Here is a 1051445-nt window from a genome sequence, read left to right as displayed (position 1 = left end):
GCAGATAAGTTTCTGCAGAACTCCACCTGCCTTTTGCCCCATCTTTCTGAGGATTTGACCGGGAGCTGACAATAACGACCCAACTGAGATTAGTCGGCAACACAGGCTATTGTTGAACAGGCCCATAGAAGACTCTTAAATTTCAATTTTTCTTTTTTTCTTTTTTGGTGGTACTGGGGGTGGAACCCAGAGGCTTTCTACCTCTGGGCTATACTCCCAGACCTATTTTCTATTTTATTTGGAAACAGGGTCTCACTAAGTTGCTGAGAGCCTCAATAAGTAGCTGAGGCTGACTTCGAACCCACTCGATCCTCCTATCTCAGCCTCCCAAGCACAGGGATTACAAGCGTGCGCCACCACGCCCGGCTTAAACTTCAATTTTTAAAAAAAACAAAAAGGGGGGAACCCCATGGGATATACTTGCTTTAACCTTATTTATTCTTAGTTTTTAAAATTTGCCTCAAGGAGATATTGTGACGCACACAGAAAAACATTTTTCACCTGACTTGTCATGTCCAAATAAGGACACATACAGAAACTGTTTGGTGTAAGCAATTTGATGAATAGAAGCCAGGTTTTATTACTAAATTGGGAAAAGGATATGCTTCTGTGCTTGCAGATGGATCTCCTGAAACATTATGGATTCCTTTTCAGTTGCTCCAGCCTTGGGTCAATGCAGGGGAATCTGAAAGAAATACAGGAAACAGAGAAAGTCACTTACAAGATGGCCAATTTGCAGATCAAACCTAAACAGAGATTTAGGTCTTATCATCATAAGGCAGACCTGCCAACTTGGGGGTCAAAGTAAGAGCCTGTCAGCACGAGGGGAAGCAGTCCCGTGCAGTGCTAGGAGTCCCTGAACCCCAGAATATTTATTTCTTGCTATGGTGGCCCTTATCCCTTCTTCTTTCGGGTAAGTGCACAGGAGCATGTGTACTGGGCATATGTTCCCCATCGTCCTCTACTGCAGTTCATTGATGGATGGATCCTGCTCCTGTGGTGTATACAAATGATTCCATGTTTATGCCTGGGCCTTGACATTCCCAGAGCTCCACACATCCTAAAGATAAGGAACTCCTTTTCATTTTTCTCTAGGCTATGAGACCTTGCCTATTTGTGTGGGTCATAATCAGAAATGCTTGCAGGAGGATCTCAGATTCAAGGCCAGTCTCAGAAACTTAGTAAGACTCTCAGAAATTTATCAAAACCCATTCAAAACAAGAAACAAAACAGGCTGGGGGTATAGGTTGGAGGTAGAATGCCCCTGGGTTCAATATTCTATACCCCCATCCAAAAAAATATAATGTTTGTCATGAGCTAACCTGAGGATGGTGGCCACAACATAAATAGTATTACCAGGGACTCAGAATCTCAGAAAAAGATGAGGATTGGGATGAGCAATTGAGGTCTACTGCCAGGGCCAGGCCATTCAGGACTCAGGACGTAGAGAGTCAGCCAAGGCTGAGTAGAGTTAAGGATCTGCCTCCTCCCGAGCCACACATGCACTATCTTTAGGAGAGATGCCACTGCAGCTGCACTGGGAGAACTTGGGAACAATGGAGCAAGGTGGCTACAGCGGCTGGACCGGTTCTGGAGGCAAGCTCCTACCAGAGAGCACAGTGAGTAAAATCCCCTTGGCCACCACACACCCAGCCGCAGCAATGTTTATATTCAGCTCTCAATGACAACTGTCATTGTTTCTTCATACACCCGGCTGAGAGCTGCCTGAAAAGATATTGGTCTGATATTGGGGCATTACCCACAACACCCCTAGGCCTACAGTCAGTAGAGGGCAGGCTCGGCCTGATAGGATAGTTAGGGGGAAAGTGGGCCATGTGTAAAGAGAATCACACTGGTTCTGATGGTGAAACATTGACATCAGGAATGAGACATTCATCAGAAGCCCTAAGGACGTATGCAGCTCTGGTATCAATCCTGAGCCCTTCACTATGCCTTCAAGTTTCCTGAGCAGCAACAAGAAGGAGTTGCTATGTGGAAAATAAAAATATTAAAAAATAAAAGATTTGGGCATGTAGTTTTGAGGTAGAATACTCTAGGTTCAATCATGAGTAACACACACACACACACACACACACACACACACACACACACACACACACAAAACAAACCCTCCAACAGAAAAGCCAAACAAAAAACTCTATAAACAAACGAAAAAAAAAAAAAAAAACCACACAAAAAAATCAACCCCCAAACCCCAAAAACCAGTTGAGAAGCCAGGTGTAGTGGTATATGTCTCTAGTATTTTGGAGACTGAGACATGAGCACGGCAGATTTGAGGCAAGCACCCTGGGGCATTTTACTCTGAGCTACACCCCCAGCCCAATTTTTTGTTCTTTATCTTGAAACAGAATCCCACTGAGTTGCAAAGGGCCTCACTAAGTAGCTGAGGCTGTCCACAAACTGCGATCCTCCTGTCTCAGCCTCCCAAATGCTGGGATTACAAACTTGTGCCACCACACCTGGCTAAGCACACAGTTATTAAGACCCTGTGTAAAAACAAAATAAAAAGGGTTGGGGTGTACTGAGTGGATCAACCAATAGTTCAATAAGAATAGCAAAAATCTACAGTTTGTTATATTGTTGTAGGATGACAAAACAGACTAAGATGCAGGAGTACTTATTCCGGCATCCTATTCATGGACTCTAACAATAAATGCTAATTTTTTTTTTTTTTTTTTAGGTACTGGGCATGGAACCCAGGGGCATTCTACCTCTGAGCTATACCCTCAGCCCTATTTTTTATTCTTTTTTTTTTTTTGAAACAGGGTCTCACTGAGTTGCAAAAGGCATCACTAAGTAGAAGTTGAGGCTGGCCTCAAACCGTGATCCTCCTGTCTCAGCCCCCCAAATGCTGGGATTACAAGTGTGAGCCACCACACCTGGCTGAATTTGTTTTGTTGATACTGGGAATAAACTAAGGGGTATTCTACCTCTGAGTAACATCTCTAGCCCTTTAATTTTTGAGAGAGTCTCACTACGTTGCAACTATTATATCAGACAAGTTAGACTTTAAGCCCACTCTTATTATAAGAGACAAAGCAGGTCATTTTTTTATTGGCAAAAGGAACAATCCGCAAAAGGAAATAATGATAGTCAACATTTATCCCCCAAGCATGAGCCACCACATCTGGCTGCAAATATATTTCTTAATATATTTAGATTTATGAGTGTGGTTATTTATACTGTTTTTAAGTTTGTATATAACATATATATCACTATTTTTTTTTTTTTTTGGTACTGGGAATTGAACCCAGGATCATTCTACCTCTGAGTTACACCACACTACTTTTATTCTTTTAGTATTTTACAGGGCTAGGTTGCTGAGAGTTTTGCTACTTGCATTGGCAGTCATTGAAACCTGTGATCCTTCTGTCTCCCAAGAACTAGAATTATAGGCATGTGCTACCATGCCTGGTTTATATAGGACATATTTTTTTGTGTGTGGTACTGGGGATTGAACTCAAAGGCATTCTATATCCGAGGTACATCCTCAGCACTTTTTACTTTTTGTTTTGAAAGAGGGTCTCAGCATTTACAGAAAGGTGATTGGGTTATAGGTTTGTGAACAGAACATCCCTGGTTTATACATGTGTGAACAACACCCTTTATCCTGGCTGAGGCATGTAGCTTAATAGCACAGTGGCTGCCTAGCAAGTGTGTGAGGCCCTGAGAAGAAGCATTGGGAAGATAAATGGAAGGAAAAGAAGTAAATAGTTGGCAACAGGGCCGGGCATGGTGGCACATGCTTGTAATCCCAGCATTTGGGAGACTGAGACAGGAGGATCGCGGCTTGAAGATAGCCTCAGCTACTCGGTGAGGCCCTTTGCAACTCAGTGAAACCCTGTTTTAAAATAAAGACTAGAAAAATAGGTCTGGGGGTTTAGATTAAAGGTAAAATTCTCCTGAGTTCCATTCCCAGTACTGAAAAAAAAAAAGTTGGCAGCAGATTATTTCATGACAGAGTTAAATCACCAATACAATAGCCAGACTAGAGATTTAGACACTAGAAGATAATAAACTAAAATATCTAACAAGACAATTGAAGGTGAAAGCATTTACCTACTGTTCATAAAACATGGGTTCTCTTTTTATTTAAAAAAATAAGAAATATCTTTAAGATCTCATTAGGAATATAATGGATGGCTAAGTTCCTCCATCTCCAGGCAGGGAAGCTTAGGAGATGGGGGCTGGTCATCTGAACCCCACATGAACTGCACAGGGAACACTGCTGTCATCATCTTGGTCCTCTTGCAGGGCCTGTGCCTGATGCTGTTGGTGGAGGACAGCTTGCTGCTGGACTCCAAGCGTGCTCATCTTGCCCCCTCCTCCCAGCTCCTGTGAGGATGGAAAGGTGGGCAGTTCCTCCTTCATCCCTCCCTGGGGCTTTTCCTGGGCCCTCACCTCTTCTTATGTGGGCGAGGCAGAGGGAGGTGACTGGTTGGCAGGCCTGCAGCCTGGTCTACCTCCTGGGGTGATGAAGGCAGGAGATGGCATCTGGGTTGGAGAGGCATCCTGAGAGGTTCAGGGGTCTCAAGGGGCAGGAGTTGCCAGTGGACACCTCCCCCAATGACAGTGGGATCTCCAGACATGTCTCTCTGGTCAGAACCCCAGGGTGGGGTGTGTAGCCTGCAGGAGAGGTTCTCTGCAGAGGCTAGCTCATATAGCCTCAAGGCATGGGAGCCTGAAGGCAGGGTAGATGGCCAGAGGCTGGGGTCAGTGAGGTGCTTCTACTCAGCAGTGAGGTGCTCCTGCTCAGCAGAGGGAACAGGCTGGGAGAGGGACAGGGTGAGCCGTGGGGCCTGGGACCTTGCCCACCAAGAAAGTCGTCCATTTAGAGCTCTGTGGGTCAGATTCAAGGAAAGGAAGTAATGGAGGGCCCCAGAGCTTCTTGACCCAGCTCCTTGGAGACCAAGTGCACCATGTGCAGCTGGCCCTTTGTGACATCACTGGAATGTGTGATGCAGGCAGGGAATTTGGAGTATGAGAGGAAGGGGAGGCTGGCACATGAAGGCTTGGGCAGAGCAGAGGCTGCTGCAGGCCCTATTATGTTGGCTGCTCCCATCAGCTGCTCTGACACATGATGTTGCTCCATGGGAACCTTGGACTCTGTGGACAGGATCCACCTCAGCTCTTGGATTTCACATGCTCATTCCCAAGTCTCCTGGTTGCCTTGCCTGAACTGCTTGTTTGGTGTCTAGAGAGGTTACCAGGTGTGGTTTGGGGGCATATCGTGCCTGAAGCCCACTAGGAAGGCCACCTGGCTTTGCTAGTTCCTCTTGGGACCTCTCTGGTGTTCCCATGCCACTACATTGTCCTGCGCTTTCACCTTGAAGCCTTCCTGCTGCCAGCTATGCTGGGTCTCCATCCAAGGACACGGTGGTGCCCTCCATTGACTGGATCCTCCAGCTCACCCATGGCCTCCATTTGGGGAAGGCACATTTGATGAAAGAGTATTGAAGTTCAACACCCCTCTTGAGGTCACTGTCATGAAGTGCCCCTTAGGATGCAGGCCTCCAGTCCTCCATCTCTTCCAATGGAGCCCCAGCTTTGTTTTGTTCTTTTATTCTTAGGATCACTTTGGGTTATTTGTGATTTAGCACAAATTTTAGGACTTTTTCTGTTGCATTGATGTTCATAATTCACTTTGGGTGACAGAGTCATTTTAACGATACTAAGTCTCTAATCCATGAATATAGAGTTTCTTTTTATATTTCTGTGTTCTTTATAATTTTTTATCACTGTTTTATTTCCATTGTAGAGAGGTTTTACTTCCTTGGTTTGACTTATTCATAAATAGTTTCCGTTTGAGGGACTTCTGGGGAGATGGAGACTGAAAGAAGCAGCACAGATCAGTCCTGCTGACATTTAGTCTCCATTGCCCTAAAAACAGTGTTCTGACAACAATGAAGAAAGATAAAAAAAAAAAGCGCACCATGAATTTAAAAAGGGCACAATAAGTGAAAGGTGGCAGGAAAAAAACTAGAAGGCTGATCAGAGAGCAGAAAAGTACCCCACCTGCTTCCAACAGCTGTGACCACAGGTGCCACAGGCAGCACCATCTTGCTCACCATAAGTGAACCTGCCATTACCATGGGAGAATGCCAAATGCTGCACTCACAGGACTCACGCAGCTGCGATAAACTCTTTGGGTCTGAGACTTTGCGGTTCAACCCAGGGAAGGTGGGGATAGAGTTTGCTGTTGGATATAGTAGAGGCTCAGAGAGACTCAGGCTCTGTATCAGTGGAAAACATGCTTGCTTAACACTATGCCAAAGACCAGCTCTGGCCAATTCAGGTGTTCTCGAAGTGAGTGAGGAGTTGGCACTTTGAGGGAATGAGAGACAGCTGTTTTTGGAGGCATGACTCTGCCATTAAAAGCCAATGCTTTATTTTTATATATTTTTACATAGAATTATTTGGTATTAACTTTTGGCAAAACATTTTGCACAAATTTCTCAGCACACTTGGATACAAACAACTTTTGGCAAAACATATTTTTCAGCACACATCTGCCCTGATGAGCTCATATCTTGATACCATAGTTGGAAAAACACCCAAAATTATCCAAACTAACATTATACAATTTATTTTGGTTGCCTAGCCACAAAAATCAATTCTATTTAATACTAACCTAAATAACAATGTAATTCTGCATAGCTGCAGAGCACACTCATACCCAAGGCTAAACCGAAAGTACAGAAAATACAGGGGGCTTTTCCATTAGAAATGACACAAAAATTATAAAAGATCTTTAAAGGGCAGCAAGCATTATTTTCTTGATTTTTTTGATCTTTGGTCAGAAAACACCAAAAAGGGGGACCTGCCTGTCCAATCTCTCCATCACTCATAATAAACTTTTTTTTGTTAAATAAATTTTTATTGGTGCATTATAGTCATATATCTTAATGGTATAAAAAACTTGTGGAGAAGACTTCCGGGAAGATGGTGACCGAGAAAAGCAGGGCTTAAGAGCCCTGCTAACAACCAGTCTCTATTACCACAAAATCAGCGCCTTTCATAGCCAGAAAACACCATCACCAGAGAAACAAAAAAATCACCAGCCCCAGAGAGGAGGGGGTCTCAGAACGGAGCTCAGAGCCACAGAGGAGATACGCTGGCCTCACGGCCGAGGACGCAGCAGCAGCGCCTTACTGCCAGAGGAAGCGGCAAGCTCACTGGACGGCTATGGCTACAGACCAATGCACTCAACAACCCACCAGGCTCCAGAGAGGAGCGGCGGGCAGCGAGCCGAGGTGAGCCGCTGCGGTTCAGCCCGGCGGGATTCGGCAGATTTTTCGGCACAGGGACCGTCTAAAGCTCCCAGTGGCTGGGCTCAGCACATGCTGCAGGGACTCAGAGCAGAGCTCAAAAGAAGAAATACGCCAGCCAAAAATTTCCTACCCAGCAAAACTATCCATCAAATTAGATGGGGAAATAAGAAGCTTCCACGACAAACAGAAATTGAAGGAATTTATGTCTTCAAAACCAGCGCTAGAGAATATACTCAAAGAGATTAACTGCAAAGAGGAAATAGGTAATACACATCAGAACCAAAGAAACAAGATTTTCCATCCAACAGACAACTAAGATTAGTTATCTGTGGAGATTCATTATTTATGTTAGTCTTATACCTATCTCTATATTGTATTGTTTGCTTTTATTGTTAATATTTAGGATTTCTAGTTGGAATATTAATATACCTTCAAATATAGCATTTGGAAATATTTTATCCCATTCTATCAGTAACTTTTAACTCTGTTTACATTGTCTTTGGGTATACAATATTTTATTTTTTAGGGAGTTTGTATACCCTTCTGTTGCCTGTGACATTGAAATCATATCCAAGAAATCACTGCCAATTTCAATGTTGTGAGGTTTTATGACCCAGATTTTCTTCTAAAAGTTTATAGTTACATATCTGCCTTTAGAACAGTACTACACTCTTTCAATTATTGTAGCTTTATATGGTTTGAAATCAGAAAATATATATCTTCTAGCTTAGTTCTTTTTCGAGATCGTTTTGGGTATCTAGAGTTCATATTCTATATTAGGATAGATTTTTTTCTGAAAAATAAATATATAAATATATGATAGTTTAACCTAAAAAAAGAAAAGAAAAAAATATTCTCTGGTAAGAAAGAAAGCAAAATGAAATATTGAAATGTTATCTTTAAGTTATCTAAAGCTTGGTATCAGACAAATGAAACTGTTATGTGAGATTATCATTTTTAATTTTGGATAAATTGCTATAATATTAGATGTCAACCACTAAGCCAAGCATGGGAAGGAGGGATGGGGAGGGAATGGGGTGGAGATTGGGTGGGGGCTGACTGGGCGATGTGTGCATGTATGTCTACAAAAGTTTTTTTTGTATCCCACTATGATGTATGAATACAGTGCACCAAAAAAAAAAAAAAAACTTGTGGAGATATACACGCACACATTACCCAAGCAGCCCCTACCCAATCCCTAACCCTTCCCTCCTTCCCATGCTTGGTTTCCTGATTAACTTTGATATGTTTGTTTTTTTTTTCTTCCATATATGGTCAAGTTATTTTTGACAAGGTTTCCAAGAACATTTGGTAAAGGAAATAATAATCTTTTCACTAAATATCGTTGAAAAATAATAACTACTTGTAAGCAGCAGATGGATGGATTCTGGTTTTTAATCCATTTTGCCAGTTTATGTCTTTTTATTGGGGAATTGAGGCCATTTACATTTAGTGTGATTATTGAGAGATAATTTAATTCCTAACATGTTAAGATTTTATTTCTGTTTGAAACACTGTTTATTCTTGTTTGCTTAGTTGTCTGCTGGATGGAAAATCTTGTTTCTCTGGTTCTGGTGTCTATTACCTATTTTTTCTTTGTAGTTAATCTCGAGTATTTTCTCAAGCGCTGTTTTTTTTTTAATTTTTTATTGGTGCACTGTATTCATACATCATAGTGGGATACAAACTTTTGTATACATACATGCACAGCATTGCCCAGTCAGCCCCCATCCGATCCCCACCCCATTCTCTCCCCATCCCTCTCTCCCATGCTTGGCTTAGTGGTTGACATCTAGTATTATAGCAATTTATCCAAAATTAAAAATGATAATCTCACATAACAGTTTCATTTGTCTGATACCAAGCTTTAGATAACTTAAAGATAACATTTCAATATTTCGTTTTGCTTTCTTTCTTACCAGAGAATATTTTTTTTTCTTTTCTTTTTTTTAGGTGAAACTATCATATATTTATATATTTATTTTTCAGAAAAAAAATCTATCCTAATATAGAATATGGACTCTAGATACCCAAAATGATCTTGAAAAAGAACAAAGCTAGAAGATATATATTTTCTGATTTCAAACCACATAAAGCTACAATAATTGAAACAGTGTAGTACTGTTATAAAGGCAGATATATAAACCATTGGAGTTAAATAAAAGCCTAGAGATACATTCTTCCATATATTGCCAAGTTATTTTTGACAAGGTTTCCACAAACATTTGGTGGAGGAAATAATAATCTTTTAACTAAATATTGTTGAAAAATAATAATTACATGAAAAAGAATAAAATTGGACCCTTACCTAACACCATATACAAATATTAACTCGAAATAGATAAAAGACCTAAATATAAATCTTAAGACTATAAACTTTTAGAAGAAAATCTGGGTCATAAAACCTCACAACATTGAAATTGGCAGTGATTTCTTGGATATGATTTCAATGGCACAGGCAACAGAAGAGTATACAAACTCCCTAAGAAATAAAAAAAAATATTGTATATCCAAAGACAATGTAAACAGAGTTAAAAGTTACTGATTGAATGGGATAAAATATTTCTAAATGCTATATCTGAAGGTATATTAATATTCCAACTAGAAATCCTAAAAATTAACAACAATAAAGGCAAACAATACCATTTAGAGATAGGTAAAAGACTAACATAAATAATGAATCTCCACAGATAACCAATCTTAGTTGTCTGTTGGATGGAAAGTCTTGTTTCTCTGGTTCTGGTGTGTGTTACCTATTTCTTCTTTGTAGTTAATCTCTTTGAGTATTTTCTCTAGTGCTGGTTTTGAAGACATAAATTCCTTCAGTTTCTGTTTGTCATGGAAGTTTCTTATTTCCCCATCTAATTTGATAGAAAGTTTTGCTGGGTAGGAAATTTTTGGCTGGAAGTTGTTTTCTTTCAGAGTTTGGAATCTGTTACTCCAAGCCCTTCTGGCTCTCATGACTTGGTTTGGGAAGTCTGGAGTGATTCTAATTGGTTTGCCTCTGAATGTCACTTGGCCCTTTGTTTTTGTTGCCTTTAAGATTCTCTGCTTGGCTTCCACATTGGTCATTTTGACAATTATGTTGCGTGGGGATCCTCTTCTCCGGATCCTGTCTAAAGGGAGTTCTATAAGTTTCCTGGACCTGTGTATCGACCTCTTGCTCTGTGTTTGGAAAATTTTCTGCTGTTACTTCCTTGAAGAGATTGTTGATCCCTTTGGTTTCACCTTCTTTTCCCTCCTCTATTCCAATTATTCTTAGGTTAGCTCTCTTAAAATGGGCCCATATTTCTTCATTGTCAGATTCCTGCTGTCGGATATTTTTTTCTAAATTAGAAACTATGCGTTCATTTTTGGATTGCTCATCTTCTAAGAGCGAGATTCTATTCTCCATGTGGTCTAATCGGTTGTTTGTACTTTGAATTGAGGCCTTTACTTCATTAATTGCATCCTTTATCTCTTTTTGGCTCTCTCTGAATTCTTTTCCAAACACCTCTATTATTTCTACAGTTATTTTTCCTGATTTGATCTTCTAGAAATCTCTGAATTTCTGTTTTATCGGGTTCTGATGTTGTGGGGTTGTGGGCATTCATTGCTCCATTGTTATTCCTCTTTCCCATGATTTCGGAAGTTTGTGCCTTCTCTGGGTTCTTCCCTTGGGTCACTATGACTTCACTTAAGGTGCTCTGGATCTCAAGTCTGTGGTATTTCAGACCCCACTACTCCTTTACTGGGTTGTATCACAGAGTTTCTGACCCAGGGAGTCGATAGAGGCTGCTTTAGACTATGGGGGGGTGCCAGGTTGGGTGTTCTCCTATGGTGTGATATCTCTGCCACTGCCACTCCCCCACTGGGTCAAGTCTCTGGGAGTGCAGTACTGGGATTTCTCCTCTGGGGCCCGCAATTTGACTCACTGTTGTTGAGTACACAGATCGAGCTGTAGTGGATTCGGTGAATTTGCTGCTGCTGCCACCGGTGGCAATATAGCGTCGCTGCCACACCCTCGGCCGTGAGGCTGGTGTATTTGTTCTTTGTTTTTGAGCTCTGCTCTGAGTCCCTGCAGCGTGTGCTGAGCTCAGCCACTGGGAGCTTTATATGCTCCCTGCACCAAAAAATCCCGCCCGGCTGTTCCACAGTGGCTCACCTCGGCTCGCTGTAGCCATCCAGTGAATTTGCCGCTGCCGCCAGCAGTAAGGCGCTGCTGCCGCATCCTCAGGCGTGAGGACGGTGTATCTCTGTGGCTCTGAGCTTTGTTTTGAGTCCCCTTCCTCTCTGGAGCCTGGTGATTTTTTTGTTTCTCTGGTGATGGTGTTTTCTGGCTATGAAAGGCGCTGATTTTGTGGTAATGAAGATTAGTTGTTAGCGGGGCTCTTAGGCCCCGCTTTTCTCGGTCGCCATCTGTCTAGCGCTGGTTTTGAAGATATAAATTCCTTTAGTTTCTGTTTGTCATGGAAGCTTCTTATTTCCCCATCTAATTTCATAGTTTTGCTGGGTAGGAAATTTTTGGCTGGAAGTTGTTTTCTTTCAGAGTTTGGAATATGTTACTCCAAGCCCTTCTGGCTCTCATGACTTGGTTTGGGAAGTCTGGAGTGATTCTGATTGGTTTGCCTCTGAATGTCACTTGACCCTTTGTTTTTGTTGCCTTTAAGATTCTCTCCTTGGCTTCCACATTGGTCATTTTGACAATTATGTGGCATGGGGATCCTCTTCTCAGATCCTGTCTAAAGGGAGTTCTATAAGTTTCCTGGACTTGTGTATCAACCTCTTGCTCTATGTTTGGAAAAATTTCAGGTATTATTTCTTTGAAGAGATTATTGATCCCTTTGGTTTCACCTTCTTTTCCCTCCTTTATTCCAATTATTCTTAGGTTATCTCTTTTAAAATGGGCCCATATTTCTTCAATGTCAGATTCCTGCTGTCTAATTTTTTTTCTGTTAAAAATTATGCATTTGTTTTTGGAGTGATCATCTTCTAGGAGTGAGATTCTATTCTCCATGTGGTCTAATTGATTGTTTATAGTTTGAATTGATGCCTTTACTTCAATGGTTGCATCTTTTATTTCTTTTAGACTCTCTCTAAATTCTTTTCGAGCCAATGGCCAGCATTGGATCCTGGCGTGAGGCAAGTTCACTCCTTCGGCCTCCAAGGCCGGGACCAAAGCCAGCTTAGGGGTTAGACCGGTGCAGGGGCCAGCGAGACCAGAACTGGGGCCTCCCATGAGGCAAGGCCACTGCTTGAGCCAGCGAATTCTGGATCAGTCCACTGAGTAGCCAGGCCATTACTGGGACCATCAAGAGTGGGATCGGTACTTGCAACGCAGCATGCACAGAGAAATATCGCAGAAAATATAAATGAGATGCTTCTCTTAATCAGCAATAACTAGGAGGAAAAGGGCAACAGGAAGAGGTTGAGCTATAGAAAGGGGCCTATAGTGAAGCAACTAATGTGACCAATCAGAGGGTATGTAATACTGGAGGACGGAGCCTCTTTAAAACGCAGGAGGTACATAAACAAATGTATCAAAGTAAATCACCAAAGAAGCGTGCGATGGAGGGAGGGGGAGGGAGTGGGATGGGGGCTGGAGGAGGGCTAATTGGATGATGTGTGCTTGTATATCCTCTCAAGTCTTGTACTCCAATGTGATTGATATATGACTACAATGCACCAATTTAAAAAATAAATTAATAAAAAAATACTAATAATAAAAAAAATTCTTTTCGAAAGTCCTGTATTATTTCTACAAATATATTCCTGATTTGATCTTCTGGAAATCTCTGAATTTCTGTGTTATCAGGTTCTGATATGGGGTTGTGGGCATTCATTGTTCTATTGTTGTTCCTCTTTCCCATGATTTCAGAAGTGTGTGCCTTCTCTGGGTTCTTCCCCAGGTCACCATGACTTCACTTAGGGTGCTCTGGATCTCGAGTTTTTTGTAATCTCAGCTGCCACTACTTCTTTACTGGGTTGTATCATAAAGTCTAAGACCCAGGGAGTTAATTCAGGCTGCACAAGACCGTGGGGGTGCTAGGCTGGGAGTTTTCCCATGGGGAGCTGCAACTAGGGTGTGGTATCTTTGCCACCACTACTCCTTCATTGGGTTGGACTGCAAAATCTCAGACCTAGGGAGATTATCAAAGCTGTGCAAGTCCCTGGGGGTGAAGTGCTGGGATTTCTCCTGTAGGGGCCGAAATTTCAGTTACAGTTATTGTGTGCACTGATCTGGAGCTGTTGCAGGCGTGGTGAATTTGCTGCCACTGCTGGCAATATGGTGCTGCTGCTATGCCCTCGGCTGTGAAGCTGGCATATTTCTTTATTGGTTTTGAGCTCCGTTCTTAGTCTCTGGAAGGCATGATGAGCTTGGCCACTGGGAGTTTTAGAAGTTCTTTGCGCTGAAAGAACTGCTGAATTACACCCGAATGATCCACAGCTGCTCACTTTAGCTCCTTGTTTACCTTTCCTCTCTGGAGCCTGGTGCTGTGAGACATGATGGTGCCGGTGTGGCTCTGCAATGCTGGTTTCTTTTCTGGTCTCTGGTTGTTCTTCTAGTCTTCTTTTCTCTGTTCCTTGTGTTTACATTTTTTATTTCTCTGCTGATAGTGTTTTCTGGCTATGAAAAGAGCTGATTTTGTGGCAATAGAGATCGAGTGTTAGCAGGACTCGTAAACGCTGCTTTTCTTGGTCGCCATCTTCCCAGAAGTCACTCATAATAAACTTTAACTAAACTTATCCTTACCTACTAAATGCTATACTTACTGTTTCTTTTTCTTTTCTTTTCTTCTTTTTTCTTTTCTTTTCTTTTCTTTTTTGGATGGTACTGGGGTGGAACCCAGAGGCTTTCTACCTCCGGGTTATACTCCCAGACCTATTTTATATTTTATTTGGAAACAGGGTCTCACTAAGTTGCTGAGGCTGGCTTAGAACCTGTGTGATCTTCCTGTCTCAGTCTCCCAAGCGCTGGGATTACAAGCATGCACCACCACGCCTGGCTATACTTACTGTTTCTACTTCTAAAATTAACTGCTAATTTTATCTGAGATAAGAAGGTATAGGGATTAGGGACAACTGGGTGGATTGGGACCACTGCATCATTAATTAAGTGGAGGTCTTGGACTAAATGATAAGTCCCATTAGGCCTCTTAACTGGAAAACTAGGGGTATTGTAAGGGGAATTGATGGGGATCAATAATCCCTGGACCAGGAGATGAGAAATGATGGGTTTAAGCCTGCATTGGTGATGGTGTAATATGGAAAACTGGGAGCAGGCAGGGAAAACAGTGGGGTCACAGAGGACAATTCGAACTGGGGTGTGGTGGGTTGCCACAACTGGAGTAGTGGTGTCTCATACAATGGGGTCAACCAAATCTATAGAGAGGGAGGTTTGGCCATCTGGTCACTGTCTGTAAAAACAGCCATTAAAAATATATTGGGGGAAACAGAAGCAGTGGGGAAGCAAAATGAAAGTTTGGCACCAATTTTGGTTAAAAATCTCTACCTAAAGTGGGGTAGAACAGGAAGGGATAATCAGGAATGGATGGGCAACCATAAGGTTTTCCAAATGGTAAAGAAAGGGGGCCTGTAGTGTGTGGGCAGGAGGGCTTACTGTCGATCCCCTGTACTGAGATTGGAGACAGAAAACTAGGACCCAAAAAGGATGGAAGAATGGAATCGGTAGCATCTATGTCAATTAAAAAGGAGATTGGCTTACTTGCTACCTTGCGAGTTACTCTGGGTTATACTAGCCAAGCCCAGGTTCAAGTCGGGAACCATCAGTCTTCGGCCAGGCTGAGCAGGACCAGCAGTGGGGCCTGGTCTGGAAGAGTGGTTCTTCTGTGTTGAGGCACCTGGGATTCACCACTTTTCCAAGGGCAATCATTTTTTCAGTGTCCCTCCTGGCCACACGCCAGGCACGATCTGGTTGATGGATGTGGCTGAGGGCAGTGTTTGGCCCAATTACCTTGGTTACTATATTTAAAATAGGCTTCCAGAGGTAGTTGTTGTTGCTGTCCTCCACCCCTAGGTGGTGCTCGTCGTCCAGAGGGCTGAGCCTTCACTGCTGGCCACATGGCAGGGCTCGAACTTGCAAATCTGCCTTTTGGCGAAGTTGAAGTGTATGCTCCATTTCAGCCTGTTCCTCTTGGGAATTAAAGACTTTAAATGCCATGTTCAGCCTTTCTTAATTTTTTTCCAAATATAAGGGGCTGATTGCTCAATAAAATGGATTGGCAACACCACAAGTCCTGCCTAAGTAGATAGATCTAAGTGGGTATAGAGGGTAAAAGCCTCTTGAAGCCAATTAAGAAAAATGGCTGGGTTTTCATCTAGAACTTGGGTGATTGCCTTAAGTTTATTGTAATTAACTGCTTTATGGGAATCAGCCCACATGCCGTTGAGAAGGCATAGTAACTTATGGTCTCATTTTTATTCCCTCACTCCCACCATTTTGGGCTAGCTAATAATCTGAGTGGGGATCCTCTGAAGGTACTGCAGCCATTCCTGTAGGGAGGCCTGGGTTGGCTAAATAAGCCTGGTTGGCCCATTCTCAGGCAGCCTTTACAATATGATCCTGTTCACCCGAAGTTAAGGCAGAGGTTAAAATAACATGAAGATCTCACAAGAGATCATATACTTGCACAATGTATTGGAATTCTTTAATAAACTGGATGGATTGGTGGAAAAATAAGCCTGTTTTCTTTCAATTTGAGCAAGCTCTGGGAGTGAGAAAGGGACACGGACGTGGACTATGCCTTCTGCATCAGGCACCTTGTGGAGCAGGGCCAAGAGAGATGGGGGTGTCTTTGGAGCAGGTATGGTAATTTACAGGGGAAGGCAAGGGAGAGGTAAGGGTTGGTCTCTTAAGGGAGGATGGTGGTGGGGGCAAAGGAGCAGGTCAGAGTGAGAGGCTGTCCAAGGGTAGGTTTGTGGTCGGGGCAGGAGGAGAGATCCTGGGATCAGGGTCCTCAGAAAATAGCGCCTGCTGCCAGGCGTGGTGGGCACACTTGTAATCCCAGTACTTGGGAGGCAGAGACAGGAGGATCGTACAGGTTTGAAGCCAGACTCAGCTACTTAGTGAGGCTCTCAGCAACTTAGTGAGACCCTGTTTCCAAATAAAATAAAAAATAGGGTCTGGGAGTGTAGCCCAGAGGTAGAAAGTTCTTGGGTTCCATATCCAGTATCAAAAAAAAAGAAAAAAAAGAAAGAAAGAAAGAAAGAAAGAAAGAAAGAAAGAAAGAAAAGAAAATGGCACCTGCAACCCGGCAAGGTTATAAGATGGTGACTGTGCACTGCCACAATGAGGCAACTGACAGGTGTGGGGAGGGACCTTAGAAAAGGAGGAGACTCTGCTGGGCAATATCGCGAGACAGGCGATATTGCGAGAGGGGCGGCGTTTCCACATGTAGCCCCACCCACAAGATGTAAACCTTAAAAGGAAGGGCATTTCCTTTCCAGTGACAGAGGAGCTCGGAGGTCTCCAGGAGCAGTCCAGCCCCTATCCCCGAGAGAAGACCACATTAAAATTCTTTTCGGCGCACTTGTCTCCCCCCTTTTTTTTTTTTTGGTGGTACTGGGGATAGAACCCAGGAGCATTCTAACTCTGTCTCAGCCTCCCAAGCACAGGGATTACAAGCGTGCACCACCACACCTGGTGGTCTCTCTCCCTTTTTACTGTGCCAAAACCTAACAGCGACCAAGATGGTGACTGTGTGATGTCACCAAGTTGCGACTGTGTGCCCTCGCAAAATGGTGACTATGCCTGTAATCCAGCAAGGTCACAAAATGGCACCTGAGTGCTGCCACTCAGATGGCAACTGTGACCTAGCAGTTAGAAAATGGAGGCTGCTGGGAAGATGGTGGCTGGCAGGAATCCCTAGCCATTAGGACTTAGGTGGTGGAGCAGGGGGTGGGGAGGGAGGCAGGAATGCATGAAAAAGGAGGCCTGGATATAAAGGACTTCCGACCATTTACTGGACTGCTTACATAAGTTGTTGAGATCGGTCAGGATATTGAAATCCAAAGTACCATTCTTGGGCCACCATGACCCATTATCCAAATCATACTGGGGCTATACCCTATTGCAATAAAACACAGGCACTCAGGGCATAAGTCTTCCGCTAGACTCAGAGTCTGGAAATTAGAGAGGAGAGAACCCAGTGGGGACTGGAAATCTATTTTGGAATTTTGGCTTCCCATAATTGGTCCACAGGTGAGAACGAAGAACAGGAAACAGGTGTTCCTATTTTTTCTCATCAACGTCCGGAAATGAGGCCCCAAGAGTGAGGGGCACAACTCCATACTTCCCTCTCAGGGCTGGAGGAACCAAGAGGATGGGAGGAAATTTTTCTACTCTTTCCTCAAGGCCGGAGGATGACCTGGTCGTCCTTAAGTCAACTCTGACATGGCTGCGCATTTGGATAAACCAAGAAGCCAGAGGCAAAAAAGCCAGAAGGCAAAAAGCCAGGACCTGCTGTAGGGAAGGGAAGGAAAGGGAAGGGAACTTACCCTGTTCGAAAGAAAGCGGTCGGTCCAATTAAGGATTGGGTCAGAGAGTCTGGGGCTCAAGGAGGGGTAAAACAACAACAATAAAAAAGAAAAAAATTAAAAAAAATAAATCCTCCTGCATTCCAGGCACCAGATGTAACATTGAAATTGAGTCGGGGTCCCAAAGGAGATAAATCCAGCGCAGGAGTGTGGGATTAGACCTTCTTTATTAAAAGGAATGGTTGTTTCCGGTTGAGGTCTGGAGACCAATACTGGGATTGGTCTTCAGAGTCACGTGGCAGAGTGGATGTGAGGGTATTTATATTGTGGGGGTCTTGGAGTGGAGCTAGTGGTGTGGGAATGCTGGTTCTCTTGTGACATCTGGAGTCTCGCGACCTCTGGAGTTAGCCCCGTGATGTTGGAGTCTCGTGACATCTCTCTGGTTTTCAGGGTTCTGCCTCCTGTCCCCACTGTGGGGTCCTGTGGGGGAAGGGAGGGACCTGACTTATCAATGGGCCCATCTTAAAAAAGCTAACATAAGAACAGTAAGCATAGAGGAGGGAATAAAAGGTGAAACCAAAGGGATCAATAATCTTTTCAAAGAAGTAATATCAGAAAAGTTTCCAAACAGAACAAGAGGTCAATACACAGGTACAGGAAATTAACAGAAACCCCTTTAGACAAGATCAAAGAAAAGGTTCACTACACCACATAATAGTCAAAGTGACCAAAGTAGAAGCCAAGTAGAGAATTTTAAAGACAATAAAAACAAAAGACCAAGTGACATTCAGAGGCAGATCAGTTAGAATCACTCCCGACTTTCCAAACCAAGTCATGAAAGCCAGAAGGGCCTGGAGTGACATATTTCAAACTCTGAAAGAAAAAAACTTGTAGCCAAAAATTTCCTACCCAGTAAAACTCTCAGATTTAACTAGGAGGCCGGGCGTGGTGGCGCACGCTTGTAATCCCAGCATTTGGGAGGCTGAGACAGAAGGACCGTAGTTTGCAGACAACCTCAGCTATTTAGGCTCTTTGGAACTCAATGAGATCCTGTTTCAAAATAAAGAATAAAAATTAGGGCGGGAGGTATATCTCTGAGGTAGAATGCCCCCAGGTTCCCTCTCCAGTACCGCAAAAAAAAAAAAAAAAAAAAAAAAAATTACTAGGAAATAAAAATCTTCCATAGCAAACAGAAGCAACAAAAACTATGCAGATGGCCAGGCGTGGTGGTGCATGCTTGCAATCCCAGTGCTTGGAAGGCTGAGACAGGAGGATCGCACAGGTTTGAAGCTGGCCTCAGCTACTGAATGAGTCTCCCAGCAACTTAGTGAGACCCTATTTCCAAATAAAAAAGTATAAAATAGGTCTGGCAGTGTAGCCCGGAGGTAGAAAAGCCCCTGGGTTCCACCCCCAGTACCACACACACACACACACACACAAAAAAAAAAAACCCCAAAAACATAAAAAACATGCAGGAGGAACCACAACACCTTACTGTACTATACTACAAAGCTATAGTAATAAAAACAGCATGGTAAGTCAGGCTACTTAGTGAGGCTCTCAGCAACTCAGTGAGACCCTGTTTCCAAATAAAGTATAAAATAGGTCTGGAAGTATAGCCTGGAGGTAGAAAGCCCCTGGGTTCCACCCCTAGTACTACCAAAAAAAAAAAAAAAAAAAAAAGCATGGTACTGGCACAAAAACAGGTACATAAACCAATGGAGAAGAATAGAAGACTCAGAAGCAAATTCCCACATTTACAGCCAATTGATATTAGGCAAAGGGGCCAAAAACATACACTGGAAAAAAGATAGCCTATTCAACAATGCAGAAAAATTGAAATTAAACTCCCTTTCTCACCCTGCACAAAAGTCAATTCAAGATGGATCAAAGATTTGGAAATTAGGCCAGAGACCTTGAAGCTCCTTGAAAAGGGTATAGATCCAACACTGCAACACATAGGTATAGGTAAAAACTTTCTCAACAAGACCCCAAAGGTACAAGAAACTAAAAGGCAGATCAATATGTGGGACTGAGTTAAACTGAAGAGCTTTTGTGTAGCAAAAGAAACTATTAAGAAACTCAACAGAGAGTAAAAAAAAATGGGAGAAAAATTTGTTTATGAGTATAAAATATAAATGTCCTTAAATTATTTTGCCAACTATTTCTCCGATAGAGGATTAATGTCTAGAATATATGGAGAACTCAAGGAACTTGCCACTAAGTAAACAAATAACACAATAAGGTAAGAGAACTAAATGGACACTTTACAAATGAAGAAATTCTTTTTTTTTTTTGTGGTACTGGGGGTGGAATCCTGAGGCTTTCTATCTCCAGGCTATACTCCCAGACCTAGTTTATACTTTATTTGGAAACAGGGTCTCACTAAGTTGCTGAGAGCCTCACTAAGTAGCTGAGGCCGGCTCCGAACCTGTGCAATCCTGTCTCAGCCTCCCAAGCGCAGGGATTACAAGCATGCACCACCACTCCCAGCACAAAAGAAGAAATTCTAATGGCCAATAAATGTATGGAAAAATGCTCAGTATTATTATTAATCAGAGACAAAAATCAAAACTACCCTGAGATTTCACCTAACTCCAACTAGAATGGCAATAATTAAAAATACAAACAACAAATGCTGGTGGGGATGTGAAGAAGTGGGAACTCTAGTACATTGATGGTGGGATTGCAAATTTGTGTAACCATTTGGCAAACAGTATGGAGGATCCTCAGAAGAATGGGAATGAAACTACCATATTATCCAGGAATACCACTACTGAGTAGCTACCCAAAAGAATAAAAAACAAACTACCAAACTAATGCATGTGTATCCAGGTTCATAGCTGCAGAATTCACCATAGCCAAACTATGGAACCAGCCAAGAAGTCCATCAATAGATAAATGGATTACAAAATTATGAGATATGTACAGAATGGAATTTTACTCAGCTATAAAGGAGAACACAAGTATGTCATTTTTAGGGAATGGATGGAACTGGAGAACATTATACTAAGTGAGATTAGTTATTCACAAAAAATAAGAAATTGAATGCTCTTCCTAATATGCAGAAGCTAGGGAGAAAATGGGTCATAGGAGAAACTCTAGACAAAGAGGAAGAAACTATAAATGATCAAATAAGGTGATCCAACTGAAAAGGATGAGATGGAGAAGAGGGAAATTCTCTCATTTATAGGATGTACATTCACAAACATATCAATCACTAATACAAACATTAGAAGGTGGGAGGAGGAGGGAATGAGGTGGGAATTGGGTAAGGGTTAATTGGGTGATATGCGCATGTATGCCTCTACCATCTTGTACTCCATTAAGATGTATGACTACAATGAACCAATAAAAAAAATAGTTTACATTTTAGTTGTGGTAACTAGTTGGCATTTTAGTTGTGGTTTCATTTCTTGCAAGCTGGTGATGATTTTTTTATAACAATGCTTCTTTTTTGTGTATCTATTTTGTATCCTGTAACATTAGTGAATTTCTTCTTCAGTTTGAAGTTTTTTTTATGAAGTATTTGAGTATTTAAAAAAAATTTTTTTATTGGTGCACTGTATTCATACATCATAATGGGATAAAAATAATACTTTTGTAGACATACATGAACACATCGCCCAGTTAGCCCCTACCTGATCCCTACCCCATTCCCTCTCCATCCCTCCTTCCCATGCTTGGCTTAGGGGTTGACATCTAGTATTATAGCAATTTATCCAATATTAACATTGATAATCTCAAATAACAGTTTCATTTGTATGATACCAAGCTTTTGATGACTTAAAGATAACATTTCAATATTTCTTTTTGTTTTCTTTCTTACCAGAGAATATTTCTTTCTTTTTCTTTTTTAAGGTGAAACTATCATATATTTATTTATTTATTTGTCACAAAAAATCTATCCTAATATGGAATATGGACTCTAGATACCCAAAAAGATCTCGAAAAAGAACAAAGCTAGAAGATGTATATTTTCTGATTTCAAACCATATAAAGCTACAATAATTGAAACAGTGTAGTACTGTTATAAAGGCAGATATATAAACCATTGGAGTTAAATAAAAGCCTAGAGATACATTCTTCCATATATTGTCAAGTTATTTTTGACAAGGTTTCCACAAACATTTGGTGGAGGAAATAATTATCTGTTAACTTAATATTGTTGAAAAATAATAATTAGATGAAAAAGAATAAAATTGGACCTAACACCATATACAGATAGTAACTCAAAATATATAAAATACCTAAATATAAATCTTAAGACTATAAACTTTTAGAAGAAAATCTGGGTAATTAAACCTCACAACACTGAAATTGGCAGTGATTTCTTGGATATGATTTCAATGGCACAGGCAACAGAAGGGTAAACAAAGTCCCTAAAAAATAAAAAAAATTGTATATCCAAAGACAATGTAAACAGAGTTAAAAGTTACTGATAGAATGGGATAAAATATTTCCAAATGCTATATCTGAAGGTATATTAATATTCCAACTAGAAATTCTAAAAATTAGCAACAATAAAAGCAAACAATACCATTTAGAGATAGGTAAAAGACTAACATAAATAATGAATCTCCACAGATAACCAATATAGTTGTCTGTTGGATAGAAAATCTTGTTTCTCTGGTTCTGGTGTGTGTTACCTACTTCTTCTTTGTAGTTAATCTCTTTGAGTATTTTCCTTAGCGCTGGTTTTGAAGACATAAATTCCTTCAGTTTCTGTTTGTCATGGAAGCTTCTTATTTCCCCATCTAATTTGATAGAAAGTTTTGCTAGGTAGGAAATTTTTGGCTGGAAGTTGTTTTCTTTCAGAGCTTGGAATATGTTACTCCAAGCCCTTCTGGCTCTCATGACTTGGTTTGGGAAGTCTGGAGTGATTCTAATTGGTTTGCCTCTGAATGTCACTTGGCCCTTTGCTTTTGTTGCCTTTAAGATTCTCTGCTTGGCTTCCACATTGGTCATTTTGACAATTATGTGGCGTGGGGATCCTCTTCTCCGATCCTGTCTAAAGGGAGTTCTATACGTTTCCTGGACCTGCGTATCGACCTCTTGCTCTATGTCTGGAAAATTTTCTGCTATTACTTCCTTGAAGAGATTGTTGATCCCTTTGGTTTCACTTTCTTTTCCCTCCTCTATTCCAATTATTCTTAGGTTAGCTCTCTTAAAATGGACCCATATTTCTTCAATATCAGATTCCTGCTGTCGGATATTTTTTCCTAGATTAGAAACTATGCGTTCATTTTTGGAATGATCATCTTCTAAGAGCGAGATTCTGTTCTCCATGTGGTCTAATCGGTTGTTTGTGCTTTGAATTGAGGCCTTTACTTCATTAATTGCATCCTTTATCTCTTTTTGGCTCTCTCTGAGTTCTTTTCGAAGCACCTCTATTATTTCTACAGTTATTTTCCTGATTTGATCTTCTAGAAATCTCTGATTCTCTGTTTTATCGGGTTCTGATGTTGTGGGGTTGTGAGCATTCATTGCTCCAGTATTATTCCTCTTTCCCATGATTTTGGAAGTTTGTGCCTTCTCTGGGTTCTTCCCTTGGGTCACTATGACTTCACTTAAGGTGCTCTGGATCTCGAGTCATTAGTATCTCAGACCCCACTACTCCTTTACTGGGTTTTATCACAGAGTCTCCGACCCAGAGAGTCGATAAAGGCTGCTTTAGACTGTGGGGGGTGCCAGGCTGCACGTTCTCCTATGGTGTGATATCACTGCCACCGCCCCTCTCCCACTGGGTCAAGTCCCAGTGAGTACAGTACTAGGATTTCTCCGCTGTGGCCCACAATTTGACTCACTGTTCTTGAGTACGCAGATGTAGCTGTACTAAATTCGGTGAATTCGGTGCTGTTGCTGCCGGTGGCAATATGGCGCCGCTGCTACGCCCTCGGCTATGGGGCTGGCATTTTTTTTTTCTTGGTTTTGATTTCCACTCTGAATCCCTGCAGCGTGTGCTGAGCTCAGCCACTGGGAGCTTTAGATGCCCTCTGCGCCAAGAAATCCCGCCTGGCTGTTCCGCAGCGGCTCCCCTCGGCTTGCTGTGGCCATCCCGTGAATTCGCCGGTGCCGCCAGCAGTATGGCGCTGCTGCCGCGTCCTCGGGCGTGAAGCCACGTCCTTGGGCGTGAGGATCTCCTCTGTGGCTTTGTTCTCAGTCTGCTTTCTCTCTGGAGCCTGGTGATTTTTTTTGTTTCTCTGGTGATGTTGTTTTCTGGCTTTGAAAGGCGCTGATTTTGTGGTAATGGAGATTTGTTGTTAGCGGGGCTCTTAAGCCCCGCTTTTCTCGGTCGCCATCTTCCCGGAAGTCCTCTTTTTTTTTTCTAAATTAGAAACTATGCGTTCATTTTTTGAATGAGATTCTATTCTCCATGTGGTCTAATCGGTTGTTTGTACTTTGAATTGAGGCCTTTACTTCATTAATTGCATCCTTTATCTCTCTTTGGCTCTCTCTGAATTCTTTTAGAAAGTCCTCTATTATTTCTACAGTTATTTTCCTGATTTGATCTTCTAGAAATCTCTGAATTTCTGTTTTATCAGGTTCTGATGTTGTGGGGTTGTGGGCATTCATTGTTCCATTGTTATTCCTCTTTCCCATGATTTCGGAAGTTTGTGCCTTCTCTGGGTTCTTCCCTTGAGTCACTACGACTTCACTTAAGGTGCTCTGGATCTCGAGTCTGTGGTATCTCTGTCCCCACTACTCCTTTACTGGGTTGTATCGCAGAGTCTCAGACCCAGGGAGTCAATCAAGGCTGCTTTAGACCATGGGGGTTGCCAGGTTGGGCGTTCTCCTATGGTGTGATATCTCTGCCACTGCCACTCCCCCACTGGGTCAAGTTCCTGGTAGTACAGTACTGGGATTTCTCCTCCAGGGCCCACAATTTGACTCACTGTTGTTGAGTGCGCAGATGGAGCTATAGTGGACTCGGTGAATTCGCTGCTGCTGCCGCCGGTGGCAATATGGCGCCGCTGCCACGCCGTCGGCCATGAGGCTGGCGTATTTCTTCTGTTTTTGAACTCCGCTCTGAGTCCCTGCAAGGTGTTCTGAGCCCAGCCCCTGGGAGCTTTAGATGCTCCCTGTGCCAAGAAATCTGCCGAATTCCTCCCAGCTGATCCGCAGCGGCTCACCTCGGCTTGCTGTCCGCTGCTTCTCTCTGGAGCCTGGTGGGCTGTTGAGTGCGTTGGTCTGGTGCTGTCTGGTGAATTCGCCACTGCCGCCGGCAGTAAGGCGCTGCTGCCGCATCCTTGGGCGTGAGGCCGGCGTATCTCCTCTATGGCTCTGGGATCTGTTCTGAGTTCCCTTCCTCTCTGGGGCTGGTGCTGCAAGAAAAGATGGCGACCATGCCGTTCCGCGCCGTGGCCCCGGCTGCAGCACTGCGGTCTGGTTTCTTTCTGGTGCCTTGTTTTTCCAGTCTTCTTTTTCTCTGTCCCTTGTAATTACATTTTTTGTTTCTCTGATGATGGTGTTTTCTGGCTATGAAAGGCGCTGATTTTGTGGTAATAGAGATTGGTTGTTAGCAGGTCTCGTAAGCCTCGCTTTCCTCCGTCGCCATCTTCCCGGAAGTCCATAATTGGCTATTTTTAATGCATAAAATCCCATCAACTACAATCATGGATAATTGAACTAATTCTTTTCCAGTTTGGATCCCCTTTATTTTTTTCTCTTGCTAAAATTTGTACAACTATATTAAGTAAGAGTGATAAAACTGGACATCCTTAACTTAATCCTGGTACTAGAGAACATATTTTAAGGCTTTTCTTATTTTTTATGATATTGTGTTTTTTCCACATATAGCCTTTGACGGGCTCCTGCCCATCAGTGGTGGGGCTGATCAGGAAGGTTGAGTGCCGACAGCTCGAACACATATACACACACAAGCCGGGAATCAAGTCAAGTAAGATCTCATTTATTCCTCTTCAAGCAACATATATATAGCACAAAACCACGAGGGAAACTTACAATGGAGAAATAGCCTAGCCTATCGGGATAAAGATCACTAGCATGTAGTTCATAGCCAATCCCAGGCTAGTACATGAACCATTCATGTGTACAGAAGCTCCTTTAAAGGTAAAAAGGGAAAAACTGCTCAGTCTCCCCACCCATAATGAATGGGGAAACCATGCCTTCGTAGCTTCCTCCAGGTGCCATCTCAGCTCCTTTTCTGCTGAATCATTTTGCTGAAGAAGTTCTTAAACTTTACCTAAAGCTTTGCCTTAGCCTGCAGGCCTCTCAGGCTGAGGGAGGCTGCATCTCTTTAGGCTCTGTATGCACACACCCCAACATCTCCCTCTTTTTCTTCTTTTTTTTTAATCAGGACTGGGCCTGTCTTAGGTTGTCCCCATCGAGTACCAGGGATTACCCATCATTGGATAGCACAGATCTATGCTGTACCTCCTGTCTTAGGTTTCCCTGGCCCATAGGGATCTTACCCGTCATTGGTCACCAGCCCTTTAACATGTTGCAATTTCCCCCATATGGGGGACTTGTAAGGCGGGAGAGAGGCAGTCATAGTCATAGTCAGAGCTCCAATCATAAGATTCATTTTCTTTGCTGGCAAGCATTTGGTAATGCACTTCTATTTGGTTGATTTTAACAGAAACTGAACTAATCTATTAAAAACACAGGGGTCTATGATGCACAAAACTATGATAAAAAGCAAGGGGCCCAACAAAGGAAGAAAATAGGGCAAAAGACCATGAAAGCCAGTCCAGAAAAGATTCTCCTGAAGATCTCCTTGCCGCCTCTCCAGATCATGTTGGAGCTGTTTAATCTTATCTTGTTCCTACAAAAATAAGCAGATGCCTCCCTTTTTGGCTGTGTGCCAGACATCAGTATACTGAACATACCAGGACTCCTTTTTTGCCACTGTGTGGGAAGTTTCTCCAGGAGGTGATCGACTCAGGGCCATAAATGCTGAGGGTTTAGGCCAGAAATGGAACAGGTCATTATATCCATGCCACATGGACATCTGAAACATAATAAGCAGCCTTGGAACTCGTTTAGGTCTGGTCCCATTACCAGGATAGTGGAAGAAGGAGACTGATCATCTCCTTGCAGGAATTTCTCAAGTAGGGCACACAGTAGAGGACATGAAATCGAAATTCCTATCTGAGGTAATTGTGTGTGTGTGTGCATGCGTGTATGTGTGTGTGTGTGTGTGTGTGTGTGTGTGTGTGTGTGTGTGTGATTAAGCTGCTTGTTTTAGGTGCCTTTGACAGTAGTCAGAACTCTCTAGGCAGGAATGAGGGGGAAAAAACTTGAAGAGAGCCACCAGCATCCTGGGTAGCTTTGCATTCAAATCAAGGTTAGAAATGCCACAAGGGAAAGTAGCAATGCATTTTCTTGGTTGCCCAGTCAGTTCAGAGGATGTGTGAGTGTAAAACATCACCTGGAAGCTGCCTTCTGCATAACAGCCACAGAGTTCAGATAAAGAAAAAATGAAATAAAATGATCAAAGCTGGGTTAAGAAAAAATATGTTGGGAAGCTAAGCTAGCTTGGGTTCGAGTCATACCCTTACTCCTATAAAAGATTGGATGCACTCCTACCAAGAGAACAGGGTATTTTCCCTATAAAATAAGGTATGCTCAGCCCATTCCTGTCCTCCAAGAATTGCCAAGAAGGCTGTGGGAGGCAGGTGAGTTAAAAATGTATAAAACTTATAAGGAAACCAGATAAAGTTATACATGACCTTCATAAATAGGTATTAAATAAAACCCCAGTCAGTTTAACTACTCTCATCTATCCCTATAGATCTGAAAGCTTAGTGTGGGCCACGGATTAAAATCACTCCCCCCCCCCAAGAAAATAATTAATTAAAATACATTTTACAATGGCAGGTGTTAGAAGGGCTGCATTTGGCACAAACTCTCAAAAATATTGCCGAAAATTCTAAGTTAAAAACAACAAGTTTTTTTTTTTTTCAGGCTTTGTACCATTAAATCTTTTCACAATGTTACATAAAATGATTCATGGTCTGTGAGAATGGGTTGGCTACCTGGCCTCCAATTTAACATGCTAATAAATGAATGACATAAGATAAAGGGTTATGGAAAATTTCAGGCAAAATTTCTGGGTTATTGTATGATATACTAATATATCAGTTTTTTGTGTAGACACTTGCTGGACCACCATGAATGACCTTGAGCACATGAACAATTCCTTCTTCCATGATCCTCTAGATCTCTATCCTCTGGGACCCTAAACTGAAATACTCTGACAGCCCCTACCAGCTTGAAGCAGTTAGGGTTGCATCATCAGAGGGGAAACATGGAGGAGGCCAGAGGACCTAGAAACAGAAAAAAAATCAAAGTGGTCATCTACATCCCCTTCTGTGAGGTTGGGGGAAGTAGGTAGAAAGGAGTAAAAGTCCAAAATATTGCAGCTTGGATCCATCACAGCTGCCTTAGGCCAGCTGCCTCTGAGGTGACTTACTGAACTGCTTGCAGAAGGTCTGAAAAGCCAAGCAAACTGATCCTGATCCTGAAAGAAACGACCTGCCCTGCTCTAGCCATGCTCAGAAACTAATGGACTCAGGCACTAAAGAAGGTCAAGGGTGATCACATCACACAGCACCAAATTGGACTCTGGGTTGTATGTCATGAGTGCCTTAAAACTGACTTGATTAGCAAAATTTATGGTGGCCTTTTGTTTTAGATTTTGACACTTGGGTGTCTACCTAGTGTGACTTTACGTTGCTAAGATAAGAAAAAGTGATTGGTAATTCTCTTTCTGTGGGGCAAAGCTCAGCTGAGACAGGTGTCAGAGTTTTGGCTAAGTGAATAGCAAAAACCTCAATGGCTGAGAGGAATCCACCCTCTTATGCTGCTCTGTGGCTCTGACTGAAAGTAGCCTTAGAAGTTAAGAATTTTTTTGGTTAAAGAATATTGAAGCCGGCCGGGCGTGGTGGCGCACGTTTGTAATCCCCGCGCTTGGGAGGCGGAGACAGGAGGATCGCGCAGGTTCGAAGCCAGCCGTGCTGGCGTAAGAGACCCTGTTTTAAAAATATAAAATAGGTCTGGGAGTGTAGCCCGGAGGAAGGAGGGCTTCCAGGAACCCCAGTACCACCAAAAAAAAAAAAAATATTGAAGCCGGGCGTGGTGGCGCAGGCTTGTGATCCCTGCGCTTGGGAGGCAGAGACAGGAGGATCGCGCAGGTTCGAAGCCAGCCGTGCTGGCTTAGGAGACCCTGTTTCCAAAAATAAAAATAGGTCTGGGAGTGTAGTCCGGAGATAGACGGGCTTCCAGGAACCCCAGTACCACAAAAAAAAAAAAAAAAAAAAAAAAAAAATTGAAAATTCGCAAAAGGGGGAATGAGTAGGAAACAGAGCTTTAAAAATATTTTTAGAAATTTAGACTTCAGATAGGAAAAGGTAAGAATTCCCCAACTCCTCTCCTTTGGTGCCTGCAAAAGAGGAGTAGGCAACTTCCAAAGTTAAAGATCTGTTTTCTAGCTGGGTGTGGTGGTGCACGCTTGTGATCCCAGTGCTTGGGAGGCAGAGACAGGAGGGTCACACAGGTTCAAAACCAGCCTCAGCTACTTAATGAAACTCTTAGCAAAGCTCCTATTTCCACCCCCAATACCACACACACACACAAAAGAGCTGTTTTCTTTTTTCTTTTTCTTTTTTTTGTGGTACTGGGGATGGAACCCAGGGCATTCTACCTCTGCGTGACACCCCCCAGCCCTAATTTTTTAATCTTTATATTTATTTATTTATTTAGGTGGCACTGGGGGTGAAACCCAGAGGCTTTCTACCTCCGGGCTATACTCCCAGACTTATTTTATATTTTATTTGGAAACAGGGTCTCACTAAGTTGCTGAGAGCCTCACTAAGTAGCTGAGGCTGGCTTCGAACCTGTGTGATCCTCCTGTCTCAGCCTCCCAAGCGCGGGGATTACAAGCGTGTGCCACCACGCCCGGCTTATTCTTTACTTTTTGAAACAGGGTCTCACTGAGTTGCAAGGAGCCTCACTAAGTAGCTGAGGCTGTCTGTGATCCTCTGACCCCCTCCTCCTGCGTGCTGGGATTACCAGTGTGCACCACCATGCACGGCTAAAGAGCTGTTTTCTAGGCAACCTAGAATTAAGACCCAGGAGCTCTCCCTAAGGTGAACAAGAGAGAATCAGGGCCACTGGAGAGGGCTGGGGATTGTATGTAACTTAAGTGCCTTTCCTGCTTTCTGTATCTCCCTTATGCTAGGGGTAATAAATCTTGTGCTTACCCCTTCTCTCTCTAAAGTGGGAGACACAGGGTATAAGAATCATGTGAACCCTTTTGATGCTCAGTTCCACGATCACTGTCAATTGGGCCATTTACTGGTAAATAAAGAAACCTGACCCCAAATTTTGGCCTCCAGAGATCCTTTCATGGGAATCCGGGGATGGGAGGGATTGAGTAGGGGGAGGGGACTGAGGATTCTGAAACGATTCACTTTCTGTGTTGAGCTGAGACATCAATCTTCTCTCCCCCTAGACATCAATCCTGGTTCTAGAGACTTTGGACGCGTAGGAAATGACAACACTGGCCTTCTTGGTTCTCCAGCTTCCTACCTAGAGCAGATCAGGGGACTTTTCACCTCCATAGTTGCATGAGCACATCCTTCAAGGAAATCTCACATTGGTTCTGCCTCTGAAATAGTAACCAAAGTATGAAATACTAGAATCACTGAAATTGGGATCTTTTTGGAAAATAAAAATCTAACATTCATTCAATAATTTACTATTTATTTTTAACTAGAACCAGGATTTTTTTTTCATTTTTGTCAATAACCTAGTTTGTTATTCAATAATATAAGTATTTAAAAATACTTAATAGTTGGCAGAAAATTATTGCATTGCAGAATTAAAGTACCAATACAACAGACAGACTAGAGATTTAGAAACTAATAATAAACTAAAATATTTAACAAGACAATTGAAGCTGAAAGTACCTTGTGTTCATAAAACGTGGGTTCTCTTTTTATTTAGGGAAAAAATGTCTTTAAGCCTCAGAGGGAATATAATGGATGGGTTGAGTTCTTCAGTCTCCAGGCAGGGAAGTTAGATGGGGGCTGGTCACCTGGACCCTACATGGACTGCACATGGAACACTGCTGCCGTCATCTAGATCCATTTGCAGAGGACAGCTTGCTGCTGGACTAACGCTGCTCAGCTAGCCCCTCCTCCCGACTCCTGTGAGGACGGAGATGAGGACGGAGAGATGGGCTGTTCCTCCTCCCTCCCTCCCTGGGGCTCTTCCTGGGCCCTCACCTCTACTTGATGTGGACGAGGCAGAGGGAGGTGACTGGCTGTCAGTGCCGCAGCCTGGTCTACCTGTTGGGCTGAAGGCAGGAGGTGGCATCTGGGCTGGAGAGGCATCCCGAGGGGCTCGGGGGTCCCCAGGGGCAGGATTTGCCAGTGGACACCTCAGGCCGAAACCGTGGGATCTCCAAACATTTCTCTGGTCAGGACCCCGAGTGGGGTGTGTAGCAGGCAGGAGAGGGTCTCTGCAGAGGCCAGTTCCTACAGTTGCAAGACACGGGAGCCTGCAGGCGGCGCAGACTGCTGGAACTTGAGCGAGGTCAGTGAGATGCTCCCGCTCAGCAGTGGGTGCTCCCGCTCAGCAGAGGGAGCAGGGTGGGGCAGGGGACAGGGCGAGCTTCTGGGCCACCAAGAAAGTCGTCCATTTAGAGAGCTGTGGGTCGGATCCCACGAGGGGAAGAAATGAGAGACCGCGAGAGCTCCCCTTGACCCCTTGGAGACCAAGAGCCGGTGTGCAGCGGGCCCTTTGTGACGTCCCTGAATGCGTGATGCAGGCAGGGCGCGGGGAGCGGGGAGGAGGGGAGGGCGGCAGAGGAGGCTGGGCAGAGCGGAGGCCGCGCAGGCCCCACAGCGCTGGCCGTCCCTGGCCCCACCCGCGGCTCCCACCCGCGCAGCTCCGTGGGGATCTGGGCGCCGGGTAGGATCCACTTCAGCACCGATTCCCAAGCCTCCCGGGTTCCTGGCCTGAGCATTTGTTTGGCGTCTCGAGCTGCGTGCCGCCCTCTCCTCAGGGTCACAGGCGTGGTTTTGGGCACATCGTGCCTAAGCCCACTGGGAGGGCAGCCCGGGGCGCCAGGCCCTCTGGGCACCTCTCCCGTGCGTCCATGCCATCTGCATCGCTCCACGCCTTCGCCCTGAACCCCTGCTGCTGCCAGCTGGGCCTGGGTCTCCACCCGAGGACACGAGGTGCCCTCCATCGACTGGATGCTCCAGCCCCCCCACGACCTCCCTTCGGGGAGGGCCATTTGGTAAATCAGCGTCGAAGCCCAGCCCCTCCCGAGGGCACTGTCTGGAGTGGCCCAGAAGATGCGGGCTCCAGTCCTCGCAGAGCTCATCCTCCATCTCTCCTCCAAAGGGGCCCCAGCTTTGTCTTGGTGTTAAATTTATTATCGTCTTCATTATTATTGCTATTATTATGATTGCTTTGGGTCATTTGTGGGTACAAATTTTAGGACCTTTTCTGTTCCATTGATGTTTCTTTGTGACATTCAAAGTGACATTGATGTCACTTTGGGCAATAGAGTCATTTTAACAATGTTAACTATTCTAATCCATGAACTTGGGATCTCTTTTCATACTTTTGTGTCCTTTATAATATTTTCATCAGTGTTTTATGATTTTCACGGTAGAGTTTTTATTCCTTGGTTGTACCAGAGGCAGCGGAGGACTGTGAGGACAGAGGCTGAGGCTGGAGTAATGCACGGAAGAGCCACAGCTGATGGGTGCAGCCGGCCCATAGAAGCTGGAGCAGGCAAGGTGATGGGTGTCCCTTGAGCCTCCGGAAGGAGCCAGGCCAGCAGTCACCTTGACGTTAGGACTCTGGCTGCTAGAACTGCAAGAGAATAGCTTTGTGCTGTTTTAAGAGACCAGAGAAGCCAGCCCCTGATGCAAACACCCAAGAAGCCAGCCCCTGATGGCACTGTGGCCACAGCCCCAGGATCAGTGGTGACATCCTCAGGATCACCACTGCTCACATTTCTTAGCAAACTCTGCTGTTCCAAGCACTTCTTCTTTTTTCTTTTTTCTTTTTTTTCTTTTTGGTGGTACTGGGGGTGGAACCCAGAGGCTTTCTACCTCCAGGCTATACTTCTAGACCTATTTTTATATTTTTTATTTGGAAACAGGGTCTCACTAAGTTCCTGAGAGCCTCACTAAGTAGCTGAGGCTGGCTTCGAACCTGTGCAATCCTCCTGTCTCAGCCTCCCAAGCGCAGAGATTACTAGTGTGCGCCACCACGCCTGGCCAAGCACTTCTTTTTAATGCCACAACAATTGTGCAGGAGTGTAGACACTCTTAGCACTCCTGTTTCTTGATGGGAAATCCAGTCCTTAGATCAGGTACCTTATCTTGCCTGAATTCACATGGTGGTGAGGGGGAGGCAAAGCTGGAACTCAGGTTCCTGGTTCTAGGACCAGCTTGCTTAACCTCGAGGGTACGACGTGTGACTTCACTTTGGCTCCCATCTAACAATACCACTGCTTCCTCTATATGCCCTGATTCGTTAGGAGAATTTTCTTTTCAATTTCTTTTTTTTTTTTTTTTGCGGGTCTGGGGATGGAACCCAGGGGCATTTGACCTCCGGGCTATACCCCCTGCCCTATTTTTATTCTTTATTTTTGAAACCGGGTCTCACTGAGTTGCAGAGGGCCTCACTAAGTAGCTGAGGCTGTCCACGAACCGCGATCCTCCAGGTCTCAGCCTCCCGAATGCTGGGATTACAAGCGTGCGCCACCACGCCCGGCTCTCTTTTCAATTTCTAAAGCTGCTTATGGGTTTGCATCTTGATAAAATATATTTTTTATTTAAGGGGTAATCATCCAGGACTGCAGACATGGGGTCTGGAATGACGAGAGGCTGTCTGCCTCCTGGTCTCACAGGAGAGGAGCCACAGTGACTACGGCAAAGATGATGGGTTCTTTGGGAGCACGGAGATCTGTGCCAAGGACACCACTGCCCAATCGTTTGAACTGCTTCTGTTAGTTTTATTCCCTCATTTGTAATAAGGATAATGTTAGCAGAGCTCTGTAGGTTTTTTTGAGTATTAAATGATAGAACATTCGTAAAGCATGCAGGTAACTAACATACACTGACTATTTAATAGATGTCAGATAAGCCAGGCGTGATGGCATGCACCTGTAATTGCAGCATTTGGGAAGCTGAGACAGTAGGATTATGGGTTTGGTGCCACCCTCAGCAACATAGTGAGACACTCAGCAACCTATTGAGACCCTGTTTCAAAACAAAAACTTTAAAAAAGGCTGGGGGTTGTAGCTCAGAGGTAGAAGGCCCTGGGTTCCATCCCCAGCACAACAATAATAAGAATCCTAAATGCCAGGTTGTTAGTGGACTCCTTAAAGTTCCCAAGAACACCATAGAAGCTATCCAAGCAAACCAGGGCAATTATATCTGGGGATTATACCTAGGGGTGTTATACCCCAAACCTTTTTTTTATTTTGAAACAGGGTCTTTCTAAGTTGCTGAGGATGTCCTTGAACCCGTGATCCTCCTGCCTCAGTCTCCCAAGTACTGAGATTACAGGCATGGGCCAGCTCACCCAGCGGTCAACATCCTCTTTATCTCTGTGCCCCTGGCTGGACAGCTTGCCTCGTGCGTGGCTGCCCCTGGAGTCCATGGAGTCTATACACTTCCACAAGAGCAGGCAATGAAGACACAACTGCAAGTGTGTAAAGCAGCGTAGAGAGAAGGACGAGGCATAACGGGACGGCAGCGTGAGGTCCTGTTCCTGAAGGGGCAGAAGAGATTCTCCAGAGTTTCTGCCACCTCGACCCCTGGAGCATCCTCGGGTCTTGTTGACCAGTGTTCTTCTACCCAGATGACTGACAATAAAGCCCCTGTTGACATCGATTAGCTGGAGCTCCATTTTCTTCCTTGCTGACCTGTATTGTCCTCAAAGAAAAGGGGGACAGTGAAACACGACATGCCTGAATGAATGCCATCTTTCGGTTCCCCCATGCCGGGACAAGTCAGGGGAGCAGCGAGCACAGCCTGGGCTGGAGAGTCGGTGCCCCTGGCCTGGGACGCTGGTGAGCGCTCTCTGTAGAAGCTGTTTTCTCCCACAGACTCCAGGACAGTGCTCCCTGGCAGAAGCTCCTACAAGTTAACTAAGCCGGCTGGTGCTGAGGATGTCACTGCTTCTGCAGCTCAGCAGGCAAATCCCCGCTCGGAGTGAGGGCAGGTGCAGAGCTAAGCGCACTGTGGAAAGGATGTGCCTCTCGCCAGCCGGCCAGACAAGACGCCGAGGGACAGGCTGCTCTCTGTCAGCCTGTGCTTCTGAACTCTTCTGGAGGGTCACTGGCCTCTGTAAGCTTTGCTCAGTAAGTCATATGTCTCCTGTGCCATCTCTGGATACTTTCTTTGGCCTGTCCACAGCTGACCCACTGTGGCCCTAACAGTTTACTCTGCACCTGGCGCGTTGAGCTGAAGACAGATCCACCGCCACACCCCTGGTCTCTAACACATTTTTTGACAACTCCTGAGGAGACTCTTTTACATACTTTAAGAGTCTCTGGAGGAGAGCTTTCCAAAATCCCTTTCAACAATGAAATTCTACAGTTGTAGCCAGGCATGGGGGGACATTTCTGTAATTCCAGTCCAGGGGAAGCTGAGACAGGAGCATCCCAGATTTGAGGCCAGCCTCAGCAACTTAGTGAAACCCTGTTTAAAAAAAAAAATTTCTGTCGGCGTGGTGGCGCACACTTGTAATCCCCATGCTTGGGAGGCAGAGACAGGAGGATCGCGCAGGTTCGAAGCCAGCTGTGCTGGCTTAAGAGACCCTGTTTCCAAATAAAAATATAAAATAGGTCTGGGAGTGTAGCCCGGAGGTAGAAGGGTTTCCAGGAACCCCAGTACCACCAAAAAAAAAAAAAAAAAAATTTTTTTTCTTTTGAAAAAAGGGTTAGGAGTTGGATCTTGGAAGCAGAATGCTCTTGAGTTCATTCCCCAGGCCAAAACATAACATAACATTCTACAACCATATGGGACAAAGCCTGCAGCTCCTTGCCAAATCCTGTTGCCTTGCTAATTGCTGATTGCTTCTGTTGATTGCTCTTCTTTTGGGCCGCATCTTCCATTGTGCCTCTGCATTATGCACTCCAGTAACGCTGGCAGGCTTGGTCTCCAAACCCAGGACCTGCTGCCTTGGCCTGGAGCTCCCTGCCAGGTCTTTCGTGCCTGGCTTCTTCTTTGGTGCTTTAGTGCAGCTTCAGCACCAGCTCTGCAAAGGGCACAGTTCACATTCTGATTTCACAGGACCACGACGCCCATACTGTCCCTCCCAGCCTCTTAGCAATCATACCACTGAGCTCGCCATCATGCATTGGTTTGTTTTTAACTTTTTTTTTTAAAAATCTCCTTTTAGAATGTAAACTGCAAGACAGCAGGGACTGGCGTTGTCTTCTTACTTCTCTAGCCCCAGCCCCTAAAACTTAGCTCATCATAGCAAATTCTTAGCAAATATTATTGAATGCAGGGAACCCATAAATATTAGATCCTCTGAGTGTGATGCTACATATGTTACGACTCAGAAAACAGTCGGGAATAAATGAAATTCAATACCAAGTAACCTTTAGGAATTTGGCATCTCACAGTCTTTAGTATTTGTGCCCACTATCTCTGTATTCGATCTCTGTTGCCTGAAAGAGTAAGAAGAGCTGCTGTTTCGATTTCAACTGTCACAATCTAAGGAAAGCCTGGCCTAAATTTCCTTAAAGCAACAAAGAATCAAGACGTCTTGCCCCTTGGAAATAGAGGGAAGGAAGTAAAGCCAGCAGAAATGATTTCTCCCTAGGACGCCCTCACGCTTGATTTGAAAAGCACATGCGCCCTCTACTGGAAACACGCAATATTGCGACTTGAACTCAAACTGTCAAAGCCATTAGGTTAATGTCTAGTTACCCCGAAACCAGAAGCAGCAAGCGAATGTAAAGAACGAGTCCCACGACTAACACACGAGCAGAGATTCACTAATTCAGAAAGATTCACTGGGCAGGTCACTAAGAATTCCGGCCCTTGAGAGACTGAGCGCGTGTCTTCGCCCAAGACCAAAAACGATCAAGGATGACTGTTTGCTCTGGGACAGTCAGAGAAACAGCTCGGATTAAGCAGAGGAAAAAATATGCAAAAAAAAAAAAAAAAAAAAAAAAAAAAAGGATAGTGTGTGCTTAGGTGCACACGGGCTAGACAGGACGTGATCTAAGTGGAGAGTGTCTGGGGTGGAATCCTGCACTGCAGGAAGCACTCAGGGGAAGGCGAGTACCGGTCACAAGTCCAGAGTTGTCCGCGATGGGCCCTGCTCCCATCCAGGCTACAGTCGTGGCCAGGCTCACGCACTGCTGTTAAGTGAGCCAGGAGGCAAGGGCGGCCCAGTTAGCCTCAGCTCCTCTGCCTCCGTGCACGCAGACAAACGTGCCTTCTGCGCTCTCCACACCCAGCCTTGGGGTTCCCACGAGCACACAGCTGATTCTCCCGCAGGGGCCTTCACACTCCTGCGGGTACCTCTGAGATGTGTAATGTCATGGTGCGGCCTTTCTCTCCACACACACACACACACACACACACACACACACACACACACACACACAGCTTTAGCAGTGTAGCTTCCCTTTCTCCCTACAGCATGATACAGAGTTTGCCAAACATCTTGAACCATACAGGGCTCCTCTATTCTTTGACTCCAACACATTGCTCAGAATAGGTCCAGAGAGTGCAATGTGCAGGGGGTGGTGCTGCCAGAGTCCCAAGAGTGACCTTGAGGGAGGCTAGCATAAATAGAAGTCATAGGTAGAAAGAGACAAACAGGGAGAAAAGGAAGACTGCAGCTTTATGTCTGAAAACTCCCCAGTCTCCCCCCACCCCCCACTTCCCCTGAAGGTCTTTTTACCTTCAGGTCTAAGTCCTAACAGGTTCAGCAAACACTAAAGCACTATATATCCAGCTGATTGATGCATACATTTTGTTAGCTTACAGAATGTATGTTAGACTGCTAAGAGAAGTCTAGGTCTAAATTCTTAAAAGGTCCAGTAAATCAAGGGAAGCAAGCTCACCTCCTTGTATGCATACCTGCTCATTTGCCCATCCTTACAAAAGTCCCCTACAAAAGAAGAGCCTGAAATCCCCGGTGCGTCTCACTCGCTCCTCGCCCTGGAGGTGGCCCCTGCCCTCCCTTGAGCGTGTGCTTCCTGCTGGCCCAGGACCTCTCTCTATGTCTCTGACCAGTGAGTGCAAAAGTTATCTTCCATCATGTAAGCCAAGGACCCACAGATCCTGAGTTGAGGAATGGACCCTTCGCCCACGACAATCTGTCGCTACACATGCTGCCTATGTAAGGGAAAGTCTCTTCCTTGGAAGTGAATCACCACCTATTGAGAAAAAGCAACGATGCTTAAAACGAGGCAGGAAATCCTCAGTTCTCAAGCTAACAGAAAAGGTCCAGAGCTTGTAACTTCAGCAATGATATATTTACAAAGGGAAAGAGCCGAGGTGGGACTCAGGAGAAGGATAACCAGGCCTTCAGAGACGTCTCTAATGGTCCAGAAGGTGCCTGCCCCCTGCAAAACTCACAAAGCAAATGCCAGGTGTCCTCAGCAAGCAGGTAAGAATGCTTTTCAACTACAATGTACCTCAGGTTTTCCAACCATGAAATAGGGCTAAGCATAGTTATCTCAATGGGTTGTTGCAGTAGTTAAATTATACTCTGGAGGAAGTGACCAGCTTTGTGGGTTATGTGTAATAAATGTCTACTTTTTGGTACTGAGTGATAGGTCAGGTCCCTCCCCCTTGCCTCACGGGACTGGAGGTGGAACCCTGGAAGCCAGAAGTGGAGATGTCACGAGACTCCAGAGGTTGCGAGACTCCAGAGGTTGCAAGAGGACTGGCATCCCCATGCCGCTAGCCCCACCCCAAGACCCTAGCTACAGGGGGACTCTGCTGACCATGACTCTGCTGACCGGTCATTGGTCCCTTCCCCCATGGTTGGCAGACCTTGCCCAAAGTTGGCAATTAAAGAGGCTTGGTCTCACACAAAAATTTGGCTTGTTTTTGGTTTCTTTGTGACCCCCCCCCCAACTCAATTTCTACGTTACACTGAGGGCTGAACCCAGGGCATTCTTCCTCCAAGCTACACCCCCAGGCCTTTTTATTTTTTATTTTGAAACATGGTCTCACTAAATTGCTCAGGCTGGTCTCAAACTTGTGATCCTCCTGTCTCAGTCTCCCAATACTAGGATTGCACATCTGGTATAATAAACTTTTAATTATTACTGTATATTGCTTACTGTAATATGTAAATAACCCTGGATTGTGAAATGAGAGCCCTGGAGTCAGTCTGCTGAGAAGTCAACACCTTTCACTAACTTATTGAAATAGGAAGTGTGTTTTTCTAGGCTCACTGATAATAGATCTTATTTTGCACTAAGAACTTGAGGGCTGCACCTATTTTCAGAACTGGGAGAGATAACCTTCAGGTATATAGATTATATTTAAATCATCCTAATAACTATAGAACAGTTTCTTTGTCCAGTGTTGGAAGTGTGGCAGTAAATTTGAGAAAAATGGGGCCTGCCTCTCAGGGGTATAGTAATAAATAAAAGGTGAGGGGGCTGTAACTACTGCTCAGCCATACAATATTCACGTTTAAACAGAGTGATTAAGAAATGCAGCACCAGCCGGGCGTGGCAGTGCACGCTTGTAATCCCAGCATTCTGGAGGCTGAGACCGGAGGATCGCAGTTCGCGGACAGCCTCAGCTACTTAGTGAGGCCCTCTGCAACTCAGTGAGACCCTGTTTCAAAAATCAAGAATAGCCGGGCGTGGTGGCGCACGCTTGTAATCCCCGTGCTTGGGAGGCGGAGACAGGAGGATCATGCAGGTTGAAGCCAGCCGCGCTGGCTTAAGAGACCCTGTTTCCAAATACAAAATATAAAATATGCCTGGGAGTGTAGCCTGGAGGTAGAAGGGCTTCCAGGAACCCCAGTACCACCAAAAAAAAAAAAAGTCTGGGGGTGTAGCTTGGATATAAAATGCTCCTGTGTTCCATCCCCAGAAATGAAAAAAAAATAGGGCTGGGGGTGTAGCTTGGAGGGAGATAGAATGCCCCTGGGTTAAATCACCAGTACCTAAAAAAAGAAAGAAAGAAAGAAAGAAAGAAAGAAAGGAAGAAAGAAAGAAAGAAAGAAAGAGGTGCAGCACAGTTGCCCAATCGCAGTGGGTTTGGTACTCAGCTCTGGGGCACCCATGGGAGCTCTGCGTTCTTCCCAGGACTGCTGGCTACTATTCTTAGTCACCAGCAATTTTATTTTTATGCTTGATCCCTTGTCCATTAAAAACATATGATTGTGAGACAAAGCCAGAGAGAAGAGGCATGTTTGGGGAGCTGGGTCCTGGAGCACCCAGCACAGTGATTACGCTCTTGGTGCCAGGGTACATCACAAATTCTTCTCTTTAAATGGGGACCAGCTTTATTGGCAATGTAATGGGATGACTCAGATCTGTCATGCTAAACCTGTCACCTAATTGTGGAGAAATATACAGGCTGAATAAAAGGTTCTGGAGAGCCCCAAACAGAGAGGCGAGAAGGAATTCTTACTCAGGGAATATCACCACTTTCCCGAGGGTGCGGTGTGTGTGTGTGTGTGTGTGTGTGTGTGTGTGTGTGTGTGTATGAATGAGTGTTTAATGGCTTAGTATTAAATATCTTGGATGATATAACTTGTGACAGATTTGAAATTTGTACAATTTCTTTAAAGAAACATTAAAATTAGTGATGGGGCTAATAAAATCTATCCAGCATATATGGTATTCTTCATTTGAATACCACTTTCCAGTTTATGCCCAATTAACTTGCTAGCAATAGCTTCTCCTGTTTCTCCCACCTGTGCCTCTCTTGATCCAGTCCACATATTCCCTTCCTCGAGGAATGTCCTGGTTCATTACACATATGCATACAGCACCATGGATTTCCAGAGAGGAAGCATGCTCGTCTACTCAGTTCCGAGGTCAGGAAACAGGACATCACCAGATGCTAGAGGCCTCCTCCACAAAATCTGGCTGCTCCTGACCCTCCTCTAAGACCATGGGTTCTCATTAAAAAGTATATTAGCCGGGCGTGGTGATGCATGCCTATAATCCTAGTACTTAAGAGGTTGAGTCAGAAGGACGGTGAGTGTCAGGCCAACTTCAGCAATGAAGTGAGACCCTATTTCAAAAACCAAAAGTAAAAGGGTTGGGGACGTAGCTTGTAGGTAGAATGCTTTTGAGTTCAATCCCCAGTACCAGACACACAAGAAAAGTATTTACAATAAATTGAATTATATGCTGTATTCTGTTTTGTATGTGGTTTATTTTGCTCAATATTTTTTTGCATGTGGAATTTATCTATTTGTATAAATTTATCTATTTGTATAAAGTTCTGTGACCTAACTTGTTCATTCTTATTGCTGCAAGTAGTCCACTATAGAAATACACCACAATGAGAAGGGCATGGTGGCCCATACCTGTAATCCCAGCTACTTTGGAGGCTGAGACAAGAGGATCACAAATTCAAGGCCAGCCTGGGAAACTTATGAGACCCCCCCCCCCCATCTTGAAAAACAAAGGTCTGGGGATGTAGCTCAATGATAGAGCACCTCTGATTTCAATCCCCAGTACCACATAAAATATATACATATATGCCAATATATTTAATATAGTTAATATAATACACACACACACCACAATGTATTTGTCATTATATTACAGAGGGACATTTGTGGTTTTATAAATGTTCTATTATGAATATACTAAGCTGTATATTTTGGGAAACATAGCTAAGCATGGAATTGCTTGGACATAACATATTTAAGATGATAGATAGATAGATGATAGAAAATGTGAACAAACTTTCTGAAGAAAGTACATTTATATTAAAGACCCTATAGATAGTTGGCTTTGGCTGACAAGTATATCAAGATTGTAGAGAGATAGAATGTTCTAGGTCAAGAACCAAAGTTATCTTGGACCATCTTAGGCCCTATAATAGCTGTTTACCTTAAATTTTCTATACGATCACCCACGCTTGTGATTAATAGGCAATCTTCTCAGAATATCTCACTAAGTTTAGCAGATTTGAAGCTTCCAGGAACTCCAAAGGCAAGGATGCTGTCGATAGTTATAGGAGAGCATCTGAAACCTGCAGAAGAGATTTCCCCCCTTTGCTTTTCCCCCCGGCTTGGTGCTTCTGCCAATATAATTGCTAAATGTATTGATGTATGACTTTCTGTCGTTCTGTGACCATAAATTTCATGTAAACTCTTCTATGGTAAATCATGTCATTGGGGCAACTTGAATCTGTGTTGGGGGCCATAGTTACTCATATCTGGCTCTGAATAAACTTTTTTCCTATTTTCTTTAAAGCAGAGTCATTATTTTACATTTTCAATAGACAGGCATATACATATTATATATATGTAATTATATATTAAATGTATCACATGTATATGACACCTGCAAATGCTGCATACAAACATACATGTATAGCTGTGTTAGTAGGTATTACTAAACACTCCCATAAACAGCACAAGAAAATTATATTTTCTTGTAGGTATTATTGCACTCCCATCAACAGCACAAGAAAATTATAGTTTTTATATATCCTTGACATCACTTGGTATCAGCTTTTCCTTTTTTCCTGTGATGCTGGGGATCAAACCTAGGGTCTTTTACATGCTAGGCAAACACGCTACCACTGAGCTATACACCCAACATCTCTTTTGTCGTTCTTCCTAGTGTTATATTTATCTTCATTGTGCATTTCATGCTCTTCATAGTCAGTGGGCATTTTACCCTTCCAATTTACATTAATGATTGCAACTTTAACATAGCTATTAATTAACATATATTTAGCCACGGAAAATGTTAAATGAAAAAATCTAAAAATAAAAGTATCAGTGATTCAAATTATTTTAATAAGGAATTTAGTCTTTTGTTGGATTGAGAAAATATTACTATTGGTTTTGGTGAAATTCAGAAGCAGAGAAATTAAGCTGATAGCCGCTGAAATGCAAGATTATACCTCCTATAAGTATTCCAATGAAAACTCAATTAGAAAGAGTATAAGTACAACCCTTCAATTACTTCCATGAGTTAGAGAGTTCAGTTTTTATCATAAACTCGACTGCTTTCTGAAGATCGAGGACACTAACAACCTCAAGTCCCTTTCTTGGTGCATTTAACATTGAGAACAACCAGTAGATGATGGGGAGGAAATGATTTCAGGGCATCATTGTGAGAAGGTAGAGGACCAAGGACCAGAAAGATCTAGGCTGCTAGCCTTCCAGACAAGTCTGACTACCCAGCGATCTGGATAGACAAGTTGCAACTCCAACTAGTAGATCTCTGAGCTTCTTCTAACCCACAGGTGATAGTGTCACCCATTGAAATTTCAGCATAATCCACTGCCATGAAGGAGGCCTTTGCAATGAAAGATGCAGACATTGTCATTAACAGCTAGTAACAGAAGAATAAAGCAGAACTGTTGTAAGGTATTTTGATTCATACACTGTCCCATATGCATTCCCTGAGAAGTAGATTTTTTTTGGTGGTACTGGGGTTCCTGGAAACCCCTCTACCTCCGGGCTACACTCCCAGACCTATTTTATATTTTTTATTTGGAAACAGGGTCTCTTAAGCCAGTGCGGCTGGCTTCGAACCTGTACAATCCTCCTGTCTCTGCCTCCCAAGCGCAGGGATTACAAGCGTGCGCCACCACGCGCGGCGTGAGAAGTAGATTTTAAGTGAGGGTCTAGTAACAGCTCTAGTCTCTTGTTGTCTGTGGGGTGAGTCAGAATGCCCCCACCACTCTTGCTTACACTACTGCTGGCTTCAGTGGGCTCTTAGGCCCCTGGAATTTGCTCAGCCTCATTTTTCTCATTGATAGTCATTATTCTTATTAGGAGGTACCGTGAAGGTCAAATGAATGTGTGTGCTCATGCGCGCGCTCAAGTGTGCGTGTAAAATGTGAGTTATGAATCTATTTCTTCCTTTTCCCCATGTCATCCCCATTTGAGATGTATGAAGTCACCATTTTCCCTGGGTCTAGAATTCCTCAGAAATGGATTAAGGGGCTGGGCGTGGTGGCACACACTTGGAATCCCAGCATTTGGGAGGCTGAGACAGAAGGATCACAGTTCAAGGACAGCCTCAGCTACTTAGGCCTTTTGCAACTCAGTAAGACCCTCTTTTAAAATAAAGAATAAAAAATAGGACTGAGGGTATAGCTTGGAGGTAGAATGCCCCAGGGGTTCCATTCCCAGTACCGCAGAATAAAAAAAGAAAAGAAATTGACTGAGGAACAAAAATGATAATTTTTATTTATTTATTTATTTATTTATTTTATTTATTTATTTATTTGTTTTTTTGGGTGGTACTGGGGTTCCTGGAAGCCCTTCTACTTCCGGGCTACACTCCCAGACCTATTTTTATATTTTTATTTGGAAACAGGATCTCCTAAGCCAGCGCGCGCGGCTGGCTTCGAACCTGTGCGATCCTCCTGTCTCTGCCTCCCAAGCGCGGAGATTACAAGCGTGCGCCACCACGCCTGGCCCTAAAATGATAATTTTTAAATTTTTGGTTCTTTCTTGGTCATCTGAGAGAATGGCAACAAAATGAATGTGTCTTTATAGCTCCACGCCCCCAGAACCCTGAAGCATCGTGGGGATGAGACATCGTGGGTCCTGGCAAGAAGTTGACATGGGCTGAGAAGGTAGAAGTGTGGCCTGCTTGGGATCCTGTTGTGGGGACAAAAAGCCCTCTGCCAGATGTCAGCTGCGTGGACAGTTTCCACTAAAGCAGACTTTTCCTTCCTCGGTTACCTGAGCCAGGAACCAAATGGGACAAATCTAACTTGGCAGTTTGTCCAGTTTCCATTTGGAGTGGCTTCAAGTTTTGACTCAAGGATTTACATTGTGTGTAGGAGGCTGGCTGGGGGCCCGCCAGGTTTAGAAGGAGAGGTGGACACCTGCTACCCACTCTCACCAGGCTGGCACTTGAGAAAGACTCCTGGGTTTAGTATCTTCCCTGGTGGAAAGGCGAAACTGGACAGGGTGAATATGATTGCACTCTATACCTGGGGTGATGAGTACATTTCTGCATCTTTCCTAGAATTGTGTAGGTGTTCTGACCACTAGGTAGACCGGGGCTCAAATTATGTTAGTAAAGAAACCAATTAAAATTATATTTCTTTTTCATCCCAAGTGAATGATGCCCAACCCCATAGCTATTACACATGGAAAAATCCCTGGCGTCTGAAAGTGGTCATGACAATCATCTGGAAAACAATATCTGGAACTTACGTAGTTCCCATGTGGGCTACAGGAGCCTGCCTCTTGTCACCTGAGAATTAAATTGTAATGGCAGTATCTGCTCTTCTATCCTATAGTTTCCACTAAGAAAATAATTTCCACTAATAGAGTTTTTTTTTTTAGCTTCTAACCTGAAATTTTTTTGGACATCAGTTTGGACATACAAAAATCTTACCAGATGGTCTCTTCATAATGTTATCTGGTTTTAAAAAGTGTTTTCCACTCATATTAAACTAAGGTAGCACAATAGATAATATAAGAGAAAAATGCCTTGAGAGACTCAGAAACTCAAAGTAAGCTTTCCAATGTGTTCATAGGGAGCCTGGGCGCCTCTCACTTGTAATTTGTTGTGCTTTCTCCTGAGGTCTGTGGAGTATACCCAGTCACCCGCTGCCATCTGGCGAGGCTAATTCTGGGTGGCTGCAGCTGCAGCTCAGTGTCTGGCAATCACCGTTCCAGTTCTCTCCATACTAAACAGCTATCTCAGGTTGTTGCCTGCAGCAGCCTCACTTTCTAGTAAGAGATCCAGGCTTGCAAGCACCAAAGAGCACCCTTGTCATTCATAAGCCCAAGGCCAGATGTTTCCTGTCTCACCTTAGAGTGGTTTAGGAGGAACATTCACCTGGACCACAGATCACACCTGGATGTATCTTCTTACACAGACTGCTGGAGTTGTCTCCAAATTGGCCCTCTGTCCTGATTTTCTATTCCATAATCTACCCAGTGATGCTCCTGGATGAGTCAACCAAAAATCCAGGTCAAGCCAGGCCATCTCCCAGCTCACAAATTTGCCATAGTTCCCTGTGAGATACAGGATAAATGCATGCTTCTGGGGTTGGCACTCAAGGCCCTTTAACTGGTCCTAGTCTTGGGAGGCACAAGCTCAACATCAGGCTGAGATTTTAGACTGAGGTCACTGGCACTGATTTATAGCTCAGGTCTGCTACTTCTCCAGTATCCTTTAATCAAGTTAGTTACTTTCTTAGTTCACTCATCTTAAAATGAGATTAATTGATTTTGTTTTCTGTCTGGCAGCAGCCATCAGGTTTATATCAAGGTAAGCCAAGATGGGCGCTTCTAAGCATATCCAGGTGCAATGGAGGAAGAAACTGTGATGTGCCATGCTTTTCTCGCTACCACTCCTTTCACAGGGCTTCCCGCCCCACCTGGTCAGGTAAAGTGTGTGGACTAGGATACAAGGCCAAGCAAGGTTATGTCATTTCAGGTTATGCATGTGCCGAGGGGGCCTTAAACACTCTGTTCCTAAGGGTGCAAGCCTGTCTAGTATAGTGTTAACCAGTTAAAGTTTGCTTGAAGGCTTCATTCAGTCTATTGCTGAGGAGCGAGCTGGATGCCATTGTGGGGCTCTGAGAGTCCTCAATTCTTTCTGGGTTTGTGAAGATTACACATACAAATTCTTTGAGTTTATTTGGAAAGCTACACTAATTACAGTTAATTTTTCAGTGCTCTTTTACGTGCTGGCCAATATTTCAGATACAGGGATGTATGGAGGCAGTATGGTATATGTAGTTAAACATTAGGGTTTTGCAAAGGGACTATGCTTAAATGCTGACTCTGCTGCTTACTTGGTTTCTCTGCTCATCACGGTTCTCATTAAAACAGAATAAACCCCACATGGTGGCACATGTGTGTAACCCCAGTACTTGGGAGGCTGATATAGGAGGATCCAATTATTCTTAGGTTAGCTCTCTTAAAATGGGCCCATATTTCTTCAATGTCAAATTCCTGCTGTCAGATTTTTTTTTCTAAATTAGGAACTATGTGTTCATTTTTTTAAATTGGTGCACTGTATTCATACATCATAGTGGGATACAAACTTTTGTAGTCATACATGCACACATCGCCCAGTCAGCCCCCACCCAATCCCCACCCCATTCTCTCCCCATCCCTCCCTCCCATGCTTGGCTTAGTGGTTGACATCTAGTATTATAGCAATTTATCCAAACTTAAAAATGATAATCTCACATAACAGTTTCATTTGTCTGATACCAAGCTTTTGATGACTTAAAGATAACATTTCAATATTTCTTTTTACTTTCTTTCTTACCAGAGAATATTTTTTTTCTATTTTTTTGGTGAAACTATCATATATTTATATATTTATTTTTCAGAAAAAAAATCTATCCTAACATGGAATATGGACTCTAGATACCCAAAATGATCTTGAAAAAGAACAAAGCTAGAATATATATTTTCTGATTTCAAACCATATAAAGCTACAATAATTGAAACAGTGTAGTACTGTTCTAAAGGCAGATATATAAACCATTGGAGTTAAATACAAGCCTAGAGCTAAACTCTTACCTATATTGTCAAGTTATTTTTGAAAAGGTTTCCACGAACATTTGGTGGTGGAAATAATAATCTTTTAACTAAATATTGTTGAAAAATAATAATTAGATGAAAAAGAATAAAATTGGACCCTTACCTAACACCATATACAGATAGTAACTCAAAATATATAAAAGACCTAAATATAAATCTTAAGACTATAAACTTTTAGGAGAAAATCTGGGTCATAAAACCTCACAACATTGAAATTGGCAGTGATTTCCTGGATATGATTTCAATGGCACAGGCAACAGAAGAGTATACAAAGTCCCTAAAAAAAAAAAAAAAAAAAAAATATATATATATATATATATATATATATATATATATATATATATATTGTATATCCAAAGACAATGTAAACAGAGTTAAAAGTTACTAATAGAATGGGATAAAATATTTCCAAATGCTATATCTGAAGGTATATTAATATTCCAACTAGAAATCCTAAAAATTAACAACAATAAAGGCAAACAATACCATTTAGAGATAGGTAAAAGACTAACATAAATAATGAATCTCCACAGATAACCAATCTTAGTTGTCTGTTGGATGGAAAATCTTGTTTCTCTGGTTCTGGTGTGTGTTACCTATTTCTTCTTTGTAGTTAATCTCTGAGTATTTTCTCTAGTGCTGGTTTTGAAGACATAAATTCCTTCATTTTCTGTTTGTCATGGAAGCTTCTTATTTCTCCATCTAATTTGATAGAAAGTTTTGCTGGGTAGGAAATTTTTGGCTGGAAGTTGTTTTCTTTCAGAGTTTGGAATCTGTTACTCCAAGCCCTTCTGGCTCTCATGACTTGGTTTGGGAAGTCTGGAGTGATTCTAATTGGTTTGCCTCTGAATGTCACTTGGGCCTTTGTTTTTGTTGCCTTTAAGATTCTCTGCTTGGCTTCCACATTGGTCATTTTGACAATTATGTGGCGTGGGGATCCTCTTCTCCGATCCTGTCTAAAGGGAGTTCTATAAGTTTCCTGGACCTGTGTATCAACCTCTTGCTCTATGTTTGGAAAATTTTCTGCTATTACTTCCTTGAAGAGATTGTTGATCCCTTTGGTTTCACTTTCTTTTCCCTCCTCTATTCCAATTATTCTTAGGTTAGCTCTCTTAAAATGGGCCCATATTTCTTCAATGTCAGATTCCTGCTGTCGGATATTTTTTTCTAGATTAGAAACTATGCATTCATTTTTGGAATGATCATCTTCTAAGAGCGAGATTCTGTTCTCCATGTGGTCTAATCAGTTGTTTGTGCTTTGAATTGAGGCCTTTACTTCATTAATTGCATCCTTTATCTCTTTTTGGCTCTCTCTGAGTTCTTTCCGAAGCACCTTTATTATTTTTACAGTTATTTTCCAGATTTGATCTTCTATAAATCTCTGAATTTCTGTTGTATTGGGTTCTGATGTTGTGGGGTTGTGGGCATTCATTGCTCCATTGTTATTCCTCTTTCCCATGATTTCGGAAGTTTGTGCCTTCTCTGGGTTCTTCCCTTGGGTCACTATGATTTCACTTAAGGTGTTCTGGATCTCGAGTCAGTAGTATCTCAGACCCCACTACTCCTTTACTGGGTTGTATCACAGAGTCTCCGACCCAGAGAGTCAATAGAGGCTGCTTTAGTTTGTGGGGGGTGCCAGGTTGCATGTTCTCCTATGGTGTGATATCTCTGCCACTGCCACTCCCCCACTGGGTGAAGTCCCAGGGAGTACAGTATTGGGATTTCTCCTCTGTGGCCCGCAATTTGACTCACTCTTCTTGAGTATGCAGATGTAGCCGTACTGGACTTGGTGAATTCGCTGCTGCTGCCGCCGGTGGCAATATGGCGCCGCTGCCACTCCCTTGGCTGTGAGGCTGGTGTATTTCTTCTTGGTTTTGATTTTCACTCTGAATCCCTGCGGCGTGTGCTGAGCTCAGCCACTGGGAGCTTTAGATGTTCCTTCGCCGAGAAATCCCGCCTGGCTGTTCCACAGCGGCTCACCTCGGCTTGCTGTAGCTGTCCGGTGAAATCGCCGCTGCCGCCGGCAGCATGGCGCTGCTGCTGCGTCCTCGGGCGTGAGGCCGGTGTATCTCCTCTGTGGCTCTGAGCTCTGTTCTCAGTCCGCTTTCTCTCTAGAGCCTGGTGATTTTTTTGTTTCTCTGGTGATGGTGTTTTCTGGCTATGAAAGGCGCTGATTTTGTGGTAATGGAGATTGGTTGTTAGCGGGGCTCTTAAGCCCCGCTTTTCTCGGTCGCCATCTTCCCCTATGTGTTCATTTTTGGAGTGATCATCTTCTAGGAACAAGATTCTATTCTCCATGTGGTCTAATTGGTTGTTTATAGTTTGAATTGAGGCCTTTACTTTAATGATTTCATCCTTTATCTCTTTTAGACTCTCTAAATTCTTTTTGAAGGTCCTGTATTATTTCTACAGTTATATTCCTGATTTGATCTTCTAGAGATCTCTGGATTTTTGTGTTATCAGTTTCTGATGTTGTGGGGTTGTGGGCATTCATTGCTCCATTGTTATTCCTCTTTCCCATGATTTTGGAAGTTTGTGCCTTCTCTGGGTTCTTCCCTGGGTCACTACGACTTCACTCTGGTGCTCTGGATCTCTAGTCTCTGGTATCTCAGTCACCACTACTCCTTTACTGGGTTGTATCGCAAATTCTCAGACCCAGGGAGTTAATCGAAGCTGCATGAGACCATGGGGGTGCCAGGCTGAGCGTTCTCCCGTGGGGAGCTGCGACTATGGTGTGATATCTCTGCCACCACCACTCCCCCACTGGGTTGGACTGCAAAAATCTCCGACCCAGGGAGACTATCAAAGCTGCGCAAATCACTGGGGGTGCAGTACTGGGATTTCTCCTCTAGGGTCCGCAATTTGACTCACAGTTGTTGAGTGCGCTGATGTGTTGCACTGAGCTGTTGCAGACTCAATGAACTCGCTGCTGCTGGTGCTGGCAATATGGCCCCGCTGCCACGTCCTTGGCCGTGAGGTTGGCGTATTTCTTCTTTGGTTTTGAGCTCTGCTCTGAGTCCCTGCAGGGTGTGCTGAGCCTGGCCCTTTGGAGCTTTAGACGTTCCTTGCGCTAAAAAAAAAACTGCTGAATTACACCCGGCAGTTCCGCAGCTGCTCATCTCAGCTCGCTGTCCACCCCTCCTCTCTGGAGCCTGGTGGGTTGTTGAGTGCACTGATCTGGAGCCATCCGTTGTACTCGTTGCTGCCGTGTCCTCGGCCGTGAGGCCGGTGTATCTCCTCTCTGGTTTTGAGCTCCGTTCTTAGGTATCTTTATTTGGTTTTGGTATTAATGTGCTATTGGACTTATAGAAGGAATTTGGAAGAATTCCATCTCTTTCAATTTCCTGGAGCAAGTTGTGTATTATTGGATTTAGTTCTTTGTTAAAATTTTTTTTTAGAATTCAGCTAAATACCTGTTTGGCCCTGGGATATTGTTTTTGATGTCAGAATTTTCATTGCTGTTTTTATTTCTTTGCTTACTATTGGTTTGTTTAGGCTTCTATGTCCTCTTGGTTCAATTTGGGTAGGTTATATGTGCTTAGAAATCTGTCAATTTTGGATATTATGTTTTTTAATTTACATCACCAGTCTATGTCTTTTAGTTGGTGAGTTAAGTCCTTTGACATTCAGTGTTATTATTAAGATATGTTTTTTTTTTTTGGCAGCACTGTGGATGGAACCCACGGGCATTCTACCTCTGAGCTACACCCCCAATTTTTTATTCTTAATTTTGAAACTGGATCTCAGAGAATTTCAAAAGGCCTCACTAAGTTTCTGAGGCTGTCCTTGAACAGCAATCCTCCAGTCTTAGGCTACCAAATGCTGGGATTATAAGCATGTGCCACTACTCTTGGCTTATTGAGATATCATGTTGTTTCCTGTCATTTTGTGTTCTATATTCTGTTTGAAGTAGTGTTTTCTTTTTCTTTACTTATTTGCCCCACTTATTGAATTAATTTCTTTACTGGTTCCGAAATTTGTTTCTTCTTCTTTATAGTTTATTTCCTTAAGTATTTTCTCTAATGTTGGCTTAGTATTCATGAATTTTTTTAAGATTCTGCTTTTTTTTTTTTGTGGTACTGGGGTTCCTGGAAGCCCCTCTACCTCCAGGCTACACTCCCAGACCTATTTTATTTTTGGAAACAGGGTCTCTTCAGCCAGCACAGCTGGCTTCAAACCTGTGTGATCCTCCTGTCTCTGCTTCCCAAGCGCGGGGATTACAAGCGTGCACCACCACGCCCGGCAGATTCTGCTTATTTTGAAACATGGTTATTTCTCCATTAATTTTAAATAATAACCTTGCTAGATTTACCAGTTTTGGTTGGAAGTTGTTCTCTTTCAGGGTCTCTCTTGGCATTCATGACTTGGGTTGTAAAGTCTGGTGTGATTTTTATTGTTTTGGCCCTGAATGTCACCCATTCTTTTGTTCTCAATGCTTTAAGATTCTTTCCTTATCCTCTCTATTGGCCATTTTTATTATTACACAGCATGCTGAGGTCTGAGGACAGCTCTCCAACTAGCACTATGCTACTTCAAAACAAAAAAATAAAAAATAAAGATAAAAAGGACTGAGGGTGTAGCTGTGAGGTAGAGGGGCTTAATCCCTAATACAAAGGAGAGAGGGACAGGAGGAAGAAAGGGAGTTCATAGATTTCCAAAGTCTTTCTGGTAAGAACTGGCGGTTGCAACTTAGTCACTAGCCCTAAAATCAGAAGGTAAAAAAGATAGAAAATCTTGGAAAGGAGATAGAAAGGAGGAGCCCCCACATCTCTGAATTAGTTCTCCCCAACTCTCTGGCTAAGCTGGGAACAAAGCAGATAAAGAATGCCCTGCTTGCAGCTCTGCTAAGAATGAATGAACTGAGATGGGCAGGCATATGGGGCCGCCAGTAATCCCAGCATGCAGAGGCCAGCCACAGCCAGCAGTGAGACTCATGGATCAGGCTAGACCTGTTTCAAAATAAAAATAAAACAGGGCTGGGGTAGAGGTTGAATGTCCCTGGGTCCAATGTCCAGGAAAATAAATTGAATGAATAAATAAATGAACTGAAATACAATAAAATGAATTAACATTTTTGGTACCACCCAAAAGAAACAAGTTTAACTCTTAAGAGTCCCAGAGCTTAGCTTAGTCATGTGCTAAAGGGAATTAGAACAAGATATAAACAAATGCAGAAAAGAGACCTGGGCACTATAATGAAAAATGACCAAGGTGTCTGTCAACTGTACTGAATTTGATCTAAATAAGTCAATACATAAAGTAGTAGAGGAAGTGAGAGTACAAAACCCTGCTCCATAGAGAACAACAACAACCAATACATACAGAAGCCAGGAAAAAATTGGAAATGGCTGTTTGTCTAACGCCATAATAAAAATTATGGCAAGGTTTCTCCATAGATGCTAAGTCACTGAAACATTTCAACTAATTCTGATTAAGAGGGTATTTTCTGGGTGTGGTGGCACAGGCCTGTAATTACAGGATTTGGGAGACTCAGGAGGATAGCAGATTCAAGAGTAGCCTCAACAACTTAGTGAGAGGCTCTCAGCAACCTAGTGAGACCCTGTTTCAAAATAGGAAAATAGTGCAGGGGGTATAGCTTAGAAGTAAAATGCCCATGGGTTCAATCCCTGGTAACACACACACACACACACACACACACACACACACACACACACACACACAGAACTTTAAAACACTGTGAGCTGACAACTTCGAGAGTTCTGAAGTTGCACCCTGTGCGCATCACGTGTTCCGAGGATGACTTCACAAGGACCAGGTTCACTCTGCTCTCTTGGTCTCCAAGGAGTGAGAAGGAGAGCGCTCTTGGTCTCTTGATCGCCTCTACTCCTGGGATCAGGCAATTCTGAGCAGTAAATGGGCAACTTTCTAGGTGGGTGTCCTAGAGGGCACTGCTGCCACCACAATCCCTGTTCCCTTGCCCGCCATGCTCCTGCTGCTGAATGGGAACACCCAGCTGCCCCTGCCCCTGCTCCAGTCCAAGCCACACATCCTCAGTGCAGGCTCTGCCACCGGGGTCCAGACCATGAGCCTCCATAGCTGGCCTCCACAGAGTCCTGTTCCAGCTCCTTAATACCTTGAAGGACCCCGTGGGGGTCTTGACTCAGTGTCTTGGGTGACTGCACAAAAAGCCTGTGTTGTCCACCAGCCACTCACACATGTTGAGATCATCCACGACTTTCAGGATCCAGCGAGACAAGTTCACACCAATCTTGCCACCATCATCTTCACAGCAGGAGGCTCCACCTCTGCACCCTCTGCTGTCTGGCCACCTCTGTCATCCTTTCCTCAAGGACACAGGGTAGGGCTCAAGAGGGGAGGAAGGACAGGGAAAAGAGTCAACAAGGGGCAGGCAGTTCGACCATGGGCCAAGGGGGCCCCCTGGCAACAGGGCACCAGCAGCATCCAGGCCTTGGGGCTAAGGGAGACTGGAATTCCCTCCATCCTTCAGAAGCTGGGCCTCCAAAGGGCAGTCATCATCCTGATAGCCTAGCAATCCTCCCAAGGGAGATGGGCCTGGTATTATTCATCAGCTACTCCTCACAGGACTGTTCTGTCTTCAGCTTACATAGCCCTGCTGGAGGGGACCTGAAGCTGGGGCAGCCTGAGGGAGGACAGGAACACCAGGAAGGGCTGAAGGAGGATCACCTGTCCAGCTCTCCAGGCTTCTGGGGGTCAGGGAAGGAGGAACAGGGGGAGGAGCCTTCATCCTATCCTGCAGGAAGCTGTCTTCCAGTAACAGCCTCTGGATCCAGGCCCTGCAACAGAAGGGAGCCCATGTTTGTGCTGACCTCTGTGCTGTGGGACAAGGGTACCAGCCGCCACCTCCAAAGCTGTTTTCCCTGAAGATGAAGACAGACATCCATACCTGGGGGTTGAACAGGCTGAGTTGGAAGAGTCCAGCAGGCCTGTGTTTAGGAGGTACAGGAAGGGATAGCCCTACCCTCTGCAAGGCTAACCTTTGCAGGACTGAGTCCCCAGTACACATTAATCCTCCTTCCTCCTCCTTCTCCTCCTTGCTTTCTTCTCCTTCTCCCCCTCCCCTTCCCTCCCTTTCCTCCAACTCCCCCACTTTTTTCTTCTCCCCTTCCCCCTTTTTCCACCATGAACCCTGCTGTGCGCATGACCTGGTGCCCACATTCACGTGATGAGGATGTGGCACTGGACACCACTCCTCAGTGTCCAGCAGTAGTATTTCCATTACCACCAGGGCCCAGGGTCAGCATACAGTTTCCCCATCCAGAAACCTGGCCAAGTCCCTGGAAGCTCACCTGCAGTTGCTCCCCACCCCACCCCGCCTTTCAACCTTCCCCTTGTTTCCCCAACATGGCTCCTGGCTCACTGTCACCCTTAACGGGCTGCAACAGGGAACCTCCCAGCCCCGTGCCCCTCTTTTTCTGGTGTTTCCAGTTATGGACTCCAGTCTTGTCAATACACTCATATCTCATATCCAGTGCCTCCCCCACCCTGTCCTCGGAGGCCTGCACACAGCCTGAACGTATGGACATCACCCTTTAGTCCATGACGGCCACACATCAGTCGCCAGGTATGGGCAGTGACAACCGGAGCTCACACAAGAAGCCACCTGTAAACACAGAGAGCAATAAAAGTTTGAACAAGTGTCGAAAAGCAAAGGTTTAAGATCCAAAGTCTCAGCTCCCAGTGGCTGAGCTCAGCACACTCTGCAGGGATTCAGAGTAGAAATCAAAATCAAGAAGAAAAACGCCAGCCCCACAGCCGAGGGCGTAGCAGCGGAGCCATATTGCTACCGGCGGCAGTAGAACCGAATTCAGCGAGGCCAGTACAGCTACATCTGCGTACTCAAGAACAGTGAGTCAAACTGCGGGCCACAGAGGAGAAATCCCAGTACTGTACTCCCTGGGACTTGACCCAGTGGGGGAGGGGCGGTGGCAGAGATATCACACCATAGGAGAACGTGCAACCTGGCACCCCCCACAAACTAAAGCAGCCTCTATCAACTCTCTGGGTCGGAGACTCTGTGATAAAACCCAGTAAAGGAGTAGTGGGGTCTGAGATACTACTGACTCGAGATCCAGAACACCTTAAGGGAAGTCATAGTGACCCAAGGGAAGAACCCAGAGAAGGCACAAACATCCGAAATCATGGGAAAGAGGAATAATACTGGAGCAATGAATGCCCACAACCCCACAACATCAGAACCCGATAAAACAGAAAATCAGAGATTTCTAGAAGATCAAATCAGGAAAATAACTGTAGAAATAATAGAGGTGCTTCGAAAAGAATTCAGAGAGAGCCAAAAAGAGATAAAGGATGCAATTAATGAAGTAAAGGCCTCAATTCAAAGCACAAACAACCGATTAGACCACATGGAGAACAAAATCTCGCTCTTAGAAGATGAGCAATCCAAAAATGAACTCATAGTTTCTAATCTAGAAAACAATATCCGACAGCAGGAATCTGACATTGAAGAAATATGGGCCCATTTTAAGAGAGCTAACCTAAGAATAATTGGAATAGAGGAGGGAAAAGAAAGTGAAACCAAAGGGATCAACAATCTCTTCAAGGAAGTAATAGCAGAAAATTTTCCAAACATAGAGCAAGAGGTTGATACAAAGGTCCAGGAAACTTATAGAACTCCCTTTAGACAGGATCGGAGAAGAGGATCCCCAAGCCACATAATTGTCAAAATGACCAATGTGGAAGCCAAGCAGAGATTGGTTATCTGTGGAGATAGTCTTAGTCTTTTACCTATCGCTAAAGGGTATTGTTTGCCTTTTTACTTTCTTTCTTTTTACTTTCTTTCTTACCAGAGAATATTTTTTTCTATTTTTTTTAGGTGAAACTATCATATATTTATATATTTATTTTTCAGAAAAAAATCTATCCTAATATGGAATATGGACTCTAGATACCCACAACGATCTTGAAAAAGAACAAAGCTAGAAGATATATATTTTCTGATTTCAAACCATATAAAGCTACAATAATTGAAACAGTGTAATACTGTTCTAAAGGCAGATATAAAAACCATTGGAGTTAAATACAAGCCTAGAGCTAAATTCTTCCCTATATTGTCAAGTTATTTTTGACAAGGTTTCCACGAACATTTGGTGGTGGAAATAATAACCTTTTAACTAAATATTGTTGAAAAATAATAATTACATGGAAAAGAATAAAATTGGACCCTTACCTAATCCCATATACAAATATTAACTCAAAATAGATAAAAGACCTAAATATAAATCTTAAGACTATAAACTTTTAGGAGAAAATCTGGGTCAAAAAACCTCACAACATTGAAATTGGCAGTGATTTCCTGGATATGATTTCAATGGCACAGGCAACAGAAGAGTATACAAAGTCCCTAAAAAATAAAAAAAAATATTGTATATCCAAAGACAATTTAAAGAGAGTTAAATGTTACTAATAGAATGGGATAAAATATTTCCAAATGCTATATCTGAAGGTATATTAATATTCCAACTAGAAATCCTAAAAATTAACAACAATAAAGGCAAACAATACAATTTAGAGAAAGGTAAAAGACTAACATAAATAATGAATCTCCACAGATAACCAATCTTAGTTGTCTGTTGGATAGAAAGTCTTGTTTCTCTGGTTCTGGTGTGTGTTACCTGTTTCTTCTTTGAGTATTTTCTCTAGTGCTGTTTTTTTTTTCTTTTTTTTTTTTCTTTTTTTGGTGGTACTGGAGTTCCTGGATCTAGTGCTGGTTTTGAAGACATAAATTCCTTCAGTTTCTGTTTGTCATGGAAGCTTCTTATTTCTCCATTTAACTTGATAGAAAGTTTTGCTGGGTAGGAAATTTTTGGCTGGAAGTTGTTTTCTTTCAGAGTTTGGAATCTGTTACTCCAAGCCCTTCTGGCTCTCATGCCTTGGTTTGGGAAGTCTGGAGTGATTCTAATTGGTTTGCCTCTGAATGTCACTTGGCCCTTTGTTTTTGTTGCCTTTAAGATTCTCTGCTTGGCTTCCACATTGGTCATTTTGACAATTATGTGGCATGGGGATCCTCTTCTCCGATCCTGTCTAAAGGGAGTTCTATAAGTTTCCTGGATCTGTGTATCAACCTCTTGCTCTATGTTTGGAAAATTTTCTGCTATTACTTCCTTGAAGAGATTGTTGATCCCTTTGGTTTCACTTTCTTTTCCCTCCTCTATTCCAATTATTCTTAGGTTAGCTCTCTTAAAATGGGCCCATATTTCTTCAGTGTCAGATTCCTGCTGTCGGATATTTTTTTCTAGATTAGAAACTATGCGTTCATTTTTGGAATGATCATCTTCTAAGAGCGAGATTCTGTTCTCCATGTGGTCTAATCGGTTGTTTGTGCTTTGAATTGAGGCCTTTACTTCATTAATTGCATCCTTTATCTCTTTTTGGCTCTCTCTGAATTCTTTTCGAAGCACCTTTATTATTTCTACAGTTATTTTCCTGATTTGATCTTCTAGAAATCTCTGAATTTCTGTTTTATCGGGTTCTGATGTTGTGGGGTTGTGGGCATTCATTGCTCCAGTATTATTCCTCTTTCCCATGATTTCGGATGTTTGTGCCTTCTCTGGGTTCTTCCCTTGGGTCACTATGACTTCCCTTAAGGTGTTCTGGATCTCGAGTCAGTAGTATCTCAGACCCCACTACTCCTTTACTGGGTTTTATCACAGAGTCTCCGACCCAGAGAGTTGATAGAGGCTGCTTTAGTTTGTGGGGGGTGCCAGGTTGCACGTTCTCCTATGGTGTGATATGTCTGCCACTGCCACTTCCCCGCTGGGTCAAGTCCCAGGGAGTACAGTACTGGGTTTTCCTCTGTGGCCTGCAATTTGACTCACTGTTCTTGAGTACGCAGATGGAGCTGTACTGGACTCGGTGAATTTGCTGCTGCTGCCGCCGGTGGCAATATGGAGCTGCTGCCATGCCCTCGGCCGTGAGGCTGGCGTATTTCTTCTTTGTTTTGATTTCCACTCTGAATCCCTGCAGCGTGTGCTGAGCTCAGCCACTGGGAGCTTTAGATGCTCCCTGCGCGGAGAAATCCCGCCTGGCTGTTCTGCAGCGGCTCACCTCGGCTTGCTGTAGCCGCCCGGTGAATTCGCCGCTGCCGCCTGCAGTAAAGCGTTGCTGCCATGTCCTCGGGCGTGAGGCCAGTGTATCTCCTCTGTGGCTCTGAGCTCTGTTCTCAGTCCGCTTTCTCTCTGGAGCCTGGTGATTTTTTTGTTTCTCTGGCGATGGTGTTTTCTGGCTATGAAAGGCACTGATTTTGTGGTAATGGAGATTGGTTGTTAGCGGGGCTCTTAAGCCCCACTTTTTTCGGTCGCCATCTTCCCGGAAGTCGGCTTTTTTTTTTTTAAGGCGACTCTCTTAGGATGTTTAGGTGCATTCTCTGCCCAACTTCAAAAGCACAGCAGAGTTTTCCATGCTTTTGAAGTTAGTTTCGTGTTCTGGAACAGTCAGTGTGGCCTATAGCAAAACAGCCACTTTGTTAATGTTTAAAAAGAAAAAAAAAAAAAAGAAGTGCAGGAGTCCATAGAGGTACATGCCATTAAAGGAGATGAAAGCTTTTTATTTTTATTTATTTATTTATTTTGGTGGTACTGGGGTTCCTGGAAGCCCTTCTACCTCCGGGCTACACTCTCAGACCTATTTTTATTTTTTGGAAACAGGGTCTTTTATACCAGCGCTGCAGCTGGCTTCGAACCTGCATGATCCTCCTGTTTCCACCTCCCGAGCGCGGGGATTACAAGCATGCGCCACCACGCCCAGCGCTGAAAGCTTTTTATTCTTTTTTTTTTTTTTTTTAATTTTATTTTATTGGTGCACTGTATTCATACATCATAGTGGGATACAAACTTTTGTAGACATACATGCACACATCGCCCAGTCAGCCCCCACCCGATCCCCACCCCATTCTCTCCCCATCCCTCCCTCCCATGCTTGGCTTAGTGGTTGACATCTAGTATTATAGCAATTTATCCAAAATTAAAAATGATAATCTCACATAACAGTTTCACTTGTCTGATACCAAGCTTTTGATGTCTTAAAGATAACATTTCAATATTTCTTTTTGCTTTCTTTCTTACCAGAGAATATTTTTTTCTTTTTTTTAGGTGAAACTATCATATATTTATTTTTCAGAAAAAAATCTATCCTGATATGGAATATGGACTCTAGATACCCAATACAATCTCGAAGCAAAAACAAAGCTAGAAGATGTATATTTTCTGATTTCAAACCATATAAAGCTACAATAATTGAAACAGTGTAGTACTGTTCTAAAGGCAGATATATAGACCATTGGAGTTAAATACAAGCCTAGAGCTAACTTCTTCCCTATATTGTCAAGTTATTTTTGACAAGGTTTCCACGAAGATTTGGTGGTGGAAATAATAATCTTTTAACTAAATATTGTTGAAAAATAATAATTACATGGAAAAGAATAAAATTGGACCCTTACCTAATCCCACATACAAGTATTAACTCAAACTAGATAAAAGACCTAAATATAAATCTTAAGACTATAAACTTTTAGGAGAAAATCTGGGTCATAAAACCTCACAACATTGAAATTGGCAGTGATTTCTTGGATATGATTTCAATGGCACAGGCAACAGAAGAATATACAAACTCCCTAAAAAATAAAAGAAAATATTGTATATCCAAAGACAATGTAAACAGAGTTAAAAGTTACTAATAGAATTGGATAAAATATTTCCAAATGCTATATCTGAAGGTATATTAATATTCCAACTAGAAATCCTAAAAATTAACAACAATAAAGGCAACATCAGAACCTGATAAAACAGAAAATCAGAGATTTCTAGAAGATCAAATCAGGAAAATAACTGTAGAAATAATAGAGGTGCTTCGAAAAGAACTCAGAGAGAGCCAAAAAGAGATAAAGGATGCAATTAATGAAGTAAAGGCCTCAATTCAAAGCACAAACAACCGATTACAACACATGGAGAACAGAATCTCGCTCTTAGAAGATGAGCAATCCAAAAATGAATGCATAGTTTCTAATCTAGAAAAAGATATCCAACAGCAGGAATCTGACATTGAAGAAAGATGGGCCCATCTTAAGAGAGCTAACCTAAGAATAATTGGAATAGAGGAGGGAAAAGAAAGTGATACCAAAGGGATCAACAATCTCTTCAAGGAAGTAATAGCAGAAAATTTTCCAAATATAGAGCAAGAGGTTGATACACAGATCCAGGAAACTTATAGAACTCCCTTTAGACAGGATCCGAGAAGAGGATCCCCACGCCATATAATTGTCAAAATGACCAATGTGGAAGCCAAGCAGAGAATCTTAAAGGCAACAAAAACAAAGGGCCAAGTGACATTCAGAGGCAAACCAATTAGAATCACTCCAGACTTCCCAAACCAAGTCATGAGAGCCAGAAGGGCTTGGAGTAACATATTCCAAACTCTGAAAGAAAACAACTTCCAGCCAAAAATTTCCTACCCAGCAAAACTTTCTATCAAATTAGATGGAGAAATAAGAAGCTTCCATGACAAACAGAAACTGAAGGAATTTATGTCTTCAAAACCAGCGCTAGAGAAAATACTCAAAGAGATTAACTACAAAGAAGAAATAGGTAACACTCACCAGAACCAGAGAAACAAGAGTTTCCATCCAACAGACAACTAAGATTGGTTATCTGTGGAGATTCATTATTTATGTTAGTCTTTTACCTATCTCTAAATGGTATTGTTTGCCTTTATTGTTGTTAATTTTTTGAAAGCTTTTTATTCTAAATGAAGAATTTTACAGGGTCCTCCAGGCCCCAGTGTACTGAAGCAAAAGCATAAGCAATTAAATATACACCTTGTGCCAGGTGTGGTGGCACACACTTGTGATCCCAGTACTTTAGGACTGGGATCGGAATGATCGCAGGTTCGAGACCAACCTCAGCAACCTCACGAGGCCCTCTACAGCTTAGTAAGACCCTGCTTCAAAATAGAAAATAACCAGGCTAGGGGTGAAGCTCGGAGGTACAGTTCCCATGAGTTTCATCCTCACTACCACTAAAATAACAAAAGGACAAAAAATACACCTTGCATTGTATTTAGAGACACCAAAGATGCCATTTTATTTATATATTTTTGTTCTTATTTTTAAAATTTTTATTATTTTATTATTTATTTATTTATTTATTTATTTATTTATTTATTCATTTTGGTGGTACTGGGAATGGAACCTTTCTACCTCCAGGCTACACACTCAGACTTATTTTATAATTTTATTTGGAAACAGGGTCTCTTAAGCCAGCGATGCTGGTTTTGAACCTACACAATCCTCCCGTCTCTGCCTCCCAAGTGCAGGGATTACAATTGTGCACCACCATACCCGGCATATATTTTATTTTGTTTCATTTTATTTTATTTTAGTACTGGGGATTGAGGCCAGGGGTGTTCTGAGATAAACCCTAGTGTTTTTTAATTTTATTTTTTGAAACAGGGTCTTGTAAATTGCTAAGCTGGGCCTCCAACCTGTAATCCTCCCACCTCAGCCCTCCAAGTACTGGGATTCCAGGCATGCACCACCATGCCTGGATCAAGGATACTATCTTAAATCATGAAACAAACACAGAAGGTCTAGATTAAAATTTCATTTGGCTAGCCATCTTGATGAACCCTCTTCCTATGTCACAAGAATGAACCTTAGAAAAATTCTGAAGATTCTAGAAAGGATGAACACATACAAAATCATGGAAATCTAGGCCTGATGGTCTTTCTGAAATGCATTTTCAGAGAGAACTTAGGATCTATGAAATTGAATTCAAAAGCAAAAGGAGACCACTGGGCTATAATTCCAAAAGCAGAGGAACTGTGACCATCTGAACACTGGAAAGATTTGGGGAATTGACTCATTTGCAAAATGCTTATTAAGAACCTACTATATGCCACACACTGCCATGATCCCTGAAATAAAATGGAGATTCTCTATTCTAATAGCGCTTACCCAGGAAGCAGCTTGGAAGGAAAATAAATCAAGACTCCATGTTCAATGCTTTGAGGAACCAAAGCCTGAGGAGAGATGCAGCAGCCCAGGAAGGGCCACTTGTGAGACCCCATGAGCATCACAGGACTGCGCTGAGCTCCTGCTGATGGGAACATGGAGCCCATGAGCATCACAGGACTGCGCTGAGCTCCTGCTGATGGGAACACAGAGCCCATGAGCATCACAGGACTGCGCTGAGCTCCTGCTAACGGGAACACAGAGCCCATGAGCATCACAGGACTGCGCTGAGCTCCTGCTGATGGGAACACGGAGCCTCCCGCATTTGCACACACAAGAATGTCCTTCCTGCACCTGCTAGGTGGGGACTCTTTCCACCCTCCTGCCTATTACTAGAGGTCTGTTCTCCCCGTTTCCCATGTATCATTAATGAAGACTTCCTGTCCTCCCTATCACCACCTGCAGTCTGTGCCCACACTTTGGGTGAGGGCAGGGCATGGGGGGAGAAGAAAAGAGGGGCAACAAGTATGCTCACCCTGTTACCACTGGTGCAGACAGAGGATGATGTTTTTATTTTCTCTCCTCTAGTTTCCCAATGCAAAGTTTGAAAAAAAAAAAACAACCACATTTGTTATATCAAAGATGTGAATAATTTTATAGAAGACATTTAACTTTTCATGTATATTTTACAGATTGGCTTGTATATCTAAAAGTCAAGTGAAGGAAAAGAAGTGGGTAGTTTCCTTTTCAGTTATCCTAAGAGATGATATCCATAAAATGTTTAAAAGGAAGAAGCCAAGCCAGGCGGGTGTGGTGGCGTACACCTGTAATCACAGTACTTGGGAGGCTGAGACAAGAGGATCTCAGGTTCCAGGTCAGCTTCAACAAAGGAGAGTGACTCTCAGCAACTTAGTTTCTCAAAGTAAAAAACTAAAAAGAGCTGGGTCTAGGGGGTATAGCTTAGAGATAGAATATTCCTGGATTCAATCCCAATACTGCACACACATACACACACACATACACACACACACACTACACACTACACACACTACACACTACACACACATGCACACAAACATATATATATAGTATAAATCAATATATTAACACATACAACTATTGAATGCATAGCATACTACTGAAGTTTATTAATAATAACTACAAAATATAAACTGCCGCAGACTTTGCTCAGTCCAAATAGGGCTCGATTCCACTCGCAATCGAATCAAATCTCAGAAAAGATGGGGGAGGATAGGGTGCCCGTACTGCAGACACTTATCTGCAGCGATTCTTTCCCTTCTAGGAAATAAATTTCTTTAAGTTCCTATTTGTGGCGCTTCTGGAAAGAATCTGACATGGATCAATGCTTCTTGTGCAATTGAACACTTTATTCTAGACACAAGATTTTTTATATTTCCCCATTTCCCCGTGATTCCCTAGAAGAAAAGTGCAAACACCCAAAATACAATAGTGAGACACACATGCAAATCACCAACCCTGAATAAGACAAAAGTGAGGCCTGTGACATCACAGGTCTTTGTGATTGAAATAAGTCCCATGACCCCAGGTGGGTCTTGTGCTCCGAGTCAGCCTCTCTGGCCTTGCAGCTGCAGAGGCTTTTAGTGGGCAAGTTCCAAAAGAACAAAAGTCATACCCAAAATTACTTGAAGAATCCAGTTTTTAAGAGTTTTCTTTAACCCTTTGGAACTTTTATTCCTAGGGCTTAGTCCAATGTCCTTTTCTATCTAGCAACCTCCTTTGAGCTGAATGGGGGACAAAGTCCGAGATTCCAGCTTTCATATATGTAGTTGGTGTAGGGAAATCCATGTACCTTTATGATGATTTAGAGGATTTCGATGAATGTCTGCTGGATTCTGTCTGCAATACCATCTGCTGTCTGAAAGCTTAAGCAAGCTCATAACACAGTTTAGCAGGTAAACACCAAGAAATAACATGAAGTTTTTAGATTTAGTTGTCAGATGTACTTCTCTAGCAGCTGAGCACTTTTCCTCAAACGATAGGCTTATTAGAAGCCTATTCCTCTTTTAATAATCCATTTCCTCACCACACTCCTTCTGTAACCTGCTTTTAATCTTTCTAATTCCTTTCTTTCCCATTTGGGACAATTTTAGGATAAGCTCCTCTTCATACAAAAATGCTTTCTTATTCTCACCATATTTTCTTTCTTTCACATTTACACATCTATTTTATCTGTCCTTTGTTTTGACATAGCTATTTTAACCAGGTGGTGTCGCCCTGTCTCTAGGCAGCGCTATCACTTGGTGCAAAGGCCAAGATTCCTTCTAGCCCTTGGCTCTATTGTAATGGTTAGAATGAAGGTCAAAGATAGGGAGGAGTTCTGCATTTGTAATTACTGACTGGAATGCTGCCACTGCATCTAAATTCTAACTAAATTTTATTACCATTTGAACAAAGCCGAGGACGTTTAGAGGTTTAGACAAATTACCAGAAACTTTATTTTCCATGGACTCAGTTTCTCTCACAGTCCTGATCTTACACCACCGGAGCAATTCGTGTGGAGAGTTAAAAGAATCATTGCCAAAAGAATAATAGTTATGAAAGAATATCTAAAAATGGGAAGTACTTTGGCCAGAGACCACACCTTCTCTCGGGGCTTATTTCTCGCGTTGAGAATCGCCTATTAGCTGCATGGGTGGTTTCCATAGAGATGCCGAGAGGAAGTAGGTCTCGGCAAAGTCTCGGCAATAAACAATTTTTTAATAATTTAAATAATATAAATACATTAGCTACAATTATTTTAAGTAAGATTAGCTAGTCACAGAAAGTAAAGGGTCTTAGGCTTTCTCTCATATGCGGAAGCTAGGGAGAGTCAGGATACAAGAGGTACCTTAGGGAGTGGAGGGAAACCTCAGTGGAGCAATGGAGGGGCCGAGGGATAGCAGAATGACTGAAGGGAACACTTCCAGTGACCTCATGTGACCTTATGTACCTATATGAAGTGATCAGTGATGGAGCCGGGGAAAGCTCGCCAAGCGCTGTGTGCTGTGACCCCCATCACTCTCAACCTCACGGTGCTGTGAGGCTACAGTGCATCAACACAAGTATATATAAAACTGCATCCCCCAATTCTCAACTCAATGATTTCTACTCAAGAAGCGGATAAGACCAAACATTGCCGAAAGGGAGTGAAATTAATGCCATGATAACACCTATGGAAAGTGAACTCTTTCAAAGGCACATCCCTCTGATACCATAATTGCATCTTTCGATTTTTCTTAGATAAATATTTCACAAGGATTATAGCCACATGAACAAATTTTGGTTGTTCTTACCACAAAAACAAATAAACACAAAGACTAATTATGTAAGATCATGAATATGTTAATTTATGTTAAATATATTAATCCACAGGAACCACTTGAGTATGGATGTGGTGATGCACATCTGTATTCTTGTATTTGAGAGGCTGAGGCAGGAGAATCTCAGGTTAGAGGTCAGCCACAACAACTTATAAAGACCTTGTTTCCAAATAGAAATTAAAATAGGTCTGGGTATGTAGCTTAGAGGTTAAATGTCCCTGGGTTCAACTTCAGGCACAAAAATATTAAGTATATGTAGGTATGTGTCTATACTTTCTCCCCTTTTAATATTAAACAAATAAACCTTTTAATTTTTCAATTGTTTTAAAAAATAATTTTATACTTAAGCCAGCCTTTATGATAAGCACAGTTTACAATGTTTTTAAAAACACAATAAGTCAAGCACCCATTCTGTGCACAGCACTATTTCAGGTGCAGTAAAAGGGAATTTTAACCTCAGAAACGGGATTTCACTTTCTGGAATTGCATTTTCCCTTTCCTCAGAGAGTAAAAATAAATAAAATTGCCACTGCTTTCTACTCATCTGCCCAGCTGCACTTCTGGCTCCCAGACAAACTAATTCCTGACAAATTTAAGATGTTATGAACTCAGTTCCTGCCTCCTTTCACGAAAAAAAAAAAAAAAATTAAGCTCGGCAATTTTCCATGCAAGGGAAGTTTTTTCTAGTGTCTTTAAAATTCTCTCTGCTCTAAGTTTTCTTTCCCCAATATTGCCTTTTCTTGAACAAAGCAAGCAGACATCTTGTTACGCCATTTTGCCTTTCGTAAGTATTGTTTCCTAAACAAATCTCTAAAGGTGAGTCACCTACAAAGTAAAAATACCCTAATAAAGTTAAAACAAAACACAAAACACAAAAAGCAGTTGGCACTAAGATAGCTATTCCAAAGATCTGTATCCAGACAATTTATTTTTTTTATTTTTATTTTTTTAATTTTATTTTATTGGTGCACTGTATTCATACATCATAGTGGGATACAAACTTTTGTAGACATACATGCACACATCGCCCAGTCAGCCCCCATCCAATCCCCACCCCATTCTCTCCCCATCCCTCCCTCCCATGCTTGGCTTAGTGGTTGACATCTAGTATTATAGCAATTTATCCAAAATTAAAAATGATAATCTCACATAACAGTTTCATTTGTCTGATACCAAGCTTTTGATGACTTAAAGATAACATTTCAATATTTCTTTTTGCTTTCTTTCTTACCAGAGAATATTTTTTTCTTTTTTTTTTAGGTGAAACTATCATATATTTATTTTTCAGAAAAAAATCTATCCTGATATGGAATATGGACTCTAGATACCCAAAACAATCTCGAAGCAAAAACAAAGCTAGAAGATGTATATTTTTTGATTTCAAACCATATAAAGCTACAATAATTGAAACAGTGTAGTACTGTTCTAAAGGCAGATATATAGACCATTGGAGTTAAATACAAGCCTAGAGCTAACTTCTTCCCTATATTGTCAAGTTATTTTTGACAAGGTTTCCACGAAGATTTGGTGGTGGAAATAATAATCTTTTAACTAAATATTGTTGAAAAATAATAATTACATGGAAAAGAATAAAATTGGACCCTTACCTAATCCCACATACAAGTATTAACTCAAACTAGATAAAAGACCTAAATATAAATCTTAAGACTATAAGCTTTTAGAAGAAAATCTGGGTCATAAAACCTCACAACATTGAAATTGGCAGTGATTTCTTGGTTATGATTTCAATGGCACAGGCAACAGAGGAGTATACAGACTCCCTAAAAAATAAAAAAAAATTGTATATCCAAAGACAATGTAAACAGAGTTAACAGTTACTAATAGAATGGGATAAAATATTTCCAATTGCTATATCTGAAGGTATATTAATATTCCAACTAGAAATCCTAAAAATTAACAACAATAAAGGCAAACAATACCCTTTAGAGATAGGTAAAAGACTAACATAAATAATGAATCTCCACAGATAACCAATCTTAGTTGTCTGTTGGATGGAAAATCTTGTTTCTCTGGTTCTGGTGTGTGTTACCTATTTCTTCTTTGTAGTTAATCTCTTTGAGTATTTTCTCTAGCACTGGTTTTGAAGACATAAATTCCTTCAGTTTCTGTTTGTCGTGGAAGCTTCTTATTTCCCCATCTAATTTGATAGACAGTTTTGCTGGGTAGGAAATTTTTGGCTGGAAGTTGTTTTCTTTCAGAGTTTGGAATCTGTTACTCCAAGCCCTTCTGGCTCTCATGACTTGGTTTGGGAAGTCTGGAGTGATTCTAATTGGTTTGCCTCTGAATGTCACTTGGCCCTTTGTTTTTGTTGCCTTTAGGATTCTCTGCTTGGCTTCCACATTGGTCATTTTGACAATTATATGGCGTGGGGATCCTCTTCTCGGATCCTGTCTAAAGGGAGTTCTATAAGTTTCCTGGATCTGTGTATCAACCTCTTGCTCTATATTTGGAAAATTTTCTGCTATTACTTCCTTGAAGAGATTGTTGATCCCTTTGGTATCACTTTCTTTTCCCTCCTCTATTCCAATTATTCTTAGGTTAGCTCTCTTAAGATGGGCCCATATTTCTTCAATGTCAGATTCCTGCTGTTGGATATTTTTTTCTAGATTAGAAACTATGCATTCATTTCTGGATTGCTCATCTTCTAAGAGCGAGATTCTGTTCTCCATGTGTTGTAATCGGTTGTTTGTGCTTTGAATTGAGGCCTTTACTTCATTAATTGCATCCTTTATCTCTTTTTGGCTCTCTCTGAGTTCTTTTCGAAGCACCTCTATTATTTCTACAGTTATTTTCCTGATTTGATCTTCTAGAAATCTCTGATTTTCTGTTTTATCAGGTTCTGATGTTGTGGGGTTGTGCACATTCATTACTTCAGTGTTATTTCTCTTTCCCATGATTTCGGAGGTTTGTGCCTTCTCTGGGTTCTTCCCTTGGGTCACTATGGCTTCACTTAAGGTGCTCTGGATCTCGAGTCTGTATTATCTCAGACCCTTCTACTCCTTACTGGGTTGTATCACAGAGTCTCCGACCCAGGGAGTCGATAGAGGCTGCTTTAAACTATGGGGGGTGCCAGGTTGCACGCTCTCCTATGGTGTGATATCTCTGCCACCACCACTCCCTCACTGGGTCAAGTCCCAGGAGGCACAATACTGGGATTTCTCCTCTGTGGCCCGCAATTTGACTCACTGTTCTTGAGTACGTAGATGTAGCTGTACTGGACTCGGTGAATTCACTGCTGCTGCCGCCGCCGGTGGCAATATGGCGCCTCTGCCATGCCCTCGGCCATGAGGCTGGCGTATTTTTTCTTCTCTGGTTTTGATTTCCACTCTGAATCCCTGCAGCGTGTGCTGAGCTCAGCCACTGGGAGCTTTAAGTGCTGTCTGCGCCGAAAGATCCCGCCTGGCTGTTCCGCATCGGCTCACCTCGGCTTGCTGTAGCCGTCCGCTGAGTTCGCCGCTGCCGCCGGCAGTATGGCGCTGCTGCCGCGTCCTCGGGCGCGTGTGTCTCCTCTGTGGCCCTGAGCTTTGTTCTCAGTCCGCTTTCTCTCTGGAGCCTGGTGATTTTTTTGTTTTTCTGGTGATGGTGTTTTCTGGCTATGAAAGGCGCTCTTTTTGTGGTAATGGAGATTGGTTGTTAGTGGGACTCTTAAGCCCCGCTTTTCTCGGTCGCCATCTTCTCGGAAGTCCTGTATCCAGACAATTTAAAAAAATATTTATTTTGTAAGAATGTACCCCCTAGTCCAAAGTAAGTATGTTTCAAAAAAAATTTTTGGCCCCCAAAATTTACAAAACCCCTTTCAGTTCAATCTTATAAAAGTGATATCTAGAAAATGCTCCACATTGAGTCCATGTAAGAGTCCTAGTTCTAAAGCATCCCTAAGGCACGGCGTTCTGGAAACCAGTGCTTCTGCTGGCATCTGTCTGTCTGTCTGTCATAGTGGGGCACTGTGACAGCATCCTCCTGGATGCTTGAGCTGGGGAGGGCACTCAGACATAGGTCTCCAGGGCAACATGGAGCTCTGTGAGACACTGCACCAGCTGCTGGCACCTGGGCCTCTCCTCTGAATCCAAGGCCCAGCACAGGCCATCAGAGCAAACAGTTCATCAGCATAGCTGCTTGGCTGGGAAATTTGGTAACCATCTTTCAGGGATGCAGCCATTTCAAAGGGCTTGGTGTCCACATATAGGGCCTGGCCCAGTGTCAGGAGCTCCCACAGTGTCACTCCAAAGGCCCACGCATCACCGGCACTAGAGAACTCATTGTTAGCCAGACTTCAAGAGCCATCCACCAAACAGTACTGTTTTCATTGTCCTCCAAAGTGATAGTCATTGGGGAACAAGTTTCTGGAGAGGGCATTGTCTGATTTTAACTGGTGCATGTCATCAATGACACAGATTCTCGCAGCTGGGTCTTTGTGGATGACCTCCCTTCTAGCCAGGTAGCTCATCCCACAGGCAATCTGAACAGCCATGTGCACCAGGTCCTGTGAGAGACCACCTGGGGCTTATTGGCCTCTACTAATTTTCACTGTCATGAAAAAAGTTTCAGATTTCCCCAGTTCATGTATGGCAATATCACCAGAGGCTTTTCTCCTCCTCCTCGACACACACGAGTGACAGGAAGCTTGCAACTCTCAGTGAGCATCTCATCACCTGGATTTCAGAAGCTTGATCTTTAACTGTCTTTACAAACATCTGTTTTTCTTTATCTGGCTCTTTTTCATCTACTAAAATCCCATGAAAAATACATCTAGAAGTACCTTCCTGGAGTACGCATTTCGGCGCTATCCTCTCCCGAGATACTGTTCCGTCCTTCACCTTGGCTTTGACCTCCAGAAGAGTGGCGCCGCAGAGGTCTTTCTTCTCCATCCACAGGGAGGGGATATGGAGTAGGAGCTGCATTGTTGGGTGTGTCAGCTCTCAGATACCGAGTCATCTGGGTGGATGGCTGCGACAGCCCTTGGAACTACTGCTCGCGCTGATGCTGTCACCCAGTTCAATCCTCTTCATACTTTGAAGGGTGAAAAAAGCTAATATTATTGCTATGAGAAATATCACTGCACAACAAACCCCTGTGCTGATATAAAACACACACAAGAGACCCAGAAATAGTTCTGCTAGTCTGTTTGTCCAACCTTAAATGTTTTACTTCAAGTTTTTTATAGCACATTTTTTTCACTTAAAATTTAAGACTAAAATTTTTTGAAGAACTTACTGTCAAGTTGAGCTGCATTAGTATAACTTCAGAATCTACTTTGCTATAACAGGGAAACTTGACTGGAAACACTGATAAAGTGCATGGAACGCCCCTGTGAATGGACAGGTTGACCTGAGCCATGTCCATAGTCCCAAAATGGTCCACTTGGAATCCCAGCTCATATTCCACCTTAGACTTGGCATGCCAAGTGAAGTGGAGGACATTTGTCTCACTGGGTACGAGCAAGTGGGACAGAGCATAGTGACTAATCAGGTCATTTCTCACATAATAAAGTTCTGCATCAAGACCCATGAGCCAGCTGGGCGTGGTGGTGCACACTTGTCATCCCAGCATTTGGGAAGGTGAGACAGGAGCATTGCGGTTCACAGCCTCAGCTACTTATTGCGGCCCTCTGCAACTCAGTGATATGCTGTTTCAAAATAAAGAATACAAAATAGGGCTGGTGTTTAGCTTGAGGGTAGAATGCCCCTGGGTTCCATCTCCAGTACCACAAAAATAAAATAAAATAAAATAAAATAAAATAAAATAAAATAAAAAGAAAGATTAAGAAATAGGGTTCTATCCCCAATACTGAAAAAACTTTAATGGTGGCACAATTTACAAACTTTAAAAAATGACTATTTTCACAACTGAAAACTTATAAATATGTCCCTTTTATAACTTCCCCTCTAAAGAAAAGAAAGACATCAAAGAATTGGGCTCTGTGGCATTAAATACATTTATGTTACAGAAGAAAGCTCTTTTTATCCTGGAAAATATACTACTAGCATCCTACTCAAAGTTAACTGCTCTGAACCTCCACACAGAAAGATGGTCCTACAGCAGCAGAGAAACAACCACGCAGTAAAGTGAGTGGCACAAGCCTGGAATCCCAGCACTTTGGAGGCTGAAAAAGGGGACTCCCAGGTTTGAGGCCAGCTTCAGCAACTGACTGAGAACCTGTCAGTGAATATAAATAAATAAGAGTTTCAGGTATAGCTCAGAGATTGAATGTCCTTGCGTTCATTTCCCAGTGCCACCTAAAAAGGAATAAACAAACCAAACTTCCCAGATAATTCTCTTTGTTTTTGAGAATTTTACACAGACAAATCACCCTGAGCTTGAAAGACACTAAGAATAGTAATAAGATCATTAGTTGATATAATTGAAGTCAGATTTTTGAAATGTAAATTAACTTATATGCTAATCGACTTAAAACACTTAGGAATTCTAGTTCAAAATTTCTCATTGATGGCAAATATGCGACTCCTGTTTATTGAGCCCATAAATTCTCAATCTCTGGTAAACTCAGCACTATTCAGGTATTAGAAGTCAGTTGGGGAATTCACTTTCTCATCTTTAGCTGACTTTGCATCTGAGACACAAGAAGTGGTTATGAGACCCACAGAGGTTAATTTTAAGCTGTAAAAAACAAAAAGTAGACCCCGATAAAGAAGAAAAATACACCTTTTTCTCATGTGATGAATGTTATTTACATTTTGAATTTGAGTCAAAATTCATACAGTAGTTTATACAATTGATAAAAGAATTTTACTATAACAGGAGATTCATATTGGGCAAAACTGTCATAATGCAACTTATTATTCTGTTAAACACAAGGTCTCACCAAGTTTCCTAGGCTAGCTTCAAACTTGCGATCCTCCTGCCTCAGTTTCCCAAGTAGCTTGGATTACAAAATAAAGAATAAAAAATAGGGCAGGGGGTGTAGTTCGGAGGTCGAATGCCCCTGGGTTCCATCCCAAGACCCACAACAACAACAACAACAACAACAACAACAACAACAACAACACAAAGATAGCTTAAATTGGACAACAAAATAAAATTAAGTGGTTATGTTCCCTTTTGGAAGATTTTAAATGCAATTACTTATCCTAAAAAGACTTATTTCACTGGGCATGGTGGCACACGCTTGTAATCCCAGCATTCGGGAGGTGGAGACCAGAGGATCGTGGTTCACAGACTGCCTCAGCTATTTAAGGCCCTTCCTAAATCAGTGAGACCCTGTTTTAAAAATAAAAAGAATAAAAAAGAAAAATTGGGCTGGGGGTATAGCTCAGAGGTACAATGACTCTGGGTTCCATCCCTGGTACCCCCCCAAAAAATAAAAAGACTTCACCATCCATATATATTTATGCGATTCCATGTCTGTGCTATATAATTACATATAATTCACACAAAATCCTTGTGTGAATTATAATATCACAAGGATATTTTGACAATATCTCCAAGGATATTGTCAAAATATCCTCTCCAAGTTGAAGTAGAAGACATGTGTAAATTGCGGGTTAAAGACTGATTCTTACAAAGTCTGTTTGCATAACTCACTGGATTTGGAATTATTCAAAGAGAGTTTCACTTTCCTCTTGAACTGAGTTCCTGGGACATGTTGCCCTATGATATTTTATTATTTCTCCTATTCATATCTCACATACTAGACACAAAAGAACATCTATTATCTCCTGAACAGTTGTTGAACTTCCTGAATCTGTACTTTTAAAAAATAATTTGATTGGTGCACTGTAGTTTCACATCATAACGTAGTCCCCAGTGATAGGGACACACACACACAGCACCTGGATACCTTCCCCAGCTCCCTCTCTACTCTCCCCCTTCCACACATAGGATTGACACTGGTATTCTCACATATGTCCATTAGTGGAAGTGTTTCCTTTATTAATTCTCCCTCTCATCTATACTCCATAGATCACTCCCCTGGGGTTTCACCTCCACTATCTAAGGTCCCTCTTGTATCCCAATCACTCCCGAGCTTCCACATAGGGAAAAAACCACAACCCTTCACTTCCTGTGACTGGCTAATCTCACTAAACATGATGTTCTCAAAGTCTATTCAATTTCTGGAAAATAGCATGATTTTGTTTTTTATTGCTAAGTAGAATTCCATCGCCTTTCCCATAATGTCATAATCCATTTGTCTATTGATGGATATCTAGGCTGGCTCCATAATTTGGCTAGTGTGAATTGTGCTGCTCTAAGCATGGATATGCATGTGTTACTCTAGTGTTCTGACGTTGGTCCCTTTGGGAACATCCCAGGAGTCCTATAGCTGGATCCTATGGTGAATCCATTCCCAGTTTTCTGAGGAATCTCCACACTAATCTCCATAGCAGCTGCACTAATTTGCAATCCCACCAACAATGTGGAAGAGTTCCGATTTCCCCACAACCTCACCAGCATGTACTGTTTGTGTTCTTGGTGATGCCACTCTCACTGGAGATAGGGGTATCTCGGTGGTATTGTTTTGATTTGCTGACAACATTTTTGCCCATGGTTACTCCCTGAATTCTCCAGGTACCATTGCTTCTACTTGCCCTCACCTGTTTTCCTCATGATCCCCTCAACACATCCCAACAAATCCTACAGGAATTCCAAGAGGCATGGCTCCAGGGCATATTCCAAGCTTATACATTGTCTCAAATTTTCTTCTTTTCCATCTGCCTTGCTTTCCCTGCCCTTTACACTCCACCTCCTGTCATACTTCCCATAACAGATAGAACAGTAGCAGCTCTAACGCCCTTAACCTTGGGATTAATCCTTTTATTTGTTTTTCTGGGTTAAAACTGCCTTCTCACCTCTTCCTGGAACCAAGCATATAATATACAGGCAGACCTATCATCCCTACCAGGTGATTCATTCAATTGATTATTCCTAAGATCAAATTTCCTCTGAGGGAATAAATCTTAAAACTTCAACTCAGAAATACCCCTTCAAGGGCATCAGATAAGTAATGGGCTTGTCCTTATTAATTCTTCCTTCCTCCGTTATGTGCCTGAAGGCTGAGAGCTGTCTCCTAACAATACCTAGATACGGAAGCACCATGGTAAGTGTAGGTGCTCTCTTGATGCTTCCCTGCTGTACTGACTGTAGTTTGCCTAAACGTCTAGTCGTATGGCTCTATGTTAGTTGTCTGTATTAGTTTTCTATTATCACAAGTTTAGTGGCTTAGGATAATACCTGTATATTATCTCTCAGTTTCCAGAGGTCAGAAGTCTGGGCATGGACATTGGTCTATGCACAAGGGTCCCATGAGGCTGAGATCAGAGCGTCAGCTGGGCCTCATTCTCACACAAAGACTCAACTAGGAAGGATGCTGCTTCAACAAGCCCTCAAGAGCTGGCGGACGAAGACCAGTCTCCCGGCCGAAAGTTGTGTGGAGTTGGTAGAGGTGCTGTTCTATATATGGCCTATAGTCATGGCCACAACTCAAGCTGAGCAGCAAAAGCTGATCCATGGCCATTCAAGGGGCTCCTGCAGATGTTTGTCTGGAGCATCATCTGGTGCTTGAAAGCATAAGTCAAGGACACAGGTGGACAGTACATGTCCCAAACTTCAAAGAGGGAATGTACCATGTAACCCCTGACTTTTCCAGACAAGTAACATGTTTTTATCATAAATCCAATACAAGAGGCAAAATAACTGGCAGACCTGTAGCTGCATTTGGAAAAAGAAAAACCTTTTGCCAAGTAGGATGAGAGAAAAGAGATAACCAGCTAAGACCAAGAACCCACGTCATAATCTCAAACTGTATAATTTACAAGGCTTACTTTTATAACTTAAAAAAATTTTATTGGTGCATTATATTCATACATCATATTGGGGTAAAAAAACTTGTGTGTACAGACATGTACACATCACTGAGTTAACCCCTACCCAGTTCCCACCCCATCCCCTCCTCTTCCCTCCCTTGCTCGGCTTAGTGGTTGACTTCGATATGTTTAAGTACATTGTGTGTTTTAGAGATTTTCCTATTCTCCCCTCCTTTCTCCTCCTTTAGGTTGTCTTGTTTGCTCCTCTATAGGATTTCCTTTTTCATCTAGAGTTCCTCCTATGACCCATTCATTTCTCGCTAACTCTCACAAATTAGGGAAAGCCTCTGATTTTTTATTTTTTGTGCCTGACTAATCTCACTTAGCATAATGTCCTCCAGTTCCATCCATTTCCCTGAAAATGATGTAATTGAGTTTTTTTTGATGGCTGAGTAAAATTCCATTGTGTACATATCCCACAGTTTTGTAATCCATTCATCTGTTGATGGACATCTTGGCTGGTTCCATAGTTTGGCTATGGTGAATTGTGCAGCTATGAACATAGATACACATGCATTAGTTTGGTAGTTTGGTTTCTTTTCTTTTGGGTAGATACCCAAACATTTTCCAGCACGCAAATCCCTTTGGAGGTTACCAGACCTTTTGCCAATGATGTTGGATGGGTGAGGGAGGCAGGACACTGAATGCTTTCCTGCTTTGGGGCTGGAAGAAACTACTCAGCCGCCACCCCCGAAGAGGAGTTTGTTGAATTCTCCTTCAAATCATTGTCCAAGGTTTGAGTGGGGTCTGTTTCTGTTGGGCTTTCTGAACAAAGGGAAGACTAAGAGGTTACACAGCTTTAACAGAGACAGAATACAAAACCTGAACAGAATGAGTGGATTTGGGTGGCGTTGTTCTTAAGTGCCCTCCCATACCCAGATGGAAGGAGAAGGGATGGAACAAAGGAAAATTCAGAGAGGAAAGAAGATGAGAGCTCTCACAGATTTGGACCTAGAAAAGAATTATAGGCAAGATATACCCATAAAAAGGAGGCAAATAACAACGTAACAGCATGTGAGTGGCAGCTTTTCACTTGCTTCTGGTTCGATGGGCTAGCCGTGCCCAAGGACAAGTAACAGATAGGCAATGGAGTCCAAAAAAGCACATCAGGCTCACTCCCCCACACACAGTAACACAAATTAATCCTCCTGGTGTCCAGAGGAGATACCCGAAATGAGACGTCAGCCTCTCTCCTTACTGCGGAGTGACCCACTTCATCTCTACCAAACCAAAAGGGACTTTAGCAACAAAAAGGCAGAACAAGACACCAAGACAAACAAGAACCCACAGTCCAGACATTCAAGACTGGCACTAGATGTCGCCTCTCGCAGCCAAAACCAGACACTGCCTCCTGTGGCCAAAACCAGATGCCACCTTTGGTGGCCAAAACCAGGTGCCGCCTCCCGCGGCCAGGTGGGAGCGACCCACACTTTCAGCCTGCTGGAAGGTCGAGACGTCTCTCCTAACCCTCAGCCTGGGTCCAATAGTGCGTCCACCTAGACCACACAGGAACTGTGCAGATCGGGCTTTAACCACAGACTGATTAGTCAAACAGAATTTTGGATCCTCTAACTTACCAATCGGTGTTCAGGCTCCACGGTCGGAGGTCCTGGGGTCTCTGGGGGATCCCAGATATGCCCCCAAATGTTGTGCCAGTCCATTTTCTGCCAAAGACCACCAGGAGTTGAGTCTGATGTAAATTACATGAGGGACTTTATTCAAGCCTGAGCTTGGGCTCCTCCACGTACACCAATACAGTGGTCATGGAGGAAGAGCCCTTTGTCCCCGCTCTCCCCCCAGAACAAAGCTTTTATCCTCTAAGAAGGCCACCCTTCCCACCATTACATTGATTGGTTGTTTTGTAACCAAGCACCTGCTCTCGGCCCCTGATTGGTTTAGCTTTAGTGCCATAGGAAAGGGCTGTCGTCAGGGAAATTTCAGCCATATAAGGTGACCTTTAAGCTGATTGGTCTGGGCTGTGGCACCTATCTCAAGGATGTTCAAGATGGGTAGGGGTCTCTTGCTCAGGGCAGGATGACCTTGGTTATCTGCGAATTCCAGAACCAGATGTACTCAACACTGATTGGTTGTTGCTAGGGGAAGATCAGATTAACACAGTTACAGTTTCTCCAGGAAAAGGGCCAATGGGTTACAGAAACTTAACTTTTTAAAGAAACAGAAATTTAGGCCTACTCTTGCTCAAAGCTTTCACTGGAGCCTGTCATGGAGTCCTTTGGTCCTTCAGTTATAGCATGTATCAGTACTCCATTCCTTTTTTTTTTTGTTTGTTTGTTTGTTTTTGGTGGTGGTACTGAGGATTGAGCCCAGGGGCATTCTGAAACCTCTGGGCTACACTCCTGGCCTTATTTATGATTTTTTATTTATTAATGGTACTCGGGATGGAACCCAGAGGCATTCTACCTCTGAGCTATACCCTCAGCTCTATTTTTATTCTTTATTTTGAAACAGGGTCTCACTGAGTTGCCAAGGGCATCACTAAGTAGCTGAGGCTGTCTGCGATCCTCCTGTCTCAGCCTTCCAAATGCTGGGATTACAATCATGTGTCACCATGTTTGGCTCTTTATTTATTTATTTATTTATTTATTTATTTAATTTATTTTTGTAGTACTGAGGATTGAACCCAGAGGCAGTCTTCCTCCAAGCTACACCACAGCTCTATTTTTTTTTTTTTTTTTTTTTTTGTGATACTGGGGTTGGAACCCAGGGGCCTTCTACCTCCGGGCTACACTCCCAGACCTATTTTATATTTTATTTGGAAACAAGGTCTCTTAAGCCAGCTGAGGCTGGCTTTGAACCTGAACGATCCTCCTGTCTCAGCCTCCCAAGCGCAGGGATTACAAGTGTGCGCCACCATGCCCAACTACAGCAGCTCTATTTTTAATTATTTCAGTACGGGGTCTCACTAAGTTGTGGGGGACCTCACTAAGTAGCCGAGGTTGGCTGCAAACTCTTATGCTTCCTGTCTCAGCCTCCCAAGTTCTGGGATTGCAAGTGTATGCCACTATGCCTGGGCTCCTTTTTTATTTTTATTTTTGAGACAGGTTCTCAATAAGTTGTGGATGGTTTCACTATGTTGCTGAAGCTGGCTGTAAGCCTGGGATTTTTCTGTCTCAAGCCTCCCAAGAACTGGGATTATAGGCATGTGCCACCATGCCCAACTGAATTTTATTGTTTTGAAATTGAAAAATTAATTATATAATTAGGAGTTTCCCAGTTTTTTCTTACTTTATAAGGTAAAATACTGGATTCACTAATTTTATTTACTTATTTAGGTACTGGGGATCAAACCCAGTGGCATTCTACCTTTGAGCTATACCTCCAACCCTATTTTATTTTTTATTTTGAAACAGTGTCTCACCAAATTGCTGAGCACCTTGCTAAATTACTGACGCTGGCCTGGAACTTTTAATCCTCCTGTCTCAGCCTTCCAAGTAGTGGGACTGCAGGCATGCACCACAGTGCCTGGCTCTAAAGTCACTAATTTATTTATTTTTTGTGTTACTGGGGATGGAACCCCGAGGCATTCTACCTCTGAGTGACGCCCCCATCCTACTTTTCTTCTTTTTTATCTTAAAACAGGGTCTCACTGAGTTGCAAAGGGCCTCACTAAGTAGCTGAGGCTGTCTTCGAACTGGGATCCTCCTGTTTTAGCCTCCTAAATGCTGGGATTACAAGCGTGCACCACCATGCCTAGCTTAAATTCACTAATTAAAAAAAAAAAAGGTTGCTTTGGAATGGAAACCATTCTTTTCCTCACAAAGTTTTCCAATCTCTGTGGAGGACTAATGCTTCTCTCTGGCCTTAGTTTTAGGTACTCTTATTTTTTAAAATTATTTAGTGGTACTGAGGATGGAACTCAGGGGCATTCTACCTCTGAGCTATACCCACCAACTCTAATTTTATTTTTTATTTTGAAACAAGGTCTCACTGAGTTGCAAAGGGCCTCACTAAGTAGCTGAGGCTGTCTGCGAACCTTGATCCTCTTGTCTCAGCCTCCCAAATGCTTGGATTACAAGCATGGGACACCATGTCTGGCTTTAGGTACTCTCTACTGCCAATCTGTAGCTTAGGACCTTCGAGGTAAGTTGATTTTCCCGAGCGGACAAGAATACCCTTTGTGCCAGTATTGGGAAATGACTTCAAAATTATTTGAAAATAGCTCTGGTATTAGTAAGTCAGAGCTTGGGTGCAGGCACCTACCTGTAGGCAGAGAAGGAACCCTGCAGAGTTCCTGGCACCTGGTAAGGTTACTTTAGTAATTTTCCTTTCTACCTAGCCCACATTTGTGTGTGTTATGTGTGGGTATGAGTGTGGTGCTGAGGATTGAACCCAGGAGCACTTTACCTCTAAGCCACACCCCCCAGTCCTATTTTCTTTATTTCTTTGGTACTAGGGATTTAACTCAGAGGCATTCTATGTCCAAGCTACACCCTCAGCTCTATTTTATTTTTGTTTATTTTTTAGTATGCTTTTTGGTGTGTTATAACTTCTCATCATAATGTAAATCATGTTAACAGTGATGTCCATGCAAACAGTTTACTTTTATTTTGAAACAGGGTCTCTCTAGGTTGATGAGACTCTTACTACTTGTTGAGGCTGTCCTTGAACCTGCGATACTCCTGTCACAGCCTTTCAGTACTGGAAGCACTGGGATTACAAGTGTGTGCCTACAAGTACTGGTATTACAAGTGTGTGCTGCCCACTCAGTTTTTTTTTCTCATTTTGAAATAGGTTCTCACTAAATTGCAGAAGGCCTTGATAAATTGCTGAGGCTAGTCAAGAACCTAGGCTGCTCCGTCTCAGGCTCCCAAGTACCAGCATTACAAGCATATACCACAATGCGTGGCTTAAAATACTTTTACATAGCTGGATGTGGTGGCGTAAGCCTGTAATTGCCAGCACTTGGGAGGCTGAAACAGGAGGATCATGGTTTGAGGACAGCCTCAGCTACTTAGTGAGGCCCTCTGCAGCTCAGTGAGACCCTGTTTCCAAAAAAAGAATAAAAACTAGGCCTGGGGGTGTAGCTGGAGGTGTAAGGTTAGAGATTGGGTAGGGGTTGATTGGGTGATGTGTGTATGTATAGCTCCACAAGTTTTTTTTTTATCCTATTGAGATGTATGACTACAATGTACCAATAAAAATTTATAAAAAATAAAAAAAGAAAATGGGGAAATAAAAATTTTAAGCACATTGCCACTAAAATCACTGCGAATAAAGTGAAATATTTATCCTTAACAAAATGTGTACAGGACCTATATACTCAATACTAGAAAATATTAATATAGAATATTGATTTAAACTGATACAAAAATATCCCAATTAATTTTTTTTGTGTTACTGGGGGCTTTCTACTTTCAGAGATAGAATGCCTCTGGGTTCCATACCCAGTACCATCAATAATTAAATAAATAAATAAATAAATAAATAAATAAACCTTGAGACAGGAGGATCACAGTTTGCAGCCAGCCTTTGTAACTCAATGAGACTCTGTTTCAAAATAAAGAGTAAGAAATAGGGCTGGGGTATAGCTTGGAAGTAGAATGCCCCTGGGTTCCATCCCCAGTACAAAAAAAAAAAAAATATATATATATATATATATATATATATATATATATTATGTTATATATATAATGTATGTTATATAAATATAAGCCTTCTGCCTACTCTAGATCACAAAGAGAAAGTAGAAAGTATCTACTTTCTACCCAGGGGCTTTCTACTTTCGGGCTATACTCCTAGATCTATTTTATATTTTATTTGGAAACAGGGTATCAAAAGTTGCTGAGAACCTCACTAAGTAGCTGAGGTGGGCTTCGAACCTGTACGATCTCTTGTCTCAGCCTCCCAAGCGCGGGGATTACAGATGTGCGCCACCATGCCTGGCCCCAACTAATTTTTGACAAAATAAAACTCTGACAAAAACCAAACCAAAATAACAACAAAACTCAATTTAATAGATAAAGTATAGCCTTTTAACAAAAGGGAGTCAGAATAATTTGATATTCATAGACAAAAATAAATAAAAAGAATCCTGTTTAATATGTCATATAAAATTAATAAATCATGGACTTAAATCTTTGTGATCTAGAGTAGGCAGAAGGCCTATATTTATATAACATACATTATATATATAACTATATATAATATATATATATATATAACTATATATAATATATATATATAACTATATAACTATAACTATATATATATATATATATATATATTTTTTTTTTTTTTTTTTGTACTGGGGATGGAACCCAGGGGCATTCTACTTCCAAGCTATACCCCAGCCCTATTTCTTACTCTTTATTTTGAAACAGAGTCTCATTGAGTTACAAAGGCTGGCTGCAAACTGTGATCCTCCTGTCTCAAGGTTTATTTATTTATTTATTTATTTATTGATGGTACTGGGTATGGAACCCAGAGGCATTCTATCTCTGAGCTACACCCCCAGCCCTATTTTTTATTCTTTATTTTGAATCAGGGTCTCACTGAGTTGCAAAGGGCCCCACTAAGTAGCTGAGGCTGTCTGTGAACCCAGATCTTCCTGTCTCAGCCTCCCAAATGCTAGGATTAAAAGTGTGTGCCGACCAGATCCCAGGAGTGGTGCAGGTGCCATCTTCCCTTGAAGCACCAGGCCCCAGAGAAGAGGGTAACTCAGAACGGAGTTCAGAGCCAGAGAGGAGATACCCTGGCCTCACGCTCGAGGACGCAGCAGCAGCGCCTTACTGCCAGTGGCAGCGGCGAGTTCACCGGACGGCTCCAGACCAAAGAACTCAACAACCTACCAGGCTCTAGAGAGGAGCAGCGGACTGTGAGCTGAGGTGAGGCGCTGTAGATCAGCTGGGTGGAATTTGGCAGATTTTTCAGCGCAGGGAGCATCTAAAGTTCCCAGTGGCTGGGCTCAGCACATCCTGCAGGGACTCAGAGCGGAGCTCAAAAACAGAAAAGAAATACACCAGCCTCACAGCTGAGGGTGTGGCAGCAGCGCCATATTGCCACTGGCAGCAGCAGCAGTGAATTCACCGAGTCTACTAAAGCTCCATCTGCGTATTCAACAAGAGTGAGTCAAATTGCGGGCCCCAGAGGAGAAATCCCAGTACTGACTCCCAGGGACTTGACCCAGTGGGGGAGTGGCGGTGGCAGAGATATCACACCATAGGAGAACGCCCAACCTTGCACCCCCCATAGTCTAAAGCAGCCTCTATTGACTCCCTGGGTCTGAGACTCTGTTATACAACCCAGTAAAGGAGTAGTGGTGACTGAGATACCACAGACTCGAGATCCAGAGCACCTTAAGTGAAGTCGTAGTGACCCAAGGGAAGAACCCAGAGAAGGCACAAACTCCCGAAATCATGGAAAAGAGGAATAACACTGGAGCAATGAATGCCCACAACCACACAACATCAGAACCCGATAAAACAGAAAATCAGAGATTTCTAGAAGATCAAATCAGGAAAATAACTGTAGAAATAATAGAAGTGTTTCAAAAAGAATTCAGAGAGAACCAAAAAGAGATAACGGATGCAATTAATGAAGTAAAGGCCTCAATTCAAAGCACAAACAACCGATTAGACCACATGGAAATAGAATCTCACTCTTAGAAGATGAGCAATCCAAAAGTGAATGCATAGTTTCTAATCTAGAAAAAAATATCCGACAGCAGGAATCTGACATTGAAGAAATATGGGCCCATTTTAAGAAAGCTAACCTAAGAATAATTGGAATAGAAGAGGGAAAAGAAAGTGAAACCAAAGGGATCAACAATGTCTTCAAGGAAGTAATAGCAGAAAATTTTCCAAACATAGAGCAAGAGGTCGATACACAGGTCCAGGAAACTTATAGAACTCCCGTTAGAGAGGATCAGAGAAGAGGATCCCCACGCCTCATAATTGTCAAAATGACCAATGTGGAAGCCAAGCAGGGAATCTTAAAGGCAACAAAAAAAAAAGGCCCAAGTGACAATCAGAGGCAAACCAATTAGAATCACTCCAGACTTCCCAAACCAAGTCATGAGAGCCAGAAGGGCTTGGAGTAACAGATTCCAAACTCTGAAAGAAAACAACTTCCAGCCAAAAATTTCCTACCCAGCAAAACTTTCTATCAAGTTAGATGGGGAAATAAGAAGCTTCCACGACAAACAGAAACTGAAGGAATTTATGTCTTCAAAACCAGCGCTAGGGAAAATACTCAAAGAGATTAACTACAAAGAAGAAGTAGGTAACACACACCAGAACCAGAGAAACAAGATTTTCCATCCAACAGACAACTAAGATTAGTTATCTGTGGAGATTCATTATTTATGTTAGTCTTTTACATATCTCTAAAGTGTATGGTTTGCTTTTATTGTTGCTACTTTTTAGAATTTCTAGTTGGAATATTAATATACCTTCAGATATAGCATTTGGAAATACTTTATCCAATTCTATTAGTAACTTTTAACTCTGTTTCCATTGTCTTTGGATATACAATATTTTTTATTTTTTATTTTTATTTTATTTATTTATTTATTTATATTCTAATTTTATTTATATTTATTTATTTTAATTTTTTTATTGGTGCACTGTATTCATACATCATAGTGGGATACAAACTTTTGTAGTCATACATGCACACATTGCCCAGTCAGCCCCCACCCGATCCCCACCCCATTGCCTCCCCATCCCTCCTTCCCATGCTTGGCTTAGTGGTTGATATCTAGTATTATAGCAATTTATCCAAAATTAAAAATGATAGTCTCACATAACAGTTTCATTTGTCTGATACCAAGCTTTTGATGACTTAAAGATAACATTTCAATATTTCTTTTTGCTTTCTTTCTTACCAGAGAATATTTTTTTCTATTTTTTTAGGTGAAACTATCATATATTTATTTATATATTTTTCAGAAAAAAATCTATCCTAATATGGAATATGGATTCTAGATACCCAAAACGATCTTGAAAAAGAACAAAGCTAGAAGATATATATTTCTGATTTCAAACTATATAAAGCTATAATAATTGAAACAGTGTAGTACTGTTCTAAAGGCAGATATATAAACCATTGGAGTCAAATACAAGCCTAGAGCTAAATTCTTCCCTATATTGTCAAGTTATTTTTGACAAGGTTTCCACGAACATTTGGTGGTGGAAATAATAACCTTTTAACTAAATATTGTTGAAAAATAATAATTACATGGAAAAGAATAAAATTGGACCCTTACCTAATCCCATATACAAATATTAACTCAAAATAGATAAAAGACCTAAATATAAATCTTAAGACTATAAACTTTTAGGAGAAAATCTGGGTCATAAAACCTCACAACATTGAAATTGACAGTGATTTCTTGGATATGATTTCAATGGCACAGGCAACAGAAGAGTATACAAACTCCCTAAAAAATAAAAACATATTGTATATCCAAAGACAATGTAAAGAGAGTTAAAAGTTACTAATAGAATTGGATAAAGTATTTCCAAATGGTATATCTGAAGGTATATTAATATTCCAACTAGAAATCCTAAAAATTAACAACAATAAAGGCAAACAATACAATTTAGAGATAGGTAAAAGACTAACATAAATAATGAATCTCCACAGATAACTAATCTTAGTTGTCTGTTGGATGGAAAGACTTGTTTCTCTGGTTCTGGTGTGTATTACCTGTTTCTTCTTTGTAGTTAATCTTTTTGAGTATTTTCCCTAGCGCTGGTTTTGAAGACATAAATTCCTTCAGTTTCTGTTTGTCATGGAAGCTTCTTATTTCTCCATCTAACTTGATAGAAAGTTTTGCTGGGTAGGAAATTTTTGGCTGGAAGTTGTTTTCTTTCAGAGTTTGGAATATGTTACTCCAAGCCCTTCTGGCTCTCATGACTTTTGGGAAGTCTGGAGTGATTCTAATTGGTTTGCCTCTGAATGTCACTTGGCCCTTTGTTTTTGTTGCCTTTAAGATTCTCTGCTTGGCTTCCACATTGGTCATTTTGACAATTATGTGGCATGGGGATCCTCTTCTCCGATCCTGTCTAAAGGGAGTTCTATAAGTTTCCTGGATCTGTGTATCAACCTCTTGCTCTATGTTTGGAAAATTTTCTGCTATTACTTCCTTGAAGAGATTGTTGATCCCTTTGGTTTCACTTTCTTTTCCCTCCTCTATTCCAATAATTTTTAGGTTAGCTCTCTTAAAATGGGCCCACATTTCTTCAATATCAGATTCCTGCTGTCGGATATTTTTTTCTAGATTAGAAACTATGCGTTCGTTTTTGGAATGATCATCTTCTAAGAGCGAGATTCTGTTCTTCATGTGGTCTAATCGGTTGTTTGTGCTTTGAATTGAGGCCTTTACTTCATTAATTGCATCCGTTATCTCTTTTTGGCTCTCTCTGAGTTCTTTTCGAAGCACCTCTATTATTTCTACAGTTATTTTCCTGATTTGATCTTCTAGAAATCTCTGATTTTCTGTTTTATCGGGTTCTGATGTTGTGGGGTTGTGGGCATTCATTGCTCCAGTGTTATTCCTCTTTTCCATGATTTCGGAAGTTTGTGCCTTCTCTGGGTTCTTCCGTTGGGTCACTACGACTTCACTTAAGGTGCTCTGGATCTCGAGTCTGTAGTATCTCAGACCCCACTACTCCTTTACTGGGTTGTATCAAAGTCTCCGACCCAGGGAGTTGATAGAGGCTGCTTTAAACTATGGGGGGTGTCAGGTTGCACGTTCTTCTATGGTGTGAGATCTCTGCCACTGCCACTCACCCACTGGGTCAAGTCCCAGGAAGTACAGTACTGGGATTTCTCCTCTGTGGCCCGCAATTTGACTCACTGTTCTTTGATTCGCAGATGTAGCTGTACTGGATTCGGTGAATTCTCTGCTGCTGCTGCTGGTGGCAATATGGCGCTGCTGTCACGCCCTCGGCCGTGAGGCTGGCGTATTTCTTCTTGGTTTTGAATTCCACTCTGAGTCCTTGCAGCGTGTGCTGAGCTCAGCCACTGGGAGCTTTAGATGTTCCCTGCGCTGAAAAATCCCATCTGGCTGTTCTGCAGCGGTTTACCTCTGCTTGCTGTAGCCGTCCGGTGAACTCGCCGCTGCCGCCGTCAGTATGGCACTGCTGCTGCGTCCTCGGGCGGGAGGCCGGTGTATCTCCTTTGTGGCTCTGAGCTCTGTTCTCAGTCCGCTTTCTCTCTGGAGCCTGGTGATTTTTTTGTTTCTCTGGTGATGGTGTTTTCTGGCTATGAAAGGCGCTGATTTTGTGGTAATGGAAATTGGTTGTTAGCGGGGCTCTTAAGCCCCGCTTTTCTCGGTCGCCATTTTCCCGGAAGTCATTTTTTTATTTTTTAGAGAGTTTGTTTGCCCTTCTGTTGCCTGTGCCATTGAAATCATATCCATGAAATCACTGCCAATTTCAATGTTGTGAGGTTTATGATCCAGATTTTCTTTGAAAAGTTTATAGTCTTAAGATATATATTCAGGTCTTTAAACTATTTTTGAGTTAATATTTGTATATGGTGTTGGTAAGGGTCCAATTTTATTCTTTTTCATCTAATTATTATTTTTCAACAATATTTAGTTAAAAGATTAGTATTTCCTCTACCAAATGTTCGTGGAAACCTTGTCAAAAATAACTTGACAATATATGGAAGAATTTATCTCTAGGCTTTTATTTAACTGCAATGGTTTATATATCTGCCTTTATAACAGTACTACACTGTTTCAATTATTATAGCTTTATATGGTTTGAAATCAGAAAATATATATCTTCTAGCTTTGTCTTTTTTGAGATCGTTTTGGGTATCTAGAGTCCATATTCCATATTAGGATAGATTTTTTTCTGAAAAATAAATAAATAAATATATGATAGTTTCACCTAAAAAAAAAGAAAAGAAAAAAATATTCTCTGGTAAGAAAGAAAGCAAAAAGAAATATTGAAATGTTATCTTTAAGTCATCAAAAGTTCGGTATCAGACAAATGAAACTGTTATGTGAGATTATCATTGTTAATTTTGGATAAATTGCTATAATACTAGATGTCAACCACTAAGCCAAGCATGGGAAGGAGGGATGGGGAGGGAACGAGGTGGGGATTGGGTAGGGGCTAACTGGGCGATGTGTGCATGTATGTCTACAAGTTTTTTTTAATTCTATTATGATGTATGAATACAGTGCACCAATAAAAAAATTCTTCACTATAAAAAAATAAAAAATAAAAACCAGAAAAAAAAGCGTGTGCCATCACGCCTGCCTACAAGGTTCTTGTATTTAACATCAAAAGCATGATCAAAAACTGTCATATGAAACATCATCAAATTTAAAACTTTGACCATGTGAAAAAATTTATGTGAACAGGTTGAAATGACAAGTTACAGACTTCAAGAAAATATTCATAAACATCATATACAACAGTGATCTAGTATTTAGAATATAAGGACCTCTCAAAACAAAATTTTAGGAATAAAGAACAAATTAATGGTTGGCAAGAATTAGGGACACATGAAAGATCCTTGCTGTGTTGGGAATGTTCATTGTCTTGACTACGGTGATGCTGAAATTAATTTCACCTTGAGAGAGAGCATTTACAGAGACATTAAATGATAAAACCTCAGGATGCACACACACACACACACATGGAAATGAATGCAGGTAAAATGAGAAGACATGAATAAGAGCAGAAGATTGTATCAACAGCACTGTCCTAGTCATATTGGGGGAGATTGTAGGTAAAGTATACATGAATCTCTATGTACTATTTCTTACTCCTTTTCTTTCTTTTTATTTTGGATGGTGGTGGTACTGGAGATTGAACTTATGGCCTCACACTTGTTAGGCAAGTGTTCTACTACTGACCCCTATTTCCAGCCCTATTTCTTACAATTATATGTGAATTTATAATTATCTCAATAACAATCTCATTAAAGATGAAAAAACCCTTTTACTATTTCAATAGTAATTGAAGATTCAACTAGGGATGGAGTTCAGGGGTAGAATGTTTGCCTAGCATGCATAGGTCCTGAATTCAATCCCCAGCACTGCAAAATAACAACAACAACAACAACAACAACAACAACAACAACAGAATTTTTAACTACATTCAATGATGTCATCTCCTACATATGCACAAAACAGTATCTTTGATGAGAAACAAGCATTAGACACAGGTCAAATGGCGCAGAGTAGAACATACTGTACTCTAGCAAATAAAGAATAAAGTAATGGTTGGCAAAGATTAGGGAAACGTGAAAGATATTTGCTGTGTTGGAAATATTCAGTGTCTTTACTATGGTCAGACACTGACCAAAATGGCTACAGGAAATCCATCATTCAAATAAATATTAACAGATGCACTGTAGAGCTTGCAAAGTCTACTCCCAACTATCTGGTCATTGCTAGAATTTCTACAAAGCTGGGGTTTGTAGCAACGACTTTTGTCCATATTCTAAATTGGGGGTTGCTAATCTTTTGGAAGCCTCCCTTGGACTATGCTCCTTTTACTTCTGTCTTGGCCTGAAAACAATCAAAGCCAGGAGTTCTCAGTGTGCTTGATCTGTAGCTCTACACCTTCATTGAGATCCAAGAGATGGGGAAGGATACAAGAAAATCCTTTTGCTATGCATCTCAGCTACAGTCTCCAGCAAGCTCTCACCAGAAACGAATATAACATTTTGATCTTTATCTTTCCATTGGTCTATTTCTAAAAGAAATGGGCTTTGGGTAAGTCATATGACTGGAAAGGCTACTGGTACATTTCTACAGGTACGTTCTATCTCTACATCACAAACATACTGTTTTTTTATTTAGATTGCCTAGTTATTCAGAATGACTTCAGAAATATGGCTTTTAGAGATAAAATAGGTTAAGAATATTCTGGAAGATAACTCTTTGCCACTTATCTCAAATGTATATGGCATTATTCATTTTTTTTTAGTTTTACTGATAATTACTACAAATAGTAGGGTGTTTCTAATAATATTTTTTTTTTGGTACTGGGGATTGAACTCAGGAACATTCTACCACTAAGCTAGAGCCCCAGCACTATTTTATTTTTATTTTCAAACAGGGTCATCTTTGAACTGACAACCCTCCTGTCTCAGCCTCCCAATACTAGGATTATAGAAATGTGCCACCACATCATACTCTAATCAAATTTAAGTTGGGTACAGTCTTATCTATGCAGAATAAATACCAGGCTCAGAAATGCAGAATCAATTCAGTAAATCCCTTGAGGGACTCAGAATATTCACATGTGGAAGCTTGTGGTGGCAATAAGGCAAGGTGAGGTGGAGGTAGAGAAATATGGGAAAATAGGGACCTGGTGGCTGGAGGTGGAGGGCAAGGACCACAGGAGGCCTGTGTGCTGTGCTTGGGGGCAGGATTCTTATCCTGAAGTTGATGGGAAAAGAATAGGGCATTTACTGGCCACCTGTTTTAATCCTTGGTATGAAGTAAAGATAATTAAAATTTATATCTCTCCACAAGAGTTAGAGCTTTGATACACACTGGATAATTCCCATATTCATAAAACCCTCTGGGAAGCTGGAATAGGGGTTTTCAAATTCTAGTAGACTTAAGAATCTGCTGAATTCTCACTAGACATGTAGGTTTTAGGGTCTCATTCTCAAAGAGTTTGGTTCAGTTGGTCCTGAGTGGGCTCTGGAGTTGCTTCTCCAACCACATATTCCTGAGGCCCCAGTTGTGTGAATTATCTTCGAGATGGGCTCTGAGTGATTTAAGTTTGAAGTGATGCTCCCTTTACCTTTGCCCTAGAAATACAAATTGAACGCACTTTCAGGTGGAGTTAGAATGTAGTTTCTATAATTTTCATTGACGTTCTTATATTTATTCCTTAGTAATTATGAGGCAATTGCGAATGGAGTTGCAGTCTTTGGAATTTTTCTTAAAGAGCTAAAGTCAGAATACTATAGCAACACCTGCATACACATGTTTACATAGCACAATTCATAGTTATCAAATTATGGAGCCACCCTAGGTGTCTATCAACAGATGGGGGATAAAGGAAACATGATATATACATACTATGGAGTATTACTCAGCCAAAATGAAGAAAATTTATTGAATTTGCAGGAAAATGGATGGAACTAGAGAATTTTCTGTTAAATGTGATCAGCCGGTCCCAGAAAGTCAAGGGTCATGTTTTCTCTCATAGGCAGAAACCAGAGAGAAATAAGAAGCAAAGAGGACTTCAGGTAAATGAGGAGAGGGACCAGTAGGCTTTTGAAGGGAATCAGTTGGAGGCGGGAGGTGAAGAGGGAAAAGGAGGATTGAAGAAAGAAACAGTTGAAGTAATGTTATATCTCTATGTAAAGGTATCACTGCCAATCTCACTAACTGTATGGGGAGGGAGAAGTGGGCATGGATGGGATGGAGAGGTGAACTCACCAAGTGCTGTGTGCATATAGAATGTGTCACTTTGAGTATCACAATGATGTATCATCACAATGCAGTAATAAAAGCATGGAATAGGTCTAGTCACCACGAGAGGGTAGCATATAAAAATTTGAGTTTTCCAGCACAATATATTTTAATTGTGTGATTATTTATTTATTTATTTATTTATTTATTTATTTATTTTTGGTGGTACTGGGGTTCCTGGAAGCCCTTCTACCTCTGGACTCCACTCCCAGACCTATTTTATATTTTCGAAACAGGGTCTCTTACACCAGCGCAGCTGGCTTCGAACCTGCGCAATCCTCCTGTCTCTGCCTCCCAAGCACGGGGATTACAAGATTATTTAGTTTTTAAAGAGCAATCTTTATAAAATGACTTGTTTTTCTGTTTAGTTTTTTCCTAGTCTAATAAAAAAAATCAATATAAAATTAAATTATTTCTCCAGTTGCTAACACATTGTTACTCTGGTGACAAGGCAATGATGAGAGGATGGAGATGTCCAAGCCCAAGCTCACCTTCCCCAAGGTTTTTTTTTTTTTTTTGTCACTGGGGATTGAACCCAAAGGCATTACCTATATCCCCAGTCCTTTTTATTTTTTATTTTGAAACAGGATCTCACTAAATTGCTAATAGTCTCTCTAAGTTACTAAGGGTCTTGCCAAGTTGAGAGGGTCTTGAGTTGTTGAGAGTCTTACTGAGTTACCAAGGCTGGCCTCAAATCTGCAATCCTCCTATCTCAGTCTTCCAAGTTCTAGAATTACTGGCATGTGATTCAATGTCTGGCTACCTTCTCCATTTTTAGACAAGAAACATCAGCCCCAGGAAGTTATTAGTTTAAGACTCTTGTACTTGGTAGAATCACTGGGATGAGGACCCAGGAGGTCCAACTATGAATTCAATAAAATTTCCTATTTGCTGTCTTAGAAGGTAGACTTGCCTGGAATGGAGATAAACAACACTGCACAATCACATTTTTTTTTTTTTAAAAAGCTGTAGTTCCAGTGAAAGGTAGAATCTAAGAAATTCATTTGAAGCAGCCCTTGAGAACTATGTGACATGACTATTTAATGACTTAATAAATCTGACATGTCCTTCTGCAGATGAAGCAGAAGGTTCATCCTTTTTCTCTTCTTCATTGTCTTAGAGCAGCTCTGAGTTCTGACTCTTTGGTTTCCATCTTTCCATCTTGTGTGCATGTGTTTGTTTGTTTCAGATAGTGGAAACAGAGGTCTCAGTGCCATAGTCATCTTTCTGTCACTGTGACAGCCTGAGAAAATCATCTTGAAGGAGGGGAAGGTCTGGTGGTTCTGAGGTCTCGAGCCATGGTCGCTTAGCCCTGCTGCATTCAGATCTGTGGGGAGACTGGCCATCAGGGTGGAAAGCAGCTGGTGAGTGAGCAAGCCGCTCACCCCATGACAGCCAGGAAGAAAAAAAAAAAGAAAAAGGAGAAAGAAGGACCAGGGATACCAGCTGCTGCTTAGTCCCAGGAGCTGGGGGTCTCAATGAGAGGGATGAAAGATGCAGCCACAGGTAGAGACTGAGTCCTCTGGAGAGTCCCTGGCACAGACCTGTTTTCAAAGGCTGAGGAATCTAGCCAGCACTTGAGAGGCTGAGACGGCTAGCCTCAGCAACTTAGTGAGGTTCTCAGCAAATTAGTGAAACTCTTTCCATCCAAATAAGAGGTAGAAGAGGGCTGGTACTCAGTAACTACTCTGTAGCTCATAGGTGGATTGGCCCTGTGTTCAGTTTCTAGCAACACACACACACACACACACACACACACACACACACACACACGGAGGAATAGGGATTCTGATATCCTTAGAGATGACAGCAGCAAAACTCCCTTCCACTTAAGAGAGCTGAGTGCACACCCAGTTCTTAGGAGACTGAGACAGGAGGTTCCCAAGTTTCAGGACAGCCCTAGCAACTTAGTGACACCCCGTTTTCAAATAAAAAATAAAGTAGGGCTGGAAGTATACCTCAGAGGTAAAATGCCTGAAACTCCTGCTCAAGGTCAACTATCTCTAGAAACACCCAGAAGTGTGCTTTGACAATCTTTCAGGCATCTCGGCCCCTCAAGTCAAGTCAGTGGACAACCAAGAATAATTATCACATCAAGTGGGGAAAGAGGAACTTTTTTACACTGTTGATGGGAGTGCAAACTAGTTCAGCCACTATGGAGATCAGTGTGGAGATTCCTTAGAAAGCTGGGAATGGATCCACAATATTATCTGGCTGTACCTCTCCTGGTATTTGTCCAAACAGGTTGAAATCAGAGAACTACAGTAACATATGCATATCCACGTTCATAGCAGCACAATTAGTAATAGCCAAAATATGGAACCAACCTAGGTCTCCATCAACAGGTGAATGGATTGCAAAATTGTGGGAAACACACACAATGGAATTCTACTCAGCTATAAAGAAGAACAAAATCACGCCATTTGCAAGAAGATGAAAAGACCTGGAGAACATTATGTTAAGTGAGATCAGCCAAGCACAGAAAGAAAACGGACATATGTTTTCTCTAATATGCCCAAACTAGGGAGTATTAGGGATACCAGAGGGACTCCAGACAATAGAGAAGAAACATCACTAAAACTAGAATTGAAGGATGGGAGAAGAAGCCTGAGGTTGATTAATGAAGGAGCTATATCCAAATTTGTGTAAAAATATAAATATAGCATGATTGACCTGGACACTCATTGTTGGGAGAGAGGAAAAGGGAAGTAGGGGGGGAGAGGGCACAAAGTACAGTCTGAATGTATGCCATTTTCAATATGTTCCACATACAAATAAAAAAAAGAATAATTGTCACATCAATAAGGACCAAACAAATCAGGATTTAAAAGAATAACAGCCATGGCAGAATAGGCCTAATTTGTTCATCTTGCTAAAATAAAATGCAGCAAATCAGACAGCTTATTTTTATATAGTCTTGGCTCTGATAAATAAATTTGTGCATAAGGGCTGAACTTTCTCTTCTTTTTTCCCCGGGACATGTGGCATTTGTTCCACTGAAAGGCTTTGCATCTGGTGAAGCCATGTGCTCTAAGACAGGGTTTTTTCCCCCAAGAGCTGCTAAAAGAAAAATGGCCTTTGCTTGGATAGATGCTGGCCACTTCTGTTATGGATCCAAGAGTTGAGCACGTCCAACAATGGTATTGTCTCTGTGAGTCCTGAGAAGGACAGCTTGAGATACTAATTAGGGTACAAGAGGAAGTCATTAAGCAGTAACCTGACATTTCCTCCTTTTTAATTGAAAACTCTGAGTCATTCCATACCCTTTAAAATGTTATTTCAAACCGGACCTGGTGGCTTCACACGCCTGAGATCCCAGTACTTGGGAGGCTAAGACAGGAGGACAACAGGTTCTAGGACAGCCTCAGCAATTTTGAAAGACCTTGTTTCAAAAAGAAAAAAAATAGGGCTGGGGATGTAGCTCAGAGGTGGAAGTCCCCTGGGTTCAATCTCCAATAATACACACATATAAAAAAAATCTCCCAAGCATGCTACTTATATATAACATGAGTTGTGAAACACCAAGTTTCCAAGGTACAAGCCAGTCTCACTGTTATAATAATTAAATTTGCTAAGCTTCCTAGTAAGTCAGGAACTGGAATAAAAAGTTTATTCATAAAAATATTTTTTGGATATATATATACATATATATATATATACACACACACACATATGTGTGTGTGTGTGTGTGTGTGTGTGTGTGTGTGTGTGTGTAGTGCTGCGGATGGAATCCAGGGGCATTTTACTTCTGAGCTACATTCCCAGCTCTTTTTATTTTTTGGTTTTGAAACAGGGTTTCACGAGGTTACTGAGAGTCTCCCTAATTGCTGAGGCTGTCCTTGAACCTGCAATCCTTCTCTCAGTCTCCCAAGTACTGAGGTTATAGGCAGGCGCCACCACACCTGGCATATTTATTCCTTCTTAGAACCCTATGAAGTAGTTGCTATTATTATCTCTATTTTGTAGGTGATGAAACTGAGGCTTGAATAGATGAGGTGTTAATATAAAAAAACCAGAGGGGTCTTTCTTGAAACTCATCAGTCAAAGTCAAAGCACCTGCCCTTAACCACTCTGCGATACTATCCTAAGTTTGTACACACATGGCTGTGCCCGTGAATGCTTCTGTGGATTTTCCTACCTAGTCTCGAATATTTCTACACCGAGGGCCCGGTTTTTTAAGGTTAGGGCTCTGGGGTAGGTTGGGGAGTCATCAGCCACCCCTCAACTAGTGACACTGAGCCGCAAGGCTGAGGTAGAGTTAATGTCTGGGATAAAATTCAAGCCAGACCTGATTTTCATGCTCTGTTTACTATAGCTCAGAATCCTTCCTTCAGAATCTCTGTAAATAGGAAGAATAAATAGCAAATATATTAAAAGGATCAGAGTCCAGACATGTCATACCTATTTGCATTAAAGACAAGATTGTCATTTCAGATATATATTAAATTGCTTTTCTGGAGCATCAAGACATGACCCTCAGTACACAGTAGTTTAAGCTCTATGTTTATAAGATTATCCTGAGAGCCCACTGAAGCCTTCACTAGGAAAAACAAAAACCAAGGAAAAAGAGAAGAATACTGAAATTCCCAGTCCAGACAGGTGGCACAGCACAGGGCTACGCTCTACGTACTGTGGTCTGGAGGACATCTAAGATGAATCTAGGGGATACGCAAATACATTTGTATAAAAAAAATTTTGGTACTGGGTATTGAATCCAGGGGAATTTTTTAAAATCTCTGAGCTATATTCCCAACCCTATATAAGGATTTATTTATTTACTTATATTTTTGTGATACTTGTGATTGAACCTAGGGGCATTCTGCCTCTGAGCTGAACCCAAAGTCCTAAATTTCATTCTTTATTTTGAAACAGGGTCTTGCTAAGTTGCAGAAGGCCTCATTAAGTAGCAGAGACTGGCTGCAAACCTGTGATTCTCCTGTCTCAGCCTCCCAAGTACTGGCATTACAAACATGTGCCACCATGCCCAGCTAGGAAACTATAATAGTTGTATAATAATCTAATGGGTATTTGGGGAAAAAGCCCAAGCATTTAAAGCCAGTGATTTCATACATATTATTTCTTAAGGACAAGGCTAACATTTAAGAAGTAAATTTTCTTTCTTTTTTTTTTTTTTGGGTGGTACTGGGGTTCCTGGAAACCCTTCTACCTCCGGTATACACTCCCACGGGCTACACTCCCAGACCTATTTTTTAACATTTTTATGTGGAAAAAGAGTCTCTTAAGCCAGCGAGGCTGGCTCCGAACCAGCGCAATCCTCCTGTCTCCGCCTCCCAAGCATGGGGATTACAAGTGTGCGCCACCACGCCCGGCTAAGAAGTAAATTTAAATAGGATTTAAATAAAAGCATCAATCACATTGTATTAATAGTGATGAGAAGATATGGACAGAATTTGAAGATTTCATCTATGAAAGACTAGAGGTTGGGAAACTTTCATTCAAAATAAAAGAACAGGGGACTTCTGGGAAGATGGCGACCGAGATAAGCGGCGTTTACGAGTCCCACTAATAATTGATTTCTATTACCACAAAATCAGCGCTTTTCATAGCCAGAAAACACCATCAGCAGAGAAATAAAAACTGTAAATACAAGGGACAGAGAAAAAGAAGGCTAGAAGAACAACCAGACACCAGAAGAGAAACCAGCCCGCAGTGCCGCTGTTGTGGAGCCGCATTGGTGCCATCTTCCCTCACAGCACCAGGCTCCAGATAGGAGAGGGACTCAGAATGGAGCTCAAAACCAGAGAGGAGATATGATGGCCTCATGGCCAAGGATGCAGCAGCAGTGCTATACTGCCGTTGGCAGTGGAGAGTTCACCAGATGGCTCCAGATCGGCGTATTCAACCACCCACCAGGCTCCAGAGAGGAAGGGCTGAACAGGGAGCTGAGGTGAGCAGCTTTGGACCAACTGGGTGTAATTCAGCAGTTTTTTCAGTGCAAGGAGTGTCTAAAGCTCCCAGGGGCTGGGCTCAGCACACCCTCCAGGGACTCAGAATAGAGCTCAAAAACAGGAAAGAAATACGCCAGATTCATGGCCGAGCGTGTGGCAGCAGCACCATATTGCCAGCGGCAGAGGCAGCAAGTTCACTGAGTCCACGAAAGCTCCAGATCAGCACACTCAACAACCGTGAGTCAAATTGCATCACCTAAAGGAGAAATCCCAGTACTGCACCACTGGATACTAGGGCAGCTTTGATAATCTCCCTGGGTCTGAGATTTTGCAGTCCAAACCAGTGAAGGAGTAGTGGTGGCAGAGATACCACACTCTAGTCGCAGCTCCCTGTGGAAAAACACGCAGACTGGCACCCCCATAGTCTCAGGCAGCCTCGATTAACTCCCTGGGTCTGAGACTTTGCAATACAACCCAGTAAAGAAATAGTGGTGACTCAGATTACCACACCTCGAGATCCAGAGTACCCTAAGTGAAGTCGTAGTGTCCAGGGAAGAAGCCAGAGAAGGCACAAACTTCTGAAATCATGGGAAAGAGGAATAACAATGGGCACAAACTTCTGAAATCATGGGAAAGAGGAATAACAATGGAGCAATGAATGCCCACAACCCCACAACATCAGAAACTGATAACACAGAAATTCAGAGATCTCTAGAAGATCAAATCAGGAAAATCACTGTAGAAATAATACAGACCTTCTAAAAGAATTCAGAGAGAGTCAAAAAGAGATAAAGGATGCTATCATTGAAGTAAAGGCCTCAAAAGCCTCAATTCAAAGTATAAACAATTGATTAGACCACATGGAGAACAGAATCTCGCTCCTAGAAGATGACCGCTCCAAAAATGAATGCATAGTTTATAATTTAGAAAAAAAATATGACAGCAGGAATCTGACATTGAAGAAATATGGGCCCATTTTAAGAGAGAAAACATAAGAATAATTGGAATAGAGGAGGGAAAGAAGGTGAAACCAAAGGGATCAATAATCTCTTCAAGGAAGTAATAGCAGAAAATTTTCCAAACATAGAGCAAGAGGTCAATACACAGTTCTATAAGGAAACTTATAGAACTCCCTTTAGAAAGGATCAGAGAAGAGGATCCCCATGCCACATAATTGTCAAAATGACCAATGTGGAAGCCAAGCAGAGAATCTTAAAGGCAACAAAAAACAAAGGGCCAAGTGACATTCAGAGGCAAACCAATTAGAATCACTCCAGACTTCCCAAACCAAGTCACGAGAGCCAGAAGGGCTTGGAGTAACATATTCCAAACCCTGAAAGAAAACAACTTCCAGCCAAAAATTTTCTACCCAGCAAAACTTTCTATTAAATTAGATGGAAAAATAAGAAGCTTCCATGACAAGTAGAAACTGAAGAAATTATATCTTTAAAACCAGTGCTATAGAAAATACTCAAGGAGATTAACAATAAAGAAGAAATAGGTACTACACGCCAGAACCAAAGAAACAAGTTTTCCCATTCAGCAGACAACTAAACAAAGAAGAATAAACAGTATCTCAAACAGAAATAAAATCTTAACATGTTAGGAATTTAAAATTATCTCTCTATAATCACACTGAATGTAAATGGCCTCAATTCCCTAATAAAAAGACATAAAGTGGCAAAATGGATTAAAACCAGAATCCATCCATCTGCTGCTTACAAGAAACACACCTTACAAGTAAAGATAGGAACAAACTCAAGGTAAAGGGCTGGAGCAAGGTAATCCGTGCTAATGGAACTTGAAGATAAGCATGAGTAGCAACTATGATATCAGACAAGTTAGACTTCAAACCCAAACTTATTAGAAGAGACAAAGAAGGTCATATTTTACTGGTAAAAGGAAAAATACGGCAAGAGGAAATAACAATAATCAATATCTATGCCCAAACACAGTTGCAGCTACTTTCATAAATCAAACTCTTTGCGACATGAAGTCACACATAAATCCCAATACTATAATACTGGGAGACTTCAACACATCTCTCACAACATTAGTTGATCTTCCAGACAAAAGGTCATAAAGATGCCTTAGAACTAAAGAACACCATTAATCAAATGGACATGTTGGACACACATAGAATATTTCACCCAACTACAGCGGAGTTTACATTTTTCTCACCTGCTCACGGAACCTTCTCCAAAATAGATCACATCCTGGGACACAAAATGAGCACTAGCAAATTAAAAAAATGTTACATACTTCCCTGTGTCATCTCAGACCATAATGGAATGAAACTAGAAATCAACTATAAGAAGACCCAGAGAAACAACATAAACATGTGGAGACTGAACACCACACTTCTGAATGAAGAATGGGTCACAGAAGATGTAAGAGGTGAAATAAAAAAATTTCTATAAACAAATGAAAATAAATATACAACATATTAAAACCTCTGGGACACTTTGAAGGCAGTATTAAGAGGAAAATTTATAGCACTGAGTGCTCACATAAGAAAAACAGAAAATCTTCAAATAAATAACCTAATGACACACCTCAAAGACTTTGAAAAGCAGGAAAAATTGAACCCCAAAGCCAGTAGAAGACAGGAAGTTATTAAAATTAGAGCAGAAATTAACGAAATACAATGCAGAAAATCAACAAAACCAAAAGCTGATTACTTTTTTTTCTTTTTTCTTTTTGGTGGTACTGGGGCTCCTGGAAACCCTTCTACCTCCGGGCTACACTCCCAGACCTATTTTTAATATATTTTTATTTGGAAATAGGGTCTCTTAAGCCAGCATGGCTGGCTTCGAACCTGCGCGATCCTCCTGTCTCCGCCTCCCAAGCGCGGGGATTACAAGCCTGTGCCACAACGCCCAGAAAAAGCTGGTTTATTGAGAAAATTAATAAGATAAATAAACAACTAGCCAACCTAACTAAAAAAAAGAGATCAAACCAAATTATGAAGATAAGAGATGAAAAAGGAAACATTGCTACTGATAGTGTAGAAATCCAGAGGATTATCAGAAACTACTTTAAAAAACCATACTCCAACAAAATGGAAAATCTGGAGGAAACTGACAACTTCCTAGATAAATACCACCTTCCTGAACTGAGTCAAGAAGATATGAAACACTTAAACCAACCAATAACAATCAAAGAGATTGAAACAGCAATAAAGAGCTTACCATCAAAGAGATGCCCAGGACCAGATGGTTTCCCAGGTGAATTCTATAAAATCTTTATAGAAGAGCTAACCCCAACACTCCTCAAACTATTTTGAAAAATAGAAAAAACCGGGACTCTCCCAAATACATTCTATGAAGCCAACATCACACTAATACCCAAACCGAATAAAGACAGTTCAAGGAAAGAAAACTACAGGCCTATATCTCTGATGAACTTGGATGCAAAACTATTAAACCAAATACTAGCAAAACGCATTCAAAACCACATCAAGAAAATCATACACCATGACCAGGAAGGGTTCATCCCAGGGTTGCAAGGCTGGTTCAACATATGAAAATCAATCCATGTAATTCATATAAACAGAATCAAAAACAAAAATCACATGATCATTTCAGTAGATATTGAAAAAGCATTTGATACAATCCAACATCCATTTATGATAAAAACACTTCAGAAAATTGGAATAGAAGGAACATATCTCAATATCATTAAGGCAATCTACAATAAGCCCACTGCCAACATCATACTAAATGGGGAAAAACTTCAAGAATTCCCCCTAAAAACAGGAATGAGACAAGGATGTCCACTCTTACCACTTCTTTTCAATATAGTACTAGAGACTCTAGCCAGAGCAATAAGACAAGAAAAGGAAATCAAAGGAGTACAAATAGGTAAAGAAGAACTCAAACCTTCACTATTTGCAGATGACATGATACTATATTTAGAAAACCCAACAAACTCAACCAAAAGGCTTATAGAATTGATCAACAAATTCAGCAAAGTATCTGGATACAAAATCAATGTTAAAAAATGAGAAGCTTTCCTGTACACCAACCATAAATCCACTGAAAAAGAAATTCAGAAAACATTTCCACTCAGAATCTCCCACAAAAAAATAAAAATACCTAGGAATAAACTTAATCAAGGAGGTAAAAGATCTCTACAATCAAAAATTAAAAACATTGAAAAAAGAAATTGAAGAAGATCTTAGAAGATGGAAAGATCTTCCATGTTCATGGATAGGCAGAATAAATATCACTAAAATGGCCATCTTTACAAAAGTGATCTACAGATTTAACGCAATGCACATTAAACTACCAAGATCATTTCTCACCGACATAGAAAAATCAGTCCTTAAATTTATCTGGAACAACAAAAAGCCCAGAATAGCCAAAGCAGTTCTCAGCAACAAAAACCATGCAGGAGGAATCACAATACCTGACTTTACTATACTACAAAGCCATTGTAATAAAAACAGCTTGGTACAGGCAAAAAAACAGATACATAGACCAATGGAGCAGAATAGAAGACCCAGAAACAAGTCCACATACTTTCAGCCAATTAATTTTTACAAAGGGGCCAAAAACATACACTGGAAAAAAGATAGCCTCTTCACCAAATGGTGTTGGCAAAACTGGTTAACCAGATGCAGAAAATTAGAAATTAATCCCACTTTCTCACCCTGCACAAGAGTCAATTCAAGATGGATCAGAAACTTGGAAATCAAGCCAGAGACTTTGAAGCTCCTTGAAGAGGGCATAGGTCCAACACTGCAACACATAGGCACCAATAAACACTTTCTCAACAAGACCCCAAAGGCACAACAAATTAAAAGGAGAATCAACACATGGATTTGCATGAAACTGAAGAGCTTCTGTTCAGCAAAGGAAACTGTCAAGAACCTCAATCGAGAGCCAACAGAATGGGAGAAGATTTTTGCCACCTATACCACCGATAGAGTACTAATATCTAGAATATACAGAGAACTCAAGAAACTCAACACTAAGAAAACAAAGTATCCAATAATAAAATGGGCAAGCGAACTAAATAGACACTTCACAAAAGAAGAAATTCAAATGGCCAATAAATGCATGAAAAAATGCTCAACATCATTGGCAATCAGAGAGATGCAAATCAAAACTACCTGAGATTTCACCTAACTCCAACTAGAATGGCAATCATTCAAAACACAAACAACAACAGATGCTGGCAAGGATGCGGAGAAGTGGAAACTCTAAAACATTGTTGGTGGGATTGCAAATTAGTGCAACCACTTTGCAAAGCAGTATGGAGAATCCTCAGAAGAATGGGAACAAATCTATCATTTAATCCAGCAAACCACTTCTGGGTATCTACCCAAAAGAAAGGAAACCAAACTACCAAAGTAATGCATGTGTATCTATGTTCATAGCTGCAAAAATCACCATAGCCATACTATGGAACCAGCCAAGATGTCCATCAACAGATGAATGGATTACAAAACTGTGGGATATGGACACAATGGAATTTTACACAGCCTTTAAAAAACCTCAATTACATCATTTCCAGGGAAATGGATGGAACTGGAGGACATTATGCTAAGCGAGATTAGTCAGTCACAAAAAATAAGAAATTGGATGCTTTCCCTAATATGTAAAAGCTAAGGAGAAATGGGCTATAGGAGGTACTCTAGATGAAAAAGGAAATCCTATTGAGGGGATGGAAGGGGGAGAAGAAGGAAATTCTCTAAAACACACAATGTACTTAAACATATTGAAGTCAACCACTAAGCCAAGCAAGGGAAGGAGGGAATGGGGTGGGAATTGGGTAGGGGTTAAATAAGTGATGTGTACATGTATGTACACACAAGTTTTTTTTACCCCCATATGATTTATGAATATAATGCACCAATATAAAATTAAAACAAACAAAAACAAAATAAAAGAACCATGTATTATTTATGTCTATTAATCATATACTGATTCTTCCAGATGGTAGAGTTAGTAAATTATAATAGATTTTGACTATTGGGTCTGGTTTCTGCCTCTGAAGTCGAGCCCAGCATGGTGGCACACACCTGCAATCCCAATACTTGGGAGGCTGAGACAGGGGATTACAGGTTTGAGGCCAGTCTCAACAATTTACCAAGGCTCTTAATAACTTAGCAAGACCCTGTTTCAAAATACAACATAAAATAGGGTTGGGGGCGTGGCTTAGAGGTAGAATGCCCCTGGGTTTAATCCCCAGTATCTCCACAGGAGTCCTTTCCAGCCATTTGACCTTGGGCAAGTCATTTCACACCTGTAATCCAAGAAATTTCATTGTAAATTAAAAGGTTTAGACCAAATCAATGGGGCCATTTCATGGACTAAAAAGACCCCTAGAAGGTCTTGGAATTATCACAAAGGATCTAAGAATCCATATAGATGATAAACAGTGATGGAAAACTGAATTAATATGTCCTAGTAGTAAGCATATGATCACAAAACCACAGAGATGTTGTCTTGACTAATTTGGACCTTAACGTGAACTAATTCACGCAAAAGCTGTACTTTATGCAGGAGCACTGTTCTCAATATATGTACCCCCCCAAAAGAAACCTAGATGATAAAAGCACAGTTGCATTTAATATATATACATATACTTAAACACACACACACACACACACACACACATATGTGTGGTACTGGGGTTTCTGGAAACCCTTCTACCTCCGGGCTACACTCCCAGACCCATTTTTTATACTTTTCGATTTGGAAACAGGGTCTCTTAAGCCAGTGCTGCTGGCTACGAACCTGCGCGATCCTCTTGTCTCTGCCTCCCAAGCGTGGGGATTACAAGCGTGCGCCACCACGCCCGGCAGCATTTAATATTTTTGATGTTTGTAGATTTTGCTTTTGATATCCATGCAGATGTTCCCTGTTAACACAGTTTAAACTTCAATCCTGCAGCTGCATATCACAGAAGGTTGTCCTAAGGGGGGATGGGTAGAAGCTAATTAGTTCCCTGCTACAGGAGCATGCTGAGGGGGACAACACCCTCATTTGAACTTCTTCCTGACCAAAAATACCAGCATCCACAAGAGGCTGTCTCACTGCACACCGTGGGTGATGAGACAAAAGTAGCCTTGTAGACAATTGTTTTTTTTGATGGGAATAATACTAACACTAACAATGGTAATAACAGGTGTGAATTGCTACCATTTATTTAACACATATCATGTAAGTCTGTGTATATAAGATGCTCTGTTGGTACTTAATATATATCTTACCTTTCAATGACTCTGAAAATAAACTATGAGTAACTATAACTTGTAGCTTATGAAATTGAAAGGTAAGGAATTTGAATTTTATTCCTCCCAAGGCCAAAACTTCCTAGTGGCAAAATGCCAGTGATTTCTGCTTTTTTTCCCTGTAAACAGAAAATTTAAACAGACATAGGCATAAAAGGAAAAATTGTCTGTAGCAAAGTCTGAGTTTATGTTGGTAATGATAAAGGTTTTGAGTTACAGAACTGGGGATAAATATAAGACCCATGCCGGTCACTGTTTGGATTAGGATGGAGACGGAGTATTAAGTTTCTTCAGCTGAGGTCCTGTCAATGTGTCTTCTAGTTTTCTCAAAGGGTGAGCTTGTAGCCTGAGCTTGTAGCGTTCCAGTGTCCTCATGCTTGTAAAACTGTCCAGACAGTACTTTCTGCAGCAATGGTGAGCTAAGCAGACTCTGGAAACCTATAGATGATAGCTTGAACCAAACATGATTATCAGATTTCCTTGTTATTTACTTATATCAAAGCAATGACTATAAAAAGAAAAGTGGAAATGGAGTCTGGGGGCAGTGACACCATTTACACAGAATGGCCTAGGGCATGATTTGTTTTTGCTTCTGTGCATGGAAAAGAAAGTCATCCATCCGTTCATTCAAAAAACAGTGGAAACGTTCCCATCACGTGGAAGTTACTATTGCTGAGAACATCACCGAGTATAGAGGAATCAGGGCTGGAGAAGCCTCGGGTAATAATCTAGACAGTGTGCATCATTCATCATAGAGACTGATGTTATGGAAGGACATGATCATTTCGGATTTTCCTCCTCATCAGCTGTAGGACTTTGAACAAATGATGGGAACTATAGAAGTCCAAAGCGGTTATCATTTCCCTCTGCGTTCTCGCCCCCTTATCTACCTGAGGGGATCCCAGAGTGTCAAGAAGCTCGTTCACAGCATCACTTCTGGATGGCATAACACTCAAGACAAGGTCTAGTTTTCTGGCAAGGTCTTCCTCACCCCGGTAGCAGAACTAAAAATTTGACACTTTTTCCTGTGTAATTTTGAAGTGGCCACGTGGTGGCGCCAGATGGCTAATTCTAGGTGGTTTACATACAGAGGGGAGGGGGTGGGGGAAATCCAGAAATGAATCTGTATGCTGTACATCAGGCTGCCAGAGAATTCTGTTCTCTTTGTCATTTGTAAATATTTCCTATCTGGGTTTAATTCATAGAAAGTTGTTGGGAGGCTGAGTCTATAAATCTTGAGGGTGTGGCAAATTAAGGGGAAAATGCAGAAGACCTGAAACTGTAGGGACAGCTGGATTGAGGAAGGAACACACGCGGCCAGCGAAGTTTCCCAGATGTGAACCTGTGCTGAGATCAGATTCAGAAATGCATTCAGCCGGGCGTGGTGGTGCACGCTTGTGATCCCAGCACTTGGGAGGCTGAGACAGGAGGATCGCACAGGTTCGAAGCCAGCCGCAGCTACTGAGTGAGATCCTGTTTCCAAATAAAATATAAAATAGGTCTGGGAGTATAGCCCCAGGGGTAGAAAAGCCCCTGGGTTCCACCCCCAGCACCACACACACAAAAGAAATGCATCCAATCATTTTTCTTTAATTATACACTAAAGAGGTGGCCTAGCCAGGTGTGGTAGAGCAGGTATATAATCCTAGCACCTGGGAGACTGAAACAGAAGGGTCGCTATTTCACAGCCAACCTTAGCAACTTAGGGAGACCCCCAGAAACTTAGCCAGATCCTACTTTAAAATAAAAACAAACAAATAAATAAATAAAAAGGGCTGGAGGTGGAATTTGGAGTTATAACGCCCCTGGCTTCAATTTCCAGTACAAAAAAAAAAAAAAAGTATCTTAGTTGCTTGCCTTTGATTGTTTCATGTGTGAAATGAGGATAATTTTTTTCCTACTGAAGATAAGGATGTCAGGATCACTAATGCTGGCTTCCTGCTCCAGGGTCAGAGTTTTTCTCATGGCTGTGAGCAGAATGGAATACCTACCAGGATGGTGGTCCCACGTTAGTGCTCGGGTAGTCTGCGTACACCTCGTGCCCCTGCTAGTCTACTCATGATACAGCTCTTTTCTCCTGACCTACTACAGTGGCCTCCCTCCTTCCTATCTCATTCACTCTGCACGCAGCTGCCTGATTACATTATTTTACTCCCTTCTTTTTATTTATTTATTTTTGTGGTACTGGAGGCATTCTACCTCTGAGTTACATCCCCAGACCTTTTTATTTTATTTTATTTTTATTTTGAAACAGAGTCTTACTCGGGTTCCAAAAGTCTTATCATTACTGAGGTTGGTCTTGAACCTGTGATCCTCCTTTCTCAGCCTCCCAAATACTGGGATTACAGGCATGCACCACCACGCCTGGTCACTCCTCTTTATAACCCTCCAGTGGCCATTCACTGCATTTACAATAAAGCCCAAGCTCCTTCTGTGTTTCACAAGGCCCTACATGATCTGGCCCTGGCCTGCCTGTGGCAGATGTTGCTGGTCAGCTATCTAGTACCATATCAATTTCCCCCTCTTTCTTATGAACAGATCTCCAGTTGTGCCTGTGTCTGCATGAACTCAGTTGCAGAGTCTCAGCTCTCGAGACCCTGCTGGAGTTAAGAGTAGTCATATGACCTATTTCTAGCCAATGAAACCTAAGTGGGAGACTACTGGTGGGGGCCTCCTGGGAAAGCTATTTTTCCCATCGTTTTAGAAAAAGGCAGGCTCAGCTTGCAAGTGCCTTTGCCCTTCACCCTTCTTCCTGCCTTGAATAGGAATGAAATTCCTGCAGGTAGAGCAGTTATTTCATGACAGGACAAAGCCTGCATGCCAAATATAGAGAAGCAGAAAGACGATAGGGTGTGAGAGCCTGATAGAGCCAAATGTGATACCATGTGATAAAAATACATCTCCATTTGTTTAAGTGACTCCAGTCTGGTTTTTGTTTCGTTTCCCAAAGCCAGCTCTTGTCTTATACTCTTTCTCAGATTTTACCTTTTACATTTCCCCGTTATTCATCTCATGTGTTGTTGATGGGCTGTACTTTGTATTCATATCCTCTCTTGAGAACTGATAGATCACCAGGCATGGTAGCACCCTCATGTAATCCCAGTATTTGGGAAGCTGAGACAGGAGGATCACAAATTCAGGGCCAGACTCAACATGTGACAAGACCCTCAGCAAGTTAGTGAGACCCTGTTTCAAAATAAAAATAAAATAAGAGCCAGGCGTGTTGGGGCATGCCTGTAATCTCAGTACTTGGGAGGCTGAGACAGGTAAATCGCAGGTTTGATGACAGGATCAGCAAGTAGTGAGGCTCTCATCAATATAGTTGAGATCCTGTTTCCAAATAAAAATAAAATAGGGCTGAAGGTGTAGCTTGGAGGTAGAATGCCCCTGGGTTCAATCACCAGTACCACAAAAAATTAACATAAAATAAAATAAGCCAAGGATGGTAGTGCACACCTGTAATCCCAGTACTTGGGTGGCTGAGACAGGAGGACTGCAGATTTGTGGCCAGCCTCAGCAACTTAGTAAGATCCTGGTTCAAAATAAAAAATAAAAAATAAAGTAGCTCACTGGTAGAATGCCCCTGGGTTCAATCCCTTGTACTGGAAAATAAAAGCAAAAACAAAATAAAACACTGAAAAATCTATTTTCCTGTTCCTGGAAAAATTGTTAACTGACAGCTCCTAGGTCTCAGACTTCTTGGGGCACTGGTTTATGAGGAGAAAGACACCTTGTTCAAAGCAGCACTTCTTTCTGGGGCATCCCATGTGTAACCACTAGAGATGCTGGGGTCTTCGTGCCCATCACCCCTCTCTGAAGAGTACAAACACAAAGGACTAACTCAGTGTCAAAGTCTCTGAAGGGTTCCATGAGGACATTTAAGACTGTATCTTACCCCAACTACCCTGGGCTCTTCCCAAGCCTGTGTCTTACCCTTCTTGTTACTTCTGTTCTCTTTCATTTTAAGGATATCGATATCAAAAATACTTGCTGACAGCTTCCTGCATGCCAATCTCTATTTCAGAGCTGTCTTCAAGGGAGCCCAGTGTTTAAGAGTTGACGAAATCGATATTAAGAAGGGATTCTGGAGCTGGGTCACCTAGCAGCCACATGGCAGTAAGAATTCCATCACGGATGGCTCTGGAGCACAGAGCACCCACTGGCCATGTCACATGTGGTCCGACATAGACGCTGTTACCTTGATGGAGCAGTGAAGGGTTTGTAAGGTGGCGCAGCAGAGACGGCAGCTCAGAGAACATCCTTACTGATGAGCACCATCCTCCAGGTCTGTGTACACTCTAGATCAACAATACTTATTAATGCTGTCAATGATGCATAGGGAAAAAGGAGGCTTGATGAAGGAAGCAGTTCAAACAGTGCTCTGTCCATATAGGAAGGTCTCACTGCCAATCTGGCTAATGTATGCGGTAGGGGGAGAAGGCGGGATCCTGAGGGAAGCACACCAAGTGCTGGTGCATGTATGTTTCTGTCACGCGGAACCTCATTATGATATATAACCACAATTGCACCAATAAAAGCATATTAAGAGAAATAATTCTAAACTCTTTAAAATATATTTTTATTGGTGCATTGTAGTCAAACATCTCAATGGAATACAAGATCTTTGAGGATATACAGGCCCATATCACCCAATTAGCCTTTATCCAATCCCCATCCCATTCCCTCCTCCTCCCTCAATTCTATGCTTGATTTAGTGATTGACTTTGATATATTTGTTTATGTACATCATGTGCTTTAAAGAGTTTCTTCCCCCCTCCCATCCCCTCAGATAGGTCACCTTAATTGTTCTTCTATAGGGCCCATTCTTCAGTTAGAGTTCCTCCTATTACCCATTTCTTCCTAGTTTTCGCATATTAGGGAAAGCATCTGATTTTTATTTTTTTTGTGTGTGATATTTCCCCGTTGATGCTGCACTGCTGGCTCCAATCCCAGCCTCAAAGGCCCTGGCACCGGCCTTGCCACACAGTAGGCTCCATTCCCGGCCTCGCTGGTCCCAGCACCAGCCTCACTGTACAGCAGGCTCTGATCCCAGCCTTGCAGGCCTCAGCACCCACCTCACCTCACAGCAGGCTCAAATCCCACTGGCCCTGGAACTGGCCTCGCTGCATGGCAGGCTTTGATCCTGGCCTCATAGGCCTTGGCACTGGCTTCGCTGCCCAGCAGTCTCCTATCCTGGCCTCGGAGGCACCGGTACTGGCCTCGCCTCATGGCAGTCTCAGATCCCGGCCTCACAGGCCCTAGCACAGGCCTTGCTGTCCAGCAGGCTCCAATCCCAACCTCACAGGCCCCAACACTGGCCTCACCTCATGGCAGGCTCTGATCCTGGCCTTGGAGGCCTTGGCACCGGCCTTGCCACCCAGCAGGCTCTGATCCCAACCTCGGAGGCCCTGGCACTGGCCTTGCTGCTTGGCAGGCTCCAATCCCAGCCTCAAAGGCCCCGATACAAGCCTCGCTTCACAGCAGGCTCCAATCCCGGCCTTGCTGGTCCCAGCACTGGCCTTGCTTCACGGCAGGCTCTGATCCTGGCCTTGCAGGCCCCGGCACCAGCCTTGCTGCCTGGAAGGCTCCAATCCTAGCCTCAAAGGCCTCAAAGGCCACCAGCCTCGCCTCATGGCAGGCTCCAATCTCAGCCTCTAAGGTCCCAACACTGGCCTTGCCGCATGGCAGGTTCCGATCCCCACCTTGCAGGCCCTGGCACCAGCCTCGGCTCATGGCAGACTCTGATCTTGGCCTTGCAGGCCCCAGCACCAGCCTTGCCTCATGGCAGGCCCCAATCCTGGCCTTGCTGGCCCTGGCACTGGGCAGGTCATCTACAGATGTTCCCTTTTTTCTTCCATTTTTTTTTTAAATAGGAGAAAACAGAACGTGTCTTTTGCAAAAGCTAGGAGCCTGAATACCTAGTGGCAATGAATTTTATCTCCCCTCCAAAGGCAGAGGTCCACAGCTTCACTACGGAGAACAGGCTATGCTGCTCCAAGTGTACCCTGGCCTCCAGCACTGCACAGAGGAGTATGACGGCCATGAGGGCTGATGTCTCCCAGAACACGCAGTGTGGCGGCCTAACCCAGCTATGCGGGGCTCCCTCTGATACGCCTCAAACACTTTTCCTACTTAATATGTTGTCCAGAATTCCAGAGTATGTGGGGCAGGAGCAGTCTACTTTCAGGGAGATTTCCTCAAAAGTTCAAGGTGGATTGGACTGGATCTGTCTGCCCCTCCAAACACTGGTTGCTGCTGCCGCTGCCCCCACCTCCACCATCTTGGTTCTCTTCTGAACACCTTTTCCACACAGCATGTTTTTCAGGATTCCCAAGCATGTGCGGCAGTAGCAGTATACCTTTGGGGAGATTTCTTCAAGAGTTCAAGGTGGATTGGATTGGATCTCTGCCTCTCCCAAATGCTTGCCACCACTGCCACTGCCACGGCCATCTTGGTTCTCTCCCGAACACTTTTTCTACACAGCATGTTGTCCAGAATTCCCCAGCATGTGTGGCAGTAGCAGTCTACCTTTAGGGAGATTTCTTCAAAAGTTCAAGTTGGATTGGATCAGATCTCTGCATTTCCCAAATACTGGCCGCCCCCGCAGCCGCCATCTCGGTTCCCTCCTGAACACCTATCCCATACAGCATGTTGTCCAGAATTTCTGAGCATGCGTGGCTGAGGCAGTCTACCTTTGGGGAGATTTCTTCAAAAGTTCAATGTAGATTGGATCAGATCTCTGCCTCTCCCAAATACTGGCCGCTGCCACCACCGCTGCTGCTGCTGCTGTCCCGGTTCTCCCCTGAGCACCTTCCTTACGTAGCATATTGTCCAGAATTCCTAAGCATATGAGGCAGGAGCAGTCCACATTTGGGGAGATTTCTTCAAAAGTTCAAGGTGGATTGGATAGGATTTGTCTGCATCTCCTGAATATTGGCCGCTGCCACTGCCACCACCATCTTGGCCCCTCTTCTATATATATTTGGTGGTATTGGGGTTCCTAGAAGCCCTTCTACCTTTGGGCTACACTCCCAGACCTATTTTATTTTTGGAAACAGGCTCTCTAAAGTCAGTGTGGCTGGCTTCAAACCTGTGCGATCCTCCTGTCTCCGCCTCCCAAGCGCAGGGATTACAAGCTTGCGCCACCACGCCCGGCTTAATATATTTTTTAATAAAAGAACATGGTACGTGTCTTTTGCAGAGGTTGTGAGCTCAAGCACTCAGCAGCAATGGATTTTATCTCTCCTCCAAGAGTGAAGGCCCAAAGCCTCACCGCGTAGAGCAGGGTCTGCTGTTCGGAGTGCACCATGGCCCCCAGTGTGGTGTAGAAGAGAGTGGTGGCCAGGTGCACTGAGTCCCCTGGGATGTTCGGCTGGGCATCCTGCCCGGCACTGCTGGGCTCTCTCCCACATGCCTGGAACATTTTTCTTACAGAGTATGTTGTTAAGAATTCCCAAAGCCGGGTGTGGTGGTGCACTCTTGTAATCCCAGCATTTGGGAGGCTGAGACTAGAGGATCATGATTTGCAGACAGCCTCAGCTACTTTGTGAGGCCATCTGCAACTTAGTGAGACCCTGTTTCAAAATAAAGAATAAAAAAATAGGGCAGGGAATGTAGCTTGGAGGTCAAATGCCCTGGGTTCCATCCCCAGTCCCACAAAAAGAAAAAAAAAAAAAAATCCCGACTCTTAATGTGCAGCTGAAGCAGTCTTTTCTCTAATCTCTTCTGAGATGTTCTTCTAAAAATCACTTTTCTTGCATGGCGGGCGTCTCGCTGATATCTTGCCTCTAATTTTGCCATTATCCACTTTCTCTCCTATATTCTAGATAGGAAGTCACGACTGGAAACGTCTCCTTAAGTTGTCTCAATCAGATGTTAAACCAAAATCTCTTGTCCAGGGCCTATCAGAGGAATGCGTGTCCTACTCGGCAGCCATCTTGTTTCCTAAACTTTGTTTTTTTCTTTTTGCAGAACTAGGCGTTTACCCAGGGTCATTCTACTTCCAAGCTACACCCTCAGCCCTATTTTTTAATTCTTAATTTTGAAACAGGGCCCCACTAAGTTGTGGAGGGCCTCACTAAGTAGCTGAGGCTGGCCAGGAACTTGTGGTCCTCCTGTCTCAGCTTCCCAAGTACTGGGATTACAAGTGTGTGCCACCACACCGGCTCATTCTAAACTTTTTAAAGGGGATTGTGTTAAGTTGGGTCCTGCACTCATGTGACTTTGTGTCACATGACCTCTGCAGGGCAAGGGAGGGGCTGAAACCCCCGCGAGAATTGGGCATTCCCGCGAGTAAACCCTCATCTCGCGAGATGCATGCCTTTAAAAGGAGAGCCCGCGTCCTCAAGCTTCGGACAGGCGCGCGGGCCCCACGGTGCCTCGCCCTGATCCCCGGGAGAGCCGTGCCATTAAAACTTTACATGCCACGTGTACCGGACCTCTCTCGTGTTTTTCACACTCCGCCGTACTCACTTATTTTTATTTTACTCGCATTTAATTTTTTATTTTACTTATCATTTGGTGCCGAACCGGGAGAACTCTTGGGTCCCTCCCCATTTTTTTCCTTTTTTTTTTCTGTTTTCTCTTTTTATTTTTACTCTCTTTTTGAGCCCTGGACTCTCCGACCCGCCAGCAGCTCGACTGTGAGGTCCCACACCAGTGCTCCGCTTGCAGGCGTTGCTCCCACCACTGCCGCCGCTGCCGCCCCGTGCCTGCCCGGACCGTAAGCCATCTTTCCGGCCCCGCGCTCTCCGGGAGAGCCGGCGGCCTTCTTCCCGCCCCGGGCTCTGCTGAGAGCTCGCGGCCATCTTTCCAGCCACGAGCTCTGCTGAGAGCTCGCGGCCATCTTTCCAGCCACGAGCTCTGCTGAGAGCTCACGGCCATCTTTTCGGCCCCAAGCTCTGCTGAGAGCCGGTGGCCATCTTTCCAGCCCCGAGCTCTGCTGAGAGCTCGCGGCCATCTTTTCAGCCCCGCGCTCTGCTGAGAGCCCGCAGCCATCTTTTCGGCCCCGCGCTCTGCTGAGAGCCGGTGGCCATCTTTTCCCGCCCATGTGCTCTCTTCCGGAGCGCCGGTGGCCATCTTCCGCGGCCACCACCGCCGGGGCGTGCAGGCTCCACCGGCCGCCAGGCTGCTAGTTCCACCCGCCTGGAGCCAGGCTCCTTGGGTGATGCTGGCACCTGTTCTACTTGCTGACCTCCTGCACGGGCCAGGACCTCTGCCTGCTGCTTGGACCTCCTAAAACCGCCGTTCCCGCCTGCCCATGCCGCCCGCCGCTGGAATGGGACCGCGCCGCCCGCGGACTGCGCCACACTGCGCGCCTATGTCTTCTCCGCGCCTGGCGTTGCCTAGACCCGCCTGCCGGGGCCGCCTGCCTCCTCCATCTAGGCGGCCGCCACTCTGCTAAACAGCCCCCAGCCCGCCAAGTCCAGCCCGCGCTCCAGCTGGTTCCTCCACTCAGACTCGCGCCCTGGCGCCCTTCACCCTGTGCCCGCCCACCCCTGCTGCCTGGGCCTGGCCATTCCGGTAAGCAGCCACATGGGATTACTGGGGGGGGGGGGTCGCCAGCTTTGGCCCGCCATCTTGGACACGTGGAATCACTGGGGGGCCGCCATCTTGGCCCCACCATCCTTAACCCCTCCCACCTCATGGCCTCACTGGAGGCCTCGCCATCCTTAACCCCTTCCACCTCATGGCCGCACTGGAGGCCTCTCCATCCTTAACCCCTCCCACCTCATGGCCTCACTGGAGGCCTCGCCATCTTTAACCCCTCCCACCTCATGGCCTCACTGGAGGCCTCGCCATCCTTAACCCCTCCCACCTCATGGCCTCACTGAAGGCCTCGCCATCCTTAACCCCTCCCACCTCATGGCCTCACTGGAGGCCTCGCCATCCTTAACCCCTCCCACCTCATGGCCTCACTGGAGGCCTCGCCATCTTTAACCCCTCCCACCTCATGGCCTCACTGGAGGCCTCGCCATCCTTAACCCCTCCCACCTCATGGCCTCACTGGAGGCCTCGCCATCCTTAACCCCTCCCACCTCATGGCCTCACTGGAGGCCCCCATCCTTAACCCCTCCCACCTCATGGCCTCACTGGAGGCCTCGCCATCCTTAACCCCTCCCACCTCATGGCCTCACTGGAGGTCCCCATCCTTAACCCCTCCCACCTCATGGCCTCACTGGAGGCCTCGCCATCCTTAACCCCTCCCACCTCATGGCCTCACTGGAGGCCTCGCCATCTTTAACCCCTCCCACCTCATGGCCTCACTGGAGGCCTCGCCATCCTTAACCCCTCCCACCTCATGGCCTCACTGGAGGCCTCGCCATCCTTAACCCCTCCCACCTCATGGCCTCACTGGAGGCCTCGCCATCCTTAACCCCTCCCACCTCATGGCCTCACTGGAGGCCTCGCCATCTTTAACCCCTCCCACCTCATGGCCTCACTGGAGGCCTCACAATCTTTAATCCCTCCCACTTTCCACTCCTAACCAATCCTAGGAGTCGGCGGCCATCTTTCCGGCCCGAGCCAGGCAGCTTGGCACTTGCTCTGCCTGCCAACTGCCTGCGCGGGCCAGGACCTCTGCCTGCCGCTTGGACCTCCTAAAGCACCGTTCCAGCTTGGTTCTCCGGTCACCGCCGGGACCTCTGGCCGGTTTGCCCCACCCGCCCCGAGCCAGGCTCACTGGCGGTGCTCCTCGGGGCCCAGCCTCAGCGTCTGGCGCGTGCCTGGAAGCCATTTTGTCTCCACGCCGCGGGCCCGGCAAGCCATGCCGCCTGCGCACCCCCACTGATCCCACCTGCACCAGCCACCAGTGCCGTCCACACCAGCCACCGGCATCCACGCGCCCCAGCTCCACCACGCTCCCAGCAGCTTCTCAGCGCTTCTGTCGCAGCCAGCGCTGGCTGGCAACACTTCACTCCGGTAAACTGCCTCCTTCCCTTGGTTAGCGGGTTCCGGACTTGGGTCTTCCGGTCCACTGGGACCCAAAAATCCAAGCGCTTGGTGACCCATTGTCCCCCGGTCCACTGGGACCACCCTGTGGATGACCAGGTCATCCTCCGGTTTTGAGAAGGAATGAAGACGTTCTTCCCTATCTCTTAACCTCTGTTTCTGAACGATTGAGCAGGGAATTTGGGGACGCCCATTTCCTGTTCTTCGTTTCCGCCCGCGAACCAATTATGGGGAGTCGAACCTTTATACTAGCAGATGCCCTGAGAGCCTGTCTGCCTTGATACGAGTTGGGAAATAGGTTGCGGTGGCCCAGGAATAGTTAGGAACTTTTATAAGCGGTCTGGTATCCCTCCAAATGCTCTCCCCCATCAGCTTCCATTTATTTTCCTGCCAGCTGCCATTTTGTGATGGCGCATAGTCACTGCCTGGTGATGTCACAGTCACCATCTTGGCCTGCGCCAGACTGCAATTTTGCTGGGTGGCCCGCTCAGGCGCGCCCTAGGTGCTGCGGGAAACGACAGGCCGGGGCTGGGGCGACACTCTCTGTCTGCCCGTGCGGAGTCCGCGTTGCCATTCTTGCTAGACACCCATCTTGGGACGTGCTCTTTGTGAGTATAGGTCCGTCGCAGCTGACAGAACCTTAACATGGCATCTAAGTTTTAATTCCAGAGAGAAACAGGTGGAGATGGAGCGTACACTCTTGACTTTGCCAAAAAGCAGATCCCTGGTAGCTGCCCTTTGGCTGGTGGTGGCGGCTCAGCCCTCTGGAGCGCCACCTAGGTGTGGAGGACTGCAACAACAACTACCTCCAGGAGCCTGCCTCAAGTGGGGCAAAGCCACGCCTACCAATCAGACTGCTCCGTGTGTGGCCAGGAGGGCCACTGGAACAGTGCCCTTGGAAAAGGCCCTTGCCTGTTCAAGCCTCCTCAAGCGCACATCACTAAGCTGTCCAGGGTAACCTCCAATTCGCACTGCAGCTATGCACCCACCTGCATCCCCTTCTGGGGGACTGGACTCCCAACTCCTCCCGGCCTGGGGCCCCTGACGACGCCCCTTGACAGCAGGAAGAAGCTAGAGGGTCCAACGTCATCCATTATCCCTACCATCAAAAGGCCGGAATGTTAAGTTGGGTCCTGCACTCATGTGACTTTGTGTCACATGACCTCTGCAGGGCAAGGGAGGGGCTGAAACCCCCGCGAGAATTGGGCATTCCCGCGAGTAAACCCTCATCTCGCGAGATGCATGCCTTTAAAAGGAGAGCCCGCGTCCTCAAGCTTCGGACAGGCGCGCGGGCCCCACGGTGCCTCGCCCTGATCCCCGGGAGAGCCGTGCCATTAAAACTTTACATGCCACGTGTACCGGACCTCTCTCGTGTTTTTCACACTCCGCCGTACTCACTTATTTTTATTTTACTCGCATTTAATTTTTTATTTTACTTATCAGATTGTTTTACCCAAACTCAAGGCGTAGCACCAATTCTTAACTTCCTCTGGATCAGTCTTCCTAAATTCTTGTGATAATGTTCTATTCGCAGGCTCTGTTATGTATCACCTTTCTGCCAGGGCTTCTACCAGGCTGGGCCATTAGTCACTTGGAAGCTCTGAAGCATGCTGCAGCCCAGGTGACCTGTTCACCCAAGGCCACACTCATAACTGCTCATTGCTGTTCTCCATCAGGAAGAATCTATTGCTTTCAGTCCTCCCTGGAATGACAGAGTCCCAACACGGGACCTGCACCCTCTGCTCAGCACTTAGCAGGGAGCGATCCAGCCTGGTCTTTCACAGAAGCCTGTGAGCTCCATGGCTACAATTGCACCATCAGCTACTATCTCCCCATCATCGGCCAAGTGTGGAGCTCTAGGTGGGAGGCATTGAAGATACTTAATTTAGTTATCCCTCTCTCTTCCTAGGATAAATTCCTATAACTATTTTGCAAGTGAGGAAACTAAGGCTTAAAAAAGCTAAACTTTTCCACAAGTGAGCAGTTAGATAGTGTTAATGCCAAGATTCACACCTGGCTTTGCAGATTGAAGAGTCCCTGCTTTTCACACAGAGCAGAACTCTGCTTTCTGTGTGTGTGTGTGTGTGTGCACGCGCGCACGCGCACATGTGTGTGTGCTTTGTGTGATACTGGAGAATGAACTCAGAAGTGTTCAACCTCTGCCTATCCCATTTTATTTTTTATTTTGAAACCGGGGTCCCACTAAGTTGCTGAGGCTGAACTTAAGCCTATGATTCTCCTATCTCAGCCTCCCAACTACTGGGATTACGGGCATATGCCACTGCGCCTGGCCTCTGCTCAATTCTAATTAGGGAACTAGGGCAGTCAGAGACAGTACTGAAATGTCCCTCCTCTCAGCTAGGACTGTGTAGCTCTTCCCTGTTCCAGCTTTGCTTGAAGTCATAAAAGTTAACACTGAGTAGATAAGCCAAGTATTTGCTTCCTACTCTTGTCTGGCGGATAGATCTCAACCCCCTTTCTGTTTCCTATGCTAGTGGGCTGAACTAAGACTATTGGATCTTTGTCCTCAAAGATTAGACCAGTGTTCCCGTAACAATTTTTATTCATAGTGAATATAAGCATGTTAGGTAGCTTCTGGATCCTGAGGCCTCTTTTTTCTTCTCTGTCTAGATAAAATCCCTGTTAATCTCTTTACAGTTCCTCCCTAGAGAAATTCTATGTCTGCTTAAATACTTCAAAGGCTCCTCAGCCTATAGGACAAAAGCCAAATCCTCCTAAGGTGTCAAGGCAGTCGTCGTCGTCGTCGTCGTCGTCGTTGTTGTTGTTGTTTTGTTTTGTTTTTGGTACTGGGATTGAACCTGGGGTATTCTACCTCCAAGCTACAACTTCAGCCCTTTATATTTTTTGTTCAAAGCTGTCATTTTAACCTGGTCTATAACAATATCTGTCTGACTAAACTTCCTCGTTCTACTCTTGCTCTCTTTCAAATTACACATCTGTTAAAAATTACGTATCTGGAGTGTTTACCACACACCTGCTAGGTGCTACGCATTGTCCAGACCCTCCGGTTACAACAGTGCACAAATCAGTGTTATCCCTGCAGAGTCTTCACTTAACCCCTCACGGTTATATGGAGCAGCATGGTGGCTATTTTGAAAAGGCATTTTAAATTGTACTTCTGCTTAAAATATTTCAAAGGCTCCCCAGCCCATAGAACAAAAGCCAAATCCTCCCAAGGTGTCAAGGCAGCCTGGCCTGATGGCCGCTGGCCCCTGCAAACCAGGTGGCGTTCTTCTCCTCTTTGTTGGGTACACGCTGGTCACCTTCCAGTTTCTTGGACATGCAATGATGGTTTTCTGCTCAAAGCCTTTCTACATTCTTTTTTCCTTTGGCAAGAAAGATCTTTGGCTCACACTTGGCTTATGTATGTCCATCGTACTACACAAGTTTCTGCTAAAGTGTCAACTCTTATTTCTGGATTACCCATACATAAGTCCTCCCTTTTCTATAGGGCATACACTCCAAGACTTCAGTGTATACTTGAAACCACTGATAATACTGAATCCTTTCTAAACACCGTGCAGTGTTGCCATTTGGTACCTGAGTTAGTCTATACTCCCATGTCTTATGCCCGGTATCCCCCCTGCATCACTACTCTTATACTTTGGGACCATTATTAAGTAAGGGTTTTTCAAACACAGGAATAGTCCATTTGTGATAGCTAATAACTAACACAAGGGCAGGTAGCATATACTGTGTGAATACGCTGGACAAAGATGACTCCTGTTCCAGACAGGCTGGAGTAGGACAGCGCATAATTTTGCCACACTGCTCAGAATGGCATACAATTTGAAACTTATGAACTGTTTGTTTCTGAAAAATTTTATTTAATATTTACAGACCACAGCTGGTCATGGGTAACAGAAAGGGTGAGAAATAAAACTGGGTGAAGAAGGACTGCCACATGTCTAAAAAGCCCCTCCTGCATTAATCTCTCATTTTGTCCTCAGTTCCTCCAGAGAACTTGGCAAAACATAATTTGGTGAACTGGTTATTTACTTATTAAATAAATGTCTCTTCCATTTTGATGTGAATTCCATATGAGCATAGAATATAGCATAGTACTCAGTGCTTCATAAGTATTTTCAGAATGAATGAATCAGTTAAAAGCCCAAGGAGTCAGCTGAATGTTTAACTCAGCAATACTCAAATTTAGTTGGCTACAGACTCACTTGTAACATAATATGTCTCATTCCTCCAGAATGGCTCGTATCCTGTTAATGTATGTTGGAGAACAGAGATTTTTATTTGAGATGCCCTCTGCCCCTTGTATGGCTCTAGGAAAAACACCTTTCATGCGGAAGGTATATAGGGTCCCATTGTATTTTCTCAAAAGGCAGAGGGAGAGAAATTTGCAGGTAATTCTCATTAGACCCTATAAGGCAATTTAGGATAGAGGCACAGGGAGAATTATAAAGAGATTGGATTTCAGTTTGATCTCTCTTCAGTAAAATGAAGATTAGAATCCTGACATTTCAGAATGGTTGAGAGAATATAAAAATAAAAGGGACAGAAGGCTTGGAGCAATGGGCATAGTAGGCTTTCAGTGAATGTTGATGCTGCATGCCTTCATTTGATTCCCTGGTCCTTGTATTGGAGAAACAGTGACTGATGTCCTTCAGAGAACACAGGAGAATAAGACAGCATTCCCCTGGAATGGAAACATATTAGCCACCAGCGAAGAAGCAATCAGTGGATGCATCATCTGCCATTTTTCATCTCTACAATTTGCTCAGTCCCCTAATAAAGATTAGACATGGTACTGCCCCTGGGAATCTTAAAAGTTAATTGTATAAAAAACTCAAAGGACATAATGAGAGAAAAATAAAGTATTAATAGGCTATAAGAGTTTTAAGAAAGGAGAACAGGGATTGGAGTATCTGAGACTTCTCTTATCAAAGACAGTCTACAGGCCTCAAATACTGAGCGGTTTAACAAGCGTGTTAGGGTGGTGTTTGGGAAACCCACTCCCAATTAAATGAAATTCTGACTTAACAATGTGCCTTTTAGTGCTGCAGCACATTTTAAGGAGTCTGTCCACATAAACCCCCAACTTAAAAAAAAATAAAAGATGCGAGCTACTTTCTAACACCTGACTTCTCAGCAGTGTGCTTCATTATCGACCCTGGGAAGCTGAAATGGCAGGGTAATTTTTCTTCTTCCCCCAAATTGAAAACAGCTTGAGCTCACTCAAATCCTTGTCATCTACCAAGGCAGATGGGAACTAAAGAAGAGAACAACCTTATAACAAAATAACAGCAGGATTAGCCCATGGAGAGGGAGTGAGGGCGGGAAGGAATCCGCAGAATGCTATTTCTGCAAAAGTGTCACCTTGAGTCACCTTGCGCTGTCTACAGCTATGACATCATTTCGAAGGACGGAGAGAGGCTTGAAGTAAGCAAAGGCACTTTGGTACCTCCCCACCGACCCATTTTTCAAAAAACAAAGCTAGGCTGGGCGTGGTGGCACACGCTTGTAATCCCCGCGCTTGGGAGGCTGAGACAGGAGGATCGCACGGGTTCGAAGCCAGCCTCAGCTACTTAGTGAGGCTCTGAGCAACTTAGTGAGACCCTGTTTCCAAATAAAATATAAAATAAGTCTGGGAGTATAGCCCGGAGGTAGAAAGCCTCTGGGCTCCACCCCCAGTACCACCAAAAAAAAAAAAAAAAAAAAAAAGAAAGAAAGAAAACAAAAAACAAATCTAGGTAGATGGATAGTGGCAGCTAGCGTTCACTGACCTCACATTGAGTTGGACGGGCCAGTGAGGCACCTCGAAGGTATCGAGGATGAGGGCAGATTACCAAGAGCAAGGCCACTACGGCTACGGTACTGCTGGCTTTAAACATGGCTTTTACTGATGGCTTTAAACATGGGCTCTGCTGGTGGAGGCAGAGAACTAACAAATCACGCATTCTGCACCCCTCAGGCAGCCCAGACTGCCCGGCCTGTCATTTTAATATTGTTTCTAAAAATTGGGTTTCAATGTTTAAGAAAGACTGAAAGTCAGAGTACTTTGTGATTTATGAAGAGTATTCCAATTTCAAGCAGGAATCTATAAAATTAGGAGATGTTCCAGTGGAAACAAACTAGGCATAATTTCCCTCCGAAGACTGTTAACACCTGGACATTTTCAGTGAGGTGGAATTTTACTTACTGTAGGTCTGTATGTAACTTCTCATTGACATTGGTCTAGATTATCCTTCTTTCTTTCCTTTTTTCTTCTTTTCCACTCTCTTTTAATTTCTTCTTCTTTTTTTTTGGTGGTACTGGGTTCCTGGAAGCCCTTCTACCTCTGGGCTACACTCCCAGACCTATTTTATATTTTTTAATTTTTGGAAACAGGGTCTCTTAAGCCAGCACGGCTAGCTTCAAACCTGTGTGATCCTCCTGTCTCTGCCTCCCAAGCGCGGGGATTACAAGCGTGCGCCACCACGCCCGGCTCTTTTAATTTCTTATTGAATCCAGGGGCATTCTAACTCTGATCTACACCTCCAGCTTGCTCGCCTTCCTTCCTTCCTTCCTTCCTTCCTTCCTTCCTTCCTTCCTTCCTTCCTTCCTTCCTTTCTTCCTTCCATACTGGGGATTGAATCTAGGGGCATTGTATTACTGAGATACACTCCAGCCCTCTTTATTTTCCATTTTGAATTAGGTCTCACTAAGTTGCTGAAGGTGTCACTAAGTTTCTGTGCCTAGCTTCAAGCCTGTAATTCTCTTGCCTTGGTCTCCCAAGTACAAGGATTACAAGAGTGTACCACCATGCCCAGCTTACATTGTAACCTTATAAAGGCAGAGATTTCTATTCTAAAATGGCAGTATTGATGGAGAAAGAAAATTTTACTAGTGGCTTAACAAATAAAATATACATGAAATCACAATTTGTTTGTTGATGGTTCATTTTTTAAAAAACAGTTCCTGGCAGGAATAGATCTTGGGTACACAGACACATGGAAATTCATGAAACTGTATTCATATTGTTGATGAAAGAGGGATTGGCTGCTGGTCATGGTGGCACACGCTTGTAATCCCGGTACTTGGGAGGCTGAGACAGGAGGATCTCAGTTTGCAGCCAGCTTCAGCTACTTATGACATCCACAACTTAGTGAGACCCTGTTTCAAAATAAATAATAAAAAAATGGGGCCGGGAATGTAGCTTGAAGGTGAAAGCTACACCATCCCCAAGTACCACAATAAAAGAGGAATTAGCTAAAATATGCATGGGTATCTATTAAAAAAGTCAGTAGGAAGGATGAATAAGAAGATAAAGAGGAATAGAGAGAAAAAAGAAAAATAAAGGAAGGGAGGAAAGGGAAGTTCCTTTTAGAAAATCGGTGTGGCAGGCACACTTCTGACACCTGTAGGTAGGTGCTTCTACTGTCCCCTAGCCAGCACCCTCCCCGAGCCATCCTCTCATTGCTCGGTTTTGGACTGAGTGGTTGCAAGAATGACTAAAATGGAATGAAAGAGAGTAGAAAGCAAGTAAGCTTGTGGGAAACAACAGCCCCCAGAGCCACCTTGCTCTCAGCAAGCACCGGTGATCCTGACATGAAGAGGGAAAAAAGGGAATCAAAAGGCAAGCCCTGGTATAAACGCACCTCTGCTCACTGTTTATTCCACCTAGACTGAATGACGTTTCTTTTAGGCCTGGGTTCTTCCTAATTCCCATGAGGACTCTGTCAACTTGCCACTAGCTTACCTCCTCCTTGAGGAAAAAATGCCCCTTGATGTCCGCCTTTCCACGGTTCTCACTCAGCACATGGTACGTCCAGCATCTAGTTAAACAAACACAGTTAACCTCGATTACTGGCCAAAATGTAAGAGAAAAGAACCAGGCATGGTGGCACATACCTGTAATCCTGGTACTTGAGAAGCTTAGGCAGGAGGATCCCAGATTTGAGGCCAGCCGCAGGAACTTAGTGAAACTCTATTTCAAAATAAAAAAATAACATAGGGCTGAGTGTAGCTCAGAGGTACAATGCCCCTGAGTACAATCCTCAGTATAAAAAAGACATAAAAAAGAAATTATTTTCATTAATGAGTAAGAGGCACACAGTGGACTAAAATTTTCTATTTTAATTACACAAAACTAGTATTATTTTTTGTTTATTGGTACATTGTAATTATACCTCACAGTGATTCAAGGTGATGCGTTCATATATGAACAGATGACTTAGTGTGTTTCTCTCTGGATCCTACTCTGCTCTTCCTTCCTCCTCCCCAAACATTTTACTGGGATTGGTAGTGACGCCTTCATGGACTGACATAACCTTATTTTAACTCTTCTCATCCTTAAGCACTGCTGTTTCCCTCTCCCTCTCCCTTCCCCCATTTGTTTTCTACTCTTCTACTTGTCTCTCTCGATTAACTATAGTTGCTTTTGTTTCCCATTTTCTATCTCGCTTACACAGGTGAGAGAAAACATATGACCCTTGATTTTCTGAGACTGGGCAGTCTCACTTAGCATAATATCTAGTTCATCCATTTTACTGCAAATGACATGATTTTGTTATTTTTTCTGACTGAAAAAAATCCATTGTATGTGTATATTTATCATACTTTCTCTATCCAGTCATCTGTTGATGGACAGCTAGGTTGGTTCCATAATCTGGCTACTGTAAACTGTGTTGCTATAAACGTGGGCATGCATGTATCACTATAGTATTCTAATTTTAATTATTTTGGGAAGATGGAGGAGGAGTATAGCTAGATCGTATGGTGGTTCCATTCCTAGTCTTTTACGGAATCTCCATACTGATCTCGTTAGTGGTTGTACTAATTTATAAACACACACACAGTATGTCAGTGTTTCTATTTCCCCATATTTTCACCAGCCTTTATTATTATTTGTATCCTTTTTGTGTGGGGGTGGTATTGGGGAATTGAACCCAGCGACATTCTACCTCTGAGTTGAGCCCTCTTTTTATTTTATTTTGAAACAGGATCTTGCTAGGTCGATGAGAGTCTCACTACTTGCTGAGGCTGTGCTCAAACCTGTAATCATCCTGTCTTAGCTTCCTAAGTCCTAGGGTTACAGGCATGTGCCTATAACCATTTTACACCTCGTTTACTCTGTATTCTTGGTGATTGCCATTCTAACTGGAATTAGTAGGAATCTCAGGGTAGTTTTGATTTGAATTTTCATGATTTTTAATGATGTGAAACAGTTTTTCATATATCTTCTTGACATTAGTTTTTCTTCTTTTGAGAAGTGCCTATTTGGTTTAATTAACCATTTTTAAAATTGAGTTATTTTTGTTAAGTTTTCTTGAGTTTTTAAAATATATTCTAGATATTAGTCCTCTATAAAAGTAGTAGCTGGAAAGATTTTCTCCCGTTCTTTAGGCTCTCTCTTCATACTCTTGCTTTATTTTTCTGTGCAGAATCTTTTTAATTTGATGCTATCTCATTTGTTGATTCTCAGTTTTATTTCTTGAGCTTCAGGGGTCTTTTAGGGGAAGTCTCTACCAGTGCTTATATGTTGGAGAGTTGCTCCTGTGTTTTCTTCTAGTAGTTGCAAAGTTTCTGGTTCAGTAGTCATGAATTCTTTTAGTTTCTGCTTGTCACGGAAGATTTTTATTTCTCTGTTGATTTTGAAAAATAGCTTTGCTGCGTATAGTAATCTTGCTTAGAAATTGTTTTCTTTCAGGGCTTAGAATATATCATTCATAGCCATCCTGGATTGTAGAGTTTGGGTTGAGAAATAGAGAGTAATTCTTACTGATTTACTTGAGAGTGTGACCTGGCTTTTTTCTCCTGACACCTTCAAGATTCTGTTCTTGACCTCTATGTTAGTCATTTTGATTATGATGTGGCATGGAGAAGTTTTTTTTTTATCTTGTCTATTTGGGGTTCTGACTGTTTTAATGGATAAATGAATTCCCATCTCATTTTTCAGGTTTGAAGTTCTGGTATCACAGAAAACTCTATGATACTGTTTCCCTGAAGAGTTTTCTATGCCCTTGGTTTGTATCTCCAGACCTTCTTCAAGTGCAGCTAACCTTAAGTTTGGTCTCTTGATGTCTTCTCAGATTTCTTAAATGAGCTGGCCATGGTCTTTTGTCTTGTTTTTATTATTGACTGAGTGTCCAAGTTTAGATATATTGTCTTCTAAGCCTGAGACAATGTGGTCTAGTCTATTATTGATACTGTATTGAATATCTTTCATTCAGTATTTATCCTCATTTTTTTAGTTTCTCTCTCTCTCTCTCTCTCTCTCTCTCTCTCTCTCTCTCTCTCTCTCTCTCTCCTTTTTTTGTGGAACTAGGGATGAAACCCAGGGACATTCTACCTCTGAGCTACACCTCCAGTCCTATTTTTTAGTCTTTTTATTTCTTGAAACAGGGTCTCCCTGAGTTGCAAAGGGCCCTACCAAGTAGCTGAGGCTGTCTGGGAACCGTTATCCTATGGTTTTTGCCTCCAAAATGCTGAGATTACAAGTGTATGCCACCATGCCTGGCTTGTTTCAATTTCTTATTCCCCCCTCATATACTGTCTTTGATTCCATTACTTAAATCTTTGATAATTTTAATGATCAAAACCCTCAATTTACCTTCTGGAATTTCTGTACCTCTACATCAGTAAATTCCATTGTTGTGAATTAGTAAGTATTTATTTTTGTGTTATTGGCCTATTTTCTCATGTTTTCAGGGTTATTTGATTTGCTGTTCTTTTTGGAGTAAAGTTTCCCTGCTAGTTCTTTGGTGATCATTAGTGGACCATAGTTCAATATCTGTTAGCTGGGTTGAGAATATAGTTCAGCAGAAGAACATCTACCCCAGGAACATGTAGTACCCTAGGAATATGAGCATTCAGATAGCTCCTGGGCATCTATTGTGACATTAGCAACACTAAAAACCTCGACAAAAAAATGGTGAGATCAGCAAATAATTGCTGCATATGGTAACCTTGGTTAGAAATTGTTTTCGTTCAGGGCCTAGAATAAAACATTCATAGTCATCCTGGATTTTAGAGTTTGGGTTGAGAAACAGAGAGTAATTCTTACTGATTTACTTGAGAGTGCATCATCACAATAATCAGCCACAAATTAAATAAACACAGGTTTTAACTAGAACATCTGCAGGATTAATAACCACAACACAAATGGTGGGGGCAAAAATGACAAAAACTAAATAGCTTTAAAGAGTGATAACAATATTAAGAAAAAAGTACATTGAGTAGGAAGGCCAAAGAAAATTTAGAATATTCAAAAGGAGAAAAGAAAAAACAAGAGATAGCAAGTCAAGGCTACAAAAACAGAAAGATAAAGAAATAGAATTTGTTTTGTCATCTATATATGTGTGTATATATACATGTATATATATCTCAAAAGATAGACCAAGATAATTTAACTATTAGAGGGAGAAGAAAGAATAGAAAAAATGACAAGGAAAACAAAACAAACTACAAAAACCAAGAAAACTTGCCAACCTTCAAAAATAAAGAAGCAAAATAACAAAATAATAATAAAAAGGAAAAAACCCAAATATGTATATATGTATGCAAATAACCAATCAGTATGTACAAAAACAAGAGAGAGAGAGAGAGAGAGAGAGAGAGAGAGAGAGAGAGAGAGAGAGAGAGAGAGAGGGAGAGAGATTCTTTCTACTTCTGAAACTCCAAGCTACACCCCCGGCGCTTTTAGTTTTTATTTTGAAACAGGGGCTTGCTAAGTTGTTGAGGGTCATGATAAATTGCTGAGGCTGGCCTCAAACCTATAATCCTTCTGTCTCAGCCTCCCTAGTATTGGGATTACAGGCATGTTTGGCTAAAAAAAAATTCTTATTGACAAATGAAATAATTGTCTCCATTGAGGTGGACAAAACTGTGGCTATTAGGTCCCTATTCCAGACTATTCTTTTTGTTTCTCTTTGGGCTATCTCCTTACTCCCTTAAAGAGAGCAAGAGATGAGTTCTTTAAAACCTTCCTCTTTTGTGTTGCTTGCCAAGCAGCCAGCTAGAATGCCCTGGAACTGCGATTGGTGGAAATGGGCCTCTGTTCTCCTCCTCTCCTCCTCACCACCACAAGTAGGGTGGAATGGATAGTACTGTGTATTTAAGTTTTGTCTGGACAGAATCAATTGGTACACCAAGGATGAAGCTGGTGCAGAATTCTAAGTGGGAAGTTCCAGTAGCTGTGGTTCTAGGTTTGATAGGAACTTTGAAACTTGTTGGATGGTATCCACTCTGGAAAGATCACGTGGACACACTCCAAGGGCCAGGCAGGTTCTCATCTCTGCTGAGCTTCGGAATCACAGGTCTTCCTGAGGAGTCCTCTCACAAGGCCAGGCAACCTACTGCCCTGGGTAGAATCTCTGCAGGTCCTAGGAATTCCCCTGCCTTTGAATACTGCCTTGCAAGGCTTAAATACCGAATGCAGACACACCTGCCTGTTTGTCGTCCTGGAACCTCTTTGGCTGTTCACATGAGCCACCAGACTTAAAACAAAGGTATGTCACACTTTGCTCCATATCTCTGACCCCAGCCCCCTCAGTGCATACTCTTTGTGCCTGTTTTAATCACATGTGCCTCTCCACAAGGCTGGTTGCACAGGGTAGCAGTAGTTGCTGGGAGTCCAGGGGTTCCCATAGCAGCAGCTCCAGAGTGGGCTTGCCGTCTCTGCCTCAGCTCTCCCTTCAGCAGTTGAGACACTCTGGGCTCTTCTCTGCTCCTTGTGCAGCTTCTCATTCAGCTACTCTCAGACGGCCTTTCTTCAGTTGAGTTCAGGCTGCTTTTCTTCTCTTGCCCAGAAGCAGTTTTCTCACTGCTTCCATTCCAAGTCTCAGAGGAGCTGGAGAGTGCTGCCTTCCTCCATTCCGCCATGGCTTCAATCTTCAATACCACAAAAAAAAAAAAAAAAAAAAATCTAGCAGTCTTAATTTAAATAGCCAAACAAGGGACTTCCGGGAAGATGGCGACCAAGAAATGCGGGGCTTAAGAGCCCCACTAACAACCAATCTCCATTACCACAAAATCAGTGCCTTTCATAGCCAGAAAACACCATCACCAGAAACAAAAAAAATCACCAGGCTCCAGAGAGAAAGCGGACTGAGAACAGAGCTCAGAGCCACGGAGGAGATAACCGGCCTCACGCCCGAGGACGCGGCAGCAGCGCCATACTGCCGGCGGCAGCGGCAAATTAACCGGACGGCTACAGCAAGCCGAGGTGAGCCACTGCGGAACAGCCAGGCGGGATTTCTCACTGCAGGTAAAATCAAAAGCTCCCAGTGGCTGAGCTCAGCACACGCCGCAGGGATTCAGAGTGGAAATCAAAACCAAGAAGAAATACGCCAGCCTCACAGCCGAGGGCGTGGCAGCAGCGCCATATTGCCTTAAGTGAAGTCATTGTGACCCAAGGGAAGAACCCAGAGAAGGCACAAACTTCTGACAATATAGGGAAGAATTTAGCTCTAGGCTTGTATTTAACTCCAATGGTTTATATATCTGCCTTTAGAATAGTAGTACACTGTTTCAATTATTGTAGCTTTATATGGTTTGAAATCAGAAAATATATATCTTCTAGCTTTGTTCTTTTTCAAGATTGTTTTGGGTATCTAGAGTCCATATTCCATATTAGGATAGAGTTTTTTTCTGAAAAATAAATATATAAATATATGATAGTTTCACCAAAAAATAGAAAAAAAAAATCTCTGGTAAGAAAGAAAGTAAAAAGAAATATTGAAATGTTATCTTTAAGTCATCAAAAGCTTGGTATCAGACAAATGAAACTGTTATGTGAGATTATCATTTTTAATTTTGGATAAATTGCTATAATACTAGATGTCAACCACTAAGCCAAGCATGGGAGGGAGGGATGGGGAGAGAATGGGGTGGGGATCAGGTGGGGGCTGACTGGGCGATGTGTGCATGTATGTCTACAAAAGTTTGTATCCCACTATGATGTATGAATACAGTGAACCAATAAAAAAATATATAAAAAAATTAAATAGCCAAACAATTTTTTTTGGTGGTACTGAGGTTCCTGGAAGCCCTTCTACCTCCAGGCTACACTCCCAGACCTATTTTATTTTTGGAAACAGGGTCTCTTAAGCCAGTGAGGCTGGCTTCGAACCTGTGCGATCCTCCTGTCTCCGCCTCCCAAGCGCGGGGATTATAAGCGTGCACAACCACGCCCAGCCTGTCAAACTAATTTTATATTAATTTATTTTATTGTTTTTGCTTAGTAAGAACAAAGCCCTGCAACAAAAAATTGTTAGCTAATATAAGTTCTATGAGTTTTTTTTAAGCCCTGTTTAATTACTAAGTAAAGTCCAAATTTATCTAACATTTATCAAGCACCCTTCAGCACATTGGACTGCAAGAAGCATGACCAACACCACCCATGTTTCTTTGAGTTTCCAGTCTATGGAGGTGACAGATGTTAAGCAACTAATTACCTAGTCAATCACTGATTAACATTGTGATGAATACCTGCTATGGTGTGTATATGGCGTTAGTGTGCTGCACAAGGGTTCACATGCTGAAGTGTAATCACCATTGTGAGATAAAAGAGTAGAAATTCAGCTCTGATGTTTAGCTGTGGGATCTTTGGGAGGTGACTAGGGCTCGGTAACAGCAGGGTGGAGGCTCCATGCTTGAATACTGTCAGGTTTGTAAGAGGAGGGAGAATCCAGATAAGTGAACACATGTGCACTCCCTGTCTCCTGCTCTGCAGTGCCCTGTGCCACCTTGACACTTTGCCAGCAGGAAGGCCGTGGCTGGACGAAGCTGTGCAACGTTGTACCTCCAGAGCCACAAACCTGAGCAAGCTACCTTTCTTTATACCCAAGCCATGGTACTCAGTTATTATCAATAGAACTCAAACCAAGAAAATGTTACTGTGTTGAAATTTAGGATGCCATGAGAGTGTATTGGTTAGAGACCTGGGGTCTCTTCCCTGAGGAAAAGTGTTGCTTGAGCCCTATATGGAGGTTAAAGAAAAGCACCAGCTAGGCCAACAGGAAAAGGGAGAGTAGTTTCTAACAGCTTATTTAAAAACCCTACATTGGGAAGGAGGAGATATAGCAAGTCTCTCAGAAACTTAGTGAAACCCTGTTTCCAAATAAAGCAATAAAAAATTGGACTGGGGGTATAATTTGGAGGCAGAATTGCTCTAGGTTCAAAGCAAAAAAAAAAAAAAAAAAAAAAAAAAAAGGAGGGCTGCATGTTTGAAGACAGCCTTAGCTATGTAGTAGGACTCTCAGCAACCTAATGAGACCCTGTTTCAAAACAAAATATAAAAAGCAGTGGGGGTGTAGCTCAGAGGTGGAATGCTCTTGGGTTTAGTTCTCAGTAACACACACACACACACACACACACACACACACACACACACCACACACACACACTGCGACTAGAAGTATATTTTTCAAGCATGGCTTTTATTGAAGAAACAAAGTAAGCCTCATAGGATAATAAGCTAGGAATTGTGTCCTATGATTGCAAGTCAGCGTTACCTTAAATATCAGAAGAGTATCGTAGCCAGACCTATGGGAAGAATAGTAACTTCAGAAAGTTTCCTTATTAAGTGATTTCTCAGAAACTTTACTATTCTATCAAGTTGACATTTTCAAAAAAATTTTTGCTAACATACTCTGCTAATTTTATGCTGTGCTCAGGGATATAAAGTATCTATGAAGACTATAGATGTCATGGTCCCTGCCTTCATGAGGCTTAGAGTTTATGAAACATAAATTGTGATCTTTTAGGAGTAAAACAGAATGTGTAGGCCTTCTCCAAACTATTTGAGTACAGAATTTTTTTTTAAGCAGAGCATCTCACAGAACAATATTTGAGAAATATTTGCTAGTCTAATCTAGAAGAACCAATATATTACGCATCCCCCAAATACTGAGAGATTGAGTTATGTGAAAAAGTTCTTTAAGAAATGCCAGACGAGGCCTTGTTTCCTAGAGGATGCACCAGATGGCATATGATGGGGCAGCCTTTTAAAATACATGAAGAAGCGGTGACAGGAGAAGACCATATGCACCCACAGCAAGAAATGCTAACTCATTCTGTGCTGGGTTTAAGGTAGCATCAGCGATAGCTCGTGGTGTTGGGTAGAGATTCACATGTTTCCTTATGCCATCTCTGGAGGCAGTCCAGTTCATCTTCCCTAAGAGCTAGGGTTTGGATATAGATTGTCCCTCAGAGAAGCTCGTATGATGTCCGTGCAGCACCATTCAGAGCTGGAATAATTGAGTCAGGGCTCCGGCCTCACCAGTGGATACATCTGTTGCTGAATTGATAACAGATGAATTTACTGGGTGGAACTGTAGACAGGTAGGGTGTAGCTGGAGGAGCTGAGTCACTGGGGGTGTGGCCTTAGAAAGTCTCTCTGTTTCTGGCTGCCACACTCTGCGGCCATAATGTTTCTGCTTTAGAGCCAGCCCATTAGGAACTGAAGCTCTGGAGCTATGAGCCTAAATAACCTTTTTCTCCTCCAAGCTGTGCTTGTTAGGTATTTTGGTTACAGCAACAAAAAATCTAAGTAATACACTAAGTAATTTAAACCTCATGCCAATAACATAATAAATGAGTCTGATGATCATGCTTATTTTATGCAATTTTAATTCAAAGGAAGGTATCATGCTAGAATTGAGGCTAATTAAGGCAAACATCTCTTCAGTCTGAAAACAAGTGCACACTCTGGAAGTTGTTGATTTTGAGTGTGTGTGTGTGTGTGTGTGTGTGTGTGTGTGTGTGTGCATGTGTGTATAAAACTAATGAAAGCTTTCTTTTGTACTTTGGCCATCTCTAAACCAAAATCACTTCTGAGGTGTTCATCCAGGAAAGCACCTACCAACTCCTTGGCATTGCTAACAGGACAATAGGTACTCACTGGAGCAGAGCAGTGGGAATAATCTCTTGGGTCTGATATTATTTTAGGTTCATTAACATTCATTGTGTTCGATGCTGATATTTGAATAGGAAGTTTTTCTTTCATTTTCTTTTTTTTCTAAAATGCCACAGACAGTAATTAGAAGATTTGCTGTTACTGGGATAAATGGAGACCAGGGTTGGTTTGTCTTCCACTCTAGTTTTGCAGAGATTTCCTTCCCCGTGGATCGCTTCCTTTCAAGAATTCTACTTCTTTTAGTTCCTCCTAATTCATACTATACTGAGTTATGGGTATTGTGCTGTGGTTGTTTTTAGAAGGATACAATACAGGACTTGTTTCAGATAAAGGTACAGAAAGGATCTGTCATAGTACGTAAAAGGTACTGAGCAGTGCTTATTAAAATTGTTTAATCTTGCTAGCGACAAATGTTGTCTTCCTATCTCACAGGAAATGTCTTGACGGCCATGCCTTTGTGAGCGAGTCAAGTCAAAGATTGAGTCTCCCTGCTTTGGCTTCCCATTTCAAACCCATTTTTAAGGGAATTAGCATTATCTGATGGCATAACAGGAGAAATCAGGTTAGAACACATTAAATGTGAAAACTAATACGGAGTCATAACACACACATCAGGTCATGTGCATCCTGGCACATGTCACAGAGGGAAACACTCAGTGAAATCCACTGACCCTCCAACCTTCCAAATTAAGTCTGTACTTTTATTAACAATGACCTTGGATACAAGAATCCAAAAACTAAATGTCATTCCTTTATCAAAACGAACTGTGCCCTGTCTGGAGAGTCAGAGCCAGGCCTTCTCGCTTCTCTCGAGGACCTGGTGCTTCCCTTTGTGCGTGGATATACACTTCACCCTGTTCTCCGCTTCAAAATAGTTCTCTGTACTTCTCCATGCAATTAGACCAAGATGAGAGCCCCAACCCCAATTCCAGGCACTGCTCCAGGTCTGCAGGACTGCTGATGCCTGTTCTCAACCTAATTTGCATTTTCTGCAATAGACTATCTGATTGGCTGAGCTCTAGCATCTCTTGATAGTTCCCTCTGTGATGGCCAGGACCAATGGCTTGTGTGTTCTGTGTTCACACAAGAAGCAAGGTGTACAAAGGTGTACACTGTTTATGCCTTTTCCCATATAAATTTAGACAAATCCTTATATTACATTCAAAAGATTTTATCTTCAATGATGCAAAATTGAAATGAATAAAATAAATGACACAAAGTCTAAACACTGGGTGATTTCTCTATCAGGATGTGCTTATAAATGTTCACAAAAGAAATCTTACTATAGCTATTTTCCTAAACTGGTATTTATAAGCAAGTGGTTCTTGAATTTTAGGCACAAAATAACACCCCATGGATCATTAAAAATAGGAATTTTTTGAAGCCAGGCATGGTGGTGCATGCCTGTAATTACAGTACTTGGGAGGCTGAGATAGGAGGATCACAGGTTCATGGCCAGCCTCAGCAACTTAGTGAGGCCCTGTTTCAAAATAAAAAGGATTGGGATGTAGCTTATGGGTAGACTGTCCCTGAGTTCAACCCCCAGTACCCCAGGAACTTAAAAAAGAAAAATTTTCTCCTCTGTCTCAGAGTCTAAGTAAGTCAGGAATAAGGATTTTTGGCGTGCTTTCCACATGCCTCAATAAGTGGTCCTCAGCTTGAGATACACAAGACCAGATTAAAAAAAGAAGAGAGCAAAGGAAGGGCTGAGAATTTGAGGCAAGGGTCTTCGGCAGAAGGAAAAACAGAAGAAAACAAATCATTCACTGTTTTAGGGAATCCTTTCCTGCTGTCAATGTTCTCAACAGCTGGGACAATCGTTAAAGCCTCATTCATTCCTAAACCAAATGCCCTTGCTGGATCTTCACCATGATATCTGACATGCTGTTAGGATCTGTGGCCGGAAATGTTCGCTTATTCCCATGTGAGGCTGTGCAACCTCTTCTTTCAGATTAGAATGTGTTCAACCCGGGGTGGGTAACACATGGCGTATGCCTGCCAGGCAGATAACAAATAGAGAGAGCGCTTGCTCATCTAGGTTCTGATTATGAGGCCAGCTTCCCAGACAGAATCCTGTTATCCTCAGAGATCAGCTGGATGGTACAGATCTCTCTGCAAGCACTTGTTAAACGGAGAACACAGACATTGCACAAGGGGCTGTAAGGGGCTCATGCTCAGTGGCTCAGCAGTGCAGTGATGATTTCATTCTGCTCCACAAGAGCCAGCTTTAGCAGAGATGGAAGTTAAGGTCACCTCCAAAATTTCAGAGGCACCCCTCCCCACCAGTGAGGAGGCATCACCGACACAGAGGAAATTTTGTTCCTCTTGCTTTAGGCACTAGGACAAGTGGTACACGAAAAGGTAAAACTGTGTTATGTAAAAAGGTGGAAGAAAATAAAAAAAAATTGCCTGTTTGGAAACATTGTAAAATTTACTGATTCATTTGTATATTCAGAAATATCATTGCAAGCTTAGCATGTGGCACATGTTTGCAATCACACTACTTGTGAGACTGAGACAGGAGGATCACAGATTTGAGGCCAGCCTCAGTAGCTTAGTGAAACCCTGTTTCAAAATAAAAAATATAAAGGGCTGGAGGTAACTTAGAGGCCGAATGTCCCTGAGTTCAATCCCCAGTACCAAAACCAATATGTATACATTTCAAATACATATACACATTCACAAATATATTTGCAATATATTTGCATTATATATATTTGAAAAATGTTAAGAAGCTGTTTTCATTAATTTTTCCCAGAAACACTGCTAAATGGTAGGCATGCAATAGAATGCAAAAACTAACACAGCTCCTAGAGGTTAAAAAGGAAAGTGAGAGCCGGGCGTGGTGGCACACGCTTGTAATCCCTGCGCTTGGGAGGCGGAGATAGAAGGATCATGCAGGTTTGAAGCCAGCTTTGCTGGCTTAAGAGACCCTGTTTCCAAAAAAAAAAAAAAAAAAAAAAAAATAGGTCTGGGAGTGTAGCCTGGAGGTAGAAAGGTTTCCAGGAACCCAAGTACCACCAAAAAAAAAAAAAAAAAAAAAAGGTAGTGAGAGATTATTGAGGGAAGATGGCGGCAGCTGCGGTCGTAGTGGTGACCACAGCCGCATCAACAATAACTGGCAGCAGCAAATAGGACAGGTAATCATCTGAGAAACCCTGGACATCAGATTTTGGTTTAATATCTGATCGGGACAATATATAGAGACATTGATAGCCATGACTTCCTAACTAAAATATAAAAAAGAAGAGACGGACCAAGATGGTGGAGATGGTGGCAGCAGCAGCAGCCAATATTCAAGAGAGGTAGATAAAACTAATCCAACCCACATTGAACTGTTGGAGGACCCCCCACTCCCCCCAAAAAAGACTGCTCCTGTCCCACTTGCTCAGGAACTCTGGAAAACATACTATGTAAGAAAAATGCTCGGGAGGAGGGCCAGATGGCGGCAGCAGCAATGGCCAGTATCGGGAAGAGGCAGGTAAATTCATTCTAATCCATCCTGAACTTTTGAGGAAATCTCCCTGAAAGTAGACTGCACCTGCCCCACATGATCAGGAATGCTGGACAACATACTATGTAAGAAAAATGTTTGAGGCGCATCAGATGGAGCCCCACATAGTCAGGTCGGCAGGCGCTGTGCATCATGGGAGCCAAGGGCGCTCCTGGCTGCCATGGTCTTCTGCACAGTGCTGGGGCTGGGTGCGTTCGGAGCAACAGAACCTGCTCTCCATGGTGAAGCTGTGGGCCTCCACTTTTGGAGGGAGATCAAACACATTGCTACTAAGTGTACCAGTATTGGGAATTGTCGGGAATCCTGCCCGACAGCTGACGGGGCTTGGCGAGATGATGAGCACCGACGACTCGAACACAAACCCACGAGCCGGGAGTCAAGTCAAGCGAGATCTCATTTATTTCTCTCCAAGCAGTTCTTTATATAGCACCAAGCCACGAGGGGAATTTAGCCTAGCCTATCCGGGATAAAGATCACTAGCACGTAGTTTACAGCCAATCCCAGGCCAGTACATGAGCCATTCATGTGTGCGGGAAGCTCCTTTAAAGGTAGAAAAGGGAAAAACGGCTCAGTTTCCCCACCCATAGTGAATGGGGAAACCACGCCTTCCTAGCTTCCTCCAGGCGCCATCTTGACCATTTTTTACTGAATCACTTTACTTAAAGTTTTGCCTTAGGCCGTAGGCCGCTCAGGCCGAAGAATCTTCTTAGGCGCTGTATAGACACACCCCATTACTTAAAGTTTTGCCTTAGGCCATAGGCCGCTCAGGCCAAATCTTCTTAGGCGCTGTATAGACACACCCCATTACTTAAAGTTTTGCCTTAGGCCGTAGGCCGCTCAGGCTGAATCTTCTTAGGCGCTGTATAGACACCCCATCAGGGAATGGCCTAGGAAAATTTGAGAAAGCTATGATTATTAATATATTTCAAAAATTGGGTGAAGGGCAAATCTGTGCAAGGGCTTGGTTTCTGCCTAAAAGCAGGCAACTATTCCAATGTAAATTAACCTAGCTAAAAGCAATTAACCAGTCAATAGGAGAGGAGAACTAGGCCTTTATCTAAAGACAGATATACATGATTGGATAAGCTAGCTAAGATGGTAGGAGGGGTCGACCTTCATGAAAGGAAACACCCTGCCACACCTTGTTGGGGGAGGTGCCTTACAGGGTAAGGGGAGGTACCTTACAGGGACGTTCACTACATCAGAATTACGTAAACAAGATGGAGGTCATGGGTATAAAAAGTCCGGTCCACGTGTAATCCCTTTGTTGTATTTATTTCGAGCCACCCCCCTCATGCCATTTTGGCATGGGGCTGTATTTCTATTTTCTGTATTTCTATCTTTCTAACAAACTTCTTTAAATCTTCAGCAACTGTCCAAGCTATGCAAATTTATTCTTAGCTTAGGACAAGAACCCGTGGTAATTTTCTGTTTTTGGTTGTTTTTGGATTTTGTTATGGGTTGGGGGATAGTGTGTCCGAGACCCTAGCAGGGGTTCCCGGAGAACAGTTTCCCCACAACCATACTCTCCCAATCCATAACACTAAGAAATTGGGCCCCCTACTCCTGCAAAAGACACATACTATTTTCTTTTACTAAAAGAGGGAGGAAGATGGTGGCGGCTGCAGTTGCAGCTGCAGCAGCAACAGGGCTGCAGCAGTGATGGTTAGCAGCTGCTGAATAGGATATGCATCCCTCTGAGAAATCCTGGACAACAGATTTTGATTTAATAGTTGATTGGGACAACACACAGAAACATTTCCAGTCATGACTTCCTATCTGAAATATAGGAAAGTGGGAAATGGTAGAATTAGAGGCAAGACTGCAGCGTGGCGCTCACCACTACATGAAAAGTGATTTTTGGAGGGATACCCCAGAAGAGATCAGAAAGCAGACTGCTCCTGCCACATATGCACAGGAATACTTAACAACAATATACCCTAGGAGAGGCCAAGAAGGTGGCGGTGGTAGCCAGTATTCAGGAGAGGCAGACAGATCCAACCAAATCCACCTTGAACTTTTGAAGAAATCTCTCCAAAAGTAGACTGTTTCTGCCTCACTTGTGCAGAAAATCTGAACAACATACTACATAAGAAAACATTTTGCAGAGAAAAACCAAAATGGCAGTAGCAGCAGCAGCCAGTATTCGGGAGAGGCAGACAGATCCAATCCAATCCACCTTGAATTTTTGAAAGTATCTCCCCCAAAGTAGACTGCTCCTGCTGCACATGTGCAGGAATTCTAGGCAACACACTATGTAAGAAAAATGTCCAGGGCAAGTCGGAGGGAGCCCCGCCTATATTGCTGGTCTCCTGAGTGTCCCGGGAGACCTCAGTTCATGTCCACTGTGCTCCTCTGTGCTGTGCTGAGGGATAGGGTGTGCTTGAACAGCAGATTTCACTCTCCATGATGAGGTTGTGAGCCTCCACTTTCAGTGGAGAGATAAAATCCATTGCTGTAGAGAATTGGGCTCTCAGCTTCTGCAAATGACACATGCTATATTCTCCTACTAAAATATATTTGGAGGGAAAAATGGAACCTCTGTAAATGTCATGCCCACAGTGACAGGAACCAGAACCTGCCACGGGGCGAGGCTGGGTCAGGAGCCAGGGGGCCGGGTCTGGAGCCTGTCAAGGGGCGAGGCTGGGTTGGAGCCAGCAGGCTAGGCCCGGAGCCTGCTGCATGGCGAGGCTGGGTCAGGAGCCAGCGGACCGGCCCTGGAGACTGCTGTGCAGTGATGCCAGGTCTGGAGCCAGTGAGGCTGGTCCTGGAGCCAGTTGTGTGGCAGGCCTGGAACTGGGGCCTGCTTCACAATAAAAGGCCAGTGAGTTTCATCAGTTGTGTGGCCAGGAAGCAATAGAAGCTGCTGCTGCCTCACCTAATCTCTTAGCAGATTTCCAGATCCAAGTGACCTCTATTAAAAAAAACAAAAAACAAATGAAACTGCTTGTGAGTGGATCATCCTGTCAAAGTTACTCACCTTCTGGCTTTCAGGTTTTCAGTAAGTGGGAATAAGTGTGGAGAAATAGAAGCTCTAATGCATTGTTGGTGGGATTGCAAGTTGGTGCAACCACTTTGGAGAACAGTATAGAAGATCCTCAGAAAAAGGAAAATGAACTTACCATATGATCCAGTAATACCACCTCTGGGTACCTACCAAAAAGAATTAAAACCCAAATACTAAACTAATGCATGAACAACCGTGTTCATAGATGCACAGTTCACCATTGCCGAACTGTGGAACCAGCCAAGATGTCTTTCAATGGATGAATGAATTTCAAAACTATGGTATATATACACAATGGAATTTTGCCCAGCCATAAGGGAGAACAAAACTATGGCATTTACAGTGAAATGTTACAAAAAATAAGAAATCATATGCTTTTCTTAATGTGCAAAAATTGAGGGAGAAATGGGTAACAGGAAGAACTCCAGATGAAGAAGAGACCCTATAGAGGAACAATGAGGGTAACATATCTGAGGGGATAAGAAGGAGGATAAGGGAAACACTTTAAAGCACATGATGTACTTAAATATATCAAAGTCAATCAGGAAGCCAAGCATGGGTAGGATGGAGGGGGAGGTAAGGGGTTAGAGAGTGGGTAGGGGCTGATTGAGTGATGTGTGCATGTATATTTCCACAAGTTTTGTTTTGTTCTATTGAGATGTATAACTACAATGCACCAATAAAAATTTATTTAAAAAAAAGAAAGTGAGAAAGATATGAAGGCAATAATCATATAAACAATTCTTTTTTAAAAAAATTTTGTTTTGGACTTCCGGGAAGATGGCGACTGAGAAAATCAGCGTTTATGAGTCCCACTAACACTCGATCTCTATTGCCACAAAATCAACTCTTTTCTAGCCAGAAAATACCATCAACAGAGAAATAAAAACTGTAAATACAAGGGACAGAGAAAAAGAAGGCTAGAAAAACAATCAGAGACCAGAAAAGAAACCAGCCCGCATTGCAGCAGTGGAGCCACGCCGGCACCATCTTCCCTCACAGCACTAGGCTCTAAAGAAGAATGGGACTCAGAACAGAGCTCAAAACCAGAAAAGAAATACGCCAGCCTCACGACTGAGGCACGGCAGCAGCACCATATAGCCAGCAGCAGCAGCGAGTTCACCATGCCTGCAAAGCTCCAGATCGGTTCACTCAACAACCCACTAGGCTCCAGAGAGGAAAGGTAATAAGGAGCTGAAGTGAGCAGCTGTGGATGATCTGGGTGTAATTCAGCAATTTTTTCAGCAGATAAACATCTAACATGCCCTCCAGGGACAAAGAATGGCGCTCAAAACCAGAAAAGGTACACACCAGCCTCACAGCTGAGGGCATGGCAGCAGCACCATATTTCCAGAAGTGGCAGTGAGTCCATCCACCGGGTCCACAACAGCTCCAGATCAGTGCACTCAACAACCGTGAGTGAAATTGTGGCCCTTAAGGGAGAAATCCCAGTAGTACACCCCCAGGGACTTGCACAGCTTTGATAATCTCCCTGGGTCTAAGATTTTGTAACCCAACCCAGTGAAGGAGTAGTGGTGGCAGAGATACCACACCCTAGTCACAGCTCCCTGTGGGAAAACACCCAGCCTGGCACCCCCATGGTCTTGCGGAGCATCAATTAACTCCCTGGGTCTGAGACTTTGCAATACAACCCAGTAAAGGAGTAGTGGTGACTGAGATTGCCACAAACTGAGATCCAGAGCACCCTAAGTGAAGTCATGGTGACCTAGGGAAGAACCCAGAGAAGGCACTTCTGAAATCACGGGAAAGAAGAATAACAATGGAGCAATGAATGCCCACAACCCCACAACATCAGAACCTGATAACACAGAAATTCAGAGATCTCCAGAAGATCACATCAGGAATATAACTGTAGAAATAATACAGGACCTTTGATAAGAATTTAGAGAGAGTTTAAAAGAAATAAAGGATGCAATCATTGAAGTAAAGGCATCAATTCAAAGTATAAACAATCAATTAGACCACATGGAGAATAGAACCTCGCTCCTAGAAGATGATCACTCCAAAAACGAACGCATAGTTTATAATTTAGAAAAAAAAATCTGTCAGCAGGAATTTGACATTGAAGAAATATGGGGCCACCTTAAGAGAGCTAACCTAAGAATAATTGGAATAGAGGAGAAAAAAGAAGGTGAAACTAAAGGGATCAATAATCTCTTCAAGGAAGTAATAGCAGAAAATTTTCCAAACATAGAGCAAGAGGTTGATACACAGGTCCAGGAAACCTATAGAACTCCCTTTAGACAGGATCAGAGAAGAGATTCCCCACACCACATAATTGTCAAAATGACCAATGTGGAATTCAAGGAGGGAATCTTAAAGGCAACAAAAATAAAAGGCCAAGTGATATTCAGAGGCAAACCAATTAGAATCACTCCAGACTTCCCAAACCAAGTCATGAAAGCCAAAAGGGCTTGGAGTAACATATTCCAAACTCTGACAGAAAACAATTTCCAGCCAAAATTTTCTACTCCACAAAATTATCTATCAAATTAGATGGGGAAATAAGAAGTTTTCATGACAAACAGAAACTGAAGGAATTATGTCTTCAAAACCAGCACTATAGAAAATACTCAAGGAGATTATTTATAAAGAAGAAATAGGTAATACACACCAGAACCAAGGAAACAAGATTTCCCATCCAGCTGACAACTAAACAAAGAAGAATAAACAGTATTTCAAACAGAAATAAAATCTTAACATGTTAGGAATTTAAAATTATCTCTCAAATAATCACACTGAATGTAAATGGCCTTAACTCCCCAATAAAAAGAAATTAAGTGGCAAAATGGATTAAAAACAAGAATCCATCCATCTGCTGCTTACAAGAAACACACCTTACAAGTAAAGATAGGAACAAACTCAAGGTAAAGGGGTGGAGCAAGGTAATCCATGCTAACATAACGAAGGCAAGCAGGAGTAGCAACTATGATATCAGACAAGTTAGACTTCAAACCCAAACTTATTAGAAGAGACAAAGAAGGTCATATTTTACTGGTAAAATAACAATACTGGTAAAATAACAAGAGGAAATAACAATAATCAACATCTATGCCCCACACATAGGTGCAGCTACTTTCATAAAACAAACTCTTTGTGACATGAAGTCACACATAAATCCCAATACAATAATACTGGGAGACTTCAACACACCTCTCACAACATTAGACCAATCTTGCAGACAAAGGTCAGTAAAGATGTCTCAGACCTAAAGAACACCATTCATCAAATGGACCTGCTGGACACATATAGAATATTTCACCCAACTACAGTGGAGTTTACATTTTTCTCAGCTGCTCATGGAACCTTCTCCAAAATAGATCACATCCTGCAACACAAAATGAGCACTAGCAAATTCAAAAAATGTTACATACTTCCTTGTGTCATCTCAGACCATAATGGAATGAAACTAGAAATCAACTATAAGAAGACCCAGAGAAACAACATAAACATATGGAGACTAAACACCACACTTCTGAAAGAAGAATGGGTCATAGAAGATGTAAGAGGTGAAATAAAAAAGTTTCTAGAAACAAATGAAAATAAAGGTACAACATATCAAAACCTCTGGGACATTTTTTTCTTTTTCTCTTTTTTTTTGGGGGGGGGGTCTGGGGATGGAACCCAGGGGCATTTGACCTCCAGGCTACACCTCCTGCCATATTTTTTGTTCTTTATTTTGAAACCGGGTCTCACTGAGTTGCGGAGGGCCTAACTAAGTAGCTGAGGCTGTCTGCTAACTGCGATTTTCTGGTCTCAGCCTCCTGAATGCTGGGATTACAAGTGTGTGCCACCATGCCTGGCTTCTCTGGGACACTTTGAAGGCAGTATTAAGAGGAAAATTTATAGCACTGAGTGCTCACATAAGAAAAACAGAAAATCTTCAAATAAATAACCTAACGACACACCTCAAAGCCCTTGAAAAGCAGGAAAAATTGAACCCCAAATCCAGTAGAAGACAGGGAATTATTCAAATTAGAGCAAAAATTAATGAAATAGGGAATAAAAAATACAGAAAATCAACAAAACAAAAAGCTGGTTTCTTAAAAAAATTAACAAGATAGATAAAACACTAGCCAACCTAACTAAGAAAAGAGAGAATCAACCCAAATTATGAAGATAAGAGATGAAAAAGGAGACATTACTATTGACAGTGTAGAAATCCAGAGGATTATCAGAAACTACTTTGAAAAACTATACTCCAACAAAATGGAAAATCTGGAGGAAATCGACAACTTCCTAGATAAATACAACCTTCCTAAACGGAGTCACGAAAATATAGAACACTTAAACCAACCAATAACAATCAAAGAGATTGAAACAGCAATAAAGAGCTTACCATCAAAGAAAAGCCCAGGACCAGATGGTTTCCCAAGTGAATTCTATAAAACCTTTATAGAAGAGCTAACCCCAACACTCCTTAAACTATTTAACGAAATAGAAAAAACCAGGATTCTCCCAAATACATTCTATGAAGCCAACATCACACTAATATCCAAACTGAATAAAGACAGTTCAAGGAAGGAAAACTACAGGCCTATATCTCTGATGAACTTGGATGCAAAACTATTAAACAAAATACTAGCAACACGCATTCAAAACCACATCAAGAAAATCATTCACCATGACCAGGTAGGGTTCATCCCAGGGATGCAAGGCTGGTTCAACATATGAAAATCAGTCCATGTAATTCATCATATAAACAGAATCAAAGACAAAAATCACATGATCATTTCAATAGATGCGGGAAATGCACTTGATAAAATCCAACATCCATTTATGATAAAAACACTGCAGAGAATTGGAATAGAAGGAGCATATCTCAACATCATTAAGGCAATCTACAATAAGCCCACCACCAACATCATACTAAATGGGGAAAAACTTCAAAAATTCCCCCTAAAAACAGGAATGAGACAAGGATGTTCATTATCACCACTTCTTTTCAATATAGTACTAGAGACTCTAGCCAGAGCAATAAGGAAAGAAAAGGAAATCAAAGGAGTACAAATAGGAAAAGAAGAATTCAAACTTTCACTATTTACAGATGACATAGTGCTATAGTTAGGAAACCCAACAAACTCAACCAAAAGGCTTATAGAACTGATCAACAAATTCAGCAAAGTATCTGGATACAAAATCAATGTTAAAAAATGAGAAGCTTTCCTGTACACCAATCATAAATCCACTGGAAAAAAAATTCAGAAAACACTTCCAGTGAGAATCTCCCACAAAAAAATAAAATACTTAGGTTATTTATTTGGTGATATTCTGCTTTTCTTAAGTAAGCACTGTTAGCATAAGCAGCCCAGTCATTCCAAAGATGGCACCTCTCCAGCTTCTCTTCCGGATTGTGCTGGTTACCTCATAGCTTGCCAAAGGGGCCACGGAATGCCCAACAACCAGTCCCCTGATAACACACTCACTGGGGTATGAGCCACCCAATCAGTAAATGCCCTGTACTTTGTGCGATCTTCCACTGTGAGCAGAAGTCCCTCCTCCCAGCTGCCTTATATAAAAGGGAGCTGGGCTTTCTTAATAAAGCTTTTGCTTGCTTGCTTATCTCTGATGGCTGGCCTTGGGTCTTTCCTGCGCCAACCCCCCTTCATTAGTCCTGAAGACTCCCGACCCCCTTCAAGCACTCAGTGTTATGAATTTTTCTCTTAATATGGTCTTCAAAGTGTCCCCAAAATTTTGATATGTTGCATCTCTATTTTCATTTGTTTCTAGAAATTTTCATTTTCATCCATACTTCTTCTATGACCCATTCTTCATTTAGAAGTTTGATGTTGCCGGGTGTGGTGGCGCACGCTTGTAATCCCCATGCTTGGGAGGCGGAAACAGGAGGATTGCGCTGGTTCGGAGCCAGCCTCACTGGCTTAAGAGACTCTGTTTCCACATAAAAATGTTAAAAAATAGGTCTGGGAGTGTAGCCCGTGGGAGTGTATACCGGAGGTAGAAGGGCTTCCAGGAACCCCAGTACCACAAAAAACAAAAACAAACAAACAAAAAAAAACAAACAAAAAAAGAAGTTTGATGTTCATTCTCCACATGTTTATGTGGTTTCTCTGGGTCTTCTTATAGTTGGTTTCTAGTTTCATTCCATTATGGTCTGAAAAGACACAGGAAAGTATGTCACATTTTTAAAAAAAAATTTCTAGTGCTCACTTTGTGGCCCAGGACATTTTGGAGAAGGTTCCATGAGTAGCTGAGAAAAATGTGAACTCTGTTGTAGTTGGGTGGAATATTCTATATGTGTCTAATAGGTTCATTTGGTTAATGGTGTTCTTTAGGTCTGAGGCATCTTTACTGACTTTTTGTCTAGAAGATTGGTGTAGTGGTGTGACAGGGGTGTCGAAGTCTCTCAGTATTAGTGTATTGGAATTTATGTGTGACTTCATGTCACAAAGAGTTTGTTTTATGAAAATAGCTGCACCTATGTTTGGGGCATAAATGTTGACTATCATTTCCTCTTGCTGGATTGTTTCTTCTTCTTCTCTTTTTTTGGTGGTATTTCTAGGGCTGGACTGGTCTGACTTCTCCTTCTTCACCATGATTGGGGTGGTCTGTGGTGATTCCAAAGATCCTACTAGTTGGATCTAGTGTTAAGCATAGATCTCCCCTCACACTTTCCACTGGTGCAGAGCCTGAGTCTGTCTGAGCCTCTGCTATATCCAACAGCTGACTCTATCACCACCTTCTCTAGGTTGAACTGCAAAGTCTCAGGCCCATGGAGTTTATCACAGCTGTGTGAGTACCTGGGGGGGGGGATGCCATGGTGGTTGTTCTCCTGCAGGGACCCTCAGCTTTACTTATAGTATTATTGAGTGCCACTCTGGATCTCTGGAGGGGTGGTGAGCTCGGCCGCCACTGTGCAGGAGGAACTGATGACTTACAGTTCCAATGATCTGCTGCTGCTTACTTCAGGTCCTTGGTTTTCCCATTCATCCCTGGAGTTGAGTACAGTGAGGCAAGATGGTGCTGATGTAGTGCCTGTGGCTGCAAGGCAGGCAGGTTTCTTTTCTGGTGTTGTTGAGTGCTATTTTGGATCTCTGGAGGGTGTGGTTAGCTCAGCCGCTACTGCCACCACTGCTGGAAGTTGTATCTGGTGTTTGCACAGAAGGAACTACTTGCTTACAATTTTGATGATGTGTAGCTGCATACTTCAGGTCCTTGGTTGTTTTTCTGTTCGTCTCTGGAGTTGGGTGCAGTGAGGCAAGAGAGCGCCGCTATGATGCCCACAGCTGAAAGGTGGGTGGGTTTCTTTTCTGCTCTCTGATTGCCTTGTACATATCATGTTATCTTTCTAGTTATGGTATTTTTTGGCTTTTGTAGAACACTGTTTTTAAGGCAGTGGAGATCAAGCGTCATCAGGACTGGTATGTACTGCTTCTCTCAGTCTCCATCTTGCTGGTAGTCATCTTAATTTGAAATTATAAATAAAAAGATAATAATAAGGGATGGGGATGTAGGTTAGTGGTAGTGTATCCTTGGGTTCAATCCCTGTACTAAAAAAAAAGACTGATTCTGGGAAATTTACTTAAGAAAACGTTTCATGGCCAAATATCTTTTGCAAGTTCTAAGTTTTTGAGATCTTTCTCCTTACTTGGGAAATCATAACGTGCACTACCATATGGAAAGTCTTTCAGTGAAAGAGTTTAACTCCATTTCTCAAATGTATTTGATTATTAAACCTCTTTGAGCCAAGCCTAAATCAAAAAATGGTGGGAATACCTGTTAACATTCTTTAAGAATTCATTTTCAGAAATGTGGAGCAGAAATAATTTTCAAAAAATAACATTTTCAAACCCTTACCCAACTTTTGGAACCAGGAAATTTGACCCATAGTTATTTTAAATCTTGCTGTACAGTGTTTGTCTTTTTTGCATTCCTGGCCCACGAATGGGGGTGGGGTGGGCGGACAGCTGCTTACAATCTGTGAAGTGATCATTATTTGGAAGCTCAGACCTCCCTTCCCTTTCTCTTCTCCCAAATGATTCTTACTTCAAGATTTGCCTTAAGAAATTCTAAAAACAGTATGCAGAAAATATTTATGAACCTCTTTTATATGCAAAATTTTATTGTTTGTATATAACCAGTTGAGTGTCTTTAATGTCTACATTCTACAATATATTTCTATTGCACATTAAAAAATATAATTTATGTTATTCAAGCCCTCCAGTACTTTTCAGAATTACAATAAATTTTAACTATAATAATTGACATAGAAATACTAAATAATTCCTTCATAGTAAGCTCTTAATCATTTTTTTCCCCAAAAGTGGCTTGGCAAGGTGATTTTTATTTTTGTCTCTGCCACCATTAATGCCAGGGGTGCAAGAACAGAATGGCAGAAACCTGCTGGGTATTTCTTTTCTTATGTGAAGCTTTTGTGTTGTATTTCTATTGGTGGGAGTATAATGTCACAATATTCATGTGATTGGCTAAAAGGGGATGCTAGGGGAGTGTTGACAAACCATGTTTTTTTTCACTTAGTATATATTTTTATTTTTTTATTATTTATTACTATTATTTTTGTAATCATACTTCACTTGAGAGGATATACAAGCACATATCATCCAATAAGCACTCATCCAATCCCCATCCCATTCCCTCCCCCTCCCTCGATCCCATGCTTAATTGGTGATTATCTTTGATATAATTGTTTATGCACCTCATGAGTTTTAAAGAGATTCCATCCTCCCCCATCCCCTCCCCTCTGATTGGTCACCTTAATTGCTTCTCGATAGGACCCTTTCTACTACTCGACTTCCTCCTGTTACCCCTTTCCTCCTAGTTCTTGCTAATTAGGGGAAGCATCTGGATTTTATTTTCTGTGCTATTTCTCTGTGCATGCAACATTGCAAATTTTGATCCCACTCTTGATGGCCCCAGTAGTGGCCTGGTCACCTGGAGGACTCTGATCCCAACCTCGCTGGCCCCAGCACTGGCCTTGCCTCATGGGAGGCCCCGATCCTGGCCTTGCTGGCCCCTGCACCGAACTAACCCCTTGGCTGGCTCCTCTCCCAGCCTCAGAGGCCCCAGCACCGGCCTGGCCTCACGACAGGCTCTGATCCCAGCCTCGCTGACCCTGGCACCAGCCTAATATCTCGGCAGGCTCCTATCCTGGTCTCGCAAGTCCCAGCTCCATCCTTGCCTCACAGCAGTTTCTGATCCCGGCCTCGCTGGCCCCGGCACTGGCCTTAACCCTTGGCAGAGTCCAATCTCAGCCTCATAGGTCCCAGCACCGGTCTTGCCTCATGGCAGTTTCTGATCCCGACCTTGATGGCCCCGGCACCGGCCTAACCCCTCGGCTGGCGCTGATCCCTGCCTTGGAGGTCTCAGTAGCGGCCTTGCCTCATGGCAGGCTCCGGTCCTGGACTCATTGGCAGGCTCCGGTCCCGGCCTCATTGGCCCCGGCACTGACCTCACCCCTCGGTGGGCTTCGATCCAGGCCTTGGAGGCCCCAGCCCTGGCCATACCTTAAGGAAGGCTCTGATCTCATCCTCGCTGACCCGGCACCAGCCTAACCCCTTGGCAGGCTCCTATCCAGGCCTCGGAGGCCCCAGTACTGGCCTTGCCTCACTGCAGGCTCCGATCCCAGCCTCGATGGCCCCAGCACTGGCCTAACACATTGGCAGACTCTGATTCTGGCCTTGGAGGCCTCAGCACCAGCCTTGCCTCATGGCAGGCTCTGATCCTGGCCTCACTGACCCCGGCACCAGCCTAACCCCTCAGCAGGCTCTGATTCCAGCCTCGGAGGCCCCAGCACTGGCCTTGCCTCACAGTAGGCTCCAATCTCAGCCTCGCTGGCTCCGGCCCTGGACTAACCCCTCTGCAGGCTCCAATCCCGGCCTCAGAGGCCCCAGCACCTGCCTTTTCTCACAGCAGGCTCCGATCCCAGCCTCGGTGGCCCCGGCACTGGCCGAAACCCTGGGCAGACTCTGATCCCGGCCTTGGAGGCCCCAGCACCAGCCTTGCCTCACAGCAGGCTCCGATCCCAGCCTTGCTGACCCCGGGACCGGCCTAATCCCTCGGCAGGCTCTGATCCGAGCACCCTCTTCACCCAGCAGGTTGTCCCATGTTCCCAAGGGTGCGCGGTGGTAATATTCTGCCTCTGAGGTAATTTCTTCAAAAGTTCCAGGTGTATTACATCAGATCTCTGCCTCCCCTGAGTACTTGCCGCTGCCAATGTGACTACCTCCACCATTTCAAATCTTTCCCAATCTCTTTTCCCATACTGCATAATGTCCAGTGTTCCTAATAATGCGCGACAGTAGCATTCCACCTTTGGGGTAATTTCTTCAGAGGATCAGGGTGGGTTGGATCAGATGCTGCCTCTCCCAAATTCAAGTCTCCACTGCCATCTCGGCCACTGCTGCCGCCACCGCCTTCCTCCTAGGTCTCTGCTAGACTCTCTCCTTACAGGTGATGTCCTGGATTCTTAACGATGTAGAGAAGCAGCAGTCCTCCTTCCCGGGAAAATTTTCCAGAAGTTCCAGTTCAGATGGATATGTTTTGTCTGCATCTCCAATATTCTAGCTGCCGCCGCGGCAACCTTAACCCCTCTTGAATATTTTTTTTTTCCCTTTTTTTTTTTTTTTTAATAAGAGAAGAGAGTATGTGTGGTTTGGGGAGGATGTGGGATCAGGCACTCGCTGATGTGGGATCAGCAATGAAAAAATTTTTTTCTTTACGGTTGGGAGGGGGGTCTCCTAAGGGTGCCCTGCCCTGCCTGCCCACCCACCTGGAGTTGGGGCCTTGCGGCCTGGACCTCTGGGCCCTTCCGTGTGTGTGGGTCGCCTAAGTGTGCCCCGCCCGCGCCTGCCTACCCAACCGGGGTTGGGCCCTTCCAGGTGGGAGGGGGATCGTCTAAGGGTGCCCTGCCCACGCCCTCCCGCCCACCCTCCCGGGGGGTCGAAGCCATGTGGCCCGGACCTCCGGGGCCTTCTGGGTTGGGGGTGGCCTGGACCTCACTTAATATATAGTAGTTGTTGAGTCCCTTCTGCGTGCCAAGCCTGCTCTCGGCCTCGATAAACCATTTTTAAAAGTGTGGCCTGTTCAAATGTGATTTGAAACAACATGGCCTTTAAAAATGTGGTCATTAGCAGCGCGTGGTGGCGCACACTTGTAATCCCCATGCTTGGGAGGTGGAGACAGGTGGATCACGCAGGTTTGAAGCCAGCCTTGCTGGCTTAGGAGACCCTATTTTTTTTTTTTTTTTTTTGGTGGTACTGGGGTTCCTGGAAGACCTTCTACCTCCAGGCTACACTCCCAAACCTATTTTTACATTTTTATTTGGAAACAGGGTCTCCTAAGCCAGAGCGCAGGCTGGCTTCGAACCTGCACGATCCTCCTCCTGCCTCTGCCTCTCAAGCACGGGGATTACAAGTGTGTACCACCTCGCCCGGCAGGAGACTCTGTTTCTAAATAAAAATATAAAATAGGTCTGGGAGTGTAGCCTGGAAATAGAAGGGTTTCCAGGAATTCCAGTACCACCAAAAAATAAATGTGGTCATTATACCAATACAGACAATGTCATACTAAGGAGCTACATAATCTTATAAAAAGGATCTAGGAGTCATCTTATACAAAATACCCATTTTGAACTTAAATAAACTAAAGCAAGCCCAGGCAACCAAAGAGTGTGAACCGCAGCCACACCACTTTATTTCTAGCCCTGGGAAGCTAGAAAGAAGTCAGATGAGCCCCCTCTCCTGCTTTCTTTTGAAACATATCTTCTGGGGCTTTTAACAGACATATCAGACTTCTGACATCATTCTTTTTTTTTTTTTTGGGTCTGGGGATGGAACCCAGAGGCATTTGACCTCCGAGCTACATCCCCTGCCCTAATTTTTATTTTTTATATTGAAACAGGGTCTCACTAAGTTGCAGAGAGCCTCACTAAGTATCTGAGGCTGGCCAAGAACCGCGATCTTCCAGTCTCAGCCTCCCGAATGCTGGGATTACAAGTGTGCTCCATCATGCCCGGATTCTGACATTATTTAAATCCAGACATTTATAGTCTCTATAAAGATCACTAAGAAGGCATCCTAATGATCCCAGACAGCTCCATAGTAAATATTTTTTGTGAGTAAAACTAACCAATTCAACTTAAAAATGGGGGAGAGGATATTAGTAAATAGTAAAAATAACATCCCATAGTCCCAGATTTTTAATTACAGTTCAGTTATCCATGTACCAGATAAATAATTTCCTTGAAGTTACCAAAAATAATTCCTTTTGACAATTTTATATATTTATTAAGCTCCCCATTCTTGGTGAAAGAATTTTTTTTTGTGTGTGTGGGTCTGCTGATGGAACCCAAGGGCATTTGACCTCCGAGCTACCCCCCCCCCCGCCCTATTTTTTAATCCTTTATTTTGAAACAAGGTCTCACTAAGTTACCAAGTGCCTCACTGAGTAGCTGAGGCTGTCTGTGAATGCAGATCCTCTGGTCTCTACCTCCGAATGCTGGGATTACAAGCGTGCGCTGCCACACCTGGCTGAATGTTTTTCTTTTAAACAAGTAAGAATTAAGCTGGGTGTGGAGGCGCAGACCTTTAATCCCAACACTTGGGAGGCTGAGCCTGGAGGATATTAATTCTAAGCCAGTTTCAGAAACTTAGCAAGATCCTCTGCAGCTTAGTGAGACTCTGTTTCAAAATAAAAATTGAAAAGGGCTAAGGGTGTAGCTTGGAGGTAGACTGCCCCTGGATTCAATCTCCAGTACCAAAAAGTAAAATATAAATAAAAAAGTAAAGGATAAGAAATGATTCCAAAGTGTTTCTCCTCTGGTTATTTTTTTTTCTCTCTTTTCCTTTCTGTCCAGGAGGAATCTCTGGTTGAAGGTAGAAGAAGCTCCTCATCACTGACACCTGTGTGAGACAGGTGAGCCATATTTTGCTATCTCTGCTCTTACTAATGCATTTATGAAGGTAGATTTCTGTGTTTGTTTTTACATTGTGGTATTGAGGATTGAACCTGGGGGCATTCTTCCTTCAAGCTAAATTCCTAGTTCTTTTTTATTTTTTGTTTTGAAACAGGGTCTCACTAAGTTGCTGAAGCTGGCTTCAAACCTGTGATGCTCCTGTTTCAGCCTACCAAGTACTGGGATTATAGGCATGTGCCACCATACCTAGTTTAAAAGTAGATTTAAATTTTTTTTTGCAGCCGGGCGTGGTGGCGCACGCTTGTAATCCCCGCGCTTGGGAGGCAGAGACAGGAGGATTGAGCAGGTTCGAAGCCAGCTGCGTGCGCTGGCTTAGGAGACTCTGTTTCCAAAATAAAAATGTAGAAATAGGTCTGGGAGTGTAGCCCGGAGGTATAAGGGCTTCCAGGGACCCCAGTACTACCCCCCCCCAAAATTTTTTTTTGCAGTACTTGGATTTGAACCCAGGAGTATTTTACCTCTGATCCATACCCCCAGCCCTATTTTATTTTTTATTTTGAAACAGAGTCTCACTAAGTTGTGAAGGGCTCCACTAAATTGCTGGGGCTGGCTGTGAACCTGAGATCCTCCTGTCTCAGCCTCCTAAGTACTGGGATTACAAGTGTGCAGTAACACGCCAGGCTTGGAAGTAGATTTCAGCTTGCTGGGTCTCAGCTGCCCCCCCAGACAGGCACATTTTGCAGACCTAAGCAATACCCTTTCAGACAAGGTGACAGAAAAAAGTGGAAAGGAGTTGGCAATGGTGCAGGTGGTTGCCCGAGCCAGCCTGTGCTGGACAACACAAGTGTGCTGTTTCTTCTTGCCTGCACACCTCACAGACACTGCCAGGAAAGCAGGGTGCACACGGCATGGCCTTTCGCTCTTGCCAGCTTCTTTCCCTTGCTCTCTACTGGAGAAGCAACAATTTATCTTAATACAGGGCCTGAAGAGGCTAAGGTGAAGCTTGAGACACTTACTTGGTCTCCATTTCTTCTTCCTATGTATTGTGAAGAAGAGATTTTTCTCTGTGCAATATTCTCCTTACTGATTTTAGAACTACACATAAAATACTACACAGGAGTGATCCTGCCTGGAGACACCTAGATCTACCTGCCCCCACACAGCTCTCACCAGCCTGACTTGCTTCCTCTGTAGGGTCAGCACACTGATTGCATCCCATCTCAAATAAGAGCACCAGTGTCCCAGTGCTTTCTCGGCTTAGAAGGCAGATAACCCTTTCAGAATGCATAGGGAGCTGGATCACACTACACAGCCATTCCCCTGGTCATTAACATACCACAAAGTTAGAGTCTAGTGCAGAAAATAGCTCAGTGTAGGGAAATACCCTTCCTTCCTTCCTTCCTTCGTTCCTTCGTTCCTTTCTTCCTTTTCTCATGCTAAGGATTGAACTCAGGGGCATCTACCACCAAACTACACCTCCAGCCTTATTTTATTTATTTGGAAATAGGGAGAGTCTTGCTAAGTTGCTGAGGGACCTTGCAGTGTTGCCGAGGCTGGCTTCAAACCTGCAATCTTTCTGTCTCAGTCTCTCAGGTGCTGGGATTACAGGCATTCACCACCACACCTGCTGCCTTTAAAAGAGACCAATGTTTCACAGCAGGATTTCATGACTTTTTGCATGGCGAACTGGGAGGAGTCTCTTCATTTTCTCAAGCTTCAGTTTCCTACTTTGTAAAACAGGAGCAGCAATACGCACTCAAAATGTTGATACTCTACCTGGCCCAGTCAGAAAGGCAATCATCAGGAGGTCAAAGAACAATAAACGCTGGTGAGGACGTGGAGAAAAAGACACTCTCTACGCTGTTGGTGGGGTTGCAAATTAACAGAGCTGCTATGGAGATCAGTATGGAGATTCCCAGAAAACTGGGAATGGCCTCACCATACAATCCAGCTCTACCTCTCCTGGGTGTCTTTCCAAATGGATTGAGATCAGAATATTATAGCAATACATGCATATCCATGTTTATAGCAGCACAGTCCACAATAGCCAAATCATGGAACCAACCTAGATGTCCATCAACAGATGAATGAGTTACAAAATTATGGGATATACACACAACGGAATTCTATTAAGCAATAAAGAAGAACAAAATTAAGTTATTTGCAGGAAAATGAATGGAACTGGAAAATGTTTTATTAAGTGAGATTAGCCAGTCACAAAAATATGTTTTCTCTCCCATGTGGAAGCCAGGGAGTGATTGTATACAAGAGGAACGTTAGATAGTGGAGAAACTCCAGTGGAATGAGGGAGGGGGTGTAGGAGAGGGTGGCGATGAGGGGGAGGGAGACTCAATGAAGGAAGCACTGCCACTGAAGCTTTGTACATGTGTGAAATTACAAGGCCAATTTCAATAGCATGTTAGGGAAGAGGAGTGGGCAGGGGCAGGGGATGCTCACCAAGTACTGTGTGCATGTATGTCCCCCACTTTGAACTACATAGCGATGTGAGGTTACAATGCACTAATAAAAGTCTTTTAAAATATGTTGCTGGGACATGATGGCAGGTTGTACAAGCTATCTTCATCTTTGTTGGCATGGGAGAGCGCTTGCCTGCATGCCCTTCTGAGCCATCTGCCTTTGAACTTGAGCACCGGACCCCTGATAGCTTTAGGATTCAAATGCCAGCGTGTGTCTAAAGCAAAGCTCTTTGTGAAAGTTTAACAAAAACGAATCTGTTGTGCAGAACCTGTCTAACATGAAGGATTGGATAAAACACCACTAAAGGGAAACACTAGGGGAAAAAAACAGGCTATACAATGGATAACTCCATGGGCCACCACAGTGGGGGCGTGTCCTAGAGTAAGAGTGCAAGATAACAGTAAAATGCTCAGTCCAGTGTACAGGCTGTGTCAGTTCCACTATTACCAACAGATACAAGAGTCATGGTCATGATGGACAAACCCGGAAGGCAATTAGATGAGATGGCTCCCGGCGTGGCCTAGGAGTCTTTACAATTGTAGATTGCTGCCAGCTCTGCTATCTGCTCTCTGTGCTTCTTCAGCAAGCTACTTAACCTCGTGTGAGCTTTAATTTTCCCATCTGTAAAAAGGGGTAATACAACAGTATCTGATTTATGGGGTTGCTTTTGCAGGTAATGAATATTGTAATGAACACATAGTGCCTGCCCAAGATCAGCTAGGCAGCAAGTGTTGCACAACTGGTATCAATTATTTTTGCTTTTCTTTTCTTTTTTTTTTTTCCTAAACACTTAAGGTCAAGTCTGATTCACTCCTAATCACAGAGCTCCTGCATTTCAATGCTCCCAAATGCATAATAGGAACCTGATGCTTAGGAGAAACAAACAAAAGAGGAAGAAACGTTCATCTCAGATGAACCCTCCTCCTCCTTCATTACATGGTCAGGAAATAATACGGTGGGTCTTGGTGGGGTGGGACAAATCTCTAAAGCTGCTTCATTGTCAGGAAATCGAGAGTAATTCTCAGTCCACACTCTGTACTCTTCACACGAGCGGTAGGAACTGTGTAAGGCACACTTCCACTCCTTATGGTTTACTCACCAGGGTTTCTTGTAGAAAGACATTAAGCCACATAGCCACAGAACCAGGAAGGCTATGCCTGCCTCTGCACCAGCCAATGGCTGGCCCGACAGTGGAAATAATAGGAGCTTTCAATGTCACTCTTTTTAGATACCTAAAAAAGATAGGAAGCCTGGATTTGTGTTAAAGGGCAAGTATTTAAAGCAGTCTAGTACCAAGTGTTTCCTGAGTAAAAGTTAAGTACTTTTCTTAGAGGATCCCCAGCCTGCCTGCCTTTCCCTGCCCTGCCCTCCCCTCCCCTCCCTTTTCCTCCCCTCCTCTCCCCTCCCTTCCCCTCCCCTCCCCTTCCCTTCTCCTTCCTTCCTTCCTTCCTTCCTTCCTTCCTTCCTTCCTTCCTTCCTTCCTTCCTTCCTTCCTTCTTCTCTCTCTTGCTGCTTGGAATTGAACCCAGGAGCATTCTAACTCTGAGCTGCACTTGCAGTCCTTTTTAAATTTCTTGTCTTGCAACAGGGTTTCACTAAGTTGCTGAGGCTGGCCTGAAACCTATAATTCTCCTGTCTCAGCCTCCCAAGCACTCATTAGCATTTCTTTACTCCATGGGAACACTAACCAGAAGCTACAAGTCATCAGGTTGCCAAAGACTGAACATCTTGGCTGTAGTCTGGAGCAGCACAGGGGCTCAGCAAATGAGACCAGTGTCATGTGAAATGAAACCAAAGGGAAATATTTAATATAGTACTGCTACGTGTGACTACCAGACCAAAAATCAAAATCACATGGTAAGCTATTGCCAGATGTTTCAGTAAGTCAACTGAAAATATTTTAGAAATTTTACATTATTTTTGCAGTCATACGTGGATACACATTACTTCAATATTAAGTCTATACTTATGCATATGTGTATATAATTTGACACATTGGGAATGCGAACCCAACATGTAATGGGAGCATTTAAATTGAGTAATTGATAGAAATGAAATTAGAATGTTTCTGGTTTTTATAATAGTTTTGTTTTCAAACTGAAAACTGTAAGCAACCCAAATACTATTTATAAGCAACCCAGATACCCACTATTACATAAAATGTGACTAATCCATATGGTAGAATATTACACAGCAATTGTTAGGATTTGGGTTTGGAGTGTTAAAAGCATGATCCCCCCAATGCCGGAAGGCTGGGAGGTGTGGCCAGAGGCAGTGGGTCACCGAGGGCGTGGCCTTGTGGACCAAGCAAGTCCCTAGTCTCCTCCTTCGGTTCTCTGGCTTCCCGCACCATGAGTGAGAGCAGCTTTTCTCTGCCTTGGAACTGCCCGAATAAATTCAAAACTGCGAGGACATAGGGGAGGAACAATAAACCTCCCCTCCTCCGTGTTGTGCTTGTCAGGGGTTTTGGTCACAGTGAGGACAAAGTGCACTAAAGCTGCAATGTGAAGGAAACTCAGCAGTACACACAGCCACACTGGTGGGTCTCAAGAGCATCCAGCTGTGGAAAGAGAAAGGGCTGAACACACTAGGAATCCAGTTACAGCACTCTCTGGAGGAGGCAAAACTGAGCAGTGTGCACGGGCTGGGGGAGGAATTGGCCTTGAAGCAGGAGGATTTGGGGAGATGTATGGATCTTGATTGTGATGGCAGTGGCCCAAATTCATGGAACTGTACACTAAAAATGATGAATTTTACTGCGTGCACGTCATATCTCAATGAAAATAAGAGAAAGCCATGTCTCTGGGCTCATCAAAATGCCACAAAGGACTGAAGCTTCTCAGACATATTTATAGACAACAGAGGCTCCTGTCTAGTTGGGTGTGGCCTTGTTGGAAGCACCTACCTGCAGGCTCACCAGGACTCTAGTCTTCCATCTGGACTCAATGTACAAACACCACCAGCAGCGACAGCAACATTCTCCCACCCGACAATGAGTATGGTCTTCAGCCAAGGCTTCTTCCTGCTTCATCAGGTAAATGGTGAAGTCCAGGTGCTGCTCCGATTCCAGGGCAGTCTTTTCCTTGAGATTCTCTCTGTGTCCTTATTTTGGAGTGTGGACAGAAGAAACCAGTGTCCCCTAGCTGCCTCTCTCCTAGGACCACGCCTGGCCTCTGCATCTGCAATGCCCCTTGTGTGGCAAAGAAACTGGGATGGAGCTCTTCCAGGGTAAATCAAAGGAGGATATTGAGACCAGAGCTAGAGATCAGGTGCACAAGAAAGCTGAATCCCTCAGGACTCCCAACTCCATGTATTAATTAGGACTCAGTGCTAAGTAACAGATATTGATCTCCTGAAGGCGGAGCGGTACGGTCATATTTCAGCATGTTTGTTGGTGCTTTCTGTCCATTCCCCTCCCCTTCCACAATGCCAATGCCATAGCCATTTTCTTCTAGACCTAACAGAAGCAAAAAAAGAAAAAAAAAAAATACCACTGGCCAAAGTCTGAGGAAGGACCATTGGAATGCATGCTCTTATTCTCAAGAGTGGCCATTCTAAATTGTGAGGTGCTGCAAATGAAAAACTATACACACTGTGTTTTTTAAAAAATTTTTTTATTGGTGCACTGTATTCATACATCATAGTGGGATACAAAAAATTTTGTAGACATACATGCACACATCGCCCAGTCAGCCCCCACCCGATCCCCACCATATTCCCTCCCCATCCCTCCTTCCCATGCTTGGCTTAGTAGTTGACATCTAGTATTATAGCAATTTATCCAAAATTAAAAATGATAATCTCACATAACAGTTTCATTTGTCTGATACCAAGCTTTTGATAACTTAAAGATAACATTTCAATATTTCTTTTTGCTTTCTTTCTTACCAGAGAATATTTTCTTTTTTTTTTAGGTGAAACTATCATATATTTATATATTTGTTTTTCAGAAAAAATCTATCCTAATATGGAATATGGACTCTAGATACCCAAAACGATCTTGAAAAAGAACAAAGCTAGAAGATATATATTTTCTGATTTCAAACCATATAAAGCTACAATAATTGAAACAGTATAGTACTGTTCTAAAGGCAGATATATAAACCATTGGAGTTAAATAAAAGCCTAGAGATAAATTCTTCCATATATTGTCAAGTTATTTATTTTTATTTTTATTTTTTTTATTTTTTATTTTTTATTTTTTTTAATTTTTTTTTATTGGTGCACTGTATTCATACATCATAGTAGGATACATACTTTTGTAGACATACATGCACACTTTTCCCAGTCAGCCCCCGCCCAATCCCCACCCCATTCTCTCCCTATCCCTCCCTCCCATGCTTGGCTTAGTAGTTGACATCTAGTATTATGGCAATTTATCTAAAATTAAAAATGATAATCTCACATAACAGTTTCATTTGTCTGATACCAAGCTTTTGATGACTTAAAGATAACATTTCAATATTTCTTTTTGCTTTCTTTCTTATCAGAGAATATTTTTTTCTATTTTTTAGTTGAAACTATCATATATTTATATATATATTTTTCAGAAAAAAACTCTATCCTAATATGGAATATGGAGTCTAGGTACCCAAAACGATCTTGAAAAAGAACAAAGCTAGAAGATATATATTTTCTGATTTCAAACCATATAAAGCTACAATAATTGAACAGTGTAGTACTGTTCTAAAGGCAGATATATAAACCATTGGAGTTAAATAAAAGCCTAGAGATAAATTCTTCCATATATTGTCAAGTTATTTTTGACAAGGTTTCCATGAACATTTGGTGGAGGAAATACTAATCTTTTAACTAAATGTTGTTGAAAAATAATAATTACATGAAAAAGAATAAAATTGGACCCTTACCTAATCCCATATACAAATATTAACTCAAAATAGATTAAAGACATAAATATAAATCTTAAGACTATAGACTTTTAGAAGAAAATCTGGGTCATGAAACCTCACAACATTGAAATTGGCAGTGATTTCTTGGATATGATTTCAATGGCACAGGTAACAGAAGAGTATACAAACTCCCTAAAAAATAAAAAAAATATATTGTATATCCAAAGACAATGTAAACAGAGTTAAAAGTTACTAATAGAATGGGATAAAATATTTCCAAATGCTATATCTGAAGGTATATTAATATTCCAATTAGAAATCCTAAAGATTAACAACAATAAAAGCAAAAAATACAATTTAGAGATAGGCATAAGACTAACATAAATACTGAATCTCCACCGATAACTAATCTTAGTTGTCTGTTGGATGGAAAATCTTGTTTCTCTGGTTCTGGTGTGTGTCACCTATTTCTTCTTTGTAGTTAATCTCTTTGAGTATTTTCTCTAGTGCTGATTTTGAAGACATAAATTCCTTCAGTTTCTGTTTGTCATGGAAGCTTCTTATTTCTCCATCTAATTTGATAGAAAGTTTTGCTGAGTAGGAAATTTTTGGCTGGAAGTTGTTTTCTTTCAGAGTTTGGAATATGTTACTCCAAGCCCTTCTGGCTCTCATGACTTGGTTTGGGAAGTCTGGAGTGATTCTAATTGGTTTGCCTCTGAATGTCACTTGGCCCTTTGTTTTTGTTGCCTTTAAGATTCTCTGCTTGGCTTCCACAGTGGTCATTTTGACAATTATGTGGCATGGGGATCCTCTTCTCCGATCCTGTCTAAAGGGAGTTCTATAAGTTTCCTGGATCTGTGTATCAACCTCTTGCTCTATGTTTGGAAAATTTTCTGCTATTACTTCCTTGAAAAGATTGTTGATCCCTTTGGTTTCACCTTCTTTTCCCTCCTCTATTCCAATTATTCTTAGGTTAGCTCTCTTAAAATGGGCCCATATTTCTTCAATGTCAGATTCCTGCTGTCGGATATTTTTTTCTAGATTAGAAACTACATTCATTTTGGATTGCTCATCTTCTAAGAGCGAGATTCTATTCTCCATGTGGTCTAATCGGTTGTTTGTACTTTGAATTGAGGCCTTTACTTCATTAATTGCATCCTTTATCTCTCTTTGGCTCTCTCTGAATTCTTTTCGAAAGTCCTCTATTATTTCTACAGTTATTTTCCTGATTTGATCTTCTAGAAATCTCTGAATTTCTGTTTTATCAGGTTCTGATGTTGTGTGGTTGTGGGCATTCATTGCTTCATTGTTATTCCTCTTTTCCATGATTTCGGAAGTTTGTGCCTTCTCTGGGTTCTTCCCTGGGTCACTACGACTTCACTTAAGGTGCTCTGGATCTCGAATCTGTGGTATCTCAGACCCCACTACTCCTTTACTGGGTTGTATCGCAGAGTCTCAGACCCAGGGAGTCAATCGAGGCTGCTTTAGACCATGGGGGGTTCTAGGTTGCACGTTCTCCTATGGTGTGATATCTCTGCCACTGCCACTCCCCCACAGGGTCAAGTCCCTGGGAGTCAGTACTGGGATTTCTCCTCTGGGGCCCGCAATTTGACTCACTGTTGTTGAGTACGCAGATGGAGCTGTATTGGACTTGGTGGGTTCACTGCTGCTGCCGCCTGTGGCAATATGGCGCCACTGCCATGCCCTCGACCATGAGGCTGGTGTATTTCTTCTCTGGTTTTGAGCTCCGCTCTGAGTCCCTGCAGCATGTGCTGAGCCCAGCCACTGGGAGCTTTAGACACTCCCTGTGCTGAAAAAGCTGCTGAATCTCGCCTGGCTGATCCGCAGAGGCTCACCTCAGCTCGCTTCCCGCCGCTCCTCTCTGGAGCCTGGTGGGCTGTTGAGTGCATTGGTCTGTAGCCGTAGCTATTCGGTGAACTTGCCTCTGCCGCCGGCAGTAAGGCGCTGCTGCCACGTCCTTGGGCGTGAGGCTGGCGTATATCCTCTGTGGCTCTGAGCTCCGTTCTGAGACCCCCTCCTCTCTGGGGCTGGTGATTTATTTGTTTCTCTGGTGATGGTGTTTTCTGGCTATGAAAGGCGCTGATTTTGTAGTAATAGAGATTGGTTGTTAGCGGGGCTCTTAAGCCCCGCTTTTCTCGGTCACCATCTTCCCGGAAGTCAAGACCTTTTTTTTCCACACACTTTGTTTTGAACTTGGTACCAAAAATAGTAAAATACCTCACTACTTTTTACATTGATTTTTTTCATGTTGAAATGGCAATCTTTGGGATATATTGAGTGAAAAGTTATTTTGAAAATTAATTTCACTGGCTTCTCTTGACTTTAATGCGGCTCTGGAAAAATTAAAATAGCCTATGTGACTTGCATTAAATTTCTATTGAACAGTGAAACCATGGTGAGTAACTGAAGCTCAGTTTCTCCTGTAAACAGTTGTTGGGATCAAAGCTAAGGGAGGTTAAGAACTTGGCATGGTGTCTGGATTATAGAGAACTTGCAAAAATGGTTGCTATAATTAACATGAAACTAGAGCAATTATATACTGCATGGACATTCAGAAAATATCCACTTGTTAGATGACTTTGATATTTTGTAGGGTATCCTGCAAAAGAGACCACCAACTCAGAAGATGTAAAGTCACAGATTTTATTCCATGGGGAGGAACTCTGGTGCACCAGGGCTACACTGGGGTCTGAATGCACCAGGGCTACACTCGGGGGTCTGAACCTTTCCAGCACAGCCCCGAGCTACGGGGGAGTAGAGGTTTTATAACCCAAAATGACAGGCCTTCTGGAATGTTTACAAAGGCTTGTTGGCTCCGGTGCGGCTTTGCACAAAACTTACAAAAACCAGTTTGCTTCAGCATGACAGGATATAGACTCAGATAAGGTCATCTCCACCAAAACCATAGAATCATTAACTCATGCCTTGTCTTCCTGGTCCAGGAACCAGATGCAGTTATCTTACGGTTTTAATCTGGGCTGTGGGGGCTGGGGGAGGAAAAAATTGCCAGTATATCTCTTCTTAACATATAGACTTGAGCCATTTCTGTGCCCTATATCAGATATAAAAAAATAAGTCTGGATAGAGTAGAACCAGATTGTTGAGTTCAATTATCAACCTTTGTAATTCATCAAAAAGCATATTACTTCAGGTCCTGTGAATAAATTGGACTTTTACCCCCAAGGGGACTATGGTTGTAGTGGGGTTGCATGGAAATATGGGATGGCTCTAAGAATGTCAGTTCTCTGGAGTTGGGGAGAATTGGGTCCCTATTTCTGGGCTAAAAATTCAACCATGTGTGGTGGTGCATACCTGTAATCCCAGCTATTTGGGAGGCTGAGGCAGAAGGACTGTAAGTTTGAGGCCAGCCTGGGCAACTTAGTGAGACCCTGTCTCAAGAAAAAAAAAAAAAAGGCTAGGCACAGTGGCACATACCTGTAATCCTAGTACTTGGGAGGTTGAGACAGGAGAATCATGGGTTCAAGGTCAGACTCAGCAACTTAGCAAGACACTAGTTCATAAAAAATGAAAGGGCTGGGGATATAGCTTAGGGGTAACATCGCTGGGTTCAATCTCCAGAAACACACACACACACACACACACACACACAAAGATAATTAAGCATTTCTGTATTCTTTCCAGGCAGAGAAGGAAATTCTCTCTTCTCTCCTATGAATTACATAAAAATTTACAAAAATGAATGTGGTAAGTGGCTGAATTGGCTTTGAAAAACAGAGGAATATGATATTCTTGTGCCTCAATTTCTGAACCACACATCTATGGTGGATTCACGTTGATTATTTTGTACACTTATGGAGAAATTGTTGTGTCCACCATTTAGGCCTTGCTGAGCTGCACTATACTAACTGTGGCCTGGGGGGGTATGGGAGAGGGAGCAAATACCTTAAAAGCAAATAAGATACTAAAACTGAGATTCTGCCTGCCATATATCCAGACTCTGCAACCAGCGACCTGGTTATATCAACCAGCAGAAAATTCTGTTCTTTGCCTGGCCCACCTCTGAGGCTATATAAAGTAGCCCCCAAAACCTCCTTAGGCATGCACTCTACTGGCTGGGTTCTGTCGAACTGGTAGACCTCCCCCAGGAACAATAAAATGCCTGGACTGTTTATCGGGTCTCTGGTCTTTTATCATCAAACCTTACAGGAAATGTTTTGGAATCACATCCCTTCAAGTATTACTGGTTTTTGTTTCTTGTGATGGGATAGAAATTAGAAGGATTTCCAATGACTGTTATGTTACATTTCCATAGAATTTGAGGACAGTGAAGAATGTGCATTGCTTTTTTTTTTGGAAGTCTGAGGATGGAACCCAGGGGCATTCAACCTCCAAGCTACACCCCCTGCCCTATTTTATTCTTTAATTTGAAACAGGGTCTCACTAAGTTGCAGAGAGCCTCACTAAGTAGCTGAGGCTGTCCTCGAACTGTGATCCTCTGGTCTCAGCCTCCCGAATGCTGAGATTACAAGCGTGTGCCACCACACCCGGCTCTGCATTGCTTTTATTATAACAATATATTACCATTTGGGAAAAAGCAATAAGCAGAATAAAACAAATTGTCATTCATGCTTTGAGGACTTTCCATGTTATGGTTTGGGGGTGAGGGTTACTGTTTGGGGGTGACTGTCCCCAGGGACCTTTGGTAGACCCCTGGGAATAATTTTCCCCCCAAAAAAAACCCACAAAAAAGAAAAAAGAGGACTTCTGGGAAGATGGCGATGGAGAAAAGCGGGGCTTATGAGCCCCGCTAACAACCAATTTCTATTACCACAAAATCAGCGCCTTTCATAGCCAGAAAACACCATCAGCAGAGAAACAAAAAATGTAATTTCAAGGGACAGAGAAAAAGAGGGCTGGAAATACGAGGCACCAGAAAGAAACCAGACCGCAGTGCTGCAGCCGGAGCCGCGGCACGAAGCGGTGGGCGCCATCTTCCCTTGCAGCACCAGGCTCCAGAGAGGAGGGGAACTCATAATGGAGCTCAGAACCAGAGAGGAGAAAAGCCGGCCTCACACCTGAGGACGCGGCAGCAGTGCCTTACTGCCGGGGGCAGTAGCAAGCTCACTGGACGGCACCAGACCAACGCACTCAGCAGCCCACCAGGCTCCAGAGAGGAGTGGTGGACAGTGAGCTGAGGTGAGCCGCTGCGGATCAGCCGGGAGGAATTCGGCAGATTTCTCGGTGCAGAGAGCATCTAAAGCTCCCAGAGGCTGGGCTCAGCACACCCTGCAGGGACTCAGAGCAGAGCTCAAAAACAGAAAAGAAATACACCAGTCTCACGGCCGAGGGCGTGGCAGCGGCACCATATTGCCACAGGCGGCAGCAGCAGCGAATTCACCGAGTCCACGACAGCTCCATCTGTGCACTCAACAACAGTGAGTCAAATTGTGGCCCCTAGAGGAGAAATCCCAGTACTGTACTCCCAGGGACTTGATCCAGTGGGGGAGTGGCAGTGGCAGAGATATCACACCATAGGAGAACGCCCAATCTGGCACCCCCCCATGGTCTAAAGCAGCCTCGATTGACTCCCTGGGTCTGAGATTCTGCAATACAACCCAGTAAAGGAGTAGTGGGTGTAAAGTGGGGGCAGGGCCGAGAGCTAGGAGGTGGAGCCTGCGATTCCGGGACCAGGCCTCCCGCCCCGGAAGAGAGAGCTCAGAGAGGACTGGGAGAGGGAGGGAGGCACTCTCCCGCCGGCCACCGGCCCCCGCGGCCACGCGGGGCCTGGGGGTTGACCCCCCAGGAATAAAGCCTCTCGTAACTTATTATGGATCTCGGCGTGTCTCTATGCTAATGGGGCACACCCCGCATTTTCTACAATCTTACATTTTGGTGCCGAACTCGTACCGGACTTCTGGGACCTGGCTTGGACCTGCGCTTACTGGACTCTCAGCTTATTTAACTACATGCGCGGCCTCTGCGCGCCCGCCCGCCCGCCCGCCCGGCCCGCGGACTTCTGCAAACTGCTGAAAAAAGGTACCCGGCGCCGCCTCCGCTGGGATGGGCCGGGGCGCCTGCGCCACCCGCCCGCCCCGCGCCTGCGGCCCGAGCCGCGCCCCGGCTGCGCCTGCGGCCCGAGCCGCCAGCCGCCAGCCCGCGCGGCGTCCGCGGACCCCACCGGACTGTGCCACTTGGCGTGCCTTGGCTTTCTCTGCGCCTGGCGCCGCGCCCACGCCACTCTGGGCGCCCGACCACGCCGCCGCGCCCGTGAACCTAGGATGGGCCTGAGCTGCCGGCGCGCCCCGCTCCCATCACCAGGGCAAGCCCCCGGCCCCGCGGACTGCCACGCCAGCACCGCGACCCCACCGCGCCACACTTTGCTGCTTAGCGCCGCCACTCTGCTAAACGGCGCCACTCAGCCTGTGCTGCACATGCCTTCTCTGCGCCTGGCGTGCTTAGACCTGCCCGCCCCTGCCTGCCAGATGGCGCAGGCCCCTGCGCCGGCTCTCTGATGATTGCGCCCTTCACCCTCTGCCCGCCCACCCCTGCTGCCCGGCCCGGCCATTCCGGTAAGCACCCACATGGGATCACTGTGGGGGGGAGGCCGCAAGCTTTGGCCCACCATCTTTGGCCCACGTGTAATCACTGAGGAGCCGCCATGTTTCTTTAACCCCTCCCCCCCTCACGGCCTCGCTGGAGGTTCGCCATGTTTCTTTAACCCCTCCCCCCTCACAGCCTCGCTGGAGGTTCGCCATGTTTCTTTAACCCCTCCCCCCTCATGGCCTCACTGGAGGCCCCGCCATATTTGACCCCTCCCACCTCATGGCCTCGCTGGAGGCCCCGCCATCTTTATTCCCGCCCACTTTCCATTCCTAACCAATCCTAGGAGTCGGTGGCCATTTTTAAAAAAACTTTTCGCAGCCATCTTCAGGCCAGATCTCCACAGCAGCCTCTCTCAGCGGTAAGCTTCCTCTTAAGGGAATAAGTGGGTTCTGCCTAACTCGGAGGGTTCTGACTGACTGACTGCTGTAATATCCGGTATACCGGTATCCTCCAGTTCTCCAATCGTCCAGGACGATTGCGAGGTGTGCAAAAAAGAGAAAAGAGACGTCTTCTCTCTGGCACTCCTACTCTGTACCGAACTAGGCAGGGCCCTGGGATGCTGGAGTTTCCTGCCTTTGTTCTCGCTTGCCCACTTACAACTCATGGGGGGAAGTCAGCCATCTAAGATTGAGATCGATTCTCAATCCCCACTGGGCTGTGCGTTATATAATCTGCAGGCTCTTGGATTCTCAGGGGAACTGTCCCCAGAGAGACTTATTTCTCTTTGTACTAAGATCTGGCCGACATATGAGTTAACCAATAATCTTCGATGGCCTGCGATGGGTACATTAAATCCTAGGATGTTAATGGCTCTCAGTGATTTTTGTACACGCTCAGCAAAATGGTCTGACCTGTTATATTTACAGCCCTTCTGGCGGCTGCATTTCCTGTTTTCTCCCTCTACCGGCTCTACTGCTGCCCAGGGCATGCTGGCTGGAGTATCCCGCCAGCCACAGCCGCCATCTTGGACACCACGTGGCAACTCACAGGCGCCACCTGGTGGCCATTCTGGGTCACAGGCTTACAATTCTGCGGACCCACAGCAGCCATCTTGCAATAAAACATGGGGGCCGGGGTCTGACCCAGCTGGGTTACAAGCCCCATCTTCCTCTCTCCTGGCCCCACTTCGTGAAGTGGCTGGAGCAGAAGGGTGATACGGGTCCATGTTCCTTTTTCCCTTCCTGACCTCACTCAACTGGAAAAGAGACTGGGATCCTTTTCTACCAATCCTTCTGGTTTTATCAAGGAATTCCAGCATATTGTGCAGGCATATGATCTAACGTGGCGGGATTTGCATGTCATTCTAACCTCTTCTCTAACTCCAGACGAACGTGATCGGATCCTGAAGGCAGCCAGAGAGAGGGCTGACCAGAGTCATTTAACAGATCCAGGGCTTCCTATTGGTACGGCTGCAGTTCCATCTGAGGAGCCCCATTGGAATTATAATGTAAAGGAGGGAATAGAAATGAGAAATTATATGATACAATGTCTTCTTGATGGTATGCGAGATGCTTCTCATAAGGCGGTTAATTATGATAAGCTCAGGGAAATCACCTGGGTCCAAATGAAAACCCAGCAGTTTTTCTTAATCGGTTGCAAGAGGCTCTTACACGCTATACCCGTTTAGATCCATCCTCTGAGGCAGGCTCAATCATATTGGCCACCCATTTCATTGGGCAAGCGGCTCCTGATATAAGAAAAAAGCTAAAGAAAGTTGAGGATGGCCCACAGACTCCTATTCGAGACTTGATGAACATGGCATTTAAAGTCTTTAATTCCAGAGAGGAACAGGCCGAAGCAGAGCGTACTCTCCATCTTCGTCAGATGGCGGACTTACAGTCCCAGGCCCTGATTGCAGCCCTGAGGCTGGAGGAGGAAGGTCAGCCCTCCGGGTGGCAAGTGCCACCCAGGAGAGGATGACAGTAAAAACAACCACCTCCAGGAGTCTGTTTCAGGTGTGGAGTATATGGCCATTGGAAGGCGAGTATCCTTTAAAAAGCGGTGGACCTCAGGTACCTCACTACAGGGGATCTACCCTTCTGGACAAGGACCCGCCGCTGGCCCTATTTGGTCTGACCAAGGACTGACAGCTCCTGGAATCCCTCGCCCTCCTTCCTCCATCTTCCTTGCTGGCCCAGGGTAACTGCAGGTACAGGGTAAGCCAGTTTCCTCTTTGGTGGCCTGCTCGATCTTTCAGGCCTTAGTTTCCTTCTCAAGTCTCGGTTCAGGATGATGAGGCAAGCCCTCCAGCCTCTGCCCACAGCTTAGGCCATATCTAAAAGGGCTCTGTTACAACAGCTCCAGGGACAAATTCTCTTACATGGTGTTGGGATCCACTAAACTTTGTTTCTTTCAACATAACTCTCTTTGATGTTTATATTTTAGCAGGTCCACTTGTTTACATACTATGGTGCTCTCCCTCCTCGGATGCCAAATTGCCTAAGTATTAAACTTCTAAAATGGGTAACTGATGCTCCCAAGGCAGTGACAGGTGTTTAACCAGACATATCCATACTCACTCAATGCTAAAAAGAGTGGTGTGGGTCTGCTTCGGGAGTTGCTGCTATTAATAACTCTGATCTAATAAAAAAACTGCTAAAGGGGCGATAGACATTCTCCTCAGGAAAATGTTGCTATTTAAGTTAGTAGATCTAGTGACTGCCTTGTGTCTAAAAGGGCTTCTGCCCAGCCTGGGTTCCGTTCTCACAATTTTCTTTTTCTTTAATAGCACCTTGCCTGTTAGTCTCCTCAAAGCAAACCGGTCACCGAGCTCTCCAGGGTAACCTCCAACTCTCCGACCACAGCCACCTGCTCCCTTCTGGCGGCTCAAATTCCGACTTCTCCCGACCTGGGGCCCTTGATTGACGTCGCCCAGTATCAGCATGAAGCCGCTAGATGAGCAAAAACCACGCCCTTCTGCACCCCTGAGTCAAAGAGGTCGGAATGTAAAGTGGGGGCAGGGCCGAGAGCTAGGAGGTGGAGCCTGCGATTCCAGGACCAGGCCTCCCGCCCCGGAAGAGAGAGCTCAGAGAGGACCGGGAGAGGGAGGGAGGCACTCTCCCGCCGGCCACCGGCCCCTGTGGCCACGCGGGGGCTGGGGGTTGACCCCCCACGAATAAAGCCTCTCGTAACTTATTATGGATCTCGGCGTGTCTCTATGCTACTGGTGGGGCACACCCGCATTTCATTTAACCTTACAGTGGGGTCTGAGAAACCACAGATTCGAGATTCAGAGCACCTTAAGTGAAGTCGTAGTGACCCAGGGAAGAACCCAGAGAAGACACAAACTTCCAAAATCATGGGAAAGAGGAATAACAATGGAGCAATGAATGCCCACAACCACACAACATCAGAACCTGATAAAACAGAAATTCAGAGATTTCTAGAAGATCAAATCAGGAAAATAACTGTAGAAATAATAGAGGACTTTTGAAAAGAATTCAGAGAGAGCCAAAGAGAGATAAAGGATGCAATTAATGAAGTAAAGGCCTCAATTCAAAGTACAAACAACCGATTAGACCACATGGAGAATAGAATCTCGCTCTTAGAAGATGAGCAATCCAAAAATGAATGTAGTTTCTAATCTAGAAAAAAATATCCGACAGCAGGAATCTGATATTGAAGAAATATGGGCCCATTTTAAGAGAGCTAACCTAAGAATAATTGTAATAGAGGAGGGAAAAGAAGGTGAAACCAAAGGGTTCAACAATCTTTTCAAGGAAGTAATAGCAGAAAATTTTCCAAACGTAGAGTAAGAGGTCGATACACAGCTCCAGGAAACTTATAGAATTCTCTTTAGGATTGGAGAAGAGGATCCCCATGCCACATAATTGTCAAAATGACCACTGTGGAAGCCAAGCAGAGAATCTTAAAGGCAACAAAAACAAAGGGCCAAGTGACATGCAGAGGCAAAGCAATTAGAATCACTCCAGACTTCCCAAACCAAGTCATGAGAGCCAGAAGGGCTTGGAGTAACATATTCCAAACTCTGAAAGAAAACAACTTCCAGCCAAAAATTTCCTACCCAGCAAAACTTTCTATCAAATTAGATGGAGAAATAAGAAGCTTCCATGACAAACAGAAACTGAAGGAATTTATGTCTTCAAAATCAGCACTAGAGAAAATACTCAAAGAGATTAACTACAAAGAAGAAATAGGTAACACACACCAGAACCAGAGAAACAAGATTTTCCATCCAACAGACAACTAAGAATGGTTATCTGTGGAGATTCATTATTTATGTTAGTCTTTTACCTATCTCTAAATTGTATTGTTTGCTTTTATTGTTGCTAATTTTTAGGATTTCTAATTGGAATACTAATATACCTTCAGATATAGCATTTGGAAATATTTTATCCCATTCTATCAGTAACTTTTAACTCTGTTTACATTGTCTTGGATATACAATATGTTTTTATTTTTTAGAGAGTTTGTTTACCCTTTTGTTGCCTGTGCCATTGAAATCATATCCAAGAAATCACTGCCAATTTCAATGTTGTGAGGTTTCATGACCCAGACTTTCTTCTAAAAGTTTATAGTCTTAAGATTTATATTTAGGTCTTTTATATATTTTGAGTTAATATTTGTATATGGTGTTAGGTAAGGGTCCAATTTTATTCTTTTTCATGTAATTATTATTTTTCAACAATATTTAGTTAAAAGATTAGTATTTCCTCCACAAAATGTTTTTGGAAACCTTGTCAAAAATAACTTGACAATATATGGAAGAATTTATCTCTAGGCTTTTATTTAACTCCAATGGTTTGTATATCTGCCTTTAGAACAGTACTACACTGTTTCAATTATTATAGCTTTATATGGTTTGAAATCAGAAAATATATATCTTCTAGCTTTGTTCTTCTTCGAGATCATTTTGGGTATCTAGAGTCCATATTCCATATTAGGATAGATTTTTTTCTGAAAAATAAATAAATAAATGTATGATAGTTTCACCTAAAAAAAAAAAAGAAAAAATATTCTCTGGTAAGAAAGCAAAAAGAAATATTGAAATTTTATCTTTAAGTCATCAAAAGCGTGGTATCAGACAAATGAAACTGTTATGTGAGATTATCATCGTTAATATTGGATAAATTGCTGTAAAACTAGATGTCAACCACTAAGCCAAGCATGGGAAGGAGGGATGGGGAGGGAACAGGGTGGGGATTGGGTAGGGGCTAACTGGGTGATGTATGCATGTATGTCTACAAAAGTATTTTCTTTATACCATTATGATGTATGAATACATTGCACCAATAAAAAAAAGAGAAAAAAAACTAGCATGCATGATTGTACATCACACACACACACAAAGAAATAAAAAGGAAACACAAAAAGGTCATGATTAGTACTTGGAGCCTGGCTCTCCTCTGGTTTGTCCGTTCAGGCTATTTGGGTGTCAATTGCTGGGTCGTCTGCCCAGGCACTCTTTCCAGGAACAGTCTGCAGGAGTAAGTTTGTGTTTCTGCTGTATCATCTGACACCTTCCGCCTTATTGGTTTAGGGCCAGAAACCTAACTCAAAGCAGGCAGTCTGATTGTATCTCCCAGGAACTGTAACTGAATCCAATGGACGTCAGTCCCAGAGAGCCAGTAGCCTCAGGCAAGCTGACTCAGAACTTGGAGGCATTAGAGAAAACTTGAAAACAAAGAAAGCAAAGCAGAAGAGGGAAGGTAAGTGGGGATAGAGGAGAAGAGATTGTCAACCCTGAAGCCAGCCATGCAAAGTTCTAGAAATCCTCCACCTCTTTTTGCTCAAGTATCGTTGGTTTCTGTTACTTTTTTTTTTTTTTTTTTTTGGTGGTACTGGGGTTCCTGGAAGCCCTTCTACCTCCGGGCTACACTCCTAGACCTATTTTTTTTAATTTTTGTTTGGAAACAGGGCCTCTTAAGCCAGTGCGGCTGGCTTCGAACCTGTGAGATTCTCCTTTCTCTGCCTCCCAAGCGCGGGGATTACAAGCGTGCACCACCACGCCTGGCTGGTTTCTGCTACTTACAATCAAATGGTCTTAAGGTATGTTCGTAAAATGTCTACCAACACACAGTTTCAGCAAGTAAGGAATTATTCTCACTTGGAAGGGTCCATAAATGATTGACAGAATTAGTTTCAGCTTTCTCACCTGTGAGTAGGGAATCCTGATACTTTCTTCTCTGTCAATGTATGAATTTATAGGCAAGACCAAGGTTAATAAGATATTTTCTCAGGAACTTTGACCAACAGTATGATTGCTACCAAGCTCTGGCAACCCTGGGTAGGCCGTGCAGGCCACTCTGGTCTCCTTGGTCTCCCTGGCCTTTCAGAGTTGACTCTAACAGGACCCCAACTCCAGGAATCTCTTGTTGTTTTCTTTATGGTTTTTGTTGTTTGTATTTTGCTTTGGTAGTGGAGGTTGAGCCCAGAGACATTCTACTACCAAGCTATACCCCTAGCACATTTTATTTTATTTTTTATTTTGAAAGAAGGTCTTGCTAAATTGCTGAGGCTGGATTCGAACCTGAGATCCTCCTGTCCCAGTTTACCAAGTATTGGGGTTACAGGCATGCTCCACTATGCCAGGCTCAGACATCTCTTACAAAGAATAAATCCTTTAGGTTTTTCAGCCTAAGTTAGACACGATCCGCTCTGTTACTCTCAGAAAACAGAAGGGGGCACCCTAAGAACAGATAAATAAAGGCAAATAGCTGCTTTATGTGTGACAGTGAATGCTTTCTCTCAAGCATAGGAAAGAAAACGTAATTTCACAAAGTGAAATGATCCTACAAAGCCACATAACTAGGGAGAAGGATCAGGAGTACACAAGTCAATCTCCAGGAAAAAGGCAAAACTAAAGTAACACTTCGTATATGCTGAATGTTTGATCTCCTCCCCACCCCAATCTAATTGTCATAGTAGTTTTGAAAGAGTGGCTAGCTAGACAAGGTGACTCGGAACTTGGAGGCACTAGGGAAATTATTAGTAATCTGTTACTGATTATGAAAAAAATAGAAGGAAATCATAAAATTAACTTATTTTTGTGCACGCATGTGTGTGTGTGTGGGGGGGGGTATGGGGAGTTAATCTCAAAGGCATTTTACCTCTGAGTTAGACCCCTAGCCCTTTTTATTTTTTGTTTGAAAACAGGGTCTCACCAGGTTGCTGAGTCTTGCTATGTTCATGTCCTTGAACCTATGATTTTCCGTCTCAACCTCCCACGTACTAGGATTACAGGTGTGCTTTCAGGGAGCAATTTCTATATAGCAAATGTGTTTTATGAACATTATTTAAAAATCTACAACAACTGTAAGAAAAAAGTATTCCAAGTTTCCCCCCAAGCCTTTCCCACTTACCCACATCATCTCAGTAATGACAGGTCTAAAATAAACAGGTAGATCATTCAAGAAATCATTATTGAATGAAGCAGATAGAAGGAAGAAAGAGGTAAGAGAAATGAAGGGAAAGAGAAGGTGGTCTGAATGGAGGGAGACAGGGTAGAGAGGAAGGAGAGAGAGAGGACTGGATAGGAAGATGAGGAGGCAGAGCTGAGCAACCAAGGGAGAGAAAGGGGAGTAGGGGAGGAAGAGTGAGGTTTTCCCCAGCCTTCCAGGGACCTTCATGGGTCTTCCTTTATATTTTATTTTATTTTGTTTTGTTCATTAGTACTGAACATTGAACCAGGGGCATTCTACCTCCAAAACAGACTCCTTGCCCTTTATATTTTTTATTTTGAAACAAGGTCTCCCTAAGTTGCTGAGGCTGGCCTTGAAACTGTGATCCTCCTGTCTCAGCCTCTCAAGTACTGAAATCATAGGCCTGTGCCACCATACCAGCTTTCCTTTATTTTCATACACACTCAGAGCTCAAATGCACATATCTCAGGGACCACACAACACCCCCAGACAATGCCCACGTAGGCTACAATGTCCACCTCTAGGAGTGAATATTCACAGGAGGCCAGGCATGGCTCTTTGATGGTGGGAGGATCAAAGGAGGGATATTGATTTAGCAGCTCTGAAGCCAGCTTTCCCAGAAAGGTTCCGCCTCCCCATCTGTTCATTAGTTAATGAATATGAAATATTGACTCAGGGGTATCCTCAAAGGTGGCCAGGAAAACAATCTCATTTCAAACCTGTCAATAGCAAGAGTGTGACAGGTGGTGGGTGGGGAGGAAAAAGAGTCCTTTTTCCCCTTCCCTGGAACCTCTCCCCCAGAGCCTCGGGCTAAAGTGGATCTGTGGATCTAGATTCTGTCTCCGCTTTAGGTGGGGCAGGTCCTGAAATAAAGACAAAGGGGACCCATCTGTCCCTCCTCTCTAAACACATGAGAACAAGGATAAATAGAGTCAAGCTTTGGTAATTGTGGTAAGTAAACCATTTTTAAAATTAACTCCTGTGAATTTATTTTCTAGCATATTTGGAGAAAAATAAATGTGCATCTAAAGCTCTCAATTTCCCAAATATTTGGATAAAGCCACAGAGACATTTCTATTCTTTAAGGTAAGTTAGATATTATTAAAATGATAATAGGACAAGTGATATGCAGGTATGATTATCACTGTGGAGGTAAGAGTAAGAATGGCCAAGGATTAAGAAACACTGAATTAAGGTATAACACAGTTAAGACCAGAAATAGTTCTTTGTGAGATAGGTGAATGGTAATATAAATTGTTGGTTGAGTGGGTGGTGGATAAACCATTGGAAAATGAATGAATGTGTTAGAAGACAAAATTATAACAAATTTTATTTTATAGAACTTAACTGGCTGTGTGATTCCAGAAATCAGGCAGCAATCTAGAACAAAATTATCTGAGAATGCCTCAACCTATCACATGGGCAGGCTATATTTATAATCACAGAAAAACAAGTGACCTACAGGAAACAGAAATGAGGTCTTAAGATGTTCCATTTGGTTTCAGCCCCTGTCTGACTTGAATATGGTTTGAACAGTTGGGAGCCTGTGTTTGGCTGAGACTCAGCTAGTTGTTATGAGAATAGGTTACACTCTGTTTACACATCAAGTTAGATTGCAGTTTACTGTGTACAGGAAAACCTTTAGGCCTAACAGTTCAATTTAACAAATAGATGGAAAAATTTCTAGATAAATGGATGGTTGGACAATTGATTGGTTACTTGTGTGATAAATCAGGAATATGCATGAAAGATAGCCCCCTATTTTTTTTCCAGTACAAAGTGGGTATCATTGGGATGAAGAAAAATGAAAATACAAATGAGTCTGTCTGGTTCTTAACTGTAGACTTCAATTAATAGGTGAAAGGCAGTCCCTTTACAGGTAAAATAGAAACCTCAATTTTATTTTTCTTTAATATTGGAATCTCAGCAAAATTCTTAGGATTCTGTGCTTTGGAGTCATATTTTCCATGTTGACATCCCACTGGGGTTTGCTTGCTCTTAATCTTGGGCAAGTTGCCTTTGTACCCTTAACTTACCCTCAAGGGTTGTTGTGAGGCTTATGAATAAAGGCAACTCAATCAATAATATCCAAATGGGCATTATTGATGGGCAATTTTGTTTTGCTGGAATTAAAATTGATGATGTTGAGAATAAAAAGATGAACAGCTATGTGTATGTTTAGGTTCCACTTGTCAGCTTGAATATTTCAGTTTCATGTTAGCATTATTATCAGTTCTGGTGTGTTTTACATTTTAACAATGAGGTTATTTTTAACTCACACCATACTTTGATGAATCATTCAACTGAATCATTTACCCTAAAATAGAGTTTTTAAGCTTAAATTTATTTATAACTGGTACATAAAAAACATAAAAATGGTGCTTATTAATGAATAACATGTAAGGCTTTGATACATGTGGTATCTGTCATTCTATGTCTAGCTTACTTCATTTAACACAATAATCTCCAGTTTTACTCATGTTGTTGCAAATGATAGAATTTTATTTTTTATGGCTAAATAGCATTCCACAGTATGTATGTATCACAGTTTTTTAAAAAATTTCTTCACCAGTTGGTGGGCCCTTAGGTTGTTTCTATTTCTTGACTTTTGTGAATAGTTCTATAATGAACATGGAAGTGTAGATGTCTCTTTGAAATACTGATTTCAATTCCTTTGGGTGCATATCTGGGGTTGAGATTGTATGTGGTAGTTCTGCTTTTAATTTTTTGATGAAGTGCTATACTGTTTTCCATAATGGCTACACTAATTTGCATTCTTGTCTTTAGTGTGCAAAGCTTCCCTTTTCTTCATACCTGACGGGGGACATGGAAGAAGCCTGAGGAATGAAAGATTCTGAAGGAGTTAAAAGGGGGGCTGGTGAAAGGTCAGACTCCCCCAAGACTCCAGGCAGAACCCCAGTCCTTCGGAACTCACCTCAAGGCCCCCCAGTGATGGAGGGAGCTTATCTTAGCCCTTACTGAGCTGCTCTGGCCTCCCCCCGCCCTGAGCTTGTTGATTTGTTAGTTTCCTTTGATGGTTGTATCTCAGTGACTTTGACATCCTCCCTAATCTCTAGCATTCCTCTTGGCATTGTGATGTTTGTTTTTTCCCATGAAAATGTAATACTTAACTTAGTTGGGAAAAGGGTATAAGAATCCTAGTTTTAGAGAATAAATTTGTCAGTTGCCCATCAGGCATTGTCGGTGCCTTCATTTCAGGGCAGCTGCTCATCAGGCAGCTGTTCCGTGTTTGCCCTTTAAGGTCTCTCTCTCCCAAGTCCCGGAGACAAATCTCCAGAAGACCCTCACCAGCACTTGTTATCTTTAGTCTTTTTGGTAACAGCCATTCTTACTGGAGGAAGGCGATATCTCATTGTGGCGTTGATTTGCATTTCCTGGATAGTTATGTTGAGCATTTTTTCCTAAACCCATTGGCCGTTTGTTTATTTTCTTTTCTTTGAGAGATATCCATGTAGGTCTATTGTTCAGTAGAAATACTGTTTGGAATACAGGTAAATCTGCACTTAAGTCTTGGCTCCACTACCCAGGGTCTTGCTGTCTTTGACCAATCGTAAAAATACTTCCAACTCCTACTTCCTCTGTTGCAAAATGTGGACAATACCTATATTATCAAATAATTAAGATATTAACTAAAATGTGTAAAGAATTTAACACTTAAGATAGGCAAAATAACAATTATTTCTTCCAATTGTGTTATTATTACCTCCCATGTGTTTGTTTGGGTAGACAAGAAAACCATAGTGAACAATACCAATTAAAAGACAAGCTTGAGATGCCTGGCTTTAATATACTAGTGCCCAGGATTGATGTGTGGTCAATCTGTTAAACACCCAATTGTTCATCGTCCATTTGACAGTGTGGTGCTCTGGGGGAGGGGAGATGTTAAGTTATACTGAACCTTATATAGAGGCAGGATAGTTATCTCTCATTTTTCATAATTTTTCAAATCTCATGCCATTTTCTGTCCAGTGAGAGGACAGAACACAAAGGTAAATGTTTATGAAGGTGGACATCTTCCTTTCTCAACCAAGTTAATGATCATATTTTTTTGTGCCTTATTCTGTTAATGTAGTACATCATATTTATTGATTTACATGTGTTGAATCATACTTGTGTCCCTGGGATGAATCCCACTCTTGCTCATGGTGAATGATCTTGTTTTTTTTTTTTTTTTTTTTGCGGGTCTGGGGATGGAACCCAGGGGCATTCGACCTCTGAGCTACACCCCCTGCCCTATTTTTTATTCTTTATTTTGAAACAGGGTCTCACTGAGTTGCAGAGGGCCTCACTAAGTAGCTGAGGCTGGCTGCGAACCGTGATCCTCCAGTCTCAGCCTCCCGAGTGCTGGGATTCCAAGCGTGCCCACCAGGCCCGGCTCAATGAATGATCTTGTTAGTGTTCTGTTGGATCTAGTGTACTCGTATTTTGCTGAGGGCGTTTACATCTTTGTTCCTTACGTGTGTTGGCTTGTGGTTTTCTTTCCATGTCCTTATATGGTTTTGGTATCAGGACCTTACAGAATATATTTTTCTTTTCCTCTAATTTTTGAAGTAACTTAAGGAGAATTGGTATTAGTTCTTCTTTAAATGTTTGGTAGAACTTAGCAGTGAAGCTACCTGGTCCTGGCCATTTTTTGATAGAAGTCTGTCTGTCAGCCGGGCGTGGTGGCGCACGCTTGTAATCCCAGCATTCGGGAGTCTGAGACCTGGAGGATCGTGGTTCGCGGACAGCCTCAGCTACTTAGTGAGGCCCTCTGCAACTCAGTGAGGCCCGGTTTCAAAATAAAGAATAAAAAGTAGGGCAGGGGGTGTAGCTCAGAGGTCGAATGCCCATGGGTCCCATCCCCAAACCCCCCCCCCCCAAAAAAAAAAAAGATGTCTGTATATCATCTATATTTTGTGGTACTGGGGATTAAACCCAGGTAGTTCTACCTCTGAGATATACTCCAGCCCTATTTTATTTTTTATTTTGAAACAGGGTCTCACTAAGTTACAGAGACACTTGCTAAATTGTCAAGGCTGGATATGAACCTGCGATCCTCCTGTCTCAGCCTCCCAAATATTGGGATCACAGGCATGTGCCACTACACCTGGCTTAATAGAAGCCTTTATTTTTTTTTATTATTTATTGGATTTTGTTACTTGTTATTGGTCTGTTCAGGTTTTATATTTCTTCATGTTCAGTCCTAGTAAGGCATATGTTTCTAGGGATTTGTCAATTTCTCTAGGTTATCAAATTTGTTGTATGTAATTGTTTGAATTAAATTCCTTATGCTTCTATGGTATCTGTTGTAATGATTCCCTTTGCACCTACAATTTTATTTACTTGAATCTTTTTTATTTTTTGTAGTGTAGCTAAGGGAGCATTGTTATGGTTTGGGTTGGAATGTCCCCCAAAATATCATGGATTGAAAGCATGTTCCTAATGCAATAATGTTCAGAGGTGAAATAATTCAGTCAGGGCTTTGATCTAATCAGTGGATACACCCACTGAAAGATTAACAGTCTGAATGGACTTACTTAGGCAGGTGGGGCATGGCTGAAGGAAATAGGTCATTGAGGGTGTGGCCTTGGATACAAAATCTGTCCCTGGTCATTTTCTGTGACTCTCTATGCTTTCCAGCTGCCATGAGAAGAGCTGCTGTCTTCTGCAATGAGGTCTGAAACTGTGAGTCCAAATCTTTCTTCCTCTATGTTGTTCATGTGAGGTACTTTGATCATGGTAGCAGAAAGCAAACTAAAGCAGCTTGTTTTGTTTATCTTTTTGAAAAAGCAGATATTTATCACGTGTACTTTTTTAGCCTCTATTTCCCTTATTTTTACTCTGATCTTTTTCCTTCTTATTATAGGTTTTATTTTTTCTTTTTTGTTTAGTTTCTTGAGATGTATCTCTATGGATTGTTTATTTGAGATTTTTTTGATAAATACATATATTTGTTATATACCATATTATGTCTCTATTTTTATTTGTTTCAATAAATTTTAAATTTACTTCTTAATTTCTTTCTTCATTGACCCACTGGTTGTTCAAAAGCAAGTTGTTTGATTTCCATATTTTTCTCCAAACATTTGTTATTGATTTCTAGTTTTAATGCATTGTGGTTGGAAAAGGTACTTGATATGAATTCAGTTTTAAATTTTTTGAGATTTGTTTTGTGGCCTCATATGATGTACTCTGGATGTTCCAGGTGCTGATGAGAAAAATGTGAAGCTGAGCTGAGCTATGAATGGAATATTCTGTAGATTTCTATTAGGCCCATCCAATGCAGGGTACAATTTAACTCTGCTGCTTCTTTGTTGTTGATTTTCTGTCTGACCTATTCATTGCTGAAAGTGAAATGTTACCATTATTATACCAGATTCTGTCTCTCCTTTTAGGTTTATTAATATGATTTATCTATTTGAATGATCCAATACTGTGTGTGTTTAAAAATTATATCCTAGCTGGGAATGGTAGCACATGTTTATAATTCCAGTACTAGGGAGGCTGAGATAGGAGGATGGCAGGTTTAAAGCTGGCCTCAGCAACTTAACAAGGCCCTCTGAAACTTAGTGAGACCTTGTTTCCAAATAAGAAATAAAATTGGGCTGGGAGTATGACTGAAATAGAAGGCCTCTGGGTTTAATCCCCAGTATATTTAACAATTTGTTCTCTTGCTAAATTAACGTCTTTATTCTTATACAATAGTCTTCTTTGTCTCTTTTTAATTAAAGTACATTATATTTAATATAACAGTGGCTGCTATTACTTCCTTTTGGATTCCATTTGTACAAAATATCTTATTCTATCCCTTCACTCAGCCTATGAGTACCCTTAAAGGTATTATAAGTTTCTTGTAAGCAACATATAGTTGGGCCTTACAAATTATCCATTTAACACTCGATGACTTTTAAATGGGTAATTTAATTCATTTAATTGAAGATAATTAATAATAAGTGAAGTCTTCCTATAGTGATTTTGAAATTTATTTTTTAGTTTTATTTTAGTTCCTTTCTCTTTTCTCATTTTTTTACTCCACTATTATAGTTAAATGATTTTCTTTAATAGTGTATTTTGATTCCATGCATGCTATATTTGTTATTATTACTTTTTACTTAAAAATATTTATTTATTTATTTTTTATTGGTGCATTGTCCTCCAGATTTTCCATTTTGTTGGAGTATAGTTTTTCAAAGTAGTTTCTGATAATCCTCTGTATTTCTAGACTGTCAGTAGTGATATCTCATTTTTCATCTCTTATCTTCATAATTTGGGCTGATTCTCTTTTTTTTTTTGGTTAGGTTGGTTAGTTGTTTATCTATCTTGTTAATTTTTTCAAGAAACTAGCTTTTGGTTTTGTTGATTTTTTTGTATTTTTATTCTCTAGTTTGTTGATTTTTGCTCTGATTTTAATAATTTTCTGTCTTCTACTGACTTTGGGGCTATATTGTTCCTGTTTTTCAAGGGCTTTGAGGTGTGTCATTAGGTTATTTATTTGGTGATTTTCTGTTTCTCTTATGTGAGCATTCAGTGCTATGAATTTTCCTCTTAATACTGCCTTCAAAGTGTCCCAGAGGTTTTGATATGCTGTATCTCTATTTTTGCTTGTTTCTAGAAATTTCTTGGTTTCAACCCATATTTCTTCTATGACCATTCTTCATTTAACAGTGTGGTATTCAGTCTCCACATGTTTATGTGGTCTCCCTGGGTCTTCTTATAGCTGATTTCTAGTTTCATTCCATTATGGTCTGAAAAGACACAGGGAAGTATGTCACATTTTAAAAAATTTTCTAGTGCTCACTTTGTGGCCCAGGATGTCATCTGTTTTGGAGAATAGTTCCATGAACATCTGAGAAAAATGTAAACTCTGGTGCACTTTGGTCAAATATTCTATATGTTTTAACAGGTCCATTTGATTAATGGTGTTCTTTAGGTCTGAGGAAGCTTTACTGACCTTTTGTTTAGAAGATTAGTCCAATGGTGTGAGAGGGGTGTTGAAGTATCCCAGTATTATTTATTGGGATTTATGTGTGACTTAATGTCACAAAAAGTGCTTTTTTTTTTTTTTAAATGAAAGTAGCTGCACCTATGTTTGGGGCATAAATGTTGACTATCATTATTTCCTCTTGCTGGATTGTTTCTTTTACCAGTAAAATGACATGCTTTGTCTCTTCTTATAAGCTTAGGCTTGAAATTTAACTTGTCTGATATTATAGTTGCTACTCCTGCTTGTCTTCGAGTTCTGTTGTCATGGATTACCTTGCTCCAGCCCTTTACCTTAAGTTTTTTTTTTTTTAACTATCTTTACTTGTAAGGTGTGTTTATTGCAGGCAGCAGATAGATAGATTCTGTTTTTTAATCCATTTTGCCACTTTGTCTTTTTATTGGGGAGGTGAGGCCATTTGTGTTCAGTGTGATTATTGAGAGATGATGTTTAATTCCTAACATGTTGAGATTTAACTTCTATTTGAATTAGTGTTTGTTCTTCTTTGCTTAGTTGTCTGCTGGATGGAAATTCTTGTTTCTCTGGTTCTGGTGTGTATTACTTATTTCCTCTTTGCAGGTGAATCTCTTTGAGTATTTTCTCTAGTGCTGGTTTTGAAGACATAAATTTCTTCAGTTTCTGTGTGTCATGGAAGATTTTTATTTCCCCATCTAATTTGAGTGATAGTTTTGCTGTGTAGGAAAGTTTTGGCTGGAAGTTGTGTTCTTTCAGAGTTAGGAATATGTTACTCCAAGCCCTTCTGGCTCTCATGACTTGGTTTGGGAAGTCGGGAGTGATTCTAATTGGTTTGCCTCTGATTATCACTTGGTCTTTTGTTTTTGCTGCCTTTTAGATTCTCTCCTTGGCTTCTACATTGGTCATTTTGAATATTATGTGGAATGGGGAACCTCTTCTCTGATATTGTCTGAAGGGGTACATTCTAAAAGTTTCCTATACCTGTGTATTGATATCTTGCTCTAAGTTTGAAAATTTTTCTGGTTTTACTTCTTTGAAAAGATTGTTGATCTCTTTGGTTTTACCTTCTTTTCCCTCCTCTATGCCAATTATGCTTAGGTTAGCTCATTTAATATGGGCCCATATTTTTTCAATGTCCAATTCATGCTGTCTAATTGTTTTTTCTACATTATATACTATGCATTCATTTTTGGAGTGATCAACTTTTTTGTGTGTGGTACTGGGGATGGAACCCAGGGGCTTTTTTGCCTCCAGGCTATATTTCCAGACCTATTTTTATACTTTATTTGGAAACAGGGTCTCACTCAGTTGCGGAGAGCCTCACTAAATAACTGAGGCTGGCTTTGAACCTGTTTGATCCCTGTCTCAGCCTCCCAAGTGCTGGGATTACAAGTGTGCGTCACCGCACCCAGCTTGGAGTGATCATCTGCTAAGTGAGAGTCTTTTCTCCATGTGGTCTATTCGATTATTTATAGTTTGAATTGATGTCTTCAATTCAATGATTGCATCCTTTATTTCTTTCAGATACTCTCTAAATTATTTTCAGAAGTCCTGTATTATTTCTACAGGTACATTCTTGCTGCAATTCTGTATTGTCAGGTTCTGTTATTGTGTTGTGGTAGCTTATTGCTTCCTTGTTATTTTGCCTTCTTATGATTTCAGAAGTTTGTATCTGTTGCTTTTGATAGATTTCTCTCAGCCTCTAGGTGTCAGTTTGTGGATCCAAGGGCAAGTTGTATTGTATTCAACAGTAAAGGTTGAGTGAGGAGGGAAGTGAAGTTGTAAAAGGAAGAATAGGGTAAAGCCTCAGATAGGATCAAATACAATGAGAGTATGAGTTTGGTAAGGTAGTATATACTAGAAATTAGAGATAGTGAAAATTTAGTAGTATTCTAGGAACCAATGTAGAGTTTCTAGTATAGTGATATGAAGTAGATTTAATACAAGACGAGGAAGAGAGAAGAAAAAAGAAGAGATAGAAGAGAGTAAGTATGTATAAGGGAAGAAGCTTGTAAGAGGGTTTGGGAAGATGGTAAAAAAAACCCCAGGCATATACACTCAGACAGGCTCTACAGTCACTCTCTGTGCAGATACCAAGTACCACTGGCACCTTTCCTGCTGTAAGCCTGGTTCTCCGCGTCTTTCTCAGTCTATACAGATGGTTAATATCGATATGGCTGGATCTAGTGTTAAGCGCAGGCCATCTTCACACTTTTCACAGATTTGGAGTCTCTATCTTTCTATGCCTCCATAGGCAGTGTATGCCTGAGACCAAACTCAAAATAAGATTCTCTGCTCTCAACAGTTAGGGCTGGTCTGGTCTGTTCTGACTTCTCTCCATTCACCACGATTGGGTGGTCTGTGATGATCCCAGAGATCCTGCTAGTTGGGTCTAGTGTTAAGAGTAGGTCTCTCCCCTCTCTTTCCACTAATCAGAGCCTGAGTCTGTCAGAGCCTCTGCTGTGTCCAACAGCAGACTCTATCCCAACCTTCTCCAGGTTGAACTGCAAAGTCTCAGATCCAGGGATTTTGTTATGGTTGCATGAGGCCCTGGGGGGGCTGTGCTAAGTGTTCTCCCACGGGAACCACGACTTCACATATGGTGTTATTGAGAGCAGCTCTGGAGCTCTGGAGGGTGTGGTAATCTCAGCCACCACTGCTGCTAGTTGTAGACTCTATCCTATCCTTTGCTGGGTTAAACTGCAAAGTCTCAGACCCAGTGTGTTTATCATGGGTGCGGGTATCCCTGGTGGTGCTTCAATGGGTGTTCTTCTGCGGGGACTGTGGCTTCACTTATGGTTTTGGTGCATGCTGGTCTTGATTTCTGGAGGGTGTGGTGGGCTTTGCTACCACTGCTGCAAGTTGTAGTTGGTGTTTTGCGCAGGAGGAACTGATGACTTACAATTCTGGTGATGTGCAGCTGCTTACTTTGGGGCCTTGGATGTTTTCCTGATTACCCTTGATCTGGGTTCAGTGAGGCAAGATGGCACTGCCACAGAGCCCTTGGCTGTGAAATAGGCATTTTTCTTTTCTGGTGTTGTGCTGTGCTCAGGATCCCTGGAGGGTGTGGTGAGCTAGGCCACCACTGCTGGAAGTTGTAGCCAATGTTTGTGCAGGAAGAACTGATGGCTTACAACCCCAAGTGGCTGTAGTTGCTTACTTCAGGTCCTTGGATATTTTTCTTTTTGTCTCTGGAGTAGGGTCCTGTGAGGCAAGATGGCGTTGCTGTGGTGCCAAGGCAGGTTTTTTTTTTTTTTTTTTCTGCTCTCTGATCAGTCTTCTTCTAAACTTCTTTTAACCTGTCCCTTGTAACTATTGTTTTTATTCCTCTACTGATAGTATTTTCTGGCTTTGTAGAATGCTGTTTTTGAGGCAATGGCAATCAGGTGTCAGCAGGACTGGTATGTGCTGCTTCCTGGCATATTATTATTAAATAACACTAATAATTGTTTTGGTGAACCATTCAATTAATCCATTTACTCCAAAATATGATATAGAATTTTTAAGTAACTGCCTAATAAAAGGATTATTTTTTTTCACAAATAAACCAACTTTAATAGATATTATTTTGTATTTATATAGCGCCTTCTTCGAGAACCTTAGATACTTTACAGACATTTTCTCTAATGAATCCCCACAACAACCCTGTGAGGTAGGTATGACTCCCATTTTACAAGACAGGAGACTGAAGCACAGAGAGGTTAAGTGACTCGCCCAGGGTCACACAGTTAAGTTTACTGAAGAGCCAGGACCCAAGCTCCTAAGCCTCCCAGCTCCCAGCCAAATACCTCAGGAGAGAATCCTTAATGAACAGTATCTTTAAACAAAGTAGCAAGAGTAGTATGTTATGAAAATGAGGTCTTTCTACTGCCATCAAGGAGAGAAAAAACCCTATACTGATGATTAGAGGCCACGAGACTCATATATAGTACATTTCTTTCCCTCCATTTTCCTAAAGCCTCCTGGTTCCTGTCTCAAGTAATCTTCTAAAGGTCACATTTCTAAGACAGAAACCATGTGACTTGGAAATAGGACTTAATTTCAAATATTTACTTTTCGTTATGATAATTTATAGAAACTTTTTATTCCAATATACAAAATATGGGACAGCTATCCCAAAAGCATGTACACAGTTCTATAGCAATCAGCCCATTTACAACTTGAACCTGCCCCTCATTTTAATCACAGCCAACCAACAGACAACCTTACAATGCTCTCTAGATGGGTCACTTGTCTTACTTATTACATCTGTATGTTTTTCTCCCAACCCTAACCCTATATATTTTAAAGTATATCGAGTTTCTGGTAAGGTTCAAAACATTTTACTTAGATCCAGCTGCAGTAAGAGTAAAAAGTGAATTTAGAACCATCACCCATAGTGCCTCCTCTGACAAATCATAATACAAAACACGGTGTCGATGTGAACAAAGCGTGTGACTACCACGGAACCCAACACAAATGCCAGAACTTGCTCTGCTCTGATATTTAACTTACCATTCCTTGTTTTTATTAAATGCAAAGATGTGAGAACGAACACAACAGTTGATCTCAATGCTGTACCTTTATGCAAATGACTTCATCTATCTGTCTTATACGTGCTGTGGCCGAGCTGATGTTGAAACTGACTCTCTTTCATTTCACCCTTGTTCTCTGTATAGAAAGCTGCAAAACTCCAGCTTTAAGTTCTAAGACAATTTGGTTTAAGCCCTCAAACTCCAAGCACCTCCACTTGCTCTGACGGTCCTCACATGCTTGGTTGTGATTCTCTGTGCAATGTCGATAGATCTGGCAGGCTGTACATAATTTGTACAAAACAACTCCAGCCAGGGTAAGGCGTTAAGAAACTGTATCTTAAAAACAAGTTTGTCAAAATACTTTTGATATTTAGTAGAAATACCAAATATCATAATTTTCTCCCAGCACAACTGTCTAAGCAGCCCACTTAGTTAAGTGACCCTGTTAAAGATCTGTTTATGGGATGAATAGGTGAAGTCATTTCCTGAGCTAAAAGATACAGATAATAAATGTTAAAATAGCAGCACAAAAAAATTCTCTTGTGTTTTTTCCATAGTCAACAGTTTTAGTAAAATAACTTTAGAAAATTAGAGAGAAAAATTACCACCTGAAAAGGAGAGTGATTAGGAATATCCAATGCTTGATTGCTATTATTTTAAACATAATTTTCAATTATTTTCTGCAAGTTACATCCGGCCACTATTAACTGACTGGTGCATGGAAAAATGTCAACTTCAATGGTTTACATACATTTACATTACATATATTACTTCTTAAAACCTCCAACAAAATAAAGTCTTAAGCATGAATTTTAAATTCTGAGCAATCTTCCAATCAGAGTTATAAGACTAGAGGAAGAAGAACTTGTGTTTGGATCTCTGGTCTACTTCATCAAAATGTAATCTTCAGAAAGTTTTTAACTACTATCCAGGCTGCTAGGGCTATGGTGAATAGAGTATTTCTTTCCAAGGTAAAAGAAATGACATTAGAAAATAATATATTGTGATGACATAAATTTTTCAAACATGGCTCAACATGAAATATTAGAGTATTTAAGAATTCTAAAGACTGGCATATCACCATTGCACCAAAATTGCTTTTATCATTCCAAGAACTACATGAAATTTGAGTTTTTGTTTTACTGAAATTAAAGCTGAGCAAAATAACTGACTTATAAACTATGACAAAGGAAAACATATTTAGCCAGAGATATCAGTTCCTCCTGAAAAAGAATATTTACCTTCTCTCACTGCAATTTTTCTCAAGGTATCTTAGTGATTTCAGATTGAACTTAAAAGTAACCTTAAAAATAGAAACAAACAAAAGGAATACTTAAAACTGACAAAACTAATAAAAATATGCTAAAACTTACTGACAGGATCATGGGCACTTCATACAATACTTAGACTCTACCAGTTTAAAGTAAAATAAATAAGGAAAAATTATAATTACAAAGCCAGTCTTTCCCCTTGGGGAAACAAAAAGCCACTTTTGACCAATTGTTCCCTACATATACATATACTGTATATTAAAATAAGCTTCTTCAGAGAAGCAAAACATATTTGTCTTCCTGACACTGGGTTCTAATATCTGTTAGTTTTTTTTTTACATCAGGAAGGCAATTGCAAGTGTTGGGCCCAAAAACATTTCTGGTTCGTGCTTGAAAAGACATTCCAAACACAGGCATGTGTGCAGCGTGTTCCGCATCACCTCCTTAAACCATAGTACAACCCAGCACAGAGGCCAATTCTTTCTACTGCACCCTCAAGGAATCCAAATCATTATTGGTGCAATTAATAAAGAGAAAATGCGTGCCAATAACCAGAAGGTTGTTTTACAAGAGGAGCTGGTATCTCTGATTCCATTTCCTTGTTGTATGGAACTGCACAGACCGCATGATACCTGAGCAAATAAATCAACTACCATGATAGGAAGGGCTTGTTCATCCAGAGTCTTTGCTGTATTGTGTGCAAAGTGTGCTACTGCCCCCTGAGCTTCCTGCATTTCTCTTTTCTTGAAAAATCAGTGCTTGATCCTTTCCAAAATAACCAGAGAAGAAATGAGGCAGAAAGTATCTCTTCATCATGGTTCCCCCTCAGTCCCGAGACTGATAAAAAAGGATGTAACCAGACTCAGAGTTCTTCGAAATATCTGATGTCAACCCGTAGAATTCTTCAATAGCTTGTGCGTCTATTTTTTCTACAATGTCATCATCAAACAATAACCAAAAATCATGACTCTTAACTATTGCAATATAATGGCCTCGATTGGGACCACTTCCACAGTGAACCACAACAGCAACAAGGTCGTACATTCTGTCAGGATTGGTTGCTTCACCTGAAGTGTTGAACAGACGGAGTTCTAAAGGAAAAACTACCCGGTAAGAAAGTTTTGTGTATCGATGAAGTTGATCCATATATTTAAATCTTTTCAGGTGTAGAGCTAGAATCATGGGAAGTTTTTTCACTTTCGTCCTTTTGTGTGCTTCCTGTTTGCTGCGACACTCTTCACAGTAATACTTGTATTCACTGCACAGAGTCTCTGTGTTGCTAAAGCCCCTTAAACAGTGAGTAATTGATGTGTTTTGTTCCACGTCAACAGAAAGGTCTAAAAAATCTTCATCTTTGCTGCTTATAGTTTCACAAGTAAGACATCTGGTTTCATTAGTTAATGTTCTCTGAAAAATCTCATGAACCCACGTTGGGTCTGGTGTGCTGTTGTTAATTTCACTGTCAATGTTACCATTAGGTAAGCGACCATTTTGTTTTTCCTGCTTTCTCTCTTCTTGTAAAATATCAGCAATTGTATTTAGTAGGTAATTTAAAAACTCATGAGCATCTTGTTGCATGTAGTTGTCAAAAAGCTCATTTTCTTTCCGTAATCTTGTTATGAACTTCTTAGGAGGTATTACTCCAACCTTTTTCTTCTGAGTGGCTATGCTATGGAAGAGGTCTTCTAAGCACGTAAGAAGGTTCTCCTTCTTCCTAGGCTGACTCTTGTATGCTAGAACTTTTTCCCGAAATGGACGACAAAAATAAAGTGCTTGAAGAACTGAATTGCAGTAGCAGGTATTCCCAAAATTGACTAATCCAAAATAGTGCTCATTGACTGGAAACTGTTCTGGACCAATTTCTTTCTCTAATGCCGAGGCATTGGCGCCCATGGTACAGATGGAGGCGAATTTGGAGACTGTCATTAGGATTTCCATCCGCCCAGCGCCATCTTCCACCCAATCACAGCGGCGGCGGTGGCCGCGGGCGGGGGAGGAGGGCAGCCCGGCCGCCCGCTCTCACCGCAGCCCGCGGGCGGACCCCGAGCCGCCGGACCCACTCACCGAGCCTGCGGGCCGCCGCTGCCGTCGCCACCGCCGCCGGCGCTCAGGCACTCCCGGCCTCGGCCCCAGCCCCCGCTCGCCGGCCGCCCGCCCCCGGCCTAAAAGGATTATTTTGACTTGTATTACTTTTCTTTTCTTTTCTTTCTTTCTTTCTTTCTTTCTTTCTTTCTTTCTTTCTTTCTTTCTTTCTTTCTTTCTTTCTTTCTTTTTTTTTTTTTTGCGGTACTGGGGATGGAACCCAGGGGCATTGTACCTCCCAGCTACACCTCCAGCCCTAGTTTTTAGTCTTTTTAGTTTTGAAACAAGCTCTCACTGAGTTGTGAAGGGCCTCTCTAAGTAGCTGAGGCTGTCTGCAAACTGTGATCCTCTGGTCTCTGCCTCCCAAATGTGGGATTACAAGTGTGTGCCACCACGCTTGGCTTTGACTTGTATTTCTAAGTACACTTCTAAAAATTATTTTTTTGTGGGCACCTTCTAAAATATCACTCCTTATAGCTACCTTTTGTGTAATGAGTATACATAATCCCTTTGGGTGTGAATCAGACATAGTGAATCAGATCTAATGAATAGAATATGGGAAAGGTAATGGTATATTATTTTGTTTTCCTAATGACCTTAGTTTTCACATCTGTCTTCTCTTTCTCCCTCTCTTGACCAGGTTCCTCTACCAATTCCTCCTATAAATGTTGGACATTATCTCACTTAACCTATTCTATTCTATAGATTAACCTTAATCTATTGCCTCTTTCATTATATAAATAATAAACTCCACAGTCCACAACATTGTTCATTTATTTAATCTCTGTTGTAAACCTTGTAAGAGTGCTGTGTACTGTGTGAAGATATTGTTAAGTAAACAAGCCAGAATCTCTTTGCTTTGCTTCATGAAGGCTAGAAGGAAGGACCTTGGTGGGCTCGAAGGACTTGCATACCAGTTTTATAAATAAAAAGTTAGTTTCAGGAAGTCCAAATGTAAACCAACTTCATTGTTGGAACTCATCTCACGTTGCATTCAAGTAAGAATTCAAGTTCAAGTTAAAATGTACATGTTGAAGTCTTATTCAGCTGCCACCTTCACAGAGAGGTCTACCTGGCCTGATGGACCTGGCTGAACAACTCTTCCTACTCTCATCTACATTCCTGCTTTACTTTCTTTGCACTTAGTGGTAATGGAAGTTTTTGCATTTATTTGTTTATTTCCTGCTTCCTCTCTTGAGAAAATTGAATTTCTGAGGACAGGAGCCACTTTGTCTTGTTCATTACTAAAATATCTCCAGCATACAGTAAGAGCTCAATGACTTGTTGCTTACCTAACAAGGTGTGGTGTCTTAGTCTGTTTGGGCTGCCATATCAAAATACTGTACACTGAGTAGCATATGAATAATAGAAGCTTTTAATTTAATTGGTGCATTGCAATTATGCACCATAGTGAGGTACAATGTATTAGGCATATACATGCACACAATTCTTTGCATATTTCCCTACATATCTCACCTCACTTCCCCTTTCCTTCCCACACAATTTAGTAAGATTGTAATGATACCTTTATGTATTGCCCAAGTATTATTTTAGTTGTTTTCTTTAGTAGTCCTCCCTCTTCCCCCTTTCACTCCAACCCTTTTCAACTACTCCATACATATATCTTTGCATTATTTAAAGTCACTTCTATTTTCACTCTAGTTTACACAAATAAGAGAAAACATATCAACCTTGATCTTCCGAGACTGACTAATGTCACTTAGCTTAATATTCTACAGTTTCATCATTTATCTGTGTGTGTCATAATTTTATGGCTGAGTAGAATTCTATTGTGTGTGTATATATATATATATAATATATATACACATAATACATATATATATATATATATATATATATATATATAATTTTCTTTATCTGTTCATTTGTTGATGAATACCTGGGTTGGGTCCATAACTTGGCTACTGAGAATTGTGCTGCTATAAACATGGGCATGCATGTGTTCCTGTAGAATTCTAACTTCAGTTCTTTCAGAAGGATACCAAGGAGTGGTATAGCCAGGTCATATGGTGGTTTCATACCTAGTATTTGTGAACCCTCAAAACTGATCTACATAGTGGTTTTACTAATTACTAATTACATAGTGGTATAATTCTACCAATGGTGTATAAGAGTTCCTTCCCCCCCTATATTTTCACTATATTTATTGTTTGTATATATTTGTTGTTTGTATTCTTGATGATTGCCATTCTAATGAGTTAAATGAAATTTCAATGTAGTTTTGATTTGCATTTCTCTGATTACTTTTTTCACTGTTCTGAAGGCTGAGGCATCCAAGATCAAGGTACTACCAGACTTGAGACTTGGTGAGGTCCTATTTGTTGGTTCATAGATGATGGTGTCTTCTTATGTCCCCACATAGCAAGATGAATGAAGGAACTCTCTGGAGTCTAGTCTAGGTAGGCACCAATCCCAGTTGTAGGAACTCTCCCCTCACTATCTAATCACCTCCCAGAGGCCCCACCTCCTAATCTCATCACTCATGTATTAGGATTTCTGCCTGTGTGTTGGGGGGGCACTAATGTTCAGTTCATAGCATATTGGAAATGTGTTTTCTGCTTTCATTGTCTTGTCCAGGAGAATTCACTGAGCCTTCCAGGTAAAGTAACTAAACAACAAAAAAAAATTTTAACTTTCTATTCAATTGAAGTTTTTCTGGCTTCCATCATATTCAGGATTGATTATGGTAGCAGGGCTCTAAACTGAAGTCAATGTGAGTTATAAAAACTGTAAAGCTCTAGCCTCAGAAGCTCAGAAAATAACAAGTGGACCAAAGGACTCAAAGCCCTTCTGCCTGCTAGCAACACCATTAGAAACATTCTTGTTCCAAGGGTGCAATTACCCCATTTTCTCTGTCATTGTTAGTACTTGTCTAGGAAATGAGAGATCCACTATTGGCTCATTGGTAGCTAAGTACAAAATTTTAAAAACTTCCATTGAGGAAATTTGAGCATAACTTCTGAAATTCATATTTGGATGGCATTCATTTCCTTCTACTAAATCTCCACTTATCCTCATTCTACTAGAATATATCCTCTCTTTTATGTGTGTGTATTTCCGCTCACGCATGTGTGCGTGAGTGGGGAAGGGGCTTGGGGACCTGTGGAAAGAAGAACAAAGGAAAACATGCATGGATGAACACTCTTCAAGAAAGTACTACTCACCACAGCTATAAGAGTACTTTTATGTAACATTTTGGGAAAGTATACCATTTATTCCATTTTGCTTGAGGTTCTGAAAAGATAACATATAGTTGTATTATATAAATTGCTTTAGAAAGGTGGCTTAATAAATAACCTCAGACCTTTTTAATCTCAGGAACTTCACTGAAGCCTCTAGCTTAAAAAAGGTTCTGGGCTTTTAATTTAACTTCTAAAGTAAACATTGCAAGATGAAAAATTAATTTCAAGTTTTCATAGAGGTGGAAAAGGGAGGGAGAAGGCTTCTGTTTTCCTTCTTAGTTAACCCTGCTTTCCTCAGGCATGATGCTGGAACTGAATAAAGACAATATGTTCCAAATGGCCAATTACGTTAGTCTCCATGTGGGCTGCTTAAAACATGCAAATGGCCCTGAGAAATGCCTCTTATCCTACCAAGATAAATGGAGGTGCATGTCATCATCAATTGCAATGGGAGTCGAAGGGAGGACAGAAGGCGGTGATAAATGAGGGAGCTTTGCCTTTCCCCAAAGACAAACATTCTGTCTGGAAATTCAAGTGTTGATGGATTCCTTAGCCTCCTGATGGTTTGCACACTTGTAGCCTCCCCTCTAATCCTCCCCAGGAGCACTGCCAGATAATCCTTGCAAGATCACTTTGAGTCCAAGTTCAATTGCTTCAGTGACTTTCCATTAAGTAATGAAGAAGCTCCATCCTCACATTTTGCAGTTCAAGGCCATAGTCAACCTGGCCAACCTCAGTTGCCACAACTGCTGAATATATGTCTTATATTCCAGCCAAAGCCAACTGGAGGGCCTTCATTACCTATGTAGTAACAGAGTCTTCTCTGATCATTACAGTGCTTCTCCACTCATAACATCAGTGCATGCTGTAAAAGGAAGTCAAAACTACTTCTGTAGGAAAAAGATTGGCCAGTGAAGAAAATAAAGAAAACATTAGGGCTTCTTGTAACATTTCTGTTCTTTGAGTTACTCTCCTGGTTTCCTCCATAATTGTAACATATTTCAACTTTCTTCAACACAAGGTACACACTGATACAGGGTGAACTGATTGCAATGAAATTATCAGTACTTCAATATTTCTGGGGTTGATAAAAATAATACAGAAGAAATGAATGCACTCTCAGTATAATTTTGCAAGTATGATCTCTTCATGGTCAACCAATGGAGGTCAAATATAAAGTGAATGGTCATGTTAGACAAGTATAAGGAAAATTAATTGACTGGTGTGTTGCAAACATGTAACAATGAATCCTTCTATTGTGTATAATTATAATGCACCAATACATTTAGTAGTCTCTCTCTCTCTCTCTCTCTCTCTCTCTCTCTCTCTCTCTCTCTCTCTCTCTCTCTCTCTCTCTCTCTCTCTCTCTCTCCTGGCTCCCTCCCTCTTTCTTTTTTTTTTATTTATTTTTTATTGGTGCAATGTATTTACACATCATAGTGGTATAAAGAAAATACTTTTGTAGACATACATGCACATCTCGCCCAGTTAGCCCCTACCACGATCCCCACCCCATTCCCTCCCCATCCCTCCTTCCCACGCTTGGCTTACTGGTTGACATCTAGTATTATAACAATTTATACAATATTAACATTGATAATCTCACATAACAGTTTCATTTGTCTGGTACCAAACTTTTGATGACTTAAAGATAACATTTCAATATTTCTTTTTGCTTTCTTTCTTACCAGAGAATATTTTTTCTTTTTTTTTTTTTAGGTGAAACTATCATACATTTATTTATTTATTTTTCAGAAAAAATCTATCCTGATATAGAATATGGACTCTAGATACCCAAAACAGTCTCAAAGGAGAACAAAGCTAGAAGATGTATGTTTTCTGATTTCAAACCATATAAAGCTACAATAATTGAAACAGTGTAGTACTGTTCTAAAGGCAGATATATAAACCATTGGAGCTAAATAAAAGCCTAGAGATAAATTCTTCCATACATTGTCAAGTTATTTTTGACAAGTTTTCCATGAACTTTTGGTGGAGGAAATACTAGTCTTTTAACTAAATATTGTTGAAAAATAATAATAAATGAAAAAGAATAAAATTGGACCCTTATCTAACACATATACAAATATTAACTCAAAATAGATAAAAGACCTAAATATAAATCTTAATACTATAAGCTTTTAGAAGAAAATCTGGGTCATAAAACCTCACAACATTGAAATTGGAAGTGATTTCTTGGATATGATTTCAATGGCACAGGCAACAAAAGAGTAAATAAACTCCCTAAAAAATAAAAAAAAAATATTGTATATCCAAAGACAATGTAAACAGAGTTAAAAGTTACTGATCCTCTTCCAAGAGTTCCTCCTATGACCCATTTCTCCCTAACTCTCACATATTAGGGAAAGCATCTGATTTCTTATTTTTTGTGCCTGACTAATCTCACTTAGCATAATGTCCTCCAGTTCCATCCATTTCCCTGAAAATGATGTAATTGAGTTTTTTTTGATGGCTGAGTAAAATTCCATTGTGTACATATCCCACAGTTTTGTAATCCATTCATCTGTTGATGGACATCTTGGCTGGTTCCATAGTTTGGCTATGGTGAATTGTGCAGCTATGAACATAGATACACATGCATTAGTTTGGTAGTTTGGTTTCTTTTCTTTTGGGTAGATACCCAACAGTGGTATTGCTGGATCAAATGGAGATTTGTTCCCATTCTTCTGAGGATTCTCCATACTGTTTTCCAAAGTGGTTGCACTAATTTGCAATCCCACCAACAATGTCTTAGAGTTCCCACTTCTCCACATCCTCGCCAGCATCTGTTGTTGTTTGTGTTTTGAATGATGGCCATTCTAGTTGGAGTTAGGTGATATCTCAGGGTGGTTTTGATTTGCATCTCTCTGATTGACAGTGATGTTGAGCATTTTTTCATGCATTTATTGGCCATTTGAATTTCTTCTTTTGTGAAGTGTCTATTTAGTTCATTTGCCCATTTTGTTATTGGATGCTTTGTTTTCTTAGTGTTGAGTTTCTTGAGTTCTCTGTATATTCTAGATATTAGTCCTCTATCAGTGGTGTAGGTGGCAAAAATCTTCTCCCATTCTGTTGGCTCTCGATTGAGGTTCTTGATAGTTTCCTTTGCTGAACAGAAGCTCTTCAGTTTCATGCAATCCCATGTATTGATTCTCCTTTTAATTTGTTGTGCCTTTGGGGTCTTGTTGAGGAAATGTTTGTCTGTGCCTATGTGTTGTAGTGTTGGACCTATGCCCTCTTCAAGGAGCTTCAAGGTCTCTGGTTTAATTTCCAAGTCTTTGATCCATCGTGAGTTGACTTTTGTACAGGGTGAAAAAGTGGGATTAACATCCAATTTTCTGCATATGGTTAACCAGTTTTGCCAACACCATTTGTTGAAGAGGCTATCTTTTTTCCAGTGTATGTTTTTGGCCCCTTTGTCAAAAATCAATTGGCTGAAAGTGTGTGGACCTGTTTCTGGGTCTTCTATTCTGCTCCATTGGTCTATATATCTGTTCTTTTGCCAGTACCATGCTGTTTTTATTACAATGGCTTTGTAGTATAGTTTAAAGTCAGGTATTGTGATTCCTCCTGCGTGGTTTTTGTTGCTGAGAACTACCTTGGCTATTCTGGGCTTTTTGTTATTCCAGATAAATTTAAGGACTGATTTTTCTATGTCTGTGAGGAATGATCTTGGTAGTTTAATGGGCATTGCATTAAATCTGTAGATCACTTTTGGGAGGATGGCCATTTTAATGATATTAATTCTGCCAATCCATGAACATGGAAGGTCTTTCCATCTTCTAAGATCTTCTTCGATTTCTTTTTTCAGTGTTTTATAATTTTCTTTGTAGAGATCTTTTACTTCCTTGGTCAGGTTTATTCCTAGGTATTTTATTTTTTTGTGGGAGATCCTGAGTGGAAGTGTTTTCTGAATTTCTTTTTCATTGGATTTATGGTTGGTGTACAGGAAAGCTTCTGACTTTTTAAGATTGATTTTGTATCCAGATACCTTGCTGAATTTGTTGATCAGTTCTATAAGCCTTTTGGTTGAGTTTGTTGGGTTTTCTAAATATAGTATCATGTCATCTGCAAATAGTGAAAGCTTAAGTTCTTCTTTTCCTATTTGTACTCCTTTGATTTCCTTTTCTTGCCTTATTGCTCTGGCTAGAGTCTCTAGTACTATATTGAAGAGAAGTGGTGATAGTGGACATCCTTGTCTCGTTCCAGTTTTTAGGGGAAATTCTTGAAGTTTTTCCCCATTTAATATGATGTTGGCAGTGGGCTTATTGTAGATTGCCTTAATAATGTTGAGATATGTTCCTTCTATTCCAATTCTCTGCAGTGTTTTTATCATAAATGGATGTTGAATTTTATCAAATGCTTTTTCAGCATCTATTGAGATGATCATGTGGTTTTTGTCTTTGATTCTGTTTATATGATGAATTACATGGATTGATTTTCGTATATTGAACCAGCCTTGCATCCCTGGGATGAACCCTACCTGGTCATGGTGAATGATTTTCTTGATGTGGTTTTGAATGCGTGTTGCTAGTATTTTGTTTAATAGTTTTGCATCCAAGTTCATCAGAGATATAGGCCTGTAGTTTTCCTTCCTTGAACTGTCTTTATTCGGTTTGGGTATTAGTGTGATGTTGGCTTCATAGAATGTATTTGGGAGAGTCCCGGTTTTTTCTATTTCCCGAAATAGTTTGAGTAGTATTGGGATTAGTTCTCCTATAAAGGTTTTATAGAATTCACTTGGGAAACCATCTGGTCCGGGGCTTTTCTTTGATGGTAAGCTCTTTATTGCTATTTCAATCTCTTTGATTGTTATTGGTTGGTTTAAGTGTTCTATATCTTCTTGACTCAGTTTAGGAAGGTTGTATTTATCTAGGAAGTTGTCGATTTCCTCCAGATTTTCCATTTTGTTGGAGTATAGTTTTTCAAAGTAGTTTCTGATAATCCTCTGGATTTCTACGCTGTCAGTAGTAATGTCTCCTTTTTCATCCCTTATCTTCATAATTTGGGTTGATTCTCTCTTTTTTTTAGTTAGGTTGGCTAGTGGTTTATCAATCTTGTTAATTTTTTCAAGAAACCAGCTTTTGGTTTTGTTGATTTTCTGTATTGTTTTTTTATTCTCTATTTCATTAATTTCTGCTCTAATTTTAATAATTTCCCGTCTTCTGCTGGCTTTGGGGTTCAATTGTTCCTGCTTTTCAAGGGCTTTGAGGTGTGTCATAAGGCTATTTATTTGAAGATTTTCTGTTTTTCTTATGTGAGCACTCAGTGCTATAAATTTTCCTCTTAATACTGCCTTCAAAGTGTCCCAGAGTTTTTGATATGTTGTTTCTTTATTTTCATTTGTTTCTAGAAATTTCTTGATTTCACCTCTTACATCTTCTATGACCCATTCTTCATTCAGAAGTGTGGTGTTCAGTCTCCACATGTTTATGTTGTTTCTCTGGGTCTTCTTATAGTTGATTTCTAGTTTCATTCCATTATGGTCTGAAATGACACAGGGAAGTATGTAACATTTTTTAAATTTGCTAGTGCTCATTTTGTGTCCCAGGATGTGATCTATTTTGGAGAAGGTTCCATGAGCAGCTGAGAAAAATGTAAACTCTGCTGTAGTTGGGTGAAATATTCTATATGTGTCCAAGAGGTCCATTTGGTTAATGGTGTTCTTTAGTTCTGAGACATCTTTACTGACCCTTTGTCTGGAAGATCGGTCTAGTATTGTGAGTGGTGTGTTGAAGTCTCCCAGTATTATTGTGTTGGGATTTATGTGTGGCTTCATGTCACAAAGAGTTTGATTTATGAAAGTAGCTGCCCCTATGTTTGGGGCATAGATGTTGATTATTGTTATTTCCTCTTGCTGGACTATTCCTTTTACCAGTAAAATGTGACCTTCTTTGTCTCTTCTAATAAGTTTGGGTTTGAAGTCTAACTTGTCTGATATCATAGTTGCTACTCCTGCTTGTCTTCGAGTACCATTAGCATGGATTACCTTGCTCCAGCCCTTTACCTTGAGTTTGTTCCTATGTTTACTTGTGAGGTGTGTTTCTTGTAAGCAGCAGATGGATGGATTCTGGCTTTTAATCCATTTTGCCACTTTATGTCTTTTTATTGGGGAGTTGAGGCCGTTTACATTCAGTGTGATTATAGAGAGATAATTTTTAATTCCCAACATGTTAAGATCTTATTTCTGTTTGAGATACTGTTTATTCTTCTTTGCTTAGTTGTCTGCTGGATGGGAATTCTTGTTTCTTTGGTTCTGGCGTGAATTACCCATTTCCTCTTTGCAGTTAATCTCCTTGAGTATTTTCTCTAGCGCTGGTTTTGAAGACATAAATTCCTTCAGTTGCTGTTTGTCATGGAAGCTTCTTATTTCCCCATCTAATTTGATGGATAGTTTTGCTGGGTAGGAAATTTTTGGCTGGAAGTTGTTTTCTTTCAGAGTTTGGAATATGTTACTCCAAGCCCTTCTGGCTTTCATAACTTGGTTTGGGAAGTCTGGAGTGATTCTAATTGGTTTGCCTCTGTATGTCACATGGCCTTTTGTTTTTGTTGCCTTTAAGATTCTCTCCTTGGCTTCCACATTAGTCATTTTGACAATTATGTGGCGTGGGGATCCTCTTCTCTGATCCTGTCTAAAGGGAGTTCTATAAGTTTCCTGGACCTGTGTATCGACCTCTTGCTCTATGTTTGGAAAATTTTCTGCTATTACTTCCCTGAAGAGATTGTTGATCCCTTTGGTTTCACCTTCTTTTCCCTCCTCTATTCCAATTATTCTTAGGTTAGCTCTCTTGAAATGGGCCCATATTTCTTCAATGTCAGATTCCTGCTGTCGGGTTTTTTTTTTTTTTTTTTTTTTTTTCTAAATTAGAAACTATGCGTTCATTTTTAGAATGATCATCTTCAAGAAGCGAGATTCTATTCTCCATGTGGTCTAATCTGTTGTTTATACTTTGAATTGAGGCCTTTACTTCATTAATTGCATCCTTTATCTCTTTTTGACTCTCTCTAAATTCTTTTCGAAAGTCCTCTATTATTTCTAAAGTTATTTTCCTAATTTGATCTTCTAGAGATCTTTGGGTTTCTGTGTTATCAGATTCTGATGTTGTGGTGTTGTTGGCATTCACTGCTCCATTGTTATTTCTCTTTCCCATGATTTTGGAAGTTTGTGCCTTCTCTGGGTTCTTCCCTGAGTCACTACAAGTTCACTTAAGATGCTCTGGATCTCTAGTCTATGGTATCTCAGTCACCACTACTCCTTTACTGTGTTGTATCACAAAGTCTCAGACCCAGGGAGTCAATCAAGGCTGCTTAGACCGTGGGGGGTGCCAAGTTGGGCGTTCTCCAGTGGGGAGTTGTGACTATGGTATGATATCTCTGCCACTGCCACTCCCCCACTGGGCTGCACTGCTAAAATCTCCGACCCAGGGAGACTATCTGCGCAAGTCCCTGGGAGTGCAGTACTGGGATTTCTCCCCTACGGGCCGCAATTTGACTCACGGTTGTTGAGTGCGCTGATGGAGCTGTAGTGAACTCGGTGGATTCGCTGCTGCCGCCACTGGCAATATGGCACCACTGCCACACCCTCGGCCGTGATGCGGCGTATTTCTTCTCTGGTTTTGATCTCTGCTCTGAGTCCTTGCCAGTTGTGCTGCGCCCAGCCCTTGGGAGCTTTAGATGTTCCCCGCACCAACAAAACTGCTGACTGCCGCCCGGCTGTTCAGCACCTGCTCACCTCGGCTCGCTGTCCACCCCTCCTCTCAGGCGACTGGTGGCTGGTTGAGTGGGTTGGTCTAGGGCTGTCCGGTGAACTCGCCGCTGCCGCCAGCAGTAAGACGCTGCTTCTGCATCCTAGGCCACGAGGCCAGAGTACCTCCTCTCTGGATTTGAGCTCTGTTTTGAGTCTCCCTCCTCTCTGGAGCCTGGTGTTGCTAGGGGAGATGTAGGCCGCGCCGCTCCGGCCGCTCTGCGCCGCGGCTCTGGCTGCTCCGCACCACGGTTCTGGCCGCTCCGGCTGCTCCGGCCGCTCTGCACCGCGGCTCTGGCTGCTCTGCACCGTGGGTCTGGCCACTCCGGCCGCTCCGGCCGTTCCGCGACGCGGCTCTGGCTGCTCCGGCTGTTCTGGCCGCTCTGCTCCGGCTGCTCTGGCAGCTCCGCTCAGCTGTTCTGGGCACTCTGCTCCGGCTGCTCCGGCCGCTCCACTCCGCGGCTCCGGCCACTTCGCGCCGCCGCTCCAGCCAATCCGCGCTGCAGCTCTGACTGCTCCGGCTGTTCTGGCCGCTCCGCTCGGCTGCTCTGGCCGCTCTGCTCAGCTGCTCGGAACCGCGACTCCAGCTGCTCTGTACCGCGGGTCTGGCCACTCTGGCCGCTCCGGCCGTTCCGCACCGCGGCTCTGGCTGCTCCGGCTGCTCAGGCCGCTCCGCTCAGCGGCTCCCCCCAATCCGCGCTGCGGCTCTGGCCGCTCCGGCTGCTCCGGCCACTCCGCGCCGCGCGGGCGCGGCACTTCGGGCTGGTTTTTTTCCGGTGACTTGTTTTTCCAGCCCTTTTTCTCTGTCCCTTGTATTTACCGTTTTTATTTCTTTGCTGTGGTGTTTTCTGGCTCTGAAAGGCGCTGGTTTTGAGGTAGTAGAGTTGGATTGTTAGCGGGACTTGTAAGTGCCGCTTTCCTCCGTCGCCATCTTCCCGGAAGTCCCTCCCTCTTTCTTGATCCATTGTTTATTTAAGACAAAGCATGTGGCTGTGATTATAATTGACAGGTTGTAAAGTCTCATTTAAATTTGTAAGTTTTATTTTTGAGATAGATTTCCAATCAAATCTCCCTACATTACTTACCATGAAAGTTTGCTTTTTACTTTGATTGGATTCTCTTTAATGAGATGGCAATTTCCTTTCATCCTTGCCATGTCTCAAAATATTCTGTACTTTTCTATTCCTGCTGATTTGCACTGCTTCCTGGTGTGACCCTCCTTATTCTTCCAGGTGCAGCTTATATTTTTTTTTCTCTAGTAAAAAAAAAAAAAAAGGATTATTTCTCCTCAAAACACCCTGCAGATTTTGTTTATAGCAACTATGGAATATTGAGAGATGTTGCCTTGAAGTATAGACACTTTGAATACATTCATTCATTCATTCAGCTCTTTTAGGGCTGAATCAATGCTCTGGGGCCAGTTGAGGGAAAAAAAAACATTGCAACTGTAAACCATGCCTATGTTGGATTCTGTTGATTTGATAAAGAGCAAGCCAGAAAATGAAGATTTAAATTTTCCTTCGAAGGTCTTTCTAAAAGTGAAAGTAATCATTACAAACATTGATGTTACTTAAATAACAGGAGATGTGTGCACCTCGATTCAGAGGGAGTAGTTCCACATGGGAGACAATTTCCCTTTGTAGAGGACCAGCACCCTGACTGGCTGTCTCTTTCTCTCCTTGCTTTTTTTTTTTGTTTTTTTTTTTGTTTTTTTTTTTTTGTGGTACTGGGGTTCCTGGAAGCCCTTCTACCTCCGGGCTACACTCCCAGACACCTATTTTGTATTTTCATTTGGAAACAGGGTCTCTTAAGCCAGCACATGCGCCTGGCTTTGAACCTGCGAGATCCTCCTGTCTCTGCCTCCCAAGCGTGGGGATTACAAGCGTGCGCCACCACGCCCGGCTCTCCTCGCTTTATTCTTGCTTCATGCTTGTTTATGCTCAGCTGCCCAGCCTTTGTGTGGCCAAAAATGGGACTCCACAGCTGGTGCTCTGATGGGTAGCACCAGTTGGAGCTACAGGTCCTGTCCCTGGTGAATCCCGTAATTTGTTTGGGTTGGTTTCGACAGAATTGGAAAGCTATTTCTCAGCGCAGCACTGGCCAGTAACTCACATGTTGGTCAAAGCTGAGGAGTTGGCTCTTGGCTGAATCTCCACAGCACTGATTTGTGCCATGTGTCACTCTTTGTAGAGTAAGCAAATTAAAAATACCAAGGAACAGAGAGTTTAGTGTTCGTGACTGAAACATTGGATGACTGATGAAGCTGAGTGTGTGGTGCACATGCCTCCAGGGGCCTCTGCAGTCATGAGAACATGATGGATGGATGACTGAGGCTGCACCCCTCCTCTAAAGGGGTCCACACATAGGCTCTCTGCAACTGTATGTGCTTGATATAATACAATTTTGGGCTTGATGGGACCTAGGGATACTATTTTGTAATTTTTCTTTTGTACCGGGGATTGAATCCAGGGGTATTCTGTCACCAAGTTACACCTCCAGACCTGTTTTATTTTAAAATAGGGTCTCACTAAGCTGCTGAGTCTGGCCTTGAACCTGAGGTCCTCCTGTCTCATCCTCCCAAGTACTGGGACTAGAGGTGTGCACCAGCATGTCTGACCAATTTATAAATTATAATTTAGGGAAACAATGAGTCTCTAAAATTATATTTAGCTCAATTCATTCATTAATTCATTTATCTATTTATTCATTCATTTTGCTGCTGAGGCAGCTTTCTGGTATCTCTTTGTATTGATAACAGAGCCACGTTACCTCATAACAAAGATCCAATTTTTCTACTCAGCAAAGAATGAAGCAGATACATTATCCTGCAGTATTTAATGTTGAATCCAGGCTTCTGTGAACACTTGGGACTGGCCTTAGAACTCTGAGCTGATTCTTGTGAATTTAACAGGGAATTTGTAGACAACTGATCAGTGCTACTCTGACCCCACTGTCAGGCTGAGACTTGATCCTGGGCTCACCCCCTTCCTCACCCAGCATGTATCCATTGCTGCCCAGGGGAGGGGACTTTAAAGAGGATAACTTAGGTTCGTATCCAGCTCCCTTGCCCATCATGAGGGGGCTTCTAAAACAGGGCCACAGGAAATCTATACCCTTATCTTCTCTAGAACCAAAGTTTGGTGGAAATCTAAACAGTTCTTTACTGAGGAACTTGAGGTCCTATCTCAGAGCTCTACTTAGAGGACAGGAGGATGTAAGGAGAAAGGAAATACAGGGTTCTGCCACCTAATTACTCTCCTTCCTTGTACTGTGCAAAGGCTGAGCCATTGGTGACAACTGTCCTTGATCAGGCTCTCAAAGTTGGCCACACAATAGTGTCACCTAGAGGGCTTAAAACAGCAACAGTGACAATAACAACGACAAACACCAACTTTAGTGTGTGTGTCCTGACTTGGTGCAGCTATAGTTGAGAACCAGTTGAGACCTTTAGATGTGTCCGTGGTAGGTCGGGGGTGCAGGGTGTTCTCTCTGAATGCTCCAACTCTAACCTAAATCCTTTCTTCCTCATTTTCCACCATGTTTTCTTTAGCCTCTTCACATTCACTCTCTGGTTTATGTACCCCTATCCTATAAAAAGTCAAAATCCAATTTCCTGTTTTGAAATATTTTTTAAGTTTAGCAAATTCAGCAGCCTCAAGCATCACTTGAATATTAAAGCTTTCAACTTATCCTTAGACTGGGCAGCGTTTTCTCCTCGGCCACTAAATATTTGCCATAAATGTGATTGTAATATCTAAACAATATGTTATCATGTGTATGCACTGGTGATTTACTAAAACATTCCCTACAGTTATACATTTTGGTTATTTCACATTTTGTGAAAGGGTTCTATAGAAAATGAAGCCACCCGATTTAAATGTTAATATTTGCTCACATCTTTATTTCCTTAGGAAAGCTTCTTAGCAGTGAAAATTACTGGTGCAGAGATAAACATTTTCAGAGATAAACGTTTTGATATAAATGACCAGACCGCTTCTCAAGGCATGTATACTGAGCTACAAAACTAGCAAGCGTGATATTCTATGTGTAAGTATCTTTTAGTTGCTGAGATGAGTATATCTTAATTGACTGGCATATTTTAAACGGAATTCAACTAAAGCTTATGTTCCAGGTTGTACCTTTCAATAACAAGTATTAAAAATAGTCTAATAACATTTATTGTATATTCCAAAGAAAGCTTCATTTTCTGTACCTTTAAGTCAGTAAAGGCCTTAATTTATTTTCACTTGAGTAATTTTTTTTATAGTAATAATGAGATAGCATGTACCTGTGAGCTATAAAGCAGGTCTGTGGACACACTGACAGCCGGGGGTCATCTGAGCTCTGCAGCTTTTGGGATCACTTCCATGGGGGACTCACAGTGATTAGAATTCATCGAGAGGCTGAGAGTCTGTGCTTTGGCAGAGACTGCCCAGATGAGGCCAGTATGTGTTTAGGCATGGGCGTTATTAGAAGAATGACTTTTTATATACTTTATTGCCATTGTAATTATACATCACAGTGAGATGCGAAATGAAACACAAATACATGCACACATCACTTGATAGAAGAATTTTTTTATTTTGACTAACATGTCACTACGTATCATCATTCTTATTGAACTTTATACCTCTTATCTGCAACCAACAGGTCAAGAATTATTTGACCTTAACTTGGGAGGCTGAAAAAAGAAGACTGCAGGTTTGAGGCCAGGCTTTGAGACTTAGTGAGACATAGCAAGACCCTGTTTCAAAGAGAAAAACAAAATAGGGCTGGGGTATAGCTCAGAGGGAGAATTCCCAGTAACACACACACACACACACACACACACACACACACACACACATATACACGCATGCACGCACACACGCAGGTACTCAAGCACACATGCACACATGCACACATACACACAAACTAAAAAATTATTGACCCTATGAATCCCTCCTAAAACTGGATTGATGTAGCATCAAATGTTGCCATTTAAGATTAAAATAAGATTAAAATATTCTTGCAGATAAAGTAATTATGGTAGATTATTCATATTTTATTATCCTTTTAAATATAAATATTAAATAATATCAAACATATTTTGAAATATAAAGCATGTGATGTCTAATGGAGAATAGAGATAACCCATGGGATGGTATCTGCTCTAGAGGGAGCGGGTAAGTATGTCTTAAGTACCACTGTGTAGATTAATATCATGCCTTGGTGAAGTGGGTGTAGCTGCTCACATTCCTTTTGTTCTTGGGGATACTCCACTATCTCCTGGCTTCTTCTATTTATCATGATAAACATATGCATATACATGTCTACATGCACATATTAGAAAAACTTTGAAGAAAAATATTAGCGCTGACATCTTTATGGAAATCTTTATTTTTAATTGTAAATTAACAAGTGATGGTTGTGTATATTCATGAAGTACAAAGCAATCCTATGATTTATTAATGCAATGTGGAATTTAAATAAAGCTAATTAGCATATCCATCACTTCAAATATTTTTGTTTTTTGTGTATTGAGTGCATTGGAATTTACTCTCCAAACGAGTTGAAATGCACAATACATTATATTTTTACTATATCCATCTTACTGTGAAGTATATATCAAGGAAAGATTAAAAAAACCCATCTTATTCCTTCTAATTTAGGCTTTGTACCCTTTGACTATCCATTCTCATCCTCTTCAGCCTCTGGTAATCACCTGAGTACTGAGTATTATTAAACTGTGGTATAACTTTTATTCATTTTTTATTAATAGCTTACTGGTACATTATAATTGTATATCATGTGATTCATAGTTATACTGAGAATTTATTCAGAATTTAAAAGGAAAAACTTTGGGTAGCACAAATAAAAGACATGGTGGTGAAATGTGGCCAGAAGGCCACCACCTTGAGGCCTATGTTCCAAAAGATGAATTTCTACTCCTGGGAGGCTGGCAGCCACTCCAAGCTGGTCACCTGCTGCTCCTCCCTGGTGTTAAGCTGGGGTCACTTGCAGTTCCCCAGGTGCGCCCTGCACTCTTGGGACTTTATGTCTTTGTTTCTAACAGCCTTGCTGCTTTTCTGAAACCTATGCCCAGTGTGGATCTCAACCCCTTGTTTTCATAGGAATACTGTAATTCTTCTTTAGGGCTCAGCTCAGATGTCCTTTCTTCAATAAATTCTTCTTTGAATCTAACCTAAATCAAAAGACTAATCCAGCTCTTTCTAGAGAGCTACTATTTTGTTTCTCATGCATTATTGAGTAAGTTGCTTATCAACTAGCTTCAGTAATAATCACTACTAGTTTTCATGCACCCTGCTAGGTAATCTGCATAACTAGCAGTGCTAAGGGTTTTATTAAATTTACTGCTATTCTCCCCAGAGTTACATCAATAAGCCCCTATTGCTACTTCTTCTCTGCAAAGGATGAGTAATGAGTAACCACCTCCTGGTGGGGGAAAGTAAAAGAGGCAGTACATGGAGGATGCTTAGTAAAATGTCCAGAACACAGTAAATGCTCAGCGAATACTTGCCCTTGTCGTCACTTCTTACCCATAAACATGCATGTGCCATATACCTTACATTTTATTTATTTTGTCGTCACTTCTTACCCATAAACATGCATGTGCTATATACCTTACATTTTATTTATTTATTTATTTATTTATTTATTTATTTATTTATTGATGGTACTGGGGTTCCTGGAAGCCCTTCTCCCTCCAGGCTACACTCCCAGACCTATTTTATATTTTTATTTGTAGACAGGGTCTCTTAAGCCAGTGAGCGCGGCTGGCTTCGAACCTGCGCGATTCTCCTGTCTCTGCCTCCCAAGCGCGGGGATTACAAGTGTGTGCCACCACGCCCGGCATACCTTACATTTTATATTTATTTACTTACTTATTTTTTGGTGGCGCTGGGGTTGGAACCCAGGGGCATTCTACCTCCAAGATACACCCTCTAGCTCTATATTTTAGTTTTTTTTTATTTCTTGAAAAAGGTCTCACTGAGTTGTGAAGGGCCTCACTAATTAGCTGAGGCTGTTCCAGAACTGTGATCCTCTGGTCTCCACCTCCTGAATGCTGGGATTTCAAGCGTGTGCCACCATGCCCAAGCTTACATTTTAAATCAGATTACCCAGTTAAGCTAAGGAACAGATTTGGTGGAAAATCTGCGCAATGGTTTTACTTGAAATAGTAAATAGACAAAGGATTTTGTTCATACAGAAATTTCCCTTACATTAATGCCATGACTTACCATTAGGAATTTTATCTTACACATGCAAAACACCAAAACTTACACAGATTGGGTAGTCTGCCCAAAGTCATATGGGTGTTGGAGCAGGGATTTAAAATCAGGGCTGTTATATAATCTAAGACCAGTTATGCTAAAGCACAGACTTGGAAGAGGGGCTGACATCCCATTTCCCAGGTGGGGAAGCTGAGGCCAACACTGGCTACATGACTCAGCAGAGGTTATATTGTTAGAGCAGGAGCCCAAGTCCAGGTCTCCTGGCTCCAGAAGCATCTTCCATTCTAGCAGCTCGCTCCTCCTAAGGACAAATGAAGCAAAGCTATGCTGGTAGCTGCCTTGCCAGGGACCTTCGAGGCCTGGGCTTTCCTTAAGGCACAGTCATTTGGGATACTAGCTGGAGCAACTCAAAGAGCATTCTGCAGTTTTCCACCTCTAAAGACACTGCACGTGGTGTGCAAGAGGGTACAGCTGCCCTCCAGGACAACCAGGCCAAAGAGAAAGTGCCACTGGCCTACTTCATAGATGACCTACTGGCTCTTCTCGGTGTACTAAAGAGCCTTCAAAACACTAAGAATATATAGAAATATACCTTGCATTATTTTCACGTCTCAAGGAATACCTGCATTTTTTTTGAAGAATAGTGTTCATGATATTGTGAAGCCTGTGATTTCTGAGATTTCTTTTTCTTTCTTTTTTTTTTTTGGTATATACTGGAGATTGGACCCAGGGTGTACTGACTTACATCCCCAACTCTTGTTATTTTTTGTTTTGAGACAGGGTTTCTGTAAATCACCCAGGATGGTCATGAACTTGCAATCCACCTTCTTCAGCCTTGCAAGTAGCTGGGATTACAGGCATGCACTGCTGTGTTCAGCCAGTTCTGGAGAATTTCTAAAAGTGATATGAATTCACAACAAATCCTTTTTATTTCCTTGGGGGAAAATGGATTTAAATAAACTCATAAAGTAGTAACACAAAACATATATTGATGTGTCTGCTGTGAGATGTAACCTTCCTATAGCAATACGTTAGTCCCCTGCTGTCCTCAGTTCTACTTTACAAAGTTTCCGTTATATTCGATCAACTAAGGTTTGAAAATATTAAATGAAAATTTCCAGAATTAAGCAAGACATAACTTTTAAACTGCGTATCATTTTGAGCAGTGTAATGAAATCTCATACTATCCTACTCCATTTTGCTTGGGGGATGATCATCTTTGTCTAGAATATCCACGGTGTATATGCTTGGGATATGACATCTTTGTCTAGAGTATCCATGGTGTATATGCCACCCACCCAGTAATCACGTATAGCCATTTCAGTTATCAGATGGACTGAGGGTACTGCAGTGCTTTCTTTCTAGCTAGTTGCAAGAGTGTGTTCAAGTAGCACTTATTTTACCTTAATAATGCTCCTAAAATACAAGAGAAGTGATGCCAGCAATTCAAGTCTGCCAAATAGAAGCTTTAAGTTACTCACTTCAAGTAAATAATTTTTGGTACTTACCAAAAGTAAGTAATTACTTTAAGAAGTAATTTAAAGTAAGTAAGGCAAGTAAAGTAATTTAAAAGTAAGAAGGTTTGAAAAGACAGGGTATTTTGAGATTATTATAAAATATTGTAATAATATCATATACAAAATTACTTGGGAGGCTAAGATGGAAAGATTGTAGGTTCAAGGTCAGTTTCAGCAACTTTGCAAAAACCCTTAGCAACGTAGTGAGACCCTGTTTCAAAATAAAAAGGGCTGGGGGTCTAGCTCAGAGGTTGAAAGCCCCTGGGCTTTAATTCCAAGTACTATGTGTGTGTGTGTGTGTGTATATATATGTGTACACACACACACACACAGACACACACACACACATATATATGTGTGTGTGTGTATGTGTTATACTTTATTACTTATTATAATATGTTATAACTTATAATTTTATACTTTACTATACAAAATGTATAAATTATCCTATATCATAGGCATGTCTGTCTAGGAAAATAACATATAGATAGCACGTGACCAGCACCATTTAAGGCCTCAGGCATCCACAGGGATCTTGGAACATAGCTTCCATTGATGAGGTGAGACTATCATGCCTCTGTTTCTCAGAAAAAAATGGTAATGTCATGCATAAATACAGCCAGCAGAGGAAACTGAGGCTGTTGAGACAAACACTAGCAGGAATATGTAAGTCACCTACCATACTATCACTCAGTGTTAACCATGGCTACTTTTTCAGTGTTTTTCTGTTCAGCCTGTTTTTAAAAATACACATTATACCACTTTCTTCTTTGATTGTTTTCACTTAAAATATTGTAGACACCTTTTGATTGAAATATTTTGTGTCCTGACTGGGATGGAGGTTACATACTTTTACACACATGACACAATAGCTGAGAACTTAAAACACACACAAAATGAGTGATGTAAAAATGTTGAATATGTTTGCTGGGTATAGCCAGTGTGCTGGTTTTGAAATTAACTATGGCTGTGCAAGATGTCACCAGTGCATCAAACTGGGAACAGGTTACATTGGACCTCTGAATATTATTTCTTAAAATGACACTAAAGCCAGGCATGGGGGCACATGCCTATAATCCCAGTACTTGGGAGGCTGAGACAGAAGTATCACAGGTTTGGGGCCAACCTTAGAAATTTAACTGAGGCCTTCAGCAACTTAGGGAGAGCAGAATACCCATGGATTCAATTCCAAGTACCAAAAACAAAACTACGCTTAAACCTACAATTATCTCAAAATTAAAAGTTTAAGAGTAAAGCATATTATAAAATTTTCCTCATCAACAAATATTGTTATAAAGTATTATTTTAATAGCTGCCTGATTTTAATTGTATGGAGCAGTTGTCGAGTAAATGCCACTTGAAGATCTCGGAGACTAGAAAACTGCTCATTGCAGATATGAATTTAAGTTATGAGTTGATTGAAGCAGAGAAGATACCACTGACCACCTCATTCTAAGGCAGCATTTTACAAAAAGAGGGAACTGAGGCTCAAAGAGGCAATGTGCTTGGCTCAAGATCAGAAAGGCAGTAGCCTAACCTAGAACCTTCATCTCCAGACGCGGCCTGAGTGCACCAGCCATGGAGAGGCTGAAAGCATAGCTCTGTGACTATTGTAGTTACCTGCAGCCACCACATTAAGTTAGGCAGCCTAACATGTGCTGATGTGGAAAGAGTGAAAACACACACCAAAGTAAAACCTCAGATATCCAAAGGTAAGCCTACCACAGGAGTCACCCAAGGCACTCGTGTGAGTGAACAAGGCACTCTGAATGGGCCACTGCAGAGAGGAAAATTCCCATGGCCACGGTCCTCACTTCCAGTTCAGTGCTGGCATATCAGAACTCAAGGGATGTTGCCACAAGGAAATTTGGTTCTTTTGTAAAAATATTAAATTTAAAAGGTTCATGCTAGCTGGGCATGGTGGCGCATACTTGTAATCCTAGCATTGGGGAGGCTGAGACAAGAGGACTGTGGTTCGCAGCCAGCCTCAGCTATTTAGCGAGGTCCATTGCAACTTAGTGGGACTCTGTTTCAAAATAAAGAATAAGAAAAATAGGGCTGAGAGTGTATCTTGGAAGTAGAATGACCCTGGGTTCACACCACCCACACACACATAAATAAAATAAAATAAATAAAAATAAAAGGTTCATGCCAAATTCTTTAAGACAATCAACAAACAAAAGAAGCCTGTAAGTCACGAAACACCTGTTTTTGTGGGAATGAACCAATTTGCGGGTCATATGTGTGGCCAGTTTGTGAATACCTAGGTGTGTTTCAAGTTGTATTTCCATTCAAGTTACAGACATGTGCATCATCTTAGCGTTTCCATGCTCCTCCATGAGGACAGAACAGCCCTACATGCTAGGCATATTTGAATCACATGACTTTGGTTCTCTGCTCACAGTTCATTGGATTGGGGATGAGGCCTAGTTTAAGCTACACCAATCAGATCCCCCTTCTATAGATTTGGAAATCTGAGCAATTTGGAGAACTAACCAGTTGTCTGAGCTGGCCTCTGAAATGGAGGAAAATAATCCCCAAAGTTGAGGATGGCTCTGTATGAGTATGCAAAAGCAAATAGAACCAGTTGAAAGAATAATAAGAGGTGGAGGATGGGAAGAAATGACTGAGACCAAAAGAGGATGAAACTGTCAAATGGGAGAAAGGGAAGAAACAATAGGGAAAGAAGACAGAGAGAAAAATTCACAGAGGGCTAGAGACAGGAAGGGAGGGAGAGGAGAAAGGAGGGAGGGGACAGAAGGAGGGAAGGAAGAAAGAGACAAACAGACCGACTGCGAGATTGAGATTGAATATTGAAGACTGCCCAAGTTTTCCATTTCTGTTTCAACTCACTTGCAAGGCCCAGCTGCTTTGGGCTTGATGGATACACAGTGTTCTTCCAATACTTCGCCCTCTTATAATTTGAGCTTGTGTTGTTTTATGTTCAATGCAACTAAAAGTTTAAACTATAAACAGCTTGGCATTCAAATAGCAGTGATAGCTCAAAGCAAAAAGAAAAAGAGCGCTAGCCAAAAAGTGTCACTTCACGGATCTGGATACGTTTGGAGACCACTCTGCTTCCCCCTGTCCACTCATCTCCTAGTATTCATTTTAAGTTAATGAAACCTTCACCATCAAAAGAAATTTCATGCAGCTCTGTGATAGGGAAGGTCAACCTCAAATTCTTTTTATAGGACCATATGGTGGATGGAACAAGTTGATGCATCCAAGTTTGAAGGAGATAGAGCAGCAATTGCCAAAGAGACTATGGGCTTAGTTAACATATTAGAACCTAGCAAAAGTGTCAAGGCTGGTATGGGAAAGTGTCTCTGGAAAACAGGATGGGTATGGGGGACACAGTGGGGCCACTATGTGGGAGCAGATGGCTGGGGACTGACCTGTCATATCATAGCTATCTTCCATACCTGGTGTCCCCTTGGGACACAGAGGTTCACAGACCCTCTCTCCCACTGACCCTTCGCTCCATCACTATCTGAACACACCATGCATCCCTCAGATTTTTATACCCTCCCCTTTTGCCTGAAATGCCCTTACTCTACCCCTTGGAGATCTTTTGGGCACTTTCCACATCACTACCAAAACAATGTCCCCTCTGGAACCTCACCCAGTCCAAACGGGCTAATCTGCTAACTTCTTCTCTGTTGTAGCTGAGGCTTTTATCTCTGACACCGATTATGTGCTGGGAATCATTATAGGTATTAGAATCAGCAAGAAAAAAACATCTCTGCTTTATTGGCATATCCATTCTGCTTTGAGAGACAGGCAATAGGCACATAGGGAAATACATACATGATTTTCACTTTCAATGTGAAAAAATATAATGCTGCAGCAGATGGTGATTACTGGGGAAGGAATGGGTCTTATTCTAGTCATTTTACCTGATAGACCCAATTCTCTCCAGGTTTGTTCATCCGACTATGAGATCTTTGCCCGGCCCATGAAAAATGCTCAATAGATTTGTAATAAAAGTGGGGCACAATCAGAAGAGCAAATTTCAGTGTTTCCCAGCCAACAGAATTCTCTTCCTGGTTTTGTAGAAAACATGTGAACTAGAGAGTTAACCTATTTCCCAGAAAATGACTGAAAATTATTGTGTTCTTAAAAAAAAAGTATAAGCATCATATTTTCTCTGACTTCACCCAGGAATATAATTAACCAGCAAGCTCTCAGTCCTGGTCCCAAACATCAATATTCCATTTCTTGGTTTCATAAATAGCTGTGTAGACTCAACCTCCAGCCCCCACCTTGTTTCACAGTCACTGGCTTCAGTTATTTAATGCCATGCTCTCCTGTACACAGTCTTCTGTGAGCCTCGCATTATTTTTCGAGCAACCAATACGGTGAAGTTGTATTTTCAACCCAGAGCAGTGTACTGGGGTTTGTTGTCTGACTTCCATTCCAAATACTGGAAAATTTGGCTATGGGAAGCCTTGAGGGACTGAGATGCTTGGCTGGAGTGGGGTGCATTTTGTTGAGCAAGCATGTTCAACTCATTTCTGATTATAAGCTTGGAGGTGGAGATACCAAACATTCTCAATAAGCTGGAGCATAGCACTGCAAAAATTTGACAGGTAGCAAATGATGTAGGCTTTAGAACCAGCTAGAGATTGTTTTATTTCTGGTCTTCAACTTTATAATAATAATAAATAATAATAATAATTATTATTTGGTACTGGGGATAGAACCCAGAGGCTTTCTACCTCGGAACTACACCCCCAATCTTTTTATTTTATTTTGGAAACAGGATCTGGCCAGGTTGCTGAGAGTCTTGGTACATTGCAGAGGGTGTCCTTGAACCTGCGATACTCCTGCACTATGATTACAGGTGCACCACCATGCCAAACTTCTTCAACTTATTATAAAGAGGCTACTGGATAGAGCCATCTCAGTTTTTTTTTTCCTAAGAAAATGAGAAGAAAACCTACTTTGTAGGGTTGCTGCAGTGGTCAAATATGGTGTTTGCAAAACATCTAGCAGAGTTTCTCACATGTTGCTAGGTCCTCACAACATAAAACCACTAAGTCCTTGATCAAACTAGTCATTGCTATTAGAAGAATACATATGTTCATTCTTCTTTCCCTCTGAATCAATTATTTCAAAACTGGCCGTACCTGGTATCATTCACTTGTTCCCCAGTCCATGCATCAAGTGGAGATTGGTACTCAAGAACACATGGTGGGACCAGAGAACCTGAGATTGAAACTTGTTTTATCTTTTGTAGTCTGTGAGCTTGGCACGTTAAATTTGCAGTTACTGTTTTATCTGTAAAACGAGAAGAGTGTCTACTTCATTGAGTTAATTTTTCACTTAAATTGACCTGATTTTAAATTTAGATGACCTTCCTTCCCTTTCCTTCCTTCCTTCCTTCCTTCTTTCCGGGGATTGAACCCAGGGGCATTCTACCTCTGAACTATACCCCATCTCTTCTTTATTTATTTTTTAAATTTTGAACTAGGGCCTCATTAAGTTGCCCAGGGCCTCGATAAATTGCTGAAGCTGTCTACCAACCTGGGATCTTCCTGTCTCAGCCTTCCAAGTACTAGGATTACAGGTAAGTGTCATCATGTCTGAATAGATACATTCATTTTATGTATGTATGTATGTATGTATGTATGTATGTATGTATGTATGTATTTAGTGGTACTGGGGTTCCTGGAAACCCTTCTACTTCCAGGCTACACTCCCAGACCCATTTTATATGTTTTTTTAAATTTGGAAACAGGGTATCTTAAGCCAGAGAGAAACTGGCTTTGAACTAGCGTGATCCTCCTGTCTCTGCCTCCCAAGTGCGGGGATTACAAGCGTGCGCCACCACGCCCGGCGATACATTCATTTTAAAAGGAGATTTTTATAGGATAGTAAATGAAAAGTCTTAATCATTAAAGAAACACAACAAAATTTAAGCAATGTTTATGAAGGTTCAGCTAACCATTGTTACCTAGAGAAGCACTCAAATCTGACACTTCATTCTCTTTGTTCAAAGAGAATTCTGCAGGGGCTACAGAAAGGTGCAAATCAATCTAGTACCAGACTGAGATGGTCTCTGGTAGAATCAGAACAATGGGTACATGATGTGGTTTAATTTTAGAAGCATGTGCTTCCTGTGAGCAACTCCCCTTCATCTAGATTCAAGCCCTGAGGAAATAGGATCAGGAAGCTCGGTGTGGTGGCACAGACTTGTAATCTCAGTACTTGGGAGGCTGAGAGAGGAGGATAGTGTGTTTGTGGACAGCCTCGGCTACTTTGTGAGGACCTCTTCAACTTAGACCTTGTTTCAAAATAAAGAATAAAAAATAGGGCCGGGGGTGTAGTTTGGAGGTAGAATCCCCCTGGGTTCCATCCTCAGTACTGAAAAAAAGAAAAAGAAAAAACAAACAATGAATCAGGAACCCTAGGTACTGGTCCTAGGGGCATAACTAATTAGAAGGAGGGCCTTAGACAATGCCACATGTCCTCCCTGTACCTCATTCCTGTATGAAATGAAGAAATAGGACTCTCAGGATATTTTTGCCTTTAGAATGCCCAAGACAGGTCTATTTCCCCTGTGTTTAGCACCATCAGAAAAAGTCAAGCATTCAGTCAGTGACTCAAGCATTCTCTACTGAATTGAACATGGGATTATTTTGGTTCTCCTGAGACAAGTCACAAGAAGGTTTGAGTACATCACAAAATGTTTATGGTAGATACAGCTTATAAAAAGAATATTGCATATGTGATAAAATGGTTATATTTGAAAATTAGTTTAAAAGGTTTACAGTGAGATTCTATTCATACTCATATTTGGCCCATGTTTACTAAGTCTTATAGCCAAGTTTGTTTCAACAGGGTTAAAGCCATCAAGTGCAAAAAATCATGAGTGAACATTTTCCAAAGCTCCTTGGACAGCCATGGTGACCCAAGACATCTGCCCAATCTAATTCTTCCAAGACAAGCTGCTTGCATGAACCCCTAAGGCTGAGGCTGGCTGGTGGCCCCACTTTGCCCCTCTTGGGATGGAAGTATCCAGATTGATTTTGATGCCCCATTCTTTTGCCTATGGGTATATGCAAGTTAATAAAAAGGGGGGGATTGATGGGAATCAAGTTGGTATTGATTGCTAATAAGGGTAGTATTAATTGCTAATAACTATACTTAGGCAAAACAATAAACTCCTTTTGCTCTGTCTCTGTAGCCAAAGATATAGCCAAAGCTGACCTTGCCTGCTAGTAGTTGCATGCTAGGTGGTAGGCTGGTTGTCACAGCAACTAAGATAAGATGCAGAACACTGCTAAAATTATAAACTCTTGAACTTAAAAGAATTACAGACTTTCACAAAAGTTTAGACCAAATTAAAAGATGAAGAAGCCAGTTGATTACTAATAATAGTATAAAAGTAGTTAAAGTTTACTTACTTTAGAAAACCACATTCCCAATAACACAATATAACACAAGCTGGCAATTTCCAGGGGCTATTAATCAGACAACTTAAGGGATAAAGATGTTAAAACTTATACAAAAACATAAGGATCAGGACTTTATTTTTGAAGAGTTAGTAAAAATGAACAAAGAATAATGCAGGCCATGCAGCCCTATAACCAGTGATGTCAGATCAGTCTGTCCTTATGAGGACTAACAGAAGGGGCCACCAAAAAAAAAAAAAAAACAAAACACAGCAAAGATAACAGAGTGGGCTAGCCCTGATTTTTGATGGGAAAAAAGACTATTGGCTAGCAGGATGGAAGGAACAAGATGATAAATTCCTATATGAAAACTAAGGTTTCAAGGGCAAATAGGGTCTCACTTCTGAAACACTCTATCACATCTCTCTCTGATGTGGTGCTTCTCCTGCTCTGTCCCACCTTCCTGTATGCAATAATGAAACCTTGCTTAAGCTTGCAGTAGTTTTGGCTTTTATTTTTATACCAGTTAAGAACAAGGACACACCGTGACATCATTCCAAACTGTGATGATCCTGGGTGGGTAATGTGCTCATCTCAGCTGGATAGACAGTTCCTGAAGTACAGGGGGAGTGCTCCTTTGTGTTCAGTCTACTGCCAGGCTGTGTGAAGGTTTTATCTGCTTGATCTAAATAGGATGCTTGACAATATTTACTTTCTGTTAGAATGGCAGTAAACAAAAAAGAGAGGCATCCTCCACAGAATAGTCTCACTTTGGAAGGATAGACTTAAGACTCTTTCAGGATCCCAGGTTGACAACAGTATAAGACTGGTACAGACTTAGAAACTTTAGGGCTTTCAACATGGAAAGCATGGGTTTCCTAGGATTAACATTTATGATGAAGAAGCTTCATTCTCATTCATTCATTCTCATTCATTCTCTCTCTCTCTCTCTCTCTCTCTCTCTCTCTCTCTCTCTCTCTCTCTCTCTCTGTGTGTGAAACTCCATCAAAGCTACACCTCTGGCCATTTTTATTTTGAAACAGGGCCAGGCTATGTTATCTTGTGCCAGCCTCTAACCTGCAATCCTCCTGGCTCAGCCTTCCAAGTGCTTAAATTTAGAGTCATACACCACCACATCTGGCTTCTTCTTAGCATTTTAGAACCCTTTTAAAGAAAAAAATTTTGTATATGTCTTTTAAACATTTTACAAATGTCTTTTGGTCATTTGAATAATCTCTTTGGAACATGTGCTAAAACAATATCATAAGCACCACTTCTTATATAATTATAGAGGCCTAATTTAAATCATAGAATTGGGCCACTGCCAAAGTTAACATTTGGTTTTTTAAATTTATGCTCAACATCTGTCTTAGCACTATCATCTTTTTTGGTTAGACTTTTACTTTGTTTTTGCTTCTATCACTAGGCCAAGCCACTTTTTTCTAAGACACTGTTTTATCAATAGTTTCCCAATTGTTATCCCATATTCTAAGAGGCATCAAGAGAACATTTTTTGATATGTGGATGTGAGGTGCTCAGTTAGATTCATTCAGTATCCAAGAGACCCACTCTCTATCAATTAGAGTTTTTTTTGTAAGCTACAAAATTAAAAGGAGATCTGAAACACTAGGTTTTTTTTTTAAAATTTATAGGTACTGTAGATTAAACTCAGATGCATTCTAACTCTGAGCTATACCCCTAGGTCTTTAAATTTTTTTTTTTGTGTGAAACAGGGTCTCACTAGATTGCTGAGAGTCTCACTAATTTGCTGAGGTTGACCTGTGATACTCCTGTCTCAGCCTCTCAAGTACTGGAATTAAAGGTGTGTGCAGATTTAATGAGGATCAAGAACTAGAGCAGTTGGGTCTCTGGTTTCCAAACTATGGCCCAAGGGTAGATGGAGCCTTCTCCCTGTTGTTATATATAAAAGTTTCTTACAACATAGGCACTTGCCTGTTTATTGCACACGTGAATAAATAGCTATTCTTCTTCACAGTAGCAGAGGGAAATGGTTGTGGCAGAGACATTAAAGCACTCCAAACCTGAACTATTTATGATTTGGCTTCTTACAGAAAAAGTTTAGCAACCCTTGTTGTAAACAGTGGGACTGAATAGCCAGTATGTCCAGGATACCATGGAAGAGCTAGGTGTTCTTTAACCATTTTCAGCCTGTAGTGGATGGCATTGATGTTGACTGATGAGAAGTAGTCTCTCACATGAATGACAACAGAGTCAACATGGCAGCTGGGAAGGCTGGGGAGGAGAGAGATGTCTCTACCACCATTCTTCCACTGGTATCTTGCTTTTATTGAGGGTTATAACCAGAAAATTATTAGAAATTATTAACCATTGGAAATAACAAAGCAACCATAGGGGAGTCAGGGAATAACACCAAGTTAGTCACAGATGAATCAGAGAAGTAAAGCGTAAACAAGAAAATTGTCAGTGTCTTTGGTTATTGGTCAGGGTCCCTGGCTACCGGTTCCATTTGGTCCTTGGAAACAAACAATTCCCACCTAAGTGGACGGTTTGTGCCCCTCCTAAGCCGGACCGAGGTGACCTCAAAGCAGATGAATAACACTGCTCCCAACATCAGCCCATGTATCTCTTTCTTCCATATTAAAATTCCTTTAAGAGAGTCTGACTGAAGTTGGGTCACACACCTAGATGCTTGTCAAGAAGGGCTGGGCTTCTTGCTGACATTCCCACAACTGGGGCAGCAACACTGGCTGCGGCAAGCTGCCACCCCCATGGCAAACCCAAGGATTCTTATTGAAGAATGGAAAATAGGCACCAGGCAGGCAAAATCAACAGATGTGCACACTGTAGCCTTGTAGTGAGTCTTATTTGCGCTTCAGTGAAATTAAAATATACAAGCACTGTCTACACATCATGGAGCTCCACATGACCATGAATAATCAACATCAGAAATGATAAGTTTGATTCCAAGGGGCTCCTGTAGTCCTTTTCCCCTGTAGTGGCACACTTCCGTAATTCCAGTACTTGGTAGGCTGAGACAGGAGGATAGCAGGTTTGAGGACAACTTCAGCAATTTAGTAAGGCCCTCAGCAATTTAGTGAAACTCTGTTTCCAAATAAAAAACCAAAATAGGGTATGGTTCAAAGATAGAATACCCCTGGGTTCAATTTCTAGTACCACAAGAGAAGGAAGGAAGGAAGAGAGGAAGGGAGGAAGGGAGGAAGGAAGGAAGAGAGAGAGGAGGGACAGATGGGGCGAAGGGTGGGTACTGAGTGCAAACACAAAACAACAGGTTTGACACACTGAAAAGTAAATTTTGTCCTTTTCCCAGAACCATTTCCCCAGCCATTCCTGCCTATCTAGCCAACCTGTGGTGAGGGGCGAGCTCAGGGATAAAATAGGTGCTGGCTAAATGTTGGCAAAATGGTTGAGGCTGTCATATGAATAAAAGGGCATTATGAATGGAAAATCCCAAGACATAAGGAAGGCATAAGTAAAAACTCAGATAGTTGGGCTGGAGACATAGCTCAGTGATAGCTGTTTGGTATGTGTGAGGACTTGGGCTCTGATCTCAGCCCCCCTCCCCCCCCACACAGAGGCCACATAGTCTTTTATGGCAGAATTTGTCTAGACATCCCAATGAGTCTCTTGCTTGCTACTTCTTTGTACAGACAGCTAGTCCTTAGACTCTTCTCTGCACCTTTTTCCTCTTTCTATCCTCATCTCTGGGGCATGTGGTCACCTGGATAACATGGTAGACTCAGGTACCCATCTGGGCTGTAAGACCGTAGGAAATAACATCAATACAAATGCTTTCCTGAAATTAGACAGTTTCTCAATCTCGGTTCATTGGAGGAAACTTCCAAAAACTCCAAGCAGACTAAGTTCCTCTGAATATCACCATCCCTTTCTCTATGCCTTCAGAGGTAAGCATTGCTCTCATCACCATAGTAACCCACTTTCACATTATTCAGAAATGCCCTTAACCTGTGGATTCCCTATTCCTCACCACATCTCCCAATACCCTGGGATATGCAGCCCCAACACCGATCAGTGCTTTAGCTTTTATCTAGTGATGATAATAGCCACTGATACCTAACCCTGTGCCAAGCATCATGCTCAGACTTCAGGCATGTCATTTCTTAGTCAAAGGTCTATGGTACCATTTCACAAAAGGGAAAACTAAGGCCAAGAGATGTTAGAGAACAAGCTCAAGGTCAGAGAGTGCATGCACAAGAGCTTAAGTTCAGACTGACTCTGGCTTTGTCATTTAAAATGTCAGCAGTGTCAACTAAGGGAGAATACCAGTGCTATCTGCATCAGAAGGGAAGTAAAATGCAGGGATCTATAAAATGTTGCATATCAAATCAGTTTCCTCTTGCTCAACCATAAAATAAGATTAGAAAGAGGAATGCAGACCATCACCAGGTGGTACCCAGAGATATGCAGGGAGTTATAGTTACTTAACACTCCAGCAGGCAGACTCAACAGTCTATGTGAGTGAGTCAGTTGATACCTGTATCCTGTGCCTCTGCCTTCAAGCCGAGTGTTCAGTGGAGCTGGCCCTAGACATCACCCACTGGCCACCATTGCTGCCACTCTGTAACACAGTGTCTGAAGGAAAAAAGAAAAAAAAGGAAGGAAGGAAGCAAGGAAGAAAGAAAAGAAGGAAGGAAGGAAATCCATTTGCCGTCTGCACAGAGTACAACACAGTGTTTGTCTGAAATATTCCCTACCTCCAGGTCAATAATTAATGGATGAAGCTGGAAACTTGGATAGGAATGTTTGGGAGGAAATGGAAAAGGCTTGATAGCAGCCTAGACAGCAAACTGCTTACTTAGCCAATCAGAAGCTTGACAGCACAGCAACATGGGCTTTTTGCCCAGTCCATGCCAGTGGGCACTCAAGAGCAAGATCTGCACTCTCGTAACTTTGTAATTTCCCTAGCCCATGTCTTCATTCTCTAGCTGTCTGTCTGTCTTTTTTATTCTGGTTTCTGGGATTTAGCCCAGGAACCTGTGAGCTATACCCCCAGTGCTCTTTATTTTTATTTTGAAATAGGGCCTTACTAAATTGATGAGGCTGGCCTTGAACCTGCAATCCTCCTGTCTCAGCCTCTCAAGTACTGTGATCACAGGTGTGTACCACCATGCCTGGCTCCAGCTGACTCCTTGGTAGCTCCCTTTAGAGGTCAGATTCAACAAGCCATCACAGCACATTTTTATTTCTCTTAAAAACTTGTCTTGGCATCCCCATTTCTCTATACAGCAAAATCATTTTCTTAGTTGCCCCAGCCAGAAATTTTTGAGTCACTTTTTTCCTTCCCAGTTATAATTATTCTGCCAGCAGATTCTGTCAGTCCCACCTCTAGAAACACTCTAGTCCCCACGCCTTCTCGTCCTCATCAGTGTGTCTCCGGGTCCCTCTGTGGCAGCGTTGTATTTCCGGTCTTGATTCCCCCCCCCCCCCCCCCCCCCCCCCCCGTGCCAGGAGCAACAGCGACTTAAGGTCTAGCTTCAGACCCACTGCCTGCATGCTTAAAAGCCTCCAGTTGCTTGCTTCCCCAGGCACTGGAACCGAAGCTACCCTCTCTCAAGCATGTTTATTTCTCCCCACATGTCTGCACAGGCCCGAGAGCCCCTCTTTCTCAAGTTGTTCTTTCCACGTGTGTCTTCCTTGAATTTCTTTTTCTTTGACCGTTCCTGCATCCCCCTAAATCTTCTGGTCTGATCCCATCCACCTCATGGGCCTAGTTCCCCATACCAGGAAGGCTTACTGAGTTCCTCTCAAATGTCCAATCTTTTCCTCTATCGCACTCATTCCAGGGATATTGGCTGTTTGCTCACTTGTTTAATGGTTTCTCCCTGCCAGGCTGCAAGGTGGTGTGTGTGTGGGTGTGGGGTGGGTGTGGGTGTGTCTCATCTGTCTTCTTCAGCACTAATCTCCAGCCCTCATCACAGTGCCTAGCACATATAAGACCTTCAGTAAATATTAAACGACTAAATAAACGGCTATCCACAACTTGGGTGTTTTATAGTGTCTACCGTCTCATTTATTGTTCCATCAATTCCTTTCCTCCCATCTGCTTAGGGATCTACAGCCTGCGAAGCCTTTTCACTGCCTCGTTCTTATCTGTAGAGAAAGCAGAGAAGCTCAGCTGGGTCCTTCATGCGACCCAGGAAATGAGGCTTGGGGACTTTAAGTGATCTGCCTAAGGGGCAAGAACAGCTAGAAAATGTCAGAACCAAGACTAGTGTTCAAGATTTCAGTCTCTTTTTTTCTATATATCGTAAGCTTCAATCAGTACCTTCTCTTTTTTGTCCAAGTGGTTCATTCTTAATAGTAAATAACTTAAAATATACTGAAATGTGAGAAAGTGATCGTCAAAGATAGAGAGAGGCACACGTTCTGCTTGGTCTTATTTTATTTCGTTTGCATTGTTTGTCTTATCAGGTAATAAGGCTCATTTATGCATTTCTGCTCCAAGCTAAGCTAGACAGAAAAGCCTGTCGCTAGGATTTCAGAAGTAGACACTCCTTTCAGGCTTTATGAAGATTTATAACAAGCGGGGTATTATAGTGGGTAATAAAGCTGGCTTCATTGACTGCAGCAATGATGGGAAGTAATTAAAAACCCGTGGCCATACTAGATTTTAATTAGTGTAATGGACATGTCTAAAATGCAGGTGTATCTATTCATTATTCAGCTAGGCTTCAGATTTCCTGAAACGTTAGTGCGGAAAACTATGTCCCAAGACAGAATGGCTGCAAATAATGGATTATTTTAAATATGACATTATTTTAAATTTGGGCTGCAGACAGTATTTTCTGAAATTTCTTCTAGGTAATTTTTTTTTTTTTTACAGAATGTTCTGGCTATAAGTGAGCCTTTCTTTCTCCATTAACTTTATACAAAATCAACTTATCTCTTTATAATTTGTGGAGAAGTACATCAGTACCATGTTTAAGCAAGGATACTCAAGTATCCTGACTGACTCACTCACTCATTTAAAAAAAATATTGTATTAGTGCATTATAATTATACACCACAGTGGGTTTCAAGGTTATAAAAACACACATGCTCACAGTTCTTGGGGTATCTCCCTCCACAAGCCACCCTGCTCCCCACCTCCTTCCTTGCACACATTAGTGAAGTTGGTAGTAATACATCATACGTTCACTTTTATCTGAGAAATTAAAATAACTTAGGTAGAATAAGGTCCCTCCTCCCTAGTAACACTCTGTGACTCATCTCACGATAATATAATCAACAGAATAAACGTTTTAGCTTAAAAATGTAAAATGGGTGTAATAATGGGGGGCTGGAAATGTAGCTCACTGGCAGAATGTTTGCTCAGCAGAAATGAGGCCTCGAGTTTGAGCCCCAGCACTACCAAAAAATAACAACAACACAAAAAAAAATAGACAAATGTAAAACAATTTAAAACAAGAAAATGTAATAATGGGGGCTGAGGATGTAGTCCACTGGCAAAGAACTTGTCTAGTTTGTATGACATCCTGACTGAGCCCCAGCAACATTAAAATAGATAAGTTTGAAATATTTTAAGATGTAATAGTGGAATTATCTGGTTTAGGTACACGAAGTGATTGACTGAAACGGATGATCTGTGAAGACTGATATCAACATTTCTTTCACCCTCGAATGCATGCTACCACTCCCACCAGAACGTGAAACTGTTTCTTCCCCCTTGCATCGGGGTGGCCTGATGAGTGGCTTTTGACATCAGAGAAATGACACTATTCTTTTGAAAGGAAGACTTAACAATCTTAGTAGCCTTTGTTTTTTTGTAATCTGGTTCTCACTCTAAGGAACTTAGATGCTGATGCTCCATGGTGAGGGACAGAGAGGGCTGCCACATCTACAGACACCATGGGAAACTCAGATGTTCCAGCTCTAGAAGTCTCCACCCGGTGAAACCATGTGTGATCTCAAGCCAACACCACATAAAGTGGTGATGAGCTGTACTTGTTGCCCTGCCCAAATTTCAGGATTGTAAGAGAATGAATAGTCACTGTTTTCAGCCACTATACTTAGGCATGTGTTTTATGCTGTAAGAGATAACTAGAATGCCAGATGATTACATTTATTGTTGCTGCAAAGCTAAGTTGTTCAGTTCAATACGCATTTGTTGAGCAGCTAATATGAGTGCTAGGGATACAAGGATGCTTGACGTACAGTTCTAGTCTCTAAGGAGCGTCTTGTCTAAGGAAGATAGAATTAAAGAGTTATAATGTAATGTTTTAAGTGCTAAAACTGAGCCATAAAGTTGAATATTTAGACCGATCTATTAAATCAGATAAGGTTGAGAGAGGGGATGACTGAGCTGGATCTTGAAGATTAAGTAAGAAGTAATCATGCATAAAAAAGAACTCTTTATCATCTTTGTGTGGTGGTGCATGCCTGTAATCCAAGTAGTTGGGAGGATCACAGGTTTGAGGTCAGCCTCAGCAAGTTACTGAGACCTTTTCCAAATAAAAATTAAAATAGGGGTAGCTGGGCGTGGGCATGCTTGTAATCCCCGTACTTGGGAGGCGGAGACAGGAGGATCGCACAGGTTTGAAGCCAGCTGCATGCACTGGCTTAGGAGACCCTGTTTCCAAATAAAAAAGCATAAAAAATAGGCCTGGGAGTGTAGCCTGGAGGTAGAAGAGTTTCCAGGAACCCCACTATCACAAAAAAATAAATAAATAAAATAAAATAAAATAGGGGTAGGTATGCAGTTCAGAGGCAGAATGCCTCTGGGTTCAAACCCTAGTCCAAAAAGAGAAAAAGAACAGAGTTTATAAGACAAGAAGGGGGACAGACACTGGAGCATGGGAATAGGCATGAGAGAAGGATGGGGACACTGAGGAAGCCAGGCATCACTATAGTGTTCCCTGAGACTGGGGACGACCAAGGTGACCTGGGGGGAATGCCAGAGTATGACAAGCTGTGTGACATAGGATCTTGGTCCACACAATATAGGCAACAGCTATATTTTGAGCATGGCTGAAGTAATTTTTTAAAAAATGAATTATTAGCCGGGCATGGTGGTGCACCTTTGTAATCCCTGCACTTGAGAGGCTGAGACAGGAGGATCATGCAGTTTCGAAGCCAGCCTCTGCTGGCTTAAGAGACCCTGTTTCCAAATAAAAAAAATATAAAATAGGTCTGGGAGTGTAGCCTGGGGGTAGAAGGCTCCTGGGTTCCATCCCCAGTACCACACACACACAAAAAAAGATTAGAATAAATATACTAATCAAATCCACAACTATTATAATAGTATCCTAGACTTTTTTAGTTTTGACAGAATTTCAATTCACAGTGGTTAAAGGGGTCATGTAACAAAGAAGGATACTGAGTTAGCAAGGACTCAAAGAACAGTCAGCGACCCCAAATAACCAAAACACACTCAGCTGCCCAAAGACACGTTCATTTACTGTGTCTTGACCTCTGCAGGGACAGTGACTTTGAACTCTATCTTTTCTTCCAATTAGTGCTATTTCTGTTTCCCCCTTTTTTATTGGTGCACTGTAGTCGTACATCTCAATGGGGTACAAGATGGTGGAGGCATACATGCACACATCACTCATTTAGCCCTTCCCCAATTCCCTCCCCATTCCTTCCTACTCATGTTTGGCTTAATGCTTGACTTTGATGTGTGTGTGTGTGTGAATATACATTATGGACATTAGGGTATTTCTCTCTCCCCCTTCCAGCCCCCTCATTTAGGTTATCTATGGCTTCTCTTTCTTCATCTAGAGTTTCTCTATGACCCTTTTTCTCCCTGGCTTCACATATTAAGGAGAACATCTGATTTTTTACTTTTTATGACTGACTAATCTCACTTCTTTAAACCCAAATATTTTCCTTGAATTCTCAAAATGTAGACACTGTTCACTGACTTTGTTGGAGAGATGGAGATTTTCATTCCATTTCCTTGGCTTCACTCCTTTCAATATAATTATATTGCCATTATTTTGGTTAGCTCCACATTGATGCTTTTCTTATTATGACTATGTAAGTATTCCTCACTGCTCAAATGGTGCACCATCATTACATTCAACTCTTTTTTTTAAATTTTATTTTATTGGTGCACTGTATTCATACATCATAGTGGGATACAAACTTTTGTAGACATATATGCACACATCGCCCAGTCAGCCCCCACCCGATCCCCCCCCCCCATTCCCTCCCCATCCCTCCTTCCCATGCTTGGCTTAGTGGTTGACATCTAGTATTATAGCAATTTATCCAAAATTAAAAATGTTAATCTCACATAACAGTTTCATTTGTCTGATACCAAGCTTTTGATAACTTAAAGATAACATTTCAATATTTCTTTTTGCTTTCTTTCTTACCAGAGCATATTTTTTTCTGTTTTTTTAGGTGAAACTATCATATTCATATATTTATTTTTCAGAAAAAATCTATTCTAATATGGAATATGAATTCTAGATACCCAAAATGATCTTGAAAAAGAACAAAGCTAGCAGATATATATATTCTGATTTCAAACCATATAAAGCTACAATAATTGAAACAGTGTAATACTGTTCTAAAGGCAGATATATAAACCATTGGAGTTAAATACAAGCCTAGAGCTAAATTCTTCCCTATATTGTCAAGTTATTTTTGACAAGGTTTCCACGAACATTTGGTGGTGGAAATAATAATCTTTTAACTAAATATTGTTGAGAAATAATAATTACATGGAAAAGAATAAAATTGGACCCTTACCTAATCCCACATACAAGTATTAACTCAAAATAGATAAAAGACCTAAATATAAATCTTAAGACTATAAACTTTTAGAAGAAAATCTGGGTCATAAAACATTGAAATTGGCAGTGATTTCTTGGATATGATTTCAATGGCACAGGCAACAGAAGAATATACAAACTCCCTAAAAAAAATTGTATATCCAAAGACAATGTAAACAGAGTTAAAAGTTACTAATAGATTTGGATAAAATATTTCCAAATGCTATATCTGAAGGTATATTAATATTCCAACTAGAAATCCTAAAAATTAACAACAATAAAGGCAAACAATACAATTTAGAGATAGGTAAAGACTAACAAAAATAATGAATCTCCACAGATAACCAATCTTAGTTGTCTGTTGGATGGAAACTCTTGTTTCTCTGGTTCTGGTGAGTGTTACCTATTTCTTCTTTGTAGTTAATCTCTTTGAGTATTTTCTCTAGCGCTGGTTTTGAAGACATAAATTCCTTCAGTTTCTGTTTGTCATGGAAGCTTCTTATTTCTCCATCTAATTTGATAGAAAGTTTTGCTGGATAGGAAATTTTTGGCTGGAAGTTGTTTTCTTTCAGAATTGGGAATATGTTACTCCAAGCCCTTCTGGCTCTCATGACTTGGTTTGGGAAGTCTGGAGTGATTCTAATTGGTTTGCCTCTGAATGTCACTTGGCCCTTTGTTTTTGTTGCCTTTAAGATTCTCTGCTTGGCTTCCACATTGGTCATTTTGACAATTATGTGGCGTGGGGATCCTCTTCTCCGATCCTGTCTAAAGGGAGTTCTATAAGTTTCCTGGATCTGTGTATCAACCTCTTGCTCTATATTTGGAAAATTTTCTGCTATTACTTCCTTGAAGAGATTGTTGATCCCTTTGGTTTCACTTTCTTTTCCCTCCTCTATTCCAATTATTCTTAGGTTAGCTCTCTTAAGATGGGCCCATATTTCTTCAATGTCAGATTCCTGCTGTTGGATATTTTTTTCTAGATTAGAAACTATGCGTTCATTTTTGGATTGCTCATCTTCTAAGAGCGAGATTCTGTTCTCCATGTGTTGTAATCGGTTGTTTGTGCTTTGAATTGAGGCCTTTACTTCATTAATTGCATCCTTTATTTCTTTTTGGCTCTCTCTGAGTTCTTTTCGAAGCACCTCTATTATTTCTACAGTTATTTTCCTGATTTGATCTTCTAGAAATCTCTGATTTTCTGTTTTATCGGGTTCTGATGTTGTGGGGTTGTGCGCATTCATTACTCCAGTGTTATTCCTCTTTCCCATGATTTCGGAGGTTTGTGCCTTCTCTGGGTTCTTCCCTTAGGTCACTATGGCTTCACTTAAGGTGCTCTGGATCTCGAGTCTGTATTATCTCAGACCCCACTACTCCTTTACTGGGTTGTATCACAGAGTCTCCGAACCAGGGAGTCGATAGAGGCTGCTTTAAACTATGGGGGGTGCCAGGTTGCACGTTCTCCTATGGTGCGATATCTCTGCCACCACCACTCCCTCACTGGGTTAAGTCCCAGGAGGTACAGTACTGGGATTTCTCCTCTGTGGCCCGCAATTTGACTCACTGTTCTTGAGTACGCAGATGTAGCTGTACTGGACTGGGTGAATTCACTGCTGCTGCCGCCGCCGGTGGCAATATGGCGCCTCTGCCACGCCCTCGGCCATGAGGCTGGCGTATTTTTTCTTCTCTGGTTTTGATTTCCACTCTGAATCCCTGCAGCGTGTGCTGAGCTCGGCCACTGGGAGCTTTAGACGCTCTCTGCGTGGAGAAATCCCGCTTGGCTCTTCCGCAGTGGCTCACCTCGGCTTGCTGTAGCCGTCCGTTGAGTTCGCCGCTGCCGCCGGCAGTATGGCGCTGCTGCCGGGTCCTCGGGCGCGTGTGTCTCCTCTGTGGCCCTGAGCTCTGTTCTCAGTCCGCTTTCTCTCTGGAGCCTGGTGGTGTTTTTTGTTTTTCTGGTGATGGTGTTTTCTGGCTATGAAAGGCGCTGGTTTTGTGATAATGGAGATTGGTTGTTAGCGGGGCTCTTAAGCCCCGCTTTTCTCGGTCGCCATCTTCCCGGAAGTCTCTACATTCAACTCTTTATAAACTTTTGTTTCATCTGGAGTTTAAACTGATTTATTTTCATTGTTCAGTTTTATGGAAATCCATGAACTCTTTCTATGCCTCCAAATAACTCTTCAAAACATTTTTTTTTTTTTTTTTGCGGTACTGGGGATGGAACCCAGGGGCATTGTACCTCTGAGATACACTCCCAGCCCTATTTTTTAGTCTTTTTATTTTTGAAACAGTGTCCTACTGAGTTGCAAAGGGCCTTGCTAAGTAGCTGAGGCTGTCTGTGAACCGTGATCCTCCTGTCTCAGCCTCCCAAATGCTGGGATTACAAGTGTGTGTCACCATGCCCGGCTTTGAAGTGATTATTTCTTTGTATCTTAAATTTTAATGTCATTGTTGAGAACCCTGACATCATTTGGATATCTGCTATATACATAATACAAGACATATGTATGAGGGCAAATGTGTGTGAAGTGTTCCCTCACTCATTTTGGAGAATGTTATACTCTTTATCCCTGGTCTTTTGAAATTTGATGATGGTTATTTTGTTAGCATTCTCACTACTATAACTCAAGATGCCTGCCAACCACAACCTAGAGGAAGGAAGACTTATTTGCTCACAGTTCTGGAGATTTCAGAGGTTTCAGCCAGTTCCAGGTCATGTCTACATAACTCAGGATATGGTGATGGGAAGTAGAGAGAAGAAGGGGAGGGAATGAGGGACATATATAATTTCCAAAGCCACTTCCCCAGTGACCTACCTTCTATAGCCACACCTTACCTATATACATTATCACCCAATAAATCCACCAATCTATCAATGGATTTATCCATTCATGAGATTAGAACCCTCATGATTCCATTATATCACTTTGTAAACACATGAGAATTTTCAGGGGTAAATTCTGTATCAAAGCCATCACAATTGTATACTTCGGATTTAGTTTCTAAGGGAAGCTAAACCATGTCTCTCTATGATATTCTTAAGACCACCTCAGTGAGTTGAATAGTGTTGCCTCAAAATTTATGTCTAAAGTCATGCGTGGTGGTGCACGCTTGTAAACCCTGCACTTGGGAGGCTGAGGCAGGAGGATTGCACAGGTTCGAAGCCAGCCTCAGCTACTTAGTGAGGCTCTCAGCACTCAGTGAGACCCTGTTTCCAAATAAAATATAAAATATAAAATAGGTCTGGGAGAATAGCCTGGAAGTAGAAAGCCTCTGGGTTCCACCCCCAGTACCACAAAGAGAGAGAGAGAGAGAGAGAGAGAGAGAGAGAGAGAGAGAGAGAGAGGGAGAGAGAGAGAGAAAATTATGTCTATCTGGGACCTCAGAATGAATTTTGTTTGAGAATAGAGTCTTTGATGATATATAGTGAAAAATCAAGATTACCTCATACTGAATTAGGGTAAGCTCTAAAATGAATAATTGCTATTCATATTTAAAAAAATGGCACACAGAGACTGCAGAGAAAGCAACATGACAGTGGAGATGGAGAGAGATGTTCCTATAAAGCTAAAGAATGCTTAGAATTGCCAGAAACTCTCCCTCAGAGCCTTCAGATGGAATCAAGCTTGGTGATGTACTGATTTAGAATTCTGGCCTCCAAGCCGGGCGTGGTGACGCAGGCTTGTAATCCCGGCGCTTGGGAGGCAGAGACAGGAGGATCACGCAAGTTCGAAGCCAGCTGTGCGCACTGGCTTAGGAGACCCTGTTTCCAAATATAAAATGTTAAAATAGGTCTGGGAGTGTAGCCCAGAGGTAGAAGGGCTTCCAGGAACCCCAGTACCACCAAAAAAAAAAAAAAAAATTCTGGCCTCTGGAACTATGACAACATAAGTGTCTTTTTTTTTTTTCTCATACATTTTGTGGCAATTTGTTACAGTTTTTTTTTGGTACCCCCCAGGTACACTCCCAGGCCTATTTTATATTTTATTTGGAAACAGGGTCTCACTAGGTTGCTGAGAGCCTCACTAAATAGATGAGGCTGGCTTCGAACCTGTGCAATCCCGTCTCAGCCTCTCAAGTGCTGGGGTTATAAGCATGCCACTACACTTGGGTAGTTACAGCTTTTTTTTTTTTTTTTTTAAAAGAAAACCACACAGCAACTGATGGTGAACTTCTGCCACTATTTTCATACATGAGTGGTTGCTTTCCCCCTGGATATGGAGAGCATATCTGGCCAGAGTAAGAATTAGATAGAGATTGGCATGGTAGTTTATGCCTGTAATCCCAGTACTTGGTAGGCTGAGACAGGAGGATTGCAGGTTCAAGACCAGCCTCACCAATGTAGTGAGACTCTAAGCAACCTAAAGAGACCCTGTTTCTAACTAACTAACTAACTAACTAGCAACTAACTAACTAACTAACTAACCAGGAATTTGAGTGTATCTTGGAAGTAGAATGCCCCTGGGTTCAATGCCCCACTGGCACCAAAAATAAAAGAATGGGCTAGATATCTCTGGAGGACACCTTTAAAGGGTGATATAAGAAAAGTAATAAATTAATACCACAAGTTCTCTTGCTTTTCTTTGACAAATCTCATAAGTATTCTATACTATCTCCTAGACTCCCCAGACTACATCGAGCAGGTGTCTTATATAATACTTGGCATGATGACACGTATTTTATTATTTTTTTCTTTTCTGTGTTAGCTTTCTATTACTGCAACAAAATTCCTGAGATGATTAACTTAAAAAGACTACTGACCTCATGATGGCTGGAAAGTGCATTCGTTTTTGGAGTGATCATCTTCTAGGAGCAAGATTCTATTCTCCATGTGGTCTTATCTATTGTTTATAGTTTGATTGATGCCTTTACTTCAATGATTGCATCCTTTATTTCTTTCAGACTATCTCTAAATACTTTTCAAAATTCCTGTATTATTTCTATAGTTACATTCCTGATTTGACCTTTTGGAGATCTCTGAAATTCTGTGTTATCAGGTTCTGCTATTGTAGGATTGTGGGAATTCATTGCTCCCTTGTTGTTCTTCCTTCTCATGATTTCATAAGTTTGTATCTGTTGGTTTTGAAAGTTTTCTCTCAGTCTCTACATGTCAGCTGGTATATCCAAGGCAAGTTGTACTGTATTCATCAGTGAAGGTTGAGTAAGGAAGGAAGTGAAGGAGTAAATGGAAGAATAGGGTAAAGTCTCAGGGTTGAATAGAATGAGAGTATGAGTTTGGTTAGGTACTATATACTAGAGATAAACAACCAGGCATAAACACTCACACACACAAAAAGAACAAAAATCCAAAACAACCTCAACAACAAATTAATGCAACTCTACAAATAAATAACTATTCAGCAGATAGGTCCTCTGTAGTCTCTCTCTGTGCAGATACCAAGTGCCGCCTGCACCTTTCCCGCTGTGAGTCTGGTTCTCTGAGTCTTTCTCAGTCTATGCAGATGGCTGTTTTCAATGGGGCTGGATTTAGTATTAAGCACAGGTCATCCTCCATGCTTTCCACAGATTTGGAGTCTTGGTCTCTCCCTGCCTCTCTTGGTGGCTGATGCCTCTGAGACCAAACTCAGTGTAGGAGTCTCTGTTCTCCACAGCTTGGGTTGGGCTGGTCTGAATTCTCCCCATTCACCAAGTTTGGGAGGTCTGTGGTGATTCCAGAGATCCTACAAGTTGGGTCTAGTGTTAAGTGTAGATCTCCTCCAACACTTTCCACTGATCAGAGCTTGAGTCTCTCTGAGCCTCTGCTATGTCCAACGGCAGATCATACTCCCACTTTCTCTGGGTTGTATTGCAAAGTCTCAGACCCAGGGAGTTTATCGGAGCTGCGTGAGTCCCTGGGGGTTCCAGGCTGGGCATTTTCCCACGGGAACCACGACTTCACTTATGGTGTTCCTGAGCATCGCTCTGGTTATCTGGAGGGTGTGGTAATCTCAGCCACCATTACTCCTTTACTGGGTTGAACTGCAAAATCTCAGACCCAGGGAGTTTATCAAGACTGTATGAGTCTCTGGGGACACAGTGCTAGGAGTTCTCCTATGGGGAGTGCAGTTTCACTTACAATTTTGGTGCGCACTGGTCTGGATCTTTGGTGGGTGTGGTGAGCTTGGCTGCTGCTGGCAAGATGGTGCCACCATGGTGCCCTTGGCCATGAGGCTGCTGAGTTTCTTTTCTGGTGTCGAGCTCCGCTCTCAATCCCTGGAGGGCATGGTGAACTTGGCCATTGGAAGTTGTAGCTGGTCTTTGTGTAGGAAGAACTGATGAATTACAACCCGTTTATCTGCAGCTGCTTACATCAGGTCCTTGTTTTCCTTTTTGTCTCTGGAGTCAGGTGCTATGAGGCAAGATGGTGCCAGTTTGGCACCTGCTGCCGCAAGGCAGGGAGGTTTCTTTTCTGCTTTCTGGTTGGTCTTCTAATCTGCTTATTCTCTATCCCTTGTATTTATCATTTTTATTCCTCTACTGATAGTCTTTTCTGGCTTTGTAGAGCACTGTTTTTGAGGCAATGGAGATCGTGTGTCAGCAGAACTCATAAATACTGCTTTTCTTGGTCACCATCTTCCTTGAAGTCCCTATTTTAATTTTATTTTGAGACAAAATCTTTCTAAGTTCCTGATGGTCTCACTATGTTGCTGATGCTGGCCTCAAACCTGTGAGCTTCCTGTCTCAGTCTCTTTCCAAGCACTGGGAGACTGCTTTGGAGCCTGTGGTGAGGCAGCACTCATGGTAGCAGGTTCATAGTGGTGCATCCCTGCTCCCATTACAGGCATGTGCCAGCATGCTGGGATTACTCTTCTAATTTTTATTTTCAAAAAATATATTTTTTTGTTGGTACTGGAGTTCCTGGAAACCCTTCTACCTCCAGGCTATACTCCCAGACCTATTTTATATTTTTATTTGGAAACAGGGTCTCTTAAGCCAGTGAGGCTGGCTTTGAACCTGCGCGATCCTCCTGTCTCCGCCTCCCAAGTGTGGGGATTACAAGTGTGAGCCACCACGCCTGGCTCAAAAATATTTTTAACACTTATCTCTTCCTGTTTGGGGAATATACTATTGTCTCTTACCTATTTAAAGTTTCATTTAAATTTTCTTCCTTTCTTTTTATTGTTTGTTTTATTAATCTCTCTCTCTCTCTCTCTCTCTCTCTCTCTCTCTCTCTCTTTCTCTCTCTCTCTCTCTGGGTAAAGGCTTCTCTAAAATATTTAGTGATCTTTTATTTTCTCCCTTTTTTTGTAGCAGGTACTAAAACATGAATGGAATTGGGACTTGGTCACCTGGTAGTCCTATTTTAGATTTCATAGACAGCTGGATATTTGTGATACCCAAACACATATTTCTGGGGGCATTTCAGTTTTTGTAGCTAAGGGTCCCTCAACCCGCTGCTTAGGGCCAGCGCTGTCATGGGTAGAAGCCTGCTGACAGGAGCTTTGGGTTGTGCAGTGGTCTGGGGCTGTAGCTTGCTAAAGCAGGTGTTCAGTTAGCTCTCTTCCATTCTTGCCTCCACTACCCTCATCTGAAGCCCCCTTGGGTCAGTTTCACTAGGAGCTACTCTCCACTCTGGTGGAAGCAGGGCTCCAGAACCTGCAGGTAAGAGAGCGCTTCACACAACGTTCACAACATCTCCCTGGCTCCAGCCTCCACCTGACGGCTGTGTCTGCAAAGCCAGATGCCTTCAGTTCATAAGCTTTTGTGAAGTTCCTCGGGGACATGGTGCCTGTGCAAATGACTACTCTGCTTAGTCACTCACCATTACTGCAGCTGCCTGCTGCCTTTGGGCTTGACAGTTTGGTTTTCTCTGAGATACAGTTTGCATTTCTGTATTCCTTGATGTTCTCAGAGTGATTGTCAAAAGGAGGAGGTTTGGTATTACATAATGATTTTGAAGATGGAAGCCCAGAAAATAGATATTAGGTGGCAAAGGCAACTGATTTCTGAGCAGATCATTTAAAATTTTTGCATTAATAAGAAATAGAGCCGGGCGTGGTGGCGCACGCTTGTAATCCCAGCGCTTGTGAGGCTGAGACAGGAGGATTGCACAGGTTCATAGCCAGCCTCAACTACTTAGTGAGGTTCTCAGTAATCTAGTGAGACCCTGTTTTCAAATAAAGTATAAAATAGGTCTGGAGGTGTAGGCCGGAGGTTGAAAGCCCCTGGGTTCCATCCCCAGCACCACACACACACACACACAAAAAAAAAAAAAAAAAAAAAGAAGAAGAAAGAAATAGATCTAAACTGAAAATAGGAGTATTTCAATGAAAGCCTTATTTCTGTCATTGTATTTTGCATGTAACCTTAAAATTGCAATCTTTGTTTTTGAAGGCAAGAAGTACACGCTTCTATTATTTCCCATACTACCATGAGCGTAAAGCTGGATACAAGAAATATTTGATAAATATATATAGTCAGCTGAGAATGAATAGGAAAAATCACACATGCCTACAATTTTCCTTCAGGGTTTATATATTCCCAGACCATCATTCATATTTGCAACCTTTGCAAACTCATTTTTTTTTCTGTTTTTTTCTTTGATTTGTGAGGAGAGCATAATTCTCTCTTTGCTCAGAACAAAGCTCTTTATCTCCTAAGAAAACAGACAACCACAGCCTCATATGTTAGGTCCAAACTACCAGTGACTCAACTCTTTATAAAAAGCAATTCACACTTCTTCCTACCCCTCTCAGAGTCCACAAACATGAGGAGCTTCTGGGGAAGAGGAAAAAATTCATGTTTTTAAAAAACAATCGAACAGGAAACATCTGAGTACAGTGCCTGAGCTTGGCTTCTTAAGGGAGAGTGGGCAGCTTAGCAGATAGAGAGGGGCAAGATTGCTCAGAGGTGTCCAGCGGGGACCGCAGCCTGGAGTAAGTGCCCCCTTGCAGATTCACAGAGTCCATAGCACATTAAAGAATTACTTGAGGATGATTTAGAATTATTGCAACCAGCTCAATGTGATTTTTCTCTCTGTTTTATTGAGATATGATGGCCAAATAAAAATGCTATAAATTTAAAGTATGCTAAGTGAAGTGATTACCAAATGAAACCAATCAACTTGCCTATCACCTCACATTCTTTTTTTTTTTTTTTTGGTGGTACTGGGGTTCCTGGAAGCCCTTCTACCTCCGGGCTACACTCCCAGACCTATTTTTACATTTTTATTTGGAAACAGGGTCTCCTAAGCCAGCGCTCATGGCTGGTTTGAACCTGCGTGATCCTCCTGTCTCTGCCTCCCAAGCGCTGGGATTACAAGCGTGCGCCACCACGCCCGGCACACCTCACATTCTTACCACTTGTGTGTGTGCCTGTGTGTGCGTGTCTGTGTGTGGTGATAGCACTTAAGATTTTAAGTGTGCCTTGTGTTAACGCTAGTCTCTATACTGAGCAGTAGGTCTCCAGATTTACCAGTCTTATACCTGCTTGTTCCTTTTGACCAACATTTCCCCATCCCCCTTCCTCCACTCACAGCCTCTGGAAACCAAGCAGCTCTTCTACTCTCTGTCCCTATGAGACTGACATTTTATGTATTAATTTATTTCAGTACTGGGAATTGAACCCAAGGGTATTCTAACTCTGAGCTATACTCCCAGCTCTTTTAAAATTTTTCAGAACAAGACCTTGATAAGTTGCTGGGGTCTCCTTAAGCTGCGGAGGCTAGCTTCAAACCTGTGATCCTCCTGTCTCGGTCTCACTAGGATTACAGGCATGGACCACCACACCCGACTGATACTGACATTTTAGATTCCACATGTGAGATCATGCTCTATTTGTCTTTCTGTGTTTGTCTTATTTCAATAATGTTTTTTAGTTTAATGCATGTTGTTGTAAATTGCAGGGTTTCTTTCTTGTATAAGAACAAATAAAACTGTGTGTGTGTGTGTGTGTGTGTGTGTGTGTGTGTGTGACATTTTCTTTGTCTGTTCATCCATCCAGGGCTGCTAGGTTGTTTCCATTCCATAACTATTATGAATATGTGAAATGAACATAAGAGTGTGGATTTATCTTCCAGGTATAGTTTTATTTCCTTAGGCTCTATACCCAGATGTGAAGCTGCTGGATCGTATGGTAGCTCTACTTTAAATTTTTTGAGAAATCTCCATACTGCTTCCTCAAATGGCTGTACTAATCCACATTCCACCAACAGCGTATAAGGGTTCCTTTTTCTCTCCACCTTTGATAACGCTGTTATTTATCTGAATTTTTAGTAATACCCATTCTAACAGATATGAGATGATATGTGGTTTTGATTTTTCATTTCCTTGATGATGACTGCCTTTCCCCTCTCATGTACTTTTTGTCATTTTTATGTCTTTTTGGAAAAAAAGTCTATCCAACCAGGTGTGGTGGTGCACATCTGTAATCCCAGTACTTGGGAGGGTGAGGCAGGAAGATTGCAGGGATACAAGGTGGATGAGAGAGAAGAGCCTCAAATTTGGGACCAGAATACATCTGGGTCCAGAGTCAAAGTCTACTCTTGATTCTGATCTGGCATAGTTTAATTAACTTTTCTGGGCCCCAGTTTTCTCTATTAGAAAATGAGGGACAGCCGGGCATGGTGCGCACGCTTGTACTCCCCGCGCTTGGGAGGCGGAGACAGAAGGATCGCGCAGGTTTGAAGCCAGCCATGCTGGCTTAAGAGACCCTGTTTCCAAAACAAAAAAAGTATAAAAATAGGTCTGGGAGTGTAGCCTGGAGGTAGAAGGGCTTCCAGGAACCCCAGTACCACAAAAAAAAAAAAAAAAGAAAGAAAAGAAAAGAAACTGAGGGACATAGTTTCCAGTTTATAAGGTGGTTGGGAAGATTTCCAACGGTTATTTGTGAAAGTGAGTGGCTTAGTGCCTGGGAAGTTATTCCTGGTCAGTTCCTTTTACACTATTGCTGGAATCCAGAAAGTAAGTTCTTCCTGCCACATAGAAGGATATTGATTATCAGTTCCCCTCACCCTCTTCCTGCCCTCTCATCACCCTGGCTCTGTTTACTGAGCTTAACCTCATGAGTATTATAGATGAAATTCAAAGTGCTGGAATTCTGCCACCTTCACACAGTTCCCCTGGACGTACCATCTGTGGAGGTGGCCAATGGAGGAGAGATGTGGAGACCTCAAGGCCCTTTTGCACAACCAAGGAAATTCACATTCTAATTGACTCAATGCATAAAACTTTCATATTCAAGCACTGTCTTATTTGACATACACATGGGCTCCATAAGGTATCACTTTTCATTCTCTTCTTCATACAAAAGGAAGAACAACCTTGGAATTGATTTAGTGTATCCCCCATGTCATGTCGTGTCATGTAGCACTAGAATCAAGCCTTGTGAGTTCAAATAATACACAGCAGTAATTCATAACAACTTCTGTGACAAGGACTCCCTGGCATCGTTCAAAATCCTCACTTGTAGATCACAGCGAATCCCAAAATGACCTCTAGGATGTAGTCAACATTACTTTCCTTCCATAGACAAAGAGATAGGGGCAGCTGGGAAGTGGCAAAGCCAGGAATTGAATGGAAGCCCTGCACACTAAATACCCAGCTTCAGGTCCCCTTGGTTCCTCTTACCAACGTGAAGATCATCAGTAAGATGCGTCCTAGTAACCAGCTTTTAGGGCTATAAACAAATTGCATTGATTATTTATGGTATGCCAACATCTTGTTGGCTGTTCTTCAGCTGTCTGGAGGGACTGGCAGAGTGACTGACTCAGCCACAGTGCAAAGATCTGCCTGCAGTGAGAGGGAGGAGGTATCTGCCCACTGGGCTTCACCGCCTCTGATTTTTCTGCTGGTCCACGCTCTCACAGGACATGAGAATGCTGGGTGCTTCAACTCCTTCCTTCTATATTTCTTTTAGATCAGAAATAGCCAGTAGCAAATTAGCTACTATTTCCATAGACTTCAGCACAAGACAGGCACCTTGTAAAAAAGCCCTTTGCCTTCATGATACTGTTTAATTTTCTTATGTTTTCATGGACATATTCTCTCTTTTTTTTGGTGGTATTGGGGTTCCTGGAAACCCTTCTACCTCTGGACTACACTCCCAGACCTTTTTTATACTTTCATTTGGAAACAGGGTCTCTTAAGCCAGGGAGGCTGGCTTCAAAGCTGTGTGATCCTCCTGTCTCCTCCTCCCCAGTGTGGGGATTACAAGTGTGTGCCACCATGCCTCGTGACATAGTCTTTTTTAAAAAGATTTTTTATTGGTAAGATGTAATGTACATGGTAGTGAGATTAAAAGTGATACATGCGTATATGTATACAAAAACTCTTGGCTGGTTTCTCTCCACACCTACCCCATTCTTCCTTCCCCATACATTCTAGTGAGATTGGTAGTGATATCTTCATATATAAACATAGCCTTGTTTTGTCTGCTCTCTTCCTCAACTCTCCTTTTTCCTCTTTCCTGCTCCCTTTCTGACCCTCTTCTACCATTCTCATTCCTCACTTTCATGAAATCTCTTTTCTTTCTTATTTTGTCTCTAACTTCCACATATGAGATAGAAATACAACCCTTGACTTTCTAAAACTGTCTTATCTCAGCATAATATTCTCTAGTTCCAACCATTTCCCTGAAAATGGTATAATTTTGTTCTTCTTCATGGCTGAATAAAACTCCATGTATATATAGACCTTAGTTTTTTAATCCATTACTCTGTTGACAGACACCTGGGTTGATTCCATAATTTGGCTATTGTGAATTGTGCTGCTATAAACATGGATATGAACGAATCACTATAGTATTCTGATACTAATTCTTTTGAAAAAATACCAAGGAGTGGGATAGCTGGGTCATATGGGGACTCCATTCCTAGTGTTTTAAGGTGGCTCTGTACCTCTCTCTGGAGTGGTTGTACTAATTTAAAATTCATCAACAGTGTATAAGTGTTCTGTTTCCCCCACATTCTCACCGGAATTTATTATTGTTTGTATTCTTGATGATTGTTGTTCTAACTGGAGTTACATGGAATTTCAATATAGTTTTGATTTGCATTTCCCTGAATGCAAATGATTTATAAAATTTTTCATGTTTTTGGCCATTCATATTTCTTCTTTTGAGAAGTGTCTATTCAGTTCAATTGTCCATTTTTGTTTGTTTGTTTGTTTGTTTATTTATTTATTGGTGTTGTCTTTTGAATACCTTATATATTCTAAGTAGTAGTCCTCCAGAAGAAGTAGCTGGCAGAGATTTCTCTCCCATTCTGTAGGCTTTCTCTTCATGTACTTGATTGTTTCCTTTGCTGTGCAGAATCTTTTTAATTTGATGCTATCCCATTTATAAATTCTCGGTTTTACTTTATAAATTTAGGAGCCTGATTATGAAAGTCTCTACCAATGCCTATACATTGGAGAGTTGGTCCTGTTTTATTCTAGTGAAAAATTAGAATAGCAAGTTTTTCTGGTCTGATTTCTAGGTCTTTGATTCATTTTTTAGTTTATTGTTTTTGTACAGTGAGAGATAGGGGTCTAGTTTTATTCTTCTACATAAGAATATCCATTTGTTGAAAAGGCTATCTTTTCTTTTAATGGAGGTATACGATTAGCCATGTTTTGCCAGTGCAAAAACATTGTTGGGTACTCCATGTGCTGTGTACAAGCTTGCCACCTTGTGAGTATTGGGGGCTCCATTTAACCCTTATTAGTCTAATTGCAAATTATAGGCCCTTTGCCATTTTGCTAGGCTGCCCCTTCTTTAGACAGAATGGGAAAAATACCATATTGCAAGAAAATTCACAAGAAATACCAGCTGCTGTGTCATTTATCCACAAATACTGATCCCAAAAAACCTTGGGAAGGGGCCAAGAGTCATTAAGATGACTTTGGAAGCCTATACCAGAAGTAACATTGATTATTTATTTTTTACCAACTTTTAACTCTAAAGACTCCACCTTTGTGTCTTCCTGGATCCAAAGCCCAGGCAAGATTCTAGAGATGCATCCATCATATATCACATCTTTGGCTCTTAAACAGCTCGCTCCCAACGTTGCCAAGAGAAACATGAGCAAATGTTCTATCTTCCAAATGATGGCCTCACCTTTCTTTCTTTCTTTCTTTCTTTCTTTCTTTCTTTCTTTCTTTCTTTCTTTCTTTCTTTCTTTCTTTTTTTTTGGTGGTACTGGGGTTCCTGGAAACCCTTCTACCTCTGGGCTACACTCCCAGACCAATTTTTATACTTTTTATTTGGAAACATGGTCTCTTAAGCCAGCACGGCTGGCTTCGAACCTGAGCGATCCTCCTGTCTCCGCTTCCCAAGCATGGGGATTACAAGCGTGCGCCACCAGGCCCGGCAGCCTCACCTTTCTGACAGCCCTAAGTCTACTTCTCATGGATTACTTGGTTACAAAGCATATTGGTTTTCCATTGCTGCTTTAACAAACCACCACAGACTTGATGGCTGGAAAAATTAAGTTTGTTATAGTTCTGGAGCTCAGAAATCTATCATGGGTCTCACTGGGCTAAGATCAAGGTCTTGGCAGGGATGTTTTTCTCTCTGGATGCACCAAGGAGAATCCATTCCCTTGCCTTCTCCACCTCTAGAGGCCACCTGCATTCCTAGTGTGGCCCCTTCCTTCATCATCAGTGGTCATTCGAAGCAATAACTAGTGGCATCTTTTTTCATATTACATCATCCTGACACTGACTCTTTTGGTCCCTCTTCCACACTTAAGGATTCCCATTGCAACATGAGCCTCTTTGAGGGACCATTGTCCTTTTTGCCACATAGTGGTTTTTTAAAAAATAAATTATTGGTCTTTGAATTGTATTCTTCAGAAGTGTGCATAAAAACAGAAATGAGAATCTAAGCCAGAAAAGTATTAATTTCAAGAAGATAGGATAGAAATCCATCACTGCTCTATTCATCATATTCAGGAACATTTCAGCATACAAAGTATTATTGCACACCAACTAATTAATCTACACTGCAAAACCCAAAGGTGCTCACTATCTACTCTACTTTAGGGAGGAGAAAAGCTGAGTCCTAAAGATCACACTAAGGTTAGCAGGAGGGCCGAGTACAAACTCAAGATTTCTTAACTCACAGTCTATACTATGTCTGCCACCCACAGCTACTCCAAAGAAAGGTCCCATTTCCCAAGGTACAGTGATTGACAAAGGCCACCACCTGCTAAAACACTAAGAACTGATTTAAGCTTGTCTTGTAGGCTCAGGGTATTTGGGAACAAATTTTCCGGACATCGTCAACACTGGAGTATCTCCAGATTTGGTGTTCATTTCATACATGAACTCCAAAGGTAGCCAAGTCTCTCCTGGTCTATTAGCTTCTCAAAAAAAAAAAAAAAAAAAAGGTCTATTCTCTCTGTGGAATCTCCAGGTCATAACTCCTTCTTATTATCTACTAGCCAAGATCAGATATCCAAGTCCTCCTGTTTGCCACTACCTGTGTATGAAAGATAGGGTGACCAGCCTATTATTTGTGTGACCCTATTGTAGGCAAACAGTCTAGGTTAAGAGTAGCATCATGGCCCAAGAACACAGTCCAGAACTTGAAAAATAGTTTCAGATATCATCCCAAACACTCTAAAAAAAAAAAAGAGAGAAAGAAGAAAAGGGTAATTGCAAAATGATTAGTCATGTCCTTTTTAAAAAGAATTTTATTTGTGCAATATAATTAGACAGCAAAGTGAAAAGTGATACATTCATATGTTCACGCAACATCTTTTAGTGTGGTTATCTCTTATCCCCATCTCCCTACCCCATCCTTCCTTGTACATGCTACTAAGGTTGTTAGTGATACTACAATAATTACCTAATTTTTAAGTTGCTCTAGCAAATCATGGGAGGAACAGCTCTCCCTTCACACTCCATCTATCCTTCAGTTTGGGGTCTGCTGTACCCCCAAATGTTCTCATCCCTCTTTGAACTGTTTCCTCCTTGTATATGTTCAGGGTAGTGGTCTGACCCTCCTTGGAGAGTGAAGAAAAAGGAGACACTGAGTGGGCCAGTCCAGAATCCTTTTGGCAGGCAGACAGGAGAAAGAAAGGCAAAGAAAAGTCATGTGCCATTTGCTTTTATCCATCATCCCTGGCACATATTGGGTTCTTGTCTTGGTCAACAGTCTCATTGCTATAAACCAAAAGTAACAGAACTTAGAGGAAGGAAGGTTTATTTGCCCGCAGTTTTGTTCAGATTCCATGTTCAGTCCAGGTAAACGCAGTATCTCCAAATTTCAGGGAATGGCAGCGGGAAGGAGAGCAAGGAAGAGAGCAAGGCTCTGCTCTCATATTATGGAGGCTGGAAGCAAGAGCGCTCAAGGCAAGCAACGGAGTCAAAGACATAAGCACAATTCTAAGGCCCCAGGGACCCAGCCTCTCCAGACATACCCGCCTGCCTAGGTTAATACCCAGATAGATCCATCACAGTGGATTTATTTACTGATGAGATTAGATCCCTCATGACTTGACTATATCAACCCTGAATTCTCGGGGCGGGGGGCATTCTATACCTGACCATAACAGTTTTCCTTGAAGCTGAATCTGAGAAAGAATTTAACTCATAGGATGTTGATTAAGAATAGTGCTTAGGACAAACACCTATTGAAGGGAGGGGACAGTGGAGTTGGCAGAGGAAGAAGTCAAGCTTTCTTGTAGGTCTAAGGACTGCTGTTGCTGACCTTTAGAGGGAGGTCTGGAGTCAGATGGCACAATATAGCCATCCTGAATAGGGTTGAAGTGTCTGGCTTCTATAGATTCACCTTGATAATTTCACTGGTGGTAAATCATTGAGGGAAGGGCATGACTTTGGGGCAGACAGCTCTCTCTGCAGCTGGGGCAAGTCTTGAAGTTAGCTGTCTGAAAACAGGACACCTGGCAGCTAGAGCAGCAGCTTGAGTGAGGCTCTGGGTGGCTCATTACTGGGTCCACCCCAGTTATGGTGGAATGTATATGCCTGGTGCCTCAAAGGCAGTTCATGAATAATAGCCCTGAGCTGTCTCTTATTCCAGGCCTCTTTCCATGGCATTCATGTGATCTCTCTTCCTATAACCATCAGAAAGACTCACTGTATGTATTATCCAACTTTAGAGGACCCAGACTAAAACTGGTGGGCATAGACAGAAAATGCAGACAATCAGCAAGACTCTCTTCTTTTCTAATATTCTAATGTTTCCCGAGTGGGAGTTTAATCCTTAATATGCTATTTGTAGGAGTCCTAGATTATGCAGAGATTTTGCAGGAATGCCTGGGATTTGGCCTAGGACAGGAAGCACCAGAGGAAGGGTGTGCTGCCCAGCCATGAACCTGGCACCCGCAGGTAGCACAAAGCCCTTCTACTGGCTGCATTTGACTTTCCCAATGATGGTGCAGCTCTGTACACTCAGGAGCCAGAAGATGGAGTTAGTGTGCATACTAGAGGTGGTTTCTCTATATGGGAAGCCTTGGTACCTCTACAGACACAGCCAAGGACAAGCCTACTAATCATCCATTGTATCACTCTATGGGAAATCAGGTTAAATGACTATCACAGGCAGCCTTGAAGGAAAAGAGAAAATACCAGAGATTAGCCTCAGGGAAACAAGAAGGGGGAAGGGACAGCTTGATATCTTTTCCCTGGAAATGAAGGGCCTGGGGGCTGATGGCACCCAGTACTTCATCATTTCTCCTTTTCCTCTGCCATTCTAGGGCACTGCCAGGAACTTATGGATAAAATCAGAACAATCATTTGACAACAATGGAGGGGTAGCCTTGGGCATACCTCCATAGCCAGAGCATTCATTCATTCAACAGATATATATATATAGAACCATGTAATATTCTGTGCCTGAGGATACAGAGAAGAGCCCTTAGTCTTAGCCACTGGGCAATAATATTATTGGACATATGTCTAGCAATTAGACATTTTTTTCTTTGTGGTGCTGGGGATTGAATCAGGGATTCACACATAAATTAGGCAAGTGCAAAGTAGGGCTATATCCTTGGTTTTATCAATTGGGCTTTGAACCCCAAGTTAAAAACAATGAACCTAAGTCCATGCCCTTCACTCTCATTACACACCATCTCTGTCCCTCTCCTTCCACAGAATACTCCCTTCCTTCTCAGTATTTTATTTATTTTTGTTGTTTACAATATCTAACCCTGCAATATTTATTACATCTAAAATTCAATGTAGGAGTATGGGAAACATAGGGATTTTCAAGGAGTTAAAATAGCTACACTGGGTATTTGTTGAGAGTGGGAATGACAAACTCTCCGTATTGGAAGAAACCCAGCCTAGCATGTGAGCCTGTCCTCACCCCCTCCTTCCCCAACTCTTCTGCTGGATTTCTTTCACTGGTTCTCTCTTCCAGAGTCACCCAGCTTCTATATATACCATAGGATTTTTCTTCTTCTTCTTGGTACTGGGGATTGAGTGCAGGGGCATTCTACCTCTTAGCTCCAACACCAGTACTATTTTATTTTTTATTTCAAAACAAGATCTCACTAAGTTGCTAAGGGCATTGCTAAGTTTCTGAGGCTGGCCTTGAACCTGCAGCTCTCCTGTCTCAGCCTCCCAAGTACTGGACTTACAGGTATGTGTCACCATGTTCTCTCCATTTTTGGTAGATCTGTATAATACAATTCTATTGTTCACAATTCATCTAAAATCAGATTTCCTACCTCCATGGTCTGGCTCTTGCTTCATTCCAATCTCTTCTCTAAACATTCGTCCAGCTCCTTCAGCTACTTGGTTCCCTTCGGGTCTGTGAAAGTGCCAAGTTCTTTCCCACCTGTCTGGTTTTCTCTGCTTGGAGTGCTTGTCCCCTCTGTTCATCTGGCTGTGATGGAGACATCCTTCAGGTCACCTCTATAGGAAAGTCTTTAAAGAGCCTTAAAATAACACTGATTATTCTGACTGCCCACTTTTCTTTTCAGAGTTTGTTGGGTGGGTGGAAGAGGGGTGGTGTGCGGAAAGTGATTTTTGCTCATTGATTGATTTCACCTTTAGGGCTTTAGTATATAGGCTTGGTTCCACCTCTTTCTGAGCTTACCTCCTATCATTTGCAGAACAAGTGTATATCCTGTCTGACTTTTTGTAATCTCTCTCTCTCTCTCTCTCTTTTTTTTTTTTTGGTGGTACTGGGGTTCCTGGAAGCCCTTCTACCTCTGGGCTACACTCCCAGACCTATTTTATATATTTTTTATTTGGAAACAGGGTCTCTTAAGCCAGCGCACGAGGCTGGCTTCGAACCTGTGCGATCCTCTTGTCTCTGCCTCCTAAGCGCGGGGATTACAAGCGTGCGCCACCACGCCTGGCCTGACTTTTTGTAATCTTTTAAAATTTTTTATTGGTGCATTGTAGTCATACATTTTAATGAGATACATGCACACATCACCCAATTAGCCCTTACCCAATTCCTGCCCTATTCCCTTCTCTCCCTCTTTTTCATGCTTGGCTTTGTGATTGACATTGATAAATTTGTTAAAGTACATCATGTGCATTACAGGATTTCCCTCTTCCCCCATCCAATCCCCTCAGGTCACCTTATTTGCTCATCTATAGAATCTCCTTCATCTAGACTTCCTCTTTGACCAATTTCTCCCTAACTTTCACATATTAGGAAGAGCATTGAGATTTCTTATTTTTTTTTTGTGACTGATTAATCTCACTTAGCATAATGTCCTCCAGTTCCATCATTTCCCTGTAAGTGATATAACTGTGTTTTTCTTTATGGCTGAGTAAAATTCCATTGTGTAAAATCCCACAGTTTTGTAATCCATTCTTCTGTTGATGGACATCTTGGCTGGTTCCATAGTTTGGCAACAGTGAATTGTGCAGCTATGAACATAGATGCACATGCATTAGTTTGGTAATTTTTTTTTGGTAGATACCAAGAAGTGGTATTGCTGGATCATATGGTCAGTTCATTCCCATTCTTCTGAGAATCTTCCATACTGTTTCCAAAGTGGTTGCATTAATTTGCAATCCCACCAACAATGTATTAGACTTCCCACTTCTCCACATCCTCGCCAGCATGACTTTTTGTAATCTTAACATCCTCAATCTTTTCTGTGTTCCATTTGCAAACCAAAGCATGGGCACGGCCTTTGGCTTGCTCCACAGGCACCTCTTATAGTCATGTTTGAGTCCATTGATCCTGAACAGAACAGAATTTAATGCATGGAAGAAAAAGAATTCTTGACAGAGGCCAGCTGTGAAGGGAAGGAGCAAGAGCGGAAACAATGACAGGAAATCAATACAGTGATACTGCCAGCAGCAGCAAAATAGAGGAAAGACTCAAAGTTATGTCATTTATGTGATTATTGCAAATACCTATAGACATTTGATCAGCCAGCCCATTCCTCAGGACCAAAGTTCATCCAGAAATGGAGATGAGTCTATACGTAAGGTTAACTTATTCAAAATAATAATGATGGAGAGCTATTTCCATTTTCTTAACTGTTAGTACTTAGTATTTATATAATGTTGAAGTCCTCCTGCCTAGGTCCTTCTTCTAGTCCTATCCTTTTTAGAGCGAGAATCTTGTTCCATGAGAACAGGAACCAGATCTCGTGTCTGGAATACTGAGCATTTCCTAGCACTTGACACACAGAAAAGCCCTTAACTAGAGTTGTATGATTATCACAATAAATAAATCCAAGTTTCACCTGTTTTTCTAAATGGTAGGTCTCTGAAGATAACTGGATGGCAGTGACCACTGTCTCAGTGCTGTTTATTCAGTGTTTATTTACCTGAAAAAAAACAAACACTTGCACATTACAGCCAAACTTTCTCCATAATTGTCTTTTCTTTTCTTTTTGATGAAGCTGTACCTGTGGCCCGTGAATTGTTCCTGGAAATTCTCAAGGTTAACCCTGCTGCTGTTTGGTTAACACCTTCCCTCCCCAACTCAGGCATGATTCCTAACAGAGGGGCAGATCTAGGTTTGCAGTGTGACTTTAGATAGACGGGTGGCCATGGAGGGGTGCTACTCAGATCTTTTCAAGAGAAGCTGCTGTGGGGGTCAGAGAGAGATGGTCGCCTTCAGTTGCAGTTTGTCTGAACTCACAGTGATATCTGCTCCTTGGCTATGTTTCCCCCGTCTGCTTTGACCAATGATTGATGGTAAGAGAGGTTTCAAAGCCCCACCATCTATTACTGATGCAGGGGTCCTGTCACCAGTAACCTTGCTCAAGGGCTCCCTATTGTCATCTCTAAGGCTGTCTTAAAGCTCTCTATGGTCTCATGCTCCCACCACCCAACTACAATTCTCCTTCCTTATTTCTCTCCCTACACAAGTGCCAGACCTGCATCATTATTTAAATGCCCTCTCTATCTCAGAATGTTTTCTTTCTTCTTCATCCTTTCCTCACACAATATGTATTTTTATATTTAAAAATTTTTCTTTCTTGGCAGTATTGTGAATGGAACCCAGGGGCTCACACATGCTAGGCAAATGCTCTACCACTGAGCTACATCCTCAGTCCATCTCTTTTTTTAAAAAAGCCTTTTGTACCTTTTTTTTTGGTGGTATTGGGGGTGGAGCCCAGGGGCTTTCTACCTCTGGTCTATACTCCCAGACCTATCTTATACTTTATTTGGAAACAGGGTCTCACTAAGTTGCCGAGAGCCTCACTAAGCAGCTGAGGCTGGCTTCAAACCTGCGCGATCCTCCTGTCTCAGTCTCCCAAGCGCAGGGAGTACAATTGTGTGCCACCACGCCGGGCCTTTTGCATCTTTAATCTCATCTCAGTGTCTGCTTCTCACAGAACTCAAATAACACAAGGGACCTCCTTTGAGATAAGTAAATCAGAATCACAAAGACAAATTTAAATATTGTTTTGGTTTAAATATGGAATATTCCCCAGAAAATCTCATGTGTTCGTAGGGCCAAATGTCCAGATAATCAAAATAATTAAATCGTGAGGGCTCTTACCTTATCAATGAACCAGTTCATTAATGGATTAATATCTGAATGGACTTACTGGGTGATAACTGTAGACAGATAGGGTGTGGCTAGAGGAGGTAGGTCCCTGGGGCATGGCCTTGGGGACTACGTCTCTCCCTTTCTCTCTCTGCTTTCCAAGTGCCCTTAGTGGACCAGCTCTCTTCTGCCATGATGTTTCTGCCTTGGAGCCAGCCAGTCGATGGACTGAAGCTCTGAAACCATTAGCCCAAATAAGCCCTTCTTCCCCTAAGTTGTTCATGTGACATATTTTGGTCACACAAAAAAAACTAATACGAGTATATATTCTTCTAAGCAACACATGTGGAAATGAAGATCCCTGAGACTGGGCTTCACTACCTTCACAGTAAACCCACCCTAGCAGAAGCTCTCCATCCAGGATTCCCCTTCTTGACTGTACATTGGAACCACTTAAGGGCTTTTAAGAAACTGTTGCCTGTTTCCCAGATGGGTCTGGAGTATGACTTTTCAAAAGCTCTAGGGTGATTCTAATGTTATTTATGGTAGAGCAGCACAGCTCTTCATAGGTGGTTGGAGGAGCAGGTAACCTCCAGAAGAGTTTCTGACTCCTGGCCTTACTTGTTTTGAAGATGTTACATCTCTTTGCCTCAAGTGTTTCTGCCACCGACCAGCTATGTGATGTGTAGCAAAACTCACACACTCTCCAAGGTTTTCTGTCTAGATCTGAAAAATGAGGTTTCATGACCTACCTCACAAAACCTCATGAAACAGTGAATTGTTTGTATGTTATTAATGAGGGTTATATAATATGTACCTTTCTAGATACAGTAGTCGTTACAACCATAGGGTGGGGGTAAGGATCTCGGTAGAGAAACATAAAACTTCCTGATTATTTATTTTATTGAGAATATACATCATTGGGTGGCAGGCACCATACTATTTTGTTTCTGTTTGGTGGTATTAATAATAGGTTATGATGTACATAACTGAAGATTTGCTTCTGCCAGAATCAACTAGACTGGTATTTCTCAATTCTCCTGGACACTTGGCCTGCATCAGAATAACTTGAAGGTGCTAGTTCAAAAACACAGGTGTCTTGGCCTTGAGCAAGGCCCAGGAAGGATGAGAGAAGGGGAGATTCAGATGAGTGTCTGCATTGTTTATAATCATCTCAGGAACTTTTTATGAAAACCAAAGTGCGTCCTTGTTTATAGTGTGCTTGGATCTAGTTTGTCCTCAGTTACTGAAATGCTCTCCATTTATTTCCATGTGAAGATTTCATTTCATCATGTTTATCTTAGCATCAAAGCCGTCCCACTTGAAATAACCAGTTGAATGCTGAATGCGAATTATTGATCAAGAGTAGGTTTTGCAGCTGGGCGTGGTGGCGCATGCTTGTAATCCCCGCACTTGTGAGGCAGGTTCGAAGCCAGCCGCGCTGGCTTAAGAGACCCTGTTTCCAAATAAAAAAGTATAAAAATAGGTCTGGGAGTGTAGCCCACAAGTCGAAGGGTTTCCAGTACCACCCCCCCAAAAAAAGAGTAGATTTTGCATTTACAATGAGAATCATTTAAAAATGAATTTTAAGAATACAGTAGGTACAATGAACATTTGGCAAATATATTATACTACTTAATAACACAGATCTAAGATTCATTATTCTGTAACACAAATTCAGAAACAGCAAAGTAAAGGAATAACTCTTCTTACTGCTTCCTAATATTACATATTCAAGTTGGCATTAAGTCTAACTCCTATCTTTATTATTTCTCACATGGATCTAAAATAGCTTTCTACCTGGTTTCCTGACTTAATTCTTACCCATATCTCATGTCTAATCTGACGATTCTCCTACAGCAAAGTGGCCTTTATGGAACCCCACGTTATTTCCTACCTTTGACGCTTCATTGTTAAAGTCTCCATCTTACCTGAAGTCTGGCGGTCTACAGAGCAGAAGAAGCATTGTCAACACCATGGAGACTGGTAAACATGGAAGGTCCAAGTTTCACCCTGCACCTACTGAATCAACTAGTCTACAGCATAACGTACAAGCCATTTAACCTGGTCTGCAAAGCTCCTGTGATTCCACTCCTGTTCCTCCTACAGCTTTCTACCTTCAGCAACTGCAAACCATCCACAATTATACAAATACACTAGGCTGCTCTACTTATTTTAATTTTGTACATGTTGTTCCTACTGCCTGGAACTTGCATGGACATCCTTTCTCTGTGAAGCCTCCCCTTATCCTCTCTGAGGGAGTCATTTGCTGTCTGCTCTGACATTGTTCTGTATTATCTGTACCACATTATGCTGTGATTATTTTTTATTAATCTCTTGTCTTATATTGTCAGCATGTGGAGTGTAAGGCCTGTTTTTATTTTTTTATTTGTATTTTTTTTGCAAGTACAATCTATGGAATAGGGTTGACTGAGTAGAATGCATACTTAGTATTTCATGAATAGAGTTAGTTGAATACTCAGGAAACATGTTGTTCAAGGACTCGCTGACTGATGTTGCCTGGATCCTGCATGCCTCCCATAGTCTGTGTGTTAAGGCTTAGTTCCCAGGGGGTCACTGTGGGGAGGCAGTAGGAGCTTTAGGATTACACTTGTACTCTGAGTACTTGGAAGGCTGAGACAGGAGGATCTTGGTCTGCGGCCAGCCTCAGCTACTTAGTGAGGCCCTCCACAACTTAGTAAGACTCTTTTTCAAAATAAAAAAGAATAGCCGGGCGTGGTGGTGCACGCTCGTAATCCCCGCGCTTGGGAGGCAGAGACAGGAGGATCACGCAGGTTCGAAGCCAGCTGCGCGCGCTGGCTTAGGAGACCCTGTTTCCAAATAAAAATGTAAAAATAGGTCTGGGAGTATAGTCCAGAGATAGAAGGGCTTCCAGGAACCCCAGTACCACCCAAAAAAAAAAAATAAAAAATAAAAAAGAATAAAAAATAGGGCTGGTGTTGTAGCTCAGAGGTAAATTCTCCTCTGTTCCATCCCCAGTACTGCAATACACTCACAAAAATAATGTATAGATTGGCCTTATCTACTCAGTGCTAATACTAGTGAGACAGAGACCATAGGTTCCAAACTTAAATCAGCCAGAGATATAAGCTTGCCAAGTAGCACCCTGAGTGCTTAATAGTTAGTTGTCTCAATGGTGCTTTGGGAGAGCATTTATTTCCTAGTCTGGCATCCATAAAGAGTCACAGATTTCAAGTAAATAAAGACTAAAATCCTCTGGAAGACTAATTTCGCCAGGGACAGAAACTACAATTTATCATTGTCTTCTTTTTCCTTCCCAGAAACTAAAACACTGCAGAGGCCATGGGAATCTCCTAAGGGATTGAATTAAAATGTACTGGACCAGAATGGTTTTAATCCCAGCTGCAGAGGCTGATGAGGACAGCATTAGGAGTAATGTAAAAACAAGATGTAATAGCTGGGCGTGGTGGCGCACGCTTGTAATCCCCGCGCTTGGGAGGCAGAGACAGGAGGATCGTGCAGGTTCGAAGCCAGCCGCGCGCGCTGGCTTAGGAGACCCTGTTTCCAAATAAAAATGTAAAAATAGGTCTGGGAGTGTAGCCCAGAGGTAGAAGGGCTTCCAGGAACCCCAGTACCACCACCACCAAAAAAAAAAAAAAAAGACGTAATAAACTACTGAATATGGAAGAAATACGTCATAGACTTGGTGGCTTCTAACTGAATGGAATGGTACATTATTATTAATATAACAATGACAAACTGGGGCTTAATATTGATGTTACCATGCCCTGCCTAAGTGTTTCTCAGGCAAAGTATTTGAGTCACTCAAACATTATTTTTTACATCTATAAAATGGAAATGATGAAAATAGCTGTGAGTACTCTGAGGTCTGACTGTGAGGTCTGGCCGGAGGTCAAGAACAAAAGGACTTCAGGAAGGTGGGAAATGCCTCTAACCATCACCCTGCTCCCAGGCCCATAAATTTACCTGTCCTGGCCTGATGATAAACCCACCAGTTCAAGAAATACATGACTGCCTTGCTTTCCCTTCTTCCTAAAACTTCATAAAAAGCTGCTAGTCTGCAAGGAAGAGGCTCCTGATTCTCTTGTGGATTCTCTCATAGTCATCCCCCTCCCGGACTTCCATCTAATTTAAGAGCCTTTTCTGGTCTGTAGAGCTACGTTGCTTTTAACAATATCTATTTTGTAGTAGGATACTTGTGAGAATTAAGTAGAAAATGTATACCAAGCATTTTGGCACAGTGGTTAGCATGTGGTGCATACTCTATAATTGTTAACTATTCTTCCTTCCTTCCTTCCTTCCTTCCTTCCTTCCTTCCTTTCTTTCTTTTTTTGTGTGTGGTACTGGGGTTCCTGGAAGCCCTTCTACCTCTGGGCTACACTCCCAGACCTATTTTTACATTTTTATTTGGAAACAGGGTCTCCTAAGCCAGCACGACTGGCTTCGAACCTGCGCAATCCTCCTGTCTCTGCCTCCCAAGCGCGGGGATTACAAGCGTGCACCACCACGCCCGGCATTATTCTTTATTTTTTATTTCAGACATTGGCTAGCTAAGGGGAGCTTTGCTAAGATTCAAGAAACCCCACAAGAGAGTTAATATGTTTGAGTTACATCATAATTCCAAAACATGCATGATGGTTTGAATGCAATAATAAATCTTTGGACCTCTTAATTTGCCACCAGGGAACATGGAAAGATACCAGTTAATGAGAAAATATTTAACGGATCTGTTTGTGTCCTTGCTCCAGCCTGTCCAGTTCCCAAGGGTCAAATAGCATAGCCCACTCTTAAAGTGCTTTGGAAGCTAAAAACCCTGAAAAAAGAAAGCCAATGACAGAATAGCTAATTCTCTCACTTCCGTATGACCAGAGCATCAAATTCTTTCTCTCTCTTTCTCTTTTTCTCTCTCTCCTTTTCTGCATCACCTGGACTGAACCTGCCACTATTCAAGTCAGTAGGAAATAAATACCATTTTTTATAATTAGGGACTCTGGTATTCCAGAGTTTCTACCTTTTACTGAGGGTCCTGGAGGGTTCATGGTTTGGGCATACCCTCCATATCTGCTGATAGGATTTCATGAAAGTTGGAAAATGGTAATTGAGTTTTAAATGTGGTCACACAAAACAGATAGAAAGATACACATGTGGGATGTTAAAACAACCACTGAAAGTAGAAAATTTGAACATGGGACATAAAAAAAAACCCTGCCCAAAAGTCTGTCAGATGACATGGGATGTGGGTTTTGAGATAATATATTTCACTATTCTCCAAAGCAAGAATCAAGAGTCTGTTCACTCAAGGATAATCTCCTGATTATGGATATTGGTTACTAAGAGAAATCACTTGAATCTAACAGTCTTAGTAATACATGCCAGTACTTAATACTTAACAGGACCCATTAAAATATTTAGGTTGCAAGAATTAAAAAACACAGCTCAAATTCATTGAAACTCTGAGATGGTGGTTCTTAACTACAGGAAATTTTGCCCCCAGGGTTCACATGACAACGTCTTGAGAGACCTTGGGTTATCATTGTCACTGGAGAAGGGTTGATTCCATGAAGGGTCAGAATCAGTTCCTAGTGTGGGAGAGAAGGGAGGACCTGCAGGGTCCTTGGCTGTAGAGATTCCTTTCCGGGACTTGGGAGGGAGAGACCTGAAATGAAGGCACGGACAATTGTCTCTTGGACAACTGACAACTTTATTCTCTAGGACTAAGTTTTTATACCCTTTTCCAGCTATGCTAAAATCATGACTTCATGAGAAAGAAAACATCAAGTACAGTACAGAATGACTGATATAGAACATACATCATGTGCTTACAAAATACAATTATTAAAGGGAAATTATAAAAGCAAGGGGGAACAAAGAGACCTGGTTAAAGATTATTAAAACTGTGATTGTGGCCAGTTCCCGCTCTCACCGGTGGGCTGGGGGCATGAAATTCTGGAAAGACCAGGAGTCACCCAGAGTCTCGGAAAGTTTGGCCTTTCGCCAAACTACCTTAACTCTTTCGGAACCTTTCATTCCTCAGGTTTCGTCCATGTCCTCCATCACTTGGCTTATGTGACAGAAAAGCATTTCAGCATGAGCCAGTCATAAACATAGATGGAGACTTACTTAGGCAAATAACACACACACACACACACACACACACACACACACACGCAAGGGAGAATATGGGCCACCCCTGAAGTAAGAGAGGTGCATTTGGGGATGTGTGGCTCTTCTTTTATAGGGAGCTTTCCTGAGGGGTGGGCAGGAGGAGGTATGTGAGGATGACCTCAGTCAGGTAGCCACAGATGTTTTAGGGTGATCTGATCTTCCAGGTCCTGACCTTCACTGTCTTATCAGACTTTATCCGTTTTGTTTAAACTGTTCAAGGACAGCCCTGTCTGTCTGAGGAGATTGCTCTCTTGAGTAGAGCCCAAGGAGATTTCTTTTTTGTGTGACCTCTACTGTTGGATAAACAGACACCTCTGTGAGTACAGTCAACAGAATCTTTTGAGTGTAACAGGCCTTGTCTCAGGCTTCCATACTAAAGCTATGTTTTCTTTGTTCTTTCTTTATGTCTTCTTTTTACATATTTCTTGTATTTCTTCTATCCTACCTCAGCTTGGTGTTGACTGGTAGCTGGCAGATAGAGGCCAGGAATGGTACTGTCAGCTTGCAAGGCATGAGACAGTCCTCCATAACTAAACAAAACAAAAATTATGGCTAGAAGTGTCAATAGTGCAAGTGAGATTAGTCAATCACACAAAAAAATAAGAAATCAGATGCTTTCCCTAATATGTGAAAGCTAAGGAGAAATGGGTCATAGGAGGAACTCTAGATAAAAAAGGAGATTCTATAGAGGAGCAAATAAGGCAACCTAACTGAGGGGATGGGAGGGGGGAAGAAGGAAACTCTAAAGCACATGATGTACTTAAACATATCAAAGTTAACCACTAAGCCAGGCATGGGAAGGAGGGAAAGGGGTGCAAATTGGGTAGGGGCTAACTGGGCAATGTGTGCATGTATGTCTACAAAAGTTTTTATCTCATTATGATATATGAATACAATGCACCAATAAAAAAATAAAAAATATTAAAAAATAGTGTCAAGGCTGACAAGTGCTGTTCTCGGTTAATTTATTGGGACAAGACTATTTGGTCACTCAGAGACTGACAAGCTTGATCTTGCAGCTTCTAACAATGTCACCAAGGCCCTGGGCCCTCTCTGCCTGCCCTCCTGCTTCCCCTGCTCATAGTTTGTTTCCCACCCACCAGCTCCAGATACTACTCAGCTGCCAGCATGACTGCAGAGCTTCCCTCTGTGCACTGTTACTCAGGCAAAGAGAAGCCTTTTCTGGTAGCTCCCTCATGAACCCCGAGTTACCTTTGGTAATTTTTATAGCAGATTAAGAAATAATCAGTGTCCAGTGAATTGGCTCCTCTCCATCCACGGTTCATTAAATACACATTGCTGCCAGGTGTAGTGGTACAAGCTTGTAATCACACTACTTGGGAGGCTGAGACAAGAAGAGCAGGTTCACAGCCAGCCTCAGCAACAATGAGGCCCTTGGCAACTTAGTGAGACCTGTTTCAAAATAAAAGAATAAAATTGGGTTGGGGGTGTAGTGTGGAAGTAGAACGCCCCTGGATTCCATCTCCAGTACCGCAAAACAAAAACAAAAATAAAAACAAAACAAAAGAAAAACACATTGCTGGATACCCTTTAGTTAAGTTTTATAGACTGCATTTGGTCTGCTCTTCCTTTTTGTCCTTCCTTATTTTATCAGCCCTGCCTCTGCTGAGACCTCCTCCCCCTCCTCCTCTTCCTCTTCTCTTTCCCTCTTCCGCTCCAGTTTACATTTTAGCCAACCCTTTAAAAATGTGTGTGTGTGTGTGTGTGTGTGTGTGTGTGTGTGTGGTGGAGGGGGACAACATTCTTGACCAGCTGCTGCCTGGAGAAAGTACACAAAAAGAACAGACTTGGAATGGGGTCCTTATTCCAAGGCTGGGGCTCAGACCTTGCTGGAGAAGGTATAATTGCAACTCACTGGATGGTGGAGAAATTGCCTCTTAGCTGAGCGTGGGCTGGTCCACAGCTGCTGGGAAGCAGCAAGCAACCTTGGGGCTCACAACTGGCGTAGGGCTGGTAACTAGTCTTGCAGAGTGATGGGAAGTTGAAGAGGTGTGGGCAGAAAGTGAGGAGTGCCCTGTCCTGCTAAGAGAACTATCTAAGGGAAGACTGGGGCTGCAAGACCTTCGAGGGAAACCTATCCCGATGGGGACAGTCTTGTGGATGTCTCCTGCCCATACAAATGACATCAGGGCAGCCTCTGGCACCTGCAGCTCGGCCTCTTTTCTCCATCAGTCTTTCCCCAGGGCCAGCTACTACGGGAGCTCAACACTGCTCATCAGAAAGGAGAAAGGCTTGGGAAGTCTATGTGTTATTGAAGGGCAGGTATTGAAGGGGGGATTTGGAGATGATAGATGATGAATCAATAACTGGTACCTGTGGAATTTGTCATAATTCTCATGATAAGTTTATGAGAAAGGAATAAAAGTCACTCCTACTTTATAACTGAGGAAAAGTTAAATAATTTGCCTAATGTTACACACACAGTGACGGAGGCGGGGGGAGGGGGGGAGCCAGGATTCAAACCCAAGGAGTATGATTCCAGAACCTGCAATCTTTCTAAGCTCTGGTATGGTGGGCTCTCGTGTGTGTGTGTGTGTGTGTGTGTGTGTGTGTGTGTGTGTGTGTGTGTAGTGTATACTTACACTTAACATTGGTTAACCTATAGTCGATGAAAGAATTGCTTCTGTAGGGAGGCTGGAGGAGGTGGTGATTATTTGTTATAACCATAAAGGTCTAAAAACTGTTTCCAAAATGCAACAAGGCCTTGTGTGGCCTTCCAGCTCATGGCTCTCCTTCCTTCTTTGGTTGCTTGATGTTGCTGCCAAGGCAATAAAACTCTGGGCAGTAGTCGGAGACCAGAAGGGAAAACCACATCATTACTCTCTTTCCCTCTTTGGCACTCAAAATACACTCATTGTTCCTTTAGTTGAAAACATTAAGCCAGGCATGGTGGTTCATTACTGTAATCCCAGTACGTGGGAGGCTGAGCCAGGAAGATTACAAATTCAAGGCCAGCCTCAGCAGAGCGAGACCTCATTTCAGAATAAAAAACAAAAAAGGCTGGAGGTGTAGCTTGAAAGTAGGATATCCTTGGACTTAATCCCCAGTAACACACACACACACACACACACACACACACACACACAAAAAAAAAAAAAAACCCAGAAGTGAAATATCATTAAGATGCTTAATGTAAAATGTATAACTTTGTTGAAAATCTTTACCCTCCTTGAGCTTCAGGGGGAAATGACAGTTTAAACATTCGGATCACAGGCGCATGTATATTTTTTTCCAATTTTATCACTGTCATATATATGGAAAGTATTAGAGAACACAAGATGGGTTTCCTGGAGCTTTAAGCATCTCTGAGCTTTGGTTGAAAATCTCATTTATCACTCTGTTTATCACTCCGTCCTTGGACATTTGTGTCCTGTTTTGCAAGCCTCATGAAGCAATCATTTTATCACTTGCTAAGTTCCTTTCCCTCATGAATCTTGCTTTATAAATACCAATAGAATTACAAGTGGTCCTCAAAGAGTATCACTGATGGGATACGGTGAGAGGTCCCTCAGACACTTCTTTGTTTTGACATTTGTATTGTAGATACTTGTGGTCTTTCAGCTTCTGTTTCTAAATTTTCTGTGACTGGATCCTCTTACTTTCACTTTAATAAAATAAATTTGGTTTTAAAAAGAAACTTTTAAATGATACTCAACAGGGTATTTTTATAAATGTACAATTGAAAATGACAAAAAATTAGATAATCCAGGAAAAATATAAAAGTAAACTCAGCCCCATTTCTACCACCCAGAGACAGCCATAATTAACATTTTGGGGGCTTCTTTTCAGGCTTATTCTTTCTAAAGGTCAGAGTTGAGCACATTTGTAAGAAATCTGCAGTAAAATTTAAAGCACTGCTTTTCTACAAATGACTTTCCTTTCTTGCCATTCTGAGTATTTATATTCACTATAGCAGATATATGAAATAATTCTCAGCTTGTAATTATGCAAACGAATGGATCTGAATTAATAATAATAATAATAATAATAATAATTATTATTATTATTATTGCCGTACTGGGGATGGAACCCAGAGGCATTCAACCTCCAAGCTACACTCCCTGCCCTATCTTTTTTTTTTTTTTATTCTTTATTTTGAAACAGGGTCTCAGTAAGTTGCAGAGGGCCTCACTAAGTAGAGGAAGCTGTCCACGAACTGCGATCCTCTGGTCTCAGCCTCCCAAATGCTGGGATTACAGGCATGCGCCACCATGCTTGGCTTGAATTAAATTGAAAGTAAGAAAATTCAGGTTCAAATTCTACTTCTGGCTGGTAGTGGTGGTGCTTGCCTACAACCCCAGTATTTGCGAGGCTGATACAAGAGGATCATAGATTCAAAGTCAGCCTCAGCAACTTTGCAAAACTTTCAGCAACTTAGCAAGACCCTGTTCCCAAGTAAAAAATAAAATAAATACAGTTCGGGGTATAACTCAGATAGAATGATCCTGAGTTCAATCCCCAGACACACACACACACACACACACACACACACACACACACACACACACAGACACAGACACACACACACACACACACACATTCTACTTTTACAATTTACAAATGTGTGATCCTGAGCAAATTACTCAACTCCTTTGAGATTCTGCCTTGTTAAGTATAAAATGGTATTATAATACTAATTTCCTAGGGTTTCAGAAGTCCATGAAGGGCTCACCAACAGTGCTCAGTAAAGAATTCTTGAGGCCTCTATTTGGGCTTTAGTTTTCCACGAAATCCCTGGTTAGACCACAGGAGGATAATGCGGGCCCAGCTGGGTGGATTAGGGACTCCTTTTTGGAAACACAGAGGCAAGTTATGAGTGTCGGTCTTCACCTGAGAAGTGAATATGAAGGGAAGGTGAATGAGAAGGCCTGGCCAGCTGTCTACTGCCATATGTGCAGAGATGGAGATTCAGCAGGAATGTGGAAAAGGGAAGACTAAAACCTAGGTGCAGAAACAGAGAAAGGAAAGACCATATGGCCTCAGAGAGACAGACAGACAGAGACAGACAGACAGACCTACAGCAAGTACATACTCAGTTTTTCAACCCAGTCTCTTCATAAATCAGACTATATTTAACAACCCTGAGTTCCACAAAATGCTCTGTATCCATGTCCTATAGTCCCCTCCGGACTTCAGCTCACGGGGAGAAACATGTTAATTGCTGCAATAAATGAACTTTGACTAAGACAAAGCACAACTTGAGTATTGTTTCAACCAAAGCCCCATTGCTACCACTCTCTGAGTCGGGGTCCAGGAAACTGCACAGCACGCCCAACGTTTTTGTCCCCTTGCATCAGCATCTTTGACATGCAGCACTTCTGGCCAGTGCGCTAATAATCACAGAAAGGGAGTGTTTACATGTTCAGCAGAACCACCTGGAAGAATAGAGCAGAGGTAAGATTGTCTGTGATTCACTGAGGAAGAGTCCACAGCTCACTCCTCATCATAACCAGAGGCATTTGCTCCTCAGAGTGTAAAATACCAAAGTGGAAGGTGAGTCTGATCACTAGGTTGTCTTCCGGTGAATTTATTTTGCTAGTACCTGGGGGCGAGGAGTGCTTAAAACAGCAGATCATTTAGAGAGATAACAAGGACACATCTTGAGTCTCTCTCTCATCTCTCTCCTCCCTACTCTGATTCATATCTGATCAAATGGAATAGTTGGGCTTTGGTCTGGGCTTGCATATGTAAAAATTAGTTCTTAGCTAGTCTTATAGGAAGATAACAATTACACATATGTCTCATGTATTGAACACATAATGGAAAGCACCCCACTTCTGTACCCCAACACCCATGGGCTTCCTGAGAACAGGGACCAAATCTCTGCTCTTATACTTCAGAGGAGTGCCTGGATTATACGTCATAGATCTACTGATCTATGTATCCAATGTAGCAGAGGTGGGAATGAAATATGACTGTTAAATCCTATGGGCTCCACTAGAGAAGTTTAAGTATACATTAAAAAAAAAAAGGATTGAGTATGTGTGTAACACCTGCAAAATCCCTCAGAAAGGGATAATTTTTTGGGGTTTTGTTTGGTACTGGGGATTGAACCCAGAGTGTTCTACCTCTGAGCCAGAACCTCAGTCTTATTTTATTTTTTATTTTGAATCAGAGGTCTCACTAAGTTGTTGAGGCTGGCCTTGAACCTGCGATCTTCCTGTCTCAGCCTCCCTAGTATTGGGATTACAGGTGTGCCCTACCACATCTGGTTCCACAAGACCTCTTTTAGTTCAGAAATTACGCTTCCTTGTTGTTTCATGCTTTTATTTAGATACTCAAACAAGGTCTAAGGAATATTACTAAAATTCCAACATTGCATGGAATTTCTGCTCTTGAGAAAGTAATAAAAATAGGGATCAGAAGTTGGGCAGTGCATTAACCCTCTGTGTCTCTCAGATTGTCCAAGTATGGCAGAGCTTAAGAGGCGATTGTAAAGAAGAGGGAGCATCTGAGGACGCTCAAAGATTCAAAACAATCACGCCTTCAGCAGAGCACACAAGACAGTAGCCACAATATTGCAATGACGATTTGCATTGTTTTGAAGACAGAATTAAATTAACTCAATCAAAACACATTAATGAAATTATATTAATTTAAAATGTTTCATGGTGCGTATCTTATTTATGTATGTCCTGAAACTCCCTTTTTTTAAAGAATCAAATTAAGGCTCATCCATGGAACGGAGTGCAGTTCTATTAATCTTTAAAATATTTGCTTATTTTCACATTTACATGGACTCATTAGATATAGCATCTAGGTCAGCATCCATATTGTATATACTAACAACTGAGGTCAAGGGACCAGGCAGGAAGGGACCCAAACACAACCTTCCTCATCCTTGAGTTACAGGTCATTGTTTTACCTTAGGGAAACCCTGCCTTGTCCAAGATATGATTAGTACCATTTATTATGGTATTGGGGATTGATCCCAGAGGCATTCTGCCTCTGAGCTGCACTTCCAACTCTATTTTATTTTTGGAAACAGGGTCTCATAACTCGCTGAGGACCTATGTTGCTGAGGCTGGCCTTGAACCTGTGATCCTCCTGTCTCAGCCTCCCAAGTACTGGGATTATAGGTGTGCCCCACCATGCCCAGCTTACCATTTTTACAAAATTCTGCAAACAGATTTCCCAAGTGGTTGAAATGTTCAGTGAGGGCTAAGATGTTGTTTAGTGGATAACTCTTCATCATGTTAGTTAGTTAGTTAGTTTGTTTATTTATTGATCGATTGATTTGTGGTACTGGGTGTGGAACCCAGAGGCTTCCTACCTCCGGGCTATACTCCCAGACCTATTTTATATTTTATTTGGAAACAGGGTCTCATTAAGTTGCTGAGAGCCTCACTAAGTAGCTGAGGCTGGCTTCGAACCCATGAGATCCTCCTGTCTCAGCCTCCCAAGTGCGGGGATTACAAGCATGTGCCACCATGCCCGGCTCATCATGTTAGTTTAAATAAAAGTATTTTGGATTAAGAAAGGGCCTGTTATTGAACTTTCTAGAAAGCCAATAATTGTATATTTTAAAGTGTTATATAACTTGCCACCGGAAAAGGATTTGTCTTGTTTTAAACTGTCAGAATAGGCTTGTTTTATACCTAGTTTGTCTTTCTATTTTCTGGACATCCTTTAGGAACTTGGCCCTGACTCTGTCTCCATGTGATTCTAGAGGAATGTCAATCATGGAGTCCAGAGTCCCTGACACAGCATAGGTGGAGGCCCCAAGACCTGATTGAGTACTCTCAGATTCTCCCTCTAAGATCGGAATCGTAAGCAGTCACACTGGAGGTGGCTGGGGCTCATAGGTCTAACTACAGAATCCCAGAGAGACTACTTGTGGGTTCCTACCACCGAGCTCACTGGGGATGCTTCTCTTTGTCTTTCATAACACCTCAGGCTTCGACTCTTCTTTCAGTTCTATCTAGTATCCTTCCTAATTATCTATCTAGATATTGCTTAAGTGCCTACTGTGGATATGGTTATCTGCAATCAAACAACTCTGGTCTTGCTCAACTACTGAGTATCACTGTGATCCTGAGAAATGTGTTTTCCCTCTATGGGCCTAAATATCCATATCCATGTACTGGGCATAATGGATTAGATTAAATAGTCTCTTCACCTGAACAAATAAGGAAAGATTAACGGGATGGTGGATGAATAATAATAATACTACTAATAATTAATACTACTATTACTACTACTACTACTACTAATAATAATGTTATTTTAAACTTTGTGCTAGGCCCAGGGGGCTACATATAAAATAAGGGTATTAAGATTCTACTCCCTTTGTTCTGGTCATCTAACTTTTTATGTAATTAGTATAGTAAAGTCTGTATTTGCAAACATTCCATAAAGAAATAAATAATCTTTGTCTATACTTGTAAAGGAATGGTGGAAAACCACAAAAGGACTCTGGGAGGAGATGCCTTTAGTGTGGGTTGCTGCAGGGTTGCTTGGTCCTACGAGCCCTTAAAATAGAGACTGCATGAGCTTAAGCTTTCTTTTCTGCATTAATAAAAAGAATTAAGATTTATTGAACAACATGTTTTACATACCTTATCTTCTTTTAACTTACAAGAACCTGGGGATGTAAACATTGCTACTCATTTTTCAGTTGAAGAAGCTGAGGCTTAGCCTTTACAAAGAAGCAAATCAAAGATACAAATGCGAAATATTTGTCTCCAGGCTCCTGGCTTATCCTAACCAGGATGTATTATGCCTCTTGTCTTTCTCCTTTAGTAATGAGAAGGGAGGGGTAAGGAAATAAGCAAATAAGCAGAGACAAGAAGAATAACTATACTCCTGTGCTGTTTCATCATTATGTAGGATCCATCACTAACAGTTCCTGGCATCAGTGGTGTGTGTGTGTGTGTGTGTGTGTGTGTGTGTGTGTGTGTGTGTTACTGAATCAAACCCAGGGTTGTTCTGGTGTTCTGCTTCTAAGCTACGCTGATTTAAAAAATTTTTTTTTATTTTAAAACAGAGTCTCAGCCGGGCGTGATGGCGCACGCTTGTAATTCCCGTGCCTGGGAGGCGGAGACAGGAGGATTGCGCAGGGTTGAAGCCAGCCTCAGGTGGCTTAAGAGACCTTGTTTCCAAATAAAAAATATAAAATAGGTCTGGGAGTGTAGCCCAGAGGTAGAAGGCCCCTGGTTTCCAAAACAACAACAACAAACCAACAACAAAAAAAGCAAAACAAAACAAAAAACAGAGTCTCCCTAGGTTGCAGAAGGCCTCAAATCATCAATCCTCCTGTCTCAGCTTCTCAGGTACTGAGTTTACAGATGTGCACCACCATGCCCTGCTCCTGGCAGCATTCTTACCCAAGTATAGACATAACCGTCAGACTTGGTGGCTGAGATCTTGGTGTGTGGATATCCCAAGAAATGACATACATCCACCTCAGTCTTTCAGTTCCTATACTTTAAGACCTTCAGCTCTCAATTATCCACTGGTGGGTTCACCTCAACACCCAGGGAAATCTGAAGCATAATTTATTTCCCTTTCTTTTCTCTTCTTCCTCCAGGCCACACATTATATTTAATATTGAATTTTTTTTTTTGGTAGTACTGGGGTTGGAGCCCAGAGGCATCCCCAACCCTATTTTCTATTATTTATTTTGAAACCGGGTCTCACTGAGTTGCAAAGGGCCTCACTAAGTAGCTGAGACTGTCCACGAACCTGGATCCTCCTGACTCAGCCTTCCAAGTATGGGGATTACAAGTGTGTGCCAACACACCCAGCTTAATATTGAATTTTATAAGCCATAAATTGAATAGCAAACAAGACACGCCTGCTAAATCCTATCATACATTATAGAGTCCAGTAAGCAGATTTTGGGCAACTGGTTCTCTGCTAGTCAGTTGTACCAGCAGAAAGTATTCGATCAGACTTCCCAGCTAGATTAAAATGAGTATACAAGTGCAGTTGAAGACGTTCCTGAGAGTTATTGTTGTACTTGCTTCTGGGTTTTCTTGAAGCCTTCCAATTTCCACACACCATACTTATTACTACTCACTAAGGACCAACTGTGTGCCAGGAACTGTATGAAATTCTATAATATGACATTGTTTTTTTTTTTTTTTTTTAAGAATAACAAGAAGCTGGGTGCAGTGGCGCACAGCTGTAATCCCAGTACTTGTAGGCTGAGACAGGCTTATGGCAGATTCAAGGCCAGTTTCAGTAACTTAGTGAGACTCTTAGCACCTTAGGGAGATCCCGTTTCAAAATAAAACATAGTGCTAGGGGCATAGCTCAGAGGTAGAATTCAGAGGTAGAACCCCTAGTATTATGAAAGGAAGGAAGGAAGGAAGGAAAGAGTAGCGAGAGGTAGGTAAGAGATGCCTCTATTACCCTGGGGCATAGAAAGGAAACTGGGGCATAGAAATTTGTCCAAATAATTGGTGCAATTAGGACTCAATCCTGGTGAATGTCACCCTGAAGTCTGTATTCCTAAGTACTAAACTCAATGGCTTCTACTCTCTCAAGAAGGGAAGAATTGCTTGTTTCATAAATCATCCCACCTTTATGGGTTCAATGTCATATACTTTACAAATATTCAGATCAATTCCACCTCCCTCACTCCTACTTATCAGGCAATAGAGCAAATGTATAAAAATATCCAGCCACATTTGTCAAACATGATCTGTTCTTTAAGAATGCAGTAGAGACTCAGTAGATTTCCACTGATACCAGCGGAGGGAAATAATCAATTCTCCTGCAAACTCACCTTGCACTTAATGTCATTCATTTGATCTTGTGGATGATTTAATAGACTATCTTGGAACTGAAGTGTTCATACTATAAAAGGCCGATATTGAGAGATGGGAGAAAGAGCTAAGAAGGCCAGACATTTTGAAAGTAAATAGAATCTCTTTATGTCTTGGTGATTTAACTAAGAGGCCACAAGTACAAGGGACTGAAATTGGACCCAGGATACTGAGAGGCATGAGCTCTTTGGTAAGCAAGAGGCAGGTAGTTCCTTCCTAAAAGGCTGAGAATTCGTTCAGTGCCTTGTCTCCTACTTCGATGAAATATAAAATACTTTTTATTTTCCTTCCCTGTGCATCAATGCAGTGGCAAATCCAAAATAACTCAACCCATAGTGTAAACTTCAGCAGGGGCACATCTCATTCTAACCTAACTAGATATTTGGTGAAAATTACTTCTTCTCTTTAAAATGTAGTTTAGAGTTCTCTCTTATGAATTTGCTAAAAACAAAAATAACCACCTTAACATCTGTCATACTAGGAAGACAATTTTAAAAACACTTTTATCAGCGCTTATAATTATACATCATAGTGAGGTTCAAAGTGAAACAAACATATGCATATACACACCACTAAATGTGTTTCTCTCCACATCTCACCCTACTCTCCCTTCTCCATACACATTAGTGAGATTGGTGGTGGTACCCTCCTATATGGGCATAGCATTATTTATTTGTTTATTTTTTGTGGTGCTGGGAATGGAATCCAGGGGCATTCTACCTCCGAGCTACACCCCTAGCCCTGTTTTTATTCTTTTATTTTGAAACAGGCTCTCACCAAGTTGCAAAGAGCCTCACTAAGTAGTAGCTGAGGCTGCCCGTGAGCCGTGATCCTCGTGTCTCAGCCTTCTGAATGCTGGATAAGCATGTACCACCACGCCCAGCAACATAGCATTATTTTAACTGTTAATTTCCTCAGTCTTCCTCTTTCCCCTCCTTATCTCCCTACCCGTCTGAAATGTAGGGATGAATGGAAGAATAAAGAAAATTATGATATACTTCATCAGAAGCATTTGCTGTTTTGTTAATTGAGTCTGTTATTCAACTACCAAAAACAGAAACCAACATAAGGAGTCATGAGACTGGCTTTGATTGTATGAATGCATAATGCCCACCTTGTTTCCAACAACTTATTCAGATTTCGAATCTCTTTTTAATTTAAAAGCTATTATTCAAAATCCATAAAAGATTTTCTCTGATTAAGGTCTAGAAAACTATCAATTCCACTCTAAGAACACATTGGTAACTCTACAGATTGCTGAGATGTCAGGAAACTTAAACATGTGTTAGATCTTCTTAAGAGAGAAGGACATACAGTTATTTCAACCCTGCTAGAACTGTGGGAAGGAGAAGAATCACACAGAGGAGGAGGAACTAAATGGTTTTTTGTCGTTGTTACTGAAGATTAAATCTAGGGGCAGTCTACCTCCAAGCTATACCTGCCCCACCCAAGATCTCTTTTTATTTTAAATTTTGAAAGTGTCTCTTTTTATTTTTTATTTTGAAGCAGAGTCTTACTAAGTTTCTGAGAGTCTTACTAAGTTGCTAATTTCAAACCTTTGATCCTCCTGTCTCAGCTTCCCAAGTACTGGCATTATAGGCATGAACCACCACACCTTGCTCCAGCTGAACTTTTTTTTTTTTTTGGGTGCTAGGGATTGAACCCCAGAGGCATTCTACCTTCAAGCTACACCCCAGCCTGATATTATTTCTTATTTGGAAACAGGGTCTCACTAGGTTGCTTAAAGGAGCCTTGCTAGGTTGCCAAGGCCGGCTTTGAACCTGTCATCTTCCTGTCTCAGCCTTCCAAGTACTGGCATTACAAGCATGTGTCACCACCTGGCCAGATGAGCTTTCAACAAGCATTTAATGGCCACCATATATGTGCTCACAAGAGAGATTAGTGTCCTAGAACACCTCAGACACAAAGAAACTTAGTACCATTCACTGACTCTTGCCATGGCCTCTCTGAGAAGTTGCGGGTGTTAGTCTGATGAAAAGGAGCAGTGCAGGGGAACTAGGAGTTCTTCCAAGGGAATACAAGCTTTCAACAAGAAACACTTTGGTGGTATCTTGGTGGTATCTCCAAAGGCCAAGGGTGAATCAGGAGGACTAAGAGAAATACCTAGCCAGGCATGGTGGCACACACCTCTAATCCCAGTACTTGGGAGGCTGAGACAGGAGGATTGCAGGTTTGAAGCCAGTCTCAGAAACTTAGTGAAACCCTATTTCAAAATAAAAATTAAAATAGGACTGGGGATGCAATTCAGAGGTAGAATACACCTGAGTTCAATTCCCAGCACAGAAGGAAGGAAGGAAGGGAGTGAGAAAGGAAGGAAGGAAGGAAGAAAAGGGGAAGAAGAAAGGAGAATGAAATCCCTCAAGGTACACAGTACTGGAGAACAAAGGGAACTCCCTAGAGAGGCTGAAATGCAGAAGTCTAATCAGTACTCAAATCTCATGTTGTTCTGAAGGGAAAAGTCTTCATAAATATATGTTAGACGGACTCAAATTCCTGACACTATTAACCTCAGAACAAGGTGCGTGTTTTCTAGAGTAGATGATGCCATTTCGATCCCTGCTGATCTCTTGCACATGCTGTGTAGGGCACAATGGAAAATTAAGACATCGAAGAAGGAAGACCAGGATCCACACTCAGAATAAGAAATAATAAAAAACAAGAGACTTGAAGGTAAGGCAAAGGTTATAGGTATAAGTGTAAGGAATCTAAATAACAATAGAAGGGAGGTTACAGGTCTGGAAGAGTTGGTGAGCACATAGTATGAACAGATGGGGAATTTCAGCAGAGTAATAGAAACTATAAGAAAGAATCAAATCCAATTCCATCATGTTAAAGGTAAAGAAACTAATGCTCAATTATTAAGTCATTTGCCTGAGGCTGTACATTAAACAGAAATAGAACTTTTAGAAACCCATTTCCTCCAGATGACCTGCCTCCTCCCAATTCTGAGAACACACCAAACAGCCTTCTATTCTGCTCTATTTCCTGTGAAATTTTAGAGTTTGCCTCTAAAGGTCCGTGGTTATTTTTTGCAGAGGGCGGCAGAACCCATTCAAGTGCCTTTGAGAGCCAGGGAAACTGGGCTTTCCTGCAGCTGCCTGTGATTCTGTCTTAGCTCACAGGTTTATTTCAGCTGAGGCTCTGAGTCTTAAAACAGAGTTCGGATAGAAAAAGCTTTATTTTCTTAATTTCTAGTGATTTCATTCATGATAAAGTTCTTGCTGGCCCAGTGAAGAAAGCATGGACTTTTTCTCCTTTTTCAGGCTCAGAACCCAGCACAGCTGCTCCAAGCTGCAGCTAGAAAATCTGTGGTCCTAGCACTCATTCAGTCTTCTTTTGAGGAAGCCCCCTAATTTTTCTCTGAAATTTCTCCTGTACCTCACTTAGAGTCTGCAATATTCATCTGGTCTGTAGCTTCTAGGGAGGGAAACTTCTCCTTCCTGCCTGTGCGTTGACTCATTGACTCATACTGTGGTGGAATCAAAAATGGCTCCATGCACAGTAAGAACCGCAGGAGCCATACAGGCCCAGGCTGGGGTTTGACACCAGGGAGCTTGTATTTAAAGAGGCATAGGTGGCGCATGCCTGTAATCCCAGGACTTGGGAGGTTGATATAGGAGGATCACAGGTTCAATGCCAGCCTCTCAGCAACCTCTCAAGATCCTATTTCAAAAAAAGTAAATAAAATAGGGCTGGGGATGTAGCTCAGAGGTGGAATAGCCCTGGGTTCAATCCCCAGCCTAACAAAAAAGAAAACAAAAAGGCATAGTTCCACTATAAACCTAGAGATTGAGAAACAGAAGCTTGCAGTTTCCACATATAGTGTGAGCTGTATATGGGAGGGCTTTACTTGAGAAGAATACTGGCAGAGGAAGGAGATGAGGCAAGAGATATGAAAAAAAAAAACAAAATAAAACACTGGCACTTGATAATATTGCTGATGTTTTCAATCTCAGTGTCAATGTTTTCTTTTATTTATAAACTGCAAGAGTCACAGCTGATAAAGATGATGTTTTACAGACAGAAACATGAAGGTAAGCTAATGAAAATAATGGAAACAGTACCCAGACTCTAAAGAGGTATTGAATCGGCTTGATTCCAAAAGTAGGGAGTGTCTCACAAAATCCCTGCGAGGTGGACAGACTTGGGCTGGGCAGGGGGCAAGGTGGTGGTTACTGCATGTTCAGGCTGGCCAGCGACATTGACTGGTCTATGAATGGGACTAACTGGACTCTTGCTCTAAAGAATTTGAAGATACCCAAGAGCACTGTCACTGAGTCGTACTGTCGTTCCATTCCCAATCTTCTGAGAAACCTCCACATTGATTCCCAAAGCAGTTGTACTAGTTTGCAGCTCCACCAACAGTGTAATAGGGATCCAGTTTCCACACACCCTCCCAGCATTTATTATTATTTGCGTCTTGATGATGCCATCCTAACTGGAGTGAGATGGAATCTCAGTGTAGTTTTGATTTGTGTTTCTCTGATTGTTAAAGATGATGAGTTTTTTTTTTTTTCATATATTTGTTGGCCGGTCCCTGTGATAGTGCTCTTGGTCATCTTCCCAAAGGAATTGAAATCACAACACTACAATCACACGTGCAATCCATGCTCATAGCAGCACAATTCATAATAGCCAAATTATGGAGCCAGCCTAGATGTCCGTCAATGGATGAATGGATCATAAAACTTTGGTAGATACACACAATGGAATTTTTCTCAGCTATAAAGAACAAAATTAAGCTGGGCATGGTGATGCACATTTGTAATCCCATTATTTGGGAGGCTGAGATAAGAGGATTGCAGGTTTTGTGACAGCCTCAGCAAATAATGAGACTTTCATCAACCTAGCAAGACCCTGTTTCAAAATAAAACTAAAAAATAGGACTAGGGATATAGGTCAGAGGTAGAATGCCCTTGGGTTCAATCCTTAGTGCCACATAGACAAACTTACCAATTCCAATCTCAAAGACTTGTGGAGTGAGGTGGGACCCAGTGGGGAGGGCAACATTTTTTATGAGAGTGTGCATGCATTTTTTTTTAACACTATGTGCCCCTATATGATGCAAAATTACAACTTGAAGTAGAAAAATCAGAAAGAGATGAGATATTTGGAAATGAAAACTGAAGCTTAAAATACTAAGTAGACTTTTTTGAAACAATAATGTAGGTTTAGCTCTCTAAGAAAGATTAAATGTGAAAGGTCATAGTACTTCCAAGTTATGAAGAAGAGAATCCATAGCAAAGCAGAAATCACAGTCTAGATAGAAAATGTGTTAAGAAAAGAGGGAGGAATAGATAGGCCAAGAGGAAGAGAATGAGTATAAAACGATAGAAGGCCATACATGGGGTCCAGGAGAGAGAAAGAAAGATGGAGAAATGAATGCCCTCTGAGATAGCAGTGAGTGTATTTGAAATTTCATTTCTCACCACACCTTGCTTCTCTTCAGCAGTTCTGGATTCTGGCAGTGGCTAGGAACACAGACTTTCCTACTTGTAGTCCTTTTTCCACATCTCAGCTCCTGTACATTTCAGCTTTGACATTTTGAGCTAGTCATTTAGTTCACCAACATGCCATTTTATCATCTGTAGAAAGGGGTGATGAAGGTATTACATTCTCTGGATTATGAGGAAGATACAATAACCCATGTAGGCATCTTAGCATCACATTGATGTGGGATGGACACTCAGTAAATGGTAGCTATTTTCACTCATCCTGTCCTTTGATTTCTTCACTCAAATATTGATTGGCATTCTAATATGGACAGTCAGTCTTCTATACGGTAGGGCTACCATAGTAAATGAAAGCAAACCCTTGTTTCATGGAAAATAAAACAACACAAAGCATCTAACTGATGGAAGTCACGTGTGTTCTTTTCTGTCTTGTTTACCACTCATAAAAACCCTTATGATAGTTTAGAACTCACTTACCTTATCTGAATTGTCTTCATTAAAAATCTATTTCTTGACTTCCGGGAAGATGGCAACCGAGAAAAGCGGGGCTTAAGAGCCCCGCTAACAACAAATCTCCATTACCACAAAATCAGCGCCTTTCATAGCCAGAAAACACCATCACCAGAGAAACAAAAAAATCACCAGGCTCCAGAGAGAAAGCGGACTGAGAACAGAGCTCAGAGCCACAGAGGAGAAACACCGGCCTCACGCCCAAGGACGTGCCAGCAGCACCATTAGACAGCGGCAGCGGCAAGTTCACCGTATGGCTACAGCAAGCCGAGGTGAGCTGCTGTGGGACAGCCAGGCAGTATTTCTCGGCGCAGGGAGAATCTAAGGCTCCCAGTGGCTGAGCTCAGCACATGCTGCAGGGACTCAGAGTGGAACTCAAAACCAGAGAAGAAAAAATACGCCAGTCTCACAGCCGAGGGTGTGGCAGCGGCGCCATATTGCCACTGGTGGCAGTAGCAGTGAATTCACCGAGTCCAGTACAGCTACATCTGTGTACTCAAGAACAGTGAGTCAAATTGCGGGCCACAGAGGAGAAATCCCAGTACTGTACTCCCTGGGACTTGACCCAGTGGGGGAGTGGCAGTGGCAGAGATATCACACCATAGGAGAACGTGCAACCTAGCACCCCCCAAAGTCTAAAGGAGCCTCTATTGACTCCCTGGGTCGGAGACTCTGTGATACAACCCAGTAAAGGAGTAGTGGGGTCAGAGATACTACAGACTCGAGATCCAGAGCACCTTAAGCGAAGTCATAGTGACCCAAGGGAAGAACCCAGAGAAGGCACAAACTCCCGAAATCATGGGAAAGAGGAATAACAATGGAGCAATGAATGCCCACAACCCCACAACATCAGAACCTGGTAAAACAGAAAATCAGAGATTTCTAGAAGATCAAATCAGGAAAATAACTGTAGAAATAATAGAGGTGCTTCGAAAAGAATTCAGAGAGAGCCAAAAAGAGATAAAGGATGCAATTAATGAAGTAAAGGCCTCAATTCAAAGCACGAACAACCGATTAGACCACATGGAGAACAGAATCTCGCTCTTAGAAGATGATCATTCCAAAAATGAACGCATAGTTTCTAATTTAGAAAAAAGAAATCTGACAGCAGGAATCTGACATTGAAGAAATATGGGCCCATTTTAAGAGAGAACCTAAGAATAACTGGAATAGAGGAGGGAAAAGAAAGTGAAACCAAAGGGATCAACAATCTCTTCAAGGAAGTAATAGCAGAAAATTTTCCAAACATAGAGCAAGAGGTCGATACACAGATCCAGGAAACTTATAGAACTCCCTTTAGACAGGATCGGAGAAGAGGATCCCCACGCCACATAATTGTCAAAATGACCAATGTGGAAGCCAAGCAGAGAATCTTAAAGGCAACAAAAACAAAGGTCCAAGTGACATTCAGAGGCAAACCAATTAGAATCACTCCAGACTTCCCAAACCAAGTCATGAGAGCCAGAAGGGCTTGGAGTAACATATTCCAAACTCTGAAAGAAAACAACTTCCAGCCAAAAATTTCCTAACCAGCAAAACTTTCTATCAAATTAGATGGAGAAATAAGAAGCTTCCATGACAAACAGAAACTGAAGGAATTTATGTCTTCAAAACCAGCGCTAGAGAAAATACTCAAAGAGATTAACTACAAAGAAGAAATAGGTAACACACACCAGAACCAGAGAAACAAGATTTTCCATCCAACAGACAACTAAGATTGGTTATCTGTGGAGATTCATTATTGATGTTAGTCTTTTACCTATCTCTAAATGGTATTGTTTGCCTTTATTGTTGTTAATTTTTAGGATGTCTAGTTGGAATATTAATATACCTTCAGATATAGCATTTGGAAATATTTTATCCCATTCTATCAGTAACTTTTAACTCTGTTTACATTGTCTTTGGATATACAATATTTTTTTATTTTTTAGGGAGTTTGTATACTCTTCTGTTGCCTGTGCCATTGAAATCATATCCAAGAAATCACTGCCAATTTCAATGTTGTGAGGTTTTATGACCCAGATTTTCTTCTAAAAGTTTATAGTCTTAAGATTTATATTTAGGTCTATTATCTATTTTGAGTTAATATTTGTATATGGGATTAGGTAAGGGTCCAATTTTATTCTTTTCCATGTAAGTATTATCTTTCAACAATATTTAGTTAAAAGATTATTATTTCCATCACCAAATGTTCGTGGAAACCTTGTCAAAAATAACTTGACAATATAGGGAAGAATTTATCTCTAGGCTTTTATTTAACTCCAATGGTTTATATATCTGCCTTTAGAACAGTACTATACTGTTTCAATTATTGTAGCTTTATATGGTTTGAAATCAGAAAATATACATCTTCTAGCTTTGTTCTTTTTCAAGATCGTTTTGGGTATCTAGAGCCCATATTCCATATTAGGATAGATTTTTTTCTGAAAAATAAATATATAAATATATGATAGTTTCACCTAAAAAAAAAGATAAAAATATTCTCTGGTAAGAAAGAAAGCAAAAAGAAATATTGAAATGTTATCTTTATGTTATCAAAAGCTTGGTATCAGACAAATGAAACTGTTATGTGAGATTATCATTTTTAATTTTGGATAAATTGCTATAATACTAGATGTCAACCACTAAGCCAAGCATGGGAAGGAGGGATGGGGAGGCAATGGGGTGGGGATTGGGTGGGGGTTGACTGGCAATGTGTGCATGTATGTCTACAAAAGTTTTCTTTGTATCCCACTATGATGTATGAATACAGTGCACCTATAAAAAATTAAAAAAATGAAAAAAAAATCTATTGTACCCCCAAACCAAAACCAAAAACCAGCAGGCAGGTAGAGTGGAAAAGATGAAGAATTTAGAGACATGTCTCTGGATCTAAAAATGTCTCCTCTTGAAAAAGTTCTCAAAGTCTCCATATCTCAGTTTTCTCACCTTGCAAATGAATAGAACACATGAAAAATAGCATAGGTCATGGGGGCCTTATTTGATTTCTTTAGAAGGAAAACACCAGCTGGATTAATCAAGTCATTGTAATTATTTTCCCATGGCTCTATGACTGTTGTTTCTATCATCAATTATTAAAACTCCAAAGCACACATATTTAAGAAAATCAGACAGCACACTTAGGCTGTAATTCAAAAGTACTATTTTTCTTAGCAACCTAAATTCAGAAGTCAGATGCTTAGTGGTTGACACACAGATATCCCAAGTTAGGTTTTATAGACAGAAAAATTATATCCTCCATGTCCTCGAAATGAGTTATCCTCCTGTTCTTGTTTTTGATGAGTTGATCAAGATGAAAAGTGGTATCTCTTCTATTTTTCAGCAATTGAAAAGTTGTGACTCTGAGAGGCCAAGATCCAGGGGGAACTGTGTGTATGGTAACCTTTAGCCTCATATTACACTTCATTAACTTATGTCTGGAGAAAATGGATGGGAAATCAACAGCAAAGTCTAGACTGAGTGCCAACATCAGTCATAATCATGGAAAGTAAAGTGCCTGCCTGTTCTGTTTTATAACCAGGCACCAAGAAAGCTCAGTAAGTGGGCGTGTCAGTCACAAAGTTCATTAGACAAAAGGAGATCTGCAGAGGCTCAGCTGGAGTGGAGAACGCCCGTGGAGTGAAGACACCCAGCCACGCTGCTCCAGTTCTCGGTGAAGGCCAGCCTCAGACTGCATCAGAACTCAGTTCGAGTCTTGATATTGCCCTTTCCTCTTCTCAGTTAAGTGTAAGTCATTTCACCTGCTGACCCTCCAGCCCTCCTTCGAAGGTTAGGGGCTAGTGCCTTCCTCCTGTGAGGTTCAAAGCCAGGATGAGAATGTGACTATGTCATGAGTATGTGTTGAATAAACTAAGATAAAAATGAATTGGAAAAATACTGCAAAAATGAAAGCTATTTGGGAGAGCTGAGTCATTTCTGTAAGAGACTTCAAAAATCTCTCATCCACATTTTAATGATGGCATTGCTTTTCTATTGGGACTTACACAGATTCCCTAGCCCTGTGCCTCAACTTCCCATATGAGCAATAAATTAATAATGTCAAATCTCACTTATGATAGACAGACAGTGTGTATAGACAACATAACCATGCAAGTGCTAAACTTCATCGAGGGCACCCATATTCAGTCATTTGCTCAACCATCTGATATATGTTAACTTCAACTACATATCTTATATAATTATTTAATATTTATAAATTATAATTGCAATACTTATTACATATTTAATACTACAGTATGTCTGTGCTATGCTAGTTACAAAAGGCAAAGTGGAAACCATATCCAATGTCTGCCTTTCTTGGAGTTTATGGTGAAATGTACTATAACAAGTAATTTGAAGGTGAGATTCCTGGACAGAGGAAGTGCATGATTTGTGTGCAGTTGCAGAAAGAGCCTGCGTTGGTTTGGATCTTGAATGTCCTCCAAAGGCCCACGTTAAAGGCTTGGTACCCAGCTTGGTGCTATTGGGAGGTGGCAGAACCTTTAAGAGGTGGAGCCTAATAGGAGATCTTTTATAAAACAAAATTATTGGTATATCGTAATCATACACAATAGTGAGATTTCTATTCATACTTTCATGTATGCACATAAAATTATTTGATAAGTTTCGTTCCCATACATCCCCTCTCCCTTTATCCTCCCTCCCTTAATTTCCTTCTATTGGTCATCTCTTAATTTTTTTTCTTTTTTTTTTTGGCGGTACTAGGGATTGAATCCAGGAACATTCTACCTCTGAGCTACACCCCTAGCCCTAACTGGTGCCGGAGCCAGCCAGCAAAAGAATGGGTTCCAAAGAGAGGAGTGAGGATTAAAGAATTCAAGCATGGGAGGGGTGATAGTCACTACTAGCACCACGTTTATTTTCTCCTCACCCTTTTATACAGTTTCTAGCTTTGGGTTGCCCAGGAATGCAAGAAAGACAAGTCCAAAGTACATACATCACAGGCAAGTCAAACAATACCCTGGTACAACACACACCTAATCTTATCTAGCAGACAGAACAATAGCATCAATTGTTCTGAGAGAATCTTAATTACTTTGAAACCTCCATGACTCCAAACCTTGTTGTCTCTGGGCGAAGGGCAGTCAGAAGTACTCTTTTAGTAAAGATAAGGGGAAGACCTTAATGGTTCCCCACAAGGGCCAAGGAAATGGGGAAGTACTTAATGGCTCCCCACAAACTGGATTGGATGGAATCCATGTAGTTTTTATTTAAATCTCTTTGATTTCTAATGGTGTTGAACATTTTTTGTATATTTATTGGTCATTTGTATGCCTCTTTTGTGAGGTGTCTGTGCAATTCCTGTTTTTTTTGTTTCTTGATTATGTTTTTTTTTTTTTTAAACTGGAGATTGAACCCTGGGGCATTCTACCTCTGAGCTACACCCCCAGCCCTATTTTTTATTCTTTATTTTGAAACAGGTTCTCACTAAGTTGCAGAGGGCCTCACTAAGTGGCTGAGGCTGGCAGCAAACTACCTGTCTCAGCCTCCCAAGTACTGGGATTACAAGTGTGTGCCACCATGCCCAACTATTTCCTAATTTTTATAAGGTCCCATTTCTTTCCTCTTTTCTTTCTAGCTTTGGCATATGAGGGCAAAGGGGTAACCTTTGGATTTCTGAGTCTGTCTCATCTCACTTAGCATCCTGTTATCCAGCTCCATCCATTTTTTTGCAAATGACATAATTTTGTTTTTCTTTATAGCTGAGTAAAACTCCATTGTTGTGTATGTTACATTTCCTTTATTCATTTGTAATGGCTTAGATTTAGAATGTTCCCTAGCCTTCCTAGTCTTCAAGGGAACAAGGCAGCAGTGTTGGAAGAGGGGCTTGGTTATGATCTCAGGAGTGGATAAATCCACTCCTGAGTGGTGACCTGGGCTGGTAGGCTGTGGCTAGAGAAGGTGGGAGTGTGGCCTTGGGGATTATATCCGGTTGCTTCCTCCTCCCCCTTGCTGTGCTTCCTCTCTTGGTTTCTGGCCTCCATGATGTGAGGAGCAGAGCCCATGTGTTTTCCCTCTCTCTGCTTCACACTATGCCCTGAGCTCCATGGACTGAACCCTGCTGTCCTCACATGGACTGAACCCTGAGTGGACAAGGAAACTGTGAACAAATAAATCTTTCTTCCTCTAAGTTGTTTGGTGAGTTCTTTAGATTATAACAGTGAGAATTCTGAACAAGACACCATGCATACATTGACAGACCCCCTGGCTTGGTTCCATAACTTGGCTATTACAAATGGACCATTCATACATAAACATGTTTCTGTACGAATGGCCCATTTATGAGTATGCATATATCACTACAGTATTCTGAATTTAATTCTTTTGGGAAGATACCAAGAAGTGATATAGTTGGGTCATATAGTGATTTCATTCCTAGTCTTTTGAGGAAACTTAATAGGAGGTCTTCATGTCAATGGGGGAGTGTTCTTGTAGGGGATAGGGGATCCTGATCTCTTCTTCTTTTTTGCTTCCTGGCCATGAACTGAGCAGTTCCACTCACTACGTTTTCCTACTATGTGGTGCCCCCTCACCACAGGCCCAAAAGCCAGGTGGCCAAACACTCATGGACTAAAACTTCCCAAACTGTGAATCAAAATAAACTTTTTCTCTTTTTCTATTTATCATCCCAGGCATTTGTTAGAGCAATGGAAGACTTACAAGTGCAGAGCCCTCAACTTGCATCTCTATTAACAGAGAAATTCAACAAAGGGAACCATTCCACTGTTGTGGCTCTCCTAGGCAAGAGTTAAGAGCATCCACAGATCCTGGCAGGCTCTTTGGGCTCAGCTGTCTGCCGTGAATGGGAGAAGTGACATCTGTCACCGCAGATGACACCGGCTGTCAAAAACAATTGCACCTTCAAGAAAGAATGAAGAGAATTCTCCTCGACACTCCCAAGTGAGTGTGCCAGTGTGATTGTTATGCAAGGGAGGACTTCTCAAATCAGCAGCTAAAGCAGAGCTCAGAACAGCCTGGAAAGCAGCAGAGCCATTCATCAGGAGCCTGGCAAACCTCTTTCTGAAGCGTGTACATTCTTCCCCAGTGAGGGGACGCACCTTATTTGTATCCCAGAGTGCGTAGTCTTTCTAAAGGAGGTGTGTGCTGTGGCTTTTGCCTGCCTGCAAATCATAACCGGCTTCTTCAGCAAAAGCACCCCATTCTTCTTTAGGGGCCAACTCTCTCCTCTGCTCACATGACAGGGCTTTCAAGGGAGCACCCCACCCTGTCATCCTCACCCCAGTGACTGGCTGAACAATGGAGAGATGTCACAGGCCACGCCAGCATGCTCAGTGAAGGCTAACCCCCAACTTTTTCTCTAAAAGCCATGAAACACAGCACCAACACTAAATATTTATCCTCTTTCTTTTTTTTTTCCTGGCTATAATAATTTTATTTATTTATTTATTTTTTAATTTTTTATTTTTTTATTGGTGCACTGTATTCATACATCATAGTGGGATACAAACTTTTGTAGACATACATGCACACATCGCCCAGTCAGCCCCCACCCAATCCCCACCCCATTCTCTCCCCATCCCTCCCTCCGGTGCTTGGCTTAGTGGTTGACATCTAGTATTATAGCAATTTATCCAAAATTAAAAATGATAATCTCACATAACAGTTTCATTTGTCTAATACCAAGCTTTTGATGACTTAATGATAACATTTCAATATTTCTTTTTACTTTCTTTCTTACCAGAGAGTATTTTTTTTCTATTTTTTTTAGGTGAAACTATCATATATTTATATATTTATTTTTCAGAAAAAAATCTATCCTAATATGGAATATGGACTCTAGATACCCAAAATGATCTTGAAAAAGAACAAAGCTAGAAGATATATATTTTCTGATTTGAAACCATATAAAGCTACAATAATTGAAACAGTGTAGTACTGTTCTAAAGGCAGATATATAAACCATTGGAGTTAAATACAAGCCTAGAGCTAAATTCTTCCCTATATTGTCAAGTTATTTTTGACAAGGTTTCCATGAACATTTGGTGATGGAAATAATAATCTTTTAACTAAATATTGTTGAAAGATAATACTTACATGGAAAAGAATAAAATTGGACCCTTACCTAATCCCATATACAAATATTAACTCAAAATAGATAATAGACCTAAATATAAATCTTAAGACTATAAACTTTTAGGAGAAAATCTGGGTCATAAAACCTCAACATTGAAATTGGCAGTGATTTCTTGGATATGATTTCAGTGGCACAGGCAACAGAAAAGTATACAAACTCCCTAAAAAATAAAAAAAAAATGTATATCCAAAGACAATGTAAACAGAGTTAAAAGTTACTAATAGAATTGGATAAAATATTTCCAAATGCTATATCTGAAGGTATATTAATATTCCAACTAGAAATCCTAAAAATTAACAACAATAAAGGCAAACAATACCATTTAGAGATAGGTAAAAGACTAACATCAATAATGAATCTCCACAGATAACCAATCTTAGTTGTCTGTTGGATGGAAAATCTTGTTTCTCTGGTTCTGGTGTGTGTTACCTATTTCTTCTTTGTAGTTAATCTCTTTGAGTATTTTCTCTAGTGCTGGTTTTGAAGACATAAATTCCTTCAGTTTCTGTTTGTCATGGAAGCTTCTTATTTCTCCATCTAATTTGATAGAAAGTTTTGCTGGGTAGGAAATTTTTGGCTGGAAGTTGTTCTTTCAGAGTTTGGAATATGTTACTCCAAGCCCTTCTGGCTCTCATGACTTGGTTTGGGAAGTCTGGAGTGATTCTAATTGGTTTGCCTCTGGATGTCACTTGGCCCTTTGTTTTTGTTGCCTTTAAGATTCTCTGCTTGGCTTCCACATTGGTCATTTTGACAATTATGTGGCGTGGGGATCCTCTTCTCTGATCCTGTCTAAAGGGAGTTCTATAAGTTTCCTGGACCTGTGTATCAACCTCTTGCTCTATGTTTGGAAAATTTTCTGCTATTACTTCCTTGAAGAGATTGTTGATCCCTTTGGTTTCACTTTCTTTTCCCTCCTCTATTCCAATTATTCTTAGGTTAGCTCTCTTAAAATGGGCCCATATTTCTTCAATATCAGATTCCTGCTGTCGGATATTTTTTTCTGGATTAGAAACTATGCGTTCATTTTTGGAATGATCATCTTCTAAGAGCTAGATTCTGTTCTCCATGTGGTCTAATTGGTTGTTTGTGCTTTGAATTGAGGCCTTTACTTCATTAATTGCATCCTTTATCTCTTTTTGGCTCTCTCTGAGTTCTTTTCGAAGCACCTCTATTATTTCTACAGTTATTTTCCAGATTTGATCTTCTAGAAATCTCTGATTTTCTGTTTTATCAGGTTCTGATGTTGTGGGGTTGTGGGCATTCATTGCTCCAGTATTAATCCTCTTTCCCATGATTTCAGAAGTTTGTGCCTTCTCTGGGTTCTTCCCTTGGGTTACTATGACTTCACTTAAGGTGTTCTGGATCTCGAGTCAGTAGTATCTCAGACCCCACTACTCCTTTACTGGGTTGTATCACAGAGTCTCTGACCCAGAGAGTTGATAGAGGCTGCTTTAGACTGTGGGGGGTGCCACGTTGCACGTTCTCCTATGGTGTGATATCTCTGCCACTGCCACTCCCCCACTGGCTCAAGTCCGAGGGAGTACAGTACTGGGATTTCTCCTTTGTGGCCCGCAATTTGACTCACTGTTCTTGAGTAGGCAGATGTAGCTGTACTGGACTCGGTGAATTCACTGCTGCTGTCGCCTGTGGCAATCCAGCCTCAGTTATTTAGAGAGGCCCTCTGCAACTCAGTGAGACCCAATCCTTTGTCCTCCATTTCAGAAACTCCAGCTGTCATTTCTGGGAGATCCCGAACAAGGGTCTATTTATTTATTTTTAATTGGTGCATTGTAATCATATATCACATTGGAGTACAAGACTTGAGAGGATATACAAGCACACATTATTCAATTAGCCTTCATCCAGCCCCCATCCCATTCCCTCCCCCTCCCTTGATCCCATGCTTGTTTGGTGATTAACTTTGATACATTTGTTTATGTACCTCCTGCGTTTTAAAGAGGCTCCATCCTCCCCTATTCCATACCTCTGATTGGTCACCTTAGTTGCTTCACTATAGGGCCCTTTCTATAGCTCGACCTCTTCCTGTTGCCCCTTTCCTCCTAGTTTTTGCTTATTAGGGGAAGTATCTAATTTTTATTTTCTGCGATATTTCTCTGTGCATGCCGCTTTGCAAGTACTGATCCCACTCTTGACGGCCCCAGTAGTGGCCTGACTACCCAGTGGACTGATCCAGACCTCGCTGGCTCAAGCAGTGGCCTTGCCTCATGGGAGGTCCCGATTCTGGTCTCGCTGGCCCCGACACCAGCCTAACCCCTCAGCTGGTTCCGACTCTATACCAGTCACCGATGGTGAGGTGGCTGCATTCATTCTCAGAGTTGTGTAAGTCCGCAGTTCAGATAGGTGACCATCTATTTTTTAGAGGTGTCTTTCCATCAGTTGAATTGGTGAGTCATTCCACACAAGGATATTTGGTATTTTTTTATGTTTTATTTTATTGTACTAGGGATTGAACTTAGAGGCATTCTACATCTGAGCTATAACTCCAGTCCTATTTTTTTTAAACAGGGTCTCACTAGGTTGATCAGAGTCTCACTATTTGTTAAAGTTGTCCTTAAACCTTACATCCGCCTGCCTCAGACTCCCAAGTACTAAGTTTGCAGGCATGTACCACCATGCCTGATCCCTGTTATTTCTGGCCAAAAATTTACAAAAATTCTGGGTATCTGGTGGACAGTTTAGGAATGTTATTAATCTTATTAGTAAATGACCATTCACATTATTAGTTAAAAGTGGACAAGTTTGTTTTTTTGGAAAACAGCCCCAAAACATTAATTTTTAAGACAATTGAAGTCTCTTTAAACAGTAGATTACTGTTAAAATACTCATTAGCTTTTCACAATGTAGATATTGCGAAAGTATGTAAATAAGTCAAGAAAAAGGAGGCACTTTAATGAATATAAAATTTAAAATTAAAATCATTCAATGCACTGACACCTAAAAGAGGATAAATATACCTAAATACATTAAATTCTAAATTTTACTGTCTTCTTATGGCAGCTTGTGAGTGGGTAAGTGCTTAAGAAAGCAGGTACTGCTGCGACATACAGGGGGCTGTAGAAATTCCTGTCTGCACTTAGGCCTGGCTGGAGCCCTATGTTTCCATGACAGAAGCAAGCAGTCAATACATAAGTGCCTTCTTTTTTCTTTTTTTGACTTTTATTGGTGCATTATAGTCTTACATCATAATGCACTTCATAGTGATGGTGACATGTGTACACCCAGCTGGGCTTTCCCCTGCTCCCTCCCAATCCCCTTTCTCATACATGGCATTGAGATTGGCACTGGTATTCTCATACATGTAGATTAAGACAGTGGAAATGTTTCCTTCATTGATCTTCCCCTCCCTTCCCCCCACCTTCTCTAGACCACCTCCATTGCTCCACTACAGATTTCCCTCCATTATCTAAAAAGCCCCCTTTTATCCTGATTAGTCCCTAGCTTCTTCACTAGAGAGAAAACACATGACCCTTCACTTTCTGTGATTGGCTAATCTCACTTAACATAATGTCCTCCAGGTCTATCCATTTCCCTGCAAATGACATCATTTTGTTCTTTATTGCTGAGTAGAATTCCATTGTGTATATATCCCATAATTTTGTAATGCATTCATCTGTTGATGGACACCTAGGTTGGCTTCATAATTTGGCTATTTTGAATTGTGCTGCTATAAACACGGATATGCATGTATTACTATAATATTCCAATTTTAGTCCCTCTGGAAAGATCCCCAGCAGTAAGTGCCTTCTGATTGTCTGAGGTCAGTATAGCTTGCCACATTTCTGAGCATATGGACTCTGAAGTCAGATAGTTTTTAGCTCAAATACTGGCCCAGAAAAGCAATAATGGAGGAAGTTTGGGTGAGATGCTTAATCCTCCTGCGCCTCAGTGTTGTCACCACTACAATGGTTGAGGCCCAGAGTCCCCATCACAGGGGCCTGTTGAGAAGATTAGATGACATGAAATAGGCAACGACTGGGACAAAGGAAGGGCTCAGTCAGCCCTAATCATCATTAAATATGCAAATTATGCTGAAAATGTCCAAGGAGTTTTGATTCACCACAGCCACATTTCACTGTTTGATTTTTTAGGAGGGAAAGGACAGCCATAGGAAGCAACTCCCACAGCCCATTTGCTGTGAATCTGGGCCTGGAGCCCTCCTCTCTCAGAGTTTTCTCTGCACTGGGTCAGCTCAAAATGAGGGCTGGCATCTTCATTGTCAGGGAAAGCTTGGACTTTTCAGGGTTTATTTTTTATTTTTAAAATTTATTTTATTTTTTGGTGGTACTGGGGATGGAACCCTTCTACCTCCGGACTACACTCCCAGACCTATTTTATATTTTATTTGGAAGCAGGTCTCTTAAGCTAGTGAGGCTGGCTTCGAACCTGGGCAATCCTCCTGTCTCTGCCTCCCAAGCCTGAGGATTACAAGCATGCGCCACCATGCCCGGCGTTCCCAGGGGTTAGAGGTTCTTTATGAAAAACAATACATGACTTTAAATGGCAGTGATATGCATATGAACATGTGTAGAGTGTGTGTGTGTGTGTGTGTGTGTGTGTGTGTGTGTGTGGTACTGGGGATTTAACCCAGGGTCATTCTATCTCTATTTTGAAACAGAGTTGCTGAGGCTTACCTTGAACCTGCTGTCCTTCTGTCTCAGCCTTCCAGGTACTGGGATTACAAGCATGTGCCACCATGCCTGGCTTTATATGTAATTTTTTACATTAATAGTTTCCAATGTACTTTAAGCAGTGGAGTCCAATGAGGGTATATGTACTCAAGACTGACAGATAAGCCTTTCTTGCAATCTTTGTCACTGTTCCTCAATGACTACATGATAACTTCACTTGCACATAGTCTCAAATGACCAAATTTCAGGCCGTTTATGAATATGAAACTGAGATACAATGATTCCTCTCACAATTTTCACATTTTCTCTCATTCCCAATTAGACCCATGTCAGCAGAAATAGTACTTAGGTGTAAAGAAAACAATATCATAGCATCATTCATCATTCATTTATTAGGCACATATATAAAGCCATGCAAACTTCTAAAAAAAATCCGACAGCAGGAGTCTGATATTGAAGAAATATGGGCCCATTTTAAGAGAGCTAACCTAAGAATTATTGGAATAGAGGAGGGAAAAGAAAGTGAAACCAAAGGGATCAACAATCTCTTCAAGGAAGTAATAGCAGAAAATTTTCCAAACATAGAGCAAGAGGTTGATACACAGGTCCAGGAAACTTATAGAACTCCCTTTAGACAGGATCAGAGAAGAGGATCCCCACGCCACATAATTGTCAAAATGACCAATGTGGAAGCCAAGCAGAGAATCTTAAAGGCAACAAAAGCAAAGGGCCAAGTGACATTCAGAGGCAAACCAATTAGAATCACTCCAGACTTCCCAAACCAAGTCATGAGAGCCAGAAGGGCTTGGAGTAACATATTCCCAATTCTGAAAGAAAACAACTTCCAGCCAAAAATTTCCTACCCAGCAAAACTTTCTATCAAATTAGATGGAGAAATAAGAAGCTTCCATGACCAACAGAAACTGAAGGAATTTGTGTCTTCAAAACCAGCGCTAGAGAAAATACTCAAAGAGATTAACTACAAAGAAGAAATAGGTAACACACTCCAGAACTAGAGAAACAAGATTTTCCATCCAACAGACAACTAAGATTGGTTATTTGTGGAGATTCATTATTTATGTTAGTCTTTTACCTATCTCTAAAGGGTATTGTTTGCCTTTATTGTTGTTAATTTTTAAGATTTCTAGTTGGAATACTAATATACCTTCAGATATAGCATTTGGAAATATTTTATCACATTCTATTAGTAACTGTTAACTCTGTTTACATTGTCTTTGGATATACAATTTTTTTTTTTAGGGAGTTTGTATACTCCTCTGTTGCCTGTGCCATTGAAATCATAACCAAGAAATCACTGCCAATTTCAGTGTTGTGAGGTTTTATGACCCAGATTTTCTCCTAAAAGTTTATAGTCTTAAGATTTATATTTAGGTCTATTATCTATTTTGAGTTAATATTTGTATATGGGATTAGGTAAGGGTCCAATTTTATTCTTTTCCATGTAATTATTATTTTTTAACAATATTTAGTTAAAAGATTTTTATTTCCACCACCAAATGTTCGTGGAAACCTTGTCAAAAATAACTTGACAATAAAGGAAAGAATTTAGCTCTAGGCTTTTATTTAACTCCAATGGTTTATATATCTGCCTTTAGAATAGTACTACACTGTTTCAATTATTGTAGCTTTATATGGTTTGAAATCAGAAAATATATATCTTCTAGCTTTGTTCTTTTTCAAGATCGTTTTGGGTACCTAGAGTCCATATTCCATATTAGGATAGATTTTTTTTCTGAAAAATAAATATATAAATATATGATAGTTTCACCTAAAAAATAGAAAAAAATATTCTCTGGTAAGAAAGAAAGCAAAAAGAAATATTGAAATGTTATTTTTAAGTCATCAAAAGCTTGGTATTAGACAAATGAAACTGTTATGTGAGATTATCATTTTTAATTTTAGATAAATTGCCATAATACTAGATGTCAACTACTAAGCCAAGCATGGGATGGAGGGATAGGGAGAGAATGGGGTGGGGATTGGGTGGGGGCTGACTGGGAAAAGTGTGCATGTATGTCTACAAAACTATGTATCCTACTATGATGTATGAATACAGTGCACCAATAAAAAAAAAAAAGGAAAAAAAAATACGTCGCTTGGCCGGGCGTGGTGGTGCATGCTTGTAATCCCCGTACTTGGGAGGCAGAAACAGGAGGATCACATAGTTTCAAAGCCAGCCTTGCTGGCTATAGAGACCCTGTTTCCAAATAAGATAAAAATATAAAAATAGGTCTGGGAGTGTAGCCGGGAGGTTGAAGGGTTTCCAGGAACCCCAGTACCACCAAAAAAAAAAAAAAAAAAACAAAACAACAACAAAAACAAAACAAAACAAAAAAAAAAAACATGTTGCTCAAGCCGGGCATAGTGGTGCACGCTTGTAATCCCAGCATTTGGGAGGCTGAGATCAGAGGATCGTTGTTTGTGGACAGTCTCAGCTACTTAGTGAGGCCCTCCACAAGTTAATGAGACCCTGCTTCAAAATAAAGAATAAAAAATAGGGCTGGGGGTATAGCTCAGAGGCCAAATGCCCCTGGGTTTCATCCCCAAATCTGCAAAATAAATAAATAAATAAATAAATAAATAAATAAATAAATAAATAAATAAAGTTGCTTGGGAGGTTGAGAGAGGAGGATCTCAGGTTTGAGGCCAGATTGAATAATTTCGGAATATCCTCAGCAACTTAGAGAGACCCCATTTCAAAACTGAATAAACAAAAAAGACTGGGGGCATAGCTGGGAGATAGAATGCCCTGGAGTTTAATCCCTAGTATCATAAAATCTTTCTCCATGACCCTTATGTTACAGTGTGAGATGATACGGTTTTGGGGAAACTGTCCCCGAGGACCCCTGTTAGGGTTCCAGATACAATTTCCCTCAAAACACAAAAAAACTTGAAACAGAAAAACTGTGGGTTCATGTCCTGAGCTAAGGGTCAATACACATTAGCCCGGACTCTTGCTGAAAATTGAAAGAAGTTTATTAAAAAGATCGAAATATAGAAGACAGTTAAAGCCCCATGCCATTCAGAAATGGTACCGGGAAGGGGAGGGCGATTCGAGTGAATTCACCGAAGGGACCACACGTGGACCCGGCTTTTTTATACACATGACCTCCATCTTGTTCACGTAATTCTGACCCAGTCCCCTTATTTCCCTGCCAAGGTGGAGCCCAGGTGTCCTTTCCACCTAGGTCTCTTTTCACGAAGGTCATGATCAAAGGTCAGGTTGACCCTCTCTTCCTATCCTAGCTAGATTATCTAATCATGTACATATGTCTTTAGACAGAGAAAGTCCTAGTTCTCCCCTCTATCAACTTGCTAATTACCTTTAGCTAAGTCAATCTAAGTTTCAGTAGCTGTTTGCTTCCTGACCAAAGCCAAGCCTTTCTCTCTCCAGGTCTGCCATTTTGACACAATTATTTCTGAAATATATCTATAAATAATCAGAGCTTTCTCAAATCTTCCTAAGCCATTCCCAATACTGGTACACCTTTGTTCAATCCCAATACCACACACACACACACACACACACACACACACACACACACACACACCATGCTCAGGCATAGAAAGAACCCTGTAGAGTTCCCAGAATAGAGGTAGCCCGGGGCCTTTGCATTTTAAAGACAAGTTTTACATAATAAATAACTTCTAGGACAAGCTAAAATTTCCCAAGGATGTGGGAGGATGCCACAAGCCTTCAAGAGATCCCTGACTTAGATAATTAATTAGCACATTTTGGGGCATAACAAAAGGCTCGGGTACTCAGAGACTGGGCAGGCCTACATGAAGAAATCACCACATCAAAAGACCTGCCTCAATGGATTGACACCTATGTCAGGTCAGAAAGACTATTGGTTAAGCAAAGATGAGAGATAAATGGGAAATAAAGTTTCTTTATAAAAACTGTTCTAGCTGGGCGTGGTGGTGCATGCTTATAATCCCCGCACTTGGGAGGCGGAGACAGGAGGATCCCGCAAGTTCAAAGCCAGCCACACTGGCTTAAGAGACCCTGTTTCCAAATAAAAAATATAAAAATAGGTCTGGGAGTGTAGCCCGGAGGTAGAAGGGCTTCCAGGAACCCCAGTACCACCACCAAAAAAAAAAAAAACCCAAAAAACAAAAAACAAAAAACAAAAAACCACTGTTCTATATCCAAAAACTTCAGTAACTTATTTTCAAGTTACTCCACTACATCATCCCTTTGGTGTGGTGCTTTCTGTCCTAGTTTTCTGCCTTTGTAATAATAAAATGACTTAAGTCTACAGAAGAAGAGTTCGGGCTATTGTTTTTCTAAAATAGCTCAGAACAAGCTACATCTCACACTGGTAGAGTTTTGCCAAACCACCGTAACATATGTCATACAACATATATCATACACAAAGAATGCATCTTAATGTGAAGGTAGATAAAGGGGTTTGGGTTTTGTTTGTTCTTGGCACTGGGGATTAATCCCAGGAGCATTTTACCTCTAGGCTACATCCCCAGCCCACTTTTATTTTGAAACAGGGTCTTACTAAGTTGCTGTGGGGGTCTCACTAAATTGCTGAGGCTAAACTCAAATCTGTGATTCTCCTGTCTTAGCCTACCAAATACTGGGAGCACTGGTGCTTAGAAAAAAAGTTTTGATGAACAAACACTTCAGAGTCCAGAAGTCTTCCTAACTCTGCAAAATGTTACTCTTCTTCACACCTTCCTCCCTTCCTTACTTACACCTTCCCTACTCCTACTTATACTTCCCGGAGCCTAAAGTTGTGCAGTATGAAGTACTGATCCCAGGACCATCTCTCCAGCTGAGGTGGATCCTTGGTGAGACTGGAGGAAGATGTTAAAATCCTCCAATAGGAAGACTGGAGTTTGGATGCCTCTAAAGCTGAGTGAGCTTCTACCCCTAAACCTCTTAAGCCCCCTTTAGACGTTTAATTGAGCAGTGTGTCAGCTATGGCTACAAAAACAACTTTAACCTGGGAGATTAACTTGAAACAGTGCATCAGGGCTAGATAATTCCTGATTCTGATCCCTGCCTCTGGCTTTAAAGAATGACAATAAGTCATTTGACATTGAATCCCTTAGTCATGCTGTTAAGGCTTTGTCTCAGCTGCAGGATGAGAAATTATTATAGATCCAGGTTTTGGTAAATGTTTAAATTAGGGTAAGCAGAATGGGACTGCGTGTGTGTGTGTGTGTGTGTGTGTGTGTGTGTGTGTGTTACTGGGGATTGAGCCCAGGGACATTCTATCTCTGAGCTATACCCCCAGTCTTATTTTATTTTGAGATAGGATCTCACTAAGTTGCTGAGGGTCTCACTAAATTACTAAGGCTGGCCTTTTGTTTGGGACTGTCTTGTCTCAGCCTCCCCAGTACTGGGGTTACAGATGTGTGCTACCACACCCTTCCCAAGCATAGCACATTTGAGATGACACTGAGCTCCTGGTGGGTGGACAGCATATTGATGGAGAACACTTAGTGCTATCTGACATCGAAAGAGATGGAAAGCCTTATTACTGTTTCTCTTTTGAACCACATTTCCAGCCTACACAGTTGGCACTTGAAGTATACAATAACATCTACCAAATCACTTAATAAACTCAATGCTTCTCTGCCAATGCTGGGATTTTCATTGTTATCAGAAGCAGTTTCTGCTGACTTCTTGGTGGCAAAATATCTCTGATCATTCTATGCTGTTTTGTGGCCAAAAATACTTAGGAGGGTGGTCATATTTGTGAGCCTTAGTGAAGCCACAGAAGCATAAATCTGTCTTCTGGGATCTAAATTTCTATAAAGGTCATCTCCAACACATTATTAAATATCTCTTTGCCTTGTTAAAGACCCTAAGGACAACAGTCTGCTGGCAGGGATAGCAAAGTGCTTCTGTGATGATTTGCCTGCTAATTAGCTTCTTTTTTTTTTAGCAAAAAGCAAGTTCTTGGTAAAGATATTTAAGATGATCCACTTTATCAACATCTGTCCCCCTTCAGCTTGACAATTTTTTATTTAACATCCACAAGTCTCCATCCAGAGTGTTAGACACTACAGAGGGATACAGCTATGGAGAAGTTATTCCTTGAGTTCTAATCAGTTTCACTCTTATTAAATACATCCCAAACCAAGAATGCAAACGGCCATAATTAAAAAATATCCATCCTGAATAATATTAGCAATTTGAAGGATGCAGAGATATGTTGTGCAGCTGAGAGCTTCAGAAAACATAGCATTCACCTTGAAGGCTGAATGGAACATTGGCAGGTTAGAAGGATGAAGAAAAGTTCAGTTAAAAAGCTGGGCATAGCCAGGTGTGGAGGATCTTGTAGTTTCGAAGCCAGCCTCAGCTACTTAGTGAGGCTCTCAGCAACTTAGTGAGACCCTATTTCCAAACAAAATATAAAATAGGTCTAGGAGTATAGCCCAGAGGTAGAAGGCTCCTGGGTTCCATCGCCAGCAACACACACACACACACACACACACACACACACACACACACACACAGGACAACACAAGTGAGCGAGACACAGAGGTCTGAGATGTGATGGCTTTTCAGGAAAAAGAAAGTGACCCATTTTAGTGAAATTGCAGGATCTCCACTGGGAAGAAATGGCTATTGATGACTACATGAAAAAACCAGCAATATTAGAACAATAACAGCAGTGACAGCAATCACTAGTATTTACTGAGCTGGGTACAGTTCTGAGGGTCTTTTTTTCTGTTTAATAATATACAATCACAGAATATTTGAGAAAATAAGGATACACACAATGGATGTACACACTGAACTCCGAAGGACTATTGAACTTTGAATGTAGAATATTTTCTACTGGTCTACTAGTCTTTTGCTTAATTTAATCTTAATTTGTGAAAACATCTATTTATATATTAAATATAAAAAATCTGGAAGAATACAAGTGAAATTTCTAAAACAATTATATATGGATTTGTTATAAAAGTAATATTTTCTTTTTTATTGTTTTTTATTTTTTTATTTTTTAAATTTATTTTATTGGTGCACTGTATTTATGCATCATAATGGGATAAAAATAATACTTTTGTATAGACATACATGCACACATCGCCCAGTTAGCCCCTACCCGATCCCCACCCCGTTCCCTCCCCATCCCTCCTTCCCATGCTTGGCTTAGTGGTTGACATCTAGTTTTATAGAAATTTATCCAATATTAATGTTGATAATCTCACATAACAGTTTCATTTGTCTGGTACCAAGCTTTTGATGACTTAAGGATAACATTTCAATATTTCTTTTTGCTTTCTTTCTTACCAGAGAATATTTCTTTCTTTATCTTTTTTAAGGTGAAACTATCATATATTTATTTATTTATTTTTCACAAAAAATCTATCCTAGACTTCCGGGAAGATGGCGACCTAGAAAAGCGGGGCTTAAGAGCCCCGCTAACAACAAATCTCCATTACCACAAAATCAGCGCCTTTCATAGCCAGAAAACACCATCACCAGTGAAACAAAAAATCACCAGGCTCCAGAGAGAAAGCAGACTGAGAACTGAGAACAGAGCCACAGAGGAGATACACCGGCCTCGCGCCCGAGGACGCGGCAGACGCTGCAGCAGTTCCATACTGCCGGCGGCACCGGCGAATTCACGGGACGGCTACAGCAAGCCGAGGTGAGCCACTGCGGAATAGCTAGGCGGGATTTCTCCGCGCAGAGAGCATCTAAAGCTCCCAGTGGCCGAGCTCAGCACACGCTGCAGGGATTCAGAGTAGAAATCAAAATCAAGAAGAAAAACGCCAGCCCCGCAGCCGAGGGCGTAGCAGCGGCGCCATATTGCTACCGGCGGCAGCAGAACCGAATTCAGCGAGGCCAGTACAGCTACATCTGCGTACTCAAGAACAGTGAGTCAAACTGCTGGCCACAAAGGAGAAATCCCAGTACTGTACTCCCTGGGACTTGACCCAGTGGGGGAGGGGCGGTGGCAGAGATATCACACCATAGGAGAACGTGCAACCTGGCACCCCCCACAGTCTAAAGCAGCCTCTATCGACTCTCTGGGTCGGAGACTCTGTGATAAAACCCAGTAAAGGAGTAGTGGGGTCTGAGATACTACTGACTCGAGATCCAGAACACCTTAAGGGAAGTCATAGTGACCCAAGGGAAGAACCCAGAGAAGGCACAAACATCCGAAATCATGGGAAAGAGGAATAATACTGGAGCAATGAATGCCCACAACCCCACAACATCAGAACCCGATAAAACAGAAAATCAGAGATTTCTAGAAGATCAAATCAGGAAAATAACTGTAGAAATAATAGAGGTGCTTCGAAAAGAACTCAGAGAGAGCCAAAAAGAGATAAAGGATGCAATTAATGAAGTAAAGGCCTCAATTCAAAGCACAAACAACCGATTAGAACACATGGAGAACAGACTCTCGCTCTTAGAAGATGAGCAATCCAAAAATGAATGCATAGTTTCTAATCTAGAAAAAAGAAATCTGACAGCAGGAATCTGACATTGAAGAAATATGGGCCCATTTTAAGAGAGCTAACCTAAGAATAATTGGAATAGAGGAGGGAAAAGAAAGTGAAACCAAAGGGATCAACAATCTCTTCAAGGAAGTAATAGCAGAAAATTTTCCAAACATAGAGCAAGAGGTTGATACAAAGGTCCAGGAAACTTATAGAACTCCCTTTAGACAGGATCGGAGAAGAGGATCCCCACGCCACATAATTGTCAAAATGACCAATGTGGAAGCCAAGCAGAGAATCTTAAAGGCAACAAAAGTAAAGGGCCAAGTGACATGCAGAGGCAAACCAATTAGAATCACTCCAGATTTCCCAAACCAAGTCATGAGAGCCAGAAGGGCTTGGAGTAACAGATTCCCAATTCTGAAAGAAAACAACTTCCAGCCAAAAATTTCCTACCCAGCAAAACTTTCTATCAAATTAGATGGAGAAATAAGAAGCTTCCATGACAAACAGAAACTGAAGGAATTTATGTCTTCAAAACCAGCACTAGAGAAAATACTCAGAGATTAACTACAAAGAAGAAATAGGTAACACACTCCAGAACTAGAGAAACAAGATTTTCCATCCAACAGACAACTAAGATTGGTTATCTGTGGAGATTCATTATTTATGTTAGTCTTTTACCTATCTCTAAAGGGTATTGTTTGCCTTTATTGTTGTTAATTTTTAGGATTTCTAGTTGGAATATTAATATACCTTCAGATATAGCATTTGGAAGTATTTTATCCCATTCTATTAGTAACTGTTAACTCTGTTTACATTGTCTTTGGATATACAATATATTTTTTTTATTTTTTAGGGAGTTTGTATACTCCTCTGTTGCCTGTGCCATTGAAATCATATCCAAGAAATCACTGCCAATTTCAATGTTGTGAGGTTTAATGACCCAGATTTTCTCCTAAACGTTTATAGTCTTAAGATTTATATTTAGGTCTATTATCTATTTTGAGTTAATATTTGTATATGGGATTAGGTAAGGGTCCAATTTTATTCTTTTCCATGTAATTATTATTTTTTAACAATATTTAGTTAAAAGATTTTTATTTCTACCACCAAATGTTTGTGGAAACCTTGTCAAAAATAACTTGACAATATAGGGAAGAATTTAGCTCTAGGCTTTTATTTAACTCCAATGGTTTATATATCTGCCTTTAGAATAGTACTACACTGTTTCAATTATTGTAGCTTTATATGTTTTGAAATCAGAAAATATATATCTTCTAGCTTTGTTCTTTTTCAAGATCGTTTTGGGTACCTAGACTCCATATTCCATACTAGGATAGATTTTTTTCTGAAAAATAAATATATAAATATATCATAGTTTCACCTAAAAAATAGAAAAAAAATTCTCTGGTAAGAAAGAAAGCAAAAAGAAATATTGAAATGTTATCTTTAAGTCATCAAAAGCTTGGTATCAGACAAATGAAACTGTTATGTGAGATTATCATTTTTAATTTTAGATAAATTGCCATAATACTAGATGTCAACTACTAAGCCAAGCATGGGAGGGAGGGATAGGGAGAGAATGGGGTGGGGATCGGGTGGGGGCTGACTGGGAAAAGTGTGCATGTATGTCTACAAAAGTATGTATCCTACTATGATGTATGAATACAGTGCACCAATAAAAAAAAAAAGAAAAAAAAAGAGAGATTGGTTGTTAGCAGGTCTCGTAAGCCCCGCTTTCCTCCGTCGCCATCTTCATAAGTAATATTATCTTGTCTTTATTTCCTCCTTTTTCTACCAGAATCATGCATTAATTTTATAAGCATAATGCAAGACAAGGTTTAACACTTATGATAACAGGATAAATGAGCTTATGCTTTTGAGCAGTGGGATCCCACTCCATGTCTTTTTCTGGGATCACTTGGGTAGCTTATCGAAATGCTCTAAGGGCTTTTTGGCTTTCTGATCTCACTCACAGGGGGGAATTCAGATCTTCAGCTTCAGTGACAGCAAGTAGCTCAGGTCACCTGTATCCTTTGCATTCTCTGTGTGTGTATATTTGTGTGATGTACTGGGGTTTGAACCCAAGGAGCCTAGTCTTTTTTTATTTTGTTATTTTTAAAATTTTATTTATTTATTATTTATTTAATTTTTTTATTAGTGCATTTGTAGTCATACATTTTAATGGAGTACAAGATGGTGGAGGCATACATGTACTTATCACCCAACTAGCTCTTACCCAATTTTTTACTTTGAAACAGGTCTCACTAAGTTGCCAAGGGCATTGCTAAGTTGCCTTCAACCTGTGATCCTTCTGTGTCAGCCTCTCAAGTGTTGAGACTACAGGTATGTGCCACCATGTCCTGCTATCCTTTTATTTTTGAAACTGTAAGTTCTGTGTAGAGGATGGGAAGATAAGATGGGTATGGAGGGAGTGACCATCAAATAATTTTGATGGAATCTTGGCATTAGAAAAGATTCTGAAGGAAGACAGATCAACTCAAAGACTTTCAGATTGGAGGGACAATGGTAATCCACACAAGAAACAATGTGGAAGGACTCAAGGATGCTCCTTGCTTCTTACCATGACTATGTGAAATAGATGTGACTTATTCTGGTCTTATAGGTGAGGAAACTGATTTAGGTTATAGAATATCCCCATGGTGGCCCCATAGTAAACCATGGAGCTGAAATACAAGAGTAGCAGGTAGGAACACAGAGACAGATTTCAGTTTGGTGTGGGGAAGAAAAAGCATGAAAAGAGCCTGTGCTGTAGTAGTGAGGTAGTGAGCTTTCACGCCACTGGACACAATCAAGCCAGCTTAGATTCCTATCACACAATGATTCAGTGGAAATTCCGTCACTGCTGGTGGCTGGGTCATTTGAATATACAGTCCCTTTTAATCTTAAGAGTTCTATCCAGCGTTCATGCCAAGAATGAATCTAGGCATAAATTAGGGCTCCTCTTCTTATTATTCAGGCAGAATTCACTGGACTGAGGTTCGAAGAACTGACAGAGGAACATTTTCCACATTTCATCTCTATCTCTGCTACTGCAGTGATCTTTCTTTTTGATTTCCCTCATTCTCCTTTGTCCAAATTGCCATATTCCATGCCTGATTACTCTCCTCCTCTTCCTCAGCTCTGTCTTGTGCTGAGATATGTATTCTAGGATGATTTTATTTATTCTTTTGTTACTACTTTTTTTGGACACTTTAAATCATATGTATTAGCAAGGATACAGAAAAGAGAATGTGATACAAAAAATGGTGTTTTAAAAGACTTAAAACACATTCAGGTTCCCTCTGTTCATGGACTTCAAAACCAAGTTCTGTGATTTTCTCCAAGCCTGTGTCCCAGGGACTTTTCTTACAGTGTAAAAATGGAAATGGTGATCAGGCCCTGCTGCGATCTTACAGTTTTTAAAAAAAGACACAGGTAACTGGAACCAATAAGAACACACAAAGGAGTGCAACTTTTTCTGACTCTTTGCTGTGTAGGCAAGTAGAGAACAGCTTGCTCCATCCACCCATTCATTCATCAGGCATCATGACAGACAGTATGATTCTCCACTAAGGACACAGAGATAAGCCTTGCTAGAACAGAGCTGAACAGAGAGGGCAGGGAAGGAGAATGCCCTCCAACAATCAACTCATTAACAAATAAATCTCACAGGTCAAGCCATGGTAGCAAAGTTGGCATTAGTGACAAGTTTTGAACACTCTCTGATAAATACAGTCATGATGCGAATTCAATGAAGCCAACGTGATAGGGAGAATTTTATAAATCCCCCTTTACAGATAAATTACATGAGATTACCAGGCATGGTAGTGCATGCCTATAATCTCAGTACTGGGGAGGCTGAGACAGGAGGATTTCAGGTTCAAGGACAGCCTCAGCAACTTAGCAAGATCCTCACCAACTTAGTGAAACACTGTTTAAAAAAAAAATAAGCCAGCCATGATGGCGCATGCTTCTAATCCCAGTACTTGAGAAGCCGAGACAGGAAGATCGCAGGTTCTCAGGCACCCTCAGCTACTTAGTGACCCAGTTTCAAAATAAAGAACAAAAATAGGGCTGGGGTGTAGTTCAAAGATAGAATACCCTTGGGTTTGATCCCCAGTACCACAAAAAATGAATGAATGAATGAATGAATGAATAAATAAATAAGGGCTGAGAGTGTAGCTCAGAGGCAGAATGCACCTGTCAATCCCTAGTGTAACACACACACACATACACACACACAAATTACATGAGATTCTAAGAGATTAAAAAACATACACACAAGGTCACACATCCCAGAAGTAGAAGGGTAGAAGGGCATCTATCTCCAATGTATGTATGTAGTTAATCTCTTTGAGTATTTTCTCTTGCACTGGTTTTGAAGACATAAATCCCTTCAGTTTCTGTTTGTCATGGAAGCTTCTTATTTCCCCATCTAATTTGATAGATAGTTTTGTTGGGTAGGAAATTTTGGGCTGGAAGTTGTTTTCTTTCTGAATTTGGAATATGTTACTCCATGCCCTTCTGGCTTTCATGACTTGGTTTGGGAAGTCTGGAGTGATTCTAATTGGTTTGCCTCTGTATGTCACGTGGCCTTTTGTTTTTGTTGCCTTTAAGATTCTCTCCTTGTCGGGCATGGTGGAGCATGCTTGTAATCCCCGTGCTTAGGAGGCAGAGACAGGAGGATTGTGCAGGTTCGAAGCCAGCCGCGCGTGCTGGCTTAGGAGACCCTGTTTCCAAATAAAAAATGTAAAAATAGGTCTGGGAGTATAGCCCCGAGGTACTTCCAGGAACCCCAGTAACACCAAAAAAAAAAAAAAAAAAGATTCTCTCCTTGGCTTCCACATTAGTCATTTTGACAATTATGTGGCATGGGGATCCTCTGCTCTGATCCTGTCTAAAGGGAGTTCTATAAGTTTCTTGGACCTGTGTATCGATCTCTTACTCTATGTTTGGAAAATTTTCTGCTATCATTTCCTTGAAAAGATTATTGATCCCTTTGGTTTCACCTTTTTTCCCCTCCTCTATTCCAATTATTCTTAGGTTAGCTCTCTTAAAATGGGCCCATATTTCTTCAATGTCAAATTCCTGCTGCCAGATTTTTTTTCTAAGTTATAAATTATGTGTTTGTTTTTGTAGTGATCATCTTTTAGGAGCGAGATTCTATTCTCCATGTGGTCTAATCGATTTATACTTTGAATTGAGGATTTTACCTCAATGATTGCATCCTTTTTTTCTTTTAGACTCTCTCTAAATTCTTTTCGAAGGTCCTGTATTATTTCTACAGTTATATTCCTGATTTGATCTTCTGGAGATCTCTGAATTTCTGTGTTATCAGGTTCTGATAATATGGGGTTTTGTGCATGCATTGCTCTATTGTTGTTCCTCTTTCCCATGATTTCAGAAGTTTGTGCCTTCCCTGGATCACTATGACTTCACTTAGGGTGCTCCAGATCTTGAATCTGTGGTAATCTCAGCCGCCATTACTCCTTTACTGGGTTGTATCGCAAAGTGTCAGACTGAGGGAGTTAATTGAGGCTGTGCGAGACTGTGGGGGTGCCGGGCTGTGCGTTTTCCCATGGGGAGCTGCGGCTAAGGTGTGGTATCTCTGCCACCGCTACTCCTTCACTGGGTTGGATTGCAAAATCTCAGACCCAGGGACATTATCAAAATCCCTGGGAGTGCAGTACAGGGATTTCTCCTTTAGGGGCCGCAATTTCACTCATGGTTATTGTGTGTGTTGATCAGGAGCTCTCGAGGGTGTGGTGAACTTGCTGTTGCTGCTGGCACTATGGTGCCGCTGCCACACCCTGGCAATATGGTGCTGCTGCTATGCCCTCGACTGAGGCTGGTGTTTTCCTTTTCTGGTTTTGAGCTCTGTTCTGAGTCCCTGGAAGGCTTGATGAGTTTGACCACTGGGAGTTTTAGATGTTCTTTGCGCTGTAAGAACTGCTGAATTACACCTGAATGATCCGCAGCTGCTCACTTCAGTTCCTTGTTTACCTTTCCTCTCTGGAGCCTGGTGCTGTGAGGGAAGATGGTGCCGGCGCGGCCCCGCTGCTGCATTGCAGGCTTGATTTCTGGTCTCTGGTTGTTCTTCTCATCTTTTTTTTTCTCTGTCCCTTGTGTTTACATTTTTTATTTCTCTGCTGATGGCGTTTTCTGGCTATGAAAAGCTCTGATTTTGTGGCAATAGAGATCAAGTTTTAGCAGGGCTCATAAACACTGCTTTTCTTGATTGCCATCTTCCCAGAAGTCCTGCTTGCATGCTTTTAATGAAGGCAAATTTGAATTGAAATTGCTCTTAGTCAAATCGTTTTTTTGACTACTCTGGATCTAGTTCACAGTGCTAATGTTTTCCAAACCAAAGTTCTCATCAATTCTGTTAAATCCTGCTATTCAAATCACCTTAAACTTACATCAAAACCAACAGGTCTCAACAACTCAATCTGAATAACCCTTAAAGCAGAGAGCTTGGTTTCCACATCTTTATTTTCTGTTTTATTATATAGTCCAGGGCACAGAGTCTTAAAAGACGATGTTCACAGAGAGACATGATTGAGAACAATTGGAAAAAAAATGGATCCTGGGTTGTGAGTAGAAGCCATGTGGCAGCTTAAGATAGTGAGCCAAGACATAACATTTTATGGGATAGTTTCAGGCTTGTTCAATCAAAGCCTGTCTCCAGGAGGTACTTGATATGATTGGTTGTGTGTCTTCAATCTGGAAGAAATTTGACTGACTTAGGAATGGGAAACAAGCCTAGCCACTACCGAGGAAGTCTACATCGAGCTGTGTCAGCCAGCCTGTTGGGTGATAATGGGGACAGAAAACTTGGCCAAGGGCACATCAAGAAGAAGTGCAGAGGAGGACAGTCCTCTGCTGATCAGTATTATCACATTTGTTTTGTTTTTATTTTAAAGTAACCTAGAAGAGTCTGAACCTGGAGGAGTTAATGTCTGGAGGGAAGAAAATGTTGATGGCTTAGTCCATAGAAAATACTTCCTCAGACTATAGTTTTCAAATACGGAGAGGTTTTTCCTCAACTTTTGATGCTAATTACTGTGTTAACAGGTACCAGTATGACACACTTCAAAGATCTGTAGACTTTATTAATATTTTCTTCATAACTCAAGTTCAGACAATCAAAAAACCAGTAACTAAAGCCCTGATATGTAGCATTTGCCAATTTCTGTGGTATAAATACTTCCATGATGACTGCTTCAAGTTACCAAGGGGACATTGCTGAGGGTGAGGTTGGGGGGAGATAAAACATGTCCCTCCACTATGTGGCCATCTATCAAATAGAAACAATAGGTCCATAGACAGATTTAGGAAAGGAATTAGAAAAACACATGTTTTGAACATGATTACCTTTGTTTAAATACAATTTATTTAATTTTAAGTTTATTTAATTAATTTATTAATTTATTATGGCACTGGGCATTGAATTAAACCAAAATACCAGGGGTATTTTAGTCCTGAACTACACTCCCAGCCCTATTTTATTTTTAATTTTGAAACAAGCTCTCACTGAGTTGTGGAGGGTCTCACTATAAATTGCTGAGACTGTCAATGAAACTGTGATCCTCCTGTCTTAGCCTCACTAGTACTGGGCATATAATTTAAAATTTAACAACAACTCACCGGGTGTGGTGGCTCACACTTGTAATCCTCGTGCTTGGGAGGCAGAGACAGTAGGATCGTGAAGGTTTGAAACCAGCCTCGTTGGCTTAAGAGACCCTGCTTCTAAATAAAAAATATAAAAATGGGTCTGGGAGTGTAGCCTGGAGGAAGAAGGGTTTCCAGGAACCCCAGTACCACCACCAGAAAAAAAAATTAACAACTCTTTCTCATACCTACTTTGCAAAATTTCTGAAAACTTAACAATCATGTCTTGTGTGTTAGTACAAGCCCACTTCAGCACACCAGCTCTCCATGTTGCTCTAATTTTTTTCTCTCTTCCTATGTTGAGGTTATTTTCATGTTAGCATTTAAGCACGCTTTTAATCCCAGCATTTGGGAGGCAGAGACCAGAGGATAGAGGTTCATGGACAGACTCAGCTACTTAGTGAGGCCCTCTGCAACTTAGTGAGATCCTATTTCAAAATAAAGAATAAAAAATAGGACAGGGGGTGTAGCTTGGAGGTCAAATGCCCCTGGGTTCCATCCCCAGACCCACACACAAAAATTTTGTATTAGAATCGTTGTTTTGTGCATTAGTGTTTGTTCCCCATATACCAATGGAGCAGGTACTCCTGAGAGCAGCAGCCTGAATGTTTTCTGCCATCAATTCCCAGCACCTGGAAAAGCCTCTGGCACCATGTAACAGGCTGGGTAAATACCTTCCAGATGTTGGAAGTGTGCAGAATGTGTAACATCTGCTGATCAATGTGGAATAAAACAGATGAGCTAATAGGACCTGGTCTAAGGAAAGAGCAGGCATTTCATGAGTGATGAAATTCAGAAGGTCAGTAAGCATATAAGAAGAAAGATTCAGCTAGAATTAAGAAAATGTATTTATTACAAATGCTATGTACTCTACATTTGCCCTCCCCACAGTGGGGACTTTTTCTTACCACATCTCTCCATTTGAAGAAGAAACTTCTAAAACAGTGATCCTCAGATGTTCATAATGCTTTCTTGAGCTGGGAGTCAGTACTGTACTTTTTAAACAAGCAGCTTAGATGTCAGTACTGTACTTTTTAGTTTTTATTTTTATTTTTGGTGGTACTGGGGTTCCTGGAAACACTTCTACCTCCAGGCTACACTCCAAGACCTATTTTATACTTTTTTAAATTTGGAAACAGGGTCTCCTAAGCCAGCACGGCTGGCTTTGAACCTGCGCGATCCTCCAGTCTCTGCCTCCCAAGCATGGGGATTACAAGCATGCGCCACCACGTCTGCTAGTACTGTACGTTTTAAACAAGCATCTGATTCTGTGGACTCAAGATCCTCTCTTGGAGAAGCCCAGTGAACTGGTGCAGAGATCTGGCACTGAATCTTCTTTTTAAAAATCTTTGGTGCATTGTAACCATATATCATGATAAAGTTCAGAGTGATCGGGACATACGTGCACAGTGCACTTGGATAGCCTCTCCCTGGAATAGTGTCAGCTGAAGTGTTTCCTCATTCATACCTCTCTCCCCTCCATCACTGCTTTGGGTTCCTCCTCCTTTGTCTGGAGTTCCTTTTGAATGCCAATTTCTCCCTAGCTCCCACATATGAGGGAATATTATGCTAAGTGAGATCAGCCAATCACAGAAAAGAGGGGGACGCATGTTTTCCCTAAGTGGGGTTGAGTCTTAACTCTGTCCCTTGCCAGCTTTGTGATCTTGATCAGGATCTACAAGTCTCTGTGCCTCAGTTTCCCCACAGGGTTATTGTAAGGATTGAGTCAATACATGATAAGTCCTTAGAATGGTACCTGTCAAATAATCAGTGTTATATCACTGTTGTTATATCCTTAACCATCAGATGAGGTATAGTTCATAAAATGCAGAGCATCAGAGGAGAGGGAAAGGCCAATGCCGAAGAGGAGAGACCAAAGGATGACTTGTAATAATCATAGCAATCCCACGAGTGCCTCTGCCCTTGGTAGTGTGATAATCACTGCAGTTTAGTGTTTGCATAAACATATCACGTATTGCTAAGGGTCTCTGCTCATCTCCAAAAACTAATCTCACTTAACATAATGTCCTCCAGTTCCATCCATTTGTATCTGTTTTTAAATGCCACAAAATTATACTTTTGGAATTCATCCTTGTTGAGTCATACAATTATTGTCTATTTCATTCATGTCTAGTTTTCCTTTGTTCAAACTGGCTACAACTCATTTGTGATTTTCTTTTTGATAAACATTTGGGTTATTTCTAGTTTTTTGTTACTATAATCAATAGTTATAATTTTTCTTATTTATACATGTGTTAAAATTGTAAAGAAAATCAAGAAAATAATGAACTCAAAATTCAGAATCATGTTTCGCCAGGCGTGGTGGCGCATGCTTGTAATCCCCGCTTGGGAGGCGGAGACAGGAGGATTGCACAGGTTCGAAGCCAGACATGCTGGCTTAAGAGACCCTGTTTCCAAAAAAAAAAAAAAAAATAGGTCTGGGAGTGTGGCCCGGAGGTAGAAAGGCTTCCAGGAACCCCAGTACCACCAAAACAAACAAACAAACAAACAAACAAACAAACAACAACAACAACAAAAACAGAATCATGTTTCTTCTTGGATATAATTTCAGTGCTTGGGAGGCTGAGACAGAGGTAGAACTCCCATGGGTTCACTCACCATTAAATAAAAAAAAAGATATCATAATGTCCTATTTTCTTATGCTAAATGTATAAGGACTTAGTATGTGTGTATGGGGGGAGGTGGGTGTATTTGTATGTTCACAGATATACATATATAGGTATGCACTTATGTATTTAATTTTTAAATTTTGGAATAATTTCAAAATAATTCACATGAAGTTGTAAAAAATAATAGATTCCATATATACTTCCCTAAATTTCACCCAAAGTCAGACTCTTAGGTTATTATATAGGATAAAAATCAAGATCAGGAAGTTGAAACTGATATAATGAATAGACTTGATTCAGATTTTACCAGTCTTGTCTATATATGTGCTTTGTGCAATTTGATCACATGTGTAGACTTATATGACTACCACCACAGTCAAGATATTGACTAGAAAGGCCCTTGTGCTACTCTTTCATCTGCACCTCCTTTTTTCTTCTTTTCCTAAGTTCTTGTAGCCACTGTTATGTCTCTATCTTGTCATTTCAAGATATGTATGTATGTATGTATGTATATGTGTGTGTGTGTGTGTGTGTGTGTGTGTGTGTGTTTTATCTGTCACTCCTAGAGACCAATTTTCTTAAACTCAGCACAATTTCCTCCTGATCCACCCAAGCTGTGTGCATCAGTAGTCAATTGCTTTTATTGTTGAGTAATATGTGATATACATACTCTTAAATGTACCATTATAAAAAAGGAAAGGGCAATGGTTACTTTAAATGGTAGAGTTAAAAAGTCAATGTAATACAATAAGGAAGGAGATTCAGAACAATTCTTGCTTTTGAAATCACCCACTTTGAAGAAAAATATGCATTGTTGTTGCTTGGGAATATGTGAACAAAGAACTCCAGGACTTTGAGTTTTGATTTCTAACATGTGATCAGGGCACTATACTAAAAACTCTCCACCATTCTTATCAGAAGGGAAAAAACCACAGATTCTTCAAACAAAGTTAAAGATGGTGTTGATTTGTGTTTACTATCTGGAAAGTTCTTTAGGAGCATGAACTGGTAAAATACTTGGGTAATGCTGGGTGTGGTGGCGCATGCTTGTAATCCCCGCGCTTGGGAGGCGGAGACAGGAGGATCGCGCAGGTTTGAAGCCAGCCTCGCTGGCTTAAGAGACCCTGTTTCCAAATAAAAATATAAAAAAAGGTGTCTGGGAGTGTAGCCCAGAGGTAGAAGGGTTTCCAGGAACCCCAGTATCACACACACACACACACACAAAAAAAAAAAAAAAAAAAAAACCTTGGGTAATAACACTAGTACAATTTGAATATCTCAATATGATACACAAGGAAAGAAAAACATTCTCTGAGGCTTCTGTGATACAATCATTTTATTCATTCGTGTAACAACCCATCCAGGCATACACAAAACATGTCTTAAATACTCACTGTGTGCCTGCACTCACGTTTTGCCCCCAGTAGCTAGGGCACAATACAGGAGGGAGATCAAAATACTTACGGTGCTTGCTCGCACACCAAGTCATTTGCTCCACCTTCACCACATTTTTCTCCAGTTTACAGAAGAGAAAATCAAGGCATAAAGAAGGAAAGTTACTTACCTGGGTCACAGAGATGGAAGTTATGAGTTATTTAAAGTCTTACACAACATATTAAGTGCAATCATAAAAAATGTAGAGAAGTAGTTCTAAAGATGTAACCCCTAAACCCAGGCTTCAGAAACCTCTGGGTGCTTATTAACTTGTAATTATTGGGGCGAGGATTCACTTGTTTGGAGGTTCTCCTGAAGGAGGTTTGGGCACTGCCTCTGGAGAGTGTCTGCTGACTGTTCCATTGTTGGAAGTCAGTCTCCTTTAATGGTAGTGAGAAATTAGCTTGAGTTGTTCTTTTATTTAAAGAAAAAAAAAAGGATAAGCCAATGTGAGCCCTCTTTGGCTTCCCCTTCCTCCATTTTCTCCTTTCATCTCTCTGATCTCTTTCCCAAGAGTTCAATGCAAGCAGCTCCTGTCATTTCTTTACTTGGATATGACATTATGATAGCCTAACTTCCAGTGAGTCCCAAAATGAAAACAGCATCTAAGGCATCACCTCACTTTATAGCTAAGGAAGGTGCAGCCCCAAGAGAGGGAGACTGTTGTCCAAGACCAATAGTGGCTGGAAGCCTTGGTCTCTGAACAACCAACACTTTTCCCACTACCACACTGCCTCCCAACGCTGGCTGCACATTAACACTACCAGGAAAGAGGAGGGAGCTTAAGATCAGAACAAGCAAAGAAAAACAGAGACGTTGATTCTCAGACACAACAGCAGAGATTCCAGGTCAGCTGGTCTGGAATGTGGTCTGGGCTTCAGTGGTTTTTAAAGCTACCCTAGGTGATTCTTTCTTATATGTACTTATGAGTGCATTGCAATTATCATCATAGGAAGGCTCATTGCGATACAAACATACAGGCACACAGCTCTTGGTGAGGTTCCCTCTGCATCCCACCCTACTCCCCACCCCACTCCCCATTCCCCATACATGCTAGAGAAACTGGTAGCAAAACATTTATGTGTTGCTAAAGTGTTATTTGAATTGTTTGCTTCCTCAAGCCTCCTTTTCACACCCACCTTCATCCCCCAAATACCCTTCCACTATTCTACTGCTTTGCTCCACATTTACCCAAAATCTTTCTCTCTAACTTACATATATGATAGAAAACATGTAACTCTTGACTTTCTAAGACTGGCCAATCTCACTTAGCATATTATTCTCTAGTTCTATCCACTTTCCTGCAAATGACACAATTTTGTTCCTCATTATAGCTGAGTAGAATTACACTGTGTGACTCTATCACATTTTTCTTATCCATTCTTCTGTTGATGGACACCTAGGTTGGTCCCATAATTTGGATATTGTGAATTGTCCTGCTACAAACATGGGTATGCATGCATCACTATATAGTATTCTGACTTTAATTCTTTTAGAAAGATACCAAAGAGTTATATAGCTGGGTCACATGGTGGTTCCATTCCTAGTCTTTTATTTATTTATTTTTTTGGTGATACTGGGAATGGAACCCAGGAGCCTTCTACCTCTGGGCTATAATCCCAGACCTATTTTATATTTTATTTGGAGACAGGGTCTCTTAAACCATCTGAGACTGGCTTCGAACCTGCACAATCCTCCTGTCTCAGCCTCCCAAGTGCGGGGATTACAAACGTGTGCCACCATGCCCGGCTGATTTCTAGTCTTTTGAGGAGCCTACCTACTGATCTCCACAGGGGTTACGCTAATTTACAATGCCTCAGGTGACTCTGATATAAAGCCCATGGTTGAAAAACATGGAAGCACACTAGCAATTCTCAAACTCTATCCTGTTTCAGAGTCATTCAGAGTTGGGTCCTACCCTCAGAAATTCTAATTCCGTATGTTTGGGGTAGGGTTCAAAACTTTCCATTTTCAGCAAGGTAACACTTAGGTTACTCGTCTCAGGACCATGCTCTTGGGAGCCTTCTGTGCTGGGTGAGAATGTGATAGTATGTTAACGGCTGAGTCCTGCACTTACATATGGTGTAGGTTCCATAGCCACGATAGCAGTGTAGTTTATCCTACTCTCTCCCTTTTCCCCAGGGACCATTTGGTACTACTGGAGACACCTGGTGTAGCTTTAGTTTTCTTACCTGTAAAATGAAGATTATAAACGATTTGCCTCATAAAATCAGCATAAGGATTAAATAAAATAACGTGTTTAAAGTAATCAGTACTAGGCAGGTGCAGTGGCACACAGCTGTTAATCCCAGTACGTGGGAGGCTGAGACAGGAAGATCGCAGGTTTGAGGTCAGCTTCAGCAACTTAGTGAGACCCTGTTTCAGAATAAAAAATAAAATAAACTAGGGTGGAGGGTGTCACTTGGAGATAGAATGCACTTGGGTTCAATCTCCAGCCAAATGCGCATACACACACACACACACACACACACACACAGACCAGCACTGTGATTGGCACATATAAAGGTTTTTGGCACGTGTTAATTATTGGGGCAAATTCCTGTTATGCATAGTCACCCACATATAATCTAAATATCAAAGATTTTGATAAAAAATATGGAGGAAATAGCTTCTTTAAATATATAAATGGTACTAGGAACCCTAGTGGTAGGGGAGATGGAAGCAGGTTCAGGAAATGAGAAGGTGTATTGCCTGTGGGCAATTTAAAAGCAACAATAAATCAGACTAAAATTGGTTTGTTTTTATTATCACCAAGCATCAGAAATTTCAAGTGTATTATCAATTGATACTTCTCCCACCCCTGGGGCATCTCACTTTCACAGGCTCTCTCACCCCCAGTGCAACTGCATTGGCAGCTTTCTAGGAACCAGGTACTTAGTGGACTGTAGAGGTGCTGCACACCTGTAATCACTCTACTTGGGAGGCTGAGGCAGGAGGATAAACAGGGTTGAGGCTAGCCTCAGCAACTTAGCAAGGTTATCAGCAATTTAGCAAGAGACCCTGTTTCAACATAAAAAACCAAAAAACCTAGAAGTGTAGCTCAGAGGTAGACTGCTCCTGGGTTTGAAAGGAAAAGAAAAGAACTAGACACTTGCCTAAGTCCTTCACACATATTAACTCATTACTACTTTTACTTATAACAAAATACTGTGAGGAAATTATTCATTTTATCCCCATTTTATAGGTGATTTGTTATATAATTATTTGTTATAATTGAGAACAAAAGGTTATTAATGTACCCACAGTACAGAGCTAGCAGGCAGTAGAGCTTAAGCCTTAATTCAAGAGCCAGGCTCTAGAATATACTCATAGCTGAAAAACCAGATGGCCTTTGGTAACATAGCACTGGCTGTCCCAAATTACAGCCAGTAGAAGCTTCTGAGGACCATAACTCAGTTTCCCTAGAATGTTAGCTCTCTATCAGAAAATAGAACAGTTTCAATGTTGCATAAATGCCCCTATTAATATTAACCATGGGAAAATTTTACAACGTAATAGGTTATTGGGACCCCAGTTCACAGGCATGTAAGTCAGAGTCATGATTTGGTTGACCAGATATCCCCAGCAGCAGACACCAGAACAAATGAATGTTTGCTGATTTCAAGCAGAGAAATGCTTGAAGTTCTGGCTCCCACAGATGTTATTGCTCAGTAGGGGGCAGAAAACAACATCTGCCACTCAGATCCTGGGCCTTTTCCAGATGTTTTGGAGGACTCTTACCTGGGGTCCATTTGCCTTAGTGTGAGTAAGTATGTGCTCTGCCTTCTTTTGTGCTGAATAATGGTTTTGTAGAGTCTAATTTTGCAGATAAGAAGCAGTTATCGATCATTCTATTTTAAGATTTGGTACAGAGGTATTGAAGCAGGAATTGGCCAAATGTAGCAGGGGAAAATAATTCAGTTTCCCGTGGAAAAATTCTGCTTCTAAATTTGCTCCTGAAGACAACATAGGGAAATCATATTCATAAGTCAGGCAAGATTTCAACCATTGGCTCTAAACCATCTCAGCGACAAGGTTGCAACAAAAAAGTTTAAATCGGGGGCACTTTCTCTCCAAGGACTGATTTCAGGTGTCCCCTACTACCACTACTAACACACACACACACACACACACACGCACACACACACACACACGCACACACACACACATGCACACACACAGTTGTGCAGGTGGCTTTGTGTGTGTGTGTGTGTGTGTGTGTGTGTGTGTGGTACTGGGGGTGGAACCCAGAGGCTTTCTACCTCCGGGCTATACTCCCAGCCCTATTTTATATTTTATTTGGAAACAGGGTCTCACTAAGTTGCTGAGAGCCTCACTAAGTAGCTGAGGCTGGCTTTGAACCTGTGTGATCCTCCTGTCTCAGCATCCCAAGCACGGGGATTACAAGCGTGTACCACCACGCCTGGCTGTGCAGGTGGCTTTTTAACAGCATTTACCTTACCTCTTCAACCAGGGAGAAGGGGAACATGAACATACCACTTGTCTAATATTTCCAAGAGATGAACAATACCATATAGGTATATTTTCAGAGAGCAAAAAGGCCAGCATTTTTCCCTTAATCATTCCTTTTTCAATTCTTTAAATGATTAATGATTAATCATTCCCTTAATCAATTCTTTAAAATGTGTTGCCCACTTGCCTGCCATCATAAAGAAGTGCAGGGCATGCCTGTGTGCAGCTGGGGCTGAACTGGTGATGTCTCCTTATAGAAGTGCATGACAGCACCCTCCTTCCTCTCCAGTGTTACTCTGCATCATGTTCCATGTACCTGCTGCTCTTTTTTGCTCTTTGCTGTTTCTATCATAGTTACCACTACCTGGTGGTATAGTTCACTGTAATCTTGCCTCTTCCATTTTATCGAAGCCTGGAAGTCCAGATAGCCAAGCTTGATAGAATTATTTTGACCATAAGTGTAAACAAGTTTTAAATGAAACTGTGGGGTGTTCTCCCCAATGAGTAAGGGAAAGAAATACATAGTCTTGGTGACTATTATTTTTACTCTCGAGAGTTCTTAGGCACCAGACTAATGTGACCGACATTGATTTCAGTGTCGGAGTAGGATAGTTTTACTGTATTTTGTAAATAAATTTAACTTTGTGTCATTGTTATGGCTTGCAGCTGTTCTCCAAAGGTCATGTGTTGGGAACTTAATCTCCAAATTCAAACTTTCATGTGTGTGCGGGTGGGGCCTTTGAAAGGTTGTTAGGATTGTAGAGGTCACAAAGGTAGGGCCTTCATGATGGTATCAGTGACTTTGTAAGGAGCCGGAGGCAGACCTGAGCCAGCACACTTGCTCTGTCTCGCTGCGTGATGCCCCCTATTATATCATGACATGCAGGGAGGCCCTCACCAGGTCCCAAGTTGAAGCTAGCACCTTGCGCTTGGACATTCCAGCCTCAATAAGCCTCTATTCTTTGTAAATTAACTAGTCTGTGGTATTTAGCTATAGCAATATAAAATGTACTAAGTAATTTCTCCTTAAAAATAAAACGTCTATGTCAAATTATTATGTTCCTGAATTTTACACAGCATCAAGATTAAAACAAAATATTATTGAGGTAGTGAGGCAGATACTCAGTTATTGCATTTTCAGATAATAAAGTGATAACTCCAGAGATAACCGATTTTCCTAGAGCTGAGAGTTATATAGAGAGCAAAAGTACTCAAAAATTGACCATATTATAATACTGAACTGGGGTCTCATCCTGTACTAATAATATCAGAATATCTATATCATGTGACCTATGTACTGGCATTTAAAAAAGTAGCTAGGTACTATTTTTAGGGCCATGAAAATACCAAAGACTAACTCTTTAAAAAGCTGTGCAAAACTGTTTGCCACTAAAAACTTTAGGATATTATACAAGAAAACCTAAGTAAATAGACCATGTCTGTGAGCATGAAGACTTAATATGCTAACGTCACTTCCTTCAAACTGATCTATATATTCGATGCAATCCACATACAAATCTCAGCATGCTATTTTTAGTATAAATTGACAAGTGGATGCTAAAATTATAATGAAATGCAAACAGCCAAGCATAGCCAAGACTGTCTTGAAGAAGAACAAATCTGTAGGATGTACCTTTACATAACAAAACCTACTATAAGCCTATAATGGTGAAACCAGTGTGCCATTGGTACAAGGATACATGAAGAATAGAATAGGAGCCAGGTGAGGAAATCCAGTACTTGGAAGGCTGAAACAGGAGGATCACAGTTTTGAGGCCAGCAGTGCATGTGGTAACTTAGCAAGACTCTGTTTCAAAATAAAAAATAAAGCCTGGCATGGTGGTGCACGCTTGTAATCCCAGCATTTGGGAAGCTGAGACAGGAGGATTGCACTGCTTACAAAGTTATGGTTAATGACAAGTCATCACTAATTGTAACTGCAAATACCCCCTTGGCTTTCCTGAATAATGTCAGTGCTGGTGTATAGAACATGACCACAGATAGACAAACTCTATTACAACAGGTACTAACTAACTAGAATTGTACTGGGGAGGAGGGTTGGCCCTGGACATATACAATAGTAAATACATGTAATAATGATCCAAGTCACTGGCACCAGGGTTTGGGAACTCACATAATGCCTCAGTTGCATAAGGATAATTCCACTCCCAGTCCTATTCTTCAGGGACACCACATGCTTTCCTGAGCACAAGTTATTAAAATCCTCTTTCACCTAGTCTGTCTTTTGCGAACAACATGTAAAAAGTGAGACTTTCTTCTCTTCCCTTTATTATTTCCTCTCACAGTACTCTCACTTGGAAATAAATAAAGCAGTGTCTCTGCAGCATCTGCACTTTGAGGATTTCTAGAACACGTCTCCATTCTTGTATCTTTGTCCCCAGGCGCTTCCGATAACGAAAGCACCAGCTGACACAGAAAGTCAAAGCACATCATCTTTATCTTGCACAGCACACTCTGTCTCTTAAGAACACAGCCATTGATTATTTGCCATGGCTCTTACGCTAAGGTTTGCCTTCACAAACAAACAAAAGATGCACTAACCTTGGCCTGAATCTTGCTTTTGGGTCACTACTTCTCCTTCCTGTGATCAGAGAATCTAAATGCTGAGGTGGCGAAGGGCATTACAATGGCTTTGGTTGGGGTACAAATTCTCTTTTGCTTATACCTTCCCTCTATCCTAGATAAGCCAGCTTGTTAAAAAGACTCATAAAGTCTTTTTTAAAGTCTGAAAGAAAAGGGCATTGATTAGTTCACTGATTCTAACTCACCCTGCGAATCCCAGACTCAATATTGCTTCTCAGGCATGCTTCCTCCTACCCTTCCAAATAGCTTAGGTTCCATTTTATAAAATTTCACAGAACCATGTAATTTCTTTTTATATTACTAGTTAATTGGCCTGGCACAGAGTAGGTGCTCAGTGAATATTGTCGAATGAGTGAGTGAGTGACTGCATAAAAAACTTGTTTCTTTCATTGTTGAAAGATATACTTTTCTTCTGTAGGATCATTTTCTCCTGCTATATAAATCAAGAACAACACCTCTAACTGTTCTCAGTAGAGATAAATGGCAGATGGTCGGGCAGCAGTTCCCATGTCAGAGCCAATCATAAAGCCATAAATCTCAACAAAAATGCTTATTCCGAGGCTAGGTGTCCTAATTTTCTCTGAAGAAGACCTGGGCCATGATGTCATACTCTAAAAGGAAGAAGATTCAAGGAACAAAGTCATCTGTCCTCTGCTCACTGGTATTAGCCTGGTACTTGGGACCCTAGAGTATCAAAGTCTGGAGATCCTGACCAAGTCCCTCCAACTCTCTGTTCTCAAGTCTCTTATCTACAAATCACAAAACTGGACTGGATCAAACAAGGGTGCTCTACATATCTGTAAGCCCCCTGTCTTTGCTCATTCACACATTCTGCAAATATTGTTAAGCTCCTATGGTGTGCCCATACTTTTACTAAGCAGTAGAGCCTCAACAGTGACCCAGAGAAAGTCTGGCCTACAAGGGATCCAATCAGGACTGGGGAGAAAGGGTGGTTAGGAAAGTCTTTCCCGCATAGGAGTTTCCTAGAGCAACGATTTTGCATCATAAAACACAGATTGCTGAACTCTACTCCCCAGTTTCTGACTCTCTCAGTGCACCTGCATTTCTGCATTTTAACAAGTTCCCAGGTAATGCTGGTGCGACTAGTCTGGGGACCATACTTTGAGGTGGATTTAGTGGAATATTAGTCAAAACACAGTTAATAGAGTTTAATAAATATCTGCTGGTTGGATAAATGAACCCATCAATCAGTTCACCAACCAGTGAAATTCCATTTGAAGCATAAATAACAGCATAAAAACCGTATAAAAGGAGTCCATAGAGATGGATTTTTCAGCGATTTAATGATTGCCAAGCTATGAAAATTTCTGTACCTTTTCTGTGATTCCTAATGCGACTTGTCACTAACAAGACTGGTAGGGCTGGAATTAGTTGAGCTGCTTTTTCCTATTTACATCTTGTTCTGTCTGGGGTTGTAATGGACTTTGCCTCCTCTGAAGTATAATTCAGGCTGACTCATTTCCCTAGCCACTGTCAGAAAGGTCAACAGAGCTTCAGTTCATGTTGAAGACATAGCAGGAGCTGGTAGTCAGGAACTGTACATCATAGAGACTAGCCCTTCTCCTATGGGTCTTCTTGACCTCCTTGTCAAATATCTGGCAGGTCAGTTAAATTAAAGACTAAAAACTTACATTGGGGGTTGGGTGTTGTTCAGTGGTAAGGTGCTTGTCTAGCAGAATGAGGCCCTAGGTTTGATTGCCAGTACTGCAAACAAACCAACAAACCAAGTATGTCGGTGTATGTCATGGAGGGAATGTGCAGTTAGCAGCATAGAAAATTCTAATACTGACTGGTCTAGGAGGAAGTGTTTAAGTGCATAAGCTTTGTTTGCCTTTGTACAGAGATGAGACTAAGTCTTAATTTTGTCACTTGAAGTCACACGAAAAGCTTCCAGTCCTCAGTTCTTTTATCTATAAAGGAGCGCAGTAGTGATGAACAGCTCACAATTTCATTGCACAGAACACACAAAGTGCTTTTAGCACAATGCTGACATTCTGTAAACCACTGGACACATTTTAGCTGAAACTGTTATTCATTAGCTTCTCAAACTTTCTTTATCACACTATCACTTTTTTTTAATCTTTTACAAATAACCTTAGCATGTGTCCTGTAGTGACCTTTAGACTGAATTGGTCTTACTGCTTGGATTTTCAGTACTGGGCCAGAGAACAAGGTAGTTCATATACTCTAAGTTCCCTTTTCCCCACATCATTAGGGTTCCCTCACCGGGACAGGATTCATTTCCTGTTAAAGGTGCAGAAGTGTCATGGGAGAAAAGCTAATTCTGTGAAGGGTCCCAAAGGGGTTCCCAGTAGGGGAGAGAGGGGAATACGACTTAGGATGGATCAGTGGGGTCTTTGACTCATATGATGGAGAAGAATTTTAGCATGAGCCATCCCGAGACATAGAGATTTATTTAGGAAAGCAAGAAATACACATTCAAGGGAATGCAGGCCATCTACTGAATGGGAGAGGGAGAGAGAGAGGGAGAGAGGGAGAGAGTAAGAGAGGGAGAGGGAGAGAGAGGGAGAGAGAGAGAGGGAGAGGGAGAGGGAGAGAGAGAGGGAGAGAGGGAGAGGGAGAGAGGAAGAGAGAGAGAGGAAAAATGGGCATGGGAGAGAGGCACCTTTGGGAAAACTTGGACTTATTATTTTTTTTTAAAGAAAACTTTGTGAACAGAGAACAGAAAGGTGAGTGGTGAAGTCAATCTAAATCTGATTCCCTGGATTGTGGATCACAGAGCAGCGGTCTGGTTCTTCTCAGAACCTTAAGTTGACATCAGTAGTTGATGGCTAACACTTGGACTGTACCTGTATCATTGGGCTTTGAATGATACCTTTATCTAGATTTCTTTTGAGCAGTCTAACAATATATTCTGTAATCTAACAAAGTGTATAGGTACTAATTAACTGGACTTAGAGTACTCTAAAATTTATAGGACCCTTTAAGAGGTCCTAGAGGAACCAGGATGGGAGAAAACAGAGCTGGGGAGTGGAGGTGAGGGTGTTCATGGAGTTTTAAAAGACATAGTCCTGCTTTCCTCAGGTTTGCCTCCTTTCGATCTTTTTTTTTTTTTTTTTTAATTTCTTCTGCCCTATGCCGGAAGGGTAGTTGTCTTCCCTAACATCCGCACGAGAGGTAAGAATGTAGTACTTCCAGTTCCCTTCCTCCCAGCTGCTCAACCTCTTCTTGAATCCACCAGTTTTCCTTGGCATGTGAACAACCAAATGGGGAACGATTCACATCAGCTTGGGGACCAAACCGACCTTGACTCCCAGCCCCACCCGAACCACCAAGCTGTGTGTGTGACCTTGGAAAAGTTATGTAAGTTTTCCATGCCTCTGTTCTTTTGTCTTAGGATAGTGATGTTACTAATGGGATTACAGTGAGTCTTGATTGAATCAGTTCACATTCTAGTACCTGAAAAACACTAAGTGCTGCATGTTAGGCATGTGGCCCTTCAGCACCTGGCTGTCACGTGACTCTCATTCTAATACTCCTGGCTTTGAAGGGAACTGCTCTCTTCAGAACTGGACAGGTTCCAATCATATCACCTTTCAGCCACCTTTTGTAATTTTAATGTAAAGCTTCTAATCCTTTCAGAGAGCCCACACTTCTTTCATCCCTTTGAATATGTTATAGCTGCCCAGCACTTTCTCTCCGACAGTGGCTCCTTCAGTCTTTCTGGCAACACTCACTGCCAAGTACAGGACCTTGTCCCGAAGAAGCACTCAATAAACATTTGCTGAATAGATACACAAATAACTCAGCCATTATATGTCAAAGTAATTGTGGCATGAAGCTAAAAAATAAAGCTTTCTCTGTGGATAGGTATTGGGGCTAAATTACCACATCTCCTTCAAAGAATTGTTCCAGACCAGCCACTGATAAGAAAGAACATAAAGCTCTATTAATCATAATGCCATTACGAAACACAAGGAGGGTGGCTCTGCATTGAAATTCCTCTGCATTAGGCATCTTTCAGTTCTCACTTTAGCCAAAAACCCAGGTTATCTGGATAGAGCCAAAATCACAGTGTCGCTTCAGGACTTGTATTCAGGCTCCTGTGGGGGCTGGAAATCGCCAGAAACTCAACTAGTTCAGAACCCTGCTAAAGGTTCGCTAAGGTTCAGTGAACCTTTAGGAACGTACATTAGATCATTCTAATCCCCTGTTAAATCTATCGAATGGCATCTGTGACCCTTAAAACCCATCTGTAATACTCCTCAGTATCTTCCCCAAAGAATACCATAGTGTTGCATGGATGTCCATATTTATAGCTGCACAATTCACAATAGATGCATTATGGAACTGACCTTGGTGCCTGCAGATGAATGGATAATGGTGATGTGGTATATGTGGAATTTTCCTCAGCCATAAAGAAGAACAAAATTATGTCCTTTGTAGGAAAATGGATGGAACTAGGGAATAAAAGGTCGAAGGTCACATGTTTTCTCTAATATGTTAAAGCTCGAGAGAAAATAGACAACAAAAGGAACTTCAGATAAATGAGGTGAGAGGCCAGTAGGATGGTGGAAGGGGATGGGGGCAGGAGGTGGTGCGGGGGACATGGAGAACTGAAGACGGAAACATTTCAAATGATGTTGTGTCTATATATGAAGGTATCACTACCAATCTCACTATGATGTTTGGGAGGGGGATCTGGAAAAAAACATACCAATTGCTTGTGTGCATGTATGTTTATATGACTTTGGATCTCACTAGGATGTATAATAGTGAGGTTATGCGCACAGTAAAAGTATATTTTTAAAAAGGACAAGGAGGTTGGGCTTAGTGGTACACACTGGTAATTCCTCCGAGCTATAACCCTAGTCCTATTTTTTTTTTAATTCTGTATTTTGAAACAGGGTCTCACTGAGTTGCAAAGGGCCTCACTAAGTAGCTGAGGCTGTCTGTGAACCGCGATCCTCCTGTCTCAGCCTCTCAAATGCTGGGATTACAAGTGTGCACCACTACACCTGGCTTTTTATAGATTTTAAATAAATTTTATTTATTTTAAACAAATATATTAACATAGCTAAAAAGAAAAAGAAACAGCATAGAGTGAAACATTTTTCTTTTATCCCTATCTTTAATCCTCTTAGATCATCATCCCCATAAAACAAACACTTATTTTCTTGTGTTTCCTTATGTATTTATAAGAAGATATAATTATGGAGACTTGTTTTTCCTTTATTTCTATATAAAAGTTGAAATATTTTTCATATTGATCTTTGCCTTTTTTATTAACTTGATCTTAGGTTTTAGAGATCTTTCCATATTAGTAATACATATATGCACTGTTTGTGCTATGCTCTGAGTGTATGTGCCCCCCACTCTTCCAAATTCAGAGGTTGAAATCCACAAGGTTATAATCATCCAAGAAATGAGCCCCCATTTCACTCTCACATCCACAGTGGGCACTCTTCCTTCCGTAAGGCTGAGGTTCAACACTTTTCTGCAAAGATCCAAATAGAAAATATGTGAAGCTTTGGGGACCATGCAGTCTCAGAACACCTCAGCTTTGCTATTTTTGTATACAAGCTGCCATAGAAAAGGCATAAACATGTAGGATTTTCTCTGTTCCCATAGAGGGGAGCTAACCAGGTTTGGTCATGGAGCCATGCTTTAAACTTTCCTAAGACAGAGCCTCTCCGTCATTCTCTACCCCATATCCTGCTTCAGCTACTGGCACATATTTTCACCTTTGTTAGTTATCTGATTTGGAACCTGGAAAATGAGGCTCATGAGGACAAGATGTTTGTTTTGTTGACCAACTGGGTCTCTAGCACCTAGGGTAGTTCCTAGCAGATGCTGTCCATCTGTGGACTGTTGAATGACCTCATTTCCTATCACTCTTGCTGTCATTCACCACTGGACTTTTCTCCAGTCCTCAGGATACCACAGCCTCATTCTTACCTCCTAGGTTTGACACGTGGCTTTGTCTAATTCTTAAAGCATCCTCCTCAGTCCCCCGTCTTTACTTGTCTGCTTCTTCCTTTCATTTAGGTCCCAGATTAAATGATACCCTTTTAAATAAGCATTTCTTGATTTTTTTTTTTTTTTGGTGGTACTGGGGTTCCTGGAAGCCCTTCTACTTCCAGTCTACCCTCCCAGACCTATTTTTATATTTTTATTTGGAAACAGGGTCTCTTAAGCCAGCGTGGCTGGCTCCGAACCAGCGTGATCCTCCTGTCTCCGCCTCCCAAGCGCGGGGATTACAATCGTGTGCCACCACGCCCGGCGTGCATTTCTTGATTTTAATAAACAAAGCTATCCAGGAGACTCAGCCTTTCTTGTCTTATTTTCTCCATAGCATTTATTAAGAACTGAAAGAATTTTTTTTTACTTGATTCTTATATATCCTCCCCCATGACTACAGTGAGATTCTCCACCTCCTTAAAACCTAGAAGGGTGTATGACACATAGGTTTTCAATAAATATTTGTCTAGAACAGTGCTTTTCGAACCTTAATGTGTACGTGAATCACTGAAGGATCTTATTAAAATGTAAATTCTGGATCAGTAGGTTGGTGCAAGAACATGAAATTCTGCAGAAGAAATTCTTCTCAGAAGCTCCAGGAGATGCTGCTTTTGCTAGCCCCTGAACCACACTTTGAGCAGTGAGGGTCTCAAATGTCTCTGGCTGCCCGGCAAAAATACTGAACCTTAGAGCAGGAAATAGAATGTAGGTCAAGGATCCTTCAAAAACCATCTGAGACAGCCTGAGCTAAAGATCAGAGTGAGAGAGCAATCCCATCTTTGAGAGGCACATCTAGTGGAAAAAATGAAAATGATGAGGACAGGTTTTCCTGAGTCACTTAAGTGGTTTTGGCCTCGGGCATCAGGTCTGCAATGGACAGGAATTGGCAACATTTTCCATACTAAATTTACCTTGAAAATGCCGACTCATCCATGAGGCAACAAAATGAATCCACACTTATTCTGTGTTCAGTTTCGTCTGTCTCCCCTCAGTCACTCTATTGAGTATAATGGGGGAGTCACCTGCTCTGCACCCCATGATCCTGAGAGACCTCACGTTTCTGCAGAGCCGTGAACACGCAGCTATTGCAATGCAGAGCTGACTTTGACCTGGAAGAAGGCTCCTGCCTCGCAGCTGGGAGGGAAGGTGTCCAGCGGGACAACAGAAGCTGGCAGAGTGATTAAGAGCCCGGCTTGGGAGTCTGATTACCAGTTATCTCTGTATGACCTTGAGCACAGCACCTATGCTTCTGGCTTCAGGCGTTTCTCTCTTAAGTGAAATAGTAATGGATGTGACTCATAAGGTTGTGATAATTCAGGGAGGTGATTCTTGTAAAGAGCATAGCACAAGGCAGAACACCTGGAAGAACTCAGGAGTACTAGCTGGGGTTCTCATTCTGCTCATCATCTTATTTATTGAAAGTTATCTCACATTCTAGAAATCACAAGGTTGTTTAGAATATAACACTTACTATAATTATTTTAACATAATGTTAAGCATGGAATGTTTACTATGTATTAGGCAATCCATAAGGTACTGCTATGTCTATATTTTAAAAAGTTGTGTTTTGTTTTTATTTTTTCCTGTGGTACTGTGGATTAAACCCAGGGATGTTGTACCTCTGAGCTACTTCCCCAGCCCTATTTATTTTTTTATTTGGAAATGGTCTCACTAAGTTGCAAAGGGTCTCCATAAGTTGCTGAGACTGGCCTTGAACCTGCAGTCCTCCAATCTCAGCCTTAAAAAGGGTTGATTTTTGTTTTTCGTGGGGTTTTTTTGGTGGTACTGGGGTTTCTGGAAGCCCTTCTACCTCTGGGCTACACTCCCAGACCTATTTTTTTTTTTCATTTTTATTTGGAAACAGGGTCTCTTAAGCCAGCGTGGCTGGCTTCGAACCTGCGCGATCCTCCTGTCTCTGCCTCCCAAGGGCGGGGATTACAAGCGTGCGGCACCACGCCCAGCCTTAAAAAGGTTTTCAATGGTGCATTATAATTGTGCAAAAGGGTGAGATTCATAATACATTCACATGTTCATAACGTCTCATTTAATCTTGAATATCAGTCTGTAAAGTAGATCTCAGAGTCTCCATTTTACAGATGGGGAAACTGAGTCTTAGGATGGCAAAGAGGCTTTTCCACAGGTTACTCGGCTAGTAGGGTTGTAGGAAAGATGTCAATGCAGGTCTAGCTGACCTCAGAGCTCCAGCTCTCAGCTACCACTCCTTTCTACCTTGTTGGTATTTGAAGACATCTGAGTGAAACCAAGTTTCAGTACTGACCCCAGTTTCCCAAATCAAATAATTGGGGAAAGCCTCTGGAAAGAAGAAAAAAGAAGTTTTATTGATTTTCTAGCAAAGCAGAGAAACTAGTGAGCTTAAAAGTTCAGGATCAAATCCTGGATCCTCCTCAAAGAAAGGAACTATGTCTCTTTTAAGAGTTAGCTCTTCAGGGTCATGCTTCAGTGCTTGACACAGAAGATACAATTCATAGCTGTGTCCTCCTTGGGTTAGTACTTTTTAGACCCACAGGAGCCAGATGTTCATCCCTTCAGTCAGGAAACTGATAAAAGCATGTTATTCATTAACAGGGAGAAGGAAAGGGGAATGGTAAAAGGAGGAAAGGAAGAAAAAAACGTCAGCTCTGAAACAGGACATCTGTTAGCTTCTAGAGTCAGAAGCTCTGAAGTGGGCCCTTATTACGTAAGTATAGATTTAGAAGTCCTGGCTTTAAAACATGAGATTTTTTTTTTATCACAACAGCAACTATTTGGGTAATTTCCTCTCCTATAAATGAAGAGTCTGGTTGACAGTCATCAAGCATACCTACAAGTCAAGCTGTGGAAGGTTCTGAGTTCTGTTCTGATAGGAGTGAGTTAGTTGCCTTGCTTCTTTGCTTCATTTTTGTCTCTATAGAAATGCCCCATTGTGGCCCAAAGAACATCATGGCTTTAACCAAATATGCTGGTGTAAAACAAGCAGATTCTGTGCATCTGGAATACTAACAGAACAAAGCAGGCATAGTTCACCTCTGCCTACAATATCTGGGACCCCTTTTGGAGTATCTGGGACTGAGGGATGACTCTGGTGCCAAAGGTCTGGAGTCATCCTGCAGGACCTTTGCCCACGTGCAGTCACACACATGGACCCCTTGTGCCTTGGGCTTCTCATAGCCTGGCAGCTAGTTCTGAAAGGGGGTGTCCAATATGGGGTCATCTGGAGAAGAAGCATTCTCAGCCTTGGAAGTCACACCATGCCCCTTCCTTAATGCTCTGTGGTACAAAGGACAACTAAGCAATGCCTAGGTTCAAGGGAAGGAAGTGGAACTGTACTTCTTGATGTAATTAGCAAAGTGGTGCTGAAGAGTATCCGTGATAGGAGAGATTGTTGTGGCCCTCTTTGAAAAGTGCAGTCTACATTTTTCATATCTTATCATACATATTTGACTATATTGGACCAACTGTATCAAGTACCTACCAAGAGACGAACCGCTCCTCTATCAGCCTCAATTGTTCTAGCAATGAGGAGAAAAAGAACTGACTCAATGTCTTAGATACCCTCAGGAAAAAGTCTCCCTTGATATGTAACATGCCTTTAAGCCACAAGTCTTTAATGGAGGCTTTGGGAATTTTCAAGTGGAAATTAAGACCAGTGAAGCACTAAAGTGAGAAAAACTACCCTGAAGGACCCTTACTGAATAGCTCCACCATCATGAGTACCCACGAGGCTACTCTTCACATGAATATAATCTCTACAACCCAATGAGATAAATGGTATTTCAAGTTCGCTCTAGTAAGAAAAAGACTGAGCAATGGAAACCCCAGGTCACAGGCCAAGTTTCGCCCATGTAGGAGCAGAGCAGGGAGTAAAGCAAAGCCCGGTTATTTCAGGGATCATCAGGTACAGGACGTGTTGCCATGGCCGGTTCCAAGGACCTCGATGTCAGTGCAAATCTGTCTTTTTTCCATTCTGTGGGTATTCTTTTTTCTTTTTCCTTTTGGTTTCATTCTCTAATGAGCACGCCCTCTGGTGTGACAGAGATGGCCACCACCAGCTGTAGGCCTATATTCTTCCGCTTGATCAAAGCAACCGATATTTACCTTCCCTTCTTTATAAATCCAAGGGAATCTCTTTTTCATGTGGACTAGATTCTAGTTGTCCTTAGTTGAGTCCTAGCTCGCTCCTTCCCATCCATGGCACGTGAGCAGCTAGGTCACATAGTGGGGGAAGAAATGGTTTCCCAAAGGGATCTCAGGGTAAAGCACACAAGGGCAAAATACTGGACACTTAGGCAGGCAAAAACATCAGGTGCCAACCACATCCTTATCTTGCAGATGGCTAATCTTGTAGCTGGCAAGACTTGTTTCTCATTCCATTTTTATCCGTTCCTTCCCTCTGGCTCCCAGTGTTCTATTATTGCATCTGTTCCTCCTTCCTTAGAGGAAAAGAGTTGACAAATTTATTCACACTAAAGTGTGACTCACTCAATCACCAAGAATCCTTGCATTCTAGTTCTCTAAAGAGTGCTCATTTATTTGACTGATGTCTGTTGAGCTCTCATTATGTGACAGGCTTGTTCTAGGTAAGCACTGCAGATACAGGTGAAATAAGACAGCCAGGTTCTAAGTTAATTTGAGTATTTATTGGTATCCTAGTGGAAAGATAGACTATTTTCACTTAAAAGAAATTTTAAGGTTATTAGAGAAGAATACTCAAGTATTTCCAACTTTGAGGAGCTGATAAAAATTACTTAGAACTCTTTTCTGTCCCCCAGTCTCTCAGTGCCCTGACTCGGCAGGTCTAGAGTAAGACCCAGGGATCTGACTTGATAAAGCTCTCCCATGTTGCTCTGATAACATGGCTTCATGATGTTGCTTTGATTCTCACTGACTTAACCTAAAGGGATTATTCTGTAATGACTACATTTCCAGAATTATCCTGATTACCTCTGGACAAAGGAAAATCTTGAAGTAAAAACCCCTCCCTTCAAAGCATTCCACATAAGCAGCATTTAATCTTCCCTTGTCATAAAGCCCTCCACCCCATTTCATAGGGGTCAGGGTCTGAGAGGTGGATGCCTGAGTCCTTGTGGTCATGTGGCAAACCACAGCAGATGTTGTCAGTGGCCTGCCCATGTCCCCTGAGTATTGGTCTCTCCAGAAAGAAGGCTGTGTTGTGAACATTAGTGTCTGTCAGAGGGTTTTTGTCTGGCCATGGAAGCACACTTGGTCCTTGAAGATCCAGGTAGAAAGTTGGAGAGCCAAAGCCTCAGGGCATCTTTCAACCCATGGCAGATGGTGAGCTGGTAATACAGACCCCAGCTGCCTTCCTCTCTATTAGGATACACGAGTCATGTTGCCTCTTGTCTCTCAGAGCTCCCCAAAGGGTATTAACCCCCAATTGTCCCCATGGTAACTGGCCTGCAAAGGTCACCTTCACTGGCTTTCTGCCGAGCCCTGTTTTTCTGAGATCACTTCCTGTATACATGACCAGCACTTGTTAATCCTTGTCTTGGGGTCTCTTTTTGGGAAGTCAAAAGGAAGCACCCATGTGTGTCTATTGGTAAAAAGTAATGTTGCATCTCAGTATTGTTCTTAGAAACATTACAGGCTGATACTAGCTGTCAGGGTAAATCACCAGGGAGGAAGTTCTGGTCATCAAAGGAGGGGTTTAAGTCAGGGATTAAGTTAGAGTGGATTCTATCAGTGTCTCTGATACACAAACTAGTACACATGCTGCCAGCTATCAAACAGGAGGTAGAGAACGTACTACTACTACTACTACTACTACTACTACTACTATTATTGCTACTGTTATTATTCTTGTAACCATTATCTTTTGTTTTTAAATTAAGATTTTATTTACAAAGTTTGTTGTACAGAAAATAAAAACTTGGTTATAATCTCAGTGTAGCTAGGAGCCATGGATGGTTAACTCACCAATACAGCTATCAATACTATAGCTAAAACTCTAGCTAATAATGCTTGTAATTTTGGTGGGGCAAAGTCCCCAAGTTTGATGGTAGATTACCAAAAGAGACTAAATTCGAGGATGGTGGAATGTCACAGGAACTATTCTTTGGCTCTTTGGGTGGGGGAATATCCTGGGGTTTGTATCACAGCTACCAAATCCATGAACAGCCCGATCCATACTGAGCAGTTTTGTTTTTGCAGTCTCTTGAGGGTCTTAATCGTCTCCTCTCTCATCATCTGTTTTCCTCTTCTTCTTTCCACCTTCTCACTTTATTCCTCTTCTTTATCATCACCCTCTTCATCAACTTCTCTATCATTTACAAATTCTTCCTCTTCCCCAACTTCATCTTCATCTTTCTCTCCTCCATCTCCATGTTCATCATCATCCTTGATGATAAAAAAAAACCCACACAGTCCAAATCATACACAATCATTTTCCCAAAGAAGGATGCAGGAAGGCAGCAGATTAACATTAAAATGTTATTGTATTAAAATAGTCATAGAAAATGTAAAGAGTGTGTTAATTATGCAGAACATGACCAAGCATGATTATATTTTGCACAGAATAGAAGCAAAGAGAGAGTGGAAAAGCCCCACAAAATTCAGCTGACCCAGAAATTCACTCTCCAAAAAGAATGGACAGAAGACTGCTTCTTGGGATTTGAATGTTGATACATAACTTCCCCATTTGTCATCCATTTTAAATAGTAACAAGTCACTTTGATGACAACTGTAAATGTGTCTATTTATGGAAATCTGATGGCTGGGGAGATCATCCCATTTTTGAGTTCTATTGATCACTCTCCAAATTGATTCATGGACTTTCATATGAACCTACAGAATAAATAATAATGGATGTGATTTCTTCACAGACATAAAGAAAAAAGAAAAGAAAAATACTTTTTGAATGAAACCATAAGAAAGGAGACAAATCAGTATTCAGAGCAGGCTGGAGAATAATAAGAAGTGTGTGTGTAACTAGGAAAGCTATCAGACAGATGCTCAACATTTTTCTTTTCTGCTCCTGCTATCACCATCAGGGAAAGATCAGTTTAAAATTTGTTTTCAGCCCTATAATTCAGACCTCCATCATGTTGTAGAAGAAAAACACAGTGGAAAATTTCCTGGAAATAAATTTGCAGTGTATTTTTTATGAGAATTTCAGATGGGTTTCCTCTGAAACCATGCATTAGATATTTTTGGAAGTTATATCATGAAATCCATTCTTCTACACTGAATTGCAACAAAACCAGTTTTGTTACTGGTTGTAACAAATTGTAACAAAACCAGTTTTGTTACTTTCAGTTCAGATTCTAAGTTGGCAAGCAAGAACAATTTTGATTGGGTCTGATTAACTTAAGTATAGAGTAATTCATTGGCAGCCCTGTGGAAAACAAAGAATTAAGGAAAAGACTGAAGAATCAGAAAGGAAAAAGGTTACCGGGAACAAGTGATGTTCTGGTGACCCCGGACGCAGGAGTAAATCGACAAATTCATCAGCTACCACCGCTGGGAGGAGCCAGCCTCCACTGTCACTCCAGGACAGGTCAGGAGTACCTGGGAAGTATAATCTGTCCATCTTGGGCACAGGCTGGCCTCTTAGTGAGGGGGCAGAAAATTGTTTGGAAAGACAGTCCCACCAAGATTTCATGCAACTGGGAGAAATCATTCCCCCAAAGAAAATTAGGTACTGGAACAACAAGAAGAGGCACAGTAAGTCTGAGGACCAGGCTGGGACACTGACAAATCTTGATGATTACTGAGATAGCAAGCTTGTAACCAAGGTACCACCCAGACTACTTTCTTTCACTCTCTTATGATCTTGCTATTTTGCTGACTTGTCTAGACTATTTTATTTATAGCCTTTCTATCCATCACATTAACATGAAAATTTCTGTGGAAAAGCATCACTTTGGGAGAGTGTGATACCTCTTCCCTCTCACCAGGTTGGCTTTCCCCCAAAGCATAGAAAACTCTGCAGGCCTTCCTGTTAACCCCTAACCACAGGGCAGCCCTGCCAGGCCTTATGCAGTGCTATAAGGACTCAAGCTTTAGGATCAAATTGTGACTGTGTGTGTGTGTGTGTGTGTGTGTGTGTGTGTGTGTGTGTGTTACTGGGGATTAAGCACAGGGGCATTCTATCTCTGAGATATACCCACAACCCTGTTTTGAATTTTTTTGTTTAAAAGTGGGTCTCACTTGGTTGTTGAGAGTCTCGTTAATTTTCTGAGGCTGGTTTTGAACCTGTAATCTTCCTGTGTCAGCCTGCCAAGTACTGGGATAACAAGCATGTTCTGCCATGCCTGGTCTTTCCAAATTCTTCAACATGAATAGTGACTGACTATGTGCTGGTAACCTGACATTATGAACCCCAGGACAGGTATTTTATGTCTTTATCTACCTAAGTTCAGGTTAATCCAACAGTAAGAAAAAAAAATTAAAGATAATGCAATAACTCTGAAGAGCCTGGGGATTATATTCCAAAGGGTTAGAAAACTACCAAACACTCAAACATATCTCTTCAAATTATATTCTCCCCCCCGCCCAAATGCATTAAGGCATGATGGAGAAACTATAAATTATCCCCTTCGGTCTTTAATGATTCTATAAATATAAGACTACAGTCATTTGCAAAGAAAGCCATTAGAATAAATATTAGCCAGAGCACACACTGGAACCACTTTATAAATTACCTTTTCTTTTTATGGCAGAGAGTGCAGAGATCTGACTCACTGTGAATACCACATTTCCACCCTGATGTCACCAACACATGGAAAGTCCATATAAGATTTCTGGTTTTGAAAACTCTTTATGTCTACCACCAGGGCTAGGCTGGGCCAGGTCATTAACTAGGCAGTAATGAACTGGGCTCTGGAGTTAAAGTTCCAGGTTCAAATCCTGGGTCCAGTGCTTGGTACTTGATCCAACACTTGGCACACTATGAACTTGACCTCAATAACATGGTATAATAAAACATATACTATGCAGGAGGAATCACAATACCTGACTTTAAACTATCCTACAAAGCCATAGTAATAAACACAGCATGGTACTGGCACAAAGACAGGTACATAGACCAATAGAGCAGACAAATCCATACACTTACAGCCAATTGATTTTTGACAAAGGGGCCAAAAAATACACTGGAAAAAAGATAGCCTGTTCAACAAATGGTGTTGGCAAAACTGGTTAACCATATGCAGAAAAATGGAAATAAATCCCACTTTCTCACCCTGCACAAGAGTTAATTCAAGATGGATGAAAGACTTGGAAATTAGACCAGAGGCCTTGAGGTTCCTTGAAGAGGGCATAGGTCCAACACTGCAACACATAGGCACAGATAAACACTTTCTCAACAAGACCCCAAAGGCACAACAAACTAAACTATAAGTTTCCTGGACCTGTGTATCGACCTCTTGCTCTATGTTTGGAAATTTTTCTTCTATTACTTCCTTGAAGAGATTATTGATCCCTTTACTTTCACCTTCTTTCTCTCCTCTATTCCGATTACTCTTAGGGTAGCTCTCTTAAGATGGTCCCATATTTCTTCAATGTCAAATTCCTGCTGTCGGATTTTTTTTCTAAATTATAAACTATGCATTCGTTTTTGGAGTGATAGTCTTCTAGGAGTGAGATTCTATTCTCCATGTGGTCTAATCGATTGTTTATACTTTAAATTAAGGCATTTACTTCAATGATTGCATCCTTTATTTCTTTTAGACTCTCTCTAAATTCTTTTCAAAAGTCCTATATTATTTCTACAGTTATTTTCCTGATTTGATCTTCTGGAGATGTCTGAATTTTTGTGTTATCAGGTTCAGATGTTGTGGGGTTGTGTGCATTCATTGCTCCATTGTTTTTCCTCTTTCTCATTATTTCAGAAGTTTGTGTCTTCTCTGGGTTTTTCCCTGGGTCAGTACAACTTCACTTAAGGTGCTCTGGATCTCAGTCTGTGGTATCTCAGTCACCACTACTCCTTTACTGGGTTGTATTGCAAAGTCTCAGACCCAGGGAGTTAATCAAGGCTGCTCAAGACCATGAGGGTGCCAGGCTGGGTGTTTTCCCACGGGGAGCTGTGACTAGGGTGTGGTATCTCTGCCACCGCTACTCCTTCACTGGGTTGGATTGCAAAATTTCAGACCTAGGGACATTATCAAAGCTGTGCAAGTCCCTGGGGGTGCAGTACTGGGATTTTTCCTTTAGGGGCTGCAATTTCACTCACGGTTGTTGATTGCGCTGATATGGAGCTGTTGCGGACCTGGTGGACTTGCCGCTACTGCTGGCAATATGGTGCCGCTGTCAAGCCCTCAGCTGTGAGGCTGGCGTATTTCTTTTCTGGTTTTGAGCTCCGTTCTGAGTCCCTGGAGGGTGTGCTGAGCTTTAGACATGGGAGTTTTAGACATTCTTTGTGCTGAAAAAACTGCTGAATTACACCCGGATGATTTGCAGCTGCTCACTTCAGATCCTTGTTTACCTTTCCTCTCTGGAGCTTGGTGGGTTGTTGAGTGAGCCCATCTGGAGTTGTGGTGGGCGTGGTGAACTCGCCACCACTGCTGGCTACATGGCGCTGCTGCTGCACCCTTGACCATAAGGCTGGCATATATCTTTTCTGGTTTTGAGCTCTGTTCTGAGTCCTTTTATTCTCTGGAGCCTGGTGCTTTGAGGCAAGATGGCGCCAGCGTGGCTCCGCTGCCACAGTGTGGACTAGTTTCTTTTCTGGTCTCTGTTTGTTCTTCTAGCCTTCTTTTTCTCTATCCCTTGTATTTACAGTTTTTATTTCTCTGCTGATGGTGTTTTCTGGCTATGAAAAGCACTGATTTTGTGGCAATAGAGATAGATTTTTAGCGGGACTCATAAATGCTGCTCTTCTCAGTCGCCATCTTCCCGGAAGTCTGATGTATCAAATTAAAAAATGCTATAATACTGGTGGCACAGATCACTATGCTGAGATTCCATCTAACCCCAATCAGAGTGACAAGCATAAAGAAATCAAACAACAACAATTGCTGGTGAGGATGTGGGGAAAGAGGAACTCTTTTACACTGTTGGTGAGAGTGCCACTGTGGAGATCAGTATGGAGATTCCTTAGAAAACTAGGAATAGATCCACCATTTGATCCGGCAATACCACTCCTGGGTATCTTTCCATAGGGGTTGAAATCAGCGAACTACACTAACATATGCATACCCATGTTCATAGCAGCACAGTTTGTAATAGCCAAAATATGGAACCAACCTAGATCTCCATCAACAGATGAATGGATTGCAAAATGATGGGAGATACACACAATGGAATTCTATTCCTCTGTAAAGAAGAATAAAATAATAGTATTTGCAAGAAGATGGAAGGAACTGGAGAACATTATGTTAAGTGAGATTAGTCAAGCACAGAAAGAGAAGGGCCATATGTTTTCTCTAATATGCCCAAGCTATGGAGTAGTGGTAATACTAGAGGGACTCCAGATGATGGAGGGGAAATCTCAGGAAAACTTGAATGGAAGGATAGGAGAGGAAGAAAGCTGAGGTTGTTCAATGAAGGAGCTACATACAAATATGTGTAATAGTATAAATATAACATGATTAACCTAGACACTCTTTATTGGGAGGGGGGAAGGAAAATGGCGGGGAAAGGGCATGAAGCACAATCTAAATGTACACCATTTTCAATATGTTCCACTTATAAATAATAAAATAAAATAAAAATAAATATATAAATAAAAATAAAACTTTTTAAAACCTAAAAAAATTTTTAAAAAATGCTAAAATGAAGCTGGGCGTGGTGGTGCATGCTTGTAATCCCCACACTTGGGGGGTGGAGACGAGAGGATCGTGCAGTTTCAAAGCCAGCCTCGCTGGCTTAAGTGACCCTGTTTCCAAATAAAAATATAAAAAATATATATAGGTCTGGGAGTGTAGCCTGGAGGTAGAAAGGTTTCCAGGAACCCCAGTACCACCAAAAAAAAAAAAAAAAAAAAAAAAAAAGCTATAATGACATTATTACCATGTGACAATTCATTTCAGGCACTTGGCAAAGTGCCTGGTACATCACAAAAGCTTAATATGCATTAGAGGTGTGTGTGTGTGTGTGTGTGTGTGTGTGTGTGTGTGTGTCTGTCTGTCTGTCTGGAGATCGAATCCAGGGCTGTGAATATGCTTGGCAAACACTCTGCTACTGAGCTATACCCCAGCTGTACCTGTTGTTTATTTTTTAAAGCCTTTAAAATAATTACAGTGGGAGGCCAATCACTGTGCAAGAATGTGTAGAAAACAGCAAAGCACCTTGAAATACACTTATTGGATACTAGTGAGGCCCAGCCACTAGCTAGGTGACTCATTCCATCCACGGCTCATAAATAAGTCTTTGAAAAATTAAAAATTCCATTATGGCATTAACCTTCAGGGTCATTTACACATAAATAATAAAATCTGAATCTATATGCACAAAAAATCTACTGCAGAATTGCCAAATTATTGGAGAGTAAAATAGTAAGCTTTTAGAAAGAACGTCCCTTGCTTTGTGATAGGGAAAAAATGTGTTAAAGTTTGTTAGTAATTCAAACATAATTGAGCTGTAAAGAGATGAATAGAGAACTACATAATCCTCCAAGAGACTTATTAGAACTTAAGGGTTAAGCCAGGCGTGGTGGCGCACGCTTGTAATCCCCGCACTTGGGAGGTGGAGACAGGAGGATTGTGCAGGTTCGAAGCCAGCCACGCGCACTGGTTTAGGAGACTCTGTTTCCAAATAAAAATGTAAAAATAGGTCTGGGAGTGTAGCCTGGAGGTAGAAGGGCTTCCAGGAACTCCAGGACCACCAAAAAAAAAAAAAGTACTTAAGGGTTAATACTCAGATGCATAAGATATTTGAGATCCCCCAAGCAATCATCCCATAACAATAATGCAGTGTCTCCTCAGAAACACATAGACATTGCTGAGATGGAGAAAGTGAATGAAAAATAAAATGAAAGCCCCACAGTTATCTGCCTGCATTGAGGCGGTGGCTTTAACATACCGCAGAAAACATTTATGGTCAAGTCTAGGTTACTAGTAGTTAATTAATACCACAGTAAAAATGAACTAATGATGGCTATTTGGTATCAGGTATTTCCCATTAATTTTCCTGGAAAATATTCTCCCAAGTTCATAATGTAAAGTTACAAATTCTAACACCAACACCAAGCCGGGCATGGTGGTGCACACTTGTAATCCCAGAATTCGGGAGGCTGAGACAGGAGGATTGCAGTTACTTAGTGAGGCCCTCCGCAACTTAGTGAGACCCTTTTACAAAATAAGGAATAAAAAAACAGGGCAGGGGATGTAGCTTGAAGGTTGAATGCCCCTGGGTTCCATCCTCAGAACTACAAAAAAAAAAAAAAAAAAAAAAAAGAAAAAACACATCTAAAAAAACTCAAATTCAATGGAAATATAGTCCAGTTTGTAAATGGTCTCAGGGAAGAGACCAAATAAAGAACCAAAGGCATCAAAAAACCTTTCCCTCAAGGAATATTTCTTTCTGCCCAAGAGGAGATTTTGCTAGAGGGAAGTTTACTAGTGGGCATGTTACCTCTTCAGCAACACTAGAGAGGAATCTTTCTCACGCTTTGCTTGCTCTGGGTTTTGTCAGTGGAGGTGGTGATCAGCCCTTCTCTCTGCCCCTGTGCTCAGGTGTCAGCACCAGAACACTCAGGCTTGCCTATTCTCTTCACAATAGGTCTTTACTTAAATACTCCCAGGATTAGGCAAAATATCATTGCTATTGCCTTAGTGCAAATTAACTCAAAGTGACTGAAAGCCATTAAAATGTGGGGAAAAGATATAAAGACATGTGTATTTGTGGCTCTGGAGTCATAAAGAGGCATAAAGAAAATATTGTCTTACTTGGATGCAACATTTTCAAATTGTGATAAAGGTGATTACTTTTGCCAAATATTTATTGCCCTCCTCTCACCCCACTTTGAATTCTTTGCCTTGTTTTTGGGGAGAGAGGTTTGGAACTAGGGGTTGAATCTAGGGACATTCTACCTCTGAGCTACACCCCAGATTTATTTATTTATTTATTTATTTATTGATTGATTGATTGATTGCAGTGCTGGGGATTGAACCCAGGGGCATTCATTCTACCTCCAAGGTACATCCCCAGCCCTATTTTTTATTTTGAAACAGGGTCTCACCAAGTTGCAGAGGGCCTCACTAAGTAGCTAAGGTTGGCAGCAAACCTGCAATCCTCCTGTCTCAGCCTCCCAAGTAGAGAGCCACAGTGCCCGGCTCTCACCCCACTCATAATGGAACACTTTCCTGCCCCCACTGACTTTGGGCCTGGACATGTGACTCAGCTCAACAATAAAACACATCTGGGAAGTAAGCAGCTGCCTCTTCTGCATTCACAAGATCGGTCTTGCTCCTTTGGGCTCCTGTGTATAATTTTTTTGTATATATATATATATATATATATATATATATATATATATATATATATTTATATACATATATATATTTTTTTATTGAAAATAAATGGTATACATTTAAACTGTACTTAGTACCCTCTCCCCCTCCATTTTTCCTTCCCCCTCCCAACAATGAATGTCCAGGGTAACCATGCTATATTCATACTTTTCCACATATTCAGATGTAGCCCCTCATTACTCAAGTTCAGCCTTCTTCCTCTCCTATCCTTCCATTCAGACTTTGCTGAGATTTCCCTTGCATTATCTGGAGTCCCTCTGGTATCCCCAGTGCTCCCTAGTTTGGGCATATTAGAGGAAACATATTCCCTTCTCTTTCTGTGTTTGGCTGATCTCACTTAACATAATGCTCTCCAGGACTTTCCATCTTCTTGCGAATGACATGATTTTGTTCTTCTTTATAGCTGCATAGAATTCCATTGTGTGTATTTCCCAAAATTTTGTAATCCATTCATCTGTTGATGGTGACCTGGATTGGTTCCATATTTTGGCTTTTACAGTTGTGCTGCTATGAACACAGGTATGCATATGTTGCTCTAGTTCTCTGGTTTCAACCCCTTTGGAAAAATACCCAGGAGTGGCAGAGCTGGGTTATATGGTGGATCTATTCCCAGTTTTCTAAGGAATCTCCACACAGATCTCCATAGTGGCTGAACTTCTTTGCACTCCCACCAACAGTGTAAAAAGAGTTCCTCTTTCCCCACATCCTCGCCAGCATTTATTCTATATCACTAGCCATCAGGGAGATGCAAATCAAAACTACACTGAGATTCCATCTAACCCCAGTCAGATTGGAAAGCATAAAGAAATCAAATAACAAATCCTGTGTATGATTGTAAAAGGACCATTCCCAGGGAGGCTCTGTTCCAGGGAGAATGAGCAAAACTGAGCCCAACCTTGACATGAGTGACCCAGCGCAGCCAACCTGTACCTCAAAGCTGGCCATTCCAGTTCACTTGCAAATGCCTAGCAGGAAAAGTCAGTGTTACCATTGCTGGCCCCTGGGTCATGGGATAATTTGGTATACAGTATACTGAATAATGTTCTTTTTGGGTACGGGGGATGGAACTCAGGGGTGTTCTACCTCTGAACTACACTCTCAGCCCTATTTTTTTTTTGAAACAAGGTCTCAGTTGCTGGGGGCCCTGCTAAGTTCCCAAAGCTGTCCTTGAAACTGTGATTATCCTGTCTCAGCCTCCCCAATACTAGGATTATAGGTGTGCACCACAACACCCAGCTTGAACAATAATTATTAATAATAGAACAAAAATTGACAGATTAATAAGAATAGCTCAGTTCATTGAACCCTTCACCTGATGTCAGGCCACTAGGACTTCATTGTGGTTTGTTTCATTTCTTAAAAAAGTTGAATGGAGGGGGTCTTATCCTCTAAATATTAAGTGATTGGAGCCAGGCATGGTGGCATACGGTTGTAATCCCAGAATTCGGGAGGCTGAGACAGGAGGATTGCAGTTTTCAGACAGCCTCAGCTACTTAGTGAGGCCCTCTGCAACTCAGTGAGACCCTCTTTCAAAATAAAGAAATAAAATAGGCTGGGGGTATAGCTCGGAGGTAGAATGCCCCTGGGTTCCATCCTCAGTACTGCAAAAAAAAAAAAATTAAGTGATTGGCCTAAAGTCACCAATCAGAACCGAGATTCAAACCCAGGGCAATCTGATTCTCATGCCTAGGTATTTTCCCACTGTGTTGTATTCCTAAGTGCTCATTTAAATCTGTGTGGACAACAGAGTTTTATTTATCTCTGAAGAACAAATTTTGCAGCAAAGTAGATGGAACTAGACAGGATTATGTTAAGTGAAACAAGTCAAATTTAAACAAGAGGGGAATGGGGCAGGAAGATAGAAGTGTGTTCTATGCATGTTTGACTAGGACACAATGATGCCCATCATTCTACAGAATTAATAGGCGCTCACTATAATAGGAAGGAAAGGAAAAAATCAGTGTGGAAAGAGCAGCCCTTATTCTTTTTACCCGTCTTGAGTAATTGGTCTTGCATTAATAGCTATTTAGTGAGAACTTACTACAGACCATCAGTTCAGTCTGGCACATAAGCTCTCACTGCTTGACGAGAGTTTTTTTTTTTTTAACTATTGCTTTGATTTTACCACATGGATATGTTTAAAAAACTCAAACAGAAAATGAGATCTTAAAGTAATAAAAAATAAAATAATATTATGAATGATATATCTGATATAATCAAAGGAGACCCACCTGTAATTGTTTATATTAGTTAATTGCCACCAAATCAAGTTTCATTATCAGAGCAAATAGGTTCATTTGAAACCTAGGGGGAAAATCTCATTTAATTCTATCAACTTTCTCATGGCCAGCTTTTATATTCTAAAGTATTTCTGGTACCCTAAGCTTGTTTTAAAACAAAACCAGAAAGGACCAAGGTGGTGATGATGGAGTGAGGCCTCTCAGGCAAGTTTATCTCTAACTCGTCCTGGGGAGCGCCCGACTGAGTATCATCCCACAACCCACAGCACCTTCGTGGCAGGTGGGAACTGAAGAAGAGAAACTCAGTAATATCCATGAGGCGGCTTTTAAACATCCAGTCTGACAAAGGAAAAAGAAGCAACAAATCCCTAACAAGTGGAAGTGCTGGAACAATAGCGTGCACCGCAGACTGGAGCGAACTTTGGAAATCCAGGAAAATCTTACATCAGCAATCTTATATCAGAAGAGTTATCTTCTGCTATAAGGAGAGATGGTCAAGGAATGCTACCTTGAGGGAACTTTTTCTTCTTACTCATATAATGTGGGAAAAATTTAAGGCCAATACATGTAGGATGGCAGAAAAAAAAATGTACAAGGTACCACCGTGAAGCTCCCGCATGGAGGCTAGACACCCCCCTCCAGTCCTTGCTTAGGAAACCAGCCACATCCCTGTGGAGCCAGGCATGGTGGCACGCACCTGTAATCCCATCAACTTCAAGGCTGAGAAAGGATTGCAGGTTCAAGGCCAGCCTCAGTAGTGTAGTAAGACTCTCACCTAGCGACACCCTTTTTTCAAAACAAAACAAAAATAATAATAATCTGGGAGTATAGTTTGGAGGTAGAATGCCCCTAAGTTCAATCCTCAATACCACAAAATCAATCAATTGATCAATCAATAAACAAACAAATAAAATAAACATCCCTATGGTTTCAGCTCCTACTGTTTATAGCAAAATGCATCCCCAATTGCTCTGTGTCCCAACACAAGAGGCACCTGCCATTCAGCTCCATCGGTATTGAATTTGGGAATGGAGGACCAGCACCACATCTCCCAAGTGAGAAATATAAGTTTTTTTTTTTTGGTGGTACTGGGGTTCCTGGAAGCCCTTCTATCTCCAGGCTACACTCCCAGACCTATTTTTACATTTTTTATTTGGAAACAGGGTCTCCTAAGCCAGCGCGCGCGGCTAGCTTCGAACCTGCGCGATCCTCCTGTCTCTGCCTCCCAAGCGCGGGGATTACAAGCGTGCGTCACCACACCCGGCGAGAAATATAAGTTTTAAAAAAATATGAAATCATCTGTTCATAAATACCGGTAACTAAAATTATTAAAACATGGCCTGTATTCAACAGAGCTCACCTTCAGACCAACCCTGAGAGCTGCAGTGCTGAGAGCCATGTTTGTAAACTCTTACCTAAATTAGCTACCTATTTTGCTCGCTGGTCTTATAGGAATCCCACAAAAGGGCAATCAGAAAGCAATTACTATGTGAGCATTGGATCCTGCAGACATAATAAGCCAGATTTGCCTTCCTGGATTCACAAGGGAAAGGAGAAGCTTCTGCATACAACTGGGCTTAGATTTAAAAAGAAAGCTGAATTACGTGGTCATAGAGAGGATTGAATCTGTGCAGACATTTCAATAGACCTGTTTTCCAAATTGATTTGTCATTCTTTTGATAAGATCTCAGAAGCCCATTTGCAGAGCTGCTCGCAGCTTAGGGTTCACACAACTCGTGTCAAAAAAGAAGAAAAATAGGACCCTCTGTATGTTGACAGTCACATCAGAGACATATTGCTAACCTCAGATTTACTATGTGGCTTCAGTTACCATCCCAGAATGGAACAGAAGTAACAGCAGTGGCCTCCATCCAGTCTAGGCATCGAAATCATCTCTGTTGTTTTTATGTCCTTATTGGGATTCTGCCATGTGGAAACATAATTCCCAGGGGATTGCCTGCCTCATCCAAGCAGAGGACAGCACATGACCAGGCCTGGCCATTTATCTTGCTGTGTGATTGGTGAGCATGTAAGGTGAACAAGGAGAATCAGAATCTTTTTATAGGAGCTGATATGTGAACATAAGAACATAGTCCCCTGCTGACTCCATTATGCTAAACTATAGGGTGCTACGCAATGCTAGACACTTTAACCATCACACGCATGGAACCTATCTGTAAAAGAACCCAGGTGATTTGCATGGAGCTGAGATCTGACCCAACTGTGCCTGAATGAAGACCATGCCTTGGATGTTCAATTAAAGCCAAGAAGCTGGCTGTGGTGGCCCATGTCTGTAATTCCAGCACTTGGGAGGCTGAAACAAGAGGATGACAGGTTCAAGGCGAGTCTCAGCAATTAGCAAGACTGCTTTAAAAACAAAAAACAAAAAACATGCCGGGCGTAGTGGTGCACGCTTGTAATCCCAGCATTCAGGAGGCTGAGAGCGGAGGATCACAGTTCATGGACAGCCTAGGCTACTTAGTGAGGCCCTCCACAACTTAGTGATACCCTGTTTCAAGATAAAGAATAAAAAATAGGGCAGGAGGTGTAGCTCAGAGGTCGAATGCTCCTGGGTTCCATCCCCAGACCCCCAAAATGAAAAAAGGGGTGTGGCTCAGAGATAGACTGCCCTTGGGTTCAATCCCTAGCACAAAATAGGAAGAAAGGAAGGAAGAAAGGAGAGCCAATGAATCCCCAGAGAACTATTGCTAAAAAAGTCCAAACAAAATGTATGAGTGTGCTGAGGATATGAAGCAGCTAAATGTAAATGAGAGTTGACTGCATAGGATTGAAGAAGGAGAGTTATAAACCATATGCCTATTAGAGAATTCCCAAGGGAAGGACAAAGAGTTTTTTCAGGAACAAAAAAAAACAAAAGTAATACAGTACAAAACTGACATACGAAAATGTTTATAAACCCTCATCCTTATTCTTCACAAACAACCCTATCCTGAATGGTCTGTCTTCTTTTTACTCCTTTCTTTTCCCTTCTGCCTTCAGATAAGGTGTGTATCTTGTGCACATGAAGGGTGTGGCCCACAGGGATGATGCTCCTCAGACAGGTGTCTCACAGGCCAGAAAAAAAAAATTCTGCCCTTTCTTAAGCCTTTTTCCTTGTTCCTTGCTAACAAATGATATTATTTCACTAATGAGGAAGAGGAACACACATCCATTTTGTACACAGCCAGTAGCTTCAGGTCAATTTTGTCTGGAACCTCAACTCTGCCCACATCTATCTGTGATAGTTTCTCAATCTTCTGAGCCTCAGTTTTCTTAGTATGTAATGGGAATTTTGCTGAGCACCACATCGCACACTTGAGGAAGCCTGACCAAGAGGTGGTCCACACTCGCTTTTCTTCTCCATCAAAAATAATATATATACCGGGCGTGGTGGTGCACGCTTGTAATCCCAGCATTTGGGAGGCTGAGACTGGAGGATCACTGTTCATGGACAGCCTCAGCTACTTAGTGAGGCCCTCCGCAACTTAGTGAGACCCTATCTCAAAATAAAGAATAAAAAATAGGGCAGAGAGTGTAGATCGGAGGTCGCGTGCCCCTGGGTTCCATCCCCAGACCCGCAATATATATATCTTATTTGTACAGTGTCATGAACATATATATATTTGTACTAAGGATTTAACCCAGGAAATTCTATTTCTGACCTACATCTCCAGCCCTATCTTATTTTTTATTTGAAACAGGGTTTCACCAAGTCACTGAGGCTGACCATGAACTGCCGATCTTCCTGCCTCAACCTTCCAAGTGCTGGAATTACAAGTGTGCACCAACACACCCAGTTTTCACCAATATCTTTCTTCCTCTCAGGTTCTCTCTTAATTTCTTGGTTTTATTTTTCTGAGATTTCTTCATTTATCGAAGCTTTCTCTCACTATACCTTGTTTGCTTTCCTGCCAGAATGTAGCATTATGGTGAGTGGCTCTGCCCACATGTATGCACTGAGCCTCACGTGCCTCCAGGGCTTCCTTGACATTTCCTCTTCAACATCTACTAGTTAGATCAAATTTAACATGGACAAAACAGAGCTCTTGGTTTTCTCCATATTCACAAGCCCATTCTTTCTTCTGTCTTCCCCATCTGTGAAAATGAAACTCCCATATACACCATACCCAAGCTAGTTTGTTGTTTTGGCTGTTTTCCAAATCATGGGCAAGTCCTGCTGTCCCCGACTCCTATTTATCATGTAGCCCTCCTGGGTCCTAACTAGTCTATTGCTGAGTTCAGAATGGGCCTGGACTGTTTACCATGGGATGTTCCTGATAAAGACAGGATCTCCAGTATCATGACTGCTTTTTCCTTGGATGCCTTCAAGAGCATACTCAACTGAGAAGAACTTGCTATAAACTAGAAAAGTCAAAGCACAGTGTCATGAACATTCTCAACAAAGGACAAGTCAAGAATCCTTTAGCATCAGGAATCTGTGCATCATCAGACGGGAGAAATGTGAGCTGACATTACCTGGAAACTGCTGACAAGTTCTTTCAAGCATGGCCAATTTTTCTAGGGTTATTTTCTCACCCCTATGACATGAGGAAGGAAACCAGGCTTCTTAAGCTCATGAATTTAAGGGAAATTGGTGAATTAATTGGAGTCTTGTGAAGTTTAATCAATCACTATCCCATGAGAGAGAAGTTAGCAATTAATTTCATGTTTCTTCTGCTCAAACAAAATAAAAGCATCTAGGCTACTGGGTTACTAGACACAGAATTTTGTTGGAAATTATAGCTACCCTTTCAGAACAATACTGTTTAGTTTTTTGTGTGTGTGGTGCTGGGGATGGAATTTAGAGAATTTTATCTCCAAGCTACACCCCCGGCCCCATTTTTATTATTTATTTTGAAACAAGATCACACTAAGTTGCAGAGGGTCTCACTAAGTAGCTGAGGCAGTCTTCAAACCCAGATCCTCCTGTCTTAGCCTTCCAAATACTGGGGTTACAGGTGTGCACCACCACACTCAGCTAATACTGTTTTCTTTCTTTCTTTCTTTCTTTCTTTCTTTCTTTCTTTCTTTCTTTCTTTCTTTCTTTCTTTCTTTCTTTCTTTTGGTGGTACTGGGGTTCCTGAAAGCCCTTCAACCTCCAGGCTACACTCCCAGACGTATTTTATACTTTTTTTTTTATTTTTGGAAACAGGGTCTCTGAAGCCAGCATGGCTGGCTTCGAGCCTGTGCGATCCTCCTCTCTCCGCCTCTCAAGCGCAGGGATTATAAGCATGCGCCACCATGCCCGGCTACTGTTTAGTTCTTACCACATGAAGTTGTACATTTTTTCTAGGTCAAAAGCAATTTCTATTATTTAAGTTCCTAATAACAAATAATGTCGATTCATTTTATACTATGTGTTGGGAACTATAACAAATGCTTATGTGCATTATAGGAAAGTTAAAAAGATTTTAATTAGCAAAATTAAAAAGACTAACAATCACTGGCAGTAATTATAGTTTAATAATATATCGTTCATTCAATCTCGTAATAATCCTACAGAGTATTATCATCCCATATCATAGACCAGCAAGTTGAGAGTGAAATTGGCTGAATAACTTGCCCAACTCCAATCTAGTAAATGGTGCAGTCAGAAGTAACATTCTTAATGCCACACCTTACTGCTTTATTGAGTGCCTATTATGTAGCAGGCATCGTGAATACATGATTTCCAGATTTCGTCAAAGTGCACGAAAGGTAAGAATCATTTGCATTCTAAAGAAGAGATTTAATCTTCAGAGATGAAGGAACCTAACAAATCCAACACATGACACAATTGTAGTTGAGCCAAGAGCTACCTGTTTCCATGGCACGTGTGCGTGTACACAAATACACTAAAACTATCCAGCTGAGTTTTTAAAAAACAAACCTATTTTCTTCAACTCCCAGAGACCATATGATTTGCATCATTCTCCAAAGAATATCCTGTCCACACGAATCAACACAGTGCTCAGGAATGAGAGCTGGGACCCTGAACCCTAAATTTGTTCTAGACGAGTAAGCTGCTGCTAACCGCTGACCTCCAGTGAATTTCCAAGCCCTTCACTTGCCCTGCGAGTCCTTCTCTTTCTCTCATCTCCCCTCTGGAAGCCAGTGCCAGCAGGGTGTGGAGTGACTCACTGAAACGTTGTAAAAAGGAAAAGATCTTTCCGAGGCTGTCAGCCAACACTGAGAAATTTGGTATAGACCATCAACCAAATGGAACTCAATTCATCTATATTAGGATCACAGGAATGAGTCAACTCTCAGGAGCTCCAAACCTTTCATTTCAATTAGCCCAAATAATGTAAAGCAAATGCTTTCAAACCACTAAAATTCAACACGCTGCCCACATCTTCCCATAAATACTCCGCCTCCACCCTCTGTCTTTTCACAGATAGAAGAAATTGCTGCAGTCCAAGGTTAGCATTGACTGGGATCCTTGTTTCTGCTCCTATGTGGACTGAAGCCTGTGGTTGCCAACCTTCTATTCCTACTGGCTACAGTGTTTTTCATAAGACTACTTTAGGCAAAGAACTCAGAAGATCGGAATTAGAATGACCCCCAGATTAGAAAAGGATGTGGCTTGGAGTAATTCTTTATATACTGGATAAACACCTGGGAGAACTCCAAGTATTTGCTATCTATTGTGTGAAGACAGTTGTTCCTGATTACTAATTCTACTGTGGAGGTAAAAAGCAGGGAGTCTGAAAGCAGACAGATTTAGGTTCCAATTCTGACTATCACTTATTAGCTTACTAGTATAGCACAGATAGTTTTCTTAAAAACAGCTTGCCCCATTTCTTTCACTTATAATGTGGGATTAATATTAGTTTCTAGTTCATAGGCTATTTTTAAAAGATTAAGTGATATTTAAAACTTGTTAAGTGCTTAGAACAATATCTGGTAAATGATAGGCCCTCAACTAATTTAATGTAAGAATCTTTATTATCATCCAGGCATTAGACAATAATCTTTTGGTTATAAACAAATCAAAAAGCCCAACTGAAATTATTTTAAGAAAAAACCCCTAAATAATGCAAAAAAAATAGCAAAATGGAAATGTGGTTTCCTCACATCTTGGCCTTTTGGGTTCAGATGAGGCTGTGCCCACAGGCTCCACCAAGATCATTGAGAATCTGAATGTTCATTAATACTAACTTTTTACCCTTGGAAAGAGAAGTTTCCTTTCCCAATAAGTCAGCAAAATCCATGGTTATATCACCTTCCCACCCTTCTACTAATTCTTGTGGCTCTTACTGCCAGCAGTGAAATGGAGGAAGCCCTACCTGGATCCCATGGTTTGAGAGCAGGGAGAAGAGAGTTCTCGGTATAAATGCGCATTCCCTGCGCCCATCCTTTATGTAGTCCTCAACTCTGAGAACTACAGAGTCCTCATTTTACAGATGAGGAAAACAAGGCTCAGCAAATTCAAGTGAATTACTAAAGCCCTGCAGGTAGTGTGGCCCAGTTGTGTTTCTAATCCAGATTTATTTAACTTCAAAGATTATACTTTTTTCCACAATGGCCGACACTCTTTTCTCAGCATGAGCCATGAATAGCTTCCTCTCGCTCTTTTTTTTTCCCTTGCTCCTTTTCCCCGTATTTGAAATGCTTTGTGAAGGAGAAAGAATGGCCTTGAAAGACTCTGACAGGCTCTTACCACAACACAGACTGCAGGTGAAAGGCAACTTGACGATAGCTAAGACTCTGCCACTTCTAGCTGTCACCCTCTGGAACCCCAGATGTCTCCCTCTCCACCACAACTCAAAAACGGCTGTTTTCAAAACAACCCAGGAAAGCCCATTCAGCCATTGTCAAAGAAGTGTGGACCGCAGACCCCACCCATTCCCGGCTGCTGCTGTTTCTCCAGTTCATGTCAGGGTGAAAACCCCAGCTATCAGTTTGGGTAGAAAGGGCATTTGTCGTACTGCTGGAATTGTCTGGTGGCTTGTTTTGTAGCCGTTGTTTTGCTTATAGTGTGTAAGCATGACGCACATGGGTGCTATTTGAACTGACTGATGGGTATGGGATATTTCTGGGAAACTTATCAGATTAGAGGGATTCCCTATTTTAGAGGTCCTCTGTCAGAAATGAAGCCTTATCTGAAGCAACTATTTTCCCTAAAGTGAGGCTCAAATTGAGCTCTTACTCAAGAGGATTTTCACCATGCCATTGCTCATGAACATCTTCATTTGAGATGTAGAAAATTTTAGTTTTGAGTTTTCCTCCTTTCAGAAGAACTGAGCAGTGTGCCAGGATGGGACACCTGCCCTGATAGGCTAAGGACCATCCAGCTGTTGCTTTCCTCCCCTCCCTCCTAGTGATCTGGGCTCCCAGACTGTTGACCACCAGTGCCAAGCTTGGCAGAAAGGAAGGCTGGGCATGGTGACCAATGGCTGTGCCAACTGCTTCCAGAGGTAGAATGAATTGGATCCTGGAGAGCATAGAAACAGAAGCTGAGATTATCAAATTATTGATAAAAATTACAAATTTCATTTTTACCTGAACTCTATTCTATAGTTAATTTACTTTTTCTGTATCTGCTTTTTTTTTAAAGTATGCTTGACTCTTACAGCACATCATTTCCTTAAAAATATGTGCTACGAGGCACTAGGGTACATACAAACATGGGTATGAGATAGTTAGCTGGTCCACAAAATTAGAGCTAAGAGTAAATACAAAACATTATCAATGTCGGGCGTGGTGGTGCACAACTGTGATTCTAGTACTTGGGAGGTTGAGACAAGTGGATCACAGGTTTGAGGACAGCCTCAACAACTTAGTGAGACCCTCAGCAACTTAGCAAGAACCCATGTCAAAAACACAGATACATAAACAAATAAATACACATATAAATAAAAAGGGCTGGGAGGTGTATCCTGGATGTAGAATGCCCCTGAGTTCAATCCCAGACAAACAAAAAACTATTAGAAGCCTGTAAATTTCCCCCCAAGCCTACAATCAACATGAGAAATAAGAATAAATAAAAATTTCCACTTTTTTCTCATCTTAAAGCAGCCCAAGAGGTATATAAATTGGCGTTTTATAATGTTGGGTAGACAGCACACAGGAGTACGTATGCACATGGTAGCTGACTGAGAACTAATTTTTTTAAATTTTATTTTATTGGTGAACTGTATTCATACATCATAGTGGGATACAAACTTTTGTAGACATACATGCACACATCGCCCAGTCAGCCCCCACCCGATCCCCACCCCATTCTCTCCCCATCCCTCCTTCCCATGCTTGGCTTAGTGGTTGACATCTAGTATTATAGCAATTTATCCAAAATTAAAAATGATAATCTCACATAACAGTTTTATTTGTCTGATACCAAGCTTTTGATGATTTAAAGATAACATTTCAATATTGCTTTTTGCTTTCTTTCTTACCAGAGCATGTTTTTTTCTGTTTTTTTTTTTAGGTGAAACTATCATATATTCATATATTTATTTTTCAGAAAAAAATCTATCCTAAAATGGAATATGAATTCTAGATACCCAAAACGATCTTGAAAAAGAAAAAAGCTAGCAGATATATATTTTCTGATTTCAAACCATATAAAGCTACAATAATTGAAACAGTGTAGTACTGTTCTAAAGGCAGATATATAAACCATTGGAGTTAAATACAAGCCTAGAGCTAAATTCTTCCCTATATTGTCAAGTTATTTTTGACAAGGTTTCCACGAACATTTGGTGGTGGAAATAATAATCTTTTAACTAAATATTGTTGAAAAATAATAATTACATGGAAAAGAATAAAATTGGACCCTTACCTAATCCCACATACAAGTATTAACTCAAAATAGATAAAAGACCTAAATATAAATCTTAAGACTATAAACTTTTAGAAGAAAATCTGGGTCATAAAACCTCACAACATTGAAATTGGCAGTGATTTCTTGGATATGATTTCAATGGCACAGGCAACAAAAGGGTAAATAAACTCCCTAAAAGATAAAAAATAAAAAAAATATTGTATATCCAAAGACAATGTAAAAAAAGTTAAAAGTTACTAATAGAATTGGATAAAATATTTCCAAATGCTATATCTGAAGGTATATTAATATTCCAACTAGAAATCCTAAAAATTAACAACAATAAAGGCAAACAATACAACTTAGAGATAGGTAAAAGACTAACATAAATAATGAATCTCCACAGATAACCAATCTTAGTTGTCTGTTGGATGGAAAATCTTGTTTCTCTGGTTCTGGTGAGTGTTACCTATTTCTTCTTTGTAGTTAATCTCTTTGAGTATTTTCTCTAGCGCTGGTTTTGAAGACATAAATTCCTTCAGTTTCTGTTTGTCATGGAAGCTTCTTATTTCTCCATCTAATTTGATAGAAAGTTTTGCTGGATAGGAAATTTTTGGCTGGAAGTTGTTTTCTTTCAGAGTTTGGAATCTGTTACTCCAAGCCCTTCTGGCTCTCATGACTTGGTTTGGGAAGTCTGGAGTGATTCTAATTGGTTTGCCTCTGCATGTCACTTGGCCCTTTGTTTTTGTTGCCTTTAAGATTCTCTGCTTGGCTTCCACATTGGTCATTTTGACAATTATGTGGCGTGGGGATCCTCTTCTCCGATCCTGTCTAAAGGGAGTTCTATAGGTTTCCTGGATCTGTGTTTCAACCTCTTGCTCTATATTTGGAAAATTTTCTGCTATTACTTCCTTGAAGAGATTGTTGATCCCTTTGGTTTCACTTTCTTTTCCCTCCTCTATTCCAATTATTCTTAGGTTAGCTCTTTTAAGATGGGCCCATATTTCTTCAATGTCAGATTCCTGCTGTTGGATATTTTTTTCTAGATTAGAAACTATGCGTTCATTTTTGGATTGCTCATCTTCTAAGAGCAAGATTCTGTTCTCCATGTGGTCTAATCGGTTGTTTGTGCTTTGAATTGAGGCCTTTACTTCATTAATTGCATCCTTTATCTCTTTTTGGCTCTCTCTGAGTTCTTTTCGAAGCACCTCTATTATTTCTACAGTTATTTTCCTGATTTGATCTTCTAGAAATCTCTGATTTTCTGTTTTATCGGGTTCTGATGTTGTGGGGTTGTGGGCATTCATTGCTCTAGTGTTATTCCTCTTTCCCATGATTTCGGAGGTTTGTGCCTTCTCTGGGTTCTTCCCTTGGGTCACTATGGCTTCACTTAAGGTGCTCTGGATCTCGAGTCTGTAGTATCTCAGACCCCACTACTCCTTTACTGGGTTGTATCACAGAGTCTCCGACCCAGGGAGTCGATAGAGGCTGCTTTAAACTATGGGGGGTGCCAGGTTGCACGTTCTCCTATGGTGTGATATCTCTGCCACCACCACTCCCTCACTGGGTCAAGTCCCAGGAGGTACTGTACTGGGATTCCTCCTCTGTGGCCCGCAATTTGACTCACTGTTCTTGAGTACGCAGATGTAGCTGTACTGGACTCGGTGAATTCACTGCTGCTGCTGCCGCCGGTGGCAATATGGCGCCTCTGCCATGCCCTCGGCCGTGACGCTGGCGTATTTTTTCTTCTCTGGTTTTGATTTCCACTCTGAATCCCTGCAGCCTGTGCTGAGCTCGGCCACTGGGAGCTTTAAATGCTCTCTGCGCCGAAAGATCCCGCCTGGCTGTTCCGCAGCGGCTCACCTCGGCTTGCTGTAGCCGTCCGTTGAGTTCGCCGCTGCTGCCGGCAGTATGGCGCTGCTGCCGCGTCCTCGGGCGCGTGTCTCCTCTGTGGCCCTGAGCTCTGTTCTTAGTCCGCTTTCTCTCTGGAGCCTGGTGGTTTTTTTGTTTTTCTGGTGATGGTGTTTTCTGGTTATGAAAGGCGCTGGTTTTGTGGTAATGGAGAATGGTTGTTAGCGGGGCTCTTAAGCCCCGCTTTTCTCGGTCGCCATCTTCCTGGAAGTCCTCTGAGAACTAATTTTTAAAGAAAACAGAGAACAACTTGCACAACTGTGCCAATCCTTGGGGTCTGGCAACTTCCTCCAGTATTGTTGTAATGTGTAAGGAATGCTTAACACTTACTTTGTTGGTTTCCTCAAAAGCAACTCTGAGACAAGGACTGAGTTAACTAGCTAGTGAGACAATTCCAGGGAGCATCAGTAGAGATGGGAGGAAATGAAATGTGTGTTGGGGTCTGCTCAACCGCCTGACAAAACTTGTGATGAATCAGCTACATGTAGCGTCGGGCACAGGTCTGCACAACCGCCTGAACTTCTGATGAAGGAATCTGCAACATGTAGCACCGAATGGATATGGAGGGCGTAACTACTCCCCTTGCCCCCACTAGCCCAATTTGGTAATGTTGAGCCTTAATGGCTCAAATAATGCTTCCGTGCTCGTGAACCCCTCGTGCATTGGACAATGATTGGCTGCAAGTTATGTGCTTTGCACATGAAAGGGTGACCTTTAGCTTGATAGGTTCGAATAGTTTCCTGTTGGAAATCCCCTTTGCAGTTTTTTGCTTTAAATTGGGTTGCCTGAGAGAAATAAATGAGATCCTGCTTGACTCGACTCCCAGCTCGTGTGTTTCTGTTCGGGCCGTCGGCACTCACTTTCCTTCTCAGCCCCACTGCTGATGGGCTGGACCCGTCAATGTGGACACACAGGCAGCTGAGAAAGGAGGCTTGCCCACAGGCAGGCAGCTGGGGCTCAGTGCCCCCATGACACTGGGTGGCAGTGTAGATCATACTGAAGAACCCTGGGACATTGACTTGCCTTGCCATCTATCTGTTTGTCTGTCTGTCTGTCATCTATCTATCTACATACTTTTATTTGGCACATTGCAATTATGCATCACATTGTGGTATAGAGTGACAGAACATACATGCATACAGCTCTTGGAGTACTGCCTTCCTGGTCCCACCCCTTCCTTCTCCTCCCATGCATATCTTTGAGATTTGAATCCATAATTTTCTATGCATATGTAGCTTAATTCAACTGTTACACTCTTTACATCTTCATCTCCCCTCCTGCTTTCCCTAAACGCCCTCTATCACTCCCTTGGAGTCTCTGCTTCTGATGTCACCCTTATTTTAAAATTTTTATCTGTCCTTTGATAAAAGACTAATATCTAGAATTTACAAAATAACTCAATAAGGATGGGCAACTGAACTGAACAGATACTTCTCAAAAGAATAAATACAAATGGTCAATATGTATATTAAAAAATGTTCAACATCATTAGCAATCAGGGAAATGCAAGTCAAATTCACCTTGCTGTCTTTTACCGATTGTGACCTACTCCTAAATGTATTAGCTCCCCAGCATATCTTTCGTGCCCTAGCTGTGAGCCAACCCTACTTCTGTGACCAGAGAAAGCCCTCAGAGTACTGTAGGTTCTGGACACAGGCTGGCATCACATGTACTAGACTGGTACATACAACATGTACCTACATGTGTGTTGGAGCAGACAGCTTCTCAAATGTCCCTAGGAGTCCCCGTTTCCTCATGTTATCTTCTCCCTCTGAGTGTAGGCTGGACCTCACAACTTGCTTCTAAGGAACAGACTATGGTAGAGTGATGGGAGGTCACCTCTGGGCTTAGGTTGTAAAAAGACTGTCACGCTCACTCCGCCACTCTGGGAAAGCTAGCTGTTCTGTGAGCTGTACTATGGAGAGGAGCTGAGGCCCTCTGATCAACAAAGAACCGATAAGTAGTTTGGGTGTGCATCATCAGCCCCAGTCCAGTCCCGAGATGACGGCCCAGGCAGACAGCAGGATTGCAGCCTCTGAGGGACCCCAAGCCAGAGGCACCAACAAAGCCACACCCTGACTTCTGACCTACAGAATCTAGAGAGAATGAATAGTTTTTGGTTTAAGCTGCAATTTTTGGGGGTAATTTGTTACATAGCAGTATGTTGGTAATAAAGCTGAATTATAAAGACCAAAAATTTCTATTATTTTGTGTCGGACACCCTGTAATGCACGACACTCGAGACGATCTTCTTCAAGCTCTTTATTGCCCCAAGCTGTTACATCTTCTTCCCCCCCAAGCCCTTCGCGCCCCGCTTATAAGCATCCATCAGCCAATCATGACGGCGATCACGCGGACATCGCCTGATTCTCTAACCACCCATTGGCCGGATGCCGATGGCATGACCTGTTCCCGTGCACACCACGCTCTAGTCGTTGGACTGCGCATGACTTGTTTACAACTTTGGTGCCTCTCCGTACTTCCGTTCAGCGCCATCTTAGAAAAGTCCGCCAGCAAACAAGGGTGGGGCTCGCCACAGCTCCCCCTTTTTGTTTTAAAAGCGCAACAGGCAAGAGTAGAGGTCTGATCTCTGATGCTGGAAGCTAGGACATTGTACTGTCTCCCATTCAGGTGTGTTTCCCTTGATGAGAGCCAGACCCGTCCGATACCCTTTTTCTCAGAGGCGGGATTTGGGGTATCTACCCGCGTGCAATCAGACATGCTCTTCTTGAGATCGCTATCTGCAGGCCGCGTATCTCAAGTGCAATGCTTTGCTTGTCACCCTGAGCGCATTATGCCTTTTCCATTACTGCCAGCCAGACGGTGGGCGACTGACCCGCCTCAACGGCCACAAAGGCCTGGGCTAGAAGTATCTGATCTTTGGCTCTTTGTGTAAATAGCCGTCGCAGACAACAGAGACATAGAATGCACAGGAAGACTAAACAAAATCCCAGAGCCCCCAACCCAGTCCATTCCTTAAGATGGAATGCCGTTCTTTGTATCCAGGAGGCCAACGTCTGGGCGACTTCAGGATCGATTCGGGTGGTGTTGACCTTGACGATCTCCGCATGTAGCTGTTCAGTAAGCATATCAAACTCCTTACTCCAATTTCCTGTAAGATGAGAAGACAACTCTCGAGATAGATTAGCAGTAGTAGCATTCCAGCACAAAGAATAAGCGCAAGTAGCATTAGCACACCTAAGTCTACCTTCTTGAATAGAGCCATTGCTATAGTAGCCATATATCAAAGGGATTACTAAAGATAGATTGAGTTGGATTTTGATAAGTGAAATTATAACCTCTAAAGGTGGAATTAACAAAGGTACCAATGCGGGGAAAAAAGGTAAAATGGGGGGAGGCCCATTGCAAAAGGCGGGCCTGGCAGCCTGTCCAAGGGGGCGCTAAAGACTGCCTCGACAACGTGGAGCCCATCGTGGCTGAGCCCTTGGGGTATCAGAAGAATTTAAGAACTGTACAGGCCACAAACCCTGTATCCAATATGCAGAAGCATTAGCAATACCATCGCTAGAAACATTAGGTGTCATAAACCATCCTGCAGCCTGAGGGGACAAAAATATACACGGCCTGGAATCATCAGGGGATTGAAGCGTAAAACATAAAGCTCCAGGAAGCTGTATATTATAAGATTACTCCATGCTGGTTGTAGGCCGATTGTCATAATGAGGAGGTATATCCATGTCCCTGATGCCATCTTGTGGAATCCGACGTGTCAGCCTTTCCGGTACCCAGAGTGGATCTGTTCCGTCCTGTGGAAACACACAGACAGAGCCTCGGGCCCATGTGAGCACTGGATCAGGGCCCTTCCACTGACCTGTGAGTACATCCTTCCATTTTGCCATCTCCTGAGGAATCGCAGTGGATCCAAAGTGCCGGTCTGCAGCCGATTTACCATTGACATCCAGATTTAAAAAATTTAGAGTAAAAAGTGCCAATGATAATCGCTGTTTTGGTTTGAGATCCGCCCCTATTCCCCCTTTTTGTTTTATTAAACATTCTTTCAATGTGCGATGTGCACGTTCAACAACGCCTTGGCCCTGAGGATTATAAGGGAGACCATGTTTAAGCAGTATTCCCATCTGCTTGCAGAAAGATGTAAATTTTTGTGAGGTGTAAGCCGGGCCGTTATCGGTTTTAATCTCTTTAGGCGCATTCCATGCTGCCCAAGCCTCAAGGCAATGTGCAATAACATCATAGGCCCTTTCTCCTGCATGAGCGGAAGCATATATAATCCCAGAGGCCGTATCAATGGACACATGCACATACTTAACAGTGCCAAACTCAGGTATGTGAGTCACATCCATCTGCCATAAATGTAATGGAAGTAGGCCTCGCGGGCAAACACCAACAACCGGGGAAGGTATAAACGGTGCACAAGCACCGCAAGTCTTAACAATTTCACGGGCTTGGCTACGAGGGATAGCAAATTTAAGCTGCAAAGTTTTAGCATTTACATGGAATTGGTGATGAAACTCCTTTGCCCGTTGTAGCGGTGTAAGAAAGAAGATCATAGGCAACTTAGTGAGTTTGTCCACAATATCATTACCATGGGTAACCGGTCCAGGCAGACCCGTATGTGCCCTAACATGTTGTATATAAAAGGGATTATTTCTTTTCCAAATTAAGTGTTGAATGTCCGAGGCCAAACAATGGATTGGGGTCTGCGTAGATATTTGTCCCGCGCATTCCAAACTTTTAACTAATTCTACAGCATACGAGGAATCTGACAGCAAATTAAAAGAAAATGTATATGTTTTAAATACCTCTAAAATAATATGTAATTCAACTAGCTGAGGTGATCTATGCTCATATTGTATGACTATGGGGTCTTGGCCTTCAATTACAAAGGCTCCTAACCCTGTTTTGGATCCGTCTGTAAATATATTAGGAGCATGGGGTATCGGCTTATCTTTGGTTACGATGGGGAAGATTATAGGATGCTTTTCCACAAAATGCAATATAGGGTCTGAAGGCAAATGATTATCTATCTCCCCTACAAATGTGTAGCGTAATATGGCCCACTCATCTATGGTCGTCTGTAATGTTAATATTTGATGTTTACTATAAGGAATGATAAGCTTATCGGGGTTTTGGCCAAAGTGTTGAATGCATTGCTGGATAGCCATAGTAGCAACCTTAGCTACCATAGAGGGGTAATGTTCTATAATCCTTTGAGGGGAAATTTTAGGATGAATCCACAACAGAGGTCCTTGCTGCCACAAAACTCCAGTAGGTTGTAACTTAGTAGCTAATATACATGCCCAAATGGGATCCTCTGGTGATACACGTTTAAGGGAGGCCTTAGTCAAAGCCTGTTCAATTAATGTTAAGGCACTCCGAGCTTCAGGTGTCAGTGTTCGCGGGGAAGTCAATGAAGAATCCCCCATCAGGATCGTGTATAAGGGCTTCAACATATGATTGGGAATTCTTAAAGCAGGTCGAACCCAATTGATATCCCCTAGTAATTTTTGAAAATCATTCAATGTATGCAATTGGTCTGTGCGTATAATAACCTTTTGGGGCCTAATAAAACGGGGATAAAGAACATTTCCTAAAAATTGAATGACAGTGCCCTTTTGTATCTTTTCAGATGCTATTATCAGATTCCTACTCTCTAGAGTCTTGACAAGCATGCAAAATGCCTCTTCTAGTTGTTTTTCCTCTCCACAGGCTATCAAAATATCATCCATATAATGGCAGCACCGTACGCACGGAAATTCCTCTCTAACAGGTTGCAAAGCAACATCCACATACAATTGACATAGAGTAGGGCTGTTGGCCATACCCTGAGGAAGCACCTTCCACTCATATCTCTGATCAATTTGTTCGTGATTCACAGAGGGCACTGTAAAGGCAAAGCGTGGGGTATCCTGAACATGAAGAGGTATAGAGAAGAAGCAATCTTTTATATCTACTACTATAACAGGCCAAAATTGTGGGATAGCCGAAAGAAGAGGAAGACCATGTTGAACAGGTCCCATACTTTGCATTTGATCATTAATAGCTCGAAGATCATGCAATAATCTCCATTTTCCTGATTTCTTTTTTATTACAAATATGGGCGTGTTCCAGGGGGACGTGGAGGGCTGGATATGGCCTAATGCTAACTGTTCTTTGACTAACTCCTGAGCTGCCTCTACCTTTTGCCGGGGGAGGGGCCACTGGGAAACCCATATTGGATCCCCCGTTTTCCAAGTAATGGGAATTGTCTTCCCAGTGGCTACTTCCCAAAACCCAGGCCCCGGGCATCATTTTGTCCTTCATTAGGAACGGGGCTCTTGCGCCCTTGAAGATGTTCGCCCAGCCCGTATGACGGGTGAAAGCCCTGTTTTATAAGCATTTGTTGTGCTTGGGGGGAGTAGTCATTTTGTAAATGAAAACCCATATCCGAAAGTAAATCTCGTCCCCACAAGGAGACCGGAATTTCCAACTTATATGGTGTAAAAGTGCCAGAGTGCCTTTCCTGATCCTCCCAGTGGAGAGGCCTTGCACTGACATCAGGAGTTTGGACGTATCCTAGCCCTCTAAGCTGTGTGTCAGCCCTTTTTATAGGCCAAGCAGGCGGCCAATCTTTGGAAGCTATCACACTTGTATCTGCTCCTGTATCAAGTAACCCTAGAATAGATTTTCCTTCCACTTTTAAGGTAATTAAGGGTCGCTTCCCCATATCAAACGCAAGTGATATAATGTTAGTACCAGAGGAACCAAACCCCTTTTCCCCCCGTTGATTTTGCTTAGAGGGGAACAAAGAATGTAAACTGGGTAACACTAGTAACTGGGCTATTCTATCACCGGGAGAGATGGCCACAATTCCCCGGGGGGCAGAAATCATAACTTTTATAATCCCCTCATAATCTTGATCAATAACCCCGGGATGGGTAACGAGGCCTTTTAAGGTGGATGATGATCGTCCCAAAACCAGGCCCACGGTTTCTGGGGGTAATGGACCAGACATATCGGTTGGCATGACTTGAATTCCCATTCGAGGGGTTAATACCAACCGGGTGGTGGCACAGAGGTCCAATCCCGCTGAACCGGGAGTGGCTCTCCTGATTCCTTGGGTTGGTGCAGATTGGGCCATGGGGGTGTCTGGTCCGTCTCCATAGCACTGTACATTTGTTGGCCCCCATACTTGTAAGGGCCCTGAGGGGAAGGGCCCCGTTTCCCGTTTTTTGGCGGTTGACGGCCCTGTTCTGGCAAAGCATGAGAAGATAAAACATTGCCATCGATATCCTTCACAGATCGACACTCTGCGGTGGGATGCCTGCCTTTCCTGCAGCGTTTACATAAATCTGGCGGAGCTTGCTGTGGCGGGGCAGCACGTTTAGGGCAATCCCTCTTTAGGTGTCCCGCCGCCCCGCAGGAAAAACAATTGCCCAACCGGGTATTATTGTTGTTCTTTTGCCGACCAGAGGCCTGCAAGATCGCAGCGGCTAACCCTGAATTTGATAAAGGCCCACCAAGTTCTCTGCACAGTTTCATCCACACCTCTAAGCCTCTATTTTTATAGGGGTTTATGGCCTGTCTGCATTCTGAATTGCATTGTTCAAAAATAAGTTGTTTAACAAGAGGCATGGCTGCATCGACATCTCCAAATATTCGTCCAGCAGCCTCTATTATTCTGGCCACAAAATCAGCAAAAGGCTCGTTAGGCCCCTGAATTATTTTGGTAAGATTGCCCGATACCTCCCCTTTATTAGGAAGCCCTTTCCAGGCTCTAATGGCTAAATTATTTATTTGTTCGTATATCTGTTGAGGAAAACATGTTTGGTTATTTGCGAACTGTCCCTGCCCCAAGAGCATGTCTACATTCCAGGCAGGCTGCCCAGCGGCTTGATTGGCTGCCGCCTGTTCAGTTGCAAACTCGATCAAGAAAGCCTTCCAATCCAAGTACTGTCCTGGAGTCAGGGCCGCTCGGGCCAAATTTTGCCAATCTCCAGGAGTCATGGCATATCTGTGAATACTTTCCAGGGTAGCCACAGTATACGCAGCATTTGTGCCGTATGTTCGCACTGACTCAGCAATATGTTTTACTAGTTTGTAATCTAAAGGCTCATGGTAACGAGGCCCTCCGCCCTGCGGCTGAAATACGGGAAAAGCTTGTCTAGCCATCAACACCTCCGGCTCCCTCCATACCTTTTCATGAAAGGAACGACCCCCGGTCGGTCTTAAACGCTCGGGGGCCGAAGGATTATAGGGAGGAGGAAGGGACCCCTGGGAGGAATATGTATCCACGGTCATTTTGCTGACTTCCTTTTCTATGGCAACAAGTTCCTCATCCGATTCTCCCTCCCCATCCGAGCCCTGTTCGCTAGTGGGGTGAGAGGAAATAGATCGTTCCTCTTTTAGCTGATCTAGGGCAGCTTGCCCCTCCTGTACTAATGGTTTATAGCATTTTCGTTCTAGGCACGCTCGTATGAGGCGCCACAAAGGGTAGGTTCCTCCTGATACCAGATTGTCCTTCTCTGCCCGTTCTATGTCCTTACCTAGTTTATCCCAGCTCGACAGGGTTAAATTTCCCGAAACCGCAAACCAGGGAGCTGCCTCATCTACTTGGCTTAGAAAGTTTTGAATGGTCTTGTCTCTCAGTTTTAATCCCTTTCCATTTAATAGGGCTTTTAAAGCCTTCTGTATCGGGTGTGAAGGGTTATTCCCCATAGCGACGCTCAGGACCAGCCTGAGAATCTAGTACAACCTCCTTTTGGAGCTCCCCTTTGTCCGTACGGAGTTGGGGAAATAATATTTTTACCTTTATAATCCTCTGTTCTCCAGAGCCTCCCAAATCCCGGGAGTACTTACCAGCCGGCTGCCTTGGGAGAGCGGAAGTTCTGATCGTCTGCAAAACGAAAGCTGCTTCGATTCCCCGTACGGGCCACCAAATGTCGGACACCCTGTAATGCACGACACTCGAGACGATCTTCTTCAAGCTCTTTATTGCCCCAAGCTGTTACATCTTCTTCCCCCCCAAGCCCTTCGCGCCCCGCTTATAAGCATCCATCAGCCAATCATGACGGCGATCACGCGGACATCGCCTGATTCTCTAACCACCCATTGGCCGGATGCCGATGGCATGACCTGTTCCCGTGCACACCACGCTCTAGTCGTTGGACTGCGCATGACTTGTTTACAACTTTGGTGCCTCTCCGTACTTCCGTTCAGCGCCATCTTAGAAAAGTCCGCCAGCAAACAAGGGTGGGGCTCGCCACAATTTTGTCATGACCAAGTGAGGGTTTCAGAAGGGGTATTAACTTGTCAGTACCATCAGCCTATAGTTTCTGAACAACTTGAAGAGAAGGAATTTAGACAGGAAAGTAGAGAGCTTGCCCAGCTTTCAAAATTTTTATTCATTGAATTAATTGGTCCTGATTTATTATCTAGAATAATACTTCACTTATTGGACACAGTAAAAGAAGGTACAATCTGAGCAAATATATTTAGACTAAAATGTGTTACAGCCAAATGAGAATCAATTAGCTTTTTACAATTGATTCCTGCCCTGCTACTTTTATTTCTGAAATTACTAAGCTAGGAAAACAGTCATTAAATGCATGAAGTATAGAGGTGTACTGTATTGAAATATAATTTGAGAGGTCATAAATTTGAAACCATAAGATTTGCTTCTTGATGTGGGAAAGAGCCATCATATAATACTTCACCATTATTTCAAATTTGAACATTCTCTTATCCTAAAAGGATATTGCTATGGTTTGGACTTAGAATGCCTCTTGGAAAAGCTCATGTATAGTAATGCCAAAAATGTTCGGAGGTGAATAACTGAATCAGGGCTCCAATCTCATCGGTGGATAAATTAATTGATGGGTTAATAATTTGAATGGACTTCCTGGGTGTCATGTGTAGGCAGGCAGGGTCACTGGGGACATGGCTTTGAGGACTGTACCTGTCCTTGGCTATGTCCTGTGACTCTCTCTGCTTCGTGGTTGCCATGAGCTGAGCAGCTCTCCTCCATCAAACATCTCCCATGATGTTTCTGCCTTGGAGGCAAGTAACTAAGGACTGAAATCATGAGCTAAATAAACCTTTCCTCTGTTAAGTTGCTCTTGTCAGATATTTTGGTCACAGTAATGAAAAAGGGTAACTAATCCAGGTATATTTGCAAACCACATTATTTTACTCTAGAATGTGCCTGTTTTGATCACCTCCCCTTTATCCTACTTGGTGAAGTCTCATCTTGGAGTTCTAGGATGGCCAAGCTCATACCACTTGATACCTGAGAGATGCCATGGACAGCAGTTTATTAGGCATTTATTATATAGCCCCAGGAGAGGAGGATGCCATATACCAAACAAGGACACGGAGAGAGGTTGCCCTCAGGGCAGAGTGAATAGATAGAGCCCTTGAAGGCAGGCTTCGTGGTTCCAGGAGGACGGCAGGCTCCTGGTTCCTGTGGAAAGCCGAAGTTGGCTTGTGGGTACAATTCCATGACCTGGTAGGGAAGAGAAACCCACTACTCAGGGGAAAGCAGGAATGATATTTGATTAATTAAGAGAGAGATAGAAGGCTTGTTTGGCTAAGGGATGCTCATCTGTAAGAGAATGGGAGGCAACTTGTGCTGAGGCTTTTCTTATTTTACTAGATACTAAGGCAACACATCATGTTAATTTTATGCCTTATATTACCATACTGTGGGAAATTTTCTATACAAGGGGCTCGGGAATGTCTATTTATAGTGCGTCCTAAGATGTTAATGTGATAAATCGGCCACATACACTGTTATATTAAGAAAGACCTATTAAAATGTACAAACCAGCCAGTGTTGTGGCTCAGGCTTGTAATCCCAGCATTAGGGAGGCTGAGACAGAAGGATTGCAAAGGATCGCATGTATTTTGGTCAGTTACTTAGTGAGGTCCTTTGTAACTCAGCGTGACCCTGTGGGTGGGGGCTAACTGGGCGATGTGTGCATGTATGTCTACACAAGTTCTTTATCCCATTATGATGTATGAATACAGTGCACCAATAAATTAAAAAAAATGAATAGAAACAAACAAACAAACAAACAAACAAAAAAAAAACAAAATAAAGAATAAAAGAGTAGGGCTGGGGTGTAGCTCAGAGGTAGAATGCCCCTGGGTTTCATGCCTAGTACCACAAAAAAAAAAATGTACAAACCATTTTCTTTTTTTTTTAAACAAATTTTTATTGAACATAAATGGTATACATTTAAACTATATTTAGTGCCCTCTCCCCCCCGCCCCCATTTTCCCTTCCCCCCTTTCCCCAATGGTTGTCCAGGTTAACCATGTCATATTTATAATTTTACACATATTCAGATGTAGACCCTCATTAATCAAGATCAGCCTTCCTCCTCTCCTATCTTTCCATTCAAACTTTGCTGATATTTCCCCTCCATTATTGAGATCAGCCAAGCACAGAAGGAGAAGGTACATATGTTTCCTCTAATATGCCCAAACTAGGAAACACAAACCATTTTCTTTAAGGTAGGCTTAGTACCTACAGAAGATATTCATGTTGCTTTTGCAAATTCTATGCTGAAAAAGTACTTTTTTGACTTCTGCCTGCTTGACTTTTATGATTTTACAGAAGGAGGTTCATGTGACAAGGTCATCCCTTGAAGTCATCAATGACATTAAAGACTGGTTTGTTGAGCCCAAATCCACAATTTCTGCCCTGAAAGAAGTGGTGCTAGGTTTGAGGAACTGCCCATGCATTTTCTCCTTACTTTTCTCACTGTCCAGGGGAGCCTTATATTATCTGTCCCCAACACTGAGATAGCTCAGCCCATTCTAGTATTAGAGACCAACTAGGAAAATGAAGAATTCAGAAAGAGAAGTTCTGAGCACTGGATTTGATATGGAATAATGATATAATGAATTGCTTTTGGCATCTCTGTCCCTTCTTAGTGCCTTCACTAAGAAAACAAAGATCAGGTATACTACTGTTCCAAGAAAGGACATATCCTCAGGTGGGGTAAAACACACTTGAATCATATAGCCAAGGGAACAGAGATCGGAGAGGTAAAGGTTTGCTGGGAGAACCCCCAGATGACTAGTGGCTTTAAAACTGTCCTGTTCTTCATGAGACATGGCAGCATGCACAGAGAAACATGGTGTCTTTGTTAAGATCAGTCTAATCTGTTTGGATCCCAGTTCTCCTATCCATCAAGACTGTCACAATGAGCAAGGGATTTGAAGTCCCTGAGTCTCAGTTCTCTTCTGTGACAGGTTTGACTAAATGCATTTCATACATTCACATATGCCTATATGTTTCTGTCATTGAGGTAAAGTGAGCAAAAAGTAAAATGTCCACGATTAACATAGTTGAGCCAGAATTCAATGCTTCATGTGTATGACTAAATTCATTTTGCGCATAGTTTTTGATGTAGGAGCATCTGTGCCACAAAAAACACCTTTTAGAATGTTCTAATATCTATAAATTCACAGATAAGCATTGCATCACTAGAAAAACATACTGGAAATTAAGTCTTATTTCACCAATAATACTACCACCCTCTTTCCATGTTTTAAGGAATACATACAAGTTGGTAAAATGAATACTTCACCGATTTGAATTTCCTTATACTTTTATCAGTGCGTTGTAATTGTATATCATAGTGATATTCAAAGTGATAGAGACACACGCACACAGCACTCAGTGCGATTCTTTCCCTATCCCACCCTGTCCCTACTCTCCTGTTTCCCTGAACGTGTTAGATTGGTAGGAAAACTTTCATATAGGGATATAACATTATTTAAACTGTTCTCCCCTTCAGTCATTTTTATTTTCCTCTTTCCCTCCTCCAACCCCCTTCCACTACTCTGCTGGGCTCCCTCCTTATTTATCTGAAGTTCGTTTTGTTTTTTATTTTCTCTCTAGCTTTGACATATGAGAGAAGACATATGACCTCTGATTTTCTAAGACTGGCTGATCTCCTTGCAAATTACATAATTTTGTTCTTCTTTATATCTGGGTAAAACTCCATTGTGTGTATTTTTCACATTTTCTCTATCCATTTTACTGTTGATAGACACCTAAGTTGGTTCCATAAGTTGGCTATTGTGAATTGGGCTATTATAAGTATGGGTATGAATATATTATGATAGTATTCTGACTTTAATTCTTTTTTTTTCCCCTGAGAGGAAGGCATTTTATTTTTTTAATTTTTATTTTTTTTAATTTTTATTTTTTATTGGTGCACTGTATTCATACATCATAGTGGGATACAAACTTTTGTAGACATACATGCACACATCACCCAGTCAGCCCCCACCCGATCCCCACCCCATTCTATCCCCATCCCTCCCTCCCATGCTTGGCTTAGTGGTTGACATCTAGTATTATAGCAATTTATCCAAAATTAAAAATGATAATCTCACATAACAGTTTCATTTGTCTGATACCAAGCTTTTGATGACTTAAAGATAACATTTCAATATTTCTTTTTGCTTTCTTTCTTACCAGAGAATATTTTTTCTATTTTTTTAGGTGAAACTATCATATATTTATATATTTATTTTTCAGAAAAAAATCTATCCTAATATGGAATATGGATTCTAGATACCCAAAATGATCTTGAAAAAGAACAAAGCTAGAAGATAGATATTTTCTGATTTCAAACCATATAAAGCTACAATAATTGAAACAGTGTAGTACTGTTCTAAAGGCAGATATATAAACCATTGGAGTTAAATAAAAGCCTAGAGCTAAATTCTTCCCTATATTGTCAAGTTATTTTTGACAAGGTTTCCATGAACATTTGGTGGTGGAAATAATAATATTTTAACTAAATATTGTTGAAACATAATAATTACATGGAAAAGAATAAAATTGGACCCTTACCTAATCCCATATACAAATATTAACTCAAAATAGATAAAAGACCTAAATATAAATCTTAAGACTATAAACTTTTAGGAGAAAATCTGGGTCATAAAACCTCACAACATTGAAATTGGCAGGGATTTCTTGGATATGATTTCAATGGCACAGGCAACAAAAGGGTAAATAAACTCCCTAAAAGATAAAAAATAAAAAAATATTGTATATCCAAAGACAATGTAAAAAAAGTTAAAAGTTACTAATAGAATTGGATAAAATATTTCCAAATGCTATATCTGAAGGTATATTAATATTCCAACTAGAAATCCTAAAAATTAACAACAATAAAGGCAAACAATACAACTTAGAGATAGGTAAAAGACTAACATAAATAATGAATCTCCACAGATAACCAATCTTAGTTGTCTGTTGGATGGAAAGTCTTGTTTCTCTGGTTCTGGTGTGTATTACCTATTTCTTCTTTGTAGTTAATCTCTTTGAGTATTTTCTCTAGCACTGGTTTTGAAGACATAAATTCCTTCAGTTTCTGTTTGTCATGGAAGCTTCTTATTTTTCCATCTAATTTGATAGAAAGTTTTGCTGGGTAGAAAATTTTTGGCTGGAAGTTGTTTTCTTTCAGAGTCTGGAGTGATTCTAATTGGTTTGCCTCTGCATGTCACTTGGCCCTTTGTTTTTGTTGCCTTTAAGATTCTCTGCTTGGCTTCCACATTGGTCATTTTGACAATTATGTGGTGTGGGGATCCTCTTCTCCGATCCTGTCTAAAGGGAGTTCTATAAGTTTCTTGGATCTGTGTATCAACCTCTTGCTCTATGTTTGGAAAATTTTCTGCTATTACTTCCTTGAAGAGATTGTTGATCCCTTTGGTTTCACTTTCTTTTCCCTCCTCTATTCCAATGATTCTTAGGTTAGCTCTCTTAAAATGGTCCCATATTTCTTCAATATCAGATTCCTGCTGTTGGATATTTTTTTCTAGATTAGAAACTATGCGTTCATTTTTGGAATGATCATCTTCTAAGAGCGAGATTCTGTTCTCCATGTGTTCTAATCGGTTGTTTGTGCTTTGAATTGAGGCCTTTACTTCATTAATTGCATCCTTTATCTCTTTTTGGCTCTCTCTGAGTTCTTTTCAAAGCACCTCTATTATTTCTGCAGTTATTTTCCTGATTTGATCTTCTAGAAATCTCTGATTTTCTGTTTTATCGGGTTCTGATGTTGTGGGGTTGTGGGCATTCATTGCTCCAGTGTTATTCCTCTTTCCCATGATTTCGGGAGTTTGTCCCTTCTCTGGGTTCTTCCCTTGGGTCACTATGACTTCACTTAAGGTTCTCTGGATCTCGAGTCTGTAGTATTTCAGACCCCACTACTCCTTTACTGGATTATATCACAGAGTCTCAGACCCAGGGAGACAATAGAGGCTGCTTTAGACTATGGGTGGTGCCAGGTTTCACGTTCTCCTATGGTGTGATATCTCTGCCACCGCCACTCCCCCACTGGGTCAAGTCCCAGGGAGTACAGTACTGGGATTCCTCCTCTGTGGCCCGCAATTTGACTCACTGTTTTTGAGTTCGCAGATGTAGCTGTACTGGACTTGGTGAATTCGCTGCTGCTGCCGCTGGTGGCAATATCACTTTAATTCTTTTAGTAGAGTCTAAGGAGTGGTGTAGCTGGGTCATATGGTGGCTCCATTCCTACTCTTTTGAGGAACTGCTATGCCTAGAATAGCCAAAGTAATTGTGAGCAATGATTTGAATTTTTTGATTCTAAATGTGTCTAGAGCTAGAAAGCAAAGACAGATGACAGGATGATGAATAGGTGGATGGATTAGAATAGATCTGGACCCATTAGATGTCAGTTATATTTTATACTTGTATAGCACTTTAGAGTTTGCAATGCCTCCTCATATAATTAGAAAACTTCAGTCCATGAATAATTGCTGCATGCCTCCTGTTCTTGCCGTGTACAAAGTGCTGTTCTATGCCGGGGTCCAGCCCTAGCAAGAGTCGAGGTTCGTGTGTTGGTGAGAGAAGAGCTGCCACAAGAGACCAGGTTCAAACTTCTCCGCTTTAATCAGGATTTGTTACAATTCATATATATATATATATGTGTGTGTGTGTGTGTGTGTGTGTGTGTGTGTGTGTGTATAGTCAAAAAGGCAAGGGCATAGCCATGCAAGCAGGAACTCCAAGGACAGGAAAAGTTTTATTTTTTACAGAGTTCAGGGCAAGGGTGCCAGACATTTAAATAATCATAGTATGCTTTGTCTCACTTCACAAGTCTGACTTTAAATCTTATACATTGGCCCAAACTAAGGTCAGTTTGAACTTAATGTTTAGCCCAAAATTTATTCTAGGGAAAAAAATCTTTGCTGCCTGAATCTCTCACAAGCTGCTGCCCATCAGTTTTAGTTATAATGCTTATACATAAAATTCCAATTATACATATTGATCCAAATAATCCTAAAATAATTTTTTGAAGAAAGGAATGAGATGCTGTAGCAGTTCTAGGTGCTTCAAATAATGCTATAACAAACAAAAGAAAGACATCCACACACCCACATTCACCTAAAATCTCAGTTATAGGTGGAGAAGCCTTAAAAAGGGGGAAATAAATACTCTTATAAAGCAGATGGTGAATACATTCTATGAAGCCAACATCACATTAATACCCAAACTGAATAAAGACAGTTCAAGGAAGGAAAACTACAGGCCTATATCTCTGATGAACTTGGATGCAAAACTATTAAACAAAATACTAGCAACATACATTCAAAACCACATAAAGAAAATCATACACCATGACCAGGTAGGGTTCATCCCAGGGATGCAAAGCTGGTTCAACATACAAAAATCAATCCATGTATTTCACCATATAAACAGAACCAAGGACAAAAATCACATGATTATTTCAATAGATGCTGAAAAAGCATTTGATAAAATCCAACATCCATTTATGATAAAAACACTACAGAGAATTGGAATAGAAGGAACATATCTCAACATCATAAAGGCAATCTATAATAAGCCCACTGCCAACATCATATTAAATGGGGAAAAACTTCAAGAATTCCCCCTAAAATCAGGAATGAGATAAGGATGTCCATTATCACGACTTCTCTTCAATATAGTACTAGAGACTCTAGCCAGAACAATAAGGCAAGAAAAGGAAATCGGAGGAGTACAAATAGAAAAAGAAGAACTCAAACTTTCACTATTTGCAGATGACATGATACTATATTTAGAAAACCCAACAAACTCAACTAAAAAGCTTATAGAACTAATCAACAAGTTCAGCAAAGTATCTAGATACAAAATCAATCTTAAAAAATGAGAAGCTTTCCTGTACACCAACCATAAATCCACTGAAAAAGAAATTCAGAAAACACTTCCACTCAGGATCTCCTACAAAAAAATAAAATACTTAGGAATAAACTTGACCAAGGAGGTAAAAGATCTCTACAAAGAAAATTATAAAACATTGAAAAAAGAAATCAAAGAAGATCTTAGAAGATGGAAAGATCTTCCATGTTCATGGATCGGCAGAATAAATATCATTAAAATGGCCATCCTCCCAAAAGTGATCTACAGATTTAATGCAATGCCCATTAAACTACCAAGATCATTCCTCACAGACATAGAAAAATCAGTCCTTAAATTTATCTGGAAAAACAAAAAGCCCAGAATAGCCAAAGTAGTTCTCAGCAACAAAAACCATGCAGAAGGAATCACAATACCTGAATTTAAACTATACTACAAAGCCATTGGAATAAAAACAGCATAGTACTGGCACAAAAACAGATACATAGACCAATTGAGCAGAATAGAAGACCCAGAAACAAGTCCACACACTTTCAGCCAATTGATTTTTGGCAAAGGGGCCAAAAAACACACTGGAGAAAAGATAGCCTGTTCAAAAAATGGTGTTAGCAAAACTGGTTAACCATATGCATAAAATTGGAAATTTTTCCTACTTTCTCACCCTGCACAAGAGTTAATTCAAGATGGATCAAAGACTTGGAAATTAAATCAGAGACCTTGAAGCTCCTTGAAGAGGGCATAGGTCCAACACTGCAACACATAGGCACAGATAAACACTTTCTCAACAAGACCCCAAAGGCACAACATTTTAAAAGGCGAATCAATATGTGGGATTCAATGAAACTGAAGAGCTTCTGTTCAGCAAAGGAAACTGTCAAGAACCTCATTCGAGAGCCAACAGAATGGGAGAAGTTTTTTGCCACCTCCACCTCAGAGGACTAAGATCTAGAATATACAGAGAACTCAAAATACTCAACACTAAGAAAACAAAGCATCCAATAACAAAATGGGCAAACGAACTAAATAGACACTTCATGAAAGAAGAAATCAAATGGCCAATAAATGCATGAAAAAATGCTCAACATCATTGGCAATCAGAGAGATGCAAATCAAAACTACCCTGAGATTTCACCTAACTCCAACTAGCATGGCAATCATTCAAAACACAAGCAACAACAGATGCTGGCGAGGATGTGGAGAAGTGGGAACTCTAAGACATTGTTGGTGGGATTGCAAGTTAGTGCAACCACTTTGGAAAACAGTATGGGGAATCCTCAGAAGAATGGGAACAAATCTACCATTCAATCCAGCAATACCACTTCTGGGTATCTACCCAAAAGACAGGAAGCCAAACTACCAAACTAATGCATGTGTATCTATGTTCATAGCTGCACAATTCACCATAGCCAAACTATGGAACCAGCCAAGATGTCCATCAACAGACGAATGGATTACAAAACTGTGGGATATGTAATGGAATTTTACTCAGCCATTAAAAAACTCAATTACATCGTTTTCAGGGAAATGGATGGAACTGGAGGATATTATGCTAAGTGAGATTAGTCAGTCACAAAAAATAAGAAATCAGATGCTTCCCTAATATGTGAGAGTTAGGGAGAAATGGGTCATAGGAGGAACTCTAGATGGAAAAGGAAATACTATAGAGGAGCAAACAGGACAACCTAAAGGAGGAGAAAGGAGGGGGGAAGAGGAAAATCTCTAAAACACACAATGTTCATAAGCATAGCGAAGTCAACCACTAAGCCAAGCAAGGGAAGGAGGGACGGGGAGGAAATGGGGTGGGAATTGGGTAGGGGTTAAATCAGTGATGTGTGCATGTCTGTACACACAAGTTTTTTACCCCAATATGATGTATGAAAATAATGCACCAAAAAAAAAAAAAAAGCAGATGGTGGATGATATATGCTTCAGTGAAAAAGTAAAGAAAGAGAGCCAGGCTGGTAGCGCAAGCTTGTTATCCCAGTGCTTGGGCGGCTGAGACAGGAGGATTGCACAGGTTCAAAACCAGTCTCAGCTACTTAGTGAGGCTCTCAGCAACTTAGTGACTCTGTTTCCAAGTAAAGTTTAAAATAGGTCTGGGAGTATAGCCCAGAGGTAGAAAAGCTCCTGGGTTCCACCCTCAGTACCACACACACACACAAAAAAAAAAAAAAAAAAAGAAAAGAAAAGAGAGTTAGGATTTCTGGGGAAGGAGTTCTAATTTAAAATGTGTTGCTGGGCGTGGTGGCACATGCTTGTAATCCCTGCACTTGGGAGTGGAGAGACAGGAGGATCTCGCAGGTTCGAAGCCAGTTGTGTGCGCTGGCTTAGGAGACCCTGTTTCCAAATAAAAATGTAAAAATAGGTCTGGGAGTGTAGCCTGGAGGTAGAAGGGCTTCCAGGAACCCCAGTACCACCAAAAAAAAAAAAAAAAAAAAAGTTGTGGCCCTCTATTCACTTGCTAATTACTTTTAGAGAGGGTACTTTGCATTATAACAGCTACTTGAGTGCCTGGCAGTAACCAGGCCCTAACTGCTTTTCTTTTTTACAGATCTGAACTCCACTTTCTATAAACTGATTTTTGAAATATATATTAATATCTAAAACTTCTTTTTTTGAATCTTTTTAGGGCATTTCCTAATAGTGGTACATTTCCCCCTCTTTTTTGTAACTTCCTGACACCTGTCAGGCCAAAGGTAAAAGTAGAAAATACATTTTGATTTTTACAGTCTTATTAAAAATTATCATGAGATCAATCCCCATCAATTTCCCCCCTTATTTTTACTACATGCATGTACCCATAGCAAAGGAATAAGGACGCAGACTCAATCTAACTTCTTTAGGTTGAATAGGAATTACGTGGGGGCCCTGGCTTTAGGATACATGCATGCAGCTTGACTCTGAGGGAGTCAGATGGGTGAGTGTCTTGGGTTTCTATAGCTGTCCAAAGGGCTTCGATAGATGTTCATCTTTGGCTCCGTTTGTAGCATCATCTGAAGATTGAAAGCTTTAAGCCTACAAGAAACAAAACTCACAATACAGTTTAGATTGATAGCTGCCAAAGCTAAGTCTGTGTCATTAATGGTCTCAGTGAATAAACAGGCGAGTTGATTAATTCGCATATAGGCACCTAACATGAATCAAGGGATGGCTACTAAAGTGAGAGATAACCCTGCAACAGACCTGAGGACCAAATATGTAAATTATTATTACAATCAGAAGGTAAAGAAGGAAGGGAACCAGTCTCATAAATGGGGTGGATAATGGTGGAGTAGGTAAAATCATCCTGAGTTTGCCATCATAACAGCAGACTTGGAAGGCTTTAAGGATGATGGAATAAGAAAAATTAAAACAGAAAACTGACCAGCCTAAGGGGAGATGTAAGTCTAATGCTGAGACCAGACTGTCTGTAGTACGATCACATTTGAGATTACACGGCACGGGGCTCACACGCAAACAGTCTCCCAGGACAATTACCGAGGTTGGAATGTGATCTCCCACCATTTGAACTTTTTTATGAGAATTATAACCATAAAAACCTAAAAAGGGCATTAAGTTAAGGGTTGTTTGTCTTTTGATATCCTGTTCTGTTAGGCCTAAACCAATTAAATGAGAAGTTAAAACCTGTTTTGCTGACTTAGGCTTAAACATACAAAAGTAAGATGTATTTAGTATATTTTGCACCATGTGAGTCCAGAAATTAGTACGGTGGAGACCTGAAATAGGCTTTGGGTAATCTGAATAAATATTATAGATGATTTTATTAATACCAGGTCAACTGGACAAAACAAAGTTTCTGCCTTCCCCTTCGGTGGCACTGTTTGGAGTTCACTTAAAAGAAATTAGCAAGTGGATGGAGGAGTTGGTACTTAGGACTTTCACATTCTAAAAACAGGTTTGCATAATAAATGATATCTATCAAGAGGTTAAGAATTCCCCAAGAGTATGGGAAGAGGGCATCGACCTTTGTGAAAGGGAAGCAGATACCACATGGCCCTTGACCTTGCGAATCATTCTGGTCTTAACAAAAGAAACCTAGGCTTATTCCTGCAGTTAGGCAGGAAGAGATTTTGCCAGGCCAGAAATCCCCATAAGTATAACAAAAGAGGTCTGCATGGAGTTACGCCTAGTTCATAGCATGAAGTGGTAGAGCAAAATGGGGGACTTTGTATCTATAAAAAGCTGTTTTATATTTTGAACTCCGGTGACTTTGTTTTGGGTCATCCCACTATGTCACTCTGTGGCATAGTGCTTTACTCTAAGCTCTAGATTTCCCTCTTTCTAATAGTGCCATAACAGTTACAACCTGTATTTCTATCTTTGTAAGAATAAACTCATTTAAGTCTTCAAAATAAAATAAAATAAAATAAAATGTGGTGGTCCGAGAAGGTGACATGCAAGCAAAGACCTGAGGAAGGAAAGAGATCAGAGGCCTTGTAGACACAGGTGACAGTCACTGTCAAGGCACCTGACAGGATCAAGCTGCAGTATATTCCAGAAGGAGGATCAGTGTGAGTGAGGGAAGGGAGAAGAACGGAGTGGTAAAAGATGCCAGAGATGGCCAACGGGGACAGATGGCAAAGGGTTGCCTGCATGGTCCAGACAGTGGCTCCTGCTTCCAGTGAGATGGTACGGTTACGACAGAGAAGCAGTATGGTCTTATGTATGTTGTACAGGAGCTGGTTGCTGGGTTGAGAACAGGAGAGGTGAGGGATAGAAGGAGAGAGAATCAGATAGGGAGGTGCTGCTGAATTCAAGAGAAAGGAAGTATTGGCTTGTCTTACCCTGCTGATGGTGTAGCTCTGGGGAGTTGAGAGACTGTGAAAACATCTTGAAGCAGAACTAACAAGACCTGCTTAGATGGGAGGCATGAGAGAGAGATGTGGCAAGGATGACCCCTAAGTTTTTGGCTGGAAGGGGAAGATTTGCTTGGGGCACAGATGGGGATCAGAAGTTAGTGGGTTCACGAGTTTGACATGCCTATCTGGCACTCAAGTAGAGGTTCCCAAGAAGTGGTTGTCTAGGAGTCTGAATTTCAAGGCAGAGGCTCAGGCAAGAGATTTTTAACCTGAGGACCAGGGCCTGAGCTCTGTGACTTCCAATGATTGTGCAGAAATAGGGAGAAACCAGTATGGACCCTCACCTGCGTCTGCTTCATGATCTATGGAGATCTGAGAGTTTGTATCTCCTTCTCTCAAGTGTTCTCTCTTGAGCTGCTTCTCAGCAGGAACAAGGAAAGCCCCCATGGGAAGCCTGAGCTATTGGAAAAAGGTTCTCGGGTGAGGCAGAGACAAATAAGCAGGCACCTACATTATTTTTTATCAGCCTGCATCCAAGCTTCCACTAACTTGGGACTCCTTACCTTCAGGCATGGCAGAGGGAAGAGCACTTGCTTATTGGGTTTTGGGGACGAGGAGGAAGCATCAGCCGGCACTGCAGCCCCCGTCCTCCCACCCCTGCACTTGGGACTGATGCTCCAGCCCTGGGTACTTTTCCACTAGAGAACTGCTCATAGTAGCTACAGTGATAAAAACTCCTTAAGGATGACTCATCCACTCCGGTCTTCTGCCAAACTCCTGCTCCAGAGGAAGCTGGAGGAGGCTCCAGGCGGGGAACAAAGCACCTGTGCAGGAAGGTCAGGACTCTTGCCTTGGACAGGTCCTTCTCCACTTTCATCTGTGCCCATGCTTCTTCAGCACATGTGGTGTGCCAGAGATGCAGAAAGCCATTTCCTACATGAGAAAAGATGCCAGACACTTGCAGAGTGCAGACGGCTATGCCTTTGGCCTTGCTGAACCGTTCCAGGTTCCTCCTGGTACCCCAGGAGGGAGGGGCTTTACCTCAGAAACTCAGAGCACCCTCTCTTTGCCTTCTTTCCTCTTTATACCTCAACAGAGAGAAAGACTCACGACAGTAGCTCTATATCAGTCTTCTAAAGGATACAAGTTGGGAGAGGGGTTGAAAACATATTTCTGGATAAGTCATTTGCCCTGTACAAAGCCACCTTTTATGTATATTAGAGTTGGAGCCATATTCCAAAACACAGTTAGCAGGATTTTGCTTCTTTTCCTAAGAAAGAAAGACCAGTGTATTAGCTGGATGAGCCAATCCCTGTTTAGCTTGATGCATATTTCACCATTTAATCTCAACTCCTGAAAGTATGTAATCCCTGTTGACAAGTTAGAGGTGCTCCCAGGTAACAGCAGCTGCTGTTGGATGCTGTGGGGCAAGCGGAGGCTCCTGGCTCTCCCATCTCCTCTTGAAGCAGAACTAACAAGACCTGCTTAGATGAGAGGCATGAGAGAGAGATGTGGCAAGGATGACCCCCAAGTTTTTGGCTGGGAGGGGAAGATTTGCTTGGGGCACAGATGGGGATCAGAAGTTAGTGGGTTCATGAGTTTGACATGCCTATCTGGCACTCAAGTAGAGGTTCCCAAGAAGTGGTTGTCTAGGAGTCTGGATTTCAGGGTAGAGGGTCAGGCAAGAGACTAACCTGAGGACCAGGGCCTGAGCTCTGTGACTTCCAATGATTGTGCTGAAACAAGGAGAAACCAGTATGGACCCTCACCTGCGTCTGCTTCATGATCTATGGAGATCTGAGTGTTTTTATCTCCTTCTCTCAAGTGTTCTCAAGAACCATCAGGCCCCGGGCCTTCTAACAGCCAAAGTAGGGAATGATTTTCATCCCAAAGAAGAACAATGTTTCTATATTTATAAATCCAAGAGACTCAGAAACATCTGCTCATATTTATACCGATTCTACTGCGGCTGTAAAATTGCATATGCTATTTTGATGAAACTTTCTCTTAATTTCATTACCAGCCTGAGTAGTCATGTGACAAATGCCTGATTTCCAAGTAACCAGGCAAAAGTGATATTTAGCTTTTTTTTTGGTTTCTTTTTTTAAAACTCACGACTTCAATAAAAAATGCTGTGCTATTTATCTTCCTAGACAGAAGTCAAATATATTTTGAATCAACTCAGTTGTCTGTACTGGAAGGGGAAACTGTTGACTCTACAATAGAGAGGAAGCCATTGAAGGCCAAGGGCTATCGTAGAGTCCAGGCGCAGGACTCTCTGAAGGTGCATTTAAGAGTGAAAACATGCCATAGAAGAAGGAGCTCGAGATCTGACAGCAGACGGACTTGAATTAGCAACCAGATGCCTCCAATAGTCACTTATGTGACTTAGGCAAATAAATCACATAGCTTCAGAGCTCCCCCACTTGCCAGTGTCCAAACCAGTAACTCTCAAGCCTGAGCAGTCTTCACAGTCACCCGGGAGAGGTGTAGAACGTCAAATGCCTGCTGCTATTTGTGGGAAATCGCATTCAAAACATGCATACCCATGTTCATAGCAGCACAATTCACTGTAGCCAAGTCATAGGACCAATCTAGGTGCCCGGCAACGGATGAACGGATAAAGAAAAACAGTGTGTATACACGATGGAGTTTTACTCAGCCAAAAGAACAAAATTATTTCATTTGCAAGAAAATGGATGGAACTGAAGAACATTATTCTGAGTGAGTTAAGCCGGACTCAAGGGCCACATTTTTCTCTCTCATATGTGGAAGATAGAAGAAAAATAGAAAAAAGGGACCTCATGAAAATTAGGAGAAAGACCAATCAAGTAGTAAAAGAGGATAGGGGAAGCAGAGGGGGAGAGAAAGAGGAGGCATGGGGAAGGAGAAAACCAAATAGTATTAGGTGCATATATTAATATATCACTAGGAATCTCACTACTGTGTGCAATTACAATGCACCAATAATTTTTTTTTAAGTTCTGTAGATTTGGATCAACCTGGAAATCTACATTGGATGGAAAGCCTTTCAGGTGACTCTAAAGGTAAGATTGGTTTGGGAACAGTAGAATGAATGACTTTTAAGGTGTTTCCCAACTTTATCCTTTAATTATTTGGGGTGTTTGTCTTTAATATTACATTTGACTAGGTAAGGACAATATCTTCTACCCTTGAGCAATGCCACACATAGGTGCACGTGAATCTTCAGAAGAGTCACCCGTACCACGCTGAGGCATCTGGAGGTCTCTGATATACCTCTTCCAGTATGTAGTAGCCCAGAAAGAGAAGACACTCCCAGGCATTCAGAGAAAGTAAAGGAGAGGGGTGATAGCTCCTTGATTTAGGGAAACACGATTTAACTGGCTAATTTTCTGAAGGCAGAAATCATGGATCCCTCTCTGAAAGACTTCATGCACTCTTAAGACAACATATCCACACATGAGCTACCAGTGACCTAGAATGTGAGATACAGTCATCTGAAAATGAAGGCTTCCATATGAGAACACAGAAAGATAATCATGAGCTACCAATAATGTAATGACAGCTAATAATCATTAAGTGCCTACTGGGTACCAGGCAGTATGCCTACACTGTCCTACATTATCTCACTGGTACTTCACCATAACCCCATGAGGGGGGCACGTTTATTATCCTCAATACTTAATGGACAAATAAATAGGTTCTAGAGGTGTAAGTAACTTGGCTAGGGTCACAAAATTAGCAAGTACCAGAGACAGCAGGGCACATAGGGATCAGATTCCAAATCCCAAACCCCTATTAGTCTACCACATACCCCCTTGATGTTGCTGCCATTGATGGAAAAATAAAACTGTAAACAAGTTTCAGAAAGACATTCTTCTAAAATATAGCAACTAGGATAGAATGTTCAATCAAATCAAAACCTTATGTGTTAGTGAGCTACTTGTCACACACACACACACACACACACACACACACACACACACACACACACACACTAAAATCAACTCACAGAGCCAGGTGTGGTGGTGGTGCATGCTTGTAATCCTAGCATTTGGGATGCTGAGGCAGGAGAATCACAGTTTGCAGACAGCTGCAGCTACTTAGTGAGGCCCTGTTTCAAAAAATAAAAGTGGCTAAACAAAAAATAGGACTGATGGTGGGTGTAGCTCAGAGGTAGAATGCCCCAGTGCCACAAAGAAAAAGAAAGAAAGAAGAAAGGAAGAAAGAAACAAAGAAAGAAAGAAAAGGAGGAAGAAAGAAAGAGTCAACTCACAGGAAGAAAGGTTTATTTTAGCTCATGGTCTCACAGGTTTCCATCTGTGGTCAGATGTCATTATTGTTTGTAGGCATGTGTCAAGGTGAACAGGCATGGCAGAGGAAAGATGCTTACCTTATGCTAGCCAGATAGTAGAGAGAGAGAAGGGGGAAGTGGTCAGGGATAAGATATAGTCCCAAGGACTTACTCCCTTCAACTAGGCCCCACCTCCTACAGTTTCCACCACCATTCGCTAGTCCATTCAAATTGCAAAGCCATTAATGGATCCATGCACTGATGAGGTCAGAGCCCCCATGTTGGGATCATCTCCAAAAAGCCCCTGTGGATATTGCTACCCTGGGGACCAGGCTTTCATCCCATGAGCCTTTGGATCCAGACTGTAACATCATGGAGAGAAAGCAAAACTTCAGCATCTCCCCTTTGCACCTCTCATCAAAACCCACGGGGCTGTTGCCTGTACTGCTCCCTGCTTCCCAGTGCCTTCTGGAAAAGCAGTTTTGATCGACAGATTCTAGGATGCCACCATAACGAAATCCTAATTATCCTTTTCATTCTACTTTGTTTCCTCTCTCAACTGTTTCTCTACGAAGGAAGGGAAATTCACTTTTCTTTTCCTTTTTTGTGTATTTCTGTGTGTGGCTCCTTAGAAAACTTTGCACATTTGTCTTGTCCTTTCCAAATTCTACCATTTCTCACACATTCAAAAGGGAGAAAAGCAGGACTTAGCTTCACTGATTTGCTTTCAAAGTGAGGACGAGCAAGATATCACTGAAGATGGCAGGAAACTCCCACCCAGTCATGCATTTGACAAATACCAATTGAGAAGCCGGCCCCTTGATAGCTTATTAGAACACTCAGATTAGCAGAGAGGAACAGCTCTCAGATAATCACATTGGTGAATGTACATTTGTATTGAGAGCTCTGAGGAGGAGATCTACAGGGTTCAATAAAAAATCATAAACAGGGGAGTTGAACTCATCAGAAAGTGAAAGTTTTGTGGAAGAGAGGTTTTCTGAGGAAAGGACCCTTAGCCTAAGCTAATTAGAGGACGAGAATAAAATAGGGTCAAGAATCTGCAAGGTAGTGAGGTCAGCATTTGCAAGGGTCCTGTGGGGAGAAGATTAAGCAGAAGACCTAGGTATCTGGACAGAGCACGAGGAGGAGTCACTATCCCTAAAGCAGAAAAGATTAGGCTGTATTAAGCCATGCAGATTATGATGTGGTTTCTTCTGTTGTGTCCAAACTAATGAGGGCATTGAAGGATATTAGTCAGAGGGTCATCATGCAGATTAAGATAGTGGAAGGCTCAGTTCAGCTTAGTAATTTATAAAACACTGTTTCACAGAGACACTACGGTCATGGTCTTGATGTTTGGTGATACTAATCAAACCTCAGACAATTCTTTATTAGTAGGCAGCTTAGGCTTGGGTGTAAGTGATCTCAAGATCTCCATTTTTCAGGGTCCTTGCCATTGAGCTAAGCAATAAAGGACTCTTCCTGGACACTACAGCGTTAACAAAGAAGACACAGCAACGTAGGTTATAGGTGTTAAGGACACCTTAGCCTGGAGATGTGACTCGGTTCCCTGCAGTGATCAGGTTCCTTTGGAAGGCAGTATGTGCGATACCAGCATCTCCACCTTCAAATAGCTTTGCCGATCTGTATCAAACACATTTACACAGATAATTCATTTGAAATGAATAGTAATAAATATTCAAATGTGTTTGTATCACTTTTGAGTCATGATGTACAATTACGGTGCATCGATAATACTATTGGAAAAAGACACTCAAAATTATCCTGATTTACTCCTTACCTCAGTCCATAGCTAGGTAGGGAGAACTGTTCTTGTATTAGAGATGAGGAGTCAGAGTGCAGAGAGATGCAGTGGCCTCAGATAACACAGCTTACACAGGATGGCACTGGAGTGGGCACCCAAGCCTGCCCTGTCCTGGTCTGAAATCTCATAACAGATGCTCCTCAGCTCAACTTCATTCTTTTCTTTCCTACTTACTAACCATGTGAACTTGGACAAGCTTTTCACTTTTCTGAGGCTCACTTTCCTGATCTGTAAATGTAACAGAACTACTTTAAAGTGTTGCAAAAATACATTTAATACACTTATAACAGCCCAATATATTCTAAAGATGTGATAAAAGTTAGGTATTTATTGGGTATGATGGTGCACATCTGTAATCCCAATACTCAGGAGGCTGAGTCAGGAGGATCTCAGGTTCAAGGTCAGTCTCAGCAACTTAGTGAGATCTTCAGCAACTTAGCAAGGACCTGTTTAAAAAAATTTTTTTTGGTGGTACTGGGGTTCCTGGACCTCTGGGCTACACTCCCAGACCTATTTTTACATTTTTATTTGGAAACAGGGTCTCCTAAGCCAGCGTGTGCGGCTGGCTTCGAACCTGTGCAATCCTCCTGTCTCTGTCTCCCAAGCGCGGGGATTACAAGCGTGCACCTCCACACCCAGCACCTGTTTCAAAATTTATTAATAAAATTTTAAAAGGGTTGGGGGTGTAGCTCAAATGTAGACCCCCCCCCCGGTTCAATCTGTAGTACAAAAAAGAAATGAAAGGAAAAGAAAAGAAAAGAAAAAAGTTAGGTATTGTTATTACCATTACTACTATAGGTTATGGGTCCCTAATTCAAAATCCTAAATTTGAAATGCTCCAAAATTTTAAATGTCTTAAGTGCCAACCTGACAGCACAAATGAAAAACTTCACACTAAATGTAAGACAACGGGTCACAGTCAAACACGGACACACAGAAAATGTCATGTAAACTTACCTTCAGACTACGTGGAGAACACATATGAGAGGCAGAAATGAATTTCATGTTTAAATGGGAGACCTATCCCAGGATATCTCATTATTTGTATGCAAATATCCTAAAACCCACAAATCTGAAACACTCTGGTCCTAAGCACTTCAGATAAGGAAAATTCAACCTGATTATATGCTCCACTACTGTGAAGTTTTGCTTATTTTCGTCCTGCATTCGTCTGATGCACTAAATTTAGGATTTTTGCCCCATATACGTGAACCTCTCTCTGTGGTGGGAAATAATCACTGTCTATACTGGATAAAATCTTGAGATTAGAATCAAAAGAACAACAACAGGCCTTGTTGCAGAACAAAGTCTATATTAATTTTTAATGTAATGTGCTCATATGGTCAAGATTCATTCATTTTAAAAAATGTGTTGGGATCAGGATGCAAATAAATATTGCATATTGTCCCATTTAGAGCTTTCTTCAAGACTGTATGCAAGGAATATTATCATGACCTGCTCATTTCCTTTACTTGGTTATCATAATTGTATTGTCACTTCTAAATCTTAGCTTACTTTACTGTGAAGTATAAATGGCTAATAAATCAGGCAGCAGTTCATAAAACCCACTAAATGGTTCTAAATTATGCTGTCAACGTAGTAGGGAAAGCTCGGCTCTTTCTAAAAGGTCTTAGCGTGCATGTTCAACCTGAGTTCACCTACCAGCCACTCGATCTGAGCTGTCTCAGTGTCACCTGCACCGAGCGGCCCTTCCTACATACGGACTCATCAGTGTCATCAAGACATGTGCACTGAATTTTCTCCCACTAGACGCTGTAGATCATAAAAATGTTTAAAATTTGTTAGTAAGGTAGTTTAATCCTTTGAAAAGGGTTTGAACTGCCATGACAAAGAGGTAGTTTCCAAGATAACGGATCAACGTCATGGAGGCAGTGAGTGGTTATGCAGGTTTACTTCGTTTTAATACTTTTTGTTTAGTGCATTGTAATTATACATCACAGTGAGATTCAAAGTGTACACTGCACTTGGCGTGCTCCCTCCAGAGCCCACCCTGTTCCCTCTCCTTCCCCATACATGTGAGTGAGATTGGTAGCGATACCTTTATATGTACACATGGTGTTGTTTGAACTGTTTCCTTCCTCAACCCTCCTTTTTCCCCTCCCCATAGTCCTTCCCCACCACTCTTCTACTATTCTTCTTATTATAGAAATAAGCAAAACGTCAGGAATTGAATGGAGGCCCTGCCCAATAAATTATCCAGCCCTGGGTCCCCTTGGTTCCTCTTAATGTGAGGATCATCAGTAAGATGTGCTCCAGTAATCAGCATCCAGGGCTACAAATGAATTGTAATGATTATTTATGGTGCGCCAACATCTTGCTGGCTGTTCTTTAAGCATAGGGTTTCAGCTGTCTGAAAGAACTGGCAGAGAGAACGAGACTTTGCTAAGACTGACTCAGCCACAGTGCAAAGATCTGCCTGCGGTGAGAGGGAGGAGGTATCTGCCCACTGGGCTTCACCGCCTCTGATTTTTCTGCTGGCCCACGCTCTCACAGGACATGAGAATGCTGGGTGCCTCAACTCCTTCCTTCTATTTTTCTTTTAGATCAGAAATAGCCAATAGCAAAACAGCTACTATTTCCAGAGACTTTAGCACAAGACAGGCACCTTGTAAAAAAGCTCTTTGCCTTCATGATACTGTTTAATTTTCTTAAGCTTTCATGGACATATTCTTTTTTAAAAGATTTGTATTGGTAAGATGTAATGCACATGGTAGTGAGATTCCAAGTGATACACTCACTCACACATACAGACTTTGGTGGGTTTCCTTCTGCCATGGCCCCATGACCCGCATTCTCACTCCCCATGCAGGGTAGCAAGGCTGGTAGCGACCCTTCACATACGCTCAGAATATTATCTGAACAACATGTTCCCTTCTTCAGTCCTCCTTTTACCCCTCCCTGACTCCTGCTCCCTGCTGGTCTCTCTCCTCATTTATCTGACGTCCCTTTTGTTTCCTATTTTCTCTCTAGCTTCCACCTATGAAAGAAGACGTAAGATCTTTGTCCTTCCGAGATTGGCAGATCTCGCTTAGCATAATATTCTCTACTTCCGTTCATTTTCCTTCACATGACAGATTTTTTTCTTCTTTATGGCTGAGTAAGATTTCTTACTTTCTTTCCGTGTGGACCTCAACAACAATTCAAGTTTTGAACCATGCTAAAATTCGTTAGCTGACAGCAGGATTCCATAGACAAGGCACTTCTTGCAATCTAGGAAAAACCCTGGATGTCTCTTATTCTACTCCGTAATTACAGTTGCTAAATTGAGGTGTGTGCATGTAGAAATAAAAAAGGATGAGTTTGAGTGGGACTAAATATAGAAGCTGAGATCCAGAGTCTATTGTATCAGAATTCTACATGACTCAACCAATTCCCATAGGGTAATAAGCCATCTAATTTTAAATCTAGAGTCTCTATAGCAATAAAAAGAATTTCCTAATTAGGTAAGGCACTTGTCTGTCATTCTCCACACTAGTGAGTTATCACAAGAAAGTAATTTACATTTTGAACTCAACATTTTTAGAATTGTCAATTTTGTTCCAAGCTTCATTTGACTCCCAAGAAATGGTCTGATTGTCTTAGATATGGTACAATCACTCAGCCATTGTGAGAATGTGGTGGAATTCCAGTACGCACTTGACATGCCCGATTTCATCAAATAGGTACACTTGACATGCCCGATTTCATCAAATAGGTGCACAATAGCCACTCTGCACTGCTCAGTTTTTAGTTGAGAAAACTGAACCACAGAGACAGGGGGAGACTTTCCAAAGGACACTCAAAGCTGAGAAGTGGCAAAGCTAGGAATCATTTCTAGATCTACCTCCGGGGCTCAAGCTCTAAATTATTACACTCTAATAGATTTTCTCAATCCAAAGGATGGCACTCTTTGGATCATGGTGTTACAGGGTGTGGAGTTAGCTCTACTCAACGCAGTGAACGCGGCTTCAATGATTCAAGGCAGAAAACTAGCGGGAAGCCCTACCTTACTGTTTCTGCCATTTACTCTCAACTTCCAATCCACTGTGCCAGTGACACCTTCAAATTGTATCCTGCATCTGGCCACCAGTTTCCAGTTCCTCTGCTTGGTCCTGAATACCAAAGCCATCATCTCTTACCTATGCTACTACACTGGCCTCTCAGTTGTCTCCTTAACCAAAGTGAACATTTAAAAAAAAATAAATAAAAGGTGGGCGTGGTGGTGCATACCTGTAATCCTAGTACTTGGCAGGCTGAGACAGGAGGATTGCAGGTTCAAGAACAGCCTCAGTAACTCACTGAGACTCTCAGCAACCAGCAAGACCCTGTTTCCAAAAGACCTTGGAAGTAGACCTGGGTTCATTCCCCAGTACTCAAATCATATATATGTATATGTATACATATATATAGTTGAATTATAACCCCACCTTATTTAGAATCCCCCCCAGTGGCTTCTGGTCACTTTGGAAACAAAATCTAATATCCTTTGCATAGCTTTCTTGTCCTGCATCTACTTTGTCTACCTCTTCCAATTCTCCAGCAGGATCTCTTGTCTCAGTGATCTGGTTAGCATCATACTGGCCTTTCTGTTCCTCCAATGAGCCAAGACCAGTGCTGTTCTGGGATCAGTGCTCATCTTCTCCTGCACATGCTCTTGCTCCAAGGTTTTACTCAAGTCCAGTTAAAACACCATTTCCTCCCCGATTCTCTCTGAATTCCCAGTCACATCATCACCAGCCCTGTAGACACTATCTTTGTTCTTTATAACCCTTTTTAATATCATATAATATGCCATTCATTACTTATTGTCCATCTTTTCCAAATTTGAATATAATTTCTGAACATAAGACCATATCCTATTTGTTTCCTTCAATTCCCATCCTAAGAATGCCATCTAGAACATATTTAACTGGTCACAAAATATTGAAGAGTACATGACAGAAAAAATAAATGATTGGAGAAAGAAAGGCTCAGAGAAATTAAGTGGGACTTAATCCTTGGTTCTGTGCTAGTGTCAAGAGCAGTGATCAAAGACCCAGGAGGTGCTGAGATTGCTAAGTGCTGGGGAACACAGATTAGCAGAGCTCAGGGAGTCAGAGGATTTGAGCTGTCTTAACAAGAGCAGGATTTTGACATCCAGACACAGAGGCCGGGCAGTTGAAGAGGAGGGTGCCATCCATGTGGGCAGAGGAAGGGTGGGGAGAAGCTCAGGGCAGGCATGTTCCTCTACAAGAACAAAATATCAGAAAGGCAGAGATAAGCAAGGAAGAGAAAAAGGCTAACACACCAGCCTCCTGCTCTGCAGCCTGCACGCCTGTGGAAAGTTTTGCAAGCGACACTGGAGTTAAGAGACCCTCAATTGTACCTTCTTATTATTTCGGCCGAGGCATCGCAATATGTAGCCTACTTCTACTCTACCTCCATTAGGAAGCTCTCGCCCCACTCAAATTTAATTACCATGAAGACACCCAAGACTGACAACACAGTTCCAGCAAATCTCGATGGTAGGCGGGAAGAGCTGGGAGTCTGGGGGCTGGGATCCTAACTCACTTTGGGTCCTTGCAAGGGTGGGCAATTTCGTTCCTCTGCAGCTCAGGATTCTCAGCTGGTAAGATCTAGCTGCAACATGACTTTCTAAAATACTGTGTTTTGGTCTGGGGAATGGTTTTGCCCTTGCTGGGTCCCCAACTTAATTTGCCCAGCTATTCAATTGTGCAGTTTTTATTGGTTATCGGTTTGATGGGGAGTGCATTCAGTTCTCAGACCTGCTATTATTAAGTAACAGACACTGTGGCTTAAAACAAAAGAATTTTCTCATAGTCCTAGAGGGCAGAAGTCCAAAATAAAAGTGCTGACAGGTACCTTCTCCCTTCAAAGACTCTAAGGGAGAAGAGCCTCCTTGCCTCTCCCAGAAAAGATGGCCGTAGCATTCCTTGGCTTGTGTAGTGTAACTGGCCTCTCTGCCTGTCTTCACATGGCCTTCTGCTTTGTGTGTTTTTCTTCATACAAGAACACAGTCACTGGACTTAAGGCCCACCCTAAGTCTAGGACATTTTCCTCTTGATTTCTGTCTTTAATTAACTGCATCTGAGAAGGTCCTGTTGCCAAATAAGGTCACAGTCACAGGTACTAGGGGTTAGGCATTGGGCTTATCTTTTTTTTGTGTGTGTGTAGTACTGGGGATGAAACCCAGGGGCATTCTACCTCTGAGCTACACCCGCAGCCCTATTTTTTTAATCATTTATTTTGAACAAGGGTCTCACTGAGTTTCAAAGGGCCTCACTAAGTAGTAGCTGAGGCTGACTGTGAACCGCAATCCTCTTGTCTTAGCCTCCCAAATGCGGGATTACAAGTGTGCACCACTATGCCCAGATTGGGCTTATCTTTTGAGAGAACGCAGTTTACCCCCTGTAGGGAGCTGTACAGATCAAAGAATTTGACCCTGAGTCATGACCTTGGTTCCAAACTCACCTCTTCTTCCATGCATGGCCTTGAATAATGTGTTAATGTCATCATACAGGATTGTCCAGAGAACTAAATGAGAATATACATCATGTTGGAATATGACTGGCATACAGCCAGTGTCCAATAAATCTTATATCCACCATAATTACTGTTTTCTCTAGCAAAGTATTTTCAGTGAAGGATCTGTCTACCCAGAAAACAAATGTTTACCCATACTAGACTACTGTAAGAGAGTGAAGGTAGTTGACTGGGAAATTAAAACCTAGGAAACTTATATAAAGAACAGGCCTGGAGTAGCCAGGTGGGCTCTTCATTGATTGTACGATCTAGGTCATGATCTAGTTCACTTGACAACTTAGTGACTTCCACAAAGGTTCGATTTAAGATTAATTCAATCCTTTTTTACTTTCTAATGGGCAATTTTAGGTTCACCCAGCACCATGGGAAAGATGGTTTAATACAGTAGATTTCATGGTATAAGAAGCATATTATTTGTAAACCACTTATTTTTACTCCTAAAATCTTGAAAATTGGAATAGGAACATGATTTGTAGAGATTTTTGGCATTAAGTTTCTGTAGCTTCTATGGAATGCTGCACATAAGCCCCAGAGACTGCAGACCCTATTGCCATGGCCTGAGGCTTTCTACTCTCTGCTGAAATGACTTCAGTCCCCAAGATGCACAGCACTGTCTCTGCTTGTCTCTCCTGCTTCATTATCCATACATTAATTCAGAATGTTTTGGAGCTACCAGGATTGCACGCCATGCACCATGCAGCCACAGTCTTTCAGATGCCAAGTGAACTTGCCATAACTCATTAGGTTTACCAATTGAAGGGAGGAGGGTGGGAGCTGGAGGGGGGCTCAACAAATGCCTCTATCATTCTGAACTTTATCATGATGCATGATTACAGTGCACCAACAAAAGAAAAATGAAGACTTTTCTAGGTCATTTGAGTCTGGCATGGGTTACCTAGGACCCTCACCACATCCTCTTTGGTATATTAAAGGACAAGTTATAAGCCATCAGGACGAGACAGCAGTATTCCATCTCTTCTGGAAAGTTGCATTTACAATATCTCATCAGGAGTGGCTGGGACTTCTGAGAGGGAACTGGGAGTAGCTGCTGGCCTGGGCTTCTCCTTCTTGATGCTTCTCAGGTGTCCAAGCTCAGCCTACGTGACTGTCTGTGCTGGGTCCCCTCACACCCTACCATCTGAGCAGATGCCTTCATTTTTTTACCTGTAACTTGGAAATCAAATTTAGATCAAGGCCTGGGTACCAGTTCATCTCCTTCATTTGATACCCACAACTTGTTTATCATTGTATGCCTGACACTTGGGGTATTGTAAATGATCAGTAAGTGTACGAAGAAGAGAGGAAGGAAAGAAGGGAGGGACACTTGGGAGCCATATACTTTTGGCTAAGCAGCCTGCCTTTTTCAGCTGTCTCTTCTGAACTCTTCCCTGTGTGCTATCTTTATCTTATAGCTTGTATTATCCATGGTTTTATTTTGCTGCCTCCCATCTACAGCTTACCTGGGCTAACTCTAATATTGCTTCCCCACAGACCTGTCAGCCAGACTCCTACTAATTTCTCCCTTCTCTATTTCTCAGCCCTAACTCCCAAAGGATAGCCCAATTCTCTCTCCTTTATGTTGTTTTCTAAAATATACAAGTCAATGGCTTTGGTACAAATTATTAAGTTTTTAAGTGGTAGTAAACTATATATGGCATAAAATTGGCCATTTTAATCTTTTCTGTGTTTTAACTCTACCACATCACAGATCATCAATATCTCTAACTTTATGTCAGAGGCTTACCCTTAAATCAGTTATCCTGGCTTAGTTTTAGTAGGGACAGGACATTTACTTTGTAGACCTCTTCTAGGGACAAATGCAGAGCTTCCAAGATGAGCGTATCTAATGCCATACCATTAAAAAAAAATTTTAGCAGAAATATCTCATACCATATTGGCTAATATTTTTTACTCTGTCAACATTCTCACTAACATGATCCAAAAAAACTTACCATACAAGTTAGATGAAGGAAGATTTATTTGCTCACAGCTTTTGGAGATTTAAGGTTTCAGTGGTTGTTAGGCCAGAGTCTGTGGAACTCAAGGCATGGGGGCAGCAGAGAGAGGAAAAGAACAAGGCTCTACTTTCACATCCTGGAGGCCAGAAGTCAGGAGATTCAAAGACAAAAGCACAGTCCCCACAGCCACATCCCCAGCGACACCCCACCTGCCTGGATTACCACCCAGTAAATCCATTACAATAGACTTCTCTGATAAGATTACAACCTCATGTCATAATTGCATCAACTCAGAACATTAATACATCAGCGCTGCAGGGGACATTCTCTCTCTCTCTCTCTCTCTCTCTCTCTCTCTCTCTATATATATATATATATATATATATATATATATATACATACATACATACATACATATAGTTATGGTTAGATATAGGATATCTACTCTCTATATAAAGATAGATACATCTGAGACCAATATCATCTTAGTAGAATGAAGCCAATAAAACATGTCATATGTACCTTAAGAGACCAAGTCTGACACATTGCAAGAAAACTGTTTCATAACTATACAACTACAAAATTCCCCCTGTTCCTCCAGGCCCAGCACTGCATCCAGGTCCATGAATTATGTCCACATATAAATGCATCTGTATAGAAATGTTTCCAGTATAAATGTACTGAATCTCATTGAAAGGGGACCTCACTTGTTTCATTATTTCACAGAATATGATCTATACACTGCCCCCATGGTGCTGGACGCTGGCACCAGTGGAGAAAGGTGAAAAGGGCATAAGTTACCCATATCCAAAGGCATCACTGATTCTATTAGGGTGATGAGAAAGCCTCGTGCATTGGGCCAAAACTGGGAGGAAATCGTGACAAGTCCTTTGTCATCTCTCCATGTTACAATCTGTGTTTTGTGGAGGCTTTGTGAGGAGGGAGTCACAGCGCTGAGATGATGCACTGACCATGCCCCTTTGTGACAAGCCCAGAGTTTGTGCTCAGCAACCCACCACAGCCAGCCCTCAAGTCTCCTTTAAGCTTACAAATATTTCCCATTTATTCTAAACCAATCAAACATCCCTAGAGGATTTCACCAGAAACCCAGCTATAATTACATGAACACAGGAGCTTCCTAACAATGCATGTATTATGCTAACAGAAAAATAGATCTTCAGTGTTGTGCAGAAAGAGAAGGGTTTATAAAATGCATTCAGTGTCTTAAGAAGCACAATATTAGGCTAGATTTGGGTGCCATACACTTTATCAAAAAGAGGGGAAAAGAATTAAGTATAGGCAATATCATTAGACTCTTACTGTGGTTGGAATTACCCAGAAGTGGCTTTTCCTCATTTAAATGAAGTTTCCTCCGCTTGAGTCTTTATTTCGGTCGCATACTTATTCAAATCCTGGAAAATTGCTATCTGCATTAGTGGAAGGCAATGCAAGGGCCCGAGGGCATGAGCTGGTCTTTTATTTATTCATTAGATTTCTATAACATCTCTTTCCTAAGGAGCTCCTAGTACTGCAGAGAGTGTTTAACTGATGTTAGATTAAGGTTTCATGGTAACAAGTAGCAGAACTGTGTCTAAGAAGTGCAGAAGAAGAAAGAATGAGGGGAAATGGAGGAGCTCAGGATGGAGCCATGAGCAGCCTTCACATGCTGGAATCAAGAGTGAAGTCCCAAGCCTCTATCTCATCCTTAGCCCAGACAATGATAGGATGACAGACGGCCTCCTTTTCTGGAGGAGCACAGTCTGAATCTCTTTCCCATAATTATGCATGTCAGACAAATTTCTAGATACCTTGTTTTTAATGAAGATGTTAAATTCACATGCTGTATGCTGATAAAATTTCATGTTCAAATCAAATGATGGTACTTATCACACTTTAATATGTCCTTCTCCTGAAATTGATGTAACTATAGCTTTTGTTCTGTATTGTCCATGTCATTTGGAAAGCACTAGAAGTCACAATGGAGAATGGGTAGAAGGTGGAGGGTTTACACATGTTAGATTGGAATACAGTGTAGGTGGCTGGAGGCTCTTCTGTGGCCTGTTCCCCACTCTTCCCTGGCCAAGGGGCTGGAAGGGAGGTAAGGGGGGCTTTTTAGCTAAAACAACTATTGCTATCTTTACAATAACTTAATCTCTGCAAAAAAAAAAATTCAGTTCTGGATTCAGCTAGGTTCACACCAGTGTCAATACTAACAGTAAAAAGAAAGTAAGGAAGTAGATTATAAGGAGATCGTGGGCAACATGTGGCATATTTGAAAGAAACAGTTCAAATAATGTTATGTCCAAGTGTGAAGGTTTCACCATCAATCTCACTAACATGTTGGGGAGGAAGGAGTGGGGAGGGAGGTAAGATTTGGAGAGAAATTCATCAAGCACTTTCTGCATGGATGTTTATATCACTTTGAACCTTACTGTGATGTATAATTACAATGTACCAGTAAAAGAATAAAAATAAATTTAAAAAATTTAAAAAACTTTATTGGTAAAGAAAATAGGAATTCAAATCGTTTATACATTTGTACCCATGTTGATATTGAACATTATTATTTATTAAAACACTGATAATCACTTGCTTTAAAATTTGAACACTGACATTCCAACCAACCACCCCTAAATGGGTGCGGGTGGAGTGATAGAGAGGATCAGGAGGGGCAGTCTGGAACTTCTACTAAAGCAGTAGAGACTGGCTGAGGGCGGAGTGCAAGCAGGAGGGTTTACTTGACCCCACAATGCTTCTTTCAGGACTGCTTTGGGGGACCACAGAAAGACCATGTTTCTCCTAGTGTGGCATTTCAGATCGATTTAATTTAGCACAGTTCAATATTTGTTGGACAGTTGAAGCCATGTGCTGCCTGGAATCCATGACAATGCTAGAGAGAAGTCAGAAATGCTATATTATAAAAATATGTTTTGGGTTTTTTCTTATTATTTTCCTTTTTAAAAAAATTCAAGCCTGCTTTCTATCAGAAGATTATGAGGAACCACTGAAAAAATAATTTTTCTATCCATGAGTATTTGAAAAAGTGGTTTAAAATTATAAAGGGTGACAAATTTTTATTTTTATTCTTCCAGAAAATAATGTTATCTTTAGTAGCTCTCTGGAGAAAAATTGTGTTTTACTCCAAAGGTCAATAAGTGAATTCTAAATCAGGAGAAGTAATTAGTAATGGTTTATTTATTGCTATTGAACATACAATTCTTTAACTTGGTATCTACAGATGTATTTACTGAACAAAATAAATGTTTAAGAATATTAATGATAGCCGGACGTGGTAGCGCATGCTTGTAATCCTAGCATTTGGGAAGCAGAGACAGGAGGATCATGGTTTGTGGACAGCCTCATCTACTTAGAGAGGCCCTTTGCAACTCAGTGAGACATGTTTCAAAATAAAGAATAAAAAAATGGGGCTGGGGTGTAGCTTGGAGGTAGAATGCCCCTGGGTTTCATCCCTAGCTCTTAAAAAATATCAATGATAAATAGAACACAGAAATGAAAAGTAATTGAAATGAAAATGAAGTTTTAACTCTTGCCTAGTCTTTAAAAAATTAATTTTAAGAAGCCCCATAATCCAGTAACATAACCTAAACTGAGGCGTTCAGACTTTCTGTCCCAGGAATCTGAATCTTGAGTGACAGAAAAGCAGAAGGAGTGGTTTGCAGGACTGTTCCTGCCCTGCCTTAGCAATGATGTGTGTTGAGATGTGGACCCATGAATCAAGGACAAGTTTTTAGAGCCAAGGGAAAGATTTATTTGGTAAGTCAGCAAAGGCAAGACGATGAGGGCTAGCACCTAAGAAGACCATCGTAACTCAGGCAGTGCAGAAGTGCTCAGGGTGAAATAATTGGATCAGGGCTCTAATCTCATCACTGGATAAATCCACTGAAGGTTAATAAATTGGAGGTATTTCCTGGGTGGTAACTTAGGCAGGTGAGGTGTGACTTGAGGAGGTAGGTCGCTAAAGGTGTGGTTTGGGGGTGGCTGCCTGTCTCTCTGCTCTGCTCACCACTGAGTTGAGCTCAGCTTTCCTCCCCACGCTGTGCCCCATGGCGTCTGCCTTGCAGTTGCCCAACTATGAACGTTCCTCTGAAACAAGTGAGCCAGGTAAGATTCTCCTCCTCAATGTCGTTTGTGACTAGCATTTTGGTCACAGGAACAAGACGAGCTGAATAAAACACTTATCATAAGTTTTGTCCTCAGACAAGGGAGGTCATAAAGGGCTGATGGCTGGAGACCCCTGTCCTTCAGTGGTCTAGAAAGGTTACGATGCTCTTGAAAATCTAAAACTATCTCAATTATCCTCACCTTGTGGCCATCAGTCATGTGTCTGTTAGACACCTGTGCAGGCCCAAGTGGACAGCCAGTGGTTTGGACACACGCTGATGTCCAGTTCCTGAAAAATAACCTGGGCAGCCATTATCATCAAGACCCACAAGTCAGAGGTGTCTTCTTCAGCAAAGCCAGTGGGAAGCTCATAATGCATGGAGACCTCCCCAGATGAGTAATCTACCAGCAAGTGAAACCACAGGGTTTGTTTAGATTTTTCCTCAGTGTCAGTCGCCTAAAGTAGAAAAACCTACTTGGACAAAATTCGACAAGTGGTCACCTGACTATTGATTTTAAAATCATAAGGTGTCTAAAGCAGGGGATGGTTTTGCTGGTGAGCTCTCCTAGCATGTGTCTTGGGAGTCAGAAGAACACAGACTTATTTAATTCTGAAAAAATGGTCACTGTAGGAAATAAGGAAACTTCTGGGCATCCCTCACCCATGCAGCCACCCCCCTCTCTGATTGCTGGACAAATGACTTCTCACTCCTGAGAGCATCTCAGGACACTGAAGCAAATGACTTAGCTTACGGGGCTCAGCTCCTACTGCTCAGAGGCGTTTACTCAGCAAAGTCCAGAGCCTCGGTGTAAAGGGTAGGTTGGAAGCAAGGATGAGACTTCCTGATTTTGCCCATCAAATTCTTAAAAAGGAGACAAGTGACAAAATGGCCATAAATAGAAGTGTGATGCTTCCTGACAGTTAAAGTGGTGTCATTTTACACTCCTGTGATGTCTGAAAAAGAGATGTAATGTCAAATTACATAAGAAATATTTAACTCTGGTGAACTGGTCGGTGTGTCCCTGGAGGATTAGTCACATCTTAGACACTTGTTTTAAAAAGCAACCCAGAGAGTATGCTCAGATTGAGCGGGTAGGCAACTCTTTCAACAGGTGATAGATTCTATTTTTAATTTCTATAGCTCTGGTTTCTCCCTATGGTTTCCTTTTTGTTGGTTGGTGGCTACTTTTTTATTCTGATCTAGAGTTCCTCCTTGGTTTTTCCTTCAGTTTGAGCAGAGACCATTGCAAAGGTGAAGGCCATTTTTATATTCCTAAGCTGTTCCCTGTTGCCTCTTACCTGTAATTGATCTCAATAGATGCTTAATTAGCCATTAACAAGCTAACATGCTAAGATTTCTAATTGATGGTGGCTTGCCGATCAAGGTAATGTCCTGGCAAATTACCTCCTGGAGATTACTACAATTTGCAGGTGCAAATCGGTTATGTATTATATAGAGGTCTTTGCAGCCATTGCTTTTAAACATAATGCAGGAGTGTCCCTTACCATGAGAGGCTGTGCTTCTAAAGTCAGTGTGTAAGCTGAGAAATATGCACTGTCAAAATTAGCCCCTCGACAAGCTCTTAAGTGGCACTGTACTAGATCTAGTGTCCCATAGACCTGCCCAGACTCACAGCTGACCCTTTATAGAGTTGGCCACCAGATTCTTAGCAGGTACAGGGCAGGTTGATTATAAATTATGTTTAAACACTAGAATTACCGAGTGCTGACAAGAAGCCCACGGAATGAGACAGGCACAGAACAGTTGCTTCTGGTTACAGCTCCAGCCCACTCCAGGCAGGTATCCGAAGGGACACGACCTGGATTTCCTGTGTTATTTAAATTATCGGCTCCATCAGCTCTTTCTCATCTACATGCTTGTATTTTCTTTTGTTGCTAAAAATATACAGATAGATTTAAATAAGTGAAACAAAAACACAGTATGATACCACAATCCCTTGTGCGTGCGTGTGTGCGTGCGTGTGTGTGTGTGTGTGTGTGTGTGTGCGCGAGACTGGAGATTGAACCCAAAGGCATTCTACCAATAAACTATACCCTCAGTCCTTTTACATTTTTTGTTTTGTTTTGAAACAGGGTCTTGATTGTTTGCTGCGAGTCTTGATAAATTGCTGAGGCTGGCCTCAATCCTGAAATCCCCCTAGCTTAGCCTCCCATGTAATAGGATTGTAGGCATGCACTCCATGCCAAACCACACTACTATATTTTAAAACAAAAATAGTACTGAAAATTTCTTGGCTCAGTTTCAGCTCTCATGTGTCTCATATGGATTATTTCTGAATTAACAATATCTACACTCTAATTTCAATTCCCTGGCAAAAGCCTCTGTGTCAATGTGTCCAAAGAAACTGAAGAACCTTACTTGAAATCAATTGAGATGGACACTCAGCAGGTTTTCCAAAATTCTGAGGTGTGTTGAGTCCTTGCTCACTTCATCAGGGTTAGTATAGAAAATTCTTTTTAAGGTTGATAGGGCATCCGCATCTGGAAATGTTTCCTTTATCTTTTTTCCCCAGAGATGAAGAAGAGAGCAGTGTTTTGAAGGTTCCCCCAAAATGCTTGAGTGAGAAGGAAAGAAAAGGAAAATGGGAGAAAAAGAAGAAAGACTAGGGAGAGGAGAAAGAGAGGAAAGAGGAGAGGAGGGAAGGAAAGAAGACGGAAGGACATGAGGATGAGGGAGAAAGGTAGGATTGGAAGGGAAGGAGCTTATAGGTCACAGGTTGGGAATTCAAGGTCTGGTTCTGGTTCTCCACACAGGGAGCCTGGGCACGCTGTGCTTCCTGTGTGATTCTTGGTCTCCTTAGCTCAGTGAGTCGGCAGTGATGAACTGGGTGGCATGGACTGGCTCAGTAAATGGCACTAAGATCTGTGCTGGCCCAAATGGAGGGTTTGCATTTGTGTTGAATCATCACATGTGTTTCTTTGATTCACACAAAATAAAGAGAAATTGGTAAACAGAAATAAGTATATAAATGTGTATGTTTGGATACTAGAGTTGGCTACTAAGTAGTTATGTTGTTGTGAACCAGCTGCCCACAGAGACCTTCCTGGAGCAGGCCCAATCTTCTGAAAGGCCTTCAAAAGACCCTTCCCTCACGGAACAGAGGTCTGAGGCCTGTGAGGCTGCTGAGAGACGGGATGGCCTCTTCTCCCACGGGCCACACGCTGAGACGGGATGGCCTCTTATCCCACGGGCCACACGCTGAGACAGGATGGCCTCTTCTTCCATGGGCCACACGCTGAGACGGGATGGCCTCTTATCCCACGGGCCACACGCTGAGTCTACATAGCAGTCACACTCATGTCATCTCCAGAGGAAAGTGCTCCTGCCCTCCTTCTTCAGGTATGGAAATGGAGTTCAGAGAGGTTCAGTAACTTGCCCAGAGTCACAAAGGTCATGAGTTCCCTGAACCTGTGTTCCCTGAGTCTCAGCAACACCTCCAGGCTTCTTCTATTAAATCACTCCCATGTTCATAATAATGATACATTCATAATAATGAACAATAGTAAGTTGGCTGATTAGCTCCACAGAAAGTGTCCAAAGTCATCAGAAGCAAAATATTTATTGGGATAGGAACAAACTAGCTAAAAAAGGTTCCCTATAGACAAAGGAACTAAAAGAGAAAGAGATCGATATAATACAAGTGTGTTTACTACCAGGTGTCTTTGGGGAACTTTTTGTTTTATCTGATGCCAAGACCTGACTAGTAATCTAAAGGACCCTATAAAAATGGGATCTCTGAATAGGTATTTTGTGTCACATACTATTGTAAGCATTTTTCCAGATGATAACTCCCTTCATCCTCACAGTAAGTCTTTGGGACAGGAGGTAGATGGAGCTGGGCATAGCGGCACACACCTGTAATCCCACTACTTGGGAGGCTGAAACAGAAGGATCATAGGTTTAAGGCCAGCTTCAGCAACTTGGGGAGACCCTGTTTAAAACGTAGGACTGGTGGTGTAGCTCAAAAGTAGAGTGCCCCTGGGTTCAATCCTCAGTGCAACAAAAACTTAATTAATTAATTAATTAATTAGCAGATGGAGTTGGTGTTAGAACAAAAGGCAGTTGTCCAGTGACTGCGTTAAGAAATGGTGAGGAGATGGAGAGCTATGAGGTTAGGGATGGACCAGGACTTCCCCAGGATGCCAATATTGGAACGAGGAAGCCTGGACCTTCTTTCCGCTCTCTTCAAAGTCTTAATTTTTTCACTGTGATGTACGACTGATGAGCCTCAACTGAACCACTTCAATGCAGATGGTCACATGTATGAATGCTCAGGAAAGAAACTCAAAATTGAATGGTTAAGACGCAGATGCCCAAACCAGACTGCCTGGGTTCAAATCCAGGCAGTGTAGTTCAGTAGCTCTGTGATTCTGTGCAAGTGGCTTAAGCTTTGTGTGCCTCAGTTTCCTTTCCTGCAGCATGGGGGTGATGCCTGCATCTTTATAAGGCTGTTGATGGCTTTACATGCTCAGTGCCTGGGGAATAGGAAGGACCTGGTCCTATGAGCTACCCTTGCCCACTCCAAAGAGCTGTATATTCCAGAATGCAGCACCATCATTACTTCATATATAATCAAAATTTGATCTGTAGTGTAGGTAATCCCTTACTTTTTCCTGATGCTTTACAGCTTTTCCCAAAGAACTTGAACCTGAGAAAACTGAAAGAAATTGCCTGAGGAGGAATATAGTATGTGAGGTTCTGTCTAAGATGAGTCTTTTGCTGCACACCTGCAATCCCAGCCACAGGGGAGGCTGAGGCAGGAGGATCGCAAGTTTGAGGGCAGTCTCAGCAACTTAGCAAAAGCCTATCTCAAAATACAAAAATAAATAAATAAATAAATAAATAAATAAATAAAAATAAAGGGCCAGAGGTTCATCCTAGCATGTGTGAGGCCCCAGGGCCTGCACTTCCAGGCTGCCCTCTCCCATGAGGGACTTCATGCTCCCCTGGTCTCTACATCATTTCTGTAAGATTGGATGCCCTGGACAGCACCATCGGCATGGTCAGCCCCATATCAGGCCTTGCCCTCAGCTGCTAGGGAGCCCGGGTGTGGACTCCTGCCTACCTTCCGCTTGCTTCTGAAGTAGCAGCCGGGCTCTGCTTCCCACTGTGACTCAGACCAAGAAGAGTGCATGGTGGTAATCATGCTCAAATTGGGCAATGTGATCCACGATCAGTATCTGCTCCCTAGATGTTTGTGGCACAGAATCGGGAGCGTGACCTAAATACTGCAACTCTCTGAACTGTCTACAGTGTGTTCAAACACAAAGACCCAGACAGTTCAATGGATATTTTTTTTACCTGCTTTCATTGGTGCACTGTGATTATACATCTTCATGAGGTTCAAAGTGACACAAACTTACACATGTGCAATGCTTGATGTGTTTTCCTCTGGGTCCCACCAGCCACTCACCGCTACCCATACATGTAGGGAGATTGGTAGCGATGTCGTCATACATGGACATAGCATTGTTTGAATTGGAATAAAGAAAAACTTCAGCACTGGTGTCGTCCACAAATTATACCTGTGTGCTTAAAGAAAAAATGAACAGTACTCATCATAGCATGTATAAAAAGGCCCAGGGATTTTAGTGGCCAGTGAACACAATCTGAGTCCACAGTGGGCCATGGCTGAGAAAACAGCGTAAATCTCCATGGGAACAGACAGGAAGAGGATTCAGAGAGAAAACATCCTTGAAGCTGTCTGTCTGATTTGCATTACACCATGAGGACATGAACAATTGTCATGTTCTGACCATCAGCACCACCCTTCTCTGACATTAGGAAGCTATTTGTTTCCAGGAAGCTAAAGAATGAAATCAAAAGCCTGCAGGAGATAGACTCTCAGACCATACAGTCTGACAGACAGGGGTCAAGTGAGGGATTCAAGCTGTCTTAGGTTAAAGGGAGATGCTAAGAGAACCAAATGGATGTGGCCATTGTAGGAATTTGAGGACACATAAAGGATTGCCTAGTGGAACAGTTCAGTAAATATCAGCCATTGCTTTAGCAAGGAGGTTTCACACCTTCTAAGAGTAGCCAGTTGTCTCAGGATTGGACACACACAAGCCCTTCAATAGACTTTCTTTGAGTTGAAGTATCAGCTCAGAATTGCCTGCAGAAAGAAGGCTTGAAAACATAGAAATGAAGGAAAGAAACTGAATGGCCTGATGTAAGCAGCTCTCATCTTGGGAGAAAGGTCTCTTGGCATGGACAGGGAACTACTCAGGGTCTCTGTCTGTGTGACTTTAGAAACTGATTGGTAGAAACTCCACAAACATTCAGGTTGGATGCAGCCACGATCAGCACACATGCTGTACCGGTGCACTGAACATGGCCCTGGTATGCCACCCCGAGACCAGAGACAAATCATCATAAAGAAAATCATAAAGAAATCATCACCCTCATTTTATGGCACCCTCATTTTATGACATTGTAAGATAAAATGGAAAAGTGGTGGTAAAAAATTTATGCAACAAGAAATATTTTATAGACAGAAAAAGCACCCCTGTTACATCAAAACTAGAATATAGATGGCATAATTTATCATATTCACTTACTGTCATGTATACAGTTTATGTAGTCTGTTGATACCTCATAAAATATTTCAAATAAATCCTTAACTTTATAAGGATGGGCAATGCTTGTCTTACTCATCTGACATTTTAATTTTTCATAAAAGAGAAAAATTAATCAGTAGACCAACAGGAAAAATAGGCAGTAGACAAGTTTTTTTTTTTTTTTTTTTTTTTTTTTAGGTTGGGAGCAGCAAGCATTCATCCAGCAGATAAAATCAACTTGCCTTAAATTATAGGCCAGAGCTCCATGAATATATACATTTTCCTGGGAAACACTGGCTTTTAATAAGCCACAAATAGGAAAATACTTGACATGGCAGTATTTCTGGGGACTATCAAATAAACCCTCTTTGATATCAAGCTTTTTTTAAATCTCACATTCAGTTAGGGCTCACAGCCTTCTCTATGGGGCACTCTGATGGCATCTGTACACCGAATTTCTAGCATTTGTAAGGAGTAATCAGAAATCAGATCTAAGAAAGACCATTCTTACTTTCTTCCAAGTCAGAAATCCAATAGAAAGGAAGGAGTTTTGTTTACTTATTTACTGTGATTTCTGATGGACAATAGAGTTTTTCACCCCAAACTACAGCCTTCATCTATATTATTTTGGCCACCATTTTCGTTTTGTTTTTATTGAGACACGGTATTTGAACATCTGTGTATCATAATGTTACAGGGTACATTATGATAATTTGATATATGCATACAATGTGCAATAATCAAATCAGGATAATAAGTGTTTCCGTTAGTCCCACAGTTAATCATTTTTATGTGCTGGAAATTTCATAATCTTCTAGTAATATTGAAATATATCAGATTGTTTAGCCCATAGTTTCCCCACTGTGCAAAGAAAAACAGAACTAATGACTTCCCTCTGTGATTTTAGGGGTCCTTTAACTTCTTTCTGCTCTCCCTCCTTCCCGCCCCTCCCAGCCGCTAGGGACTACTCTTCATTCCATGTTCCACAAGATCGAGGTTTTATTTCCCACAAATGAGTGAGAACATGTGGTATTTGTCATTCAATGCTTGACTTACTTCAAGTAGCATAATAGTCTCTGGTCCCATCCATGTTTCTATGAACGACAAAGTTTTATTTTATAAATAAATATATTCCAAAAATAATATTCCATTGCATATATCCCTCACTTTTTCTTACCCATGCTTCCACTCATGGGCATCTGGGTTGATTTCATGTTTTAGTTACTGTGAATACTGTTGCAGAAAAACGTGCAAGTATACATATGTTTTTGGCATGATTTCTTCTCCTGTGGATAGATAGCCCTTGGTGCAATTTCTGGGCCATATGGTAGTCCTAGGGTGGTTCAAGTTTTACTTTCTGTAAGGAATTATCATACTATTTTCCATAATAAGTGGTTTTACTAATTAACACCCTCACCAACAGTGTATGAGGGTTCTCTTTTCTCTGTATTCTCAACAGAATTTGTTTTTGTTTGTGTCTTTGTGTAGACAGCTGTTCTGTCTTGGGTAGGATGATATAGATGGTGGTTCTGATTTGCATTTCACTCTTGATTAGTGGGATTTCAAATAGCGAGGTTCCTTTTCTTTTACATATTTGGCCATTTGTAGATGTTCTTTGATAATTGTCTATTTAGATTTTTAGCTTATTTTTTAATTGGATCATGTGTTCTTTATATCCTGAATATTAATCCCTTGTCAGATAGCTTGCAAATGTTTTCTCCCATTCTATAGTTTGTCTCCTAATTCTGTTTATTATTTCCTTTGCTGTGCAGATTCTGAGTTTCACTAAAAAAATTCACTTTGTTAGTTGTACTTCTATTGCTAGTGCCTTTTGGCCTATACCAATATCTTGAAGTGTATCTGCATAGTAATTTTGTAGTTTCTCACTTTAAATTCAGCTATCCATTTCAAGCTGATTTTTGTGCACAGTAAGAGAAAAGGATCTAGTTTCATTCTTATACTTTTTTATTGTCAGCATATTTGTATTGCTAGCATATTTATTGAAGACTTCACCCTTCCTCTACTGTATGATAGAGTATGTTTGTCAAAATTCAGGTGTCTGTAGGAATGTGGATTAATTTCTGACTTTTCTATTCTGTCCTTTTGGTCTATGTGTTGTTTGCTATGCCACTATCATGCCATTTTGGTTACTTTTGTGTCATGCTTTGAATTCAGTATCATGATGACTCCAACGATTTTTTAAATACCTTTATTTGGTATTTTTATACATAATGCTGAGATATAGACGGATGGGAACGTGCATGCACTGATTCTTGGTGCACTCCCCCCAGGTCCCCCTTCCCTACCCCTTCACATACATGGCTTTGAGATAGGAATTGATCATTTTACATACATACATAGCATTATTTCAATGCTACATTCTTGACATCTTAATATCACTTTCAGAACAAATCAAAATCAGATTCTTTCCCCGCACTTTTATTCTAGTGGGACTGATGCCTCTGGGTGTGGCCATGTGCTCATGGTGGCTGAGGACATGGCCCCGGTTGTCTCTGTTTTTCCACCATGGAGCACAGTGTCTGGCATCTAAATGTTCAACAGATGATCCATGGGAGAGCATAAGAAGATGCATATTCTAGATGAATAGATTATCAGCTGGGTGGATGAAGTTGAACACCTCACCTACTCAGTGTTACACCCAGTTTTAGTAACTTTACTAAAATTCATTTTCTTCGCATCCAAAATATGGGTCTGACTCCCTTCCTTATAGAATTGTAATGATGGATAAACAAGGAAATGAATGTAAAAACGTCCAGTAGGCCACCAATAAATGCCAGTGAAATCCTGAAGAAGATTTTCTTTAAAAAAGCCCTCTTTGGAGAAATCAGAGCCTATGCAGTAAGAATGGTGGCTTTGACTAAGAAAGCCTCCAAATGCTTCCCAGCCCTTAAGAAACCTCCTTTGAATCACTGGCCTTGAGTAAATCAAGGAACTAAGAGGGAAAGATGCTGTTCTTAGATCCAAATGCAGGTAATGTTAGAGAAGCAGAGCGGCGACAGGTGAGTCTCCAGGGAAGAGGAAGGAAAAACAAGAGCGAGGTGGGATGTTGCATTCCACTTGCCAGGACAACGGGCCCCTTATCTTCTGCTCTAAGCTAATGGTGCTCCCGCCCAGGACAGCAACATCACATCAACCCCGGACCCTGCTCTTCCTTTTCTTCCATCAAATGATGGAAGAGTTGATGAGTCCAAGTGATGAGAGCTAGTGTGAAGTTCCAGGGAATGCTTTATGTGTGGTTTTGTGTTGATCTTTATGAATCTATACAGCATCAGCAAAAGCTGCTTACCTTTGTAAAATGAATCAAATCGTGTCACTGTTCCGTTTATCTATGAAGTAATGACTAAAGAGAATTGGGCATGCACTAAGTAGATACTGTCTACTTATAAGGGTCTCACTTATTCTCACAATGCTTTGAGACAGATTGCCCCAACACCTACTTTACAGGTGGGCGAGTGTGAAGAGTTAGGGACTTATTCCACACTCACCCAGCTCATAAGCAGTGGTGGCTGGAACTTGACCCATGTGTGACTATGGAGCCTCTGGATTGCTACCTTCAGTCCAAATGCAGATAGAGATGCTTTCTGATCAAAACCCACACTATGGGTGGAAGTGAGCAGTCGCTTCTCCGACATCTGCCTGAGTACTCAGGACCCACAGCTCCACTCAGTCATTTCCAAGCTCCTGAAGAACTCTGAACTCAGCTTATCTTGCCACCAGCTCAGGTTGCTTAATTAAAGAAGAAAATTAGAAAAATATTCCTTCCTCCTTTTAATTCTATAATCTGTTTCCTTACTAGCAAACCATGTTCCTTATTTACGGTTTTATTCATACTTCACTCTGAACCATTTCGCCACAGTTTACTATTTATTTTCCCATTTTTCTTTTCTCAGTGGAAGACAGTAGATTAAACATTTGCACCACGAGCTGAGGATTTGTTAAGAGTAGAAGCTACCTTTGTCATGTTTCATTCACTCCCCTTTGTACAATTTTCTTCGTTGTTCAATGAAAAAGTCACCGCCAATTGCACCTTATTCTTCCTCACTTATAATTCGGTTGGCATCTTTCAAGGAGAAATACTTCCACCATGCCACCTTTCTCATGACCTCTACACAGATGTGAGAATTTTCTCAAGTGTTGCGCAAGGTTTTGAAGTGTCCCTGGTCTTCCCTCTGACAGCTCGTCATTCTCGTCATTTACCCCTCTCAAGAGATGTTGTTTAAGAGACTGCAGATTTTCGAAGGAATGTGGGCATCACATATAAGACTTTTTTCTTCATCCATAGATAAGAAAGATATAATTTTGAGATTAAGTTGCTTTCCTCTACTGTCCAAAAGAAGAGTTGCCCACAATATACAATTAAGTGGCTCAAGACAAATAATTTCACAGTACAGCCATGACAGCTGGACAAACGAAAGGGACTCCAGCGTCATTTCATGCAAAGGTGTGCCACAACGCACAACTGAAGACAGAAAAAGACATCAGAAGGAACTTCAGAACTTATGTACCGCGCTTTCTATTCGACTTTATTCAAATGTCCTTTTGATACATGTGTATCAATGTGTTTCTTCTTTCCTTCACTGTCATAAAGAAGAATTTTTGAAGCAGACCAAGATTTGCTGATAATAAAATTAAGAAAAATATTCTCAGGTGTTTTTTTTTTTTCCTGTACTGAGGATTGAACCCAGGGGCATTCTACCTCCGAGCTACACCCCCAGCCTTATTCTTTATTCTTTATTTTGAAATAGGGTCTCACTGACTTGTAAAGGACCTCACTAAGTAGCTGAGGCTGGCCTCAAACTACAGTCCTCCTGTCTCAGCCTCCTGAATGCTGGGATTATAAGTATGTGCCACCATGCCTCCTCAGGTTTTTTTAGTCAGTATCCATTTATGTCTATTGCTGGAATTTTTTTTTTTTTTTTTTTGTGTGTGTGTGTGGTACTGGGAATGGAACCCAGGGGATTCTACTTCAGGGCTACACCCTAGAACTTTTTTTTTTTTTAAATTTGGAAATAGAGTCTCAATTGCTGAGGCTGACTCAGTTTCCCAAGTACTGAGATTGCAAGCATGCGCCACCACGCCCAGCTCATTCTGAAATTTTAATTCAAGGAATATTTCTTTTCAAGGTAGAAATAAAAATAAAAGGCAGTCCACTAAGATGGCCATTGCTTATTTGATTTTATGAAACTTGTTTTTTTTACCTGAAAAAACAAAAGCTTTATTACTTATTTTTAATAAAACTAAGCAAAATAAAAGTTATAGTAATTCTTCTTAAAAAGATAATGATAGTTGAACTTGGCGTGGTGTCGCACGCTCATAATCCCAGGGTTTGGGAGGCTGAGACAGGAGGATCGCACAGGTTCAAAGCCAGCTGCAGCTACTTAGTGAGGCTCTCAGCAACTTAGTAAACCCCTGTTTCCAAATAAAATACAAAATAGGTATGGGACGATAGCCCGGAGGTAGAAAAGCTCCTGAGTTCTATCCCTGGTACCACCAAAAAAAAAAAAAAAAAGATAATGATAGTTAAACAATATAACTACAATGCTTAATAAGAATAAATAAATAATCAAAATCAATGTGATTTCCAGAATACTAAGAATCTACAGCTTTCTTGCTATGAATAACCTACACATAATTCTTTTATAAGTAATTGTTAAAATAATTTCTATATGATGTTGAATCAGTTAATGTTAGTTTTTGCATATTATTCAACAAACCACTATGTAAATATTTATTAAATTATATTTTAATCAAATTCTACTATACCCATTGATTTGATTTTCAAAAGCATCAAATGTTTTATCATTTACTAGGTACATATTTTATTTAGATTTCTGTTGCTCAGCACTGAACATTTAGAAAAAAATCTTTGCTATTTGACTGATAAATACACTGACTCCAACACACTGAATAAGAGACAAGGCTTCAGAGGGCTTAGTTCCAACTTTTCTGATTTTATGGTCTCTAAGTTGTGCTGTATTAGCCAATATTTAACTTCATATTTCCAGGATATGAAAATCAACAATAACAAAACCTCCCTTCTATGGAGTTTATGGTCAAGTAGAGATTCAGAAAATGAATAAATGGTTGTCAAAAGTGTGATTTTTTAAAAAGTGGAGTTTGGTGATAAAAAATGAGGGGCTACTAATTAAAATTGTATGGAAATGTCATGTTGTCCATAAAGACTAGGGCTTGGTATCAGGACATTAAAGAATACAAGAGGAAATAAAAAATTCTCAGCAATATAAAAAGAACAAAATGAATGAGAACATTATATTATAAATACTATTTCTGAAAATACCTAGATCATCTTTTTGTCATTATAGATCGAGGCAAAATTTCAAATGATATAATCTCAACAATTCATCTAACAGACCTTATTGAGAGCCTACTTTGTGTCAGACACAATTCAAGGCCCTTGAAACACAGCAGTAAAAACAAAACAAAACCAAGCCCTTTGCTTGAAAGCAGGCTTACAGCATGTGGCTGCTCAGGCTGTGCACTGCATGATTCTCAGAAGCACACTTGCACAGATAGAATGTGTACTCCTTGAGACTGTGCAGTCTAATAGCTCTGCTACTATAGCATATATTACAGTGTATATTCTGATGCAGAAAGGCAGATCATAAACAAATAAGAATAGCACTTAGAAGTGCTTTGGGAAAACAATAAGAGAAAGAAGTTAAAAAAGCCATTTCGGATGTTGTGGTCAGAGCAAGTGTCCCTGATGGGTAATATTGCATGATTTGATCTGATTTATTCTGTGTAGGAATCATTTTGGCTTCTGCAGGGAGCAAGGGCAGGAACGGAGACAATAACAATAGGAAGCTGCTGCAATAATTCCAGCGAGAGACGATATGTCTGGGACTAGCTGGGAAAGCAAGGGAGATGGGGATGTGTTTGGAGATACAGTCAGATTTGCTAACTGATTGGAGACAGAACATGAGAGGAAGGGAAGAATCATGAATGATTCTGGTTTTTCTTCTGAAATACAGGTTACCAAGACCAGGAGAAGTGTGAGAGAGGTCAGCTCTGACTTGAAATCCCAGTGGAAATGTCACGTAAGCAGTTGGAAATGTGAATAAGGAATTCAAGGGTGATATGGAGATGGCAATATAATTTGACAATTGTTGATATATAGTTAATAAAAACGAGTGGGTAAAATTCACCTGGCATAATAGTTCCTAACCCTGGCTGTACATGGTAACCACCTGGAGAGTTTTCAGAAAGTATAGAAGTCTGAATCCTACACCAGACTCTGTGTGTGTGTGTGTGTGTGTGTGTGTGTGTGTGTGTGTGTGTGTAGTACTGGGGGTTGAACCCAGAGGCATTCTACCTTCAAAGCCACACCCCTGCCATTTTTGTGCTTTGTTTTAAAACAGGGTCTTGATAGGTTGCTGAGAGTCTTACTATGTTTCTGAGGCTGCCCTCGAACCAGAAATCCTTTTTCTCAGCCACCCCAGTACTGGTATCACAGGTATGTGCCACTATGCCTGGCTGTGCTAGACATTTTTAAACCAAAGGTCTGGGGTGACATTAAAATACCTGTACACCACACCTAGCTGCAAAATCCTTTTTCACATAAAATACAACAAAATTAGAGAAATGCCACTCAAAATGAATCCCTGAACAAATCAGTGTTTTCTCTGCAATGTTGAATATACTGTTGCTTGCTTTCAAGTTGAGGTGGCAGGGATACATTACTACCCATTCTCTGGGGACCCAGACTGTTGCTTTCACTTGGTTAGCAGCTAAATCATAAGTATTAGCATGATAATGTACAGTTTCATAGAGCTTCTAACTCAAATAACTCAAAGGGTTTTGGAATCTCAAAAAAAACTGCACCACTCTGATGGCTACGAAGACACTAGGAAGCAGCTAGGTGAAACCAAGTAATGGTTCCATGTGGTCTGAGGGAGAAGAAAATTCTAAAAGCAGAACTTCAGAAACCTGGCTGGCCTAGCCACACTGATGCATCTGCCTGTTTGGGACTAAGATTCAACAGGTGGCCCGGACACTTCTGACGTGGTACATGAGAAGATCTGTCACACAGTAGGACTTACAACAGGAATTGGCAAGTTGGAAGTATGGCAAGCAGATAACCAACTTCCAAATCTTCAATAATGTGTAGGTAGGTTTAATGGAGCAAGAGTTGGACTCCAGATCAGTTATCATTACTTGAACACTGATGAAGCACGAGTTGCCACCTGAGTTTTACTATTATGCTGATATGAACACAGAAGGGAGAAGAAGACTTCTGGTTCTGCAAAAGATGGAGTAGGCCACTCTATCCAGTCCTCCCTCTTGCAGATAAAAATCCCTGGACATAATAGCATAATGAACAGATAGGAAGACTCTGAAAAGTGCAAAGAAGAAGGCAGTCTAGGAAACTGAGGGTTGACGAAGGACACAGAGGCTTTCTGTGCTTCTGTCCTGCCCCCTGCATATCAACAGCAGGGCGCTACTAAGACTGCACCACCAACCAGCACAAACAAGGCAGCTCCAAGAAGAATTCATTCTTCCAACCAAAGGACCAGAAAAAGAGAAGAGTAACAACAGGACAACCTTGCCCTCCACTGGCCAAACATCACAGAATAACACACTTCCCCAAGTACAACCACACCAAGGGCGTAGCAGAGTCAAGCAGGCTGACCATTCACTCCAAGCAATCCAGGCTCTGATCCCCCACCCAGTGGTGACGATGGGCCACGTGGGAAGCATCTTCCATCCCTCAGTCAGTCAGACAGAAGCAAGCAGCGCTCAGATCCCCAGCAGGTGTTGTCTTCAGGCCAAGTGGGCAGCACAGGTATGATTATTGTTACATGGAGTAGTTTTACTTACTCCTATATATCATATCAATGGAAGCCTACATTCCTTTGTACCTGGTTTCTTTTGTGTAACAAAACATTTTGAGATTTACAGAAGCAGTTTTGAGATTTATAGAAGTAGTCGTATATATCAGTAGTTAACTCGTTTTATTAGTGAGTGATATTCTATTTTATTTTATTTATTTTTTCTTTTTTATTGGTGCATTGACTTCATAGATCTTAATGGGATAAAAAGCTTGTGAAAGTATACATGCACACATCACCCCATTAAATCCTACCCCTCACCATCCCATTCCCTTCCTGTCCCTCCCTCCATGCTTGGCTTAGTGATTGACATCCATATATTTTTTTATGTACATCATGTGCTTTAGAGAGTTTCCCTCTTCTCCCCTCCCATCCCCACAGATAGGTTGCCTTGTTGGCTCCTCTATAGGATCTCCTTTTTCACCTTTTTCCATTTCCTCCTATGACCCATTTCACCTTAGCTTTCACATATTAGTGAAAGCATCCGTTTTCTTACTTTTTGTGACTGACTAACCTCACTTAGCATAATGTCCTCCAGTTCCATCCATTTCCCTGAAAATGATATAACTTTGTTTTTTTTTAATGGCCAAGTAAAATTCCATTGTGTACATATCCCACAGTTTTGTAATCCATTCATCTGTTGATGGGCATCTTGGCTGGTCCCATAGTTTGGCAATGGTGAATTGTGCAGCTATGAACATAGATACACATGGATTAGTTTGGTAGTTTGGTTTGCTTTCTTTTGGATAGATACCCAGAATGTTTATATACATTTTGTTTATCCATTCTCCTGTTGATGGATAATTTGCATTCTTTACAGTTTGTAGCCAGTACTAGTGGAACTGTTATGAACATGCATGCACAATATTTGTACAGACATAATTGATTCTGATTTAATCATAAAGAAAACATTTCAGTATTGATCTCTTGGGCATAACCATCTATTTTAGCCATCTATTCTAACTAAATTAACCATATAATTGTTACATTTTATCTTATTTTATGCTATTTAAAAATCAGCCTCCATAACAAAAAAAAAAAGGAGGGGAGAGTTGTGTGGTTTGCATCCAGTGTGGTTAAAAGATGGTATTTCAGTTCAAGCTAATTGTATAAAATCAAGATTTATACTTTACGTGTTCAACCCACTTACTGAGTCTAAGTAGCAATGCTTGAGATGAATGGTGTACCCCTGCAGGTGATGCGCTCACAGCCAAGTTGATAGCATCAAAGTTCAACCATTTAACTTGAAGGAGTTTTGGGACAGAGGGGCATCAGGTTTCAAATACCATTTTTGTACGGCCCATTTCCAAAGTTGGAAGTGATGAAATTTTGTGCTGAGCAAGGCCATTAATAAGCTTTAAAATAGGCAAACTAAAGGAAATCTAAGAATGTTAAGTGGCCTCCATTCCTGAGATGCACAGGCCATGCATGCTATGCGATGGGTAGAGCCAATTCCTCTTCATTTATGTGAGATTCCTAAGGTACTCTGCTTCTCTCCATGAAAGAAAAAGAAAGAGGGCAACAGGGGAGTCACTTTTAAAACAGACCCAATATAGAGATCTATTCTTCCTAAAAATTTAGAATATTACTCTACGTTGCCATATTTTTTTTCCTTTAATGGTGGGAATTGAACCCAGGGGCATTCAACCTCTGAGCTACACTCCCAGCCCTTCTAATTTTTTATTTTGAAGAGGGGTCTTACTAAGTAGATGAGGTTGGCCTGCAAACGGTCGTTCTCTTGTCTCAGTAATTACTGGAATTACATGCATGACATTGCCATGATTTAACCACATACTGTGGTTAGATGTGAAACTGGAAAGCCAAAATATTTCAAGGCAAAAGACTAAGACATTTTAGGGCTGAGAATATAATATTATACTTTCAAGATGTATTTTAAAGTATAAATTAGAATACATGGGACTTGGGATTCTCCTCCCCAAAAGAGGGAACCTGTAGAGTAGAGAAAGACCAGGGGGAGGGAGGATGGAAAAGAAAGGGAAGATACTGGGAAATGAAACTGTCCACATTCTTTTTTTTTTAATAATCTTTTAATTAAATATTGTTGAAAAATAATAATTACATTAAAAATAATAAGATTGAACCCTTACCTAATACCATATACAAATATTAACTCAAATTAGATAAAAGACCTAAATGTCAATCTTAAGACTATAAACTTTTTAAAAAAATTTTTTTTATTGTTGCATTATATTCATACAACTTATTGGGGTAAAAAACTTGTGTGTACAAACATGTACTCATCGCTGATTTAACCCCTACCCAAATCCCACCCCATTCCCTCCCCGTCCCTCCCTCCCTTGCTTGGCTTAGTGATTGACTTCGATATGTTTAAGTACATTGTGAGCTTTAGAGATTTTCCTCTTCCCCCCTCATTTCTCCTCCTTTAGGTTGTCTTGTTTGCTCCTCTATTCTCCCTAACTCTCACATATTAGGGAAAGCATCTGATTTCTTATTTTTTGTGACTGACTAATCTCACTTAGCATAATGTCCTCCAGTTCCATCCATTTCCCTGAAAATGATGTAATTGAGTTTTTTTTTTTGATGGCTGAGTAAAATTCCATTGTGTACATATCCCACAGTTTTGTAATCCATTCATCTGTTGATGGACATCTTGGCTGCTTCCATAGTTTGGCTATGGTGAATTGTGCAGCTATGAACATAGATACACATGCATTAGTTTGGTAGTTTGGTTTCTTTTCTTTTGGGTAGATACCCAAAAGTGGTATTGCTGGATCAAATGGTAGATTTGTTCCCATTCTTCTGAGGATTCTCCATACTGTTTTCCAAATTGGTTGCACTAATTTGCAATCCCACCAACAATGTCTTAGAGTTCCCACTTCTCCACATCCTCGCCAGCATCTGTTGTTGTTTGTGTTTTGAATGATGGCCATTCTAGTTGGAGTTAGGTGAAATCTCAGGGTAGTTTTGATTTGCATCTCTCTGATTGCCAGTGATGTTGAGCATTTTTTCATGCATTTATTGGCCATTTGAATTTCTTCTTTTGTGAAGTGTCTATTTAGTTCATTTGCCCATTTTGTTATTGGATGCTTTGTTTTCTTGGTGTTGAGTTTCTTGAGTTCTCTGTATATTCTAGATATTAGTCCTCTATCAGTGGTGTAGGTGGCAAAAATCTTCTCCCATTCTGTTGGCTCTCGATTGAGATTCTTGATATTTTCCTTTGCTGAACAGAAGCTCTTCAGTTTCATGCAATCCCATGTATTGATTCTCCTTTTAATTTGTTGTGCCTTTGGGGTCTTGTTGAGGAAATGTTTGTCTGTGCCTATGTGTTGTAGTGTTGGACCTATGCCCTCTTCAAGGAGCTTCAAAGTCTCTGGTTTAATTTCCAAGTCTTTGATCCATCGTGAGTTGACTTTTGTACAGGGTGAAAAAGTGGGATTAACATCCAATTTTCTGCATATGGTTAACCAGTTTTGCCAACACCATTTGTTGAAGAGGCTATCTTTTTTCCAGTGTATGTTTTTGGCCCCTTTGTCAAAAATCAGTTGGCTGAAAGTGTGTGGACTTGTTTCTGGGTCTTCTATTCTGCTCCATTAGTCTATATATCTGTTCTTTTGCCAGTACCATGCTGTTTTTATTACAATGGCTTTGTAGTATAGTTTAAAGTCAGGGGTTGTGATTCTTCCTGCGTGGTTTTTGTTGCTGAGAACTACCTTGGCTATTCTGGGCTTTTTGTTATTCCAGATAAATTTAAGGACTGATTTTTCTATGTCTGTGAGGAATGATCTTGGTAGTTTAATGGGCATTGCATTAAATCTGTAGATCACTTTTGGGAGGATGGCAATTTTAATGATATTTATTCTGCCAATCCATGAACATGGAAGATCTTTCCATCTTCTAAGATCTTCTTCGATTTCTTTTTTCAGTGTTTTATAATTTTCTTTGTAGAGATCTTTTACTTCCTTGGTCAAGTTTATTCCTAGGTATTTTATTTTTTTTGTGGGAGATCCTGAGTGGAAGTGTTTTCTGAATTTCTTTTTCAGTGGATTTATGGTTGGTGTACAGGAAAGCTTCTCATTTTTTAACATTGATTTTGTATCCAGATACCTTGCTGAATTTGTTGATCAGTTTTATAAGCCTTTTGGTTGAGTTTGTTGGGTTTTCTAAATATAGTATCATGTCATCTGCAAATAGTGAAAGCTTAAGTTCTTCTTTTCCTATTTGTACTCCTTTGATTTCCCTTTTCTTGCCTTATTGCTCTGGCTAGAGTCTCTAGTACTATATTGAAGAGAAGTGGTGATAGTGGACATCCTTGTCTTGTTCCAGTATTTTAGGGGGAATTCTTGAAGTTTTTCCCCATTTAATATGATGTTGGCAGTGGGCTTATTGTAGACTGCCTTAATAATGTTGAGATATGTTCCTTCTATTCCAATTCTCTGCAGTGTTTTATCATAAATGGATGTTGAATTTTATCAAATGCTTTTTCAGCATCTATTGAGATGATCATGTGGTTTTTGTCTTTGATTCTGTTTATATGATGAATTACATGGATTGATTTTCATATATTGAACCAGCCTTGCATCCCTGGGATGAACCCTACCTGGTCATGGTGAATGATTTTCTTGATGTGGTTTTGAATGTGTGTTGCTAGTATTTTGTTTAATAGTTTTGCATCCAAGTTCATCAGAGATATAGGCCTGTAGTTTTTCTTCCTTGAACTATCTTTATTCAGTTTGGGTATTAGTGTGATGTTGGCTTCATAGAATGTATTTGGGAGAGTCCCGGTTTTTTCTATTTCACAAAATAGTTTGAGTAGTATTGGGATTAGTTCTCCTATAAAGGTTTTATAGAATTCACTTGGGAAACCATCTGGTCCTGGGCTTTTCTTTGATGGTAAGCTCTTTATTGCTATTTCAATCTCTTTGATTGTTATTGGTTGGTTTAAGTGTTCTATATCTTCTTGACTCAGTTTAGGAAGGTTGTATTTATCTAGGAAGTTGTCGATTTCCTTCAGATATTCCATTTTGTTGGAGTATAGTTTTTCAAAGTAGTTTCTGATAATCCTCGGGATTTCTACGCTGTCAGTAGTAATGTCTCCTTTTTCATCCCTTATCTTCATAATTTGGGTTGATTCTTTTTTTTAGTTAGGTTGGCTAGTGGTTTATAAATCTTGTTAATTTTTTCAAGAAACCAGCTTTTGGTTTTGTTGATTTTCTGTATTTTTTTTTATTCTCTATTTCGTTAATTTCTGATCTAATTTTAATAATTTCCTGTCTTCTGCTGGCTTTGGGGTTCAATTGTTCCTGCTTTTCAAGGGCTTTGAGGTGTGTCATAAGGCTATTTATTTGAAGATTTTCTGTTTTTCTTATGTGAGCACTCAGTGCTATAAATTTTCCTCTTAATACTGCCTTCAAAGTGTCCCAGAGGTTTTGATATGTTGTTTCTTTATTTTCATTTGTTTCTAGAAATTTCTTGATTTCACCTCTTACATCTTCTATGACCCATTCTTCATTCAGAAGTGTGGTGTTCAGTCTCCACATGTTTATGTTGTTTCTCTGGGTCTTCTTATAGTTGATTTCTAGTTTCATTCCATTATGGTCTGAAATGACACAGGGAAGTATGTAACATTTTTTAAATTTGCTAGTGCTCATTTTGTGTCCCAGGATGTGATCTATTTTGGAGAAGGTTCCATGAGCAGCTGAGAAAAATGTAAACTCTGCTGTAGTTGGGTGAAATATTCTATATGTGTCCAACAGGTCCATTTGGTTAATGGTGTTCTTTACTTCTGAGACATCTTTACTGACCCTTTGTCTGGAAGATCGGTCTAGTATTGTGAGAGGTGTGTTGAAGTCTCCCAGTATTATTGTGTTGGGATTTATGTGTGACTTCATGTCACAAAGAGTTTGATTTATGCAAGTAGCTGCCCCTATGTTTGGGGCATAGATGTTGATTATTGTTATTTCCTCTTGCTGGACTATTCCTTTTACCAGTAAAATGTGACCTTCTTTGTCTCTTCTAATAAGTTTGGGTTTGAAGTCTAACTTGTCTGCTATCATAGTTGGTACTCCTGCTTGTCTTCAAGTACCATTAGCATGGATTACCTTGCTCCAGCCCTTTAACTTGAGTTTGTTTCTATCTTTACTTGTAAGGTGTGTTTCTTGTAAGCAGCAGATGGATGGATTCTGGCTTTTAATCCATTTTGCCACTTTATGTCTTTTTATTGGGGAGTTGAGGCCGTTTACATTCAGTGTGATTATAGAGAGATAATTTTTAATTCCCAACATGTTAAGATCTTATTTCTGTTTGAGATACTGTTTATTCTTCTTTGCTTAGTTGTCTGCTGGATGGGAATTCTTGTTTCTTTGGTTCTGGCGTGTATTACCCATTTCCTCTTTGCAGTTAATCTCCTTGAGTATTTTCTCTAGTGCTGGTTTTGAAGACATAAATTCCTTCAGTTGCTGTTTGTCATGGAAGCTTCTTATTTCCCCATCTAATTTGATGGATAGTTTTGCTGGGTAGGAAATTTTTGTCTGGAAGTTGTTTTCTTTCAGAGTTTGGAATATGTTACTCCAAGCCCTTCTGGCTTTCATAACTTGGTTTGGGAAGTCTGGAGTGATTCTAATTGGTTTGCCTCTGAATGTCACGTGGCCTTTTGTTTTTGTTGCCTTTAAGATTCTCTCCTTGGCTTCCACATTAGTCATTTTGACAGTTATGTGGCGTGGGGATCCTCTTCTCTGATCCTGTCTAAAGGGAGTTCTATAAGTTTCCTGGACCTGTGTATCGACTTCTTGCTCTATGTTTGGAAAATTTTCTGCTATTACTTCCTTGAAGAGATTGTTGATCCCTTTGGTTTCACCTTCTTTTCCCTCCTCTATTCCAATTATTCTTAGGTTAGCTCTCTTGAAATGGGCCCATATTTCTTCAATGTCAGATTCCTGCTGTCGGGTTTTTTTTTTTTTTTCTAAATTAGAAACTATGCGTTCATTTTTAGAATGATCATCTTCAAGGAGCGAGATTCTATTCTCCATGTGGTCTAATCTGTTGTTTATACTTTGAATTGAAGCCTTTACTTCATTAATTGCATCCTTTATCTCTTTTTGACTCTCTCTAAATTCTTTTCAAAAGTCCTCTATTATTTCTAAAGTTATTTTTCTAATTTGATCTTCTAGAGATCTTTGGATTTCTGTGTTATCAGATTCTGATGTTGTGGGGTTGTTGACATTCACTGCTCCATTGTTATTTCTCTTTCCCATGATTTTGGAAGTTTGTGCCTTCTCTGGGTTCTTCCCTGAGTCACTACGAGTTCACTTAAGATGCTCTGGATCTCGAGTCTGTGGTATCTCTGTCCCCACTACTCTTTTACTGGGTTGTGTCACAAAGTCTCAGACCCAGGGAGTCAATCAAGGCTGCTTAGACCGTGGGGGGTGCCAAGTTGGGTGATCTCCAGCGGGGAGTTGTGACTATGGTATGATATCTCTGCCACTGCCACTCCCCCATTGGGCTGCACTGCTAAAATCTTCAACCCAGGGAGACTATCTGCGCAAGTCCCTGGGAGTGCAGTACTGGGATTTCTCCCCTAGGGGCCGCAATTTGACTCACAGTTGTTGAGTGCGCTGATGGAGCTGTAGTGAACTCGGTGGATTCGCTGCTGCCGCCACTGGCAATATGGCACCACTGCCACACCCTCGGCCGTGATGCGGCATATTTCTTCTCTGGTTTTGAACTCTGCTCTGAGTTCTTGCCAGTTGTGCTGTGCCCGGCCCTTGGGAGCTTTAGATGTTCCCTGCACCAACAAAACTGCTGACTGCCGCCCGGCTGTTCAGCACCTGCTCGCCTCGGCTCGCTGTCCACCCCTCCTCTCAGGCGCCTGGTGGCTGGTTGAGTGGGTTGGTCTAGGGCCGTCCGGTGAACTCGCCGCTGCCGCCAGCAGTAAGACGCTGCTTCTGCATCCTAGGCTGCAAGGCCAGAGTACCTCCTCTCTGGATTTGAGCTCTGTTTTGAGTTTCCCTCCTCTCTGGAGCCTGGTGCTGCTAGGGGAGATGTAGGCTGCGCCACTCCGGCTGCTCTGCGCCGCGGCTCTGGCTGCTCTGCACCGCGGGTCTGGCTACTCCGGCCGCTTCGGCCATTCCGCGACGCGGCTCTGGCTGCTCCGGCTGTTCTGGCCACTCCGCTTGGCTGTTCTGGCTGCTCCACTCCGGCTGCTCCAGCCGCTCCGCTCCGAGGCTCCGGCCACTCCGCACTGCCGCTCCGGCCAATCCGCGCTGCGGCTCTGGCTGCTTCGGCTGTTCTGGCCGCTCTGCTCGGCTGCTCTGAACCGCGGCTCCGGCTGCTCTGCACCGCAGGTCTGGCCACTCCGGCCGCTCCGGCCGTTCCGCAACGCGGCTCTGGCTGCTCCGGCTGTTCTGGTCGCTCTGCTCGGCTGCTCAGGCCGCTCCGCTCCGCGGCTCCCCCCAATCCGTGTTGCGGCTCTGGCCGCTCCGGCTGCTCTGGCTGCTCTGCGCCGCGCGGGCGCGGCACTTCAGGCTGGTTTTTTTCCGGTGTCTTGTTTTTCCAGCCCTTTTTCTCTGTCCCTTGTATTTACCGTTTTTATTTCTTTGCTGGTGGTGTTTTCTGGCTCTGAAAGGCGCTGGTTTTGTGGTAGTAGAGTTGGATTGTTAGCGGGACTTGTAAGTGCCGCTTTCCTCCGTCGCCATCTTCCCCCACATTCTTTATGTACGTGTACAAATATGTAACGATGAGAGCTGGGCATGGTGGCACATCCCTATAATCCTAGTACTTGGTTCACAGGTTCAAGTTCAACCTCAGCAGTGTAGTGAGACTCTCATCAACCAAGAAGGACCCTGTTTCAAAATGAAAATAAAATAAGGCTGAGGGTGTATCTCAGACACACACACACACACACACACACACACACACACACATTAACTATTTTCCCACATTCTCACCAGCATTTATTTATTGTTTGTATTTTTAACAGGTGTTATTCTAAAAGAAGTTAGATGAGCTCTCAATTTAGAAACAGTTCAAATAATGTCTGTTCTATATAAGAAGGTAATACTACCAATCTCACTAAATGTGTGGGGAGTGGAAATATGCAGAAGGAAATATGCCAAGTTACATGTGCATGTGTGCTTGTATTGATGTATGACCACATGCACCAATAAATTAATAGACACTGAGAGACGAGAGAGAGAGAGAGAGAGAGAGAGAGAGAGAGAGAGAGAGAAAGAAAGAAAGAAAGAGAGAGAGAGAGAGGAGAGAGGCCAGCCGTAAGAGTTCTACACAAAGCATTCCAAACACAATGGACAGCTTTCTAAAGCCTTGGAACTGATCAGGTGATTCTCGAGGGAACACTGAAGGAGAAATCTAAATTATCTTGTTTCTGAGAAGCTCTTGGCACTCAAGTCCTCATTTGCTTCATTCCATCCTTCAGAGTATGCTTCTGTATTGTTATTATGAATCTGTGTCATAAGTTCATTTGAACTACAGTAAAGTCTTGACCAACTAAATTAAAAACAGAGGCTGCTTCTTTCTCATGCACTCTGCAATTTGCCTTTAGCCCATTAACTAATGATGGCTTCACTTCCCATTTGTATGACTGCATTTTTTCTCAGGGAGCTCACTAAGCCTTTTCTGCACTCTACTTCTGTGCTTTGCCTTTGGTCTATAACCTCTGGAAAGTTTTTGCTTATTCATTTGGTAGGAAAAATAATGCTGTCATTGTCATGGAAGAAATACTATTCCATGTAAGACAGAAATATAGATGCCATTTAACACTGTAAAAATAAATAAATACCATTCAGCCACACACTTTAGAACCATAGTTATTTTTACTCTAACACCACCATTGAGGAATAACTTAAAAGGGTGTTCCTGGGACTTCTCTATTGATTACAAATGCTATAACTGATTATCTTTTTGAAACTTTATGTACTTATAGTGTTTCCAGTTACTAAGCATAAGACACACCTTAAACCTCTTTTCTAAGACAAATAGAATTTAAATTTTATTGCTTTGATCTTTATCTACAAATGCCAAAGCCAGACATAACCATAACAGCCTGAAAGAATCTCCTACTTACCTTAACAACTCTTTGGTGTGGATGTGGTGTATGCCCAAGGGTTCACACATTAGAAGCTTGGCATCTGATGTGGGTGTAGTAAGAGGTGGTAGAATGTTTAAGAGGTGGAGCCTCATGGCCATTGCCCCCAGAAAAAATTAATGTCGGTCCCTTGGCTCATATGAGTTGCCACAAGAATGGGTTATTATAAAATGGGCATGTTTGCCCCTCTGGCTCCTGGTCTTCCACGTGATCTGTCCCCGTCACATAAACTCCCACCATGATGCCACCTGCCATGTTGAAATGCAATCAAAGGGGCTCCATTAGAGGACAAACAGATAGGGCCCCCCGATCTTCAATTTTCAGCCCCCAAACTATGATCTACATAAATCTATTTTCCGTGTAAAATACTTATACTCAGGTATTTTGGAATAGCAACAGAAGGTGAATAAAGGCAATATCTAATAATAGATAGGCTTGGACAGACTTGAAATGGAATCCAGAATTCAGAGGGTACCATGATATTGCTGTCTTATTCTGCTTCAGGATGAGTCTGCATTGACTCTTGATGCCTCATTCATGAGACTCTATGTGGATCCAAGGCTTTCTGACCAGGCCTGAATTGGTGACTGGTTCTGTTACACCTTCTATTTCCTCAGATAAAAATTTACAAATTTATTCTTTCCTTTTATTTCTAGCAGTTACTATTGATCAATTAACAAAAGAAACAAGATACCTGCCTAAATAGAGCTTATATTCTAGTGGAAGGGAATGACTATAAAGCTGATAAAAAACAAATGGACAGTCTACTTGTATATTATGTTAAGTGCTATGAGGGAAATAAATAGAATGGCATGAGAAAAGATAATGGTGGACCTTACTGTAGGTAGATTATGAGTTATTTTTATTTTTCAATTTTATTTTATTGGTATACTATAGTCTAACATCATAATGTGAATCATGTTGACAATGGCATATATTTATTTATTTTGGTGGTTCTGGGGTTCCTGGAAACCCTTCTACCTCTGGGCTACACTCCCAGACCTATTTTATACTTTTTTAAATTTGGAAACAGGTTCTCCTAAGCCAGCACGGCTGGCTTCGAACCTGAGCGATCCCCCTGTCTCCACCTCCCAAGCGCGGGGATTACAAGCGTGAACCACCATGCCTGGCCAGTCTATGTCTTTTAATTGGTGAGTTAAGTCCTTTGACATTCAGTGTCATTATTGAGATATGATTTTTGCTTTTTGTCATTTTGTGTTCTATGTTCTGTTTGATATAATGTTATTTCTTCTTTGCTTAGTTTCCCACTGAGCGAATTCATCTCTTCTCTGATTTTGAAATTTGCTTCATTTGCTTATTTTTTCTTTTTTATGATTTATTTAAGTATTTTCTCTAGTGCTAGCTTAATATTCATGATTTTTTGAGAGTCTGCTTATCTTGAAACACTTTTGTTTTTCCATCAATTTTGAATAATCACCTTGCTGGGTATAGCAGTTTTGGTTGGAAGTTGTTTTCCTCTAGGGTCTGGATTACACCATATCAGTCTCTCCTGGTGTTCTTGACATGGGCTGTAAAGTCTTAGAGTGATTTTTATTGTTTTGTTCCTGCTCACTCTTCTTTTGATCTCACTGCTTTTAAGATTCTTTCCTTTGCCTCTATGTTGGTCATTTTGATTATTACATATCATGGGGAGGTCCTTCTTTGATCTTATCAACAGTGTTTTTTATGTATCTTGTACATGGACATACAAGTCTCTTTGAATGTTTGGGAAATTCTCTGAAATTATTTCTCAGAAGAGATTACGGATACCCTTTGTCTGTGCCTCTATCTCTTTTATCTGTAAGTTAGGACATTTCATATTGTCCCATAGTTGTTGGATATTTAGTTTCTGTTCTTGTAATGCCTTATGTATACTGTTGACTGTGCTTTTGGTTTTGAATAAACTGTCTTCTAACAGTGATATTCTGTTTTCCATTTCATCTAATATTCCAGAATTTCTTTCTATTGCTATCTTCATTTCATTTTTTGGCTCTTTCATTTCAATCCAGGCCTCTTTCTGATTCTTTCTCAATATCTCAATTTCCTCTTTCACTTCCTGTACATTTACTGTGAGGCATTTCATTGTATTGAAGACCAGGATTCAGAATTCTCCTTCTTGCATTTCTTATAGGTCAGTATTTGTGATTTTCCTTATTTTCTCATTGCCTTATTCTCATATTTTTAGAATTCTCAATTTGTGCTCCTGTTGTTTTGGCATTTTCTTTCTTTTTATGTGTGAATCTGTGGATAACCTGTCTGATCCAATCTTAGCAGTAGGAATTTAGAGGTGTCAGCAGGTTCATGCATGGGTAAGTAGTGTTTTATTTTCAATGGTGAGGGTTAGGTGAGAGGGGAGGAGCTGGGGTGATGGGTACAGGTAGGGTAAAGAAGAGGGTATGATTAAGTTGAGTAAGAGCTTAAGTATAACAAGGAAGTGTCTGGTTGAGAATGAGAAATGGTGGTATAGTAGGATCCTTATATAGAGTATTTAGATATGAGGATATGAGATAGGTTGAGTATAAAACAAGAAGATACAGTAAGAAAAAAATTTTTGAGAGGAGAGTAGTTAGGATAGAGGAAGGAAGCTTGTAAAAGGAATGGGGGAGGGAGCAAACAAACATGCATATAATAATAAAACAAGCAACAAAAAACTTAACGATTGTAAGAATAAATGAAAGACAAAAACCAATAAAAAATTTAAAAAGCAGTACTGCTATTTACATATACAGAGTTGGCAGTCATGGTTTGGGCTGGCAGCCTGAGATGGAGCCAGCAACCACACCAGGTTGGTCTCATGCTCAGGCTCTTTGCTGTGGATCTTGCTGCTGGAGCCTGCCGGCAAAAGTACGGGTTCTGAAGAGAGGGGTGAGGATGAAAAGAATTTTATTCAATGAATTTTATTCATAGAATACTTAATTCTCTCATGGAAGGATCACCAGTACACTCCCGGGTCGATATCTCTACTGACCGATCCTGGTTTTATCACTCTTGTCCTATTTATACCACTCCCGGTCAACCAACCTCATGCCGTCACCACCTGTGCGCTTAACGGTCAAACCAATCAATTCCACCTGAGCTTCTCTCAGATGTTGAACTTTCCATGACCCCAAACCTTATTGGCTCTGGGCAAAGGACAGTCAGAAGTATTCTTAAAGGGGAAAGCCTTAATGGCTCCCCACAGTTCCCCCTTTCTTATTATATTCAAAAGAAGACTGTGCCTGTCTTAGGTTGTTTCCTTCAGGTATCAAGGATTACCCATCTTTGGATAATACAGAGCTAAGCTGTATATCCTGTCTTAGGTTTCCTTGTTCCAAAGAAATCTTACCCATCATTGACTACTGGCTTGTTAAATGGGGGTAATTTTTAGATGTAGATCATGTACTTCTGCTGAATAAAAATGTTCTCACTTTGTTCAAGGTCACACTTTGTCTCAAGCCTCTAATAAACAAGGTATTGGGAATATTATGAAAAGTAGGTATTTCAGTAAGACATTTTTTCCAATTAACACTAGGATTTCCACATGTTAAATCAGTTTAACAGGGTAAACAAGTTATTAGTGGGCTAACATTTTTATCTTCTTTCCCTGTGTAACCAGGGTCCCATAAGACCACACCTTTAATAACACAATTACTCTCAGTCTTTGTACTTGTCTGCAAAACCACGGGCATCATCTGCAGACATCCCATCTTTTTGACATTTTTAGGAAAACATAAGAGTGTACCAGTTCTTTGTCCAAAATAATCAAAAGTACTAATTCTTTGTCCAAAATAATTAAAAGTTTCTGGAATGGGTGTAAAGTTCAAAGCAAGAAGTCCTAGCAATCGTGAGTTGTCACCGAAGACAGTGATCTCCTATTGTTCCCAACAGCTGGATGAAGTATGGGATGATCTGGAATGTAAGCCCATGTTTCATTCATCATTGAAGCTAGGAGCATCATCAGCATTGATCTGAGAATCTTCCATTTTTGTTTGATCCATATGTCACACCAGCCACTCAGGTATCCACCGTGCATTATCTTTATCCTGTGAAAAAACACAAACATGCCCTCTTCCCCATATTAGTACAGGGTCAGGACCTTTCCAAATTCCTGTGCAAGGATCTTTCCATTTCACTAAAGCAAAATTGTTTTTGGAGGATGGATGCCAATATCTATCTGCTGCTGTGTGACCAATTTTGTCAGCATTCAAGAAATTAAGAATAAAAAGAGCATGATTTAAAGAATTCTGTGGTGAATGGGGATATAACTGATATAACTCCCCCTTTTTATTTATTTTCAAAAGTGTTGTTTTTAAAGAATTGTGGGCACGTTCTACAATACCCTGTCCTTGAGGATTATAGGGTATACCTGTAATATGCTGAATATTGTATGTATTGCAAAATCATTTAAAAGCCATACTTGTATATCCTGAACCATTATCAGTTTTAATGTAGGTAGGAAGGCCTGAGAAAGCAAAACATTTCAAACAATGGGAAATCACATGCTTAGCAGCCTCCCCAGTTTGGGCTGTAGCCATAATAAATCCTGAAAAAGTATCAATAGACACATGAACATACTTTTGTTTACCAAAGGCAGAAATGTGCATAACATCCATTTGCCATAAATTATTGGGAACCAATCCCCATGGATTTACACCTAAATGAGGAACAGGTAAATACTCTGGACATATAAGACATTGTTTAACAATTTGTCATGCTGCTTCTTGAGTAATTTGAAACTGTTTACGCAGACCAGCACTATTTTGATGATGTAAAGAATGTGATCATTGAGCTTGTTCCAATTGAGAGGGGCAGACAAATTTTGTAGCATTGTCAGCAATTTGATTACCTTCTGCCAAAGGGCCAGGTAAAGCAGAATGTGCTCTTATGTGCCTAATAAAACAAGGATGTTGGCATGATAAGATCTGAGTTTGAATTTGAAAAATTTATTGTGTGTATCAATATACAGTACAGTTTCTAATGTTTGAAGGGCATTAGCTATATATATAAACTATCAGTATATAAATTAAAAGGCATATTAAATAGATGTTGAAAAACAGCTGCTACTGCATGCAATTCTACAACTTGAGCAGATGTAAAAGATGTTTGAATTATAGTACTATGTTTGTTAATTACATAAGATGCCTTACCATTTGATGAGCCATCAGTAAATACCAAAACCGCTTGAGATATGGGAGTAGCATGAATTATCTTAGGAAATATAAGAGCATGTTTATTAACAAACTGTAATAATTTATCATGAGGTAAATGATTGTCAATTTTTCCAATAAAGGATGCAAAAGCAATAGCCCATGAATCAGCATTTTGAAAAAGCCATTGTACTTGTTGTTTAGTAAAAGGAACACTAATAAGTGAAGGTTCTTTACCGAAATATTTTATAGATTTTTGATCTCACAGAACACACCAAGCAGGCAACTAATTCCCAGTATGGCATTAAAACTCTGCTTGGAGTAGTGGGTAAATGTATCCAAATTAATGGTCCATCCTGCCACAAAACAGCAGTAGGTGTATGTGCCGATGTCAATATATAAGCAGCCCATTCTTTAGCATAGTCAATGTACTGTTTTCTTTGACATTCAATAGCCAGTTCAACTTTTTTTAAGAGCAGCACATCCTTCCTCTGTTAAGATCCGAGAGGAAGTTGGGCCTGAGTCACCTTTTAAAATATCAAATAAAGGTTTTAATTCTCCAGTAGTAATATTTAAAGATGGTCTTAGCCAATTAATATCTCCTAAAAGTTTTTGAAAATCATTTAAGGTTTTTAAATTATCTTTATGTAATTGAATTTTTTGTGGCTTTATAGTCTTGGGATAAAGAATGTTTCCCAAGTAAGTATACAGTGGTTCTCTTTGTACTTTTTCTGGAGCTATAATCAAACCATTATTTTGTAATGCAGTTTGTAAGCTAGCATAAGCTGACAACAAAATTCCTTCTTCTGTATGTGCTAATAAAATATCATCCATATAATGTATCATATATACAGATTTATAGGATCTTCTGACAGTGGCTATAGCCTTTGCAACAAATTTTTGACACAGAGTTGGACTATTAGCCATTCCCTGAGGTAGCACTTTCCACTGATATCTTTGCATAGGAGCTCTATAATTTGTAGATGGAACAGTAAAGCCAAATCTCTTATAATCTTGTCGTGCTAAAGGTATAGTATAAAAGCAGTCTTTGAAATCTAAAGTTATTTTATAAATGTCTTTGGGGATAGCCGATGGATTGGGTAGTCCAGGCTGTAAAGCTCCCATTAATTCCATAGTTTTATTAATTTGTCTTAAATCCTGTAACAGTCTCCACTTACCAGATTTTTTCTTAATGACAAATATAGGTGAATTCCAAGGGGAGTTAGAGCTTTCTATATGGCCACAATCAAGCTGTTCTTGTGCTAACTGCTCTGCGGCTTTTATTTTTTCTAGGGTTAGGGGCCATTGATCAATCCAAACCGGTTCCTCATTTTTCCAAGTAATAGGATCGGCGTGGAGTACAGGCTGATCAACAGCCCCTTCTAAAAATACCCTAGACCTGCTCGAGGGCATTGTAAATGAAGCTATAAGGGTTCTATAATACCCTGATTATTTATCCCTAGACCATTCTCTGGTAAAAGTCCTTGATCAAACATCTGTTGTGTCACTGTAGGGCTGGGGCTATAAAGATATACACTCATGTTCTGCATAACTTCTCATCCCCATAAGTTAACAGGAAGTCCTGGAACAATATAGGGTTGAAAAACTCCAGTATGTCCTTCCTCATCTCTTCAAGTAAGCCAATCACTGCTTTGTTAGGGGTTTCGCGTCTGTCCTATGCCTTTAAGGTGAGTGAGGGAGGAATGCTTAGGCCATTTGTTAGGCCATAAATCAGCTGTTATGACAGAAACATCTGCTCCCGTGTCTAATAATCCTGAAAATTCTTTCCCATTAATAAACAATTTTAATTTTGGTCTTTGAGTTCTAATCGCTTGGACCCAAAAAGCATCTGATGAACCAAATCCCCTTTGACCTCGTTTAGGTCTCTGAGCACAATTATTAGTTTGCACCTGAGGTAGCAATACTAATTGTGCCAGTCGTTGACCTGCATTAATAACAGCTATTCCTTGAGGAGAATGTGTCATAATTTTTATTTCTCCTTCATAGTCAGAATCAACTACTCCAGGGGCTACTATAATTCCATTCATGGTGACACTACTTCATCCTAACAACAACCCACTGTCCCTTTAGGTAACAGACCATAAACACCAGTAGGAAGGGCTTGCATTCCCATTTCAGGAGTTAATACTGTATAGTGGAGGCACAGAGGTCCAATCCTGTGCTGCCTGGGGTTGCTCTGAATAAGTCCTGAATGGATTGTTTTGTTGAGGGTAGCTCTGCTGCGGTACAGATGTCTGGAGTGCCCCATAACACTGTTGTTGCGGGGCCTGAGGTGGCCCCTTCCTCCCATTTCCCGACAGGAGCTGATTCTCTCACACATCAGTCCTTGATTTACATTCCTTAGCCCAATGCTTCCCTCTTTTACATCGAGGGCATAAGCCTGGCTCTTGTTTATTACTAGCACTTTGCCTCTGTGGACAGTTCTTAACTAAATGACCATTTTGTTCACACCCATAGCATTTAACTATATTATTCTTAGGTCCAGATTTTTCATGTTGTCTGAAAAGAATTTCTTGTACAGTTTTTCCTTGTAATGCTGCAGCCATAGCTAATCCCTGTGTGTATATGCTGGTCCTATATCAGAACATAACCGAATATAATCAGACAGATTTCCTTTCTTTCTAAAAGAGCATAAGGCTGCTTGACAAACAGTATTAGCATTCTCAAAGGCTAATTGCTTTATGAGCAATAGCCCTGCTTCACTGTCCCCTATCAATCGACTAGCAGTTTGTAATAACCTGGCTACAAAATCCTGATATGGCTCGTCTGGTCCTTGTCTTATTTTTGAAAGATCTTCAGTTTGTTTTCCTGAAGAAGGCAACTTGTTCCATGCTCGACGCACAGCAGCATTGGTCTGAGCATAAGAAGCTAGACTAAATTCCAATTGCTGAGCCATCTCCCTAAACTGCCCTTCTCCTGTTAGCATATCAAAATTTATGGGTATTCCCTGAGCTATGTTCAAATCTGCTGTGGATTGGCATTGTTCTGCAAACTCAGACTTCCATAATAAAAAAATCACCCCCTGATAAACAGGCTTGGGCTATCTGCTTCCAATCAGAAAGACACAAAGCCTCCATGGAGAGAGATTCTAACATGGCTTGAGTAAAAGGTGCCGTTGGCCCATATTGAGCACAAGCCATTTTTAATTCTTTTAATTGTTTGAAAGGAAAGGGTCTATGTCCTCTAATCATACCTCCTTGACCATCAGGGAATGGTCAAGTAACGGGGAAAACTCTAAATCCCCTAGTATCTTCTCCGTTTTCTGCAGCCCGATTTATAGCCGCTTGAAGCAGTGATATTAAAGATGAAGGTCGGTGTTTTTCAGTGCTTTGTTTAGCAAATGCTACAGTTGGAGCATTTTGAAGGCTCGTATTGCTGATAACAGGAGAATATTGTTGAGGTCCTTCTTTTTCACTATTTGATGGAGCTATCTGATCTAATCATTTAAAGTCTCTCTACGGCTACTTGTAACTGTTTTATACAATAATTGGGCTCCAGAGTTTCTGGAATATCTGGATAAGCCCCTAACTCATTTCTATGGAACCGAGCAGCAGTTTCCTCAAGCTGCTCCTCTTCTTCAGTATCCTCATCTTCCTTAGGAAGTGAAGGCAAAGCGCCTTTCTGTTCTATCTTAGTTTTCCTAACACTAAGCATATCTCTTAACATCTGTACAAAAAAAAAAAAGACCAATTTTTAGACCCATTGTATATTACAACTTCCACGTTACTCACCGCCACCACGAGTCTTCGAGCGCGCTCCTTTTTTATTCAGCGGTGTCCTTCACTGGGTCCTCAGTTTCAGAATCTCCCTGTATGGGCCACCACCTGCCGGGGCCAGCCAGCACAAGTACGGGTTCTGAAGAGAGGAGTGAGGATGAAAAGAATTTTATTCAATGAGTTGTATTCATAGAATACTTAATACCCAGTACACTCCCGGGTCAATATCTCTACTGACCGATCCTGGTTTTATCTCTCTTGTCCTATTTATACCACTCCCGGTCAACCAACCCTCGTGACGTCACCACCTATGCCTATAACGGTCAAACCAATCAACCCTGTGCCATCACCACCTGTGGGCCTAACGGTCAAACCAATCAATTCCACCTGAGCGTCTCTCAGATGTTGAACTTTCCATGACTCCAAACCTTATTGGCTCTGGGCAAAGGACTGTCAGAAGTATTCTTAAAGGGGAAAACCTTAATGGCTCCCCACATCTTGCTATCTGAGTTTTGGATATTTCCTGCCATGGTTCCCTTTTTTGTATATTCACTCGTAAATATCTTTGTTGCTTTTTATTGTTAAGGAGCTGCCTTCTCGGTAGTTGATTTTTGTTTGTTACAGTTATTGAGATGTGCTGTGTCCTACAGTCACCATTTTCTTCTGGTAAGCCTTATGGGTTATTTTGAGGAGTAAAAATTAGGGAAAAAGCTGTACAAATAGAATGTGGGACTCATTAATTCATCCACTTGGTACTAGGTAGATTGAGCCCAGGGATTTTCTATGTCTGAGCTATACCTCAGTCCCTTTTAATTTTTTATTTTGAAAAAGTATCATGTAAGTTGTTGAAGCTGGCCTTGAACCTGTGACCTTCCTCTCTGAGTCTCCCAAGTGCTGAGATTACGGGCATTTACCACTATACACATCTAGAATGTGTTTTATTTTTATTTTATTGTCATAATCTGACCTTGTATTATAGTTATATACAAAATGTCCTCTAAATAGTTCACTTAATGTTTGGTGCTGATGTAATTGAGTCATGAGGCTTATAATCCCAGAAGTGAATAAATCCACTGCAATGAATTTATCTGGGGTACTGGTGGGCTGGTAGGGTATGGCTGGAGATGGGTCCCTGGGTATTTGGCATTGCGGATTATATAAAGATTTCCTCCTCCTCCTGCTCCCTCCCTTGCTTCCTCATGTAAAGAGCACAGCTTAGGTGCTTTTCCTGGGCCTCCTGCTCCTGTGCCCTGAGATGTATAGTCCCCAGCCCCACATGGACTGAGCCTAAAGCCATAAGAAAATAAATCTTTCCTCTAAGTTATATGGTCAGATCCTCAGATTATGGTTGCAAGATATACCTTGGTATATATATGAAACAGAATTAGTAGAAAAAAGAGGTAGGGGAGAGTGGGTTGAGTTTAATGAGCAATCACAAGGTTGTGGGAGGGTTAAGGAAAACCAGAAATGATTAGTGGTGATACCCCTGCCACATCTGGGCTGAAGGCACACGAAGAGGGAGAAGTGTCTAGAATGAGAAGAGGTCAGTTTGGTTGTGGGGGATGGCTCTAGAGGAGAAGCAGTTTTGGAAAGAAACCACAAGTGGTTTGTATCCTGGCCAGGCAGCAGCCATGGGAATAAAAACCCGTAGCTCACTCTCCTCTTCTTTGCATCCTCTCCCAGGACCCCACAACTAATAATCCCAGACCAGAACTACAGAGCAAGAGAGCATGTGTGTTGCCATCACAGAGACCAGTCTCCCAGGGCAGAGGGAAGCAGTGGAGTGAGGAGATGTCCATGAAGGCTGACAGAGCACAGCACCACAAAACAGAAGAGCCGGTTCTGATCATGTGGGCTGCAGCACAGCACGGTGAAACAGAAGAGCCGGTTCTGACATATGGGCTGCGCTCCGCCTTGCTGAAACACTAAGACAAACGTCCAATGAGGGACGAAGGCAGTCAGTGTACACTAATGCCTCACCACAGAACCGTCCTCGGTGGCAGATCCTGGTGGGACCACCAGGCCTGTAGGTCTTACAAGAAGATATGGTCATCTTTGTAACATGGTAACTGAAGCCCTGAAGTGCCATTCAACAGAAAATCCCATTATAATATCATTGTACTATGTAATATTTTAGAAAAATCAAGGCTGCCCAAAAGTTGTAATGACAAACATTCTAAACAAGAGTGCACCAACAGTTTGAGTGACTATTTGAGATATTCAAGATGACAGGCCTTGGTAGCATAAGCTCTGGTTTATCCTGGATAAAATGAAAATTGCCTTCTGGCTCAACGTGCATAAATTTAGATTGCAGGTAATAAGTGACAAGATGAATTTTTCTTTCTAATCAAGTCACCTGTCACCCTTCAGTCCACCTTCAATTACTTGTGCTATCTTTAGCAGTCGAGACATATTTCTCTCTATATATACACCAAATTATAGAAAACTATTTAAGGGTCAGAGAGGAATTTTCATTTTCTGATTTTTTTACTTCCTCAATTGCAAAGTCATGCATTTGTGGCTTGCTTCAAGTTAAATCTGCGTCACTATGAAGCCAACATTTATTGAATGGCTCTTCTGTGCTGAGTTCAGACACGAATCACATCACATAGATTAAAATTGCCTTTGGAATGTTCCTAACTTGCCTGATGGTACCAAACTGTATGGATGACTTTTATGTTTAGCCCTATATTGGTCTATCACTTTATTAATCAGTATTATGCTGCCGCTTGCAATTAGCGCTTGAACCTCTATCCTTAAAGATATTGATGTAGCGTTACCAACACCTATTTGCATAGCTACTTGATCAATGCATTCCAGATGTTGGAACATTTTAGTGTTACTCACACATCTTTTGCATAGATTGTAAAGCAAACATTTACTGTGGTGGGCTAACCTGCATGCAGGTATAAAATTTTATGGTGGCCTTGTACAGTAGGATGGTTGAGATTCACATTTGCTTGTTATGACTTGCTGTGCTCCGCCAAGCACCATAAACACAAAGATGAGATTATGAAGTTTAACACTGAGGGAGGGCCAAGACTTATGTGGAAGAGAGATGACCCAGAGCTAATACCCAAGGCTGTGAGCATCGTAAGCAGGGGTTGGGGTTAAATCTCAGCACTGTCAAGAGGGTTAATGGCAGGAGGTGGCATTTGAGCAGGACCTGAAAGTTAAGTATGATATCAAGGGTCAAAAATAGTGGTAAAGGGAGGCCGAGCAGTGTGACTCTGAGTGAGCAAACTCAGACCCAGGGAAGGGCAGAGGTGTTTAGAAGTGTGAAGATGCTCTGTGTCACCTCTGAGGTCAAGGACAGGGGCTTGCAATGGCAGAAGGTGGTCAATAAATAACACAAACATAGCTGTGGCCAGCTCTGCTCCTGTATAACTTTTGGCTTGTTATTCAACTTCACCATGACACAGTGGCCCCACTGTTTGGATAAGGGACAGCACTGTCTTACAGGATGGTAGTGAGGATTAAGAACTGAGGTATTCACTGAATTCATTGAATGTCTTCTCACACATCTTATTTTTCTTCTAAAATCATTCTACCTACAAAGCCTACAAAATAAGGATTCTAATATTGATTTTTAAAGGTATAATAACAGTTGACTTCTACTGACTCTTCAATACATGTCAGACACAAGGCTAAATATTTTATATGCACCTCTCCATGAATCGTGCCTGTTAGGATTTGGATTTAGAATGTCCCCAAACCTCCTTGGGCAGCAGTGTTGGAGGTGGGGTAGACAAGGCAGCCATGCTGGAAGAGGGGCTTGGTTGCTGAAAAGAGGCCTTGGGGTGTGGCCTTGGAGAACATATATATGGTTCCTCCTCCCCTTGCTCTAGCCTCTCTACTTCCAGACTCCAGGTTGTGAAAGCAGAGTCCCTCTGCGCTCTCTCTCTCTCTCTCTCTCTCTCTCTCTCTCTCTCTCTCTCTCTCACCTACATACTTCACCCAGTCTAACATGGACTGCATTCTCTGAAACCTCCAGAACTGTGAGCACGTAATCTTCCTCCCTCTAAGCTATGGTCATCAGGTGTTTTGGGTTCCAGCAGTGAAAGTGTCAACTAAAACAATGCTTCTATACTCATTTTATAGATGAGAAAACTGGAACTTTTACCAGTGAAATGCATTTTCAAAGACTATTAAGTACTAGAGCAGGAATTTTAAGAGAGGCAGTCGGGCTCCATGGACCAGGTTCTTAAACACCATACCAACTTGTGCCCTGGATAAATAGATTAAACTCATTCTTTTATTTGGTACCAATCCATGCAACACCTGAGCAATGGCAGGCACACTATCTGTAAATCAGAGAGAGAAAGACCTCTGGGCTTATAAACCTTATATTCTATAGAAGAAAGTCAATAAATAAACTATATATTTGAAAAAATTTACCTTGTATTAATTGTACAATATAATGGAATCCAGTATAATATTTCCATACATTTCTGACTCTCTGAAAAGCAACAAATGAAATCTAACCTACCTTTTCTCTTTTTTCTTTTTCTTTTTTTTTTTTTTTTTTTTTGTGTGTGGTACTGGGGGTGGAACCCAGGGGCTTTTCTATCTCTAGGCTATACTACCAGACCTATTTTATATTTTATTTGGAAACAGGGTCTCACTGAGTTGCTGAGAGCCTCACTAAGTAGCTGAGGCTGGCTTTGAACCTGTGTGATCCTCCTGTCTCAGCCTCTCAAGCGCGGGGACCACAAGCCTGCGCCACCATGCCTGGCTAACCTCCCTTTTATACTGATCAGATTCAACTTCCCTTTTTCATCCCCTCCTATGCCCTTTCTATTAACTAATAATCACTATTCTACTTCCAGGTCAACATTTTTTTTTAAGTTTCCACATATGAGAGAGATCGTGCGGTACTTGACTCTCTGCATCTGGTATATTTTATTTGCCATAATGTCTTCCAGTTTAATCTGTTTAGCTGCAGATGACAGGATTTTTTTTTTCCTTTTTATTGATGAGCACCTAGGGTGGTTCCTTATCTTAGCTTATGTGAAGAGTGCTGCAATAAACAAAAGTAATAGGTATCTAGTTGGTATATTGATCTTATTTCCTTAGATTATATATCCAGACATTGGGTAGCGGGATCATGTAATAGATCTATTTTTAGTTCTTTGAGGAACCTCCATACTGTTGTCCATAGTGGATGTATTAATTTACATTCTCACCAATAGTATATAAGAGTTCCTTCTTCTCCACATCTTTACCAGCATTTGTTATTTTTGGGGTTTGAAAAACAGCTATTTTAACTGGAGTGATATAGTATCTCCTTGCAGTTTTAATTTGCATTTTCCTGATGGCTAATGATATTGAGCATTTTTTTCATGTATTTGTTGGCCACTTGTGTTTCTTCTTTTGAAAAGATCAGATCATTTGCTGGTTGCTTAACTGGGCCGCTTGGTTTTGTTGTTAAATATATTGAGTTAATTTCTGAATATTCTGTTTCATTGGTCTGCATGTCTGTCTTGGTGCTAATTACTTGCTGTTTTGGTTATAATGGTTCTGTAGTGTGTCCTGAAGTCAGGCATTGTGATGCCTACAGCTCTGTTCCTTTTGTTCAAGATTGCTTTGGTTACACAGGGTCTTTTGTGCTTCTATGTGGATTTTTTTATTATTTTCTCTTGTTCTGTAAAGAATGTCAATGGTATTTTTATGGAGATTGCATGAATCTCTAGACCAGTTTGGAGAGTGCAGACATGTTAGCAATATTAATACTTTCAATCAGGGGACACAAAGGATCTTTCTACATTTTTGTGTCTCTTTCAGTTTCTTTCTTCACTTTTTAAAAAAGTTTTATTGTAGAGGTATTCACTTTCATGGTGAATTAAGAAAGTTAAGAAAGAAATTAAGAAACTAAAAAGGTTAATTCTTAGACATACTAGGTATGTATGTGTGTATCTATTGTAGCTATTGTGAATGGGATTGTTTTTCCAAGGCAGGGGAGCCAGTTTGCAAGCTACTGCCACTGCCCTAGCAAAATGAAGTCAGTGTAGATGGTGGTAGTGGTGGGCAAAGGCACAGGCAGTTAACTGTGGATGTGATAAAGAACCAGTGGGGTTTTCTGGTGGATAAATGTGAGGGAATACAGAAAAGTGGAGTCAGGGACAGTACCCAGGATTCCCCCTTCCTTCCTTCCTTCCTTCTTTCCTTCCTTCCTTCCTTCCTTCCTTCCTTCCTTCCTTCCTTCCTTCCTTCCTTGTGATTGAATCCAGGGACATTCTACCTCTATGCTACGTATGCCCTCAGATCTTTTTTTTTTTTTTTTTTTTTTTTTTTTTTTTGGTGGTACTGGGGTTCCTGGAAACCCTTCTACCTCCAGGCTACACTCCAAGACCTATTTTTTATATTTTTATTTGGAAACAGGGTCTCTTAAGCCAGCACGGCTGGCTTCGAACCTGCGCCATCCTCCTGTCTCTGCCTCCCAAGCACGAGGATTACAAGTGTGCGCCACCACGCCTGGCAGATCTTTTTATTTATTTATTTTTAATTTTTATTTATTTATTTATTTTTGCAGGTCTAGGGATGAACCCAGGGGCATTCGACCTCCGAGCCACACCCCCTTCCCTACTTTTTATTCTTTATTTTGAAACCAGGTCTCACTGAGTTGCAGAGGGCCTCACTAAGTAGCTGAGGCTGGCTGCGAACTGTGATCCTCTGGTCTCACTCAGCCTTCCGAATGCTGAGATTACAGTGCACCATCATGCCCGGCTTAGATCTTTTTTATTTTGAAACAGGGCCTTGCCTTGCTAAGTTCCTGAGGGTCTCACTAAGTTGCTGAGGCTGGGCTTGAACCTGCAATCCTCCTATCTTATGCTCCCAAGTCCTGGGATTACAGGCGTGTGCTACTGGGCCCACCTGGCTTGGCGCCCAGGGTTTTATGTAGACTCCACAGCATGCTCCTTCTAAGGCCTCTGCTTCTTATGTTTCTATCCCACCAACCAACTGACTGCACTAAGAAAGTGCAGTCAGTTCTCCTCTTCTCCAAGGACTCTCACATCCAGAGAAATAACTCAGGAACAGGAAACAAGGAGCAGAGGAGGCGGGTGGCCAGTGTGAAGTGCTGCTGCACATGGTGGGGTTTTCTGCTACTCTATTGGCCCAAATAGAACAGTAGACTGTTCCGCCCTCCAATCACACACAGAGCTGCTCAGGAGGAGAAGGAGGGGCAAGTTGGATAGAATGGGGAATATCTACCTTGGGAGTTTTGCTGCCCATTTTGGCTTAATTACTTTGCAGTTTTTAAGCTGTGGAAAGTATACCCACTAAGCCCTGTTTTTTCCTCTGTGTCTGGTATAAAGACATTTTTCTCCTTCTCTACCTAAATTCATTGCATATATTTTCTTCTTGAGGAATTCGGTATACATGAGTTTTTGGCTAAATACACCAGTGGGTCCTTGGGTATATAGCACAAATCAAAGGAGAAGTAAGAAGTCCACCTGTGGATCAGGTCACACAGATCATTAAATGAAGGTGTATAAATCCCGAGTGGGCCTCCCAACTCCTGCTGTGTGGTGTGGGCCACGTTACTCAAGTGGAAAAGCTTTCTTTATGTTTGTCATGGGAGACACTGATGATGCCAATCTCTTAGAGTTTTTAGGAAGAGTAAATTAAAGCATGTATATCTCTTAACTTAATGTCTAACACATTTAAAAGTATTCACTAAATGTTGTTGGAAGCTGTGTGTTGTGGCACATACCTGAAGTTCTAGTACTTGGGAGGCTGAGATAGGGAGGTTCAAAATCAGCCTCGGCAACTTAGTGAGACTCCCAGCAACCTAGGACGGCTCTGTTTCAAAATGAAACAAAAGAAAAGGGCTGGGACATAGATTGGAGGTCTCTAGGTTCAATCCCTAGTACCAAAAATTATATATATATACCATTTGATGATTCATTATGACTATGATTAGATTTTTGATTGACCTTATTAATAAGCTTATGGAAGTATCTAAAATAACCAATAAATATGAATCTGTTTTCATCTCTCAAGAAAAGTTGATTATTCTGAATCATCCAGAACAGGAGCCATGATAATGACATGAGGGAGGGAAGGGCGCAGTGACGACAGATTGCACAGATGTTTCCAGAGTGAGGAGTGGGCTAAGGAGAGGTCCTAATTTTGAAGATACAAGGTGAATCCTGGAGATTTCTAGTGTCCAGAATGAGTAAAACCTGGTCACTGGTTAGAAATGGAAGGTGAGCCACACCTTCCCTTCTTTTCTCTAAACAAAGCTTTTGTGCACATTGTATCTGTTATCAATTATCATAGTAAGGCAGCATAACACATAGCTGCAAAACCTTGGTGGCATAGCACAGGAATGTTTGCTCATGATTTTACTGGCCAACAGCTAGCATTTATGATCTGGGCCAGGCTCAGCACACCCTGTGGGGCCCATTTGTCTTCTCCATTCAGCTGGTGGGTCTCTTGAGACCCTCCTGGTTGAGGATGATTGGAAATTACCTGGGGGAGTGGAGTACCTGAACCTCTCTCCTATCACCCAACAGACTCACTGAGCCTGTTTACACAGGTTCAGCAGAGTTCTAAGAGAAAAACAAGCAAACGGATCTCTCCAGCTGGCAGACCTTTCTTTCTACCGCGTTGTACTGTCTAGAGCAAGTCATGGACAACTATTGCCCATGCAGTGCATGGGTATGGGGGTGGGGAGGTGTATGACGAATGAGGACATTTCTTGCAATAAATCTACCACACACATCAATTTCTAGAAGCCAGTGCTTGCATGGGAGGAGAGAGTGTCTGCCTGTAACCTCGGTCTCCTCTTGCACTCAGCCAGGTCACTCAGCTACAAGTTTATGACAGACCATCCATCATGAGAGTTATTCATATCTTCTATAATAACTGAAATATTGAGTTTTCAGATACTTGAATGCAAGGTCCCTATCTGATCTTTGTCCTTCATATCGGAGAGTCCCACTTTGCAGGAATAATCTGGGAAATTGTATGCAGATCACATTTTTACCACTGAGCCTAGTCTCCCCAGAGGCCTGTTATCTTTGTTCTCATCATTTCTGATTGATCTTGGCAGGATCTCTGAGTCTTCTGTTCTCTAATCCTTAGCTCCCAAATTTCTCTGACAAGCTAATTTATAATAATTTGTAAACAAATGCTTTCATTTGATGAAGGTATTTATTTGTAAAGCATTTCAGTGACACATATTTGCGTATGTAACTTGTCTATTTTGGAAGACAAAATCTATTTTTCAAAATGGAGGAACCCCTGGACACACTCACTGGTGGACACGAAAATCAGAATACCAGCTGGGGCAGTGTTTCCTCTGAGGTTTTTAGCTGGGATTAAAAAAAAAATGCCATCCTTAAGCCAGTAAGCTCACTGATTGAGTGACCAACGGACTAGCCCCTTTAGTCAGCACGTGAACACATTCCCAGTAGACAAAGCAGGCAATATCCTTATAAGCTGTAATTTTCAGGCTGCAGAAAATGCATGCATCCATCATCTATCAATGGTAGCTAAAACTGATAGAGCACAAAGGCTCTTATTGCATGATTAAAGTTAAGGCTTAAATTGCAAATGTTCCTGTTGGCTCTAACACAGGGACTTGCATTCTGATGAAAGATCCAGTATGATTAGGTACAAGGATGATTAGACAGACAGAATGACACTCAAGTGTTTATTTGCTTATTTTCAGAACTCAGGTTTCAATCGAAAGAAACAGGAAAAGCGGCAAGGCTCCCATGCAGGGGAGGGGTCCTGAAAAGGGTTGCTGTCAATCTTGTATTTATTCTTTCATTTCTTTCTTTATTTATTCAGCAAATATATTCTGAGCAGTGACTGGGTCCTCAGTTCTTTCTTTCCTCTATGTTTTCCCCTTTTAAAAATTGTCCCCTTTCTTGTTTCCTCCTTTGCCCCTTCTTTTCAGGTTTGCTTTTCAATCCAAAATAACATTGTGATATTAGTTCTAAACCTCAATGCAGAGAAAAAGCACCAAGCAAGAGTGCCACCATGAGAGAGATGTACTGTGTGAGCATGTCATTTATTCTGGTGCAATGATCTCTTGGGGTCTTGATGACCCTAGAAGAGACTGCTTTCCCAGGGCAAGCTTATTACTTGAGAGAGCAGACAACTTACCCCCCCACCCCCAGAGTGAGGTTTGCATATGCAAAACAACCAATTTAACCATCATATTCCCCCAACCACCTCCTCTTTTAGTTCTAATCTTCTGGGCCAATATCTACCCGTCCTGCACACCCAAGGACCAGGAACCAAACAACTAAGACCGTCCTGTGCATCCAGGCCCACAGAAATTGCTTGAGTAGCCAATCCTTAGCTTGTTTTCCCTGCCTGGCACATTTCTTCCTGCAGAGAGCTCAGTGAAGGTGCTTGCTATGTTTTTCCTTCATTCCCTGTGCCTCCTGGTGCTTCCCAGCGTGGCTGTGTGTGGACAACTCTGCTCCCTGCTTCTAGGTATCTGGGAATGTGAAAGCTCCCTTTGCAACAGCCATTTCTCTGCTGCATGTCTAATTATAACAGAAGGAAACAAATCCCAGCTACATTTAAAAGCATCTGAATATTGGACTCAAACAGGAGGTGAGAAGTATGTGTTTGTCTAGATCTCTTTCACAGATCTCTAACACAGGTGAATTAGATCTGACCACTAGGATATGAAGAAAAGTGAGTCTACAGGACACTTGCCAGCAACAAGGGAAATAGCCAAAGCAAAAGATAGTTTAAAATATTCTTAGTGCCCAGCTCCCATCTAAGCCCAGACAGCTAAGCTTCCTGCCTCACAAAGGAGGAGGGGTCCTACATTTCCACACCAGGTATCAAACAGGGTTCTGCTGAGCTTCCATTCACATCCTTTCATTAGTAAAATGCTTGGAGGCAGAACGTTGAACAGTGTACATCCCTGTCCTGGAGGAAGTTATCTGAGAGTGATGGGGAGAGACAATACATGAGAAACATGTAAACATATTAAAGCTCACCCTAGGGCTCCCAGGAAGGCTTCTGGTACAGGTAGCAGGTACAGTGGGTCTTGAAGGATGGCTCTTTCATAGAGGAACACTATTTCTTTGCATAAAAAATGCATAGGGAAGGATATGTAGAGCTTGTTTTCAGGAACTTGATAACATTTTAATGCTTTGAACTCTTCCTTAGTTTGTATTTTCTCCACTAGGCATTCTACCTAGTCAGAAAGTTCCGAGAGTAGAACAGAATTGCAGTATTGCAGCCTGTCAGTCTCAAGAGATAAATCACTCCCTGGAGATTGCTAATTTGTATGTCTGGAGGAAGATACGTCCTCCTGTTCAAAATTCAGACCTCTGTTTCAAAGGTTTGGGGACAGGGAAGAGGGAGAAAGTGCCATAATTTGCATGTGTTGGGCCCTTTAAGAGCCATCTAAAATAATACCAGGGGAAGAAAAATGAGCTAATGAGTTGAAATTTTAGCCCCATATTCTTATTACTGTAGTTGAGTCTTTAGCAAACCATTATCTATACAATCCAAAACATTAAAAACTGAAGGAGGGAGAGCAGGGGTTACCGCTCAAGATGGCAGCTATTAAGGTAGGTGTTCACATGTTTGAGAAGTGGCCCAGATTTCTGATAGCCACTGATACTCATGAGTCCCCAAACCTCTAAAGTTTGCAAAACGAAGTCCTCTTAAAAAACTTTCAGGCGCTCCATTAATTTCAAATTGCTCTACTTTGTCCAGATCCAAACTGTTCTCATTTCCCAAAGAAATGACTTTTGAGAATCTGGGGAGTCTCGACTGTTCTCAATCGCTCTGCAAGGCAAGCACAAATAAATCGGAGCTCCTGGGTGTCATACTTGGCATCAGTTGGCATGTGGCAAAGAATGCCGCAAATAAAAAAGCCAAGTCCAAATGCTGGCCAAATGCTTGAAATCGGGTGAAATGAAGCTGCACCAAACTGTTTAACACACTCAACTCTCAAGATTGCAAAATGTCTAAAATAAACAAATACAACCCTGATTAGCAAGGAGTCGCTTCTTTACTACTAATCCATTAGCAGGGGTGTCTGTTTATTTTCTTAAAATATTAAATAATTACCTTATTTTCTGCTGTGGATCAGCAGTGTTTCCAGCTAGACAGTATTAAGGATATAGAAACATTTCATTCACACAATAGCTATGGATGCTAAAAGGCCCTTGGTCCTCTTTTTTTTTGGGGGGGGGTCTGGGGATGGAACCCAGGGGCATTTGACCTCAGAGCTACATCCCCTTTTTATTCTTTATATTAAAACCGGGTCTCACTGAGTTGCAGAGGGTCTCACTAAGTTGCAGAGGGCCTCACTAAATAGCTGAGGCTGTCCACGAACTGCGATCCTCCGGTCTCAGCCTCCCGAATTACAAGCGTGCACCACCATGCCTGGCTCGGTCCTCTTTCAATTTGCTGACATTTGCTTGATGTTTGAAAATCCAAGGATACTATAATCAAAAGAGATCTTGGAGATTTTCTTTGCAGAGGAGATAGGTATAAAACAAAACATTCAAAAGATAAATCATCATCATCATAATTCTGATCATATACCAGGTGTTTATGATGAGGGAGTCACTATGATAAAAGCTTTAGATGAGAACTCTGGAATTCAGACAACAATCTTATGAGAAGCCAGGTGCGGTGGCGCACACCTGTAATCCCAAACTTGAAAGGCCGAGACCGGAAGATGAAGGCAGGTTTGAGGCCAGCCTCGGGAATTAGCAAGGCCCTGTTTCAAATTTAAAAATAAAAAGGGCTGGGCATGTAGCTCAGTGGTAGAATGCCCCTGGTTCAATCCCCAGTACTAAAAACAAACTCCAGTTCTATGAGAGGAGGCCTTTTATTAGCACCATTTTATACACAGGAAACCTAGGAGTTAGCTGTCTAGGATGACAGAAGAAATTCAAGCCATGATCCACACACTGAAAAGCCTGCCCTCTAGCCGGGGACTAGAGGACACTGCGCGGCAAGGCCCACAGGAGGCCCCAGCTTCCCAGCTCCCATTGGTTCTCCCCACGCACAGTGGTGGATGCTGCTGTGGGACATTAAAATAATCCTATACTTTGCATCCCGCCCCAGGATTATGAGCTACTTGGGGATGACACTATATTTGTTCTAGTTGTGTGCCCAAGATTGGATACAGTCAGGCCTTAGCTTATGGATCAAATGGTGCTCGCTGGACAAGGGAGTTAATGAGTTTAGCCAAAAGTCACATACCTTTCGACAGTCGACAGTTTTCTTTTTTCTTTTTTTTTTTTTTTGCGGTAATGAGGATGGAACCCAGGGACATTCTACCTCCGAGCTATACCCCCAGCCCTATTTTTTATTCTTTATTTTGAAACCGGGTCTCATTAGGTTGCAAAGGGCCCCACTAAGTAGCTGAGGCTGTCCTTGAACCGTAATCTTCCGGTCTCAGCCTCCCAAATGCTGGGATGACAAGCCTGTGCTACCACGCCTGGCCAACAGTTTTCAAGTTTTAAGTAAACAACACAATGATACTGATGGCTAGATTATCAAAAGTCCCAAATTCAATTTGACTTTCCAAAATCCATGTGTCCACTTAAAAGGAAGAGCCATTTCTAATTATCATCCATGTTCCACCCTCCCTCATACACTGGGGCATAGCAGTGTGTCAGAGAGAGACAGACAGATAGAAAGAAATTTAAAATGAAAAAATAAGTAAATAATATCACACACACACACACACACACACACACACACACACACACATCCAGGGTGATGGTGGAGTTGTCTTGAAAGGATATTCAAGTTTACTAGTGATAGACTGTGCCTTTGCCTTGGGCATAATTTAGGTGAGGGAAAGAGAGGAGAATTTCAACTGAAAGACTTTCTGAAATAACCAAAGAAAATATTCAAAGTTTTTTTTATTTCCCAAAGAAAATTATAGGTAAACAGTACTTAAGAATAGGGGATGGTAGCACATGCCTATAACCCCAGTACTTGGGAGACTCACACAGAAAGATCACAAGTCTGAGGCCAGCCTCATCAACTTAGCAAGACCCTCAGCAACTTAGACCCTATTTCAAAAAGTAAAAAATAAAAAAATAAAAATGTAGCTTGGAGGCAAAATGCTCCTGGGTTCAAGCACCAGTAAGCCCACCCCCCAAATACTTATGAAGTTGATTATTCAATATGTAGTTTTCAGACATAATTCTATAATATATAGAAGTTATTGTTAATGTTGTATACTCAGTCCATCTTGTTTTCAAAATCACAGCACTCAGGGAATTCCGGGAAGATGGCGACCGAGAAAAGCGGGGCTTAAGAGCCCCGCTAACAACCAATCTCCATTACCACAAAATCAGCGCCTTTCATAGCCAGAAAACACCATCACCAGAGAAACAAAAAAATCACCAGGCTCCAGAGAGAAAGCGGACTGAGAACAGAGCTCAGAGCCACAGAGGAGATACACCGGCCTCATGCCCGAGGACGCGGCAGCAGTGCCATACTGCAGGCGGCAGTGGTGAGTTCACCGGATGGCTACAGCAAGCCGAGGTGAGCCGCTGCAGAACAGCCAGGCAGGATTTTTCAGCGCAGGGAACATCTAAAGCTCCCAGTGGCTGAGCTCAGAACACACTTCAGGGACTCAGAGTGGAACTCAAAACCAAGAAGAAATAAGCCAGCCTCACGGCCGAGGTCGTAGCAGCGGCGCCATATTGCCACCGGTGGCAGCAGCAGCGAATTCACCGAGTCCAGTACAGCTACATCTGTGAACTCAAGAACAGTGAGTCAAATTGCGGGCCACAGAGGAGGAATCCCAGTACTGTACTCCCTGGGACTTGACCCAGTGTGGGAGTGGCGGTGGCAGAGATATCACACCATAGGAGAACGTGCAACTTGGCACCCCCCCATAGTTTAAAGCAGCCTCTATCGACTCCCTGGGTCGGAGACTCTGTGATACAACCCAGTAAAGGAGTAGTGGGGTCTGAGATACTACAGACTTGAGATCCAGAGCACCTTAAGTGAAGTCATAGTGACCCAAGGGAAGAACCCAGAGAAGGCACAAACTTCCGAAATCATGGGAAAGAGGAATAACATTGGAGCAATGAATGCCCACAACCCCACAACATCAGAACCCGATAAAACTGAAAATCAGAGATTTCTAGAAGATCAAATCAGGAAAATAACTGCAGAAATAATAGAGGTGCTTCGAAAAGAACTCAGAGAGAGCCAAAAAGAGATAAAGGATGCAATTAATGAAGTAAAGCCCTCAATTCAAAGCACAAACAACCGATTAGACCACATGGAGAACAGAATCTCGCTCCTAGAAGATGAGCAATGCAAAAATAAACGCATAGTTTCTAATCTAGAAAAAAATATCCGACAGCAGGAATCTGACATTGAAGATATATGGGCCCATTTTAAGAGAGCTAACCTAAGAATCATTGGAATAGAGGAGGGAAAAGAAAGTGAAACCAAAGGGCTCAACAATCTCTTCAAGGAAGTAATAGCAGAAAATTTTCCAAACATAGAGCAAGAGGTTGATACACAGATCCAGGAAATTTATAGAACTCCCTTTAGACAGGATCGGAGAAGAGGATCCCCATGCCACATAATTGTCAAAATGACCAATGTGGAAGCCAAGCAGAGAATCTTAAAGGCAACAAAAACAAAGGTCCAAGTGACATTCAGAGGCAAACCAATTAGAATCACTCCAGACTTCCCAAACCAAGTCATGAGAGCCAGAAGGGCTTGGAGTAACATATTCCAAACTCTGAAAGAAAACAACTTCCAGCCAAAAATTTCCTATCCAGCAAAACTTTCTATCAAATTAGATGGAAAAATAAGAAGCTTCCATGACAAACAGAAACTGAAGGAATTTATGTCTTCAAAACCAGCGCTAGAGAAAATACTCAAAGAGATTAACTACAAAGAAGAAATAGGTAACACACACCAGAACCAGAGAAACAAGAGTTTCCATCCAACAGACAATTAAGATTGGTTATCTGTGGAGATTATTTATGTTAGTCTTTTACCTATCTCTAAATTGTATTATTTGCCTTTATTGTTGTTAATTTTTAGGATTTCTAGTTGGAATATTAATATACCTTCAGATATAGCATTTGGAAATATTTTATCCCATTCTATTAGTAACTTTTAACTCTGTTTACATTGTCTTTGGATATACAATATTTTTTTTATTTTTTAGGGAGTTTGTTTACTCTTCTGTTGTCTGTGCCATGGAAATCATATCCAAGAAATCACTGCCAATTTCAATGTTGTGAGGTTTTATGACCCAGATTTTCTCCTAAAAGTTTATAGTCTTAAGATTTATATTTAGGTCTTTTATCTATTTTGAGTTAATATTTGTATATGGTGTTAGGTAAGGGTCCGATTTTATTCGTTTCCATGTAATTATTATTTTTCAACAATATTTAGTTAAAAGATTATTATTTCTACCACCAAATGTTCGTGGAAACCTTGTCAAAAATAACTTGACAATATAGGGAAGAATTTAGCTCTAGGCTTGTATTTAACTCCAATGGTTTATATATCTGCCTTTAGAACAGTACTACACTGTTTCAATTATTTTTTTGGTTTGAAATCAGAAAATATATATATTCTAGCTTTGTTCTTTTTCAAGATTGTTTTGGGATCTAGAATCCATATTCCATATTAGGATAGATTTTTTCTGAAAAATAAATATATAAATATATGACAGTTTCACCTAAAAAAATAGAAAAAAATATTCTCTGGTAAGAAAGAAAGCAAAAAGAAATATTGAAATGTTATCTTTAAGTCATCAAAAGCTTGGTATCAGACAAATGAAACTATTATGTGAGATTATCATTTTTAATTTTGGATAAATTGCTATAATACTAGATGTCAACCACTAAGCCAAGCATGGGAAGGAGCGATGGGGAGAGAATGGGGTAGGGATCGGGTGGGGGCTGAGTGGGTGATGTGTGCATGTATGTCTACAAAAGTTTGTATCCCACTATGATGTATGAATACAGTGCACCAATAATATATATATATATATATATATATATATATATATATATATATATGATAAAAGGCCAAAAAAAAATCACAGCACTCAATTCTGAAGCACATACGCTATCAGGCAAATTAGGTATCATCTCCTTTCCTAGGATCTGTAGACAGTCATGTGCTTCCTAAAGATGTTTCAGTGGCAGATGGCATATGGCAGTGGTCCCATGAGACTATGATGGGACTAAAGAATTCCCTTCGCGGTGACATCCTCACCCTGACATCACAGCACAGCATGTTACTCCCAAGTGTGTGAGGCTAATGTTAATGCTACTGTGTTGTCGGTCGCCATATAGCAATGAGACAGGGCACACATGTGTGATAATGATGGTGCACAACTATGTTGCTGATATATGAATTCACTATATTATACTTTCATCATTAATTTTAAAGCATATTTTTATACTTATTCAAAAACGTTTACCCAGGAGCAGGAGGAGTGCCTACCTGTAATCGCAATATTTTGGAGGTTAAGATGGGAGGATTTCAGGTGTGAGGCCAGCCTCAGCAACTTAGTAAGGCCCTTAAAAAACTTAGCAAAACCCAATTTTAATTAACCAAAAAACATAAAAAAGGCTCTGGGTTCAATCCTTGATACTATATACTAACACCATAAATTGTCATAAAAGAGTATGCCATGTTAGCCAGGAGCAGCCTCATACAGAGTGTATTTACTTATGTCTCTTGTTTGAGCCATTTTCTCTGACATTTGACTTAATGTAATGTTGTTTTGTTCATCATGACCCTAACAGCAGTAAGCTCAACCACACGGACACATCATACAATGTATGCACATAGTAGGCTGTGCTTGTAGCTTTGTGTAAGCACAAATGTCCAGACAGTGACAAATCACCTAGGCACATTTCTCTCCACATGTCCCAGTTGTTAAGCCCACTTGAATCCACTTACAGAGGGTCCATTTCTAGAAGAAAGTGGTGGGGGTGATGGATGGGAACAGTGTCCTGGGTTGGACTTCCCCATTTCAAGTGTCGGACTTGCAGTGTACAAATTAAGAGACATGGCCAAGTTATTTAGTGTTTTTGTGCCTCATCTGCCTTAATTGTAGCGTGAGGATACTAATCAGCATGCTCAAACCACTGGCACCGTAGGGGAGGGCTCTGAGGATTGGATGAAGTGGCACAGAGCAAGAAAAACAGTGCCTGGATCCTGGAAAATATTCCAGAAAGCGTACATGGAGCATACATGATTTTTAAATTATCCTCCGCTTGTGCCTTTAGATTTCATTGGGAATGATGTGAGTCCAGGAGAGTCTAGCATTCAAAAGATGGCTCTGGTAATTTGCTGTCACCCTATAGATCAATTTGGCGTCTTAGAGATGCAGGTTCCACTTCCATGGCCCAGAGGCGATGCTGTCACTGTCCTCACCACACAAATAACACCCAAGTAGCCTGGACAGAGTCAGAGAATCCAAACACAATCACCAGACCCAAACGCTGCAAGAAAAAAAGTGACCAGGTGCCATGGGCTCCTGTGTGTTGGACTCAAGTTTTCATCCTCACCACCTCCAAGGAATATTATCATCCTGTTTTATAAATGTGAGTCCAGAAGAGGTTAATCCATCTTACTAGGTCACACAGCTAGAGAGGGACTCAGATGAACCGCATTTTTTCTGACTGAAGCCCTTCTTTTAGACAGACAGACCTTGGCTTCCACGGTGCTGCTCAGTACAGCATTGCAACCACAGGGGAGAATTTATTTTATTTTTGTGGCGCTGGATATTGAATCTATAGAAAGTCTACCTCTGAGCTACACAGCCAGCCTTCTTATTTTTGGGTTTGAAACCAAAAGAAGATCAGAATGCAAGTCAGTAAATTAACATATAACCACAGATTACAGTAAATTCCATGAAGAAAATAAGCAGAGTGTGTGTGAATACGATTTCCAGACAAGCCAAACAATTCATTTGGGGTGAGGGGGAGAACTTTCATTAATAGCATTGAAGCTATTTTTTCTCAAAACGCTTCAAAACTAACTATGTCTAGCGCAAGCAGATATTGCCCCATTCGCAAACATGTCTGTGGCTGTTTCTTACTCTTCAGCAGTGATACGAATGACTTATCCAAACCTAGGGTGCATTCAGAAGTGAGGATACTACTTTGACTTCCTAGAGAACCTTGAGCATTGCTCACCTCTGTTCCACTGTAGCACAAGTCACAGCACTTAGAAGTTCATAGGTGCTCGATACATGTTTCTGCAACTGAACTAAGTGTAGACAAATTGCTTTAATACCTAATACGAATGTTTACTGTGTGCTTATCCATAATGATTAGTTTGGGAAATGTTAAAAGAAACCCTTACCCAGTCTGAATTTTTATGCGGGGCACATTTCCTAACTGAAATTGATGTTCCCCTTAATGTCTCCCGTGAAACTAGACTAACATTTAAAGCAGTTAGCATGCCAGAGCAGGCTGGGAAATGCCAGTGTGCTTTGTGACTACGAGCTGGTTGAAATGAAGGAAAGAAGCTTCCCTTAATAAACTGAGCTTTACGCAGGCTGCAAAAACCTATTAAAAACGAAAGGAAAGAGACTCGGCTAAACCAAAAGGCTTAGATGTATTATTGCCTATTAAAATGTATCACTAATTGTGGGATGAGGAAGTTAGAAGGTAGTAATTGAGCTTTCAGGCTCGGGAGTCAGATGGGTTATGCCTGCCATTTCTTACCTGAGACCATGGAAATCTGCCTGGCCTCTCTGAGCCTTGGTTTCCTTTTCTATAAAGAGAGAATAATACTAATGACCTCCCGGGAGTGCACTCTGATTAAATCATGCATTATACAGTGTCTTGCCAGACAAATTGTAGGTGAAAGTGAGGCCCATCAGCACCTTCTGAGAACTTGCTAGAAACACAGCATCCTATACTCTACCCTGGACCTACTGATCCAGAGATCACATCCCACCAAGATACCCAGGCAATTCCCATGCCCTCACAGCTTGAGAAATGTGGATCTTAAGCATGTTCCATGTAGCAGGCACACTGTGAATGATAAGTAGTAGCTACTGTTACTCCATGAAAAAGGTAAAAATATAAATAGGAAATAGTTCCATCCTCTCCTGAAGGATCGTCAGGTGCATTTCTTTGCCATTCTATGTATATCTTTCATCTTAGAACTCTTTCCTCATTGCAAAGATCCTTTAACATAGAGACAGCATTTGATGCAAACACAGCTTTCTTAGTTTTGATGATGATTTGCAAACTGGGATTCAACAGGAGACATTCATCACCTATGATTCAGGCCAGATTCCTTTGAGGCCCACAAACTTACAGCTTTATCAAAATTGACAGACCAGTGTAAAAATGAAATTATTAATTGACCTTTTTCTTGCTCCAGAGCCATGAACAGCATATATTGGTTTTAAATGGATTCTTCACACTATGGCAGCTTGATCACCCACTTCTACAACAAAACAGACAGCAAAAGATGAAACACAGAGAAATAATGAGTGACGGGATAAGAGGCAATCATTCCTACTTCCCCCGAGCCTATTTAACCAAGACCTGAGCCAGAGTATGTCTTGGGGGGACAACAGTTTTTTCCACGTGGGTTCCCCTTCTGCATCAACATGTTTGTGTGTATTGGCTGAACATCTCTTAGAGAAACAAGTGACCAGCCCTTGGCACTGGGAACCCCTTTCCCTTTCCCTAACCCTAACCCTAATCCCCTCCCATGGGTAGGAGCCAGAGCAGGGCGGAAGCCATGCACCCTTAGAAGCTTCCAGTGGAGACCACAAACCATCAGAACTGTTCCGAGCAGTACACTGTCCACAGAGCAAATGGGCTGAAGGCAGTGACAGTCTGTAAAAAGTTAACTTACTGAAGTCTATTCCAAGAAGACTCAAGTCATTTAAAATTCTAATGGAACCCTGCTTCCATAACTGAACTGGAACAGAGAAATAGAAGGCGTGTCCAGCCAAAGGTCTGAAAAGAGAAATGGAAGGTCGTCTTGCATCCCTGTGTGGCTCTGAGTGGCCCCTGTTCTCACATTGTTTGTATAATGTTATGTGACATCAAACTGAGGAGGGTACAGATTGCCTTCAGTCACCGAGCCTATCTCCAGCCCAGGCACATTCTCCCTTCTTGGGTCCTTTAGCTCCAGCTAAACAAGTCTACCTTCACAAGTGGCATGAACCCTTTCTGTCGTAGATGATGAGTCTAATCAATTAGTGCACATTACAATATCAGTGTCTGGTCAAACACTTACTATTACTTTGTTATTGTGGAATGTTGAAGGCATATACATAATGCACAAAAAATCGGATTTTTCTACGTAACACTTTCCAAATTTCCTCTCGTAGAGCATAAAGCCCAACTTCCTGACACCAGCCTACAGCCTTACAGGAGACACAGCTCCTACTTCCCGGCCATTCTCCTCCCCACCATGCACACACACACCTGTCCTTTTCTGTTTCTCTGGTCATTCCCTGCGGGGCATGAGCCTGATGCTCCCTCTGCCTTCAGCACTCTGCTCATAACATCCACTGACTCCTTCTGAAGTTGCTTCAAATCTCTCTGAAATGTCTCCTGTGTTAGAAAGGCATTTCCTGACAACCCTAAATAAACTAGCTCTCTCTCCTCACCCCAGTCTCAGCATGTCACATCCCCTGAACCTTATAGAGTATCTATTTTGTCATGTGAGAATGTATGAATGTATGTATGTATGTGTTTATGTATGTATGTATAGTACTAGGGATCGAACCCAAGGACATTCTATCTATCAGATCTTTGAATTATTTTTTATTTTGAAACAGGGTCTCACTAAATTGCTGAGGGTGGCCTTGAACCTGTGATCCTCTATCTCGGCCTCCTAAATACTGGGATTACAAGTGTGCATCATTGCATCCAGCTACATACTATTTATTATATGGTTTTTCTAACTAAAATATTCATTACATGAAGTCAGGGATTTTATCTGTCTTTTCCCCTGCTATATCCCTAGAACCTAGAAAACAGCCCAAGACTAGGTAGGGGCTCAATAAATAATTAAAATGAATGAATGAGTTCAACTTTATCTGTGCCACTACCCAGCTTAAGAAAATTATTTAAAAATATACAGATATATTAGCCATGGCAGTGGTGCATACCTGTAATCCCAGTCCTTGTGGGCTTGAACAGGAGAGTCACAGGTTCAAAGCCAGCCTCAGCAACTTAGTGGGACCATTAGCAACTTAGCAAGATGCTGTTTCAAAATAAAAATAATTTTTAAAAGCCAGGCATGGTGGCACACGATTGTAATCTCAGTACTTGGGAAGTTGAGACAGAAGGAGGCCCTCCACAATTTTGTGAGACTCCACTTCAAAATAAAGTATAAAAAATTGGGCTGGGGGTGTATGTTGGAGATAGAATGCCCCTGTGTTCAGTCCCCAGCACCAACACACTCATGCACGCACGCACACGCACACATGCACACACACACACACACACACACACACACACACACACACACTGATACCCTGATATCTCTGGGAAACCCTAACATTGTTTCTTTAACCTGGGGGGAAACCAGGATTGAGAGCCACTCTGAGAGTGATGGTCAGGCCACTGGGTTTTGAGTCCTGTCTCTAAATCTGTCCTGAGTCTCGAATGTTCTCCAGACACCAAGTTCAGTCACCCCAGATAGAGCAGTACACAGTAACTCTTCTCGCAGATATGGACCAGAACCCAGTGCTCCCACTTTTAACTAACCTACCATGGGCATTGTTTTCTGAAATAATTGACTCCTAGTTGCTTCAATAGAGCTTCCAATCTAAATCCTTGACAGTCTTAAAAGAAACAGTCAATTTCTCACTTCATTGATTTTTCTAGATTTGTAAAACTTCATTTTAATATTATAGAGAAGAATGGACAATTCATAATTGCAGACTTGAATGAATCTTCGGACCAAACACACCAATGTAGCCAGCACATACATCAAGAAACAGAATATTGCCAATCTCCCACAGTCCCGTCTTGGCCCCTTACAATCTCCACTTCACAAGGGCAACCACTCTGTCAACCTGTAATACAATAGATAGATTATGCCTGTTTTAAAACTTCACATAAAAGTATCGGATATATATACTCTTTTTTCCAGTTTTTTTACTTGGCAGTACAAAACATATTATACTAAAATATATTTTTATTTTTAAGTACAAAAATAAAACCATGCAAAAAACCCCAAGGTATTAATCATGAAAAATGTTTGATTAATTTAATTAAAAAATCAGAGAAACAATGTAACAGGTTCTTTGATTTATTTTTAAGGCCTGTTTTTTTTCTCAACTATTAGAGAAACTTTCAGATTGCCTGTTACCAACTCACCTATCAACTTGACAATGTGCTTTTTGCATAATGTATATAACTTGAAAACAACATGAATATAGATGATTGGGAAAGGCATTGCTGGAAAGGTGCCTGAAACCAACTGTGTCTCAGTCCATAATCTAAAATTCATTTTTATTTCCTCTGGGAGTAAATGGGTTGAGTGCTAAATGTAAACTCATAAAGATAACTTTTTTATACTTTCATTGGTGAATTGTAATTATACATCATAGTGGGATTCAAAGTGAGGCACACACACACATGCACACAGCACTCGGTGTGTTCTCTGTTCCCTCCCACTCCTTCCCCTCCATGTACACAGTGGGATTGGTAATGGGACCTTCACATATAGTCATAACATTACTTGAACTGTTTTCCTCTGTTGGGACAGTTTCCTCCCTTTTCTCCTCCTCACCTCCGTCCCTCAGCCCCCGCTACTGCTCTGCTGGCCTCGCTCCTCATTTATCTGAAGTCCCTTTTGTTTTCTTTTTTCTCCCTAGCTTCCACTTATGAGAGAAAATATATGATCCTTGGCTTTCTGAGACTGGCTGATCTTACTTAGCATAATAATCTCTAGTTCCATTCTTTGTCCTGAAAATGACATAGTTTTGTTCTTTAAGGCTGAGTAGAATTTCATTTTGTGTATGTGCCACATTTTCCCTACCTGTTTGTTTGTCCATTGATACTCAGATTGGTTCCATAATTTGGCTATTGCGAATTGTGCTTCTATAAATATTGATGTGCACATATCCCTATAGTATGGACTTTAATTCTTTTGGAAAGATACTGAAGAATGGTCTGGCTGGGTCCTGTGGTGGTGGTTCCATTCCTAGTCTCTTGAGGAACCTTCACACTGATCTCCATCGTGGCTGCACCAGCCTGCAATCCCACCAACAGTGCAGAAGAGCCTATCTCCCCACATCTTCATCAGCATTTATTATATTTTGTATTCTTGTTGCTTGTCATTCTAACTGGAGTTAGATTTGCATGTCCTTAATTGCTACTGCTATTGAACATTTTCACATATTTGTTGGCCATTTTTATTTCTTCTTTTGAAAAGTATCAGTTCAGTTGCCCATTTTTATTGGATTATTTTATTTTTAGTGTTAAGTTTTTGAGTTCCTTATAAATTCTAGATATATAGTTCTCTATCAAAGGAGCAGCTGGAGAAGATTTTCTTCCCGTTCTGTGGAATCTCTCTTTAGACTCGTGTTTTCTTCACTCCATAGAAGCTTTTTAATTTGATGCCATCCCATTTATTAATTCTCAGTTTTATTTCTTGAGCTCTGGGGGTCTTATTGAGGAAGTATTTACCAGTGCCTGCATGATAGAAAGTTTGTCTTATGTTTTCTTCTAGTAATTGCAAAGTTTCTGGTCTGATTTCTAGGTCTTTGATCAATTTTGAATTGATTGTTGTGCAAGGTGAGAAATTGGGGTTTAATTTCCTTCTACATATGGATATCTAATTTTCCCAGCTCTGTTTGTTGGAAAGGCCATCTTTTCTCCAGCATATTTTTAGCACCTTTGTCAAAAGTAAACAGGTTATAAATGTGAGGTTCTGTTTCTGTCTCTTCTATTCTATTCCATTGGTCTATGTGTCTGTTTTTATGCCAATGCCATTCTCTTTTTGTTACTATAATATAATTTGAGTTAAATTATATAGTATATAGTATATAAAATAATTTGAATTCAGGTATAGTATAATTTGAAATCTATAATATAGATTTGTATAGTATAATTGGAAATTGGGTTTTGTGATGCCTCCTGCATGGTTTTAATTGCTCATTATTTCTTTGGTTATTCTGTGTCTTTTGTTCTTCTATATGAATTTTAGAATTTTTTTCTGACTCTGTGAAGAATGACATTGATATTTTTATAGGGATTGTATTGAATTTGTAGATCATGCTTGGTAGTATGGCCATTTTGACAGTATTTATTCTGCCTTTATAAGAACTTGGGAGGTCTTCCCATCTTCCAGGCTCTTCTTCAGTTTCTTTCTTCAGTGTTCTATAATTTTAATTATACAGATTTCAGTATTCTATAATTTTAATTATAGAGTTCCTTATCTGTTGGTTAGATTTATTCCTCATTTGTTTTGTTTTTTGAGGCTATTGTGAATAAAATTGTTTCCTAGATTTCTTTTTCAGTGGATTCATAGTTTAATGAAAAGCTATTGATTTTTATAATGATAAATTGAGGCTGAAGGCACTCAAAGATACTCTGAGATACCTCTTGGTTTATTTATTCAACAAAATTTGAGTGCCAAGAGTACATTGTTGAGCAAAGTCAAATGTGGTCTCTGATTAATGGATCTTACTGCGTGTTAGATAAGAGATGTTAATCAATGAATCGTGCAAACATTTAGCTTTATTCTAGGGGCTTAATAGAAGCAGGCTCAACCCTATGTGAGCATATCAGGTGGGGAAATGACTTGGTTGGAAGTGTCAGAAAGACTTCACAGGAAGTGGTGGTGGAGGACTAAAAAGCAGGATAACAGATGAATGGTGCTGAAATTAAGACAGCCTCAAAAATTTACAAGCCACAGATACAGAAAAAGAGTGTGAAACCCCAGGGTTCTGATTGTCTGGGATGTTCTGCTGTCCCTACTCCCATACCACAAACACACGCACATGCGCACATGTACTGCACTGTGTTGCTCTTATATACCCATGCAGTGTCAGCTGAAATTTCTCTTTTTTAGTAGAAAGGTCTCTGGATATTCTCCATGCTCCAAAAGTGGGTCAAGGCTCCCTGTTTCACACTATGGTACTACATCTCCATAGCATTTGTAGATGTTTTCCCCTTTTAAAAGACTAGCATGGGATGATATATGCCATGTCCTTCAAACATGCCCTTCACATAATCAGTATGCAACAGACATTAGCCCTTAATGCACTTAATGTGTACAATCATTTTCATTTGTCTTATATCTGTCTCTGGAGAAGCACTCTATGCCCTACGAGGGCAGGAATCACATGCCATGTTTTCCCTAGCAACCCTTGCACTGGGCATCATGCTAATCCAGTTAGGTCAGCATAGCACACAATTAAGGGTGAAGGGGGTGGAGTCCAGCTGGAGTATTCAGTGCTATGGTGTCACCTTGGGCAAGTTGTTTACATCCTCCTGCCTACCTGAGTCATCAGAAGATGACATAATCACTTCTCAAAAGGCCCCACCTCTTAATACCACCTCCGTTGAGGATGAAGTTTCAACATGAATTTTGGAGAAGACATTACATTCAAGCCATAATATACCTTTACTCTCAATATTATTATTGTTGTTATGAGGTTCAATAACTACCAATATTCTACTGTCTCCTTTCATATGACACTAATATTTTAGCGTCATAAGGCCATGTCTACAGAGTCTAAGAAAATGAGAAGGGGCAGAAAAAAACATGAATACTAAAGGAAATTAAAAATTCAGTGTCATAGTCCCAGTAACCACATTTCAAGAGCTTTGTAACTGTAATTGCACCTAACATAGCTAGATATTGGACAGCACGGCTCCTAAGCCTACTTCACTGCATCCATAATCCCACACAAACAAAATCACAGCACTAAAGCTCAGCATACTGTTAAGGCTTTTGCATAACTGTACAACTACAGACAGCAGGAAAATAAGAATTGGACTCCACACAGCATTTCACCCAGAGCCACGTCTTGCATCTCGGGCACTCCTCTCACGAGCTGAGGTCTGGAGTCGTTCCCTGAACCTCGGAAGCCTCATTTGGAAAGAATCACAATTGAGAACCCAATGAAGTCAGTTCCAAACAGTCCCAGTAGACAAAAAGGAGAAGATGTGCTATTGAAACGAATCATTTTACAAAGACACTAATACCTGAGACTTCTGAAGCAGAGAGAAGAACATATTAGACCAAAGACAAGTCGACTTCCTCCAGAGCTAAGGGAAATGATGGCTCACCTCTCACCTTTTGAGTTAAGAACATGTTTAACTGGCTAGAAACGTTACCCTCTTATCATTCTAATATAAAAATACCAAGATAGAGTTAGAGTAGGAATCTGAAAATATAAATATTACTTGGAGCATTAAGTTATCACACAAATTATTCAAAACCTTAGAAAAATCCTTCTTTAATTAACTTCTGTAGTCAGCCACTTTTTCTTTCATTCAATAAATGGTTATTGAGAAACCACAGTGTATCATTACTTTACATATATTATTCCATGGGAAGATGCTGTTATTATTTCCAATATACAGATGATGAAAGTGAGGCTGTTCTTCTCTAGATATGAAGCAATACTATATACATGTATGCAAAACACATGAGTAGGAAAACAGCATAGCACAAATGTTGGAGGAGTCCAGAGAGTGTGAGTATACCCACAGAGAAGGTACAGACAGGCATGTGGCAGAAGCTGAAGTAAACATAGAGGTCAGATCTTATGCTTAAGCTAGAGTTTGAATTTATGCTCAGAGAGAGGAGACTTTTAAACAGGAGATTCATTTGATGTAATTGATGTTGTATTGTGTATCCATGAGGAGTCATTTTCTTAAAAAATGACTTCAAACTAAAAACACTAAAGAATGTACATTGGCTTAGATAATATAAAGCCCAACTGACTGCAGGTATGCTTTGATACAGGTGCTCACAAAAGTATTACCAGTACTCAGCTTCTCCATTTCTTACCTCCAATTCCTCTTGCCAGATGTATTTGGCAGGTTCTTTTCACCTGTTTCCAAGATCAGTGTAAACAGTTTTGAGAAAACTTATTTGCTTATATCTTGTTTGCTTATATCCAATGGAAAAGAGAGCCTGCTTCACTAGGAGCTTATGATCAACCTCTGGTCTGATTTGGTGATGTATCTATTTTTTATTTATCATGTAGGGAAAACAATAGAGTCCTTTGGTCGGTTGGGTCTGAGTCATTAGATCCCTCCCGGGAGCAGGGTAGAGCCCACTTTGCCTAGAAGACTCAGCTGAGATTGCAGGAGCCCCCACAGACAGCCAGTTTGGCCACTTTTGCTTTTTCAATGTAGACTGAACCCAGGGGAGTCTACTTCTGAGCTACATGGCCATCCCTATTTTTTTTTTAATTTTGAAAGAGGGTGTCATTAAGTTGTGGAGGGCCTCACTAAGTTGCTGAGGCTGGCCACACACCTGTGAATTACAAGTGTGGGCCACCACGCCTAGCTCACTTTTGCTCTTAAGGAAATTTAAAGAGGTTGAACACTCTGTGCTCCCTGGCAGGACCGGGCCAGGGGAGTGGCTTTACCTCCAAATGTTTGATAACATGGACATAGATTCAAGGCCCAATGTGACTTAGAAGAAGGATTTTCAGAAGTAGTAACTATGCAGCTGGGCATGGTGGCATATACTCATGGCATATACTCATCAACTTAGCAAGCCCCTCAGCAAGCTAGCAAGACCTTGTTTAAAAAAAAAAAAAAAAAAAAAGGACTGAAGGTGTAGCCTGTAGGTAGAATGCTGCTAGGTTCAATCCCCAGTACAAAAAATGTAGTAGGGTATTAAAGGATATTGAGGCCAAGGTTCATAAAAGTGCAGAGGACAGAGGCCAGCAGTAGAGAGTAAAGGAAGGATCAAGCTGGGTGTGGTTTGGCCTTTATACCAGTCAGGAGAAATGCATTAATCTTCCCTCAAAACGTGGCCAGGGCCAAAGGGGACATTTCACTGTTTCCCTCACTATAATGGCATGACCATTTTCTACAGTGACAGTAAAAATCTCTGTGTTGGGAACTTACAGTTAAATAAAGTGCCATTCTCAGCTCTTAGAAGGAGCAATAAATTTCAACAGGAATGAAAAAGATTATTTTGTAGAACAAAACCAGAATATATTGCCAGCCAGGGAAGTTAGCTGCAAAAGAAAAACAGAAAAATTAAAGGTTGAGTTTTAGACTATGTATTACATGTTTTATGTGAGATGATTGATTGTGTGTGTGTGTGTGTGTGTGTGTGTGTGTGTGTGTGTTGGAGATAGGCTATGATTGATTTTTGCTTGTTAATTAGAATGATTCCTTATTAAATCAAATATAACCCCCAAGGCATGCTATAAATCTTTACTGTACTTTTTAATTTTTCTTGGCAAATACATTATATTTCCATGTGGTTTTGTTTTTACTTGTATATTGTAACGTCTTTAATAACAAATGCTTAGAGAAACTTGCAGCTAAAGCAGATTAAAATGAAACAGTAAAATAATAAAATCTCTGTAGTATCCAGGTTCATTAGATTGAGAGGTTAAAAAGAAAAAAAACTTAAAATGTACTTTACATAGTTTTGCTATTATATTTTAGTTTCCGCCCTTTTGAAAAGTAAAATGGAGGCATAAAAACCCAAGTATAAAATAAATAGACCAGACCACACTTTACTGCACCTTGATATTAAGAACTGCTTGGCGGAGGGTGTAAAACTCATATTTAAATCCCCATAGGCTCAAGGAGGGCAGGAGTTGTTCAGCTTGTTTCCACTAAATCCTTTTCTTGTCCATTATAGAAGCTCAAAATGTTGCTAAACAAATAAATTTAGGATGAAGAACCTTAGGGTTCTTAGGGTTCTCAGTCTTAGGGTCTTAAAGCCACAGGAGGCTCAAGATTACAGAATCAGAGCCAAGTGTGGTGGCGCACATCAAGAATCCCAGTACTTGGGAGGCTGAGACAGAAGCATCGCAGGTGTGGGGTCAGCCTCAGCAACTTAGCCAGATCCTCAGCAATTTAGTGAGATCCTGTTCCCCTGCCCCCATACTTGGGATGGAAACCAGGGGCATTCTGCCTCCGAGCTACATCTCCAGCTCTATTTTTTTTAATTCTTTATTTTGAAACAGGGTCTCACTGAGTTGCAAAGAACCTCACTAAGTAGCTGAGGCTGTCAGCAAACCGCGATCCTCCTGTCTCAGCCTCAGGAATGCTGGGATTACAAGCGTGTGCCATCATGCCCAGCTGAGACTCTATTTCAATAAAAAACAAAACAAAAACTGAGGGTGTAGCTCAGAGGTAGAATTCTGCTGAGTTAAAACCCTAGTTACACACACACACACTCATGAGTCGCCTGATTAACCCCAAGCTAATGTTCTGTGCTTTAACTAGAATGATAATAACAGATAACATACCTGCTAGCCCACCTGCCTTTTCCCATTTTTCAATTGAAATCCACAGGATCTTTAAAAAGGCAGCCCTATTCTCAGCTCCAGGAGTTAAACCAGAAAGTGCATTCCACTTTCTGTCTTCAGTAATGGGTCCAGGGTGAGCATGTGACCTAAGCCAGTCACACTGGCTCTCAGCATTTTTACAAGAATAGTTCCCGGGTGTGCTTTCTGTCTCTGGATGGAATGGAGTGCAGTATGAAGCCCAGAACGCCTCAGGCATGACAGACACAGGCTCTTTAACATTATGTTCCCATTAGATGAGAATGCCGATTTACCTGCAGGGCCCGACTGAGAGAATAAGGGAACCACAGCCAGAGGTCACCGTGACCCTCTGGACCAGCCACCCTGAAAAGCTTCTCTCCTTTCAATTCTCTTCATTTTCTTGGTTAGGTGTTTTGGAGAAAATGAATCATGACCAACCTAATGACATCTGTGGAGGTCCTACCATAAGCAAGACTGGTGATAATCACCGGGCACACAATATTCTACTCAGTCTTGACAGCATTCATAGAAGGAGTAACTCTATACTCACATTTACAGGTGAAGAAATGGGGGCGCTGGAAGGTTACATACTTTTGCCCAAGATCACAGAACTAAGCTTAACACTCTGGCCCTGGAATCCACATAACTGACCGTTGGATTATAATCCCTAAAGATACATTGCCTCCTCTCAGACCCTCTACAAACAACAGGAACAGTTTTCATTTCTCTCTATTTTTAAGATGTACTCACTTTTATTGATACATTGTAATTATGCATTACAGCAGAAGTGGCACACACACACATGCACGCACACATGCACACACACACACATGCACACAGCGCTGGTGTGCTTCCTCCAGACCCCACGCTGCACCCGTGCATGTTAGTGAGATGGAGGCGATGCCTTTGTCTATGGACGTTGCACTATCTGACGTGTCCTTCACTAAGTTACTTCCCCTGCCCCACTTTTCTTCTCCAGTCCCCTTACATTATTCTACTGGTCTCTCTCCACATTTCTCTGAAGTCTCTTTTGTTGCCTCTTTCTCTCTAGCTTCTGCCTATGAGAGAAAACACATGATCCCTGACTTTCTGAGACTGGCTGATCTCACTTTGCGTAATGTTCTCTGGTTCCACACATTTTCCTGCAAATTATATAATTTTGTTCTTCTTTTATGGTTCAATAAAATTCTCTTGTGTGTATATGTCACCTTTCCATTATCCATTCATCTGTTGACAGAAACATAGTTGGTTCCATAACTGGGCTATTGTGAATTGTTCTATAGTAAACAGGAGTATGCATGTATCATTATGGTATTTATGGGGGGGGGCACCAGGGATTGAACTCAGGGGTGTTCACACTCTGAGTTACTCCCTAGCCCTATTTTACTTTTTGTTTTGAAGCAGAACCTCACAATGTTTGCTGAGGCTGGCCTTGAACCTGTGATCTTCCTGTCTCAGCCTCCCAACTGATTCTGGATCTGCACCACCACACCCAGATCATTTCCCTCTTCTTAAACGGTTCTTTTGCTTGTCGGGTCAATTGGGATCTGTTAACTGGCTTCTAAAACACAGCACTCCCAGAAACTCTTTTTATCACCCTGTTTGTGTCCTCCATGACAATCTCCTCAATCTGCATTTATTCCTCACTGGAATGTAGACTCCACTAGGGCAGAAACCTTAAACTTTGCTCACCCCTGAATTTCCAGAGCCTTGCTTAGCATTTGAAATGGGAGGTACTCAATAAACACTTGATACTTTTTGAATGAATGAATACTTCGATTAATTAGAAATATGATGATGATGCAGATCAGAATCTCATTCCCATTAATGTATGCTAATGATATAAAGTTGAGGTGGAGAGCAATAGAAAGTTACATACTGTTGAGCCCTCCGAACAGCCATTGCTGGTAGGTCTGCTCTGCTCGGTGCCCAAGTTATTTGACGACTCAGCAGCGGCTCTGCGGTCTTCTGTGAACACCCAACTTATCACTCTAAATGTCCTCTGGATCCAGTCATGTGCACAGCTAGCTGGGCATCTATTTAAGGGTCTAGGGAAAAGACCTGACTCTGGGTTCTGTATGATTCATTGGCACGAGGAGACCAAGTGAGAGAGTGGGGGTGGGGGGCAATGGAGTACAATCAAGTGTCTGAAAAAGACCAACCCTCAGCCAAGTCCTTGCAAATTCAGGAACTTCTATCACACACTCCTTCCAATACCTTCTGCTGGCATTCTGCAAACCTTCCAGCACAGACCTGTGCTCTGCAGCACATCCCCCAAGCCTGCCTAGTTTCAGAACCATGCTGACAGACAGTTCTATGTGCATTGATCTGTAGAGCAAGTCTATCCACTTTTCTGCCTCAGGAGATAACTGGGACTTAAAAAGTGGAGTTATTAGTGTCTTAGGGGCAGTCTTCAGCCAACAGGTGTTAAAGGTTACTGACGATGTACCCCAATCTCTTATTTTCTGAATGATAATTTTCTTAGTCCATTTTGTGTTGCTAAAACAAAATACTTGAGCTGAGAACTTTATAAAGTAGAGAGGTTTATTTATCTCATGATTCTGGTGGCTGGAGGGTCTAAAGGGCATAGTTCCAGCATCCTGGAGGGGTTTCCTGACTTTGTCACAGAATGACAGAGAAAAAGACAGGGAATCAGACCACGTGGAAGGGGCTACATGTACGAGGTGGCCTTGCTTTACAACAACCTGCTCTTGAAAGATCCAACTTCCTCTAGGAGACCAGCATTAATCTCTTCATTAAAATAGAGCTTCTAGGACCTATTTATTACCTTCCACCAGGCCTCACCTCTTAAAGGACCCAGCACTTTCCAGGCATGGTGGTGCTCATCTATAATCCCAGGACTTGGGAGGCTGAGGCAGGAGGATCACAGGTTCACACCAGCCTTAGCAACTTAATGAGGCCCTAGGCAACTGAGCAAAACCTTGTTTCAAAATAAAGGGCTGAAGGTGTGGCTCAGAGGTAGAACATCCCTGAGATAAGTCCCTGGTACAAAAAAGAAAGAAAGGAAGAGAGGAAGAAAGGAAAGAAAGAAAGCAAGAAAGAAGAAAGGAAGGAAGGAAGGAAGGAAGGAAGGAAGGAAGGAAGAAAGGAAGGAAGAAAGAAGAAAATTCTACCACTTCTCAACACAGACACACTGGGACCAGGCTTCCAGCTCATAAAGTTTTGGGGGTCACACTTATGCCATATCCAGCCACATCACTAATTTCTCTGACTTTTCCCAGAAGGTCCCCACTGGGATTGAGCCCTGGTTGTTCCAGGTAGAAATTAGTGTGCAATCATTCTCTGTTTTCAACCGGCCCTGTCTTACTCTCTCTTATTTTTGACTTTGCTTCCTGGTATCACCTCCCAAATAGACTACCTGCACCCAGACTTCAAGATTTGTTTTCAGGGGCTCCTTTGAGCAAATTTCAAAAAGATTCTCTCAGATGTGTGCGTGTACAGAGGGGCCCTCTCTGGTGTCTCCAGAAAGGAGAAGGGCTTTTATTCTTTGGACAACATGGGGCCCTGGACACTGACACTATGATTTGTGTTCAGCCCACCTTTTCTGCTCAGGGCCAGGTGATTTCATGCAGCCCCAAAACACACAGCCATGCATGGCCTTCTGGGCTGAGCGAGTCCCTCTGTGCATCTGCTCAGACGTAGCGAATCATTTACAGGCATGATCGGCCACATCAAATCCCTAAGTGGCCTGTCCTCCCAAGGCACTTACATAGAAATGCATAGATTTAAAACCTTTCTTACACATGACAATGATTATAATGTGGGCTATAAAGTGCTACACTGTGCAACCTGCACAGATCCTCACACAGCTGTTATTCCCATCACACAGATGAGAAAATTGAGGCTCGGGATAATGGAACTGCCTGGCACAGACCAGCCAGTAAGCTGGAGTAAAACTACCCAGCATTTAAACACAGACCCTGAGACTGGTCCCAGTGTGTCTGTGTTGAGAAGTGGTAGAATTTTCTTCTTTCTTCCTTCCTTCCTTCCTTTCTTCTTTCTTGCTTTCTTTCTTTCCTTTCTTCCTCTCTTCCTTTCTTTCTTTTTTGTACCAGGGACTTATCTGAAAGCCTTTCCACTTGGGCCAGGCAGCCTCGGTGAGCAGCTCCTGGGAAAACCAGACACAGCTGGATGCTGGTTATCCCTCCTCGTGCTCTATTAAGTTCTAGAAGCATCTACTGACTTGCACAGTAATCTAGAGGGATAAGGTGTAGCATATGGAATCAATATTATTTTTTTCACTGAATAAGTGACTGAAAAGATGAGAACAGAGGGAATGGAATTGCTTCCTTATTGACTCCTTAATATTAGAGTTAAGTCACACTGGGCGTGGTGATGCATGCCTGTAATCCCAGTGCTCGGAAGGCTAAGACAGGAGCATCTCAGGGTCAAGGTCAGCCTCAGCAGCATGGCAAAACCCTCAGCAACTCAGTGGGACTCTTTTTCAAAATATGAAGGTATAGCTCATAGGTAGAATGCCCGTGGGTTCAATCCCCAGTACCAATAAATAATAATGGTGATGATAATAATAATAATAATAATAATAATAATAATAATAAATTAAAATTGCCCACTTTCTGCTTTCTGACAACAGCAGCCATTATAGGAAAGAGACTCAAATATGTGAATAACTAGGGTGTGAAGTGAGAGGGGCTGGAATCTTGTCACTTAGTAACTTTGAGACTTTGAGCAACTCCCCTCACAGGATTGTTTAGAGGTATTTTTCAGTGAGATATTTTTCAGTGTCTAAGACAAATGCAGGAACATAGTAGGCATTCAGTGATGAGGTGTTTCATTAACACCTGTTAACTTACTGCCAGTCACTGTGCAAGCCTTGAGAGGAACAAGAGATAGTGCCTGCCCCCGCCCACGGCCCGGGGGGGGGACTCGGCTGTATAAATCAGAGGGTGGATTTGCAGTGTTCTGAGTTCTCCCTGTCCTCTGGCCACGCCACAATCAACGTGCCCCTTGACACCACCCGAGTCTCCGAGGAGACCAGGAAAACGACAGCCGCAGCTTTGCAGGGGGTTCTATATGTGAGTCACAGGTCTCACCGGCTTTCTCTGTCCCTTTCTCATTTTGGATGTCTGCACTTATCAATTGACTCAGGAAAGAATCAAAAGGGCAGAGAACTCCCCGCATGTAAGCCACACACTCTCAGAGGAGGAGCGAGGGCCGAGTGGACAGAGCCGGGGTCCCCCCTGTGGCTATGGCAGCGAGAAGAGTTAGTTCCTGAGCTTAGATGCACAAAATATACACGCGTGTTCTTTATGTCATGTTAAGCCACTCAGCTCCAATCCAGAATCCAGGCTCCTGGCCTGAAACGACCAATGTCCCTGAGCCATGTAGCTTCTCAGGGAAGCCTCCCTGGGCACCCATGCAGCACGCTGAGGTTAACACTGAGGGCCACGGCACCTGTAGCCCACACAGATGCCCAGTTCTGGTGGCGCTGGGGCCCGGGGCCAGGCTGGGGCCTGGGGACGGCAGGAAGGTTGCAGCCTCTAATGTGGCCAGAGATCCGCCACACCCACTCCCCTTGGAGGTCTGCGCGTCTCCCCAGAACACTTTTAGAGAGGACAGCAAATCTCTACAGCTTGGGAGACACAATCACAAATGCACGTGCTCACACGTCCCTCCCCTTTTCACTCGAATGTAAACTTTTCCTTTCCATCTACTCTTCTCTCCCCACCAAAAGTCTGGTACCATCTTCTTAATGGATTCAGCCTGTGTGTGTGTGTGTGTGTGTGTGTGTGTGTGTGTGTGTGTGTGTGTGTGTGTGTGTGTACTGAGGATGCCCTTGAGAATAAAATAGCCCCAGCCCTATTTTATTCTTTTGTTTTGAAACAGGCTCTCACTAAGTTGCAGAGTGCTGGCTGCAAACCTGCACTCCCCATGTCTCTGTCCCCCAAGTACTGGGATTGTAGGCATGTGTCACTATGCCCAGTGGAGTCTTGTTCTGGTTTGCTGCTAGCCTTCCCTGAGGCAAGAGAGTGAGCCTTGCTCCTGTGTGAGTGAGAGAAGGGAAATAGAAGAGCACAGGGGGACGCAGGGATGGTGATGCCTGGGACTGAGTCCACCCCGTCACCTGTTGCCTGAATGTCCATGCAGCGAGCTGGGTGTCTAAGGAGGGGTTTGGCTAACTGTCGGATAGTATATGTCAAGGGATAAGAGCCATTTTATACAAGTGTGTGTTTACATGTAATTAAAGAGACACCACTGAGGACTGCTCTGTGGTGTTTACATCCGAGCAGGATTGATGATGTAAAGGTTCAGGAGACAGAGCTGGAAGACGATGACCAGTGCCTTCCCCAGGAAGCCTGCATCTGCAGTCAATGGCCAGAGAAGGAGACCGATGGAGAGGCAGCTGCTCGCTGGGCATTTACTACATGCCAGTAACTCTATCCTGCCCATCTTTACACTTTGCACAAAGGCGAACCTGGGTCCCAGGAGGGAAGAAGCTGTTTCTCCCATGTCTGCATCACTCGCTCATGAACAGTGTCTGCCTGGCCTGCTGTAAGTCTCTACTGCTTTGTTAAAATAATGACTAGACTGGGGGGGGGGGTTGGGCGTCATAGTGACAAAAGAATAAGGGAAATGTAGACTTTAGTCTCCTTTGCCAGGCGGTTCACCATGCCCGCGAGAGCTATGGATCACCCATATTGAAAGACAGACACAGCGGTTAGGTTGCTAATGTAACTGATCATTCCACCTGCTTTCAGCTGCCGTCTTCAAGGACTGGAACCAGGACTCTGGCTCCCAGATCCCAGCTCTGAAACTCACATCTCCCTGGTGAAGAGAATAATGTTACTTCATAGATTTATACCACAGCTGTCTTATTTAGTCTTACTCACCAATGGCACTTGATATTGAGTTGCATCAGAAGATAAGTTTTGCTTTTAGATGAATATAGGGCTTAATGTATATGATGTACATTCACAAACATATCAAGGTCAATCACGAGGCCAAAAATGAGCAGGAGGGAGGGGGAAGGCGTGTGATAGGAACTGAGGAAGGCCTAAATGAATGATGTGTGCATGTATATTTCTAACATCTTGTACCCCATTAAGTTGTACGACTACAGCTGGGCATGGTGGCCCACGCTTGTATCCCAGCATTCAGGAAGCTGAAACCAGAGGATTGTGGTTTGCAGACAGCCTCAGCTACTTAGCAAGGCCCTTTGCAACCCAGTGAGACCCTGTTTCAAAAATAAAAAGACTAAAAAAATAGGGCTATGGGTATAGCTCAAAGGTATAATGCCCCTGGGCTCCGTCCTCAGTACAGAAAGAAAGAAAGAAAGAAAGGAAGAAAGAAAGAAAGAAAGAAAGAAAGAAAGAAAGAAAGAAAGATGAATACAATGCACAAATAAAATTTTTTTAAACTACAAACATAGGGATTAACAGGTTCTCACTGAGTTGCAAAGGGCCTCACTGAGTTGCAAAGGGCCTCACAACTGAGGCTGTCCATGAATCGCGATCTTCCTGTCTCAGTCTCCAAATGCTGGGATTACAAGTATGTACCATCACGCCCAGTTGAGTTTCAAAAATATTAATGCCACATCATATGCAAAAGTCAATGCAAAATGGAGCATAGACGTTAATGTAAAATTTAAAACTATAAAACTTCTAGAAGAAAGTATAGGAGAAAAATCTTTCTGACCTTTGGTTAGGCAAATATTTCATATATATTCATAAAATATATGATTTATAAAAGAAAAAATATGACTTTATAGCAGCTAAGTGAAAAAATGAAAGTAGTATCAGAATAAAATGTCTTCAGAAATAAAAGGAAAATGAATAGTTTGAATTATCAATGAGTAGACTGAATTATCTTTAATCGTTAGATCAAAAGTTGAGGGCTGGAAAGCAGTGAAATAATGAAAGATGTAGGAGATGTAAGAAGTGGACCTAGAGCAGTTTAGTGCCTACCATCCTACTATTATAACCCAGTCCCAGGAACTGACCAAGGAAAAAAAGAGAAAATACACAATCAAAAATAAAACTTAAAAAAGCAATGCTTTTATAGTAGCATCCAAATGAATGAAATACTTGAAAAAAAAGCAGGACAAAGCACGTGCTTTGAAAACTGAAAGACATTGTTGAAAGAAACTCGAAGAGGCTCAAATGAATGGAAAGACACCTGTGGGCACGAGTCACAGACAGTATGTGAAGGTGACGATATACTCCAAAGTGATTACCACTTGGTCCCCATCAAAATCACAACTTTCTTCTTTGCATAAATTGACAACCTGAGTCTAAACTTTACATGGAATTTTAAGGAATCTAGAATAGTCAAAACAATCTTTAAAAAGAACAAAGTTGGAAGACTGGCACCTCCCGATCTCAAAACTTAATACAAAGATATAGCAATAAGATAGTGTGATGCTGGCCTAGGAAAGGCATACAGATGGGGTAGAATTGAGAGTCCAGAAACAAGCTCTTACACTTACAGCCAATTGATTCTGAGAAGGATGTTGAGAGAGTTTAGTGGCAAAAAGGAATTGTATTTTCAACGAATAATACCAAGAGAACTTGATATCCACATACCAAAATGTTCAGTTGGAACTCTTTCTTATGCCAGCCACAATAGTTAAATCAAAGCAGGTCACAGGTCTAAATATACAAAGTAAAATTATAAGAATCTTACAAGAAAAAGTAAGACTAAATCTTTGTGACGCTGGGTTAGACAGTCTTCTTGAAAATGACCCTAAAGCCCAGCATGGTGACACATGCCTGGAATCCCAGTACTTTGGAGGCTGGACAGGAGGATTGCAGGCTTAACACCAGCCTTGGAAACTTAGGGAAATTCTCAGTAAACTAGAAAGACCCTGTTTAAAAAACAAAAATAAAAATAAAATAAAATAGGGTGTGTGTTTAATCTCTAGTACCACCAAAAAAAAAAGAAAGAAAAAGAAAAAAGAAAAAGAAGGAAGATAAAGAAGAGAGAGAAAGGAGAAAGGAAGAGAAAAAAAGAAGGAAGGAAGGAAGGAAAGGAAGGAAGGAAAGAAGTTAGTTGAATTTGAATGCTGGGAACTACCAAGGTTACACCTGGCACAGCAAGGCTGTACACATTTTCCTCCTGTGAGCTTGGTCCGTAGGGATGTATCTTAGTCTTCATTCTGCCTGGTGCTAATGCTCAAAGTTTAGCCAAGTGACCATGGCTTTCCCACCGCTGTGATAAATGCCCTACTCCCCAGCACACTCACACACACGATGGCAGTTGCTGTGTGCCTGACTCCATGGAGCCAAAGCAATCATTCATACAACCTCCAAGATAGCATGAGTTCCAGAAAAATAAAAAATAAGGTGATCATTTCATAATCTAGATTAAAGAGAATATGGCAACTAAGCACAGATGATCCACTCTGGCACCTTATTATGACCTAAGAGGGTGTAAATAAAATTGCGGAAATCTGAATCTGAGTATCAGACCTGAGTCTTGGTAAGCATGGCAGATTTTAGGTACCAATCTGTCCCATCTATGTGCCACCAGCCAGATGACTTCTATGATGTCTAAGAACCACATCAGAGTCCTATGGCACAAAGTATGGGCACAGACTGAGCAGGTTCAAGAAGACTTGAAAAGTCTGAGAATCACATTTACATTTAGACCCCTCATACGCAGTGATCAGGGTGAGGGATCTTGGAGGCCTGTGGTGGGGAGGATTCTTCGGGAGGAGAAAAGCTGAGAATATTCAGGGTGGTGGACACAAAGTCACCTCCTGGGTCCTCTTTGAGTTAAAATCTTGTCACCTAGCCGGGCATGGTGGCGCATGCTTGTAATCCCCGTGCTTGGGAGGCTGAGACAGGAGGATTGTGAAGGTTCGAAGCCAGCCTCAGCTGGCTTAAGAGACCCTGTTTCCAAATAAAATATAAAATAGGTCTGGGAGTGTAGCCCAGAGGTAGAAGGCCCCTAGGTTCCATCCCCAGTACCACACACACACACACACACAAAAAAAAAAAAAATAAATAAATAAATAAAATCTTGTCACTTCTGCTATGACTGCTCCCTGCAGAAGCCTTTAGCTTTCAGGCCCTTGAAAGATGACCTTACCCAATTGCCACCATAAAGAAAATGGCCAAGAATAGAAAGACCTGGCCATCCAAGCCTCAATGGAGATGCCAGTGAAAGCCTTTCAAGCTCCTTGAGGAGCTGGTCAAAGCTGTTGCTGGGCCTTCCTCCTAGCTGGACTGCTTGCTGTGTTTGGTCCTGCCTCATTCTCTCTCCTTCCCCAAGTGCAGACAGATTCTGTGGTTATCCTTTGGGCAAACATCCCATTGTAGATTCCACCCCTCTGACTTCAACTCCAAGACCCCAACCCTTGAGGGTCAGACAGTGAGCATTTTTGTCCTTGAAGCTCATGCTCTGGTCAAGTTGGTACCATGTTGTCACCTGCTCACCGCCATCTCTGTTGTCTAATATAATTTCAGGTATGGCTTTTAACTCGGGAGAAAAGGCAAAGTCTTGGAGAATTGTGAGTGATTAGAACCTCAATTTGTGTGTGTGTGTGTGTGTGTGTGTGTGTGTGTGTGTGGTGCTAGGGATTGAACCCAGGGGCATTCTACCTCCAAGCCACACCCCCAGCCTTATTCTATTTTTATTTAGAAACAGGGTTTCACTAGGTTGATGAGAGTCTCAAGCTTGCTGTAGCAGTCCTTGATTCTGCAATCCTTGTGTCTCAGCCTTCCAAGTACAGGGATCGCAAGGTGTACACCACCATGCCGGCTCGCAGTTTGTTTTTACCATTAGCTTATCAGCTTCTTCCTCTTCTATCTAGAACATCAGGGCAGTTTATTCTTTCTCTTCAGAATATCTGTATAATAAAATGTTCTGTTTTATTCATTTTCCCACAAATAATGACATTGATTTAAGTAATTTCAACCCTGTTCTCTGACCCTCGTTTGATTTGCGTGTTTAGATTCATCTAGAGTAGCACAATCAAGTAAGTACCGAGTCTTTATAGATTTCAGGCCAGAGAAGCAGGAATCGCTGAGCCTTCCACCTGTTCCCAGTGCTCTGCCTGTAACCCCGACGCTGTCCCACTTCAGCACTCTCCAGCTTCTTCTAATGAAAAGTGGGTGCTTCTTTTTAGTCAGAAATGCCAGAAAATTAGCATGCACCTCACCAAGAGCCTCTAATCAATGAATGAATGCTGGAAGTTGGTATATAAAATATTCTAGCACCTGAGCCCTCCTGGGCAATCCTGAGGTATGTTTTCATGCTCTTCCTAGTTAGTGGCAGCTGGATGCTGCCTGGGTTTCACTACCTGCCCTTCTCTGTCCCATTTGCCCGCTGCTCTATTTCACTCCCCATAGAGACTGCTACGCTTGACACTGTGCTGTCATGATCTGCTTCTTAGGAACCTAAATTAATTCACATGCCATATCCAACCATGAGCATTTATAGATACCAAAGATCTATATAGAGGCAAAATGGCATTTTGCTTTTAAAAAGAATGCAGGCTTTCAGTGACCTAAAGAGGACTTTCTGTTTCTCCCAACCTTTCTTTGAAAGTGAGTAAATAATGAATTAAAACTGCATGTCAGCTGTTCAGCATAGTGGCTGTCTGTGGAGGCCCTGGGGAGCTGTTACTTAATCCCATCAAAGGCTGCCCCTTGCTGAGAGAGTGAGGTTCCCCCTCCTCTCCTCACCCTTCCCTGCCAGGGGCCAGGTCGCAGTGGCCTCTCCCTGATGGCAGATTAAGCGACTAGAGAAACACAGAAAGGTGCCTTTTTAGCAATTAGACATACGGTTCTGCTTTGGTCTCAGAATGAAAGGAAGGTTTCAATGTCAGCAGCTATGATTGAATTGTTAAACTTTTATTTTGAAGTAAAAGGAGAAGTCACTTTCAACTCCAGTTCTTTCTGAATATCCAGGAAGGAAGCAAAAGTGCCCACCACTAACTGTGCACACACTCTCACACACATACACACACACACATTCACGACTCTCACGTATGCACACACACACAATCTCACACTCACAGGCTTTCACACAGGCACAGTCACACGTGTGCACACACTCACATAGTTATACATATGCACTCACTAAGTGTGAGGAAGTGGTTTGCTGTCCAGAAATCTGGAGAGAAAGAAAAATTATAAAATAATACAGTAACAGCTAACTTTCGAGTACTTTCTGGGTGCCTCGAATTCTTCTCACAACAACCCTAAGTGTTGAGTATTTGTGTGTGTGTGGGGGGTGTGGGTGGGTGTGGGGATGGAACCCAAAGGCATTCTACCTCCAAGCTACATCCCCTGCCAAATTTTTTATTCTTAATTTTGTTTTTTGTTTGTTTGTTTAGTGGTACTGGGGGTAGAACCCAGAGAATTTCTACCTCCGGGCTATACTCCCAGACTTTTTTTTTTTATATCTTATTTGGAAACAGGGTCTCACTAAGTTGCTGAAAGCCTCACTAAGTAGCTGAGGCTGGCTTCGAACCCATGCGATCCTCCTGTCTCAGCTTCCCAAGCACGGGGATTTCAAGTGTGCGCCACCACGCCCGGCTTATTATTCTTAATTTTGAAACAGGGTCTCACTGAGTTGTGGAGGGCCTAAGTAGCTGAGGCTGTCCTCGAACTGCGATCCTCAGGTCTCAGCCTCCCAAATGCTGAGATCACAAGTGTGCACCACTACTCTTGGCTGGTGTTGAGTATTTTTTACCCCTACTTACAGATAAGTAAACTGAGGCTTATAGAAGAGAATAACTTGCTCAAATACTGAGAAAGAAAACAAATATAAACTCAATGCGAATAGAGGTTGTATCTTGTTCACAACTGTATCCTCTAGCACAATATCCCGTATGTAGTGTCACTTAAATGTTTATTGGATGTTGGAAATCTGTCCTGAGTCTTTGCTATGAAAGAAATCATGTAGGGCAGAGGCAGCACAGGTTTCCTGTGACGAGCAAGATAGCAAGCCATTGAGGCTTTGTAACACACACAAAGGTCACTGTCATAACTGCTTGGCTCTGATGGTCCTGTGGGAAGCAGCCATTGGCAGTACATAAGCGAATGTGCCGATCTGTGTTCCAATAAAACTTTATTTACAAAACTGGCAGAGAGCAGAGTTTGGCCCCTGGCCTGGGACCTTGCAACTCCAAGGGGACCTGTGGACCTACCATGTTGGCACCACCTGGGGCAGAAACACAGCATCTCAACCCACACCAGTCCTGCTACATCGAAATCTGCATTGTGATGGGGACCTCAGGGTTTATATGCAGATTAGCATTTGAAAAGCCCTACTCCGGGAGGGGAGACCCCCCTTCCCTGTAGTGTTGCCTGACAATCAGGATCATTATATGGTTTTAAAATCAACTTTTATTTCCAGTCCACATGGTCCCAATGCGATGACTGACCTTCCAGGCCCGCACAGGCCCTCTTCCTTACTGGTGAAGAGAAGAGCAGGAAGAGCCTACAAATTGGAAGGGACCACCAAATCAGAACAGACAACCCAGGAGCCCCACACCTTCCTTTCCCCCACAGAGTAGAAACAGCTTCCACTGAAAGGAACCAATCAACCTGGAATCTGATTGCTGAGAAGTGAGTACAAATAATTTAGGTGTCTCTGCCATCACAGGTCATTGAATGCCCCACAAAGTACACAGCTGTTCCCATAAATGTCAGGTTAGAAGCCTGGAAAAAATGAGTGCCTCTCTCTCGAGGGGCTTCAAATGCCTTCTTCTTGTTAAACTCACTTACTGTTCCATGACTCATCAAGAGGAATCCATTGTGGGGAAGATGGAGAAGGGAGGGGTGGGGTTGAGAATAAAGTCAGCTGGGCTCTCCATATCTGTGGATTTCGTATCCTCAGATTCAATCAACTGCAGTTAGGCCTCCGCTGGTATATTTGTACTGAAAATGGGCAGACTGTTTCTTTGCCATTATCTCCTAAAAATACAGTGAAACAGCTATTCACATAACATTTACATTGGACTAGGGATGATAAGTAATCTAGAGTCAGCTTTAAGTATACAGAAGGCTGTGTGTAGGTTATATGCAAATACTCTGCCATTTTATATAGGGGAGCATCTGTGGATTTGGGTATCCATGGGAGTCCTGGGGCCACTTCACTGGATGATGAGGGATGACTGTAGGCCAGAGAGAGAAAGCCTGGGCTCCCTGCTTTCTCTTACTGACCTCCTGTGCTGGAGTACAGTATTCTTCTCTGAAAAATGGGTATAAAAATGCCAGCTCCAAATTTCTCAGTATCTGTAAAAATTCTACTGGTTTGTAATATGTGACCAATATTAATTGTTGTAGAAATATGTAAAATATGTTGTAGAAATATGCATGTATAGATAGGTTTATAGTGAAATATATTCCCAGTGTTATTTTGATTGTGGTACTGGGGATTGAACCCAAAGGCATTCTACCTCTAAGCAACACCCCAGCCCTCTTTTAGTTTTATTTTGAAACAGGGTCTTGCAAAGTTGCTGAGGGTCTCACTAAGTTGTTGAGGCTGGCTTAACACCTGGGATCCTCTTGTCTCAGCCTCCCAAGTACTGGGATTACAGGCGTGCACCACCACACCTTACTTTCAATGTTATTTTAATAATAAATCTGGAAGCAAACTAAATGTTCAACCATATAAGAATGGCCAAATAAATTGTAGGACAGCTAAATATGCTATAATATGTGACAGTTTAAAAACAAGTGGATCTATTTGCACTGAAGTGAAAATATATCTGTGCCGTACTGTTACATGGAGAAAAAGATGCAAAACAATGCCATATTTCACTGATTTCAAGATGTTCATTTTTCATATTTTTACATGATTATGAGTCTTATAATTGATAGTATCTTACAATTGCTATGGCCAGGCAACGGTCTTGATACTCTACCAAAAAATGGCATATTATACAATTCATGGCATATAAGATTAAATATTATGCAAAAAGTATCACATGCATATATGGATACATAAGCCCATATATGTTTCTTGCATACTATGTATATCTATACATATTTACACATACAAATCTACAGTCTCCACTTCCAATGACTTAACAGTTTTTCGACTTCAAGATAATGTGAGAAAGCAAGCTCATTCAACAGAAGGGTAGCTCAGATTTTGCATTTGATCTTTTGTGGGTCTAATGATACGCAGGCCCCTGCTCTCTCCAGATGCTTGCTACGGTGGCTCCTGGTCAGCAAGGAAAACAGGGCAGACCTGCCGCAGCACTTCCCATGGCTACACTGTGATGTTGGGTAGGCAGGGTGTATAGAATGTATTTTCGATTTACAGTATTTCCAAGTTACAATAGGCTCATCAGGCTCTAACTCCATTGTAGGTCTAGAAACATCTGTGTCTGAATCCATTGGAAATGGTTCAGAAATATACTACCAAAGGCATGGTAGGCCATCCATTCTGAGGAGAGTTAAGTCAAGGGGCCTGGAGAGTGGGTGAGAGACGCAGTCTCCCATTTTAGATTGTATACGCTTTACACTTTTGGAGTTGTGTTGACAGTGAACATATTTTACATTTTAAACTAAAGAAAGAATAGCATGAAATAAGTCGTCTTTATCATCCCTCGGGGCCGTGACGACAATGATTCCACACAGGTATGTGTGTAGCATCAGGAAACAGTTCCACTTTGTTTTCTTACCAGCACAAACTAAGCACAAGAAACAAAAACCGGAGACATTTTAGGCTGCCACTTAAAAAAAAAATGTTTTTGCCTTGAGTGTAACATTTATTTTCTGTGAGGAAATGAGACGGGGTGGCCCATGGCAACAGAGGAAGCCAGTCTCCTCCTGCTGACTCCCTGGGATATCACTACCGATCTCAAAGGCATCATGAGGCTCCTGTTCACCAGGCAGATCAGCAAGGAGATGTCAAAACATCGGCAAATGTGAGTAAACAGTCTCTGACGCTTTGGTGCAGACGCGTTGAGAGCGAGACTGTGGTTTCCATATGCCCCAACAGACTCTGCCCAGGGGGGAGCCTTCATGAATATTAACCAGCGGTCCATTCCGGGTGAAAGATGGTGGCCCAGTCACCCAGAGCTTGGCCCTTGGAGGGAGGGAATGGAGGAAGACAGTCACATCTGACACCTGTCTCAAAGTCCTCTGGGAGATAGAAAACATGCCCTAAGCATCACACCTGATTCAACATATGAGTGCTTCTCAAACTACCCAGCGCCCTGCTTGTTCTCATTCTATCGGTATGTGTGTGCTTTTCATGGCGGGGCCTGCCTCTTTAGTTCTTGGAACTCAGATCCTTCCATCAGCCTTGCGCTATATTATAAACAGAGCTCAGCCCGCTGTAACAGGCACCAGGCACATGGTTAGGCAGAATTAACACAAAAATCTAGTTGCTCTGAAAGTACGGGGAGAGTTCCAATTTACCCCAGGGGATCTGCAAGGTGAGTTGTTCTCAAGTGGTCTGTAGACAGAGAAGTCCACATGAAGAAGTGGAGCAAAAGAACATGTGCTGAATTTGTATGGGGTTAGCAATAAAACAAGACTGGGGTGGTCCAGGCATGGTGGAGTGTGCCTGCAATTCCAGTGGCTGAGAAGCTATGACAGGAGGATCTCAGGCTTGAGATCAGGAACTTAGTGATACATTCATTAGCCCAGCAGTTTAGCAAGGCTGTTTTTTAAAATTAAAAGGGCTAGGGTTGTAGCTCAGAGGTTGAATGCCCTGGGTTCAATTCCCGGTACCACACACACACACAAACAGATTAGTGCGTGGTGATGACGGCCGGGCAGACAGTGGGTGAGCCTCAAGAGTCATGGTGCTTTTCCCTCTGCATTTGTGTGAGTTTGAATTTTTCATAATAAAAGTTACAGAAATAAACTATTGGAGGACTCTTGAAGTGGAGTGCTGAATCTGTGAATCAGCAGGAAGGAGTTAATTAATATGCCAGGAAAATTGTTATCACATTCTCAGTTTCCTTACCAAAAATGAACATGCTACTACCAAAAAGAATAAAGATGATGCCAACTCAATGGATTGTGATAATTGAAAGAAAAGTAAAATTCTCAGAAACTGTGCTATTACTAAAATAAGAAAAATGCACTTAAAATGTCAATAAACTGACAATTTTATTTTATTCTTTGAAATTAACTTAAAATTTTATTAATTTAGTTCAATAAAACCACTAGTTATCTTCAGAAGGAACATTAATTAGGATCATAAATACATTGTAAATATATTTTCAAATAATAACATTAATAATAATCTAAAAACATTGCTTCTGAAAAAGGAATTTTAGCACATACTTTTCTTTTTTTTTAACAAATTTTTATTGAACATAAGTAGTATACATTTATACTATATTTGGTGCCCTCTCCCCCCTCCCCCTTCCCCCCCCCACCAATGGTTGTCCAGGTTAACCATGTCTTATTCATAATTTTACACATGTTCAGGTGTAGACCCTCATTAATCCAGATCGGTCTTTCTCCTCTCCTATCTTTCCATTAAAACTTAGCTAGTATTTCCCCTCTAATATCTGGGGTCCTACTGGTATCCTTTGTGTTTTCTAGTTTGGGCATATTAGAGGAAACATGTGTATCTTCTCCTTCTGTGCTTGGCTGATCTCACTTAACATGATGTTCTCCAGGGCTTTCCATCTTCTTGCAAATGATGTAATTTTGTTCTTCTTTATGGCTGAATAGAATTCCATTGTGTGTATTTCCCACAGTTTTGCTATCCATTCATCTGTTGATGGTGATCTAGGTTGGTTCCATATTTTGGCTATTACAAATTGTGCTGCTATGAACATAGGTATGCATACGTTGCTGTATTTCTCTGAATTCAACCCCTTTGGTAAGATACCTAGGAGTGGTATAGCTGGATCATATGGTGGATCTATTCCCAACTTTCTCAGGAATCTCCACACAGATCTCCATAGTGGCTGAACTAGTTTGCACTCCCACCAACAGTGTAAAAGAGTTCCTCTTTCCCCACATCCTCGCCAGCATTTGTTGTTGTTTGATTTCTTTATGCTTGCTACTCTGACTGGGGTTAGATGGAATCTCAGTGTAGTTTTGATTTGCATCTCCCTGATGGCCAGTGATGAAGAACATCTTTTCATGTATCTATTGGCCCTTTGTATCTCTTCTTTTGTGAAGTGTCTATTTAGTTCATTTGCCCATTTCTTGATTGGGTTGTTTGTTTTGCTAGTGTAGAGCCTTTTGAGCTCTTTGTATACTCTGGATATTAGCCCCCTATCAGAATGGTGGCTGGTAAAGATCCTTTCCCATTCTGTAGGCTTCCTCTTTAGGTTATTGATAGTTTCCTTTGATGAGAAGAAACTTTTTAGTTTGATGTTGTCCCATTTGTTTATTCTTGCTTTAATTTCCTGAGCTTTGGAGGTTTTGTTGAGAAAGTTACTGCCTGTGCCAATATGTTGTAGTGTTGAACCTATGTTCTCCTCTACTAACTTCACTGTCTCAGGTCTAAATTCTAAGTCTTTAATCCATCTTGAGTTGATTCCTGTGTTGGGTGAGATATAGGGGTTTAGATTCATCTTTTTACAAATGGTTAGCCAGTTCTCCCAGCACCACTTGTTGAAAAGGCTGTCTTTTCTCCAGCGTATGTGTTTGGCCCCTTTGTCAAAGATTAATTGACTAAAGATGTGTGGGTTTGTTTCTGTATCTTCTATTCTAATCCACTGGTCAGTATATCTGTTTTTGTGCCAGTACCATGCTGTTTTTACTACTATTGCTCTATAGTATAGTTTGAAGTCTGGGATTGTAATGCCTCCTGCATGTTTCTTGTTATTGAGAATTGCTTTGGCTATTCTAGGTCTTTTCCTTCTCCATATGAAGCTCATGATTGATTTTTCTAGGTCTTTGAAGAATGTCACTGGTATTTTAATGGGAATTGCATTGAACCTATAGATCAGTTTTGGCAGAATGGCCATTTTGATGATATTTATTTTGCCTATCCATGAGCACGGGAGATCTTTCCATCTTCCAAGATCTTCTTCTATTTCTTTCTTTAATGTTTTATAGTTTTTGTTGTAGAGGTCTTTTACATCTTGGGTTAGGTTTATTCCTAGGTATTTTATAGGTTTTGAGGTTATAGTGAATGGAATTGTTGTTTTTGTTTCTTTCATTGTGGATTCGTTGTTGGCGTAAAGAAAGGCCACTGATTTCTTTAGGTTGATTTTGTAACCTGCGACTTTGCTGAATTTGTCGATCAGCTCCAGAAGTCTTTTGGTTGAGTTCTTTGGGTCTTCCAGATAAAGGATCATGTCATCTGCAAATAAGGATAGTTTTACTTCCTCTTTTCCTATGTGGATTCCTTTGATTTCCTTCTCTTGTCTGATTGCTGCAGCAAGAGTCTCAAGGACTATATTGAAAAGGAGTGGTGATAGTGGGCATCCTTGTCTTGTTCCTGATTGAAGCGGAAATTCTTGCAGTTTTTCCCCATTCAATATAATGTTGGCTTTGGGTTTGCAGTATATTGCCTTGATGATGTTGAAGTACTTTCCTTCTATCCCAATTTTTTGCAGTGTTTTTAACATAAATGGGTGTTGGATTTTGTCAAATGCTTTTTCAGCATCAATTGCTATGATGATGTGGTTTTTGTTCTTGGTTCTATTTATGTGGTGAATAACATGTATTGATTTGCGTATGTTGAACCAGCCTTGTTTTTCTGGGATGAAACCGACTTGGTCATGATGTATTATTCTCTTGATATAGTTTTGAATGCGTATAGCTAGTATTTTGTTTAGAATTTTTGCATCTATGTTCATTAAGGATATTGGTCTGTAGTTTTCCTTTCTTGAGGTATCTTTATTTGGTTTGGGGATTAATGTGATACTGGCCTCATAGAAGGAATTTGGAAGAGTTCCTTCTCTTTCAATTTCCCGGAACATGTTATGAAGTATTGGTATTAGTTGTTCACTGAAGGTTTTGTAGAATTCAGCTGGGAACCCATCTGGGCCTGGGCTTTTCTTTGGTGGAAGAATTTTTATTGCCATTTCTATTTCTTTGGTTGTTATTGGTTGGTTTAGGCTTGCTATGTCCTCTTGGTTGAGTGTAGGAAGGTTAACTGTGCTTAGAAATCTGTCAATTTCATCCAGGTTTTCAGATCTATTGGAGTATAAATTTTTAAAGTAGTTTCTGATAATATTTTGAATTTCTTCACTATCCGTGGTGATATCTCCTTTTTCATTTCTAATTTTGATAATTTGAGTTGATTCTCTTTTTCTTTTGGTTAGGTTGGCCAGGGGTTTATCAATTCTATTAATCTTTTCAAAGAACCAACTTTTTGTTTTATTGATTCTTTGAATTGTTTTTTTGTTCTCTATTTCATTTATTTCTGCCCTAATTTTGATGATTTCTTGCCTTCTGCTGGCTTTGGGAATAGACTGTTGCAGTCTTTCTAGGTCCTTTAGTTGTGTCATTAGGTTCTTTACTTGGAGGTTCTCTGTCCTTCTTATGTGGGCACTCAATGCAATAAACTTTCCTCTTAGAACTGCCTTCATGGTGTCCCATAGGTTTTGGTAAGTTGTGTCTCTGTTTTCGTTTGTTTCCATAAATTTCTTTATTTCTTCCCTAATTTCTGCCCTTACCCATTCATCATTCAATAGTGTATCATTCATTCTCCATGAATTTAAGTACTTTCTTTTGAGTTTCCTGTTGTTGATTTCTACTTTGATTCCATTGTGGTCTGAAAAGATGCATGGAATTATATTACATTTTTTGAATTTGCTGGTATTTTCTTTGTGTCCCAGGATGTGATCTTAGCACATACTTTTCAAGTAACACATTCTTAATAAATGGTGTCTAAATTCTAAATTTGACACAACTGGTAAACTGGTAATATTTTGACATTATATCAAAACTCTTTATTCACAACAAAATGGCATGATTGGGTAGAGCGGCATAATCTATTACTATTTCAATAGTTCTTATAATTAATAGTGATTATATGTAACTATACATTATATTCCATCAATTGTTCAAACTAAGGTTTTTTTTTTTTCAGTACTGTAATTGAACCCAGGAGCATTCTACCACTGAGCTACACTCTCACTCCTATTTTTTATTTTTTATTTTGGAACAGGTCTCACTGAGTTGTGGAGGGCCTCAGTAAGTAGCTAAGGTTGGCTGCGAACCTTCTGTCTCAGCCTCCCAGGTTCTGGGATTACAAGTGTGCGCCACCACACCCGGCTCACACTATTTTTGAAAGCCCTAATTTGACATAACTTACATTGAAAGTTGATTTAAATGAAGAATCCTAACAGATGGCTTGTGCATGATTTAAATGCCTAATTTAACCTAAATGTGTGCACTGATTAGATGCTTTTTTAGCTTTTAATAGATTTTTATTGGTACATTGTAACCATACATTCTACTGAGATTTAGTGTGATAAAAACATGCACACACATAACGCCCCCTCCCTCCCACTCCCTGTTCATAAGATCGGAATCGGTATCGATCGCTTTGAAAATGTTCACAGATTGCTGGACTGTTTATTAAGTCACCCCTCTCTCCTCCCAAACTCTCTACACAAATCCCCTTCCATTATTATACTGGTTTCTCTCCTCATTTATTTGAAGTCTCATAAAAAAAAACCCCAATTATGTCATTTGTAAAAAAAAATTAATGAAACTAAAAAAAATATTATGCTAAGTGGGATTAGTGAGGCTCAGAAAGTCAAGGGTCATATGTTTTCTCTCATGAAGAAGCTAGAATGACACTGGGAAGCAATTGTATTTTAATGGTGAGATTACTTGTGGTTGTTTTACTCCTTTTTTATTTTCTACATTGAGTAAGTATATCGTTTACAATTAGAGATGAATAAAATGATCTATATTTGAAATTAAGAGTGACTCATTTTTACCCGTAGATGTATAGGTCTGAAAATCTTGAACTACAAGAAGGTTCAAGAACATTCCTAATATTGTAATTTCAATTTCCTCCTATTTTAAAGGCTTTGGAAACAATAACTTTGATTCTGCATTCCTTTCAAGAGCAATAAAAATTGAATTTTAATATGCCTATCTCTAAATACTATTGATTCCAATAGTGTTTAAGTTGGCATCTGGCTATTCCTGTGCAATCTTAGCTTGTGATTTGACTTGACAAGGGAAGGGTTACACTAACTCTTACCTCCGCCAGCAGCTCCCCCAGGAACAAACACAAATATTCTACTACTGTCAAAGAAGCTAGATTGCTACCGTCTTTCTGTGTGTGTGTGTGTGTGTGTGTGTGTGTGTGTGTGTCTGTGCGCGCGCGCGCGCGCGCGCCTATAAAACATGTTATGTGCTTGTTGCCTCTGCTTTTATTAGGAACATAAAATAAAAAGAGCTCACTGATTCCCAAGAGTTTCGGATGTTGGTGTTAATGTGAAATGGTAAAGTCTACTATAGCAGTGACCCATTGCCACCATGGGGCTGCAGAACTATTCAACATTGACCCAGCCACATAGCGTGCCTGAGAAAGGGAGAGTATTTCCTGTTTTTCCAAGGGTGACACAAGGTCAACTGCTGTAACCTTCAAACCACCTGTAGTGAGAGAACGTTCACACGGGAAACTCAATGCACTAAGGCACTAATGCGCATTGCCTTGGCTTGTGAGTCGGTGCAGTTGATCACGCCTCACTGGACGGGCAGGGGGAGATGTCCTCTCACTAACCCAGGAGCCACTGGCTGAGCTGTTCAGGATGACACTGGCTGGAATGAAGAAGCCAGAGATGGTTTTCATCCTCTAGCAGCTGGTTCTAGACCTATTTTCTTGATGGGAAAAGAGCACCAGGAAAGATGCCCATGTGGTTTTCTTCCCTCATCATCTTATTCAAAACCTGTCTTGTATTTTTCCATTTCTTCTTCACCCAGCATCTTCCTAAGTTTCTGTCTGTGTCGTATCTGCTGACATCCCGTTTACCAAGCACGTCTACTAAGGCAGCCCGGATTCAAGGGTAAGAAAGTCGAGTCTGCCTCTTCAGTGTCAGGAATTACAAAGTCACGTGACAAAAAGTTGGGGAAATGCAAAAAATAAAGAATTGAGACAATTCATACATCATGCCATATAAGCTTACATACTAAGGACTATTTCTTGTGACGCTGTCTAGTTTCCAAACATTGGCACATAGCTCCATTCATCTAAACATAGGCCTCAGGACAGCTGGCACAGCTGTGAGGTGTTCTGTTGCTCAAATTCATTTTAACTTGTAGCAGCTTGTCCTCTCATTTGTTCATATCTGCTATCATAGAAGCCAGAAACTAATAAATACCCGTTCGTCTCATCGTCCATACCCCATCTATTGTGCCCCTCTTTCAGAAAGCCTCTTCAGTCTCTCTAGATAGAATTGATCATGTTTTCCTGATTCACCTCTGTGCCGTGCACCTGATCCTACTTTGACTCTTCTCAATTTGCTTAAACCATGATCTGCCTCTTCATTGTCTAATTGATGGAGACTGGTACAGAGCACAGGGGAGGGTTCAAAGCCCAGGCCTCCCATGGCCTCCACATGGGACCTTCAACACGCTCTTCATAGGAGCCCATCATGTCTTTATTCTCATCTGCAGAGTGAGAACAATAATTGCACTTGCTTAAAAGGGGGTAGTGAGAGAATTAAATGAGCTTTAAACACTTTGACACACAGTACTCAAAATTATCCAGTATTAATTATAATTATATTATTCTTAATATTATTTAGATGCCTTCCTACTACCTTGGGGTATATTTAAAACATTGGGTCTAGAGTGCCAATGAACACATAGATCCTTACATCCTAACAATACCTTTTCGGGCTGAGGCTATAGCTCAGTGGTGGAGTGCTTGCTTAGCGTGCACAGGCTCTGGGTTTAATAGAATAATCTACCTCATTGCTTGGCATGGTGGTGCATGCCTGTCATCCCAGTACTTAGGAGGCTGACAGTGAGAGTGCAGATTCAAGGACAGCCTTAGAAACTTAGCAAGACCCTTAGAAATTTAGCGAGACCCTGTTTCAAAATGAAAAGAGCTTATGGATCTAGCTCCTAGGTGGAATACTGCAGGGTGCAATCCCTAGTACAAAAAGAAGTCTTTTACTTTTACTGTTAGATCCAGGTTATTAATGATATTTCAATTGGTACCTGAACAGAACAGGCAGATTAATAAGTAGGCACTTAGGTGGTGCAGCCTCCAAAGACCACCTTTTTCCACGAGGAAAAAGAAAACACAAGAATCAAAATGTTCCCAATCGGTATTCATCTCCATAAAGCTCATTTCTAGGTATCGTACTGTTATTCCTCCAAGAAGAAGTATCTCCTACTGCGTTTCAACAAGCTCCATCACCCAGCACCAAATAATAAGATGAAGTGAGGACAGTGGGACAGAAAATGAAAGGGCCCAGCCCAGCCTGAGGCTACAAGCAGCAAGGGAGTAGGGTGTCATGAGGCGCCCGCATCCTCCATCAGCATCCTGCACTGTGTGGCAGAGCTGAGCAAGGGAGGGGCTGAGCGTTAACCTGATGATTAACGCTGACGTCGCGGTGGAGACACCAGACACAAGTCGGGCAGCATTTCAGTGAAGGGCATGCTCTGTATTGAAGCATCTAAAGATAAAATATTTGTGTCAACATTATTTTAGCACATTTTTGGGGGAATCTTTTTGTGTGTGTATAACTACCTCTGCGTTTTACCCTCAGCCCTATTTTATATTTCATTTTGAAATGGGTCTTGCTAAGTTGCTGAATGCCTTGCCTAACTGCTGAGGCTGGCCTCAAATCTGTGATCTTCCTGTCTCAGCCTCCCAAGTACTGAAATCACAGGCTTGCACCATCACACCCAACTGGGGGGAATCTTTACAAATAAAAAGGTGTACTTTAGCACTATGAGCTGCCAAATATATTTAAAAGATGAGCTTTACGAATAATAAATATTCTATTGCTTATCATAGAAGTTGTCTTTCTAGAAATATATAATTGGGATAAAATAGGTAAAATGTCTATATAATAAAATTAAAATCTCAAAAATTACAAAAGGGTATAGAGTGAAAACTGACTTTCCAAAATTCTTAGTCCTTATTGCTTCAGGGAAATGCTATTACTAATTTCTTATATACCTTTTTTTGATAAATGATTATGTTTTCTGATATCATATTCTAGCTTGAGCAAACTAAAGTTTTTTTAAAAAGTTTTATTGGTGCATTATATTCATACATCCTATTGGGGTAAAAAAAACTTGTGTGGACATACATGTACACATCACCGATTTATCCCCTACCCAATTCCCACCCAATTCCCTCCCCATCCCCGCTTCCCTTGCTTGGCTTAATGGTTGACTTCGATCTGTTTAAGTACATTGCGCGTTTTAGAGAATTTCCTTCTTCCCCCCTCCCATCCCCTCATTTAGGTTGTCTTTTTTGCTCCTCTAAAGGATTCCTTTTTCATCTAGAGTTCCTCCTATGACCCATTTCTCCGTAGCTTTCACATATTAGGGAAAGTATCTGATTTCTTATTTTTTGTGACTGACTAATCTCACTTAGCATAATGTCCTCCAGTTCCATCCATTTCCCTGAAAATGATGTAATTGAGTATTTTTAATGGCTGAGTAAAATTCCATTGTGTACATATCCCACAGTTTTGTAATCCATTAATCTGTTGATGGACATCTTGGCTGGTTTCATAGTTTGGCAACAGTGAATTGTGCAGCTATGAACATAGATATATATATAAATATGCATTAGTTTGGTAGTTTGGTTTACTTTCTTTTAGGTAAATACCCAAAAGTGGTATTGCTAGATCAAATGGTAGATTTGTTCCCATTCTTCTGAGAATTCTCCATACTGTTTTCCAAAGTGGTTGCACTAACATGCAATCCCATGAACAATGTCTTAGAGTTCCCACTTCTCCACATCCTCACCAGCATTTGTTGTTGTTTGTGTTTTGAATGATTGCCATTCTAGTTGGAGTTAGGTGAAATCTCAGGGTAGTTTTGATTTGCATCTCTCTGATTGCCAATGATGTTGAGCATTTCTTCAAGCATTTATTGGCCATTTGAATTTCTTCTTTCGTGAAGTGTCTGTTTAGTTCGCTTGCCCATTTTGTTGTTGGATGATTTGTTTTTTTAGTGTTGAGTTTCTTGAGTTCTCTAGTATTCTAGATATTAATATTAATATCTCTAATATTCTATATATTAGTCCTCTATCAGAGGGGTAGGTGGCAAAAATCTTCTCCCATTCTGTTGGCTCTCGACTGAGGTTCTTGACAGTTTCCTTTGCTGAACAGAAGCTCTTCAGTTTCATTCAATCCCATGTATTGATTCGCCTTTTAAAATGTTGTGCCTTTGGGGTCTTGTTGAGAAAGTGTTTATCTGTGCCTGTGTGTTGCAGTGTTGGACCTATGCCCTCTTCATGGAGCTTTAAGGTCTCTGGTTTGATTTCCAAGTCTCTGATCCATCTTGAATTGACTCTTGTGCAGGGTGAGAAAGTGGGATGAATTTCCAATTTTCTGCATATGGTTAACCAGTTTTGCCAACATCATTTGCTGAAGAGGCTATCTTTTTTCCAGTGTATGTTTTTGGCCCCTTTGTAAAAAATCAATTGGCTGGAAGTGTGTGGACTTGTTTCTGGGTCTTCTATTCTGCTCCATTGGTCTATGTATCTGATTTTGTGCCAGTACCATGCTGTTTTTATTCCAATGGCTTTATAGCATAGTTTAAATCAGGTATTGTGATTCCTCCTGAACATTTTTGTTGCTGCGAACTACTTTGGCTATTCTGAGTTTTTTGGTATTCCAAATAAATTTAAGGACTGATTTTTCTATGTCTGTGAGGAATTATCTTGGTAGTTTAATGGGCATTGCATTAAATCTGTAGATCACTTTTGGGAGGATGGCCATTTTAATGATATTTATTCTGCTAATCCATAAACATGGAAGATCTTTCCATCTTCTAAGATCTTCTTTGATTTCTTTTTACAATGTTTTATAATTTTCTTTGTAGAGATCATTTACCTCCTTGGTTAAGTTTATTACTAAGTATTTTTTTTTGTGGGAGATCCTGAGTGGAAGTGTTTTCTGAATTTCTTTTTCAGTGGGTTTATGGTTGGTGTATAGGAAAGCTTCTCATTTTTTAAGATTGATTTTGTATCCAGATACTTTGCTGAATTTGTTGATTAGTTCTATAAGCCTTTTGGTTGAGTTTGTTATGATTTCTAAATATAGCATTATGTCATCTGCAAATAGTGAAAGTTTGAGGTCTTTTCCTATTTGTACTCCTTTGATTTCCTTTTCTTGCCTTATTGCTCTGGCTAGAGTTTCTAGTACTATATTGAAGAGAAATGGTGATAATGGACATCCTTGTCTCGTTCCTGTTTTTAGGGGGAATTTTTGAAGTTTTTCCCCATTTAATATGATGTTGGCAGTGGGCTTATTGTAGATTGCCTTAATGATGTTGAGATATGTTCCTTCTATTCCAATTCTCTGCAGTGTTTATCATAAATGGGTTATCATAAATGAATGTTGGATTTTATCAAATGCTTTTCCGCATCTATTGAAATGATCATGTGGTTTTTGTCTTTGATTCTGTTTATATGATGAATTACATGGATTGATATTCGTATGTTTAACCAGCCTTGCATCCCTGGGATGAACCCTACCTGGTCATGGTGTATGATTTTCTTGATGTGGTTTTGAATGCGTGTTGCTAGTATCTTGTTTAATAGTTTTGCATCCAAGTTCATCAGAGATATAGGCCTGTAGTTTTCCTTCCTTGAACTGTCTTTATTCAGTTTGGGTATTAGTGTGATGTTGGCTTCATAGAATGTATTTGGGCGAGTAGGTTTTTTCTACTTCATGAAATATTTTGAGGAGTATTGGGGTTAGCTCTTCTATAAAGGTTTTATAAAATCCACGTGGTAAACCATCTGGTCCTGGGCTTTTCTTTGATGGTAAGCTCTTTATTGCTATTTAAATCTCATTGATTGTTATTGGTTGGTTTAAGTGTATATTTTCATGACTCAGTTTAGGAAGGTTGTATTTATCTAGGAAGTTGTCAATTTCCTCCAGATTTTCCATTTTGTTGGAGTATAGTTTTTCAAAATAGTTTCTGATAATCCTCTGGATTTCTACACTGTTAGTAGTAATGTCTCCTTTTTCATCTCTTATCTTTATAATCTGGGTTTATTCTCTCTTTTTTTTTTTAGTTAGGTTGGCTAGTGGTTTATATCTTGTTAATTTTTTCAAGAAACCAGCTTTTGGTTTTGTTGATTTTCTGTATTGTTTTTTTATTCTCTATTTTGTTAATTTCTGCTCTAATTTTAATAATTTCCTGTCTTCTACTGGCTTTGGAGTTTGATTGGTCCTGCTTTTCAAGGGCTTTGAGGTGTATTGTTAGGTTATTTATTTGAAGATTTTCTGTTTTTCTTATGTGAGCACTCAGTGCTATAAATTTTCCTCTTAATACTGCCTTCAAAGTGTCTAAGAGGTTTTGATATGTTGTATCTTTATTTTCATTTGTTTCTAGAAACTTCTTGATTTCACCTCTTACATCTTCTATGACCCATTCTTCATTCAGAAGTGTGGTGTTCAGTCTCCACATGTTTATGTTGTTTCTCTGGGTCTTCTTATAGTTGACTTCTAGTTTCATTCCATTATGGTCTGAAATGACACAAGGACGTATGTAACATTTTTTGAATTTGCTAGTGCTCATTTTTTTTTAAATTATTTTGCGGGCTGGGCATGGTGGCACACGCTTGTAATCCCCGTGCTTGGGAGGCAGAGACAGGAGGATCGCGCAGGTTCGAAGCCAGCCACACGTGCTGGCTTAGGAGACCCTGTTTCCAAATAAAAAAAATATATAAAAATAGGTCTGGGAGTGTAGCCCGGAGGTAGAAGGGCTTCCAGGACCCCCAGTACCACCAAAAAAAAATTATTTTGCGGGTCTGGGGATGGAACCCAGGGGATTTTACCTCTGAGCTACAGCCCCTGTGCTATTTTTTATTCTTTATTTTGAAGCCAGGTCTCACTGTGTTTGCAGAGGGCCTCACTAAGTAGCTGAGGATGTCTGTGAACCGCGATCCTCTGGTCTCAGCCTCCCGAATGCTGGGATTACAAGCATGCGCCACCATGCCCGGCTGCTAGTGCTCATTTTGTGTCCCAAGATGTGATCTATTCTGGAGAAGGTTCTGTGAGCAGCTGAGAAAAATGTAAACTCTGCTGTAGTTGGGTGAAATATTCTATATGTGTCCAACAGGTCCATTTGATTAATGGTGTTCTTTAGTTCTGAAGACTCTTTACTGACCTTTTGTCTGGAAATTCAGTCTAATGTTGCAAGAGGTGTGTTGAAGTCTCCCAGTATTATTGTATTGGGGTTTATGTGTGACTTCATGTCACAAAGAGTTTGATTTATGAAAGTAGCTGCACCTATGTTTGGGGCTTAGAAGTTGATTATTGTTATTTACCCTTGCTGGATTATTCTGTTTACCAGTAAAAATTGACTTTCTTTGTCTCTTCTAATAAGTTTGGGTTTGAAGTCTAACTTGACTGATATCATAGTTGCTACTCCTGATTGCCTATGAGTTCCATTAGCATTGATTACCTTGCTCTAGCCCTTTATCTTGAGATTGTTCCTATCTTTACTTGTAAGGTGTGTTTCTTGTAAGTAGCAGATGTATGGATTTGGGGTTTTAATCCATTTTGCCACTTTATGTCTTTCATTCCGTGTGATTATTGAGAGATAATTTTTAATTCCTAACATGTTAAGATTTTATTTCTGTTTGAGATACTGTTTATTATGCTTTGCTTAGTTGTCTGCTGGATAGGAAATATTGTTTCTTTGGTTCTCGTGTGTATGACCTATTTCATCTTTGTAGTTAATCTCCTTGCGTATCTTCTCTAGTGCTGGTTTTGAAGACATAAATCCCTTCAGTTTCTCTTTGTCATGGAAGCTTCTTATTTCCCCATCTAATTTGATAGATAGTTTTGCTGGGTAGGAAATTTTTGGCTGGAAGTTGTTTTCTTTCAGAGTTTGGAATATGTTACTCCAAGCCCTTCTGGCTTTCATGACTTGGTTTGCGGAGTCTTGAGTGATTCTAATTGGTTTGCCTCTGAATGTCACTTGGCCTTTTGTTTTTGTTGCCTTTAAGATTCTCTCCTTGGCTTCCACATTAGTCATTTTGACAATTATGTGGTGTGGCGAACCTCTTCTCTGATCCTGTCTAAAGGAAGTTCTATACATTTCCTGGATCTGTGTATCAACCTCTTGTTCTATGTTTGGAAAATTTTTGCTATTACTTCCTTGAAGAGATTATTGATCCCTTTGGTTTCACCTTCTTTTCCCTACTCTATTCCGATTATTCTTAGGTTAGCTCTCTTAAAATGGGCCCATATTTCTTCCATGTCAAATTCCTGCTGTCAGATTTTTTTTTCTAAATTATAAAATATGCATTCGTTTTTGGAGTGATCATCTTCTAGGAGAGAGATTCTATTTTCCTTGTGGTCTAATTGATTGTTTATACTTTGAATTGAGGCCTTTCCTTCAATGATTGCATCCTTTATTTCTTTCATACTCTCTCTAAATTCTTTTTGAAGGTCCTGTATTATTTCTACAGTTATATTCCTGATTTGATATTCTGTAGATCTCTGAATTTCTGTTTTATCAGGTTCTGATATTGTGGGTTGTGGGTGTTCATTGCTCCACTGTTATTCCTCTTTCCCATGATTTCGGAAGTTTGTACCTTCTCTGGTTTCTTCCCTGGGTCACTATGACTTCACTTAAGGTGCTCTGGATCTCTAGTCTGTGGTAATCTCAGTCACCACTACTCCTTTACTGGGTTGTATCACAAAGTCTCAGACCCAGGGAGCTAATTGAGGCTGCGTGAGACCATTGGGTTACCAGGCTGGGTGTTTTCCCATGGGGAGCTGCGACTAGGGTGTGGTATCTCTGCCACCACTACTCCTTCATTGGGTTTGACTGCAAAATCTCAGACCCAGGGATATTATCAAAGCTGCGCAAGTCCCTGGGGGTGTAGTACTGGGATTTCTTCTCTAGGGGCTGCAATTATTTCTTCTTCTTCTTCTTCTTCTTCTTCTTCTTCTTCTTCTTCCTCCTCCTCCTCCTCCTCCTCCTCCTCCTCCTCCTCCTCCTCCTCCTCCTCCTCCTCCTCCTCCTCTTCTTCTTCTTCTTCTTCTTCTTCTTCTTCTTCTTCTTCTTCTTCTTCTTCTTCTTCTTCTTCTTCTTCTTTGGTTCTGGGGTTCCTGGAAGCCCTTCTCCAGGCTACACTCCCAGACATATTTTTATATATTTTTATTTGGAAACAGGGTCTCTTAAGCCAGCATGGCTGTCTTCGAACCTGCGCGATCCTCCTGTCTCCACCTCTGAAGCACGGGGATTACAAAAGTGCGCCACCACACCCAGCTAGGGGCCGTAATTTCACTTACGGAGTTATTGAGTGCTCTGATCTGGAGCTGTCGCGGGCACAGTGAACTCACCTCCATCTCTGGCAATATGGTGCTGCAGCCACGCCCTCGGCAGGCATGAGGCTGGCATATTTCTTTTCTGGTTTTGAGCTCCATTTGTGATGAGCTTGGCTACTGGTAGTTTTAGATGTTCTTTGCTCTGAAAAAACTGCTGAATTACACCCAAATGATCTGCAGCTGCTCACTTCAGCACCTTGTTTACCTTTCTTCTCTGGAGCCTGGTGGGTTGTTGAGTGCGCTGATCTGGAGCTGTTGTGGGTATGGTGAACTCGCTGCTGCTGCTGGCAGTATGTCGATGCTGCTGCGCCCTTGGCTGTGAGGCTGGTGTATTTCTTTTCTGGTTTTGAGCTACGTTATGAGTCCCTTTCTTCTCTGGAGTGTGGTGCTGTGAGGCAAGATGGTGCTGGCACAGCTCCGCCACCACAATGTGGGCTGGTTTCTTTTCTGGTCTCTGCTTGTTCTTCTAGCCTTCTTTTTCTCTGTCCCTTGTATTTACAGTTTTTATTTCTCTGCTGATGGTGTTTTCTGGCTATGAAAAGTGCTGATTTTGTGGCAATAGAGATCGATTGTTAGTGGGATTTGTAAACACTGCTCTTCTCAGTCGCCATCTTCCTGGAATTTCAAGTTGTTTTTTTTTTTTTTTTTTTCTGGTACTAGAGATTGGGCTTAGGGGCATTCTACCTCCAAACTGTGGGTGTACCACAGCATTTTTTATTTTCAAATAGGGTCTCACTAAGTTGCTGAGGATCTCACTAAATTGCTGAGGCTGTCCTCCAACCTTAGAGCCTCCTGTCTTAGCCACCCAAGTACTGGGATTATAGGCATCTGCCAACTCCCCAACAAACTAAAGATTTTTTATGACTTTATTTCTCATGTCTTTTTAAAAACTACGATTTTGCAGCTTAGAGAATTTAGATGATTTGGCAAAGGTGTTCAGTGAATCAGTTAGAATTATTTTGATTTAAATGATCCAAACAAAAATTGGTTTAAGAAAAAAATATTATGTGTGTGTGTGTGTGTTTCTGTGTGTGTTTCAACTCATGAAAAAATACCCAAAAGATGGGTTTCGAAGCTTCAAACACAGTATGCAGTCTTAGCTATTCATTCTTTCTCACTTTTTGGCTTCATTCTCCACATCACCCCCATTTTTAGATCCCGCAGAAGGACAAAATATTGGTCAATAACTCTACACTCACATTCCTTCTTCATCCAAATCCAGCAAAATGAGAATGTCTACTGCAATTTGTCATTTACTCTGTGCCAGGCTAAAGTGAGCAAATCTATTTGAAGGCATCTCATTTGTAAAAATCTAATTGTTTCTTTTTCTATTAAAATTCAAATATGAAGGAATATTAAACAATAAATGGAGATAATTTTTTTCTCACAAAAAAGAAGGAAGAAAGGAAAGAAAGAGTTGTTCTCCAGTCATTCAATAAAAGCCTGAAGCTTATTTCTTTTTAGTGTGTATTGTCTCTTTTATCAGGAACAAATCGCTGTGCTGGCCAGATGTTCTCCCCTCCTCTTGCCCTCAGAGCACATGGTCTAACAGTAAGGGGATGGCATCATGAAGGGGAAACCGAGGTGCCATTTTTAGAAGGATGAGGTAGTCCACAAGTGGAAGTCACAGAAGTTCCCAGCACTCCTCCAAGAAGAAGAGATGGGAACTGTTATCCCTCGCTGTGCAGCAGACACTGATCAGAAATGGGATTGGGAAACTTTATCCTCCTCTTCTAAGAGCACATAATTGTTTGCTTTCAAATCCCATTTGTTGTTACAGGACAGGCCTCAACTGGACGAAGTGGTGAAGTTATCTCTTTAAAAGCCAGTACAATGTTTTTGTTTTCTACAATGCTGACTTGAATCCAACAGAACAATGATTCAGATTTTGGTCTCTTTCCAATTGCTTTTCTAAATAATTCCGAGCAAACACATGGTGATGGTGTTGTATCTTTTATAATTTCAGGAAGCACATTACTAGAATGCCGTTAGCTATTAAATCCATCATCCAGATAACATGAGCACACATATCAGAGCCTGTCTTAAATAGAAATGACAAAATAACATTTAGATGACTTGTATCAAATTAGGAAACTATCAGGTAAGGCCCAAATAGAAGAAATAAAACAATAGGTAATAAAAAAAAACTCTTCTTTAAAATGCACTTTCAAGTAACATTGTATATTCACAACTATACTATTATTTATTTATTTATTAACTTTTTATTGGTGCATTGTAGTCATACATCTTAATGGAGTACAAGATGGTAGAGGCATACATGCACACATCATCCAATTAGCCCTTACCCAATTCCCACCCCATTCCCTCCCTCTCCCTCCTTGAACATTAGAAAATTTCCCTCTTCCCTCCTTCTATCCCCTCAGGTCACCTTATTTGCTCATTTATAGTATCTCCTTCTTTATCTACAGTTCCTCCTATGACCCATTTTCTCCCTAGCTTTCACATATTAGGGAGAGCATACAATTTCTTATTTGTTGTGACTGACTAATCTCACTTAGTGTAATGTTCTTCAGTTCCATCCACTTCCCTGTAAATGATGTAATTGTGTGTAACTGCAAAAAAAATGGTGTTGTCACAACTGGTTAACCATATGCAGAAAAATGGAAATATACTGACTATTTAAAACATAGTGTTTTTAGTATCAAGGTTGCAAGAGATTCAGAGTGCACTAAAGATCCCCTAGTCCAATGACGTGGATTCTGATGGGCCAGTGGGTTGCTAAGAGAATCAACTCAAGTGCCAGCTTAAACATTCCTATTGCTGAACATGACCTTGCTGTAATGAACTAACAACCTATAGGTGGGATCTGCGAAACAGTGTGTTAATTAGCTCAGTCAATTAGTTATTTTTCATATACTTTCATTGTTTCATTACAGTCTCACATCAGCATGTAGTTCAGAGTGATAGTGACTTACATGCACACAGAACTTGGTACGCTTATCCCCAGCACTCTCCCCACTCTTCCCCGTTCATGATATTGAGATTGGCCTTGGTATTCTCACATATGTAAATATCATCAATTAAAGTGTTTCCTTTATTAATTCTTCCTCCCCTTCCCCACTCTTCCCTAGACCGCCTCCCTTGCTCCATTGGGGTTTCTCCTCCATTATGTAAAGCCCTTCTTGTATCTGATTACTCCCTAGCTTCTGCATATGAGAGAAAACATATGACTCTTCACTTTATTGTGAATGGCTAATTTCACTTAACATAATGTTCTCCAAGTCCCTCCATTTTTCTGAAAATGACGTCATTTTGTTCTTTATTGCCGAGTAGAATTTTATTGTGCGTGTATCTCATAATTTTGTAATCTGTTCATCTGTTGATAGACACCTGGGATGCTTCCATAATTTGGCTATTGTGAATTGTGTTGATAGAAACATGAATATGCATATATTACTATAATATTCTGATTTCATTCCCTTTGAAAAGATACCCAGGCCCAGTTTTCTGAGTAATCTCCACACTAATCTTTATAGTGGCTGGACTAACTTACAATCCCACCAAGTAATACTTTTGAAGCATAAACTTAAAAAAGGTAGATGGCCCAAACTCTTTATTTGATAAACAGAAATACTGAGGTACAGAAAGGAGAAATGATATGCCAATAAATAGAAAAGCCGGGGCTAAACCCGTGTTTAAAATCATACCAATCTCCAGATTTCTTTCTTCTTTTGCTTTCTACCTTTCTGTATATCCATTCCTGTAGGGTCATTGAGAATGAGTCTGGCTTATGAGATAGTCAAAGTTGGTGTGAAATCTATTAGAAAGATGTCTGGTTGAAAAATTACCATATCAATAGGCTTTAACTGTTCCTAGAGAATTATCTTCCTGACTTTACAAAGCATCTGTCTGGTTTAATGCTTAGGTTGTTCTTACCCAAAAGTGTTGTGGATAAGAAATGGTGTTTTCCTAAGTTAAAGGCCATTCTAAAGATCAAAAATCAACCAATGGGACTCTTTCAAGTTCAAGATACATCGCCCTTGAAATGAGTCTGCCTCGCAACTATTGATTCCTGTTGTTCTCTACAATAAAAGTGAAGAGAGTGAGGAGATTATTGCACTGGAAACTTTGAGCTTGTATGTTTCTTGGGTATCTTAAGTATTATTTTTCCATACCATAAATTATACATGGACAACTTATTTTTGTTTTGGCAGTGCTGGGGATTGTACCCAAGAACTAGTGCCTTCTAGGCAAATGATATACCACTGAGCTACATCCCAGCCCTGAATAATTTATTTCAAGTGATGTTTCAAATTGGAATTACATAACTTCCACAATCTCCCAATCTCTAGTGGGTGAGATTTCCTTTTTATATCTACTATGACTAGTTCAGCTTCATATCTGCTGCATCCAGCATAATTCCTGTACATCACACTACAACATTGTGTTGAAGTTATATCCCATGATAGTTTGGAAAAAGGGCTACTGGTGTGCCTCTAGGTCTTTAGTGACTCATTATTCAGGGAAAAGTCTTGATTTGTAGCACTTCCTGATTTCTATGGTAAAAATAACCAAACACCACCAATTTCAAACTAACAATTTGATGTTACTGCACTATTATCTAAGAATTCCACCACTGAGATGCAATAGATGGAAATAGTTTCAAGATATGGGTAAAGTTGAACATAATGAAATAGTGAGAAAGTGGTTAAGTTGATTTATTACTTTTAAGTATAATTTATTTATTCAAAAATTTAAATAATTTATTCTATGATGATGGCTATATTTAACAACAGATCTTCAAAATTTTTGAACATTTAACAATTGGTTTTTGGGAGCTCATATGATCTAACTTCATCCACCATTGGAAAAAACTATAGGGCCAAAAGGATATGAGTTTGAATAGATAAAGAAAATGTAGTATATACACACAATGGAATTTTATTTAAGCATAAAGAAGAATGAAGTTATGTCATTTTCAGGAAAATGAATGAACTAGAGAATATCACACTAAGTGAGATCAGCCAGTCTCAGAAAGTGAAGGGTTGTATGTTATTTTTCATGTGTGGAAGCTAGAGAGAAAATAGAAAAGAAAAGGGACTTCAGATAATTAGGGAGAAAGACCAGTAGGACAGTGAGTGGGGATGGGGGAGGGAGGCGGGAGATAGAGAGGGAAAAAAGGAGGCTCGAGGAAGGGAACGATTCAAATAATTTTATGCTCATATTCGAAGGTATCACTACCAATCTCACTACCAAGTATGAGGAGGGAGGTGAGGGAGTGGGGTGGGATGCAGGGGACACACACCAAGTGCTGTGTGCACGTATGTTTGGATTACTTGGAACCTCACAAGGATGTCTGATTAAAGTGCACCAGTAAAAGTACGGAGGAAAGATCCGAGTTTCTGTCATGCCTTCTCAACTACTAGCTCTGAGGCTAAGAAAATCTACTTCACCTGTGTGTCACTTTATATGTGCATAAGAGTAGCAGGTGTCTCACGGGGTTATGTGAAGAGTAAATGAGAGAGTACGTGAAAAATTAGCAGCAGTTTTTAGAGCTCAACAAATGTCAGCCTTTTAAAATAATAATAATACTCTATAAATGTTCCCTCATTGACAGATGGCAAATGGATAGGTGTAGGATATATGTATGGATGAACAAAAGGATAGATATTTTTCAAGTGGGAGAATAAAAGGCTTTTTGATTGAAAAATACAAAAAATGAGCTGTGTTCCCTCATAAAAAGAGTCTAAGAGCCGGGCGTGGTGGCGCACGCTTGTAATCCCTGCGCTTGGGAGGCTGAGGCAGGAGGATCGCACGGGTTCGAAGCCAGCCTCAACTACTTAGTGAGGCTCTCAGCAACTTAGTGAGACCCTGTTTGCAAAAAAAAAAAAAAAATTATATATATCTGGGAGTATAGCCCAGAGGTAGAAAGCCTCTGGGTTCCACCAAAAAAAAAGAGTCTGAGGAGGGAATGAAGCCCTCCATTTGAAGTTCTGGCGGATTTCACCAACTCCTCTGCTCTCCGTTCAGCTCCAGGCATCGGCTTATAAACTGCGACACACAACATAACTTGCTATTAGTAGCTGCCACAGAGAAAGCAACGGCTGTTACTTCTAAATGTAACTGGCTTCCCCTGGGAGCATGGATGTTAAGTTCCCTCTCTCAGACATTATTTCTGAGCATCCATGGCTCTTCTCTTTGGAAATGGACTGAGTCTGTCTTCTTCAGACTCACAGGCCAACCAATAGCAAGTGTCACCATCTTTCTTCCAGCAACTTTCTCTTCTCCCAAGACCCCCAAAGGAGACATCTCCTTCCTGCCCACAGTGGATTGATCCCAGCACGGCCAGCAGCACCCTGTGGGATTTGTCTTTCACTCAGCCAGTGGCCTGACATATGGGAGCAGTGCTTCCTCCCAGATGCAGCAGAGCCCTGGCCTTCGGGGTTGCCTCCTCCTCCTGGTTCCAGCCAGGGTTTCTGTTCACGTTGAGGTGGGAGAAGAGAAAAAGAGGGGAAAAAAATCTCTTGACAGTTGTGGGTCCTGGATATTCTGTGCAGTTATATCTAGAAAAAAACTCAGAAGTGGAAGCCCATTTGTTATCAAACTCATCCTTGTAAATTTTTTCAAACAAATCCCCCAAAGTGGATAAATCTGAAATGAGGAGAGAGGGTCTGTGGAGAGGTCTCCACATGAGTCTGAATAGAGTCAGTGAAAGAACTTTGGACTCCCAGATTCAACCCAGTATTCAGTGTACATCTAGAACTTTCTTCATTGAATCATTGTCTTTTCCTCCCTGGGGGATAGGGTAGTTCTTGACATATAAAAATGTGCTTAATTATGCTTCTTCCAAAAGCTAAACACTGAGAGTATTTATGTGTTTTGGAGCCCAAACACACCTAGTTCTTGTATCCTAAATACTTTCAAATAAAGAAAAGGTACTTGAAATACCTGTAACCGTAGTGGCAAACAAAGTTTCATCAAAGGAAAATAATTTAAAAAATGGATGGGGACTTGGAATAGAAAGAACATTTTTAACCTGGTAAAGATTATCTGCCCAAAGCCCACAGAAAACCTCAAATTAATGGTGAGGCATTCCTTGGGAGGCCAAGGATGACACTAGGATATCTACTCGAGCTCCTTCCATTCTCCCACCGGTGTCAGTGATGGCAGTAAGACAAGAAAAGGGAATCGGAAACATGAGAACCAGAGAGGGGCAGACAAAACACTCACCCAAAAAATAAAAACACAAAGAGCTCAACAGAACCTTCAGACTATTACAATGAATAAAAGAGTGGAAGACCGGTTTTTGGATATAAAGTCAATTTGCAAAAATAACTCTATTGATTAGCATCATATATTTAGAAAATTGATTCTAAGGTCTCCATTTATGTGAGAATAAAGCTCAGAGAACATGGTGCCTTGTTCACGGGCAGGAAGATTATACACCAGAAAGTTGTTGCTTTTCTCCAAAGTAAACTGCAAATTAAGCACAATTCCAACTGAGGTCCCTATAGTTCATCTTTAAGTACTTTAAAAACCGATTCTAAAGTTTACACAAAAGGGGACAGGATAAGCCAGGACACTTTTAAAGAAAACCAAAGTTAGTAGAGACATATTTCCTCATATCAAGACGTAGTATAAATCTATAGTAATTATGACAGTGATTTGTTTTAGTTACAGACAGAAAATATAGAATAACAAGACCAGAAATGCACTTATGGATTTTTGTGGTTTCTCTAAAAGATATGCCCCCCCAAAAAAAGATATGTTGAATTCCAAATACCTGATACCTGAGTATGGGACTTTCTTTTAAAAACAGGGTCTTTGTAGATGTAATCAATTAAGATGAGGTCATTGTGGTTTAGAATGGGGCCTAGCCTAGCCACTGGTTTTCTTTCCTTCCCTCCATCCCCTCCTTCCTTCCTTTCTTTATTCTCGCTTCCTTGCTTCTGTGATATCAATGATTAGACCCAGAACTCTACCACTGAGCTACACCCTCACTACTTTTTATTTTGAGACACATTCTCCTAAGTTCCCAGGCTGACCTCAAAAGTGTGAATCTCCTGTCTCATCCTCCCAGGTACTGGGATTTCAGGCTTGTACCACTATACTGGGTTTTCACTGGTATCTTTATAAGAACAGTTATCGAGGTGCTGGCATGCACATACACACAAGAAGTCAAAGACTGCAATTATGCTGCCATAAGCCAAAGGTCACAAGCCAGGCATGGTGGTACGTGCCTGCAATGTAATCCCAGTACTTGGGAGGCTGAGACAGGATGATCGCAGAATGGAGGCCAGCCTCAGCAATTTATCGAAAACCTTAGCAATTTAGTGAGACCCTGCTTCAAAATAAAAAGTAAAAATGGGACTGGGAATGTAGCCTAGAGGTAGAATGCCCCTGGGTTGAATCCCTACTACCACCCCCTCTCAAAAAAAAAAAAAAGGAACACAAAGAATGACCAACAACTATTTGAAGAAGGAAAGTGCTTCTCTCAAGCCTTCAAAGAAAGTGCAACGTGCTGACACCTTGACTGGGGACTTCTAGACTCTGAAACTGTGAGAGAATGCCTTTCTATTATTTTAAGCTCCAGCTTCAGATACTTTTTTATGACAACCATAGGAAATGAATACAGAGACATAGAAAATTAAAATAAAGAGAAATGTTCACAAGTTTTAGTCTTGATTTAAAACTAAAAAGCAATCCTTTCAAAGTTCTAGAAAAAACGTAAAGGTATATCTTTATTACCTCTTGTAGGAATTCCTCATATAATTTGAATACTAATTTGTTCCATTATCTCATCTATGCATCTAATTTATTATTCCCCAATCTTCCCTCTTTGAGCAAATAACTCACCATCTACTCATTTATTTAAGCTGCAAACCTAGATGACCTCCTCAATTCCTTTTCTAAAAATTTTCCTTGTAATTATTTTCATTCTTCCAACAAGCCATTTTGGTTCTGCCACCAAATGTATCTAACTTCCATGATTTCTCATCACTTTTTTTGCTATCTTTCAGGTCAAAACTACCATCATGTACTTCTGGGCCACTGAAATAGCTTTCTAACTGACCTCTCTGCCAGTACTCTAAGACCTCATCCATTCTGCAAGGTCATTTCCCACCAACCCATTTGGTATGTACTGAACATCCGTGTCCTTACCTGCAGCTTTCACATGTTGAAGTCATAATCCTCAATGTGGTGGTGTGTGAAGGTGGGATTGATGTTGGAAAGTAATTGGAGTTGATGAGAGCGGGGCTCTCATGACAGATGAGTGCCCCTATTAGAAGAGACCAAAGTGCATTATCCCTCAGCCCCACACTCACTCCCTGCTGGTACGCATCCATGGCCTAATCATCCTTGAGAGGCAAACTCGAGATTTTTTCCTCACGATAACAAAATGAAGAAGTGAAGACACCAATGGTTGTAACTGAAGTTACAAGTTGTAACCGGCCATCAGCCAGGGAGGCAGGAGGAGCTATCCTTAGACATCATCAGGGATCATCACAGTGACCTGAGAAAAAGCAAGGACAAGGCCAGCATTGCCAGCCGCCATTCTGTAACCCTCCTCCTGGGGGAGGCGAGCATCTTCCGAGGGTTTACATTATTAGAGATGTTGGACGGCTGCTTTCTCTTTGACTTTTTTAAGATTATAAAATAAAATAATTAGGTAAAGTTGTGTTCTGTGAAAGAAAAGGAATAGTTTGAAGACTTGCAGCTTTGCCATGGGTAACTTTAAGATATGTAGTTACTTCTCACTCTGCTAAAACTTGTCAGTCAAAACAAGTACTTTGTAGTTAGGCAGTGTGGGTTGGTTTTATTTATTTTTTATCTATACTTTACTTAATTTGTGCTCTTATAAAATAGAATAAAGATGGGCAGTATGAGAAAAGGAAGATGATAATGACCGTGAAAACAATAAGAAACCTGCAGTTGGCTCTCCAATTGATATCTTTTAGATTTATACATTGTGCCACCAGACACCAGATTTTGTGCGTGTGTGTGTGTGTGTGTGTGTGTGTGTGTGTGTGTGTGTGTGTTTGTTATTGGGGTTGAACACGGGATGGGGATGCCTTTGAGCTATACTCCCAGCCTGAATTTACTTTTTATTTTGAAATAGGGTCTTACTAAGTTGCTGGAGGCCTTGCTAAGTTAGCCTCATAACTGTGATCCTCCTGTCTTAGCCCTTCACATCCTGGGATTACAGGTGTGCACCACCACTCCCAGCATAACCAGGATATTTAAAACATACATTCGCTTTTCTCTACTGCTTCAACTTTTATTGCTAAAGGAAATTCAGTGGTGATTATAAATAATTTGGTTTATTGGAGATAATAAGAACTAACCACGTGATGTGTTATTTGCAGAAAAACGCTACAAATAGAAGCCCCAAGATTTTTAAATTATTTCTCATTTGGAACAAAACACAAAAACATTAAAAATAAACCCTTTAGCAACAGAGTAAGAAATCCAAACAATCAAGTCATAAAGCCGTTTTTAAAAAATCTATTTTGATGCTATAACACCTGCTCAATCCCAATCTCTATTTCAATAACCATTCAATTCTCAAGCTAAATAAGACACCATGCCCTTTAAAATGTATTTTTGTATAGCATTACTTCAAAGTAAATTAATTAGCATCTGCTCCCTTTTAAAGAAAAAAAGTTGGTATTTTTTTTATGTATAAAGTGATTACTATTAATGATCATTTCAAATTTTATTTTGTGACATAATATAGATCTAAAGGATTTTAAAAAATAAAATCACTTTAGCCAGGCGTGGTGGCACACGCTTGTAATCCCAGCATTTGGGAGGCTGAGACGGGAGGATCGTGGTTCGAGGACAGCCTCAGCCACTACTTAGTGAAGCCCTTTGCAACTCAGTGAGACACTGTTACAAAATAAAGAATAAAAAATAGGGCTGGGGGTGTAGCTTGGAGGTAGCCCCTGGGTTCCATGCCCAGTACTGCAAATAAAAATCACTCTTTATGATATACCATAAAAGAAGCGATGAAGTTATTTATTAACTGGATGGATGATTCAAGAAGCATCGTACGTGTAGCAATTCATTGTGTTCACTTGGTAATATTTTCCCTCCGTTTGCCAACACTGACTTAGTCTTATTTGGTGACTTAACACTCCCAGTCATGGTCCCATGTGGTTTAGGAAGAGCTGATCTGACTTTCTGCCTTGTTAGTAGACCCCTTGACCCAGTCCAAGGAAAGCAGAATGTGGAAACGCCTCTGATCACAGTGGCGCAGAACTGGACCATGACCCCAAATGGGTTAATGATTGTGATGGATGCAATAAAAGAAAGAAGTTCACTTTTGGCTGAAGCCAGCAGATGGAAGGACAGAGACTGAAATCAGCTCAGCACTCTATGAAGAAGAGCCCTGGTGCTTTCCTGAAAAGAGTAATTTCGGAATAAATAGAGCTGAGTGATGGAAAGACAGATTCCTGATGACATGTTTGAGCAGCTGGATTCACCTGTTACTGACCTCTTGGGTTTCACTGCTAGACTTCTCAGTTATAGCAGGCAATACTAGGTGATTGATGACCTTGAGTGAGTCGATGTCCTCATCTATAAAGCAAAGGCTTGAGACAAGATGACTTTCTGAGATCACTTTCAAATCTCATGATTTTTTAGTATTCCTATTAGCTATTCATTAGTGATTCCATTAATAGAATTCTTTTTTGTGTGTGATACTGGGGATGGAAGCCAGGGGCATTCTACCTTTGAGCTACACCCTGACCCCTATTTTTTCTTCTTATTTTTTGAAACAGGGTCCCACTGAGTTGCAAAGGGCCTCACTAAGTAGTTGAGGCTGTCTGTGAACTGAGAGCCTCCTGTCTCAGCCTCCCAAATGCTGGGATTACAAGTGTGGGCCACTATACTGGGCTCATGGATAGAATTCTTAAAAGGCCCTAGTTTCATTTGAAAAAAATAAATGATGCTGACCAGCTTTGTGCTCTTTGTAGATTACAAAGGTGAGTCCTATTATATATGTGATAGAAGAAGCATTGGAAGGTTATCTAGCCCTCAGCCTGAGTCTGTGGCCCTAAATAGAAACTATTCAAGGATTGTTTTATATAAAGCTTCTTCATTTGGATGGGGCTCAAGGGCAAATATCCAAGTTAACTTAATCAAAGATGACATTATCAACCTGTGCCATGATCTTTGGTTTTCTTGCCCTTGTTTGATGAATAACCCCGGCAGCTTTCTAGTTTCACATGCATTGATGAAATTCCACTTGTACTACTTAACAAATGCAAAGAAAAAGCACTTTTATGTAATCCTTCATAGTCTAATAATTCTTTGATAGACAGCATCTGTATCCCCTGCTAATTATTTTTTCCCATAAAAGAGGGTATTATATTTCCCAGAAGATTTTTACAGATAGACAAGCTTTGGAAAATATATATTTTGACCTTCTAAAATAAAAGATTTGTTTTGAAACTGTTCTTTTTTATTACTAGGTTTTCATTCAAAATAAAATAATACAGTTAGACATGTTGCAGAAACTTCCTTGCTATTACTCAAATCTTACCCTTTAATTAGAAGGAGAAATATGAAGCCTCATCAGTGCATAATTTAACAAATTCAATGTCAGGAATTGCCATATTTTATTCTTGCCTAACACCAAAATTTGTGGGCATGGAGGAAAAATGTTCACTTCTAAAACACAAGATATGACTTATGACAAAACAGTGCTAGAGCAGTAAGGGATGGGCTTAGGCTAATCAGAGATTTTAGACAAGTTCCAAAGGTAGGGATTTTGTTTGTTTCTTTTCTTTTTTCTTATTTTTTCATTGGTAGTACTGGGGATATAACCCAGAGGTGTTCTATCACCAAATTTCACTCCTCTGTCCTATCTTATTTTTATTTGGAATCAGGGTCTCATTAAATTGCTGAGACTGGCCTCAAACCTGTGATTTCCTATCTCAGCCTCCCAAGTACTGAGACTACAGCCATGTGCCACTAGCTAAGGCAGGTTTGAAAACATTCAATTTCCAAGTTCCCATTTGTTTTTGTGTGAGGAGGAGAAGCAAGAGGGTGATGCAGTCAAAAAAAAGAATTGGAGCCTTTGGAAAGAGAGAAATTGTGACAACCAGAATTTTTAAAATCCTGATGGAAATGATAATGAGGCAAAGAAGATCCCAGGAAGAATCCTCAGACTGAGAACCATGTTCCCATGGAGGTAGTGGAGGCTGCCCTGACCTGTATAGCCATCAGCCTGTAGAGCCTATTAGGACAGGTTTGAGGCATTACAGTTCCATCCATTTCCCTGTAAATGATGTAAAATAATGTAAAATTATACAGGTGTAATAATATTAAGACTTTTCCTCATCCCTGTTATATTCTTTTTAATTTTTTTATTGCTGCATTGTAGTCATATAGCTTAATGGGATAAAAGACTTGTGGAGCCGGACATGGTGGTGCATGCTTGTAATCCCCCACTTGGGAGGCAGAGACAGGAGGATCGCGCAGGTTCGAAGCCAGCCTTGCCGGCTTAAGAGACCCTGTTTCCAAATAAAAATATAAAAAGTAGGTCTGGGAGTGTAGCCTGGAGGTAGAAGGGCTTCCAGAAACCCCAGTACCAAAAAAAAAAAAAAAAAAAAAAGACTTGTGAAGCCATACATGCACACATCATCCAATTAGCCCTTACCCAGTCCCCACCCCATTCCCTCCCCATCCCTCCTTCCCATGCTTGGCTTAGTGATTGACTTTGATATGTGTGTTTAAGTACATCATGTGCTGTAGAGAGTTTCCCTTTTCCCCACCTCCTATGCCCTCAGTTAGGTAGCCTTATTTGCTCCTCTGTAGGATTTCCTTCTTCATCTAGAGTTCCTCCTGTTACCCATTTCTCCCTAGCTCTCGCATATTAGGGAAAGCATCTGATTTCTTATTTTTTATGATGGACTAATCTCAGTTTAGCATAATGTCCTCCAGTTCCATTCATTTCCCTGTAAATTATGTAATTAATATATAGAATATAAAGAGAACTCAAGAAACTCAGCACTAAGAAAAAAAATAACCCAATCAAAAAATGGGCAAGTGAATTAAATAGAAACTTCATGAAAAAAGAAACTCAAATGGCCAATAAATGCATGAAAAAATGCTCAACATCATTGGCAACCAGAGAGATGCAAACCAAAACTACCCTGAGATTTCACCTAACTCCAACTAGAATGGCAATCATTCAAAACACAAACAACAACAGATGCTGGCGAGGATGTGGAGAAGTATGAACTCTAAGCCATTGTTGGGATTGCAAATTAATGCAACCACTTTGTAAAACACTATGGAGAATCCTCAGAAGGATGGGAACATACTTACCATTTGACCTAGCAATACCACTTCTGGGTATCTACCCAAAAGAAAAGAAACCAAAATACCAAACTAATGCATGCACATCTATGTTCATAGCTGCACAATTCACCATAGCCAAACTATGGAACCAGCCAAGATGTCCATCAACAGATGAATGGATTACAAAACTATGGGATATATGCACAATGAAATTTTACTCAGCCATTAAAAAAAAAAACTCAATTACATTATTTTCAGGGAAATAGATGGAACTGGAGGACATTATGCTAAGTGAAATTAGTCACAAAAAATAACGCCTTAACTACCTAGAAGAGATACAAATTGTACATCGGGAGGCTGAGACAGGAAGATCATAGGAGAGAGAGAGAGAGAGAGAGAGAGAGAGAGAGAGAGAGAGAGAAAGAGAGAGAGAGAGAGAGAGGAAGAAGGAGGAGGAGGAGAAAGAGGAAGAAGAAGAGGAGGAGGAAAAATTCATTTCTCTATATATCACTGGCCCAAACTCAGTCACATTTCTACATCCAGGTGCGAAGGAGACAGGGAAGTACAGTCTCAGTGCCGGGAAGAAAGGGAAGCTGGGGAATGTGCCAAGGACTCTGCCAGCCTGCATCTTTCGCTCTTTCCATCCGGCATCCTCGCAGAAGAGTTAGCATGGCAAAGCAAAACAAGCAAAACATACTCTAAAGTCAGACGGCCCGATTCCAGCATGGAACCCAGTCCTAGTAGCCCTCTGATGATAGACAGCGGGGGGAGCTTTCTGTGTGCACTCTTCTGTAAAATGGGAATGAGGAAAGTGGCTTCTTGTAGTATTATTGTAACTATTAAATAAATGAATGTCTGTAAAGTATTCAAAATATACCTGGAACTTAGTTACCTCTTCACATCTGTATCCGATTTTTAGTTTGCAACATAAATTGTCTTTTTTACTTCATCAAGAGGAAATTTATTGAGGAGGATACAAAAGTAGGCTTAGAAAACAAACTAAAGGCAGGCGAGCAGGAATGGGGAAACATCCCCTCAGCTGACCAGTCCATCTACAGATCCACAGGTCCCTTCTGCTACTTAATTCCTCCAAATGCCACCATGCTCCCAAACACTCAAATTCCAAGGGCTGTCCTGGGAGGCTGAGACATTAGGGCCACAGGTTTGAGGCCAGGCTCAGCATCTTAGCAAGACCCTGTCTTAAAGATTAAAAGAAGGCTTTCATTCTACTTGAAAGTAGAATGCTCCTGGGTTCAATCCCTAGTACCAAACAAATGAAATGACAAGGACTACAAAGACTATCTGGTTGGCCAAGCTAAGTCAATTACCTGTGCCTGAACTTGTTGGTTCTGCTTTCCAGTTCCCAAGAATGCACATAATAATAGATTCCTCAAAAAATGAAGTTTCAATTGTCATGGTATCTTGCCACAATAAGATGCTGACTAAACAAATATACAAAATATCTCCATCCATTGCATGCAGGCATCTAACCATCATCCATCCATCCATCCATCCATCCATCCACATAGACATAGATTTCTATGTATTTCCAATAAACACACATCACTAGATTTCAGTCACGTTCTTTATATCCAAGTGTCCATAAAAATGAGTCTTTCAAAGGAAGCTTTTATGGGCCTAATTCTCCCCAAGGCTTACGTCTCCCTGAGCAGTAGATGAAAAATATCACAGTCTGAAAAGAATTGACTGGAAAGAATTAGGACTCTGCCTAAAGCCTAACTTAGTACAAAAGATTGATGCTGGCGCCAGAGTGAATGAATTCCTGTTTCATGAAGTGCGATATTTGTTATGATGGCAGGACAAATAGCCTTGTCCACATCTTAAATCGGGGATGCGGCTAGAGCAACAATGTCACTTTCAAATCCAGATAAGAAGTGTACATCGAAGGCAAAGAGTGTGTGCAAAGTCTGTGTAAATTCTCTTTATAGGCTCAGATTAGGGGTGCCACTGATACCAAGCTCTTCTACCCAAGATAGATCTAGAACTTTAAGCAGAGTTTAAGTCTTTCTTCTGAACCTAATAACCTCTTTTAATTAACAATTGCTATGTTAGTCTTGACATGTTCAAAATAAAAGAAAAATTACATTATTATTCATCAACAGAATTCTAAATTAGCTTCTTTGGATCTCAATTCTGGTGGCCCCCATCAAAGATTCTGCACCTTATGGGAGTGAATGGGTTCTGCATTTCAATGCCATGCTATCAAAGAATTAAAATCCAGTCACCAAAAAGTGCTATAATATGGTTTTCAACACACACCCTCTAGTGTCTGTCTCCCACCCTTCAAGGTTGGGTACAAAGTGCCACACTAGGTATTTACCTAAGTCATTTCTGTTAGTCCTCACAATGACATATGCCATAGGCTTTGTTTTTTCACTGGGTCTAAGAGGAAATGGAGACAAGTTGCGTTATCACCTTACAACTAAATGAATGATGAAACTGGAAGTCCAACCCAGGCGCCCCGCACTAGAACTCAACCACTGTGTCCCTTCGCAGGCCCACTTCTCCGTCTCTCTCTCTGACAGGGTTGGCTCATTGGCAGCTGTTGTTGATATATGATTATACTTTCTTAAGTACTGTTATAGTATTGAATACCTCATCCAAGAGCAGTGGGGCCATTCTTCTGGAAATTTTGGATTCGGATTAAAGGATTGCAACTGATTCTGTGTTGGCTTCAAAAAAAAAATGAAAGAGATAAAACCTGAGGAGCCCTTGGACAGGCATATTCTATAGGTTACGTGGGCCTGAGTAGCAGGGAATTCTGGATGGCAGAGGGCAGAGAGATTGGAGGACATGCCAAGAGAAGCTTTGCACATTGCTTAAGCCATTTTCACAGTTGCCTAAAGCATTTAGTGGAATAGGGATTTAATCTCAGCCTCAGTAGTAATAGCTGTATTAGAGATTTTTTATGAATACCATCATGTCAGTACTCAAGAAGAGCTGTAGAATTTGATAAATTAGACAGTATTTTAGGTTTGCGTACCTATTGTTTGCTTTACTGTTATGCTTGTGATTGACATTTTTAGCCTTTTATGTAACTTAGAGGCCCCGAGAGCTTACGTATTTGTAGGTAATTATTCTCAATAGAGCACTGGTATTTACCTCTTCATTTTCATGTAAAGTTTCCTTTGAAGATAAGGTGCTTTTTTCAGGTTATAAAACTTTGTTAATGGTTTCTAATTATCTATAAATTATTTATATATATTATAAACGGGAGGCCAACTAAATATTACCCATGTTCTCATTGGCTTGCCCATAGCCCAGGTGCCTTAGAAACCAAACTTCATGCTCTCTCTCTTGAATTCTTGGATTTGGCCTGCATTTATACAATGTGTTTCCCAATGAGTTTAAGATAGTTGTAGTTGCTTTCTATTGATTTTAACCCCAAATATTCTAATTCTCTAAGAAAGGGGAAAGAGAGCCAACATTTACTAAACATTTGCTGCGTGAGAGAACATTTCCATTAGCTACTAATTACCATGACACTTCTTCCTGGAAGCATCAAGTTCAAAGCACTCAATTGATTTAGAGAAGTCAGGAGTTCAGCTCTGATCTCCTGAAATATAGAGCCCGAGCTCTTTCTCCTGCAGAAGATAACTTACCTTAGAAATAAGAAAAAAAATTAGAAAACTTAGAAATTTTGTCCAAAAGCTGAATTTCTCACATCTGTGGATGATGATGATTTAGTTGTGTGAAATTCGAACCTAGGAGCATTCTACCTCCAAGCTGTGCCTCCAGGTTTTTTTGTTTTTTCATTTTGCAGTACTGGGGATGGAACCTGGGGCATTCTACCTCCAAGCTACACCCCCTGCCTTATTTTGTATTCTTTATTTTGAAACAGGGTCTCACTGAGTTGCAAAGGGCTTCACTAAGTAGCTGAGGCTGTCTGTGAACTGTGATCCTCCTGTCTCAGCCTCCCAAATGTTGGGATTACAAGTGTGTGCCACCATGCCTGGCTGTTTTTTCATTTTGAAACAGGGTTTTGCTAAGTTGCTGAGGCTGGCCTCAAACCTGCCATTCTCCTATATCAGCCTCTCAATACTGAGATTACAGGTGTGCATCACCACATCCACTTGACACCTGTGAATAATGATAGTAAAAATAAAATGTGATGACAGTTGCTTATTTCTAAAACATACCACTGACCCTCTAAAGCACTGAAAAAAAATGTGCCTATTTCTTTATGATCCTGTGTACCCAGGGACTATAAACGCCAACATAGTTACCATCAGAGCTTGCTCAAAGCAGAGTAAAGAACAAGGCCCATCCTGTTGGGGGAAAAAATGGGCAAGGGACAAGAAATGAACAAAAAATAAAGAGAAAGAGACAGTACATGCAAATCTGCAGTTCTGTTTTCGTGTTGTTTTTTTAGCTCTTTGGTGACAAGAAGAGACTCAGACCAAGTTAAGAAAAGAAAGCTTATGGTCCTTCAGAAAAGCAGGGATCCCAGGGCACAACCCCAGGAGTGAACAGGCCTCATAGAGGCAGGAGTGCAAGCCCCAAACAACTTGAGAGACTTTGCAGTGGGGTTGTATAGATTTCCACCAACACTCCACCCAAGAGGTGACCAGGCTAGGCTGCCCCCTGTGTGTGTTTACTCCCCACCGCCCCCTGCCCCGCCCCTGCCCAGGACGCTGTCTTCTCCATCCCACAACTTCTGTTATTCATGACTTTCTGCTTTCTCATGACTCCGGCAGAGTCAGAGCTTCTCCTCCGTGCTGCATGACCACGGCACAACCTGGATAGGTTGTGCAGGAGAGGTTGCCATGAGACCAAAGAAAGTGCCCCAAACAGTATATATGACATATGATTTACTGAGGAAAGTTTAAAGCGATCAGTGACTGCTCCAGGAAGGGTTCCATGGTGACAGGCTGAACAGAGACACCTCCGCCCCTCCCGGGGCATTGCCAAGCAGGGCCTCCCCTCCCTCACGGTGTTTTGCCCAAGGTGGCCTGCGGGATAAGTGGCAAGTGTCCTCTCCACTGTCCTCTGTTCCACTCCGGTCCCCACTCAAAGAAGGGTTTATATTAGGCTGCGGAAGCAGCGCTATCATCTGCACCCCGCTTTGTTTGCTTGTAGAACCAGCATCCCAAGGAGAACTGTCCTGGAGTACAGGCAAGAAAGTAGCTTCTCAGATAACACTAACCTGCCATAGTTCCCACAAGAGAAAACCAGTTTCCTTCAAGGTAACGTGGACCTGGGCTTTCTGGCCCAGGCTTGCTCTCATTGGTCCCTTCGTTTGGCTAGGCTTCGGGGGACACTCAAGGACATGATGTTTTACTGCCCCCTTTCCTTTATGGACAATACAGCCTCATTATTACAGCTGTTCTCATCTTCACCTGGAACCACGAGCACCTTGGTTGTCTCCATGCTTCCCAATCCAACTTTCTGTAGCTAGATATAATCTGACTTCATCCTTCCCTGAGCAGAAGTCTGTTTGTTTATTTGTGGTATATTTCCCAGGTCCTCTGTACAGAGCTGCCTGGTCCACAGATCAGATGGCTGCATCATCGGGAGCACCTCTGTGGTCCAATGGTCCTGGATAATGTGCATCGGGATAGGGGACAGGAGGATGAGTAGGGAGAAGAGGTAGCATCTGGATAGGGCTGTAGGTGTCAGCGTGGCCTCAGGCTGCTCCCTGAGGAAAACCCACGGCAGCCACCAAACTGGACACACAGGCATCCGTCCCCTACTCTGCTAAATGCTTCATGGACACGACCCTGAATACTGCCAGTAATGAGTTTATCAAGAGAGTCCCCATTGCCAGGCGTGGTGGCGCACGCTTGTCATCCCCGCGCTTGGGAGGCGGAGACAGGAGGATCGCGCAGGTTCGAGGCCAGCCGCGCGCGCTGGCTTAGGAGACCCTGTTTCCAAATAAAAATGTAAAAATAGGTCTGGGAGTGTAGCCCGGAGGTAGAAGGGCTTCCAGGAACCCCAGTACCACCACCAAAAAAAGAGAAAAGTCCCCATTTTGAAGCACTTTAGGAACTACACCCTCTATTAGGAAGTGTTATCCCCCTGTTAGAGAGGAAGAAAGCTAGATACAGAGGCCACCGCCTTAGCTACTGCATAGATTGGGAAATAATAGGGGTCAGGAGGGAGAATTTGTTGAAGGAAAAAGAAAAGACTTCATCCAGAAAGGGAATCTGGAAGAAGTTTGAGATTTCTGATTCCTGAAAAGACTTGAGTATTTTCCTGTTCCTAAACAAACAGACCGGCCACCAGCCATGGCTGGAGGGTGTCTCCCAGCACTAGGTCTTAGCACAACATTCAAGGCTTAACATAAAGCTGGACATAGTGGGCCCTGGCCCCAGACTCTGAAGGCTAAGACAGAAGGGTCTCAGGTTTGAGGCCAGCCCCAGCAATTTAAGAGACCCTATTTCAAAATTTAAAGACACGGAAAGGTTGTGGTCACGCTCAGAGGTAAAATGCCCCTGGGTTCAATCCTCAGTATAACAAAACAAACAACAAAGAAAATTCACATTAAGTACCTGACCTTAGGAACTTATAGAAAAGGGTCTTTTTTTTCCCAGCAGAGGGAACAAAGAGGCTGGTTGACAAGGACAATTAGAGCCGTCACTTCCAGTCTGTATCTGGATCGTCACACGGAACAGCTAAGGCTAACCCAGATTCCACCCGACCTCACATGTGACAAGCCCTCCTCCTTCAAAGGGACCTTTCAAATATTGCTGGTCTCTTCTCTTCTCCTGTGGACTTCCCATCACATTTTTATTTGGAATACCAGATTGCCATGTGCAAAAAAAAAAAAAAGTAAAAATCAAAAGATAGTAAAAGAATAAATAATGATGGGTAAAATGTCTGGGCCACTTGGTCGCAGTTCAGCTGTGCCAGCTTTGGAGGCAGGACAGCTGCCGGAATAGTCACATTAGCAGTTGGGGCAGATGCCAAAAGCGCGAGCAGACGCGCATCCAGGGCTTTGTTGAGTCCTTGCCGCAGCGCTACAAGGCTAGCTTCTTCCTGGTGCTCCCATCTCCTTTCTCCTTGGAGAGACTGGTCCCAGGTCCTCAGGAGGCTGGTGAATCTGCACCCTGCTCAAAGCACGGTATGTTGGCTGAGTCCATGCAGTGCTCAGGCAAAGGGCTGCAAACGCCGCTGGGGAGCAGCTGCCGATGAGCCACGCAGAACAGAATGGCACAGGCCTGCGGCTCACCCTCCACTTGGAAGTTTCTTCCCATGCAACTGAGGAAGAATTAAAGGGGCCAGTCTCCCTGGGGCACCTCAGCAAAGGATAGCTGTGGTGCATGGTGCTGCCTTCTGCTTTCTGCCTTGGGGAGAAGAAATGTACAATTTCTCAAATGCATCTGCCTGTCCACCTGACTTTCCCTGCTAGCAAATAGTTGTATCCACTGCAATTCTTCTGCAAGGGAAACCCATAAGAGCCTGCCTGCCTGTCTGCCTGCCTGCCTGCCTTCCTTCCTGCCTTCCTGCCTGCCTTCCTTCCTTCCTTCCTTCCTTCCTTCCTTCCTTCCTCAAACATCAGGGTATTTTGTTTATGTCTGGAAGCCCAAGTTTTCAAGGAAGGCATTTCCCGCAGAATCAGGTGTTCACGCACCTTATCACGTCTGTGTTGAATACTTGTCCTAGCAGTTGTAGAATCAGGAACATGTAGCCTAAAATGTGGAGCCGCAGTGTGTATGTGTCTGTTTAATTAAGATTATGTTCTCTTTCTTAGCCAGAGTATGCCTGCCTTTTAGAAAAGCACCAACAGAATCCAGCAAGTTTTTTTTTTTAAAGCACAGCAATATTCTCTTTGAGGGAATTCCTTTCCTTTAAATTTTTCATTTATTCTTATATTTTTGTAGTTATACATATTTGTATTATAGACATCTGTAATTATACATCATAGTGGGGTTCAGTGTGATACATACATACCTGCACACAGGACTTGGTTCCCTCCACATCCCACCTCAGTCCCCCAATATAAGTGAGACTGGCAGCAGTTTCCTCACACTTCACATAGGGCCACGCCATTACTTGAACTGTTTCCTTTCTCAACCCTCCTCCTCCCAACACCTCCCCAGTCTCCTTCCCCTATGCACCTGGTCTCTGCGCTCCTTCACCTGAAGTCCCTTTCGTTAACTGTTTTCTCTCTGGCTTCCACATAGAAGAGAAGACATACGACCCTTGGCTTTCCGAGGCTGGCTGATCTCACTTAGCTTAATATTCTCTAGTTCCGTTCATTTTCCTGCAAATAACACAATTTTGTTCTTTACGGCCGAGTGAAATTCCATCGTGTGTGCGTGCCACATTTCCCTTATCCCTCCATCTGTTGGACACTTACTTTGGTTCCGTAACTTGGCTGTTGTGTATTGTGCTGCCAAAAACATGATATGCATGTATGACTATAGTATTTATTGTTTATTTATTGCTTAAAATAGGCAAAATATACCCTGTCTTTACCTAGCTCAGGGCTCCCCGGCATCAGTACTATTAATGTTTGGAGCCAGGTAATTGTTTGTTGTGAGGAATTGTCCTGAATGTTGAATGATATTTAATAGCATCTGGGACTCTACTTACTACGTTCCAGTCTCGCCACCTCCGATTGTGGCTTATAAGGAGCAAAAGTTTTGTTTTGCTTTGTTTTGATACAGGGGATTGGACCCAGTGGGATTCTACCTCTGAGCTCACCCCAGCCCATTTTATTCTTTGTTTTGTAACAGGGCCTCACCTCACTAAATTGCCAAGGGTCTCTCCAAGTTGCCGAGGCTGGCCTCAAGCTCGTGATCTGAGCTTCCCAACTACTGGAATTACAGGTATGTACCGCCATGACTAGCAATTTTTTCCAAATTAAAAAATTAAATAAAAAGGGCTAGGGGTGTAGATCAGAGGTAGAATATCCCTGGGTTCAATAAAAAAAAATACCAAAAATGAGGACTGAAAGAAAAAGAAACCCCCAGGGCAGAGATTCTCTGGAGTTTTGTGCTCCAGAATTGTGTGTGTGTGTGTGTGTGTGTGTGTGTGTGTGTGTGTGTTTGCGCGTGCGTGCTGTGGGAGCACAGATAAACTACATATATATATATATATGGAATCCAGAGGCATTTGACCTCCAAGCTATACCCCCTGCCTTATTTTTTATTCTTTATTTTGAAACAGGGTCTCACTAAGTTGTGAAGGGCCTCACTAAGTAGCTGAGGCTGTCTGTGAACTGCGATCCTCTGGTCTCAGCCTCCTGAATGCTGGGATTACAAGGGTGCACCACCACGCCCGGCTTCCCTGAGCCCAATTCTAAGCATCAATGAGTGGGTCTGGGGCTTGAGGCAAGGTCTAATAATTTGCATTTTTATTGGTGCATTATAATCATGCATCACCATGAGGTGATAGAGGCATTTATATGCACTCAGCGCTCACAGAGCCCTCCCCCAGTTCTCACCTCTGCAGAATTTGCATTTTTAACAAGTTTGCAGGCGATGGGGCACCACATGTTTGAAAATGTCCAAGCACAAGCAGGATCACAGAAAGTGCGTGGGGGTGGGGGAATTCTCTCAGTTGTGACTTTGCTAGAAAAAACATTCTAATAACTATTTTCCTGGCAATTGAGGTTCAAGATGGTGGACAAGAACAGCGAAGCAGTGGCCACTCAGCTGCTAGTAAGCTGCAGAGGTCCAGCCCCAATTGTTCTTCAACCACCACACCCATGAGCATCTAGCCCCCCTAAAGGTGAGAATTGCTGAAAGCCGTTGTTAAATATGCAGGTGAGCCAGGTGCCATGGCGCACACCTGTAATACCAGCACTTTGGGAGGCTGGGACAGGAGGATTGCAGGTTCAAGGCCAGGCCTAGCAACTTAGTAAGATCCTCTGCAACCTAAGAGACCTTAGTTCAAATTTAAAAAATAAAAAATAGGACTGGGTGTAGGTCAGGGTAGGATATTCCTGGGTTTAATCCCTAATACCAATAAACGAACAAACACTGTGAGTCTCCTGATGAAGTGTGCCTGAGAAACCCTACTCTGGCATTGCTTCACTCGTCCCACTTACAAACCCATCTCTGTGGCTGGGACCCGTCAGTCTGTCTTGCTCAACCACCCCGGGCTGCTCCATCACTCAACTGTGACTCAGAGCTACTTGGTACTTCTTCATCTGCGATCTCTCCAGAGGCACACGGGGCTGTGCCAGAGTTCTGCGAAGCTGCAGAGTTAAAGGGACTCCTTTTTTAAAATTCTGTGGTGAGAAATTTAAGACATTTTTAATGAACACATGACCACTGTAGGCTGTAGGCTGTAAGTGGTGTGTGTGTGTGTGTGTGTGTGTGTGTGTGTGTGTGTGTGTGTGTTTAAGGTAAAACATGGACTTCCCATGAACTCAAAGTTTGAAATGACGAAATCCTCCCTATGATCAAGCCCCAACACAATACATGGCTACAATTCCAGGATGGTTGGACGATGAGAATTGCTTCAAAGAAACTTCAAAGGAAGAAGTATCAGAGGAGGCAAAGCCACATCTGGTTAAGAAACCCTAAAGGATGATGATGTGGGAGGTGGGTTTGGGGTTGAGCCTTGAGAAACAAGATTTGGAAGAAGAAAGATATGGGAGACGAAGGGCCCTCTGAGCAGGAGGAAGAGGTCAGCAGCCAGGAGATAGGGAGTAGGTTTGGCTTCCCAGAGCATAGACGTGCAGAGGACTGGCAGCTGGGAAGGGGTGATGGGCTGCAGAGGCCACGGCTGGCTAAGGCACTCAAACTGATCAGTGCTGTAAAAAAAAAAAAAAAAAAAAAAAAAAAAAAAAAAAAACTGGTGTCATGGGACTTGAGCTTCGAAGGTTAATGAGGCAGAAGCCTATAGAACGCACTAGAAGGGCAGATCAATTAGGAGGCTATTCCTGTAGTCACTGTCAGTCCTTTTCCAACTCAGAGCTTACTAGTGGGTTGTGAAATCAATTTAATTGGTTGTAACGAGCACTTTTAAAAAATGAAATAGGATAAACTGATTAAGAAAACAGGGCATATCAGCCATCATCCCACGTAAGCATTGTTTTAATGAATCTCGTTTGTCCCGGGGAGTGCTGGTTCATGACATAAAACATGTTACTGACAGAAACATGATCCAAAGTGTTGGAAGGCCACTGGTCTGTGCCACAGGGGGCCAGCTGGTTCCTCTGACTTGTCTATGTCGCTGTGATGAGTCAGCTCTCTTGCACTTTGGCAGGGCCCACTCAGTGTCGCTAGTAATCTCTGGCTCAGCCAAAGTAATTTTCACCAGGGTGGGCACCTGAGCCAAGGGGACCCAGTCTGTAGACTGGAGCTGAGCCTGTCATCCATCAATCTTATGAGTGGTCATAGGAGCCAGAGTTACCCCACTATCAAGATATGCAAGGCACTGGCAGCCAGGGGCCACGGTGGGCCATCGGCAGATAGAAGCAATCAGCTGAAAGGGAGAGAAGTGAGCCAGGAAGGGACAGCCCGAGAGACAGAAAAATGAGCCAGGGAAGTTGCCGATGGGTGGAGAATAATTCTGTGTCGTGCGCAGTGACGACTCTTACACGATCTTCCTCAAGCAGTTTTATTACCCCAGGTTCTTGTACAGTTCCCGTAAATCTTCTTCCCGTAAATCTTCTCCCGTCGATCTCCCGTAGATTTTTCCCCCCAGAAATCTTCCCCTTATATAGAGCCCAACAGCCAATCAGCAGACTGTTCACGTGCACAACTCATGGCAACAGCCAGTCCATTGGCTGTTGCCCTATGGCATGCGGTGTTCCCGTGTATCTCATGCTCTTGTCGTCACTTCCTGAAAGCTGTTTACCACCTAAGTGCTCTGGGGAAGATTTCCGCTCAGCGCCATCTTAGCTCTCGGACTTACTGGCTGATGGGCGGGGCCCGTCACAGTTCCCCCTTTTTTGTTTTTTCAGACAGGAGAGGACAGAGGACTCAACCCCTGTATGTTTGGAAGGGGCTTCTAGGCCCACCACCTTTTGCCAGGGACGGGACAAGAATCAGTGGCAACCCGTATGCAGTTGAGCATGCCCTCCTCGGGATGCACCCTCCCGGGGTCCCGAGTGCAGTCCTAGCTGGCATCCTGTCATTAAGACTTTCCCATCGCCGCAAGCCATATTTGAGGGGATTGTCCCAACTCCATGGCTGCAAATGCCTGAGCTATGAGCACTTTATCTGTAGCGCGCTGACGGATTAGTTTTCTAAGACAGTAGAGACATAAGATACACAGTAAGACCAGACAAAGACCAAGAGCACCCAGTCCAGCCCACTCTTTTAAATGACGAGCTGCTTGTTGGATCCAGGACATCAAGGTGCGGGCCATCACCGGGTCAACTTGAGTAGTATTGGTTTTGATGATCTCCAACCGCAACCGTCTTGTCAAATTGTCAAATTTCGATGACCAGTTATCTGTAGGATATGCAGAAAGCTCGCGAGAAAGATTAGCGGCAATAGACGCGTTATCATTAATCATGACAAGGGGAGCTAAATCCGTGCAACTGCCATTTATCCCACAAAGAAGCCACAGATCAAATGGGTTAGAATGAAAGGCCATGGTCAGGCTCTGATAAGTAAAATTATAACCTGCAAAAGTAGAATTTGCTCCTGTGCCAATTTTAAGGGAAAAATAAGCGGGGAAAAACTTGAGCAGAATGACTCAAAGGCAATAGAAAAGAAAAAGCAGTCAAAAGCCCCCATTGTGGATCACTTCCTATCCTTGGAATTCCACAGTATCATGGTCCCCAAAAGAATCAGTCGATGGCTCATCATCCTTTTGTTTCACCAGACGAGTCAGCCGCTCTGGAACCCAGACAGGATCGGCGCCGTTCTGTGGAAACACACAAACAGAGCCTCTGGCCCATGTGAGCACTGGGTCAGGTCCCCTCCATTGCCCTGTGAGGGCATCCTTCCAACGCACGAAACCCTGGCTCGTACCCGAGGGGGCAAAATGACGATCGGCAGCAGTCTTGCCATTGACATCTAATTGCAAAAAATTCAAAGTAAAAAGGGCTAAGGATAGGCGCTGCTTCGGTTTCATATTGGTTCCAATTCCCTCTTTTTGTTTTATCAAGCATTCTTTAAGAGTACGATGGGCGCGTTCCACAATACCCTGTCCCTGAGGGTTGTACGGAAGGCCATGCTTTAGAGTTATTCCCATCTGTGAACAAAAGGATGTGAATTTTTGGGAAGTATAAGCCGGGCCATTATCAGTTTTTATTTCTTTAGGCATATTCCATGCTGCCCAGGCCTCAAGGCAATGATTGACGACGTCATGTGCCTTTTCCCCGGCATGAGCAGATGCATGAATAATTCCAGAGACAGTATCTATGGAAACATGGATATATTTCAATTTTCCAAATTCAGATATGTGAGTTACATCCATTTGCCAGAGATGTAGAGGGAGCAAGCCTCGTGGGCAAATGCCCACATGTGGGGGGTGTAAAAAAGGGGCACAGGCATTACAGGTTTTTACAATTTCCCGAGCCTGATGTCGAGGGATTTTAAATCGCTGTTGTAATGTTTTAGAATTTACATGATATTGACGGTGAAATGCCTGTGCCTGTTGCATTTGAGTAAGAGAAAAAATCATATGTATCTTGGTGAGTTTATCTACTAGATCATTTCCATATGTAATAGGGCCAGGTAATCCAGTATGTGCCCTAACGTGCTGGATAAAGAATGGTGTCTTTCTTAAATGTATATAAATCTGGATTTGGCTAGCCATAGAATGAATAGGAGTATGTAAAGAGAGTTGACCCGCGCATTCAAGCGATCTAACCAGATTAACCACATATTGTGAATCTGATAATAAATTGAAAGGAGAAGAAACTCTCTTAAAAATTTCTAAAACAATATTTAATTCAACCAGTTGTGGAGAGGTATGTGAATATTGGATGATAACAGGATCGCTTCCCTCTATTAGGTAGGCCCCCACACCAGTTTTGGATCCATCAGTAAAAATGTTAATTGCATTAGCTACAGGTTTGTTTTTAGTGACCAATGGGAAAATGAGAGGATGTTCCAGAACAAAATGTAACAATGGATCTTTGGGAAGATGATTGTCTATTTCACCACTGAAAGAGCACATAAGTATAGCCCAATCATCAATAGTGGCTACCAGCGTTTGTACTTGCAGAGCAGTGTACGGTACCACCAACTTATCGGGCGTTCTGCCAAAATGTTGGATGCACTGCTGAATGGCTTTAAGGGCAAGGCTTGCTACACTGGTGGGATAATATTCAACTACCTTTTGAGGGGAGACTTTGGGGTGAATCCAAAGAAGGGGTCCTTGTTGCCAAAGAACACTAGTAGGCTGTTTTTCAGTGGCCAGGATACAAGCCCATAATGGCTGTCCAGGGGTCACTCGACGGAGAGACGCTTTCGTAAGTGCTTGTTCTACTAATTGTAACGCATTGCGGGCCTCATCGGTAAGGACGCGAGGAGAATCTAATTGAGGATTGCCTACGAGTAGAATGAGCGGCATGGCCGCGTCAGAATCCCCAAAAATTCTTCCCGCAGCCTCTACTAGACGGGCAACGAAGTCTGAAAAGGGTTCAGTCAATCCTTGAGTAATCTTTGTAAGGTTACCAGATACCTCTCCTTTGTTAGGGAGGGCCTTCCAGGCCTGGGTAGCGAGTCTGTTGATTTGTTCACACACCTGTTGTGGATACCCAAGCTGTTGATTAGCAAATCGTCCTTGGCCCATCAGCATGTCTATATCCCAGGCTGGATTTCCTGCTGCTCGATTACGTGCAGCTTGTTCAGTGGCATATTCTATATAATAAGCTTTCCAATCCAAATATTGGCCAGGATTTAAGGTGGCCCTAACCAAATTTTGCCAGTCTCCTGGGGTCATGGCATAGCGATGTAAACTCTCTATTATTGCTATAGTGAAAGCAGCTGACGACCCATATGTGCGAACTGACTCTGCGAGATGCTTAACTATTTTAAAGTCCAAAGGCTCATGATAACGATTTCCCCCCTCCTGCAGCTGGAAAACTGGGAAAGCTTGATTTGCTAAAAAAATTCCCGCATCTCTCCACATCTGACTACTAAAAGAGACACCTTCTCCTGCTCTGGGCGCAGAAGGGTTATACGGAGGAGGCGAAATTTCCTCTTTAATCAGTTCAAAAGCTTTCACTTGTTTACAAATGGCCTCTAATTCCTCCTCAGATTCATCCTCCCCCTCTGACTCTGAATCCTCCTCACTGGCCACTTTAGAGGAAGTTGAACGTTCCTCTTTTACACCGTCTAAAGCTGCCTGGCCCTCCTGCACAAATTTTCTAAAGCGCCTTTCTTCCAAACAGGCACGAATCAGCCGACAAAGCGGCCGAGTCCCTCCTGTGACAATACCTTGTTCTTCGGCGCGTTCTACGTCTCTTCCCAATTTATCCCAGCTTGCTAAAGAAAGATTCCCTGATACTGTAAACCATGGCGCTACCCTATCTATTTGTTCGAGAAAATCTTGTATTGTCTTGTCCCTAAGCTTTAGGCCTCTACTTTTCAACAAAGCTTTCAATGCTTTATGCAATGGGTGAGATGGACTATTTCCCATCTTGTCGAATCAGGACCAGCCCGATTCTCTAACTTACTTACACTAAAAAATATCCTCCTTAATGGAGCCCCCTTTGATCGGGGAAAATACAGCGCTGTCCCTCGCTTTTCCGCGAGCCTCGCTTATCCGTGAGCCTTATTTACCTCCTTAATGGAGCCCCCTTTGATCGGGGAAAATACAGCGCTGTCCCTCGCTTTTCCGCGAGCCTCGCTTATCCGCGAGCCTTATTTACTAAATATCCTCCTTAATGGAGCCCCCTTTGATCGGGGAAAATAACCCTCCGTAAACGGAGCCTCCTCCTCCCTTTCCGGAGTCAAGGAGTACTTACCAGCCGGCTGCCCTGGACTGCCGAGGTTCTGATCAAAGCGAAGGTCCCCGTACGGGCCAACCACTTGTCGTGCGCAGTGACGACTCTTACACGATCTTCCTCAAGCAGTTTTATTACCCCAGGTTCTTGTACAGTTCCCGTAAATCTTCTTCCCGTAAATCTTCTCCCGTCGATCTCCCGTAGATTTTTCCCCCCAGAAATCTTCCCCTTATATAGAGCCCAACAGCCAATCAGCAGACTGTTCACGTGCACAACTCATGGCAACAGCCAGTCCATTGGCTGTTGCCCTATGGCATGCGGTGTTCCCGTGTATCTCATGCTCTTGTCGTCACTTCCTGAAAGCTGTTTACCACCTAAGTGCTCTGGGGAAGATTTCCGCTCAGCGCCATCTTAGCTCTCGGACTTACTGGCTGATGGGCGGGGCCCGTCACAATTCTGTCTTCCATATTCCCAGCTCCTGCCCTTAGGGGGCTGTGATTACCTCCGGTCCTTGGATATTTGTGATGTGGCTTATAGTATCTGCATGTTTTTATTTGTAATGAATTCCCCCTCCCCTTTTTTGGTACTGGGGATTGAACCCAGATACATTCTACCCCTAATCTATACCCCCAGCTCTTTTTATTTCTTATTTTGAAACAAGGTCTTGCTAAATTGCTGAGGCTGGCCTCTAGTTTATGGTCCTCCCATCTCAGCCTCCCAGAATTTTCCCTTTCCTTCAGCAAGCTGGAGCTTGTCCACTTCCTCTCTACCAACTGGCTTTACGTTGAGGGAGATATTTGGGTGTGAGAATATCAGTAAGTCATGCTGATTGTGGAAATAGATAATGACAACTGTTTGGTGCCTCTATATTCCCAGAAACAACAGGAGGGCAGACAGTCCATGGACGTGGCCACCCTAAATGTGAATCCTTACCCTATACCCTACAAGTTCTGTATTTTTTACAGGTAAAGACAGAGTCCTGAAGAGGTTAGAAAAATAGCCCTGGATTTCATTACCAGCAAGTGACAGCAGGGACCCGCCAGGCTCATCACCCTCCACTCTCACTGTTGTAGCCCCCGAGTCACTGGATGTGTGTGGTCAGTGAGGAGCATGAGGCCTGAGTGACAAGACCCCTCCTTGGTTGTGGGCGCCATCCAGACGCAGGCCCAGGGCTCTTCACTTCTAATTCCTCCACCCAGCTTCCACTCTGACAGCAGCCAGCTGTTCTTGAGCATGAGACTGTTGCCACACGGCCCACATAATGTGGAAATGACTATGAATAGCTAATTTGAGCAGCAGTCAAGCCATGCCATTCAGGTTTACGAGAGACAGAGAAAGGGAGAGTGAAAGAGAAGGAGGAAAGGAAAGAAGGAGGGAGGGAAGGAAGAAGGGGGAAGGGAAGGGAGGGCCCTCCCTCTAGAAATGACTTGTCTTCTCTACCGCCACCCTCCATCATGCCCTGGCTCCGTATGCAGCATCAACAAGGCCCTGCTCAGTCTCCCCTCATCTGTGCCCTTGGTCCCCTCTAATGTCAACATGGGAGGACCCAGGGCTGCTGTGTACAGACTTTCGGCTCCTCCAAGCCTTGCGTGTTCTATCCCTGAGGATGATGTTTATCCTTAGTGCAAGATTCACATCCCTGCAGAATCTGAAACTGACCTGAAATATAAGAACTCAACTCACACTCCACAGCCCACCCTCCATCCATGCACATGCCCTTATGCACATTTGGAAGCAAAGAATTTATCTTGCTCCTTCCACATGGCAGCCCTGTTCAATACACAATACAGTGGGCATTTAAAAATTCATTATAATAATAATAACAACTAACACTTATCAAGTGCCTAACATAAGCCAGGTGTCAGACTAAGCAGTTTATTTGCACTAAGTGGTTTTGTGCTCACTGCAGTGTAGAGAAGGTACTATTATCACTCATTCTACACTTGGGAAGACCAAGGTATGAAGAGGGTATTTATCCTCCTTAAATTAAAGCCTCACAGCTAATAAGTGGCAAAGCCAAGATGCAACTAGATCTCTCAGCCCAGAATCTAAAAACAGACCACATTTCCATTTCATCTCTAACACAAGACTTACCTGGTTCCTGTCCACATGTAGCTTACTGTATAAAAGAAAAAGCAGATGTGTAAATATAATTAAATGCAAATGAGGAGTGTCAGGATGAGGGTCTCATCAGATTGGCTGCTTGTTACCCGAGCGTCTGCAAACAAGTTCCACTCGCCTCTGCTCACTACCTTCCCTGGCCTGCAGCACCCCAACCTCTCCCGATTTGTCTAATGAACCTCCGCTTCGAGGTCTACATGGTACCTACCACGTGTTCCTGCCCACCCACGGCAGGTAGTGCTCGTGGCACAGGATGCTCTTTCCTGCCTGACTGGAATTTACCCAGACTCCCTCTGATCGCTGCCTTCGAGGCGGCACTATTCATTCATCATAAGATAAACAGAGCTGGTCTCTTCGAGCTAACCTACAATTCATCAATGAATGAGGATGTTGAGGCCGGAGAGCTGGGAGGCACACCTGAGGTCACAGAGTGAGGAGGAGGCAGGACCGGTGCCCAGGTGTCAGAGCCGGGGTCCTTCCTATCCGGGGCTCCTGTCCCGCCCCAGCTTTACTCCCTATTCCCGGATTCCTGTGTCATCAATTGCCGATCAGAAATGATGATAGATGAATCCAAGTAAGCAGAGAGGGAGAGAAAAGAGAAGTGCCAATTACTCCCAACAGACTGGGTGCCCACTGAGTGTGAGCTGATAGATCCCTACAGAAAATGCCTTTAATTAGAGACCGACTCCGAGGGAAGGTTGGCAGTATCTCTGAAGCTCTGGTTTCCATCTCAGTGTATATTAACAAGCTTGTATTTCATTTCCATGCCATATTTGAGTTGAGTAATACAAAATATTTCTTCTTCTTTGCCAGTTGATGATGAACATGCTGCTTGACTTTCCTATTGACTAATCTGATTGATTAATTTAGTCCAAGGCTACATTTTGGTTTAAATAGTTGAAATATCACTGTGAGCAGATTCTTAAGTATTTGATGAAAATTTAAATTCACCAACAAAGGCATAGGAACTGTATGCCTGTAAGAAAAAAGTGCAGGCCTACTTGGGATCCTTAAATCCCACAGTGTAATAGAAGGAGCCTGAGGAAACAAGAAGGTGGGGATTTGTGCCCAATTCTGTCTTGCGGCTCTATGGCACAGAGAAGTTCATTAACCTCTTTGAGCTCGGTTCTCTCTCTCTCTCTCTCTCTCTCTCTCTCTCTCTCTCTCTCTCTCTCGGATGCAAGATGGATATTAGATGAGAGAGCTATATTGTATTTGACCCCCAAATAGCAGCTATTATTATTATTATTATTATTATTATTATTATTCATACTATTAATATTACCTTCGCTTATGCTGCACTGTGCTTGGAATAAGCCTCCTGGATTCTTAAATTCTGTACTTTCAGCATCCCCGTTTCAAGCCTCTCCTAAGTGAAATTCTCAAGATCCCCTCTCCGGCCCGCAGACATCACTCTGTCCTAATGTACATTGCCTTAAATTGTTATTTAATCTTTATACATATTTCTATTTTCTTGCTAAACAATGTTACCTTTGATCCACTTTATGCTCTTAGGAATCCAATAGTAAGTGCTTCCCAGGCTACGTGGATCTTTTTTTGTGTGTGATCAATGTCCATGTATCAGTTTGGGCTTTCTCACTATCAGGTGGCAGGATCCCAAAAGCAAACATTCTGACAGAGATCTCTTCTACCATGAGGTGTTGGCAAGAGCAGTCACACGGCCACAGGCACAGAAGGAGAGGGAAGAGGCTCTAGTCTGGATGGGGAATGACAAGGTTCTGGAAAGAAATGCATGGCTGAATCAGCCTTTTCATTAGAACTTAGAGGAAGAAAGGCTTAGCTTAAGGCTCATGGTTCCAGAGGTCAGTCCATGATCAGCCGCCTCATGGCAGGGACAGCTCAGGGCAGAGTTTAGGGCCTGGACGAGGGGGAAAGACCCCCTGAGCTCATGGCGGCAGAAAGCAGAGAGGGAGGAGAAGAAGCCGCAGGGACAGACACAGTCCCCAAGGCCGCACTCCCAGCCCCGCAACCTGCCTCCTCCAGCCACGCTGCACCCAGAACCTGGCTGCACAGGTCATGCATGGACTTCTCTGGGGGACATGTTTAAAAATATGCTTTATTGGTGCACTGTATCCATGCACCCTTTTGAGGTTCAGTGTGATAGAAACATTCATGCCCATAGCACCCAGTGCATTTATCTGAACTATAACAATGTAGGACCAGAAATATCACAGTTTGGGGGAAATACAATTTGTCTCAGAATTTAAGTGCTGTGAGGACAAGAAATTATGCCTATTTTATTTTCAGTTGGTTCCTTTGTCCAAGATAGATCTGACCCCCGCGGTGCACAACTCATCTTTGCAGAATGAATGAAAGACCACCACTGTGCAGCATCTGTGACTTGTCAGTTGCTTTGTTTCACGAAAGTTGAAACCAAGATCCACCGAAGAGAACAGATTTACCCAAAGGCAGAGCCGGGGCTCAACCTGGACTTCTTGCTCCCGCCTCGCTTTCTCCCCACAACGGATTCCTGTGTCTCTTGGATGAAGCAACTGGGGAAACCCAAGAGTCAATGCCACAATGTGAACTGATGTTTGGCAGTAACGGACAGTTTTGGAACTCCCAGAAGTAACAACCTTTCTCCCAATAAAATATCCCTACTATGGATTAGTAGATGTCAGGAAACTTGTAGGAGTACCACATTCACAGAAACCCCCAGAAGCTTAGAGAACGATGATACAGGATTGAGCCTGCTTAACGCAGCTTAACGCAGTGAGCTTCTCATTGTTACGAAGCCCCAGTGAGCCCTACACTGAGGTGTTTTGGAAGGACCATCTGAATAAAATTTCAAGCACTTTTTGCCCAAAAGAATCCCTGCATGGGACTCCTGATAGAATTTGATATAGTTCCTGTTAAACATATTTAGAAAGTAAGTGCTAGTCTGGTTGCAATGACCTGGCATCCTGGTTTCAGAAGACTATGCAGAGCATTTCTGCCATCCAAAAAATCCAGTTTATTAGCAGGTGCGTGCTAGCTGATTTTATTATGCATCACCCAGGGCTGGAAGAATAAATTAAGGGTCAAAGCCAAGCCTGCAACATCTCCTAGTAAGAATATTGAGACAAATGAGACAAAAGCTTGGGAGCCACAATCGAAGCCTAAACCTTCCCGCCTCTGGTTAAAAAAGAAGATAGCTCCTCGCCGATCAGGGTGGTGCATGCTTATAATGTTGGTACTTGGGAAGCTGAGACAGGAGGATCACAGACCTGAGACCAGCCTCAGCAACATAGCAAGACTCTTGGAAATGTAGCAAGGCTCTATTTCAAAACAAAAAATTTAAAAGGGCTGAAGGCATAGCACAGAGATAGAAGGTATCTGGGTTCTACTAAAGAAGGAAGAGGAGGAAGAAGAGGGAGAGGGGGAAGGGGAGAAGAGGAGGAAGAAGAAAGCTTGTTACCTCTGCTTTATTTTTTGCAGTGGCTGGATAGTGGGTTTCCTTTGTGTTTGCCACATAATGTTTATCTAGACAGACAGACAGAGGCCCACCTCCCTGACTTCTTTGCTAAATTCTTTTTTTAGGTGGTCATAGGGAATACAAGTGTAACCTCTGTCTCCTCTCTCAGAGTCCCCTCTAGAGTGGGGGCAAGGGGACAGCAAGCCTTCACATGAAGCAGGGGTCTACGTTTTTCACACCCCTGTCACCTTATACAACATTTCAATCAGCGCTCCTGAGTACTAAAAGCTCATGGAACCCTTCTGTCAACCCTGTGCAGTAGGTACGAGGACCGTGTCTATTTCATGGATGGGGAAATAATGTCTCAGAGAGGTAAGTAACTTGCCCAAAGTAGCACAGAAAGAAGAGAGCCCAGTCAGGCAAAGGTCTACCTGGACCCAAAGCCTGCATATCAAGATCTGTATGAAATGGTGTCTGTAATGCAGAATCCTGCAGTGATCTGCAGAGCCCCGGGGTGCCTGGCCTGCTTCTCCTCCCTCTACCCCTCGAGACACCCTGGCCTCCTGATGAGGAACATTGGGCCCCGCCTCTCACCATTTCTCCAGCCAGCCCCTTGCTTGGAACACTTTCCCAGATGCCCCGACTCACTCTCTCACCTCCAGTGTGGAGGTGAGAGAGTTTCTCTTCCCTACTGCTTCAGACAGAACGCAGCCTCCTCGCCCTGCACTCGCCCTGACCTCTTTACCAGTTGACATTTCTTCTCTTTCTCCTAATACCTGTAACTTTCTTAAACACTATATGAGCTTATTTTCAGGTTTATTGTTTAGCTGCCTCTTCCACTGTATGGGTGCCCAGTGAGAGGAGCTTCCTGCGCTGCTGCACCCTAGCACCTGTCACAGGACCAGGCAGGTGGCGGGTGCTCAATAAATCACTGTCAAGTATTCCTAGATGTACATTTGCAGACCTTCAGCCTCTCTCTCTTCTGATATTTACAGGTTTTTATGTGCCTGAATCACCTCCCACAAAACCATTCTGATAACCTTTGAGTATTTACTCAGAATTTGGGTGTATTCTATTTGTATTTCTATATAGCTTATTCCTTCACAATCTTTCAAGTTTCCCTCTTTCCTTTTCCTTTGCAAGCTCTGATGAGCCATATACCATATGCCTGGCACTCTACCGGTTTCTGGGAATGAAATGATGAAAAATTCATAACCGTTGACCTCTATGAGATCACGTACTGTCTTAGACTCATTAAAAGAAGTACGGAGACCAGGATTCATCTGCATGTGATTTATTCAGCATTTCTAGGAGAAACAAGTAAAAGATTTGAGGAATCTAGGAGAGGGGAGAGGGTAAAAGCTAATTAAAGGCGCCGTTTCAGGCAGAGTCTCAGCCTCCAACTGATCCTGCCAGGGAGGTCTAGATTACCTCTGAGAGTTTGACCCTACTTGACACAGGGAGTCTGGGCCCTGCACTAGGGGTGAAATGAGCACCCAGGTGCTAGCACCTCCTTACCTGAGCTCTAGTAGCTTCCAGGCCAAGGAAAGTGGCAGGTGCTACCTGTTAAAAGCAACTGCATTCAAGAAACAGGCAAGAGCACAGTGGGGGATCCTACGAGACCCCATGGAGCACAGACACACCCCTCTACTTAACTGTCTTTAATATGCAGTTGAGAACTTGAGTGTTTTTTCTTTGGTTCTCCTGCTGTCCTTCCCACACTCTGTGTCTGGCAGATCCTCTCCTCTGCCCCTTCAGGGGTGCACACTGACCAACTAGAGTGGACCAATTGTGCTGGGTCAAACATGGAGGATCTACTGCTCCTGTGTACTAAACATGCCGTGTACTCCATCACATGGATGGTGCGGTCTCCATCACTTTCTTACACACTCTGATTTTTTATTTTCAGGTTAATTGTTAGTCTCTTTCACTGAAGCAATGACCAGTACAAGGAGTTGAGATTTTTGATGCATCTCTGCCAACTGAGTCCCCACCAGTTGAGTATTTTAACCAGTTGGGGGACATCCCATTACCTTTCTTTAGAAAGTATTTTCGCCGGGCGTGGTTGTGCAGGCTTGTCATCTAGCATTTGGGAGGCTGAGACTGGAGAATCATCATTTGCAGACAGCTTCAGCTACTTAGTGAGGCCTTCTGCAACTCAGTGAGACCCTGTTTCAAAATGAAAATAAATAGGGCTGGGTGTGTAGCTTGGAGGTAGAATGCCCCTGGGTTCCATTCCAAGCACTGCAAAAAAAAAAAAAAAAAGAATATATTTTATTTGTACTTCTCAGGTACTTGATGATTATTAGAATGTCTAGGATTCCTCCCCATTTTGACTAACTCACAAATGTGTTTGAGAACAAGTCTTTGACAGAATATATGGGAGACAAGACTGTGGATGAATTTCTTGGTTGGCACAGGTAAGTAAGTAATCAGCACTTCAGGGAAAAGATGCTCATCTGGCTCAGTTGGCTTTACTATTGTCCTGTCTGCATTTTTAAATTTTTCCTTTCTGGGATTTCGTGGTGGATTTTGTCGCATTCATTTAATGCGATCTGGTTATGCTGTACTGTGATATTCTCTTGAATTTCATAGAGCTTCCTGGAAGAAATGTCTTGGAGTTGGCAAACGTTGGTTTAGACCCTGGATCTATCATGATTCCTGGGATAAAATACTCTGATTTTTTTTTCTTACAAGAAGGAAAGTAAGACTTCCTGACTCATGAGTGTGTTGAATACCAGAAAGAAAAAAACATGATCAATAAATGGTAACCATCTTTTAGGATTCTTTGATTATAAAAAGGAAAAGAAATGATAGTTCAGCACCTTTGTCCATAAAGAACAATGTATATGAGCACTGTATTACTGCACTCATTCTAGATAGCAAGTAATCGCCCAAACTTCATTGTCCTACAGTTTACTTTTATCTGTGCTCCATGGGCCTCCTGGGTGATTTTGCTCATCTGGACCAGGCCTGAGGTCCACTGGTACATTAGCCTGGGCCTGGCTGGGCCGGCCCTCCCTTCCACCTGCTCTTTTCCCACAGCAGGCTGGCCTGGGCTGGTGCCAGGGCACCTTAGGAGAGCTGAGACAGGTGCCGGAGCCAGCCAGCAAGAGTATGGGTTCTGAAGAGAGGCGTGAAGATGAAGAATTTTTAATTCTAACATGGGTGAGCTGCCAGCCTACTATCTCTACTGGCCGACCCCTGGTCCTGGGTCAATATTTCCTACGAGTCGATGACTATGCCTGGGCCAGTCTCATCTTTATCGCGCGATGCTCCTGGCCGGTGCCTATTTCTGGGTCAGTCTCATCTTTATTGCGCCAATGATGACACTGGGGTTATTTTTCCAGAGGTATTTATACACAGCTACAGGTCAATCAACATTCTCGTGCTATCACCACCGGAATACAATAAAGACCAACCCAAAGCACATACATCACAGGTAGATCAATCAATACCCTCCTGCCATCACCACCTGATCCTCTCCCCAAACCTTGTTGATTCTGGGTGAAGGACAGTCAGCTGAGTCAGAGATTATTAATTTAGGGGAAAGCCTTAATGGCTTCCCACAGACAGGCAGCAGAAGTGTGTGAAGTGTCTTGAGAGGCCCAGACCCAGAACTCGCATGTTCTCAGTTCTGCCACATATGGCAGCCAGCACAAGCTACAGGGGATGGGGGCAGGTGGACTTGGCTTCATCTCCTGGTGGGAGATATGCATAATCTAATCTGAGGAGAAAGCTCCTGGGATAATGGGTGCCTCTCAGGATATTGCCGTGTTCAGAGGAGTAGGAACACATCGGTGTCCTGATCCAAGGACATTTTTTTTAAGCTTTACAATGGTTTAGCTTAAGCCCGAAAAAATTCAAAATGGTACACAAACTTCCTCATCAGCTAAAATTAAAAGGACTGGACTGGGCCATATATTCCAAAAGAACAAGAGCCAGACTCATATTATTAATAAATGTATACTCAAAACTGGGTGTGGTGGCACACACTTGTAATCCCAGTACTTGGGAGGCTGAGACAGGAGGATCTGGGTTTATGGACAGCCTCAGCCTCAGCTAGTTAGTGAAGCCCTCTGCAACTTAGTGAGACCCTGTTTCAAAATAAAGAGAATAAAGAATAAAAAATCAGGTTGGGAGTATAGCTTAGAGGGAAAATGCTTCTGGGTTCAATCCCCAGCACCACTAAATAAATAAATAAATAAATAAATAAATAAATAAATAAATATAAAAATACTCAACAACACAGTGCCTGTTACAAAGTGGACTATTAATAAGTGCGTGTGAGACGAATGAATGAATGAATTAGCTACATTAAAATAAATTCCGAACGGTATTGCAGGTCTTAAGCCACTCTGAATTCTTTAAGAATCAAGACAGGATATTAATTAATTTACTAAAATCCCTAGTTTGCCAGTCTAGAGACTGTCTCAAGAAAAGGAAATCAGATTACATTACAAATAATTACTTTAATGATCTTCCTCGGGGATATTTCCCCCTATAATCCATACTACAAATCGCCTCCAAATTAATCTTCTTGAAATGTAATCTTGTTAACTTATTTCTAATATCACTGTCATATCTTTCTCTTTACTTCTTCAAGCAGCTCATCAAGTATTCCAATTATACAATAGTAACATTCTCTTAAAGTATAATATTTTAATCTCAGTGGCTATAGATAGCTGTTATGATTTCTATGTCCAAAGTAGAAATATCTTTGAAATGTACTGTTTGACCAGAATGACAACTATATTTGCAAAATTATATATAATCCTTCACTCTTTTTAAATTACAAGCCATTTAAATAATTAGGAGGATGGGAAATTTCAGGGGGAAAAACATCATTCAGCATGTTGAGCTCCTCCTATGGCTTGTAGCGTGAAGAGATATGTGTGGTTATTGAAAATAGAAAATTTAGACTAAGCAATGATGAGAAACTAACTTATTTTTGTTATTGTTGTTTTGTTTTATTAGAGGAAGAAAGGTTTATTTGGCTCAAGGCTTCTAAGGCACAGTCTGTAGTCAGCCAACTTCAAGGCAGACATCATGGTGGCACAATGTGGTAGAGAAAAGTTGAGCTTAACTCAACGGCAGCAGGAAGACAGCATGAAAGGGGAAGAGACCAGGGACAGATACAGACCCCAAGGACACCCCTCATGACCTCCCTCCTCCATCCACACCCACCTGCCTAAGTTACCGCCCAGAAAGTCCATTCAAACAGAAGCTAAACTTTTACACAGCCTTAGAGTAGTAGTTTGTTCTGTTATTAAGACATTATAATATTAGTAATATTAGTAATAATGTTTATAATAATGTAATAATATTAGTATAATATTACATTATTATTACATTATTACATTACATTATTATAATACATTATTATAACATTATTACATTATTATGACATTAGTATAATAATGTAATAATATTAGTAATAATGTTTATAATAATGATGATCATTATACCTACCTTTTATACATTACTTGCTTGTTTAGCAGCTAGTATGCTGAGAGGTCTAGACCTTTCAATTTACATAATACTCACCTCTATACAACGTAGGTACTATTGCAATCTCAGTTCCATAGATGAAGTTTAGAAATGTTAAGTCACTTGACCAATTTTACCCACTTAGTACCAAGCAGAACAGGATTTTAAAAAAATCTCTCTGATATGACTGAACATTCCTATGATCCTGTATTGAACCTCTATGTTTTCTCAAAAAAAATACAAAGGAATAAAAAGAGAGAGGTCTTTCCTATTACTTAGTATGAATATTTCAATATTTCTTCCTTGATTCATCCTATAAATATGGCAAGGTCTGTCTGGACCGTGGTAACTACTCTGGTCAACTGGTCAATGAGTATTGTCAAAGGAGGAGGGAAATGAAAGCAAAAATTGTCTTTAGCATCCAATGTATATCAAGTACTATAGCAGATACTTTTCATAACTTTTTGTCTGTGTGTGCACGGTAGGGATTGAGCCCAGAGTAATTCTATCTTGGGACTCTGTTTCAAATAAAAAATAAAATTTGCCCGGATGTATAGCTCAGAGTCTCACTAAATTACCAGGCACTGACTTTGAACCTAAAATCCTCCTGCCTCAGCTTCCCAGGTACTTAGATTGTAGGTGTGTGCCACCATGTCTGGCTCATAATTATTTTTAAATCAATATACCAGCCCTACCATGAACACAGTGCCTGTCTCAGAGTAAGTACCCAATAAGTAAATGTTTAGTCAAATAGTCAAGCTAATTCTTCAAAGTAGGGAACGTAAGGTGACAGACTTGGGGGTTGGTCCCCGAGGAACTCACTCTGTTGCTTTCACAAACATTGAAATGACACATCCTCTCCATCAGGAGACCTGTGAAGATATGCTTCTGAGTGGACCCTTTTAGAAGGAAGAGCAATAATACAAAGATTTGAATATCTTTTTCAGACTGTAAATTTTAGCTTAAGTTTATTTGTATAAACCACCAGAAATAATGGTCAGAAAGATACTACTTGAAATGTTTACTTGGGCTCATGATTTCAGTAATTTTGTCCATGGTTGGCTGGCTCCAAGGCTGAAACATCATGGCGGCAGGGTATGGCAAAGGAAAGGTGCCGAGCAGCAAGGTAGCAGAGAGACCAGAGAAGGGAACCAGGGGCAGACACAGGCCTGAGGACCCCGGTGACCTACCACCTCCAACCACGCTCTACCTGCCCAGTTACCACCCAGGAGATCCGTTCAAATTATTAACCCATCAATGGGTTTAGCCACTGATGAGATGAGAGCCCTGATTCCGTTATTTTGCCTCTGAACATTTTTCATCGCCAACACATAAGATTTTCTGGGGGACATTCCATACCCAAATCATAACACCCTGTTAAAGGAATCTATTATCTATTTTCAGAGCACTGAAGGTAGAGAGAACAAAAAACTAGTTCGCACAATATGTTATGGCGGTGTAAAATGGTTTAAATGTTTTAGAGTTGGAGGCTTTAATTAGTTTTAAAATTATTTAAACCAAAACTAAGATTATGCATCCAATGAAATGAAAGTATTCAGAGCCAGAAGGATTCTTTTTTAAGGCCCATGACTTTCTGAAGTCATATAATTAATATATATGACTTTAAAAAAAAAAAGCCTGAGACACTTTGCTGAGATATGAGTTATTAGAGATATTTATTCAGTGACTCATAAGAGTCACTGAAATGTAAAAGCAGGCAGTAACACAACTCTGGCCCAGTCCAAAGGGCCCAGTCTAAATTTGGAAAACATTTCATGTAGCTGGGTGTGGTGGCGCACGCTTGGGAGGCGGAGACAGGATGATCGCACTGGTTCAGAGCCAGCCTTGCTGGCTTAAGAGACCCTGATATATATATTACGTCTGGGAGTGTAGCCCGGAGGGAGAAGGGCTTCCAGGAAACCCAGTACACCAAAAAGAAAAAAAGAAAACATTTCATGTAGATTAAGAATCTTTCTAAAACCGAGGGAGACTGAGAAACTGTCACTGGACACAGGAGACTTGAGAATATAGATGGAGACTTATCCAGTGAAATGACAAAATGCACGGTGGTTCCCTAAACTGGATCCTGGATCAGAAAGAGGACCATAATGGGAAATGGCCAAAATCCAAACTAAAGCCTGGAGCTAAGTTACTGGTAATGGACCAACATCAGTTTCTTAGTTTTGACAAATGTTTGAAGGTACATGTACCTGGTTTCATGTGCGATGGGAGAGACTGGCTGGGAGTAAACTGGAACTTTCTGCACCATCTTTGTAAGTTTTCTGAAACATAAAATTATGGAAAAATAAAAAGTTAATTTAAAAAACCCTTTGTAGACCACCGCAATGTCTTTGCAGTGTTCTTCCAACTCAGAAGTCTTTTTTCTCCATCACCATAGCAACCTGTGTTCTATGACAAGTTGGGGGGGCAGGGAGGGGTTGCAAAAAGAGGGAAGATGAAGATGTGGCTCTGGTTCCCAGTCAAGGGACTTTGTCCATGAAGGGCTCCTCCAGCAAGTTTGTCTCTGTGTGCACAGTGACTGTTATCTTGAAACACAGAATACCACTTGTAAAAATGGGAAATATTACAGTTAGTGCTTCCATTGTCTTGGCTTTAAAAATATTACTTAGTCCAGAGCTGGACGTGGTGGTGCATGCTTGTAATCCCAGCATTTGGGAGGCTGAGACCGGAGGATCGAGGTTCACAGACAGCCTCAGCTACTTAGTGAGGCCCTTTGCAACTCAGTGAGACCAGGTTTCAAAATAAAGAATAAATATTAGGGCAGGGGGTGTAACTCAGAGGTCAAATGCCCCTGGGCTCCATCCCCAGACCCGAAAAAAAAAAAATTACTTAGTCCAGCCAGGCGTGGTGGCGCACGCTTGTAATCCCAGCATTCGGGAGGCTGAGACAAGAGGATCATGGTTCGCGGACAACCTCAGCTACTTTGTGAGGCCCTTTGCAACTCAGTGAGACCCTGTTTCAAAATAAAGAATAAAAAAAAAGGGCTGGGGATGTCGCTTGGCAGTAGAATGCCCCTAGGTTCCATCCTCAGTTCCATAAAAAAGATATTACTTAGTCCATAGGTGGTATCTTTATTACTTATGTGACTTATGTGTCTGGCTTCCAGAATCAACAATCATAAAAAAATTTATATTTTATAAATATGTAAACCCCTGGGGAGAAACACAGGTTAGGGGTAGACTCTGTGTGTGTGTGTGTGTGTGTGTGTGTGTGTGTATCTACAGATCGAATGGGGGTGGGATTGGGGTTCTAACTCTGAGATACACCCCAGCTCAGCCCTATTTTATTATTATTATTTTTTATTTTGAAACAGGGTCTCACTTAGGTGCTCCAGGTCAGGGTCTTGATAAGTTGCTGAGGCTGGCCCCACACCTCCAATCCTCCTGTCTCAGCTCCGAAGCCCTGAGATTACAGGCATGCACATCACGCTGGGCGGGCAGAACTTTCCAAGAAAAAAAGATGCCGTGGGAAGGCCCTAACTATAGACACAGAGATCTCAGAGGTTAGAAAACTATCATGCTGCCTAACTTGAAGACCAAAGGAAAAAGTTACTAACCAAATTCCAAATGTCTTCAAGAGAGAGAAGGAGAGACAATAACCCCCACAATTTGAAAAGCCCAAAAAGCATTCAGGACACAGGACACTGTCTTCAGAGGGTTCCATTATTTGGTAACAACTAGTTAGGTATTAAATCCTCATTATCGGCCGGGCGTGGTGGCGCACGCTTGTAATCCCCACGCTTGGGAGGCGGAGACAGGAGGATCGCGCAGGTTCAAAGCCAGCCGCACTGGCGTAAGAGACCCTGTTTCAGAAATATAAAATAGGTCTGGGAGTGTAGCCTGGAGGTAGAAGGGCTTCTAGGAACCCCAGTACCACCAAATAAATAAATAAATAAATAAATAAATAAATAAATAATAAATCCTCATTATATGTTAATCAGGTTCCTGTATATTCATAAGGTTCCTGGCTTAAAATGCTCCAGTCTATAATTTTTCTTTATAATGGTGCAAAATTAATACACATACAGTAGAAACCACACCTCGGTCTTGAATTGTGCTCTTTCCAAGCTAGCGGTGTGTGCTTTGCTAATTGTGTGTGTGTGTGTGTGTGTGTGTGTGTGTGTGTGTGTGTGTCTGGGCATGGAACCGAGCTACACCTCCTGCCCTATTTTTTATTCTTTATTTTGAAACAGGGTCTCACTAAGTTGCGGAGGGCCTCACTAAGTAGCTGAGGCTGGCCTTGAACCGCGATCCTCAGGTCTCAGCCTCCCGAATGCTGGGATTACAAGCGTGCGCCACCACGCCCAGCATGCTTTGCTAATCTTGCCAGCTGCCAGGCAGCGCTCCGGTCAGCGCAGGGATCAGGACCACAGGGACAGCAGCTGAGACCCATCAGTGTGCTACATTGCTAGACGGTATGCTCCACAGGTGTGTTAAATGCATTTCCAATTTAGGAGATTTGCAACTTATGATAGGTGTATGGGAATGTAACCCCAAATGAAGTCGAGGAGCAGCCATAAATGACACCTCTCACTTAAACAGTGCTTCACATTAAAAAATATATTATCTATAATAAACAGCTCTCCTGAGGCATCATATTTTCTGAAATTCACATGATTCATCAAAATGTGAGTTAAAAATTAAAAACAAAACATGTTTCAAGCTGAATTCATTATCAGTGGAGCAGAGTGTCTAAGTTCTAGTGTGGGCTAGATGTCCAAGTGGATTTAGGATTACAGAAAGTGACGTGGTAGAAAATTTTCTTTAACTTCCATTGTAGCATGTCTGAAATATAGAGGATGAATGCTCTTCGTGTGTGTGTGTGTGTGTGTGTGTGTGTGTGTGTGTGTGTTGTCTATTTGGTCCTTGTTAGACCCTTCAGCTAGTCCCTCATGGGAAATGCCACCATGAAGGAGATTTGCCCATCATTACTTACAATTATCTTAAAGAATCAAGGTACCTAAATGCTACCAAAAAAAAAAAAAAAAAGGGTGGGAGTAGATTCTTCTTTTAAGAAGTGCATTTCTTTTTTCCAAATAGTAGTGGTTTTCTAAACAGTTCATTGGAGCAATACAAATAATCAAGGGAGGAGCCAGGAGTGGTGGCACATGTTCCTAATCCCAACGCTTGGGAGGCTGAGACAGGAGGATCGCCCATTGGTGGCCAGCCTTAGCAGCTTAGTGAGATCCCGCTTCAAAATAAAATAAAATAAAATAGGACAGTGGTATAGCTTAGAGGTAGATTGTTCCTGTGTTCAATTCCCAGTACCACAACATAACAACAACAATAATAATAATATAGGGAAAGTAATTTCTTATGTGCATGGCTACATGGCCCTGTTTAACCTCAAGAATCCTAGCTAGTGAATGGGGAGAACGGCAACAGTCATCATCTTAAACCCTTCTAAACGTGCATATGCATATGCATATATACGTACATACATATTAGGCTATATTATATAGTATAATGCATTTTACTGTAAGTCTTACTGCAAATCAATGAAGAAGGTAATTAAAACAGCTAAATTGCCCAATGTTTCACTCACAAGCCAGAGTTTAGTCCATATTGCATCAGCCTAAAATATTAAGTGCGGAAATATTTTTTAAGAAAGAAGGAAAGAAAAGAAGAGACAGAAACAGAAAGAGGAAGAGAAGGAGGAAAGAAGGAGTATGAGGGCGGAAAGAGCAGATCCGTTAGAATAGATACTGCCAAGAGCTTCATTTAATGCACCAGCATTTCTTCTCCTACTCAAAATGCTTAAAGCGGTGTTTCTCTTCCAGGAAGAGGGAGTTGGGAAACACTGCCACGGTGCTATAACACTTCTAGGTGGGGACATAACAGCTTTGTCTATTGGGTCCTGGTTAGACCATTCTGCTGGCCCTTTCTGGGAATGGTCACCACACAGGAAAGTGTAGTGACCACACCATCCCTTACCTTTCCCTGGGTTTCTAGTATATTTGGTCTTAGGAGTTTGGTTCTGAAGATGGGGAGAATTTCAGCAGTCCCTCAACTAGCCTCTCAGATCATTCTGGCCAGAGCAACTTAAGAGTACAGTCTTTGCCTTAAACCCTATTCACATCACTGCCATCTATGTTAGTGAATTTACTGGAGGATTTTAAAGTATATATTCCGATACAGTTAACTTACTTGGAATCAGTCAAAGATTATTAGCCTGCCCCTCCCCCCAAGCATTCCTCCCCGCATCCTCCCAGCAAGCAATGCAATGTGCATATGGCTCCGCCTGGTTAGCTGAGCTCATCCAAACACATAAAAACCACAAGATCTTACAAATAGGTTTTGATACAATATTTTACAAAAATTAGATTGTACTCATTTGCTCTGGTACTTGTTCTCTCATTTCAATAATTACATCATGGTACAAAGCTAACTTACTCTTCCAGGTGTACAGCTATCATACAGCAGGTACAATGTGTCGCTTCTTAATCAACCATCCCTCTACTGGCAGCTCTCTTTCTAGCTTGGTTGTTTTTTTAACTACAATTTTACAATAAATATCTATCTCCAGCTCTAAATGCTTATATATTAGGAGCCTACACTTATATGTAAGTATATGTAATATATGCATAAATCCTTATTTTTAAGAGAGATACCCGAAAATGAGATTACTGGCTCAAGGAAGGAGCTTAGTTTACTATCCAGGTATTAGAGGTACTTATAACTACAAACATCCATTTCTCTCTATTTTAAAATTTGAGACCCTTTCAGAATCTTATTGTAACATAAAAAATAATTATCGGTAGCATACAGTGTGAATTTTCTGGCAACACACCCTCTACACTGTGGGACCAACCAAAGTCTCCAATTACACTGGATGGAAAGACCTCCAAGCAAGGTTCTATAAACCCAAATGTGATGCTAACTTCCTAGGCCCTTCCTTCCGCATCAGAGCCCACTCTCATCTCCATGACAACTCCTTAGCTTAGGGGGAAAAGAGGTTTCTAATAGTATCTTAGGCAGGATGCATAGCTCCTCTTTTGGAATGTGAAGATTTTCCCATGACAAATTATCATTACCTTAAAGAATCAAGTTGAGAGAGAGAGAGGAGAGAGAGAGAGAGAGAGAGAGAGAGAGAGAGAGAGAGAGAGAGAGAGATTGCCCCCTTCTTTTGAGGGGGGCAGTTTTGTAGTGGCTTTCTAAACAGTTAATTGGGACAATACAAATAGTAAAGGGAAAGTCATCACTTATGTGCATGGATTTCTAACCTCAAGAAGCCTAGCTAGAGAAAGGGGAGAAGGACAACAGTCATTCTCTTAAGTTGGAACCAGACTGTGATATTCAGCCCCTTATAATAAATGCTAACTCCTGTATGAGTATGAATGTGATGCCTCCACTGAAAGCTGGGCACAGAGGCGGCTGTGAAAATGGACCAGCTCCTGAGGGCTTTCTGAATGCCCAGTGGAGAGGAACTTGCAGGATGAAAGCCCCAGTTGGGATACAAGCGCAGCCACTTGACGCTCGATGTCATGGAAACCACTTTGGATAGAAACTCAGGAGGCCTAGGCAATGCTGAGCAAGTCATGTCAACTCTCTGAGCTTCTATTTCTTTGCCTGCAGAATGGGGCCCTGGCTGTTTACTTTGTGATGGCCAATGGATTAAGATACCTGGAAGAACCAAAGCCAAAATAAAGATGGTTGAGAGCACAGACCAAGTCAAGCCAGCCTCGGAGTGTGGTTTGCCTGGTTGCCATCTAGAACCAGGATCTTGCTACTGATGCTCTGAACTTCAGCTTCCAAGACCAGATTAATATGGCGAATTTATGACTAACTTAAGAAGAAGATGGGATTATGCTTTCAAAAGTTTTAGCACTAGCTAAGTGTGGTGGTACACACTTATAATCCTGGTACTTGTGAGGCTGAGACCAGAGAGGGTCACAGGTTCAAGGCCAGCCTCAGGTAACTTAGTGAGACCCTGTTTCAAAATAAAAAATAAGCCAGACGTGGTGGTGCAGGCTTGTAATCCCCGTGCTTGGGAGGCGGAGACAGGAGGATCGCACAGGTTTGAAGCCAGCCGCGCTGGCTTAAGAGATCCTGTTTCCAAATAACTATAAAAATATAGGTCTGGGAGTGTAGCCCGGAGGTAGAATGGCTTCCAGGAACCCCAGTACCACCAAAATAAATAAATAAATAAATAAATAAATAAATAAATAAATAAATAAATAAAAATAAATTAAATAAAAAGTTCTGGGGGTTTAGCTCAGAAGTAAAATGACCCTGGGTTAAACCCCTAGTACCAAAACAAACAGTGTTAACCCCATACTTGGAACTCAGGAAATGAGGACTGTTATTTGTGAAGAGCACTGTGGGTATGATAATTCCTTCTGGAAGTGAGAGCTCTTCTTCCAGGCCTTCAGCCTTTCCTCCCTGTCAGTGGCTGCCTACCTTCCTCTCCGGAGCCCTCTGTTCTTGATAAGGTTCATTTGCCCTGTGTCTGAGAGATAAATAAGGGCCTCGGTGCTAGAATCTGGGCCATGGAAAAGGGCTGAGAACACAAAATCTGGCTTGGGTCTAATTGGAAACCAAGTACTCAGGAGCCCCTGGACCCAGAGCACGAACAACACAGTAACTCCTGATTACTCTGCATCCAGGACAGACCAAAAGAAAAAGCAGCAAAAGGGCCAGAGGCAAGTAGAGAAGTTTCCTTCCATCCACTATGAGACAAAGGAAGGGAGAAGGCAGCAAAATAGATCCTTGTTTGCTTGTCACCAGCTGCACATCTTCACACTTACTACCCATCATCCCTCAGTGAGAAGCAGAAATTGCACTCATTTGTCCCTTAACAAAGGGAATGTGCTCGTGCAGGTGCATTGTTGGGCAATGTCATCATTGTGTGGACATCACACCGTGCACTTACACTAAGCTGGCTGTGACATTCATTGCCAGAGGCCATACTTTTACACAGTCCATCAGTGATCAAAGCTATCTGGGCACCAGATGGTATTTTCCAGTCATCCCAGTGCAAGAATGGAGGTGGGTTTGCATTTGGCTGGTTTGGGGCAGGATCATCCTATACTAGCTAAAGAGTAAGAGACAGCTCTGGCCTTAAACTCTATAGAAAGATCATGGCCAAGATGCTTCTTGTGTGAGGGAGGAGAGAGATAGGAGGTCACCCCACCATGCAAAGATGCTGCAAAAGGCCAGAGTGATTATCCAGTGCCAAGTCTCTGTTCCTGTTTCCTGATACCCTTTCTCTAAACTTCAGACCTCCAGTTAAGTCTGTTCAATGCCACAGCCTGGATTTCATTGTATCTTGTTTTATGTCGTTTGTTTCTGTTTTGACAGTACTGGAGATTGAATCCAAGGTCTCCCACAGGTGAGGCAAGAAACCTACCACTGAGCTACATGGCAGCCATTTCTAGTTAATTAATTAATTAATTAATTAATTATTGTTCTTAAGGTCTTGCTACATTTCAGAAGCTGCCTCAAACCTGTGATACTCCTGCTTCAGCCTCCTGAGTAGCTAGGATTACAGACATGTGTCACTGTGCCTGGCTGTTACTGCACAAATGCTGGTTGGTTGGTTGGTTTGTTGGTTGGTTGGTTGCTTCTGGGAATTGAACCTAGGAACATTTTTTTTTTGGTGGTACTGGGGTTCCTGAAAGCCCTTCTCCTTCTGGGATACACTCCCAGACCTAATATATATATATATATATATATATATATATATATATATATACACATACATATATATGTGTATATATGTATATATATGTATATATGTATATGTATATATATATATTTTTTTTTATTTGAAACAGGGTCTCTTAAGCCAGCAAGGCTGGCTCCGAACCAGTGCGATCCTTCTGTCTCCGCCTCCCAAGTGCGGGGATTACAAGCGTGTGCCACCACGCCCGGCAAACCTAGGAACATTTTACCTCTGAGCTATACTCCCAGTCTTATTTTATTTTATTTTATTTATTGTGTGTGTATGTGTGTTACTAGGAATTGTACCCAGGAGTATTCTACCTCGAAGTTATACCCTTAGCCATATTTTTATTCTTTATTTTTGAAACAGGGTCTCACTAAGTTGCAGAGGGGCTCACTAAGTAGCTGAGACTGGCCTCAAATCTGAGATCCTCCTGTCTCAACTTCCCTAGTACTAGGGTTATAGGCATGTACTACCATACCTGGCTTATTTTTTATTTTAAATCAGAGTCTTGTTAAATTCCTGGGGGGGGGGTCTTGTTAAGTTGTTGGGGCTGGCCTTGAACCTGTAATCTTTCTGTCTTAGCCTCCAAGGTACTGGTATTACAGGCATGTGCCACCATGCTCAGCTTGTCATTATGTTTTGAAGGGCTGAGGGGAGGGATCGTGGTCATACTTGCGGTGGATAAAACATTATGAATGAATAAAACATTACATGATGACTAAATTGACTCATATTGCTCTGAAGCTATATCCCAGAGCTCTGAAGTCTCTAAAATAGACTTGAAAGTGGCTACTCTAAAAATCTGGGAAAGCGCCTAGGGAGGAGATCATGTTCTACTGAGAGTTTCCTCAGGATATTACCTTGTGGGTTTTAAACAGAGGGTGATTCCTTCCAAGGCAGATGAGTTGTGAACCACCTGAGTTATGTAATTGTCAGCACAGTGACTCAGCAGCTCTCACTTCTTGGTCACCAGGCAATTTTCCCGGGACATCAATGCTGACATGAGGTAGAGGGTCTTGGCCCCAATTTGCAGGTGAGGATCAGAGTGTTATGGTTTAGATGTAAAATGCCCCCCTGGAAAAGCTCATATATTAGCAATGCAAAAGTGTTCAAGGTGAAATAATCAAATGAGGACTCTGAGCTCATCGGTGGGTAAGTCCGCTGAGGGATTAATGACTCGAGTGGACTGGCTAGGGGATGGTGAAAACTGTAGGCAGGTGGGGAACAGGTAAAGGAATTAGGTCACTGAGAGGGTGGCCATGGGCACCATATCTGTCCCTAGTCCTTTCCTTTCTCTCTCTCTCTCTCTCTCTCTCTCTGCTTTCTCTCGGCTGCAAGGAGTGGAGCAGCTCTCCACCATGCCCCTCCGCCAGGACTTTCAGCCTCACCTCAGGTCCAGAGCACAGAGTTGGTCAGCCATGGGCTAATCCTCTGAAATTATGAGCCAAAATAAACCTTTCTTCCTCTGAGTTATTGTCAGGCATTTTAGCCACAGCAATGCAAAGCTGCCTAGCACGCAGACATTAAAGACTATAATTACTTCACTGGGCTATTGTGAGAGTAAAATGAGTTAGGGTTTGTAAAGCCCCTTATGTAGTGGCCGGTTTATTCTAAAAGCTGAATAGAGCAGTTGGGCATGCATTAATTCAGTTAACATTTGAGTCTCCACTATGGGTCTGACCTCTGCAGTCAGGTACATGATAAATATACAGAAAGGAACACAATATATTCTCTTCCCTCAAGAGGAGTTTTTAGCCTGGCTTGGTGGCATACACTTATCATCCCAGTACTTGGGAGGCTGAGAAAGGAGGACTGCAGGTTCAAGGCCAGCCGCAGCAACTTAGCAAGACCCTATTTTAAAATAAAAAGTAAACAGAGCTTATGATATAGCTCAGAAGTAGAATGCCCTGGGTTCAATTCCTAGTACCAAAAAAAGAAGAAGGAGGAGGAGGAGGAGGAGGAGGAGGAGGAGGAGGAGGAGGAGGAGGAGGAGGAGTTTTTAATCATTACTTTGCCATTAGGATTTTTATTTTTGGCACTTTCCCCAATCCCAATGAGTCTAAACAATATACACAGGCCAGCGATACCTTGGGGCTGGGGCCAGCCAGCACAGCACCTGGCACGTGGCAGGCATTCACTAATTCGCTAGTTTTTCTTTTGTTGAGTGAGATTCTATCTGCAAAACTAAAATGGGCCAAGCTTGGGCTGCAGTCTTGGCCCCCTGCACCTGGGCCTTTAAGGCATGATGAACAGGTGGGACTGAGATAGGGTTTCCTTTCCTGCTTCTCCTCCTATGGCCATATTTCAAGTGGCTGGGCATAGAGGGTGCTTCCCCAAACCCAAATGTCCATCGAGGTACAGCCACTCTTTGTTTTATTTAATCAAATGTGGTAGTATTTTCCTCCCAACATCCATTGACCTTTCTTCAAAAGGTGTAGTGGTTTCAGGTGGGTTAAAACTTTTTGCATTAGAACATTAACTCTTCATTGAAGCAGGGTTGGGAGGTAAGGCCTGGAGGATGCTTCTGGGTCTTGGGGAGCACCTCTGAATAGGGGGATGAGTTCTTGCCAGTGTGAGCTCTCCAGGAGAGAAGTCGCACTCTCACAGGACTGGGTTAGTTACCACTAGAGCGAGTTGTCATAAAGCAAAGTTACCCTTCCTGTTTCCCCTGATTCCCTTTCTACCACAAGTTGACACAGTCCAAGGCCCTCAGCAGATTAGGCCACTTGATTTTGAACTTTAGCCATCAGAACTATAAACTAGTTTATAAACTATAAACCTCTTTTCTTTCTAGGTTCTTCAGTCTCAAGTATTCTATTATAGCAACAGAAACTGCACTATGATAGAGGACCAGATCCATTTAACTTGAGTAAACACTCCTTCCACATCCCAGTTTCTGCGCTACAGATGAGTGATTATGACTCTAAGACTGATACGTGGGTCAAAGAATTAAAACAATGCATAACCTTAGCCAAGGCATTGAGCAAACATGGTGCTGGACCCAAACGAGCCCAATGAGGTTCAAATAAAAACTCTGGGGACTCTTGGGAAGAAAGAATATTTGTTACCAGGTGCAGTGGCTTGTGCTCTCCTCCCAGTACTTGGGAGGCTGAGACAGGAGGAGCAAAGATTTGAGGCCAGTCTCAGCAACTTAGTGATACTCTGTATCAATATAAATAAAATAGAGCTGTAGGTGTAGCTCAGAGATAGAATACCCATGGGTTCAACCTCAAGAAAGAAAGAGAGAGGAGAGATGAGAGATGAGAGGAGAGGAGAGAGACAGAGAGACAGAGAGACAGAGAGAGAAGAGGAAATATTTCTTTCTAAAGGACTTAGAAGGAAGGACTGCTATCTGGAGTTGGGACAGAGGGAGAAATACTACCATATTTGGATAAATAAAACAAAGAGTGATTGTACCTTGCTGGACTTCTGGATTTAGAGGGGTGCCCTCTATGCCTGGTACCTCTACACCCCCAAATCTCATGCAACCACTAGCGAAGGCCTGACCTGGGCAAAACATCCAGCAAAACAGAACTGCAAGAAAAGGGACGCCTGTGGCTGGCTTGCTTTGAACCCGGAGCCGACCGTGCCAAAGCCCTGTGCTGAGCTTTAGTTACATGAGCCTATAACCTGCCTCACTCGCTCCATCCAGTATGCACTGGGCTCTCTTTCTTGTAACCAAAGCAGGATGCTCCCTCTGCCACGTCCTCAGTGCCATTAGGGCTGTGCCTGGCCTCCAGGAGGGGAGGGGGCAGGCAACCTGCACTGTTCCCTTGGTAGCAGCCCCTGGAGCCCTAATCAGAAAAGACCAAATGACAAAGCTGCTCACATGCTCGTGGCAGCAATTTAAGGATGTCCTGTGTGGGACTGACCCTAAGAAGGGATTCTAAAAAGAGCCTCGCTTATGTAATTTCAGTTCTTAAAATAGCTACGGATGGAGCTGGAGAATTCCTCTGGGGCTCAGGGATGCCTAACCTGGAATGGAGGGGTCAGAGAGTCTCAGGGAATGAAAAATAGGCTAAGGCAAAGTCATCTCTCCTCCTCAGCAGAGGGTACCAGTGGGTCAGGACTGCCGGCAGCAAATTAGAGACTGCTTTTACTTAACAACCTCTCTCAAATACCTTGAGCGGCACAGGAGGAGAGCTGACCCATTTTGGGGTCTGGAATCAATAGACTAATAAAAGTAATCCTTAAAAATAACTTTCCCTTCTTAAAATATACCTCCCATTGAACAGGAACCAGAAAAAAATCTTTTCTGGTCTCTGACTCATTTTTCTAGAGATGGAAAGAGAGCGAGATGGAATGCTTGGTGTGCTGGGTCACTTGCCTGGAGGTTGTACACGGGGCACCCTGTTCCTCTGCAAAGGCTCCAGCCCAGCTTCTGCTGCTCTACTTGTTGATTGCTCCATCTCTCTCAGGTGGGGAGAGTGGAGGGGCCAGGGGCTCCAAGCCAGCTCTTTGTTAAGAGCGATTCGCCTGCTGTTTGAATCCTATTTCTACCAAACTGAACCCGGGGACTGAGAGTAAGAACCAATAGTCGACCACTGGGAGCATGCCAGGGAGTCCTCTAAAGGAGCAACTCTGGAGATGGTCCCTGAGCTGAGCAGAGAGAGGGCGGACACTGGTCTTTAGGACTGGCTGTGGTCCTGCCTAGGTGGCTGCTGTAGTTTTCTTGGTTACAGATATTACCTTTCTTTGTCTTTTTTTTTTGTTGTTGTTGTTTCTTTTGTTTGCTTGTTTGTACTGGGAATGGAACTCAGGGCCGTTCTACTTCTGAGTTACACCCTTGGCCCTATTTTACCTTTTATTTTTTGAAACAGGGTCTCACTAAGTCGCAGAGGGCCTCACTAAGTAGCTGAGCTGGCTGTGAGCCTTCCATCCTCCCGACTCAGCCTCCCAAGCCCTGGGATTACAAACTGTGCTACCACACAGCTGACTAGGCTAGAGATTTCCTCATTCCGCCTGCCCAGATGACACCTCCTCAGGACCCCTTGTTGTGGTTGCTATTTTCCCCAAGGATTTTTTTCCCCTACAGATGGAGAAGCCAACATCTTTCTTTCAGATTCTATCCAACATTCTTTACCAGTAATAATTTGGAATCTGCCTCCCATCTCTAGTTTCTGAGGAGAGACTTACCTTGAAAATCCCAGAAGCGTCAAGCTCCTTCATAAACTCACCTCACTCCCACAAAATATGTGCTTAATGCTAGTTAATTGACTCTGGAGTTGTGGCTGTCCGCCTGCCACCAGATAGCAGTGAGCAGTAAAAATTATTTTCTTAGGAACCATAATTTGCACTTTTGGTAATGGGGACAGTGGCCATGCCTTTAGAGTTCTGAGACTAAATGGCATCCTTCAAGAAGGATGAAATGAAAATGATAACCATGTTATCATGATAACCATGTTTCAAGACTTCTTAATTGGAGCCACGTGTTGTGGTACACTCCTGTAATCCCAGCACCTGCAAGGCTAAGACAGGAGGATCACAGGTTGGAAGCCAGCCTCAACAATTTAGCAAGACCCTGTTTCAAAATTAAAAAAAATAATAATATAGGGTGTGGGGTGTAGTTCATGGCTAGAATGACCCTGGGTTCACCCTAGTACCACACATCCAAAGATTTTTTAATTGGAATTTGGAAAGAGAAATAGGAAGCAGAAGTTGTCAATGGATATTTAGTCTGATTATCACGAACAGATGTGAATTGAATCAAAGGGGCCTGGGGGGAACAGACAAGGTCAGAGTCATCCACAATGGGGTTTGAATGATGTCTTGTGGAAGCAAAGATGGCAAAAATAATGACAAAACCCACAAGATCATATAGATTTACTCAACAGCTAAGAAAATAACCTAAGAAAATAATTTTCAAGGCACACTAATATCTGCTGGCAGGAAGGACAGTCCAAAGTCCAAAGTCAATAAAATAGCATTAAAGCACATATTTCATGAAAGTGAGCTGAATTTATAAAGCCAGGTGTGGTGGTACATAAGTGTAATCCCAGTACTTGGGCAGGGGTTCAAGGCCAGCCTCAGCAACTTAGTAATACTCTGTTTCATAAAATAAAACAAAAACATAAATAGGGCTGGATGTAACTCAGAGGCAGAATGCCCCTGGGTTCAGTCTCTAGTACCACAAAAAAATACATATATTTTAAAAAAAATTTTTGGTTTTTGTATTTTTATATATCTTGGGTTTTTGGTTTTCTTTTTTTGTTGTTTTTGTGCCTTTTTATTTATTTTGTTTTTTGAAACAGGCTCTCATTTAAACTGTCCAGGCTGGATTTAAACCTGTGATCTTCCTGTCTTAGCCTCCCAAATACTGGGATTACAGGTGTGTACCACCACACCCAGCTACAAGTATTTCTTAAGTTAATAAAAAAAAAAAAATGAACTCATAAGTCCCCAGACACCTGCCATAGTGGTGAGGATTATCAGCACCCTACTTATAAACTCCTAACTAACTTCAGTGGCAGGTGATGCCACTGTCGGTGATTAAGAACACATCGGCATTTCAGGGAGCAGAGTCATATGCCTTTGAGGTCCTGGGATGCTCTGTCAGGGTGCACACACCAGAACTCTTGGCTCACTGAGTGGCTTCTCATACAATTCTTGTCACTGAGCCTCCTCAGCCTTTAGAATTGGCACACGCTGAAAGGAATCTCTAGGGTAGGAGAAAATCCTGATTCCCCGATATGTTCCAACAGGGACAGAAGGATTGCAGCTTCATTTCCTGCCAATTTTAAAATTATGAATATTTTGCTATGATTATAAGTAAGCAAGGCAAGCCTACCAGGGAATCAAATAATCCCAGAACATGAAAACATAGATTATTGTTTTCCTTCCCTCTTCCTCTCATGTTGATTTGTTTTGCCTTTTCAAAAGAAAATAAGGTCAGGTGGCAGAAAAATTTAAATCTGCAAAACCCTAGCCATGGAAAATGTATTCTCTCTGATGCAATCAAATCATTCAAATGCATAGTTTTTGCTGGTTTCCTTGGAATTATGAACCACTTATTTGATTAATTTAAGCCCTTCTTTATGTTTAAAAAATTCACTGAGCTCCACAAATCCTTCACCCCCATATACCTTTTCAGATTAGATAAACTTTTTAAGAACCACCTCCTCTAGGTATTGATAGTAAAATGTAGACAGTTTAAAGAGAATTCCTAATTTAGAACAATAATAGAGGTGAGAGCAGACTTCCTTTTAAGTTTCTGGAGTGAAATTTAAAAAGCCTGGATTTTTAAAGGCATATTTCTGTAGTAATCCCAAGCAAGGTTTTTGTTATGTTAATGAAACGATCACTTCTATTTGAAAACTCACTACATTTTCCTTTCATATGAAAGCACTCTCAGGATCCAGACAGATTAGGTTAGAGCAAGACTACCTTTCCCATCACCATTTTACAAGGAAATCTTCCAACATCAGCATATGTTAGTTAGTTGAATTAATGAGAGAAATAAACAAAGAAACCAAGATTAGCAATGAACATACTCAATGGAAAACTTCATCTTACTCCAAAATTGTCTCCCTTTTTTGTCATTTGAATGTCATTGCTAAATATAAGATGGGAATGCTTTCTTGTATACTTGCCTTTATGTTTCAGTCTCGTTCACAGACTTTCTGACTCAGCCCTATTCATGATCAAACACCCATTTCACAAAAGGTTTAATTGCATCTAGACTTTAATAAATATTCTACTTGGAATCTGCAAATAAGACTATAGGAAGGTGGGGGAATCTTTTTGTTATGCAAATACAAGCTAGTGGCAGCTCTTTCTGAAAGCTATTTAGTTGAGCCCTCCAAAAGCAATGTTTGAATAGCCTTTTCTTTCTTTTTTTTCTTCTTTCAAGAATGTCAACCTCATTATAAGTCTGGTTATAACATCTTATTTTGTAATTATTTGGCAAATAGGTTCTTCCTGAGATGAATTTTGATAAAATGTCTAACATCTTATTTTTGTGGTCTTTTGGCAAATAGTTTCTTCCTGAGATGAATTTTGATAAAATGTATAATGATAAATACATGTACTTTCCCAAGTTGTCTCTCATGAAACTGGTTACTTAGGGATGGAAGGGTTAAATTCTTGATAAGATGGTAAATTTGTTTGTTTGTTTGTTTTGCAGAGGCTTCTTCAACAGCATGTGACCTCTTTCAAAAAGGCAAACGATAGCTATATCTCTTCTTGTACAAGATTCTTTTATTTGGCGGAACACAAACTCATGCATAGTGTTGATAATAGCCTCCATTTCCCCAAATCAGTAGACGTTAAGCTAGGCATTTGAGATGCACTAACTTACTTGATTCATCTTCACAAAAATCCTAGACATTGTTGGTATTTTGCTGCCAATTTTAAGGCTGGAGAGCTGAAGATCAAAGATCCTAATATCTTTTCAAGGTCACAGAGCTGGTGAGGCCAGAATTTGAATCCAAATATATCTGATTCCAAAGGCACAACTTGTACCCTTTACATGATATTGGATGTGTTATTAGATTCTTCATTCAAGTGTTTTTTTTCTTTCTAGAAACAACTTAAATGAATAAGATAAGAGCTATCTGGACAAGATTACACAGTGAGCTATGGCTATAAGGCTTAAAAACCAATGTACAAAGCAGGCTGATAGCCCGGGTAATTATGGGAAGAAGCCAGGTATGTGACTTGGAGGCTATATTAAATGATTGTGGAATCTGAGGATGGTGATGAAAATGTTCAAACCTTGCTTTTATCACCTAGATGCCAGCCCTACGGAACAAATTTAGGGGAAAACCCAAACTCTTAACAGGTTACAATTTCTGTTTTATTATGGAACTATTTATTCCTATGGGAAATTAATTTTAATCTCATATTCTGTACCATGGATTTAGACACAATTTGAACATTCTTCATGTTTTATCACCCAACAACTAATGAAATGTCAACAAGTTGCCCTGAATAGCCTGAGTACATAATTGAAGTCCAGGATGGAGTTGTTCCATGGTGACGTCATTCCTGAGCCCTGCAAAGTTACCAGGGGTTATGCATATGCATGAGTGGGAAAAAATGACCACTCTGCTTTAAGTGGTGACTCAAACTGTTTGCCTGAAGGTAAGGTTTTTCCTTTTTCAACACATTTTCTGAAATAATCAAATGGGTTATGGCCACTGTATGGTAAATGTGCTGCTTAAATGCCTGGCCTGAAGTGACTCATAGGACTCTCATTTTGTTGGGCAGTATAAATAATAATGCAAGGGAAAATAAGACCTTGTGATTCAGGTCTAACTTTTGCAGACTTTCCACTGTGAGTTGACTTGGAACACAAAGTTTCTACCATTTATTGCTTTTCCTTTGATGAATCTATTGAAATGGATATTGAATCTCACCAGTCCAAGGAGAGACTGTGTGCTTCTTTTTTCATGGCATAAAGCAAGAAAAAGGTGGGAAAATCTCTATGGCAGTTGATATGCCTGCTCAGCTACCGTCCTGTTTAACTCTTTCAGCCTAGCTACATGTGTCTATTCTGTAAGCCCATGACTTTCAAAAATGTAAAAGTAGGCTAGCATTTTAAAGTGTGTGAAGAGGTATTAAGTCTACACTGCAAAGATACAACACCCACTCCCTCTAAGAGTGGTGTTACAGCCATGGTGTGGATTCTCAAAGACTACTGGTTCTACGTCCCAAGTGGCCTCTTAAGAGGCAAAGATTTTCTCCCCAGCCTAAATAACGTGTTCTTCCTCTTTGCAAACACTGAGGCTCAGCTTTGATATTTGTAGTAAAAGATGATTGTGATCAGCATCTCCATATCCACTGGCATTTAACAGAAGCTTACAATGGCCAGATTTTGTTCTAAGCATATGTATTATCTTATTGTCTCCTTCAGTGATAGTTCCAGAATTCCAAACAAATATCATTGATGGAGAGAGATCTGTCTTGAGGGACAAGCACAGGTGATTATCCAGATTCTTGGTTATAGAAAAATAAGAAATTCAATAGACTGAGCCACATGGTAGAAAGTGATTGCTTATATTATGATTTTATATAATGTATGTTATATATTTTATTTATGATTTGCAGGGAGGAAGGTGATGGGGTTCAGGACACAGTAACTCCAAATTTGGCACCTTGGTATTTGATAAGGCAGCAGAAGCAGGAAGCTTTTACCTTCACTCACTGTCTCCTTTAAAGCAATCAATCAAACTAGAAAGAATTCTCTGAACTTCCCCCAAAGGAATACATAAGACCTACCAGGGGAATTTGCTATTAAAGGCATGTTTACTATTGGGTAAGTGTCTGTGCATCAGAAAGCTTTATCACCTACCTGTATCTGTGTTGATTTCTTCTACGTGACTTGTGAGAGTGGATTCAAGATCGACAATCTTGGGGCAGGTCAGTCTATCTCTTTTTGTGGAGATACCTGGTTGTACTAATTGTTGTTTCATTTTCTAGACATTGCAAATAACCAGGCGATGAGAAAATATCAAGATATTCTGGATGATGACGGTAGATACTCTGCATAGGTATAAGGCCCAAAATGCATGTCCACTCCAGCATCATCAGAGTTCAGTATCCAGAGAGTATGAAGCTATGTCCCCATGATCATCATAATGGCCTTATGATTTTTATAGGGATTTGCTCTCTCTATCTCTCTCAAGACATACATGGGATGAAGGACCATGACAGGATAAGGTTTAAATGGCTATGGTGGCACACACCTGTGATCCCATTAGCTGGGAGGCCAAGACAGGAAGATTGAAGGTTTGCAACCAGCCTCAGCAAGTTAGCAAGGCCATGGGAAACTTAGTGACACCATGTTTTAAAATTAAAAATAAAATAGGGTGGAGATACAGCTCAAAGGTAGACTGGCCCTAGGTTGAATCCCAATACTACTAAAAAATAATAAGATTTGTTGACTCATAAATTTCTGACTGAAATATTACCAAATTCTATCAGAAGTTTTTAGAGAAGCCTTTTGCTTCTCATGGTGAGTCATGATATACAACTTATGAGTAAAATAATAACAACTGGCCAGCCTCTCCTTAAATATTCTTTTAGAACCATATTAGGGGCAAAGGTTATTGTTGATGAAAGAAATATGAAAAAAGAATTTCCTACAGCTACTCTAATATGGAAGAGTCAATATCAAAACAAAAAGAGGAAGAGGAGGAGGAGAAAAAAGAGAAGAAGGAGAGCACCTTGCACATTGCTGAGGTCTTAGCCTATGGCTTCCCTTCTCCTAGTTTGGTTTGGCAGGTAGGTAACTAGAGCTAGATTGAACATTTTCCCTTATATATCTTTCTCCTCTTCCTCAAAACCCAGATGGTAGAACCTACTCCATGACTAGGACCCACATCTACATGTTCTTGTTGTTTTCCTTTACTTATTAAGCTTGCTCCAACCCTTTCCTACCCACTTTCTCCCTCCAAAAGCTTAAGTAAAAGCCATATATTTTAGGATAGCCTGAATTAAGGAACCCTCTAGTTCCAGTTATTTGAAACTGAAATGTATCAAACACTCTTATTTTGGTCATTCTTGTTTATAGTCTGCAGAAAGGCCTCCCAGTCTAATGTCATTGCAGTTTGTGAAAACAATGAAATATAATTCAATAAACTCAGAATTCTTTTGAGAAGTCAAAGCTATAATGTTAATGGCCTTTACCAAGACATACTTAATTGGAGATTTGGGGTAACTGAGTATATTATCTACATAATACTTTATCATATGGAAACAGCTGTTTTTCCTCTAGTATTTTCTGGCAGGTCACTGTATTCTAGAGTCAATACAAAATGACAAAATCTTCCATTTTGTTCATGTAAATACCAGCATAATGCATTTCAATCCAAACCACATCTAGCTCCCACTTCTATGAAAAGAAATTGTGTACCCAGGAAACATGATTACCCTTGTGAATAGTCAGTTTTCAGAATTTAAGTTAAATATTTATTATAAAATGTGCTGTCCTATTTTGCCTTTTCACCTTAAGTAATAAGAATGGTTTCCCAAGATCAACTCTTACAGGTAGTATTATTTATTATTCCAAACACATTGTGTTGCCTAGAATGAAGGATGTTTTATGTGGCTTGATTTTATTATTTTACATCTTATGATTATCCTTTAATTTTATCCCTAACCTATTTAATTTTTACTTCAGCAAGAATCACTGTATGATAGTTATGACAAAAGGCAGACTTCTAAAACAAAATGGGCCATTTTCTAAGTCCCTGAAAGTACTTGTAGAGATAGGGTTCAATTAAATAAACAAGTCTCCTATTATAGAGGGCCTATTATTTTTAGATTTGATGCTTTGCTTTTCCTTCATTATTTGTGTCCTATTTCTACTTATCTCATTTATTACAAGTCCTTCTCTCATCACTTAAAAACATATTTAAAGCTAAAATCTGTTCAAATTAGTTTTTCCATGCCAAGCAAAGTATTTTACTTAGTTCCTTGCCGTTTTACTATGACTTTATAGACTAGCTTTCCTACAGCAATGTCTTCTCGTCATCATTCATTTATGTCTCTTTCTTTTACAATTTAATTCTCTTCTTTGAGAAGCATCTGATCCCCCCCATCCAAGTCCCTTTCTTCATACAAGCTTTTAGTAGGTTACTAACCTGGATTCCTTGATATATTGATTTATGTGCTGTTGATCTTTTTCACATGTTTATATTATATATCTTAGAGGAGATGATGGTCTTGTTTTCTAAAAATTCCATATATGCCAACAACATCGAATGGTATTTATTAAAACATGTCAAATAAAGGCCGTTGATCGGCCTAGTTTATTTTATGCTCCAGGAAGACCAGTAAAATTATTGAAATCCCTTTTACTTTTTTAGAATAAAACTAAGGAGAGCTATATTTTAGTAATTCCCACATTGCTCAACTTTTTAAAATGTTTAAATTGATACAGGATATGTGATAAATGTTGTGTCCTTGAGGCAAGATGGTGGTGAAGTCTTCATGAACTGTCCACATATTAAGTTAAAACACCAAACACAACTTTTGAAGTTATTGTGAAACTAGGTGTTGTGAGTTCATTTTCTGGTCTCAAACAAAGCGGGGCATGGTGGCGCATGCTTGTAATCCCCGCACTTGGGAGGCTGAGACAGGAGGATCACACAGGATCAAAGCCAGCCTCACCTACTTAGTGAGGCTCTCAGCAACTTAATGAGACCCTGTTTCCAAATAAAAGAAATATTAAAAAATAGGTCTGGGAATATAGCCTGGAGTTAGAAAGCCTCTGGGTTCCACCCCCAGTACCACCAAAAAAAGGGGGGGTCTCAAACAAGTTAGCCAGAAAACTTCATTTGACTATCAAAATTTACTGTAAAGCTCATAGTGAATTGGAAAAATACACAAAAACATTTGTGGTGTGAATGCTGAACTCCTGATATACATTTACAAGCACTTCCAAGAGTCTCTGCAGATAATTAGGGAATTAGAAAACACGTAAATAAATATAGCAGATGGGGTATGTGTGTGTGGGGAGGGGGGGTGAAGAGACATCTTTAAATAAGCTAAGGTCCAAAGGTGAAGGCCAGTGGTTAGCTTTCAATCTTCCTGCAGGGGTCTGTTCAGATTCAGCACGCTGGCCAGCTCCCTGGTGCCGGTTTACTGGCCTACGTGCCAGGAGCTGCGGGAAGGCAGGCAAGGTCGGCTGCTTTGAATCAATAGATGACCCCATAAATAGTGGCGGAGACAGTGCGACGGAATGAACACATGGGGTGTTGACGCTGATGAGTTCTTGGGGTGTCTTTGTCTGATTTTGGGGGTCCCCACTCCACTCCGTTCCTCCAGCGAGCCAGAAAAAAAAATTTTTTTTAAAGGGCTGAGCAGGAAGAAATCTTGGTTTTTCACTGGTAGGCGCACCACAGCAGAAAGTAATCCCAGTTTGGGGGAACTGGAGACAGCTCCTCAAAGCTTAGGGGGATAGGCGAAAGCAGAGGTTCTATTTAAGTAGTTTAGCTATATGGTCGATACAACAAAACACTCGAAATCTGATTCCCTTGTATTTTAATTAGAGTGGGCGCGCTTGTAGTAAATTGCTGGAATCAGAGTTTACACAGGTGGACAAACTCGCTGCCCAGCCCCCACGCCCCCACGCCCCGGGCGCGAAGCCAGAGGCTAGGAGAGCGACCCTTTCCTTCCCGCTCGGGAGGGAGCGTGCAGACTCGCTCGGAGTGGGACGTCTCCGCCGAGCGTCTCCAGTCTGCCGCTCTCCGCCGGCTCCGAGTCACGATTGGTTTCTCCATTTTTCCCTCCCCCCAAGAACTTTCTGTCCCCGGGCGGGGAAGAGAGGTCGAGGCATCGAGAAGTGGAGATTTAGGAGGAAATTATCCGCCAAGGGGAGGGGGCGAGGACGGTGGAGGAGTGCTAGGGGCAGAAGTGCGCGGCTCTGAAGCTTCGGGGACGCTGCGCTCCCCCCACCCCACCCTTTGCCGCCGCCCTGTGCGCCGCGGACACGGGAGAGTTAAGCCCATAAACACGTAAGCGCCGCTCCCTCCCCAATCGGCAAGATGCCTCTCCGGCTCTTGGCTGCATCGACAGCTTGCAACACTCGGCATCTTTTCTGGAGGCGCCTCCTTCAGCGGCTGCAGATGGCATCGGGCTGCGGGCTCGGGGCTCTCGACTGACTCGCCCTTGCCCACCGCGACTCCGCGGACGCCCCTCTCCCCGCTCCGCCGCCCCTCGGCTCCCGGGCGAGCCCAGCTGGCGGTCGCTGGGCGGAGGGAGCAGTCGCGGCAGCCGGGGCTGAGCAGCGGCAGCCGGCTCCCTGACCAGGGGGAGCGACCCCGACCGCCTCCGGCGCCCCCCACCTCGCGCACCCCGAGCCGGGGGCTCCAGGGGACCCCTCCCCAGGCGCCACCATGCTGGACCCCTCGTCCAGCGAGGAGGAGTCGGATGAGATCGTGGAGGAGGAGAGCGGCAAGGAGGCGCTGGGCTCGGCCGCGTCCGGAGCGCGCCTGTCCCCCAGCCGCACCAGCGAGGGCTCGGCCGGCGGCGCGGGCATGGGCGGCGGCGCCGGGGCCGGGGTGGGCGCCGGCGGCGGCGCGGGCGGCGGGGCGAGCGGCGGCGGCGGCGGGGCCGGGGGGCTGCAGCCCAGCATCCGCGCGGGCGGCGGCCGGCCCTCCAGCCCCAGCCCCTCGGTGGTGAGCGAGAAGGAGAAGGAAGAGCTGGAGCGGCTGCAGAAGGAGGAGGAGGAGAGGAAGAAGAGGCTGCAGCTGTACGTGTTCGTGATGCGCTGCATCGCCTACCCCTTCAACGCCAAGCAGCCCACCGACATGGCTCGCCGGCAGCAGAAGGTGGGAGCTCGGGGAGGCCGGGACGCGGCCGGGCGGGGCGGACAATGGGACCTGGAGGCGCAGCTGGCGAGGCGGAGCCCAGCAGGTGGAGACCGCGCCCTGGGCGCAGGGCTGCGCGGCCCCCTCCCTGCGGCCCAGCCCGGGGCTGCCGGGGCCTCCCTGCCGGGAGCGGGTGAGGCTCAGCCCGCGCGGCGACCCGGAGGCTCGGGCGTGACTTGCAGCGCGCGGCGCGCCCAGGCCTCGCTCCCTGCAGGGCTCCGGGCGCTCTCCGGCGGCCGGCGGCTGCGCTCCGCTCGGCCCGCCCTCCTCGGCGTGCGCAGGGAGGGCGGCGACGCCGGCAGGTGGGGGCGCAGGAGCCAGCCGCGCTCGGCTCGCGGGGTCACGGGCAGCCGCAGGTGCCAGCCCGGAAGGCGAAGCTTCCCGTGACTCTGCGAAGGGCACCCTCCTCCCAGCGCCGTCAGCTGATGCCCGAGTGGGGTCGCCCAAGGCATCGCCTCCCTCGGGCCTCCTCCTCTCCGGTCCCGCATCCCCTTCCTCACTGATGCCCCGCGCAGGGCGCACTGGAGGTCCTTCGCCCGGGTCAGCATCTTCACCTTCCTCCCCTTGACCCTTTTCTCCTCTTCCCAAGGTGACTTCGCCGCCACCTTCTGGCTGCTCCAGCCCCTCTGTCTCTGGCTTCATAAAGTGCAGCTGCAAACAGCCTCGCAATTATAGGCATCAAAAAGCTTTTTGTGTCTGAGGCCCGGGCAAGGCTGAGGCGGCTTTGAGCTGCCTTTGATGTGGAAAAAAACCACCTATTTCTACCAGTTCTTTTCTGGCCAGAAGAAGGAGGGGCGGGGTGGGCGCTGCAGGGCTAGGGGCCCTAGGGGACCAGCAGAGATGCAATTTAGAACCCAAGTGGAGTGAGTTCGTGAAGAAAGTCTGCATTCTGTTCCTGGCTACCCACTGGAGCTCTCAGAAAAGCTAGCCACCCCTCAGCCCCCAGGGGCGGTGTGAGCCAGCAGCTGTAACCTTATGGGGGGGGGGGTTCTTAAAAGAGACCGGTTTCTTAAAATAGTGCATTTCTCCGTTGCTGCCATTTACGTCTGGTTGTTAGATTTTTCCGTTTATCTTGTATGGTTTATCTCGAGTTAGCACAGATTTCTCTGTTTGTTTTGCTTATATATGTACACACATCGCCCGCCCGCCGCTGCTCTTTATTTCAGCTATCACAAGTTGGATATCAGTTTTACTAAGAAATAAAACTCTTTTCCTGGGAGAGAGATACACATAGGTGGGGTCACACACCGCTCCCCACAGTGGCCTCTGGCCCTTCCAACAGTCAGTATGGGCTGAAATTGACAGAGGTGTCCTCAGAGCAGTACAAGTGTTTTGGATGTGAACTTTTAAGGTTAGACGTTGAGTCCACAGGACCTGATATTTCAATTTTCAGTTACTGCGGTAATTTTGTAGCATGGGAAATTCCATCTCTAAAGTATCTCAGCAATGACAGCACCCATCAAAGATATCCTATCTTCTGACAATAGAGGGGAAAGAGGAGGAGAAGAGCATCTTTTACTTAACAGCCAAATGTCTCCAGCTTGGTCCTTTAAATAGATGCCTTTTCTCTATTGCGGGTGGGGGAGGGGACATCTATAGGGACCCAGTTCTTCCAAATGGAACCTTCAGCCACCTGAGAAAGATCATGAGGCCGGGTTTTTCTGATCTGTTTGTATACTTTACCTGGATGCATTCAGAGCTGTTTGGGGAGTAACCCGGTTGTGTTTTTTGCCCATGACCCTAACATCAAGAGACTCCAGGACAGACTGATAACACTACCCTTTTTTTTTCAAACTATTTTTAGCTATTGCAGCAAACTATTGCAAAATATATATCGCAGCCAAGCTACCCTGGGGGCTATTGCTATACTGGGAAGCTGAATATGTATCTCCGATTCATAAAAGAAAATAAGCTGTTCCCACTGCTTTATTTTAAAATTTTAATGTGTTTCAGGATAAGGGTGTTTTGCTTTTTTTTTTTTTTTTTTTGGTCTCCAAATAGGAAGCTTGGAACTCTAATTTTTTAAGTGAGCAATCATTGAAAGTAATTAACAAATTTGCAAAATCACAGTGGTAGAAGTTAAAGCCAAAAAATAGAAATGATGGACTAAAATTAGTCTTGGGGGAAATATAAGCTACTTGTAAACTAAATATGAGTCTGTAATAGAATAAAAGATGATCTAGGTAAAATCAGGGGAAATGGTGTAGAGAAAGTGACATGGAAGACAAAGAGAGTCCCTTCTCTAAAGAAATTGCTGAGTTGGGAAAAAAGAATGTCACACAGAGTATACTGGCTGTCACTTTTGAACAGTTTTAGATAAACTGAAAAAGTTGAAAAAATAGTACAGAGAGTTCTCATTTATCCCCTATCCAGTTTCCCCTATTAATATCTTAACAGTAGTATAGTACATGTTACAATTAAAGAACTACTATCAATACATGTTATTAGCTAAAGCCTAGAGTTTATTCAGATTTCCTTAGTTTTGATGTTTCCTTAGTTTTTAAATATAAGTGCCTTCTTCTGTTCCTAGATGATTCTGATGATGATGATGATGATGATTATATTTTTTGTGGTACTGGGGGTGGAACCCAGGGGCTTTTCTACCTCCAGGCTATACTCCCAGACCTATTCTATACTTTATTTGGAAACAGCGTGTCACTAAGTTGCTGAGAGCTTCACTCAGTAACTTAGTAACTCAGTAACTTAGAGGCTGGCTTCGAACCTGTGCGATCCTCCTGTCTCAGCCTCCCAAGTGCGGGGATTACAAGCGTGTGCCACCACGCCTGGCTCTAGATCATTTTTAATCATCCTACAAACACTAACAAACTGATTACCCAGAGACAATTGAAACTCAGAGGTTTTTTTATGTACCTAAAGCATATTTAGATAAGTAAAAAAGTGAAAATTGTGACATGCGGTATGCTGATTGCAGATCCTATACCATACACACACATGCGCGCGCGCGCACACACACATGCATAATATAAAATTGAACCCAAAGGCATTCTACCTCTAAGCTACACCCCCAGCCCAATTTTATGTCTTACTTGAAAACAGGGTCTTGCTAAGTTGCCGATGCTGGTTTTGAACCTGCAATCCTCCTGCCTCAGCTTCCCAATTACATGGATTACAAGCCTGTGCTACTATGCCTGGCTCAGATTCCATCTTTTTAAGAGAAGACAAGGACCAGAAATATTCTAGAATAAAAATAGAACTCCAGCCCCCTGACAACATGTCAGGTGTACTTCTCTACCCAGGATTATTTCTTTTAGAGAGAAGCCCACCCATCTTCCTCTAGGGCCCAATCAAATAGTCAATATGGGCATATAGGTTCTAACCTTATAAAGAATATGAAGGAAAGAGATGGGCCATTAGTAGGCAGATCTGAACACTAGACTGTTACCAGTTTTGCTATATTCTTCTAGCTGAAATTAAGAGGATTTTTTAGCTCCAAAGAACAATTTGGAAGGATCCAGTGAAAAAGTGCCATTGTTTGGGTAATTTTGATAATTACGTGGTTTTCACCTTTGCTGGAAAGAGTGCCTGTGCATTTCAACAGTCTTCTCAATTAAAAGCCAAGACTAAACAGACTATTTTCAAGACCTATTTTATTATCAATAGGTATGTTTTTCTTGCATTGAGGTGAATGTAAATATAACTTGGTGGTAGTGATTATTTATGAACATAACAAAACAGTTACCCACCAAACTGTCACAATTTGTGTTTAAGCAGCTCTTAAATGGCAACAGTCCTTTGCTTTTATTTTCCTTCTCCTCCTCCTTTTGTCAGAATGGTAGAGTGAATACCTAGAAGTTGTCATGCCAAAACAGCACCATCTGTTTCTAAATTATGTAGTAGTGGTGATGGGTGGCTACCTCATGTGAACTAGCTACTTATAGATGCTACTGAAGGAATGGATAAGCAGGCACTGTAAACAACGCTGTGTAACATCAAGAGTGACAGGACCATTATTTTCAACTGTCATCATCTACCAATGTGTGTATACATGTCTCTTACACATCTGTGTATAAGGTAGAAGATAAATCTGAAAGTTGGTTCTACCCCATAGCAACTCCTGTTTCATTCAGGAGGACTTTATGGCTGGACCAAAAGTGTTATGAATTCAAGATTCTCATCTCCATGTGATTCAGTTTATACCTTCCCATGAAATTACAGCTAATGTTGAGTCACTGTTAGCCACAGAGATTCCATCTGTATTCATTTGCTTACTTGACTTTATTTGAACATGACTCAAAGCCATGGTTTTTGTAAGATTTAAGACCTAGTGTTGGTTAACTGTGTGTGTGTGTGTGTGTGTGTGTGTGTGTGTGTGTGTGTACTTTAATAATCGTGACTCATTCATTCTGATGTTTTTTTGTAGCCCTTGGTTCATTCCACTATTCAGAATTCTTAAGGTCTGCTTTGTCACTACAAAATATGATTTTCATTTAAAAAATAAAATATTTTCACCTTTTCAAAGAATTAGGTGACTACGAAACCAGATTTTTTTTTTCAAATAGAATTATGTGTTTCTCTTTCCATCGGAGGAAGAATTGAATTATTTAAATATGCTTTTTGGCATTTCCCCTACAATCTCCTTGGTGCAGTGAGAAGGAACTATTTTACCCTGGTACTAGCAGAGATTTTTCTGAAGATGCAAAATATAGAAAAAGTAATAAAAGAAGTTCTTGCCTCATTACACACCTGGAATAGCCTTATGCTTCCCTAAAACTGGACTGAAGGACAAAGGAAATAAAATCTTTCATTCCAGAAAAATTGTACTGTGTAAAGTAATAAAAGTCAAATGATTCAGAGATTTTTTTCCCCTGCAAAAAAAAAAAATTCAATACACAGCCATAGGCTATCATGTTGAAATATAGTCAATATTTGATTTGGGGCCAGGTGTCCATAAAAACTGAAGTTGGAATGATGAAGAGAGTTCTGGAACTAAGTCCAAAATAAGTGACCAAGAGGTTATTGCATCATGAACTCTCTTAGGCTTGGTGGTGAGTGTATCAAAAGATACCCGTGAGAGCTGGTTCCTGAACTAGAGGTACTTTGGGAAGATAGCATACTTACCTGTCAAATAACAGTAGCGAGTGCTTAATAGTAAGATGCTGGTTCCAATTACTAAGGCAGGGAAAGAGAAAGAGCATGGGCATGTATAGGTAGAGACTGGAGGTAACATGGGGGAATCTTCATGAAGGAAGTAGGCTAAGATTTGGTCTTAAGGAATCGGCATGATTTGTGAAAGAACAGAAGTAGCAGAAACATGGAGAAGATTTGATGCAACTGCTAGATCCTCTGGGTTCTAAGGGACAGAAACCTAATATATTAGGTGGCCAAATCAAAAAGAAAACGAGCCAGACACAACTGGCACACAACCGTAACCCTAGTGCTTGGGAGGCTGAGATAGAATCACAGATTTGAGGCCAATGCACAACTTAGCAAGACCCTGTTTCAGAAAAAAAGATGAAACAGGGCTGGGGTACAGCTTAGAGGTAGGACATCCCTGGGTTCAATTTCCAGTGCCCTAAATAAAGAGAAAATAATGGGAGTATGTTTATTAGTGTGTGTAATTGAAAAGCCCCCAGAAGGAACAGCTAGCATGAATGGATCTGGTTCAAATGACTTGTGCAGAATTAGAACAAACTAGATGATGAGGGAAAGGACGTGTATTGAAACCTGCCTTTGAGCTCAAACATTACCACTAACGAATCACTGATGGTAGGCATGTCTTAGGGATAATTTTTTCATCAATCATTTGGAGATTGGGGATGGGAAAGTTTTACATTTTTTCCTAATATTCCCTCCAGATGTAATAGTTATATCTGGACAAGGTTACCCATTACCAAGATTTTCAAATCCTTTAAGCTTGGATTTGGTATGCTTTTTCATTATAAAATAAGGCACAGATGAACATGGTGGTCCACACCTCTAATCCCAGTACTTGGGAGGCTGAGATAGGAGGATCACAGATTCAAGACCAGCCTTAACAACTTAGTGAGACCCTGCTTCCAAATTTAAAAAAATTAAAAATAGGACTGGGGGTATAGCTTGGAGGTAGAATGCCCTTGTCTTCAGCACCACAAAAGAAATAAAAATAAGTTAAGACACTGTCTTCAAAGAATCCCTGATGGTTAGGGATAAAGTTGGAGTTTATTCTCTTTGTGGAATTGGGGATTGAACCCAGTTCCTCCAAGCTACACCCCTAGTCTGATTTTCTTATTCTTTATTTTGAGAGAAATCATTCAGAAGATAAGAGAAAAAGAATGTTCATTGTTTAACCCGACTTTAGTGTGGGGTGAATGTTGAGCAGATTTAGTATCAAGACTAATAAACACATCCTTGTGTTTTTCCACCAAAGCCCCCACACTCTCTGAAGACACCTACCCTGGGTCTGCTCCTTATTCTAGAGCACTCACCTTCTTCCCCTGATTCACTCTTGCTGGTCCTTTAATTAGCTCAAGTGTTATCTCCTTTAGGAAACTTTACCAAATCTTTGTATTGCACTGTTTTCCACAGCCCTGTTTCTGTGTCCACCTCAACTCCTATGTACTATAGTTAAATTAGCATTTGCTTGTCCCTCCCTCCCACCAGACTGTAAGAACCTCAAAGGCAGGGCAGCATTTTACTCTTTAAGCCCTCATTTCCCAGATGGTGTCGGGCACATAGTAGGTGTTCAGCAAATGCTCAAACTCCGTACTGATGCATTATTTCCTAGAGAGTCGGGAAGGAGAAGAGGTGAAGGAATCTCAAATACAGTTTGCCTCTCTTATGGGGATGCAATTTGTTTATTTTTTAAGTGTGTGTTTGTGTGTGTGTGCGCGTGAACGTGCATGTATTTGTGTTGCTAGGCATTGAACCCAGGGACATTCTACCTCTGAGCATTATATTGAGAGTTCAGCTGTTTAAAAATTATTAGTCAAATATAATCAAAGGTATGCCATGGATTCTGAATTCCATTTATTTATTTATTTATTTGTTGTGGTACTGGGGATGGAACCCAGGGGCATTCTACCTCCAAGCTACACCCCCAGCCAGATTTTTTATTCTTTATTTTGTTTTTTATTTTGAGACAGAGTCTCACTAAGTTACGGAGTGCCTCACTAAGTAGTTGAGGCTGTCTGAGAACCGCCATCCTCCTGTCTCAGCCTCCCAAATGCTGGGATTACAAGAGTGCACCACCACGCCCGGCTCGAATTCTATATATTTATACATAAATATGCATTTCTACTTTTATTCTTTTAGGAGATCTAGGAATTATTCTCTCTGTTCTTTTACTATATACTATGCAAAGTCTCTTCTGGATACAGTTAGAATATAAGTAAATAATAACTCTAGGGCTATTGAATATTAGATGTGATAATAATTGCTAGGTATGAAATATATAATGAATAAATGTTTCCCTGGTGGGCCGTTTCTGCTACCTTTCAGAGGGGAAACTGCATATGGTTGTGTCATCTCTTTTCCTTTTAACAAGTGGGAGAAAGGGTTGAGAAATAAATTATCAAGCCTCCAAGTGTTCCAGTCTGCCGGTTACTCTCCTAGAGAGATGGGAAATAAATTGATAATGTATTGCTGGCCTTTCAGCTGTCTAAGAGAACATATCAATGCATCTTTTGGTATTTCTCAAAATCGCTTCTGTACAGTAAGAAAGTCCTGAAATACTTTGAAATGAACTGTAAAAAGAAATCCTCAAGTGTTCCAGGAGCATAAATTTCAAACCCTCCAGGGGCTGTAATGCTTTCAAAAAGACAATGGGGTTTTGGCAAACATGCAGAGTGGCGCGGGGACTCTACTGAGCCACTTCGGAAAGCAAAGGGAAAACACTGAGAATTCTCGCAAATAATTATGCCTTCTGTTGCCCATGTAGCAAACATTGCCTTGTGGTGTGGATGGTAGGCATGGAGTTGTTTAAGCAAATGAGTTGAAATGTATCTCGAACATCGACTTTGGCGATTTTTCTGACAAGTATAGCAACTGTTGTCTATAAGGCAGCGTGTCATAACATACTGTGTTCAAAACATTTCTCGAGGGCTCTTCCATATTCAATTATTGTTTGTTATACATCATCAGTTATACAATATATATATACAATGTTATATATATATATATATATAATAATATATTTGTATATATATATACAATGTTATATATTGTTTTGAGCCACTTCTACATACAAGGCAGTCACTAGATCCTGTTGGGGAAAAATGCAGAGATGTTTCAAATGGCCTTCCTGGCCTCTAGGGATTGAGCAGTTTGGTGGGAAATTAATATGCATTGATGGGGAACAGCATGTGAGATTTCCAATCTTTTCCCTTTTTTTTTTTTAGGTACTGGGAATTCAACACAGGGGTATTTTACCTGTGAGTTAGACACTTTTCATTTTAGACCAAGCTTTTGCTAGGTTGCTGAGGGCCTCTCTAAGCTGCTGAGTTTGGCCTTGAACCTGAAATCCTGTCTCAGCCTCCTACATACTGGAATTACAGGTGTGCACCACTGCATCCAGCTAATTATCTGAATCTTCTCCCAGTCTCCATCCTTGTCCCTTGTTAGGAGTTATTCATATGCCAGGGTACTCATCCCCAGACCTCATGACATTACTTTACTTGAATATAGGGTCTTTGGAGATTAAGATGAAGTCATTAGAGTGTGCCCTAATCCATTATGGGTAGTGTCCTTATTAGATTTGGACACAGAGCTGTACACAGGAAGAACTATATGAAGAAGAAGCAGAGATGGGTGCTGCTTCTTAAAGCAAGGACCACCATACAGGGCTAGAAAACTGCTCGGAGCTTGGGAAGAGGTGTGAATGGATTCCCCCTCTGCGCACCAGAGGAGACAATTTGCCCACTACCTCACCTCCCTCTTGTGTAGAAGGCGCCCAGCTGCGGTGTCGTCAGCACAAACACAGGGCTCTTCTCACCTCTGTGCCAGCTCTCTGGGCAACCTCACCACTGACTCTGGATTTAGCTACTAATACCTCCACATCGACAGTTCTCCAGTCTCTGTCTCTAGTGTCAGTGTCTTTCCTGAGACCACCAGTCTTATATATCTGGTCACAGGCACAAGAGCTGCTCAGGGTGTGGCCATAGACTTGAAAAGTCAGTGAGCCCTTTGTTCTGATCCATGGTGCAACAAGGAACTGGGACTTGAAAACAAATCAACCCTCCACTTCCTTCTGCAAGGAAGTATCGGTACAACACACACACACACACACACACACACACACACACACACACATCTCATCCATCAATGTGAATGGTATGGTGGTGGCATAGATTTCTGGTACAAGCATTTTATGGTGATGGGGGCCAGTGACAAAGCTCTACAGATAAACTTAGAATATTCACCTGCATGACATCACCCTAGAGGTCCTCAGGCCACTCAACGATAACACAACCCAGATTCTTTCCCCTGTTTTCTAACTTGCTGAATGCCCAGTGGTCCTAGTGTATAACTAAGCTGACCAAGGCAGAAATGTGCAGCTTGGCTTTAAATCCCTGATACTGCTGCTCCTCACACCAATGCCACACATGTCCTGATGATGCTCCTCCTAAGACAATTTCAATCTCCTTCTCCTCTTTCTCTCTATCACTGATCTCCAGCTTTGAGCTCTCATGTACTCTCGGAGAACCTTCTAACTTTCTTATTCGTATTACGCCCAGCTACCAAATGCCAGACCAATATTTACCTTTCCTTGCTAGAGTTCCGTGGCTTTCTTTTGTCTCTGTATTGTGACAATCTAAACTTAATTTGCATAGCTGAACATGGTGGTGCATGCTATAATCCCAGTACTTGGGAGGCTGAGACAGGAGGATCGCAGGTTCAAGGCCAGCCTCAGCAACTTAGTGGCACCCTGTTGTAAAAATAAATAAATAGGGGTAGGAGTATAACTCGGAGGTGGAGTGCCTTGGGATCAATCCCAGTCCAAAAAATTAAAAATAAAAAAATAAAAATAGGCTTCCATCATGGTTCCTCCCTATAATCCCAGTACTTGGGAGGCTGAGACAGGAGGATAACAGGTGTGAGAGGACAGCCTCAGAAACTTAGACATAAGCACCTTAGTAAGACCCTGTTTCAAAAAAAATAAAAAGGAAAAAAGGCTGGGCTTATAGCTCAGTGGTAGAATGATCATGAGTTTGACCCTAGTACCAAAAAATAATACACGAAAAATAAGTAGCCTTCCTTGCACGGCCCGGTTCTCTCCCTCTCTGTTCTTGACTCTCCCACTTCTACATCATGCTTGGTTCCGGCCATTAAGCCACTGACCCTCCCTGTGCCGTCCCGGCGCTCGTGTGTCTCTTTGCCCTCCTGTTTGAGAAGCCAGCCTCCTTCTACCTTCCTTTGCTCTCCTCAATAGAGGATGGTGCTCAGTCATTACAAGGGACAAGAAGAAATAGTGAACTTTGCTTTGCTCTGTGTGGTCATTGCTATCTATATTTCCAAGCTCTATATCATGGAATAAAGCATCTTTTATCCTGCAGGTGAAGAAAATGCAGAAGCAAAGCAGTTAATAGATGTGTCGCAGGTCACCGCAGTAGAGCTGGGCTGGGCCCAAACGATCTCACTCCATCTTGCACTCTGGCCTGTGTTGACTGCATTGGCGTTCAGCGCATCTTCAGTGTGTGTTTCTTTCTCCAGACTCCACCAATCTTAGTCGTTTATTATTCCCAGGTGGTGTCTAATAATGCATGCATGTAACAGATGTTTAACATATAGGCTTTGCATAAATTCATGAATGTTCGGTGGTGGCCATATTCCTCACCATCAATAGCATATCCAGTGAGATAATCTCATTTCTTCATTAAAACAACCACCTTTTTTGAGAAGGTAGGACCTGCATCTGATTTTGTAATAGACAAAATAGTCCTTATTTTGTAATAGACAGATATGAGGTTCAGAGAGGCCCTCCTGGTTAGAGAGAACTGCAGCGTACCGACCCGAGACTCCAGTCTGCATCTTGGCCTCCCTCTGGCCACCGTGCAGTCAGAGGTTCACACTAAGAAACGCTGGGCCACTGTCGACTGCTGAAGGACACAGCGAGTCACATTTCTAGAGGGCCTATCCCACTTCATCACAGTTATGTTGAAATATACCTCACAACCCATATCCAATTTTTATTGTTAAAGAACTGGAATGCATTTTAAATATATTTTAAAAACTACTCATCTACATAAAGTGGTTGATAAATAGCTGTGAATTTTTGCAGGGACCATGGTATTAGAATTCTTCATCCATTGAAAACATCAATTTCACTCATGGTTTTCAATCATAGCAGTATTTTATGAGGACTAAATTAAGCAATGGGTTGGACGTGTGTTTGGAAGTCATTAGTGGAATGCTTGATAATTTAGAGTTTGGGGGTTATATGTACATTTTTCTATTTAGAAGATCGGCCTTGTCTTTTCAGGACCCTGGATGGTTCTGAGCCTGCAGGCACCAAGCCTTTGTTGCATGACACATGAAATAGACCTTGGCCAGGCTTCATGAAAGAAGTAGCCTTTGAATTAAGCCTCGCGCTGCCTGAAAAGACAGCATGCTGGTGATGTGACATATTTGCGAGGGAGGAAAGATCCTCTGGGGCAATAGGGAGCCACAGGAGAATTCAGAGGCAAGATCTAGGCAGTGTCTGAGGATTAGTCGTAACAAAGTTATATTAAAGGATCAGAGAAGGGAGAGAGAATAGGGATGTAAATGTTTTCAATTGTGAGAAAAGGTCATGGATTAGGTTTAAGGACTGCTAAATCATCTTTAGAGTTTTTAGGGAAATTTGTGAGAAATATCAAAATTAATGCCTATGTGTAGAAGCAGAAGTTCAGGGGCATTTCCTGAGAGTAGTTGTTGATCCTTGTCTTTATTAGAGTAACTTTTATATGATTCTCACAATGCGAAGGGTATATATGTTCGTTTTCTTATAGTTCTTAAAAATGTGAAGTGCCCGCACTTTAAGTTATATTTAATTTAATTGGCCATTGTATCTTTCTATTCAAGCACAGAAACCCTCTTGAATAACACTGTGGAAGATGCAGATGCAGCTTGGTCTAGAGGCATCAGTCCCACTGTAAGCCCAGGTTTAAGTCAAGCTCCTAAAAGGACAGAGGAGGAGGATGACTTGTGGCATAGAAATGGGGTCTGGAGAGAGAATTTCTGAGAAAGCCAAAACCCTACAAGGAGACCTTGGATTCCTCCACTGCTGCTTGTTTCCATCCCCCAAGGAATGGATAGGTATTTGGCAAATGGGATATTGCCTAACTTGACTGACCAAGTGGAAAGATGTCAACTTTAGTGGCACAATTCCAGAGGCGTTAATTTATGTTCAAAGTCTCTCTCAAAGGAAGCCTAAGATCCTGGTCATCTGTCTCTTTTTGCACATTCCTGGATACCGTTATCTTTTCTTTCATGTGTTAATAGAGATGCTATGATTGGGATCTGGGCAGAGAGGTAGAGAAAGGGGACATGGTCCAGTCCAGTGTTCCAAAGTTCTAGTAATAGTGGCTTCATTTCCGTTTGTCATTGCTATCTGTGTCTATCTCTCTCCTGAGAGGACAGGAGACTTTGATCTGAGATAAGACTGTCCTTGGTCTCCAGGTCATTACACCATCTTAAAAGCTTCAGATCCCCAGAAGTCTCAGCCAGCTTCCTGGAGGAGACTGAATTTGCAGCTAAGGAGTAGGTAGGATTTGAGCATGGGGAGAGAAGGGAATAGGTATTCCAGGGACAACATGAGGAAAGACAGATGTCAAACAAAAGCATAGCAAAGAGCACATACAGTATATGGTTGAAGAGCAAGTTGGGCAGATGATGGAAACATTGAATATATGGGGCTTTGGCCCTATGTACTAGGGAATGGAGCCTTTGAAAATGATATGCACCCCTAAGGAGCCCCAGTGGAAGGAAAGGGGCCCAACAGAGATAACACAGACCCTGGGGCTGTGGCCAGAAGGAGGGAGATTGGCCTTGAGTTTGTCTTGAAGTCATGTGTTTACCCACAAGGCACTTGGAGGCTTTGGCCTTTAAGCAGGATGTCTTGTTTGCAGAGGATGTTGTTGGCTCCGGGTTGGAAGTGAGTTCTGACAAAGGCCGCGCTCAGTTTTCCAGCCCTCCTATTCACCTGGCTGTGGAGGAGAGAAAAGACTGTGTTTCCCACTGGCAGCCTACATGTCAGGATACAGCATTACAGACCTTGGAGGTAGCAGACATTGAAGGATTTGCACTTGTTTTCATTAGTTAGAAGGCAGCCTCCCACCCGACCCCCAGCAGCAATTCCAGATGATCATGGACTTACCCTTTAGTCCCCAAAGCTTTTCATACCTCTATAAGGACAGCCCGAAGCCGTCTTTCAGTCAATATTCAATTAGGATTTGAGTTGTGTTGAGCTCTTACAGAGCTGGATCCCACAGTCTCTTAGATTTTCCACACACCTCCGTTTGCTCCTGTGAGAAAAGCTATCCATCACTTTTCACTAAAGAAATGTAGGTCTTCTGCAGCCTTAATTTAAATATTATGCTAAATTAGCAGTGTTTGCTAACTTTCTTATGGTCTGGCGATAAATGACCGTGTTAGGATCATTAAAGAGGAAAACCCAAACCGGGTGTGTTGGTGCGTGCTTGTCATCCCAGCATTTGGGAGGCTGAGACAGGAGCATGACAGTTCTCAGACAGCCTCGGCTACTAGTTAGGCACTTTGCAACTCAGTAAGACCCTGTTTTAAAAAAAAAAAAAAAAAGAATAAGCCTGGGGATGTATCTCGGAGATAGAATGCCCCTGGGTTCCATCCCCAGTACTGAAAAAAAAAATTAACATTATACACATCAGATACACCCACGTAATAGGGAGATTTGTGATCCAGAACATTTTCCTCTCTGCAGTGAGAACCCCGTGCATTTCTCTTTTGTGTATGTGTCCAAATGCTTTTATGTAAGTCTGTCTCTAATCACTATACATTGGCATATCTTTTTGTTTCCAGAGCAATCCATTACTCAAGACCATCTTTGCTATTAAACAATGGTTTCAGCACAAACAAAATTTACTCCTACGATTTTAAAATATAAAATAAAAAGTCCTAACCAATTTTCTTACAATTATTGCAACAAAGATATCTAGAATACACAATAGAGTATTTGAATTTAACTTTTATACCAAATTAACCATCCTACTTGAAAAGCCAAATTGTTGGATACACTAGCAACATGTGTTTACATTAAGTTCAGTGATAATTTTATACTTATTCTATAGCACTAACCTCAGATAAGCAACATAGTATTAATGTGGTCTGGCCAAGCATGGTGGCACACAATCCTAGTACTTGGGAATTTGAGACAGGAGGATTGCGGGTTTGAGGACAGCCTTAGCAACTTATCAAGACCCTGTTTTGAAACAAAACAAAACCCAACCAAGTGCAGGGAGTGTATCTGGAGGTTGAATTCCCAGTACCAAAAAAAAAAAAAGTGATTTGATAATTTGCAAATTTACCCAGTGAAATGAATCAATGTGAACAGTCAATTAAGATGATTCAAATGTGCTTTGTGAATATAAAATCTACATAACCAATTATGTCCACTAATAGGACATCTACCTGTTCTTCACCTCCACCCCATTCCACACAGAATTACAACTGATTTAGATACGTCTCCATCCCTAGCTTCAGAAGGAGATGCAGGTGTAAGCCCATCAGCCCACACTAATATACTTGAAATACTGTTGGTTTGTGGATGACGAAATAATGCAAACGATCTAGTCAGACAGAAAAGAAAATGATCTCGTCATACAAAAGAGAAGGACTTGTATCCTTTGCCTGGGAGAGATGGTTTGCTTCTCCTCTCCTGGCAGACCTAATCAGGGAACCATGTGCCATGATCACCCCCGCAGCCACCTAGCACCAGGAGCAGGTTCAACTTAAGGTAAGCCGGGGCTGGAGGCAGTGAGTTGGTTGAGATGCAGAATAACTTGAGCTCCTGATGTCAGTATTGTGCAGGTACCCAGCTGGCATGGGGCCCACTGTTCATCTGGACTTCCAACAATATCATCAACTCCCCTGCTGTGTAAGGGCTTGAGTTGTGGTTCTCCCTGTTTATGGCTGAAGCTAACCTCTCTCATATTGTTATTTCTCTTCAAAATAGGAATTCTGGGCTTAGAATTATTAGATCTTAACTCTGATTTACTTTGTATATTTAGATTCACTCATAGGTAGAAAAATGTCCTATTTACCACATAGAAAGCAAATTAAGACTCATTTTCTTCCAATTTTACAGATAATTTAGTAAAAAAAAAGTTCATTAACTAGATATGTCATGTTTTTGTATAAGATATTCCTTTATTATACTACAAGATATATTAATTGAAATTTTCCTCACCCTGACTTAAATTGACTATTTTATGTGTTTTTCTGTAAACAAAAATAAAATGTTTATTACGGAAAACAAAATAATATACAAACATATGAAAGAGAAATTTAAGGCAATCCCCTAAATCTACACACATAAAACATACGTATGTATCCACATGGATGTGTTACAGACATCAATATTATGCATGTTTTTACACAAAAGTAACATTTATAGACATATTCTTTTGCAACCTGACTTTTATACAACATCAAAAAAATGTCCAAGAATGTAAATGTATGTCATCCTTCTAATCGACTTTGTAGCAAACCATTTTATGTCTATCATAACTTACTTCATCAGTTGTCTATCGGTTTGTTTACTAATACACACATTCTGCAGTGAACGTCTTCGCACTACCGTCTATACATTCTTACTGCCTCTTTATATTTCATCTTTCCAAACTCCCTGCAGTATCCCATCCATTATTCTATTTACTATTTGTTACATTTTCAACTTATGTCTTGTCATTTGTTTTTGGATCTTGGTTATTTTGTAGGACCTATTTATCTTTATCTGAATAGGATGGAGTATTTTTTTTTTGCTTCTTTATATTTTTATTGGTGCATTGTCATTATACATCAGAGTGAGATCCAAAGTGGAACAAACATGAACAGGATTTTTTTTTAAGTATTGGAAATCGAATCTACGCAAGGGCATTCTACCGCAGAGCTACACCCCCAGCCCTTTTTTTGTTTGTAAACAGGGTCTTTTTAGGTTGCTCAGAGTCTCCGTAAGTTGCTGAGGCTGGTTTAAAATCTGTAATCCTCCTATCCAAGCCTTCTAAGTACTGGGATTATAGATGTGTGCCACTATGCTCTGCTGCACAGGATTTTTTTAATGAAGGAAAACCTACCCATTTTTTATGGTTTCTGGGCTTCATGAAGTGAAAGATCCTCTTCAGCAAAAGATTATGAAACTACATAGATAAATTTTCTTCTCCTATTGTTATTGTTTCATTTTCTACTTTTATATGTCAGACTCATTTGAAATGTATTTATTTTTTGTGTGGTGTTGGGAATTGAACCCAGGAACATTATACCCCTGAGCTTCACCCCCAGCTTGATTTTTTTATTCTTTGTTTTTGAAACAGGGTCTTACTAAGTTATGGAGGGCCTCACTAAGTAGCTGAGGCTGGCTGCGAACTTGAATTCTCCTGTCTCAGCCTCCCAAGTTCTGGGATTACAAGCGTCTGCCACCATGCCTGGCTTCTCATTTGAAATTTATATTGATGTAATGAATGAATCATCAAACCAACTTAATTTTCTCTCCAAATGAATAGCCAGTTGTCTCAACATCATGGGTTAAAGAATTTCTTTGCTCTCCAGTTATCTTAAATGCCTTTATCAAATACACTAAGCTTTTATTAATATTTGAGGGTTTTTTGTTTGCTTTTATTTGGCTCTGAATAAAAAGACATTCATCTAACTTTCCTGTAGAACACCATAACTACAATGATTTTTATTACTATAGCATTATGAACAGGTTTTAGGATATGTTAATATAAAAGTTCCTTGTATTATATTTCAGACTATCCCTTGCCTCTTTTTGTATTTTTTACTTTTGGGGCAAAATATATTTTTATGATTCTATTAGTTTAAAATAAAAATTTATCCTGATTTAGATTAAAATTCCATTGTATCTGTAGATTAATGCAAAGAAAGCTGATATATTTATTATATTAATTATTTCTATAGGATTATCTCTAATTCTTTATTATTATTATTATTATTAGTGTGTGTGTGTGTGTGTGTGTGTGTGTGTGTGTGAGTGTTACTTGGAATTGAACCCAGGAGCCTTCTACCTCCAATCTACACCCCAGCCCTATTTTATTCTATTTTTATTTGTTTGTTTGTTTGTTTGAAATTGGCCTCACTGATTGCTGAGGACTTCAGTAAATTGCTGAGGCTGGCTTCAAACCTGCAATCTTCCTGTCTCAGCCTCCCAAGTACTGGGATCACAGGTGTGTACCACCACACCTGGCTTTAATTAAAAAAATTTATATATCTCATTTTAATTTCATAGCTTTTAGCATGCAATATCCTGAATCCTATTGTTAAATTTATTCCTAATCAAAGTATAATATTTATTAGCTGATCTTCCTTAACTCACTTTCTGCTCTACCCAAAACCCTATTTCCTGTGCAAAATATATATGCTTGTGGTGACCAGGCTACTCTCTAAAACATCTGGACACTTCTGCCTCTTCTACTGAGCTGTAAGCTCAGAATAATTATGCTTCCCAAATCTGTTTAAGCTAGTTTTAGTAGTTATTATGATTCCATAATTCAATTAAATTTTGTATAACTTAATGACATATGATTGTGAAAACAAAGAATAGTCATTGTTTATATAACCAAGTTGATTGCTTTAGGAAGATTCAATTACATCTAAAAATGTTATTAAAATTTTGAGTGAAAAGCAAGACATCTAAATGATTCTTTGGTTATGTTGCCTCCTAAGTTTCTTAACTGTTTTTCTCCACCTTAAGCAAAAACTAGAAATGTTAGACCATATCGTTTAATTAATTAATTTATTTATTTATTGGTGGTACTGGGGATGAAACCCAGGGGCCTTCTACCTCTAGGCTACACTCCCAGACCTATTTTTTTCAACATATTTTTATTTGGAAACAGGGCATGATCCTCCTATCTCAGCCTCCCAAGCGCAGGGATTACAAGCGTGCGTCACCACGCCCAGCTAGACCATATAATTTAAGTATGAAGAGGGTTGTAGGAATTTGGCCAGTGAACCCATCAATAAAGGCAAAGTTGGAACTCTGCATCAAAAACTGGCAAATGAAATTGACAAATCTTAAAATTAGTTGTTACTTAATGGTTGTGATTTCCCAGTTTAATTACATTTTATCATTTAACAAATATTCTTCTCATTGCTTTAGATAAGAGAAATTCTACAACATTTTATATTTTTTCTGACATATATAAAAGTAGACATTTTAAAAATGTTTATTAATTGTAATAATTCTAGAAAGTTTTTCCTAATAATCAGTTATAACAAATGAATAACTTTCTTTTCCAATACATTTACCTTTTTGTCAAATGTCCTTGGCTAACATTGAGTTTTCTATTACAAATCACCCTGGCAAGATCACATGACACATAAATTTTGAAAAATTAAATAAGAAAAATTTTATCATCATTTAATAGATTATTACAAAATAAAATCTAGTAAAAATGGAGGATGTTCCAAGAGAGAGGAATTTAATTTCTGTGTTGAGATTTCAATAATTTATCTTAGACCAAAAGATTAAAAATATATTCAAAGATTCAAATATGTCAGTCACTAAGCCAAACATGAGAAGGAGGGAGGGGGAGGGAATGGGGTGGGAATTGGGTTAGGGCTAATTGGGTGATGTGTGCATGTATGCCTCTACCATCTTGTATCCCATTAAGATGTATGACTATAATGCGCCAATGAAAAATGAAATATGGGAATATTCTAATCTTTGAAATAAAAATAGATAAAGTATAAAGGGCAGCTGGGTACAGTGACACATGCCTATAATTCTAGTACTTAGGTGGCTAAGATAGGAGAATCACAGGTTCAAAGCCAGCCTCAGCAACTCGGCAAGACCCTGTTTCCAAAAAAAAAAACAACAACAAAATAGGGCACTGAGTTAGAATGACCCAAGGATTGTACTGTGATGATCAGTGGAAATCCTTTGAAGGTGGAGGAATTTAGGGTAAAACAGGAAAGATGAATAGGATGTCTAGGCAGTGCATTGAAGGGGATGAATAGTCTTGAAAGATTGAACAGCAAGTGAAGCAGCACCCTCAGACACTATCTCGCTCTGGACTTCCACATGGGCCTGGGTAGTGGGTACGCTAGGCTGGCAGCTTCTGACTTGGCCCCCACCGAGCTCCGCCTCAGAACTCCACCCTTACAGAATCTCTTTCCTGTGAGTGAAGTCTGGACCTAGGGACTTGCTTGTAGCAAACAGGTTCAGCCAAAGAAATGGCGTGTCACCTCCCTGACAAGCTCAGAAAATGTTACCCTTTCTGGCCAGCACCACTCCTCCTCCTCCTCCTCCTCCTCCTCCTCCTCCTCCTCCTCCTCCTCCTCCTCCTCTTCCTCCTCCTCCTCCTCCTCCTCCTCTTCCTCCTCCTCCTCCTCCTCCTCCTCCTCCTCCTCCTCCTCCTCCTCCTCCTTCTCTCCTCAGTATAAACTGCCCTGTTGGAAAGCCCTCATGACAAGGAAGTGCAGGCTCAGTTGCACAGCCACCAAGAGACCATGGTTGCAGATCCAGCCCCAGCTCAGGAATTATAAAATGGGAAGGAGATAAGAAAGGAGTCCTCTGAGACTCAGAGGACAACATCCTTATAGACTATGAGGACCCCGAAACAACAGACTCGGCTAATCTGTGCCCAGATTTCCAACCCTCTAAAACTGTGAGAGAAGAAATGGTGGTGTTTAGCAGGGCACAAGAGGCTCACGCCTTTAATTCCAACACTTGGGAGGCTGAGACAGGAGATCACAGGTTCAAGGCCAGCCTCAGTAATGTAGTGAAACCCTCAGCATCTTAGACCCTCAGCATCTTAGACCCTGTTTCAAAATAAATAAAATAGGGCTGGGGATGTAGGTCAGAAGTACAGTGCCTTTGGGTTCAATCCCCATTAGCATACACACTGAATATATACATTCATACATACAAGGGGTAGCCAGCTTCTTAAAAAATAAACTAGCACTCAAACTCTATTTTAATTGTATCAGTTTATACTTAAAAAGAATTTATGTACAAAAGATAAATGATTTCAGAACCAGCACAAGAATTACAAAATGGGAGGGAGAGAAGAAAAGTAGAATCTCATGTTACTTAGGACTGTACAGTCCAGCCAAATTAATGATACATGCAAGCTCTTGCAACCCAGACTTCACTTAACTCATTGGTATTTCTCACCCACATTCGCACAGCTCCCTAAGATAGCCATTAATACTCTTGGTCTCCATGTTTCTTTAGAGCAAATAATACCATGGGTTTTTTTTTTTCAGGATACTCTCTTAGAATTTGAAACTTAAAATTACACTCTTCAAGCCGGGCATGGTGGCGCACGCTTGTAATCCCCACACTTGGGAGACGGAGACAGGAGGATCGCGCAGGTTCGAAGCCAGCCGTGCTGGCTTATGAGACCCTGTTTCAAAAAAATAAAGTATAAAAAATAGGTCTGGGAGTATATCCCAGAGGTAGAAGGGTTTCCAGGAACCCCAGTACCACCACACACACACAAAAAAAAATTACACTCTTCATATCAGAAACTCTAGTAAAGACATTTAGAACACCAAAAGAGATGAGTATTTCTGCCACCAAATACATAGATTATTCACTGTGATCTTCCTGGCCCAGAACTATTAAAGGAGAGTGTTGTGAGACACCTTTTGTTTTAACAAAGAGATGAATACTTTGATTGTATTCCAACCACACAGATTCAGTCTCTCACTTATTATAATTTAGGTTGAACACGTGGACTGGAGTTGTTGACAAACAAGTCATGTTTATCACTTTGAGTGGACTTTCTCCATTTTATTTATTCCCATACACATATTTTCCAGTAGTGGAGACTGAATTCGGGTACTTTACCACTGAGCTACAACTCTCCCTTTTCAATCCTCTTGCCTTAGCCTCCAAAGTAGCTGTAATTCCAGGCACATACCACCGCTCTTGTCTATATTAACTCTAGAATATTTTTTAATGGGTTTGACAATGCTTAGCTGCATGCCAGTGAACCAGCAATAGGTTGAACAGAAAATGGCACCAACAGGAGAATCTAATCTTTCTTACTTTGTCATATATAGGTGCTTTCTCACTCCATATTGCTGTCTTCTTGACTATAGGCCACAGATACCAAACACAGTGTGATTGTGTATGGTGGATTCTGCTCTGATATGACATGCTAGAATTATATTTTATTTTCTGAAGTTTCTTTTTCCTTTTCTGTAGTCCTGCCTCCAAAAAGGAATGATAAAAGTGATCACAGTGATTTTTTTTTCCTGTTTGATCTCTGTTCACCTAGGAATTCAGTTTACTCCCTGTTTGCAAAATTAATATATCAAATGCAAGACAAAGCATTGGAACCACTTTGTAGGTAGATCTGCTAGGGCTGGCAGCTCACTCAGCAGATATGGGGGCAGAATTGAGAAAAAGATTTCAGAAGGTGTCATCATTCCAGTAGCTCTTCAAATTCTTTTTTAAATAAAAGAATAAATACATATTGGAAATATCAGTAAAATAGCTCCAGTTATTTTAAGTTTGTAGTTTTTACTCACTGAGTGTTATGTAGGCCTATAAATAGGCCGCTCAAATATGATGTGCTTAGTGAAAAGTGCCCAGGCAGTCCATGGCTTGGGAAAATGGCTGGAGGGAGATGGCTTCTCCACTGTGCCCTGGACTGTTACTGGAATTTCCCAAAGTGGAAATTAGGGATCGGCCTCAGCAAAGTCACACAGGCAGAGGAAGGCAGGGCGTTTGTAAGGATTTAGAGTGCTGTAGTTTGGCTGGGGTGTGGGATATGCTTCAGAGATTCTAATCATGCTGAATCTCAACAATCACACCGGTGACCTTGAATTTATTTTGTGTATGACGAGAGATGAGCTAGTAATTTTTTTAATGTGGAAAAGCTATGATTTTTTATGTGAAGGCTTTTTTGCATAAGCTTCTGGTTGGTGAGATTTAGGAGAAAGAGGGGATCAGGTAAAGGAAGAAATATTAACAGTCTCATGATGGGGACATTGAAAACTGATCTGTAATCTGGCAAAGGAAAAAGACAAAGGAAAAAATGCTGATGGGGTTTTGTTACTGTAAGTGGTGAGGCAGAAACATTTTCTTATATAAAGAAGCCAAGAAGTTATCGACAAAGTTATCAGAGACAAGAGGACTCAAGAGCCTACTAGAACAGGTTCTGTCTGGCCCAAAAGGAGAAAGTGTGTGTATTAGTAGAGAAAATAATGGAAATGGCTGGAAACCCATGAAATTTATTCACATAAATAAATCTGTCATAACACCAGGGCAAAAAGATCTCTTGGAGGATGCTAGAAAACCTACATATTGTGAAAACTGATAAATCAAGGGAAAGAACCAAACATTTGGCCTTTTTCTTTAGGACTGTACTTCTGGCCTACCTGATAGGGGAAGTTTCTCCTTGTAGCACATATGAGGTAATACACAAAAAAGGAATGACAGAATTGGAGCATCACCCTTTTGCACTCCTAATGAATTAATGGGTCTAGGCAGCCATGATGAGTGTTGACATTCTGAGGAAAGAAAAACTACACATTCCACATCTCCCGAAGAAGCACAGTGTGCTGCCCACTGGGGAGTCATGCCAGAAAAGTGAACCCACGTCTCTACCACTTATGCAGTAAATCCAGGGAGGCAGAAGCATGCTAAATACCAAGTAGGAAGAAATTGGGGCCCTCAGAAACTCCTCCAAATAAAGCACCAGGCCTCTTTAACAACAACAACAACAACAACAACAACAACAACAACAACAACAACAACAAAATAATCACAAGAAGAGATGGAGGGGAAAAGAAAAAAGAATAAGGGAAATTTAAAGAACATATCCAGTTGTATGGCAGATACTTTAGAGCAATAGGGTTTAAATGATGTTTGGAATTTTTGTGTATGCCTGGTACTGGAGATGGAAACTAGGGGCATTCTACCTCTGCGCTAGACTCCCAGCCCTTTTTTATTTTTCATTTTGAAACGGGATCTTGCTAAGTTGCCGAGGCTGGCCTTGAACCTGTGATCCTCCTGTCTCAGCCTTCCATGCACTGAAATTATAGGATGCATCAGCACGTCCATCTGGAGTTTGGAATTTAATCCATGTTCTCAAAGTCCACTCCTGACAACTCCGGACATGCTAACATGGATGCTGACTATCTCCATGTCCGTGTGCATGTTCATGGAATAGAGCACATTCCTGGTCTTTCCTCACAGTGGCACTTTGAGCCAGTACATGGACTGCTTGCCCTGGGTCACATGACTTATATTTACTTGAATGATTTTATTTTGTCCCCAGAATACGTCCATTAACTATCTCCTTTCTAAAGAGAATAAAACAAAGACACAGCATTAAAGATATCTGCTTAGTTCACATATCTGTAAATTACAAATCCTATGTGAAGGGCTGCATTTTCAGCTCTCCAACATCTGGACAGTTCCATTTTGGGGGAAGCATCATGATATGAGACTTGAGATACGTGGCCTGTCTTCTCTCATAGAGGCTCAGGAGGCCAGGCACTTGTTCTTTCAGACTCTCTGAGCCTAAAAATCTAGCCTTAGCTCTGATTGGGTGTTTCCTTCACTGATGAAAAGTATAGAACAGTTGAAGCAAAGGAAGAAGAACCATCTAGAATGTGTTCCACCCACAGTGATGGCAGCCAGTGGGGCTCGAGGTTGAGCTGAAAATACAACCCTATGGTTGTATTTTGGGTGCTATGGGGGCTGTTTTCTAGCAATCCAGCTTGCTCCCTGCCTGTTTTCTCAACCTTTCTGCCTTCCTGAAGAACCTGTGGCCTACCCCATATTTTCCCAGAAGTTCCTTTGCTTGTAAAGTTAACCAGAATAAATCTCTCTCATTTGCAACCAAGAACATTGGATCTTACTGTGACGTATAATTACAACGCACCAATAAAAGTATAAAGAAAAAGAATTCAGACTGAAAGATACAGGGGAAATCTTATTGCGGTTGGTAACACCCACTCTTTGCCACAACTGCCTTGTTCCTTTGAGTTAGTTCAGATTTTTTTTTCCTAGTAGGGTTTCCAGTTTTTTCCTTTTCCATTTTTTACTACCTTTTACTGAGGAGCAACCTTATCCCCAGGGAATGCCTACCAAAGCCAAGAACACTTAGCATCCAAGATTTGAGAGGAACATGAAATAAATTTAAAGAAGTCATAAGGATCCTTAGCTGCCATGGCCTCAGCTATTTGAAAACTAGAGACTTAAACATTTCAATGCAAATGCAAATACAAATGAAAAAAGTAGATTCCTAATATAAATCATATACTATGGTGACTGCTCTCCGGGTTGGCCTCATTTAGTGATGTGGTAGAGGGATGGTCTCTGCCTCAGACAAGCTTGTGCTCAAACTGGCCAAGCTAATCAAGGTTCTCCACGCACACAGCACGTGGAGTATTTTCACTCAGATGGTTTTACTGTTTCATATTTCCTCTCTTCTTGACATTTAGTCAAGTCAAAGGCTTCCGTTGTCAACAGTGTTTTAAACTGGATGAGCAGCATTGGTGTTGATGGACCACACCAGTGCTTGTCACTTGTATAGAAGCAGTCTGACCTGACTATCATGGTTCAGCTCTGCACTTTTCTTTTTCTACAATGGTGATATAGGTTCAATGAAATACACCTTGAAAGAACATAACAATAATGTTTATTCCTATGCACAGTGTCTATCTCTAGCTCTGGATTATGTAATTTTAGGTAAGACTTTAAATTGTATGATTGCCAACTAGGTTTTGAGGGAAGGGTGTTTGCAAAGCCCTAGGCTAGGATCTTACTTTAAAGGAAGAATATTATTCTTTTTACATTATTGCTCTTAAACTCTAGTGAGAGACTTTTAATTTTCTCTTAACAATATGCTTTCCTCTTCTGTTGAATAATAGGACCTGATCTTTTTTAATTTTTTTTAAAGCTGAAAACAAAGATGGAACCTTCCGGTCCCTTCTTGTATTTAGATGTTGCACCGAGACTAAGTTCTGGTCAATGAGATGAAGGCACAAGTGCCCCAGTGACTTCTACGGAAGTGTCATTTAAGGAAGGGACCTCTCCCTCCCCATCCCTTCCTCTTTCCTCCTAGCTAGAAAACCCCGATGGCTGGAGCTTGAGCAGCTCTCTTGGGCCATAAGGCAGAAATTACATTATGAAAGTGGTGGAGCTAAAAGATGAGGCCGAGGCCAGCTCTGTACTTCTTTCTTCTTGTCTTAGTTTGCACACATGCACCATTGTACTTCTGGTAGAAACACAGATACTGTCTTTTTTTTTTTTTTTTTTTTTTTTTGCGGGTCTGGGAATGGAACCCAGGGGCATTCGACCTCTGAGCTACATCCCCTGCCCTATTTTTTATTCTTTATTTTGAAACCAGTCTCACTGAGTTGCAGAGGGCCTCACTAAGTAGCTGAGACTGTCCGCGAACCGCGATCCTCCAGTCTCAGCCTCCCGAATGCTGGGATTACAAGCGTGCGCCACTACGCCTGGCTAGATACTATTTTTAACAGAGAAATCTTTAAGTATTTTTTTCATGACCACGAATCTTCATTATTTAGTAACTTTGATAATAATGTAAAACAAAACAAAAAAAATTCTCTCTTTAGTCATAATCAGAGTAAGTAAACAGTGTGGAATACCATTTTCTGTTTAATATTGATTATTAATAATCATCAAAATGATTATTTTCCTGTAATGCCTGGATGATTAATTCACTTTAATTTTAAACCGTATAGTGTGTCTCTTGGAGAAAATAATTCTTGATAGAATTACCTGTTACTGTTTTTTGTAGTTCAAGAAAAAAAATTAGAAATTAATTATCCCATGGAACAAACAAAAATTCATTCTACTGGAGCCTGATAGTGTCACTGAACCTAGTGACAAATTATCACTTTAATTTTAAACATATTTGTCATATACTTTATAAAAATATGTGCACTCCAGTGACTGGAAAGAAAATGAACCTTCACCAGGCTCACCGGGTTTCACTGGAAGCATCTTGGTTAAGGAGTGTAGCTATGTTTGTATATGTGTGATTAACCCCGTGCTGGTGAAGGGGAGTGGAAAGCTTTGGCATTATCATAATTCTAAGCAAAGCCTAAATCTACAGAGTGAGGGTGAGGCCGGATCCCACTCAGGGCGTGTGCCATGAAAATTAGGTCCTGGCTCTCCCCCTCCTTGTGTTTGACCATGGCAAGGATGCTTAAACCTCTGAGCCTCGATCTCCTTACCTATAAAGTGAGGGAGATTGCCGCTTTGGTGAAAGTTTTTAAAGGATTAAGTTAAATGAGGTATTCTAGGTACTTTTGTCTTAAGAGTGCTAAGCACATCATTGACGTGCAATAAGAAATTACTTATTAATATGATTAATTGGTTAATTGATGTGATCATGTTGAAAATGAAATAGTCTCGATGTGACATTAAAAGGAAGATTATCTTAATTAGACATAGATTAGATTTACTGAGGCAAAGGACTAAGATGGAAATCCACTCCAGAGTGGCCAGGGGTCCGGGCTCTAGGACAGAACTACCTAATGCATGCCTACCACTTATCAGCTGTGTGACTTTCCTGGCACCTCAATTTCCTCATCTAAATGTCAGGGGTGATAACACCTAATCAGATTCTCCAGACACTTAAGAGCATATGTGTAATGGTCTTAGAATAATGCTGATATCTGCTATTCTTATTACTATCAAGTAGCTATGTGAGCACTGTGTCTTTGACCCATGATCATCCACAAAGATTTTGTCTTCTGCATAAACTCTCCCACACATAGTAGCTTATTTAAAATGATATTACCTGCTTTTTGGATGTAATTTTTTTTGGTGGTTCTGGGGTTCCTGGAAACCCTTCTACCTCTGGGCTACACTCCCAGACCCATTTTTTATACATTTTTATTTGGAAACAGGGTCTCCTAAGCCAGCGCGGCTGGCTTCGAACCTGTGCGATCCTCCTGTCTCAGCCTCCCAACCGCGGGGATTACAAGGATGTGCCACGACACCCGGCCTTTGGATGTAATTTAAACAATTTTGTATACTCTGTTTTAATCTGAGACTAAGTATTATATAACTTTACCCTTGTGGCTAAAGTCAAAGATTGGGAGAACTGTCTTAACAACAGTTTTAGTAAGCGAGCAATGGCTTTCGCTTAAAGGAAAATAAGTCATTTTCCCCTCAACCCCCATTTATAAGAGGACAGAACCACAAGGGAGGGGGAGATAATATATTGACATATTTGGCAAAAAAAATGTATAGTTGGCAGACATGGTCCCTACGTGCCTTCCTAGGTAAGTTCCAGTATTCCAAGGAGATGCCAGGCGGTTGTAGGATTTCCCATCTTAGTCCTTTTTGAGAGGAATTATTCTGTGTCTTGCTGACCTCAGTATCAAAAATGAATACTCAGGAGATGCAGATTTCTCCTTCAAGAAGATGGTTGTAAGAAATACTCAGAGTGTGAATGTGCCAGGTGTTCTCTGTACACTGGGGGCAATGACCATCGGGGCAAGTGGGCATTCTTTTATTGTTTTGGGGCAAAGGATTTTCTTTGTTTACTTACCAGTGGATAAGTTTTCTTCTCAACATTAATGGCCTGGTTGGTGCCTAACAATAGATTTAGATGAGACTCAGAGGAGATATTTACTGGCAATAAGGACTATTAAAGAATAGGATGTATTATGGGAATAAATTAACGAATCTCATTTGCTGCCTGGAGATGGGAGTGGGGTACATGAAGGCCCATTTGCTCTAAAGTGAATGGATTTTAAGATGAGTGAATACAAAGACTGTTTGGTTCAAGAGTATTGGTACCAAAAAACAGATTTCAACTGATGCTGTTGTGATTTCTTACCTTTTCAATATATCCCAAAGAATCAACAAGTAATTTTTTGTGAACCAACCAAGTTCATGGACTCAGGCTTTTAATATTTTATTTCCCATCTGTACATATGAGGGGACATACTCTTCTAAACACACACATTTACATGTACATATGTATACATACATATATACATATAAATATGCAAAACTACAATATTTTGTCTTCTGGAAAAATTTTCTCAAATCTAGACACAAGTGGTGTATTCCTATAATCTCAGTACTTGGGAAGTTGAGGGCTGAGACAGAGGGAAGATTCCAGATCTGAGGCCATTCTTGGCAATTTTGCAAGACTCTGTTGCAAAATAAAAAATAATAAAGGACGAGGGTATAGCTTAGTGCCTCTGGATTCAGTCTCCAGTACCATTAAAAAAATGTAGGCGAGTTAGAGAAATTAAGTTTTCATTTATATGATTAAAAATATCACAGTGATCTGGCTTTCATGTTAAACCATGCATTTCAGAGCTATAATTGTCTTCTCATTATTAAACATTGTAGAAATTATTGTTGCAAACTGTCTCATCTTTTCAAATTTAATGGCGTTTAATAATAATATGTTGGATTTGTGTATCTTTCCTACAAAGAACTTGATGTTTCATGGACAATTTCATTTTATACGCAAACATCCATATGAAATAGAAATAAAGGGTTCTTATTATCCCCATGGAAGTGGATGGAAAATTTGAGACTGTGAGAGGTGAAATAAGAACTCGGTGGTTCATACTGTAAGCTAATAGCAATGATCATGAGGATAATTAGTTTTTTGGTAGCTTATGAAGCAGTCCATGTGCATTATCTAATTTAATCTTTATTAGAAACCCATTCTGGAATCACTCAGTGTGTCCTACTCAATTTAATTCAACTCAGTGTGACCCATACCCAGTTCTTCTTTCCCTGTCCATCCCATAAACACATGCTTCATTTCCTCCCCCACTTCTAATTTCAGATAATGGGATCACCATGGGCATAGTCACTCAAGCTAGATCTCACAGTTATAAGTGAATGTGTCTCCCTCTCATCTCTGTTGTAGTCACTAACTAAGTCATTCCATGTTTATCTCCTAAATGTCCCGGGCTTCTCTCTCCCTCGTTGCATCCCAGCACTGTGCACTCAGCTCAGGCTTTGAGCTTCATTCTCGTCATCCTTCTTTCTCTCTGCCGACTTCCCAGGCCTCTCCTAGTCTCCTTCACTTTAGATGCGGCCGTCTTCACCCTTTTCTCGTGCTTGATTCTTTATCTCTGTATCTAAGCACTACAGAGAAGTCTTAGCTGCTCAGCAAGGCACTCAGGCCCTCGGGGGGCCAAGCCCATCCTCTGGTCCCTTCTTACCATTCCTTGTCTCATGTCTGTTGTTGTTTGAATATAGGATGTCTCTGAAGAAGCCCATGCATTGGCAATGCAAAAATGTTCAGGGGCGAAATAACTGACTCCGGGCTCTAGTCTCACCTGTAGCTAAATCTGTTGACTGATGAATATTTGAATTGAGTTACTGGGTGGTAACATAGGTAGCTAGGGCAAGACAGAAGGAAGATACCACTGTGTCCCTGGTCCCTTCCTCTGGCTCTCCCCTCGCTCTCTGCTTCCTGGGTCCCATGAGCTCAGCCTTCCTGTCACCATGATGTTTCTGGTTTGGAGCTGGCTGATCATGGATTGAACTGTCAAAACCATAAGCCAAATAAGTCTTTCTTCCTCTAAGTTCTTGTTGGGTATTTTGGTCACAGTGATGAAGAAGCCGATACTCCACATCTTTTGGACTCCCGTATTGTGAGCCCACAGTGGTCCTTTACACTCGCAGAGTCTTGTCTTTTGGCCTTGGTATATGCTTTCTCCTTGAAACACTGGGACCATTCCCTTTTCCAGAAATGCTGCTTCTTTAAACAAAGCTTTCCTGGACAAATATTGAAGGTCATCTCTTCCCACAGCTGAATTAGCATCTGTCATCTGTGTCCCCATAATCCTCTGAATATATTTCTGTCATTGGGTTTGCCAGCTAATTATAATTATCTATGTATATTTATTTTACCACTTATCTGTCCGCCCCAGACTGTGTTTCCAGGGAAGGGCACGCTCTTAATCACCTTTACATTTAAAGAGTCTGGAGAAAAACAGGTGCTCAAAGATATTCAAGCAGGGAGGCATCCATTTTATATATTGACATTAGATACACAGATGCCTCAAATGACTTATTTTTTAACTTGAGGACAGGGTTATTACAGAACCCAGAAATCTAGGGACCTGGCACTTTCTTCTATATCCAAGATGATGATTACTAATGAGCACTGACTATGTCCCAGGTGTTTTTCAATGTGCTTTAAAACATTACTTCACTAATTTCCAGAAGACAAAGATTTAATTGCCAGATGTATACAAACACACACTCTCTCTCTCACACACACACAGAATACTTCAGGGGTTTGTATACACGTTTTTGGGGGGCATAAGATGAGTACTATAACCCATTTCTTTTTTTCCTCCAGAAGTATTTGTTACAAGATTTGTAAATAAGAGCTCCACTTAGTTTAACATGAACGTGTTGCAGCAAACCTTATGCACCTACTTCCTGCAAGACTTAAGGAAAGGCTAAGACTAGCCAGATTAAGCAGCAGCCAAGTTCTCAGTAATTATTTGCCTTGATTCATCTTTTAGCGTTCATTTTGCCAGCTCTAAAACTCCCAGTCCTCCTTGATGTTAGCTCCTAATATTTTATGTTCTGAGAAGGAAGGGTAAAAGAGGAAAACCTGCTTAAATGTATCAGTTAGTTCACAGGCTGAGACCTAGGCATCTCTTTCTTCATACTGCAATATTGCTAGAAACATAATCAGACGCCAGAGGGCTGGGCATTCTTGTAATACCTTAACAGTGCTGAAGTCTGCAGCATGGCACTAAGGAAGTTAAAGTTTGAATGTAACCACTTTGTTTAAAAGGTTTTTTCTTTAATTTAGATGAAATGGGGTTGAAGTGAACATGATTTTGTTGACCATGTCTGTGACTTACAGATCCAACATGCACTGGTAGACTCGTGTGATGGTCTTTTGTGATACATAATTTTTACATATCCCAGTCTCTGTATGTATCTGCATAGACAAAGAAAAAAAAGTCCTGAAGGGTTCCCAGGACTGCGTGTCTGCCTCTGAGCTTTAAGTATGTGTATCCTTTGCTTGTATTTTGTATTATAAAAAATAAGAAAAAGAACCCCTTATTGTTGAGCATGTTGGCATTGTCCCCTTTATTTTTTTCTCTTTTGGGGATGTACGAAGCAAGTTAATTCTTTTTCTGTATTTTTTTTCTTTTGTAAACTTTTTTGTTTTGTTTAAAAATGGCTTTATAAAAGGGCTTTTATAACCCAGGAAAAGAAACATTAATTCATTTAATTACAACACTGTTATGAGATAAGCTTTATTATTCCTTCCAAAGAGCTTAGGACGCTTTCTGAACAATTGCACAGGGACAGCACAGCCAGGATTTGGATCTCAAGTCTGTTCTTGGCCTTTTTGACCATCTGAAGGATGTCAAATATCTGCTCACATGGCTTTGCACAGTTTTAGGGGTTTCACAGATTCCTAAAGGACCACACAGGAATCCCCATTTGAGAACCCTGGCTAACCCCAATGCTGAGTTTGCCTTCCTCTCTAGGTTCTCAAAGCTCTTTGACCTTCAAAAACTGTCACCTGGTCTATACTCAGTCCCTTCTAACTCCTGACTTTTTAAATTATACTCTATAAAACAAGTGTTATTTCTCCATTATACTTGGGTTTGTGGAGGGGAATGGGCACTGGAAATTGAACCTACTGGTATTCTATCTCCAAGCCACAGCCCCTAGTACTTCTTTTTTCTTTTTTTTTTTTCAGAACTGAGAATTAAACCCAGGGCCATTCTTCCTCTGAGCTACACCCACAGTCCTATTTTTTCTTTATTTTGAAACAAGATCTCACTAAGTAGCTGAGACCTCCCAAGTACAGTGATTACAAGCATGCACCACCATACCCATATCCTATTTTTATTTTAAAACAATGTCTCCCTAAGTTGCCAAGGATCTCACTAAATTGTTGAGGCTAGCTGAGAAATTGCACTCCTCCCGATTCGGGCTCCCACGTGCTGGGATTACAGCTGTGTCCCACAATGCCCTGCTATTTCCCCTTTATACTTTAAATTGTGCTGCCTGCCCCTGCAGACCAGGAGACCCACACATTCTGAGAAATCTGCAGGCTCTGTCACTTCCTTATCCACCCAGAGGGGCTGGCGTCAGGCTGGATGCAGCCTCCCTCCCTCCAGGCCCCACATGTGGCCACACCTGCCTCACATGCACAGCTGTGGAATGCTCAGAACCAGTGCCTGCAGCCCACTTAAAGAGCACGTGGACTTCTCATCTATACCAGGCAGTGACATGTTTCCTGAATGCGTTCACAGGGAGCCAATCTCATGTCAGCTTTAGCATGTGTGTTTTAGAGACTGTTTTGTTAATGCTTAATTCATCCATTTTAATCATATCAGAAGAAGGAATTTCTACTTTTTTTTCTTGGCACTAGAGATTAAGCCCAAAGGCATTTCACCTTTGAGTTATTCCCCCAGTCCTACTTTATTTATTTATTTATTTATTTATTTATTTATTTACTTATTTTTGGTGGTACTGGGTTTCCTGGAAGCCCTTCTACCTCCAGGCTACACTCCCAGACCTATTTTTATATTTTTATTTGGAAACAGGGTCTCTTAAGCCAGCGAGCCTGGCTTCGAACCAGTGCAGTCCTCCTGTCCCCGCCCCCGAAACGTGAGCATTACAAGCATGTTCCACTACACCTGGCCCTACTTTATTTATTATTTTGAAACAGTGTCTTGCTAAACTTCTGACAGTCTTGCTAAGTTGCTGAGGCTGGCCATGAACCTGCAATCCTCCTGTCTCAGCCTCTCTAGTACTGGAATCACAGGCCTGATCACCAGCCAAGCTAAATTCTGCATTTACTGAGGGCTCACTATGTAGCAGGACTTGGACTTTGGTGCATTATGTCTGGTAGGCACAGTTGTCCTGCACTGTATAGATAAAGAAACTTGTCTCCTGAAAGGTTCAATGTTTTGACCTGGCTCAGCTTGGCTAAGAAGTGTTGGCTTCGAGGTTCAAACCCATTTGTCTCTAGGCACCTGCTCTTTGGTCCATGGCGGCTTGTTTTGGTTCTTCCCACATTCATAAATGTCTGTTGAGGGAGGAGCTTGAGTAGCTCAAGCTGAGAATCAGGGGCTGCTGCACATTGCTGCATCAAGCCACCTTCAAATTGAGATCTGCTTATGCCTGGCCCCTGAGCAGTGTCCATGGGACTCGTCGGTGTGACTGGGAGGAGCAGGCTCTGCTCGCCTCCTCTTCCTTTCCAGCCTGCTTTCTTCTATTTCTGAATAATAGTTATACGTAGCAATGAGATTCATAGTGGCATACTGGGACACACAGCATAATTTGGTCTATTCTCCGGCATCTCTTTCTTTCCTTTCCTCTCTTCCCTTCTACTACCCTACTGGTCGCCCTCCTATTCTCCTTGAGGCCCCCCTTCTCTTTAGCACATATGAGAGAAGACACAGGACCCTGGACTCTGAGTCTGGCTTGTTTCACTTAACATGAGGTTCTCCACTTCCATCCATTTCCCTGCAAGTGGCATCATTTTGTTCTTCTTTGATGGGTTCAGCCCATCAGCGGTGGGGCTGAACAGGAAGGAGAGTGCTGATGGCCCAAACAGAAACACACAACGATCCGGGAGTCGAGTCAAGCAGGATCTCATTTATTTCTCTCAGGCAACCCAATTTAAAGCAAAAAACCGCAAGGGGGATTTCCAATAGGAAACTATTCTAACCTATCAAGCTAAAGGTCACCCTTGCATGTGCAATGCACATAACTTACAGCCAATCATTACCCAATGCACGAGGGGTTCATGAGCATGGAAGCATTATTTGAGCCAATAAGGCTCAACATTACCAAATTGGGCTAGCGGGGGCAAGGGGAGTAGTTATGCCCTCCATATCCACTCGGCGCTACATCTTGCTGATTCATTGGAAGTTTTGTCAGGCGGTTGTGCAGAGCCCAACACTTCTTTATGTTTGAGCAAAACCTGATTGCATATACTACACCGTCTTTGTCTATTCATCTGTTATGCACACCTATTGTGACTTGTGCTGCTCTAATCATGGATATGCATACACCACTAGAATATTGTCTTTAATTCTTTAGGAAAGATACTGAGGAGTACTATAGCTGGGTCACATGATGGTTACATTCCTAGTCCACTCATCTGTACAGTGGCTGTACTACAATGCCACCCACAATGTATAGGAGCTATATAGAATTTTTGAGGTTCTGTGGGTTAAAATAGGAGAAATGGAGTGCAGCTTTCCTCTTTCTGAACTGTCATTCATTGGAGTGACATCATGGCTGGCACATCATGGATTCTGTAGCTTCCTCAACTTCCCTCTGATAGGCCAGAGGTAAAAAGGCTGCTCTCTCTCTGAGCTGGGGAATCAAGCAGCTAAGGATGAAACAACCATAACTTTGTAGTCAGACTCAAGTTTTTACCCCAGATCTACACAAGCTGTGTGACCTTCAGGAAGTTGCTTAACCTCACAGAGCTTCAGTGTCCTCTTTACCTGTGTGTACAATTGGAATAATATCATCTCAACAAAGGCTTCTGTAAGAATTAAATGTCTGCGGATACCCTGTCACTTAGAGTGGGACAAAAGTTATCAATATTGTTATTACTGTTAAGTTACCTGGAGAGGAGCTGGGTGTCATTCAGATATTAGAAAATGGTGTGAGGTTTCTCTGTTGTGAAGTCTCATGAAGATCTTTAAGAAATTCAGGCTGAGCTAGTCACGGCGTCCATGTGCATGAAGATGGGCCAAGGTTGCTGGTTTCCAGGGAAGGTGATAACTGTGAACATACTGGGCAGAACATATGTGGCCCTAATTTCTTTTTTTAATCAAAAGAAGGCCCTGGAATTATCTCAAAACTAAACCTCACTTTCTCAGAGTTCTTCAGGAGCATCTCCAGGGCATTCAGGATGGAGCTCCAGCTCTGGGGGATGGGTATGCACCACACTTCTTTACAACCAGAGCCCTGCCTCTCCAGCTTTTCACCCTTCCTTTCAGTCCCATCCATTCACTTGTGGTCCAGAGATGCTGCTCTTCATCACTGCTGTGGTTTTACATGTGCTGTCCCTATACTGGAAGCCCTGGATGGTAACTACACACATATGTATACATACTATACTGAGTTTGCTAACTCAAACTCGACCTTGAAAGTTGGTCATATATCGCCTACTTAGAGTTTTCCCTTAACTTGCATCCTGGCTGACTAAGGGGCGTCCTACTAGGACCCTCTTTTTGGGGGTGGGGGATTGAACCCAGGGTCATTCCTCCTACAATCTACACCCCCAGCCATTTTTTATTTTGAAATACGGTCCCACTAAGTTGCTGGGGGAGGCCTTGAACCTACGGTTCTCTTGTCTCAACCTCCCAAGTACTAGGATTACAGGCGTGCCTCACCACACCTGGCTTGGGATCTTTTGAATCTGGTGCTATTCTTTCTCCCCATCTTACCTTATTATCTGTGTACCCCATCAGATCTTGACCTCTTGGTTAGGGACACTCTTTGTTGCCTTGGTTTCTGGCACATACTGGAATAGGAAGGATTGAAAGAAGAAAGAAAATGGCTCCAGCAATAGTTATCATAATCTTTGGAAGTGATGTGAGGTTTATTTGGGTCTGAATTAGCTTGATAACTTAAATTCCCCGAGAATAGGGGAAATGCCTCATTTATCTGTAAATCTCACACATTTATACTGGTGATTTCCCTCCATAGTTGTACACCAGTTCCGCCAGGAGCAGCTGAAAGATCCAGAAGCCCAGGTGTCAGCACCGTTTAAGATCTCCCCAGGGGCTTTTGATACACATGCAAGATTAAGAAACTGAATTAGCTAGGAGGTGCTTGACAAATGCGCAGCGATTAAATCATTCAGTCAGTAACTCTCACCTGGGCAGGGTGCCTAAATAGATGCAGTTGTGGATAAAGGAGGGCAGGTGGAAAGTTGGGAAAGAAGGCAGGGCCGGCTTTTGCTGGAGCACTGGTTGAGACTCACCGCCCAGTGACATGTAATGCCTTTTGAAAACGATCGAGTGCAAACAGCATCAGCTTTGACTTTCTCTTTCATTTTTAATCGTGGTGTCCTGGAGTCTAGTTTTGGATGAGGAAGCTGCATTCCCTGTAGTGTTGTGGGCGCATCTCCATTAGCCTTGTGCAGGCAGAAGGCCTGACACATCCTCCTATCCGTGACACTGGCCCCGCTCAGCTCCATCTTTTGTGAGGCTCCCCACCTGCTCTCTCCCTTCAGAAGACAACCCACACCGGCCTGCATAATTCATGGCTCCAGGTGTAGACACGTGACAACAAAAAAACTGATGTCTAATTTACACCGCCTCACATTTTCTCATAAAGAGCCAAGCCCACGAGGTCACAGACTCTGTCGTGAAGAGCAGCCAGGAAAGTGTACTGGGCAGTCATTTCCCAGATGGGAGGCAGGAAAACTAAATCCAGAGATTACAGGAGTGCCTGGGTGAAAGGTGTTGTTGTTGTTGTTGGTGGTGGTGGTGGTGGTGGTGGTGTTGGTGGTGGTGGTGGTGTGTGTGTGTGTGTGTGTGTGTGTGTAGGTAACTAGGGATTAAACCTAGGGGCATTTTTCCACTGAATTTCACCCCCTAGAGATTCTATTTCGAAATTGAATCTCGCTAAATTACTGCTCACTAGCCTTAAACCTGTGGTCTTTCTGTCTTAGCTTCCCAAGTACTGGGATTACAAGTGTGCACCACCACACTGGGCTTGAAAACAGGAGTTTTGAACATTTAACCAAAATGTGGCATTTTACATGGAATTTTACAAGTCTAATGTACCAACTTTCCTACCATCTCTTGATTCTCCTATTTATCATAAATAGCCTGCAATATCATTTCCTTCAGTTTTATTTGAAGATAGTACTTAATGAGGAAAAGTGACTTTAATATCTGATCTTTATTTAAAGGGAACTAAAAAAAGTCCTGCAGTTTACATTCTTTTCAAATTTTAAAGCTATCACTAGAGCAGTTTCTTCAAGAAGTCAATGGATATTTTGCAAAGATTTAGAGAACTTTCAAATTAAATCATGTAAAAATCACTGTTTCATCATACTTGGTAGTTTAGGTTCCAGATAATGCATATACTCCTCCAAATACCATCCTTCTAAGCACGTGGAGAATGGAAGGAAACATCCATGATTGAACTTGGGTGACAGATCGGATTATGATCCTATGAACTGTTATCATTCACATTTGAGTAAGAGAATTATAATGGGCAGAGCGTTGCAGTCTCTTGCTCGTTTTCCCCCAAGTGCCAAGGAGACCTCATATTCGTACCACTGGATTACCTTCTACTATTTTGCTGGGCAGAGATTTGAATGTAACTTTGCTCCTGGGAAAATAGAGTAGATGGAGGTGTGAAGAACAGTGGCCAACGATGCTGAGCACACTAGTGATACTAGGTGAGTTCAGTCTGGGTCCAATCCTATGTTAGATGTGCCTGAGATTACTGGAGCCGGCCTCCCAGGCGCTGTGTATGGCAGTATCACGCCCTGACCTCTGGAGCGAGGAAGGTGAGCTGGAGCCAGCAGGTGACTGGAAGGTGAGCCTGGAGCCGGCAGGCGACTAGCCCAAGGTTGTAGCTGGCGAGGGACAAAGTCAAGGCTAGACAGACATCTGACCCTAGAGGTCGTGCCATTGGCCACCATGCCCTTGCTTCAGCTTGTCACCGAGGAAGGGCCAGCACCCCATTGGCTTAGAGGAACTCAGGGGCCCTTGGATTCATCCCGCTCTTCCATAGCCAGTACCCAGCTGGCCGCAGCCACTGCCTCGCCCCTGTGCAGCACCTGCTCAGGTGCTAGGGTGCCCTTCATGTCTCAGCTGCCTGTTCCAGGGCGAGGATTATTCTAGGGCTGCCAAGTGGGACCACTGAAAGCCACCAGCTTGTCCCATTTGTGGATGCATGAGCTTTGAGATACCCAAAGCAGGTGCTTCCACACAGAATTGCCTTCACCCCGCATGCCTTAAAAGAGCACCCATCCTATGCATGGTATATGCCAGCTTCATGTTGATAAGCAGTCCTCAGGTTTGCTGAAAATGTGATTTTTTTTACCTACACTTCTCATTTCTTTTTATATAAACTCATGACATAGTACTTAGAAAATGCAAATGAGATAGGCCTGGTAGTGCACACCAGTAATTCCACTACTTGAGAGTCTAAGAGGATCACAGGTTCGAGTCCAATCTCAGGAATTTAGGGGGCATAGCTAGGAGGAAGAATGTCCCTGGGTTTAATCCCTAGTACTCCCCAAAAAGGAGGGAGAGGAAATACAAATGAGCAAGACAGCAGAAATAGGAATCATTTCCAATGCTGTCAGTAAGAGAAAAGTTGGCACACACAGTTCTAGAACCTTTTTCAGTGCATCTTAAATGCATATGTGTACATGTTTCAAACATGAGATTACACACATGGTTCATGATTTGATTTTTTTCAATTAGTATTTTTTAGTATTTTTGTTTTTTCAAAAGCAATCATATACAGAACCCCACTGACTACACAGAGAACAATAAAGATGCTCCCTGGGCATGGTGGTATACACCTGTCATCACAATACTTGGGAGGCAGAGGCGGGAATATCGCAGGTTCGAGGCCAACCTCAGCAATTTAGTGAGACCCTGTTTCAAATTTAAAATATATAAATAAAGAGAGCTAGAGGTGTAGTCCCATAGTAGAGCACCCCCGAGCTCAATCCCCAGTAGTGCACACACGCATGTACACACACACACACACACACACACACACACACACGCTCCCTTTGTGGGGAAGAGTTGCAGAGGGAGAGGAGAGCCAAGGCTGGACCCCTGCACCCCTATGGGGATCCTGAGGCTCTGAGCTCTGCAGAGCAAAAGCCCTCTCCTTTACTAACAATTATGAGCCCACTTTATATTACTACCAGTGATGAAAGGTCCAGACCTTTAATACTATCTCTTCCAGGATTAAAAAGAAAAAGACAGTATTAAGAGATGCTAGTAACCATAGGAACTGAAACTATCATTTGTTTAAAAATGTAGGAATGGTGGGCTGTAGTAGCACATGCCTGTAAACCCAGGACTTGGAAGACTGAGACAGGAAGGTCACAGGTTGGAGGACAGCCTCAGCAATGTAGTCTGACTCTCAGCAATCTAGCAAGACCCTGTCTGAGACACACAAACCAAAATTAAAAAAAAAAAAAAAGGGTTAGGAGTGTAGCTTGGAGGCAGAATGCCTCTGGGTTCAGTCTCTAATACCACACAAAACTGTATGAATAGTAGCAAATTCTGTGCTACCTTCTCCCTGTCTGTAAGAGCAGCCTGGATTCTCCCCAAAACCAGACAGTAAATGGGAATTGGAACCCAAAAGAAGGCACCTTGGGGCTCTCTCACGCTTCTCTCATTTTAGAGCTACGGATCCCTTCACAGAGCTCCCTACCTAGGGGAAGCAGTTCCTTCCAGAAAAGAACAAGACGAGGTTGTCGTCTCTGAAGGAGCGGAGGGGCTCTCTACGGCATCCAGGCAGAGCGGATCCGTAGCCAGCACGCAGCAGATGGCCCCCTTCTCTGCCTTTTCGTTTTGTGACTGTGAGCTGGAGACCGCCGCAGCCACACTAGCTGGCTCTCTGCTTCACTGAGGCAGGCCGGGGTGCTGCCGCTCACCCCTTCCACGTGGGGTCCGCCAAGATGGACCGGGCGCAGCCCGCATTTGAGCATCAAAAGCTGGGACTGAGCGATGTGTGCAGAGATGACCTTAAGTAGCTGCTTCTTGGGTTTCTGTTTCCTAGCCCCTGGGGACAGGTGCTCGTGGTGTTACTAGAGGTAACCTCTAGTAACACCACGAGCACCTGTTCCATCCAGGCCCAGGTAGTCATCTTGAGCTTAGTATGGCCACGTGACCCCGGGCGGGTCCTCTGAGACCATAATGCCGGTTATGCCTGAAAAGCTTAACACAAAGCCCGTCTTTAAGAGATTTGCAGGACTGGTGGCTTAGGACCTCAGCTGCTCAGTAGGGTCACGTGGGGTAGTTTAAAAACTGAAGAGGATTATGACCATGCTGATATAGGCTTGTAATCCCAATACTTGGGAGGCTGAAATAGGAGGAGTGCAGGTTAAAGGCCAACCTCAGCAACTGAGACCCTGTTTAACACAAAAAATAAAACAAAAAGCAAATGAAAAGGGCTAGGGGTGGAGCTCAAAGGTAGAATGCCCCTGGGTTCAATACCCAGTTTCAAAAGAGAAAAAAGGCTCAAGCCCTGTCAGCGTATACTGCAGCCAGGATTTGGCAGCACTGGACAGACCCATCAGAACCTCCCTCTCATTGGGTGTGGTCCACTCTTCAGCTGCACCCAACTGGTCTGGGTGTTATTTCCCTGCATGCTTACCCACAGACAGTGAGCCGTGAGCTGCTTCAGGAAAGAGGCAGAGACCTAACTTCTCTTTGTGGCCGTTTCCTCCCCACTCTACCTTCTTGACTCTCAGCAACCTGGGACCCTGGGTTGCTTCCAAATTTAGTTTTAATCTTTGTTATCAGGAGATTCCTGGCCAGACATTTAGCTCTCCTGTGTCTGTTTCTCAGGTGTCCAGAAGGGATGGGAGTACAGACCCTAGGCTGCGGGGTGGCATTGAGGCTGATGGCATTGTTTGTGTTGGCTTACAGCACACAGTCGGCGATCAATTCAGATGCAGTAAATATTTGCTGAATTTAAAGCCTTTTGTATAGTGATGATTCATTCACTCAAACAATTTTTAGCATTTTATACTGGGGTTCTAGGTACTTGGGATGCTCCAGAGAATGTTTATGGCATTTAAATTCAGAAGGTCAGATACTTGACTTTACTTAAATTTTTACAAACTCCCATGTTTTCTTCTATTCAAATCAAAGGGGACCCTCCAGAGTAAGAAAGGAAGTGACTGGATGGAGGCCTCCCTGGCCTTTGGCCCTGGAGCCTTGCTGTGATGTCCATCTTGGCGCTCACTCCAGTCAGAAATGCAGCTTCCTGTAGGAGAGGAGAGGCGGGTTCTGAAGTCGGACTGCTTTGGTGTGGCAGCGACTCTGCCACTTAGCTGTGTGACTTTGGAAGAGTTACTTCACCTCTCCGCTTTAGCTGCTTCATCTGGAAAATGAAGATAATATTTACTTAGAAGAGTTTTGTGAGAATTAAGTCCATGTGACATGCTTCGTAGCATCTGGTTTGTAGCTCAAGAGACATTAGCTATTATAATGCTTAACTTATGTAAGCCGGGCATGGTGGCGCACTCTTGTAATCCCCGCACTTGGGAGGCTGAGACAGGAGGATCGCACAGGTTCGAAGCCAGCCTCAGCTACTTAGTGAGACCCTGTTTCCAAATAAAATATAAAATAGGTCTGGGAGTATAGCCCGGAGGTAGAAAGCCCCTGGGTTCCACCCCCAGTACCATTAAAAAAAAAAAGACAAAAAATAAGTCATTTCTTTATTTTTCTCTGTCTTTCTTTCTATTATGGTCCTGGAGATTAAACCCAGGAGTACTGTATCACTGAGCTATGTCCCATATCTTTTTAGCTTTTATTTTGAGTCACAGTCTTGCTAAGTTACCATATATTGGCTTCCAATTTGCAATCATGTGCCACCACACCTTACTGAAAAATTAGTCTTACTTTAAAAATTTTCCCAGCCAGGTGTGCACGCTTGTAATCCCAGTACTTGGGAGGCTGAGCCAGGAGGACCCCAAGTTCATGGCCAGCCTCAGCTACTTAGTGAGGCCTTCCGCAACTTGTGAGAGCCTGTTTCAAAATAAAGGATAAAAATTAGGCCTGTAGGTGTAGCTCAGAGGTAGAATGCTCCTGGGTTCAATCCCCAGTTCCACAAAAAGAAGGCAAGAAAGAAGAGGAAAAAAGGAAGGAAGGAAGGAAGGGAGGGAGGGAGGGAGGGAGGGAGAAAAAAACTGTCCGGGAGTTTCGGGAGCTCCAAGAACTCTGCTGACCTTAAATATTGGGAGTTTGTTATGAAGAAAATATCATGGCTTAGAATCTTTGAAACATATATACTGTGCATAACTCCATGTCTAAGAGATGCGATGACTTTGGCATTTATGCACATGAAGGAACAAACCTTCCTCTGCAAGTTGGAATTGCTCCACGGTTGACAGTTGGTAAAGTCCACAATTTGCATGAGAAGATGTGAGGATGGTATGCATTCATTTTATTAAGAGACTGACTGATGATAGAACTCCCAGCAGCATCGTGCCTGGACCTGGCTGAGAAGGCCGGCCAGCCTGCACACTTCCTGGGCTTGGGTGAGCTCGTCGCCCTCACAGAGCTGTGCTGGCAGGCACGGCAGTCAGTGTGACGGCTAATGGAGACGAGGCCTCGTGTTGAAAGAGTTCCTACATCATGTCTGTTCAGCTGTAGCATCAGGTTTTGTAAGGAGACTTTGCTTATTAACTGAGCAGAATTGCGTGATTCCTAATTAATTTAGCCGTTGCCCCTTCACTTCAGAGAGAAACCCAGCACACCGCGGGCGTGTTTTCAGCATCTCCCCCACTTGATGTTCCAATTTGGCTGGTAAGTGTATCCGGAGGGAAGCAAGGTTGTCAGCAGATGGCTGTGATTAAAGTGGACGAAGAGGAAGCTTTTAACTCAGATGGGGGTAGATGTTCTCTTTTATGTTGAAGAAGATCCTGATTGTGAAAATGTCAAAGCCCAGGAAAGCAACCCTGGTGACTTGCTGGGGGCTGGAGGGAAAGAGAAAGGTTTTCTAAGATGAGAATAGTTGAATCTTTCACAGATCTCCAAGTGGAGTGCTCACACAGAGCCAGGCCCCTTCTGGGACGAGGTGTGGCTGTGGTCATCTGTCATGGAGACATGTCAGTACAATGTGACGGGTGCTGCAGTAGAGCTCAATACAGAGTGGTTTGAGGCAGAGAGAGGATCCCAGCACCTGGTGATGGTGTGCAAAAGGGGGGGGGTATGTCAGCAGAGCAGTGGCACCCTTGGTTGGCACCAGGCCTACTGTGGGTACCCAGCCCAAGTGGGAAGCTGAAACTCACCATTTGGCTGGGTGTGGTGGTACACACTTGTAATCCCAGTCCTTGGGAGGCTGAGACAGGAGGACCACAGGTTCTAGGCCTCCCTCATCAACTTAGTGAGGCCCTGTTTCCAAATAAAAAAGAAAAAGGGCTTTAGATATAACCAGGAGACCTAATTCTTATTTTTATATTTTATCTTGAAACAGGGTCTTGATACGTTGCTGATAGCCTCAGTAAGTTGCTGAGGTTGTCCATGAACCTACAACCCTCTTTTTCTCAGCCTCCCAAGTACTGAGACTACAAGTGTGTGCCACCAAGCCCAGCATAATCAAATTCTTAAAAGCACAGGTAGGCCAAAGCATACATTCCCATTGTTGGCTAAAGTTGGGTCCAACAACTACCCATTTGTAACCTCACCTAGAAAACTGAAATATAAAAGAAGTCCTAAGCAGAATGAGCAGAAGAAATAACTTTAAAAAATCTACCAGTAGCCGGGCATGGTGGCGCACACTTGTAATCCCAGCATTTAGGAGGCTGAGACCAGAGGATCGCAGTTCGCGGACAGCCTCAGCTACTTAGTGAGGCCCTCTGCAACTCAGTGAGACCCAGTTTCAAAATAAAGAATAAAAAATAGGGCAGGGGGTGTAGCTCAGGTCGAATGCCCCTGGGTTCCATCCCAAGACCCCCCCCCCCAAAAAAAAAAATTCTACCAGTATATATTGATGAGTAACTCTAAACATACTTAAATAAAGATCTAATTTGACTTTCCAACTGTAAACATATACTAACAATATTAAAAGGTTACTGATCTGCAAAACAGACCGAGGCCAAACGTGTTATGTAAAGCTCTTCTTTATCTGTTAGCCCTTTGGTACAGATTCTGATAACTTATGTTTTTCTAAAAATAGTTATGGCAAAAGCTGTTCTTTCAATGAACAGTTGGTCATTTACCTAGTTCCTAGTTCCTCAAGGATAAACCTGCCCTTTGTGTTCAATTACTTTTTATACTTTAATTTTTTGGTACTAGGGATTGGACCCAGGGTCATTCTACCTCTGAGCCACATTCCCAGCTCTATTTTATTTTTATTTTGCAACAGGGTCTCACCAGGTTGCTGAGGGTCTTGCTAAGTTTCTGAGGCTGGCGTCAAACCTGCCATCCTCCTGTGCCAGCCTCTGAAGTACTGGGCTTGCAGGCGTGTGCCACCATACCCGCCTTGTGCCCCGTTAGTTTACAGTGCACACCGGGATCACTGGCCCAATGCAAGGCATTTCATGGAGAGCACCAGCCCCGGTTAGGCGGTGGGTGGCTTAGAACCCTGGTGTGGTGGACAGCGTGCTACTCGTGTTGCCATCCGAAGCCCCAGCTCTGTGACTCGCCACCCCAACCCAGTTCACGTGGCCGTGGACGTCCACCGGGCTGGAGGGCTCAGCTCTACTAGGGTGCCTGGGGAAATGCCGTGGGGCGGGCTGCGAGCTGCAGGAGCACAGGATTGCTGCGGGTCCTCAGCCCCATGTGATGGAGCAAGTGCTCTGGGCGATGTATCTACCCTCCTGAACTTCATTTTCCTCATTGTAAAATGCCCTGCTGAGTTCACAGGATTTTTATGAAGAACAAATGACATAATGTATGCAAAAGTGCTCCCTTAGCCCTAAAGCACTGTATGCAGGAAAGGTATTACACTGATTACTATAAGTGGAGGTGAGGCAAAGCTCTTTAGAACAAATGGAGAGCTTTACAGATCTCTAGTCCCCCTCTTTTCTCTCTCTCTCTTTCTTTTCTTTTTCTTCTCTTTTCTTTTCTTTTTGTGCTGAGAATTAAACCCAGGGACATTCTACATCTGAGCTATACCTCCAGCCCTTTATATTTTATTTTGAAACAAGGTTTTGCTAACTTGCAAAGGTTGGTTGACCTCAAACCTGCAATTCTCCTATCTCAGTCTCCCAATCCTCAGTACTGGGATTACAAGCATGCTCCACCACACCTGGCTCTTTTTTCTTCCTCCCTTTCTTCTTTTCCCCATGTATCGAATTCTGGAGCGGCTGGGTCAAGATAACCCGTTGTTTTCATTTATTAAGGGCTTCAGGTTCTCATTGCACTTAGAAAACCTCTTGGTCATAAGATGCATTTTTTTTAAGCATCAAAGACAGTGGGCATCTGCCAGTATCTGTTTTTCTATCAAAGCTAATCAAAATAAGAGTTCCTTGGTTATTCAGTCTTAGAAAAAAATCTAGGCTTAGAGAAGTCTGCAGAATAAACGCAGGTAACTGCGAGGTTATCTGGGTCGGAGGCCTCAGGCCTCTAGCTTGAGCGCAGTCCTCATCACTGGCATGTCGGGCAGATCACTTTCCAAACCTCAGTCATCTATAAAATGGGCAACTTTTTACTTACTTCGTCTTTGTTGCCGGGGCTAAAATGATAGTGTTTGGTAGAGTGAGTGTTTCCAATAAAAATCCACTTTGATTTTGTCCAGCTCCCAACATTTGCCTGAAAGTGGACCTTTCATCTCATTTCATACTTTTTGGAAAACTACAGTAGGGATTATATTGTATTTCCTGTTACGGGATAGAGAGATTTCGTTCTACACACGGCTGGGGGTGGGGAGTCAAAAAATAGCCTCCCCGCTCTGCTGCGTAGTGTCTGATCTTGTCTGCAATCAAGGGATCTTCCGGGATGCAGTGTGTCACATCAAACCTCCTGTCACAACCATCCACCAGCCGTCAGTTGATGTGAAATTCTTGGCATCCAGCAACAGCTTAGGTGTATTTTTAAGTATTCTGTCTGGCAGTTCAGGGGGAGGAAAAAAAGAATATAGGCAGCAACCAGCAGATTTCTTTCCAACAAAAATTTCTTCCCCACAACCTGTCCACCCCTTTCTAGGAAGGGATGGGTTGAGATGCTGTGCCAGAATAGAAGAGTGGTCATGTTACCTAGCAACCACACCTCGGGATGGATGGGTGCTAGACATGCCCACTAATTACTAGAGCAATGTGACCCCTCCCAGGGAGTGTCACTTAAACTGTGAGCAAGCACATCTATGTTGCAGCCACTATTGTGAAAGTTTCGGAATGCCCTAAATTCCCACTTCTGTCGCCAAGTTCCCTGGAGGGATGGCGTTTAAAGATGACATGTAATAGTGTGTGGCTCCAGGTTACTTCTCTACCTTCTGCCCTCCTTGCCATGACACCAACCTTTATTTTCAGACAATCTTAGATTCACACGCAGCTGCAAGAAATAATACAGAGATTGTACACACACCCTTTACCCAGTTTCTCCTGATGCGACATTTTGCATAGCTATGGTGCCACATCACAAACTGGGAAACTGGCATTGATGCCATCCATGGGGCTGATTCAGGTTGCCCCAGCTTTACATGTACCGGGACACCACTTTTCAGGAAAACACACATCTTCTCTCCCAGCCTCCTAGCAAACACTTCTTTGTGGAGAACTTGCATGCATGGCCAGAGTAAAAGTCCTCATGTCTCAGAACTCTCTCAATAGCCCTGTAACAAACTGGCTCTCTTACCTACATCCACTATCCAGTTCAACGACCCAAGGCAGAATTCTTCAGATGGAACAACATCACCTTAGAGTCTAGGATCAAGCACAGTAACTCACCTACCCATTATTTCTAAGTCCATGAGCAACATCAGATGCTAAAGTCTAAAATTTTTGCAGGTAAGAAATTTGACGATCTTTTCTCCCAGACTTGTCTCCTGATGTTTTCAGTACTGCCTGAACCTCTCAGCTCCAGCATGTGACTCGTCTCCCTCTGAGTAGGGCTGGGTAGACAAGAAGGTTGACTTGTAGCCATAGACCTAGGAAGGAGGGTTGCGTCTCCATATGGGCGAGGCTGCTTGGCTTCTGGGCAGAGCTGTCTTCAAAGTGGCAAGTTATTTTCTGTCCAACAGTAAATATATGAAATACTTCATGGAGAGAGCTTAGGTTAGGAGGAGTTTAAACCCCAGTCCTCCAATTGCTCAGCTAGGTGACAAGAGGCCTTACACTTCCAAGGCGGTGACAGTCCGTGTGTGTGTGTGTGTGTGTGTGTGTGTGTGTGTGTGTGTGTGTGTGTGTTGCATGCATGCATGTGCATGCACCAAAGATTGAACCCAGGAATGTTCTGCCTTCAAGCTACATCCCCTGTCCCCCTTTTAAAAAATGTAAAACAGGGTTTCGCTAAGTTCTGAGGCTTCAGCTTCTCAAGTATGGGGATTATAGGCATGCTCCTCCATACCTAGCTTAGAGACGACAATTCTCATAAGGGTTCATGACTTAGCAAAACCCTGTCTCAAAAAATAAAAAGCACCGGGGGTCGTAGAGCACCTCTGGGTTCCATCACCAGTATCACACACAGGAAGAGTGATTTTCTCCCTAAAGTCAAATGTAGTTTTAAAGACTTTGTGCTGGGTATATGTGCACACATATGTATACACATATTTTGCTTTTTGCATTCCAGCTTTACTCTGACACATAATATTCTACCCAGGCAGGCCTATTATACACACTGTTTTTTAGCATGTGTAAGTGGGAGAGGATGTGGGAGAAGAGCTTGGGAAGCAGGTGTTCTTAGAAGAACTGCAAAGAACCTCTCATTAGAGAGGCCTATTAGAAGACTTTGGTTCCTGCACTATTTTCTCTTTTATTTTTTTGTGGTACTGGGGGTGGGACCCAGGGGCTTTTCTACTCTGGGCTATACTACCAGACCTATTTTATACTTTATTTGGAAACAGGGCCTCACTAAGTTGCTGAGAGCCTCACTAAGTAGCTGAGGCTGGCTTCGAACCTGTGTGATCCTCCTGTCTCAGCCTCCCAAGCACTGGGATTACAAGCGTGCCACCATGCCCGGCTGGGCTATTCTCTTTAAACACACAAAATTACAACAGATCTGATAGAAGAATAAATTGCAGACTTTATGAAATTATCTTTTTTGGAAAAGTACTGATGTATTTCGCTTGTACTGTGAGCACATAAAGAAAAACACTAAATGTTACTTTCTTTAGTGGATTGTTTTATAAGAGGGGAACCCCAGGTATAAACCTGAAGGATTATTTTGGTAATCCTCAGTGCCCTGGACTCCCTGACATTGTCTGCAGCCCTCAGTTCCTTTGTACTAGCTCTCCCAGTCTCCTCCCATGTCCCAACACCAGCACTGGAAGGAGAACGCTCATGTTATGATCAAACTCAGACCTTTTACGATGGCCTCAAACTTGACTTCCAGATTCAAGGTGCTGTTGAATTCATGCTTCCACACGTGGCAAAACCAACTCCATTGTTAGCAGATAACCACTGAATATTTGTGCATCGTAGAAATATCAGTAGCTTTGCTTTGCTGTGAAATATCTGGTTGGGCTTTGAAATGTATTTCTAAAGATACATCAGAGGTTCTGTGTTTTTCTTTTGGTTTTCTGAGATTACACCAAGAGGCCCCAGATGACAAGTTGGAACATTCAGAATCAGGAGGGCTTGGTGACAGTGGGAATCTTAGCCTTAGAGTCCTATTAGTTTAAATTTAGCTCTTTGTGTTGGACATGGTGGTGCATGTCTGACATCCCAGTACTTGGGAGGCTGAGACAGAGGATTGCAAGTTTGAGTCCAGCCTCAATAACTTAGTGAGGACCCTGTTTCAAAATTAAACAAAATAAAAAATAAAAAAGGACTAGGTATGTAGCTCAGAAATAGAATGCCCCTGGGTTCAAACCCTGGCACAAGAAAAAAAAAATCTGATATTATTTCAAACCCTCTTCCTCCATGTACATTACATAACATCTGCAAAGGAAGAGGAAAAGTCGGCGGCTGGGGGCCAGAGTCATGGCAGGAAAGCACACAGCCAGCGCGGCCTTGGGCTGCCAGGCAGCTTGTGGACCTGAGGCCGCTATGGAGCAGCAAAATGCTGTCCACTGGCCTCCCTATGCCCAGCCTGCTCCTTCCCAGGAGAGGCAATAGGAATTGAAGTAGTAATTGCTTTCATTTATTCAAAGAAATCATGGAGGAGACAATTAAGCAGATCAAAGTTTACCTCCCTCAGAATAAATGTCTTCTGCTCTGCTGATGGGACTGGAGCTGTCAGTCAAGGTTCAGGCCTCTGGAGGTGTGAGGGAGGGGATGGAGAGAGGTGGTGGTGCTAAAATGTGTTCAAATTAGCCAACTCTGGGGGCATATTTCAATTCTAGAGATAGACGTTTGCTTGTCCTCTCTTTGAAGTCTGCTATTTCATTAGCTACAGGCTCTCTTCTCCCCACCCAGCTACTTTAATATGTCTTTATCGGTGCATTGTGATTCCATATCATAGGTTCAGACATAGATGTACACAGCTCTGGGTGTGTTTCCTTCTCCACCTGCCCCACCCCTGCTGCCCTCCTTGGACATGTTAGTTAGGTAATGATACCTTTCCTATGTGAATGTCACATTATTTGAACTGTTTCCTTTGTCAAGCCTTCTTAGATTTTTTTAAAGACTATTTTAAAAACTCATTTAGAGTGCATTGACTCACCCACAGGGAAAGCATAATTGAAGGTAACTGTTTGTATTACTCTCAGTGAGGAGGGACAGTGGAAGTGTGGTTAATTTGGAATACTATATGAGTCTGATTGTCTCACTAGAAGTGCAGCTTTATCTAAACATATCTTTCCTATAGGTTGGCTGTTCTGTACTTAACGAGGAAGCTGTTAATCCACTTAGCAATTCTATGGAGGGCTGGGTGTTGGTCTTCAGGCCTGGCAGCGTGAGTTTGTCCGTGGGTTGAATCCATACTGGTTGAGTGAAAGGAGCTGCACACGGAATGTGCTGCTTTCTCATTAACTGTCACACAATTGTCTACACCCATTAATTTTTTGAAAAGGGAGTAGCTGTCCCTGGAGAAAGCAAGAGAAAGTGGCAGAGTAAATGGCAGGTCATTTCTCTTGTGGTGACAGAACTCGAAGCACTTGCAACCTCCTGACCGTCGTCAGTCAAGGTCCTGAGCTCATTATCTCAACCTTGACATCTGGGTTCCTAATCTGCAAACTCAATTTCTTCCCACTGTTTCCCTGCCTGAGAAACAAAAGTTCGGTCAGCCAAGACCATGTCTCTTAATGTTTCAGCACCGAAATGAGCAAGCCCATGTGTCAGTGACAATACTAAGTGAAACCCACCCATCTTTCCATCCACCCATCTTTCCATCCATTCATCGATTGGTCCGCACTGGTGCCTGTCGTGTCTTGTGATTGGTTCTCAAGAGAGCAGCTGTAAATAACAAACATTTATTCCATACCCCCATGGAGCTTATAATCTAATGTGAAAAGCAAATGCTGAGTAAGCATTATGGTGAGGTATAGAATATCCTCTGAAGAGTTCATGCATTAATAATCAGAGCTGATGTAGTTAAGCCATGAGGGTTGTAATCCCATCAATGGATAAGTTGATTATAATGGACTCGCTGAGGGAGCTGGGGATTTACTAGGCAGGTAGGTCCCTGGAGTTGTGGCCTTGGGACTGTGCTTGAAACCTCTATGACATGAGAGCAGAGCCTCACTCTCTCCCATCACTGCTTCCTGCCGCCATGCCCTGAGATTCACAGACCCTGGCCTCCCATAAACTGAACCCAGAATCTCCAAATAGTGTGAGCAAATAAATGCTCCATTCTTTAAGTTGTGTGGTCAGTTGCTTTGAATTACAGCAGTGAGAATGCTGACTGAGACAGTAAGTAATTGCACATTCGAAGAAAGCTGCAAAAAAGACTGGTGGGGATGATATGGTAGGCAGAACTACAGGACTGACCCTTTCTCTTAGAAATCTCCTTTGCAGACAAAACCTGTGAATAATAAGATATCACTCCCTTGATCATGGTGAGTTTTATGGTAAAGGAGAAATTATCCCAGTTGTCCCAATCTAATTATGTGAGCTTTCTCAAGCAGAGCATTCTTTCTAGGCGGTGACAGAGGGACTGCAGGAAGGATCCCAAGCCTAAGAAGGATTTGATGCACCATTGCCAGCCTGAAGGTGAAGGAGCATGTGATGGAGAGTGTTGGTGGCCACCGGGAGTGGATAGAAACCACAGAGAACTAAACCTGTCTAGCAAATTTAATGAGCTTTGAGATAAGAGTCCAGCCCAAATGCCACTCTGGGTTCAGCCTGAGGGATGGTTATGGGTTGAACGGTGTCCATAAAATAGACATATTTCTAAGTAATTGTTGGATATTTTTACTTTTTTGAGAAGTATCTGTTTGGCTCATTTGCCCATTTATGGATTGGGTTATTTGGTTTTTGGGTGCTTTTTGAGTTTTTTATTTTTAATCTTTTCTGGATAGGAACCCTCTGCCAGCAGAGTAGCTGTTTTCTCCCATTTTGCGGACACCTCTTTAACTCTGTCATTGTCTCCGTTACTGTGCAGAAGCTTTTTAATTCAATGTCATCCCACTTGTTAGTCCTTGGTATTTCCTGAGCTACAAGAGTTCTACCGAGGAAGTCTTTGATTGTGCCTGTATCATGAAGTGTTTCCCCTCTGTTCTATCCTAGCATTTTCAGAGTATTGGGTTTTTTATTTAGGTCTTTGGTCAATTTTGAATTGATTTTGGTATAAGGTGAGAGATAGATAAAAATCTAGTTTCAGTCTTTTACATAAGAATAAAGTCATGTCATTAGCAGAAAAATGGATGGAACTGGATCATCATATTAAGCTAAACTCTGAGTGCATGTATTACATGTTTTATCTCATGTGTGGAACATAGGGGGAATAAAATGACATGAATGTAGAAGGGAGAATGTTGGTGAAGAGGAAGGAAATCAGGAGGATGGTGGAGAGGAGGGCAAATGTGGGGAAATAACCAAAATATGTTATGTATATACAAACATGTCACAATGAAACCCACTATTTTGAATTATTAATATGCACTAACTTAAAAAATAACATGTTAAATAGCTAACCCTCAGTCACTATCAATGTGTTATCATTAAGAGACATGGTCTTTGTGGATTTAAGATAAGGTTATTAAACCAGGTATGGTAATTACAGTACTTGAGAGACTGGAACAGGAGGATCACAACAAGTTCATGGCCAGCCTCAGCAATTTAGTGAAACTGTTTCAAAATAAACAATAAATCAGGATAAGGTATAGCTCAGAGGTAAAATGTTCCTGGGTTCAATCCCTAGTACCATAAACAAACACTCAAACAAACACAAGATGAGGCCATTAGGATGGGCCTCAATCCAGTATGACTGGTGTATTTTTAAGAGGAGATAAATTTTGCCGGGCGTGGTGGCGCACGCTTGTAATCCCCGCGCTTGGGAGACAGAGACAGGAGGATAGCGCAGGTTCGAAGCCAGCCGCCCGCGCTGGTTTAGGAGACCCTGTTTCCAAATAAAAATGTAAAAATAGGTCTGGGAGTGTAGCCCGGAGGTAGAAGGGCTTCCAGGAACCCCAGTACCACCAAAAAAAAAAAAAAAAAAAAAAAAAAAAGAGGAGATAAATTTTGACACAGATACAAAGGGATAATGACATATGAAGACAGAAAGATGCAGGCACACATTCATATGAAGTTGGAGGCAGAGTTTGGGGTGATGCTGCCATAAGCCAAGCCTTGAGATCCCCAGAAGCTGGGAGCTACAAAAAAGGGTTTTGCCTAGAGCCTCTGCGGGGACGTGGGCCCCTCAGCCTCTTGAGCTGGGACGTCTACCCAACAGAATTGTAAGCAAATACATATGTCATGTTTAGCCATACAGTTTGTGGTACTTTGCTTATAGCCATCCTAGGAAACTAATGCAAGGGATCCAGCACAGAGAACCCAGGAGAGCCTACCCAGACTTCTGGTCTACCAGACTGTGTGCTATAAATGGGCATCGTTTCCAGCCATTAAGTTTAACTTAATTTGTTATGTAGCAATAGAAAATTAAGATGGAAGAGTATGAGGATTGTTTAAATCTATGCAGTGGGAGGGTGGTTGTCTGGGAGGGATGTTTAAGATGAGAGAAGACATAGTAGCAATTAGCTAGCAGAAAAAAGGAAGAGAAGATTGTTCTGAAAAGAGGAGTGACCTGTGCAAGAGCCCCGAGAGAGAAGAACCAGCTTCAGGCAACGAACTCAGCTGCTCCCACTACTCTCCAAACAGCACTGCTGTCAACGCCAGGCCTAAGCTCAGTGCTAGCGAGAAGAGAGGACCTCCAGGCATGACCCTGTCCTTAAGGAGCTCATATTCCAGCACGGGATATCAGAAGTACATAATGGCACTAAGAAATAATAATCACATTTTATAAAATGAGCCCTGAATGGAAACTCATGGGCCTGGGGCAGTAAAGAACAACAATTTGGATGGAAAGTTGAAAAAGAAATGCCAGGAACAGTGGCGCATGCCTGTAATCCCAGTACTTGGGAGGCTGAGACAGGAGGATTGCCAGCTCAGGACAAGCCTCAGCAACTTAGCAAGACTCTCAGTAACCTAGTGAAACTCTGTTTCAAAACAAAAAATGAAAAAGGACACATAGGAAACAGTGTGCTGGTATTCCGGAGAGAGAGGCAGTTGTTTTTTCCTCTGCTCGTGGGATATTTCTGGAAGCCTTATATCCTTTATAAATATTCACGGTAACCCTAGTGTTAGAATAATTTTGGCTCCCTGAAGAGTAGACACTTGTACATCTTAGACTGAGGCCAGCATAAAAAATTCTAACTATTCCTCTCACCTAATATAGGAGTATTCTCCCAGGGTGGTAATTAAAACCTGTCTAGGAGCACTGGGCTTTTATCTTAATGCCACCAAAACTCCTGGGTTCCATTTGCACCATAGATTACCATTACTTCTTTAATTCTGCTGTGTGTGTGTGTGTGTGTGTGTGTGTGTGTGTGTGTACGCGTGCATATGTGTGCATCTAAGGAGTCCCCAAGACCAACCTCTATTTAATGATCCTCTGAAGGAACTCAACAGAAATCAGAAAAGCTGCCATACTCATGGTTAGTTTATCATAGTGAAGATCAAGATTAAAATCATCAAGGAATGAACAAAGTGCTTAAGGCAGAGTTCAGAAGAGGCCGGGATTCAGTTGTTCTATCCCAGTGAGGTCACACGGATAACATTTACATCTCCCAGCAACCGTGTGACCACGCGGGCAGAACACTGCCATGCAAGGAAGGCGCCCTCACCTAGGCATCCTGGGTTTCCTCTGGGAGTTGGTTGCATAAGGATGGGTTCCCACATGACTCACCTGATCACTAATTACGGCTCAGTCTCTGCTCCCTGGCTCCCACAGTTATTCCATTGTTGGTATAAACTACTTGGCATGGGCCACTTGGGTGCACAAAGATGCTCTTATCCAGGAAGATATTCCTCCATGGAAAGCCTGGGGAAGGTGACTAAGCCTTTCTTTAGAATGTGAAGAGTTTGAACATCCCAGCTGAACCAACCCTTTACAGAAACACACACACACACACACACGTCATCACTTTAAATTCAAACCTTGCTTTCCCAATATGAGGAGAGCATCATTATCACTAAAATCTTGGAATCGTAGAAAAAATGAAAATCATAGCCTCATGTGGTGGTGCATGCTTGTAACACCAGTAGTTGGAAGGCTGAGACGGAGGATGGCAGGTTCAAGGCCAGCCTCAGAAATTAGCAAAGCTTTCTGCAGCTTAGTAAGAAAATGTTTAAAAAAATATGGCTGAGAGAGGAGCTCAGAGGTAGAATGCCCTTGGGTTCAATCCCCAGTATGAAGGAAGGAAGGGAGGAAGGAAGGAAGGAAATTCTTTAATGCCCTCCTTTATATTCCTTGATGCAGTGGTTTACAAAACATAAATTTGTGTCGTGAATATGTAAACATGCTTGGGAACATTTTTCTATTCAATCTTAATTTATTGAGGGATCATTTGTATCTATCCAAATGAATAGATATTACATAGACAGTTCACCAAATTTTGACAAATGCACGTACCCTTGAAACCCATACTTCTTTCAAAATGCAGCAGTACTTTTTTTTTCTTCTTTTACCAAAATTTAATTTTGCCCATTCTCAATCCTGGTATCAGTGGAAATGCATAGTGTCTGGTCTTTCCTATCTTTTATTTTTCTCTCAAGATAATGATCCTGAGGTTCCACTACATTATGTGTTTAAGTGATTCATTCCTTTGGATTGCTGAGTAGTTTTATATTTTGTGGCCATAACACGGTCATTTTTCTTTTGATGGGCATTTGAACTCTTGCCAGTTTTGGGTTATGAAGAATAAAAGTGCTGTGCACAGTCCCACACAAGTTTTTTGTGACATATGTTCTTGTTTCTCTTGAGTAAATAGCTAGGAGTGACATTTTCATCTTGTAAAGGTATCTTGTGAGGTACCTTTAGGTATATCTAACAAACCATTAAGCAGTGTGGTTGTACCATCTGTGCATCTGACAGCCATGTGGGAGAGTTACAGTTGTTCTACTGCCTCTTCACGGCTAGCCTGCCATCTTTTGAACCTTAGTTCTATAGGTGTGGAGTGGTATGTTTTGGAAGTTTCATTTGCAGTCTGCTGATGGCTAATGTTGTTGAGCACTTTCTCATGTGCTACTAGGCATTTCTACATCTCCCTTTATGAATTGTCTAAGTCCTTTGCATTTATGATCTCGTGGTAGCAGACTATCCCCACATGACCTCTTCTAAGAATTTGATACAGTAGGTATAGTTAAGTCCTTCTATGTGACTCTGATGCACAGACACGTTAAAAGGTGATTTTATTCATTGGTATGTTATTAATTTGCTGAGACTCCACCTTTTGTGCTTGGCAGACATAGCTTGAGATTTTCCTACCCGAAGGCCTGAATGGCAGGTGTATTTTTTATTTTGTGGCACTTGGGATTGAGCCTAGAGGCATTCTACCTCTGAGATATACCCCCTCACATACCTCTATTTTATTGTTATTTGGAAACAAGGTCTCACTAGGTTGATGAGAGTCTCACTACTTGCTGAGATTGTCCTAGAATCTGTGATCCTCCTGTCTCAACCTTCCAAGTACTGAGATTATAAGCGTGTGCCACCTTGCCTAGCATGGTGATTATTTTATGTGATCAAAGAGAATGTTTGAAACATGGTTCCTTGTGAGTGTTTTCCTTCTCACTCTGGACTTGGCACTGAATTTTAGCATCTAAGTTCAGCTAAAAAATTCATCAGTTTGGACATAGTCTTTTAGACTAAATGTGGACTGGGTTCAAGGTCTTCACATAGCTACTAAAGGGCCTTTGAGTTGAGCTGCTCCAGCTTCTTGAGCCACACCCCATTTCCCCGCCCCCTCAAAGGGGAATGTGGTAATGGAGATGGGTGAACTCAGAAGCCCACTTGCAATTTGCATTATTTTCTAACTGAAATTGGTCTGGAAACTATTTGAACCTTGTATGCATGTTAGTTTGCTGTGTGTACCAATTTATCTAGCAGGCAACCTTCCTGACACAAAATGTTGGCTTGTAAGCCATAATTCCTTAAACTTTTCTACTGATTTTACAGACTACATATCAAAAAAGCTATATGCTTAGGGACCTATATTTGCCCTCAAAGGAAGCTATTAAACAAATGATTTCAACCAGTTATTTAATAAACTCCAGGTGTTAATCTATCTATCATTTATCTATATCGGTACTGAGCATTGAATTCATGGGTGCTCTACCTCCAAGCTACATACCCAGCCCTTAAAAAAAAGTTTGGGTGGTACTGGGGTTCCTGGAAGCCCTTCTACCTTAGGGTTACACTCCCAGACCTATTTTATATTTTTTTATTTGGAAACAGGGTCTCTTAAGCCAGCATGGCTGGCTGCAAACCAGCGCGATCCTCCTGTCTCCACCTCCCAAGTGTGGGATTACAAGTGTGCACCACCATGCCCGGCACCATGCCCAGCCCTTTTTACTTTTCTACTTTGAAACAGGGTCTTGCTAAATTGCTGTGATCCTCCCAAATACTGGGATTACCGGCAGGTGCCTCTGTACCTGGCCAGGTGTTTCTCTTTAAAAATGTGGAAGTCATTTTGACTCATTGTTCATGGGCCTATGGGATTAAAGGGCTAAAGGATTAGAGTAGTCAAGGAATCAAAAAATTGAAACTGGACTCTTGTACACAAACGTATACCGGTAGATAATTTCCTTTTTCTAAGGAGGCCTGAAACCTTAGCAAGCCGAGATGGCAAGTAGGGTCATCTCCTAAGGAGAGTCTGATTGGCATGACTTTCTCTTGGGAGGAAATGCAGAGAGCCTCCCCTGTTCCTCAGGTGAGTTGAGAGGCCCACCATCCCTCGGCAAGAGTGTACCCTTTTCAGTACTGTGTATTTGACCTTTCAAGATATGAGGTTCTGAGGTTAGCCAGAAAGAAAACTCAAACAAATGGTGCAGTGTCTATCAAATATCCAGTGATCCCAGTGTTTAGAAAGGCTTATCGTCAACCTTTGATTCTCTATGCATATGAGAGGACCGATTTAAATCTCCAGGAAGGAAGGCATTTCAAATCCTTAGTGACTTTGCGGGAGTTTGGGTTTTAAGTGTCCCTCACAGGTCTATGGGGTAGAAAAGACCTGCTCCCCGTGTGGGAGATTCCTGGAAGGCAGTAGAGCCTAGTGGGGGCCTTTAAGTCATTGGGGGCGTGCCCTTGGAGGGGTAGGAGAGCTCCAGCGCCCCCCCCCCATGCTTTCTTTGGCCTCCCAGCCATGAGCTGGACAGTTTTGCTTCCCATGTGTTTCTGCCATTGATGTGCCACCTCCAGATCAGAGCAATGGGGCCAACCAATGGAGGACTGGAATTTCTAAAACCATGAACCCAAATAAACCTTTTGTCTTTATAAGTTACCTCAGGTGTTTGTTATAGTGACTAGTGATGGAGAGCTGACAGGCTTTACTGTGTGGACTTCACTTCTGAGTTTGCTCCTGGGCTTAGACCAAACAAAAATAGTGTCCTCTAGGCCGGGCGTGGTGGCGCACGCTGTAATCTCCGTACTTGGGAGGCTGAGACAGGAGGATCGCGCTGGTTCGAAGCCAGGCTCGCTGGCTTAAGAGACCCTGTTTCCAAATAAAATATAAAATAGGTCTGGGAGTGTAGCCCGGAGGTATAAGGCCCCTGGGTTCCATCCCCAGTATACATCCAAAAAAAAAGTTTCCTCTAAAAATTATGAAGCATTCTAATTGCATACCTTCGTGTGCCTCTTTATTGGGGTGGGTTTCTGCAAAGACTGTGTGTTCATCCTTATCCAGCAGTAACGGGAAGGCTATTTCAGCCATGCCTGCTTTTTCTTTTTAAAAACTCTTAAAAAATCACCATCAAGGGAAAGTCTCTTTTTTTCACTCTGTGAGTGAGTGAAGTGTTAGCTCTAAATGGCCATCCTGAGCTGCACGTGGATTTCTTTCTTTTTAAATCTCTGCTGTAACATCCATATGGTGCTCTGAAATAAGGTCATTTCATACAAGTCGCATTCATGGGAGGCAGAGATTAATAAAATGCCCACCTTAGTAAGCAAATTTATTTGAGGATGGGTGGAGTGACAAGCGGGAAACTCTGGCTAAGCCCAGAATGTGGCCAGCTCAGCTCTTTGGGGCTGGCATCCAGGCGGTTAGCTTACCTCCTCCTGCTGAGGTCCCGACCCCGCACAGTGCTGATGGGAAAGGGGTTTCCCAGCACTTGGGCTGTGGTGGGACATGTAACACTTTTTTTATTCAGCCTTTGGACCATGTATTCCTCCCCCCTATCCCTTCCTTTTCTTCCTTCCTTCCTTCTTTTTCCATTCTTCTTTTCATTTTTATTTTTGCTACTGGGGATTAAAACCAGAGGTATTCTATCACTGAGCTACACTTTCAGCCCTATTTTTATGTTTTTATTTTGAAACAGGGTCGTACTAAGTTGCTGATGACCTACTAAATTACTGAGGCAGTCCTCAAATCTGAGCTCCTCCTCTCTCGGCCTCCAAGTACTAGAATTACAGGTGCATGCCACCACATTCAGGTGTGTGTGTGTGTGTGTGTGTGTGTGTGTGTGTGTGTGGTACTGGGGATGGAACCCAGGGGCATTCTACCTCTGAGCTACACTCCCAGCCTATTATTTTATTCTTTTTTAAATTTTTATTTTTTTTTTTTGGTGTACTGGGGTTCCTGGAAACCCTTCTACCTCCAGACTACACTCCCAGACCTATTTTTATACTTTTTAAAATTTGGAAACAGGGTCTCTTAAGCCAGTGCGGCTGGCTTCGAACCTGTCTCCGCCTCCCAAGCACAGGGATTACAAACGTGCGCCACCACGCCCAGCTTTATTCTTGATTTTGAAACTGGGTCTCACGGAGTTGGAAGGGGATCCTCTTGTCTCACCTTCCAAAATGTGGGGATTACAAGCGTGTGCCACCACGCCTGGCTCAACTTGTATAACTTTTATCAAACATGTAAAGTATTCATATCAGGACAGGGTCAGAGTATCTCTCATGCAATTTTTTTATTTAAAACTTTATAAACATATGTCCATCCCCTAGAGAGCCTGGGAGATGGGAGTTGGATGGGTGAGGAATCAGTCTCTTTTCGAGCTCAAAGCAGGAAATGAAATGAGTGATGAGCTGGCTGTGGTGGTCCAAGCTCATAATCCCAGTACTTGGGAGGCTGAGACAGGAGGATCACAGGTTCACAGCCTCAGCTACTTAGTGAGGCTCTCAGCAACCTAGTGAGACCCTGTTTCCAAGTAAAATATAAAATAGGTCTGGGAGTATAGCCCAGAGGTAGAAAGCCCCTGGATTCCATCCCCAGTAACACACACACACACACACACACACACACACACACACGAGTGATGGATGGGAAAAAAAGTGTTTATTAACTTTATTTATGTTTTTCGGTGGTACTGGGGATGGAACCTAGGGGCATTCGACCTCCAAACTAAGCCCCCAGCCCTATTTTTTATTCTTTATTTTGAAACAGGGTCTCACTAAGTTGCAGAGGCCTCACTAAGTAGCTGAGGCTGTCTGCAAACCGCGACCCTCCTGTCTCAGCCTCCCAAATGCTGGGATTATAAGCATGCGCCACCAAGCCCAGCTGGACAAAAATTATTTTAACTGTTCAATTTTCTACATTAGCAGGAAAAGAAGATGTTAATTAGAAGGTGTCAGGGACACTCTTTCTACTCTCAATTAGAAAAGTTTAGTTAATTGTTACTAATCTCTCCTTTTTGTTGTTTTTTGGTGACCGTGCACTTGAACAAGAGAAGGCTGTAGAGTCAGGGAGTTGAGAGGGTAGGGAAGCTGGCAGGCGAGGAAAGACAGATATATAAGGAGCATAAGTACTTTGTACTTCAGAGCCACAGTGAGGGTTTCTCTTGGTTTAGTTAGAAATTCAGAAGGGCAGAAGCAGGACGCAGGGTAAAGTTATCCTTCTCTAACAGAAAGGAGGCAGGAGTGTGTGATTCCCGGCTTCTCTCTGCCTTGCTTGTCCAGTTTTATTTTCAGTGCAAATGGTATCAAAGAATATGAGCCTAGAGAACTTTGTCCGAGGCACACACCATGGAGCCTGGACCCAGGTCATGGAATGGGCTTTTTCCTGTACCGCGAGAGAGACCCTGCCTGCCCCTTCCGGCCGCCTCAGAGCACCTGGAGTCCCCCGCCTGTCTGGAGCTCCTTGTCAGTGAGATCACAGCGGCCTCGGGCTGGCTTCTTTCATTCACAGGTTTGCACGTTCCGTCCTTGGTGGCAGAGGCCGCAGTGGCTGGTTTTCATTTTGTGGAGTATTCTGTGGATGCGAACACACGTTTTCACCTATTCTGCGGCTGGTGGACAGTTGGTTGTTTCTGGTATGGGCATATTGACATTTCAGCTCAAATGCAGACCTGCTGGGGACCTGTATCTACATATTTTGCTTCCATTCATCTTTCTTTAAGATATTTTGCGTTACTGGGGGTTGAACCCAGGGGCATTCTGCCACTGAGCTACAACTCCAGCTCTCCTTTTATTCTCGATTTTGAAACAGGGTCTCACTGCGTTGTGGAGGACCTCACTAAGTAGCTGAGGCTGACCAAGAACCTGGTACTCCTGTCTCAGCTTCCCAAATACAGGGATTACAAACGCGCACCACCACACCCAGCTCTAGTCATCTTAAAAAGCAGTTGGCTCCCCAGAGTCTAAGAAACAAATTCCATTTGTTTTTGGGAAAGCACGTGCATGCTAAAGTGAAGGGCAGCACAGTTTCTATAAAGGTGACTTGCTTTGGTCTTTAAAGTGAGGAGAGCCATTGGAAGAGGCAGAGCGGGAACTCCCTTGCTGCATGGGGACGCGAGTGTGTCCCAGGGGTTCCTCCTCCAGCAGAGCACGCCAGGTTGCCAAGGCTGGCCTCGGACCTGCGATCCTCCTATCTCAGCCTCCTAAGTACTGGGATTACAGGCGTGCACCACCACACCCAGCCTTGATTATATTTTAAATGATAATATTGTGGACATATTGGGTTAAATATTTTATTAAAATTAGTCTTGCCTACTTTATTAAGGCAGCTACCAAAGCTTTAAAGTAACACGTGTGGCTTGTATTACGTTTAAGTTGATTTTAGACTTTCACATCGCTTTGCAAAGGCTGGTTGCTCAGCCCAAAAACAATGAGTTTGACAAGATTAGGGGAATAAATATTTTATTTTTTTGTGTACAGGAGATTGAACTCAGGAGTATTCTACCTCTGAGCCACACCCCCATACCTTTTTTATTTTTATATTGAAGCAGGGTCTTGATGAGTTGCTGAGGGTCTCCCTAAATTGCTTGAGGCCAGCCTCAAATCTGCAATCCTCCTATCTTAGCCTTCTAAGTACCGTGATTATGGGCATGTGCCATCTGGGAATATTTTTTCAGATGATAGAAATTTTTGCTCTCCACAATCCACCCACGATGCCATAGCCTACATGGGCTAAGCTCAGTTTGCAACTATCTTTTTCTTTTGTTATTTCGTGGTAAGGTTTATAGACATGTATTATTATCTCTTCTCGGCCTTTTGGCTAAGATCAAGTGTAATATAGGCGTTTATTGAGTGCCAACCTGCAGAGATGAGAGGGATGTTACACAGCCCTTGGTCTGGTCAAAGCAAAAATCTTCACATATTTCATTCAGTCATCAATAAACACTTATTGAGTTTCTTGTGCTGGAAAGAGACAAAGGGCGACGGGGTGTTTGCGGTCTGGTGGTAGAGCACAGCCTCTGCTGGAAAGCTGCTCGGAAGCCATTGGAAGCCAGGGACAAGGCAGGAGGTGGGTCCAGGAGGTCAGGAGGGGCAGCATGGGGCATGTCTGGCTCCAGGCAGTTTTGGCCAAGGCTCTTTTTACTCCCATTCCTTTTTTGCTCCTGAAGCAAGCCCACTTCATTTCTACCAGGAGATCAGGAGAGTCACTAAGAGGGTGTTGCACATCCATCCATAAATGAGCAGCCTGCAGAAGAGATCGTGCCGTGGCTCTGCTGCCAGGATGTTCTCCCTAACGGAGTGCTGGAGAGCCCACTCCCTCTCGTGCAGCTCAGAAAGGCATCCAGTATCTGTCTCCTAAAAGAGCGTGCGTATGCTCTTTCAGGCAACGGGGAGGAGGCATTTTGAACCGCTTAGTTGGTCTTGGAGTGACTTGCATGAGGCCGGTGGAGCCATCTAGACAGCGTGTGTGGCCTGACACGTCCATTGTTTTCCGGCCGCATTTAAAATGGGGTTGCACACACATCTGAAACGAAACTGCTCTCACTGTGTAACTGCACCTTTACATAGATTGATTCAGAGTAGAAAAGATAGCTTCTTATTTTCTACTAGGAAGGAAACTGTTCTGCACAGCTGCAGACCCTGTTTTGGCCGTGGTACTCACTAGCCAGGTAACCCGCGGGCATACTAGGCAGGCCCTGAGCCACAGCGCCTCGCAGGTAGAGGCCACCGCACGGGAAAAGGGGAAGGGACTTCCAGACGGCGATGCCCATCTGATGATACCGGTGAAGTGTTGCTCATTGCATAAAACACGCGCATGCAGAAAAGCATATGAAAATACTCCTACTGCCAAAAATGCGCGTGTTAACATTTTGGTATCTTCCCTTCCAATTTCTTTTGGATTTCTTTTTATAGTTTAGGTCATATTGTGTTTATTTAGTTGCATATTTTGTCCATTTTATTAGAGATTACCATGTAAGTATTTTGACTCAGGAAGAAAACTCGTTTCAACCACACAATTTTGATTTTATATATAATGTGCAGGATGAACATATATTATTTAATTATTAGATCATTTTAAAACCTTATAGCAAAGTATATATATATATATATATATATATATATATATATATATGTGTGTGTGTATATATATATATATATGTTTTTTTTTTTTTTTGGTGGTACTGGGGTTCCTGGAAGCCCTTCTACCTCCGGGCCATACTCCCAGACCTATTTTATATTTTTGAAACAGGGTCTCTTACGCCAGCGCAACTGGCTTCGAACCTGCACAATCCTCCTGTCTCCGCCTCCCAAGCGCGGGATTACAAGTGTGTGCCACCACGCCCAGCAATATATTTAAAGTTTAATGTAAACCCTATATATGTTCTTTTTTATTTATTTATGGTGGTAGGGATTGAACCCAGAGATATTCTACAGCTGAGCTATAACCTAGTCCTAATTTGTCTTCTTCTTATTTTTTTATTTTATTTTTTAGTGATACTGGGGATGAAACCCAGGGGCTTTCTACTTCTGGGATATACTCCCAGGCCTATTTTATATTTTATTTGGAAACAGGGTCTCACTAAGTTGCTGAGAGCCTCACTAAGTAGCTGAGGCTGGCTTTGAACCTGTGTGCTCCTCCTGTCTCAGCCTCCGAAGTGCAGGGATTATAGGTGTGCACCACCATGCCCGGCATCTAATTTGTCTTATTTTGAAACAGGATCTTTCTAAGTTGTTGGGGATCTGTCTAAATTGCTGAGGTTAGCCTCAAACCTGTGATCCACCTGTCTCATCCTCCCAAGGCATGTGCCACCATACCCAGCTCCTTTTTATTCTTTTTAAGGTTATAAATGTGCTTGAGCTGTGACTCCTAGAGACAATGAATATTGTCATTTTGGGAATAAATCTACTTCCTAGTAAAAAATCAGCAGATTGTTTAATAAACACTAGTGCTTGGATTGTATGAAAGAATTGTGAGTTACAAATTATAGTCTTTTGTGTGTGTGTGTGTGTGGGGGGTCTGGGCCTGGAACCCAGGGACCATTTTACTCCAAGCTACACCCCCTGCCCTATTTTTTGAAACAGGGTCTCACTAAGTTTCGGAGGGTGTCGTGCGCAGTGACGACTCTTACACGATCTTCCTCATGCAGTTTTATTACCCCAGGTTCTTATATAGTTCCCGTTCCTCTTTAATGCTCTCTCAACGCCCTCTCAGGTAAAAACAACATCAGTCTTCTATCCTCTCCCTCATCACTCCACCAACCCTCCTCCGTGGCACTCTACGTCTCTGCTGCAGCACACACCGGTCACAGTGGTGGCTTTGTGAACATGTCCGTCCCAGCTCGGAGCCCGGAGCAGTCCGCCAAGGAACTGCTCTTCCTGTCCACCAACCCTCTTAGCTCCTTCTCCTTCTCCCCGCTAGGGCATGCGCGCTTTTTAACCTTCTCCTGGGCGGGCAGGTGGTAGCACGAGGCGTTGCATCACTAATTATCCGTAAGGCGCCTGATAGGGCTCACTGCGCAGGCTCAGGGCACCGCCAGCCTCGTGAGCCTCGTGACTTGGCTGCAAGCCCAGGCGCCATCTTGAGTCCACGCTGGCAACAAGCCTGGGTGCCACCTCGGTCCTGCCGAGTGGGCCCCAACAGGAGGGCCTCACTAAGTAGCTGAGGCTGCCTGCGAACCGCGATCCTCCTGTCTCAGCCTCCCGAATGCTGGGATTACAAATGTGTGCCACCACATCCGGCTGCAAATTATAGTCTTGATGTACTTGTTCAGTTGCCTGGCCAAACCTTGGGCAGGATAGAGCACAGGGAGGGGGATCCGGGGTGGGGCACGGGCGTGCTACAGAAGGGCTTCTGGAAAAGCTGGGAGGGCCTTACGCTGGCTTGGAGGTGGACGAGGGTTGACAGGGCCTTTGACAGTCACGCAGATCCCTTCAGCTACAAATACTGGTTTTTGCGATTATTTAAAAACCACAGATGGAAATCCATGGAGCCAAACGCACACATTTCCTTGAAGCGTGTGGACAGTGTGCACTTCTGAGAGATGGAAATGCCAAGCAGATAGTGGTGAGGCGAGTGTGCAGTGCTGAAGCTTGCGGGACAGTGTTGGTTTGCACATCTTTAAAAAGTAAGAATGCTGGTAGGCGGAGTGGGTGGGATATGTGGAAACAGGAGGAGAGCACAACTAGGTGAGCACAGTTAGGCTACTCTCTGAGTTAATAATGTTGTCAAGAGTTTGGGTGGATGCATCTAAACGTGCCTGAATCCAAGGCTTTCTGCGATTTATATTGCTGACTCTTGGCTTTGTGGAGGGGTCAAGCTTTTGGAAGCTTGATGAAGCTACAGATTTGCTCCCCTCCACAAAGGCTGCAGGCATTCCTACCTCAGACAAGAGTTCATGGGTATTGTATGAAGGATGACAAATGTATAAACGGAGTCAGCTCGCAGAATGACTGTTGTTCTGTTCTGAGTTTATTACACACACACACACACACACACACACACACACACACACACCGATTGCTTGGGCTTTTGTGTCAGGCTCCTTTGAATTGGAAGGGGGAAGGATGCTCGGCTCCAGTGAGCCTCTCTGTGTGGCTCTGCCCCAAACACAGAGTTCCTCAGAGTCCTCACCTCGCAATCACTGCGGTAGGAGGGGAGGATCAAAGAAATGACAGTAGGGTAGGGTAGGGTGGTCACAACAGGAAGTCTACCAGGAGCAGACCCCACCCCAGAGACCATTATTCAGCAATTCCTGCTGCTTGGCAGGCTAAGAACAGATGAATTCTGCTCCAGAACCATTTGTCTACTGAATAATCAAAGCCATCATTGTGCTCTCCGCCTGTCAGAAACTAGGGAACTAGTCAGACTGGGAATGAGCAGACCATTGGTAAGGAGCAATCAGGGCAATGGAGAAGTAATCAGATACTTCTCATCAGACTCTTCCCCAAAGGTTTTACTATCTGCATTTGAAAAACTGCTTCTTAGTAACTGAATCTCATGCGTGATAATGATTTTGATGATAGCATTAGTAATATGAAATAATCTCTGCTACTAAAGTTTTTGCGTGCTCATTCTCAACAGGTACTTACAGTGGGTGCTGTTATAGTTTGAATGTCCCCTGGATCTGGAGGCAGCCATGCTTGGAGGTGGAGCCCAGGGGGTGTGGCAGGGTGTAGCATGTTTGTGTCCAGGCCCTGCCCAGTGGCAATACCTGATTCTGACCCTCTGCTGCCCTCTACCACTCCCTAAGGACCTGCAGAGAGAGAGAGAGAGAGAGAGAGAGAGAGAGAGAGAGAGAGAGACAGACAGACAGACAGACAGACAGACAGACACAGAGAGAGAAAGTGTGTGTGTGTGTGTGTGTGTGTGTGTGTGTGTGTGTGTGTAAGCAAATCTTTCTTTCTCTAAGTTGTGGTCATCAGGTATTTGGGGCCACAGCAGTAAGAGTGTTGACTGAAACAAGATGCTTGTATGAATAAAAACCACACAACTATTTATCTGTAGATAGCATTATTATCTTTATTTTTGGAGAGAAAACTGAAGTTTAGAGTGGTCAAAAAGTAGGCTGTAGTCAAGTTGTCCAGGTAGAAAGTGGCACAAGGTCAGATGCCTCTGGTCTGCAACACTATGCTCCTCCCCCCTCCCTACTTTTTTTTAATATTTTTTTCTGAAACCAGGGCATTCTACCTTGAACTATACCCCTAGCCCCTTTTTTTTTATTATTTTGAAACAGGGTCTCAACTAAATTACTGAGGGCCTCACTAAGTTCAGAGGTTGGATTCAAACCTGTTTTCCTCCTGTCTCAAGTTCCCAAGTATTGGTATTGCAGGCATGCACCACCACACCTGGCCCATGCATTTGATTGTTACTTTCCACTACCTGTTTGAACTGCATTAAGTAATGGTGGCATTACTTACTTGGCCAAGGAAGAAGTCCAGGATGAGTGAGTCCAGAAGGAGAGCCACAGAGCAGGCTTTTTCACAGGTCAGGAAAGGGAGGAGGAAGGGCATGAAGCACAATGTAAATGTACACCACTCTCCATATGTTCCACTTATAAAAAATAAAAATTAAATTAAAAAAATAAATTAGGCTGGGGTATAGCTCAGAGGTAGAATGCCTGAGTTCAGTCTCCAGTACCAGAGAGGGAGAGAGGGACCCTCCATGGATTCCTGTTCTGATGTGTTAGGAGTTGTTGCACACCCAGTCATCTACTCCAAGGCAGGTACTTCTAGGCGGTGAGAAAACAGCAGAAGGCAAGAGGAACCTCAGCCCTCTTCTCCGGGTCCTGATGGCCTAGTGGTGTTAGATGACAGTTCCATTAACGAATCACAAGGAAATGACCAGACAGTGCTAAGTGCTTGGCACGGTGCTAAGGCCAGAAGATGATGGGAAGGCTGGAGAGGACCTGTTTAGATTGGGTAGTCAGGGAAGGTGATGTTTAAGCTGAAATCTGAACTACGAAGAGAGAAAGAGCCCCATGGAGATCAGAGGAATGGATATTTCAGGCAAAAGTAGTGGTTCATGTTTGAGAAAGCTTTGAGACAGGACAAGTTCTGAGATAGGTTTGTTTGGGGAAAAGAAAGACCTGCATCGCTGTATCTAGTGAACACAGAGAGTGCTACTAGCAGCTCCAAAATGCTCAGGAATTAATCTTGTTGGGATTTAATCATGTGGGTATTTTTTGAGCCAAAAGAAGTTTGTTGGCTCTTCTAAGTGTGGTGGGAGGCCACTGGACGTTTTAGGCAGGAGGAGTAACATAACTTGCTTTCTTTTGTAAAAGATCATTGGCAGCTGGGATGGAGAGGGGGCTAGGATATGGGTGAAGCAGCAGAGCAAGGGCTGACGGCTGGGATCTAAGTGGCAGCAGTGTGGATGGGGGAGAAGTCGGGTCCAAACGACACTGGTGATACGCTCAACAGAACTGTCAGTGGATTGAATGAGCTCAATGAAGGCCTGCCTGTTTTGGTTTGTGTGACTGAGCAGATGGTGGCATTACTTACTTGGCCAAGGAAGAAGTCCAGGATGAGTGAGTCCAGAAGTTTCTTGGGGCCATGTTTGATATAAAGGGCCCTTTGGACCTCACCATCCAGACAGAGGCATCCGCCAAGTGCTGGACCTGTGAGAATACAGCTTAGTGGGATGTCACACCTAGAGATGGAGTTCTGCCTGTCACCCGCACGCTTTCAGGCAGTGGCCCTTAGAGCCACTGGCTTGGATAAGAACACCTAAGAACAGAAAGGAGCCTGGGAAAAGGAGACCTGGACGTGGCCTGGCGCTCCCCGGCACTCGGCACCAACCAGAAGAGCAGAAACATGGAGACTAGACAGACTTCAGGGCACGAGGGGATGCAGGGGAGCGTGGTGCTTGGAGCTAAGAGAGGTTTACACAGGACAGACGTGACTCGCTGCTACTAAGTAAAACGAGGGTGGCATTCACCGCAGGGCTCAAGCAAAACTTTTGCCCCCACTATTTTGAGCCTGTAGACTTTGGGGACAAGTGACTGGAGGACTCAGCTCGCTCCCTCTCTTGCTTTCACTTTTTCTCATTCTCTGCCTTTCAGGAGGCTCTAGCTTTTGCTTTTTTGGGGAGTCTGACTCTCAAAAACTTGTATACTGTTTTTTTCATGAGGCCATTACTTTCATCTCACTTATGACTTTTTTTTAATACTGGGAATTAAATCCAGAGGCATTTTACCTCTGAGCTCCACCCTAGCCCTTTTTATATATTTTTTTTTACATTGAAACAGGGTCTTGCTAAGTTGCCGAGGGTCTCACTGAGTTGCCGATGCTCTCTTTGAACCTGTGATCCTTCTCCCTCAGACCCCCAGGTACTGGGATTACGTGTGAGCACAACGCCCAGCTTCATTTATGACCGATCATATCTAGAAATACTCAGCATGGAGTGAAAGGAAGGATACCTTCAAATGCAAGTGGTGAAACTTGACATTTCCCCAAAAGTAATGGGAAATTATGTCTTCTTGACAAAAATCTAATGTGCCAAAGTTGACCCAGAAACATGAGCTATGATAAAATAGAAAATTCACTTTGGCAAAAAAAAAAAAGACTTTGCAATTATTGTGAATAAAATCTGATAGATGATGCAAATATTTGTTAAAGTTTTTAAAAGAAAAAATAAATGAGTTCACCCTATGAAAATAATTTTGATTAAATAAAAATAAAAATGGGAAAATGTGCAAATGATTCAATTGTGCTGGATAGAAATTTAATTAAGGAATAATATTGGCTTAATTACATTTACCCAAGACATGATTGCTTTGACAATGAGTCCTAATGTTGATTTAATTCTGATTAATGTTTGTAACCAAATGGCAGGGTCAAATCCTGGGGCCAAAATGTGCTATTCCTCAGTAGGCTTGTTTTAAGCAAGGATACACCATGAACACAAACTATAAAGTACAGGGATTAATGGCTGTTTCAAACAGTAAAGTCCCATCGAAGTAATCTCCCATTTCAAAGCCCTTGATTTTAGCCTAGCACTGTGGTATACTTGTAATCCCAGTGCTTGGGAGGTTGAAACAGGAGGATTGCAGGCTCAATCCTCAGTAATTTAGCAAGGCCCTTAGCTAGCAACTTAGTAAGATTGTTTAAAAAAAAAAAATATATATATATATAGGATTGGGGCAATATTTCAAAAGTAGAGTCCCCCTGGCTTCAGTTCCTAGTACCAAAAACAAACAAAAAAATGTAGATTGAGAAAGATTCCACCTAATAGCATAGTGGCTTAAAGGTGAAGTCTGGAAACAGACTAACCTCAGTTCAAATCTTTCCTTTTCCTCTTTTTGACGAAGTGATACGGGGACGTCATGAAATGACCCAGCCTCAGTTTCCTCCTGGGAGAGAAGGAGGTTGTTAATACCTGCATCAAAGGAGTAAATGAGATGATGTCTGGCAAAGAAAAACTGCTTCATAAATGTAAGCGGATAAATTCTCCATGCCAGTGATTTCAACTAGGGGCAGTTCTTACATCCCTCCCCCATCACACACCCCTAAGGAACATTCCACAGTGGGTAGAGAAGTATAGAATATTGCTGACATTCGGTGGGTAGAACTCAGGTATACAACTAAACATCCAACTTTGCCCCGGAAAGCTCGGACAACAAAGAATTATCTGGTCCTAAATGTCAATAGTGGGAGGCTGAGAAATCTGGCCCTGACCTCGTCTCTACCTTTCTATCTATCTGTTTGACTTGGAACTCATTCTCACCACTGTTGGTTACCAGTCCCTTGATCCTACTCAGGAAAGTTTTGTCATTCCCATTCCCATAGGAAGATAAGGAGGCATTATATATATATATAGTACTTTAGCACTGCAACTTTGTCCTTTTACTTTTTACAATAAATAAATCAGCACAAAGTAGAAAGCACTGGGGTCCATGGTAATGTGAGCTCCACTTACCCAATGTTAAAGCACTTATGTCAAATGCACATTATAGATTTGCAGGGCCACAGCAATTCCAAGCTATTTCTAGGGGCATTTCAAGTCTCCAGGAAGCAATATATCGGAACACGTTGTTATTTCTGCTGTTGAAGTCTCCGGTGAGACTCTTTCCTATAGGAAACAAAGCCACAAACAAACTCATGAAGCTAATGAGTCTGAACAAGGTCATTGGCATTAAACATCACTTTAAATAAGGTCTTCTCTAAGCATCCTTGGGATATGGCTTTTCCTCTGTCACTTCCTTGTCCCCGGCCCTATTGTACTACCCAGAGTGTTGCCCCAGCAACAGCATCCTCTCCTTAGGGTATAGAAGTCATCAGAGCAGAATGCCCCCAACTCAAAGAGGAGTGGTCCTCCCAGCTCTCCAGTGCATCATTTTCTCATTGATTCATGTATCAAGTGTTTATAAAAGTCCTTGACTGGTCTCATGCTGGCGGTCCTCCTTTCTCAATCTCTCAAGTACTGGGATGACAGGCATGCTCCCCTATACCTGGCTTCTCATCAATATTTTTAATTGTTTATTTTATGGTGTTCTATTTATTAGATATATATAATGTCACATATAAATATACACATATATGATCATATATATATGATCATATATATTTAAGATCAAATTTGTTAATTCTGCTCTACCAATTTGTTATATTTTTACTAACTTTTGGTTTTCTAATCTGTTTTTTATGCTCTCATTAGTACATTGTAATTATATATTGTGAAGAGATTCAAACGTGAACACAGGTCTTGGTGCGCTCCTCACCGCTCCCACTCATTAATAGTTACGTTGATAGTGAAAACTTCAAACATGGGCACAGCATGGTTTGAATTGTTTCTTCCATCATTTCTTTTATTTCCCCTCCTCTCTTTCCTCTCCCCATTCCCTTCTACAGATGAGAAAGCACAGGAACAGGGGGGTTTACAACCTCACCATTATTGATTGACATGGGTCAGAGGCTGTTTTCCATGTGACATGTTTAGTAGCTACTTACTTGATGCTGGTATCAGCATCCCCCTTCCTCCTAGTTATGACAACTATGAAAACATGTGCACACGTCACCTGGTGTCCCTTGGGGGAGGCAAGCAAAAGCATTTCTGATTGAGAATGCCTGGGGTGTTGAAAGAGGGGAAAAAAGATGCAAGTAACGTGTCCCATCCTGCAGTAATGACCTACATTGATGTTTTACGGTCTCTGTGTTTGCTTCCAAACCTAGTCATTGCAAGGACCAGCCATCTCAGAATAATAGCTCCCTCTGTCTCCAGCTAATGGAGACTTGACCCTGTGGCTTCTCCGCTCAGTGAAGTCTCCCAGCAAGAACAATGAGAGAAGTCACATGGCTCAGTTCTTTAGGAAATTGAGCTGGGTCCTGAGGTGGGAATGCGGAGGTGTTCTGAGAGGAGGGAAGCCACAGGAGAGGCTGGCAGGAGGGCTCCTCCTCACTCCTGGTGACCCTGGGAAGCTCCTTCTCTGAGTCGGAGGGCTAGCCCCTCTTAGCAGGGCAGGGGTACTGCTGGTGGTGAGCTGGTTTGAGGACACAGAGACTAGCAGGAAAGAGAAGGAGAGCTGGCATGTGCTCAGAGACCCTTGGGAAACAGTGGTGCGCACTAGCAAGGTAGCTTGAGATTCTCCATTTGCAAAGGCGAGAAGGTGACCCTGAGTGAGTGTCCACTTAGTAAGGGTCAATACCAGGGTGAGGGATATTTGGAGACTGTTTCATTTCAAAAGCATCCCCCTATCTCAGTTACATGGGAAGCGGAGGCAGGAGGATGTCTAGTTCAAGGCCAGCTTGAAAAACATAGCAGGACCTTGTTTCAACATACAAAAATAAAAAGGGCTGGGGATGTAGCTCATGGTAGATCACTTCTGGGTTCAATCCCCAGTGCCACCCCTCACAAAGCCCCCCACTCCCATGGCCTCTCTCACACCCCCACACTCCACCTCCATCAGAATACATCAGCCGAAGATTTGCTGACTCATCTGGGGAAAATTCGTCTTTCTCTTTGTGTGTTTCACCTTGAAGGGAAGATGTTGGGATGTTGGGTGTCTGTGAGGGGGATGAGAGGGATTTGACCTAGTCAAGGAGTGCTGTGAGTGGGATCGCCCAGTAGACAGGAAAGCTATTTAGGGATTTGAAGAATAGGTAACAGTGAATTAAGGTGGAGGGAAATACATCAAGAGCTGTGTTCATGTAAGTTTTTATCATATTGAACCTTACTATGATGCAATAATAAAATCTAAATTCTTCAAAAGTAGAAACAAGGAAGATATTCTAGGATGAGAGTACAGCTGATGTAATGGGTCAGGCTATAAAACTGGCTTTATAAATGTAAAATTTTCAGACAGCATCGCAAGAAGCTCTGAAGAATGTGTCTCATGGCTGTGTAGGTTTGGGTATTGCTAGCCATAGAGCCACACTGACTCCTGTTAGCCCTAATCAGTTTGGTTTAACCTTACTTACGTACATGCCCTATGCTTTAATCATGTGTGATTTCCATTGGTATGTATTTTTTTTTTTTTTTTTTTTTTTTTTTTACACAGAATAAACTTGTGCTGCATAGGTTAAGCTTGGGAGGTAATTCACCAGTCCCAACTGATGTCTTCATGGGATCCTTTCTGGACAGAAACTACTAAACAATGTTTTTGTTTGTTTGTTTTTGTGGCACTGGGGATGGAACACAGGGGCATTCTACTTCTGAACTACACCCCCCAACCCAATTTTATTCTTTATTTTGAAACAGAGTCTTGCTAAGTCGCTGATTAACACAAGCAAAGTGAAATGGGAGAGTGCTGCCTGCAGGACTGTGTCCAACAGAGTAAAGAACTATAATGAGAGAAAAATCATGCTGGGCACGCCTGGAATTCCAGTACCTGGGAGCCTGAGGGAGGAGGATTGCTGGTTTGAGAACAGTCTCAGCAATGTAGTGAGACTCTCATCAACCTAGTAAGGCTCTATTTCAAAGTAAAAAGGAATAGGGGTATAGCTTGGAGGTAGAATGCCCCTGGGTTCAATCTCTAGTAAATCAGAGTTCAGAAAGCCCAGACAGACTGAAGGATCACAATTGGAAGTGGTATGTGCCATTGTTGAAGAACATATATTTGCATGTCAGCACCACCAAGTCTCCAATCTCAGCTCCACCTCATACGTGACTCTGAACAAATTTCTTTTTTGCCTTTCCTAATTCTCACCCATACAATGGGGCCGTGGTATCTACTTCACAGGATCCATGTGAAGAGTAGAAATGATTAGTGAAGAACATTGGGCATGTTGTTGGTGCTAAGTAATGGCAGCTGTCAGTAATGTGCTCAGTGTTATCAGAGGGAACTGATGGGTTTTAAGCGCCAAAGGACAGACTTCATTTGAACTTCCTGGCAGCCACAGCACAACAGGAAAGTTGCATGGTTGATATTGTTCTTGAATAAAACCATAGAAATTCCTCAGGGCAAGACAAGATTATCTGGGAACTTAGGTACAAAAAAAAAAAAAAATGTTCTGCCCAGGTCTTTGTCAAAGCCTTAGTGAGAAACATAGTAAACATGTCTTAATCGTTATCCCCAAGGCAAAATAAAAACATGAATTCTATGTACTTATCTCTTAATCATTCAGAGCAAATCAAGGTCAAAATGCCAAAGGGAAGTTGTAATCAGCCTTACATCTACCAGAAGCATTCTTGCTCCAATGATATTTGCTGAGTAGATCATCTATTCTTTTTTTTTCTTATTTTATAGTAACACATTTTACTAGTGTTCATTAAGCGTTATATTTTATTTAAACTTGTAAGCAACTCATAATGTTTGTGTTATAATGCCCATTTTACAGATGAGAAAACTAGGGTTCACCTTCCAAGGCTGGTCCCAGAGTTGATAAAAGATAAAATCAGGACTTAAAGCAAGGTCCCTACAACTGACTTGACTCCCCTTTCATCATCTCTCCCTACCTGCCCCTTAACAAATGAGCTAAGTATTCCCATGCAGGGGCATAGGGGGTTTTGTTCCAAGTGTGGTAGGACCCTCAGCAACTTAGAAAGAATTTATTTCAAAATAAAAAAATTAAAAGGGATGGTAATGTAGCTCAGAGGTAGAAGAAAGTCTGTGTGTTCAATCCCCAATATCAAAAAAGAAAAAGAAGGGGAAGGGGGCTTTGTAAAAAAAAACACAAGAAAGGAAATTGAGGCTCTAGGTATAAAATTGTTTTACTACCAAGAAAAAATGTTCGGTAAACAGGCTTTCTGGAGAAATGTTTTAATATTTTTGTTGTAATTTTTGTCATTTTGGCTTATGCCAAATCATTTAACCAAAATGTCATAGATAAAGTAATATTAAGAAACACATTCAACAAAACCATGGCATTCAATATACACCCTGAATTGCTTGAGTGACTCTTGTTTTGAGTTCTGTGCTTTCAAATCCAGCAGAAAGAAGTGAGCCTGCTCTGTTGATAAAGATCACATAAATTGGCAATTTGTAACTTAAATGTGATTCTGTATTTAATCAGTTAGGTTAACTCATATCCAGTCAACACACCTTAAGTGACATGTAAAATAACCTCCCCAGTCAATTTAATTTTTAATTTTTTCATGATTTGGAGTGAGAATATAATAGTCATAGTCCATATATACATAGTAAAGTGGTACCTTCAGAGGGAGCAGCACCCCTAAATCATACGAGAAGTTTCACATAGTATAAAAACCTTAATAACTATTTTTGCCATTTTCTTAACCCAAAAGGACGATGATGGTGGTGGCGGTGGTAGTGGTGGTGGTGATGAACCAATAGCATTGAGAATAGTCAGTGATTGTACTCCACTTACCGACTAACATGTGAGCCTGGTAGAGATTCACAGACCCTGACAGATGTCACAGAACTCCTGTGTGGGTGACAAAAGCCGGTCCTGCTCAGCCCAATAAGGGCATGCCCCGGTTTATTTGTACTAGTTTCCACATTACTCCTGCCCCATGGGGGCATCACGGAGGAGCCCCCGCAGGTGGTGCCTGGGCAGAGCATCTGTCACAGCAGGGTGGCGCCAAGCAGGGTGGCCCCATTTTTTGTTTTTGTGGTGCTGGGAATTGAACCCAGAGGCATTCTACCTCAAATCTACACTCCTAGCTCTATTTTATTTTTTATTTGGAAATAGAGTCTCACTAAATTGCCGAGAGCTTTTTTAAGTTGCTGAGGCTGGCTTCAAACCTGCAATCTTCCTATCTCAGCCTCCCATGTACTGAGAATTATAGGTATGCACCATCATACCCAACTAGAAATCCCATTTTTGTAAGATGCTGCTAGCAAAACTGCCCAATCTTCATCCTGGAAATAACATTATTTTTCTTATCCTGCTCAGGTAACACACATCCCCTCTGCCCTACAAAGAGACCCTGTCTCTATCCTCCAAGACCACTTGGCATATAAACATCTTGGAAGCCAGGCGTGGTGTCTGTCACAGGTCTGTAATCCCGGTACTTGGGAGGCTGAGACCGCAGGATTGCCGTTGGTGGCCAGCCTCAGTTATTTAGTGAGGCTCTCTGCAACATAGTAAAACCCTGTTTCAAAATAAAGAATAAAAATAGGGCTAGGGGTGTAACTCAGAGGTAGAATGCCCCTGGCTTCAATCCCTAGTACTGTAAAAAAAAATCTTGGAAAGGATCAAAAACAAAATATTTTAGAAAATTTGAAACTTAGGGAGCATCACTCGACAAGGGTGGTGGTGGTGTAGCCAGCAGTAGTTGAACTCCTGCTTCTCAGACACTGGGTCAGGCCTTTTACATATGTAATCTCATTCAACCCCATCAGAGCCCTAGACATAGACAACATCATCTATCTTTATACATAAACATAGTTGAGACTCCAGAGAAGTTAACCAACTCCCCCAGGGGCACATGCATAGAGAGTGAAGAGCCAGCCCTTGAATGTGAATCTACGTCATGTCAAAACCTATGCCCTGTGTCCTGTCTCTAACATGCCACTTCAAAAAATTATATTTAGCTGGGCGTGGTGGCGCACGCTCGTCATCCCCTCGCTTGGGAGGCAGAGACAGGAGGATCGCGCAGGTTCGAAGCCAGACGCGCGCGCTGGCTTAGGAGACCCTGTTTCCAAATAAAAATGTAAAAATAGGTCTGGGAGTGTAGCCCGGAGGTAGAAGGGCTTCCAGGAACCCCAGTACCACCAAAAAAAAAAAATTATATTTAGACCTAAATATATTTCATAGAGGAAACAAGTTGTTACTTAAAACTAGAAAGACATTTAGGCTGCCTCAGTGAAAGCAGCATATTTCATCTTATCAAGAGGTCAAAGGAGGTAGCTTCATAGGTGAAAGTGTTGTGTGTATTAGATAGTTGTTGGCTACAGTAACAAATACATGAAACCATCAGTTTATGAAGAGAAAAGGTTAACGCTGGCACACAGTTATAGAGAGTTAAGTTCGTAATCTGTTGGGCCATTGCTTTGGGCCCATGGTGGCAATAAAGTGTGTCAGGACCACATGATACAGCAAAATCACTCACCTCATGATGTCTGAGAAGAAAAAGAGATCAGGGTCCCACAATCCCTTTCAAGAGCATGCTGATAATGACCTGAAGACCTTCGACTAAGCCCCGCCTCCTAAGGTCTCCACCACCTTCTGAACACTAAGCTGGAGCCAGGCCTTTCACACGTGGGCCTCTGGGGATCGAGCCCCTGACGGAGCCCAGCTCTGTCCAGCAAGTAGCTGCAAAGCTGGAAACCCTTCATCATCATCAGGCTGCGAGGACAACACTGGGAATACTGGCCCTTCCATTCGCCTCTTCAGCCCCCTATTTAAGATACCCCAGCTCCTCAGAGAACCCACTCTCTGTGCAGTGCCTTTCTTCCCCTGGACCCCATGTGCGGGTGGGTACACCTGGCCCATGCTTCCTGTGCACAGGACAGCAATTCCAACCAGCTGCTGGAAAATGACCTTCATTCGAAGCCTAGACAAGCAGTTCTGTCGGGGAATGTCTGAAGTCTGGTGAAGTTAGTGCCAAAATATTTGAGGATGTCTACAGAAATTTCAAATAATTTTTTCTCCATCAGAACCTGGGAGCTCAATACTTTAAGCCACTACAGCCCATTCATTTAATCTTTCATTCATCAACAAAGGTAACGGGTGCCCACAATATATGAGATCCTTTTCATAAGCTTGTTCAGAAATGATGACAAGGAAGCCTTACATTAGGATGCAAAGGGAGCTATGTAGAAAAATCAGTGAGAAGAAGAAAGGGTGCCTTCTATATGCCAGAAACACTGGGGACGTTTTACACTGGGACACCCTGGGCTGAAACTTAAAAGATAAGTAGGAATTTGATCTCCCTGTTGGTGTACTTCATTGTGCCCATCTCAAACTGAAACACTTAATTTTTTATGTACTTTTATTGATGCATTGCAATTCTAGGTCATAGTGGGGTTCAAAGTGAAACAGACACAAGTAACAGCACCTGGAGTGTTCCCTCTGCACACACCCGCGGCCCCTCTTCCTCCTGGTGCATGGTAGTGAGGTTGGTGGTGACACCTTCATATCTGGACATCGCAGTTATATACTCCCTTCCTCAAGCCCCATTTTTCTCTCTACCTCTCGCCTCCTCTCTCAGGCCCCTCGTGATCCATTGGGTCTCTCTTCTCATTACTCTGAAGTCCCTGTTGTTTCCTGTTTTCTCTCTAGATCCCACATATAGGAGAAAACATAGCCCTTGACTTTCTTAGACTATCTGTTCTCGTGTAACATAATATATTCTCTAGTTCTTCCTCCCATTTTCCTGCAAATGACATAATTTCATTTTTCTTTATGGCTGAGTAGAATTCCATTGTATATATCTGCCACATTTTCTTTATCCATTCATCTGTAGACAGACACCTAGGCTTGTTCCATAATTTGGCTAAGAATTAATTGTGCAGTTATAAACATGGGTAAACATGTATCCCTGTAGTATTCTGGACTTTAATTTTTTTGAGAAAGATACTGAGGAGTGGTACCACTGGGTCATATGGTGGCTCCATTCCTAATGGGATGTTTGCTTTCTTAATGCTTGCTTGTATCTTGTCTTTCATACCTACTTTGTATTCATAGTCACAGGCATTGTGTGCCTGGAACATGGCAGATGCTCACTGTTGAATGAAGTAACATTGTTTTGTGTTCTTCATGATCCTCTTATCATAATGTTGTGTGTGTGTGTGTGTGTGTGTGTGTGTGTGTGTGTGTGTGTGTGTTACATTGCACAGTCCCCAAAGATTATTTTGTTAGAGGTTACTTTCGGGAAACCCTTTTAATCTGCCTTTACAATACACTATCTGTTTTCTATACCAGACAGGAGGCAAATGTTGACTGAGCATCAGTTGGCTGGTGCATAATATTTAATCGTTATTTATTAAATATCTCCCAAGCATCTTCCATGGTGCTGGAGGCTGAGCCATCACATGGAAACCAAAGGCGTGATCCCTACCTGGAGGAAAATCAAACATAGTCATAGGACAGAATGTAAGGGCATACGTCGTAAGTAAAAATAAAGAGGCATAAATACTCCAAACCAACAAAACTATGAGATTATGGGGCAATTTTCCAAATATCCCCTAAGAAAAACCCATACAGTAACTCAAACTGATTTTTTTGAGAGGCAAGCGCTTGGGCTGAGTAGTACAGGTCAGCTCTGTGCATCGATCGAGTCCCCAGCCGTCTCTACCTCATCATCATCATCATCATCATCATCATCATCATCACCATCTCTCCCTCTCCCTCTTTCTTCCCTCCCCCCACACTCCCTTTGGGATAAAGGAAAAAAAATATGTGCTGAAACTGTAAATATAAGCATGCTCCAGTTTAAGAAACATGGTGATGTTAGCTTACAAATAGCCTACTTGTTTAATTAGTAAGTGATTGCTAAATATTAAATTAACAGAAACCAAGTGTTTTCATAGCAATGGTTAATTTATCCAAAGGATTTTTGGCACACATTTTTTTTATTCCAACACTCCCTACATTTATTCAAATTTTTTTTCTCTGCAGCGATAAAGCACATGGGTTTATTAGGTAGTCTTGCTTATTCTCAAATATGCTGATCTGAGTGGTTATAAAATATTTATGCAGGTCATTTAAGTTGAATCAGAAATGGTTTCCAATCAGAGTGAAATCATTGCTTAGTTTAGGCAAATGATGCCAGTATAAAAAGAGTTGTAATTATGCCCAGGCCCAGACTCTCTGCTATAAGCCTTTACCAGAAAAAAAAAAAAAAGAAATGTAATACCATTTTAATGCATCATTTTTCTTATTATGTAATTCCTTCATGGACCTCATCATACTTTTTCTTAAAGTACTCAAGTGCAAATTGCTTCCCTGGAGGAGCTCAGAGAAAGGGAGCGCTAAGGTGGCCTCTTAAAAATCTGAATAGTGCCAGGTTAGATGTGGTAGCATAAACTTCCAATCTTAGTACTTGGGAGGCTGAGAAAGGAGGAGGATCACAGGTTTGAGGCTGCCTTAGCAATTTAGTGAGACCCTCAGCAAGTTAGTGAGTCCTTATTTAAACAAAAAAAGGTCTGGGAGTGTAGCTTGGAGGTTCAATGCTGCTGGGTTCAATCTTCAGTACAAAAAAAAAAAAATCAAAATATCTTAATACTTTTCCTGAAGATTTCATTCTCCTGAATCAAACTTTCAAAAGCTCAAATTGCTTACAGAATCAAGTTCAGGAATTTTTTTTATCATGATTCAATACACTTTATGATCAGATTCATGCTTCCAACCCTCCCTCTGAGCTGTCTGAGATTAACCCTGAGGAGTTTCTCCACCATCATGACTTCTTGCTTGACCTTCCACTACTCCTTCAGAAATCAACCCCTCTTTCATCTCAAGAAGACTTCCCCCACTGCCCAGGTTTGGCTAAGCGCCCCCCTGCACTCTACCATGCCAATCACAGGGAAAGCGTTCTGTTCCGATCCTCTATTGGTGTCTGCTTTGCACAAAAGCTTGAACGTTCCACAAGGGACTGAAAATTTTGTGCCTGAATAACTGGGGGGTGGTCAATAAATATTTGTTGAATGGATAAATGGACCAGCTGGGCATTGTGGCACACACCTGTAGTCACAGTACTTGGGAAGCTGAGACAGGAGGATCACAGGATCGAGGCCGGCCTCAGCAACTTAATGAGATCCTCAGAAACTTAGAAAATCCCTGTTTCAAATAAAAAATGTAAAGGGCTTGAGATGTAGCTTGGAGGTAGAATGCCGCAGAGAGGTAAATCGGCTGCTCAAGGTGATGCAGTCTCGACCCGGTTCCTTCCCGCTCTTGCTGTAGTGTCTGCTGTCCATTCGCCATCTCTTGTCCTTGTCATGCACCGGGACCTGGTGCCGTGTGGACACTGGGATGCTCGCTGAGTGGAGGAGGGCTTGGCGGTTGGTTGGCTGGTTCAATGAGAGCGGAGGTAGAGCGGTTTTCTCTGGAGTGGCACTTCTCAAACATTTGTTTTCAGGTGAATCTCCCAGGGAACTGTAAGAGGCAGGTGCTGGCTCAGCAGTTTCTAACAGGGAATGAGATCCTGTATTTGGAACAAGTGGAATAATTCTGCATTTTTAATGGTTCCCAGATAAAGCTAATTTCCTGTTGGTCCATGGACCATGCTTCATATAGTCAGGCTCTAACTGAGCCGTCCAGGGTAGAAGCCAGGAGCCACATGTTGCTATTAGACTTAAGTAAAATTAAATTAAATTCTCCATTCACACTGGCTACATGTTGACTGTCCAATGGCTACCTGTGGCTGTTGACCTCCATATTAGGAGGTGCAATACACAGCAGCTCCACTGTCACAAAAAGTCATCTTGGATGGTATTGGTATAGAATACTGTCAGTTGGGAAAGAGAACCTAATTTAATATATAAACACCTCATGTCAGTGCCCTGGACGTTGTCCTCCCTATCACCAGCTCTTGCTTTATCTATACTTAGAACCTTTGAATCTTTCAGGAAGAACTGCAGTATTTCCCAAAGAAGACTGAGAACTACATTTGTATTTTTATGAAGGAGCCAACACATGCTTGAGGGGGGAGAAAAGCCACTGTTTTTAAAATAACACACAGCAGGATTGTCACAACTGTGTTTAAAGCACCAGAACTGTATTGAAAATGTTCTAATTTGACTCAGAAAGCATCTGATAGCACATCTGCACAGCTGAGCTCGCTGGCCCTTTGTAAGCGCAGCGGTGGCTTTGCTCTGCTTCCTCAAAGGCGATGTCGGAATTGCCTTGGGGTCTAGAGGCCATGGTCACTGTCAACAGAGCAAAGAAAATAATTTTTTTTTGGTGGTATTGGGGTTCCTGGAAACCCTTCTACTTCCGGGCTACACTCCAAGACCTATTTTATATTTTTATTTGGAAACAGGGTCTCTTAAACCAGCGAGGCTGGCTTCAAACCTGTGCAATCCTCCTGTCTCCGCCTCCCAAGCGCGGGGATTACAAGCGTGCGCCACCACGCCCTGCAGAAAAGCATTTTTGATGATCAAAAATATCCTTAAAAGTCATTTTGCTTAGCTACTTTACAGATGGGGGGGGGGGTGAGGGCTCACAGAGGAGCTGTCCTTTGCCCTCAGCTCCTGGAGGTGAGAGCTGGGTGTAAGAGCACGCGGATCCCTGCTGAACTGCGGTGAATCTACTTCTATGTCATCTCACCAGACTCTCCGCCACTGAGAGGCACAGTCATCACTGAAACTCGACAGTTTCAATGTCCATTTCTTTGCACTGTTTGAAAGATCTACCTGTGGACCTTAGATTCTGAAACAATGGAGGCCTGACGCTCAGAACAAGTTTTCTGGAATGGAAACAAATAGGGCTATACTCTTTGGATCTTTTTTGCATCTGTGGTAGCTATTCATGATAGAAATTCAGAATATAGAGATAAAAAAGACTTTTCTTCAGTTTAAATCACCATCTGGTCATTTAGATCCTATTGTAAATTTGGTGATTATGCAACTGTTTTATTTTTCTCTGTGTGTATGATTTATAAAAATACTGTGTGTGTGTAGGTTCACATCACTTTGAACTTTACTGTGATGCATAATGCCGATCCACCAATAGAAGCATAAAAATTATGCTACACACTCTCTTGCGGTATCAACATTTTCCTGGGTCATATCATACAATTTAAATCATTTCCAGTGACTTGCGTGATATTCCAGTGGATGATAATTTCAAAATTAATCATCTGTTTGAATAACAATTATTTAACATTTAGAGTGTTACCTACTTGTATTTATATAAGCAGTCCTGTGGTAAGCATCCTTGTAGAAAAAACTAATATAACTTCCTTTAGAATGACTGTCCAAAGCAGAACTGCTCAGCCACATGTTTTCAGACCCTTTGAGGCAAGTTTTTAAGATTCTCTCCAAAAAGCTTCTATTCAGGCACCCAAAAGATAGGATATAAAGTCACCTCCCTAAGGGCAGGGACTATTGTTATTTTATTCAACACTATCTGAAGAGCCTAGAAAGCAACCTAGCACATGCTAGATACTCGTTAAGAGGCAGCAGAGCAGAAGAGGGTTTCTGCTTTTTTTTTTTTAGCAAGCATATTTGTAAATTTTTTTCCTTGCTGTCAGCTGATGTTCACTCAGACTCCATTAACACAACCTGAGGAGAAAACCAGCTTGATCAAAATACTATTAAATTCATAAAAAACAGGGGAATGGTAGCAGGCTTATCATCTCCAATATGTGTTTTCAAATGTGTATTTGGACTCACATTCCTTTTCCTTTGGGGGAATACAGTGGGTTGTTAAACACATGGGTCTTAGGTGGGAACTTCCAGTTTGCCATCCTGGCTGGCTGACTTTGAAGATATCATTCAGAATCTCTTAAGTCTTGATCTTCTCAATCGTGGCAGTATATCTGTTTCTCAGCATTGTTGAGAGGAGCCCCCGAGACAGCGCATATAAAGCTCTTGCCACCCAGTCTAGCTGGAACAGTGGCCACTCGTACCAGAAAGTCACTAACACCAGCAATTGGAAACAATTAGAACCATGTTTCCATGGTTTTATTTTATGGTCTTGGCATTTGCTTCCAAATTCTAAGAGATGAGTGCATTCATATTTTCTGGGCTTACCACCTGGGGGAATCTTTCAGTGGGTTTAACTGAGCCTGTTTTTTACTTGGAGAAAAAGAGACCCAAATGCTTCTGGCATGCCAGAGACCCAGGTGAAAAAAAAAAATGTTGAAACTGGAACTTTAACCAAAGTGCCTCTGTCTCCACGCCCACGTGTCAGACTATTTCCTGAGAAGTTTTCAGTTGTGTTTATCAGTGAGGTCATCATGAGAGGGTTAATAGAGGCTGCATACAATGAGTGTTTGGGGGTTTTGGCTAATGCATTTAGACATAGCATCTCATTTAATCCTCACTACAACCATGAATGTAGGTACTATTATTCCCAGAAGCTGATTTTATTTTTCCAGGATCATATAACTGGGAACTGCAGAGATGTAACCAGAAGCCAGTTTGAGTTGTCACCAAAACCTGCTTTAACCACCACAAACTGCCCAAGAAAAACTCAGTCACTCAAAAACTAGTTCCTGTTATCAGCAAGAATTCAGGGAAAACATGTTTTATGATCTTGGAAGACCTGCCGAATCAAGAGTGCTGACTATGTAGCTAGATCATTAAATGTTTTCCTCTTTACAGCCCTCTTTAAGATCAGTGAAACATAGCCGGGCGTGGTGGCGCACGCTTGTAATACCCACGCTTGGGAGGCAGAGACAGGAGGATCGCGCAGGTTCGAAGCCAGCCACACGCGCTGGCTTAGGAGACCCTGTTTCCAAATAAAAATGTAAAAATAGGTCTGGGAGTGTAGCCCGGAGGTAGAAGGGCTTCCAGGAACCCCAGTACCACCAAAAAAAAAAAAAAAAAAAAAAAAAAAAATCAGTAAAACAGACCGTAAGCTGCGAGCCTTTCAAATTTGAAGTTTAGTGGAGTTTATTTTTTTTTAATCCTTTTGGGAAGAAATATCAGTAAAATCTAGCTTTCCTTATTAAAGAAAAAGAGATTTATTTTTGCTTGTATTCATTAGCTCATTACTGGAACACAAGAATAGAACCAAGACAGCAAACAAGCTATCTGGTTGAAAATACAGTTAAGTCTGTTATTTTAGCAGAGACCCCATCTATGGGAAATCTCCAGCAATAAGTTGTATCATCCAATCAGAAGCTAAAACAGGGAATAACATCCACACGTAATAACTTAACAAAACTTAGAAAAGCAACTGTGTTGGTCCCCAGGCCGTTTTGGATGAAAGGCTTAGATCTTATTTAAGTGGGCATTGGGAAATAAGTCACTGGCTTCCTGGGTTCCGCTCAGTAAGGTGCATGTTGGTCTTAACTTCTTAACTCAGTGTTTTTTCATCTGAGGAGACCTGGGGATTCAGCCCCACAAGCAGAACCGGGGAAGAAGTTGAAGAAGAGATATGAGATATGTATGGCCAGAAGGGCTTAGCACAGCAATTTGTCTCTTTTCTCCTGAGAGTCTCTTATTGTTCACGTGTACACTTTATAAATGAACTTTATAAATGAAGTAAGAAAAGGCCTCGTGCTCTCTGCCCTTCAGCTATTCCAGAATACACTGCACGGTGCACACCAGGCTGCTCAGGTGTGCCTCAAGGGGCACCTGGCCTTGTGGAGCAGCCAGGCCTTTAATAAAACTGTCAAAATAAGTTACGGGATTTCTTACAGAACTAAAAGGCTCTCTTTTCTTATTATTTGTGCTTATTCTTTTTGTACAGGTTTTACTGGTGCATTACAATTACACATAAATGTGAGGTTCACCATGGTTTGTACATGCACATAACATAATTTGGTCTGGCTTCCATTTGCATGAAGTTCCCCCCCCCCTTTTTTGTACAGGGATTGAACCCAAAGCCTATCAATCACCTCTGAGCTATTTTTTATTTTTATTTTTTAAATTCAGAAACAGGGTCTTGCTAAGTTGCTGAGACCCTCAATGAATCGCTGAGGCTGGTCTTAAACTTGTGATCCTCCTGCCTCAGCCTCTCAAGAACTGGGATTTCAGGCATGCACCACTGTGCTGGGCGCAGGTCCCTTTCTTCTTCCTTTATTCCTGAGTGGTTCTCTTACAGATGTGGATAGTAATGAGCAGAATGCTTGCTGGCAACCGAGGATAACAGTGAAGATTTTGATTATGGTGTCTAATGATTTGATACACTTCCATGTGCCAAGGATATAGTCAAAACTTCACACGTCATCTCATTTAGTCATTATAACAATTATAATAATACTATTGACATATTTATTTTGCAGACAAATAAACTAAGGCTTAGAGAAGCCAAGCTATTGTCCCAAGGCTAGTAGGCAATGGATATGGAATTCAGACTCAGATGTTCTGAGTTCAAAATGTTTGAATCAATGTTACATCCATGGTCCCTAAACGTTTTTGACTGCACACCCCATCAGCTAGAAGTGTGGAACTTATTTTGGGTTTTGACCTCATACAGTGGTTGGCAGTGAGGAAGAGCGGTCCTGTCTCTGCTGTCTTCTAGCTCTTTTGTGTTTAGCCCTCATCTTCTGACTACCTGGAGCAGGGCGGGGGAGGGGGGCTGGGGAATATCTGATGTGATCACATCCTGTTCTTCCCATGGTCCTCTTCCTTTGGGGAGTGGCCAGAGATCTCTTTACCTGGAACTGGGTTGTTCGTGAAGTTCTATGAGAAGACTCCTGTGCTGTCACCACCATCAAAATATTCAAGGGCTGGACAGCAAAGGCAAGGCTCAAGTGCATATCGTTCTGAAGTGACCTTCCGAGAACACTGTATGCAGATGCAGTCCTAGTGTTAGAAGGCTGAGGCTCGGCATGATGGATGTGGAATTAAATTGCTAAAAATAAACCTGGGCACTGGCATTCCTGGCCTCTGCCTCATCCACCTCTACCGCCAAGAGATTGATGATTCATTGATTTTTAAAATAACTGTTACAAAGCTGGGCTTGGTGGCCCAGGCCTGTAATTCCAGTATTTGGGAGGCTGAGACAAGAGGATCTCAGCTTCACAGCCAGCCACAGCAAACTTAGAGAGGTCCTCTGCAAGTGAGTGAGACTTTCAAAAATATAATGAAATAGGGTTGGGGATGTAGCTCAGAGGTAGAACACCTCCGGGTTCAATCTCTAGTACCCATTAATCTCCACAAATAACTTTCAAATTATGAAAACACTAAACCTATATAGGAAAGTAGAGGTTAATCTAATAAACTCCATCTTTGTTCTCCATCTGTTTTGTGTATGCTCCTAGGCCCCTCTACTGAATTAGGTTAAGTAGTTAAATCCCAAAAATAACATGATTACATCCCGATATATTTTAATATTCTCCAAAATATAAGAGCCGATTTTTCCAACATAATTCATGGTACCTCTGAAGAGTTAGTAACTTATTAATATCAAACAGCCATTTTCCAGCTTCCCTGATGCTCACACAATGTTTTTTGGTTAATTCGCTTAAATTAGATTCCAAATGAGGCATGCACATTGGAATTTATTGATGTGGCTCTTGTGTATCTAATCTGTAGTTTTCCACTTCTCTCCCCTGATATGTTGTTGTGGTTGTTGTTGTGGTGGTTGTTGTTGTTGTTGCTTGCAGTTTGTTGGCAGAACTTTGTCATTTGTCTTGGAGAGTTTTGCACAGTTGGAGTGTGCTGGTTACGTTGCCCCGGTTTTATTTAATATGAGCCTCTCCATTTCCCCTATGTTGGTAATAGGAGCCAGTGATTATCACATTAAGATTTGATTCTTCTCTAAGAACACCTCTGAGACAGTGTTTGACCTCCATCAGGAGCCACATAATGACTCTCTATCTCCTGGGGGGGTTGTTAATAGCCATCAAAGGCAACTGCCTAGATGCATCATTTTATTAGGGTTGTAACTGGTTGATAGGCTATCATTCTTTTTTCATGTATGAACTAGAAGAAGTTTATTAAAAAATGTTGTTTTTGTCAAGTGTTTATTTACTCAGATACAGCACAGGAAAGACACACACACATGCAATCCTGCTGCTTTCTCTTTATGTCATTTATTTAATTTTTTTTATTTATTCATTTTTGCAATACTGGGAATTGAAGCCAGGGGCATTCTACCTCCAAGGTACCCCAGCCCTATTTTATTCCTTATTTTGAAACAGGATCTCATTAAGTTGCAGAGGACTTCACTAAATAGTCAAGGCTGGTTGTAAACCTGCAATCCTCCTATCTCAACCTCCCAAGTACTGGGATTATAAATGTGTGCCATGAGGCCTGACTCTCTTTATGTTATTTAAATAATTTGTTGCTTTCTTAGCCTTCTTAGAAAGTGATAAATTATGTTTCGTTTTGAATAACTGTATGACTTAAATATAATCAACACCACATCCCCTATAGATATAATTTGTATGGATTCTCAAAACATCTGTTGCTATCGGGAGCCTCCTCTAATTAGTATCTGAGTCCTTTTAACAAGATCCCAGCAGACTTTGATATTTTCTTTAATTTCTAGTGAATAAGGGTTATCATTTTAATTTCTCATTTTATGGTATCAACCACTCCTTAAAAATAAAACAAAAACCCTGCTCCCTTTTTTGTGAGAAGTGATATTTAGAGGTCACAGTCAGAAAATCATTTTAAGCTGTGGTTCATCATCCACTTTTAAATATAAACAAGTTCATGCATGTGTATCTGTACTTATCTCTTTCTCTGAGATAAATGATACTGTGCTACTGTGTTATAAATATTTTTCTCACCTATTTTTAATTAAAAGTATCTATGGGAGGTCACTCCATATGCTTAACCAACTAAAGTTATCCTGTATTCCTTTTTATAACTGTGCCTCATTGTATGGCATCATCATAGTTAAAGTAGCCGGTTCCCAGCAATGGACATTTGCTACGATAAGCAATACTTTAGTAGCCAGGTGTGGTGGTGCCCGCCTGTAATGCAAGTACCTGAGAGGCTGAACAGGAGAGCGGCAGGTTCGAGGACAGCCTCAGCAACTTCGTGAGACCCTGTTTCAAAATAAAAAACAAAGATAGGGCTGGGGGTGTATCAGGGAGGTGGAATGGCCCTGGGTTCAATCCCTAGTATCAACATCAACAAAACCAGCACTACCTTAGTGAGTAGGCTTGTGCATATCTGTTAACTTGCCTTCTCAAGTCCAATTTCATGTGGTAGGTTAAGTACGTTGCCCGAAGTCACATGACTAATAGGTGTTAAACTGGTATTTAAGCCCACGTGGGCGCCTGGCTCCAGAGCCCAAGTTCATCGTTGTCATCTGTATGCTCTCGCAGAGCCACTGAAGCACCAGCTGGACAACACCAGCTCACTAATTCAGCATAGAGTTGTGCTCATCGGAAGGTCAAAGGAAACTTTCTTCTGCCTTCGATTAATAAAAATAAGGCCTGTTGTTAACTGCAGAATTTTAGGAGGAAGATAACTTTAAAGATGTTGGTCCATCAGAGAAGAAGAGTAGGAGTTCTTGGTGCTGAACTTGGCCAGCTGTGCTTGAAGCCAGAGCTGGCCTTTTACCAGGGCCAGGGAGAAGCTCAGCTGCTGAGAACGCTCAGGTCTCATCACTTACGTCTCTTTTGGAAGAGGACAGCTGCACATTTTTGTTGCTTGTTTGCTTTTTGGAACCATTGGAGATATTGAGAGATGTAAGATGGTATCATTAGGAAGATAACAGTCTAGACTTATCTACAAGTCTGCTCGAATAGAATGGTTGTTCCCCAAAGACAATTTCTGAGGCTACTTCACCTCCAGCCCAGGATTTGGCCTGCAGGTGATTTAATCTTTCTGTTCTTCAAACTCTGTACATCCTTCCAGGGGAAAAAAATTTGCCCATCCTTCATGGCTGGATTGGACCTGGGAGGCTACTTCTCCTTTGGTGCCTTCACTGAAATTCATGGGTCAGAATTGATCTCTTCTTTATTGTACACTGTAAGCGCTGGGTGTGACCTCAGACATGCACTGAGCACCGTGAGCATGAAATAGAAGAGTAGCCTGGAAATGGCAAGATGTTTTGCTTTTTAAAATACCAGTGAGCCGGGTGTGATGGCCTGCAATCCCAGTACATGGGAAGCTGAGACAGGAGGATTTCAGATTTGAGACCAGTGTCAACAACTTAGCCAGACTCTCAGCAACCTGGCAAAAAAAAAAAGTAAAAAGGGCTGAGGGTGGAGGGTGTATCTCAGAATAGAATGCTCCTGGATTCAACCCCCAGTACCAAAATAAACAAATTTCCAATGACTTCTAATAAAGTGCTTGGCACACAGAAATAGTCCATGAATAGTTGAATGGCTGGGTGGACTGATGGAGGGGCTAAGCTGGGCTCCAGAGATCTGAGATCTGCGCACTTGAGCCTTCTGTGTCCAGAAATACAAAGAGAGAGACAGAGAAAGAGAGAGGAGAGAGACCTTTCTTTCTTTCCTTTCTCCGTTTTGAGCACCCCTCCCCCCAGGCCTTTTCTACTGTGTTTCAGGAGCAGCTTTCTTTCCAGCCCCTTATGCCCTCGAGCAGAGTTAGCTGCCCTTTTTCTGCAGACATGTCCCACCTTGCCCCCCTTATTTCTGCTCCAGGATTCTCTGCTGCCACTGCCGGGTGTCAGCAATGCTGCTGTCCTTTCTCCTGCTCTGTCAGAGCCAGGGATGACCCTGTGTATCTTCTCTCCCCTGGCCTTCCACACCCCGCTTCAAAGCTGCTTCCTCTCAGAGAGTTGTGTAGGAGTGGCTTCTGTTCTCCAAATGGCATTGTGCCTGTTGTGCCCGTGGGTTCACCAGCAGCCGGATTCCTTTGCTATGAGCCCCCAGGGCAGCAAGCCTTCCTGAGAGAGATTGTGGCATCTGCTGTGGGGCTGCCTCCTCTTGTGTTTTATGAGTGTAGTAGTGAGTCCCTTCTGACCCCAGCAAAACACACCTCCTACCATGCAAGGCAGGTCCTCTGTCCCAACAGCCTCCTAGAACACAGCAGGAAGAGTCATCAGTTTGGGGCGCACTGGACCCTAAGCACCAGCTCAGCCTTCCTGTAAAAATGTGCAGAGTGGCCTGGCACGGCAGCGCACACCTGCCTGCCCATTCTGAATGAGCGGGTGTGTGGCGGGCCACAGGCATGGAGATCCACAAGGTTCATAGGTAATGCTGATGCAAGACAGACGATAAAAGGCGGGCATGGTGTTGCACACCCTAATCCTGCTACTTGAGAGGCTGAGGTAGGAGGATCGCAGGTTAGGAGCCAGCCTCAGGACTCAGCAAGACCTTGTTTCAGAGTATTAAGTAATTTTTAAAAGGGCTGGGGGTATAACCTATGGGAGGTAGAATCCCCCATAGGTTGAATCCTCAGTAACACACACACACACACACACACACACACACACACACACACACACACTAAAGATCTTGCCTTACCCCAATATGCTGTAACATCTGCCAAGAGTCAGGAGATGGAGGAGTTCAGACAAAGAGAGCGTGGTTCAGGCATGAAGAGTAGCAGTCAGTAGAGGGACCTGAGCAGCATTTTAATAGAGAAGTGAAGCGTCGCCAAGCCGAGACAGTGAAGGGACACAGGCGTGGTGGTGCACACCTGTAATCCCAGTACTTGGGAGGCTGAGGCAGGAGGAGTTCAAGGCCAGCCTTGGTAACTTGTTTCAAAAATAAAAGAGCTGGGGAGGTAGCTCAGAGGTAGGGCATCCCTGGGTTCAATCCCCAATACAAAAAAGAAAAAAGGAAAAAGAGAAGAAGAGAAGAGGAGAAAGGAAAAGACAAGGAAATGAAGGAAAGACAGAATGGCCTGCCAATGGCTTGAACAGCCGCGTGGGCAGCAATAGGCAAGCAAGCTGAGAGCGGACCCGCAGGGACTTTGATGTGTCTGCATTTAGATTCAGCAGAGAAGGCCATGGTCTCCTGCTTCAGACCAGTGTTGGGAGGAAAGAAAAGGAGCCCTCTCCCAGAGGTTCCACTGCTGATCTGCAGAGCAGCTAGAAGTGGTTCCCAAGCAGGAAGTTAACCCTGCTGTCCACTGCCAAGTCCAGTGCTGTCACTCACTTGAAGGAATGCCCCCACCGCCTCCGAGGGGACTGAGCCCTTTCTCCTTAGATGGAGCAAGAGCAACGAAAGTGCCGGTGCTGCCCCAATATGAGCGCTGTAGAACCACAGAGGACAGAATGGAGCCCATGGTGTGGATCGTTTTCAGAGGCCAGAACTCGTTTATGGGTGCAGAAGGGCCTGGGGAGCCTCTATGATCCACCTGGCCAGACTGCCGTGTGAGGCAGGCTGATGGGACCCTTAACACCCATGGCTTTTTTTCCTCCTGCTTCTGAACTGCAGGCTGGCCCAGGTGGTGAGGCTCACTGTTCTTCCCGAGGTAGACCTGCGATGTGTTGCTGCTATACGCAGTTTCTTTTCTAAAAGATCACAGTGTGTGTGTTTAAACAGTACACCTTATTTTAAAAGTATTTTATTAATGCATTGTAATCACGCATTATAGTGATGTGGGCTTTTTTGTTTGTTTATTTGTGTCACTGATAATTGAACGCAAGGGTATATGCTACTTCCGAGTTACACCCCCAGCCCTAGTTTTTATTTTTATTTGAAAACAGAGTCTCTCTAGATTAATGTCAACCTCGCTATTTGCTGAGACTGTCCTTGAACCTGTGATCCTCCTGTCTCAGCCTCTCAAGTATCGGGATTACAAATGTGTGGCACCACGCCCGGTCACAGTGAGTTTAATGTGTTGAAAACATACATGCACACAGCTCTTTGTGTATTTCTCTCCACATCCCATTCTGCCCCCCAGCCTGTCTCCCCATACAGATTAGTGAGATAGGTAATAATACTTTTACATATTGTCATAATATTATTTCAACTCTTTCCTTCTTCAGTCTTCTCTAAAATCCCTCCCGCAGCCCCCTTCAGCTACCCTACAGAGTTTTCTCTGCATTATTTAAAGTTCCTTATATTTTCTATGTTCATTCTAGCTTCCATATATGGGAATAAACATAATACCCTGGACTTTCTGAGGCGGATGGTCTCACTTAGCTCAATATTCTCCCATATGACCCAGCGACACCGCCCCTCAGGATCCTTCCCAAAGAACTAAAGTCAGTGCTCTGGTACTGAGCCATGCAGACCCATGCACATAGCAGCACAATTCACAATAGTCCGATTATGGAACCAACCCAGGTGTCTATCAATAGGTGAATGGATAAAGAGGATTTGGTAGATACATATAGCACGATTCTGTTGAATTATGGCATTTGCAGCAGAATGGGTGAAACTGGAAAATATGCTAAGTACAACTTATATTTTAGAGCACTCCTAGCTTCCCAGAAAAATTGACAGAACACACAGCGTTCGCGGCCGGCATCCGCCTCCCTCAACCTAGTTTCCCCTATTATTCACATCTGGCGTTGACATGATGTATTTGTCGTTGCGGCTGATGAGCCAACAGTGAGAACTATTATTATCAGCTGAAGTCCGCCATCCGCCGTGGTATTTGTGGTGGTAGTTTTTGTTTTTTTGTTTTTCTCAGTGCCAGGACACCTTCAAACCTGGCCCCATTTCTTCTCTCTGCCATTTTGGATTCCAAACAGAGACTGCTAGAAAAACAAGGTCTCCACATTCCTCCCGGCACCCCGGCAGCCTGCTGAGCGGCTGCCGATCGATCCAGCGTGCCTTCTGCCGCTGCTCGTGACCAACGAGACAAGGTTCTTATCTAAATCAATTTCCGTGAGGCTCGCGTTCCCGGTGTGCGAGGTGTTGTGCAGGGGGAGCTCGTGTGGCCTGTACATACGCTGCATTTGGTGCTTTTTACACCCTTTTCTCTACAAAATAATTGCCGCCGATAAGTTCACCGTTGACGCTACCAAGGCCCAAGGTGGTGCCTGTGATTAGCGAGCCATGTTTTTCTGTGTTGCTCTTTCCTTCTGGGTTCCAGCCTAAGAGAACCACCTGCCAGGCCCTTTCCAGCCGCTGTGACTTTATGTTGGACTGGCCCAAGGTGCCTGCTGCCGAGAGCTGCCTCTAATCCTGTTACCCACTTATCGGGGTCTAGATTAGAAATCGACAAAAGAAAACCTTGCTGGGTCCTCCAGGTGGGTCCCGTGCTTTCTCATCTCTTTTTCTTGGCTCAGTCTGCTCCCCCTCCTGGAACCACCTACTCCTGCCTCCCTTTGCCTCCCTCTCTCTCTCTCCTCTCCCTGCAGCTCTTTCTGTCTCTGCAAACTGAGAGTCTGTTGTGTTCAGGACCCTCCTCGCCTCACATGTCACAGCCCGCATGAAATATTGTCCCATCGCACGATGACCCCAATAATCGATCCTACGCCCTGAACCTGCACTCTCTCAAATCGTGGCAGTTCATGAGCCAGCAGTCCAGGGGCTACCCGTCATCCTCTGAGTTCAGTCCTAACACCCCACTTTGGCATGCGAGGCCCTCACTGGGCTCTGTTCTCTATCCTTCTAATCTCACACTCCGAGGCCATAGCTCTCCTCCTCACCACCGTGGGGCATCAACAGCTGGCCGGATTGTTTCTCCTATCGTTGGTCTGCAAAGCACAGCGCATGTATCCTTGCGGATCTGCGAGTTCATTTTCCTAACAATATCAAGGCATTATTTGCTTTCCCCTTTACTGTGTTGATATTCACAATAATGGCACAAAAGCAAAGGAGAGGGACAGAGCTGCACAGTGAGAGAAACAGGTGGGCCCCAATATACCCCGCTCCATGGCTGCCAATGAGCTAATATTTTAGGCCCTCCAGTTCCAGCCTCCAGCTGAGTGAGTGGCACCAAGCCATCTTAGTGAGCATTCTGCCCCTCAGAACCACACGGTTGCTCTTCAAAGCTGCCGTCTTCAATTCTTTTCTTGATGCAGCAGTAAGAATGATTAGTTTTTAGTTATCACAAATAATAATTATTAACTTTTAATATTTGAATATATATATTAATATTTTCGTAGTAAAGAGGTAAGATATAACACTGAGATTGGGTGACAAAAGACAGCGCTTGTCCCATGAGAATGAACTTGTGTGATTGAGTTGCCAACTGAACTAAGCTTTTTTTTTTTAATAAAACATTACTGTTAATTAAAAACAACTGAAAAAATTAGTATTATTTGAGAGAACATGTAAGAGACAACTTTATAGATTTTACGAATTTTTAAAAGTAAAATAAATGATTTGCGCTGTGCACAATGATGTACAGTTAGAATCCCAACACTTGGGAGGCTGAGTTAGGAGGATCATGGGTTTGAGGCCGGCCTCAGCAAATTAGTGAGGCCTGCAGCATCTTAGTGAGATGCTGTTTCGAAATAAAAAATAAAATAGGCCTGAGGGGGTAGAGCTCAGAGGTAGAACTTCCCTGGGCTCAATCTCCAGAACTAAAGACAGAAAAAGAAATTAAATGAAGGAAGCCTGTTACTCCAAGAAAACAAACCGACTGTATAGTATGTTAGAATTTGAAATTTCAACTCACCACCATCCATTGGACAGTTTTGTAACAATTTTCTTTATCAGCTAAAATATTTTTTGTGACATTAGTGGTGATATTCAGTAATATATTTTTGCATACTGTATAATAAAAAATTATCATCATTTAGAATACTTGCATAACTCACTGAGTACATGTTTTTCATATGACCGATGTATGATTTTTTTTTAACTTGCATGAGTAAAAGATTCCTTTAAAGAAGAAGGGAGACCAGTGGATTTAAATGTAGCAGAGTATTAAAAGTTTATCAATGTGGTTTCCAATTTTATATCACTGTTAACTTTTAGGCAGATATTACCACTTGAAGTCAAGCATGGTGGTGCATACCTGTAACCCCAGGACTTGAGAGGCTGAGATAGGACGGTTTCAGGTTTGAGGAGAGTGTGAAATTACTTCGTGAGACCCTGTTTCAAAATAAAAAATTGGGCTGGGGGTATAGTTCAGAGACAGAATGTCCATGTGTTCAATTCCCAGTGATAGAAAAAAAAGAATGAGGGAGAGATGGAGGGAAGGAGAGAGAGAGAGAGAGGAGAGAGACATAGAGAGACAGAGAAAGACAGAGAGCGAGAGGGAGAGAGAGAGGGAGGGAGGGAGGGAGGGAGGGAGGGAGGGGGAGGGAGAGAGAACCACCACTCAAGCTTTGTATAATATTGGAGATGACTATCCACATTTATCTGAAAATGCTACTAAAATATTCCTCCCTTTTCTAGCAATATATCTTGTGGGAGACCAGATCTTCTCCATAGACTTCAACTAAAACATTCATAGCAGATTGAATACAGAAGCAAACAAGAATCCAGCTGTCCTCTATTAGTCCTCTACTGGTCTCTAAAAGAAATTTGCAATACTATAAAATAGTACCAGTCTTTTCACTGTTCTTTGTTTTGGAAAATATGGGTATTTTCATAAAAGTATTTTATTTAGGTTAACACTCATGAGATGATGATGATGATTACTGTGTGTGTGTGTGTGTGTGTGTGTGTGTGTGTGTGTGTGTGGTACTGGGGATTGAACCCAAGGGCATTCTACCTCTGAGCTATACCCTCAGCCATTTTTTATTTTGAAGCAGGGTATTACTAAGTTTCTGAAGATCTCCCTAAGTTGTTGGGGCTGACCTCGAAGCTGTGATCCTCCTGCCTCAGCCTCCCATGTACTGGTGTGGTATTATAGGCATATACCACTATGCCCAGATATTATTGTTATTTTTAATAAGCTAATATTCTAAACCCTCCAATTTTAAGATCTGCTACAGTAGACATCAATAGATGCAGCAAATCTGGCATGAACAAAAGCCTTTTGGGGTCTTCCACAGTGTGTACGGGTATAAAGAGACTTGAAATGAAAAACTGGAAAACATTGTGACACCTGAGAGGGCTCTAGTGAGGCCTCCAGGTCTGTAGTTTCATATCTGACTACTTGACTAAAATAGCGAGTGGTTGCTGCCCAAGAGCCTCCAAGGTGGAAAAGGATATTCTTATGTTTAAAACCCAGTAATGACTGTGTTCAAGGGTTACAAGTTTGTTTATTTATTTATTTATTTATTTATTTATTTATTTATTTAATTTTGTGGGTCTGGGGATGGAACCCAGGGGCATTCGACCTCCGAGCTACACCCCCTGCCCTATTTTTTATTCTTTATTTTGAAACCGGGTCTCACTGAGTTGCAGAGGGCCTCACTAAGTAGCTGAGGCTGTCCGCAAACCGCGATCTTCCAGGTCTCAGCCTCCCGAATGCTGGGATGACAAGCGTGCCCACCACGCCCGGCTTAAGGGTTACAAATCTAAAATGCTTTGTGGGTCAGGTGTAGTGGCACATGCCTGTAATCCTGGTACCTGGGTGGCTAAGATAGGAAGATCAAAGGTTCAAATCCAGCCATAGCAACTTAGCAAGGCCCTGTTATAAAATTTTAAAAAATTAAAAGGATTTGAGCCGGGCGTGGTGGCGCACGCTTGTAATCCCCGCGCTTGGGAGGAGGAGACAGGAGGATCGCGCAGGTTCGAAGCCAGCCACGTGCGATGGCTTAGGAGACCCTGTTTCCAAATAAAAATGTAAAAATAGGTCTGGGAGTGTAGCCCGGAGGTAGAAGGGCTTCCAGGAACCCCAGTACCACCAAAAAAAAAAAAAAAAAATTAAAAGGATTTGGCGGTAGCTCAGAGATAGAATGCCCCTGAATTCAATCCCTAGCATCAAAGAAGAAAAGAGAAAAGAAAAGAAGAGAAGAGAAAGAAATAATAACATGATTTTAAATATACTTAAAGCAAAAGTTTAAGTAGTGGTATTCCTAGCCAAATGAGGAAGGAAAATTTATATAGGTGCTGCTCCTGTGGCTGATGGTGGGAAACCAGGCCCCAAAGGCAAGGCCACTTTAAAGCCTTCTTGTGTCTCTTTCTGCTTCAATAAATATTTTGGCCTCTCCACTTCCACTGCAGAATTATTCATTCATACTTTTCTTTGACGAAGTCTCACACATTGATTTTTTTATTCAACTAAATAAATGAAACTCCCTCAAAACACTTTTTCAGAATATGTTATATAAACATATATAATACAGAAGGTGAGAAGAGTTTTATGTAAACAAGTAAATATTGGTTAAGGTGATATGATCTCAGAATTTCCTAGAAGCAAGTTTTCATTTAGAGTAGAAAGTATTTTAATCTGGCAGTACCGAGCAAATATTTTTATAATTGATGGCTTCCTATAAATTTTTGGGACCTTCAAAGAAAGGAAATTCAATAAACATTGCCCTAATCATATTGATGATTTTTAAAGCATTTGCTGACTTGACATTTTTGCCACTTTTCTATAATAAAAAAGTTTTTTTTACCCCTCTTTCTTTTCCAAATGAGAATTTCTTTCTTTCTTTTCTTTTCTTTTTTTTTTTAAGCAAAAGGAAAGACAAGTTGGCTTTGGTGGTGCATGCCTGTAATCCCAGCACTTGGGATGCTAAAACAGGATTATCGCAGGTTCTCCGTCAGCCTCAGAAACTTAGGCCCTCTACAATTTAGTGAGACCTTGTTTCAAAATGAAAAGTAAAATAGGGCTGGGGATATAACTCAGAGGTAGAATGCCCCTAGGTTGAGTTCCCAGCACCACAGAAAACAAATAGCAAAAAAAAAAAAAAAAAAAAAAAGACAAACTAGGTGTGTGGCCCACACCTTTAATCCCAGTTTCTGGGACGCTAAGTCAGACGGTTTGCAGGATCAAGGCCAGCCTCGGCAAGTTAGCAAGACTCTGTTTCAGAATAAAAATCAAATAAAGGAGCTGGGATTAAAGCTTGGAGGTAGAATGTGTCTGGGTTCAATCCCTAGTACCTAATTAATTGATTAATTAAAATAAAAAAAACGTAGTTCACATTTAGCTGGCAATGCACGGTGCTGACCTTGTGCTATAAGCACAGAAGGACTTAATCTGCTTATAACCAGGTATCTTCTAACACCCAACTCGTTCTCTCCCTCTTGCCTGTGCTTAGAATGCTACCTGCACTAGATGGATTCTTTTAGAGTAACTTTGTTTCCTTCTTCCTCTATAGTACGCTTGCTGCCACCATCAGAGATGTGCTACCCAATAAATTCCTTAGTAAGTGCATTTTCTTTCATGAGAAGGCCACACATATCCACTAGGAAAGCAGTTGGCTGCAAGTAAGAGAAAGCACCCAGGGACCCAAACAAGTAGGGACTTGTTGAACAAGCAAGGATTCAGAAGAAGTCCAGAAAGGATGCTCACAAGCATCGTTCAGCTCCTCGAAAACATAAGGGCTGACATCCCTGTGACGCTCTTGGACTTGCCTTCACTGTCATGAGATGGACAATATCATTTTCTTCTCAGCAGAGGAAGAGCGGTAGAAAGAGAAGAGCAATCCCACTAAGTGTGCTCCTTTCTCTGAGAATTTTGAATGTCTTCCAGGAAGTCCCTGGAGCCGTCTGTTTTGTGGCCACCCGGGATTGCAAGGGAGACTAGGAATGGGCTGTGGGGCTTCCCAGCCCCTCAAATGGGAGAGTGAAGGAAGAGAGGGGTAGAGAGCACCGCCACGTTAATGGGTCTTCACGTGAGCGATGAGGCAGGGGAGTTAGAGCAGGGGGGTTGCTGGGCGCTGCACCAGCAGGCACCGAGGTGCTCTCGAGACTTGATCCCTGGTTTTGAAGAGGTGAGAGAGGAGAATGCAGGAGAGTCAGACTCCCGGAGCAAAACTCAGCTCTTCCTTTTATTACAGGCTTACACAATTAAGATTGGGACGCTACATCATTGACTGTCTCTGGCTAAGGCATAGCGTGTGGGGTTAGAAATGGTGTGGAAGGTAAGTTGTCATCTGGCAGTGTCGCAAGAGGCAGAGGTTGCTGTCTTCAGCTCCCTTCTTGGGGCCATCTTCCACCCTTAAGCAAAGCAGCAAAAGGTGCAGTCAAGCAGGAGGAAGGAGCTTAATAGTGAAGGGGCATGGAGGGCGCTGTCATCAGTTCCCTGCAGGCAGGCAGTCTTTTGCTAAAGCAAGCAAGGAGCTATAAACCCTTAAGCCAACATTCTTTAGACTTAGAACAGCTTCCCACAGAATATGATAAAAGGAAAATGAAAAAAAAAAGCTGAGTAATAATTTTTTAATGATTTTTAAGATTGTCGACTCTTTATTGTATGCCAAACACTCTCTGTACCTGACATGTATTGTTTCTTCTGGTCCTCATGAAATGCCTACAAGTAAATAGCACCGCACTCTGTTTTCAGGGGAGAAAACAAAACTAACTGCCCAAGGTGTTGCAGTGAAGTGCCTGGCCTTGCTGATTCCATTGACTCCTGAGACCAGCACTCAGAGCACCCCGTAGGTCGTTTACGCTTCTCCCCTGTGCTGCCATAAAGGACATACGACTTGAGATGCAGCAGGGATTGCCAGATCTCAGTTAATGAGGTAGCTTGAACCCAGAATGCTTGGATTGTTCCAGCGGATGCTGTCATAGCACTTTCTTCTGCAAGAACTGCCTTTCATCTTTTCAGGGGCGTCTGCTCTTGGAACTCAATTCTGCAATCCCAAATTAATTCTGACTCTGATGCACAAGTGGTTTCTATGCATATTAAAAGTTGTCCTATGGATTTCTGCTTTTGGAGACCTCTCTCTGAGACCCGTTTATCTAGAGTTGAACTGTCAGTGTCAGCTATTCCGGGACAACTATTTCAGATTTTTCATGCAAGGTCACCTTCTGACTTCAGTCCTGTCTAGGTCAGTTAATTTTTACCCATAGATAAACTGTCCCACAGACTGAATGAATCTCAGACTAACTATAAAATGACTTCTTATGTAAAATTGTTCCTTTTTTAAATATACTTGTATTAGTACATTGCATTATGTTATAACGAGTTTCACAGTGATAGGAGCACACCTGCACACAGCACCTGGTGCATCCCCACCAGGTACCACGCCATCCCCCCTCCCCATATGTGTTTTTGAGATTGGTATTGGTAACTTCATACATGTACTTGCGTTATTTGAACTGTTTTCTTCTTCAAGTCTCCCTTCTTCCCTCTCCACATCCTTCTCACGATCACCTTACACTTTTCTACTGGTATCTCTCCTCATTTATTTAAAGTTTTTGTTTGTTTGTTTGTTTCCCAGTTTCTTTCTAGCTTACACATATGACAGAAAACCCTCCACTTTGAGACTGAATTATCTCACTTAGCATAATATATTTTCTAGTTTCATCTACTTTCCTGAAAATCACATAATTTTGTTTTTGAAAACCTCATTGTAAAGCCGGGTGTCATGTCGCATGCTTGTAATCACAGAGCTTGGGAGGCTGAGACAGGAGGATTGCGCAGGTTCCAAGCCGGCCTCAGTTACTTACTGAGGCTCTCAGCAACTTAGTGAGTTCATGTTTCCAAAATTAAAAATATAAAATAAGTCTGAGAGTGTACCCCGGAGGTAGAAGGCCCCTGGGTTCCACCCTCAGTATCACAAAAGAAACCTCACTGTATATATGTACCAGTTTCATAATCCATTCGTCTATTATGGACACATAGGCTGGTTCCATCATTTGGCTTTTGTGAATTGTGCTGCTATAAACATGGATATGCATCTATCACTATAATATTCTGACTTTTAGTTCATTTAAAAAGATTCCCAGGAGTGCCCGGCGTGGTGGCGCACGCTTGCAATCCCCACACTTGGGAGGCGGAGACAGGAGGATTGTGCAGGTTCAAAGCCAGCCTTGCTGACTTAAGAGACCTTGTTTCCAAATAAAAAAAAACATAAAATAGGTCTGGGAGTGTAGCCCGGAGGTAGAAGAGTTTCCAGGAGCCCCAGAACCACCACCACCAAAAAAAAAAAAAAAAAAAAAATAGATTCCCAGGAATGGTATAGCTGGGTCATATGGTGATTCCAATGGCCATCTTCTGAGGAATCTCCACTGATCTCCAGAGTGGTTGTAGTAATTTTGAATCCCACCAACAGCATATACGAATTCAGGTTTCCCCACATCCTCACCAGATTTATTATTGTTAACATGTGGGTGATGCCTTTCTAACTGGACTTAGATGGAATCTCAGTATGGTTTTGATTTGTAGTTCCCTTATTGCTGATGATGTTGAACATTTTTTTATTTACACATTCATCATTTGTATTTTTTCTTTTGCAAAATGTCCATTTAGTTCAGTTGCCCATTTTTATTGGGCTAGTTGTTTTATAAGTTCTTTATATATTCTAGAAGTTAAAACTCTATCAGAGGAGTAAGTGGTAATTTTTTTTCCATTCTACAAGCTTTCTCTTCAAACTCATGATTGTTTCCTTTGCTGCACAGAAGCTTTATAACTTAATGCTCATCCCATTTATTCATTCTTATTTTTATTTCCTGGGCTTTTGACCTCTTATTGAGGAAGCTCTACCAGTGCCTAGATGTTAGAGAGTTGGTCCTATATCTTCTTCTAGTAATTGTAAAGACTCTGCTCTAGTTTCTAGGTCTTTGATCCATCTTAGTTGTTTTTGTTTTTTGTGCAGGGTGATAGATTGTTCTTCATAAACCAGTTTTCCCAATACTATTTGTTGAAAAGGCTGTCTTTTCTCCAGTGTATGTGTTTTTGGTGCCTTTGTAAAAAATGAACTGTCTTTAAGTATGAGGAATTTTTTCCCTGCATTTTCTATTCTATTCATTGGGTCTATGTGTCTGGTTTTGTGCTAGTACCTTGTTTTTTATTACTGTAGTTCTGTATTATAATTTGAAATCAGGTATTGTGATGCCTCCAGCATGGTTTATATTGCTGAGAATTACTTTGGCTATTCTGAGTCTTTTGTTTTTCTATATGAATTTTAGGACTTTTTTTTCTCTAGCTCTATGAAGGATAGCATTGGTATCGTAATAGGAATTACATTGAATGTATAGATTACTTTTGGTAGTATGGTCGTTTTTATAACATCCATTCTGCCTATCCAAAACATGGAAGATCTTTCCATCTCCTAATAAATAATCAAAGTCAAAGCAGAAAGTAATGAAATAGAGAATTAAAAATATAAAGGATCTGCCGGGCATAGTGGCGCACGCTTGTAATCCCCGCGCTTGGGAGGCAGAGACAGGAGGATCACGCAGGTTCGAAGCCAGCCACGCACGCTGGCTTAGGAGACCCTGTTTTTAAATAAAAATATAAAATAGGTCTGGGAGTGTAGCCCCAAAGTAGAAGGGCTTCCAGGAACCCCAGTACCACCAATATATATATGTATATGTATATGTATATATATATTCAAAACAAAAAGTTCATTTTTTTTAAAGTTAAACAGGATTGATAAATCCTTAGTGGCCCTAACAAGAAGAGAGAATTGACTCAAAGTAGTAAAATAAGGGGTGAAAAAAGATATTACCACAGGCAGTGTGGAAATTCAGAGGAAAACTAGAAACTATTTTAAAATCTTATACTCAGGTAAACTGGAAAACGGATGAAATCTACAAATTTCTAGAGACGTACAACCCACTTAAATTGAACTAAGAGAATATAGAAAACCTAAACCAAAAATAGCAAGCAAAGAGATTAAATAGTAATAAAGAGCCTTTCAACAGAACAAAGTCTAGGACCAGATAGATTCCCAGCTGAATTCTGCAAAACCTTTATAGAAGCAATAAGCCCAATGGTCCTCAATTTGCTCTATGAAACAGAAAGAGATGGAATAATAAACACCAAACACCAAACTTATTTTATGAAGCCAGTATCACTTTAATACCCAAACTAAATAACGATATATAGCAAGTAGCTAGTCTTTTATTAAGAAGTTTTGCATCTATGTTCATTTTGCATTCAGTACCACATCAAGGAAATTGTACACCATGACCAGAATGCAAGGCTGGTTCAACATATGTTAAAAAATTAACTAAGGACAAAAATCATATTCAGTTCAATAAATAAACTAAGCATAAGATTACATGACCATCTCAATGGACAAAGAAAATGAATTTGACAAAATCCAACACCTGTTTATGTTAACAACACTGAAGAAATTAGGAATAGAAGAAACTTTACCTTGATACCAAAGTTTGTTGCATGGGAAAGTTCATTGAGTGAGAATCCCTCACATCCTAGGATTATGATGTGTATTGTTCTATGTGAGTGTTATAATTAAATCAAATAAATTTAGAGGTGATAAGTGCTGAGCATGATGAGAACCTGAAAGGAAATGGGGTTAGGTCAGGGTAACGTGATGGTGATCGGCTTGGGTAACAGTGCTTTAGACATAGTGGTCGGGCATGAGCCTCCAGGAGGCACCGGCTGGACTGAGCTCTCAGGAGCAGCCATGGGGTTCCAGGAGTTGAGCAGTCATTGCAGGCAGGAGCAGTCAGTGTGAAGGCTCCAGGGAAGGGAAGATGGGGCACATGTGAGCAGTGGCAGAGCCAGCATGCTGGAGGAAAGGAAGCAGAGTGCTGCGGGACAGGACAGAAAGTGGACAGGTTGGCCTCAGGCGGGGCCCCAGCGTCTCTACCTTATGGCCTCCCCTTCCCGCTGACTCTTTGGTGCTGAGCCACGTGCTAAGAAGCTGGTGTTCATCACTCCATTTTCTTTTCATTTTTCCACAATTCTGGGAGATAGGTTTTATAATTTTATTTTATTTTTTATATTTATTTATTTATTTTGGTGGTACTGGGGTTCCTGGAAGCCCTTCTACCTCGGGGCTACACTCCCAGACCTATTTTATATTTTTGAAACAGGGTCTCTTATGCCAGCGAGGCTGGCTTCAAACCTGCGCGATCCTCCTGTCTCCGCCTCCCAAGCGCGGGGATTACAAGCGTGCGCCACCACACCTGGCTATAATTTTATTTTTGACATGAGAAACCAGGGCTTAGGAGATATAGCTTGCCAAAGCCACCCAGCCTGGAAATTAGTGGAGTCACTATGGCTGAATCTGTTCCCTTTGCCTCACTCTGTGTTCTGAACTCCGAACTCTGACCCATGACTGTCTCTACATGCTGGTGTTTAAACACAAGACCACTCCACAGCATAATGCATTCACATTTAGGATGTAAACAAAGTGCTTAAAAGGTAGAAAACTCTACCTAGAGCCTCTGGGAGGGAGCACATGAAGATGCATAGGAGAACTCCCCTCCAGCATGCATTCTCTGCAGAATGGCACGTGCAAAGTCTCACTGGCGAGAATTCACCATCTCAGCAGCTAGTGTTCATTATCATCCTGTGCCAGGGCTTCTGCTGAGTAAAGTACTCAGCTCGTCTTCATAACAGTCCTATAGGTTTGTACCGGCCGTGCTGTACAGATGAAATGACTGATGTTCATCTCTGCTCAGTCAGGCCCAGCTAGAGAAGTGACTACATAAACACAATATTTGTTTAACTCGCAGTGATAAAACAGCTACTGTGGGCTGACAGTTGGCAAAATGCAGAGTTCTGACACTCGAATCCCTGCCCCACCTCTCCTGCTGCCTGAGCCTGCTGGGTCAAGAGAAGCCTCAGGTATTTTACATGGCCTGTGCTGTTTTCTCTGGACTCGATTCATTCCCGGTGCCTCACTTTGGCAAGTGAAATCAGAGGTTAAGTGTGTTTTGTTGACCACCAAATCCTCCTGGCCTGGTGTTGGGGGGCAGATGGTGAGTGTTTTGTGAATATTGTGAGTAAATGAGTGTTGTTCCTGTACAATGAAAGGTTAGACAGGTGATGGCCTTAGCCTGGGTCAACCATCAGTCTCGGTCATTCAGATGGTGCATTAGTTCGTCTTTTCATCACTGTTACCAAATGCCTGACAAGCACAGGAGGAAAGGCGTATTTGGCTCATGGTTTCAGAGGCATGGTCTATAGTTGGCAGCTATAAGGCAGAGACATCACTGCAGCAGAGCATGGCAAAGAACAGCTACTTTACTCATGGCTGCCAGGCAGCACAGAGCAAAAGAAGAGACCGGGGACAGATACCGGCTCCAAGGCCAGGCCCCCAGTGACTTGCCTCCTCCAACCACGCCCTACTTGCCCACAGTTACCACCCAGTAAATCCATTCCAATTACTGATCCATCAGTGGCTTAACCCACTGGTAAGGTTAGAGCGTTGGTTTAATTATTTTACCTCCTAACATTTCTGCATAATCAACACATAAGCTTTTCTTGACGGCATTTCAAACCATAACAGATGGCGCGTGCGTAAGTTTATTTCAATTAGGCATTTAATACAGAAGCAAGGTTTATTGTTATTTCCTGCCCCATCACCACAGCCCACTCCCCAAATCCCACAGAGCTGGGACTGACCCTGCCTTAGAAGGAATTCTGAGCGAGCAACACTGTGAACTGCCTTGATTAATCCTATACTGTAAAGATTGTGACCAAAGTCAATTACATCAGGCCTGATTAAAAGCATATTATGGTGTTATATCTAGGAGCAAACGAGCCAGGGCCTCATATTTCAGTTTGAATGTTTTTGAGCCCCTACAAAATAACTATGATTCTCTCTTTAGCTCCACGTACACCAATATCCCTAGGTCAGAGCATGCAGGCCAAAGTGAAGTGACTTATAAGTGAGTTTGTTCCAGGCTGAAGGCCCACACTGTCCGCTGTGACAGCCACCAGCCACACGTGGCTGGGGAGCGTCCCGCCGCGGTGACTGAACCAGGACGCATCCTGAGCCTGAAAAAACAGATTTTCAAGACACAACATTAAGAGCATAAAATGTCCCGATCATTTTTGCAATGATCACATGTTGGAAAGGATTATATTTAGGACTACTGGGTTAAGCAAAGTATACTAAAACTCATCTCACCTATGTCTTTTTTTTTTTTTCTTTCACTACCGGGATCAAATCCACACCCTCCCTCACATGCTCATCTGTTTCTTTAAACTTTTTTTTTTTAATGTACCGTTAGAGAATTTGAACCTCCAAATGTGGCTGGCAGGGAACAGTGGCCTCTGAACGTGAGGACCGACTCCGATCAGTACCTCACACCGCCCATCTCCCTGAGGCTCCGCTCTTCTACCAGTCCTTCCAGTTACAGAACTCACTAAAGCCCTCCAGCCGCCGTTTATGTCTGTTCTCAAAACTCTGGGCCGTTTGCATTTTGTTTTGTTTCCTGATTGAGTCCGTTGACTCAGGTCAGACTTGAGCCTCCCGTAGTTTTAAGCTTTATTTTCTACTTACATCAGCTCAGTGGCAAAAGCACTTTCAAGTTATAAAGGAACTCATATTTTTCAATTGACAGAATTGTGAGTATTTTATAGGATATAATATTTCAGAGTACAGTACATTGTGGAAGAGTTCCATCCTGCTAATTAACAAATGCATCCCTCACATAAATAGTGTTCTTGTTGCGAGAAACAATATTTACTCTGCGTTTTTTGGGACTGTGGTTGTCATCATTAGCTAGAGTCACCATGCTGTGCAGTAAGTCAGAATCTTGTAATTTTTTAAATAAAAGAACTCATGTCATTGAAGAACTATAATTATTCCCTAGGCAGTGAATAATTAGAATTTATCAATGATTTCCAAGTGAGCAGACTGAGGGCAAGATAAAATTTATGTATTTAAACCCAACTCTGTTCTAGAAGGCCTCTAACTCTCTGGTCAAACCAGGCATAAGTGGCTTTTCCAGGATGATAAGGTAGCCAACGAACACGCACTGAAGTGATCTTTATGATTGTCTATCTTTTTTGTTTTTGGTGATACTGGGGTTGAACGCAAGGGCGATTTCCTTCTGAGGTAAATCCCCAGCCCTATTTCATTTTTTTAAAAAATTTTGCAACAGCATCTCAATAAGTTGCTGAGGCTGGCCTTGAACCTGCAATCCTCCTGTCTCAACCTCCCAAGTACTGGGATGACAGGCACGTACCACTATGGTTCTCAGACACTGTCCCATTTTTAATTTAGAAGTGTTAACTTCACAAAATGTTGACCTTGAAAGTTATGACTTTTTAACTAAACTCTTCTGTTAAGACTTTTTTTTAACTTTCAAAAACAGTTTTAGCTGACTTTTTATACAAGTTAGAGCTCCTTAAAGAATATCCCAAAACAATATGTCCTTCACATACTTGGTTTATTCATCCGCGTACCAGCATTTGCTGAGCGCCCGCCACATGCGGGGCAGTGAGTTAGGTGGCAGAGAAACACCAACAGCAAGGAAGCAAGACAGACACTCAGTCTCACAAACTTAATTGCCACCGATGCTGATAAGCGTTGAAGTCAGTGGTGTGCTTCGGGCGGGGCCAGGGCAGGAAGGCCTGCCCGCTGGGGGTGGGAAGGACTTCATCCTCAGTGCCACTCAGGCCGAGGCTGAAGGACCGTGGACACAGCAAGTCAAGGGTGGAGGAGGGAGAGCAGGTACACACCTCGCATTTCCCTAAGAGTTGCACACGAACTGCTTGTCCACATCGTGGCGTCTCTGGATGGGTGTCCCGTCCAGACCCAGGCCATACGGCGGTGAGATGCGACGACTTCTGCACATTGCCAGCCTGCATGCTGTTCCAGCCTCAGGAATACCACGCAGTGGAGTGGCGCCATGAAATGTCTTCACCCATCTTTTGGGAAACAGTGACGACAACAGGCTGCTTTGCAGTGTTCGCCTGTTTCCCTGGTGTAAATATTCCTGCCTTGGCAGGTGTCTAGCTGCCAAGGAAATACGACTGAGTGAGGAATGGGAGAATGAAGGCAGACCCTCACTGTCTACCGTTTTCATCTTGCAGACCCCAGCCATCTGGGCAACCACACAAACACAAGTCAAAGTAAAATAGGGTCAACAGGCAGGAGGCAAATAATGTTGGGTATTGCAATGGTATTATCGCATTGTTTTTAATTTATGTGCAGTGTGTGTGTGTGTGTGTGTGTGTGTGTGTGTGTGTGTGTGTGTGTGTTAATGTTGGCTGTCTTTAACAATAGTTCTCAAATGTTTATGCCAACAGAAGGCTGAGGCTGGGGGATGGCAAACTCAAGGCCAGCCCAGGCACTTAGCAAAACTCTGTCTCAAAATAAAAGGGCTAGGGTGTTGCTTGGTGGTAGAGTGCATTTGGGTTCCATCCTCAGTACCACCAAAAACAAACAAACAATAAACCAAAACCAAAAACAAAAACAAAAAAGCTGTTTATGCAAAGGTCACGAGCAATGGGCCCTGAGGCACTGGCTGCCTTGGTGTGAGGCCCGCAGCAGTCTCCTGTGGAATGAGTCCTCACTCTCCTTTTCCTCTTTGCCTGCAGATCAGCAAGCAGCAGCTTCAGACAGTCAAGGACCGCTTCCAGGCCTTCCTCAATGGGGAAACCCAGATTGTGGCTGATGAAGCCTTCATGAACGCTGTCCAGAGCTACTACGAGGTAGGAGTCACCGGGTAGAAGATGGCCGAGGCTGCCCAGGCCCTGGGCCCAGCGGTTCCGAGTCGCTGCACAGGGGGAGAACGGCCTAGGCCTTTTACAGGGTCATCCCTCCTGGGCCAAGAGTTGATTACTTACAGTGTTAAGGAGTAACAGCTTTTTGCTTTAGGAAAAACTATAAATAGTACTTTTTCTTAACTGATTTCTATACTTAGTATTTTCTGTAGAATTTTTAACTTCTTGTTGATTAGAACCTTATAGTATTTCCGATTTTACTGATGAAGAAACTGAAGTTCAGAGAGGTTAAATGCATTATTTAAGGTCACACAGCTGTTAGATGTCATAAGCTAAGACTTTGGGTACTGGGCGATTTTTGCATCTCTTCTACCATTTCTAAAGGACTCGAGCACCTCCCAAGGACGGTACCTCCCCTGGCTTCCTTGTCTTTTCTATTAAAACGTCACTGTGGGTTCTTTTCTGGAGGTTCAACTATTATTCAAAACGCACTAGTCATCTCTAGCGAAAATCTGCCAAGGAGAAAAATATATCCTGAGTACGTATCTCAGGCAACATTTTCAGCATTATCCCTCTGAGGCTTATTTATCATAAAGTAGATTTGCAATTCCACAAGTACTTTTCAGTTTAAAAGCATCCTCTCTCAGTGCGGATGTTATCTGTCATTTGTACAACATTAAAGAAGTAGATTGTCATGTATTTCTAGTGACAATGTTTTCTTGACATGTATATTTTCAAAAATTATTAGTTATTGAAAGACATTTTATATATTAATCTATGTTCATTTGATCCAGATAAATACTATCTATATTTGGAATGCTATGCCCCAGATTTCTTATCTTTTGCCAAGCTTAGATTAAAATCATTAGATACTGACTCCTAAAACTGAAAGCTTATGACTTGCTGCCACTTTTAATTCAAAATAATAATAATAACAAACTATAAAAGAAGTATAAAGAAAGCCAACAGAATTTAATTTTTCCCAGTAGGGTTGATTCACCGACTTATTTCCTTCCTTCCTTTCTTCTTTCCTTTTCTTCTTCCTTCCATTCATCTTTCCTTTAATTTTTAGGAAATTATGTCAAAACAAATATGCTGATGCTCCTGTTCTTCTGTTCTGGTGCTCTGGGCACACCATTGTTCTGCCCAGCGGCCCGTCCAATACACAGTAAAGACTTCCAATATGTTAGCTGATTGACACCTTGGCAGAGAGATGCTGATTCAGTAAACTCTCCTTTCTGCTTGCTAAAGTGGAGCATGATTGCAATTAGATCTTGTGAAAACATTATTGATTGGCTTGCTAAATATCATTTAATAGTAAACAAACTTTGCCTCTGTCGTGTTTGTTGGTTCCAACAACATTCAGATTTCACAAAGCATTTCCTTAGTGGATCTTCTGTATTATAGCTGTTTTAAGTCAAGATCATTTTTACATTTGTCCAAATTTAAATCTTTAAAAAAAATTTTTAAAAATAGCATCTGTCATTGAAATGACCATCCTGCTTTATCAGATATAATGCAGTTTTTTGGTTGAATTTCATGGGGAGGAGAGATGATATTTGGAATCACAGTTATTTATGGCCATGAAGAGTTTGAACATACCTAACGAAAGATTTTGTATAGAAAGTGTCCGGAGAATGAAATTAATTTCTCCCCTTTTATCAAGTTTTGAAAGCCAGTGGGAGAGAAATGAGAGAACCCTTGTGGAAACAGGCAGACCCTTATCAATCGTTCTCCATGTTTAGAGTCATTCACTAGAGTTTATAAATTTGTAGATTGAAAATCTTAATTAGAAAGCTCATTTGACTAATGACATAAATTAAAAGAAAGTGCCATTTCTATCTGTTAATTAAATTTGAAAATTAATAGTCAGCAGCATGCTAATGAATCTCTGGAAATTGCCACAATTCCTATAAGTGATCCCAATATTTTCCTCTATAGTGTCTGGTCTATTTCAAAGAGCATCTTTGGGGTCTGGTAAGAATTACAAGCATCAGGAAATTACTGAATATTTAATGTTGGGATTTGTAAGCTGGAGAGAATGTGGGACGTAGATGGATGTAACCACTGTCTTCATTAGTAAAGCTTTAGAGTGCCTTAGATTCACTTTTCCTGGGAACTCTAATCCTCTGAAGCAAAGATCCTCAATCTAGGGATCAGGGTTTAGTACTTTGCTGGGCAGTGCTCCAAGTCGATTGAGCCTCCCCTTCTCTCTCTCCCTTCTCTCCTGAGCTGTGGACAAGCATAGACCTCAGGCTGAGCCTGGATTCACCGGTGCCATTTGCAGTGAAGTACAATGGTCTTGCCATAAGAAACTAGGGCACTTTCTTCAGAGGAGGCTCAATACATGCTCAACAGATGGAATCAACAGATATCCTTCCTCCAAAATGATTCTCTGTCTCTCTAGCTCTTGGTCTCCCTGTCTCTCTCTAGTTCTGGGTCTCTCTATCTTCTCTCCCTCTTTCAATTCAGCTCTGTCTCTGCCTCCTCCTCTCTCCCTTACTCCATCCTTTTCTTTCTCCACCCCACCCACACACATACACACTTAAGCTTGCCATATCATGCCTACACACTTCGGTTTACCAACCACATTGCCAGTAAATATGAAAATTAAAAGAATGCAACTTTTCTTAAAAAACTTCAGAGCTCACTGTACTAGGAAGGCCCAGTGCTAGACACTGGCTTTCTTTTGCTAAGGCAATGATTCATCTACAAGTTGGGGTACTCAAAAGACATTTTGCAAAAATAAAGAGAGTAGGGAGACGCTGCTGTCTTTCTACAATCTGTGCTTATCAGCGCAGTCTGAACCACTCTGGCCACCATAAAAGTAAGCCTGTGTGGCCCAAGCCTTGAGCTGGGTGGTTCAAATGAAGGGTTCCTTCTGGCTTTCAAAGTACAGGTTTGAGGGAGACTGGGACAGGAGGATTGCAGGTACCAGGCCTGCCTCAGCAACTTAGGAGACCCTGTTTCAAAACAAAAATGGGCTAGGCATGGAGCTCAGAATAGAATGTCCCTGGGTTCAATCCCCAGTACCATAAAAAGAAAAAGGAGAGGAAAGAAGAAGGAGGTAGGGAGAAAAGAAGGATGAAAAGAATATACACATTTATTTTGTCCTTTTCTGGTGGCCTTGATTGTCAGTGTTAATCAAGCAGGACAACAGATGAATCCTTTAATCTCTTCAGTTCTGGCTGTGGAGGGCTAGATCGGAGGCTGGACTCAGCAGCTCCGTCCTGTTCCCACAGCTGTGGCTTGAGACAGGCATGAGAGCCCTGCACCCGCCCACGGCTTGATCAAGACCCATGTCTCCGCCAGGCGTGGTGGCGCACGCTTGTAATCCCCGTGCTTGGGAGGCGGAGACAGGAGGATTGCGCAGGTTCGAAGCCAGCTGTGCTGGCTTAAGAGACCCTGTTTCCAAATAATAAAACCTATAAAATAGGTCTGGGAGTGTAGCCTGGAGGTAGAAGGGCTTCCAGGAACCCCAGTACCACCAAAAAAAAAAAAAAAAGACCCATGTCTCCACTGCACACGCCTTGCCTCCACCCTTCCCTCTCCTCCCCTCCTCTTCTCTGTGCTGAGTTCTGGCTCCTCCTAGGACTCATCTTGGCATCACTGCGCTGGCCTCACATCTTGCACAAAGGAGCCCAGGGAGGGTTGGGTGGGAAGCGGAAGGGCAGGGCTCGGAGGAGGATGTATAAACACTCACTTCCGAGCGCTCCAGCTGAGTCTGGATCCAGCCAGGGGAGCAGCTAGGCCTGAGTTTTGTTGGGAATTATTAATTTTTTCTTAGCCAGTCTCCTTTAACGAAGGCTGGCTGATTTTTGTCCCACTAGCCTTGAATGTTTCAGACTGGAGCTTTCGATTGCTAACAACAGAAACCAACTGTAGTTAAATTAAGCCTGAATTATAATAACAACAAAAACAACTACTGTTTTGCTGTTGTGTTGGTTGCTGTTGTTAAAAGAAATAACTGAACTTTAGACAAGATGAAGCTCAGGTAGCTTAACTTCAAGAAGCCAGCAGCGTAAAACTGAAATGCAGCGACTCCTATTATTTCCAGGGTGGGTCCACTCCAACCCATACATTCTTGTGCCATTGAGCCCCAGAAGAGGGGAGTCTGATGGGTCCCAGCTTTACTGGGATGAAACTGTGCCCTGCGGAGGTGGTTCCTGGAAGACAGACTAAGATGCTGCCATGGGTGGGGCAGGATAGGCAAACAGCACTGCCGGTGGCCCCCATGCAGGCTGGTATAATGAGACTCCACGCTTAACTTGTACTTTTTAATCTAAAAAGAAGTGTTTCAGGTCACCCTGGCTATTTTTCCAAAAAGAACCACTGTATTTTCCAATCAGCAAAATCACCATAATGACTCAGTCCCCTTAGTGTAGATCTATCCCTAAGAGACAATAATGTCACCCGTTCTTGCAGGAAAGCCAGGCAAAGAGCAGGCAGAGCCTCCCTCTGCTGCACACTGGCTGTGGGGCCTCAAGCAAGTCTGAGCCTCAGCTCCTTCATCTGTGATAAGACCTCTATACGTATATATGGGATCTAGAATGTTCCATTATTAATCTTTTAAGGAAAGAAGTGAGCGTGGTGCCCACACACTGCACAGAAATCCTAGGGAAATGAAGGTTGATCTGATCAGTTTGCTCCCCAGTTTGGGGGCTTGGACAGGGAGGTGCAAGGTGGAGGAGTCTGCCTCTGTACCTCACCAACTCTGCCCACTACAAGGTCAAGTCAAGGACTCTTGAACCCTGCCTTTGGGATTCTGTGCCATTCAAAGAGAAGCATCTTTTTTATGGGTTCTTTTTGAGGCACTAGGGATTAAAACTAGGGGCATTTTGTCTCTAAGCTACATTCCCAGCCCTTTTTAATTTTTTTTGTAGTACTGGGGGTGGAACCCAGAGGCTTTCTACCTCTGGGCTATACTCTCAGCACTATTTTATATTTTATTTAGAAATAGGGTCTCACTAAGTTGCGGAGAGCCTCACTAAGTAGCTGAAGCTGGCTTTGAACCTGCGCGATCCTTCTGTCTCAGCCTCCCAAGCGCGGGGATTACAAGCGTGCGCCACCACGCCCGGCAGTTTCTTTTTAATTTTGAAACAGGATTTCACTAAGTTGCTGAGGCTGGACTCAAACCTCCAATCCACCTGTCTCAGCCTCCCAAGTGCTAAGATTATGGGTGTGTGCCACCGTGCATGGCTTGTATGCTATTTTATTAAAAATAGCAGCTAATTTTTATTATACCCTTACCCTGTGGAGGCAAAATAGTAACCAACTGGCACACAGAATCTCAACAAATGCTTGTCCACACCCTGTGAGCTACAATTGCCCTGACCCCCGTCTTAAAAGGTGGGAGAAGTAAAGCCCAGGGAGGCTCGGCACCTGCTCAGGGAATGGCGCACTTGCAAAAGAGCTTGGATTTGAGCCAGGCTGTGGGACAGCAGAGCCCTTGCTCCTGGACACTAAGTCCACTCCTGCCCTTCCTTAACAGCAACCACGCTTGTTTGTATGGGCTTTTAAAACTATTTATTCTAGCATCTCGTGTCTTTCTTATTTGTGTTGGCATTTCCTTTTTTATTTACTTTTTCAGAGCAGAAAAGGATTTTTCCTGGCTTCTTAGCCTATCAGCAAGAAAGTGGGAGTTGGACCAGTTCCTTTGTAAAGTACGGCCGTGAAGTGCTTGTATTTCTAAAGCTATTTGTGGCTGCTGGGCTGTGGTGATGGAGGGAAGGGCCGAGGAACGGGTCGAGCCGTCGAATGGACTGCCCTTCACAATCGCATTTTTGTTGTTGATTTTCCGTCTTTCATTATGACCTGTCTGGAATTTGGCAGAGGAGAGAGGATTTATGGACACCCTGCACAGGACTGTGCCTGAGGTTGAAGTCTCCTGCCACAGCCGCTATAAGACAACAAAACGAAACCACAAAAATATGGACAGAGCTCCCAGCACAGAGAGGTTCCCGTGGTTATTTTAGAGAGACGGGAGTACATCAGTATTTCGTGTCTGTATGCATGACAGGGTGGGGTGTGGCTGGCCCAGGACCCACTTGCTTTCTGACAGACAGAGAAGCCAAGACAGTTGACATGCCTGGCCAATTAATTTCTGCTGTCACCCGCTCTCCCTGTGGCTGTCTTGCCTCCTGTTTCCTTGGTCTTCAGCCTCCTGATTCATACCCTTGACATTCCGCCCAGCAACCCGTCTGGGGCTGGAAGTCATATCTTACTGCTAGAAAAACAGAGCCCTCTTTTCTAAGGCCCGTAGGCCCCTGTCAAAGAAGGAGGTATGGACTGACCTTGGGTGACGGTGAACGAGGAGGCTAAGAGAGGCTAAGTGACGTCTAAGGTCATTAGTGGCTTGAGTTAGTGCGCTGAGTTACTGCTGTGTACAAGGAAGGAACAGTGTAAATGAAGCAAGGGTTGTGCCCAGGATTCCGGGGTCACCCATCCAGCTACGGGCGCCAGCCAGGACCAGACTTCTTACTCCTTGTTATCGGGCCCCAAGGGAAATCTAGTCTGAGTGACTTGCTTTGAGAGATGCCAGTACTACGCACACTGACTTCCCCTTTCCCATCTTGCCCCACCCAGGCACCTTCTTACTCAGTAGACGGCTCTGCCGGCAACGTCTGCCTGGTTCTTAGGCGTCCTGCACTCATACCACAAATCCTGGGCACCAGCTATGCGTCTACACTGTCTTAAGCACTAAAAAGAAGGAACCAGAGAAAAACACAGCAATGCTGCTTTCCTGGAACGTAGAGTCTAGCTGGAGAGTCAGATATTTGCCCAAGAGTCAATGGCAAGGAGGGATGGCAGCTAGGGAAGGGCTTTGGGGACAAAGAGTGTGGCGAAGAGAACTTATAACTGGCGCTTGGCCCGTGCTGTGGGACACTGGTGTGGACAGATGGGGAGGGAAGGCTGGCTTCCTTGTTAATTGGCTGTTTCTGACTCACCCCTGATGTTCACCACCATCCTCGGCTGGCCTCCCTGCCTCCTCCTGCAGCCCCTTTCATCTCGGGCCACATTCCCGCCTTGTGGCTTTGCTGTGCTTATGCATGCAGCAGTCTTAGTACCTCCCCCACCCCCAGAACTCAGGGGCGGGGCTGGCATGGAAGGAACCACAGCTGGCAGCCCCTGGAACAAAGAGGCACTGTCCTTCCAGAGACTTCTTGGTTTGCCTCAAAACTTTGGTGTTCTTTGAGATCTAGGCTTGTAGACAAGACTCAACGTGTTAGCTGGAGAAGCCACCTGCATTTAGCATGAAAGGTTTTCAGGCAAATTCTTGGGCTCCCTAAGGCACAGAAGGCCTGAGGATTCATCTGGAACTTCTCCTCTGTAATTGATTTTAAAGTGAACTCCAAGGTCTCAACTGAGCTGCCAGGGCCCGGGAAGCTGGCCACTGAACTCTGTGAAGCCTTTGTCTTGCCCAAATCAGAGGGGAGGAGGAAAAGTTTCTTTGGCGCTGGTCTCAGGGCACAGTCCCCGGCTGGCTGGCCCTGTGGCAGAGGTCGTGGTGGCAGAGCCTGGAGGAGGAGAACCGAGCTGTACTCAGGGGTGGTGGGAGACAGAACGAGAGCAACAGGATTAGCCAGGGACAGACTCAGCCCCAACGCCACATCCCTGCGGCCTCCTCCTCCAGCCCCGTCCTCCCGCCTAAGTCCCTAGCCAGGACAGCCATCTAAATCAGCAATCCTTCAGTAGGTTTATCCCCGGATGAGCTTAGGTCTCTGATTCGGTGATTTCACCTCTGAAAATGATTGCTTTAGGGACATGCTTTCAGTGCCTGAGCCTCTGGGGGACATTCCAAACCACGACCACCTCCCTCCCATCTGCGTGAGTGGAGGCCACCTTGGTAACATCCGCCCACCCCAGGAAGGTCTTGTGCCAGAGCATTGGCGGCAGCGCCACCCTCCAGCTGACAGGGAACGCGCCATTGGCCTGCCCCTGGAGGCTGCCTAGGCGCCTTCTGAAGTGAGACCGGCACGCGGCTCAGTGTGTCAGTTGTTTCCTCTCCGTGAATGTGCGCAGCCGCTTCCACGCCTGTGTCACACCCACAACCATGTAGCTGGTGTCCGCCTTCCACGGGGTGAGCAGCGCGCTCCTCACAGAGGCCGGGCCAGCCACGCAGCGAGCACGGCTTCTGCACGCGGGAGGGCCGGGAACAAGGACCAGAGGCCGCCGCGAGGCCACAGGTCTGCAGGCAGGACACTGCGGTTGCCAGAGCGCGCCCTTTCCCCTCTCCTGGGCCTCTGATTGTCCATCTTCAAAGCAGACTGAACAGGACGCCTCTGTTCAGTGTTAATTCACTCTCAAAGTTCCAGCCACTGTGTCGAGGCTGTTGATAGTGTGGGGTGAGGGGACAGGCCCTGCCCATATGGAGTTTGCATTTCAGGTAAAGACCAGATAATTAAATATGCATTTATCTAATTCTTCTTCCTTTTTTTGGTTCTGGGGAGGGAAGCCAGAGGCACTCTAGCTCTGAGGTGCCAACTGTTTATTAATATTATATTTTTCAATTTAAAAACAGAGTCTTACTAAGCTGCTCAGAGTCTTGCTAAGTTGCCGAGACTGGTCTCGAACCTGTGATCCTCCTGTCTTAGCCTCCCAAGTACTGGGATTATAGTCATGTGCCATTAGGTGAGTCATACCTGGCTTACCTAATTCTTATGTATTCCGATGACGATACGCGTAGTTGAGAAGAGAAAATGAGATGCAAACACCCTTTGCCATGTAAGTGCTGTGGGCGGGCATGATGCCAGGCACTCTACCTATTTCAGTAATAGTAATAACAACTCACGTGGCATTTAGGGAGCCGAGCACTGTGAGTGCCACGAAATAACTCATTTAATCCCTATTTTAAAATACCAATATAGAGACTACTGTTACTCCTCCCACCTTTTTTGGTACTGGGCATTCAAACCAAGCTATACCCCAGTCTATTATTATTATTATTATTATTATTATTATTATTATTATTATTTGTTTTTTGTTTTGGTGGTTTTGGTGGTACTGGGGTTCCTGGAAACCCTTCTCCGGGCTACACTCCCAGACCTATTTTATATTTTTTTTTATTGGAAACAGGGTCTCTTAAGCCAGCGCGGCTGGCTCCGAACCTGCTCAATCCTCCTGTCTCCACCTCCCAAGCACGGGGATTACAAGCGTGCGCCACCACGCCCTGCACTTATTATTTGATTTTGAAACAGGATCTCGCTAATTCGCAGAGAGTCTGGCCAAGTTGCTGTGGCTGGCCTCAAACCTGCGATCTTCCTATTTCAACCTCCTAAGTGCTGGGATTACAGGTGTGTGCACCAGCATGCTCTGCTGACCCTCATTTTGTAGATAAGACCACTGGTATACAAATAAGTTAATAGCTCACTAAAATTCACACAGCCACTAAGCAACATAGAAGGAACCCACCGCAGCCCCAGCCCAGAGTGCACACAGGACCTCCCCGGCTCCTGTTATCTTTCAGCCCTTGCAACCACCGGGTAGATACAGCCTTTCCTGCCTCATCTGCAATTCTGCTTCAGTTACATGATGTCAATGGGACCCGAAAACATTAAATGGATAATCCAGAAATAACCTGTATGTCTTAAATAACTTTTATTAGAATGTATCATTATAATTCTTCTGACTTATTATTGGTGTTGTTGCTAAGCTCTGGGCCTAATTTACAGATGAGACTTTATCATAGGTATGTATGTACAGAAAAAAAGCATGGTATCTATAGGGTTCAGTACAATTCCTGCCTTCCCCTAGGGGTCTTGGGACATACCCTCTTATGGAAGGGGAAGCTGTTTATCTGGGGACATACCTCCCCATGTAAGAGGGACGACTGTCGGGCCGTGACTCATGTTTTAGGGATACGGATCCAGCAGTGGACCTAGTCACCTGTGGGAGGTCGCCCGTGGGGGGCGGTGGGCGGGATGCGCGGCACTGGCGCCCCCGTGTGGCTGACTCTTTCCCTGCCCGCTCCCTGCGCAGGTGTTCCTTAAGAGCGACCGCGTGGCGCGCATGGTGCAGAGTGGAGGATGCTCGGCCAACGACTCCCGCGAGGTCTTCAAGAAGCACATCGAGAAGCGGGTGCGCAGCCTGCCCGAGATCGACGGGCTCAGCAAGGAGACGGTGCTGAGCTCCTGGATGGCCAAGTTCGACGCCATCTACCGCGGGGAGGAGGACCCCAGGAAGCAGCAGGCCCGGATGACGGCCAGCGCGGCCTCCGAGCTGATTCTGAGCAAGGAGCAGCTCTACGAGATGTTCCAGAACATTCTCGGCATCAAGAAGTTCGAACACCAGCTCCTGTACAATGCCTGCCAGGTAAGGCGTCGCTCACCCGGGCCAGAGGGTGGGCACACGCGTTCTGACCTCCTGGGCAGCTTTCTGATAAGAGGACTCTAACAGCAAGGCCTATGACTGCATTACTAAAACACTGGTTATATGTCAGCTAGATCATATTCATGAATTTTTTCAGATTTTGAAAGAAACTGAAATAAGCCGTGAGGAGTCTCACGGGTCCTAGGATTGAGCTCTGTGTCTAAGGGGTAAGTTGCCACGGTCAGGCCTGGCTACTGTGTGTCAAGGTGGCAAAAAAAAATAATAATTATTATTATTTTCCAGAAATGGTTCTGCCTTTAAAGTAGGCGATGTTGTCGGTTGAGTCTGCATGTCTTTGGCTGGGGAGACCCTGGACAGGGTGCAGGTCACAGAGTTAACATAAGATGCTTGCAGAAGTCTGTCTTAATCACACACTGTGCTCGTGATGTCCTGAATTCTCCTGTGCAGCTGAGAGGGACACCCCCAGAACAGGCCTGCATCTCCTCTGGATGGAGGGTTCGGGAGGCAAGCTAGCCGACATCTTGGTTCTCTGATTACCGTTATATCATTCATTCAACAAATATCTGTTTGCTTTCAAAGACTTTGAACTTCTTAGTTGTTTTCACTGAAGAACATATGCACATTCCCAGCCCCCAGCCCTACACATTATCTTTCTGCAGCCTCCGCAGGGGCCGGGAATCTGCATTTTACTCCAGGAATTTCCTTCCTGGTAATTTTGCTCCCGTTCCTGAGAGCGCTTGGAGAATCCAGCTGTGCTCTGGAGTCCCTGGGCCAATGCGACCCGCGAAGGCAGGCAGAGTTAAGACGTATGCTTTAACCCTGTGACAGAGTAGTCTTCATCTGAGACAAGAGTTGAGGAAGAGAGCTTGCCATGTGAGAAGGTCTTTATTTGATGTTGCCAAGTGGAAAAATCCAGCCGTGAAACAGAATATGCAGGTATAGCCCCACTTGTATGGGGTAGAAGAAGACAGAAATAGTCCTGGGTGGGTAAAACCCAAAATGTCCACTGTGTTCATCTTTGTGGGGTAACATCATGGCTGACTTTTATGGTGTTTCATGTGTGCCTTTCCATGTATCCGAATTTTCTGACTTAATCATATGGTCATTTGGCAAATGGAAACAGATACCCAAAATCTCAACAAAGAGGCAATCAGACCAGTGGGCTAAGGAGAAAATTATCCTCTGAACTGTTTTCTGGACTTTACTGATTCCACCTTCATGACTTTTTGCCATTTCCAAGTGCCACCTGTATGATTGTTTATTTAATATTCCTTATGAAACCAATTCCCAGCTTCCTCTTTTAACCCATCTGTATCTTGAGAAGCAATGTATGTGAAATCGCAGCTTAGATGTAGATCATTTTTTCTAGTTCATGACATTTTTTCTACCAAGATATACAGTAAAATGAAACAGACCTAATAGAATTAATTTAGAAGCTCTTCCTAAGTGGGCCCTCCTAGATCAGCTCACACTACCAGTAATATGCGAGGCCGGTGGGGGCAGCCTGTGTCCCCAGATCCTGAGGTTGGTGGGACAGAGGTCTCTTGAGTCCATTCTCTGGATAGCTTCATGCTGACCAGAGCACATGAAATCTCCCCGGCCTGCACAAAGCATAGTATAACTTCCCTCCCTCCTGCACCCTTGCCAGGGGATGCTGTGCATCTTATCTTACAGTCAGATATCAGAATCATAGATCTACTCACTGTCTCACAGACTACACTCAGTTCTGCAGAAACCTATCAACACTGAGGGGGCAGGAATAAGAAATCACATTGCTTTCATCCTCTTCCTGCTTCAGTTGTGGCCTTTTTATTTTCGTATCTTCTGCCCTCATTTTTTTTAAAAGGCAAAGCAATTCCTTCCAAAACCAAAAATGTGTATAATGTTCTCCTTCTGTGCCCTGTGCCTCCGAGGCAAGCTGTAATCTGATTTCTGCTGCTGCTTTCTGGAAGTCCCCGTGGTCTGTCTTGATGGGGACCTGCCAGTAACTGCCATTTTCATCTCAAATGAAAAATGGCATTTATCAAAGAGCCATTCTACCACTTACACACCAGTTATCTGTGGTAACATGAGCTGCACCCATCCAAACGTAAGAAAACAGCAAGAAGGCTTAATGTGTGTCTCCCTATTTGCACGGGGAATTTTTAAAAGTATGTTTTATTTATTTGGGGACGTATGGATCAACCTCACCGAACAAGTCACTCATGCTCAACATAATATCTCGTGTAAAATAATTGGCAGCTCATTATGAAATCAGTGTTGTTTTTATTTTTCATGGGCCCATGGGAGGATACAGTCAATTATGTAGCTACTTGCAAGTTGAATTCTAAAGCTAACCAAAAAGAGAGAGGGGGCGGGGGGGGGGAGTTATCTATTTGAGATGGGTTACATCGCCTGAAAAATCAGACTAAGACAGTCCTGCTTTTCATCTTCATGAAATGCAAAGTTGATGTGATGCTGATGATAATGATGATATAGTATTTAAAAGCATTTTTAAGGTGCTCTGTCTCTCTCCTTTCCTTTAAGTGGCCTCCAAATTGGGCATTGAGCCGATAACCAGTTACATCAAGCGTCTGCTGCTCCTTACCCTCTGCTTAATGATACAAGTTATTCTTAGTCCCTCTTTCTAAAATGTATGGGCCTAAGAGATACATGAAAAAAGTGTTCAATATCACTAGCAATCAGCAAGATGCAAATCAAAACTACACTGAGATTCCATCTAATTTCAAACAGAATGGTAGTCATCAAGAAGTCAAATAATAATAAATATAGCGAGGATGTAGGGAAATTAGAAATTGCCTACACTGTTGGTGGGGTTGCAAACTAGTTCAGCAGCTATAGAGATCAGTGTGGAGATTCCTCAGAAAACTAGGAATAGACCCACCGTATCATCTGGCAGTTCCATTCCTGAGTATCTTTCCAAAAAGGTTGAAACCGGAAAACTACCGTAATATATGCATATGCATACCCATATTCACAGCAGCACAATTCACCATAGCCAAATTATGGAACCAACCTAGATGTCCATCAACAGATGGGTGGATTACAAAATTATGGGAAATACACACAGTGGAATTCTCCTCAGCAATGAAGAAGAGCAAAGCTATGTCATTTGCAAGAAAATGGAAGGACCAGGAGAACGTTATGTTAAGTGAGGTTAGCCAGTCACGGAGAGTGAAGGGTCATATATTTTCTCCGGTGTGTACAGTCTAGGGAGTCATCGGGATACTAGCAGGACTCCAGATAATGGAGGAAAACCCACAGTGGAGCCAGGGAGGTGGTCTAGGGCAGGGGTGGGGGAGAGTGAGGTTCATTAGTGGAAATACTACCATCGACTGTGTGACCTAAGTGAAGACGCGAGTGTCAGTTCTGCTTCCATGCATTGGGAGGGAGGGAGACAGAGAGGCCCAGAGGGGCCCGGCACGTGCAGTGTCAACATGATTTACATTATGATGTGAGACCATAATGCACCAATAAAAGCACGTTATAAAAAGAAATAAATAAAAATAAAATGTATGGTCCTTTCCCTTAAAAATACCCCAGAGGTGCACTTTAGAAAGAGGTAAACATATAACATCACATTTGGCTTTTTTTTAATATATTGGTGATTAAACTCAGTGGTACTCTGCCTCAGAGCTACATCCCCAACCCTGTTTTATTTTTATTTTTATTTATTTTTATTTATTTTTATTTTTTTTATTTTTTATTTTTGGTGGTACTGGGGTTCCTGGAAGCCCTTCTACTTCCGGGCTACACTCCCAGACCTATTTTTTTATGTTTTTATTTGGAAACAGGGTCTCCTAAGCCAGCGTACGCGGCTGGCTTTGAACCTGCGCGATCCTCCTGTCTCTGCCTCCCAAGCGCGGGGATTACAAGTGTGCGCCACCACGCCCGGCTTTATTTTTATTTTAAAACAGGGTCTCGCTAAGTTGCTGAGGCTGGCCTCGAGCCTTTTGACTCTCTTGTCTCAGCCTCCCTAGTACCAGGATAGCAGGCATGGACCATCATGCCTGACTTCATCACATGCTTTTAAACTCAAACAAACTCTTCTTAGTTCAACAACCCAGCTAGGGTCCAGAGTTTATGGAAGAGTATGAGAGTTCAGAAAGTCAGCTCTTGCCTTGTGGTTCAAGTCCGTCCCTTGGCAATGCCATTTCTGGTTGGTCCATACTGATGGCGCTCTTAGCCCCAGGAGCCACCCCGTGGCAGCGCATCTCTGCCTCCTCTGCGGTGTCCTCTGGGCCCCACGGGCAGCGGGATAACATGCACGCTCCTGGTATTAGGGCGCGACTGTGTTCTTTTCATCTGTCTTCTCTGAATCTCTCCAGATTTTTCAGGTAAATCTGGAAGGCTTGGCTGGAGACACGTGCAGTGTGAGTGTTCTGCCCGTGAACACCTTGCATTTCCCATCCTGAGTTCTCCACCGTTATTGAACCGCTAATTTTTTACCATTTCATTTTCCTTTCTCCAGCTCGTCATCATCGAGGTGGCCTTTGATGCTGTGGTTGTCTTCTTACAGTGCTGTCTTCCTTGGACTTGATTAGCACTTGGCAGTTTTTCCCGTATCTTATTAGGCTCTGAAGAGAAACCTCAAATTATCAAGCTTTCGGCTCTAACACAGTTGCTGGGTGGTCCTGTACCTCATTACTGAGTCCTTAATCTCCATTTAACCACATAGTGTTTTCCTGCTTCAGAAGTTCCCAGAAGATCTGTTGTCTGAAAAAAAAAATTGTTTCTTGGGCCAGGCTCTATTCTTTAACTTTTTTCTTGGCTCCATGACAATAATACAGTTCTTTTGGGGAAAAAAATCTTTCAATAAATGGTTGTTAAAGAAATGTTTTAAAATCTGGGAATGGATTGGTGGTAATGGTGGTCAAGGATTAGATGTTGATTCGGAAACACTTTTATTCATTCAAGAGGTGCTTTAAGCATCGACGGTGCAGGCACATCGCACGTGTGCTGGGGATGCAGCCTGACTGTCTTAATTGTCAGACTGCCACGGTGTGGCCCCGACTGCCTTCGTCCTCACCTACCTCTCATCTAATCCCGCAGGGAGGATTGTCTTTATTTTCATTGTATTGCTATGCAACAAATGGCCACAAACTTATCATCTTAATGGAATACCCATGCTGGGCCTGGTGGGGCATGACTATACTTCCAGCACTTGGGAGGCTGAGATAGGAGGCTCCCAGACTTGAGGCCAGCCTCAGCAATTTAGCAAGGCTCTCAGCCACTTAGCAAGATTCTATTTCCAAAATATGAAATAGGACTAGGAGTGTTGCCTGGAGGAAAAATGCCCCTGGGTTTCATCTCCAGTGAAAAAATATAAAAGAAAAATATACCTATTTATTATCTCCCATTACTAAACCTCATAGGTCCAGTTCTCTTAGAAGAGGAATTCAAAGCCGGGCGTGGTGGTGTACACTTGTGATCCCAGCACTTGGGAGGCCGAGACTAGAGGATCGTGGTTCGCAGACAGCCTCAGCTATTAGCGAGGCCCTTTGCCACTCAGTGAGACCCTGTTTCAAAAATAAAAAGACTAAGCCGGGCGTGGTGGCGCACCTTGTAATCCCCGCGCTTGGGAGGCTGAGACAGGAGGATTGCACAGGTTCAAAGCCAGCCTCAGCTACTGAGTGAGGCTCTCAGCAACTTAGTGAGACCCTGTTTCCAAATAAAATATAAAATAGGTCTGGAAGTGTAGCCCGGAGGTAGAAAGCCTCTGGGTTCCACCCCCAGTACCACCAAAATAAATAAATAAATAAATAAATTGACTAAAAACTAGGGCTGGGAGTATAGCTCAGAGGTGCAATGCCCCTGAGTTCTATCCTCAGTACCGCACCAAAAAAAAAAAAAAAAAGGAATTCAGAGTTGGCTAGAATCCGCAGGGAAGCACCCATCCCCAGTCTCCTTGTTGGCCCCGTTCCCCTCTGTGAGCAGCTGTAGAATTCCTCAGATCCAGCAACAGAGACGCACTGGTGTGTCTGATCTCTGATTTCTAAACCCGCTTTTAACAAGCTCTCCTGATCAAATCAGGCCACTCAGATAATCTCCCTCTAGATTAATTAAAAATAAAGAGATGAAGAACTTTGCATCTGCAGAATCCTATGTTCATTCTTCTCCTGAACTCCTGCTTAGGATCGAGCTGTAGGTCTTGCTGTGCTGCGGTGGGCGGGGGGGGCTTGGACCACTGAGTCAAGCTCAGGCTGTTTGCCAGTTCCCAGGTGGCTCGTTCCTTCAGGTAACCATTTACATGTCAACTTTTCAGGGCAACTCTCCCTCATATGCTCTACGCTGTTTGTTGCTTTGCTGAAACAGCCATGTTGATTGATGTGATAGCACTTAAAATAATCTGAAGTTGCCAGTTGCCTTACTTATTTTGTTATCGTTGATCTCTTGACTATTTCTATTTCTGCATCTTTTTTTTTTTTTTTTTTTTGCAGTACTGGGGATTGAGCCCAGCGGCATTCTACCTGAGCTACACCCCCAGCCCTGTTTTTTTATTCTATTTTTTTTATTTTTTTATTTTTTATTATTGATTGATTGATTGATTGATTGATGGTACTGGGGATGGAACCCAGGGGCTTTTCTACCAGTGGGCTACACTCCCAGACCTATTTTTTATATTTTATTTGGAAACAGGGTCTCACTAAGTCACTGAGAGCCTCACTAAGTAGCTGAGGCTGACTTCAAACCTGTGCGATCCTCCTGTCTCAGCCTCCCAAGTGTGGGGATTACAAGCATGCGCCACCACGCCCGGCTTCTTTTTATTTTTGAAACAGGGTCTCGCTAAATTGCAGAGAGCCTCACTGAGTAGCGGAGGCTGGCCACAAACCGTGATCCTCCTGTCTCAGCCTCCTGAATTCTGGGATTACATGTGTGCACCACCATGCTGGATTTTTTTGCATCTTTATTGGTGAATATTAATTGTATATGATCATGGGTTTCATTGTGGCCAAAACACTATTTCGTGTGTGTGTGTGTGTGTGTGTGTGTGTGTGCGCGCGCGCGCGCACGCGTGCACGATCCTGGGAATTGACCCAGGTATTTATTCTCTACTATTGAGATCATCCCTAGCCCTTTTTTGAATGTTTTATTTTGAGACAGGGTCTTACTAAGTTGCCCAGGTTGGAGTCTTAACTTTGATCCTCCTGTCTCAGCCTCCCAAGTACTGGGATTACAGGTGTGTGCCTATGTCCAGCCAGACTGTTTCTTTAAGAGAAGGAACCATGTCTGTTGCATTCACCACTGTGCGGCCAGTACTCAGCAAAACACCTGGCATGGAGGATGGTCAGTTAAATGCCGAGTAAGTCAGTAAGTGCAGAGGCCAAGCCTTTTATGACATCATGGAATTAAATGTCCACATTGCACAAAGACGTGTGCTTAGTCATTTTTCTGATCAGTAAAGTATAACAGTGGAACAGGTCTGTCGGTCTGTGACCTCAATCCACCTGCCAGTACTCCTGTTGTGGAGTATAAACGTGGGTATGGCTGGAGGGTCCCAGTGTTCTTACAGGTGTACATTTTCCCTCTGGACACACTTAACCTGTCCCTCCCATCACATGCTTGACCAAAAAAGGACAGAAATTGAATGTCATTCACTGCCTCTAACAGTGCATGTCCTCAGTTCTTTGATGGACTGCCTGTTTTTAAATAACTTTGCTGGCTGGGTATGGTGGCGCACACTTGTAATCCCAGCATCGGGGAGACTGAGATAGGAGGATCTCAGTTCGTGGCCAGTCTCAGCTACTTAATGAGGCCCTCTGCAACTAAGTAAGACCCTGTTTTAAAATATAAAGAATAAAAAATAGGGCTGGGGGTGTAGCTCAGAGGTAGAATGCCCCTGGGTTTCATACCCAGTACTGCAAAATAAATAAGTAAATAAATAAATAAATAAATAAATAAATAAATAACTTTGCTGGCCACATGTGCTTTAATTTCAGCATTCTTAGAATGTGACACGAGATGGAGATGACTGTGCCATGCCAACTCAGTTAGTGGAGATAAAATTGAGGACGTTGCTGGTGTAGGGAATGTACAGGGCCAGACAGTGATGTCTAATTCCCCAGAGAGATGCTGTCCTGAGGATCTGATGAAGGCTTTTCGTAGTTCTCGATCAATTGTTCCTAGAACACAGAGCCAGGTATGGCTCTGTACCTGCTGTGCCTGAGAGACCGACAGCAGTGGCAAGTTAAAATGGAAAGACAGTGGGTCTCCTGCCTCCGAGGAGCAGGGAGCGGGCATTCTCTGCAGCCTTCCAAACTGCCACAGACATTTCTGCAATCTCTTCCTTTCTCTTTGTTGCCAAAATGGAATCATAAATATGCTCGTTTACTCAAAGTCCTCCATAAGCACTGTACCACAGAATTGTATTCAGGGGTGATAAAGAAGTGTACTTTTAGCAAAAGACAGTCAGAAATAGTATTTCCTACTTTTTCCCACATTTTGACAAGTAATGAAACCTATTGTAGGTCATCAAGCACAACCATGCAAATCGACTTGACCAGGCTTCTGACATTTCACCAGCCCATGCTCCTGACACTGATGGTTTAAACGTACTTCCTTGTAGCCCGGTGTGGTGGCATGCACCTGCAATCCCGGTGCTTGGGAGGCTGAGGCAGGAGGTTGTGGGTTCAAGTCCCAACTTAATGGGATCCCGTTTCAAAATTTTAAAAGATAACAAGCTTTGGAGGTCTAGCTCGGAGACAGAATGCCCCTGGGTCTAATCCCAGTACCACAAGGACAAACAAAAACAAAAACAAACCAACAGAAACCCTGAACACACAGCCTTCCTCCCTAATGGCTGAGACCTACAATTAGCAGAAATATGGATAATGTAGTATACTATGTTGATTAAGTTTTGTGCTTTACCATTTTTATTTTTTAAATTTTTATTAATGTATTATGATTGGACCTGATAGTGACATTCATCACGATATAATCACATACGCACATTGCATTATTTGCTCTAATTCTTTCTGAATATGAGTAAAGTGTATTAGTTTCCTGTTCTTTCTAGATAATAATTCTACATCAGTCTCATATGATGGAGTCAGTGAATGCCTTGCGATCTAAGTTTCTGACATACAACTGAAACAGTAATAATACTTATGAGATACTAAGTATTTACTGTGTGCCAAGCACTGTCTAGTACTACACATGTGTATATATACATATGCATACATACACATATGTAGATGGATTTTACATGAATACATATGTATACTAAGACATAGTTACATGTGTAAATATTCATGTATGGACTTTATGCATGTATATTTTACACACATATGTATATGTGTGGGAAAAGTCAACTAGAATTGGAAGCAACTGACCCAATCAGTTGATAATTCTGTTGTTTTTTTTTAACGCACATCAACTTTGACCTGGTGTCTTTAATTCAATTTAGTCTCATAGCTATGCTTAAAATCTGTGTCAAGATTGTCACATCTTTAAATGCAGCTAGAATTGCCAAAAATACATAATTATACACACACACACACACAGACACACACACACAAAATACAAGACTAACTGCTTTTTCACGCTATTTTATTTATACACAACTTCTGAAGACAGGTAAAAGGTACAACTAACTGTTTAGAGCAAGCAAATAGCTTGGGCAAATATTATCTTAATGTAATAGCTTTTTTCCATTCCTTTCATGTGATGACATGGTGTATGGTACGACACACGCACAATCATTCACTTTTCAACAAATGAGATAGACACCACTCAGACCTTTGTAGACCTAGAAGGTCAACCAACCACACACAACTCATAAGGCTATAATACAGCTATGACGTATAAATGGTCAACACTGCTGTTCCTAAAGGGAGAACCATATACATCTGAATATAAAAAACCATTTAATTTTCAAAATATACCTAACAAAACCCCACTGTATTCAAAAGCTTGCCGATCCTGTTTTCGTTGTGTGTGATCCAGTACTGGATGACCTGCAAAAATGGCTCTTTATGGACCAGTAATTTCATAGTCGTGCCAACTCACCCCAGAAGCAAAACTGCAAATGCTCTTTGGAGGAAGGATACCTACAAAAGCACGCAAGAAAACTGAAATTGTAAAGTTTTAAAGTTAAGACTTGAACCAGTATCTTAGGCTTCGTGGGCCCAGCAGTTTGTTTCTAGCTACTTAATCTGCCCTTGCTGTAAAAGCAGCCATAGGAAATATATAAAACTTTATTTACAAAAACAGTCAGCGGACAGATTCCTATGTGCTATAGTCTCTCAACACCTGAATTAAGTATTTGTCACACTATACCAGCAAAATTATTTATTTTTCAACAAATTACCCTACAGATCAAAGATCTTACCTTTTCAGTCCAAAAGGTTTTAATATAAAATAGTCCATTCATTCTGTGAGCAGCGAGGAGTGTTGGTTTGTAATCTGGGAACTGAAGACAGAATCATCATGTGACACAAAAGCTAAGAATGTTATCAGATTTCTAATATATTAGGCTCTGCTCCTTGGAACCATAAATCTAGTATAAGTCACCTAACTTTTCCAAGCATCAGTGTGCTTGTATGGCAAATGGATGATAGCAGAGCATGCCTGGCTGTATTTATTATGATACTGTGATAAGGTAATAAATTAGTACCATGCTTGCCATATGTGCATTTTAAAAATATAAACTATCACTATAATATATTATTATTATTACCACTTTGGGCCAAGATGTTATCCTTGTTTGGGGATTTTTCAAGAGTTGATCTCTCTAGAGTTTTACAGGTAAAACCTTCAGAATTGTCATCACTGAACCCCCTAGCATTAGGCAGAAGGTAAGCATCAAATGTCAGTGGTTTAAAAAAAAAGAGAAAAAGAAAAAGGAGTCAGATGTGGTAGTGCACAGCTGTAATCTCAGTACTTGGGAGCCTGAGACAGGAGGCTCACAGGTTCCAGGCTAGTCTGAGCAACTTAGTGAGACTCTGTTTCAAAACAACAACAAAAAAAATAGGGCTGATGGTATAGCTCAGAGGTAGAATGCCCCTGATTTCAAGCCCCAGTACCAAAAAAAAAAAAAAAAGACTCCAACATGAAGAAATGATAAATACTGATTACATTAATTTGGTCAATACACATTTGATCAATACATCTTTGGGAATATCACCATATCACTTAATTACATATAATTTTTATGTTAATGTTAAAACAAAATTTAAAATTTTTGAATACCAAATTTATAAACCTTTGGGTCTATATTCTGATTCTGTGGCTCACTGTATGATTGAGAATCAGTCATTTAACCTCACTGAGCTTCATCTGCACATATAAAAATGGGAATAATACCCACCTAATGAGGTGATTGTGTTAGTTAGTATTAACTGCCATTAATTAATTGCATTCCCATGTCTTGGGAAAATTTCATTCCGATAAGTAATGATGTGTGGGGCTGGGTTGGTTCTTTGGAGTCAGTTCTTGGAATCAAACAATTAATCACATTCCATCAGGGAGAAGTGTGCAGAAGTGGGACACAGGCTCCTGCCTTCTAGAAGTGTGCAGTCCAGCTCAAAGGCGCAAGCTCTTAGGGAAGCAAAACCACCCAGAATACAAAGTCAGTCTGTGAAACAGAAGACAATTACAGTGACAGTGTGAGTCTGGGCTCAGCCACACGTTATCCATGAAACCTTTGGTAAGTTCATTAACTTATCCATAGAGCAGTTGTTAGTAAATTCCAGGTAGAAATGGAGTATGTCAAGAGCTGAACAATGACAGCAACTCAGGAGATGGTGGTCCAGGCCGTCGGTGATGTTTAGTGGCCCTGGTGATAAGCTGCAGATGAGATGGTAGTGCACTGGCATAAGCTTCAACAGCAGGAAGACTTGGGTGAGCTCCTGTAACTATGGGACTCGACTGGGTAGTGTCTGCTCCACAGAAGAGCTGCCTGAATTGGGTTTCAATGATGGATGGCTGGGCTGAATAAAATGCAGTTATATGAGATCTCAGTTCTTCTCTCTGCCCAGCGATTGGCTAAAGTGGAAAGTAAATTATATCCTGAATATAATATGGTCAATTGAACACTTGTCTCAATTCTTAACTCCCCTGAATTAAAATTGAGTATCTTGTCATGGGCTGTGGTCATTTAGTGGACTCCTAGACACCAGACTCACTTTGTTGAATGGGCTGTCAGCAGAGAGCTTGACATGTTCTTGTTCTCATAGTCTTGCTAACATCAAGAGAAGATCACGCCCTAGGTAGTTATTATCCCTCCACCTTGGGTCTCAGTATGATGTTCATGAAACCAGTCCTACTGAGCCCAACAGGCTGGAACCAGGCCAGCTAGCCCACAATCCAAAGCAACCCATATCCCAGAGCCTATGTCCATCCTAGATCAGCAGAACCTTAGCCTACTCACAGCCCCATGATCATGATAATAAACATATGTTGGCATAAGTCAGTGAATTTAAGGGTACTTTGTTACCTAGCATTATTGTTTGTAAATATATAAACATATAAACATTTTATAAACGTTCAATGTTTATAAAATATAAAATATGTGTTAAAATATATAAGCATTTAAGATAAGCACACATTGAGGAGCAAACTTAAACTGATAAGATATAGGTCCAAACATATATAGTCTTGGGGCTAAATGCCAAGTTCTCTCTACCATGGCAACTCTTCCATTCAGAATCTCTTCCTTTGCCTTTTACTTCTGTGTTCTACCTAAATCAACCACTTTTCTCAACTATTCAGGTACAGTTCCTTCCTGGCACTGATGCTGACATGCAAGCTTTAAAAGGCTTTTTCTGTGAAACTAGAAGGAATAAAAAGTTGGTATGGTTAAGGTAAACTTATGGAAACTTAAGGTAAATAATTTTTCTCATTATCCAAGAGTAAGTATAGAATTTGAATAGATTTGGGAACTAGACAAGTCATCAGGAAGACCTGAGTCTGAGCTTATAGGAAAGCCAAAGAAGCTGTGTTTATTTTACTGTTGTGATCATACCTGTATCAGTTAGTTCTGTCTTGGTAACAAACTATCCTCAAGCTCAGTAGCTTAGAACAGAAGTATTTGTTATCACTCAAAAGGCTACAGATGGGCTCGGTGGTTCTTCTGGTCTTAATAAGGCTCCCTTTGTGTTTTTTTGTCAGCTACTTGGTAAGAAGCTTCCGAAGTTTGGGAATTAGATCATTATAGATTGATGTTGGAAAAATACGGCTGGGGTGATTTCACATCCTGGATTTCTCCCCATGGCCACTGGTCAGTGTTTAAATGAGGGAAAAGCACAGAGGCTCTGGAAGTCTAGGCTCAGAATTGTCACTTCCAATATCACAGGAGTCACAAAGCCAGAAATAGACTTCACCTCTTGCTGGGAGGGGCTCTAAATTCACACTGTGAACGGTGGGGCTACAGTCAGAGTGAAGGATTGTGTTTGAATCTACCACAGTTCCTTGGGATGACTGTTTTTTCTCAGGCCCTGCTACACAGCCATTTAAAGCCAGTCTACTTGCTGGTGGGGAGTTGGTTCCATGGCCCTCTGCAGGTACCAAAATCCACAGATGCTCAAACCCCTCATAGAAAATTAGTGTAGTATTTAACCTGTGCAATCCTTCCATATACTTTACATCATCTCAAGATTGCTGATAATACCAAATACAATGTAAACACTGAGTAGTTATTAAACATGTCATATAATGTTGAGAAATAACTATACATTTTCAATACAGACTTTTCCCCCCTAATATTTCAGTTCATGGTTGCTTGAATCCACAGATGAAGAATCTGCAAACATGGAGGATCAATTATATATACTCAACTTATGTTACGAATTTCTTTTAGGAAATAAACAGTGTTTCCTTATGAAATTGTATTTCTATTGCCAGAGTAAAAGTAAAAGAAGAGCCGGGCGTGGTGGTGCACACTTGTCATCCCAGCGTTCGGGAGGCTGAGACCGGAGGATCGCGGTTCGCGGACAGCCTCAGCTATTTAGTGAGGTCCTCCACAACTTAGTGAGACCCTGTTTCAAAATAAAGATTATAAAATAGGGCAGGGGGTATAGCTTGGAGGTCAAATGCCCCTGGGTTTCATCCCCAGACCCACAAAAAATAAAAGAAAAGAAAAGAAAGAAAAGAAAAGTAAAAGAAAAAAGTACTGTGTATAGCAAAGAATTAGGACCTAAAGGTCATTGACCACTCCTAATAAAAAAAGAATCAGAATTTTTAAGAGTGGATATGTTTTTGTTCTCTATAAACTATTAGTAAATGTAGAAAAATAAGTCCAGTGCTGTTTTTAATTGTCAGTTTGTAGACTTATCCGCTTGTCATCATCACTTCAAATGCCTTTCAGTGAAAAGAACACGTTTCCCTCTAATCTTTTCGTCACTGAGATGGGCAGCCATTGCTTTCCCATCTCAAAGTACTGTCTTTGTTACAATCATAGAAGAAAAAGATCTATGCAAAAGTGAAGTGAGGATGAAGCTAGGTGTGTAAGACTGTTGCACCATTAGTGATAGAACAGCATTGGATCACGCTTGTGTTCAACATGATTTGAGTCAGTCGTATGATGGGCAGTGTTCCGGGAACTGGGGTTCAGCAGTGCCCAGGACAGCAAGACCTCTGCTCTCACAGAGCCAGTGCTTGTGGGCAAGACAGGCAAAAAAGCAAACACATATATTGTGTCCTGTGGAAAGAGAGATAGGGCTATAAAGGAAAATACAGCCAAATGAAAGGGCAGAGGATAATGGTGGTAGATTAGATAAAGTGGACAGAGAAGTCTCTGGACAACAGTGACCCTCAGCTCAGCCCTGATGCAAGTAGGGAGCCAGTTCTGCAGACCTGGGGGAACTTTTGATGAAAGAAGGCGGTGAACTTGGGCTAAAGATCCTGGACACATGAGTAGGTCACTGGCTGCACTAAAGATAAGCAGAACCTGATAAGTCCGTTCAGGGGGAGAGTCCGAGGACAGATGGCACAGGGCATAGAGGAGTTTGGATCCATTCCAGGGATGGCACAAGGTCGTTAAAGGTTGACGAGTGAGATGCTGAGATCTGTTTTACCCAGTAGAAAGAAAGAGGAGAAAAATCAATGCCTGTGGAAGCTTGTCTGGCTGGCTTATTTACTTGGATTGTAAAAGTTCAATCAATCTGTAGTTTACACATAAAATTATTTGCCTTGGTTCTTGGATTTATGCAATTTTCGAGTTATGCAGTATATAATAAAATGTACTAGAAAGAAATAAGGTTTGTTCTTAATCTAGCATTATTTCTCTACTCTTCTGAATTCAGTATGCCTTTTAAAGAAAAAAAGAGAGGGGAAATTTGATTTTTTCTGTTCTCTCAACACTATTCTTAGTCTTATTTTTGTATTTTTTTCATAGAATGAGATGGAAAGTTGTAGAACTAATGAATCAGGAACGTTTGTGCAAGAAAAGATATAATTGCTTACTTCATAAGTTTGTCTCCAAGGAGAATTATCCAGATGGTTGATTAAATGTGGCTGTCTTACCTACTAAACAGTCTTTTAAGTCCTATGTTCATGCTAATGATTCATGAGCCTACTGGGATGGGCTGTGTTTCTTTTTTAATTTGTTGAAAAGTAAAGTTTTAAGGAAATATCAGGTCAGACACTCCCTCTTCATGCTGAATCCCTGCTTTTGTGCCAAGATAGACAGTTAGTGTCGTTTTGTGTGATCTTAACAGTTCCCCAGCAAGGCAAGAGGACATGTTCCTATTTCCCCTAAAGGACAAGGGAAATGGTGCTCAGAGGAGTGAAGGGTGGGCACAAAAGCCCTTGTTGGCAACGTGTTTCCTGGGCCACGTCTCTGAAGTCACTTGCCCTTTAATCAGGGAGAGCCATCAGATCAGACTGGCCTAGCTGACTTTGCCAGCGGAGTATAGCCCAAGACTTATAGTTTGGATTTGCAATGACTCCCGAAAGTTCATGTCTCGAAAACATTTCTTCAGTGCAACAAGGTTCAGAGGTGGGCATGGCTGGAGGAGGTGGATCTGTGGGGGCGTGGTCTTGGGATCTGTATGTGGCCACAGGCCTTTCTCCACCCCTCTCTGCCTCCCTCTTCCTCCTTTCCCCCTCCACCGCCATCCCCCACTTTTGGCTTCCATGATGTGGCAGCCATGTTCTTCCACCTCCTCGGCCATAGGTTCTGTCTCAGAGCTCATGGATTGAAACCACGATCCTCGATACACCTTTCCCCTTCCACGTTGTGCTTGTTGGATATTTTGGGCACAGCAACAGTAAGGCTGAGTACAACACTAGGTCGCCATCATCTAAGAGAGCCAGAGAGGTTTATTTTTGTCTGATGTCAATGTCTGAGCTAGGAGTTCTTCGACTTGAGGGGCATTGTCCTCTCCTAAGTTGTTGAATAGGGTTGAAGCTGTCCCATCCCACCACATCCATATCCAAGCTAATATAAGCTAGTGCCAGTGTGTGTGTGTGTGTGTGTGTGTGTGTGTGTGTGTGTGTGTGTGTTTATAGGCTCACGCACCTTTAGACCTTTTCTTTTTTTTGAACCGAGTCTCACCAAGTTGCAGAAGGCTGCGCTAAGTTGCTGAGGCTGGCCTGGAACCTGCAATTCTCATCTTAGCTTCCCAAATACTGGGATTACAAGCACAGACCACCTGGCCCAGCTGAACTGCTTTTTAAGGTTCTAATGCAGAAGTCTTTTTTTTCTATGTGCAGGCCCACTGGAACTCAGTCCTTCTCTTTCCAAAGAAGCCCAAGTGGTATCATCTCCAGATAGGTGGCCATGTGCCCAGCTAAAATTTTTGTGGGTCAAGGAAGGAAAAGAAGATAGAATGGAAACTAGGGTGCACTTAACAGTCTGCACCATGTACAGAACCTTTTGTTATTAAATAATCTTACAGATGCATGCAGTGATAGAAAGCGCAATAGCACCATCGCCTGCTACCTACTGCCTGGGCTAACGGCGTGTTGCACATCTCATTCCCTGAACATAGAGGACCCACTTACTGCCCTGGCTGTTTATCCCTTCTGTGCACTTTTCAGTGCAGTGCTTTCATTACCAATCTCTGTGCTCTTATGATCTATAGCAGTGCCTGGACTCTTAACTCTTCCCTGCGTTGCATGGGACGGTGCTTCCCTGGCACTGCTCCTTTGCCTTCTCAGTGACAGATATCCACTCATATTGATACATGTGGCCTAATTTGCTCATTTTATGAATGATCTATTGTTACGGATATAGCTCCATTTATTTTCTCAAAAAATAAGTTTTGACTGGGGTGGGAGCATGGAGGGCAGCGGTACATGCCTGTGATCCCATTACTGAGATGAGGCTGAGGCAGGAAGATGGCAGGTTTGAAGCTAGTGTGCAGTAACTTAGACTGCTTCAAAATAAAAACAATAAAAGCCTGGTGGTGTAGCTGAGAGGTAGAACCCCCCTGGGTTCAACCCCCTGTGCCAAGGGAAGGAAGGAAGGAAGGGAAGGAAGAAAGGAACTAGGTTTGCTACTACAAAGAATAGTGTTAGGAATGTTCTTATACATGTCTTCTTGATACATCTTCAAAAATTTCTCCAGGGAACACACCTTGAAGTCTAGTTGCTATAACATGAGGTTGTAGAGATCACCACATAATGCATGAGCAAGTTGTTCACTCCCTTGGATAGAAGTATGAACATCCAATTCTTGACAAACATAGTTTAAAAGACAAGTGATACAAGGATGTCCCTAAATCTTCCATGTTTCTGTGGGGGGGGGGACTCCACTGTAACACCCCTTGGTATACACCTATGAGGAATAAGTCTACCAAAAGATATGCACAACAATATTTAGAGTAGTTCCATTCCTAATAACCCAAACATGGTAAAATATGAATATTCATCAACAGCAGGATGGGGTATGGCATATTCATATAGTGGAATACAATAAAAAAGGAAGGAGAAGAGACCGTTGCTGCATTTAACAAAAGGGATACATCTCTCAGACATGTTGAGAGAAAATAGAGAAAGCCCCAAGAGAAGATATTCTAGAAAAATAAATTAATAGGGATTACCTGAGCTGGGGGAGGAGGAGGGACTTGCTGCCTATCAGTTTATGGTGAGGTACAGTGGTGAGCTTTCCAGATGATAGACATGTTCTTTATCTCCAGTATCCAAAATGGGAATCACAACCTCATGAAACAAAATCCAGTGCCTCAATCTCAGGATCCACTTTATTTTTTTTTTTTTATTCAGTAGCCACATGTGGTTTGTGGCTGCTAAAATGAATATCGCACACACGGAACATTTCTATTCCAAGAAAACTCAAGTTGGGTGATGGTGACCTGGGTGTATACATGTGTAGAAGGTCAACCCACACCCTTAAAATGTGTACTTCATTATAGGCATACCTAAAATATAAAATCTATTTCAAAATAAATACATATGTCTTGTAAAATGTAAAGGAAGCCGGCCCTGGTGGTGCACACCTATAATCCCAGTACTTGGGAGGCTGAGACAAGAGAGAGGATCGTAGGTTTGAGGCTAGCCTCAAAATCTCAGCAAGACTCTAAGCAACCTAATGAGACCCTGTTCCTAAATAAAAAATAAAGTAGGATTGGAGGAATAGCTCAGAGGTAGCATGACCCTGGGTTCAGTCCATAGGACCATACATTTGCATGTGTGCATGTACACACACACCACACACACACACACACCACATACACACATACCTACACACATAGAGAAAGGAGAGAGAGAAGAGAAGGGGAGGGAGGAGAGAACAAAAATAAACCGCTAAGAGCGTTTCTTATTAGAATTGTGAATGTAATATATAACACAAGCTTCGGAGAATAAAACATAAAAGCTCTGTACAAAAGGATCAAGTAGTAACACTTTTTTTTTTAGGTCTATCGAATTTTTTATTATAAAGAAAGAAAATTGTATGACCTATAATTATTCCACATTTGAGTGTCAGTTGAATATAAATTTTTATACATTTTCCAGAGAAAACTGTGGAACATAAGAAACTTATTCAGTGACCAACTGGAAATATTACTATAAAGTATAAAATTTTTCTTTAGGCTTCTCTCTCAAAATTTGGCTCAATAAATACTGTTTCTATGAATAAAAGGAACATTTTAATTGACTTTCTTCTATAAATAAATGCATGTTCATATTAATGTACAACATCTAAGAAATATTCCTGAATTTCTTCATAAAGTTGTCTACTTAAATATATTTTTCTTTCCAAAAAAATACAATTGAATTATGACACAAATATCATGCCATTTATCATATTTATTTCCTTCTACAGAATACTGTTTTTCCAAACAATAAAAATATTAGAATAATATTTATGAATTACAAAAAGATCCAATGGAATAAATTAAAAGAAAAATCCTCTTAACCAAAATAATTTGCCACCATGTTCGCAAATGTCTAGTAATTTCTCTATTTTTAAAATATCCTTTATAAGACAGGTGTGGTGGAACACACTTATAATTCAAGTACTTGGGAGGATCAATTCAAGTACAAGAGGATCACAGGTTCGAGGACAGCCTCAGCAACTTAGCCAGGCTCTTCCTACCTTATGAAGACCCTATTTCAAAAAAAAAAAATAATAATTTAAAAAAAGAGAACTTGGGTTGTAGCTCAAAGATAGAATGCCAATGAATTCAATCCGCAGTACAGAAAAATTAAATGAATAAATAACATAATTTCAACTATATTTTAGAGTAGCTGCCATATTCCATAATAAGGCTTATTTATTTGATATTTTTTAATTTCTTAGGGGCATTCTACCTCTGAGGTATATTCCCAACCTTATTTTATTTTTTATTTGGAAACAGTATCTCACTAAGTTGCAGAGGGGCTAATACCTGAGACTGGCCTCACCTGTGATCCTCCTATCTCAGCCTCCCAAGTACTGGGATTACAAGTGGGTACCACCATGCCTGGCTACAGGTTTAATTTTATTAAGATAACTTGACCTATTAATTAACAATCATAAATTCACAATACTTCAGCAATTTGATGTATACCTATATTTGGCCCTACAAACATACATTAATGCTCATACATTAATGCTCATACATTAATGCTCATAAATCCTCTATACTATTCACAAACCCATTTTATAAATAAACAAAATGTGAGGTTCAGGTCTTAAGGAAAAATTAATTAATGTCACAGCTAGTAATTAAGAAAACTTAGGAAGTCTAGCTATATGTACTAATACTTTCTTCTAGAAAAAAATACCTTGTCATAACATAATTCAAGTATTTTTGCTGGTTTTTAAATCTCTTTTATCTGAATGAACTAAGAAAATTTTATAACAAATAAAAACGTTTATAATAAATTAATAAATGGTGTATATCAAGGCAAATTTAGTATGGTAGATCAAATTTTTTTCTTTTTTTTATTGGTGCAGTGTATTCATACATCATGGTGGGATACAAACTTTTGTAGACATACATGCACACATCGCCCAGTCAGCCCCCACCCGATCCCCACCTCATTCTCTCCCCATCCCTCCCTCCCATGCTTGGCTTAGTGGTTGACATCTAGTATTATAGCTATTTATCCAAAATTAAAAATGATAATCTCACATAACAGTTTCATTTGTCTGATACCAAGCTTTTGATGACTTAAAGATAACATTTCAATATTTCTTTTTACTTTCTTTCTTACCAGAGAATATTTTTTTTCTATTTTTTTAGGTGAAACTATCATATATTTATATATTTATTTTTCAGAAAAAAACTCTATCCTAATATGGAATATGGGCTCTAGATACCCAAAACGATCTTGAAAAAGAACAAAGCTAGAAGATATATATTTTCTGATTTCAAACCATTATAAAGCTACAATAATTGAAACAGTGTAGTACTATTCTAAAGGCAGATATATAAACCATTGGAGTTAAATAAAAGCCTAGAGATAAATTCTTCCCTATATTGTCAAGTTATTTTTGACAAGGTTTCCACGAACATTTGGTGGTAGAAATAATAATATTTTAACTAAATATTGTTGAAACATAATAATTACATGGAAAAGAATAAAGTTGGACCCTTACCTAATCCCATATACAAATATTAACTCAAAATAGATAAAAGACCTAAATATAAATCTTAAGACTATAAACTTTTAGGAGAAAATCTGGGTCATAAAACCTCACAACACTGAAATTGGCAGTGATATCTTGGATATGATTTCATTGGCACAGGCAACAGAAGAGTATACAAATTCCCTAAAAAATAAAAAAAATTGTATATCCAAAGACAATGTATACAGTTAACAGTTACTAATAGAATGGGATAAAATATTTCCAAATGCTATATCTGAAGGTATATTAATATTCCAACTAGAAATCCTAAAAATTAACAACAATAAAGGCAAACAATACCATTTAGAGATAGGTAAAAGACTAACATAAGTAATAAATCTCCACAGATAACCAATCTTAGTTGACTGTTGGATGGAAACTCTTGTTTCTCTGGTTCTGGTGTGTGTTACCTATTTCTTCTTTGTAGTTAATCTCTTTGAGTATTTTCTCTAGTGCTGGTTTTGAAGACAAAAATTCCTTCAGTTTCTGTTTGTCATGGAAGCTTCTTATTTCTCCATCTAATTTGATAGAAAGTTTTGCTGGGTAGGAAATTTTTGGCTGGAAGTTGTTTTCTTTCAGAGTTTGGAATATGTTACTCCAAGCCCTTCTGGCTCTCATGACTTGGTTTGGGAAGTCTGAAGTGATTCTAATTGGCTTGCTTCTGAATGTCACTTGGCCCTTTGTTTTTGTTGCCTTTAAGATTCTCTGCTTGGCTTCCACATTGGTCATTTTGACAATTATGTGGCATGGGGATCCTCTTCTCCGATCCTGTCTAAAGGGAGTTCTATAAGTTTCCTGGACTTGTGTATCAACCTCTTGCTCTATGTCTGGAAAATTTTCTGCTATTACTTCCTTGAAGAGATTGTTGATCCCTTTGGTTTCACTTTCTTTTCCCTCCTCTATTCCAATGATTCTTAGGTTAGCTCTCTTAAAATGGGCCCATATTTCTTCAATATCAGATTCCTGCTGTCGGATATTTTTTCCTAGATTAGAAACTATTTGTTCATTTTTGGAATGATCATCTTCTAAGAGCGAGATTCTGTTCTCCATGTGGTCTAATCGGTTGTTTGTGCTTTGAATTGAGGCCTTTACTTCATTAATTGCATCCTTTATCTCTTTTTGGCTCTCTCTGAGTTCTTTTCGAAGCACCTCTATTATTTCTACAGTTATTTTCCTGATTTGATCTTCTAGAAATCTCTGATTTTCTGTTTTATCAGGTTCTGATGTTGTGGTGTTGTGGGCATTCATTGCTCCAATGTTATTCCTCTTTCCCATGATTTCGGAAGTTTGTGCCTTCTCTGGGTTCTTCCCTTGGGTCACTATGACTTCACTTAAGGTGTTCTGGATCTCGAGTCAGTAGTATCTCAGACCCCACTACTCCTTTACTGGGTTGTATCACAGAGTCTCCGACCCAGAGAGTCGATAGAGGCTGCTTTAGACTGTGGGGGGTGCCAGGTTGCACGTTCTCCTATGGTGTGATATCTCTGCCACCGCCCCTCCCCCACTGGGTCAAGTCCCAGGGAGTACAGTACTGGGATTTCTCCTCTGTGGCCCGCAATTTGACTCACTGTTTTTGAGTACGCAGATGTAGCTGTACTGGATTTGGTGAATTCTCTGCTGTTGCCGCCGGTGGCAATATGGTGCCGCTGCCACGCCCTCGGCCGTGAGGCTGGTGTATTTCTTCTTGGTTTTGATTTCTACTCTGAATCCCTGTGGCGTGTGCTGAGCTCAGCCACTGGGAGCTTTAGATTTTACCTGCGGTGAGAAATCCCGCCTGGCTGTTCCGCAGCGCCTCACCTCGGCTTGCTGTAGCCGTCGGGTGAATTTGCCGCTACCGCCAGCAGTATGGCGCTGCTGCTGCGTCCTCGGGCGTGAGGCCAGTTATCTCCTCTGTGGCTCTGAGCTCTCTTCTCAGTCTGCTTTCTCTCTGGAGCCTGGTGATTTTTTTGTTTCTCTGGTGATGGTGTTTTCTGGCTATGAAAGGCGCTGATTTTGTGGTAATGGAGATTGATTGTTAGCAGGGCTCTTAAGCCCCGCTTTTCTCGGTCGCCATCTTCCCGGAAGTCCAAGTAGTAACACTTTTATTTTATTTTTTTATTTTTTATTTTTTGGTGGTACTGGGGTTCCTGGAAGCCCTTCTATCTCCGGGCTACACTCCCAGACCTATTTTTACATTTTTATTTGGAAACAGGGTCTCCTAAGCCAGCGCGCGCGGCTAGCTTCGAACCTGCGCGATCCTCCTGTCTCTGCCTCCCAAGCGCGGGGATTACAAGCGTGCGCCACCACGCCCGGCACATAGTAACACTTTTAAATAAAGATTATTTTAGCCAGGCGTGGTGGCGCACTCTTGTAATCCCAGCATTTGGGAGGCTGAGACAAGAGGATCACGGTTTGCGGACAGCCTCAGCTACTTAGTGAGGTCCTTTGCAACACAGTGAGACCCTGTTTCACAATAAAGAATAAAAAATAAGGCTGGGGGTGTAGCTCAGAGGTAGAATGCCCCTGGGTTCCATCTCCAATACTACAAAAAATAAAATAAAATAAAATAAAATAAAATAAAATAAAGGTTATCTTAATTTTAGTTAGACTTCCAGATTTGCAGGTTTGGCAAAATTATCACACTCAAAATACAAACCTTAGGCTCATCTCTCAGACCTTTCCTCAGATTTCAAGTGTCGGCGCATGCGCCGTGGCCTCCTGGCCTCTGTTACGTTCCTAGGTGACTTTTCTCTGCTGCCGATTTGCTTCTACCTTGAAGTGCGGTCTCCATCATTTTCTGCCCAACAGCAGCACCTTTGTTTGTGTGGAGCTGCGTGGCACCCAGTGGGGAGCAAATGGAAGCAGAGGGATGAGCCCGTTAAAGTGCTATCATGTCTGGCTTATGAACGTTAATTAGAAGTGGAACTTTAATCTTTGTCACGGAAGCCTAACTCATTGTTTATCTTACATGTGCAAGGAAGAAAGTGTTTCAGCTGGTGTTTGTTTTTTGCATCATCAAGAAACAAAAGAGAGAAGCAGTGGAGTATTGCAGATAAAAATAATCTTTAGAGCTGGGGTGTAGCACAGAGGTGGGACGTTCTTGAGGTCAATCCCCAGTACCACAAAAATAAAAGCAAACAACAACAACAACAACAACAACTAGTCTTACAGGAGATAAATATGAACCCTCTTTCCCAGTGAGCAGAATGAAAAGTCAAGAGAGCTGTGTGCCCCGGGCAGCTCTCACCCTTGCTGAGCCTCAGGCTCCGCCTCCTGCCTGCCATGACTCTGCCCAGCCAAGTGTATATCTCTTCTTTATCTGTTTCTAACTCAGAACTTTGTGAGAACTAAGGAAGTACAGTCAGTTTTTCTAATATTTGACCCCATGTCCCCCCATCTGTGAGTGTCAGGACACTGTGAAATGTGTGCCCTGCCCTCAGCATCTAGGTCGGTCATTAGCTGACCTGCAGAAAGTCTCAATTTGTTGAGAAAATGAACGAATGCTCCATTATCTGTTGCTTTGTAACCCATTATGCTAGAACTTTGTGGCTTAACACACCACCGTTTCTGGGTTTTATTTGGGGAAAGTGTTGTTGCTTTTGAGTGTCTTTGTTTTGTTACTGGGGATTGAAATGAGGGACATTTTATCCCTGAGCTATACCCCCAGACTTATTTTTTTTTTAATTTGAAACAGTCTTGCTAAGATGGTGAGGGTCTCACTAAACTATTGAGGCTAGCCTCAAACCTGTGATTCTTCTGTCTCAGCCTCCCAGGAACGAGGATTACAAGAGTGAGCCAACCAGGCCCAGCTAAACACCACCATTTCTTCTTTCACAGTTTTAGAGGGTCAGGAATCTGGGCACAGCTTAGCCGGGTCTGTTGTTTTGGGATCCCTCACAGGCTACAAAGATGTTGTCTCCTGGAGTCACAGTCCCCTGAGCTGGGGCTGGCAGGATTCAGCCCCTCGCAGGCTGTGCCGCCGAGGCCTGCACTGCACTTCCTTGTCATGGGGGCTTTCTGATAGGGCAGCTCGCACCAGCAAAAGTGGGGAGAGGGTGTTTTCTGAGCTTGTCATGGAGATGACATACCACTTCTTTTGCTGAAGCTGTTTGTTATGAGCACATCACTGGGTCCAGACTTCACTCACAGGGAAGAGGCTATGCAAGGCCTGAGTTCTGAGGTGTAGCTCCATATGGGCCATTTCTGTGTATACCCGCCCCCCCCCGCCCTTCCTTGTAAGCCTTGAAACTTTTAATGCCACATGTTGTGGCTTGTCTGCAGTCTTGCCAGAAGACCAAGAGTCAGGGAAGTGTACTGCCACTGCCTTCAGCGACAAGGAGCACTTTTCAGTGGGGGAACAAAAGGAATTCTCTTCAGGAGAAAGATGGATTGTCCCTCCTACAGTCTCAGGGCTCCAGGTCAGCTCACCCCCAGGGCGTCCTTTGCAGGGAGGTCTGCAGGATACACAAGACCGAGGTTGATTGGCTCCCCCACAGCTTCCAGTGTCCCTGGTAACCAAGCAGGGACCCTATGGGTGCCCAGGCATCCTGGGGACATTTTCTGACCCTAGGCAGTGCAATGAGGAGAGGGTTTAAGAGAGTGGGAGCAGGAGGAGCTGGAGGAGGCTCAGTATTGGACTAGAACTCTTGACACTTTTGCTTGCAAAATTCTCTCCTATGAAAATTGTTTTATTTATTGTAGGACATTTAGTAACATCCCTGACCTCTGTTTTCTGGATTCCAATATTACAACCCTCCTCTCCAACTGTGACAACCATAATATCTTCCACCATTGCCATGGTGGCTGGGGGAACTCAGTCACCACCACTGTCTAGTAGCAGTGTGGTATTAGGATAGTCTATGGATGCATGGGAGGATAAACATGCTCAGATAAACAAATAGAATCTGTTTCTAGGAATTCTGAGATGACACCGAGCTTCGTATCAACCTGAGTACTAAGAAAACAGGCACCTACATCAAAATCAGGTCGTGAACTCAGCATCGTGAGATGCCGTGACCACCTCACCTGAAGCAGGCCAGGATATAAGTGTGGAGAGTTTCTGTATCCCAGATGCTAAAGCCAGAGGGCTAATCAATAAAACAAGAGATAATAAGAATGACTAACATGTATGCTGGGTACTGTTAAAAGTGTGCCCTGTCTCCCACAGATAAATACCACTGGGATCACCATTTTAGAGCTCTGAAAAGTGAAGTGGAGAGAAGTTAACTGGTGAGGTTATACAGTGGGTTTGGGGAGGGATTCCAGATTCGTCCCAGAGAGTCAGCATTTATCCACATGCGTGGACACATAAAGTTGCTTAAGGTTCTAAGACATCTGTTTCTAATTTCACCCCACCCCAACTCAAGCTTCTATTTATTTCAAAAAGGGAGAATCCTGAAAGACTGATTCCACTTTCTTCTTCTCTTGGTCCAGGGGATCACCTGGGGGTTGCTGAACTGGCCCTGCCTAAAGACAAGTAGGCAGGCTTTCCCAAGCAGCCTTTGAGCTGAGATAGCACAGCTTATTACCATGGAAAGAGCACTGAAGGCCCAAGGTCTTTCCTGAGTTCCAATTCCAGTTTTCCATGCCATATTTGAAGGGATTCTTAATAATTATTTAATGGAGAGAGGTTAAAAGAGTTAGGATATAGAAGTACAGGACAAAACTTCCGAGACAGAGTTCAGAATCTTCTGAAGAATTTATTTTGTGTGTGCAGCGCTGGGGATTGAACCGAAGGGCATTCTACTTCTGAGCTACTTTCCCAGCACTATTTTATTTTTATTTTGAAGCAGGGTCTCACTAACTTAGAGACACTGGTCTCAAACCTGCAATCCTCCTGCCTCAGCCTCCCAAGTACTGGGAGCACAGGTGTGCACCACTGCACCTAGCTCTTCCAAAGAATTTAAATGATATAGCCTAAGAAAAAGTGGACTGAGTGTTAAATTTAAAAGAAACTTCCCTAATTAGGTTGTAAATACATGAATAGATGTAGCACAGGACACATGACGTCTCCCTTCCTGCAGAAACTTGAGAAGAGGCCAGTCCTTACCCAGTGGAAACAGCTTGTGTGGTAGAAAGAACATGAACTCTGTAGACATACCCTCTGGATTGAATATTAACTCTGGAACTCAGGCCAGACTCCGTCTTGATAAACTTCAGTTTTCTTACCTGCAAAATAAAAGCAGTAAAATATGTTCTGTTTACCTCAAAAAGTTAAATACATAATCAAAGAATATAATGCATTCGTGCCCATACCTAAGCTGATGAAAGCTATTCAAGCTTCAGTTGAACAAAAACGAGTCTGGTGCCATTTCCTGAAACCTGCTTTTACTCCTGAACTTAACAGAAAGAACAAAACCACCAGGCAGAATGTCCTCATTTTGGTTTCACTTCAGGTAGAAGTGAGCTAAGTGTTGGGGAGGAGGCGGGAGTGTCCAGCAAGGTTTCTATCTTCCGTATCCTTTCCACCGGATGATTCATAGATACCCAGAACAGAAACAAATGAGTGTCAGCCCTTCCCCCAGACGGCGGTTACAAAAGGCCTCCTTAGCCATCTCTTTCAGCATCGCACATCTTTAGTGTTGGGAGTTATCCTGTGCAAACCTTCCTCTAGAGAGAGAAGGTGTGGGGAGCCCACTGTCTGCAGGTTCCTCCTTAAAGGGGCATCAGCCACTTGCCCAGGCAGCTGTGAGACCAGCAGTGTCTCTTTTGCTGTGGGAGCTACCCATTTGAGAGTCAGTGACTACTGCTATGGAGATGGCAGTTTCTGTGAAACCAGAGAAACGCTGGCTACCAGGCCTTTGAAATTGACTTGTTCCCCCAGATCTCCCACCACTGAAACCATTCTTGCAAATTAGTTTTGCCAACTTGGGAGTTGATATAAATGACAGCGTGAGACTGATGTGCTACCTCCCAACTAGTGAGGCACCATACATAAATGAAATGGTAAATACTACTCGTGCCCTCTTTTGTCTTCACGTCGCTGAGATTTATGTGTACTGTCCAGTCTTATTAGTTGCTGTGTAGTATTCCGTTGTTTGAATATTCCACTATTGATGAACATTTGGTTGTTTCCAGTTCGGGGCTACTATTAGGAAGGCTTTACTGAGCCTGTTCCCACATGATATTTGATGGACGCTAGCACTCTTTTCCTACTACTTTTGGATAGTTACTGAGGAGTAGAGTTCTGGATCATGAGATATCTTCACCTTCAGATACTGTCAAATAGCTTTTCAGAGTGTTTTTTTCTCTCTCTCTTATTGTTGCATGGTAACCATACATCATGTTGAAGTTCAAGGTGATGGAGATGTACGTGCCCGTAGCACTCAAGGAGCCCTCCACAGTCCCCGCCCCATTCCCTCCTCTCCTCCTTCCTGTGCTCAGCTCAGTGACTGATAAGCTTGTCTCTACATTATGACCATGGGGGTGTTCCCTCTTCCCCCACCCATCTCCCTCAGGTGGTCGCCTTCCTTGCTCATCTAAAATTTCTCCTCCTTTATCTGGAGTCCGTCTTGTGTCCTAATTTCTCCCTAGCTTTTGCATATTAGAACATCTGACTTTTTGTTTTTTGTGACTGACTAATCTCACTTAACCTAATGTTCTCCAGTTCTATCCATTTCCCTACAAATGACATAATTTTGTTCTTTTTTATGACTGAGTAAAATTCCACTGTGTACATATCCCGTAGTTTTGTAATCCATCCATCTGTTGATGGACGTCTTGGCTGGTTGCATAATTTTGGCAATTGTGAATCCCACGGCCAAAAAAGTAAATATGCATGCATTAATGCTGGCAGTTTGGTTTCCATTCTTTTGGGTGGATAACCAGAAGTGGTACTGCTGGGTCATATGGTAGGTTCATTCTCATTCTTCTGAGGATTCTCCACACTGTTTTCCAAAGTGGTTGCACTAATTTGCAATCCTACTGACATTAGAGTTCCTACTTCTCTACATCCTCGCCAGTGTTTGTTGTTGTTTGTATTTTTAATGATTGCCGTTCTAATTGGGGTTAGGTGAAATCTCAGGGTAGTTTTGATTTGCATCTCTCTGGTTGCTAATGATGTTGAACATTTTTTCATACATTTATTAACCATTTGTATTAATTCTCTTGTGAAGTGTCTGTTTAGTTAACTTGCCCGTTTTGTGGTTGGGTTATTTGTTTTTCTGGCAGTGAATTTCTTGAGATCTCTGTATATTGTAGATATTAGTCCTCTGTTGGAGAAGTGACTGGCAAAAATCTTCTCCCATTCTGTCAGCTCTCTATTGAGGTTCATGATAGTTCCTTTACTGCACAGAAGCTCTCCAGTTTAATCCAATCATACATATTGACTCTCATTTCAATTTCTTGTATCTTTGGAATCGTGTTGAAGTTTTTATCCATGCCTATGTGTTGGAGTGTTGGTCCTGTACCCTCTTCAAGTACTACCAGCCTCTGGTCTAATTGCTAGGTCTTTGATTCATCTTGAATTGACTCTTGTGCATGGTGAGAAAGTGGGATTTATTTCCATTTTTTTGCATTATCCATAACCAGTTTTGCCAATACCATTTGTTGATCAGGCTGTCTTTTTCCAGTGTATGTTTTTGGCTCTTTTGTAAAAAGAATCAATTGGATGTAAGTGTGCGGATTTGTTTCTAAGTTTTCTGTTCTGCTCCATTGGTTTGTATTTGTTTTTGTGCCAATGCCATGCTATTTTTATTACTATAGCTTTGTATTATAGTTTCAAGTCAGGTATTGTGATGCCTCCTGCCTGGTTTTTATTGCTGAGAACTATTTTGGCTATTCTGTATTTTGTTGTTATTGTTGTTGTTACAAATTAATTTAAGGATTGACTTTTTATATCTGAAGAATATCGTTGGTATTTTAATGGATATTGCATTGAATCTGCATATCAGTCTTGGTATCAAGCCCTTGAAAAACAGGAACAGTCTAATTTCAAAGCCAGTTAAAGACAGGAAATCATTAGAATCAGAGCAAAAATCAATGAGGTAAACAACAACAAAAATACAAAAAAATCAACAAAACCAAAAGCTACTTTCTCAAAAAAATAAACAAGATAGATAAACCACTAGTCATCCTAACCAAAAGAGAGAATCAACCCAAATGATTAAAATAAGAGATGAAAAAGGTGATATTACCACATACAGTATGAAAATCCAGAGGATCAGAAACTACTTTTAAAAACTATACTTCAACAAAATGGAAAACCTAGAAGAAATTGACAAACTTCTAGACTCATACAACCCTCTCGGATTGAATCAAGAGCAAATAAAAAATTTAAACCAACTAATAGCAATCAAAGAGATTAAAGCATCAATAAAGAGCCTACTATCAAAGAAAAGCCCAAGTCCAGATGGTTTCCCAGCTGAAATTTATAAAACCTTTATAGAAGATTTATTCTGAATATTTCTCAATCTATTTCATGAAATAGAATGGCACAAAACTTTCCCAAATACATTATATGAGGCCCTAACATCACATTAAACCAAAATCAAATAAAGACAGCTCAAGAAAATTACAGATCAATATCGTTGGTGAACTTAGATGCAAAACTACTAAGCAAAATACTGGCAACACACATTCAAAACCAGATCAAGAAAATTACACATCACGACCTTCCTAAAAGGCAGATTTTTATCAGAGCTCTTTGCTGCTGGGAGTCTGCCACCTGCCCCTGTACTGTGCTCAGGAGAATGTGAAATATACACCCAGCCTGTCAGAGAGAGGCTTAATGGCCTGCTTGGGTCACACGGCTAGTTCTTGACTGAGCTTGTGTTTGAGCCTGAGACACTGGTCTGCAGAGACACAGTGGGCACCCAGCAGGCTATGCATGCCCAAGCCAGCGAGGCCAGCCTGCCTTCTGGAACACTTCCAAGCTCTACCTTTTCTCCTTTCCTATCTCCAATGAACCACCAACCTTGGAATTCTCAATCTTTTCTTCCAAGCGGAACCTGAACTTCTCTCTTGCTTCTTTTACTCAAAATTGAAGGACTAATGGACTCGTCTTCAGTGCTGGAATGTTCTGTCCAAGATGATAGCCAACAGCCCCACATGGTCTGTGGACATCTTGATCCCAGTCTACTGGGGAACCTCCAAACTGATCTCCACAGGGCTGTACTAATTTACAACTCTACTAACAGGGCATATGAGTTCCTATTTCCCCACATCCTCACCAGCATTTGTTATTGTTTGTCACAAATGCTGGCTCTTTAGTTACAGATATCCAGGATTTCTCAGTTTCTAATTATGCAAGGGATATGGAATATCTTAAATGATACATTAAGTACACTGATTAATGGCTAGTGACTAAGAATACAGTATTCTAGCAAAAGTAAAACCAACATTTAGCCCATAGCAATCTCCCCCTCTGCTTACTTTTGTTTCTTTCCTAAACTAACAAACCCTCAAATTAAAACTCTACTTCTACCAGGCGTGGTGGTGCACGCTTGTAATCCCCACGCTTGGGAGGCGGAGACAGGAGGATCGTGCAGGTTCGAAGCCAGACATGCTGGCTTAAGAGACCCTGTTTCCAAATAAAACCTATAAAATAGGTCTGGGAGTATAGCCCAGAGGTAGACGGGCTTCCAGGAATCCCAGTACCACCAAAAACAACAACAACAACAAAAAAAAAACCCACCTCCTTTCTTATAGTAATATTAGAAAATACATCCATAAGAGAGTCAGGTTCTTATTCTATCCATGGGCCTATCTGGAAATGGTAGGCATTTGGGAGTGTTATTTGTACTTATATAGGTTTTTACAAGTAGCTTATTAAAAAAAAAAAAACAGCCATTGCTTTAAGGATAGCATATTCAAGGTCTGTTTGTGGGTGAAAATATAAAGTGTTGGAACTCTTATCTTACTGGGAGCAGTGTTTATGGATAAAAACCACTCTGCTTATCCAAGAGCATGAAGGACCCTTCTCTCTTCTAAGATCTTCAATTACTATTTTCAATGTTTTATAATTTTTCTTGTAGAGGTCTTTTACCCCCTTGGCTAGGTTTATTCCTAAGTATCTTACTGTTTTGGGGGGGAATTAGTGGAAATATTTTCTGTATTTCTTTTTCAGTGGATTTATGGTTGACATACAAAAAGGCTTCTGACTTTTTAAGATTGATTTTGTATCTAGAAACTTTACTGAATTTGTTGATAGTTCTAAAAGCCTTTTGGGTGACTTTATTTGTTCTTCTAAGTATAATATGTCATCTGTAAATAGAAACAGTTTCAGTTCTTTTCCTATTTGTTCTCTTTGTTTCGTTTCTCTTGCCTTATTGCTCTGTCTAGAGTCTCAAGTACTGTATTGAAAAGGAGTTGTGATAATAGACATCTTTATTTTGTTCCTGTTTTTAAGGAGAACTCTTGTAGATTTTCCCCATTCAGTATGGTGTTAGCTATGGGCCTGTTGTATATTGCCTTTATGATGTTGAAGTATGTTCCTTCTATTCCTGTTATCTGCAGTGCTTTTAGCATGAATAGGTGTTGGATTTTGTCAAATGCTTTTTCAGCATCTGTTGATTTTCTTGTGAGTTACATAGATTGTTTTTCATATGTTGAACTACTCTTGCATCCCTAGGATGAACTTGGCTGTGAGAAGCTTCTGTGTAGAAAAAGACTCAAGCAAACAAGATGCTGGCTCCCACATTGGGCCCTGGGCTGGTGATTTTGTGGAGTTTCCACTAATGTGTTGCCAAATGAGGGGGTGAAGATGGCACACATGGCTGTGTAAGGCATTATGCAAACTTTTATGCAAGAATTCTAAGGTTCCAGTGGTAGCCATTTTTTTTTTTTTTTTTTTGGTGGTGGTACCAGGGATGGAACCCAGGGACATTCTACCTCTAGTTATATCCCCAGCCTGTTTTTTTATTCTTTATTTTGAAAGAGGGTCTCACTGTGTTGCAAAGGGACTCACTAAGCAGCCGAGGCCCTCCACAAACTACGATCCTCCTGTCTCAGCCTCCCAAATACTGGAATTACAAGACTGTGCCACCATGCCTGGCCAGTGGTAGCCTTTTGAGAATGCCTCGTTACTTATTTGGACACTACTATTTTTCTGTTTTGACATCAGGTATCTTTTGTGTATGAGATAATGTTAATGGTAAGACTGCTGGGTATAAGTAATAGTATAATAAATAGTGGGATTTTTCATATCCTTATCAGACAAAATAAAATGGTATATCTGAGCCTCAATTCATATGTTTTAAAGTTCTTTGTGTGGGGGGATACTAGGGATCAAACCCAAGAGCACTCTCTCTCTGAGCTATACTCCAACCCCATTTTATTTTACTTTTTAAAATTTGAAACAGGGCCTAATTAAATTGAGAAGGCTGGTCTTGAACATGTGAGCCTCTTTTCTCAGTCTCCCCAATACTAGGATTACAGGCATGTACCACCACACCTAGCTCTATAGTATTATTCCTTAATCCTTAAAATCCCCAATCTGGGGACTTCTGATTTAGACATGAGTGAGTAGGTGAGAGCCACTGAGCTCTTAGGGAAAGGTAGAGGCAGGTTTGACAGACATTGAGATAAGCCAGTATATGTGGGGGAGGGGTAGCGGGCACTCAGGAAGGGATAAAGAAAAGGGAGTGGTCCCAGCATCCTGGGGCATGAAGGGGCAGCAGGAAACTGAGTGCTTATCCAAGCCCTGCTGCAGTCTCCCTCTTTTCTTCCTCCTCTGTGCATGGGAGCACCTGAGCATCTATCCACAGTATCCATCCCAAGCATCTTCCTGAGCATCCATCCTCAGCATCCCTCCTCAGCACACATGCATCAGGGTTAAGCACCTGCAGAGAAACCATTGGCTGTCATCTCACAGCACCAGCAAGTCACAGTGACCAGAGTACCTTGGACACCATAGTCCTTACATGAGGACACCCGACCTGTGCCATCCTCCACCCAGTGCCCTTCTACTGTCCTTTCCCAGAACATGGCCTGGAGGCAGTGCCTCTGGGTGTATCATATGCATCCCCTGGACAAAGGCTCAGGCAGCGCCTCTCAGCCAGGGCCACAGAGCCAGGGATGCCAGCAATGCACCAGCCTGCGGGGAGCTGCAGGCCCAGTGCAGCAGGCGTCTCGCTTTTTAAGCAGCATATGCAAATTAAATTAGCACAGGTTTCACTTCATCTCCTGAGTGGCTCAGCCAAGCTCCCCAATAATTCCCAAGCCAAACTGACCCAGTTTGAAATTAAAATCAGGTTTATTTTTAGAGGGATATATCTCCTCTGGTCTCTGTCTCAGTGGATGTGTTTTTCTGTTTGGCTTGAAAAACATCCAAGTCCATTATCCCCAGGCCTGCAGCGTCCGGCTGACAGCCGCTTGATACTTCAGAGGCATGGTACAGCGGGGGGCCGTGGTGCACGCCTGTAATCCCAGTACTTGGGAGGCTGAGGCAGGAGGATCACAGGTTCAAGGCCAGCCACAGCAACTTAGCAATTTACTTCAGTAACTTAGTGAGACCCTGTCTCATGATAATAAAAAAGAAAAAGAGCTGGGGGTGTAGCTGAGAGGTGGAATACTCCTGGTTCAATTCCCAGTACCAAAGCAAAGGCACAGTGCAAACTAGCTCATGTGTATTCCTGGGGCAAGGTGAGCCCTGTACCTGTCTTGGGCCAAAAGAAATTTGCCTTTCACCTGTCTGCCAACCTTCAGACTGGTATCAAGGTCACTTGAACTGGAAAACCTCAGAACTGAAGGTGATTTAGAGCCTGACCACGCTTGCAGTCAGCAGAATCTCCTGGCATTCATTGGAAACCTCGGACATCTTCTCGTGATAACAATCTAGTCTGTACAAATTGTCTTTACAGACAGATGCATGAACACTTTTTACCCCAGCCAAAAGCATTGCACTTCTCCTTTGTGGCACTTTCCCCAGGGAATCCTGTGCAGAATTGTATGGTGATGGTTAACAGCTGTCTTTTCTATCCAGTTGTGAGCTCCCAGAGGCCCCAGCCACCTCCGGCTTCACAATGCTCAGAGCCTGGTATGACATGAAGGAAAATTAGCTGCTAGGCTTTTCCCTTGAGTCCAAGTGGGAAAGTTACCTCTGTGACTGGATGCTGCTGGTGCCGTAAACCAGCAGAGCCATCTGAAGTTAGGGCTGGTGCTGGAACCTCGCAGAACAGTGGGAGCGGTGTTTGCTGATTCTTTCAGGATGGAGTGACGCGACCCTTTGCTCAACTACCCAAAGCTTGGAGTATGCTGGGCTTGAATTTTCCACATACCCCACCGTTGTTTAGGCACAAGGACAAATTCTTTCCCCAAGTAGCATAGATTCATTCGTGACATCTTCTCCTGACTGATTTCTGGCTAAAGTACCCCAGAGTGAACAGTGGTTTTCAAAGTGTGCATTTAGGGTCTCCAGAGTATTTTTGTCATCGTTGTTGTTTTGTTTGCACTGGGTATTGCATGCAGAGGTATTCTACTTTGGAGCTACACTTCCCATCTTTTTAAGTTCTAATTTTGAAAAGGTTGTTGCTAAGTTGCTGAGGCTGGCCTGGAACCTGCAAACCTCCTGTCTCAGCCTTCCAAGTACTGGGATTGCAGGTGTGCATCTTGGATCTGGCTCTCTCTGGCTTTGTTACCAACAAAAAACAATTGTCATGCCTGGCGTGGTGGCACACCCTTGGAATCCCCATGCTTGGGAGGCGGAGACAGGAGGATTGCGCTGGTTTAAGAGACCCTGTTTCCAAATTAAAAAGTCTAAAAATAGATCTGGGAGTATAGCGTGGAGGTAGAAGGGTTTCCAGGAACCCCAGTACCACCAAAACAAAACAAAACAAAACAAACAAAACAAAACAAAAAAATCAATTGCCAGAAAACTGTCATGTTATTCTAAGATCCCAGCCCCTCTGAAAGCCAGAGCATTTTATATCTTTTCCCCATACATGGAAATCTGAATATCACTTCTCTTCTCTCCCTCCACCCCTCTTTTTCTTTCTCATCCCTCTCTTTTTCTTCCCTCCCCCTCTTCTTTTCTCCTTTTCCTGTTCTTTCCTTTTTTGCTTAGCTATCTAACACATATAAGGGACAATATGGATATGTTAACACCATGCAGGCTTTGAAGTCAGGCAGAATCAGCTCCCTCTCTTACAGACCTGCCAACTTTGCATCATTTCCCTGACCTTTGTGAGCCTGCTTTCTCTATATGTGTACTGAAATTAAAATCTCTCCCCTTTATACTATTCTGACTATACCAGACTCATAGTAACCTTTCATTCACTATTATTGTCATTTTTCTTGTCTTTTCAAGGAAGGAAGTTTGAATTCAGCTCTTTGTTTAGTCAGGAGGAGCTATATAGTGCTGAGATAACAACCAACCCCAAATGTCAGCAGCTTAGAAGAGAGGGGTTTATTTCTCTCTTGTGATATGTGTCCACTCAACAATACAGGCCGACCCATTTCAGTGATGCTCCCACTGAACAGAGCAAAAGAGAGTTCCAGGGTCTTGCTCGGGCAAATAAAGCTTCCAGCCTAGAAGGGACAGACAGAACTTTTTGTTCAGGCCTCACTGGCTCAAACTGGTCATATAATCCCACCTATCCTAACATCATAGGCAGTCTAATCCTATCCAGTTTGCAGAAGGTAGGGAGCTAGGCATGTTGCTGACAACTGAATGATGAATGACCCCAATGGTAGGCTGGACCTTCTATTTTGGCAATGGCACTATTTTTCAGAATGTGCATTTTCTGGAAACACATCACCCTTATCTACAAAGGACCAATTACTTATATTTAACAAGCATTTGTTGAGGGTGGGCAGTGTGCTGGGCACTGAGGAAACCTTGGTAAGTAGGAACAGGTAGAGTTGCTGTATCTGTATACACACAGATCATGGAGGGAAACCAACATCAGAGAAATCAGCATAGCTCTTCACCAGGTGAAGTAGAAATGGAGTCAGGATTGTTTAGGATGGAGGGAGCAGGATGTGCAAAGGCCCTGGGACAGGAAGAAGTCTGGAAGGATGAGGGGTTAACGAAGGACTGGGTGACCAGAGCAGGGCCAAGGAGAGGTATGGCAGGAGGGCTGGAAAAGCCACGTGGGTTCCAGGGGAGGTCTGGTCAGGACTTGGGTCTTTATTTTTACCATTAGCTAAAGCCTTTGGAGGACTTAATGCAAGGAACTAGCCCATGAACCCAAAAGGCATCACCAGGAACTAAGCGCTTACTGAAGAGTCTGTCCTGGTTCCTTTCCCTCGCCAGCAATGTTGTGACATCACAGGTGTGTATTTACCCGTGGTATTTTAAAGCAACACTCTGAGCGTGCCTCCACGCCCGCACCCCAGAGCCAGCTTCTGTGTGGCAGATGTGTCCCCTTCTGTCTGCACTTCTCCCATTCAGGGCGGCTTCCCACGGCCCCCCGGAGGGAGGGAGATGTGAGATCCCCTCGGAGCACCGCGACTGCCTGTGGAGAGCAAAGTGCTCTGGCAATTTGTGTTCATCCTGAGAACGTGTCACCTCCCTGACCCAGAGGATCAGGGTTCCCGGATCTGCTGCCAAGGCTGACTCGGCTGGCTGAGCCCCCGTGTCATGGCTCATCTTCATGTGGGAGAGAGTAATTGAGTGACCGTGACTCAACTGAAGGGTGCCTCAGATCCCCAACGCCGTATCCCAGGAATCCTAGGAAAGGAGATGGATTTTGCCCTTTAGACCTGTCCAGAAAAGCTGCAGATTCCTGGCTATTTTCTTTGGATTGAAAGATAATAGTCTAGAAACCCTAGAAGGATAGAAATTACTTACTCTCTATTACATTCAGCAAAAAGAAGAAAAAAGTTCCCCATTCTTGGCGGGTCCTCAGATGTTTAAACAGGTGGATTTTTTGAAATGCATTAATTCAGCCATGCGTGGGGCCATTGAGTGCCGAGCACCTGCAGTGAGGCTGGAAGGTGACAGGTAAATAAGACAAAAGTGTTCTTGGGCCGGTGGCACTTTCATCCTGGCAGAAGAGGACACGATAAACATGTGACTGATGAAATCAGATCATGAGAGCCGGTAGCATGTGCTCTGAAGCAGTCTCCTCAGCTGCAGTAGTCAAGAGAAACTCCTCTGTCAGTCACTCTGAGCAGTGACACTGGGCCCAAGGCCTGAATGCTGAGCTGATGCGGACTGAAGAGGGAGGAGCAAAGAGGAGATGAATGGGATGTGCTGCGGGAACATGAGGGGCAGAGAGGAAGGTGGTAAGAATGAGGGCAGGAAGGTGGAGAGGAAGCTGGGCATGGTTGAAAGGGAGGTTGAGACAGGAGGGTCACAGGCTGGAGGCCGGCCTCAGCAACTCAGCATGACCCTTTTTCAAAATAAAAAATTAAAAGGGCTGGGGTTGTAGTTCAGAGGTATAACACCCCTGGGTTCAATCCCCTTTACCACAACAAAGAAAGGTGGAGAGGATTCAGATCTCCTGGCCTCATAGTCCTAGAACAGGATAGGGCTGGTAAATTTAAGCAGAACAGTAATAAGGTTTCCTTTGTGCCTAAAGAAGACCATGCAGGCTGTTTTGTGGACGCTGGCCTGAAGGATGGGCAGCGGATGTAGGGAGACCAAGTAGGAATCTGGCACAGCGACACAGCGGTCAAGCGAGAGATGGTGTTTGGAGATACCAAGAGGGTGTCGGGTTCAGCAGAAAATGCAGAGACCATTAAGAGTAACTACTGGATTGGATACAGTTTTCCCAGGTTTTAAAATACGCACAGTGGGATGGATGTCGGTGTAATTTTTGAAAACAAAGGAGCAAGTTTGGGGATGAATGGAGTCAGGATTTCTCTTTTGTGCCAGTTAACTTTGACACTTCCATTAGATATTCAGGTGGACCTGTTTAGGAAAGATACAAACAGATATTATTGGGTATTCTGTTAGATCACAAACCACAGCAGTGGTGTGCATTGTTACCAGAACATTTGGCACCGATCCGTTCTTTCATTCAGCAAATATGTGTTTTCTACAACAGAATGTGAGATTCTGTACTGAACCCCAGCAGATCTAACCTCATCCTGGTTGGCAGTGAGTTACTGATAGAGTCAGCCAACCGCCTCGTTGGTGGTTTTATCTGTGTAATCCTCGGTGTACTGAGTCTACTGAATGAAAGGCGAATGTAATGGAGATAGTTACATGCAGAGGAAAGCCACAAAATCAATCAGCTCCATTATACAGATACCCCATGACTGTTCCTGCAAGAGGAAATTGCCCTACCACCGAGACATTCTGAAATAGCCTTAGTTTGAAGGGCTGGCTTGTGTGGCCTGCACTGCGAATTTCATTTGTCTTTAATTATCTCTTTCCCACCCAGGGTTAGTGTTCCAAATGATTGCATTTCTAGGATCTGCATTTGTACTTGTAAGAAGTTAGAAAAGTATATCATTTGAAAACTAAACACTAGATTTTCAAGACTCTGTAGCACATTTACTCTCTCCAAACTATCCACTAATTAGCTCAAGGTAAAATGTTCCTGGGTTCAATCCCCAGTATTTAAATAAATAAATAAATAAATAAATAAATAAATACATAAATAAATACATAAATAAAGTAAAGCCATGCAAGCTACATGATAGATGTAGGTCTATCTAATATGATAGATACTCAAAAAGAGCAGATAACAGGAAATAGATGTCCTCTTCAGCCATCACTTCTGATTACCCCTAAGTCTAATCTAAAGGGAAGGAGATCATGTCATCTCCTGTGTCCCAATTATGTCATGTTTTGAAAGTTTGGTTTCAGTATTGACTGATGGTAGAAAATAGCAGTAAGCCTTCTTTGGGTGGCAGGATATACTGTACTGGCACTTTCAGAGAAGGGCAGAGGGCCTTGATTCTTCACTGTGTGTCAGGCAAATGATAGGAGAAATCTGGTTTTGCAAAAAAAAAAAAAAAAAAAAAAAAGAAAAGAAATCTGCCTTCTATTAAAATAAACATATTACTTGGGCACTTTCACCACGGGCTTTCTGGATTCTTCCAGACATTCTCCTAGTCCGTTTTCTGTTGCTATAACAAAACTAACTATGTACTTTTAAAGAAAAGAGGTTTATTTAGCTCCTTTGGAGGCCAAAAGTTTAAGACACAATGGCTGCATTGGCTTGGCCCCTAGCCAGGGTCCCCTTGGCCTCATTTCAGCGTGGCAGTGACACCATGGTTGAAGCAAGTACGAGGAGAGATCACACAGGAGGACGAGAAGCCAGAAGAGCACCAGGGACCAGGCTCCTTGCTCTTTCCATAACAAGCAGGAATCTTGTAAGAACTACATTAATCCCTCCCAAGAGTGACCCTGTCACCTAGCTACCTTGCAGTAGGCTCCACCTCTTAAAGGTTCCCCAGCTCCCAGCACCACCACATAAGGGACCCTGCATCTAGCACTTGAACCTTTGATGGACACGCTCCAATCACATCCCAACCATAACATCGCAACCTACCGTTGTCTACTAAATTTAAATATATAAGCTTACAAACCAAATGCCCCACCATGTATTACTGTCTGTTCTTTCCTCATCCATAAGCAATAGATTAATGTGAATTCGTATAATCTAATAGAATTTAAAATGCTATGCTGCATTTTTTTTGGGGGGGTGGTGATACTGGAGATTGAACCCAGGAGCATTCTACCTCCTGAACTATACCCCCTGCCCTATTTTATTCTTTTTAGTTTGAAATGGGGTCTCACTAAGTCGCAATGGCCTCACTAAGTAGCTGAGGCTGACTGTGAACCTGGGATCCTCCTGTCTCAGCCTCCCAAGTACTGGGATTATAGGCGTGCACCACCATGCCCAGCTGTGCTATACTGCATTTTAAATAAGCAGAATGTCTTGGTGTTTTATTTTAAAAGACCTTAAATGTCTTCAAGTAGCATTTATGCTGATCACTGAGCTTTTGCATCTGTGCCAGTGGTCCCTAAAGTACATGTCAACTGGGAAGATAGCATGAGCTCGGTGCCTTTTATGACTCAAGTATAATACAAGGCCTAATTCTTCAGCATTTTTTTGTACCAGGGAATTAACCCAGGAGTATTCTACCTCTAAGCTACACCCCCAGTCCTATTTTATTTTTATCTTGAAACAGAATCTCACCAGGTTGCTGAGAGCACCACTACTTGCTGAGGCTGTCCTCAAACCTGTGATCCTCTCAAGCACTGGGATTATGGGTGTGCACCACCATGCCTGGCGGTTAAATTTCTTCTACCTGCCAAGTTCTGAACTTAAGTAGAGTGCCCAAATGGTGTTGTTGTACATAAATGGAATTATCACTCTGAATCTCATTAGCATATACAGTTATACCACACCAATAAAAAATGTTTTCAGAAGATAATCACAAACCTCAAGAAGCCTAGAATTTTCTAAAATTGAAAAGAAGATTCCCAAAGATGTATTAAAAGCATAATAGGAACCAATGAATGTTGAGTGAGCAAATTCTTCAAAACATTTTATATTTATCACTAGTAATTATAATGTTAGTAAGTAGCAAAGTAGTAAGTGATATAATACTGGCAGAGTTTTTATAATAATTGGTCACATACTGGGCTTCATGTCTTGTTGGGATTATTAGTTCACTATTAACAAAAATTATATAATATATGCATTATCTAATTTTAAAGATGAAAGGATGGAGCTCCAAAGACTTAAAAAATAACTTGTCCTCATTCCAGTACTTGGGAGGCTGAGACAGGAGGATTGCAGGTTCAAGTCCAGCCTCAGCAACTTAGACAATCCTGTTTCAGAACTTAAAAGAATAAAATACAAAAAGGCTAGGGGTGTAGCTTGGAGGTAGAATGCCTGTGGGTTCAATTCCCATTAGCAAAATAAGAACAACTTGTCCAAGGTCTCTCATTTGATATGTCAGATACAAAGGACATTCAAAGCCTAACAAATTTTAGTCACTGGCTAAACTGAAAACAAAATTAATTACATGGAGACAGCATATATACAAAATAGTGTGTGTAATATAGAGAGAAATTTAAAGCAATAATAATAAAACAAATACCTGCTCCTAGCTTAGGAAACACGTGCTGCTCACGTCCTTGAGTTTTTTTTTTTATTATTATTATAGGCAATCTCTGATGTGTGCTAAAGTAAACAGAACAGCGTGAGGAGCTCCAGGTCGCTGTCACCGGCTCTCACCCCCTGTCACTTCCCCAGCCAGGATCACCCTCTTTCTGCTTCCCCACCCCACGCCGTCCCCTGCCCTCGGGTTATTATGAAGCAGATTGTACACATCATGTCATGTGTATTTATTACAGTACGTGTCTTGAAAAGATAAGGAATCTAAAATAAGCAACACGTAATCACAGCCAAGAAACCACTACTGCACCTAAAACAGATTTAAAACATTCCTTATATTTACTATCAGATGTATTCACGTTTCCATGTTTTCGTGTATGTGTGCAAAGTTTTTTATACTTTGCTTCTCATTTGAGAGGCCCGTACATTGGGATTAGGTACTGGGTCTCTCAATTTTCTTTTAATCAATAGGTAAAAACTAGATATGTGTGGGTTTCCCCAATCTCCTAAAAAAGTCATTGTCATGCATAATGAGAGATTTTGTAATAACTTAAAATGACAAGACTATTTTGCCCCTATACATCTTTTCTTTATGACTCCAGCATAATCACATCTTCTTTATATCTATGAATTTTGCCAGATATCATTATTGCTATTATTATTTGTGTGTGTGCATGTGTGTGTGTGTGCACACATGTTGTGCTGGGGATTGAATCCAGAGGACTTCTGTCACTGATATAAAATCTCCCTAATTTACCAGATGCTGACTTTGAACCTGTGAGTCTTCTGTCTCACCCTTCCGTGTATTGGAATTTTTTTTTGTTTTTTTTAATACATGTTTATTGGTGCATTATAATCATATAGCAAGATTCAGTGTGATGTGAATATGCATGCACACTTGTGTATTTCCCTTCACATCCCATCCTGGTACCCTCCCCTGAACACATTAGTGAGATTGAGAGTGATACCTTCACATATGCATTAGCACTGTTTGCATTATTTCCTTCATCAAGCCTCTTTTTTTCCTCCCCTCTCCTCTCTTCCTCCCCTCTCCTGTCCTCCTCCCTCAGGTCCATTCCATTATTCCACTGGTCCCTCTCCATATTTATGAGTCCCTCTTGTTTCCTATTTTCCTGATAGCTTCCACATAAGAGAGAAAATTTATGATCCTGAACTCTCTGAGACTGGCTGATCTCACTTAGCGTAATATTCTGTAGTTCAATCCGTTTTCCAGCACTTGACACAGTGTCCTTTCTCTTTGTGGCTGAGCATAGTTCCGTTGTGTGTATATACCACATTTTCCTTATCCACTTATTAACGTGCGTTCTCTGCCCATCTAAGCAGGCACCTCGCCTTGCCCACGATGACGTCCTTGCTACCAGCCATTCCCAGCGTTTGTCCCTGGCACCAGCCCTGCAGTGAGTGGCTGCCCTGTGACGTTCTGGCCTCTACTTGCCACGCCTTATTAGCAGTTCTGGGGAAGTAACTGGGGAGGCAGATTTTGCTGGGACCCAAAAATTAGCCTAAAGGGACACTGGTTCTCTACATCATCTCTCTAAAATTAGGAACTTGAGAAGTATCAGATAGCAAAAATGAACAGAAGAAGCAAGTAGTTAACCATGGAGTAAAGCTATTTAATGGTGTAATATACTTCCTTTATTATGGAAAACGACTTTTTAATTGAATGGCAGTGTTATAGAGAAATTAACAGAAATTTCCAAGGTCTGCTTGCTTGCTTGTTTACTTTGCCCCTGTACCAACAGCTGAACTGTGACCTTAGTTATACACCAGGGTGTAGGAGCTTTTTGGTATTGAGCAGATGTATGGTAGCTTCTAGGGTAGTTTTTGGTCATATTTTGCTAGTTTTAATAGATTTTGGTTGCACCTAATTGACTGATCAGGACACATAAGAATACATAAAAACAGGTCGGGTTGAACAAAGGCAAAGGTATTGAAAAGCTACGTAGAACTCAGGGAATAATAATTTAAAACTATGCAAAAGAAGTTTAGAACAGTCAGAAAGCCAAATAAACTATATGATCCTTAACTCTGAGACTGGCTGGTCTCACTTAGTTCAATCTCTAGTTCAATCCATTTTCCAGCAAATGACAGTGTCATTTGGGGGATCTAAGTAGCAGGGACTAAGGAAATACCGCCAGGGCACAATTCCACTAAGAATCAGCTCTAACGAGACAGATTTGAAGTCCCCAGAGAAGGACACTGGGCAGTGCGGGGTTAGGGTTGTACTTCTTGACAAGGCTCCTCAATTGACAGGTGCTGTCAAAACTAAATGCACTGAGCAAAATCCTCCCCTTAAAAGGCATTACAGTCCTTTACTAGAAATGGTCTGGAACACACAAATAACAACAAAAGTGCAACAAAATGAAAGCCACATTATAGCACAGTTTTATGAAGGTTAAGGATAATAATGCATATAAAATCCAGTGTCTGGCATCTGGTAAAAGCTACACGAAAGCTGTCAGTATTATAATCTAGGGGAGAAAATGAACAGTGCTTTAGCCGCAACACAAGGGCAGGCCGTCATTGACAGTCCCTTCACTGTGAGAAGTTCCCGATGATATAATGACTCTGAATTTCCCAAATTGGACAGGTTTGAGGCTGGCTCTCTTGCGTTCATTAACTTTGTGACCTTGAGTCTTCATCCTTCCAGCCAGTTCTTCTTTGCACTAAATGGCAGCAGTAACGCTGAGCTCTGTCAGAGGACTGCTATAGAGCGTGATTTATAACCAGTTGTCAGGGACTCGGGGAGTAGAGGGGGTGCTATTGCCCAGCATTCCTGGTAGAGTCCAAGGGAAGAACCAAGACAGGTTGCACACATGCACACTTTGAATACTTTAAATTATCACCCCGCCTCCTTCCAAAAGGGAGTTTGACTTTTCATTATTTTATGCAAGTAGCAATAGTTCAATTCTGAGCCAATCAGATTCAGGAAGAAAGCTGGAGAAATTATGAAATTCAGAAGGGAAAAACCAGGCTTTATTTGGCATTCATCATTTAAGAAACATAACTGTAATTCAAATAGGAAAATGAGCAAAGGGCGTAAAAATCAAATAAATATAAATATGTAATTAGCATATGGGAGAAGTCTCAATATCACTAACTGCAAAGAAATGCAGGTTTGATGATGATGTCCAGGTTTTCATCCTACCGACAAGGATTAAACTAAAGGCTCCTACCACCTAGCATTAGCAAAGGAGCAGAGGACTGGTATCCTCACAACTTGTTGAGGGGATTATAAATTGGCCCAGCCTTCCAAAAGACAATAATATATCTGCCAAGATTAAATCATAAGATACAATTTATGCCAACAATTTCACTTCTAGTAATCTGCCTTACAGAAGTATCCCAATATGAAACCAATAAAATATGCACATGAATATTCACTGGAGTTTTAAAAGTTTTTACCCATGATCATATATATTTATGTAGTATAGTGTGATAATTTAATACACGTATACAATGTATAATGATCAGGTCAGGTTAACTGGTATGTCCACCATGTCAAACATTTATTATTTCTTTGTGCTAGGAACATTTGAAATTCTGTTAGCTAGTTTGAAATACACAAAAGGTAACAAAAATGGCTATCTTACTGTGTTAAGAACATTGGAAATTATTCCTGCCATCCAACTACACCCAACCTCCCTTCTCCCTACCCTTCCCAGGCTCCAGTAACCACTACTTTACTCACAGCTTTTATGAGAACTACTTTATCTTTAATAGTAAAAAACAGAAATAATCAAAATGCCATTGAGGTTTTTTGTCTTTTTTATGTATATGTGGAATATATTGAAAATTGTATACATTTAGACTGTGCTTGGTGCCCTCTCCCCCCTCCCACCAGCTCCCCTTCCAACAATGAGTGTCCAGGTTAACCATGCTCCATTCATACTTTTACACATATTCGGATGTAGCTCCTCCATTGATTAGCCTCAGTCTTCTTCCTCTCCTACCCTTCCTTTCTAGCTTTGCTGTGGTTTCCCCTCCATTATCTGGAGTCCCTCTGGTATCCCTAATACTCTCTAGTTTGGGCACATTAGAGAAAGCATATGTCCCTTCTCTTTCTGTGCTTGGCTGGTCTCACTTAACATAATGTTCTTCAGATCTTTCCATCTTCTTGTGAATGACAAAATTTTGTTCTTTTTTATAGCTGAGTAGAATTCCATTGCATATATTTCCAATAATTTTGCAATCCATTCATCAGTTGATGGAGACCTAGGTTGGTTCCATATTTTGGCTATTATGAATTGTGCTGCTATAAACATGGGTTTGCATATTTTACTGTAGTTCTCTGATTTTAACTCCTTTGGACAAATACCCAGGAGTGGTATAGCTGGATCATAAGGTGGATCTATTCCCAGTTTTCTAAGGAATTTCCACACTGATCTCCATAGAAGCTGATCTAGTTTGCACTCCCACCAATAGTGTAAAAGAGTTCCTCTTTCCCCACATCCTCACCAGCATTTGTTATTTGATTTATGTTTGCCACTCTGATTTGTGTTACATGAAATCTCAGCGTAGTTTTGATTTCCATCTCCCTAATGGCTAATGATGTTGAACATTTTTTCATCTATCTATTGGCCATTTGTATCTCTCCTTTTGTGAAGTGTCTATTAAGTTCAGTTGCCCATTTCTTGATTGGGTTATTTGTTTTGCTAGTGTAAAGTCTTTTGAGTTCTTTGTATATTCGGGATATTAGCCCTTTATCCAAGTGATGGCTGGTAAAGATCTTCTCCCATTCTGTGGGCTTTCTCTTTTGGTTCTTGATGGTTTCCTTTGATGAGAAGAAACTTTTTAGTTTGATGCCATCCCACTTGTTAATTCTTGCTTTAATTTCCTGCACTTTGGAGGTCTTAAGAAAGTTACTGCTTGTGCCTATATGTTGGAGTGTTGAGCCTATACCCTCCTCTAATAACTTCACAGTCTCTAGTCTAATTTCTAAGTCTTTTATCCATCTTGAGTTGATTCCTGCGCATGGTGAGAGGTAAGGAGTTAGTTCCCCAGCACCATTTGCTGAAAAGGCTGTCTTTTCTCCAGCATATGAGTTTGGCCCCTTTGTCAAAGATTAATTGGCTATAGGTATGTGAGTTTCTTTCTGTATCATCTATTCTGTTCTACTGGTCAATATGCCTGTTGTTGTGCCAATACCGTGCTGTTTTTACTACTATTGCTCTATAGTGTAATTTGAAGTCAGGGATTGTGATGCCTCCTGAATGGTCCTTATTGATGAGAATTACTTTGGCTATTCTGAGTCTTTTCTTTCCCCATATAAAATTCATGACTGATTTTTCTAGATCTATGAAGAATGCCACTGGTATTTTAATGGGAATTGCATTGAATCTATAGATCACTTTTGGCAGAATGGCCATTTTGATATTTATTCTGCCTATCCATGAACAAGGGAGATCATTCCATCTTCCAAGGTCTTCTTCAATTTCTTTCTTTAATGTCTTATAGTTTTCTTTGTAGAGGTCTTTTTTTGGTTAGGTTTATCCCCAGGTATTTTATTGGTTTTGAGGTTATAGTGAATGGAATTTTTTTTTTCATTTCTTTCATTGTGGACTCATTGTTGGCATAAAGAAAAGCAACTGATTTCTTTAGGTTGGTTTTGTATCCTGCATCTTTGCTGAATTGGTTAATCAGTAGTCTTTTGGTTGAGTTCTTTGTGTCTTCTAGATAAAGGATAATGTCATCTGCAAATAAGGATAGTTTTATTTCCCCTCTTCCTATTTGAATTCCTTTGATTTTCTTCTCACTAGAGTCTCGAGTACTACATTGAAAAGGAATGGTGATAGTGGACATCTTTATTTTGTTCCTGTTTTTAAGGAGAACTCTTGCAGTTTTTCCCCATTCAATATGATGTTGGCTTTAGGTTTAATTATATTGCCTTAATGATGTTGAAATATGTTCCTCCTATTCCAATTTTCTGCAGTGGTTTTAACATAAATGGGTGTTGGGTTTTGTCAAATGCTTTTTCAGCATATATTGATATGATCATGTGGTTTTTGTTCTCAGTTCTATTTATGTGGTGAATAACATGTATTGATTTGTTTATGTTGAACCAGCCTTGCTTTTCTGGGATGAAACCAACTTGGTCGTGGTATATAATTCTCTTGATATGGTTTTGAATGTGTATAGCTAGTATTTTGTTTAGAATTTTTGCATCTATATTCACCAATGATATTGGTCTGTAATTTTCCTTTCTTGAGGTATCTTTATTTAGTTTGGGGATTAATGTGATACTGGTCTCATAGAAGGAATTTGGGAGAATCCCATCTTTTTCAATTTCATGGAACAATTTGTGAAGTATTGATATTAGTTCTTCACTGAAGGTTTTATAGAATTTAGCTGGAAAACCATCAGGGCCTGGGCTTTTCTTTGATGGCAGAATTTTTTATTGCTGTTTCTATTTCTTTGCTTGCTATTGGTTGGTTTAGGCTTGCTATATCCTCTTGGTTCAGTTTAGGTTAGTTACATGTGCTTAGAAATCTATTGGTTTCTTCCATGTTTTTCAGTCTATTGGAGTATAAATTTTCAAAGTAGTTTCTTATAATCCTTTGAATTTCCTCACTGTCTGTGGTAATGTTGGGTTTTTTTTTGTTGTTGTTGTTTTTTGTTTTGTTTTGTTTTTGTTTTTGTTTTTTTTTGCGGGCCTGGGGATGGAACCCAGAGGCATTCAACCTCCGAGCTACACACTCTGCCCAATTTTTTTATTCTTTATTTTGAAACAGGGTCTCACTGAGTTGCGGAGAGCCTCACTAAGTAGCTGAGGCTGTCAGAGAACCGCAATCCTCCAGTCTCAGCCTCCCAAATGCTGGGATTACAAGTGTCCGCCACCATGCCCGACTTCATTTGTGATTTTAATAATTTGAGTTGATTCTCTCTTTTGGTTGGGTTGGCCAGGGATTTTTCAATCCTATTAATTTTTTCAAAGAGCCAGCTTTTTGTTTTGTTGACTCTGTGAATTGTTTTTTTGTTCTCTATTTCATTTATTTCTGCTCTGATTTTAATAATTTCCTCCCTTCTGCTGGCTTTGGGATTGGACTGTTGTGGTCTTTCTAGGTTCTTCAGTTGTGTCATTAGGTTGTTCACTTGGTGACTCTCTGTGCTTCTTATGTGGGCACTCAGTGCTATAAACTTTCTTCTTAACACTGCCTTCAAAGTGTGCCATAGATTTTGGAAAGTTATTTTCATTTATTTCCAGAAATTTCTTTATTTTTCCCTTAATTTCTGATTTTACCTACTCATCATTCAATAGTGTGTCATTCAGTCTCCATGTATTTAAATAATCTTTTGGGTTTCCTGTTGTTGATTTATACTTTCATTCCATTATGTTCTGAAAAGATGCAGGGAATTATATTACATCTTTTGAATTTTCTGGTGCTTGCTTTGTGGCCTAGGATGTGATCTATTTTGGAGAAGGTTCCATGGACTGCTGAGAAGAATGTGTATTCTGCTGTTTCTGGTTGAAATATTCTGTATATGTCTATTAGGTCCTTTTGGTTTATAGTTTTCTTTAGTTCTGAAGAGTCTTTATTCATCTTTTGCCTTAAAGATCGATCCGGTGGTATGAGAGGTGTGTTGAAGTCTCCCAATATTATTGTATTTGGGTCTATTTGAGATCTGATTTCCAGGAGGGTTTGTTTTACAAATGTGGCTGCACCCACATTTGAGGCATAAACATTTACTATCATTATATCTTTTTGGTGGATTGTTCCTTTTAATAAAAGGAAGTACCCTGCTTTGTCTCTTCTGTTTTGTTTTTATTTTTGCTTAAAGTCTGTTTTGTTGGATATCAGCATTGCTACCTCTACCCAACCACTTTTGGTCTCCATTAGCATGATATCTCTTTTTCCATCCTTTCACTTTCAGTCTGTGAATGTCTTTGGCTGTGAGTTTCTTTGCAAACAGCATATATTTGGATTATATTCTTTAATCCACATTGCCAGTCTATATCTTTTGATTGGTGAGTGAAGTCCTTTGACATTCAGAGTTATTATTGAAATATGATTTTTATTTCCTTTTATTTTGTGTTCTGTCTTCTCTTTGGTATAATGTTATTTCTTCTTTACCTACATACCCTGCCGATCAACTTCATCTCTTCTCTGCTTCTAATATTTGTTTCTTTTTTCTTCTTTATGGTTTATTTCTTTAAGTATTTTCTCTAGTGTTGGCTTTGTAGTCATGAATTTTTTTGAGATTCTGCTTATCTTGAAACACTTTTGTTTCTCCATCAATTTTTAATAATAACTTTGCTGGATATAGCAGTTTTGGTTGGAAGTTGTTTTCTTCCAGGGTCTGGATCACATCATGCCATTCCCTATGATTGAGAGGTCATATGATGTAGTGGTCCCAGAGATCCTACTAGTTGGGTCTAGTGTTAAGCATAGGGCTTCCCCCATACTTTCCACTGATCAGAGCCTGAGTCTGTCTGAGCCTCCACTCCTACCTCTCCAAGTTATAACACAAAGTCTCAGATCCAGGGAGTTTATCGGGGCTGCGGGAGACCCTGGGGGTGCTGGGCTGGGTTATTTCCCATGGAACCGTGACTTGACTTATGGTGTTATTGAGAGCCACTCTGGATCTCTGGCGAGTGTTGTACTTTCAGCCACCACTACTCCTTCACTGGGTTGAGCCACAAAATCTCAAACCTAGGGAGTTTATTGCAGCTGTGCGAGTCCCTGGGGGTGCAGTGATGGGAGTTCTCCTGTGGGACCACAGTTTCACTTATGATTTTGGTACTCACTGGTCTGGATTGCTGGTGGGCGTGGTAAACTCAATTGAGGGGTTGTTTAAAATTTTGAAATAACCATAAAGTATTTCTATGTAGATATCCAAGAAAAAAAGCATTATCTACCAAAATGAAATAATGCCAAATAATACATTTTAAAGTACAAAAAGTAAGTTATAGAAAACTGAGAGTATGCCTGTTTTGAAAATAAGTGTTCCTAAATGTTTTAGAAGTCCTGAAAAACTGTTGCTTAAGTTTTTTTTAAGCTGCCGTTGAGCAGCCTCAGGAGGACTGGTATGGAACAAAGAGGACTGAATTCATCAGCCATGCGTTTTGCTGTCAGAGTGGATAGCAACACTGTGAACAGTAAACTGTGCAAACCTGGTACCTACTATGACAGTCAGCACATAGTGGTCTACTAGGAGCAACAACGCAGAGGATTCTGTTTCACCTGCCAGCTGCATCTCTGTTATTTCAGCTCCTGTCTTGGCTTCCTTCTATGGAAAATAGACAGGTTCATTACCCTTAACAGCAGATCTGTAAAATCTTACACTGGGGACCCAGGGGGAATATATAAATTAGAGGGAATATATAAATTACATTTAGGAGACTCATGGAGTCAGTTGGGAGAAAAATGCATCTTTGTATGTTCTGACCTCTACCTGAAACTTAGTATTCACTCAATTATGAATGCAGACGCTAAAATATAACAGTATTAACAGACTTTCATATCATGTTAGTAGTTCTTGCCAATATGTTGAAGTATTGTTCACATTCATCACTACATAAAAATGACTATAGATATTAGATGTGTTGCTAGATCTTATTAATGAGTTAATCACTATATAAAATTACTGTAAATATCAGATGTGCTGCTAAATCTTATTATTTAGTGCATTGATAATAAGCACAAAATAAAAATTATATTTAAAATTACGTTGATATCTCCATATCAATAGAATTGGTTTTTGAATGTAGTCTCATTTTATGCATTGGAACACAACCCTAAGACAAGGTCTATAGGCTTTACCAAAGAGTTCTGACACTAAGGAAGTCAAGAACCTCGTCTTTTTTCTTTGTTTTTCTGTAGCTGAAACCAACAACTGGCTTTAAGAGAAGGGACACAAACCTCAGAAAGGTCACAAATCACTGTGGGATCAGGAAGAAATAGCCGCAGAGGAAGCCATAAGTCAGCAGTGACATGGGCAAGGATAAGCAGCCATGATGGGCTTGATTAGACAGTGTTCAGTTTCCTCTTTGCCTAGATGGTTAACTTCATTAAGATGCAGCCATCACTTCCTCTTCTCCTCCACCTCATAAAGAAATTGCCTGAAGACAAATTCACAAATGTGGGAGGGGGTAGAGGTGCCAAGACTCATGTTCTAGAATCTAAATCAGCGGTTCTCAGCACTAGCTGTGAATGGCCTGGGAACTCTTAAAACAGACAGTGGGAGGGCGAAGGGGTAATGTGTGTCTCCAGCTTCCTCCTGGAGGGAAGACAGTGGGAGGGAAGGTAAGAGGCAGGAGGGACCAGTTGCTCAGGTTGCTGCTTGACACACCCCTCTGAGCAGAAGCTGGAGGACCCTCACTGAGACCAGGAAAAACCGTGAGATGCTAGAAGGTCTGGAAGCTCCTGTTGTGGTTAGCTCTTGCAAGTACCTTCAAACGCCTTTGCAGTTAAAGGGAAGGTGTTCTGGAGTTGGAACTCACTGCCCACCTCCCAGAGAGCCTTCTGGGAGCCTTCTTCACAGGTGGAGCCTGTGGAGAGAGCAGTTGCCAGAGTTAATTGTTCTGTGTCTGCACTTGCTTTCTGTCTAACTTCCCTGAAAGCCGAGACGTGCCTACTACATCTCTGCCCCTTTTTTATCCTGTTCAGCTACTGCAGAGGCTGTGGCTGTTCGCCTTTCTGCTTCATCCCGGATCCAACAATAGAGGCAATTATAGCAGAGTAGGGAGAGCTTCACTTCACTTGGGTTTCCTTCTTGTGTCTGATGAGGCTCCATCTCGATAAGAGGAGGAACGAGGCTGGCTTTTCTTTCCTGTAGGAACGGTTCTGCACTTTCTGACTCAGCCATTAGCCCCTCTTAATGATTTCACCCTCTCCAAATAGATAGCAGGAAGCAAGGAAAATGCAAGGGGCTCTGGGGACAGGAGCCTGGGTTGCAGTTGCCACGTATGGTGACCTGGAGCAAGTTGCCTGGCCTCCTGCTGCTTCACTTTCCTCCTTTGTGCAGTGAGGATAGGAGTGGTAATAATAATGCACTTACATCAGATCAGAGAATCAAATAGGATTTTGCCTATAGAGTTGTCATTCCTCAGGATCCACAGGGGATTTGTTCCTGGCCCTCCCTAGACACCAAAGTCTGTGGCTACTCAAGCCCTTTATATAAGTAGCATGGTATTTACAGGAAACCTATGCATATTCTCCCGTGTACTTTAAACTTCCTTAGATTACTTATAATACTGAATGGCAATGTAAATTATATGTAAGTTGTTATTGTACTGTATTGTTAGGGAATAATGTGGAGAAAATATCTGTATATATTCAGTACAAAAACATATATTTGAATCCATGAGTGCAGAACTCTTGGCTATGAAAGGCCAAGTAACTGTACCTAGCACAACGAATGATACATCTATAAATCAGTAAGATCTATGTGTACACACCAGCATATGCCCAAATGCAGTTACTGTTATTTCCAGGGCATATTATCCTTCCTCTCTCCACCTGCAATGCTTTCTCTGCCTTCCAAATTATTCTTATACAGGTGCTATTCAACACAAATATGATGCAAACCATTTAAAATTTTCTAGTAACTGCATTCCAGAAAGTAAAAAAAAAATAGGTAAAATTCATCTCAATAGTACATTTTATTTCACCTGATATATCCAAAATATTTTGACTTATAATCAATAGAGAAAGTAAGAAGGCATTTGGGTTATAGGTTTTTAATACACATATCTTTAAGCGTGGAAGCTGGCGTGTGCTTTGCAGTTATAGCACAATTCCATTTGGATGAGGTGTGTTCCAAGCACTCCCAGCCACATGGAGCTGGTGGATGCATAGTGGATGACAGAGCTTTAATTCATCACTCACTGAAAACTTGCCAACCCTTTGTGCCCTCCCCCCCGGCCCTTAGCGTCTTGTGGTTCTCTATCCTTGGAGGATGTGCTGATGGATGGCCTACTACATGCCAGGTGTGGTGTTGAGTGTTATGGAGATAAAGGTTACACAGGCCTTATTATGGGCTAAACTGTTGCTCAAAAAACCCTCATGCGCTGAAGTCCCAACCCTAGTAAGTACAACTTCATTTGGAGATAGAGTCATTACAAAAATAATCAAGTTAAAATGAGGCATCTTTCCAAAGAATTTGAAGTCAGAATAGCAGAGTGATACGTGCATATCCATGTTTATAGCATCACAACTTATAATAGCTGAATTATGGAACCAACCCAGGTGTCCATCAACAGATGAATGGATCACAAAACTGGTGAATACACACAATGGATTTTTACTCAGCCAAGCCATAAAAAGAACAAAATTATGTCATTTGCAGGATAATAGGCAAAACTAAAGAATATTCTGGTAAGTAAGATTAGCCTGTCTCAGAAAGTAAATAGTTCTATGTTTTCTTTCATATATAGAAGCTAGAGAGAAATCACAAAACAAAACAGACCTCAGATAAGGGAGTAGAGACTCCAGTGGAGTGTAACAGGCTAAACAATGCTACATGCAAACATGAAATTATCAACACTCATCTTAATGACATGTATGGGGAAGGGGAACAAGTGGGTGGGATCCGGAGGGAAACGTACCACGTGTTGTGCGTGTGTGTATTCCCACTGCCCTGCCTCATTGTGACCCCACTACGGTGCACCACTGAGAGTATCAAAAAAATGAAATAAGTGAGGCCCTTAGGGTGAGCCCTAATCCACTGGAATGGTGTCCGTAGAAAAAGAGGAGGCCTGCACACTGACACCAGGGAAGATGAAGGCGAGGATCGGAGTGAGGACCCCGAAGCCAAAGCACACCGAAAATGACAGGTGCTTGATCATGGACCCTCAGAAGGAAACCTGATCTCAGCTGCCCGAGTGGAGCCACAGCACATCTCTGTTGTTTAAGCCATGCAGTGTGGAACTTTGCCAGGGCAGTCCCATCGAGCCCATGTGCTTCTTACCCTTCTTGCAAAGCAGAAAGCCCTCCACTCTCACAAGTATTGAAGGAGCCCATTGTAGAGTCTGTGCTCACATGAAGAAAGAAAACAAGCCAGGAGTGGTGGCACACACCTGTCATCCCAGTGCTTGGGAGACTAAGAGTAGAGTGAGGGTTTGAGGCCAGCCTCGGGAGCGTAGTGGGACCCTCAGCAACCTCACGAGACCTTGTTTCAAAATAAAAAATACAAAGGGCTTGGGTTGTGGCTCAGAGGTAGAACACCCTGAATTCAGTCCCTAGTATTGCAAGGGAGGAAGGGAGGAAAGGAAGGAAGAAGGAAGGAAAGGAGGGAGAGAGGGAAGTAATTACTAAGTTATAGGAGACAAAGACAGTATACACACAGTATATGTATACATACAGTATATACAGTGTACACACACACACACACACACACACACACACACACACACACACATATAAAGAAACAAATGTGTGGGATTACAGATTGATGAGATGTGCCGGCTGGGGACACAAAGAGGGTGGAGGAGACTCCCTGTGTGCGTGGGGGGGTGGGGGAGGGGGTCAGTGGTACCCGCGGGGAGAGGCTGCTCATGGCCCAAGCCTCCACCTGAAGGAAGTGATGATCTATGATCTGGGGAATTCCAAGGAAAAGGACTAGTTGAGAGTGCCCCTGAGGTGCAAGGGCTCCCGGCTCCTCTAGAAACTGTCAGAAAGGCAGTGTCAGAGGGAACAGCCATGTAGAGGTGCCAAGAAGTGAGGATGGGTGAGAAGACAGGAATAAGACTGGGTGCCGTGGGCCATCTCTGAGAATGCAGGTCTTATTCCGAGTATAGCAGGTGAATGCCGTGATGTAACACTGATTTTTAAAAGACTGCTGTATCTGGCTATGGTGGCACATGCCTGTAATCTCAGTACTTAAGAGACTGAGACAGGAGAAATGCAGGGTCAAGGCCAGTCTCAACAACTTAGTGAGACCTTGCTTCAAAATACGGAATAAAAAATAGGGCTGGGATGTAGCTTGGAGGCAAAATGCCCCTGGGTTCAATCCCAGTACCAAAATAAATAAATAAATAATGAATCACTGTAGCCACTAAGTGCAGAATGGCGGGGTGGGGAGGGCCTGGGGAGGCCCCTGCCACAGCTCTCTGGTGAGGAATGAAGAGTGAGCTGGGGAGAAGGGCATCTGTGGGCCACGGAGACTTCCTCGGCTTGCCTCTGTGGCAGCTGCCTATAGAATAAGGATGCCCAGTCACTGGCAGGGGAGAGAGGAATCCTTAGTGGCCTCACTCCAGACACTGCGACATTTTCTGAGTCAAAGCACAGGACAGCAATGGTAAAAGTTATGCAAAGTCTGTCACCAGTGAAAGAAAGACGCAGCAGAACAAACTGATTTCACCATTTTTTTTCCCATAGCAAACCCAACAGGGTCTTACTAAGTTGCTGAAGCTGGCCTTGAACCTGCAATCCTGCTATCCCAGGTACTGAGATTGCAGGCATGCACCACTTTGTTCAGCTTGTCATAGATAATTCTTAATAACAAGCTGGGATTGCTGTGACCACCATCAAGGTCCAGGGATGCCAAACTCGATGAGCTGATGTGTTTTTTTTTTCTTGCATACTTCTATTTTGTTAGCCCTGTGGGGGCATTCCCCCATGTTGGACTTTCCAGACATGGTGCAGTGAAGAGGGGGAAGGAACTCTTTCTGTGATCTGGAGTGTTAATTGATTGAAATGTCAGGTCATTTACAGAATACCTGCAAATTCTATAAAAGCAAAGATCGAGTGCTGTTTGTTACTGGCTCCTCCTATGCCTGCTGAAATGTCATGCAGGACCCTGTGTCTGGCTGATACTTTTCACCTATGCTAGAGGAACAAGCCATCTATATAATCCCTAGCCCTCATCAGAGGCGATCGCTTTAGTTGCAGTGTCACAAATCCATCTTTATGTGAATCCCAGAGTGGACAGAGAATAGGAATCTGCCAGGGAAAAGGAAGATGAACTCAGGGAACCAAGTTTGAAGCAAAGCGCAACGAAAAAAAATGGTAGTGAAATAAATGAAAGCCCAGAGGAGACCACCAACTTGCCCTGGAAATCATTAAGTCATACATGAGCAGTAGGGTGAGTCAGAGGAAAGTCAAATTTTTCCTCGAGTGAGTGAGCACAGAGGATCTCACTTCTTCAGACTGGCAAGAGCACTTGGTGGGACAACCCAGACAACAGGGAAGGAATATACTCTGCAAGTAAAGAGTGAAGTTACCGCTTAGCACTCGGGCCAGGAGACATGTCCCCGTACAGCAAAACCACTGTTTCATAATATTGTGTTTTATTTTTGGCGGCACTGGTCTAATTATCCAAAATTGTCTCCTCTCTTTAATATTCTTACTTATTGCTTTCCTTTTCTCTCTAGAATGTACTCTCTGAGTAAGCAGAGATGTCGGCGCATTCATTGCCATGTCCTCCGTGCCCTAAAATTTTGCCTTATATCTGGTGCCTAGTAAACGGGTGAAGGGAAGGGATGAAGTCAGAGCCAAGTCCTACAGTGTGATGACCTAACATCACTTAACTAGAAATCCCTTCTGTCCCCAGGAGCTCACCCCAGGACACCCTCTTCTAGATCAGGGAACTTGTAGGAGGAATGTGTTTTGTTGTGACAACAAGTTGACTTAGTTGAACGTTGCATGTTATATCCTAGTTGCTTCATTAAGATTCTTCCCTCATCTTTCAAAAATTGCATGTTTTGCAACTAAGCACTTTAGCTCAGTATGATTTGCCTGCCTTTGGTCTTGAATGAACACATTCTGTGACCTTTGCCGATTGCCCTAGGATCCTCTGGCTCACATTCCATCTGAGCCCCTCATTTATCCCAACTCCCTCCCTAGGGTGTGCCACTTCAAGACTTCTCTCTTCAAATTGCCATTAATCCCACTAAAGAAAACACTGGCATTTCAAATTCAATTTCAGCTTCCTGGCAGGTGAGGCCAAAATGTCAGCAATCTCTAAGTACTGGGAAAGATGTTCCTGTGAGCTTTCTCCAGTCCAAACAGCAGAGTGCCTGGCTGTGAGCTCCAACACCAAGTCCCTCTCCTGGAAGTCAAGAAAGGCTCAGATTCACTGCAGGACTGTTTTCCATTGCCATTCTGAAGTTCCTCCCTGGATTAAATGGCATCTAGGAAAGGGTTTGGAGTCCAGTTGAATACATTTCCTAAATTCCTTCAGCCAGGCCATTCAGTTGGAGGCATGACCCATCCCTCCAAATGCACAGAGATTTTCCAGAGTTGAGTCAGGTTGTTCACACATGAATTCATCTAAAAGGCAAGCCGCCTTAATGCGTTGTAAATAATTCTGCTGTCAAAATCTCACAAGCTTTTAATAATATGTTTGTTACATAATGGTGCTTATCTCTGCAAAAAACCGTGTATGTGCAGAATGCTGACATAATCATACCACAGTCGAGAACATGAGCTCTGGGTCACTGCGTCTCAGCTCAAGTCCCACTTACCAGCCATGTCACCCTCAGCTTCCTCATCCACAAGATGGGGTTAGTGATGAAGCTTACTGCACAGGATCGTTGTGCAGATAATTAAATAATTCATGTGAAGGGCTCGACTATGGAACTGTGCTGTCCAGAATGGTAGCCCCTAGCCACACGCGAGCCAGCTGATTTAAATTAATTAAGATTCTCTACAGGCTAACTTCCTCAGCCACAGCAGCCACATCTCCAGCATTCAGTAGGCATGTGTGCCTCGTAGCGGCTGGAACCAAATTCTTCCTTCACTGGCTCCCTTCCCTCGTGGTCCCATATAGGTCACCAAAATGATACAGGTGTTTCCTTTTATTGGGTTCTTGTCTAGTGGATTTTCATGAATGAAATCCAAGGACTAATGAAGGGTATAAAAATATGAGATTTTATTTTAAGTCAAGGAAAGAAGATGCTGTGGGGAGAAGGGTCCCCAAAGGAGTAACCACTGAGGTTCTTGGAAGGTGGGCTTTTAAACCTTACTGAGTTTCCCCATCTACTCTTTTATGATTGGTCAGAATTGGGTCTGGAGGACCAAGGTCTTTTGCCCTAATTTTAATTATTATCTTGTAGGCTGGTGCGCCCTGATCTCCAGGCACCCACCAGTCTCTCGCTTTGCTGTTCATCTCCTCCCATTTCAAGGAAGGTGATACAGAAGGTGATACAGAGGTCCATGACAGTGGAAAGTTCTGGTGAACAACATATTGCCTAAAACAAATAAACTTACCATCTCCCAGTAACTCCTGTGTTTCCTTGATCCCTTCCACTTCACCCCAGGTATTCTTGAATCTATCATTTCCATGTTTCTTTCTCTCTGGTGCCATCGTCACATATCCATTTATTCATGGCATCTTCATTCACCTGTTTCCTCTGTGTCTCCTTTCCTCTAGAGCTTCCCAGGCTGAGCCTGATGACTCTATGATTCCTTCTCTTTGAGGCTTACTCCCTAGCATTATGACTTTCTAGGCCTTAGTCCTCATGTTCCTTGAAGGCAGAGACCCTTATATTTATTTTTGTATTTATCATGTCCCTCACCTTATAAAGGGCATCCTAATGTTTGCATGCATGCATGAATGAATCTATGAATTAGTGAACCAGCTGCCAGGGAACGGGGGCTGTATCCAGTTCTTAGTTATTCTGTAAGATAACCTTTTCTGAACCACATCTGTGCCCTGTGCAGTGCCCACAGGGGTAAGCCTGCAGGTGGCCACATGACACCAGTTGGCCAGGAGGTGACTTTTCCAGGTGCTGCTTTGCCCTTGGGGTTTTGAAGAGACTCTTTGGGGGCTCAGGGTCCCCTGTGACTTCCTAGCAGCTGTGCTCCTATCTATTCTCCTTTCATATTTGTGCTGTTAAGTGGGTGGCCCTGGGCTCTTGTGCTACAATCAACTAGTCCTGGAACATACCCCCAACCACTGACACTTGCAAAAATAATGACTCCCTAAAGAGCTCTTCTCCTCTCTCTCCCTCCCTCCTTCCCTCCCTCCTTCCCTCCCTCTCCTATCCTTTTCCCTCTCCCTTTCATCTTAAAAGAATAATGTGTGTGAGACCGCAGTTTCTTGGATCCAGCTAAGGGTTCCTATGTTGACATTCTAATTTCTAATTGATGGTATTAATAGATTGGGCCTTTGGTAGAAAATTAGGATATGAGAGTAGAACCCTCATAAATAGGATTAGTGCCCTCATAAAAGACCCCAAAGAACAGAGTGTTCCTTCCCTTCCCTTCCCTTCCCTTCCCTTCCCTTCCCTTCCCTTCCCTTCCCTTCCCTTCCCTTCCCTTCCCTTCCTCCTCCTCCTCCTCCTCCTCCTCCTCCTCCTCCTCCTCCTCTTCTTCTTCTTCTTCTTCTTCTTCTTCTTCTTCTTCTTCTCTCTCTCTCTCTCTCTCTCTCTCTCTCTGTGTGTGTGTGTGTGTGTGTGTGTGTGTGTGTGTGTCAGAAGACCTCACCAGAAGCACCCCACAATACTGGCTCCCTGGTCTTGGATTTCTAGCCTTCAAACTGTGAGAAGTAAATTTCTGCTGTTTAGAAGCCACCCAGGTCATGATATTTGGTTACATCAGCCTGAAATAAGACATTCTTGTCTTATTTGCGGGGGGGGGGGGGCTCAGAAAGTCTCTGCTCATTGTCCCTAGATGCACACGGAGTACAGTAAAGGTACGTGCCTTGAGAGCAGTTGCATAATCAAGGATAGGCACAGCATGTGAAGCCAACCGTCTTTCCTGGGAGAAAGGGCTTCTACTTGTGGCATAGTTCATGTTTTTGCCAGTATCAGTGGCTGGAGGAGTCCAGGACTAGCAGGTAAATAGAGGTTATACTGCTAGACCTAGAATTCTAAATTAACAACACCAATGAATCAGTTCTGTCCTCTAAAATTGCAAAATCATCCCTAATAGCATGGCCCCACTGTCAGGGATTGATAATTATAACAAGGAGAACTCATATTACTTCAGGAACATTTATTATGTTCCAGACACTGCCTGACCTGCATTATTTCATCCACTGAACAACCCATAAGACAGAATAACCAGTGAGAACCACAGGGATAGATAATGGCCTAATCTCCAAACTCACCATCATTTCTGCTGGAGAATCCTGTCACCAAGCCCAGCCTGGGCTCCAGGGAAGAAGGATGAGGCTCCACCTCGTGAAAGGGGCTCTGTCTGAGACCTAGACTTTCTAAAGCCTCCATAACTGTGAAGCCTAGGAAAGTTTAAAAGCTACTTCTCTAGTCATATATATTATTTAGCCTACCAGTTAAAAATTATGAATCCATAGTGTGGTGAAAGGAGACCACAGAATTTATATAGACTCATACAAAGGTTGGCAGAGTTTTCTATAAAGGGTTATGTAGTAAATATTTTTCTATTTAGTAAACATAAAGAATAGTTGATAGGACATGCAGTCTGGTGCAACTTCCAAACTCTGCTTTTAGAGCAACAAAATCAAGTACCAGACAGTATGTACACAAGCAGATGTGTCTGTGTTCTAATAAAACTTTATTTTTAAAAGCAGGCCATGAGCTGGGTGTGGTGGCACACACTTCTAATCCCAGTACTTGGGAGTCTGAGAAAGGAGGATCATAGGTTTTTGACCAGCTTCAGCTACTTAGTGAGTCCCTCTGCAACTTTGTTAGACCCTATTTCAAAAATAAAGAATAAAAAAATAGGGCTGGGGTATAGTTCAGAGGAAGCATCCCCTGGTGCCATGCACACACACACACACACACATACACACACACACACAGAGGCCATGGGCCAGATTTGACCCATTGCTGCAATTTGTTGACACTGAACTAGAACAGTGTTTATAAACCCTGGGTTTCCAGGAGACTCAAGGTTTTCTTTTATTTCTTAATGACTAGCATCTATGCTGTACCTCAGTTCAGAGTAATCAGAATCTCTGGAGATATGAACTCAGGCATCAGTATCATTTTAAAAAGCTTCCCAGGAGATGTCAAAGTGCAGCTATAGTTGAGAAGAATCACTGCTGTGGAGACTGCCATGGTTCTTGAGTAAATCAGGGCCCCATACACTGAGAAGAAGAGCCCCAAATCACACCCACTTAGGGTGGCAGTGGGGTCTAGCTGACACTTACTAGGAAAAGGGGCGTGCTCACATATCAGAAGCTAGGTACAAAATGTCACCTATGCAGGACACACCTGGGTAAGCCAAGAACATGGGCCCCTCACAGAAAGGCTTCCAGAGGAATTTTGCCATAGTTGAAAAAGTGCTCAGGCTGCAGATACAAGGTGGAGCCCCATGTTCATCTCATGTGGCTTTGGGCAGCTAAATTCCCCTCTCTGTTTTTCTTTCTTCTCGTTCATAAAATAAGAGGAAGCATTTCTGAACATTGATTGTACGAGGAAGTATGCAGAATGCTTTCTGTACTCCTTCTGAGCCATCTCCACAGACATCAAAAGTGGTTGGCTCCCGCTTGTCCATACTGACGAAAAGAAAATTAAGGAAAGCCGCACTGTATAATTCTCTTATTGGAAGCATCTACCCCGTTCTGTAAGATGGATCCCCATGTCTCTAGGGAGCTATCTCCTAACAAGCAAAATAACTGAGTCTTCAGTAAAGGGCTCCACCTTTAGACTTGAGCAGCTCCTTCTGGGTGGTTGGGGCGGGGGTCAAGCCTGTTCATCCATGGGTGGGAACTCAGTGCTGCCCTTCCTGTGCTGTGACACCAGCTCCTGCATCAGACGGGATCCTGTGGAGGATGGCCCATAGGTAGGTCAGGCACTCTGAGTCCCTGGAGTCTAGTGCTGCAGAAAGCATTCTGGACCAAGAAGGCAAATCTAAATCCACAATGTTCTGATCAGGACTGATGTCTGTCCCCTCTGTGATGGAAGGAGTATCATGGAATCAGCCTGCAGCCAGCTTACTGGCAGCTCCCCAGGGCATGGCTCCAGACTAATGACTCAGTGTGAATCTCTGGTGTGGCCAGACTAAGCACTTAGCAGTGGTGCTTAGCAGGGCAGCCCCAGTGAGGGAAGTCCTTGTCAAATCCACCTGCAGCTTCTGTCCCTGCCACCACCGCCACTATGAATGGGCCCATGGAGCAGGCCCTGAGTGGGTGGAGAGGAGGCTGGCCAACATCTACATGTGTCCCTAGGTCCAGCAGATTCATCACGGTATCCACACTCTGGTTACCTCTCAGTGGACCTTCATATGAAATACGAATAAAATGTGCCAGAACCAAGGAACATAAACTTTGAAGATTTGGCTACAAAACGGCAAATGTTGAAACCTAGGGATTCTCTTGGTGGTTCATCCTGTTGGTATCAGTGTAAGAAAAGGGAATTTTAAATATTTCCCATTCATGTATTCACCAAATATTGACTGGGAATTTGCTCTGTGCCCAACATGACACCAGGTCTTGGAGATTTGGTTGGTAACCATGAGAGGTGTGCTCTCTATCCTTTCAGTGTGGAGTTTATAAGCCACGGTAGGAAACAGATAATAAGAAGTAAACTCATGAATACATAAACTAACTGTAGCATTTCAGACTGTGAGGAGAATGAATGGATTGGTGTGAGGAAGAACAGCCGGTCAGGGTCAACAGCACCACCTTAGATGAAGTGGTAGGGAAGGCCAGTGTGGCAGTGCACACCTGTAATCCCCAAGCTTGGGAGGCTGAGATAGGAGGATCAAAAGTTTAAGGCAGCTTCAGCAATTTAGCAAGGCTCTCAGGAGCTTGGTGAGACTCTTAGCAATGTAATGAGACCCTGTTTCAAAAGAAAAAATAAAATAGGATTGAGATATAGCTCAGAGGTAGAAGTTCCTGGGTTAAATCCCCAGGACCACAAAAGGAAGGGAGGGAAGGCGGGTGGGCGGGCTAGAAGGGAGCCCTCAAAGAAAGTGGATTTAGGCTGAGGCCTAGACTGTGGGAAGAACCAGGTTAGAGACAGGAAGGGGATTGAGTGTTCCTGGCAGAGAAAAGAGAGATTGGAGAAGCTTTCAGATGGGGGAAAATTAGATTTCCAAGAAGTAGGGGAAAAACAAAAGTTCAATAAGAAGGAGAATGAGTTGAAATGAGATGAGAGATGTCATTAGAAAGGTTAGTGGAGATGAAATCATCTCCTGAGAAGCTATGATTATTCTAGAAACAAGTGAGAAGAGACATAGATAGCTTTTAAGCATTGGCATGACGTGACCTTTACGTAATGAAAATGTCAATTCTCTCTAAATTATTCTATGAATTCAATGTAATCTTTATAAAAGAACAGCAGATCTACTATTTTTGAAAAAAAAAAAAAAGAAAAAACTCTCACAGCTGGGCATAGTGGCACATACTTGTAATCCCAGTACTTGAGAGGCTGAGAAAGGAGGATCGCAAGTCCGTGGCCAGCCTCAGCTACTTTGTGAGGTCCTTCACAACGTAGTGAGACCCCGTTTCAAAATAGGGCTGAATAAAAAATAGGGCTGGGGGTTATAGCTCAGAAGTAAAATGCCCCTGGGTTCAATCTCCAGTACTGTGAAAGAAAGAAAGAAGGAAGGAAGGAAGGAACGAATGAACGAACGAACGAAGGAACCCTCACTTGGGCTTGCATGGATGCCATATTCTAAAAAGCCAGCAGGAAAGCAGTGCAGCCAGGCAGGTGGCTATTGTAAGCATCCTGAGGAGCATGGATGGCTTGGACTAGGGAGAGAAAGGAATGGCATCTTTCACAATATGATTAGAGTCATATTTATGTTTTCTTGAGTCAATGAGGTGTAGACTTAGGCATTTCAGCTACTTCTGGAAATGCTGAACTGATCCACAGATTTATTTTGTCCAGTGGTATCTGTGCTGAGCAATTTTAGGGTTAGTGGGAAAGAGTTCGGCGATGAATTAGTGATGTCTGTTACAGTGCAGGAGAAGAGCGTGGTAGTTAGTGTACAGGGTATTTGTCTTCTCTGGATCAAGTGCTTCAATTGTCCTAGAGGCGCCTAGCCTTTGTTGAACATGATAATTACCTGAAAAGTGGTGTCTCCCACCATCTAGAAATTCTGACCCAGGATTAGGAGTGAGCTCTGAGCATCTAGACATTTTTTTTTTTAAATAAACTCTGAAGTGGTTGTGATGGAGACCAGGATTTGAGAGCATGGTCTAAATTATCATGATCCATATTCATTGGCAGGTTTTGTAAAGACAGTGGTGGTGGCAGAGGTTTCAAGTGATGGATTCTAAGTGACAGACAATGTTTATAAAAGAAAATCACTTGCACCTAGAGTTAGAAATGCATTTCATAAGAGAAGAGCACATTAGCCCGAGGATCACACCACCTTTTCATTCACTGTTAGTCAGCTTTCCATCAGTGCGACAGAGGACCTGAGATGAACAGCTCATGAAGAGGAAAGCTTCATTAGGGCTCACAGTTTCAGAGGTTTAAGTCCATGGTCACTTGGCCCTGCTCCTTTGGGTCTGTGGTGGCCCAGACGGTACAATGGGAGTAGATGCCAGAGAAGAACAGGAAGTAAAGAGAGAGACAAGTAGAGGCAGAGTGCAGCACCGCCTACACTGGCACACCGCCAATAACTTAACTTTCTTTCAGTAGGCCCCACACCCTAAAGGGCCCACCACCTCTCGATAGCACCCTGGGCTGGAGACCAGGCCTTCAACACGTAGACCTTTGGAGAACACTTCCAAAACATAGCAGTGTATTAATTTGAGGACCAGCAGGAGAGCAAGTAACTGCAGTAAGAAACTTTTTTTAAATAATGTATAGCAGTTTTAGGTTCATATCAAAATTGAGATTTAGGTTCATTTCAAAATTTAGAGATTTCCTATGTACCCCCCATGTCCGCAGAAGTGCAGCTTAGCCCACTATCACCATCTCCCACCAGAGTGGTGCTTTTTATTTGTTTTTTGTTTTTTGTTTTTCAAGACCAGGGATGGAAACCAGGGGCATTGTACCTCCAAACTATATTCCAAGCCCTATTTTTAGCCATTTTTTATTTTTGAAACAGGGTCTCACGCGATCCTCCTGTCTCAGCCTCCTGAATGCTGGGATTTCAAGTGTGCGTCACCATGCCTGGCTTCAGAGTAGGGCATTTCTAACAGTTGATGAGCCTGTATCAACACATCCTTTTCACCAAAGACCATAATTTGCATTGGAATTCACTCTTGGTGTTGTACTTTCTACTGGTGTGGACAAACTTTAAATCTTATAGTTTCTCTGCCAGCCAAATGCTTTACCTGTTCATCCCTCCCTTCCTATAGTTTTACCTATTCCAGAGTGTCATACAGTGTATGGACTTCCCAGGTTTTCTTTTCTCACTCAGCATTTAAGTTTTCTCTGTGTCTTTTCATAGTTTGATAGCTCATTTATTGTTAGCACTGAAAAATATTTGTTTGGAGGTCTGCTTATCCATTCACCTACTGAACGATAACTTGGTTGCTTCCAAGATGTGACAATTATGAATAGAGATGCTATAAATATCCATGTGCGTGTTTCTGTTTGCTTTGGTTTTATGGTTATTGTTGTTGTATGTGTATATATACCTAAGTTTTTGACCTGTTGGAATAAATTACCGAGGAGTGGAAAGACTCAATTTTGAGGTGTGTTTTCCACTGTGTAATGGTGAAAGTGCCTTTGAGAAATTCTGTGACTAGGCAGGGAGGTCCTTCATACTCTTAGATTCATGCAATAATCCAGCCTAATCATTAGTCTAGATTTCTAAGCTTCAGCCCTGAAATCTAGGACCCAGAGAGTTTGGTGGGCACTGAGCAGAATTTAGTGGCACAAGTCTGTTTCCATGACACTGCAGTGAGCAGAGAGAAAGAGCCAAGGTGCTTCTTTGAAATTTATCCAGGTAAATGAAGATGGCCCTGGGAGCTGCTGCATTTTACTGCTAAGTCAGACGTTGACGTCCCCAGCGGCCTTGGAAAGTTATTGCCTCTGTTCCGTTCCCAGTATAGAAAGAAAAGAAAGCTTGCTCTTCACCTTGGAGGAACTTTATGGGGAAGAAAGTGTAAGGTTCTGCACAGCTGCCGTGCTCCTATACTTCATCATTTCTGCATTTAAGGAGCACCTACTGTGTACCATGTTCTGTTCTAAGCACTCACTATAGTCATAAAGAGCAGACACTGGTCCAGTTGGGTCATGGCTACAGACATTCTAGGGCAGTGTCCACCTTCTGAATGACCCAACTCCAGCTTAGAGATAATAGAAGGGTACCTCAGGAAGATTGGAGATGGCAAGGTTAATGATGATTTGTCCAGATAGCATTTATAATTAATTATGTAACTCTCCAGTTTGCTCTTCTTGAGTCCCAGCTTCATGTCATGTGTAAAATGCACCTGCAGAGTCTCCTTCAATAGATATATAACATGTGCATAAACTCAGTAGCAAGCACCTTAAATCGATTCCAACCAACTTAACAACAGCATCTTGTTAACGAAATAGTTGGGCGTCACATCTGGAACAGAACACCTCTGTTGGTCATGGCTACAGACATCTAGGGCAGTGTCCACCTTCTGAATGACCCAACTCCAGCTTCATTCTGCCCTTTTACTCCCCTACCTACAATTCACACTCTTGGGAAGAAGTCTGATTGGTTTATTAGATTTTTTTTTTCATGTTTGGCTTAGGTAGAACAGTGGGGACAGTGGGCAGGAAGGCCATACCTTGTTGGAGATTGCCATTCCGCCAGAACATGGTGGGAGCAGGGAGTGAAGGAAAAGCAGTGACGTGGTGCGTGCTGCCCAGAGGAAAGAATGCCAGGATTTGACAGGCAACCCAGCAGAGCCCTGCACCACGCAGACGCACAGCGGGATGAGGAGGTCACACGGCGGATGACAGAACAGCAGCATGTCCACACGCAGCCCCAAACACATTTTCTTATCTCAATATCACATATGGGAAAGGGATGAAGTGGGGAGGGAGCCAGGGGGAAGATGACCAAGTGCTGTGCACATGTGTGCCCCTATCGTTCTGAACTATGTTATGATGTGAAATTACAATGCACCAGTAAACATATATAACAAAAATCAAGGGGGCCAGCTTGATTTCAGATGTCACCGATGACAGTCAGAATGACTGATCATTCTCTGTGATCATATTCTAATAGATGACTTGGATTCTTTTTAAACAAACCCGATCATTGTGTTTTTATATAACCTTTTATCCTCCATCTTCTCATACTCAGAAACACTACTGATTGGTCATTGATTTATTTAACAGTCATTACTATAGATTATTGGTAACTCTGTCCTTCACTCCCTAAAGCCTGGTCTTGTCCCTGTGGAGTCCTCTAAATTCAGTGGTCCACCTCAGGCCACAGGTCCAACGGATGCTGGCCACATCCTTGTTCTTAGGTCTCCCTCTTCCCTGGCTCCCGTTGTGCTTGGCTGCCCTGGTTTTCTTCCTCTTTCTGGTCGTTCCTTCTCTGACTCCTTCATGGTCTCCTTGTGGCTCCTGAATTTGGCCCTTTCTCTGTTTCTCACATGGAATCCTATCCTCTCTCTTTTTTGGAAGCTGGGGATTGAACCCAGGGGTATTCTAAGCTACACTCTAGCCCTTGAGTTACTGTTCACTGGCCTCAAACCTGCAATCCTCCCGTCTCAGCTTCCCGAGTGCTGGGATTGCAGGCGTGTGCCGCTGCCCCCAGCCGGTCCTGTCTTACATAGCCTTGGCCTCAGCGACCTAGAGTCAAGTGATTCTGCCCGTTCCATGTGGCTGATTCCCAAGTCCCTGTCCTTTGCTTTGATCTCTCCAGTGTTTGCTTTAATCTCTCCAGTATAATCTCTCCAGCTTGTGTTTGCAACTAAGCTACACACATCCTTAACCTATTATGTTTTGTACCTTTTTCATATACAAAAGACACCTGCAAAAACTTATTGAGCAATTTTATAGGTGTCCTATAAAATACTATAGTTTTTAATAGGTTTCCTGTATATACATATTACACACAAACACACACAGGATATTGGGATATAATAGGGCTTTTAACACATCTAAAAGGAATTCATCACTTGCCTCAACAGACGTCCCTTCATCTAATTCTCCAGAATAAAAATCCACAAACTGCTGTCTCCTCCATTCCCACCTCCTGGCCACTCTGTGCTTGTCCCACCCCAGCACGAGCCGGGTTCACACCCTTGCGGTCTTTGCCTCTAGCGCCATAGTCACCTGCTCATTGCCCATGCTGTCCTCCATCGCCTTTCTTTCTTCTCCATGTGGCGTAGTTTCTCATGCCCAAACTGAGATGTTATTTTTATGATGTCACAATCTGCTCCCCAAACCTTTTAAAGTCTTCCCCTCTCTAATGCAGGGGTCATGATCTCAAGTGCGAACAGTCAGCAAATGACTGAAGCAAGATTGCTGTAAGAAAAGTCAGTTTTAATTCTTCACGACCTGACTGCAGTATAAAACAAAACACGGCACAATCCACAAGTCTTTGTGAAGATTATGGTTTTCAACCCTAAGAAAAAAACCTGACAACAAATCACAACTGTCCTTTTCTTTCAGTGTCTGGCGAAGGCACTAAGGGAATGATGGAGGCTGGTGCTAACTGGAGAATAAATATCCTACCTAACAGGGGCAGCTGCTAATCGGGCCCAGCTTCAACATCATTCACAGATCTTCCAAAATTTAGCTGGGCGGCACAGTGGTGCACATCTGTAATCCAAGTACTTGGGAGGCTGAGATTGGAGGATCACAGGACACTCCAAACATGGAATACTATGTGATACTTAGTTCTAGAGAAGCTCTTACTCCTAAAATGCTTACCACCACCCCCATTCCGCCTCTGTGCAAATCAGACTACTACTCATCCTTCTAAAGCAGCTTTGGCTTCCCTCTGCCACACTCTGCTAATATTTTTCTTCCAGCTAGAATGCTTTCTCACTCATCCCTCATTCCAACCTTTTGAAGTCTTATCCATCCTCCCATCTCAGGAGCTACTTCTTTCTAGAAGCTTTTTTTTAGTGATTAAAAGAAAAACATGTCTCCTGGGGAAGACAACTCAAGAAGCACATTTGTTTGGATAGATTTATCAACCAGAAGCAAAACTTAAGGCCTTGAAAGGCTAGAGCAAGGGTCTAGGTAATTTTGGTAACTTGGCAGAAAGAAATGCCATAACATCAGATATGCTTGTGCCCAAAGAGGTTTACAAAGATGTCATCCAAATATAGATGAACATTTTATGCCCTGCAACGCCCTCTTGAGAGTGGTGGAGAACAACTACATTTTGTAATGCTACATTTTGTAAATCCAGTTCTCAGGTGATGCACCCAAGGACCTGACATTTTGTGCAGGTCCTGGCTGACAGCCTGCTGTACCTCTGACATCCTTTCCCTTCTGCCCCTGCTGTGCTTTTCTAGAAGTTGGGAGTCATTATTTCAAAATGACATTCCATTCTCTTGGCATTATCTCTTAATTATGTTTATATTGTGATTTTAAATTTTGCTGTGTATAGTCTTTTTAGATTCACATTTCCTTAATAGGGAAAATGTTTGTAAGCCACCTAAGGTTATAACAGGGAAAAAATGAAATAGAAGAATACATTATGTTTTTCCAGCTCAGGTGCAGCCTGGAAAATTTAATTGCACTGTTTTGCCTAGAGAAAATACTTTATTGCTTGAAGGAAATCAAATGTCAACCCTTCCTTATTCAAGATGTATTCATTGTTAGAACCAGGAGATTTTTCTACAAATAAATATCACTAAAACTCTTGAAAGCTGTCAAATCACAACCTGGTAACAATGAAAGTTTTTTTTTTCCAATCACCATTTGTCACCATATTATTCTGATTCTCACTCTGGAAAAATTCTTTTTTTTTTTTTTCTTGGAACACATCTCGAGAAAATTGCTGACAATGTCAACTTGATTTCTCCTCTTCCTTTCATCCCACGTCACCTTTGTCTGCTGTCATAGACACCCCCATGGACAGTGGGTTACAGTGTCCCCATCTCCTCTGCTGCTCAGACATTGAGGAATTTGTGACCTATTGTGTGGGCTGTTCATGAAAAGGAAGAGCCAAGTGACATGAGCCTCTGAGTACAGGCATTTCTTTTTTTTTTCTTTTTTTTTGTGGTACTGGGGTTCCTGGAAGCCCTTCTACCTCCGGTCTACACTCCCAGACCTAATTTTTTACATTTTTATTTGGAAACAGGGTCTCCTAAGCCAGCGCGTGCGGCTGGCTTCGAACCTGCGCGATCCTCCTGTCTCTGCCTCCCAAGCGCGGGGATTACAAGCGTGCGCCACCACGCCCGGCTAAGTACAGGCATTTCTGAAATGTCAGTCTGAGCAAAGCCTTTTGTGGGGGGTACTACGGACTGAACCCAAGGGGGTTCTACCACTGCACTATGTTTCCACTATATTTCAAAATATATTTTATTTTGAAACAGGATCTTGCTGAATTGCTGAGAGTTCTGCTTAGCTGATGAGGCTGGCCTTGAACCTGTGATCCTCCTGTCTCAGCTTCCCAAGTACTGGGATTATGTGTGCACACACTACACCCAGCTGAGCAGTCTTTTCAAAACCTGAAAGCTCCTTTATAACTTAGGTAAGACAGAAAGGTGTTTGCAGATGTCAAGAGCAAATGCCAAATGAGGCTGTGGCTAGCTGGGAGCCTGGAAGAGTGGCCAGCTGGCAGAGCAGAAACAGTACTAACTATGGAAGCTGAGACCAGGAAGCTCTACCTTCCTGATTTCAGAAGCACATAGTAGGCACTCTCTAAATTCTGGATGACTGCATTAGAACAATAATACAGCAACAGAATCTCCCACGTATTAACCATCTCCCATCAATACAGTAGCTACAACAGTGCTACTAGGTAGAAACTGTCATGCCTAATTTAGAAATGAGAAGCAGAGGCTCCCAGACTGAGCTCAGTTCTCAATCGAGACACTCTTGCCTCCCCTGCCCCACAGGGGAAATTTCAAGGTCTAGAGATATTTCTGGTTATCACAACGAGAGAAGGAGTGCTACTGGATTCTCTCAGGCAAAGGATAGATGTGCTGTAAACACACTACCAGGAACAGGACAGGCCTATAACAAAGAACCATCTACTCCAAAATGTTAGCAGTGCTGAGATGGAGAAACCTCCATTAGCCAACGGGAATTTTGATTTAATTCCTGCGTCCAAATATTCTTCCAACCACAGTTTTCTACCACCTCGTCGGTGTGATGTGATTGGGCACCGAACAGAGGATGTGCTCAGTAAGGAGTCATTGAAGGAATGAAGAAAGGGATTAGATGAATGATTGGCTTTAGGAATTTGTCTACGTTTCTGGGCCTTGATTTCCTCAACTATGAAATGGGTATGATTTATTTCAGCTCTGCCTACCTCATAGTGTCATATATACACATATAACAACTAATTTTTAGATTTTATATATTTATATGAAATATACACTTGTATAAAATGTTATATACATATATATGGGTATATAGATAGATTTTTACCATAGATGTGTTAAGATGAAAGTCACAGGTTCTAGGCCTGCCTCAGCAATTTAGTGAGGCCATGTTTTAAAATAATAAAAAAATAAAGGTCTTGGAGGGTGGCTTGAAGGTGGAATGCCTCTGAGCTCAACCCTTAATACCAAAAAAAAGTGAAGGATAACTAGAAAGGAGCAATAAAAACCCAATATATAATGGTGAATTTTAAGGACAAATTTTCAAAATACATAGTAGGTGCTAACAGGAAGAGGAGGTCGTGGTGGTAATTCCTTGGAAGTGTTCAGTGAGGATATCTCCTGGTCCTAAGTCCCTGGCACCCTGGGGTCTCCCAGCCTCCTGGTTATCACCTTGTCATCACTTAATTTAAAACAGGAAGAAATTCCTTTAGCTGGTAGCAGTTAAGTGCTCTTTCCCATTTATTAGTAGTCACCCAATAAAATGCCTGGGCTACTGACAGAAGTCATTTCTACTTGCCTTACATGGCATTTTGCAGTATTTTCTGCCCCTTGTGGTATTTCTTTTCATAGATTCCTTGAGGTCAGTGTGAGCATATAAACCTGTGAACTGATGTCAAAGCAGTTTTTATCCTTACTTCCAGTGGTGACATTTTAGCCACTTTATGTTGTTCTCTGACATCAGCCCTTTGGAAAAACAAGAACAGATGGGAGGGCTTGCCCCCCTGGCCCCCAACCCTAATCCATGCAAACAAGGCTGTTGATCGCCACAAGCAAAGCTGCTCCCGATATTCTGAGCTGTGGCCTTAAAGGAAGTGCACCCTTGTTGAGGCTGTCCCCAGGCTGCTGTGGCAGCTGCTACAGATGTCCTGCTCGATGGCAGCCTCATCACAGCTGTCAATTGAGAAGTAACATGAGACCAGCAGCTTTTGGTCATTACTACATGGGGGGGAAGCAAATACCAAAGGGCGTTTATAATAGTGACCAATTCTCTAGTCTAGGATGGCTCAAAACACACTCCTCCTTAGCCAGTGCATGCTTGGGAGCTCCCTAAGCAAGCCATGCTCTCAGAATGCATGTGTTCAACAAGTCGCCATCTCAAAATGCACAGACCAGATTTTGGTGGGAAAAGAGGACTATGGTTAAGCAGGATGGGAGACGGGAAATAATGAATTCTAATTTTTAAAAAAAAGTTATGTATTTAGAGACCCCCATGTCTTACTTTCAAGGCACTCCATTGTGTCCCTCTGACACAGTACTTTGATTGTTCTGTTCCTTCTTTCTACCTTTATAATAATAAAACTCTGCTTAAGCTTGTGGTAGTGTAGTTCTGGCTATTTTTTCTAAACTAGCTAAGAACAAGAACTTCTGGTGACATGAACCATTACATACAATGTCCCTAATGATCAGTCACTGTAGTCAAACATAGGGGATCTACTTATGCAAAGGCAGACCCTCACTTGAAATTCATTGTGGATCAGTTTCCTCCAGTGTGCATGGGCCACCTCATGACATTATGGCCCGAGTGAGATACAGGGTATTCCCACACAGGAAAATAAATGGAGGAAAGGCTGTTTGGATCAGTCTCAGCTCTGCCTTTTTTTTGGGACAAGTTACTTACTCTCCTTAATCATCAATGTTCCCATCTGATCTGACTCATGGATAAAAATGCTTCCCTTTCAAGTAGCAATAAGCACACCGAGTGCCCATATCTTGATTGACTGATTGATTTTTTGTACCAGGGATTGAACCCAGGGGCATTCTACCTCTGAGCCACACACCCAGTCCTTTTTTTTTTTTTTTTTTTTTTTACTTTGAAACAGGGTCTCACTAAGTCAGTGAGGGTCTTGCTAGGTTGCTGATGTTAGCGTTAAATCTGTGATCTTCCTGTTTCACTCTCCTAAGTACTGGAATTACAGGTGTGCACCTCCTTGCCTGGCTCTGTGTCTTGATTTCTGATACTGTTCTTCCATGAAAAGAACTTATTGGAAAAGAACGTATGGCTTATTGGAGAAATGGCTGGTTCTAGAGCTGGGTTAAGCAATATACAAGATGAGCCTGTAGCATCAGGTAGGACCAAAGAGTAAAGGGGTTAAAAAATGATTCCATAATCATGGACCCATGTCAAAGGATATGGGAACCAACAGAAAGAACTCCCAGTGGCCAAATCTGAGCAATAGATTAAACAACATAGTATGGGTACTAACTCTGGGTGTAAAACAACCCTAAGTTAATTCTGTAATAAATAATTAACTGAACAAATAGATCAAGGATAAAGATAGAAGATAAGTCTCTTATTCAGAATAATTATAAATAATTTATGTAGGTACATAAAAAGAGGTGGCACATAACTTGCACCATACCTTCTTTTTAGGTGCTAGGGATTGAACCCAGTGGTATTCTACCTTCCAAGCCCTTTCTATTTTTTATTTTTAAAAAGTATCTTGCAAAGTTAATGAGGGTAACTTCATAGCATTTGACTACAAGTAGTGACTGGATGATCAGGGTTGATATCTGTAACAGGTCAATAGTATATAGCCTTAATATGATGTATTGAGAATGGATATTCACTTCTGTGGTCTTTACCTCCCAAGCCCATAAACTCAGTGTATTCAAAATAAAAATAATGGGCAAATCCAAATCAAAGGACATTCTACAAAATGCCTGTTCAGTACCCATCAAAACTATCAAGGTTATGAAAAACAAGGACAGTCTGAGAGACTGGCATTGCCTAAAGGCACTGAGTATGTTAGCAATGCAGTGGGGCATCCTTGATAGAATCTGGAACATGGAAAGGATACAGGGGGCAAACTCAGGAGGGCCACATCAATGATGGAGCCCAGGTAATAGTGACATACGGATATTTCATTCTCTAGTTTTGATAAATGAACCATGACACATCAAATATAAGGGAAACCGGCTGTGGAGTATACAAGAACTCTGTGCACGTTCTTTGCAGCATTCTCTAAATCCATAACTATTCTAAAATGCAAGCGCGTGTATTCGAATATTTAAAAGTCCCTCTTGCCAGGCACAATGGCACATGACTGTAATCCCAGTACTTGGGAGGCTGAGGATTGTCACAGGTTCAAGGGCAGCCTCAGCAACTCAGCGAGACCCTGTTTCAAAATGAAAACTACAATAAGGCTAGGGGTGTAGCTCGGAGGTAGAACACCCTGTGGGTCAATCCCCAGTACCATAGATAAATAAGTAAACAAATAAGTCCTTCTGTACTGAATTGTAGTCACAAATCTCCATGCTGCACAAGCTACAACTTACTAATGTTTTCATCCCTCACTAGCCCACAGTAGGCACTTGGCACTATGCCACTCTTAGGAACAGCTGGATTCACCCGTCACCTTCCGTACATTCTCTCCATCAGCCACTGTGACCTTCATGCGACCTTCATGCCATGCTAATCTCACTCCTCTTTGTTTCTTACGCTCCCCACTGTACCATATGTTGCTTCTGGAATGGAGATGCCCAGCTCTCCCCAGACCTACAAGATGCCCTTCCTGGCTTGAGCTCTGCCTGTCTCCCCAGCGAATCCCACACGAGCCCCCACTTCGGTCTGTGCTCCCCCATGCTGACTGGCTTCTGCATTTCTTCCTGCCATGGACCCTTGGCACACACCATTCCTGTGTGAAATGCGCCTACCCACTCTACCAGGCTTTAGTTCCCACTCTAAGGTCAAACTTCTTTCACAGAGTCTTCATCTCATCCTAGGAAGCAATGATCTCTTTGTAAGTGCACATTAATGTGCATGGTAATTTGATTAATATTTCAATCCCTAGCTAGATTACAAAGTCCATGAGGGAAAGCCAGTCTGTTGATGCTCATCGTTGTATACCCAGCTCCTAGCACACTGCCTGGCTCAGTCTATGTGTAATAAATATTTGTGAGAAGTAGGAAAGAAAGAAGGGAAGAGTAAACTGTCTCTGGGACAGTCCCTTTTAGGAAGTTGTTGTGTTCTTTATCATTATTGTTTTCCAGAAACACATATCTCTTAAGTAAAAGTTTAGAAATGTGAAGCTATCTTCCTGGCCCCTCCGCTTCTTACTCTGCTGAAGAGTAAAATGCAAGAAAGTCTTCAAATAGCCTGATTTAAGTCTCATGGCTTGGTGGATGCTGGTGGTCTGTGGAGGCTAACACGTGGAGTGGTGCTTCAGGAGCACGTGTCAAAGGCAGCCCTGAACACCTGACTCCCGATGCTTGTACTTCCCTGCGAGGGCTCTCAGTTAAACTCAAGTCCTTCCCGGCATTTTCTGGTCATTTAGAGATTCATTGCCTCCTAGCAGCATAGATTCTCTATGCTAAAGTAGAATGAACAGTGGAAAAAAAATAGATCCTGAACACAGTTCTAATGTTAAAAGGAGAAGGAGGAGTTCTTCTTGCCTTGATTTTAGAAGCACTGTTATTGTGATATCAGGACATAGTCAAGAAATCTGTGGGGTGTGAAATAGGGTTTCAGTTATTAAAGAAGGAGGCCGCCACCTTCCCAAACTCTCTCTGTTCCTTGTGCTTCCCAAAATAGCTCACTTTCCTTCCTTGTGATTATTCCCTGACTACCTTTGAATTCGTTAGTTAATAAGACAGCCCTGCAATGAATACTTTGGAACTCACCCCCAGGTGCAGGCGCAATGTGGCTCTTTTGATATGAGTTTTCCCCAGATGAAGTTCTCTGGAGAACTAAAGGACTGAAGTACCATTCTTCCTGCCCTGGCATCCACACCAGCCTCCCCCCTGCCTCCTCACCAATGACAGAGCAAAATTTAGAATAAAGAGGAGGAAACCAGCACAGTGGTGCATGCCTGTAATCCTAGGACTTGGGAGGTTGAGACAGGAGGCACACAGGTTCAAAGCTCACCTCAGCAACTCAGTAAGTCCCTCAGCTACTGTTTCAAAATGAAAATAAAAATAAAAGGTACTGGGTGTGGTGGCACATGCCTATAAATAAGTATTTAGAAGGCTGAGACGGAAGGATTGCAGGTTTGAGGCCAGCCTCAGCAATTATTAGCAAAATGCTCAGTAACTTAGTGAGACCTTGTTTCAAAGTCAAAAATGAAAAGGACTAGGGGTGTTACTTGGAGTAGAAGGCTCCTAATAAAGAAGAAAAGAAGGAAGAAAGAAGGGAGGGAGGGAGAAAGGAAGGAAGGAAGGAAGGAAGGAAGGAAGGAAGGAAGGAAGGAAGGGGGAGAGAGGGAAGAGGAACCCTGGAGATGCTGTCAAGGCAGTATAGTCATGGAGTCAGCAGCCGAGGAGCCCCATCTCTTCAGAACAGGGTTCTCTAGCAAGCATTCGCAGGTTGAGCTTTAAGGAAGAAGCCAGTGTGGGATTTTGCTAATGCAGCTTGGCCAACCAACAAAAACTTTTCCCACCATGTATGGATTTCTTCAAGGCCCTATCAGAGTTCCCATCCTCAAGAATTTCTGGTCTTGGATATGTGTGTAAATGATACTAATAGGCTAATATTAATAATACTAAACCTTCCTCCATCGTCCTTGGATTCTGGGCCATCCGAGGCCCAGACACCTTTGCCACACCAGGCAGCAGTCGCGTGCCCTCCTCCACCCTGCTCTCTCTCCACTGCTCTTTGTGTGTTAGATTTGCCCAGATGGCAGAGCAACCAATCAGCTGTAATGCAGCAGGACAGGGAAAGTTAGAGGCTTGCTTTCTTTTGGGCATCCCAATCTCTGCCCATGATTTTCTTGGAGGTGAAGCAGGAGGAAGTCTCATGAGGAGGAGAGAAGAGCTACAGCAGTCTCATCCTGGGCTAATGCTGCAGGAACCTGAATGGGTTCCTGGTCCTTCCTTTCAATTCCCTCTCCTCATCTTTACCCACTCCCTGCTTATATATTCTTGGTGGTGAATGTCCCTGGAATGACAATTGGAGACAGTAGGGCCAGGTCACATACCTCTTCATGAGCCCTGGAGGGTGTGAATGTCCCAATATGGTCTATGCCTCCAGCCCCGATGCACCTGGCGTCCATCCGTGTCCCTCCTTTTTAGCTTTGTTCATGTAAAAATTCTTCATGAAGAAATACGGACATCAGTGCATAAAGTATGTTTTAACAGAGAATCATCCTTCGGGGCCTGGAAGTCTCCAGCTCTCCCTCGCTGTAAGGGACCTTCTCTTGGAAGAGCAGCTGTCCCCAGAGCTTCTCCTGTGAAATGAACTCCTTGTGAGCCTTTGTCCTTAACAAGATCACTGTGATTTCTCATTCCACTGAAAGAACCCCCAGAAACACAGATGTTGGAATCAAGCATTCTTTTTATGAAATAGGACACTGTCAAACCTAAAAAGGTAACTAAAAATGGAATTTTGCAGGAAAGGAAAAGAATAGACTTTGCCTTGTTAAAAAAAAAAAAAGTTGGGGTTTTCTACTTCTATTTACTTATTTGTTTTGGTACTGGAGATTGAATCCAGAGGCATTCTACCTCTAAGCCCTTATTTTTATTTTGAAATAAGGTTCTCGCTAAGTTGTTGAGAGTGGCCTCAAACTTGTAATCCTCCTGTTTCAGCCTCCCAAGTATCAGGACTACAGGCCTGTGCCATTGCCTCACCCCCCTCCACACACACAATGTTCTTCTGCTTTTATCTGAAAGTAAATCCAGCGAGGGGCAGTACAATCCCTGCCTAGATGCCCCACTCCTCCTCTACTTCTCCCCTGCCCCCAGCTTGTCTACTTTCTTCCTCTCACTTTGATTGGTTCCAGGCCGTGTCTTTGGCTTTTGAATCAAGGAGAGTTTGTTGTGTGTTCTCATTACCCTTCCCTCTGAACAGCTACCTGGCCAGGCTTGGGCTGTGGTGCATCGACTGGGAAAGACCAATCCACTCAGAACCCTCCCAGCAGGACACAGTAGGTGAAGCCCTGAGTCTTACACGCCTCGGTGTGATAAACACCAAAGCAAGTTCCCAGATACCTATCTGGCTTATTCTCGCAAACCTGGCCCCTTCTGGAATGAATTTCTTAACCACAATATCAACTGTCAAAATTCACATTCTTATCTCATTCCTTCCTCAAATTACTACAGATCTCAGCCCAGTGGGTAATATTGGAAAGGGTTTAAGAGCTAAAGGATTAACACCATGAAGTTAAGCCTCGTGTTGGCTTAGCAGCCTTCTCTCCCCCATGACCGGATGATGTCAGGGCAGAGCATCGTGCCTTCTGTGATTGGCATCGACGGCGAGCTTCCTCACCTCTGCACTAGTGATGTGTGGACTGGAATATTCCTTGTCTAGGCATTACAAGATGTTGAATGACATTCCTGGCCTCTGCCAGGATGTCATTTTACCATCTTTACCATCTGGCAATGATGCCAGTAGCACCTTTACCTCAATCCTGACACCAGCAATATCTCTGGACTTTGCCAAGCATCTTGAGATTGGGGGGAACTGCTCCTCTCTCCCTACCTGGGTGATAGCCACTGGCCCACACAGATGGACAGAATTTTGTCATTAAAAACCCCCAGTCTGAGTTAGGTGTGGTGGCCCATGCCTGTGACCCCAGTCCTTGGGAGGACTGTGGGAATAGCTCACGGATAGAATGCCCCTGAGTTCAATCCCCAGAACTCCCCCCCCCAAAAAAAAGACTAGTCTGGATTCATGTAGAATCACAATCTCATTTTCTTGAAGCAAGGGAGACAGCTAGGAAGACAATGGTTAGGGAGACACGCGACACTCCATCTTATAAATGATGACGGCTGATGTTATAGTTTATGTTGAAGACTGTCTCCTGGGTTTTTGCCACTCTGCCCTTCTGATAAGAAACCAAAGGCTGCCGTGAAGTTAATAACTGCAGAGGGAGGTAGCTCCAGTCCCTGGCTTTTCTCCAGTATAACTTGCCAGTGCTTGTTGACTTAGAGATTAATTATTAATGATAAGGAAGCCTGTGAATTTTTCAGAATTTTCTCCTCTCTGGGTGCATGTCCAACTTCCTATCAGCAGTGTAAGATCCCTCCAACCAGCCTACATCAAAGCCACAGGCTGTCACCCAGGGCGTTATCTTGTTCCATGCAGGCTAGCTGCATATGTTGACTCTAAATTTTTTAATCAGCCAGTTTCCAATTCGACTGCATGTCAGGCTGCGGAAAGCAGAGTCCATTAAGCATTGTCTGAAACCAGCAGGGGCCGTGTGGCATCATGATTTGATATCTCTATAGCAGAATTTGGGGTAAGAAATTCAGAGTGCACGTTTTGTGAAAATGTCAGCAAAATACCTACGGGATTAAAAGGAGGGGAAATACCACTAAAGATAATAACAATCTCTGCACATTCCTTTCACCTTTTTGAAGCATTTTTGTATCTATTTAGGTATCTCATTTTCTTCAAACCATAGATTTTTAGGTCATTCTTTTATTTTTACTGAATAAAATGACTAGGTAAGCTGATCCAGTCATCCCTTATCGAGTACCGATGATAATGATGGCCCTAATGTGTTAGATGATGAAACACAGAGAATAATTTTGTCAGCTTAACCCATAGAGTCCTAGGTTTTCTATATGGCAAATATTTCTATGACATTGACGATTCAGGTTTGCTAAAATAGGGGAAATCATGATCTAGATGGAAATAATAATCTTTAACAATATAATTAATAATATTAGATTATATTTTAATTAATGTTATAGTTGTCATTATAATACTATACTATAATTTGTTATATTCTTGTCAATATTTTATTATTAATTTTGTTGCTATAGGATATAATTATATATTGTTAGTATGCTATAATCATGTTATTATATAATTACAGCACATGTTATATAGCTACATATAATATACTATATTTGCATTCTTATGTATGTTCCACATCTGAGATTGTGGGACAAAATGAGTTAAAAAAAAAAAACCACGTAGATTAACTTAGAATACTGAGGGTTTGCTAATATAGGAAGGATAAGATATTTATAGGCAAACACTCAACAAATATATATTGAGTAGCTATTTTATATCAGGCGCTGGCTGATCTGTTAACATGAAAATTATTTAGTCTTCACGTCATATTAAAACTATTTCTCAGAAACGTATTTTTCCCACTCTCCTAACTTAGACTACAAGGATCTTGCAGAAAGGCATCATTCTGCCTTTCTATCAGTTCTGTGTCCCCTAATGTTGCATAAAAGGGCAAAATTATTGACCTGATACATATACTTGGTACGGCTTTTAAACACAGTCCCCATTTCATGATCACTTTCCTGTCCTTTTCTTTTTTCTTTGTATATTTTATTGGTACATCATAACATAGTTCATGGTGATGGTGACATACATGTGCGTCTAGCACTTGGTGGGTTCCCCCCCGGCTCCCTCCCCATACAAGATTCTGAGATTGGCGTTGGTATTCTCACGCATCTATACAATGTCAGTGGAAGTGTTTCTTTCATTAATTCTCCCTTTGCATGCCCCCTCCCCAAAACCACCTCCCTCGCTAGAGTTTCACCTCCATTATAAAGTCCTTCCTGTATCCCGGTTACTTCCTAGTTTCTCCATATGGAAGAAAACACATGACCCTTCGCTATCTGTGACTGGCTAATCTCACTTAACATAAAGTTCTATAGGTTCATCGATTTTCCTGCAAATCATATCAGTTTGTTCTCCTTTATTGCTGAGTACATTTCCGTTGTGTGTATATCCCATGATTTTGTGATCCACTCATCTCTTGATAGACACCTGGGTTGGTTCCATAATTTGGTTATGATGAATTGTGCTGTTATAAGAATGGGTATGCATGTATTACTCTAATATTCTGATATCAGTCACTTTGGAACGATACCCAAGAGTGGTAAAAAGATGTCCAGAAAACAATTCCATTCACAATAATCTCTCAAAAATAATAAAACACCTTGGTAAGATCTTTTTCTAATGGCAATAAAATTGAGGTCCTTGGGTAAGGTCTTGTTCCATTTGAGATTTTGTAGTAATTTATGGGAGAGTTAGAATTCGCTAACATCGCTACAAAATGCTTTCTCTACAGGGTCTAAAGAGCATCCCCTCAGGCGCTGGCCTCAACTTCAGTAAGCACATTCAACTTGAGAGCTTTTGTCAGTATGAAAGAGCAACATCAGCCAATGAACTATTTGATCTCATAACCAGTTTCTTAGAGGATGAGCCTGGTGTCTTGAGTTACAAATAAAATTTTAAAAGATGAGAAGTCATTTATCTTGATTGTGGTCTGCCACTCAATTGTTTCTCAGCCTGGAAAATTGTTGGTACATTAAGGAGAAATGAGATTATGAGACCCCCCCCAGGGCCATCTTGATTTGAACCTCCCATTGCAAGATATGTATAATTCAGTCGATGTTGTTTTTAATTTATAGTAGTTAAAATACTGCTTATTTGCAGGGTTTTCTCTCAGAGGAGAGAGATTACTGCCTTCTTCTGTTTACCTCCTTTAAGCCAAGGTCATGTTTGCCTTTCTCAATGCAAATTTAATTATGTTCACTTGAGTTAATTTGAATTGATGTGGAATTGTCCATATAGGACACATAAAAGAGAGAGACTAGCATTTCCCGAATACTCCAGATAGAGTCTGTATTCTTAAAACACTTCAACCAGAATCCATATCAGGGTTGTTTGTTTGTTTGTTGTTTGGGGTATGTCAGAAACAAGTAATACTTATGAAATATCTTATGTATTTCCTTACATTTTCTAGTTTCTTTTGCAGTTATGTTGGTCCATAATGTAGTTAGCAAACAGGCTATGAATTTTCTACACATTCTTTGTACCCTGTTAGAAATAAATTTCTGTCCATCATAAGAAAATACACATGTTCAAAGTAGCTGGGAAAAGCGATTCTGCCACCAGGACAGACAGCCGGGTGCATAAGGACAAAATGGATGAGCCTGCTGGGTATTTTGCAGTACTGGGGATTGAACCCAGGGGCATTCTATCTCCAAGCTAAGCTGCATCCCCAGCCCCATTTTTTATTCTTTATTTTGGAACAGGGTCTTCCTAAGTAGCTAAGACTGTCCTCAAACCTTGATCATTCTCCTGTCTCAGCCTCTCAAATGCTGGGATTACAAGCATACACCACCACGCCCGGCTTAGGTCTTTTATTTCTAATGCAAGGCTCCTGTGCTGGCAGTGCTTTCATTGGTGGGAGCATAGCTTCATAATCTTTGTGCTATTGGCTGGAGGGGGTGTGGGGAGCATTTGGCACTTGCAATTTCCAGGAAATGATAACTTTACAAAAGAACATGAACTCATACAAGGTTACAAAATGGCGATTTTACAAAATGGAGCTTAAGTCAAGCTATTCCTCTGATAGAAAAGCCTAATTATATTCTCACACTCTGGATGCCTTGAGGCTGGAAGCTGTATATTAAAATAGCACAGGCACAAAATGGGGTGCTTCCATCTGCCTGGATCCCTGAGTGGTCACACGGAAGACAGTCTGCGAGAATCAGTGGTGACGGGCAGAGTAAGCAAGAAACACTCTGTCGAATTAAGCCCCTGAGATTTCAGGGTTAAGCCTCAGTGGACGAAATTAACCTCTTCACATTAATTCACTTCCTCTTTTTAATTCACTTCCTGAATAATTATTTATGTTTCTTCTGTAAGGAGGGAGAATGCTCCTGGGTTCAATCTCCAGTGCTCCCACACACACATATTTTCTCTCTCTCCTCTCTTCTCTTTCTCCTCTCTCCTCTCTCCTCTCTCTTCTCTCCTCTCTCTCTCCTCTCTCCTCTCTCCTCTCTCCCCCCTCTCTCCCCCCTCTCTCCCCCCTCCCCTCCCCCCTCCCCCCTCTCCCCTCTCCTCTCTCCTCTCTCCTCTCTCTCTCTCTCTCTCTCTCTCTCTCTCCTCTCTCTCTCTCTTCTCCCAACTTGTTGACTATGGCTACAGTTAGACATTGATATATTTGAATTCAAGAACCGTCACTTGTGTTAGTACAAGTATTAACCTGCTGCTTTTGCTCCCCTGTAGCACACAATATAGTAGTACATTATAAGCAGAAAGTATTTAATAATTGCTGATGATATAATTAGGATTTTTGTTAGTCATTCACTATTCTCCATCTGTTGGAGAATTGGGGGCCTCACCCTTTTTAATGTCACCTCCTCCTCTTGCCCACAGATACATTAAAAAGAACTAATAAAAGAATACATCTACTTGATTATGGATTAGATACCAAGAACCAATTGTTCCTTTGACAGGTCTTAATCAAGGTGAAACCCACCCTCTATCAATATTTTTGGCTTTGAACAATGGTAACAGCATGGCAGACACATATTTGGGGCAGGCAAAATGAGATAATGATAGATGTGGGTAGATGCATGAATAGGCCCAGCTTCTCCAGGTACTTGTGCATTGATCAGCCTGGGACTAGAAATGAGGCACATCTTGTGTCTGTAACATGCTGCTCAAAGGAAACAGTAGTGCCTTTGACAGTTCTCATATCCTAGAAATACACCTCCTTGCTTCAGTCTTAATTGACATGGGCAGCTCTGTGAATTGTAGAGTTTAATGTTTTCTTCCTCCTTGGACTCTCTCTTACACACACACACACACACACACACACACACACACACACACACACACATTCTCCAAAGCCATTACTGCAGCAACTCAAAAACTCAGTTTCTTCTTGACCTTGCGAATAACTTAAGTACTACATTATCAATATTTGAAAATGAAATTCACGTCCCTTTAAACTAAGGAATGCTTATATTTAGGAAAAGCATTCAGTTTTGTTAGATATTTTAGACCACATTGAATTTTCTGTACTTTCTGTTGAGCACATTATTTTTGCCATTTACAAACAAGGTTTTGTTTTTTATTTGGTGTGTGTGGGGGGGGGGGTACTGGGGTTCCTGGAAACCTTTTTACCTCTGGACTATACTCCCAGGCCTATTTTATATTTTTATTTGTAAAGAGAGTCTCTTAAGCCAGCAAGGCTGGCTTCGAACCTGCACAATCCTCCTGTCTCCTCCTCCCAAGCGTGGGGATTACAAGCGTGCGCCACCACGCCCGGCCTTACAAACAAGATTTGTATGCTATACTTACTTTTCTTTTTGTACTAGAGAGTGAACATAGGGACATTCTACCTTGAAGTTACATCTAAGGCCTTTTATTTTATTTATTTATTTTTCACAGCTGGCCTCAAACCTTTGATCCTCCTTTCTCAGCCTCCCAAGTACTGGGATTACAGGCACAAGCCAACATGCCTAGTTTATCATGACTCCATGCTACTGAAAGAGCAAAATTACTCAACAGCACAAAACATTTTTTATTTTTCATATAATCAAATCAGAATCTCCATAAAATCAAGCCATCTTTGGCTCATTTGGGAAAAGTGGCTGTTTTCCATCAAGTTGTCAGCTTGAACTGGATTTCAGAAATTAGTAAAAACTAAAATTAGAGCTAGGGTCATGGCTTCAGTGGTACAGCGCCTGTCTAGCATGTTCATAGCCCTGGGTTTGACCCCCAGGACTACGAAAATAAAAAAAATAAATTGAGAACCTAATGACTGAGGTAAGGGTGTGTAGTTCTATGGCCTGGGATTCAATGCACACATATGCAAGCATGTGCGTACAAACACACACACACATGACTACTGACAATGAAAATGATCATTTGTGTTTATATACTTGACTAATTTTAGAAATTACCCCTTTTTTGTTCTTGAAATAATCCTGAAAGTTATCAAGTTGTGAGTTTATCTTATTCTCATGGCTCCTAGCACAGTACTTACATACTATGAAAAAACACATGTCTAGTGAACATTTTCTAAATAGTTGAATATTGGTATTCCCAAGTTTTGGATGCAGAAACCGAGATGTTCAGCATTTAATTGGTTCACATCTCTGTGGCTTACACCAGGCTAGTCAGTTTTTCTCATTGACAGTTCTCAGACCCTGAAATTACACTGCTTTGCTTGAGTTTTAATTGACATGGAGGCTCTGTGATTTATAGATGAGAATGTGTGCTTCTCCATAGGATCTCTTACACAGGTGGATACACACTGGATACACACTCCTCTGCTTGCACTTCAGTACTCAATTGCATTGATTCATTCAGCAAGGAGTTAAGTTTAGACTTGATGTTTACATTAAGAAGTCTGCTTAGATAATGATGTGGCCACCTACTAAATGCCAGGTGTCACACCAAGAGATGAGACTTGTTAGGCTTGGACTAACATCTCATTAACTCATGAAACAACCCCTAAGTAGATGTTAGTGTCTCCATCTAAGATTTAACCATGCAAATATTTCTTGCCTGCCCTCCAGGCATCATGCATCAATCACTGGTGGTTATTAGTGAACAAAATAGACAAGGTCACCCTTAGGGGTGACCTTGGGAACAGAACAAGAAGCAAAGCCTGCTTGTGTGATGAAGGTGGTAAATGAGGAGGTTCAGGGTGGTAGGGGAGCCCAGAGGAAATTGGTGTTTGTTGGTTGGTTGGTTGGTTGGTTGGATGATTGGTTTTATTTTTTCTTTTTGTGGTTCTGGAGATGGAACCCAGGGGCATTCTACTTCAGAGCTACACCCCAGCCCGAATTTGTATTCTATATTTTGAAACAGGGTCTCACTAAGTTGTGGAAGGCTTCATGGGTTGCTGAGGCTGGCCAAGAACCTGTGATCTTCCTGTTTCAGCCTCCCAAGTACTGGGATTACATGCATACACCACCACACCCGGCTGAGGAAACTGTTTTAAGAGGGCTCCTAAGGACACAGCATCAGAGTTAGAATGTGGATTAATGGTTTAGTGTTCACCAGAAAGAGATGATAGAGGAGGGGGGAGCATGCCAGGGGTCACACCTGTTTTAGACTCAGAGGAAGAAGTGTGGAATAACTTGAGCCTACAGAGCAAGACAGAGTGGGGAGGAGAGGGAAGAGATTGGAAAGCTACACAGAAGCCACATGGGGACAGCTCCCTAGGCTCTGCGAGGACCTCAGACTCCTGCTGCCAAGGAAGATGGAAAGTTACTAAGACAGAGTGCAGGAGCGGAATAGAAGCAAATACACTTGGGAGGGATGTGCAGGCTGCAGTCAGCAGGGGCTAGAGCCCTGTTCTCCAAGTGTGGCTCGCAGCAGCAGCATTGCCAGGAGACCGAGAGAGAAGCAGATTCTTGGGGCTCATCCCAGGTCTACTACATCAGACTTTCCTGGGGTGAGGCCCAGATCTCTGTCTGTAATGGACTGTCATGTGCAGTGAAGTTTGAGAACCACTGAATTTTGTTAGAAGTTCCCAATATTTGCTGCATACTGGAATCACTTGGAAAGTATACATGTGTGTATACATATATATATATATATACATATATATGTGTGTGTATACACATATATAAATATAAATGTATGCATATACACACACTTGCACGTGCACTTGCTTGTGCTCCCACACAAAATGTCTAGTTGGTTTGGGTGCAGCCTGGACAACAGGATCCTCTCGGGATTGTAACTCGTGGCCAGGATGGAGAGCCGCTGTATCAGAGAGCTGCAAGAGAGCATGCAAGAGGTGAACCACTGGTCCAGGCTGGAGACTCAGGCAGCCTGGCCCGAGGACGTGGGTACAAAGAAGAGATGGCTGAGAGGGACTTGGAGGTGACTGCACAGCTGTGAAGGGTTAGACCGGACCTGAACTCTGTCTTCTCTGAACAGAGCCACCTGCCTCCTCTCTGCTCTGGGCATGGCTGTTGAGCTCCCATCCGGATGGACGGGGCCTGCACTCTTCTTTGAATGACTTCAGTTCTCTGTGTTCTCCCAGTAGTGCAGGTGAATTGAGCTGTCTCCCAGCCCTTTACCATCTTGGACTGCATTGAGATGGACTGTATGACTACAATTAACCAGTAAAAAGAAAAAAAGAAAGAAAAAATGTAAAAACAGCAGTTCCTGTTGCCTGGCAGGAGCTGGGAGCTAAACTGCGCATTTGGCAGTGGAGGGTTGTGCATTCTGAAAGTCTTCTCCCAGAGGAGATAAGGCATAGTGAAGAAAAATACCAGTGGTCTTATTTTAACCCCCCTTCAAATAAGGGAGTATCTCCTGTGCATAGGACCCCTCACTCCATGTTCTTTCTACACATAACACTGGAACAGACTCAGATGGGAGGTGAGGCTGGAGATTTCACCTGATTCTCCTTGACTGCTGATGATAGAGCATGATGTACCTATAATGTGCAGAACCTGCATCATGTGCACACATTAGTTCTTATCATTGGTGCACTAGTCCCCTACGGCATTTTGAAGCTACAGGCACAACTGCTCAGAGAGGTCGAGGGCTCTGTCACACAGTAAGGAGTTATGTTAGAGCTCCAGGTTTCTGATTCCAAATCTCTGTTTTTCTTTCTAAGGGATAAACGCTCCATACAGAGATAGTTATTCCTCAAATGACAGGCAAACTATTAACTTTGTAAAGCACAGGGCCTTGCCTGGGAGAGGGAGCTGCCCTGCCCCACTCAGAGTTGTTCTAATCAGAGCTTGTGCCAGGGTAATCACAGCTGACTGCACTGCTGAGGACCGAGGTCTGCTTAGATTCCACGAACGGGTCCTCGTGCCCAGCACCTCAGTCATCATGCACGTGCCATCCCGTTTCACCTCTACTCTGCTCTGTGAAGTGGGTGCTATTACTGTTATTTTTGTTTTAGAGTCAAAGGAATTAGAAAGAAATAAAAGCTAAGGCTCAGAGAGGTCCAGTAGCTGGCTCAGGGTCACTCGGCTTTGAAGTGGAAAGGCAGGGTGAGAACCTGGACCCGCTGACCGCATGCTACAGCCTTAGCACTGACAGTGGACTGTCAGGAGGAGAGGCACCAGAGGCAGGAGCCAGCTTGAAGCCATAACAGAGCCTCAGGCCCAGCCTCCATACATTCTTGAGGCAGGAACTCCTGTTTGGGAACTGATGGACTGGTCCTGGCTGTAACTTTCCAGGACTGCAGTGCATCAGGAAAGCAGCAGTCTCTGGAGCACTCTGAAGAATTTAAAAAAAAAAAAAAAATGTGGGTGGGGCTGTCTGGCTAGCTGGAGGTGTGGCTACCCTCCTGCACAGAGCTTCTTAGCAGCCTCCCTCTCAGATTCTGATCCCTCAGACCGGGGGCTGAGCCACAAAGTGCAGAAGCAACAAACTGAGCGGCTGCCTCAGTAGCCCTGCATCCCAGGGCACCCCATCCCTCAGAGCCTAGGACTGAGGCTTCTTTATCAGGAACAGGCCTCTCATAGACAAATGGGTAACAGTCAGCTTCTACCTGTTTCTGCAGAGAACAGTAGCCACTCAGCAGCAAGGCATAGCAGACCAGAAGTTCACAGACTGGGAATTTGCCGCCAGCCTCTGATTATTACATGGCTCTAAGCAGGCCACATTCCCTCCGCAGGTCATGGTTAATTGACCAGGCAGGCAGTTGCTAGATTCCTCCAGGACTTATTCACTCAAAGCCCGGTCTGTACTTGCTACCATGTTGGGTGTTGGTAATGCAGATGATCACCCTCATCCATGCCTTCCTGCAGCTTCATGGTTACATGGAGTTACAGTTGCCATGGTGCATGCAAGCAAGACATGCGATGGGCCATTCAAGGAGCCTGGAGGGCCCCCAGAGTGTGTGCTGCGGGGCTGAGGAATGGAGGGTAAGAGGGGACTACCCGAGGGGGAGAGAAGGAAGTATGTGCCACACATGAGGAACAGTATGTACAAAGACAATCTGTGCAGAGGGTCAGGAGGAGCCAGCCCTTCCAGAGGCCTCAGCAGAGCATGCCGAGGGGTCCTGGTGTCCAGCAAGGCCACAGAGCTCAGCAGAGACCATGCTCCCAGCCCACAGTTACTACATCATGCCAGAGCTCCTCCCAGGCACAGTTCTGGGTCATTTTCATTTTAGTCCTGAAACTAAAGTCGGTCCATTTATTTTGAGGCTGAATACCATCGTTTTCTGTTATTGTTGTTGTTGTTTTTGTTTCAGAAAGCGGAGCAATTATTCAAATAATACATAAAGCCATTTGCCTATTTCTGCTTAGATTCTTCCACATATTTGAATCACATCTTTCTTTGCTTGGCTGAAGGCTGCCTCTTAGCAATCATAAAAATGACTTTGAAAGAATCCTGGGTTGGATTTGCCTGCTACAATGTCACCAGAGCCCTACAGCGGTCAGGCATCTCCAAGGACAGCTGGTGCCCAAGGATGTCTCCTGGCACATTGTCAAGGCCAACCCTGGGTGGGGGGGGGGGTCTGAGGCTCATGATTCTTCTCACACTCTTCTGATAGCTGCTGTTGCTACTGTTGATGATGATGATGATGTTGTTGTTGTTGTTGTTGTTGTTGTTATTGTTATTATTACTTGGTGGTAGGGATTTAACTCAGGGTCATTCTAACTCCAAGATACTCCTCCAGCCTTACTTTAAATTTGGAAACAAGTTCTCACTAAGGGGATAAGAGTCTTGCTAAGTTGCTGAGGCTGGCCTCAAACCTACAGTCTTGCTGTCTCAGCGTGGGATTTCAAGTATGTGCCAGTCTGACCAACTACCCTCCTGAGCCACAGGCTCGAGTCCCTTCAACTCAGGGGGTGGGGGTACGCGCTCTCTGCACCTGCTCAGAGCTGGGCTCAGTTCTCCATTTTAAAAGAAGAGGCCTGCCGGGCGTGGTGGCGCGCGCTTGTAATCCCTGTGCTTGGGAGGCGGAGACAGGAGGATCGCGCTGGTTCAGAGCCAGCCTCACTGGCTTAAGAGACCCTGTTTCTAAATTTAAAAAAAGTATAAAATAGGTCTGGGAGTGTAGCCTGGAGGTAGAAGGGCTTCCAGGAACCCCAGTACCGCACACACACAAAAAAGAAGAGGCCAAAATCATGCCATTTGCAGGAAAATAGATGGCACTAGAGAATGGCATTCTGAGTAAGATCAGCCAGTCTCGGAAAGTCAAAGCCATGTGTTTCCTCTCATATGTGGAAGTTAGAGAATAAATAGGAAACAAAAAGGACATTAGTTAATGAGACAGGGACCAGGACGGTGAAGGGGGACAGGGGAGGGAGGTGGAGAGGAGAGAACGCTTGTGCTTGCAGAGGGCGCAGCTTCAGTCACGCCAGACTCATATAAAGGCATCACTCAGATGCACAGCAAGGGAGGGGGGAAGCGGCATGGGCTGCAAAGGGAAATGCACAAGTGCCGCGTGCACCATGAACGTACCACTCTGAACCTCCCTCCGATGTATAATTGCAGTGTACCAATGAAAGTATTAAAGCTGTAAATTAAAAGCCCAAGGAAGCAGTTCCCTTTGCTTGACTGACAAGTCAGAACAACCACCCTGCCTCTGCCTTGACCTCTGCTTGTGAGGAGATGATTTGTCTAATTAGGTAAAGCCTCCACACACATGAGCATTTGAACCGTAATGAGCTGTCGACGCGAGAGCTCTGCCCTTGGTTCAGTTCTCCAGCCGATCTTTCCTTCCCTGGGCGGAAAAGACCAGAGCAGTAAACAGAACCTCGTTTCCATGGAAGCCCACAATCTGTCTCTTCCTCTCCAGCACTTGAAGAGGTAATTACTTGATTTCCCTTTATGTGTTTAGATTTCATGCAGTGGGCTGCTCTATCAGCCAGAATTTTTCAGAGAGCTTTGGTGGCCTTGTCCTTTTCTTCCTTTCTGTACATCATTAACAATCAGGTAGCCATGTCCGCCTTCCGGTCACTCCTGCTAATTAAATTAAAGCCCAACAGAGCAAAGGGACTGGGCCCTGAAGAAAGTGGGAGACTCCAAGAAGCCAGGGAAACTGTCAAGGGATGGGAGCCCTGCTCACCAGCACCACGGGTGCCCTCTCTGTATCTTTGCTGCTCCTTGTGGTCCATGTCAGAAGTGTAGCCAGCCTGACCACTCTGTTAACTAAATAACCCCAGCCATCTTTCCTGAGGGTTTGCTGCCTGCCAGGCACTGGGCTGAGCACTTTATGACTCTTGCTAATTTTTATGCCAAACTTAGATAGAATGGATTAAGTAACTTTCCCAAGGTCACCCTCCTACCAAGAGGCTTCAGCAAAAGGACACCCTTGTATCAGTCCTTGGTGAGTACTCTGGCACTGTGCAGGCTCCCCAGAAAAAATGACCAGCCACAGGTGACAGAGGGCTGAGGTCTTCTCTGCCACCACCACCCCAGGGTAGCTCTATGCATCAAACTGATCAGTGTCTACAAGGTGCAAAATAGTGATGCTGAGTTATACGACTGTCAGGACAAGTTAGAAACCCAAAACGAGGTGCCTAGGAAGGAAGCCAACAGACTGCGTGGCAGGAGCGCCAGCTGGAGGCAGAGCAGAGGCAGGCTCAGGCGACCGGTGCCCCTCCCCAGCCCTGGGATCTGGGGCTGTTCGTCCTCCTAACTGGGACCCAGTTTCTTCATCCAGAAAATGGGGCTAATGCTACCTACCCCTTTAAAGGTGTCTCGCTGTTTGGAAGTGTGAGGTTTCCCTAATTGCTCTATGGAATGTTTGTTTTCAGTGAGATCCTTTGATAAAAGGCAAAGTGAATGCAGTTAAGCAGAGAAGTCTCTTGGACTCTCTGTTATGCTGACACATGTGATCCGTTTTCAAGGCAGGCTTTCCTTGACCTCAGGATCCTTCTCCTTTCTGTTTCTTGGGACCCTTTAGAAAAGGCTACAAAACAAGTTGGAGCAGACTTGGTGTTTGTTTTAGACATCAATAAAGTCTAATTCCTTCTCCTTTCTGCCCAAATTGTTCAAATAGCCATACTTCTTTTTGCTAGAGTTGAGCTCCGTGGAGTCAGGGACTGGGTCTGTCTTGTTCCTTTCTCTATTCCAATATCTTGAATATCAAAAACTTTGATGAATGAAGAAAACAGTTCAAATAATACTCTGCCCATATATGAAGATATCGCCCCCAAACTCATTATTATGTGCAGGGAAAGGGGTGGGATATGGAGCGGGATCTGGAGAGGAATACACCAAGTGCTATGTGCATGTGTGTTTGTACTTGGAACCTTGTTATCCTCTACAATGCACCATTAAAAGTATTTTTTAAAAAGTGAAAACCAGGCTGGGCATGGTGGCACACACTTGTAATCTCAGTACTTGGGAGGCTGAGACAGGAGGATCACAGGTTCAAAGCCAGCCTTGGCAACTTAGTGAGGCCCTCTGCAACTTAGTGAGACCATTTCCAAATAAGAAATTTAAAACTTGGGCTACGGGGAGTAGCCTGGAGATAGAATGCCCCTGGGTTCAACCCCTAGTACCAAAAATAAATAAATAAAAATAAAAATATAAAACCAACTTGGTGCATACCCTCCGGGATCTAGCATCCCCATGAGATAAAGTAAATAAAGAAGTATACAATTTTTTAAATAAATGAATGAATGAATGAATGAATGAATGAATGAATACTTGCATGGATGAGTGGAGCCCAGTATGACCTTCCCTGTCATCTCCACCAGCTTTCTCTGTTGCCTTCCTGGAGACCAGTGGGAGAACTCAGTCTCTCTGAAACTCAGGCGACAGGCTGGGCTCTTTGGCTGGGTTCTCCCTTTTCACTTTTAACCTGCATGAACACTGTATCCTGCTATCAAATCCCTCCTCAGCCCCTAACGAATCCATAATGCTGCTTCTCAGAGAAGCAGCTGGATGCTTCAGCTGCCTGTGCATTTTGAACAAGACGTTTCTGAATCATCCAAGTAAGTTTGCACCCAGATCTGAAAAACTCTTGGACCTGCCTAGGGAATAAAAGAGAAGCAGCTCATGGGAGCTTAAAGACGACACCAAGGACACCGTTCCTAGCGCGTGCTTTCAGCTAGTGGTGGTCTGGTGGATCACAAGTCAGCGCTTGTTGACTGGGTGATTGCTTTACATTCATTTAGAACAGAATTTCGAACTGGTATTCTATGGACATGGTGCATAAAAATTTTAAAAAATATTTTTTGGTGGTGCTGGGGTTCCTCAAAACCCTTCTACCTCTGGGCTACACTCCCAGACCCATTTTTTTATATTTTTATTTGGAAACAGGGTCTCTTAAGCCAATGCGGCTGGCTTTGAACGTGCGTGAACCTCCTGTCTCCGCCTCCCAAGCATGGGGATTACAAGCGTGCACCACCATGCCCGGATAAAAAAATAAAAATGTAAGTTGTGGTTAAAAAACAGTAGTCGGCCAGGCGTGATGGCACATGCTTGTAATCCCAGCATTTGGGAGGCTGAGATTGGAGGACCATAGTTCAAGGACAGCCTCAGCTACTTAGTGAGGCCCTTTGCAACTCAGTGAGACCCTGTTTAAAAATAAAGAATAAAAATAGAGCTGGGGGTGCAGCTCAGAGGTAGAATGCCCCTGGGTTCCATCCTCAGTACTGCAATAAAATAAAATAAAATAGTGGAGTCAGTCGGAGTGTAAGGGGTTCTCCTTTCTATAGAACTTCTCAGAGACTTTCTGTGTTTCTCTTGCTCTTCTGACCATTGCTCGGAACCTTTCGGAGGCCTGACTTCTGGAGTATCCTGGGGCTTCTCAGAAGAGCACCCTCCAACATCTGCTGTCTTAGAACACGCAGCCAGGTGCCCCAGGTCAGCCTTCACGGGCTAGGAAGTACCTCCTCTCTCCAGAACTGTGGAACGGGCAGATGAAGAAATGCTGACTTCTAGATCAAATGGGATAAAAATGCACAGCAAGCCGTGTGTGGTGGTGCACGCTTGTAATCCTGGTGCTTTAGAGGCTGAGACAAGAAGATTGTACAGGTTCGAAGCCAGCCTCAGCTACTTAGTGAGGCTCTCAGCAACTTAGTAAGACTCTGTTTCCAAATAAATTATAAAATAGAGTTATGGGTGTAGACCAGAGGTAGAAAGCTCCTAGGTCCTACCCCCCAGTACCACACACACACACAAAAAGTGGACAGCAAAATCTGGCATGGTGGGGTATGCTGGTGATCCCAACACTTGGGAGGCTGAGACAGGAGGATTGTAAGTTCAAGGCCAGACACAGAAACTTAGCAAGACCCTATTTCAAATTTTAAAACATAAAAAAAATCACTGGGTTATAGCTTGATGGACTTTTTCCCCATGGGAAATAAATCAAAGAAGACCAATCACAATGCTTCAAAAGTATGGCCATAAATTTTCTAGTATTATTGTTCATATCATATTAGAAGTAACTTCTTATCTATGCTGTTTCATAATATAAGAAGCATAGAGCTTGAAATTTCTGAATGCAAATAGCTCTTAGAAGGAAGGGACTTAGAGAACTCATATATTTCCTAAGCAACATTTTATTGCGGGTTGATGTGTACTAAACAAATGAATAATGCCCATCTTATTTGAATACTACTGTTTCTTATTAAGATTCTCCATGAAGATAATAAATCATGTCTTGCTGGAAAAAGCAGACTCAATTACAGTTTGAAGGATGACGCTAGGCTGGCTTGGAGGCAAAGAGAAAACTTAAATGCCTAGAACAGGAATCGGTTAACTGTGGCTTGCCACTTGTTGTAAATAATTTTTTAGAACACAATGGTGTTCATTCATTTACATATTGTCTGTATTGTCTCTGGCTGTTTTCTCACGACAGTGGAAGAGTTGATTGACTGAGACAGAAATCTCATGGTCCTCGTGATGTAAAGTTTTAATATGTGGCCTTTTTGCATAAACGTTTGTTGACCTCTTATAGGTTCATAGAAAGGGATGCAGATTACATAACCAAACCTTTCATGGGAAAGGGAAAACTAAAACAGATGGGAAAACTAAACCAAGAGGGGGAGTGCCTTGGTTATTGATGCTTGGGTGTTCTGGTCTTTAATCCTAATAGCTTTTGTCAACAGTAAAGACAGGGATAGATTTCATCCTAGATACTAACCCACGGTTGGAAGTAGCCATCTGGAGGACTGTGGAGGTCTCTGGCTCAGGGAGAAGGAATACAGTGACTACTTCATGTCTCGTGGTGCGGGGATCAGCTGTCTGGGAGCCGGGGATATGCTGTGGGCGTCCGTGCTGCGCCTGCTCCCTGCATCTCGAGTACTTACACTGCCATCTCCTCCTTTGTGTCTGCTGTGTGAGCCCTTTCCTGATAGGGCAAAAACAGAGGTGTCACATTGGGTCCCCATTAGAAACACTGCTGCAGAGCACTGCAGAGAGTGGTTCAAGGTCATTCAAGGGTCTCCAGCCTCGGACCACGTTGCCCTCTGCCTTAAAGAACTTAACCTGGGGTTTCGCTCCAATGGGATGTGTCAGTCATGTGAATCGTATTCTAGGGAAATATATCCCGGGACCACAGACTGGGCATGTAAGATGAAACATTATGAGTTTAATTGGCTGTTGTGACCCAAACTGAAAGTCTGCATGTTTGTGCTTCTGTGCAGCTGGACAATCCGGATGAGCAGGCAGCCCAGATCAGACGAGAGTTGGACGGACGTCTCCAGATGGCAGACCAAATTGCCAGGGTAAGGAAGCATGGGGACATTTGCCAGAGACCGGCTGAAGCCTGACCTTGGATGCACACTGAGTGTTAAGGGCCATCAGAAGATATGGTGGAGAAAGTTGCTGTGGCATACACCTATAATCCCAGCCACTTAGGGACTGAAGCAGGAGGATCACAAGTTCGAGGCCAGCCTGGGCACACTTAGGGAGACCCTGTCTCAAAAAGGGTTAGGGGTGTAGCTCAGTGGTAGTGCAGACCTGGGTTCAATCCCCAGTATTACAAAAATAAATGAATACCTAAGTAAGATAAAGTCGAGGACAGAGCGGGACAGTCACTCTGCTTGGGCCTTCAACCCTCCTCTCTCACTCTCTCCCAGAGATGCCACGTGGGTTTGTTTCCTGAGCTCCAGTGAATGCCCACACACAGACCTCCAGCTCCCTCCAAAATTCAAGGCTCATTTTTTCCACCATCTACTGGAAATTTCCACTTAGACATTTCCGTGGCGTTTCAAGTTGAATGCACTCAAACTCTGAGTCCTCATCTTCCTCCCACCACTGTAGACACCCATGTTTTCCGCTTCCTACGTGTTCTATGGCCGCTTGCTATGGAGGAAGCCTCTAGCCTCGGCCAGCCTCTCCTCTCTCCTCTCTTTCCTACTCCACACCTTTGCAGTCACCCAGCCTGGCTGGTTCTGCCTCCTAAATGCAGTCAGAGAGCTCCTGACTGTCGTCCCGCCCGCTGCTGGCACCAGACCAGGACCCGGCGGGTGCAGCATCCCATCGGAAACTGCAGCCGCCTCCTATTAGGCACCCTGACTCCAATCTTCCCGTCTCCTGTTCATCCCACTATGGTGTCCATCTTGAAACCCACATACGGCCAGCTGCAGTACCACATGTCTATAATCCCAGTTACTCAGGAGGATAAGGCAGGAGGATATATGGCCCGAGGCCAACTAGATGAGGCCCTATCTCAAAATTTGACAAAATTAAAAGGTAGCTCAGTGGAAGAGTACCTAGTTTCACTCCCCAGTGTCCCCCCAAAATATATGAAAACAGCCTCAGAATCTTTAAATAGACCACCCCATTGCCCCAGCACAAACTCTAACCTCTTTAAGATGTATTCAAGTCTCTTGACTTACTTATTTGCCTCTTCTCTCACATCTGTCCTGTCCAACCTCTCTGATCCAGCTGCAGAGAAGCCTCCATCCACGGATAACAGGCCCTGCGCAGGCTCAGTATTTTTGCGACCACTGGTGTCTCAGCTTGGAAGGATCTTTTGTTCTGCACTCTGCTTAGCAAATGCACAACTCAGCCTTCAGCCTCCAGGCCACCTGCAATGACGGCTTAGCAGTCAGTAGTCCCCGCTCACCCTGGGGCTCACACCATACCTCACATAGACTTCAGTGTAGTGGCCAATTCGGTGATGATCATTTGTTTACCTGCCTGAGTCTCCAGTGCACAGGACTGTGCCAGGATTGAGCTCCTTTCTAATTGTCACCCACTGTACCTGAATGTTGTCTACCATTACTGCTGATGCTACCATTCGTGCTGTTATTCCTAGTAGCAATGCTAATAGTATTTATTGAGTCCTGGCTCTTTGTCAAGCATGCTCAGTGTTTTATGTACAGGACACAACTAAGTGAACTCTGAAAACCACATTCCAAGGACATTTCAGTTTTCATTCTTGTTTTAGATATGGGGAAATTTACATGAAGAATTGCACTCACCTAAAGTTTGTCTTAATATCAGGCCTAGCCTGATTATGCGTGCATGCCTAGTAACCTTAGTATTTGGGAGGGTGAGGCAATGGTATTGCAGGTTCAAGGCCAGCCATGCACTCACTTAGCAAGACTCTGTTTCAAAATAAAAAATAGTTGGGTGTGGCAATGCATACCAGTAATCCCACTACTAGAGAGGCTGGGAGAGGGGGATCACAGGTTCAAGGCCAGCTTCGGCAACTTAGCAAGCTCCTTAGCAACTTAGTGTTTCAAAAAATAAAAAATAAAAAGGGGACAGAAAATGTATCTCAAAAGTAGAATGTCCCTAATTTCAATACCCAGTACCAAAAATAAGAATAAAAAATTTTTAAAAATTAAAAAATGTAACTCAGAGATAAAACACTCTTGGATTCCACCCCTAGTACCATAAATAAAAATGAAGGTTGGAACAGGCTCAGGAGCTTACCTCAGGTACAGAACATTACAGGCCCCAAGACTCAGCCATCAAAGTAGTGAATATCTTAATGAAGTTTTTAAACCATACTTAATACTACAAGTCCGGGAAGAATAAAATATCAAAAATATACATAACTGCCATTTCCCACTCGTTCCTACTGGAGCCACTGCCATGAGTGAGAGGGTAGAGGCCTCAGAAGTTACAGGGAGTATGGCAGGGAGTAGAGCTGACCAGTGAACCATTCTCTGTGGAGAGAGGTGCCGCAGGATGTGGACGTATAGGAAGAAATCACCCTGGACGTAGAAAGCAGAGAGAAATTCCAGGAGCCACAAGCATCCCTCCAGTTCTGCTCAAGCAGTTTCCCTAAGATGCTTTGTGTTTGTTTTTGGACACCTTTAGAGTTTATAGTCAAGTCAGTCTGGTGGCTAAAAACAGTATGCAGTTATGGACTTGGATTAGATAGTGTGGATGACTCTTATGCTTGAAAATCCTGCCAAAAATGGCTGCATACATCAGGAAAGCTTTAGAACTTTTCCTGTAAACTCAGTGTCTCCTGTCAGTAGATTATCTAGAAAATGGAGATCATTTCATCCATTCCTCTGCTGTTTAATACAGCAGTTACACCCCAACTAGTAAGTATTCATCCCCTCTAAATAAAATTGCACATGGATTTGAAAAACAAGTTCAGGACACCTTTAATTGCTTTGTTTTTACATTGAGGCCTGATGTAATTCGTATACTTTTATTGGCGTGTCGTTACTATACATCATCGTGAGATTCAGAGTGATTCAGATGCACGTACATGACGCACCTGGTGTGTCTCCCTCTGCATCCAACCACTACGCCCAGCCCCTACGTGGAGTAAGTCGGGCAGTGGACCTTCATCTATGAACACAGTGTTATTCCTCAGTGCTCATTTCCCCCTGCCCGCCTTCCATCTCCAGTGCCCTTCCACTGCCCTACTGGTTTCTCTCTTCAGTTAGCTGGAATCCCGTTTCTTTCGTATTTTTCTCTACCTTTTGCATATGAGAGGAAACAAACATATGATAATTTAAGAAACTAATATTAGGATAAATTTAATTAAAAGAACATAGATGAACTCTTTTTTTTCCTTTTTTTTTTTTTGTGGTTCTGAGGATGGAACCCAGAGGCCTTCTACCTCTGAGCTATATTCCCAGACCTATTTTATATTTTATTTGGAAACAGAGTCTCACTAAGTTGCTGAGAGCCTCACTAAGTAGCTGAGGCTGGCTTCGAACCTGTGCGATCCTCCTGTCTCAGCCTCCCCAGCACAGGGATTACAAGCATGCGCCACCACGCCTGGCACATAGATGAACTCTTGGTATATAATGAGGCATCATGCTCATCCCTGAACTGACCAAAGACTCTCCCCCCACACCACATCCTTAGTGTCCTGATGCTAGGTGGGATGTTGTTAATGACTTATAACTAAGCTACCTTAAATAATGAAATGGGCAATTGAAATGCTTCCTAGTCACTTGAAGATAATAGATAATAATTTATGAATGCTTCATAGGTCCTGTGAGATAATCTTCCCACTACTATCTCCTTTTCTCCTAGAAATTGGCTTTCTTCTTCTGCGGTGTGTATTCCTGCCAATGACTCCTTCACCATGGCCCTTTGGTCCTAGTGTGAGCTCATCCCCCAAGGGTAACCTCACCCACTTCACAGCCTGCCCCAGCCATTACCGATTGGTTCAAAATGGATGCTTGACACAAACTAAACCAATGAATCCCTTTCCTGAAGTCTGTGGACTTCTCACCAAGAGCACTGTCTTTCCATGGTAGAAAGATGTCTGCAGCCATGTTGGATTTTTCCATATTGAGGAAGGGCGTTGAAACAATGACAAGAACACAGAAAGAAACAGACAGAGGGTCCAGGGAGATGCCGAGGAGTCCTCAAGATATTGACACTCCTGCTTCCAGTTATTCTTGGGTTTTAGCTATGAAACTGTTTATTCCATCAATTTAATTGAATTCTAAATTCTCTCTTCATTTAAAACAGTCAAGATAATATTGAGGAAAATAAAATGTCTCATCTACTAATGATCAAAAGAGCTCGTATATTGGCTAATTCATGAAGCAATATTAAAACAAAGCAGCTCTGCTTCTCTTAGCGTGCCCTGGTTTTTCTACTCCTAGAATCACAGTGAGTTTTGGTGAGGTTGTATAACTCAACCATATGGCTGAAAGTCAGCTCCTGTCCATACAATAAGCAGAGATTCCTGGAGATAGGTGACCTCCACCATGTATAACTTGCTCTGTTCTCTTATGTAAAAAATGGATTGAGCACTTTTGATTTCAAGTAAAAAACAGAGAGAGGAGAAGCTCCAGGAAGCTTGTGTAAAAGAAGGGATGCCTTTAGGGATCCAGAAACCATGGGCGAAGTCCAGCCAGAATCCAAAAAAAAAAAAAAACAGAACCAAGAGCCACCAAGGAGTGCACATAGCACCCACCTCCTGTCCCCAGGCCCACATCGGCTAGTCTTTCTTTACGTGCTTCTCACATGGGTCGCATGGCTGTCCCACAGCTGTCCATGTTTCTGTATATACAAATATGGAAGCTAGACATGGTGGCTCGTGCCTGTAATACAAGTACTTGGAAGGCTGGGACAGGAAGATTGCAGGCGCAAGGCCAGCCTCAGTAACTTAGCGAGACTCAGCAAACCTGGGATGCCCTGTTTAAAAAAATTGAAAAAGTGCTAGGAGGTAGCACTTTTGGCTCAATCTCTAGTACTATAAAAAAAAGAAAAAGAAAATAGGGAATTCAACTAGTCTGTCTCTTAAATCCTTCTCTTTTTTCACCCTTTCTTATTACCCCCTTAAAATTCAATCTCTAGTACTTAAAAAAAAAAAAGAACAGGGAACTCAACCAATCAGTCTGTCTCTTACATCTTTCTCTTTTTCCACCCTTTCTTATTACCCCCTTAAAATTCACAGTCGTAAGAATCGCCTCCTGATTGGCTCAGCTAATTCAAGGGCCAACCTCTGGGGCAGTCAACCAATCCACTATGGAAAAAAAAGCTCAGGTCTCTCTGGACACGTAGAGCTGGAAATGGATCACTTAGGATGAAAGGTCCCCACCATTATCCCAGCCCTTCAGGGATAGACCATGTGAGAAAGGTTCTATCATCAGCCCCATTTCTTAGATAAGGAGGCTGAAGCAGAGATATTAGAGAACTTGGTCAATGTCAAGAAACTGCATTATTTTTTAATTGTTAGGCATTGTAATTATGCATCAAATTGAGGTTCGGAGTGATAGAAACATACACACACACAGCCTTGGTGGGTTTCCCTCCAGGTCTGCCTCTCCCCTTTCCTATGCATAACATTGAAATTGGTACCGATAACTTCATATTGAACAAAGCACTGTTTGAACTGTTTCCTCCATTAAGGAAACTGCGTTCTTAACTAACATTACAAAATACCTTCTCACACAGGCCCTCATGTCTATGTCACTCCCGGTCTAGAAATCTTACAAGCTCTTCACCATGACTCTCAGCTTTCCTGTCTTCTCTCTGCTCATCAGCCCTTTACTAAATGGGTCAGCCAAGCTTTCTGCTGTACAATTTAACTTTCCTTTAAACCTGTGATGGACAGTCCTTAGAGCAACACAATTCTCTTCAATTCGAGCAAATCAAAGCTCAGCCCATTCGAGTGTGAGGGCAGGGGCCTCATCCTTATCCAGGAAGCTTCCTGAGCCCCGGGTGCCTTCCAGTGTCTGCGATGCTGCTGGTAACCAGCTACTACCAAGACCTTCTTTCTCTGGTTTGAAGGGCCCGTCCCTTCCTCATCACCCCCTACATTTGCCTCCTTTTGCCTCGCCTCGTGCTGTGTTTCCTGTTGCCTGGGAAACGCTGGAGTGGCCAGCACTGTGGAGGACCGTGCTGTCACCAGCCCACTGCTGAGTTTAAGTGATGGGCCCAAGTTCATTCAGTAAATAAACAGAAGCTGGCTCCTCTGATTCTCAACTTCATGCATTTTGTTTTGAGTACTCAGGTGAAAGGCAGGGAATTACTGCAGGACAAGACCGTCAGTCCTTCTCATTGGCGTTCCTCCCTCTCCCCTCTCCTCTGTCTCTCCTCTCCCCTCCCTAACTCCCTCCCCTCCTCTCCCCTACCCCGTCCCCTCCAGAAAATAGCCTGCTTTCTTCCACTAAAATGCACAGTCCATTTCCTTTAGTTTATCTGGAGGCCCAAACAAGGTAGCAGTGTTAGGCAGAACTGGCTTCCAGACGTCAGCATGCTCTCTGCTTTAATTCCTTTAGAGTCTGGAAGAGTTTGTGGAGACCCTGGGGTTTCTGCTGGTGGTGTTCTTAGCATCACAGTGCACTGGGAGGCCTGTGTTTGTTCTCTCTTCCTGGGAGAGAAGGGAGGCGAGCGCTCCCTTTTTCATAACCCTGCACTGGAGCCTATTCAATCACAGCTCACCAGGAACCATCAGACAGAGACTGCTGCACAGGACATCAGACAGAGATGGCTGCGCTGTCAACCTCAGGGGCATTATCTTAAAAGTTCCAGGAAGAGATGGGAATGCACTTTTTAAAAATTCTGGTAGAAAAGATTTGTTAAGCCCTCTTCAAACATTTCTCCCAAATCCTCTCATGTTGACATTAAAGTGTCCTCAAATTTCACTCAGGAATTAAGTCTGAGTTGCTTGAATTGCCTGGTCAGAAGCTGACGTTGTATGCAGGCAGATCGCGGCACTGGTGCCCTTGTGCTGTGGTCTAGTTCTTTCAGTCACATTTTGGGAGGAAATTCCAAAATTCTTGAGATAATTATTCAATAAAAATCATGCAGCTTTCATAGTGCCAGTGGCAGAAGCCCAGTGAAACACCATTGGCTTTACAAGCTGTCATTCAAATGTGGAACCAGCATTCAGATTCCCATTCCATGCTGAGCAAAATGACCCTCTTACACCCTGCCCCTGTTTCAAATGCCAAGGAGAAACAATAGCAGAATATTTCCCAGATGGAAAATTTCTGTTCTACCTATTGCCATAAATCAGGTGAAAATGGAATCCTCCTTGACAAGAGAACAGAGTGGTATAGACCCCCATTTACTCACGCATGGCTCCGCCCCCTGCACTCACCCCGAGTCACAAAGCAGCACACTGTCTAAACACACAGGGGAGCAAACGTAGAAAAGTTTGTGGCCTGAAAGAAAATGCAGGATGGGAACATCTCCCTGGCCTTGGCCTTTGTCAGATAGCCGAGGACCCAGGAAAATCTGAGTCCAAGGAAAAAGCCAAATTCTAGAAGGTTCTCTGAAGCCATCCCAGTTAAGAGAAGCACATCCAGTTCAGGGAAGATGAGAAGCTAAGACAGCCTGTGGGTGAGGGCCTCGCCAGGAAGCCACGCCAGAGCCCCAAACGCCTTCTAATGTTGGTGAGGCTGATTTTGACAAATTACTACCAAGACCTTCTATCCCTGGTTTGATGTGTCTGCTCTTTCCCTGCCACCCCCTACACTGTACCCCGTGTCATCTATGTTGCCTGAGAAATGCTGGGATGGCTATTGCCATGAAGGACGGGGCTCTTACCAGACCTCTGCTGAGAGGGTTCTACAAAATGAAGTGACGCCCGCAGGGCACACCATGCCAAGAGGTCTAAGAGTGCTAGCTCAACCTGAGTGACCTTTGGGGCCCGAGGAGCCGCCCTACCATGCTGGAGCCAACACGGGCACTGGAGCTGGTCCGTTGAGCTTCAAGCTCAACTCCCGTTTCTCACTCATTTTTTCTTCCTGAAAATGGGGTAAATAGCAGCACTTGTCTCAGTGGGATGATTAAAAGAAGTAAAGTATGTAAAACACTTAGACTGGGAGCCAGCACATAGTTAGCGCTCAGGAAATGCTAACCAGTACATTGTCTGTACCTAGTATCCACCATTATTGTGGGTTTCACAGTTGCTGGTGGTGGTAGTGGTGGTATGCACCTGGTGTATGTGTAGGTATGCAGACAGAGGGACTCAGGGGTCAACAAGTGTTCATGTTATTATCTCTCACTCGTACAATAATTTTATGAAACTTATTATCCCCCATTACAAACATGAAAGCCAAAATTCACATGGGTAAAATAAATCTGTTTCATGTCACAAAACTAATGAATCTTGGATTCAGAGTCTAGTCAGTTTCACTAACATGGACTCCATAAGATTTGGGGATTCCCTCCTTATGTTTGGGCCCCCTTCTGTGGCTTCATGTGTCTAATCAGTGCCAACTTCCCAGCATGCCTCTTGCATACCCTCACCCTCTGACGACTTATTTCTCCCTAATAATGAGCATACCACCTGACCTAAGATAGGAGCCCAGGAAGTATTTGAGGGATTAGACCTAATAGCAGCAACACTGTTCGTGGGCTCCCCTTTCTAGAAAGTGTCCCTCTGTCGTGTCCCTCCCGAATGCCTACAAATGCATCTCATTTGAGCCTCTGGGTATAGGGAGCATCTCTGTGAGTGAAGGTGACATTGTCTGCTTTTCCCCCTACCCCATCCATCCTCTCTGGGTAAAAGCTAAAAACAGAAAAGCAAAGCTAATGGCTAAAGAAGCCATGAGAGCCTTCAAATGCTGTTTTTCAAGATGTTCCAAAAATCCCTGAGTGTGATCAAGCATAAATAACCATGGTGAGCATTGTCTTTGAGAGGCCAGCCCCATTGAAGAATGTTATCATCCCCAAACAAATAAGCAAATGGCCAGCAGAGGTTTTCTTTGGAAACTCTGTCCACCCATGTGCTGTGTCTTTCATAAAGCAATGTGAATCAATGATTCTTTTGTCAAGGCTGATTTATTTTTATGCTTGGAAAAGTAGCAGTAGAGACTGAGGGCTATGTTTTTCTTGTTATGGCACAGTGCAGCTTTGAAATGTATGTGTGATGGGCCGGCCACTGACAGCTGTACTCAGGAAACTCAGCCTAGATTGACAGAATGCTATTTCTTCTCAAGGCTTAAGTACTCAGAGCAGAAAGAAATAGCCTTGCTTTCGCTCGCAGGCGTCAGTTCTGTTTGCCTCTTTTTATGATGTCATTAGGAGCTGTCCAAGTCCTGGAAGTAGTGATCATTCTTTGGATCTTTCTAGTGTATTGCTGCATAGTTTGGTAGGAGCTTGCTTTGTGCCAAAATGGTGGTATTTATAACCACTGGGTCTTCTTCCAAAACATTGAGACTGCAGAGTTGAAGTCTTCAAGTGGTCCTCAGGAAGAGTATGATAAAAGGGACTCCACTTGATACTGTCTCTAAAACCTGACTAGCAGCGGGGGGGACCACTTTACAAGCCCTAATTTTTCTTTCCATCCTTCTGTAGCTACAGAACCAGCTACTGGCAGTAAAAATCACAGATACCACTTACTCATATCCCTTCCTAAAAATGCCCTGTGGTTCTCTAAAGTTTGCACTCCAATCTGAGGGTTATTCGGATTTGGATCTAGAATGTCCCCCCCAAAAGGACAACGTATTAAATAATGATGTCCAGTGCACTGAGGTTCAAAGATGGGTCATGGCTGAAGGAAGCAGGTCACTGGATGCAAGGCCTTGAGAACTGTATCTGTCCTTGGCCCTCCCTCCCCTTCCGCTTCCTCCTCCCCTTTCTCCCTTTACTTATCCCCCTCCTCTTCCTCGACTTCTCTCTCTCTTTCTGTCTCCCTTCCACTCTCTCCCCCCAGTTCCCCTATCTCCACTCTCCTCTCTTTCCTTTCTTGCCACCATGAGATGAGCAGCTTTCCTCTGCCATTCCTTTCCACTATGATGTTGTGACTCACCTCAGGCCCAGAGCCACGGAGTCAGTGGACCATGGACTAAAACCCTGAGCCCAAATCAACCTTTACTCCTCTGAGTTATTGTCAGGTACTTTGGTCACAGTGACTAACACAGTGACTAACTAAAAAGCTGACTAACACAGGATGAATGCAATGCATCAGGCTGTACTGGACTTCAAGTTCTCAGGACATAACTTTTGCTGTTTGGCAGCCTTTAACACAGCCTAAGAAACCACTCTCAGACCATTAGCTAACCCACTTTGTTCATACCTTTCACTCTCCAGAGGGCCATGCTCTAAAGTAATGGAGAAACATGCCGTGGACTGTAGAATCATGAAGATCTTCTTGGACTCATAGTTGTCTACAATATTTTCCACAGGGAGGAAAATATATATCCAACTGGACCTGGTGGAAGGCTCTTCTCCATCCATTAGTCCATCAGTCCAAGTGTGACTCCTCCAGAGGAGCCATCCTGATTCTCTCAAGAATTCATGCCTCATAGACTTCCATTACAGCCTTGACGTTCCTAATGTCTTTCTCCTCACTAGCTCAAGGAAGACAGTTTATATCCCCTCCACAGCATCCCTCCTGGGCTGACATTGTGCCAGGCAAGTGGCAATAGACAAGCAATGGAGTCTCCGTGTCTCTGTGGTCTTCTGCATGAAGAATACTCAAGTTCTCAAGGTCACAGTTGTCCCCTGATCAAGTTTCAGAATGAGACAAACCAAGCCCAATAAGTAGATGTTTCAGAGAAACGAGACTTTGGGGATTCTCTCACATTGAATCATCACTAGCTGCTGTCAAGACCATAAACCTATTTTCTCATTCCAGAAGCATCCATTCTGCTTCTCCTCTCACCATCACCCACAGTGTGCTTAGAAAGCACCACACAGTGGGCAGAGCCCAACCTGACAGCGGGAAGTGATTGTACTCCAAGATTACGGAAGAAACCCGTGCTCTGAGTGTTTCCAAAGCCCCCCTGCTCATTTGCATAGCAAAGCAGAATCTCATCTGATTAATTCATCATCTCAATACCTCCTCCTCACAGCTGAGTTTTAGCTACACTGGTATTTATTATGGACATTTTGACAAGCTGCTGATTCATTCACTCAACTCATTTCTTGAATGCTTGTTATGTGCCAAACAGTGTGTCAGGTACCAAGAAATCAGCAGGGATAGCAACATAGGCATGTTACTGGCCCAGTAGGAGAAACAGACATAGATAAATTTTACAGTTGATTCAGTAGTTATAGCAAGTGTCATTCTATTCAGACTACTGGACCAGAATATCAAAGATGTCTGATAATAAACAACAGAAATTTGCATCTTTCAGTTTGGGAGGCTGGAAAGCCCAAGGAGCAGATAAGGTGTCTGATGAGGACTCACTTTCTGTTTTATAGACAGCTGTCTTTTCACTGGTGTCACATGGTAGAAAGAGCAAAGGGACTCTGGGGATTTTTAAGGGCACTAATCCCATTCATAAGGGCCGTGTCCTCATGACCAGATCACCTCCCAGTGACCCCACCTCCAAGTATCATCACACTGGGGGTTAGGCTTCAACATGTGAATCTGGGAGGAACGTGAACATTGATTGACTCCTTTACAATAAGTGTCACCAAAAAGGGGAGCTAGCATCACAAGCAAGTGCAGTAGGGAACCCCACACAGGGAAATCAAGCATTGAAGCAGAAATATGGAAAATGACATGATGCCTGAAAGTTACCTCGGGAGGAAGGGGAAAAGGAAAATAACACTTAGGACAGCCTCCTAGCAGTGGAACTGGCACAGCACAAAGGCATCTCCAAACTGTGCAGGGGGACCAGCATTGGGTAGTTGAATGAAGATTCTGGAGAGACAAGAAAGGACACCTTCTTGTTGACTGGCACTTAAGGGGGATTATCGTTAGGGGAATGGAAGATTCCCAAGAAAGTGGCATTCAAGAAGAATAACAAGGCACGATTAGAAAACTAGTACCAATCAAAACTTCCTTCCCCTGACTCCACTACCCTCCTTCCATCTGTCTCTACCTCTCTTCCTGCCTCCCTCTATAGATCTCTACCTCTTCCTTTTGCTTATCAAGTGTCTCATTGGGCTCTGAGCTGGTTCAATATGGCAGCCAACCCTAAGTCAACGGAATTGAGCTGCTTCAGCTCAGCCACCAATTGTAATCTAAATGTTTCTCAGTTCACCTGCTCAAGAGAGTAATTCTGATTAATTCCTGGTCAATTAACAGACTTCTCTCTCAGCATTAAGAATGGAGGGATAGAACTCTTGCCTAAGTCAGTCAGCATGGCATGATTCTATATGAACCAGAGAGATTGGTTCAGAGTATGTATATAAGTCAGAATTGGCGTAGGAGTGCTAGGATGGAAGTCTCTCTTTTATAGACATTTCAAGGGAAAATGTTTATTCTTCCAGTAGATACTGTGATGTCCTATAGATATAGATATAATGATTAGGCCATAAGAAACATTTCTGTGACATTAAAGGAAGCCCAACTGAGAATGGAGCCACCCCTGAGGATCTCAAACTGAGGTTATGAAGAAAAATTCAGCTGGAGTGACCCAATCTAAGTTTTGATTCCAGCTTGCTTGAAGCTGGGTCTACCCTAGGATGTTGCTAAGCCAGTTTTACGCTGGCTTAGGAGACCCTGTTTCCAAATAAAAATGCAAAAATAGATTTGGGAGTGTAGCCCAGAGGTAGAAGGGCTTCTAGGAACCCCAGTACCACCAAAAAATTTAAAAAAAGATCAAGCCGGGCGTGGTGGCGCATCCTTGTAATCCCTGAGCTTGAAAGGCAGATCTGCGCAGGTTTGAAGCCAGCCGTGCTGGTTTAAGAGACCCTGTTTCAAAATATAAAATAGGTCTGGGAGTGTAGCCTGGAGATAGATGAGCTTCCAGGAACCCCAGTACCACCAATTAAAAAAAAAAAAAAAAAAAAAAAAAAAAGCTCTGCTTGATTTGCCGGACCTGGTGGCGCACGCTTGTAATCCCCGCGCTTGGGAGGCAGAGACAGGAGGATCGCGCAGGTTCGAAGCCAGTCACACACACTGGCTTAGGAGACCCTGTTTCCAAATAAAAATGTAAAAATAGGTCTGGGAGTGTAGCCCGGAGGTAGAAGGGCTTCCAGGAACCCCAGTACCACCAAAAAAAAAAAAAAAAAGATCAAGTTGTATTTTTCCATCTCTTGGGAAAAAAAGAAGTCAAACACATCTGGCTTGGTCCACGCCTCGTTGGTTCTGGAGTGGGACATGAAAGGCAGTTTTATGTTACAAGTAAGAAGTGGGTCTTTGGTAAGTGATTGATCCAAAGTATATTCAAGGCACCTGGATAACTTGGAGATAGGAGCAAAAGTTTGACATGGCTAGCACAAATTGTCTTTATAGATGAATTCATAAGGAGGAGAGAGAGAAACAGAGTTTCATTCTGACTATAAGTTGCTATATCTTCTTTCCTAAAGAATTTTAATCACTTTTCTAATCACTTCATTATTTTTTTCATTTTTTTCTTAAAAACAGTAAGTATTTTTGTTAGAAATAGCCACAGGCCATGTTTGAAACATCTCAGCTCCTTTTGAATTATTCATGTGAGAAAATCACTATAGATACCAGAAATAGGGCTTTTCTGTTTTTGTAACTTAAAAACAACCTGACTGCATTTTACTGAAAAGAAAAAGATTTTAAAATTTTTTGAACTGAAACCAGGTTTGGAGAATATCACCCCATTTTTTTCTTCCCACAAATCAAATTTTCTGGGAGAAAAGTAGTATAAGAGAACATTTGAGTCATTCTTACTATCGCTGCGCTTCTTACCTGTCAGAGATTGTGTGGAGGTAGAAGGCAGCCCACCTACGCAGGGAGGCCGCACGCTTTCCAGCACAACACCATGATCCCCGAACGAATGTGCGCAGCGGGAGACGTGATTGGAACTTGGCCGTGATGCCAAAGCCTCTTGGGAAAAGCAGGTCTCTATATTTACTCCTCAGTTCACGTTTTTCTTTTTCTTTGCAAGGAACGCAAATTTCCCAAGTTTGTATCCAAAGAAATGGAAAACATGTACATCGAGGAGCTGAAGTCCTCAGTCAACCTGCTCATGGCCAACCTGGAGAGCATGCCAGTGTCCAAGGGCGGAGAGTTCAAGCTTCAGAAACTCAAGCGCAGCCACAACGCCTCCATCATCGACATGGGCGAGGAGAGCGAGAGCCAGCTCTCCAAGTCAGACGTGGTGCTGTCTTTCTCCTTGGAGGTGAGAAGCCCTGAACCCGTGAAAGCGTCCTAGCAGAGTCAGCAGGGTGTGGGTGACCGGCTGCATGGCAGCCTGCTGGATCTCCCCCGTGCACCGCAGCAGTGGTTGTTAAAGCAGCAGCTTGTTCACATAGGTCCTCCGAGCAGCACGTGGCTTCCCCTCTCCCATGGCACACATTTTTCTTGAGGAAATGTAGTCGTAAGGACAACCTACAATATGTAACTTTGTCAGCCTTCTCCTGTCTTCAAGGGGTACTCAAAAATTCTATAAAGACTTTTTGCAGCTGGGCATTGTGGCACACCCCTGTATTCCCAGTACTTGGGAAGCTTGAGACTGGAAGATGGCAGGTTCGAGGTCACACTCAGCAACTTAGGAAGACCCTCAGCCACTTAGTGAGACCTTGTTTCAAAAAAGGAGTAGGGGGCCTGGGCGTGGTGGTGCACGCTTGTAATCCCCATGCTTGGGAGGCAGAGACAGGAGGATCATGCAGGTTTGAAGCCAGACACGCGCGCTGGCTTAAACCCTGTTTCCAAATAAAAATATTTCAAAAATAGGTCTGGGAGTGTAGCCCGGAGGTGGAAGGGCTTCCAGGAACCCCAGTACCACCAAAAGAAAAAAAAAAGGACTAGGGGCAAAGGTCAAAGGTAAAATCCTCCTGTATTCAATCCCCAGTACCAAAATATAAAGAAACTTTATGCAATTGAGAAGGTACACTCTTGGCAGTCTATATTATAGTTAGGAGAGAGGCAGTTGGCCTAGCATCATCTCGTGAGTTGTGAATTCTCTCAACACCTTTCCCGTTACACAACAATCACCTGGGAAGCTAGCTCAGTATGCACACTCTTGGGCACCACCCAGACCTGCGGAGCCAACCTTTAGGTGATGGAAACATAGGAAGGCCCAGCCACTTTGGAAATTAAGTCTGTGTTTTCTCAAAAAGTTGATCGCTATGTGGTCCAGCAGTTCTACTCTTAGAAATCTACCCAAGAGAAATGAAAGCACAGGCACCTACAAAGACTTGACTACAGGTATTTATGGCAGCATGATTTATAATAGCCAGAAATGGTAACAGTCCAAATGCCCATTGGCTGGAGCATGGAGAGACATAGTACATCCATACAACTGAATACAATTTAGCAAGTAAAAGGATATAGATAGATAGATGATAGATAGATAGATAGATAGATAGAGATATATATCGATACATAGATAGATATTTACACTTAGATGTATACTCTGACATTAATGCCCCCGAAAAAGCATTACTCCCAGTACCAGAACCCAGACACAGAGACTGTAGAGTGTATGATTTCATGGATATGAATGTCCCCAAGGCAGAGCTGCAGAAATAGAAAGTAGGTTAGTGTCACTTGGGGCAAGCATGGAAATGCATAAGAGGGAGTCTTACTGCAGAAGATAAAAATGTCCTTAAGTAAATTTATGAGTAAATCACATGACCGACTAAATTTACTAAAAATCATTTAATTGTACACCTGAAATTGGTTAATTACACAATATGTAGACTTGCACACTTGGAATTGGTTATTTACATGACATGTAAAATAGACCTCACTGCTGGGCATGGTGGCATATCCTGCAATCTCAGTACTTGGGAGGCTGAGACAAGAGGATCACAGGTTTGAGGCAATCCTCAGCAAATTGGCAAGGCCTTCAGAAACTTAGTGAGACCCTATACCAAAATTAAAAAAAAATAGGGCTGGGGGTATAGCTCAGGAGGTAGAATGGTCCTGGATTCAGCCCCTAATACCACTATATATATATATATATATATATATATATATTCACGTTATAAATTTATATGCCTCAATTAAATTGTCAGGAAACAAAACAAACTACTTGTGGTGTGGTCCTGGAATGTGTTTATCAACAGGCCACCTAGGAACCACTTATAGCTTACTTATTAAAGTTCAAAACCCCAGCCCGGCGTGGTGGCACATGCTTGTAATCCCCGCATTTGGGAGGCTGAGATGAAAGGATTGTGATTCAAGACCAGCCTCAGCTACTTAGTGAGGTCCTTTGCAACTCAGTAAGACCCTGTTTCAAAATAAAGAATAAAAAATAGGGCTTGAGGTGTAGCTCAGATATACAATGCCCCTGGTCCATCACCGGCACAATACACACACACACACACACACACACACACACACACACACACACACGGATCTTTTTAAACTAATACATACAAATTATACTTATTTATGGGGAACCATGTGATGCTTCAATACATGAATACATTGTATAATTTTCAAATCAGAGTAAAGGGATCTATGTCCTCAAGTATTAATCATTTCTTAATGTGAAGACTTTCAGTGTCCTTTGGTCTAGGTTTCCTTATTAATATAAAATAACTCCAGAAGGGCTTTTTTTTTTTTGGATAATCCGGGGTTTGAAAGACCAAGAAAATAGATCAAATTTCTGTACATTTAATTAGAATGTGTAAAGACTAAATTAATTTTCTAGGACATAATTAAGGATTGCTGCGAATTAACTGCAGGTAGTTTGTTTTTCTGTGCTGAGTTTGGGTTGAGATACATTACAGCATCTCAGTGTGTATTTTGCAGTTGAAAGAAGTGGAGTGCGATTAAATATAGAGCACTTGGTGTGTGAAAAAAAATCAGTGTGACTTCACAGAAACTTTTCTTCTTTTCTGATACTGCCACCAGAGGCACTGGATGCTTTTTCTTGATCTCTTTGAATTTGATTATTGCCAATTAAAGGTGGCAATTTATTCCCTACCGTCTTTTGTCTTCCTACAGAAGGAGGGGGAAAGTGGTTTCTCAGCTTTAATGAAGTTTTTACATCAGCGGTTTTCTAATTCTTTATCGGTTCTCTGAATATCGCATAGCTGACTATCTGTAACAGAGACGTGGGCGAGTCCTCAGCCATCGCCCGTGTTTGCGTGACTCCAAGGGCTGGGCATGTAAATTCAAGTCCAGGGGTGAAATGCCCCGGCTTTCCAAATACCTCTTAGCACTGCCGGCCAAAACCATTGCACATCTACTTGTGAATGTGTTTGGGGGACACGGCAAGGGAAGATGAGAAAAGAGAGAGGACCATTATGTCATGAGGGTGATTAAGATTTGAATTTGCAGGTTGGTGCAGATGCGTGTAATGTAATAATAGAATTGCATGGCTGGGAGGGGCCCAGGGAGCAGTTAACTTTGCCCGGGGGAAAGGAGGTCCAGTGGCAGGTGGCCAGGTCTTGGACAAGGGGGACGTTCTGACGAGGAGCAGCGGATACTGTAGAACAGCGATGTGCACCAGATGCTCCCCACAACAGCCCCTGGAGGGACTTGCCCACGTGGACACAAAGGCTGGGAGACGTAGATACACCTGCAGATATTTGCACCTGGTGAAGAGCTGCACTCAGGATGTGAGGCGCGGTCTTTCAGCTTCCCCAGTGGCGCCCTTCCCAAGGTGCCTTCTGTTTCTTTCCTTGTGTTTGCTCCATTTCAATATAAAAATGGTCAGTGATGTACAGTATCTTTGGAACCCCATACAACAGACACAAGATGCACATCGCTACCCTTCTCACTTCACTGATAAGAAAGCTGAGGCTCTGCAGATTGGAAGGAATGAAACAAAGCGCCTTTAGGGCCAAGTCGCTTGCCTGACATCACATGCCTCGTACATAGTTCTCAAAGCCGGGCTCCTGGGTCAGCAGCAGCCACAGCACAGGGAAACTGGTGGAAATGGAAATTCCCTGACTCCACCCAGCGCACCAATCAGAACTCTAGCAGTGGGAACAGCAACCTCTAGTTGGACAAATCCTACAGGCGATTCTGATTCGCGTTAAGTTTGAGCAGCAGCTGGGCATGGCGGCGCACCTCTGTAATCCTAGTACTTTGGAGACAGGAGGATCACAGATTTGAGGCCAGCCTCAGCAACTCAGTAAGACCCTGTTTCAAAATAAAAAATAAAGGGGCTAAGGATATAGCACAGAGGTAGAATGCCCATGGGTTCAATCTGCAGTACTAAAAAAAAAAGTTTGAGGAGCAGTGGGCTATCACACAGCAAAACCATGACTTGGACCTCTCTACTGTGCTTTCTTGAATAGAGCCAGGAAGAAACTAGACACACACACACACACACACACACACACACACACGAAAGTAGGTATTTTTGCACACCTTGATTGATCAAAATTTGTAATTCTCTTCTTACCTCTTTGGGAGTACAGTAGAGTAGTTTTCTTCACATATTATTCAGTATAGATCTATGATCTGGATATTTGTTTCCAGTTTGTAAATCAGTATCCGCCCTCCTGTCTCTTCTCCTTTCTCCCTTCTCTCTGAGAGAGAGAGAGAGAGAGAAAGAGAGAGAGAGAAAGAGAGAGAGAGAAAGAGAGAGAGAGAGAGAGAGAGAGAGAGAGAGAGAGAGAGAGAGAGAGAGAAAGAGAGAGAGAATACCACTCAGTCACTATATGTCAGAATAGCATGTGTCTTTCCATTACTACCCCTACGTGGCAGTGGTGGAAAGCGCCAGAAATCATCAGTGCTGGATCCTGGTCTAGGATGGCACCAGTCTTCCCCCTCAGTGTAGACCAGAGACTAGGCAGCTGTGGACATGTTTTTGTTTTGACTCAACAACGTTGGCCTATACAGATTTTGCATATTTTATTTCTATTTGGATTATTGTCAACATTTCAAAATCAAATTTCTAATAGTGAAAGTGTGATTCAGATTCTCATTTTCCAGTGGGAAATAAAAACACAGAGTATCTGGTGCCTCTGGACTGGGGAAAGACAGCTGACAGCTGCTCCCGTAAGATGAGGCATGCGCCCTCCCGTTTGCCGCAGTCCCCACTGCTCCCTACTGTCTCTCTGACTCTAGGGCCAAGTGGGGCCTGCTTCTTGTCTTAGAACTTGCTCTGCTACTTATTATAAAGGGAGAAGTGAGTCCATGAGCTGTTTCTCTGCCAAGAGATTGCATAGAACGCTAGGCTGCTTTTAAAGAACACAGGAGAGGGCCTGTTTCTTGCTAGAAACAACAACAACAAAATGACCCTGTGTTTTTAACATGGAAAGAGTAGCCCGGTTCACATTGCCTGTCTGCCCTGTGAGTGTCTAGATGAACAAGCTTGTCACTCCATCTGGAGGCACAGAGCTGCTCTGTGGGTAACTGCATCTTCAAGCTAAGCCACTTCCGGCAGGACTGGTAAGAACCCAGTAGGAGGCGTCACGAGCCCGGCAGCCTTCCTTCCAGCTTCCGTCTCTTCCTTGCTGATGCCGCCGCCCGTGGGCATTGGCACTGACCTCGTTACGTGTGGCTCTCTTTGCAGGTGGTGATCATGGAAGTCCAAGGCCTGAAATCCCTGGCTCCGAATCGCATTGTGTACTGCACAATGGAGGTAGAGGGAGGAGAGAAGCTCCAGACAGATCAGGCGGAGGCGTCTAAACCAACGTAAGTCACAGTTCTCACGGTTCATTCTACAGAGGGCCACTACCCTGGGTTCCATTTTGGCCATCTCAAAAGATAAAGGTCCCGTTTCCCTAGAAGACCTTGACAGACCTGGACCGTGCTCATTCATCAAGCAAGACGGCTCGACTGTCTTCTCTTTGGGGGCCCATTGCCTTCAACGCTGAGAACAGAAGGCAGGGGAGGTGTCCTTTCTCTTTTGGTGTTTCCTCCGGTGTTCAGCCACGGTTTTCCTCCCTTACGACAACCAGGAGCTCCTGATAGCAAATTGTATGATTATATTTCCCCCAATAATATTCGCTTTACGATATTAGAAAAAATATTTTAAAAGTCTTTATGCACCACAAAATATACGAATTAGCAAAGCGGATGCTAAATAGAACACAGTACGTTAAGTGATTAGGTCAACAGTGTGTTCAGTGCTCACTGCGTGTGCTCAAGGCATTATTGTGCCCCTGGAAGCAGGATGGTCATGGTGCGGCCCTCCAGAGCTGGCAGTTCAGTGGGGATATCAGAAAAAGCATCACCCAATGTATATTGTGCATATACAACTATATAATTAGAAATACAGCCCACCCTGCACGTGTATGGGGTCCATGACTCCAGATGTAACCGTAGATTAAATTTCTTGAGGAAAAATATTTCATTGGTGCTAACCATACACAAACTTTCATTTCTTGTATTTATGCCCTAAACAATATAGCATAACAACTATTTTTATAGTATTTACATTGTACTAGGTATTCTAAATAACCGCAAGATAATTCTAAAGTGTGCAGGAGGATGTGCGTTTACTATGCCATCTTATTTATATAAAGGACTTGAGCATCTGTGTATTTTGCTATCTGTGGCAGGAGGAATCCTAGAACCAATCCCCCCATGGACACAGAGATATGACTGTAATTATCAATGCTGAAAAGAATGCTTTGAAGGGAGATAGTAAGGGGCCCTGACTCAGCTTATGGGTACAGTCAGAATAGACGTTCTTTAGGATACCTGACATATTTGATCTAATGTTATAGAAGTTGAGTGATGGGATGGAGTGGAGAGACACCCAAGTGGAGTGAGTGGCTTCTGCAAAGGTCCTATGGTCATTTAAGGCCTAGTGACAAGGGCAGAGTCAAAGGAGGTGAGTGGGACTGAAGTTAGGAGAACAGGAGTTTCCTAACCTGCCCGAAAGGCAGGCAGAAGCCATTCCAGATGGCCATGTGTGGCCACAGAGGGAAAAACAAGGAGAGACAAAGTTAGCTACGTGTTTGAAAAGACCACTCTGACTTCAGCAGAAGGGGCCAGAGCTGATGCAGGAGGTAAGCTAGGGTCCTGGGGAAACCGTGGATGAGGACGCTGAAGGTTAATCTGTTGGATCAATAGACTCTCCGGCCTCAGAGATTCATGAAAGACGGGTGCTCCCTTCCCTCCCCAGCCACCGCCTCGCTCCCTCCTTCCAGACTCGACTAATGAGCATCTCTTTGTTGGTGTTAATTCATGAGAGTCATCAAAAGAGTAACCCCGGAGCAGCTCTCTGCCTGTCCCCCACCAGAGCATTAGGAGCTGTTTGGCAGAACACAAATAACTTACCAGGATGTTCAAACAAAATAGTTCAAAGGAAGCACCGAATGTTCCTGGACCCGAGGAGCCCAGGGCATTCATTGTGTGCCTCCAAGGATCTGCATGAATAGGCAGACCTGCCACCGCCCAGAGGCTGCGTGAGGCTGAGTGTGAGCGGAGGGGAGGGAGCCAGGGAGACCTTCGCGCCCCCCTCGCTCTTTTAAAACTTAGTTACATGCCGACAATTAATGCAGTTTTGTTTTTACTATCATTGATTGAAATCCCAGTTTTTCCTCAAGAGGTCTGTTATCATCGCTTTTATGGAAGGATGCTCTAGTTACATTGCTTTTCTGAGACTTTTCTCAGTGCATCGCAGCTACGCACCACAGTGAGACTCAATGCAATGTCAATCTCCAGGCGCACGGCTCTTGGCGTGCCTCCCCGTGGGCCGCCCTGCCCCTGCCCCGCCACCCACATGGGCAGCAGTGCCACTCTACCAGCCAGAGCACTACCCCACGGTTCCTTCCTCAGTCAGCCCCCAGCCCCCTTCCACTCTTCTACTGGTCTCTATCCACGTATCCAAAGTCTCTTACATTCCCTATTTTCTCTCTAGCTTCCACATATGAGAGCAAGTATATGACCCTTAACTTTCTGGGGCTGTCTGATCTCACTCAGCATAATTATGTTCTCTGGGTCCATCCACTTTCCTGCAAATGAAATACTTATGTTCTTCTTTATGGATGAGTAGATTCCACTGTGTGTGTATATTACATTCTCTATCCATTCGTCATCTGTCGACAGACTCCCAGGTCGGTTCCCTAACTTGACTATTGTAGATTATGGTGCTATGAACATGGGTAGGCATGTATTGTTATAATATTCTGATTCTAATTCTTTTGGGGAAATGCTACTCTAATGGAGGACTAACACCTAGGATATATAAGAGACTCAAAAAACCTCAACACTCAAAAAGCAAATAACGTGATCGCAAAATGGGCAAATGAACCTAATAATCACTTCTCAAAAGAAGAAATACAAATAACCAGTGACTGTATGAAAAATGTTTCACATTTGCAGTTGGGGAAGGGCCAATCAAAACCTTCTCAAGATTCTATCTAATGCCAGTAAGAATAGAAGTCGTCAAGAATACAACTGATAAACGCTGGCAAGGATGTGGGAGAATAGGAACTCTTCTACCCTGTTGGTGGGATTGTAAACTAGCAGAGCCACTGTGAAGATCAGTAAGGAGTTCTTTCAAAAGTCTAGGAATGGGGCCACCATATGCCCCAGCTACGCATGTGCTTTTAATATTTATTTATTTATTTATTTATTTATTTATTTATTTATTTATTTATTTGGTGGTACTGGGGTTCCTGGAAGCCCTTCTACCTCTGGGCTACACTCCCAGACCTATTTTTTATTTTTTTGGAAACAGGGTCTCTTAAGCCAGCGCGGCTGGCTTCGAACCTGCACGATCCTCCTGTCTCCGCCTCCCAATTGCGGGGATTACAAGCGTGCGCCACCACCCCCGGCCACATGTGCTTTTAAAAACGTGTAATGCAGCCAGGGGTGGTGGCGCACGCTTGTAAACCCTGAGACCCGCCACTGCCCAGAGCTGGGGAGGCTGAGACAGGAGGATCGCCCAAGTTCGAAGCCAGCCTCAGCTACTGAGTGAGGCTCTCAGCAACTTAGTGAGACCCTGTTTCCAAATAAAATAGAAAATAGGTCTGGGAGTATAGCCCGGAGGTAGAAAAGCCCCTGAGTTCCACCCCAGTACCACCAAAAAAAAAAAGTGTAATGCATGGGGAAGGAAAATCTGTTTAGTGTTTCTGCCATCCTATTAAGAGGCTGGCCCAATATGGTGTCTTTAAAAAAAAAAAAAAAGCAGGAAGTAGAAAGCTCTGATTATCCTACTAGACTGCTATGTCATGAGGAATATTTTAGCTTAGAGGGTAATTTGTATCATTTTCTTGAGTGTAATGCCCTTAGTGGCCAGGGTAACTGAGAAGTTGATTTTCATGTGTTTCTGAATGTCAACAACAGAGTTTCATATTACAAATAAATGTAGACCACTTGGGTGTACCCCTGGCCGTGCCCACACCTCGCGTGTGTACTCACTCATAGCCACACATGGGCGTATCCCATCCATGAACCTTGCACACTGAGACAGTTTGCTTTCCTAGCTAGAAATAGGATCATTTGATTCCTCTTCCATTGGTCAATATTACCAAAAGCTCACAGAGAGTTTGTTTCTTGCTTTTTTTGTTTTGTTTTGTTTTGTAGTACTAGGGATGGACCCCAAAGCCATTCTACCTCTAAGCTGGTCCCACATCTGCCACTCTCCTGTCTCGGCCTCCCAGGTACTGGGATTACAGGCATGAGCCACCACCCCTGACTTGTTGTTTGTTTTCTAATATGATAAGAATATAGGCTTTGTTACCAGAATCAGTCAAAGCCATTGGTAGGAGTTACCTAGAGTGCTAGATTGAGAAGAATTCTGAGGCCTAATCTATAGTCAGAGGAAAAATACCTGGAATTTGAAATCCAGCAACACTCATGTTTCTTCCAGTCTCTTCCTTGATCTCTCTATTTTGATTATCTTCATAAACCCAAACGCCTCTCCCTTCCAAATGTGCAGTGCCTTCCCTGGCACTCTTCCTTCGTGTGCCTTTGCCGTAGTTCAGTTCTGGCAGCTTTCCTCTGCCTTTAGTGCCACCCAGCCGGGTAAGTGGTGCTGTCTGGACAACTCTGTTTTCTTCCTGCTTCTCATTTTGACTTATTTAGTGTTCTCTAGCATTTCTTTTATTTGAATTCTTTTCTCCCCCTCCACCCAGCTCCTACCTATACTCTTCCCAACACTAATTTCTAGCTGTCTTCTCTGCTGTTTGATTTTGGTTAACCCCCAAAAATATTCCTTTGGGGGCAATCTGCCATTGGTCTTCATGATTCTGCTTCATCATCTGGCAAGGTTAGCCCTGTCCTTCATCTTTTGAATCTCATTGTTTACTACTCTTCTGATCAGCTGAGGCCCATACATTACTTACATGTTCTAAAACTGAAATTCCATTTAAGCCCGTGTTGCTTATAACTCACAAATTCCACTGTCATTGCTACTGAGCAGTACCCTAGGACAGGAGCCAAAGCTTCCGGTCTATCATACATATACAAGGAATGTGTCTGTTTCTTTCTCAAGTATAGTCACAAATCCAGAAGTACATTACATGATCCAGTTTGTCCAAGAGTATGTTCTCTAGGACTCCGATTTATAGAATACTCAAGAAAAACAAGGTAAGATAGACTAATGGTCAAAAAGGTTTGGGAAAGGCAAGACACTAAATTTCATTCTGGGCTTGGCGTGGTGGTATGCACCTGTAATCTCAGTACTTGGGAAGCTAAAATAAGAAGATCACAGGTTCGAGGCTTGCCTCAGCAATTCAGTGAAGTCCTGTTTCAAATATAAAAATTAAAAAGTGGCTGAAGTGTAGCTCAGATGTAGATTTCCCCTGGATACCTCGTGTGTGTGTGTGTGTGTGTGTGTGTGTGTGTGTGTGTGTGTGCATGTATATATAGTATATACATATATATACACACATATGTATATATAGAGATATATAGTATATACATACACATACATAATACACAAACACAAACATATATACCCACACCTTTTTGAGCATGCACAGGCAGGTATTGAGATAGATAGATAGATAGATAGATAGATAGATGGATAGATTTTCTTTCTTTCTTTTTTTTTTTTGGTGGTACTGGGGTTCCTGGAAACCCTTCTACCTCTGGGCTACACTCCCAGACCTATTTTATACTTTTTTATTTGGAAACAGGGTCTCTTAAGCCAGCACAGCTGGCTTTGAACCTGCAGGATCCTCTTGTCTCCACCTCCCAAGCGCGGGGATTACAAGCGTGTGCCACCACACCTGGTGATAGATAATCTTTCCAAGCATACATTGGCCTTTTTTAAAGCCCTGGAATTTCTAACAGTAAATAAATCTGTTTCACTTTGTCTAAAATTAGATGATTTCCCCAAACTCACATGAACTATAATAACTTATTATAATAACCTCTTAATATCCATTGCAAAATACTGGTCTGTATTGTCCAAGCCTAGTAATAAAGGACTCGAGATCTCCCTCTGACCCTCTTGTATCAATAACATTTCTCCCCTTGCAGTCAGGGCCCTGCCCAGCATTGTTACAGTGGATCAGTCGCATAACTTGAGATTCTGCGTTAATGAGCTAAATAGATTTCATAGCTGGGAAAACACCGTATGTGTGCAGTCGGTGGAGCCGTCCTCTAGATCTCACTCACGGCCCCTACCATGGCTCATTTTACCAATCTTTTTGCTGCGCGTGGGTTCTTTTCAGGCACCGTGTAGCCCCTCAGCTCTGCTTTTCTCCTCCTCTGGGTTTTGGATGCGAAGAGCAAAGAGAACACATGATCAGGAGTTTCCGCGAGCCCTACTTCTTATTTCCTCTATTTACAAGGCGTCGTCCTGCCTCTGGGGGGAATCTCAAGGGCTGCGATCCTGTGGCTAGGCTGGAGATCTCAGGAAGGAATGAGGGTGGAGAGGGGAGATTCTTTGTGGGCTCAGGAACCCAGGTGTATCTGCCAGCCTCCTCTGAGATAGATCAATGACTGTTCTTGCCAAGAGGCAATATTTTTCAGAGGCGACACTCTTCTTTTAATATAACTTTATTGCTGCATTGCAATTACACCATGATGAGGTCCAGAGCGAGAGAAATCTGCATGTACACAAGCAGTGCTCTTAGCTCTGCTGAGAAGAGATTATGTTAGGTATGATGGGGACGTGCCCTGCTCCCGCCTCCTCTGTAATACTGACATTGGTATTGATTGCTTCATGAACATACAAAAAATTATATGATGCTTTCTTGATCAAGTCTGCCCCTCCCCTCCTATGTCCTTGTTTTCTGTTTTCTCTCTTCCACTTATGAAAACATATGACCCTCCACTTTCAGAGACTGGCTAATCTTACTTAACATAATGTTCTTTAGTTCCGCCCATTTTCCTGCAAAATGACACAATTGTGTTCTCCTTCATGGCCAAGCGGAGTTTCACTGTGCATATATAGCAGTTTCAAAACCTGTTCTTCTGATGGTGGACACCTAGGCTGGTTCCACAGTTTGGCTATTGTGAAGTGTGCTACTATAACATGAAGATGCTGACATTACTGTAATATTTTGACTTCGGTTCACTTGGAAAGACACACAGGAGCGGTCTAGCTGGGTCATATGGTGGTTCCGTTCCCAGTCTTTTAAGGAACCTCCACATTGATCTCACAGCCACTGTGCTCATTTGCAATCTCACCAACAATGTATAAGAGTTCCTATTCCCCTACTTCCTCGCCAACGCTTATTATCGCCTTGACATTTTTCAGGTCTTCTGATCACATCAAGGGGAGCATTTTAAGTTTGTGCTAGAGGCTGTGAAGGCCTCCGCTCAGGGCCTTCCTTAGCAGCAGCACCCAGCAGGAACTTAGAGAGCACCTTTGGGTCTCCCTGCGCCCATCTCTTCATTCATGGTGGTGCTGCCTCGTCCTGTGTAGCAGTGACATAAGCTGTCCATAAAAAGTGAGCCAGGCGTGGTGGCGCACGCTTGTAACCCCAGCGCTTGGGAAGCTGAGACAGGAGGATTGCCCAGGTCAAAGCCAGCCTCAAATACTTAGGGAAGCTCTCAGCAACTTAGTGAGACCCTGTAAAGTATAAAATAGGTCTGGGAGTATAGCCTGGAGGTAGAAAGGCCCCTGGGTTCTACCCCTAGTATCACACACACAAAAAAAAAAATAAAGTGAATTAATTTAAATAAAATATAGTAAGTAAATAATAGCACAGGTGGCACCTAGACTAAATAAAAGGTAACCTGATGATATCTTTGGCTGAGGTAGAGAAATGTCAGAGATTATCAAGATGGTATGCAAATCACTTCAATTTGGCAAAACCAATTCAAAGAAACCTGACTTATTCCCTGAGTAGAAGAAACATTCCCCAATTCCTGGCTTTCTCAGTAGTTTCATGCCATGTAAGTTACTCTCTAAAAGAAGCATGCCCCGAGGACTGAATGCCAGAACATTTAAATGATTTTGCTGAAAAGAAAGGAAGTTTGAATTAGAAACCCAGTGTGAGGCTGAGTTCCCTGAAAGCAGATCCTTCGGAACTAACACCAAAGATGGCACTTGGTATTTGGTTATTTAACAAGTTCATTGCTCCCTGACAAGGCACAGAATTCATGGCCTATGGATCTCATTACTGCCAGGAATTAGAAAACACCGTCTGACTGTCTCCTGCCATTTTCTGAGGGAATGAGAAAATATGAAGTCCTGACTGGGAAATCCAGCATGCTTCTCAGAGACACATTATCTGATGAAACCACATCAAAACAAAAGGCAAAAGCAAAGGGCAGCAGCTCTCTATAATGTTCTTCTTCTGCGGAATGTGTTCTTTGTTCTCATGGTGCGGTGCAGAGTGGGCCATACTTACTGTGCTCAAATTATTCACAGAAACGAAGTTCCAGGAAATCGCCCCCATGCTAAGTCAGAAAAGAAAGCTGCTCCCTCCAGCCCCTTCTCCAGGGTATCATCTTCTGAGTGGTGGCACTTCCTTTCTGAACGCAGCTGCAGGTGTCTTCTGGCTGGGCACAGTGGTGCACACATGTCATCCTAGTACTTAGGAGGCTAAGACAGGAAGATCACAGGTTGGAGGCCAGCCTCAGCAACTTAGCGAGACCCTGTTTCAAAATCAAAAGTAAAAAAAGTGTAGCTTAGAGGCAGATTGCTTCTGGGTTCAATCAATCCTCAGTACAAAAAAAAAAAAAATGTTTTGTTGGAATGGTTGAAATGGGGACAGAATCTCTCCCCTGAACGGCTCCTGGATGGTGTTGGTGTAAGTGACTGATCTGAAAGGGAGACATTTCCATTCCTTCCACACACACCAAACGTTTCCTTGTGTCCAACTCTTGCAGAGATTCTAGCTAAGAGTAACCAAGCCTGTACTCTGCGACAAGAGCGTCCTAATAAAGGACATGGACACTAAGCCAATGAACAAATAAGTTTCAGAGGGCAGTTTGTGCTGGGAAAGAAATGAATAGGCTGCTCTGATACAAAGTAACAGAGTGCAGGCTACTCGGGTGGCCCAGAAAGCCCCTACAGTACACAGAGCTCGAGATGCTGCCTGCAGGTGAGAGAGAAGCCAGCACTGTAAGAGCCAGGGAATAACATTCCAGGCTGAGGAAACTGCAGATGCAAAAGCTTGGAGATAACAAGCTTTTTCTGTGTCCCTGGACCAGAAAAGAGAATGATATAGAGATTAGCCAATGGGTGGGGGCGGGGAGGCAGACACTCACAAGAGAGCCTCAGGAACATGGCAGGCCAGACACCTCGGGCTGTGGGCCACCAGGAGGGTGTGAGCTTCGCCTCAAGACCACAGAGAAGCCATTGGAGAATGTGTGATAGGATTCCCATCTGGAAACCCAAACCATCTTGAAGGACCAGTGTAACCCTAATGCCACAGCTGCATTGAGCCACAAATGTGTTGGGCCTGTACTGTTTTCCAGCTGTTGGTTTAGTTTAAGTGGGGAAGAATACAGACCCAGCCTTTGACGTGGGAGAGCCATGGAGAGAGCTGATAGGAAACATCTAAGTTCCTGAGCACAGAGCCAGAAAGGGTCCAGAAGCCACTCTCGTGTCCAGAAGCGTCAAGAGCCACAGCGTAGAACAGGAGCTTAAGTACTTGGGAGACCAAGATGGGAGGGTCACAGGTTTGAGGCCAGCCTCAGCAATTTATCAAGGCCCTCAGCAACTTAGAGAGAAACGCTGTTTTGAAATATAAATCAAAATAGGCCTGGAGGTATGGCTCAATGAGAGTATATTGCTGGATTCAACCCCCAGTACAAAAAAACAAAGGGCTGAGGCCCCTGAGAATACGCTTCCTTCCTCTACCCTCTATGCTCAAGTTCATGGTCCAGAAGACATTTATGTAGTGGCAACTCGGATAGAATTTTGCTTGTTCTTCCTTCCTGAGGCTTAGTTTCTTTCAGGATTAATTAAATCACAAATGGTAAAAAGCCAACAACTGACCCAGAAATTCAATTCTGCCAAGCTCCCAGAAGATGTGTAGGTCGGAAGGAAGTAAAATTATAATCACAGTTGGAGATTCCCAGAGACTGTCCAGCCTCTCACGCCAGAGAGCCTGGCCCAGGCACCCCAACATTTATTGAAGACCACTTTGAGTATGCTTGGCAGCTGGGAAGAGGGGAAGGTGAGCTGGCTGGTAAAGCAACAGACAGTAATGCAGATGGAACACAAGGCTGAGGAGCCAACGTGCCAGCTACTGGAGGGAGCCCTGAGCTCTGCTCCTGACCGCACTCAGCTTCCCAGGCTGTGTCGTGTAAGCCCCCGAGCTTTCCAGCTTCCCCACGTCCTAACAAGTGGCACCACAACCACTTCTATCTCAACAATTCTGTCACTCTCTCATCCCCCTGGGACATCCACCATAACCAACTCTGAGCTTCCGAAAGAGAGCCGGTAGCATCACCAGAGGCTAGACGATTCCCTGGAGGGTCTGGAGGAGTTCCCAGGGCGGGAGAAGGGAAACCCATTCAAGACCAGCAGGGTCCTTGGCTTAGGCAGGGAAAAGAATTTCAGTATGAGCTGGTCATAGACAGAGAGATTTATTTAGGAAATCAGGAAATGCACATTCAGTAGAGAATGCAGCCACCTCAGAAGTGAAAGAGGCATTTGGGGTGCAGGGCTCTATTTTTATAGGGGGCTTTTGTGAGGGGCAGGCAGAGGAAGCGCATGAGGATGACACCAGTCTGTTCATCACAAAGTGATTTAGGGCTTTCCAGACATCTCCCAGCTCTTGATAGGGCCTTCTTGTCTTATCAGTAGATACCCATTTTGTTTAAACTCTTCAAGGACAGCTAGCAATGCCCAAAGAGGCTGGACACTGTTTCATTTAGACTATTTCTTTCATTTAGACTGTTTATAGGTGAGATGGCTAGCAGTGCCCACGGAGACCGCTCTCTCCCTCTCTCTAGCAATGCCCAAGGAGATTACTCTCTTGTGTGACTCTGTCGATATCAACAGATACCCTCCCTCCTGCTTAACTCTCTCTAGGCTGGATAGTTCACAGCGTGGTACCAATCTGGATCTTCTGTGTTGTCCCTGTTGCCTGATCAATACATAACTCTTTCAGGATGGTCAACAGTGCTCAGGGTAATTAGTAAAGACTTGTAAAATTCTCAGAAACTTGGGACTAAGAGACCTGGCTGAGGATTGAGGTATTGGGGAATTTTGCCACAGGCTTCTGTATTAAAGCTACACTTCCTTGTTCTCCCTCTATTGCAATGGACCAGCTCAGTCAGGCACTAAATCTGCTTGGGACCAGGGTTCCTGGAAGGTGGGCAAAGAGATTCGGCTGCGTTCTGCAGAGGCCTCTCTGCAGCGATTTCCCTCTCTGGCCAAGTAAAACTCCTTCAAGTCCTTGTTCGGCGCTAAACGTGGGGATTTTTCCCAGGACTTGGGAGAGAGAAATCTGAAAAATGACTGACACGGACAACTGCCTCTTGTGCAATTGACAATTTATTTTCCAAAACCATGATTATTTATTTTCTTTCCCAGTGAAATTAATAGTAGTAGAGTGTAAACACCAAAGGACAATAGTGAAGGACATGTAAACAAAGTAAAAAGACACTAGTCCGGCATTCAAGATTAGCCCCGTATCCTGTGATCAAGTCCAGCCCCCTGCCCTTGCAGATGGGTGGCTCCAGAGGGCAAATTCCACACCCAGAATCTAGTGAGGAATTCAGTCCTTAGAATCCCTTTTAACCCTTTTGGAACCTCCCATTCCTAGGGCTTAGTCCAATGTCCTCCTCTGTCTAGTAAGCTGACCGAGGACGAAATCAGGGGCCCCGGCTTTAGGGTACAGGCATACAGGTGGATGGTGAGGGAATCAGGTGAGTGAGTATGTCTCTATGGCCGTCCAAGGGGCAGCAGTAGGTGTCTTTCAGGTTTTGTCTGCAACACCATCTGAAGTCTGAAAGCTTAAACAACGCTCACAACACAGTTTAGCAGATAAACACCAAAAAGTAACATAGGTTTTTAGATTTAATTGTCAGATGTACTTCTCTAGCTGCTGAGCACTTTTCCTCAAGCGGTAGGCTTATTAGAAGCCTATTCCTCTTTTAATAATACATTTTTATACCACAATCCTTCTGCAACTTCCTTTTAATCTTTCTGATTATTATCCTGATCTTTTCTTTCCCGTTTGGGACAATCTTAGGATAAACTTTTCTTCATACAAAATGCTTTCTTATTCTCACAAGATTTCCTTTCTTTATCTCCATCAAAACTCCATACCTGCACACTTATTATATCTGTCCTTTGTTCTGACATAGCCATTTCTTAACCAAGTGGCACCTCCCTGTCTTTGGGCAGTGCACATACTGGGTGCAAAGGTCAAGAATCTTCCTAGCCTTTGGTGGGCAGTATTAGTTGCTCATCAACTAGGGTGCTTAAAAGCCACACACAAAGTTTTATGCCCAAGCCGGATTCCAGAGGAGAGGAGGTAAACAGAGGCACCAGTTGCCTCCCTTGCAGTTTTTAGGGCTAATGGCTTCAGTGGACTCTTAAGGCGTTTACTGTAGGTTAATGATCAGAATGAAGGTCAAAGATAGGGAGGAACTCTGCGTTGTAAATGCTGCAGCTGAAGGCTTCCACAGCACTCAAACTTTAACTAGATTATATTACAGCTTGGAGCAAGGCAGAGGGGCGTTCGAAGGCCCAGACTTATTACTAGAAAATTTATCTTCCACGGACTCAGTTTCTCCTATAGTCCTAATCTTGGGACCCCGTTTTACATCACAGGAGCCATTAGTATAGAATCATTACCAAAAGAATAATAGCTTATAAAAAATATCTAAGAGCAAGGAGTATTCTGGCTAGAGACAATGCTCCCTCAGGGCTTCATCTCCTTGAGATTTCTTATGCCACGTCATGCGTACGGGAGCACAGCAGACTCCAAGGAAAGCGGGGCCGTGGCACCCTATGTCTTCTTTCTGTCTTTTTTTATTTTTAAGTTCTTCTACCTGAGTAGGAGTTCCAGAATTGAATGATCAAATGAAGGCTGGGATTAGACATTGGTATTCCATCTAGGTATGAAAAATCTAAGAAAGTTTTAATTTTATTAATAATCTTAGGTAAATAGGAAAGAAGGATGTACTTTTTTGCACAAATAAAGAAAACTTTATTCAAAAATCCAATTAGAACTCATAAAAGAGAGAGAGAGAGAGAGAGAGAGAGAGAGAGAGAGAATGTGTGTGTGTGTGTGTGTGTGTGTGTGTGTGTGTGTGTGTGTTATTAAACCAACATCACTTCACCCTCCTGACTCAGAAGACAGAAATTCTACTCCAGGCAGGTGCAGCCATGAAACCCCCAGCTGGAGGCTGGCTTCCAGGAGAGATATAAGTCAGCAATTCTTATTCTGCCTCTCGCTGCCTATTGCTGAGGCCACCTTCCAGACTTAGCGTGAACCAACAGGGCCAGGTGGTGAGGCTTCATTATCGTGCTCAGCCCTCAGTTGTGGGACAGAAGGTCCACCCCATGGGCAGTGCCAGTGAGAATCCTTGGGCTGGAAGGATGAACTTTGAAAACCATCCTGTTCCCAACACCTTGCTTGAGAAGACCGCCTGCTGCCTACACTCTGGCTGGAGTGATCCAATGGCCCATCACTGTTTAGTGGAAATCAGATTTGATCCATTTTGCCCCAAGTATGGAAAACCACCAGATTTGTTATTTAGCAGTTAGGGAGAATATAGGGAGGAACACTATCTAGTTAGTTGCCTTTAGTAATGAGATACAGTCTAAAAACTCAGAGACATGGATGGAGATATACTTAGGAAAGGAAGAAATACATATCCAAGAGAGAATGAGGACCAGGTGAACGCACCAGGTCCTTATATGAAAGTTACCTATATTCTAACTACTTCTTATATTTTTTCTCTCCTACATCAGTTTGACTCATGCGTGTCACACTGTCAGGTACTGCCAACATGATTCTTAAGTTGTTCTTGAAAAAATAACATTTTTATATATTTCCCAATATTTACATACAAATGTAATATATTTTTGAAAAATATATATTAGGATAGTTTTTATTTTCTTTTTTTTTTCTTGCAGCTCTGGGATTGAACCTAGGGGCATTCTACCTCCAAGCTATACCCCTACCCTTATTTTTTCTTCTTTATTTTGAAGCAGGGTCTCACTAAGCTATAGAGGGCCTCACCAAGTAGCTGAGGCTGGCCACAAACCTGCAATCCTCCTGTCTTAGCCTCCCAAGTACTGGGATTATAATTGTGCACCAGTATACCCAGATGCTAATTTTGTTATAATGCCTTCCATGTCAAGATGATCAGTAAGTCTGCACTTCAGAGCGAAACCTTGCTGGTGAGTGGGGTGGGCTGGGCAGAGCTCGGAAGCAACATCATGGGGCAGCCAGGGCAGCCTCTCAAGGAATTGATGGCCATAGAGATACCAACCTCTCAGATGAGTGTCCAATATCTTGAAAGAGCAGAGAATGGCTAGAAAATGTCCGAAGAACAGAAAACCTAGAAAAATAAAGTGAACACATGTGTAAGTTCTCTTTGATACCAAATCTCTGTCACTTTTGGGTAATGAAGAAAATACACAGACACAACCCCCAAGGAATCACACTGTGCAGCTCAAGTTAAACTAAGTCTATCCTAATGAGATGTGCACACCTGTCATTTCAGTATTTGGGAGGCTTAGACAAAAGGATCACAAGTTTGCAATTAGCCTCAGCAACTTAGGCCCTGTTTCAAAATTCAAAAATAAAATAGAGCTGGGAGTGTATCTCAGAGGAGGAATATCCCTGGGTTCATTCCTAGGACAAAAAAAAAAAAAAGACCTAAACTAAATCTCTGTAAGTTTGGAGATGATCTTGACATTTAGCAAATATGCCGTGATACAATGTAATTAAGGCTGGATGCTTTTCTTTCATGAATTTATTACAGCAGAGGAATAAAGCAAACTCTTATCCACAGTTGTATGTGAAACAACAGGACAGAGTCAGAGTATCAATCCTTGAAGCCTGTTAGGAAGGACGATTTGGCAGTGGGAGGCTGGAGTGCAGTGGCCGGGGTCTGCCCTGCCGAGGACTGGCGCTTCATCTTCCTGCTGTGTAAAATCTTGTACCCCATTTCTACCCCAAGTGCAGAATCAGGTGATCTTCTCCTGAACTAACTACAATTAGAACTCAGAGCCTAGAAAATGCATAGCTCTCCCCGCTCCCCCTCTCCTCCCCTTCTCTTTCTTCCTCCTCTTCCTTCCTCTTCCTCTCTTCCCCTCTCCCTCCCCCTCATGTTCCTGAGTTTAAAGGAACTGCAATTTAGGGAGCGAGTGAGACCCCGGAGCGTCGGTGGAGACGCTCTTCTTCAGTCTCCTTCATCCATCCAGTCATTTATTTGTCTCTTCCACGCATCTGAGCATCCCCTGTGGCCACACTGTGCCTTCCAGGTGCTGAGGATGATGTAGTAAACAAAAGCCAAAACCTGCCATTGTGACACTCAAGGTCCAGTGAGGCAAACAGGCGAGACAATTTTGAACCATTGGCTGGAGATGCACCATGGTTTGGTTTCTGCCTTATTATTCATTCAACAGCTTCCATTTGGCATCAGCTTCAAGCTTGCCCTTCAAAGACCTAATAGGTAAATCAAAGTCACTCCTGGCATCTCTGAACTCATGCGTGCTCGTGGATCACATAATCACTTAGGTAACTACTACAGCCAGTCGATGTGATACTGTCTGCAGTAAGTAAGGTCTATCACTCCCACTTATCATTAGTGTGCAAATATTCATTTTCAAATATAGGTGAGCATGCCAGGTATATACTGAAGTCAAATTTTTCTATTATTTATGTTGAAATGCCATCAATCAGAGGAACTACTAATACACACTCAGACACACATATACATACATACATATGTACATATACAAAAATGTAGCTGGGCATGGTGGCACATGCTTGTAATCCCAGTACTTGGGAGGCTAAACAGGAGGATTGCAGGTTCTCAGCCAGCCTCGGCTACTTCATGAGGCCCTCTGCAACTTAGTAAGACCCTGTTTCAAAATAAAGAATTTTAAGGCCGGGCGTGGTGGCGCACGCTTGTAATCCCCGCGCTTGGGAGGCGGAGACAGGAGGATCGCGCAGGTTCGAAGCCAGCCGCGCTGGCGTAAGAGACCCTGTTTCAAAAATATAAAATAGGTCTGGGAGCGTAGCCCGGAGGTAGAAGGGCTTCCAGGAACCCCAGTACCACCAAAAAAAAAAATAAAATAAAGAATTTTAAAGAAGGCTGGAGGGTGTAGCTTGGAGGTAGAATGCCCCTGGATTCAGTCTATAATAGCACAATAAATAAATAAATAAATAAATAAATAAATAAATAATAAATAAATAAAATATAAATGTTAGGATGTAAAATTTTCTATATTATTTTGTTTAAATGCCATCAGTCAGAAGAGCTACGTGTGTGTGTGTGTATGTGTGTGTGTGTGTGTGTGTATGTAAATTGATCTTTATAAAAGACATGAAAAACAAATTAACAAGCAAATAAATATTAAGAGAAGGTATTAACTTGATAACCTTAGGAAGATCAATAGATACCTTTGGAGCAAAGGAATTCTTATAAAATTTAAATAAAACAAGGCAAAAAAGTAAAGATTAGTTTTGATCATAATTCCAGTCTTTGTAGACCTGTTTGGTGTGCTAGTTTACATCACATTAACATAATCAGGCTTACCTTAATCCCTTCCCATCCAGAAGGAAGAAAAGCTTTACAACCCAGTGCTAATGTGACTGTCAGCCTTTTACCACACCGACCAGAAATATTTCACTCCTCCACCAACCTCCAGTCAAAGTAAACATCTTTTTGGTGGCTGAACTAAGTATGCATTACTGTGACACTCAGGGAAGTTTTTACGTGATAATGCTAAGAAATCATTGTTCCTGCACTGTAATAACAAGATTTTACATTTTGACCAGTACATTTTTAATAATAAAATTCTTAATAATTTCACTTTAATATATCTTTATTGGTGCCCTGTAAAATTGAGGTTCGGTATGGTAAGAACACATGCTTCCCTTTGTATACTCAGAAGCTTATTTGGTGAAATTGATACCCAACTTTAGCTAAATATTTATTTTTAACCCTGATCCCATTTAACATTCAGCCAAACTGTGGGTGCAGGGCCCCTCCAGCACTGCCGTGAAGCAGAGACACAGGGTCAGTTGTGGAGGGGTGTACCAGAGTTAGGGAGAAGAAGCTGTTTTAATTAGGTTGATCAGAAAGTGTCCCCAAGAAGCGGTGTTGGACCTTAAATCTAAACAGGAGCCAGTCATCCCAAAGCATGTGCCCAGAGAGACTTGCAAGTTCAGAGAGCTGTGCTAGGAAGGAGCCTGGCACGTTTCAGGGGCAGAAAAAGAGTGTTCGGGGGAGAGGGAAAGGGAAGAAAGCCACTGGAGGGGCTGGCCAAAGTCATGCCTGGGGGGCCCAGGCCGTGGCGCAGAGTTTGGATTTTAAGTCCAAAGATAACCTAATTGGATTTTCCAATAACCAAATTGGATTTACCTATGTAAAAAGTCAGGCTGGTTGTTTTGTAGGACCGCATGGGTCAGGGGTCACCGGCTGGCAGCTGTGGGTGCCCCCAAGAGACGTTATGGTGGCTAGTGGTGGTATTATAGGCTGATACTGTCTCCTAGAAATCAATTACCATACTGCAAGATATCGTCTTCAATTCGTGTTTTTTGTGTGTGAGAAAGATTTCAAATGGAAAGTATAAATCAGAGTGCAAAGTGGTGTACTTAAGCAGCTGTGGACACGGATTTAGAGGAGGCCCTGGACACAGGGTCACATTGGAGAGCAGGGGCTGGAGCTGTCTGTTCCCTGGAGTGGAAGATGGCATGAGACAAAGGGGTCACGCTCCAGAGAGAAGGTCAGGAGCGGGAGACGGCTGCGAGCCTTCCACGTGGACAGCTCTCCTCACTCGGGAAATGTTCCCCTTTTGTGTATGCATTTGGGGAGGTCTCTATCTCTTTTCCAGCTACAGCTCAATGCACTGTTTTTGCTATGTCAGAAACATTCGCATCAGTGCCTAAGTGAATCCCAGGGGCAGGATGGTAACGCCTGTCTGAAGTGTAGCCTCCTGATCTCCCTGCAGCGCTGGGTGGGGAGTCCCCGAATTCATTCACTCATGATCCACCATCCATGTCCCATTCATGAGGGCCCGCTTACGCTTACCTTTCCCTCACATCTGTCCCGTCTTGCCCTGATCTCATTTCTATCCGGTTGCTTAACTGTCAGAGGAAAGGAAGGGGAAGGACGGGTTCTAGCTACATACTGCGATGTAGAGCCAACATCTTGTCATTCCCACTTTCTTTCTACCCCCACCCCCCACCCCCAGCATAGTACTTCAGAGCTGTGAGCTCCCGGAGCTCAGTAACACTGGATTCTACTCTCTTGACCTTACTGCTGCTGTTCCCACCAACCCTTGCTCACGGACCACTTCCCTGCCACATCTTGGCAGGTGACCCTGACTGAGTCAAGGTGAGCCCAGATGTCTTACAGCCTTGCAGGAAAGGGAGGTTCACTGGGCAACTAGAATGGTCAGTTTTCTAGCAAGGTCTTTCATTCCACCACCGGGATTGCTGCGCTGCTGGACCAAATCTATTCTTTCCCGTGTCAGGAGAGATGTATTTTTTTACAGAATGCTACCCGCTGACATCGTGGTGACATTGACACCAATCTGAAAGAGAAATTAATGCATTCTCTTCCCTTTCTAGGTCACATTTCTTACTTGGTTTGTAAGGCGGATTATACTGTGCTCACTGCTGATAGGTATTAATAGGAAAAGATTCTGAGAAATAACCCACAGTGAGACCGATCCCACTGAGTGAGTGAGCCACGTCTGCAGATAATGTCAGTGCCGGGAGCTTGAGGTCTTTCATAAGCGTTAATATTTAATTACATGTAAATAAGTCAGGCCTGACTCCAGTTCTACAGTGAGATCTTGAACCTAAGACTCTCCTGACAGATGCAGCTCAGAAATCTAGGGGGAAATGCATATTCTGTGCATACGCTTCAAACAATATTTATTTGGTAACAATTATGTAAAAGGTATTATGCTTGGTCTTATTATTAGCCTAATTTTTTCAAATAAGTTTTGATGTTTTTCTGGCCAAAAAAAAAAAGAATAGCATTCTTGCAAAAAAAATTGAGGGATAATAGAAAGAAAATTAAATACCACTTATGATCCGCACATCCAGCAATGATCACAGTAGATGTTCTGGCGTTTGCAGTGAATTTTCTCCGGTTTGCTTGGCTGCATCTGCGGGCTCGTTCACTCCCAGCCAGAGAGCCTTGGATGGAAATCTTTATACTGAACTGCGATGGCAACTCTGGATAAATTCCTAGAAACTGTGTTATTACTTCACAGCCACTCTTTCCCATACACGGAGGAGCGGGATAGCCACCTCGTTCCGGGTCAGTCCAGACTTTCCAAACTGGGCAGCTGTTCCTGTTATTTGAATGAACATATCTACTCAAACCCCATCATCCTATTGCCTGGGGGAAAGTGTTTGGCTAAGAATCGCTTGCTAAATTTGTTCTTGGGAGATCTCTGTCCCTTCCACTCTTGCCATCAGGGGGCTGTCTTTGCTTCTGGCAGCCTCTGAGAATTAGTTGCAGCTTTCAAATTTGATCCTGGAATTAAGATGCAGTTCAGCTGTTTGTATACAAACAGCAAGTCAATCATTGTGCTCAAATGAAGGTCACTCCCTGGCCTCCCTGAGCAATCTCAATTTGCCCCATTTGTCTGGATACATGGAAAGCTACATGATTGGAATTGTTATATTAGCAGCAGGGTGATGATACTTTGTGTAAGCAAGCAGATCACATTGCAGTGTCTGTGCTGGAAGTGAAGACGGTATCTTAGTTCTATTTGTGCAGGATCTTGGGGGTAAGCAGCAGGAGAAAACAAAGTGGATTGCAATGTATAGAAAGAGATATGTGGGTGAAGCCAACAACTCAATGTAAGAAATTTTCAGGTCCCTCACAAAAGCTAGTAACAGTATATGTCCTTTTTAAAAATATATCATTGATCAAGACACCAAATCCATATTATACATGTTAAGTCAAGCAAAACTGGGCCAAACAGGTCTCAGAACCAGGTTTAATTCAGTTGGGTTTAATTATAATTAACTAAGGTGACCCACCAACTTTATTAGCTAGGACCTAAACTTTCTTTTTTTCTCTATTTACATTTTTTAGGAAAATATATTATTCTGTTTGTATATAATACACATTTTTAAGGAAAAAGCATACAGAGAAATATATTTGTATATGTTTGTGTATATGTTTGTATATGTTTGTATATTATAATATGTATTGAGAAAGGTACGAGTAAAGATTTGGAAAAAGGATTCTATTTTTCTTTTGAATTTTTTTTTTTTAAAACAAACCAAGGAGAAATTTTGACCCATATTTCAAATGGAAAATAGTCTGGCACTTGAGAAGACCTTGAGGACATTCTAAAAAGAGAGGTAGCTAATAGGGCTTAATTCTAGACTTGGGTTGCCAGGGTGACTGAAACCACAGAGTCTCTTGAAATTTACATTAAACACCTTGTTAAAAAGTGGGGGTGAAACACATAAAACTCCAAACCAGCAGTAGAACCTCGTATTTGCATTGACTTTTTGAGTTCTAAAATTCTGACTGCAAGTATGTACTTTTTCCACACAAAATTAAACCAATCAAAGGATAAGAGAATGTGTTTATTCATAACAATATTTATGCCGGATGTGGTGGCGCATGCTTGTAATCCCTGCGCTTGGGAGGCGGAGACAGGAGGATCACGGAGGTTCGAAGCCAGCCGCGCTGGCTTAAGAGACCCTGTTTCCAAATAAAAACATAAAAACAGGTCTGGAAGTGTAGCCCAGAGGTAGAAGGGTTTCCAGGAACCCCAGTACCACAAATAAATAAATAAATAAATAAATAAATAAATAAATAAATAAATACAATATTTATTTTTAAAGGGAATGAGAAAATGTGAATCTAAAAATATTATTAAGTGAGATGAAAGTGCAGTAAGATAAAACAGATGTGGTTTAGGGAATGATGCAAAGAGGCTTATGGGGGAGGGAGGGAGGGAGGGAGAGAGAGAGAGGAAAGAGAGAGAAAGAGGAAAGAGAGAGGGAGGAGGGGGAGAGAGAGAGAAAGAGGAAAGAGAGAGGGAGGAGGGGGAGAGAGAGAGAGAAAGAGAGAGGGGGGAGGGGGGAGAGAGAGAAAGAGAGAGGGGGGAGGGGGGAGAGAGAGAAAGAGGAAAGAGAGAGGGGGAGGGGGAGAGAGAAAGAGGAAAGAGAGAGGGGGGAGGGGGAGAGAGAGAGAAAGAGAGAGAAAGAGGAAAGAGAGAGGGGGAGGGAGAGAGAGAGAAAGAGGAAAGAGAGAGGGGGAGGGGGAGAGAGAGAGAAAGAGAGAGAAAGAGGAAAGAGAGAGGGAGGAGGGGGAGAGAGAGAGAAAGAGGAAAGAGAGAGGGAGGAGGGGGAGAGAGAGAGAGAAAGAGAGAGGGGGGAGGGGGGAGAGAGAGAAAGAGGAAAGAGAGAGGGGGAGGGGGAGAGAGAAAGAGGAAAGAGGGGGGGGAGGGGGAGAGAGAGAGGAAAGAGAGAGGGGGGAGGGAGAGAGAGAGAAAGAGAGAAAGAGGAAAGAGAGAGGGGGGAGGGGGAGAGAGAGAGGAAAGAGAGAGGGGGGAGGGGAGAGAAAGAGAGAGAAAGAGGAAAGAGAGAGGGAGAGGGGGAGAGAGAAAGAGGAAAGAGAGAGGGGGGAGGGAGGGAGGGAGGGAGAGAGAGAGAGAGAGAGGATTGGGAATAGTAGGGGCAAGACAGGAACCAAGGCTGGCATCCAGGTTTGGGGGATGAGCAACCAGTTAGCTGTTGTTTCCTCTCTTGAGTTGCAGAAGAGCAGGTTATTATTTTATCCCCACAGCTGGTAAGATGCCACCAGTACAAAGCATGTTGCTAGCAACTAGTTACTAGATTTTGCCCACAAACAAACAAACAAAAAAAAAGTTGTTTTCATTAAACCCGGAAGATTCAGCATGGCCCCTGTATTAACATCTCTGCAACTCTCTTGTACGTTTATGTGCCTTTTCGGAATCTGAGAGCCAACAACGATGACGGCAAATGTGTACGGAGCATTGCGTCTCCTCCGAGCCCTGCCGCACCTGTGCTGGCCCCAGCCAGCCACTGCAGCGCGGGCCATGCGGGCTGCCTTTCTCCTCTGCCCACATCACCAAGCATTTCTACCCAATCTGGCTGTGCCCACGGGAGCAAGTCACGGCAGCACACCTTCATAATTTGTTTCTTCCTAATTTGTGAATCTGAACGCAGGAGAAGGAACATTCCCTTTCAACTACAATAGAGAAGACCTATTACCATGAAACACTTTACCGGTAAAAATTTCCTTAGGGATTCTGGACAGATCAACTGATTTATGAACACACATTGCCTACCCTGAGATTCCTTAATCAGAGTTTTCTATGATAGTTTGAGGCCAAATACAAAATCCCCAAATATGATAGCTTTCCAAGCAAAGGGGGAAGCAATTTCTTCACACTGATTTTTTTTTTTGTGTGTGTGTGTGTGTGTGTGTGTGTGGGTCTGGGGATGGAACGCAGGGGCATTCGACCTCCGAGCTACACCCCCTGCCCTATTTTTTATTCTTTATTTTGAAACCGGGTCTCACTGAGTTGCAGAGGGCCTCACTAAGTAGCTGAGGCTGTCCGCGAACCGCGATCCTCCGGGTCTCAGCCTCCAGAATGCTGGGATGACAAGCGTGCGCCACCACACCCGGCTTTCTTCCCACTGATTTTAAAGTATTGATAGTGACATACCCGTATGAGCAAGGCAGAGCCATGAAGTCATGTTCAAGTTATCACCAGCAACCAAAATTAAGTTACAAGAAGCCTCAGAGGTTAAAGTGTTCTGACTGCCGATGGCTAGGCAGCAGCTCAGGTGCGAGCAGAGTGAGATGCACCTAAACGTTTGTTAAATTCTCCATCACCACACAAATTAAAAGCATCAGAGAAGGGTTTGTTTCAGAGACCCTCGGATGGTCCTGGGAGCATTACTCTGCTTAGTAATTTCTCTATTTATAGCTTCAATATAATTGATGTCTTTGAAATTCCTAAGTTTGAAATTTTCAGTTTGGTAAATAGACCATAAAGTAGGTCTTATTTGTTTCCTAACAAATAAGGCAGAACAGCTTGCCCATCGGGGATTTAAATCATAATTTACATTGACGTTTATTTTTACAGACAGGCCATAAGCACAATTTGCAAAGCTGGATAAAAACTAAGGCACTAGAAAATTAAAAAGAGAGAGATTTATTTTTTTCCCTCTTAAAATTGTGCTCAGTTGTAATTTAAAACTAACTGCTTTAATTATACAGAATAATTGGATTAGGTAGAGGTTCGCATAATTTGTCAGAATCAGAATGCGACAGCGTCTGTTCTGTCGAGAGCAGGACGCACACGTGCACACGTGCACACAACTGGAAGAAAAGTAAAGTGTAACGTGGAAATGATTCAGAGGAATTAAGAACTTAACATTATACAAGAATAAATCCTCATATATACATACTAATGATGCGGTTCGAGAGGGAAATCTAGTCCAAATATGGCTTTGCAAAGAATTGGGACATAATATCTGCTTGTAAGACACCTTCCCTTTTCAAATCCCACATATCCTTAACACTGATTACAGACAGCTACAGGGCGGGTCATGCTAGCTGTATCTCTAAAACTTTCATTCTTCTGTTCCCCTTATACCTGTCTTTACACCATTGCTGCTGAGTTTATAATTTTATTTAAATTTATCCTTTTTGTGGTGGTGGCGGTATGACAAATTGAACCCAGGAGTATTCTACCTCCAAGCTACACCCTCAGCCCCTTTTATTTTTTATTTTGAAACAAGATCTCACTAAGTTGCTGAGGTTGTCTTTGAACCTCGGATCCTCCTGTCACAGCCTCCCAAGTACAGGGATTACAGACGTGCTCTGCCGTCCCTGGCTTATTCTCCTCTTTTAAGTTGAATGTTAAAGGGAGTCTTGTTCTGTCTGACTATAAATAGAGACTGGCTAAAAGGATAATGTCCATGAACAGGACACAATGTTAGTCAATTCTAGAATCTGTTCCCTGAAGAAGATATCTCCATATGCCAACAAAACTGCCCCTGTTTGTAAAACGAAAGGGTTCAGCCAATTTAAGACATTCTCTGCCACATCCAGACTTTGTTCTTGAGGTAACCAGAGGGAATGGAAGAGCAGGGCTGTTCCACAGGCCACTAGATGTGGTCTCGGTGCCACGTTAAGGTCCTCTCCCAAGGTACCAGGCTTTGCATTCTGAGAATCACAGAGCCCCAGCCCTGTCTCTGCTGAATCTTCTTAACTAGACTCTGAATTTCTCTGCCATATACTTATCCTCTTGAGTGTCATTTTCTAGAGCATTCCGTAGGTTCTTTCTGCTTAGTAAATCTTTCTGTGCCGGCTTGCAAAGGGAAGTGAATGGGAAAGAACTAATTGGTGCTTTAGTGAATGTGGACAGCACAAAAGAGAAGACGCATGTCCCCCCACGCCAGGCTTCGTCCTCAAGTATCTGAATAGAGGAGCCAAGCCAAGTGCCGCTCTGGAAGGGAATACGGAAGAAGGCTTCCTTTCTTACTTGTCTCTGAATTTTATTCAGATAGATAATAGCATTTTATAAATAAGAGGATCATTACTGAAGAAGTACCCAGGCTATAAAAAATGTTTTTTTATTTGACAAACTTTAATGAAGTCTCCGTAATGTATAAAACACTACTAAATGCCAGAGATTGGAAACACACAATAAGCAAAGACTTGTCTTTTGGACACATGCATACTCTCAGGAAAATAAATCATGTACTTTAATAAAGAACATAAAATAGTAAGGATTCAGCTAGGCATGGTGGTGCATGCCTGTAATCCCAGTACCCGGGAGGCTGAGACAGGAGGATCGTAGCTTTGAGGTCAGACTCAGCAACTTAGTGAGACCCTCAACAACTTAACGAGTCCCTGTTTCCAAAACAACAATAAGATAAAATAGGGCTGGGGTATAGCTCAGAGGTAGAATGCCCCCGGGTTCAATCCCTAGTACCACAAAAATAAAAATAAAAAATAAGGGGCTGGGGGTATAGCTCAGAGGTAGAATGCCCCCGGGTTCAATCCCCAGTACCAAAACAACAACAACAACAAAAGTAAGAATTTCATTCTGAAAAACCTTGTCCTTAGTAGGAAAAAGTAAAGGATTCTCTCTGAGGAGACAGCCTTTGAAATGGTCCTTGTGTTTGGCTAAAAGGCTGCTGGGCAGGAAGGTCATTCCAACAGAAGGATCTGCCCATGATCCTTTCTCAAAATGCAGGGCCATGTAGAGAGCCTAAGTTAAAAAAAATAATAATAATAAATAAAAAGGAGAAAGAGAAAAGAAAGGACTCTACACATATAGGCTGCATTAGGGTTTTGTTTTTTGTTTTTTTTAAAGCCTTGAAAATTAAACTAAGGGAGGGAACTTAAAGAAAAAACAAGCATCTAATTTGGAAGGGACAGCGTGCAAGTTGGAGGAAGCGAGCCTGGGGCCCATGAGTGTTGTTATGGTTTCTGGACTGTTATGGTTTGGGAAACTGTCCCTGGGACCTTTGTTAGGCTCCCCAAGACTATTCCCATAAAATTGCAGGTTCTTGTCCTGAGCTAAGGATAGATATGCAACAGCCCGGACTCTGGCTGAAGATTTTAAGGAATTTATTAAAAAGAGAAACACAGAAAATACATGAGGGGGTGCTTCGAATGAAATCACCAATAATTCCTGGATACAGAGTATTTTATAGTCAGTCCTCAACCAGACCCATCCCCCTCTAGGGCCCGCTCTTTTGATGTGGGGGGCGTTCCTTCCTGCCAGTCTTTCCTGTTTTTAGTACTGACCCCCCAAATGTGTTATTTGGTCATCGGATTCTGGTCTTTCTTGAAGGCTTCAGGCATCCTCCCATGAGTATCGAAGTCTGGGATCTCCTGAAGGTTTATGGCACCCTTCCACTTCCTTGAGCCCTGAAACTATCTCTGTTGTCTTGCTAATTTCCCTGGGTCCCTGGAATCCTGCAGCTTCTTTTTCTGAAGCTCCTGGCTTCTTTACTACCAAAGATATATCTGAAAAATTGAAAATCTTTTCCAATACTGGTACATTAATACATTTTTAAACCTCTTCCCAATACTGGTACAGTGTGAGCCAGCCTCCATGTTCCCTGCTCCTGTGCTTCCTGGTTCTGATCCCGGTTGGCTCATCCTGACTTAGGTGCCCATCCCTGGGTCAGACTGCAGAGAACAGGTCACATACTACAGACATGCTGCTGGAGGCCCAAGCAGCGCGTGGGGTGGGGTCATGGAGAAGGGATTGTCCTGAGCTGGACACTACGTCTGCCCCTCTTCAGAACAGCTGTGAAAGGGTCCTACCAGCCCTGCTTCATAAGGAGGAGAAACTAACTCAGTACCATTAGCTAGCTGGTCCTATGGGATGGCAGAAATTTGCAAGTACCAAGGGGAGAAACAGCTGTTTAGTCTGAGATGTTTGAGAGTCTCAGTAAAGCAGAAGCAAGCTCATCTGAAAAGAGATGGGAAACTTCATCTCTCAAACAGATTTTTTTAAAGAGACTTTAAGAGAATGGAGAAACGTTTCCTTGTTTAAGAACTATTACCAGTCCCAGTATAAATGGTTCTTGGCAAATCTGTATACTTAGCAGGAAACAAGTCATTTGCATTTCTGAGTCTTCCCCCCCCCCCCCTGGAGACAGATGGATGGTCTGATGCAAATCACCCACAGCTGGAGCTGGGAAGGGCATGCAAGTACACTGGGAGGAAAAAGGGGAAGAAAAATGGGAGCACAGAAACTCAGGGGCCGACCCTTGCACTAACCCTAATGCTTAAGTCTAACAGTGCCGTCATTTCTTTTCCTGACTTGAGGCATGCCTTGATCTACCAGTGTCCCTGCCACTGGGTGAAGGGGAAAGATTACTGAGCCTAACACTACTGACATTTGGGGTCAGTTAATTCTTGGTTGCAGGGAGCTGGCTCATAGGCCATACTGATGTTTAGCATCATCTTTGGACTCTAAAAAGTTCTAAAAGGCTCTTAAAAGTTATAAAAAAAAAAGAAGAGTAGAAGAGCAAGACGGCTATAAATCCAGGCTGAGAGGATGTTGGTAGCAACTACGCCCCCCAGTGGGGCAACACAGTGTCAACAGGTATTGCCAAAGTCCCCAGACATGGAAAGTGCTAAGTCACCCTCAGTGAAGAGGCATCAGTTTGCACATTAATCCTGTTCATCTCTGCTACCTTACCATTGTCGTGCATTTTTCTTGACGGGAACAATGGTTTGAGAGGATGCTTACTCCTCTGTGGGAAGGTAGTCGTTGCTCCTGGTGCTCGCTGGTGACATCTGGACTGAAGAGTTTAGCCACCTGGTGGTTCACACAGACACACAGGCAGTTCTGGATCTCACATCCCTCTTGTTGTTGGCAAAAAGCCACCGAGGACAGGCCGGCTAGCCAGAGGGTGAGGAGTTTATTGTAATCGGTTCTGGCCTGAATTCATGGGGTCATTTTATCCTCTTACATGTCAGAAATAAATACAAATCCATTCTGGTCCAGTCCATTTCCTGATAGTATCCAGAGATGGAGCCTGATTAAAATGATTCAATCAACAGGAATGGAGGGATTGTGTTTCAGAATAAATTAAATACCAGAGAGTCATTGGCCACTAATAAAGAATAATCCCATGATGCTTTTCATCCCCAAAACTCATCTCCCAGCCTCTGACTCCATGCTCAGGGCCAGAGTCACCGAAAGGTGAGGCCTGGATGGCTCTGCCGCAGCCCAGCATCTGTCCCCTCATCAGCTCTGGATGGAGCAGAGCCAGGAGGTGTGGTTCCAACCCTGGAGCCACCCTCTCCTCCACACGTGGGAGGGGCTTGCTCCCAGAGAAGGGAGATAGGATTTTCTGGATTGCTAGCCTTCCATAGCACTATTATGCTTTACTATAAAGCAAAATCAATATCAATTTAAAATGAAAATAACAGCCCAGCATGGCAGCACATGCCTGTCGTCTCGGTATTGGGGAGGCTGAGACAGGAGGAGCACAGGTTCATGGGCGATGTCATCAATTTAGCAATGCCCTCTGCAGCTTAGTGGGAGCCTGTTTCAAAGTAAAAAACAAAATAGGGCGGGAGGTATAGCTCAGGGGTAGAATGTCCCTGAGCTCAAACCCCAGTACTCTTCCCCCACCCAAAAGAGGAGAAGAAAAGAAAAAATAACCAAAGTATAACTTTGTTTGGGTTTTATTTCAGTGTTAACCACAACTACAGTTTCTCTTAATTTGTCAATTAGCTCCGTTTAGTTGAATTTAAAAGATTGTTAAAAATTCAGAATTCTTGGTGTGTTCTTAAACATTTTTAAACCTTCTTTGTCCGGCCTTCCTTCCTTCCTTCCTTCTTTTATTTTTGCTTTCTTTCTTTCTGAGCTAAAATGTTTCTGTAGCAAATGGAAATATACTTGGGAACAAAAATTAAAATGCGCCATGGTTGAATTTTAGCGACACTCTTTAGAAGTTGACTAGGGACAAAACTGAAATATTTATAGCCTGAGCTTGCCACCTAGTGGCCATGTACTATCATAGTTCTCCCCTTTTTTCTCCCAGGGCGTCACCAACCACTGATGTGTGTCTCATAGTGTCTCTTGGGGAACAAATCATTAAATGGGTCAGCGTACCTATGCATCTCAGCGCCGGGATAACGATAAAAACTTATATAAGAAGAAGGAACCGGGATCCCTAAAAATACCAGCACCATGTGTTTGTTTGGCCTGTTACTATTTGCAAGACATTTATTTATTTCTCCTTTAATCAAAGCTGGCTGCCTACCTTTAAAATTCTAGCTAAAACAGGAAAGCCTATAATTACCATGTTCTGGAAAACAGATGTGCATATGCATATGACCCTGAGTGTTCAGCTTTTGGAAGAAGTTTCAGTGGCTCAGGAAAAAAAAAAGAAAAACTAAAGTGAAGGCCTGGTGCACCTGTAACAACGCCGTGCTGGTCCTGTTCTCTGTGGGATCCCTGGCACCAGGCACTCCGCAGAGTCAGGGCAACTGGCGTTTGTGGCTGAGAGTGAGAGGTGTCCACAAGCCAGAGACCTTCAGCTCCATCCCCTCTCTCTCCCTGGCAAACCCTCTGGGATGCAGGAAGGGCTTACTCAGCAGGCAGCCCTGGGCCAGATTCACTGGGGACGTGGAACCGTCCAAGCCGGCACAAGGGAACCAATTATAGGCAACTGAGAAGCAGAGTGTACATGGCAGAGACAACTGCAAGGGGGGACGAGGGTGGAATTTTCCAGAAAGGTGCATGCTATGTGGGTGAGTTGCATTTATATAAGAAGAATGAAGAACCGTTATGGTGGAGAAGGCAGCCTTAGAAGTGGAGAGGACTGTGGAGTATGGGGAGAATGTGGTCCACATTAAGAGTGAGGAAGGGGCAGTCTTGTTAACTGGGACACTGCAGCGCCAGTGAGCCTGCCCATGCTCTGAAAATTGGTGTTCTGATCTGCCTCGGCGGCATCTACCTCTTGAGTCCTGTAAGCAGCTTCTAACCTCAGCGTCCTCTATTTGCTCCTCTCTCCCCATCCTCCACCCTCCGTCCTTCATCCTTCCATCCAGGAAGCGGTCCCCTGGACCCAGGAATGGCTCCAAGGAGACTCCCAGAATGCAACACTCTAAGTTCACTTCCCAGAGCTGTGGGTGGTTCCCCCAGATGCAGAGATTTGTCTACATTTTTAATTTACCCAAGATTCACAGGAAAGACTTGGACAAGGACTTAACGACAGAAACAAAGATGTCGGAACCCAGAAGGGATGTGGAGAGCCAATCCTGTCCAGCCCTCCCATGTTATAGATGAAATGGCATGCCAGAGAGGACAGGCACTCGGCAGCATCACACAGGACTAGACGGTGGCTTGAACCTGGGTCTCCGGACTCTCAGTCCAGTGCTCCTTTGGCTTCTTAACGTGCACCTGGAGAGCCACGGAGGGAGGCTGCATTTTGGCCCTGCTCTGGGATTTCTTCTGGGAGTAAGAAAGAGGGACAGTTCAGAAGCAGGCTCCAGTGGGTAGAGGCCAGCTGTGAGCCACCCAAGAGCCAGGCACTCTAGTATCCAAGAGTTCTGCTGGGTAGTTGGTGTTTTGTTTTGTTTTCTTTTTTTTTTTTTTTTCCCAGTACTGGGTCTTGAACCCAGGGGTGTTCTACCTCAGAACTATACCCCAACGCTTTTTCTTTTTTACCTTGAAACAAGGTCTAGCTAAGCTGCTTAGACTGGCCTGGAACCCGCGATCAGCCTCCCAAGTGCTGAGACTGTGGGTGTGCGCCACTGTGCCTGGATGTGCATTTCTTGTGTACTTTTATTGGTGCGTTGTCATTGTACATCATAGTGAGATTCAACGTGATATAAACACACACAGCACTTGGTGGATCTCCCTCTGAGCCCCACTCCACCCCCTCCTCTCTCTCATACGTGTTAGTGAGATTGGTAGCAATCCCCTCATATACAGCATAACATTATTTGAACTGTTTTCTTCCTCTCTTCCTTTGCTCCCCTCAGTGAAACCCTCCCCCAGGGTTTATTGACGTCTCTAAGGGAGCTGCGTTTGTTGAATGCCAGCTGCACTCCCAGGGAGCAGGGATGTCTGTATTAGCACAGATGTTAACAAACTGATTCTGAGCCACGTGGCACACACTTGAAAACTCATCACTTAGGAGGCTGAGACAGGTTCGGTTTGAGGACAGCTTCAGCAAGCAGTGAGACTCTCATCAACCTAGTGAGACTCTGCTTCAAAATACAAATTAAAAAAAATAGGACTGGGAGTATATCTCAGAGGTAGAATGGTAGAATACCCCTGGGTTCGATCCCCAGTACCATGCACACATAGTTTTAAAAAAAATTGTTTTGAGCTGAGTGTGGTGGCACAACTTCTAACCCCAGTATTTGAGAGGCTGAGATAGAAGAATTACAGGTTCACAACCAGCCTCAGCAGCTTAGGCCATTGCAACTTAGACTCTGTTTAAAAAAATAAATAACGAAACAAAACTGATTTTGGAGTCCAGACTGTCTGGCCTTGCGATTCGGCTTCACTCCCTACTAGTCTGGTCACCTGGACTGGGATGTGTTCTCTGTCCTCTTGGTACCTTAGCTTTTCACTCTATACCATGGAAGTAATAAGCACAGTAACCTTCTCTGTAGGTTATTGTGACAAGTAATCAGCACATTGTGTTTAAAGTGCAAGGCCTAGCCGAGGGTTGGTGGCACACGCTTGTAATCCCAGCATTCGGGGGGCTGTGATGAGGATTGCAGTTCACGGACAGCCTCAGTTACCAAGTGAGGCCCTTTGCAACTCAGTGAGACCCTGATTCAAAAATAAAAGGACTAAAAAGTAGGGCTGGGTGTGTAGCTTGGAGGTAGAATGCCCCTAGGTTCCATCCCCAGTACCGCAAAAAGAAAGAAAGAAAGAAAGAAAGAAAGAAAGAAGGAAAGAAAGAAAGAAAGAAAGAAAGAAGAAATTACAAGGACTAGTGCCTAGCATATCAGATCCTCAATAAAAGTTGAATTATTATTTCAGTTGTTGTTTCGTTGAACTACCATGATCATGTTACTTTAAGACTCTAAATATCAATGTCTTCATCTGTTCAAATGGAAGTATAAGCTCTTCTTTGTACAACCAGTACTGATTCAATGAGGTTACGTGGGGAAAGTAGTTGGCATAGCACTGAACGCATAACAGACTCCCTGTGTTCAGTGAAGAAACTCTAAACCATCCTTAAGTGAGAAGAGTTCCCGAGCCCACCTAACAGCCCTGCCTGCCTGGCCAAGAGGAGGGCCTGATCTGTTTGGTTACCTGGTTTTCTTTCCAAGAAGGCTAAATAAGACTCAATCAATGTGCATATCACAGTTCTACAATAGTTAAAAAATTCGAGAACACCCAATAAATAATTAATACTCTTTTGTCCATCAACAAATGCAATACTCCAGTCATGTAGAACAGTCTCTCTACCACCAGACATGTCAAGCAAAGGCACCAGAATAATCTATAATCATAACCTCACGTAAGAGACCTCATGCCCGCAGCAACTTCTGTCCACAAACAGACCATGGAGCTCTGACCAGGCGCCTCAAAGAAGTCCCTGGGGAACAAGAAAAAAGTGTTCAACTGTAGCAGTTCAAAAACCCTAAGCAAGTAGTACATCAAAAATATTTTTTCTAGCCGGGCGTGGTGGTGCACGCTTGTAATCCCCGCGCTTGGGAGGCAGAGACAGGAGGATCACGCAGGTTCAAAGTCAGCCTTTCTGGCTTAAGAGACCCTGTTTCTAAATTTAATATATATATAAATTTTATATATATATATATGTGTGTGTGTGTGTGTGTGTGTGTGTGTGTGTGTGTGCGCGCGCGTGTGTGTGTGTGTGTGTGTGTGTGTGTGTGTCTGGGAGTGTAGCCTGGAGATAGAAGAGTTTCCAGGAACCACCAAAATCCCCAGTACTCTTTTTAAAAAATGTTCTGATTCTCACAAATGTCAGGAATTTCAAAAAGTCAGAAGGGGGAGCTGATGGGCCAAAAATCACCTAAACACAGTGGTCTTTTCCTAATTGTTGTTTTCTTAATCAGTTTTCTGTTGCTGTAATAAGATAACTGAAATGGCATTTTTTTTTATAAAGAAGAGAAGTCTGTTTGATGGTTCTGAAGGCTGGGAAGTCTGAGAGCGTGGCATGGCCCTGGCGAAGGCCTTCGTGCCGCACCAGGCCACAGCAGAGGGCGTCACCCCGGAGGCCGGCCAGGCGCCAGCACTGGTTTCTCCGCTCCTAAAGCCACGGTGTCATTCTGGGAGCCCGTCCTCGTAACTTTACCTAATCCTAATGACTCCTCAAGGGCCCCATCTCCAAATACTTAACATGAATTTGGGGATGACATATCCAACACATGAACTTCTGAGAACACATTCAAACCAGAGCAGCTATCATCTCTGTGATGAGAGACAAAAGGGTGGCTGGTGCTAGACAGCCTCTCCTCTATGCCACTGCCTGAAAAGTCCCAGCGCAGAGACAGGATTTTCTGATGCAGGCCATGCTTTTTAAACAAAATATTGTGGAACCCCAAATCCCAGAGTTGAAAAGGGAGCATTTCCTCCCATCATATAAACTATTGGTAAAATTGGAACCATATTTTTGTATTAAAACAAGCCACCATGTTATGGGGTAGAATGCAAAATGTGTAGGAATGTCTTTAATCACGACACTTCTTTGTGTGTGTGTGTGTGTGTGTGTGTGTGTGTGTGTGTGTGTGTGTGGTACTGGGGATGGAACCAGGGGCTTTCTACCCCCAGGCTACACTCCCAGACCTATTTTATACTTTATTTGGAAACAGGGTCTCACTAAGAGCTAAGGCTGGCTTCAAACTGAGCGATCCTCCTGTCTCAGCCTCCAAAGTGCTGGGATTACAAGCATGCACCACCACGCCCAGAGTAATCACAACACTTCTAATAAATGTGTTTGCTGTGGGGTTTCAGGTGGTATCAACAGGTTCCCAAAGTTCAAGTTTACCCTTTCCTCACCTCTGCTATTAAGAAGAACTGAACTAAAACTCTAGATTACATTTTTGCTGTAAATACCTTTGTGAGGAATCATAAGTTAGACTGGGTATCAGCAAAATTTTCTATAAAGGGCAAATACTTCAACTTCGCAAACAGCCTTTGTTGAGATCTTCAGTCCTGAAGCTGGAGTGTGAAAGTAGCCGTGGAAGGTGTGTAAATGAGTAGGCAGAGATGTATTCAAATAGAACTTTTTCTGCACATCCAGGTAGGCAGCCAGATTGGGCCCAGAAGCCTTAGTTTGGCCAGTCTTCGAATAGATCACTACGTGTCATCATCTAAGTAAGATTAGATTATTGTCCAGGATTGTAGAATGTGAGATCCATGAGAGTAGGGATCTTTCCTACCTAGTTACTGGAAATATCTAGAACAATGTGTAGACCTACTAAGTATCAACAAATGAGTTGAATGGTTATGTAAAGGAAATATTAGGTTATTAAAACCAGTCTCTTTTTTATTAAGAGCCTCAAGGAATAAAACTCGGGACAGATAATATACGATTAAAAATTCTTAAGAAATAATAGAGTAGTGCTAGCCCAGATGGGAGAGTAAAATGCCAAACTCTGAACATAAGGCACTGGGCATCTGAAAGGAAGGAATGCATGGAAGATGAGAAACAAGTGAAAAAGGAAGAGGCAGATAAATATATTCCCGGGCATGGTGGCGCACGCTTGTAATCCCCGCGCTTGGGAGGCAGAGACAGGAGGATCGCGCAGGTTCGAAGCCAGCCACGCTGGCTTAAGAGACCCTGTTTCCAAAAATAAAAAAGTATAAAATAGGTCTGGGAGTGTAGCCCAGAGGTAGAAGGGCTTCCGGGAACCCCAGTACCACCAAAAAAATTAAAATAAAGTAAAAAGAAAGAAATATAGGGTGAAGCTCTGCTTTGCTAAAGCCTTCTGTTGAAATTACCAGAAACCCAATTCTATCTTGCTTTGACTAAGGATTTTGTATTAGCTTTTTGTGTGTGTGGCGCTGAGACTGAACCCAGGGGCATTCTCCCTCTGAGCTACACCCCTAGGCTGATTTTTTATTCTTTATTTTTAAACAGGGTCTCACTAAGTAGCTGACGCTGGCCACAAACCTTGATCCTCCTGTCTCAGCCTCCCAAATACTGGGATTACAAGTGTGCACCACCACGCCCAGTGTTGTATTAGCTTTTCATTGCTGTGACCAAAAATATCTGGCAAGAAGAACTTAGAGGAGGAAATATTTATTTGGCTCATGGTTCCAAAGGTTCAGTCATGGTCAGCCAGCTCCAAGGCAGAAACATCATGGTAGAACAGTGTGATACAAGAAAGCTGCTCAGCCCACAGCATCCGGGAAGCAAAGAGAGAGAGAAAGACAGGCTGGGATGAGAGAGAAGATGAACCACTCCAGAGCATGCCTTCAGTGAAACTACTTTCTCCAACTAGGTCCCAGCTCTATGACTTAATCCATTAATGTCATCAGAGACCTCATGATTCGATCATTGCCTAAAAGCCCCATCTCTGAACCTTGCTGAATTAGGGGGCATGCTTTCACCACATGAGTTTGCAAAGGGGACATTTCATATCCAAATCATGACATATTTATCATTCTACATAACTTAAAAGTCTAGGGCTACAGATATGACTGGATCCAGATACTCAAATAATGTCAACAAAAGTTTCTCTGATCTCAGCTGTTTGTCCTCTGGGCTGTCTTCATTTTCAGGCAGCTCTCTTCTTGAGGAGGCAAGATGGTTACTGTCAGTAGTTCATGGGTCACATTCTAGGATATAATAACCCTAACAGAAGTAGGGTCTTCATCCTTGTGGATTCAGCCAAAATCTTTTGGTTGCCTCTTATTGAACCCCCCGAGCCAGGGGTCCAGCCCTGAACCAGTCATCATGTCCTGAGATGTAGTGTCAAGAGTAACCTACCTCTCACTTCAGGAAATGTCAGCTTCCCCTAGGTTGGGGAGAAGGGAATCTCAGGGAAAGTAATGCCATAACCAAAAGCACAGGAAGGATGGCGAGCGGGCAAAACAGCAGATGTCCATGAACTTCATTTACTCTGCTTGCCCTCTGGGAGATCATTTGGCATACCAGTCCTACAGATTCCTACCCTTTGTCCAGAAGCTGAGGTCAGCTGCTACAACTTCATTGTAAAGGTGGAGAACTGACACCAGACATACGTGATGATACTGCAGGGGTTTGGAGTGGCCTTCCATGCTCTCACTTCCATTTCTCGTAAGCTCCTGCAGCATCTGATCCTTTAGCTTCTTTCCCTTTCATTAAATATGCCTTGTTCCAGCCAGGCAGGGTGGTGCACGCTTGAAATCCCAGCATTTGAGAGGCTGATATAGGAGGATTGGGGTTGGCAGCCAGCCTTAACTACTTAGTGAAGTCCTTTGCAACTCAGTGATACCCTGTTTCAAAATAAAGAATGAAAAACAGGGCTGGGGGTGTAGCTTGGAGGTAGAATGTCCCTGTGTTCCATCCCCAGTGCCATAGAGAAAAAAAAAGTCTCATTCCCTTCTGGGTTCCTCCGCCAGCCCAAGAGCTCCATGGAAGCAGGGACAATGTCTGCAATAGCTCCAGGCACAGCAGGTACCTGATAAATGTTTTCTGTTTAAAGCACTGAGTACACAGCTTGAAATTTACCCTGAGAGCAAAAGGAAAGCAAAGGATGTTCTGCAACTCCTAATTTCAGCTTTCCCTTCCTGGTACACTTTCTTTGCCCACCCAAATGTTAACCATTCTCACTACCCATTCTAGTCACCCCCGAATTGTTCACACCACACCAGTCTCATTCTTCTCTGAATAACAGTCCTCACTGCCTTTGCAATTTAGTTATTACATCACTGTGGCAGCCTTTGAACATTTCTTGAACTGCATTCAGCTGTTTAGGTTCTCTGCACAATTATTTAATTGTTCAAGTAATTACTCAGTTTTTTTAAATGAAAGAGAACTTTCATTTAGACATCTAAATGAAATCTAGACATCTCTGTAGATCTTCATCTAGACATCTCTATTGCACCCTTAAAACTTAGTATCGTGGCTTACAAAGAATAGACTATCAAAGGTTGTTTATTAAGCGATTCATTGTACATCTTTTCCCAGGATGTCAAGCTATTAAAAATCATAAAACTTAAGATATCTATTTTTTCTTCAGGATTTTTTTAACCATGTTAAAGGAACATTTGAACAAAACAAATTGTTTCTTATAAAATGTATCTATGCTGGGCATGGTGGCGCATGCTTGTAATCCCCGTGCTTGGGAGGCAGAGACAGGAGGATCGTGCAGGTTTGAAGCCAGCCTCGCTGGCTTAAGAGACCTTGTTTCCAAATAAAAATATAAAATAGGTCTGGGAGTGTAGCCCAGAGGTAGAAGGGTTTCCAGGAACCTCAGTACCACCAAAATAATAATAATAATAATAATAATAATAATAATAATAATAATAATAACAACAACAACAACAATAATAATAATAAATGTATCTAAGATTAGTGAACTTAAATCAAATTGGGACATAATAAGAATATATGGCTAGACCATGCCTACATGATAAATAACTGCAGACTTAGACACAACATCCCTCTGCTTTGCTGAGTCTCTGACAAAATAGTAGGACCTACATCACAAGATTGTGGCAGGGATTCACAGTGCTGAGCCCTGTGTTTAGAATGTAGTAAACATTTAATATACGTTACTGTTGTTAATAGAATACAAAAATGTGGAATTACAAACCAGATATGGTGCAACACAATTCATTATTACATATAGATCAAATGTTGACCAAGTAGAGGTCCTTGGACATGACCCTCAAATCGCAGTCCAACTCCTGATGGTCAGGTGTTAATAAAAGTCAAACATTTAGACTCCATCAATGCCACTGCTGTAGGAGGACTAAGCTCTGTATCACTCATCTGTGTCACTTTTTTTGGCATTTTTCTCTCACCCGCCTTCCTTTCACCAAATATAGCTTTATGTTTTGCCATCTTCTGTGAAGGAAACAAAAACACTTCAACACCCTAAACACCACCCATATTTATTCCTGACACAAAACAGGCGGGGGGTTGGGGGGGAGTCTGTCTGATCCAGACAGCTTTGAATTTTTATATTAGGCACATGTTGAATTTTTAATGATGCAAATAAATTCATTAAAATGTACACACAATCATAATGGATAATGAAACTATCACTCCCCACTTAATGTGATGAAATTAATGACCACAATTCTATGAATTTCCTTGGATGATTGATGGGGGGAATAAACTTAATTTTATTGTGCTCATAATGAACTACAGGAGCATAAGCTACTGGTCGTCTGTTTGGAGAGAGGGAGGGCATTTGTTGGCAAAGAAAAAAAGACACATGGACTTCTTTAGGGGAATGGAGGCTGGGGTTTCGCTGGAAAGTGGTGCAGAGTTGACTCTTCTTGTCTGCACTGTGAAAAGGGAGAAAATCTGTGTGGCAGCATCAGAAGGTTATGGCGTTGTCTTGCTATTTCTGTAAGTCTGAACACCACGAGGGGAAGACCTCACGCCCTGAATTGTGATGGGCACACAATTCTGCTTTTCAACAGATTCACTTACCAGTGTGTTTTACTCAGAGGTGAATGCCTTTCTCTGTCACTTCCTCATTCTCTCTTGTCATTCTTCTCTCTGCTCTTTCCTTTTCTCCCCATCTAACCCCCTCTCAGGTTGGCCATATATATGTTGAATACTTGATACTCCCATAGTAAGCCAGGGCGTTCACTCTCCATCCAGCTCTGCTCTCTAGAAATGCAGGGGTATGAAAATCCCAGACACACTTCAGGAATGGGGCCTTCTTGACCTTGAACTTGTCTAATGGAGATAATGTACTGGCCCATATGCTTTTGGGCCCAGTTTGTTTTTTATTTACTTTTTTTTGTACTAGATATTGAACCCACGGGTATTCTACCTCTGAGCTACACTCCTATTTTTTGAAACAAGGTATTGCTAAAGTGCTGAGGGTCCTGCTAAGTTGCTATGGTTAGCCACAAACCTGTAACCCTCCTGTCTCAGCCTCCCAAGTTACTGAGATTATAGACTGTTGCCATCAAACTGGCCTCAGGTTCTTTTTTTTTTTTTTTTTTTTTTTTTTTGGTGGTGGTGGTACTGGAGGTAGAACCCAGGGGTTTTTCTACCTCCGGGCTATACTCCCAGACCTATTTTATATTTTATTTGGAAACAGTGTCTCACTAAGTTGCTGAGAGCCTAAGTAGCTGAGGCTGGCTTCGAACCTGTACGATCCTCCTGTCTCAGCCTCCCAAGCACAGGGATTACAAGTGTGCACCACCACGCCCAGTTCTTCTTTTTTTAATGTGTGTTTGTGGTACTGGGAATTGAACCCAGGGACATTCTAGCTCTGAGGTAGACCCCAATTCTCTCTTTTTTTGGGGGGGGGATTTTGAAACCAAGTCTTCCTAGGTTGCTGAGAGCCTTGCTATATGGCTGAGGCTGTCCTCAAACCTGCATCCTGCTCTCTCAGCCTCCCAAGTACTGGGATTATAGGTGTGTGCCGCCACACCCGGCTTCAGGTTCACTCTTTAATTCATGATCTGACCTGTGTAAAAGCACTTCACACAGTCGCTGGCTCAGAGTGAGCATACAATCAGTGCTTTGTTACCATCATCGTTGCTAGCTGGGGAGTAGGAAAGGCACTCCTGACTTGCCTGGTGAATCATTCCCGTGTGGTCATTTCCAGGCATGTCCCTCTGTGCCCAGTGACACCTCACATCCTAGAAAAGGCAGTGAGCCTAGTAGCCAGTTCTCCATAGAAGGTATGAGATGACTCTTGGCATGTGGCACTTGCCTGTAACCCCAGTGCTTGGGAGGTAGAAACAGAAAGATCGTAGTTTCAAGGCCAGCCTCAACTACTTTGTGAAGCCCTGTTTCCAAATAGAAAATTTAAAAAGAGATGGAGGTGTAGCTCAGAGATGGAATGAATGCCCCTGGGTTTAGTCCCCAGTACACCCCCTACAAAAAAGAAGGTATGAATGGAATTTGAAAAAGACTCCATGCTTACACGATTCTGAGACTTTTTTTTTTATCTCATCTAAGCTATTGCCTGTTCTTGGCCTTTCCTTACTCTGATGTGTCCTGTACATTCTTGACAAATGATCATCCTAAACTATATCTTCAATGAAGATCCTCAGTGGTACCTGGCACCATACTGACCCTGAATATTTATTGCCTCATTTAATCCTGGCAACCTTAAGAAGTAGACACTGTCATGTACCCATTTACAGACAAGAAAATTGAGGCTCAGAGAGGTGAAGGTACTTACCTACAATCACATGGGTGGTTGGTTATGTACCCACACCAACATCTAACAGTGTGTGATTTCAGAGTCCCAGCTCCCAGATGGTACACAATAATTATATCACTGTAGAGCATTTAGCTCAGCTGGTAGAGCCTGGTGCCTATACAATTATATCTTCTTGTGCACATTGTGTCCAGACACATCTTGCACACACATCTCGCACACACCCACACAGTAATCATTTCATCTCTCCCACCTCCTATTCCCTTCAGCACAGGTCACGAGGGCCAAGCAACACGCAGAGACTATGGGCAGCCGCCTGGTGCTGTCCAGGGAAGATGGATTAAGTCTGTTCTTCCCATGAACACGCTTTTGCTGAAGTACTGATATCCATTGACGTTGGCTGCTTAATGATGACAATGTCTATGTGATAATTTAGGCCTTGATTTTGCGAGCAGGAGTTCAAAGTTTGGTTTTGGAAAAAAGAAGTCGAAAGGTTCAAGGACTTGCAAACTCAGCTCAGGCCGTCCTTCTGACTGGGGTTCATCCACCCTGGGTAGGTGCTACAAGAACTCTTAGGTGTGCTGACTCCACCCCAGACTCTACAGTCACCTAATCAGAGCAGAGTGACTGAGTATAGGACTCGGACTCCAGAAAGAGGGCTCACATTTACCACTTACAAACATGTGGCTTTTTTCAGACTTTCTAAGATTTGTGAGCTTGAGTATCCTCATCGGTGAAATGGGGCTCACCACTGGCCACTCTGTGGCATCACCATGAGGATTAACTGAGATAACACACAGAGTGTTTGAAACAGAGACTGGCTTGTAGCAGGTGTTCAGTACACAGGCTGAATTGACCGCCGTGGTGATGACTATAATTAAATAATCACATTACACAGCCTGGGATTTAGAAGTCTAGGATTTCACCAAGCCCCATAGCAGGCAGGAGGTTGGAAGTGGAGTGGAAACACTCTCTCCTGATCATGCAGACTGGCACCAACTCAGGGTTAATTTATTTACTTAACAAACATGTTTGGGATCCTGAGCACCAGAGACAAAGTGGAGGCCAGAAGGTTAGCTCCTTCCCTTCTGATGGGTTTCAAGCTGTGCTCCTCCTCCTTTTCTTGACTAAAAGAGGGAACCTGGAAGGAGGTTGATGGAGACACCCCCTCTCTGCAGGCTCAGCTCAAGCACCACATCCTTAGACAGGCCACCTGACAGGTGGAGCCCTGGCCCAGCCATCCTCTGCACCCTGTTCCTGTTTTACCATCCTCATAGCTCCTGTCATCCTCAGAAATCATCTCACTTACTTATTTGGTTATTGTCTGTCTTGCTCCATCTAGATGAAGTTTTCCCTGTGTTCAGGGTCTGTGTCTTGCTCATGGAGTTTCACTCTGAACCCAGAGCACAGAACCGCCCCTGTTTGCTATCGATTGGACAGGTGGGTGGGTTTATGAATGGATGAACAAATGAAAGATGAAACAGCAAATGAGGACTGTGACCCTAGACCAGTCCACCGCCCTGTTCACTGGAGAGCTCAAGAGTGGTCCCGGCAGCGGCCCACCGGCTCCCCGTGGCCCACAGTTCCGTCGTGCTCCGGCCTCTGACTCGTGCTCCCCTCAAGTCCAGGTTAGAAGCCATTTGTGTGGTACCTACTGACTCATCTTCATGATAGACACACACCAGCTCCACTTGGCCAGACCCCCTCATCTAATTAATTAATTTATATTAAAGTGAATGGAATCAGAGGGCTTTGAAGCCAGCTAACTTGGAAAAGACCAACAAGGGGGGATAGGGTAGAGGCAGGTGAGAAAACTCTAATAGTCTTTGAAGTTGGGCATCTAGAGAGGAAATTCTCACTGGGCTCCTGTACATACAAGGAAAATCCTGTGTACAGCCCCCATTTTATGCCCACACAGCCTTTATTCAGTGCTTCGTATGTTATAGGCACTATGATGAGCACTTCGTGTGTTATTTCACTTTGCCTTGTAATGACTTGGAGGAGTTTTCAGATGATAAAACTGAAGCCCAGAGAGGTTAAGCTTCTTGTGGTCGCCCAGCATGCAAGTGGCATAGAAGGGATTCCCATCACGCCTACAGTATCTGGGTTATTCTGTTTATAATGGCTGAAGTCATTCTGATATCATAGTTTTCCATTATACTGTTTCAACACTGGTTGTTTAGTCAACAAACATTTGTTAAGTGTCTGGACCAGTGTCAGGCATTGATCTAGACAGAGATATGACACAACACAGCATCTGAGATTTCCTGCCCTCCACAGATGTTGGCTCCCAGCGGGAGAAGACAGATACACAAACAAAACATGCCTGAAATGAATGTTAGACAGTGGCAAGTGCTAAGGAGAAACACATTAAAGAGAGAGAATAAGAAATGCCAGGTAGGAGTTTGCCTCCCTGACCATCCTACAAATTCACATTCCCACAAATCCTGGCAAAAGCTAAGGCAGTTTTTCCTGCATAGTGCTAGGGAAAGATCATTCCAGGGCTCTGGAACAGCAAGTCCAAGACCCTGAGCTAGAGGCACACTTGGCATTTTCAAGGAACAGAGGAGAGACCCGGGTAGCAGGAGCAAGTGAAAGGTAGAGGCAGTGCTGAGAGATGAGATGAGAGTCCATGGAGGTCCAGTTCACATGAGCCCCGAAGGCTGCAGTGCAGACCTTGCCATTCTTCTCGACAGAGTCTGGGAAAGAGGAGTGATCAGAGGTGACTTGCATTGGCTTCTGAGGGAAGACAGGGCAAATATAGAAAAACAAGTGCAAAGGCCACTGCAGTACTCAACGGGTAAGATGATGCTGGAGCTAGAACCAGTGTGTTATCTGTAGAGAAGTGTTAGATTCTGCCTGTCGTTGAAGACAGGACCAACAGATTTGCTGAAGTACTGGGTGTGGGGTCTCAGCAACTAACAGGAGTCAAGATAACGCAAGGCCTCCAGCCTGAGCCAGCCTGAGCCAGCCAGGCCATCCAGGTACATCCCCATTGGTAACCTCAGTATCTTTAGATTCCCCCCAGGCTGCACCTGGCTTTGCTTTCTGCTACTCAATTTTCCAAAACATTGAGGCTCAATGTGATAGAAACTTCGAAAATAAAACCAAGCATCTGACAGATTGGCTCGAACACAGAGGAGCCCCGAAGTTGATGGGCCCCAAGTGGATTTAATTGCAGACCTTGTATCCATCTCTAATCAAGGAAGAGGACAGCAGGAAGGAAGGAAACAGGCAGGCTTGAGGTGTTTAAAAAAAAAAGGCTATACTATAAAAAGATCAAGTAACATTCAAAAGGGCCATAGAAGCATTAAAAGGTTTTTATAACCATTATCTGCCCAGGGGGTTAAAGAAAGCAAGTTTTGTTATCACCAAATCTGGAGCAGTGAAAACATTTAGAGAACTGATTGGCTCTTGTGTTGGGCATTTCAGGTGGGCGTGATTGAACCTACCTTTCTTTAATTTCATACCTCTATGAACTTAAGGGAGTACAAATGCCTGTTGGGAAGAAATGCTTGGGAGAGCGTCTGCTAACTTACCTTACCTGGGCAAAGGGCAGGAAGGTGATTTTTGTTGGCAGGAGGTGTCTAGTTGGTTTTCCAGTTAGCATTCTCACTGCTGTGTCCCAGAATACCTGACCATCACAGCTAGAGGGAGGAAGATTTATTTGCGCATAGTTCTGTAGGTTTTAGAGGCTTCAGTCTATGTTAGGCTGGGTCACATCCTCAGAGCTCAGGACATTGTGACAGGAAGCAGAAAGAGCAAGGGAAGAGGAAGAGGGACATATACATGAGGTTTGAGAGACGCTGGCTGCCTGCCCTAGCCCTGGGAGGTATTGATATACTCACTCATTAGGAAACCTGACAGTGCCTGGGGAAACCTTATACAGTACAGTCAGTCCGGCCTCAGTTCAGTAATCACACTGGAGATAGACTCTGCTTCATTTTATACCAACAAAACTGTGGGGTCATTTGATCAAATTTATTAGGTAGGTAATTCTGGGTGGCTGACACAGACTCTATGGTATTAAAGGACCATAAGATGTATTTGGGCTCTGTAGGATGTGATATTCTAACTGAGGATTCCAGACCAATCCATGAGATATAGAATCGAAACAGAATGATATGGTAAGTACCAGCTAATGGGTATATATCAATTAGCTATCTCTATGTAACAAATCACCCTAAAACTCATGACTTAGAGCCATGGTCATTTTTTCTGATCCATTTATGTGCATATTGGTTTGAGGTTGGTAGATCCATGCCAGGTGCAACTGGATAGCTGTACTTCAAGGTGGGTCTGACTCCTCACTATGGGTCGGCTCAGATCTGCTCTGTGTAGGTCACTCTGGAATCCAGGCTAAAGGGACAGCAGCTACCTGATGGCAGCTTTGCTCACAGTGGCAACAGAGGCACAGGAGAAGAACCCTCTCCACTTAAAATATCTCATCTGCCAATGCCTAGTTGGTCAAGGAGCACCAACCTGATCATTTCAAGGACAAGCTGTAGGGATAGATACTCTTCCCAGAAGGAGACCAAAGCAAGCAGTCACATGAACAAACCCAACATCAGTGGGGCAGGAAGAGAGATTTTTTTTTCTTGGAGAAGACAGAAGAGATTGACTCTCATTGAACAATAATTTTACCTACCCCCTGATGCCAAGAAAATTCAGTGGAGGAAGAGGATTAGGAGTGAAAGGAAGTATCCCAGGCACTCAAAGAAGGAATTTGGAGAAGATGAGAATATGTTCTTAACACTTATTCTTTGACAATAGCTGCTAAAAAATTAAACCCAAACTTAAGCTTCAATTTTATTTTCCCAAACTGAAAAAAGAAACATTATTATTCACATGGTTTGGAAAACATTTTTAATTGCATAGAATATAAATACATTTAATTGATTTTATGGAAAGTAAAATATATGAAATGACATTTAAAGTTTTCCCCTAATGTATTTGTCTGTGGACTCTTACAGATATTTAAGAAAACATATCATCACATTAAATTTCTGTAATGTATGTAAATTTTAAAAGCATAAGCATAAAACTGCAGTTGTTCCCTCTAAATACAGGAACAAGACAAAGATGTTCACTATCACCATTCCTTTTCAATATAGTACTTGAGACTCTAGGCAGAACACTAAGGCAAGAGAAGGAAATCAAAAGAGTACAAATAGGAAAAGAAGAACCAAAACTATATCTATTTGCAGATGACATGATATTATACCTAAAAGATCCAACATAATCAACCAAAAGGCGTATAGAACTGATCAACAAATTCAGAAAAGTGTCTGAATGCAAAATTAATCTTAAAAAATCAGAAGCTTTTCTGTATGCAAACCATAAATCCACTGAAAAAGAAATCTAGAAAACACTTTCACTGAGGATATCCCCCCAAAAATAAAATACTTAGGAATAAACCTAACCAAGGGGGTAAAAGAAAAAAAAAATCAAAGACTTTAGAAGATGGAAAGACCTTCCAGGCTCTTAGATAGGCAAAATAAATATCATTAAAATGGCCATTCTTCCCAAAGTGATCTACAGATTCAGTGCAATACCAATTAAACTACCAAGGTCATTCTTCACAGACATAGAAAAATCAGTCCTCAAATTCACTTGGAACAACAAAAACCCAGAATAGCTGAAGTAGTTCTCAGCAACAAGAACCATGAAGGGGGCATCATAATACCTGACTTCAAACTATACTACAAATCTACAGAAATAAAAACAGCACAAACACAGACATATAGGCCAGTGGAGCAAAATAGAAGACTCGGAAACAAATCCATATACGTACAGTCATTTGATTTTTGACAAAGGGGCCAAAAACACACATTGGAAAAAAGTTAGCCTCTTCAACAATTAGTATTGGCAAAACTGGCTAACCATATGCAGAAAAATGAAAATAAACCCCACTTTCTTGCCCTGTACAAGAGTGAATTCAAGATGGATCAAAGACTTGGAAATTAGACCAGAGACCTTACAGCTCCTTGAAGAGGGCATAGGTCCAGTGCTTCAACACATAGGCACAGGAAGAAAACTTTCTCAACAATGCCCTAAAGGCACAAGAAATTAAAATGAGGATCAATATGTGAGATTGCATTAAACTGAAGAGCTTTTGTGCAGCAAAGGAAAATATCAAGAACCTCAACAGAGAACCAACAAAATGGGAGATTTTTGCCAGCTACCCCTCCAATAGAGGACTAATATCTAAAATATACAGAGAACTCAAGAAACTCACCGCTAAGAAAATAGCCCAATCAAAAAAATGGGCAAGTGTCCGGGCATGGTGGCACATACTTGTAATCTAGCACTTGGGAGGCTGAGACAAGAGGATCTGAGTTTGCTGACAGCCTCAGCTACTTAGTGAGGCCCTTTGCAACTCAGTGAGACCCCGTTTCAAAATAAAGAATAAGAAATAGGGGTGGAGGTATAGCTTGGAGGTAGAATGCCCCTGGGTTCCATCCCCAGTACTACCAAAAAAAAAAAATGGGCAAGTGAACTAGATGATTCACAAATGAAGAAATACAAATGGCCAATAAATGTAAGAAAAAATGTTCATCATCATTAGTTATTATAGAAATTCAAATCAAAACTACCTGATATTTCACCTAACACCAATTAGAATGGCAATCATAAAAATACAAACAACAAATGTTGGCAAAGGTGTGGCGAAGCGGGATCTCTAATACATTGCTGGTGGGATTGCAAATTAGTGCAGCTACTTTGGAAAACTGTGTGGAGACCCTCAGAAGAATGGGAATTAACCTCCCATATGACCCAACAATACCACTTCTGGATATTTACCCAAAAGAATAGAAACCAAACTACCAGACTAATCCATGCATATCTGTTTAGAGCTGCACAATCCACAACTGCCAAACTATGGAACCAGCCAAGATGTCCATCAACAGATGAATGGGTTACAAAACTATGGGATGTGTACACAATGGAATTTTACTTATCCATAAAGAAGAACAAAATTATGTTATTTGCAGGGAAATGGATGTAACTGGAGGACATTATTCTAAGTGAGATTAGCCAGTCACAAAAACTAAAAAAAAAAAAAAAAATCAGTGTTTTTCCTAATCTGTGGAAGCTAGAGAGAAAATGGGTCATAGGAGGGACTCTAGACAAAGAAAGAGGAGAAACCACAGATGAGCAAATAAGACATCTAACTGAAGGAGATAAAAGGTGGGATGAGGGAAGCACCCTAATGTGCATGGTGTACATTCACAAACATATCAAAGTCAGTCACTAAACCAGTCTCGAGAAGGAGGGAGGGAGGAGGGAATGGGATGGGAATTAGGGAAGGACTAAATGTGTGACGTGTGCATGTATGCCTCTAACTTTACCTCCTGATAATGTATGATTACAATGAAGCAACAAATTTAAAAAAATTTAAAAAACAATAAATATGATCATGTGAAAAACATATCCCAAAGGCAACTGCTCAACAACAAAGCTGAAAAGAAATGTATCAAAATATACTTAGGATAGATACTTGAAATCATAATGATCCTATAGTTTTATATTCTGATTTTTTTCTCTTGATAGTGGTTTGAAAAGCATTTTCAAGGTCAGTTTCTACCTTGGTGTTTTATTCTATTATGGGCACTTGGATTAACTTGTGCAACTCCGAGATGTCACTGAATAATTATCACAATCTTTATCAGTAACATTTATGGAAGCTTTATCAAGAATCAGCTTGGGAAGTATTTTCTCATCCACTTCTAACAAGACAAACCTAGGAGAGGAATTGTTTTAGTCAGCTTTCCTATTACTGTAACCAAGCTACAAGCTCAGCTTGAAGAGGAAAGATTTATGTGGCTCATGGTTTGGAGGTTCAGTTCATGGTTGGCCAGCTCCAAGGCAGAATCTGCAATGGCAGGGCACGTGGCCAAGAAAAGTTGCTCTTCGTCACGGTCACTGGAAGCAGAGGGAATGAGAAGAGGGGACTAAGGACATATAGAGCCACCAAGACCACGCCCCCAGTGACCACCTCCTCCAGCCACGCCCTACCTCTGAACATTCCTACACTGGGGACTGTGCTTTTAACACATGAGCTGTCTGGGGGAAATTCTAAACCTGGAGCGTATCAGAAGTACTATAAACACCTCTATATTGCAGGTAAGAAAACAGAAGATGCAAGAGATTCAGACGGCTGTGTGGGGTCCCTTAGGTAGAAAGTGGTACACCCAAGTGTGTCCCCAGATCAGAGGCTCCAGACCCTGCCTGTGAACCCTGTGCTCCCTGGGAAATGTTAAGTATCCTTGAGGATGACCTTGCATTTGTACTTGCATAGGTGAGCACGCATACAGAGTGTTTCTCTCAGTTAATTGGGGTGGCAAACAGATAGGAAGCCCTGTAAAGTAGAAGCTGTTGATGTGTCCATTTTACAGACGTGACAGCCAAGACCTGGAGTATTAATTCATGAGCCTGAGTAGAACAGCCTGACGGCACAGTTCACCCAGTGCTCCACCCTGCGTGTTTGTGGATGAGAATGTGGCTGAATGGCCTCCAGGGCTTCTTTCAACTCTGGGTCCCTGCCTCATCTGGCTCATGTTCTCTGTGGGACTGTTGGAATGCCAACAGGTTTGCAGTGTATTTTGCAATTCCTCTGGGCCGGCCCTAGCTTCCTGAGAGCTTCGGCCAGCCGACTACATTGTGAATTTTGTACACCCTGCATCTGCTAGAAGCTGCAGGGTGTCCTAAAGTAGATTCAACTTCTAAAGACACAGTTAGCTACATAGCTTCCTGGGTACTTAGGAGAATCACAGGTTGCAACCTTAATAACCAGCTTAGGTTACAAATGCAATTATAGAAAAGAACCAGTGAAGAAAATTCATTGTGAGGCCTGAGTCAAGGAGAGGAGAGTAGAAAATTAATAAATACTTCTCCCTTTTGGTGTCTTCTATTAAGTGAGCAGTTTATTTCCTCTGAAGATCCTCAGGAACTAGAAGAAATAGATCCTTAAAGAAAGGCAGCTACGAGATGGGGAGAAAGAATAAATTTTAATTGGAAAGAGAGAGCCACCATGTCCAATGACAAAACATCATCTCCTTTCACAAGGATATTTTGAGACCACCCTGTAAGTTCTGCTTTAGAGAAGGCAAATACTGACATTTAAAGCATGTGATGAGCTGTCGTCTCTACGATTTACTCATGATGGTGCCTCCCAATGCCGCCCTGTTGCTTAACCCCAACCTTGGAAAATTTCAATTTTCCTATTGACCATCTATATTTTTTCTCATGAGTCAACCTTTGGTGAATAATGCAACCTAGGCTGTCTCAACCAAAGAAAATCTCAGCTTCCAGTTTCCAGCACATGACGAGATTGGGAGCTGTGATTCCTCTCCACTCAGAGGATTAAGGCCACTGGTAAACCAGAGAGCCAGACATGCAGCAGGGCCTCCGCTGCCTGGGTTGGAGGTTGCTGTTGGGTTCAGTGCTGGGTTCCTTTTACCCAGACTATTAACACGTATTTACTTTCAACAACAATCAGAGGACATACCAAGAGACAAAAACACAGTAAAAAGAAACAGAGGAAGCATTAAACTTGTAGCAGAGAAATTGGGATTATCAAACCAGGAATTTATAACAAATATGGTTAATATTTATCTATTATTATCTAGTTTTTATTTTTTTATTTTTTATTTATTTTATTATTTAAAGTTTTTTATTATTTATTTTATTTTTACTTATTTATCATTTTATTATTTATTATTTAATTTTATTTTATTACTTATTATATTTACTATTTTATTTTATTTATAATTTATCTAATATTATCTAGTCGCTAAATCAGGATGGTTCAACTTGCAGTTTTTTTTTATTTTACGTTGGCGAGAAATCAGTACATGCTCAGTAGGAACAATTCTACATTTTGGATTTGCATTTTGAATTTTGAATTTGGATCTCTTCCGAGGCCACCGATGTGTGGTCCCCCCCACCTGGAAGTGCAGTTCCCACCCACCCTGCCTCTGAAGGGGGCAGGCCACGCTCTACGCCCTGTGGCTGCGCTGGGAGGGTTGGTGGTGTGGGCTCCTCCAGCACATCTTCCCCTGAGCTTTGTGTCACTTAGGGGAGGAAAGTGGGAAGGAGGAATGTGGATTGAGGGAGGGGACACTTCAGGTGATGTTGTGTCCACACATGAAGGAGTCACTACCAATCTTGCTAATGTACGGAGAAGAGCAGGGGAGCAGGGGACGCAGGGGAATGTATGGAGCGACGCGTGCATGTGTTAACACATCACCCTGAATCTCACTATAATGTATAAACGCATGAAAAAAAGTAAGTCCTACAAGTTTCTATGGCTTCTTTTTGTGTCGTTTCACCAGGCCAGCCTGTTTAACGCCCCCCCCCCGCCTTCCTGGCACCCTCAACCTCCCCTTTCTGCTTATTTCCCTCCATAACTATGTGATCATCAGATTTGTGACCTATGTCACAGGCCTGAAGATCTGGTGATGGGGGGTGGGGAGGGGGGACATGGGGGCAAAGAGAAGAAAAGGAGAATGGATTTGCCTGCGTGACCGGAAGTCCTTTGACTGTTTCGAGGGAACCTCAAGGGGAGCTGAGCTGAGGGAGGGAGTTTGAGCTGTGTTTCAGATTCCTGGAGAGGAGACATTCCAGTGGAAACGTCAGAGGCAAGCTACAGCCTTCGTCTTTCCACTTCCCCGACGACCCCATTTCTATACAGTGAATATCTCGTGTGTACAGAAGAGGCAGCTTAGCCTTTGTGGCGCACCCAGGGCTCCGAATCATATCCTATCAGTCAGACTGCGGAGACACTCGGCGACGGCACAGTGGACTGGCCTGAGCAGGGCGGCGTTCTCTCCACCCGAAAGCCAAGCCCTGAATGCTCTCCCTTCCGTCCCCGATTAGCTTTCCCTCTTAGCTCCGCAGCACTTTCATTTCTTGAAATGACACCTCTCTTGTTAAAGCCCACAGTTAATTTTACGAACCGTACCGATTTAACACCCAGCTCACATGAGCCGTATACCTTGGATAAATGCAAATCCGGTCTCTGTGGCATGAATTATGGCCTGATGCTGAGAATCACCATGGCAACTAATGTCATCACCCCTACCCCCACCCTCAGCACCAGCCTGCACCAAATCCAGTCCTCCAGGGCCCTTACGTGCCCAGCACCCAGCGTGGATATGTTCTTTGCTTACCCAAGCGTCAGCATTTGTAAATATCACTCTGTTGTCAGAGGTTTGCAGTCGATGTTTACTGTCATTTTGGGAGGTATATTCCCTTTGTGGCAAATGTTTTTTTTTTTTTTCTGTTCATAGGGGGGAAAGAATGTAATGAAAATTACTTTGTGTATTTGATTAGCAACAGTCGTTGATAACATATGGTCCGCCTAAGCTTCCGCAAATAAGAGGCTTTAAATAGTAAACAGCGATGTGGCCCCATGGAGCAGCTGCACTGCAGCGGGCCTGTACGAGGCTGCCTCACACGCATTTCTCCCCTCCTTCCCTCATTCTCTCTGCAGATCAAAGTATACATTTCAAAGCAGGAGTGCTATGTGATAGCTTTGCAGAAAGAATGTGCTGTGACTCTCCAATCCGGCTCCCCGCCCCCACCAGAATATGAATGATAAGTTCCTAACAGTTTATGGTTTTGTATGAATGAGGCCGCAGTGTGGGTCAGTGAGTCGGCATGCAAGTGGCTCTCGAAGAAGCATTTGGACGCCACATGTCTGAAATGTTCTGATTGCCAAACCCCCAATTTATGACTACACCAGGCGAACTGGAAGGAGCTCCATGGAAAATTGGGAGCGGCGCATCGATCCCCATTGGACGAGCCGTTCTTGAAAATCCGAGTTCACACTTAATATTTATGGATGTGCAGGGGCGAACGTACTTTAATCTGCTAATGAACAAAAAAGTTCCATCAGGCTGAGCGGTGATTTAACTGTTTATAACAGGGCCCAGCAAATCTTTTCGGAGAAGGACCAGATAATACACATCTCAGGGTCACTGGGCACGTGATAGGTATCTCAGTTACCCAGCTCTCCAGCAGTAGTGCAAAGGCGGCTACAGACGACACAAAACAAGTGACAGAGCACAGCAGGGTGGCAAAAAATTACCATAAAGCTATCCCTGGGCATTGAGATCTGAATTTCAGAGAAGCTCCCCATGTTACAAAATTGTAGTCTTACTTGATTATTTTCAGCCATGTAAAAAATGCAAAAACTAATCTTGGCTCACGAGCTGGATATATAAGCCAGCCATCAGCCAAGCTTACCCCACAGCCCATACATAGCTCACCAAGCCCTGGACTATAGTCCTACTCGTACACTTTTTCATGCATTTTGTATACCAGGTACTGAGTTCAAAGGTGTATATGCAATACCTCATTTCCTATATATCTTTCCTTTGGCCTTATGGGGTTGGTACTAATTTGTATCCCCAGTTTATGGATGTGAAAAGGAGCATATGTTATCAACCTGTGAGCTACACCCCCAGATATCTTTATATTTGTTTTTTAAACAGAGTCTTGCTAGGTTGCCGAGTCTATCCTTGAACCTGCAACTCTCCTGTCTCTACCTCCTAATCATTTCTGCTTTATGGCAGCTCCCCAAGTTCAATGTAATATAGATGAGGACACAGCTTTAGTTCTTTTGTGATACTAGAACACACCCAAGATTGTTCTTCCTCTGAGCTATGCCCCCAAACCTTTCTTATTTTTTTTTTAATTTTGAAACACGGTCTCACTAAGTCACTGGGGTTCCACTCAGGCTGACCTTGAACCTCCCCTCTCAGCCTCCCCAGTTACAGGATTACTGTCATGCACCACTGTACCTGGCTGAGTTCACAGTTTGCAGCCCACTGATTTGGGACCCACAGTCGCACCCCATGCAGGGATTTGCGGATGGATGACAGACATTCAGGAAGGATTTCTTCTGTAGAGCTCATTTTAGAGGTGATCCCTAAGCACTGGGACAGCTAGTCAGCTGTGCCGTGCCTCTTGTTGGTCTCCACCCTCATGCACAAAAGTCCTCATTTGGAATAGACACATGTCACAATACACACGCCTTCACGTCAGAGGTGCCTCTTTTAGTCTTCGGTATGTGCTTGTGTCAGAAAAGAGCAAATGTCAAAACAGTGGCTCGTTTTGTGACCTGGTAGCAGTTTGCAGCATCATAGCCATTGATGTCGCTTCTGGCAGGTTCAAAGCCAGACTCAGCAACTTAGTAAGATCCTGTTTCTAAATGAAGTAGAGCCAGGGATGTACTTAGGAGGGAGAAAACCCCTGGGTTTAATCTCAAGTAAATAAGTAAATAATAAATAAATAGAGATGGTTATGTAGGTCAGAAGTAGAACACCCTTGGGTTCAATCCCTAGTACAAAAAAAAAAAAAAAAGAAAAAGAGGCCCATGTCCTTGGTTATTTCACAGCTGCTTAGTCTAAATTAATTGTTGTTCCTTCCTAGAAACTAAACAGATTTATTGTATGGCATGCCCTTTATTCAACAAAGGAGATAGGTTTAAAAAAACTATTTCCTGCTGCAAGATATTCACCATCTAGACAGAGAGGCACACACAGATAATTGTCAAAGCTTTAGTACTGTGTGCAGCGTTATTGAGGGACACGAAAAGGTCCCAGGCCCAGTGCACGGGCTTTGAGATCAGAACTGAGTTTGAAGTTCATGTACTTATTTAGCCTTTCCAAACCCAAGTTTCTCCATTTATAAAGTAGGGATAAAACAGAATATACTTCATAGAGCTCTCAGAAGGATTAGATGAGCTGAGTCGTGAAAAGCACTAAACCCACAGCCTGGCGAACCATAATCATTAAATAATCGGTGGCCTATTTTAGTGTTTTTGTAAGCTAGCCATATACCGTGAACAGAGTGGCAGAATTGATAGACTCATGGAAGAAGGGCAGCAAACCCATTTTACTTTATCTACCTTGTATTCAGAGAGAAGTTAATTAACTTTTCCAGCCTCTTCCTGCAACAAATATCATCAACCACTGATCTTTGCCAATTAAAGTGACATTGTATTCAAGTTCTGGGAAACTTTTAAGAAGAGGTATTCATCTTGATAGCGATGGTCAGTTACAAAGCAAAGAATAAAAGGGAATATAAGTGGGCAGAGAAAAATGCAACCGTGAAGACAGACTTGTTTATTGATGTGTGGTCTTACACAAGGAACCAAAGGGTTCCTTGAGTCTGCCACTGTCTGATTTGACTCTGTGAAGTGTGGCATATACTTTCTGTAAAGCATATGGAACATGCAAAATGAATCCAAAGTTAGAGGTCAGAATGGCTGAGAATCCCAGCAGTCCTGACACAGAACTTTACCTCTGAATTCAGAGATAATTATGTTCACCGGGTCAAGATCAATGGAGGTGATGTGGTGGCGTGGTCAGAGTTTAGATTGCAGAGCCAAGCTGCCACTTATGTCCGGTTTGTGACCTGCGACATATCATCTAACTTCTCTGGGCCTCTGTTTCCTCATCTGTAACTAGGGGCATGATAACCGCAGGATTACAGAGTAACCAGGAGGGCTTAAATACATAAAATGTGCATGTGACTGCACACTATTTTGAGATAGGTATTTGTACCTAGCACATAGTCATCTGAATAAATCCTAGCTCTTTTTTTTTGGGGGGGGGGGTGGTACTGTGGTTCCTGGAAGCCCTTCTATCTCCGGGCTACACTCCCAGACCTATTTTATATTTTTATTTGGAAATGGTCTCTGAAGCCAGTGCAGCTGGCTTCGAACCTGCGCAATCCTCATGCGCCACCACGCCCGGCTAATTCTAGCTCTTTTATTGTAAAGAATCCCAGGCCTGGCATTGTGGTGCACGCTTGTAATCCCAGCATTCACAGGCTGAGATGGGAGGATTGTGATTTGTGGACAGCCTCAGCTACTTAGTGAGGCCCTTTGCAACTCAGTGAGATCCTGTTTCAAACTAAAGAATCAAAAATAGGGCTGGGGATATAGCTCAGAGGGAGAATGCCCCTGGATTCCATCCCTAGTACTGCAAAAAGAAAAAAAAGAAAAAAAAAAGAAATCTTGGTCTTTTTTTAGTTAGAAAGATATAGAGTGGAAAAATACATACATACATGCATACTGGGGTACTGGGGATTGAAACCATAGGCATTCTACCTTGGAACTTATATCCCCATCCCTGTTTATTGATTCATTCATTCTCTCACTCATTTCTTTAATTTAAAACAGAATTTTGCGCCGGGCATGGTGGCGCACGCTTGTAATCCCCGCGCTTGGGAGGCAGAGACAGGAGGATCGCACGGGTTCGAAGCCATACGCGCGCGCTGGCTTAGGAGACCCTGTTTCCAGATAAAAAAAAAAGTATAAAAAATAGGTCTGGGAGTGTAGCCCGGAGGTAGAAGGGCTTCCAGGAACCCCAGTACCACCAAAAAAAAAAAAAAAAACAGAATTTTGCGCCAGGCGTGGTAGCGCACACTTGTAATCCCCATGCTTAGGGGGCAGAGACAGGAGGATCGCGCTGGTTCGGAGCCAGCCTCAGTGGCTTAAGAGACCCTGTCTCCAAATAAATAATATGTAAAATAGGTCTGGGAGTATAGCCCGGAGAAGGGTTTCCAGGAACCCCAGTACCACAAAAAAAAAAAAAAAAAAAACGACAAAAAAAAAAAAAACAGTTGCTGAGGCTGGCCTTGGACCTGTCATCCTCCTGTCTCAGCCCTTCAAGTACTGGGATTACAGGCATACACTATAATGCCAGGCTAAAGAGTGGACCCTTTTGACTTTTTTCCTGCAAAGGAAGAGAGGCAGGAAAGGCGTTGATAATTCAGCTTTCTAGATTCTCAGAATAAGAAGCATCGACACAAAAGAGCCAGAAGTGGCCTTCAAAGAACCCAGAGACTAGCAAGGGCAAAGGCAATCCTCCTGCACGGCCGTCCTTGGTCCAGGCTGAGCAGCCTGGCTGGCCTTGGACTCAGAGCCAGGTCTAGCGTCTGTAACTGTGCAGCTGCAGGGGCCTCACTCTTACAAGGGACGCACGTCCGCTTCATGCTCAGCCCCTGCCATCTTGCAGTCGTTGGTAATCATGTCTCTGAAGATGTGTTTGTAAGTGACCGCCGACAGGACAATGTAGTATGCAAAAGCACTCAGGGAAAAGAAAGTGCTTTATGTTTTAACCTCTTAAAATGTACTTTTATTGGTGCACTGTACACACACATCACATGAGGTTCAAAGTGGCAGAAACTCACACATAGCACTTAGCGTGTTTCCCTCCACATCCTCCCCGCCTCCCTCTGCCCCCTCCTGGTACAAGTTAGTGAGACTGGCCGCCATCCTTCATGCACAGACTCTTATTATTTGCATTGTTTCCTTTCTTGGCCTGCCTTTTATTCTTCCCACTTCCCACCCCCTTCCACTGTTCAACTGGTCTCTCTCCTCATTTATCTGGGATCCGTTTGTTTCCTATTTTCCCTGTGGCTTCCACAGATGGAGAAAACGTGTGTATATACATTTTCTTTATTCATCTGTGGATGGACAACTGGGTTTGTTCTGTAGTTTGGCTATTGTGAATTGTGCTGCTGTGAACATGAGTTTGCATATATTACTAGAATATTTTGACTTTAATTATTTGGGAAAGATTCCAAAGAGTTATATAGCTAGGTCAAATTCATTTGCAACCCCACCAACAGTGTATAAGAGTTCCTCTTTCGCCGGGCGTGGTGGCGCACACTTGTAATCCCAGCATTTGGGAGGCTGAGGCCGGAGGATAGCAGTTCACAGACAGCCTCAGCTACTTAGTGAGGCCCTCCATAACTTAGTGAGACCCTGTCTCAAAAAATAAGTAATAAAAATAGGGCAGGGGCTGTAGCTCAGTGGTCCAATGCCCCTGGGTTCCATCCCCAGACCCGCAATAAAAAAAAAAAAGAGTTCCTCTTTCCCCATATCTACAGCAGCATTTATTATTGTTTGTATTCTTGATGGATGCCACTCTAATTGGAGTTAGATGGAATCTCCATGTGGTTTTGTGTGTGCGTGTGTGTGTGTGTGTGTGTGTGTGTGTGTGTGTTACTAAGGATGGAACCCAGAGGCATTCTACCTCTGAGCTCCACTCTCATCCCTTTTTTCATTCTTTTATTTTGAAACAGGGTCTCACTGAGTTGCAAAGGGCCTCACTAAGTAGCTGAGGCTGTCCACAAACCATGATCCTCCTGTCTCAGCCTCCCGAATGCTGGGGTTACAAGCGTAAGCCACCATGCCTGGCTCTCTATGTAGTTTTGATTTGCATTTCCCTGATTGTTAATGATGTGAAATTTTTCATATACTTATTGGCCATCTGTATTTCTTTGTTTGACACGTGTCTGTTCAGTTTAGTTGCCCGTTGTTTGAGCACAGAGCCCTGCGTTTTTACTTTGCACTGGGCCCAGATCCTAATTGACTTTGTACATAGCCAGTCCTAATTAGACTAGAACCTCTTTCTGCCTGCTGTGCTGGACCGGCTTATGGTTTCAAACTCTGATGGACACACTGGGGCTTAGTTGTCACCTGACAACAGGATGTGAGCTAAGACTTGTGAGAGGAAGCTGAAAACATAGCCACGGAGCCAGTGGAAAGGAAAAGCAACTCAGTGTCCAAGTGCAGGTACTGCAAAGGCTCCTCTGATGGCTTGAATTCCACCCATTGCCAGGGGCTCTGGAGCGCTGCAGGTAGAAGCATCTGGTGGGCCTTCTGAGCAGAGCGTCCTTGGATGTTGCAGGGAATCAGACACTCTGAGTCAGCGCCTGCCCAGCAAGCCAGGAAATCCCTACAAACCCATCCCAGGACAGTGTTGTAAGGATACAGTGTGGGGTTCCCCCAGGACCCTGGACTTAAGGCCTCTTTGAAACCTCATGTTAAAGCTTCTCATTCTGGGACTCTCTTGGTTTCCAGCAGTAATTTTCCTCATCCCTGGGACCCAGCATGATGAATGCTCAAAGACATTAATAGTACAATTAATCATAAATAACAAAGTAATGGTCACTTCTTTGCCAATGTTGCTGGTTATAATTAAAACAGTAAGCTTAATAATGTTTATTACTGATAATTATGACAATAATATCAGCAAGAAGTGTAACATAGGAATTAAGAAATTTGGGTTCCTCTCCAGTTCTTTTTAGGTTATATGGTCCTGGGTATTGAACACAAGAGCATCCTACCTCTGAGCTACACCCACCACCCTTTTGGTTTTTTATTTTGAAACAGAGTCTCACTAAGTTGTTGAGGCTGGCCTTGAACGTCCAATCCTCATGGCTCAATCTCCCAAGAACCGAGATGACGGGCTTGTGCCATCATGCCCTGTTGGGTTTTACCTAGTTCCATCACAACCCACTGGAGCAATACAGACAAGAACTCAAGTGTCTGTATGGTCTTCTCACCTGTGACACGGCGCCCACAGTAACAGCTGCTATTTTCCTATAGTAATGAGATGAGAGAGTGCATCCAGCTTCCTCACATGGGTCAGACTTTCAGGAGTGCCCAATGCGCCCATGTCAGGTGGATGGCACAATAGAAATGGTCCTCACTATCTGCAGAACACACTCTCCTACTCAGGAAGGGAAGGTGCCAAAATGTGATGGTTTCTCTCCATGTTCTGAGCCTATACAACTGCTCTGTGAAAATGAGCTGGACTTGCAGCTGGAGGTATAGGGATGTTAATTAGCTTGTCCCAACCCCTGCTTTGAATGTGACTAAACCAAGATTTGACCTAAAGATTTCTAGTTCAAACCCCTGTCATGTTACTTTTGCAAGGACAAAGATCCTCCTGTTTCAGGGGCATGCTGCAGGGGCTGACAAGCACAGCTAGGCGTTTTGCCCTGTACATCTAATGCTTGGGGCTGAGTTTGAACCTTGCCTCTCTGTTCACCCCCTCCACCTCCTCCTCTGTTGATACGGTGACTGCCTGTTTCCTCAGTGGTCTCCGTGCTCTGATCCACGTGGGCTTGGGTCCCCTCGTCTCATTGTTCTGATGGCTTCTCGTCAACTCTCCCTTGATATCCCTTTTAGTTCAGTCCATGGACTCTACCGGATGGGTACCAACAGTGCAACTGGAAGCTAAGGTTCCAGAATTTACAAAAGACTCAATGCAAGCATCCAACAAGCACAGGGTTAAGATGTCAAGCCCTCTAGCCATCAAAGAGACACCCATGGAATAGACCAGGAGAAAAGGGAGTAATGATACCCAGGAAGCAAAGAAGGACACCCTTTGATTTGTCCTCTTGGTTCAGATGGTAGGACAGTCATTGACTTTGTGGAAAATATCTTGGAAAGAGGCATCACAAACCCTGAGCAGGCTCATTGATGTGCACAGGCCCCACAACATTGTAAGAGCTTCAAGTGTTTGCTGATGAACGGAGAAATCTCTCCCGTCTAGATCTCTATCCCAAGGAAATATTCAGAGTTAAATCAAGAATTAATGTCCGACTCAGCTTCAATGAATAAACTGTAATGCATGCATGGGTGTAATACTGTAAACCACTAAAATCAGATTTTAACAAATGTTTTACAGTATGGAATTGTGGCACTGTAAGGGAGAATGAAAAAATCTTTATAAAAATGCCTCTTCTATTTCCTAGTTCTATGGAAGAGCATATATTTGGCACCATTTTCTATTTATTTATTGCAGTATTAAGGATTTAACCTAGGGACATTCTACCATTGAGCTATACTCCCAGCCCTATTTTTTAGTCTTTATTTTGAAACTAGGTCTCACGAAGTTGCAGAAGGTCTCATTAAATAGCTGAGATTGGCCACAAACCTGTAATCCTCATGTCTCAGCCTTCCAAGTACTGGGATTACAAGTATGCACCACCATACTCAACTAGCACCATTTTCTCATTTGGGAAATATTTATTAGATGTCATCTGTGTGTCAAGCACTGTGATGAATTCCGAGAATCCCCTATACACAAAACACACAGTCTCTGCCCCCATCAAGCTGACACAGTATGGGGGTAATTCTATCAAACCATCACACAAGCCGAGCATGGTGGTGCACGCCTGTAATCCCAGTGCTTGGGAGCCTGAGGCAGAGAGTCTCAGGTTTGATGTTAGCCTCCAGAATTTAGTCAGACTCTCAGCAACTTAGAGAGACCTTGTTTTAAAATAAAAAATAAAATAGAGCTAGAGGTATAGTTCAGCAGTAGAATGCCCTTGAGTTCAATCCCCAGTACCAAAAAAAAAAAAAAAAAAAAAAAAAAACCTATCACATGAATAAATTGGCAATTACAAACCCAGAGATCACTAGGGTGCGAGATGAAGCAGCGTGCTGAGGAAAGTTTGTACTGGAGCCAACTGAGACTGGGGGATGAAGGGACATGCTCAAGGGAAGGGGGCTTTGGGCTGAGCCTTAACCAGCTAGCTGAATAAAGGAGGAGTGGGACTGCCAATATAGAGGAGCCTGCACGTGACAGAACCCTGGGGCAGATGAGTGGGGGCCCGGGTTGTACCCCAAGTGCAGTGGCACAGGTTCCCTGGGGCTGTAAGGTGGGGCTCAGGGCATTCTAGTGAACCCGTCCAGAAGATCACTCTGCCTACAGTACCAGACAAATGGGGGTGGATTCTCACCAAGAATAATGATGGGTAAATAAAGAGGCCACTAGAAGGGACCCGTCAGGGGCTAACAGGAGTCGTGCACAGACGCTGCCCTGTGCTGGGAGGCAGGCTCTCCTCTGCAGAGAGCTGAGGCTCAGACACCCACACGCTGCGAGTGGGGATGGCATCTCACTCATCCTTCAACCTTTGACCTCTTCGTCTTGGCATGATGAAGCTCACTGCTGTTTCCACCTGATCTTTGGGTGTCCATGGGAACGGGGTTCTCCACCCCACTCTTGTGGGAACAGGGCTTTCTACCCCACTCCCATGATTCTGCTGGAGTCTCCTTTGAAAGTCAGGCGTGGGCCTGACCCTAACAAAGCTCCTTTCACCAGCCAGAGCTGCAGTTTCCAAGAGCCAGGGATCCAGAGGATGACACAAATTGATAGTGGTCAGCCAGCACTGTGCGTGAGCGCAGCAGAGCCTGGCGGTTTCACCAACTTCCCTCATGCTGATTCCAAGTGATCCCTTCTAGTGCCCTGTGAGGACCCAGGCAACTTTCTGAGTCTATCTTGCACTTGCCTAGCAAATTAATTAGCACTTTTTGTCAGCCTGGCAGCTTCGGAGGACTGGGAAGGGGGTGTGACAGCCACTGCCGCCTGGGGTTAGCCCGGCACTCACTGGACCTGGGAAGAAGGGGAGAGAACACCACTGCAAGGAGGCACACCCACACTGACCTCTCTGATTCTGTCCACAGCTGGGGCACCCAGGGCGACTTCTCCACGACCCATGCGCTGCCCGCTGTGAAGGTGAAGCTGTTCACAGAGAGCACAGGGGTCCTGGCCTTGGAGGACAAGGAGCTCGGACGGGTAAGTGCTCCCTGGCACCAGAGGTATCAAACAGAGCTCCAGGTGATGAGTGTCCCAGCCGCACATCCGATGCCCTGGGCACAAGAGTGTTGCCAAGCGCTGAGAGGCCCCACTCTGGAGTTTAAATCCTGGGCTGCACTCTGAAATTGCAAAATGTGCCCTTGGGCAAGTCCCTAAACCTCTCCGACCTTCAAGTTTTCCTCTGTCAACTTGGGCTACCCAGGGTGTGCACTGCAAAAGACAGAGGATAGATCGTCAATGGCCCATACCCTATATAGCAAAGATTTGTAATGCTGTCTTGGAGTAGAATTATTAGATAATATCACTAACCTACTCGCTTAATGAGGTGAAGATCAGCACAGTGATGTGAAAGAGAAACAAAATTCATCAGTAGTCAGAATAATCAGAATGAAAATACTCAAAGATCCCCAGAAACTCTGGCTCACCTGACCCCATATGGAGAGCCACCATGAGGTGCTGGCTGCAGAACCCCCGTGCACATGGGCTGTGTTGAGCTCCCAACCCCCTAGTAAACAGACTTCTTGACATGGGGAGCCACTCTGGGCTCTTTCTTTGATTTCCCTGGAAATGTGCTAATATGTGTATACATCCCTCTTCAAAGAGGCACAGTTGGACATTACTGTATGAATACTGCTCTTGAAAAATAGTCCATTGTCCTCTATACTGACCTGTCTTCTTTTACATGTACACATAGTATTTCACTGTGTAGATATATCTTATTTAACCAGTCTTTTATTGATTATTTTTAGACTATTTCATCTTTGTCTGTATAAACAATGGTTTGGTAAATTGCCTCAAATTTATTCTATGTATACGCTTATATGCCTATAGGATACTTTTCAAAAAATTAGCTGACCAAAATTTGGATTTTGACAGATACTACCAAACTATCCATATGCCAATTTATACTTCACAAAAGGCATGAGAGAGTCCTGTTTCCCCACACTCAAGCCAACCCTGCAATATTATCAAACTTTTACTCATTAGATGTGATGGCAGGGATGTCATATCCCATCCATAGCACTGTGTAGAGAGCAAACAGAAATATAAACAGACAAAAACTGATAACCTCACAAAGCTTAGGGGCACAATATAAACGCCAGAAATGTTGTAAGTGCTCTGTGTAAGAAAGGAGACCTGTGAAGAAGACAAGGGGGAGAACGGTCTATAGGACGGGGGCCCCTACCCCGGACTCAGAGAGGAAAAGAGATAGCGCCTCTGTCACGCAGGTCAGCCGGGTGAAGACTGGGGAGGGTGGTCCCAGCGGGCCTGCTGCGGGCCCAGGTGAGCAGGAGGACCTGGCGCCAGCTGGAGTGCAGCCTGCTGCAGGGGTCGAGGCTGCCACTTGGGCCTTCCCACATCAAAGCACAGCACACATGGGTCTTGACTGATGACGGAGTGCTCCATTAGCGGGCTGGAATGTGCAGATGAGGTGTCTGGTCTGCCCGGGGCTTATGTGCAGCAGCAAGGACCCCCATCACTCAGTGGGGCTGACACACAGAGGCGTGGGCAGCCCTGGGGGTGGGGAGGGGAGGGTGGGCATGAAGGTGGAAGAGGCCAGCGATGACCTCATCTCCCTGCCCACTTTGGAGTGGAGGCCTCCCAGGGAGTGACCACAAGGAAGGGGAGAAGTCTCTGCACAACGGCCATTAATGAGCTGTGGCCATTTGTGATGTGAATGGACACCATATTGTGGGTGGGAAATGCGCCCAGAATCCATATGGCAAAAGGCTCGTTAACGAGCTCTGGGCGCCCAGCTTGCCGCTCCTGCCGTGACTTTGCCAAGTGGGCAGGAGCAGAAGGGAGCCAGGGACCTTTCCTGCTGCCCTGGGGCCTGAGCTGGGGTTCTTCTACCCGCCCTCCACTTCCCTGATTCCCAGCACATCCCATCCCGGCCTCTCTGAAGCCAAACCAGCTCAGGGCAGAGGCCCAGCTGCAGTGAGATCCAAAAGTGTGCAGCCTTGGGACATGGAAGTGATACGGGGTGACACATAAGAATCCCTTGAAGGAAGATGACAGTGGTGACACGTGCCTATAGTCCCAGTGATGGAAGCCGAGATAGGAGGATCGCAAGTTCAAGGCCAGCCTCAGATCAGCAAGACCCGCAGCAACTTAGCGAGGCCCTGTTTACAAATAAACAAACAAACAAACAGGGCTAGGGATGTGGCCTGAAGATAGAACATCCCTGGGTTTTATCCCCAGTACAAAAATAAAAAATAAAAAAAGGAATTCCTGAGGGAAGGAAGCAATCTCCTTTGCCCAGTGACATCCTGAACTACTTCAGCATCTGTCCTGGGACATGTCAGCATGTCCTGGTTTGCTAGTGCCATTGGGTAAATTTAAATATTTTATGACATAGTTTTGACTAAATTAACCTTCACAAAGTGAGCAGAGGATTACAATCAGAGAGTTCTGACTCGGAGGTAACACTAGTGAGACAAGCTGGGCGAACAAGAAAACACGAGTGTGGACATCTGACCTGCCGCAGGAAGGAGCTCTGGCACTATCAGGAGGTAGAAGCAGCATGGTGTGGTCAGGAAGGCTGCCGGGCAGGGTGCATGGGACCGTCTAGAAGACTGCTGGAACTATGGATTAGCAACCAATGTCACTAACAATGTACCTTGCCATATATATGAGCTGAGAAGAGTGCCTGGCCAGGACAACCAGTCAGAACAGCACCCCCCAGTCCCCACAGGGACTGGTTCCAGGACCCCCTGCGAACACAGAGACCCTCAGATGTGCACGTCCCTTATGTAAAATTGCATTTGCTTATCTACTCATGCTTCTGTGTACCATTTTTTTAATTGGGGCTTGAACCCAGGGCATTCTACCTCTATGCTACACCCTCGCCCTTTTTATTTTTTACTTTGCAGTGGTCTCAGGTGCTGAGCCTTTTTATTTTTTACTGTGCAGTGGTCTCAGGTGCTGAGGCTAGCCTCCAAACCATGATCATCTTGTCTCAGCCTCCCAAGTTTTGGGATAATACATGTGTACCATCATACCTGGCTCCACCTCTAAATGACCTATTATTGAATAAAATGTAAATTCTCTATACATTTTTATTATTCTGTGTTATTTAGGGGATGTATGTGTGTGGGAGGGGCTTAATAGGGGATTAAACTCAGAGGCCTTCTACCTCTGCTCTACACCCCCAGCCTTTTTTTAATTTTTATTTTGAAACAGGGTCTTCTTAGATTCCTAAGTCTCGCTAAGTTGCGAGGCTTTCTTGAACCTGTGATCCTCCTGTCTCAGCCTCCCAAATACTGGAATTGTAGGCATGCAGCACTGAGCTTGTCTTGAATAATGATTTTTTAAAGTCTGTACATGTTCAGTACACACATTATTTCTCCCAAATATTTTCTGTCTTCATTTGGTCGGATCCATCCGTGTGAAACCCATACATAGAGAGGGCCCAGTAGACTGGAAAATATGGAAGTTTTTCTTAATCTTTAACCTATCTTTTTGAACTTCTGTATTTTGTATATTTTATATGTGTAAGAAGGTAGTATTTTAATAGTTAATAGACGAATATAAAGTGGCAGCACAGCAGTATTGAGCTAATCGCCCAAATGAGGTGAAACGTGATCAAAAATCTTTGGCAGTAACTGGTTCAAAACTTCAGGCCCTCTTCTGTTTCGCCCACATCATCAAACATTGGGAAGGCTGGAATGTTTTATTTAGCAAGAATATATAAGTTTTCTTTCATCGTACAATGGGAAGTCAGTAGAAAAAAAGGTCAGGCCCAGAATAAAAAGGAAGAAACTCAAAACAAATGAGGTGTGTTAATGTGGGACCAAATTCAGCTGGGGGTGGTGGTATGCACCTTTAATCCCAAAGCCGTGGGACGCTAGGCAAGAGGGTCCTAAGTTCAAGGCCAGCCTGGACAGCTTAGAGAGACCTGAAAATAAAATGTAAAAAGGGCTGTGGATATGGCTTGGTGGTAGAGCACTTGCCCAGCACGCATGAGGTCCTGGGTTTGATTCCCAGTACCAGAGAGTGGGCTGGGTTTTTTGTTTGTTTGTTTTGTATTGTTTCTGTCAGTCTCCTGCTCTTCTCGGAGTTCTTACCCATCCAGAGGGAAAGCCATGTGCGTCCACCCTCCAGACATGGGCCACACCTGACTCTGACATCACACCCGTCACCGAGGCTCTCTCCACTGGAGAAAGAGGCCCAGGAACGCAGCCCATCCCCCACACCCAGAGGAAATCGATGCTTTGCGAATGGCCAGTGCAGTGCGCAGCAAGCCGGGACACGTGCCCTCACAGAAGTGACACCAAGCAAACCTAGCTTTGTCAGACTGATATTCAGTCCATGTTCCTCTAGCTCGGGGGATCTGCTCCCCGCGTGCATGCCCCGCAGCTGCCGTGTGGCTTCCAAGCACTTGTGCATTGCGTAGTGAGAAAGTGGGTTGCCCAGGTTGCTCACTCCCCACATCTGAGACAGTGGGCGCTGCGGCAGGAGACCCAGATCTCAGAGCAGATCCCTCTCCAAGTGAGCCTCCTCCCAAGCCAGAGCCAGGCTAGGTACTGGGTGACCAGATGTCCGGTCCAGGCGAACCGACAGATCTGTGGCCCTGAGCACATCTCCTCCTCTGTGGCTCACATTTCTCACCCCTGATGAAGCCCTTTCTGCTGCAGGCTTTGAAGAATTTCTCCTCTTACTTTTTTCTTGGTACATCATGATTACTACATAATTGTAGGTTTCATAGTGATACAGCCATGTGTGCTCATGTTGTTGGTCTGTTTCCTTTCCTGGACCTCCTCTTTCTTTCCTCTCCTCCCTTCTTCCCTGATCCCCTCTACCACTTTGAAACAGTGAAATAAATCCTAAAGAAGGGAAAATGGGCACAGTGGCTTGGGAGGCTGAAGATCACAGGTTTGAGGCCAGCCTCCCCAACTTAGTGAGACCTAAAATAGAAAGGGCTAGAGGTGTAGCTCGGGGATAGAACACCCCTGGGTCCAAGCCCCAGGACCAAAAAATAAAAAATAAAAAGAGTCTTAAAGGAATAGAAGACCATAATGCCATCTTATTTGGTGATGATGTGAATGCTGTTCTCTGCTCAGGTTTCCTTAGGACTTCTGGACCTAGAAAAGTCAAAGTAGAATCACAGAAATTGTGATCCAAACTTAGCCGGGAAGAGAGAAGGGAGCAAGATAGCGCCACTTCTTTGCTCAGCAGGCTGCCTGGGCTGAGCCAGCCCAGAGGAGATGCGGTCTGGGCTGCGCCATGGCTCAGCATCAGCACCTCTCATCCACAGACACTTGCTCATGATGATGCTTCTGTTTTCTGGCTAACTAATACATTTGTCCTTTTTCTGCACAGGTTATTCTCCATCCCACCCCAAACAGCCCCAAACAGTCCGAGTGGCACAAAATGACAGTCTCCAAAAACTGCCCTGATCAAGATCTCAAAATCAAACTTGCAGTCCGGATGGATAAGCCACAGAACATGAAGCATTCTGGGTGAGTGCAGGGTCCCAAGTGGCCAGTCAGGACCCATGTCCATTCATTTCTTAAGACAAAAACTAGGTGGTAGCTCAGTGGGAGAGCGCTTGCCTAGCATGTGTGAGGCCCTGGGCTCAGCCCCCAGCACCATGAAAAATCAAGTAAAACAAAAACAAAACTGATCTTCAGAGGATCATGTAGAAGGAAGTAGAAAAGGTTCATGAGAGCTTATTAAAATATTTGACTCAATATCTATGAGCTTCCTCAATTCTTATGACTACTATATCTGCATCAACAGAGAATCATTTCCTATTTTGTCTCTAAGCGGATTTCCAGTACCAGTCAACTTTGCTGGAAGCGTCCTGGGTGTTCTGGTGTCTGATATTTTCACTTGCACACCTCACCAGAGGTCTAGAGGTATTCACACCGCAAAGCACTCACTCGCTCCTTGGTTGGCAACTGTCTCCCTGAGCTGCAAGCAGCTGCATGGCCACCTTCAAAGACCAATTCAAAAGCCAGGCATGGTGGTGCATGCCTGCAACCCAGTATGTGGGTGGCTGAGGCAGGAGGATCACAAGTTCAAGGCCAGCCTGGGCAATTTAGCCAAACACTATCTCAAAATAAAAAATACAAAGGGCTAGGGGTATAGCTCAATGATATAATGCAGAAGAAAGGAAGGAAAGAGGAAGGAAGGAAGGAAGGAAGGAAGGAAGGAAGGAAGGAAGGAAGGAAGGAGAAGAAAGGTTAAGGAAGGGAAGAGAGAAGATAAGCAAGACAGAAGGCTGAGGCAAGAGGATCATAAGTTCAAGGCCAGCCTTGGTAACTTAGGGAGACTTTATCCCAAATTAAAAAGTAAAATAAAGTAAAGGGCTGGTATTGCAGCTCAGAGGTAGAGTGTCCCTGGGTTCAATCCCTAGTACCAAAAAAAAAAAAAAATCAATTCATGTTGTAACTATCTGAGAGTGTAGCATACTATTTAAATAAATTACCCAAAATTGAAAATGTGTAATTATTTTATTTTCCTAAGTTTAAGAGGACCAGCCAAATAAATAATTGTGAGTAGGACAAAAAAAAAAAAAACAGCTAGAATATGGTTTTATTTGATAGAAAAAAACATTTATTTGTATAGAAAGTGCTTTTGTTTATTTGTTTGTCTGTTTATTGTGGTACTGGGTATTTATTATAGAACCCAGAGGCATTCTACCTCCAAGCCCTATTATTTTTATTTTTTTGTAAATCAGGGTCTTGCTAGGTTGATGGGAGCCTCACTACTTGCTGAAGCTGTCCTCAAACCTGTGATCTTCTTTTTTCTTTTTTTTTTTTTTTTTGGTGGTACTGGGGTTCCTGGAAGCCCTTCTATCTCCGGACTACGCTCCCAGACCTATTTTTACATTTTTATTTGGAAACAGGGTCTCCTAAGCCAGCACGGCTGGCTTCGAACCTTCGCGATCCTCCTGTCTCTGCCTCCCAAGCGCGGGGATTACAAGCGTGCGCCACCACGCCCGGCCAAACCTGTGATCTTCTTGTCTCCGCCTCCCAAGTACTAGGATTACAGTTTTGTACCACCACACCTACCTCTTGAAAGTGCTTATTGATGACTGAGTGTATGCTGAAATTGAAATGCTCAGACACACGTATATCAGAACACATGAGCCCTGCCGGGCGTGGTGGGGCACGCTTGTAATCCCCGCGCTTGGGAGGCGGAGACAGGAGGATCGCACAGGTTCATAGTCAGCCTCACTGGCTTAAGAGACCCTGTTTCCAAATAAATAAAAATATACAAAAAAAATAGGTCTGGGAGTGTAGCCCAGAGGTAGAAGGGCTTCCAGGAACCCCAGTACCACAAAAGAAAGAAAGAAAGAAAGAAAGAAAGAAAGAAAGAAAGAAAGAAAGAAAGAAAGAAAGAAGAAAACATGAGCCCTTACCGCTCCATAGAGCTCTGAATTGTGCCATGGAGCTCTGAATTTGGGACTGCCAAGCAGCTGAAGGAAATGGCTGCCTGTCAATTTTGCTGCAGGTGCCACTCACCAAACTGGCACTGTTCTGCTCAGCCCCTCTGGTCACTGGAAAGTCTCCTCAGTTCCCTTTAGAGTGAATGTGTTTAGGACAGGGCTTAAAGTGGTAGCACCACCATGAAAACTGATTGGCTGCATATACTGGAGGTTTGGAGAATTCAGAAAACCCGTATGAAGGCCTAGCTGTGGATTTATCAAGTTAAAGAGAAGCCAAAAGCTGGGCATGGTGGTGCACGCTTGTAATCCCAGCATTCAGGAGGCTGAGACCAGAGGATCGTGGTTCGCGGACAGCCTCAGCTACTTAGTGAGGCCCTCTGCAACTCAATGAGACCCGGTTTCAAAATCAAGAATAAAAAATAGGGCAGGGGTGTAGCTCGGAGGGCGAATGCCCCTGGGTTCCATCCCCAGACCCGCACAAAAAAGAAAAAAAAGCCCATGAGAAGTCTGGGAGGGTATGGCCAGGACAGGCAGTGGACACACCTATGGAGGAACAGACCATGGCCACGTGGGGTCAGAGAGTAGAGAGCAGGGTCCTAGGGAACAACTAAAGCCCTAGAGCCAGAGAAAGATAGATTCCTGCCAGTCAGGGCAGTCAAGCAGTGCAGGTACACAGGGCTCCGGAGAAGGCAAAGACTACTCAGGAACAGGAGACTGGGGATTGAACTCAAGCTTGGCCTGGCCTTGGAGAATTTGCCTTGCATTGTTTTGGGACCAAATTATCCCAGAGCCTGAGATGGGATGGTGGCCTGAGGAGGCTGTGGGGGAAGTTAGCCAGGCCCCAGGACACATGGGGTCCTTTTTCAGCTGTCCTTGGGGAAGTCCAGCTAGGTTTTCCCCCATTAAATTTGGCACCTCATGAACTGTTTCTGAGGTCAGCGCTTTTCTCTTTCTTATCAACTCCTGTATATATCCCAAAAATATTAATGGTATTTCTTCTCTCTCAATGATGAACAGCCAGCTGGGTTTGAGGTGCATACGTGTAATCCCAGTACGGATTGCAGGTTTGAGGATGCCGAGACAGGAGGATTGCAGGTTTGAGGTCAGCTTCAGCAGTATAGTGAGATTCTTAGCAAACTAGAAAGACTGTGTTTCCAAATAAAAATAAAAGAGTGTTGAAGGTATAGTTCGGAGGTAGAATGCCCTTGGGTTCAAACCCCAGTACCACACCAAAAATAAAGCCAAACAGTCTGCTTTAGGTCGAATGTGGTGATGCACGCTTGTAGTCCCCGCGCTTGGGAGGCGGAGACAGGAGGATCGCGCAGGTTCAAAGCCAGCTGCGCTGGTTTAAGAGACCCTGTTTCCAAAAATAAAAAAGTATAAAATAGGTCTGGGAGTGTAGCCCGGAGGTAGAAGGGCTTCCAGGAACCCCAGTACCACACACACAAAAAAAAGTCTGCTTTCAAGACAAAGGAGTTTAGAATTCTGTTAGCTTCCTATATTATTATACAAGGAAAACCCCTGTATCTTTAGCAAAATGCTGGCTCATAAGTACACTGTAAATACTTCTTATGGAAACCAGATCAAGACAGAGAGAAGAGAGAAAAAATCTAGGAGAAGGCCAACAGAAGAGAGGACCAGAGAAAGAGTTAAAATATGAATGAATGTGTCTGTCCTCGGGATGCTTTCTCTCACTTCCTGGAAGGCATCAGTGTCTCATCCCCCCCACCCCACCCCCTCACCCCACCCCCGCCCTCCGCTAAAGCTTCACCAACACGCCCATTGGTTCCCATGGCAACCACTCGACACAGGTATTATTTTCCCCCACTAGACAAATCCCAGTTTCATACACTCACTTCATTCACTCTGTCAAATACTGAACTAACTGATCTGGATTCAGAGATTTTTTTTTTCCTGTTGAATCATTTGCAAAAACCATTAACATATTTCAGGCTTCCTTGACCTGATGAATGACTGAAGAAATGTGCAGCTCACTCTGACAGGCGCCAGAACTATTTGTATCGCTACGCTGCCATTTAGAAATTACCCCTGCCAAGAAATAGACCAGCAGAGCCCAAAATAGCTCTAAAAAGTGAAAAATAACACAATCAGACCCAAGGTTGCCTATATCGGGGCAAACAACCTTAGCTGCAAAAGGTATTTATAACTCAGGAAAAATTAAAATATTGGTAAAAATCTTTTTTTTATTTAAACTTAAACTTGTCTTATTGGGTCTCATTGTATGATGAAGGATGATAAAAATATCAAAGCAATGTCACAGCTGAAAGAAAAGAGAGAAGGGGCAATCTTTAAGAGGATGACTAAGATTATTAGTCAAATCCACTTCATCACATGAAAGGGAAATCAGAATTATTATGAATTACTCCTTGTTGGTATGCACTGCCATTCGGAACGAGCCTTGTAAGTAGGGGAATGCCAATGGGAGGGACCAACGCTGCCTCTGGGGCCTTAAAGCATCAGTTCCTGGGCATAGCTGAGAAGTAGCAATTCCTAAGTGACTTTCTAATTTTGTGTCTTTTACCTCCGCATGCTGCTTTCAACTTTCAGAAGTACATTTACAGCCATCTCCTCATTTTACTGCTCACACAGACTCACAGGGATTAGGAATTATTCCCCCATCTTAACAGCCGGCTCTTCCCTTTGACCAGATGCCCAGACCCACAGCCTGGGCGTCACTGTTGGCATTTCTCATTCTTCCTCACAGAGCATGTCGCCCAGCGTGAGGTCTCTCTCAATCCACCTTCATGATAAACCCAGATGCAGCAGCTCATCACCCTTCTGCTCTCCCCAGGCTCCCGGTTTCTGTGGGATCCAGCCTTGTGAGCTGTTTCCTGCTTCTCTCTTTGTCTTTGAAATAGCTATCTTTAAGCCGGGCGTGGTGGCACACGGTTGTAATCCCCGAGCTTGGGAGGCGGAGACAGGAGGATCGCGCTGGTTCGAAGCCAGCCTCGCTGGCTTAAGAGACTCTGTTTCCACATAAAAATGTTAAAAAATAGGTCTGGGAGTGTAGCCCATGGGAGTGTATCCCGGAGGTAGAAGGGCTTCCAGGAACCCCAGTACCACCAAAAAAAAAATAAAAATAAAAATATTAAAAAAAAAGAAAAAGAAATAGCTGTCTTTATCCCCCATGATAGTCTTTGCTCTGAGTTTTGTTTGTGTGACAGTAATAGGGTGACTCTAGCTTTCTAAAAAAAAAAATAATGTTAGTATGGTAAATCCTTTTTCTATCCTCTTATTTTTATCTCATGTCTATATAATTAAGGTGCATTTCTTGTAAGCACCATAGAGTTGGGTTCAGCTTTGTAAATTTAATCTGAACATCTGTACCTTTTTTTTGTACCTTTTAATCCTGATATTTAGCCTATTTACATTTAATGGGAATACTGATATAGTTAGTACACGCCCTCTGACGTAATTTGCTATATGCATACATCTTTATTTATTTTCTCTCTGTCCCATCTATGTTCCCTTTTCCCTCTTTTTTGCTTCCTCTTAAATTAACTGAATATTTTTATAGTTCCATCTTGCTGTCTTTATTGTGCTATTATTTCTTCATGCCACTCAAGCCCCAGCGTCTAGAATGGCATCTTTGGTATAACCACTTGCTAGCTCCGGGACCTCCTTTTGCTCAGCATGATATGGAGGTAGCAATAGCACTTATCTCACAGGACTGTGCTGAGGATTAGATGAGTGACTTTGTGAAGCATTGAGAACACGGTTTGATGTGTGGCGAGAGCCACTGCTGCACAGGAGCTGCTCTGGTGATGGCAGCCGTCGCTGTCATTTGCCCTCATCCTCATGCCCATGCTGCCTCCAGCAGGGCTGCTATGCCAGTGGCTGGGGCACCTGCAGCCTCCTCACCCTCCTTGTTCTCTTTCACTGTCCCAAGAGGGGAGGGAAGTGTCCCCGGAGGAACCAGGGTTCTTATCTCACTATGATTTCTCTTCTTATATAAGAATTTCTAACAAGGAAGAATACATGTAAGAGATCTGTTGTACCACATGGTGGTTGGTTAATAATCATATACTGTACAGCTGAAAATCACTAACAAAGTAGATTTTAAGTATTCTCACCACTAAAAAAGTAACAATGAGTAGGGAGGTAATCACAAGTTTATTAGCTTAATTTAACCGTTCTACAATATATATTTTATATTGGGGATTGACCCCAGGAGCATTCTGCCACTGACTGACACCCCCAGTCCTTTTTATTTTTTAATTTGAAACTTACTAAGTTTCTGAAGTCCTTACTCAGTTGTTGAGGCTGTCCTTGAACCTGTGATCCTCCTATCTCAGCCTCCCAAGTACTGGGATCACAGACGTACATCACCATATGTGGCTATATTTTTATTTTTTGATCCAAAATAAATTTAAAAGATAAAAAACATGAAGTTGTGAAAAAGAATTGACGAAAATAAAAGTAAAACAGAAAAAAGGTGCTGTTTTATAACCCCTTGTGAGATACCAGGCACCAACATACACCAGGTACATGAGGACAGGAGGAGGCAAAGGCCTTCTTCCCAGGACCAGCCGCATTCTCCTCCTGAACCAGAGTATCAGCAACACCAGCAAGTGGCCCCAGGTTCCCTCAAGACAAAGTGCTAGCCTGCCTCTGTTTCACGTCTTCCTCAACCATCTTCCCCCCGTAAGTGCCCAGGAGCAGATGCTTCCGGAAAATGGCCTTTTCCATGCACTTGATAATGCTCATGCCCAGGCATCCTGGGAGAAGACACACAGTAACAATTTCCGCCAAGAGTAGTTATTAAGCCTCAACCACACGCACATCTGGTACTAAGCACAGGGAGTACTTAGACTATATTATTCACTCGTTAAATTTGGAAGTACCACATGAGGGTAGACTTTCCCTTTTTTTTTCGATACAAATGAAAAGTTAAAAGCATTGTCGTGTCTTGCCCCACCAAATCGTTCCATGGCAGAGGGACAAAGAAGCCAGGAGGTCTTCCATGAGCCAGTGGCTTTGGGGGATTCCTGGGACATAAGATCAACCCAGCCCAAAACCCTTTCTCTTTTCAGGCCTTTCTAGCTGGTCTCTCACATGTCTTCAGCAATGGCAGAGATGCCAGATACCCATTGGCATGGGCTTTATAAATTGCTGCAAGAAAGGAGAGATTGGGGCTGATCATGATGATACATGCCAATGATCCCAGCACTTTGGAGGCTGAGACAGAAGGATCACAGTTCAAGGCCAGCCTCAGCAACTTAGCAAGATCCTTACCACTTAGTGAGAGGCTGTGTCAAAACAAAAAATAAAATAGATCTAGGGTATAGCTTAGAGGCAAAATGCCCCTGGGTTCAATCCTCAGTATGGAAGGAAGGAAGGAAGGAAGGAAGGAAGGAAGGAAGGAAGGAAATAAATCATGATTCAAAATACTACCCAGAGCTCCAAAACCAGACATGCATACTTTATTTCCCAGAAGAAATGCACCCAAAAGCTGAATATAAATTCAAGTAAAAAATACAAAATGAACCCTTTGTAGAATTGGTCACTGCATATCCTTTCTGCTAGGACCACTCTTTCTGCTACTAACAACTCTAAGGCCTGACATCTCCAAAAGGGTGACTGCGCTAAACACTGGACACACACCCTCTCTGTATATCCTCACAGCAACCCTGTGGCAGTACATATCATGTCATTCCCATCTGACAGCAGAGGAAATGGAGGCATGGGGCAGCTGAGCCAAAGGAGGGTTGATGACAGGGACAGATTTTCCACTTGGATATTTCCACCCTGGCTAGAGATAAAACCAGGAGGCTCTCCTGCTGGAATGCTGATGTATCTATTCCTAAGTTCATATTTCCATATCTTGGGACAGACTAAAGACAGAGCTGGGGAGAGGCAGGCCCACCCAGGTAGATCAGTCTGTACTAAAAGAAGCAAGGAAGAGGAGGAGAAAGGAGGGGGGAAGAAGAAACTCTCTAAAACACACAAAGTACTTAAACATATCAAAGTCAACCACTAAGCCAAGCAAGGGAAGGAGGGACGGGGAGGGAATGGGGTGGGAATGGGGTAGGGGTTAAATCAGCGATGTGTACATGTATGTAAACACACAAGTTCTTTACCCCGATATGATGTATGAATATAATGCACCAATAAAAAAAATTTAAAAAAGAAGCAAGGAAGAGGAGCCACCATGTGCCTCCAACCACAGCACCCCATCTGCTCCAGGTCCTACACAGTGTTCACTGCGTAGGCTTCAACATGAGAAAACAGAGCCAGTGCTGACCAGACAGAAACGGTGCATCGCAGCCCTCACTGCTTGGTCTTGACATCTTCTGGCATGTGCCATACTAGCAATGAATTATAAGGAAAACCTCAGAGAGAAAGCCCACCTCATGCCAACCAAATAATACTTCTGAGGGAGAATTGTCTGTTTTCCTCTGATCCCACCAGGTTTTCCTTCCAGAATTCTTGGACTGCAAATTCTCTCTGTATTCACATTTTTCAAGTTTAAATGTATTGCTGGGAATTGCCGGACATGGTGGTGCACGCTTATAATCCCAGTGTTTGGGAAGCTGAGACAGGAGGATCATGGTTCACAGACAGCCTCAGCTACTTAGTGAGGCTTTCTGCAACTCAGTGAAACCCTGTTTCTAAATAAAGAATAAAAAACAAAATAAAGAATAAAAAATAGGGCTGGGGGTGTAGCTCAGAGGTAGAATGCCCCTGGGTTCCTTCCCTAGTACCTCAAAAAATATTTTATTTTTGCCAGGCACGGTGTACCTGGCAAAAATAATAAAGTACCTATAATCTCTGTACTTTGGAGGTTGAGACAGGAGGATCCCAGGTTCTAGGCAAGCCTAGATGTAGTCTTGCTACATTGGTGTAGCAAGACTACATTACTCTCATCAACCTAGCAAGACTCTGTTTCAAAATAAAAAAATAAACAGAACAAGGCATAACTTGGTTCAGTCCCTAGTACTACATTTCTTTTTATTTTTAACTAATATATAAAAACATAAAAATTATACAAATTTAGAAGATACCATGTGATGTTTCAGTAGTTGTATACATCATATGTGTTAGTCAGTTTTTCAACCCTGTAACCAAAATACCCAACATACACAACTTGGCTCACAGTTCCAGAGGTTTCAGTCCATGGTCGGCTGACTCATAGCTCTGGGCCTGAGGTGAAGCGGAGCATCATGGAGGAAGGGCCTGGTAAAAGAGAGCTGCTCCACTCATGGCAACCAGGAAGCAGAGAGAGAGGAAGGGGCCAGGGACAAGATACCCTCAGAGATCTATCTCCTCCAACCATTCCTACCTACTTATACTTTTCACCACCTCCCAGTAGTACATTTGTTCGGAAAGGAAGCACCATCACAGGACACACACTCATAGGGAGAAGGAGTGGGGTGCTAGAGAGTGATGATTCTTTTCAGGGTCTCAGACTCCTCCTTCTCCTCTTCCTCCCCTTCTTCCTCCTCCTTCTCCTTTTTTGGTACTGGAAATTGAACCCAGAGGCAATCTACCTCTGAGCTACATCTCTAGCCCTATTTTTTCCTGGCCTCACTAAGCTTCTGAAGGACTTTGCTTTCAACTTGTACTCTTCCTGTCTCAGCCTCCCATGTACTAGGATTACTGGCATGAGCCACCACACTTGGCTTCAGGCTCTTCTTTTTAAAGAAAACCCTGTAAAGAGTGACCATGAGAAGTGGGATGAGATCAGCCTGGTGAGCACCGCTCTCTTAATCATGGAACACAGGGCAGGTCATGGTGATCTGGTCGTAGGATCTCTGGGTTGATATTATCTAGTCAATAGATTTTGCTTGGAACATGCCCTTAACATAAGTCTTTCAATATTTCCCCTTGGCTTTTTTTAGTCTAAAGAAAAATACATCATGTAAACTAGCGTTGTGCTTAGGCATTAATCACATAGACTCTTAAGACTCTAGGATTCAAGAGCTTCTTCTAAATTTAGGCCTAGAGGAAAATAGAGGTGGGGAGTGAAGGAGAGAACAATCATGGAGCTTCTGTGTTTGGAAGTTACAGCTTCTTACCCTTCCCTTGCTCTTTTTTTCTATTTATCAAGCACCCTCTATCCTTTCTCAGCATGAGACTCTTACCACCTTGCTAGTCATTACCAAAGCTGCAAACATTTTTTTGTCCATTTTCCTAATTTGATATTTATGTTATCTACTTCCCTATATATAAAAGTATAAAGAAATTCTTTTAATATATAGTTATTGTTTGCTGCTCATGAAGATCCTTTTCTTCTTGGACACAGAGGTATTTCACCACGAGGCTGACATTGATGGCCCTTGAGCCTCTTGCCATGGCTCAAGAAGTGTACCTCACCAGCACTACCTAACCCTCATGGTGACCCTGTGAGCAGGGTACCATTGCTGCTCTTGTTCTACAGAGCTCCAAGAGGTGAAGCACCTTCCCTGCATCTCAGGGTAACTGGCAGAATTAGAGCTGGAAAACCACACTCAGCATGCCAATAGCCCTCTCTCCGAAGTCCTGGCCAAGCCTCCCTTTCAAGTCTATTTCTGCCATGAATATGCTAATATACTAATTTCCAGACGGTTAAGAACACTGGCCAGGATGGCTAGGTGTCCCACTAACAGCACTGATGACCAAGTTGGGATTGGCACCAGCACAGGCTGGCAAACTCTCCCACTGTCTGGCCATACCTACTGCCTCAGCCTCGCTCCAGTCTCATCCGCTGTCACCCCACTGCCTCATCTTCCCTCCTCTCCCCATTTTCTGTCTTTCCACCTCTAGTAGGATCTCCACCTAACAGCCAGTGTGATCATCTGTCTCCGTCGACATTCCCACTGCTATACCCCAAAGCAACCGACCACACAACGTTGAGGATGGAAGGCGATTTGCTCACAGTTTGGGAGTTTTGGGACTTCAGTCTATGTGAGGCCAGGGTCTGTGAAGCTTAGGGATGGTGGCAGGAGGCAGAGAGGAGAGAGCAGGGCTCTGCTCTCATATCACAGGGACCAGAAGCGAAGAGAGCAGCAAACAAGGGGATTCAAAGACATTACACAGTCCCCAAGGCCACACCCCAGGGACACCCTCCGCCAGCCCCACCCCACTGGCCAGGTAACCACCAAGGCCATGGTAAGTCCATCACGACGGGTTTACCTATTGATGAGATAACAACCTCATGACTTAATTATCTCAACCCTGAACATTAAAACATGAGCTCTTCAGGGGATATTCTGTCTCTATGATCTTACATAGAAATAGAATTATTTTTCACACGCACCCTGCTTTACTTCCTGTTTTATTCTTGTCCCTATTTAGCACGAGTGTGTTGATGACCTGATTTATTTTTCCTCTGTGTGTGTGTGTGTGTGTGTTGACCCAGGAGCATCATCCCTAACTCTGAGCTACATTCCTAGTCCTTTTTAAAAATTTTTTTACTTAGAAACAGAGTCTCACAAAGTTGCTGAGAGCCTCACTAAGTTGCTGAGACCGGCTTCAAACCTGTAATCTTCCTGTCTCTGCCTCTCATGTACTGGAGTTTCAGGCGTGCATCACCACGCCCAGCTGGCTTTTCCTTCTTGAAGATCAGTCCAGCTGCTGTGTAAGGAGTGGACCACAGGGGTAAGAGTAGGGAGACCAGAAAGAGGGCTCTGTCATGGTCCAGGTGGGGATAATGCTCACTTACCTGGGAAGGACCCAAGGGGAAAGAGCCAAGAGAGAGGTGTTTGGGGAGAAAAACTCAAAGGACTTGGTGAGTGATGCTTTGTATGTTTTGTGCAATGTTTTAAAACCGCATCAAAATATTTATAAAGATTACTCAGGCCGGGCATGGTGGCGCATGCTTGTAATGTCCACGCTTGGGAGGCGGAGACAGGAGGATCGCGCTGTTTCGGAGCCAGCCTCTCTGGCTTAAGAGACCCTGTTTCCACATAAAAAAATTTAAAAAATAGGTCTGGTAGTGTAGCCCGTGGGAGTGTATCCCAGAGGTAGAAGGGCTTCCCGGAACCCCAGTACCACCAAAAAAAAAAAAAAAAAGATTACTTAGGTTCCTCAAAAGCATGACACTCAATTTTTGTGAAGCTTTGATGCTAATTTCAATATTATGAACAGAAAGGGGGAGAGCAGCGTGGGATCCAAGGGAAATGCACTGGGTACCATGTACATGTGCATTTCTAGCACACTCAGCCTCACTACACCAATACAGTCATTGTTGTTGTTGTTGTTGTTGTTGTTGTTGTTGTTGTTTTGGTGGTACTGGGGTTCATGGAAACCCTTCTACCTTCTGGCTACACTCCCAGACCTATTTTATACTTTTTATTTGGAAACAAGGTCTCTTAAGCCAGCATGGCTGGCTTCGAACCTGCATGATCCTCCTTTCTCCACCTCCCAAGCACAGGGATTACAAGCGTGCGTCACCTGCCCGGCTAAAATCATAGTTTTTAAAAACGATCTAGAGCTGGCCAGGTGTAGTGGCACACGCTTGTAATCCCCGCGCTTGGGAGGCAGAGACAGGAGGATCGCGCTGGTTCGAAGCCAGGCGTGTGCGCTGGCTTAAGAGACCCTGTTTCCAAATAAAAATACAAAATAGGTGTCTGGGAGTGGAGCCCGGAGGTAGAAGGGCTTCCAGGAACCCCAGTACCACACACACAAAAAAAAAGATCTAGAGCTGGGAATGGTGGCACACACCTGTAATTTCAGAACTTGGGAGGCTGAGACAGGAGGATCACAGATTCCAGAACACTCTTAGCAAATTGGTGAGATTCTACAACCTAGTAAGATCTTGTTTCCAATAATAATAACAATAATAATTATTATTATTACTATTATTATTATAAAAAGGGCTAGAGGTATAGTTTAGAAGTAGGATGCCCCTGTGTTCAATCCCTGGTATCACACACACACACAGCTCTAGGAATTAGAAAAAATCAACTGAAATATATCAAGTATCTGTCCACCACTTGCCACCTTTCACAAGGTCCTATACTAAACATGTGGAAAGGTGAGCCAGGCTGCCTGCCCACCTGTGCAAGCACCTGGTTCCAGTGGGAATGTCGTAAGAGCAGGATTGCCCACCCAGCCCAGGCACCAAGGTGAGGGTTGATCTAGAGAGAATGTGAGCTCAAGAAGCAGCAAGGAGTCTCCAGGCAAATGGTGCAAAGCTAGGCAGGTGTGTGACCACACTGTATGGTCAGGAACCACAGATAATCCAGTTGTGGAAGTTGAGTCTGGAGAGGAGGGAGGGGTAGAAGAAAGAGAGGCTAAGGCCAGGGCAAGATGCTGGACTTTGTGCCCTAGGATAAAGTGTCCCACCAACAGTACACAAGACCATCTTGATGATACACAGACAAGCATGCATTAGATAATTAAGTATGTATTTTGATGGGCACCAAGTTATTAGTATATTAGTTTAGCAAACCTACGATATAAAGTTTTCTTTAAAGGTGAATTTGTATATGTTGATTCGTTGTAAAGAAAAATATCAAATCATATGGACAGGCGTGGGGCACACCAGAAGGCCAGCAGCCAGAGTGGGCCCCGGGAAGGCCGGGAGCACTGCTGGAGGAGCCTGGGCAGGGAGATGGCGTGAGAGAATTCGCAGGTGGCAGGACCTGTCTCCTGAGGATGCAGTTGTCTACCCGAAACTAATTATGAGATTTATCCCTGGTTGTCCATGGAAGCAAAAACATGGGCAGGGGCTGGAGTAGTGGAGGTTGGAAGTGGATGCCTGAACAGGGGGAGGAACCTTCCAGAAGGTTAAAATCCCATTGCCTCTGGCAAGTGAGGAAGAAGGATGAGGAAGCAGAGGGATGCCAGTGACCCCTGGGCTTCCGGCTCAAAGGCCTGAGTACATTATTTGGCTTCAGACACACCTGGGGGCTTTAAAATATGTCAACGTAAAAAGTGTGTTGAGGTGTATCCTTCACTGTATTCTAACGAAGATTCTGCCTGCTGCCGGATGACATGAAAATGTAGAAGTTGTCCAGTTGGTTTGTGTTAGCAGAAAAGCCAGTGGGGACTGGAGAATGCGAGTGTGTTCAGTGTCACTAGATCTCCCCCCACCCTTGTTCCCGGGGTCTGAGAAGGGCCGGCCTGCTCCCGCATCCCCTCCAGTTCAGCGTGGCCATGGGGATAAGTCATGAAGTATTAGAGACACTGATCTTAAGATCGCAGGCTGCTCTAAGCTATACCTCTCTGGTTTTATTCTCTGTGTGTGTGTGCGTGTGTGTGCGTGTGTGTGTGTGCGTGCGTGTGTGTGTGTGCGTGTGTGTGTGCGTGTCTGCGTGTGCACGTGTGTGCGTGTGTGTGTGTGCGTGTGTGTGTGCGTGTGTGTGTGTGCGTGTGTGTGTGCGTGTCTGTGTGTGTGTGTGCGTGTGTGTGTGTGCGTGTGTGTGTGTGTGTGTGTGTAGTACTAGGCTAGGAGTCGAACCCAGGGGCAGTCTAGCTTTGACCTACACCCGTAGTTCTTATGCTTTTTATTTTGAAACAGGGCCTCAGTACGTGGCTGAGGCTGCATCCAACCTGCGATCCTCCTGTCTAGGCCTCCTGAGTACTAGGATCACAGGCATGCACCACTACACCCAGCTATATGCCCCTATAGTTTTTAATTTTCCTTTTTCATTTCATTTTCCTGTATAAAGGTTAATTTCCATGAGCAGAAGAGCATTTGGAGAAGGGAGGAGGGAGGAAGGAAGACTCTGTTCACTTGGAATTTCTTCCCTTTGAGATTCCTACATTTGACAGAATTAGAAGAAAAACCAGGGGAAGTTTTCCTGAATAAAACTTGACAAAGGGGGGAAGAATTGAAGCTATAAGAGTTTATGCTCCTTCCTCCCTCCTCTCCTCCTCACATCTCTCCTCCTCCTCCTCCTCTTCCTTTCCCTCCTCTTCCTCATCCTTCCTCCCCTCCTCACTTCTTCCCCTCCTCCTCCTCTTCTCCCTCCTCCTCCTCCTCTTTCTCCTCCTCCTCCTTCTTCTTCTCTTCCTCTTCCTCTTTCTCTTCTTCCTCTGTCTTTCAGAAATTTCTCTACTTGAAAGACATTTAGCAAGCTGGGCATGGTGATGGACACTTGTAATCCTAGTACTTGGGAGGCTGAGACAGGAGGATCCCAGGTTCCTGGCCAGCCTCAGATACTTAATGAGGTCCTCTGAAACTTAATGAGACCCTGTTTCAGTAAGTTTAGTGAAAATAAACTAAGTTTATTTTTTTCTTTTTATTTTTTACTTTTTATTTTCACTAAGTTTAGTGAAAATAAAGAATAAAAATAGGGTTGTGGGTATAGTTTGGAGGTAGAATTCAATCCTCAGTTCTGAAAAAAAAAAAAACTTAGCACATAAACATACTCTCTCTCCAAGTGATATTTTCCAAGGAGCTTTCTGTAATCACTGGAAATCGAGGTCATGTTTGATATACTCAGTTCCTCGGGTAGGTGGAAGTGAACCCTGCCTGAACCTCCCTGTCCTCCACTGAATCTCCCAAACCTGCATTCTGTTCTGGAGCCGGGGCAGGAGGGCCGGGCTTCCAGGAGAGGGGAAGCGTGTTAGGAAGGCACCCACTCTCGCTCTGACACAGCTCCCTCCTCTTCTCTCCATAGGTATTTATGGGCCATTGGTAAGAACGTCTGGAAGAGATGGAAGAAGAGGTTTTTTGTGTTGGTGCAGGTAACTTTTTAACTCTGTTTGCACTAAAGTTGTGCGAGGATGAATGGATGCTTTTAATTAAGGGAGAGCTAACATACACCACTGAAGTTCGAGCACATAGCTTAGTGAATTTATGTAAACACTTGGAGGAAGATAAAGAGCATATTCCTGTACCTAGAGTCCTCCTCTTCTTCTCTTTTTTTTGTATTATTTTAACATTTAAAATTAATGCATATGCAGTATTTTTTAATTCTAACAATACAGAAATGTAAATGATAGGTTCCCTACCAGAGATGGAGGACCCCGGGAGGGAGAAGGCATATGACTGATTAGATGTTATCTTTAAGTAACTTGGTATTTCTAAGGACCTCAAGGTAGGCATGATGAAAAAAAAGTCTGAATTTAGTTGCACTTTTTGCATCTATTTTATTATTGAATATATTTCATTTTGAACTACCTGCGGAGGAGTGCACAACTCTCCAGGTGCCTATAGAAGCCTCATGCAACTTCTCATACCCATGTCGGAGAGAACATTTTTTTCCAAATAACTCTTTTCATAAACCAAAGCCAACCAGAATCTTCCTATTGTTCAGCAACTTGCTTTCTTCACAAAAATCATTTTGAATGTTTTTCCACATTTGAACATAGTGCTCTGGCTCCCTTACTCATAGAATTTTCCCTTTTTGATGGGCTTCCGGGCTGATATGGGTTAACAGTGCTGCATAAATATCTGTAAATAAATAGATACAGATATAAATGCAGATACTGATATTAACAATGCATCATATTATAGAATAATATCTTGGCTCTCTTGAGTGTTTCTAAAAATATTTTTCCAGAAATAGTAATAGCATGCTTTTAAAAAGGCTTCCTCTTTTTTTAACTTGTTTGTTTTTGCATCAGGGTTTTTCAGTTACAAAGGAATTTATCACTGCCTCTTTCTAAGTTACAGGCTCCACCAGAGCATTTACACTATAATTCAATTTGTAAAATTTTAGTGTAAGTTGTCACAAAGAGAGTCAACTTGTAATTTAGTGACTAATTGGGTTAGTGCTTTTTGGTTTACTTGACTATTTTACTTGTTGCTCTGAGCACCACCAGTTCTGACATCTCACTATAAAGCAGCTCTCGCTTAGATTAAATGACCTTGAAAGTTTCATCAACCTTGAGCCTCCAAGACTACTCTATCTCTAGGCTTCCTCGAGTCTCTGTTGTGCCACCAAGGCAACATGCTGCTCTCTGTGTGTGAGTGAGAGGTAGCCTTGGCTTTCATTATTGTTATAGGGTGAAATAGAACCTTAAATTAGACAGAAGCAAAATTTGTAATGATGCTGAGCCCACAAAATCACCCATGGCTAAACAATGGAAGACAGCCATCCTAAGGTACTTTTCTGAACGCTGTCAGCTGACCAACATTTATTGAGTACCCACTTTGTACACTAAGAGGTCATAGAAGAAAAAAAACTATGAGATCTGGCCTCTCCCTTCTGGAATGGTATCTGTTTGAGTTCTTTAAATACAAATAGCAGATATAATAGACTCTGCAAATTAAGATCAAATAAAGAAAGAGAAGAAGAAAGTGAGAGGAAGAGGGAGGGAGAAATTAATTCATTGGAAGGCTCAGAAGTGGGTCATATGATCCTTGAAAAGGCTGGGTGACTGATCTGATTCTTGTAAAATACAGGGACCAGCATAGTTCCAGAAATCTGGGTATCACCAATGCAGCCCCAGGACAAATGGGCTCTGGCCTGCAACACTCCACTGGAGGGACCAATTTCAGAGAGAATTGGATTGGTCTAGCATGGGTCACATACCCAACCTTTAGCAGGAGAAAGAGGTTAGATTGTGACCATCCCACAGGGGCTGTCTCCAGTACAAAACCAGAAGGAGAAATGGACAGTGGGCAGGCAAAACCACTGGTGCCCACTTTTAAGAGAACATCGTATAAATGGTGAAGCCAAGCTGCATGGTGGGTGATTCTTGTTCCTCAGAGCTTCCGGTGGCTTGTGTCACCGCTCCTCTTGGGAGCACGCCTGGCCTCCCCTGGAGATCCTGCTGCCGCAAGCCCAGTTTGCTTCTGATTCATCTTTGCACCCCTCCCTCTTTCCCCAACACACCTGTACATGTTCCGGAGCCCAAGCAAGCATGGGTATTCGGGAATAGTCTGTGAGAAAAGAAGACAATGGAAGAGAAAGAGGAACCTAAGTGGCCGGGACAGCTTCCCCAGGCAGCAACGCGATCCTCCTCCAGGCCTTGGCTTACTTCTCCCCATGCCCGGCTCTGAGGCAGCCAGCGAAGCTTCCCCTGGGCACCTTGGAGTCTGAAACCTGAGAATCTCTGAAATGATGGAGGACTTAGAAGAAGCAGCTGACTTCTTGCTTAGGAAGAGACTTTAGAGGGGAGAAACTCTTGAGGGAAAAAAGCAAGAGTTTCCTCTTCCAGAAATATCAGTGAAGCCTGTTTGTACAATATGTGCTCAACTAAAAAGGAGGCTGGGTTTTTGTTTTTTTTTTTAGGTGGTGCAGCTGCAATACAGATGTTTTAGGCCTGTGTACAGAGCCTCCCTTCCAAGGGAAGATGAGAATCACACAGTAGCTAAAAAGCAAGCTGTGTGCTCGCTTCTGAAAATCATAAAAGGGCATAGACCATCTGAGGTTCTGCAGTTTTCCTAGAAAGTTAAGAGAGATGAATTTCGGGCGTTTTCAAGATTGTTCCCACTTTTGGGACTCCCCTTGAAGAGCCACTGAGTTGGATTGGGTGCCTCTATCCCCCAAATTAAACCTGTGTCAGATCCCTCCCTCAGCAGCCTCAGTGACCTGCAGAAGTGACATCGCAGCCCCAAGCTGACAGGGAACCAGGGGAGAACTGAGGTCTTCTGTTTTCATGCCTGTCGCCCTCGCTGCAGCAATGCCCAGACACAATTTTGGTGGCCCGCCTGGAAAACACTGCATTCGTTTCGGATTCTTCTCATGGTGGTCCCAAAGAGAGGCACTTTAGCACAACGATAAAGAGAACTCACTCCCCCGAAAGAGCTCAGTGCCAACAGAGCTGCAGGGGACCCGTTCAGGGATACCCATCCTGGCCGAACTCAGAGGAGGCAAAAATGTCCCAGGTTGTTTGTCAAAAGGACAGCAGTCCAGGCGGTGAGGGTGGTGCCCAGAGCTACCTGCAGCATGCAATGCACTGGTGACTTCCAGTTTCCTTGACACTGGAACTCAAAATACAAACGTGAAACCAGGAGTCCCAAGCTGATCAAGTTTGCTGAATGCTGCTGGGTGTGAGGGGGCACACCTGTAAACCTGGTACTTGGAAGGCTGAGACAGGAGGATCACAGGTTTGAGGCCAGCCTCAGCAACTTTGGGAGACTGTTTTAAAATAAAGAAAAATAATAAAAATGGCTGGGGGTTTAGCTCAGAGATAGAATACCCCTGAATTTAAACCCTACTACCAAAAAAAAAAAAAAAAAAAGGAAGACTGAGAGGGTGGAGAAGGGAGCAGACTCAAAAAAAAAAACAAAACAAAAACCAAAAAAACTCCCCTCACTCCCAGGGCAGCCTGAGCAGCAGCTCCACAGAGAACAGTATGAAGCCGAGGGAAGGAAATGGTACCGCCCGAAGGACTTTCTGAACTGTTCCCCTCCGTTCAGACATGAATGTACTTTATACAGAGGTGGCAACGTGTACTTGCTAACATAACTGTGAATGTTTGAATGCAAGGGAAATTGGAAATGCTAAGAGGAAGAGAGGACATCTAATAGCAGTATCCCCAGAAGCCATCCCCCTGTCCTGCCAGCACACACAGGGCTTCCTGTCTGTGACTCAGAGCTATAGAAATTCTCGTTAAGTGAGATCTCCTAGTGCTACTACCTGTGGGAGCCAAATGATGACTGGTAAAAGGCCTCTCTACTAGCCAGGGGCAAAGGACACTCTCAGAGGGGATTGACCCAAGGCTGTAATTCTTGTTTTTAAGAATGGGGTCAAAAACTATTATGGACATGGCCAGAGTCCACGTTATCCACTAAGGGAACAGAACAGTTCCTGGGGCTTTCTGGGCCAGAGACGGAAAAATCCTGAGAGGTTGTCCTCCGGCTGAGGCCTGGACCACCTGCCTGGGGTGGGGTTTTGGGGTTTCTTTTGTTTTTGTTTTTGTTTTTGCTTTATGGTACTTCAGATTGAACTCAACCAAGTATGCCATCTCTGAGCTACATCTTCAGCCATTTATTTATTTAGTTTTGTTTTGTTTTGAATCAGGGTCTTGCTAAGTTGTTCAGAGTCTTGCTAAGTTGCTGAGGCTGGCCTCAAACCTGCAATCGTCCTGTCTCTGCCTCCCAAGTACTTGGATTATAGGTACGCACCACTACACCTGGCTCCTGAGATGTTGTTTAAAATGCAAATTCCCAGGTGCCACCCAGGACTGATATAGCAGGTCTGGGTTGAGGCCACCAGGACTGGGTCTGGGTCAGAGCCCAGCAATCTGTATGTTTAACAAGCACCACAGAAGATGCTGATGTGGGTGGTCCAAAGACTGCTTCAAGAAACAGTGCCTTGGGAGTCAGTGTCCCTTTCAGAAGGGAGGAACACAGATGAGAAAACCTTACTCCTGACCGACGGCACAAAGACCATTTGGCGGTGTGTAGGAAGCTCAAGTTTCAGAGCTATATGGATGGGATCTGATTTTTAGATCCTTTACTTTCTGGCTATGTAAACCTGGACGGTTCAGATAACTTTGCTGGGCTACAGATCTGCATCTGGGAACGCTGATTCCATCTGAGGGCCACAGAGGGCACGCGTTTCCCACTGACAGCTGAACCCTAATTTTCCATGGGAAGCCACCCTCTCTCCCACTTCCGGTGGTTTGTGTGGGGCTGACTTCACCCCTGGCTGCCTGCAGGGTGGGTAGGTCACATGCCCCGGGCCTGGCCAATCGCCATCGTATCTCCTTGGCTGCAGTGATGAGCCATGCTTCTCGAACTCCACCCTCAACTACGCTGTCCCCAAAACTGAGGTCAGAAGAGCCCAGCAGATGACTGTATGCACGTGGCAAGGCCGAGGCTCCTCAGCCTTTGAAATCCTTGAAATGTTCAAGTGTTTCAAGGACTTTCAAAGTGAACAATGATTTTAAGTATCCCTTGAAATCCCAGTGTGTGCCCTGTGAACTTAGCTGCAGCCCCAGCCCAGAGATTCATTAAGAGGAAATGAGTTCTCTGCACCGAGTCAGGAAATGGCAATGAGGCACGTTAGCACACACTTGTAATCCCAGTACTCAGGAGGCTAAGGCAGATGATCACAGGTTCAAAGCCAGCCTCAGGAACTTAGCAAAGCCCTCAGCAACTTAGTGAGACCCTATTTAGATATAAAAATTAAAACAGGGCTGGGGATGTAGCTCAGAGGTAGAATGCCCCTAAACTCAACTGCTGAATACTCATCCTGAATCCACAGGGGTGTGGCAAGGACCAAACCCCTGGATTAGCACTGTTAGCAACTCTAATGTGACCAACCCACTGGTAATAAAGATACCAGTTCCATAGGCTCTACACAATAGCTGGCACTGTCTACCTGCTGGCTAAGAAGAAGGGTAAAAACAAACAAACAAACAAACAAACACCAGAAAGTCTCACCTCTATCATCCTTTTATTTATTTATTTTTATTTTTTATTTATTTATTTTTTTGGTGGTACTGGGGTTCCTGGAAGCCCTTGTACCTTTGGGCTACGCTCCCAGACCCATTTTTATACTTTTTTAAATTTGGAAACAGGGTCTCCTAAGCCATCGCGTGCGGCTGGCTTTGAACCTGCGTGATCCACCTCTCTCCGCCTCCCAAGTGCGGGGATTACAAGCGCGTGCCACCATGCCCAGCTTTATCATCCTTTTATTTTAAAAATAGTTTTCTTCTATGCTCAAAATATTTCTGGCTAGAAGATGTTTCCTCATTATATTACTACCAAATTATAATAATCTACCTGGGTGTGTTGATGCATGCCTATAATCCTAATACTTGGAAGGCTGAGAAGGAAGATTGCGGGTTCGAGGCCAATCTCAGCAATTTTGCAATATCCTGTTGCAAAACTTGAAAAATAAAGATCTGGAGTTGAAGCTCAGAGGCAGAATGCCCTTGGGTTCAATCCCGAGTGCCAAAAAATTATAATAATCGGAGTTTCTTCTAATTATGCTAATAATCATTTATTTTTATATGCCTCTTTGCATTTTACAAAGTATTTAACAAACTGGTCTCTACAGGTTTTCCCTACTATAGCAGGGATCTGAAAATCAGATCCCATCCATACAGCTCCAAAGCCTGTGTTTCCTCTACACCACCAAATGGCCTTTGTGACATGAGTCAGGAGCCCGAGTTCCTTCGATCACAACCCTCACATTACAAGTGGTCCTTAGTCCCCAGGAGATATATTCTCCACACCATACATGTTTTCTCTGTCCTCAATTCTTGGCTCAAGCAGTCAAGGCTTCCATATGAATACCTTGCTAAACTACCCAACAGGACCAAATCCCCAAGTTCTTTCAGCATTCCTATTAAGATAACACACTTCTGAAATAATATGATTCTCTGTCTTTCTTCTAGACACAAGGGCAGGAATCATGTCTGGGTTTGTGTATCTGTATTTTCCCAGCACTGAATACATGACTCAAATGAATGAATGAGCCATAATAAAGAACTCTTTTCTGAAACATATATATGTAAGCTTTTGCTAAGAGCAAGTAACTAGGGTTCAGTAAAAATAACAGGTGCGAGCCGGGCGTGGTGGCGCACGCTTGTAATCCCAGCATTCGGGAGGCTGAGACCTGGAGGATTGCGGTTCGCGGACAGCCTCAGCTACTTAGTGAGGCCCTCTGCAACTCAGTGAGACCCGGTTTCAAAATAAATAATAAAAAATAGGGAAGGGGGTGGAGCTCGGAGGTCAAATGCCCCTGGGTTCCACCCCCAGACCCGCAAAAAAAAAAAAAAAAAAAAAGCTGCGGAGGGTGTGGTGATCCATGTCTATAATCCCAGTACTTGGGAGGCTGAGACAGAGGATCCCAGGTTTGAGGTCAGACTCATCAACTTAGGTCATCAGCCACTTAGCAAGACCCTGTTTCAAAATATTTTTAAAGGGAGGAGGGGTCTAGGAGTATAATGCAGAGGTAGAATGCTTCCAAGTTTAATGTGAAGGATGAAAGGAAGAGAGAGAGAGAGAGAGAGGGAGGAAAAGAGGGAGGAAGGATGACAAAACCCCCAGCTGATTGATTTTCAAAAAACAGTCGTAAAATCAGGAAGTAGGAAATTAACAAAATTCATCCTATCATTTGTATATCCAAGCATTTTAGTCTTCTGTAGTTGGTGGGAGAGTCAGAGACAAGAAAGGGCCAGCCTTCTTACCTTATAAGTGGACTCTACTTGGCAAATATAATTGAAACTTAGGACGACCCCAAAGGTTTGGGATGGTTTCTGTATGTTAAAACAGTGACTCTGAAACCTAACTGCACATTAAGAAATATCTGAGCCAGACATGGTGGTACATGCCAGTAGTCCCAGTGCTTAGGCGGCGCTGAGACAGGAGGATGGCAGCTTCAGGGAAGCCTCAGCAATATAGTAAGGCCTTCAGCAACCTATTGAGACCCTATTTCAAAATTAAAGTAAAATAGCTCAGAGGTAGATGATATCCCTGGATTCAAGCCCAGTCACACACACACACACACACACACACACACACACACACACACGCAGGCGAGAGAAATGTCCAAGACAAATGCAGATTCTGGAGGCCCACCCTAACTCGAGTTTGTTTAGAGTTTTGTTTGTTGGTTTGGTTTGGCTCTGCACTGAGGTTTCCCCAACACCCCTGTCCTGAGAACATGATTCAACTGGTCTGACTTCAAGAATCTGTATATGTAGCATGGTGGCACATGTCTGTAATCTCAGTTATTCAGGAGACTGAGACAAGAGGCTCGTACGTTTGAGGCTAGCCTGGGAAATTCAGTGAGACCCTGTCCCAAGATAAAAAGGGGGCTGGGTATGGAACTTAGTGGCGGATCACCCCTGCATTCAGTCTCTAGTACAAGAGACAAAAGTCTCCAGGTGTGTAACTTCCCTGCACCCAACACGCACATCCTAATGCAGGTGGCTGCAAGCTGCTCTTTCAGGAACCTCTTTCTGCTTTAAACAAGTAGCTGGAAAAAGAGCCAGTGAGTTGGTTGGTGTGGGAAGTCCAGCCACCTGTAAAATCAGACGGACATGGCACTTCCCACAGAAGTACCAGGAGCCCATCCTTGATTCTGCAGGAAGATACCTACAGCTGGCAACCCCAGTGCTAGGAGAAAGTGATCCTTTGGCCTTCTCTCCAAGGGCCTCTGAGGGCTTGGGCTCTTTCTGGTCCAGGCTCTGTGGCCAGGGTGTCTGAGTGTCTAACTTTTTTTTTGGGGGGGGGGGGCGGGTCTGGGGATAGAACCCAGGGGCATTTGACCTCCGAGCTACGCCCCCTGCCCTGTTTTTAGTTCTTTATTTTGAAACAGGGTCTCACTAAGTTGCAGAGGGCCTCGCTAAGTAGATGAGGCTGTCTGCAAACCGCGATCCTCCAGTCTCGGCCTCCCGAATGCTGGGATTACAAGCGTGCGCCACCACGCCGGGCTCAGGAGTCTCACTTTTAACACACCGTTACAGCAGCACTCACTGTCTCTTTAGCTTCTCCACGAAACACACTTTAAGAACTTCTGCTATGCATTCCATGGAAGCACCTAGTGGGGTCTCAAAGACGTTTTTAAAAAGTTCCCCAAATCGTTGCTACTGCCCCGCCTTTCAAACATGCTTGAAAAACTAAGGTTTCCCTCAAACTTGCAATAATGATAATTACTCAGAGAATATTCTTCCTTTGTTTCCCAAAGAAAATCACCAAATCCTAGCTTAAAACCACTCCCAGTAAAACAGCTCAGGTTGACTTATTAGCTCAAAGCAACTGTTTGCCAGGCGTCACTTCTGCAATACAGCCAGAAGGGGGCAGCACCAGCCAGGGAGAGAAGGGAGCCACCAGCCCTGAAAAGGAGACTGGCACAGAACCTGCTCCGCTCGCCGCTAGTAGATGCCTGACTCTTGAATGGCCCCTTCGGTCGTGAGGTTTTCCTGACCTCAAGTGAGTATCAGCACCTCTCTGTTTGACTAACGGCATTAACAAACTCTATCATCTCTCCTGCTGCCGGATGAAATACCAGATATAAGTCACCAAGTAACCATTCCAGGACCATCTATGATCAGCATCCCGGGGGTGGGGGGCTAACCATAGTACCGGTCGTGGGCTGGGCCCCCCGGGATGTGCTTAGAGTGGTGCTGACTCAGGGTGGAGACTTTTTTATTGGATTATACCGACTCACCTCTCTGGAGCCAGTCAAACTCCATTAGCAAATGCCCATTTGATGGAACACTGCCTGACTCCCAGGTCCTACCCTGAAAGGATTGATACTCTGGTAGCGAATGCACCTGTTGAGCTACTCGATATTTGAATGTCAGTGCGAATTCAAGGGAATTGCTCGCGTAGATGCGTATGTTGAGTGTTGCCTGTGCAGGCATCGCACGCAGCGTGGAAAGCTCAATAATTCTTGAGCAAGTACAAGACAGAAGAGGCCCTACGGCTGCCTGGAGGCACGACGACGCCCGGCCCGCACTGGCTGGGGTCTCAGGCTGTGCGGCCCCGCCGTGCTCACCCCTCCGTGCCAGGAGCAGGGAACCCTGTCGGTCATTCTGCTTGTTACAGGGAATTCATACATGTTCCCTTGTGAGCCAACTCTCTGTGGTCTTCTGGCTTGCTGAGGCCCGGGGGACCCGTGGAGACCTTGGCAGGTCAGGAGCAAGTTCTGCGAATCAGGAGCATCAGACGGAAACTCCAGCAGGCTGTCACGTTCTCACCAGAAACCAACAGGGGGCAGTAACAGACAAACCAAGCAACAAACCGTTCTGCGAGCTCGCCCATCTCCCTGGGACCTTCAGGAATTCGGGAGATGCTTACAGGGCTGGGGAGCACCCACGTCTTACCGCCATTAAGAAAGGGAAGAAAGATAAACCTCGCCACAGAGGAGACTAAAATTATTCCCATGCGCAATCAGAGTTCACTTCGAAAATATGTCTTTTCTGGAATCACATTCCTTGGAAGCCTGAGACGTGAGGATCAGAGGTTCAAGGCCAGCCTCGAAAACTTAACAAGACCCGCAGCAATTTAGAGAGACCCTGTTTCAAAATAAAAATAAATAAATAAAAAGGGCTGGGGCGCAGCTCAGAGGGAGAATGCTCTGGGGCCAATCCCTAGTAACAAACGAAGAAGAAGGGAAAGATGTCTCTTTTAATAAAGAAAGTGAAGGGGAAGGGCTGTGGGGCCCCTCTGCCCAGACAGCTGACATTCGTGGCTGGTAAGTGTCCGGCAGCTTGCCCTGCGGCGGGGAGCGCCTGCTTTCCCACGGGCTCCTTGTAGACGGCAGCTGTAGAAACACTGTCCACGCTGAGTGTGATGCGCTGTTACGACAGGGTCCTGAAGGCCGGCCTGCAGCCTCGTGTGCCCACGCTGCTCTGGCATGGCTGCTGCGCACGGCAGCGGCAGACCGTCGGGACGGAGGATTGCTTTGCTGTGACCGGCGCCCAGCCACGGCACTCATTGCTGTGACAGTATGCGGCCCCTGAGCTTGTCTGGAATGAAGGCAAGACTATGAGAGACGCCCAGAGCGCTCCTCCAGAGAGGGGGACAGAAGCGGCGCGTGTGGCGCAATGCTGAGGACAGGCCTGCAGAAAGCGCACCGCTTTCAATGAGGCACAGAGACGCAGATGTCTAGTTTCTAACTTCCGACCAAGAGACCTGTGTTGTCTCTACACGCGAGGTGCCACCTCCAGGGAAGATCAGGTTAGGGGCCGGCTGGAGAGCTGCTTCCACGAGCTTGGACACGGCCATGGTAGTGAGCAGAACAGCAGCCGTGGTAATAGCTGAGCGCTGGTTAAACGCCATGTGTTCCACATGTGTGCCCCTCAGTTCTCACGGTTAGCCAGTGGGGTCTATCCTAAGAGGAAATCCAGTCTATAGAGGAGCAGAGAGGTGAAGCAACTTGCTCCAAGTCACACAGCCAGGAGGTGGCGAACGGGATGGAAGCGCAGCCGCTGAGTCCAGGGCCACAGGGGAGAGGACACGGTCAGCCGGGGGCGGGGGCTGTCTGGGGAAGATGGGCTTTAGAGCAGCGCCTCAGCATCTGTTTTTCCTTCCCAGGTCAGTCAGTACACGTTTGCCATGTGCAGCTATCGTGAGAAGAAAGCGGAGCCTCAGGAGCTTCTGCAGCTGGATGGCTACACTGTGGATTACACTGACCCCCAGCCAGGTACCCGCCACCCCCCCTCACACACAACTCTCCGCTTCTCAAAGCAACGTTTGCTGGCCACTTGCTCCACGCTGGGAGCTGAGCCAGTTGACAGGCGACCGTGACAGCTATAGTCCTTATCCGACTGAGTTTCCATGCTGGTTAATTAAATGCCATCCCAGGCTGGGCATGGTGTCACACGCCTGTAATCTCAGTGCTTGAGAGACCGAGACAGGAAGATTACAGGTTCGTGGCCAGCCCCAGCAATTTAGCGAAGCCCTCAGCAACTTAGGGACCCTGTTTCCAAATAAAAAATAAAATTGAGCTGGGGTTGTAGCTCAAAGTTAGAATGCCCTTGGGTTCAGTCTGCGGCCACACACACACACACACACACACACACACACACACGTCATCCCAAACCAGAACTCTGGCTTTACACAAGGACTTCTTTGGTTGAAAACTCAAAAAGAAAACTTAAACATTTTTCCTCTTATGTACCTGTAACCACATAAAATATGTAATACATCCTATGATGCCAAAAATATTTCTGAAGAAGTCCTACGTGTATACCAAGGACTGCATTTGTGTGTGTGATGGTGTGTGTTAATTTTTACCAGTGACACCTGAACGATATCATGTCTTCCTAACTAAGCAAACCTGCCCTCTCTCCATCAGAGCCCCTAGCTAGAACCTGTGAACTCTAAAGGCTAGCCGACGGGATTCAGCTGTCTTTTTCCTAAGAAGATACCAATTTATAAGCACAGACACTGAAGCTCCTCTGCTCTATGTAATTAAGAGAACCATATAAGTGGTAGAATTCCTTGTAAGTTCTATGTTGCATAAGTTCTACATCCTGCCCCCTCACACCTCTCCCTCTACCCATTTTATCTTTTACCCAGAAAAAAAAAATGAATAGAAATCAGCCTCAAAGAACCTTCAAAATGGGGGGGGGGGTGCGAAATCATTTCAGCATATTAATGAACAACAAGCACCAACAGCCTCTCCCGGAGAAGTTTATTTTTATGCCAAATGTGCACAAGGGAAGCATTTCCAACCATACTGCATTATTTGGCCCAAAACCTTTTTTTCTACTCCCATATTGCTCTCCCACATGCAACAAAATACACAAAAGAGAAAAACAGAGTTTGAGAGAAGATGGGGTGCTAACCTGACCAGGTGTGGTGGGGAGTGCCTCGTCCTGGTCACTTGGGAACTTAGGGCCCTCAGGCTCCCAGCCCCGATGCTGGTGACGCACTGGTCCAGCCCCCTTTGGGCTTACATTTGCAGCTTACACCCTACGCCTGTGTGAGTGACAGCAGAGCTGACCACAGGAGGCAGGAGCGTAAACTCCACGTGGAGAGAACCAAGAGTTCCAAAGGAACCATCTCTGTAGCCTCTCATCAAAAGACCTGGGCCTGCACTAAGACCTTCCAGGCATCCCCGCATCCCTGCATCCCAGCATCCTCGCATCCCTGCATCCCTGTATCCCACGAGGGCTTGTGCTCTTCTCCAGCCCATGTGTTCTGATCAGAGATTCCAGACCTGGGAGGGCTGGTCAGGGAAGACAAGGCCCTCCCAGGCCAGGCACGCCTTTGGAGACCAGCGCGCTTCCCCTCTTCTTCCTGATTGCTTTTGGTCCTTACTGCAGTCCCGCAGACTGGATGACATCAGGGTCATCATCATCATCCATTTTGTAGAAGAAGCTACTCAGTTTTCGAGACATCAAAGGTGGCCTGATGACTGAGCTGGGATTGGGGTCTAGCCCGTGTCACCCTTGGGTGTGTGCCGTGTGAACAGCTATACAAAATGAGAGTTGTCGGAAAGCAGAATCCTCTCCCAATGGTAGGGAGAAAAGCGAGGAGCAGCTATTCTTTTTTTTTTAATTTTTTATTGGTGCATTATATTCATACATCATATTGGGTAAAAAACTTGTGTGTAGCTATTCTACCAACTGCACCAGGAGTGCCTGTGTGTGGATAGGTCTTCATGCTGCTTTTTTTTTTTTTTTCTTTTCTTTTCCATACTAGGGATTGGACCTTTTTCTTTTTCTTTTTCTTTTTCTTTTCTTTTGTTTTGTTTTGTTTTGAGACAGAGTCTCACAAAGTTGCCACGGGTCTTGCTGAGATGCTGGGGCTGGCCTCCAGCAGGTGATCCTCCTTTCTCAGCCTTCCATGTGCTGGAACTACATGTGATCCACCATGCCTAGCTAAAGTTGCTTTCTTTTTTTTTTTAACATTGATCCCATGAGTTAAAATGTATAAATTCTTTTACAAAAGATGTAAGTGGAAAGTAAATTGATTATGTTCTCAGGAAGAGTGAGCAGCTTCTCCCTGCCTTTTTCTGTGCCAAGACCTATTTATTTCCTAAGTCATGTTTGATTGAAATTGGAGATTTTAATATTCTCAATTGTCATTCAAAAAGTCTTACTCAGATATTTTTTTTTTTTTGGCATACTGAGGATTAAACCCAAGGACTTGTGCTCTACCATTGAGCTATATCCCTAGCCCTTTCACCCAGATTTCTTAAAGTGCTTGTTTAAAAAGAAGGAAGATAGGCTCCTCTTTTTTCTTTTCTTAATTTTGCGGTACCCCCAGCCCTATTTTGGTTTTTGAAACAAGGTTTCAATAATTTACCAAGAGTCCTGCTGATTTCTGAGGCTGCCCTTCAAACCTGCAGTCCTCCAGCCTCAGCAGAAGTACTGGAATTGCAGGTGTGCACCATCATACCCAGCTAGACTCCTCATTTTTTGTGTGTTGTACTGGGGTTCGTCGAAGCCCTTCTACCTCCAGGCTACAGTCCCAGACCTATTTTTTAATATTTTTATTTGGAAACAGGGTCTCTTAAGCCAATACGGCTGGCTTCGAACCTGCGCGATCCTCCTGTCTCCGCCTCCCAAGCTCGGGGATTACAAGCGTGCGCCACCACGCCCGGCTCAGACTCCTCATTTTTAAACAAGCTTTCCTGAGGATTCCTAGGTAGGAAGCGTTTCCCCTGTGGAGATCTAAGTAATGCACATTTTACCAATGTCCCCAGAGATTGGAGGCATCTCCTCTGCCGTCCCCTGGAAGGTGACCGTGCCAGTCGCCAAGGAGAGGAGGTGACCATGCCAATCAAAGTATAGTCTGTCTTTTTCTCTCCTCCTCTGGGCTTCCCCAGGTTTTATTGGAACCACCTAGTGGGGGTGCAGATGGGCAAGGTTCCTGTGCAGCCCATTCTGTACCACAGCACAGGATATGACCGATGCCTTTGTCTCAGGAACAGCCTGCGATCCCAGTGTTCACCTAGAGCCAAGCATTTGGGCTACATAAGCTAAGGGTCCCCAAAATGTTCGTTTGCGAACTGGTGAATAACTATATGTCCATTTTGCTTACAGAGACACTACTTTTAAGCTAAAACTGAGAATACTTCATTTCAGCTTTCCCTGGGTATGGTTTCAAGAGTAGATAACAGTCTCTCAATTCCCCACACAATTTAAGCCTCACATAAAAGGATATCAATTCAGAACAATTCCATGGCATATGATATCACACAACTAAGTTAATCTCACACAACTCCCATGACTTTTTGGGGGAGGGGGTATTGGGTATTCTACCTCTGAGCTATGCCCCTAGCCTTTTAAAAATTTTTTTAACTTTGAAACAGGGTCTTGCTAAGTTGCTGAGGGTCTCATAAAATTGCTGAGGTTAGCCTTGAACCTGTGATCCTCCTGTTTTAGCTTCCACGGAGGGCCATGTGGGTTGTTGGAAAGCAGCCCTCCCCTCGCCCAGGGAGCACCTGTGTGCTGTGCTCTGCCTTCTCCCTGGAGAGGCGCACGGGGTCCCATAGGACATCGCGCAGAGTCCATCCTGAGGAAGGCGGCTTTTGCTGACTCTGAGGCCTTCCTGGAGCTCATCCCTGTTCACGCCGCACTCTCCTCAGTTGGCTTCTTGCAGCTCTGGGGCTCTTCTTTCTCCTTCTTGATCTGTTCTTGATCTCTCATAGCACAGTGCTTACCTCCATCACCACTGACGCCAAATAGCCAAGGTTGGTACCCAGCCCAGCTATTTGCAGGCCGGCTTTGTGTCCACGGGACAGTTAACACTTTCTGTGGGACTCAGTTTTCTAATCTGCAAAATGGGAATGCTAGTGCTTACATTACAGGACTCTTGGGAGTATTAACTGAACTTCCGAAAATTTGGCATCTTTCTTTTGTGTGTATGCACGTGGTACCGAGGATTGAACCCAAGAGCATTTCTACCTTCAAGCTACACGCCCAGCCCTTTTTATTTTTTATTTTGAAACAGGGTCTCACTAGTTTGCTGAGTCTCACTGTTGCTGAGGCTGTCCTCAAACCTGTGATCCTCTTGTCTCAGCCTTTCAAGTACTAGGATCACAATGCTGGCTCAGCTCTTAAAAAAAAAAAAAAAATCTCTGAATGATGGAGAGGGCTCTCTACTTCTCAAGGTAACCCCCAGATTGTTTTTCTGCAAGCAGCTCCAGAAACACCATCTCTCCCCAACAGCAGGCCCTGAGTCAGGAGATGTGGGAAGTGACATTTACGGCCCCAGCCTCTCTTTCTTTTAACTAGATGCACTCGTTTTTCGGACTGGCCGCATCCCTCGGAGTCCTTCGTTTCTCCAGAATTTTTCTTCTCATGCCATTCACTTGGCTTAGCAGGTTTTCCCAGCTTAACTGCATATCTTTTCTAAATTATGCGTGTTCATATTCTTCATAGGAAATTAGATAAACTATCTCTTCATAAAAATAAACATCAAGCTGGGCATGGTAGCCTCACCTGTAATCCCAGGGCGTGAGAAGCTGATACACGAGGGTTCACGTTCAAGGTCAGCCTCAGTAACTCAGCAAGGCCCTGTTTCAACATAAAACAAAAAGGATTGGATGTGTAGTTCATAGTGGAATGCCCTGGGTTCAATCCCCAGTACCTAATAAAAAAAAAAGCATGTGATTTTTTTTCTTCAGTACTGGAGATTGAACCCAGGGGCATTCTACCTCTGAGCTATACCCCCAGCCTGATTTTTTTTATTCTTTATTTTGAAACAGAGTCTCACTAAGTTGAGTAAGGAGGGCCTCACTAAGTAGCTGAGGCTGGCCTCAAACCCAGATCCTCCTGTCTCAACCTCCCAAGCACTGGGATTCCAAGCGTGTCCCCATGCCCTGCAGCATGTGACATTTTATTACTAGATCCTCTGTATGATAAAGCAGGCATTTCCTGTCCACAGTCTCTGACCCTTCTAAGTGAAAAACTTCTAACAGATTCCGACTCTTGTAGAACAGACGCCTGAATGAATGTTGTCAGCCCGATGGAAAAGTGCTCATGTCACCAGAAGCCCTCTGCAGCCACTGTCAGAGAGGTGGCTGGCCGGCCCCGGAGCTCACTGGCCCGTGGAGCTGCCCATCCCTGCCTCAGCCTCCTCTCAGCTTGTGACTGGTGCCTGGGGAGGTGACAAGGAGCTCAACAAGCTTTATTTCTGGCTAGAAAATAGTAAGGCAGCCAAAGTATCCATAGGCTTCTGCGATATGCTGATAGGCGCCTGTCTAGCCTTGACCTCAGCCCAGAGAGGCTTCCACCTGCCTCTCTCTAAATTGGTAAACTGGAAGACTGCACGCGCTTATTGAGTACTACTGCAGTATTTTGGGCACCAAGGATGCAAAAGTAAACAAAACAGACAGAAACTCCCTGTCCTTATGAAGCGGAGTAAACGATGTTGTCTGCTAGTGGGTGATACGACAATGGGAAAGGGGCATGTGGCGCACACCTGTAATCCCAGTGCTGGGGAGGCTGAGACGGGAGGCTAGCCTGTTCAAGGCTAATGTCAGCAACTTAGACCCTCAGCAACTTAACAAGACCTTGTCTCAAAGTAAAAAATAAAAAGCACTGGGAGCGTACCTCAGAGGGAGAGTGACCCTGGGTTCAATCCTCAGTACCAGAAAAGGAAGGAAGGAAGAAAAGAAGGGAGGGAGGGAGGGAGGGAGGGAGGGAAACTTAAGCAAGATAAGACAGATGGGCAGTGAGGGTAAAGGCCATGGAAGGCTTCAGCAAGAATGTTAATTCAAGGAGAGACCCGGGAGACGAGGGTGTGGGCGGCGCGGCTCTGTGGAAGGAGAGTGCGGCGGCCACGGTGGGCCGGGGGTGAGGACCAGAGGTGGCACGAGCCAGTGAAGGTGCAGGGGTGTGTTTTGTCTCCTATGTGCAAGCTAGAGAGAACATAGAAAACAGAAGGGGCTCAGGTGAGTGAGGAGAGAGACCGGTGGGATAGTGGACGGGGTCGGAAGGCGAGGAAGGGGAAGGAGGATGAGAAACGAAACAGTTCAAATAGTGTCATGTCCATACACGAGGGCGCCACTAGCAATCTGACCCCCATGCGCAGGGGCATGAGCCACAGGGTGGGATGCGGAGGAAACAGACCAAGTGCTGCGCACATATGTGTTTCTATCACTTTGAACCTTTAATATGATGTATAATTACAATGCACCAATAAAAGTCGTTTCCAAAGAAACAGGAGGGGGAAGTAGTACGTTTCTAGGCAGATGTTTGGCCGGCCTGCCCGACAGCGCGGTCCCCAGCAGGACTAAGAAAGAGACATGAGCCAGGCTCTAAATGCCTTCGTAACACCATGGTCCCGCTCAGCAGCCAAGCGGTTCTCAGACTCCCCTTCCTGGAATCGGATAAATGGCTCCTCCCCTCCTCTGCCCCAAGAGAGTCTAAAAACTGCTTCCCTGGGGCTGAAGCCCACCGAAAACTCCACAGCTCAGCCTCAGAGCTCTACTCCCCTTGATTTCCAGGTTTGGAAGGCGGCCGAGCCTTCTTCAACGCAGTCAAAGAAGGAGACACGGTGATATTTGCGAGTGACGATGAGCAAGACCGCATCCTGTGGGTCCAGGCCATGTACCGGGCCACGGGGCAGTCGCACAAGCCGGTGCCCCCCACCCAAGTGCAGAAGCTCAACGCCAAGGGAGGGAACGTGCCTCAGCTGGATGCCCCCATCTCGCAATTTTGTAAGTAAATATGCCATTTCTTTAAAAATAGCTGCGTACAGTAAAGTAAATCTTCCAAAGTTGAATGGAAAAAAAAAAAACGAGTTGCTAATATATTTAGGATTCATAAATTCCTGTTTGCTGATAGTCCATAGTGGATTCAGGGTAAAAGTTGGGACAAAAATATTTGATGCAAATAATTTTAAAGTGCAATACTTGACCCTCTCCATCAAGGACTAGACAAAGGAAAGTATGTTTTACGTGGATTCTCAGCTCCGTGTTTGGTGAGAGTTTGGGATTCACAGACATGTATTTGTTTGAGTCCTTCAAATATAGTAAATTATGGATGTCCTTGCTTCGTTTTTCCTATTAAAAGTAATTTCAAAATAAGGTTCATTTGAAATAAGCTTAAATCTGCAATTTAGAACCATTTAAAAATAAATGATGACATTTTCACATGAAGTGGGGGGGCGGGGAGAACATAGTACCTAAAATCCCATTCTGAGCTAAAATATCACATACTCAGAAATGAAACTGTGTCCCCAGTTGACATTCCAGTTTCTTCTCCTCTTCCTCTGCTTCTGTTTGCTTTTTTTGCCCCTTCCCATTCCCTCTTTCTACCTAAGATATCTTATATCTTCCAACACCTCTGATACACAAGCCAGTGTATGGCCAGAAACAAATGAAATGCAAACATACAGCATGAAATAAAGTAATTCATTTTTGTTACAAATGTTCACCCCAAAGAGAGCCAGTTTTGCCTTACCCTTACTGACCAGGAGCAGCTCAGGCTCAAGTCATTTAGCAGTGGTCATGGTGATTCCTGACAGGAGCATGGAACCCATCACCCAGTCTAGTTCATTGAACCAGTAGCTAGAAATGAGATAAAGGGCTGAGTAAGACCCTGTTCCCAAAACATCTGCATCCCAGCCAGGGAGTCTAGACACCACACCAGCCAACCATCACATAGGATTACTCCAGACGTTGATAATTCCCACAGAGAATGTTACGGAGGGGTGACTGGCTGGGGAAACAGGACACACCATTGAGGAAGTCTTCTCTGAGCCCAAGTCCAAATGCCAAGAAGGTGGCCCTGCAAATATCTGAGGAGCAAGCATCGCAGGAGCGAGGAAGCCAGGGCAGGGACCTCAGAGCAGAAACGTCACCTTCAGCACAGAGCTGCTGGGCTTTCCTCTGGTGCACTTAAGCAAAAAGTGGATGGAGATGGAATCGTTTTTCAGCTAGGCCAACTAAATAGAGGCAAATCCTCTTTTTAACAAAGTCCACTGCCATGTCCATTTTTGTACAAGACAATACTCTTAAGCACCGTAGTACCCTTGCAGATTGGGAATACAACTCTTATGGATGGTAAATTCTGTCCATTGGGTGCTCGCAGGAATCCCTGCTCCAGGCTAATTCTTTTCTTAAAGGAGGAAGTGTTCCTGGGTGGAGCCTTATAAATAACCACGTAATTATGATGGCTTTCCACCCACAACATCATAAAAGAATAAGAAATAGATGGTGATGAGAACTAGGGTGAAAGGGACCACCCTGTTTCCACAACCACCCCAGAGTTCACCCCTCTTCACTTATTTTCTCTAATATATTCTAGCAACTAGCTTTATTTGATAACAATAAAGAGAACAATAGTTATTTACAATGAAGAGAGATAAGGTTTTTCACTAAGATAAAGTATATCTGATATTTATTTGTTTAATTTAATTTTTCTTTGTGCGTGTGTGTATCTGTGGTACTGGAGTTTGAACCTTGGGGCATTCGATTGCCAAGCTATACCTCTGGCCCTTTTTTATTTTATTTTTGGTTTGTTTTGTTTTGAAATAGGGTCTTGCTATTTGCCGAGAGTCTCACAATGTTGCTGAGGATCAAGCCTGTGATCCTCCTGTCTCAGCCTCCCAAGTACTGGGATTACAGGCATGCGCCACCACACCTGAATTTTATTTAATTTTTCTAAACAAAGAGCAGCTGTGTGATGGAATCCTGCTTCTCGTGTTGACTACTAATAAGATTATTCTTAATACATTTGGAAGCCTGGCATGGTGGCATGTGCCTATAATCGCAGTTCTTGGGAAGCTGAGCAAGAGGATTATAGGTTCAAGGCCAGCCTCAGCAACTTAATACATTTGGAAACAGCACATCCTAGTTTATCCACCTAAAATGGAATTATCCTTTTATGCCCAACTGACTTTATAAAACATACGTTTCCAGTGATATTTGGAAAGTATTGGTCTCTCTTTCCAACACTGTGGGCTTCCTCTGAGATCATAATCCACTTTGCATGCAATGCCTGTGCTCTATCCTCTGCCTAGACTGAGAACTTGCTATATGGCTTATTGTCGGCCCCACTTTTGCCTCACAAGTCTAGGGAAAAACAAAGGCATCCAAGGGTTAAATTAAATGGAGCAGGGCCAGGGGATTGGCTCAGCGGCAGAGCGTGTGGTTAGCAAGTGCAAGGTCCTGAGTTCATCCACAACACCACCACCACCAAGACAGATTTAAAAAGACTAGTGGTAGCATCTGCACAGGAGCTCTTGACTGAGATTTTCCCGTGAATAGGATTCAGTTATGAAGTGAAGATGCTCGTCATTAGGTACCAACAGGAAGATCCATTGAATACACACAGCTAGATCCATGTTGATAACCGTATTTGAAAATAGGGAACTTTTGTTAGACACCCATCAAAATCCTAAAGGTTAGAAGGAGGTGGATAATATCATCCCCAGAGTGTTTGCAAAATAAGGAGAGAAATGAGTGAGAAGGGCAGGTGACGCACAGGCCTGGGATGTAGGACACACTGCGGAAGCCACTGTTTCTCAAGTGACTCTTCAAGCTCTTCCCAGGAGTGGGAATTCTCCAGAGAATGTGAAGCCTGGAATGGGCATGGTACATGCCTGTAATCCCAGTACTTGAGAGGCCGAAACGAGAGGATTGCATGGTTGAGGCCAGCCTCAGCCACTTGGCGAGGTCCTCAGCAACTCAGTGAGCCCCTGTTTCAAAATGAAATAGGGTGAAGGGTGTAGCTCAGAGGTAGTTTATCTCTGGGTTCTTCTTCAGTACCACAAAAAAAAAAAAAAGGGAAGAAAGGAAGGAAGGGGAGGGAAAAAAAGAGCATGAGGCCCTACCATAGCACCTGGCTCTGTAAGAATAAGCCCACCACATTCGGCCACATAAGGACCATTGTCAGATACCTAACTGCGCACATCCTGTTCGTTTTTGTTTTGGAATACTTGTGCTATCGTAGACACACGTTTATTCATAGACATCAAGTGTGAGTGGTACCCACTTGAGTTTTGCAGGCCCAACCTGGATAAAATGCACACAGTGGCCCTGTCCTAAGTGGCAGTTCTTACCCTGAGTTTCAGTCCAATAACACTAATCTCAGTCGTCCTATGGTTACTTTATTGTCCCGGAAACAGTCTCGGCACTGCTTCAGATTGCATCTATTGCTAGTTCAGGTGCTTAATCAAAACGGCAGCAGAGTGCCAGCAAGTGTGGTTTCTGTTCCCAGAACTTAGAAATCAGACTAAAGGATCAGCCAGGACTTAACCCAACAGCTTTCTGCACCTGCGCATTTGCAGTGAGGAGTACACGAAACTCATGAGACGATGCAAAGGGAGCCGGGGATTCTCTATTCCTCGGTGACCCTAGGTAGTTATGCCTGACAAGCACATACACACACAGGGACAGCTAGCTAGGGGCCAGGTCACCGTGGAACGTGACATTCCCGGTGCGTGATGACTTCTAGCAGTGTCTGCACCAGAATGGCCAGCTCGCAATGCTGTGCAGCTGCTTTTATGTGCCAAGTTCCAAGCATAACTATTAAATCAAGCTTTCTATGTGGGCAGCTCAGTCAAAACCACAGTGTAAGATTTACACTGAATGTGACCATTTCATCTGGGTGTACCCAGGACCTCCCTGCTGGTAGCCTGGGGAGCCCTGTGTCCCCGGAGACTCCTCAGCCCTGGGCAGACTGACATGCCTTGGCCACCAGGTACCACAAAGCAAGAAAAATGGAAAACCTTCGCAGCATAGTTCTAAATAGCAAACGCTGATCCTTCGCTTACATTTGGTTTAAGTGACATCAGGAAAACCGAGTCGCTCACATATTAGCTACCAAACAAAGTAAAAACAGAAATCAAGTATTGCATTTTAATCAAGTATTGCATTTCCTTGACTTATAAAAGGTAAGGGGCATCGCTACATATTGGACCCTGCACACGTCTCTTTAAATTCTGTTTTTGAGTATTTGTTCGAAGCACTTGCCGTTCTTGCTAGCGAATAATTTTTAACAGCCCTTTTTTAATGACTTAGCTTCATAATCACTTTATTAGTATTTACACAGCCAAGGTGGGGGGGCGCACATGGAAAAGGAAAGCAGCGTAGAAATGTTTGGGGCAGAGAAAAATAAACACTCCAATCTTGTCATGTCGCTGTCTGTTCCAAGGAATCTTGGGAATGGAACGTCTTATAGTTTGGGAATTTTGGGAGTAATTACAAGTTGATTTGGGTCTTTCTAAATTCGGTTTAACAGACTTCTTGGTGCAGTTTGTATTTTTTACAATTTTGAAAGCTTGATTTTAAAATGAAAAGACACGTCTAAGAAAGAATGGAGTGGAGTATTTATGTGGAGTTATAAAAACAAACAAAAAATAGATCCTGCTATTCATTAGTTTGTATGGGACTCTACAACGATTTGGGGAGGATTCCATCAAGCTTTAAATTTTTTTGTTCTTTTGTGTTATTTTGTATGTGTGTTCTTTATTTAATTATTTTTATTTATAGTTAATTTTTTTTGAAAAAAATTAAGTTGGTACGTAGTTACTAAACTTTTAAAAAATAAATCTTGTAATTTTCCAGTTTTTAAAGCCAATGTTGCTCACATCGGAAATGTCCAAATCTATAGTTGAGCGTCGCCACGATTTCTTATGCCCAGTGGCCACTCACTGGGACCTTACCCTTGCCCCCTATGTCTTAGTGGAACAGTCAAAATTAGTATCTCAATTCTCATTTGGAGTATGGTGGGTCAGAGGGGGGTATTTTAAGCTTTGACATTTGGTCAATGATTATTTGATATATAAGTCATTTTAATGTGTTTCTCAACAAATCACTGTTAACCACATCATGGATCCCCAAAGCGGATGTTTTTGAGAATTGTTCTATTTTTTAATTGATATATTTATTTTTTACTTTATTTTATTTTATTTTATTGCCAGCACTTAAAAAGACAGTTAAGGGGATTTTGATTACTGTTGGTTTTGGGGGAGGTTGATTTTGTTTCTGTTTTGTTTTGTTGAAGTTTTCTTGTTCAATCTTTGCTTGAGCCCAAGAACTTTAGCTGCTAGGTTAGAACTCCTGTCTGCTTTCCTGAGCCTCGTTGCTAGTCTTTATGTTATTCTGGTTTGTTCCTTCTTACCCTGCTAACTTCTAGCTGGACTGAAGGGTAAGTGCTCCCCTATAGCTAGCACAGCTCAGATAATCAGACTCGATTATCTGACACCTGCAATGTGCTTCCCCTCTCCTCTGAAATCTTCCTCATGTCTAGACTCTGTAGTTTAACTTTTCATGTTATTTTCCTGACCTTAGGTTTGAAATGTAAGCTTCCATACTGAAACTAGGATGCATGTGATGTGTGCATAATTGCCTTCTCTCCTTGGCTTTCATATTGGCATCAAATGATCCTCTCAGCAAAGCCAGCCTTGAGCATCTCTTAATTTTTTTTCATTCGGAGAATATCAACTAACATCACAATTAAATGGCAAATAAGGCCTTTGCCTCGTGGAATTCACAGCTACCTGACTGCTTAATGCCTGAAAACAGACCATTTTGCACTCTGATACCGTGCTGTTGTTATTGTTGTTGTTTTTCTTTTCTTTCTGACTCCAAAGATTAGGATGGTCAACATACCAGTGGTGTGGTAGCCATGGATACCTCGACAAATCAAAAAGTCGGGTAGGAATCCCAAGAAATTGGAAAGGACAATTAATAAAGTGGATGCAGTATTTGAACACTAATGAATCCATTCAACCTGGCCTGAGGGTGTGCTCTCAAATAAGAGCCAATAGAGGATTGATTTTGAAAGGAGCGCTGTAATACACGGGACTACCACACACACACACACAAAGCAAATTAAGGACACGATCGAGTCCATGTACCTTATTCACAAACACTTTGGACTCGCGATCTCACAGTGCCAAAATGGGTTTTGACCTCTGGTCTCAAATGTCACCCTGCTCCACCCCCAAGAACTGTGACAACAATGACTTTTTCAGCATCATTCGTATCTGTATTAATTTTTCTAAAAAAAAAAACCTCTGAAAGAAAAAAGATACCCTAAAACTTTAGCAAAATCTTTCTCTTTGCTATCTACTAATAAAAGAGCCTATGATTCTTTTATTCATATAGGAAAAGCTATCTACCAAAAATGCATTGAGGGACAACTTGATATTAGAGGGAGCTAGAAAATTTGGTCAAGAGAGCAGGCAAATATGTATTTGAGTATTCTGAATGCTAATTTAGAAAATTAGGTCATGTCATTCCTCCTGACCATTCGATAATAATCCTTTGTTCTAATTAGTTTTTTTTCTTTAATTTGCTTTTTCTCCCTTTCTTTCTTTCTTTCTTTCTTTCTTTTTCTTCTGTTTTGCATAAATGTACCCCTGGCTAGCAGACAGACTTTTTCACCACTCCGAGCAGATATTTAATTTAATTTTATTTCCTTTGAATGTCTGGCGAGGCATTTTTAAAAGCTTACCATAGAATGTGAACTTAGTGGGAATTTAGGACTTTGCTCTACTTTGTTTTTTTCTGAGAATGAAAGGATGGATGAATAGATGACTGAATGAATTCTGTTCTGAGAGATTTTACATGTATTTGCACAACGCATCGCTATCCTTGTAGATTTTCCAATAGTCGTTTGCCTTAATTCCTTCCTATAGTTTTATCTCCTGAGATTTTTGCTATATCTTTTTTTATATTGTCAACTTGCAGTTGCTATATTGCAGTCATGCAATATCAAATTAATTCAATATCAATTTAATTTTTATTGCCCCCAAAACCACACTTCAAATCACATTTCTTCTTATTGTCAAAGGAAATGACTTTCCAAAAGCATCGACTCCTCCAATCAGATCCAAAATTTTGCAAATACCACGACATGATCTAAATAGACTATATTTTTTTAGAAAAAGATTTATTTTTTGTTATACTACTTCAGACACATTTAACATGCTACCCGCTAATCAGTATTTTCATATCGCATAGTGACTTACAGTATGATACATCATTAATTAGTCACACTTCCGGGAAGATGGCGACCGAGAAAAGCGGGGCTTAAGAGTCCCGCTAACAACCAATCTCCATTACCACAAAAAGAGCGCCTTTCATAGCCAGAAAACACCATCACCAGAAAAACAAAAAAACCCACCAGGCTCCAGAGAGAAAGCGGACTGAGAACAGAGCTCAGGGCCACAGAGGAGACACACGCGCCCGAGGACGCGGCAGCAGCGCCATACTGCCGGCGGCAGCGGCGAACTCAACGGACGGCTACAGCAAGCCAGGTGAGCCGCTGCGGAACAGCCAGGCAGGATCTTTCGGCGCAGACAGCATTTAAAGCTCCCAGTGGCTGAGCTCAGCACACGCTGCAGGGATTCAGAGTGGAAATCAAAACCAGAGAAGAAAAAATACGCCAGCCTCATGGCCGAGGGCGTGGCAGAGGCGCCATATTGCCACCAGCAGCGGCAGCAGCAGTGAATTCACCGAGTCCAGTACAGCTACATCTGCGTACTCAAGAACAGTGAGTCAAATTGCGGGCCACAGAGGAGAAATCGCAGTATTGTGCCTCCTGGGACTTGACCCAGTGAGGGAGTGGTGGTGGCAGAGATATCACACCATAGGAGAACGTGCAACCTGGCACTCCCCATAGTTTAAAGCAGCCTCTATCGACTCCCTGGGTCGGAGACTCTGTGATACAACCCAGTAAAGGAGTAGTGAGGTCTGAGATAATACAGACTCGAGATCCAGAGCACCTTAAGTGAAGCCATAGTGACCCAAGGGAAGAACCCAGAGAAGGCACAAACCTCCAAAATCATGGGAAAGAGGAATAACACTGGAGTAATGAATGTGCAAAACCCCACAACATCAGAACCTGATAAAACAGAAAATCAGAGATTTCTAGAAGATCAAATCAGGAAAATAACTGTAGAAATAATAGAGGTGCTTCGAAAAGAACTCAGAGAGAGCCAAAAAGAGATAAAGGATGCAATTAATGAAGTAAAGGCCTCAATTCAAAGCACAAACAACCGATTAGACCACATGGAGAACAGAATCTCGCTCTTAGAAGATGAGCAATCCAAAAATGAATGCATAGTTTCTAATCTAGAAAAAAATATCCAACAGCAGGAATCTGACATTGAAGAAATATGGGCCCATCTTAAGAGAGCTAACCTAAGAATAATTGGAATAGAGGAGGGAAAAGAAAGTGATACCAAAGGGATCAACAATCTCTTCAAGGAAGTAATAGCAGAAAATTTTCCAAATATAGAGCAAGAGGTTTATACACAGATCCAGGAAACTTATAGAACTCCCTTTAGACAGGATCGGAGAAGAGGATCCCCACGCCATATAATTGTCAAAATGACCAATGTGGAAGCCAAGCAGAGAATCTTAAAGGCAACAAAAACAAAGGGCCAACTGACATTCAGAGGCAAACCAATTAGAATCACTCCAGACTTCCCAAACCAAGTCATGAGAGCCAGAAGGGCTTGGAGTAACATATTTCAAACTCTGAAAGAAAACAACTTCCAGCCAAAAATTTCCTATCCAGCAAAACTTTCTATCAAATTAGATGGAGAAATAAGAAGCTTCCATGACAAACAGAAACTGAAGGAATTTATGTCTTCAAAACCAGCGCTAGAGAAAATACTCAAAGAGATTAACTACAAAGAAGAAATAGGTAACACTCACCAGGACCAGAGAAACAAGAGTTTCCATCCAACAGACAACTAAGATTGGTTATCTGTGGAGATTCATTATTTATGTTAGTCTTTTACCTATCTCTAAGTTGTATTGTTTGCCTTTATTGTTGTTAATTTTTAGGATTTCTAGTTGGAATATTAATATACCTTCAGATATAGCATTTGGAAATATTTTATCCAATTCTATTAGTAACTTTTAACTCTGTTTACATTGTCTTTGGATATACAATATTTTCTTTTATTTTTTAGGGAGTTTGTATATTCTTCTGTTGCCTGTGCCATTGAAATCATATCCAAGAAATCACTGCCAATTTCAATGTTGTGAGGTTTTATGACCCAGATTTTCTCCTAAAAGTTTATAGTCTTAAGATTTATATTTAGGTCTTTTATCTATTTTGAGTTAATACTTGTATATGGGATTAGGTAAAGGTCCAATTTTATTCTTTTCCATGTAATTATTATTTTTCAACAATATTTAGTTAAAAGATTATTATTTCCACCACCAAATGTTCGTGGAAACCTTGTCAAAAATAACTTGACAATATAGGGAAGAATTTAGCTCTAGGCTTGTATTTAACTCCAATGGTCTATATATCTGCCTTTAGAACAGTACTACACTGTCTCAATTATTGTAGCTTTATATGGTTTGAAATCAGAAAATATATATCTGCTAGCTTTGTTCTTTTTCAAGATCGTTTTGGGTATCTAGAATTCATATTCCATATTAGGATAGATTTTTTTTCTGAAAAATAAATATATAAATATATGATAGTTTCACCTAAAAAAAACAGAAAAAAATATGCTATAGTAAGAAAGAAAGCAAAAAGAAATATTGAAATGCTATCTTTAAATCATCAAACGCTTGGTATCAGACAAATGAAACTGTTATGTGAGATTATCATTTTTAATTTTGGATAAATTGCTATAATACTAGATGTCAACCACTAAGCCAAGCATGGGAAGGAGGGATGGGGAGAGAATGGGGTGCGGATCGGGTGGGGGCTGACTGGGCGATGTGTGCATGTATGTCTACAAAAGTTTGTATCCCACTATGATGTATGAATACAGTGCACCAATAAAAAAAAAAAAAAAAAAAAAAAAAAAAAAATCATTAATTAGTCAAGTATAGAAGATTTATTTTTGTTCATGTTGTAGGGAACATAGAATTAATTATTTGAGAATAGAGTCATTACAGCCAGGAAATTAATTGAAAAAATGCAGTAATTACAGAAGGGAAAATTGCAACCACTAATTTATTTGGTTTGAGATTGACAAAATCTCTGTTGTGATTTTCACTCAAAGCAACTGTCTTACAAGAAATTATCAAAATTAGCATTAAAATACTTATCACACGTCTATTCCCTTTGGATGTATTGCCATGGTAGTTTTAAATTCAAGATTTTCGCAAAGCGCAACGTGGCCTTTTATAGCTACAGAAGAAGCCATCCTCTCTTTGCCGTTCATGTTAACTTGGTTTAATCAAAAGACCAGGAGGGCAGGAAGTTGTTTCTCAGTTAAGCAGTGAACTGTGCACCTCGGTCAGACAGCAGGCCGGGATGGCCAGTCTTGTTTGCTGCACAAAGCTCAGGCAGGGCACAACATCCCCTGACTACTTGACCACGCCAGGACAAACTCTTCTAGAAAAATCCATAAACAACCAGCTGCCATCAATCATTGTCATTTCTTTATTTCATGTCTTCTGACGAGGCTGACTACTGTCATTGTTTGTTACTGTCCAAACCATGCAGTCACTCTTGTACTGTCAAGCAGATCTGACAAGCACACATTTTTCCATATAAGAAAGATACAAAGTCACCTTTTAATTTGCAGTTTGAGTTCACAGAGGACTTTGGAGTTACATTAGCTATTCTCTTGCCCCTAGCATCCATCAGGAGTAGCAACAGCCCCAACTGTGCTCTAAATTTCGGTGATAAAACAGCTACTTCTAACCTATTAGAGAAGGGGTGCTTGGGAGAAGCGAGCCTCTTTCAGACAGTTTGTCAACAATAGTCATAATTATTTTCAACAGCAGAATTGCTTTTTCACTTGCCCACGAAAATTTCTAAAATATATTATTACAAAATAAAAAAAGGGGATTGACCTTTGGTTTTCAGTTCTTTTTCTGTCAGAATAATGAGGAAATGTCAATAAAATTAAAATTTGAAAGCTATATTATTCCTTCCAGAAAAGTACATTAATTTGGTAGACATTCTTGCAAACCTATCTATCTAAAAATATATGTGTCTAAAACAAGATCACATAAGTATGCTTGCTATTAAGATCATGAAAAACATCACATATTTATACCCTTGTGAGAGAAGAAAAAGGAAAAGAATATTAAACATGAAATGAATACAGATATTGTGATCAATTAAAGAAAAACATTAAATAGATGGGTATCCTGTTAGGGACCTTTCACTTGAATTTGAATCAAGTAGATTAAACAAGAGAGTAAAACCCACAGAGTAATATCACCGTATGAGCCATCAAACCAAAATTATTTCCAAACAAATTTGGAATTTGGTTTCGATGAGCGTCCATTTGGAAGTGTGCCTGCTTTCCCTAAGTCTTCCTGTCCGTCGGCCTGCTCTGCATCCTGAATACCATTGGTAATATTTAAGGTTGTCAGCGTAGTTCAGGTACCAACATTAGCTTTATCCACCTCAGTGTAATTTAATCTCCAACCAAATGCCATAAAGGATGCGGCACATTCGTATGCAGTTAAACCCCAGAAGTGGAACGGGTATCATTGTTTGGAAGGTGTGTTGAATTATGCCCTAGCCACAGAACTTATCAAATGACACAGCCCACGTCCAGTCCATTTGGAACTCTTGCAGACCAAGCAGGACTCAGGAGACACTTCCTAGGGCCAAATCTAAGGAAGAGGTAAAGGTTGAAGTTGGTTCTTAAACGTATAGTCGATCCTTAGTTTATTTTTTTTTTAATCATGCTAATGAAAAAGAGCACTAGTATATCTCTCCCAAAGCAAGGAACAAGCCAACCATCACTGGATCTTAAACACCACCTTACCCTCCTCGTTCTGTTTTGCTCGACCTGAGGTGCAAATTCATTTTTTTTCTCTTGACACATGCCCGACGTTGGCATAGAACATGACCCCATGTCCTGAATTCAGGAATTGACTCTCACACTCTTGCTCTGGGCACTCTTCTCCCCTGATAATGTCAACATTGGGCTTTTTCTCTATGATCCACCGATTTCGATGGTTGGTACAGGAGGAAGTGGAGTTGCAAAGAGCATTTGCTTTTTCATGTTCAGCACTGTAGAAGAACAGACTGGGACAGTGCAAGGATGACTATATGGTGTTGCTTGGGAAGCGCCCACAAGTTCTTTGAAACAGAATTTGGAACAGCTGGACCACTGCAGTGTTTTATTTTAAAATAGACAACATATGTAATGCATATGGTCCTAGACATGTATGGAGACACAGGCAGACGATCTGAATGGTATCCAAAGACACCTGCACCTAGAATTCTGTTTCCTTCTATAAGATTTTTTTCCCCCTAAGAGCACATGTTTCTACTTTGGGATTTGCAGGATACCATCTGAATCCCCATGTGTGTGGCTCCTTAATAAAGCCAGTGGGAAGTTGCCTGGGATGGCTGTGTCAGAGTCAATGGGTCAATAATAACCACCAACCAAGGACCCACCTCTCTGGGAGCTCAAGGGAGAAAGCACAGGTCAGAAACTGCCCACTAAGAACATATTGTCTACCCAGGGACTTGGTTGGGTGCATGTGAAGCTGAAGAGACAGGACATGGGATTGGTTATACAGGGGCAGAGCAGAACCATCGAGCACAGAAACTGGGGAAGACTTTCAGCTTCCTAGAAATGATAGGCTTTAGCAAACAAGGAACGGTAGGACATTAGTTACAAATGCAGAGAGATCCTTGGCTCGCTGGCAACTTAAGCGGCTTTGCAAGGGCTAGGGAACCTGCCCAAGTGCGTCTGGCTAACATTTATTGAGTACCTAGTACGCGCTAAGTGCCTTCCAGGCACTTCTCATTAGAGCCTGTCAGCAACTCTCTAAGAGCTGGCTCAAATACTGTCTTCACTTTACACAGGAGGACAAGCAGATTCAGAAACGGTAAATACTGGCCCCGCACCATGTACCTGGCCCTCCCACTTGACTGCTCGCTCTCCCTGCTCCTAGCAAATACATGCTCCCAGTGAATTAGTATAACACTATCCCGCAAAAATGAGGAAACGAAAGGCGCTTACCGACAGAGCAAACTCATTTATCTTGGTGAAATAAATTCACTATTTTAACAAGTAGGCATCAAGTGCCTGCCGTGTGCCAGATGCTATTCTAGGTGCAGGGAATATAGCAGGGAACAACAACAAAAATCAAAACCCCCGCTTCAAATCAGATCACTTTTATTGGCACTTAAAAATAGCATTCCCAGGCTGCCCTTTCTTTTTTTAAAAAACACAATAAACTGGGGGAACCCCTTCAAGGTGTCACAAGAACCAGCCACCTTTCTAAGTACTCTTGAGTTATTGAACAGTTAAGTTAATGAGCCCAGGACTGAGTGAGAGATAATTTTGTGCAAGTAAAAATCCAGGTGATGTGGTTGCTGCAGATTCTACTGTACTGAGCTCCATCCCACACCTCAAGGTGTGCGAGGGACCCTAAGGGTCCTTAGGCTGCAGTCTGTGGCAGCAAAAAGGAAACGGAGACTCTGAGAAACAATCCAGGCAGCACCCGATAGCCATTTAAAACAGCTCAGGGCCGGGCGTGGTGGCGCACGCTTGTAATCCCCGCGCTTGGGAGGCGGAGACGGGAGGATTGGGCAGGTTCGAAGTCAGCCACGCTGGATTAAGAGACCCTGTTTCCAAATAAAAATATAAAAAATAGGTCTGGGAGTGTAGCCTGGAGGTAGAAGGGTTTCCAGAAACCCCAGTACCACACACACACACACACACACACACACACACACACACACACAAGCTCAGAGATGGGCACACTGGCCAGACCTAAAATCCCAATACTTGGGAGGCTGAGATGGAAGGATGGCAGGTTTGAGGCCAGCCTCTGCAACCTAGGAATGCCCTCAGCAGTTTAGGAAGACCCTGTTCCAAATTTTTAAAAAATAAATAAAAATTTAAAAAGGGTTGGAGGTGTAGCTCAGATATAGAATGTTCCTAGGTTCAATTCCCAGCACACTCCTTCCTGCCCAAAATAGAACTCAGACTGGACTCCAGACCTCTTAAATACAGTCCTGCACTTATCTCGTGTGTGATCAAGAAAAAGAGGAAGGAGAAGAAGAAAGTAAATTTTTTTTTTTTAGCAGTAATTGTCTGAAAAAGACAACAGGCTGATTTTACCCAGGTTTTTTCCATAGGCCTGCTTTAAAATGCCAGGAAAAAGGGAAATTGGTTTTTAGGCTTGCTCTGAGCCAAGAATCAGCGCGGTGACGCTGTGTTCCTTGAGCCTGGGACGGCCCGGGGGACGGGGAGCAGGTCTATATCCAGGTCCCCCTCCAGATGCCAAGTCCCCCTTTCAGATCCACTTCCTGAGTGGCCAGCAAGGCAAAATAGGTCATCGGCAGAGTTTTCAAGAGGCCTACCAAATAAACAAAGAGGAAAACTCTTGAAACGTGTGCCGTGTTTTTAACAGCTACAAAAGAGCCCCCTTCTCTCGGAGCTAAATGACCGGTCGTACCGTCATCACTCAAGAGCGATCACCAGCCGAGCCAAGCTGGCAAAGTAAAGCCCGGCCGATTTGTCAGCTTGCAGCCTCTCCCGAGAAATCCGAGAGCAAGAAGAGGATGCTCGCCAAACTGCCTGATCTATCTGTTCAGATCGGGAGGTAGGGGGTGGATGAGGCTCTTTATGAGGATGGAACAGGATGAGCAGTTCATGCGCGCCCCACGCTTCCATTTTCCAGAATTAAGTTGCCCTGGATAGAGGGGAGAGGGCAGGATCTGTGGGAGGAGATGGAGAAGGACCACCTGGATGGCCCCGGTGTCCCTATGCCAAGGACACCTCCAGGTGGGACGCACCCAAGACACTTGCTTTGGGCCAGAGGTTGCACACCTGTGCCCGGGAAGCAGCTCACTTTCCGTCCCCCAGCACCACTTTCCTGACCCTTCTGAGTCAAAGGATATATTTCATTTTCTGGAGTGTGGTTGGCATATGCCCATAATCCCAGTACTTTCCAGTGTAGGAAGATCACAGGTCTGAAGCCAGCCTCTGCAACTAAACAAGTCCCCCAGCAACTTAGTAAGACCCTGTTTCAAAAAGAAAATGTTTTAAAAGGCTGGGGGTATAGCTAGAAGGTAGAATGTCTCTGGGTTGAATCCCCAGTACTAAATAAATGAATACCAAATAGCCAAAGGAAAAGAACCCTCCTGGGTAAAGTACCCCCACCTCAATTCAAAAGCACTTGCCAGGGGCTGGATCTGAGAGAACTAATACAGCAAACTGAATTCTTCCAGATTCTCTGATATAATTCCTGTACATGTGACACCGTATCTCTTCCAAATGCTCCCATTTTCTCATTTTAATGGAGTGACTTGGCTGTTAAACACTCCCCCTTCAACTTGCCTTCTGAGAATCCTTCCGTCTGTGAGTCTGGGGCATAAACAACACATCTCTCTCAAACACTGACCACTTTCTCTAAAACATGACAGAAGATTTGAAAATTCCAACAACAAGGGTAGAGACCTGACACCCCCTGCCTTCTCTTTTGAATGATACCCCAAGCCAACATGAGGGGCAGTCGTCATCTTGAGTCACGCTGCCACCATACCCTATGCTTCCAGCCAAACCCCAAGCGTGGGAAAAAATAAAAACTGCCCGGGATGGAGGCCATGTACAAAAACCTATGCAAACACCCTCCTGAGTCAGAAATTGATTTTCCCCCTTGCCCTGATAATACGGCTAGTTCCTGCAGTTCCTATATTCCAGTAAAATCTTGCTCCATTTCATAGAAGATTCTTTTTTCTCATAGTCTGCATATCAGGAGAGCGAGTAAGCCGATTCCTTTCATGCAAAGACCTTCCTGCGTTCCCACCTCTTTAGGATTTGCTTGGTGGCACTGGAGTCGAATTCTCTGAATTATGTTGCCAGATGAGGGTAGTATATTTTACTTACACATGTCAGGATTAATTAGTTATCCTTTAGGAGGCTTTGCCTACAGCCCTCACCCTGTAAGTGTGAATACATTGAGACTATTAATTTACAATAAATAGCAGATCATAGCCCTCGCTGGGTAGTTTCCTGTTTGTCTCTTCCATAAGCTTTGCTAAGCGTCTGAGCACATTACGAGCAGAGTCCCTGCCTGCCACAAACTAAATTCCCATTTAACCTGATCTCCATGTTTCCACGAAAATCTTTTCTTTTCTTTTCTTTTTTCAGTTTTTAATTTTAGAGGGTGGGGACTCAAACCTTTTTGCTAAACCAAATTGGCGATGGGGATTTGGAAGGGGAGGACACAAATCTTGTCACTTGGCTGAAAAAAAAAAATCAGCAAATCCCTTTTTTTTCCCAGAGAATCCCAATAATCACAGAGAAATTGCTCTAGACATAACCGCTGGAATGGCAGAATCTATTAAAAACCAACAAAGCTAAACAGGCTATTATCCGCAAAGATCCAATCTGCTTTCAGTGTTTGGTGCTTAGTTTTTGTTGTTGTTTTTTTTTTTTTTAAAGAACAACATGAAATGCACTGGAATTGTGATCATTTGATAAACACATTGATGCCAATATATTTTTGCCTAAATGCAGTAAAGTTACCAGTAAGTGATGCAAGTTGACAATGGGCATTAACAGAATATCTCGGGGGTGCTGGTGGGTGGCAACGGGGAAACAGCTACTGTTCGTAATGCCTAGTAAATTCCTGTGCATTTGAAATGTCAAAGGAAATGTGATGTGTTTCTCTAAATTGTGTCTCTCTCTACATGTATAAACGAACAGACGCAGATAGAGCTCAAAAACATGGCATGGATGAATTTATCTCTTCCAACCCCTGTAACTTTGACCACGCTTCCCTCTTTGAGATGGTACAGCGCCTTACCTTGGATCACAGACTTAATGATTCCTATTCTTGCCTGGCAAGTATATTCTTTGGTCTCAGCAATTTAAATATAACATATCTTTAAAATGAAATATGTCTCTATCTTTATGATCAAATGGAATTTTCCCCATGACAGGATTCCTTTAACGATGGTAAATGTGTTCTTGATTTCCTGGGTTGAGATAGTTTTGCTTACCAAAGAAACCAGCCTGGGCTGGAGGAAGTTCTCAGAAGAGACACATCCGATTCCCCAGCCTCCCCATCTTAGCATCCCCCTTTTCAGCTGCGACATGAGAAGTATTCCCGGGAGGGTAATCGGGGCTGGCACCTGCTCCTGGAGAACTTGTAAAAACTGCCTCCCTCGGTTGTCTTAGGATTGGGATGTCTGTCCCTCCCCAGCTCAGGCTCGGTGCTCTGGTCTCATAAAGCAATGTATTCTTATCGCGTCTCTTTTAAAGATCAAAAGTATTTGTAAATAAACTCCAGCTCACTTTCCATAAGCCTAATTGATTTAAGTTTGTTTGGGTGGATTTTTTTTTCTTCATTTTATTCAGAGCCTTTTTTCACCCTTGCAGGAAAAAAAAATATATATATATATATATTTTTTTTTTGTGGTACGTTAAAAATTTGGAAATCCAGCTAACCAGCAGGAGTCTCAACGTTTCCTAAAATCCTATTTTAAGCCTAGGTTTAAATTAGTTAAATTCCAGGGACTGCTATTATGTCTTTATTGGATTTCTGAAGATACATTTTTGGCTTTAAACTATCAAATTCAAAAGCCTAAAAAAGACTTCGTTTTCTTTCTTCTGCAATCCATAAATTATTACTTCATATCTTAAGGCTAAATGTTATTAATCTCATTTATAGATGGGAAAATTGAGAGGAACTGATATATAAAATGACTTCATACAAAAGAATATTCTCATACCTTATTTCAAACACTGGAGTCAACATCTCTGTGTGGTATTAATATTATATAATTAACTAAGATTAACATTATTGATGTTAATAGATATATAAGGAAATTACATATCTAAATTTCTAAGTTAGATGGCCATATCTTAACTTCATGCTATATAACTTTTATTTTAGATTCCTTTATATATTTGGTATCAGAATCCAAAAAAATAGTAGGTAAAAAACTTAAAAATAGAAACAGGATTCAGTAGAATAATTTATTAATCTGTCTCATACATGATACATTGATTATCTCAGGTTTAGAATTTCTCCATCAAAAAACTCTGAACTTTGCCAAATTGGAAAGTAACACATCACTCTGACTTAAAGGGGGGAAAAGGCTTACCTTGCATTGCAAGGCAATTTTTCTCAAATGTATTTTCTATAATTATGTGATTATTCATATAATTATAAAGTACATTTATGAAACTTGTAAGAATATGCGTCTGAACTTGAATCATTCTCTTTTATGTAAAATTCCACTTTTCTTGAAGGATTTTTGAAGTGTATAAGTTTTAAGACATTTTTTATATCACCATTATTCCAAACAATTTTCTTTTGTTTTAAAATTTACCATGAAGGAGAATTAGTAAATACCCTCTTAAAAAAATTAAACCAGAAATGAAATACTGAAGCTTTTTCCCCCATTAGTTATTATGGGCTTAAAGATATGATTCCCAAATTCAAAATCATTTGTGAATAGAGAAAAATAGCTTCCTTCCCCATTTGTATACCTGCTTTTATTAATCTTATCATTCCAGACTTTTCAAAAATATCAAAATTAAGAGGTCCTTATCTTCTGCTTCCTTATATTCCATTTTCTCATTATTACAGTCTTTTTTTTTTTTTCAGTTGGTTTTGGAGACCGACCAGCAGGGATACATAAATTTTTCTGTATCTTCGACTCAGTTCCTAATTGATATTTCTTCAACTCTTTTCAAAGCAGCTATTTTGGCATCTACAAAAGACTTGGTGTCATCTGAGTCGTAGAAAATATATTTTAATCTTTCACAGCAGTGTAGTTTCTAAGATTTAGCATTTGGGGTAGCAGATGGAGTGGCAAAGAAGTTGCCTATAGGGGCAGCCCACTGCCTCGACTACTCTCCCGCCCTCTGCAGTAACTTATAATTTGAAGTAGGAAAGATGCCTTCTTTCCTTGGATGCATCCCTGGGCTGTGTGTTGTCAGTCGAAGAGTCCCCAGATCCCTAATACAAGAGTAGAATGTCACGAAGACCCCTTCATTGTGTGCCTGTGGCTTCTGCCTGACCCCTACGGCACTTTCCCCTTTCGCCCTTCCTCTCCCAAGATGGCGCCATATTTGAAATACCACTCAGAGAAGACCCTCAAAGTAAAACTAAGTTTATATTTAAAATAGCCAACAAATTCCCAGCTTACAAAATACCACCTAACTTGGTCAATTTCTTGCTTCAGACAGCACTGAAACCAGAAAATTGATTCACTGTCAGGCTCTGCCCAAGGTCAACCTCCAGGAGGAAGGCCTTTTGGCCTTTTTGAGCACCTGTTTTCTTTTGTTTTTGTGGTTCTAAGAATTGACTCCAGGGCCTTGTGCTTGCAAGACAAACACTCACCACTGAGGTAGCAATTTCTGCCCCATCCTGCACCCAAATCTGCTGTTAATCAGAGATTCCATTTCTGATCTTTTAGCAGAGTTTGGGCTAGTCTCATAGCGAGCAAATAAATAAGATGAAAACAAATAATTACCAGGAGGAAAAAAACAAAACTGTGAACCAGAGTACAGGACTCTCTTCCAGTTTGACTGAATCAGATCTATTTGCATCTGGAAAACTTCATCACATTATTCTCTTTGGAGAATTAATGTTATTAGCTTCCTTTTAATTTTTTGTTGTTGTTGTTGTTGTTGTTGCTGTTGTTGTTGTTGCCGGGTCTGATGCTTCACGTCAGTAATTTCAGAACTTGGGTGGCTGAGACAGGAGGATTGCAGGTTCAAGGCTAGCCTCAGAAATTTGGTAGATACTCAGCAACTTAGCATGACCCAGTTTTCAAAAATTTAAAAGGGCTGGGAATAAAGCTCAGAGTTAGAATGCCCCTGGGTTTAGCCCCAGTACCCACCCACCCCCAATATCTTCTAAAGTGAAAGGACTTATGAAGTCCTGGCATATACATTAGACCAATTCTAATATTTCTCCATGCTCCAGAGTACAGAAGCAGAAGAAACGGGATCAGATGGAGCTGGGTTGGAGTCCCGCTTCTGCTGTGTGTTATATGTGGGTCACTGAAATGGAGATAAGCAGGCCCTGTCTACCTCAGAGGTTGCTGAAGGGCTCAAATGAAAGTTCTTTGTCAAACACAAAGCACTAGGCTAATTTAAGGCTTTGGTATTATGATTTTCTCTTCCCAGTAATGGGGGCTTTGCCCAGCCCCAGTGCAAAACCATGCAAAGTGCATAATTTGGTGTCAGAGCCCCCAGTGGCCCTCTCCCCTCCCCCTCCCTCTTCTTCTCTCTCTCTCCTCCTCCTCCTCCTCCTCCTCCTCCTTTTCCTCCTTCCTCTCCCTATCTCTCCTTCTCCCTCTCCCTCTCTTTTTCTGGAATCATACTCTCTGCTATTACAGCTTCCCCACTTACCAGAAAATCCCATACTCTCCCTGAGTTCGATTTTTCTGTCCATATAGCAGCTATAACAGAATTGGCCTCGTAGGTCTATGAAAGGATTAAACCAGACAGTACACACACAGTTTGGCACCTAATAAACATTAGTGAGCGCTAGCTCTGGCTGCCTTTAATCCCCTTCTCGAGCCACCACCAGATCTAGCAGCCCTCCAAGAAACAACCTGTATTTAAAAGAAAGTCTCTCCTTTATTCCTCCTACAGGGCTGGTTCAGTCCTGGCCAGGTGTTTGTATTAGATGAGTATTGTGCCCGAAATGGAGTCCGAGGCTGTCATCGCCATCTCTGCTACCTCAGAGACTTGCTGGAAAGGGCAGAAAACGGCGCCATGATCGACCCCACCCTTCTCCACTATAGCTTTGCCTTCTGTGCATCCCACGTGCACGGGAACAGGTGAGCACTAATCTGGAGGCATCATTCCAGAACAGAAAAAGGGAAGTGGCTTTGGTTTAGGACTGGTCCTGTTTTCCGTCATCCCTAACTTTCTCTCCACCCCGGTTCCCTTAGTAGTGTGCACGCACGCACACGCACAATGAACAAAAAAAGTCCAACTTCGTTTCTTCTCTTTTTAAGAGTTGGTAAAAAAAAAAAAAAAAAAGATGGCAGCCAGGCATGGTGGTACACACCTGCAATTTCAGTGCTTGGGAGGCTGAGACAGGAGGATCTCAGGTTCAAGACCAGCCTCTCGGCAACCTAGCGAGACCCTGTTTCAAACCAAAAAATAAAGAAAGAAAGAATTAAAAGGGCTGCAGGTGGAGCTCAGAGGTAGAATGCCTCTGGGTTCAGTCCCCAAAACCACAAAAGAAAAAAAGGAAAAAGGGATGGCCGGCAGAACTCCTCAGCTGGCCTAGGTAGTTAGACCAGTCTGGCTTAAGATCACGACTCCTCACTGCGTGGCAGTGAGCCCAGCTGCAAAGACGCCCTTGGAGGCAGTTCTCTCATTTGTGAGCTGGAAGTGGTAGCACCCTCGCAGGCCTTTGGGAGGAGGCAGGCAGACACGGGGAGCTCGCAAGGCACCTGGGATGTGACAAGAGCCTAATAATGTCCGCCGTGGTGGTAGCCACTGCTCCTTCCATGAGCACTGATGGTCACTTCATGTCAGGCTCTCTGGTCCACGTTCAGTTTACGTGATGAGTGAGAACCAGGCACCAGAAAGGGCAGAGCAGCGTGGCGATGGGCACCCCGAGGGAAAGGAATAAAATTCCTGGTGGAATTTAATAAGGAACATGACTCAGCCGGAATGGCAGGATGGCAGGGGGACCTCCCCGAGGAGCCGGTGCCGCAGCTGAGAACTGGAGCGTGCGTAGGAGTCGAGTGGTTCCAGGCAAAAGGAACAGCATGTACAACTGTCCTGCAGAAGCCGGAAGCCAAGCACAGCGCAGGAGCCCAGGCAAGCTAGGTGAAGCTGGAAGCCGCCACGGCGCTAACACGCAGGATGGAACCGCAGAGTGGGAAGAACTTTGGAGATCGCAGTTGAATCAGCCCCCACATTTCATGGAGTTTATGGAGGGGACCAGAACGTCAAGTCTCCTGACTCTGTACTAAGTATCATCTTTCTTTAGCTCTTGCCCGACTCCTGGAGGAAGAGATCCATGTTCTGAATAATGCAAAGCAGCAAATAATTTAAGAACATTGCCATTTGGCTCTCGAGACATGGAATAAATTTCCACACTGCCACAGCCAGTTTACCATCCCGATGTATGTAGCCTCACATTAGTATAAAGAGGATCTGCATTCTCCCAGAGCACCACAGCTAACAGCCAGGGGAGGCGTGCCCGAGGGAGTGCTAGGTGGCTTCGGAAAACCAGCCTCAGATGAAAAAGTTGTCGCTCTGGGGAAATCCACGGGGCGAAGATTCCAGAAGGCAATACCTTTCTGTTACCTTGCTTAATTTTATTTGTCTATTTGTTGGTACCGGAGATGGAGCCCAGGGACGTTGTACCTCTGAGCCACATCCCCAACCCTTTTTATTTTTTATTTTGAAACAGGGTCTCACTAAGTAGCTGAGGGTCTTAGACTCCGGCCTCAGTCTCCTAAGTTCTGGGATTGCAGACGCACACCATCACCTTTCTTTTAAGCCAGAACTCGGTCATCCTTCTTATCTCTGAAAGCCGTACAACTACGGAATATCTGTGGGATTGGTGCTTTTGCTGTCTCCGGTGCTGGTGGATCTTTATGAAATGAGCTTCAACATTTAGAACTAGATAACAATAGCACTGGAGGTTTGAATATTTAATACGCAGCGAGGTTTCCTCCACCTCGTTTGGTTACAAGTTTCGGTAGCACCTGACCTTTGATTTGCGGGGGGGAAAAAACATTCATGAACACTCTTCTACCTGGGCCATATCTGTGCATAATTCTGCATTTTATAAATATGTACACTCTGATGACTATCTGTTACAGCCTCTTGGACTGAATCCTTTCAAGAGAGAGAGAGAGAAGTTGCATTATATTCTCTGGGTTGTCACACTGTATTCTACATATGTTACTGAATAAGAAAGTGTTATAAAATAATGAAGTGTTTTTGTAAACTCCCTGGTAAACATCATCATGAATTATGATACACATTGTCTGGATTTCATATTGTAAGACTGCCACTTGATTCACAGTTAGGTTTATACATCTTGTCATGGAAACAGTTTGGGATTTCTTATTTTCTTTTCAGTTCTGATTTTCCTTATGCAAGTTTGCATCCTTTTTTTGCTTATTATTTTAGTTTGAATGAATTTGCGTGTGCTTCTTGATGTAGCCTTCTTTTTCTTTCTTTTGTTTGTGCATGTGCGTGCGCTCTTGATTCTCCCGTGGCTGGCCACTCTCCGTGCATGCCTCTTACAACCACCCCTTCTCAAAAGCCAACCAATGCATGTGTACCTTAGCGGGCTGCTGCCAAACACAGATCCTGAAGGGAGCAAAACTCCCTCCCCGCCTGAACCAGAGGCTAAAAAAGACACCAAAAGAGAATCCAAAAAAAGGAAAGAGTCCAAAATTCAATCAAGTCAAGAACCCAAAAGGTAAGAAGTTCTGTGTGCTTTGGCTTCTGTTTTGCAATGTCCTGGCCCTCTCCCATCCCAGCACCCTTGCTACCTTTCCACCTTTGAAAACAGCAAGTTTCGTGGATTCCAGAAGTCTCTGCTCCCTTAAGGTTTTTCAAAGGTGTAATAAAAATTTCAAGCAAAAATATGTATATTGGGACTGAATTTGCATCAGGCGATAAGTGACTTTTAAAACACATCTATATTGAAAAGGCTAACTAGCAATATGTAAATAGCATTATGAGTCAGATTAATTTTAGTGGCATCTAGATAGGGACCTAGCACTTATCAAGCCTTTTGTAACAAGCAACCCAGGTTCGTAACTTTGAAATTATGTTTAAGGAGCAGATACAATGGATTGGCATTAAATTGGCCGATATGTTTACAGTAGCTCTGTCATTTTTCACTAAACCCTCCTCAGTCCCACAATTATCTCATAAAAGAAAGCCATCTCAAAAAATGATTTATAATAGATAAAATAAAGTCTGTTCCTAAGTTGATGGTTTTTAGTATATTGCATACTGAGTAATCTTTATAACACTCTTTTTTTGTGTGGGGGGGTCTGGGGATGGAACCCAGGGGCATTTGACCTCCGAGCTACACCCCCTGCCCTATTTTTTATTCTTTATTTTGAAACCGGGTCTCACGGAATTGCAGAGGGCCTCACAATAAGTAGCTGAGGCTGTCCGCGAACTGCGATCCTCCAGGTCTCAGCCTCCTGAATGCTGGAATTACAAGCGTGCGCCACCACGTCCGGCTTCTCTCTCTTTTTTTAATTGAACCTAGGGGCATTCTGCTTCCAGACAACATCCCAGCACTCTTTAGTTTTATACTAAAACAGAGTCTCACTAAATATCCATGGCTGGTCTCAAACCCCAAATAATCCTGTCTCAGCATCCCAAGTACGGGGGATTATGGACATTCACAATCATACCCAGCTCTAAAACACTTTAAAGTTCTAAATTTTTGTTTGCCTATGACCTATAGAGATGCTCTTTTTTTAACTGGCAAATTGGTGACTACTTTTTCCTTTTTTAGGCTACATCTAGTCATTATTTCTAGTGTGACCCTTATGTTCTTCTTCAGTTTCCCTACTCTCACCCCAAAGTAATGTTGGTACTTTAAAGCTGTGTTGCTCTGCCTTTAGAATGGATTGTTCTGATCCAGGTATTGCCAAGTGACCACACATCCATATGCACGGGCGCTCTGTGCTTCTGTGTGAGTTTATTCACTGACTGTTTTGAAGTCTTGAAATGTTCATCGCTCGCTTATAGCAGGTCCGCTGAGAACACAGACTTGCTTTTAGGCATGTTACAAGTTGTCCACCAGCATCTGCAGGTCCAATAGTGAAGGTCAAAGAAAACTCTGATTCCATGTGGCAACCAATCTCCCTCGCGGAAATATGCACGGATGTAGGTGAAGTGGAGTTTCTGTTTCTCTTTTGCTGTGAGCATCAGACTGCAAGACAAAAGTCACTTACAGTGAGTAAGAAAATGCACAGAGAATGCTGTAGGTGCCTCAAAGTCAGGCCCTGCAGAGTGACTGGTGGACTTCGAAACGGAAACCTGGCTGCTGTCCAAGGTGCTGCTCTGGGAGTGATCACAGCCCCGCAGAGAGACTTGGTAGCCATTGTTGAAGGGCGGCACTTGCTCCAACCTCACCTATTTGCTCTGCCATGAAAACCTATCCAAAAATATCTTTGCTTATATTTTAACAGGGTTGTTTGTTTCTGGATCTGCCTATGCATTAGAGGTTTCTTTTTCTTTTTTTGTTGCAGGGGGATGAACTGGGAATTGAACCCAGAAATGTTCTTCCGGGCTACACCTCCAGTGTGTGTGTGTGTGTGTGTGTGTGTGTGTGTGTGTGTGTGTGTGTTGTGTGTGTGTTGTGTGTGCGTTTAGGTATGTGTGTGTGTGTTACTAAGAATTGAACCCAGGGACATTCTACCTGTGAGCTACAACCCAGCCCTATTTTTAATTTTAAAAGAGTCCCACTAAGTTGTGGAGGGCATTGTGTTGCTAGATCTGACTGTGAACCTGTCATCATCCTCCGGTCTCAGCCTCCCAAATCCTAGGTTATACACACACCACCACGACCAGCTACCCGCAGCCAGTTACATTTTTTATTTTGAAACAGGGTCTTGTTACGTTGCTGAGGGTCCTGCTAAATTGAGACCTCCTGTCTCAGCCTCCTAAGTACTGAGATTACAAGAGTATCCCACCATGCCTGGCTACATTGAGTGTTTATGGTACTGGAGATTAAACCCAGAGGTGTTCTACCTCCAAGCTACATTCCCCACACCTTTTTATTTTACTTATTTACTTATCTATTTATTTATTTTGTTTTGAAGCAGGATATTGCTAAGTTGCTGAGAGTGTCACTATGTTGCTGAATCTGGCCTTGAACCTGCAGTCCTCCTGTCTCAGCCTCCTAAGTACTGGGATTACAGGCATGCATTGCATTTTTAATGAAGAAAAAAATCATAATATCAAGTATCAGTTGTGTAGCATCCTGCAGTTTAGAGTGTACTTTCAAACATTCTCTCATTTGCTATGAGATTCTCAGGTTAGCCAATTTTGCTTCCATTTTGCATAAGACAAGACTGAATATCTGTAAATTTAAGTGGCATACTAGGTATTCTAAATCCCAAACTCAGCCAGGCATGGTGGCACACACTTGTAATCTCAGTACTCGGGAGGCTGAGATAGGAGGATCTCAGGTTTACAGCCAGCCTCAGCTACTTGTTGAGACCCTGTTTCAAAATAAAGAATAAAAAATAGGGCTGGGGGTATAGCTTGGAGGCATAATGCCCCTGGGGTCAATCCCCAGTACAACAAAATAAAATAAATCAAATCCAGACCTCTTGTTCTTTGCACTGCATCAACGAGGTACTTAAATTTGGAGGAGCTGAGTGTTAAGAGATTATTCACTTCTGCGCTGCAGTTTTCTCCCCTGTAAAACCAGCAGTCCGAATCATAGTGTCTGCAATATCTCCGTCACCTTGAAAATTATCTTCTGTGGGTTACAAAAAGAAATGAATTACTGCATAGTCATATTCCATTAATAAGGTTCAGTTAAATACAGTTAGTCACTACCCTTGGATAAGTACTTGCCATATGTCAAACACTAGGTCAGGTGCTGTGGACAGACATGTTATCTCATGGACCTCAGTAGCCCATTGCTTAGCATGCATGAAGCCCTAGGTTTGATCTCTAGCACTGCAGGAAAAAAAAAAAAAGAAAAACAGAAATAGAAATTCATGACTCGTCTAAACAAATTGTCCTTTAACTGAATTTAACTAAACATGGAGCCCATTCTCATTGCCGACTCACTACACTCCCAACCCTATTCTATTTTATTATTTGGGGACAAGATCTTGCTAAGTTGCTGTGGGCCTAAGTTGTTGAGGCTGGCCTCAAACCTGCTATCTTCTTGTATCGGGCTCCTAAGTAGAGGATTATAGCTGTATACCACCATGCCTGGCTAATTTTTTTTTGACAGTAGGTAAATTGTCAATTCATCAGCCCCAAAGGAAGAGTCAGGTGCCCTCCCATAGTTAGAAATTATTGGTGACTGCTCAGGTGCCAAGGACTATTTCTTCTACCTCTATGGAAGTCTATAAGCCTACGCTACATCTATGTGGAAAAAGTATGCCTATTTGATTCAAAAATATTCTAGCCAAAAGTGGACACCTCTGGCCAATCAGCAAGATGTTTGCTGTTCCTAATTCCAAGCACCGGGCAACCTGGACTCATTGTTCAGTGCTTCCCAACTCAGTGCTGAAGTTTCCCCCAGAGGACTTTTAACTGTGTATGGAGACGTTTTGGGCTGCCACAAATCTGTTACTGTTGTCCAGCAGGTGGAGGCCACAGGGATATGCTAGATATCCTACAGTGCACAGAGGGCCCCTGAGAACAAAGTCTGAAATAACAGGAGTGCCAAAGTCAAGAAACCCTGTTTTAGCCGGGCGTGGTGGCGCACGCTTGTAATCTCAGCATTCAGGAGGCTGAGACAGGAGGAGCACGGTTGGAGGACAGCCTCGGCTACTTAGTGAGGCCCTTTGCAACTCAGTGAGACCCTGTTTCAAAATAAAGAATAAAAAATAATTCAGGGGGTGTAGCTTGGAGGACGAATGCCCCTGAGTTCCATCCCCAGACCCACACACAAAAGAAACCGTTTTTATGTTTTTTGTTTTTTGTTTTCTTTCTTTTCTTTCTTTTTTTTTTTTTGTGGTACTGGGAATGGAATCCAGGGGCCTTCTACCTCTGAGCTATACTTCCAGCCTTATTTGTTATTTTTTATTTTGAAACAGAGTCTCACTGAGTTGCGAAGGGCCTCACTAAGTAGCCCAGGCTGTCCTCAAACTGTGATCCCCCTGTCTCAGCCTCCCAAATGCTGGGATTACAAGCATACACCATCGCGTCTGACTAAGAAATCCTGTTTAAAATCAGACTCACAGATGATGGGCTAAAATTTTCCCTTTTTCCTTAGTTTTTGTTTGTTTTATACAGACTTGCTCTCTGCCTAAAGGTGAAACAGGTACCACCACTGGTGTCCCATTTTGTAGTTCCTGTCACATTCAAGCCTGAACAGAAATCACATGTGGAGAGTTTGTTAAAATGCAAAGTATGCCGGGCGTGGTGGCGCACGCTTGTAATCCCCACGCTTGGGAGGTGGAGACAGGAGGATCGCACAGGTTCGAAGCCAGCCTTGCTAGTTTAAGAGACCCTGTTTCCAAGTTAAAAAAAAAAAAAGGTCTGGGAGTGTAGCCCAGAGGAAGAAGGGGTCCATCCTCAGTAACACCAAAATATGTGTGTGTGTGTGTGTGTGTGTGTGTGTGTGTGCGCGCGCGCACACACACAAAGTACTAGGTCCTGTCCTCAAAAAAACTCAGTTCAATCATAGATGGAGCCAGGAATCTGCCCTTTAGAGACTATCGCATGATTCTAAGGCACCTGGTCTTCAGATTGCATTTATTTGAGGCCTTGCTTACCAGACCAGGGTGTACATTAGAATCAGCTGGTGTGGGGCAGGGCGTCTAAATGCCGGACACTCAGGCCACACCTGCCAGGGCTCTGGTGGCTCAAGCATCATGAATTTAAAATCTCAAATGATTCTAATAGGTAACAAAGTTTAAGACTCTGCAAGCGAGGGAACATGAGTTTGGGCCAATTCTTTAATAAACTGTCTTCTCAAAAGAGAGAGGGGCGGAAGAGGGAGATGCAAGCGTGCTCAGCTGGTTACACTTGGCGATCATCAAGCCCGCAGATGCAAATTGCTCCGTCTTCTCGTTTCTAATTCAGCTCCTAGGGTTGCAGTACTTAATTTCCACCACAATATTTTTAGTATTTTTCTAGATGACATTTAGATTAGCATCGCGTTGGTCACTGTCCCACCGCGACAAGGCAGTCGAGCGGCGCCGAGGACCGCGAGCGGCGTCAACGTGCCTTGGATCCCTCTATTATCGGGATGGGAAATTTTCTCATTTACATTATTATTTAACATTTCCTGAATGCCAGCGCTGCTCTTCACATATGGCCTGCATAGAAAGTACATTGTATCAGCAATTAACAAATCCATAATGCCAGCCGCCCCAATCCAAAGGAAGCTGCATAGATTACTGAATCTGCCAGCAGATGTAAGAGGGCATGATTCTTAAAAAAAAAAAAAAAAACTCTCTAGCAGTGTTCCAAAAATTTTGGGGGGAGCCATGTTGGAAGCCAAGGCACTGCCCACGTTGTCCTTCACCCCCATTACTGCGGCCAGCAGAGTCTGTAAGTCAGCAAGTGGTTCCCATCCACCTACCAGCCTAAAACAGAAACTCACAAGTGTTGCTGGACTCCTCCTCTCTGCAGCGCGCCCTCAGCCCGCGCCAGGCACTCTCCTAACTGTCTCTCTAGCAGCGCTCTCCCATTCTCCTGTCTTTGCTCCCACTGCTGAGCGAGGTCTGTCTTCCTCCCCTACTGACTGTGATCCCACCTCCAGTGTTTGCCCTTCAGTCCTAACTACGCCACATGGTGGCTTTTAGTTCTTTTTGTGTGTCTGAATGAGCAACGTATATCTCTTTTGATCTTCACTCTACTCTCCGTCTCTATCCTTCTATTCTCTCTTTCTGTGTCACACACACACACACACACACACACACACACACACACACACCGTGCGCACACACTTTAACCATTATGTTGGGTGTTTGTTAACTTTCCTTCCCCAAAAGGAAAAAATAAAAATAAAAACTGCATATAGCGAAGACAGCTCTGTTTTACCAGCAGCCTCTAAAAGCAGCGTGTTACTTCGCAGGCAGGCATCCATGGGTGTGACAGCGAGCCCTCCTTCCTGACCTCCTGTTACACATGACACAGGCGTGCTTGCACTTGTGAACATGAGCATGTCATGGTTGCCCTCCCAGCTCCACACAGGCATTCTTGCTGGGGGGTTAGTCTTGCTCTCTGGATTCTAAAGAACCAGTATTACCTAGTAGGAAATCCTTGTAAGAGAGAGAGGAAAGGGCACCAAACAAATTTCAAATAAAAGTAGGCTTCTAAGATAGCCAAGGAGAAATTCTCTTTAGAGCACAGCTCCTTCTAAACCATGGGACTCTCTTTCTGAAGGAAACTTTTCCCTTGAGAACAGCAGGCTTTCTAACTCAGAGGTGAAATCTTGTGAAATGTGCCGAGTTATCTATCTTGTGGGTGCAGTCTATCTGGCCCATAGGAAACCAGTAATGTACATTTTTTTTTCATCTAAAATTTCAATCGTTTAGCCAGGCAAAGTGGCACATGCTTGTAATTCCAGCACTTGGAAGTCTAAGACAGGAGGATTGCAAGGTCAAGGCTAGTCTCGGCATCTTAGCAAAATTCTGTTCAAAATAAAAAGGGCTGGGGATGTAACTCAGAGGTAAAACACCCCAGGGTTCAATCTATAATATGACAAAAGATAAAATAAAAAATTTAAAAATAAAGTTCCGACAATGTGTCTTCATCTTGTGGTCATTGGAATCAATATGGAGACACATCTTTTCAGCCAGGTATAGTAGTGCATGCTTGTAATCCCAGTACTTGGGAGGCTAAGACAGGAGAATCGCAAATTCAAAGTCAGCCTTGGCAACTTAGTCCCTTTGTCAAAATTAAAAATAAATCAGTCTGGGGGTGTAGCTCAGAGGTAGAACGCCCCTGGATTTAATCCCTAATATCAATAAGAAAGAAGGGGGGGAGAGAGAGAGAGAGAAAGAAAGAATATGAAAATCTTTTCAGATGTTGCACCACTTCCAGCATGGATATGAGATCAAAAGCCACATATACTACTACTCTGACCACCAAGAAATCTAACAAAGGGACATAGGGTCTTTAGGGTAGAAAGTAAAGACTAGTTGCCTCTGGATAAAACAAAGAAATTCATACCTTGTTCCTCAAAGGGAAAATCTCTGTAGTACCAGTTTTGGAAACTGGCCCTTGTCTAGAGGAACAATGCATGCTTGCCTAAATTTTATCCATTTCTCTAATCATCTGCTGGGCTCTTCATTCAGTACTTAGACCAAGCCTGAGCCTTTTTTTTTTTTTTTTTTTTTTTTTTTTGTACAGGGGATTGAACCCAGGGCCATTCTACCTCTGAGCTATACTCCCAGCCCTTTTTATTTTTTATTTTGAAATAAGGTTTCTCTAAAGCCAGATGTGATGGCGCACGCTTGTAATCCCTGCACTTGGGAGGCTGAGACAGGAGGATCGCACGGATTCGAAGCCAGCCTAAGCTACTGAGTGAGGCTCTCAGCAACCTAGTGAGACCCTGTTTCCAAATAAAATATAAAAAAAGGTCTGTGAGTATAGCCAGGAGGTAGAAAGCCTCTGGGTTCCATCCCCAGTACCACCCTCCCCCCCCAAAAAAAGAAAGAAAGAAGGTCTCTCTAAGTTGCTGAGAATGTCACCTGGCATACTCCTGTTTTAGCTTGTCAAGTACCGAGGGGGGGCATGTGCCGTTGCACCCGGCCGCCTGAGCCACTTTGATTACTGTACTTACGTTGTTAGCATCCACGTTCTTTGACTGTTCATTAGAGAGCAACTTCTCAACCTCCTGTCCTTGTGATAGGGTGAATGAAGCTTCTCCCACTGTTGAGTTATAACTACATATTTAGATAAACTGTGAACAAGTCAAAAAAGACCTCACGAGTTTATTTTTTGCTCTCTCCAAGCCTCTTTTTAAAATTGACTAATAGCCAACCCCAAGGAGCTGCAGTGCACACTTGTAATGGTGTAGAAACGGCTCCTTGTTGCTTCCTGTCTTACTCTTTGTGATACAAACACTTTGATATATTTGTTTTAGCAGCACGTCTGAGCCCCAGGGCGTCGGGGCGTAATTAGAAAAGGGCCTGGGCTTGAAGGCAAGGAGAGGGTAGGGTGAGGCTGGCTTTCATAATGAAGCGGTGACTACTGGATGTGAGACCTGATTATAATTTATAATTAACCTAGGATTATACACACCATCCAGATGAACAAGGAGGAATGTCTCTTTTTGAGAGGATCAGGCTTCGTGTCATCTTTCTTGAATTTGTAGTTATTAACCCACTTGAAAGAGAAAAGAAAAATATTCCACAGTAGAATTAAATGCAAAGGTATCACTGTAAAAACTCAGGCTCAAGAGTTGCTGGGAGAAGTCAATTTGAAAAATAAGTCAGAGGTTAAGAGTGTTCTGTGTGAATGTCCTGCTTAGGAAGTGTTACAAGGAAATTCTGCGCTCCTCTGCTCCAACTCTGGCCCTTTACGCTCTCATGTTTCTGAGCTGGAACAATGTAGTAGCAAGCAGGATTCAGTTATCATGCTTGTTTAAGGACATTTTCAGGGATCCATAATGCGGTCTGCAGGCACGCATCCATTTGGAGAGAGGGAATGTATCATGTTTACAGTGCCTGCACCAGCATATGTGGACATTTGCATTTGGAGATGAAAGTATATTCCCTCTTCAGCTGGAGTTTTACCCCTTGTTGGTAGTGATTGGAGGCTTAAAGCTGGTTGTAGGCAGAGTGGTGAACCAGGCACTCCTCTTCTGTTAAATTCTTACGTTTCTTTTTACACCTGGATCTTACACTTCATCACCGAGTTGCAGCAATATCAGAAGACGTCAATCATCATAAACTTGGAATTCGTTTTGCCTCCCAGCCTCCTTGAAAAGACATTCTTCCTTTCAAAAGAAGGTTCTGTGGCCCAGATTTTTAATATGACTCAGAAAATCATGCTAGCTGGATAATTCAGTGCTGGGGATCCACTTGTTCACCTGGGTGTGTCACCACCATTTAATGACCCCAAAGAGGTCAAATCATTCAACAGAGCACATTTGCAGCTGGGATTCTCTGACTCGATTGTTCATGCTTAATTGCAAATATCAGAATAAAACGTTTTGCATGAAAATTCCAGTGCTTAGCTGTATTGCACAAATCCGACAAGAGACATTAATTAATAAGCCCTAACTCAAAAGCTCTTGGGGGGGAAGGGAGAACCGTTTTATAACTAGCAACTCAAAGGATGAGTAGCTGGTCATGATAGTTTCAACTGGACAAAAGAGGGGGGGGACATGACTAGATGTATTATTATTTGTGACATGGTTCAAGATGGGAGACTGTGAGGAGAGTAAAGATGACAGAATGGGTGCTAACCACCGTGACGAGAACTTGAAGAGCAGCCGACATGACATCTTTCCTATCGTGCTGCCGAAAATGTCAACTTTGTGAAGGACAGTGAGAAAACGGTTTGCCGAAAACTTGAAAGGTGGATTCCAGAGATGCCACCGTGTCAGATGCGATATAGTCTGCCGTGGCCCGAGAGACCCACTTCTGGCTCCGGCGATGGCCTGCAGGTGGGACAGCTTCCGGTCTTCGGCACAGCTCCAAAAATGACTGCACTGACCTGCATATTGTCTTGAGTTTGCAGGATCATGATACACAAGAAGTGAGTTGTTAGCCAGTGTGCAGTTGGGAGAGACCAGGGGCTGCATTTCCGTGTGTGTATGTGTTCCTAAAAGCATACATGGTTCTACTAAAATAAGAAGTGTGGTGAAGGAGGGAATGTGTGTTTCATGAACTTCTTAAATAACAGAACCTAAGTCCAGATCATCTGAGCAAACAGGAGTTCACTGGAATGATGCTGAAGAAAACCTCAAAGAAAGGGAGGGGCAAACGAGAATCAGGGCAGTTACAGAAGACTAGGAAGCAGGATGGAAGCACTGGTTCTATGTTTGAGCAATCCAGGGAGCTTTTAAAATGCTACAGGCTAGGATCCACAAAAGGCATACTGAATCAAAGATTTAAAGGGCACCTTTCATGGTGCCAGGACCAAGAGCTGCCCACCTATGAGGACAGTCAGGTTAAGGGCTACTGAGATGAGCAGACTGCACCTGTTTCTTCTGGGCTCGCATTACATTCCCACCGTAAGGATTCAGAAGAAAAGATGAATGTCATGATTCAGATTGCATGCGTAGCGGTTATAAAAGGGAGAAGCGGATGGGAATTGGGGAAGGGCTAAATGAGTGATGTGTGCGTGTGTGCCTCTACCATCTTGTACCCCATTAAGATGTATGACAATAATGCACCAATTAAAAAAATTTTTTAAAGGGAGGAGTGGTCCCTAGGAAGCCCTTCAGCATTAACAGCAGGACAACAGGCCCTTCACCGAAGGGTGAAGCTAGGGTCATTACCCAAATTTAGAGCCAGTGCAGGCTGGGGTCATTCCTTTAAATTTAGAGCCTATACAAGTGGCAATGGAAGCTAAGAAGCCTAACCCCAAGCAGGGCAGAGGGCATGGAGTCAAGTGGGAGAGGAGACCCTCGGGCCCCTAGATGTATATATGTCTGCACACCTCAGCCTGGAGCTTGCTAGCTAGAAGTTTAAAATCCGACCTCATCCCTCTTCTTCTCTCATTCTTTGTGACTTCATGAGTGTTAAAAATATTGGGAAAGGAACAAGATACAGAGCCAGTTTTTTGACAATTATAGAATCACCCCAAATGTTTCCAGGAAAAGAAGAAAGAAAAGATACAAAAAGCATGGTTCCTGAGAGACACCAGCACAATCCTACCACTCCTGTTTATTTCGCAACCAGTACTGCTTAGTGGCGCAGCTCTGTAAGTGGACCAGGGACCTCTTGCAGAAGATTCGGTTCCAGATTCCCTCCAGTCTTGCAGAAGTTGGGAACTCTGAATCATATGCACACTTCTGGCCTTTGGAAGAGCCTCCACTGAATTTTTTTTGTCTCGAGAACTGTGGTTCTCAGTGTGTGATCCTGGAACTATTAGCACCAGAGAACGTGCTAGAAACACACATTCTCAGGACCTATTGCTCCAGAAACTCTGACTTGGGCCAGCCATCTGGGTTGTCACCAGCTCTCGAGGGGATGCTGAGGCTCGCTTAGGTTAGAGAAGCATTTCTCTAGGAAAGCATTTATTGCTTCTTTGAAAAATAGCGCCCCCCCCCCCAAATATTTAACCAGTTTTTCAGTTACTAGCTCTATCAAGACCTATTCAAACCTATACAATTAACACTGGCAGACTATAGAATTTGATGGAAAAGAAATTGACGTTTGACCAAATTTTTAAAAATAATTACATGAAAACAAACAAACAAACAAACAAACAAACAAAGGATACTTTTGCTTTTTAACGACTGTGGTTACAACCTGTGGTCTTCGACAAACTACCTTCCTGGGTTTCTCTTCCTCAATTTGAGAAACAGCATCCCGTTACCAGTCTCATTTCAGAGCAGTGCTGGCAATTACAAACAAATTTGCATTTGATGTCAAAAATTGTGATTTGTTTTATCACCTGTTTTTGCTGGCGAACTCTACGCTACGTGCCTTACAGGCTTAGTGAGGTTGGTTTGTTTTATTTATGTTAAAATAAAACCATTCACACCGACATAGGTGATCAGGAAGCAAATTAAGGGCACCGCGGCAGTACATTTTCAGTTGTTTTCTTTTTTCCAAAGGTGACACTAACAGCATTCAAGAAGTAATCCGCAAAGAGGTGATCAGGGAAACAACAGCTGCCAATACCTTTACTGATTCCAAACGTGAATCATCAGAGCAAAAGGCAGAAACACAATCAGAGTTTACAGTTGCAGTGATACCTTTGTAGTGAGAAGTAGGTACCCGTAAATGTTCATTCAGTTTTAATTGTCTCCAAAGCACATGAAACAGTGCCTGCCTTAGAAGGCATTTGAGTAGTGAATGAGTTATTTGATTCACAGAGAGCACAGAGTTTATCTCCTAGTGACGGCCTCAGACACTTCTGGGTTGTTCATGGTTCCCATGCTTTTGACTATAATCTATATAAGCCTGTCCCTGAACTGTACATTATATTTAAGACCATTTTTCTCTGTCAGTTCCCTGTTAAACCATGAAATGGTTTGAACGGCCCCTTTCTCCCCAGTCAAGTGTGTGCATATACATGACAACCACATATATGTTCAATGCAGTGGTCAGCTGAATTTTGTGTAAACAAAATTCAAAAGCCAGAACTAAAGAAAGTTCTAACTTTGAATCATGAGGTGTTATCAAAGATAGTGTCATATGTATTTGAGAAGGGGGAGCAACCAAAAGTCAGCCTAGGATTTAATCACAGATTCGTGTATATTTCATGTAGAGCAAAAATTTTTTAAAATCAACTTTGTAATTTAGCATCTGAGATTTTTCCAGGGAATTTGAAGACAAGGGCACACACCTTTATTCCACAGCTTGCTTGATATTTACCACTTTTCTTAGTTTTTTTCCTATGAGTTGGGGGGAGTGTGAAGAAATAGGAAGAACAGGATTTTATGTCCGGGAGTGTTTTTATGAAGTGGGGGAGGGGAAATTTCCCATTTTTCAAATAGGACACTTTTATTGTTTAGAAAGAAGGGAAGCTGACCAATTAACCCCTAACAGGAGGTACGTTGCTGTCCTTTGCCAAGTCTTTTGTGCAGTCAAACTGGTGTAGTATAAAGGATTTTCCCAACTTATGCTGGATCCTTGAGAAGGCCTATAAATAAGACCATTTGTTTGGTCTCAAGACGATTACATTTGCAAACTGAGGACTGTTCCAATGGAAGTTTCGTGGTGACACACCAATCTGCAAACTGGCTCAGCCAGTAGTCAAAACTAGTCATTATGAGATCCGGAAAGCTGGAGGCTTTGAATGGGTCAGATTATCCTGCTTCTAATTTGGCACAGATAAATTTGGGCTATAAATAGGCAACCTTTCTTGATATTTTCAACTTGAATGGCCCATAACAAATAGGAGAAATGTGTGTGCACCCAGTGGTAACGTAGCACACGAGATGACTGTGATTCAACTGAAATCAGTTATGTATCCAGGGTCTTTCTTATTATTACAGTGAACAATTGTCCCCTAAGACTGGAAGACCTATGGTTTGTTCTCCAGCTAATAATACACAGTGCTTAATTGAATGTGAGCATTTATTATTACAAACTGAAATTGAGTTATTCAAGTACATTGAACATTAGGCAAGACAGATACTTACAAGCTGCCTGGTTTTCATTGGAATCTAAGTGTATGATTCAGGAGTCCCAAACACAAGTGCCTACAAAGAGGGGCAGGTAATGCAGATTAGGGATGTGGACCAGGTAAGTTTCCATCCTGGCTGAGGAAGAAGCTGTTAGTTGATGCTTGCCAGTGAATGCCAGCTGTTCTGAGTTTTCGAGCGACACCAGAAATCTGAATTGTATTTTAAAACTTTCCTACTTTTAAAGATGTTGGAAACTAGTTCAATTTTTTTAAGGAGCTGTGAGTCAAACAGAACAAGTCTGGGAGCTGGGCTTAACCTGCAAATCACCTTCTGGACATTTCACAAGAAATGAGTTACCATCCTGCAAATATTTCCAAAGTGATGATCCTTAAACAGCCACCTCCTTAGGAGCCCGCCCTGAGTAGCAGGGCTTCTCCTGCTGCCATATCGATCATTGTGGTGGGCGCTTCTAAGACGGACAGTTTCCTCCTGTTAGAGATTTCATTTGATGGTGTCAGCGTATGAGGTAGCCGTCACTTTATAACATGTCTTCTTTCAGGCCCGACGGGATCGGAACAGTGACTGTTGAAGAAAAAGAACGTTTTGAAGAAATCAAAGAGAGACTCCGAGTTCTGTTGGAAAATCAGATTACACATTTTAGGTAAGAATTGGGGCTTCGGGGACAGATAAAGAGGGTGCAGCTGGGGAGGCACAAATAAAGGCTTTGATTTTCCAAAACTGTCCAATCTGTCAGAGGTAGACAGAATCCTTCAAAATAACGAATGGAGAAAGCAAGCCAATCAAACACGGTTCCACAACAGCTAGCCAGCCACAAATTCTTAGGTTCATTTTATTCCCACTGAGAGAACAAACCCCTCCTTGGATGAGCTAACTCTGGTCATCTCTCTATTATAAAAAAAAAAAATTAAATGTGAAGTTTCTTTAAGGTTTCTGAGTAAAATAAAACTCTTATGAGTAAGATCAGAATGCATGGCAGAAAAGACAGCAGCCCCCAAGGGAGAGTCTGCACCTTCCCCATTCCACAGTTACGGGGCTAGCTGGTTCTACAGGGGAAAAAAAGAACTTGGTTCAGCCTTCCGAGGCTGGCTCTTCCACACTGCAGACAGCCAGCAGACCCTCTACTTGGCCCTCCCGCCAGGGTCCCAGCGCACTCCCCTTTGAGGATGCTGACCCTTTTCAGTGCTCTGGTTGCTGCTTCTAGACCAGAGATCCTGAAACAGTAACTTAAAAATAGTAATGGTATGTATAATAGTTCCTGTTTATTAAAAACTTCTCATGTGCAAGTCACAGGACCGGAGGATGGAAAACTGTTAACTCATACTTCTAAATTGGAACAACTTTGTAAGGTAGTTATTATAGTCTGCTTTTAGTCAAGGAGTAAAATGATCTTGGTAGAGGTTAAGGGATCTGCCCAAGGGCATGTAGGAGAGTCTGAGTTTATATAGCCCATGCAGCTTTCTGTATGAAGAGTTTTGTGTAAATATTTGTGTAAATATGCTTTGAAGAGCCTGTGACAATCTAAGATGGTCACTGGACCTCACAGAGTTCTTTCTATCCATCAACATGCTCCTCTTGATGGAGCAAGATGTCGATGGAGCCTTTATCCATAACACACTATCTGCAAAATGCATGGCCAATAGCAAAAGGTCCACTAGTAATGAAAAACAAACAAGGAAAGACAGAAGAATCAGGAATTACTCCAAGTTGACCTCTCCATTTCATGCATTAGTGCTTTGGGAATTTGAAGGAGCATGTTTAAGTTTCAGCCTGGTTCAGCTAATTTATTTTTTATGCCAGCCTCTCTGATAATACTTAAGGTCACATTTGAGCCAACTAGTGGTTCTCCTTCACAATAGAAATCCAAACACAGCCTTATGTCATCATTTTAAATATTCCTTTCTGCTGTAGACATTTGCAGAGTCCCTCTTTAGTCATTATTCACACATACACATATATACATTATATACACACATATATGGTGTGAATTCAGATTAACATAACACAATGTGACAAAATAAAAAGCATTTTCCGTTCCTCAGAGAGAGTTGCTATAGGAATCGAATTACAGCATATTTCCTGCTAAAATGTAATAGATTCGGGCAACCTGAAGAATTTTGTGTCTTTTTTAGGTATTGCTTTCCATTTGGTCGACCTGAAGGTGCTTTAAAAGCTACACTCTCGCTCTTGGAACGGGTAAGAATAAAGCGAAAGACATAGAAGAAGGCGTGCATGTGATCATAATGAAGTATCATGGTCGGATGACCTAGTTTCTAATTTTCAAAGGTTTTATCACTCATCCAATGTCAGAATAAAGGTGCGGGAACTGCCAAAAGTCTAGAACATTCTACCTCCAGTCTCCCAAAATCATTACGGAATATAGAGGAAATGTTCCTGGCCCACTTCTGATTTGTGAACGGGCTTTGCTATCCCCACAAGATCCCCATTCTGGAGTTTCTCTTCAGCCACAGCTCTCAATCGGTGTGATACTTTTTATTTTATTTTATTTGGTGCTGGTGATTGAACCAAGAGGCATTCTGTCTCCAAGCTGTATCTTCAGTCCTTTTTATTTTTTATATTTGAAACAAGGTGTCCCTTAAGTCACTGAGGGGCTCCCTAAGTTGCTGAGGCTGGTCTCAAGAACCTGCCATTCTCCTGTCTCAGTCTCCCAAGTACTTTGATTACAGGCATGCATCACCAATGCCCAGCTTTTACAACTAATTTTAACCTTGAAGTCTTTGAGAGCCATAAGGAGTAACAGTGGTTTGGATCCTCTTAATAACCCCCTTTTCTTCTGTCCAAAGGTTTTGATGAAAGATATTGTTACCCCAGTGCCACAAGAGGAGGTAAAAACAGTCATCCGTAAATGTCTTGAGCAGGCTGCTCTAGTCAACTATTCACGCCTATCTGAATACGCCAAAATCGAAGGTAAGGCTCCCTTCTGTTCCCAGTTTTGAGTTTAAAGTTTATAATGCCTCCCCGGGGAAGTGTTTTTCTTTTTTGATGGGTACCAGAAAACAGTGGTCCATCTATGTTAGGCAAAAACCTGAAAACACTTGAAATCTTGAAGTTTTCTTGCCTTGCTATGGCCGAATAAATGAATTAAAGGACAAGACAGGGGCTCACAAGACAGTCTTCGTAGGGGAGGAAGATTGAATGGAGGATGCTATGAAATAACTAAGGTCCTTCCAAGAACTTGTGCTGGCCCTCAATATCTGTTCTGCAGCTCATATTCTCCAATCAAAGAATTTTTGGTGCGATTGCTACCTTCTTTAAAGAGAGGGGAAAGAAGCAATCTATTGTCTCCTGCTGGTAATCTTTGGAAGTAAAATAAGAACTCAATAATGCAACATCCAGGTTCAGCTTAACCCTCTCCTGCCCCTTGAATATATCTTGTCCTTTGGGAAAGGTTCAAATTTGATGGCCAGTAGTGTCTAGCCTTCTCCAATGGCTCCAAATGGGCCTTAGATCTCTTTCATTCTTGTTACTTCTGACCCAGGGTACCTGTTACCACTGCCCTCTCAGGTTTCAGGGTAGCAGCCACTAATGACGATGTAATCTCCCAAAAGGCACTTTGAGTAAGCTCTACTTAGAAGGTACAATTCTTTGGGACCTATTCATTCACAAAGGTTATTAATCACTTTTCATTGTTACCCTGTTGGCTGCTATAGGGTGATTTGAAAACTACACCCAACTTGACCAGTGGTGTAAGTGTATAAATGTGGAAGTTCTGTGTGCAAAACTTGATGTGTCCGCATTCTGGAATCTGATGTCCTCTCACACGTGAAACACGCACGACACCGACTTAATCTAGCCAATGGGCATTCATCTGCCTCAGCACATGCCTGGGGAAGAAAACAAGCCTATCACCCACCCCAGACCCTATCACTTATGCTGACAACGTCCTTGCTTCCTTAGAGAATTAGGTCAAGATCATGTCAAATTTGCAGGGTTCTGTACATTACATATCCTCCCTCTCTCAATTTTGTCTGTCTGATGATGCAAATTGTGTACCAGTGGTAATGAATTCATTGTTGTGTATCCAGGGAGAAACACTTAAGAATTGGGCACTAAAAGGATGTTTATCAACTCTTTAAAAAAAATAGGATCCAGAAGATTGTTAAAAGGCTATAATAGCAACTAATTGTTCCAGCATTTACTGTCCCAGGGACACAATGATTGGTTTATTTGGTCAAGTAAACCAGGTACCGAATAATTCTAGTCAAGGCCAGAGACGGGATGGGATAAGGAACGTTCGGTTGCCATGGTTGCTGCCTCTTAGGTCTTGGTCTAGCTATAACTAGTCTTTTGGTAAGATCTGCTCTCTTCTTTCAGATAAATAAATTTAAAAAACCAAACTTTAAGATCTGTAAGTAAAAATGCATTCATTTCCAAAGTAGATCAGCTGGTCTGTAATTCCCTTTTGTGCCTCAATTCTTCTTGGTTGTGTTAATTATCTTTTGCACTGTGACTTTTAGGTCTGGGGATTCTTTGAAGAAACCAATCCTTTTTTTCCAACTCTCTTTTCAGAGAAGTACCTCATCCCACACTACCTGCTCTCTTCTGCTTCTCTCCTTCCTTGTCCGTGATTGGCTCAGCCACTTTTTGAACGTGGCCTCTGCAAAAGTGGCTGAGGCACCAATTTCAAAGCATGCTGGGATTGTCAGTTCAGACAACCCAACATCCTCTGGCTGCATGTATCAGGTTTTCTTTCATGAGCATAGTCCACCCTCAGCTGGGACATTGCCGCTGTAAAGATATTACTACCCGATAGCTTTCTTGTGCAAGGCTCTGATCCTACTCTTAGAAAATAATCCATCCATTTTTGCACTTGAGCCCTCTGTGAGCATTAACAGCTTAGTTATCTGAGAATTTTGGAAAGAAGTTGTAGTAATATCACTGGAGACTATGTTTATGAAGAAACACCTCAAGAGCCTTAGATACTAAAGTCTGAAATCCTTAGTATCTCGGAGCCTTAAATCAATGAGATCCTGTTTCCCTTTATTCATGATGTTTTTTGGTCATTGTATTTTTGCCAATAACTCTAAAGAGACGTGTAAAATCATGGTCACAATCTCTTTCGTGACTCACGGCATGCTGAATGGTTAATCCAGTAGATCTCAAATTTTGAAACTCCTTTTTCTTTTATCCTGTGTTTATCCCAAAATACTCTGTGGCTATTTTCCTTTGAGCTAATGTAACATTTTCCTCTGACCTATGACCTTTAACCTCTTTACCTCTGACCTAAGCCTCTTGCATGCCCAAATCCTCTTTTATAGGGAAAAAGAGAGAAATGTATGAGCATCCTGTCTTCTGCTTGGCCTCCCAAGTGATGGATTTAACCATTCGTGAGTACCTACCACCTCCTCACCATGCTGTCTTCACTCTTTCTGTTTTCATTATTTCAAGAAAATCCAGATCCAAACCAACTCACTCTCCTTGCTTCAAGTTTTTTAGCATTGGCTTGTCTGTTGGTTCTGTCTGTGAAACCCAGTGTGAGAAGTCCAGTCACTTTTTATCAGCCAAAACAGGTTAGACAATTAAGCCATTTGTTTGTGATGAACTCAGATCTGTCTGTAAGTTTTTCAGTTATTCTCTGTCTGTGACCTGAATGCATTTTTACTTTGCTTGTGTGTAACCCTAATTTGTAAAGTGCTTGTCACTGGTACACAATCGAAAGGTGGCAGCTAGGCTGGGAGCGATGCCTTGGGGTCATATAAAGGACATTGGGGGCAAAGTCATGGCTTCTTTTCCATGTTTGAGATGTCACACTATTACGGGTATGAGATCACGCAATGTGGTCCATTCTCCATAAAAATTATATGCCTCCTGTCTATTTTCTCTGAAGCTGGGAAGCTTTTTCCTTCTTCTCTCTGGAGATTTTGACCTGTCCTCTAAGCCCTGGCTACAACATATGACTTAATTGTCATTTCGAGAGTTCATGTATGTTTCATAGCTTGATTTCACATTAAACTTAATTTGACTAATTTTCTATTTGTGCAGCATTTTCCACCTCTGTGAAGGAGCCTTTTTTTGCTGGCCCCCACACTTCGGGGCGGTGGGAACCCAAGGGCAACCTTTTCTTTCCAATATCATGTATCACACATAAGTGGGGGGCACTGTGGTCCACTTGCTCATTAATCCTGCATATGTGCTCTTGTTTCTCTCTCTCTTCTCTCCTTGTTGTGCTCTCTCTCTTTCAAATAGAGAATCAAAAGGACGCAGGTGAACTATTGTATATGCCTTATCAATTATCAGGACTGTTGAGTTATATTCAGTTTTCATTTTCGTTCTTTTTTTGTTTACTAGCTCCTTAAGGTATGTACTCCCAGAGAGCGATGTGGAGTTGCAGTAATACTTAAGGAGTTAATTTGTGCTGTCTAAATACATCTCATGCCCATTCGATGTTGACCCTTACAGAGCAGGGTTCCATAAAGGTATAAGCTTTGGAGGAGCAGAATTCTGGTTTGCCACAGAGCTTCATTCCATCTCTGGTTTCAGGATACAGTGATTGGGCCTCATGTGCATTTAAAAATCAACCAACAAACAAAAATGTTACTGAGCAAACTGAATCTTCCTTTTTGCCTTCCGTTTTTGTTTTTCTTACTTTCTTTCTGTTTTCTACCCTATGGAGAAGTTTGTGTTTTCCGAATGTCTATTGGCCAAGATAGAGAGGAGTTGTGTTTGTGTTGTTCTTGTATGTGCCACGTGATGAAGTCAGAAGCACAGAGAGGGTGGCCGAGCAGGGGCTGTTGCTGGAAGGATCAAGGGTGATGGTGCCTAGGAAGCTCTCTGGCTTTGGAAATTTTCTTCTTGTTTGGTCCCAAACCTTCTGAGCCTCATTTGAGGAGACATTTGACTTGAAACATTAATAAATAGCACTGGTGATTGTTATTTAGACCTAAAATATAATAATAATAATAACAACAACAACAACAATAATAATAAAAATAGTTACTATTATTGAATCAAAGTAAACAGTGGAGCATATTTTAGAATAATTCAGAAAGCAGTTCTGAGTTGTGCCAAGTGTGAGGTCAGTGATTATATTGAAAGACTTGCAAACCTCTTCATGACACATGAGACTTTCTCTGCCTGGTAGGAAAGATTCATTCATTCATTAATTCACTTGTCCATTCATTCCCTCACTAGTCAAGTGCTAAGTGGGAGCCTGCCTTGTGCCTATATAATCTATGTAGTGCAGTATAAGGTGGACTACGTAAACAAGAAGGAAAGAGCTGTTAGCCTCACGATACGTGTGTGCACATGTCGAATTGCAAAGTCAGTACACTGCAATGTTGGTCATGTTATGTGTAGAGGGCCAGGGCAAAATCAGACAGTCATGGAAATCTTCATGAGGTGGTCAGGCTTGAGTTGCATCTTGAGTGAGATGACTCAAAATCAGGTCATGGGAGCTGGGCTTAGAGTTTGGAAGGCAGTCATGCTAGAACAAAGTATGCAAAAATGTAAAACCATATAGCTAACAAGATAATGTGTATCATATGCCGTGTATGATTCTACATGTTTTATATGCAGTAACTCATTTAATTCTCAAAGGCCCTATGAGAGAGACAGACAGACTGTTGTCATCCCCACTTTACAGATGCGCAGGTCGAGACACAGAGAGCTAAACACACACTCCTGGAGGCATAAGTGGTAGAACCAGAATCTGAGGCAGAGGGCACTCTCTCAATTACCCTGTAATTCAGTGTGGCTACAAAGTGAGGCAAAACAAGGCAGCAGGGACACTACCTGATGGTGGCCAGGTAGGCAGGGGCAAGATTTCAAAGGCCTTTGTGTGCTATGATAAGATGGAGTTCTGGTGCTCACTTTGGCAGCATATATACTATGACTAGAATTACTACTACTACTACTAATAATAATACAAAAATTAGCCAGGAGTAGTGGCACACTCCCTGTAATCCTAGTACCTGGAAGGCTGAGATAGGAGGAACACAGGTCTAAGATCAGCCTCAACAACTTAGACTCTCAGCAATTCAGCAAGACTCTGTTTCAAAAATAAAAACAAATAAGGGCTGGGAGTATGGCTTGGAGGTAGAATGTCCCTGGGTTCAATCCCAGTAAAACACACACACGCGTGCATGCGTGCACGCGTGTGCACGCGCGCATACACACACACACACACACACACACACACACACACACACACGGAGTTCTTACTGCATCCAAAGGTTCAAAGGTTCTGAACCTGGAATCAATCAGTTCTGGCATACACATGGATTTTTCAGAGGAAAGATTCTATAAGTCTCACCTCTGAAGGCGACAGCCCCAGAGGCCTCTTAAGCAAAAGGCAACTTGAGATTTACACTACAGAAAACTCACACCCGTGGTCAGGGTAAAAACAAACTGAAGAACAGAATACAACAAAACTGGATTCAAAATTCAAGGTTGGGGCAGAGATGGGTTCGAAAACTGGGTGCATTCAAGGCTCATTGAAGGCCTGTCAGGTCTCAGATGCAACCCCAGCCATGATGCCTTTGCTGGCCTTTACATATTTTGATTTTCTTACCCTTTCAATTTCCTAAGGGAATAGAGCCCAAATATGTGAATAGATATGCATACAAAATCAATGAAGGTACAAGGCCCCTCCAGTTATGTGTGCAAATGGGGTTTGGGTAGAGTACCGAGGACCATGACCCAGATAGTTCTTGGGTCTTATAGTCACGCTGTGCTTGAGTGTCCACAGGACTCTGCAGGTGGCTTTTAGGTGGACACATGCTTTCTATCTGATGATGATGCTAGAAATTAAATGTTCCATTTAATTAGAATATCTCAAAAAAAAAGATGCAAAAGACTGTTAGTCTGTGCAAGAAAAGCCGCGACGTCTGCAAATGAATTCTATTATTTTAAATACATTTCCATTTGAGCCATCACATGTTCTGAGCTCAGCACGCTCTGAGAAAGTCTATACTACCATTGCTGTTTTGCCTCAGTTCTTGGCTAAACACTTGCATGATTTTCTGAGCATCATCACGACTTCACTGGAGTTTGAAATAAAACAACATTTTTTCCTTTCAACTATGCCAAGGGTTTGCAAAATTGGACAGATAATGATTAAAGAGAGAGAGGGATAGATGATAGAGATGAAAATAGGTGGGTAGGTAAGTAGGTAGGTAGGTGGCTGGATGGCTGGGTGGGTGGATGGATAGATAGATAGATAGATAGATAGATAGATAGATAGATAGATATCCTACTTGGCCCAGGCACTGTGCAAAGGACTATATAAGGAGGATCTGTTTCATATTTACCTAGTTTCATAAAGGAGGTTTCAATATTGCTCCTTGTAAAGATGAGGAAGCTGAGATTCAGGAAGATAAGTGTCTTTCCAGTTGAATTTGACTTTGGGGATGATTAAATGTGCACATTGTACTCTTTCCTTTCTACCCTGTATCAGGTGATGCAGACATTGGTCATTCATTTAGTGGGCAAGGTCAAAGGGATCTAGGAAGACTACAAGTAGCAGAATAGACCTTCGAGACCAGGTCATTGTTAAAACCTTTACATTTCAAAGTCTTCCTGCAGGTAGCTGAGATGATCAAAGAATAGAGGACTTTTTTCCACTCCAGTTGATAGAAACCTTCCAAAGCTGGTCAAATCCATGCAAAGGTCTTCCAAGAAGATTCTGTAGTGTGGAGGTTCTGTGTCTTTCCCTACCTCTCATCCAGTTTCCCATAGGCCCAAGGCCTATGGAAAGAGAAAGGGACAACCTACCTCACAATATCCACCAGCACACAGCGCAAAGCACCAGCCCTGGTGCCTTCCAAGGGAAAAGCGAGGGAGAATTCCATCCCTGCAACATCCAGGCCATGTTGAGACAAAGACCGTGCATGCTTCGGGTCTCGATCACAGGAGCTAAAAGTTTCTCTTTTTACCCCTTTGTTTTTTGAGATATGTAAATCAGGGATTCCAAATCCATGAACTAGCTCCTCATTTATATTTTACCAAAAGTAGGGAAGGCATAAGGATAAACATATCTCAAAGAAATTGACCAAGAATGATTATGGAGGGAGAGAGGATGCATTGAAAAGATGCCATGAACCAACAAATAGGAAACCAGAAAAAAAAAGAAAAAGAAAAAGATGAGATGCTACGGATGAGAACAACTCTTGTTTACTTAGTATGTGCTAATGAGTTATACATAAAATTCATTTAATTCTCACAAGAATCCTTTAAGTGTTTCATTACCATATTTCGTTGATTCTAAAAGGCCATCAGTAATAATATGCATCATGAATGTACTACAAAGAATAAAATAGTGCTGCTGACAAAATTGCAGTATGCCACCAAATGTAAGGTGCATCCTGTCATGATTTGGATTTAAAAGCTCCTTCAGAAGCTGAGTGTGGTGGCACGCACGTATCATCCCAGTACTTCGAAGGCTGAGACAGGAGGATCACAGGTTTAAGAACAGCCTCGGCAGTGTAATGAGACTCAGCAACTTAGCAAGACCCTGTTGCAAAGCAAATAAATAAACAAATAAAAAAGAGCTAGGTATGTAGCTTATAGGTAGAAAGCTTCTGGGTCTGATCCACAGTCCCCAGGGCGAGAAGGGAGCTACAGCTGGAGGAGGTGGGTTGCTGGGGATGTGACAGGTTGTGCTTCCCAGGCATTTTGGTCATGGTGACCTAAAAGTCAACTGGAACACATCCGGATTCCAGAAAAGTTAAAATGTACTTTGTTCACTCAGTGAAACAGGAAGTTATGCTTTTGTGCATGAAAATCCCTGGGTGGAAAGTCATTCAGGAATTGTTCAAGGTTCACAGCTGATCAGCCACAGAGTCAGAGTTGAGCCATGAGCCTTTCCAGGGCTAAGGCCCACGCTTTAAGTTTCTGCACTATGCGGTGCTTATGCTTTCCATAAAAGGGTCTTCTCAAATAGCATCAAATAAAATACAGAATTAATGGATAACTTCAAGTCTCCATTCGACAGATCAGGAAACCAAGGCCTAAAGAAAAGAACCCAGAGTCAATATAAACTGAGTACCGGTTCCCCAATCTGCTGTCCTCTGTATTATGGGCGCCATCAGCACACCATCAGGCCACCATCCCTTTCCTCCAAGAAAGACTGGCCCAGCCCCAGTGCATTACCTGGCCTGCATCCCACAGGACAGCTGCTGGCATCCAGCACCTACCTGTTAGGAGCACAGGTGCGGACCCCAGCACCAGCCTCAGCACTCAGGGGCTGACTGTATAAAATATAAAGCACTGTCTCAGTTGCACCGGGCATTTTGACCTTCTGTAACCTTGCTTTTGTTTTTCATAAGATACTAATACTGGCTCCTCCTCCCACAGGGTCATTGGGAAGATTAAAACATATATTCCAAATAAAGCTTTTAGCACAGTGCCTGACGCATATCTCTATTATTATAAAAGGGCACACTAGTTGGCCAGACTGGGCTCACAGGTAAGATACCTCATTTGAGCTTCGCACCAGAACCCCACAGAGGAGAGGAGAGGCAACTAGGCAGCAGCCTGAGGAAGGCTACAGCACCTCCAAGGACGCTGATGGTCATGACAGTGTCCATCCAGAATTTAGAGGTCACTTTTCTTAGGTGCAGCGGCTTAGCTCTGAGGACAAAGCCTGACTCGAAATACAAATGCAGCAAACTGTTTCCAGATAAGATCTCGCAAAATCATTACTTTTCCTCTGTAGGTACAACTTGTTTAAATGTAAATAAAAAATATGTGGGGCCTGGGGTCGTAGCTCAGCAGCAGAGCACCTGCCTAGCATGTGCAAGGTCCTGGTTCGATCCCTAGCACTTCAAATGAGTAAGTAATAAATAAAAAGTTATTATAAAAAGTTTAGTTATCTTAAATCCTTTTAATTATCGTATTAAGACACCTGAAATTATTCTGTGACTTGGAAGTTTCAGTTAGGATTATCATTACTCCGTATTTCAGCTTAGTAGATTTGTTGAGTGACCCTGGGCTGCAGGTAAGAGGTAAAAACTCTGCACAGTTTCCATGCACACTGAAGACAGCGCTCTCTTCTCAATGGAAGTCTCACCTGAGCAGAATCCACTGAGGATTCACTTCCACCAACCTTCAAGGATTTGCCCAGTGCCAGGAGATGCTCAAGGCCATAGAAATACAGGATTCGCCAGGCCGAGGGGGAGAAGGACGTGGATGTATAATACAACGGCACCCTCTTGTTATAGCCTATGAAGACATCACTCTTGTTAGGAGGGAGTCTGGCAAAGGTTTTTGAGCAGGAGTGTGAGAGTTCAGGTGTGCACTTTATGGAGACCACTATGATGCTGCTCAGGAGAGAAAGAGCCACAGAGGAGGAAGGGACCGAAACCACTCGGAGGCTGCAGCGACACTTGAGGTACATACCAATAACAAGACCTCATCACCATCCTTTTCCTTAGCAAGAGCATTGCATGCGGTGTGGTATGGTGGGAGACAAAACCAAGAGACATTTTGGAGACAGAATAGATGTCATATGCCACCTAGGTCCTGATGGAGAGGAGAGAAAGATGGCTGCAAGGAGAAGCATAGCAGCAATGATGCAGGATTCATCCCTCGATCTTGGTTAACATACACTCGATACTATTCTAGAGATGAAATCTTCTGACATTCAAGGGGACCCGGTATATACCATGGCAGTGTCACTAAAGAAATGGTGTTGAGTTTCAACCCTGCAGTCTGTGGTCCATGTAGCCGTCATTCTAGGGAGACAGGGTGCCCCAGAAAGCACAATGTGCCTCTGTTTAGCTTTCTGTACCTCCTTGGGCTTTTATCCACCCCACCCCCAAACTGTAGCAAAGTGCTATGGGCTGGTTGTTTTTAGTAACAGCACAGTACAAATGCTGGCATCTTCAGCAGCAGTCAATGGCTGGAACTCGGTAACAAACGCGCTCTCCATCGATTCTCCCCACCACTCGTGTGCTATCTCGGGAATGGCAGTTGTCTCACTGGAACCAGAGATGGTCAGGTTATTTGAGGGCTAATTGGAGTGTCTCTGGCTTCTGGATGCTTCTCTTCCTTGGCTTAGCTGAGCATGCAAAGGAATTCTCTTTTTGTTTTTCTGCAGTCACATTTAACTCTCTCTCTGGAAGCCAAGCAGATTTAATTGTGTAAACATGAGCAATGGTAATTGGGTAAATGAAGTTGGAAACCAAGGTATGATGTTTTTGTTTTGCTCTGTGAGGGAAAAAAAATAGGGAGCTTGTTTTTCTATGGTGGCAAACCTCACTGTCAGAATTCTGGACAGACATTTGGCAGGAGGGAATCCATTTATGAATTTCTCATCAAGACCCATTGAGCTGAATTGTGTATCTGCCGCCTCACAGGTTACAGATAAGCCCAGGGTGCCTCGTTGTTTATTAACCCCTGGCTCACATATTCCAATGCACACATCCAGTTACCTGGGTGAGAGTGGGTACAGAATTTCCATGAGAATTATATGCTCAGGTCATAAGCATCCATTACAGGAGCCGTGAGGATATGCGACAGAGATGTGCTAACTTTACGCAGTGCTGTCAATAAAATATAAAATATGAAGTTCTTTTTCATTCAACAATGAAAGAATCGGTGGCTGCCTTTTTTTAAATAGCTATCGTTTAAAATTGATTTTTCCAAATTCTGTTCACATGCGATCTTTCCCAAATAATTTAAATAAGAAAAAAACTGATAAAAGCTTTTTTAGTCCCACATACAAAACATTGTGATAGTCCAGCAAGAAAATGATCCATCAAGCCTTGTTTCTAATAGATGATTTTGCCCAAATATCATATTTATCCATATTATTATTTTCTCTATTAATATTACTAGAATCCCACTTCCTATATGCCTGCAGTCAAATTCATTTTCCCAATTGAAAATTCAGGCAAATCAAGAAGCAGATTTGGCAATGGAGTCTGTCCCTCTCTCTGTGCAGATTGCTTCAAACACCAGAACTATTAGGAAGGAGCAGGTCCAAGGTTAATGAGACCCTCATTATGGAGAGAGAACCGTGGAAGCTGATGGTGTTCTGTGACTGCGTGGAAGGAGAGGCTATTGTTACAGGATGTTTGCAGTGCCGATATTTAAACCACATGACAGATGGGTCAAGTGCTGATTACGCTATTCTAACATTTGGAATAGCAAGTAACATATTTGATAAGCTGGCAAGTTTTTATATATGATTCAACCCACAATATAAAAGCCACGAGAATTCCAAATTGAAAATAATTAAATGAGCTGGAAACAATCAGATACCACACATCCCCCCCCCCAAATGACAGATTTTGACATGTTGAAATTCCACAAAGGGAGCAAGAATATTGCCTAGCTCACTTGAACTAATAGCGGCCCTTCATCTGCTTTTGCAAAGCAGTGAATTCCAGCCTTCACAAGATGCGGAGGTCGGAGTAAACGCTGATGGGCACCTGTGCCTTACAGAGAGCTCCCCCCACCTTGCTGCATTCCTTCTTGTTAGCAACCCTGCAAAGTACACAGAAAAGATATTAATTGTCTCCGTGTATAGGCAGGAAACTACAGCGTACGGAGGGCTAAGTAGCAGGTGCAAAGTTACATAGACAGTAAGTAGCCTATGGAGACGAGAAGCCAGATCTTCAACTGTTAATCCATCATGTCCTGCTCCCAGTCACCTGAAAGGAAGAAGCAGCTGTTGACATACAGGTGTTCTTCATGGTACCAAAGTTGGACCTCCTTTTGGTCAGTGATGCTGCCACCCACATTCATGTATACCCATCCAGATAAAGCATTCCCGTTCAGCCTCTCTGAACATCTCGGGAGGGGTGGTGCTGGAGTCCTGGTAAGAGTCCACGTCAAAGAATTTCATACCTCTGTAATGTTCAAGTAACACCAAGAAAGCCGCAGCCCTCCATTTGTGTTTTTACCGTTTTTTGCTTGTTTGGTTGTTTTCAAAATTTGTCATCTCTCAGAATTTGTCATCTTACTTGTCGCCCTTTGTTAAAGTCACTTTTTCTCTACTTTTTTTTTTTTTTTTTTTTTACTGTCTCTCTTCACCCACCTGAGCAGCTTCCCTGACACCTCCTGGGTCTCCTCCTCCACCCACCCAAACGACCAGCATGCTCTTTCAGAGGCTCAAAGGCATGCCTAGGCATACACCAAGTACTGTAAACTTCTACGGTTCCTTCACTCGGCAGCTTTCTAGTTTAGTTGGCTTTCTTTTCACTTTTCTTCTTGAAATTTTGTTTTGGTTTGAAATACCAAGCCGAGGCTCAGGCTCTCTACTTTAACGCTGTAGGTTTTGAGACACTCCAAAGAGAGCATTGATCTCCCAATTGTCCACATTTTATTTTTTGTCTAGCTATGTCTGACATATGCAACATTTTCAAATCTCAATGTCAGCACAAAATAACATTGTTGTTGCATAACATTTTGCATGACAATTTTTTTATGTTATGAGCTTCAATTCTGTTGTATGAAATGTTTCCTAAGTATACTGTATTTTTAGTTCCCTTCATAAGTGCTCCAGCTACTGCAAGATTGGGGGATAGGAATATTGCAGTACATTTCAAGACAGCAGAAGTGACAAAAAAAATCATTTCTAAGCACAAACTTCTCCTTGACCTCTGTTGGGGGGAGGGAGGAAGTGCTGAAGGATTTTACACAATATTTTCTTTAAAGACAACATCTTAGAGAAATCACGTCTAGTACATTTTTGCCATTTAGCTAGTAAATCAGCTATGCAAATGAATAGGGAAACAAGGCTGTGTCTCACTAAAGTGGCTTGCTCTACAGATAATGGAATCACAGCTAAATGATAGCAAATGAAAGCCTGACCACACGGGTTAATTGGCAGACCAAGTGTTCTAGATTAAAGGATCCTTAACCTGCTTACTTATTTAATGGTTGCATGTTAAAGTGAAATTGCAAAGGTTTTATTAAACATACTGTCTGTATATATACATCAGGCATACACATATGTGGGTCCTTGTGCACACACTCATGGAATGGCTGTGTGCACACGCACGCCTCGTGTGTATCTATTGATAGATATTGTAGTCAATCTAAGAGTGCTGCTTATTAAAACAGATCTCCAGGTGACCCTACCTTAAGCATCTTGGATTTCTCCGAATGTGAAAATCATTCACACATCTTAAGTGAATTTGTGTTAACAATATCGGTGGGAATTATTTCACTTCTGCATTGTATGTTACAAACAACCAGAATTCCCCGAGATCTGGTGCATTTTCCACCCAAAAGGACAGTGCTCTCTTTTTAAAGTGAGAGATTTCAAAGATGTGCCCCAAGTGGGATTCCCTGCAGATCTGTATTAATATGCAGGCTTGTCTGGTTACTAGAAAATGTATGTAAGTGTGTGATGTATGTATGTGGGTGTATGTGTCAAAGGGGTAATAAGCATAAGATGAGGAATTTGCAAATTGATGTGTAAATGTGAATATCGACTAATAAGAAGTAGTAGCCTATGCATATTTACTATCAAAATGCAAATACCTCATTCTACACGTATTACCCAAACATATATACACAGTATGTTTGTAGAAATACCTGATGGCCTATTGAAGAAAATATGATAGCCTACATATGAAATTACAAACAGGTTAGGTGTCCCAATAGCACATGTCAACCATATCACCCATTCTTTCTCCAAGTACTTATTGATCTAGACTAGGCAATGAGCTGTCAACACATAGATCCCCACATCTCTTTAGTGGGTGTTGGCTCTTGTGTTTTATCCGTATACTTATGTCCCCCATGACTTCTACCTTCTTGCTCCAACAGAATCCAAGTACATTTCTACTTGGGCACAGCGAAGACCACAGGGCATAATAGTCCACTGACCTGAAGCCAGGAAGTTGAATTTCACACCAGCATCAGGCTTGGTGAAACTTTCAGCACCTGGATAATATCACCCAGTCCCATTCATCAGTTATAGCTCCCACTACCTAGAACATTCTTTTTGCATAGTGTTTCACTGATCTTTTTATTACTAAATCCTAAATTACTAATGATATATGTCCCTTGCCTATGTTAAAAAAAAATTCACAAAGGGAAATATGAGGCCCTTTTTCTTTCAGTTAGGCATCCATAATTTTGTTTAAATCTTTCCCCCAACATACACACACACACACACACACACACACACACACACACACACACACACCTACCTACCTACCTATGAAGTTATTAGGTAATTCTCTTTAATGAAAAGGCATTATGATGCCAAAACACTCTTGTTTCAGATGAAGAAATGAAAATAAGTTTCGGCAATCTTTTTGTGAACTATATGCCTACCGTGGAATTGTGCTGAACAATTCTTTTTTCTGTTGGACACCATGTGCTCTAAGTTACTTTGAGGCATCAAGGTCTAAATGGGGGCCAAGCATGAAATGCTAATTCCCCTCTGCATTCAGATAATTCAATTCATGCAGTCCTATTGGCTAAGAGAAAATGTTTATGTTTTAGATATTACTCTTTGCCTCTCAGGGAAAATAATTGAATTTTTGCAACACAATGACATGGCCGACATTCATGAGCTTGGCTTTCTGAAACGTGCAACGTAAGCCGAGGTTCAGTTTCTTCCTGAGCTGGGTGCGAGCGCAAACCTATCAACTCAAAAGAAACTGAAACAACAGCAGCAGCATTGTTGTAACTTAACTGATAGAATTTCAATTAGAACAACAGGGACACAAATTACTGTCTTCTCATGGAATAATCTATTCCCAATACCCTTTTAATAATTCTGCCCTGCCTTCTACATAATGGCCCAGGAATGTCTGATTTTTCTTTTCAATCTCCTCCTTTGACAACTTGAAACAAACAGACCTTTGAATCTGGTTTTTTTTTTTTCTTCTTCAAAATGACTATTTTAATACCTATTCAACACACAGACCTATAATGAAAAATGATGCCATGGTATTGAGTGTTTAGTGACCAATCTAGAAAACAAACGTATCAGCAATCAGGATTAAGCTTCAGTTACACCTTTCCACTTCAGCTAGCCTGGGTGCAGTCTAGAGAGTGATACAAGATAGTGCCTTTATGCTGTCTTTAAAGAACATGTGTACAAAATGTCACTAAATTTGAAATGGGCTGTCATAGACTTAATATAACTTCATGGTCAAATCTGAAGCTGGAGCACTGTTTTTTTCCTAATATCTATTATAATAATGGTGATATTAACAATAAAATAGCTTTATGGTTTGCTCACTACTAATTACATGGCACTTAACATTTGCATGAAACTTTTTTTAAAAAAATTGATAACTATTCAACATTTCTTACCCACTAGTTCTAACGGCCATGCAACTAGCCTGCCGCTTTCGCTGAATTTTAACACAAATTCTTGTACTACAGAAAATGTAGGCCGCTTAATCACTCCTGCCAAAAAGCTTGAAGACACGATACGTCTTGCTGAACTAGTCATTGAAGTCCTTCAACAAAATGAGGAGCACCATGCAGAGGTGAGCAGGCCAGTGGGAATGTCTCCGAGCGTCCCTTAGCCGAGGCTGAAGTGCCACCACCACCACCCAGGTCATGCGTGAATAACATACTTTACCAGCCGTTTTCTTTTACATTGGGCTTGCAAAGAATAAGTAGAAGTTTTAGAAGATGTCTTTGGAAGGTTGTTTCAAATAACCCAACAGTGGTTGGTTGGATGCTGTACAGCCTAAGTTTTCAGATGTTTCTAGCCATGAACTAATGAGGTGAGTGCGTCTCAATTACTCCAGTGACACCTGGTTATCATTGTCCAAAACACACACGAGCATTTTTTCGGTCTTTTGTGATCGTTTTTGTTGCTGCCACTGTTGTTTCTCTCGATTCTTTGGTGTGTGGGTTGCAGGCCATCTTTTTTTTTTTTAATCTCTGTAGCTTTACTCTGCTTGTATCGCAGTCATTTCTTTAAAACATAGGTCACTTGGGGTTGTGGAACACGGTGACTGAAGAAAATTATTCTTTGCTGTTCAGCTTGTTGACTCTCTAACACACACCCAAATAAACACAGCTCCCTTTATCTTGTACAAATCACTATCAACATGATGATTCTGATCATTATAAATGAAGGGGTTTCAAGGCCAACTAAATCCCAAACCTATATGGACTTAAACAAACCAACCCTTCCAAGGAAAGAGTTCTAGATTTCATAATGCTTAAAGTGCTATGTCAGTACTTATTTTAAAATTGAGTTTTAGCTGGGTGCAGTGGCTATGCCTATACTCCCGGTACTCAGGAGGCTGAGATAGGAGGATCACAAGTTCAAGGACAGCTTTGACAACTTAGCAAGACGCTGTCTCAAAATTTTTGTTTTAATTTTTTAAAGGGAATCAGCGGTATACTCAGCAGTAGAGCACTCCTGGATTCAGTCCCCAATATCCTCCCCCAAAACAATTGAGTTAAATGATCTTTTTTTGAAGATGACGCTAATTCTCCCTCTTCCTCCTACATTCAGATTTACAGAAAAAGGAAAAACAGGCATTCCATACAAGTAACTTTTCAAGCTCCTAAAACAATCATTCCCATGACTAAGTGAAAATTGGCAAGATACTTAAGTAATATATAATACACCATAAATCCAACCATCCCAACTAATGCTTGATTGCATATTTAAATTTCCTCCCTGTTTCTCTACTGTTCCATTCAATCTTGGCTGATCGTGACAGGGGAAAGAGGTATGTGACTAAACCCAGTGAACCGGCCACCTAGTGTTATACTCTGTGCATGCCCTTCCGGTACCATGTCTTCTAATGAGACTTTTCCCAGTGTTCCTGCTTTCTAACACTGACCCAAGGAATGTAACAGCAACTTCCAGTGGACTGCTTGTGACATGGGTGGCCCTCCACAGCAGGGTAATGTGGGGTGATTCTCTTGTGTGTGCATGAAGCGATTGATACCTAACAAGGACTGCAGTTACATCCGACACAGCCTCCTACCTGCCTGGGTTCCGTTCTTAGCCTGCAGTAGTTCCTATGTCTGTCTGTACTTCCTTTATTACAGCAGATGAGTTCCGAGCTTAGGAACCAGTTGCTCGTCGGAGTGATACTAATTTCCCTCTACGACTGTCTGTATGTGAGTCATATATACAGTATTTATATATAGAGAGAGTGCCGAAGAATCCTGACATTCCTGCACACCCTCTGAGGATGGGGTGCAGACCCCTTAGGTGGGAATCCTAATCCACTCAGCAAGGACACACAGCTGTAAGGGACAAGGGAACAGAAGCAACAGCCTCCAAGTGTGTACACCCAGGACTCCCTAGCCCACCTGAAATTAAGATGGGTTAGAATTCTTCTCTTTTACAAGATGTTCCTTTTATATTTGGGGCAGTGGGGGTTCAGAAGATGGTAAGTGTACTCTTGGTAAGTGTGTTCCTTCTGGGTATCTTCAAAATTGTCTCTAGAGGTGTGGGGGATTCTGGCCAGCCTTCCCCAGAGTTGAGTGGGTGAGGCTTGACAGAACCCATACATATGGTAACATGTTGACCAAAAGAGGCTGTTTTGCCCAGACATAACTGTCATTTACATGAATTTTTTTTAAAAAACCCACCCAACAGATTAGCTGGGCGTGGTGGTGCACGCTTGTAATCCCAGCATTTGGGAGGCTGAGACAGGAGGATAGCAGTTCGCGGACAGCCTCAGCTACTACTTAGTGAGGCCCTTTGCAACTCAATGAGACCCTGTTTCAAAATAAAGAATAAAAAATAGGGCTGGAGATGTAGCTCAGAGGTAGAATGCCTCTGGGTTCCATCCCCAGTACCACAAAAAATAACAGATACATTTGACTTATAATGAAATTATTGTCTGAGGCAATTACAGGCTAACACAAGATGTAGATTTTCTTAAATTTCTCCAAAGAGGCACCAAGGAAAGTTTATATCCTAAGGAAGGTATCTTTTACCTTTCCATAAGTACTAAGTACTTTTTCCCTAAATACTAACCATCACCACAGAATATCTTAGTCTTACTATTTAAAAGCTAGAGACCTACATTCAAAGAGGTGGAGGAAATTGGAAGTTGAATAAATTCAAAGCCACATATATTCAACTCTTTCTCACTGCTACCTTTAGAAGTTAATAATGAAAACATCAGCACACTTTGGAGTTTCAGACACCGAATTTTCTTTTAGATAAATGGACACGATTATTTTCCAAATTAGAAATTCACTCTATCATAGACTCTTATTTCTCACCCCAAAGCCACCTGCTGAGACCCTCTGCAGGCTGAGCACTGAGGCGCCTGTCTTGTGCTGGTGAAGGGTAGTGAAGTAGAAAGCTGCCTGGCCTCAGAGGGATGGAAGGCAGTGCTGCAGGAGGTCACACAGTGCCAGAGAAGCTTGGGTTTAAATCTCTGCTTTGTCTCCTCCTGACTTCATGTCCTTAACCTAGTTTTTAACCTCTCTGATCCTGCAAATTGGAAATGCTGGTGGATACTCCTTGTATCTGGTGCATAGCAAGCACCTGCAAAGCTTGGCCCTAGTAGCACTGGGAATCAAAGCCTAAGGAAGCAAAACCTATGAATAATATCTGACCATCAGAAGGACACAACTCTGCAGAAAGGGTCGAGTCAATGAGAACAGACAGATTGTGTCAAAATCAGCGTGGGCCGGTTTCATGGTGGAGGGGGCCTCAAGGGCACCCCCGCTATTCTTGACTTCGACTTATGGATTGCAATCAACTGGAAGGCTCATGGGAATTCTGATTCCCAGATCTCTCCCCAGCTTAATGGACTGGCTTCTCCCAAGGAGTATCAGAAACTTTCAAAGGCTGCCCAGGTGATTTAGCCCAGGATAAAGTGCCAGGGGTTCAGAAAAAAAAAAAAAAAGGCAGGATTTGTCCTGGCACAAAACAGACAGGGTTTTCCTTTAAAAAACTGATGAAGAATTTTTTTCTACTGTGTAGTTATCCCTGCCATATTCTCTGGGAGTTTGGTAAACTCTAAAAAGTCATAGGTCTTAACTCTAAAGCCATGCTATTTGAGGGACCACACAAACTGAAGTAAAGTTGTCTCCATGCCAGGCTGCCTTCCCCCCAAAATCTAAGATCTTAAAAGCAATTTAATTCCATTATACTATAATTAAATGTCCCAAGATAAAAAATTCTCATCATCTAAGAAAACATCCTATAATACACACACACATGCAGCGTATGGTGGCAACTGTCACACTTCTAACATCCTGCAGTTTAATTCTTACACCTTAAGCTATACACACACATGAATTACTACGCCTTCGTGTATTGTGACTTCCCCTTCCTGATCTCTCTCTATGTATACGTATGTATATGTATATATGTATTGTGGTGCATAGAGGGGTACATATATACATGTTAGTTTGTGTGCAAAATATACGGTGTATTCAGTGTGGTGACCTGTACCCCAAGCATACCACTTTGTCATTGAATTAAGGAAAAGCCCCAGGTGAGTATTTAGAAACCAATATGTAATTCACCTTTAGAAAAAGCTTAAGACTTTAGATGCCCATGAACATTGAGCAGTAACTCGTGTTTAAAAATGGTATTCGCCTATAGGAGCAAGCATTAAATCAATAAAAAAAATTTTGAAGCTGGGCATGGTGGTGCACGCTTGTAATCCCAGCATTTGAGGGGCTGAGACAGGAAGATCATGGTTCACGGACAGCTTCAGCTACTTAGTGATGAGGCCCTTTGTAGCTCAGTGAGACTCTGTTTCAAAATAAAGAATAAAAAATAGGCTGGGTGTGTAGCTCAAAGGTAGAATGCCCCTGGGTTCCATCCCCAGTACTGAAAAAAAAAAATGTTTTTGAAGACTGACCAGTCCAATCACACTGACTTTGTTCATTGAAATTATACTTTGACTTTTTTATTGTTGCTACCCTTCGTAGGATCTTTATGTCCTTCTCAGAGCATGAGGTTTGATTATAAGGTTCTGAAAAGAATTACCTTGGGTATACAGAAATAACTCTGATTTCTACTTCTTCTGAAAGCCTGAAATTTAAATTCTCTTGGTTGCTACAATCTTAAATTCCTCCACCGGCTTCCATAGTGACAGCTCCTACCATGGTCGTCGTCATTATTCTTTGTAGGATTTTCAAGCTATATGGTTATTATCGCAAGGACTATAGACAGTTTGTTCAGTAATATATTAAATTACAGCAGGGGATTAAGCACTTTTTAGATGGTAAAGTGGTACTTCTTATGGTATCCGGTTTACAACTTCTAAATAAAAAAGCTGGTAAGAACCAGATATGAGGTTGGCTTAATATTTACTTTCAGGCATTTGTGGTTGGACTTTGTTTGGGCTTGTATTTTTCCCCTGTTAACGCAGAACAAAATTGAATATGGGAAGGCAACACAGCCTTCCCAGTAACTGTTTGCTTGGGCTCATCTTGAAGCCATAAAGTTAATCGATTAAAGAATAGATACTAGCTAGTATTTGGTGCCTCTGTGACTTATACAAATATCATGGATAAGGCTTGATGCATGTCAGCCCTCCATTTAGGGTTAGGGCTGGGATGGGACTTCAGCAAGTTCCAGTATTTAGGGCTCCCTTGCTAAAAGACAGGGAGCTGGACAGGCTCTGGGGGTGGATAAAGGATTTTTTCCCCCCTACTGGGCCTAGCTAGGCGGGTCAACGGAATGTACTTCAAACCCTAGGGCTCTTGTCCTCAGGTGGTAAAATTACAATAAAACCTCATCGGTTCAAACCCAAATATTTGGAATTTGTGAATCAATTCAACTGCAGAGCTGGGTCTTTTTTTTTTTTTAAGTAAAATCTTTGACATGATCTCAGCATGCTCTGGAAATTCTAAAGGGTTTCGGTACAAGTTAGAGGCTTCTAATGCTTTTTTTTTATCCTAGGACCTATGAAATTAAATCTTCTACCTTTTTTTACCTCAATTTCTAAGTCAACTCACCTATAATTATTAGAAAATTTTAAGCATATACATTTATGATACAATGATAAGAGAAACAAAGTAGATCTTATAAAACCATTGACTTTGGTGCCCAATCTCAGACTGCATTCAAAAGCAGTAAAATGGTATCTCTTCTTTAGAAAACCCATCAATTTAGGCTTTTTTTTTTTTGCTGATGGATCAGCATCCCCCCCCCCATTACTCTGAATCGGTGAGGTTTTATTGTAAATTAAAATGGAAACAGCAAGTGTCTATTTCCAGCCAAGCCAAACTTGCAGAATGGTCCATGACTTGATTTTTTCCATTTAATTTGCAAACCAGCCACATGTTGATAAAGGAGAAGTAAGTAAAGTGAGATCTCATGAAAGAAGAGAGGTGGCCCCCATTCTGCCTCCTTGTGGCTGTTTGTTAGAATACCCCTCCAGTGACTACCGAGAGATCACCCAAGAGCTTGGCCATTGAGCAAACCCTCCCATCGATGGAATTATTTCCATCATCATCTTTCATGTTTCCAAATGCCTTCCCATCTTTTTTTGGTGAATGCTCCGGAAAGTGTTTCCAATGTAAATACTTTACGGCACTGAGGGGGAGGCAGGGATGGGGATGAGACGGGGCTGGCACTTTGTTTTTGTTTCTCTGCTCTCTTTGAAATCAGCACACAGGGCCTGTTGACACCACCAGTCATGCTGCATGCTCCCTGCCAGAAGCGGCTAGCCAATGCATGCACGCCTTCTGATTACATTCACATCTGGCCCCATCTGATGTGAATGTCACCCCGAGACCCTGCACAGCGATCTCCAAGGGCCCATGTGCATGAAAATGAGTTACTTCACTGATATTTTTGGTTTTCAATGTACATATGTGTTCAACCTCCAGGAAAGCAAGCCCTTATATACTCAGTGTCTCCTAGCCTAAGCCTGACCTTTCCCCCAGACCAGATGAAAAACCACAGGCTCCCTGCCGAAAGATATTTCAACTCAAAAACTCTGTGACCATTGCAAAGAATGGCTTCTTTTGACTTAGCATGGAGTAGGAGTAACGCTCCCAATGTGTAGGGAAACACGAGTCCCTGAGATTGTAATGAGACCATAGACATCAAGCCCCAGACGCGTAGATGTAAGTGGACAATAACTGCCAATTTTCAAGTTAGACCAGCAGAAAACCCATAAACACAGTGAAGAAACTCCCAAATTCTAATACCTTAGAGCAAGAGCTAGCTGACAACGGTGACATAGAGCATGACTCAAAACCTACTAAGTTATTGTAAACTGAACAGAAGGTCCACGTCTGTCATTCCTACAGCTGCATCTTCTGACCTTTGGGTCAAGAAAAATGCTCTCTCTGGCAGGCCTGGGGTCACAGAGAGTGCTGCCGTGGGCACTGAGAGGCCCTGTTATATCCAAACTGCTGTTCTCTTTACAATAAAGCGACCAAACCCTGCTGGATGCACAGTCGGTCCTGGACAGTGAGGGCTAGAGCTCGCATCTCATGTCTCAGAGAAAAAGCTCATATCTTCTTTCTCTTTGTGTTTCTACCAAATTTCAAAGGCCTTTGCGTGGTGGTCAGACCTAATGGTGGAGCACGCGGAGACGTTCCTGTCGCTCTTCGCCGTGGACATGGATGCCGCGTTAGAGGTTCAACCCCCAGACACGTGGGACAGTTTCCCGCTGTTCCAGCTGCTCAATGATTTCCTGCGTACCGACTGTATGTATCACCTGGGACTGTTTGACTTTCCTGAGTAATATGCAGATAAACAGGTTGCTAAGACATCTTTATCCCAGCTAGACTGAAGATCGGATATAGCACTTTATAGTCTTATGATTCACACACACACACACACACACACACACACACACACACACACACACCTTATAGCTGATGGGTACTTTGTTGCAGGGAAGCCCTCAACTAGACAGAAGAAACTCAAGAACAATATGAGATGAGGGGTCCATTCATTGTATCTTGTTTGCTTTTAAACAAATTAATTAGCTTAACCTTCTCACACTTTGTAATTTTTATCAAAAGATGCTTTCTGGATTTAAAAAAAAAAAACCCACTTCTAGATAAATAGGACTGCAAGCCTTTCAGAGTGTCTTACAGCAACAATGCCCATAAACAGACTTTCTTCCCAGGGAGGAAGAACAGAGGGGAGGGTATAAAAAATGCTCTTTCTTGTGGTTACTTAATGGGATGAAGGAGAATGGGTGCCAGTTAAACACAAAAGATGGTGTGGATTTTTGTTCCTTAAAACAACATGATTGTTTTTCCTTTTAGAAGAGTAATACAAATGGGTAAAGTGCTTTTTAATTTCATTTTCCTTCCTAACAGATTTAAGCATGAGCTTTGATGCCATTCATGTTTTGTCCTTTCCTTTCCTTTCCTTTCCTTTCCTTTCCTTTCCGGCTTCCTTGGACATGGGATATTTAATAGGGAAGACAGTTGTCCCTGTGTGTGCATTGGACTTTGTTAAAGCAACTGTGAGTTCTTAACCAAGCTTTTGCTTATCTGTTCTAGATAATTTGTGCAATGGAAAATTTCACAAACACCTGCAAGACCTGTTTGCCCCACTTGTCGTTAGATATGTGGATCTGATGGAGTCCTCAATTGCACAATCCATTCACAGGGGCTTTGAGCGGGAATCATGGGAACCAGTCAAGTAAGGAAACCTCTTTTGATACCATCAGAGTTTGGGTACAAATGGCTGGAGAGTCGTAGAGAGATGGATTAATGATGCCACTTGACATTTTCACTGTTAGTGTAGACAGAGAGCAACACCATACGTATTTCCTGCTATGGTGTTCATTGGTTTCCTTGTTGAATGGGGTAGGGGAAAGAGGTTGAGAAATGTTTTATAAAGTGAAGCTTTTGTTTTATGACACAGGTAGATAAAGATTAAGGGATAGAAACCTGGCTATGATATTTGTACTGTGTATCTTACTCCAACGGTGTTATCCCCAGGAATTAGTGTTTCCCAAAGTATGTTCCATAGGTTCTTGGGGTGATCAGTATTTTTTTTTCAAAAAGGACAATTAATAAATATTTAGGCTTTTTGAGTCACATAAACTTTGTCCCAACTACTCACCTTGGCTATTGCAGCATGAAAATGGACCTCAGTAGTATGCAAACAAATATGACCATGTTTCATAAAATTGTATTTACCAGGAAGGGCCCTAGTTTGCTATTACTTGGTCTGGGCCTTTGAGACATACCAGGGAAAAGGACTCTACAGCCAAGAATATTCAGGAAAGACTATATATCCCACTCTACCTGCTCCCTTACCCTGGAGTGCAACAGACCACACTAGCACCGCATGAAAACTAAGGATATGATAATTCAGAATCTCATTTAACTCTGCTAAACCCAGAGTTTTGAAAAACTATCTGGCCACAGTGTTTGTTTATTTATTTGTTTATTTATTTGGATTTCCTGTCCTGCAGGGACAGATCATAGATGCTAGGATTGTGAGTTTGTTAATTTCCACAACGACCTGGCCAACCTTAGGTCTTGTTTGAAAGTATTTGGTATATTCACTGTAATGTCCATTTCCCAGCAAGGGAAATGGCCCAGGCTGCCAGAGGGCTGCTCTCAGATGCCCCTGTCTGGAAAGCAAGAGAATCCTGTATGGAGAGTCTTGTGGTATGATTTGAAATTCTCCGGTAAAGTCTGGCATTGAGTGTTTTCCATTAGATTCTTTTTTCTTTTTTTTTTTTTTCTTTAAGAAAAGCATTTTGTTTTCTCCTATTCTTTATATCTCTGGTTTTTAGAAACCCATGTAGAGCAACATGGAACTACATACCAACAACTTGTAGGAGATCCAGACAATAATCCTAGAAGCTTTTCCTCCATCTGAAAGCCTTCACATAAGCCGTTTTTAAGCAGTGCTCTGAATTACAGCCCTTGCTCCAGTATTATGCTATCTAGACTCTATAGCTGATGCAACTCCCCCCTCTCATTTCCATACTTAAATCTCAATTTTTAGCTTGCTACTCTCAGGTTTGTGATGGCCTCTTGATATGGCCCTGTTGACTTTTCACTCCTAAAAATAAAACTGGGTCCCTCGATAGTAAAGCATTAAGAAGGATCTATCTTTTTTCCTCTTCTCTTTTTTTTTCCTAACTGCTCACTGTAATCAGGATAGTTGTGCTTTGGAGAATAGCAGTGAAAAGCAAAAGGTTTAAAGGAGTAACGTTCCCATTTTGAAAATAGCAGTGGTGTTGAAGTAGCACATACTTGGGTTTAAATGTGGAGGGGACTATGCCAAGACACAGGGGCGGGAGTGATTGGTACCTTCACTATTCCTTAAACGGCCCTGGATCCTGGGCCTCATCCTCTGCACCCTAGCCAGAAGGCAAATGTTTAAACCTCCGTTAACTTGTTGTTTCATCTGCAAAATCAGTTTTTTAACAAGTCCCTACCCAGGGGTCTAAGAATTGTCATGAAGCTCTGTGATAATGTCATGAAAGTCATTTTATAATCTGTTAGGTTCTTCAGAAGCCAAACATATGACTGCTATGCCTTTGGAGGCATTAAATATTCTTAGTACTATCAGAAGTGAAGATAGAATCAAAATCCTCACAATTGGAAGTCATCGTCTCAGAATGTTTTGTTGGAGATGTTTTTACTGATGAAAGAAATGGAACTCTTGGATCAATGGTTTAAAGATCTGAAACATGATAAAGGAATTAGGGTTGTGGATAACCACCTGGGAATTATGAGGGTGTGTGTGTGTGTGTGTGTGTGTGTAAGTTGCCATCTAAAACTGTGCTGTGAGTTAAAGTATATGATTGTGGTTTGTTCAATTTGTTCTAAGCAGTACATGCTTTTCAGAGTACATGGAGATAATTTGAAAGGGACAACTAAAACAAGTCCTAAATTAAAAATTCTTTTAAGCCACACACATTTTATTAGCTGATTGGCAAATAGAATGTAAATACCATGGTATTGCTTTGCAGAACATCCCAGAACAGAGTTTACCCTCTGTAGTAGCTTGGGAGCTGGGCATGGTGGCACTTGCATGTAATCCCAGTATTTGGGAGGCTGAGACAGGAGGACCATAGGTTTATATAGCGAGCCTCAGCAACCTGGTGAGACCATTTCAAAATAAAAAATAAAATGGGTCAGGGGTAGTATACCCCGGAGTTCAACCCCCATACTACACATACACACACACAAAATCTGGAGCCAACAGCTTTCTCTCATGGGTATCCTTGAGGATATGTCATAGGGCCATCACCCATAGATGGAAAGGTTGTTTGCAACCCTCCTGGCCGCCCTGAATATGAGTTCCCTGTACCGTACCAACAAATAGTTACACATTTTCACTATATCTTCCCTGTTGGTTCACTGTTAGTAAGGCACAGTGTTCTTCAAGATGGAAGAAACCTAAAAAGCCTCCAGGTCTGGCTCCCAGTGCCAGTTCCTGATAGATGGTTGCTCGGTCTCTCCTTGAACACCTCTAGCACGGGAAACCCTTGGCTTCCTGGATGCCCGTTTCAGGTTAGGCTGGCTCTGAATGGAGTTTCTCTTCTCTCAAAACGCACTCCCTAAGCCGGGTGTGGTGGCGCACGCTTGTAATCCCCGCACTTGGGAAGCTGAGACAGGAGGATCGCACAGGTTCGAGACCAGCCTCAGCTACTCAGTGATGCTCTCAGCAACTTAGTAAGACCCTGTTTCCAAATAAAATATAAAATAGGTCTGGAAGTATAGCCCAGAGGTAGAAAACCTCTGGGTTCCACCCCCAGTACCACACACAAACACACACACACAAAAAACTGCACTTTCTTTCTGCCTGAAATACACATATGAAAAATACCTTTAAGATAATGTCCATCATTTTAAAGATTGCCAAAGATGTTTATATCTTAGTTACAATAAATGCAAGGTGAGAGACACTTTAGCAACATTGAGGGGCTTGTATCAGGAGATAAATATCTGACGTGGTAAAAGAAGCCCTGGCTCTGCTGATCGCTTGCCGGAAGACTGAGCACCCACGTTTCTGAAGATCCGCCTTCAGTTGACCTTTCTAAGAGACAGTGAGATCTTTTATAAAACAAGATCTTTGAGCCAGGCACAGTGGTGCACACATGGGTGGAGGGCAGTGGATGTCCTGAAGGACATGGCTTGGAGAGGGAAATTCCAAAAGGGTGGGGTGCTGAGAAGGAGCATGCAGAATCAACAGTGGACGCTTGGCTTGGCCCGCACAGGCATTAAAGGGTGATGGAAACCTCGGAGGGATGTCTAGGAGCTTCTAAAGCCCCATGGAACTTGGGGCTTCATTCTGTAGTTGACGTATTCTCAGTGGGAACGCTACAGCCCCCAGCTGGTAAAAGTTTGGCACTTGGGGTTGTAAATATCTTGGTATTGGTAAATATGTACGGTATTAAATTTTTGTGCAGAAGGAAGTTGGTGGAGTATTGATGAATAAAAGGTTGAGATATTCTGCTCTAGAAGCCTAGAAGATATCAGAGAGTGCCTGTACTACAGACAGGGATTAGACCTATAATCAAAGTGAGAGATACTGTAGTGTTTTGGCCACCATGAGAAGACAAGATATTCTACAGGTACCACACACTGAAGGGCTCATAAGAGGAGAACGTGTTCTGTATCTAAACTCTGCCATCCATCGTCTGAAGCAGAATCTTGTACAGAAGACACACTGCTAATATACCTTCTGTATAGAAACATCTTGATCAAAATTAATTCTAGAAAGTCACGGATGATGCCACCTCTAGCCCTTGCCATTAGTAAAAATGATGGTACACACAACACACACACACACACACACATGCACACACACACACACACACACACACACACACACACACACATCTGTACCATTCACTCACATGAGAGAGTATAGGAGAATATTTTTAATCCACTGCTCCAGAAGAGGGGAGCTAAACAAAAGCTATCCTTTTTCAGCAGAGTCCTCTTTCAGAATGAGTCTGATTTTTAACATGTATCAGTTGTTAAGGACTGTGATTCACACTTCTTGTACTATCCAGAGACATACGATTATACGTCTCATGGAAAAGCATTACTAACTGGTTCTTAGGTCATTGCTACAGGACTCTCCTTCAGAACAGAATTCATTACAGCCCTCAGCAGCCCCTTCTGAGTCTGGTCATCAGAACTGAGCACTATTAGATATTTCTCCCCATTTCTGCTAATGTTTATTAGTGAAATATTATGCTTGGACTTTGCCTCTTTGTTATTAGTCTGCTTTTAATAGACAAATGAAATATTAGTAACATTACTCATTCGTTATATTATTTTGCTAAAAGCAGAACTATTAAGCATGTTTTACCAATTTAAAAGTAGACCATTTTAATATGATTCGTGAAAGAAATGTTTCTATATGAGCCCAGTGCAGTAATGCAGCCAAAGTGTCATATTTTACAAATACAATATGCTCTGATTAATATGAGTATTTTTTATTTTTGTGTGCAAAATGAAACTCGCTTCTAATTTGTGTACCCACCATCCGCTAATATGTTTAAATTAAGTTGCTTTGCATACATTCGTATCTTATTCATTCCTAGCTACTTTTAATTTGCTCAGAATTGACATTTTAACTTTCCAGGTTGCCATCTCTAGGATCTCCTAATTCCTTGATCATTATTCAGTGTGTGTATCATTTAATGATCACATTTGCTTATCTAGGCTTACACGTGTCTCAGTGGAAATCGCTAACGGATTTGTTACATGGCAGTGTTTAAGACCGAGAACCACCAGGGACCTAACTCAAAGGCAGATTCCTCAGTTAAACAGAGACACGTGGAAGGAAAGCAGCCATTTTTTTTTTCTCCTACTTAATAGTCAGACTTAGCTCACCTTCTCTGACTCTCCCTCCACCCTTTCATCCCAAGTAGCATTGTTTAATTGGCTTCCCCAGAATGTGAAATAGAAGAGAGAAACCGAGGGGTGGGGGGTACCTGTTTCTCTTAAAGATAAGGATAAGGTTGGCAATTGCAAATTCTAGGTTTTTCACTACAGCCAAGACTCTACTGCCATTGTGAAAGAGGACCTTGTTTCTAGGGGGAAACAGGCATCCAAGCCATCTATGACGTCCAGAATTTCTGACTGAGCAGGAGACTTGCCTCGCTGAGCAAGCCCAGAGGCAGCCCCAGCCCCCAGGAGCCCTCTTAGGCAAATGCAGCTTGCCCAGGACAGAGCTGCTTTGGCAAACTGTGCTTTTCTCCTACGAGATACAAAGAAGAGAACCTCAACTCCTTTGCCAAAGAGCCGTCAACTCCACTTAAACAGGAAGGTTTTTCTCAAGATGCGGAGTTAGGCTGGGCCCTTCCGTGCCAGTGACTTGCCTGAACGGAAAGCCGCACAGCGCCGCTACCAGACGCGCAGCAGCAGCTCCCGCCATGGCACGAGGCGCAGGCCCTCCCTCCGAGGGCTTGCAGCCGGCTGGGGCTAAGGCTTTTATTTGATTTTTCTGTCTTTACTCTTGAATCCATTTATCCCTGTGCCATCACATCAGCTGATCAGTCTTTGTTCAGACATAAAAAGCTGATGAAAGGTGACATTGTTCATTTTGTTCAATTTTAATGAATTTTAATTTTTTTTTAGAGAAAAATACACAGCTTGATTCATTCTCCTCCACCAAACACACTCATGTAACAGTCACTCGTGTTAAGAAAGAAAATATCCTCGTCCTCCCCAACTGCCTTTCTGGCTCTGTCTCACTTCCAAAGGCAACGACCATGACAGGAAGTCACATTTTAAATCTACTTTGGGGCCAGGAGTTCTACATAAGACCTGAATTCAGGATTCCTTTTTTCTCTTAGGTGTCTGTTTTTGTGTACCACATTTTCTTCATTTTACTTGGTCTTATTTTTATCGGGAGAGGTTGCATTTTCCATGACTGGTCTATGAAGTTCCTCAAAGCTGATCTTTCTGGCTAGTATGTCTCCATTTCTCCCATCAACTCTGACAGCCCATTGCACACACTCACTCCTGACACGAGAAGTAGCGGCTGGAGCTGGGCGTGCTCATAATCCTAATGCTTAAGAGGCCGAGACAGAAGAACTGCAGGGTCGGTGATAGCCTTAACAACATAGGGAGACCCTCAGTAACCTAAGAAGACCCTGTTTCAAAATAAAACGAACAGAGCCGGGCGTGGTGGCGCACGCTTGTAATCCCCGCACTTGAGAGGCTGAGACAGGAGGATCGCACAGGTTCGAAGCCAGCCTCAGCTACTTAGTGAGGCTCTCAGCAACTTAGTGAGACCCTGTTTCCAAATAGAACACAAAATAGGTCTGAGAGTATAGCCAGGAGGTAGAAAGCCCCTGGATTCCACTCCAAATACTACAATAAATAAATAAATAAACCAAAAGAGCTGAGGGTTTACCCCCTAGGCTCGATCCCCAGTGCAAGAAAAGAGTTGTAGCATTTGGAGAAAATCCAGTTTCGTTGTGTGTACGTATGTTCACACACCATCATGTGTATGTTCAGGTGGGTGAGCTCTCAGTTCCTTCTTATGTCTAATATGTGACTGGAGAAACGTGCCTTTGCTGACAATAATTTCGAAAGGAAACTAAGATGGGTGGGCCCCATGGCACGGGCCTGTCTCCCAGTACTCAGGAGGCTGAGACTGGTAAATGACAGGCTTGAGGCCAGCCTCCGCAATGTAGTGAGACCTTGTTTCAAAGTAAACAAAAAGGACTGGGGATGTAACTTGGAGATAAAATACTTCTAAGTTCAATCCCCAGTACCAAAAAAAGAAAAAAAACCTAAGAAAGTTAAAGTGTTCCATCATTTCTTTTAAGAAATGTATCGTTTGATTTTTGATTGACACATGCTATTTGTGTATGTGTGTATGTATATATATAAATATATGTATAAGATACTGTGTGATATTTTGATTCTTGCATATATTAGGTAGTGATGAACTTAGAATAATTAGCATCTATCACCTTAGACTTTGATATTCCTTTCTGGTGGGTACATGCAACTCCTCTCTTCTATTTGGAGAGACATAATACGTTATTGTTAATTATGTTGACCCCCACTGTACCACGGAACAGCAGGACTTATTCCTCCTATCATACTTTGTACCAGCCAGTCCTCCTCTTACCCAGCCCCTCTCCCTCTCCCTCCTCCACCATCTTTGTGAATCCCAACAACATGACAGCAGCCCCAGCCCTGGGATTCCGAAAATTCCATGAACTTCCAAGTTCTTAGTGGGACACAGTTCTAGACACCATGGGCAGTGACCTTGGAAACCCAAGGCCCCTCCCAAGGACATGTAATGAGGTGATCATGGCGTGGGGTGCTGCAGGAGTGTCCACCCTTTCGAGTCGCTCTGTTGGTTAATTTTTTCCCATTAACGTTTGTCATTTCTCTGCGTACCAGCCACATCACAGCTCCCGTCCGTAAGCGCTTTCTGAAGTGTGCCGCTTGAGTTTTCGCTGTTGTCTGGCTGTGGACTTAGCTGTTATTTACGACTGTTGTGTGCTGCTCTGCCGCATCCGCATTGTCACTGTGATGGTATTTTTCTTTCTGTCTGTTTCTTCCACAGGAGTTTAACCAGTAACCTACCCAATGTGAATCTACCCAATGTGAACCTTCCCAAAGTACCAAATCTACCAGTTAACATCCCTCTAGGCATCCCACAAATGCCTACTTTTTCGGCACCGTCATGGATGGCTGCTATATATGACGCTGAGTGTGTATTCAGTTTGCATTAGATCTAATTTAAATTTAAGTGATCTTGGCATGGATATGTATTGTTTATTTCTATGCATCCTATATAACAGAGATGGAGATGGATAATTAGACATATTTTGCTGATCATGCAGAGACAATATTGTTTATTTCTGGCATGCATCATGTTTGTAAGACGTTTGCTATATATACAGCACTAACAATTTCTCTTACGCCCACTGAACACTTCGGGACTGTTTCACTTCCTGCATTCTTTTGCAAAAGGATTCATTCCTCTCCTCCCCCCCTCTTTTTTTTTCATGCAGGTGACATGACTTTGGAGTTAGTCATCCTAAAATAGTGCAAGAAACCTATTTGATGGGCTGGTCAGTCATCTCTGGCCTGATCCAAGCCTAAGAAGGAAGCATACACCTAGAAGCTATTTTTGTTTTGTTTTTATTTTTTTTAATAATAACAATTCCTAGAGGCTGTTTAAGCCCTTAAAAAGTATATTTCTGGTATCGACAAATGACAGGATATAGTAACAGTATGTACAGGCTAATTGAAAATTTCTGAAATAGATCATGCCCTAGAAATGTAAATTTAACAAAAAGATACTTTCCAAGATCAAAACACAGTACAGATCTTTAAGATCTGGGTAGTAGCAAGATCTCTAAATTTGAGAGCACAAGAATCAGACAACAGATAATTAAATTTTTGGTGGCCACATCATCCGTGGACTGAGCAGAGGCTTGCTTTTGCCTTTATCCCTGCACATGTCAAGGTGGCACAAGGTTTTCCTGGATTCTGGGTTACTTGTCACCAGCCACCATGTTGAGGGTGGAGTCAAGTACCCATTTCTTCGCACTTAGGGAGCAAACCCGCTTCCAATTTTTTTCCTTAGCAAGAACATCCAGCACCCCTAAATTCTACCTCAGGGAAATTAAATTAGAACCATGTGCGTGATTTAATAAGTGAAATAAGGTTGAGCAACTCTATACCATCCTTTGATCCTTTTCTTCGACCACAGCTAATTATAGGCCAGATAAGCTTTTTCACGAAAGAATAAATTGGCACATTTTCAAAGGAAAGTGTTATTATCAAAGGAATAAAAAATGATCTGAAACCGTCAGTGATGTTTTGAAATCTCAAAATCACGTTCAAGATGGCCTTCCACATTTTTATTTTTGCAGAATCTAGGTAGAGATCAGGACACTAAAAGGACTTCTTGCTTGGCTACCTCAAAGCCACCGCATATTCTTTAAAGCCTACAGTTGCTCACGAGTTCATGATGAAATCACACAATGTGTCCAGTTCTCTTTTAAAAAGACAAAATCTCCAAAAGAAAAATCTATACCTAAAGAAAATTCTTCTAAGAAAAACACATATTCATGCTAAGATGACTCTCTTAGAAGTGAGATTAGGTAGTATCTGTTTACAATTTTAAAAATAGCTATCTGAAAGCTTCTCCTACCTTCTTCTGTGCATGCTCTGTGACACTGTTTTTGAAAAGATATGAATCAAGACATTGTAATAGAGCAGATAATGGTCTCTGTTCAATTAATTAAGGCACGAGTGGGAACACATTTTGCTAACTGCTCAGCAATCAAAATAATCTTGGTGCTATTGCCTTAACATTAACAGTTTATCTTAAAAATAAAAAGAAAATATTCTTTTCCTCATGTCAAAACTTAATAATAAGCTCTTCAAAGAAAAAAAATCCTACAAGAATTTTCTGAAACTCTGAAAGCAGATGGGTGTCAAAATGTTGTTGTAATAAATACCAATTATTGCATTCATATGTACTTAATGATTTAAAACATAAACCATGCAGTTCCAAAACGGGGCTTAGACTAGACAAAGTTGGGGTTTCTTTTCTTTTCCCGAGCATAGGTCAGGGGAGGGGGAAGGCTGAGCCTCCCCAGAGAGACGAGCGTTCCCCTCCCTTTGAACATGGCCACGGCAGCATCGCAAGAGAAGGTGTGGATTCTCCGTCGCCCACCAGGAAGTGCCTGATTCCATATCTTTTCATGATTCCAGTTTCCTCCTTTGCCACCATTCATTTTAAGGACGTGTTTCCATGTTACCTGCTCCTCCGTGTCAGATACATCCACGTACTGACCCCAGACTGGTCTGTCCTGACGACATTGCCCCGTTGGTCCAGGCCGTAGGCTCCCTCGCGGCATGTTGGGAGCTTGCCCCCCGCCCCGCAGTAGCTGTGTATGCATTTATGCAATAGCTATATTCCTCTCTGAAGCATTAATTCAATGCAGCTGGCATCTGTCACAATAGAAACACCCACTGTCATCTGTTTCTATAGACGATGTCAGAACAAGCAGTGATGCATGGTGTGTTGGACCTTTTATAAACTACCGTGTTAGCATTAGTGGTATGCGAGGAAAGGGTGGGGGGCGGCCACCCCTCAGACCTCCAAATGGGATGGTTACGAAAGAGAAAGCCAGCAGAGAAGGGCAGGACGGTGAGAGGTGCGGCGTCTCCTGCGCACAGGATGCGCGCCGCGGATGCCCCAGGTAAAAGTCTCTTAGCTGTCATTGTACAGAAAGGAACCGAATCCCATTTCCCCCACCTGCTGGGGGACCGGGTGACACGGCGCCCCAGGAAGAGCTCAGGATTTGAGCCCTGACGCACTGAATGCAGATACCCCTGGTCCACTCACCTCCCCGGCCCCAACCCCTCATCCTGGGGCCACCTATGCATTGGACTGACCTAGAAAAATTGGGGGGGGGAAATGGCCAAACCAAACAAGAATCTTGGATTCAAGGTGTCCAGGTGCCTTCGTCTTGGTCCGAGTCGCCCCGGTTTCTGTCCAGCTCTCCAAGAGAGAACGCAGGTCCTCGCTCACCACTTTGTTAGCACTGTCCTTTGGAAACTGAAAGTCTTGTGCAATCTCCAAGAGGCCCTCCACTCCGGAGGGGAGCTGGGAAATGCATGAAAGCCTCAAGTTTAATAACTGCATGTTGTCATGTAGTTATTATCCGTGGAAACTGACTACTCCCTCCGGTCCGTGGCCTTCATCTGAATCATCACATGTGTTAATGTGGTTATTAAAGGAAGGCTGATTTTTACCATACACCCTTCTCCTAGTTGTGATGGAACCACCCCTTCTGCAGATTTCTGTTTGGTGTGGAATAACTGGCCCGGTGAGGCCGACTAGGTCCTGTATGGTAAAACTCAAAATCTGCCGGTGGAGATTGCCCCCACCTCCACCGCCAACACACGTCGTTGTGTATGTGGAAGCCGCTGTTTGCCTTAAGCCTCTGGCCCTGTTGTCTCTGTGTTCGTTTCTTCCGAGCTCAAGGCCACCAGGTGACTCTTACTCTCTATTTTTTATCCTGCCAGTAATGGATCTGGCACCTCTGAAGACCTGTTCTGGAAGCTCGATGCCCTTCAGACCTTCATCCGGGACCTGCACTGGCCTGAGGAGGAATTTGGGAAGCACCTGGAGCAGCGGCTGAAGCTGATGGCAAGTGACATGATTGAGTCCTGTGTCAAAAGGTGAGCATGAGCGGCTGGACGAGCTGGCGCACCGTCCCCACTTTCCCAGGCTCCAGAGCGACGCTGCTCTTTGCTGGGTATGACGCTGGGATTTTTGGAGAGAGCGATGGTTTGTTAAAGTTAACCACCCAAGTTTATCTTTGGATCACCCTCCCCTATCTGTCTCAAACCCAGAATAATTTGTCTGCCTTTTTTTTTTTTTTTTTTTGTACTGAGGATTGAACCAATTCTACCTTCAAGCCACACCCCAGTCCTTTTTACTTCTTTATTTTGAAACAGGTTTCATGACATTGCTGGGGGTCTCACTAAGTTGCTAAGGGGCACTTTGAACCTTTGATCCTCGTCTTGGCCTTTCAAGTACTGGGATGGCAGACTTTCTCCGTTGCACCTGGCTATGGCTGCCAATTTTTTGATGGCAAAGGAAAAAGTCCCGTGTTCATTCTCGTTCGTCTCTGTATTTCTGATATCTAGCAGTGTCTGGCACAAAATAGTTCCCTAATAAACATTTGTGAAATGTGTGTGCATGTGTGAGTGGGTGGACAAACAGGAGAAAACAAAAGAAAAGAACATACATTGTAGAGCCAGCGTTTTGGGTACAGGTAGCAGGAATCCACTGATGTTCCAGGAAAGCGGGGAAGGTCTCCACAGTGTCGCTCATGGTCCAAGAAAACTGAGTACCTGCAACGTGACAACTACTGTCTCCCCCAGCGTCTGTCCAGGAGTCAGCAAGGGGCCCGAGGCATCGAGCATTCAGCTAGTCACTGCTTGTGAGAAGAGGGCAGGACTTGGGCCGCTGCCCTGGAGTTCCCAAGCAGTGTGTGCTGAGAACAGGAGAGGTCAGGGTGCAGCCATTCATCAAAAACTGCTTGAGCTCCTCCCACAGGCCAGGCACAGGGCCAAGTTCTTGGCATTGAATGTAGAACGAGCTCACCTCCCCTTCCCGCTGGAGAACCCGGGACTGGGTATCAAATACAGACTTGAATTCCAGTGATTTTACTTCATCCTCATCATCCCTGTCTACCTCCAGGCACAAGTCCAAGTTCCTTTTCTAGTTCATAACTGGGCCATTATTTTATTTCATTCAAGGAAAAAAAAATCTCCAGATGTGGCGGTGTTGTGTGGTTTGATGGAACAGTTGTGGGTGATGGGGGCTGGGTTTGTTTGGAAGTGCTTGGAATTTAGAATTTTATGCCTCAGAAAAAAGAAAAGAGAGTAGCATAAAAACTGGAAAGCAAAAAAGACAAAAGAAGAACAAGACCACAGGTAGGTGACCATGTTGGCAGAGATTGGGGAAGGAACTGCGTGCCGTGGAGCATCTGGCAGAAGCTTGGTGCTCATTCTAGAAGAGCAAAGTCCTGGTGACCCTTGCTACTGGGCTTGGCTCTCTTCTCACTCTTAGAACCAAGGACAGGCCTATTTCTAAAGCCCATGGTGAAAGTGTTTCCTTAGGGTTCTGAATTCCACCATCTCCTACATAACCTATATCTGTTTTAGGAAAATCAGTGGGGTTTTTTGATGGCCAAACCATTCCACCAATATTTTTTTTGTGGTGGTGGTGGCACTAAGGATTGAACCCAAGAGTATTCTACCTCTGAGCTGCACCCCTGGCCCTATTTTATTTTTTTATTTTGAAACGGGGTCTAAGTTATGGAAGACTTCACTAAGTTGTTGAGACTGGCTGCAAACCTGGGATCCTCCTATCTCATTCAGCCTCCTAAATCCTGGGATTATAGGGATGCCCCACCACATCAGCTCCACCATTCTTGTTTTCAGGACAGTTCTTTGAGGCCTGCGAGGACTTAGAGGCATCAGAGTCAAGACTTACCAGCCCCTGATATATGTATACAACTCTAAGCAAAGACAAGGCGGCGCTCACTGAGAAGCCAGTCTTGTGAGTAGGAAGTACGAAAGGGAAGATATGAGGATACAGAGGGCAGGAGAGCCTGGTTTTACCCCTGACCACTGTAATCATCCTCATGGTTCAGACACCTAGAGAGGGTGAGCTAGCTGCTCGGAGGCAGGGAGTGAGCCTGGTTCACCCAGCAACCTCACACTTTGGCACCCAGCAGCATGCTCAGGCTACTGTAGCAAAAAGCCTTTTACTGACAGAAGTTGGTCCTCTGCACAGGTGTGGCTGGCCTTGGACTCTTGAATTCCCTAATGTCCCTTTCTGTTTCTTTTATTTTCCCTTCCTCCTTTTTCTCTTGTTTTTTTCCTCCTCCTCCTCCTCCTTCTCTTCTTCCTCCTCCTCTTCCTCCTTCTCCTCCTCCTCCTCCTCCTCCTCCTCCTCCTCCTCCTCCTCCTTCTTTTCCTTTCATGCTGGGAATAGAACTCAGGGGCATTCTACTTCTGAAGTATACCCCTATCTTATTTTTTTACTTTTTATTTGGCACAGGGTCTCACTAAGTTGCTGAAGATGGCCTCAAGCCTGGGATCCTCTTGTCTCTGCCTCCCAACTACTGGAGTTACAGGTTTGAATTGGCTCACCTGACTCCTAATGGTCCTTTCAGTTAAAGCATAAAACCAGACGAGCAAAAGTGGGTGGGAATATCATCCCTTGAACTCCAGCTTCAGAAGAGGACCTAGAGATGCTCTTAGAGGTTTATGTTTTCTTTTTTCTCAATGTTGAGGATTAAACCCAGAGACATTAAAGCTCCAAGCCACACTCCCAGTTATTTTCCATTTCTTTCTTTGTTTTGAAACAGGGTCTTACTAAGTTGCTGAGGCTGGTCTTGAACCTGTGAACCTCCTGTTTGGGATTACAGGCATGCACCACCACACCTGGCTGCTCTTTGATATTTTTTATTTGTTTGGGAAGGAGGTAGTCGAGAGTGGTCTTTTCTTCCTTTCTTTCTTCCTTTTTCTTTCTTTCTGTACTAGGGGTTGAACTCAGGGGCATTCTACCTCTGAGCTATACCTCAAGCCCTATTTTATTTTACTTTATTTTATTTACAGGATTTAACTAAGTTGCTGAGAGCCTTGCTAAATTGCTCAGGCTGACCTCAAAGCCTGCAGTCATCCTTTCTCAACCTCCCAAGTACTGGGATTACAGATATGCACCACACCACCAGATTTGAGGACAGCCTCAGCAAGTAGTGAGATTTTCATCAACCTAGGGAGACTGTTTCAAAATAAAAATTAAAAACAAGACGGTCTCCCTAGGTTGATGAAAGTCTCACTACTTACTGAGGCTGTCCTCAAATCTGCAGTCTTCCAATCTCAACCTCCCAAGTACTGGAATTAAAGGTGTGCACCACCATACCCAGCTTCTTAGATCTTTCAGTACATAAAATCTACATCAGAAGAACCTGGAATCACTGTTTTCCTCCTCGGGACAGAATAAACCACCTTGCTCTAGGAAAACATAATAAGAACACTGTTTCCTAGAAATTAAACACATAATGCCAAAACAGAAAGTCAGTAAGGCCCTCTTTACGGCTAGGTTTCCAAGAAATTTCATTCATCCACTTGATGAACTTTTACAGAGACGCTGGTCTAGTCTCTGGCAAATGCCTACTAAGCACAAAACCAGGCACTGACTTTGCCCTGGAGGAGGGTTAGCCCTGCTAAGTGAACCCTGCATGCCTGGCTTTGGGTCCCATAGAGCCCTGCCGGCATGTTAATTTTTCAGTCCGCTCCCTCTTCTCACAGCCCGTGCTCCAAGGGCTATGCACAGTTCTCCTGTGAAAACAGAAGACAGTTACTTCATCGGAAGGGAGCGAGTTAGCATTTCCATTTCTCAAATTGGGCCGGAACTGGCACGCAAGCCTCGAAGATCAGTACAGGGGCCTGTCCAACTCCATCCCCACCGGGCCTCCTTTTCACAGAGCTAGAAGATGATGTATTTTCAGCAGAGCTTAAAATGATCATCATGATTAGAAAGCTACTTCAGTGCACTGAGTCTTTAGAAGCCAAGATACATTTATCTTTAACATGATCATATAATCTATAGGGGTGTTGTGAGGGTTTGGATTTTTTTAAGTGTTTTTTTTTTTTTTTCTTAAGAACTGGGCTTCCAACCTTAGAAATTATACTTGGCTTTCCAGAATGCACCCAGGGTATGTTAGCAAGCTGGCATCCTTTCCTGAGCTAACTAGCTGTGTGGTCCTCCTATGCACTGATAGGAAACTGCTATGAACTCCTTTTAAAGAAAGCAGCGCTTTCCTGGGGCTGTGTGAGCTCTGCCCGGAACCTGGCACTATACAGAGCTGAAAAGCTGCGTTAAATAAAAGGGCTTTAGTAAGGCCACTTACTAGCCAGGTGCTTTTCTTTAAGGACATGAGACCCAATTCTTTGAAGCCTTTTAAAATAGAGCTCGGACTCTTTATATGGCTGATATCAAGGATTAGATCTCACACCTACAATATCAACAGGCCACGTTGGCCTAGGGTTTTCCTGAGTGGTTCACAGATTGCAGGCATCATGATTTGACCTGTGTCAGAATTATGTGTCGGGTGTGGTAGCACTTATAATCCTAGTACTTGGGAGCCTGAAACAGTGCAGGTTCGTGACGAGTCTCAGGAACTCAGTGAGGCCCTCTATAATTTAGTGAGACCCATTTCAAAATAATAAATAAATAGGGCAGGGAGTGTAGCCTGGAGGTAGAATAACACTGGGTTCAATCCCTGGTACAAAAAAAAAAGAATATGGCCATTAAAATTCCACCATGACACCATTATTGAATTGCATATTATGTATACTTTATATGCTAGCATATATAATCTAGTTGCATATTAAATATATTATATTTTAATTATAAAAGTAACATGTTCTTATTTTACTTTCTAAGTATTGAACTCAGGGGCATTTTCCCTCCAAGATACACCCTATCCTTTATCTTTTATATTAAAACAGAATCTCATGAAGTTGTTGAGAGTATCGCTAGGTTACTAAGGCTGGCCTGGAACCTGCGATCCTCCTTGAAAAAATAAGACATTCAATTTGAAAAGCAAAAAATAGCGAAAGTCCCCTCATACTACACCTTCTAATCTCACTCCCCAAAGATAGCCATTTTTAGTAGCTTGATATCTTTTCATGATTCTTTAACAATCAATAATGATTTCCTTCTTTACAGCAATGCAGTGAGTGTGCTGGATTTTTTTTTCCCTTTCAATCTCTTTCAAAACCAGAAAGAAAAAGGATTTTTTTTCTATGAGGTTTTGAAGATTAAAAACCGCATTTTTGTGTTTTGCTTTTTTAATGAAGTAATTCAAGATAGGCAGTTACCAATGTGAGAGAACTTACATATGCTCTAATGCTGTAATTGGGGTTTTGTGGATTCATTCATTCTTCTGCAATTAGGATTCTCCATAGCACGAAAACTACGGACAGAAATACGCTGAGCTACAGGTGTTCTGTGTGCCGCAGAGAAGAAAGGGTGTGTGTGGTTGTCTCTGATAGGCCTTCCTCAGATGGGGAAGTCATTTAAAAGAGACATCATGTGAAGTCATTGTCACTTGAAACTGATTACAGCCTTTCATTTTCTTTTTCACTGACCTCTCAGAAAAAATCTCCTCCACCTGCTGCCATCTGAACACTGAACTGGTCTTTTCCTACTTTGTTTTAATAGAACCCGGATTGCATTTGAAGTTAAGCTGCAAAAAACCAGTCGATCAACAGATTTTCGAGTCCCACAGTCAATATGCACCATGTTTAATGTTATGGTTGATGCCAGAGCTCAATCAACAAAACTTTGCAGCATGGAAATGGGCCAAGAGGTAAAAAAAAAAAAAAAAAAAAACAGATTTTTTTTTCTTCTCTCTTTCTCTCCATTGATCATGTAGAAGAAAACTTTATATGTTCTTCCCATCGACCTGAGTCTGCTGGTTTCAGAAACACACCCTTAACATTTGTAGATGAAGCCATGGAGAGTGTACGGGATCTGTCAAGTAGATTTCTAAGACATGTGCTGATGAGAGTGCCAGCTACTTGGAAACGATTCTTGGCTGGGGTTGGTTGGTCGGAAGGTTTCTTTAAGCTAAATGATGTTTGATGACCTTATTTATTAGGCCGGTACCTCTGACAGATCTGTGTTTGCCCGAATGCCAGTCATTTTCACATTCGAAGTGCATTTTATCACTTGAAACATCTGGACAGCAGGAGAGTTCTTTCTTCCAATACGTAACTTTGAGGATGTATAATGTTAGATCATCCTACCAATCCCAAGCCAGCAGGTTCTGAATGTCCCCAAAATTGCAGCCTTTCAATTTTCTACAGATTGGATTGACTGTGAATCTTCCCTGACCAAAAGTTGAGTCCTTTGCTAAGTTTCCAGTTCCAAAGCGGTATTTAAAATGTAAGAGAGAAAGAAACAGTAACTTGGGCTTGATTAAAGACTATCATGATCATTTTTCTCTGATGGCCTGAAGCCAGCTAGATATTCATATACCAATTTAGAATTAATTCAGAAGCATTTCTGGCAACTCTGTGTTGTTGCCAATTGGCATAAATTGTTCCTAAATCAGATCTTTCAATACCAGCCTTCTTCCATGCTCAGATTTTTTTTTTACTAAATTATATTTGCTCCTTATTCGCTATTTATTTTCTCTCTCGGTACCTTCCATTTTTAAATGTGGGTTGGTGGTATTCTCTTCCTGGCAAGATCTTCTCCAACCTTGTTTCCTCCACAAGTGTGCTTCCTCAGCCCCCGGCTAACTCCTGTTCCCGGCTAATTTTCCTGTCAAGCCTTTCTCGAGGACTAGGTCCTAGGCACTAGAGGCAGAGGCAGGGGCCCTTTGGGTCTGTTTGTTTGTTTGTTTGTGGGGTTTTGCAGTACTGGGGATGGAACCCAGAGGCATTTGACCTCTGAGCTACACCCCTGCCCTATTTTTTATTCTTTATTTTATTTTATTTTACTTTATTGGTGGTACTGGGATTCCTGGAAGTCCTTCTACCTCTGGGTTACACTCCCAGACCTATTTTTTATATATTTTTATTTGGAAACAGGGTCTCTTAAGCCAGCACAGCTAGCTTCAAACCTGCGCGATCCTCCTGTCTCCGCCTCCCAAGCGCGGGGATTACAAGCTACAAGCGTGCTCCACCACGCCCGGCTTTTTATTCTTTATTTTGAAACGGGGTCTCAATAAGTTGCAGAGGGCCTCCTCCGGTCTTAGCCTCCTGAATGCTGGGATTACAAGTGTGCACCACCACGCCCAGCTGGGTTTTTGTTTTTGTTGCTGCTGCTGTTAACCTAATATTTTTATATGTGCAATTAAACCAATAATAGACACTTCTTAAAAGAAGAAATTCAGATGACCAATAAGTATATGAAAAAAAATGTTCAACATCACTAACGATAAGGGAGATGCAAGTCAAAACTACACTGAGAGCCAGGTATGGTGGTGCACGCTTGTAATTCCAGTACTTTGGAGGCTGAAATAGGAGGGTCACAGGTTTGTGGCCAGCCTCAGCCATGTAGCAAGAACTTGTTTCCAAAATAAAAAAATAAAACAAAATAAAATAGGGCTGGGGTATATCTCAGAGGTAGAATACCCCTAGGTTCAACCCCCACTACCACAAAAAGATACATAATGAAGATTAAAACATATAAGCCAGGAGCCTGGTGGCGCACACTTGTAATCACACCATTTGGGAGGCTGAGACAGGAGGATCGTGGTTTGCGGACAGCCTCAACTACTTAGTGAGGCCCTCTGCAACTCAGTGAGACCTGTTTTAAAATAAAGAATAAAAAATAGGGCTGAGGTGCCACTCGGGGAGAATGCCCCTAGTACTGAGATAGAGAGATAGAGATAGAGATAGAGAGAGAGATAGAGAGAGAGATAGAGAGAGAGAGAGAGAGAGAGAGAGAGAGAATAAATTCTGGTGAAGATATGGAGAAATAAGGACTCTTATACACTGTTGGTAGGATTGTAAATTAGCACATTCACCACTATGGAGGTTCTTCGGAAGACTGGGAATGGAACCATCGTGTGACCCAGCTATGCCAGTCCTTGGTATCTTTCCAGAATTAGTGCCGTAACACTCTAGTGACACCTGCATATAGCAGCGCCACTCACAGTAGCCAAATTATGGAACAAACCTAGGTGTCCATCAACAGATGAACATATGAAAATGTGATATACACCCACAATGGAGTTTCATTCAGCCATAAAGAACAGAATTATACCATTTGCAGAAAAATGCATGAAACCGGAAAACACGCTCAGTGAGATCAGCCAGGGTCAGAAAATCAAGGGTTGTATGTTTTGTTTCATATTTGGGAGCTACAAAGAAAATAGGAATCAAGAGGGACTTGGGAAAAACGAGAGGAGGGACCAGAAGAATAGTGGAAGGGGTTTGGGGAGTGAGGTGGAAAGTGTTCATTGAGGAAGGAAACAGCTCAAATACCATCCTGTCCCTCCATAAAGCTGTCGCTGCCAAGCTCACTAACATGTATGGGGAGAGAGGAGAGGGAAGGGGGAGGGTGGCGTGTGAAGGGCAACACACCAAGCGCCGTGTGCATGTGTGTGTCGCCGTGGACCTCACCGTCGTGTGGAATTACAATGCACCGGTGACATCTATTGCTTTACAAGGCAGGGCCCCTTGCTTCTGTTCCCAGCTCCTCTTGGCTGCATGTGAATGGCCTGGAGCAGTGCTTCTCAAACTCCACTGTGCACCACGTTCAACCAGAGAGCTCCTTAAGTTTGCGATGGCTGATTTCCACCCCGGGTGTTTCCGGTAGGTCTGGGGTGTACTGTAAGGATTCACATTCCAGCTAAGTGTCCTGGTGATGATGCCGCTGCTGACGGTTCCAGAGACCACACTTTGAGAACCACCGGTCTTGGGGCTCAGCGTGCACCAGTGAGCTAAAGAGAAGGCTTAGGATAGCCCCTTGGGGAAGGCCTGAGTCAGGTGTCCAGACACCTGGATCGTGTTGCAAACTGAAGTTGGACAAGTTGTTCCACTTCCTTGGGCCTCAGTTTCCTTACCAGTCAAATCATAGCACTTTTCTAGTTTTAGCCAGCCTGTTTGGGCTACAATATTGGTTCTTCCAACCTAATGGAGCATAAGCAATGAATCTAAGAACAGAGCCAGTCCAGATGATGGGGCAGAACCTTCTATGCCAGCTACCTACCCACCCCGAGCTTTCCTAGGGGCACTGTACAATTATGTAGGCCTCACAGAGTCCTCCTTCAAAACCCTGTTTTGGGAGATCTCTAAAATCCACCCAAGACCCCTCTAGCTTAGACATCCTAGAATGCTATTTCTCCTAAATTTATCCTATTGGAACTATTGTTGTGTCTTTTTATTTCATTGACATATAATTCAGATATGCATAAAATTCTCCCTTTTAAAGTATATAATTCAATAGTGTTCACACCAAATTCACCCTCTTAAAGTATGTAATTCATGTGTGTATTCATTTGTGTTCACCAAAATGAGGCATCCATTATCACAGTCAATTCTGGAACATTTTCATCATTCTAGAAAGAAGCCAAGCACCTGCTAAAAGCCACTTTACCTCCTCCCTCCCCAGACTTAGGTAATCACCAGTCTATTTTCTGCAGATTTGCCTTAAGGAATTTCTATTTCATGTAAATTGAATCATATAATATGTGGCTTTGTGTGCCTGGCTTCTTCACATAGCATAATGATTTTGAGGTTTATCCTGTCGTATCATGAATTGGTCCTTTCTGTTTATGGCTGAATAATGCTCCATTGTATGGATATACCATATTTGTTTCTCTCTATATCAGTTGATAGACATTTGAGTTATTCCTACTTTACCACAAATAATTTTGCTGTGAAGATTCATGTGCAAGTGCTCATGTGGACTTTGTTTTCAGCTCTTTTGGATACATACCTAGAAAGAGAATTGTTAGGTCACAGGGTCAATCTATATTTAATTTTTTGAGCAACTGCCAAATTATTTTCCAAAGTGGCTATATGCTGGGTGTGTTAGTGCACGCATATAATCCCAGTACTTAAGAGGCTGAGATAGGAGGATTGCAGGTTCTCAGCCAGCCTCAGCTAATTCATGAGGTTCTCTGCAACTTAGTGAGACTGTGTTTCAAAAATAAAGAGTGAAAAATAGGGCTGGGGGTGTAGCTCAGAGGTAGAATGCCCCTGGGTTCAATCTTTGGTATGGCAAAAAAAAAAAAAAAAGTGTCTGCACCATTTTACATTCTCACCAAAAAATATATGAGAAATCCAGTTTTTTCCTATCTTCTCCAATACTTATCATGTTTTTTGTAATAGCCATGCTGGTGTGCACCAAACACTGTCTCTTGTTCTTTTTATTTACCGTGATTATTTGCAGTTTTTTCACAATGCTTATTGGGTATTTGTATATTTTCTTTGAAGAAATGTCTCTTCAGATCCTTTGCCTAGTTTCTAAACTGGGTTATCTGTATTTTATTGTGGCTCTATAGAGGTTCTTTAAATATTCTGAATGTAGACTATTATATACATGGTTTACAATTATTTTCTTCCATTCTGTGGATTATCTTTTTTTACTTTCTTCATGGTATCCTTTGGAGAAAAAAAAAATTTTTTTAAGTTTGATGAAGTCCAATATGTTTATTTTTCCCCAGAGCTTCTTGAACTGACATTTACCTGTTACATAAGGATGGCACTGGTCCAGGATGGGGAAGAGTAGCTACGTAAACAGGCCTCCCTTTCCCCTCAGGGCTTGACAGTCCCTCCCCAGGCTGACTTAACTATAGCCCTGTTTAAGAGCTCCCATGTTTCTGGCCAGATGGCTCAACAAATCTTCCAATTAAGCCAAGTTACTTTCACTTAACTGTTTCACTTTTGAGTATGGGGGTTCAGGGAACATAGTACAAATGGGGTTTATTCAAACTCCACTGAGAACCTACTGAAAATAATGAAGCCATTTTTCAGGAAAGCAATACTTACACAAAGTGTTACTGTACAATTCAGATCCTGGTTGCAGATCTATGATTTGTATTGTAATTGGCCCTTTCTCTCATCGTTACCACCAATCACTTCTGTGCGAAAGTAGCATGACCTTGGCTTCACCTTAGAATCTGGTTTTTCGAAAAAGCAAATTGTCTAATCATTTGATTATATATACTATGAACTCTCATCTTAGCTACCAAACGGTGTGACCTTGAGCAAGTAATCTACTCTTGTACTCTACTGCTACCATCTGTCAAAAGGAAGATATGGCATGCTATAAAGGGCCCTAGGAAAGGACACGGGTTTTTAAAATTGAAGATACAATCACCCAATTTTTGGATGTGATATTAAGAAGTCATCTTGGAACTATTCAAATAATAACGTGTCGAGCCTCAACAGTGGTGCCTCTTTCTTTCTGGACATGGTTCTATTAGATAAGGTAGAAAGGATCACATGTATTTTCCTCATACAATTCAACTTTTTTTTTTGTGGTACTGGGGCTCCTGAAAGCCCTTCTACCTTAGGGCTACACTCCCAGACCTATTTTATATATTTTTTAAATTTGGAAACAGGGTCTCTTAAGCCAGAGCAGCTGGCTCTGAACCTGTGTGATCCTCCTGTCTCCGCCTCCCAAGCGCGGGGATTACAAGCGTGCGCCACCACGCCCGGCCAGTTCAACATTTTTTAATAAATAAAGTTTGTACACATTTCTTATTTTTTCCCCTAAATAACACACAAATCCCCAGACAAATAGTACACAAACCCTTGCTAAATAATTTTAGTAAGTGTCCATCCAGTATTGTATTCTAATTTATGATTTCTATCCTAAGATTATGACTTTTCTCATCTTGTCAGATGGGGCTATTCATCTCCAAAGCAAAACTGGTTTATTAAAATGGGATTGACCAGGGATGACTGAAAACATCCTAAAATTGGGATAAGAATAAATGAAAGTCCCATATCCATGTTTTTAATGTAATTTTCATCTTGCAAGTTTCAGATATTAAGCCTGTATTATAGTTTCCAGTACCAGCCACCACCAGAATTCTACCTCCCTCAACCAGTTTTAGGCTAGACACTGGCAAGGTGATGTAATCTCCAATTTTAAGATCACTTCCTGGATTCCATCACTGAGCTACTGTCTCCTCTAAAGGCAGCTGTTGAGACATTTGTTAGCCATACTTTTCCATCTTAAATATTTATTTTTTCATTAAAATTTGTGAAGTACCAATAGAGAGGAAATTGTGTATTAAATAGTTTCTCACTTGGTCTAGTGTGTTTTCATCTTGTTTCCAAGGTCAGATGGTCTTAACAGAAAGACAACATACACACAATCTGTTCCATGACAAGGCAAAATGTGCAGCTCAGGAAGTCAAGTGCAGTGTTTTTCACGTAGCAATTGGGAATTCGCAGCCACTTAGCCCATCAGAAGCAAAAGGGAACTCCCTAGACTTCCCATTCCATCGAAAATTAATATCCCCTTCATAGCTACCACTATGCCCTAAGGTCTCCAGACAACATGTGTGGGTATATGTCTAGTGAGCCCAAGAAGACCAGCAGAAAGAACTGGGAAGATGAGGGAAATCCTTCTTTGTACCCAACTACTAGGGTACAGATAGAATTGGGTAGTCAATCAGACTGCAGGGGTTTTATGAGAATATAATCTCAAAGAGGGTGGTAACTAGAAGATGCCCCACTGGGATATGGATCCTTTTGTTGTGGCTTCACATCTGTAGGACAATATATGCCCCCTGGAAGAGCAGAGTGAAGGCAGGTGCTCAATATTGCTCCGGAAAAACAGGTCACTCGAACGAACATGTGTCGTGTATCCAGACAATCTGGTAAAAGGGATTTATGTATTCTGAAACGACTTGAATAGAGACAGAAGCCGTGTTGACATTTACCCCCTTTGCTATAGACTAGCAGAATAATTAATAGTCTACTATCTTCCCCAACACAGGTTTTATTTTAATCAAGGCATAATTTACCTATAACAAAGCATCTAGATTTTAGGTGTATTTGGAAACAGCTGTATGTAAACCCAGGTAACCACCATGTTGAGCAATTAGTCGTGGCGATAATGAAGTAGTGAGCCTGCCAGGTAGCACTTCAAGGTTTCTAAGCCATATCTCCGTGTGTTGTTGGGTTACTTGGCTAAGTCAATGTGGCTTTTACATCTGCAGCAGTGATAACTGCATCTCCATTGCAGAGATGAGAAAAGAGGCCCACAGTGAGTGCCATGTTCAAGTTTCCCCTGGAAATAAGGGGCAGGCTAATCCTATCAGGATGATTTATATGCAGAAAATAAAAATAAATGTTCACAGGGAAAGAAGAGTGGAGATCATAATGTTTGTAAGGAGTAAAAGGGAGAGATAGAAGTCCCTGGAGAGTCATAGGGCCAAGTTTCATGTGGAAAATCAAAAGTAGGAAAAGCTCCATTGACTGTCATGACGCCATAAGCCAGTCTCCACCTGCCTCCATGTGAAAGGGCCTGAAGGGCCCGATGCGCTCTCTTGGTGAAACAGTGATACCGCCAACTTTCACACCGAGACGCTTTCTCCTGTCTGTATTCACCACTTCAGCCAAGTTTTTCAAGAGAGTCTTTATTTCTACTCTCGGTGAGGCCCTCTTTGCTTAGTCAGAAGCCCCCTTGATTAACATTTTATATTGTATAATTTTGCACACAGCTACCTCTTCTGGCATAGGTTAATCCCATAATGAATTTAATAAATGTGACTCATTTATAGAAATCCAAAGAAAACCTAGTGGAGTGAGGCCGACACCTGAGGAGGGAAAGTAAGGGTGTGTGTGATTCTGGATCTGTTCTCAAGACCTAAAAGTGAACTCGGAGCCCTGTCAATAAACCTGAATTCTTTTGCCCTGACATCTTTCTTTGTGTTTCTAGCACAGAATTCAGCAGATAATTTTTTATATATTTAGCTTCAGGTTTATGCCATGGACAAGTAAATCCTTTCTTAAATCTAGCAATATAGCCAACATCAGTTGTGATTCATCAGGATTGTGCAACTTGGGTCGTTTGCTTTTTTTTTCCCCCTCTAATCATCTAAAACGAGGGGGAGGATGACTAAGAAACAAAATTCTCTCTCACTTTCTCTGATCTTATCAACTACTTGATGAACTTGGACAAATAATAATGTTTAAATTGCTGTTATAATTGACAGAATGTTTTTACATGAGAACCCCACTAGATCTTCAAAAGAGACCTGTGGGTCTCAGAGTCTGACTACCAGAAAAGGACTTGGATGCTGGGTTTTTAATTATAATAATAGAACAGACCAGCTGAGAATCTTACTTCTTAAGTATTATTTTACTCTTGATTGACTAGCACATATTTATTGGGGTGCAAAGTGATATTTTGATACGTGTACATATTGTATAATGATAAAATCAGAGTTTTAATATATCCATTGCCTTTAAGCATGTGAGCGAAAGTGAGATTGAGATTCAAAAATCATTTACTCCAGCTATTTTGAAACCTATAAGGAAAATCTTTAAACAGAGTTTTCTCATTCCTTTTCTAAATTAGTACTTCATACTATCTTGCCTCTCTTTTTGGTCCTGAGTCCTGGAATTATCAGTATCAGTTTCGCTTTGGTTTTTACTGATATGGAAGCAGAGCTAGATTTTCGTAGGTGATAGGACTTCTCAACTTAGTACTAGGACTTTAGCCAGGTCTTTCAATTGCAGGTGAAGCTCCCATCTCTTTGCTCACTTTGAATGATTCTGACCACCAGCTATCAGAATTTTAAACCACATTCCTATTGCTTATGTCTGTATGTTTTCATAGTTTTTGGATTTGTTTAATTTTTTTTATTTTCTCATGTGTCTTTCTGTCCTAATTTTTATTTGCACTGTTCCTTTTTTTTTTCTGTTCCTAATTAATCATCCTTCTGAAAGTTTGCTAAAGAGTGGGTAAGTGCATTTTCCTTTCCAAATAACAATGTTTCTCATTGTTGTTTTTTTGTTAAGGAAATAAAGAATAATTCAAATGGATACTAAAATGTACTAATAAATGTCAAGGAGCTGGCATATAATATTTTGTGTTGAAATCACTTTTCCTTTCTCCCTGGCATTTACAGCAGATTTTTGTTTGCGTGGGGGTTTGTTTTCACATTCCTATTTAAATTTAATCGACAGCCACAGTTACAGAAATTGGAAAAAAAAAAAAAAAAAAACTTAGCTGCTGTCTCGGTAGTGGCTCTGAGCCTGAGTCTGCTTCTCCATGAATGGAGAAAAAGAGGAGCCTGAGATCAAACTCAGACACTTTGCTTTGACACCAAGGTCACACCTGTAGATGTAACTGGGGAGGTCTGAGGCATGAGCCCAGAGTGCCTGAGGTTTTACAATCATTTTTGCAAAATCACTCGGCGTCTTGGTCTGGTTCACTTTGGAAGAATCCAGCTATATCAGCCACATGCACCCCGAGTTTCACAATGATCATCTTTTTGTTGTATGTTATTTTGGTTTGTAAAACCCAAATCAGCACACTCCTAGGCCATCAAATGTGCGTATATGTCTACACACATCAAAAGCACCCAAAGCCTTGGGTAAGGAATGATACGCCTGGCCATTGTTTTTGTAAAGAGCTTCAGATCTCTCTCCATCAAAAACCTGGAGCCAGAATCTTACAGATGCTTCTAGGACTATAGAAGTGAGCGGGGTCTGCAGGCCAAGCTTTATTTTTAATTTGTGCAGCATTAAAAATTAAGGAAGGATGCGGTGCCCTTGCTCCCGCAAACTATACTAATACTTGTTTTTCTCTGTTCTTCAGCATCAGTACCACTCAAAAATAGATGAACTAATTGAAGAAACCGTTAAGGAAATGATAACACTCTTGGTTGCAAAGGTAACCTTCAGCGCCAGATGAAATGCTTTCTACAAACGATGCTTTATTATTTCTGCATTTCCATTAAAATGTGACAGGTTAAAAAGTTGAACCGGGTCTTTGCATCTCTCAGAAAACAAGATTGTACATCACCCAGCCGCAGCTCCGAATGGTTTTCTGATGATGGGGAGCCGTGTGAAGAGAAATCGATGAAATGGCATATGTTAACTTAATAAGAATTTGTCCCCAAACGTTGCGCTGGGTTATGCAGGAAATGTTTGTTTTGTTTTTCAGCACTGACAAAGTTAGATTTTTTTTTTAAATACAGAAAGTTAAGCAGTAATAAGGAATTCTGCCATCATGAAAACCCCTTTTTCCTCTAGTTTTACATGCAGCGAGAGTCATAATAAAACATAAAAGTCAGATAAAGCTATTTCAGTCACCTCATGAATTATAGAATTTTAACTAAGTAATGCTGAATGGGAAGACATTTATATTTGCCAGTGCTAAACTTCTGTTTCCCCCAAATTACTGATAAAATACAAATAAAAATAGATTGGATTAAATGTAGTGCTAATATGTAACGTAAAGATTGCTTTGCGCAGTTTGGGATTTTTTGAAAAGTGCATTTAATATTATCGCATGCTATATGCAACGCAATAATATTTTGTCACTTTGCACTTCTGTAACCCTCTCTATTTGCAATCACATAATAATGAAGAGAAAGCCGGATAAGTCAAATATTTGTGTGTAAAGGCAGCCTCTTCCTTTCTCCGAAGGTGGGAATCATGTAATAGAGTCAGAAATGAGCAGAGAGCCTGTCCTGGTCTCTCTGGGGCTGGCAACTGTGGCTATTTACCGTGAACAGTTAGAGTTTGAAATAATATTTTTTTTCTTTTTTGCTGCTTTGCTAGTTCATTACTATTTTGGAAGGCGTGCTGGCAAAATTATCCAGATACGATGAAGGGACGTTGTTTTCTTCTTTTCTGTCCTTTACAGTAAGTAAAGAGCTTCTTACTTTCCGAGGTTGGGGTTTGGGGTTTTGGTTTGCTATGGAGAGTGTGTGTGTGTGTGTGTGTATGTGTGTGTGTGTGTGTGTGTGTGTGTTGATAGCAGTCAATTGTTAATATCTAAAATTAACACTACGAGAATCAGCAGAATATTTCAGGAGGGCAGCATCGTTTCCATGAGAGCAGGTAATCTAGCATTGTTTTTGTTTAATTGTGAATGTATGATGTGTGTATGGGTGTACACACACACACACACACACACACACACTCCTCTATGTGTGTACATCCAAACGGTTGCCTTAGCCACCTCAGCCAATCGCTTAGTGAACTTGTAAATGAGGAAAATTAATTTTAGCGATGGCATCTCAGAGACCTGCGGGTCACAGGGAGCGGCATGTAGGTTCCGTGCGGTCCTTCCCGTGCCACGTACATTTGTCATCACTGACTCTGTCGTCCACATGTGTAACCTCAGCGATTTTCCGGAGAAGGCAGCATTCCGGGCGGGGATGCGTACGTGCATAGCCACAGCCTGCGGGAACCGGGCTCTGATCCCCGCAGACTGCATGTGCTTGCCGGCCTGCTGTGGCCCCTCCTGGTGGATTCACTCACTTCCACCTGCCCAGGATTGGGAACCATTTGCATTTCCAACTTTGGGGTGTTTTTATAAACATTGAGAAGCTCTGGCTCTGTGCCAGAATTGAGCAAAGGTGAAGGCGAATGGAAAAGCCAGCCTATTTCCAGTAGATCGGAAATCACTGGAGGGGTCGCTGCAAGCGAGCTGCTTTGGAACCCCGTTCTCCTACCTTCCTGGAGCCAGGCAGGCAGCGGAGCCGCCAGTGTCCCTGACACACTTTCCAAAGCAGGATTCTTGCTGGCTCTGCAGTGTTTTCTTTTGACAGTGTGATTGGAAAACTTTCAGCTCAGGGCTCATTGTCTGTGGATCTTTAACACAGTCTCGCTGTATGAAGAATTCCCCAGACGGGTACTAAAGGCCAAGACAAGGCCCAGTGCATGGTGGTGGGTAGATTCCATCCTCTCTGGAATCCAACAGAACTGAGTTCAAATTCTATTACCAGTAGAAACCAGAAACCAGCCATTGGTCTTGCCCAGGTGTCTCACTGTCTCTGAGCCTCCGTCTTCTTATCTGTTATTGAGTGAGGAGTGGGTAACTTCTTGCACAATGAGATATCATGAGATGATAAAGTAGGCAAGAGAGCGTAGCATAGTCCTAGCTCATAAGAGGACTAGCTCAATAACTGGCAAGATGCAAATATTGCCAAGCACGGTGGCACGCCTGTAATACCAGTACTTGGGGAGCTGGACAGGAGGATCACAGGTTCAAGATTAGCCTCAGCTTAGCGAGACTCAGAAACCTAGCAAGACCCTGTTTCAAAATAAAAATAAAATTAAAAAGGGCTGGGGAGATAGGTAGGAAGTAGGATACTTTTGGGTTCAACTCCTAGTACCACCACACACCAAAAAAAAAGAGATTCAAATATCAATGCACACAACTTCTTTTCAGATATACCCTACCAACCCATCCTTTATCTTCCTGGGAATAAAGGAAATGTGGGAAAAAGGCCTTTACTATAGTTTCTAGATAGCATCCACACGTCTGTGCTCCTAGTTTTCCTTGGTGTACAGCCCTGACCTTCCCAGGAAGAAGGATTAACCCAATCCCAGAAGTGTGGTAGCCTCAGTCCTTGGAGTTTATTGGTGAAGGTGAGTAGAAAGGGGATAGTGATGACAGGAATTCTGTCCAGTTTCACTTTGCAGAATCACCTCTAATGTATCAAGCTGAAAGGAAACCTGTTCAACCTACTTTTTTGACAAACAAAGAAACTAATACCCAGAGAAGGGAACTGTTTCAGCTGAGGTCACAGAGCAATGGACACGGGGTGGGGGGGGGGCAAAGTATCCTGCCAGCTCCCCCCCACCACTGAGCGGCTTCCTGGAGAGGGAGAGTGGGATTCAGCTGGCAGTTGCCTGGCACTAGAAGGCAGATGGGCAAATGAGTGGGGAAGATTCACCAAGCAGGATTTAGGGCACATGAGTGGGAAATATTAGACAATGTTTTGTTCCTCAGTGCATTGTGGAAATGGTGAAAAGGGACAGAAGTAAATGCAACACTTCTGGAAAATATCACCCGGCACCACAGAAGAAAGTACTTTCTTGGAGTCTTCATTTTGACCAACTGTATTGACTGCATTGGCCTCAAACCCTTAAAAACAAGGACCTCTCGCTGTCTACCAAGGGCCCCACCCTAATTGCTGACTTACTCAGAGGGCTGGGAGGTGACCCAGTGACAGCCAGATCAAGAACAAAGGACCCAGGAGAGTTAGATACAGACCCCAGCATGGCCTGGGCAGAGGTTTCCAAGCTAGAGTTCCCATCTTCTCAGCTCCCTCTCGGAGACATTTTGCAGCCTCCCCCGGCACCCAGCAGAGGCTCAGCAATGCAGAATGCTCGAGAACACTGGGGCGGGCGCCTGTTGCTGGGCCTGTAACTTCCCTTCTTAGTGACACTTCTCCCACTCACTTGGCCACCCAAGGCCCAAAGCACCCACTTCTCATTTGCAGCCTGTGTTCACGTCTCCTGCCAGTATCCAGCATTAGAGGAGGCGCTGTGCTGAGGGGTGGCAGGAATGTCTCCGCCATAGATTCTGATCCCCTGCCCAACTTTCAGAGAGCCTTTCATGGGTGCCTGCAGCCCCGCTGAACTAACTTCCTGGGAGGGAATGGGAGGGGAAAGGCCGGACAGAGCTGGCCAGTATGATACAAGTAGAGTCTGAAACTCACCAGCTTTGAGTCCTAGGAGCCTGGACAGGGCGCGGGACTGTGCCCGCTGACACCTTGGCATGAGTCCCTTAACTCCGCTCCCATTTCGGATGCCATTCTTCCAGGATTACTGTGCACTTACCACGTCCCCACCTCGGCAGGGCTGCCAAGTACGAGCCATGTGCTCTGCCCCCCAGAAAGCTGACGAGTACCGACAAATATGCCACCCTGTCCCCCTTTCTCCTGCTGAGCGCCTCCTTTCCTGGGCGGGCTTGATTTCATGGTCCAAGCCAGACATTTTGGAAAACGTCTGCAGTGGCACGGAGCAGGCAGGAATATTTATTTCTCGTCTCCATCTGCATTGCTTCCTCTCTTGGAGAGGAGCTGGGGGAGGAGGGAGGAGGAGATGTGGCTTCCTTGTGCCAGCCTAGAGGCGCCCAAGCGCACCCTCCCCCCTCCGCAGCCTCGGCAGCGGTAGCAGCCTAGGCTTGATGGAGGCAGGCCCCTCTCGAACTTTCCAAGGATCAGCCCGGTTGGAAGATGCTATTAGCAACTATCTGGCCATTTCCCCGCTAACTGCAGGATGTGCTTTTGTGTAGGGAGCCTGGTTTGAAATGTCCCCATCTTTGGGCTAGCCTGGCGCTATTCTTTTAGGAAGCCAAGAAGAGGGCAAGCAGGTGCCCGGGCCCCTTTTCCAAGAAATTATGAAGCTTTCTTTGGTCCCCTCCAGGTCTGGTATTCACTCGTTCTTCCCTTTGTTTATGTATGTGCCAGGCCGTATTGACCAAGCAGCGAGGTGCCAGGCTCAGGGCCAGGTGCCAGGGACACAGCAACGAGCAAGAAGACATTCTCACCCTTTGGGGGCTCGTGTTTAATAAAGGAGACAGAAGACAGAAAGGAAAGAAAACCAAAAAAAAGGGAGGCCTCGCACGGGACATAACCTAGAGGGCAAGGGAAAGGGAAAAAGGGACATCAGCCAGGAGAGATATGCAGGATCCCTCCCGGGGGGGCCGGGAGCGGAGATGTGAGGGCCAGCCATAGACAAAGAGGGAGGGAGAACCTTCTGGAAAGAACAGCAGCCACAGGGAACATTTTCACAGGATATTTTGCAGGAAATATGAACACGGTCTAGAGATTGAATGGGCATGCAGGGTGGAGACAAGACAGGAGAAGCCCCAGGAACTATGGTGTATTCAAGGGCTCAGCTGAGCCGAACGAGTCTTGAAAAGGAGTAGAAAGAGCCAGAACGATAAATAGGGAGATTTGAGGCAGGGACCCCGCTCTGCCCCCAGCCACAGAGCCGTGTGACCCATGGTGAAGGATCACCCCTTGGCTTTTAATTTCCCCCACTGTTATGTGGCAGCAGTGACACCGGATGCATTTGGACGTCTAAAATAACGCCAGGGATACAGCGCCGCTCCTCAGCCATGCTGAGTGCCGGGGCTGAGTGCTTTAAATGTCTTTTTTCCTATGGAATCCTTGGAACGATTCTATTCCAACAGCTCTTTCAGCAAACGATGAAACTGAGCCCCGGAGAAGTGAAGGTCCCCAATCCACCCAAGTCTGCATCCCACCAAACTCCCCACAAGTGGATAAAGATGGAGGAGGAGCCCCACCTCCACCCAATAGCAACGATCCTTGGGAGCCCACCCCCCAAATTCGGCCACGATCCTCCCATCAAACAAATCCATTCAAGGTGGTCACAACATGACATGAAATCACTGAGGACAGGGAAGGAAAGCTCGTTTTAGGGCTGCCAGGCAGGAGCCCAAAACCTACTGCATGTCCAACCTACTAGGTATTGAGTTAGCTTCATTTCTCGTTCGTTTGTTTGTTTGTTTGGCCGGCTGGCTGGCTTTATAGTTAGTTTGGTACTGAGGAAATAAACCAAGCAGATGTGTTTGTATGCACACAGAGGAGAGGCTGGCGTTGGTATAAAGCAGGGGGCACTGCTTTTGTGCGGAGATCACGAAGTCCCGCCTGCCAACCAGAGTGTCGCTGGGGTCAGAATCAGCCCTGGGTCCAAGGAACTAGATTCTGTCCACGGAGCAGGTTGGTCAGGAAGCGGTTTGGATTTCAGAGTAGCATGCGCATTCAGAGGAGTTTGTGAGTGTTTTCTCAGAGGGCATTTTCATTTTGCTTTGACTTCGAAAGATGCTCAGGATCTGAGAGATGTAAAAAAAAAAACCACACTTTCTTAGTGTGGGCTGGTGATGGGGACACAGCAAAGGGGTTTTGTCCACTCTCCAGAAGTAACATCATCAAAATATCTGCAGCTGAGCTCAGTTATTCCTGTCAGTCAACTGGTATGTTTCAGCATGGAAGTTCCTCTTTGGCACAAGCGCTGGCCCCGGTGACAGTGGCTGACGTGCGCTGAACACCATGCTGTGTGATTTCCATGCATCTTCTCCCTGCGTCCTCATGGTCACTCTGTGCAATAGATTTAGTTATTGTCCTCATGTTACAGATGAGAGACGTTGAGTAGTTCATCCAAAGTCACACAGCTACTGAGACGTCCTCCTAAATGCACTCCTTTAGTATGGCCAGAATGTTACTCTCCACCGATGGACAGAATGCAACCCATGAATGAAAACAGTTGGTGACTCTTCCAGAATCATCCACTGATATCATTCCCAAAGGACCAAGTATTTTTTCATATCTTACCATCAAAATTTTTTTATAAACCGGGCACGCTTATAACCCCAGGTTTGAGAGGCTGAGACAGGAGGATCATGGTTCGCAGACAGCTACTTAGTGAGGCCCTCTGCATCAAACCCTTTGTGAGACCCTGTTTCCTAATAAAGAATAAAAAAAAAAAAATAGGGCTGGGGATATAGCCCAGAGGTAGAATACCCCTGGGTTCTATCCCCAGTACTGCAAAAAAATATATATATTTTATAAATAACACATGGACCAGGCAGCCAGTTTTGCAATAACGTCAGAGTAGTGGATTCTCATCCTCCCACTTCTTTTTTCCTCTACGGACTTCTCAGGTTTTTGTTAGTCCTAAAGTCAGGGCATGTTTACTACTTCATGCCGGAGGCTTAGCGCTAAGTAGGAGAGACACTGCACCTTGTTGTACATTTGCATGAGAGTCACATCCTCAGCACACAATTGTAAGCATGGTGACTCTTCAGAGAAAGAGAGAAATAGCCAGTGTAATGGGATTGTAAACGCAAAACAACCCCACCTCATCTGAGAGTCCACTGAAGGAAACATCACTATAACTGGACCTAAAGGGTGAGTCATGTTTTTGCTTCACAAACAAGAAGGCTAAGAGTATTCCAAGACTGAGAGTATTCCAACCTAGAAGAGAAGAGAAGGTCGAGGACATTCTGGGAACTGGAAATTCCTTGTGTATCAGGAAAGGGGCGGAGTACAGGAGGAGAAATATCCAGGGCAGGGTTAAAGCCACATTTCCCCTATCAGGAAGCACCTTGTCCATGGTATGGGATCTAAGAATTTTAAGCAGCAATAGTATTAAAATTGGTTCAGCTAGAGAAGTTAAGTCACAGAGAGACCACCTTCCCACACGACAGTGCCAAGCTGTGGCCTTCTGATGCTAAATCTGTGAGCCACCATTGGAAGGTGGCTGTAAGAGCCATCATTTATTTCTTCTAATGTATTTTGTTCACAATGGAACAACAAAAACACGGTGCCTTAGAAAGTTAATGGAGCTATAAAGCACCAATGTGCCGTGTCTGCTACTGACCTCTATCATCAGTCCCTCCCCAAGGCTTGAGAATTTGACATTTACTTTGGGGTCTGTGACAGATCATTTTATCGCCTAGTAGGACATCCTCATTTCCAGTTGCCGCCTTGAAAACGCATTCGACAATTAACATACCTGCCGTCCCAGGCAGCCCAGCAGAGGCTTCAAGGAAGAAAAAAAAGATAAGCAGCCCACGTTAACTATTTCCCTTAATATTCTTTTGTAGATGGTGGAATATCATTCAAAGCAAACATAAGATAGACACCGTATTTTGTTTAGACAGTGAGGGGCTGCGCAAGCAGGTCACAGAAGTGCCAGCTCCGAGAGGAATACCTAACGGAGATGTGCATAGCTTCAAACAGGAAATAAATGTTGTGAAATTAAAAATTATACAATCTGCCCTGACCTCCAGAACCGCATGCAGGGGAAGTGTCTCACCAAAAAAGTTAGTGAGAGTGGGAGAGGGGCAGAGGGAGAGGGAGAGAAAAAGAGAGGAGAGAGTGAGAGAGAGCGAGAGAGAGAGAGAGAGAGAGAGACCAACACATGGGCAGGGTATTGACTATTTGAGCCTCAGTTTCTTCATCTGGAGAGTGGGAATGCTGATACTTCAGAATAGATGCCTGAACCCTTGCATTTCCACTGGGCAGCAGGCCTTGTAGACACCCAACACTTGGTAGGCGCGCTGGAAGTAGCCATTCTAAATTTGATCTTCAACTTGCTCAAAACTGAAAGACAGTTTAATGATTATGTGTTGTTGTTGTTGTTGTTGTTGTTGTTGTTGTTGTTGTTGTTCTTCTTCTTCTTCTTCTTCTTCTTCTTCTTCTTCTTCTTCTTCTTCTTCTTCTCCTTCTTCTTCTTCTTCTCCTTCTTCTTCTATCGGTACTGGGATTGAACCTAGGGGCATTCTATCTCCATGATAAACCCCCAGCCCTTTTTACTTTTTATTTTGAAAGAGGCTCTCACTAAACTGCTGAGTCTGGCCTGAAACCTGCCATCCTCCAGTCTCCTCGTCAGAAGCACTGGGATTGCAAGCATGTACCACCATACGCAGCTGATTCCATGCTTTGAATCAAGTATTTTGTCAACTGTTCAGCCTCAGCACACCAGACCTTTCTCCTAGAAACAACCCACACTGCTCTCCATAACAAGATCAACCAAAGTCATTACAGCTTACATTTTGCCGTATTCCTATAGTCAGAGTTTTAAAGAAGGAAAGATATCTTCCAGTATGCTTAGTGTATTTTTAAAATTTTTGCATCCTATTTTAATTCTCTAAGATTTTTTCATTCATACTTAGTCTCTAGAATACCTGTTTATTAATCAAAATATTGGCTGGAGCTGGGGTTTATTAATCAAAATATTGGCTAGAGCTGGGTGTAGTCCAGTGGTAGGGCACTTGACCAGCATGCATAGAACCCTGGGTTTGATCACCAAAAAATATATTGCCTACATTGGCATAACTGGAATTATTTGCCCATTCTCAAGGCATGTTTTGGCTTGAATCGCATTAATAACCAGCATGCCCTGAGTTTTTTGGTTTGCCAGTTCTGCCCCTTCCTAAAGTATAATCTTAAATTAGTTAACCTCTAACTCTCATGTAGTAATCCACAAAATGGGGATAACAATGAGACATATATTCTGTGTTGTGGTTAGAACTAAAAGAGAAGAGACTATATACATGGGACGGGATAAGCCTTCAACACTTGACAGATAGTATCATCATGGTTGTTAGTGTGGTTATATCACTAAGTAGTGAATATTAGGATCAGATAATCAACTACCATGTTTCATATGATGGGCTATGTAAATTACTAAACCAGAAGTTAGAGAGATAGAAAGACTTTTTTTTTTATGGTACTGGGGATAGAACCCAGGGGCCTTCTACCTCCGGGCTACACTCCAAGACCTATTATATATATATATATATATATATATATATATATATATATAGTCTTTTAAGCCAGCTGAGGCTGGCTTCGAACCTGTGAGATCCTCTTGTCCCAGCCTCCCAAGCACGGGGATTACAAGCATGCGCCACCATGCCCAGCAAAAGACTTTTTTATAAATAAGCAACTTTCAATCTTTTCAGAAGTTACTCCCTAGAGCACACAGAGAAGGAGGAACCCTAGGGATTTCCAGGTCTGCTGTTTGCAGTGATGCGCTGGAGCCGCCCAGTTTCGGCCTGCTGCTGAGAGCCAGCGCCCCGCATGGCTTTCTGTCTCCACACTCATGAGGTCACATCGGGGGCCTTGGGTGCGTGTGCACCGTGGGAATTTACAAAAACGACCAAATGCTTCTTATCTGTTCGAAGCCTTTTCATTGCCTTGCCGCTGCATGTTCCCCAAGCATAGGATACTTGGTACCACATGGTACCTGAGAGGAAGTCAGGGTCAGATGCTCCAAAAACTCCCCACTAACTAACACCAACAGCTGGGCGTGGTACTATAATCCCAGCACTTGGGAGGCCAAGACAAGAAGATCAAAGGTTCAAGGCCAGCCTTAGCAACTTAGGCCCTGTTTCAAAACAAAAACTAAAAAGGGCTGGGGGTTTAGCTCAGAGGTAGAATGCCCCTGGGTTCACCCCCCCCCCAGTGCCACTAAAAAAATAATAACAGTCACCTTGCGAGAGGGCTATTCTCAGGGAATTCTCTCTTCATCTTTATCCTTATCTCAAAAAGAAAGTACTCATTTCACGTTTGCCTATATTTCACAATTCCCTAAGATTTTCAGTGTTTCACTCAAATATTTATTCATGCATTGCTTTTTTTATCATTTTATTGGTGCATTGTAATGACACGTCACAGTGAGATTCAAGGTGATGCAGAAGGAATTTTTCACATTTTGAAGCACAGCAGAGAGAGAGAGAAAGGCCTCACTGCGCATCTTCAGCGGGCTCCATGTCTATCTGGAACTGGTGACTTTATTTCTATTGCATTTATGTTTACTCTTACTTTCTCCCATTGAGAGTGATACTGCTTTTGCACTTAGAGCAGACATGTAAGTTTCCTTTAAGATTAGGGATTTAAGCCGGGCGTGGTGGGCATGCTTGTAATCCCAGCATTCGGGAGGCTGAGACCTGGAGGATCGCGGTTCGCGGACAGCCTCAGCTACTTAGTGAGGCCCTCTGCAACTCAGTGAGACCCGGTTTCAAAATAAAGAATAAATAGGGCAAGGGGTGTAGCTCAGACATCAAATGCCCCTGGGTTCCATCTCTAGACCCGCAAAAAAAAAAAAAAAAAAAAAATAGGGATTTAAAACGTGACCCAACTTAACGGGGACTGCCAAGCATATATGGTACAGATGGCCGGAGCTGTACCCCAAATCAAGAATGCGGCATTGATGTGGGGGGTTGGGGAAGCACAGGGACTTTCTAGCCACACCATTTTTTAGTTGGGGAAACTGAGGCCAGAGAAAGGAAATAACTTGCACCGCTATGTAGTCACAGAACACTGGCCCTGTCTGCTTGCTCTTCCTCTGCGTTCTTTACCTGAGAGGAGGGAAACTAGAAAAAACAAGTCTCCACTGCCTGGCAGACCTGAGGAGATATGACCTGAGCAAGACCCAGCCCTCGCGCCCCTAGACTGCTCAGCAAAACTGGAGGAGGGAGAGCAGGCGAGGGCCCCACTTCCGCTCAACAAAAATAAGCCTTTGTTCCTGCTTGGAGATTTTAACCCATTTGTCTTCTAAAATGACAGTGTGTTGTGTAAACAGAGAAAAAAAAGGACAGCAGGACAGAATGGCCTGTAAAAGAGAAAACCTCCAAGTCTGAGGGACCCGTGTTCAAATACCAGCTTTGTGACACCGCCAGCTAGGGACCTGTGTGGAGACACTGTGTCTCTCTCAGCTCCGGTTATTTGCATGACTCGTAAGCAAAGATACCTGTCATGTCGGCCGGGCGTGGTGGCACACGCTTGTAATCCCCGCACTTGGGAGGCTGAGACAGGAGAATCGCACAGGTTCGAAGCCAGCCTCAGCTACTTAGTGAGGCTCTCGGCAATTTAGGCCCTGTTTCCAAATAATATAAAAATAGGTCTGGGAGTATAGTTTGGAGGGGGAAAAGAAAGCCCCTGGGTTCCATCCCAAGTACCACAAAAAATAAAATAGATAATTGTCATGTCTGCAGTGGCGAGAGTTAACTACTTATACTTAGTCTCATGCTTAGACAAAGAGTCAGCATACAAGCATTGTTTAGTCCTGGCTGTGCTAAGAGGGCTGCTTTGAAGGACCCCCCAAGCCTTGTAAAAATCCTGTCTGTAAATGGAAGATTTGGGATAAAAATGAGGGAAACTAGAAGGAAAAACAGGTCTACTTGAATTGGGCATCTGTTCGGAAGCCCCGGGGGGGAAGAGAGATGAGAACATACACTTCCTGGATCTAGTCTCGGAGCACAGTACCCTGAGCAACAGGGGATGAGAACAGTCCTCCTCGTTAATGAGGCTGCAGCTCCTAATGGGTACATGGACCAGAATGCTTTTGCTTAATAGAGATCATTTCCCTGCCTCTTGCCCAACTCCCGGGTGGCGCCAGCAGCCCTTTGTTTAATGACAGGTGGGGGCTTTGAGTGGTATGGTGGATGGGCTGTATGAGGCATTACTACCCTTATTATTATGATAATAGTTTAATCACAATCAATATTTATGAACATGCACATAAGCCATGCAATCACCCTGCAGCCCCACAACCCAGCTGTTTGTGTTCTTGTCTAAGGATGCTTCGCAGGAAAGCCTGGGCTCCCCTGACTCCCCAACCCCTCGGCAGGTCTACAGTCCTCCAGAGTCACTTCAGAACATCCATGGTGGTGACAGTATTATTTATGAAGTGTTGCTTGTGATAGGTAAACATTACAATATTTTTTGGCTTTCTGAGTATTTTTGTGGCCTGTGTAATTTTGACCTTCATACTTGGGTAAATTATATTGTCAGGAAGATAAGAGTGGGCATGGCATTGCCTTCACTCAGAGTGAGGAGACCGAGGCCCAGACCCTGGAGGGCAGCAAGATACAGCCGAGGCTCCTTTGAAGTCAGACCCCCCCCAAAGTTCCCATCCTAACTCTACTACCCCTTAGCCATGTGCCGGGGGAAAGCCAATAGAATCCCTCTGCGCCCAGGTTTTTATTTGCAATGAGAACACATGTCTAAGAATTGAATAAGATACAAATCATTTGGTAAATATACCCATATTTTTAGATACAAGTATATATCAGGTAATATATCAATATCGTTTATGAGAAAATAGCAACAATCACCTTCCCCAGGGACCCCTGACCGATGATGCCTCAGAGCTCAGGAGTGAGCATGAGACCTGGCAGGTATTTTTTCTCCATGATCTGAAATTTTGAGAACACAGTTTTCATTTTTAGGCAATTTAGGGAAACCTTATTTTTTAAACAATATCGTGTCTAGCTCTTCTCTTTCAATTGTGAATCAAATCAGTTACTCAAATTAGTTATCATTTTGGGCCACAAGCTATTATTAAGTACATTTATAATGTTGTACAACCATTACCACCTTCTCTCTCCAGAGTTCTTTTTATCTTGCAAGACTAAACTCAGAGCCAGTTGTGGTGGTGCACACCTGTAATCCCGGCACTTGGGAGGCTGAGGCCGCAGGTTTGAGGCCAGCCTCAGCAACTTAGGGAGACCTCTGAACTTAGACAGACTCTGTTTCGATGCCGGGCGTGGTGGCGCATGCTTGTAATCCCCGCGCTTGGGAGGCTGAGACAGGAGGATTGCACGGGTTCGAAGCCAGCCTCGGCTACTTAGTGAGGCTTTCAGCAACTTAGTGAGACCCTGTTTCCAAATAAAATATAAAAAAGGTCTGGGAGTATAGCTCAGAGGTAGAAAGCCTCTGGGTTCTACCCCCACTACCACAAAAAAAAAAAAGACTCTGTTTCAAAATTTTAAAATAAAATGCCCAGCCAGGTGTGGTGGCGCACGCTTGTAATTCCCACACTTGGGAGGCGGAGACAGGAGGATCGCACAGGTTCGTAGTCAGCCTTGCTGGCTTAAGAGGCCCTGTTTCCAAATAAATAAAAAATATAAAATAGGTCTGGGAGTGTAGCCCAGAAGTAGAAGGGCTTCCAGGAACCCCAGTACCACCAAAAATAAATAAAAATAAATAAATAAATAAATAAATAAATAAATAAATAAATAAAATGGTCTGGAGATGTGGTTCAGAGGTAGAAAGCCCTTGAGTTTAATCCCCAGTATCAAAAAATAAAAATAAAACATAAACTCTGTACCCATTTATGTTGTGTTGAAATTCATGCTTACACAGGCATCTCAGTTCACAATTGGCCTGACTTGCCCTTGATCTTTGGCCAAGAGAAAAGATATTTTAGCCCTTTGGTGGCTCTAAGAACCCATCCTTGCTGCCTGTGATTCCAGATTGACGTCTGGGGTTATGTTTTTTTCTCCAGGGCTTGCAAAGCACTGGAAGGGTCTTTCTCTGCGACTGTCACTTGGCCCCAAGCAGGAGCCACTGAGGTTTTCTCAACTGTTCACCCGCACAAGCAGTCCCAGTACATCCCACCCACTCGTACATTCTGCTCACCCAAGCAGTCCGTCCCTCAGTTGGCACTTAGAGCCGATTCATCTTCCCAAGATGCACTTGGAGCATCCAGATTCGGGGGTGGGGGAGGATGTCGGTTTCACATTTGCCTTGGTGGATGATGTATCTCTAAGCCATGATTACATCAACCAGAGACCTCCAGGAAGTTGCCCTGGGAAAAGAGACATTCTTCCCCACAGGCATTCTTGACTAAAATGTTGAAAATCCTCCCCTTTTATCAATAGTTTATCATCAAAGTAATAAAAACACATTGTTAAGAAATAGACCTGGGCGTGGTGACACATGCCTGGACTCCCAGGACTTGGGAGACTGAGAGTGGAGGCTCACTGCTTTGAAGCCAGCCTCAGCAACTTAGCAATCAATACCTTGTTTCCAAATTAAAAATAAAAATAGGGCTAGGAGTGTAGCTCAGAGGTAGAACACTCTGGGTTCAATCTCCAGCACCACACATAAATAAATAGTACAGAAACACTGTCTGAGCTACACCCCCAGCCCTTTTTAATTTTTTTTTAAATAGGGTCTCACTAAGTTGCTCAGAGTCTTGCTAGGTTGCTGAGACTGGCCTTGAATCTGTGGTCCTCCTGTCTTAGCCTCCCAAGTTCTGTGATTACAGGTGTATGCCACCACACCCAGCTACTTATAGTTTGTTTTGGTTTTGTTTATGTAACAGTTCTCTCGCCTGCTATTTTCTAGCCTCAATCTTTTTCATCAGAAGGGACCCTTTAAAGTATTTCATTTTATCCCCATGGCTAACAGTACTGTTTGTATATTACTATTTCTTGACTGGCCAATCTCAGAAATTCCCCTCTTCCATTTTTCCCTTCTCCTCTGTCCTCTCCTATTTGTCTTAACATTATTGTTACTGCACTTGATACCTTTGTAGCTTTATACCCCTTGAGCCAGGCATGATGGTGAACGCCCATGGTGGTACCCACACCCCAGGACTTGGGAAGCTGTGAGCCAGGCATGATGGTGAACGCCCATGGTGGTACCCACATCCCAGGACTTGGGAAGCTGTGATGAGATGATCCCAGGTTCGAGGTCAGCCTCAGAAATTTAGCAAGGTCCCTCAACAACATAATGAGACTGTTTCAAGACAAAAAAGACTATTTTTAAAAAGAAACTGAGTATAGCTCAGTGGCAGAATGATCCAGTCTCAATTTCTAGTATAAAAAATTGTACCTTGGCCGGGCATGGTGGCGCACGCTTGTAATCCCAGCATTTGGGAGGCTGAGACTGGAGGATCTCAGTTTGCGGACAGCCTCAGCTAATTAGTGAGGCCCTTTGGAACTCAGTGAGACCCTGTTTCAAAATAAAGAATAAAAAGTTGGGCAGGGGATGTAGTTCGGAGGTCAAATGCCTCTGGGTTCCATCCCCAGACCCGCAAAAAAAAAAAAAAAAATTGTACCTTGATTTCTCATTTCACCCACAAAATAAACCTATTGGCGCCCATACCCCCATGCTCCCCGATTTCTTCATCCAGTTAATTTCATGTTCTAACAGAATTGATTGACACACCTTTCCATTCTTACTTACAGATGTAGTGATGTCTTTACCGGTGTCTCTTGGGTCTAGACCGGTGCTGTTCCATAGAACAGTGGTAGTAATCTTCTATCCCAGCATCCCAAGAGTGGTAGTTACCCACATGTGGCCCGCAAGCACTTGAACTGTGGCTAGTGTCCAAAAACAGTTGGATTGTTATTTTTTAGTGTTAGTGCACCCCTTAGTGAGATTCTGAGTGATACATTCATATACGCACACACAAGGCTTGATGGTTTCCTCTGCATCCTAACTCAACCCCCTCTTTCCCCCCTGTACCTGCTAGTGAGATTGGAAATGATACCTCCGTATATGATATGAACTTATTATTACTTGGCAGAGTCCTTCCTTTTCCCAGGCTCCCTCCCACTGCTCTCCTGGCCTCTCCCCTCGTTTTCATGGAGTTCCTTTTCTATCTTTTCTCCAGCGTCCACATATAAAACATGCAACCCTTTAGTTTCTGAGGCTGACTGGTCTCACTTAGCAAAATGCACTTTAGTTCCATCTTTCCTACAAAGGGCATAATTTGTTCTTCTTCGTGGCTGAGTAAAACTCCATTGTGGTATATACCACATCTTCCTTTTCCGTTCATCTGTTGGCGGGCACCTAGGTTGGTTCCATAATTTGGCTCTTGTCAATTGTGCTGCTATAAACATGGATAAGCATGTATCAATGTCGTAGTCTGACTTCAATTCTTTGGGAAAGTTACCTAGGAGTGGTGGAGCTGGGTCATAGGGTGGTCCCATTCCTGGTCTTTTGAGGAACTCCCATACTGATCTCCATAGTGGTTGAAATGTAGCTAATGCACAAAAGAGTTGAATAAGAACTGTACCTTTTGAAAACATTTAAATTTCAATAGCCTTTGGCTAGCACAGAATCAGACCAGCTTTAATGTACAATCGGGCAGAGCTACTCACTTTCCCAGCAGAATGACTATGACAACTGACACCTTTAGTCAAGGAACTCGACTACTTTAGAAGAATTCTACTGTTCTGTCATTCCCACTTTACAGATGACAGAACTGAGGCAGGGAAAGGTCCAGGGACTTGTCTAGTGAGTGACAGAGCTAGAATCTGGCCCCCTGCATCCAGCTGCAGGCCCATGCTCTTAGCCATTCCCCTGTATTGCCTCTGATCCCAATTAGAAATCTGGGATACATCCTTTCTCAGCGACGGCCAATCTCCTGACCAACGAAGTGGTCACAACTTCTCCTCTGTTACTGGCGGAGCAGTTGTGTCATGGGGCTGTGTGCGTGTGGCCGTCACCCCCTGCCTCTTCCATTTCAGCCATTAAAAACAGACGGCTGGCATGGCGGCACATGCCTGTAATCCCAGTACATAGGAGGCTGAGACAGAAGGCTCACAACTTAGCAAGACTGTTTCAAAATAAAAAGATCTGGGAAAGTAGCTCAGAGGTAGAATGCCCCTAGGTTCAATCCCCAGTACTAGATAGATAGATAGATAGATAGATAGATAGATAGATAGATAGATAGATAGAATAGAAAAAGAACATGAAAACTGGAGGCAGAGGAGGATGTAGCAAGTGTAGGACTCCAGGCGACGCTTACTGCCCAGTTTCAGGGAGGTTATTGCTTTGGCCTGGTGATTCCACCTGCAGTAGAAGAGCCGGCACGTCCACGGGCCTGCCCAGCCACTCCATCGTGGCCTTGTCCTCACCGATCCCCATCTGCCTACGAAGTACAGGTGAGGAGGCTACAGTTAAAGAGTTAGCTGGGAATCATAAGTAGGGCGATTCCAAAAAACCACCCAGAGCCAGAGCTGGCACAGGTGAGAGCTCAGCACACGCTGCCTCTATCTTCTTTTTGAAGAATTTTTGGTTCTGGGGATCAAACCCAGGAATGTTCTACCTCTGAGCTATACTTCCAGTCCTTTTTATTTTTTATTTTGAAATAGGGTCTCATTAAGTTGCTGAGGCTGGCCTCAATCCTGTGATTCTCTCATGTCAACCTCCCAAGTAACGGGATAACAGGTATGTACCGCCATGCCTGTCTCTCTGATCCCTTTTTGTCTCTTCCGATCTCTGTCCTGGCCTTTGCTCCGCTGCCTATCACCTGTGTGAATACCTTTGTCTCTATGTCTTTGCCTATGTTTTCCTTTCCCTACTGTAGTTTTTCCTGGTGTGATATTTATAGAGGTCTGTGGTTTGTTTTTTGTTTTTTGTACTAGAGATTGGACCCAGGGACATTCTGCCTCGGAATTATACTCCCAGTCCTATCATATTTTTTATTTTTTATTTTGGTTTTTTTTTTGGGGGGGGTGGTACTGGGGGTGGAACCCAGAGGCTTTCTACCTCCAAGCTATAGTCCCAGACCTATTTTATATTTTATTGGGAAACAAGGTCTCACTAAGTTGCTGAGAGCCTCACTCAGTAGCTGAGGCTGGCTTCGAACCTGTGCAATCCTCCTGTCTCAGCCTCCCAAGAGCAGGGATGGCAAGCGTGCGCCACCACGCCCGGCTTTTTATTTTGAAACAAGGTCTAAGTTGCCAAGAAGCTCACGAATTTTCTGAGTCTTGCCTTGAACCTGCAATCCTCCATTCTCAGCCTCCCAAGCACTGGGATGATAGGTGTGTGTCACCATGCCTGATTTCCAGAGCTCTTATTAATATTAAAATATAAAAAGCATTTGATTTCTCAACAGAGCATGTATAACCTTTTCGAGGTGTAGGAAACATTTCCTGACCCGCCTTCCTCCTAGACTTCGCCCCATCTATCCTCTGACAGTCACAGACCCTAGATTCATACAGCTAGCCTCTCAACAAAGAAATGAGGCAAGGCGGGCAGGTACCTGGCCAGAGCCAACCACATGTTTAATCCAAATAGGATTAAAATTCATCTTTTCTGATTCTTTCCCCACACACTACTGTCTACTGTCTCTCACTTAAGACATGTTCTAATCCAGAGGGGAGAAAACTTCTGTAAAGAACTGGATAGTGAGCCTGGCATGGTGGCTCACTCCTGTATGATCCCAGGACCTAGGAGACTGAGACAGGAGGGTCTCAGGTTCAAGGCTGGCCTCAGAAAGAAGTGAGATTCCCTTCAACCTAGCGAGACACTGTTTCAATAAGGGGGGCAGCTGGGGCTGTATCACACACACACACACACACACACACACACACACACACACACACAGCAGTTAGTGACTGTGAGCCCCATGGCCCCCGTGACAACTCTCAGCTCTACCCTCATGCCCAAAGCAGCTGTAGACAATATGTAAATGAATGAACATGACTGTATTCCAATAAAACTTCATTCATGGATGCTGAAACATCAAACTCATGTAATTTTCACCTATCAGGATTATTCTCATTTTCTTTCAACCACTTAAAAATATAGAAGCTATTCCTAGATCATGGGCCATACAAAGAGAGGAAGTGGGTTGGATTTGGCCCACAGGCCATGTTTGCTGATAGTCTGCGAAATAATGGAAATGTTTTGGTACAACCAGCCTTCCGTTAACCAGAGTGAATTAAACCCTAGGAATAATGTTAGCCAAAGCTCACTCACTGAGCTCTTACAGCGTACCAGTCACTGTACTGACAAGCATATCACACAAGGGCAACCTGTTAAGCCCCACAAGAATCTAAAGAGCATACTGTTAGTCTGGTCTAGTGGTGCATGCCTGTAATCCCAGCCCTGGGGAGGCTGAGATAGGATTGCAAGTTCAAGGCCAGCTTCAGCAATTTAGTAAGAGTCTGTTTTAAAGAGGCAAAAAATACCAGTTCCTAGCTGGGCGTGGTGGCGCACGCTTGTACTCCCCACGCTTGGGAGGCTGAGACAGGAGGATCGCATAGGTTCGAAGCCAGCCTCAGCTACTGAGTGAGGCTCTCAGCAACTTAGTGAGACCCTGTTTCCAAATAAAGTATAAAATAGGTTTGCAAGTATAGCCTGGAGGTAGAAAAAGCCCCTGGGTTCCACCCCCAGTACCACAAAAAATAAAAAATAAATAGTTCCTTTTGAATCAGTAGTGCCTAGTTATACTTTTCTTAATTGTACCTTAAGAGTGCTGGAGCTCAAACTCCAACAAGAAAGCTCTAGAAACTTTTATCCTGGGTATGGGTAAAAAGTACCACAGTGTAAAGTTCATTCAGTCAGCATTTTTTTTTAATTAAGCTACTACTATATGCATGGTGTTGTCAACACTGAGGGGAGAGAGAAACATTCTTATTCCTCATGGAATCTATATTCTAGAGATGAGGATTTCAACAGAAGAAAAGTTGAATTAATAAGAGACAAGTATTTTAAGTAGTGGCACTAGTAACATCCTTACATATAGAACTGCCTTGGTTCTTGAAAAGAAAAACTCCACATTGCTAAGTTTTCTGAGTTAGAAAAGCAAAGAAAGAAAGAAAGAAAGACAGAAAGAAAGAAAGAAAGAAAGAGAAAGAAAGAAAGAAAGAAAGAGAGAGAGAGAGAGAGAGAGAGAGAGAGAGAGAGAGAGAGAAAGAAAGAAAGAAAGAAAGAAAGAAAGAAAGAAAGAAAGAAAGAAAGACAGCATCACCTGGTAGCAGGAATTCGCAAGGCCAAACAGCGAGATGTCGCTGGCCCTTTGAAACGGTGTGGTCTGCCGTTTGTAGGCAAAAGTAGAGAAATCAAGTCTGAGCTCTTCGGAGGCCAAGCAGACAGGGTGGGGTCCTCTCCTGCAGAGAATGAATCATTTCCTGGATTGTTGTTTTCTGTCTTTTATTTAAGAGACCATGGGGAGAAAGGAGAGAGCTCGGCCGTCGCTAATGCAGTGGTATCTGTTCAGACTTCTTTTTATTTCCATCTTTGAATCTTACCCACCAGATTTCTGTTTGCAAAAAGGACCTAATCCACTTTTATTTTGTCTGTGCATTGATTTAATAGTGTCAACCCCTGAGGTCCTCGTGGTCTGCACCTGGGTTGCTTTTTCCCCCTAATGAAGCAGGAGAAGCGGTTTAAGCCCCCGCCGTGCTCCCTGTCAAAGCTGCACAATGATTAACTCAGGTCCCCTTATTAGGACCAGGCAGAAGAAAATCCCTTAGTCATCAGCATTGTGAAAATCCCAGAATGGTGAGTGTTCAGTGAAAAGATTACCTTGGGCACCTGAAAAATAATGGAAGAGCTCAATAGAGAAACCATTAAGCCTGTCTACACACGCGGAGTCAGGTGGAGGGGTGAGGTAATTAGCTGGGACATTCAGGCCAGAGAAACCATTTTGGACCTTCTGCCCTGACTCGGTTAGTGTGGATAATTATTCAAATCCCTCGTGCACTTTTCCTGGGGAAGCATTTTTTGGTTGTGTCTACTTGCAAAGACATACGCACACACACACACACACACACACACACACACACACACACACCTTAAATATCACTGGTCAATAAAAGAGTTTGGATAAGTTTTGGGGGACGGCATTACTAGGAATTGAACCCAGGCCTCAGTTTCTCCAACCACACAATAGGAATATGAAGAGGACCCTCTTCAAAAGGCTGTCATGGTGATTATAACACGCAGTATTTCTAACTCCTTGCTTGCTTATTAGTAAGCACTAAAAAAGAAAAAAAGTTTCCTTATTGTTACTGGTTGTTGGATGGACCTGACTCATTGAGTGTTGGGAGAGACTGACCGTGTAGACATTGTTTCACACAGGGGCCAGGGCTCCCGGCCCCGCCTTCCTGTCCAGCCTCCTGATGGTGCCTGGGAAGCAGGAGGAGGTCTTTGTTTCAGGCCAGTGAAAACACCAAGTTTCTCACTGAAAGCTCATCTTCTCAACTCAGCCTTGGCCTCCACCAGCCTTTCGTTGCCTCCTTCCCAGGACTGGCTCTCCACAAGGGAGCTGGGCAGAGTGCTCCCAGCAATGGGTATCCTTTGTCCCACCAAAGGGAGGGTCAGACAGCAGGGAGTCCCAGGAAACGAAGTACCAGCCAAAACCAGTCTTGCCTTTCTTCTGAGGGCTGTTGAGCCAGGCCAGGTGTCTTGGGAAGACCCCTCAATCTAACACTTTTCCACTGCCCCAGAGAAGGGAAGAATGCATTACCGAGCATCACTGGGGCACTGGGGGGGTGGGGGGGGGGCTCGCTTATGCCAAAATGCAGCCCTGGCATGGGAGGAGAGGTCTTTGCCTTCACACATGTGTTGAGAGTGAGTTCTCCAGTGCATGGGGTGCCATAGGTCTGGTAGAAAGCATTCCAGCCAGCCAGCAACTCTGCTCAGGTACCTGCTGGTAACCTTGGGAGATTCCAGCACCCTTTTTCTAGCCAGAAATTGCCTATGGTCTGGAGATACACACTAAAATTGACTACTGTGATATGTAGGATGTAAACTGTGCTATGTCTATACCGGCAAGCCAGTATTTCCAGCAGTCATAAAAAGAACTTAGTACACTCAGTACCGTTCAGCACAGTTATGCACATTTAAGATGTGACGGTTACCTCACTCGGTTCTCCCAGTACCCCTCTGAATAGCCTTATTATTGTCCTATTTGCAAAGAAGGCTCAAAGTCACCAAGCTAGAATATGACTAAGCCAGACTTCTAACCCAGCTAACCCTGAACCTATTCTTCTTAGCTACTTCACTGGGGAGATTTCTTTTTAAAGTTAAAAAAGAAAAGAAAATTACAGATAAACAACCATTGATAAAAATATGCAAAGACAAAAATACTATAAAATAGTGCCTTTTTAAGGAAATTTGTGTTTTACTCTAAAAGGATATCTACAAAGCATGGACAATTGTACATTTGGGAGGATATTATTTAGTTAATGTAGATTGAGAGAGCTCTTTTTTTTCCCATGTAGACACAGTGTCTGGTGAGCAATTGAGTTTTCTAGCAATAATTCCAAAGCCCTACTCCATTGGGAGGACCTGGTCATTCTTCCTCACTTAAGCTGTAGCTGCCAAAAGGATGTGTTCCTATGGATACTCAAGAGAACGGCGACGCTGCTCAGAGGTAGCACTGCTAGCATCCTTCAGGAAAGGGCTGCCGGGACCAGAGTCTAGGTACTGGTTCTGTTGACTTCTTTGCTCTGCTATATCTCAACCTGCCTACTATACAATAAAATAAAAATTACCAGACATGGTGGCAAACACCTGGAACTCAGGTGGCTAAGGCAGTAGAATCACAAGGTAAACTAGACAACTTAGCAAGACCCTATTTCAAAAGAAAAAGTAAACTAGGGCCGGGCATGGTGCCGCACACTTGTAATCCCCGCGCTTGGGAGGCAGAGACAGGAGGATGGGGCAGGTTCAAAGCCAGCCGCGCTGGCTTAAGAGACCCTGTTTCCAAAACTAAAAAAGCATAAAATAAGTCTGGAAGTGTAGAGTGTAGCCCAGAGGTAGAAGGACTTCCAGGAACCCCAGTATCACCAAAAAAAGAAAAAAGTAAACTAGGGTTAGGGTATAGCTCAGTGACAGAGCACCCCTGGGTTCAATCCCTAGTGCCAAAAAAATAAATAAATAGAACTGGTGACCACTTCCTGTGTAGGGAGACTAGAATCAGAGAAGAGGAGGCAGCCTGAGAGCTGCCTTCTGCATAGGTAAAGAAACACACGTGGAGCACCCGTCCTTCTGCCAGGGCTCTGAGTGACCAGAGGTGGCCGCCTCCCACGGGTTCTGTCGCTGCCTTTGACGTCCTCTTCTGGAGCCCTGTCAGTTCACTCATCCATCCTGATTCTCTGCTCTGCTGTCAGTTCACTCATCCATCCTGATTCTCTGCTCTGGAATCTGTGACTAGTATTACATTGACGTTCTTTCCTGAACAATGCAAAGACTGTGGTTTTCTCCGCCAATAGCTCTTCCTTTTCTAGGCAAGATTAAGGCTCCCTTTCACTTATAGAACACACTTCCCCCATATCCTCATCATGAGTACCCTTCCTAAAGTTCAATAATCAAGCTGGTGTTTGGGCCCATGCCTATCATCCCAGCACTTGGGAAACTGACACAGGAGAATCTCAGGTTCCAGGCCAGCCTCAGCAACTTAGTGAGATTGTGTTTCAAAATTAAAATTAAATTAGGGCTGGGGTGTGGCTTGGAGGTAGAATGTCCCTGCATTTAATCCCTAGTACTAAAAAAAAGTTGAGACCAGGCATGGTGGCACATGCTTATAATCCCAGTACTTAGGAGGCTAAGACAGGAAGATCGCAGGTTTGAGGACAGCCTCAGCAACTTAGTGAGGCCCTGTTTCAAATTAAAAAATTAAATAGGGCTTTGGGTGTGGCTCAGAGGTAGAATGCCCCAGGTTCAATCCACAGTACCCCCCCAAAAAAAAAGTTGAATCATCAGAACCCAAATCACATACACACCTGTTTCCAACCAAGCATAGTACTACAGTCTACTCTCAGCTATTTATTTCTCTTAGTACAGGAGGAGAGGAAGATTGGCAGGTATGTCTCCTGTTGAGAGGGCTTGGTCTTCACTCAGGGCATGAGCTTGTAGCATCTTCCCCGGCCGCCTCGAAAGAAACCAGATTTGACTGGTGTCACTCTCTGGATTGGAACTGCAAGTTGGTGGTGACTGGAGAGTAGGCGTGTTTAAAGGTTGATCATTTCAGCTGTAGCAAAACTCCTACCAACTGCTAGGCATCAACTTGACAGAGCAAAGGCGGTGAGTTCCAGCTGACAAAAACTCTTGCCAACGCCAGCTCTGACCATTCAAGCATCATCCCCGTTCTGATGCTTGAATCCCTTGAGCTTCTCCTCCAGCGCTCAGCCACCCGGGAGCTCCCGGGGAGGAATTTGAACTCTGAAGATCACACGCACCAGTCCGGTCTCCTCGGCCAGAGAGCATCACCACATGCATTCCCTAGATTCTATGCATGGGAGTTTTCTCCATTGTGAATGGATATGATCAACTAGCCCACATTTCACAGGATGGCTTAACGAAGAAACTTCATGAGTTTTGTAGAATGAAAAACATCACCTTTACATGGGGGAGACACACGTACACACACACACACACACACACACACACACACACACACACCCCTTTGTGCCTGAACTCAATTTTGGTACAGAAATGGAGAAGACAGATGTGGGGTTAGCAATCATTTTGTAGAAATGGTAATCATAGCCAGGCATGGTGTTCCAGGCCTGTAAATCCCAGTACTTGGGAGACTGAGATAGTCGGATGGCAGGTTCAAGGCCAGCTTCAACAACTTAGGGAGACTGTTTCAAAATAAAAAGTTAAAAAGGGATGGGGGAATAGTTCAGAGGGATAATGCCCCTGAGCTGAAAAGAAAGAAAGAAGGGAGGGAGGGAAGAAGGGAGAGGGAATGAAGGAAGAAGGGAAGGAAGGGAAGGAATTGTGCAAAATATGGAAAGCCTTCTGAAATCCCCTTAAGGGCTACATAGTCCCACCCTGCCAAGAGAAACCTGTGTGACCTGAGTCACAGAGAAATACATAGGACAGCCAGCGTAGTCCCCGGGTTCTGTTCCTCTAACTCAGTTGTTCATTGACTTCCTGCCACATAGAATCACCCGATTCGTTCATAAATACTTAGCTATCATCTGTTCTGTGCTCTGTACTTCCAAGCATATACTTCCAGCCTTCTATCAACCCAGTGAAAGACAGCTGAGGCTCAGAGAAACAAAGGGACCTGTGCAAGGTCACACAGTGTGTAAGTGGTAGAGCCAGATGTGAAGACAGCTCTGACTCCAAACCCAAAGATCAAACACTGCACACTACCACACATCCTCCCCAAAGACTGAACATGAATTTTGTAAGCATTTTCTACATTTCCTATCTGGGTTTTATTGCACCAAAAGCCAGGAGACATGACAGCACCCTTTGGACCATTTCTAAAGGCTTGGATACCCCACCTCAGACTCCATGTCCCTCTGGGTGGAAGACGTCCTCCCACAATCATCTCCTCTTGGAGATCTGAGTTAAAGGACACAGAACGGGCAGGCCAATCCAACTTTCAGGCATGTAACACTAAGTGCCAGTGGCCTCAGCTGCTTCTTCAGACTAGGGCACCTGCCACTGATGAGTCTGGGATTAGCTAGAGTCACTTTTCTTCTTTTAAAAGGTAATGTGGAAAATACAAAGCTCCCACACCAGCTCCAGAGGCTGAATCCATAAAATTTTACTCTCTCCAGAATATTGGCCATAGGTTGAAAAAAAATAGCAAACAGTTTATGTCTTAGTGCCTTTTTGTTTTTTGTGGTCAGCTCCTTGTGCCAGCATATTTTTTAATGTTTTATTTATTTATTTATTTATTTATTTATTTTTGGTGGTACTGGGGTTCCTGGAAGCCCTTCTCCCTCTGGGCTACACTCCCAGCCCTATTTTTATTTTTGGAAACAGGGTCTCTTAAGCCAGCACGGCTGGCTTTGAACCTGCGCGATCCTTCTGTCTCCGCCTCCCAAGCGCAGGGATTACAAGCGTGCGCCACCACGCCCGGCTTTTAACGTTTTACTGGTGTGCTGTATTGTACATGACAGTGAGATTCATCGTAATATATTCATGTATGCACACGACATTATTTGGTCTGCTTTCTTTCTGTACCTCCCTCTTCCCTTCTTTCCCTCCCTCTCCTGTGGAAAGAACAGTCATCAAGAATGCAAACAATAATAAATGCTGGCGAGAATGTGGGGAAATAGAACCCCTTTAGCCACAGTTGGTGGGATCGTAAATTAGTGCAGCCGCCATGGAGACCTGTGTGGAGCTTCCTCAAAGACTAGGAGCGGAACCACCATATGATCCAGCATATTGTCTCAACTCTGGTAGTGACTCAGCACCACGCTGTGAACAATTACATGCAAACCCCACCTCACCTCTCTCTCCTTCCCTCCTAGGTGAAGGCAGCTTCCAAGTATGTGGACGTACCTGTGAGTATTTGAAAACTGCTTTTTGTGGGTGTGTTTGTTTTGTCAGATTTGTTTTCTTTCCTGAGAGTTTTGCTGGTGCTGTTTCCACTAGCTGCTGCTAAACTCTATATTTCTAATTTGGATCATCAAGAAGAAGGCAGGACCATTTTGTAGTGAGATTTTTCACATGAGAAGAAGGTATGGAGCCGGGCGTGGTGGCGCACGCTTGTAATCCCAGCATTCGGGAGGCTGAAACTGGAGGATCGCGGTTCGCGGGCAGCCTCAGCTACTTAGTGAGGCCCTCCGCGACTCAGTGAGACCTGGTTTCAAAATAAAGAATACAAAATAGGGCATGGGGGTGTAGCTCGGAGGCCATATGTCCGGGGGTTCCATCCCCAGACCCACAAAAAAATAAATAAAAAATTTAAAAATGATTAAAAATTAGGGCTTAGGGGTTCCATCCCCAGTTCTGGGGGGGGGGGAAAGAAGAAGAAGAAGGTATGGATTCCTTCATCAGGGAGACAGGTTCAGCGGAAGGGTAAACACACTGTTCACTTTCATTTCTCTCTGTTCCTTTCTTTCTGTTTCTGCCTCGCTTACCCCCCTCCTCCGTGCAAACCTTGGGACTACAGCCCTGAGCTGGAATTTGCATGAGGGGAGACAGTATTTTTTTAAAAAATCCTGAATTTGTTCATTTTGGGATAAATTCTGCAGTTGTTTTAAGAAAACATTCGGAAAACTGCTTATAATTAGCGTAGGCCTCATTAATGAAGAGAGCCCTCCAAGGTCACAGAGAAAGTACTCCAAGATGTCCAAAATTTACATTTAAATTGAGGTTAAGTACTGCGCATGAATGCTAAAGTACGGGATTACCTGTGATCAACCAGGATACGTTTATAGACAGACTCTGCCCTGCCTATTAGCAAAATAAAATTGGAGAGATTTGAATATATTCCAATAAAAGGAGAAAGAAAAATGATTCTGTTTCTCCATTTCTAACAAAAGAGGTGTGAGTCTATTATAAAATATTAAATTTAGAGAGCTTATCTCAACAGCCACCAAGGGTCTTGTACTGAGCATTTCTCATTCTGAACGTGGTTAAGTACCCTCCTTGTTCAAATACTTATTTGCTGAAATTTGTTTTTTTCTAAAAGGATTTATATTAACATTTAAATTCATTTCCCCAGGAAGCTAAGTGTGTAATGGTTTATTGGCTTAGTTCTCAAAGGAAGAGAAAAATGGAAAATTGGAGTGAATTTAGCATTAGCATATATTTTGTTTGTTTAATGAAAGAATGTGCAATCAATAATTATGCTTTGAATTTATATAACACTTCTCATCAAGAGACCTCAGACTCCTTCTTGTAGGCAGAAGAATGGAGAATAGAAAAGCTCACAGAACCGCAGCAAAGAGAGAAGTTAAATAATGTACTTTCTCAAGCCTGGAAGTATAAATTTTCGCTTCCTGGGAGCCTCTGGCCCTGTTTCTCCATCTTGAATATGGAGATGATAATGTGCAGCCTTGGGCTTGCCGTGCGGCTTAGACAGCACCACGTGTGTGGGACACACGGCTCCAGGACGGGCACTCACTAGATGATATTTCGGCAGAGAAGAGAATATGAGATACTGGTGGTGAGACGCACCCTGCCCTCCACTGGCCTTTGCCAGGGACAGAGACCTCAGTTCTCAGCTCCAAGTGCAAAGATCTGGTGTCTGAGACTGTTTTCTGTAAGCTTTAAAGCAGAGGAGAAATGTCCATTGCAAGTTTTGGACATGTGCCCTGTAGACAAGGCCCAAGTACAGGGAGACGTTACCTCCAGCCCTCCGGCCGCGGGTATCAGCCGCAGGCTGTGTTAGGTTGGACCGCCCATTAAAGGCATTTGGGAGAAGTCAAAAAAGCCCAATGCCAGAAATTTCTTACAGTTCAACCAAATAATTATTACAAGTCAGGTTCAGGTTTATTGTAAAGAAAGAGGCAAATATTAAAGAAGAGGTAAATGGACTCTCTACCAACATGAAAGTACCCTGATCCATGATCATTCAGACATTCGTGGGTTGGTTATGCCACATTAGAAGTCAGGTTAGGAAATGAAGGAACCAAAAAGAATTAAGAGAGTTCCTACCCTCTAAAAAGCAGGAGAAGATGCCTCAGACAAAGTAATCATAACTACTGCTGCAACCAAGCCTTGTAACTCGCTGTGTGCGTTTAGTTCTGAGTGGGGACTAGTTAGTCCTCAGTGACTTCAGGGACTCGGCTCTTACTCATCCCCACTGCCCGGTCGTTCAAACCATCGCCTGGTTCACAATGAGCAAGCCACAGAGTGGCTTATTCAGAGTAGGTCTTCTGCACTTGGTGAAGTTAAATGGACCGATATTTATTTATATTTGTTGAAATGATATCTAAAATAGCTATGCCATATTCTATCAGTCTATCCAAGCCACCTTTAAAAGCCACCCCCACTGATTTCAATGGTACATGCCTATAATCCTAGCAATTAGGGGAAGCTGAGGCGGGAGGATCAGAAGTTGAAGGCCGGCCTTGGCAATTTAGTGAGTCCTCATTCCAAAAAGAGAAATAAGAAAAGGAACTGGGCATGGTGGTGCATGCCTGTAATCCCAGTACTTGGGAGGCTGAGACAAGATAATCACAGGTTCCAGGCCGGCTTCAGCAATTTAGTGAGTCTGTGTTTCGAATAAAAAATAATATAGGGCTGGGTGTGTGGCTCAGAGGTAGAATGACCCTAGGTTCAATTCTTAGTACAACAAAAATTAAAATAAATAATAAATAAAAGGGCTGAGGGTATAACTCAGTAGCTAATTGGTAATTCTAATAATCCTTAAAAGTAATGTAGGGAGCAGTTATTAATCCCATTTCACAGGTAGCATAACTAAGGCCTGGAGAAATCCCAATGATTTGCACAAATTCAGATTTGTAGAGATGGAGGAATCTATGCACTACAACTAAAGAACTTTGAAAGGAGATGGAGGAGGATCTGCTCCTTGGTTCACGTATTTGTTTACCCAACAAATATTTGCTGAGTACCTCGTACAGGCCAGGTACCATCCTTTGAGCTAGGTGTAGTAGAAAACAGACCAAGGGTCCTGTATGTGTGGAGCTTATGTCCTAGTGGGTGAAGAAAAAAAGAGAAACCCAAACACAGAAATATACAGTACAGTGTTAGCTCTTGATAAATACTAAGAAAAAAATAAGGCAAAAGAGAAAGTCATGGAGTTTCTTAACTACCTGGGTGAGAACACCGAGCACCAAGCTGATTTTATTATATTTTTTGCTTTTCTTTTTTAGTACTGGGGATTGAACCCGGGGCATTCTACCTCCGAGCTCTACACCCAGTCCTATTTTATTCTTGAAACAGGGTGTCACTGAGTTGTGGAGGCCTCACTGAGGCTGGCAGAGAACCTGCGATCCTCCTGTCTCAACCTCCCAAGTACTGGGATTACAAGTGTGCATCACTGTACTCAGCTCTAGTGAGAGTTTTTTTTTAATTTGACTGAAATGCCCCCTTGAGGACAGTAAGCTGTAGAAAAGGAATGAAGACACTAGCAGCCGCTGTAGGTCACTTTCTACCATCATGGATTCCTGATAGATCTGCTGAACCTGGCTCTGGATCTCAGGTCTGAGATGGCTGCGTGTTCCAAGAAAATGCTATGTCTGAAGAAATGGAAACAATAATAATAAGTTTCTCAAGCCCCGCAGGTAGGGGTCCCCATCCCTACTGAGAAGGTCCTTTGATCTGCGGCTGCCAAGGAGAGAGAGGCGAGGTGCCAGTTTGGAAGTGATAGCTAACACTCACATCTCATTGGAGAACCGATACTGTTTCGTATCATAAAACTGCAACAATTATAGGACATCACGGGACCTGGTCCATCCATTTGCTGAAAATTGCTTGAAAGTGTAACAGTTGACTACTGTGGCTTTGGGTTTTCCTCCTTGTTTTTCAAATTAATACCTTGTCATTGTTTCGGCAGGTGTTAAGAAATGTTGCTAGCATCCTAGGGGCCAGGATTGGCCCTTTGCTTGATAATTGTTTGCTTTGTATGAGGGGAAAAAAAACCCATACAGTCCTACTGTTTCCAAACCTTCCTCATTTTCACCCTGGAAATTACACAGAAGTGTTAACTAACTTCAATTTGCAGTGCCTGACAGTCACGTCTTGTAGAGAAATGATACTTTGTGATCTAAGGTAAATCACAGTAATGAAAACTAATCTTTTTAGTTATTAGCAAACATACATATCTACTGGGGAAATTTAAGGGGTTTGTGGCAGCTGTCCTAATGACCCATATTACAGTGTTTTTAATAGGTTTCTTTGGAGATAACTTTGATTTTGACATCTCAAGCAGTGTGCATTCTGAGTTTTCTTTTTCCCTTTCTCTTTCTTTTTTTTTTTTTAACTTCCTTACAATAGAGCATTTCCTACCTATTGGATGGAACCACCTGCTTACCTTTCCAGAAAATCTAATTTATTTAAAAATCAAATCCTCTTCTTCCTCCCTGGTTTTTTCCTTCTTTTTTGCCTTTTTTTTTTTTTCCTATCCTTAGACTTTAAGGCTGCACTAAAGGCAAAGACAATGGTAGTAAACTAATTAGCAAATGTTCACTATACATACACACGAGGTTCAGCTACCCCAAAAAGTAGGACTTGGAAAGGAGGTGATATAGGTTGAAATCTGATTTCTTGAGCACTTTCCCAGTCCTTTTAAATAGGGAAAGGCGCCAGACAGTGGGACTCAGCATCCGTTATTCTTGAATGGAGGTTTCGATCTAAGGCAAACCCAAAGAATGTCTCTGGATTATACGGTGAGGATTTATCCATTAGATAAGGGAAGGTACAGTAGAAAAATATCTATAAAATCCTATAACTCCAACTGCCTTCATAGCCAAGCTTGGTTTCTGAAAAGAGCAAGAGGTCTTAATATCAATTTCTACTGGTTCAGGGTGGAGATAGCTTTGCTGTGGTTAAAAATGCGGTCCCAAAAAGCAGAGGAGATAGTAGGGGGCAGGGTGGGTTGGGGGCCTGAACCAGCAATGAGTAAAGAGTCATTGTCTGAAAAACCTATTTTCACGTTCTCCTGTTTCTTTGCAGAAACCCGGGATGGACGTGGCTGACGCCTATGTGACTTTCGTCCGCCACTCTCAGGATGTCCTGCGTGATAAGGTCAATGAGGAGATGTATATAGAAAGGTTATTTGATGTAAGTAAATGCCTTCTCCTCCTTGAACACCAAGGAGGAGACCCTCCAAAATGTGACAAAATAAGAGACAGGAGGATAAGTCACATTTTGAGAAAACGGATTGGTCCCAATTGGAACAAAATCTTTTCCTCTCCGTCCACCTTAGGCACCTATCTGTCGTGTGTCTGTTCTGAACCCGCTCCCCGGTGTGGCAGTGTCTCAGTCCCAGGCCGTGTGACACGCAGGGCGGCACCCAGGCTCTCGGCACACAGGCGCGCCCCCGTGCGGAGCCTGCGAGGCAGCCTCTGTAACTGGCAAACACTTCCCTTGATCACAGTTCTCCTCGCAATCTGGCCTCACTTTAGGGAGATGCTCTGTGGGATGGGGAGGCGGAGGCCACCTCCTTGTCCTGGGGGATGTGCCTCCAGACACCAGCTGTGGCCTGCAGCTGTGCGGTAAATGTCACACTATTAATGCCTCGATGATTATTTCATTTCTGGAAGACTAGAAATCCTTAGCCTGGAGATTCCGCAAATACACACGTGAGTGTCAATGGGTCAGGTGCCCATCTAAACTGTGCGGCTCCCTGCCCACCCACTCACCTGACAATTTATGAGAAGCAGGTATTAAAAAAAAATAAAAGTGAGTACCCTGGACCGCTAAACCCAGGTCAAAGTTCAGAAGATGCAGATTGCTGAGGGTTAATCATTTCCAAGCCATCTTATTTCCGCTGTGACCGCATCTGCAGGGCAAGGCACTGAGGAAAAAGAAAAAGAAAAGAAGTTTGCTTTGGTCTCACATTGCCGGCCTTGGGCCAAAACAGATGGGGTGGCCTAATCTAGCCAGACACTTTGCTCCGCTCCCCCCCACACCAGCCAGAGTGCGAGGAAGCTGATGTCCTTGTGCCCGTGTGGCTCTGATTGTACACACTACCTGTCTCGTGAAACGTGAGCTCCTCCTGTCCAGGTTTCTGTATTGAGAGCGCCAGCCCGAACATTAATGTTTTGGTCTACTATGGAATCTTTGTTGCTATATTTTTTCTGTGATTGTGTTCACTAATTTGCGCCGAGTTCTCGTGTGTATGTGTTTTTGTTCCACCGCTAAGTGAGCTCATTGTTGGCAACGCGCTGACTTTTCTGTGCTTTGTCTTCCAGCTCGTTGCTTTCCTGGTGTGTTGAAAGGCTCCTTCTCCCCCCCCGCCCCAGTCATCCTCGTTCTGTACCCTCTCCCCCCGCATCACCTTCCCATGACAAAACCCTTCTTACTTTTAATTCCCACTCGTCCTCTCTTGGATTAAAATGGAACTTATCTCTCATGTCAAATGTTTTATCACATTATATCAAGTGGCATGAATTAGAATCAAATAATCTTCCTGTGTACATCTTCTAGCATGACCCACATCCACTGCGATGCCTCATACATGCACACGGCTCACCAGCAGGCCCGCTCCCTTCTTGCATGTGTGCCTTTATCAGCGTCCTGAGCCCAGCAGATCTGGGCACAGTCCCCATCCAATAGGCATTGAAACAGACGGGCAGCTCTCGGTTCTGCGGTCAGGAGTAGGGACTTGCGGCCCATCTCCGCTGAATTCAATTCCGAACCACAAATTTCCACGAAGCCCGGGGATTGTTCTTTTCAATGCCTAGGTTCCCTTCTCTCTCTCTCTCTCTCTCTCTCTCTCTCTCTCTCTCTCTCTCTCTCTCTCTCTCTCCCTTTGATTGGTATCTTCTGATTCTCAGTTTTGTGTGGCTCGTGTATGCGTGTGCGTGCGTGTTCCCATATGAGCGTGCGTGCAAATAATCTTGTGCTCACTGAAACCTAAAAACACCTAGTACTGATTTGATGTTTAATCTGTGGCTTCACCTGTTACTTCGTGGACATATAATCTATCCCTCCCTCTGATCTTTCTTTAAATTAGAAGTGCAGGGGCAGGGGATTTTTTTTAAGATAGTCTTGTTAAAGGCAGCAAGGCAAATGGTCTTTGCAGTGGCCCTTTTTAAGGGAAAGAACAACTAAATCCTTATCTAAAAAGTTAGAGAGCGGCCTCAGCTGGCCCAGATGCCGGAAATGGGCTTGCCGAGCGATGCACAAACATAATCCAGGCATTAATGTGAATTGATAGTTAAAAGAACTATTACTAATAATATGCTTTTCAGAGAGCAAGTTATATTTAGGATCATTCAAAAATTCACAGATGTGCTGGGCGTGGTGGCGCACGCTTGTAATCCCTGCGCTTGGGAGGTGGAGACAGGAGGATCGCACAGGTTCGAAGCCAGACACGCTGGCTTAAGAGACTCTGTTTCCAAATTTAAAAAAGTATAAAAATAGGTCTGGGAGTGTAGCCCGGAGGTAGAAGGGCTTCCAGGAACCCCAGTACCACAAAAAAAAAAAAAAAAAAAAAAAATTCACAGATGTCTCCAGCCCTGTATTTCACTGGCCACCATTAAGACTGCATCAGTCAGTAACATCCTGGGAAGCCCTGCAATTGAGTTTCTTGTCCCAATTTTTCCCCCATCCAACCCCTAATTCTACCTATCTGTATACCTGCTTTTAAAGGATTAAGCATCCCAACCACTCACTACACTTGACTCCCAGGCCCAGGGAGAAATCCTTCTCCAGGAGGTTATTTAGTTAGACATGAATTTCTTGGCCACTTACTTTCCAAATGACCTGATCCCCAAATTTGCAGACTGTATTGGTGCTAGGCAACCTCATTGATGCAGTGCAGAAAAAGTTATTGAATCTGTCATGTATTTAAAACATTTGTCATTTTTAAAAACCCAGAGCGTCTCAAAGAGCTTCATTACCATGCAGCCTCAGTAATTTAATTCAGTACTTACTGTTTTTCTATAATCTCGCAGCAAAACATCAGATTACCAACATGTTTGATTATTTTCGGCTTCTGTTTCCTCAAGCATGGTGTTTATTTCTTTGCATATATGCTCTGCAATGTTCTCAACGTACCCCGAGCTAAACAAGGGTCTCGGAATGTTAACACAGAAGGGTCTGTGAAAGCTGCGACCCTACATTTCTTGCTGCAGTGAACCCGGCTTTTAAACTCCATTTCCTCACAATAGTGGTCCTCCTGAGGCACGTTTCTAAACAATTGGCAAGAACCTATTGACAAAGACTTGTTGATCTGGGAGGCTTCTCCTCCAATTGTTGCATTTTTGATAAATGGCAAAAATGAATAATAGCAAATTAGCATTTTGAATGAAGAAGAAAAATATATATCCGTGAGATTGTTTGTTGGGGGGGGGGTGCTGACTATAGCGTCGTTCTCTGGTTGTTTTTGTGCCTGCTGGCATCTGTCATTCAGAGGCTTGGTCTAAGAGTTCCTGTCATGTTTTTAACTGTGTTTCAAGTCTCAGTTTTATTTACCTGGCAAATCCCTTAAGGTCTTGGTACTTTGTATTGTTCGGTCCTATGGGCGCACCCTTGTGGAAATGACTGGGTGGATTTCGTGTGCGTTCGTACGTAAGACTGTTTGGGAATGATAGCTGGCGATTTAATGGTGCTCTGTGTCAGCCAGGCCCCCAGCCAGTGTTCTCTGAGCAGGTTCTCTCGGCCTTGGCATGTACTTTGGGCTGGAAGTGGGTGCTCGTAGAAGATTATCGGCATAGCATTTGGGGTTCTATATTTGATGTTCTGCATTTTTATCTATTTTATTATGTAACTTAAGAACAAGCTTTCCAAATTCATCTTACCGATTTTTTTAACTAAGGTGTTTTTTTTTTTTTTTAAAAAGGTTTATTGAAGAAATGCATTTGGACATAATGTTGCCTGACCATAGTATTTTTTCCAGTGAACCTTTTCCAATTTATTCATATAATTAGTTTGCAAAGTCTTTCTATAAAATGCTAACAATATTTTTGATAATGTGTCTTAAAGAAGAACCTAACCAATCAAAATAAAGTGCTAATCAGAAAAGAATATCTCTAAACTGATTCCCATGATATTTTAAGTGTAAGACTATACATTTTTATCCGTATTTTTAAAAGACATGAAGAGCAATTGTATATTGTTTTCACTTGCTGCAAAATAAGATTTTTATATTTAGAAACAAAATATTCTGAGATTTAAATCGAGAGAATCTTCCAATATGTCCAATAACAATGAATTTAAATGACATGAGTGATGCTGAATTTTTTTAAAGAAAATCAGATTGCTGTAAGACTCAAGTGGAAGCTTGGCCTCTTTAGCAATTATTGCTGATTTTTAAAGAAAATAAAAAGCACGGATGTAAAATAATCTCTGTGCTCCTGAAGCAGTAGCTAAGGAGAGAAAAAAAAAAAAAAAACACAAGCTCAAGAAATACCTCGAAGATAGCGATTTCAGGTTGGAGTGTCCATAAATCATGCAGATGGCTTCCCCCTTCTCTAGTGATTAATTCAACCTCTTCCCCAAAACGAAAACATGCGTTTTGAAATTAGAGATCAGATCATCAAGAGAAGCACCTAAGATTTCAAGGTCTAAATAAAAATTAATTTATTTTCCTTCTTCCTTGTGCTTCTTGAAGACACAGAATGAGAAGAAAATCGGGATTAAAAGAGATGTGCTTAGGGTGAATTCATCTGCTTAAACCTCACAGGCTCGGAGATGAGTGATTAAAAGCCATCTCAGACTTGGAAGGAGTCCACACTGGTGCTAATGCCCGTCCACGCGGGCTTTCTGCAGGCCGGGCTTGTTTTGAGCCAGGCCCAGGGAACATTTGACTGGAGATGATACATGGATTATCTAGGTCAATTATACACTTAATCTGCCTTCTGGAGGATTAAGTCTTTGCAGATTGACTCTGTATTTGGCTTCTCCCTGGCAGTTATCAGATCAGGAAAGGGCCCCTTCCCAAACTGCCCGTAAGAACTTAATCAGGCACCGTGGTCAGATGTGGACAGGGCCGCTGCGCAGGCTTCTCAGCTCTGCACCGATTTTAATTTACTGCTCCGTTATCAGATCGTGTATTTGTCCACTTTAGGTGGCAGCCCCCTCATTGAGTGTGAATATTTCCCTTTAAAGGGGTAATTTGAAATGTGAAACCTCTACCTATTAAAATGGACTCGCCTTATTTCTATGCGAAACCGCAGGAAACCTTATTTTAGTAGCCGTGTTAAATTACCAGCGCACCGCACATGTGAGTATATATCAATCAAAATAGGAGTCATCCCACTCCGAGTCGTGCAGCGCGAGCTACAAAGAGAACATTATGCTCTGGCCGTGGGGACGCCACGAGCCACCCAAGCAAGGGAGATGGCTTCACCGGATGAAGGAGGGAGAGGTCACTCACCAGGTCAATGGACTGCAGCCCTAGGGAGTTGGTTAAAGAACATCCAGGTAAATCTCATCATCGATGCTGAGCTACTAGTGAGTTGTCTCCAGTCTAAGCAATTAACAGGCTTGGGTGTCCTGAGCGAAGTTCTAGGTAATGGTCACTAGGCTTGGCCTCTGAGCTGGGGACCTGGTCCTTTATCGCTGGCTGAGATTAAACAAGGTCCTTAATTTCTCAGAGCATCAGCCGATTCATCCAGGTGATAAACAAAACCTTCCTCACGGAGTCGTTAGGAAGGTGGAATGCCATGTACAGCCACACCATCGGGCTCCAAGGAAGACTTGTGCAAGTGGGAGCCGCCAACGCCACATCCCCATCAGCCTCGTCCTGGTTGAAGCGGAGATGCTTCCCACCCCGTCCCTGGCCCTATTTTTCTTGCTAAACAAAGTTCATATCTGTTTGAAAGCACTGTTAAGGGTCCCTATCACTTTAAAACATTAACTCTGCCAGGCACAGAGGCACACACCTGTAGGCCCAGGACTTGGGAGGCTGAGACAGGAGGATCACAAATTCGAGGCCAGCCCGAACAACTTAGCAATACCCTTCAGTCCCTAGTAACAACAAGGACAACAGAAAGGTATTAAGGGCGAGCGTGCTTAGAGCTCCCTGCACACAGCCAGGTACCTTCTTACTATGGGTAAAAAACATGCTTTTGAAACGGGGAGAGTATGATGATCAGGAGGGGAACCTTGAAAATAGAAAGACTAAATAATTCACTTGAGGTTGGATGGCTCCAGTTCCTACTTCTGAGCCTCAGTTTCCAAATCTGTAAGGAAATGGACTTTATCTTATAGTCATCGTGAGAACTAAATACCGAGTGGAGACTGACAGTTACAAACCCGGCAAGTCTTTCATTGTCATCTCATAGGATTCCTCCTGCCGCAGGAAGGTACCATCCACCGGAACCGGCTTTCACGACTTCAGGAAGGGTTGTTTTGGGGGTGGGGTGAGGGAACCGAGGGGAGGAGGAGTTAACACCTTTTATTACTAAGATGCAATATATGTACATTGTAGACATCTAGAAAACAAAGCTAGGCAAAAATAAGAAAATTAAAATGTCATATTCCCAAAACCCAAAGATTACTGCCTGAAGATTTATTCTTTCAGATCTTTTTTCTGTGCACTTCACATTCATGATGTACTTTCTTCCAAAATTAGCAAAAAATATTGCTTTTTTTTTTTTTTTGCGATACTGGGGTTGGAACCCAGGGGGATTCTACCTCTGAGCTACACCCCCAGCTCTATTTTTTATTCTTTATTTTGAAACGGGATCTCACTGAGTTGCAGAGGGCCTCACTGAGTAGCTGAGGCTGTCCTCAAACCATGATCCTCCTATCTTAGCCTCCCAAATGCTGGGATTACAAGTGTGCACCACCACGCCCGGCAATATTGCTTTTTTTTTTTTTTTTTTTTTTGTGGTACTGGGGTTCCTGGAAACCCTTCTACCTCCGGGCTACACTCCCAGACCTATTTTTATATTTTTTTTATTTGGAAACAGGGTCTCTTAAGCCAGCGCGGCTGGCTTTGAACCTGCGCGATCCTCCTGTCTCTGCCTCCCAAGCGCAGGGATTACAAGCGTGCGCCAACGTGCCCGGCTATTGCTTTTTTTTTTTTTAACTTAATTGTCTGTATTTTTCATTGCCAGTAAATGTTCACCTATTACACTGTCTGTATTAAAAATTCCTCATTTCTCCTCCCAAACACTCCTTATAACTGATTTGCGCAAACCGGGTGTCGGGCCCTGAGCCCCACCTGCAGGCAGGGCTATAGAGCTTTGTGGATTTCTTTTTAACTATCACTGGCCCGTTTTCCATTATCATGACTTGTTCAAAGGACCGCCACGCTAGTTGTTCTGCAGACTGGAGGAGTTTATCACTATCTAAACATAGAACTGATTTGTGGGGGGGGGGGATCAAATTGAAGACAACCATGTAGTTCTTTTAAACATAATTAGTAACAGCAGAATTCAACCAAGGTTTTTGTTTGTTTTTTTTTTAAAGCTATTCTCTGGATATTAGGAGAATTTCTGAAGCTACTTTTAGAAAGATAGCCAAACTGCAAGAAACCCGCAGAAGTCAGGGTACCGACTGGCCAGGTAAAGAGCCACAGGGATCTTAGTTCATGAAATAAGGCGTGAGTATTTGAACTGCTTGGATCAATGGTCTGGTGGTGGCTGAGGTCTGTGATTCAACGTTTCTACTGTCATTGTAGCTACTCTGGTGAAGTCTTGGACTAGGGACTTCACACACACACACACGCACGCACGCACATACACATGCACGCGCACACACACACACACACACACACACACACACCATTTCCAAGGGTTCCTTGTTAATTCTAGGATTTTCTCTGTAGTTAACAATCTGAAAGTAAGCCTTCCAAATCAGTCCAGTGCTGAGCTTTGCCATATTCTTGAGATCAAATTCGATTGCACTGAGACCTCCGCTCTCATCCTTGGGAAGCTTCGGAGCATGTATGCCAGTTCACAGACAGCCTTCACAACCTATGTGATTGTATATATTGGAAGAAAATCTAAAATGCAGCCAGGAAGGGGAGGAGCAGTTGATTCTTTCACCCAGTTTTGAGCCCCAGGGTAAATTTTGGCAACTAAGTCACGCCCTGGGTTATGCATTGGAATTCTAAGAAGTGTCATTTCCCAGGAATTCCAGAACCAGGTAAAAGATGGGGAAATTATAAGTAGGAACCCATTCGTCTAACCTTAAACGGTAACATTAACCTGTAACATAGAGAGACATACAACAGGCAAGTGTGTGTGTGTGTGTGTGTGTGTGTGTGTGTGTGTGTGTGTGTGTAATATATGCTATATAAAACACAAGATAAGTGCATGCTTCTCTGTCTTATCGGGGATTTAAGCTGAGTTTCCTTAGCTGAGGGAAAACCACATGCCCAGCCCCAGTGTAAGCTGTTTGGATTCTCAGAACCACATCTCAAGATCTTTCCAAGCTGAACTTATAAAACACCCCAAGCTTGTGTGTGTGTGTGTGTGTGTGTGTGTGTGTGTGTGTGTGTGTGTGTTTTACTGGAAGTTAAATCCAGGGGCATTCTACCTCTGAACTATATCCTCCAGCCCGATTTTATTTTTTGTTTGGAAACAGAGTCTCACTAGATTGCTGAGAGTTTCACTATTTGCTGAGGCTGTCCTCAAACCTGCAATCCTCCTGTCTCAGCCTCCCAAATGCTGGGATCACAGTGTGCGCCACCACCCCCAGCTCCAGGCTCATCTTGAAGAGCTCTACACTTCAGCACCACTCAGAGACCCAGTGTCTTCATGCTTTCTCTGATTCCCACCATCCAAGTCTGCTTTTTTATGTTTTTAATTGTGTTACCCTTCTCGGAATACTTGCAATATTTTTTTTATTTCTTTGGTGGGGGGAGGATAGTAGGAATTAAACCCAGGAGTATTCTACCTCTGACCCATACTTCTGATCCTATTTTATTTTTTATTTTTAAATTTTATTTATTTATTTATTTTGGTGGTGGTACTGAGGTTTCTGGAAACCCTTCTACCTCCAGGCTATACTCCCAGACCTATTTTTTTTAACTTTTTTTAAATTTGGAAACAAGGTCTCCTAAGGCAGCAAGGCTGGCTTCAAACCTGCACGATCCTCCTGTCTCTGCCTCCCAAGCGTGGGGATTACAAGCGTGCGCCACCACGTCCGATTTATTTTTTATTTTGAAAACAAGGTCTCACTAAATTGCTGAAAGGCTCACGAAGTTGCTGCGGGTGGCCTTGAACCTGGGTCCTCCTGTCTCAGCCTCCCACACACTGGGATTACAAAGCAAATGCCACCATGCCCGGCTAGATGCTCGCAATTTTAACAAAATACTTAGCCAAAGCATAAAGCCGTAATAGAAGCAGACGTGTTTGTTTATCTGTTTGTTGTTGGGACGATTAGCTCTATTAGGAGAGGGAGTGACGCTTTTGACACCCGTAACAATGACTCTCTTAACTCGAATAGAAATCATCCCTTATTCCACGGCCTCCACAAAAACAAGCAGATGATAGCACGTGATCCCTTTGATTTGGGAGGAACGCTTCTCTCCGTGGCTGGGTGTCGAAGTTTCAGCAATCCTGCACACAGAAAGCCAACGAGGCGTCCAGAGATCTGGATGAATAGTGTAAAATGAGGTGTTTCTAGCTGAAAGGAATAGGACGTCTCTTTGTCGCTGAGCTCTCCTGGCCTTGCGTGCGGTAGCTTACCTTCAGAAGCTGATTTTGTAACCTCGCTACTTCCTTCCCAGCCATGGAAGCCGGCCTCGTTTATTTAGGGTGAGCCTTACGTAAAGCCCGTCTTGGATTCACTCTGGAGCCCTGAGCCACAGGGAGCTCTGTGCAGCGCCTTCCTCAGAACAGCTTTCTGTGTTCCAGAGACATTTGGCACAGACAGTTAATTTGTCTTCTTTCCTAGCGAAGGGTGTTCTATTAATCGTTCTAAAAGGCTAGGCTGATTGCTCCGTTAAGGTCGTGGCATTCGTGTTAACGTGACCCACACGCTGCTTCTGCGCCTTAAAGAAAGGGTTCAGGATTTCGCTTTGGTTTGCTATTTTGGTTTGGTTTGGTTTTGGGTGCTGGGGATTGAACCCAGGGGCATTCTACCTCCAAACTACACCCCTAGACCTTTTGATTTGTTTCTATTTTGAAACAAGCTCTTACTAAGCTGCTGAGAGCCTCACTAAGTTGCTGAAGCTGGCCTCAAACCTGTGATTCTCCTGTCTCAGCCTCCCAGGCTTCCAAGTACTGGGATCACAGGTTCCCACCACCAGTGCGTGGCTGTTTTGTTTTTGTTTGGGGCAGACTTAGGGCATGAGAGCAGTATGTGACAGACTTTCTCACACACTACATGTGTGCAAGTGTCCATGTACAAACTCATGCACACACATGCACAGTGTAGCCACAGTGGAAGAAATATTGTCCTATGGCCTTATAGGAAATAAGAATTAATAAATCCTCAAATAGTCCCTGTTAATTAACTAAAGAACTGTTTTTCTCCCTGCCGGACTCTGTAAAGGATGTGGCTACTACTGGAAGGTTTCACTGTTTGTCAATATTTCGCATCACAGCCACTTGCTCAAAAACAATTTTTTTGGGTACTGGGGATTGAATCCAGGGGTGTTCTACCTCCAAACTACACCTCTAGCCTTTTTACATTTTGAAACAAGATCTCACTCAATTGCTGATGGTCTCCCTAAGTTATTGAAACTAGCCTCAAACCTGCAATCCTCCAATCTCAGCCTCTTAAGTGCTCAGATTTTAGGTGTGGGCCACGCTCTATGGGTGTGCTCTAGCCCAGCTTTAATTTTATTTTTTCTTGATGAATGCGCTAAAGCATCCTTTGCGGGTTCTTGTTATTCACAGTTTAGTGCACGGGCCTCAGCCTCCATCACATGGGAATTCCTGAGAGGCACACAAGCTGAGCCCTGCCCCACCCAAAGGTCGGGACCCACACTGGATCAGGCACACACTGAGGTTTGAGTTACACTTGGCAAGATCAGTGGCTTTGAACCTAATGTCTCCAATTCAAGTAAGAAACAAACTTTAGAGCCAGGAGGAATCAGCTCAGCGGTAGAGCCCTTGCCTGGCATGTGTAGTGCTCAGGGTTCAGTCCCCAGCACCACAAAATGGTGATGGAGGAGTGTTAAATAAAAGAAACAAATTCTACTTTGTAATTCAGTGTGTGCGCACACACATACACACACGCAGGTGAAAAACAGTCTGTGAAGCAATATTTCTCTTTACTACATGTAAAACAGTCTGATATGTTTTATTCCAGTTTCAAAAATGCTGATGGTAACAAAACAATTTTTAAAATACATTCTGAACCCTCAAATTTTTATTTGGTGGTACTGGGGTTCCTGGAAGCCCTTCTACCTCCGGGCTACACTCCCAGACCTATTTTTACATTTTTATTTGGAAACAGGGTCTCCTAAGCCAGCGCGCGGCTGGTTTCGAACCTGCGCGATCCTCCTGTCTCCGCCTCCCAAGCGCGGGGATTACAAGCGTGCGCCTCCACGCCCGGCCTGAACCCTCAATTTTAAAAACACGTTCTGAACAAAGTATCACCTTTGAATGCTGTTGACATTTTGAGCCAGGTAATTCTTTTTTTTTTTTCAATATGTTTTTACTGGTGCACTGTAGTTATGCCCCCTAGTAAGGTTCAGAGCAATAGAAACACACAGGCACATTTGTCATGAGCGGCTGGTCCCTATGGCGGGATGGAGCCGCTTCCCTGATTTCTACTCGAGATGCCACTAATATAACAGCGACCACCTGTCCTCATATGTGACAAGAAATGTCTCCGGGTAGGGCCACATTTCCCCCAGTAGCAAAGTCACCCCCATTTGTGAAGCACTGATCTGGATGAACCAGAAAAGAGGTCACTGCTAAATGTGTCCAGTACTGCTTTTCTGGACATCACAAGGCCCCCCGGCACCCCCACCCCATAGGTGAGAGGTGTGCCCTATGGGTGTGCTCTAGCGACAGTGACACAGAGGAGCCTGCTCACCATTCAAATGATGAGTAAAAGCCGGGCGTGGTGGTGCACGCCTGTAATCCTAGAATTGGGTTGGCTGAGACAGGAGGATTGCAGGTTCTGAGCCTCAGCAACCTACAAGGCGCTCTCATTTATTTTATCTCATTAATTTGGAAATGGGGGTCTCTCATTGTGAGACCCCCATTTCCAAATTAAAAACATGAAAATATGGCTTGAGGTATAGCTCAGAATTAGAATGTCTCTGAGTCCCATCACCAGCCCCACCGAAAATAAATTAAATAATAAATAAAATAATAAATAAAACAAGGACTAAAGATGTCTACTTCTTGTCCATGCAGGCTTTAGCTGACAGCCCGGGCCAGTGTGCAAAGGGCACTCTATTCAGGTGACTGGGTATGATGGTGGGGAAAGCCTGCGGTACCCCAGGCTCCCTTCACCCCTCCTGGGGGATCTTCCCAGAACCGTCCTGCTCAGAGCCGGGGAGGGGCCTGGAGCAGTACAGCAGATCAGCAATGTGGATTCCATCCATTCCCTCTCTTTTCTTCCCTTTTTGTAATTATACTGGGACCTTGGTTTTAAAAAAGAAAGGAGGGGAGAGAAAGAAAAAGAAAGAGAAAGAGAGAAGAAAGTTAGCTGTTGCTTCACCAGGTGGCTGCAAGTTATTTTTGTGTGTCTAAAAACCTGAAAAGAAGGCTCAACTTAAATACTTCATTCATTCCAAATTCCCAATTCAGACAAGAACAGTTAACAGCCTCCTGTTCTGTTCAACTCCTGCCGAGTTGAGAGAAACTCCAGTCAGTGGAATCTAGCGATCGCCAGCAACACGCAGATCTCTGTGCCCGACAGCTCTGGCACTGTGTCATGTGCTGTGTGGGGGCCTTACGCCATGGCCATCCATCCCTGGACCAAAGCCCGTCGTATCAGCAAACCATCAGGTCTCACCCAGGATAGGTCTTTATTAATTACTGGATCTGTGTGCCAACCAAAGTAAAAAAAAAAAAAAAAAAAAGAAAGAAAGAAAGAAAGAAAAAAAGAAAAGCCCCTCTTATTGTGTGGAAAAACTTTTCAAGAAAAGAACAAATATATTGAGCTCAGTGGCTCATGCCTGTAATCCCAATACTTGGGAGGCTGAGACGGGAAGATCACAGATTCAAGGACAGCCTCAGCAATGGCCTCCCTCAGTAATCTAGTAAGGCCCTGTTTTAAACAAAAAATAAAAAGGGGGCTGGAAATGTACCTCCAAGATAGAATGCCCCTGGGGTCAATCCCCAGTAACACATACGCGCGCGCGCACACACACACACTCACACACAGAACAGATACGTAAACTAAGCAAAGCTAAATTTATGAGAGTCTTTCTAGTAAAAGTCTCTAAGTCACCACTTAAAGAAGAAATCTCACTTCTTTTGGTTCAAAAGTCCCACTCTTTGGTCTAGGAGAGCCTCCCCTGAGACAGGATGACTGGTTCCTAGGTGCTTTCCTTGGTTGGCGGCTCTAGGTCAGCGCTGGGTGACTGGGTTCTGCCCAGGACATCTGGCCGTATCTGGAGACGGTTTGGGTTGTCACAGTTTCCAGGTTGGGAGCAGACTCCTGGTGTGGGGAGCAGAAGTCAGAACTGGTGTAAACATCATTTAATGAGCAGCACAGCCCCCCACCCTTTGCACAGATTACCCAGTTCAAAGTGCCAGTATATTGCCGGGCGCGGTGACGCACGCTTGCAATGCCCGCGCTTGGGAGGTGGAGACAGGATGATCGCGCTGGTTCGGAGCCAGTCTCGCTAGCTTAAGAGACCCTGTTTCCAAATTTAAAAATATGTAAAATAGGTCTGGGAGTGTAGCCCGGAGGTAGAAGGGCTTCCAGGAGCCCCAGGACCACCAAAAAAAAAAAAAAGTGCCAGTATTGTAGAAATGGAAAAGACCATGCGCCAGGTGATACTCACCTGCACGGCTCCATTATCTTTAATGGCATGGGCTGCTTGTGTGTAGATTTTTGCACAGATCACTAGCATTAACCCTTTAACACCAGAGATCCCAGCGACTTCCCCTAAAGAACACTGTACCTGGTCTCAAAAAGCCTTTTTATAAGCTCCCTCTAGAAACATCTTTTGAGGGTCTAAAACATAAAACCCAGGGAATCATTAATTCCTGACTCACCTTGAACTTTATGAGCACCCACACACGGTTCCCACAGTGCTTCAGTACTGAGCAGAACCTCAGACCCGGTAGGGGAAATGAACCTTCCTTCCGCTAGCAGGGACGCCTCTGATCTCTCGGGGACAGTCTCTTTACATCAGGCAGACCTGAGAGCACGGCCTTGTGGTCAGAATCCCCAAGTTCAATTTCTGAGTCTGCTGCTTACAAACCGTACAGCTTCAGGTAAGCTACTCTTCCCTCCTCAAGCCTCCATTTTCTTCTCGTAAAGATGTGGATTCGGAATAAGACCTGGAGTCAGGCTCAGTGGTACATGCCTCTAATCTCGGTACTCAGGAGGCTGAGACGGGAAGATGGCAGATTTGAGGCCAGCCTCAGCAATTTAGCAAGACTCTGTTTTTCTTTTCTTTTTCTTTTTCTTTTCTTTTCTTGTTTGCTGTACTGGAGATGGAATCCAGGGACTTTCTACCTCTGAGCTACACCCCCAGCCCTATTTTTTGTTCTTTATTTGGAAGCAGTGTCTCACTGCGTTGCAAAGGGCCTCACTAAGTAGCTGGGGCTGGCTGCAAACCGTGTTCCTCTTGTCTCAGCCTCCCGAATGCTGGGATGACAAGGGTGTGCCACCATGCCCGGCTCACTCTGTTTCAAAATAAATAAATAAAATGTAGTGCGGAGTTAGAATCCCCCTGGGTTCAATGCCCAATATAATAAGTAAATAAATAAACAAATAAGCGGGACTAAAGGATGCAGCAGCCATGCGACCAGCACCACAGTGTGTATCACATAAAAGTGGCTGCAAAGATCCCCTCTCCTCCTCCTCCTCTTTCGTATTCTTCCTTCTCACTCTCCTCCTCTCCTGCCTTTCCTCCTCTTGTTCCTCCTCCTCCTCTCCTTCCCCCACTCCCCCTCTTCTTCGTCTTCTTGTCATTAGTAACAGGAGTGTAAACGCCAACACACAAGCAGGCTTTGGTGCTCACACCTGTCATCCCAGTACTTGGGAGGGTGACACAGGAGAATTGCAGGTTTGAGGCCAGCCTCAGAACTTAGTGAGACCTTCAGCAACTTAGCAAGACCCTGTTTCAAAACTAAAAAGGGCTGGGGGTATAGCTCAGAGGTAGAATATTCTGGGCTCAATCTCCAGTGACACACACCAAACCTTGCATAAAATGATAACCCTGGCTATGGTACAGGACCCGTAAAGACAGACCTAAAAGATCCCACTAGGAAGGCTAGGGGAGCAGCTCATTGGTAGAACACTTGCCCAGCATGCTTGAGGCCTATGTTCAATCCCCAGCACCACACACCCACCAAAAAAGAGCTCAGCATGGATTTCAAGTTCAGAGCCAACCTCAGCAATTTGAACAGGCTCTCAGCCACTTCGCAAGACCCTATTTCAAAACAAAAAACAAAGAGGGCTGGAGGTATATCTTGCAGATAACATGCTCCTGATTTTACTCCCTAACACATAATAATAATAATAATAATAATAATAATAATAATAACAACAACAACAACAACAACAACAATCGTCGTCGTCATCATCATCACCATCATCATCCTAGTGAGATGGAGGCCTCAGAGAAAGGGCCCAAGAAGGCGGCCTGTGCTGAATCTATACATGCCTAGGATCCAGGGAGGGGAGCAGGTAGGAGTCGATGCTTAGACACTGACAAAGGGACATTATTCCTTCTGGAAGCATCCTTGGCTTGCCAGCACTGTGTCTTAGCAAGGCTTCTCTTTGGAGGCATCCTTTCAGAATGGAGACAAGGGCTGGCTTCCCTGGGGATATTAGGGCTCCAGTCGAGGGCCAAATATACACACATTGTAGGCATTAGCTGCTCTAGAATCCCAGGGGCTAAGTTGGTTTTTGTTTTGTTTTTATTTTGATACTGGGGATTGAACCCAGAAGCATTCTACCTCCAAGTTACATCCCCGTCCCTTTTTATTTTGAAACAGGTTCTCACTGTTTGCTGAAGCTGGTCTCTAGCCTGCAATCTTCCCATCTCGGGCTCCCAAGCACTGGGATGCCAGGCGTGCGCCACCATGCCTGCCTACATTTTTATATTACTATATATTGTTCTGTCTTGTAATACGTGCTTCTTATCCAGGCACGTGCATCAGAACTACTCATGTATTTTTTTTTCCCCACAATGTACTCATCTCAACTCTACACCAAAAATTCTGAGTCAGTAGCTAAGGTAAGGGCTCAGACATCTGTTTTTTTTTGGGGGGGGGGTTTGTTTGGGTTTTTTGTTTTTTTTTTTTTTTTTGGTCTGTGTGTGTGTGTCTTAAATCAGTTCTAAGGTTTAATCTGATCAAGATCAGTGGTTCTCTGCAGTGGGTGGTTCTGTCCCTGCCCTGAATTTGGAAATCTCTGGAGACAAGTTTGACTATCACAGGTGGCTGTGGGTAGGTGGGGACGCTACTGCTCCTTAGAGGGTGGATGGCAAACATCCCACAGATCACAGGACAGCCCCCCGACAAAGAATTACCTGTCAAAATGCCGTATAAATAGTGCTGAGGTTGCTGAATATTGATTTAGAAGGTAAAATATACTGAAGGTCATGTTTATGATCAAACGTGGGCCCCATCTCTTTATGTCATGATTTCTCCATCCCCAGCCTTGAGAGTGTCAGTACTGCTCACCTCTTCACCACTGCATCCCAGGGGCCAGCAGATGTAAGTCCTCAAGGACCAGTAGCCAGGTGTGGTGGCACTCACCTATAACCCCAGGACTGAGGAGGCTAAGACAGGTCAGTCACAGGTTTGAGCAACTTGGTGACACCCTCCCCAAGTTAGTGAGACACTGTTTCGAAATAAAATAGGGCTATGGATGTAGCTCAGAGGTAGAATGTGCCTAGCTTTAATTCCGCATGTGTGCGCTCAAGGGCACGCGCACACACACACACACACACACACTTATTAGACAAGTATTGATGAGTCTGTAGCCCCCTCATAGTGCTTTGTGTACTTTGTGTAGTAATGGAGGCCTTTAAGTATCTTACTGTGGATTTCAAAAAAAAGTGAAGTTTTTTTTTGAAAGTTTCCAAAATAGTGTTCTGGTTTAATTTAATGGAGAATGAATCGTTGGGGCCCATTTCTTTCCTTCTCTCTCTCTCTCTCTCTCTCTCTCTCTCTCTCTCTCTCTCTCTCTCTCTCTCTCTCTAATTTGAAGGCGTGTTGGCAAACCTTTCAATTACCGCTGCTTTTGTAAAAATGTCTTGTCTTGGTTCTCTTTTCCACCTTACTGAGCATTTGAAGCAGAATCTCATTCTCTGGGTCGGCTGCTTTTCCAACTCTGGCTCCCCCCACGACCCCCCAAGGACTCCTTTCCAGGCATGAAAATGGAGAGTGAAGTATCCAGAATTGTACTAGTAAGCTCCCCAAATAGGAATACAGGCTTCCTTCTCCTATTCTCCATGCCCCAAGAAGATGAATTACGTAGCAGACAAAGCACATCACATTACAGTTTTGAAAGCTGCCCCCCCTCTCTCTCTTTTTATTTATTTTTTGTTGGGGTACTGGGGATTGAACTCAGGGGCATTCTACCTCTGAGCTATACCCCCAGACCTATTTTATTCTTTATTTTGAAACAGGCTCTCACTAAGTTGCAGAGTTGCAGAGGGCTCACAAGTTGCTGAGGCTGTCTCAGCCTCCCAAGTACTGGGATTACAAGCCTGTGCCCCCATGCCTGGCTAACTGCTCGCTGGCTTGCTCACTTGCGTGTTCTCTTTCTCTCTCCCTCCCTCCCTCCCTCCCTCCCTCCCTCCCTCCCTCCCTCCCTCTCACTCTCTCTCTCTCTCTCTGTCTGTCTGTCTCCTTTTCTTCCTTCCTCTCCCCCTCTCTCTAGTACTGGGAATTGAACCCAGGGGCACACCCCCAGCCCTGCTTTATTTTTTATTTTGAAAAACAGAGTCTTGCTGAGTTACTGAGGGTCTCACTAAGTTGCTGAGGCTTGCCCTCAAAACGCCTGTCTCAGTCTCCAAAGTACTGCAATTATAGGCATGAGCCATCATGCCTGGCTCGTCCACTGTGCTTCTTACATGGTATCAGCATCTGGCGAGACAGAGATTGCCGTTCGCTGATCCTCAGGGTAGAACCTGATTAGTCCGTTTGTCCGCTGACAATTGTGGAGGTGCATAGCTAATCAGAAAGACCTCCTGAAGGAAGACTCGCCTCTACTGGGGCAGGCCGTGTCCACACAGGAGGGCATTGTCTTGGGTCAAGGTCCACGAGCACCAGCGAACCTAGGCCTAAGTGGGCCGTCGCCGACAGTCTGCACCAGAGCTGCCCACCTGAGGGTGAAACCCCTCTCAGGGCCAAGGGGCCTCAAGCTCACCAGGAATCTTACAGACCATCTGTGCGGCAACAGCCACTTCTACCTAGGCCTTGGAGGGCTGGCTTCCCCTTGCAGGCTGCATCTCCCTCTGTTCAGAGATTTTTTTATCCCCTAAGAAAATTGTTTTAAGCCTGGCATGGTGGCACATGCCTGTCATCCCAGTACTTGGGAGGCCAGCCTCAGCAATGTAGCAAAGCTTCCCACAACTTAGACCCTGTTTCAAAATTTAAAAAAAAATAAATAAATAAGTCCAGGGGCATAGCTCAGAGGTAAAGGTAGAATGTCCCTGGGTTCAATCCCCAGTCACACACACACACACACACACACACACACACAGAATACAGTTTTATGCTTGGTTGGGGAGGGGCAAGATGGTCACACAAAACCATTACAGCCCAGACAGTTGGTAAATGGTTTACGGTAGCAGCTTAAGTTCTTTAAGCAAAGCTTGACACAGTGGTATTATTAAGCGACAATGCCTAAGACTTTCCGGCAGGCCCTGTTGATCCCTCTAACCTGCCCACATAGGTAGGTTTTCAATGGCACTATGAGGTTTCACAGATCAGCAGGACTTCACAGGGAAGGGGGAAAGCAGTGCCAACCCGCTGAATAGCATGGTTATCCAATCTGCGCCCAATACAAAGGAGTTGCAACTAAATCATTACCTGGTCATTATCCAATAAAGCCTGAGATGTCAGCTGTGTGAAAATCGGAGCTCGGGTATCACCCACGTCCCTTCTTGACTTATTTCCAGCCAAAGCTTACAATAAACAAGGGTGCAAGGCAAAGAAAGAGGGGACAAGGAAGGAGGGAGGAAAGAAAAAGAGCAGGAAGAAAGAGGGGGGGGAAAGCAAGGGGGGTTGCTTTTTTGGTTTTTTCCCTCTTTTCAAGCCTTTAAGAGATTCCCACGTAGATCCTCAGCTGATGGCCAGCTCTTGAATGCAGCAAATCCCTCGGCCAATGGGAAGTGGTCCCTACACATTGTTTCTAAAGAGTTTGTTTATTCAAAATATGTCTGGTTTTGGCATTCAGTTTTCTAAGTGAGTGGGGCTCGGGGGCGGCGGCTGAGGTCCGCTTTGCGCACTATTTAAGGAACGGCGGTCTTGTTTGGGTTGGGTTTTTGATGTTGGATGTTTTTCTTGTTTGGGTTTGTGTGTGTGTTTGCTTTGTTTTGTTTCTTAGTACTGGGGATCGAACTCAGGGGTGTTTTACCTCTCAGCTACATCCCCAGTGCTTTAAATAAAAAACAAAACAAAAACATAGTCTCACCAAGTTGCTGCAGGTTGCTGAAGCTGGCCTCGAACCTGCAATCCTCCCATCTTGGCCTCCTGCCTGTGGCTTCTGAACGCCACCAAAGAATGGTGACTGCGCACAGGAGAAAGTGAATGTGGCCGTGAGGGAATTCTTTCAAAGCCTCCCCACTTGGCATACGCGGCTTCAGAGAAACACAGGCCTGCGTACATTTGTCAGTGCACATTAGAAGTAAATTTGGGCATTCAGCTTTCAATTGCTCATGAGCAGCGAGATGCACACAGCAGCGCCTTTACGTATTTAGCGGAGTCTTTGTTAGCTTGGCCAGGCGAGGAGGTTTATCAAAAGAAATATGTAAATAACACAACCTGCCTCATAAAGGAAAAGAGAAGCAGATTAATCCAAGACATCCGTGGTGTAATTCTATTTTCTGCCCCCAGCCTTCCTTTTTATAACTTGAGACACACAGTCTAACAGTCCAGCTCAAACAATGGCTTAAACACTTAAAAAAAAAAAAAAAAAAAAAAGATCAAAACCAGATCGGGGCATCCCTCAGTCCCCAGGAAAGAACTCAAAGGAGTCTTCAGCCCCATGTACGATATTGTTATCATTAAATTTAACATCATCATCACCAAATTGTTGGCTTGGTCAGGGTCCCTCCTTCTCTTTTTTCTTGGGGGGGGGGGAAAGAGGGGAAACGTGTTGGAAGAGGCCCGGGGGGAAGCAGGCCAATCAAAGTTAAAATAAAGTCTCTTTCTAGCAAGACTACTGTCTATAACATGTTGTTCCTTATAGAAAGTGGGATATGGTGGCATTTGCTTGATTAACTTGCTCGACAAAAGTGACAGCTGCTGCGGGTGCGTGCGGATAAGCTGCACGGCACAGTTCCGCCTTTGTACATCTGTCAGCAGAAAGGGAAGAATAAAGAGTGAAAAGAGACAAATTGGTCCCAAAAGACACTCCATTCAACTGAGGAGGTTTGCCCCATTCAGGCGCTCGCTGTGTGCCTCAAGTACTAAGCGCTTATTCAATTTCATTCACTCGTTCGAATGAACCCACAAGTGTTTAATTTCTTATTCTGTCGCCTCGAAAAGGGGGGGGTCTGGAGAGAACGGGGAGGGAGGCTGGCGGAGGGGCGGCGCGGCTGGCGAGGCGGCCGGGGGACCCGGGCTGCGCGTGTTAACTCATGGCTAATTTACGGTCTCTCTGCCGAGGCCCCAGACCCATCTGGGTGCTTCAGGGCAGGACCTGGCACCGGCTTCTTCCTTCCTGGCTGGTAGATCCAGAACTATCCATACCTCTCACGGGCTCAGGCAGAACTGACTGTTTATCTTGTCTAAAGGACAGTGGTCGGAGGCCGGTGCCGTGTGAAGAAATGGCTCGGCTGCTTCCCCAGGGGAAAGTTTGGGCAAGTGATCTGCCAGAGGTGTTGACTTTTTTATGCTACCAGAAAGTGAAGGAAAAAAAAAAAAAATAGAGAGAGGCACAGGCAGAGAGAAGTAGCAAAAGGGGAATGTGGTTTCCTGAGATTAAAAATAAAACAGGAGGAAAGGGCGCCATTGGAGGCAGGGCCCAGCTGCACATGGTGGAAACACATGTTAACTTTTCAGAACAGCACTTTGTCTCCTCCTTATCCCAGAGTCCCAGCGACTTCCTGGTCTCTTTTCTACCCACAGAGTTATGGGCGCCAAAGTTTTCCTCCTTGGGTTTGAGATTCCTGCTCAAGCCGGACATGGTAGTATACTCTTCTAATCCCAGTCCCTGGGAGGCTGAGACAGGAGGACTGCAGGTTCAAGACCAGCCTCAGCAACTTAACGAGACCCCCGTTTTAAAATAGGGCTGAGGCTGGACGTGGTGGCGCACGCTTGTAATCCCCACACTTGGGAGGCTGAGACAGGAGGATCGCACGGGTTCGAAGCCAGCCTCAGTTACTTAGTGAGGCTCTCAGCAACTTAGTGAGACCCTGTTTCCAAATAAAATATAAAAAAGGTCTGGGAGTATAGCCCAGAGGTAGAAAACTCCTTGGTTCCATCCCTAATACCCCCCCCCACACACACACACACAAAGATATAAAATAAGGCTGAGGATGTAACTCAGAGGTAGAATGGCCCTGGGTTCAATCCCTAGTACCAAAAAAAAAAAAAAAAAAAAAAAATTAAAAAGTCTCCAGGCCCAATGGGCTGCCATCTTTTCTCCATCTTTTCTTCCAGCCTACCTGCTCTTTGAAACCCAAGGCTCCCCCAGGTCTTGAACCACCATCTGAGTACTGTCTCTGCGGCCACCCATCCTTTGTTGATGGTGTTTGACACCACTCTAAGCTCTCTCCTGAAAAAAGTCTTGTTCTTTCTGATGAGGAATCATTCCCCAGAGAGCCCAGGTTCGCTAAGTTGACATCCATGTCCTTTTGCAGCTGCTTGGAGGACTTGGAAGATGTTGGAGACCAGTGCTGGACCCAGCTGCCGCTGGGCTGCTGTCTCCTTTGTGTTCCGGGCTCTGGCCAACATCTTCCAGGTCGGGCACCGTTTTCTTTCACGAGCCGCCTGGAAACGAGCTGTGCGGTTTGACCTGAGCCTTCCATTTACCCGTTTACCTGAACCCTTCCCGCATAATAGCATGGAAATTATGTGAAAATACAGACCATGCTCTTTCTTAACGAGAAGAATGATTAAAACCGCCTCAGCCCAGGGGAAAAAAAACTCTCTTAAAGTCAATGCAAATTTTCCCAAGTAAGAACTTTCGACGTCGGCTCGCAAAACGCTAATGACTCATGACTACAGAAAGTTTAATATGTGCAAATTATTAAATTAGCCCTAATGTGATTAACCAACACTGTTTTCAAAAAAGACAAAGTTGGCACTCCGCTTTTTCTTTCCGTTCTGTACACGAGTTACCAGCCTTATTTTAGAGTCTGATTTCTATAATCATTTCTATATGGTATGCAAATTTCTTTTTCAGTTGCTTACGTCAATCTGCTTGCGAATTAATGCAGTTAACTCTAAATGTGGCTCCCATACCTAAGAAGCAATCAGAGGAGCGGGCAGATGCTGTTGGCCAATAATCTGAATTCGGTTCATGCACCGAATCCTCTCCTACCTTGCAAGTCCTTGTCCGCATATCAGAGAATACTTTTCCAATCAATTATTCCTACTTCTCACGTGGTTAATAGGCAGAAGGATGCGCCACCCAATCCAGAATTGCGTTTTCGACATAATTGAGCTTTAAATGGCTGAGATGACTTGAAAGTGTGAATTTAGGTTGTAACTATGCATTCTCTCAAAAACAGTGGGCTCCTTTGAGAGGGCAGAGGCCGAAGGCACGGGGGTCCATTTTCTCAATGCACAGGGAGGCCCATGACTAAATCCCCAGCATATCCAGAGAAAAATAGGCCCAGGGTAAAAGGTATTGTTAAACCTGATCAGTTTGTTAATGTCCAAACTGCACACCTGCCCTGGGGACCCAGGTGGCAAACAAGGCCTGGCTAGAGGCTGATTGAAGCTTAATCACGTTGGCCTCATTATTTATGTCTCTTGGAGAGAGAAATGGTCTGATCTGAGACATTCCAGGTACATTAGGGAGCTGTTCCTTTTAGATGCCACAGTTCCCTGGATGGCTTGCCAAAAGTGGGGTGTGGGCCTCTGACATTTGCTACAAGAACTTGTCTGTTTAGCACAAGTCACACGCGATTATACCCTGATTCTTTCGTGCTAGGTCCTGCTGGTCAGCAGGGGGTGTCGGAACAGCTGTGTGGGCCTGTGTTCCCTCTTTCATTCAGTATTCGACCACCAGTTACATTTTTATTCAATTATTTAGACTCTCAGCCGAGAAGTCACGTTGGGTACAGGCGAGCACAAATCTCATTTTGATATCTAAATTGGATTCATTCATTCAGGACAGCAGGGCTTTGGGAGCTGATCAAAAGAGGGAAAAGGTATATTTTGCTATTTGGGTGCCCTGAGTTCAAAGGTGGAAGGATGCTGAAGGCATTTGCCTGGCTCCTTATCTAACTTGACATTAAATAGGGCACAGAGATATATTTTTTTTTAACTATGTATATAGGAAACCCAGGACTTCAGATTCCCCGAGGGTCAGAAGCGGAAAAATGTAATAAAAATTAAAAAGCTACATTACATTACTTATATGCTTATCACATTTTCTTTTCTTCCTTTTTCATAGCAAACAGATTAAATGAGGTTTAAAAGTAACTACTTCTCTAGGTCATTAGAGTTAAGTGAGTTTCATTTATTTAAGCTGCTTGGAACACACATGGTAAGCACTCACTAAATGTTTCCCACCGTTATTTTTATGACAATTGCTAATTATTGTTAATGTCACTAGAAAACTTCTTTCCAAAGTAGGTTCATCACTGTATAAATACCCTGAGACGCATTCGTGAGTGGCTGTTTAGTCAAATACATTTGGAAAAACACAGACCTATATGGATTTCTTTACCACCGAACCCTTCGGAGCATTTAATACATTAAGGAAATGTGACCGAGCCAACATCCCAAGAGTATTCTGATGGAGCATACTGTATGCACATATGTATTCACATGAGCATCACTAGCCAGTGGAAAACACAAACTAGAAAAGTATAGGCTAACAAACATTACCTCTATTTCCTTCTCAGAACTTGCATTTCTATCCCTCAGGGTGAGTTAAGTTGTCTTCCCTGCATTTAGGCCCACTGATTGGATAAAGCTGAAACAATCCCCCCGCCCCCAAGAATCTCCAATATTCCTCTTGCTGGACTCTGAGTGGAAAGTCGCACTTTTGCTGCAGCTGGGAGGCCACAGGCCTCTGCCGCACACATGTGCTTTTCTTCATTACCCATTGTTCGGGGTCCTCCTATGTTTTCAAAAGCATCCCCCGGCCCCGGATCCGTAAACTTCAGAACCACCCCGGATTCAAAAGGTGAAAGGCCCTTCCCCACAATCCCGAAACAAGTTCTCATCCTAGACAAAGAGCGGAGTAGCTTCTAAATGGAGTGTCCCCAAACAAGTATATGTTCTCCACTTAAATAAATAAAAAGACACAAACTCTTTGGGTCGGTTCAGCTGGGCCGGAGCCTGCAACAAGAGGTCACTGGTGTGAGTTACTATGGTAATTGAGTAGTATCACCAGTAGCTTTGCACTCATGAGCATTAAAGCGCATAATAATAGGCCAACAACAGTGGTTAAAGCAAGCAGGTAGGATTACCGTGTTCTTTTGTCAGAAGTATAGAATGTCTGCAGTCAGTTTTAAAGACTTCTCAACCCCCAAATCCACCCCCCCATCGCCTGCTGAGTAATTTTGTATGGTTAATCTCCTACCCTTAGCTCCGAGCTCTCTGCTAATTTGAAGCAAATGGGTATTTCTGACATTAAATGGGGCAGCGAGGAAGCTCTGACCTAGAAAACCCACATTCTGAAGCACTGGGGAAAATATTCTTTTCCACGATTTCGTTAAGATTCTTTGGAATGATGAAGAGAAAGGGAAAGGGGGAAAAAAAAATAGCTTCCACTGAAACCTGGGGTTGCAGCCTTCCAAGGAGGGATTTTTTTTTTTTCCGTTTCGTTTTGTTTTGTTTTGTTTTTTTTTTTTTGCAGAACAAGAAAAAAAGAAAGAGAAACTTGCCGAGCATCCCCGCTCCCAACTTCCCCCATAAAACTTGTCACTTCGCATAGCCATCCGCTACCCCAACAATAATCACTCCGTGCCTATTGCTAATTGCAAGCACAGCTGAGACCCAGCGGGGGGCCCTTGCACAGTCTCAGGCCTTTATACGAGACTCAATCTGTTGTATGGCACTCGTTCACACACAAAAAAACTACCAGCAAAGGCAGAAAGAGGCAGAGTCACAGGTTTCTTGTAATCCCTCTGCCTCCCCGCTGACAGCCCAGACCTAGAAGCATTCCTGGTTTTGTCCTCCTCTTTACAAAATCCGAAGTGACCTTAAGCTGCGAGCGCCTCGGCTTTTGAATGTGGAGTTGCCGGCTCCTTCAGGTGCATTAAGGAGCGGGGAGGGCTGCATCTGGCTTCGGAGTGTCTGTTTGCAGCACCCCTGGGGCGAGCTGTGGCTTCCTGTAACATGTAAAATATGAGTGTGAACTCAGGGTTCATGGCAAGGAACAGGAGGTCATGCCTCCATTCAGCTCTAAGTAAAGAGATGGGGAGTTTGCAGATGTTTTTCTGTACGTGTAATGACACCACCCCTCCCCAGCCACCAAGCGACCGAGCGCCGTTTCTTGATAAAATGTGCCACAATCAGTGTGCTACTTGCAGATTTATTCATATCAATTTTTGCAATTTATATATTCAGAGACAAGATTTGCTATTTCGGCAACTTTATGTTGGGTGTTGTCGTACGCTTGCGTCTAGGGAAAGGGGGAAGGAGGAGTACGGGGCGGGGAGGCTGGGCAGAGAAAGGAAAGAAATGGAGTCTGTTCCCTGGGCCACCGGCTGGGGGGTTGTCAAGGAGACAAAGCGTCGGCCTGGAGGGTCTGTGCCCTCCTTTTGCCCAGTGGTTACTTCCTGCCCAGGCCCAGAGCTGGGGACATCGATTGCTTTGGGCCCAGAATAAGGTCCATAAGTGGCTACTGGGCAGGAAGAGTGGGTTTGGGGGAGGGGGGCGGGGAACCATCCCTAGGGTAGAGAAGGCCCAGGCCACTTGAGGAATGGGCCTCTTGTCCTCCCAGAGGTCAAGCGCATCTGGGTCCAGGGAGGTCCTTGCTACGGCCTGCTCTGAGGCCCTGGCAGGTGGACTCTGTCCTTCCTTCCTTTCTGCCTTGCCGTCTCGAAATTCCTGCTTACAGAAATTTCCTTTCCCGGCCCAAAGCCTCACACTGACTGTGTTTTCCCGAAAGGAAGACTTTGGAGGAAGGAACAGGGAACCTAATCCTCCAGAGCCTGGGGAGTAAGTGCTCCGCGGTGGGGCAGTGTTAATTGCCGAGCTTGGTGCAAAGATCATTTCGAGGCATTTAAGAAATACTTGATTTTTATTAGTGTAAATGTGCCACGTAGGAGTTATTTCTCAGCAAAGGCCAAAAGCTTTGCCTGCCTCCATTGTTAGCCTAATTCCACTTAACTGTTTCCTAAAATAAGGGCTTCCCAAACACACATTCTAACCCTTTATGAGTCTGTTGTAGCGGGAATGGTTCTGGATGGGGGCTGCTGCCCTTGGGGGCAGCCACAGTCTTGGAGCTAACTGAGAGGCGCTTACTTGATCAAATCTGTGCTTGGGAAATTGGAGGAGGGCTTGGTGTGGGGACGAGGGGCCTGCGAGGCGTGTGCAGTGACGTGGCCCTCGGTGCAGAAATGGGTCCTTTTTTTGTATCGTTTGGACCCAGTCCTCTCTGAGGATTCTCAGTTCTCATCTCTGGGCTTCATTTAATTCTATTTCACAGATTTAGAAATGTTGGCCCCGTGGAGTGTTCTAAATACACCAAGTAAACGGTTGAACAAATGCTACCAGGTTTGTTCTCTGTTCTTCATGGTCTCATCTCGACCTTGAGAAGCTGTCTCAGTCCTGGGATTGAAGGAACTGCTTGCATCCATCTTACAACGAATTTTGTTTTGTTTCTGCTTTTTGGAAAGCATAGTGCATGTTCCGGATTAGAATATGTACTTTGCTTCGTATCCCAGCTTTCTGAAGCAGTTTCCTTTTCAGTATGTAAAGCGATTTTTATTTCCTTTTTTTTTTTAATTTGTGGTAAAAGGACATAACATAAAACATACCATCCTGTTTCAAAGGGCACAGTTCGACAGTGTTAAGTCGGTATAGTATTGGACAACCGATCTCTAGAACTCTTTTCATCTTGAAAAACGGAAACTCTTTACCCATTAAACCACAATTTTCCATTTCTCCTCCCTTACAACTGGCAACCACCATTCTACTAACTACTTCTATGAATTTGCCTATCCTAGATAGCCGCCTGTGAGTGACATCATGTGACTGCTTTATTTCACTTCGCATGACGCCCTAAACATCCATGCATTTCATGGCATATGACAGAATTTTCTTCACTTTTAAGGCTGCATAATACTCCATGCTATACGTCTATCATATTTCCCATTTGTTTCCTGGTGGACATTGGGTTGCTTTCACCTTTTGGCCATTGTGAATGGTGCTGCTTCAGGCACAGGTATACAGATATCTCTCTGAGATCCTGCTGTCAAGTTTTTTCTTTCTTTGCATCTCTGCCCAGAAGCAGAATTACTGCATCACCCATCTCTCTATGCTATCACTTACTCAAGTTGTAGACATGGTGGAAGAGTGGTATTTGCAACTGGATTGAGGAAATAGTCCGGATTGAGAATCCCATCATCGGTGCACCTGTCATTGGTGATCTGATCTCTGACTTCATTTTCTCATTCAAAGGTAGCAAACTGTCTCCAGGAACATCATGATTTAGGAAGGAAAGACTTTTGGAAGCCAGCACACCTCTTAGCTGGTGATGACCGGCATTATTAAGATACTGGTCAGGGAAGACACACAAAGGAATGTTATGACTTGTTGGATTTCTTAAAAACTGATCGCCAGTGGTGGAACTGTGATAGTCTGTCTTTGGCTAGCTTGTATAATTTACTGAGACCACCAACAAGTACATCAAACCACTAAAAAAACAGATTATATCTTTCTGAGAGAGACCCCTATAGAACTCACGTAGACTAAGCTTTGGGTTAAACTCATCTGCTTGGTTGCTTTCAGGAAGGATCCTTCTAGACTAACCTCTCATTCTATTCTCCCCGAAGCAACTAAGATCTGCGGGGCTGACCTGGTATAAAAGGCCAATAAGTCAGGGGCCCGAGTTTGGATTCATTATTTTGGCCATTGTTAGAAGGTTGATGCTGAAGAAATACTTATTGTTCGATATTTTCCCCACACTTCCAGTTTAAAGAGCTGGGATTTGTTCTCAAACAGATAACTGCTTCTTTTAATAAAACAATATGAAGATATTCTTTAGGCCATTTCTAAAAGGGGTTAAAATAGTGTTGCTCCCAAGAGCTAAATTCTATATACATGTTCCTACAGAAGAAGCAAAAATTCTAAGCGGTTACGATTTAAATCTTTGTTTACCATTATTATCTCTTTGGCATTATCCCTTCATTATGAGACAAGGCTGAAGGCAAAGGAGTAGCAGGTTCTCTCCGCTCCAGGCATCAGTCACTGCAGTCTTTGAGACTCGCCAGAGTCTCTGCCTTCTCCACCAAGAACCTGCCAGAGACATGCATTCTGGCCTGCAGGCCCAGACCATCTGCAGAGCCGCAGCAAGTTTTATAAAGACTTCAATAAATCAGGTGTAGTGGCTCACACCGATAATCCTAGTACTTGGAAGGCTAAGACAGGAGAATCGCAAGTTCAAGGCCAGCATCAGCAACGTACTGAGACCCTGTTTCAAAATAAAAAGATAAAAAGGGTTGAGGGGGTAGTTGAAGGTAGAATGCCTCTGGGTTCAGTCCCCAGTCCAATAAACAAAAACAAAACAAAAAAATGACTTCAATAAGATGAATTTTTAGGCATCCAAAGAATTATACACACACACACACACACACACACACACACACACACACACACAAACCAAAAAAAAAAACTTCTGCTAAAGAGGACATTTGGGGCATCTGGAAGGTCATTCTATTGCCCAGCATCCTCTGCTTTGGCGTCTGTGGCTTTGAGCTTTTGGCTGAGCGTCCTGAAGCTGTGGCTGGGAAGTACCCATGTCTCAAAGCAGCTGTTTCGGAGGATCAAATCCTGAATCACATCACGCTCAAGTGAGGCAAACATTGGCACCGTTCCATGGTGGCCCTCTTCTGAAACGCTGGATGGCAGGCCCTTGGAGAAGGTGTTTACTCAGCCCTTGGGGAGCGTCATCAGGTTCTGAAACTCAATGTGAGCTATGTGCAATCCTTCTGTGCTTTGCCCCGTTGGTGGAAGGGCTTCAACCTGCCAAGGCTTCTTTCTGAATCCAGGTGTGGTGGTCCATTCCTGTAATTCCAGTACTTGAGAGGCTGAGACAGGAAGATCACAGGTTTGAGGCCAGCCTTAGCAATTTAGCGAGGCCTTCAGCAACTTAGTGAAACCCTGTTTCAAAATAACAAAATAAGGGTGAGGGTGTAGCTTGGAGCTAGAATGCCCTGGATTCAATCCCCATACCAAAAACACAACCAGATCCCTGGTGATTGTTCAACCTGAGAAATGATACTTTGGTAGAACTGTAAAAAGAAGAGAAAGAAAAGGAAAGAGAGGGGGGAAAACCCTAAATGACGCTTTTCACAGGTTATTAAATTACCCAAAATTATAAGGGAGAAGTATGCATTGAAACCTTCAAACTTAAAATATTTCATTACAGTATTTCAATACGGCCATTTAAATAGGCGGTGGGAATTTTTTTTCTAGCTAATAACAACCCACTTTTGTCACTAAAAACAAAGTGAAGAGCTTAGTCACATGGGTGTGGTCAAGGTATGATCTTCCTCCTTGACTCTTTGCCAACAACAAAATGTCATTTCTTTATTAGAGAAGATGCGGAGCCAGTTTCCCCAATGTATGTTAGGTTGGAGAAAAGGTACTTTCCAGAGCAAAAGATAAAAACCCTTCACCATTCACTGCGTCTCTTTAGGCCAAAAACACAGGTTGGTTACCATGCAGTTACCAAATTACCTGTTCACTCAGGCATTTTTAGAAGAAGAGATGCTGCTTATAAAAAAAAGTTTTACACAACTCTGAATAGCTCACACTTGGGGTGATTTGAGCTCGTTTAAGCAGGGTAAGATGTAGCATCGCTCCCATAATAAGAGCTAATGCTCATATGTGCTTGGAACCGTAGCAAGCATCCGACATGTATTAACTCATTAAGTCCCCATGACAACCCTAAGGAGGTTGTTTGTTTGTTTGTTTGTTTTGTGGTACTGAGGATTGAACCCAGGGGCATTCTACTTCTGAGCTACACTCAAAATCCTATTTTTTTAATTTTTATTTTGAAACAGGATCTTGCTAGGTTGATAAGTATCTAAGTTGCTGAGTCTAGTCTTGAATCTGTGATCCTCCTATCTCGGCCTCCCAAGGACTGGGATGACAGGCATATGTCACCATGCCTGGCTCTGAGTAGGCTTTATTATTATCCTCCCCACTTACCAGATAAGAAATCTGAGGCTCACAGAGGTTGGAAGGAGTTTGTCAAGATTCAGATGACCCAGGAGGACTGGGTCAGGGACATTCTGTTAGCTGTGAGGTCTGAATCCACACTCCGTCTCTTGCTAGCTGCTAGTCCTTATCCTCCTGAGCCTCAGCCTCCTCATCCATAAAGTGAAACTGTGGGTGCTCAAACTCAACAACTTATTCAGATCGTCTCTCATTGCAATGACTGTCTCCCATTCACCAATAAATGAAAGCCTTTGGGAGGGTACATGGGAATGCCCGTAAGTCCCCACATACTGTGAAGCCACTTTTGAAGCCTATAAATCGTAGATTCTTTTCCACTCCAAGCCTGGGCTCTGGGGAAGACAGGTTCAACAACATTGTTCTAGCCATACATTTTTCCTTAGAGAACTTCAGAACTGAACAACTTGGTCAGAAAGATATCTCAAATTACATCTCACTACAGAACCAATCCTTTGCTTTTTTAATTTTTTAAAAATATTGAGTTGAACGTAAACGGCTTGTGCAGATTTAATGGTAAATGATTCGCTTCAAACCTGTCCACTGCTCAGTAACTGTGTGCCCTTTCTCCTCATCTGCAAAACTGGCCTGTTCATAGCATCAGCCTCTGATAAGTTCAGCTTAATGATTAAATTTTATTGTGCATGTAGTATGTTTGGGGCAAAGCCTGCACTTTTGTTGTTGTTGTTGTTGTTGTTGCAGTAATGGCCAGGGACACTGTACCTCCGAGCTACCCCCAGCCCTATTTTTTAGTGTTTTTATTTCTGAAACAGGGTCTCACTGAGTTGCAAAGGGCCTCACTAAGTAGCTGAGGCTGTCCACAAATCACGATCCTCCTGTCTCAGCCTCCCAAATGCTGGGATTACAAGCCACCACGCCTGGCTGGAGCCTGCACATTTTAAGGGAATGATATAACTAGGTAACTGTTTTTTTAACTGTGCCCACCCTTGCTTGCAGTGTGCATATATGGAATTAAGCATTAGGAATCCCATGCGAAATAGTAGTCTGTTGAAAACTACTCTCAGGAGACTCTCAAGCCTTATAGGATGGTCTGGTCTGACTGGGATTTGCATAAGTTAAGGAGATAAGTTGCCCCTGTGATATGTGCACATGAAGTATAATGAATGGACCTATCTCCTTTCAGCCTCTGTTCCTTATTCCATAGCCACTCATCTGTGAGATGTAGCTTATACAAAAACAAAGGTCCCATTAATAGGAATGTCTCGGCCAGGCATGATGACACCTGGCTTGTAATCTTAATACTTGGGAGACTGAGACAGGAGGATCACAGGTTTGAGGCTAGCCTCAGCAAGGCCCCCAGCAACTTAGTAAGACCCTGTTTCAAAATATAAAATAAAAAAGGGTTAGGGGTGTAGCTCAGAAGTAGAGTCACCTGAGTTCAAACCCCAGTAACACACACACACACGCACCTTTCAAAATGTCTCTCTAGTAGATCTAATTAATATCTAGATGTTTGGGTGAAGAATTAAGACTTACATAAATGGCAGAAGACACAACCACAGCAGCAGTCACTATAGCAACGTTCTACATTGCCGACTGAAAGATTACCCAGATCCAACCCAAATCCCCTCTTCTGTCCAGTGAAGTGTTAATTATTTATCTTTGTCTCAATCCTGAGGATAAAGTTTCCAGTGAATCCAAGGGCAAAGACTAGGGAGAGGTGGATGACCCACTGCTCAATTGCAAAATTAATGGGAGAGCTAAAAAATACAACCATGGAGAGAATATTTAATACAACTCTTTTTAAAAACTCAAAGTTAATGTTAAAAATCCACAATGAAGGAAATATCAAAATTCTAATTAGGGTCAATATTTGAGCCTGCTCTTCACAATCCAGTTTCACTGCCTCACCTTACTCGTGGTTGTAGTGAAATCTGATGCAACAAAGATGCATTTTCTGTGTCAGAATTTCTCTACATGAAGTTAGTATGTTTGCAGGCCGAATATGTGAGTGTCTGCCTGGTAATGACATATGTTTCTACTAGAAATGGATCGGGAAAATTCTTTGTGTTGCAAATCGAAAGCATGTCTGTTATGTTTCTGATAGTGATAACAGTGACTAAAATGATGTCGAATGCTTAATGTGTAACAGCATTTCCCATCAACCATCTCTTTTTATGCTCACAGTAACCCTATGAAGTAGGTACTGGCATTACCCCCAAGAGGAGGCTGAGGGTTCAAGAGGTAAGCAGTCTGCTTGAGGCAAGCAAGTAGCCAACCTAGCCTTGAAACTGTACTTATCCCCACGGGGTTTGAGAAATTGCTTGTTCATTGTCTGAATCCTTTTAAGACAAGACCTCTATTCAGAAAAATACAGTTTAAAATGTGCTTTAGGCAAAACAACTTCTGAATGAAGTAGCATTGCTAATAGCTACTCAGGTTTGGGTAAAGCTTAGACATAGAATTCCAGAGATATTCCAAAAGGAATGATTTCTCCACCATATTACTTTCTCTGGTAATTTGTTATGGTTTTCTTTCTTGTGTTTTGGTATCTCTTAGGCTGAGAGACAGAGAGAAAAAATAATTGAGAAGTGATAACAGTGGTAGTAGTGGTGATGATGATGGTGGTGATGGTGATGATGATGGTGGTGATGAAGGTGGTAGTGATGGTGGTGGTGATGATGGTGATGTTGATGGTAGTGGTGGTAGTGATGGGATGATAATGTCAGTGGTGGTGATGATGGTAGTGGTGATAATGGTTATGATAAAGGTTGTAGTGATGGTGGTGGTGATGATGATAGTTGGTGATGTGAATATTGGTAGTAATGGTGATGGTGATGGTGATGGTAGTGGTGGTGGTGGTGGTGGTAGTGATGGGATGATGATGCCAATGGTGGTGTTGATGGTACTGGTGATGGTGGTAGTGGGATGGTGATGATGATGGTGGTTGTGATGATGGTGATGATAGTAGTGATGATGAAGGTCGTAGTGATGGTTATGGTGGTGGTGGTGGTGGTGGTGGTGGTAGTGATGGGATGATGATGCCAAAGGTGGTGTTGATGGTATTGGTGATGGTGGTAGTGGGATGGTGATGATGGTGATGATAGTGGTGATGATGAAGGTGGTAGTGATGGTGATGGTAGTGGTGGTGGTGGTGGTGGTAGCGATGGGATGATGATGCCAGTGCTGGTATTGATGGTACTCGTGATGGTGGTAGTGGGATGGTGGTGATGACGGTGGTTGCAATGGAGGGGTTCATGGTAGTGGGGATACTGCTACCTGTAGATAATATTTCTTGTATCATGTGGCAGATGCCCTACTGAGTGTTTTACTACTATTATTTCATTTACTCATCAGAAAAAGCCTATAAAAGTTTGATTAATTTCCACTTCCATCAAGAAACTGAATCTCTGAAACTGTAAGTAACTTGCTCAGGTTAGCAAACTCAAACATGCGTTTGGGCCTGTGCCCTTGAGCACTATGTTGTAGAAAGTAGGAAAAAAGAATGAAATGGTTAAAGGTTTTGTATATTTTTATTGATGCACTGTAATTATACACGATAGTGAGATTCAAAATGCTTCATAAGTGTATGGAACTTCTCCCCATACATGTTAGTGAGACTGGTAATAATAACTTCATGCATGGATGGATATAACCTTGTTTGAATTCTTTCTTTCTTCAGGCCTTGTTTTTCCCCTCTCTGCCTCCCCCTCCCCAGGCCCCTGCCCCTATTTTCCTGGTCCTCATTTATTTGAAGTCGCTTTTGTTTCTTCTTCCTCTCTGGCTTCCACATATGAGGGAAGACATGACTCGTGACTTCCCGAGACGGCCGATCTCACTGAGCATAGGTTCTCTAGTTCCACCCATTTTCCTGCAAGTAGCATAATTGTGTTTTATTATAAGTGAGTAGAACTCTTTTGTGTCTGTATACCACATTTTCTCTATCTATATGGCTAAGTTTTGGGTGAGCCTTCTAGCTCCTTTTTATTTTTTTATTTTTTTGGGTGGTACTGGGGTTCCCGGAAGCCCTTCTACTTCTGGGCTACACTCCCAGACCTATTTTTACATTTTTATTTGGAAACAGGGTCTCCTAAGCCAGCGCGCGCGGCTGGCTTCGAACCTGCGCGATCCTCCTGTCTCTGCCTCCCAAGCGCGGGGATTACAAGCGTGCGCCACCACGCCCGGCTCTAGTTCCTTTTTAAAAAGAGCCCTCAGATCTAGTTGCTGCTATTGGAGAAGCTTCCGACTTTGCGAGGGCCCTGAAACCAACGGGCCATGGCTGTGACGGGCACCCTTTTGGGTTCCAAGTAGAAAACATTCACAGAATCCTCCCCAGGGACATATTTTAAAGGAACCCAGGCTTCTGGAGAGTTTATTTCTCTATCAGTTTTTAAAGGTTAAAATAACCTTAGGAGGTTCCAAATGGATACACCTGAATTCAGGGGAGGCAGCCAAGGAGTCTGGGTCATACTTAAATACTTAGTACATATAACCAGCTCTCAATTCTTATTTCTACAAATTTATAGAACATTTTACCAAAAACGTAGTGCCCAGGTGTTAGGAGAGCTCCAGAAAAGGCGTATCTGAACCAAAGACAAAACAAAATGGGGCGAACTTAAAATGTTTTATGAATTTCATCTTTCAAAGAATCATAACAAATCTGCTGCATTAGCATTAATCTCAAATAAAGCAAACCTGATTAATAAGCACTGGAAGAGGAAGAGCAGGAATGGTGCAGACGCCCAGGCACGTGCCGATAAATGTTGAGTGATTAGCTGGGCCAGTACTTGGGAGACTGAGACGGGAGGATGGCAGGTTTGAGGCCAGCGCATGGCAACATAGCAAGAACCTGTTTCAAAGTTTCAAAATAAAAAATAAAAACAGGCTGAGGGTGAGCTCAGAGGTAGAATGCCCCTGGATTCAATCCCTAGTGCCCTCTACACACACACACACACACACACACACACACACACACACACTTAATGACTGGTGTTCTGGGAGCAAAAAACAGTCCTAGTTTGTGGCATTCGCCAGTTTTTGTGGTGTCAAGACCTCCGCGCTGGCCTGCTCTGGCGATCCATGTGAGGTCGTGTGAATGCAGAGCTGGGAGAGATGGACCATCTCAGCTCTCATGACCAGCGCAGGACCATATCCACTCAGGGGCTAGTGATGGCAGACAACTTGCTAATTCAGCCCAGTGGCCATCCTGGAGAAAGGCCACTTCTGGGGTTAACTCACTGTGTGTCTTTGGGCAAGTCCCTTCACCTCTCTGGGCCTTGGTTTCCACCTCTCCAAAGGATAATGGGGACGATCCCTTTCACCTCTGACATTTTAAAGTTCTAGAGGCGGTGCCTCCTGCTTCTCCGACATCCAAATGCCTTTAAGCGCCTTTCTGGAAAAACCAAGTTAGCTCTGTGCTGTATCCAAAAGCGCCTCCAATTTCATCTACTGAGCATAAGGTTTGGAAAGGAGTAACTGACTCCCTTTTGCCTCTTTAAATGTGCAGCCAATGGGGCATCATCCATTTTTTACACTTTTTTTGCTAGATGTGAGATCCAGGAGGAGAAGCATGGATGTTCCAGGGCTTTCTTGTCTCCTGGGGTGGGGATCTACGTGTGATGTGCTGATCCCCTGGCGCATGCCTCTCCTCCCTCTCTACCCCTTTCGGCAGCAAAGCAGGACTACTGATATATGCTACCTTTTTATTTGTATTTTTATTTATTTATTACTATATTAAAGCCATTTTTGAGAGTGAGAACTGTCGACATAAAATGGAAGAGTGGGGGTGCGATATATATATATATATATATTCCCTCCCTGAAAGGTGGCACATCTCTCAGCAAAGAGAAAAAGGCATGTTGTACACGGCCTGCTGGCAGTAACGCCGGCCAACGCTGCTTTGCCTGTTGTCGCAGCCAAAGCAAAATGCCACCTCTGCCTAGAAGCCAGAGTGCCACACTCTTCTTTTGTGTCCCAGAGATATACGCATCAGGAGGTCCTGGGCTTGGAGGTCTGGCCAGGAGGTGGCCGCAGCTGCCTGAAGGTCAAGCAAGACAGCTTTCAGGAGGCCCAGGACAAAGGGAGGTTGTTCACGGCTCTCAAAATCCGCTTTTGAGCCCTCGGACTGCGCGTCAGATCCAGCCAGGAAATGTGAAGTTGAGGTTCTGAGAGAGACAGGAGGATCCCCCAGTTGCAGAGCGTGAGGTGAGGCTGCGCAGACGCGCGAGGCCCAGGGACCGTCTCTCTCGCTGGACTTCTGCTGAGCCGCCGCAGACGCCACAGCAGCACATGTTCCAGAATTCCAAGGCAGGAGGTGCCCCGAACCTTTCCCCACCACCAGACACTACCAAAGGAGTTTCAGGCAAATATTCTCACCCCTAGAGGGGAAAACCTGTCCCTGCCTGACGTGAATTGACCCTGGCAATCACTCTCCTCCCATCCCCCCCACCCCGCCCCGTGCACATCTCAAGAAAGAAAGAAAGAAAAAATTCCCCAACCCCCTCACCCCTCCTGCTCCCTAGGGAGGGACAGAAGGTTCCTGAAACTAACAGTTTCGCCTCCATGATCTTTAAAAGAGCAGGAGCTGGCTGTCAGGCTGCAGCGCTGCCTGCACGGGGGTAGTGTGGTCTCTGCGGTGGCGGCTGGGCTCCAAGGAGAGCCTGGGTTGGCTCTGAGGAGGCAGGAGCCTAGATAGGAGAGATCGCAAAGAAGGCCTCGTGCGCCATGGCTGAGACGATGTCGCTTCTTGCAAGGTGAAACTTGGCACTCCTACCTTGCAAGTAAAAACCCAAATTAATTTTTTTTTTTTTAGAGAAATTAAGTCAGAAACAAGGCTTCGGAAAAACTGTGAGTGTTAGGCATAAACTGATTTTGGATGATCTTTAGGTGAGAAAGGGTGGAGTTACCATCGGAAACATGTTTTTATTTATGCTTTACGAATCCCCACTGGTACGCGATGTGTGTGCGCGTGAGTGTGCGTGTGAGTATCGGTTAGCATGGAAGTATGCGTCATCCCAATTTCTCCAACCACCCTCTTTTTCCCTCTTGATTCTTTTCCGTACACAGTTCATATAGATGCCCCATAAATAAATACATAGGTCCGTCCACACCTTTTCATTTTATTTGTAAATTGTTTGATATAAGCGGCAGAGCGTAATGAAACCTGGTGAAGTTGAAAAGATTAGATTTTTTTTTCATCCTGACACTTCATAACACTGTTCATATGTCTCCGAGTGAGATTTATGAATATATGAGCAGTATTGCAAAATTATACTGTACCAGAGACTTCCTGCTCCGCAGGGGTGGCAGTCTACAGTGACACAGCTTCAAGCATTTTTCACAGACAAGAAGAAAAATTTAACCCCCTTAAGGGGAAGTATGATTTCAACAGCTTGAAATGAGCTCATTTGTAGATGGGTTTTCCCCCCCTTCTCATCTTCCATAATTTTTTGGTGTTAATATTAAAACAGATTGCAGAGCCAATGTAAGGGCACAGAAGCTGCCCACGTAGAGTTTGGCCCTTAAAGAGAAATCCTCACTCATTGTCTTCAGCAGGAACACCCCAATCAGGTAAACGAAGGTAAAGGGCCCCTCCATTGGGAATGTCTCAGTACTGTACTTAGCAGACAAGGGTCAAGGCTTCCCGAAAGGTAAGTGGCGTGCACGGATCTCAGTTATCAGTGGAGAAACCCCCATCTATTTCTGAACACCAGAGACAATGGTGTTAAGAACCCAGCAATGCCTTGACTGTCGGTTGAGTGAAATTAACCAATTAAAATGAGAATCAGAAGAATGAATGATGGGCGCTAGAAAAGAACTGTATAGGAACTGTATAGGAAAGAGGAGTCCTGCGTTAGGTTCCAAGTTCTCCCCACTCTCACTTAGGCCGACCTGTTACTCATGGCTTTATGGAAATAAATGGTCATGATCTCTGTGCTCCCAGAATCCTCTTTAACCATTTTGCTTCCTCCTGAAACACAGCAGGGTGCTCAGGCGTGGTTGGTCCCCTCTCTGCCCTGTAAACACTCCACGATGCACTGGCTGGAGAACTTTTGTCTCTTTTTCAGCAATGGTACAACAGCTCCATGAATGTTATCTGCACCTGGTTGACGGACCGGATGGACCTCCAGCTTCACATCTATCAGTTGAAAACACTAATTAGGATGGTAAAGGTAAAAGAAAAAGAAATTCTTCTTCTCTGCAATTAGTTTACTGAAATACATCCCACTGTATTTAAGGAGCTGCAGAACTTCCTTAAACACAAAGGATATCTGTGTACACATACAACAACATGGTTTCTAAAACAGAATCTCCTATGAGAAAAACCTAGGAAATCGCTTTATTGTGTCTGGTTCATTTCCTACTCAGGCATCAAAAGAAACTAACAGAAAAGGAACTGTATATCTTTATCCAGATAGGATAAATACTTTATGTATTTGCCATGTAAAAATACTGCAGAGGCCACCTCCCTGGTGTCCGACTCACAGGAGCTGGCTTTGGGTGCTATTATAATCACATAAATTGCCAACTTTGCTTCTGCTTTAATTAAATAAAATTTTGCCACAATTAATTTGATGGAAATATTTACCTCCAGCTATTTCTAAATATGTCCTGTGATCATTACCGGAATGCAAATCAATATTGTTCTCGTTAATTGCAGTAGTTTTTCTTACAATGCGTGTATACAATCAAACGTAAAGGATCACAAAGGTGAGATAACATACCCTCAAAGTAGCTTCCCCCCTCCCCGTTCTTGTACATATGCCTTGGACTAATGATAATTATTTCAGCGTGAAATCTCAGTGGTTTACATGAAATAATAAGATCACAGAAGGGGGTAAATACGGTTTTGATCATTTCGGTTTCTATTTGATGCTTCACCGTAGAAGGTTTTATAACATCCATGTGCAAAACTCACGTTCAAAGCACTGAGTCACCTTTAAAACCTAGTTACAGTCCACGTAGCTGCATTTCTTATCTTAACGATTTGCCCAAAGTCTCCCCACACTCACCCCCACCCTGTTTCTTGGTCTTGTTTGGCTTAGCAGCGACCCCCAAAGGTGCTCATCTACCCCAGTGCTGACTTACAACCAATTACTGTTTCGTTGTGTGTAATTAAGGGGAGTTATTGTCATCCTCATCTGATCTCACAAAGCGTCTGGTAGGAAAGGTTATGAGCAGCAGTGTGCTGCAGCTCTTAAAAAAAGAAGCTCACGCACTCCAACTCTGGACCCAGGGTAATTTCCTATTCTGTTACTTCATGTCCTTAAGTCGAGTTCACGAACCACTTGAATCCATTTGCTGGGTATGAATACACTTTGGAAGGGAAGGAGGAATTTTCTGTTTGACCTTTATTGGACAAACCTGAAAAGAGGGCTTATTTTAATGTATTTAAATTATCATCCCGTAACCAATATTTGTAGATCTATAGTGAGAATTAGCAACATTTGGGGGGTTTTAGCAATATTTTTATTAAGAAAATATATGTATGTATATATATATGTATGTATGTATGTATGTCAGTCAGAGGTAGGTTTAATTTTCACTGCCTGCCACACACACACACACACACACACACATACACACACACACACTCCAAAGACAAGCAAATATCACTGCCAGAGGAATCCCTTCACTTTCATCAAACCTGGGCCCAGGTTCTTAACAGAAGCCATGATAGGGGTAGGAAGGAGAATCCACCACCCCCACACCACGCCCATGACCAAGGAGACCTAGGGCTCCTTCTCCAGGGCAAATTTACAAGGCTCTCGACTTTCCTTCCTCAACAGACACTCAGCTTATTCATCCAATCATTCATTACTCAGCAATCGTGTATTTATTCCTCCGACACTGGGTAAAGATCAGGTGAGCTTCTCCTTGTGTATTACCAGATGGAGGATGCAGAAATAAGTGAGCGTGGCCCCTGCCCTGACTTACAACACAGTCGGGGAGCTCACTGCTCTGGAATCCAATGAAGAAGACTCAAGCTCTTCCGCCTTCCTTTCTCCCATCTATTCTGGCAATAATTATGCTATTCTAAGTGGCCATTGAACAAATGATCAAAAAGACCCCAAATTCCAGTTCATTAGCTGGCTGTCTGGTCTGCACCATGCCAGGCACTGACTCTGTCTCCTGCCTTTCCTGGTCCTGTCAAAGACAGTTCAGGCACCTACCTGGCTTTTTCCTCCCCCTCAGAAAGCCTGCAGCCTAACTGGGTGTGATGGCACACACCTGTCATCCCAGTACTTGGGCGTCTGAGACAAGAGGATTGCAGGTTCTAGACCAACCTCAGCTACTTAGTGAGACGCTCAGCAACTTAGCAAGACCCAAAATTTAAAAAAAAAAAAAAAATTGAAAGGGCTAGGATATGACTCAGAAGCAGAATGCCCCTGGGTTCAATCCTTGGTGAAAGAAAACAGGAAAGGAAAGAAATATGGCCGTTTTACCCCTAATCTTACATTATTGGGCTTCACAACGCAAACTTTATTTACCCATCAACTCTACAGGCATTACAACACCTTCAAAGTAAGTTCACTTTGTGATTGTTAACACTATGATTGTAAGACAGACTATTAAAGCATGTAAATAATGAGCCGGATGTGGTGGTGCTTGCCTGTAATCCCAGTGCTTAGAAGGCTGAGACAGAAGGGTCACAGGTTTAAGGCCAACCTGCAGTAACTTAGCAAGACCTTGTTTCTACATAAAAAAATAAAATAGGGCTGGGAGTATAGCTCAGAAGTAGCCCTGGATTCAATCCCCCAGTACCACCAAAAAAAAAAAAAAAAGGAAGAAAGGGAGAAAGAAAGCGGGGGAGAGACTGGTCTGAAATACATTAACACTCCTTCTCTTGCCCCTTTAGCAAGTTTCCTATATTTGCAGGAGAAGCACACAGCAGAATCAATAGTTGGAACAATATACAGAAGGATTGTAGTTAAAAAGAAGCCTTAAAAAAAAATCTGAATTAGACAACAGCCAGATGCTTCTGGTCATGTTCAATTAACACTAAGGGATTTCTAGAAATCAGTGCTTCGGATACCTAAGGAAATCCGAGAGAAATTGCCTGGAGGGACAAAGAAAGAACTTGTGCGACAGTAATCCCAAGCCATTGTTTTTGAAAAAGAGCCAAATTTCTTCCCTGAGAGCATAAAGTTGCGAACGGAATGGATGCGGCTCTTTCCCAAGGAGATGAGAAACGAACGAGGCACATGCCGGCGACATATTGATGAGGCATTAGCGCTCTGTCTCTCCCATAATTGTTGCTGCCTGTAATAGGTTTCATATACCAATATACATATGTCTATCTCGTGGATGAGATGGAGGGATATGGCTCATGCAATTAGAAGGCTCACAAATCCTAAAGACCAGACTGCAACTGAAATCACAAAATACCATAATCGCTGGCTCCATTATTTCTGGGCTGTAGCCCCTTACACTGTCAGTTGTATCATTTTACACTAACCTAAGAGAAAGATCCAGACCCAAAAAAAAAAAAAAAAGAACCCAAACAATTATGGAACATTTCCCTTTATGGAACTGAACAAACACAAGCTTATGTTCTTTGCTTTGTCTCATCTAATACAGTTTATCCTGTCACAATTTCTCATTTTCTGTCATCCAGTGAATCTCAGTTTTTGGTACAAGTGCAATCTGAGCGTAGTGGCTCTTTACTAGACGATGCATTCGGAGTGACACTTAGCTAGCCAGGCACGGTGGCGCACGCCTGGAATCCCGGTACTTGGGAGGCAGAGACAGGCGTGCAGGCTCAAAGCCAGCCTAGGCAACTTAGTAAGGCCCTTGGCAACTTAGCGAGACCCTGTTGCAAAGTTAAAATAAATAGATAGATAGATAGGTAGATAGATAGATAGATAGATAGATAGATAGATAGATAGATAGATAGATAGATAGATAGGGCTGGGTGGAGCTCAGGTAGAGCAGCCAAGGGTTTAATCCCTGATACCAAACACACACAGATAACACTAGATCCCACACAGTGACGCTTAGCTGAAGGCTCCGGCTCTCACACCTGTGCCTGCTTTGCACCCTCAGCCTCCCGCCTCAGAGATGAGACCTTCCTTATCACTTTACCTTTTCCCTCCTTAGAAAACGTACAGAGATTTCCGATTGCAAGGCGTCCTGGATTCCACCCTGAACAGCAAGACCTACGAGACCATCCGGAACCGGCTCACCGTGGAGGAAGCCACAGCCTCGGTGAGCGAAGGTGGAGCCCTGCAGGGCATCAGCATGAAGGACAGCGACGAGGAGGATGAAGAGGACGACTAGAACCCGGCCCTGCTGCCCCCGGACGCCGAGTCCTGTAACCAATGCATGTCCTTAGTCTGTTAGCTAACCCCACTAGGAGATCTGTCAACGACCATGCCCATGAGATGTTTACCAATACGATTGCCATTTTATCTCTTGGTACTCAGATTAGCAAATGACTCTCAGATCCATCCATTTCCTTATTTCCGGGTCTCTATGTTTTCAAGCAATATGGAGCGCGCCATTCTTTCATTACCTAAGTTCCTGGAGAATTCACTGTCCAACTGCTAGGCTAGTTCGTGTTCTCAGCAAAGGGAACCGAACTCAGTCACCTATTCAGTCAGTGCACCTGAGGGCGAGCGCGCCGAGTACCGTCCCTTCTTCGTTCTGTGTGTGTGGGTGCCAGGTATTTAAACAAGTACATAAATAATTTAATTAAGCACATAGATCTGCTTTCTTTTCTGTCTTTTTGTTTGGTTTTTGTTCTCTTCAAGCCAAAGGCGAGGCGATAGTGGTCACCTTTGGGTTCTTTCTGTTCCCCTATAACTAAAATATACGGACCCCTTGCATCCTTATCACCCCATCCTTCCATTTATCTATATAGTGAGCTATGAAAGACTACACCCCAGTGGCTGGATCCTCTTCGTTGCCACGGGCCAGGGGCACTCCTTCACCGCAGAGGGGCAAGCGCGGTTCAGAGCCACAATCATCTGCCCAAGTTTATCCTATTGAATGTTACATTTTACTCTTATGTTTCGATAACTGTGTCTGTTAAAAAAAAAAACACACCCTGAATATTTAAATTACAACCCTAGACTCTGAATGTGTTTGTAATAAGATGTGTTATTTCCTTCAGTAGACTGTGACCATCACTTACATTATCCCGTCCGCGCTGTGTTCAAACCCGTCGTGCGCCCGCGTTCTGACCTGTGGCGGCAGCCCTGGCGCCGCAGAGCCCTTCCTTCTGTGTAAAGTAGTGGATCCATCTTGCTTTTGCCTTATCTACAGCCTACAGTTATAAGAGTGTGGAGAACTGTGGCTTCTCAATAAATAACCGTTCAAATGTCCTACGAATACACATCCGCGTCCGTCTTCCTCCTCCTTCGAAAGCCAGAACTGGAGCGCATCGGAAGCGGGAAAGGGGAGGGAAGAGGTGATTCTCTAGAGTGTCCTTGACACAGCTCGAGTGGGTTGTTTTCAAACGCCCGTGGTTCTCCAGGAGAGCCCGCCTGGCAGTCCATTAATTCAGACTCCACTAATTCAGGCTCTGTGGGCATTTGGACATGTTGGGCAGACTCTGCTTGTATTATAGGATAAATAAGGGTTTGCTGAGCAAGTGAGTGCTGTAAACGAGAGAGTGTTTCTCCTGTACGAGGAGAAGGCCAACAAACTGTTTTCAGGCACCACTTTAACAGCAGTGTTTGCATTCAAACAAAGTGTGTGCCAATTATATATGATTCTTATATATTTGTTAAAGCATTTTACAAGATTCCTCCAAGATGTGGAGTACTCCTCCACTCTCCAGCCCCTGCCAGCCCTGTAATCACCTGGGCCTGAAGGAAACTGAACGCGCACAGCCTCCTTTGCTTCTTGGTAGCTGTTCTGCACCGGGTTGACCTTTCCTGGGGGCTGTCTGGGACTTTAAGGAAATGTCTGCTCTGCCAAGAGGACCAGGTAGAACTGTGACCAGTTGCTCTCCGAGAAGCACCCTCCCTCCAGGCAGCACATCCCATTCTGTGT

At 42.6% G+C, this 1051445-nt stretch overlaps 2 protein-coding genes and 1 pseudogene across 18 annotated transcripts; 1 reads left to right on the top strand and 2 right to left on the bottom strand.

The window, feature by feature from the left end:
- Positions 1 to 69802: 69802 nt before the first annotated feature.
- LOC308276881 (tyrosine-protein kinase RYK-like) lies at positions 69803 to 71315 on the bottom strand (annotated as a pseudogene). Its single transcript has one exon. The product of its transcript is annotated as a tyrosine-protein kinase RYK-like (transcript).
- A 116020-nt stretch (positions 71316 to 187335) lies between these two features.
- Positions 187336 to 188826, bottom strand: LOC308276272 (ubiquitin carboxyl-terminal hydrolase 12-like; the record flags this gene model as incomplete). The annotated part of the gene is made up of 1 exon (XM_080714921.1): positions 187336 to 188826. Exon 1 carries the CDS (start codon positions 188446 to 188448, stop codon positions 187336 to 187338), a length of 1113 nt encoding a protein of 370 aa, XP_080571047.1. The 5' UTR covers positions 188449 to 188826.
- A 359269-nt stretch (positions 188827 to 548095) lies between these two features.
- CADPS (calcium dependent secretion activator) lies at positions 548096 to 1049726 on the top strand (the record flags this gene model as incomplete). 16 transcript variants are annotated; one of them, XM_080714882.1, is made up of 33 exons in its annotated part: positions 548096 to 548530; positions 657331 to 657444; positions 667435 to 667767; positions 764272 to 764352; positions 778279 to 778512; positions 783814 to 783935; positions 844867 to 844978; positions 850322 to 850461; positions 865967 to 866033; positions 877240 to 877348; positions 884111 to 884323; positions 889749 to 889760; positions 901231 to 901367; positions 905140 to 905327; positions 907787 to 907945; positions 922008 to 922109; positions 923599 to 923662; positions 924271 to 924394; positions 926746 to 926814; positions 936476 to 936568; positions 939782 to 939900; positions 945632 to 945652; positions 946858 to 947014; positions 947825 to 947966; positions 955842 to 955988; positions 959327 to 959482; positions 965052 to 965199; positions 975135 to 975209; positions 976103 to 976186; positions 1001568 to 1001600; positions 1006684 to 1006791; positions 1045514 to 1045618; positions 1049547 to 1049726. In XM_080714882.1, 33 exons carry the CDS (start codon positions 548096 to 548098, stop codon positions 1049724 to 1049726), a joined length of 4383 nt encoding a protein of 1460 aa, XP_080571008.1. The 16 variants fall into 16 exon arrangements, with proteins under 16 accessions (XP_080571008.1, XP_080571016.1, XP_080571017.1 ...); XM_080714890.1 differs by lacking the exon at positions 889749 to 889760 and having other exon boundaries at positions 939782 to 939888; XM_080714891.1 differs by lacking the exons at positions 889749 to 889760; positions 936476 to 936568 and adding an exon at positions 927674 to 927691 and having other exon boundaries at positions 939782 to 939888.
- Between the last annotated feature and the right edge of the window lie 1719 nt (positions 1049727 to 1051445).

The sequence above is a fragment of the Muscardinus avellanarius genome (assembly GCF_963383645.1).
Source record: "Muscardinus avellanarius genome assembly, chromosome: 18".
In the NCBI taxonomy this organism is placed as follows: Eukaryota; Metazoa; Chordata; class Mammalia; order Rodentia; family Gliridae; genus Muscardinus; species Muscardinus avellanarius.
The sequence above is the reverse complement of the archived record's forward strand: the minus strand, read 5'-3'. Positions and strand labels throughout refer to the sequence as shown.